Here is a 1,151,497-nt window from a genome sequence, read left to right on the forward strand (position 1 = left end):
AACGAGAACCTGGAGATCATCGAGCTCTTGCTCAGCTATAATATACATGTGGGTGATGCCCTGCTGCACGCCATTCGTAAGGAAGTAGTGGGGGCCGTGGAGCTGCTTCTCAATCACAAGAGGCCACGTGGAGACAAACAGGTAACTGTAAAAAAAAAACATAGTCATGTCAACCTTAAAAACGTTTTTATGTTAAGCTTTTAGTGTTTTCAAAGCTATAAAGTTTTTTTTTTATTCATGTGATTATAGTTTTGTAATTTTAAGACTTTGTTCACCCCTATTTGCTGAATTCCAGTATTCAACAGCTAAAAGAAGAAAAAACCTTTAAGGCAGATTTTCAATTGACTGCGTTTTATTGCGAGCCATTTAAGTTACAGTGGGTGAATTTAGTTATAGATGTACATCTCAATAACGTTGCATTTTAATAAGATAGATAAGAAGATATATTTAACTACATTAAATGTAAAAGCTTTTCTCTTTTTTTGCAGATACAGAGCCTTGGAAAATAATTCATGCCTCTTGAGCTTTTTCCCCTTTTGTCAGGTTGCAATCTTAAACCTCAATGCATTTTATTGGGATTTTAGGTGACAGACCAACACAAAGTTGTGCATAATTGTGAAGTGTAAAGAAAATGTAAAATTAGCCTTCAAAAACATTTTTATGAACAAAAATATAAAAAGTGTAGTGGGCATTTGTATTTATCCCCATGATTGCATACTTTATAGAACCAATGTGTGCTGCAGTTACAGTTGCAAGTCTTTTGGGTTGTTTTATAACCTTATCCTGCTTGAAACGTCTCCGTGACTTAATCCCTAATTTATCTGGGTGTGTTCCTTGGCCTGCATGATGCAGTTTGTTCACTAATGTTCACTAATCTCTGAGGCCCTCACTGTATTTGTAGCTATATGATTTAATTTGTTTATTTATTTAGCTGTATTTATATATGGACATTAAGTTTGTAAAGTGCCTTGGGATGACATGTGTTGTGAATTGGCACAATATAAATAAACTGAATTGAACTGAATTGAACACAGGTCTACTCTATTTCCTATCTAGGTAATTTCTGACAGGAATTTGTTCCCTTGTTATTTAGGGGTATCCGTGGAAAAAAGGCAAAAACATAAATGCACTCCACACTTTTTAGGTTTACATTTTTGAAAAATGTTGTAAACCATGCATCAAAAGGTATATATAAATTTGAAAGGCAATGTAAGTTTCTTTTAGGGATGACAATATTCATTAGATGCCAAGGTGATGCTGCTTTGTGTCCTTCTTTTAAAGATTTTGGAGCAAAAATACAGAATGCAGCTTGCTTTTTTTTTCTAAAAGGTCTTGGCATATTCTGTAAACACAAAAAAGGAAAAAAATCTCATCCTGCTTCCAGCCAAGAACAAATTTTGAGACCATCTTAACCACAAGCCATTAGCTGAGTGCTGGCCGATAGATAAGAATTTTAGTCAAAAGGCATTAATTAGGCCCTTTCACATAGTTTGTTTGGATCCAGTAAGGGGTTTAAAAGCAAAATTCTTCTAAAGCTATCCAAGACAATACTTGTGTTATCTAAATTGGTTTGTTCAGTGTCCACTCATTAGTGTATTTTTCTCTTGGTTCTCTCCTAAGATCCCCCCAATCCTAGTGGAAAGACAGTTTTCAGACTTCACTCCAGACATTACTCCAATCATCCTTGCATCTCAGACTAACAACTATGAGATCATCAAACTGCTTCTTCAGCGAGGTGTTTCCATACCTCAGCCACACGCTGTGCGCTGCAATTGTGTGGACTGCATGTCCAACTCAGATGTGGACAGCCTCCGTCACTCACGCTCCCGTCTTAACATCTACAAGGCCCTCTCCAGCCCGTCTCTCATTGCCCTCTCCAGTGAAGATCCATTCCTAACAGCTTTTCAGCTTAGCTGGGAGCTGAAGGAGCTCAGCACAGTGGAGAATGAGTTCAAGTCAGAGTACGAAGAGTTGTCCCGTATATGCAAACAATTTGCAAAGGACCTTCTGGACCAGACTCGAAGCTCTAAGGAGCTGAATATAATTCTCAACTACCGTGATGACACCAATCCTCTGATGGCTGCGAACACCAATGACCTAGCTCGTTTGAAACTGGCAATCAAATATTCCCAGAAGGAGGTACGTGTTTTTTGTTGATGATAACAAGTATTTGAAATTCTACATCAGTCATTTTACTGTGGTCTCTTCAAGTGAGAGTATAAGTGAACAAAATAAAGGGATTTGGTGTAGTAACCTTAGTGTGCAAGCTCAGAAAGGACAGTATTTACAACTAAAACAGTACAAGCAGAAACTGGCATTGCATGATTTGATCATTGTGGAGTGAAGGATAACAAAAGTGCCAAGATGGGCTGCAAATGGCCAAAGATGGGTGGAGGCCTCCCCTGGGAGTTTAGAACAACATGTAATTGCCAGTCTGGCTCTCAACAATGCATTACAGTAGACCCTTTTAGTCAGCCCCATGATGATGAGATAATTGGGTGTAATGATGGAAGATGTAACGACCATTTCCTTGAAATTCTAACTCATGACATTTTAATGAGGGAGGGATGTTTTATGGTCTTTAAAACCTGCTTTGGAGTTTGCATTCATGTATTTTCTTCAGAGTATTTTCAGATAAAGGTACAAAAAGCAGTGAATGTATAGAAGCATTGAGACAGAGAGTGGTGATAAGAAAAATAAACAAACGCAATCAAACACGAAATACAAACCTGTGAACATTTAGTTGCACATATCCAATCATTCATTTGCTGTACTCTCTGTTACGTTCAGTACAACAGGGCATTTACGCATCTGATTGCATTATGCAAAACCATAGCCCCTTTCAGACAATCATGCAAGTCGATCCAGCAAGATCAAGGGCCTTTGTGTGATTTTTAAAATATGCAGCTGGGATTGTGGAAGCAAATAGTTGTGGCTTATAAAAAGGCCTCATTCGCTGAGCCATGGGCATAAAATGTGTGTCAGGTATTTCCCCTATACACAATATCTGTATGAGCTCTGTGCTACGATCCTCTTGCTGGCTGACTTTGTTCAGTTCTTCTCATCGTTTCACAGTGTCATTACCTTTTTAGGAGAATTAAAGAAGTAACAGCAGTAGGTCAGCTCTGAGTTGATTCCGGTGATTAGCTAGGTATGCATGTAGATTAAAGTGTGTTTTAACACACTCAATAAAGGAGTGGTTCTGCAGGTGGGGACCACAGACCACTTCTCAGTACCTAAGCTTTCTGGCTGATGTCTTGGTCATTTTTGAATGTTGGTGGTGCTTTCACTCTCATGGTAGCATGAGACGGACTCTACAACCCACACAAGTGGCTCAGGTAGTGCAGCTCATCCAAGATGGCACATCAATGCAAGCTGTAGAAAGAAGGTTTCCTGTGTCTGTCAGCGTAGTGTCCAGAGCCTGCAGGCGCTACCAGAAGACAGGCCAGTACACCAGGAGATGTGGAGGAGGCCATAGGAGGGCAACAACCCAGCAGCATGTCCACTACCTCCACCTTTGTGCAAGGAGGAACAGGAGTAGCACTGCCAGAGCCCTGCAAAATGACCTCCAGCAGGCCACAAATGTGCATGTGTCTGCACAAACAGTTATAAACTGACTCCATAAGGATGGTATGAGGGCCCGACAAATACAAATGGGGGTTGTGCTCACTGCCCAACACCGTACAGGACGCTGGGCATTTGCCAGAGAACACCAGGATTGGCAAATTCTCCACTGGCGCCCTGTGCTCTTCACAGATGAAAGCAGGTTCACACTGAGCACATGTGACAGACGTGACAGAGTCTGGAGACATTGTGGAGAGCGATCTGCTGCCTGCAACATCCTTCAGCATGACTGGTTTGGCAGTGGGTCAGTAATGGTGTTGGGTGGCATTTCTTTGGAGGGCTGCATGGCCCTCCATGTGCTCGCCAGATGTAGCCTGACTCCCATAAGGTACCGAGATGAGATCCTCAGACCCCTTGTAAGACCAGATGCTGGTGTGGTTGGCCCTGGGTTCCTTTTAATGCAGGACAATGCTAGACCTCATGTGGCTGGAGTGTGTCAGCAGTTCCTGCAAGATGAAGACATTGAAGCTATGGACTGGCCCACCCGTTCCCCAGACCTGAATCCGATTGAGCACATCTGGGTCATCACGTCTCGCTCCATCCACCAACGTCACGTTGCACCACAGACTGTCCAGGAGTTGCCAGATGCTTTAGTCCAGGTCTGGGAGGAGATCCCTCAGGAGACCATCTGTCGTCTCATCAGGAGTATGCCCAGGCGTTGTGGGGAGGTCATACAGGCACATGGAGGCCACACACAATACTGAGCCTCATTTTGACTTGTTTTAAGGACATTACATCAAAGTTGGATCAGCCTGTAGTGTGTTTTTCCACTTTAATTTTGTGTGTGACTCCAAATCCAGGCCTCCATTGGTTAATACATTTGATTTCCATTGATGATTTTTGTGTGATTTTGTTGTCAGCACATTCAACTTTGTACAGAACAAAGTATTCAATGAGAATATTTCATTCATTCAGATCTAGGATGTGTTATTTGAGTGTTCCCTTTATTTTTTTGAGCAGTGTATACTCACTACAAGGGCCATAAAGGGGCCAGGACCAGTTCTACAGGGGCACTGGTCCCTGTCTAGAACCGCCCATGCACACATGACTTAATATCAGCCATTATAAACACCCTTTTAAAAAGCTGAAGTTTTGGTTGTTTCCTGTACTGGGGAACTTGTAAATGTGTAAACAAAATGTCAATTGGGATAGTTGCCATGTTCTTAGAGAAATATATCTGGGCAGGTTTACAGCTTTTTCTAAACACGGATTTCTTAGTGACGGGGACCATTTACATGTGAAAATCTGAAAAGCCAGTTGCCAGTCTCTAAGGAATTAATGCCTCAGGAATGTTATATCATGCAATAAGAGGAAACACATAAGATATAGCCCCATTTGGGATGTTTATATTAGATGTTCATGAAATATGACTGGTTTGAAATGGCTGCTTGTTTGGAATCACATACCCAGAAATATTGCTTATCAACTTGTGCTGTTTGGTGAACAAAGAGAGCACAAAGTCTTGTGAGGGAAGGTCATTGGAGGAGTGATATTTTCAACAATTTTAATTGTGAAACTAATTATTTAATGATGAGTTAAAATAGAAAATGGATTGAATAGATGAGTTAAGGTTATATGAGTCTAAACTTTGAATATATTTTTTTGTCTCTCAATATTAACATTAGTCAAGTCATTTTTATGTTGGCTCTGGAACACAATCTTTTGCAGCTCTACTTTGTTTTATTGTAATCTGGACTGCTGCAAATAAAACCTTCATTCATGATGCCACAGATTTTATAATCCTTAAAACCCGAAGAAGGGAAATATTTGCAAAGAATATTGTTTCACAAAGTTGAAAAATTACAAAGATGCTTTCATTCCTTGAAACATTATGTCAAACAGACCTTTGTCGCTCAACTTTAAATTACATTTTTCGTCCATTCATGTAATTTTCCTTAAAATTTCATAAAAACATTCGAAAAATATCTTATTCAGAGCTGCTATTCTATCACCCTGAATTCCATGCTTTATACTACACAGGCTTAATGGGATCCATTTGTATATAACTTTGTTAAAATGAAATTAACATTTATCACTGTCTGCAAGTGTTCATCAAACGTTTATGTCAAATCTCAGAGGACAGGAGGATTAGTGTAGGAAAAACGGACTTGAGACTCAGTTCTGCAGTGTGTGCCTTAAAAACAATATAGGCTTTCTATCCAATTCCTGTTTGCCATGCAGCAACAATGCAGTGTTGCTACATTTCTTAAACTGAGCTGGTCATTAGAATATTAAACAGCATAGGCTATTTATAGTCTTTCTTTTTTTAAATTATTCATTAGTAAGCACCCTCACCCTGTGGGGTCCATGACCATTCTGTGACTGGCTTGTGGGAAATTTGGAATACATTTCAATGTGAAGGGGAATCATGATGCTGCTATGTTGTAGGTGCTCACCAAATACAGGTCCTTCTAAAAAAATTAGCATATTGTGATAAAGTTCATTATTTTCTATAATGTAATGATGAAAATTTAATATTCATATATTTTAGATTCATTGCACATTAACTGAAATATTTCAGGTCCTTTATTGTCTTAATACGGATGATTTTGGCATACAGCTCATGAAAACCCAAAATTCCTATCTCACAAAATTAGCATATTTCATCCGACCAATAAAAGAAAAGTGTTTTTAATACAAAAAACGTCAACCTTCAAATAATCATGTACAGTTATGCACTCAATACTTGGTCGGGAATCCTTTTGCAGAAATGACTGCTTCAATGCAGCGTGGCATGGAGGCAATCAGCCTGTGGCACTGCTGAGGTCTTATGGAGGCCCAGGATGCTTCGATAGCAGCCTTTAGCTCATCCAGAGTGTTGGGTCTTGAGTCTCTCAACGTTCTCTTCACAATATCCCACAGATTCTCTATGGGGTTCAGGTCAGGAGAGTTGGCAGGCCAATTGAGCACAGTGATACCATGGTCAGTAAACCATTTACCAGTGGTTTTGGCACTGTGAGCAGGTGCCAGGTCGTGCTGAAAAATGAAATCTTCATCTTCATAAAGCTTTTCAGCAGATGGAAGCATGAAGTGCTCCAAAATCTCCTGATAGCTAGCTGCATTGACCCTGCCCTTGATAAAACACAGTTGACCAACACCAGCAGCTGACACGGCACCCCAGACCATCACTGACTGTGGGTACTTGACACTGGACTTCTGGCATTTTGGCATTTCCTTCTCCCCAGTCTTCCTCCAGACTCTGGCACCTTGATTTCCGAATGACATGCAGAATTTGCTTTCATCCGAAAAAAGTACTTTGGACCACTGAGCAACAGTCCAGTGCTGCTTCTCTGTAGCCCAGGTCTGGGGAATGCGGCACCTGTAGCCCATTTCCTGCACACGCCTGTGCACGGTGGCTCTGGATGTTTCTACTCCAGACTCAGTCCACTGCTTCCGCAGGTCCCCCAAGGTCTGGAATCGGCCCTTCTCCACAATCTTCCTCAGGGTCCGGTCACCTCTTCTCGTTGTGCAGCGTTTTCTGCCACACTTTTTCCTTCCCACAGACTTCCCACTGAGGTGCCTTGATACAGCACTCTGGGAACAGCCTATTCGTTCAGAAATTTCTTTCTGTGTCTTACCCTCTTGCTTGAGGGTGTCAATAGTGGCCTTCTGGACAACAGTCAGGTCGGCAGTCTTACCCATGATTGGGGTTTTGAGTGATGAACCAGGCTGGGAGTTTTAAAGGCCTCAGGAATCTTTTGCAGGTGTTTAGAGTTAACTCGTTGATTCAGATGATTAGGTTCATAGCTCATTTAGAGACCCTTTTAATGATATGCTAATTTTGTGAGATAGGAATTTTGGGTTTTCATGAGCTGTATGCCAAAATCATCCGTATTAAGACAATAAAAGACCTGAAATATTTCAGTTAGTGTGCAATGAATCTAAAATATATGAATGTTAAATTTTCATCATGACATTATGGAAAATAATGAACTTTATCACAATATGCTAATTTTTGAGAAGGACCTGTACATAGCTTTTTTTTTTGCTTCTTACATCTTGACAGTAATTTGGGGATATTCCTATAATCAGTTTATGGGAGGTTTCTGCACCTCAACCATCACTTTCAGCCTTCCTGTTGACAATGAAATGCCACCATTAATTCCATTAGTTTATTAATGCATAACAAATCAGGGTTTTAGCGGCGAGCCCTGTTCACCACTTAGCCTGCCATCCTGCCCTTTAATCTTAACCCATCACAGTTACTATAAGTACTTTTCTAGTACTTATAGTATAATGGGCTGCACAGTGGCGCAGTTGGTAGCACTGTTGCCTTGCAGCTAGAAGGTTCTGGGTTCGACTGAGTCTTTCTGTATGGAGTTTGTATGTTCTCCCCGTGCATGCGTGGGTTCTCTCCGGCCGCTCCGGCTTCCTCCCACAGTCCAAAAACATTACTGTTAATTGGTGTCTCTAAATTGCCCTTAGTCGTGAATGAGTGTGTGGGTGGTTGTTTGTCTTGTGTGTGTCTGTGTTGCTCTGCGATGGACTGGCGACCTGTCAAGGGCATACCCCACCTCCCGCCGATTGACTGCTGGAGATGGGCACCAGCTTCCCCGCGACCCTCTATGGAACAAGCGGAAGAAAATGACTGACTGACTGACAATAGTATAATCTGTAGACACTTGCTCCTCCCCCTTGTCTCTAATAATGATGCTGGGACTTTATCTTTGACATATCTTGCATTGAAACCTTTCTATAGTTTCCCAGCAATCAGCATAGCTGAGACTGGTCACGAGTTGGTTAGGTGTGTGCTCTTCTCCCTACCTGGGAGCCCTACTCCAATGGGCAGCCAGAACTCATGTCCTTTATCACATGAATTGGTGAGCCAACTGTGCTCCCACCATTTTATGTTCTGTTAAGGGGCAGTGCAGTTTCAATCCAGTGGAAATGTGGCCTAAAATTGGATCATATTTTCCTAAAAGAGTTTTCTTCCATCTATAAATAATAACTGTGGTACATTTACAAGCAAGAAGAAAGATAGATACATCTCCCAAGCCAGTGCAGGACAATGGGTGGACACTTACAGTTTTATTAGAGTATGAATTATATACTTGTTATTTTCCAAATGTTGTTGAAATAAAGAACAAAGCAGATTTTAATTGAAGTGTAAATCTTTTTTCTTTCTTTGTACCTCTCTTTTCCTCAGTTTGTTGCCCAGCCCAACTGCCAGCAGCTTCTTGCATCTCGGTGGTATGATGAATTCCCAGGTTGGAGGAGGCGTCACTGGGCAGTGAAGCTTGTCACCTGTGTCTTTATTGGCCTCCTCTTTCCATTGTTTTCTATCTTCTACTTGATAACTCCAAAGAGTCGCTATGGCCAGTTCATCCGTAAACCTTTTATTAAGTTCATCTGCCACACTTCTTCCTACTTGACTTTTCTCCTCCTGCTCTTCTTGGCCTCACAGCATATTGACTCTAGTGACCCAGACTGTCGGGCAGCCAACTTTCAGGGCCCAGCACCCACCACTGTGGAATGGATGATCCTGCCTTGGGTGATTGGTAACAATACATGCAGCCTGTTGTTCATCATTTGCATGTGTTGTTGTACATATGTAATCTGTAATCAGTAAAATGTTTTTGAAAAGTGTAACTTTAGTTCTTTCTGTAAAAATATATAATAACACGTGTAGCAAAAAACTATTGCATATTAGTATTTTTTTAAAGCTACGTGTTATACCAGGTAGCCATATCTAGGGAGCCATAATGTTGCAACCCCAGATTAGCCCTGTTATTTGTTCATCTCTCCAAGGTTTCATATGGGCTGAGATCAAACAAATGTGGGATAGTGGTTTAAAGGACTACATGGATGATTGGTGGAATATAATGGACTTCATTATGAACTCCTTGTATCTTGCCACCATTTCTCTAAAAATTGTTGCATACACAAAGGTAATTCATACCAACATCTTTAAGTCTATATGAATTTAAGTAGAGTCTTTTACATCAACTACACACTAACAGATTATACAAACAGATTATTGCTAATAAACTTGTGCTTTTTTAAACAGCACAGAGGATACAAGCCAAGAGACAGCTGGGAAATGTTGCACCCCACGTTGATAGCAGAGGCATTATTTGCCATTGCTAACATCTTCAGCTCCCTACGTCTGATCAATCTTTTCACTGCCAACTCACACTTGGGTCCTTTACAGATTTCACTGGGCCGGATGCTTCTGGACATCCTCAAATTTCTGTTCATCTACTGTCTCGTCCTTTTGGCTTTTGCCAATGGCCTTAATCAGCTCTATTATTATTATGCAACGGATGGTGTAAAGGACTGCAAAGGTATTCGCTGTCAACCTCAAAATAATGCCTTTTCAACGTAAGTCAATTGATCATTTACCAGTGATATTTTCATATTTCTAACATCAATTAAAACTATTTTTCAACATACATATTGAAGTGATTGTTTGTGGTTCACTTCTTCAGGTTGTTTGAAACACTGCAGTCATTATTCTGGTCTGTGTTTGGCCTCATTGCTCTCCATGTGACCAATGTAGAAGCAAACCATACATTCACCAAATTTGTGGGCACTACCATGTTTGGCACCTACAATATCATCTCCCTGGTAGTGCTTCTGAACATGCTAATTGCAATGATGAACAACTCCTACCAGCTTATTGCTGTGAGTCCTACAGATGATTCATCAATTTTCTTTAATAGTTGTAACATTAGCTTATTTACTAAAAGTTCAATCATTTTCTTTTTTTCAGGATCATGCAGACATAGAATGGAAATTTGCACGAACAAAATTATGGATGAGCTATTTTGAAGAAGGCGGGACTTTACCATCTCCATTCAATATAATACCAAGTCCAAAATCAGTATATTATCTACTTAAGTGGATAAAAACAAATTTGTTCAAGAAAACAAGCAAACAATCATTTGACACATTTGAAACTTTGGGGGTAAGTATTTTCCAGACATTTGCTCTGATCCATCTAATCCTCAGTACTCCTCCATTAGTTTTTGGTGCTTCAAATCTTAGCTCCAAAAACAATTCATAAAACTATATTAATATGCATTATAGAAGCTCCATTTTTGAAAGGGCATGTGAAGAAAAACTGTTCTCATACCATAGTAAACAGGGATAATGTGTTACGTTGGCTTATCCTTTAATCACAGATGCGGGCAGCAGAAAATGTCAGATTAAATCATGAATATCAGGTTTGTTGTCAAAGAAGTACTATTACATTTTATTTTTGAGTTTACTAAGATATAATGAAATAATAGGTATGTGTCTAAAATATCGTTTGCAATTTTAGAATGTTTTGAAGTGCCTTGTAAAGCGGTATGTTGCTGCAATGATCAGAGATGCCAAAACCGAAGAAGGATTGACAGAGGAAAACTTCAAGGTATGTATGAATGTAATTTTAACTTTAATTATCTTAAAGTAAGTACAGCTCTAAATTCTTACAATAGCATTTATTGCCATACATGCAACTGCATTTAGAACACATTTCATTCCAAATCAAAACAGAAAAATATCACTTCAGGAGAGAGAGGAGACAGCACTAAACATTTTTTGGTATAAGCTAAAAAAATGTTTAAAGATTTTCTTTCCTCTGACTCACTACACTAATGTTTAGTCTTATAGCTGTTGATTTTAATAACTGCTTCACATCTGTGTTGCATGGAGTCGACCAACTTACTACATCCCACAATTCCTCAGAATTTGCCTCAGAAGCACCGTTTTTATGAGTTCACCCTTAGATGTTTTCTGTTAAAGTCCAAAATAGGATTGGCCCCTCTATAATGTTCATTTTGTTGGTCTGGAACCAAGTCACCGCTTGTTTACTGATGTGTTTGGAGTTGTTGCCTTGTTGACACACACATTTCAAGGGAATTTCCTCTTCAAAAAAACATAATTTTTTTTCTCATGTATTTGAACTGATCCATGATCCATGGTATGCACAATGCATTTTTTTATGTTTCCACTCTCAAAGCAATTATTTAATGAAAGTATGCTGTTCTGCTGAGCTATGTCTAGAATGAACCATTTTACTTTGATTTCCTGGCAGGAATCCTCTATTACCAGCATTTACAACATTTGCCTCCTTCATCCTTAAATAATGAGCAACTGATTGTCACTTTTGTTTTCACAGAATTAATTTCATGGTGGAACTTCACATTGTCATTGCCATGTTGAACATGTCCCTTTCAGTTGATTCAGTTACACATTATTGGCAGCATGCATGCCATGACAGCCAAACTGTCATGATGTTAGCAATTTGTTGGTTTTTGTATGACCCTGCCACATTTGTGGTTTAATTATTGCCATGTTTGCCATACAAAACATGATTGATCTAGTTAATTAATAGCTATATTAATATAACTTTATATAAATGGAATATATATATATTAGTATAACATTTGCTGCTCTTTTTCCCCTTTTTTTTATTTAAATCAATAGGAGCTTAAGCAAGATATCTCCAGCTTCCGCTATGAAGTTTTGGGAATGATGAAAACTAAACCTCACTGTGGGGGAACAAGTCCTGTTGCAAGTACAACGTTGGCATACCCTGGAAATTCCTTCAAATATTGTCGTAAATCTGCTGCAAATGAGCGTCAAAATAAGTCACGCATGTTGGATGCAAAGTCCCCCACCGTCCTCCAAAGTAAAGCTGCCAACACTACCAACTCTTCATGCTCAAATGATCAAAGCAATTTTTCTGTTATTGTATGGAGTTCGGAAAAGTGTGAGAGCGAAATATCAAAAGAGCAGTCAAACCCTGAGTGCTCTGAGACAGAACCAAATCTCTTTTCTAAAATGTGATGAAACAAACTCCTTGTCTGGGGCATGTGGTGGACAAAACAAAGACCAACCTTAAAGTGGGAAAGTAGAGGTGGAAGTCTTACAGAAAGTGAACACAAACATTCAGGAAATAGAGTTTTCTTGTGCCGTCCCTTCCAAGGAAGTGATAAATGGTCCAAAAAAAGTAAAAAAAATCTGGAAGAAAGTGAAATACAGCAAAAGAAAACAGTGGGTCAAATCTTAAAACATGTAATCATTATTTACCTAATCTTAATATTTTAAAGAAGCTAGTGACAGTCAACTACTGCAGTAGATAAACTCTGAATTTAAAAATTATACAATGTTGCATTCTATAAGTCATGTAAAGGCCCAATAGTTTTTATTTATTTGTTTATTTTTTGTCTTTATGAGCAACAAGATTGCTCACTTAATGCTCAGGGAATTGAAGTGTAAACAGATTTGTTATTCAGCTCTTACCTTAAGCAACTCACACAAAACAGTTTAAATATCTGTCTGCCTTTCTTACACTCCTCCACTGACCTATCCTCTCACTGTGACCTATAAAATACTCTCTTTATCTAGAAAAATAGTATTACACCTGACATGTTATTTTGGATTCAATTAATTATGCAAGAATATCTGAATAATCTACATAGTTGACAGTAAGCATATAAACCCCAGATGTATCCACTATCAAAGCTAATTTGATGTTTAATTTAGTCATTAGCTTCTAAAATTGTTAAGGTATGTACAAATTTTGAGATTTGTTTCAGGATGTACTTTTTAAACGTCTGCTATGTTATCAGCGTTTTATATTTTGCAGCCTAACGTGCTTATAAAATGTATTTCATTGCTTTGACAACTTTTACTACTCATGAGATATATTAAAAATACTTGCTAATAAAATAAATTCAAATGTTATGATCTCATTATTTGACTTTATTTACATAAATGTGTGGTGGAAATCAACAGTGGAGAAGAGTTTGTTTTCAAACAGTTTACCATATTTTGTATTGGAACATAAGTGAACTTTTTTAATTTGACTTATTTAACCTTGTACTTACTGGCCAAGATAAATCATATAAGAATTGTTTTGCTATCAGAGTTCAGATCCCAGATTAATATGTTCATGGGACCCAATTACTTTGGCCTAAGAGAAGAAGCATTCAGGAATAAAGTCATTCTGATGCATGATTTAATCCAGTATAAATATTTAGTTGTGCAGTAACTTTGCCATCAGCTACTGTACATTGGTATTACAATGGAGCTATGTGAACAATGGACCTACAGACACCAGCTTTGTCATGTCTACTTGGAACTTGGAATATGTCTACTTTATTCATCCTTGGAACTAAAAGAAAAAAAAAAAATATCAAAGCTTAGACGTCTGGAAACAGCAAATTTCTGTATAATCAGTTGTAATTCATTATTGTAATCATGCAAAGGGCTCTTCTAAATGTACTTATGTGTTGTCAATAAAGCTTTGTTTTATTTAGTGTTGTCATTCAGACTTAGGCATCAAGTCCCGTCGGTGCTATATATGAAGATATGTGTAAAAGTGGCATCACTTCATCATAACCTCAGTCATAATTAAAACTCAGAAATAAAGAAATAGCTTATGATGAATGACGGACTGGGGGGATGCTTTTAACTTGTAATTAAAAGATATAACACAGATATAGTATTATGTCAGAATGCAATAGTAGGCCTTCATTTACTAGTACTTAATATCCATTATACAGATGTCACATGTGTTTTTTGTTTTGTTATGTTTATTTAAGTGCCATGACAGAATATTAGTAGATTAAGGTACTATCAAAAGCAGTCTACACCAAAACCAATGCAAAAGTGACTGGTAATAATTAACATACACCCGGTTGAAGACCGACCTTCAACCAGAAATTGGTTTTAGGTTTCTGGTGCTACAGCAACAATTCAGTTGGAGTATATTGCAAGGCCAATGGTATATAATGCTTATGACAAGTCATTTGTGTCTTCCATCCATCCATTTTCTATACCCAGTTCTTCCAAACTGGGAGCTGGCGCCTATCTCTAGCAGTCTACGGGCAAGGTACTACGGGTAGTCTACGGGACCTAGACAGGTCGCCAGGCCATCACAGGACAACACACAGGACAAATATCCACGCACACACCCATTCACACCTGAGGGCAATTTAGAGAGACCAATTAACATAACAGTCATGTTTTTGGACTGTGGGAAGAAGCCGGAGTACCCAGAGAGAACCTACATATGCACGCATTACCATAGTGAGTGTTACATTTTTTGCTGTATTTTGTTTGTTTCACATTTAAAGATGTTATTCAATCATTTAATAACGGTAAACTTACTTGAATTTACGGCCAACATTAAAACAAATAAGTTCTCATTTTGTTTTATTTAATTATTTTTAGATTCCAGTTTCTTTATTAAATTCCATGGTTCCTAAATAATCTGAAAAAGCATTTAATTATATTTCCTTGGTGCATAAAAGCATGGTAAATCAGAATACCTCACTTTATTTGGTGTACCTTGTTAGTACCTAGTTGAAACCCCTTTGATTTTAGATCTACCTTAAATCTTTGTAGCTTCTATTCAAAAAGGTTTCGAAAACATTCCTTGGAGATTTTGGTCCATATTGACATGGTAGCTTCACGCAGTGGCTGCACATTTTTAAGCTGCCCATTCATGATGCGAATCTTCCATTCCACAAATGCTGAAGATCCTTTATTGAACTCTGGAGACTTTGGAGGCAGTTGTTCTACAGTGAACTAATTTGTATGAACAAGAAATCAGATTTGGGTGTTTTTAGCTTTATGACATGTTGCATTATACTGCTGAAGGTAACCAACATATGATGGGTACACTGTGGTCATAAAGAGATGGATATGGTCAGCAACAATGCTCTGGTAATCTGTGGCATTTAAGCAATGCTTAGTTCATACTAGGGGGGCCCAAAGTGTTTTTTAATGAGTGTTTTTTTTCAGCCAATGTTGCCTGTCTATCATCAGCCCTTCTGGCATTAACAACCATGCCACGTTAAATGTAACTTAAACCCACCTTTTTCCTCATTCTAATGCCCAATTTAAACTTCTGCAATTTGTCTTCACCAAATCTTGATGAGTGAATGCATTAAGTTCCTGCTATGCTCCTGGATGATTTGGTATTTGAGTTACCAAATAATTCAACAGATGTTCCTACGAGAGTGGCTGGTGAGTGTATAATGAAAGACATGAGTGCAATGGTACTGAAGTTTAGTTATTGCCAAACTGTATTTGCATCTACAAAAAAACTCGACTACTTCATAGGTTGATGTTGGAAGAAAGCTTCGGTGTGAAACAAAAGTAAGTTCCTGTTACCAATAAACACAGGTTTAGTCTCCATAGGCTCATTGTGTTTTATTTGTTGTTGCTGTTCTTATTTCCACTCATTTTCACTTTAATGAAACTCTCTTTCAAGATCTGAAGAGATGAAACCTCAATTGGGATCAAAACATACTCTTGTGGCTGATACAATGTTTACGTCTGTGTCAGCCAGAGCATGAAAATTACTGATTTAGACAACGAATGTTCCAAACCCAAGTACAAATACCACTCTATATTTAATTATTAGTGGTAAGTTCATAAGTACCATTATTTCTTTATACAAACAAGTTGGTTTGTTGTTGTTTTTTAGTTGGATTTTTTTGCTGACTATACAAACAAGGCACGTGACGTTGCCCGGTATGGCGGAGCCGGGGTCCCACCTTGGAGCCAGGCCTGGGGTTGGGACCCGTCGGAGAGCTCTTGGTGGCTGGGTTGCTCCTTGCGGGACTTGGCCGGGCCAAGCCCGAAGGAGAGACACAAGGCCATCCCCCAGTGGGCCCACCACCTGCAGGGGGAATCGTGAGGGACCGGTGCAAAGAGGATTGGGCGACGGACGAAGGTGGAGACCTTGGCGGCCCGATTCCCGGATGCTTAGGCTGGCTCTAGGGACGTGGAATGTCACCTCACTGGGGGGGAAGGAGCCTGAGCTTGTGCGGGAGGTCGAGAGATATCGACTAGAAATAGTCGGGCTCACCTCCACGTACATCGTGGGCTCTGGAACCCATCTCCTCGAGAGAGGCTGGACTTTCTTCTACTCTGGAGTGGCCCACGGGGAGAGGCAGCAGGCTGGGTTGGGTTTGCTTGTTGCCCCCCAGCTCAGCCGTCTTGTGTTGGGGTTTACTCCAGTGGATGAGAGGGTCGCACCCTGCGCCTTCGGGTTGGGGACAGGTCTCTGACTGTCGTTTCGGCCTACGGGCCGGGCGGTAGTGCGGAGTACCTGTCCTTCTTGGCGTCCGTCGGGGATGCTGGACAGTGCCCCTCCCGAGGACACCGTTATTCTGCTGGGGGCCCACGTGGGAAACGACAACGACACCTGGAGAGGCGTGATCGGGAGGAATGGCCTCCCCGATCTGAATCAGAGTGGTGTTTCGTTATTGGACTTCTGTGCTAGTCACGGATTGTTCATAACAAACACCATGTTCAAGCATAAGGGTGTCCATCAGTGCACTTGGCACCAGGACATCCTAGGCAGGAGGTCAATGATCGACTATGTTGTTGTATCGTCAGACCTTCGGCCGCATGTTTTGGACCCTCAGGTGAAGAGAGGGGCTGAGCTGTCCACTGATCACCACCTGGTGGTGAGTTGGATCGGCTGGAAGAGGAGAAAGCCGGGCAGACTTGACAGGCCCAAGCACATAGTCAGGGTCTGCTGAGAACGTCTGGCAGAGCCCTCGGCCAGGGATGTATTCAACTCCCACCGCTGGGAGAGCTTTGACCAGATTCCGGGGGATGTTGGAGACATAGAATCTGAGTTACGGTGGCTGGGGGGTGCAAAACACTTTTACAAGTACCGAAACAAATTTACATTTCAAAAAACAAATTAACAAGATGCAAAACACTTTTACAAGTACCGAAACAAATTTACATTTCAGAAAACAAATTTACATTTCAGAAAACAAATTTACATTTCAGAAAACAAATTTACATTTCAGAAAATCAACCGGAAAGGGAATGTACCAACGCCGAGGCTGACCCAGAAGTCAGCATCAGGGGCTGCATCCTTCGAAGGCCGTATTTGTAGGCCGATTAGGTTACAGCGCGGCGACGAAGGCTGTCCCAATTCATGAATCATTCCGAGACTCATCATTTCCCATCATTCATTGCGGGTCGAAGCGGTTTGGTCAAGCAGGGGAAGCCATGGCGGACCATAGCAGCAAGAGCTGTGAGGAAATTATGGAAAATTACACTTTCTGTGATACAAATTAACTTCTACAATGTTTTTAGTGCGGGAATATAACTATGTAGACGTGAAATATCTGCTTGATTTATCTAGACATCGCTTAATTTCAGTGAACGTTTAACACAAGTTATTTCTAACAGTTTATGTTATTATTTTAATTGTTACTGAAAATCAATTTAACATTTCAGGTGATATTAAGGTTAACCAGAATAAATGGACAGTTTTATGTAATCCAACTGTATTGCTGGACAGTGTGATTGAGAATAAATAAGCTTTTCAATATTAATTTTTAATGAAGAAATGTGCTATATGTTTTAAAAGTTTATTTATAATTCAGTTAGCATTATAATTTCTGATTCCAGGTACAATCCAGACACAATCATGTTCAGGTAAAAAAGATGTTTGATTTAACTAGCCAATAAACAAATAGATAGCAACTTTATGGCTAATGTATGTCGACATATTTTATATATATATATATATATATATATATGGGGGAAGAAAACATTCATATATCTATTATAGAGCGTGTTTTTGGAATGATGAAAACCAGATCCAGGGCCATCTTCCTGCAAACGCTAGAGGTACCTTTGTACCTCACGTACGTTTTAACCTAGATCCATTTTATATATACATTATACACAATATATACACAATATATACACATACACATATATGCACCCTCTTTTAAATTGTTTTCAGGTCATAACGGCATGCACCATCCTCCACAACATCTGCCTTGATGCTGGGGATGTCATGGCCCCAGAGGATGACCCAGAGGAGGCTGTAGAAGAGGATGAGGGTGAGGTTTGGACTGAGACAGTCAGCGTTGCTCCCTGGCTGGACCAGCTTTCAGCTGAGGTGTCCGCCCTGGAGGAGGTACCACCAGAACATGACTACTGTGTCAACCAAGTATAATATTATAGATGTGATTACTTTTTGAGGGGTATAACTAATTGTAATATTTTGTGAGCACCATCTTCTAATTCTGCATTTTTCCGATTACCTCTTAGTGATGTGGCAGTCGTCAATTCAGCCAGCCCTTTAAACCCACTTGATGGACGATACCGTGGACAGCGGAGAGAGGCATCACAAACATCTGCAGACCACCCGTGTGATGCTTCGCTCACCATTCAGAAAGACTAACCAAAGGTCTCAGTTGTAGCATCCCATCCAAGTCTCTGACCTTGTGAAAGATTTAGCCACACTGCCAAACTTTCTGTTCAGAAAGACATCTGCCTCTTTGTTCTGTTGAAGAGGTTTTTCCAGGAACCAGTCACTCAGGTTGATCCTGCTGTCGCCATTGTAAATATTTGTACATATATATTTTTTTTGCCTTTTGTCTTGTAATCTTGATCTGTTTGAATGTTTTCTTCCCCCATTCTGTTTAAAGTGCTGTTTGTATATTTCATAATAAATTCTGTTTATAACTCTAAATGAAGTTGATGTATTGTTAGATCAAATGGAAATAACATTAGTGACAAAAAATTTTTTGAAATGTATTAGAACACCTTAAAACTTTAAGGAACAATCTGAACAAAACTTAATATTTCTGATGTAGCATCTTATTTTGGTGCCATTCTTTGGAAAACAGTCTGTCCATTCTCTGTGCCCTCATGTCCTCCCTGATCAACTCCATCATCTCTGTCCCTCTTTCTTTTCTGACCCCTTCTTGCTGGCTCACTGTTTTCCTTCTCCATCTGGTTGCCCACCACACCGCTTGGCCCTGGAGTGTCCTCAGGGATGGAGGCAATTAGGACAGGAGGTGTTGTGGAAGACCTCTGTCCCAACACCTCATCCATAAAGACAAACCAGGGCCAAGTAACAGCAGTGGGCTTTTCACTGACTCCCTCTCCTGACCCTGGATACTTGCAATCCTAAAGTTAGATGGAATTAAAAAAAAAGAGTTGACTAAACAGAGAAACCAACAAGACTTTTGGAAATATTTTTTTTATTTGTGTGTGACATGAGAACTTCTGAACATACTCTAAATTTAATTTTTTTTTTTTCAAATTCTCCCACATTGTTTTGGCCTGCAAAATGGGTGACCTTCCCCTGTTGGTCCATCTTCTCCAGAATTGTCCTAAACCGAAAGAAGTATGTTAATCACTGGATGGATATTTATGAAAGTTAGAAAGATAGGAGTTATTGAAACTGGACAGAAACTGACTGCAAAGAATGTTGTTATTGTACCTCTAAGCCACGGTGGCTGAGTTTTTAGCTCCAGTAAAAAGGTGGTGGTTCTCACCCCTGAGCTTAATAAACTGGCCCATCTGATCCTTTGTACCTAAAGAAAATATGAAAATACAAAAAAAAAAAAAACATCTTGCTTAATATCAGAGCAAAAATAAAGCCTTTTTAAATTTTACATTTGTCTTAATTTGAAGAAAATATTAAAATATTTCTATGCAAATGTCTAGAACAAGCTCTTTCAAACTTTTCACTTCTTTACTGAGATTCACTTACATTTGGAGGTGTATTCCTCGTCGGGTTTACCTGGAATCAGAAATTATAATGCTAACTGAATTATAAATAAACTTTTAAAACATATAGCACATTTCTTCATTAAAAATTAATATTGAAAAGCTTATTTATTCTCAATCACACTGTCCAGCGATACAGTTGGATTACATAAAACTGTCCATTTATTCTGGTTAACCTTAATATCACCTGAAATGTTAAATCGATTTTCAGTAACAATTAAAATAATAACATAAACTGTTAGAAATAACTTGTGTTAAACGTTCACTGTGATGACTGCCAGCGGGAGCTTAGTGCCGATAGTCCGGTCAGATTTCTCCAAGTTTAGCTCGCCTCACCGCCGGTAGGGCTGGCGAGGCGAGCCAGTTACTACGCCGGGAGCGGAAAACTCCGAACACGTCGGAGCACGTTTGAAATTAAGCGATGTCTAGATAAATCAAGCAGATATTTCACGTCTACATAGTTATATTCCCGAACTAAAAACATTGTAGAAGTTAATTTGTGTCACAGAAAGTGTAATTTTCCACAATTTACTCACAGCTTTTGCTGCTATGGTCCGCCATGGCTTCCCCTGCTTGACCAATCCGCTTCGACTCGCAATGAATGATGGGAAATGATGGGCCGCGAAGGATACTCATGACCCATCCTTCAAATCGAGCAAAAGAAAGACACATTTGTCGGCCGCATTTGAGGGAGTCTTGGAATGATTCATGAATTGGGACAGCCTTCGTTGCCGCGCTGTAACCTAATCGGCCTACCAATACGGCCTTCGAAGGATGCAGCCCCTGAGGCTGACTTCCGGGTCAGCCTCGGCGTTGGTACATTCCCTTTCCGGTTGATTTTCTGAAATGTAAATTTGTTTTCTGAAATGTAAAAGTGTTTTCTGAAATCTAAATTTGTTTTCTGAAATGTAAATTTGTTTTTTGAAATGTACATTTGTTTCGGTACTTGTAAAAGTGTTTTGCATCTTGTTAATTTGTTTTCTGAAATGTAAATTTGTTATCTGAAATGTAAATTTGTTTCGGTACATGTAAAAGTGTTTTGCATCTTGTTGATTTGTTTTCTGAAATGTAAATTTGTTTTCTGAAATGTAAAAGTGTTTTCTGAAATGTAAATTTGTTTTCTGAAATGTAAATTTGTTTCGGTACTTGTAAAAGTGTTTTGCATCTTGTTAATTTCTTTTCTGAAATGTAAATTTGTTTTCTGAAATGTAAATTTGTTTCGGTACTTGTAAAAGTGTTTTGCACCTCCCGGCCACCGTACTGAGTGGACCATGTTCCTCGCAGCTATTGTCGATGCTGCTGCCTGTAGCTGCGGCCGTAAGGTCTCCGGTGCCTGTCGCAGCGGCAATCCCCAAACCTGGTGGTGGACACCGGCAGTAAGGGACGCTGTCAAGCTGAAGAAGGAGTCCTATTGGGTGTGGTTGGCTTGTGGGACTCCTGAGGCAGCTGACGGGTACTGTGAGGCCAAGCGTGCCGCGGCTCAGGCTGTGGCAGAGGCAAAAACTCGGGCCTGGGAGGAGTTCGGTGAGGCCATGGAGAAAGACTACAGGCTGGCCTTGAAGCGATTCTAGCAAACCGCCCGGCACCTCAGGAGGGGGAAGCAGTGCTTCGCCAACACTGTTTACATTGGGGGTGGGAGGCTGCTGACCTCAACTGGGGACATTATCGAGCGGTGGAAGGAGCACTTTGAGGATCTCCTCAATCCTGCCATCACGCATTACCTGGTGGAAACAGAGTCTGGGGACTCGGGGTTAGACTCTTTCATCACCCAGGCTGAAGTCACAGAGGTGCTTAAAAAGCTCTGCGGTGGCAGGGCTTTGGGGGTGGATGAGATCTTCCCTGAGTACCTCAAGTCTCTGGATGTTGTGGGGCTGTCATGGTTGACACGCCTCTTCAACATTGCGTGGCGGTCGGGGACAGTGCCTCTGGACTGGCAGACTGGGGTGGTCCTCCCCTTCATAAGAAAGGTGACCGGAGGGTGTGTTCCAACTACAGGGGGATCACACTCCTCAGCCTCCCAGGTAAGGCCTACGCCAGGGTATTGGAGAGGAGAGCCCAGCCCATAGTCAAAACCTCGTCTTTAGGAGGAGCAGTGTGGTTTTCGTCCCAGCTGTGGAACACTGGACCAGCTCTATTCCCTCTACAGGGTGCTCGAGGGTAAATGGGAGTTCGCCCAACCGGTCCACATGTGTTTTGTGGACCTGGAGAAGACATTCGACTCTGTCCCACATGGTGCCCTGTGGGGGTTCTCCAGGAGTATGGAATCAGGGGCCCTTTATTAGGGGCCATCCGGTCTTTGTACAAGCGGAGCAGGAGTTTGGTCTGCATTGCCGGCACTAAGTCGGATCTGTTACCAGTGCATGTTGGACCCTTTGTCACCGGTACTGTTCATAACTTTTATGGACAGGATTTCTAGGCGCAGCCAAGGGCCGGAGGGGATCTGGTTTGGGGACCAGTGGCTTTTGTCTCTTCTTTTTGCAAATGACGTGGTCCTGCTGGCCCCCTCTAGCCAAGACCTACAGCTTGCGCAGGGGCGGTTTGCAGCCGAGGTTGAACTGGCTGGGATGAAGATCAGCTCCTTCAAGTCCGAGGCCATGGTTCTTGACTGGAAAAGGTTGTCCTCTCTATTTTACCTAAGATATTTATTGCTTTGTGCACAGACAAGATTTATTTTCCATTTTGTTTTACTTATAATAGTCAAATTTTGTTCCACCTTGGGGGACTTTTCATCATATTACATCAAAATTTGCATAATTGAAATTATAGCTTTGTGGATTTGTGGAAGAGCTGAAAGAGTTGTCTGGGGAGAGGGACGTCTGGGCGTCTCTGCTGAGTCTGCTGCCCCTGCGACCCGGTCCCGGATAAAGCGGAAGACAACGAGTACGAGTACAAGTACAAACAAGTTAGTTTGTTGTTCTTTAGTTGGATTGTTTGCTGGGATTGTAAAGTTACTTTAGTCCAGGATGATTAAAGTACACTTTATTAATTTTTGTTTAGTCCTCGGATCAAAGTAATCAGTGATCAAAGGTTGCTGTTTCTAAGGATGAGTTGATAATTTTGTATTTTTTGCCTATTAGTTCAAAATAAAAAGGTAGTGCACAAGCAAGTCAAATAGTTCTCAGACACAAATTTCCGTTTTTAGGATTGACTTGTTCTCAGTGTGCTGTCAGTCTTCAATGTAATTGCTGTCTTGCATATGGCATCTGGCAGAAGCAAAAAGAATTGGCAAAATATGGTCCATCCACATGATGAAATTGATGCCAGTTGGATATACTTCGCAATGTCATGGTTGCAAAGCAAAAATTATTTGATGAAGTCCCTCAAAAAGGAAAATGCAATGGGTTTGCTAATGTCTACAAAAGAAACTGCAACTTTGAACAATAATTAACAAAGTCTGATATTAATTTCAGTTTAGTTTGATTTTAGTTTAAACACCCTTTCAAAGCATTCTGTAGAAAATCAATAAAGTTATATAAAATTAAATCAAATACGGTCAGATTCAAACCATAGGAAAAAGGTTATGTGTGTTTTAACACAGCATATGTAAATATCTAGATATATTTTGAGGAATTTAAATGTATGTTTTCTGATTATGAAAAAATGACTTCGAACTAATACTTGAATTTGTATTTTGTTCTTTAATTTCAGATTTTAAAAAACACAAACAAAACACATTTGCTCTAAATATTTTGGATCCAAAGTAAAAATCATTATGTTTTAGAATTATGTGCAAAAGTAATGTGTTTGCACTCTGTCCTACCACTAGGGGGAACAAACTGCCCTCTGAAGCAAGTACACACTTCAGCTTAGAGCTGTTACTTCAAACAGTATGTACAGTATTTTTTTCCTTTCATTCTTTTTTTCTTCATTAAAGTTTGTTTTTCTCACAAATTACACTCTCATAGACTAGTTGCATCTTAATTTTTCATTCGAAGTATAAAAACCGCTCCAAATTAACAACAGTGTGCTTTATTGAATTTATTTCTGAAAGCTTTGATTTGGATTTTTAGATAATTGTACTCTACAAATATCATCATTCATTTAAAAGAAATGTTACAAATAATGATTTATGGACCACAATTCATCACACAAATAATGCTCCTATTGAGAAACAGGAGAAGTGTTTCATTTTGAAGGGTTTGCGTTGCTCATGCACGTCAGAAATTCAACCAACCTCCTAGAGTGGAGGGTGAGACTTGGGCTATATAAACTTCAGGAAAGAGCCTGCTTCTTTTACTCTGGGTTGGAGGCGCATTCAGGAATCAAGAATGAAGCAAATTTTTGTGTCTGCCTTTGCACTCTTTGTGCTTTCTACCCTTGATTATGCTGACTCCTCAGCTTATGACAAAATAGTTACCCACAGCCGCATCAGGGCAAGAAAAGAAGGGTAAGTCAAACAATATCGACGATTATTTTAAAGATTAGATTTTGCTTGCTTGGATAGTTAACCTACAGTACCTCAATATTTCACTGCACATGCATGAATCTTGAATTTTTGAGGTCCGTTTTCACCGGTGTACATTTATGTTTGTTTCTCCTAAGGAAAAGCTACTTTCTTGCAATTTAATTTCATAAATTGTGAGAGAATTTTTATTTAATACTATATTGTTTTAATGACATAACCTCATAATGATAGTTGTTGAATTAATATTAATAACTGACATTACATCCACAACAGGCACTGATATAATTATTAATGATTGACTGCCTTTCTTCAGAAGCAACAGGAGAAACTGCTAAATATATATTCATGCTTGACAGTTTGATATCTTACCAAGCAGTTTCTTTGTTTTGTTTTACCACATAGTCAAGATGAATAAGTTAATTTGAAAAAAATTTTCACTTCGCTTTTTTGTATGATTATTAATCCTTGTCATATTTTCTCCAACAAATTTCCTCAGACCCAATGTCTGTGCCCTTCAGCAAGTTATGGGGACAAAGAAGAAATACTTTAGCACTTGCCGTAATTGGTACCACGGGTCAATCTGTGGAAAGAAAGCGTAAGTTGGTTATACAGTTTAAAGAGATGACAAATAAGTTTAAAAAATAAAGTTACCTGCAGCAAGGGTTAGGTTTCAGTTTTTTCTGAAATTCTTTTCACCGTTTCTGCCTGCTCTCACATCTTCTCCTGGTTCATCTCAGTAGCTTTCATGGAAACTTGGGTGTTTTTACAGTAACAGACATCTGTTATGCTACTTTGAGCGACACTGGTGTGTAGAATAAAAAAACAACACATTTATTGATGCAGTTTTAAAACGTTTCGCCTTGAAGACAATCCTACTTCATCCCATAAACTTCAATAGGGTTTATATAATGTTAGAAGCCCGGTGGTCGTTGAATGCCACAGTGGTGAACCACTGATTCCAGGATATGATGTGGCTGCAGAATAGTCACTGCATTCATGAATGGAAACACATTCAGTTCTGTCACTAAAACTTCTTGTTTTGTTAGTGGTCCTGCTGGCTCAGCAAATTAGGGCTTAAACATGAATCTAAGCCATGCCTGTTTTTGAGGGTCTTTAAGACTTTTTTCCCCTCTCTTTATTATCCAAAAGCTGATTGTCTTTCAGCGGCAGGTTTAACATGAGACCCCTTCTTTTGCCAACCCCCGCATAACCAAACACAAGTCAAAGTCCACCTTGCAAAAAAAAAAAGTTAAAAATCAGAAAATAATAAATAAAAAAAAAGACTTGAAGTCGAATAGGGGTCCGAAGTTTCCAGGCCCCTTGCCAGACACAATCCCTCAGTGTGGGAAAGCAATATAACGAGAGTTTTGCTGACTTTGCCCCCTCAGGGCTTGTGTAATCGCATCGCCGTTCATGCAACTCCATTCAACCTTGATTCAAATACAGATGTTATATACATTCAGTTAGGCATGGCCTAGAAGCAGTGGTCTTTGCAATGTTTGAAATGTCTGCAGTGGATTAAACAAAGAACACTGTGCGTCAATAAACTCTGCTTATAAAGTCTGAATATTTTCTAATTCTGTTTGTTATCGTGTTCTATTAGAAATTTATTCTGTCTGACATTTGTTACATGTTTTTTTCATGTTTTTTCTCTTTTGTTTTTGAACATGGCATACTTTAAGTGCAGCGCTGTTATTTAATCTCCGTCTCAGATTTCTGCTACAACTGGAGCACACATGTGGAGCTTAAATGGAATACAGATTTTAAACAACCTACTGGAAAATTAAGGTCAAAAATTTTATATTGTGTGCCTCCATTTACATTCAGTTAAATCATTGTAGAATAATGTTGCTTTTTCATGAGCCAATAGTAAGTGGTTTATTTTTTTAAATATAAATGCCTAATATTGTTCTTACTACATAACTTTAATTACGGTATGTCAAACTGAAGTTGGATTAGGATCAACATCTCGCACAATAAACCTAAGAAATCTATCCTAATGACCTCCTCAATACCACATATGGTATTGCTTATCTTTAATAGCTGCATCTGCATTGAGGGTCTTTTTATTGTTGAATAGTTGTGAGTTATTTTGGGTGAAATGTACATCATCACATTGTGGAGTTAGAGCTGCAGTTTCAACATGACTGAACATGTTTGAGTACATCATGTATTTATCTGGCAGCAGCACCTTATGTTTTACAGTTCTCTTCAAGTTGCAGTCTCAGGCAAAATGAGTGGAAGAAACAAATCTCCACTTGCTTCTTAACCAGCAATCCATTTTAACTTGAATCAGTTGTGTTTCATTTTATAAGACTTTTTATTGTCTTTTAAACATAACCGAACAAATTATTACAGCCTCTAAATGTAATATTTTTGTGCTTGCAATTCTATTATAATACCCTCATGATCCAGCACTATATATATGCCAAAATCCCAACATGTTTGAGGTTGGTCGAATGTGAAGAAAAGTTCAAAATTCATTGTTATTGTCACGGGTTACTTGATATTGGACCCCACAATGCAGACAAGCAGGCAGCGTGATGGTAAGTGAAGAAAAAGTTTAATTTACAAAAACTCACACTCAGCAGGAGGCAGGAACAAAACAAACGGGCAGGCAAGACAGGCATGGCATGATAAAAAAAAAGACAAGACTTGGTTAGAGAACTAGACATGAGCATGAGAGTGAAAGATGTTTCCGCGAAGACAAACAGAGCAGGTGTGAATATATCGAGTGAAAACCAGGTGAAGCAAGGGGACAGATTAACTTGGACAGGTGAGCCGAATAAACTTAATTGACAGACAGAACAAAACGTGGCTGCGGCCAAAACAGAGACTCTAATAAACAAACTAGAAAAACATGAACAAGACAACAAAACTAAAGCATGACCAGGAAAAACAGAAGCATGATTCAAAATCTAAGAAGAATAATAACAAAAGAACGAGTCAAAACCTTGACTGTGAAAAACATAAGAAGAAACCCAAAACCAAAAACCAAACCACCCTACATCATGACAGTTATCTTGGCAAGAAAATAATCTACTACTGAAATGGTAGCATTATCCTCAGGGCACCCTTTTCCTGAGGTTTTGGCTCAAAGTGCTGGATCGCACTGTGTTGAGATAATCCAGGAGATAATAAGTTACATCTGCAAACACAGAAGACTCCTCTAAAAGATAGACATACAAGTCATTACACATTTCTAAATTGTTATACAACCAAGTTAAAAAAGTTATTGCAAATATAATTAAACAAAATGTGAAATACTCATGGATTTGACTCTATGTTTATTTGTTTTCTCTGTAGGTCTGTACTGTATGAGTGCTGTCCAGGTTACATCAAGCTTGAAGGCATGCGTGGCTGTCCTGCAGGTATAGTCTGTGCTAGAACATACTGGGTGCACAAAAGTTATATGGAGGCTCATAATCCATCTGAAGAATATTTGTGAAATATTTTTTTTAATTAAACCCAGTTAAGAGGGAGCATTTTTATTACCGCATAGTCTCTTTACATCAGTTAATTGTTTTTTTTGTTTTACAAAAGCATATTTGTTTTTTAGTTGCTCCAATTGACCACGTGTATGGGAGTTTGGCTCTAGTGAAGGCCACTTCAACCCAAAATTATGCTGACATTTCTAAACTAAGAGCTGAGATTGAGGGACCAGGATCCTTCACTTTCTTTGCTCCGAGCAACGAGGCCTGGGAGCTGTTGGATGAGGTGAGTCAGGACAAAACAATAATTTCTGCAACGTCTTAACGTTTCTGTCACCATTGACCATTTTGTTTCCCTCATCTTACAGACTGTAAGGAATGCACTGGTCAGCAACGTCAACATTGAACTCTACAATGCTCTGCGCTATCACATGGTCAACAAACGCCTGCTGACCAAAGATTTAAAGAATGGATTGACACTGACCTCTATGTACAATGACCTTGGTCTCTATATTAACCATTATTCCAATGGGGTGAGCTTTGCCATGTAGTTGCACCCTACATGTAGAACTATTGCAGCATAGCCGTCTTGTGTTAGAACAATGTATCTGAGGTTTAACATAAAAATGTATATTGTTTGCAGGTGGTTACTGTAAACTGTGCTAGGATTATCTATGGTAACCAGGTGGCAACAAATGGAGTCGTTCATGTCATTGACCGTGTCATCACTAGTGTTGGAAGCACTATGCAGGATTATATTGAAGTTGAGGAGGACTTGACAACGCTAGCTGTAAGTATACAAAATATACCTATTTGCCCATTTTATTTTATGTTCATAATCATAATGCTGCTGGTGAAACCACCTGTTAGGACGTAGTTCAGACTGCTGGACTGCTGGAAAAACTGGGTCAGCCAGGACACTACACTCTCTTTGCCCCCACCAATAATGCCTTTGATAAGATTGGTGGTGATACCATGGAAAGACTTTTAAGTGACAAGGGTGTCCTCAAAGGTAAATGACAATGATATATATATATTTTTTTATTTTACATTTTAACATTGCTTATTTTAAATAAGGGAAACCACTTTGGATCTGTGAAATACATATACAGTTCTAATCAGAGGTTTACATATACACATTATTGGCATGAATGTCATTCTTTTTCCAGGGGTGGATAATGTAACAAAATGCAGCTTTATTTATTTTGAAAAACAAGAATTGAGAGGAATATCACTCGGTCATTCTGGCATATTATCTGAATTGGTTGGTTTCCTGGGGTGTGTTTGGAATCAATGTCATGTTGGAACACCCAGTTGTGTCCAACCAATAAAGATAAAATGGTTATATAATCTTCAATAAAAACCAAGGATCCACAAGGCTTAGGCCTATCATAAATATATATATATACCTGCAAGTTCTTGTACATCACTTCAAATCAGCTGCTAACCAGTTAAAAGTTTGACACAGTTGTGTGGTACAACTTGACAATGTTCCCAAACTCAAATTAAAACTTTGGGACAGATAAAGTAGGATAACAATCGAATAGCCCCCAACCTTATTCTAATTGAGAATTTCGGGATTTTGTGTTGAAGCCAAGTTCATGCTAGAAAACCATTCAATTTAAATCCTTCTGTCAAAAAAGTGCTTAAATACTTGCCACAATTATGGCAAATGTGCGTTCAAAGTGTAACTTTCTGAGGGACATTTTAATAAATATTAGTGGAAATGTCTGTACATATTTGGGCATGTATAAATGTTATGCTGTCTGGACAACAGAAGATCCTGAACAAATTCAAGCTTATTCACCCAATTCTTGTTTTTTTTTATCGATTAAGCCCAATTAAAGACATTCTTTCCAATGCTGAATGCATGTAAACTTTTCACCATAACTATATTTAGTCTTAAAGTCCCCAAAAGAGGTCAGTTTTATGTCTCAAACATAACAATTTGCCTTGAAATGCATTATATTTATGTTTAGAAGTATTTATGGTGAGTTATCAGTCACATAGGAAACACTACAACAATCACAATTTAAAGCCTACGAATATTGGGCTTTAAAAAAACCGTGAAAAATTTTTGGCATCAGATTTGTAAAGACTGAGTAGCAGGATGCAGCTGTTTTAATGAGCAGGCTGAATAACTTGGCATGATATTTCCACAATTCTCAGTAGCTTGGCCAATAAGATCAGATCAAATTTCTACATATCAAGACATCCAGTCAAAGGGTCCAAAAGGATCTACAGGTTTCCATGGCATTATCTGTTCAGCTTAATATGACAAGTCACTCTTCATGCATCCTATAAATGCCTTACTACACTGTTTAAAGAAAAAATATATATTGTCTTTCCAGCTCTTCTGAGTTTCCACCTCCTGGACTCAGTCCAGTGCTCTGAGGCCATCATGGCTGGAACTTCTTATGAAACCCTGGAGGGAAACAACATTGAAATTGGCTGCGATGGAGAGAGTTTAACAGTTAATGGCATCAAAATGGTGCTTAAAAAGGACATAGTCACTACCAATGGTGTTATTCACCTTATTGACCAAGTGCTGATTCCAGACTCAGGTTAGATCACCATTTTCCCTAATTGTCCTACTTCAGCATACCTTATTGTTTACTAAAATATTTGTCTGTCTTTCACATTTTAAAGGTGTTTGATTTTTTGTTTTTGCTTTTAGCTAAGCAGGTAATGGAACTGTTGGGAGATTCACAGTCAATATTTGGTGACATGGTGTCCGAGCTGGGCCTTTCCACTGAGATTAGAGCAGATGCTGAATACACTTTGCTGGCTCCTTTCAATGCTGCTTTTACTGGTGAGTCAGAAACAGCGTGGTATATCATATATGGCATCTCTGTTCTGCAGTCCTCAGAAGGCCTCAAGTGACATCAGGCTGCTCCTTGTTTGGTTACAGTGTTGTCTTTCCATAAATGCTTCTTGTAAGCTTGTTGTTAATGTATAATTTTGCAGACATATTAGCCATATGAATGCCCATAAAGCCAGAGAATGTATAATTCAGATGCACAATCTAGAGTAGATATATAGGAACATGTATCTTGTGTTCAGAACATGTACAGCAAACTGTGAAAGCTGTCACTTCTTTATCATCAGAACATGCAGTGCCACTAACAGGTTGAGCTTTGCAATGTCTCTATTTGAAAAGATTTTAAAGCAAAAGATATACATACACTGCATGTATCACTCCAGGCAAAAGAAGGTTTCTGTCAACAACAATCTCCCAAAGAACCCAATCTTTACCGCCTTATCTTGAGGAAGCAAATGAGGTTCTTTAACATAAAGGAAAAGTATTAATTATTAGTTTTTAGGAAACTAAGAAAATTCAATACATAATTAATGTATGCTAGGTCATCATAATTTATTAGTGACTGTAGGTTACATGTATTAATTACAGAGCCATAACGTCACTGTTAGTCAAAGGTATTGGTTTATGACACAGTAGTGGCAACTTGTGGGCTTTTGTTGCTGTGATAATAATGAATACATTTAACAAAAAAAATACTTGCAATGGAAGGATGTTAACTTAAACAAGAGAAAAATGTCTTTCAATTCCAGCTGAAGTGATGGCAATGGATCAAAGGGATTTCAGGATCATCCTGGAGAACCACATCTTAAAGAATAAGATTGGCCTTGGACAACTGTATAATGGCCAGCAGCTGGAGACCATTGGTGGAAAAATTCTCAGGGTCTTCATTTACCGCACGGTGCGTCATCTTCTCCAGACTTCTGCCTTACAATGAGAGTTTTATACCACTAGACAAACACTTCATCCTTGATGTCATACTTCCAGTAATATTTTGAAGATATCACATCAAACCTTTGCTTTTAACTTGTGGATTTGCGCTGCAGGCGGTGTGTATTGAGAATTCCTGCCTGATAAGAGGCAGCAAAGAAGGGAGCAATGGAGCCCTTCATCTCATGAGGACTATGTTGAAACCTGCAGAAAAATCAATGTTTGAGATTCTGACTGAAAGTGGAAGTTTCAAGTAAGTTCCAAACAATTTTGGTAAAAGTGGACTTTGGTGTTAAAAGACAGCATCAGTCTCAAACCACCTTTCATTTTCCATGAAATTCATTAAGCACACATGGAAACAACAAAGTGCTGTCAGTGCAAGTTATCAGTCCTCTGTGGTTTCTTTAACAGCCAACTTTTTTCTTCTTCTTTGTGCTGCAGGATTTTTTTGTCTCTAATGGAAGCTGCTGGGTTGACAGACCTGCTCAGACAGGAGGGAGGCTTTACTCTGTTTGCCCCTAGCGATAAGGCATTTGCTGCTTTGACTGAAAGGGATGTGAACTTGTTGAAAGGTACATCTGCTGTAATGACTTTACCTTTGATTGTACCTCTGGCACTTATTTTGACAGTTGAAAATTTGGTAATTTCCTTAATAAATAATGTTTTGCTGTTATTTATTTCAGACAACATAAATGGTCTCAGGACAATTCTTCTATATCACTTCAGTAATGGTATTGTCATTGGAGGTGGTCTGGAGGCTGGCGTGACCAATCTTCTTAAATCTCTCCAGGGAAGCAACCTCCAACTTAAATCAGTAGGTATTCAGTCCTGAAAATTTTTACGCAATTGATTATTCAATACATATATAAATATGTTTAAGACTCGAAGGTTTTGTGTTCTGAATATTTAGCTATTAATTTGTTAGTTGTGTAATCATCAAATACAATCTCATCGTATACTGTGATACCACAGCCAGCCGCAAGCTACTGAAATCTCCTGGAGTTCAGTGTTAATTCCTGTTAATGCCATAATTTTGCCATTTATTATTGCTTTAACTGTTCACATCAGGCAGATAATGCTGTGCAAGTGAATTCTGTGCAGCACCAAGAAAGCGATAAAATGGCCACCAATGGTGTTATTCATTTTATCGACCAAATGTTGTACCCTCAAGGTAGGAATTTTGTCTCTTCAACGTCTCTAACATTCACTTCCATTAATAAATATTTCAAGACATGTTCTTGTTTTTAAATTGCATAAAAGCCTAATTGTGGTTAACTTCCTCTGCTGCCTTTCAGATATCCCTGTGGGGAGTCAGGATCTCCTCATGATATTTAAGAAGTTAATTACATACATACAAATCAAGGTGAATTAAGTTTTTATCAAAGCTTCAACAATTTTATAGAGCGGCATGTTGCTTTCTGTATTAGACAAAATATGTGCCTTCACTCTTCATTATGTACAGGACCTTTTTTTTAAAATGTATTTTAATATGCAGTGTTTTAATAATATTCTGCTATAACTATTGTTCAAACTTTTTACAGTTCGTTTCAGGATACAGTTATAAGGAAATACCCCTTACATTTATGAGTAAGTAATGCTATGTATATTTTACCTAAGGAACTCTTAAAATTCTGTTCATTAAGGCTATTACACTGCCAGGTTAATGAAACAGTCTCTTATTTTTTATTTTCTATTATTTCACAGCTACTAAAATAAAAAAGGTGACAAGGGTTATTGAAGGGCAGCCCTCCATCACCAAGGTTACCAGGGTCATTGAAGGTGAACCTTCTATCACTAAAGTCACCAGGATTGTCTCAGGTAAATATTTGTCAATCAGTCATTATGTCAAAAGCCTCACATAAGTCCTGAAAACTAAGAAATTCTCTTTCCAGGCCCTCAATATTCTGTCAGTTCTGGGACCACAAACATTGCCCTGGAAGGTAAGTGAATGTAAAAGTACAAGGATATTTACTGTAATGTTCAGCCTTTATCTTTATAATGACAGATTAATTAGAAAATAGAGTATGACTGATAAAACATTAGATGTATGACTTGTAAAATCTGTAATTTCACCGAAAGAAAACTTAATTTTTCCATCAGGAGTTGACCTTTCAAAAATTACCACCATTGAAGGGAACGCTGATCTTGACTCTGAGCAATTTACCAGGATGGTCCAAAGTGAGTTTTATCATTCTGTACAACTCACTGACTCTGAAGAACTGTTATTTATTAATGTGGGGTGTGTATGTTTGCTTCCCTTTTGTAGAAGGAAGACCTAATCCAAGAAGAGTTGTAGGTAAAAAGAAAAAAGAAAACAATAAGAAAAAAAAAGAAATAGCAAAACCCTTGAATTTCACCCAGTCTAAATAGAATCTCCAACACTGTCTTTGAGCTGATGTTGGCTGTAATTTCATGTCTGTTCCTGCATTCGTGTCACATACTTTTTGCATTACATATATGTACCGCCACCATCAGTCATTCTGGGTGTTGTTAGTGGAATGGTTTGACATTTTTAAAAATTAACTTGTAGTGCTTGTTTTTTACCTGAAAAGTACATGAAAAAAACCCATATGTGCATGGTAAATGTGAAGAACAAAAACAACACAAAGCAAACCAAAACAAAAATGATTACTTCCATCTAACTCTATCTTCAGATATAGGACTTCCAGAAACCCCGTTTTTTTTATCTGCTTAGTTTAAATTGCTTTGCTTAAACGTTGGAGACGGTAGCCAGATTACCTTTTGAATCCCCCCAGGTTGCCTTGTAACTTCACTGGGAAAAACTGTTTAAGCCAAAAAGTAAAACCTACTGTAAAACCTCATGTGTTCTTATTCCACACAAATTAAAGAAATAATGAATAAAATTGGGGTTTGCTGGTTGTTGCTTTATGATGTGTATGTTGGCTGATTCTATCACTTTCCAGTTCATGAGCTAAGCTAAGCCAGCCGAATGCTGAATCACAATTTCCATGCAGACACAGGGATTGTTACCGTTCTCTTTGTCCTTAATTCCAGTGAGGAAGCACATGAGTATATTTCCAAAAAAGTCAACCAATCCCTAATGTGAACTGTGGCTTCTTGCTCATTTCAACATGCTTGCCTGCACATTTCTCACCTAAATGTTAAGCTGACATTTACTGTCTGTGCAGCTGCAGTGTGTGCAACTTTTTTGTGAGGTCTGTCCGAGGTCCATAATTCACATAAGTTGTGAGGTTCTGCGGGGGTAGCCATACTCCCACCTTCTTGCTGAGCTTGGTTCTGCCATGTGGAAGGGGCTGAGATCAGACCATAAAGATTTTTTAGCTGCGATGCAATACTTATTTCCCATTTAGGCAATAAGCAGTTCTATGTGACTAACATTTATTTATTGTTCTATCTCCTCTGTTAGCTGGCAACAGGAGGAGGGGAAGGAACTGAGCCTGGCCAGATGAGGATATCTTCCTGGTGAAGTTATACATGGAGGCTGAAACTCGGGTCTTAAACAAGATACATCTGAAGTGTCGGTTTCTGAATATATTGTGATAGTACTTGCTAACCACAAAGAACCATTCTTATAAACTCTCAAATTTAGTGGTGCTTTATTTGTATATAGATTGAGTCATTAAATTCATTGTATGTTAGCAGCTCAAATGACATTTTTTTTTCAAGATTTCAGTTCAATGTATCATAGCAAAAGCGTGTTTTTCTAACATTTTTATGACTTTGATAGAGGTCAATGTTAGAGCAAGGAAGTCTTACGAGATGTTTTGAGAAATATCTCAACACAAAAATGGTTTAAAAAAATGTTTTTTCTCACTCAACTGCTATATAGCTTTAACATATCACTCTATAAGTGGTTTAAGGTTTCATGTACATTTTGTTGGCTGCTTTTGTCATTTGTAATGATACAGCTTAGTCCAGGTATGTTCTTTTCTGTTTTCCAAAAATCCTGGAATAAAGTGCTTTCGTTGAGATAAATGAAGTATTGTAAAATAGTTATTTCTATTTTCCTTCAAAGGTCTATACATTTTTTATGTTGGGTAAGAAATATCTCAGCTTAAATCTACAGTGCCTTGCGAAAGTACTCGGCCCCCTTGAACTGGTCAACCTCTTGCCACATTTCAGGCTTCAAACATAAAGATATAAAATTCAAATTTTTTGTGAAGAATCAACAACAAGTGGGACACAATTGTGAAGTGGAATAAAATTTATTGGATGCGTCAAACATTTTTAACAAATAAAAAACTGAAAAGTGGAGCGTGCAATATTATTCGGACCCTTTACTTTCAGTGCAGCAAACTCACTCCAGAAGTTCAGTGAGGATCTCTGAATGATCCAATATTGTCCCAAATGTCTGATGATGATAAATAGAATCCACCTGTGTGTAATCAAGTCTCCGTATAAATGCACCTGCTCTGTGATAGTCTCAGGGTTCTGTTCAAAGTGCAGAGAGCATCATGAAGACCAAGGAACACACCAGGCAGGTCTGAGATACTGTTGTGGAGAAGTTTAAACCCAGATTTGGATACAAAAAGATTTCCCAAGCTTTAAACATCCCAAGGAGCACTGTGCAAGCAATCATATTGAAATGGAAGGAGTATCAGACCACTGCAAATCTACCAAGACCCGGTCATCCCTCTAAACTTTCATTTTAAACAAGGAGAAGACTGATCAGAGATGCAGCCAAGAGGCCCATGATCACTCTGGATGAACTGCAGAGATCTACAGCTGAGGTGGGAGAGTCTGTCCATAGGACAACAATCAGTTGTACACTGCACAAATCTGGCCTTTATGGAAGAGTGGCAAGAAGAAAGCCATTTCTCAAAGATATCCATAAAAAGTCTCGTTTAAAGTTTGCCACAAGCCACCTGGGAGACACACCAAACATGTGGAAGAAGGTGCTCTGGTCAAATGAAACCAAAATCGAACTGTTTGGCCACAATGCAAAACGATATGTTTGGCGTAAAAGCAACACAGCTCATCACCCTGAACACACCATCCCTACTGTCAAACATGGTGGTGGCAGCATCATGGTTTGCGCCTGCTTTTCATCAGCAGGAACAAGGAAGATGGTCAAAATTAATGGGAAGATGGATGGGGCCAAATACAGGACCATTCTGGAAGAAAACCTGTTGGAGTCTGCAAGAGACCTGAGACTGGGACGGAGATTTATCTTCCAACAAGACAATGATCCAAAACATAATGCCAAATCTACAATGGAATGGTTCACAAATAAACGTATCCAGGTGCTGGAATGGCCAAGTCAAAGTCCAGACCTGAATCCAATCGAGAATCTGTGGAAAGAGCTGAAGACTGCTGTTCACGAACGCTCTCCATCCAACCTCACTGAGCTCGAGCTGTTTTGCAAGGAAGAATGGGCAAGAATTTCAGTCTCTCGATGTGCAAAACTGATAGAGACATACCCCAAGCGACTTGCAGCTGTAATTGGAGCAAAGGGTGGCGCTACAAAGTATTAACGCAAGGGGGCCGAATAATATTGCACGCCCCACTTTTCAGTTTTTTATTTGTTAAAAAAGTTTGACACATCCAATAAATTTCATTCCACTTCACTATTGTGTCCCACTTGTTGATTCTTCACAAAAAATTAGAATTTTATATCTTCATGTTTGAAGCCTGAAATGTGGCAAGAGGCTGAAAAGTTCAAGGGGGTCGAGTACTTTCGCAAGGCACTGTAGGTATTGTGTCTGTGATTTGTATTTCTACGAACAAGGTCTTTAAATTGGCTTCTTAAGTTTAAAAGCTTTTCTGTTCACTGGACAAATCTTTCATTTATAGGTTTACAGGGGGTTTCGGCCATCCATTTCTTGAAGTATTCCACACAGACAACTAATTTTATGGTCTCTTGAATTGACTAAAATGAATAAAAACCTGAACAACTGCAGAAGCAAAACAAGAAACATTTGGAATGTACAAAACACAAGCATGAAATAAACCGAAAAATTATTTTGCACACTGCATGAATTATTTCTGATGTTTAGCAGAATTTAATGTCATGTTTTCATACACCAGGCACATGGTTTAACACTACCTGTGTTTGAAGTCATAAAACTATTCATCAGTGTGTTCTTGCTCATATGCCACTTTATTCAAGCAAATTCTTTTGTGACCAATCTTTTTGGTTTGTGCAGACAGTGGTCTGTGGAAAATCGGAAAATTATTTTGCTTGTCAATAAAAGAGCAACAAAATATTGTTTTAGCATTTTTAGCACACAAGATGAAGTGTTGTACAAAAAGACCACAATTCTGTAGCGTATTGCAAAAACTCATTCGCATTAGAACTTGGGTCGTTTCAACTGTAATGTAATGTCAAAACTACACCTGCCTGGAAATTCCCAGGGAATGCGCATATGTTTTAAACATACAGAGCTCTCAGGCAACAATACTGAATACATGACAATATACAGTGTAGACGTTGTTTAGTTTGATGCCAGATCATGCAGAGAACTGTTGGGACTCCAGCCCAGTAAATGGTAACACGTGACTCGCCTCCATCTTATGAGTCCTTAGGCTTCCTCGTCGCCAAGTGAGGAGCATTAAGAATCATTTATCCAGAAAGGTTGTTAGGTTCCAATTTAGGAAAGTATATTTCCATAAATATTATTTTACTAAATATGATAAAGATGTACTTAATATTATTTCTTTAAATATTATTTAACTAAATAAAGAGAGCTAATTAAACACCACTGAGAATTAGTCATCCAGAAGATTGGTTTTATTCAGCAAATAATTCTTTGAAATATTATTTTTATTAAAATAATGTTTTACAAGTATTATTACAATTATTGTCTCAGTTAGTTCAAAGGCTAACTTAACCTCATTTCCAGATTCTTCAAAATGATCCTTGGTTTTCAAACATAATAACATTGAATGGTAATGATGCATCATTTTATCGGTAGTTTTTAACCATCTGTGATTGATCTTTGATTGCTTGTTCCCCATTTGTATATAGTTTATTGGTTTTCCTTTTTCTTTCATTTTATATTTTTTTGTGATAATTTTAGTTGATTTTTTCTAGGATAATAAAGAGTTTGTTAATTGAAATAAGTTTGACTTTGAGTTGAATTATCTTTGTTAAGAAATTCTTGTATTTTAAGAAATTGTGGGAATTTATTCCATGTGTGTGCAGAGTTTTGCTATTCAGTAATGCCAGAGCTTGACCCTTTTCTCTGTTGTCCTAATACCACCGCCTTATTTGGCTGGTATTCACAGGACAACACTTAACAGGCTGAATTATTATTATTTAATTAAATATTAAATAATATAATCATAATAACAATCACGACTGTACCTGTGTTCTTTGTGTGGTTTGTGGTTTCCCAAATCTTTATTAAACAGATTATCTTGGATAGAGCTATTGGTGATTTGGCTCCTAAATGCTAACTTGTTCTGACAATGGCTTTGTGCCCAACGAAGGAGGAATTTTCTCTGCAGGGTTCCTGTATAAACATATCTTAAAAATCCCAATCACATAAAACTGGATTTTAGTCCCTTGAGAAGATGATTGAAGATGAACAGCATGTGCTTCAAGAGACTGACAGTTTTAGGCCAGAATGATTTCTTGTGTTCTTGTGTTCATTTCTTATGTTAAAGAAATGTTTAGAAAGCATATCCTGGGGTTTACTTTAACAAGCAAACATGCTGTATTTATTTAGGTTTTGGGTTACTCATATGATTTGTGTGTTTTATACACAGCTTTAATTAAGTGTATACACAGAGCACAATGCTGTTAAGATCATTGAGTGTTAGGTTTTGGTTCTCATGTAGGTTTGTTTTCATCATTTCCTATTTGTTCATGAGGTTCTATATTTTCATAGTTCATTCCTGTGTTCAATTACCTGTGTAGTTTAATTTATTCCTCTGGGTTAGTGTTTCTTTTTATTTCTCGTTTATTAATTATTCTCCCTCTCCCTCAGCTCCCTGCCTCCTCGTTATCTCTTTAAACAGGGGTCAGGCTTTGGACACAGCCACACACATACTTCCCATTTCTTGTTTTGACCCATATTACACAGTCAGATCCACTTTGATGGATTGCCCCTTACACTAGACAGCCACCAATTGGTCATTTCAACACATTTGTTCCTTTGAGGAATTCTTCACCTAAAACCCTATTGGAACCCACCAGCACTTGCAAATGGTCCTGGAGTTTGGGCACTGGTGCAAGCAGTCAGCACGGTACACTGCCTGTCTATTACAGTTCACCTCATAAATGTATACAGTACAGACCAAACGTTTGGACACACCTTCACATTCAAAGAGTTTTCTTTATTTTCATGACTATGAATATTGTAGCTTCACACTGAAGACATCAAAACTATGAATTAACACGTGGAATTATATACTGAACAAAAAAGTGTGAAACAACTGAAAATATGTCTTATATTCTAGGTTCTTCAAAGTAGCCACCTTTTGCTTTGATTACTGCTACGCACCCCTCCTTGAACCGCCACCTTAACGTGGTGGAGGGGTTTGACTGCTCAAATGATCCTAGAGGCTATGTTGTCTGGGGCTTAAATGCCCCTGGTAGGGTCTCCCATGGCAAACAGGTTCTAGGTGACGGGTCAGACAAAGAGCGGTTCAAGAACCCCTCATGACGACTACAAAATCGAGGCACGTGACGTCGCCCGGTACGGCGGAGCCGGGGTCCCACCCTGGAGCCAGGCCTGGGGTTGGGACTCGTCTGAGAGCGCCTGGTGGCTGGGTTGCTCCTCGCGGGACCCGGCCGGGCCAAGCCCGAACGAGAAACGCGAGACCATCCCCCAGTGGGCCCACCACCTGCAGGGGGAACCGTGAGGAACCGGTGCAAAGAGGATTGGGCGGCGGACGAAGGTGGAGACCTAGGTGGCCCAATCCCCGGATGCTTAGACTGGCTCTAGGGATGTGGAATGTCACCTCGCTGGGGGGGAAGGAGCCTGAGCTTGTGCGGGAGGTCGAGAGATATCGACTAGAAATAGTCGGGCTCGCCTCCACGCACAGCGTGGGCTCTGGAATCCATCTCGTCGAGAGGGGCTGGACTCTCTTCTACTCTGGAGTGGCCCACGGGGAGAGGCGGCGGGCTGGGGTGGGTTTGCTTGTTGCCCCCCAGCTCAGCCATCTCGTGTTGGGGTTTACCCCAGTGGATGAGACGGTCGCATCCCTTCGCCTTCGGGTTGGGGAGAGGTCTCTGACTATCATTTCAGCCTACGGGCCGAGTGGTAGTGCGGAGTACCCGGCCTTCTTGGCGTCCCTGTCGGGGGTGCTGGACAGTGCCCCTCCTGGGGACTCCATTATTCTGCTGGGGGACTTCAACGCCCATGTGGGAAACGACAGTGACACCTGGAGAGGCGTGATCGGGAGGAATGGCCTCCCTGATCTGAATCCGAGCGGTGTTTTGTTATTGGACTTCTGTGCTAGTCAGGGATTGTCCATAATGAGCACCATGTTCAAACATAAGGGTGTCCATCAATGCACTTGGCACCAGGATACCCTAGGCAGGAGGTCAATGATCAACTTCGTTGTCGTATCATCAGACCTTCGGCCACATGTTTTGGACACTTGGGTGAAGAGAGGGGCTGAGCTGTCCACTGATCACCACCTGGTGGTGAGTTGGATCCGCTGGGGGAGGAGAAAGCCGGACAGACTTGGCAGGCCCAAGCACATAGTGAAGGTCTGCTGGGAATGTCTGACGGACCCCTTGGCCAGGGAATTCAACTCTCACCTCCGGGAGAGCTTTGACCAGATTCCGAGTGATGATGGAGAAATAGAGTCCGAGTGGACCATGTTCTCCACATCTATTGTCGATGCTGCTGCCCGTAGCTGCAGCCGTAAGGTCTGCGGTGCCTGTCGCGGCGGCAATCCCCGAACCCGGTGGCTGATGGGTACCATGGGGCCAAGCGTGCCGCGGCCCGGGCGGTGGCAGAGGCAAAAACTCGGACCTGGGAGGAGTTCGGTGAGGCCATGGAGAAGGACTACAGGTTGACCCCGAAGCGATTCTGGCAAACCGTCCGGTGCCTCAGGAGGGGGAAGCAGTGCTTCGGCAACACTGTTTACAGTGGGGGTGGGGAACTGCTGACTTTGACTGGGGCATTATCGGCCGGTGGAAGGAATACTTCCAGGATCTCCTCAACCCTGCCATCACGCATTCCCTGGTAGAAACAGAGGCTGGGGACTCGGGGTTGGACTCTTTCATCACCCAGGCTGAAGTCTCCGAGGTGGTTAAAAAGCTCCGCGGTGTCAAGGCTTCGGGGTTGGATGAGATCCGCCCTGAGTACCTCAAGTCTTTGGATGGTGTGGGACTGTCATGCGTGGCAGACGGGGACAGTGCCTTTGGATTGGCAGACTGGGGTGGTCGTCCCCCTACATAAGAAGGGTGACCAGAGGGTGTGTTCCAACTACAGGGGGATCACACTCCTCAGCCTCCCTGGTAAGGCCTACGCCAGGGTATTGGAGAGGAGAGTCCGGCCGATGGTCGAACCCCGGCTTCAGGAGGAGCAGTGTGGTTTTCGTCCCGGCTGTGGAACACTGGACCAGCTTTATACCCTCTACAGGGTACTCGATGGTTCATGGGAGTTTGCCCAACCGGTCCACATGTGTCTTGTGGACCTGGAGAAAGCATTCGATTGTGTCCCTCGTGATGCCCTGTGGGGGGTGCTCCAGGAGTATGGAATCAGGGGCCCTTTACTAGGGGCCATCCGATCTCTGTACAAACGGAGCAGGAGTTTGGTTCGCATTGCCGGCACTAAGTCGGACTTGTTCCTTGTGCAGGTTGGACTCCGGCAGGGCTGCCCTTTGTCACCGGTCCTGTTCATAACTTTTATGGACAAGATTTCTAGGCACAGCCATGGGCCAGAGGGGGTCTGGTTTGGAGACCAGAGGATTTCGTCTCTTATTTTTGCAGATTACGTGGTCCTGCTGGCCCCCTCTAGCCAAGACCTACAGCATGCACTGGGGTGGTTCGCAGCCGAGTGTGAAGCGGCTGGGATGAAGATCAGCTCCTCCAAGTCCGTGGCCATGGTTCTCGACCGGAAAAGCGTGGCTTGTCCTCTTCAGGTTGGAGGGAGTTCCTGCCTCAAGTGGAGTTTAAGTATCTCGGGGTCTTGTTCACAAGTGAGGGAAGAATGGAGCGGGAGATCGACAGATGGATCGGTGCGGCTGCCACAGTAATGGGGGCACTGTGCCGGTCCATTGTGGTGAAGAGAGAGCTGAGCCGAAAAGCGAAGCTCTCAATTTACCGGTCGGTCTATGTTCCTACTCTCACCTATGGCCATGAACTTTGGGTCAGCAGAGGTGACTCTTGGTCTTCCTTTCCTGGGGCGGTCCTCATGTGAGCCAGTTTCTTTGTAGCGCTTGATGGTTTTTGCGACTGCACTTGGGGACACTTTCAAAGTTTTCCCAATTGTTCGGAATGACTGACCTTCATTTCTTAAAGTCATGATGGCCACTCGTTTTTTCTTTACTTAGCTGCTTTTTTCTTGCCATAATACAAATTCTAACAGTCTATTCAGCAGGACTACCAGCTGTATACTGTATCCACATCATGCACAACACAACTGATGGTCCCAACCCCATTTATAAGGCTTGAAATCCCACTTATTAAACCTGACGGGGCACACCTGTGACGTGAAACCCATTTCAGGTGACTACCTCTTGAAGCTCATCAACAAAATGCCAAGAGTGTGTAAAGCAGTAATTAAGGCAAAAGGTGGCTACTTTGAAGAACCTAGAATATAAGACGTATTTTCAGTTGTTTCACACTTTTTTGTTCAGTATATAATTCCACAAGTGTTAATTCATGGCTTTGATGCCTTCAGTGTGAAGCTACAATATTCATAGTCATGAAAATAAAGAAAACTCTTTGAATGAGAAGGTGTGTCCAAACTTTTAGTCTGTACTATATGTACTTGGCTGTACGAATACATACATTTACATGCTGTTCCTCTATCTTTATTTTATTTCCACTAAAGTTTATATATTTAAACAGATTGTCTATATGCTGTGAGCACTTGAAAACAAAGCCAAATTCCTTGTTTGTGCACACAATATTGCCCCATAAAGCTGATTCTGATTCTTAAAATGAGGTCAAGTTCTAATTTATCAGGTTTGGTTTCATATAAGATATTGATTCAGTTATTCTAAAAACCAAATCAACAATCAATTTGACCTAATTTAATAATGTTAATTCTGAGCTACTCTATTTTCAAGTGGCAGATGGATTTGAGAACCCCTGTAATCCTAGGGGGGCTATGCATAGCTAATTCACACAATGTGGATATAGGCATAGAGCAAGTGTACATATACTCACAAGCCCCTGGCTGAGCAGGTAAACACTGGAGTTTTCCCAGGTGACAGAGAAAGTTACCTCTGTGGTTTTGAGTTGCAGGGGCTAAGGGTCTGACTTTTGTTTGTGCCGATGCACTGCGCAGTAGTTCAAATTACTTGGCCTTTTTGGAGTCTCTGGATGGTGTTTTGGAAGGGGTGCCTTCTGGGGATTCACAGTGCACATTTCAATAGTGGAGATACCTGTAGGTATGATTGGGAGTAAGAATCCATGGCATGCTAGGCATGGGATGTCCATAAAAAAATCATGTTTAAGCATGAGCTAGAACATAGATGCACTTGGTACCAGGACACCTTAGGTTAAATTAGATCTGTGGACAGATCTTGGACACTCAAGTGAAGAGAAAGGCAGAGCTGTCTACTGATCACCATATGGTGTTAATATGTATGTGCAGATGGGAAAGGCTGACTGACAGACCTGGAAATCCCAAGCAAGGGGTGAGGGTAACTGGGAATTCTCGGTGAAGGATCTTATTCGAAAGATCTTGAATTTACACATCCAGGAGACTGTCTTTTATCTTCCAAGGGAAGCTAGGGACACGGGATCTCATCGTACCATGTTCATAACTTTTAATGTAGATTCAGCTACCAGGAGCTGTGGCCGGAAGGTCATCAGTTCTTGTTGAGTTGGCATCCAGAGGAACCGTTGTTGAACAGCAGTGGTGATGAAAGCAGTCGAGCTAAAGAAGGAGGCCTTCAGGGCCATCCTAGCTCTAGGCACTCCTATTGGCTGACAGGTATTGTACTTTCATAAGAACTCCAGATTCAGCAATAGTATGAGCAAAAACTAAGGCTCAGGGAGGAATTTGGAGAGGTCATGGAGAAGAACTTTCGGTTGGCCTTGAGGAAGATCTGTAAAACTGGACGGATCATCCCACACTGTATTTGGTTTGGGGGATGAGTGGTCTGCAGAAACGAAGGATTTAGTTGGATGGTGGAAGGAGCACTTAAGAATTTTTAAAAGTTATAAAGCTCCCAGGCTCATTTTGACAGGGTACAATTCTTCATGCTCTATGACCAAACTGTAAAGGGTCTAAACTGCTCCACGTGATTTATAATATCTCAGCTTTTATTATCCACTCTAAAGACTTGATGTAAGACAGCAGGAGGGATTTTGTGTTTCTGGTGATTTACACTTGGACACGTGTACAATAACAGTCTTTCCAGAGGTGATGAACTGTATGGAGTCCCATCTTATCCGGACAGTCTTGTAAATAAGATTTTGAAACTCTACAGTATATTCAGGTTAAATAAAGATGAAAAAATAAAAAATAAAAAATAGCCAACCAGCTGTCCTGTACAGTTCTTCAGAAGTTTCAATGTTTTCCGGCACAGGATTTCCATCACTCCCCCTGAAGGATATGCAAACAGTGTCACAAGTGATGTTTACTGAAGTGACCTCTGTAGGTGGAGCTTTCCTTCATACAAACAGTTCATCTCTAACATCAAGTGTGTAAAAGCAGTCATAAACAACATTCAAATATTTGGCATGTTCAGAGTCAGACTTTCCTGCAAGAGAGATGAGGGTCTTTTTGAATGCATGTCCTTAATGGATTCAACGCCTTCCCATGCAGGGAGCAAATTTTCAGAACTCCGTAGGTTTTGTACTTTGTTTTCACTTCCTATTTTAGCAGATTTAAGTTTCTGCTTAAAAATGTTTTTTAAACTCTTCTCTGCAAGTTATGCATCCTTGTTAAAGTCAGTCCAAATTCAGTCAGTTCAGTCCAAACCTCAAAATGTATTTGCATTTGCTCTTTTATTGCTAAGAACTACCATTAGAAATCCTATTTTACTTCACTTAAAAGTAAAATTGGTAGGATAGCAGCATAGTGTTTTGTATTTCGACTGGAAAATTGCCCTTAACAGAGGCTGACTAAAAAAAAGTCAACTGATTTTTAGATTAAAATTAGCAAATAGACTGAACAGTTCCTTAACTAAAACTAATAAAATAATTACAGTCAAGTATTTTCTGTCTACTTGTTTGCTCTAGTGTGAGTGGTCAGGCTGGGAATTGTTTGCTGTATTTTTGATAGCAGGCCTGTCTATAGATACTGATACCTTACATCTTCGGTCTTTTTTATGTATTAATTATTTCTACCCTTTGATAAATATAAATAAATATTCTTACATTTAAAACAATCAAATGCAGGGTGAAAGCAATACTATTTTGGTTCAGTAGTAAATAATTTAATGAATATTTTAATCAGAAAAAAGGGATCCGCAATTACTTCACATTCATCTTCCACCTTTTTGAAAATGATGAAGCCACCGCAACAAATATTTAGAAAGAATGTCGAACGTACAGCATCCTAAAACAGCCAGTTAAAAATGTTTTGTAAAGATTAAGTGACACTGAATCTGTACAGTTGCTTGGTTTAGTTAAACTCAACGTTCTTTGCCACAAACATTTTTATAGTTAATAATGTGAGTCTGACATAAGTATATTTTCTAAACTATTTCATATATCAGCATAATAATATATTTAGTGGTTGTATTGATTTCAGCTGTGGTCTCATGGTGATTAACAACATGCAGCAACTTCCCTGAAAGTGCATGGAGCTCTCATAGAAAACACGTGGCGCTTCATTGCAAGTTCTGATTTTTGGAAAAATGCACTCTGCAAAGTACCTGTACATCAACAACCAAACATTGGAACACTTTGTTTCTTATTCCAGTTGTAGTCTTTTTAAGCACCTACAGCATTTCATTCGACCTGGCAAGTTATTTTGATTTATAATCTGACTGCAGATAAATCCTGATGGAAGGACACCCGAGGATACAATATTCCATAATTTTTCGGTCATATATCACATTCAGGTTTAACATCTTTCATTATCTGGGCCAACCCAAATACTGTGAAACATTATATAAGCCCCAACTTGCAGGAGAGCTTGCATGACATCATGCTCTTGCAGAGCTGTCTAGTCCTTGAGTCCACTTGTGAATTCTTTAATTGTGTTTGCTTTATCAGTGACATAATTATAGATTTCCTACACTTTAAGGCTGCCCTTTTTCTTCAACATAAAAATGTTCAAATATCTATAAGTAATTTTCACAAATGATGTAATTAAAGAAGAAAAATAGTCGCTTATCTAAACAGGAAGTCTCGCAACAAAATTCAGACTATCTTTTTCTGTGGAGCATAATCTTTTGAACACAAAGCAGGAAGGCAGCTGGGTCTCTGCATCTAGTATCAGATAGTGTGCTGATGAGCTGTCCACAGTCTTGAGAGACATTTTAACTGGTCTCTTAGGGTATATGCAAGGCCCAACAAGTGTTTAAGGGTCTACGTGCCAACCATCTGCAAACAATGTCACTCGACCTATTTCAGTTTGGATACAGGAAAAAAACTGTTGTGTTCAGGAAGCTGCATCCCTCTGTGCTCATAACATCCTACAATATCTGGAAGTGAAAGCCTAATATTCACAAATTATGTTCATATTTTTTAGCCCTGCCTTTGCTAATATAGTAAAGAGGCTCTGCAATAAACTCAATGGACTGTAGTATTTTAAAGGTAAATATTTTGCATGTTCATGTTGCATTGCTACCTGGTAGCTCTGCATGCATTGCTATGGTGGCACTAAGGTTCCCAACCAAAGTCTTAAGTCCTATTGCCCTGCATGTTTTTTATGTGTTCCTGCTGTAACACACGTGGTTCAGATGTTTGAAATTATTTTCAGTTCTTTAAAGGACTTCAGGTCCTTGGAGGTTTAGTGACATGACGTGAAGAACAAATAGTGTAGTAGATAAGTGAGGGTGAAGCGATGAGTCCATGCTCTATGCATCATGTGAATCTTCTGCTTATCTTAGTTTATCAACAAATGCATCTTTAAATTTTTTTGTAAAATGTCAGTAGTTAGCTGCCTTACTAATCACTATGAGCATCTCCTAGTGAAAACACTGTGTAATGTTGATGTCTCATATAAAGCAGAATTATCCTCCAAGAAATGTGGTGCACTAACAACTTAACTCTCAACATTTTTATAACCAAATAAATTGTTGTTTTCAGTAGCAAAACTGCCCTTCACTCATCACATTACCTGTATAGTTTAAAGTTCTTTAGTGCCACCATATCCTCTAAACTGAAATGGAATGAAAATGTCAGCCTTATTGTTAAAATAGCTCGCTAAGATTGATTAAGAAATGTCATCAAGGTCAGAGTCATCAAAACAACATAATTTATTGGCCCAGAGCTTTCTAACTTCGGTGACATGCAATGCTCGTCTTCGTGAAGTTGGATTGAAGAGCACAAAAAACCCAGCTCACCTCATTAATGCCATTTTCTTCCCTCTCCTATCAGGCAAATGGTTAAAAAGTATTAGGCCCAGATCTACATGATTCTCACATAGTACATATTCTCAGACAGTGAGGGACTTTAACTTCCATGAACCTCTCCTGCTTTGCTTTGCAAGGTATGTCCCTCCCAGGGTCTTTCTTCATGCACAGCACCTTCTTTACTTCCACTTGATAATTTGAGTATTTAATTGTTCCTTCTTACTCTGTGGTAGTTCAGATCTCACTATGTTTTATAGAATGTTTAATTACCCTTATAATTACCCATATTGTATTGTCCTGTGTTTTGAGTCCCACACCAAACTGAATTACAGGCAAGGTTTGTCTTTTTGGCAATAAGTATTTAACTTGACTTGCTTAATGTTATATACATTGAATACTGCTCAATGATTTAACAATGCATTAGGCACTAATGTTCAGTATATGCTTTTGGTTAATGTCATGCCTTAAAACATATTTAGGGTCTGTGCCAGGTCTGTGTCCTCAGAGTTCAGTGCAACACTTAGAGTGAATTTAGACAACACTCAGCAGCTACAAAAGCACAAGTGCAGTTTTTATTGTGCATGTGGAAAAATGCAGCAAAATAAAACTGCAGATGTCTGGCTTATGACACATCCCAGTCGGGTTAGTTGTCAAAGGGTCAATAATGTAATTCTCTTTAGAAATAGCATCTTGGCTGAGGTTGAGCCTTTTTGAGATCATAATGTTGCAAAGTTCACCACTCTGAAAGACTCAATGCATAAACACCATGGAGAAGAAAAACTTATTCAACCAGAAGCATTTGTAAGTGAGTATGAAAACTCTTTACCAAGAAGAGTTTGTCAGTTTGAATTTTCCAGTTTCCAGTGATCTGAATAACCAGTTCAAAATGCTTGAACAGTGTGTTGAATGTTGACTTCCCTTTCTCCACATTTGAAGAACTTCACCAGTTCTGCTGTATCCACAAAGCTCATAACATCATAAAGGACACTTCTAGACCAGGTCACGCACTGTTTGAACAGTCACTGGCGGGAAGATGCTGAAGATCAATTAAAACAAGGACAAACATATTCAAAAACAGCTTCTATCCAACAGCAATAGCTAAACTCAATACAGCCAGAATGTAAAGGAGCTGCAATAATGGGAATAGTGCCATCAGTATGAATGTGTGTATGTGTTTTTATTTTATCTTTTTAACAAACTACTTCTATTTCTCTTGTACTTGTTGTCATCGTCTTCCGCTTCATCCAGGACCGGGTTGCGGGGGCAGCAGACTCAGTAGAGACACCCAGATGTCCCTCTCCCCAGACACCTCCTCCAGCTCCTCCGGGGGGAGCCCAAGGTGTTCCCAGGCCGAGAGACATAGGGTGTCCTGGGTGTGTCCTGGGCCGTCCCCTGGGCCTCCGTGCCTAGAACACCTCCTGAGGAAGGCGTCTGGGAGGCATCCGGTATAGATGCTTGAGCCACCTCAACTGGCTCCTCTCGATGTGGAGGAGCAGCGGCTCTAATCAGGGCCAGGGGTGTATTCAACTCCCACCTCCGGGAGAGCTTTGACCAGATTCCGAGGGATGTTGGAGACATAGAGTCCGAGTGGACCATGTTCTCCGCATCTATTGTCGATGCTGCTGCCGTAGCTGTGGCAGTAAGGTCTGCGATGCCTGTTGTGGCGGCAATCCCCGAACCCGGTGGTGGACAACAGCAGTGAGGGATGCTGTCAAGCTGAAGAAAGAGTCCCATTGGCTGTGGTTGGCTTGTGGGACTCCTGAGGCGGCTGACGGGTACCGTGAGGCCAAGCGTGCTGTGACCTGGGCTGTGGCAGACGCAAAAAACTCGGGCCTGGGAGGATTCGGTGAGGCCATGGAGAAGTACTACAGGTTGGCCTCAAAGCGCTTCAGGAGGGGAAGCAGTGCTTCACCAACACTGTTTGGCGAAGTGGGGGTGGGGAGCTGCTGACCTTGACTGGAGACATTATCAGGCAGTGGAAGGAGTACTTTGAGGATCTCCTCAATCCTGTCGTCACACATTCCCTGGTCGAAGCAGAGGCTGGGGACTCGCGGTTAGACTCTTTCATCACCAAGGTTGAAGTCACCAAGCAGGGCTTCGGGAGTGGATGAAATCCGCCCTGAGTACCTCAGGTCTCTGGATGTTGTGGGGCTGTCATGGTTGACACGCCTCTTCAACATTCGGTGGCGGACGGGGACAGTGCCTCTGGACTGGCAGACTGGAGTGGTGGTCCCCCTTCATAAGAAGGGTGACTGGAAGGTGTGTTCCAACTATAGGGGTATCACACTCCTCAACCTCCCTGGTAAGGACTATGCCAGAGTGTTGGTAGAGGAGCGTCCGGCCAATAGTCGATCCTCGGCTTCAGGAGGAGCAGTGTGGCTTACATCCCATCCGTGGAACACTGGACCAGCTCTACACCATTTGCAGGGTACTCGAGGGTTCATGGAAGTTTGCCCAACTGGTCCACTTGTGTTTTGACTGTGTCCCTCATGGTGCCCTGTGGGGGGTGCTCGAGGAGTACGGAGTCAGGGGCCCTTTATTAGGGGCCATCCGGTCTCCATACAAGCGGAGCAGGAGTTTGGTCCGTATTGCCAGCACTAAGTCGGACCTGTTCCCGGTGCATGTTGGACCCTTTGTCACCGGTCCTGTTCATAACTTTTATGAACAGGATTTCTAGACGCATCCAAGGGTCGGAGGGGGTCGGGTTTGGGGACCAGTGGCTTTCGTCTCTTCTTTTTGCAGATGACGTGGTCATGCTGGCCCCCTCTAGCCAAGACCTACAGCATGCGCTGGGGCGGTTTGCAGCCGAGGTTGAACCGGCTGGGATGAAGATCAGCTCCTCCAAGTCCGAGGCCATGGTTCTTGACCGGAAAAGGTTGTCCTCTCTATTTTACCTAAATTATTTATTGCTTCGTGCACAGACCAGATTTTGTTTCCATTTCGTTTTACAAAGTCAAAAAAGGATATTCTATTCTATTTTATTCAATTCTATACTGAGCTGAAGAACAGTGTCCAGCTTTTCTGTGTCCTGGGGTCACTTTTTCAGTTTCATCATAATGCTATGAATCAGAAAAAGGCGGACCCAAGATTCAGCCAGACATAGTACTGAAAGTTTAAAAGGTTCATTCAGCCACAGGAAAACGTCACACAGGTAACACTCCTCACAGCTTCCAGGAATCACTGAGGCAGAAAGAGGGATTAGTGACTTGTAGTCTCTCCAGATTTTGCAGGGATCAGAAAAGCCACTAACCTGCTGTTGTCTTGAGTGGAACTTGAAACCCAGAGGGGAAACCTCAGTGGGCGGCAGGCAGTGATCTCCACAGCACAGGTAAGAAGTGACTCCAGGCTCAATAATTCAAGGACAGAAACAGGGTCAACGATCGGAACAAGAGGCATCAGGCAAGGGGCAGGCAGAGGCATACATCAGAGGCAGGAAACAAGGTCGACAACCAAAATCCAAATAATCCGACAGGGAGCAGGCAGAGGCATAAATCCAAAAGGCAAGGCAAGGTCAAGAACAATGATCAGACAGGAAGGAACGCTGGATATCTACTCACACAATGGCTTTCAAAAAATCTGGCACCGTCTGCTTGTCAGAGTCAGTATGTATCAGGGAAGACACAGATGCTTGGCATTCCACAGATTGCACTACACTGCAGCAGCCACCAGGTGCATCTAATCTGCTGATTGCAGCCAGGGAGACAAGGTAGAGCAGACGTGCCAGAATCATAACGCATAAATGTGTAAGTAATGTGCCAGTAATAGTCTATTTTTGTTCTATCTTGGGGGACTTTTCATCATATTACATCAAAATTTGCATAATTGAAATTATAGCTTTGTGGATTCCTGAAATTTTCCCCACCGGCAAAGTTCAAAGATGGTGACAGGTTAAACTTCACTTGACCTGTGTGTTTGGAGTTTGATTGACATTAAACACACTGCATATGATGAGAGCCATTCCTGTTTTCTTTCTGTTGCACGTGGGGTAAACCTTAGAAAATCTTTTGTCCTGACATGTTGACTTATGAAGCACAAAACCAGTCATCACCTCACATTTGTGGAAAAATGGAGAGTGGTTAAAAATTCTGTGAAACCGTACACAAAGAGGGAGACATGTTTGCTTTTCAGTCTTTGCAAGCAGATTAATCTATGTTGTTTTCTGTGGATGAAGTAAAGAAGGTATAACCACACTAAATAAATTTTATGTTAATGAAAAATTTGTCACTGGCCCATGACTGAGCTTCATGACGATGATGTAATGTTTACCGTTAGTCATGAATTTAAACATCTTCAAGCTCAAACTTTTATTTTAAATCAATGGCAGAGTCTTCGAAGAAAATAATCTGGGTCTGCTAAACTAAACTAAACTCTAAACTCTGCTGAACACATTATATGTGCATTAAATACTCACAATGGTAAAGTCAAAAAACTGTGTTGACTCTAAAATTAACATTTCCTTTCTTAATATTAGAGAAACACAAGGCATCCTAAGTTCAGACAGAAAAATAAGTCATTTCAGTCTGATAAACAATTTCCAGTCGCTTTGGTAAACCTTACTAGAACCAGGCTGGAGCCCCTCAACCATAAACCGTCTACAGTTGCTGCTGATTTATCAGCTGCACAATCATGATGCAAACCTTCTGTTCCACATCATCCCATAGGTTCTCTATTAGACTGAGTTCTGGTGACTGTTGAGGCCAGTGAGACCCAGTGAACTCATTGACATGTTTAAGAAACCAGATTGAAACTATTTAATTGTTTTGTCAAGGTGTATTATTCTGATGCAAGTAGCCATCAGAAGATGGGTACACTTTTGTCATATAGAGATGAACATGGTCACCATCAATATTCATATAGGCTGTGTCATTTAGAAAAGTAAATTAAATTAGTAAATTAGATTTAAATTAGCAATAAGGTGCCTAGTCTAACTGGAAAATGTTCCCCACCTTTACACCATCATCCACAGCCCTTGATACAATACAGGACAGACACGTGTTCATGTTGGTTACATCAAAATGTTATTTTGGTGAGCCTGTGTGAATTGTAGCCTCAGTTTCCAGCTAAAAAAAGCTGAAAACTGAGTGGTATCCATGTGGGCTTCTTGCACAGATGCATTTCAAGGTTTGAAGTGTTGTGTGCTCATACAAGGCGCTCTGCATACTGTACATACACTTAGTTTCAATGAGTGGTTATTTGAGCTACTGTTGCCTTTATCATCTCAAACCAGTCTGCCATTCACCTCTGAGCTCTTATATGAAAATGTATTTCATCTGCACAAATTTCTCTGACTGCATAATTTTCTCTTTGTGAAACCATTCTCTGTAACCTCGAGAGATAGTGTGCATGAAAATCCTAGTAGATCAGCAGTTTTTGAAATACTCACACCAGCCGCTGGTGTGAGCCGCTACCATGTGAATGATTGATTGATTTTTGTTTCTTCACCTTCACGAATTGATTCTCTTGTTGATAGTGTTACTTCATCATTGCGTGGTGCATTAGACAATGCAGTCTTCTTGAAAAAAGAAGACAATTATTCATAGGAGGCTGGCTCCCTGATTTAATTCAGAGCTGCGTACTTTAAAGCACAATGTTAGAAAATTGGAGAGAAAATGGCGCTCTACATGCCCACTGGATTCCTACTTAATCTGGAAAAATAGCCTACACTTCACCAAGCTAGAACAGCTTATTTCTCATCATTAATAGAAAAGAACAAGAATAATCCTAGGTTTCTCTTTAGTACAGTTGATAAACTTACACAGAGTCATAGCTCTGATGAGTCATCCATTCCCTTAGCTCTCAACAGTAATGACTTTATGGGATTCTTCTTAATTAAAATTTATTCTATTAAAAATAAAATCTTTGACATACTCCTGAAGATGATTACTGTAACTGTAGAACCTGATTTGTGTTTGGACTGTTTTGATCCTGTGGAGGTTCCTGAGTTATCAGAAATATTAACTTCATCTAAATCTTCAACTTGTATGTTAGACCCATTCCCAACCAAATTATTTAAGGAAGTGTTCCCTCTGATTACCAGCCCCATTTTAGATATGATTAATCTATTCTTAGTAAATGGATATGTACCACAGGCTTTAAAGGTAGCTGTAATTAAACCTTTACTTGAGAAACCTTTGCTTGAACAAGATGACTTGAAAAATTACACACCTATATCCAATCTTCCATTCTTATCTAAAATCCTGGGGAAAATAGTTGCTAATCAAATGTGTGAGCATTTATACAGCAATGACCTGTTTGAAGAGTTTCAGTCAGGTTTCAGAGCTCATCATAGCACTGAAACAGCTCTGCTGAAAGTCACTAATGATATTCTTATGGCCTCAGATAATGGACTTGTGTCTGTACTTGTCCTGTTAGATCTCAGTGCTGCATTTGATACAGTTGATCACAATATTCTCTTAGAAAGGCTGGAATATGCTGTAGGGATCAGGGGAACAGCGCTAGGCTGGTTTAAATCTTATTTGTCTGACAGATTCCAGTTTGTTCATGTAAATGATAAATCATCTTTAAACTCCAGGGTTAATTGTGGAGTACCACAGGGTTCAGTACTTGGGCCAATTCTCTTTACTATATATATATGCTTCCAATAGCTCAAATTATTAGGCGGCATAGGATAAATTTTCACTGTTACGCTGATGAAACTCAGCCTTACTTATCCATAAATCCTGATGAGCCCAACCAGTTAGATAGACTACAAGCATGTCTTGAAGACATAAAATCTTGGATGACTTTAAATTTTCTGTTTCTAAATTCAGAGAAGCCAGATGTTGTCATCTTTGGACCGGAGTCTTTGAAAAAGAAACTGCTTAGTCAATCACTTAACCTGGATGGCATTAAATTGACCTCCGGTAATAAAGTAAAAAACCTTGGTGTTATTTTTGACCAGGACATGTAATTTAAATCCCATATTAAACAGGTTTCTAGGATTTCCTTCTTTCATCTCCAGAACATTGCCAAAATTAGAAATATCCTATCCAGGAGTGACGCTGAAAAACTAGTCCATGCATTTATTACTTCAAGACTGGACTATTGTAATTCTTTACTATCAGGATGTCCACAAAATGCAGTTAAAAGCCTTCAGCTGATTCAAAATGCTGCAGCAAGAGTTCTGATGAAAATTAAAAACAGAGATCATATTCCCCTACATTAGCTTCCCTTCATTGGCTCCCTGTTAAAACCAGAATAGAATTTAAAACTCTCCTCCTCACATATAAAGCCCTTAATGATCTAGCTCCATTATACATCAGAGATCTGATTGTTCCATAACAGAGCAATCTGTTCTCAGACTGCAGGTTTACTGGTGGTTCCTAGAGTCTCTAGAAGTAGAATGGGAGGCAGATCCTTTAGTTATCAGGCTCCTCTCCTGTGGAACCAGCTCCCAGTTTTAGTCTGTGAGGGAGACACCCTGTCTACTTTTAAGGCTAGGCTTAAAACTTTCCTTTTTGATAAAGCTTATAGTTAGAGTGGCTTAGGTTATCCTGAGCTATCTCTGTAGTTATGGTGCTATATGCTTAGGCTGCTGGAGGACATAATGACCACTTTCACTCTTTTTGCTACATTCTCACACTACAGGTCCTTCTCAAAAAATTAGCATATTGTGATAAAGTTAATTATTTTCTATAATGTAATGATGAAAATTTAACATTCATATATTTTAGATTCATTGCACACCAACTGAAATATTTCAGGTCTTTTATTGTCTTAATTTGGATGATTTTGGCATACAGCTCATGAAAACCCAAAATTCCTATCTCACAAAATTAGCATATTTCATCCGACCAATAAAAGAAAAGTGTTTTTAATACAAAAAAAGTCAACCTTCAAATAATCATGTACAGTTATGCACTCAATACTTGGTCGGGAATCCTTTGGCAGAAATGACTGCTTCAATGCGGCGTGGCATGGAGGCAATCAGCCTGTGGCACTGAGGTCTTATGGAGGCCCAGGATGCTTCGATAGCGGCCTTTAGCTCATCCAGAGTGTTGGGTCTTGAGTCTCTCAACGTTCTCTTCACAATATCCCACATATTCTCTATGGGGTTCAGGTCAGGGGAGTTGGCAGGCCAATTGAGCACAGTGATACCATGGTCAGTAAACCATTTACCAGTGGTTTTGGCACTGTGAGCAGGTGCCAGGTCGTGCTGAAAAATGAAATCTTCATCTTCATCTCCATAAAGCTTTTCAGCAGATGGAAGCATGAAGTGCTCCAAAATCTCCTGATAGCTAGCTGCATTGACCCTGTCCTTGATAAAACACAGTGGACCAACACCAGCAGCTGACACGGCACCCCAGACCATCACTGACTGTGGGTACTTGACACTGGACGTCTGGCATTTTGGCATTTCCTTCTCCCCAGTCTTCCTCCAGACTCTGGCACCTTGATTTCCGAATGACATGCAGAATTTGCTTTCATCCGAAAAAAGTACTTTGGACCACTGAGCAACAGTCCAGTGCTGCTTCTCTGTAGCCCAGGACTGGGGAATGCGGCACCTGTAGCCCATTTCCTGCACACGCCTGTGCACGGTGGCTCTGGATGTTTCTACTCCAGACTCAGTCCACTGCTTCCGCAGGTCCCCCAAGGTCTGGAATCGGCCCTTCTCCACAATCTTCCTCAGGGTCCGGTCACCTCTTCTCATTGTGCAGCGTTTTCTGCCACACTTTTTCCTTCCCACAGACTTCCCACTGAGGTGCCTTGATACAGCACTCTGGGAACAGCCTATTCGTTCAGAAATGTCTTTCTGTGTCTTACCCTCTTGCTTGAGGGTGTCAATAGTGGCCTTCTGGACAGCAGTCAGGTCGGCAGTCTTACCCATGATTGGGGTTTTGAGTGATGAACCAGGCTGGGAGTTGTAAAGGCCTCAGGAATATTTTGCAGGTGTTTAGAGTTAACTCGTTGATTCAGATGATGAGGTTCATAGCTCGTTTAGAGACCCTTTTAATGATATGCTAATTTTGTGAGATAGGAATTTTGGGTTTTCATGAGCTGTATGCCAGAATCATCCGTATTAAGACAATGAAAGACCTGAAATATTTCAGTTAGTGTGCAATTAATCTAAAATATATGAATGTTAAATTTTCATCATGACATTATGGAAAATAATGAACTTTATCACAATATGCTAATTTTTTGAGAAGGACCTGTACTCTCCAGTTTTGCATTATTTGCTGTTATTTCAGCTTTTAACTTTATGTTCTCTCTCTTTTCTCTTCCTAGAAGCTGGCCTGACTCTGTGTCTATCTGTGACACCTTTCTGGAGGGGGGCATTGTCCAAGCTTCTGCTGGCAACAACTTAATGCTCACCCTCTACAGATGATCCACATGGCCCTGTCTTTCAGTGTTTAACCCTTTCTCTCTCCTAGACATAGCTACTGACTGAGCTTTTACTGTAACTAATTATATGTGCTCTCTTTCAGACTCTAACCTTGAAAACTGGCTCAGACTTTACCTGTTCATTCTTTCTAGATGAAACGACTAAAGGAGCTACATCCATTAACATATAATTTTCCTTCCCATAGAAAGTACTCCTGGATCAGTGCTTCTTTGTTCTCTTTGTGTCTCTGCTCTGTTCTCTCAAACCCCCAGTCGGTTGTGGCAGATGGCCGCTCACACTGACCCTGGTTCTGCTGGAGGGATTGCTTCAAAGTCTACACCAGTGACTGTCCACTGTCGCTACACTGTCCTTAGAGAGGAACACTTTTTATCCAATTTGAATAAAGAACTGAATCTGACTGCATGTTCAATGGTTAGGATTAATTGGAATGTATGTACCTGACTTTGTGAAGTGCCTTGAGACGACATGTGTTGTGAATTGGCGCTGTATAAATAAACTGAATTGAATTGAATTGATTGCTTGCTTGATTGATTGATTGATTGATTTCCAAGTCCATTAAAAAATACTAGAACTATGTAAAAGAGCAGAAGAATTCTTTTTTGCAAAACATTTTGCTACAGATATAAGAAGTTTCATACCTGCAGGCTTCATGTTTTTGTGCTGCTTTTCGCATTCAGACGAGTGTTAAATTAACTGTAATGTCATCAAATTCCACTGGTACTTACATGCCTCAAACTCATGTTTAAAATGAACTCAAAGTTAGATTTAAAAGTAAAGTCTAGTGTCAAAGTTTGCACATACTGTCTTCTTGGTGGTAAAGGTCGAACAGTTAACTGAAGTTACAAAAAAGGTTAATTTTTGGCTACAGGGCAAGAATATAAGAAGATTTATGTAAAAGGTAAGAGGTTCACCAGGAACAGGGTAATTTTTAGAGTCTTATAGGTTTGAAAGAATCTTATAGGTTTGAAAGAAACTTTGACTGACTTGCCTGTACTGATTGCTAAAGCAAGAAATGTGATGTTTATGCACCATAAAATAGGTATCGTTTTATTTACAAAGTGAGTGGTAGAATAACATTGCCTTGAGATAAGACAATATAGCGAAGTCACACCTTAATAAGTTCTTAATGAATTCCTCTGTCTGTGCCGACTTGCCGAGCACATCTTCCACACATTTAGCCAGAAGGCCTGAGTGTCATAATCTGTCAGGACAAAGAACACAAGTCTGCATTAGCCTCACTGTGGGTAAAATTGCACAAGTAAATATTATACTTTACTTTGTATAACCGCTTTTATGTGATATGCTTCTAATGTAGAGTGACCAAACAGTAGAAACCCTGCAGTTAATAAATCAGAATTTATTTCAAAACTTATTTACAAAGTTTTATGCATTTCCTGAACAGGAACTGTTTTTACTATGTTTTTACAATATTCCGCATAGATTACAAACAGATCTTTAAGTTAAAAGCTTAATTCTAGTAAAACACTCACTATGTTTCTCATTTCTGTCTCTTAGATCAGGCGTTGCTTGTCTTTGTGTTGATGTAGCAGACCTAGTATCTTTGGCCTTCCTCCTCCTCTTTCCTGCCAGTGATATTTTACTGTCTACGGAAACTGCCTCAGCGTTCTTTGTATGTGTTTGTAGATCTTCCATTCCTGGCTTTGCCATTAAAATGGTCCATCCTTAAAAGTTCTTTACATTTTAATAGTTACTGGGTTCATTCACAACATGCAAGATCCGCCATTATCTGTAAAGAATCGGTAGATGGAACAAAACATAATTATCATTAATTCACATTTTTTGAAAAAGATAAAAGCCCTTGTGTTAAACTTTACATTATTAAAGTGTCGCCAATACAACAAGGGCCGCTTTGGCTTATTAGTAGCATCCCACTTTGCTGTAAGTGTTGCAAGAATCAGCAGGGTGGCACATCTTATCTAAATTTATTTTAAGAACATTTATTGCACTGAAGATGTGTGGTTCAGCGTGAGAGTGTTTTGCAACCACGTGATTGCTGTGGTTGAGTAAAACACAGCCAAAACTAAAACTGCCACTCCCTTTAATTGTGTTTACGTAACTAAAAAACAGTGAGGACGCATAAGCAAAAACGAAGCAAATGGAATGAAACAATATCTTCATAGCAAAAGTCTGAACCCCAAATCGTGTAGCCACAGCTGTTAGGTGCAGACTTAATAGATAACATACCTTAGTTTAGTGCAAATGGCAACAGTTTCCTCTGTTATTTATTTTAAGGTAAAGCCCTTATTAATAAAAACTGTCAGTTGTCTGAAAGGATGCAGCTCTGGCATAGTTTGTTTTTTTCTTTCATTGCTCTCAAATCCTTCATGCATGTGTTTGTCATTATTGTGGTCTTAAACTCTACATTTTCTTCTTTTTTTCTGCAGGTGCTCCTGTCCAACTGCCTTTGTGTTTGTCTGCATCTCGGTCCTCTCATCCAACAAAAACTGTTCTTGGCAGATGGCTGGCCTCAATACTGAAGGTCTTTCTGTGTCAAGAGTGGCTTCCTCTCCTCCCAGGGCATTACCTGATTATTAATTGATCTATCTATAGTTTTTTTTTTTTATATTAAGAACTCTTTATTTTAACAGGGAAGTACCTCACATTTACTATCACGATAACCTTGATTATTTGACTTTCTTTGGTTTAATTAAGTCCACAAGTTTACTTTGTAAAAGAGAATAAAATGAGGAATTGTTTTATTTTTTCTGTTGTTTTTTATTGAGGAACTCTGTTTGGCCTTGCAATTGCAGCTCAAACCTTTGGAGCTTGTTGGACTTTTGTAACACGATTCCTTGGCTCCATTTAACAGAAGGCTTAGGAGATTAGATTCAGTTTTTTTTTTTTCTTTATCTCTTTTTTTAATCCAATTTTGTGTAATTTATGTAGATAATAAAAAAGGACAATGCATACTTGCATTAAAGAAGAGTAGTTTTCTCTATTGAACTGATTGTAAACTCAGCTTAGCAATCCACATTGCTGGGTATAAACTGAGCCCAAGTGATATGCAGATCTGTTCCAACTCTCATCTGTTTTTCCTCTTTGTTGCCTCTGCTTTATGATTTGACAGTGACAGAGAGTTACAGCATAGGTGGTTCTGGCTTGAATGGTCCCCCAAGCAAGGTGGTCCTTCTGCGCCCCTTCTGCCCCACACACAGCTAAATACACACAACTTTTCAAATATTTTATGTGACTTATTACAACTGATACAAACTTAACAATGGGTAGTCGGTTTGATTTTACGTATTGTTTTGTTCTTCTCCTAATTACCCCAGACCCATTGATGCACTTTTTTATTGTTTTGTTTTGTGGGACTAGTGGCCTTTATTTTTCAGCTTTTTCTACGAATAGGCAGGCAGGAAATTACGTGGAGGGAAGGAGAAGACATGCAGCAAACATCACAGGGCCGAAACTCAAACCTGGGACAGCAGTGGTGAGGACAAAGGCCTCTGCACATGGGCCACACGCTCTACATCCACTCCGACAAGCCGCGACCATTGATGCACTTTTAACTGTACTTAAAATATTAAGTGAATGGCACAGAATCTTCTTCGGGTAAATCAGGACAAAACTAAAGTTATGGCACAGACATCCAGGGAGAGACACTCACAGCCCAACTTTAAACGCTGCCAATGAATCCTCAGATCAGGTCAGAATCCTCAGCATCATATTTGTATCCACCTTAAGTTTTACAAACAGGACTTGAAGGCAAGCTCCCATCACACCCATTTTAAATTCTCTCCATTGGCTACCTGTCCATTAAAACCTTTTGTGAACTGAGCTTTAGTTGCACCCTTCACCTTTGAGTTCAGTCCAGCTCATCAAATTGGCCGCAGTCTGAGTTGGAAATAAAAACCTCTTCATCTCTATGTGTCTCTTTAGACGAACAGTTTACAGCAATGGACAGAAATGGTGAAATGAACAGAATCTGAATTAGCTTTTGGACTGTGTCATAATATCGCCACAGGTTTACAACAGTAACAGTTTACACAATGGCCTTGGTGGAGGGATGAGTGAAAACTGTGACTTGCTGTGAGTCTGGCTGTAACGCTGCTTTAAATCACATCGTTACACCAGGATTTGCTGTATCTTTGGATTTTAGGCATGTAGAATGTAAGGTTTCTTCTCTTTTAAAGCTTCATAGGGAAAAGAGGAAAATAAAGTTAGGACTAGCATTAATTGGTATCATGTGTTCATCATTTTCCTTCTCCTCTGTGTCTGCTGTGTATTCATCTGGTGTTTTTTTATGATATGGTTCATTCACAAACAATCAACCATATTTCCTTTACTCAGTTGGGCTACATATGCCTGGGAGCAATTACGAAACTGTTGTACTGTACTGCTCTGCCTTGGTGTCAGCATATTCAAATAAATTATCTTGTTAAATGTAATTAAACTTCTCTGACAAAGCTTGCTTGATATATTGATATACTATTTAATATGTTGTCCAAGGAGCTTCAAATACATCACATAACAGAAAGCGTATGGGTGTAGCTACACATTCAGCTTAACACACGTTAAAGCCGTCTTTGAACCTAAGAGGTCTCTTTCATGTCTAAAGACATTTGCGTTACCCATGCTGAGTTTTAATAGAGACTGAATGAAATTGAAGCTTTTTTTTTTGCATGCAAGCTGGAGCTGGTTTACACAGATGATGGTTCTTCCTGTACTCTTCTCATTTTCATCTGACCTATACTCTACTCTAGTTTCAAAGAAAGGCCAAACATAAAGTCGTGTCATTTGGAAAAGTGACCATCAATCATTTCAAGATTTCATTTGAACACAGACCCTGCAGTATTTATTCATCCTACATAAAATGCAAGATGTTATGAAGCTGACTTTACGCTTAAGCAGAAAAGAAATACAAAAAAGTAATGACATATAGGCATGATTATCCCTCCATTTAAAAGAATGGCACAATGAAAACACACAAAAAATACACACAAAAATAGAATGAGACAATAACACTGTTCTTGTTGAAATAATTTGATTTGTAAAGACACTAAGTTATAGGGGAAAACGAAGTCAGCGAAAGGGAAGCAGTGGCAAAAACACTTTCATGAACTTTTTTGCGGTACTCAATTAACATCAACCGTGGTTGTATGGAAGGGATCCAGAGAGGAGCCTGTAAAAATGAGCACAACTTCACTTTCATTACAAGCTCACGTTTGGTTAACGCATAAAACCTTCCAAAAGTAAATTACCAACAATAAAGCCGTTTAATTACATTTTCATCTGTAATTCAGCCAGTGTAGTTTTTAAAAAGTCCACCGCTGAAACCCCTGAGGAATAACTGAGAAACATCAGTGCACCACCTGCTTGTCATTTTAAAGTTGGCTGTGTTGTTGGTCTTCATTCCTCATTGGGTTTTATCTTCTCTTTCAGTAGCAGAAATTGGCTGGAACATTCAAATCAGCCTTTACTTAGAATATAAACAGACTACGTTTCTTTTAGTTTATTTACTGTGTGGTGACTTTGTAGGGAAAACAAAAGGCTGTAATTTCTACAGCCTTTAATCACTGTAAAGAATTTAATGTTTGGGGTGTCTACACATGTTTCAGCCTCAAATTAACAAAAAACGAGGAGAAGCCACAAAAAAAGGAAGGAGAAAAGAGAAAAAGAAAAATACACTAGTAATGGCCTGCTATATATTCTCTTGTAAAGAGATTAGTGTCCCAAAAGGGACACTGATCTCACACATGAAGTGATGTCATTTTTTGTTAGAGTACTACGTTCTGCCCAATGACGCTTGATTTTATGCACACTGAAGTTACAGCTTTTATATGAATATTAGGGAGTAAAAGCTCGCCGGCTTCAACGACTACAGATTTAAATGTTAGGGACTATCTATGTTTTATTTCAAGAATATTCAAATGAGAATGTTTGTTTCTATTCTTTTAACCAGAATCGTGATGTACAGAAGTCAAGAAAATACAAACAAAGTAGCAACAAATTGTTATTTTTCAGAAAATATTTCAATCTGAGAACAATCTAATTATTTTTAACAGAAAAATGGAGATGGGCTTGAGGGGATTAAATGGGATATGGAAGTGAGTTAAAGCCCTATCATACCAAGACCACATGTGTGTAGAGCATGTCCAGTCCCAGCACTGTGGTGTCTGTGCACAATGAACGCTGGAAATCTGCCGCAGCGGAGGCAAGATGTGACTGATGTTTATCACATGCCTTCAGGCTCAAAGCAGCCATCACAGAAAAATCTGGTGACGTAAAGGAGAACAAAAGAGAGGTTGGATCACTTACTTCTAACACTTCTGTAGGTAAATCTTCAGGCTGTTTTTATTGTTCTCATGGTTTAATGTTCATCTGCTTGTGAAAAAGTCATGTAATGGTTATTAGTGGCACATTCAGAAAATGTAGCAGACAACATTGTTTACAGGCTTTAACTATTGAAGGATTGGATTTATTGAAACAACAAGCATTATGTTGTCCATGTTTGACTAGACTTCTTTATTTAAGAGGATGTTGCACCCTCTGCAGATCTAGAAAGCAGTCCAGATCTTTAATAAAACATAGCATTTCACAACATTTCAGCTTAATCATGCAACAATGCTTGTGTTTTTGTCTTGATTCCAAAATATATTTAACTTGTTAGACCCCTGTTGTGTTTTACATCCGTTTATCCTTTTATTTTCAGTAAGAAAATTATCATACCACATTTTGAGAAATGTTTAGCTGTGGCTTAAAACAATGTGAGCCAAAAATCTGCCAGTTTTTACTGTGGGTGGTCAGTAACAAAACGTTCAAATGGTACATTAAAGTTATCACACCCTCATGTACCTTCCGCTGAATTCTTAAATGTGTGTGGTTCTTTTGATCTTGTATAATTAATATGTTATAGTGTTACCCTTCCCTGCCCTCCAGTGGTCCTTTTCACAAACTGCAGAATTAGCCAAGCTTTGGTTTGGCAAAATAAATTAACAGCAAATAAGTAGATAGTAATAAGTAGATCTAAACCCATGTCAGTGGAACAGTGGATTTGATATTGCTGTAATAAACGTTGTTATTTGAGAATAATTAAAGAAGCGCATTTTTTAAGGACCCAATATTGTGTTTGGACAGTTAATATGTGTCTTAAAAAAACAGTTTAGGTATTTAAGAATAAATTTGTAGATTTACAGTTAAACAATAATTAAGAATAAAATGTTTGATGTCTAAAGGTGTTATTAACAAACTTGTCTTTAATATTCTGTCATGCTCGGTCTACCTGCGATGATGTGGAAGATGGGTTAATATAATGTTCCCTCCTGTTGTCCTCGGGTCAAAAGGACCCCTCAAAAAATCCACTTAATGCTATTTTTTTAACTTGACATTTGATGACTTTTCCTAGATTGGCCCCAACAATAGAAAAAGTGAAATGTTGTTTTTATTCATATTTCCATATAAGCTGTACAAAAAAAAGGTACAAAGGTGGTCTTCGGGTCAAAATGACCCGTGAGACAAATAGAGTTGAAATCAAGGTCACAGAGTTATTTACAAATCACAGGATGTTACAATGTTTTAGATGTGTCTCAGATCAATCCGTAGCAGAAGTAAACAGGCGGTGTTCTCGCAGGCTTCAGAAGACCACCTGTTTATTTCCAGAGGTTATAAAGGTGCTGCAGATAACAGGACCCCGAATTCTGTCTATGCTGAAGCCATGAGTGAGTGATATACTGCTGAAGACGCTGTAGAGATGATTTTCTCAGATGTCCAGCAAGACAACTCTGATTCAGAAGAGGAAGTGGAGGATGGAAGAAGATGGGGAGGAATACAACCCAGAGCATGATGAATCATTTTCAGAAGAAGAAGAAAACCCTGAAGCTGAAAGAGAAACTTTCCTTTCAAAAAATGGCAAAAATAACATGGTCCTCAGCAGCATATGACCAACACGGCAGGCGTGCAGAACAAAACATCATAAAGATGACCCCAGGACCCACAAGGTTTCTCATGCCCATGATATTGTCTCTACATTCTACCTGTTTATCACACCAGCAATAGAAAAAATAATCCTGGGGATGAGACATCTGGAGGGTTTTCGCAAATATGGAGACAGCTGGAAAAAGATGGATGAGATTGACCTGCAGGCCTACTTAGGGCTGCTAATCTTAGCAGGTGTATACAGGTCCCAAGGTGAGGCTGCAGCTAGTCTATGAGATGCTGAGAGTGAAAGGCGAATTTTCCGTCTTTCACACCTACTCAAGACTGCTACGATTTGATGACCGTGAGTCAAGACCAGCAAGACGTGTGACAGACAAACTTGTGGCCATAAGAGAGGTATGGGACAAGTGGGTGGAGCGGCTGCCCTACCTCTACGATCCAGGGCCTGACGTAACAGTGGATGAACAACTGGTTCCATTTAGAGGTAATCTGTTTTCACATTTGTAATAAAAGTGATTTTCACTATTGATTTCTTTGACTGTTTCCTGTGACACTGATACTAATCACTGATGCTAATGTCTTTTGTCCTTTCTGGCAGTATATGCCCAGCAAGCCAGCAAAATATGGGATCAAGTCATGGGTGGCTTGCGATGCCAAATCAAGCTGTGCTTGGAAAATGCAAGTCTATACTGGGAAGCCGACCAGTGAATACCCAGAGAAGAACCAGGGGATGCGAGTTGTGCTTGATGTGACAGAGGGACTGAGGGGTCACAATGTGACATGTGACAATTTCTTCACCTCTTATCAACTCGGACAGCAGCTCCTGAAGAGGAAGATCACCATGGCTGGTACAGTTTGAAAGAATAAGCCTGAGCTCCCACCTGCACTGCCTGCGTCAAAGGAGAGAGGTCCTCTCCACAAAGTTTGCCTTCATGCCCAACACCACTCTAGTTTCCTACCTCCCAAAGAAAAACAAGAATGTAGGTCTTCTGAGCACACTGCGCACAGACGGTGACATTAGCGATCGTGAGGACAGGAAGCCAATCATCATCCTAGACTACAACTGCAACAAAGGAGGTGTGGACAACCTGGATAAGGTGATTGGAACATATAGCTGCAGAAGAATGACTGCCCGCTGGCCTCTGGTCATCTTCCACAACATCATTGATGTTTCCTCCTACAATGCCTTTGTGATTTGGAGAAAGATCAACCCAACCTGGATGTCTCATAAGCAGAACAAGAGGAGGTTGTTCCTGGAGCAGCTAGGAAAGGCACTTGTAACTCCACTCATTGCAAGAAGGAAGCATGTCTCCCGCACAGAACCTTCAGCAGCAGTTGTGAAAGCTATTCAGAGTGCAGGACCTCCTGATCAACCTGAGGATCCATCTACCACAGCCACTTCCCCAGCTAGGGCAAGTAAGAGGAAGAGATGTCAGTTCTGCCCTCAAAAAAGAAGGGCTGTAAAACACATACTGTGTGCTGCAGGTGTAAGAAATATATCTACAAGGGCTGTGCACTTGTATACTGCCCTACATGTGCTAATTAGTTGAATGGGTTATGTTATTTTTCATATTTTTGTATTATACATTGTCTTAAATTGTTCGCTGGAGAAAAAAAATGAAACTGAGTCATTGGGATGAATAAAAATGTATTCAAAACTCCATTTTGCACATTTTTTTCTTTTCTTAAGCTATAGAAATTCAAGTGAAGAAGGAAAACTCAAGTATTCACACATTTTGAGCTCAATGACAATATGTAAGATGAAATTTGGAGTTTAAAATTCAATTAAGCTGTTTATATTGGGGGTTATACAGAAAATGACAACAGGAGGGTTAAGAATAATCGCTTCAGATTTCTCAAAGCATTTATATATTGACTTCATATTCATATTATTTCCAGAGCCAAATCTTGAAAAGTTTTTGCTGTAAATGTTCGTGTTTTTGTTTAATAGTAGATTGACAAATGGAGTGAGCAACAGTTATGTTTATAACCACATTAACGTTGAAGACTCCGGCGTATTTGTTAACCTAACAACTCAGTTGTGGCCTTGTGGAAATGTTTTATCATTATTAATCCCAGTTTTAAGGGTTACTTTTTTAGTACCAACCTTTAAAGATTAATTAAAAAACTCTTTGTATTTTAATTTCTATCTATTCGGTACAAAGATTTATTTTTGAGAAAGCTCGGCTTCATTAAAAGTAAGTGCTGCGGTTACGTGCAAGAGCACAAGAGAGCAGTGGTTGAATTCTATCAAGAGCACTTCAAGACTTAAGGCCTATATTTTGCCTTAAAGCTCAGCTATAAACGTAAATGTATCCACCATAGTTATTACCATCACATTCGCTCATATTTGACCATTTCAACTTTTACCTCTACAGACCACTATAAAACAAATTGTGTCTGAACTGTTCGTCTTCCGGTCAGAGATTTATTTTGAAAATATTTTCCGGAAGTGTCTATGCTTTTTGCAGGTTAATAGGTAGCATCTTCACAGCAGTGCAGCCACAACACGACCACAAAAAGGCAGAAAATAGGCTTTACACCATGTACTACAAAGAAGAAAGCATTGTAATAATTATATCAGTAAAGTAGTAAAAGGCTTTAGCATATCAACTCACCATAACCGGACAGCTTTATTCATAACATTGCTGTCCATTCTATGGTTACACTTCCGGTTGTTATTTTCACAATGAAAGCAAAGTAAAAAAAAAAAAGAAAATTGTAACGATAAAATTAGCCTTTCCTGTCATGACAGTTTTGCTTTAAAAGATCGGAAGTACGCGGGGGAAAATGAAAACAACGCTTGACTTTTGAGTATTATCAAACAGGAGTCTGCTTAAATTTATCCAGCAGGTGTATTGTGTGAAAATAATATTTGCTAGCTGGAATAAACGCTAGCTTCAAGATGATAACTACGAAGTAAGCTGACTGACTTTAGAGGTCGTGCACGTATATGTACAGTACCTTTTTCAGTTTTAGCCTCTACAGGCCCGTTTAACTCGTTTTCTTCAGACGTTTAATTCTAGAAGTATTTCTCGCAAACAATAATGTTAGTGCAACTTTTTTAACGGTTGTAAAACAAGCGGTGTGTGTTTTCTTTAGTGATAGAAAACAGCTGATCAAGTCTCATTTGTTTTATTTTTTATTTTATTTTATTTGGAAAATGTTATATTAATAAATGTAAGTGGTCGAATGCAAACCCCAAATATGTTTAAATTCCAAGCTGAACTAAAAGCCTACTTTGGAACCCTGGAAGGCTCAATAAATCCGAAAGCCATGAAGACCCTAAATAAATGTAATCATAAAGTAATTTAGTTTAAATATCTGACATGTACCCCTCACGTTTTTGGTATATTTAAGTTTTTTATACATTCTTTTATTTTTTTTTTATTTTCAGAATTTTTTCAGTTCAGTTCACTGATTTTCGTATGCTTAATTGTACCTTGTTAATTAAAACATTTTAATAGATTGTGACCACAAGAGGGCAGCAAACAGCCAGATACAAGGAACCGACACCCTTTATAATTCAGCCACTTTTGCACTTGCGTAAAATTTGTAAAGAGCCGCAAAACACACACACACAATGGAGAGACAGAGCAACTCGTTATAATGTTTATCTTTGCTGCCTCCAGTGGTCACAATGAAAAACTGCGAATTTAGTCAGTTATACTTCCCGCTAATACTTTCACAATAAAAGCAAAGCTGTGCTAATAACGACAATGATAGCGTTAGTTTTCCGGTCACGACAGTTTTGATTCGAAAGGTCATGAGGACGTGCAGCGACATCGAAATACGACTCTTGACTGTTTTGGGAGTCGTCAAACAGCAGAACCTACTTAACTTTAGCAAGCAGGTGTATTTGTGAAGACTGTTCAGTACCTGGAAAAAACGTCAGCTTAAGGACTGCTAAGTGCTAATTAAGCTGCTCTTTGATACCTGACCCACTACGGTAAGACGCTGCATGATAATAAGCTCACGCAGCTATGTTAGCTGTAAACGTCATGTTAGCAAAGTTCTCGGTGGTATTTACATTACATCTATTTACATGACAGACTTTAGTCCAGCTGTTGCAGCTGACGTTGTTTATAAAGAGATGCTAGCCGTCGTGGGCTTTACGTTTAGCCATCAGAATTAGCATGGAGGCTAATGAGAACATTTCAGATATGAGACAGTCCAACTCAAAGAGCCCGTATCGATTAGGTAGTGTATTATTGATAGCATCCATGTAAACTTAAACATGCGACATGTTTAATATCTGAAGATCTGGTTGAGTTAGGTGTTGGCGAGGTGTCGCCCCAAAGTAAAAGTTAAAGGTTAGCGTATCTTGAACTTGATACGTTTGTTTTCTTTAATTGTTGCTTTTACGTGATAGTTTATGCTGCTAAAATGTGTGAAACTTCTTGTGTCAGAGGGAATGGAGCAGGCCAAACAAGATGCATTTGATAATGCCAGACTCCAAGTGATCAAAGATGGCTATGAAAGTGCCTTTCAGTGCATCAATCAAGGACTATCAGCAGATGAAGCTGGAGAAAAGTCGCAAGCTCTGGAGCTCTACAAGCGAGGTCGACAGCATCTTCTCAGGGGCATTAGTGTGCCTTCTCGGGGAGAGGAGTGTGTTGGCAGCTCATGGGAATCAGCCCGACAAATGCAGCAGAAGATGCAGGAGACACTGAACAACATCACCACACGCCTTGCAGTGCTGGAGACCAGCTATGACCTTACATCTGCAACCACAAAGAGCTCCAGTGGTGCAGATATGTCTGCAGGAGATCTCTACCCAAAGCTCGGCACTAAAGAAAAGCCCGAAAGGCCAGCCCCACCAAGGCCAGCCCCACCAAGCCAGGCTGCAGCAGCTGTAGGTGGCATGGCTGCAAGCCATAGCCCAGTGGTTCAAGTCGAACAGCCCCCAGCTTACTCTCCTCAGGCTGCTGATGGCCATGTTTCTATCTCTTATGGGACAGAATCAGGGGAGATGTCACTGGTTGGGGATGATTTCTACAGTCGTACATCTACCTCCACATCATCTCCCCAGAGCATGGGTGAAGATGGAGAGGAGCTGCTGTACATCCCTTATGGCGTTCAGATATTCTTCGTCACACCTGAGGGGCAAGTAAGCGCCCCATCATACCCTGGCTACCTGCGGCTAGTGAAGTTTACCAGTGATTTCTCTGATAGGATTCCCAGGAGGCCGCCAGCATTTCTGCAGGTAGGACAGAAACCCTCAGATGATGATGATTATACTAACCTTCATGACTGTCTGGTGCAATAGGTGGAAAACAAATCTCATTACTGTTGTGTCACCATCTGCCTTTACTTGGTCTTGTGCCCTTTAACCTGATTTTTTAAGATCTCTTTGACTGAGGAGGAGATAGGCTTGTTAATGATCAATATTCCTTGTCCTGTGTACACAGTCATGTGAGTGCCCTAATCCCATTGACTATGATGTCATCCAGCAGAGAGTACCTGATCAGGATTAGACGTGTTACACTTGTTCTTAATCACTAAATGCTACCTATTTGGGATTCTGCTTCTATAATTAAATACTATAGAGCTCTTTTAAATGCTGTTTGGAAAGTTCAGCTGCAATTTGACTGTTTCTGTTTAGGGGAAACAGTAAACAGACTAGCTAGACTAAGCTAAAAGCTTTCAAAACAAAAGAATTGGCAGTACATGGCAGAAGTATTTGTTTAAGGCATCCAGAGTCCATGAACAGGAATAATAAAGGGGAAGACAACTTAAGCAAGGCCATGGAGCTTTGTTTGGTTAAAGGTTCTCAGATCTTTGAACCACTAAATTGATTTGTTTAACGTGGAGGCTCTGCGTACACACTACTGCCTGTGATAAGAAGAAACTAATAAAAACTAGGTAAACAAATTAGTTCATTACCGAGAGTGCAGATCAGTCCAGAACACACTGAATGTTAAATTATTTTTGCTCTTTTTTTGTTTTGTTTTGTTTTTTCCTGCTGGGTCATGAGGCTGAAATGTTGGTCTTTGCTGGGGAATTTCCCTAGCATCCTTCCCTTCTATGGGATGACATCAATGACTCACATGAGTGAGAGTAATTATATAAACCCTCTCTTACACTGGTGTGCCCTGTAATCGTGTTAGACATGCAGCGATCAGAGGACAGCAGTGTTCTCTGGTTGGCCGTATTGTTTTCCTCATCAGTATGAATCAAGTTTTATTCCAACCCTGAGAACCTCTCTCTGTTAATATATTTACTTGGACTTCCATGTAAATTCACCCAATGTTGTGCTTTGCCATATATTGTTAAGGAATAAATCAAAAAATTAGATTCTGTCACACATTACTACCATCTCTTTTGCTATCAGGCATTAATTGCTTTTATTTTTCTGCCATTTCCAGGTGTTTTCCTAACTGTCCTTTGCTTCCTGGTAGGTGTGTGACTGGCTCTACCCTCTGATGTCTGTGGATTCCCCAGTGCTACTGTGTAACACTGGGGTTTTTATGTTTCCGGACATGATGGCGCCAGGTCCAGGTTACTATGTGGGGGTGGTGTTGTCGTCTGAGCTCCCTGCAGCAGACAGAGACTCTTTTAAGGACCTGCTATCCCAGATGACAGATCTCAGGGTTCAGGTCGGTGTTTCTGCATTGTGATGTCTGCAACAACACATAATGTTTTATTTGCAAGTCAGGTGAGGGTGCACTTCTAGATGTGTAACACTATAGGTGACATTTTGTCATTCATTCTATTGCGGCTTCTCGGTGTTGAAAGTCACCAATGGATATTTACACAATTCGCTTTTAGCAAATCCTCATGTCCTGCTGGGATTCACAGAGTTATTTTAGGAAAATGGTGCTGAACTTTGAGTGTTCTGCAGTGCAACGGGCATTGAGATGTTGTCATCTTTACTTTTCAAATCATTACTTTATTTGTTGACATTTCTGGCCTAACTCTGAGCTTTAGCTGCTATTGTTAACCTGACATGCCTGTGCTCTATCTCACTGGCATCCTAAATATGTTTTCCCTCTAATGCTGTACAGCTCCTTGCAAAAAATGTATTCCAGTTGAACTATTTCACATGTCACAATACAACCAGAAACTTCAATGTGTTTTATTGGGGTTTTATGCGACAGACCAACACAAGGTGGTTCATCCTTGTGTGGTGGAATGAAAGGATGCATGGTTGTCCAAGAAGTGTGGCATTATTTTTCTCTTTTGCACATCTAGAGACTCAATTTTTGCTCAGTCTTTGAAAATGGTCAGTCAGACGGGATGAAGAGCATCTGTAAATAATAATTGAAGTTTTCTCACACATTCTACTTTGAATTCATGCTCTAAACCATTCCACTGTAACTCTGGCCTCTCAGTATAATGTTGTTGTCCTGGTGGAATGCGAACCTCTGCCCCAGTCTCAAGTTTTTTGCAGCCTCTAACATAGTTTCTTCCAGACCTGTCCTGGATTTAGCTCTATCCATCTTCCTATCTACTCTCAGCTTTCCTGTCCCTGTTCATGAAAAACATTTCCAGAACATGATGCTCCCACATCTGTGTTTCACATGGAATGGTGTGTTTAGGGTGATGTCCAGCATTAATATTCAACCACACATAGTGTATGTCATTTAACCCCAGCTCAAGGCTTGTGGCAAACTTTAAATTTGACTTCTTATGGCATTCATTCAGCAATGGCTTTTTTTCGTTCTGACAAATAGATTCTCCCTCCTTAGCCGTGGATCTCTGCAGCTCCCCCAGAGTTAGAAAGGGCCTCATGCCTGCTTCCATGACTATTTGTCTTCAAGCCTGCTCTCTGTCATACTCTTTATTTTTAAATGTAGAGTTGAATCCGTGAGATACGATTGTTCCCAAACTTATCCATATCCCTGGCAGATTCAGGTTTAAAGTAATCTCTTAATTTGACAAGTATGTTTAGATGTCAAGACATAAACCAGGGTTTCTTAACGCTGGTCCTCAGGGCCCTCTATCCTACATGTTTTAGGTGCTTACCTGCTGCCACACACCCGATTTAACTGAAAGGTTGATTCAGGCTTCTGTAGCACTTGAGGGCATGTAGGAGGTAAATGGAATCATTTGAACATGGAGGACGGTGGGCCCTGAGTACCAGGGTTAGGAAACACTGATATAAACATTTTGGAATGGCCCAGCCGGTTCCAACTGGAATCTAGGAGAATCTGAGAAAAGGAGCTGAGGATTAGGGTGATGGCAAGGAGGCCATCCAACCTTAAAAATGATGAACTCATCTCCCAAGATAATCAAAATACAAGTGGAAGCATACCAAAGGTGGTCAACAATTATACGAAGGGTTTGATTGCTGGGATGCCAATAAAGCCTTTTTCATTGACTTTTGAGAAGGATATAAATAGATTTTAACATGCTGGTTTTAATTAAAGTGTAAATTAAAAACAGCAATATTTTTGCTTTAAAAATTGATTCACCATTTACATTTTATCTATTGAGATATGCCTGTTTCATTTCTAACCCCAAACAAACTTCTTGGTGGAATAACAATAATTTTCAGTCGAAATCAATGATTTCATGATGCTGTTTGTTCACTAATATTTTCTAACAAACCCCCGCGGCTCCACAGAACAGCTGCATTCATACTGAGATTAAATTACACACAGGTGGTCTATATTCAAGGGACATACCACACTTTTCAGATTTTTATTTATAGAAATGTTTATAAATAATATTTTCTTTAGCTATGCATTACTTTGTGTAAGTTTATCACATAAAATCCTAATAAAATACATTGGAGTTTGTGGTTTTGAATACTTTTTCTGTAACATCTTAACAGATACGTGTATTTTTTAGCATTTAACTTTACTGCTTTTTTATGGCCTGCCTGAAAATCTTGAAAGTAATTGATCTTTGGCTCTTATAGAAAAGTTGCTGCTGTATACAGGATATGTAAAGGCTGCTGACCGAAGAGAATTTTCTATTTTTCTTTAAATCACATTAACCTGGCATGAAACGCCTGGTTCTACTTACTTCTGATCTGGCATCCCTCCCCGAGTTAGCCCTGCCTCAGCAGTGTAGGGATTTGATACTGGCAGGTGAGGAGAATTAATCGGGTATAATGCTCTTATCTACAGCCCTTCGAACAACCTCAGAGCCTCGGCTGAAAGACAAATGTCAGTTCAGTCTTGGTGTAAGGAGAGATGCTGCTTCAGAGAAATGCCAGACAAGGTCACTTTCCACAAATGCAATCAGGGTAGATATCTTCTCTGATGGACGTGGTACCCTGTCAGAGAGTAAGCTCTTTTTATTGTTTTTATTTTTGGTTCAAGCAGAACATTTGAGATTTTCAGCTCAAATGTTGCACGGCCTTCTTTAAAATGGCAGTCAGTTTGGGGTAAACAGATGGCACTTTGCGATGGGAAGCCCAGAATGAGAGGAGCTATTGTGTTCTGTCTCTTTGTTTTGTGTACTGCCTGAACTGGGAGCCAGATTTTTTTTCTCCAATGATTTGGACTGGCAACTAATCCTTGATTGCAGTCCTCATACATTGTTTGCCGTTTTTCAGTTGCTTACCAATAAATGTGTTTGTTCGGTCAGTCCCCAGATGAAGCTGCAGATTCAGTTAATCTTAGTCAGAAGGTGTCCATTTCTGCACCTGAGGAGACACAACCAGCAGAGACCGAAGAGGAGAATGGTTTGCCTGAATGGAGTGAAAAGGTGGCAAATGGGATCTTAACTGGTGAGGTCATATGGTGTCCTTCAATTCCAGTATCTACATACTTTATTTGTATGAATATACAGTGCTCAGAAGTATATCTCTGTGATCCAGATTGACCCTATTTGATCTTATTAGGTGCATCCTGGTTAAGCTGGGGTTTGGTCAAAGGTGCTGAGTACACAGGCAAGGCTATTCAAAAGGGGGCGTCTAAACTCAGGGAACATATCACTCCAGAGGACAAGCCCACCGATGTCGGCCCCACTGTAACCAAAAGCCTCTATGTGGCAAAGCAAGCAACAGGAGGAGCTGTTAAAGTCAGCCAGTTTCTAGGTGACTAACACGTCTTTAGTCGGCATGTTTTACTGATCTTGTGCGATTAGTGGGTTTTGCGGTGAACCTCTAATGGAGTGATACTCTTTCTCTGCAGTGGACGGGGTGTGTACTGTGGCTAACTGTGTTGGTCGAGAGTTGGCTCCTCATGTGAAAAAACATGGAGGCAAGCTGATTCCTGAGTCCATGAAGAAAGATAAGGATGGGCGCTCGAACATCGATGGAGCAATGGTGGTAGCTGCCAGTGGAGTGCAAGGTAGGGAGAAACTACACTTTATGTAACCTCAAAGGATTTTATATAATACCCTCTAAAAGTATGTATTTCCTTTTAACTCATTCACATTACTATGTAACCTTACAACCAAAACCTTAATGTATTTAATTGTCTTGTATTGTCCTATAATAAAAGGTAGTGCACTGTTGTCAAGAAGGGTAAAGGTGCATAGTTTTTAGTGTCTTCGTAATGATGTGTGGTGTGTGTTAACATTCAGCTCCTTTTTACTGTGATACCCCAAAATAAGATTCAGTGCAGAGTCAGAAGTCACTGAATTTCTAAACAGAGTACACACATGTGTAATTAAATCTAAGTAGAAATACAGCTCTACTGTGAAGGGTTCAGATGTTTCTAAGAGAACATCACTGGACACCCGACCGGTCGAGGATAAACTGCAAGTACATGGCTCTCCATCTAAACTGAGTTTAGTTTGATTGAGCTTGAGCTATTTTGCAACGCATAATGGAATAATATTTTAGACATAAGACAACAAATGCGTGCCACACTTTGAAATGTTTTATTTGTAAAGAAAATTTCAACTATTTTCCTTCTACTTTACAATTCTGCACTATTTTGTGTTTGTCACATAAAATCACAATTAAAATCTACTGAAGTTTGTGGTCGATGCATGACAAAATATGAAAAGGTTAATGGGTATGAATATGTTTCCCAGGTAGCGTTTGTTTAGCTTGGAGGGTGAACGTGTGTTTGCAGTCATTTTAGGAGTAGACTTGCTGAGGGAGCTCCAATATGTTTTGTATTTTTGTGTGATATACTCCATTTTTTGCACCAGCTAGTTTTATAACATTATGAAACCAGCTTTAGACAATTTTATTAATCCCAATGGTTAATTGATTTGCATCCAACCCAGATATAGGTGCAAGTTTTTACTTGACTCAGTTTTAGAAAAATATAAGAAAAGTGTCTTTAATAGAGTATGTGTAAATGTTGTATTTGACTAGGATTTGCCACTGTGTGGAATGGTCTGGAAGTAGCAGCTAAGGACATCACCACAAATGTTGCAGCAGAAACGGTCACCACCATGAAACATAAGTAGGTTTTTGTGCATTCACTTTTTTCCCTCACCACTTTCACAGCTTACTAGATGTTTTTTCTTTGTATGTTGAAAATGACCCTTATACACTATAGAAGCCAAATCAAATATGTACTCACTTGTATTGCTCTACAATTTGCTTTACAGATATAGAGGTCTACAAAACATCTTTGACACATCTAATGAGAAGAACAGTAATACTTCCTAACAATACACAGCTGCATCATTTGTTCAAAAAACTAATTACAGGCATATTTCCCTTTTCTTCCAAGGATTTTTGGTTTTGCATAATCCACTCCACAGTCCTATTCAGCACCAGTTCACTTTACTTTCCTCTGCTTGTGCTAACTTACTTCACAATGCTGCATCACAGATTTCTGTCTGACTCTTAACATCTTTCCATACTCTATGAATTGGAGTTGATTGTTTGTATGTTTAAATAATTATGTCTAAAGAATTTCAAAACTCTGGGTTGTAAAGATGGTTTTATTTAAACCATTCTTAGATTCAATTAGCAGAATAATAATTGAAAGAGCTTTTGCAATAATTTAAATGGCCTAATTCTTTTTATTTAAAGCAAATTCTAAATTGAATTTTGAAAGCAGATTTTTGTTAAGAGCATTGTTTTTTGATTGTGGATGTGCATGGGTGCAATTCTTAAATGTAAATTCTGCATGACATCTTTGCAATCCTTGCACTGCGTCTAATTAATTCTTTTACTCTGACGTCTCACCTGATCTGACTCTGCTGCCAGGTACGGCAGCGCGGCAGGACAAGCCACAGACAACGCGGTCAATTCTGCCATTAATGTCGGTATTACTGCCTGCAATATTGACAACCTGGGGATCAAAGCTGTGGTTAAAAGAACTGGAAAGCAAACGGCGCAGGCCATTTTGGAAGACTACAAGCTTCAGGAAAAAACGCAGAATGAGAAGGAAGTGGAGAAATTGAAGAAATAGCTGCTGGGATCCTGCCTCGTTTTCTTAACAATGCCTTAAAACGTATTTACTAATCAGAGTAGTCTATATTTAATATTCATTATTTATAAGAGTAGGTCGCTACTGTGATATGCATATTCTACAGATTGGTATAGCCCTCAAGCACTTTAACATTTTTATAATATACAACAGATGGATCAAAATCTAGAAAATGGAAACCAAACTTTTAAGCACAATACACAATAAATATTTATTTTTAGGGCAAGATTTTACAAATTCACTAGATAGTTAAAAACACCAAATATTTGTGTGGTATCAGATCCAATCTGTAAGAAAACTGTATTTTATTTCAGTTGATTGATCAGCTACAATGTTTTTTGTCTGTGGAGTTTACCTCTTAGTGTGCATATAAACAATATTTTAAAAGTCTAACATGCTGGATAAACTGAAAGTGTAAAGTTTCTCTGTACTCATCTTTTTGTTTAATCTTCCATAAAGAGCATTCCTGCAGTATACTACAGTGATTAAAATATTGCCTCACCTGAATGTATGAAAAGTCCAAATCTAAAAATGACTGATATTTGTATTGGCAGCTGTAAAAACACCTTTTGTTGTGCAGCTTTGCTGCAGACATCCTGAAAATGTTACTTTAAATGGTAATCAAGGTTTCTTCTGTGTGAGAGGTGAACAAAATAAAATGAAATGAATGTGTGATTCCAACTTGGTACTGAAAATCCTTTTTGTCTTTTTAAATTGTCTGATTTGTCTCCTTTTTTAGTCCAACCTTAGGCTGCCAGCTGATGATTAAAATCTTTTGAGCAATAATTGAACTCTTATACTTGCTTCTCACCTGAAATACTTGAATACAAATGTTTTGACAAATTAAAAATAATTGATTCACTTGACATTATAGTCATTGCCAACCACCTTTGCTCAATACTCCTAGTGACTGGAGAATATTGGATCAAGAATATTCAACTTTTCCTTCAAACTAGGGGAAATGTATACATTTTACAATAATTACACTAGATATTTTCAGAAGTACAAACATCAAGTAAATACTATAGTATGAAGTCCAGTGAGTTATATGGTTTGCATTTTTTCCTGTCAACTTTTTGTCTAAATCAGTGTTTTTATACTGTCACTAAACTGTTTCTCCTACAGAGTGGATGATTCTTGACATTGCTCTTTGAGTGGATGACTGATCGATTGTAAAGTACTTTAAAAACAGGCACACAATAAATGTAGAATTAGACATTTGTAGGAGTCAAAACATCGAGTTTATTTTAGCAAAAAGACAATTACAAGATGCATTCTTTTTTGTAGAACAAAACCAGGTAATTAGCTGCTATCCAAATTAGAGTCTATGAACAATATAAATATAAACTAAAAAAAAAAAAAAGTCTTTGTAGATTTTTTTGTTTTTCACATGAAAATGAAATGAACATTTCTGTTATTTCTCTGCAAGACTTTTGAACAAATTCGGAGGCAAATATGAATGTTATTCTATACAGAAACCTCAAACAAAACCTTAATCTGATACCTTCTTGCCTACCCTACTATAGAGCATACATACATACTGAATGCTAAGCATGTGAGGAGTTCTGGCACAACATCAGCTGTACAAGTAAAAAAAAAAAAAAATAAGGCTCCCTTTCCAGCTTATTGATTAAATAGATCCTGTTTTAGGTGAAAATACAGATTCTTCAAGATTAGTATCAGGAAAGCACAAGTTCCCTCTACCATCCAGAAACAAATCTAGCCATTGGGGACTGACTGCATCAAAGTTACTGTCGGCATCCAGGACAAATGACTTACAAGCAACTTCTGACTGGGTATTAGTTCTGTCTACAGATATCAGATCATTAGAACATGCAGTTGGAGTTTGGTTTTGAGACACTGAAATTAATTTTTGGTTTGTCAAATTCTCTGCTTCTCTCCTGCCGTGTTGATCAAGGAGGTGCGACTCGCTATGTTCTAATAAGAAATCAGCGTTTCTTAAAGCACAGTTTAATTCTTGTGGAGCATAGGTTTCATTAAAACGAATGCCATCAGGATCAGTTGGCCCAGAAGTCACACCACAAGATGGTACTGATCCCATTTCTGGTAACATGTGACTTAAAGCTGACTGTGTAAAAGAACCTAAAGTGAAGTTCCTAAATGCAGATTGTTTGTTTATGCAGTTGTCTTCCTTGGTTTGAAACGAGGCTGACAGAATTTGATCCTGGCCCACTGGTAGCATTTGTCCCCATGGAACGGTCGATTTGTCCAACAGTATAGGCTGTGGATGCCCTGTGGCGAGGCTCCCATCTTGAACCAACGTTTGATCCATCAAAACAAGTGGTTTCAGTAGAGGGCCGTTTTTCTTGCAGATTCTCTGAGAAGTCTTCCAAGTGCTGAAAGGAAATGCCTGGTTAAATATGACACAAAAAGACTTCCTCTGGAATGATGCACCTCACATTTAAACAAAAACAATTATGTTGCATGGTCTTGTTCGCCGAGGACTGTTGGTATAATCTGTTTTGTCACCCATTGATTTTAGCATTGGTCTCCACCACTTCGTGGGAATATCTGTTATGTTCTATTTAAGATTAGAGGAAATGTCAACTTTGCTGGTCCCAGTGAGTGTAGTCATCCACAGAAGAACCTCAGTACAGCAAATAAAGTAATTTAAATGAGACAGACAATGAAAACAGTAAGCGCCCGCTGTCTTTTTGACTACTGACAAAAAGCAGAAAATCACTCCAGCACTGACTAGACATCTTTAAGCAAAGTATGAGAACACGTGTAAACTATTTCATTAGAATACATACAATAATTAAATTATTTCTAATGCAATGTTGTGACTTTACTGGCCTTGCTAAGGACCAGCAGAAGTATGAAAGTTACGTTTTGGTTAAAGGACAGGTTAAACTACTGAAACCTAAACACATGTCTTGTTTGTGCTTAGAGCTGTATACTAAGGCTTAAACAGATCTACATATAAATCACTTTTCTGACAGCAAAGTTAAGTTTCAGTTTAATAAACCCAGATGGATTGCTTCTTTGCTTTGTCTAAAATAAGCTACTAACCTAATAAATAAAAGTGGAAGAGACTCAAGACCCAAACTATTGGTTCAGTATACAGCAAGTCCGTTAAATAGGGGTGCAACAACCATGCAAGTATCAACAAACAAATAGATTTTATCTATTTATTTGTGCTGTTTTTTATTCAATTCCAACATTTAACCATTATTTCTGAATAAACTTGGTTTTATAAAGCTACAGTACAAAGGACGTAATAAAAGTAGTAAGATATATATATATATATTCTGAGATATTAAGCTAGTAGTCAAAGACAGGCATGTTTTTCAGAAGGTTTTCTGTTAGTTTATGACCTTTAAATGTTTAGCCTGATCGCAAACTTCTCTTTAAACTTCAAGACTCAGAAGTTAACATCTACGGATTAAGCAAGGCTGTTGAACAAAAGCCAAATACTAATGTACGTGTTGGCATCGGTTGAGCAAACTCAGTTTTGCTCACAAAAGTGGAGCTGTATCCATAATAATCTTTGACCCTGTGAAAATATTAATTAAATTAAAAAATGTCAAAATTACCCATGAGAAGGTCATTCATCCAGAGGCGAGCAAGCCAGCCGTCACGTGCTTTTCACGTGCAGGAAATCTAACTGATGTTAATAATGAGACACATCAACCACACCTGTGTGAGCTGTTCCCTAAACGGAGTTGAAACTCACAGCACGGTGAGTTTATTAAACCAGCCTAAACTGGACTCTGGTAAGGATTTCAAAATTCTCCTTCTAACTTTAGCTTTGTATCACGTAGAGCGTGCTTTACTTTAAAATCCTGAAATGATGCCTGTCATACCTTTAAACAGGCTAATTAAGAATGAAGAATGAAGTTAATGGTTGCCAAAACAACTAGTGGTCTTCTTTGTGCAAAACATCAACCATCGTCAATTATTCTTTTTCCTAATCTTGACCTTCTTATTTGTGTTTGCTTTTTCTTAAGTAAAAACATGGATGCATATAGATAGATATATAGTCGGGAAAGGTCACAGTTAACTTTTAACCGTTAACGTTTGTGTAAAATTAATAAATGACGCCACACATAGTTGGATTAAATCTAGCAATTATTTCTAATACTTGTCTTGTTAAAACATTTGACAAAGACAATACATTTCAGAGAGATCAGGTTTGTTTAATCAAACGCTAAAGTGAAACACACTACATTTAAGGTAAATATAAGTATGGATTAATGGAAATCATGTTCACTAAACCCAAAGTTCAAGCGAACTTAAAATTGTGCATCTCTGACAAGCGATAATAAATGTAACTGTTATTCTGATAACATAAAAATATATTTAAACTTGTCTAGGAAGGTGATTTCAGTTGTTTCCAGACCAACGTGGGCTTGTGGTCTTCACAGGGTCATTAGAAAATAACAGTTTGTTTGAATAAAGTACAACACAAAAAAATTATAATCAATCAACCTAGCACACATTTACACATACATGGTGACCAATCAGCATGCGAGTGGATGGTATTTTCCAACTGGTTGAGCCAGAAACCTTTGGGACTTAAAAATTGTCTAAAATAATGTATAAAAACATAATCTTTTTTTTTTTATAACTCTGCTGTTAAAAATGTGGGAACGATTGGCATTTAATTTTATTATAACATTTTATTTGGTTTTATTAAATCTTACAATACGTGAGCGCGCATCATGCGTTTGCGCGCGCGCTCCGTCAAAAACGTCCGCGAGCCACGCTGACAGCACGCTCGCGCAGCGGTCCGCAATGGAGTAAGAGCAAGGGAGGGTGGAGGACACCGGCTGCCCTGCCTCCCATCTTCATGTGAGCACACACACACACACACACAACAGAGCAGACACACAACAGGACGGCCAAGCACAATCACAGGGCAACAAAGGGACGCATGCTGCACCCAAGGCATAAAATAAATAAGATTATTATTTAAGACTTCCGCACAGAGAGCCTTTTTGCTTACCTCTGGACTCATCTTTAAGGTAAGAGACTGCACTTAAAAAAAAAAAAAAAAAATCCTAGAAAGCTAAACATAAATTGCTATTCATGTTTAGCTTACTATGTGTTTCTGGTCAAAATCTTTTTGACAGTCATATATGCTTTAAATTATTACCTGAAATGTATATTACATTTTACACTATTAATTTATGAAACAACAGTGAGCATTGTATGGGTGTGACATGCTTCTTAAGGTTTTTACCAGGAACAGTTGTAGCATTAAGAGTTTTATAAATTAGATGGCAGTAGTATAATTAACTGGCCTGACACAGAACATTGTTAATATAATGTGGATGTTACTTAGGTTCAGATTAAGGATCTTATTAAAAATAAGCCTTCTTATTCTTTTATTTTAGGGCGTGAAAGAAACCGTCATGGAGCTGGAGCACTTTGATGAGCGGGACAAGGCTCAGAGATACACTCGAAGGGGCTCCAGAGGGAATGGTCTCCCTAGTCCCACTCATAGTGCTCACTGCAGCCTGTACAGAACCAGGACACTGCAAAAACTGAGCTCGGAAAAGAAGGCCAAGAAGATTCGTTTCTACCGCAACGGTGACCGCTACTTTAAAGGGATTGTGTATGCCATTTCTCAGGAGAGATTTAGGTCTTTAGATACTCTCCTTGCAGATCTCACAAGATGTCTGTCAGATAATGTCAACTTGCCCCAAGGAGTGAGGACCATATATACTGTTGATGGGGCAACAAGGATCACCAATATAGACCAGCTGGAGGAAGGTGAGTTGTTTAAAATTTTTTTTTATATTGATTTAAAAGCAAGCAAGGTCAGCTGTCTTAAGTGCAAACATTATAGTTGAACCAAGTTTAAAAAATATGACGAAAAACAAAACAGCGTGGATACCTCCCTTGTTTTTAAAAATGACCATTTGTTAATAACATCAATACTCAGATCCTCTTTCAGTCATACTCACATTTTAGCTTCAACTGTATTCCGTAGTTGTAAATTATCTGTTGATGTATTCCAATTTTCTGCAGGCGAAAGCTATGTTTGTGCATCCATAGAGCCTTTCAAGAAACTGGACTATACCAAAAATGTAAATCCCAACTGGGCAGTTGGTGCCAGGACTGCAGGTTCCCTCCGTGATCCTTCTTCTCTTGGCAGTGCCATGGCTGGATCCCCAGAAACCAGGGAGACCAAAGACTTCATAAAGCCTAAACTGGTGACGATTGTCCGCAGTGGAGTAAAACCTCGCAAGGCTGTTCGGGTCTTGCTCAACAAGAAGACGGCACACTCTTTCGAGCAAGTTATGAGTGACATCACAGATGCCATCAAGCTGGACTCTGGAGTCGTCAAAAGGCTATATACTGTTGATGGCAAAGTGGTAGGTGTTAAAATTCTGTAAAACTCAGGTCTGCTTATTTTGTTAATATTATATCTGTAATCTGGGCAAAACGGTTCTCTTAATACCACAGAGGCTTAGGAACTCTTACCAAAACCCTAAATACTACCGATTTAATAGTTCAGTTTAGATTTTATTTTTTTCTTGTTTCCACAGAATACTTCCATCATGACAGGTTATGTCTCAACCTAGTTTTGGTGCTCTCCTTACTTATAGTAGACATTTAAATATTTCCCTTACTAGCTGCATAAAGGTTGTATTATGCCATTCAAGATTATTAGTCTTTATTTAAAGTTGGAAGAGGTTGTACTTTGAACATTCCTGTCATTCGATTTAATGACCAGCTTCACTGGAATGATCAAAAACATACATTTCATTAACCTTCATATCAGGCATTGCTTTCGCCATTAATGTTTTACATTTAAAGTTATAGAACAAAGTCTAACCACTAAGTGCTCTATATTATGGAAAGGACTGTAATCGTATGCTTTTTTTTTCCCTCTCCACCTTTTGAAAGATTAATTGCTTATGTGAGGATAAATGGCCTATGTGCATTAGTTAGCCATGCTTTTTGTTTTACTATCCCATGATCTATGGGAAATGGATATTGACACTACCTAGGTGATGTGGGTAGAGGCTTGATCCACTCTGGATTCAGGACAGCACATGAAAACTGGTTTCTCTTTTTTCACTCATTTCTCTTTGAGTTTCTTTCATACTCAAGGAAAGAAGCAGCACAGTATGTTTAAAAATCACCTGGGAATATTTGCTAAATGTATTACCAGAAATTGGGTTTCTAGGACTCCATCCCATATTCATACTGACAGCAGAACACTATTGGATGAGACCATGTGATCTGATTTGAGATTAGGCTCCTAAATATTAAGCTGCTTGAAGTATTTCCAGAACTCTTAAAATCATAGCATTCATGGGTGATCCCGGTGTTTAAGGAACAGATATGCGTATCCTGTGTGTGGCAACTGCAAAAAGAGCTGACTAAGCGTTTCATAAAAATTGTAAATTCTTTGAAATTTACTTCAAAAACCCTGTCCTGTGTTGTTTGGCTCACTGTTTTTGGCATAAATGGTTTCATGAAATGGTTGCTAAGTAACGGTCTCTGCAGCAGAACAGTGAGGATGTGAAAATTGTTCGTGTAATGGCAGGATTCACGTGTGTACTACTTGGTCTGTGTGCTGTTTAGTGCACATGTTGGCATGATGTTACTGATGTACACTTAATGTAATGGTCACTTTGAGGCACACTTCTTCAGTTGCTAGGAAACAAAAATGGTGTTTTAGGAGTTCAAACGGAGCATCCGGGTAGGTGACTTTGATTGTTGGTGCCAGACTGGTTGGTCTGAGAATCCCACAAGCCACTGATCTACTACGTTTTTTTTTTTTTTTTCTGCCAGGTCAACAGATGTTGATCCTACACAGAGAAAATATTCAATGTGCAGCAGCTTCGTAGGCAAAGATGCCTCGATGATGTGAGAGGCCAGTGAAAAACAGGCAGTCTTGTTTAACAAGATAAAAAATTACAGGTGGCTCAAATAACCACGTGTTTTATAACCATAGTATATATACATCTCTGAGCATATAAAGCATCAACTACTAAAACAATGTTCTATAGCTACAGCAGAAGACTAATCTGGGTGCCAATCCTAACAGCTTAATAAGGGGTAAACTGAAGCAAATGTTTGCACAGCCCCACTAAAATAGGACAAAAAGCAGTGACAAAAATAATCAACGCAATGTTCCCTGGTCTGACGTGTTGATTTTAACTGCTGCATTTAGATGATATAATAAAAATTTGGTATAAACAAATTAAAGACATGGATTCATCCTGCCTTATATCAATTGTTCTGGTTGTTGGTGGTGTATTTGTATAGAGGATATTTCCCTGGCATACTTTGGACCAGTTAGGCATTATTTAAAGGCAACAGGAGCCTAAATGAGCAAAGCTACTGACCATGTCCATAACTTTATGACCACAGTATACCGATCTTCTGAAGGTTACTTTCAGCAAGACTCGGCACCATGTCACAAATCCTAAATCATCTGAAAACGGTCTCTTAAACATGAAAGTCAGTTCAGTGGCCTTCAGCCTACTGATTGACCGCCATTCATTTTCAGGAAGAACATGATGCTATAATGTTAATACAAACCATAATTGCTAAGGAATCTATCAAGCATCTTTTTCCGTCCATGCCATGAAGAATTGAGGCAGTTCTGAAGGCAAAATAAATTCCAACCTGGTACAAACAAGGTGTACTTAAGGTTTCTTGGGCTTTATGTAGGTGTCTGATTTTTTTTATGGTGTTATGGCCCTCATGACAAGGAGTTTTGTGAGCTTTGTAATTAATTTCTGTGCCATGTTCTGCTCCTTATTTGGAGCTCTCTGTCGTGTTGTGGCAACAGATGGCCAAATAACTACCTGCTGGCATCAAAGGGCAGTTTTCATGGTTCTTTAACCTTTGGTAAACCAGCTAGCTACACTTTAGGTGTAAAATGGCAGTTGTACGTTTCACGAAGTCTGTGATAGTTAGCAGAGTCTAGCTTATAGTACCTATAGTATTTACATGTTGGCATTGGCATAAAAATAGTTCTGACTAAGCTTTAGTGTACCCACAATTTCTGCTCAGAAATGGTTACTAAAGATTTTATGGGGTTTAGTTATTTTTTTCTAAATTTCCAAATATCTAAAAGACAACAAAGGCAGACAGTTATGGATAATTTCTTGTGTAAGTTGCTGTTTTTAAAATAACTTTTACTTAAAAGATTAGGATCTATTAATGGAAATATTTACACCATACTTGTTAGGAAATTTTGCTACGTATGTCGAAATGCCTTTTATTAGCCCATGCTAGGTATAGAACAGAAAGGAACATTTTAATAAGATGTGCTAGATAAAGGCCTCCTAACTGGTTATGTTGGGTGACACAAAAAGTCTCATAATGGTGTCTTCTATTAATGGGAACATCCACTGGTCTTCTGTCAATAGTTCTGCAGCCCAACTTGTCAGGACTAAGGTTGTAACAAATTTTTCGTAATAGCAGCTCTTGGGAAACCGAACTAGTTTAATTTTGAAATTATGTGCTAAACTAAAACATGCGTCTTCCTGTTTTTTAGTGGTTGACTGGTGCTTGTGCTTTCTGTTCTTGGACCAATATTTTCTCTTTTACACACGTTAATGGTAGATGGACTGAATTTATATAGCACTTTTGTAGTCATACTGACCAATCAAAGCACTTTACCCTATGGCCACATTCACCAAATTGCCCTGAAACATGCACAAAAGTGCCTTGTTCAGGGGCACATCAACATGTTGCAAAAGGAAGCTGGAATCAAACACCCAACTTTCAGATTGCGAGATGACTGCTGTTTTCTTCTTGAGTCATACATTATTTATTATGCATTAAATCAAGTAACCTTTACACATTCCATTTTACTTTCACTGAAGATTGTGCAGTTTCCAGTCTCCAGATAGAATCTGACAGTTGATCATTGAGTGAAAGACACATTGCCCCAAACCTTTAAAAAATTTAAAGTAATATTTAATATCTAATTATCTGGCAATCAAATTTCAATGAGTAGCAGTTTGTAAATGTAGTAGCAGTGGTGCGTGTGTGGGGCTGCGGCACTCATGCTGCAGAAATTTTCAACGTCCAAAAAAATTTTATGTTTTGGCATAGCTTATCGGGTGTTTTAATTACACTGGTAAATGGAAAGCAAGGCAATGCTGGAGTATTATCTACCTGAGGTGGATTTTCTTATGCCACTTTGTTTTCTGAAGCATTATAATTGGAGGCCAGACAACATGATGGTGACTTGTGTTGTTCACCTTGCTGTAAAGGAAGTGAAACTAGTTGTTCTATAACATGTAGATGCATTAAAGCGGGCTAATAAACTTTTAAAAATGCAATGAGGCACAAGGATCTGCACTTATTTATTATGCCATAGATATCAAGAAGGTTGCCTGTATTATTGGAGGAAGCCCATTCATCTTCCTCTGCACTATACAGAAACTACATTAAGGAAATTATTTAGCATGCATTACTAGCAACAGGTACGTAGTGATCTCGTTTTAAAGTTCTTTTTTTAAATGGAATACAGTGTAAATTCTTTTTGTTGGCATTATGAGCTGTATAAATGGATGGTGTTAAACATTTTCTAACATGATTTTTTTAATTTAATAAACCCTGAAGATAGAGGGCAATTAGTCTAGTCTCCTATAAAGCAATTCGAGTATTTAAAGGTTAGCAGACACCAGAGTCACAATTTGCACTAAATAACTTTTTAATATACTTTATAGACTGCATAGATTTCTATAATAAATTATCCATATCTGTATGCAAGTTAAAATTTTACCAATTATACTAAGACGTTTCACATGCGTGGATGTGCACACAAGGATGGTAATGGGAGTTTTTTTTTTTTTTTAGATATTTTGATGGGTTAAAAATAACATGCTTGAATTCAGTTGGGAGACTTCTATGAAACATGGGCTCTAAAGGGGAAAAAGCTCAATCTGTCTTTGTCAAAAATTGTGACTTCGAAATATAGCCAGGAAATCTATTTAAAATGTTCCACAGCATACCACCCAGAGGTGGGACCAAGTCATTGTTTTACAAGTCACAAGTGAGTCTAAAGTCTTCAACCCATGACGTCAGTGAAGTCCCAAGTAAACGCATAGTCCCAAGTCAAGTCCAAAGTCTCTTCTGATTTTATCAAGTCGTGTCTAAAGTAATCAAATTTGACACGAGTTGCATGACTCGATTTTACACCTCTTGTATGACCATTGTTTTAATAACAGTAATCTCTGTTTTAAGAATCCTGTTCTAAATCTCTTTGACAGGTCACATGCCTTCAGGACCTTTTTGCAGAAGATGACATTTTCATTGCTTGTGGTCCTGAAAAATTCCGCTATCAAGATGATTTCAATTTGGATGATAGTGGTGAGTGTACCTATGAGGATTTGGGTGGGCTAAACATATAAATAAAACCATTAAAGCTTTCTTATTTGTGTCCCAAATAAAAGCTTAGCTTTTTTTTTCTTTCTTTTTTTTACAAACTATTTTTTTTAGCTCTTGTTAAATGTGTCATTAAATAGCATTGTGCTCCCACCTTTTCTCACATCAAATCATCTTACACCAAGTTGTACTTGACTGTTTTATTTTCCACCACACTACAGAGTAGGCTTTGAAGGGTAGGTTTTTATGTTGTAGGAAAAGGTTGTTGGCCTTAGCACAGTATCATTGCTGCTTAAACACTGTATTGAAGTTCTTACATCTGGTCAAATGAGGTGTATTTGCTGGAAAGATGCTAACCACGAGTGCAGGTGATATTTTTCACTTATACTTGGAATGAGGATTGTGTGTGCTTGCGAGCGTGCCTGAATGTGTTTGTATGTTAAGTCTCAGGGAATAATTTGATCAATTTTTGGCCCAGTTTTCTTGCTGAATCTTTTTGTTCAGATACCACCATCAGACCTAGAATCATTGCTGATTCTAAGTGGAATTTTTATAATTTTGCATTTCGATACCAGTGCAGTCTTTTGGGATGTATCTTTTCCTCCCCAGAATGCAGGGTGACAAAATCCTTATCCTATGGTCGACTCCCCTCGGTGCATGGTCTCTCTTCCCCAAGAGCTGGCGGAATGCCCCGTAGAAGCAAATCTCCCTCATCTGCTGGATCGGGTAAATGTGTGTTTATTAAAACTCAGAGCTCGCCGTTTTTTGGTTCCTTATTGATAGCAAAATAAAATATCTTTACAGCAAATGGCACTGCAGGCAGTACGCTTTCCACACCTCGTTCTGTAAAGTCTCCAAGCCCTATTTTAACCAGTCCAGCTAGCCTCCGACGACGACAGGTAATAACTGATGTGCATAACATAAAGGTAACTACTTCTGTGCTGTCCCTTAAAGACATGTTTAATATTTTTTCCCTGGTTTTTCTTTTCAGTTGCATTGGCTTACAATGGTTTATATTTTGTTCGTAGGCAAGGAATATATAGATAGGGTTTAAGAAAGAAACCCAGCACCATTTACTTGAGATTAATCATAATCAATATCATTATTGCAATTTTCACTGATGGTATTGTAGTGAAATATTTTCCTTGAAACCATACAGCACTACTGTTTAGTATACTAATTTCATTGGATTAGGATCTCATGTATCAGTTTGGGTTCCCAGACCTACCATTCTCATTGATGTTTTTTTTTCCTTTTCTGCATGGACTGGATGTAAAGTTTTAGAGGCTTGGACCTCCCTAAAGCTTTTAAGTGTATCAGCCTTCATTTGTCACTAAATGCTTTTTTTTCTAGGGATCACAACACAGTGGCTCTTCACTCTCATTAGCTTCTACCAAGGTATGCAGCTCAATGGATGAAGGAGATGGTCCCAGCAGTGAAGGTAAGTTGCACATAAACTACCAGTCAAAGTTTTAGACACTTTCTTATTTACTGGTTCCCTTTGTTTATGACTATTTACATTGTACCTGGTTCTCGATGAAGGCATCAATACTGTGAATGAACACACATGCAATTATGTAGCAAACGAAAAATTGTAAAAGAACTTTAGATATGTTTTTATATTTTAGATTCCTTAAAGTAGCTACCCTTTGCTGTGATGACTGAAATATTAACTTCGCTCATCTCTGGGAAGTTCTTTCAAAACTCTGGAAAACCATTTCAGGTGACCACTGCATGAAGCTCATGGAGTGAATGTCAAGAGAGAAAAGCAGTAATCAAAGCAAAGGGTGGTTATTTGGAAGAATCTAAAACATAAAAATGTTTAGTTATTTCACACTTTTTGTTTACTATATAATTTCATGTGTGCTCATTCAGTTCTGTTGCCTTTGGTGAGAATCTACAATGTAAATTGTCATGAATATAAAGAGGCTCATGTGAGAAAGTGTACCTAAAACATTTGATGGGTAGTGTAGAGAGACCTACATTGCCAATGACATAGAGACATGTCATATCTTTAATAAATTATTTATATGTTTTCCACCCAGCTGAGCCGCTGGATGAATGCTCCACAGTTCCTGCCTCCATAGCAGACAGGTACAAAGTTGGAAGGATTTTAGGGTATGGAAACTTTGCTGTGGTTCGTGAATGTGTGGAAAGATCAACTGGAAGGGAGTATGCTTTAAAAATCATCAGCAAAGACAAATGCAAAGGAAAGGTAAGCATACCTCAGCTTTAACTAAAATCAGGTATCGAACCACAACATTTGAGCTAATTCGTTGATCTTTAGCTCAATTGTTCTAGTATGTGGGTTTGAGGGGGGAGATTAAGTATCTTTCTAAAACTGCTGTTTTTCTACATATCTTATAGTATCTTTTTATGTTTGTGCATCATTTAGGAGCACATGATACAGAGTGAAGTGGCCATCCTCAGGCGTGTGAAACATCCAAACATTGTGCTTTTAATTGAGGAAATGGACTCCCATAGCAACCTCTATCTTGTAATGGAGCTGGTGAAGGTACTTTGCATTTGTTGAGTTTATGGAAGAAAATTGCATTCTATATTTTGAACTACTTTAATTGATTTCAAAAGCATTTTTTCCCTAAGGGCTATATTGATACACATTTGTTCTTGCAAAAGATTTAGTCACTTAAATGAAAAAGTCTGTATAACATCAGACCTTTAGGACTGTATGGAATTATTTCTTTTGTATCTCAAAAACTTTTTCTCCAGGGGGGAGATCTCTTTGACGCCATTACATCCTCCAACAGATATACAGAGCGTGATGCCAGTTGTATGCTGTTCAACCTGGCAAGTGCCATCAAGTACCTTCACGGTCTCAATATTGTGCATAGAGACATAAAACCAGAAAATCTGTTGGTAAGCATGACTTGACAAACTCTCATTAAATAAGCATCCTATGAAATGGACATTTAGTAGTATGAAAAACACATCAATTTTCTATACCCTCCAACAGCCCTGCAGGGGTTGTAGGATGGTGACACTCTCCAGCAGTCAAGAGGCAAGGGGCACTCTGGACAGGTCACCCGTACTATAAAAAATGTTTTATTAAAATGACAAACTTCTTAATATTAACCTAGGATTCACCACTGTTTTAATAGCATTTTTTTATCTGGTGTAAAGAATTACAATGTTCATGTTACAAAAAAGTGTTTTTGAAATCAATGCAGGAAGTACAATGTAAGGATGTACTTGTATATCAGCATGCTGTGCATCACACCATCTTCACCAGAGGCGCCTTAAAATATGTTAGAATATAATCACTTATTTCAGGAATTCAATACGACAAAACTGATATACATTACAGAAAATGACACATTTCTAGCAGAGAGAAAGACTTTTAATATAAAAATGCTAGTCTAATGAAAATTGGGCTTACCCATTAAATAGATAACCTAACTCATGAAATCATCGCTGACTGTGGAAACTGGACCTTCTCTTCCAGACTCGTTGATCCTGATTTTCAAATGAGATGCAAACTTTCACCTTAAGAGGACTTTGGATCACAGAGTAAATGTCCAGTCATTTTTCTTCTTAGTCCAAGTAACACAGTTCTGACGTTGTCCCTTGTTTCGAGAGTGTCTTAATACAAACAATGCAGAAGTTGTTGCTCATTTCCTGGATATCTCTGTGTGATGTTTGACGGACCGATTCCAGTTGCTTCTCACTCCTTGTGGACCTCCACAAAACTCTTGAATAGGCTTTGCTTGACAATGTTGTGATTGTCCCCTTTTTGCTTGCTCAACAACTTCAGTCTCACTTATTCTTTCAATTTTCCATTAATACGCTTGGATATAGCAACCTATGAACAGCCAGCTTCTTTAGCCATGACCCTTTGCAGCTTATTCTCCTTGTCGAAGGTGTCGGTGACTGTCTCCTGGACAGTTTTCAAGTCCGCTTTATTCCCCATGAATGTGTAGGCTATAACGTAACACTTGTGAATTATAAATCTTTTTGAATTGGTCATGTAACATTCACATTTTAATATTCATATTTTCAAACATTTTAAACATATTTCTTGGTTTTAATTAAGATGTAACACTTTTATGAATTAGTGAATTAAATTAACTTTTCCTCCTAATTTATTAGGATACACTTGTATATTTATTCTCACATCTGGTAATACAGCTACATTCTGGCAAATATGGAATAAAACTAAATGTCATTAAATATCCATAAAAGTAACAAGCTCACCAACTGTTTTTCTCTCACCAATTTTAAATTTTTCTCCCTGTTTTTGTCTGCCTTTGTCACACAGGTGTATGAACACCACGATGGTAGTAAATCTCTGAAATTAGGTGACTTTGGCTTGGCTACTGTTGTCAATGGTCTTCTTTACGCCGTTTGTGGAACGCCAACTTATGTAGCACCAGAGATTGTTGCTGAAACAGGGTAAGGTGGTTTGCGAGGCAAAATCCACTACAATATATAAACGTTTTTCTTTAGAGAAGACTTGCTTTCCACTTATCTGATGTTGCATTTTTTAACTTCAGATATGGCCTGAAGGTTGATATCTGGGCAGCTGGTGTCATCACTTACATACTGCTCTGTGGCTTTCCTCCTTTCCGTGGGTATGAACTCTTGCACTTGAAGTTTTATAATGTACTGTATAAGCTGCTTAAAACATTTAAATTAGTAATACAACAACCAGTAAGAGATTGTTGTATGCTTTTGCACTTTGTTTAACAATATATGAAGCTTTTTTAATTATTTATTTTTGTAGCAGTGGTGAAGACCAGGAGGCCCTCTTTGAAGACATTTTAAAAGGCCATCTTGAATTTGCAGCACCATATTGGGACAATGTGTCCGAGTTTGCCAAGGTTGTCTGGAAGTTATCTCAGTTACCATGATTATGCTACACAATCTGTCGGACCAGATTTTCTCATTATGTTCCAAGATACTTATGGATAACATCCTTATCTTTAGGCTCTGATCACGGGCATGCTGCAGGTGGTTGTGGATCAAAGATACACAGCTGTACAAGTGCTGGATCATCCCTGGGTCAATGTAAGTTCAGTAACTCACAACAAGTGTACACGGCAATAGAGCTGGAGAAGAATGTATTACAGCAGCTCAACAAATGAAGTTGCTAAGCAGGTTTCTCTTTACTTTCTAGGGTGACAGTCTGCCTGAGAAGGGGCACCAGCTTCCTGTGGCTGGAAAAATCAAGAAGCATTTTAACTATGGACCCAAGCTCAACAGCACAGCAGCAGGAGTGTCAGTAATTACAGTAAGCACTGATTAGATCTCCAACACACTGTTGCATGCGATTTCGTTTTCAACAAGACATGCTTATTTTTTCTTTTTTTGCTTTAGCATTCAGAAAGGAAAACATTAGGGATTTAACCATAGTCCTCAGTGTGGAATGCATCCTTGTTTTTCATAGCTACATTTTTGTTAATACAAACCGATATTATTTGCTAAAATAAAACTAACTTCTCACAAAACACCTGCTACCAACATTATGTTTATAAAAGCTCTGCTTGTAGGTAAAAAGAGCTGACCTATAGCCAATGCCAATGAAATTCTAAAACTTCTAATCTATCTTACTACTTTAAGAAACTATCATTAGGCTGCCAAGTAGTAGTATTCTTAATTGCTCAAACAAAGGACTTGACTTAAAATGTTGCTTTACCTACTGAAGATAAATTTCAAGCCATTGTTCCTGCTTTTAAAGCCTTGATAATTAATGTATCTGAAAAGAGTAAACAACCCAAAGTGTTTTGAGTTTTATTTTAGTTGTATGATACATATTTTTTGTACTACTCTCAATTTTTTCATTCTGCTTTGCTTGGATTGTGGCTCCTCTACTCCCAGTGTCATTCGTACCTCCATATGTATAACATTAGATTCATTCATTCATAAAATTATTTATTTAAAGATTTCACTTGAAGGTATTTGGCATTTCCACTCCACAGTTAACATGTTTCCGCCTACCACTGGAGCTCCACTAGATGTACGGTTCACAGCCAGATCTGTATCAGTTTCTCAGCATTATTCTATGTAGAGATTAGCATCCATCCATGTCGTTGTTTTGCTCCAGCCCGTCATCCTTTCTAGATGGACTGTCAGCACTTTTGTTTGGATGTCCCGCACATAAAGTATGCTAATAGTTGTTAGATGTACAATATATACTTTACAGAAAACTATTGAGATATTTGTTAAAATCAATCAAAGATACTTTATTGATCCCCGAGGGGAAATTAGAATTCCAGTACAACCCATCCAAACATACATCATGACACAAGACAAGTGGGGGACGGGTCACCGAGGCTTTGCTGCCCACTCACAGGCGCTGCCCTTGCTAGATGAGAAAAGAGGCCACATTAGGTAAGTAGAGGGAAAAAAAATCACTATTTCACACTTTATCCTTAGCAGGATACAGTTTGAGATTGCAAAAAACCTCAGCACAAAGAAGCAACAAGTTGACAAAACAACATCATGCCGGGAACGGTGAAGGTGGTGTGAGGGGTGCACATGTTTATCTTGAGCATGTGTGTGTGTGCAAGTGAGTGTCTTCAAGTAAGTCCATAAAGCAATTAACTGCTTGCTGTTTGCTGATAGGAAAAAATCTTGAATGTTTTATTACATGAAATTAACAAAGCACTCTGTCTTTTTCCATTTAAAAACTGGACATGTGAAAAACATTGGCCGTTAGTAATATTTAATTCCATCGCCAGTGCAGTAGCAATTTCAATGGGAGGGTAAAGTTGCCTTACTGACAGTTTAGTCAGTGATGCTTTGAGTTCAAGGTGATCCACTGAGTTCATCTTCCTCTGCTTTGCTGGACCAGGACTTGACCATCCAGAAGTCAGGGTCTTTGGATCACAACCAGAATCCAGGACTGTGTTGGATAAGGTATGACACAGCAAAGTGCTAAAGTGCAGTGAGTGCTTCCGTGGCAAAGTGCTGGCAGTGTCCATTTTCCATCCCCCAAGGATTTGACCCATCATCAATCAACTTAATCCTTTTCATACCTCATCAGTTTATTACCTCTTCTCATTTGGGCTGTTTGGGCTACAGCTATTCTTTTTGTTGCACAGTTTACTTTGATGTTCTTCTACTCCATTAATAAGTTGTCTTTTCAATAATAAAATAAGTTTAATGCTTCATGAAACATGCTGACATACTTTAAATGTTGCTTATTTGTAAGCGTTGTCGCAAAGTGGCACAATAATGTATTTGCCCCTTTGATTTCTTCTGTTTTTGCTTTTTTTGTCACACTACCATGTTTCAGATCAAACTAATTTTAATATGGTATTAAAAATACCTGAATACCTATGAACAGCTGTTTTAAAAGTAATAACCTGCCATTTTAAAGGTGAACTCATTGGTGGTCTTAGGTTAGGTAGCACGATAACGATCCAAACCTTCCTTTTAAGCCAAGCATTCTCTTCGGGATTTGCTGCTAGAGTAGAATTCCTGGTTTTATCATTTATGACAATTTGTCCAGATCCCCTCCACCATGTATGACTATCAGAAAAGTTTTTCTTTTTTTTTTTTCTGACATGGCTTTAGATTTATGCCAGATGCGATAGGATGCACACCTTTTGAAAAGGTTTCACTTCTCCATACAAAGAATATTTTACTAAATCTTGTGGAAATCATCAGTGGTTTTGGCAATTGTGAGATGGGCCTTTGCTCATGTGCCTGGAATGCTTATTGATTAAATTTTTTTTTCCAGTTTCTGTTTTATTGTTGAATCAATAAACCTTAAATGGGGCAAGTGAGGCCTGCAGTGCGTTAGATGCTGCTTTGGGTTCTTTTGTAGATAATGGTTCTCACTGTGGCTAGCTGGAGTCACAAAGCCTTAGAAATGACTTTGTAACCCTTTCAGACTACCCCCAAACACTGAATTGAAGCCACAGTCCACTGGGAGGACAGTGAAGCATGTTGGTTGAAGCATCATGATATGGGGATGGTTCTCTTACTGTGGCACCTATTTATTGCATACAAGGGATCAGGGATCAGTTGCATATATCAAAATACTTAAAGAGGTCATATTGCCTTATGCTGAAGATGCAATGCCCTTTTAAAATGGATGTTTCAACAAGATGACGCCAAACACGCCAATAAGCGAGCAGTATCTTGGTTCTAGACTAACAAAATCGAAGTTACGGAGTGGCCAGCCTAATCACGGGCCTTAATCCAATTTACAACGTTGTGGGGCGATGTCAAGAAGGCTCTTTCTGAGGCAAAAACAAAAAATGTAGAGAAATTATGAAATGTCAAATCATCCTGGGCTGGAATACCTGGTCACGTGTGCCAGAACGTTGGTCGATTCCATGCAACACAAATATGAAGCAGCTCTCAACTAAATATTAGTTTAGTGGTTTACAGCAATGATAAATCATAAAGATCTTTCAGTTAATACAGTGAATATTGAAGTTTGTCAAAAACAAAAAAAGTAGATACTGCTATTTTGGTTGAACAGCTAATTTTTCTTTTTCTGTAATGTGAATAAAAGATTAATACATTTTTCTTCATGGTTTCATTTAGAATATAATGTGCAGTGTTCCCAATGCATAGAAATAAACTATTCTAAGGATTTTGAACTTTACTCAAATTTTTAATACTATTTTAAACACAACTGTAACTCCTCTTGTGGAAGACCTAATCTGTACTGCTGCTTCCTTCCCTTTTTAGACCACGCCACTTGATAAAGAGAAGCAAGTTTTCCGACGAAGACGCCACCAGGATGTAAAGCGAGCTACCCAACTGTTGCCCAGTGGTGGTGCCACCACCACCTCACAGAGTGCTGGCCTCGTCCTCTCTCCAGAGTGTGAAGATTATTCTGAAAGTTCAGCTGACACTGTTTGTTCACCCACTTCTCCCTTCTAATAGCTTTGCTGAAATCACAGCACCATCTGGTCCTTTTTGGGAAAAGTTGCTGTTAAAAATAACAATGGTGAGTCTCTAGACATGGACATACAGAGTCCTTAATTACTTGTACCCATTTACCGGACAACCCAATAAAACGAACAAAGCTAAACAGCATGCAACAATTGTGAACGGATATACAATGCATTTCTATAAATACTTTTTTTTTTCTTAAAACCTCTTTGGATTGAGTGTGAATTTCTCAAATTTGACCTATTTATGCAGACTGATTTCAAACTTTTGTCTGTAGCAAGCTATTTTTAGCAATCATCTTTAGTATTTCTTTTCCACTGGTGCTGTAAAGGAACTGCCATTAATACAGGTACACTGCAATGATTTTACCACTTCTAGTTCTTACAGGTATTGGTTTTGGATATAAATTTAGATCGCTCAGCTACATGTGCCTATCCAAATGGTAATATATGGGTTTATAGGTCAGCTAAACCCACATCTGTAGGTATATATTGGACAAACAATTGGCTCAGTGAATGAAAAACTATAAGCAAAAAAGATCTTTTGAGATAAAATAATTTAATGGAAAACTTAATGGCCTCTCTTGAAAATAATTTATTTCCTAAAGCCACCAAAAGCCACAGTTTTATTAGGGTAATTCAGTAGGGCCCCCTTATGGTCTATTACAGAGTACTGCCAGAATCACCACAGGGATGGCATTACTGGATCCATGCATTTAAAACCCTAGTTTCTGAATAAATACCTGATTCGATGATATGACATGTTTAGTACCTTTCACTTTTGAAAATTTAATTCCAAATGTATCTTAATACTTCAGTATTGGCTTAATATCTTGTATTGTGTGGATTTATTTTTTAAAGCCTTGTGCTTTGGGACTTAAAGATGTGGTGCATGACTCCTGAACACATTGACAAATGCAACTATATTGGATCATTAAATCATATAAATAAAAAACAAGCCCTCTTCTAACTTGTCTTCTAAAAGGGATGTAGGTTGTTCATTAACGGTAAATCATCAAATATACAGATCTGCTTGATTATTAAAATAGTTATAAGAGCTGCTGTAATGGATGAATATGTGCTGTGTAGTATGTTGAAAATTGCACCTTTTTAGGCAATGCCTTGGCACACCTTGAATCAAGTGCAATTAGGTGAACTGTTCAAAGTGCACAATACTAAATGTCCATTTTGAATGCTGACACACCAAATTGTGTTTCTGATAGACCACTGAAACACCTATCAGAATTAGTTAACTGGTGCAACATGAACTATTTTTCACACTAAATTCAACTGTGCTTCCACAAATTGTTTTGTGATTTATGCAAGTCCTTTTAACTACAAATACCTGCTGTATGTTTTCCTATTGCTTAATTCATTTGCTTAGACTAAAGTTCTGAATGTGATTGTCCTTTTGAGTTTTCCAGGTTCTAACCTGCATGCATGATGAAATGCATAGCTACTCTGGTCTTTTAATGTAAAAAAACAGACATGCAAAAACATCTGCAACTGTTGTTTATGAATAGTTTGGATTATGGTAACTGTCCATGATAATTGATTTGATTAAATTAAAAGATGTATACTGTACAATGTAATTTCACACACTGACTATTGATAAAGGGCTTTTTTTGAGTACATAAAAGCACAATGAGGCTCAGGGTAGGGGGAAGAAATAAGTACAACCTGAAATAAAATTAGTTTGTGAATGATGGATTTCAGTAGATCCATGTTCAAACAGCAGATGGCAGCATGACTCAACATAAAACCTTTCCAGATAAATCCACTCTTATTTACTCAGTGTATTTACTGCATTTATACAAATAAATAGTTAGTTTATACTAATGGATTAAAAGCAAAACATTTAAATGCATACTACAAACCTAGATTCTGGTCATTAACTTTATTTGAATGCAGTTACAGTATCCAAATATGTCCCATTTAAACTAAAACGTATGCAAAATGACACTGCACAGCTCGTATATTAAAACACTGCATGAAATCAAGAATTGCTGCTTTATAAATTATAAAAAGGATGTTTTTAAACTTAAAAATGGTTTTTATTTGAAAGCAAAGTAAACCCAGAGCCATCAGAATATCTTGGCATGCAAAATTATAGCCTTAGGTACATTGTTTTTATGTTGAACCTGTGTTTAGGAGAAAAAAAATAATTTGCATATTTTTGTCTGGATTGACAGATAAACAACACAATGTTTTTGATAGCTTTGATCAGTATACTAAAATAGGACACGTTTCATCAGCTTCATCAATAAAGGACATCAAATAACAAACATTGCTTAAACCTGTTCAGAAACAAAGAAAATATTGCTTATGAGAGCAAATATTGACAGTACTAAATGCAGTTTTGATTTCACATCCTTATGGTTAAAACATTTGTGCAAAAGAATATAAATTGTAAAGGGTTTAAACAGAAAATGTCTAATATACCAGTTATAACATGAGGTCATTAAAATGATACATGTCCAAAGGTCAGTTTTACTACTAATGGTAATCAACAGATATCGTCCAACAAATTTGGCTTTTAATCCTCTTGATCTGTCGTTTGAACAAAAAAGTTAAATGCATAAAATAATCTCGAACAAATTATAGTAAATGATCATAATCCTACTTTAAAAAAACAAAAAAAAAAAACAAATGGCAATGTCACATTTAAGTGTTGCTGGCATATCAAAAACATTTATCACAAAGGACTAAAGATTACATTAAAACTCACTTCTCTTCCATATGAACACCAAATATATGAACATTTTTTCACAAACATACAATTAACTTCTGCGTAGGAGCAAATAACGGCTTTATCCATGTTATTAAATATTTTAAGATGATAAAGACATTTATTCATGGCTTCCATGATGGCATCTCTCATAGCAATGGCTTGTCCCACAGCAATTAGATCATTTTTAACCTTTTACAGTCAACAAAAACTTTATGCTACCAGCATTTAGATCTTTCTCTTTAAACTTGTTACAAATAGCTGTCAAATGTGTGAACAGGTGATATGTTAAGAGAATAATTGAGAACTTAATGTGTATACGTTACCTCAGTTTCTCCTTAATCAGAACAGTCCCACTTGACTCCGCTGGAGAAGACGTTAGCTGGTGTTTGGGTACGATAATAAAACAATATGTCCAGATTGTACAGCAGCAGATAAATCACAATGTAGTTGCCTCTGAGGTCAGATGAACATAAAATAACAAGATCGCTGACGTTCTCCCTCGTTCCTTTTTGGATCTTCTACGCAGCTCAGTCATAGATTGGTAGTTTTTTTTTTTTTTTTTTCTTCTCTCCAAACTACCTTCATGCTGAAAGTATTCATCTGGTCAGTACCTGTTTTGATGCTCATAGTGCCATCTGTTGAAATCTATGTTAAATGCCACAATACTGCCAGAAGCCATGCCAGTGATCAAGGTCCTAAAGCATAGCAAAAAAGATTAAACAGTTATATTCTCTTAAAACATGTAATAGAGAAAATGCAATATTGGTTTAAGATTTAACCAGCACAAATCAGTGTAATAACCAATGTTAAGACTCATTTCAGTGCATGAAAACTATAACTTAAAATCTATAAGGTAGTAAATGAGAACAAACATGCATAAATCATCAGTATGTCAGCTTAAGTTGATTTATTGGTTTCACTGTTCTTCTGGAACCTTTGTGTCCATGTCTGGCTGGGATGTACTGAAGCTGCTGATTTATCAGAGAAGCCTCAAACTGCTTCACCCCAAGGGTCTAAATGTTCAACCACAACGGACAGTCCCTGTAGAACGGCTCTTTGTAAATCAAGTTGCAGACTTAACCGTACTTTTGTGTTACCTTGTGATGGCAAAATTTTGTAATTGAATAAAGCCATTCTTTAAAAGATAAAAAGGTAAAATATCCTATTTCTGGTCCAGAAAGTATGAAACAATCTGCCTTTCCGTTGTTTATCAAACAAGGTAAGTTGCTTTGAACTTGCTTTTTGGACACAAAAAGAGCCCCTCTAAAATGGAAATGTGCCACCATATTGGGAAGATTATTTGCCCTCTGGAACTGGAGAGCATGAATCAGTGTGAAAACAAAAATGTTTTATTTCTTGACCATAAGTGACATTTTTTAAGGAGAATATCTCAAGACCAAACATACATTTGTTTGGGCTCTTATTGGCAACACAGAAAAAGATAGAATGACTCTTAGTCTCCCCAAAGATCCTCTACACATGAAACATCAGTAAGCTTAGTGAAAGTAAACGGGTGAAGAGGTGTAGTAGTAAATCAGAGACATGTATTTACTGATGGATTCCAAGCAGTTAAATGGTAAAGCTTCAACCGACTATAGCCATTTGAACCAAATCATGGAAAAGATTCTGCATTGGTGAAATTTATGTCAAATTCCCCATGGGGAAACAAGGAAAATGTTTTGTGCTCAGTGTCCGAGCAGAGTAAAAAAAAAAAAATAGAGTATCAAAGTGTGGACACTATTGCTCCCTTTTGGACTTGAGGCAAAGTAACATTTCTGGGAAATTCTGCCCAGTGCTGGGTGGACCTGAGCACAGGATAGTTTTTGCTTTGAGGATTGTTCTTTCACATTGTTTCTTGGACATGATTTGACCACAGGTTTTACTTTTTCTATTTTGAGATGTGAAATTAAAAGCATTTGTTCATTGTTTTGATCATTTTGATGCAAGAGTAATATTGGTTTGTATAGATGGAGCTATACCTTTTCAAAATCTGAAATCCATTATTATTTTTCAGTTTTTGAAAGATGGTGCATCTTCATTAAAGAAAAAGCGTGGGCTATTTTTTATTGCAAATTGCTACTCTTTAAGCTCTAGCTTTGCATATAAAACGTCAGAGGACAGAATACCAACAGTTGTCAATGTCTCTGTAGAGAAATATATCAACATCAAGTTCTCATGGGTCATATGACATGATTGATAGTGGGACTTAAATCTCAGTCAGTCCTTTTCTACCACTTATTCCATAGTGGGTTGCGGGGAAGCTGGTGCCTATCTCCAGCAGTCTATGGGCGAGAGGCAAGGTACACCCTGGACAGGTCGCTAGTCACACAGGGAAACACACAAACAACCATGCACACACTCATTCATACACCTAAGGGCAATTTAGAGTGACCAATTAACCTAACAGGCATGTCTTTGGACAGATTTAAATCTGTTTTAAATCTGTTTTCCAAAAAACTAAAGCAAAACTCATCCTCTGAGGTAAAATAGCCCCATAAAACTGCCCAAATCTGACCTTTGATCATGTGATAGATCCATGGCTCGGATGCCTGCATCACAGCCAGGGTAGATGTAGAGTTGTCTAAAGTCACAAGCTTGCCACACCTCCACCACGCCATTGTCTCCACCTGTCACAAGGTTGTGTCCATCACTGCTCAGGAGAATTGCCTTCAGGAGGGATACAGACGTTTAACACATCACCTTCAGCTTACAAAAGATTATTTGGGATTTGCTCCAGAATGTAAGAGATGCAGCTAAATGAGATTTTCTTGGAATTCAGCTCTCAAGTCAATTAAAAAACATGCAGAATGAGAAGAAAAAGGGGTCAAGTGTTTAGTTTTCTTTTTTATTGAATGTTTTGTTAGTCATTGTGGAAATGTGTGGAGGACGTGCACAAATAAGAAAAATGACTTCACAATCCTATCTGCATATGTAAAAGCAGATGTAAATTACTTTGTGTGTACAGGTCCTTCTCAAAATATTAGCATATTGTGATAAAGTTCATTATTTTCCATAATGTCATGATGAACATTTAATATTCATATATTTTAGATTCATTGCACACTAACTGAAATATTTCAGGTCTTTTATTGTCTTAATGCGGATGATTTTGGCATACAGCTCATGAAAACCCAAAATTCCTATCTCACAAAATTAGCATATTTCATCCGACCAATAAAATAAAAGTGTTTTTAATACAAAAAACGTCAACCTTCAAATAATCATGTACAGTTATGCACTCAATACTTGGTTGGGAATCCTTTGGCAGAAATGACTGCTTCAATGTGGCGTGGCATGGAGGCAATCAGCCTGTGGCACTGCTGAGGTCTTATGGAGGCCCAGGATGCTTCGATAGCGGCCTTTAGCTCATCCATAGTGTTGGGTCTTGAGTCTCTCAACGTTCTCTTCACAATATCCCACAGATTCTCTATGGGGTTCAGGTCAGGAGAGTTGGCAGGCCAATTGAGCACAGTGATACCATGATCAGTAAACCATTTACCAGTGGTTTTGGCACTGTGAGCAGGTGCCAGGTCGTGCTAAAAAATGAAATCTTCATCTCCATAAAGCTTTTCAGCAGATGGAAGCATGAAGTGCTCCAAAATCTCCTGATAGCTAGCTGCATTGACCCTGCCCTTGATAAAACACAGTGGACCAACACCAGCAGCTGACACGGCACCCAGATCATCACTGACTGTGGGTACTTGACACTGGACTTCTGGCATTTTGGCATTTCCTTCTCCCCAGTCTTCCTCCAGACTCTGGCACCTTGATTTCCGAATGACATGCAGAATTTGCTTTCATCCGAAAAAAGTACTTTGGACCACTGAGCAACAGTCCAGTGCTGCTTCTCTGTAGCCCAGGTCAGGCGCTTCTGCCGCTGTTTCTGGTTCAAAAGTGGCTTGACCTGGGGAATGCGGCACCTGTAGCCCATTTCCTGCACACGCCTGTGCACGGTGGCTCTGGATGTTTCTACTCCAGACTCAGTCCACTGCTTCCGCAGGTCCCCCAAGGTCTGGAATCGGCCCTTCTCCACAATCTTCCTCAGGGTCCGGTCACCTCTTCTCGTTGTGCAGCGTTTTCTGCCACACTTTTTCCTTCCCACAGACTTCCCACTGAGGTGCCTTGATACAGCACTCTGGGAACAGCCTATTCGTTCAGAAATTTCTTGCTGTGTCTTACCCTCTTGCTTGAGGGTGTCAATAGTGGCCTTCTGGACAGCAGTCAGGTCGGCAGTCTTACCCATGATTGGGGTTTTGAGTGATGAACCAGGCTGGGAGTTTTAAAGGCCTCAGGAATCTTTTGCAGGTGTTTAGAGTTAACTCGTTGATTCAGATGATTAGGTTCATAGCTCGTTTAGAGACCCTTTTAATGATATGCTAATTTTGTGAGATAGGAATTTTGGGTTTTCATGAGCTGTATGCCAAAATCATCCGTATTAAGACAATAAAAGACCTGAAATATTTCAGTTAGTGTGCAATGAATCTAAAATATATGAATGTTAAATTTTCATCATGACATTATGGAAAATAATTAACTTTATCACAATATGCTCATATTTTGAGAAGGACCTGTATTTGAGGATATTCTACTATGTTTCATCAAGTGTACTATGTCAACTTTCTTTACCCTTGTGGTATCATTGACCTCCATCTGTGCCAGCAGTTTTCCATTTATGCTGAAATTGCAGAAGCGGCCTCTCTCGTAACAGATGATGCAGTGACCCTCGCTGGACACGGAGATGAGCCGTGGACACTGATAGTTATCTGGTCCTTCCAGGGCCCGTAGCAGGTCCCCGGTTATGGTGTGGACCAGACATGGACCCTCTGTCGAATCCAAAAAATAGTGTGAGGTAACTATTTAGCTAAAAAAAAAAAAGCTGGACATATTCCTGATCATTTTGCATGGATCAGTATGTTACTGTACTGTAAGTTTGCCTGTGAACATGCTTTGCTTTAAAGCCTTTTTAAAAAGCATTTCTAGTGCTCCACGTTTTCCTGATGACAGCTACATGAATAGACAAAGAAGCACACTGACCTTTTGCTCCACTGATGACAAGGCCCAGCTCTGCACAGACTGACACACACGCAACTTCCTGGTCATGACCAGTCAGAACTGCTCGTGGTGCTGGGTAGTCACCTAAAAGATGAGACATGCACATCATCATTAAACTAATTAATAGATGTAGTTTAACAAAATTGTTCAGATGATAAATACACTGTGAAACTAGGTTTAAAGATTTAATCCACTAAACATTTTTTAGCCAGTACATATAAATAGAAGCACTGTGATCGTGACATACATCTGTCCTTTTGAATTGTTATGTAAATGCAGAGATGGCTGCCAAGCCACTTGATTCTCTCCCATGTGCCTCTTGATTGATGATTGCTGGGGGAGAGGTTACTGAGGGGTGAATAATGGCACCTCCAGCCACTGACCCTAGGATCTTACTACATGGAAAAGTAATCTTTCTAAAAATAACCTTATCACTAATTAAATCATTGATCAATAACTGTACTTAGTTTGTTTTTTCTTTAAAGATTTACAATTCACTGTAAGCTGCTATATTAAATTATATATATTACAGTTAATGGGAGAAAAACAAGTACAACTTTACCATTTCTATTAGCTGCTAAAGAAAAAAACCTAATTAACTGCTCATTAGCAAGAATAACCTTCATAAAAGCAGGATTTTTGGCAGTTTGCTTGTCTGGAAACACAGTTTACACTATGATATAAAGAAATTGGCAATATGCATAAAAAGAAGGTTGTTGCCCAAAATCCAGGAGGGGTTTTAAGCCCAGCTACATGCTGTCCTAAAAGCCCGGTTACAACAAGAAAGTCCTAGTTTGAATTCCAGCCTGGGCTCTTTCTACATAAAGTTTGCAAGTTCACCCTATCTAGGCATTGGTTCTCTCAGTGTATTATGGTTTCCTCCCTTTCCTAAAAAATGGCTGTTAGGTTAAACAAATACTCTAAATTGCGATTATTTGTCCAAGCATGGTTCAGTGTCTGTGTTGCCTTGTGGTGGACTGGCAACCTATCCAGGGTCTATCCCACCTCTTGCCCAATGTGGGGTGTTAGATGTTCATGACAGAGTAATTAGAAAATACTGAACAATCATGGCTTGTTTAGTAGGGTGTTGAAGACAAAGTGTTTTCTTTTTAAAACAAATATGGCAGAATGAGTTAGGTTTTTCAAAGTTGCATCTGAATAAAGCACCAGACTTCTGAAGAAGTATCATTTGTACAGGTAAGAAAATTGTAAAATTGCTTGGCCACAGCAAGCACAGCCTATCAGAGCAAATAACCTGTTCCCACATTCAGGCATGGTGGTGGAAGGTTGATGATTTGGGCTTATTTGCAGCCACAGGACTTGCAAACCTTGCAGTCATTGAGCTGACTTTGAGCTTCTGCGTATACCACGGTATTCCATAGTCAAATGTGGGGTCATCTGACAGACAGGTAAATATTGGGAGAACGTCATTGATCAACAAGACTATGATCCTATACACAACAGCAATTCAACAGAATGGCTGAAAATGAAAGGAATGAGGCTGCTGCAATTGGCAATTGCAGATCTTCATCTTATTAAAATATTTTAGCTTTGTACTGAACCTCCACAATGTTCTAAAGAAAGGAGGGTCAACAATTTTCTGCAGTGTCAAACAAAACAAATTACTTTGTAATTGCTGCTAAAACGTAGTTTTATAAGCTACTTCATTGAGAGTACTTGCTCCATGGCAGTGGTGACCATATTGGACAGTTTGTTTTCTTTTTAAATCACGGAATGAACTAAATAAAGAATTACCTTTCAATTGATATATTTTTTTAATTAGAAATTTGAGGCTTTTCTTTATAGGTCTGAAGTAATGCTTCAATGTTTGCCAAAAAATAAGAATTTGGGTAAATGAGATTGCCTTAATTTATGTCATCCTTGTGAAAGATTTTGCAGATTTGTTAAAACCCACAATCATCATACACTAACTTGGTATGCCTCTGCACAGCTGCAGCAGTCCAGTCAGCAAGCTGGACTATGATCGATGCATCATGGTCCCCTAGAGACTGGGACCAGTGCTGCCCTGTCAGTCTCAGGACCAGTCGCTGAGAGTGAACTGAATAGGACAAGTGTCAAAATAACACCCCAGGGAGTAAAAGAAAGCTCACCTGCTCATCAAAAGATTCAATCACGGTGCTTTGAATATACCTCCATTATTTTGGTAGCCCTTGGGAGAAGTGGATTCAGCCACCACAACTACCCTGGTGAAAATATATTTTACCACCAGTGTGAATGGGTGAGATTGAGACACTGAAAAATGACAGACAAGGAATTGTGGTTGGTTTAATTTAAGCACATTTACAGCACATGCAGCCTTTTAAGGTGTGGGCGATCAAAATTTTCTAGCCCAGGACATACTTTCAGGATGACAGAGAACATTAGCTTATTTTAAAAATGTTTTAACCAGCAATAAGCAACAGGCCTGAAATTAGGGCATTCAAATGCAGACGACCATTCCAATCATATAAAAAGGGGATTGCATATTATTCCTGATGGCAAAAATACCTGCTATTTACATTTATATAAATCTATTGTCTGCCTACACAGTTTATATATAGATTATATGTAGATCTATAATGTAAACATCTTCGTGGATGATTCTAAATCATATCCTAATCTCTATTCATCAGTATACTATGTTTAGTTTTTCTTCTGTCCACTAAAGATGCATTGCAAGCACGCGGTGTGGGTATCAAGAGAATACTCCCTTCTTACTGCAGTAACACAAGTGATGTTGCCCCTTGCTAATTGGAGGCATCCAAGCTGAAATTCTTAATTAACTGTCAAAGCCTCAGTGAAGTTAATTAGAAGACGCTTGCAACTAATCTAAAGCTCCAAGAATCGTTCACAACTGAAAACACAAGATTTCAAAGAATAAACATGTACCACTATCCAGAGCAAATGAGCTTTCTTATTTTTTTATTTTTCTTTCCAACACCAGGAATTTTAAGGAATTAAAATTCCATGTCAGTTTTTCCAATCCCCAGTGTAAATCAGGAACAGTAATTACACACCAGTGCCAAGGTCTGAGAGCAAGTTTAATAAATTATGATGTAGATGGACAAAAAAAAACAACCCACATTTGACATGACGTTTAAAAATACATTACAAAAGTATTCATATCCCTTTAAAAAATTCATTTCAATACACTTAATTTAAATTATGTGATTGGCCAACACAAAGTAGTGGACACAGGTGAAGAGGAAGGAAAATAAGAAATGATTCTTAACATTTTTCCCAAAATAAAAAAATAAAAAAACTGAAAAGTGTGGTCTGCACTTGTACTTAGCCCTCCGGTGTCAACACTTTTTAACCTGTCTGTTCATTACTGTTTTCTTACAAACATCTGAGGATTTCAAAAAAGAGCTGTGTTTATACAAAGATGAAATTACAGACAGGTGGATTGTGTTTACTGATGAGGAAACTTTTAAAGGTTATCAGCCGTACTGTATTTTATTTAGGGGTATCAAACAGGACCAAATATAAAATGCACCCCACACTCATAACTAAACCATACATTTTTCCTTCCACTTCACATCTATGTACTACTTTCTGCTGATCCATCACATAAAATCCTGAAAAAAATACACTGAAGATTGATAAAGTTGAAAAAAAAAAAAAAGAACAATTTCTGAGCACTGAAATGACCTCAAAACGTGTGACGTATCAGCTTTTGGTTTTGAGGTTTATTTTGAATTTTACAGAAAATTTCCTTTATCCCATTCACATTTTTTGTCCGGGTCATTAATCCAGAAATGATAAAAGAAAATGTAATGGCTTTCCTTTTACTTGAATTAAAATTGTTTTCACTGGTAAAACTGAGCTTTGTCTTTGGTAATAATTCCAATGTTTTATGAAGAAATTACTGAGAAGGGGATAGTTGACATTTATTTAAAATGAGCATGGGTATGGAACTAAAGTATTTACCAATACAGACAGAAATGTGAATGTTTTTCTAGAGTATTTACAGGTCCTTCTCAAAGAATTAGCATATTGTGATAAAGTTCATTATTTTCCATAATGTCATGATGAAAATTTAACATTCATATATTTTAGATTCATTGCACACTAATCATGGGTAAGACTGCCGACCTGACTGCTGTCCAGAAGGCCACTATTGACACCCTCAAGCAAGAGGGTAAGACACAGGAAGAAATTTCTGAACGAATAGGCTGTTCCCAGAGTGCTGTATCAAGGCACCTCAGTGGGAAGTCTGTGGGAAGGAAAAAGTGTGGCAGAAAACGCTGCACAACGAGAAGAGGTGACCGGACTCTGAGGAAGATTGTGGAGAAGGGCCGATTCCAGACCTTGGGGGACCTGCGGAAGCAGTGGACTGAGTCTGGAGTAGAAACATCCAAAGCCACCGTGTGCAGGAAATGGGCTACAGGTGCCGCATTCCCCAGGTCAAGCCACTTTTGAACCAGAAACAGCGGCAGAAGCGCCTGACCTGGGCTACAGAGAAGCAGCACTGGACTGTTGCTCAGTGGTCCAAAGTACTTTTTTCGGATGAAAGCAAATTCTGCATGTCATTCGGAAATCAAGGTGCCAGAGTCTGGAGGAAGACTGGGGAGAAGGAAATGCCAAAATGCCAGAAGTCCAGTGTCAAGTACCCACAGTCAGTGATGGTCTGGGGTGCCGTGTCAGCTGCTGGTGTTGGTCCACTGTGTTTTATCAAGGTCTGGGTCAATGCAGCTAGCTATCAGGAGATTTTGGAGCACTTCATGCTTCCATCTGCTGAAAAGCTTTATGGAGATGAAGATTTCATTTTTCAGCACGACCTGGCACCTGCTCACAGTGCCAAAACCATTGGTAAATGGTTTACTGACCATGGTATCACTGTGCTCAATTGGCCTGCCAACTCTCCTGACCTGAACCCCATAGAGAATCTGTGGGATATTGTGAAGAGAATGTTGAGAGACTCAAGACCCAACACTCTGGATGAGCTAAAGGCCGCTATCGAAGCATCCTGGGCTTCCATAAGACCTCAGCAGTGCCACAGGCTGATTGCCTCCATGCCACGCCGCATTGAAGCAGTCATTTCTGCCAAAGGATTCCCGACCAAGTATTGAGTGCATAACTGTACATGATTATTTGAAGGTTGACGTTTTTTGTATTAAAAACACTTTTATTTTATTGGTCGGATGAAATATGCTAATTTTGTGAGATAGGAATTTTGGGTTTTCATGAGCTGTATGCCAAAATCATCCGTATTAAGACAATAAAAGACCTGAAATATTTCAGTTAGTGTGCAATGAATCTAAAATATATGAATGCTAAATTTTCATCATGACATTATGGAAAATAATGAACTTTATCACAATATGCTAATATTTTGAGAAGGACCTGTATGCAAATTCAGAGTTTTATTCATCTTGCCCTTGGAGTCCTCTTGTTAAAAATGGTTCCACTCAGTATCAATAATCAAACAGGTAGCTCACAGATAATTTATTCCATCTAAACTTTTTAGATTTTTTTTTAATGAACAGTCTTTTTGTTCCAGTGCTGATCAAAAAATGGCTTCAACATAATTAAGGTGTTGAAAAAAAGCCCCATGCACTTTAATAGAGTTTATAGGGTTTAACTTCAAAACAAAGAACAAATTCCATGTTTAAATTAAATCACTGAAATGTATTTTGCTACTTTAAGAGTTGAGACTAATGCACACTAGGGGAAGGCAATATGGCAATATTTGGCTGTGAAGGGGTAAAACGTAATGACAATATGCCAAAGCAGAGAGATAATTGTTTGACCAATAGGGCAAATTCTTACTATTGTTGTTCTTTGCTCTTGCTTTGTGTCATCAGTTTTATTTCTTCCCTCTTTGGTATGCCGTGTAAACTACCATTTTAAAATTAAGTTGCAAGTTTTGTTTGATTGTCATTCAAATGCAGCGTCTTGGTGGCAAGCAAAAGGCAGTGAAAGTAAAGTGAGGATATTTCAACCAATAAAAAGTACAAAGTCTATAATGCTACTGTCTGTGCATTAAATCTGCTCTGCACCCTCTTTGGCTGGCCCACCTGACAATCGCAATTGACACAGCCAATTGAAGCCTCAATCTTGTGGGTACTTTCCAGAGAGGCAAATAGGACAGAAATGATCGATGGAGGATGTCTATGTGAGAGCAATATTGACTTTATAGTTGTGTCCAGTTGCTTAAGCTACTCGGGAGAGCTTTGTGTGTGCTTGCAGCAAACTGAGTAAATATCATTTGAAAGTTTTTTTTTTTTTTCAAATATAATTGCTAGATTATTAATAGTTGCACTGTTTCTAAGTTGATAAAAACATTTGATGAATAGTTTTTGCACTGCCCGTCGCTACTATTTCTCGGGTATCCTAATTAGTGAACTATTTTGTCTATTCATTTGTTACCAACTGGTCTGATTTGTTGCGATATTGTTGCAGAGGGTCTGCTTATAAAGTCACTTATACCACAAGGCGTTTTTTGCAGAAGGAGTTGATGTCTATTTATAGTGTAAATACAGCCGAGACAAGTTCCTGCAATGCTATCCTTCACAATAAGACGGTAGTCTGAACCTTGAATAACATTTTAAGGATGGTTAAAACAGCTTGCAATGACTTCTTTATTAAAGAAAAAAAACACGGCAATCTGATCTTTGAGTGCATTGTGGGCTGCAGATAGTAATTTGTTCAAGATACAATGTAATTTTTTGTTTTACTTGTACAAATACTAGAAACACTGCATACTCACCGTTATTAGGGTTGTCACCAATGATATGGTGCCGCCCACTCCAGTACCAAAGCAGTAGGGTAGCATCCCTGGATCCAGAAACAATGTAGCAATCGCCTCCGATGTAAGACTCTGATCTGGCCAGACATGTCACCACATCCCAGTGGCCAAAAATGATCTGAGTCAACTTGCCTTCGGAGAATAAAGTGCATAGATGAATTTGGTTGGTGTTTGGTTTTAGATGATGTCTTGAAAGGCAAAAATGACTCAACTATAAACTTAAAAAAATGTTCACAAGCAACAGCTGAATTTGTTTTATCCAATTTTTACTATTATTTAAGATGAAGGATTGAGAGGCTTGTATAGATGAAAATATAATAATAATAAAGAAGTCTTGCAATTTATCTCCGAACCATGTCAAGTGGTCCCAGCTGAATACAATCACCATTTTTTAATGAGCTATAGGGACAACAAGTTGTTCTCTTAGCAGTTAATAATTAATTGCAAAGGTGTAAATCTATCAATTTTTCTATACAGTGTGTCAGAAGACAGTTGCACCGATACTGTATCATTACTGTCATAGCACTCAGTCCTCCACACATCAGCGCGCAGCTCGGTAGGGAACAGAGTTTACACTATAACCTACCTGTCTCAGAGGAGTACACTCGGAAGCTCTTGTCCCAGAAGCCACACACCAGGATGTAGCGGTTGTCAGCTGTCACCACAAAACAGTGTGTGGTGATTTGGATGCTTTGGTCCACTAGGTCTGTGATCTGACGCTTGTTGCTGCCAGTATTGTTGGCTGAGAGGAAAAAACAAAATGAAGAACCCTACTATACCTGTGGTATAGCTCCTTCTGCTAAAATAGATATAAAGGACAAATATTCATGTCCTCTTTTTGTTTGAAGCTGTGTTTTCTCCTTTAAGCTCACTCACCAACCAGAGTATCCATCTCTATAGGGAGGTGATGAGCCTGTTCCAGAGAATAGCCTGGTGCTCCCCGGAGACCTGGATTCAGGTAAGAATACATGCATACATTTTTTTTTATCAATTTCACATTCATACAGTAACAAAACCATTCTTTCTCCTTTTATAGACATTTTAATTAATGTGGAGGTTTATGCTTTATTAGGCTTTTCACACCCAACATGAAATGTCATTTCAATCACGTAAAAAAAAGTATCTTGATATAATTTTGATAAGGGAACGTGCCTAAAAATCCAGAGACCTTATCATTGTTTTAATTTTAAAAATTGAGCCTGTATTTCCTTCCTCTCCAACAGGATAGTCAGGGAGCTGCAGATGTGTTCATTAGGGGAACCACACACTACGTACTCTTTGGTCCTGAGCAAAACGTATTTTCTGCAATAACAGATGTGAACGTGTGAAGAGAATGTGGTGCAGTTGTGGCCTAATTTCCTAGTAACCATTGCTTTGACCCTTTAACCCTGAGGTGAGGCTCGTTCATAGGGAGGGGCTCAGTGGGTAATGTTGTTCACACATGTCTGAAAAGGAACATGTGGAAACACTCAGTCAGCTTACCTGGAAGGTGCTAGTTGCTCTCATAGACAGCTTGCAATAGCTCTATTATGAGCAGTGGGAAGGTTTTTTGTGACTGTGATGAAGTGATTTTACAGGACCGCTGCTGTGGTAGGTATCACATGTGCCACAATTTTTTTCCCCAAGAGCATATGTCTGTGTTTGAACTTCTATCACCTACTATGTGACTTCAGCTTCACTCACCAACAGTGTTGTGCCATCGATTGACGGCAAATAGGCGGCTACAGGTGACGGTGACCACAGCTGGTATAGTGAGATGGGGCAGGGTGTTGGCAGCCACATGCGTTACAGGCGAATTGGATGGAAACTTTAACACCATGATGACATCCTGCTGCATCTGGTCCTTGAACATGAGTGGACTCTGCGGAAGGAAACACTATTGAGTAGAAGAGAGAAAAGACAAAAATGTGGAAAAAGATGGAGGCGTCATGATGGTTGGAGAGGATGAACGTAGGGAGAAAGAAAGGAGGACATGGAAAAGATGACGAGAGGAAGTATGAAATTATGTAAGAAAAGAATGCAAGAAGAATTAATATGGAAGAAAAACAAGGTTCAGACACAAAGGAGAACTTCATGCAACATCCCCATTGGACAATTAGACAAAGGATTACAACAAGGAGAGCCGAGGAAAGCTGGAGATGGAGAAGATAATTCATACATGATGGCTGAAACAGAAACATGCATGTTAAGCCTGTTTCACATAAAACACAAAAAATCTAACAATTTGGATAAAGTTTTATAAATGAGCTGTTTTCTTTCTAAGTATTTTCCACTTTTAGTTATTTCTTTTTCTCCTGCTTGTGTTGACAGTCGCAGCACTTTGTGGGTGAACTACTTTTATCTTTTATTAAATATGGAGTGCTGTTAAATAAAATGGACTTAAATATAAAAAAATCATGTCTTCTGACAATGTGATCAAATTAAGAAAAAGATTTTAAAATTATCTAATGAGGCATTTGATGTTTGGACAACAGAGAGCCATGCAGATAAGGGTAGTTATTCGAAAGTTAAATATCTCTTAAGGTTTTTCCCATTTCGAAATCTTCGACATAATTTTAGTGTCAGCTAACCAGAGCACCTTCTTTCCCATGTTTGCTGTGTCCCCTTTACTTGTGGCAAACTGCAGATGGGAAATCTTCTGGCTTTCGTTTAACAATTGAACAATGTTGCTACTCTTCCACAAAGGCAAGATTTACAATGTGTACAATTAATGTTGGTCTTAGATTCTCCCACCTGAGCCATGGATCCATGCAGATGTGGATCCCTCTTGGCTGCCTCTCTGAACAATGCTCTCATTGCCTGGCCTGTCAGCTGAGTTGGATGACCATGTCTCAGTACATCTGAACGTGTGTTATGTTCTTTCCATGTTTAGATTATGGATTGGACAGAGGTCTATGGTAAAGTTTAGGATTATGTTTTAAAGCCAAACCATGCTTTAAACATCCTCACAACATTATTATCAGCCTGTTATGTTCTTGGTCTTAATCATGCTGTTTGTTCACTAATGTTCTCTAACAAACATCTGAAGCCTTCACAGAACAACTGTATTTATACTGAGATTGACAGATGTGCTCTGTTTACTGATTAGGTGCCAGTTGCTTTTGCTGGATTCTATTCAGGGGTATCAGAGTAAAAGGGGCTGACTACATGTGTTTGTCGTACTTTTCAGATTTTTATTTGTAAATAAATTGTGAAATCCATGTGAATGTTTCCTTCCATTTCACAATTATGCTCTACTTTGTGTTGGTATATTACAAAAATCCCAATTTAACATACTGCTGCTTGTGGTTTTAGACATCATACACGAATTTAAGAGTGAAAAGCCATTTTAAGCACTAAGACTGGGCCTATTAGGCCAGTAGGGAGCACTGTTCTCATTAAACTTCATTACTTTTCAGCAGGACCAGTTAAAAAACACAACAATCTACTGGTACTAATAAAAAAAAGAAGAGGGACCATGAAAACATGAGATAAAAAATAAATATTTAACTTCTGTTAAAAATGAAAAGAATGGAAAAATGCATAGAATGGGGAGATCATTTTTCTTAGACTTATGCTTGCTTGTATACACCGAGTAAAATATAACAGGTCTGCACAGCCTCCCTGAAGCACACACACACACATCCAGAGGTGCAGTGGATGTTCCCAGCATGCTCACTGTTCTCACCAGGTGCATGGCGGAGCTGCGTGGAGGATGTGGCTCGATAAGCAACTGAGATGGCGTCTGTCCAAAGTTCTGGATCTGTGCCTCTGTGGCCTGCGGGAGAGAGTGAGAGAGTGAGAGAGTGGCTGTCACAATCAATATGCATCAAAGTGATGGGTCAATGCGTTACTTGACAATGCAAGCAAATCCTAACTCAGCCATGCCTCTGAGGAAGGGGGGAGGTAAAGGGAAAGGGGTGCACTCCCAATCCGCCTGGGTGCACCCCCTTCCCCCTCTGCCTGCAGAGTCATCCAAGTGTTAGTATGGAAGAGACAAGCCTTTTCCTATTAACATGCTTCAGTTAACCATTCCCCATTTCCAGGAGCAGGGGCCCCAACTGCACAAACATTAACCTGGAGTGACATCCAGATAGAACTGCGGCAGGCCAGCGTGCTTTTAGATGTTATTGTACTTGAAACAAAGCACAAAAGCAAGTGTGTATATACACACATGCACACACACACACAAACAGAACACTGCATAAGAAAGACTTTGTGAGTTAGGTAAAGGTACTACCTCAATGAAGGATGATTTATGGGGTAGAAACTATGAGACTAACAGGGAGAAAAACATATAAACAGCAACTGAAGTCAGATAATGAGCAGCAGGAAAAGAATAACACCAGAAGAATCTGAACTTTTGTATTTTTAGAGAACAAACCCCAAAACAGACAAATGAGCTTCTCTGCTTGTAACAAGAAAAAACAAAACAGAAGCAGTGAGAGCTGCTGAGCTTGACTGAAAGTGTGGCACCCTAAGGTGGAGGTGATTGATGTGACTGAAGTATTTTCCACCATCAGAAGAGCTTGTAGATGTCCGTCAATGCCATTGTGCACAAAGAAACATACATTGCTCAGCCCTCCTGATTGACTGGGTGACTGGCCCTCATTTTCCTATGCCTGTACACACCACTCACTATCAAAAATGACCCACTGGGTAGCAAATGCCACAGTAAGACATGTGGCACAGGATGTTTAGAGGTGATGCCGAATTAGGACAGGCCACCTGCGAGGCACACAGTCGCCCCCAACACCGCCTGGTCACTTCAGATCTTGCACGGCTCCATAAAAGGCATTGCCCACACTGTTGAGCGCTGTCATGCAGCAGGGAAAGTTTCATGTGAGCTGGTTTGCACATTTGGCAACCATTAAACGTAAGCGTGTTTTTTTTTTTTTTTACAACAAAGTCTGCCAAGTAACTAAGGCAACTGACATTATGGTTATTTAGGGTTAGGTTCAAGGTCAAAGTGTCTGTTCAAATAAAGTAATTTGATACATGGACCATAAAGGCTGAGATAGCTGTCATGTGGAAAACATCAAATTATTTCTTATGAGGATTATGTCTCCAAGAAAACTGGGCTGCTGATTGATGGTAGTCTTAAACCGTAATAGTTCAAAAGGAACTCTTGGCGAGTTTTCTATACGTTTGTGTCTTTTTGTAAGGATTTACACTGTTGAAGGTTAAATCATAAATATTTTTTTCCACAAGCTGATCACAACACATCAATATCTCTCCGCTGCTTGAGCATTGATCCCCCGAGATAGATGTCAAAAACATATCTGGATTCCACTTTGAGGTGGAGAGTACTTAACAGGCAAATCATTAGTTCAGATATTTCAAGATTTTGTTGTTTGGCTGAGAAGTGGCTCACTAAAACCATTTGGATTATTTTCCCTCCAAGGCAAAACTGCCTTGCTTGGGTAAGCACATGATATTCCTTATAACAATATGTCCATCTGTCTGAGTGTCTTTATATTTAATGATGGCAGAAACAATACATAAGGGGTGGCAGGTCTTCAGGCTACTGTGTAATTACCAAACTGGTGACAGTTACAAATATACAAGTTACAAGTTTACAAATATTTATTTTCCTAATTTTAATGAATATGGCCTACAGCTAATTCCAAACCTAAAATCCCAAGTCGGCTTCTCAGATAATTTGAATTTTACATAAGACCAATAAAATAAAGGGTTTTTATTTGTGAAATGGTATGCTATGTCCTAGACAAACATAGGGAAGACTGGTGACTGTACAGTTGTCCAGCAGAAAGTCATTGACCATCGTCAACAAGGAGGGTAAACCATAAAAGGAGATTGACAAACAAGCAAGCTGTTCATTGTTTGCTGTGTCTAAGCATATTAATTGAATGTTAAGTGGGAGAAACAGATGCATTACTTTTGTAGAGCTACTCATTAACCAGAGACAACTTCAGAAATGTCTCACTGGGGCTGCAAAAAGCACCTGACTCTTGCCCAGTCGTGCAAACTCCTCTTTCAATTAAAGGCAATTCTGTGCTCATTTGGAAATCAAGATCTCAGAGTTTGGAAAGGCACATAGTTGAAGTAGTCCAAAGTCCAGTATGATGTTTCCACAGTGTGATGATTTGGGAAGGCATGTTTCATACTGCTGCTGGTGTACTGTGCTTTACAAGTGCAAAGTCAGCACAGCCACCCAGTAGTATTTAATGCTTCACTTTGCTAAAAAGCTTTATGAAAATACTGATTTTATTTTCCAGCCAAGACGTGCCCACACTGACAAAAGAACCAATACCTGATTTAGTGACCGTAGAATCACTATCCTTTTTGGGATATTGTCAAGACTAAGATGAGAGACACCAGATCCAACAACGGAGATGAGCTACATTTCACTTTTATGACTTGAATTACTGAAATTTCTTTTTCCAATAAAATTCTATTTTTTAAGATTGACCTCTACATGTAGAATGATCATCTAGCATGACTTTTCAGAGTGCACATGCAGCAACACAAAAGCAAACATTGCCCTGAGTTGACTGTTGAAGCAACATTAGATCATGCTGAATCATGAGACCTTGGATCACTGGTGACAGCTACAGATTTATAGCAAGCTTTTTGACCTTTAGACAGAGGTCAAAGATAACGCACCAAATTATTTTCAATTACCTTAGGCTTTTAAGGAATATCAACATATTATAGAAGAAAAAAAAAAAAACTAACTTGGCACAGAAACCATACAGAAGCATGCACAACAACAAATGCATTATTTTCCCATGTAATGACTTTGTTGTCCTTTACATGCCAACAGAAATTTGTTTCAGGCAGTCTTGTCAGAAATTAAATCCTTTAGTAAAACAAAAACATGCCCCGAGGCTTTTTCACAAGTGATTATTTGAGAATAGACATGTATGTGACTTTAAGTGAGAGCAAAATGTGTCTCAAACAATGTGTGCACGAGTAAGATAATGTGTCAGATGCTGCTTTTGTCACATATAATGAAAATTAAAATCTTTATATGTAATATATACAGTAATGTGAACCATTTGATCATTTGTATTCCATCAACATGTGAATATCAAGGTGAAATCAATTTAAAGAATGTCAACAAGCCTAAGGCCTGTCAGAAGCTTGCTGCAGCACACTTTGGTGTCTTTGTTGATGCAGGGGTGGCAGGAGGGGCAGTGGCAGGAGGAGCAATAGAGTTCCACTGATGAATAATTTGTCTGTTTACTTGTGAGTGACACAGTGGGGTCTGAATCAAGGGGTTGCTGTCATGTTTTTCCATAAGAAAAGGATGTCAGGAGAGGAATCACAGCGAAGGATCGCTGTTCCGGCAGCATGCCAAGAAGAGCTGTCATTGTTTCTCAACCACAGACCAGAGTCCTGGCAGCATGTCATGAAGTGTCATCATTTTCATCTGACACAAGGAAATGATCTTTTGTGACCTCTAATTTATTGACATTCCAAATGCCTTAATTGTTATGACTAATGCCTGGTATGTGGTTTCACCTGTCAGGCGCAAAATCAATCAATACCAAGAGTCCATCATCACATTTCAACAAATCTAAATGAGACAGACACTGGGCAAATTTCCATGTTCCACCTCATTAACTCTTCTAAGCAGGTAAGAGCTTGACCTTGGGGGGGGGGGGGGGGGGGGGGGGGGGGGGGGGTTTCTTAAAATACATACAAAAGTTTCTTAAAATACATACAAAAAAATACAATAATGGGTGGAATTCAGATTACAATGAGTCAAATTAAATGTTTTTGGAATGCCAAAAAAACCCCACTTTGCACAAACCAAACCGAAAATGTAGAAGATTATAACACAAGATATCAATTAAGCCATACATGAGTTTCCAAAATAGGCTAGAATGCCTTACACAATATCGGATTTCTATTAATAATAACCATACTTTGAGACACAGACACAAAAAAATGACAGGATTTTTGAGGACTACAATGTTTTGCAGGATCTGTAGTTTAATTGTAAATGTATAAACTCTACTGTTTATGTGTGAAAAGATGGGGTAAGAAACATTATCTGCTTCAACAAAACAAAATTTATTTCTGCCTGTGAATAACTTTAGCTGTTTTCCTGCAAAATGTATTTTTATTATATTTTGTTGTTAGTCTGGTGGAAATAATATACCTTATGGCCACCCCATGAGCTACATTTGATTGACATATCACCAAGATTTGATTATTTTAGTTCAGATAAATAGTAGTTTGCCAGACAATATCTGAATGTAAAGAGCACAGCACAATAAAAATGATTTAAAAAATCACAAAATTAAATTTTTTTAAAAAAGCATGTGAAACATAACACATTACAAAGAATTTGACTGTCTTGATTAGTCCTCTCATTTTAAAATAACATCAGTTAAAAGATCCAGTTTCTTTTTTCAGCAAAATGAAATTCAGATCTCACACTTTCGACTATGTGAGTCTAATTAGGGACTGTAAATATCCGACTTCCTATTGTGAGACTAACTAAGAGTACTGTCACCACTCAAGGTAACAACTGTGACAGCGGAAGACAGCTAAAAACCTTCAGTTGGAAGGAAAATAAACAAGGCATCATTGAAACTATTTCCTGAAATAATAAAAACCAAACCTTTCACAATATGGTTTGGTAATTAGATAAGCCAAATCTTCTGCAGGTGATTTGCATAGTGGTCACTTGATAAATAAAGGCGCCCCTGGAAGTGACAGTATATAAATGAGTTGTTTTGCAGACAGCAGATGGTGAATATCACAGGGAGAGGAGAGCTCACACTGGAAAGTGCCACAATGCATGCCAGCTGCTGCAGTCTTTGGTCCCCTTTCCCTTTGCAATTATGCAAACAGAATAATCCGCCTAAAAGTTACTGAGTTAATTTGTTTAAATTAAGAGGATGCTCTCGCGTATCTATTGACTGAATGACTGCTGGTGACTGATCAAAGAGCACAGTCAGATTTTTGACCTGATTAAGAAAAGCAAAATGAGGTATATTCAACAGAAAAGAAATAGGGACATAGCAATATGATGTTAGGATAAAAGATTTATCAGTAAGGAATAAAAAAAACCCCAAAAAAACAATTAAACTTAACTGTGGAATTAAAATCTAATGTCAACAAAAATTATGTCAGTCTTAAGGTAATCATGCTGAGTCAGCAACCCCAAGGGGTTAGACTTTCATCACATATTAATTGACTGACAGATGCATGAAATGAATGCTCCAGGAACTCTGAGACACGTCTGGACAAATACACAGGAAGTTTTATGCATGGTGAGTAAGAGTAGGTGGCTTCATCACCATGACAATACATATATGTGTGTGTGTTTATGTCTGTGAGAGCGTTACCTCTCTGAGCAAAGGGTCAGCAATACTGTCCAGGCTGACGGAGCCCTCATAAGTCAGGTGGTGAAAAATGTTGAGGGCACGCACCGCTTCCGGCCCTCGCTGCTTGTAGCCGAAAATAAGGTCAATCCACTGGTGCAGCTGACATGACACAAACTCGCTTTCCAGGGCCTGTCAGAGGAGCACAGGGCAATTAGAGGTGAGAGGCACACCAAGAACACAAAGAACTAGAGCCACAAGTCACAAGGCAAACCAAACTTAAAACACAAAACAGAATACAACTGAACATAGCAATAAATCCTATTGACACATAACACATTTCAAACAGTGCTATGAAGCAAAAATATTAGATGAAAACTTTATATGTATGCATTGACAGTGTACTTTGTTATATGTGTCATTATTGTTTGCAGAGTCTTGCAATAATATTCACAACCTTGAACCTTTTCACATTTGTTTCATTAAAACCACAAACTTCAATATACAAGTCCTTCTCAAAATATTAGCATATTGTGATAAAGTTCATTATTTTCCATAATGTCATGATGAAAATTTAACATTCATATATTTTACATTCATTGCACACTAACTGAAATATTTCAGGTCTTTTATTGTCTTAATACGGATGATTTTGGCATACAGCTCATGAAAACCCAAAATTCCTATCTCACAAAATTAGCATATCATTAAAAGGGTCTCTAAACGAGCTATGAACCTAATCATCTGAATCAACGAGTTAACTCTAAACACCTGCAAAAGATTCCTGAGGCCTTTAAAACTCCCAGCCTGGTTCATCACTCAAAACCCCAATCATGGGTAAGACTGCCGACCTGACTGCTGTCCAGAAGGCCACTATTGACACCCTCAAGCAAGAGGGTAAGACACAGAAAGAAATTTCTGAACGAATAGGCTGTTCCCAGAGTGCTGTATCAAGGCACCTCAGTGGGAAGTCTGTGGGAAGGAAAAAGTGTGGCAGAAAACGCTGCACAACGAGAAGAGGTGACCGGACCCTGAGGAAGATTGTGGAGAAGGGCCGTTTCCAGACCTTGGGGGACCTGCGGAAGCAGTGGACTGAGTCTGGAGTAGAAACATCCAAAGCCACCGTGCACAGGCGTGTGCAGGAAATGGGCTACAGGTGCCGCATTCCCCAGGTCAAGCCACTTTTGAACCAGAAACAGCGGCAGAAGCGCCTGACCTGGGCTACAGAGAAGCAGCACTGGACTGTTGCTCAGTGGTCCAAAGTACTTTTTTCGGATGAAAGCAAATTCTGCATGTCATTCGGAAATCAAGGTGCCAGAGTCTGGAGGAAGACTGGGGAGAAGGAAATTCCAAAATGCCAGAAGTCCAGTGTCAAGTACCCACAGTCAGTGATGGTCTGGGCTGCCGTGTCAGCTGCTGGTGTTGGTCCACTGTGTTTTATCAAGGGCAGGGTCAATGCAACTAGCTATCAGGAGATTTTGGAGCACTTCATGCTTCCATCTGCTGAAAAGCTTTATGGAGATGAAGATTTCATTTGTCAGCATGGCCTATCACTGCGCTCAATTGGCCTGCCAACTCTCCTGACCTGAACCCCATAGAGAATCTGTGGGATATTGTGAAGAGAACGTTGAGAGACTCAAGACCCAACACTCTGGATGAGCTAAAGGCCGCTATCGAAGCATCCTGGGCCTCCATAAGACCTCAGCAGTGCCACAGGCTGATTGCCTCCATGCCACGCCGCATTGAAGCAGTAATTTCTGCCAAAGGATTCCCGACCAAGTATTGAGTGCATAACTGTACATGATTATTTGAAGGTTGACGTTTTTTGTATTAAAAACACTTTTATTTTATTGGTCGGATGAAATATGCTAATTTTGTGAGATAGGAATTTTGGGTTTTCATGAGCTGTATGCCAAAATCATCCGCATTAAGACAATAAAAGACCTGAAATATTTCAGTTAGTGTGCAATGAATCTAAAATATATGAATGTTAAATTTTCATCATTACATTATGGAAAATAATGAACTTTATCACAATATGCTAATATTTTGAGAAGGACCTGTACACACAAAGTAATTTACACCTGCTTTTATCCAATTGAGAATCTGTGGCAAGAATTGAAAATGTACATTCACAGGCACTCTCTGTCCCGTCTGAGTGAACCTGAGCTAAGTTAAAAAGGAAATTGGGAAAAATATCCAGCCTCTGGATTTCCTAAGCTGGTAGAGACACACCCTACAAAAGACCTGCAGGTGTAAATGCAGAAGAAGGTGGTCCTATGAAACACTGACCCATACACATAAGCCACAGTTTTTGAATTTTTTTTCGTAAAACTAAACAACCAAAAAATACAAAACTATGTAAAGTTTCCTTCCACTTAATATTAACTTTTACATTCACTTTGTTTTGGACTATCACACAAAATATATTAAAGTTTTTGTAGGTTTTATGAGAAAAAAAAAATAAAAAAAGTTAAAGAATGAAACATTTTGCAAGGCGTGGTATCCTGTAAAACACTTGATATCTACAACCCCATTTACTACATATGTGGAATTAAAAAAAAACACATGCAGCCCTGCTTTTCACTCATATAGCAAGTACATTGTATAAATAAATGAGCTGTTGGGATAAAATAAGTCTTCTTCTTATGTGCCCCATTAAGTTAGTAGGATTTAGCAACCATGGCCAAATCAAACCAGCAGCAGAAGGTGGAAAACTTAAAAAGAAATAATTTGGGAAACCAGTATTTGAGCTAATTTCAGAGAGGGACCTCTATCCTAACCGAAAAGAAGAAGAATAGCAAATTAGGAATATTAAAACAACTCTGACATAGTTTTCTATCACCGCTGGATTAGTGCTAAGCGCATGTTTACGGAAGTATCAAAACAAGTGGAGAGATATGAGGTGTAAGACACTTTTAGTCCTTCAACTTTGCACTGCTACAGTAAAGAGAACATTATTTGTGGACTAAGAAAGGCTTTGTGGAGTAGTAAAACTAAGGATTAATAATTAAGTATGTGGAATGTATCATCTTTCTTTGATCATTTTTTCCACGAGTTATTATTTCTTCTTATTGTTCATGCTTCTCTTTATGATAAACAGACTGTGGTCATCCCACTTCCAGTTTGTCAGGCTGCTGTTCAGACAGAGCAACAAGGGCAAAAGTGTCTCTTTTTTTTTAATTGATCAGAACAAATATAAGAATATAGAAAATACACAGATAATGCAGTTTAAACAAACTCAACTCCTTCAAAAGGATTTCCCAAAAGCAATGAATTATCATTGTATCTCAGAAATAGACAGTAAAAAAACAATTTAAAGCACAGCCTTCAATGAGAAAAGATAGGATTTAGCTGGCAGTTCAGGGTCCAACTTTATCAGTCAGTAACTTGACCAGAGGAAAATAACTTTCCTTAAATCACATGAATACTGAAATATTACAGGGGAACCACCAGCAGATTTAAAAAAAGGAAGAATTACTTATTAGAGTGGAAAAGCAAGCTAGATGTCTTGTGGGAGGATTTGAGAGAGATTCTGGGTATAATTTAAGATAGATTATTACAAAACTACAGAACCTATAGAAAACATGCAATGGGGGTTGGAGCATTGTTCCACAATGTGCTACAACATAATTCCCATACAGGCAGAGGTGAAGCTTTGCAAGAGAAATTTACACTCCTCCCCTCATGTCAGGAATAACAGCCATTACCAACAAAGCCTGCTCGAGCTCACAGAGGCAGAGTTTGCCACAGGGCATATCACGACAATTGAAAGTGGCACATGCAAAGATGGGAAGTAGGAGGAGGAGGATGAAGGAGGGAGGGAGGGAGACAGAAAGAAAGGAGGAAAGGAAAATGGAGAAGGAGAGAAAGGGTGAGTCCAAAAGAATCACTGACAGAAAATGAAATAAAAGAGGAAGTAACTGTGGGCTAGATGAAAAAAAAAGAACAAAAGAAAGCAAAAATAGAAGAACCGGACTATTATTTTTGTGGGAGCTTGAACAGCAATGCAAGGCAACATCAGGTATGTGTATCCCATCAACAGTGACAAATATCGACTGCAGCCCTTTTTTTCTGTTCCAGTCAACCCTCTTTTTGTTTAGGTGATGCAGACATGCCATTAACAATTTCTCATTTTCCCTATTCCTCCCCCCACGCTGCTGGTGTACAAGCCTGATAGAGCACAACCAGGCAATGTGGGCTGAGAATGAGGAAAGGTCACCTGCATAAGACCAGCCAAACTCTGCCACTCTTGCTGAAAAGGTCAGGAGTGTTCCTGCAGTGACCTTCTACCTCAGGTCCAAAAACACTGAGGCCCCTTTTGTCAGAGTATATTGTTTTTACCCAGCTGTGTTGCAGAAGTCGCTCTGCTTTTACAGAGGATGTCAGTGATTATGCCTAAATTAAAATGCAAATGCATATTGTTGCTATTGTTCCTCTATAGCTCAGAAAGAATTGCTACAAGAAATTATTCTAATAATTCAATCCATAAATAAAATATAAATGGTGGAACAACTCAAACACACAAACTCTATGGCAATCAATAAGACTACTTATATATTTATGGATTACGCATTCCATTTTCTTTATCTGTCTCATAAAATAAACTTAAATAAAATAATTTAAATCAAACCTATTAATAATCAGTCAGAGGGGTAAATCATTTTTCTTAATCAGTAAGTAATCACACTTCATTAAAACAAATGAGATACTATAAAAATTCATTTGGCAAATCACAATATTGACACTTTCAATTGGAAGTTAAAAAAGTATATAAGAAATATGCACTTATAGAAGCAATAAAAACTGTTAGTTATCATGCTAATATATTTTATTGGTTAATTAAAGACACAGAAGACAACAAAAGTAAAATAAAAACCAATGGAGTACCTTAAAGAGAGGTTACAAAGAGAAATAGCAGTGAATGTTCAGAGTACCATGAGCTGATTAGAAGTCTAACTTCTGATAAACAGTTTTCATTACAGCTTCAAGGTCAAACATTGCAGGTTCTAACAATCTGTAGGTTAAAAAAATTATCAAGCCATGATAAAGTTGTTTCATTCTTCAATAGTCCTAGTCAGAGTTTAAAATTAGTGCATATGTATGTAAAAGGTCAGATTTCTGGGTGTCTATATTGCTACAAGACAATAGTATATTTATCTTTACTGCGAAGTTAATTTTGTTGATGCACTATTTGACTTAATATCATATTACATGAACAATTCTTACCATCCTGTTTATCCGAACAAAGTCTTCTGGTTTCTTGGCCCAGGCTGGCAAGTCAACGTCACAGATCATGGTCCCATCTTCCCTCATTCCTAAATGGTAGCCATTGTTGTTCACAAACATCTCTGGGAGATAGTAGAACTCAGGAATCAATTCCTAAAGAAATGAAATGTTTGTGTATTGTTATCAAAGTCAATAGAGTAATCAACCTGATTTTGAAGGCAGGAAAAGAAATATCTTTGAATATAAAATGGAAAAAGACAAAAGTAAAGACGCTTTGTCTCACTGAGATGAAGTGAAAATTCAAGGGGAAAGGTAACACAAACAAACTGAACTCCAGGGCATGAGAGGGTTGTTGAGTGGTGCTAGTCCAGGTATTCCAGGCAGAGGTGTTAGGTGTGTTAAATGAAACTCGAACTGAGTTGGGCTTTTTTCTCTAGTCTCTAGGTTCTTGTGATGGGGTCAGGACCCTGCTGTGGAGGGGAAGTGAGCTTGGTAAAGGAGCCTTAATGTAAAGCCTAGAGTGATTTACACTGAAGAGGAGAGCAAATATTGACCTAAGCTTTGATACAACACTTTTCACAACAGGATTTTCTCTTGTATTTAAACAAGAACAAATCATTTTATCACACAACCACAAACCTCAGTGGATTCTTTTTTTTTTTTTTTTTTGTGAGACCAGCATGAATTAATGGATGATTATGTAGTCAAAGAAAAATAATAAATGGTTATCAAAACATTTTTCAAACAGCCATGTATGGTGCAGTAGTAAAATGTTTGAGTCAATACTTGGTACATCCACCATTTGCTGCAATTGCAGCTGCATGTCTTTTGGATTAGATTTACATTTGGACATTCTATCATGTGAATATGTTTTGATCTGCTTGTATTTTAGGGTTATTGTCCTTCTTGTAAGGTAAACCTCCACCTTAATCATAATTCTTTGCTAGCCTCTAACAAGTTTTCTTCCAGTATTGCCCTGTCGTTGGCTCCATCTAGCTTTCTATCAATCCTGACCAGCTTCCCTGTCCCAGCTGTAGAAAAGCCACCCCAAAGCATGATGCTGCCACCACCATGTTTTACCATGGGGATTGTGTGTTTGAGTGACATGCAGTATTGACATTCTGTCACACAGTGTTTTGTATGTAGGCCAAAAATTAAACAGTTTCTCTCATTAAACCAGAACATCTTCCATATGTTTGCTATGTCCCATACATGGGTTGTGACAATCTGCAACAACAATTCGATTTAAGGAATGCACAAGATAAAATTGTCCCATCGACAGATTCTGCCATCTAGGCCATGAATTTCTGCAGCTCCTTCAGAGTTACCATGGGCCTGTTGGTTGCTTCGGTGATTAATGCTCCTCCAGCTGGTCTGTCAGTTTAGGAGGATCGACATTTCTTCGTAGGTTTGAAGCTTTGACAAATTCTTCCCAAATTCCAATGAACTAGACAGTGTTCCCTAGGCATCCAAAGCATAGAATATTGTCCTCCACAATTTTATCTCTGACCAGTCTGGTGGGTTCCTTGCTCTTTTTCATGCTGATTGTTCAGTAATCTTCTTTAACAAACCACAAACGTCTGAAGCCTTCACAGAGCATTCATACTGACATTAAATTACAGACAGGTCTACTAGATCTACTAATTAGCTGATGTATGATGATATCGGTCACACCAGATTAGATTTATGGGTATGAGTAAAGATGGCTAAATTAAAATGTGCACCACATTTTTCATATGTTCATTTGTAAAACAAAATGTGTATAATTTTTCTTTTACTTCACAATTATGTAGTACAATGTGTTGGTCTATCACATACCAAGTTTGGTAATGGGAAATAAAGGCACTTGGTGTCTCCATTTTGTTTCTTTATCCTCTAGATTAAAAAGCTAAGAAAGGATAAGTGAGTAGAGCCTTTGTACAATGAGGTGTAAGCACTTTAGGAATGTAGATCTTTTACCCTGTCCTCATTGGATACACAGACAAGTATAATTGTCTTTCTCTCAGGCTGAGATTATTAAGATGTAAGTCATTATCTTAACTCCACTAATTGTCTTTATTTTATAAAAACATCATTTGTCAGATTCAGTGGTATTAAAGACTTTTATTCTGCCTATGGGAAACGTAAGGCTCAGTGCTTTTAGGCACCATTAAATCAATTGGTTTTTAGAGAGTGAGTTACCATGACATGGTACAGGCCAATAAGACTACTGGTCTGCTGTTGGTCAAATTTCACCCTCTGCACATGACAGGAAAAGGAGTAAAATAAAATAAAAAATATCTTTGTTTCCTTCTTTTCTTCCACATACACATAACTGCATTTCCGTCTTCTTTTTTTGGTTGTAAACTTGCTGCCGTAACTCACTGCCAAGCTGTTAAAACTGCCAGCTCCGCTTTCAAGCCACCCTCCCCTGGTAGCCATTAATTCTGCAACAGCATTGTAATGGGCTAACAAGTCAATCACTCAGGCCTACATTGCTTTACACTGTGTCACCTTAATGACATGTTTGTCAAAATCTGTCACCAGGAGAGTGCTGCTGGATACCTTCAGACAACACACTGGCAGTTTGTGTGTGTGTTTCCATGTGTGTGGATTTGTCTTAACTGCTTTAAAGAAAAGCCTATCTCTCTTTATCAATGGGCACCTGTACCAGTAGAACCTGACTGCATGTTCACACAGAAATAAATGAAAGGTTTGGAAATTTATTAATATAAATGATGGTATTTTCATGAAGTAGAGGTTATTCTGTCAGGGGTGTTTCCATTTGACTTGCTCTTTTAAGGGGTCATTCCCACAAGGAGCGCAGCCTCCCTCGGCCTTGTCATCATTACTACAGGAGGAGGCTGGGGTTAATGAAAGAAAGACCCTGGTAAAAACAAGCTCCCTTTAAATCAGAGGCCCAATGGACTGTTCAGTGGTCTGAGCCAGACCGACCTTAACCCTGGAGCCTACTACCTTTGTTTCATACCCACTTTTGGTGTTTCAAATTTTTGAGGTAATTTTGTATTTGGTTTTATCATTGGCGATGCGCTGGTTATATGAAACATATTTACAATAATAAACATAAAATACTTTAAACGTGTAGAGAACACAGCAAATAGCACAGTAACCAGCTAAAAGAATATTACTGGTACACAATAATATTATTTCCCATTGAGTTGTTGTACATTTTATCACGTTAAACCTACAAACTTCAATGTATTTTTCGGAATATCCATGGTAGACCGTCACAAACTAGAACATAGAGGTGAAGTTGTCTGTTTAACAGATTCTCTCATGAGAACTGTAGTTGTGTCATAATTAACATAGGCATCTTTGCTCTTACTTTGAATAACGCCCTCCTTTTCCAGCCCGTGATAGTTTAGGTGCATGAAGATGTCTTGATAGGTTTACATTTATGTCACACTATATGCATTTTCAGATGATCAATTGCACAGTCCAACATGAAATTTGGAAAGTTTTGAATATTTTTTTAATTGCCCATACCTACTTTAAAAGTCTCTAAAGGGGCTGAATACAAATGCATGGCAGACATTTTAGATTTTTATAAAAATAAAAAAATGAAAACAATGGCAAATTTTTCTTCATTTTTCTGGTTTTGGTGGTATATCCTGTACCATGTCCTTGCAGTTTGCCTATGCTAGATGCCATAAGTAACTCAAACCCAATAGCTCTTATGTAATATTTTCCTATTGCTAATAAATTATGAAATACCGTTAGGAATCCTGCATTGTCCTTCATAGTACAATGCCTCTAAAAGTTTAGCAACCTTCTTTGGTCTGTAAAAACAAATGCATGCAGACGTACAAGTAGCCAAACGTAGACTATATTTGTTAACAGGGTGGCGTTGGACTATCAAGTTGTTCACTGGCTTCTAGTGTTACCTCTTTCTCACAAGGATTGCTGGTTCTCCCCCTGATTCTGCCAAGTAAAAGCCCTGTCTGTACATAAAAGACTACATTTTAAATAGCTTTTGTCATTAATGCTTTATTAATTGCCTGAGGCAACACTACCCTACGCAGGGTGTTCTAGAAATATATGACACTTTGAGGTCAGTGCGTTTCCCTGCTGTGTGTTATACATTGGGCAAAATGGAGGCAAATCAGCAGGGTACAATGTTTTTTAGTGGGAATCTGCAGAGAGAGGGCTTTGTTTTTCTTTCTGATTGAGGCTTTGTTCAACAACAATCTACCTCTAAAATACGTTGCTTTTTGCATGCAATAAATCCAACATGCAGAGGTTATGTGCACACTGAGGGTTTGTGATTTTTTTTGTTCAGATAAGGCATGCATAATTAATGGCATACTATTTATTTTTATAGTCTTGAGAGCTTTAATGGGGAAGAAAGACCGGTTTTATATCATTCTGCATATATCCTGAACAGCTAAGACACTGCTGATACCCAGTCTTAATCTATTCTTTTGTTATTTTCAGAGTTGAACTTTGTCTCAACGTTAAACCATGGAACCAGATTGATGAATACATAAAGAAATGCATGATGGTTCTAAAAATGCAAGGGTAAAACATCCACCTTGCATTGTTATATTTCTCACTTTTACATCCAATGTATCTCTTTGACAGTTTCTCCAAGAGCGCGTGATGGCTGAAAATGTGCGGTCAGGATGGTCAAATTTGTTGTTGTTGGCACCAAGGAAGAACGTGGTAAAGGGCTCCTGCAGAAAAAGAAAAATAAGACATCAAATCCACCAAAGCTCAAATTGAAAACGATGATTGTGTTCCACTTTCTTGACATGCTGACTAAAGGTGGTAATACCACTAGTTGAAAATCAAACTAGTATTTCAAGAGAGAGGATTACACATTTATTCACTGTTGTAGAGAACAGATCAGTCACCATATAAGGCACACAAATCCACTGAAACCTTTCTAGCTTATTTCAGGGAACTCTCAGTTCATCAGCTCCTTTCTTCTAATTATGGGCACAGGATAGTTACATGACATTTTCTCCATAAAACTGTTTCAGTTATGCAAGTTTTTCAAAGTAATATGTGAACTGATTCAAAGAAGCCCTGCAGGTTATAATGGCCTGTTTTATAGGAACCATACTGGAGGTGTGGCGCCTCCTGCTCCTCTTCCACAGTAAATGAGGACAGTGCTCAGTAACCTTGATGGACATGTCTTCAGTGCTCACTGGGTTGCCTGAAACACATAAACCTGTCACAGCAGCCCCTGTAAATCATTACCCAGCCACTCTTTATTTAGTTCACATATGCTGGTTTACTGGCCTGTGAAATGTGTTTTCTGAGCGCCATTGGTCTAACTCAACCCCAATCAAATTGAAATGTTGAGCTGCGTCCGGTGCAGAAGCCAACCGACCTCAAAATAACAACATCATCAAGTCAGACAAGTGACAGTCAACCACTACATGCAAAAAATGAAACAAAAGGCTGTCTGGGCCTTGGTTTGACTTCATTCCTATTCACATACTTGACTAATTCTCAGCCCGGAATAATGACAGGAATGGGGGTGGTTAAAGGAGTGATCATACTCACTATTCTGAGAAGCCAATGTAGAGTGGTGGCAGCAGTAGAGTAGTGGGAGTCGTAATGACATGGAGGTGTCTGGTCATCCTCTCCTGTCTCATAGCGTTCAGAGTAAAATGCCGCACGCTTTGGATTCAATGCACCAACAGGCTAAAAATAAGGAAAGAGAGAGCTTAGTTCTGGCATGTTGGTTACTTAATTTTAGTTTACTAATGTAATTAAAACTCATTATTCCTCCCTAAAGCACGTTTCGCACTATTTAAGATGGCAAATAAATATGCATTTTTTTGAATTTGGAAATTTAAGAAAGCAGTGCATCTGTGTATCCTTTAACTGGAATGTTTTGGTTAGGTAAATACAGGGTAAATATGTTTCTTGCTTCTTTTATTAATGCCTTCTTGCTTACAAGTTTCTGACATTTAACTATGGTTAAATATAGAATTTTGAGATGTTAATTTACACATCAACTTAAAGAAAGGCATCATTTTAGCCATATAGGTTTATTATTTTTAAAAATATTTTTTTAATGAGACGGTTTCTTTAAATAGTTCAGAGTTTCTAGATGTGTATTTGCATGGTACAATAATTATATTATTAACAATACATGTTCATTTTATGGTTGAATAATAGCTATAAATCACACAAGTAAATGTCAATAGTAGTAGGTCATTTTTTGTCACTGCTTTGTCATCCAACCTTAAAATTAATTAAAGTTGCTCAGACGTAAAGAAAATAAGTACTTATGTGTGAACAGCAAAACATGTCCCTTTTACTTTGCATATAATCACCTCTTTTAAGAATAAACGTGTTTTAAATATCCCCTAATAGGGATGTAGTCATGACAGGTATGCTTCTTTGGCTATCTGGTAAGTAGTCATCTTTCTAGGTCAGTAAGTACATTATATACTTACTGACTTAGTTCTGGCAATGTTGGTTACTTAATTTTAGTTTACTAATGCAAAGTAAAATTAAGTTAAGTACAACCAAAACCCTGAATGCATTTTGTTTAGATTTTATAAGGAAAATTAAACATGGCTTTCAAATACTTTACATTTTGTAATACAAGTAAGGGTGTAAAAAGCATGGTGTGCATTTTTCTTCAACTCTCTTTTCACACTGCAACCAAGTGCTTTCAGAGGTACCTAATCATTAAATAGAGTAAATACATTCATTTATTCATCTTCTATACTGCTTCTTCCATAGAAGGTCACAGGGGAGCTGGTGCCCATCTCCAGCAGTCTACGGGTGAGAGGCAGGGTACACCCTAGACAGGTCGCCAATTCGTCGCAGGGCAACACAGAGACATACAGGACAAACAACCATGCACACACTCATTCCCACCTAAGGGCAATTTAGAGAGACCAGTCAACATAGAGGCATGTCTTTGGACTGTGGGAAGAAGCCGGAGTACCCAGTGAGAACCCACACATGCACGGGGAGAACATGCAAACTTCATGCAGAAAGACCTCCGGCCAGGAGTCGAACCCAGGACCTTCTTGCTGCAAGTCAACAGTTCTACGCCACCGTGCAGCCCGAGAGTAAATAATAATAATAAAGAAAATAAATAAATAGAGCCTCACATGGAATTAATCTCTCTATAAATATACTGTAGCTCTTCTATTAGAGCCTCAAAGGTTGACTGGAGAACACTAGTGAAACAACAGCACCATGAAGGTCAAGGAAAATACCAAACAGGTTAGGGATAAAGTTGAGAAGTCTAAAGCATAAAATAATATATTTAATAATTTATTTGAGTACTGTTCAATCCATCATCTAAACATGAACCAAATATGACACAACTATAAACCAACCAACCAATTCTAACTTAGAATCTGTATGAAGACTTGATAATTAAAATTCACAGAAGATCTTCATCCAACCTGAGCTATTTTACAAAGAAGAATAGGCAACAATTGTCTATTTAGCTGTTTGGCAGTGGTTCTAAAAAGTATTTATTTGGGTGGGAATGAAAACAGCCATACGTTTCAAACTTTTATCCCTACGAATTCTTTAGAAAGCCATGTATCAAACCAGCTCCACAATTATGTTTCACTGTTAGTCTAACACATAAAATCCCAACATAATACACTGAAGTTTGTGCTTGTAGCGTGATAAAACAGCTCAAGGGGTATGATCTCTTTTGGTACTGTACACAGATATAACAATAAGAGCCACAGCAGACACATTTTCACAAAAGATGGGTCACAATTAGTACATTTGTACAAAAACAGTAACAACCAAAAGAGAAGCATTTATGACACTTTAACTCAACTGTGAGCAGCGCCACAATTCAATGTTAAGAAGAGAATATTAGTTGTTAGCACAACAGAAGGGAGGAGTGAATGCTGCAAGTCACTGACTGGATGCAATCTGCTGGGTTTTCTTAGACAGAAAAACTTTTTATCCAATTTGAATAAATAACTAACTGACTGCACTGTTCAATGGTTAGGATTAATTGGAATGTATGTACCTGACTTTGTGAAGTGCCTTGAGACGACATGTGTTGTGAATTGGCGCTATATAAATAAAACTGAATTGAATTGAATTGAATAGAAGTGTTTTGTTTTAAATGGGATAAATGTTATATAAGGGAAGGTTAGAAAACACAATGTTGATTCCAGGTTAAAAAATAAAAGTTATTTCTCTTGTTATTTGCAGCAAAAATATGTGTGGACATTAGGATAATAAGCCAATCTTGGTACATGTAGTACATATATCAAGTGGCAAAATCTAACAGCGTCATCTTGAGGAGAGCAGAAATAATATCAGCTCAGGTTGCTGGAAAGTTTAAAACAGAAATAGAGCTTTTTACTCTATGAATCTTCTTTATGTCAAACCACATTACTCTTCTGGTACTTAAAAAGGTCCTGTTGTCCTGACTTCTGTCAAAATTATAAAAGGTTATAACAGTAAAATGCCAAAGGATGGCTCACTAAGGGTGAAGGAAAGAAAAAAACCACTCTCACTGGCTGAATGTTGTTTTTAACAGAAAACAGACCTGAAATACTACCCCAATTACAATGAAGTTGGGAAGTTGTATAAAATGTAAATAGAAACAGAATACAATGATTAACAAATTCCTGTTCAACTTAGATGCAAACACAGGATATTTAATGTGCACAATGATAAAGATCATTGTTTTTGGCAAATATTCACTCATTTTGAATGTGATCTTTGCAACACATACACGCTGGGACAAGGACAACAAAAGACTAGGAGTCACTGCAATAAAAACAGACATCATTCTGTAACAGATATTACTACGTGCGCTCAGGAACACTCCAGAAAGCCATCATCAGTTAACACAGTTTGATGCTAAAAGTGCAAGTTAAAACTCTGCCATGCAAAGCGAAAGGCAAATATAAACAACACTCAGAAACGCTACCGGCCTCTCTGGGCCTGAGCTCATCTGAGATGGAATGACAGAGTGGAAAGGTGTGCTGTGGTCTGACGAGTCCACATTTCAGAATGCTTTTGGAAATCATGGACGTCGTGTCTTCTGGGCCAAACAGAAAAAATGCTATCCAGTTTATTATCAGTGCAAAGTTCAAAAGCAAGCATCTGTGATGGTATGTGGCCCATGGCATTGATAACTTGGACATCTGTGAAGGCTGAGAGGTACATACAGATTTTGGAGCAACATGTGCTGCCTTCCAAGCATCGTCTTTTTCAGAGACATCCCTGCTTATTTTAGCAAGACAATGCCAAGCCACATTCTACACATGTTTCAGCAGCGTGGCTTCGTTGTAAAAGAGTGTGGGTACTAGTCTGGCCTGCAGCCCAGACCTGTCTCCATTTTAAAATGTGTGGTGCAATATGACGCCCAAAATATGACAACAGAGACCCCGGACTGTTGAGCTACTGATGCTGTACATCTATTAAGAATGGGAAATAATTCAACTTCATCAATTAGTGTCCTCAGTTCCCAAACTCTCAATGAATGTTGTATAAATAAAAGATGATGTAACACAGTGGTAAACATGCACCTGTCCCAGCTTTTTTGGAACGTGTTGCAAACATCAAAATCAAACTGAATAAATATTTGCAAAAGGACAATGAAGTTTGAACATTAAATATCTTGTCTTTGTAGTGTAGTCAATTGCATATAGGTTGAACAAGATATGCAAATCATTGTTTTCTGTTTTTATTTATGTTTAACACATCGTCACAACTATACTGAAATTGGGGTTCTACTGCTAAAACACATTTTGTTTATGAAAAAGAAGAAGCAGGTCTATATGTCACCAAAGATCCCCAAAATCTGAACAAAGAATACGTTTTTCAACATTGGCGAAATTATTGTCCTATGATTAGAACAATGTAATGGGGAAGAAAGTCATTAATATCTTTGTTGATTGTGCATAATTATGAAGATAAAACAAAATATGTAGTCTTCTGCATACACCATTGAGACACTTATTTCACTGTTAGCATCTTTGATAGTGTGGTTAATAATTAAACCCCCTCCTCCATAATAGCTTTGCATTGTTGTGACACCATAACTCAGGCTTTGCCCTTTCATTTTCATGCGTTCTTAATGCAACAAAATTACCCCCATTAAACCTACATTTAGTGGTAAATAAATTGCTTTTCCTGCATTTTCAATCACACCATCCAATATAAGAGCCCTAGAGGCATATTGGCAGTCAATATTAATATGCTCAGTATCACTGAATTAGTAACATGGGGGGAGGAAGACTGGTAATTTCATCAATGACAGCTTTTCTGCCTCAAAGCTGCAACAGAAGGTTTAGAAGAAATGACATAAGCGCCTTCAACTACAAATGTTTTTAGATCGAAATGTAAAACTATAGCAATTTCCTGGAATTATTCAAACTCTGCTGTTAATCTTTATCCAGATGAAGTCTCTGTCAAACTCAGATACAGTATCTCTACAGCCACATCTTTGTGTGGCACACTGCACATTCCTCAGGCTTTAAGCTTAAAGGGTCCTAACTAAACGTAGATATTTTTGTTCTTCCTCTAAGTTTAATGGCATACCACATCAGTGTTAGCAAAACAGAATAGACTGAAGGAGAAGTTTATTGAGATCTACATAGATTTATGGGGTGGTAATAGCCTTGCATGTGACGTCTTGGCCCAGATGGATTCGGGTGTGAGTCACAAGACGTCACACACTCCATCAAGCCACTGCTAAGTTTAACTAATGCAGTTTAGAGAAAGGCAAAAAAAAAAGAATCAATAAAATACATTTGAAAAATAGGAAATCAAAGATGGAGAAGTGAACTGCAAGTACCATTTTGTACCAGTACTAAGCTTCTCAAATAGCCTATATTCATGTTTGTTGCTTTAAAAATACTATGGGATGTAGTGCCAGAAAAAAGGCCAAATAGTGAATGAATATATGTTAGCAGGTTTAGTTAAAATTTTGGTGTTTTTTAGAGAAATCATAAGTTCTCATGAGAACACAAGTTCTATATTTTGATACTTAAAAAATGTGTTTGGTTTGTTTTGAAAAAAAACATGGGAGGCAAAATACAAGGTTACTTTTTGTAAGAAGCCCCAAGCTACACAGAAGGGATCCAAAAACAATTTAGTTGACAAGGTATTTCCTATTAAATCATTGTGTCGCTGTACATGAATGAAACAAGAACATTCTCACAGTTTTCCCAACTTGTTCAGCTGTGTTAGTATAAATGTAATAAGGATTACCAGTACATGGCCTCTTGTGCAGAAACAAAAACCCTTTTATTTATCATATCGAAACTTGTTTTTTGCAAGCAAAGACATTTACAGATAACAACAGAACATGCCCCTGCCTGATGGGGCCTGCAGCATTATTTTTGGGATGTGATGCCATTCATAAGGCCAACCATAAGGCAATGAGCATAACTTTACTTTTAGTTATTCTTTGTAGAATAAATCAATTTAAAGGAAATGTGTATCTTCCTCTTTTGCAATCTTTGCATTATGAAAGCGGCTGTATGCCAAATTGTACTAGACAAATAAAAACAATGTGAAAGATTTATTATTAGTAATAAAAAAACATGCAATTGTGCATTCAGGGGTGTGGCAAGTTTGGTAAATAAGTAGATAAAAGAAAAAGGAGAGCTAAATGTATAATGTTGAACCATCTTAGGTTTGTGATCCCTCATCTCTCATCTTTGCATGAATTAAGGACCTGACTTCTGACCGAACTTTCCTACATGTAAACACTCGGCTTCTTGAAAAGCAAATAAAGAGAATACAAATCAGTAAAATCACTTTTACACCCTTCATCTTTCAAAGGTTGGGGTATGACCTGGAGAAATGGTCATTGATTACATATATTAGCATATTTAGCTATTTTGTCATCTTCATTGCTACAGAATGGGCTAAAAGCTATGGACAATCTAAACACTTCTCAGTCTAGTCAGAGCTTTAACACCACACATTCTGGTTCTGGTGTCATTGCCAGAATAAATACAGATAGCTACTGTATGTGTGTTGGGGGATCAGGCCGATCAGAGCCTCACAGCTGCAAAATTATGAAAATAATAATAATAAAAAAAAATATTAATTCAGGGGCTGCATGGTGGCGCAGTTGGTAGCACTGTTGCCTTGCAGCAAAAAGGTCCTGGATTCGACTTTCTGCATGGAGTTTGCATGTTCTCCCCGTACATGCGTGGGTTCTCTCCGGGTGCTCTGGCTTCCTCCCACAGTCCAAAGACATGCCTCTATGTTGACTGGTCTCTCTAAATTGCCCTTAGGTGTGTGAATGAGTGTGTGCATGGTTGTTTGTGTGTTGCCCTGCGATGGACTGGCATCCTGTCCAGGGTGTACCCCGCCTCCTGCCCATAGACTGCTGGAGATAGGCACCAGCTCCCCTGTGACCCACTATGGAAGAAGCGGTATAGAAAATGACTGCCTGACTGAAATTAATTCAATGTTGATTTGGCATTTACTATTTTTTTAATTTGCTAAAAGGGCATATTAATTCTGTGTTTGACCAATTTTAAAGCGATAATTCTCTGTTGTAGATTGAGAATGCGGTCAGGGTTGGAAAAAATCCCTGAATGTCATGTACAGATGAGTTATTAACGATCATAAATGGTGACATAGAACATTAACTACAATACCTGTTAAATTTCAACCCTAAAATCATACCTGATCTGCGCTCAGCAGTGTTGTTAATTTTTTTTCAGAAACCTAAGTGTCTTCTCTGATGGTCAATCAGCACAAGATTTACTCTGTGGGCTTTTGTTGACAAAGAAAAAAGAACAGGTCTACCAAGTTTTCAGTGGGTTCTTTAAAATACAGCTCCATATTTACAAAAAGCATTCAAAACAAACTGCTTTACAGTAACCTACTACCCACTTTAATAGCAGAAGTTGCATCCATAATCAATCCGACAGCAACCTCTCAAGGAATAAAATAAGACTGGAGACACTTAAAAGTCTCACTCCTCATAAATTTAGAGCAACAAAAGACAGTGCTAAATTGTGACCTCTTTTGAATACAAAATAAATAACAATCATTAAGAGATATAATCTTATCAACATATATTACATGAATCTATTACTCCCAAGTAAAGAATGGATAAAATGTGTCATAGAATATGTAACTGCGAGAGAGTTACTACTTGAGCACTGTGATCACTCAGACTACGGACTGGGCTACAGAAACATGGAAGCTTTGCATAATGAAGAGTCCAAATTGTTGTTTCTGGGACAGTTTAAGCTTATCATGAACTGCTACATCCAGGTCAGTACGTATACATCTTTAAAACAGCCTGGATGCTGACTTGGCCAGATGTCCAGCAAATATGATTTATAATATAAAGTTAAAGGTAACATTATATTTGATATTCAAATAACTATCTCTAAAGCTAACTTTTGCATTAATTTCAAACGAATAACTTAACTGTGGGGACCTATAACTTTTATGAGGGGAATGCATGATATGAATTTTATGTGAAATAAAAAACTAATTTATTGCATAAGCATGTCAGTAGCACTTTAGTGCTTTTAGTGCTGTCATATTCACCATCTGTTAAGTTCAATATGGGCTCTGTTGCCTCTTTGCAACAAAGAAAAATCACCTCGTTCCTTTTCTCTGCATTGCATATCACACTGATCATAGATATAAGACAATGAAAACAACTGCATTAGACAGTTCCACACTTACTTTTATCTGAGTTCATTTCTTGTATAACACCTGACCCACTGAAACACATCAACAGAACTAAGCAAAGTATGATCAAACTTTGACTGGCTTCAGATCCAATCAGGATCAGCGCTGCTGTTGCTCACCAAGGCAACTGGAAACGACCATGGCTGTTGGTGAGTGAACGCGAACAGTGTCTCCTTTTGTTTGCTCATGTCGAAGCCACCTCCCAAAGAGAAGCATATTGCATTTTATATTTCAAAACAAATTACATTACTGTATGTTGCTATGGTGCTCTGTCAGGGCAAGTCACAGTCATTTTTGCTTCTGTTGTCAGAAGCAGCTCTGCATGGAGCTCCAGTCTAATGCAATCAAGTTGCTCCAAATCAAGATAAAGCAGATGTGCTCACAAACAGCCTGGCTGGAATGAAAGCGAGAATGAATAAAGATCTGTTATAGAAAGAAAGTGCAGAAAGGGCAATATGTGGCAGCCAAGCTTCCTTTTAAGATGCTGAAATTTATAAAACTACAATTTGGGTAAAAATCATAGTTTAAACTGCATTGCAGTGGTTCATGGATGCAGTTATGCCATTTTATTAGAACTATTTACATGAATATGTTTTTATTTCTGTTTTACATTACATACATAACATGAATTGTAATAAGGGTGAGAAAAAGCAGAGGTAAACTACATCTGCTTCTTTCACCGTCTTTTGCAATTAAAATCTTTATTGCACCATTTAACAACTATGAGGAAACCTTCCTTCATCTATCATAGACCTGTCACTCCATCAAGAAATAATCATTAGGATCTAATGAAACACTTCACTGCGTAAATATATCTGACATCCAAATATGCAGAAGTTTGGCCTCGAGGCACAACAGTAAAATATTCAGTAACACTGCTTACAGTTCATTGAATGCCTAGTCAGCAGGCAATTGTGGGTGCGTACAGATTTGGGAGCATACTATGTGGTGGATCAGACCTGGAGCAGTTTAAACAGTGGTGTCCACCTAGTAACAGTCAATCACATGGTAGAAGCAGGTTTTGACTATGACTAATCTGTGGGAAAGTGAGCCTTGTGCATCTCTAGTGTGAGATTAAATTGTAAAAGAGAAGTGTTATTAAAAAGTCAGTAGACCACACATTGCATTTGGTTAATCCAATAATGTTCAATCATGCAAAAAATAAAAGAAAACAAATGCTTACTCTTATGCATTTGTACATATCTTCTGACTGCAGAAGGTGAATGTTTCAAAACTGCAGTCCAAATACCAGTGGATGACAGCTGACAGCACTGATTTTATAACCACCTATACTGTATATTAAAATTAACATTTGTAAGAAATAGACTAAAATGTGTATGATGTGTATGTTGTTAAGACATTGTGAGTCTAGTAGAAATGTTAAAATAAAATCCAGTTTTGAATTTAAACAATTTACTCAATTTACTCAAACAATCAAAAATTTTGTTGAAACGGAAAATTTCTATTCAATGAAATTTCTTACACAACTCATACATTTCAAGAGATTTTAGATGGAACAGTTTTACATTCATTGTAAAAAATTGTTGTTTGTATTGCAGGGAAACCCACCAAAATGATTTCAACAAAATGTCAGGGATCCATGGGTTAGTTATTGGTATTAAGGTACACACAAAAGTTTTAAAAATACCAGTTTCAGAACTGAAGCAAAACTTCCATCATACTGCTCCTTCGGTTTGAGATGTAAGAGAAAGTGCTGGGGCACCAGAGTACTCTCTGACTATAATGTGTATATGGAAACCTAGTGATATCCCTTCCCCTTCCCATTTCTGTTGCTGTGCCTTGCCAGACAGCAGGCTGCAAGAAGGCTGACAAACAAGAAAGAAAAATTCAGCTGTCTGTAAATATTTCCGGTGGTAAAAAATACAGGCAGCCATGGTGTTAAATCTAAGGGAGGGTAAGGTAACACTTTGAAAGTACAATTGTTAAGCAGCTGACTGTGTGACTGGGGATCCACAGTCATGTAGTGGGGTTTGCATCATTGGCTAATAGCAAGAAGGTCCAGCCTGGGACTTTCTATATGACGCTTGCATGATCTCCGTGTGAATATGTGGGTTTTGTCTGGGTACTCTCGAATCCTCACACAGTCAAAAAAACATACATGTTTGTCCTTCTAATCTGCCTTAAAGTGTGAGTGCATACATAGATAGTTTTGTTTTTGTTTTGCATGTCACTGTGTTGACCTGTGATAGACTGGTGACCTATTCAGCTGCCCGAGATCCTGGAAAGATTAAATGAGGATAGAAAATAGATAGATGCAGGCCGTCTACCTGAGCAGGTTGCCCAACTAATTCACCAGCCAATATCAGCTGTTTATACTTGTGCTATGCTATAAGAAGGAGCTCTGAATAAGGATCTGTTATTGAAAGAAAGTGTGGAAAAGGGCAAATTGTGGCAGCTAAAATAAATAAAATAATCTACAGTTGGAATAATTAACCAGCTAATAGCATATTATACTCATGTTATTCTATAAGGAAAAAAACTGCAAAAACAAATGTCGCACACTTCCATCCTCAGAAAGGCAGTTCCAGAAACTTTTCAATGTGAATCTGGCTCAGCAAACCTGTATTAAATAATTAGGTCATTAGCAGGACTAGCAGTAATTCATCTATTTGATCCAGGTGCGCTGAACCAGGGACACGTCTACAAGATGTGAGACAGGTATTGGAGTTTAAGAGCATAGGCTAAAATATTACAGTAAAACTGCGTATACAAGCCCTGGAAAAATACTGATACATTTTAGTGGTATTTGCGCTTAAGTCTATGTATCAAAAATCAAAATAACAATAAATGTTTTGGATAACAGTATAACTGTAATAATCACTATGTTTCATTGTTAGCAGTAGTGGAGATAATTGTTGCATTTTTTTGTTTTTAATGAAAGCACTAAATCATGTTGCACATTTTGTTTTAAATATAAATACATACAGTGATACCCTAAAACCACAGTATTTTTAATCTAGGATATCATAATGTGAAATCTTATACCAGTTTATGCCAAGTTCAAAATCAGAAGACAATACCAGATCACTGCTAACACAGACATCAACATCTTAAACTAAAACCACATGCACGAGAAACATACCGGAGGAAGACACTCAGTCTAACTATACAATGAACAAGTCTCCAGAGACTGTACCAGTATCACAGACCCATCATGGAACAAAAGGGCAGACTTAGAAGAGAGGACATGTGTGAAGGCCTCTGTCCCTCTCTGCAACACTATCAGTGAACTTTTGGAGGAATATGCCCCAAGGTTCCAAGGACAACTGTCAGGAGACATGGGCTATGAACCCATGCTAATGAAGGCAGCTCAGGCCTGTAAACAGCATGGGAGGATGTCACTGGAATACATTACAATAAATAACTGTCTCCCCAGGGCAGTTGGGTTGCATGTGGCTCAGCTCTGCTCAACCACCCTTAAACACACTTGCATATACACACACATGCGGTGGCATTCTCGATCCACCTTGGTACCCAACAGGTAAACCTGAGAGTTGCTGAAGTGACCGTAGCTAGATAACTCAGTTGTAGCTTAAGATGTTCTGGGTTATTGAAATGACTTAACTTTTTTTCTTCACTTTTAGTAACTTGCATACTTATTCTGAAGTTTGTAAAAATGTACACTGAATACCTAATAATTGATGCAAAATGTTGAGAAGTGAGACTGGAAAGCCTGGCTCTAAGTTAGAACATTGGTGCTTCAAGGGAACAAGAGAGAAAAAGGCAACACTGAAGTGAGTGAGTGCTCAGACAGGAATGCAACTGTTTTCAGGTCAGTGAGCAGCAGTGTGCAAGAGCGAAACATAGAGACAGAAGGGGGTGGAAAACCAGTAAACCAGGCCATGGTTTGGGGTAGAGTGATCTGCTGTTTTCTCCCCTTCAGTAAAAAAAAAATCAACGTTGAAATTTATTCATCAGTGCTGCAGGGCAATAGGGACATTGTGTCTGAGCTCCTGTGATTGGGAAGCATTACCAGGACTCATGTTATTGCACAGCTTTATGAGTTTTGGAATTGTCATGATTTGGTGCATTGCTGTTTTTATGACGTGATGCTATCAGGTGAACAGACTCAAGAAAGTGAGTTACAACAAGCTTTTAGAAAGCCTGTACATGCCTGTCTGTCTGTTGAGCTGTCCAAGGCTTTATAAATCTGATAAGGTACTAGAATGTCTCAAAATAATATAACATCAGCTATTCTACTGTACTGTAAAGAATCTACAATGGAGAATATGCAAAACAACATCCAAAGACCAGGACTTCTGGAATAATGTTCTTTGGACAGATGAGTCTAAAATTTAACAATACCAGAACAAATATCCTGTTTTGCAAGAACCAAATACAGCATTCAAGGGAAATAACCTAATACCAGTTGTGAAGCATGATGGTGGAAGTGTTATAATTTGGGATGCTTTGCTGCAGCAAGACCTGGCCAACTCACCATTAGATCCATAATATGAAGCAAGAGTAAACTTTACCCAAGTGTTGTTGCAGTTTTTAATCTTAAAAATAAAAAATAAAAAATAAAGTTAGGCAAAAGAGTTTAAGACAGTGTACTTGAAGTCCTACTTGTGTACTATTGTAGTTGAAACAAGTTGGCAATATTGCACAACTGCCATTTTTTGCAGAAATGTTATTTTGCCTCGGATTTTACTTTAGCGGTTTATGAACTGTTATAAAAAGGAAAAGTCATTTTACTGTAAAATAACTATCATATGGTGATTTTGCTATATTGCCAATCATTGTTCATAAGGTCATCATGTACAGTATAACTTAAAAATGTAACATTTTGTAGACTACTTACACTAACCTCTAAATTTAGATTGTTGATGGATCTTTTGAAATGTCATAATATGTTGCTATTTAAATCTATATAAGGACATCCCCAACCAATAAATAAAAATGTTCTCTTCTTGTCCCTCTTTTATAAATAACATGAAGTTGCATGGCCAATAGGTCTTCATACCTTGGAGAGATCTCTGAAGTTTCCTGGAAGGGTCAAGTCCAGCTCCTCTGAGTCATAGTTGGTGAGAACCCATGGGAAGACTGGGTACTGGTTCAGGTCATTATATGTCCTCCCTAGACACGGTTGGCAAACAAAAACATGTGAGTGATGACAGACTGAAAGAAAAACAAGCAGTGGAGTATATTTTTGTATATTCTTGGGATTTTATATGACATAGAAACACAGGGAAGTAGAGGGTTACATGGTTTTCAAATTCTTTAACTTATAAAAATCTGAAGTAAATATAGTCTGTGTGTAGTCTAAATTTAGTGTAAATACAGCTGTTCTGTGAAGACGTTAGAGCTTTCTTAGAGAACATCAGTGAAACTGCATCATGAAGACCATGGAACACAGACACGTCAGAGACTACATTGAGAATAAGATTAATGCAGAGTTTATATAATAAAGAAATATCCTAAGACGAACATATCACATAATACTGTTCAATCTATCATCCTAAAACGTGTAGATGATACTGAAGTAAAAGTTGGTTTTACAAAATATTGACTCCAAGGGGGCTGAACACAAACAAGGACCACACTTTACATATTTTCATTGCAAAATTCTGAAAAGCTTGTACACTGCCTGGCCAAACAAAACGTCACCACCAAAAAAAAAAGGTCACACACTCTAATATGTCGTTGGTCCACCTTTAGCTTTGATTACGGCACACCTTTGGTGAGGCATTGTTTCTATAAGCTTCTGCAATGTCACAAGATTTATTTCCACTCAAAGTTGCAATAATATTTCACCAAGATCTTGCATTGATGATAGTAGAGTCTAACCGCTGTGCAAAGCCTTCTCCAGCACATCCCAAACATTCTCAAAGTGATTAGGGTCTGGACTGTGTGATGGCCAATCCATGTATGACAATGATGTCTCATGCTCCCTGAACCACTCTTTCACAATTTGAACCCGATGAATCCTGGCATTGTCATCTTGGAATATGCCCGTGCCATCATGGAAGAAAAAATCCATTGATAGAATAACCTGGTCATTCAGTATATTCAGGCAGTCAGCTGACCTCATTCTTTGAACACATACTGTTGCTGAACCCAGACCTGACCAATTGCAGCAACCCCAGATCATAGCACTGCCCCCATAGGCTTGTACAGTAGGCACAAGGCATGATGGGTGCATCAATTCACCTGCCTCTCTTCTTACCCTGATGCGCCCATCACTCTGGAACTGGGTAAATCTGGACTCATCAGACCATATGACCTTCTTCCATTGCTCCAAAGTCCAATCTTTATGCTCCTTAGCAAATAGAAGCCTTTTTTCCGGTTAGCCTCAATGATTAGTGGTTTTCTGAAGGCCACACAGTTGTTCAGTCCCAATCCCTTGAGTTCCCTTTGCATGGTGAGTGTGGAAATGCTCTTACTTTCACTATTAAACATAGCCCGGAGTTCTACTCTTGTTTTTCTTCTAATTGATTTCATCAAATGTTTAAGTGATCGCCGTTCACGATCATTCAGGATTTTTTTCCAGCCACATTTCTTCCTCGAAGACGATGGGTCCCCACTATCCTTCCAGTTTTTAATAATGCGTTGGACAGTTCTTAACCCAATTTTGGTAGTTTCTGCAATCTCCTTAGATGTTTTCTCTGCTTGATGCATGACAATGATTTGACCCTTCTGAAACAGACTGACATATTTTCCACGATGTGTCTTTCGATATGGTTGTTTAAAAAATAAGAAGCAACTCATTGCACCAGTTGGGGTTAAATAACTTGTTGCCAGCTGAAATATAATCACCTATGCAGTAATTATCCAGTGGGAAGCTCGTACCTATTTGCTTCGTTAAATCCAGGTGGCTTTTTTTTTTTGGGCCAGGCAGTGTATAATTTTCTCTCTATTTCACATCATTGATCTACTTTGTGTTGGCCTATCAAATAAGATCTAAGCAAAAAGCACTGAGAATTTTGTCTGCAATGTGACAAAATGTGAAAAGGTTCAAGGGGCATATGTACTTTTGCAAGGCACTGTAAACCAGAGAATGTGAGAATGTCTCCTTTGTTTCCCTTGACACGAGCTGCTGAGTGTGAGTTGTCAATAAAAGGTGATCGTCACATGAGGCCTGTCTGCAAGTTGAGTGCTTATAATTATAGAACTATAGATTCATGCTACTAAATGCCTTTGATGTCTCTTCATTTTTGGACTGCTGATTTGCTGGACGTCAGCTTCCTTTATGCTCAGTAAAAGAAAATAAGATTTTCAGAGGAAAAACGTGCCAATAACTCATGGGAAGAAATTAAGAGTAAATTTAGCGTTGCCAAAAATATTTTACCTTTTTAATAACTTTTAGCCCACCCCCCTGCCACAAGAAACCGAACCCCAAGTCGTCTGCCAATTCTGCATGTATGCGAATGGGTAAATGTTATTTGTACTAGTAAAAGTACTTTCTTTAGTCAATGAGACTAGAAAAGCACTAAATAAGTACATCATTTACCAAAACAGTATTTATATAATTTGAAAATCTGGGACAAAGCATTGCAAAGTGATTTTTGAACCACTCATTAAAACTTTATAATTGGGTACAATCCAAACATGGTTATAAGATAATATTCTATATAACTCTCTTCATTTATCTTACATTTTCTCAGACAGGCTTTCACTTATTTTCTTTAAGTAAACTTTGTGACCTTTTGCTTTTTTGCATTGGAAGTGTGCTTGTTGTCATTTGTAAAAATTTTAACTTTGTAAATAAGATGCTTCCTAGATCCAGTATTGCATGGTTAATTGAAATTTGACTGCCCACATTTTTTATAAATAAATGAATTGATAAGATTCCAAAAGCTGAAATGTGACCCCCAGCGGTCCTTTAAAATATATTACATATGTGTTAAGCCATTTTTTTATGAATGAATACATCATATAAATTAAATGTAACATAATTTAAAAATTTTGGTTTCAGCGCTCTCAATGAGCTTTCTAACTGATTATTTGTATTGATCACATAAAATTCAGAAATCTTTAGCACCAGAGACTGACAGCTACTCTTCTATTAAGATCACGTAGTAGTACACTTAAGCCAACTTTGGATTCAGTGTTGTACAAAAGGATTTGTCCCTTCACAAAATTCTTCTTTGAGCTTTTATGTTCAGAGTTACATGTTTCAGATCTTCAAACACATTTTTACATTTGAGAAAGAGAACCTGAATTAATTAAAAAAGTTATTTTTAAATGAAGAATAAAAAAATTAATTGAAAAAGTCCTATGTACCTGTAGAATCAAGAAACCACATAAATAAAACCTGTCTGATAACATGAAACAGGCTTAAAGAAAAGCAGAACACCAAATCCAGTTCTAAAGAAATAAAAAAACAAATAAAAAAAAAACAAATTCAATGATGTCTATCAGTTTGGAAAAGCATACAAAGCCATTAATAAGACAGGGACATTGTCAAGTCATTTAGGAAGTTATAAAATAACCTAGAACATGTACAGCACTGTAAACCTCTTCTGTGCTTATTCAAGACTTGGATGACATGTTGTAATCGATGGAACCATGAATTCCACTCTAAATCAGAAAATCCTGAAGTAAAATGTCTGGCCAACAGTTTGTGACATTAAGCTGAAGCACACTTGGGTTAAACAGCAGGACAAAGATCCCAATCAAACCAACACGACCACCTCTTTACGGTTCACTAGATCCAAATGAAGGTTTTCGGAGTGGCCTAATCAAAGTCTGGGCAAATATCCAGTTGATATGCTGTGACATCAACAAGTTGTTCATGGTTGAAAACCCCCCATGTGTCTAAATTTAAAGTCATCTGTAAATCATAATTCCACATCCTAAAAGAGTGATGGTCCGTTATTGCAAACACCTAACAACAGTTGTTGCTACCAAGTGTGACACAGATGGTTGTTAGGTCCCTTTATGATAAACCAATATTTAAAAACTCTCTTTCTTGTATTTACTCAGATTATCGTTGTCTGATATTAAAGTTTGATGATCTGAAACGTGTAAGTCTGACAGAAAAGCAAACACAAATCTGTAGGGGGCAAATAATTTCTCATGACACTGTAGAGCAACTGAAAATGTATACTTTTTACAGATCGTGTCAGCTGCTAAAACTATTTACCTGTTTCTTAAGAACATCTTTTAAAAATACACTTTCTTCTTTTTTTATAAACTAAACATGAAAAAGAAATTATGATTATATGTCAAATACACTGGAAATAATTAGGGGCTTATAGGTACAACTTAAAACTACTGCTGGTTAATTTTATTTGCTTGAGTAAATCAAGCACAAAAACAGGAATGTATTCTATGTAAAAAAACTGAGCTGAACATCTTTACTTTAAAAAAAATCTCTACAACTGCTGCTTTGAGTGATCTCAGAAGATTACAGGACTTTCTGGCTCTTTTGAAGCAAATTACAAACAAAATGACATTTTGGTATTTTGTTATCATCCTATTTATGCAGAGTCCTATAATCAATACATTTCTGGGCATTCAACAAAATAACCTTATTAAACAAAACATAAGCATGATTTATACAAAGAGATGACAGATTACCGTTTACATTTACAATATGATATGATGAACATTTCTTCGTTAAAAATACTTATTTGCTGTTTCGTGTACAACACCTTCAAAAGGAGTTTAATGACTACAAAATATTTTTAAATTGAAATTTCAATACAGCGGCTCTGTTTTTGCAGCAAGTTGGCAAGGGAATCTAAATGTGCCAAAGCAATCTAAGTTTCTGACAGGCTAGTCGGTGAGAAGGTTTCTTCAGAGTACCTGAAAAGGTCTGAGGGAAAGCTAGAGAGCATAATTATCAAGGTTAATGGTACACACTGGAAAGGAAACAGCAGGCTGAGCACAGAAGATGGAATCGGGTGTTGGTGTGGTGAGACCCAGTGGTGCTGAGTCCTGAGTTAGGGTGGCAGGATGTTAATAACAGTGGAATAGTGTTTAATTAGAAGAAGTCTTCCTGTTCGCGCCTCTTCCCAGCACTTCACCCCCTGCTTGTCTCCCTCTCCACGCTATTCTGACATATCTGGCAGCTCAGGTCATTACTAGAGATTTTTAATGAATTTTGGGCATGTTTTTGTGTCTGCCTTACATCTAATTAGCTGACAATAATGTATCGACTCTCAAGCACAAGCTAAATATAAATATGCATGAATATGCAGTGACAGAGAGGATGACACCTCTCTGAGCAGAGTAGCGTGCAGTTGTTATTGCCTTCCCTGTTAGTCGCAGTTCAGATCAGAGAGTCGACAACAGAACCTTTCAACTCTGCAGACACTTGTGTACACTTTCACAAAATCAGGCACTAATTATCTGGCAAAATCCACTGTGCCTGCTTTTTGCTTCAGACGGCAGATACTCATGAACAGTGAAGTTTACTGTGTTGAGTATCGCCTAAAGCCACCATGGATTCTTAAACAAATACGACATACCTGAGTCCACTTAGCGTATGTTTCTAGCACCACTGACACATCAAATTTATTGATCATGCTAGATTCAAACTTTAAACTATCGCAGGTCATTAAGTTTACCTGGACACGGAAGAAAACAAATCAAAGCCAATAAATTTAACTGATGGGTGCAAAAAAACAAAACAAATCCCTGAATTCATTATTTCTACACTATGAGCTACTTTACAGTTTCAAATAAAGAATTTTACTTGGAAATCAGGTAAATGCTTTCATTAAAACTTTACCAGCTATGGTGTTGAGAAACATTAGATACTCAAAGTTGGAGATTTCTCTTCTCTGCCAGCGTTGGGTCATGTTCGAGGATTTAAAAAGTTGCCGAGGGGTTGCCTGGGAGATTCGCCTAAAAACATTCAAACAAGAATTGGAGATAAAGTTCTTCACAGATTTAGATATTTGTGGACATTTAAAAAAAATTCAAAAGGTTTTAAGCAATGCTTTAAATCAGGAGAGACCAACTCCAGTCCTTCAGAAATAATCTCATGCAGCTTTTAGTTGAGTTGCTTCTCCAACACACCTGAACCAAATGAAAAGCTCATAAAAAGGCCTCTGCAGAGCTTAATGACATGTTCATAAGGGAATTCAGCTATTTGATTCAGGTTTGTTGGAGAAGGGCTACATCTAAAAGTTGCAGGATATTACCACTCTAGGACTGGAGTTGGACAACCCTGCTTTAAATTCATGAATCATCCACAAAATCCCCAAGTGCAAACAACATGTAAATGCAGTGTTGCATGGCTTCTAATCCAGGATATTAATTAATATTATATTAAGGGAAAGCAAAATGTTAATTAGGATCCTGCAAAGATGGCAGTTCTATTATATCCTCTGAATGTGGGACTGTTTGTTTTAGAGCAGTAAATCAAATAGCCTTTTAGCACCATGAAATCCTAAAGGGAATCTCTGTTTCTTTTTTTTTCCTCTGTGGTCATTGGCCTGGCTATATAGAGTTTTCAGTTGGAGATTTAGGTCAGTTCAGTCAGGGTCAGTGAACATCCACTTCGGTGTCTGGAGCAATGGGACTACAAATAAACTCAGTTGCTCCAGGCTGAACGGATGCACCAAGATACAACACATTGAACTGTGCTCAAATATGAACTCTTAATACTAACAAGATTTTGTTTAACTTTACTTGGCATCTCTTATCGTACCTTGCTTGTGGAAGTCCATAGCTAGTGCCCACCCCTACTCGAGGGAGACAATAGATCACTTTTTTTACAGTGGCCTGGTCTGGAAAGTTAAACATAACAGAGGCTGCAAACAGAAGAATAAATGAATATGAATAAACAAATTGGGAAAAAAACTTTAAATGATTTATTTGCTACTTTCCTTACTTCTATTAGCCATGAAGACCTCCATTGCAGTGTTCTGCAGAAGGTAGCGTCTGGAAAAGACAGCCCGGATCTCGCTGAACATCCACTTCCCATGCAAACCATCAGTGTACACCAAGACCTAGGAGTCGTAACAGAGGTGAAAATAAAGGTAATTATAATTATAATATAACTGATTTACTCAATGAATTCTGATACAAATGTGCAGATGATAAGGGCTGCTGACAATCTTTGAGGATTGAAAATTCAGTGTTATAAATGTGAATAAAGACAAATCAGAAAATTGTGTGTTTGCAGCGCTATGGTTATTGCAGAAAAGGAAAGTGAGTATCTGAAATTCCTGGCTCATTTATTGCTGCACCAAGATGTTGTTTTAAGCACTTGACTCTTTATACAACTGAACTACAGGGGTTGGACAATGAAACTGAAACACCTGGTTTTAGACCACAATAATTTATTAGTATGGTGTAGGACCTCCTTTTGCGGCCAATGCAGCATCAATTCGTCTTGGGAATGACATATACAAGTCCTGCACAGTGGTCAGAGGGATTTTAAGCCATTCTTCTTGCAGGACAGTGGCCAGGTCACTACGTGATACTGGTGGAGGAAAACGTTTCCTGACTCGCTTCTCCAAAACACCCCAAAGTGGCTCAATAATAGTTAGATCTGGTGACTGTGCAGGCCATGGGAGATGTTTAACTTCACTTTCATGTTCATCAAACCAATCGTTCACCAGTCATGCTGTGTATTGGTGCATTGTCATCCTGATACACGGCACTGCCTTCAGGATACAATGTTTGAACCATTGGATGCACATGGTCCTCAAGAATGGTTCGGTAGTCCTTGGCAGTGACGCCCCCATCTAGCACAAGTATTGGGCCAAGGGAATGCCATGATATGGCGGCCCAAACCATCACTGATCCACCCCCATGCTTCACTCTGGGCATTCAACAGTCTGGGTGGTACGCTTCTTTGGGGCTTCTCCACACCGTAACTCTCCCGGATGTGGGGAAAACAGTAAAGGTGGACTCATCAGAGAACAATACATGTTTCACATTGTCCACAGCCCAAGATTTGTGCTCCTTGCACCATTGAAACCAATGTTTGGCATTGGCATGAGTGACCAAAGGTTTGGCTATAGCAGCCCGGCCGTGTATATTGACCCTGTGGAGTTCCCAACGGACAGTTCTGGTGGAAACAGGAGAGTTGAGGTGCACATTTAATTCTGCCGTGATTTGGGCAGCCGTGGTTTTATGTGTTTTGGATACAATCCGGGTTAGCACCCGAACATCCCTTTCAGACAGCTTCCTCTTGCGTCCACAGTTAATCCTGTTGGATGTGGTTCGTCCTTCTTGGTGGTATGCTGACATTACCCTGGATACCGTGGCTCTTGATACATCACAAATACTTGCTGTCTTAGTCACAGATGCGCCAGCAAGACGTGCACCAACAATTTGTCCTCTTTTGAACTCTGGTATGTCACCCATAATGTGTGCATTTCAATATTTTGAGCAAAACTGTGTTCTTACCCTGCTAATTGAACCTTCACAATCTGCTCTTACTGGTGCAATGTGCAATCAATGAAGACTGGCTACCAGGCTGGTCCAATTTAGCCATGAAACCTCCCACACTAAAATGACAGGTGTTTCAGTTTCATTGTCCAACCCCTGTATGTGAAGCACCATCTTAAATCCAGTGTAACCAGTCACCTGACTAGAAGAAATTAAAGAACATGAAGTTGAAGCTGACGTTTTTATGAGGGTCTAGATACACTTAGTCACAAGCACTGTTGCTATACTGCACATAAGGCAAAAATAAAAAAATACCAATTTCATATGATTCAAATTCAAATTAAGCTTTAGAATGGGACAAAAAAGGAATTTAAGTGACCTTGAATGTTGCATGGTTGTTGGTGCCAGAAGGGCAGGCTTGAGTATCTCAGAAGCTGCTCATCTTCTTAAATTTTCAAGACCAATCATTTCCACAGCTTTGCAATGAGTTCAGTTTACTCCTATTGCCTCTACAGTCTCCAGATCACAATCCAGTAGAGCAAATTTGCGATGTGGTGGGTTGGGCGATTTGATTAAATGATGTGCAGACCACAAATCAGCCTAATTAAAGAAGGCAGGTCTGAAGGCAAAAGGGGGTTTAATCCAGTGACAGAAAAGAGACTGGGGTAATCAGTATAGCTATAGCTTGATTCAATTCTTATTTCAACATCTGAGAAATATTTAGATATAACATAACTCCAGGCATGTTTCAACAAAACATGCAGCTGTCAACAGATTCTCTTTCACACTTATCTGTTGGTTTACACCATTGACTGGACCAAACACAAGTAGTCATCAAAATAGCCTCACGGGTTAGGGACACATACATAATCAATAAAAGCCATAACATAAAAAGAAAGAGCAGACAAAGAATCATTAGTGTATGCAACACCAGAGGACAAAAATGGTCCACACATTAAAAAAAAATCCAGACAGATGTTCTGACAGGTGAGAATGATTCCCTCACACACCTTTCCCATTTCCTTCCATCTCACTGAACAATTCTGTACAACAGTCTGAGCTGTGGAGAAGCTTCATCAGCTCCCCAGGTTATAATCACACATTGGTGCACTTCAGAGACAATGAATGTGTGGAAAAATAAAGATATAATGGCAGAGTGAAACTGCACCACATTAGTGTGTGGGTGTCCCTATGTATGTAGGTGTGTGTGTGTGTGTGTGTGTGTGTGTGTGTGTGTGTGTGTGTGTGTGTGTGTGTGTGGTGTGACTAAGGTGGAGTGGGCAGGGAGGGAAATAAGCATCCAAGATTGTGTGCTGGGTTAGGTCTGATGCTAATGCTCATTTAAAATAGTGACAGACTGGAAGAGTGCAGCACAAGCTGGGCTGCCTTAATTTCTCCGTGGAATAGCCCATGCCCGACCTCCGTGCCACAGCCAAAATCTCTTGAGCTCAATTAAAATTGGATTAGGTGGAGATGCTGAATGTACAGCACAGCATCTCTGGTGCTCTTCTACTAGTAATGCCCCTGCTTGACACCTCTGCAACCCCCTACTCAAACAGTTGTCATAGAGACAGCAGAGCCCAGAGGAGCCAGAAAGGAGAGTGGAGGAGAAACAGAGAGAGGGAGGTGATGGAGGGATAGCTACAGAGCTGCAGGCATATTGTTGAGGGCCAGCAGCCACTCTTTAAGGGAAGGCAGACCCCCTACCCCATTTCATATGCAGCCAGATGTTCCGCACTCTTGAAACCAATGCTTTACAGCAAGGCACACAGATGTGCAATCATTGGAAGGCCACAATTTACTCACTTAAGACGTAGCAAGCTGTTTGGAGACTGAGTTGTTTGTAGACGTCAGTAGTCTAGTCTTCATTTTGTTCTATTGTACCCTCTAATATTTTTCCACGAGAACACACCGGAGATTAATAATAGAGAGTAGCACAGTCAGACCTTGCTTTAAAGGTCTCTACGGCAGAAATATGGCTAATGTGCTGTTAAGGCAATAAGCTGATTATCTTTATAATATTTCTGCACTGCATTTTCCATGGTATGCGGCTAATGTGAACTGTTTGCTGCTGTGACAAAGTACAGGCCAAAGGCTAGCTGTCAAAAATGAGAGGCTAAAGAGAAGAAAAAAAAGCTTATTTCAAACTGCCCAGATCAAAAAAAAATGTCATAACAACAAAGCTTTGGTCTAAACTAACACGCACAGGCCCCTGTAGACTTGTGGATTTGACAAAGCCCAGCCCTCATTTTTAGAGGCCCAGCTGTAAAAAATGCCATTTAATGAACCTGTCTGCTGAAGCTGTCCCCTGCCTGTCAGAGGTGTCAGGCGGTGACAAGCGCTGGGGACGGCCGCCTCCAGTCACAGACAGGCCTGCCAGCTGGAGACTTCGGCCCCAATCTAATCACACCACCAGGAAGGGACCGGCGCTCTGCTCTTGGTCTGTCACGCTCAGTGCTGGGGGAGCAGGAAGAGGGTGGGTGAAGGGAATCTGGTCTGGTCGACAAGCGCAGCCTTTTGTTTCCACAAGGGTCCCTCAATGCAGGCTCATTAGAGGACACGAGTGCATGCACCGCTCCGCCAGCTGCAAGAGGATACACCTCTCCATTATAATAGCCATAATGCAATTTAACATCTCGGTCCTCTCTTTTGGTTATTTTGTTTTCCTTATGTTGTTGATTTAATGTACTGGCTTCATTTTAGAACTGAAGAATATGAGATGAGGGCAAAAACATGTGACAGTGGTGTTTAGGTTTAACCTATAAAATAATGTGCAGATGCTTAAGTTGAGGACAAAATAAGCTACAGGGTGCCACATAGTGCATGGAAATAGATTCTAATCATATTTGACTTACGAATAGCTTTTACATCCATATTGACTGAGACACAATGACAGATGTTATTAATAAATCCAACAAAGCAGTCTTCCTGAAACCTGATGCAATTTTCTCCCATATGGAAAGATGCAATTTCCCTTCAGAGCATTTATACCAAAATAGGACAATAATATAATTCAGTTAGACCTTCAAGTCAGCATGACTGATATGTTTATATGAGAGTGTGGGGCACACTGACAACCTGGTATCACAGCACCTCTGAAGCATTCTTCTCATATTTGTCTAATAGGCTTCTGCTATAAAGCCTCACAACTGCACAGGCTCAGGCGTCCATAAAGGAACGGTGGAGACGAAGTATAAGGGGAGGATATGGGAGGTCGTTTCATTTTGAATGATATGACTAGTCCCTCAGGAGCAAGTGGGATGGATTTCACACATAGCAATTTGGGGGATCAGCACACACTTCGTATACTGTATTCAATGGCTGACCCAGGGCAATATGGACCAAATCTCTGAAGAGGTTGAGCAATCAACCAAGCCAAAGGTAAAAGAATAAAGCCTAGTAACAGAGAGGGAAGTTACAGAACATCGAAGCAATCGAGCAAGCTGTGAAACGTCACAAATACAGGTCCTTCTCAAAATATTAGCATATTGTGATAAAGTTAATTATTTTCCATAATGTCATGATGAAAATTTAACATTCATATATTTTAGATTCATTGCACACTAACTGAAATATTTCAGGTCTTTTATTGTCTTAATACGGATGATTTTGGCATACAGCTCATGAAAACCCAAAATTCCTATCTCACAAAATTAGCATATTTCATCCGACCAATAAAAGAAAAGTGTTTTTAATACAAAAAACGTCAACCTTCAAATAATCATGTACAGTTATGCACTCAATACTTGGTCGGGAATCCTTTTGCAGAAATTACTGCTTCAATGCGGCATGGCATGGAGGCAATCAGCCTGTGGCACTGCTGAGGTCTTATGGAGGCCCAGGATGCTTCGATAGCGGCCTTTAGCTCATCCAGAGTGTTGGGTCTTGAGTCTCTCAACGTTCTCTTCACAATATGCCACAGATTCTCTATGGGGTTCAGGTCAGGAGAGTTGGCAGGCCAATTGAGCACAGTGATACCATGGTCAGTAAACCATTTACCAGTGGTTTTGGCACTGTGAGCAGGTGCCAGGTCGTGCTGAAAAATGAAATCTTCATCTCCATAAAGCTTTTCAGCAGATGGAAGCATGAAGTGCTCCAAAATCTCCTGATAGCTAGCTGCATTGACCCTGCCCTTGATAAAACACAGTGGACCAACACCAGCAGCTGACACGGCACCCCGGACCATCACTGACTGTGGGTACTTGACACTGGACTTCTGGCATTTTGGCATTTCCTTCTCCCCAGTCTTCCTCCAGACTCTGGCACCTTGATTTCTGAATGACATGCAGAATTTGCTTTCATCCGCAAAAAGTACTTTGGACCACTGAGCAACAGTCCAGTGCTGCTTCTCTGTAGCCCAGGTCTGGGGAATGCGGCACCTGTAGCCCATTTCCTGCACACACCTGTGCACGGTGGCTCTGGATGTTTCTACTCCACACTCAGTCCACTGCTTCCGCAGGTCCTCCAAGGTCTGGAATCGGCCCTTCTCCACAATCTTTCTCAGGGTCCGGTCACCTCTTCTCGTTGTGCAGCGTTTTCTGCCACACTTTTTCCTTCCCACAGACTTCCCACTGAGGTGGCTTGATACAGCACTCTGGGAACAGCCTATTCGTACAGAAATTTCTTTCTGTGTCTTACCCTCTTGCTTGAGGGTGTCAATAGTGGCCTCCTGGACAGCAGTCAGGTCGGCAGTCTTACCCATGATTGGGGTTTTGAGTGATGAACCAGGCTGGGAGTTTTAAAGGCCCCAGGAATCTTTTGCAGGTGTTTAGAGTTAACTCGTTGATTCAGATGATTAGGTTCATAGCTCGTTTAGAGACCCTTTTAATGATATGCTAATTTTGTGAGATAGGAATTTTGGGTTTTCATGAGCTGTATGCCAAAATCATCCATATTAAGACAATAAAAGACCTGAAATATTTCAGTTAGTGTGCAATGAATCTAAAATATATGAATGTTAAATTTTCATCATGACATTATGGAAAATAATTAACTTTATCACAATATGCTAATATTTTGAGAAGGACCAGTATAAACTACGCAAAAAAGGATTGAAAGTCAAAATATCACATTATTAACACACTGATGCTAAATTATTTTCAAGGCTCTTCTCACTGTTCATTTACATCATTCTTTGTATCTCTACATTATACACAATGTATATATTTACTCCTATTAGCTTAGATTAGTGGTTCTTAAATTTTTACAAGTACCACCAGAACACAAAGACATTTTAGAATAGCTCTGCAAAAGGTCTTTTGTATACAAAAACAAACTATTTATTAGCACTGCATGTTAATTTAATTGATGTGGTTAAAATCTGTATTCAATCAGTACTCAAAGGTCAGATTTTCCAGTTCCTGTACTCGTCCTACTCATCGGCTTCCGCTTTATCCGGGACCGGGTCAGTAGAGACACACAGACATCCCTCTCCTCAGAGGGAAGTCCTCCAGCTCCTCCAGGGGAAGTCCAAGGCATTCCCAGGCCAGCCGAGAGACATAGTCCCTTAAGTGTGTCCTGGGCCGTGTCCTGGGCCTTCTCCCAGTGGGATGTGCCTGAAACACCTCCCAAGGGAGGCGTCCAGGAGGCATCCGATATAGATGCCCAAGCCACCTCAACTGGCTCCTCTCGATGTGGAGGAGCAGCGTTTCTACTCCGAGCTCCTCCCGGATGGCTGAGCTCCTCACCCTATCTCTAAGGGAGTGCCCAGCCACCCTACAGAGGAAGCTCGTTTCAGGCGCTTCTATCTGGGATCTCGTTCTATCAGTCATGCCCAAAGTTCATGGCCATAAGTGAGGGTAAGAACTTAGAAAATTGAGTGCTTTGTATTTCGGCTCAGCTCTCTCTTCACCACAGCGTCCCATTACTGCGGCAGCCACACCGATCCATCTGTAGACCTCCCACTCCATTCTCCCCTCACTCATGAACAACATCCCAAGATAGTTGAACTCCTCCACTTGAGGTAGGAACTCCCATTCAACCTGAAGAGGAAAAGCCACCCTTTTCCGGTCGAGTACCATGGCCTCGGACTTGGAGGAGCTGATCTTCATCCCAACCGCTTCAACCTCAGCTGCAAACCACCCATACGCATGCTGTAGGTCTTGGCTAGAGGGGGCCAGCAGGAACACATCATCGGCAAAAAGAAGAGACGAAAGCCACTGGTCCCCAAACCAGATACCCTCCTGCCCTTGGCTGCGCCTACAAATTCTGTCCATAAAAGTTATGAACAGGACCGGTGACAAAAGGCAGCCCTGCCGGAGACCAACATGCACCAAGAACAGGTCCGACTAAGTGTCGGCAATGTGGACTAAACTCCTGTTCCACTTGTACAGAGACTGGATGGCATCTAATAAAGGGTCCCCGGCTCCAAACTCCTGAAGCACCCCCCACAGGGCACCACGAGGGACACAGTGGAATGCCTTCTCCAGGTCCACAAAACACATGTGGACTGGTTGGCCAAACTCCCATGAACCCTCGAGTACCCTACAGAGGATGTAGAGCTGGTCCAGTGTTCCACAGGCAGGATGAAAACCACACTGCTCCTCCTGAAGCAGAGGTTTGACAATCGGCCGGACTCTCGTATCCAATACCCTGGCATAGGCCTACCAGGAAGGCTGAGGAATGTGATCCCCCTATAGTTGGAACACACCCTCCGCTCACCCTTCTAATGAAGGGGGACCACCATCCCAGTACGCAAGAGCAGAGACACTGTCCCTGACCGCCATGCAATGCTGAAGAGGCGTGTAAACCATGACAGCCCCACAACATCCAGAGACTTGAGGTACTCAGGGCAGATCTCATCCACCCCCGAAGCCCTGCCAACGTGGAGCTTTTTAACCACCTCGGTAACTTCAGCCTGGGTGATGAAAGAGTCCAACCCCGAGTCCCTGGCCTGTGCTTCCACCAGGGGATGCATGACTGCAGGATTGAGGAGATCCTCAAAGTATTCCTTCCACCAGTCAAGGTCAGTAGCTCCCCACCCCCACTGTAAACAGTTTTAGTAAAGCACAGCTTCCCCTTCCTGAGGTGCCGGACGGTTTGCCAGGATTGCTTCAAGGCCAACTGGTTGTGTTTCTCCATGGCATTACCGAAGCCCGGGACACGGGCTTTCAGTTTGACAGCATCCCTTACTGCCAGTGCCCACCACCAGGTTCGAGGATTGTGGTGCTGCGACAGGCACCGTAGACCTTACGGCCACAGCTACGGGCGGCAGCATCTACAAAAGACGCGGAGAATATGGTACACTCAGACTCTATGTCTCCAACCTCCCCCGGAATTTGGTCAAAGCTCTCCCGAGGGGGGAGATGAATTCATCTCTGGCCGGAGGTGGTTATCAGTGGACAGGTCAGCCCCTGTCTATACCCAAGTGTCCAAAACATCACCGTCGTTTCCCACATGGGTGTTGAGTCCCCCAGCAGAATAACAGAGTCCCCGGGAGGAGCGCTATGCAGCACCCCCGACAGGGATGCCAAGAAGGCTGGGTACTCCACACTACCGCTCGACCTGTAGGCCGAAACGACAGTCAGAGACCTGTCCCTGACCCGAAGATGCAGGGATGCGACCCTCTAATCCATTGGGGTAAACCCCAACACGAGATGGCTGAACTGGGGGGCAACAAACAAACCCACCCCAGGTTGCCGCCTGTCCCCGCGGGCCACTCCAGTGTAGAAAAGAGTTCCAGGGCCAACGCTGTGCATGGAAGTGAGCCCGACTATTTCTAGTCGAGATCTCTCAACCTCCCACACAAGCTCAGGCTCCTTCCTCCCCAGCGGGGTAACATTCCACATCCCTAGAGCCAGCCTAAGTATCCGGAGTTCAGGCCGTTGAGGTCTCCACCTTCGTCCGCTCCACCGTACTGGGCGACGTTACGTGCCTCAATTTTGTGGTCCTCGTGAAGGTGTCTTGAAGCACTCTTTGTCTGACCCGTCGCCCAGAGCCTGTTTGCTATGGGAGACCCTACCAGGGGCATTTATACCCCAGACAACATAGCCTCTAGCATCATTCGAGCACTCAAACCCCTCCATCATGTTAAGGTGGTGGTTCAAGGAGGGGATTTTGCAGATCCAGTTTAGAAAAATAATCAAGATAGTTGGTCGTCTCCAACGAACTTAAAATCCAATATGGTTGTATTATATTTAAACTTCGGGATTGCTTCAGAAATAAACCTTTTATTTGCACTTCTGTTTGCATCTAAATTCAGTCACTCACCTATCATGGTACTCTATAATCCCTTTCAGTGAGCATGTTGCTACGGTATTTTAATGCATTCTCTGTAGAGATATTGATTTTTGTTATTGCTTTGTACTGCTAATAGTTGTTAGGTTGTTGAGTAGGAAAATTTGTGAAAAAATTATTTCCAGACTCAAGCTCTGATTTTGAGCATGAATGGAGGGTGAATGTATCACATTATATAAATATTCCAGGTTGACTATCATTCACTGCAGTTTCACCTGTGGTTCTAAAAAATATTTTAGTCTGCAAGTCTCTTTTGACTAATGTGTTTGAAACACTGATCAATTGTGATTGTTTGTGCTTAAAACCTTTACATCAAAGTTCAGCTTGCAATACTTGATTTGTTTTGTATTTGTCATATTAGGTCAGTATCAATATTTGCTTGAGAACCACTCAAAGTCCAAATGATACCAGCGGCATCATAATACATGTGAGAACCATGGACGTAGATGCTATAACACCAATGTCACACTGTTGTGAATCAACTTTACCTTTGGTTTCTATGGTGTAGGAAGACAATGATCCAATAGGAATAATATTCTCCTGTGTCACCTTACTACTACACATTTGACACTGTGCATAAACAATTTAGTGGCTAGATAGGTCAAGCTACCACAGATTTTTTTTGGACATGCTGCAAGGTTCTGCTACATGATGGCACGTGTTTCACACACGTATTGTAATTCGCATTGCTTTGCCACTGGTACAGAAATGATGCAACCTGTTTTCAAATATTGCAGCAATGGCCCAATAACAACTTGTCAAATTGCTTAATTTAAAGATGAGCAATGCTGTCTGCACTGAACATTTACTTACTTTGGGAGGCCAGATATTAAAGTTAAAGAAACTAAAAGTTAAATTGATGACCTATTTTCTGTTTATTTGGACAGGAAATTATTTAGCCTGTCCATTGAAATTTTACTCCTAAATGGTCAAATAATTCCTAAATATGAAAAAATATATAAATCAAAAGTTAACATCAGTGTAAAAGTAACATAACCCATCCTCACACAGCAGAATTGTACACCCTTGATCCTAATATGCATGCACTATTTAGAATGGCAGCTCCTTAAAAGCAACATGATCTTGAAAAAGGTGACTGAACTTGATGTTCCACACAATCTTATCTTTTTCCTCACTTTTAGATCAACATAAGGTCTTTACCATACAGTAGATTGCATATGAAGAGACAAAAAACAGCATGGCAGCAGGTTTTTATTTTAAAACAATTTAAATTACATTTATTTATATAGGTTGCCTTATTGGGATCCATGACCTCATTGGCAAGAGAGTCCTGTTTGAAACAAATTTAACATACCTATAAGAAAATTACACAATATATAAGAAGCACTATTAAAGAAAATGTCCTTGTCATGTTGGGTAATCGACAAAACACATGCAACAACTCTCATGTTACCAGCCAAAAGGAAATCAAAACAAGACTCTAAAAGGTGTTTAAGGTTTTTTGAGAAAAAACGTAAATCCTTTTGGAAAGAAACTGTATCTCTGAGAAATGCAAAGTGGTAACTAATATCAAACAGTTCCTACCTAAAAGTTCGCAAAGTTAAATCTAGTTATAATTCAAGGAATCTGTTCCTTTAAGGTAAAAAAGTAGGACACAGTTGATGTTTCCTTTTTATGTCAAACAACTCAGGTGTGCCCACACACTGTGAAACGAAACTAATATGAGAATGTTTAAATTTACAAAGCCATGCAGAGAAAAATCTCAACTGTGTGACCAAAGACATGCCCAAATCTGTACTTTTATTTATACTTTAATCCTTTTACACCCTGCAAAGATTTATAATGTATGCCTAAACATCAAAGCTTTTTCTCATCTGATTCTCACTTAATGTGACAACTGTTGTAATGTGTAGAAATGAAAATATGTAAAAGATTTCCCCAGATTTCCGCTTGGTTCCTCTCTGAAGGGCCTGTATCTCAACTTCAATAATGTAGCAGGCTCCTAATGCAGGTATTGGAGGAAAACAAGATACAGATTTGCATAATCAGTGTCACTATATATTTGGGTGGTAGCTAGAGTGTGGCAAGATGACACAGCTCGAGCACTCTGGAAAGACCAGTGGGATAAAGGAGATGAATATGCATTAAATATACTGACAGTTCACTGCCCCAAATGTCCAGCCAGGTTTGTCAATAATATTCATGTCAGGGATAGTATTTCATGCACATTAGCAGACCATGCAGCGCTGTCCTCAAAGCTGCCTTTGTAGGACAGGTGGGAGGAGCGGTCCTAATATGAAATCACCTTTAAAAGAATGAAGATTCTGCATATTTAAGAATTGTAAGTCCTAAAATATTCAGGAAACAAAATCCAAACAGGAGTTAAACTTTGGTTTTTTGTTGATATAAAGTCTGGTATTAAGTCATGCAACTTGGGCCACTAATAGGAAATAGCTGTAAAATCTCTGTGCTTATACGTGACAGAAAGAACAAAGCCAAAAGGATAAGAGACAGTAATAAACAATCAAAAAAATCCATAAACCGTCAGGTACAGCCAGACACAGAGTTAATAGCAGCAACTAAGTCATATAAACTGGCTTTATTGAACATTAGATCTCTGTCAGGAAAATAATTTTTAATCAATGACTTCATTACTGACCCCGATCTTGATATTATGTTTTTAACAGAAACATGGTTACATGAATTTAATGAAGCTCTCATTCTGATAGAGTCAATGCCTCTGAACTACAATTTTCTTTGTGAGAGCAGACATCAAAGAAAAGGTGTAGGGGGGGGGGGGGGGGGGGCACTTTGTTTAAAGATTTACTAAAGTGTAAAAAGGTATTTCTGGGCCAATTTGACTCTTTTGAATATTTGCCTCTCCAGGTAAAGAGCCCGGTCCGAACCATGTTCTTGAATATTTACAGGCCTCCTAAGTCCAAAACAAACTTTTTCAGTGATTTTAATGAGCTTTTATTTGTGATATGCATTGATTATGAATTGTGGGAGACTTCAACATTAACATGGACAATCCTGAAGACAGAAGTGCAATAGATCTATGCGACACTCTTGGAAACTTTTGTTTGACTCAACATGTTAAACAGCAAATGCAAAAACAGGGACATATTTTGGACTTGATCATCACTCAGGGTCTAAACATTTCCAAGGTGTCTGTAACTGATGTTGCCCTATCTGACCACTTTTCTGTTATTTTTGAAAGCATCATCTCCAATGACTCAATTCGCCAAAGAGACATGATAAGAAAACACATCTTTAAGGATGGTGCTGCTGAAACCTTCAACCACATTTACTCTTCTACCTCCACTTTGCCCTGTAACACTGTAGATGAGCTGGTAGATAACTTTCATTCTAAAATCTCGGACATCATTGATTCAATTGCTCCAATTAAAGTAAAAGTCCTTTCTGGGAAGAAAATGTTTCCATGGAGAAGTGCTCCACCAGTCAAAAGTGAAAAAAAGGAGTCTCGAAAAGCTGAATGCAGGTGGCGAAAGACTGGACTCCATGTTCACTTTATTATCTATAAAGAGAGACTATACAGATATAACCTACAACTGAAAAATGCAAGGGAATCTTTATTTTCTGAGATCATCAGCAAAAACATTAACAATGCTCGTGCATTATTTGCCACGGTTGACAGGTTAACAAACCCTCCTGTAACTGTAGCATCTGAACTCCACTCTACCAGGGCCTGCAATAAATTTGTTAAATTCTTTACTGAAACAACCCAAATTGTCTCCAACCAATGTTGTCTCCAACTATAACTGACTTTGACAACATTTCCCAATTTCACCAAATAAACTACAAAAACTTAGAAGAAATCGTACACCAACTAAGCTCTTCTTCCTGCTGTCTCGATGTTTTACTCACAGCTTTCCTTAAGAAAGCTTTGCCCGCAATAACATCTGATTTAACACAAATAATAAACTCGTCCCTTTTGTCCCCCAGGCCCTGAAAACAGCAATTATCAAACCTCTATTGAAAAAGAGCAACTTGAACAAACTGCTACTACAGAACTACAGGCCTATCTCAAACCTCCCCTTCATCAGTAAGATTATTGAAAAAGCTATGTTTCAGCAGTTAAACGACTTCCTATCAATGACCAACTGCTTCGATCTTCCAGTCTGACTTCTGTGCTCACCACAGTACAGAGACTGCTCTTGTCAAGGTGTTCAATGACATCCATATAAATGCAGACTGTGGAAGAACCACAGTGCTTGTACTATGGGACCTTAGTGCAGCATTCAACACTGTTGATCACTCCATTTTATTAGAGCGCCTGGAAAACTGGGTCGGCCTTTCTGGTACAGCACTGAATTGGTTTAAATCCCGCTTGAAGGACAGGGACTTTTTTGTGTCAGTAGGTAACTTTACATCAGAGACCACAAAAATCACGTGGCGTTCCCCAAGGGTCCATCTTAGGGCCCCTCCTATTCAATATCTACATGCTCCCCCTAACTCAGATTTTAATAAACAACAACGTAAGTTATCATAACTATGCAGACGACACACAGCTATACGTTACGATGTCACCAGATGACTATGAACCCATTCAAGCGCTGGGTAAATGCATAGAAGAAATCAATGCATGGATGGGCCAAAATGTTCTTCAGCTGAATCAGAATAAAACTGAAGTAATAACCTTTGGACCAAAGGAACAACATTTACAAGCTGGCACACAGCTTCAGTTAATACAGCTAGAAACTACCAGTCAGGCTCGAAACTTGGGTGTAGTGATGGACTCAGACCTGAACCTTCAGAGGCACATAAAGACAGTAACAAGGTCGGCCTTCTATCATAATAAAGAAAATCTCCAGGATTAAAGGACTAATGTCTCAGCAGGACCTTGAAAAACTAATTCATGCGTTCATCTTTAGTAGAATTGATCACTGCAACAGTGTCTTCACAGGTCTGCCTAAAACGTCGATCAGACAGCTGCAGTTGATCCAGAATGCTGCTGCCCGCGTCCTCACTAGAACTAAGAAAGTGGAGCACATCACCCCGGTTCTAAAGTCCCTACACTGGCTCCCTGTAGCTCAGAGAATAGACTTTAAAATACTTATGTTAGTCTATAAATCACTGAATGGCTTAGCACCAAAATACATTACAGACTTGTTGTCAGTGTATCAACCACCCAGACCTCTCAGGTCTTCTGGGTCAAATCTACTCTGCATACCCAGAACCAGAACCAAACATGGAGAAGCAGCTTTTAGTTCTTATGCTCCACTATTCTGGAATAAACTCCCAGAAAACCGTAAAAGCACTGAAACCCTAAGTTGCTTTAAATCAAGATTAAAAACTTATTTGTTTAGAGTGGCCTTAGAATGTGTTATCTAAACATTATTAGTTAAGTTTTTAGTCCAATTTTCTTTTCATTTTTTTATCAATCATTCTATTCTCTCTTTTTTTAAATTACCTCTGTTGATTGATTTTCTGTATCATTGTAATGTTTTTCTTTATGTACAGTGCCTTGAGTGCCTTATTGCTAAAAAGCGCTATATAAATAAACTTGACTTGACTTGACATAAAAAAGAAGAAATCTAAGAGGTGAGAGGAAGCAATAAATAATTATATTATACCTATGAAACCTGCTGCTCTTGTGTACGTTCAATCATTTAGAGTGCTCATTATACTAGCATGTAAATAAGTTTACCTTTCATAGCATATTTATGAATTGTGTATCCACTCTAAATATTTATACTGAAAACAAACTGCACAAAACTTTTGCATACTGATATGAGCAATCACACTGCAGCTTACATCTGTCTTTATTCTGTAAGTACTAAAGACAATGAAACAAAGTTGAAAAGAAAAGACCCATCCATACAGAGGCTTCCTTAAAATACTGAATTTAAAGTGTGAATGGAAAATATTTCTATATTTACAACAATTCTCGGTGTATTTTATTGGTTTTCACATTATAGACCAAAAAAATCTGGTGCATAATTGTCAAGTGGAAGGAAAATGTTTTTTGATGATTTTTTACAATAAAAATCTTAAAAAGTGAGGGATGCATTTATGTTCCCTCTTTAAATAAGTTAGATAATTATTTAACAGAGTCTTCCTGTAGTAATTTAAACATAGTAAAATTCACAGCTGTTTATAAAGGCCTCAGAGGTTTGTTAAAGAACATTACCAAACACACAACATCATGGTGACCAGGAAACACAGCAGACATGACAGGAAGAGATTAGGGTGTATAGTTTGGGTTATGTTACAAAACATCTGAGGCTTTGAGCATATCATGGAGCATTGTTCAATTCATCATTCAAAAATTGTAAAAGTATTATTGCAAACCTATTAGGAATTCACTGTTCATCTACTTTGACAGACTATTCAAAGAAAGCAATCAGAAAAGCTGCCCACAAGGCCCATTGCGACTCTGGAGGAGCTGTTGACATCCATAGCTCTGGTGGGAGGATACGATTGACAGGGGGAGTGTTAGTTATGCCCTCCAAAAATCTGCTCTTTATGGAAAAGTGCAGAGAATAAAAGTATTGTGGAAAGAAAGGTATAAGAAATCCAGCTTGCAGTTTGCCAAAAGCCATGTAGAAGACACAGCAAACACGCAAAATAACAAACTCTGGTCAGGGGAGAACTAAACTGAACTTTTAGGGGTACGTGTAAAACATTACAAGTGGCAGAAAAATAACAATGGGCATCACTCTAAACACAACATCCATTTGTTGAATCCTGGTGGCGGTGCTTTTCTTCAGCAGGGACAAGGAAGAGGATCAGATATAGGAAGGCGCACAGAGCTAAATACAGAAAAGTCCTGAAAGAAATCTTCAAAGCTGCCGTGGTAGGACAGCCAGAGCTACAATGCAATGTTTTGGATTAAAGCATATTCATTTGTTAGAATGGTCCAATCAAAGTCCAGACTTTAATCCAATTGAGAATGTGCGGCAAGCCATGAAAATGTATGTTTAGAAATGCTGACCATCCAAGCTAACCGACTTTGAGCTCTTGCAAAGAAGAATGGGCAACATTTCCAGACCCTCCTCAAAACTTGCATCTGTAACTGCAACTTTTGCAACTGTGTGATGGGATCTTCAGGGCGATCAGCACTTATACTGAGATGTTACGTGAGCTGAATCGCAGACTGGATGTGATCCTTACACAGGATCGCAGGCAGGTTGCGGTTCCAGGACTCAGGGGTGAAATGGGATAAATCTTGGAGAAAGTTGTTCGCTCGGATCTGGCAAAAGACCAGGAATTTGGCTGTTTGGATTCGCCTTCGAGAAGCACCAGCGAGACTCTCAAGGCTGACGGAAAATTAACAGTCAGCCTAACCCAAATAATTATTGTTTTTCTGAATCTGGCTCCCCTGCACGGCCTTGATGGCTGGCTATCTTCATGACGCTAAACATGACGCTCTGCTCCCTCTGCCACCTCCCTTCCCTGAGGACATCTGTGGACCTGCTCAGAACTTTGTGGCCGGTTGATGAACATTCCAACGTACCCTCAAGGACAATGGCTTCTGTGACAGTGCTTCATGGACTTACTTGCACACACTCACTTGCACACACACACATGCTCAAGATAAACATATGCACCCACTTACACCGCCTTCACTGATCCCGGCATGATGTTCTTTTGGATATGTGTTGCTTCTTTGTGCTGAGATTTTTTGCAATCTCAAACTGTATCCTGGTAAGGATAAAGTGTGAAATATGATTTTTTTCCCTCTACCTACCTAATGTGGTCTCTTTTCTCATCTAGCAAGGGCAGCGCCTGTGAGTGGGCAGCAAAGCCTCAGTGACCTGTTCCCCCCTTGTCTTGTGTCATGGGTTGGACAATGAAATTGAAACAGCTGTCATTTTAGTGTGGGAAGATTCATGGCTAAATTGGAGCAGCCTGGTAGCCAGTCTTCATTAATTGCACATTGCACGAGTAAGAGCAGAGTGTGAAGGTTCAATTAGCAGGGTAAGAGCACAGTTTTGCTCAAAATATTGAAATGCACACAACATTATGGGTGACATACCAGAGTTCAAAAGAGGACAAATTGTTGGTGCACATCTTGCTGGCACATCTGTGACCAAGACAGCAAGTCTTTGTGATGGATCAAGAGCCACGGTATCCAGGGTAATATCAGCATACCACCAAGAAGGACGAACCACATCCAACAGGATTAACAGTAGACGCAAGAGGAAGCTGTCTGAAAGGGATGTTCGGGTGCTAACCCGGACTGTATCCAAAAAACATAAAACCACAGCTGCCCAAATCACGGCAGAATTAAATGTGCACCTCAACTCTCCTGTTTCCACCAGAACTGTCTGTCGGGAGCTCCACAGGGTCAATATACACGGCCGGGCTGCTATAGCCAAACCTTTGGTCACTCATGCCAATGCCAAACGTTGGTTTCAATGGTGCAAGGAGCGCAAATCTTGGGCTGTGGACAATGTGAAACCTGTATTGTTCTATGATGAGTCCACCTTTACTGTTTTCCCCACATCCAGGAGAGTTACGGTGTGGAGAAGCCCCAAAGAAGCGTACCACCCAGACTGTTGCATGCCCAGAGTGAAGCATGGGGGTGGATCAGTGATGGTTTGGGCCGCCATATCATGGCATTCCCTTGGCCCAATACTTGTGCTAGATGGGCGTCACTGCCAAGGACTACCGAACCATTCATGAGGAACATGTGCATCCAATGGCTCAAACATTGTACCCTGACGGCGGTGCCGTGTATCAGGATGACAATGCACCAATACACACGGCAAGACTGGTGAAAGATTGGTTTGATGAACATGAAAGTGAAGTTGAACATCTCCCATGGCCTGCACAGTCACCAGATCTAAATATTATTGAGCCACTTTGGGGTGTTTTGGAGGAGCGTGTCAGGAAACGTTTTCCTCCACCAGTATCACGTAGTGACCTGGCCACTATCCTGCAAGAATAATGGCTTAAAATCCCTCTGACCACTGTGCAGGACTTGTATATGTCATTCCCAAGACAAATTGATGCTGTATTGGCCGCAAAAGGAGGCCCTACACCATACTAATAAATTATTGTGGTCTAAAACCAGGTGTTTCAGTTTCATTGTCCATCCCCTGTATGTTTGGATGGGTTTGGAATTCTAATTTCCCCCTGGGCATCAATAAAGTATCTTTGAATTGAATTGAATTGAACAAAACGTAGTTCAAAGGACGGGTACTCTTTCAGCTTTTTATAAGCAAAACGATTTGCAAACTATGCATCCCACTACCTTCCACTTCACAAATATTATATGTGTGTTGGTCTATAAAATCCCAATAAAATAAAACGAAATGTTGTAGTAATAACGTGACAAAAACTGAAGAAGCATGAGGGTGAGATTACAGGACAATGTATTCAGTCAAGTAGTAGAGTTAATTTACATGATCACCACAGCTTCAATGTAGAATATCATTCAACCAAATGGTAAACATACATTTTTGGTGTTGGATACAAGTGGTTTAAGTTTCTATTGCCAAACAAATATAATGTTTTGATTCTTTTATGATAATGAGATGGAGGAAAAGCTGATGGAGAAGTTGCAAAAACCCTTTCTTAAGCATTAAATGTGAACAGGTTTGAGGTTTAAAAAGATATCAAGAAATTTAATATTAATTTAGCCCCCTCTAAAAACAAAGATAAAAATAGACAATGTCCAATTTGTGTAATTGCTGTTGCAGTACCACTTATCTTACAGTTCTGAAAAACGTTGGTCACAAAGCACATTATACAACTGTTTCAGAGCAGACTGTGCACCAAATTAAAGTCAAACCAAGCCCTCTTTGCATCTGTGTTACAATAAAAAAAATGACCTTGTTTTAGGAAATGCTTTTTTGTAGTAACTATGTAAATAACCAATAATTACATATTTGCATGTCTGCAAACAGTATTTAGTAATCAAACAAAAGAACTGACAAACAAATGGCATTGCCACAAACAAACATGTTAACTACATCCCACAGACAAACAGCTTAAGGATGCTGTCACCAAGAAGTTTGAGCGAAGAAATGCCATTATTTAGTCTTGAGGTTTGGATTTTTTTCAGAAAGATTTCCCTCATAGGATACATTCAGGGACTTGTCAGCCTTAAGATGACGGATATCTTCCTGGCCTGAGAACCAGCTTTCTCTTGCTGCTGTTAAAACTGCCAAACTGATCATTTTAAATCCCACTTTTTCTCTCTTTTTTTTAACGCCTTGTGTGGGAGGAATATGGGTTCAGAGCAACGGACAGAGAAGGGGAGACAGAATGAGACGAGGATGGAGAGGCGGAGAGGAGGAGAGGGCCAGAAAGAGCAAGTGGTTAGACGAGTAAGCCTGATGAGCAATGAGCGCCTCACTCGTCTTCAATTAATCTTGTCTCTCTACCTTTTGGTTGGGTGCCTCCTTTGGAACCAAGGTAATAATGACACCCTCATCCATTATCCTTTTTATCCCTGTTATTCAGAAGGAATTGCCTAATAACATGTTACAGGTTTGTCCTCCTTCGTATAATTCTTTGTGTCATTCGCAGTATATCATCAGGAAAACACACAGAGCCCTTTCTGCTGGACACGGTTTGAGGATTATAGTGGGTGACACCTTCAGGATGCAGCCAGAATCAGAAGCATTTTTTTTTCAGGCATAAAGTGGAATTACCCAGACTTATCTGTCACTGCCAAAAGCACAACAAGCCATTCAGGGCAAAAGGAAAGGTGGGACAGGTTCTTATCGGCTTCTCTGTAGAAGAGGGTTTGTAAATTTATGCTAATGAGAGCCTTTTGTCATACACACCCACCCCTGCAGGCTGAACAGGGTTTGGTTTGGATGATAATCTGGTTGTTGAGTGCACTAGATAATTTGCACTTTATCCTCATGTAATTATATAGCTAAAATCATTTTATGAATGCTAATGCTCCCACCTAAGGAAGTGTCCCAACTGTGTCTGCAGTGCCTACCAGTCCTAGGTGTCATGAATTGAATGACATGTAGGTATAATAACTGAGTTTCCATATTCTGTGTTATGAGTCCTCTCCCATCTTCCAGTAATAAAAAACAAGATGGCAACCAGAGGAAATGATGGAAGAGAAAAGGAAAATGAACTGAAGTGATGTAAGAGCAGGCTTTACAGCGCTTTTGAGGTCTCCCTTGTAGTCCAGTGGGACTCCAAGCCCTCTCGGGTGGCTGCCAAATCCAGCAGCTTCCCACAAGCTGCTTGGCGTGCAGTAATTTGAGTAATTACACTGGATTAAAGCATATTAATGCAAGCTGTTTCTCCAGGGTCACTGACCCAACCAGTATGTCCATTGTTGGTTTCCACAATGTTAATTTAAATGGTAACAGAAAAATATGCTTGGTATACCTGGTAGTTTATATAAAAAATTAATATTTGCATAGATATATACAGTATGTAACCATCAGCACATCTTGTGAAAGCATTTTTTGCCTGCTTTAACAGTCTTCAGAGTAACATTTTGAATTTCATTATTATAGGTTCTGACTTTTTTTTATCCAGCCAAATTTGGAAATTGACTATAAAGAAGATGTCCAGTTGTTGACAACCAGTGTGCAAAAATAAAGAAAATCAGTGGTAGTGTGAAGAGATATTTTGACACAAGATCTCAAGACATAAAAATGCTACAATATTTCTCATAAAATGTGACTTTGGTCACAGAAAGCGCTATCTATCTGCTGTCTGTACCTGTGTTAGCTATAATTGTGAATGGGGGTTTTAATCTTGACAACATGTATGTCTGTTTGAGACTCTTATTTTAAAGCAACACAAAGTAGATCTTGAGTTGCCTTGTTGTGTTGACAGGGCTGATTGCCAAACTGAAGGGTCAGTTGCACCTCTAATTCAAAATCTAAACTACCTAAATTGATCATGAAACCTAAATTGGATAATTCTCAAATGAGCTGAGATTCTTCAAAATAAGTTTGTTTACATTTTATTATATTTGTAAAAATCCAAGGTGGACATTTTCAACCTTTTTTTTACATCTGGAATCTTAGAATTAGGCAAGCGTAAAAACAAAATAGTAGATTAGGCAAACCTGAACTGAATTATTCTACACTGATATATTCTTTAGCACACTGTTTATGTGTAAAATCTCTGCTCTTTTTTGCAAAAATAAAAAACAATGGGGATTATTTTTTTTTTCTCAAACATATTGCTGAAATCTTGTCTCCTTCTTGTGAACCCAATATCGTGTATCATCTTATCTCACCAGGTGGATGTATGGTTAGACCCTTTAAAATGAGAAAGATTAAATGAGTCATAGTATGTGAGTGTTTTAACACAAGTATTCTCCCAATTGCAAAAAAAAAAAATTTGAATGTCACACAATGGAGAGGCGGGTTCAGTGTTTGTATGCATTCCTTTGCCTTGAACACGGTGTAACAATAGTCCTAAACCAGGCATTATAAAGACAGAATACCAAAGAGGCTTACTGCCTAAGTTTCATAAAACATTTAGGCACAAGTTCCAAAGGCTAAGGATGAGAAAAGAAGGTAAGCCTGAAAAAGGGGCTTCTGGGATCCAGAGCCCTTATTGTACAGAAGTCACATCAAATTAATACTGAGGGCCATTTGCAGCCTTTCTTCTCTTGAGCTTTTCAGAACGGATTAAGCTATGAAAACTCAGAAATTACTAAAGCACCTATTAGGCATTATGCTCACCCTTTCTTCTCTTTCTCTTTGAAAGTCATTGAACGTGCTTCACATCACTCGTACCACAATTCATGTTGTTTCAATACTTTAAAGAGTGCCAATCTAAGAAATATGTCCCGCAAGATGTATAGTTTCATTAGCATTACAAGAAATCCTTTCTAATAATGAGAACCACTGAATACACATGTTTATGCTATTTTTAATAAGAAAATGAAATATCTCATTGTTTTATCTTAGAGTGGCAGTATGTTGACACACAAGTGAAGGTCCTTCATTACCAGAGCTGTTTTGCTCTCTCAATGTTTCTTCAAAGACATGCAGGGGGCACATAAATTGTTATTATGGTTCTTAACAGGATTCAAGAGTGCCAAAACGATAGCATTTGAGAACCAGGTCGGGCGGAGTTAAATGGCTGTCAGATGCTCAAAGCTGAGCAGCATGTGAACAAACTCACAAAGGCTTCAAGGGTCCTCTTCTAGGACCCTCCTACCCACTGCCCTTCTAACAGCAGGATTAAAGATCAAATATAGCTTTTGTGCATGTTTACACACATTCAAGTTTTGGAGGTATTTACCCTGTTGCATTTGGGTGAACAAGAATAAAAACTGCCCTCATTGTTTAGTAGTCTAATTTGAATGGGGGGAACAAAGACAAACAATTTTTAATTTGTAATTGAAAGATAAAAATAACTTCTGACGATTCTAAAAAGAGTCTTAATCAAAACAAATTGTTTAATCAGTGGAAATACTATATCACATAGCATGCAGGAAAAAGACAGTCAATAATTGTAACTACCTGAGAAAGCAGTATTCAGCATTAGATCTTTTTAGACCCTGGCGACAATATTTACTGCAAAACATAATCTATCTTCCCCAAACATTTTAAAACACTCAACAGGGCACATAACCCCTCAGTACATATTGAAGCAACCCTTCCATTTTGACCTTTAGGACATTCAACCCTATAATTCTCCCCAGTTGCACTCTTAAAGAAACCAACCTAGAGCGTGAAGTCCCTATGCATGACCCCTAATAAACTCCTAATTGGAGTAACGGAGGGGGGGGGGAATCAACATTATTCATTGAGCTGAGATTTTTTCTTTAGCATTCCTTCCAGTAGTTTGTCTCCTCAACAATAACATTCAAAATCATGTCAGTGAATGCTTTATTCCCCCAAAATGCAACCAGATTTTTCAAAGATGGGAGTGTGGGCAAACCCTTTTTCACCTTTTCATTTAGGGAAAAGGGGCTATTTGATTTTCACAGGGTGCGTGTGACGGGCTGAAACAAAGCCCAGCGCTAACTATTGTAAAGCCTTTCACTGCTGTAATGGTCTTAAAATGGCTACAAGCAGGGTCCTTTTCAGTGGTGACCAGGCTGCCCAATTCTCCTTGTCTTATCCAAGACAAACTGGGCTTTAGGCGGGAACTCTTATTTCATAGGACAAATGAATGAAGGACTGAGTTCACTCATAACTAAACTCTAAATGCCGTAGTCTTTAAAAGTTCCAAACACATTTACACTAATTATTGAGAATAAATACTTCCATAACACCAAAAGTCATTGAGTTAATTATAAAAAACAGCATAATGATGATAATTACAATAATATCCCATTAAGAAAAGGAATAAGTGGCAGGGGAGAATTAATAGCAGACAGGTGTACAACACACTGCAATTACTGAACCTGAAATTAGTTCATTGCCTCAAGGCAAACAGAAAGGAAGGGAAGAGAGAGAGAGAGAGAGTGAGTGTGTGTGTGTGTGTGTGTGTGTGTGTGTGTGTGTGTGTGTGTGTGTGTGTGTGTGTGTGTGTGTGTGTGCGTGCGTTGTGGGGGGCTGGTTTCAGGACTGTGTGCAGGACTGATAGAGAGAGGCTCACTGACAAAAAAGGAATTGAAATGAGCAAACAAAAATGTCTTAAATGTGTAAATTAGAGAGAAAAATAAGAGGGAAAAGCTGCTTTCCCTGCAGACTGGTGCCTTAGATGAGAAGAGAGCACCGAAACGTGATCAAGGGGAGCCGTGGAGCGGTGCGGCAGGCGTCAAGATGAGCACTCAGCCAGCGAGTGGCAGCTTCTCCTTTTCCAGTCAATCATTCATTACAGAGCCAAGTACTGTGGAGGAGTGCCTCCTCTTTTTGACCTATCATATTACTGCCTCTGTAAACTCCTAATCCTCCCTTCGTTAGATGGTGTCAACAGCCGACATGCTCTCACCCTACTGCCGAACTCCCCACTCAGACACATCCAAAGCCCTGCCAAGACCACAGAACTGACACTAATAAAATCATTTGAAATTTAACAAGGTAGAACGGCACAACTTCATCCGTTTTTGTGGTACTTTCATCTGCCTTTTTGGCATATTTTTCTTAATCATTAGGAAAATATTCAGGAAGCTCCCTTCATATTAACTTAAAAACTTCTTATTTTTCTCAGCACCAGTTTCAGGCCCAGTTCACCAAGTACCACCAGGAAAGTCATGACTTTCACTCTTGAATCTTTCATCGGCTGGCCTGGGAGGCCTGTTTTATATGCCTTCGGGCTGTTCATGAGCAGGAGAAAGCCTGGAGGCAGAAACCTGCGCATCAGCACTTCTCTGCTCATCAAGATTCTCTCATGGGGACCACATCTCCTAAAAATCTTTAATAGAGCCCAGTGAGATGACAACTATAACGAGTCCAACAGATGAAAGCCCAGCAGGACAAAGCAACATTCAGATACATCTCAACACAAACACTGTAGAACAATAGTCTGGGGCTCACAGTGTGAATGTTTTATTTTGGTAAACAAAAGCACTGGACTAAAATGAAGCAGCCAAAAGAAGCATCTGTATTTTGGCAGAACCTCAAAAAGTAGATTTGAACATGTTTAAAATATCAACAGAAAAAAGTGAATAAATGACATTTTATAATTCCTTCCCTTACCTCACACAAATGAACGGTCAGATTTGGGTGTTGATTATTTTGTCTCTTAATAATTTCGTATCTTTTTGGTTTTAGTCATTTCATTTCTGAGATTTTAGGTTTTGAATTTGAGCAGTCTGTCCTGGTACGTTGAATACTAACCAAACATATCAATTCATACTCGTCAGGAGACATTTTTACACCTACTTTGACAACAAACAATTCTATAATCTATTTATAGTCTACTGTAAGAAAATGTGATTATATGACTCCAATAACCAATATCTACAAGCAGTTGTTCACTCAGAGTTATTTTGGTCTGATCAGGGGTCCTAATCTGTACTATTTCATAGGGGGGTCAGCTGCCTAAATGGTATAAGAACCAAAACAAATCGGAAATAGGGAGTAAGATAAAGTTTTCAGCAAAAACAGGGTAAAATTAAACTATACTTGAGATTTTACCATTTTTTATGACCATGCAAAATCTATCAAAAAGTAATCTGATATAGTTAATAACATATATATGAAATACTTTTTTAAGAAATAGAAGTAGAAAGGGGTAAAACAGAAATTTATTGATACAAAATGGAGTATGATCTGGAGAGAAAATTGATCTTGAGCCTTTTCTACAATCTATTCTTTGTTCACAGTAAGGAATGTGGGGTTATACGACACCAACAACGTCTATCAGCAAGAGTTGGCTTAAAGTTAATTTGACTTAACTGGAGTCCAAAACTGTCATAGGGACGAAATGGTAACCTGATGGTAGGAAATTGGGGTAGAAATTGTCAAAGGGACAAATTGACTTGGAGCAGGACTGATTTCTTTTGTTTTTAAATTAAAGGAACTGAACCGCATGATGGTGCATGATGGTACAGTTGTTAGCAATTTTGCCTTATAGTTAGAAGGACCTGGCTTTGAGGAGTTTGCTTGTTCTTGTTGTGCTTGTTGGTACTCTGGGGTCCTCCTACAGATGCCCTTAAGTGTGGCCGTGTTTGTCTGTCTTGAGTGTTGCCATGTGATGGACTGGCGACCTGTTAAGGGTGCACTCCAACTCTCACTCACTCACAACTGATGATAAACAAAAAACTCTCACCACAACACTGCAGGAACAATTAATACATGGATGCATAAACAATAAGTCGGAACAAACAAAAAAAAGCTAAATAGATCTGAGGAATATTTTTTAAGAGGTCAGAATTTAGGTGAGTGATACTAGAAGGTTGATATGTAATCTGAAATGGCAGCTCTAATCAAAATCGGTTCAGAGTTCTGACTTTGTCACAACAAAACTTCTGAAATTAACTAAAAGCTTTTGGGTGTGTTTATATACTTTGAATCTTAATGACCTACAGCACTCTCTTTTGTCATCAGAGTTGATTCTAAAGTATCTTATCTTAATGGGAGCATATTTGTAAATTTATATGGTAAAGTTTGTCACACTTATCACATAACACAGCTTGAAGGATGATAATTACCATATAAAATAAGCAATTGGCATCATACCCTGCGTGTCCCACTTTTTAGGTGAGAATGACTGAAATGAGGTGGGCTAGACATGATTGTGACACGTTCTCCGTGTGCGCTCCACAATGTGTGGCTCTGCTAGTAACGGGCTAATATTCAGCACAGCTCACCACAAGCAGAACTAATGAAAGTAGACAAAATGTCTCTGCTGCCATTTTTGTCTAGCATCCGCTAAGGGTGAGCCTTCCTCTTTCCCTCCTCTCCTTTTCACCTCCCCTCTTTCCCCTCCTCTTTTGAAGGGAGGGTGACAGCAGCATAAAATGGTGGCGAGCAAATGTGGCTTCCATGTGACAGCAGTGGTGGGGGAGACAGGCCAGACTGTGGCCAGCACAATCAGCTGTGTATGGCTGTTGCTTTGAACAAGTTGGATGGTCGCCATAGGAAGACCAGGGAAAAGGTTGAGACACTGGTAGTTACATACAAAAGCAGCTTACTATCGAATTGAAAACAAGCTCCTTAACTCATGCAGAAAACTGCTAGATGGTAAAAATAGCAAACATGGTCTTTATGGAGGCTTATTGATATCTGACTGGGCCCTTGGTTGTTATTTAAACATGGTAGGGTATATTTTTGTAAAAACTAGAGGGTAATTTATACCAAGTGGGATGATCCTTGCTAGAACTGGCACTTCAGGACTTTAAACATTAACAAGACCTTATATATAAAAAAAGGTAGAAATATTATACATTTCCTTTAAACTTCCCAAGGCTACAAAAAAGGAGGCACTCCCTTCATCTAACAATTAAGGGTCAAGCCATTCAGGGCGTTATTAGTTAACCCTAAGCTCAGACGATGATGAAGCAGGGGCGTAAATCACAGAGTGAAACAAGACAGACTCCAGCAATTCATTAATGGAAATGATCTGTCAATATGCTGAAGTCAATTCACACGTGTCAGCTGGGCTCTGCTCACAATGGGCCAGCCAACTTATGAACTACCCGCACCACTCCAGCGAGTCCATAAAACAACTGGCAACGCCGTTGGGGAGCACCCTTAGACACCACCCCATTGCAAAGACCACCAGATGACACAGATGGGGCAAAACCAAACAAAGACGAGGCTCCCTTTGTACAGAGAGGGACCCTTTTCAAAAGCCATTCATGCAACAAATTGGGGAAAGCTGGCCATGAAGCACTCCCGGTTTGCTCTTTTATTAACATGAACCTTACGTCATAGTAAGTGAAATTAGATTTATGGCCTTTGTTGCAAAGCAGTTTAATAAAAAAAAAAAGTTAATAACAGTTTAGTTCCGTTAACCAAAATATGCTTGTTTTCTTAAAGCCCTGTGTACACGTCTTAAACAATGTTACGACATTACACAGTAATGCCAGTAGTTTCATCTTAACAACAATTCGTGAGCAAAACTACAGCAGAAAAATGCAGGTTTTTGCTTTTCTTCTATTATATAACTCTTTGATGACTAAATGGCTTTGTTTGGCTACATGTAAAGCTAACTTTCTCTTGATCTCACCGATAAATTCCTCTAGAGGATTTAAAAAAACATAATAAGATATCTTGGGTTCCTTTTTGTGTTTAACTGACATTTAAAGAGGCAGTGATATCTTATAGGCCGAGATACTATGGAGAGTCCTTATAGGCACTGTTGGTGGACTGTAGCTTTAAACAGTATCAAGCCATTTTATTTTCAAAGGCATCTCTCCAGTTATGGAGGTTTACTTCCATGTAGGTCAATACAAATGAGCACACAAGCTTTTGCTTGTTAAGTCCCTTGCATTTTCTTTTCTTCTTCAGTCTCAGCTGCACTCTTGCACTGCTGCGGCAATCTGCATAGAGAGACATTTGTCATCATTAGCCCTGCTCTGACAGTCGGCACCCCAGACCTCAGATCTGCAAGACTCGCAATTATGAACCCTTCATCCCTTAGTTAGGCAACATCACCTGCTTTTGTTGCAGGTTTTCACAACAACAGTTTATCACAGAGCAAGCACAAATTAACCATTTACCCAAACTTCTTTCATTTTCTTTTTTGCCTCAAAAAACTCCCATGTCCGTACCAAATCACATGTGGGTGCAAATTGTGTTCAATCAACCTGAGACTTCAAATTATTTATCAGAAACAAGTGCTGTGGAGAGGTCTGCATAGGAGCATCAAGGGGTCAGTGGGCAGATGATTACAGCGCCCACTTTTACATTGTAGGCATTTTCAAAATATTAAGATTAATCACTTTGCCATTGCTTAATGGTTGCTTTCAACGATTAAAATGGTGAAAATAATAAAAACAACCGCAAACTATAACTTTAAACAAAAAATATAAAAAAGAAAGTAAATAGAATAATTCTTACAGAACCATCAATACTGGTTCTAAACCTTACAAAAAAAAAAATCTAAAACTTCACACAGCAGAAGAAACAAACAAACAAAAAAACAAAAAAAACAATGCTAAAGTTTGTGCTTATAGAAAAGGTGAAAGGCAGTAACCTGCATCTTCATGATTTATTTCTACCTGTGCAGAAGAAGCAGCTTTAAATACCAAGTTTGCCATTTTCTTACTTTTTGTGATGCATCCAAATATTTTCTGGATTTCTACTTTGACAAACAATACAAAATCATACTCATGCTAAATTCATGCAAATACATGCATGTAATCTATCACCAAGCTGACAAGTGTACCATATTGCAGAGGGGAGGGTTGAAGGGCCAAATGAAAATTAGACAATCAATTAAGTTTTAAATTATTTAAACAATTCTTTTGTTAATCTTTTAAAATGAAAAACACAATCTAATGTACATTTTTCTGTTATTTTTTTGTTGCACACACAAGTTTTAGAAGAGAGCCTATTGAGGTGAATCCCACAGGGTCTCAGAAAACTTCTGGCTATGTGTCAATAAACTGACTTCCTGACTTACCCAAATGAATTTGCAAATACACAGCAGCAGAGAAGGAAACAAATAAATGGACAAAATCTGAAGGGGGTCTATATTGTGGCTCCAGGCTCAATAATTAACTGGCCTCCTACAGAGATATCATATTGCACGGAATAATAATGTTCTATTAATAACTTTCTCACTGACAATATCATAAACGTGATTACAGCAAATTTTGCAAAAGAAAGAAAATCCCATGAGTGTATTTTTTTACAGTTTGAGTCTCAGTAGTGTCAAATTTCTAAATCATCTGCTCTTTAAATTTGATTTATACAGAAATATTTAATTGCTTTTAAATCCATTTGGACTAATCTGCACATTAACTCGGTGGCTAGCTGGTAAACGTTCTTTGTAAGGGGCTTGAGAGAACCACAGAAATGTTATGTAAAAGCTTAAGATGGACATTATTTGTTGTTCTGTAATAGGATTATTGAAATTATGAAAGCATATGTAATTGATATTTTAAGATATCTGAGCAGATGACTTGAGCCAGAAAAAATAATTAGTAAAAATCTCTTAATGCAGACCATTACTGACAGCAGTATTGGGTAATGTTGTCAAAGAGGAAACTGATTATACATGTTAAAACTATTTTGTCTAATTACTATACTTAAATCCAGAGAGATAGAGGGTTATATTGGTCAAATTTGCCAATTAATAGATATCCTTTAGCAATGATCCTTCCTGCTTATTGTGTATTATTGTTATTTTTGTTTAGTATTGTTCATACATTTTGTGTCAGAATGCGCAATTTTAAAATCCAAGTTACCATCATAAAATGTATTTGCAACATAAGACAAACTGAACTGAACTACTAGAAGAGAGGAAAAAGAAGAAAAGAGGACTTAAAAACAGTGTCACATGGTGATGCAAAACTAGAGCAAGCAGAAGTCATTGTATTGATTTACACAATCATGCATGCATTTTGCTGGTTCAGAAACAGGCATGTGGTGGAATCACAGTCCCATTTATCAAACTAGAGAGCCCCCAAAATCCTGGCAGGACAGTACACAGAGCAACCAAGGCTGTAGTGTTGTAATGTTATGAGTAAGGAGACATGAATGTCTGGGGCCAGACTTGACAACTGGAGTCATGGGACTGTGGAGCAGGTTGAGTTGCACTGGGAACTGTGCAGCCACATGGTTCAGATTAAGAGGCGATAATCTCAAGGAAAATCCCCCTCACCCCCCAACCATTTCTATCACGCATAGGGATGGTCAAAGGCTGAGGTACAAATTCAAGAGGTGCAACTTGACTCTGAGGTTTCTGACTTAGAGCATGATAGTCTGAGAAGTAAGGACAGACTGGTTCCAATAAATGCCAAGTACCTGCTGAGCTACAAACAGAGAAAAAGGCTTTTAAAGCCAGAGAGGGGAACAGGATTTTAGCTACCTCTCACTGCATGCAAACCTCCCTCTGTATCTTATATAAATGCTGTCCATATATGTCAGTAAGAGTCAAAATGTATGACTGTGAAATTGAATTTGTCCTAAACGTGTTACAGTTGAAGAAATAAAATGCATTATCACATTACAAAATAAACTCTAACCTCACACAATTAGATTTCATACCTCAATTCTGTAATTTCTGCCCGGTAACAGTGTAAAATTACCACTGCACTTGCCAAACAGCTACTAGAAGTGTGCTCATGACAGGCTGTGATGATAATGGGAGTCACCTATCTATCAAGGTCCTTCCTAACACGCCACGCCTCTCCTCAACTGCATCTGTGTGGTGAGAGCAGAGGCTGAGCAGCAGCGGATTGGCCTCATAATGTCTGCTAGTATGCAGCTCTGACGAGGGCAGAGATGGGTGTAAATGCCTTTGTGTTCCTTATCTGATCTGTGCAGCAGCATCATCTTTTTGAAGTCCTCCTCAAAGAATGAATAGTACACTGTGAGATGGTGTGTCAGTGCACTGATGAGCGCCAGAAAGGCATCTCTCCAATTTAGCGTAAATTCATATACATTGTGTCCTTATGGTAATCCACTGGGCTTTTATTAAAATACTCAGCTGAATATATCAGAATTTATGTTAAATGCATTTTATTGTTTCAAAATAATATATATATATATATATATATATTATTTTGAAACAATAATATATATATATATATTATTTTGAAACAATAAAATGCATATATATATATATATATATATATATATATATATATATACATATATATATATATATATATATATATATATATATATATACATATATATATATATATATATATATATAGATGTATATATATATACACACAGATATATAGATATATAACAAAAAATTCGAATTAGTTTCCTCATGTGCAACTAAAAGCAAACCAGAAAAGGAGAAAATATACACCCAGTTAATTTTTTTTCTTTTAAGTACATTAAATTTAACTTTGCGAAAAACCCTGTTGCATGTTAGTACAGAATGACAAGAGGAAATGCTTCTCACTGAGCACAACACATAAAAGAAAAATGCACTCATTAATAGAAAACGTAAGTGTTTCGAAAACATTCGCAATTAGAACAAAAATCACTAAAGATATCCAATAATTTAGCGCCTTTTAACTTTTCAAGGGGAAAGTTCGATAATTACCAAACGAAGAAATAGACTTCGAAAAACAGCTGCTTTTATTGTGATGTCTTTAAAAAGAATAACATATAATGCCAACATAACGTAATTTATTTCAGCCTACAAAATAATCCCCCATATTTCATTTGGTCGCTTGCTTCCAGTGGAGAAATTACAATTCGTACACGGACCGAAGTGGTGATTTTTAAAGAAATGGCATTATTAATTTCAATCGAAATAAATAACTCCCAAAACAACCCAAACACACCTATTGTTTGATATCATTTTAATACTGCGGGCTTAAAAAAAATAAAACCTAAAGTCCTACAAAAAATAACGCAGCTGATAAATCCAAACACGAAGGTGTACAGCTCCTTGCTTTAAAATCTGTAACTACACTTTTTTTTAAACTTGTATTTAGGCTAACAGTCGGGGATGAATTTGTTTCCCATAAACTGCTGTGACGCTTTGGAAAGCGATTGGACATCCTGGTCTCAACTCCTCCCTTATAATAAAGAGAGTGTGTGTGTGTCTCCCTTTTGTAAAACACAGCAACGCCAGCCTTCTGCGTCGAGAGGGCACACTGCACTCAGCGTAATTACGCGGACCCCTAGCTGGCACAGCGGTCAGAGAGGAAAACCAGATTTTCCCGCTATTGAACGAAGTGCAAATGGACTTTTAATCACGTCATTCGGATCATTTGCAGAACTTGTTTTGAGCACTTCAATGCAGTTTACGGCACAACAGCTGTGAGTGTTATGATTATTACGCATGTGCTCTGAGCACATCGCCATTTAATAAACTGACTTTTTCTGTTTAAATAGCTTTCCTTCTTCTCTAAAATTGGCTCCCGTACAAACAGCCGCGTTGGATCCCTCGGCTTACTGCGAGACTCCGGTGTATAACCCGGATCTCTGCCCTAATATGATAGCCGCCCAGGCAAAGTTGGTGTATCACCTCAACAAATACTACAACGAGAAATGTCAGTCTCGGAAGGCGGCCATCTCCAAGACCATCCGGGAGGTGTGCAAGGTGGTGTCGGATGTGCTGAAAGAGGTGGAGGTGCAGGAGCCGCGCTTCATCAGCTCCCTCAGCGAGATGGATAACCGCTTCGAGGGTCTGGAGGTCATCTCTCCCACCGAGTTTGAGGTCGTCCTCTACCTAAATCAGATGGGAGTATTCAACTTTGTAGATGACGGCTCTCTGCCGGGCTGCGCCGTCCTCAAGCTCAGCGACGGCCGCAAAAGAAGCATGTCTCTGTGGGTCGAGTTCATCACAGCCTCCGGTTACCTCTCTGCGCGCAAGATTCGATCGAGATTTCAGACACTGGTGGCACAGGCTGTGGATAAATGCAGCTACAGAGATGTTGTGAAAATGGTCGCTGACACGAGCGAGGTAAAGCTGCGCATTAGAGACAGATACGTTGTGCAAATCACGCCTGCTTTCAAGTGCACTGGCATCTGGCCGCGAAGCGCTGCGCACTGGCCGTTGCCGCACATACCCTGGCCGGGACCCAACCGAGTTGCAGAAGTCAAGGCGGAGGGTTTCAATTTGTTATCCAAAGAGTGCTACTCCCTGAACGGCAAGCAGAGCTCGGCAGAGAGCGATGCCTGGGTGCTGCAGTTCGCCGAGGCCGAGAACCGGCTTCTCCTGGGCGGGTGCAGGAAGAAATGCCTGTCGGTCCTCAAAGCGTTGCGAGACCGTCACCTGGAACTGCCAGGACAACCTCTGAACAACTACCACATGAAAACTTTGGTTTCCTACGAGTGTGAGAAACATCCCCGGGAGTCGGACTGGGATGAAAACTGCTTGGGCGACCGCCTGAACGGGATACTATTGCAGCTTATTTCCTGTTTGCAGTGCAGGAGGTGTCCGCATTATTTTCTGCCTAATTTAGACCTGTTTCAAGGAAAACCGCACTCTGCTTTAGAGAACGCAGCCAAACAGACTTGGCGACTGGCAAGAGAAATACTGACCAACCCCAAAAGCTTGGAGAAACTCTGAGGTAACACAAAAGAAAAGAATATGTTGATTTACTTCCTTTTAAAAATGTGTGAAAGAGGTCTAATGAGCTCATAAACGGACAGAGAAAATTTGCCAAACAGTTGTGAAATGTGACTGTCCTCTGTCGTTAAAATGTTTTGGCCTAGCCTGTTTCAGTATGGTTCTTTTCTAACACTATCATTTGTAATTATTCCTGTTCATCTTTGGAGGTGTTAATAGACTTTTCAGAAGCAAGTTCAAATTATTGTCAACAGTTAATCTGGAAGGCCACAGAAGTTTTATTTTTCTGTTTTTTTCGCACCACACGGTGGACAAAATCCAACGTTTTCTTAAATGCTTTAGAATAAAGCCCCCAAACAAACTATGAATACATAAAAAAAACCACATCTGTACATTTTATTATACTGTAAATACATTCATAGATTGTGAATCAAGTGGTCTGAAATTGTGAATGTTGTTCTGTGACAAGTAAATAGGATCCACCTACGTTTTCTTTATCTGCTAGAAACTTTTTTAATTTATTCTTGCATCAGTGGTAGTCTGACTCACCTGTTTCAATGGACATTTTCTAATTTTTTAAAGAGTTTACATTTTGATGGTAAGCGTACGACATTTGTTACATCTAAAACATTCCATCAGTTTACTTGAATGATTTATTTAAAAGTACTCGAGTTTGTTTTCCTTCATCATTCTTATAGGCCGACGTGATTAAAAAAGAAAATGATAGCCTATATATAGTATATATATTACAGTTTAAATCGAAAAAAATGCACTCGAAATACACTGGATTATAACATCTGTGATCTGTTTTTATTATTATTATTATTATTATTATTTGTCTTTGATCTAATTTAAAGAGATAATAAAACAAGCTGTTTTATATACTTGTGTCCCCCACTTTTTTAAATGCCAATTGAACGGTATAGAAGGCCTGATGCAAAGCAAGCATAATTGCAATGCGATTAATATTTAACAATTTATTTTAAAATATACGGGAAATGTTAAAAATGTACATTAATATTTAAAATTAGTCAAATCTGTAAACGCCTGTAGATTTTCCTTAAAATGCAAACACTCTAAATGACGAACCATAACTAGGTTAAAACATATGCATGACAGGTTTCTTGCAGGATATTAATAAAGAGATAAAATACAGTATGATCCCGAACAAGCAAACAAGTAAAAAAAAAAAAAAAACACACACTGGGATTTCTCTGCAAATACCAACAGCAAATACGAAAAAAAAAAAAAAAAAGCGATGAGTAGCAGTTAAAACAGGAAAAACAACAAACGTGCAGGAAACCAGTCTGCCCGCTCCTTGCAGGTTACTTACCTTCGGGTCGACCTTTTTGAAGGCAGGGTCATCCTCGTCCACCTCGAAGTAGATCTCAGAGGTGGTGATGGACAGAGTTCCACGGGCGACTAGGACAGGGGCGACAAGTTGGGCCGAGCTGCTCAGGACCACGGGACCTGAGGATGGTGATAGAGGACAAACACATGTATAACCAGGCTAATATTTGTATTTAGATTATGGAGCAATTTAATTCCAAAATACTGCTGTGACGAATTCAGGGCTTTTGGTGACCTGTATACTGTCCTTTATAAACCAGTTGTGACTGCGCCTTTTGAAACTATAGTCTGATTGGATTTACATTTACAAAACAATAAAGGTTACTGAAAAAAAATTTGGTTTCTTTTATGACATAAATCATTGTTTTTGTCGATATGGGAATGTGCGCCAAAAATATAGCAGACTTACAGGTGCAAATCAGCATTGTTTGAATCCCCCAAAAAATTGTTTTAGAAGTCAAGTTAAAATCCGTTTTAAAAACAGAACGTTCATCAAGAAAACTTTATTGATTAGAAAAGTTTAGTTTATAATTATCTTTCACGACCGCGTGTTTGCAGTTTGAGTCTAAAATAGGCAATTAATTCAAACTGTACTTAGAATTTAATTCAGACATTTAGGTAAAAAAAAAAAAAAAAAACAGCACTAAAGTTTTAAAGCAATTGATTGGCCATTAGAGCGGATTTTGAACATGGTGGGCTGATTGTGATCGCGTTGTTTTATTTCATTGCTCCCTCTACCACTTCATCCTCTTCATCCGCATGTTGTCAGATCAGTGTCGCTGTATAGAGCCCCCTTACAGTGATTTGTCTGCTCTCAAGTGAAAGCCCTCGAAAATCGGGATATTTATCGATCCCTTAAACTCCAAAGAGCCACTTTAATGTCTCGTCAATCTTAATCTGCGTTCCTCAGCCAATTATGGGCGATAGTGTTACAGAAATACAAGTGGATTTCGGTCGGAGCTCCCAGAGCGTCCCTTCATCGCTCTTGCTGCACAGTTAAACCATCCTCCCCTGGATACGTGTATAGTTTTTCCTTCCCAGCATTGCTCGGCTCCATTAAAGTTAATACTATCTGCTGATGCTGTCAGAGCAAATAATACACAGTACTTACAAGCGTCACATAGGTAACCAATAACCTCAACCTCTTAACTGCGTTTGCAAGATTTTTTAAATTTTTTTTTTACACAGGATTAAGAATAATTAATAATCACCCTTAAAATAATTACATTTATCCCACTTATTTTTACATTTCCTGAATTTATTTTATTTACTTGGCTTAACAAAAATAACTGTTGAGGTCTTTAATGTCATCTCAGTCCCCAAAGTATAATGGGAAAAAAAAAAACAGATAACACTTCTGGGTAAAGCTCTGTAATCTGTCCCAAAAGAGCTACTCCAAGAGCAACACATTGGAGCCTGAAGCATTAAGTATCTATTGCTCATCGGCAGAAGAGGATTATGCAGTAATCCCCTCAGGGATCCGTCCATAATTAGGCTATAACATTATATGTTTACATAAGTATAATAAAATTAAGGGCAAGTTACACAGGATGAAGGATCTGTACAAGAAAAAGCCCGCAATACCACGTTGTTGGGGCTTTTTTTTTTTAATGAAAATGCAAACATACCTTAAACTAAATTATCTAATTCCGTTGAGGTGGACATTTGGGAGAACAGCTCAGAGGATGAGTTTATTTATACATGCAATCTATGAAAACACTGCAATGTTTGACTACTGTTTACATGTAAGGAAGGTGAGTTACTTGCAAAGATAAGCACTATGAGGATTTCTTTTATGCTAACAGATTTGCAGAAACACAATTTGCAAATAGTAAGCAAAACAAAACCTTTTGCCTTTCTCATACAGAGTTCATGCATTCAGAAATGTGGGGTTAATTTTCCTCTTTTATAAACATGTCACCACTTGAGTGATCTTTATTTTTAATGGGGTCTTAAACCAGATACAAAAAAGGCTAAATTAAGGCAAAACAAAATGGTTGTGGTGGCTAAGCCACACTTGGTGGTGTGCTAACAAGCTTCCGGTATGGTGGCAGAACACTCAAATCTACAGACTCCTCCTTGACATGAGAAATGCTCCAGATACTGTTTTCTCTCTCTCTCTCTCTCTCTCTCTCTCTCTCACACACACACACACACATTTTTATTTTACCCAGTTCCAGATAAATATGTGCATACAAAATAAATTCATTTATAGCCAGTTTGAGCACAGACAGCATTTTTAGTGTTTGTGGGGGAGAAAAACTAATCATATGTTGAGTAACCGCAACTGCCAGAGCTCATGAGGGCAGGCGCCGCCCCTTTGGCAGCAGCAGCAGCAGCAGCAGGCACTGACCCAGCGCCTGGCAGGAGGAGGACTGTTGTTGACAAGGATCTTGTCCCAGATCTCTCATTAAGGCTGTTCATGCCTGGGATTATAAACAGGACAAATTCAGATTGTTCATCTAAAAAGCATAATCTCACTGTTACAGCATTCTGAAGCCCCACTATTGACAAAAACAAGAACTCAAAATGCACTTAACACAAAAAAGAAATCTCAGATCTTATTCCTCAAAGTTTGTTTTAGCACACACATAAACATATTAAAAATATCAAGCTCAGCGGTTCTGCTTTTACAGGGTCATTTGTAGTTTTCCCAGGGTAAAACCTCCTCTTTGTGTACTACTCTCTGCTATGTGCTTTAGATTGCCCGATGAAGGGTTCATCTGACAGACATGGAGCGTTTGGCTGCCTGCTGGCCTTGGGTGAGAAAGGAGGGGTTAGTCTCATCTGTGAGATCTTAAGGGATTTCACTGCTCAGAAGTGCCCTGCTTCAGTTTAAGCTTCACACGCCAAATTTCCAGCACTACATGGCTTTAAAACAGACATTTTCAATGATCGAAGTTTTTTTTCTTCCTAACAAATAATGTTTTCATACAGTTTAAACCTGGAATACACAAATGTTTACATGTTTACATTTGTTTTGGATTTTTATGTGCAAAACATGTATATCTACAGTAGATCTACTAACAAGAGAACAAACAAATCAAAAATCTAATATCCAGCAGCAGTAGCAACATACAAATGGGCCATCATCACTGGTGGAGGAAAACACAATTACAACTATATAGCACATTTTAGCTTTATCTCAGGAAAACAGAACATGTTTCTTTTTAGTTGAGTATAGGTCAGGGGTCAGCAACCTTTACAATCTAAAGAGGCATTTTTGCACTCATTCTAACTAGATAAATGTCAATTAGAGCTGCAAAATTTACTTCTCACTTAGGAAACGTAGTAGAAATTGCACTCTTGAGTGAAACATATTTGTGAAAAATTAATTAAAATACATAGCTGATGTAAGGAAATAAGCATAGCTGAGCACATAGTTTTAAAGTGAATGGATTCAAATGACTGAACAAAAAGGACATATCCTTTGTGGTCATTCTGTTGTGGAACTCCTATGCTGAGATAGCATAAATATGGAGGAACTGCTATCCTAACCCAAAAGTCACACTTGGCTCTGGATCTGCAGGTTGCAAACATATAGTATAGGTGGATACGTCTCTGTTATCCAGCCAAAAATTAGCTGGATAACTGTCTTGTACAACATGCTTAATCTAATAATAATTAATGTTGTTAATTTGAGTAATTTACAATTTTTAGTCACACTAAAACTAAAATCAAACTTTTATGATTATTTAGCTTAAAGTCAGAGCAAGTTTAGACTTAAATTACAGAATCTTTGAAAGCAGCGAGTAGAAAATTGGACAAGTTAAACAAATGACTGCCTTGTGTAACACAAACTTTCAAAGCTAATTTGCAAAATATTAAGAATCATTCAACAAGCATACAGTTCGCAAAGATCACAGGAGGATACCATACATTACAGCTGTTTCAACTATAATTTTAGACGATCCTTGAAAAAGCAATCCTTGAGAAAAGTAAAACTTTCAGCAGTAACCATGTTGTCACAGCACATGACCCTGAGCTGGTGCTCTGATACACTGAAATAACAACCATAACTGAAAAGATTTTTGTATTGCATGATAATTTGTCATTATTTAAGTAAACATACAATTGGTTAAACAGCATCATCTAACATGATAATAAAATTACCTATTATAGAGGTAATAACATTAGGTCAAGGCCGATGCTAAGATAAGCGTCAATAATCTTTTTTTCATGTCTATTCCATGACTTTGTCCTCCAAAGCATTCCAAATATGAAAAGTGACACATCTAGATTTATGAACATTTAGATGTTGCTTTATGTTTACACGGCTTGATCCTTGCAATAAACAAGAAGTAGGCCTAAACAGAAAAGAACTGGTGAGGTGTAAAGCATGTGTAGCTTTCACAATTCAGCAAAGTGGTCCAGTTCAGAACCACAACAGTGAACTCAAACTTCAAACACTGCACGTAAAGATACATCTCAGTAAATTGGAATATGTGTTCCAATGAGGCTCGATTGTCAGATTTAAAGTACGTTTTGAAAATAACATTTAAGCGAGTTTTACACATACATTTTTATTAAGTACACATTTCTGCATTAAAAATGTTGGTTTTTTTTGTTGGTCTAATGTGATATTCAAATCTTCTAAGAAATTAAATATTATGTTTACATTTGGTTTAAAATAATCATAATTAATAGAAAGGTTTGAAAACATCAATCTGTGTGCAATTAATCTATATAATGTGATTTATGTTGTGAATTGAGTTAATGAAATAAATGAACTTTTCTATTATATCCTAATTGATTGAGATGCAGCTGTACATATAAAACATGATGGTTGTAGACATTCCACCATGGATAGCAATGAACATGCAAAGGTAAAACACAATGTCAACAATGCAATCAATGAATGTAAAGACTGATAAAAAAAAGAGGTGCATTAATGAATGGGGGGTTATTTGAAAGGCCGATGTACCGCCAACGTTGTCCATCTCCTTCTCCTGGAGCAGGCTGACATTATCATCTTCTCCATCCAGGACCAGTTCTGTCTCTGGGTTCTGACTGGCGAAAGTTGGACTTCGGAAAACTATCTTAGACTTCACTGCCTTTTCTTCCTTTAATGCTGTAAAAAAACACATAATATAAGTGATGTCTCGAAAAGTTGTACTCTGCCCTCTCTGGAAGACTTATTTCAGTAATTGTTCTGAAACTGGCTACTTTTTTTAAACATTACAAGTTAAGTGCAGTGGCACAGCCAAGGTGGGCTAGGAGAGGGGACCTATATGCATGGTATTTTTATGAATATGAAAGAGCAACAAATGTAGAACCACCAGCAGCTTTTCATACACTAGGTCTGTAGTAAGATAGAAAATATGTTGCCAGTAGTAAAAGTGTAGAATAGAAGTGTCTGCTTTTTATTTTGGAACAAGAAAAATACCAACCACTCATATTTAATCTGATTTTATCTGTTAACATAAAAGGTGAGTAGAGAGAGATGTGGAAAACATTTATCTAAATATATTTTCAAAACATTTTCTTAGCTTTCTAAAACTGACCTGCTCTCCAACAGTGATTTAACCTATGTTGCAGCAGAAAATAAGATAAAACCAGTCATTTTACATGTCCTGACTTCAAATACAAATATTTGGTCATCCAAACACAGTACAACTTGTTTGCCTCACGAATAAAATACTACATATTAAATCTGTATTTGTGAATAAAACCATGTGTTTTGTTGCAAGCCATCAATGCATACACACAATTCACAATGCACATTTTTTGGTAAAGTTTGGTCACTACTAGTCTTTTGCTTATTATTGCAATTTCTATTAAAAGCTATCTGGTCTACCATACTCAATTACCATATAAATTTTTGTTGCATGTATAAATATATTAAAATGACTGTACATAAAATTATAAAACAAAAAAGGAAAGGCAATATAATAATACAGTAAACAATATTTTAGGAAATAAAATGTTTGAACATATCTAATAAAATACAAGGTAAAACAGAAAACTAAGGCAACAAACAACAGAATGATCCTGATTCTTTTTGCACACCAATTTATCTGCATATGAAAGAATGCCAAGGCTCTTTATGGGGTCCTGCACTGAATACATTTTGAGTGGTTTAACATCAGAAGTGTGCCAGCTTTTATTTTTAGGTCAACAATGAAAGACAATCTTTATCTTAAAAGACCAAAAGCTGAGTCGGGGTATACATATCAAGCTCAGTGTAGATTAGAGAAAATATTTGCTGCTTTAGGAGACTAGACAAGAGTGGGACTGAACAGACAGCTCAATTAGGAGCCTGTTTATAGTAGGAAGTCATCATATGGCGTTAAAATTCAAATCGAAAAGGACGCGTTCTTACACGATACAAAAACATAAGAATCAAAATGCACTTTTCATCTTAAATGAGCCCAGCTTGAACACGTGCCTGTCATGCAGCTGCTCAAAACACTTCAGTGAACCCCCCCCCCCCAAAGACCAATGTAGGAAATAACCAGTGGAGAATTTTGTGTACGCTAAGGGAAGAAGACATATCAAGGTAAGGAAGGTGGCTGACGCATGTCTGACATGTTTCCTTTCACCACTATTCTTAATTTGCCTCTCCCTCCCCTGAGGAACATGTACCTTGTCTTGAAGAGGTCACATTTGACTGTTGTCAACACAGCTACTGAGGGAAAAAAAGCCTTGCTTCCTGCTCTGTCTCATATCTGGTGTGCTTTCATCAGATGAGGGGAAGAAGTTGGAGCGTTTCGGAAATGAATTCTGTTCGGTGTTACAGGGAAAAGTCAGCCAGTGGTCAGAAATCAAAGCTGGAAGAGTGAAACCTAAAACTGTATTTTTGTAAACCATCATTACGCCTTAAGTAAATGAAGGAAAATTCAACAGACCGGCTAAGGGTCTGACTGGCAGTTCTGGAAATGGTTTAGAAGACCAAATAAACCATGGTAATTTCAACATGCAAATCAATGTTAAGGGAGGCATGTATCTGTGAGAGTCAACATTGCCCTTTAACTACCAGAATGGACTTCAGTTCTCAGACAAAACAAACTGTTTAAAAATTAAAATTAATGATAACCTGTCATGAAATACAAAATCTGCAGAAATGAAGAGTCATGAGAAATGAAACTGTTGTACTTTTGTTTAATAAAATATTATGAAAAAATCTAAAGCAAAAGTTAGTCCCTGGCCTTCCAGTGTGACAGCAATTTTATTTCCTGTTTGTTTACTTGGTCTGCAGTCTCATGGGTTATCTTGTTCAATCATTGAGATGAACTGCCTCAGAGTGCACTAATTACACCCTGTAAAGTACACTGCAGAGCTTCCATGCCCTTATTGAAGGCTGATGAAGATCTGCTGTGTGTCACCAAAGGAGGCAGCCTTGTAGCACTCTTTGCTGGGGTTCAGCAAGAATGCATGGTCCTTAAAATTCCTTTGAGGGGAGCTAGGAACTGTCTGCTGTCTCAAAACATTTGTATCAAAAATGCACTCTGCAATCTTTTTATCTTTATTCATTTAGTTTAATCCTAGATGAATCCTTAAATCAGAAAGACTGCGTAGCCAGACTAATAGTTGAAAAGTCTGTGCTAAAACTTGTTCAAGACAAAAGATTACAGAAAGGCTAAAGATGGGAGGAAACAAAATGCTGAGAAACCGACCATTCTAATTATTAAAACAAGTTTCACAAAGCTGGCCTGCAAAATGTTAAGGGGTTATTTAACACTTAATTTTTTTTTAGTTTGATCACACACTTAGACTTTTGAAAAACCTTTGGCCGTAAAATCAGTTCATGGTGACACCTGAAGATTTCAAGTTAACAGTCTGCAAAATTATGCAAACAAATGTTTGTGGTCATATCTATGGCATGTTATTGTGACTGAATGAAACTGAACCAAATTACCTCTTTATTTGTATTTAGCACACAGTTTAAATACCAACAAATGTGACTGGATAGGAATATGATCGAGCACATTGTAAGAGTAATTTAGAGATCTGTGCAAAATATTTTGAGACAATATCTTATTCAGGTAAGGTGTTAATTATGTCAGCAAGAAAAGCAAACCAAATTTTTGCCATTCTAAAACCTCATGTATTCATTATAAACATTCATTGTATTTTGTACAGACAAACGGAATTTGAGATTTTAAGCTGCCCTTTTCCTGACCCTAAACCTGTATAAGTCCTGGATAGAGGGAAGGTCAGCCCAGAAAATGTTCTCTGCAGACCTGAATGTTCGTTGCATTCTGGACCTGTCCTGTTTTGTGGATGAGCCAAACCACTGTCAGATAGACAGTACAGACTGAATTATGGCAGCGTAGAAGATGACCAGCAGCCCCTGTGGACGGTTGTACTTCTTGAGTTGCCTCAGGAAGTACAGTCTCTGCTGGGCCTCCTTCCAAACAGTGTCTATTTGTGAGGACCATCTCAGGTTTCGAGAAATGGTGGTTCCTAGGAACCGGAAATGGTCCACAGTAGGTACAGTGTTATTGAGGATGGTGAGGGGGATGTGTGGGTGTGGTGTTCTCCAAAACACCACCTCCACACATCCATTATGAAATGAAAATAAATCAAACCAAACCGAGTTTAACACATGGGTTAGTTTAACAGAAGGAAAATCATTTTTAAAAGATGATATCGTCTCTCTCGCAGGTCAAATAATCCTTGAAAAGTATTAAACTGAGAAACAAAATGAGAATAAAATGTTTACTCTTCAACACTTGGTATGGTTTTCATAATTTTAAGCTAATTACAAAGTTTAGATTATTTGCACCTTATGTTCATAACTATTTGAAACAATGTCCCAAGGTTTAGCAATAACTTTATTGTATAAATTAAATGGTCAATGTTATTCATATCACAAATAGTCCGAAACACATAACATTATTTAACTTTAATTTCTAGAGGAGGTAAATTAGGTTAAGGTTCCAGTGAATTTGAGTCCGCAGAATTCATATGTTGTCATTTACATCTATACCTATTTATATTCAAAATGTTTTTGAGCTGCAACTTTTGTTAACCCAAAAATGAAAATTATTCAGCTTATTCTTTACTGTACTGGGATCTGCAGATAGTGATACTATAGAGCATGCATGCGCCAGTGGAAAAGAGATAACTGGTATTGTTTGTAAAAAGTAGCAATACCTACAAGAGATATAAATTTGAAGCAGTAAAAAAACACTTAAATCTCAAATTTGTATAACCTGTGCTTTATGTAAGGGTTCAAAAACTCTCCTACTTTTTCCAGACTCTTTCTGATCCAGCACTACACATGTAGAAAAAAAGTCCTATGGGATCACGAAGGCGATGCAATTCTTTCCTCTGTCTCTTAAATTTTATTTATTCTGTCTAGAAAATAACGAGGGGAAAAAAACTATTTTATACTTCTGGTATAAAGTAAGCAATACAACTTTTCATGTAGAGTGGTTTACACAGCACAGACGCACTAGGAGTAATCGTTATCCAATATTATGGTAAGTACTTTGCATGTCAACTTTGTTGTCATGCAACAGTCTCAGTCTCTACATAAAAACTAAGGATAGTGTATGATAATCCCACATTTTGCCTAAATATTATGTGTTCTTCTTAGCAAAGTGAATGTGCCATACACAGAGGTGAAAATAAGTATTAAACATGTCTATGTGTTTCTCAGTGAATATATTTCTAATGAGGCTGCTGACATGAAATCAACACCAGATGTTGGTAACAACCCCAGTAATCCACACATACAAAGAAATCATAAGAATTAGTCCAATAAAAAATGTGTGCAATAAATTGGAACGGCACAGGGAATATGTTCTGAGCAGACTAAAATTTATGAAATACTTAGTGGGAAAGCCTTTCTTTGAAATGACAGGTTCACGTTGTTTGCTTCATGAAGAAACTAGTTTTATGCTTTGCTTAATAGTCATGTTCACCTATTGTTACACACAAACTGTCTGGAAATCTTGGAGGCTCAGTGGGCCTCTTCTATGTACTCTAGATTCTTACCAAAAATGTCTCAGCAAATATTGGTCTGATCTGACTATTCTGTCCTAGTTTTGTATTTCAAATATTTGGCAGCAAACATTAAATGAGCTTTAATCTTGTTTTTGGAGCAGTGGAGTCTTGTGTGGTGAGTGTACATAGAGGCCATTGTGGTTGAGTCAATTACTCCATGTTCTCATATAAAAACAGTTAATTCTGAGTCTTTTATGAAGGTTTCTTTGAGTGGTCTTTGGCTCTCTATCACTACTCTTCAAATTTTTTTTTGACAATTGTTTCAGATATCATGTAATTGTGCAATTATGTGCTTTACAGTTTCAGATAATAGGTCCAATGGCGCTAACTAGAACATTTAGTAGTTTAGAAATCCGTCAGTGGCCAATTCCATTAGCATGGTTTAAAAAAACTATATGGCTGCGAAAGCCTTAAGTAATACATTTGCTTATATTCTTTATGACACATTTTTTGTGATGTATTGGTAGTGAGAAACCCTTTTATGGCAATTTATTAGAGCTAAACAAACTAATATTACTTTGCAGTGATATTGGGCAGGATTGCTTTCTAGATACAGAAAAATTTCTGGCTTTCGATGCCTTTTTGCACCTATGTTTCAAGTGTTCAGTACTTTAGTTCTACACAATTTATTTAATTTATTTGTAGGTGTGGATTTATTCAATTATCCCATCAGATATAAATTTACTCAGAAAAAGTTTATATGTTCAATACTTATTTTTCCCACTGTGTTTACTTTGAACCCTACATTCAAATATCTGGATATGTATGTTGGAAAATACTGTGATGTCATTTGCCACAGTATAATGCCTTTAATTAAAATGTTGGAAAAGGTTAATTTCACATCATGAGGCAATGCCTGCTAAAGTAAAAATCTATAAAGATTTCCGCCTGGTGCAATCAGCTTCAAGAGAAGCCGCTCACCTGAAATGAGACAGCAAGGACACCAGGAGGTAAAACACCCCGTTAAACATTTGGATCAATATTAACGTGACTTCCATTTCATGCTTGCCCAATTCCAATCACCGAACAATATAGTCCGATTCTGGGCGGAGGCTGGGGGTACCACAGCAGGTTATTACAGGCAAAGGCCAGAGAGCGAATGTGCTAGCTAAGCTGTCAGCACTACTAATAGACAATGAGGCAGAGTTTAAGGTATCAAGGTTTAAGGAGTTCAACCATTCTATCAGTGCCTACAGGCTTTAATACACAGACACACGGTGCATACAAAATGATTCTAAAGCTTAGAATGACAATGGGAAGCTGCTTTTCCATTGCCATTTAAAAAAGTTGTATGTATGATGTCAGGGAAGTATCACCCATAGGAGAACCATTATTCTGTTTTATTGTGGTGATTCTAAGTAATGCACTGAACTTGATTCAGACATCTGGTACAAACTAATACAACATGTAGTTAAAAAAAACAATACCCTTAACCACTTTAGTCTCAAAAGTATTATTTCCATATTAAAGAAAGAAGAAATGTGTGATTCAACTGGTCAAGTCGTTTACCAAAAATGGATTAATCCAGCTTCAAAATTGAGAAATACTTTGTTTCTTTTGTAGAAAAACAGAAATAACTTACTGATGATTCCAAAAGCAATGCAAAAGTCTTGCAGTTGTCTTTTCAAAAGACTCAGAAGATCTGTTTTACCCAACAAAAATAAACAATTGTCAATACAATATGAATACAAATGAATGAAAACAATTTAAAATTAAAGCAATACATACAAGTAAAGAAGCATTAAAATCAAAATCAAGCATCTGGTGATGATGCTCCATTTGTCTTTAGCATGTGTTCCATCCGTCAGTTGAATTAAGCTGTACAGCTTCAGGTCCTGTTGAAAGTTGTTCCAAGTGGAAGGACCATTACATTAATAAACAGATATAAAACTTTATTCAAACCTAATTGAAAGGCTCATAGGAACTGTCTGCACGTTGGACGTAGTTTGTATTGTAAAATTTGTATACAACCGTTCAAACAGGGGACTTTAAAATGCTATCAAGGTTACCAAGCATGTGATGATCTGCCCTGCTGCAGTTCCATACACTGGACTGCATCAAATCTTCTGCCTGTGGAGTTGAGAGGAGAGGTGCTGACATACAATACAGATCAAACCTTTGGACACACCTTCTCATTCAAAGAGATGTCTTTATTTTCATGACTATGAATATTGTAGCTTCATACTGAAGGCATCAAAACTATGAATCTTGTTTCTTGCCATACTACAAATTCTAACAGTCTATTCAGTAGGACTATCAGCTGTGTACTGTATCCACCTCCTGCACAACACAACTGATGGTCCCAACTCCATTTATAAGGCTTGAAATCCCACTTATTAAACCTGACAGGGCACACCTGAGAAGTGAAAACCATTTCAGGTGACTACCTCTTGAAGCTCATCAACAGAATGCCAAGAGTGTGCGGAGCAGTAATCAAAGCAAAAGGTGGCTACTTTGAAGAACCTAGAATATAAGACATATTTTCAGTTGTTTCACACTTTTTTGTTCAGTATATAATTCCACATGTGTTAATTCATAGTTTTGATGCCTTCAGTGTGAAGCTACAATATTCATAGTCATGAAAATAAAGAAAACTCTTTGAATGAGAAGGTGTGTCCAAACTTTTGGTCTGTACTGTATATAATTAAAAGTTGCCCTCTACATAATAAAGTTCTGAATAAACTCGGTCTGTGTAAAGTTGTTAACATCCGTGCCCCAGTATTGCTGGCTGTGTCTCCGCATCCAAACAGTTTGTTGTACTGAATTGGCAGTCAGATCTCCCTAAAGAGAGCATCCATAAATAATCATCTTTATTGGTCATTGCACATGTACATTACAACAAAATGTGTCCTCTGCATTTGACCCAGCCCTTACAGGGAGCAATGGGCTGCCATTGTGCGGTGCCCGGGAAGCATTCTGGGGCTAAGGGTCCTGCTCAGTGACCCAGAGTGGTAATCTGTGGGATACAAACCAGGCCCCTTGTGTCCCCTCTGGAACACAAACCTTCTGTTCTAACCACTAGGCCACCACTCCCCACTACGGTGTAATACGGAAAAGGAGATGGTAATGATTTGTATAATGTTTTTATTTGCATATGTTCAGCATCCATGAGGGTAAAATAATGTTTATGTCACGGAGTGACATTTTGGACTTTGTTTTATGGTTTCTTGTGATGGTTTATTTTGTCTAGTTGTTTCTATTAAGTTTATTAGTTTGTTTTGCTCCCTCTACTGCCTCCTGGTGTTTTGTTGTTCTCCTCCCTCATTAAGTTATTTTATGATTGTCTTCTTATTACTTGGTATGGTTTATTATTATTATTGTAATTATTATAGTTCTTGGTCTTCCCTGGATTCTCTAGTTTTATTTCTCTTTAGTATCTTTGTGGTTAATTGTGTTATTATTGGTTCCTTTGCACTCTTCTTGTTTACTAGTTTATTTTCTGTTTCCTTTCCAGTTCAGTGTGGTTAGGTTTGTTTACTTTTGTATTCAGGTTTTCTTTATGGGTTCTTTGTTTGTTCTCAGGTTGTTGTTATTGTTGTTCCTATGTCCCCTCTAGTTTCTCTGTTTACTTTAGTCATGATTATTCTAGTTTTCCTATTCCCCATTTGATTATTTATCTTTGTCTATAGGTTTGCTTGGTCTGTGTTTCTGTTTATTGTTTATTAGTTACTTTCCCCATCCTCAGCCTTTGTACTTGTTTCACCTGTTCCCTGTTCCATTGATTATCTGCCTTTGTTATCTCACAGTATATAAGTTGGTTTTGTGTCTTTGTTCGTTGCTGGTTCCTTGTGTTCGTCACACCTCGTTCTCATCCATGATTATGCTTTGTTTTTTGCCACGTCTTGCCTTGGGAGACCTGCAGTGATTTTGCTACGTTTTTTGACTTTGTAAATAAATCGCTGAATTACAAAGATGATCCTGCCGAGCTCTTGTCTGCACTTTGATCCGATCCAAAACCACATCGTGACAGTTTATAAGGTACGGTCTTCGTCCTCCGTACTTGTTGCTTCTATTGTGTGTAGCTTTGACCCACCCAAGGGTGACGTTACGGTTCGTGCAGAAGAACTAAATATTCTGCGGTGCCCAAGTTGACCCAGAGTTTGTGCTCTGGTACCTCTTTTCATTGTCACCGGGCCCACTGCCTTTGTATTTTGGTGTGTCGTGTTGAAAAAAGGACGTTCTCTGGCTTAGCCGGCCAATCTCATTGCTTTTGTTTGCTGATTGTCACTGTTCATGTCCCCTAGACATAGCAATTGACTGAGCTTTTGCTGTAACTAATTATATGTGCTCTCTTTCAGACTCTATCCTTGAAAACTGAGTCAAAGTTGATCTGTTCTTCCTTTCTAGATGAAACGACTAAAGGAGCTACGTCCACCAACATTTACTTTTCCTTCCCATAGAAAGTACTCCTGGATCAGTGCTTCTTTGTTCTCTTTGTGTCTCTGCTCTGTTCTCTCAAACCCCCAGTCGGTCGTGGCAGATGGCCGCTCACACTGAGCCTGGTTCTGTTGGAGGTTTCTTCCTGTTAAAAGGGAGTTTTTCCTCTCCACTGTCGCTACATGCATGCTCAGTATGAGGGATTGCTGCAAAGTCAACACCAGTGACTGTCCACTGTCTCTACATGCTCATCCAGGAGGAGTGAATGCTGCAAGTCACTGACTCGATGCAATCTGCTGGGTTTCCTTAGATAGAAAAACTTTCAATCCAATTTGAATAAATAACTGAATCTGACTGCATTGTTCAATGATTAGGATTAATTGGAATGTATGTACCTGACTTTTGTGAAGTGCCTTGAGACAACATGTGTTGTGAATTGTCGCTATATAAATAAACTGAATTGAATTGAATTTATGTGGACTCAAATTCACTGTAACTCTAACCTAATTAGTGGTAAAATATTGGTAAATGTTTTGGACTATTTGTGATATGATCACTATCTGGACAATGTTCAAGGGTTAGATCCCATTAAGATGATGTTTAATAGGTTTAACAGATATATACAGGTCCTTCTCAAAATATTAGCATATTGTGAAAAAGTTCATTATTTTCCATAATGTAATGATGAAAATTTAACATTCATATATTTTAGATTCATTGCACACTAACTGAAATATTTCAGGTCTTTTATTGTCTTAATACGGATGATTTTGGCATACAGCTCATGAAAACCCAAAATTCCTATCTCACAAAATTAGCATATTTCATCCGACCAATAAAAGAAAAGTGTTTTTAATACAAAAAACGTCACCCTTCAAATAATCATGTACAGTTATGCACTCAATACTTGGTCGGGAATCCTTTGGCAGAAATGACTGCTTCAATGCGGCGTGGCATGGAGGCAATCAGCCTGTGGCACTGCTGAGGTCTTATGGAGGCCCAGGATGCTTCGATAACGGCCTTTAGCTCATCCAGAGTGTTGGGTCTTGAGTCTCTCAACGTTCTCTTCACAATATCCCACAGATTCTCTATGGGGTTCAGGTCAGGAAAGTTGGCAGGCCAATTGAGCACAGTGATACCATGGTCAGTAAACCATTTACCAGTGGTTTTGGCACTGTGAGCAGGTGCCAGGTCGTGCTGAAAAATCAAATCTTCATCTCCATAATGCTTTTCAGCAGATGGAAGCATGAAGTGCTCCACAATCTCCTGATAGCTAGCTGCATTGACCCTGCCCTTGATAAAACACAGTGGACCAACACCAGCAGCTGACACGGCACCCCAGACCATCACTGACTGTGAGTACTTGACACTGGACTTCTGGCATTTTGGCATTTCCTTCTCCCCAGTCTTCCTCCAGACTCTGGCACCTTGATTTCCGAATGACATGCAGAATTTGCTTTCATCCAAAAAAAGTACTTTGGACCACTGAGCAACAGTCCAGTGCTGCTTCTCTGTAGCCCAGGTCAGGCGCTTCTGCCGCTGTTTCTGGTTCAAAAGTGGCTTGACCTGGGGAATGCGGCACCTGTAGCCCATTTCCTGCACACGCCTGTGCACGGTGGCTCTGGATGTTTCTACTCCAGACTCAGTCCACTGCTTCCGCAGGTCCCCCAAGGTCTGGAAACGGCCCTTCTCCACAATCTTCCTCAGGGTCCGGTCACCTCTTCTCGTTGTGCAGCGTTTTCTGCCACACCTTTTCCTTCCCACAGACTTCCCACTGAGGTGCCTTGATACAGCACTCTGGGAACAGCCTATTCTTTTAGAAATTTCTTTCTGTGTCTTACCCTCTTGCTTGAGGGTGTCAATAGTGGCCTTCTGGACAGCAGTCAGGTCTGCAGTCTTACCCATGATTGGGGTTTTGAGTGATGAACCAGGCTGGGAGTTTTAAAGGCCTCGGGAATTTTTTGCAGGTGTTTAGAGTTAACTCGTTGATTCAGATGATTAGGTTCATAGCTCGTTTAGAGACCCTTTTAATGATATGCTAATTTTGTGAGATAGGAATTTTGGGTTTTCATGAGCTGTATGCCAAAATCATCCGTATTAAGACAATAAAAGACCTGAAATATTTCAGTTAGTGTGCAATGAATCTAAAATGTATGAATGTTAAATTTTCATCATGACATTGTGGAAAATAATGAACTTTATCACAATATGCTAATATTTTGAGAAGGACCTGTACATATTTACTGACAAATGGGATTAATCCAACACAATTTTCCTCTCATTTCAGGCAAATAATACCGAAAGGCGGATAATTTAAAATTTTTTCTCTATGCATGACAAAATAGTTTTTTTAAGTTAGGGCTTGTAACAGAGAAATCATTTGAAACAATAGATTGTAGCTTGAAAAATATAAAAAAACAATACAAAAAATGAACAAGAAATCAAAATCAGATGCAGAAGCTGCAATTATTGCATGTATCTTAAATGTAGGATCACCTGCTGCTACAAGAACTGCCAGATGTTCCTCTATAGAGCGGCAATGATGTACAGGCAGATCTCAATATAGTAAAGAACAAGCTGAAAGTAACAATAAGACAAATGAACTAAAGTGACTGTCTGCTCAAGTGGCCCATCTTGTAAGAGAGGACTTTAAGATTCAAAATCTCTTCAGGGCTATGATTAAAGGCAACTGATGCCATTGTGAATTGTGTTTCTTCTATTAAATTTGCCATAAAAAATACATTTAAATTTCTAAAACATTTACTCTGCTGTTTAGTTACATGCAGAAGGCCTTTTAGTTTGACAGGGAAGCCTTATTACGAAAGCCTGGGCTGTAAGGCTCTATACAGCAGTGACTCAATGCAAAACTAAACAATACAAAAGTTGCAGTCAAGAAGAAAACAGTACGAGCAGAGAGGTGTTCTGTTTTATATTTGATATCCATGCATTTCAACAACTACATCACAGTATGCTGAACGTCATGAACAAACTAAGATTTGCAATTTGATTAATATTTTTCACAAATCAATTAAGCGCTTACCATACTCTTGCAGGGACTTGCATGCTACATCTAAGTGGGTGGAGCCAAATGGGTTTCTGACAAATCTTCTCCTTCGCCGCAGATCATCTTCCCAGTAATCGAGACGCCAGAAGTCGTGCAGCTGACTATGACAGAAACAAGAAGACGGGCAGATTAGACAGAGTGCACACTCCTCAGTGATGGCCTGATTAGAGCAGCCAAGTTCAAATCACGAAAAACATCTAGGAAGGAAAAATCAGATATAGTGGACTTTATTAGGCTGAACGCTTCCAAGCTCTCTAGAGGTCTAGGTAATATTAGCTCTACAAAAGCCAATAGCATAACAGTGGGGAGCAGCAGCAAACACGGCACACATAAATCTTAGGCAACCCATTTACAAATACGGTTTCAAATTACAAATATAAATGGCACAGCTTGGTGTCTTTTTTTTTACAATGTTTTTTAACAAGTCTTGTAAATCAATGGTAGGAACCTCAACGCAGACAGCGTGGAGTTTAATGATCAGGGTCTTGAGGTGGTTGAAGCATGAGCCTATAAAACAAACCCTCCCCCAGTTGCATATGTAGCGCCATGATTAAAATAATGTGCTGAAATATTCATTGAAATGATTCCCAGGGCCCTGGAGCAACCCAATTGAAAATTGCATTTTTATTCATTATTAATAACAGCGAATTAAAGCCATAAAGAAAAAAAGAGAAGAAAACAGTTCCAGCATGTGGTAACCATCTTTGTAAATGATTATTCTAACATAAATGAGGACCTAGGGATAATTTTATGGCTTGCAGCTAATGCAAACCATTAAGCATGGGGACAAGCATTAGGCTTCTAAGTACAGGGTTTTCCAAATCTGATCTAGCTGTGGCTGTATCCAAACCTTTATGCCATCTTCACAGAAAATGAAGCTGCATTTTTTTTGACTCATTTTTATTATTATGCAAAGAGACTGGGCAACATTCTGATGAATTTTGTCAAACACATTAACTATTGCACATACCAGAACTGTAATAGCTGGAATGAAATTGAATTTTTGATGTTTCTCTTTGTTTTACCGACCAAAATAAAGAAAACCCTGTTATATGACAGCTATATACAGGAAATCCAAAGCTAAAAAAAACACCCTTGTATCAGGAAAAGTATGTTGTTAAATCCAAAAGGTGATTTCTCAACATGTGCCAGTTGCTGTAAGACCTTGACAGGCAGCCTTGTATTTGTTCGGTTTTTGCAACCCTTTCTCAACCACACATTTCTGAATCAGTCTAAACAGATTAAAGTGTTAGAGGGGATCACATCACAAAATACTGCCTCCTTGTTCCATGAGTATAATATCCACCAGTGTCAGAAATCAAAAGGCTCTGGAGAATTAGCCGAGCCCTGACAGCAACAAGGGCTCAGTTTCAGTTAAATATCAATCAAAAACTAGTACGAGTTGTGTGCGTGTCCAAGCAACTGTGGTTGTTGTATTCACAAAGTATCATGAGCTGGTATATGCAAAGTAACACTGAATGCCTTGAGCTTGTCCCCTGCCAATCTCCCTCAAAGCTTAACTGAGAAGAAGACAGATGTCAGTGGGTGGAAAGGAGACACCCACGTAAATGATATTGTAAACGCAAGATTACACAGTGTAAAAAATTTAAATCCACTAGAGGCAACTGGGTGATTATTGCGGAAGATTATGTCCTCCTAATTCTTCGAGGAAGTAGAGAGCACAGATGCCAGTGGGGGATAAATCCTTTCTTTGAAGATTTTCCTAATAAAGTGTTAACTGTTATAAATGCATTTGTTTCCAACTGGTTCGCTTAAGGTTGCTCATTATGGTTTAAATAGAGGTGCCTAAAAACAATGTACAATAAAAAACATTGAGTAAGACGAGTGGTATTTTTGATCCATGGTTTTAAAGCTGTGATCCAAGTTACATGTTCAATGGTCTGGATTGAACTTCTGGTGTTATAGTTACACTGGACACTTAGAGCTGTTTTACACTACAAGTCACATTGATCTACTTGCACAAAGCAGTCACACATTTATGCATCAATACACAGTAACACTATTTAATGTTGTTTTTATTTTGGGAGCTGAATTTACAGTTTAAGTAATAAAAGACAAATCCTGTTTCAGAATTATTAATGCAAAGATAATTGCCTGAATTCTCTATGTAACAAATTGTCCACCCAATGAAATCCTTTCATCAGACTTGGCTTGACATCCTTATTTCACACATTGAATGTGTCTGGCTTCATGACAACCATAAAGAATTGCTTTGCGTTGACCTGCTAGAAACTGGCAAAATTTATTAGTCCCATCACCCATCAATCAGCCAAATGGATTTCAAACCGCATTTTAAAAGCTAATTTTCCAGCACTGATAACCTACAGGAAACAGAGCACCATTATTTATGAAGGTTTTCAGACTTGCGAAGTGCAGCAGGATAAATGTGTAAGAAAGCTATTGTCTTTTATCTAGCCTTTTTCAAATGGACATTTTAAGCACATCTTTCCTCTAGGAGGCCTTGTTGAGGCTTGTGACATGCTAGATCTAACACTCATCTGCACAGTGTTTTATTTACAATTGAAAAATAAAGCTGGCAAACATAATTAAAAAAAACTGTGATAACAGAACTGCCAAAATGTTTGATATATTTTATTGCCAACTATATAGTATTGTTAGAAAGAACACAGGAAAAACTACAACTCACAAGGCTCATATCAATTCCAGATGAGGGGCTGTACATTCTATTTCCTGCAGATACTTATCTATTTGCTGCAGAAAAGTATAAAAAAGCCTTTTGGAGGGTGATAAATCTACATTATTACAATGATTAAAATTGTAATCTTGCATATCAGTTTGCAAATGTAACAGGTAAATTAAATACTTTGTTATAATTAACAAATTGATTTTTATTAAACTACATGTTTAACAAAGGGTGTTAATGCTGATATTTGTTAAATGGGTTGCGTTATGAATAAATACACCCATTGGCCATTTTATTCGGTACAACTTGTTAGTACCATGTTAGACTCATTTTGCTTTCAGAACTGCCTTAGTACTTCATGGCATACATTCAACACGCTGTCAGAAACATCCCTCCGGTATTTTGGTCCAATCGTTCATGCAGGATAGCATCAGATAGAAGCTGTGTTTGTCAGATGCACATCTATGATGCAAATCTCCTGTTCCACCACATCCTCAATGTGCTTTATTTGATAACGATCTGGTGACTGTGGAGGCCACTAGAGTAAAGAGAAATCATTGTTATGTTCAAGAAACCAGTTCTGGATAATTTGAGCTTTGCTATATGGGGCCTTATTCTGCGAGAAGTAGCCATCAGAAGATGAGTACACTGTGGGATGAACTAAAGGCATGAACATGGTCAGTAGCAATACTCATGCAGAGATTTAAAAAATGCTCAGATGGCACAAAGTAAGGAGTCTAAAGTGTGCCAGAAAAGTATTCCCCACACCATTACACCACCACCACCTGTGAGATCCTTTAATGTGAGGCAGGATGGATCCATGTTTTCTTGTTGTTTACTCTAAACTCTGACCCTGCCATCTGAATATCACAACTAAAATCAGTACTTATCAGCTCAGGCAACATTTTGTTTTCCATATCTGTTGCCTAATTTTGGTACTATTGTGCAATTATAGCCCAGTTCACAGCTTACAGGAGAGGGCACTTCCTCTGCTACAGCCCATCTGCTTCTAGGTTAGATTTGTTCAGAAATGCTATTCTGCACACCTCGATTGTAACCAGTGATTATGTGAGGTACTCTTGTTTTTATATTGTCTCAAACCTGTTTGCCAATTCTCTCCTGCCCTCTGACATCAACAAGGCATTTTTTTCTATGTTTTGGGCCATTCTTTATAAACATGTAAGTACGTACATACAGGGGTTGGACAATGAAACTGAAACACCTGGTTTTAGACCACAATAATTTATTAGTATGGTGTAGGGCTTCCTTTTGCGGCCAATACAACGTCAATTCGTCTTGGGAAGGACATATACAAGTCCTGCACAGTGGTCAGAGGGATTTTAAGCCATTCTTCTTGCAGGATAGTGGGCAGGTCACTACGTGATACTGGTGGAGGAAAACGTTTCCTGACTCGCTCCTCCAAAACACCCCAAAGTGGATCAATAATATTTAGATCTGGTGACTGTGCAGGCCATGGGAGATGTTCAACTTCACTTTCATGTTCATCAAACCAATCTTTCACCAGTCTTGCTGTGTGTATTGGTGCATTGTCATCCTGATACACGGCACCGCCTTCAGGATACAATGTTTGAACCATTGGATCCACATGGTCCTCAAGAATGGTTCGGTAGTCCTTGGCAGTGACGCGCCCATCTAGCACAAGTATTGGGCCAAGGGAATGCCATGATATGGCAGCCCAAACCATCACTGATCCACCACCATGCTTCAATCTGGGCATGCAACAGTCTGGGTGGTATGCTTCTTTGTGGCTTCTCCACACCGTAACTCTCCTGGATGTGGGGAAAACAGTAAAGGTGGACTCATCAGATAATGTTTGGCATTGGCATGAGTGACCAAAGGTTTGGCTATAGCAGCCCGGCTGTGTATATTGACCCTGTGGAGCTCCCGACGGACAGTTCTGGTGGAAACAGGAGAGTTGAGGTGCATATTTAATTCTGCCGTGATTTGGGCAGCCGTGGTTTTATGTTTTTTGGATACAATCCGGGTTAGCACCCGAACATCCCTTTCAGACAGCTTCCTCTTGCGTCCACAGTTAATCCTGTTGGATGTGGTTCGTCCTTCTTGGTGGTATGCTGACATTACCCTGGATACCGTGGCTCTTGATACATCACAAAGACTTGCTGTCTTGGTCACAGATGCGCCAGCAAGACGTGCACCAACAATTTGTCCTCTTTTGAACTCTGGTATGTCACCCATAATGTTGTGTGCATTTCAATATTTTGAGCAAAACTGTGCTCTTACCCTGCTAATTGAACCTTCACACTCTGCTCTCACTGGTGCAATGTGCAATCAATGAAGACTGGCTACCAGGCTGGTCCAATTTAGCCATGAAACCTCCCACTCTAAAATGACTGGTGTTTCAGTTTAATTGTCCAACCCCTGTACATACATAACATACATACCATAAATAGCATACATACCATTCACACACACACACACACACACACACACACACACACACACACACACACACACACACACACACACACACACACAGGTCAGGAGTTTCAAAAAATACTCAGGCGAGCCCACTGGCAATAAAAACCATGTCATGTTCAAAGTCACTTTTTTTCCCCATTCTTAGGCTTGGTTTAAACCTCAATAGGTCTTGTTCACCATGTCTAGATGCTGTCATCTCTAGATGAGTTGTTGCACGTGGTTAGGTGCATTGCTATTTGTACTATTAGCAATTAAAAAAGTGTTCTTAATAAAGGAAACAGTGAATGTATATCAGCTTAGTAAAGGTTAGAAGCTGTCATAGTACTTGTGAATGAGACAGGTTTTGTGTTGGAGTGAGAATTTAGTTTTGTATCAAGTCAATGCCAGTGAATGACATCTTAGCTGTCAAGGGGAAAAATATGCTGACTTCCATGGATTAAAAATGTTTAACACATTTTTTTCCCAAATCACACACAGAATGTTATTTTTTGTTTTTTTCCTACAGGGAAGACCAGGTAACTTTATGACAGAAACAATGAAGGTGCTCGATAGTCATGATTCCACTGCCACGAAGGACCAAACAGAAGGATCTATGCGACAGACCTTATCCTTTTATATTCATAAAACCTATTTGTGTGCACTAATGAGAGTAGCTGTGAAACCACATCTTTACTAAATAGGTATATTTGGAATTGATCGATTTAAGCTTGTCCTTTTTAAATGTGTACATTTAGGAAGATGATTCTGGCTTAAAAATTCTGCACATGTCCCATTATACTATTGGTTATAAACTGAACTGATTGCAGATGTTTTGTACATTTATTTAATTAATAAAATATAAACTGATAATTATTGCATGTGGTGTCTTAAGTTTAAGTCAAAATAAAACATGAGTGGTTAAAACATAATTTGAGTAATTAAATAAATTTTTGTAAAATAATATCAAAAATCCATTACAATTTATGATTTTGATAAGTGCATTTAAAAACTTGTTGGAATTCAATAAATTTACTTAAGTGTGCTTTAGCCCATTTATATTAGGTAATTGCTTCTCAGAAATATTAATTAAAATCTACACCAATAGTATTGGTTTTAACAGTTCTTATTAGTGCACTTTGTTCACAGATCTTTTGTCAGATTATTCAGAAAACACATTTGCAGTTCAGGTGTGAGACCTGAGGTGAGCAAGCCAAACAAATTGTATTTGATCCTATAAATAAATAAATAAATAAATACAGATCAGTAACTTGATCACTTAGTGTCTGCAGCTGACACAAACACAAAATACAGGTCCTTCTCAAAATATTAGCATATTGTGATAAAGTTCATTATTTTTCATAATGTCATGATGAAAATTTAACATTCATATATTTTAGATTCATTGCACACTAAATGAAATATTTAAGGTCTTTTATTGTCTTAATACGGATGATTTTGGCACACAGCTCATGAAAACCCAAAATTCCTATCTCACAAAATTAGCATATTTCATCCGACCAATAAAAGAAAAGTGTTTTTAATACAAAAAACATCAACCTTCAAATAATCATGTACAGTTATGCACTCAATACTTGGTCGGGAATCCTTTGGCAGAAATTACTGTTTCAATGCGGCGTGGCATGGAGGCAATCAGCCTGTGGCACTGCTGAGGTCTTATGGAGGCCCAGGATGCTTCAATAGCGGCCTTTAGCTCATCCAGAGTGTTGGGTCTTGAGTCTCTTAACGTTCTCTTCACAATATCCCACAGATTCTCTACGGGGTTCAGGTCAGGAGAGTTGGCAGGCCAATTGAGCACAGTGATACCATGGTCAGTAAACCATTTACCAGTGGTTTTGGCACTGTGAGCAGGTGCCAGGTCGTGCTGAAAAATGAAATCTTCATCTTCATAAAGCTTTTCAGCAGATGGAAGCATGAAGTGCTCCAAAATCTCCTGATAGCTAGCTGCATTGACCCTGCCCTTGATAAAACACAGTGGACCAACACCAGCAGCTGACACGGCACCCCAGACCATCACTGACTGTGGGTACTTGACACTGGACTTCTGGCATTTTGGCATTTCCTTCTCCCCAGTCTTCCTCCAGACTCTGGCACCTTGATTTCCGAATGACATGCAGAATTTGCTTTCATCCGAAAAAAGTACTTTGGACCACTGAGCAACAGTCCAGTGCTGCTTCTCTGTAGCCCAGGTCAGGCGCTTCTGCCGATGTTTCTGGTTCAAAAGTGGCTTGACCTGGGGAATGCAGCACCTGTAGCCCATTTCCTGCACACGCCTGTGCACGGTGGCTCTGGATGTTTCTACTCCAGACTCAGTCCACTGCTTCCGCAGGTCCCCCAAGGTCTGGAATCGGCCCTTCTCCACAATCTTCCTCAGGGTCCGGTCACCTCTTCTCGTTGTGCAGCGTTTTCTGCCACACATTTTCCTTCCCACAGACTTCCCACTGAGGTGCCTTGATACAGCACTCAGGGAACAGCCTATTCTTTCAGAAATTTCTTTCTGTGTCTTACCTTCTTGCTTGAGGGTGTCAATAGTGGCCTTCTGGACAGCAGTCAGGGCAGCAGTCTTACCCATGATTGGGGTTTTGAGTGATGAACCAGGCTGGGAGTTTTAAAGGCCTCAGGAATCTTTTGCAGGTGTTTAGAGTTAACTCGTTGATTCAGATGATTAGGTTCATAGCTCGTTTAGAGACCCTTTTAATGATATGCTAATTTTGTGAGAAATAAATTTTGGGTTTTCATGAGCTGTATGCCAAAATCATCCGTATTAAGACAATAAAATACCTTAAATATTTCAGTTAGTGTGCAATGAATCTAAAATATATGAATGTTAAATTTTCATCATGACATTATGGAAAATAATGAACTTTATCACAATATGCTAATATTTTGAGAAGGACCTGTATGCTCCAGTATGTTTTTCTTTGTAAAAGCCAACTGTTAACTGCATGTTTTAAAGTCACTTAACCATAATGACTAACAAAACACAGACACTGCAGACAGATCAGTTTTTCATGGTTAAAGATTTCCTTTTTCATCCTATTTATTCTCAGAAAGGATTTATTTGAAGCGGTGAGGAGGAAGGTCATGAACATACTGATTCAATAAAACACCATTAAACTCGTGTTAAAATCCTGCACTGGGGTCATGAGTCGGAGGTAATTATAATAAATACCAGTAATCAGCGACAATGCTATTCAAAGATGAAGCAACTGGTTTCTGTTGCACAGCCACACTACTTAGAACACATCCTTTTTATTGACATTCTGAGGACAAGTGGTCTTTTCTTTCATTTTAAGCTGTACTAACAGTCTCTTATTGTGAGATAGTAAATGTCAGGGGAATCTGTAGAAGATAGAAGTTCCAATGCCTCTTTAAATCTTTCGAAAATATGTTAAACAAATATACACTTTCACACACAGATTTATTGACAAATTTCTGTCTCAATAGTTCAAGAGAACTAACAAGCTCTCATCTTGCAAAGGAACTATTCTTAGAACCGGCTCCGTGGCCCAGTAAAAATGAAAACCAAAGAGAGAAAACTATTTGATAGACCAATGCATTATTTTATGCATTTTATATAACATTCCTCTATACTGCTGTGATAAAAAAAAGGCAACCAAAAAATGCAATTTATCAAAAGTGGTCACTGGCAGCCATATGGTTATGAACCATATGGTTTCCCAATAAAGTAAAAACAAAACCAAAAAAAACAAACAAAAAACAACAATAAATTTCATGTGTGTTAAGGATCCCAAATGTTCAGTGGCTGTATGGTCACCATCATGATTCTATTATCACAGACGGCTGCAAATGATACACAACACTTTCATCGCTTGAATTTTGCTATTTCATATATTTATGTCTCTCAACACTACTTTAAACAAAAGAACACCAAGATCCAAATGTTTGTGGTTTCGTTTTGACTTTTCTTTTGCAGATTAAGAGACAGAGCGAAGAATTCACTCTAGGGAAAAAGAAAAAAGGAAAACACCAGAGCGGCAACAAGATTAACTTCAGGTCATCTGGTGTAATGAAGACAGACGTGCGAGGTTCAGCGATAGATGAGGAACCACACTGTAATGTTGGTGAACTCCCCAGGATCACCAGCTTTCCAGAACCAATCTTTTACAGAAAATGTGGCACATTCAAGGAATGCCTAGCTCAATTTCAACACCCAATGAAATTAATGATTATGTGAATGGGCCCCTTTCCAGATATAATTAGCACAGTGTACAAGGTTAAGTGTGGCCCAAGGGCAAAGAGAATGGTTCATAAACATGTGTGAGTGGAGAATATATTAGGGAGCCAGAACAAAAGGACTATCATGTTTAAAATGAGGATGAATTAAAAAAGAATAAACAAAAATTTCTACTTGCAAAGTGCATTTTTAAAGAATTTGCATATTTTTGAACAAGTAATGTGTAAAGTAGTAGTTCAAAAAAAGCAGAAAAAGACCAAAGCAATGTTTAACTTAACTATTCTCATACTAATTTCTGCTAATATAATATTAATTAGATGCTACTTTGAATCAGGGATCTGCAATTACATTTCAAAGAAGTCTCCTCATACAATATCTTATATCCATATATTTATCAACTAATTTAATAATCTAACATAGAATAAAAATGCTTTGATTTTTCAGCATAACATCCAAAACAATGTTGAGATTAAAATAAAAATAAAAAGCTTATAAAATAAGTTTCTAAAATGTCTGCTTGCAGGAAAACCCACATTAAATGTGATGTTTCAACAGTTTCGTTCTTCATTTCTTACCTGTAAATAATCTGAACACATAAAAAAGGTAATGCAGTCATACACTCCTTAGCACCATTAGTTAATATTTATATTTACTCAAAATTTAGCATATTGATGGGTAGTAAATGACTGCTTCAATCTTTTAGTGGATCTGTTATTAGGGTGGAGGCCCAGAGCAGAGCTGACGCTCCTATGCATCGTAAGGAGTCAGTTTAGCTGGTTCAGGCATTTAATCATGACACTTCCCACACCGTCTCCCTTTCGTTGTGTTCAAGGCCCGTCCCCCTGGGAGAAGACCCAGAATTGGCTGGTGGAACTACATATCTACATACCTTCAGAGCAGATTGATATTTGGGTTTCCCTCCTGAACCCTTTACCCCATAACCTAATCTCAGATAAGTGGAAGACAAAAGATGAATAACATTAGATTTAAGTGCCAGATTTGAGCATTGTGCGTAGTGTAAAGTCAAGAAGAGGAGTTGTACATTAAGTCGTTCCTATCCACTGTTACCACATCCTTGCTTGAAATAAGGGATTTGACTGCACTGTATAATAACAAGGTTCAAATTTGAATGTGTGTGTGGCATGGTGGTGGCGCAGGGTTAAAAAGCACGACCCATATTCAGAGGCTTCAGTCCTCGACGCAGCTATTGTGGGTTCAACTTCTGGCCCAAGCGACCTTTGCTGCATGTCTTTCCCCTCTCTCCACCCCTTTCCTGTCAGCATACTGTTGAAAAAATTAGAAAAAATAATATCCACTAGTGCTGCAAAAGAAACAAAAAAACCCCCAAATGTGTGTAACTGAATCTGAAGCTGTTCATATGACTGAGTTGTATTGATTGATTTTATTATACATTTCTGGATAAGAATTTGACCATTTTACTGCTATCAATTTTATCACCAAGCTAAAGTTTGTTTATCTTGTTAGACTCAACCGGAGACCATGACCTTTGTTTTCTGCCCCAAAAGGGACATCAGACCTAAACCCCCCAGTGGCTTTAAAGCCCTCTAATGGTCCCCACCCCCCATGCAGTAGGACGCTTCTATTAGAATTGATAACCCTTTCAGGCAAGACCAAATACTCTGGGCACATAGTGAGTAAAGAGGTTCATTCCATCACAAAGTTATTATCCACGGGCAAATTGTTACCATTCATCATGTGCAAGAGATGAAACTCGCTGTTAGTCAAGGGAAACGGCTGTTTCACTGCCTTGCCACAGATCAATATGTGCCGCCATTTTCCTTTCTCCTTTGCTACAAAACGTAATTATACAGAAGAAATGTTGACAATCAATACACTAGTCAGGTAGGGTTAAGGGCTGCCATGGAGGCCAACAGAGGCTCTTCTGTCAGCTGTCAATGATGCTGCCGATGCTTAGGTGGGATGAAAGAGGTTTGTGTTTCAAGTTTTTTTTTAAATGTATCTACTGTATTGAAAAAGTACTTGAGAATTCCAGAAAATATGTGCTGCTTCAAAAAAGGTTTCAATTCAGTCGACCCTTTTTGTTTTAACAAGGACAGGATTTATAGTAATGTGACTGTAATGTCCTTTGCTGAAAAGTTAGCGGACATTAGCCTGCACAGTATTCATCAGTCTTGCCTTGACATCTACTTTCACTCCAGATGAGTCTGAACTTTATAATCCTCTGCCAGGGTTCAAAGGTCAACAGCAGAGGGTACTAGGGGGCAGAGGAAATCACTCTCTTGCTGGGAAAAATTCTGACATCCAATTTTCAACTTGATTTATCAGTGTAAAGCTAAAATTGATAGTGTGTCATTACTGAGCAGAGAGCTGTCTTGGATAGATGTATCAAAGTCTCCTCATTTTGATTTAGCACAGTGGATCAATACAACCCTATACTGTTTCAATTTGAGGAGTATTGATTTTTCTATGCTGGCTCTATACAAGGGGACATTCATCATCAGGCAAGCATATAGTATGATCAAACAGGCCACCGTAGGGTCTGATCTGCCTTTTCTTCAGCCTAATCGCATGACTGTAGCAACTGTTTTCAAAGCTTTTACAGATTATTACCTTGTAGCTGCCTGTTGTCTTTTATGCTGCAGCACAATTTCCTAATGGTGTTTGGTGCAATAAGAACAGTGCAAAATAAAGTGGCTCACAGTGATGCAACCTGCAAATGTCTGAAGGAAGAGACAAAACAGATAAATCAAATTTTTAGCCATCTAATAAGATCAGCTGCAAACACACTGGAGGATAAGCAATATAAACAAGTCACAAGTTTTTTTTTTGGTTGGCTTCCTAAGAATAATTTTATTTGTGGTATATTCTGCGCTAATGATACATATCCTTTGGCATATCTCCAGACAGGAATTAGCAATAAAAAGGTAAAACTGTTTCTGTGTATGAGGGCGAAAACATAACCAAGTGGAGGCTTTACAAGAGCGCACACACACACACACCCACCCACACACACACACAGAGCCCCTCACAAAGCCTCGGGGCTTTATATTTTACAAGGGCAGCATAAATGGGAAAGTTAATGTAGCAGTGAATAAGAATAAGCTGCTGAACTGCAACACTGCCTTGAGCTTGTGAGCATATTGCATCATTTTTCTTCACCAGCAGGGTACCATTAAATTTGAATTTGTTGGAAGTTTTGTTGTATCATTTACAATGCACCCACCCTCAATAACCTTTTGTTTCAATGCAAATGATATGCCTCCGGGTGGGGTTCCATAAATATTTGAACAAGAGCCCCAAATTCAGCCCAGTACATTTTTATGAGTTGTTAAGGTACAGTCATTTTTTGAAAATATCTGCACTTAGATACTGCAACATTTTAATTCTCAAACTACAGCGTTTGGACAATGAAACTGAAACACCTAGTTTTAGACCACAATAATTTATTAGTATGGTGTAGGGCCTCCTTTTGCGGCCAATACAACGTCAATTCGTCTTGGGAATGACATATACAAGTCCTGCACAGTGGTCAGAGGGATTTTAAGCCATTCTTCTTGCAGGACAGTAGCCAGGTCACTACGTGATACTGGTGGAGGAAAACGTTTCCTGACTCGCTCCTCCAAAACACCCCAAAGTGGCTCAATAATATTTAGATCTGGTGACTGTGCAGGCCATGGGAGATGTTCAACTTCACTTTCATGTTCATCAAACCAATCGTTCACCAGTCTTGCTGTGTATTGGTGCATTGTCATCCTGATACACGGCACCGCCTTCAGGATACAATGTTTGAACCATTGAATGCACATGGTCCTCAAGAGTGGTTTGGTAGTCCTTGGCACAAGTATTGGGCCAAGAGAATGCCATGATATGGCCGCTCAAACCATCACTGATCCACCCCCATGCTTCACTCTGGGCATGCTACAGTCTGGGTGGTACGCTTCTTTGGAGCTTCCCCACATCGTAACTCTCCCGGATGTGGGGAAAACAGTAAAGGTGGACACATCAGACAACAATACATGTTTCACATTGTCCACAGCCCAAGATTTGCGGTCCTTGCACCATTGAAACCGACGTTTGGCGTTGGCATGAGTGACCAAAGGTTTGGCTATAGCAGCCCGGCCGTGAATATTGACCCTGTGGAGCTTCAGACGGACAGTTCTGGTGGAAACAGGAGAGTTGAGGTGCACATTTAATTCTGCCGTGATTTGGGCAGCCGTGGTTTTATGTTTTTTGGATACTATCCAGGTTAGCACCCGATCATCCCTTTCAGACAGCTTCCTCTTGCGTCCACAGTTAATCCTGTTGGATGTGGTTCGTCCTTCTTGGTGGTATGCTGACATTACCCTGGATACCGTGGCTCTTGATACATCACAAAGACTTGCTGTCTTGGTCACAGATGCGCCAGCAAGACGTGCACCAACAATTTGTCCTCTTTTGAACTCTGGTATGTCACCCATAACGTTGTGTGCATTTCAATATTTTGAGCAAAACTGTGCTCTTACCCTGCTAATTGAACCTTCACAATCTGCTCTCACTGGTGCAATGTGCAATCAATGAAGACTGGCTACCAGGCTGGTCCAATTTAGCCATGAAACCTCCCACACTAAAATGACTGGTGTTTCAGTTTAATTGTCCAACCCCTGTATTAGCCTAAATCCAGTTTAGTACACATCATGCTTTAGGTACCATTTAAAAAAAAATTGTTTTTGAACTGTGCAATACTCAAATGCCAGCAGAAAAAAAAAAACATTGCCAACACATTGTATTTCAATATGAATAAAAAGAAAATCTACAGAAAAATGAACAAAACTACCTATGACATCTGAGACAAAAATGCTGTAAAGCTTCTTGACGATGGTAAACTTGATTTAACACAGAAAAAGCATTGCAGAGTATTTGCATTGCACCTTCAAATTGAATAACAAAATCAAAGTTACTGTTTCAGCAAAGTTCTAAAGTTCCATTTCTTTAATTTTTTTCTACCATTTTTTCTGGTGTTAGCAAAGAGAACAGAAATACATGTGTATGTAAGTATGTATGTATTTATGGCTGAAAATCCCAATGAAGTTTTCAGCAGCGCTTTAACTTTACAGAACAACTAAAACCTCACAGATATTGAATAAATGTATGTCAGAGATGCCAAAACCTATATTGGCAGGTCAAATCTTTACAAAAAGTGGACTGAAAGTCACCCACACAGTGCAGATTAGTGCATCTCTAATATATCTGTCTAGTAGAATAGGATTAATTCTATGTTTTTCATCTTAGTGGGTACTACCAACCTTAATGTTTCTATTATAATTAGGTCTTTCCACCACACTGAAATTTATGTGCGTGACCATGTAGAAACAACAGAGAGGTGAGTGTAAAAACAGAAGAGCCACTTGTTATTTTAACAGGGTTCATATGGGGAAACCCAGCTGCTTCCACCAAGTGCTATGCTTTGTATTGCAAAAGGCCAATGAAGACCTGGACAATGCTACAGAAACACACAAATCCCCATCTTCCACTCATGTATGTAGGTATGACTGGCCAATCAACTGTCCCCAGGGGAATAGGCCACTCCACTTTGTAATTGCATTTGCTGACCCAACTACTAACCCTGTGATTGGATCCTGGAAAAATGACATTAACTGGTGGTCCGATCCGTCGACTGAAGATCTCTGTAAACAGGTTTTGAAGGTCCTGAAGATTGAACCTAACATCGCGCAACTATGGAAGATGTTAAAGAACTTACAAGCCCCCCAGGTTTGTCTGGAATGGAGCCTGGTAGAGGCTTACCTCTGGCATGGTGTGCCCCAGGTGCCGTGCTTGTTGGTGAGGATGTTGACAATTTTCTGCTTTAGCTGGTTAGCTGTGACATGATCTCTATGCTTAGCAGCACTTATCAGATGGTCACACATCTTCTCTTCTTCTTTTCTGTCAGCAGCATATTGGGCACAGTTGGACTGATGTACATAAACAAAGAACAAAAGAACAATGTTAATCTTGTTTATACAGTGTCCATTCACAAAAGCCAAGTCTGACATTGAACTAACACCATTCAAAAAGGTTCTATTTGAATAAAGTCAGAATAATGTATTTCCCCTAATAGAGCATTTGTCACGATGAGGAATGTTATGGCTTCATTCACCACACTTGAGTGCATAAAGATATTAGTGGACAGTTGAGAGATGTATTTCTGCTCCCTTAGAGGAGTGTAGTAAATCATGACAAGCACTTGGAGGCAGTTCATTCCCAAAGTGCAGACAGATGAGCTTTCCTGCTAGGTAGCTGTGGATGGTGCTATTAAAGAAAAAAATTCTAATGGCTTCACAAAATATGGTCCATTACTGTTTACAAAGCTACACTGACAATATTTCAAGAAATGTTAAATGTTCCGCTGTACAGGAATGGTGCAAAATCTAGAAATAAAGCCATTGTCTAAAACAAGAATAAAACTAGAACAAACCTAAGTGTAAAATGCCTTTCCTGACTTAGGGGCAGTAGAGTTTTTCCAGGAGGCTGAAAGTAAACTAGAACAGCTCTTGTCTTTGCTTCTAAAACAAGATTGTCTTACTCTTCCACCCTGAGGGAACTCCTGCTAATATTCACAATCTAATTTGCTAACAGAAGCTGGAAGTTAATTGAATTTCCTGCTTTAAATTTGAATTCTGTCAGACACTATACTTCAACAGATTCCTCATAAAGCAAATAACTCAATCGCTGCCTGTCACCTTGCGTTTCCACATAACTCTGTGACAAATATCAAACATTATTTATCACTTTAAAGCATATGACGCTTCTCCTTGACACCAGCTTAATTGTAAAAATGTCTTATCTGTAGCCTGAATCTTCAATCATAGAGAGTGCGTAATAAAGTAACGTCAGACCCAGACTGAAAGTGTAAGCTGTCTGGAGTTGGCTGACAGAACGGATAGGGCCAGGTACACTTCCCCCCTTCCCTTCCCTTGACATTGCATATCTAGTCCTCTTTTCCAGTTTATCTAGCAGGTCAAGGATCCTCAAGAACTGTATATCAACAAGCTGTTTGCGGCTGGCTGCTTTTCAAAGATAAGAAATATGTCATCGCTCACATGTACAGCTGTACACAGAGGTGAATAATGTTGAGGTTTGTAAGGGTGCAAAAATGCCCACAGATGATTGAAAGAGCTAAATGGGACATTCCTGAAAGAAAACTGGGAGGCAGAGGTTGACCTTACAGCAGGACAAGGACCCTAAACATACAGCAAGAGCTTCTTCAGAACGGTTAAGATCAAAAACATACTTATTTTTATGTGTTAGAATGGTCTAAAAACATTTGAAAATCTGGTGCAAGACTTGAAAGGTGATGTTCATACACACTGTCTACCCAATTTGAGGATGAGTTGTTTCGTAAAGAACTGGCAAACGTTTTAATCTCCAGATGTGTAAAACTGGTAGAAATATTCCCAAAAAGACTTGCAGCTGTAAGTGCACCGAAAACTGGTTCCTAGGATTATTGACCCAGAATACAAATGCATACCATACTTAAGATTTTTATTTGTAAGTAATTGTGAAAATCACGTTTCCAAAATATGACACTTTTGTCATATTTTGTTTAACTGAAGCTTAGATTTATGCTATGTTTCAAAATCAGTTTGAAGAGAGTGGGCTGCATACCCAGTTAGTAATCCCTTGTAATAGTAATAGTAATCCCTTGAGTTACCTCATACATTAAAAGTAATTTTTAGGTTCAACTTATGCAAATAATTGATGATGTTGGCATTTAATTTCAGAAGCAATAAAAGCTGGTACCTCAAACTCTGCATGTTTGTGGACGTCTTCAGCTCGCTGTCTATTCAAAATGAATTCAGCTTCATTGGCAACACGAACAATGTGGTCCTTCATGGCATGGCACAGCAACCTTTAGCATTGCACATTGACAGACAGTTATTTCAAACATAATTTATTAGGTAATATGAGTTTCATTTGCAAAACTCAATAAGTGCATGGAATACAGTTGTGTGTAATTTAAACTCAGTGTCATTACAGATGCTGGGTAAAGGACTCAGAGCCTGGTTAGAGAATATAAGTTGGCAAACAGAATCGTGAAGACCAGGGAGCACCAGGTTGGCCAAAGATGTGGAGCAGTTTTGAGCAGGCTTTGGACAGCTCATGTTCTAGGTTTGCACTACTGCGCACCTACCAATACATGGCTATCCACCTAAAATGGCAGACCGGGCCAAATAGATGTTCAGGAAATCCACCCGGTGCCTGCAAAAGTGGAAAGGCTCTTCTAGAAGCTCTAGGGTAACAGCTCTTAACATTTAAATTGTACCATCTAAAAAAAATAGCTTTCACAAATGAATTCACAGTGGATATGTTGCAGATTACAACCTATTTCACACACCGTTAGACAATTTTGTTTTAATTAAAACCACTCTTGTTCCTCTCTAGAGCTTCATACAGGCTTTAACATTGCCTTCTGTCCCCAAAGAGTCATTAATCTGGAGACTACAGTCATCAGCTGCTCTTGCTTCTTTAACTGTTGACAAGCACTCATTAACAGACAGGAGTTCACAGTTCAAAGAGAGAAGCTGACAACGTGAAGCTTTGTTTCGAAACCAAGAATAGATGAGAAAGCAAGTTGACAAGTTAGAGTTGGAGATGGAAAAAAGATATATCAGTTATCTACCAGGTATTTTTGTTACATGCACAGAGAGCACAATAAATAAGCAGACCACAAAAAGACCCAATCTTTTAAAAGCTGTAAGTGAAGATTTTACAACTAAAAAAATTGTTTTTATGTTCATTTGTAGCTTTTCATGTGCAAAAGTGTTTTGTAACTTTGTTTTTGTCTTGTACAATTAGTATTACTGGCTGAGGTGCAGTAAAATATAACAGAAAGAAAAGATGCATTAATATTCTATCAAGTACTGAAATTTATCTTTTATTTAATATAAAACATCCCACAAACAAGGCTGAAAAAGCTCCAGGTCTGTCTTTCTCAAACGTCTATGAGTGACATATTGCCTCAAAACAGAAGACCTTATAAAGATTATAAAATAAGCCCCTAACTCAACTATTTAATGCAGCTGTTCTGCATCAAATAGGGGCAGCTGCATTATTAAAAAATCTCATCTACTTGCTTAATGTGTCTTTGTGCATACAGCAGAAACAACAACAATGTCAGCCACGCCTTGTAAAACAAACTGACTTACCATTCGTTTCCTGTATATCTGTCTAGTTAAGCAGGGTAGGTGTACACAGACTAATGTTAGACTAGAAAATTATGTATCTGTCAGCAGCACCCTGGACAGCGCCGTGTGGCCCTATAAATAAACTTCTTTGTTCTAGGGCCAGCAGGGGACACAGAGAAACCTGCTTGGACCCAGGCAAAAGCCTGGGCATGCAGGAGGATGGGCCAGATGGGTCAACAGATGGACAAGGAGGCTGAGCTGCCCCTGATCTGCTCAGAAAACTCTGAGTCTGGTCACACCCAAGCAAGGAAAGAGAGAAAGAAGTAGAAATGAAGAAACAAAAGCAGACAACAGAAGGGATGCTCTACACTCCAGTGTTCTTAATTCTTAATTCAAGTAAGACAAGCTTATTTGCCTTTAGTCCTAACTGAGAGCTCAGAGATTTAGGGCTTATCTACACTACTCCACTTAGCTGACCAACCTCTTTATGGCTGCCATAAAGGAAATTATAATACAATATATATATTGATAATAAATGTCAACGTAAACCACAGCTTGGGTGTGTGATTTTGTAGTTAATGCTTGCATTACCTTCCTTCATTGATTAGCTCAATGAAAGCCAGCCCAGCATTCTTCTGAATGGAGTTCTGCCACTCCTGAAACACACAGAGCCAGTCATAGGATATTTAAAAACATTATATTTGCTATATTTGCACAATTATAATAAAGTGAAACTATTGTAAAACTAAAGCCAACGAAATGGTAAAAAAAGAACACAAAGTACTATTTTGACCCACTATGTAACTAAATCTTTAGAAAATGCATATTTCAAAAGTAATTTAGATTACATCTCAAAGCTTGTAATTCAAGTAGGTAAAGAATGCATTTAGTTGATATGTCCTTCGACGAAAAAAAGTGATTTCTATAAAAAGCTGAAATTCTGCACCACATGTGAGGCAACGCTTTCTTCCTCTGTGAAAAGATCTGTAAACACAGGAGAGATGTAATTGTGGGATGAAATTGTATCCTCTCGCTTAAATACAGCCATTTCCTCTGTCCCTTACAGTGACAGATTACTGAGCAGGCTCAGTGAGCCCTGAAGTGTGCTCCTGGAACGGATCCGAGCCGTGGCCCGGCTGGAGTGCCAGCACTTGCTGTCTCACAACGGGCTCTGGAAATGATTAAAAAGCAGTTTGAGAGTGCGCCTTTCACTGTGGGAAACTCAGCTTTCATGTAACCTTTCTGAGGTGCAAATGAAAGAGAAAACATAGAATGCTATAGTTTATAAAAGAGAAGTGGGGGGGAACAAAAGGGAAATCTTCCCAAAGCTTTTGAGCATATATGTAATTTAAGATGTATAGATAGTTAGCAATCACACTGAGTAATTTATCTGCAAAATGTTTATAAGTTGCCATGGGTTATGGTTAAAACTTTTGTACCTCACATATTTTTTGTGTTTTTGATGTCACATTTAATGTTTCAGATTATCAAACACATTTATTCATCATATAGTTAGTGCAAAATGAGGTCCTCAAATCATGATTTCATTTGTTAAGTTAAGCCATGCAAACAAACCTGGTACTACGTGAAAGTTATTGTCCACCCTTGTTAAATCTTTGACTTATACCCCACTTTGTTTAAAGAATTGTTTAATTTGGCCACATTAGGATGTTTCTGAGCAGAAACCGCCTGTTTAGGATCGTGCAATGGAGTCCCATTTGGATTTAAGGCCAGAAAGTCCACTAAAGTCAACTAAATTTTGTTTTCTTGGGCCATTCAGAAGAGGACCTGCTGGTGGGCTTTGGATCATTGTCCTGTCACATAACCCATGTGTGTTTGAGCTTAAGGTTGCAAACTGATGGGGGGACATTGTCATTCAGAATTTTGTGGTAGACATCAGAATTCATGGTTCCATTACTACAGTAAGCTAACCAGATTATGGAGCAGCCAAGCAGTAATAAAACAGTTCCAATAACACCATCATTTGTGACTGACACTATTGGTATTGTTTTTTTTCTGACAGAGTATTCACACCAGGAAAGTCTTTTGATCCACTTGTTTAGTTCAAACAAAAAGCTGACTTTATTTCTTTCTGTTAAATTAGGTTTGCTTTTACGTTGTACTTTTTTGCAAATTAACTATAACTTGTAAACAAAGCCACGCGTGTGAACCTTGCTCCCATTGGACAGAAATATTGGGGGTGGGACAGAGCACATATCGGAAAAAGAAGGAAAACAACTGTGGAAGTCCCATAAGCAGCCCCTCTGCTCTGCATATTTGTGCCGTTATTACACCTGCAGTATCATTGTGAGGGTCAACACAAATTTTGCAACATTCCATTTATACCCCATTGGAGAATGCATGCTGCAAGCTGAAGGAGATGCTGTCCTCTGCACTGAGCTAAAACACCAGAATGCGGTTCAGGTGAGATTTCAGGATAACGTTCACTGCTACGGTGGTTTGTTTAGTTCAAAGAGTTGTATGTTTTCTGTAGTTGGGTCAGATCAAGGGCGGTTTGTATTCATTCCTGAAGAGAACCGCACCAAAGTTTGCTTGGAAGCGGACTGAGACCACCTCAGAAAGTGGGTCTCGGAATGGTAGTTTGGTCAGCATTTGAGTTCTCTTGAGTTTAATCACACCTGCATAAGAGGTCCTGGCTAACGGAGAAAGGAACTCTAGTCCGTTTAAAGTGGACCAAATGTAGCTGGTGTGAATACACCATGAAATGCTATACTTCATATGTAACACAATGCACCCCTTCCAAAAATTCTACTTTTGTCTTGTCAGTCTATAAAATATTTTCCCAAAGGTCTTGCGGTTAAATCATGATCTTTCTGGGAAATGTGGGACTTGGATTTGTGCTCTTTTTGCTCAGAAGTGGTTTTTGCCTTAGAACTCTCCCATTGATGCCATTTTGCCAAGTGTTTTTCTTTCAATTGAACTCTGACCCTAACTGAGAAAAGTGAGGTTTGCTGTGCTTCAAATGTTGTTCTGGATTCTTTTGTAACCTCCTGGATGAGTCTTCATTGGGCTCTTGGAGTAATTATGCCAGGGCAGCCACTTCTGGGAATGTTCTCTATGGTTTGCATTTACTCTATTTGTGGTTCGTGGATCTCATTGTAGTTCACCAAAGTCGAAAACCCTCAAAAAGGGTTGGGTACCCATTTTCCAGACTGACATATGTCAGTAAATTGGTTTCTGATCTGTTCGTGAATTTCTTTAGACCAGGGCATGATGTGCTGCTTTTTGAGATATTTTTGCCTACTTCATGCGGTCATACATGTTCTATTGTGATTTTCTGACTCTGCAGGTCTGTTAGTAATTATACCTGGGTGTGGCAAGAGGAACTGAATCCAGCTTTTCAAAGAATGTGGTTAAGCACAGTTGACTGAATATTTAAGTGGGCAATTATATCATCACACAGAGCCAAGCGCATTTGGACATCTTTTACTCTTAATAAATAAAATAATATTTTGAAAACTACTTTTTGTATTTATCTTTGTCTAAAGTCAGTATTTGCATAATGACCTAAAACATTTAAGTGTGGCATAACAAAAACTGCAGAACTCTGTAAGGGGAGGGTTGACTACCTTTTCACAGATTTGTATATTTAAAATACAGCAGATGCAAAACAATGACAAACTTCTTTCTCTCTCCGTCTTTACAAGGTAAGCAGTCTTTCTTGTGTATATCAGAATAACTGACATTATTATGTATGGGCAAATGCTTTTGTGAACAGTTGTCATGACTGACACATTCTGGTTCATGCAAGAGTACACAGTCTGACCCCATGATGTTTTAAGTCAGCGATATGGTGCTGACAAACTGCTGAGCATCTGGGCTCCAAATGTTCTCCGTGACCTCCTTTCTTCACATACAGTATCTGCCTAGAAATAGGCTGTTGTTGATTTGGACAGGGATTATGTATGCCCAGTCGTATAAGGTTTATTCTCACCTCACTCACGTGACAAAAATAAATACAGAAATCGAAGCAGATGTGACACTCGGGGAGATGCCAGGAAAGTGGCAGCAGGTCAGTGGCGGTAAGGCATGAGCGAGCTATCTTGTCTAAGGAATTCATGTTGACTGCTGAGATAGCACTTCAGAGACTCTAGTTTATTTTGATTTTTTTTACAAGAGAGAAAAACGCCCAATGCAGTCTGCTTTATATTGTGGATATTAAAAAAGCTCCTCTGGTGCCCATTTAAAGGGAATTAGGCCTGACATGCACCCTCTTAAAAAAGATGTAACCTTTGATGTAAGCGCAGACCCCGACCAGAAAGCAGCACCCCTGGTTTATCTTACTTTATAAAGCATCTTTAAGGCTGCGTCCAATACAAACCTTTTTAGAAAATGTACGAATATTAAAAAAACATGTTATTGCTAAAGATCAATCAAATTCTCCATTACTAGAAAATGTCTTGCTATTCTAGGCTTTGCAAAAAGAAATAAAAATCGCATAAAAATCCCTAGACTCCCATCCCAGTAAACAGCTTTTAGGTCTTTAGAAAAATAACTCTCCTCCCACTTTCATCTTCATGAAATTCAGCAGGGCTTTAAGTATTTGTGGTGTTTCAATCCAACCTGTCAGTATGTGGGCGCCTTTGCTTTTATCTGCTCAGCTTTTCTCTGTTATAGTCTTCCACATCTGGGGGCCTTCCATCAGTAAATCTCTGTGGCTCCACTCTAGGATCCCCCCCCCCCCCCACATATGTTTAAGCTGTTACAAAAAACAGAGCTGCTTGACCTTTTCATTCAACTGCCCAGGCTGAGAAAAGACACACACAATGTCTGTAGACGAGGCCAGCCGCACCATGATTGCCATGATTAGTATGCATAAATAAGAGAAGGCAGATCATTAGCACTAATTTATTCATAAAACTGACAGTCCACAAAACAGAAAGGGACCAAAGGTCAGCTAAATGCCCTCCTGGCTGTCTTAAAACATTAAAGCTGAAATATGTAAGGAATGTGTCAAAGTTGGCATGTTGAGGAGATGACAAAAGCTCATACTGCATCGGAAAAACCGGCAGTGCTGTTTAAAAGTCATCTGACCTGGGATGCTTCCAAAGGTATTAATTTGAAGCTTTTTGCAAGGTAGTTTTGAATCAAAACAAAAGCACTTAATCGGACCCTGAAAAAATTTTAAAATCAGGAAATTATGTAAAACGGGTAAATGTTTGTAGTTAAAATATTAACAAACATCTAAATAACAATTCTTAATCTGTTTAGTTTTTTTACACATTAGCTTTCTCCACATTAAAAACAAATTAGTACATGCTTTTAATGACTTTCAAAGCCATTTATGGTTTAATCTCATATTTATCAGATCTGTTTATCATATAGGACATCCAGGTCACTCCTGTCTTCTAAAAAACGTCCTCTACGTAACCGTGATTGGACCCCCCACCTGTAAAACAACCTTCGTGATGAACAAAGGGCAGTAGAGAAATTAGGAATATTTGTTCCTAATTGAACCTCATTCCAGTGTAGTAATATCTGTAGTTTTAGCTTGGTTTTATATAGAACTTAAGTCATTTTATTTGCTATACTTATTTTGTTTTATTTTTGTGGTAAGTGAACATTTGTTACTTTATTATATTCAATTCTCTTTGCATTATTTGGGATCTTAGCTTTACCACTTATCAGGATTTTTTTATGCATACCTCTAGCATCACCACATCATAAACACAACTGTGTTTCATCAGTCCATTAAACCAACATCAACTCTGTTAAGTGTATATTTCTGTTTATTTTGTTTTTTTCTCCAGTAAGTGCTGTTCAGATCTTTTTTTTTTTTTTGCTCATTTTTTGGATGACTGAGCATAGTTTATCATGGACATAATCACAAACTGGTGATTGCATCAAATGATAACTTGGACTCAGTATCTTGCCAAAGGACCCTTTAAAAAGTGGAAAGTGGTGTGTTTAACCAGTTACCTTTTCCTTGGGCCACAAGTTAAAGGTGCAGGGAAAACACCCATTACTACATTATTATTTTTAAATCAAACTAACTGCTAAGATAAGTGGATTGATTGTGAACAGAGGAGACTTAGGAGGTAATGTCTCATCCCTAGGTGAAAGGCTGTAGAGACCAAGCTATATAGTCCAGTTTCAAGGTCTCATGGTCTGATCAATATCTCAGCCTGGGTTTCATCTCCAGAGCCCCTAATGGCAGGAGCCTCTGGAGCCTCAGTAATGCCATCTGTTTAAAATGGGGGATGGACTCAGGCCCTTAACAGCATGCTGACGCTCTCGTCTGCAATAAATCCTAGACCTGGAAAGATAGCTCGCCATAGATGCTTCACGGGCTGAGCAACATCACAAAATGTAGCCCATCAAAAACTATCACAAAAGCAACAATAACTCAGCGCTGGCTGCACCATTTATGCACATTTTTGTGAGAACCTGAATAATGGCCTCCATATAACATAGGCTGAACTCCCTGCTGTACAACACTTTGGATTTTGGATACCACGGAGAGCACACAGTGGCGATTTACCTCCTCCAGTCTTAGGCCCTGCAGTCTGGATCCACAGAGAGGCACCAAGTAATGGCTTCCTTATGGGCTCCTGATGTAAGACTGATGGGCTGACAGAAGGTATGTTAAATATCTCCTGTTGTAACTGCTACATCAGGGCTCTGACCTTCTTTAAAACATGGGCTTAACAAGGGATTCAGGGGGTCAGCTCAGAGGTGATCAGTCACTTGCAGGGACATGAGGTGGGGCTCGTTTTCTTAAAGGAGGGGATTAGTGCTGCTAGGTGTAGTGAGAAAGTCATTGTGTTGTCAGAAAGCTGTATGCCTCTGTTTGATTGGTTTGGTCAGTTTGCTTAGAGAAAGCAATCCAATATGATACACAGTTGACAGCTTGAGCACCAGGATAAATAAGAGAACTTCCACTGAAAAGACAAAAATTAGGGAAAAAAGAGAGTCTAAAAAGGCAGGAGAGGGGAATAAGAAAAAAATCTCACCTGAGAACAAAGAAGCATGACGAGCTCCACTACTGAGGTGCTTGACTTCATACATACGAGACCTATCAGGACAGCAGATGAAAAAAGTATATATGAACCAGCAATGTTAGTAGATGGGTTTGAAAAAAGGGTGTTGGAGGATCAATATTTACTTCAGACAGGAGATGATGCCTTAAAGCTAAACTATGTATTCAGTTCAGCACTGACAGTAAAACTTTACCTGGTGGAGCTACTGATCCTGGCTTCAAACTCTAACTGTGTTTCCAATTTGCCATTAAACTATTTAAACAACATCTGTAACAGATAAGCATTCTTCACACAACCACATCTACATTTTCACATTCCACACGCTCAAAGCAGACATTCACTGCTTCTTCCCCAACCTCCATCCTGCAGACGGTGAGCCACCGCAGCAGACAACTCTAATGAAACATAGACAGGTGTGAAAAGCTCATTTGTAGGAACCGTGCCTGCAACTAGGTTTTATATTCTGCACCTTTCTGCTGCACCTGGAGAAAATCATGACACGTGCAATCGGCAGTGAAAGTAATTTTCTAGGACCAATTAAAGACGAGGCAGACTAAAACTCTACACTGTGCCCATGCTTTGGTTAAAAATATGAGGTTGAGTGATAAAAGAAACTAAAGTGCAAAAAATGTTAATATCCCTTGAACCTTTTCACATTTTATTAAAGCCACAACTTTAAAATCTTTTATTCTGATTCCATGTAAAAGGTAGGGTATGATTATCAAGTGGAAGAAAAATGATAAACATCTTTCAACACTTATCAGAAGTAAAAATCTGAAAATTACAGCAGGCATTTTTATTTAGTTTAGTTACTGTCATACTGTCATAAAATCCAGTGCAACCAAGAAGCAACTTCATTAATAAACAAAGTCCACCTGTGTGTAACGTAATGTCTGTATAAATGCAGCTGTTCTGTGAAGGCCTCAGAGGTTTGTTATAGAACATTATGGAACAATAAGAACCACGAAGACCAAACAAAACACCAGACAGGTTAGAGAAAAACCTGTGAAGAAGTTTAAAGCTGGGTTAGGTAATACCACATAATATCAAGTTCAGTGCATCATCCAAAAACGGAAAGAGTATACCACAACTGCAAGCTTACCATGTCATGGCCACCTACGTTAACTGAGAGCATTAACCAGAGAAGCAACCAAGAGGCCCACGGTGGCCCTGGAGGAGCTAAAAAGACCCACATCTCAAGTGGGCATGAAAACAAAAAAAAAAGCCATTATTGGAAGAAAGCGAGAAGTCCTGTTTGCAATTTTGCACAAGTCATTTAGAGAACATAGCAAACACATAGAATAAGGTTGAGAATAGAATCATTTGGCATTTTTGGCCTAAATGCGAAATTTTCTGTGTGACATATATAGTGTTTTGCATAAAACTCACCCTGCTAGAGGCTGCAGAAACCTGAGACTGGGATGAAAATTCCTGTTCCAGCAGAACATAAAACCTAAATAACAGCTAGAGCTACAACAGAATGGTTTCAATCAAAGAATTTTAATGTGTTAGTATGGTCCAGTCAAAGTCCAGACATGGATCCAACTGAGAATCTGTGGCAGTTCTTGAAAATCACTGTTCACTGACCTTCTCTATCCAATCTGACTGTGCCAATCTGCAAGGAAAAACTGGCATAATTTCAGTATTGAGGTGTACAACAATGGTAGAAACATACCCCAAATGACTTGCACCTGTAATTGCAGTCAAAAATGGTTTTACAAAATAGTTAACTCAATTGGGATAAATACAAATACATACCACACTAACAATTTTCTTCCACTTCACAATCATGTACAAATCCCTGTTGGTCTTTCACCAACAATAAAATTACATTAAGGTTTGAGGTTGTAACACAACAAAATGTGAAAGAAACGTGTATGAATACACTTGCAAGACACTGCAAGACTATTTTATCAGCTTTCAAATTACTGAATATTTCTTAGTAATTTGTAATTCATTGTGCATAAATTGAATCAGTGTTATTTGCATCATAAAATAATAATAAAAAAAGAATCAACCTACCAAAAAACTACATCAACGTTTAATTTACAACCAATTATAAATAAGTAAAAGGCATCATTTTTGTCGGTTAAATGCCCAAAACTGATCTTAAAACAGAGAAATTACCAGTGAAATGATACTTTAAATGCTTGAAAACTTAAATTTCATAGCTGGACAACAAATGAGTATGCAAAAATAATATGGCAAAATAAAAATGGATTGATAGATAATTTAGTGGTGTCTTTATTTGTTTCTGTTTGAGAGCGGAGGCAATCCAAAGGAACATATTGTAAGTACTCTGAGAGGAAGTGACCCTTCCCTTGTACATGGAGTGCCACGTTTGACCTCTTGTTATAGCAGTGACATGCAAGCCATAAGTCAGTCCGGCCTGACACGGGAGTCAGGTGGCCAACTGACCCTGGCCTTGTGCTGGTAGACAAACTAAATGCATTCTATTTAAACACTCCCTGCCAGTCCTTTCCTGTAAACAGCGTAGGGTTGAGGCATGGGTGAATGTGGCATTGTGGGGTGATGTAGCGGCAGGCTGGGCCACTCAGGGGACACCGAGAAGCAGGCGGCAAGCATCACAACAGCAGCAGTGTTCGTGCACAGCCTATACCCACCAACTCCAAGTGTGAAGCTCTTAGAGCACTCAACATAATTGCTGCAGTGACCACGCATGTGAAAAGGGGTTGAAGGAACAGGGTGAAGGAAAGGGGCACAAGGGGCACAGGAGGGCTTGACCCAAGGCAATCAAAAGAGTGATGGATGGTTGGTAATTACTGGTAAATGGAGTGCCTTTGCACTGCAGCACAGTATTTTAACTGTGTGACTGAGAAAGTCCAGGAAGAAAAGCAGAGAGAGAAACAGAAAAGAGTACACAATCAGCATAAGCACAAACAGTCTGCATCTAATACACTCTGAGGTGGCTCCATACAGCTAAACATTCTATAAGCATCTAAGTGTGTGTGTAATCTGTGCACTTCTTATTTTATTTAAACTCGCTTTATTCTCGGACGGGAAGTGCTTTTCACAGACACAGACAGGGTTAAACATGTCTGGTGAAGAGCGCAGAGGACCCAGCTGTCTATCTACGACCTTGTTTGTGGGGTTACAGTCTGCAGCCTGAGATCAGCTTTGGTTTGTCAGCTTGGTCAGTCTCCTGACAGACTGTGAGTGAAAGGGTAACAGACATATTCACACTTGTCAAGGCTTTGCTACCTGAGTACCTTTTGACATTGAGCAAGAAGCCTCTGCCAAATGTCATCTCAACATGTTTGTGGTGCAACCACGTTGTATGAGAGTAAAATGCCTGGTTGGTACAATGTTTAAAATCAAGTCAGGAATGCTTTAACAAACCTAAAACAGAGCATAGGCAATTATTTTAATAGAAAAGGTTATAAATAAATAAAGGGAATTACTTTTCAATTTTCACAGCCAACAACAAACTGAAACCAAACTTTTATGTTTACACAAGTTAATAGAAGAAATTGCATGTATTTTAATTTATAATCCAGCATAAGCAAACACACTTTGTCAAACAAATTCCTGAAACATCAAGGGAGGGCATTGTTTCAGTTGGCTTCATCTCACTCCATACACGGCTGAGAGTACGAGTGGTTTAAGTTTACTTCTAAAAGAAAACAGCTTGGAAATATGAAGGAATACAAAAATATTTTGGCTTCCAAGTTAAAAGGCAAAAAAGACCACAAATATAATGTGCAACATTTGCAGACACGGTGTCGCACATGTGCATGCCAACTGAAGTGCCATCATGATCTTGTGAATGCAAGCCAAAGCAAGCCTGGGGAACAGAGTCATTTGAGTCCATGAGGTTAAGCACAGAAAGTTCTGAGATGATTTCAAGCTGAAGCTGGAGGAGGCCACATATAGTCATCACACAGCTACAAGACACACGTAGAGAGATCAGAAAAATGAGAGGCAGAGGGATCACACTTCTCTGCAAACACTGTGCACAAGAAAAACAGTAAACAGGTTTTTAACTATGTGCTATTTGAGCACATTGCTGTAATGTGGCATAAAATCGTTTTTTTTCTTTGTAATTTTGACAGTGAGCAACTGAAACTCCAGGTCAGACAGTGGTGACGTAGTGGTATCAAGGATACATAACAGCTGTTGTTCATATGGTTTAGAGTTTATTTAATGAGTTGCCGGAGAATATGCCAGTGAGTTTTCAATGGTTGAATTTAGCATAGAGCAACATAGTGTCACACCCTTCCCCACCTGTTGCTGCACACTGGTAAGCTGGCTGAAAGAAGGCTCCTACATATAAATTCAGGTGTTTGGAAACCTTTTTATTCAAACATAGACAGTCATGATGTGGAAACTATCACTCACCCAAGGTAAAGCTGTTATGCATCAAACTGCTACCTGAGCCGATAGCCTAGTTTATTAACCTTTCATACTCCCAGTCTTTCTCCAAAAGCAGAAGAACTGTGAAAAAGTACAATATTCTGAACTATAATCACAACTATTCTGAAATATTGAATGTGTTTATTACATAATAAGTTTACTTTTCAAAATCACAATTTTATGCAGAAGTTGTGTTATTTTTTTGTATTTTCATGGCAAATAGAAGCAGTTAGATCATGTTATAACTGTTTGTGTAAATATCTTGAAACCACTATCTTATTACTCAAAACTATGATATGGTGAAAGTTTCATACCAGCTTATACCAGCTTTACGTACAGCATTTGTAATTTACATTTTACAATGGTTATAACTGTACTTTACTTTTCACTTGCTAAGTAAAATAAGTTATATTGTAATTATATTTACAATAGAGTGCAAAGGCAAGGAAAGAAAAACATTCTGGGTTTTTAGATTTTCAGTGCTAACAGTACATTAAAAAATGCTCAAATAACCATTCCTGACTGCCACCCCTAATCCCCCCTGTAGCAAGCTATAGGAACATTTACAAAAACCTTAATTTAACACAAAAACCAAACAAACATAACCTATTTCAGGATTTATATTTGGTTGTGAAAATGAATGTTTTTTTTTTTTTTAATTACAGCATCTAGTGAGTGATTTATAAGGGAAAAAAAAACACAACAATACGTTCATAAGAGATGAGTGAGATAAAAATGTTAAAGATTATCTGCTTGTGTGCAAAAGCTGTGACTTTCTGGCTTCTGCCAAGGGTGCCACTTAGATTCATACTATACAACAGGAGGTTGACAAAGACAGAAAAGCACACAGAGAATTGAGAGCAACATTCAAAACATCTATACCTTCAATAAGCAACTCCTGTCCATGACTCCCCAGCAGAGTCCGTGACAGAAAGGGTGCAAAGTCCACAAAGATCTCTCTGAGCAAGGGAGCCACCTTCTCCAATGCTCTTTCTAATTTTGTAGTGATGCTGTAAAAGGGACACCAAGTATATTAGTCACAAAAACACATTTAAACTAAAGCCAAATAAAAATAAAGTTGTACCCTATCATCCTCAGGCAGAAAAAGGTGATTAAATTGACAACCTGCACACTACTGACAGAACTTAGCCCACACGCTGCCTTTCAGGGTTATGGAGGAGACAGATATCATGAGTGTGGTTGCTATCACCAGAAATCTCAATAAGAAAAGTTGTATGAACACATCTGAGCAGCTGGTTGGATTTTGTGAAAGATATGTGGCCAGGGTTAAGATTACAGGAGCTAAGCACAGGAGAAGAACAGCTGTACAGTAGCCACTACATGAGCCTGTCTGCCATTATCTCATCACCTTCAGAAAATCAGTTATCTGTAGTCATGCAGCTATTCAACTCAGACTGAATACAAAAAGAGATGCAAGTCAAGACTCAGCTTATCTCTGTGCTCTTATGTTTACACACAAAGATAAAAAAAGGCAACAAAAGGAGAGCTGTAGCCTGTTTTCTTTCATAAGATGGGCAAAAAATAGAAAGGCAGGAAGGCTTGGTGTAGGATTTGGATGGATGTGTAGTGTAATCTGCCCCACAGCACACTGGAAAAATACAGCATAGGCATAACACACTGGCATAAAAGGGAGGATGCAAGCTGAAGGTTTAGGAGACTCGCACAGATGTCCTCCCTGAGACATGGGCCTGCATCTCTGTAGGCTGCCTGTAATCCTGTCAGAGAGCTAAAGGGTTGGAGCTCAGTAAGTGTCTGCCTTTTAGGTAGTGGATTATGGTCTACATCACACAAGATACAGACAGAAAGAGAAGATGCAACCCTCATGAATTACAAAACTTCATGAGTAAATAGAAAAAAAATAACATCAGAACCAGCTTTATTTTATTTTGCCAAAGAGGAGCAGGTATTTTAGCTTGGAAATTTTACCCAAATCTAAATCTGCAGCAGGATAGTAACATTATCAATTTTAGAGTCTAGCTAAGAGATGTTTGTTACTGCTGCTATGGAAACAATTTTTTTATTCTTTAAACAACACTGGGGCAAAGAAAGAGATCGCGAGACTGTGGAGAAAGACCTAGGCTCTCAGTAGTCAGTGGGAGACGAGATGTATGCATATATGGAGGTGTGACAAGGTCCCAACCAGATATAAACGCAAACCTATACGCATTTCCATTACAAATTCTGCAGAAACATGAATATCCCACATATTTTCTTTCAGTGTTTTAGTTTTGATTAAAAATGATGAAATAAACACAAAGGGAAAAAAACTCTCAAAGACATAAAATGACTACATTTTGAGAAAAAATATATACCTAAAAAATTAATCATACACCAGTAGCTTTGTCCATCAGAGACACAGTCTGAGTTTAGTAACAGAGGAGGTTGAAAGGGTTGAGAAGCCATGTGGTACCTCATATTTTCGACCGTGTCTTCTGGCATGGGGGCCACGGTTTGCACAGCAGGAAGATTTTTACTGGTTGCTCCATTGACAAAACTGGCGGAAGACGATGCAGTAGCAGAGGCTGCCTCAGTGGCTCCTGCAGGGAGACAAATAAAAGCATGCAACATTTATGAAGGACAAAACTATTTCTATCTAAATTCACTGTAAATAAACTTCAATTAAGTTCTTACATTTTAGATGTGACTGTTTAATTTTAAATGTTGAAAACATGTTTTTAATATTTTAATATTGTAAAACATTAACCACCATAAATAAAAATACATTTATATATATAAATGTAGCTCCAATAAAGTCAAATCTGGTGGTTATAATTAAGAAATAGTTCACAATGTGAAAACATATAAAGAAATCTAATAAAAAATGGAAATATGGATCCCAAGAATGTAGACTTCAGCTCAATTTTCAAAAGAGATGCAACAGTTAAAGCCATCTGTTTCTCCTTGTCTGCAGCAATAACAAAATGATAAATGGTAAAGATTCATGGAAAAAATTATATATTTACTAAAATAATTTTGACCTTATTTAACTTTTTTCTTAAATCAAAAGCAGCCATTACAATACCAGAACACCAACTTAAATGTGAAGCATCACATTTGCATGACAGCAAATGCTCCTATTTAAACTATTCTGTCTTTATAACAGGCTAAAATAAGGCAAAAAGAGATCATGGGATTGGGGTGTAAACATGTGGTTTTAAGTGAAAGAAAGCACATTTTTATTTGGATACATATCTCACATTCCTGAGCATGGGCTCAGAAAGGATATGTTCTTTTATTTCTAAAAATAGCACACAGAAAATGCGGAAAGACTCCTAATGATTTTGGTATTAAATGGATTCTTTGAGACTAGCAGAAAACATAAACTCCAAGTTCAACAGAGAAGAATGCCAGAAGAATCAGTATGACAGCAAGAGCTGAGGAAAGTAATGCAATCAGACAGGAAAGCATTTTACATATCAAAGATGTGCATGCAAATTCATTCTCAGTTTTAGAAAGGCATCAATTTACAGCATATTACAAAAAGACTTAATCTGGGGCATGAGGAGGTACAGTCGTGTTTGCAGATCAGTATTTTGCAGTTAGTTGTGCACAGTCAAGGCAGATGGTGAACAGAGAGCAAAGAGAGCCATCTAGGGGTTTTAGAAAGCAAATACAGGGTCAAATTATCCAAAGGCCAAAATGGTTTTGTTTCTATCTTTGTTGTGGCTTTAGCGAAACAAAAAAAACAGAATGGGCCATTAAGATGAGGATCTCACCTTAAAAGCTCTGAACTGCCAGTCATCCAAAATTAAATCAATCAAAGTGGAATGTAGTAGTTAAATTTGGTATGTGTGCTGCGTGTTCCTTTTGTTACACCCACCGGTGGTGTTGATCATGCTTTTTGGGGTTGCAGAGGCAGCAGCAAAGATGTTGGGGTTGCTGCAACTTAAAAGCCCATGGGAGGTGCTGGTGCTGCTGGTTCCCAGTGTGTTAACTGCAAAGCTGCTTGGGGACGTTTTCTTCACAGGCACCACCACACTCCTACAGAACACACAAGGAATGCATGAAATTAAAACACACGCACAAATAAAAAACTACTACTACTAATAATAACAGATGTAAAAAACATTTTACAAGTGAGATCCCGGCTGACTGAAAACACCAATATATACCTAATATTAAAACACTGTAGAGAAAACGCACTGCAATATGTCTCAACCTGTAAAAAGCACCACTAAAATATTCATGCGGTATAACTTATGGCACCCACTAGGTGCAGATTTGAAGCATTGATGCCCTGCACTGTTTGTGAAACTTACCTTTTTTAAAGAAATATTAAACAGGTTAAATAATTAACAAACAAAACAAAACTGGGTCAAAGAATCATTTTAGCATTTTAGATTTTGGCAACTTTTTAAAATTCTTCTTTTAACTGTTGTTTTACTTTTAATAGTAAGGATTTAACAATTTTATATTTGTATTTCCTGTTATTCAAACTAATATCAACTCTACTTACTATACATTTCTGTACATTTTTCACATTTAGCTCATTTGTTTTTAGGGTTTTTGCAGTTTTATTCTTTGCCTCTTTGTTTTATTCTACTGTGAAGTGCTTTGTGTTGCTCTTGGTTTGTGCCCTATAAATAAAAAACTACTTACTAAATCATTTAGGACACATCATTAAAACCTTTAATTTAAAGATAAACACGAATTTAAATTTCTTTTCAACTTGTTTCTATACTTGTGAAATGGATATGAGATGATAATAGCATCAAATAATAGTATTAAATAAATTAACATGTTTAGGTGAGAGACAAGTAATGATGATTCGCAGCTCTACTGGTGTCCCTCTGTAAACAACGGAAAAGAAAAGCAGACATTCGAGTGAGACTACAAAAGAGCAACAGGGAGAATTTAACTAACAAGACTTCAGATAGGAAAAACTTAAATATATGCGCATATTTTTGTAGATCAAGAAATGCATTTTCATTTCTTAGCTCTAGAAGTATCAAATATATAAAATTTGGGGTCAGCTCTGAAGCACAACCTGGAAAACAACATCTTGTAAGATTACAACAAAGAAATTCAAAATTAAAATGAACTTTACCGACCATCCCTCAGCAGAAACCCCACTCAACGCAACTGTCGAAATTTGCAAATACATGAGTCATGTGGATGGATTTAACGGAAATAAAAAGCACCCTAATGCATTCTTTTAATAAAAAAATTAAATAAACCAAAATTTCAAAATAAAGGTTATTTCAAATGTTACAGGGAAGAATTACAGCATTTTTTGCAATGTATGAACACCAGGGATTTTGTGGAAAACAATTTTTTCTTCATGTGAGATTTTTTTCCCACTGGGAAAAAAATACTAAAATTAAAAGGATACATTATTCTACATTTTGAAGTGTGAGTTTCAGCAAAAAAAAACTAAATGAGACAAAAAAGACAGAAAAATGTATGTTCAGGCTTTTAGACACCTTTACCAGAGGTACCAGTACGTGTGGAGGTTGCTGTAAATGTAGACGTTATTTACCAAATTTGTTATTTTAAGGGGTGGTGTGTTTAACACTGAGCTCAAGTTTCTGTTGTGAGAATAAAAACTGAAAACTAATTCATTTTATATATAAACTAAATTACATTATATGTAGTCCTACGGTAATTAGATTATCTTTTCCTCAATTAGCTGCTTACAGTCACAATTTTTAAGGCGCTAAAAGGTTTAGGTTTTTTAATTTCCTACACACAAAAAATAAGGAAATTAATGGTAGTTTCCTTTCTATTTATAGAGGGTACTACACTATACATCACATGCTGCTAAAAATGGAACTGGACAGGTCATTAATAAAAAAATTTAACAAAAAGCATGTGGAAGCTCAAAATAAAACTTGCACATGACCTTTAACAAGAAAACAGGCAGACCACTAACTCAAAGTGCTGTTCGCATGCAATGTTTTTTTGCCAAGGATTTAAAAAGGGTGCTGTGACTTTGGGTCTGCACCGGCTCCTTGACAGTGAAGAGAAGCTTGTCCTTATCGGGTCTGCTGTTGGCCTTTGAGTTTGTGAAGGTGCCAGATAATGTCTCGTTCAATATCCTGCAGTTACTCTGGGTGAAAAAGGCCAGGCCTTTGCACTGTCACAAGCTAAGCCTGTTGTCATCTGAAGCAAATCCCCAGATATCCTGCCTCTGCAAAACAACACGCACTTTTGTCGTCTTTTGTAGCTGTTTTATATCCACAGTCCATCTCCCAGATCACTAGCTAGAAGCGCGCTAAGCTGGAAACAAACCATTTATGGGTGGCTTATTAACACTTGCTTATATTCTATTCCACTGCAATGCTGATTTTGCTTAAACCTATTTAAAAATTTATGTTTTATTTATCAAAGTATTTTTCTGAAGATGAACTATACAAAAAATGTACATACAGTGACCTTTTTGCCCCCTAGACAGCCAAATAAGCATCTTACACAGAAAACAGCAGTAAAGCAAATTATATAAAACTTGGATCAAAATCCGCTCAATCATATGATGAAGAAGAAATATTCAGGAAGTGCTTGAGAGCTTACTGAAATATTGATGTCATCAAGGATAAGGCTGTGCTCGGAAGAACACTGATGACAAGTGTTATTTATTTAGTAGAGCCATCTACAGTTGTGAAATTGACAGATTTCAGAACAACACCAGCGTGTTGTTTATTGTAGGAACTGTGTGGGAATTCTTTATCCGAGAACGCAAGCCTCTCCTTTGGCATGGCTGAGATGTTAGATTAGATCAGCAGGATGTTGCTAAAACATAGACCTTTTTTAATGAATAATTCATTAACCTAGCACTCATGAATCATGTATAAATTATCTAGTACATATTTTATTAATAGGATTGTCTTAATCGAGTTGCAGTGTTTAAAGCAAGCATTAATCTCTGGATGAATATTAATGAAGTCTGTGGCAACTGGAGATTTAAAGTATAACCAAAAATTGATTTCGTTTTTAGATTGTAGATAAGATTCCAATATAAAAATGCTTTATTCAGAAATATTGAGAAAAATGTAAAGAAGAAGATGCTTTTTTACATTTTGTCACAGTACAACAAACACTGACTGTGATTTTGGATAGACAAGTGCAGACAAAAGGCAGGTAGGATAAATCTTCAGTAGATATTTAATTTAAAAGGAAGCTTAGAGCAAACTGATGAAGGGCCTGGCAGGAAGAAAACTGTGAGAAAATTCAGAGAGCAGAGCTAGGCAATAACGGAGGGAACTGACAAGGAGGGAGTGAAACTGGTTCCCTATATACTGGGGTGGTAATTACTGGATGCGAAACAGATAAGGAGGAGCCTAATTAACAACAGATAGCTGAAGGGAACTTTGGGAAAACTACTGAAAGAAATGACTGATAAATGCGTAAGGGAAACAATAACCAAATAGAAAATGACCAAACACAACTGTGGGTAGAAATACAAAACCAAAAGTGACAAAAAAACGGTATCATGAAGAGCAAGAAACACTCCCTACACGTCATTGATGAGGTTGTTTAGACATTTTGAGCAAGGTTCGGCTATACCAAAATATCTCAAGCTTTGAGCATCTCACCGAGCACTATTCAAACATCATCATCCAAAACAATTATTTGGCACCACTGCAAACCTATAGACCGTTCAGCTAAACTGACAGGAGAACCAATAATAAAAGAAGCAGCCAAGAGGCCTATGGTAACTCTGGAGAAACTACAGAGATCCAAGGCTCAGGAGGGAGAATCTGTTCAACTATTAGTCATGCCCTCCACAAATCCAGTCTCTATGGAGGAGGGGCAAGAAAACAGCCATTGTCAAAAGAAGGAAGTCCAGAAACCATGTAGGTAACACAGCAAAGACGTGGAAGGTTTTCTGGTCAGATGAGACAAGAATTAACTTCTTGGCCATATGCAAAACCTTATGTGTGGCAAAAAATTAACCCTGAACAGTGGAAAAGGTGGAACCAGAATTATCTTGTGGGGATACTTCTTCAGCAGGAACAGGCAAACTATAATAAAAATCTAAAAAAAAGCATGCATCCTTTTCTTCACAGTTGTGCACTACTTTGTGTTGGCCTATCACATAAAAATAGCTAAAAGTTAATTACTTTTACGTACGAAAATGAGAAAATGTACAAGTGGCATGAATACTTTAGCCAGGCACTGTATATTAAAAAAAAGAAATGATCATGACTCTCTAACAGACCAACTAATCTGGACGGTTATGAGACAAAAGGAAGGAAGCGGAGGATAACCGAGGTATGTCTTTACTGCATTTAATACGGGTCAAGTAGATGTTTGGCTGCTGTGTTGCTTAAACCCGTCCTCTATGACAGACTGCCCCCATGCACTTCACTTTAGGGCTTTTTTTTTTCCTCGTCCTTTTTTGATATTGTCACTCTCAATCTGCTTTTGCCCTGTCAGACAAATGAAAGACCTTTCCATGGCTGGCAGCTCATTTCACTGGCAGGTGGCAAACAATTAGAAACAGCAAATAGAAGCAGGAGGGGTAGTGACATGAAAAGCATTAAACAAAGTTGTAAAGGTGGTCAGGAGGTTTTGTGTGAAAGCATTTCAAAAATAATACACTTTGCTGGGGAGACTAATTTCAGGCTGCCAACTCCCATTATGGATGTGAGCGGTGAGGATGATGGCTGGCCATAGTGTGGTCTGTGGCCGCTTCTGTTCAATCTGTCATCAACGCCCAGGAGACCCCTAGCCTGTCAGCTGTCTTTTCTCCACATACTGCTCCATGTTTCTCCCCTATTCATCAGGCTCACCTTAGTCAAGCTCAGCAGCAGAATACATTAGGGAGAGAGAAGACTCCATTGTTGTTCGTTGCAGTGCGTCTTTTGCTCACCCTTCTAGGGTATGTATTTAATGTCATTAACTATCTAAAATCAGTGGTAAAAATATTGTGCTAGTGCAAAAGTAGCTAAAAAATATCAGTTAGGAGGAATCAGGGATCAGCGGGAGCCCCAACTTGAAATCCCTGCAGCAGCAGGATTGTAAACAGTCCGATCCAGACAGATTACCGTGTGGTTCCATGTAAGCCAGGAATGTAAATAAACTAAAACAGTATGACTGTTCTTGAGAGACTGTTTCAAACACAAACATTTCTCGTTGGAGAGAAAGAGCACAAAACAAGTGGGCTGGTATAAATAATGTGTTCCAGTCACCTTAGAAACTATTACTGCTATCCCACATATCTGAGATAATCCTGATGGATTAAGATAACCATTCTACAGTTACTTGAGACACCACATACATCCAGAATAATCTATAACCACAAATCATTTTTGAATTTCATGTTTCCTAGATTTTCACTAGCTAATATCAATGAAAATGTTTGTACTTTAAACCAGTACAATAATGTCTCTAAAGGCCAGTGTCCTGCATGTGTTAGATTTTTGGCTGGTTCAGGAAACTTACTAAGAAAAATGGTTAATCACCAGGCCTCTACAGAACTTGATGGTACGCTAAGGAGGTAACTCAACCATTTGATACAGCTGTGATGGAGCAAGGACCCATCTACAACAAGGACACTGGCCAGTCAGGACGAGAGTTAGACACCATTGCTTTGAAAATATGAAGACCAGGTTCTTTAAATCATTTCCGTCTTAGTCAAAGTTCAGTTTTAGATCTGAAAAATGTCTTTTATCCAGCATTCGTCATAAATAATATAGTGAAATTATGAAATAATCCTAAACAGATAATTAAAAGTTTTGCATAAAAACAGCAAGTTCGACAGCTTAAAAAAAGCTTTGTAGTATCTGACTAATGGTGCAAAGATGTATCTGGAAAATAATGCTTGAATTTCGCTATACCCCAATGAAATCCCAAGTATTAGCTTAGTGTCCCAATAACGGTTTATATGTAAGCACGGTGATTAAAGTGATACAATGAATAAAGTGAGACACAATCACAATACTAGTGTGGGCCATGGAGTGTGTTATTTTACCACATTTTAAAGCTATTGACTTTTCAAGCATACACATAACATGGGTTTTAATGCTTATTCTTAAACTGAGCTCAGTATCAGATTAATAAAAAAATCTGGTTGTGACCTTCTTACCTGAAATCAGTGCTCTAAGATACACTTACTGCAATGATCTGTGGGAGTCATTTTCATATAGTTACATGTTACTGACTTAACATCTTACCTGTCAAAGGAGTGAAACTGCACCGGCAACATAGCCTGGGCCTTTGCAGCAGGGTCTGGGAAGGACACTGGCTCCAGCCCAGCCTCCACACCCTCCAATGGGGCTGCAACCAAGCTCCTCAAAATCTCCTTGACATTAATGCCCTTCTTGGACTGACTAATGCTGATGATGAACGATGATGATTTGACCATCTCGACATTAGAAGATGCAGACAGAATCTCCTGGGACTTCTTTACCTCAGAGGAGAGTGTGGATATGAGCTCACTCACAGCACTAGCTCCTCCCTCTTTGTGATCCAGGTCAGACCCATTAAGGATGCTGGCTACCTGCTCATCTACAATCCCAGAGTCTGTATGGGTTAAAGAGCTTTCTATGTGGAGGTCTTCAGAGGGCAAAAAAATCTCCTTACTGCTTGGAAATGATATTGGTGTTTCTGTAGAACAAAGGCACAAATTAGGGAGTGTCAAATACTGACATTACAATCACAGACTATGCATATTTTATTTGATACACCAACATTTTCTTTTTAGATTTGAAGTTTTTTAAATTTATTTTACTGATAAAATAAATAGCATTGGGTTCATGTACATAATGCTGCGCATTTGTATGCCATCACCTTTGTCTTGATACCGCTAATCCCACCAACTGCTTTAGACATCAACCAAAATCAGTAGGGAGAGCAAATATCCAGCTGGAGCTACATTTGAAAGCATCTTTATATGTTAGAATAATCCATATGAAGTCCAGATTGAAATCCAATTGGGAATCTGTGGATGTGTGGATCTGAAAATGCATGTTGACAGTATTGATGGACGATTGTTGGTCAAAAACATTCAAGCCTACGGTTTAATGAGATCTTCAGTAAAAATAAATACACTTAAGTATAAATAAATGTAATTACTATGTGCTTTTTAGCAGTACAATTACATAAATTTATGTAACTGGTGTACTATTTGATTTTGGGTATTTGAAGCACATTGTAGTTTGTGGTTGCATTAAAATGTGAAAAAGTTCAACAGGCATCCACTCTTTTGCAAGGTAGTGTTTGTAGAAAAAGGAGAAATTTGAATTCAGAACCACATAAATTAATATTAACAGAAAAAATACATACGAGCGCAGCTTTACTTTCAAAGCCAAAGAGTAAATATCCTGTAGAGTAAGTCCCATGCTGAGGAAGCATGTGGCTTACATGACTGAGCCTCTAAGATTTCTTTCCAGAGGCTCTGATTTTCCAGTGAGATTAACTTGCCATTTTTCTCCCTCTATGTTAATAAAACGCAAATCATTTTCTTCAGCTTCTTTCTGCCGACAGCCATAGATATTCAGCCACTTTAAAGGAGAAGTAGTAAAACAGGTTTTAGATATGCGCTCTGTTGTCCTACAGTACACCTTATTGTGTATAGGAAATCGCTACATGGGCAACTAATAAGCTACTTTTTAGTATACTTTTAGAGCACAAATAGAACATAATGTAAAGCTAAGAATGTTTATTTAGTCCTCCAATTATTTTTGGAGAGTTGCAGAAGCTCCTTTTTTGATTGTAGTTTATTCTGTCCCTGCGATTACAAAAATGCAAGGGTAGCTATATTAATGTTCATCACATGCCCCTTAACAGGGTCAGCAGGGCCTGATTTAGCCTGCAACTCCACTGGCTTCCTGGTCCATCAGACAATCGTCTGCCACATGCCGTCTGGAAAATTCCCCTATTTTCTGGTGAAATTTATGAAGGCGGCCGTGTGCCTTTCTCCTCCCAGCAACCTCTATGATCCCATTCTCCTCTGGTGGATTGCTTGCCTAATGGGCACTGACAGATGGGGCTGAAAATAGCAAGCCTGGCTCCACTGCCCCAAAAACCCACAGCTTTCTCATCTCTAAACTTCTCACTGCTCATCTTCTTTGCGTGGTCTCAGCTCTTTAAATTACACTTACATATTCAATTTGGTTGCTCTTCTCTACTTCTATTTTCTTTTATTCACTTCACCTTTTATCTGAATGAAAGTTGATAAAGTATGTTCACTCATACGTTTCACAGAGCCAATTGCCACTGCTGCAGACAATGTGCTAAACCTTTGAGGGCAACCAATGATTTCCTTTCTTGTGACTTAATGTATGATTTATGACTGCAGGCACTTTCTACCTTTTATTTCAGAGTGGATGTTGATGCCTATTCAAGTTTCTAACTTCAATCTTCAGCACAAGTCTATTTGCTTCCACGCTGAAATCTGTGCAGAGCAATTAGCAGAACTCATGAATAAATCATTTTGAAATGGTGAAACACAGGCAGGGTTTCCCTATTGTTATAGCGAACAAGCACTAAGCTTCTACATGCTGGCAGCAGAACAAGAGAAAGGACTGTGGACAGCATTTTTGTTATTCATACACAGTCACTTCAAACAAAGATTAGACGAGTGAATGTAACAAAAGAAAGGGCATAGTACCTTCGCTGGACAGTGAATTGAGCTCGTGATGTACACTGCGGCCAAACTGGCAGCTTATCTTGTCAGGCTCACATTGGGGCTCAAGGATGTCGCGGTATTTGGAAACCATCAGGACAGAGATGAAGTACACTACAGCCAAAGCCAAGAACTGGGCTTGTTTACTGTCATCCTGTGGGAAGAAGTCACAACTATTATGTGGCCTTCTATTCAGAGGGCTGTATTTTCTTACAATCAACACAACAACTAATTGTCCCACAATTTTTAAAATAAGTAGGCCTAACTAGAAACATCTGTCTTTGAAAATAATTTTAAAAACTAAAGATTTCCCATTTATTGATTGTTACACTTAAAACTCATGTTTGCCTTAATGTGTGGGGATTTACCAAGAAATCAGTTGGTGACTGGAACCAGCTGATTTTCAGCTTTATTGACCTCAACCAGTGACTGACTCGTCAAAACTTAAAAATCCAAACGTTTTGCCATCAGTGAGCTACCATTTTTGAAAAACTACCAGGCCAAGGTGAAAACATTAATATACCTCAATGCTTTTTCTGAGTTAGCCTTTTTGTTAGCCTCATCCCATAATTGCCTAAATCATATTTGCCAACATATGACTTAGGCAGTATTGCTGTGAGAATGATTTATAATATCAGTACGGGTTTGAACTGAAAACAGAAAAAGCACTAAAGGTGTATTAAGCTATTAAAAGGAAACAGTTTTCTAGATGTCGAGTCAGATCTGTGGTTTATTCCAGTCGTGAAACAGCTGAATTGCAAAGTTATAAACTCTGAGTGCTCAATGAATGAATGACAAAAAGGCTAGAAATAAATGTTTTGAACACAGTTATTATGTTCTACAGCAAAGGTGTCAAACTCAAGTCCTCGATGGCCAGTGTCTTGCAACATTTACAAACTTCAACACGTATGAAGCAAATAATGAGGACATTAGTGGTATTCTGTAGAATTTGACTACATTCTGTGGAGCTCATTCAGCTGTGTTAGATCATATCTAAAAGTAGCAGTATGCTGGCCCTTATGGACAGCAGTTTGACATCCCTGTTTAATGGTTCCCACAGAGAAATTGGAATGTGCTAAAATGTCATTATCATCAGGACAAATGTTTACAAAAACAGAGGCTAGGAATGGGTCACAAACCAATTGGTCCCTCTCTGTATCTTCACTATCTGTCTTTGTGACAAACACATGCATGTCTTCTGCAAAGGGATATAGAGTTCGGCAGCTGCCATCTAATGACCCATTTATTTGATTCAGTTGTGTTGCACTAGAACATGCAGCATATCAGCCCTTGAGGACTGACTTTGAACATCACTGGGATAGCTGGATCAAGCTCACCACATCACGAAACACAACAGCTCGGAGTCGATTGATATCCACGTCCTGCAGTAGTCGATCAGGGTCCTTGATTGGAGACAGGTTAGTAAGGCCAGCCTCCCCGGATGTCTAAAACAAAAATTTAACCGAGCTCTATTCAAAAATATGTTACTTTTAAAAGCTATTATGAAACAAAAAAAAAAGTGGACATGGAAGAAATAAAAACAATGATGTCGACATTAAGAGATCAAAGAAAGATTTAGCATGGTATTTGCAAATGATCCTGGTGGAATGTTTAACTATGGGCTGAGATAGCAGAATTTTTGATTTTTACTATGTGAAATGCTTATAAAAATCATACCTTGCAGGTCACAGCATTTTGCAGAATTTCCTGAGTCCTGTTGTTATGTCTCTGCCTAAACTCTAGACAGTTCCTTACAGCCACACAACACACTGTGCACAAACAAAGACAGCAAGCACACAAATAGGGTTGTATTTCAGAATCAAATGAAAATTAAATGTTGATATCATGCATGACCTCTTTAAACCTAATCAATTATCTCTGATGGCCATTTGTTCCAGGCTGACAGGGAAGGGACCAGGAGAAAAATCAGCAGCCAGACTGATTTCACACTAATGCAGTGATGAGAAATTGTATGTGTAAGAAGGGCATTGAAGGCTATCTGTCATCCCATAAACTGCAAGTTGGACTTAACAATCAAGCAAAGGCAAACTTACACACAAACCCACAGGCACATATGAACAAGAATAAAGATGGGACTTTATACAGACAAATATCTATCAAAACAGTTGACTTTGAATTATTTAATTCTGAATGCAACAATTATTTGTTTTTGTTCAAGTATAATTTACTACTGCTTGATTATATTCACTGAGAAACAGAGACAAAAAAGGCAGAGGAAACCTCAGACTCCCACATTTATCAGAAACACAAAAGGCATTTGCGAACAGAACATGATAGCACTGCGAATCCGTCTCTCTGCTCTTTGTGAATTTAAAAATATAAACTGCAGAAGAACCCTGTGAATTTTATAATTTGCCACACAATTACCCAAGGATCCCTAAATTAATTAGCTCAGCTGATCAAACAGAGGATTTCAAGGGATTAGAGGAATTAATATTATGTGACGCGAACACTATTGTAGTATCTTCCGACTCAATTAAATTTCTGTTGTACATGCATGAATTAATGATACTGTAATTCTTCATCATCTCTTTAAACTAGCTGACATTTAGTCAGCAGGAAACAGTCTTAGGCAAACATATCCTACCCAGTCTGAGGCACTGGCGCATTAAACCACCAGAGGACATGTTCTTCTCAGCCTCAATCTCACTGAAGTTCAAGGAGCTCGAAAAGACCAAAACGTCCACGATAACCATGAGGCGGGACAAGAAAGTGATGGCTGTCTCTGAGGACATGCCCTGTGTCGCCTCAATGTTCTCCAACTCAGTCTGAACAAATAAACAAGAGAATTATAAATGTAAAACAATTATTTGACAAACTTTCACCTTAACCAATACACTTTAACAAAGCATGCCAATAAGTATAGAAATATTTAGGATTGAAACAGAGTGGCATGCCAATGCATGTCATGGCAAATTGGGAACTGTGTAGTCTATTACCATGGTTATAATAGATAGGCTCTCTAGTAAAACAGACATAATATTCAAAATAAGACAAACCAGTGGGGAATTAAATCTGAATATAAGAGGGATTTCTAAAAGGAAATACCAATAGTGTACAAAAGTAAAGGAGAACAGTAGTACTGACCTTGACAGTCTAGTTATGTGCAAAAAAAGATAAAGAAAGATGCTTTAAATCCATTTTACTTTCAAAACTACTCATCACAATTTATGAAATGGGAAAGCAAGCAAAACACAAATGACAAAGTCCTTTAAGGGGAAAGTCATTATACCAAACAAATGTATATACAAAATTCAAAATGAGGATGATCACAGGTATGTAACAACCGTCAGTGTACATACAGGGGAATCTCAATAGATCACAATGTCCTCAAAAAATTCATTCAGTAATTCGAAAAGTGAAACTCAAATCTTGTATAGATTCATTACTCAAAGAGTAATATTTTTTAATTGTTAACTTTTATTCATTTTGATAATTAGGGCTTACATGTAGCTGATGAAATCCAAAAATAGATTTCCAATACAGAGATTTTATGTTATGGAGTACTCCACAATTGGGAAGCTGAAACCCTCTACAAGGAGGGTAAGCTACGAAGAAGCTGACTGCTAATAAGGTTCTGTATCCAGGCATACAGAAAGTATAGTGGAAGGAAAAACTCTGCTTGAAAAATGAAACAATGAGATAAGGGCCCTAGAGTCAGCTCTTCAAAAACCACCACACAGAGATATACAGGACATAGGTTATGACCATCACATTTCTTGGGCTAAGAGACTCCTGAACCAGAAACAACAGATAAAGAGTCTTGTTCAGGCTGAGGACAGACTAACACACTTTATGGGGATGCTGATTTCATTTCCCTGCAGGGCTTGGCACCTGGCCACACTGCCAAAAGTACTTTCCCCACTGTGGGACAATAAAGGATATGTCTTAAGGATTTCTTAGATTACTGACCAGGGTATCTCTATGCTTGATGGGCCAGGCAACTCACCTGATCTAAACCACATAGAGAATATGAAAGGGACCGTAAAAAGGAAGATGAGAAACACCAGAGTCAGCAATCAGATGAACCAAAGGCCACGATTAGAGCAACCTAGGATTCCTAAATACCTCAGCAGATTCACAGGTTTATTGCCTCCATGCCAGATCGTATAATTGCAAAATGAGCTTTCTTTTTAAAAATGTATCTTAGGGAACATTCCAATTTTCTGAGTATCAAAATGTTGGGTTTTCATTATTTGTAAGCCACAATCATCTAAAGAAACAAACACTTTACATGTGCCACTCTGTGTGTAATATAATACAATACAAATATTGCTTTTTAATGGAATTACTGTAATTATTTAAGATTTCCATTATTTTCTGATTTATTGAGATTCACCTAGTTCTTGTAAATAGGCCTATGTGTGGCATTGCTGTAAATGCAAGACAAGGATAGAGCCAAACAGTTGCGTGTAAAATCCACTAGATGGCAATATTCCCTTTCACTAGAGTTAGACAGATGCACTTACAGAAGGAGAGGTGGCCGCTGAAAGAAGGGGCAAAATCCCTCCACAGGCGATGATTATGTTGTCTACCATTTGGGAGATGAGATGGATGGTGTTGTGGACAAAAATTATGTTTTCATTACTGTTAACAAAGTCCATGACAGATTTGGTGCAGTGGCTGCAAAGAAATGAAGGAACAAGTTTATTATAAGAACAACCGTTTTGATTTATTTATTTATTTTTGCATATAAAAAAGCCTGACCCATTCTTATTCCAGCACCGTTCTGTACCCAGACCCTCCCCTTCAAAATGTACAGGATTACCCGTTTTATCATGTCCCATCTCTCTCTCTCCATGCCTCAGGTACACATAATACCCTTAACACACCTTCTCCAGGCATGGACGTCACTCTCCAGAGCAAATAGCAGGTCAGTGAGCAGTCTCTGGTGCATGGATGACCATTTGAACTCTGGAATACGGAACATTGTAGTGCGAGGACCAGGGCTGAACTGGTGTCGGTGTTCGTCTGTCATGGGGACGGCCCTAAACCCAAGGTCCACACGTATGTCCTTTTCCACCTGAGAGACTGGGCGTCCATGCACACTCTGTTGGGAGAGCAATTTATCACTAAAACAAATACAGCCTGTAAGGCATATACAGTTAGTGCTTGTTGTAAAGATGGTGTAAGATGGTGTAAAGCATGTAGTTATATAACCTTGTTCTGCATTCTGGTACAAAAAGGTATATTATATGCTAGGACTTCTAACATAATATGAATGAGTCAGCAAGTGCAGCATAAAGCCCGTATGAAAATCAACAACAATAAATTCAACAAAAGCAATTGTGTAACTGCAAAAAGAAAAATGAACTTAAAAGTAAAAGCTGCATCTTGCTGACCCACCATCAGTGACCCAATCTTGGGAAAAAAAGCTCTACCTCACAAAAGAAGCACAGAGAAGGGAAGAAATGAGCAAGTCCCAAGTGACTGTTGTAGAATAATGCTTTGTCTCTTCCTCCCTCATATTGGCTCAGTTAACTATTCGAGCAACCCAGTTTCCTGAGTCTCAAAGGGATGATGCCTGGTGTGCAACAGGCCTCCCTGTCCCCATTACATCCACAGTGCAGGGAGAAAATGATCTCTGTGCCTCTGTTAATACAGAACAGTGCACCGAGGGCCAAACAGTGTAACACCTCAGTCTCCAGTTCAACGTCTTCTGTGATTTGAGAGCTGTTATTTTTTAAATTCATGTTTTGCTTTCCTTTGTGTAAGAAGTTATCTGTTTAATTTAGTAATTTGTTGCAAATCCATGAACCGTGGGGAAAAGGGAACATCAGTCTGTTAAAACAGATACCACTATCTGCAGTTTTCTTAAGAAACATTTATTTTTATAAACTTAAATGCGTTAAGATTTGGCCTTCCTGTGAATCACTGAATTATAGTTGTAATACCACTGTCTTTGAGAATTGTTTCACATCTGTGTGACATGAACCAACTTTTGAGACCTGTGGACTGGGTTGGATGATTGTAGTCCAGTCGTCCAATGGGATTACATTCTGCATTTCTTAGTTTTTGCCTTAGAAATCCACAGGTTTTCTATTGGATTAAGATTCAAGGATTGGAAAGGCTACTACATAACCACAGACATGTTGGTTTGGTCATGCTGCTCATTTAGTGATGTGTTTGGGATTGTTGTCTTGTTGAAACATCCATTTCAAATATGACCTCTTTTAGTATTTTTTTGTATTAAAATTAATCCATGATCCCCGTTAGAGGATGAATTGCACACCATCACATGAAAAATATCCCCTTAGCGTGATGCTTGAGCCACCACGCTTCACTATGTGCTGTGTTCACTGTTTGGGTTTTGCCTCAAAATCTATATAGATCTAAAATGAACAATCTTGCTTTATTCAGTGTATCAAATGATGTACCATTTGTCCTTAGGCTGATCAATGTGTCTGGCAAATTCTAACCTTTCAGCATGTTGGGGTTTGCAGGGCCTTCATGCCAGTCTTTTGGTTCAAGGCCTGTATGCACTCCACAAGAGCAGATAAATGTGTGTTTTTACTTAAGGTGGCACAAACAAGAACAAAGGTCTTTCTGGCCAGGACATTTCATACTTCATAACAGCTAAGCTCCAGAACTTCTGCAGAGATCCTTCCAAATGCGGAATTTGTCAGTGTAGCAACCACACCAACTAAGTTGGTGTAGTTGCCAAACAGTTGTCGGGTAGAAATAACAATTTTCTCTGTTCTTGCAGAGTATGAATAAGCCTTTAATTTAACTGTCTTCTTTATGTTACAGTACTCACAGGTAACTGTAAATCTTCTTTGATTGTCCTGGAGGGGAACATTTGCTAAATCTTTTCCATTTTAGCTATTCTTCCATCTATTCAAAGGGCAATTCTCAATTTTCTTGAATACTTTTCACTTTTAGGTTCCCATTTTAAAGCATTTAAGATTATCTTAGCTAAGCCACTTATCATCTTGTGCACATTTTAAAATATGTTTTCCCCTCCACCCCTTTTCTGGTCAAAATACACTATTCTTCTTTACATCTGGAACAACCCATATTACTCAGATTTTTAGAGTCCACTATAACTAGAATGTTCAACATTTGCTGCATTTGCCTCTTAAATAAGGACCACCTCTTTGACACCGTTTTTTTTTCACAGCATGAATGACCTCATTGATCAAATGCCACACTATTATTTTGAACATACCCCTTTCAATTAATTATTGAATTACAAAGAAACAACATAATGACTGTTGGGTCTGTTGTTCCAGAGGCACTGTCCGCGACCGCCACGCAATGTTGAAGAGGCGTGTCAACCATGACAGCCCAACAACATCCAGAGACTTAAGGTACTCAGGGCGGATCTCATCCACCCCCGAAGCCTTGCCACCGCGGAGCTTTTTAACCACCTCGGTGACTTCAGCCTGGGTGATAAAAGAATCCAACCCCGAGTCCCCAGCCTCTGTTTCCACCATGGAATGCGTGATGGCAGGATTGAGGAGATCCTCGAAGTACTCCTTCCACCGCCCGATAATGTCCTCAGTCGAGGTCAGCAGCCTCCCACCCCCACTATAAACAGTGTTGGCGAAGCACTGCTTCCCCCTCCTGAGGCGCCGGACGGTTTGCCAGAATCGCTTCGAGGCCAACCGGTAGTCCTTCTCCATGGCCTCACCGAACTCCTCCAAGGCCCGAGTTTTTGCCTCTGCCACAGCCTGAGCCGCAGCACGCTTGGCCCCACAGTACCCGTCAGCCGCCTCAGGAGTCCCACAAGCCAACCACAGCCAATAGGACTCCTTCTTCAGCTTGACAGCATCCCTTACTGCCGGTGTCCACCCCCGGGTTCTGGGATTGCCGCCGCGACAGGCACCGCAGACCTTACGGCCACAGCTATGGGCAGCAGCATTGACAATAGATGCGGAGAACATGGTCCACTCGGACTCTATGTCTCCAACATCCACCAGGTCAAAGCTCTCCCAGAGGTGGGAGTTGAATACATCCCTGGCCGAGGGCTCCGCCAGGCGTTCCCAGCAGACCCTCACTATGCGCTTGTGCCTGCCAACTCACCACCAGGTGGTGATCAGTGGACAGCTCAGCCCCTCTCTTCACCCGAGTGTCCAACAAAGTCGATCATCGACCTCCTGCCTTATGTTTGAACATGGTGTTCATTATGGACAATCCGTGACTAGCACACAAGTCCAATAACAAAACACCACTCAGATTCAGATCGGGGAGGCCATTCCTCCCGATCATGCCTCTCCAGGTGTCACTGTCTTTGCCCATGTGGGCATTGAAGTCGCCCAGCAGAATAATGGAGTCCCCGGGAGGGGCACTATCCAGCACCCCCGACAGGGATACCAAGAAGGCCGGGTACTCCGCACTACCGCTCGGCCCGTAGGCCGAGACGACAGTCAGAGACCTATCCCCAACCCGAAGGCGCAGGGATACGACCCTCTCATCCACTGGCGTAAACCCCAACACGAGACGGCTGAGCTGGGGGGCAACAAGCAAACCCACACCAGCCCGCCGCCTCTCCCCGTGGGCCACTCCAGAGTAGAAGAGAGTCCAACCCCTCTCAAGGAGACGGGTTCCAGAGCCCACGCTGTGCGTGGAGGTGAGCCTGACTATTTCTAGTCAATATCTCTGGACCTCTCACACAAGCTCAGGCTCCTTCCCCCCCTGCGAGGTGAAATTCCAAGTCCCTAGAGCCAGCCTAAGCATCCGGGGATCGGGCCGCTGAGGTCTCCACCTTCGTCCGCCACCCAATCCTCTTTGCACCGGTCCCTCACAGTTCCCCATGCAGGTGGTGGGCCCACTCCTCAGCCTCCCTGGTAAGACCTACGCCAGGGTATTGGAGAGGAGAGTCCAGCCGATAGTCGAACCTCGGCTTCAGGAGGAGCAGTGTGGTTTTCGTCCCAGCTCTATACCCTCTACAGGGTGCTCGAGGATTCATGGGAGTTTGCCCAACCGGTTCACATGTGTTTTGTGGACCTGGAGAAGGCATTCGACCGTGTCCCTCGTGATGCCCTGTGGGGGGTGCTCCAGGAGTATGGAATCGGGGGCCCTTTATTAGGGGCCATTCGGTCCCTGTACGAGCGGAGCAGGAGTTTGGTCCGCATTGCCGGCACTAAGTCGAACCTGTTCCCGGTGCATGTTGGACTCCGGCAGGGCTGCCCTTTGTCACCGGTCCTGTTCATAACTTTTATGGACAGGATTTCTAGACGCAGCCAAGGGCCAGAGGGGGTCTGGTTTGGGGTCCAGTGGATTTCGTCTCTTCTTTTTGCAGATGACGTGGTCCTGCTGGCCCCCTCTAGCCAAGACTTACAGCATGCCCTGTGGCGGTTCGCAGCCAAGTGTGAAGCGGCTGGGATGAAGATCAGCTCCTCCAAGTCCGAGGCCATGGTACTCAACTGGAAAAGGGTGGCTTGTCCTCTTCAGGTTGGAGGGGAGTTCCTGCCTCTAGTGGAGGAGTTTAAGTATCTCAGGGTCTTGTTCACGAGTGGGGGAAAAATGGAGCAGGAGATTGACAGATGGATCGGTGCGGCTGCCACAGTAATGGGGGCACTGTGCCGGTCCGTTGTGGTGAACAGAGAGCTGAGCCGAAAAGCAAAGCTCTCAATTTACCGGTCGATCTATGTTTCTACCCTCACCTATGGCCATGAACTTTGGGTCATGACCGAAAGAACGAGATCCCGGATACAAGCGGCTGAAATGAGCTTCCTCCGTAGGGTGGCCGGGCACTCCCTTAGAGATAGGGTGAGGAGCTCGGCCATCCGGGAGGGGTTCGGAGTAGAGCCGCTGCTCCTCCACATCGAGAGGAGCCAGTTGTGGTGGCTCCGGCATCTATACCGGATGCCTCCTGGACGCCTTCCTCGGGAGGTGTTCCAGGCACGTCCCACCGGGAGGAGGCCCACGGGACGGCCAAGGACACGCTGGAGGGACTATGTCTCTTGGCTGGCCTGGGAACGCCTTGGGCTCCACCCGGAGGAGCTGGAGGAGGTGTCTGGGGAGAGGGACGTCTGTGCGTCTCTGCTGAGTATGCTGCCCCCGCGACCCGGTTCAGGATAAGCGGAAGACGAAGAGTACGAGGGTCTGTTGTTTTTTATTTTCTTTCTACATCTACTAGAAAATTATTTGCCATGTAGAAATACAATGTCCCCCAAAAATGTGATTAATCTGGTTGGTAATGTTCAGCTACAGCCATTTTGAAAAAAACTGCGTGATATTAGATATTAAAAGCCAACAGATTATGTTTGGCTTAGATACATGATAACACTAACCTGTGTCGTGGTTGTTGTACGAATCTTTTGCATCTCCTTGTCCTTGCCATCACCTAACCTTGCAGTCTCAGAAGTGTTGCTTCTTGTCTCTACTGCACCATTGGTTTTACCAGCCAAGGATTCCCCTTCGAATGCTGCTGTACCATCAAAGGTCTGAGGGATTTTGGAAAGGCTCTCAGTTTCTGAGTTCATACTATCAAGCACTGTTTTTAGCTGCAACTCATCCGTCTCCAAGATGCTAGGTAAGGAGCTGTCTGTCATGTGAGCCAGAAGGCCTATTTCATCCCTGGATATGGTGAGATCGGGAAGCTCTGAACTCGGCAGGAGTAGAGGCTCAGCTGGATTCATATCAGGTAGGGGATTGTCTTCTATGCCGCCTGTCACCTTGCCAAACAGGAAGTTGTTACTGTGAAGGAAGCTGTCCTTCTCATCATCCAGTGTAATGAGAGGGGGAGCATTTTGGTCATCTATGCTGCCCTTTGGCAACAACATACTGCTCACATTACACTCGAGCTTCTTCACAGCGGCACAGTAAACATTATCCAACAAAGAATCTGCCTCAACCAGAGGCCCATTTTCGGATACTCCTAGCATTTCAGAAGACAACTCAATATCATCCATCTTCACCTCAGTGGCTTCCACCTTTTCAGCTTTAATGTCCACCAGAAGGTCATGAACTTCAACTCGGACTCCATCTAATGTATCCCCAGGTCCCCTGAAGTCTTCAGGCCCCTTCCCTTCAGTTAGTAAATTGCGTGAGTTGGCACTCTCATAGTCTGCCTCACTTTCTGGGGTCTGGGAATTATCATTAATTTCTCCAATCTCTATCACACCTTTGATGCTCGAGGCCTGAGCAGACAGACCACAGATGGTGCTGACCAAACCCTTTTTCCCTTTCTTTATATTCGCCTCCTCCTGACGCTGATACTCTTCATACATCTTTGCTAAATATTCCTTGTGCGCCTCATACGTCACCTATAGAGAAAATAAAATGAAATAAGTTAAAAAGTCTGCCCCAGCAGCAGAGGTCAGTGTTTCTCACTTCTGCTATACTCACTTTAGAGTGGGCTATGGAGAGAGTGTCCACCCACACACGCCATCCTCCCCATTCATACTTAATGGCATGATAGAGCAGAATACGGAATATGTTGTACACCATCTCAGTCATTTTCTGCTCTTCTGAGTTTTTGGGGTTGATGTAGCCAAGAGAAAACATCCAGTCTTGCCATACAGAGCACTGCAACAGACACCTATAAAATCCAAACAAATCCAAATGAAAAAGTCAGTGTCATGTAAACTGGATGAAACATTAACAAGTTTACAAATATGGACACATGGTAAAGTTAAGGTAACACTTCGTACAACCCTGTTCTGCCAGTAGGACAGCAGTTACACTCAGTGTTGTGCACAAACACATTTAAATAAACACGTTCATGAATGGAGCTCACATTTTAGTTTTAAACTGAACAATGCTGTCTTTTTTAAGTGGGAAACATCAAGGGAACACAGCTCATTTTGATGCCATGCCAACAAACATGTCTGCATTTGTATGTGAGCAACACTTGCCTTAACATGTTTTTAGACTATTTAAATTTCATGGCTCAACTTTGTTGTTAAGAAATTCAATAACGTTATACCAAGAATGGCAATTCTTAGGCAGATATTCCACAAAATAAATATAATTAGCTGTAAACAATAACAAAAACTAAACTTGGGGCTATTTAGTTCTTCTCTAACTAGTGCCTCCAAGGTTTGAGTAGAATTTCAGTCAGTTTAGGAAACGTTATGTTAGCTCTGAAGTATTTGCTACCAAGTTAAAAATATTTGATCAGCCACGGTCCAGTAAAAAGATCATTGTCACCTTGACTGCTGCAGAGAAGCAATTGACCAGAAACTTGCACCAAAAGTGAGAGACGATTTTCAGTTAATTCTAAACCCCAAGGAGTCAAAGTACTGTATGTTATTTCTTATGACAGCAGCCCCATGAATACCTTCAACATCTTAATACGAGGTATTGTGAAGTCGCAGGAGTAATGCCTCATCTCCATCAGTAATCCAGTAACTGAACATCATTTGGCATTTCAGATACTTTCAATATGAATTTTGTTCATTTGCTTGTTTCGCTTTGCATGTCTTTCTTTATTATGGCACACTGTTTATTGCAGCTTTGCGTTGACACCTGAATATTTGGATATGTTGAATATATTTATTATTTTGTATAAACACTATCATAAAAGGTTGACAACCAATTAAAAAACAAGTACCTAAAAAGAAAGTATGTTTTGTCATATTTACACTTCATATACAGTACAGACCAAAGGTTTGGACACACCTTCTCATTCAAAGAGTTTTCTTTATTTTCATGACTATGAATATTGTAGCTTCACACTGAAGGCATCAAAACTATGAATTAACACATGTGGAATTATATACTGAACAAAAAAGTGTGAAACAACTGAAAATATGTCTTATATTCTAGGTTCTTCAAAGTAGCCACCTTTTGCTTTGATTACTGCTCCGCACACTCTTGGCATTCTGTTGATGAGCTTCAAGAGGTAGTCACCTGAAATGGTTTTCACTTCTCAGGTGTGCCCTGTCAGGTTTAATAAGTGGGATTTCAAGCCTTATAAATGGGGTTGGGACCATCAGTTGTGTTGTGCAGGAGGTGGATACAGTACACAGCTGATAGTCCTACTGAATAGACTGTTAGAATTTGTATTATGGCAAGAAAAAAGCAGCTAAGTAAAGAAAAACGAGTGGCCATCATTACTTTAAGAAATGAAGGTCAGTCAGTCCGAACAATTGAGAAAACTTTGAAAGTGTCCCCAAGTGCAGTCGCAAAAACCATCAAGCACTACAAAGAAACTGGCTCGCATGAGGACCGCCCCAGGAAAGGAAGACCAAGAGTCACCTCTGCTGTGGACAATAAGTTCATACAAGTCACCAGCCTCAGAAATCGCAAGTTAACAGCAGCTCAGATTAGAGAACAGGTCAATGCCACACAGAGTTCTAGCAGCAGACACATCTCTAGAACAACTGTTAAGAGGAGACTGTGTGAATCAGGCCTTCATGGTAAAATAGCTGCTAGGAAACCATTGCTGAGGACAGGCAACAAGCAGAAGAGACTTGTTTGGGCTAAAGAACACAAGGATTGGACATTAGACCAGTGGAAATCTGTGCTTTGGTCTGATGAGTCCAAGTTTGAGATCTTTGGTTCCAACCACCGTGTCTTTGTGCGGCAAAGAAGAGGTGAACAGATGGATTCTACCTGCCTGGTTCCCACCGTGAAGCATGGAGGAGGAGGTGTGATGTGTGGGGGTGCTTTGCTGGTAACACTGTTGGGGATTTATTCAAAATTGAAGGCATACTGAACCAGCATGGCTACCACAGCATCTTGCAGCGGCATGCTATTCCATCCGGTTTGCGTTTAGTTGGACCATCATTTATTTTTCAACAGGACAATGACCCCAAACACACCTCCAGGCTGTGTAAGGGCTATTTGACCAAGAAGGAAAGTGATGGGGTGCTGCGCCAGATGACCTGGCCTCCACAGTCACCGGACCTGAACCCAATCGAGATGGTTTGGGGTGAGCTGGACCGCAGAGTGAAGGCAAAAGGGCCAACAAGTGCTAAGCATCTCTTGGAACTCCTTCAAGACTGTTGGAAAACCATTTCAGGTGACTACCTCTTGAAGCTCATCAACAGAATGCCAAGAGTGTGCGGAGCAGTAATCAAAGCTAAATGTTGCTACTTTGAAGAACCTAGAATATAAGACATATTTTCAGTTGTTTCACACTTTTTTGTTCAGTATATAATTCCACATGTGTTAATTCATAGTTTTGATGCCTTCAGTGTGAAGCTACAATATTCATAGTCATGAAAATAAAGAAAACTGTGCATGAGAAGAATGTGTCCAAACATTTGGTCTGTACTGTATGTCATGACTGCTTCTCTTAAAGGGTAATTATATTTAGGTTCCCTTCTCTTTCATTGATCTGCCAGATCTTTAATAAAGCGAGTGAGAAGAAATGTGGTCAAAGTCTGCTCACCGTCTGTTGTCTCGACTGCTGCTGAAGAGTTTGATCATATCTGAAAGGAAGAGCCGCCGAACCTCCATCAGTTCTGTGCTGGGGGCGGAGCTCTTCAGTAGATTTGCAACTACCTTGAGAATCACTGAGAAAAAAAAAAATTTAAAAATATATACTTTGTCAATTTCAGTTATCAATTACAATGGAAAGCAAAAAACAAAAAATAAATAAAAATAAAAAAACAGAACAAAAAATCCTGACATCAAACAGGCTTACTTGGATTCTGAATCTTGACAGTGGAGTCAGGCTCAGGATGAGGTTTGTGAACTACCTGTATGCACACCTGCTCTGTCAAAATCTGGAATGAGGAGAAGTGAGAAGACTTTCACCACATTCACACAGATCATAATGATTGAACATTTATGGAAAAATTAAATAATGTCGTTACCTCATAAAGGGTGTTATAAGTTGTAACAGACACAGAGTTGGAGTGCAACATGAGCCTCTCGCCCAGTAGAGTAAAAAGGCTGTGTGTGTGCATGATTTCCACCTTCCTTCTGTTAATACACACACACACGTACAGACAGAATGGTGAAGTGATGTGTTTGGAACTTCCTAAGCCACTCAAATCAGTAAGTGCCATCAGCTTGGCTCCCTATGCTCATCCACAGGGAGTCAGGCTCTGGAGACAAGTGTCAGAAAAAACGCCTGCTGTCATAAATTGGGCAAATTTTGTCAGAGGTGTATAGGATAAAGAAGTTAGCCTGTCACCAGAAGTGGCTCAAGATAGTGAGGCATACTACAGGTGAATAGGTTCGACATTGACAAACTGGATAAAAACTGCTGTCAGCCAAAGCTTTTTTGTTTGACTTTTTTTCCACTTTGTAAAGCTTGGAAATTGGGCACTTAGGAAAAGAGTAGATTTTCTTTCAGCTGCATAAATATGGAAATTTGGAAGAAGAAAGCTGAATCATGATGCATGGCTTACTGATGAGCTGTACACTACAAATCTGGTAAAAGAATGAGGAAAAAACAAAGACAAGCTATGTTTTCATAAGACAATACAGACAAATGTCGAGCTCCTCCTGACTGAACATATGTCAAATAAGCAAGCCAAAAGGTAGGTACACAGAAATATGAGCGCTGGATATAGAACATTTAGTAAGAAAATATTAACAACTCGGTTCTAAAACTTCACGTACAAAATTCAGTTATGTAGTCTTTATATTTGTATTAATACTAATGCTTGGAATGCAGAGGAAAAAAAGAAACACAGATTTCATCAAAATTTTTAAATATGTCTTTACTGTACATTTGCTTTTGTCCTTTACATAGCTCCCAAAACACATTGGTATGCAGATACAAATAAGTTTTAAAATTACATTTCAAGCAAGAGCAAATACTGATCAGTAGCCAAAACAATATGAATTATGAATTACCCTGCAAAACCTGCTGGGAAAAAATACTGTGGGAAAATGTTGAGGATTACAAGGTTTTTATTTCAGGCTGCAGTAGTTTTAACATAGCCTTATGCCTAACCTTATTTCCCATTCAGATTTAACACTCCCTGGCACTCTACTGCTGTGCGCACAGCATTGCTCATCTTTTCCACTCACCCTGCAACCTGCATTTAAAACTGTAAGCTGTCCAGCTATAAGCATCTTTTCTTATCTCTCATGACATGATCTGCCGACATTCTAGTGTTTTATTTATTTTTTCTTATTGGAACAGCATTTTGGGCATCCTTCAATCACATTCAGTTCAGTTTAGTTCAGTTTATTTATATAAACCTGGTTTCCAACACATTTAATCTCAAGGCAATTTATTAGACAAACAGGTCCAATTCATATCTATAAATATATCATCAAAATAATCTAACAGAATCCAGTTATACAGATTCAGAATCAACTACATGGATTCCATTTGCATCCAAGTTATAGTACAGTGCTATCAAAATGTGCTTTTAATGCCAACTGGTCTTTGACTCCCTCCTTCTGAGCAGGCAAGAGGCAACAGTGGACAGATGTATGCATTGAAGGCTTGATTGCAGGAAACAGACTAGTTTTCCAAATTAAGGAGGACTCCCCATTTTTTCTCTGCCTTGCATACATTATCCAATGCTACACACACTTAGGTTCTGACACAATCAATAAAACAATTTCTGAGGGGGTAAAAATTAAGTTGCTGCCCACTGCTATATTGTTCTGCATACACAAGATTTTGACATTATTTTTGTCCTCATTTTGAGTTGTTTTTCCAGCATTGTTAGATGAAGTTCAACTGTAATGAAATGTTATCTCAGTTCCAGAATAGTCAATTACATTAAATCTAAAGGGTTTATAAAAAATGGTCAGATAGGACAGGATTGTAAGAGAGTACTTTTTTTGTTCACACTTTGTGCCATATATAAGATCAAGGGTATGTTGACAGGAGTGAGAAGGGCAGTGAATATTTAGGGTTAAATCACTTGAGAATAAGTGTAACATTTAGGGTATCATCATTAGGGTCAACATAGATGTTAAAATACCCCACTATGATGACTATATCAGTATATAGGACTAAATCAGATAGGTTTGAGAACCGATCTAAAAAATTATTTCCAATACAAAAATCAAACACAAAAGTTTATTGTGGTATGCAATTTGGATGAAAAAATCAAGAGGTTAGGAATCTGAAGACCTGTAATAAGTCATCAGGTCAAGAAATTTCCTCGGGATTTTTTGTCAGTGAATCAAATTTTTAATTCAATATTACGATTCACAACTTTCTAATCTATCTCTGTCCACATTTTGATAAAGGCAAGGCTACAAACACCATCATATCATTTCATATCATAACATTTTTCATTGTAACAACAATAAAACATCTAAAAAACAATCTGGTGGAATTGGATACCTACTTGTGTCCCAAGTGCTTCAAAAAGTATCCAAGTACTTTAAGGGATTGTACACGAATATTTTCACTCTTAGAGGCCAAGAGCTTGTAGACTACCCTGGAATGAACACATGATGCAAATTAGCCATGGAACATGGTCTTGAGAGAATTAACTTTAGACCCATTGATGAAAAGGCACTTCACTGGCTGGCTGACAGCCTCTTTCTTTCTGAGCAAATTTGCATGGCATTAAATAGAAGTCTGAATAAAATCAGTAATCTTTTCTTTTGAATAAACAGGCATTATTTTAATGTATGTATTACAACTTCTCAGCTAACATATAGCAAATTTGACAATCTAATATTGCTTAACCAATGTGTTATTATATTCATTTTTTTTTACCCTGTTTTATATTACAGATTGTTTTTCATTATTTTAGTAAACAGACAGACAGTAACGATATGCAGTGAGGTGCTTAGATTTATTTAATCAAATCACCATTTATGTCTCAGTAGTGTGTCTTGCATGCTCCTGAGGGGCTTACCGTATTCCATTTCTCTGGTCAAAAGCAGGTATCATGGAAGCTGGATGCTCAGACATGAGGGCTACCACTAACTGCAACACATCATGCAGGTTTTCATCCTGTAGGCACACAATGATAGAAACACAAGTAAGAGACAAAAATAAATAAAGAAGAATGGAACCACATACAACAAATGCAGTTTAAGAGTGTATTATTTATGTAAGGACATTGTCCACATCTTTTGCAATTTCAAATGTGCCCACTAAATCTGTCAGACTAGGGATTCAGAAGCAAAATAAGTAGCAATATAAGTTTCTTAGGCTTCCTCAGCTGCTTCCAGTCCAGCTGGAAGATATATTCCTGCTTGTCACCAGTCAGAGAATGCACCAAACTCCCAAAAGGATCTTGCTTTTTGTGACCTGCACTTCACCATCAACAATTGCAGGCCATCAACATCTGGTACTCAGGGAAGATCTCTACCTCATGGCTTTAGCTCTAGATGGTGGTTGCAGTTTTTATGTTCAGGGCAGGCGAGCATTTATTTAATCCACTTATCAATAGAGGTCCTGGGAATTAAGAAATCCCCTAATCTGTAGAGGTCCAAAAAAACTGGGAATTGCAGCCTTATCACTAGAGTTGCAGAATTCCTACAACAGATAATGGAGAATGGGGGGGCTTGTGCATTGCTGACAAAGATTCAGTTGCTATTTAAAACAAACTGCTGATAGAAAAAAGATTTTACGGAGGATTTGTGACCATGTAGCTAAGGGCAGGAGAGTGACAAAAATTGCCCAGTGAATTTCCTTGGAGGATAGAAAGAGAGATGTACCTCCTGCATTGTTAGCAAGTAGTTGAGGATGCTCTGTAATTCATCCTCCTTCACACCTCGATCCTAAAAGAAAGCAAAAAGAAACAACAACACATTGAATCATGCACAAGACAAAAAAGCATAAAATACATGTACACTAATAATCTGACAAAAGCATTTCAGGTATTGAATTGGTAAATAGCAAAGTATGAACAAAGAAACAGTTTTCTATGTTGTGAATTCTTACTGTTGTAAAATTTGAGTAGGTTGATAGCTGTTTTCTCTCCAGTGAAACATAGAGAATTAAAATATTTTAAAATGTATTTTATTGGAACAAATATCTCAACAGATTGTTTAACAAAAACAGAACAATTAAAAAAGGTTCAGTATTAGTATATTTTTGCTATTCACTAATGGTGAATGTATTAATTATATAAAATACTAGCTGCTTTATCGAATTGAGATTTAGTGATAGTGGATACTAAATGAAAACATTAAACTCATTGCCGTGTTTATGAAACCAGTTTGAAACCCTTTAAGCTATGTAACATGGTACCTTATCCTGTTTGGAGTAGCCATCAAACGATAGGGAAACTGTAGACGTAGCCATTTAAGTTCAATTCTGTTTTATTTATATAGCCCCAATTCACAACACATGTCGTCTCAAGGCACTTCACAAAGGGTTTGGAATGGTGTAGGGTTGTTGGGGAGGTTAGATTAAAATACTGAGTGTTAGAGTTTGGTCATTTTAGAATGGGCTATGTGTAGGGGTACTAAGTAAAATAATAAACTGATAAAGTTTGTCCATGTAGAGCCCACTGGTGGCCATTGTTATACTAAAAACCACAAGGATTGGGGGTACTTGTCTCTGTCAGACTGATTATAACCATTGTTCTTAGCCGACAGGAGTGACGGCCAGTGTGGTATTCTTATCATGCGCATGTGCCTCAATGTTCAATGTGTTGTGAGTTCAGAGATAGTATTCTGCAAACCTGGTTGCAATGAATAGATATCTGACATGCTGTTGCCTTTCTCTCATCTTGAACCAGCGTGTCCTCTGGCTTCTGACATTTACAAGGCATTTTCATCTACAAAACTGGCTCTCACTGGAAATGTTGTCTTTTTTAGATTATTCTCTAAAAACCAGAGAGATGCAAGGCAATCACAGAAGATCAGCAATTTATAAATACTGATTGGAAATGTGATTGGCTAATTCACTATTCATGTTAATAGGCAACTGAACAGCTGTGACAAATAAAGAGGACAGTATGTGTATATGGCATTGAGTTTTGTGACTTTAATGAATTATTGCACTGGGACTCATTAATAGTCAGTTCCTATTCTTAAATGACATAAATCTATCAGGGACAAAAAAAATCCTGTTCTAGACTTTCCTTGTCAGTAAATCAAGCATGAAGAACAATACAATTTCTAAAGAAAGTACAAACAGCAATGAACTTATGTTGTTCTGGAATCCACCTATACATTGTATTTTTACTTAATATATATATGTAAGTTTGAGATGTATATAAAAATATCTCTTTTCAGCACAACTGGAAGAACAGTGGAGCAGAACAGTAGACCATTTCAGAGAATAACAAAGACTGAATTTCTATATTTTCTCAGTGCAGTCATGTGGTGAATCTGATGTATGAAGACAGGTGGGATATACCTTCAGAGTAAGTTGTTTGAGGAAGAGAAGCATGAACGCCCGCAGAGAGATTACTTCTTTCTGGGTTGGCCTCGGCCCATCTGTGGTTTGAAAGAAAATGAACGAAGCAATCAAAAAAGAAAAAGCAGGTATTGCCTTTCTTCTACTGTCAATTTTTAAGTCTTGTTTCTGAGGTTTCTTTGAGCATGTCAGGAAATGCAGATAAACTAGGAGCTCACTGAAAGAAAACCTACAGTTTAGAAACCTTAAGTTTCAAAAGATTTCACAACAGCCTAGTAGTTTTTTTGTACCCATTTTTATTCTTTTACTAAAGCTATGAGTACAATAAGAGTTAAAGCAAAGCTAAGGTCATTTAGAAAATTCCTCTCAAACGTATCAATTTTCTGCTGCGTCTAAACTCAGACCGTCTCCCAAGTAACCCTGGCCGCAACATGGTGTCCAGGCTAATGTCTAAGGTCACCTAATTCACACATGGCCATCACACTGGCCAACAGCACATTATCACAATCCAGAATTAATCTAACTTGAGGTCACTTTGGCAGTCTAAATATATGGTATATTATTTCTTTAAGATTTTTTCAGCACTAGAGGCCTTTATATTGATAGTAGGCAGACAGGAAGGAGGGGCAAAGAGAGGGGGAGACATTCGGCAAAGGTCGCTGGGTCCGGGACTTGAACCTGGGACGGCCGCTTCGAGGACTATAGCCACTATATGTGGCCGCACGCTAACCCTTACACCACCAGCGCCGCTATGGTATATTATTTCTAATAAAAGATATCCACCCAAAAACTTTCTGCATCTGATGAATTCTGTTGCCAGGTATATGCATCTTGTAAAAATCGATAGAAATGTCAAATCGTGGCAGGACACATTGATTTACCATCATGTGAAAGATCTGTTTGTGCTTCACTGCTATGTTTGGCAAAAGGATCAATTGTTTAACATCAGCTTTACTGGTTTTTATCCAAACCTGCTTTCATGTACACTGAGTTAATAAGCTGCAGCTCTGGCAGATCAATCAAACATAACAATATTCATTTAGAAACATCAGAAAACACAAGACATAGAATGTATGACCTTTGTAGGATTAGCAGAACTCACTGTTACACTAAAGGTTTGCCATAAATAATTTGCCATATACAGTACAGACCAAAAGCTTGGACACACCTTCTCATTCAAAGAGTTGTCTTTATTTTCATGACTATGAATATTGTAGCTTCACACTGAAGGCATCACAACTATGAATTAACACATGTGGAATTATATACTGAACAAAATAATGTGAAACAACTGAAAATATGTCTTATATTCTAGGTTCTTCAAAGTAGCCACCTTTTGCTTTGATTACTGCTCCGCACACTCTTGGCATTCTGTTGATGAGCTTCAAGAGGTAGTCACCTGAAATGATTTTCCAACAGTCTTGAAGGAGTTCCAAGAGATGCTTAGCACTTGTTGGCCCTTTTGCCTTCACTCTGCGGTCCAGCTCACCCCAAACCATCTCGATTGGGTTCAGGTCCGGTGACTGTGGAGGCCAGGTCATCTGGCGCAGCAACCCATCACTCTCCTTCTTGGTCAAATAGCCCTTACACAGCCTGGAGGTGTGTTTGGGGTCATTGTCCTGTTGAAAAATAAATGATGGTCCAACTAAACTCAAACCAGATGGAATAGCATGCCGCTGCAAGATGCTGTGGTAGCCATGCTGGTTCAGTATGCCTTCTATTTTGAATAAATCCCCAACAGTGTCACCAGCAAAGCAACCCACACCATCACACCTCCTCCTCCATGCTTCACAGTGGGAACCAGGCAGGTAGAATCCATCTGTTCACCTCTTCTTTGCCGCACAAAGACACGGTGGTTGGAACCAAAGATCTCAAACTTGGACTCATCAGACCAAAGCACAGATTTCCACTGGTCTAATGTCCAATCCTTGTGTTCTTTAGCCCAAACAAGTCTCTTCTGCTTGTTGCCTGTCCTCAGCAATGGTTTCCTAGCAGCTATTTTACCATGAAGGCCTGATTCACACAGTCTTCTCTTAACAGTTGTTCTAGAGATTAGCTGCTTTTTTCTTGCCATAATACAAATTCTAACAGTCTATTCAGTAGGACTATCAGCTGTGTACTGTATCCACCTCCTGCACAACACAACTGATGGTCCCAACCCCATTTATAAAGCTTGAAATCACACTTATTAAACCTGACAGGGCACACCTGTGAAGTGAAAACCATTTCAGGTGAGTACCTCTTGAAGCTGATCAACAGAATGCCAAGAGTGTGTGGAGCAGTAATAAAGCAAAAGGTGGTTACTTTGAAGAACCTAGAATATAAGACATATTTTCAGTTGTTTCACACTTTTTTGTTCAGTATATAATTCCGCATGTGTTAATTCATAGTTTTGATGCCTTCAATGTGAAGCTACAATATTCATAGTCATGAAAATAAAAAAAAACTCTTTGAATGAGAAGGTGTGTCCAAACCTTTGGTCTGTACTGTGTGTCAACTAATTTTTATTGTCTATCCTGTGCAGTAAGTGAAGAATTAGGACAGACAAAAATCCTCTGCAACTGCGGAGCTTTTATATGGCATCAACTGGGTTAAATACAACAAGAAGCGGTTCAGAGAAAATTGGTCACTTTGCCCAGTGCTCCCTTGTCTTCTCCATGGTACTGATACACCCCAACCTCTTCCTTGGCTGAACACCTTTATTTGAAATGGGGACAGAAATAATGGCAGCAGACACCTGACCATCCTGCTACTTCAGTCGGTCAATGTAATCAGTGATGAGGCTCCCAGAGGTAGGAGGAGGAAGGTAAGTGCTTCTGCATCCTGACACTGATTAATAGCAGGAGAGAGGAAACCCCACCAAAGGGATAGAACCTAACTTGAAAGGGATAAGAACATTAATACCACAGCCACTGCATCTAAGTTATTCACAAATAATTATGCTCACCAACCCTGCATACTGTTTCTCATTCACAGACTATTTTAATTCCTGTATCCCAAAGGTACATGAAGAATGAGTTTATTGAAAAACAATTTATGTCCATGTGATTACTGCAAGAATTTCATCGCAGCCCATGAATGATAATAAAGTCAAGATAATAACATGGGTCCTTCATGCTTGTACAAGCCTTTTCACATAAAAAAGATTTGTTTCATGCTAACTCCCTGTGTTCTTGATAATAAAAATCCTTGTTTTTATATTTGAAGCAGCAATAAAAGGTTTTCAGTTGGGGTGTAATGCTACATATATTCGTACCGAGAGTTTTAGGTATGGGCTTTTTATTTGATCACACTCAAGCACATAAAGGTTGCAGGTTTTTTTTTAAACCAGTACACATCCAGACCATTTACAAAGAGCACAGATAATTCAAAGCCTAAACACCCCCATTATCAATCCAATCTATTACTTGTGAACATTTTTGTTCCTCCTTGAACTGGTGGTGGACAAGGAAAGGTGGGTCAGATAAAAGATTTAGCTTTAAACAAGCTTATGTATAAACCCAACAACCTGTGGTATTACAACAGTCTATCACAGACCTGAGGCATAACAAACACCGCATGACTTGTGACCATACTTTGTTGTTGAAAACACCAGTTTTAAAACACACAATGCATGTAACTGAGCCACATTTAGAAGTTCATGAGCATTTTAGCAAGCTGATTATACCAGCTTTATATAATCAAGATAGCACTTCAAAATAATACTCGTTACTTTCTTCAATCACTGAGTCATCTGCTGAAATTGGTAAAATAGAGTTTTTGCTCATTCTTCTTTTAAGTGCAACAGGAAGGAGGTTGACGGTAAAATAACATTGAATTAATTTAGCGATTTTTATATTAAAGGCTGTTTTCATCTCATGCATGTTTTCAGTAACAACTTTCAAAATTTCACAATATATTGTTTGTTTTAATGCCATTATTTCCATTTTGTGTCTTGTGTCCATCTCAGTTTCCTGTGCATAAGTGATGGCAGAATGGCATGGGGGTTGGACCGATAGATTGGGTCCTTCTCTGCAGTAATACAGGTGCTTCTTCAGTCTGCATGAAATAGGTGGGCAAAAGGCAAAGCTTTTAATTTACCTGTCCATCTACATTAAAACCAACAGTTACGGTCATAATACTGTATATGGATCATGACCTAAAGAATTCAACTTTGAAAAAGTATTTTTTTTCTCAGCCTTGGACATATGACAAGAAGCTCAGTCATCCTCTGCATTGAAAAGAGTCAGCTAGACAGTTTCAATTTTGAGAGGGATATCTAGGTTTCCCTCTTACCCGATAACCCAGCCTTTGATACGACAATACACGTCTGATCAAAATCCTACAACAGGAGACGAAAAATATAGCATAAGCAAGAAACATAAGCAAAATACTGAAAAATAGAGTAGGCCAGTCAGTTAAAACCGGTTTTAAACCCAAACATGATTAGATGATTAATAGGCTGTTTATGACCCTAGCCTTATAAAGTCAAAATATGACCATAAATCTGGCTTATGTGTCATTTTCTGTCAGGCATTTACACCGTCATGAACTCCTAATAGCTATAGCAAAAACTATTTATGTCTTTAAACATGGCATTGTTGCAGTTTTTGATGGGGAGACCAAATAAAATTCTCCTGGTGCAAGATCTGATGGGGTCTTTGTAAGGCCAGAAAGATTTTCGACCCAAATGAAGCCCCTATTTACAACCAAATTACCATAAGACTGCATCTGTAAGAGGGCCTTATAGAACAGAAAACATCTGCAAAGGTCACCTGTCCTTTCACTCCACATACTTGCCCTTTTTAGCTTTACAATGGACCAAACACCAAACATAGGACGTTGAAAGGTTTTTAACTTTCAGGAGAAACAGTTAGTCAGAAGGACAAGATCAGAGCAGATCCCACTGGATATATGTTTTTTTGTTCTGCACAGTGGCAGAGGCTCCACCATGATTTAGGGAGCTTTTCCTTTCAATGGAACAGAAGAACTTTGGGTTGTGCAGCAGCGTCAAGAAATGGCTGGCTATGTAATTGTTTTTGTAGCTGGCATCCCTCTTGACTGAAGGCCCTTGCCTGTGTGATAATGACTGGGTCTTTCAGCCAAACAACACTGCAGTGCACAACACCCAGCTGACAAGCCACTTTTTTCTACCATCCTGCATGTTCCCCTGATTTAAATCCCATTGAAATAATTAGAGGTTGGGTAGAAAGGGAGGTTTACAATAACAGATATCAGTTCTGAACCCTCGATGCCATCTTCACCACATGCAGCAACTTTCCAACTAGCCCACTGGAAACACTCACATTATGCAAAATTAACCAAGTTACTGAAGTGATCAACAAGAGTGGTGAAGCCTCTCACTACAGACTCTTTTCTTCATACTTTTTTTTGTTTTGGTGTTTTTGGCAAAAATCATGAAGAGCCTGTTTGAGTTTAAAAATACTTTTAAATAAAATGATTTTTTTTTACCGTTTCTTCTTTTTGCATTTTGAAGTTACCACCTTGTCATGAACCTTCAGTATGACATGCAAATAATTGTGGTCTTAAGATTTTGTTGAGGACTGTAGATAAGGACAATGGATGGACAGCATTGGGCGGCCATCACATCTCAGCGCCTCTCGGCCTATGTAGTGACCGCGGGAGCTTGACATCGTGTACTCCACGCCACCGACGATTCTGTCGCTCAGTTCCACATCTTACCACTAGGCAGCAGTGTGAGCAGGCTTTCATACAATCTTCGGTCCAGTACTGCTCAGAATGGATGGGGGATCTAAAGTTATCAAAATTGTGAGTTGTTAAGCATGTTGAGGGGGTGGAGCATGGGCCTCAAAGTTTGACGACTCGCCAAGAAAATATAAATTTTTATAGCTCCTACAAGGAAAGGCACAGAGACATGAAACCTACTGGTATTGATCCACATCTGGCCCTGAGTAATATTCAATGGTTAAATTGTGATGTCATCTAAGCCCCGCCCCCTGAAAACAGGAAGCATCATGTTTTAATGTGAAAGGTCCATATTTGAGCCCCCTCACCTAATCAACACGAAACTGTCTCCAGTGACAGAGAAGAAGATGGTCTAAGTTGGTTTGGAACACAAGAGACATTACGCTGGAGGGTGTGGCCGTGGCAGTGTGGCGAAGTGAGACGTCACGTTTGTCTCTGATTTCCACATTTTTCAGCCAATCACCACCAAACTCAATATGATTGATATTGGTCCAACCCCGTAAAGATATCCAGTGAAATAATTGGTGGACGTGGCCTAATTCCTCCACAGCGCCCTTTAGGAGCACTAAAACAACCTGCCCCAAGACAGGCCTTGTCTGAGGCTTATGAAATTCGGTACACGTATGTAACTTCTTGGGTTACCTACAAAAAAGTCTCTTGGACCAATTGTCCAAAACCCACAGGAAGTTGGCCATTTTGGATAAAATACGCCATTTTCTCTTGTTTACACACATCGAATCTGAATGAACTCCTCCTACAGCTTTCAACTTAGAGACCTCAAAATCAATGAGTATAGTCTTAAGGCATTGTGGATTAAAAGTTATCAAAAGCTTTTTGCTACATGAAAGTATGTGGGCGTGGCGAAGCCCCAAAATATGACTTCTCGCTATAAAACACAAAACTGTTATATTTCCTACAAGGAAAGTCACAGAGACACAAAACGTTCTGGAATTGAACCATTTAAGGCCCTGAACAAAATTTAATGGTCTAATGCTGACATTATCAAAGCCCCGCCCCCTGAGAACAGGAAGTGTAAGTGTTTGACTTAGTGTGGTCCATATTTGATCCCCTTCACGTAATCAACATGAAACTGTTCCCAGTGACAGATAAAATGACGGTCTTAGTAGTTCTCCAGTACTGACAGCTTTGGCTAAAGGGTGTGGCTGTGGTGGCATAGCGAATTCTGATTTCACGCCATGGCCATATGTTTGGCTCTTAATTACACATGCATTGTCCGATTTACTCCAAACTGAATATGGTTGATCTTTGTCAACCTCCAAACAGCTCTAGCATATTACAATGGAATTTGGTTCAATGGCGCCCCCTAGGACATTTCAAGTGCTCTATCTCCCTCATACATCACCGGATCCACTTGAAATGTAGTATACATGATCATGGGTTAATGCCAAACATGTTGACACAGTCAATTGATGACATCATTTCAGCTCCGCCCACTAATAAACAAGTGAGTTCAGCCTCCATCTGGAAGGTCTAATTTGTTCGAAACTGAATATGGTTAATCTTTGTCAACCCCAAACTGCTCTATTGGATTACATTGGAATTTGGATAAACAGCGCCCCCTAGGACATTTCAAGTCCTCTATCTCCCTCATACATCATCGAATCCACTTCAAATGTAGTATACATCGTCAGGGATCAATGCTGAACATGTTGCCACTGTCAGTTCATGACATCATGTCAGCTCCACCCACTAATAAACAACTGAGTGCAGCTTCCATCTGGCAGGTCGGATTTCCCCCAAATTGTACATGCTTCTCGCCAGACCAGAACTCTGCATGACCGAAGATCATATGACATGTCGCTTGCAGTCCCACCTAGTGGCGACCTATGGAACTGAACGGCGGCCTCGTCGGTGGCGTGCAGGCGGCAATGCCAGGCTCCCGCGGTCGCTTCACAGGCCAAGCTGCCCTGAGCTTCGAGGGCCTTCAATGCTGCTTGCAGCTTTAATTTATTCTCGTAATTTAAAAAAAGAAATCTCTTAGCCTGGCCTTAATACATATAGAGTGTGTACCCAACCATGAGTTCTGTGAACTGTTGTACTTCTAGTTTTCAGAACTGTTAAGTATACAATTCGTGCCTACCTTGCCTGCTTAATCTGCTTTACTCCGTGTTTGAGTAGATTAACTTTACTTAACTGACAAAACATTATGAGATATAGAGTAAACATAAAATAATACATTTTAAACTAAAGGGTTAATCCCAATTTGTACAAGGAACACATTTTATAATTTTTCAAACGAAAAAGTAATACTGACTGAAAACCTCTAAAGCCCATCATGTCTGTGAATGATCTGTCCTTTAAATGGGGATAGACAAAACAAGCTTGAACCGAATTTGCTGACTGGCCAAGAAGCTTTGCTGCTCCCCTCATTACACATCATTTGGTAAAACGAAGCAAGAGCAGAAACTGAATAGAAAAGAGAAGAATGAGATAATGTGTTGGCTGTGGATTCAAGTCACAGTCTGAGAGAAACTAAGCACTGACAGCCAGGGCAGATTCTGTATTATAGCCGAATGATACATGGCTTTAATTTGATACCACTTTCTATTAAGACCTGCAAAAAACAAAAAAAGAGGATGCACCTCGAGATAAAGAATGTGTAGCCGGGGGGGATCTGTTTTAAATGTCCTCTCCATATCCTATATCTCAACACTTTATTATCTGCTTGGCTCTCTCTTCTTTTGTTTGTGTTTTTGTTGGGACATTCCTCTGTTCAGAAGGACAGCGAGAAGAAGTGAGCTGCCTAAGCAAGCAAAGACAAATGAAACTAGGCAGTCTGAGACTAATGTACACCAAGAATGTGTATCCCCAGCTGCAGTTCCTTTCTCCTTTCTTTGCAATCAGAGGTGTAATTACTCTTCTATTCAAAAGTCTTTATTTGGAGAAGAGAGAAAGGAGCTTAATGGACAATTGTGATTAACAAATGGGACATATAATTTGGTAGAGGTGCACATTTCACACATCGTTGCAATAAAAAAGAAAATCATAAAAAAATAAGTATTGAGGACTTTTAATTTAACGTTAATATATTTTCTTATACAAGCTTTCATGTCCAACCTTGTTCTTAGCTTTCTTTTAATACATTGCTCACTTTAAGTGAAAACACCTTAGAAAATAACCTCACTGATTAATTCAATCATTTCAGTCAATATAATAAGCACTGGGCCATTACTCTTGGTTTAGGACAACAGAGCTCTTGCTCTACCTCTAGACTTCACACAAGGAGGTCGGCCAAATTATAATATGTAATGGTGGTAAAAGCAGCACAATTGCTGCATAATATTAAACAAGTGGAAAAAAAAGCATATCTAGAAGAAAAAAGTATTTTTATTACTTTACCAAGGTTGTGTTGGCTCTAATTTGACTGTAACTTATGCACTATCCTGACTCAATTAATGCAATACACAAACATGTTCATTATGTACACACTGACAGAGCACAATCTTCTGGATAACACATCCTGTGTAGGTTTTGCCCAAAACATGAGCTGTTTTTCAACCAGGAATTTATAAATCATTCTTGCAAAACATAGCTAGGCATAAGGGACAGTGACACTATAAAATCAGTGCAAATCGATGAGCTAAAGAGTGCAACAAGACAATTTCTTTCTTGATCAGCTCTGAGCAGCATCAGCAAGGAAAAGCCTGATCAGTGCATATCTACACTGGAAACAAAAAAATTGGGTAAAGCACTAACTGGAAAGATGAAAAGTAAGGATGAAGGCAGAAAACACTGGTGTGTTGAAATAATGCCCGCTCAGCTCAATCTAGGAATTATTACAGCTATTAGAAAGCAATTAATTATTATCTTGCTCTATTGAATTAGATTAACATTAAAATTCATAACAGCAAAGAATCTACAATATTCTCCTAGTTCTTAAACTGTCTGCGGGATTAATTAATCTACCTGCAGAACTAATACAAATGAAAATCACCTGTAGGAAAAAACGCAAACAGAAGCATAGAAAAAAAGCTCTTTTGGATTAACTGACCTTTGATTCTGTGAAGAGTATTACATCGGTGCTGTGAAGCTCCGACTTTCAGCATGTCAATTTCATTGGGCCTTGGTGCAGCATAAAGTGGGGTCTCAAAACCAATATAAAACAGCCCCTATATTAAAAAGTGGGTAGTTTCTGAAAAGAATAATGGCTAGCAAAAAGGAAATGACAACTCAAGGACACTTTCTTTTCCTTTACAGCCTGCTTGATGAGGTGCTGTTTCACAGACTTAGTGTGCCAGTCACTATACCGGGCCACGTTTCATAGACTTAACGCCCACAGCAAGCACCCAACTGGGATGACAATGGATGATATAGTGTGTCTGCCCAACTGTTATCACCTGGCTGTAGTCCCAACAGCTGACAGACAAACCTTTCTATGTGGAGATGAGTCATTGAAAAAGTGTTGGAGCTGCTTCAGTTTCCATAAGACACTGCGACAGCAGGCTTGTAACTCTACAAATTGCTTGTTATTGGTTCATTCCCAATGATTTCCTCTCAAAGGCTTGTTAGATTAGTCCTTCAATAGATGAGAAACATACAACAACCCAGATTAAATCAAATAATGGTTACTGCCAAAAAGTTAGGAAACCCATAAACATCCATACAATTAAATATGCTCACCAAGTCCCTTTGGAGTGATGCCGCTGCTGTCGGCGGGGTTGATGGCCCAGTAGTAGTATTTCAGCATATGCATGAGCTGAAGGACTGTACCAACTCGACGGATTGTGTTGTAGATGGTAGCTGTGCCAATGAACTCAGCAGAAAGGTATGTGTATAATGAAAGCTGAACCTGGAATGAGAAAAAAATGTACAGGTCCTTCTCAAAATATTAGCATATTGTGATAAAGTTCATTATTTTCCATAATGTCATGATGAAAATTTAACATTCATATATTTTAGATTCATTGCACACTAACTGAAATATTTCAGATCTTTTATTGTCTTAATACAGATTATTTTGGCATACAGCTCATGAAAACCTAAAATTCCTATCTCACAAAATTAGCATATCATTAAAAGGGTCTCTAAACGAGCTATGAACCTAATCATCTAAATCAACGAGTTAACTCTAAACACCTGCAAAAGATTCCTGAGGCCTTTAAAACTCCCAGCCTGGTTCATCGAATCAAAACCACAATCATGGGTAAGACTGCCGACCTGACTGCTGTCCAGAAGGCCACTATTGACACCCTCAAGCAAGAGGGTAAGACACAGAAAGAAATTTCTGAACGAATAGGCTGTTCCCAGAGTGCTGTATCAAGGCACCTGAGTGGGAAGTCTGTGGGAAGGAAAAAGTGTGGCAGAAAACGCTGCACAACGAGAAGAGATGACCGGACCCTGAGGAAGATTGTGGAGAAGGGCCGATTCCAGACCTTGGGGGACCTGCGGAAGCAGTGGACTGAGTCTGGAGTAGAAACATCCAGAGCCACCGTGCACAGGCGTGTGCAGGAAATGGGCTACAGGTGCCGCATTCCCCAGGTCAAGCCACTTTTGAACCAGAAACAGCGGCAGAAGCGCCCGACCTGGGTGGCACTGGACTGTTGCTCAGTGGTCCAAAGTACTTTTTTTGGATGAAAGCAAATTCTGCATGTCATTCGGAAATCAAGGTGCCAGAATCTGGAGGAAGACTGGGGAGAAGGAAATGCCAAAATGTCAGAAGTCCAGTGTCAAGTATCCACAGTCAGTGATGGTCTGGGGTGCCGTGTCAGCTGCTGGTGTTGGTCCACTGTGTTTTATCAAGGGCAGGGTCAATGCAGCTAGCTATCAGGAGATTTTGGAGCACTTCATGCTTCCATCTGCTGAAAAGCTTTATGGAGATGAAGATTTAATTTTTCAGCACGACCTGGCACCTGCTCACAGTGCCAAAACCACTGGTAAATGGTTTACTGACCATGGTATCACTGTGCTCAATTGGCCTGCCAACTCTCCTGACCTGAACCCCATAGAGAATCTGTGGGATATTGTGAAGAGAACGTTGAGAGACTCAAGACCCAACACTCTGGATGAGCTAAAGGCCGCTATCGAAGCATCCTGAGCCTCCATAAGACCTCAGCAGTGCCACAGGCTGATTGCCTCCATGCCACGCTGCATTGAAGCAGTCATTTCTGCAAAAGGATTCCCGACCAAGTATTGAGTGCATAACTGTACATGATTATTTGAAGGTTGACGTTTTTTGTATTAAAAAGACTTTTCTTTTATTGGTCGGATGAAATATGCTAATTTTGTGAGATAGGAATTTTGGGTCTTCATGAGCTGTATGCCAAAATCATCCGTATTAAGACAATAAAAGACCTGAAATATTTCAGTTAGTGTGCAATGAATCTAAAATATATGAATGTTAAATTTTCATCATGACATTATGGAAAATAATGAACTTTATCACAATATGCTAATATTTTGAGAAGGACCTGTATATATTCACCAATGTTACCAACAGCAGAGCAATGTAAACAAAGGCACATAAAAACTAATACATCAGACCAGGAATGGAAATTAGTAGATGGCAGTAGATGCAAACCCTAAGAGGAGCCAAGGGACAAACCCAAAGTTAATGTGCATAGTGCATTTAAAACGTGCCTTTTTTTTAATGGGAAGTATAGATGTACTTTTGAACAGCACCCAGTCAACTTTTTGTTGTCAATGTCGGCGGCTCGTTTTGCAGTCCTGGTTTTTATGTACTCAACGTTTTCAGACATTTCATACCTGCTTTGACAACCAATGGTTTAGAGCAGTTTTCTAAAATTTATTTCTGTCTATTGCAATGAAATGTAGTTATGTGACTCAAAAAGGCAAATTTGCCTTGCTCAGGAAAATTAGGCAAACACATTGGGATGTAGGACTCCTTGATATAATTTTAAATTATTTTAGCTATAGAAACGATACTCCAAAACAACACTGTATCTAGGTTAGTTCCTAAAATGAGTCACAAGTGGTAGAATTTACAAAGGTTCCTGCAATGGCATCGCACCTTTATATAAAAAAATCCAGTCATTAAGTACTACTTATTTACAAGTCAATGGCAGGAGTTATATGTATTAATGCAAATCACACAGCTTGCAGCTTTCTATATGTCTATAGCTCACAGACAGGGACAAATAAATTAATTTTAGCACTTTGGCCTCCTAGGAGAGCAAACCCAGGCAGCTCGGCCTCAGTATAAAAGTGCTCTAACCTACTTCATTACCAAGCCGTTTTTCTCATTTTTCATTCATCTTTTCTTATCGCTCCATTTTGAAGTGTCACTGGCAAGCCTCTGGTCAGTTTTGTATTTCTTTCATACTTCTTTTTATATATTTGTGGTCTGCCTACCAATGAAAAAAAATCACTATTTTGGCATGCGTACTTAGTTTCTTTGATATGTCTTATTTGATTTTATGGGTCATTATTTAAATGTAGGAATGGAAAAAAAAAAAACTCATTTAAAATGTGTATCTCAGACCAGTCAAATGAGAGCATAACTGTAACCTTTTAATATTGTATATGATTTAAAATTGCATCACACGGTGATAAACTCCTTAAAGCATCAAATGTAGGACATACCACTATTTTGAATGACACTGACCTTGTAGTTGCATAGTTTAAGCAGGTATTTAGCAGTGGTTTGAAAGCTTTCATTTACACACTGGACACAATGTGCAGTCAGTTTTTACATGTTCTATAGTTCCAGCATTTGAATCTTTTTACTTATTTTCATTTGTATTTCACTACTACTTTTATAATGACCCGTACCATTACCTGCTGTCAGTGAAGGCTCATCCAAATTAACACAGAGACAATGCCTACATGCTTCCACTAAAAGCTGTTTGCACAATACAAATTTGTCTTCACGCTTTTACAATGGCAATAATGGCGAATAGTTCAAGAGTTGCATATAGTTTTAATCTCTGGTTGTTAATCTTGCTTCTTGCAGGAGCTCACCTTTGCTGGGGTGTATATCCAAATGGCTGCATTAAACAGGATGTGATCACACAGCTGTTTCAGCAGTGGCGCTCCATGTGGCAGACTGTCGAGATACTTTGCAAAGGAGAGGAACTGCTCTAAAACAGCCCTGGTGATGTGTGCACGTGAAGACTAGGAAGAGATCCACAAAACCATGTTAAATAACAAAACATTCATGAGAGCATTTTGATTTGTTCACTGCAAATCTCTACAGTAAATTTAAAAAATCTATTTAGTTGTAAATTAAAGACATCCCAGCAATCTTGACCTAAACCAGTTACAGTTGACGTAAAAATAATTTAAGTTCTTGTTAAACAACACCATTTGTAAACTTGGAAATATAAATTGTTTTCCTTAATGCATTGAAAACCAGTTAGACCATTTACAGATATTAAGGTATGCCAATAAAAAAAAATCAGACACTCATCAAAATGTCAATTTTAAAACCATAATACTTGTACTGAAGTGTATCATTGTGTGAGAATCTCAGACAAGCTCATACCTAGTAAAACACAAATCTTATTGATGCTTTCAGAGCAAATATTTTCATGAGATTTGTTTCTTGTTCACAATTTAAACAAATACCTTCAAAGAGAGCTATTTTTGATCTGCCTTAAATAGCGAAGTATCAATTCATCATGCTAACATTTGTGAGAATTGGATCTACTCAGCCGGTTTGTCTCATTATTGGATGTAATGAATCATAAAAGGAAAAAATGGGGACTTTTAAAGACAATTCAACGTGTGACAAGTACTATTACAGCTCACGCCTGGTGCTCATTGTCAGTCCAGGTGGGGACTTTGTGAAAGGAGGCGTAAAAGAAAAATTAAGGCCAAAGGAGGGGGTTAGTTGTGGCATAAACAGATCATGAACAGATGGTGCGATATGTCAAAGTGTGAAACCTGGCAGAAGGAGGGAGGGAGGAAAAAAAAGAGCAGCTCTCAGGTGTCGACTGTGCCTGGCTGTTAGTTTACAACATCTGAGGACCGCAGGCAGGCAAGTCACTGAGTGACAAAGTGGAGTTATATCTCAGTGCTCTAAAAGAGACAGCACTCTGGGGATGGCGGCTGCTAGATCTGCATCACAAAATGGGTAAATAAAGACTGATGGAGAAAGTGGGAGACATGTTCCTCCCTTCGGTTCAAAGACACATACAGGACTTTGCCACAGGCAGTGGAAGATTAGCCTGCTGACAAGGCTTTGAGAGTACAGGCAAAACACAGTGCACCGTGATAGATCAAGAATCAGACAAGGCACAGCATACCTGGACAATGAAAGCAAATGGGGTATTTACTGGAATACTCACAGACTGTTGGTCTGTATGAAATCTGATATCTTGTTCAAACATTTTAACTAAAGCAAATGTACATCTGAATTCCTGAGAAATAGAGGTGAATCTCAGTATATAAGGATATCATCAAAACAGTGGCGGTTGCTGGTCTTTCAAGGAGGGGAAGCCCAATTTCAAGATCGCTGATTCGCTCATTTCGCCGTCAATCAAAAAGCGATTCAGCCTCAGACACATCATCCAATCATCATGCAGAAGCTGAGCATCCGGGCCAGCCGAGGCCAGCCCACTGCACCATAGACCCTCAGAGATGCTGAGCGTCCGATGGACAGGACAAAGCCCAGCATTTTTGCTTCGCTATTGAACTCACTGTTTAAAGCACTGTGAAGTTGTGGGAATTAGTGAGAAGAAAGCTGTGTCGTTACCATTGATAAGAAGCTGATTCTGAACAAAAGTTGAGCGCGTTGTGGTGCATATTTAGTCAATGACATGTACACACAACAGTATATATTTTATCACTTATTTTTTGACATTTTAGGGGAAGGTGAGCTTCCCTTGCAGTCTTAGAGCAATCTTTTTTTAAATTCGTCTTAAAACGATTTGAATTTTGTGGATTGACTAAAAACCTAATCTATATTGTGAGATAGATAATTTGGTATTTTAAATAGCTGTAAGGCATCATTATCAAAATTAAATAAATACAAACCTGAAGTCTCACTCTGTGCTAAAATCAGCATTATATTCGAGTTCCACTTTTTGAATTGCATGAGATAATTAAACTTTTCAATAATATAATATAGATATTTTAATTTAATGAGATGCAACCATAATGGATCTGTATGGAAAACAGTGATGATATCAGCTCCATACCTTCTCTAACAGGTACCCAATCACCAAAAAGCCCTTTCCTCCCAGCATCTGCTCCTGCATGGCCAAAGAACTCTTCAGGAGCTCAACCAAAAAGGCTAGAAGAGTGGCACTGCAAAACAAATAAATCAAAAAATCAAAAAAATAAAAACATATGGCCTTTCACAAGTCTTTTCAACAGGAATTAAATTTAATCTACTCATACTGAAAATTGTGGTAGTTCAGTTGTCATTATTGTGGTGGTAAAGAAGCAAGAAAATACATTAACTCTTTCAGCATGAGAAGTGAAAACAACAAGGTCATTTTCAGAGGATGTCAGCAATCAGCTGGGGACTCAATCCTACCCTTTCATCCCTCTTAGATTCAGAAAAGAAAGGTTGGGTTTCTGAGTTCTCTCGGGGGCAGGGAGTGGTCTTTGAGGTGGACTGTAACAGATTGTGTATGTGTTCATATGGGAGGGGGGTCCAAAGAACTAAGGCATTGCAGTGAAGAAAATATTTATTTGTTCTGCAGCTCTTCAGCTGAAGCCTTTTGGCTGAATGACAGTGGTGCTTGGTGACACTTCCTAATCGGCTTTTCCTCACATCCTCCAATGGTTTCCCCTCCAGCTCAACAAAAACAAGGCCACAATCACTCCTGCGCAGGCTTGCCCATATAATGAGCATACACACAGTATGCATATTCATCTAATCTGATGGGTATCTCTTATGTGTGCTGATGCATTGTCAGCTTGAAGTTTGTTTTTCACAGTTGATTTATTTTTTCAAATACAAATCCAGTAGTAAAAGTATAGAACTGTGTGGCAATCAACTCTGTGCTCTTGGTTTAGACAATTAACAAGTAAACACAGCTTTCTTCCAGCATGGCAGGACAGTGCTGACTGATGTTTTCACTCCTGCTTTGTATTCAGGTTGGCAACAACAAATATCAAAGAAAATTATTATTAAACGGATATTTCAAAAATCACTATCTGTGCATGCTGTTAAGAACAGCAAACCCTCGGGCCAAACAGGAAGTTAATTGCTTGACGGGCTTTGTACTCCAAGGCCCAGCAGGCTTTACAGAGGGACAAAGTCTTCAAGCAATGACAAAGTTCAGTGTTTGGTAGGGCTGCACACTGTGAACCAAAGTGCAAAACATACTGGCAAGAGGAGAAGAAGGATGGAGAGCTGAGAGGAGTGGACTCTTTGGAGGCAGAGAGCTATGTGTTTCAGGGATTTGTGCTACTATGTGGCCACTCCTGCATCCATCCATACCAATAAACTATCAAAATATTAAAGCATAGCTAAGACTCCTGGGAGTTGTGGCTCTGCACAACTGGGAAGCTTTGAGAAGATAAGCTCAGGATGACAGGAAAGAGAGTAGAGACAATAATGAGAAATAGACTATAAATTTATAAACATTGTTACAGGATACAGACTAATGAAAACTTTTTTTAACATATTACTTGCTCAATTGCCTGGGTTTATGGGTACACAGAGCAATATTTACTGTGTCCCATGCCTTGTGTGACATACCTATTTAAAAGGTGTAAGCACAACAACATACTGGTTAGATTTATGAGTCCACTTTTCTGGTGAAAACACATTGACAATTTTAATTGTATAAAATAACGCCTTACTAGCATGAAGTAAAGAATCTTTTCAATTCCAAACATACACTGATCAGGCCTCACAGTATAACACAGATTATCTCTCTATCATGATTCCTGGTAGGGATGTTTTTTAAATAAAATTGTATGTGTTAGAAGCAGAAAAATGGGCAAATTAAGGATTTGAGTGAATTTGAGAGGCGCAAAATTGTAATAACTAAATAACTTGGTGAGAACATCTCTGAAACAGCAGATGTTTTGTGGTGTTCCTATTCTGCAGTGGTCAGCTTTAATTAAAGGTGGACCAAGTAAAAACCAGTGGTGAACCATTGAATAGGTCAACACGCAACCTCATTGATGCATGTGAGGAGTAAAGGTGTCATAATGTCCAGCCCAGCCTGGTTTGTTGGGCAAAGGGAACCTAACTGGGTATATTGCAATAACTTAAACAGCTATGTGTTGCTATATTGTAGCAAAATAATTAGATATCTTTCTTACACATCAATAAGCATGAGATATTTGAATGTTGCAGTTCTACTTTAATTAAATCTAATAATTTAGATGCAAATAAATTATTACAACAATCCTCCCTTATAGAGTTAAAAAGATTATCAGTCTCAGAGACAGCTACACAAACTATTCCTAAAAGAACACTGGATCCAAAGAGTGAAACATATTCATAGCCCCTTCATAGTATCAAATGGAGAGTTCAGTCACTTGCCCTTGTATTGTCTTTTTGCTATCTACTGCATCAAATTACAGTTCTGCTCTGTGAGGCAACAACACATGAACGTACCAGACTGTAGTTTCCACCTGGCTGTCTTTCGACTGATGAAAGTCCAGCTGAGCAAAAAGTGGAAAGAGTATCTGGATACCACCGATGGAGTGGATGGCACTGTGAATGGAGTGTGTAACTGTGGCTTTTACATCCTGTGACAATATAAAGCAAAACAAAACATTTGCTATTTTTTGGTACAATATCTGTGAAATGTCTCAGAATTTAAACATGAAAAATGTTTATGTTGACTGAATTTTAAAAATAACACAATGTATGTATCATTGCCTGAGGTGGTGTGTGTAGATTAGGAGTAACGCATTTGACCTGAAGCATGAGGGCGTGTGGTGAGTGCACGAAGATGGAGGCGTTTTCACGAGGTGAGGACTCCAGACAGAGCTGGGCGTCAGTGGCCTTGGCGTTATAGGTGAAGGCGATGGAACCTGCCAGTTTGCTGTCATACAACACCTGCTTGTGATGCTCCGCTAAGTGGATATCGCTCTCGGACTTGAATTTAAACGTACTCTGAAAAGAAGAAAATGAGAGCAAATCAGGGAATGAAGGGATAAAAGGAAACATGGGGCAAGTGTAAGCTTTTATCCTGCACAAGACCAGTATTAGTTTCTCTGTGGTTTTATCTTAATCAGAACTTAATGAAAAAAACTTTTTTGAGAATGAACTGATTAAAATTGTGCGAGGAATGCAGCGTTTTGAAAATTCAATTACTATACTGATTAGAGTTGTCTTTTTTTATTTTTATCAATCTCTATCACTGTTATCAGCCACAAAATGCAACAAAATCTACCATTTCAGTGATGCAGACCATTGTTGGCACAATTAACTGGAAAGCAGCAAAATAGCAGCAAGAGGTGGTGTAAAGTGCAACATTTCATGATTAAACCTTAATGTCTTTATTTCTCATCTCCAAAAACTATGAATGTAATCTCATCTGTAAATCTTTGTGAAAACATAACACACTACACCGATTACCTACATAAAATATCTAATTTATTTTATAAAAACAGAATTGAAGTTTGTTTTGTTCTTTCACTTAGTTTTATATTAACTCTTTCCTTTTTTTTCTCCGCAGAGGAACACTGTCTGATGAGAGTCAGCAGCTTCTACAATAGAGAGTAATGATTAGAAGGAACACAGGCTGACCAATTGGATCAAAGTTTCTTTGATGGCACAAATTAATTTTTATTTGTTTTAACTTAACCACACAATTTTTGCCAGACTTTTCTGGAACTGTATAAAGGCTACCACAGTCACTGTGAAGGACACACTGGAATGGCGGCAGACTGAACAGGATAGCAGTTTTTTCCCCTTTCTTTAACTGAATGAGTACTTTTTGGTTAAGCTATACTTGTGGAAAAGAAATAAATTAAGGGTTATGAGATATGATTGAAAACACTATCAAATTAAAGCTGATAGTGTGCAATTAAGCTCTGAAATACTGTCATTCCGCAACCTAGTAATCAGTAAAAAAAAACAAACTATCAAGTTACTTCGTTTTAGAGGAAATGCTTTTTCCCCATCAAACGTCTGGTTACTTTATGATTCCAGCTTTAATTAAACCCTTTAAAAGAAGAGGAGGATTTCACTTCTTTTAATACTTTATATTAGCCCAGGAATTTCACATTACCTTCTATTGTCTCAAGACACTGTGATTGCTGAATGAAAGTGTGAGTCCAATCAATCAATGCCTCAATAGCACAATAGCACATTCATTATAGTTAATATAACAAATTGCTTATCAATGACAGAGTATTCTTAATTTACTCAATCAATTAGTTGTTGACAAATGAGCTAAATTAATCTATCAAAGTTGTGAGAATGGACTATACTTAAATGAATTCCTCTAATCAGAGCTGAATTATAAATGAATGTGAGAAGTGTTTCCCATCCTTCTCTGAATTATGGGCAGCAAGCATGTGGTGATAAGAGAACTCAGTAGCGAGGAAACAACCATATGGTCCCTGAAGATTTGTAAAAAAAAAAAAAAAATCACTCAGGACCTCCTGCCTGTACCTGCCTAATAAGCACAAAAATCTGTTATTTTTGGTGAGAGTAAAAGCCTAAAGAGGGGTACTGGCTCAGGCTGTTAGTACTACAATAAAGGTCTATTTTCCCAGGACTTCAAGCACTGGTGGTACTTCAAATTTGGTATTAACCACACAAAGTAAACACAAAATGAATAACTTGTCATGTCGAGCTAATAAGCAGAAAAGCCATTACCATGAGCACATTGATCTTTGCTTCAAATGGTACCTATGTATATTTTGACAACACCAAGTAGACAGTTGGTGAATACTACTTCATACCTCTGATGTCATAGTGTGGATCCAGAAATCAAATTTAAGCATGTCTGAGAGACAAATCTGAAAACAAGTTTGAGATTCTTGCAGGAAGGCTCAGTGATAAACTAAATTCCCTGCATTTTATGTATCCTAAATGAACATGCTTTTTAATATAAGGTTTTATGTTTCTTTACAATTTAATGAAACATAAATCAAGAGAAGTGCAAATAACCATTTATTACTGCAGCTGTGCTCAGTGAGTTAACTACAATTAGTAATACAAGAAAACAAGTTACTGGTAGACAGGGGGGAAATCAAGAGTATTATAAATAAAGCATTGTTCTTATTTTTATGAAATACAAAACTAAAACATTGAATATAGTGGGTCGAGTTATACAATGATGTACAGTAGGTGGCGGTATTCACCTCTGAATTTGTTGCATACAGCCAGAAGAAGAAGAAGAAGCAGCAGCACAATGCTTTATTTAAAATACTCTTGATTTCCCCCCTGTCTCCCCTCTGTTCCTAATATTCCTTTTAGACTGAATTACCTCCCATTACCTTTTTTCTGTCATCCAATCCCGGCACTATGTTTACTGGCGGTGAGGAGTGTGGCAGCGCATGCGCAACGCGAATCGACTAACTCTGTGCTCCACTAACCAGCCTGAGATCACGTGACACCAAGTCGCTGATGTAAATTCGTATTCTCATAGAAAAGAAATCGCACTCACACACTGTTATAGCATATTGTATTCATAAAGAATAAACCACACCTGTAAACTTGAACTTTGTTTTTTGTAATTTCTTGAAGCTGTAACATTTTATTTTGTATTCTCACAGAGAAAATATACAATACCTCTTTTGGATTTCACTTATGGACAACTATTGACTAATATGCACACATTTCCATCTTTACATACACATTGTTTTTGACAATGTTCTTACCCCATATAAATGTAGCTAATAAAAGTGTACTTTGCATTTTATGTATTTTAAAAGACTTGGTTTTAGAACAAATGAATGGACTTTATTTAATTAAAGGTATAAGTCACATTTTAATGCTGTAGCTGTGCTTAGTACTAAGTTAATTGTCAGTAACAAAACAAGCTAATTAGTATAAACTTTAAAGGCCAACCAGTTATTACCTATATAAGCTAATAAAAGTGTACTTCTTTGCATTTTATGCATTCCAAAAGAACATGTGTTTATACAAGGGTGAAAAAAGTTTGCAACTACACCTATCACTACTTTTTTAAATGGCAGGTATTTTGGATTTTGAGGTGGGGGGTTGATGGGAAACCGACTTTCACACAATGTACTTCGACTTCAAAGGAATGCTTTTTATAGTTCCAACTTGGAAGTTCAAAATTGTGTCTTTTTGTGCAAAAACTAAATGCACAATAAAAATTATTTAACCAAACTTACAGGGGCACAGGAGAAGAACAGTTGTTTAACTCTCTTTTTGGGTTTTTGAAGAAACAAATCCCCACAAAAATCTAAAAAAGTCAAAGACCTGTTGTATGACTTTTTTGGTGGTACTTGTAAGACATATTTGTATTTACTGAGGTTGCTGTAAGTTTCTATAGCCACCTAATGTGTTTTATGATCCTTTATCTTTGCTTTTTTAAACAAAACTGTTATTCATCTAAATGTGACACTGATAAAGTAAGTAATTTCCTCAAATGATATAGATCAACTCGCTATCAGCTTTGTCCAGTAAAGAACATCAGAAATAGCAAGGATAAACGACATCTACTGGTATGCCACATCTCAGTTCATTCCTGAAAAAATTATAAATGTTCTTCTCATTTGCTATGATCAAGTCCATGCAGCAGCCATTATGCATCTCATCATGTAGTCTCTAACATCCTTAGGTAGTTTCTGCTCATGGAACCCTAGTGATGAAAAATAATAAGCTCCAGTGCCTCCACTTCTGTGTGAGCAGTGCCGCAGATCTCATGGGTTTTGACTATAAATTGTTGTAGCATGACAGTATCATTCCAGAGACCAGCTAGTCATATAAAGGAATTAGAGCACAGTTCTCCCCTTTGCTCCAAGAGCTAAAGACCATCACTGAGCAAGGGCAAGCAGTTGACAAGTTTCAGAATTCAAGCATTGTTTGTGGTCTGAGCGTAACCATAAAATCAATGCTTTCAGTAATACAATGTATATTCAAAATTACATCAACTACTAGGCCCAGTGTAGATGGTATAATGAACTCACTAATTAGGAATACGCGAATACAGTTGCTCCAATAACAGCAAAAAATTGTCAATATTTGCAGATGTCGAGAGTTTTAGGTTCTTTAGATGTAAGTAGATGTAGCCTCCTACAGAACCATAAAACACAAATCTGATCAGTATCACAATCATTTTGCAGTAAAGCAAGTACAACTGTAAACATCAAAAATAAACTAGAAAAAAATAAAACAATATAAACTAGATTTAGCTCCAAGAAAAGGAACCTGGTTTTATTCACATTATTGAATATTTTGATTAATTTCATTAAGCTGCATTTTGTGTGACAGCTGTGATGTTTTGTATCTGCACTAAAGTTAGAGATTGAACATTCTGGTCCATACACTGATGTTGCATTTCATTTTCCTGAAAAGAGGAAAAGGACTGTGCAAGTCAGTCTCTTCTAGGGCAATATGTGGTGCATACTGCAGAGCAGCATTGGCACAAATTCAGAGGGCTAATCTGCCTCTTGTAGCCCACGTATGGCAGCAGAGATAGAGGGTAAGGACAGAAATAACTAAGTGCATCATTTGAAAAGATATAACGTCATGGCCTAATTGGTTTGACGAGTCCAATCAAAGATTAATGCTTGGCATGCAGTAAATCTGTCAATGAAAACTGTTATGATGGATTGCAGACCTGGAGATAAATAGGCATTTATTGAGAACATACAGGCCAGAATGTTTTTTAAATGTTAATATTTATATTTATCATACAATGTAGATCATTGAAAACTCAAAGATGACTCAAATATGTTTTTCAGCTCACAGTATCTTTGGCGTCCATGAAAAATTAGGTTCTGATAAAACTTCAGCAATGAATGGTAAACTTCTGTCAACTTCTGTATCTATGTACTAAGCACTTCCCCTTAAAATTATCAGTAATTTTTTCAGACTGTTTTCTATATTTGTAACAAAAGGGGAGAATACAGTCAGAGGTGCTGATAATGAAATACCAATAAGGTCAGGTTGAGTCAAATTCAGCAAGTAGCAGCTTTAAAAGAGCCTGTATATGATTCTGCTAATAGGTTTTCAGCTTTATAGCCATAAGTCATAACCTGCATGAAAAATAGTGACCCAGTACAGCAATAATCTCCATGTTATAATAGCTGCAGAAGTTACAGTTGCATTCAAAGCACTGCATAAGTAAGGGAAAGAGTGTCAAACATCAAATACAGATGAGGCAAGCATAGATGAAAAAAACCTCCTACATCAGTGTAGAGGCTTCTTTCCAATGACTGAGCCAATCTGTGAATATACAGCAACAAATATATGCTGTAATCTCCTGCATTCACACATATTCTGCAGTTCTTAATTAAAATGGGAAGGATTCCTGACAGCTGGACAACTTTCTAATTACGGCAACCCACTAGGCTAGATTTATTATATTCTCCATTACTTATCAGAGCTTCATCACTGGCCCGTAATTTTCTTTATGGATCCCAGTCATCATTTAAGACTTTTTAACAACTGCCTCATTCTCACCCTGGTAATTGAGTGAAATATCATATTTCAAAAAGCAAAGCAAAAAAGTACCTGTTAAGACCTAACTGTGGCCAATTATTTAAAGAGGCTGACGATGGTCCCCATTTTTGCATGAAAACAAATACACCTATTTTCAGATTTTTATTAAACTTATAAAGTGAATTAAAGAACATGGTGTTTGTTAAAGAGTTTCTGACTCATAATTCCTTAATGAACAGGAATTACATCAATATTGGGATTTTGCGCATCGGTCAGAGACTAGAGACACCTGGCTCATTTCAATGACAGGCAAGCAACTGGTGCATCACTAATTGCTTGACATGTTCATATCTAAATAAATTTCCCTTTTTTTTAATTAGCATTTTTTATGTCTAATCTCACTGTATGCTTATGTACCTGTTTCAAAATATTAACTAAATGTCTAAAAGACAGATAATAAACCCTTGTTAAGTGCCAGCAAAAAGAGCAGTGTGTCACTAGTCAAGTGAACAAATGATACATTCTTTAAAATCTCCTCCAGCTTTGCCCCTGTGTACCGTGCTATTATTCTTAAGGAATAGGTAATTTATGCAGCAGTTTATCTGGCAGGAATAGCAGGACAGAGACATAAGGCAAGGAGCTACAGGGCAGCGCTTCTCATTGATTACACAAATGGATGGGTGATTCAGACTGCTTATATGTAATCTAATTTAGTCACCCACAAGCACATACCTTATAGCCTGGTCCTAGCTGATGAATTGCAAAAATCTGTGCCGGATTCAGAGCTTCACTAAATACGTAGACAGCTCCAAGCTGCCCACAGAATACTCTGTTTGCATCTGCTGTCTCTGAAGACCCAAGGAAGCACTTATCATAGCTCTGAAAGAAGGAAATGTAAAGGAAAAGGCAAAATTATTTGGTATTCAGGAACATTTTCAGATGGTTCTTTAAACAAACAAACAAACCTGTAGCAATTTAGATTCTTTAAATTCTTTAAATAAAAATAAAAAGCACCCCTTCAATAGAAAACAATTCTGAAAAAATCAAGCACACTAGCTGCATTAATGATCACATCCAAGCGCAACATACATCGACTTTAAATTATTTTAAAATCAGGATTCATGTCGATACTGTAGCTGCAAGTCAAAACGTTTTACTTCTATAATTTAAAATCAGGAAACCTCTGTACTTAGTGCAGCCTTAATGGTCAATATATGAATCTTATCTGGACATTTGATAGGTTACTTGATTTTAAATGTTTGTTGCAATGTAGTTATGCTGTAATATAATATATTTAGTTAACCACATTTCAACAAATTTAAAGCACTGAAACTGTTGGTTTGATTTTCCTTTTTTTATCAAAATAAAGGTGTCATAGATTACAAACTATGGTTTGCAGAATCTGTATTTAATGTAGAATCAGTCCAGATTTAACAAGTATAAGTGTTACAGTTAATCCAGATCTCAAAAAGCTGTAAAAACACCATAATCTGCCCATTAAGAAGCCTTATGTTGTATCATAATTTGAGGAAAATACATATAATTAAACCCAGGTAAACATTTTGTTTTAAAATGTCCGTAAAGTTACAATCACCACAGCAAAAATCTAAAAACTTGCGCCCAGAAAGGTTGCAGCCCCCTTTCTTGGTTGAAACAACCCTATCCTCTCTACCCGGCAATTGAAAATATCACGTTCTCCAGAATATTTGTGACTCATACATTATTTTCACACACAAATTAAAATACCTTCACCACAAAATGGAGACATCTGCATTAAATGTAGCAGAATATTTCTTAAACTAAAAGTGTGAATCTAATTTCTTCATTTGCAAATACAATAAACATTATTAAACTGTAGTCTGCAAAAGGTGCATATGTTACAGCAAATTCTTCATTTTAACTCTGCAGACTGTGGCCCAAATGTTTAAAAATCCATCTTCCACATTGAAAACGCATAATGACATGATAACTGCATGGAAATTAGAACTTGCCCTAATGCTAAGGGAATTAAGATTGGCTTTTCCAAATAAGAATGACTGGAAATACAAAACACTGATGCGCCGGTTCCAGTCAAGCCTGTATTAAACAAATTCAGTTTAATGTGTAACAAGTGTAAGGTACTCACATCATTTGTGTTGACGTGCCACGCCATATCGCCATAAGAAACAAGCTGTCCGTTTACATAGCACCTGATTTCACTATTCCTCCAGCGGCTGTAGATGTGAACTATGCTGATCATATACCACTGAGAGTGAGAAGTGAGTCAGATTGGAAAGAAATAAGATCCAGAGGTATTCAACATCAACCTTTTTATTATTTTCTTTGCACATCCGAAATAATACAGTGGAGTGTGGGTCACAGAGTAACTAAGAAGCTGAGATCCTCAATCCCACCCAAAAACAAATCTCACAATAAACAGGGGTCACACCAGTGTGGAACAGAAGGTGTAACATCACAGGCCTTTCCTTTATGCTTATCAATGCTTGGGTTTTGAAATCAGGAGGCAATAGCAAAAGAAAAATATTAGAACTGAGAGGCCAGTTGAGCTGGAATAAGGGTTAAACATAAAAAGAAACGGTTTGTCCAATACTGTTGGATGGTGTTTAACTTTGGAACTTTGGCTGTTGCAGCATTGAGCATTTATTAATTTCTGTATTTATTAATTGTGGCAGGATTGGTCCACCATAAAAACCCTTCGGACACTCTCTTTAGTAAAAAAAAAAAAACTAGAGTAGCAATAAACCTTTTTTTTTTTTTTTTTTTTTGCTTAAGCAAATAACTACTTTCACTTTATATAAAGCTGCACAATATTTGGAATTACAATCGTCAATTGTGCGATATTGTGCATACTGATATTGTGCATACAATATCAGTATGGCAACATCACAATTACAAAGGCTGCTTGGAGATTATTATAATATTAAGGGATGTTCATTAACGCTTTGAACGCAAATAATGTATTTTGCCAATTGGATGGACCTTCACTGCCATTGATACACAAACTTGAAAGAAGAGTTCAGTTAGCAAATAATTAAACTCAGAAAGTGGTGGAAAATTGTGCTGAAGGAAAAGAAGACGAGTGTGAAAAATTTAGGTTTTTCACAATTCATAGTATAATTGCAATTTTCAACTATATTGCAATTTTTGTTGTCCTTATATTGTGCAGCTCTAGTTTATGAAACAAAAAGAAAAAATAAACTCTAGATGCTCAGACTGCTAAGCATAAAATTATGTTTTGCAAAACAAAACTAATATAAAAAAACTATAAACTCTACCCTTTTAAGTGAAAAATGAAAAAAGACTTTACGAATAAGAATAAAAAAGTTACTCATAGAAATAAAAATAATTTGATCTAATCATCTCAATCTATCGGGCCTTTTGCTTCTTCAATGTAAAGGTTAAGTGTGTTTCTTTGTATGTTCTTGTGATTTACCAGCAAAGCAATTACATTTAATCTACCATTACTTAATAATGAAACCTAAATTGTACTTCTTTATCACATTAGAACTGCAGAGCTGGTAAACCTATGTGACTCTTTTGTAACCGAGAGTCAATTATTTATTGGTTCGACTGAAGACAGAATGGAGTAGTGCAATTCCAGCTTTCTTTACCTAAAGGTAAGAATTTGTTAAAGAAGATTTATGCCTGAACACAAGAGTGAAAGCTGCCTCGAAATCATTTAGACATTCACTTATTCACTGATGTCTGAATTCAAAAATCAATTAAAAAAGTTATTTAATGCACTTTATCTTCGAATGGTTTTCAACAATACCCACACTGTGACTCCTCGAATAAGGCAAATTGCTTTCATTGTATATTATGGGAAGCCTCTAATTGTTTCACATAAGTCAGGTGAATTTTTCAGGGAAAGCTACACCACAGCAATGTGCCAAGATAAATTAGGTTTGCTTTTCTGACCCACATTTACATGTGTAAGACTCCTGAATCTTACACAATTCCATTTATTCATAAACTGTTACCCATATATAAAAAACAAACACTCAAAAAAAAAAAAAAAAAAAAAACATATTAAGGATGATAGAAATAAATGTAGGAAAAACTGCTGGGTTACACCAACCGACAAAATGTTTTTTTTTTTTTTTTTTTTTACATATTTCAGATTTAATCTGAACCCCCCACTGTTAAATCCTACTACTATTAAATAGCCAATTCAAAAAATAAAGACAGACAGATTTGTTGGCACCTCTTCTAGAAAGACGTATAAAGAATTTAAATAAATATGTCTTTTATTGCAGTGACATAATGTCAAAATGGAAAATTTAACCTTATATTTTAAAGCAAAAAGAAATGAATGGTGCCCTTCTAACAAGACACCCATTGCTTTTGCAAAGTAAACAGGCCCAAAACATCACAGATCCCCCACTAAACTTAACAGTGGGCATGAGATGCTGTTCCACATTTTCATCCTTTGTCTCACACCAAACCTAACTGAAGAGTATTTCTAACCTTCTCAAAAAATCCGTGGAAAGACATTAATTACAACAATCAAAATGTCATTATAATTGATAATGCCACAGATATTGAGCATGTTTTCCTTAGTATTTTTCAAGATTTGCCTTTTTGAACATCTTCAAGTCTTTGAAGCTATAGATATGAATCATTTTGGACTTAACAGGAGATAGTGACTGATGATTGTTGTGCACACTTTGTGAGCCCAGGATACCACTGTTGGCACCATTCTCCAACATCAGGTTTTTGTCACTTTCTTTTTTCCTTCATTGTTCTTCTTACTATGTGCAATGAACATAAGTATATGACCTTGTTCAACCTAGTGGCTAATGGCTAAAAGAAATAGGCCTCTGTGTTTTTTAAAAAGTTGACCAAAAACAGAAAGTCAGAGATAATCAAGTTAGAAATCTCACAAATCAGCTGAAAAAAAACATAGTAAATTGTAAATGTGTTACTGTTACATTTATTGTAATGCAATACTTAATTGTAACACCACAAGTTTACTTGAAAACAATTATGGGATTATGAATAAATGTACTCAAATTAAAGGTTAAATTTAAATGTAAACAGTTTTCAATGTGAGACTATTCTACTGCAATAAAAGATGAATATATCCTAAAGTTAATATATGAATAAATACAAAAACAAACATACCTTCATGGGTTGAAAGTCATACTTTACACAGTGCTGAAAACCTTTGCCTTTAGACTTGAGCGATGTGACAATCAAACAATTCCCAACAAAATGTGCAGAGTAGCCAATGCCCTTGCTGGTGCGAAAACTGCAAACAAAAACAATGTTTCCAAAATGTATTTAAGCTCACAAAGAAGCTAATCTAATTTAAATCATCTGAAGTCTAAGAGTTAGCTTAGAAAAAAATAGTGTAAGTTATGCCTTTTGTCACTTTATGTACGGTTTTTGCCAAAAAACAATTATGGCAAAAAGAGATTTAGTAGACTATAATATAATTTAAATCAAGTACAAAGCAAAGTGACATCCAGAAACTGTTTAAAGAGGGAAAATTAATACACAATTCCAGAGATTTTTTAGCTTTTTAATTTTGCAATTTTAAAATGTAATTGTGTGAGAGTTTCAGTTGTTAAATAATATAATTTTTGTTCTAATTACATACAAAGGTGCTGTACTTTGTACTAATTCTACAAATGTTGAATGGTATTATATAGTTGTAAAAATCTATACGGCTGAAAACTATTGAAATACCACTTTGATAACACTTAAATGGAACAAATATATATATTTCTGGATATCCATGTTGAATGGATAATGTGTTGGGAACAAAACGATTCCAAATTAGTTGATGAAAATGAAAATTATCAGCCCATAGAGGGCTGAATCTAAAGTCACCAAAAGATATAAACTTAAAACAAAAACATAGTAACTGAAAACAGGCTAGTTCAATTTGCTGAAATGTCATTGCAGCAGCTCAAAATGCTACACAGTAGTTTATCTGGCCCTGACGTGCTTGTATGCATGCCTAAAAACATTACGGAATGCTCTATGTGAGATGATGGATGGTGTCCTGAAGTATCTCCTCCCAGATCCTGACCAGTGCATCTGAGGTGCAACCTGGTGGCTTCGGATGAATCTAAACATGATGTCCGAGAGATTTTGGATTTAGGTAAGGGGAGAGCAGAGGCCAGTCACTTGTATCAATTACTTAATCTTGCTTGCATATTCTTGCAACATGAATACAAGTTGTATTATTAAGCATCCTTACTTACTTAATAATACAACACATCCATTATCATGCACAAGGAGGAACCCAGAAACAACTGCACCAGCAAAGGGTCTAACAATGGGTCTAAGGATTTCATCACATACCTAATGGCAGTCAGCGTGCCATTGTTTATCCTCTACATTGAGTCTATCGAGTCTGTGCGTCTGTCCATGGATATGTCTCCCCAGAACAGCACTGACCCATCCCCAAACCAATTATACTGAAAAATGTTGCAGGCAGCATAACATTCACCACATCTGCTCCGGAACCTTTTCCATCTGTCATATGATCTCAGAGTAAATCTGCTGTCCTCTGAGAAAAGAACAGGGGGACCTGCCAATTCTGGTGTCCAAAACTTCCAGTTGAGCTCCACGGTGCTGGGCAGTCAGAACAGAGTCTACTACAGGACGTCGGGCCCAACGGGCCACCATCATGGAGCCTGTTTCTTTAGGCTTGGTCAGAGATTTTCACGCCACTGGCCTGCTAGAGGCAGCCTAAATCATAGACCAACAGATGGAAAACCCTTTTATTACTTAGGCCATTGCTTGTATCATTCTTAGTTGGATTGTTACTTGTAATGTTGTAGAATGACTGTGTCTGTGTTATGTTTTCTATGTTTTCCACTGGGCTACAAGACAGATTTTCCTATAAGGACACAATAAAGGTATTCTATTCCATTCTTTGTAGGGCCCTGGCAGTACTAAGACTATACTTATTCTGTTCCTCCATGCACAGAGAAGCAGATACCGGTCCTGCTGATAGGTTAAGGACCTGCGACAGCTTTGTCCAGCTCACCTAGAGTAACTGCCTGTCTCCTGAAATCTCCTACATGCTCTTGCGACTGAGGTGGGAGACACAGCAAACCTTTTCCCGCAATCGTAGATATTGATGTGTCATCCTGTTACAGTTGGACTGCCTGTGCAACCTCTGTAGGGTCCAGGTATCGCCTCATGTTATCAGTAGTGACACTAACCCTGGTCAAATGCAAAACTACTTAAAAGAAGTAAAACAATATGAGAAGGGAAACTTGTGGTCCCCATCTGCAAAACTATTACTGTTTTTGGGACACTGATTAACAACTGCTACCTAATTGACCAGATCAATATTCCAGAGGTTTAACTGACTTGATTTTACACTCTGATTAAAAAGTGTTGCTTAAATTATTTTAAGAAGAAAAAGTTGATTTGTAGACATAAAGCACTTTGCAGAAAAACCTTATGGCAACTCTTAAGTTTTTTTCAGCGAACCGAACCAAACAGCACAGATAAATTAGTTGAAATGAAATTAAGATGCTTGCAAATGTTGCATGCATCAGAATTATTTCATAATGATCATGCTTGTAGCAATATTCTGTTTAATCTTTCCAATCTGACCACCTTGACTTCACAAGATAATATGACTATGTAAATTGAAACAGCATATAAAACACTCCAAGGCCCACTATGTGTAGATGCAAACAGGTTTCTTGAGTTAACTGCACAGCTTTTCTTTTGCTGACACGTGCTACCTTTACTTTTAGACTTTTATGGTCTGAAGCATTCATCCTCAACCCACTAACCATTGGAATGATGTAAAAACAAGAAGACCTGTCCTCAAAGGCATATGCACAGCAGATGTTTATTTTTATTTTTATGCAAAGACGTATGGAGCTCCACACCTTTCTATCACAGAGCTCTGAAACTCTGCTGGACAAGCTTGGTCTGCCTCTGAAGATGCAATTATGTTTTTTTGTTATTTACAAACCCGCCGTTGAGCTGTGAGGCCCTCAGAGCATTGCATAAACAGGATTAGCTTGGCAAATCTCACCCTTTTTGTGAATGTCAGTGTAGAATAGCTAGCACATGAATGTGAAAACGTTTGCTCACCCAATACTGTGAGTCTTTTTCCCTTTTTGATTTGCCACATCAGATAAATAGAGAACAGACCTTTCTAAGGAGAAGTTATTTCAGTCAAACACTTAGATCCCCATACAACAATGACAGCCAGCAGCTAACTATTATCTCTGACTGGTAGTCTTTCCTACCAGCCTGTTGACTCTTTCCACCTTTTCTGTCCACTGTGATCCTCTTACTCTGTATAATAAATGCTACTCTTTGATTTCAATGAAAGGCTTTTCTTTAAACAGAGAGAAATCAACCAGACAGTCCAGCAATTTTGGATTACTGATTTTTTTAGAATAATTACCTAAATCTGCAGCAGAAGCTGGTATGTGAGCATTATGTGGCAATTATTCACATCTAAATGATTACATCCACTAGGTCCCTAAGCACTTAGTGTTCCAGCTGCATAACTTCATGCCTACATGATTTTAAATCTCAATAATCGTATCTACTTCCCTTTCTTTCACTTAGAGTTTATGGTATTAGCAAGGAAGCATGTGGCCATTTTCCTAAATGCATTACACATAACTGTGTGTGCATGTGACAAATAATGTCAGTCAAATAATTTTAACCTTGAAATACAGTACTCAGTCAAAACGGCTTAGATGAGAAAAACAGTGTTAGTCACAGAACATCAGACAGAATTAGGCTTTGTCAATAAATCCGCTGTTAGCCTGATAGGCCTCTGCAGAAGGAAATACAAAAGCTAAAGGTGAAATATAGAGCACAGGTGTATGTTGGTGTGCACTCACCAGTAGAGATATGGTTTGTCCTTGTCTACATTGATATTATTCAGAGGATCCATTCTGAACCAAGTGTTGAATGTAAACCCATTCTGATAAGGCCACTTAGCAATAGGAGGTAAAGCAATTGCCTAGGAGAAACAGGATAAAAACATCATGAAGTAGGAACGAAAGTCATTTAAAGTGCTTTGAAATAACATTATATGTCAAATACAGGAGGTGTCAAAAATGTATAAAGTTGAAAACACATTGCTCAAGTCAATTCTTGGGTGTTTTGACCGTAAATAACTGTTCTGTAGTTTGCAAGTAACTTTGCTACTAGTCTCATGATTTTAAAACGGATGTGCAACTGTCAGGATTTTATTCTTCATCTTTTTTAGGCCAAATATAAACGCAAAAGGCAAGGGGAAAAAGGCTGTACAATATAGTACCATATTTAGCTCCTTATTGTTTCTAAGCCAGATTTACCAAGGACAAAAATGTTAATGAAGTTAAAATGCAAAGTTTGATAACATTTATTTGGAATAGGGACCCTTTTTTTTCTTTTAGCACTAGTGGCAGTTTTTTTTTTATTCAAAAGTAGGCAGACAGGAAGTGGGGTTGAAGAGATGGGGAAGACCTGCACCACAGGTCACCGGGGTAAGGAGTCAAACAAGGTTCAGCTGCGCCAAGGACTGAAGCCTCCATGTGCTCTACCGCAAGGTCACGCATTCTATTGAATAGTGAAGATATCTGTTTCATTTTCAAAAGTTACAAGTTCTCCACAACTTTTGGTTTTTTTAAAGTCAAAAGAGAAATGGTATTTTGACCAGTGTCAAATGGTGTATTTAATATCTTATCAGGTAATCAAAGTAATGATTTTCAGCTGTGCTGTAAACACATTAAATAAAAAAGTTTCATTAATAAATCAAAGACTCCTGATTATTGACTGCTGTCTTTGTTTACACTTGAGCACCAATTTTTCCAGTTCAGCGGGACTGCTTTGGTCATTGTTTAAAACAAATTCATGATCTGAGCTGGACTCTCCCATAGGTGATGTTTTTGCACATCTTAAACTTTCCAAGATAAAAAAAAAAAAAATACCAAAATTATTTAAAAGAGACTACATTTAATGAAATAATAGAGTAACAATTCTTACTGCAGCACTGCGACCAGGAAAGTTGAAGAACACATCTGGACCATGTCTTTGGGCCATCTGATTTAACACTGACAGCATTTTGACTGCATGCTTTGGCTGTATGTGTGTCAAAAGAGAGAGTATTAAAAGACATTCTAAACTTTTATTGTGAAAGATTATACCAAACCATTGGGGATTTAACTGACCCTGATAAAACAACAGTTTCATCCAGCCCTTCAGTCGTCATGTCACTTACCCAAAGGCCTCCTTCCCCTCGTAGCATCCTGAAGAGCAACTTCAGTTCCTTTACTGTGATGCTGTAGCTGGCCAACACACCCAACATATCCACCAGCAAGTCTTACAGAAGAAGACATCACACACACACACACACACACACACACACACACATATATCACAACATGCACACACAACACACAAACACAAGATGGAAGAGAAGACCATCATAAAAGGCTGTTGAATTTTATAGGTATCATAACTCATCCTCCTTGCACAGGAGATCCTCAAGGGGAAGTGCTTATACTGCTCTTCCTGAGACATGGTTTCTCCTTAGTTTGCTGGTCTTTGTCAGAGAAATTCAGTTATATATAACACAAAACCTATCAGCAATAATCACACAGAGTGCCTGTATCAATGTGATAAACTCCCTTTACTAAAAGCCCAAGTAACACTGCAGGGGAAATCCAATTTTATTCAAGATCTTAAACATAATTCAATTAACAAAAGAATTATTTCCTATCATTTTATATACCTGTTAAATCTTTGCAGGGTCAAATGGGAGCTGGTGCCTGTCTCTAGAAGTAAATGAGTGAGAGACAGCGTACACTGAGGACAGGCTGCCAGTTCCTCATAGGGCCAATAAAAATATACACAGACAACCATTTGCACAATCACTCAAAGGCGATTTGAATGTCAAGTTAACCTAGCATTCATGTATTTTTTTTAATTTGCAGGATCATGCAGACTCAACCAAGAAATCCAAGACCCCTTTTTCCACAGCCAATAAAAGTTAACCTTGTCTCCCTGCCGTAAAGCTTGTGTGTGAAATAATTCACACACATATGCACGCTCTCGTGCTGGTGCATATTTGCGCAATCATGTATCACACCTGTTTGCAAATGCCAAAATAACATCCTCCCAAACTTGTCATTTCTGCATCTGTAAAACAGTCCAGTTATTATATTTTTAGCCACCTTGATTATTCATGCCTGTCTAGGGATCAGATGTCATAATACAGCAGCTCTTAGAGGCTTTTTTCTGTATTCAGTTTTTTTGACAACGAACTGAATTCTCCAATGTGGATGCAGCACTGAATGACAGAATAATCAGAAACCAGCAGGTTTACGCACATGAGCCCATCCTTTAACAGAGTAAAACCCTATTTTGTCATTGTTCTCGCTTTTTCTTACTCTGAATCAGGCTGAAAACAGTTATGTTCATCACAACTGAGGTTTTGTATGTCTTCGTCTTTGGCTTTATTGAGTTGAAGACATTGAGACCTTAGGTCATTCTCATTTAGCTTTAGTTAGGTCTTCTTTGGTGCATTATGTAGGACTCTAATGTGAAAACCAAAAAGACTTTGTGCAGCAGTTGGTCATCACTGATTCTGATGTGGCCAAACCAGCACAGCCTTTATTTCCATACTTCTTCAATAGTTAGCTGCTGCTGACATAAGTCTTAGAAGGTGTCGTTTGTATTTTAGACTCCAAGAGGAGTTCATATGAAACACCTTCAGTTTTTCTGGTCTTGTTTAAAAATAGTCCTTGTCTTAGATGCACTGAGAAGGATAGGTAATCTCAGAATGCAGATGCAGTGAATCTTGATCATTAAGGAGAAACACCTAGCTGAATTTGTTAGCTAAGTCATTAGGAAATTACTAGATCACTGGCTACTGCAAATGAAAGGAGGTAAAAATTCAAATTTTCCAATGAAGGCTCTGAGGAGGCAGCCATGGCTCAGAATGAACAAGTCACACTTGTTAGGATTTGGACTTTGAGTCCAGAGGTTTTGTATTTCCTCAGTGCAACACACCCTTTAACAGGAAGACTCTGCCTAAGCATCAACAATACTATTATAATTTCTAAAATCATGATCTAAATTCAAATGGCAATGTGTCATGGTTATTCCTGGCCCTCACTCATTTAAACATGCTGAATAGGTCCATCAAACCTGTGCACAAAAAAGCACTTTAACCGATGTCTAAAAAGACATAAGTAATTAAAAATAAATTGTGTAATATAAATCAAATACATTTCTCTACTGACACTTTCCAGTTTGCTTTTTGTTTTGTTAAATTTGCTTTAGTGTAATTTTGGGATAACATTAAACTGGGGAAGCTCCACATTTCTAAATTCTCAGCAGACCACAACACTTTCATTCCTGAACAATGAGCAGTTGAGATGGAAATCAGATTTTCCATTAAATCCAATGTGACCGCATCATTTGCATTTTGAAAAAAAAGATTGATTTGCAAATGATTTTGCCAACTGACTGAGGAGAGCTTAACTCCTATAGTAACCGGCTATTAAAATAAGAATCAGCTAGAAATTTACATTTAAAACAGCACAGCTCAAATTATATGTCTACTCATATCATCATCATACCTGCAATCATATCATCCACTGAGCTCATTTTAAGCAGCACCTGTTGGATGAGCCCCACTTCAGTGCTTGTCTGCAGATTTCTAACACTTTTTCGAAGAACGGCAGTGAACATGCTCCAGATTTCAGCCTGGCAGGTGACATCACAGTGTTCCAACAGCTCCACCATACAGCCAATGCTCTCAGCGTCCTGAATAATGAAGTTCGTCTCCAGGTCAAACTCACCACCCACCAACTGCAAAATAGATGAACAGAAAATGTCCAAGTCAAGTGCATTTTTATACACACAGGCTGATATATATTCTGTCACGTTGATGTAATGCTCTGAATGAAGGTTATTTGAATTCTAATGAACTTTGTTTGATCCAACGATCAGCCCTCTTTACCTGGATCTTCCTAAGGAATAGAGTTAACTAATAACACTAACACACAGGCGGAAGCCCCGGATGTTTTCTGAATAGCCCCAAACTTCTTGATAGAAGAAATTTAGAAGTATTAAAAAGATGCAGCCACAAAATGGTATTAGAATTCACATGTGTATTCAAAAACAATCAAGTTTTCTCAATTGTGTTCCATATAATCACGTCCCACTCCACCTAACCTGACAATGAGTTATAAGGAGAAGACACAAAATACTTATTTGCGCACCGCTAATGCCCAACTACGCGCACAGCCAGAGATTGACTCCATTCTGGAGAAGTCCAGAACATCAGTTTACTCCAGGTTGACCTGCTTCCTTAATTACCTGAGAAGTTACACTGAGCGCCTCAAACAGGGCTCATTTCAGAGCAACCAGAGAGTGGAAGCCTGGTGCGTGTGTGTGTTCAGGAACAGGTGGAAGCAGAGCGGTATAACCCAGATGAAGATAGCGGTAAAACCTGAATGCTGACTCGGAATGAGCTAATTGTAAGTTGTAAATGTGAGAATAAAGCCAATAGAGCCTCAGGAGTGGAATGCTTTAATGAAAATGCAACGTTTAAAAAAAGTAATTTATGTAGATGACAAAAGAAGCACATTTTTCTCACCCATAGTAAACATCTTTGAGTTTAAGAAAAACTTTTGTCAGCAAAAAATTCAGATTAAGTTCTTTTCTAAATACCTCAAAATGTGTCATTATTTGGTTCAGCAAAATGGTTTTTCACTGTTTCTCCTTGTCCTTCATTCAACATCTAACAAAAGTAGAAAGTAAAATCATTGCAAACCTTTTTTGATTCACAATAATTTACATTCAGTCTAAAACCAGTCAAGACAGAGAACTGGTACAATATGTCCTATATTATTTTAATTTTAAATTACCTATAAATTGTCTTATTGAAATCTAAATATTTTGGATTTGGGCTAAAGTCCCCAATGTTTTGAGACCCTAAAAGCACCCCTGCTTACACATAACATGTCTCAGATCACTGCTCTGATGGTATATGGCTCTCAAAAGATCCAAGTCAAGTTTTTTCTTTCTACAAAAAGATTCTAATGAAAATTTAAGCATCCATGACAATAAAACTGTCTGGTATTTAATGAAATGGTGGGAAACAGAGTCGTTATTGCTTGCTTTTTTCCTTTTTAAATTACAAATGATAATCACTTTAGAGAAAGTACAAAACAACAATCAATAGTGCACTTCTTCAAGACCAAAAAGCATGAAATTAGCTCTCTAAAGAAGTGCACGTTGTACATGAAAGCATACTGAAAAACACTCGCTGGTGGGCATCAAAGCAAGAAGGCAGCAAATGGGCCTGGAACCCCACTGCACATTACTGAGACCGACAGGTAATAGTAAGGTGAAAGCAAAGAACAGAGAGAAGTACTCCGAGGAGACTAGTCCACTGCAGTAAAAACTGTGCCTTGCCTCAACCTCATCATGATATCTTTATGTTGGTGCAGCGGATTGAAGATAATAATAAACGAAACGAAGTGCTTCACTATCTCTACTGCTCCTGAATCTACAACTGCTGCTTTTATTACAAGTCATATTTCATACATTTCATCTTGGAAAAGAAGCAGTATTATAAGTTTTAATGATTTTTAAAACTTTAGGTACTCATATAAACCAAAACTTAAGAGCTGTTAAAGGCATTTACAGTTCAGAAACTCACATTTAACATTAACATGGTGTCTAAATGTGTCGAGTGGCCAAAATGTGCAGAAATCACTGAAAAAATCTTCAAAAACAAGAATGTTGAAATACAAATTAGTGCGTTAAAGGGAAGTTACATTGTACTGAAAGTGATGGAGGATATTATTAATACCAAGAGAATACAAAAAAAGTTGTTATTTGTTCTTCCAATAAGCTGCATGTTGTAGCAGTGCATGCCCTGCACCAAACATCAATTTAGACAACATTTTCCTGCTTTGTATTTTAATCACATAAACAATGTTTATACTGACGAAGTTAATATTTACTTTTTGCGGAATAGTATCAATTTGTTACCCAAATCACTGATTCCTTAGATATCTAGAGTAAATTCTCCCTGCAAGAATGTTTAGACAGATTAAACTGTACATGATTTAGCATGATATTGGATTTCTCCTTTTTTCAAAACAGTTGTGGGAGAAGCTGTGATGATATTTTAGCCAGTGCTTTAATGAAGAAAATCTATGATTTCAAATACTTCATAATCATCTGAAAATGGAAACTACTGAGCTGAGGACTGGTCACATAAACATCACCTTTTAGCACAGAGGTCTTTTTAGCTTGACTTACACGCAATGTTGGTCAGAGGTTTGCATACACTCATTTTCGGCATGAAAGTTATTTATTTTTGTATTTAAAATATGTTTTTGAACCAGTCTTTACTCAGAGTGGAATGCCAGTGAAACTTAAATTTACAATGAATTTTGAAAACAAGAGTTTGTTTAAAATTCATGCATATTTTCTATAATTAATGCATGGCAAAAACCATATATGGAGCTCAATATAACATGTAAAAAGAGATATTTATCCACCTATACGCGTGGGGGTGTATGTACAGGTCCTTTTCAAAATATTAGCATATTGTGATAAAGTTAATTATTTTCCATAATGTAATGATGAAAATTTAACATTTATATATTTGAGATTCATTGCACACTAACTGAAATATTTCAGGTCTTTTATTGTCTTAATACGGATGATTTTGGCATACAGCTCATGAAAACCCAAAATTCCTATCTCACAAAATTAGCATATTTCATCCGACCAATAAAAGAAAAGTGTTTTTGATACAAAAAACGTCAACCTTCAAATAATCATGTACAGTTATGCACTCAATACTTGGTCGGGAATTCTTTGGCAGAAATGACTGCTTCAGTGCGGCGTGGCATGGAGGCAATCAGCCTGTGGCACTGCTGAGGTCTTATGGAGGCCCAGGATGCTTCAATAGCGGCCTTTAGCTCATCCAGAGTGTTGGGTCTTGAGTCTCTCAACGTTCTCTTCACAATATCCCACAGATTCTCTATGGGGTTCAGGTCAGGAGAGTTGGCAGGCCAATGGAGCACAGTGATACCATGGTCAGTAAACCATTTACCAGTGGTTTTGGCACTGTGAGCAGGTGCCAGGTTGTGCTGAAAAATTAAATGTTCATCTCCATAAAGCTTTTCAGCAGATGGAAGCATGAAGTGCTCCAAAATCTCCTGATAGCTAGCTGCATTGACCCTGCCCTTGATAAAACACAGTGGACCAACACCAGCAGCTGACACGGCACCCCAGACCATCACTGACTGTGGGTACTTGACACTGGACTTCTGGCATTTTGGCATTTCCTTCTCCCCAGTCTTCCTCCAGACTCTGGCACCTTGATTTCCGAATGACATGCAGAATTTGCTTTCATCCAAAAAAAGTACTTTGGACCACTGAGCAACAGTCCAGTGCTGCTTCTCTGTAGCCCAGGTCAGGCGCTTCTGCCGCTGTTTCTGGTTCAAAAGTGGCTTGACCTGGGGAATACGGCACCTGTAGCCCATTTCCTGCACACGCCTGTGCACGGTGGCTCTGGATGTTTCTACTCCAGACTCAGTCCACTGCTTCTGCAGGTCCCCCAAGGTCTGGAATCGGCCCTTCTCCACAATCTTCCTCAGGGTCCGGTCACCTCTTCTCGTTGTGCAGCGTTTTCTGCCACACTTTTTCCTTCCCATAGACTTCCCACTGAGGTGCCTTGATACAGCACTCTGGGAACAGCCTATTCGTTCAGAAATTTCTTTCTGTGTCTTACCCTCTTGCTTGAGGGTGTCAATAGTGGCCTTCTGGACAGCAGTCAGGTCGGCAGTCTTACCCATGATTGGGGTTTTGAGTGATGAACCAGGCTGGGAGTTTTAAAGGCCTCAGGAATCTTTTGCAGGTGTTTAGAGTTAACTCGTTGATTCAGATGATTAGGTTCATAGCTCGTTTAGAGACCCTTTTAATGATATGCTAATTTTGTGAGATAGGAATTTTGGGTTTTCATGAGCTGTATGCCAAAATCATCTGTATTAAGACAATAAAAGACCTGAAATATTTCAGTTAGTGTGCAATGAATCTAAAATATATGAATGTTAAATTTTCATCACGACATTATGGAAAATAATGAACTTTATCACAATATGCTAATATTTTGAGAAGGACCTGTATGTTTACATCCCCCCCTGAAAAAGAACAGTTTGTTTGTATCATTAAATAATCCAAAATCAATATGGTATGGCCCTGAAGCTGGATGTATGTGAAACTGAACTAGGTTGTATTGAGGCTGCAGAGCTCCTCCACTGATTGCACCCAGCATGCTTTGGTAAAAATCATCATTTTGTTTCAAAAGAATATTGGTGTAAGAAAATATTTCAGAAACTATTTTGAACATTAGTTAAAATCCTATAAATATCTTTATCATAATATTTATATTATAATAATTAAAAAATCTGTTTTTAAAATTAGTGAACCCAGAGTTGATTAATAACTATGCTTTTGAGCATCTTACAATATTTTCAGTGAATGGGTTTATGCCCATGTCTGTAGCTCCACATACACAGACCTCAATTTGCATCCACTTACATCTGTTTTTAATAGCATTGTTTTAAGCATATGGAGTCTGTAACACTATAAAAAGACATTTGTAAAGCAGCATTTTGGTGGTCTAATTGCAAGTAGAAGTATGCATACAAAAGTAATAATATGAAGAAAAGCTTGGGTCATGCTGTACTCTGCACAGATTAAAAACCGAGGCATGAATCAAGCTTTAGAGGTTTTCTAATACAATTTTATTTTCTTGTTTTTGGCTCTGTTGTCCTGTTGATTAAACTGAATTTGCTCTGATGTAGTACTGGCATATTATAAAATACTGTGGCACTTATTTTTATGTTACAGGTACATCTAATGTGTAATCGATGCCTCCCACAATTCCTGTCTATTTTTCTTTTTTTTGGTGCCCTGGTATGATTTCTTTGGTGAGAAAAGTCACAAAATGTCTTGCTCTAATGAGTATTAAACAAATTTCTCCTTCATTTTACAACCAGAGCTAATCCTAATAAGTTGCAGAGCAGCATCCATACATGTCTTTTTGTCTATGACCATGAAAACATGCAGTTCTCAGGGATGAATCATGTTCTGTTAAATTGTTAAGTTGATTCAAAGATCCAAAGAGCAAACACTTTTGTACTGGATACTGATGTTGATCCAACATCCACATCTTATCCAACTGTTGTTCAACATGCCTTCCTTAAAGACATCTAAGTTTCCTCAGGTTTCCTCAAATATTTTGTTACAGCTGCTTGCCATAAATTGCTTGACAAAAGATGCATGTAATTCATGACTGGGTATAAACTGCAAAATTGGTGGGTGACCATAATCAATCGATTTTCATCTACTCTAACCTTTGACCAGCTGTCAGAAAAACAAAAATCCAATCTTTGTCAGAGCAGTGAATGCACCATAATAGGCATTACCAGGGTGCACAACCAGAACACCGTTCAGTGTGGAAGATAATGCTGCAGAAAGACTCAAAGCCAGTTATAAGTTTAAAAATTAAACCTAAGAAAGCTACAAAAAGGTTTAAGCTATTTAAAAAGAAAAATGTTTTCCCTTAAGGGCATGAAAGCAGTTTATTCAGACTGCTATGACAGAGCTAGATTTGGGTAGGTGTTTTGCCAACCTGCTGCATCCAAATCTCACATCACTAAGTGCAATATAAAGCATCAGTGGTGTAAAGCACATCACTAATGGACTCTATAGCAGTGGAGACGTGTCCTTATCCAACCTATGAATCATGCCTCTCTGTCTAGAAATCCAATGGTTGAGTCTGGGTCTGGCAGTTGCCAGGACAACAGCACTTGCCTCACTGCATTGTGTCAAGTGTACTGTTTGGGCAAAGGGGATAATGGTGTTGGGCCATTTTCTTCAGGAGCAGGTGTCGGCCCCTTAGTTCCATGGAAAGATACTTTTAATGCGTCACCATACTAAGACCTTTTAGATGATTTAATGCTCCCACCAGTTTGGGGATGGGCCCAATGAACAAAGCAAGGTCCAAAATGACATGAATGAGGGAATTTGAAGTGAAAGACTTTGAGTGGCCATGGGTTCTGACCTTAACCTGATAGAAGACCTTTGGGATAATTTAGAGTGGAGACTGTGGGCCATGCCTTCTTATCCAGCATCACTGTCTGACCTCACAAATGCACGTCTGAAAAAAACTATCCAAAATGTTGTACATAAACACACTCCTAATTCTTATGGAAAGCCTTCCCAGACGGTGAGCTGACATTATATTTCCTGTGGATTAAGAATGGGATGTCATGCACATTCATTTGTGTTAGAAAGGAGATGACTGAATTCTTTCAGTATTATTGTATATCAAGAAGTCAACATATTACAACAAAGATGTTGACTTCTTGATATACAATAAGTCAACATATTACAACAAAGATGCCCTTCTCTATTCTTTGCAGCTTTCAACCCATCTGTTATGGAAAGTGCTGGATCTTTACATGTTAGCAGCCTTTTGGACACCTCAGTTTTAGTAAGAATCTGAGTTTTCTATGAGACCTCTGTGATTTTTAAGTAATAATGCTAACTTCACTAATTATGCTAAATGCTAATATAAGATCCTAAAGATAGTTTTAAATGTTTTAAATTTTGTTTAAATAATTTTGCAGTGTCACACAGGCTGTTTGACATTGCCTCTGCTCCTAATATAGAGAAGTAATAACCACTAACAGCCACAAGTCGTGATATAAATATTTTCAATACAGTTCCTAAATTGGTATCAGTAAAACAAATCTTGACAAAACCCAGAGATCTGAAAACGGCCACAAATCTTTGATTGATGAATCTCCATTTATGACTGGCTTGGTAAACAAATAGACTGCCTACTTTGTGAATCTTACTGTAATTAATAACACAATGATGTTACAATCCATTCAGTGGAATGCAGAAAGCATCTGCAACAAATCATTCTTAGAAAATTTAAATTAACACCACTGTTTTTGTTTGCTCATGTGAAGAGATTGTGGTTCTGGAGTTTTTATGGGCTGGGCAACGTTTTTCTGTCACTAAACTATAATTGGATTAATATTTCTCCTAGCTACGAGATCAAACCCATCTTTCATCAGCAATATTACCATTAATCTGATTTTTTACTTGCATATCACAATCCTGAGCTGTGCCATGATTGCAGAGTCAGGCCCCCAGAGTAAATTTCGATCATTATTTTTCAAGAGGTAACTAAAGTCATACATTCCCTGGTGTAGAGAGCAATGCTTATCTGATTCAGAGAAGAGAGGAAGACAGGGGTAGTGAGAGAGAACTGTATTTACAAATAACTTTAGTGATGCTAACCATTTAATCAATTTAAATTACCCAAATCACAGGCAAACTGTCATTTTTGTTCTACAGGGTGAAAACAATAGCTATGGGATTACAAGCAACATTTGAGCTAAAACATATGTTGCATTTCTCTGATCTACAAATAAGAACCAGATAAAGTATCACAGTGTTTGAGAACAACACCTTGTGCCTATTGTCATGGTAACACCGTCAGTCAGTTTTAGAGTCTTAATTAGGTTTGGGTATTCTGCTATGTGAATCATATGCATGTCGGTCCACTGCCAATGCCAACAGTCATTAACAACATAGGGCAAGGCAGATATCAGGTTGTGTCATATGCATGTCTTGAAAAATTGTATTATGGGGTATGCCCATTATTTTTAATCAAATGAATCTGTTTTTTCACTAACAGGCTAAAGGTTTGTTGTATTTTACAGTTAAAAAGGAGTAAAAGTACGACTCTAGGCAGCTAGGTAAAGTTCAGCTCTGGGAGTTTGTGCTCAGTCTGCAGTCTTATTGTGCTGCAGTGCACAACAATGACGATCAAATCAAACCACTAACTTTATGAAGCAAGAAATAACTTTTTCTACAAGTTTTGTTATCACATGATGAACTGGAACATCATTAAAACACATTAAGAGCCAAATACACCGCAAACTATCATAAGCCTACAACAGTTTTTTTTTTTTGTTTTTTTTTTAAAGAAGCTATATTAAGGAGAGTAACGAATCAAAACATTGTGTACATCAAGACTGAAATAATGTAGAATGAGGATGAAGTAAATTATAAACACAATAAATTAAAAAGGTGAGAATTACAGATTTCTAAGGCTTTTCTGTGGCATTTAGTATAAAAAAAGTTTTAAGATCAACTCAGTAAAATGTGGTTTATGTTGTGAGATTTTGGATTTATCTATAAATTATTTTGAAAGGTTACTGAATAGGTTAATCACATAAAATTGAGAGCTGGTTTTGGTGTCATAATCTGTGTGATATAAAATCTGTAACATTTTCTTTAACTGTACCATTTAAATTATTTTATTCCCCTAGAGTTTTTGGTTTGAGCATTCCCTCCAGGCTTTAGGGTATACACCCAGGTTTCCAATTCCTGGCCAACACACCCGCAGCAAACAAAATGCACTTTGATTCACAACTCAACCACAATTTACTCCAATTATTGTTTTTGGTCAACAGAAGGCACAATTTCTGGTGATGCAAGTTGATACACAATGAAAAACTATGGTGAGGCTAAGAAATTATGCTTTGTGAATAAAAATAATCTTAAAATTAATTAAGAAAAATATTTCAGTGCAATGAGCCTCAATGGAGCAATAGAAATCTTCTATGAAACATAGTAACTCTGCAATGAGCAGAGAATGTTTGTATAGAAACAATAAAAAACTTTAAAAGGGGACCTTATAACAGCACATAAATAGGAAAATGTAAACCTATCAATATTTATTGGATGCAAAGGTTAAACATGTTTATACAAAACAAGAAATGTATCTAAAAGAATGTCCTACATACATAAATAAAAACCAGTTTAGATCTGCAAAATTTGCAAATTGTTGCAGAAAAGGTTGTCCATGTAATTGTTAATGAACCCGTGCAATTCTTCATCATGCTCTCTTGGAAAATATTTGAAAAAAGGCTGAAGAAAACCTCTGAAAAGCTTTGAACTATTAAAATGCTGTAGAGAGTTTTGCATAGACTGAGAAAGAGAGATCACATTCTCCTTATCAGCTCCCTCTAAATATCAGTAACAGAACTTCTATAACTTCTTAAAAGAGTAGCTTCTTCATATTTTTACAGCACCATAGTGATATACTGTCCCGACAGAAAACGTACATCCCAGAATCCAGGCTTAAATGTGATTTTTAGATTTTTCAGATGAACAAAAGCACAGATTTACAGTATTAGAGTCTTTTTTTAAGGAGCCAGCTTTCAGAAAGCAAGCACTCCTTCAGTATTCAAGGGGGCATCTGAATTGAATGATAATAAATAGATGTTATTTTCTATTTACAAATACTAACTGCCAGTTGTGTTATACAAGCATTGAATAAAAGGAAACAAAATCTGAAGATGATGAGAAATCTTTGGGGAGATGACTTTAATTAAACTCAGAGCATCTCATTCAAAGGACATTCATGTTGTCTGCTAAACAAAAGCAGAAAATGTTTTGGGCTGATAGCGGTTAAAGTCAATTATAGCTAATTCTGCAACACTAATCACAAAGATTGTTAAATAATAAATGCCTAGTGACTGGTTCAGAGACCTTTCAAAGAACAAAGCTCCATGATATTCCTTTTGATGCTAAAGACTGAAATACAAGCAGGAACCCCCTGATAGAAATTAACACATACACCAAAGGAGGACCATAGGTTATTGACCTTTTCTTGCAAATCCACTGGGAGATGTTGAAGGTCAGAAACAGAAAGGTCCCAGAATTTGTAAAGTCTGCAGTGCTTCTTCTTTTTGCTGCAGAACCATTAAACTCATTCTAGGTACAATGCAAAAACTTAAGTATGCAGAAAAAAGGAAAACGGAATGACCATTCAGCAGCCAAGCGCTTTTCAGCACCAGACTGAGTTTAACATAAAACACAAAAGAAAATGCTTAGCTGATCCAATGACTCTGCTAAGTCTAGTGGCAATAGGGGACAAAATAAGATGAATGTATTTTCTATTTAAGAAGAAAAAACATCAGGGAAGGTTGAAATCAGTTTAATGCTGCTGTGGTTTCAGTGCCTTAAATAGCCTTTATATTGATGCTGAGCTTGGCTAAAGACCCACAAAGTTCTAATCTATCCACTCTGATTCACTGATTTGAAAAACAGTTTTTCCATTTACATAAAAAAAATTTCTTAAACTGTTCAGGAAAATACATTCGCTATGTGTTTTGTCATTGGTATATGAACTAAAAGAACTCAACTCTGAGGTAGATATGAACCAATCATTTAGAATGAGATCAGAACTGGCTACTATCCCCTATTTGGGTCTGATTGGTGCTTGGCAGGTCAAATATTGAAAAAATAGAATGCAATTCTTTTCTCTCCATTTGTTAAATGCTGGGGCTCCACAGTTTATTGATGACATTATGCAATAAACAAACAGCATGTGCCCTTCTGCACTTTTTCACTTATTTAGACTTTTATTATGAATCACTGAAAATCGGAATTGGCAGGTCGAACCTTAAACAGAGCCGAAAATCTGTATAAGACAGAAACAATGTTTATGTTCTCAGGCTTTGGCAGAAAACTCAAATCTGAAACATTTCTGTTCCAGACTGTAAACATAGTAAAATGTATTCAGTTCATAATGAATGTTAAAATTGGTTGATGAAACCTTTAAATAAATGAAAATTGTATTAATAGCATTATTATCATCATCTGTCAATGGTTTCAACAACAGCAATTGGGATATTCAGTAGTAATTTTGGTTGCCTCAGCAAACATGCAGTCTCTATTAATAAATAGAGACTGCATGTGGGACTCCCATACTTTGAAACAGATGTGCACCTATTTATTAGCAGGATTCGCTTAAATTAATGTGAATGACAAAATGGGGGGGGGGGGGGGGGGGCTACTGACTACCTAGGACTGCTGCCTCATATGGCCATATGGTACTGTCTGAATTTCTTACAATAGCAGGTCTCACAGCGCAGGTAACAGAATGTAGAGAGTATGCATAAAAAAGCAAAATATTAATTTCTTTAAATCGGAATAGCATTTGACGTTGCCAGGAAACCTACTTTAAATGCCATTCTCCAACCTCCCTGTGTTTGTTAAATGTTGAAACAACTTCTATAAAAACAGCATTGATTCCCAGAAATTTAGGAGAAGTGTTCACTGTTTGTCTGCATATCCTCAGAGATTAGCATAAATCCAGCAGCAACGACTGGGAGATGTGGAAGAAATGTGATCTGAATTAATAACTTTCAGCATGTGAGCAGACTGAAAGTGAGACATCAGGAGCAGTTCTGTATTGTATGTGATAATACAATACAATAGACTTTTAGACTAAAGCTTTGAACTATTAAAATGCTGTAGAGAGTTTTGCATAGACTGAGAAAGAGAGATCACATTCTCCTTATCAGCTCCCTCTAAATATCAGTAACAGAACTTCTATAACTTCTTAAAAGAGTAGCTTCTTCATATTTTTACAGCACCATAGTGATATACTGTCCCGACAGAAAACGTACATCCCAGAATCCAGGCTTAAATGTGATTTTTAGATTTTTCAGATGAACAAAAGCACAGATTTACAGTATTAGAGTCTTTTTTTAAGGAGCCAGCTTTCAGAAAGCAAGCACTCCTTCAGTATTCAAGGGGGCATCTGAATTGAATGATAATAAATAGATGTTATTTTCTATTTACAAATACTAACTGCCAGTTGTGTTATACAAGCATTGAATAAAAGGAAACAAAATCTGAAGATGATGAGAAATCTTTGGGGAGATGACTTTAATTAAACTCAGAGCATCTCATTCAAAGGACATTCATGTTGTCTGCTAAACAAAAGCAGAAAATGTTTTGGGCTGATAGCGGTTAAAGTCAATTATAGCTAATTCTGCAACACTAATCACAAAGATTGTTAAATAATAAATGCCTAGTGACTGGTTCAGAGACCTTTCAAAGAACAAAGCTCCATGATATTCCTTTTGATGCTAAAGACTGAAATACAAGCAGGAACCCCCTGATAGAAATTAACACATACACCAAAGGAGGACCATAGGTTATTGACCTTTTCTTGCAAATCCACTGGGAGATGTTGAAGGTCAGAAACAGAAAGGTCCCAGAATTTGTAAAGTCTGCAGTGCTTCTTCTTTTTGCTGCAGAACCATTAAACTCATTCTAGGTACAATGCAAAAACTTAAGTATGCAGAAAAAAGGAAAACGGAATGACCATTCAGCAGCCAAGCGCTTTTCAGCACCAGACTGAGTTTAACATAAAACACAAAAGAAAATGCTTAGCTGATCCAATGACTCTGCTAAGTCTAGTGGCAATAGGGGACAAAATAAGATGAATGTATTTTCTATTTAAGAAGAAAAAACATCAGGGAAGGTTGAAATCAGTTTAATGCTGCTGTGGTTTCAGTGCCTTAAATAGCCTTTATATTGATGCTGAGCTTGGCTAAAGACCCACAAAGTTCTAATCTATCCACTCTGATTCACTGATTTGAAAAACAGTTTTTCCATTTACATAAAAAAAATTTCTTAAACTGTTCAGGAAAATACATTCGCTATGTGTTTTGTCATTGGTATATGAACTAAAAGAACTCAACTCTGAGGTAGATATGAACCAATCATTTAGAATGAGATCAGAACTGGCTACTATCCCCTATTTGGGTCTGATTGGTGCTTGGCAGGTCAAATATTGAAAAAATAGAATGCAATTCTTTTCTCTCCATTTGTTAAATGCTGGGGCTCCACAGTTTATTGATGACATTATGCAATAAACAAACAGCATGTGCCCTTCTGCACTTTTTCACTTATTTAGACTTTTATTATGAATCACTGAAAATCGGAATTGGCAGGTCGAACCTTAAACAGAGCCGAAAATCTGTATAAGACAGAAACAATGTTTATGTTCTCAGGCTTTGGCAGAAAACTCAAATCTGAAACATTTCTGTTCCAGACTGTAAACATAGTAAAATGTATTCAGTTCATAATGAATGTTAAAATTGGTTGATGAAACCTTTAAATAAATGAAAATTGTATTAATAGCATTATTATCATCATCTGTCAATGGTTTCAACAACAGCAATTGGGATATTCAGTAGTAATTTTGGTTGCCTCAGCAAACATGCAGTCTCTATTAATAAATAGAGACTGCATGTGGGACTCCCATACTTTGAAACAGATGTGCACCTATTTATTAGCAGGATTCGCTTAAATTAATGTGAATGACAAAATGGGGGGGGGGGGGGGGGGGGGGGCTACTGACAACCTAGGACTGCTGCCTCATATGGCCATATGGTACTGTCTGAATTTCTTACAATAGCAGGTCTCACAGCGCAGGTAACAGAATGTAGAGAGTATGCATAAAAAAGCAAAATATTAATTTCTTTAAATCGGAATAGCATTTGACGTTGCCAGGAAACCTACTTTAAATGCCATTCTCCAACCTCCCTGTGTTTGTTAAATGTTGAAACAACTTCTATAAAAACAGCATTGATTCCCAGAAATTTAGGAGAAGTGTTCACTGTTTGTCTGCATATCCTCAGAGATTAGCATAAATCCAGCAGCAACGACTGGGAGATGTGGAAGAAATGTGATCTGAATTAATAACTTTCAGCATGTGAGCAGACTGAAAGTGAGACATCAGGAGCAGTTCTGTATTGTATGTGATAATACAATACAATACAAACATTTAAAGATGACACTTTTTATGTTGCACACAGACATTAGGCCCCTACAGCATACACATAAGTTTAACGAGGTTTCCGGAAGCTTAAAACGAAAGGGGTCTCCAAATCAGTCATGCCAAATAAGGAGCTCATCAGCATATATTCTGTTAACACCATGATGTTCTTCTGCTATTTTTCTGACTACATTATACAATCCTTTGCCAGGCCATCCATTTTCTTTGCCTGCTGCCCTACAAAGGGTCACAAGGGAGTGGGGATGATCACAGCTTGAAAATGAAGGACATTTCACCAGATTATCACATGGCAAGAAGTATGTTTTTCTATTTCATTGCTTAATGTAATTTGAGAAGCGCCAATTCATCTCACTAGTGTTCGGATTTTTGGAGGCGATTAAATCAACCTGGAGACAGATGAACTTCAAAGTCCATACTAATATTTGAACCCAGAAACCATACTGCAATGCAACTATCCTAACCACTGCATTGCTTTTCCTAATTGCATTAGGAAATCATTTATTGGTCATATGTGTTATGTTAGTAACAAAGAAAACCAAATTTTAACTAATTAATTTCATTATGGAAAACACACGTTTCCATTTTACTTAAAGGCTTTTAACCATGACTCCTTTCAGGAAATAAAAACAAGCAGAACACAGAAAAGAAAGACAATGTTGCTTATGTTAAAATGCTTCTGTTGTTAATTAAAATATTCATAAGAACTGAGAGTCAGCTGTTGCTGAACTGTGAAGCTCATCTTAAAATTCATAATCATGTCAGTTAATGTCACCTAATCTAAACCTCACTTCCCTGTGCATGTTCAATCAATATTTTAAAAAGAATAACAGTGGCAAAGTCTGATCTTAAATATTTTTTTTTCAGTTATATCTTTCTAAAATAAAAATAAACTACACCCATAGGTCACTTTATTAGGAACACTTGTTCAATTACTCATTAAAATAAACAAATAGCGACTTAGCCAATCAAGTGGCAGCAATCCATGTATAGGCTTCAGAATGGGGAAGAAAGGGTATTTAAGTGACTTTAAAGGAAATCTAACAAATTATGGTTACCCACATTGGTCCGCATAGCATCTGATCTGTCCATAGCATGCTTGTTAACGCTCCAGAGAGGATTTCATCTCTGCCAGTGCCTTGAAGCAAACTACTTTGATAATCGCTTTTCTATTTTTCCAAAAGATGTAGCAAAGATTCACTTTTTTTTCCCCATAGTCGTCATGATTGACGCCTGTCACTCAGCTTATCTGGCACCGACACTAGACCACTCGTGTTTATTTTTAAATATTTCATTTAATTGTTTTATATTGCATGGTGGGCCAGATAAAAGAGTACAGAGGGCCATATACAGGGTGGAGGCTGGAAGTTGGCCAGTCCTGCTTTCTATCCTCATTGTTCTGCACAGGGAAGATAGGCATGTACATTGTTTCAGAGTGAAAGCTGGTGGACTGCAACACGAGCAGATACATTCGAGTAGATTTCATTATCAGTAGACCTGACAGCACAACAGGATTCATATAGAGTTTACTGTTTCTCAGAGTGGGAACTGTTACGCCTTGGTGCATTACAGGGAAGAAGACTGCTGCTGAAAAGAAGGGTGTACCAAAACATTCGGACTTACAAGCTATATTGATTAATATTAATTTTCCTTTCCTTTTTTAAACAAGATATTAATATGCAAAACCATCTGACTGAAAAACTGAAAAGAAAGATACCGTAAATCCTAATAAAAAGGATCATTCACAAAAATCAGGGAGCGTATGATTTGTTAAAACACTGCTCAAAGGGTTAGGTGGTGGTGCGGGGTAGCACAGGGGTAAAACACATGACCAATATTCCAAGGCTTCAGTTCTCAACGCAGCCGTTGCAGGTTCAACTCCCCGTCTGGGTGACCTTCACTGCATGTCTTCCCCCTCTCTCCACCCCTTTTCTCCCAGCTTACTTTTGGGAAATTTGAGAAAATAAAGGCCACTAGTGCCGCAAAAAAGCATTAAAAAAAAACCACTGCCAACATCACTATTGATGTTCAAACCTAAAACTTCATAGTTTACCTGATTACAGTGAGGCGAGCAAATCCAAGATGAATCTGGCAGAGATCCATGCATCCTGTCATGTGATCATTTACACATTAATCATTAGGTCCCTGCATGAGTCCAACAGACCTTCTCTTAGATGTCCTGTTATCTTGTCTCCACTACAGCACAAAAATGTCTTAATGTATCAAAAAAAAACATTGTGTCATAATCCCTTATTCCACGAGTACCACAACCTATAAACTGCAAAGAACATCACTCAAAACAAAATTTAATTTTGACCTCCAGCTATAAAAATACAGATGTGCCCTGGGAAATTTATGAATGGCTTGAGAAATATATCACTTCTAATTTATTTCTTAGCCTGAAAATGGAAATTAGCCACAAATTGTGATGTATCTTAAGCATATCTAAGTTCTATAAAGCCCTTTTCAAAACATCTCTCATTTACCCATTTACACTTCAAAGAGCTCCCCAAGTTACTTCTTTAAATGCAGCATTCATCTTAGTTCTTGGAATTTTATGAGAAAGGCCGTTGCAAAGTATGCAGCACATAACTTTAAAGTGAAAGAAAAAATCTACAGTTTATAAATTTATTAAATCTGAAAAGTGTGGTGTGCGTTTGTATTTAGCTCCCTGATTCAATACTCTGCAGAATGTATTCCTTCTGCTGCAATTTCTGCTGCAAGTCTTCTATGGTATGTTTCTATCAGCTTTGCAAATCTATAAACTATATTTGTTGCTTATTCCTCTATGCAAAGTAGCTCAAGCTTGGTCCTATTAGAAGGGGGGCATCAGTAAACATCAATGTTCACATCTTGTTATGGTCTTTCAATTGGATTTAGGTCTGGACATTGATTGGGACATTCTAAAAGGTGTTAGGGTTTGCGAGATATAGGACCCCAGAATGCAGACGAGCAGGCAGCGTGATGGTAATGCGAAAGTTTAATAACAAAAAACTCACTCACAGCAGGAGGCAGGAACAAAACAACAAACGGGCAGGCGAGACAGGCATGGCATGAGCAAAAAACAAGACATGATATGAGAACAAGACATGATCAGAGAAAATGTTTCTGCGATGACTAACTGAACAGGTGTGTATATATGGAGTGAAAACCAGGTGGAGGCAAGGAGACAGGTTAAATTGGAGCCGGTGAACCAAATAAACGTAATTAACAGAACAAAACGTGGGTGGAGCAAAACAGAGACTCTTGAACACAAACTAGAAAAACATGAAGCAAAAGCATAACCAGATCCAAAAACCAAACTTGACAAAACATGAAGACGACAAAACAAAAGCATGACCAGGAAAATAAACAGAAACATGATTCAAAACTTGAACTGTGAATAAGACCAACAAAAACCCAGAAACCAAAAACCAAACCACCCCAAATTATAACAAAAGGTGAATATTCTGAGATTGAAATTAGAGCATTCTTCTCCATCTTCCCCATTAACACAATGGCCCCTTTATTTTCTGCAAACTTTAGTATTTTGGTCACTAAAATCCATATCAGATTTCAGCAATAGGAGTAGTTAAAGTTAATCCAACTGACTAACTATATAAACGGCATATAAAGCATAAATAGTACTTGATATACAGTATATCAAAACCACCAAATATTGCACCAAACCAGCCTCTTGCAATTATGGTCCTGCAGACAATCATATCTCAATGGCAATTTGATTTAATCAGTATATTGTGCAGCTGCAATATCAACTAGTTTATCTAGCTGTGTATTTATGGTTGCTGTCTGCTGGAAGGTGAACCTCAACCCATACTCAATTCAGAGTTTCTTGCCCAATCAATCTCTTTTTAGATCTATCAGTTTTCTCAACTCTGACCAGCTTCTCTGTTCTAGCTTGTTAAAAGAATTCCCAAAGCATGATGATGCCACCACCATGTTTTACTTAGGGGATGGTGTGTTCAGGCTGATGTGCATTGTGAACTTTCCACCACATCTAGCAATAAAGTAAAGTTTTAGTCTCAACTGGCCAGAGCACTTCTTCAACACTTTTACTGAACAATAGTTTTCTTCTCACCAACACATTTTGTGGAGTGTGCAAAAAAAACCAAAAATACATATATATATATATGTGTGTATTTTTTATTTTTTTTAATTAACCGTGTCCCATCCAGCAGAGTAGAGCTCAGAATAGAGCTCTGCTTGATATTTATAAAATACATTTTTATTAGAAACTGCTTTCGGATTATTTCAATTGTTATGGACATGCAGACAGAAATGAAAAGGACAAAAAAAAGTAGCACGAAAGAGAGAAAAGTGGGGCAGAAAGAAAAAGGGGAGAGAAGGAGAAAAGAATGGAGAAAAGAAAGATGGATGAAGAGAATACAAGATAACTCCCTGTTTGCTTCTACATCGGCAGAAACATTCCTATTACCAGCTTACCAGCCAAAAAATATTTTCTTCAATGTTACCACAGGTTTCTTCTCTGATTATTGCTCTGCTTGGTCGTAAAGTAAGCTTAGGTGTATGGTGATGTCAATTGTAAATTGAAAAGTCTTCTGTAAGATGTTCAAGACAATGTTAAAACTGCTACAAATGCCTCCAAACTCTCATCACTGACCTATCTGGTGTGTTTCTTTGATGTCTTTCCTTTCTAAGGTCACTAAGGTTGTTTCTAATATACTGCATTTAGGAAAATGTAATCAGATCAAAAAACCATATAGACAAATGAACATGTAAAGCTACTTCTCCAATTGCAGGAAGGACAGTACCCATATGCCCTTTTATCTTCTTTGCCAGGAAATTAAAGAAGAAAAGGAAATGTGGAAAATCCCAAGGAACACTAAAAGTCCCATTTCTCTAAGTGCTAATATTTACACTAAAATGGTGTAAATATGGTTAGAAACCGACTCCATGAGGATGGTATGAGGGCCCGACATCCACAAATGGGGGTTGTGCTCACAGCTCAACACCGTGCAGGACGCTTGGCATTTGCCAGAGAACACCAGGATTGGCAAATTCGCCACTGGCGCCCTGTGCTCTTCACAGCTGTATTTATAGAATAACTCCTACTCTCATCTTGAGTCAGATGGAATAAATGGAAATCTGTCAGAGTAATAAAACCATTTTGTCTCACAAAGTCAAACTCAACAAGTCAGTTCATTCATCTTTCCATTCTTTCCCACTTATTCAGGACTATGTCAAAAGGGCAACAGTCTGTTCAGGGATATCCAGAACCTCCCTTACCCAGGCTAACTCTTCCAGCTCATTTAGTGGCAGAAGGCTTACTATTTAGTTTTGAGATATAATCTTTGAAGTAACTTCTCTGTCAGACTTCCTGGGTGGAATGCTTATTTCACATAAAGGCAAAAATATTAGAGTTATTTATCATTTAGAGGTTTCTTTATATATACAGTACAGACCAAAGGTTTGGACACAACTTCTCATTCAAATAGTTTTCTTTATTTTCATGACTATGAAAATTGTAGATTCACACTGAAGGCATCAAAACTATGAATTAACACATGTGGAATTATATATTGAACAAAAAAGTGTGAAACAACTGAAAATATGTCTTATATTCTAGGTTCTTCAAAGTAGCCACCTTTTGCTTTGATTACTGCTACACACACTCTTGGCATTCTGTTGATGAGCTTCAAGAGGTAGTCAACTGAAATGGTTTTCACTTCACTGGTGTGCCCTGTCAGGTTTAATAAGTGGGATTTCAAGCCTTATAAATGGGGTTGGGACCATCAGTTGTGTTGTGCGGGGCAGAAGAGGTGAACGGATGGACTCTACATGCATGGTTCCCACCGTGAAGCATGGAGGAGGAGGTGTGACCTTCATTTCTTAAAGTAATGATGGCCACTCGTTTTTCTTTACTTAGCTGCTTTTTTCTTGCCATAATACAAATTCTAACAGTCTATTCAGTAGGACTATTAGCTGTGTACTATATCCACCTCCTGCACTACACAACTGATGGTCCCAACCCCCTTTATAAGGCTTGAAACCCCGCTTATTAAACCTGACAGGGCACACCTGTATATATATAATATATATATATATATTATATATACATATATACATTTATATATATATATATATATATATATATATATATATATATATATATATATATATATATATATATACATATATATATATATATATATGTATATATACATATATATATATATATATATATATATATATATGTATATATACATATATATGTATATATACATATATATATATATATATATATACTGTAATGGAAAATTCTTTTAAAGTGCTCTGATATTCCCTTCACCTCTCTCCTCTGACCTCTGTGTTTTACTGTTTGTGATTTCTGTTCGTGGCTCTGTTTCACTGACTAACCTCAGTGTCAGGGTCTTCAAACGCTGAATGCCTTTGAATAAAACTTATAAGACAAAGTCCGGATTTTCTCTTGTTATGAGTCAACTTCTACCCACTTTGATAAGAAAATTCCACAACAATACATATACATATTTATATACATATATATATATATATATATATATATATATATATATATATATATTTATTTATATATATATATATATATATATATATATATATATATATATATATATATATATATATATATATATATATATATACACATATATACACTTCTATGAAATCAAACTGTCCACTTAGGAAGCAACACTGATTGATGATCAATTTCACATTTTGTTGTGCAAATGAAATAGACAACAGGGGGAAATCTTTGGCGATTAGCAAGAAACACTCAATAAAGGAGTGGTTCGGGAGGAGGGGACCACAGACCACCTCTCAGTACCTATGCTTTCTGGCTGATGTTTTGGTCACTTTTGAATGTTGGTGGTGCTTTCACACTCGTGGTAGCATGAGACGGACTCTACAACCCACACAAGTGGCTCAGGTTGTGCAGCTCATCCAGGATGGCACATCAATGCAAGCTGTGGCAAGAAGGTTTGCTATGTCTGTCAGCGTAGTGTCCTCAGCCTGGAGGCGCTACCAGGAGACAGGCCAGTACACCAGGAGACGTGCAGGAGGCCATAGGAGGGCAACCCAGCAGCAGGACCACTACCTCCGCCTTTGTGCAAGGAGGAACAGGAGTAGCACTGCCAGAGCCCCGCAGAATGACCACCAGCAGGCCACAAATGTGCATCTGTCTGCACAAACGGTTAGAAACCGACTCCATGAGGATGGTATGAGGGCCCAATATCCACAATTGGGTGTTGTGCTCACTGCCCAACACCGTGCAGGACACTTGGTATTTGCCAGAGAACACCAGCATTGGCAAATTCGCCACTGGTGCCCTGTGCTCTTCACAGATGAAAGCAGGTTCACACTGAGCACATGTGACAGACGTGACAGAGTCTGGAGACACCGTGGAGAGCAATCTGCTGGCTGCAACATCCTTCAGCATGACCGGTTTGGCAGTGGGTCAATAATGGAGTGAGACCCCTTATGTGACCATATGCTGGTGCGGTTAGCCCTGGGTTCCTCCTAATGCAGGACAATGCTAGACCTCATGTGGCCGGAGTGTGTCAGGAGTTCCTGCAAGATGAAGACATTGAAGCTGTAGACTGGCCCGCCCGTTCCCTAGACCTGAATCCGATTGAGCACATCTGGGACATCGTGTCTCGCTCCATCCACCAACGTCACGTTGCACCACAGACTGTCCAGGAGTTGGCGGATGCTTTAGTCCAGGTCTGGGAGGAAATCCCTCAGGAGACCATCCGCTGTCTCATCAGGAGCATGCCCAGGTGTTGTAGGGAGTTTATACAGGCACATGGCACACACAATATTGAGCTTCATTTTGACTTGTTTTAAGGACATTACATCAAAGTTGGATCAGCCTGTAGTGTGTTTTTCCACTTTAATTTTGTTTGTGACTCCAAATCCAGGCCTCCATTGGTTAATAAATTTGATATGCATTGATGATTTTTGTGTGATTTTGTTGTCAGCACATTGAACTTTGTACAGAACACAGTATTCAATGAAAATATTTCATTCATTCAGATCTAGGATGTGTTATTTGAGTCTACCCTTTATTTTTATGAGCAGTGTATATATCATAGGTTGTGCCACCAAAGCAGCCCCTAACATCACGTTTGTCGATCAGAAATGCTGATGGTCACCATCATTGCTGTTTCCCACCTGTTTTGAACTTCTGTTGATCAGAGCATGATGTGTTATTTTTTGAGATCTTTTAGCCTATTTCACCCTGTCAGACAGGTCATGTTTTAGTTATTTCCTGATTCATGGGTTACGCAGTTGTCAAGCCTGCATGTGGCAAGTCAGACTGAAGCCCTATATTTTTACTTCTCACCAGGTTGGTTTGAATAGTTATTCTCCTTAAATATGTCTGTCTGTGTGTGTGTGTGTGTGTGTGTGTGTGTACTTGTACTTGTTGCTGAGTGAGAACCAATTTTCGTATTTTTATCGCAAAGTGAGGAGATTTTGACAAAGTGAGGACATTTTCCTGGTCCTCACTTTTCCAAATTCCGTTCTTGGGACAGGGGTTAGGTTTAGGACTAGGGTATGAATTGAGTTATTGTTAGGGTTAGGTATTAACTGGTTAGGGTTCGTGTTAGGGTCAGGGTTAGGCACTAAAAATCAAGGAAAATGAATGGAAGTCAATGGAAGTAACTGAAAAGTCCTCATAAAGATAGTAAAACACGGATGTGTGTGTGTGCGTGTGTGTGTGTGTCTGATGGCGCTGTAGATATTACTCAAGTTTAAACCCAGAGGGGAGAGTAATTCAAAAGGAACATGCTCCAGCAAGGAGGACATAAGGGTATTTTAAATATGATTCACAAAACCTAAATATGCTGATTACTATGTCATTCTGACAACATCTAGATCTCTTTATATACAAAGCTTTTATAATTAGACTATCTTAAAGGACAAAATAGCAGGGCAAAGAATGATTTCTGGCACCTGGAGGCCATGAAGTACTGGATTACTGCAGTGATAAAGAGCCAGTTGATTCCCTGTGCTCATGTCTGTTCGACAATCTCAATGCCTCGGTTTCAGCACTGAAGACAGGTCCCTTCATGTGAAAAGTAGTGGAGATCATCACTACACTTCTGACAAGCCAAACTGACAGGCCTGGCTTTGTAACATGGCCTTCTCCCTCTCTGGGTAAGAGAGGGAGAAGGCCATGTCTTTACAACCTACCCGTAGCTCCTCTGTTATAGGCCAAACTGTGTCTCATGTAGCAGCCTGTGAACACAGGGGTGAGGTGATCAGAATCCAGTGTTGCATTTTAACCTGACAACTAGCTACTAAATTGTGGATCAAAGCCCATTAATTCTTGCCTGTTTTCTTTTAAATGGCACTTAAATAAGGGGCATGAGACCGCTTTGCCTTGGTTCCACTCGACTAATTAATCACATTTGTTACGTTGCTACACATTTGTCTTTCCCTATGACTAACATAGTGAATCTTAAAGAGAAGAAAAGCACCCAAAGCCTCAGTGTTTTTTCTGTCTTCTATTAACAACTTATGGTGTGGCAACAAACCACAGGCCTGTTTACTATTCTGGTGGGTTGTATCATGTGGTCATTCCTCTGATACCTTGCAGTGCTTGGAATTGTCAAACAAAGGTGCTCACCTCTCCACTTGAAAAGGGAAAGAAAACTAAAAGGCAATCTTGAAGGAAGCATTTGTCAGTCAGTCATTTTCTACCACTTATTCCATAGTGGGTCACGGGGGAGCTGGTGCCTATCTCCAGCAGTCTATGGGTGAGATGTGGGGTACACCCTGGACAGGTTGCCAGTCCATCGCAGGGCAACACACAAACAACCACATACACTCATTCATTCATACACCTAAGGGCAATTTAGAGTTACCAATTAACCTAACAGGCATGTCTTTGGACTGTGGGAGGAAGCCAGGGAACCTGGTGAGAACCCACGCATGCACGGGGAGAACATGCAAACTCCATGCAGAAAGACCCCAGGCCGGGAATCGAACCCAGGACCTTCTTGCTGCCCCGCAACAGTGCTACCAACTGCACCACCATTTGTTGCAAACAATAAAACAGAAAAAAAAAAACACCTCTTCGATGTGAACTTGGTGACTTCAAAATTTGACCACATAAAAGTTGGATATTGTAAAATTGGGTCAAAAAAAGAAAATATGGTAGATTGTAAAATCACATAGATTAAAGACCAATTCTGTTTGACACTGGTTGGCTCTGCCTTAAATGGCAACAAAAGTAAAATGGTAATTCTAACACATTTGCACCAGTTTTCAGCTTTTATGAGTGGCAATACTTCTTCACAGGACTTGTGAGCTAATGTTGTTTTACCTCCTTGTGTCATCGAGTAATGGTACTAGATTCCGGAGTGACACAAACCATGTAAGTAGTGATGCTTTAGGGGCAAACTTTGGCCACTTCATGCAGAAAATTGTGTCTCGAAGGTAGGAGGTTGGTGACTGCAGTATAAAACGTTTTTTTTCAGGCTGTTTGGAGCACAGGCCTTTCTTTGGGGGAACCTGATAATGATCATTATCAGCACAACTACAATGAATTTCTCCTCACTCCGCTGTCTAGACAGAAGGAATGCAGATGAACATAAATTTATCTTTAATTTGTGTTTACAGAACTTAAAAGTAGTTCTCATTAGAGATGTACTTTAACACTCATTTACAGCTTGATTTCAATTTGATATTGCAGGATAAATGCCTCTGCTTGCACGTTGTTGGTAGTCAATAATAGTAATCTGGGCCTTACTGGGTCCTAAAATTGGGAAACCTAAGATGAACAGTGCCTGATGTATTCATGAGTCTTTGATTATTTTGTAAAAACTAAGCCAAGAGGACATGGAAAGACACCTATGTCCCAACAGAATTAAGTATTGGATACATCTTTACCACCTCTATAAACTCAAATGTTTGTTGATATGTTGCATTTTAGTATTTGTTGAACTGTTGTCTGTCCAGTGTGTCTCTGTGTTGCCTGATGGTGGGCTGGCAGTCAGTCCAGTGTGTACCCTCACCCAATGACCTCTGCAGAGAGATACCAGCCTCCCAGTAACTGTATTTGAATATGAATTTGATTAAATTAGAATGAGTTGTCATTCATTTGTATTGGAATGCATCAAACTAAATTGACTGTGCTGGGTTAAACTGATTTCCATGTAAGAGGGCTTGAACCCTCTTTATGTAAAGTGCCCTGAGATGACAATTTGTTGTGAATTGGTAACATATGAAAAAAATCAAATCAGTTCATCCCTGTATAAAGTAGGAATAATAGAAGCTGCTTGATTACTGGCTTGTGTGGTGATAGATGAAGATGTTTAATATGTTGTCCTTCGATATGGATGGTCAATAAAGATACAGACCTCTGGGCTTGTATTGATTCCACTAACTTTAAAGCATAATATGCTAGTAAGTAAAAACTCAGATTTTGAATGCATCAATACTTCTACACTGGATAAAACCCACAGGTGGGGCAACTCCATCTTTTTTTGTTATAGTTTAGTCTTTGTTCTCACCTCCCACTGAATAAGGATGCCAAGAAGAATGCTTTCTTGATATCTGAAATAATGCAAAGCATACTCATCCAGACAAAGTAAGATTCCCACTCTCTATCAAGCTGTGTACAGAGATGTCTGGTACTCATAAAAACATGTCTTCCTCAATAGAGAGGAGAAAAGTACAGTGCAATGCAGACACTAATAGGAGAGACAGTAAACAGAAAGGCTTAATCCGGACCTTCAGAAGGCAAAAAACAGTGAATGATAAAAAAGCTATGGCATCCGAGAGCTCTGGAGTCAGCCCTCTTGAGATCATCAAAGTGTCACAACTCTTACCAGGATGGGACTGGGACATGATGTCCTCTAGGTTAAAACTGGAGATCAGTATGCAGGTCACAAAGTGAGGAGGGGAGATGAGGAAAGTAGCAGAGTCAGTCCACAGTGTTTACTGCAGCTATTCCTCAGTTCCTCTGTGTGGCCACTACACTGATGATGCCATTTTCACGCAAACTATTCATCACACTCTGACAGCAAGCCATGCCAGTTTCTTTCACAAATCTGCAATAATATACTTAAGACTGAAAACTAAAATCAAAGCTTTCTATCCCAGCAGTGATGGAAATATATAATGCTTCTGAGACTTATGAGAAATAACTTATTTCCCTGATTTGCAATTTATGGTCAGCCAAGTTCACATTAAAATACATTTTTAGACCACTTGATCTAAAAACAACACTTTTAATACTAGAACTGTAAGCTCAACATACATGCTAAAGATAAAAAAAAAAACTTTATATTTATCTGTTTCCCACAGTTAGAGATCCTCGCCTGGGGCATCCAGTTTTAAATCCTCACTCTTTCTTCCTTTAAATGTAATTTGTATTTAAATGTACCAATGACCACACGTCCACTAACTGAACACAACATGAAAGTGATAAATTGCATACACATGCAAAATTGAAGGATCAACACAATGTCTACTGTACCAGAAAGAGCTTTTCCCTTTAAAGCAGAGGTATCCAAATGGTGAGCCATGGTCATGATCTGGATCCAAATGAAGCCTTATCTACACCCAGAAAGAAATTGTAATGTAGAGCAGTAGGAAAGCGCAAGAAAAATACTGACAGTCTTCATTGGTTCCTTCAAACACAGAAAAAGAATCAACACACTAGATAAAGTTTTTTATTGAGACTGGACAGACTCTTACATATTTTTATCGATGGAGGCTTTAAAACTCATAGGTCATGACTTGAGAGACAGTAAAGTGTTAAACACTGCAATGTAAAGAGGTAGTATGAAACCGGATATATTATGTGAGACCCATCTAAATCTAAACTTAAGAGCAAATAAGAGGTCAAAAAAACTCTGTCTTATACTGACAGAGTTAACATCTAAGCTAAGCAGGCTATGCATGTTTGTCATATCTTTGTATTAGTTCAGATTATTATAGCGATTATAAACATGTCACTTTATTAGGTACACCTGTGCAATTGCTGATTAAAACAAAGAGCCTCAGCCAATTTCATCCAACCAACTGAATGCGTTTAGGCATCTAGACATGCTAAAGATGGCCTGCTGAAGTTCAAACCGAGCTTTAAGATGGCAAAGAAAAGGTATTTAAGTGACTTTAAATGTGCCATGGCTGTTTGTGCCAGACAGGCTGGTCAGAGTATTTTAGAAACTGTTCTGTGGGGATTTTCACACACAATATGATCTCTGGTAAATAGAAAATGGTCTTTTGCAGTTTTAAAAGGCAGAAAAGTGTTCCTCCCAGTCTTAGCAAGGTGTGCCTATTATTGGCCAGTGAAGGAGTATATATTGTAAAAAGAAATAAGACAAAATGTCTTCTGACTCTTCACACATCAGGTGTAACACACAGAAGCATGGGGATAGCAAGTGAGGATGAAATTAATCAGGACTCTGGCTGGGCACACATCATTATCTACCAGATACTAGTTAGAGGAGGTTCAAACAGCAGTGGATGAGAACAATTAATGAGAGGTTCAAGCTCATTATAGGTACATTTGTAACAAAAGGGAGCAGACAGATTTGCATATTCAATACCAGCATAAGGCTGCAGGGCATGAGGGAAGCCTTGTTGTCTCCTGTTGCAGGCACATTAACAGCTTCAAGAGGATTTCAAAAGGCTTAGAAGGTGAAGAAATGTTCCAGAAGTGGTGGGAGAGAAGGCTCTGCTTTCCCTGTATGGCTGTTAATCACTATGTTAATAATATTTTGAATAACTAAATTGAAAAACATTTGATGGGATCCCAGACAATTTTTAGTCTTGAGAGTCACATTTTAACTAAACACTGACCTGGGTCAGAAGAGAAAAAGCAAATTACAAGCAGACTCATTCACAGTTAATCATGTCAGACCTATGTCCAAGTGAAAATCTTCAATTAAACTAACACAAATATGTATTTTTATTGCTGGGGGAAAGAAACATGGGGAAAATGTAAACGGATACTACAGTCGAGTCCAGAACCCTAAACCTCCTCCTTCTAAGACGAGATGAAAATGAGAGTCATTGCAGACTCTACATAGATTACAAACCATTGAACAAATTTTGTTCACTTAGACTTCTTCTAGCTAGATTAAAAACCAAATAATCTCTTTCCAGCTAAAGGTGAAATGAAAATGCTGCACCTTGAGGGCACTTTGGTGGCAAAGGGGTAAAGCACCCAACCCATGTACAGTTCTTGCTGCAGCAGTTATAGGTTTGAGTCCCGGCCCGTTGACCTTTACTGCATGTCTTTCTCTCTCCACCCTCATTTTCTATTGATCAGTTGACAAAATAAAAGACACTATCGCCACAAAATGAAAAAAAAAAAAAAATACTGGGCAGATTTTTGTTGAGTTTTGCATTACAAGAGGAAACCACTCTATGGGGTAAGAACGCTGTCAAAAACAATGTGTATGTAAAGACGGAAATGTGTGCATATTAGTCAATAGTTGTGCATAAGTAAAATCCAAAAGAGGTATTGTATATTTTCTCTGTAAGAATACAAAATAAAATGTTACAGCTTCAAGAAATTACAAACATAAAGTTCAAGTTTACAGTTGTGGTTATTCTTTATGAATACAATATGCTAAAACAGTTTGTGAATAGGATTTCTTTTCTTTGAGAACACAAATTTACATCAGCAACTTAGTGTCACGTGATCTCAGGCTGGTTAGTGGAGCATAGTTAGTCGATTCGCGTTGCACATGCGCTGTTACACTCCTCACCGCCAGTAAACGTAGTGCGGGAATGGGAGTTAATTCAGTCTAAAAGGAATATTAGGAACAGAGGGGTGATAGGGGGGAAATCAAGAGTATTATAAATAAAGCATTGTTCTTATTTTTATGAAATACAAAACTAAAACATAGAATATAGTGAGTGGAGTTATACAATGATGTAGAATAGGTGGCAGTATGCACCTCTGAAGTTGTTGTGAACCGCCAGCAGAAGAAGAGAAGAAGAAGAAGCAGCAGCAGCACTAGCGCCAAAACAACGGACCAAGAGCATATATTAACGACATTAAGACATATATAAACTTTTTAACATTACCTGGCTTTGTACCGTAGATTCTTGGCGCTAGTGCTGCTTCTTCTTCTCTTCTTCTGCTGGCAGTTCGCAACAAATTCAGAGGTGCATACTGCCACCTACTGTACATCATTGTATAACTCCACCCACTATATTCTAAGCCTGAGATCACGTGATGTCGCTGATGTAAATTCGTATTCTCATAGAAAAGAAATCGTATTCACAAACTGTTATAGCATATTGTATTCATAAAGAATAAACCACACCTGTAAACTTGAACTTTGTGTTTGTAATTTCTTGAAGCTGTAACATTTTATTTTGTATTTTTATAGAGAAAATATACAACACCTCTTTTGGATTTTACTTATGCACAACAATTGACTACTATGCACACATTTCCATATTTACATACACATTGTTTTTGACAGCGTTCTTACCCCATACCACTCCATCAGTATAAAACAATGGTGTTGATTGTGAGCATTGTTCCAATTTTGTTTTAAAACAGTTGAAAGAAAATTGAAAGTCAAAAGAACTTATAAGTAATATCACTGGCTTACAGTGATGTATTGACTGCTTGTCACTACCATCACTGTCTGGCATCTCGCCATGCATAAGCTTCTCTCTCTCACCACACAGACATCACCACAAAGGCAGGTCTAGCAATTTCAGCTAATCCTAACTTACTGCACCCCCATGTCTTTGCAGCTTTTTCTTTCTCTGCCCAGGATCTTTAATTAGTTGACCACTTGGTGTGTGACCCATCTGTCGGCCCTGTCACTCCTGGAAGATTCATGGTAAGCACCAGGAGACGAAAGGACATCCAACCCCGTGTCGGGGTGAAGACGAGGAAGGCTTAGTGAAGAGCATACCATTAACAGTAAGCGTACGCTCTGAACCTTAGACAATGTACAAATGATGAAACCAATTCAACAAAGGCTTGAGCTAGCAAGTCTATTGTTAATAGAAAAAATACAAATAGTCTCAGCTTATGGACCATGATGGCCTGATAATTCTGCTGCAATATCCACATGTATCAGAGAAAAGCAAGAAACAAAGGGGAACTTTAAAAGAGCTAATTTAAAAACTTGCATATATATATATATATATATATATATATATATATATATATATATATATATATATATATATATATATATGTATATATATATATATATATACACATACACATATTATTATATTAGCGGTAGAAAATGACTGACTGACTATATATATATATATATATATATATATACACACACACTACTCGTTAACGCAAATTTCTAGTCAGCCAATCACATGGCACCAACTCAATGCATCTAGGCATGTAGATGCTGTTGCAGCATGAAATCATGGATCCATCCGGCCTTGTATCAACGGTTCTAGCTGGTGGTGGTGGTGTAATGGTGTGGGGATATTTTCTTGGCACACTTTGGGCCCCTTAGTACCAATTGAGCATCCCGTCAACGCCACAGCCTACCTGAGTATTGTTGCTGACCATGTCCATCCCTTTATGACCACAGTGTACCCATCTTCTGATGGTTACTTCCAGCAGGATAACGCACCATGTCATAAAGCACGAATCATCTCAGACTGGTTTCTTGAACATGACAAAGTTCACTGTACTCAAATGGCCTCCACAGTCACCAGATCTCAATCCAAAGAGCACCTTTGGGATGTGGTGGAACAGGAGATTCACATCATGGATGTGCAGCCAACAAATCTGCAGCATCTGTGTGATGCTATCATGACAATATGGACCAAACTCTCTGAGGAATGTTTCCAGTACCTTGTTGAATCTATGCCACGAAAATGGGCCAGTGAGTGTATATATACACACACACACACATATATATATATACACAGTACATTCAAAGAGTTTTCTTTATTTTCATGACTATGAACCCAATCGAGATGGTTTGGTTTTTTCTTTTTGTTACGTTCACTTATTCAATCTTCTTATCATTTGATATAAGTTACTGTTTCTTTTAATGGAATTACCACATTGGATCTTGAGTACAACTGAAGATTAACAGCAATTTACAAATACTTCTGCGCCCTTCAAAACACAAACTTAAGTGCTTGCTTATCTTTCTTCCACTTGTTAACTTGTTTCTTTATGTACTCGATGCATTTGTCCAAACACATGATACTTCCCTTTGCACATGTGTAGCATCTCTTGCTAGTAGCTTTGGTCCCTACTGTCTCATGCCGTTTCCGGGGCAACGCAGTGTTCTACTGTGCCGGCTTGTTCACAAACAAGAGAGATAAGAGAGTTCTTTTGACTGATATTTACTGTGGCCTTGAATCTTTATTCTTCTTAGCACCTTACACCACAGGTACACCGTAGAACTGATGAAATATACAGATGTTGTACAACATATTAGCTTACTTGTTTCAACTTAAATAAAGTATACAATTTACGAAATAAAGAATCAACATACCACTTTGTCCTGCTAGTGGACAAACCGGTGGACTTGAAAACGCTTATTATCCATCTTAATTCTTCTGAATTGGCACAAAATCGGGTCTGTTTGCGGCAACTATTTTCGAGCTTTCTTTGAACCGGACGTGACGTCACTGTGCTCTTAAACTAGACTTATCAAATTTACCATTATGATGTCACTCAGATATCAACTATTATTAAGTTTTACTCTCAGACATGTTACAAGCAATGTTGAAAATAAAACAAAGCACCTAAAATAAACATGTTACCTGAACCTTCTCCATGGCACTAACAGTATCACAGCTACATCTAGGGGTAAAAAATTGAACTAAACGTAATTCCAACTGCTGTTACACTCCCACCATCACACTACTACTACAGCATGCGTGATCCTAAACAGAGGTTAACAAACAATGAACTTCATAAATATTATCACCAGAAACAAAAAAACAGAGTTCAGGCGGGTGACCAGGAGGTCGTCCCCAACAGGCACAGAGTTCAGGCGGGTGACCAGGAGGTCGTCCCCAACAGGCACAGAGTTCAGGCGGGCAACCAGGAGGTCGTCTCCAACAGGCACAGAGTTCAGGCGGGCGACCAGGAGGTTGTCCCCAACAGGCAAAGAGTTCAGGCGGGCGACCAGGAGGTCGTCCCCAGCAGGCACAGAGTTCAGGCGGGCGACCGGACCTGCACCACAGAGTTCTGAGCGGTCGGTGGTAAAGCCGTGGAGACCTGTGGCGAAGTAACCAGAGAAGAGGCCGACGATCCGGAGGTCTGCGGCGATGCAGGCGTCTAGGAGGCCGGCGGTGACAGAGATGCAGGCGTCTAGGAGGCCCACAAAGCGAGGAGTCAGGCGGTCTGCGACGTAGAAGCAGGTGCCTCGGAGATCTGCGGCAAAGCCAGAACCGCAGCAAAGACTTGGGCCCAGGCAGGGCCCGCAGAGGCCTGGGCCTGGCGTCAGTCTGGCCAGGAGCACAGTAGGTCAGCTCGGGAGCACAGTCAATGGGTCCTGGAGCCAAGATCTGAGGCGGTCCGTCCTCAGACCCCTCAGGAAACTCAAGAACTAGGATGAGAGGCAGTCCGTCCTCAGACCCCTCAGGAAACTCAAGAACTAGGATGAGAGGCGGTCCGTCCTCAGACCCCTCAGGAAACTCAGGAACTAGGATGAGAGGCGGTCCATCCTCAGACCCCTCAGGAAACTCAGGAACTAAGATGAGAGGCGGTCCGTCCTCAGACCCCTCAGGAAACTCAGGAACTAGGATGAGAGGCGGTCCGTCCTCAGACCCCTCAGGAAACTCAGAAACTAGGATGAGAGGCGGTCCATCCTCGGACCCCTCAGGAAACTCAGGAACTAGGATGAGAGGCGGTCCGTCCTCAGACCCCTCAGGAAACTCAGGAACTAGGATGAGAGGCGGTCCGTCCTCAGAACCCTCAGAAAACTCAGGAACTAGGATGAGAGGCGGTCCGTCCTCGGACCCCTCAGGAAACTCAGGAACTAGGATGAGAGGCGGCTCTCCATTGAACCCCTCTCTGGACTCTGGGTCCTGTAGCTTGGATGCAGGCTGTGAGTCCAGAGGCTTGGCTGCAGGCTGTGAGTCCAGAGGCTTGGCTGCAGGCTGTGAGTCCAGAGGCTTGGCTGCAGGCTGTGAGTCCAGAGGCTTGGCTGCAAGCTGTGAGTCCAGAGGCTTGGCTGCAGGCTGTGAGTCCAGAGGCTTGGCTGCAGGCTGTGGCTCATGAAGCTTGATGGCGGACGGCTGTGGCTCATAATCCTTGGAGCTCTGTGCTGCTCTAACGGCCACAAGAAGAGGGTCGAAAGGACCTCCAGCAGAAAGAGGAGCTGGAGCGTCAAGCCATCCCTCCGCAATGAATTCGGCCTGTAGAACAGAGTGCACCAGATTCAGATCCTCTGGATGATCCATTAGATGAAGCACAAAATCACAGCAACATCCCTTCATGAAATCCTCTTTCATTTTCTCCAGCCTGGCTTGAACCCAATTCAGGGCTGGAGGCTGCACCGGCGACTGGTGACCTGCAGAGGGCGGTGGGTGACCACCCACCAACTCCCTGGAAAGCAGCTACGAGGAGGCCATGGCGGATGGACCCTCCGTAGAAGGGTTGGAGGCGCCCATCCGAACTTCCCCAATGGCGACTGTTCCGCGGCGATGATGTCGTCCCGGGCGGGAGCTTGGCCGCAGCAGGTGCCGCTGCAGACGAGGATGGCTCCGGCAAAGCAGCTGTGGGCAGGTTGAGCTCGGCCGGAGCTGCTGCAGCTGGGGTGGAGCGCTTGCGGCGAGGGTGACGTCGCCTGGAGGACGAACAAGCTGGAGAGGTATGATTCCGATCCGGTAATACATCCATGGGGACCCGGTCAGAAACACCGAAACACTCCATCTCCTCCAGCAACAAAGGCGAGGGTAAAATCTCAACCCCCTCTCCATACATAGCTTGTAGCGTCTCCTCTTGCTGCTTTATCCACATCTTAAGTTCTTTAGCTCTGTCTGCTTGGTCCTGTTTATGGCTGGTTCCTAATGTCACATTCTTGGTTTGGATCGGACCAAAGTGCAGATAAGAGCTTGGCAGCCGCATGATGAGAGGAAGACTTTTCTTTAATTAAAGGTCTCCAAAACGTAACATAATCCAGCAAGTACAAACATGTGTCGAGAAAAAACTTACATGTGTACATAGTTCTGTAACGTAGCAAAACTGAGCATAAACAGGGGTAGTGAACGAGGAATAGTGACGGAGGAACCAGCGGGGAACAAAGAACACAGACCAACTAATATACAGAGAGAAAACAAAGGCAGGTAATCACAGGAGACATGGAGGCATAAGGGACAGGTGGAACTAATTAACAATAAAGGAAACCATAGACCTAAGAACGGTTAATACAAAAACACAAACCAAGTCCAAGGATGTCATACCATGACACTGCCAAGAGGAGAGCTGAATGCAGTGAGACTCACTAAGAAAGAACCTTAGGAGCCATCAAGGATGTTTCCCTGATTGGGTAAAGAAGGAGCAATAACCTCTTGTATTCAGCTGCGAGAAATGTTTTTGTTTGCTTTGGATGCTATGCTGTGTGAGTCTAATTTGTGTAAATTTTATGCAACAGTTTTGTTTGGTATTTTTCTCTATGTCTTGGAAATATGCCAAATGTCACTTAGTAACTTTTTTGTAATCCTCTTTGTATTCAATCCTGATTGTAAGTCCAAAGCCTGGAATCTTAAAGACATTCAATGAACCGGCACAGAATCGACAAAGTTCCAGTCTGCAAATTTCTGACCAAAACAAGAGCTGTTTGTGCTGAGAGTTCCCCATCAGGTAAACCAAGAAATGGGACAGTCGGAACCACACTCGCCTACAGAGGTTCCGCCAAGTCCAAGTGAAATAACAGCCCCATTATAGACGACAGTAACGTGCTTAATTTATTTTTGTTTTTGCCAGTTCTGGTGCTGATAGTGCAAAGATCAAGACTTTTTCCAATCCTTTAAATTCCTCCTTTAGTTTTTTGTCTTCTCCCGCTCAAATCAAACAAGTAGAGTTTAGGTCAGACTTAAGCTGCAAAACCAATTTTCTTAGACTTCTGAGTGACCAATAAACTGTTTTTATAACCTCAATGAGGTTATAAATAAATGTATAACCTTAATGAGATTGGTTAATATTTTGAACATTTAATTCCCCAGTCAAACTCTCCCCTTTAGTAGTAGTCTGCAGACTACAATTAGGATTAGTGCGTTTGGTTTTTTTACCTTTGTGAATCTTTAACTCAAGCTTGTAAACAGATCTTAGTGATGTAATCCTTTTAATTATGGATTATATTGATTGTTAGCTCCTGGTGATTTTTAATTCAATCATCGGCTTAAGTGTAATCATCCTTGATTAATCCTAAATAAAGCCTGATGTTAAGATTTCAAATCTTCAGATTCTTCTTTGAAAAAAAACAAAAAACCTAACATGAAGGTCAAAAATTCATCTGATTGATTTTATGGTAATTATTGACAGATAACTGAGATCTATTTATTTATGAACATTTATTATTGTAAATGCTTAACACACCATTATGCTAAACCATCAAACTAAATTTAAAAAGGAGCTCCAGACAGGTTTTTATTCACAATTGTAATTGAAGCATGTATTTAAGTTTTTATGGAACTTTATCAAACACAAGCCAAGCAAAATATAGATAGAAAAACTCTTGATTAATTTAAATTAAACACTGAAACCGACTGCACTGTTTGATAGTTAGGATTAATTGGAATGTATGTATCCGACTGCATGATTCAATTGAGCTGACTTTGTAAAGTGCCTTGAGATGACGTGTTGTGAATTGGCGCTATTACATAAAACTGATTTGACTTGAATTGCACAAATTGCTGTCTTTCTACTATGCAGCCAGTCTGATAACAATATCAGAAGCATTTTTAAAATTTAAGCAAAATTATTTTAAAATGTTGGTAAATTTGACAACTGGCAAATTTGACAATATAAATGCCAAAAATCAGGGAAAAAATTAACAGATGGCAAATATTTATAAAGTGAGTGGGAAAATGTTTTGTTGAAAAGGACAGACCATATTTTAAAGTTATTCCGAGTACCCATCACACGGAAGCCAACCAAGAATGTGGACTTAAATTACTTCGGACAAAAATATTTAGAGGTTCAGGTATAGAGTCCAAACTGTTCCATTCAGTCTGACAGGCTTCACAAAAATGAAGAGCAGGAGAAAAAGCGTGTTTCTACAGTTTGCCAGCACTTCAACCTCTATCTCAAACCTCACTGTCGTGTTCATGCTGGGAGAAAGTGAAAAGAAAATGAATAATTCACATTCTGTCTAAGTCCTTTGTGGAGAAAATCAAAAAAGGGATAGAAACATAACATACATCAAAATATGTCAATATGTACCACTCAAAGAGCAAATTGTATCTGTTATCAACAGCAGAATGTTGAAAGAGTTGGAGATTTTCAATGATATATACATTGAATTAAATAGCAAGCAGAGTGGCAGGGGTAGGCAATCTTCTGCAGCAGAGATTTTTTATAAGCACTGAAAACTCTTCTGAATCGAGACAGGAGCATAAAACCAGCACCACCAAGTGCCATGGTCAGTTTATGTATGGCAAAGACTAATAGCTTTTCACTTCTCCCTCTAAAAGGTCACATAGGTTTACAAACACCAAAAACAATGTGGAACCTTCAGCATAGAGAATTTCCATTCAAATCTAATTGCCTTCATAAATTGAAGAAAAAACCTATTCACAGTAAAAACAAACTCAAATAATGGGTAACGAAATGTTGGAATAAAATAAAAATCTTCTTGAAAATGTTGCCACAACAAACAGATATTAGTTATCGAACCAATGCATCCCTAATGTGCGCTTATGTGGGTATGCACTTCTGCTCTGCATGACTGAGTGTGGTACTTTACAGCACAGTGATTAATGGGTCTTTTATGGTCTTATTTGATCTACTGTGTAATTACTTATATCAATACAATCTGTCAGCTTCAATCTGCCGTCATGAAGCTGTGAAGCAGAATGCTGCTAATTGTGAATGAGGAGTTGTTACTCCCACTCTCACATCATGATCCATTCCAGATAGAATAGCAAACACCACTTCTTGATGTTATAGTATTTAAATTAATGAAGCAAAAGTGTGTGGAAGGCTTCAAAGTTAGACCAAGTATAAATGGATATATAAAAGGAGCTGAGGTGGGACTGATCTGATCCAGTATCAATACCGGATCTGATGCAGGCCTCTTTGTTCAAATGGATATGGGGCTTTGGCCATCAATCTAGTCTACACGGTCCTGTGCCGGTGCCGAAGATGTATTTGCTCAGTTGATTTTGGATGTTTAAGGTTTCAGACAAAGAAATGCAAACTTAGACAGTATTGTAAGAAATTGTATATAAGAGCTGTTTTATATCATTAGATATATTTTGTACCATATCTAGAGAATCACGCAGAACTTTAGATCAATGTAGGTAAAACGGCACTAGAAAAGTTATTTAAACTACAGAAAAGAGCAACGAGACATAAATAATGCGGGTTGTTGTGAACATATAAATATTATATTTTACAAGTCAAATGCCCTAAAGTTTGTTGATCTGATCTGGTTAAATACAAAACTGCACAAATGGCGTACAAATTAAGACACATTCTGAAGCCGTAAATATGCAGATGATGTTAACAGACAGAGATGGAGGTTATAATCTCAGAAGAAAAATAATCCTATGATTCTCAGTGTTAGTTGTTCTAACACTGAGAATTTATTGTTACATTTAGCTTTGTATGTTATACTTAGTCTTCTTTTTACTTAGGTATTAGGCTTTTTATCTGGGACCTGAATCCAAATCACCTTCGAGTAACTTTCTCTGCCTTTTGAGAAATTTCCAAGTTGAGAAAAAAAAAACATTAAAAAAAATACAAGACATCTATTTATATTCTTAAATGTTAAAATATTTTGAGAGTTGAAAATTATGCTGGATTCTTAGTAATAATAACTCAGGAGAGAACTCTGAAGCAGGACTTGGAGCTCTACAGAGAAGCAGCATGAAGTTTCAGCAGCAACTGGAAGGTTAAATGAAACAGAGTAAGTTCTTTTAGACTGTTGAGCTTTCGAGGTCTACATTGAAATAAGATCTGGAATGTTAGCAGTTCTTTGGAAGATTTTGAATATTCACAACCTAGAGGGGTTATTTCCAACCTGGTGGAACCAGGCAGCGATAGAAGATCAGGGTGATTGTTAGTGTTTCACAAAAACTGAATATCTTAGAAAATAGATTTAGAATCACATTTTAACCTTTTGAATCATAATTAGATCATCACGGGTTTCCTCCCCTTGTCAGTACATGGCTTATATTTTCTTGCGATCTTCTTCTCAGAATTGATGTGTCTTTTGTTCATCAGCTAAAAGTATCTCCTTCCCGGAAGGCCATACCACATCAGGGACCACACCAATAGATGTCACGATACCAAATATCTTTTGTATATAATCAGTTTTAACTTTTAAGAGTTTTAAGTCCACTTTATCTATCCTTATCAAATGGGAGACATGTTTTCATACAAGGTACAAAATGTGCACATTCAAATATGACAATGTCAGAGCAATAACATTTGGGATGAGGATTTAAAAATCATTTAAGTCAGAATCACATAATCAAATAGAGCATCTCACCAATTCAAAACTTCAACTTGCCCCACAAGCAATGATTCCACACTCTAAAGATGTTAGAAAGGTGGATGTCTGCCTTACGTACACACGCAAACACACACACACGCACACACACACACAAACACGAACACACACACAATCAACTCTGACAAGCTTATCACTTCAGGGTCTGTAGAGAAAACAAGGGTATTCTGCTACAGCCCAGCATACCAGAGGTAACACTGAGCATAACCTGAGAATTGAAAATGTGACATCTTGGGTGTTCCTTATTCTACACCTACTTCAATGAGGTGTTTGTTGAAATCTCTCTTAATCTCATGTATGCATGCACAATTTATCATCGCCTCCACTGATGAATAAATAAAGACCATTCACTGAGGAAAGGGTTGCTATGGGTGAAATTCCACTATAAGCAAGTATTTTTAATGCTGAAATAGCAACTCTTTAGACTATTTTAATAATTTCTTTCCTAAAAACGCCTCAAGCTTAGCACACACTGTACAACTTTGATTAGGATTTGAAACTGTTGCACTTTGTAAACTAGGTACAATAAAATCTTGACAGAAACTCCTGTCACAGTGTAAGATATGAGGATGCCAGACTGCAAAATTTGTTGCTGTAGCAGAATTGCTTTAGCAAGGTTCAGTACCTGTCTACCAATGAATGGACGGCAATGTATGTGTCTTAATTGTCTTGTCACCAGAGTTGAGCTCTGAAAAGAGGGAGACAAGGATAAAAAAATATACTTTATTGACCCTCAGTGGGGAAATTTCTGTGTATGAGCAGCAAAGTGAAAGGCAAATGGAAGCATGCAGATTCACACAAAGGTAAAAATCTTATTAAAAAAATCAGAGACTTTACGGTAAGGGCAAATTTACAATATGAGAAAATAATACTGTACAGTTACAGTATGAAAAATAGCATTTTTAACTTAAAAGAAATGTAAAGGGTAAGTTAAACATGGATGAGAATGACAAAAACATGAGAGAGCACCTGCTTTGGAAAAAAAGGAGAATTAGAAATATTTTGCGGCATTAGACATACTGCACAATTTTCCAAGAGAATCAAAGATAAAGATATGACAGGACAAAAATCAGTGGTCAGTGGGCCTGTCAAACTAAATGATCACGGATTAAAGTTCATAAACCCAGATGTTCTAAGGATTTATTCACAACAAAATACATTGTATTAGGGGGCGGAAATCACACTGTAAACCCCTTTCGAGGTATGTTTTGGAGATATATATCTTTATAGATATACATCTATATATATCTATATATATATTTATTGAGTTCAGATCTACTGCAGTGGTTCCCAAAGTTCGGGTCAGGTCGCTGCTTGACGCTTGCAAGTTTGGGGTCTTGAGATCCCATCCAGAAAATTTACTAAATTAAAGAAAAGATAAGAAAATGGACTCTTGATCCTTGTAAACCTTACTGATAGTTGGGATCACCTGTCTCTTTCATTGTAATTTTGCATGGCTCCAAAGCTAAAAGATTTGGGAACCACTGATCTAATGTCACTGGCACTATAGTTGCACTACTTAAGGTAACTAATATAGTAAACTAGCATATTTAAAAATTTGTAAGTTATAGAGTAACATTTCTATTTGTAAGGCTGTGATTGAAAACATTAACATATAAAAAGAACGATTATGTTTTAAACAATTTTCATTGACATTTCTTATCAATACATGCCACAAACTACCAAGATCAAATTTTAAGTCTATATCATTCATCCCTATCTGCACATGCAATATGCTGCCAAATGAAAGAAACTTTTTATATATTAGACCTAAAGCACTTAGGGTATATATCATTAAAAAAATTATTCAAGAAATCTGTGAAAATAGATCAGACTCCACAGGAATTCTACTTTTCTCTCTTATTAAATAATACAATATTATACATACATAATTACTAGGACATGCACTTTTTAATTAGAAAGGAACTCAGAACAATTTTGATTAGAGTAATGTAACCACAACTATAGCAATTACTGATACTGCAGGGTAGATGCTGAATGCAATTATTAGACGCAGGCCTGTGAAATAATTGACAAAGCAAAGATGGACAATTATTAATTATAGATGAGCTGAGGTTTGGTGGAATAACCTGAGTCTAGACAGACATAGAAGCCAGATGGCTTTGGAACAGTAAAGTCACACCACATTAGACTTGGAACACAGCAAGAGTCTTTTCACTCAACAATCAAGAGCAGCAGTTACTTCCTGAACTAATTGAAAAAGCTGATGAGCACTTTTATCATAAATTAAGCAAAAAACTATTAGCCAAATAAGTGTAAACTAGTTTGATTTTAGTTACAAGGCTACCTCCTGAAAAACGTTTAATTTTTTAATAAGATACAAAAACAGCACAGCTAATCTTGTAGGAACCATACTAATGAGATACTAAAAACCCTGAAGCTGATGTGATCTTTAAATTAATTTATTTAATCCAATTAGTTTCTTTTCAAATCCGGGCAGCACGGAGTAAGCCAATGTGTAACCTCTAATACAAAACAAATTATGAACATCTTAGATTGTTAAGGTCAGAAGCTACAATAAGCCAATTTCACACTCAAGTTGACATTTACATTGTCAAAATGAAGAGAAAACAGTTAATAATTTACTGTGTAAAGACACGTAAATTGTGATGGAAATTCTTGCAGTAAGCATTCCACAGTGTATGACCTTTTTTTATCTTACTCCTCTGAACATCTGTGTTAGTGGAGGAAGCTGTAAAAGCCATTATCAGAAGTTTAATGGTTAAGGCCCATTTGTTAGGGTGATGCCTCGGGAAGAGCCGATGGTTGTTCCTAGGTAACTTTGTCACCTCTGAACCCAAGAAGGGTCTAGGGTCGTAAAACACAGACTCTTTGAAGTTGAGATAACACTGTCATGTTCTGGTATAAATACTGTGTGTAAATGTTGATCGGGGCTCTGCTTAACTGACTAACCTCAGTGACAGAGTCATTCAAACGCTGAATGCCTTTGAATAAAACTTATAAAGACAAAGTCCGGATTTTCTCTTGTTATGAGTCAACGTCTCTCACATTTTTGATAAGAAAATTCCACAACAATTTTAGCATCACGAACAGGATCTAATGTGCCAGAGGAGACCACAGGAGGGGGACATGGACGCCTGGCCAGCCTGGAGACGTTGTCCTCAGTCCACATCCATTTTACGGAGGGGAGTTATCGTGCCCGCATGCGGTTTCTGGCCGATTGGATCCGAACTATTTGTCTTCAAATATATCTGGGTGAGAAGTTGCTCTGTATGATATAATGTATATTATTATTTTTATTACACATTAACCATCATCTCCTAACTAATTAATTAGGTTCCAGAGTTGCGAGAGGGAGGACATCAGCTGAGGGCCCGGTTACCCTGCAAAGGAATTGCGGGGAGGTTTTCATTGGTAACAATGGGATAAAGCAGAACACAGGGTTTTGCGGGTGGTTTTTAGCAATTTTCTACACCTCATAAAGGAGAAAAGCCAGACGGCAGACGTGCCGCTGAACGGGTAAAAAAAATGGTTCCGGAACCTTGAGGCATCAGGGGTGTCTCCTTCTTCATACTCTGATTTATAAAATAATGAAAGGAAAAAGTGGGGATGATTGTGTTAAAGGTGCTTTAATTTGGAAGATAACATTGGTTTTTCACAATGTGGAAGTTTAAGTGTAAATAAGTAAAAAAAAAAAAAAAAAAGTTAAAACTTTCCTGAAGGAAGTTTCCTTTGTCTTAAATATTGCGATCAGTTGGAAAAGAAGGTAAAAAGTGAAAAGGGACATTAGAGAGTCGAAAAGAAAGTTGTTTTAGAAAGGAGTATAGTTCATGTTATGAAAGGAAGTGACAGGCAGGTGGACAACTGACTGACTGATAATATTTCTTTGTGCAAAATCTGAACCTATACTAAACTTTTCTTTTGCCTCTCTCACACACATATATGGGATTTGAGTTCAACATCGCTTCTCCAGCACGGCCTGAAAGAGAGAGATCTGCCTTCCTGTCTGCCTGCATGTTGCAAATCGCAGTGTGAGTTTCCAGAAGAAGTCTGGACCCACTGAGATGGACAACGATCCATGCTGCTGCAGAGCCAGAAAAGCGATACACTGGATTTATATTGAAAGCACATCTTATGCCGGCAGAAGAGAAACAGGCCGGAGCAAAGTTTCTTCTTTCTCCCTCCTGAAAGAAGTTAAAGTGGACATGGATTGAATGTCCCACCAACAGACCTGGGAAGGGCCTGGTTGTTTTTTTTGGACTGATAGAGAACTGTGTGCCTGACAGTCTGACTCTGGAGCGATTTAGAAACTGATGGGGGTAACGTACAAACACACACACATTTGCATAAATCTTTTCCTATTTTCTGCAACGAAGAACGCTTATTAACCGCTGCTCATGTGACGCTTGCTTGACGTTGACAGATATAGCGGGTTAAAATATTATTTTAGGGTTAGAAAAGTATCTTTAAAAGGGTGATAACTTAGCTCATTTGATACTTCCCGGTTAATTCTTTCAGAGAAACAAGTTATCTTTCGTCGTGGAATATTCAGGGTCAAGTATTCTAGTTATTAAAAGTTATTAAAAGCAGAGGAAGTTACAACATCTCCAAAACTCAGCAGTAACCATGTGTTTCTATGTTATTCTCAGGACAGATCTCATGAAGGAGTATTTTTAAAACCCAGCGCATGCGTAAAACCTGATGGGTTTCTCCTTCAGGTATTATTTTCTGTTGTCAGAGTTTGTATTCCATAAATCTAATGGGTAGAGACCTCATTAAAACAGGCTTAGTTCTACTGCAGATGGTCTTCATACAGTCTCTGACACAGTATTTACAGTTTGGTGCAGTTTTTGTCCCCAAGTGTTAACTGACGCTTATGGAAGGTACAAATTCATTGTTTTTCACAGCAGCTGCTGGGAAGAGGTTATATTAGGGTTTTCTTCCCTCTTCTGATTCATGCAGCGTGTTGATTTACACTGTACCTTATATCAGGTCTTGAAAAAAACTATGAAAGGTTTGGTTCTGCAGGTTCTTTTTTCTCCCTTTGGAGAAGGAAAGAAAAACCTGATCAGTTCTGTGTTGCATAGGGATATTAAAACACTTGTTGTTTTCTAAGATATCACCAGCTAAAAAACTTTTAAAACTTTGAGAGTAATTGGTTCTGTTAAACACATTTCCCTTGGTAAAACAAACCTTTAAAATGAGAATGAAAAATGGGGTTATTTAGAAAGAATCTGATTGGACAGTGGTACCACACAAAAATTAAACTAATCTCATGTTTCCTAAAAGACTCTGCATGAAAAGGCCTTCAGAACCGTGGATTTATTTTCCACCACAGTAACAAGTTTTTTTAAGCATGCTTTTTCTTTATTGTAAAACAGATCTGGGTTTTTGGTTGTTTTGTTTTTGGCTTTTTAGCATAATGTTTGTCTGAAGCTTCTTATGAACTGTGTTAGAAGCAAATATGATCTGCGGTAAATTAGGAGATGTGAACTAATAATTTTAAATCTGATTATTGTCCAAGCAGAAATAATATATTTAGCCAATCCTTCAATCTCTGCAGAAAGTTAACACCAATGTTCAATGCAGTAGTACTCAACTTGTGGTTCCTGGACTCCTGAAGCCCATGAGCCATAGATTTTGGGTCCATAAAATTATAATATTTAATTAAAGGTAGACCGATTACCTATTAAAATAGATCTAAGTCAATGATGAGTTCCAGTCATTTGGTGGCTTTGAAATGCAATAACACTCAAAAATTCTACTCTGGGGAACACAGATTGGGGTTGAAGAGTTTTGTTTTGGAACCAAGGTTAGGATTTTTATAACGGAATAAAGACAAATAAAATCCTTCATTTTAGGAAAAGAAAAGAAATAAAGGTCCTCTTAACAGTAAGAGGATGGTCGGCTCAAACTCCAGTCTCCTTGTTTGATTTCTTAGGGTTTAAAGATTAAAAGAATACATAGGAGTAGAAAGGTACACAAGGTGATTTCAGATTACTAAGAGATAAAATATTGGAACATTTATCAGCATTTGGATTGTAAAAGAGGGGTTCTAGTAATACGTTTTCCCCAACTCTCAAAATTTAAATAGACCAAATTAAAGAAAATGAGGTTTGTTCTTTTTGAAACACTATGTGGGAAAAAGTCCAGTTTGGAGACAAGCTTCTTATCTTAATTTCTGATTAAGTCAAACACTGCAGTTTAGTTTAGTTTGGGTATAACATGAAAATGTCAACGCTGACTTTGCTAATTTCCCCTCGGGGATCAATAAAGTATCTTTGAATTTGAATTGAATTTATTAAAAATACTTCTTTGCATTTAACCTGAAATTCTGCAATACAGCTGCGATCAAATTGAGCCAAACAAAAAGTGAATTATAACAATAACTCTCAGGATTGTAGTTATTATTATAGAGTTACAGTACAAAGAATTAGCAAAAGGTTTCAGCATCAGTAAATTTGGATTCATTTAAGAGAAAACTGTTGCTGTGCTTCTAAATACTTTGAGATCTTTTTGGACTATGTGCACTGATTTTTTAAAAAAGGATCCTGAAGATTGTCATAACAAAATTGATCAATTACAGCATTAAAAGATATGGTTGAGAAAACATATTCTGAAAAGAGATTGTTAAAAATTTATTTTAATTCTTGAAGCTTCAAATTTGGCCATTTGTCTGTCTTTGATGTTTTGTCTTTGTTTTGATGGAATTAATGTTTGTTTATATGTTGCATGAAACAATAATCCATGTTTAGAATAATGTTTCTAAATCCCAGATTGATTAAAACTTTGAGTTTTCAGGAGAGTTAAGAAGCAGCTTGTTTCTGAGGTAGGTGCATGTTAACAGTTTTGCAGTTTAAGGTTCACTAAGATGGGTTGGTATGACGAAACTGTGGGTCCGCCCATAGGCTGCCAATCAGAGGTTAGTTCTGCCTGACTCCGCCCACCTACCAGGTTGGTTCACACCTTTGTTGTCATGGTAACGCTCAGCACCTCCCTTCCTGAGTTTTAACACTGTTTAAGAGACAATAGAATCAAAATGCTTGTAGTGATTGTCGCCTTAAAAACATGTTTTTGTTTTGTATAATAATTAAGGATGTAGCATGACTTTTAGATTTATGTGTTTTACTATTAAAAGGTTAATGAAATAGTTTAAACTAGTTTGAAGAATTAGTTTTGCATACAGAATCATTGGTGATTTATTAGATTGGAAGTTTCCCTGGTACCATTAAGCTAACTGACAGTTCAAGATATGCAAGAGTAAGGAATATATTTTTGATAAAGAATCTGAGTCATGACTTTATACTTGGTGGGAATTATTTATTAGATTCGAATTTGTAGGGTTTATGCATCTGAATTACATTAGATGTCTATTAATCTAATACTCATCTTTGTACAAGACAAATCAGGATGATATGTGACTAATTTCTAAGTGAGACATTGATGAACTGAATAACTAAAGTTTGTGTTTTGTTGTTAATGGAACTGAATTGCAGTTAAAAACATCTGGATTTTCTTTATGTTGCTTTCATTAAATTCATAGTGACACATAGTTATGTCAGAATTCATTTCTTTGGTTCTATGTAATGTGATCTTGGTTACTAAAACATTTTTGTACAAACCTTTTGCTGGATTGTCGCATGGGTTGGACCCTGCGCCAGAAGAGGGGAATGTCAGAATAAAGTAACATGGGGTTCCAAAAGCTTTTGCACTCATGGGAAAAAGGGTAGCTCATGCCTCCAGTGAGGACTTAGTGACAATGCGAGAGAGACGTTGTACTTTGTTTATATAAATGGTGCATAGCTCCCTAAGACCACATTCTGAAAACCTCTCTGAAATTATGGTGTTGATTCTTTTGTGAAATTTTATATCTCCACAGATTAGACCATTTCTGAAATTATTTTTGGGTATTCTGAAACTATGGAAATATTGACCTGTAATCAGGCCTTCCTCAAACATCATGTCACATTTTTGATATTCAAAATATTTAGCTAATGGTCACTGCTGGTATATCAGGTGAAGTCTGAAGATCAATTATTTTGATTTTGTTGGATGTTCTGATGAAGTTCATGTAGTTAAGCACTTAGGGTTGAGAATGGGACTTTGAATTGAAAATTAGCCAAGTGTTGTGAAGGCTCTGTTCTCACTTATATGAGATTGAGACAAAGGACACAGGCAAATCTCAGTCCTTTTGAAGTGCTGTGTGGCAGGTCTCCTAATTTGGACATGGGGATATTGCCAAGATAATATTCTTCCACATCTTTGTGTGAAGATAGGATGTTGTTTTACTGTCAAAACCTGTGTACTGTGTTTTCTCAAGTTTCACAGACGGTGAAGGCTGCATTACCAGAAACAGCCACTTCCACCCTCCAGTCCTTTATTCCTGGCGACTGGATTCTGCTCAGAGAATTTAGGAGAAAACACAGGAGGTCCAGGGCTGGAATGGCCCATATCAGATCCTACTAGACACCCAGGAAAGCTACAGGAAAGCTCCAGCTCCCCCAGCGTCATCTGGCTTCCAGGACAAGTCATCTTCCAACTGGATCATTCACGGCCTGAAAGGTGTGAGGACAGCAAACCACCACAAGACAAAGAACTGTAACCTGATCACTGGTGAGTGATTGAAGAGGTGGTTGAAGAACACTGTTCTTACAAGGGCACAATAATCCCTTGGGCAGTGCAATGTTATTTCAGAATCTACTTAAGGCCATCGCATTGCCTGAAAGTTAGAAATCATAAGGTAATTTGCCTCACTGCACACACACCACAGTGAGAGACACATAGGAAACATACAGGGAAGACCTCTACACATTTGCACATAACCTTTCTCTGGATGATGGACTGGTGAGGTCTGCAACAGAGAGACAGTCAAACATGCGCCATGATGCTTATTCTCCTTAATTTCTTAATATTTGGTGGCTACTAGGCTCCTTTGCCTGGACAGTGAGGGTCAGCCAAATTCTTTTCTCCCACTTTGACAGCGAGACTGACTCTGAGGAGGAAATCTCGGATGCTTTTATTTAACTTTCATGGTTATTGCTTGATATCTATCATTATGGTATTATTACAAATTTGAATGTGTTCATTTCCACTGTTGTTTAGCTGGACTATGGAAGCCTAACTTCCAGCAGGTTAGAATTCCTGTATCTAAATATATTTCTAGAGGAGCTTCCAATGACCGCCCACCTGTACCAGACTGGTAACAGGGCAGCTTGAAGCCACTCAGGAGAGACAGCAGGATTTTTGTTTTTTTGTTTTTTAAGTTGTGTTTATAATTTATTTTCTTTGGAAAAAAAACTGTTTGCTTTCAGTACCAGAAGAAAGGACATACCACTTCAAGGTCACGATGCATCTATATGGAAGGTGGTCTGTTCTGATGCTAATGATTGGTATTGCAAGTGTTTTTATGACTCTTGTGTTCATTTGGGAAAAGGTACAGCAAAGATAATGTAAGGCTAATCTGAGGAATTATGCTAATAATACTCATCAGCGGATTCGAAGAGAGATTCATCACTTTCCTGACTACTATGATCATGCTGATAATGTCTGGTGGCAACGGATGCATCAAACTGTGAGGAAGATTGGAAATGACAGTTGCTATGTTTGTTGTTTGATTCCACGTGCTATTAATGATCAACCATTTTTAGTACCTGTTCCTATTGATACTACTTTCTTTTCAGATAGGCAACATAACCAGCTGGTGGAGGTCATTTTTCCTTGGGTGAGGAATTATATTGTAAGGGAAAGCAGAAATGTTAGTAGATTTTCTGGTGAGACTAATTTAACATGTGCTTCTACAGGACCCTTTTATAGAATTAGGGGTAATAGAAATCCGATTAAAGATCCAGATATTTGTATTACACAGGAGAAAAGTACACCTTATTTCCTTGGGAAGACAGTAGGTTGCGAAGCTATTATATCTGTTTTATGTGCTTTAATCAACAGACATAAATTTGAGTCATGTCCTATCAGAACTGATCCTTATACTATTTCAGAATCTTTGGCTCCAGATCCCTTTGTGTTAACTCTTAATCTTACAGCCTTACCGGATGGAGGTTAGTTGTATGGCCAGGCAGGTAAATTAACCAGGGTTTTTGTTACTTTTCCTTTATGAGATGGGTACTCATGTCCTTAGAACATGGGTTGGATGTGTGGAAATAGATTATATCTGTATCTGCCTGCTACTTGGTCAGGAGTATGTTATCTAGCTCACTTACTACCTACAGTCACAACTTATACGTCAATCAGCCTAAGCTATTAGAACAATGAGTTTGCAAACTAGAATGGCTTTGGATTATCTGTTAGCTGAGAGGGGTGATGGTTTTGAAGAATTTTCCTTTAGTTGTGATTATCTTGTAATCACAAAAAAGGAGTGTGATGGAAATTCTTGCAGTAAGCATTCCACAGTGTATGACCTTTTTTTATCTTACTCCTCTGAACATCTGTGTTAGTGGAGGAAGCTGTAAAAGCCATTATCAGAAGTTTAATGGTTAAGGCCCATTTGTTAGGGTGATGCCTCGGGAAGAGCCGATGGTTGTTCCTAGGTAACTTTGTCACCTCTGAACCCAAGAAGGGTCTAGGGTCGTAAAACACAGACTCTTTGAAGTTGAGATAACACTGTCATGTTCTGGTATAAATACTGTGTGTAAATGTTGATCGGGGCTCTGCTTAACTGACTAACCTCAGTGACAGAGTCATTCAAATGCTGAATGCCTTTGAATAAAACTTATAAAGACAAAGTCCGGATTTTCTCTTGTTATGAGTCAACTTCTCTCACACTTTGATAAGAAAATTCCACAACAAAATACATTTTTGATTTTTATGCCAGCATCATAGAATAATCAGATTAATAACTCACCTAATCCCTCCAAAGACTATTTTCTATTTTCTATTCTTAATAGAAAATAAATGCAGGACAATTATTCATTTAGAAATTGATTCCTTTTCTGTCTACAACAAAAGAAACAGAGAAATATTACACCATTTAAGGTTAGTAAATTCTAGTCAGTCACCTCTCTGATTTGCTGGAAAAAACAATGTAGAATCATAATATCTGTTAGATTTTTATTCTTAAATTTAACTAAACAATGCCAAATAACTGATTGTTTCAAATAATTATCGTAATATCATTACTTTTATCTCAGATCTCATTTATCAAAACAGCAGATTAGTTCAGTTCAGTTTTATTTATATAATGCCAATTCACAACACATGTTGTCTCAAGGCACTTCACAAAGGGTTTGGAATGGTGTGGGGTTGTTGGAGAGGTTAGAATAAACTACTGAATGTTAGAGTTTGGCCATTTTAGAAAGGGCTATGTGTAGGGGTACTAAGTAAAATAATAAACTGATAAAGTGTGTCCATCTAGAGCCCACTGGTGGCCATTGTTATACTAAAAACCACAAGGATTGGGGGTACCTCTCTCTGTCAGACTGATTATAACCATTGGAAAAGAGAAGGGGTCGCACAGATAGCGGAAATGGAGGGTGTGTTTGCACCTCAACCATAACTGAGCCGGTTTAGGCTAAACCTGACTCTCCCTTACTCCATCCAATAGGGAGGGAGGAAGGCAGAGGTAAAAATAATTGGTGAGTGTTGTTTGAAAGGTGGGTAACTTTAAAATGGGCTAAGTCAATTCAATCGAATCATACAGATTTCAAGTCAGGTACATACATTCCAATTAATCCTAACTATCGAACAGTGCAGTCAGATTCAGTTATTTATTCAAATTGGTGAAAACGTTTTTCTATCTAAGGAAACCCAGCAGATTGCATCGAGTCAGTGACTTGTAGCAGTCACTCCTCCTGGATAAGCATGTAGCGAAAGCGGACAGTCGCTGGCGTTGACTTTGCAGCAATCCCTCATACTGAGCATGCATGTAGCGACAGTGGAGAGGAAAAACTCCCTTTTAACAGGAAGAAACCTCCAACAGAACCAGGCTCATTGTGAGTGGTCATCTGCCACGACCCACTGGGGGTTTGAGAGAACAGAACAGAGACAGAAAAAGAACACAGAAACACTGATCCAGGAGTACTTTCTATGGGAAGGAAAGTACATGTTAAAGGATGCAGCTCTTTTAATGGTTTCATCTAAGAAGAAAAAACAGATAAACTCTGAGCCAGTTTTCAAGTTTAGAGTATTAGAGAGACCACATACAGTTGGTCACAGTAAAAGCTCAATCAGTAGCTATGTCTAGGAGAAGAATATGGTTAAACACTGAAACACTAATTTATAACTAAGATTAACAGAATTGTTTCTTCATGGATTCTCAGTTTTACAACTGGCCAGAGAAGTGTGGTTCTGAGAGAAAGGTTTTCAGTGGAATTCATTGTCTTTACTGTGTCATTATGTTACCTACTCAGCGGTGTTAAAGAGTGTGTAATAGAACAGGGTTCAGCAGTCTTTACACTCCCATGAGACAATTTTGACCTTGGTCCTCCAAAACAAAATTGCTCTTTGAGAAAAAAAAGTATAAGTACCTACAATAAGAAAGGTTTGTTGTCAAAATAAAAAGAACCACAACTGTATTTTAATTTTGAGGTTTTAGAATAAAGCTCCGAAAGCTGAAACATCTAATATAAAAAAATGTTTAGGCATAAAGAAAATACAATAACTTTTTGTCTTTAAAAATAAACAAAACACTTAAATAAAATCATTTATTCCAGATTTCTGTAAAATCAAGCTAACAAAAGCATGTAGTTAACGATCTAACAGTAAAACATATTCCCTGCTCCATTCTATGCAGATATTGCATAAAACACAGAGACAAGCTGATACGACTAGCCTCTTTTACCTGTATATTTAAAGACATGAATGTCCTAAGCAGAGGGCCCACAGGGTCACATGTGGCTCCAGAGTCGCAGCTTGCAGACCCTTGGTATGGACAATGATCAGCTTGGGTGCTATCTCTGAGCTTTATGTGACCCAAACACAACAACATCGAAGAGTCTTAACGATCACTTTAATGAGCTCCAAAATTGCAAACACAGTTTGACTGTGTGCCAGTTGCTTTAGAATCATAACCACCAAAAGCGCACTCCAGAACCATGACCACACAGAGAATACACACACTAATCTGCAGATGCCCCAAGTGAGACTTGGCCATGTTCTCTGCCACATGGCAATCACACGGTTCAGTGCAGAAACACAGGCACACCGTCCACACCACCAATGACTCCATCACAGACATGGAAGCACCAGCTAACCTCTAAGCAAGAATAAATGCATCACCAGCGACTACCAACTTCCCACTCAAGTGTCATTCTAGACACTACAGAGAGTGAGGGTAGATAAAACTAAAAATAAGTTTGAATTTAATCCAGTTTCAAATTTGATTTGGCATTGGAACATTCTTCCTGTTCAGCTAATGGAGTTTTTATGTGGCATTTGCAAATGGAATAACTTAGTACTTTTAACAACAGTTTTCCATACAGATTTGTTTTCCCGAATCCTCATACCAACTGGGATGAGAAGAACAAGAAACACGCTGGCAAGTATGAAAATTTGATTAATATCTAAGAACTGACTGCCCTAGAGAAAACGTCCACCTCAGATTGTAAAAATACGTGTTTATTTGATAACATAAAATTATAATCATAAAATGTTAATAAACACAAGACAAACAAAACAATCCTACAATAAACTGGGACTTTTGACAGTATTTGATTCTGTCAGATTTATACCCCAGAATAAAGTTTAATTGGTACATCACAAATCCATATACAGTGGCATGAAATTTAAACCAGATGTTTGTAATAAACCAAATAAGCCACACACACACACACATTTCAAACAAATAAGGATAGAATGGAATAGTATTATCCTTTATTGGAAATTGAAATTGAAGAGTACCAGCAACAAAATGACAATTTGGCAAATGCAAGCATGCAAATTCACACAAAGTAAAATATAATAAAAAGAAATAAGAGACTGTACAGGAACAGTGCCAGCAAAGCCTCCATGCTGCAGGCCAGCCTGTCAGACACACAGACCTGTGTCCTCAGGGTGGAGTTACACCGTAATCGCGATAACAAAATATAAATATAAATATGTAAATATGTAAATATCTCTGAACACCACTACAGTAAAAAAAACAAAAAAATAAAGATGACTACAAAACAGTCAGCTGAATTGTGTGTACAAGCATGAAGCAAAAACAACATGTCTTAAAAAATAAATATAAGACAAAAACTCAGGACTGAGTACGATCTGCTAAACAGGCCGTCCGCTCATGTGGCGGAAGAGCCAAAAGCAGCCTACAATGAGTCTATTTATCTCTTCATCTTCAGGTATCCATTCTTTAATATAAGAAGCCCTCCAGTACCATATGCTGACATATATCCCCACACCATGATGTTACCTCCTCCAAACATCACTGTTTGTATGGTGTTTTGGCATTGATTCACAGTCCCATCCAATGAGTAGAAGTTTGGTCTACACTGACCAGACAATAGCCCCCAGTATTTTAAAGTTCAAATCTCTTGCAGGAAACTTTGAACAAGCTTCAGTGTGCTTTTTCTTCAACAGTGAAGTTTTGTGCTGTGAGCAGTTTTAGAGATCATCGCTTTAGTGCTTAATAATGTTATCATGAAAAAAAAGCTGTACCTGCCCTTTCTAGATTTTTCTGAGCTGTTTGCAGTGGTCCTTGGCACTAAAACCATGGCAGAGAGCTATATAACTAAAACTGGATTGAATTGAATTGAATTGAATAAGGCAACTCATTGGATTATTATTTTTTACTCCTTTAAAATAAATCTAGTGAGGAGCCTCTAGTTGCTGCTGGTTTGTGATGAAAATATGCTATTTCCACATCAGGGTTACTGCTCCAATGGTGCTCACTGGAATGTTCAGAAGTTTAGAAATATGTCTGTAATGAACGTCCTGACAGTGCTTAATGCTTCTAATGGAGCGTTCACACCGAACGCGGATTCTGCGATGGGGGCAGCCAATTTACATATGTAGAGGCACGTTCAGGAGCGGAGCGGCGCGAGGCGGTGCAAAGGAGACAAAGGACGCGGGGCGGAAGGCGCGCAGAGCGAAGCGGGAGCGGTATGGAGGTAAATTTGTCTCAATATTATTCAATCAAACAAAAAACTAATCTCAATCAAAAAATATTAAGTTGTGATCAAAGCTTTCAGAGTTGTAACAATTTTATTATTTTTTTATGGAATATTTTATTTTGGAGAGAAAAAAACAGTTTGAAAAATATTATTTTGATTAAAATGACTCATTTTTTCTCATGACAAGAAAAAACAAACTTTTATTTGCGCATGTCAAAAATTTTTGGTTACGACTCTCGCTCTTTTGGTTTTGATGCTCTCTGTTTTTGGTTGAACTCAACGAATTTTGAGTTCTGGAAATATGAACATCCTGGGCGGAGCCTAAAGACGAGCAATATAAGAAGTTTCCCTATTGGTTAGCGCTGACTAAAGGGGCAGACTATGATCCCCCCCACCTCTGAACTTCCGCTCGAACTGCAGGGCTTGCACAGAAGAAAACTGCGGTGAAGTGAGCCGACAGTCAGAAATACGCGGTCACACCAGCCGACACTGGCTCTCTCTTAAAGATTAGCATCGGGCATACAAGGCGCATTACGGTAATGGAGCAGAAAGGACCCCGATCCTGGCAACGGTTGAGAAAATAAGAGGAAAACAGAAACGTAACCTACAGAACATTTATATTAATTACATTTTTACAACTTTCACATTCATGTTTTATGTAAAATAATAAATATTTAATATTTTACTGTACAGTTTTGGAGAAATACCTTGTCAAAGTACCTCAAAATGCTTAACCAGCATATGCTTTTGCCTAACTTTGAGGAATTTATTTCTCCAAAACCATGAGAGGTGACAACACCATCTCTTCAGATTTTATTAGAGGGTTATCTATAATATAACCAGAATTAATATTTCATAATTTTACTGTAAAGGTTTGGAGAAATACACAACTACCCCAAGTGTAGAATAAAACAGAGTCCATGTCGAGCAGATGGCATCCCATAATCCTGTGTGCTGTCCTCACCACCCGTGATACTTCTTTCCTCTCCTGTGCAGTTCCCACACCACACTGTCATGACACAGAGTGCTTTCCACTGTGGCCCTGTAGACATTTGTAAGCAGCTGAGGAGATGAAGAAGAGCTGTTGTTGTACCTTCTTCAACAGGCGAGGGGCATTTCCAGTCCAGGAGAGGTCAGAGGAGATCTGGAGGCTCTTGCACTTTAAGCTGTCCAGACCACTTCCCACAGGACCTCATCGACCTCACCAAAAAGAAGCGTTTGTCGTATTTTGTTGGGGTAGTTGTGTATTTCTCCAGAAATCTACAGTGAAATTATGAAATACTAACTCTGGTTATAATATAGATAACCCTCTAATATAATATGAAGAGATTGTGTTGTCGCCTCTCATGGTTTTGGAGAAATAGTCAGTCAGTCATTTTCTACCGCTTATTCCATAGTGGGTCGCGGGGGAGCTGGTGCCTATCTCCAGCAGTCTATGGGCGAGAGGCAGGGTACACCCTGGACAGGTCGCCAGTCCATCACAGGGCAACACACATACAACCACGCACACACTCATTCATACACCTAAGGGAAATTTAGAGTTACCAATTAACCTAACAGGCATGTCTTTGGGAGGAAGCCGGAGTACCTGGTGAGAACCCACGCATGCACGGGGAGAACATGCAAACTCCATGCAGAAAGACCCCAGGCTGGGAATTGAACCCAGGACCTTCTTGCTGCAAGGCAACAGTGCTACCAACTGCGTCACCGTGCAGCCCTAGTTTTGGAGAAATAAATTCCTGAAAGTGGGACAAATGCATATAATGGTTGAGCATTTTGAGGTACTTTGACAAGGTATTTAAATATTTTACATAAAACATGAATAAAAGTTGTAAAATGTAATTAATATAAATGTTCTGTAGGTTCCTTTTCTGTTTTCCTCTTATTTTCTCCACCGTTGCCAGGATTGGGGTCCTTTCTGCTCCATTACCGTAATACACCTTGTATGCGCTATGCTAATCTTTAAGAGAGAGCTAATGTCAGCTGGTGTGACTGCGTATTTCTGACTGTCGGCTCACTTAACCGCAGTTTTCTTCTGTACAAGCCCTGCAGTTCGAGCGACCGCTTTAGTCTGCGCTAATCAATAGGGAAACGTCTTACAGCGTTCGTCTTTAGGCTCTGCCCAGGATGTTCATGTTTCCAGCACTCAAAACCAGCGTCAAAACCAAAAGAGCGAGAGTCGTAACCAAATATTTTTGACATGCGCAAATAAAAGTTTATGTTTTGCAAATAACTTTTTTCTCTTCATGAGAAAAAAATGAGTCATTTTGATCAAAAAAAGTTTTTTCTAACAATTTTTTTTTCTCCCAAAAAACAAATATTCCATTAAAAAAAAATTATTGTTACAACTCTGAAAGTTTTGATCACAACTTAATATTTTTTGATTGAGATTAGTTTTTTGTTTGATTTAATAATATTGAGACACATTTACCTCCATAGAGTGGAGCGAGAGCGGTGGACAAGTTCAAAAATCTGAACTTTTTCCTATATTCGCGTCGCGTCAACCAATCAGGGACTGGATGTGGCTGTGACGTAGGGTGAAAGACCGCAGCGCCGAAGAAGCGGTTGTCAGTGAAGATGGAAGACCAGATCATAGTGGCGGTGTGCGGCAAGCCACAGTTGTATGACTCAACTAATTACTTTTACAGAGTCAAGTACAGAAAGGACCTGGCCTGGTTATATTTAGGCACAAATATCTTATATTTAGGAGATGTGGACATTAAAAATTGGCAGTTTTTTTTATTGAGCTGAGATTTATTTACTCACCGAAGACAGATGGACAGGCATTAAGCAGCAGGGATACAGCGCTGGTAGTTGGTGTCCCGGAGGCCGATTCGTCTCCCAACGCGGGACAGCAGATCTTCGAACTGGGTTCTGTATAGACGGAAGTACCGCTGAAATTGACCATCATCCAGACGCAGCTCCTGGAGTAGGTGGTGGCTCTCCACAGGTAAAAACACCGTGATTATCCGGGAAATCCATGTCCGCCATGTTCAGTTGAAACCAGCAAGCAACAGATAGAAGCTCCTCCTATTTGATGACGCGGCAAAGCGTTGCCATTTGTTGCCATTTGGCAACGCGGAGTTCATGCGGAATGTCAAGCGAGCAACAGCACACAAATGACGCGAAATATTTGCAGAATCCACGTTCGGTGTGAACGCACCATTGCTTTTGTGTGATCAGACAACATTACTTGGCACTGAGAGCAGCAGGATTGTTTTTTTAAATGCAGTCAAAATGTGTTGGCCCTGTATGCCATTTTTCAGCTTATTTTCTTCATGTGTTCAATACACATTCTGTTGCACTGTATGTACTTTATTACACATAATCTAATTTATGGACATTTCTTTGAATGTGTTGATTTCTTGGGTTGTAACTGAGGTCTGCTCTAAATTGCATATAAACAGCATTGTTGAAATACAAACTGATTCATAAATGAATAAAAAAGTTTAGCCTAAAGCAGTAAATTTCAACTTTTTGACTTTTAGAAGAAAGATCTTTCACTGTCTCCACAAATTTCCACAAATATGTCCTTTCTTGTCATCATCACAAGTACAACAAAATTGAGAAAAAAGTTATCGGGTCTGTTCATGAGCAATAAATAATTTAATATCGAAAATCTACAACCATTCTGTAGAACTGCTAGAAACATCATCAATAATTGGTCTGTGCATGTTGTAAATAATAGACAAGAAATTGGTGGAAAATGCTCAACTTTCATGTACAACTGATGCATAAACACACGTGATGCGAAATGGTAAATATGCTGATTGACATATTTTCTCCTCACATCATTTTTTTGTAAATACATTTCATTTCATCTGCCAAGCTCAAGATTATTTCCCATCTAATTGCTCTCATGATCCATCCCAAATTAACTACAGAGCACTTCAAGCTGGCTCATCTATCAGAGGGAAAAAATATTGACAAAACAAACCAGGCTATTTATGGTGATGAGATGATGAGATGTGTATAGCAGAAGCAAATTCAACAAAACAAATTTGGATTTTACACAAATACAGGGAGGACATTTATCTTTCACAAATTAAGAATGAATCATTTAAGATATTTGCCAATAAATATAATGGAAATAATCCTTCAGATTTCTATCTCAATATAGTTGGATATCAAAGCAATGTAAAAGCCATTTTAGCAACACCTCAACATTGTGGAGGGATTCCCTTTTTAGATGGTGCTTTAAACAAATCATCCAACTTATTCTGGCTGAAAGAATAATTTGCAGTCATTAAGCTGTTTTTGGCACACAGGTTTCAGAGTGTGCCCCTGGCAAATGATACGAGGAATACAGAGGGTGATCCAGATTATTGCTAAGTTGCTGCTAAATGTTTAACCAAATATTTAGTCCCTGTTCAATGACCAAGTCAGTAATGGAAAGAAAAACCTTTCCTTCCTAGATTAAGTGACATTAAGATAGCAGAATCATTACTGCGTTGTTTGTACAGTTAATCTACAGCTTGGTGCTTAACTCCAAAAAAGCTCAATTGACCCCTCAACATATTCTACCGACTTAAGCCCCTTCAGAACAAAGAAAGGGCAAGATGTGCAAACTTAAATCGGCAAGTCAAATACCATAGCACAGAAGATATTTTAAGAGAGCAAGCATAAAAGAAAACTAAAATAATTTCTATGCTGAAAGTAAAAACAGAATCTTACCTCATTTATGCACATCGATGTCTTGTATTGTGATTTGATCTAATTCGATTAGATATCATTTCCAGCACATACTGCAATACAAAACATATACTGCTTTAATGCAGTTTAATGCAGTTCTTTATGTTGAAACATTTTAGCGTAGACAAGGTGCAACACATAAGAAAAAAAATTTAATAATCTCTTTTCACTGTAGATTGATGAAATGTATTTCAACCTGGAAAGACTCACATAATGGAGAAACAACAAGAAGATGGTTAAAGAGTTTATTAATGAAAGATTATTTCTTTGGTGCTCGGACCCCTGAGGAAGACGTGAACGCTGAGGATGAAATGAGTTTGAGTAAACATCTTATGATTATGATTAGGTACGTCTTCCCCCCTGGGATCCGATCCTGTTGGTGGTGTAGGCCTTGGTATGGAAGGAGTTGGGAGCCTATGGTGGAGAAGGGGTGGAGGAGGGTCGAAGCTCAGCAGAAGAGTGGTGTCTTCCATGCAGATGGTCTTTAAAAGTGATGCCCTGGGAGATGATTGGCCGAGGAAGAGTGCGGACCTGCCGTTGATTAGAGCAGCCAATGAGGAGTGATTGGACGAGACGGGGTGGTGAGTCTTCCATGTTGAATTTTCGTTTAAACTCCATTTCAACATTCCTGCAGCATAAATCACATTCCTACCATACAAGACCACCTTTGAGCTTTATGGTCCTTCTGCTTTTGATAGGTCAAGATGGGTTTAATGAGATCTCACAAAAAACGCTGTCCAGTTGTTGTTAGCACATAACATCCTCTGGTAAAAAATGTTTAAGCTGTTAAGAGTCTTAGATATCACGTATGTAACAGACCGGGTTTATGTTTCGAGACAGTTATTTTCAAGTAAGAAGGGAGAAAACTTTGTGAATAGCCCTATTTTGTTGGTGGTGTTACACTGATAAGTTGGCTTGGCTAAAGTTTGTATCTGCGTCATAGCCTCTTGTTAGAACTGAATTAAAAAGGCTCTTTCACAGGTTATCAATAAGTCTGGACTGCATTTGATCATCTCTAGTTAAAAAAAAACAAAAAAAAACACGTAGACTGATCAAACTTGAACTGGATAATTCTACACTGGACAGAAATTCCTGAGATTTGCGATTGATGAAATCTTGATTCTGTTTGTGAAAACACAAAAATGGAGCAATTCCAATGCTTTTTTGTGGGATTAGGATCTCCTTATAGTTAGACAAGCATAAAAAGCAATATATATGGACTACCCTAACCCGGACCAAATTATTCTAATCACAATTTCTTTAAAAAACATTTTGTAATTTGAAAAACCAGAAAATCTAACATTGCATCTTTATTTTTCTCTTGAGAACCTCAGTATCATGTTTCATCTCTATCTTCGCTGGATGCATCTTTGCGCCTCTAGTCAATAAAGAAATTGGTCTACATTAAAAAGAAAAAGAACTAAAAATAGTGGGGGAAAAACAACAACTTACAAAAGACCTACAAGAGAATTAAAAATCCTTTGCAGTTACATACAATCACCAAGAAGTAAATACATTTTGCTTTTCTGTTTGACGTGAATTGTGTATGACGAGTGGCTTACAAACTTCCTACAAATTATAAAAAGCAACAAGGAAAAAACTCTTGCTTAGAAAGGGCTCTGGTATAAAGCAGATAAAGAAACTGTACCAAGAGTCAACTTGTGGGTTACAAGTGAACCCAAAAAATAATATGCCTTTTTCTAAAATCCTATAGAAAATAAAAAAAGATTTTTATTTCAACCGTAGCACATAGCAACTGCTAGTCACAATGACAAAGAGCTGTGTCATTATGGAAGTAAAGATGTTGCACACTGCAGCTTGAAAACCACAGGATCCTGAAACACCAGGAGGCATAAAGACCAGCCAAGAAAACATTCAGCTATAATACACATTTTTCATCATTTTCGCATGATTTTTGCATGATTTAACAGTAAGATGCAAGCAGGAGCTGTTGTATCAGTCTACCTCTAACAGTCTAACTTTTAAAATTTTAATTGAAACAAAAACAGTTTAAGTTCCCACCTCATCAAAACTGCAGTTGCTAGCAGCAATAAATTGCTAAGATTTATTAGATTTGAGTTTTTTTTACAAACACAACAATGATGTTGGTATGACTTAATTTATTTAAATTTAGTTGACCATCTTACATCTCCTTGCATGTGTTGCTTAGAGGAGCTTTAAAGTGTTAACTGTGTGTCTCATCTGTTACTCTCCTCTTCCCCATCCGTCTTGCTGTTATCTTTTACAATCTTAATTTCCTCTACTCCTCCTGCTCTTTTTACTACCTGCAGCCCAGCACATAAAATCATAAATAAACTTTAAATGAATTATTCTTTTAATCTGATGAAAGAATCAGTCCTAAGATTAGATATTATCTATTAACCATTAAATATAAAGGCTCAATACATTTTGTGTGTGTATTTATTTTAACTTCTGGTTTCATTGTGTTTTATTTTGGCCACATTTCATCCAATTGCATTTTTGTTTTTTTTGTTTTTTTACATACATTTAATATTTCTCTGCTGTCATAATAATTTTTAAATTCAGTGAGCTACAAAATGCTGCTTGCTTGATAAAGGCATTTTTTGAATAAACAGCACTGCAGCAACAGAAGACAACCTTTTTCCACATCATTCTGCTCCGCCTGCCCATTCTTATTAACGTTTCAAATAAGTGCAAACCTTAACACATTGCCAGCAATGTTTTAAAACTGTATGCACTCTTTGTCATTATCCGAAGGTATGCAAAATACATTTGTGCCAGAGACAGATAGTCAAAAGACCCAGCAGGTGGTGTGAAACAGATGCTGCTTGTTTAAAGTTGCAGAAAAACTGATGTGTTTAGTGATCAAACCTATCACATTATGAAACATATTTCTATGGGTTTCAGGCATGAATAAAGTTTCAATTCAATTCAGTTTTATTTATATAGCGCCAATTCACAAAACATGTCGTCTCAAGGCACTTTACAACAGTCAGGTACATACTTTCCAATTAATCTTAACCATTGAACAGTGCAGTCAGAGTTAGTTATTTATTCAAATTGGATAAAACGTTTTTCTGTCTAAGGAAACCCAGCAGATTGCATCCAGTCAGTGACTTGCAGCATTCCCTCCTCCCATAACATTGTTATGATTTTTTTTATGTCTAGAAATTTGGAACCATTTATAAAATATCTGAGACTAGTCACATACACCTAGTTTAAATGAAGCCTATGTCTCGTGTTTTAACAGTGATTTCTCCAAAGTTAAAAGAGGCTTGCATCAGCCACTGCTGCTGGCCACATATCTCTGAAAAAGAAAGCAATAACACACATGCTGTAACAGAAATGTTAAGAAAGAAAGAGGAACTCATAATGCATAGATGCATTACGCAGAGTAGTATATTTTAAAAGGTTTACTACTGATAATTTTGATAATTATGGCTTAAAGCTACAGAAAATTTAAATGCAACATACGATCCCAATTCCAATGAAGTTGGGATATTGTGCAAAATGTAAAGAAAAATACAATGATTTGCAAATCCTGTTCAAATTTTTAGGCAACTGAATACACCATACCAACTTTATTTATAAAGCACTTTATACACCGACAGGACCAAAGTGCTGTACGCAATCATAAAAACAATGCAAAATGGAAAAAGATTGAATATAAAATACATATTAATGTACAGACACAATAAAACAAATAAAAACATCTCAGATTTTGCCAAACGCCAAAGAAAAAAGATGGGTCTTAAGGAGGGACTTAAAAAGAGTGAGTGAAGAGGCCTGTTTTATGCCCAAAGGAAGATCATTCCAAAGCTTGGGAGCTGCCACAGAAAAAGCACGGTCCCCTCTGAGCTTGCATTTTGTTTTTGGCACCTTCAGGAACAACTGATCTGCTGACCTAAGGGAACGTGACGGTGTGTAAGAATGTAACAGCTCAGACAGATAGGGAAGGGCAAGGCCATTAAGAGCTTTAAAAACAAATAAAAAGATTTTAAAATGAATCCTAAAATGTACTGGCAGCCAATGTAAGGAAGCGAAAGTAGGGGAGATATGACCAAATTTTCGGGTGCCTGTTAAAAGACGAGCAGCAGCATTTTGTACCCTCTGGAGCTGGGAAACATATAAATCACTGACTCCTATATAAAGTGCATTGCAGTGATCCAGCCGTGTGGTCACAAATGCATGGATTATTGTTTTGAAATGCTGTCTGGAAAGGATATGTTTTACTTTGGCTAGCTGCCTTAAGTGGAAGAAACTGGATTTTACAACGGCTCTAATATGTGCTTCCAACTTAAGACCGGCATCCATCTTGACCCCTACATTTCTGATAACCGGCTTGACATACTGGGCCAGAGAGCAAAGATTAGTCAGGTAATCTGTAGTCAATCTGCCAAAAATCACTACCTCTGTCTTATCTTCATTTAGTTTCAAGAAATTTAGGGCCACCCAGGCCTTCAAATCATCCAGACATAATTGCAGAGACTGAAGAGAGGTGGAGTCTGTGTATATCTGTGTGTTATCTGCAAAACAATGAAAAGCAATCCCATATTTTCTAAAAATAGAGCCAAGAGGGAGGAGGTACAACAAAAAAAGAAGAGGGCCTAGAACTGAGCCCTGTGGGACACCACACAACAGTGGAGCAGAGGGGGACAAGATATTTATTGTTTAAACTGATAACACTTGTTTTTTGCAAATATTCACTTATTTAAATTTGATGGTTGCGACACATTCCAACATAGCTGGGATGGGGGCAACAAGAGGGAATGGGAACGTTGAGAAATGCTCAAGAAACACCTGTTTAGAACATTCTACAGGTGAATAGGTCAATTGAGGTAAGCTTCATGATTGAGCAGCCCGAAAAGGCTCAGTCGTTTACAAGCAATAATGTGAACAACTGTGGTAGTGATAAGTCCAAGAGTTTAACAACATTTCTCAAAGTGCAATTGCAAAGAATTTGCAGATTTCATCATCTACAGTTGATAATATCATCAAAAGATTCAAAAAATCTGGAGAAATCTCTGTATGTAAGCAGCAAGGCCGAAAACAACATTGAATGCCCGTGACCTTTATTACCCCATGAGGCACTGCATTAAAAGCTAACATCATTCTGCAACAGACATTACTACGTAGGCTCAGGAACACTTCAGAACATCAGTCAGTTAACACAGTTCATCGCTACATCTACAAGTGCAAGTTAAAACTCAACCATGCAAAGCGAAAGCCATAAATCAACATATACATTAATGCTAAAAGGTACATTCAGGTTTTTGAACAATACAGGTCCTTCTCAAAAAATTAGCATATTGTGATAAAGTTCATTATTTTCTATAATGTAATGATGAAAATTTAATATTCATATATTTTAGATTCATTGCACACTAACTGAAATATTTCAGGTCCTTTATTGTCTTAATACGGATGATTTTGGCATACAGCTCATGAAAACCCAAAATTCCTATCTCACGAAATTAGCATATTTCATCCGACCAATAAAAGAAAAGTGTTTTTAATACAAAAAACGTCAACCTTCAAATAATCATGTACAGTTATGCACTCAATACTTGGTCAGGAATCCTTTTGCAGAAATGACTGCTTCAATGCGGCGTGGCATGGAGGCAATCAGCCTGTGGCACTGCTGAGGTCTTATGGAGGCCCTGGATGCTTCGATGGCGGCCTTTAGCTCATCCAGAGTGTTGGGTCTTGAGTCTCTCAACGTTCTCTTCACAATATCCCACAGATTCTCTATGGGGTTCAGGTCAGGAGAGTTGGCAGGCCAATTGAGCACAGTGATACCATGGTCAGTAAACCATTTACCAGTGGTTTTCGCACTGTGAGCAGGTGCCAGGTCGTGCTGAAAAATGAAATCTTCATCTCCATAAAGCTTTTCAGCAGATGGAAGCATGAAGTGCTCCAAAATCTCCTGATAGCTAGCTGCATTGACCCTGCCCTTGATAAAACACAGTGGACCAACACCAGCAGCTGACACGGCACCCCAGACCATCACTGACTGTGGGTACTTGACACTGGACTTCTGGCATTTTGGCATTTCCTTCTCCCCAGTCTTCCTCCAGACTCTGGCAACTTGATTTCCGAATGACATGCAGAATTTGCTTTCATCCGAAAAAAGTACTTTGGACGACTGAGCAACAGTCCAGTGCTGCTTCTCTGTAGCCCAGGTCTGGGGAATGCGGCACCTGTAGCCCATTTCCTGCACACGCCTGTGCACGGTGGCTCTGGATGTTTCTACTCCAGACTCAGTCCACTGCTTCCGCAGGTCCCCCAAGGTCTGGAATCGGCCCTTCTCCACAATCTTCCTCAGGGTCCGGTCACCTCTTCTCGTTGTGCAGCGTTTTCTGCCACACTTTTTCCTTCCCACAGACTTCCCACTGAGGTGCCTTGATACAGCACTCTGGGAACAGCCTATTCGTTCAGAAATTTCTTTCTGTGTCTTACCCTCTTGCTTGAGGGTGTCAATAGTGGCCTTCTGGACAGCAGTCAGGTCGGCAGTCTTACCCATGATTGGGGTTTTGAGTGATGGACCAGGCTGGGAGTTTTAAAGGCCTCAGGAATCTTTTGCAGGTGTTTAGAGTTAACTCGTTGATTCAGATGATTAGGTTCATAGCTCGTTTAGATACCCTTTTAATGATATGCTAATTTTGTGAGATAGGAATTTTGGGTTTTCATGAGCTGTATGCCAAAATCATCCGTATTAAGACAATAAAAGACCTGAAATATTTCAGTTAGTGTGCAATGAATCTAAAATATATGAATGTTAAATTTTCATCATGACATTATGGAAAATAATGAACTTTATCACAATATGCAAATTTTTTGAGAAGGACCTGTATGTGCTGCCATCCATGCATCATAGTCTTTTTCAGGCATGCCCTTGCTTATTTTAGCAAGACAATGCCACGCATGTTGCAAGCATCAAATTCAAAATGAGTGAATATTTGCAAAAAAATAAAGTTTATCAATTTGAACATTAAATATCTTATCTTTGTAGTGTATTCAACTACATATCAGGTTGAACAAGATTTGCAAATCAGTGTATTCTGTTTTTATTTACGTTTTAAACAATGTCCCAACTTCATTGGAATTATAATTAAAAAAAAAGCTTTTTATTACCAAATGCTTATGTTATTGGCTATGTTATGTACTAACCATTTAGTTTACATCCACTCATTGTGGCACTGTGACAGCGACTGCCTGTCCTTCGCAGCGAGTGTTTGTTGGATTGTTCGGTTGAACTTGGATGAATACCTTTTGGGACTGTGACGATTGCTGGCTGAGTTGGATTGTTTTTCATTGTGAACTTTGTACCGGGACTCTTATCTCGGGTAGCCATGCCAGCTACACATCTGCCGGCATTGTGTACTGGCGTGATCAGCTGAAAGCAGTAAGGCACGCAAACATCCTGCATGGGGAAATGTTTGATATACCACAGGAGTTGTGTAGGAAAAGACAAAGAGGGTGTTGGGCTGGGTTTAAGCGGCGCCTAAAACTGCTGCAGTCATCAGCAGGGGTTCTCTAATAAATAAGAAGTTGCTAATAAAATGCCAGAGCTAGAAGCACTCACCAGGACACAGAGAGAATACAAGCAATGTGTTGCTATTATTTTTATGACTTCGATCATGCCCTGCTATCTAAACTCTCCCCACCCTTTGTCAATTTGTTAAATGCACAACAAGAGGAAACGACTATAGATTTGCTCTATTCAAATGTTCTTCCCCCACTGGGTAGATTAGTTCACAGTCTAGTCCTATTTTCACCTGAGTATAAATTGGTTGTTAAACAGCAACAGGTTACTGTCAGGACAGTGAGAGTGTGGTCCCCCAGGGGTGTAGACACACTCCTGGTAGGGTGACCAGATATTAAAAATACCGAATGCAGGACAACAAGGATGCTTATGAGGGACATTGTGGGACATATTACCAACACTATAGTGACATCATAAATTTTAATTCAACAAAGATCTCACATTACATTCATCAATCTCTGCTTTGCATGTCACAGCAAAACAATGAATTACACAAGTTTGAAAAAAAAGCTTTACAAACTAAAGTTTAACACTAGTAATCTCGGCTGCTGTTACCTTATCTGTCTGGCAGTTAGACTGGCAGTCATCTCTGGGTTTGAGTAAAAATCAGTCCATAGATCAGCAGGTGGATTTTTCAGCTGTGCATTTCTTGTGCTGCTCACTTTTACAGAATCACTTCACATCGTGCACCCCTCCATGTGAAATTGAAAACTAACTTTGGCAAACTTCATAAAAATCCCTTAGAGATCACCTTTCACTTGCTTCACCCAGTTATAAGCCGTTTTCCAGGATTTCTTGTAGCTGCATTATGTTTTACGTGACATACTTTCCCTTATATTTTGTATAGTCTACTGATGTAAGCCATACAAGAAAATCCTTTTCTTCTTCTGTTTTATTTTACTAGCATCGCAGGTTGGTGCGCAGGTTGGTCATGACGTGGGGCGCTGCTGCTGCGTATTTTGATTGACAGATGATGCGGCTCTGTGATGACGAATGCAGCTCTGCTTTCTTTACATTTCAGAAAAGCTCCAGTCGAATGGTTTTTTGACTTTTCTGACAGAATTTAACCCAGTCAAATGTGGGACATTGTTCTGTTTGAGGGACACTGGGACAGTAGTGAAAAATGTGACACAGTCCTGCACAAATTGGGACATTTGGTCACCTTAACTCCGGGGTACATTAGAAGCCACTGATTAGGAAGCTTTGTGTGTATCTCAGACTATATTGGCTTCTGTGTGGAGTATTCTGTCCCCACAAAAAAGGTCAGATGTTACCTAATAACAACCGTGAGTTTCAAACAAGTTAAAGTCATTATTCATTCATTCATCTTCTATACCGCTTATTCCATAGTGGGTCACGGGGGAGCTAGTGCCTATCTCCAGCAATCTACAGGCGAGAGGCAGGGTACACCCTGGACAGGTCACAAATCCATCACCGGGCAACAGAGACATACAGGACAAACAACCATACACACACTTATTCACACCCAAGTGCAATGTTAGAGAGACCAATTAACCTAACAGTCATGTTTTTGGACTGTAGGAGGAAACCGGAGTACCTGGTGAGAACCCACGCATGCATGGGGAGAACGTGCAAACTCCATCCAGAAAGACCCCCGGACGGGAGTCAAACCCAGGACCTTCTTGCTGCAAGGCAACAGTGCTACCAACTGCGCCACCATGAGGCCTTCATTTATTCATTCATTCATTTAAAGTTGGGTTTCATGCAAGTTAAAGTCATTACTTAATGATAAAAAGAGAACTTTTAAGTTTGGTGACAGGATAGAACTTAAAAGCGTAAAAAAAAAACAGCTGAAAAAGAAATCGTGGGGAAACAGACAAATCTACAAGAGGAAGGTGGCGGAGAAACTATGATAATAAAGGGATGTCTGGGCTGGGATGAGCGAAATCACAAGACTAACAAGGAAAGCTAGTGGCTCTGTTTGACTCTCCTACCCCCAGTAGCAGCTCCAACTCTGCTCTGCTGTTCCATCAACTACCTCCTAGCATTAGCCCCAAGGTTGACTGACTCCCCGCCTCCCTTTTGTCTTCTAACAGTAGCTTTGAGATCTCTGTTGACCAGGTGCGAAGAGAGTTGGAGAAGCTTCACCCTTGTAAACTCCTGGTCCACACGGTATCAAGCCAAGGGTTCAGAAGACTTGTGTGGGTCAGCAGTTCTGCAGTACCTCTTCACTATAAGCCCGAAGCACCACAGACTTCCAAAGCTTTTGAAAACATTATGTCTGGTTCGAGTGCTAAGAAAGTACATCCTAAAGCACTGCATGACTATAGACCCATAGCTCTGATCTTCCACATTATGAAGGTCATGGAGAGGCTGGTTCTGGTGCACCTGAGGACACAGGTGTGTGCAACCCAGGACCCTCTGCAGTTTGTAAACCAGCCCCATGTAGGAGTGAATAATGCAATTATTTACCTGCTGCAGAGGACGTATTTCTCCCTGGACAGACCTGATCCCATTGTCCGCACCATTTTCTTTGACTCTGCCTTTAATACCATCCAGCTTAAACAGTTGAGGAAAAAGCTGGATAAAATGAATGTGGACGTCAGGCGGAAGCCCCGGATGTTTTCTGAATAGCCCCGGACTTCTTGATAGAAGATATTTAGAAGTATTAAAAAGATGCAGCCACAAAATGATATTGGCCTTCACATCAGTTCATTTAAATACAATCGGATTTTTTCACTTGTGTTTTCAGATCAACACATTGGATATCATGGCTGCAGCCAGTCTTATAGTCTAGTTCTACATGTAGACAGAAAAAAGTGTTGCTCAATAAACCAGGAAAATATCTCCTCCTGCCAGTAAGACGAAGTAGAAAGTGCAAAAGTAAGACTCCCTTTTCTCTTTCATATCTTCTGTGCTGATTCTAAACATAAAGCTCTGGCTTTAAAGATGCAGGATAATTAAGAAATAAAGCATAGCAATTAATCACAGGTGGACCACTGATTAGTTAACAATTTTATTTTTCTGAATTACACATGTAATATTATATAAACAAAACTAATTAAACAAGGATACAGTTTTACTGAAGGTGAGACATAAATACCATATGTATACAGTTATTATATACATAATAACTATAATATTACAGTATTAATAACTGTAATATTAGTACTGATAAGGTCCAGGATGAGTCTCTGTGCTCTATTTTAAACACCACAACTTAATACCCTTTTCTCTCAAAGTGTTTAATAGAAATAACTGCACTAATGTCTCAATGCTCAGTGCAGAACAAAAGACTGTGTTGTAAATGTTTCATTTATTATTTTTGGCAGGCCACATTTCTTAAGAAGTGGAATGAATGGCTGAAAAAATGGCGATAAAAGAGAACAAGTTCAAAAAAGAAGGAACAATTTTCATAAAATGTTTCGAAAGCTCTTGACATTGTCAGGGTCTGGGTTTGTGTTTTTGTGCTTGCTACATGTGCTCATTCTCAGGTGGTACTGGAGCTCTCAGGTGTGCTGGGTGACAGGTGTGACTTATTCCACTGATTGCCAGGAGGAGTATTTAAGCAGGAGGCTGCCAGTACTTCAATGTGAGAGTGTTTTGCCACAGTGATTTTGAAAGCCTAAGCTTTGGATTGATGTCACTGAGTTTTCTGGAGTACGTTTCTGAAAGTTACTCTGGATGATCAAGCCTGTTTTTGTTCTGAGGATTCCTATCCGGTGATCTACCTTAGTTTGGATTTGCATCAAGCTGGCAGCTTCCTGTCCTCTTCGTCTCCTGAGCCAAACCACAAGCGTACCCTGTCCACCCTCCATCGTAAGTCACCGCACATTGAACTTGTTTACTGTAACCTGAGCTCCAAAGAACAGCACCAAGTGAACTCTCTACGGATATACCTGCTTAAGACCTGGATCCTGAATCTCATTCCCCCTGGCGACTTGACCATCATAACTCAGTAAGCCAATCTCAGTATCAAAATAACTATTTGCTCTTAGTTTCGTTTTTCCCTCCATTACCTGTACTCATTCATTCTCTAAACTTCTCTCCTTACAGTGAGAGATTTCGTCCGTTCCGTTCCTTACTATATCTTCAATAAACAATCTTTATTTTACTTCCTCCTCCTGAGTCTTCTCTGTATGTGGGTCCGAGCTTTTTCGAACATAATGCAGACATAATAAAATAAATGTGTTTTAGGATTTTACCATTTGACTAAGATTTAGGGAAATTAACTTTATACCACTTTCCTTTTTTGAAATATTAGAATAAAGCCAATAGAACCTCAGGAGTGGAACGCTTTAATGAAAATGTAATGTTTAAAAAAAAAAGGTAATTTATGTAGATGACAAAAGAAGCACATTTTTCTGGCCCATAGTAAACATCTGAGTTTAAGAAAAACTTTTGTCAGCAAAAAGTTCAGATGAAGTTCTTTTCTAAATACTTCAATGTGTCATTATTTGGTTCAGCAAAATGGTTTTTCATCGGGCCTAAACTCTGTTTCTCCTTCAGCTTCAGCTTCTAACAAAAATAAAAAGTAAAATTATTGCAAACCATTTTTGTTTGATTCACAATAATTCACATTCAGTCTAAAGCCAGTTGAGACAAAACTGGTACAATATGTCCTATATTTTAATTTTAAATTACCTATAAATTGTCTTATTGAAATCTAAATATTTTGGGCTAAAGCCCCCAATGTTTGGAGACCCTAAAAACACCCCTGGTGGACGTGTCCCTCATAACCTGGATCACAGGCTGTGAAGTTACCACAGTTTGTGAAGTTACAGAGCTCTGTCGAATTGGCCCACCCAGGGAAAAGTGCCATCTCCCTTCCTCCTCATCACCTACACTGCAGACATCAAGTATTGTTTCAGGTTGTGTAATCTGCAAAGGTACTCTGATGACACGGCTTTAGTGGGGTGAGTAGAGAGGGGACAGCAAGAGGAGTACAGGAAGCTGGTGGACAACTTTGTGAGATTGTGTGGGGAGAACCAATTACATCTACATCAGGAGGTGGTGAGAGACAGAATGTTGAGGAAGATCAGAGCCATTATGAGCAATTTTTCTTACCCACTTTACAGCACCAAAGCTCTGATGTGTTTGGGAGCACTACAAAACATATTTATTGCTTGAGGCTGTCAGACTTTATAACCTACATGTAGCCTCCAGTACTGTGCATCCTAGAAAACTGAAATTGATGTGTATGTTTAAGACTTTTAATTATAATAATAATGCATTTTATTTATAGGCGCCTTTCAGGGTCACCTCCCAAAAGTAAAAGCAATAAAAGTCAAAAAATCTGATTTTAAACAAAAATTTATAAAATCACAAATAACATAATAGGATCATGGTGCTAATCATGGTAAAAATGCTTATTTAAACAGATGAGTATTCAGCTGGGATTTGTAAAGATATTAGAAGTGTTTCTGATGTCAGGAGAAAGGACATTCCAGAGGCGGAGAGCAGATTGGCTGAAGGCCCTGAATCCCATAGTGGTCAGAGGCACAATGAAGATGATGGAGGCTGACATAAAAGACAGGGAGGGTGTGTAAATGTGGAGGAGGTCAGAAAGTTATGAAGAAGCGAGGTAAAGGATGGCCTTAAATGTGTAGAGCAAGATATTGAATTCCAGGTGGTATTCAATTGGAAGCCAGTGGGGTATGGAGGACCGATCCTGACAAAGTTAAAAACAAAAGCAGAAATATATATATTTTGTTTTTCCTTTTCCTTAGACATGCATTTTCATCAAGAAATGTATACATTTTCTTTTTCCTTACACATGCCTTTGTTCTTTTTACATTTCCTCGTCTCTCTGTTTCTTTACATATGCATTTCTCTTTCATTATGCAAATTAGGAGGGCTGCCTTCTCTCCAGCTCCTCTACTATTGGTCAATAAACAGAAAGTAGGAGGATCCATGTGCAGGCCGAGGGTGTGTCCCAATTCAGGGGCTGGATCCTTCCAAGTCTGTACTTGTGGGCCGATTACGTCACAGCGTGGCGTGGAAGGTCTGTCAAATGCGGCCGACAAATGTGTCCTCCTTTTGCCTGATTTGAAGAATGGGTTCTGGGTATCCTTTGCGGTCCATCTTTTCCCATGATGCATTGCGGATCGAAGCGGTTTGGTCAAGCAGGGGCAGCCATGGCGGACCACAGTGGCAAAAGCTGTGAGTAAACTGTGAAAATTTACACTTTCTGTGACACTTTTACAATGTTTTTAGTGCGGGAATATTACCGTGTAGAGGTGAAAAATCTCAATTTATCAAGACATCGCTTAATTTCAAACGTGCTCAGACGTGTTTGGAGTTTTCCGATCCCGCCGTAGTAACTGCCGGCTTGCTAGCCCCGGAGAACTCTGACTGGACTGTCAGCACTAAGCTCCCGATGAGCCCCGGAGAGATCTGACCGGACTGTCGGCACAGATCTCCCGCTGGCAGTCATAACAGTGAACGTTAAACACAAGTGATTTCTAACAGTTTGTGTTAGTATTATTTTAATGTATTGTGTCATTTGTTCATGCAAGTCGATTTGACATTACAGGTCATATTAAAGTTAACCTGAATAAATGGAAAATTTTATGTAATCTTACCGTATCACTGGAGAGTGTGATTGAGAATAAATAAGCTTTTAAATACTCATTTTTAATGAAGAAATGTGCTATACGTATATTTATAATTCAGCTAGCATTATAATTCGTGATTTCAGGTACAGCTGAAGAGAAATAAGAGTTTGAAAGAGCTTGTTTTAGGCATTTGCATAGAAATATTTTAATATGTTCTGCAAATTAAGACAAATGTAAAATTAAAGAAGGCTTTTTTTACACTGATATTAAGCAAGATGGGGTTTTTTGTTGTTTTTGTTGTTTAGGGACAAGGGAGCAGACGGGCCAGTTTATTAAGCTCAGGGGTGAGAATGACCACCTTTTTAATGGAGCTAAAAACTGGAGGTACAATAACAACATTCTTTGCACTCAGTTTGTGTCCAGTTTCAAAAACGCCTATCTTTCTAACTTTCATAAATATCCATCCAGGGATTAACATACTTCTTTTGGTTTGTGTGTCACTTCACTAAAAGAAGACCAAACACGTTTTAATCAAAAATGCACCAGAAACCGAAACCCAAGTCCAGTCCATGTGAAAACAAGTCCAGGCTTAATTATGCAAGGATATTTGGAAAATATCGACTCGTTTTGCATCTGGTTTCATTCCTGCCGCTTAGTCTGGCGGTTCTTTGCTTTATGTTGAGAGCATGGGAAATCTCCAACACGGACTTAAAATGCTGCGCAAATCTGTCAAGATCATATTTTCTCCTCTGAGATGCGCGTCGTGTATTCACGTAAGCTGCTTCTATCGGTGAAGCATGTTACCTTTCAAAACCAATCACACATATATATATATATATATATATATATATAGAATATCGATGATGTATTACAGATAATTCCAGTTCCCACGGTCCCTGAATGCAACAGCTGAGAACATGTTCAGCGGCTGTGTTGAGCTGTCAGTCATGATTCTGCACCCCCATGATCTGAGGCCCCGCCCCCCACACCAAAACAGGGCCAGAAGTTTGAAGCCGGAAAAAAAAAATCTGCAAGTTCGAAAAAAAAACTTGAATCTGAAAAGTAATTTTGAACTTTTTTTTTCCAGTTTCACGTTTTTTTTTTTTTTTCGGTTGCAAAACTTTTTTTTCCAGTTTTCACATTTTTTGGGGGGAGGTTCAAAATTATTTTTCATGTTCAAATTTTTTTTGTTTGAACAAACTTTATGGCCCCAATTTAACTCCATACAACCAGGCTGTGAATTGCTGTAAATAGTCACAAAGAGAAGTGGGGGTGGGGAAGGTGAGGAAGTAGAGGAGAGTTTGGTGGAGAGGTAGAGATGGGTCTCATCAGCATAACAGTGGGAATTGATGTTGAATTTATGAAGCAAATGACCAAGAAGGAGGAGGTAAATTATGAATAAGATTTGGCCAAGGACAGAGCCCAGAGGAACACCAAAGGAAAGTGGAGATAACTAGGATTTGGCAAATTTCAACTAAATGAATTGTGTGCGGTCAGAGAGGCAAGATTTAAACCAGTGGTGTGTCTGATATTCCAATACATTGTAGTTGGTCAAGGAGAATAGTGTGGGAGATGGTGTCAAAAGGCACTTTCTCAGCTGTGGCAACTGCGGAAACCCAATTGGTTTATATTGTTTTTTATTGTTGTGTTTTATGCTGGGACAAACAAATTTCCATTTTGGGGAATCAATAGTTTCAATCAATAAGTCAGTAAGAATACTGACAGCTGACTTGGTAGTACTTTGCTGCATGTCTTCTCCCCTTCTCTTTTTGCTAATTTCCTGCATAGTGCTGCCAATAATGACAACTTGTGCCACGCATTGTTTAATAGTAATTATATGTGATAATTACTATCACAGATGGTAATTATCTGTGATTAGTCAACTTATCTGGAAAAAATATTGACAGATAAGTCAATTGCCAAAATAACTATCTGTTGCGACCCTACTGCCCACACTGCCAAAAATACAAATGCCTGGTTAATACCAAAAAGTGTTTGATTGATGGCCTAACCAAAGCCCCACAGAGAATGCATGAGGTGTTGTCAAGGGAAAGATGAGAGAAATCCAACCCAACAACAATGTTATTAGCTAAAGGTTGCTATTTAAGCAACCATACTTAACAATGCAACCACAGTCTGATCTCTGCCTTGCCACACTGATGCAGGACATAATGCAAAAGCAGATCAAGTATTGAGTACATATAGTGTAAACGTGTGAACTTATTCTCAGAAGGCCTATTTTACTATATTTAAACTGCTTTTTGCAATTGATTCTAAGCAAGACTAATTTTCTGAGAAACTGAATTATGGGTTTTCATCAGTTTTAAGCCATAATCATCAAAATTAACAGAAATAAATGCTTCACATATATCGTTCCAAGTGTAATGCATCTACAGTATATCACATCTATTTAATTTCTGAATTACTGAAAAAAGATTAAAAAAAATGTATACTCTATACGGGTGCATTTCAATAGCTTAATCTATTAAAATCTGATGGATATCCAGTCAATTACAATTTATATTCAACAGCACTGAGCATGTAGTATATAAGAAATACTAGAGAAACTATAATGTTCAAACTATCTGCCAATTGTTTTCCATCTCTGCAAAACACGGTTGTAGCTTTCCAATCAACCCAGTCATCCAGTTTAAACATACCGACAGTTCTAGTGGAGAACACCTACTGCAAGCAATTTTGGCCATGCTGAGACTGAATATTATCAGCAGTGCTCCAATGACAAACCCACTGGCTCCCAAAACCACTGAGACACCAGCAAAATACATTTACACTGTATTCTGTGCATGAACCCAGAAACTCTGATTTTTAAAAACTATGCACTGTGAACTAAAAAATGACAATATGATGCCAGGAAAAAAAAAAAAAAACACTTCTTCCAAAAGCATACATTTGGGATTCACAGCAATTCTCCTCAGTTTGGATTTTAATCCTCTTCTGAAAAGGCATAGTTGCACAAGTCATGTGGTCTGCTTTACTTGAAATAGCAATTTCAATGGAGATGGCAGCACAGTAAGTGCTGTAATCTACATGTTGAAATGTAATTAACTTCTTCAGTATAAATATTCCATCTAGGTCACTGTGGGAATACGGACAATTTCACAAATGTGGGCCAGATGGTCAACATGTAAATTGACAGAGTCAAAAAAGTATAAGATATCAAAACATATCATTTTTAACCAGATAGTATTTTAAACATCAGACATTTTAAATTTGTGACTTTCTTATTATGTGTAAAGGACTTCTTAACAAGTAAAATATTGCTCAAAGACATTGTAGACTGACAAGAGGCACAATAAATAAATAAATGCATGTTCTAATTTTTCCTGATAAAATAACATGTATTCTAGCAAGTCTACAGTGGATATAAAAGGTCTACACATCCCTAAAATGCAAGGTTTTTCTGATGTCAAAACTTTGAATCTTTTTCTACCTTTTAATATGACATAAATCCCATACAATTCAAGTGAAAAACATAAGAAATCTGTTCAGGGGAAAATGTAAAAAAAAAAAAAATAATAAAAATAGGATACAATAACTTGATGAACTGATAAAGGTGTACACCTTTAAACTAATACTTTAAAGAACCACCTTTTGATTCTGTTCCCACATTGAGACTCCGAACTGTAAATAAAGTACAGCTGTCCAAGCAGTAAGTCAGTAAATGTTATTTATGTTTATGTAGAACTATCCAGAGGTCAAGAACCACAAAGTGCTCTACTATAAATATATCTACAATAAAATAAAAACAGCATACACGAAAAAAGAAAAACGTTAGATAGCCCAGTCAAGTTAAAAGCCAGTCTGAAAAATAAGTCTCAGCTTCTTTTACAGTTAAAAATCTTTGCAGCAATATTCTGTATTGACAGAAGGTCAAGATGTTTCTAATTCAAACATAAAAAGGCTGTTGCAACAATCAAGACAAGATGAATAGCATGAATAATCAATTCTAATTCAGCTTTGGACACCAGAGTTCAAAGTTTAGACATATTTCTTAGCTAAAAAAAAAGCAGTTTCTGATTAATTCTAGAGAATGACATTCTGAGGACATATTTAGATCATAGCGGCAGTAATTAGGGTTCCGTCTTACCAGCGTTCACCTGCAAGAAGTTGTCACAAAGCCACTGTTCGGTGCTAGTAGCATAATATTAAGGAGGATGCCTTTAGATATTCAGTTAAAAGAACGACAGAACTCAAGATAATCAGCATACAAATGATATGACACATCCAGAAACTGCCTAATTATTTTGCCTGGGGAGCTATGTACAAGAGAAATAAAATATAATAACTATTCATTCCCCCCCTTATTCCAACAAAACTGCAACAACATGGGTCAACAATTTTATTTTATTGAAGTTAAAAAATTATAACTTCTCTTCTTCAAATTTCATAGAAATAACAAAATATGCAATCACACATTTTAAAACAATACTAATAAAGTTGCATGTGTGCAAAGAAAAAAATGTTTTAGCAATTTTTGTTAAACATTGTAACATTTTATATGCAACCTTGCATGATGTTCACTGTTGCTGTTTTTTTAAAACGATATTCCTGCCTGCAGTATTCTTTGAGTTTTTTCTTAAAGAATTGTAGTGGCTGGCTGACGTACGTAGGGTGTAATGGTTCTAAATGTCGTTTTGATTTGTTTGGTTTCATAATGTAAGCCGCCAGAGTTTTCAGACATATGACACAGACAGGTCTCTCATTATTTTCCACTACATTAGCAGTAAAATGCAGAGCAAGATAAGCCTTATCATATATTCTTGTCTTGGGCTTTGGTGTTTGGTCATGGCCCTCATTTGTCCGGTTGTACCCGACACGTTGCCTATTTTTTCCTTTTGCCTCTGTAATATATTTTTCCATTTTATGGCCAGAAGATCCTCTCTGGCTCTGTTCTGTTTCCCCCTGCTTGTGCTGTTTATTGTGTCATCCCCAAATGAGTCTGAATCCTCTGACATTCACATTAGTTCACTGCAAAAAACAAAAATCGAATACTTTTTGCGCTGTATTTTCTGAACCAAAAACAAAAGGCTGGTTTCGCACCCATGTCATGTCGTCACGTCCCCTTGAGACCCTCCACAATCCACATCTGATTTACCGACTACATTATAAAAATTGTTAATAAAAATATAAGATTTGCCAATAGTAAACATTAGTTCAATCAGAATAATTCTCCTTTGCCTCTTTGAACTAAAGCAATAGATGGTAGCAAGATAAGAATAAAAATTCAAGGAATCTTACTGTACAAAAGGTATCAGTCAGGGTAAGTTTAAATAAAAATCCACAGCATTATATGTCACAATAAAAGACTCATCAATAACAGCAACACTGAAGAAACTAGGAATTTCTAGTTAGCACTGGTTGTGTTTTTACATAACCAGTGACAGTAAAAAAAAATTGTCCTAGCTAACATTTTCCACACCCTTCTTGGTGACTGTGGTATAGTCTGATAAAACCCAACTTGAACTTTTGATCACAATTTCAAAAGTTAAGTTTGGCACAAAAACACGTGAACAAAATATTATACCCACAGTTAAATATGGTGGTGGCAGCATTATGCAAGGTTTATTTAGGTGGAACTAGTTTTTTGAACATCTTCTTGAAATCATGAACAGTTCAAAATATCCGTCAGTTTAAACCCAAACCTTTCAGCCGTCTGATAGAAATGGTAAATGGTCTACACTTGTAAAGTGCTTTATGAAGTCTCGAGACTCCAAAGCGCTCTACACTACAATCAGTCATCCATCCATTCATTCACAAATTCACACACTTGACAGTGGTAAGACACAATGTGGCCACAGCTGCCCTGGGGCACACTGACAGAAGTGAGGCTGCCATACACAGGCGCCACCGAGCCCTCTGACCACCATCAGCTGGCAAGGTGGGTGTAGTGTCTTGCCCAAGGACACAACAACTGAGACAGACAGAGCTGAAGTTCAAACCGGCAACCCACCGGTTACAGGGCGAACCCCTACCACTGTCGTAACTGTAGAAGATGAAGTGGGATTTTATCTTTCAAGATCACAGTGAGTCCAAGCATATGTCGATATTAACAAAAGAGCGGGTAAGAGTGGGTAAATATTGCCAAGTCAAGAATGCGGGATGCTGAACCTTAATCAAAAGGTAGTTCATCAAAGGGTGTGCACACTCATGAAACCAGAATGTTGCAAGTTAATTTGTTATATTTTCTCTCTGACAGATTTGCTTTTTTAGTTCAATTGTGGTAAATGCTTTATTATGGTTTGCTATGGTGTAATTGTGTTTGTCTAAAAAAAAATTGGAATTTTAACAGCTGAATGTTAACTTTTTATATAAACATTAAGTATGCATTTGATGCGGAGTTTAAATTTTATGCCCAACACAGGGAATGTAATAAACTGTTAAAACATTAATCAGAGCTTATTTTATCAAACATGTAATAGATGACTTTAGCAATCTTCACAGCCTCGCCCAACACCCCGTTTTCATTTTAACAGCAGCAATAAGACTATCGCACAATCCTAAGCTTTTCCATATGGAGCATCTAAATCCGTGCTAAATCATTACTAACCAAATGGCAAAGAAATAATCTGTCTCTGCCTAAGACTCCAAGGAAACAGTGAGGCTCTCCATCCAGATGTTCCTTTCAAAGCAGTCCAGCTCTGAGAAGTAATAGCATTAGCCAGGGACACACATCTAAACATTGCTTGAAAACCGGCTTGAGTATGCTTGTAGGCACAACACACAGCCTAGACTAAATCCTCACAGCAACATAGGCGATGAGATGTGCAGTATACACCAAGGCTACATATACCATACCCAGAATGATGAGCAGAAGTCACAGTTTCTCAGTTCTCTGCAAAGCTGAACTCCCTGATCTAGGTTAACATTTCATTAAAACCAAAACCTGAGATAATAAGGGTAAACATGTTTTATAACCCACTTCATATTTTCAGAAAAAGAAAAATCTCAAAGTGTAATAAAAACATAAAAATACCATCAAAAGAATATTGACAAGGTTATAAATGCTATGTTAAATCATTTTTAAAAGTGCCTGCTGGCTACTTTGTCCTCAAAGTGTTAGAAAGTACATTCTACAGAATGTCAATACTGGTGAGTTTTGTCCTGGTGGGAGGGAGGCAACTGAATCATGTGGAGTGAAGGGAAGGGTGAGACGTTTTTCAACTGGAGGTGGGGAGCATTTTATAGATGCTCTGTTAGTTGAAAATGGAGATCTGCTCAATCCTAGTAGCAACAGGAAGCCAATGAAATGAGTGTGGAATAGGTGTTAAGTATTCATGTTTTTGCACTCTCATCAGGACCCTAGAAACAGTTTTGGATGCTGAAGGCTTCTGCTAGGCATCCTAATGAGAAGTGGAGGTGTAAACAAAACATATTTCCAACAATCTTCTCTGTATGCTTTGGTTTTACTTAAGACAATAAAACCAATCTCAACAACGTATCTGTAGGTTACTCTCTTTCTATCCCCATCATACATTTGAATGTTTTCTTTTAAACACTATTTCTATGGCGTAATGGTACAGCATAAATTCTTTGGAAATCTCTGGTAATACCATGTTCCCATTAATATATTGGTCACGTCAAAATAACTCAGTGGTAGAAACATAGCAACTTTAAAATATCATACACCAGACATATGCTTTTAAAGGTTACCCAACTGTTACAAAACGTATTAGTCTTTGTCACAATACTAAAATTTAAATGCAGCAGGAAATCCCTTTGGAGGTATATGGTTCTTTCCAATAAAGATTGGAAAAACATAATGAATAACACTATGATGTGATTTTTATTGTCTTATTTAGTGCTACATGAATACGTAGTAGGCAATTCAGCAAACATTTTGCAAAAAAAACCCCATTAAATTTAAAGTGTTGCTTTGGTGAATGATAAAACAGTAGAAAAGATAACAGTAGCTAGAAGTGTTAATACCCTTCATTGAAGTGTGCCATGGATTTACCGTATTTTCCGCACTATAAGGCGCACCGGATTATAAGGCGCACCTTCAATGAATGGCCTATTTTAGAACTGTTTTCATATATAGGGCGCACCGGATTATAAGGCGCATAGAATAAAAGCTACCGCAGTCAAACGTTTGACTGGGGTTGCGTTATGCATCCACTAGATGGAGCTAAGGAGAATGTCAACAAAACAGTCAGATAAGTCAGTCAAACTTTATTAATACACTACAAACCAGCGTTCTGATAACTCCATTCACTCTCATGGTAAGGTCTCCTCTACATAGAATTCTATTGAATAGAGCCAACCGCACGTTAGAAATGCATTGGAGTCTATGAAGTTGAAGTTGAAATCAAACGTTAGTTAAAACGTGAAAGGGAACTTTTCCCTGATTCAGTAAACACGTAAAAGAAACAGTTTGATGCACTAAATCAAACGTTAGTACATTCACAATATAGTAGCGTCAACTGTTGAATTATCTCGCTGCTGCTCTATTCCCATGTTCGACTGCGTAGCTGACAGCCTTGAGTTTGAAGGTGCAATTTTGGGGTCGTTATACACACACAAGTGGTGTTGGACTAGGAGTAAGCACAGTACAGGTATTTACCGCTATTACTTCGGCGACACCCCTGACTACGGTAGCCGTAATGCTGCAAGCGGTGCGGCTTTGTAGTTTACCAGTCGTAATGAAACATTTTGACAGAGCGCTGTGTACAACCAGTATGGATCAACCAATTAACCAATTGATCCATATATAAGGTGTTCCGGATTACAAGGCGCACTGTCATTTTTTGAGAAAATTAATGGTTTTTAAGTGCGCTTTATAGTGCGGAAAATGCGGTAGTTGAATGGATAACTGGAAAACAGGTTTTTTAACAGTTGAGCCCTTTTTTTGAAATACCTACGTTTTGCCCTGTGGACAAACGTAGGTATTACACAATTTGGAATGAGACTGGGTTATCCACGCATATACTGGTCATTTTCAAACATCACGATGTTGCACCGTGGTAGTTTGGATCATCTTGTGCCAAATTATTTGGTCTACTAAAGTACCAACCTCTTTTCAGTTTGTATCTGTAAAGCACTTTGAATTGTCTTGTTGCTGAAATGTGCTATACAAATAAATATTTCTTACCTTATCCGCATAATGGGGTTATTGATAAGTTTCAAATATTGAAACAGGTGATATCAATTTATGCTGTTAGGCAAATTTAATAATTCACTGTTGAAAATGCGGGAGCTTGACTGACCTTTTTTACAGTTTGTCTGTCTTCAAGATTTTTCAACCTACCACTTTTTAACACGGATTGCAAAAGGGCTTGTCAACATGCTTCAATTTTTCCTAGTCTGCCTTCTAGGTAAAATACCTCTAGCTACAGAGTGTGCTACACACTGTAGCACACTCTCGGTTTTCCACCCTTTATCCCAGTACACACACTTTTGCTAGACTGTGCCCATATTTGAGAACAGTCAGTCAGTCATTTTCTACCGCTTATTCCATAGTGGGTCACAGGGGAGCTGGTGCCTATCTCCAGCAGTCTATGGGCAAGAGGCAGGGTCACCCTGGACAGGTCGCCAGTCCATCGCAGGGCAACACACAAACAACCACGCACACACGCATACACCTAAGGGCAATTTAGAGTTACCAATTAACCTAACAGGCATGTCTTTGGACTGTGGGAGGAAGCCGGAGTACCCGGTGAAAACCCACGCATGCACGGGGAGAACATGCAAACTCCATGCAGAAAGACCCCCAGCCGGGAATCGAACCCAGGACCTTCTTGCTGCAAGGCAACAGTGCTACCAACTGCGCCACCGTGCAGCCCTATTTGAGAACAATGCATGTTTAAATAACTTTTGAGTTGTGATATTTAGACAAGTTAGTGTACAAGCTGTAACTGAATGCAGCATGCACAGCTGTTGGAAAAGTCCACTCTCATCAAGAGGATTCCTCCAACTTGCATCTCATAGGAAGCTACTGAATGTACCTTATCGACGATGAAAAATGCTGATTTACGGTAAAGATTGGGTTTGGTCCTCCTTTCTTTCTCCATCATCACTGCAGCTGAATACGAAACCTTAACATTCCTAAATAACACTGGTAAGGTAATCAAACAAAGCGGATGTTGAAAAAACATTACTGTATTACTAAGTTATGAGAAAATAAACATCAGTCAAGGCTTTTTGTGTTTTGAAAAATAATGATGCCCTCTTCAAGTTTAGTTCTTCACAAGATGTTCATTCTCAAACAGGCTCCAATTTATTTGTCAGTTTAAAGCTTGCCAGTTATGGATGATGGGGATAGATGCTTTATCCACATGCCCTACATTTTTAACGTGCCCGTTTCCTTTCACTTTCCAACACAGACTTTACAGATGGCTCAGTTTAAGATACCATCTGGCAAATCTATTTAACCATTTGTTCATTTTAAGATGAACTCAAAGATAAGACAGGGCACACAGTGATTTGCCTGTAAATATGAAAAACAAACCATTGGGTGTTTACCTTGGTTCTTTGTCATTTACTCTGCAGTTTAAAACACATTTGAATAACAGTGTGCAGTATTACAATTTAGACCATCAAAAAGATGAAAGTTTCTGCATTTAATTTCAACATTTGAAAAACGAAATAAAAGTAAGTGACAAATAATAATACTAATGAGGATCCAGGTAGAATATGTCAAGGGAGATGGGACATATAAATGGTGCCTTCATTTATCAAGCTGATACCTCAGTAATAATTGTAATCCAAATCCCCAACTCTTAATAAGCCTTTCATTAACTTCCTCTTATTTCAGCTACATTAAATCTGTCCGTGATCACACTCCTAAAGAGTCCATAGCCCTCAATACCAGCAAGAAACACACATATCTCAGCCTCTATGAAGCAGCAAATACATTTCAGAATCTATGCTTAATTATCAAAACTAAACCCTTCACTAGACTTTAATGTGTTAGATGAACAGGATGAGCTTGGCTGTCCTTTAACATTCAATGATAAACTACATGCAGGCAACGGAGGAATAACACGTAAAATCTAAAGGGGCGGAAGTGTAAATGAAAACATGACATATTCAAAGCAGAATCATGCTATCAACAATGCCTGCTTTGTCAGACATAATACAGAAATCTGTATTCACAGCACACATCATTAACTGCCTAGTGGCTCATGTGGCAGAGAGGAGGATAAATCTGTCACTTCCTTTAATGTGGACCTCATGCCTCACGGTGCACCAGTTGAGTTGGTTTTCTTCTATTGCATGTGTTGTCACAAGAAGAATAACTCGTCTTCCTTTTTAGAGAGAAGCCAGTATGACAGTAAACATTTTTAACTGTATTTGTTGATGCCATGCAGCAGAGTACTAGGAACGCATTTTTGCATGCAATAAACAAAAAGGAGGCAGCCAAATGTTTCATTTCGTACCTAAATCGCTGCTTTATTGTCTCCTGTGTTTAACATACTGCAAGCAATATTCCATAAGAAACAGAGGTTGCAACCTTAAACAACATTCAACCCCTAAATGCTTTCTATTTAAAACTGAATTACTGTGATAAAATACAAGACAGTATTTGTAAACAGACAAAAAAATCTACAGAATTTTTTCTAGTAAAAAAAAGAGCACCATTTGCTCTTTTGCCTTTTCAAAAGCCTGATGTGATGTGGGTTTTAAAGATTGGAGAAGATGTCGCTGTGCAACATCATGACACAAAGGCATCTGACAGGTATTTTTGGATGAACACATCTAAAGGGAAAGGGAAAAGTACACAACTATAATGGGCCTTTGCTGACTTAAAGGGAACTTATCGTGCAAAATCCACTTTTTTAGCCTTTAAATACATTTTGTTATGTACTTTGAGTCATGTATAGGAGTGCAGAAAAGTTTAATTTAGTCTCTCCAGGTGTTGCGGAGATATCTTTATATTCAGTTTGGGTCGTATTTTGCAGTCTGTTCAGTTTTCATCAATTATGTTTTTCCAAGGTCATGGACTTCGAGGTGATCAATTTTGTGCATCTATATTTATTTCTCACTGCGATCTTCAGCAACCTCCTACAGTATCAAGAAGAATTTGCTAAAAGATTTCATCTGCTTTAGGAGTCAGTTCCTTCTGTCGATGGAAACAACTGACACAGCAAAGCGTTAAGCTGCTAATAACGCTAACATGACAACAAACTTTATTTTAGACATTAATTTATTGTGTGTTGATATGATGTCCTGACCCTTGTGTTGATAGTAGTAGTATCGTGCCTTCAGCTTATGTTAGTGCTGCTTTTAGCTCCTTGAGGACATAACCCTACTGCTCGTTTTGAATGGTATTATTACATTAACAGTTTTGCATTGTTTTTGCCATTTTTGTCTTGTTTTTGCACCGCTAGATAATCGTTATCACAGTACAAAAATGGACAAATGCGTTAAAGTGCACTGTTGCTTGACCTCGAGGGGGATGGGGTGTAAAGTGCCTCAGTAGCATTTAAAGCGACTGCACCAAAAAGAGTTGCTCTCAGATGCACTTCAGAACAGGGGTAAAAGAGGAGCCCTTGGGGCTACAATAACAAGAAAGTTAGACCAAAGCATTGCAGTTCCCCTTTATATAGACCACAACTGAATGATTTAGGTGTGAAAAGTAAGGATTTAAAAGCATGATATGTCCCCTTTAAACCAACTGAGCATCACTCTGCAATAAAAAAGGGCAGATCCACATGAAAACTTATCCTTTCAGTGAGCCAGTCTAGATATCAGAAATAAAGAAATCAGTGAACAGCTCTATCATTTAGTTATCACCCCAAATAAAAAGTAAAAAAAGAAGGTGCAGTACAGAAAAGAGAATTTTATAATCCTAAATTCGTATACAACAACAAATCTTTGCCTTCAATATAAATCTTACTACTTCTTGATAATGTGATACATTTTTTTGCTTTTTCAATCAGTCATAACATTTATATATTTATTAAACACAAATAAAAAGAGCCTTGCTTATACTTCACTTCAATTACCCTATTGTAATTCTTACATATCCAACTGTCTGATGGCATCAAGCTGTCTTTGCTTGTGTTCAGTCTCTGCAGTGATGGAAACACTCTGCTGCAGTGATGTCTCTCTTCTGCACAACGCAATAAGAATTAGGTTTGCATGATGTAAGATGTAGCTCATCTCCATAGAAATGAGCATAGAAGGCCTCACCCCTACGGGGAGGACAACACGTGGCATGTAGGCTGAGATTTAGCCAACCATTATCTACACTTCCAAACAATAGTAAATCTAAGAAAAATCTATTTGCCTCTAGATAATGATTTAAAACAATTTGTCTTGAATATGTGTTGACTATCATGTTAAATATTTACTAAATAATTTAGCATTTACTTATCCGTGTAGACAGGCTTAAGGGGTTTCTTTTTATTAGCTTTAAATCAATATTTATAAGGTTTAGAGCTGTCAAATGTGGATTGGATTATCCAATACTAAATAAAATAATCTAAAACACTGTTGAATGGCCCATCTTCTTACCGCTTGCCCTCTTTAGGTTGGAGGGGAGTTCCTGCCTCAAGTGGAGGAGTTCATGTATCTTGGGGTCTTGTTCACGAGTGAGAGGAGAATGGAGCAGGAGATCGACAGATGGATTGGTGCGGCTGCCACACTAATGGGGACGCTGGGCCGGTCAGTCATAGTGAAGAGAGAGCTGAGCCAAAAAGCGAAGCTCTGAATTTACCGATCGGTCTACGTTCCTACCCTCACCTATGGCCATGAACTTTGGGTCATGACCGAAAGAGCGAGATCCCGGATACAAGCAGCTGAAATGAGCTTCCTCCGTAGGGTGGCCGGGCACTCCCTTAGAGATAGGGTGAGGAGCTCGGCCATCCGGGAGGAGCTCGGAGTAGAGCCGCTGCTCCTCCACATCGAGAGGAGCCAGTTGAGGTGGCTTGGGCATCTATACCGGATGCCTCCTGGACGTCTCCTTCGGGAGGTGTTCCAGGCACGTCCCACCGGGAGGAGGCCCAGGGAACGGCCCAGGACACGCTGGAACGCCTTGGGATCCCCCTGGAGGAGCTGGAGGAGGTGTCTGGGGAGAGGAAAGTCTGGGTGTCTCTACTGAGTCTGCTGCCCCCGCAACCCGGTCCTGGATGAAGCGGAACACGACGAGTACGAGTATAATTAGGTTTGGAGCTGACAAATGTGGACTGGATTATCCAATACTAAATGAAATAATCTAAAACACTGTTGAATCTATGAATCTTTATTCTATTTAGCAAGAAAAGTTCAGTTTTTCCAAAATAAACACTTTCATTATTTTTTGGTCCATTTTCTTACCACTTCTAATCATATCCATTTAAAACTATTGTACTTAGGTTAGTGAAACTTTGAAATAATTATCAGACATCAACTAGATTACTATATACTGGTCCTTCTCAAAATATTAGCATATTGTGATAAAGTTCATTATTTTCCATAATGCAATGATGTAAATTTAACATTCATATATTTTAGATTCATTGCACACTAACTGAAATATTTCAAGTCTTTTATTGTCTTAATACGGATGATTTTGGCATACAGCTCATGAAAACCCAAAATTCCTATCTCACAAAATTAGCATATTCCATCCGACCAATAAAAGAAAAGTGTTTTTAATACAAAAAACGTCAACCTTCAAATAATCATGTACAGTTATGCACTCAATACTTGGTCGGGAATCCTTTTGCAGAAATGACTGTTTCAATGCGGCGTGGCATGGAGGCAATCAGCCTGTGGCACTGCTGAGGTCTTATGGAGGCCCAGGATGCTTTGATAGCGGCCTTTAGCTCATCCAGAGTGTTGGGTCTTGAGTCTCTCAATGTTCTCTTCACAATATCCCACAGATTCTCTATGGGGTTTAGGTCAGGAGAGTTGGCAGGCCAATTGAGCACAGTGATACCATGGTCAGTAAACCATTTACCAGTGGTTTTGGCACTGTGAGCCGGTGCCAGGTCGTGCTGAAAAATGAAATCTTCATCTCCATAAAGCTTTTTGCTTTTCAACAGATGGAAGCATGAAGTGCTCCAAAATCTCCTGATAGCTAGCTGCATTGACCCTGCCCTTGATAAAACACAGTGGACCAACACCAGCAGCTTACACGGCACCCCAGACCATCACTGACTGTGGGTACTTGACACTGGACTTCTGGCATATTGGCATTTCCTTCTCCCCAGTCTTCCTCCAGACTCTGGCACCTTGATTTCCGAATGACATGCAGAATTTGCTTTCATCCAAAAAAAGTACTTTGGACCACTGAGCAACAGTCCAATGCTGCTTCTCTGTAGCCCAGGTCAGGCGCTTCTGCCGCTGTTTCTGGTTCAAAAGTGGCTTGACCTGGGGAATGCGGCACCTGTAGCCCATTTCCTGCACATGCCTGTGCACGGTGGCTCTGGATGTTTCTACTCCAGACTCAGTCCACTGCTTCCGCAGGTCCCCCAAGGTCTGGAATCGGCCCTTCTCCACAATCTTCCTCAGGGTCCGGTCACCTCTTCTTGTTGTGCAGCGTTTTCTGCCACACTTTTTCCTTCCCACAGACTTCCCACTGAGGTGCCTTGATACAGCACTCTGGGAACAGCCTATTCGTTCAGAAATTTCTTTCTGTGTCTTACCCTCTTGCTTGAGGGTGTCAATAATGGCCTTCTGGACAGCAGTCAGGTCGGCAGTCTTACCCATGATTGGGGTTTTGAGTGATGAACCAGGCTGGGAGTTTTAAAGGCCTCAGGAATCTTTTGCAGGTGTTTAGAGTTAACTCATTGATTCAGATGATTAGGTTCATAGCTCGTTTAGAGACCCTTTTAATGATATGCTAATTTTGTGAGATAGGAATTTGGGGTTTTCATGAGCTGTATGCCAAAATCATCCGTATTAAGACAATAAAAGACCTGAAATATTTCAGTTAGTGTGCAATGAATGTAAAATATATGAATGTTAAATTTTCATCATTGCATTATGGAAAATAATGAACTTTATCACAATATGCTAATATTTTGAGAAGGACCTGTAGTCTATTAAAATATTCTTTTTAATAATTCCATACCCTTGACCCCGAGACACGTACTATTCAGAACATGATTAACACATTTAAGATTTTTCATGAAATCCCCTTCATTTCCTCACATTCAGACTAGGGCTGCACAATATATCGCCAATTTTGTCCTTGTGGTCATATAATTCCTTTAAATTCCTTTAAAAAAAAAGAAAAAGCATTGTCCATTTTTGATAAAGCACTGCTATGACAAATGGAAGAGATAAAATATAAACCTAGATCCCGTTCATTAGCGTGCACAAGGTTTTACTGTTATAAAGGTTTTATGTTTCTATTAGAGATAATTTTGTTGGCGAGTTAGACTCTAAAACGCTTTTAAAAGAAATACTTTCTTTTTTTAAATGCAAAATATGTGGCATACTATGTTTTACTCATACAGAAGGTTTTCTGAAATATTCTTCACCTCGCAAAGCACTCACTTTTCTGCAGAACCTTATTTTGTTATATTTGACAAAGTTCAATAAGAGTAAATGTGGAAGTCTTTTGCTTTTGATTTGTTGAATTATTTTTAATTTTGCCAATTACATAATGTTTGGGTTAATAAATATAGTTACAATGAAAATAAGTGCAATTCAGAAAAATAAAAAGTGGAATTTGGAAAAAATATAACAGAATTTGGAAAATAAAACACCTTTCCTAGGGGCCTATGCGCTAATTAAGATGTCTTGGTAAAGTAATTAAAAAACTACATTTGAGTTGTTTCATTGCCAAAACAGCACATTAAACCATGCAGTTGAGATAGAAATGAGTTTTGTTTAAATTGTTTTTGCAGTAGCTGGATAAACTACCTGTAATCTGGGGTTTATGTTTGCAATGAATCCAAAGCAGAAACACATTAACCATGTTTATTTAAGGATCTGGTAATTTATTGTAAGTCATATTGTTATCATGACACAGGCAGATCATATTTTCAATTTGCCACCATACATGGCAGATAGGAAACATTGCAATGCCAGTTTTTGGTCACTGCACTTACATTGCTTACTGATTTTGTTTTAACCCTTGGCCTGTGTTTTACAGCTTTATTATTTCATGCATACTTTCAAACAAATTAATATTTAGATATATGTCTGTTAAAGATACTCCCATATGCTACAACTAATATCAGATATCCTGTGAAAGAAAACAGAAGAGAAGCTTTTAGAAATGTTTTAACCAAACAAATGAATAAATCTGCAGATAAAAGGAAAATTCCATAAGCATGCTATCATGATGAATGAATGGTTTAATGCAAAACATCAAGCAGAAGAGATTAAAAATTTAATTATCAATCTCACTGTTATCTTAGTCAGTCTAAGTCAGTCTATTTCATTGTCATCTCTTTCAACAAGACTTTTCACATATTTCATCATCCTGAGCTGGGGCATGGCAGCACATTTCTATCAAAAAACTAAAAACAAGTCTTAAAACGTAAAGTTCCCACAACCAGGAGTTAGTTGTTCACTTAGGAACATTCTTCCACTGAGCTTGGAGATGCTCCAAGGGATGAGCCATGACACTAATTTAGGCAGCAGCCAAATAATATGCTATTGGCATCTCTCTGGCGTAGCAACGCGTGAGTGAGCAGATTGAATGAGCATAGCGAGAGAGGAGCAAGGCCAATGGGAAAAACAAAGATAACAGCCTTATGACTTTTGCAAAGTCATCTGACCTGAACTCTTCAACAATCCATGAAGGAACTGATGGTTATCCTTAAATCAAAAGATTCCGTACCCAACAGCCATTTTTGGTGATGAAATAAGTTTGACAAACGTTTTATCGGTTTATCTACATTTCTAAGCAACATATTTGAGCTTTGAAATTCAATATTATCTTGCATAAACTAACAACTTAGTAAATTGCGTAACAAATGAAGATTGAGATAAAACACATTTTACTGTTCTTTCATATAAACTGTAGAAAAAAAAGAAAATAAAAACTTTTGTAAAAAAAACTGCTAATGTAATACACCTGAACTTGGATGTACAAGAGACCAAAAATATGTGCAGACAGCAGAATAGAGAAAATGCAATCCTTTACTTGTCCTTGACTGAGGATAAGAAAATGCATTATCGGCATATCCCTGAGTCAATTGACAGCTGAATGAAATTACTTTTAAACAAACAAATTTGCTCAGAAGATTATCATGAAATGGATCAGAGGAAAGGAAAATGTGAATTGGAGAGACTGAATGACTTCAAAATGAATAACCTTAACTGAGGAAGCACAGTGTTTGCATATTATACTCTCCATTGAAAGTGCTTTGAAAGTGAAAAATAAAAAGGCTTGTGAGTAAAGAATTCATAGATGTACACACTGCTATTCCCAATTAATGTACAATTTAACTCATTATTTTGGGCATGTAGCTTACATAAACAACACCAGGTGGTACAATGACAACATTTAAACGATGCCTAATTGTTCCATGTAAGTACATCATAATCTTTCATTAACCTGCCCTACACAGGGGTATGAATGCAAAGGGCTACAGCATATCAGCAACACACGAGGCTCTGGTTTTCAATTAATGAAACATCTATTTAATTGCTTGACATAATGCATCTCAAACTGGTTCGTGTCACAGCAAATTGTGCCCCCCAATGGAAATGTCAAAATATTGGTCAAACAGAAAATGTAAGACAATGTTAATGTTGAGATCGCAAAGGCAGTCTGTGGCATTATCCAAAAGAGTGCCCATTTGCAAAGAAAATGAAGAAAAAAAAAAGATATTTATACAACTGTAACAGGACATAATGTGTAACTAATTCTAGAGAAGCAGAGTGACAGAGCAGAGTGCCAATTATAGCTTACAGTAACTTAAAGAACACACCCAAAAACAATTCTTCCATGACATGTCCATGCTATTGATCTAATATGCATCGACTCTTTGGACCTCAGCTGGAAAACATCCAATAAAGTGGTTAATGAGTAACCAAATGGAATATAATCAGTGAAAGCTATTTCAATTCAGCAAATGATTAGACGGCTTTTTTGAAGTTGTTTGATATGACCTTAAATTAGAAGCACAGCTGCAAACACTGCAGCCGAACAGAGAATAAATTCAAAAGCTGCAGGGAGATCAACATTGAAGGTTTAAAATTGTACCTCTATCTATATTTATGTAATAGAAATTTATTATTTATTATTATTTAGTTCCTTATTGATACAATTTTGTTTAAAAATATATATATATTATAAATACTAGAAAAAAAGAACTCTTGCTACAACTGTAATTTTTACAACTCCTGTATTTCTTAAATAAAACATCCTATTTCCTTCTGGATTACTTGTGGCATGCACACATCAATGGAAAAACTACTGTATATAAACTAAATGCTTTACTTGATATAGATTTAAGAAACTCCACTCACAATTATTATTATTATTCCAAGTATTTTTGCCACATTGCAGTTATTTGTACCAGGGAAAAATCCCCTGGACGGTTACAAACACATAGGAAATTTGAAGGACGTTAGTTGTGACATGGCTGCTTGTTTATACACTGATTTAGTTTTTGTTTTTTTCACTGAATAAATGTAAAACTTTTACAGGTCCTTCTCAAAAAATTAGCATATTTTGATAAAGTTCATTATTTTCTATAATGTAATGATGAAAATTTAACATTCATATATTTTAGATTCATTGCACACTAACTGAAATATTTCAGGTCTTTTATTGTCTTAATACGGATGATTTTTGCATACAACTCATGAAAACCCAAAATTCCTATCTCACAAAATTAGCATATTTCATCCGACCAATAAAAGAAAAGTGTTTTTAATACAAAAAACGTCAACCTTCAAATAATCATGTACAGTTATGCACTCAATACTTGGTCGGGAATCCTTTTGCAGAAATGACTGCTTCAATGCGGCGTGGCATGGAGGCAATCAGCCTGTGGCACTGCTGAGGTCTTATGGAGGCCCAGGATGCTTCGATAGCGGCCTTTAGCTCATCCAGAGTGTTGGGTCTTGAGTCTCTCAACGTTCTCTTCACAATATCCCACAGATTCTCTATGGGGTTCAGGTCAGGAGAGTTGGCAGGCCAATTGAGCACAGTGATACCATGGTCAGTAAACCATTTACCAGTGGTTTTGGCACTGTGACCAGGTGCCAGGTCATGCTGAAAAACGAAATCTTCATCTCCATAAAGCTTTTCAGCAGATGGAAGCATGAAGTGCTCCAAAATCTCCTGATAGCTAGCTGCATTGACCCTGCCCTTGATAAAACACAGTGGACCAACACCAGCAGCTGACAAGGCACCCCAGACCATCACTGACTGTGGGTACTTGACACTGGACTTCTGGCATTTTGGCATTTCCTTCTCCCCAGTCTTCCTCCAGACTCTGGCACCTTGATTTCCGAATGACATGCAGAATTTGCTTTCATCCGAAAAAAGTACTTTGGACCACTGAGCAACAGTCCAGTGCTGCTTCTCTGTAGCCCAGGTCTGGGGAATGCGGCACCTGTAGCCCATTTCCTGCACACGCCTGTGCACGGTGGCTCTGGATGTTTCTACTCCAGACTCAGTCCACTGCTTCCGCAGGTCCCCCAAGGTCTGGAATCGGCCCTTCTCCACAATCTTCCTCAGGGTCCGGTCACCTCTTCTTGTTGTGCAGCGTTTTCTGCCACACTTTTTCCTTCCCACAGACTTCCCACTGAGGTGCCTTGATACAGCACTCTGGGAACAGCCTATTTGTTCAGAAATGTATTCCTGTGTCTTACCCTCTTGCTTGAGGGTGTCAATAGTGGCCTTCTGGACAGCAGTCAGGTCAGCAGTCTTACCCATGATTGGGGTTTTGAGTGATGAACCAGGCTGGGAGTTTTAAAGGCCTCAGGAATCATTTGCAGGTGTTTAGAGTTAACTCGTTGATTCAGATGATTAGGTTCATAGCTCGTTTAGAGACCCTTTTAATAATATGCTAATTTTGTGAGATAGGAATTTGGGGTTTTCATGAGCTGTATGCCAAAATCATCTGTATTAAGACAATAAAAGACCTGAAATATTTCAGTTATTGTGCAATGAATCTAAAATATATGAATGTTAAATTTTCATCATGACATTATGGAAAATAATGAACTTTATCACAATATGCTAATTTTTTGAGAAGGACCTGTATTTTTTTGGTTTTACATTGAAACTAAAACACTCGCAATGAGGTAGAATAGCCTAAAGATGCTTTGTGATAATTCAAAGATGACAGGCCAATCTAGGATAAACATGCTTTTTGGTTGATATCAACAAACTAAATGCTTTTGACATAATATAATGAATATAAATGCTATATTATATAAGATAATCATAGAAAATACAATTGACTTTGAACACGTAGATTTTGGATCCCTGATGTAAATCGTTCTTCAGTTAGCAGTTCATACAATGAACAGTTTTAATGACATTTATCTTCAACATGTTTTCTCATCCTGCAGATAACTGTTAGTGTGTTAACTTATAATGGTATGCACCTTTGAGAAAACTGAACAATCAATAAGCAATATTTCAGCACCACTTATTCAAATCAAAATGGTCATAACCTCCCTAGACGGAGCCAAAATAAATTACTTCATTATCCTACAAACTACAAACTCCTATTAATTACAGGATCTAAGATTCTAAGACTCTTCATCTTCAAACATTTGAAAATTGATCTCAATTTATATGGAAAGAAAATAGTTTTTTCTCAAAGAATTGGACAACATTGTCTTTGCATGACAGATTTTTCTTTCCTGTTACAAAGCTGAACGTGTGATGTAAAATCTCTAATGTAATTTAGACAAAAAGGCAGATAAAATAACAGCTATGATATGATTGCACAATTACTGCACTACCGCAGTCTTTCATTGCTTGGACTGAGGTCAAACTTCTCTCGCCAAGTAGAATCCAATTGCACAGATATCTACAAATGAAATACATCTGACGTTCATAACCTTTTAGTTAAATCTTTCATTTAAAAGATTGGTATTGGTTTGATTGAAAACTCCAAAAAAATGTTTAAATATTGCACTAAACTCCAATGTTGTACTGAAATGTGTGGACAAAGGAGTTTTAATTAAAGCATGAACATAATGCAAAACCAATCACAGAGTAAATTCATCATGCAGAAAATTAGGAAAAATGAATGCGCAACTGTGTCACGGGCATCAAGTTTGGGTTTCAAATCTGAAATACTAAAGAATATGATTTCCTGTGAAAACAGCACCTCAAAGTGTGAAGGGGCAAGGTGTCAGTGACTCCAGCTACAGCAGCATAGCTCTCATGTCTGAACATGCCGAGGGCTACAATTTGTTCTGCTCCACAAAGTGGGTCTCTGTTGAGCTAGAACAGGTTGTAATTAATCTCTAGTGTGCTAACAAGGAGAGGCCAACTATTGCAAACAGACTGTAGAGCTCCTGCAGATGGTCAAAGCAAAAGGTGAAAACTGGCTTTATTATATTTTCATTTGATGTTAAATTGCACTAAAATAATAACGTGACTCAGTGTGAAGGGTTTGGATTCAAATCTATCATAACCCAATTTGGAGTCAAGCTGTATCATGAAGAGTCTGCTCTGTTAGGAACATACAAGAGACCACAACAAATATGAATCTTCATGACTTTTATGAGTAGTTACAAATTTTAAAATCACAAGGAGGCACGGGCCGGTAGGAGGTAACAAAGTATATCACTGCTTTGCTTTCCACTGCCAGTCAGCTGGCTGAAAAAGAGGGCATCTCACCACAGGCTGATCGCCTCCATACCACGCCACATGTCATGCCGCACTTTGCTTGAATTACTGCATCAAAGTAAAAGGATCTCCCAGTTTATATACTGTACCACACATGGACTTACCAGCAGGCTAACATTTTTAAGTAGAAATCTATTCTTATTGATCTTATGTAATATTCAAATTTTCTGAGAAACTGTGTTTTGTGTTTTCATTAGCTATAGGAAAATACCTCCCTCAGTGTGTAATGCATCTATTAGTTTTACTTTGTGAATTAAATTACTGAAACAAATAACCTTTTCAATCTCAACTAATTTACTGAGATATACTGGTATGTATATTATTACTTTCATTTAGATCTTCCAGAATAATGCTTCTAAGCATCTTAAAAAAACATTTCTGAACCAACCAGTTACTAAACGATATAAACCTAAAATAGGAGAAAGGTAAATGTTTCTGGATGCTGTGTTGTCTTTAAGGTTAAACAGACTGAGCTTGAAAGCTGAGCATTAATTCTACATGTATATAAAAGGAATGGCTGGTTTAAGATATTAAGGTAACAGCTCTATTAGAGTTTTCTATCATATGGGTCTGACAACTTAATGTTCTTTTAGGGGGATGCTAGAGATAGTGCAGAGGTGATGAATTTTCTCTGGCTGTATGGATCATACAGTGATACAGGACTCCCCCTCCCTCCCCTGTTGCTGCACACTCCCATTTAGCAGGTTGATATAAAGGGTACTCACTAATAGTAAAGCCTAATTTGACTTCTTAGAAATATTTCTGGTCATAAAAAACGCAGACAGTGGAAACTAAAGGAGAGCCAACCATGAATCTTAAGGTAACTGTGTTTTGTACTACGGATGTGAAGGAGCTCGGTGCAGATTTATCAGCTTGTTAGACTTGTGCTACTCTAAAGAGGAAAATCTTAAGATATATGATTCTGTGCAACAAGCCAATGAAAACTATTGTATTTAGTGGATGTCTCAAAATCCAAACAACAATAAATAAATATTATGGATAACAGTATTAAAACTACTATAATTCAAATGGATGGATGGAATCATTTTAAATAGCAGTATGAATAACAGTTGCTTTTGTTTTGATTAAAAGTGATGTAATATTTTACACATTATTGCCTTTACATTTTTATTTAAATACTGAAAACACGGGTATTTTACCCTAGGTTATTGTACCCTGAGAATCTCATACCAGCCCATGACAGGTGAGTTGCAGCATTTATGGGTTTATTGCAAACAGTTGTAGCCTAATCTGGTCCAACAATCAAATCTTGACCCTCCACCATATTCTTCTCTCACAAGCAGAGGCACCAGATGCATGTCTTTTAACCTCAATATTGAAATCTTAACAAGTAACCATCTGATTTCTCAATACATTTCAACAACTGCTTGGATTGGACTTCTCTTAAATTAAAAACTTCAGAAATTACTGTATTATGTTCCCTCCCCCCACCAGCCTACAGTTTAAATGAGTGACTGTAATTTCTATTCATGCTTAGGCTACTCTCGCCAATGTTTGTACTGCAATTAATTTATCATTTTCCGTCTCCCCGTCTAAAGAATAAGCAATGATATATGAACATTGATTACAAAAAATCAGTCCAGGATGGATTGGAACAATAATTTCCAGCCTTAAAGGGGATACTGTGCAGGGTACTTACCAAATTAAGCACCGTTTCTACAATATCCCGGTTGGAAACCTCCCCGACCTGGATGAGTCCAATGAGAACAGCAAATTTCATCTTGATATTCCGGATGGGAACCGCAGGGTCGATCATTCCAGCCGGAAGGACCACTGAACCTGAGCCGGACAACATCATTGGCTTCCCGGTGGCAGCATCGGGGACCGCAGCTCTGCGCTGCCGGTGACCTGGAGGAGGCTGACGGTCCGAGAGCGACAGCGAGCCCGGCATCGTCACCGGTTTCTCGCTTGTCATTTCCACGCCAACCCTGAGGTTTAAAAATGATTAATCAACGCTCTCTCCCTCTCTTCGTATTGTTTTTAATTACTGCTTTAGAGCATTAAAAGAAAAAAAAGGAGACACCTGAGAAGCAAACAGAAGCAAAACCCCAAAATCCCCCTCTGGAGAGTTCAGCTGAGGGAGTGTGTTGTTGGTACCAGCAGGTTAAGCGAGCGGACTGACCTGTGCTGTGAACACAAAGCTGAGTGTGTGTATGTATGTGCGGATCTTTTGGATGCGCTTCTCCTCTCCTCAGCCTATTTTACCGCCATGTTGCCGCCCCCTGCCTGCGGTTGCGCTCCTGCGCTGGATGCCACATGGAGCACGTCCGGATGACAGCTTGGAGTTTCTAGTAGGTAATGGACCAAAGAAAAAATATTTACATTTGAGTACAAATCACTATTCATATAATTTTACGTAGTATTTAGACTTATTTTCTCAATAATTGAAATGAGGTATTTCAGATTTGAGAAAAGTTTGAAAAAAAGGAATGCTTCCTAAGAAAACAAAAATAGCAGCCAAAACGTACCTGGCGCAGGTGCACATAATGACCTCTCTGATGACTTTCAGTACGGGTCTTCCAGCGTTTTAAAGGGCACTTCCAATTTATTTACAAATTAATCAAACATCACCTAAATGAGCAAATGGCAAATGGTCTTGAATACCGTGGATGTTGTTTTTAACGGTTAATTGCACTTTGATCATCAGAGCTTTGCAATAAATTCTTGTGCAAACGTGTATAAAATTATGACTTGTAGTTTATACACTAAGCTGTATGTGAGAAAACCATTAAAGAAGGAAACAGAAATCCTGTTGGTTGTGATTAACAAAGTGTGTTTGTTTTTTTTCTTTCTGAAACAGTGCCTTACAAAGGTATTCACACCCACTGAACATTTTCATATTTTGTCTCAACCACCTTGTTGTGTCCAGGACATGGCTCAGGGCGACCTTAAGATGGATTCCTAAACCTATGGCCTTCACTGTGGCTTTATTTGCAGTTGCGTCATTGATAGATTGAAAGGTGCTTCATGAGACCATTGACGTTTGGGATGTTGTTTTGTAACCGAACCCTGTTCTAAACTTCTTCACAACTTTATTCCTCACCTGTCTGGTGTGTTCTTTGGTATTCATGATGCTGCTTGTTCACCAGCATCCTCTAACAAACCTACGAGGGGTTACAAAACAGCTGAATTTATACTTATACTCAGGTGACTTCTTCGTAGCATTTCATTTTGGGGTACCAGAATGAGGGAGGCTCTACACGAATGCATGTCACAGTTCTTTGGATCTTTATTTATAAAACGGTCCAAAATATTGTATCCTTGTCCTCCCACTCACAATTATACACCACTTTAGGTTTGTCTATCTCATAAAATCCCAATAACATTGGGGACAGGGGTTAACATGGGCACCCTGACTGGTCTGCAGTTATGCAGCCTGGTATGCAACAAACCATGATGCATTTTAAATCCTGACACCTTTCTACTAGACCCTGCATTAACATTTATAACAGTTTGAGTCCAAAGTTGGACAAACAACCATGCACACACTCATTCACACCTAAGTGGTTGTGGTTTCTTCTTGTGGTTTTCTATTTGCATTCAGACTTGCTTAGACTTTTAATTCTTTCAGAAATCTCCAGAAGTTGTTCGGTGTTGCAATTCACACCTGAAGAGTATGCAAGGATCACCATTAGATATTTAAAAAACGAGGATCAATTGGTCATCTTTTTATTATTTTAAAACCTGTTAAAACTGAATTTACTTAAGTTGCTCCCTTTAATAGGCATGCATACATTTCCAATAAATAATAGTTTTTCCCATTCCAACCTTAATGCTGTAAGGTACAGCTCTAAGTTTTAATTTAATCTTCTTTAAAAGTCAGAACTAACATCCACTGTCCTTCCCAGTGGATGTGTTTCTTTCAAATATCCAGTAGAGGTCCCTCTACCTCTACCTATACCTTCAAGCTCAAAGTATATTTAACATTATAGACAACATGGCATCCAGTAACATTTACCTTTCACCTATTTTAGGTTTAGATTATTTCGTGACTGATTAGTTTGGGTTCTTAAAATGCTTAAGAAGCATTATAATGGAAGATCTGAATGAAAGTAATCAGATGTCAAGTACCAGCTATTACTTCTTTCTTGATACAGTGACAAGATTTAGAGTCAATCCACACAAACATCTTATAACAAAGGTAGTTTTATTAAAAAAAACAAGGCAGAGTTTTGTACCTGACTGTATAAGTCAGTACCATAAAGCAGGTATGATCAAGTCAAACCTTCAGTCATCATTTTCCACAACTACTGGAGGTAAAATTCAATAAAATTACACATATTCAAAAATGTCATTACATGACCAAAGTAAAACCAGCTTACAATCTGGTACCATGTGTATTAAAAGAAGGATGAGCATGTAACAATCATATATGAAATTAACATGTGTACTATTTACTCATTCTCATATGTACAATTTGTTACTTTTTTTACAGAATACTCACACAAATATACAAACACTTGAGTGTGCATAATTATATTACATTTAAATCTGAACTGATTAACTTATGCTTCTCAGAAGCATTTAGGAGCTTGAATGTCCTGGGCATTGTAAATAATAGCAATAATAACAATTACAGATATATATTATTGAAATATAATTAACTTACAACATTAAGGTATAAAATTACAAAGTCAAGGACATTGGCAATATAATTAAATTCCCATTGAGTTATTATGCTCAGCACCAAAAAATATCCACATTTGCCACTGTGCAAGTTGAAAGGCTTGAAACTGTTTTCAGGGCTCTTTTACAAAAACAAATTGTGCTTTTGTTCAGGGGCACTGTTAGTGCTTACATGTGAGCCTTTTAGCAATGACTCAACACTCCGTTCCGATCTCAAGGCTTAACAGACATAACACTTTCAGATTTTGGTCTCTGGTCCATCTGTGATCAGCGGCTGAAAGGAGTTGCGGATTCGGGCAGCTTCTGCAGCACAAAGATGACCAAATGCTTTGTTGTACCAATCTGGAGTTCTTCCCCTGAAATTAAAACCAGATTCTTAATACAACATGCACATTAAAAACACACAGAAAATGCACTCATTTTGTGTTTTATGTTGTGCTTAAAAGGTATGGAAATCTTATAACATATTAGTTTTAGATTTACTTTAGGTCAGCTCTGCAGATGTGAGTTAGTCTTGACTTTCCAGAACCACAGGGTTCCAGTAGGTAGTTTGACTCCAGGATTATAGCTCGAACTCCTTCTATAGGAGAGCAATCTTCATGCTCTATGGATACAGAAACCAATGAACAAGCACCTTTGGGCAAGTCTGTCCTCCAAGACCTTTATAGAAAAAGGAAAAAAACATTGAATATGAGCACAAATATAAATATATTATGGCTTCTTAAAATTAAAAGTAGTACATTTTATTTAGTTGTTACAAACCTGAGAACTACAAAGTCTCTGCTGGGATGAGGGGGCATACGGCTGAGGACATACTGAAACACCTCCGTTTTTTTATCCAGTGTCTCACACACTTTCCACTGAAGCAGGTCCATGTCCCACAGGTGGCGCTCTCGCAGTACGCGGTTTAACACGACAGATGGTGGTGCTTCCACTTCCACAGACACTCTCCAGCGTCTTAAAGGGTTTCCATCCCCCACCTGACAAAAAAGCGCAATAAACATGCTAAATGGAATTCATTCTAGACATTATGTTAAGGCAACCACTACCCCCATTTTGTTGTCACTTATTGCCGTTTCATTCCTTCGTACTTCCATTTTGTACCCATAAACAAACATTTTCTTTTTTTTACCTATTTGCCAAAATCTTAGTGTATCACTTTATTTCTCTCGGTTAGTATTTTCAAAAAGTGTGGAGATATGCCTACTTGTGAATTTTTATTTTGGTTTTGAAATCGATTTTGTCCAGTTAGTTCTAAATAAATATGACAGATTATGACCGTCAAAACAAAAAACTCTAAGCAATTTCCTACTGAAGATATTTACTGGGGAAATATAACAGTTTTATTTTCACATTTTCATGCAGTAGACTAGGAGTATATTATAGAAAATTACTTTAAATTGTTGGTTGTCCAAGTGGCTATGGAATGTTCCCCTGGTGGAAATGAAACACGCTGAGGCAGACGACTTCATTTCATAACCAAAAAAGTGGAATGTGAAACAACCCAGAACTACGACAGCGAGGAATGCAGAAGGGGCAAACTGACCAAAAACCCAAAATAAGTTCAGAAACAGAAATAAAGAGCACCAACCTTTTTGTAGCACAGCTCTGTGTTATCAGAACTGCTGCATGACACCCAGTATTTGGACTTTTCTCTGGCCTCTTTGAGGAAATTTTGAAGTATCCCATCCATATGTGTTTGATATGTTCCATCATCTTCATCCAGCTGTCTGCACAGGTCATCGATTGTAGGTGCATGCAAGTCAGCCTCCACGTAGGAATTGCGTGACTGTGTAACCATCTCATGAGGGATCTAATGGGTAAGCCAAATTAGAAGGTGAGGCTAGATGCTAGTAAATACAAGAGAGGGTGTTGCATCTAGGTATGAAAGTCTTGCTACGTTCAATTACTGGTTCTACCTCAAAGAGATGATTGCACTCCATGATCATATGAGCAAGGCCCTGTGTTGCAGCTAAGTTTTCATTCAGATCCTTCTGGTCCGGCCTGCCTGTGGCATACTTTTTCTGCATGGCCCTAGAAAATATGGGGAAAGAAGTATGTTGAGGCCTGCAAAGTCTCCAGTACATTATCCCAAATAAACCAGGTATAAACCACTTCTCTACCTTGTGGGAAACCCCTTTCATTCCTTTTATTAAAATAAATGTTATAGATTTGGGAACTTTGCTTGTTTGTACACAGCATGATCTCCTAAAACAACAAGCATAAAAAAAGTCCTAACCTTCATCAGGTGGCACCAAGACAGTAATCTAAAGCACCCCTAAGGGCTGAGTAAAATCTGTAGCACACTCCATGTCACGCTTTATGGAGTCATAGTGAAGATAATTACACAGGAGTTAATAGAATGCAAGCAAACTGTGTTCATTATGCAGTTTCTTGGGAGAGAAGCTAAAATGACTGACATCAAATTAGATATAATGAAATAATGCAAGATAAATTACTTTGGTGATAGATTGTCCTTCTTCATTATATTGAGGTGAAACAGGGAAGGGGCTAGGCACACCGCAATGTTCATGGGTGTCATCTGATTTTCCTCCACAGAGGAAGTAACATCGCTGAGAAAACAGATTAGTGTTTGCAGCACCTCTCGGTTTTCATCCGGCATTAACATGATGGCTGCTTGGGCAGCTTGCAACCTTTGGTCCTTTGGCACATCTGCACATATAAACCACAACATTTTACAGTTTTTGTTGGACAGTAAAGAAGGAGAGAAAAATGATCATTTCAAAGATTCTTGTGCTTACACTGGTATATATGGAGGAAAGTCTCCCCCAGCTTGCTGGTGAGCAGGGGTTCAGGTAGATCCCTGAAGAACTGCTTCACCATATCAGCCACATCATAGGCAGACTGATCCTCATAGTTCACATTATCTGGAGAACTTTCATTCATCTGCCTCAGAGCATGAATTCGGGACTTCACCCCAGATTTTCGAAACAGACCCACCTGGAAGACGAAAGTATATCCTTTAGAGTTGAGGCAGAGAGAAACTTTCAGTGCACAGAATGCGTTCACAACATTATATCTAATATAAAATAATACTACATAATCTCAATAAATTAGAATATCATCTACACATGTATTTGTTTTGGTGATTCAATTCAAAAAATTTAAATCAGATACTAAAGAATAATTAAACACAGAACGATATATATCAAGCTATTAGAAACCCCCAAATTCTGTTTCTCAGAAAAATGTTACATTAGACCAATTAAATAAAACAATTACAACAGAAACATTATGTTACGTTATAGTCTATTATGGTTATACTAAAGGAAGCTCATGGGGGTGCTGTATCCAGGCATACTAATGGAAATCTGAGTGGAAGAAAAAACTGTTTAAGAAAAGCATGCATATGTAAAATAGATATCTGTAGCCCTGAGTGGACTGTGAAGCACAAGGCGTGGACTGCAGCTGTAGTGCTTCAAGACCACCACCAACAGATGTATCCTGGATATGAGCTACAGCTGTTCCATTCCTTGTGTTAAGCTCCTCATGTAGCAGAGACGTCAAATGAATCCTACCTGAGCTAAGAAGAAAAAAGTACTGGACTCTGCAACGTCATCCTTTTAGATAAAAGTAAATTTAGCATTTTAGAATCCAAGTTGCTTAAGGCCCAGTGTGAAGTTTCCACAGTAAGTGATGATTTGGGGGAGAAATGTCCTCTGCTGGTCTCAGTCCAGTGTGTCTTATGAAATCATAAATTAGTGTAGTCATCTACATGAACATTTCTGAAAAAAATCTATCAAAAACGCACAGAACTTTGCACCTGCCCACTGCCAAAAGTACCAACACATGGCTTACTGGCAATGGTATCACTATGCTTGTTTGGTTAGCAAACTTGCCTAAACCACATGGAAAATCTATGCAGTACAGTCAAGAGGAAGATAAGACCCCCCAGAGCTATCAATTAAGACAAGCTGGAAGCCCCAATTGAAGCAACCTTGGCTTCCTTACCATCTCAGCAGAATCAAAGGATGATCGCCTATGTGCCACTCTGCAATATTGCAGTTATTTATTCAAAATGATCCCCAATCAAGATTTAAAGGCAAATACTGTACAGTACATAGACACTGTTTTCAGTATTTGTTTTAGATAATGAACATGCATCTTGAGGTTGGGAGGTTACTGACCTGGTCAAGACACTGACTTCTCAGGTATCTCAAACCCTGCTGCAGGCCAAGTGGCAAGGGCTGTCCAGAGCGCTGAACATTCACTATGAGCGGCACTCCAAACACATTCTTGTCCTTATAGTCTGGTACCTTCGTTCTCTTCATAAATTTTGGCACAGACCTAGAAATATGAATAATTATTATTAATGAATAGTTATTAATAATGAATAGTCTTTGAAAACTTGCAGAATACATAGATAACAGACAGTTATTCAACAGGAAATAGTAATTAAAGAAGGTGATTTAAAAAGATTTATTCCAGACCAACCATCCTTTCTTAGACAAACAAGCACAACAATACATTTTTAAATAATTTGAGAAAATACAGGTTAACTGATAAAAAAAAGCTTCTTTCTAACTGACTAATTAGAAGTCAACCATTATTGTTGCCAGTGTATTGTTTGAATAACACTTACCAGGTCCAGCCATGCTTGTTAGACATGGAATATTTTTCCATGATTGCTGTGAGACGCAGGAGAGAAAACTTCTGTAACAAACTCAGCTGGCCTGCTGACTGGTTTGTAATCTGCAGCGATGCCATTGAGTGACTTAGGCGATTGGATATCTGAAAGCTGGGCCATCGTAACCTAATGCCATAGGTGAAAACGAGGTTTTTTTGTTTGCTTAAAAATTTTTTATATTTTGGTATTTCCTGATCCAAGAAAAGTGCCATAAGTCATACCTGTTAGGTCTAGTGAGTGAGGCACCAACTCCAGAGTCTCTTCTCTCTCTGAACCTCGAAGATTCCGTTTCAGCTAGCAATACTTTGTCTCTGTCTCCATCACCAGGAGTAGTTTGGCTTTCTGCGACTGAGTTTTCCTCAAAGTCCAATGTGATCTGACTAGAGGACTGCAACCGTACCGTATCTTCCTTTCCACTATCCACCTGCACCACCTCTCCTCCAGGTAAGACATTTTTTGACCAGTGATCCACTATCTGCTGCAGACCATTTACATGTAGCAGTATATCGTCCAGGTGAGGGAAGAGGTCTTCTTTCTCCAAGTCTATTAGGTCTCCAGTACTAGCATACAGGTGTGACCCAGGAACATTATCATAGACACTGATTCGGCTACCCCTAGAGCAGCACTGTGTGACAGGCCTGGATTCTTGTCTGTATGGAATTGATGTGGAGTCCAAGTGCATGCTTCCTGTGTGCCAGTTAATGGAGGCTCCATTGGATGGGGACAGGCTTTCTATTGATAGTGCTTTGGGAAAGGTTCCTGGCTTATGGTCTTTGGGAATGTGGACCACTAGATCTTCATAGGAGCAAAACTCATTTCTGCGGTTTTGTTCTGCAACTTTGTTCATTTGGTTGCCTGAGAAAATGTCTATGTCCTCCAAATACATACCACTGCGCTTGTGGTCAGCTCGGTGAGGCTTTCGTTCTTTTAGACTGGGTGTGCTGACAGTGCTGCCACCTGAATGGCTGCTACCCTCACTGCCGGACTGTGGTAACAAAACCCTGCCAGATGAAAGATCTGGAGCTCCGCTATCTCCATTTATAATCTCCACACAATGTAACGTTCTCAGCGCCTGGGCCTCCTGCTGCAGGACAGGAGAGCTAATGACCAATGTCTTCCGGCCCTTTACTAAAGTTCCTCTGGATCTCAGTGTCTCCATGCGCTTCAGGAAGTCTTTGGCATGGGTGCGGCTGGTCTTGCCTTGCTTATCAGGCAGAGAGCCATACTGGGAAAATTCTTTGGGGATGTGAGGCATTGTGAGTGAAGTAGAGTCGGGCATCACTGCAGAATCTGAGCAGGTGCGGTTAGAGCAGTCAGAGTCTTCTGTGCTAAGGGCCCTTTGACCACTGCCCCCGCTGCTTTCACTGTGTAACGATGAGACTTCAGGCTCACTGATATCCGTCAGAACACTCTCCCTACTGGTAGTATTTTGCAGAGGCAAGCCGCCCTTGGAGGTCTGGCCTTTTCCCTGCTTTCTAAGCAAACAGTCAATGTCCTGTAATCTGGACCAACGCCTGCTGCTCCACTCAAAGATCCATTTGTCACTGATGGCGAAGAGGTCTTCTTCATCTGAGTCTTCACTCTAGTCACACAAAGATAATAGTCATTTATATACCATACACTTTAATGAGAGATGTACCAAGAAATTATCTGGTGATTTCTCAGTGCAGATTTCTTTGTCTGCCATTATTCAGCCTGAATGACCCTGACCGGCGACTAGCCAGTCACAGTCAAATGCAACAAATCTAGGTGCTATTACCAGTAACAATGTCCACTCTTCAGTTGGGATATTGTTACTAAGTAAAGATTACTTAAATTTGGTTATTATCAGTATCTATGAGGTGTTTAAATTAAAAGTCAGAGGAAGCACAAAGATGAAAGAAGCTGTTGAAAAGGAAACTATGTTTTTGGGAACATGACAGGATACGACAAAATGGGTCAAGATATCTTGAGACATATCTACGGTTCACTCAGGCTGTGAAAGAGCATGACTTTCAGCTGATAACAAGAAGGGTGAAAAGAGTATTGCAAAGTTGTTCTGTTGTAGAGAATTGATTTCCAGTTGGGTTTTTAACTGCTATCGGAAATGTTGGAAGCCCTTTGGAAATCTCAAAGTTCATGTAAGGACCTAGTGTCTTTGAAATTCACCCAGAGACTGCTTTTAAGTAATGTTAATCAAGAAAATCCCTAATGCAAGATGCTAAAAAATATTGCAACCGGGACCTGAATAAGTATATTGTCTTTTAAAAAAATAGTACAACTATGTACTACAGCAAGTGCTCTGTCTCGCACCAGCTATGAAACTTCTTCTGCTCCTAATATAAACAATTATAGACCACTCATGGCAGGAAGACTGGAAGAAATGGTTTTAGTGCTGTTCATGGATCTTTTTATTGCATAGTGCTTAAAAAGAAATTGTGAGCAGCTAAGTGATTTTATAAAATCAAGTATTTCCTCATTTTTTTTCTACTGAATAAATGTAGTCTAAATTAAAGGTTGGATTTTCCTCTGTGTGAGATTAAGCTTCTGTAAATTAAATTATTTATTTTAATTGTTTTTACACATCTTTACCAAGGGAGCCACAATTGTGGAGAGAGCTGTAGATGTCTGCCTGCACAATTCTGATCAAGGATTTTCACATTTTTATTTCTGAATATGGAAATTGTTTTCACTTCCTAACAGTATGCTTTAAAACATTTTCTAAAATATAAAGAAAGTCTAATTAAAAACATAATGAGGTATGGGGCATTTTCTTACAGTATGCATAACTAAATGCAAAATGATAGCTTTTCACTTTCACATTTTGTTTGAAATCCTGTAGCTTTAATAATATTAAACTTCCAGCTAATAGGGAAACAGAAGTTTATCTGTGTCCAATCACTATAAATAAATACATAAATAAAAACATGAGGACAACAATGATGAATCATCATACAAAGTACAGTAGGTGAAAGAACAGCACATTTCTGTTTGAGGCAAGAAGGAACCTGACCACTCTGATCATATCATATTTCTGAATAAAGTTTTTACTTTTTCAAGTCGTATCGAGAGTGTAATATTCCATACAAGGAAAAAGCAAGAAAAACAGAAAAAAACAGTTACTGCTCTGTTTAAAACCCTCTGATTGTATTCAGTTTTCAATCAGTAGCTACCATAGTAATATGATAACAAAATACCCTTTGCAGTTAACAAAATAAAATACTAATAAAGAGTCAGGAGGTACCACTCACCTTCTTCTTTGGAAGATTCACATCTAGCTTCATAGAAGCGCACTTGTTGAGTGTGTTAAGCCGCCTGAAAGAAAAGATGAGAACTGAACTGAACTAACAAAAAAAGCATGACAATGGCTTTCAAATAAACATACCAGAAATAGATCCCCATTCAGTTCTGGGAACTATTTAAACGTGACTGATCAGGCACTGCTTTGGACGCACAACCAGACCCCTTAGGGAAGCGGCCTTAGTCAATATAATAATATCTGTTATAATATCTATAACTTTGGTAATTGCCAGTTATTTTGGCTCTCTTTCTGTTGAAGTTGGGTTGAGATGATGGTGACTTGACGGTGTGTATGATGTATTTTGAGATTAAAATTTAGATTAAAAAGTTTCAATCACAGACTGACAAGGTGTTATCACTAAATGTAGTGTTCAATCATTCATTGAAGCCATCCTGTATGTTATTTACCAGCTGAGTACATGAAGAACCTACAGATCATATTAGTATTTTTTTTCAAGAAAAAACCACAAACACTTGGTTCCATAAAAAAAATAAATAAACTATTCAATATTTCATAGAGAAAGATGAGATTCATGTTTGCAATATTTAAATGAGACCACAGATCTTGGCCCAGAGTATGTTTTCTGTGTTCAGTTCAGTAGAGCTTGTTTGTGTTCCAAATACAATGTACGGTACCTTGCAAAAATATTCACACCAGTTACCGCGGACTTGTTGGCTGTTTCTCTGATTAATGCTGGTCTTGCCCGGATTTTAAGTTTAGGTTGATAGCCATGTGTTGTCAGATATGCAGTTGTACTATTTCCATTTTTGAATGCTGGATGGAGCAGTCTCCTTTGAGATGTTCAAAGCTTGTGCCATTAAATCACGTAAAATATCAATTAAAATAAATCAAGGTTTGTGGCTGTAATGTGACAAAACCTGAAAAGGTTTCAGATATACAGTACACACCAAAGGTTTGGACACACCTTCTCATTCAAAGAGTTGTCTTTATTTTCATGACTATGAATATTGTAGCTTCACACTGAAGGCATCAAAACTATGAATTAACACATGTGGAATTATATACTGAACAAAAAAGTGTGAAACAACTGAAAATGTCTTATATTCTAGGTTCTTCAAAGTAGCCACCTTTTGCTTTGATTACTGCTCTGCACACTCTTGGCATTCTGTTGATGAGCTTCAAGAGGTAGTCACCTGAAATGGTTTTCACTTCACAGGTGTGCCCTGTCAGATTTAATAAGTGGGATTTCAAGCCTTATAAATGGGGTTGGGACCATCAGTTGTGTTGTGCAGGAGGTGGATACAGTACACAGCTGATAGTCCTACTGAATAGACTGTTAGAATTTGTATTATGGTAAGAAAAAAGCAGCTAAGTAAAGAAAAACGAGTGGCCATCATTACTTTAAGAAATGAAGGTCAGTCAGTCCAAACAATTGGGAAAACTTTTAAAGTGTCCCCAAGTGCAGTCGCAAAAACCATCAAGCGCTACAAAGAAACTGGCTCACATGAGGACCGCCCCAGGAAAGGAAGACCAAGAGTCACCTCTGCTGTGGACGATAACTTCATCCGAGTCACCAGCCTCAGAAATCGCAAGTTAACAGCAGCTCAGATTAGAGAACAGGTCAATGCCACACAGAGTTCTAGCAGCAGACACATCTCTAGAACAACTGTTAAGAGGAGACTGTGTGAATCAGGCCTTCATGGTAAAATAGCTGCTAGGAAACCACTGCTGAGGACAGGCAACAAGCAGAAGAGACTTGTTTGGGCTAAAGAACACAAGGAATGGACATTAGACCAGTGGAAATCTGTGCTTTGGTCTGATGAGTCCAAGTTTGAGACCTTTGGTTCCAACCACCGTGTCTTTGTGCGGCGCAAAAGAGGTGAACGGATGGACTCTACATGCCTGGTTCCCACCGTGAAGCATGGCGGAGGAGGTGTGATGGTGTTATGGTGCTTTGCTGGTGACACTGTTGGGGATTTATTCAAAATTGAAGGCATAGTGAACCAGCGTGGCTACCACAGCATCTTGCAGCGGCATGCTATTCCATCCGGTTTGCGTTTAGTTGGACCATCATTTATTTTTCAACAGGACCAATGACCCAAAACACACCTCCAGGCTGTGTAAGGGCTATTTGACCAGGAAGGAGAGTGATGGGTGCTGCGCCAGATGACCTGGCCTCCACAGTCACCGGACCTGAACCCAATCGAGATGGTTTGGGGTGAGCTGGACCGCAGAGTGAAGGCAAAAGGGCCAACAAGTGCTAAGCATCTCTGGGAACTCCTTCAAGACTGTTGGAAAACCATTTCAGGTGACTACCTCTTGAAGCTCATCAACAGAATGTCAAGAGTGTGCGGAGCAGTAATCAAAGCTAAAGGTGGCTACTTTGAAGAACCTAGAATATAAGACATATTTTCAGTTGTTTCACACTTTTTTGTTCAGTATATAATTCCACATGTTTTAATTCATAGTTTTGATGCCTTCAGTGTGAAGCTACAATATTCATAGTCATGAAAATAAAGACAACTCTTTGAATGAGAAGGTGTGTCCAAACTTTTGGTCTGTACTGTATAAATGCTTTTGCAAGACACTCGAAATAACAGCACAAAAAACAGTTTATGGATTACTAATAGAAATGGAAAATGACACACAACAGTTGAGCTGACTTGTTGCAGAAAAAAGAAGCCAATTTGTGGAAAGATAATCAGGGGTTGACTGCTCCAGATTTAAGCATGCTGTGATGGAGGCTCTAACAATACTCAAAAGCTGTAGATGACAGGGGTTATTAAAACAAGACATTTCCCTGATTGTTACGGAAGATAGCAGTATACAGAACCAAAGAGAGATTTCCAAGCAGGAGGTTCCTTTAATCCACACGCCTAAAGAGCTTTAAGTGTGGTTGCTAAAATAAGAGGGTACTTAGCTGGACATCAGAGGCTACACTAGCATGTATGAAAAATCTATTTGTTCAATCAAAGGCACGCATGGTATTCAGGGTGGCATTTATTTTCGTTCTGGGACTGTGGTGGCATCACTGACTAAAGGGCTATTCTTACATTACCATAGTGATGCTGGAAAGTCATGAGCAAAATAACACTGGAGGTGGAACTGTTTCCAATTGTCTCCTATTCATCCCGTGGCTAGTTTGGAATTCAAATGGGTTTCTTTAGTGTTGTTTAAAGTCAGAGTATGTTGAGCAATGCGAGGCACCACTAATGCCTCTCCTGCTTCCCTCTTTGGATCATTTCCATAGTTACTGTAGTTGCTGTAAGTGCTGTTTTAATTTAAGCTTGGAAAAAAAAAAAAAACTACATGGGCTCTAAAAGCAATGTGGAGCCCATAGTTGACAGTAGCATTTTATATTCTTTATAAAAAGGACACCAAGACAAAAGGAGAAAAAGATAATTTTTTTCATTTCTAATTTTATGCCACAATATCAAATTATTTTAATGTAATCATAATAATATGAGCTATATGTTTAAGCTACTAAAAGTTTAAGTAAAATAATCTTTATTTGATTTGCATAATCTCACTCTTATTTGGAGGGGAAAAATAAATCCGATGTTGAGAAATAATAATACTTGTTTTTTACTAAACCACAAGTAGCAGAATTATTGGTACCCTAAATAATAACCATTTAAATTGGTGTAAATGAGGTGCTTTTTTAATTTGTACTTTTGTTTTTAAATTGTTCAGTTTCCAAAACCTTTCAGTTCAGTAATGCAATATTCTTTGTTTTTATTTGGTTATAAATGTGACATGACGCTCTTTTGCACAAAGAGAAGCATGGAAAGGGAAGTAAAATAAATGCTCAGTTAAAGTACTGCATCAAAGAGTGGCATTCTGGGCTCATCTCTCCTATCTACATCCCAACTGGTTCTTTAGAATTCATACCAGAAAAAAGCCTCTTTTGTCCTATCATCACAAACGTAAATAATAGGACCACACTTCAGCTGGGTTTGACATGAAACAAAGTGGGACTATATGGAAAAGCATGCAATGCTCATTGTTAAGTACGGTGGAGGATCTGTGATGCTGTGGGCCAGTTTATCTTCTAAAGGCCCTCAGATCCTTGTTAGAGTGTATGGCATCATAAACTATTTAAATTACCAGGACACTTTCAATATAAATCTGGTGGACTCTATGAATAAACTGAAAATGTTTTTTAGTTGGATCTTTCAGCAGGATACAAAGGAAAATATGGTCAAGTCAACACAGAAATTGTTTACCCTATGCAAAAGCTACCTTCTTTCATGACCATCTCAGTCCACAAATTAAATCCTGTAAAAATTAAATTAAATTAAATTAAATTAAATTAAATTAAAACCTGTAGTGTGAGCTGAGGAAAAGAGTGGATAAGGGTAACAAAACACTGGACTGTGGACAATCTAGAGAGATTGTAAAAAGGGAAATGGTCAAAAATCCTTCTCTCTGTTTGCTCTAACCTGTGGAGGAACCTATGGGAAAAGACCAAGAGCTACTCTGTTGGGAAAGGGGAGTTGTAGAAAAAACTGAAAACAGCGGTACAGTAATTTTGATAAAAACAATGATTTCTTGACATTGAATAGGATTGTTCTCTACTGAATGAATGTTCTAGAAGTAAAAGTTATTTTTTTCTCAAATTTAAATGCTTCTGCAATTAAAGATTAATTTAGTTCAAGGCTTTATAGACATCTATACCAGATCAGCCAATGAATATGAGCACCACTGTGTAGATTCTCCTATAGTTCCACAAGTATAAGTTGTTCCATTGACTCTCATTTCTCGATGTCTAATATCACTTACTTGCACAGAGTTTCCACCAGATCTTTGTCCAGAAAGTCATGATCCCTCTTCACAGGCGTGATGTCAATTGGAAACTGTGAATCTAAAGGGAAGAAAATAACAGAAAAAAATCTGAGCACAAAATAAGTAAGTGGTATCATTGAAATTCCACTTTCTAAGTCCTGTTGTTTAAAACAAAGAGTGTGTTATGAAAACTTAGAAGTGTCTGGAAGCCAAATTCATTGCAGTTGTAAAGGGGAGCCATGAAACCTTTTGTGATCGTAATGAAAACGGGCCGAATTAGCCTAAATAGTGCTCTCACTTGTGCAGGCATTGCGACTTGCTCTGGGTATGAGCTTCCTGTTACATAACTTAAGACTGAATCTAACGTTTCACTAAATTCATGTGAAGTTAGTCTCTTCTCACTGAAATCAGAAGCTACAAAGACCAGCCAGACTCAACAAGGTTCTGACTGTTCCAGAGGGTAGGAATTCAAAGATATTAAAGGCTTTCAAACATGAAAAAGTCCCAGTAATGGATTTATTTATTAATATGGTTTTTAACACTTAACATCAGCATGAAGCCCTTTGCACTTTGACAGGATTATCAGTTCCCTCTTTGGATGTTTTCTTACTTTTCCACAAGCTGTCAGGAAAAAGAAAAATATAGCACCACAGCAACATCAAAAGTTTGGCCCTAACACAGAGATCTGTGGGAGTAAAGCCCCTTAAAGCTCTGATAAAGCTCATCTTTTCTCATGACTTCAGGCATCAAGAACAGCAGAGATGTTTATAAAGTAATCGTTGGATGGAAGAGATTAGATTTTTAAAAGCATCTGATGATCTTGTTTTGTGGTGTCTACAGATCTGTCTGTTCCTGAAGGCTTCCTGAGAACAGCAGAAGAATACTGTACATCGTTCTATGTAACATCAGAGGACACTGTGCTCAACTATTCACTTCAAAAGATCACATTTAAACGATCAGATCTAAAATAAAAACAAAACCTTTAGTTCAGAACCGGGATATCCATGTGCTACTTCATGAATCTTTTGCTTTTAGCAAACAATTCTCTCCCCTGTGATGATAAATGTGTGTAGGAGTTCAGTGAGTGCTTTCATTACCTTCAAAGAGCTGAGCATACTGGGGAAATCCTGCTGCCCGCAGCCAGTCACACGCCTCTTTTGCTTCAATTTCTGCAAGGCAACAACAGAGATGAAAAGTGAAAATAAACCACATTAAGTGAGTTAATTTTCAATTTAAACAAAACCGCCAAAGCATTAATATAAACAGCAAAAAAAAAAGATCAAAAAGTTGTTTGGCATCTTTTCCATACTCAGACTTAGGTGTGGAAGGACCAAATTAATTCCTCTATAAATGCAATAGAACACAAAGAAGTACTATCTCTTAAAGAGAGAAACCCAGTAACTTTATGTAAGACAGTTCTTGAAGAGCTTTACACAAGCATTGCCCCTAAGAATGGATGGGTTAAAAAGCTACGTTTCAACAGCAAAACATCTGTCATACCATTCCTATTGTTTAAAATCCCTTTAAGATGCTAGAGAAAGTTCAGACATAACCATAATATGCTCTGACTACGTAGAGCAGAGAGTAAAGTGACACCACCCCTCCCCCACATGCTGCTGCACACTGTCATTCAGCTGCCTGAAAGAAGGCTATTACTGTATCCCCTGCTTAGAAGAAAGATAAGTTTGCAAAGATTTTCAGTTTTCACCTCCCTCCCCATCCCTCTTACTGTGTGTTGTTGCAAAATAGTTTCCATGATTTTATTGCCTTGATTCTATTCAATAGAATAAAAAAAAAAGCAGGTAAAAACCTTCTTGTTTCAGCATGCTTTTAACTGGTTAACAGACTGAATTTGAAAATATCTACTTATATGTGATATCATATTTGTACTTCAGGTAAACAGAAAATCACTGATCACATAAGTTATTTGTATGAAGTATATATTACAAAAATGCTTGTGGCAACTATTTCTTTTTGTAAGATTTTCTTCTGCCCCCCTGCTGAATAAATGTACTCAAATTAAAGGCTAGATTTTTCAACAAAGAAAAATTAAACGAAAGACACAAAACAGCTAAAAATCGTTGCCAATGCTCACCATCCCCTAGCTAGCAAACAGCTAAAAAAGAAGTCCTGTTCTCTGGATCATAAATGGCTTCTGCTGACCTACAGAGTGAGCTTTCAGCAGGCGTCAGAGCCACTGATGTTCTTAAGAGGAAATAGACTGTTGGCACCTTCCCATTAACGCTCATAGAGGTGGGGACTATTTATCGCCTGCATGAGACATGATAGCTGGCACATCAGTGTTACAACACACAAGCAACTTTAGATTAAGAAACCATTTAAAGATTTTGTTGCTTATTTAAAAAGGAAAGAGTTGCGTTTAGAAGAGAATGCTGAATTCCCAATCTAAATTCTATGACAAAAAGTCACTAGTAGTACTGTTAAGAATGACAATCACCACTGTTTACAATTTTCTGTTCTTGTGTAATTTATCAAGCAAATAAAATTATTATCACAGAACAGAAATCCACCGAAAATATTTGGCTGTTTAACTGTGACATACAGTGATATAATCATACACAGCTGCAGACTGAAGCCTATCTCTGGAGTCACTCACGCTACAGCAATGTTATGTGGTAACTTTCCTTACAAGACTCAATCTCTTTTTAGGTCCCGAAGCTAAAACAATATTCCGCACAAATAAGTCTTTGAACAAATGATTTTCATGATTTAAAGAATCTCTAACACTTCAAAAGAGAACAAACACTACATTCAGAGGAGGTTCCTCATCAGCTGGACACATGGCATAAAAAAAAAACTTCACTATAACAAATCCAAAATCTCAGCTCTAAGCTGTGACTGACACACAGCAGTCGCAACATGCACCACAGTCATTCATCACACAGTTACACATAATTACTGAAAACTATTTCTCAGATAAACCAAAAATTTCAGACTCACTCACCTGCGGTGCTTTGTTTCCGTATCATTAAAATATCTAAGAAAACTGACTTTGGTCTAGACTGACCAACAACTGAATAAATATTAACAGCTCTCTGTGTCCTTGGATGTTGACTATTTACCCCTGAACCAGGAGATAAGTCAACATGTGTTTGCTGCCAGGAGTCACTCTGCTGTGTCGCCACCTGCGTCAGAACAAGCTAAAGGCTTTGTGTTCTGCTAGACCTCCCTCCCAGGTGAATAATATCGGCTCTTTATTATTCAACTGCAATGCATAGTGAGAGCGTTGTCAGGCCCTTCTGTGTCCCAGGACCTCAGATTGGACCACTGAGAAACAGTAACACGATCTGGGAATCCCTCTCTGTTTTGCATTCTGTAACATGATAGTGAGACATTCTGTCCTCTCATCCTCTCTCTAAGGAAATCTCTCTAGATAAAAGACTGGGGCGGGCATCGTGCCAAAGAATGAGAACTTGTGTTTGTTCTTCACAACCTAAAGCTTTAAAGCTGTTTATGGTATAGAATTACAAATTTACAAAGAAATGACACCGAGTTTGGCTGCCACACAACAGAACAAAATGTCAAAAGCTGTGTATGGCTGAAGCATCTATGGAACAGGTGACTCCTTCCTTTATAATTTAACTTATGCAACATTCCCTACAAGGAAAGCTTGTTATATAATTCGCCATGGAAATATGGCATGTAGCAGCTCTAGGTCAACTAACCCATTCGAGGATTCATAATCTCATTTCGTACCCACATGTTGCCATTTTGCTCCTTTATACTTCCTGTAAACAAAACATTCCATACCCATGTAGTTACGCCATTGCATGTCTGTTTATGTTTCTTTCCAGGGTGTTTGCAGATAACCTTGGATTACACCCTGATCCCATTTGTTTTGTTTCTGATCTCCGTGCGGGGCCAGTTGACTCCCGTAAAAAAAAAAAAGGATCAGGACACTTGTTTAGATCAAAATATGGTAAATGGACTGAACTTCTATAGTGCTTTTCCAGTCATACAGACCACTCAAAGCGCTTTACACTAGAGCCACATTCACACTCACTAACGCTCACACATTCATACACCGATACGCAGATCGATAGGCAACTTGAGGTTGCCCAGGGGCACATCGACATATGGCAGGAGGAAGCTAGAATTGAAACCACAACCTTCTGATTGCAAGACGACTACTCTTCCTACTGAGCCACAGTCTGCATGACCGCCAGCTGCGAGATATTTGTTCAGTGTAAGTGGCATAACACATTGACATGTTTTCGTACAGTAGATTTTAAGTACAATATAAAAAATACTTTTAATGAGCAGTTGTCAAAGTAGGAACATCCCTGGGGTGGGCACATATTGACTCATGGGCAATACAAAAGCTGCACCTTTTCATACCTAAATAAGTGATTCTGTAAAGTTGAAAACTTATTCTGTTCGGGATTACATTCTGTTTCCATTGATTGTGGTTCTGATGCCCATTTTTAGCCAATCCACTGCTAAAAATGTGAGAAATTAAAACATGATCAAACCAGAATAATTCTCAGCAACCTTGTCCTGGTAGATATTTTTATTTGAATTACATAACCATATTTCCATACAGTAGACTATGTGTAGGATGTAGAAAAGTATTTAGGTCAGGATAGCGGGCTCCATTTTCAACTAAAACTACAAAAGTACACAACAGCAAAAGGGCGAAATGTTCAGCAACACTAAAACTGACACTCTTTGATGGTGCTTGAGCTGAGAAGTACCATAGTTAAGAAGATTTTCAAGGCTTCTACATTCTACATTATTGTTAAATAACAGTTCGCTAATCTTAAAATTTGATCAGCAATCCCTCTTTTTTATATTCTTTTGACAAAAATCAATACAAGATTACATCCATCACTCATGAATTCTTGATTCAAAAGACATGCAAGTTTCCTTCCATACTCACTGGATATTTTCATCGTACAGCCAGAGTAGTTCATACATCCATCAAGACTTAAGAGTGCCTCTAAGCATGTCAGAGCATCTTTATTCCCATGCAGAGCCACATTCCTGTTCACTGTCTGGACACAGCTGGCAGTTTAACGTCAGATCCACAGCTCCCTGTTCTCCCCCCCACAAACCACCATGTGTATGGCCCGACACTGAATCTATCCTTTAACCCACCCACTTTTCTGTGGCAAGCTCCCACTCACTCAACCCCCCATTCCTCAAGTACCGCTCCCTCTGCTAAACCCTCCTACCCAGCTCTGCCTACAACAGTTCCTTCATAGACAAGTCAGCACATTTTCAGCAAAGATTGGAGCTGCAGCCAAAAGATTGCTTCTTAATCCTAACAATTTCCTTCATTGTTTCCGGATGAAGTCATAAATAATTTACAACCTGAGTTAGGATTTGGTGAGAAGAAAGTTATCTTTCAAAATTTACCCCAAAAAAGTGGTACAAAAATTGATGTGGGAATTGCTTAACTAAAATAAACTAAAATAAAGTGCAGCACCAGATGTTGCTCCAAGAGGTCAATGAAATGGAAAAAAAAAAAACGTGGAGAGCTAAAGTCGGGGAAAACCATGACATAAACCGCCAGCAATCAGAAGAAGTGAATCATGCTGAAACACTCAGCTTCTCAGGCTGTGCTCTATCAGAGTGAGAAATTCCTCTGTTTCAACCTCTTTGTCTGTAGAAAAAATCAGTGAAGGAGGCAAATAGTGTGACCAGTGTCATTTGAGTCATTAGATTATAAAGAATAGGAAAAATATAAGATAATAATCCTTATTTATGGAAATACATTTATACATAAATCGATGTAATTTCTAAAGAGCACAAATTTAAAAGAGTAGGCATGGATTCTCACAGTGTGACAATTATGAATGAAAATAAAATGGGCTTCACAGTAGAACAGTATTTACCCATATATTTCAAACAAAAATGTATAACATGCTCTTGCTTAAACAAAACAGCAAGATTTTTTTTATGACTGCTATTAAAATAATCCAACCTACTATTGACAACCAGTCACAGGTTTTGATTTAAGCAATATGGCTCTCTTCCTTGATACGGTGCATGGGGCACCACAAGCTATCTATAGCATTTATTTATTGTTATTTTGATTTTTGATACATAGATATAATTAAACCTATAAAATAAGCATTCACTAAATTCAAATCTTCAAGTAAATACGCTAATTATAGAATACTATCCCTTTTTGTAGTTATCCTCTTTATAGGATAAAACAAGTATAACAAGATGATATAGCTAGATAGTAGTTCCTGAATGAGAACATAATAATTATGACTGATGCTCTTTTAGTTTGTTTTGTTTTTCAGTCCTGGAAATACTTCCAAAACAGTTTTTTTTTCCCCTTTCTTATAAAGAAGGGAAATAATATGAATCCTTCTTTCATCTAACTGAAAAGCAGTGTGGAGCAATAGGTGGGGGGGACAGCACTGCGTTAATTTATGATCACACCTGCTGGAGAGAACTCAAGGCACTCAGACATGTTTTCTGCAATTTCATTAATTATACTTTAAACCATAGGAACATGATGAAAAACTGCGGTTTTCAAAACGTAACATTTTAAAACCTGGGTATGCTAATGTCGGTAATCAACACATGCCTAGAAAACAGACAATATAAAGAGGCCACATAAACAAATAATCTATTTGTAGAAAAGCCCATACTATCATGTGTTAGGTCCAGGAAGACTAGGCACTGCGCTGACTTCGTACAGAAAATAAAGATCTGTTTTCTAAATCTCTATCTAATTAGAACATTTTGTTTGCTACATCTGTATTTAAAGGCACTTTAAATTAATGGTGTTTTCCATGGTTCTTTGATTATGTAAAGAACCTATATCAATTCATAATTTCCACTCATGAGCAGATTTCCAGATGTGGCCAGGCTCCTCACTATGTGACGCTGTCGCCATTTCCCCCTCAGAAGTACTTTGGCCAGAACTGGGAATTAATCTCCACGCATAGACAGGAGACATCCGGTTATCCACTTTAGTCACCATAAAACAGCATTTACTGGTAAATGTACTTAGCTCTTATCAGAATTTTAAACAAAAACAAAGTGCTATAAAGTGGGAGCCCAACAGAAATGCATGGGCTCTCTAACTCTATACTGCACAACCACAGAATGAATCAGCCAGACAAGAAAAGCTGCAACCGACCGTTGAGATTGTCTGTTAGAACACCTGGAGAAAGAAACACAGAAGCAGTACTGTGGAAGAAAAAAAACAGACGGTACTACTACTGTAGGTGTCGTCATACTTGGAGAGACTGTAAGGGAGCTCACTCGTTTCTTTTATGAAGGTAATTGCATACAGACACCCACTCACAGTGAGCAGTCAGCTTAGACTAGACAGACTGCCAGGGGAAACACAGAGACCCCTCCTCTAAGTCTGCCCCCAAACCACAACATCTGTTTCATGCCCAAAATAGTCCTAAATTCCTTCCGTCTGTCACTTGGCCATTGTTCATATAGGAACAAATGGGAAGCTCAAATTATGATCAGCGATAGTTGAAAGCCAAATGTGATGGCTGATAAGTACCAGGAGGCACAGCAGATCTGTTTTTTATTAGTCAGAGATTTCAGGTGAGATTGTAAAATAGAAACATACTGGGACATGAAAATGATGTTATGCAAAGTTAGAGTCCAAAAACAAAAACCCTAGATCCAGAGGCACAAAAAACAAGGGTCCAACAATGTGGCTGCTAATGAGCCAGAAACAGGGCAGCAGACGATCAGGAGGCCTGCCATGGAATAGCCAAAGGCAGGGCAGCAGGCGTCTAGGAAACCGGCGGCGACAGAGATGCAGGCAGTCCGGAGGCCGGCGGCAAGGCCAGGCGAACCCTCGAAGCGAGGTCCTCAGAGGCCGGCGGCGAGGCCAGAACCGCGGTGGACACTTGGACCCAGGCAGGAGATCCGGAGGTTGGCCAAGCAGGGTGGATGGCTGAGTGTCAGGCTGTGTGTCAGGCTGTAAAGCCAGGAGCACCCCCCAAAGAAAAACCAAAAGGAGTTCATGACCTGCTTGTGGAGGCAGCCCACTCACGGGCTCCTCCCGGAACAGGCGAGGAAGTGGAGGCAGCCCACTCACGGGCTCCTCCCGGATCAGGCGAGGTTCTGAAGATCCGGCAGCGGCCGGCTGAGGCTCTGTAGACCTGGCGGCGGCTGGCTGAGAGAGCCCGGCGGCGGCCGGCTGAGGCTCTGTAGACCCGGCGGCGGCCGGCTGAGACTCTGTAGACCCGGCGGCGGCCAGCTGAGGCCCTGTAGACCCGATGGCGGCAGCCGGCTGAGGCTCTGAAGACCCGGCGACAGCACTCACAGTGTCGAGAAGGGATGCGTGCAAAGAGACCTCCAGCCGAGATTGGTGCTGGAGCGTCAAGCCACCCCCTTCCCAGGAGCTCCGCTTCCAGAATGAGGTGCACAAAGTCCAAATTCTCGGGGAAGATCCTCAGCGAAGCCCATCACTCGCTGCCTCATGAGCTCCGACTGTGGCGTCTCCGGTCCGGACCACGCCGGAGAAAACAGCTGCGAGGAAGCCATGGCAGGTGGACCTTCCGTGGAAGCATAGGAGGCGTCCACCCGAAACTTCCCAGTGGCGGCTGCCCTCCGGCGATGACGTCGTCCCGGGCTGGAGGGAAACCCAGCCGGAAACCTTGCTGCGGCTGTCGGAGGTGAGGATGGCTCCGCTGGAGGCTCAGCGAGCGTGAGCTGAGGCGAAGCTGCTGTGGGCGTGACGAGCTCAGGCGCTGCTGTTGCTGCTGCGGAGGAATGCTTACGGCAAGAGCGCCGTCGCTTGGAGGAGCGGTTCCGACCCGGCTCAAAAGCCATAGCAGCCCAGTCGGTCTCACAAAAACACTCCTCCATCTCTTCCAGCAATAGAGGCGAAGGTAAAATCTCCACCTCCTCCCCATACAAAGCGCGCAGCATCTCATCCTGCTGCTCAATCCATCCTTTTAGCTCTGTAGCTCTGTCTGCTTGGTCCTTGTGGTGGGTTCCTTTTGTCACGGTGGGGTTTTGGAGTGGACCGAAGCGCAGACAAGAGCTTGGAAGCAGCATTTCAAAAAGCAGTCTCTCAGCTTTAATCAAAAAAAGTCAAAACGTAACAAAAACACTGCAGGTACTGAACAGGGTCAAGATCCAAACACTTACATTACAGACAATGCAGGAACATGGAGACTCAAGGCAGGGACGAGGATAAAGGGTCGAGTTGTAACGCAAGGAACCCACAAAAACATAATGAAACAAACCAACTAATATGCAGAGAGAAAACAAAGGCAGGTAATCAAAGGAACTAAGGACAAGTGAGGCAAGGAGGCAGGAAGGCAGAGGGAACAAGTGAACCTAATACAAGTAATTAACAAGACACCGAGCAGACCTAAAACAAAACTATAAACAAAGATAAAAATAAAGCATAAGAATCAGGGATAAACATGAACTGAAGGAAACTGAGAAACTGAAGGGAACATAAGAAACACCAAATCTAAGAACGAACAAGGAACCCATAAAGCAAACCAGATTACAGAGTAATGAAACCTAACACCTCACAGACTGAACAGACAGGAAGGGAAGCAGAGAACACAAGGACTAGGATGTAAACAAACACAATGTAAACAATAAGTAAACACAACCTAACCAGAGGGGCTGGAGAAATATGATAATCAGTAAACAAAACAAAACACAAAGTCCAAAATGTCACATCTTGACATTCACAGAGATGCTCAAATATTGCAACATATGCAACAATGCCATACCTGCATGTATTACTAATGTTGTGCAGTCCTGTAAAAAACATTTGATTGTAACACTTAACTGCTCTTTGGAATTTTGTATTTAGACTAAATTTAGTAGTAATTTTTAACTAAACAGTGTTATTGCAACATATATATTCCATTTTAGTCCACCTGCTCTCTGAATAACACTGGGAGAACATTTACAGCCAAATCTGTCCTTCTTGTAAGCATGGAAAAAGTGTCAAAACTTTCTCTCCCCCTGCTGTCTGGCAGTGTGCAGCAACAGGTGGGGGAGGGAGAGTGCTGCATTCCTTGTACTCCATACAGTTAGACAAAACTATGGCACTTTCTCTGGCATCTCAATAGAAAGACTTTCAACCACAAGAGTTGTTTGAAAAAATGTTTTGCGGTTTTGAAACGTAACCTTTTAAAATCTTGACATACTTTCATACCTAACCAATTGCTTTGTAGTTTTGTGAAGGTTTTAATATCATTCAGGTTTTAGGCAATATTTTAGGTAACCAGCCCTATAATTAACATGGGCTGTTTATCTAAAATATTACCAAAAACTCTGAATGATTAAAACCTTTACAAAATTACAAAGCTATTGGTTAATTTAACTGACTTGATTTGGCCTATGGTTTTATAATCAAAAGAATCTGAGCAAATAATTGTAGGACATTTATGTAATCCTAGGCAGACATCCTTTCTGAATGTTTTACCTATAATGTTTCCCTACAGCATGAGGCATGTCTATGAGCAAAATAATGTAATTTAAAGCATTTTCAGCTACAGCTAAAGTTTCTTTCCATCCATGTGTATAATTTTATGAAAACCACTGGTCCTAAATCCTTGAAAAGCTATTTTCTTTCATAAACAACTTCAAGTCACTCCAGCTCATTTTAAGCTACTGCAGTAAAATGCCCTTTCCAAAACACAGTACATCCAGAGATTGTCTGCATACTCTATACATTAAAAAACTCAATTTGATGTAGATCTCTTAAATTTAAGCAATTGTTATTTTATGGCTATGTAGGATGTTTTTTTTTAAAGTTCTGCAAACAGATCTCCATAAATGTTCTGTACTTCAAGCCCCAAAATTTCTACATCGGTAGAAATAATGGTGACTATTCACTAGGAGGATTAATAGAGCAGTACCCCCTGTAATTCACCTAATATCAGGGGAATAAAACCTTCCTATTATTTGTAGTAGGTCTTAATTAACTAAGCTCTACATGCTCCTCAGACTCCAATATCCTCTACACAGTATTGTACAATTATCAGCAAAAGAGGAGTCGCCACAGCCAAGTAACACAGCACATACTGTGTTAGAGCATTCTTGTTATCTTTAAACTGACAAGCTGCTGAATTAATGAGCAAGAGTAAACTCTTAGAGTTTCTGTCGTTATAGGTCAGTAACAACAGAGTGCTTTTGTTGATGTGACTTTGTTGTGGATGCTGTGACTGCCACATGAGTTAGTTTCAGTTAGTTGGTTTCATAGACCAAGTAATTACAGAGAGGCAGTGTTGAATCACTCGGGGACCTTGAATTCTCTCATTTGGTCCTGGAGAGCGCTCCAGGGACCTGTTATCCAGTAGTCGACATGGGATGTAGGTTTTAAATGGTCACCTCTAGGGTGTGTTGCTAAGACACCAGAGCAAAATGTTCTAAAATACAAATGAGCCAGCAAATCTTTGGACCTACTTTTCATTGTGCTTTACACTGACCTGAGGATATATCCTTTCAGTGGACTGCATGCCTCCAGCAAAGATTGGATAAAAGAAACCTCCACACCTCCTAGAACTCAGCCTAGAGGACGGACCCGGATGAAATCCCAGGAAAAAGCTAGTACTGAGTAGGCAGGATCAGTATGGGATTCTCACCTCATAACCTTGAGTTAGAATAATCCAGTTGCACCATACTTTCCCCAAAATTTAAAACAAAACTGTGTAACAATCTAATTGTTTTTATTTAAGGAAGAAAATCAACTATTATTTCTACTGCTTGACACTGCTAATCAACTCAGAAGATTTTTCCTTTACGAATTACAGACAGGTCTTTTAAATATTCCACTCATTCAGCCACTTGTCATTGTCAAAAGTGGCTAAATGGCTAAATTCTTGTCCTTCTTTGCTGGAAGTCAGATCACAGATACATGCTGTTTTAGTATAAACATAGTCTGGTTAACGACTTATAATGGGTCCACTGGTGAAAGATCAACCTTTCATTTCACAGAACAAACACACACAAACACACGCATGCACAGCTAGAGCTTATTGATTCTGAGAGCAAATAACTATGAGCTAGAGCGCTGTTGTTGACCATTGCCAAAGGCTGCTGGGTCAAAAGTCATCTGGGCTGTTTTCATTTTGAGATCCTGTATTGAATTTAAACAAGAGCAGCACAGCTGTGGTAACACTCTCCTTCACCTCTGAAGGACACCTAGAGAGTGTGCTTCTTTCATCTTTAGGGGAAGCAACCCATCAACTCACTCTGCAGCATTCCAATCATATAACATTGGATACGAACAACATTAAAATACTCAGACGTTAATTCCAATGCTGTTTTTCCTGAGGAAAGGTGGTCATCGGGAGTCTGGAAAACAAAGCTGATTCATCTATTTTACTGAATCTTGTCTGAGAACACAATGAGATTCAAGCTTGAATGGGGATTTACTGTTAGTAGCATGTCGGGGGAGGATAGTGTTTTATGGGAAATTACTACAAACCATCTTCAAAGGAAATAACACTTCGTGTTTTAAGTCACTGAGCAACATTCCTGTGGATATTCCCATCATACAACATCCTTTCAGAGAAGGATTAACAAATTATCCCTGACCTAAACTGTAAGACGATAGCCCACTGGATCTGATTGGCTGTTACAGACTGAAGTCAAATACTGGGCCACAACATTTGGGCTGCGTGGCCCCTGTGCAAGCCAAGGCTTCAAAGTTCAATGATAAACTCCACAGTGTCTTCTTTAACCTCATTACTGTGTCTTAAATTCACTCAAAAGAAAATTGTCTAACAGGGGCATGTTAAAACCCCAGGTTGCTCAGCAAACCCAAAAGACCAAAGGAAGTGTCAGCTCCACACACAGATGTTCTTCCCCTGGCACGTAGAATATAACAGACTTTAAATAGAAGCCCACCTTAATCAAGGACTTTTGACTTAACAGCTTTTTTGCACCTCAGAAATCAATCAGCAGCGTTTTCGGTGAAATACATTATGTAGCAACATCCATGGCTAGGAATACAAACTAAACACTTCCAGACACTGGACAGCAGCTCTGTTCCCAAGCATGTCAAAGAATTCTGACAGTCGTCATAGCTAAATTTATAAAGGATTTGTTATTTTGGAGGCAATATAAGAAGAAAAGACACTGTTAAACAGCCTGTTAAAATACATCCTGGAAAGGAGTCGTCTGGTACCTTGCAAAATTATTAATTAATGTACTTTTTCTCATGTTACAACCACAAAATTCAATGTGTTTTATTTGGATTTTATATAATAGACCAACACAGATTAGTACGTAACTGGGATATGTAAGAAAAATTAAACACAGTTTTCAAACATTTAAACCAAAGTTAAGAAATTGTGGCATGCAGTTGTATTCAGTTCCATAAAATGCTGAGCTAATTAATTAACTGATCAGAGAAGCAGCCAGAGAAGGCCTATGGTAAATCTGAAGAAGCTGCAGAGATCGACAGCTCATTTGGGATAATTTGTTGACAGGACAACTGTTAGTTGGACAGTCCATCAATCTGGCCTTTATTGTAGCAATGCAAATAGAAAGCCATTGGGAAAAGAAAGTCCCAAGATGTGCCATTTGCAGTTTGCCACAAGCCACTTACAGGTCATGGCAAACATGTGGAAGAAGTGCTCTGATCAGGTGAGACAAAAACTCTATTTTGGTCTATATGCAAAATCCTATCTGTGGTGGAAATTTACAGCTGTATATCACACTGGAATACATAAGGAACACAATCCTAACAGTGAGACATAGTAGAGTCAGCATCATACTCTAGGGAGGCTTTTCCTCAACGGAGACTAGGAAGCTGGTCCGAGTTGGTGGGAAGATGGATGGAACTAAATACATGACAGTCCTGGAATTATTAACATATTTTTTTTCAACAAAAATAAGCCTGCTTTGATAATTTCATTGAAATATTGGATGTATATAATGGATGTGGAAAAGGCAAAAAAAAAAAAAAAAAACAAAATGTGTTTTGCATTTTTGATTTAAAAAGAAAAGGTTCAACTAACTGATTTTGGGTCTTGTGGCAAACAGTCTGGACATCACTGGTTTAGATCAAAGCATCTTCCTCTTAGAATGGTTCAGTCGAAGTACAAACCTAACTTCAATTAAAAGTTGTTGGCACAACTTGAACTTTGATGGTTACAGTCACTCTCCATTCATTGGGCCAAGCTTGAGCTACTTCGTAAAAAAGAATAGGCAAAGATTTCAGTTTGTAGATGTGCAAAGCTATTAGAGAGCACAAGGGACTTGTAGCTGTAACTGCGGTAAAACGAGGTTCCACAAAGTATTGACTCATGGGACTGAATACAAATACACAACACACTTTAAGGATTTATTTTTACAAATATTCTTTGTGTTGGCCTATAACATACAATAAATTGAACGTTGTGCTAGTTAAGTGAGAAAATGTGAAAAAGGGGTAGAAACCATTTTGTAAGGTAATGTACCTGTAAACATCTGTGCACCTTATGATCCAGATGTAAAGAATGGAAACATATTTCAAAACAGATAATTTAACTCAGGCCTTGTCTGAGATTCCTGATTTCTCCATTTTAGCCTATTATCCTCCCGTTTCTTTTCCCTGTGTCTCAGTAATTCAGAGCTTTTTCAGTTGTCTTTTCAGCTCCCCTCTCCTCATCTGTATTGCCTCCTACCTGACAGCTGGTGTCTATTGTTTCCCATATGATCATGGAGTTACTGTATCTACCTAACAAGCTCTGCAGTTCTGTTGCATCCTAATTTGAAGTCTATACACGTCTTCTATAATGGAAAACTCAGTAGGCTGCATGCCTCACAATGCCATGCTGTTTTCCCACTTAATAATATGCAGTTGTGTAACTGTAATTCTTTTGTACCTTTGATAACATGTGAAAACACTGTAATTTGGTTTTCCAGCAATGCCATATTACTGTAAAGCGCTTAGCCAGCTGACCTGAAATCATGACTCAAACATGGAAAAATATTGACTGAAAAGCCTTTGTTCCATAAGTTGTGACAACCACACAAATTAAACAGCTCATGCTCAGAAGATCTTAAAATATAAAAAAATTACTATAATTTACAAGTTACTTTTAATGTGAGACCACAGGTCTGTTAAGTGCAGAATTTGATGAAAAGAATCAAAGAAAAACATCCAGGAAAAACTCCTCTGTCAAGTCAAGTCCCGCAGAGTTTCATTAGGTCCCCCTTCCTCTCATTTGGAATTTTTCCCAGTGGAGAAACTCTAAAGTAAAGTTTCCTCCTTCTCTTTGAATGGCCTCAGAGAGTCAGCGGGTACAGAGGGGGCCAACTTTAGAATAAGTGCCCCAACCGTGAGAACCCCTTCTCAGGTCGTCCACAATTAAAGCAAGGACCCATCCCAACAGATGCTGGTCCTAATTAACAACATGAAAGAACAGCCGGACTGCATCAGGAGCCTAGCAGCACTCATGCAACAAGCTGGTAAGTTGCAACAGAGATGATAATACAGGCAGCATGAATTATTGTGTTTCAGGAGGTAAAGGTCAGCTTACAACCACCCCGGCCCTGTGATTGTTCTTCTTGATAGACACAGCCTCTGCCATATATGTGAACACAGTCATAGTTAAGAGTTAAAATGTAAAACTCTAACACAGAGAAGTAGGTGAGAGATAGATGCAGGAACTGAATGAATGCAGCACACACTTTTTTCTAGTGGCATGTGATTAGCTTTTCTACCACAGGAGGGCAGCCAGTTGCTGAACTTCAACATGCATTTGCCTGGCATTTAATCATACATTTTATTCTTATTTAAGACAAAATTCAAAAACTGTCAAATCTTAATATAATTAGAACTCTCCTTCAGCATGTATCTTATTGCACAGAAAAGGGGAAGGAAATCAATCGACAAACTTATCTTGCTTTAATCTTACTTTTTCAGTTACCAATAACTTAGAGGTTAGCATATAGTTTGTAATCAGTTGGCCTAAATAGTTCACTAAGGCACATATGTGGAATTCTGTGATGTGTTAAATGCTGAGGAACTAAGTACTGTATGTTTCTGGGTTAATGTGTGACTTCCCATTCTTGTTACAGTGCAGCAAAGGCATTTCTAAAATATGCACTTAGTAAATGATTAGCTGTGCACATGTGGCAGCTGTCAGGACAAACAGCTCTACACGTAGACCATGAATCCAGTCTGCAACAAGTAACAAGCAGGACTCTCGAGAGAATCTTTATGGAGTTGACTTTCAAGAAGTTTGTTGGGGAAAGCCAGTTTGCTCCTGACTTTTAGAAAATTCCTAAATCATTTAATCATTCTTCATCACTAGGGCTGGAAATTACAAACTACACATAAACCATCAAAAACACTGCTTAAAGTTTTAATCAAAATGTAGAATAAATAGTTAGCAGAGTTTTTGCTAGTGTTTGCTTCATCCTAGGGCTGAATCTTTTTGCCTGTTAAGGATGGTTGGCTTTGGAGACAAAATGTTACATCTTCAAATGAATCGTGCTGCTTCAGTTCAATTTATCATTGAAAGCAAAACATGTTTGACTCAAAGCAACACACTACATCCTTATTTTCTCATAGTAGAGTTTTTTCAATTAATATAAAAAAGCTTTTCTGTGAAACATTGTTAATTTACAGTTGTTTTGATCAACACTGTTTGTATTCCAATACAAAATATGAGTTCAAATCTGCATTTCCTACAGCACACAGTTCCAAACTACAAGTAAGCATATCAGTGTTATTAAAATTAACCTAACGTTTATGCTTAAAACCCTGACATGGAGATGCATCGAAAAGATCAACCTTTGTTCATGCTGTTAATGCGAATGCTTTTATCAACGTGCTTTTATCCTTTCCTTTCAGAAAGGAAAATGGACACTATTTAACAGCTGATTTAAATTAGGTATCACCACTAGCAAAGTAATGTGGTCATTCGCATACACAGTTCTTCAAACTACGGTTTGAATAAAGGAGCAGATAACTGCGTCTCACACTTAGCTGATGAAATGTGCCTAATGCTGCAGCAAAGAGTTGATGAATAATGCAGTCTAGATAAGAGAGGAGTTCTGAGAGCAAGGGGACAGAGTCTAACTATTCTTTACTTTGAAGAGCCCCTTTACTGTTACAGCCCCTCTTCAAAAAAGAGAACAATGCAAACTCCTTTTCAGCTGAATTTTCAAACAACCGTCAATATTAGTCACGGACGAAGAGTACAGCTTCTCGTCCAAATACGGAGGAGTGCTGCTGTCTTCTCTATTTCCAAAGGGCAAGCACATTATCCTGTTCAGACAGTTAGAATCTGAAAAACTTTAGAGTTTAAAAAAACATATGGAGGAACAATTCACACTACAGTCACTGATTGACAATAGTGATCCATACTAACTCGTGTTGGGGTTCATTGGGGGTTGGGGGCTCATGGGGTTGAGACTGGACTTTATTGGGGGGTTGGGACTGTTTTGGCCTGGGACAGTTTTGGTTGACAGGCTTGTTTGGACCAGGTACACCCCTCTTTTGTTCATGGCTCCCTCTCCGGATGGGGACGTGGGTCATTGGGGGCTGGGGTCGCTCAGGTTTGGGCGGTTCCGGCACTAGTTGGCTGGTGCTCGGCCGGTTTGCCTGTCTCCACCCCTACCCTGGAATGAAGGGGACTACCTCTTGGGTAAGGGGGCTGGTTGCCCCTCTGGGGTATCGGTACCTGGATCTGGTAGTATAGAGTAGGTATAGTGAGTTTGAGTGAGTGTACAACATCCACTGTTGTGTCTTTAACTTTGGTTGTGTGGGTGTGAGTATTTTTATGTTTAGGCATGAAGGTGGGAATCTGTGATTGTGAGTGGGTGCATCTGTTTTTGTGTCAGGTTGGGTCTTGGGCTGTTCCCTCTCCTGGATCAGCTCAGGTCCCCCATCAAATGTGGGGCCTATTTCCTTCAGCCACACCCTCTGTCAGTGGCTGGTGTCTCTGCCCGCTGGTGTACTGGTGGTTCCTGGTGACCGGGGCTGGATGCTTTGGTGTGTGCCGGATCACTCCCAGTGGCTGCTTACCAGGGCCTCGGCCCCCTGGCTCTGTCGGGGCTCTGCGTGGGAGGTGATGTAGCTCAGATCTCCTCTGTGTCTGTCTCAGGTCCAGGGGGGCAGGTCTGTGGCTCCTCACACTCACCATTGCATATTTTTAAGGAGAAACCTTATATACACAAGCGTGCTCCCACAGTGGTTTGGATTCAGGTGTTAACAGATACACATATGTTTAATATTGAGCAGTAGTTACCACTAAATACATCTTGCATTCATTAGTACCGTGCACTTTTATGTTTCTGCAGGTGTATAAGCAGTCTTCTAGGGTATCTTATATTCTCTTATCCTTCTTTCTCTCCTCTGTTCTTCTCTCTTTCTCTCCCTTTTTCCTTTTTGCTTGACCTCTCTCTCTTTCTTGCTTCTTGCTTCTTTTTCTTTTCCTTTTTGTTTCCGTTTCGGTCATGTCCATTACAATTAAAATAATCCCAAAGCAGTTGCTAATAAAGTTTTTTTATACATACAGTACTGTGCGAATGTTTTAGGCAGGTGTGAAAAAATGTAAATAAAGAATGCTTAAAAATTTGCTGAACAAATGAGCACAGCACAAGGCTCAGTGCCAATTTACCCCTTCCCCAATATAAAGCCTTAATTCATTCCTAGGTGTTGCCATTTTATTCATTTCCACTACCATTTTTTACCCCACAAACAGTTTTGTATTCATGTATTCCACTACCATTTTTTACCCTACAAACAGTTTTGTATTCATGTACTTACATTTTTGCATATCAGTATATTTCTCTTAGTAGTTAACTATTTATGATTAACTGTGTAAGTAAATATCATAAATACAGTGCCTTGCGAAAGTACTCGGCCCCCTTGAACTTTTCAGCCTCTTGCCACATTTCAGGCTTCAAACATAAAGATACTGAAACTATCTGTGTTGTTATGCTGCTATAGGCTTAGGCTGCTGGAGGACATAACGACCACTTTCACCCTCTTTACTACATTCTCACACTACTCTCCAATTTTGCATTATTTGCTGTTATTTCAGCGTTTAACTTTGTTCTCTCTATTCTCTTCCTAGAAGCTACACCTGGCCTGGCTCTGTGTCTACCAGTGACACCTTTCTGGAGAGGGGAATCGTCCAAGCTTCTGCTGGCAACCACTTAATGCTCACCTTCTACCGATGATCCACATAGCCCTGTCTTTCAGTGTTTAACCCGTTCTCTCTCCTAGACATGGCAATTGACTGAGCTTTTACTGTGACTAACTATGTGCTCTCTTTCAGACGCTAACCTTGAAAACTGGCTCAGAGTTTATCTGTTCTTTCTTTCTAGGTGAAACGACTAAAGGAGCTACATCCATTAACATTTACTTTTCCTTCCCATAGAAAGTACTTCTGGATCAGTGCTTCTTTGTTCTTTTTGTGTCTCTGCTCTGTTCTCTCAAACTCCCAGTCGGTCGTGGCAGATGGCCGCTCACACTGAGCCTGGTTCTGCTGGAGGTTTCATCCTGTTAATTCCCAAACTTTAAACATCCCAAGGAGCACTGTGCAAGCAACCATATTGAAGTGGAAGGAGTATCAGAACACTGCAAATCTACCAAGACCCGGACGTCCCTCTAAACTTTCATCTCGAACAAGGAGAAGACTGATCAGAGATGCAGCCAAGAGGCCCATGATCACTCTGGATGAACTGCAGAGATCTACAGCTGAGGTGGGAGAGTCTGTCCATAGGACAACAATCAGTGTTACACTGCACAAATCTGGCCTTTATGGAAGAGTGGCAAGAAGAAAGGCATTTCTCAAAGATATCCATAAAAAGTCCCATTTAAAGTTTGCCACAAGCCACCTGGGAGACACACCAAACATGTGGAAGAAGGTGCTCTGGTCAAATGAAACCAAAATCAGACTGTTTGGCCACAATGCAAAACGATATGTTTGGCATAAAAGCAACACAGCTCATCACCCTGAACACACCATTCCCACTGTCAAACATGGTGGTGGCAGCATCATAGTTTGGGCCTGCTTTTCGTCAGCAGGGACAGGGAAAATGGTCAAAATTGATGGGAAGATGGATGGGGCCAAATACAGGACAATTCTGGAAGAAAACCTGTTGGAGTCTGCAAGAGACCTGAGACTGGGACGGAGATTTATCTTCCAACAAGACAATGATCCAAAACATAAAGCCAAATCTACAATGGAATGGTTCACAAATAAACGTATCCAGGTGTTGGAATGGCCAACTCAAAGTCCAGACCTGAATCCAATCATGAATCTGTGGAAAGAGCTGAAGACTGCTGTTCACGAACGCTCTCCATCCAACCTCACTGAGCTCGAGCTGTTTTGGAAGGAAGAATGGGCAAGAATTTCAGTCTCTCGATGTGCAGAACTGATAGAGACATACCCCAAGCGACTTGCAGCTGTAATTGGAGCAAAGGGTGGCACTACAAAGTATTAACACAAGGGGGCCGAATAATATTGCACGCCCCACTTTTCTTTTTTTTATTTGTTAAAAAAGTTTGACACATCCAATAAATTCACGATTGTGTCCCACTTGTTGATTCTTCACAAAAAATTTAAATTTTATATCTTTATGTTTGAAGCCTGAAATGTGTCAAGAGGGGGCCGAGTACTTCCGCAAGGCACTGTATGTACAAATGTCACATATAACTTCATTTATTTATATATATGTAATTTTCTTGAGATCATATATCACACCCTATTTCCATTTATTGTAGTTCTAATTCCCATTTGAGACAGTTGTGTCTTACATATTATCACAAATTATGACCCCTAATCAAAAAAGGTAAATCTGATCTGAGCAACTTCCTGCAGGTAGATATTATTTATAGGTAGATTAAGAAAAATTACTTCATGGATGTTAAGAAACGACCAGTAGCAAGCAGCTCTTCCTTTCTACCCAAAAAATTCGGGTATATGACTAAAATACTAAAAGGTATGAAAAGGCAAATAGGGGAAATAACTGGCACCCACATAACAAACAGAAACTTATTTTTGGAAAAAACAGCAAAGAATAGTGGCATTGCAGTAGTTATTCAGGGCACACTGTGAGACACATGCCTTTCACCCATAATTGCATAATACATGACATAATATGTATTTCCATAATGCAGGGAGTGTCACTGAAATGCACACACGTGGCACGAAATTACCATTGTCATTTAACAAAAGATCAAACGTCAATGGTTACAAGTTCACAGGATGTCCTTTTCCAACCACAGCAGGATAGAGTGTTAGTCTGTCCAGCCTAAGGTTTGATCAAGTTTAAAATGTCTTAAAGAACGACTATGGTAGAAGGGCTTGTTATCTGAGACACAACAGCTTCTCAACGAGGAGAAGCAACAAGCACAGTCAGAGGTCGAACTTTTAGTCACGCTGTAGTTTTCAGCTGCTTCAGGCTTCCCTCAACATACTGATGTAGTTTCCAGAGCTCTTTCTTGGCAAAGCTGGAACACTCGGAAACAAACGTAATGGTCTGTGAATCATTCAACTGGTGAGTTTCCATTATGGTCCAGCACATTCTATAAGAAAACAACCTCCCTGACATAATTAATTTAGTGGGCTATTGGAGTTATTTTCGGTAATTATCATTGTCTCCAAGGACAACACATCCTCTGTGGATCCGAATGTGTGAATTTCTACCCAGTTTCAAAACAATGTACAAAATCCTGCAAACCTTGGGATAAAAAAGGGGGGTTGCAGCAGACAAAGGAGAATGTTGAAACTATGTGGCAGCCTCTCCAAAGTATTAACATATGGAATGCTCCTCAGAAATATGAAGAATATTTTCAGAAAATGGACACATTCCTCCAGAGTGAAGGCAGACATCTTTACTTGCATAACAATCCAACAATGCCTGTGCCTCTGTCTTTCTTATCTATCCCCTACTCTAGATACTGAGACACTGCATAGAATTTTTTGAAAATAACACAAGACGGCTCTGGTGTCTGACTGGAAATATGACTAAGATGAACAGGCATCCTTAGAATTTAGTATGTGACAGCGAGTGAGTTATTCCGCCCATCACCAAGGTCCCCATTCACTCACGGCCTGCGGTGTCAATAGACCCATAGAGCAGGAATGTATGAGTCGGCGAAATGACATGATCACAATTCCAAAAAATCACCAAAAATACAATACGTCTTACAATTTCCAGACAGTAACTGATATATTGCACTTTACAAAAACTTTCTATAAAATAAACAACCAATACTAGACAAAGAGATGGGTACAAACAGGGGATGACACATTAACCTTAAAACAACTGTTTTAGACTTTATCGGTGTAATAAAGTTTCACCGTTTGATATTTGTAAATAACAAATATTATGGTTCCAAAATATTACTATTTTTATGAAGTATAACAATATTTAATTGTGAAACCAAAGGAAGGGAGACAACATTGCAGGCTCGATATAGACCAACTAAAGACACTGAAATCTATTAATCTCCTCTGTCTTGTGGCACTTCAGCACGACACCATCCAGCATGGGTTAATAGGAAGCAACTACAGTGCCTTGCGAAAGTACTCGGCCCCCTTAAACTGGTCAACCTCTTGCCGCATTTCGGGCTTCAAACATAAAGATATAAAATTCAAATTTTTTGTGAAGAATCAACAGTGGGGCACAATCGTGAAGTGGAATGAAATTTATTGGATGTGTCAAACTTTTTTAAGAAATAAAAAACTGAAAAGTGGGCCGTGCAATATTATTCGGCCCCCTTGCATTAATACTTTGTAGCGCCACCCTTTGCTGCAATTACAGCTGCAAGTCGCTTGGGGTATGTCTCTATCAGTTCTGCACATCGAGAGACTGAAATTCTTGCCCATTCTTCCTTCCAAAACAGCTCGAGCTCAGTGAGGTTGGATGGAGAGCGTTCGTGAACAGCAGTCTTCAGCTCTTTCCAAAGATTCTCGATTGGATTCAGGTCTGGACTTTGACTTGGCCATTCCAACACCTGGATACGTTTATTTGTGAACCATTCCATTGTAGATTTGGCTTTATGTTTGGATCATTGTCTTGTTGGAAGATAAATCTCCGTCCCAGTCTCAGGTCTCTTGCAGATGCCAACAGGTTTTCTGCCAGAATGGTCCTGTATTTGGCCCCATCCATCTTCCCATCAATTTTGACCATCTTCCCTGTCCCAGCTGACAAAAAGCAGGCCCAAACCATGATGCTGCCACCACCATGTTTGACAGGAGGGATGGTGTGTTCAGGATGATGAGCTGTGTTGCTTTTACGCCAAACATATCATTTTGCATTGTGGCCAAACAGTTAGATTTTGGTTTCATCTGACCAGAGCACCTTCTTCCACATGTTTGGTGTGTCTCCCAGGTGGCTTGTGGCAAACTTTAAATGGGACTTTTTATGGATATCTTTGAGAAATGCCTTTCTTCTTGCCACTCTTCCATAAAGGCCAGATTTGTGCAGTGTATGACTGATTGTTGTCCTATGGACAGACTTTCCCACCTCAGCTGTAGATCTCTGCAGTTCATCCAGAGTGATCATGGGCCTCTTGGCTGCATCTCTGATCAGTCTTCTCCTTGTTTGAGATGAAAGTTTAGAGGGACGGCTGGGTCTTGGTAGATTTGCAGTGGTCTGATACTCCTTCCATTTCAATATGATTGCTTGCACAGTGCTCCTTGGGATGTTTAAAGTTTGGGAAATCTTTTTGTATCCAAATCCGGCTTTAAACTTCTCCACAACAGTATCTCGGACCTGCCTGGTGTGTTCCTTGGTCTTCATGATGCTCTCTGCACTTTGAACAGAACCCTGAGACTATCACAGAGCAGGTGCATTTATATGGAGACTTGATTACACACAGGTGGATTCTATTTATCATCATCAGTCATTTGGGACAACAGGGGGGTTCAAGGGGGCCGAATACTTTCACAAGGCACTGTATATGCATGAGGCACTAACCTGCCCTAGTTCTGGTGGGCTTTAAATTTCCCAACTAGCTGGTCACACAGACTATTTGTGACTACCTTGCTTAGCAACTCAGAGGTGTAAACAGGGGTGGGTTGACTACAACATCCCCATGTTGTTTTGGTCCTTTCAGAAAACACGCTGTAATGGCAAAACTTTTTCTAAAGTCTGGCGTCAATTGTTTTTTGGAACAGGTAAGCAATAAGTGGCACTCCTTTGCTTTCCACTGACCATGTTTGTCGCAGTTGGAATCATTTCCATACCGCCACATTGCTTTTTAATGAACTAGAAACTATAGGAACAGTATGGCAAATTATTTTAGTTGTTTTGAAACTGCACTTTACTTTAAACCAGTAACTTTCCCATGATTACAAATGAGCTTTAAAGTGTTTTCTTTCAGTCAACCAAAGACATATTTAAAAATATAATTCATTATTAGTTTAGGACAAAAAGAAATTCCTACAAACACAAAAAACATTGAAACATTAAACTCACTGTTTGACAGAACAATCGTAAACCACACTTTAAGTTTACATATTTTGCTCCGTGCCAAATAGAAGTCAAATTGCTGCTTATCTGTATTATCTGAAAATACACACCAGATTAAATGACTTCACTTGCCAGCAAAAATCTGATTATGTCAACTTCTTTATGACATCTTCATTAATCTATGCAACAATAAACTGAATATCATCCACATCAAAGGGATCAAAAGTGCACAATTTCCCTTACGTCCTCTGTGGCGATAAACAAAATCTTACCCACACAATCTGTTATTTTATCTGAATGCTGTGAGAGCGACTGGAAAGGGAACTATGTCTCTGAAGTTCCCTGTACTATGAAGTGTACCCACCCCTCTAATACAGCATCAGGGTGTTCACACCTGCAGGAGGAACCAAGACTTGAGTCAGTTTGTACTCTTTATTGTTTAGGCACGCCACACCTCCTTTTAGCCTCAAGGAGTTTATATTCATCTGAGATTTACAGACAAAACAAGATTTTTGAATTTTGGAGAGAGCTAAAGGAGAGGTCAAACTCTGCTGTAATGAAAGAAAACACTCCTGTCTCCAAACAGCAGTGCAGAAATAAGCTGAAGGGTTGTAAAAGCGTCAAGAGAGACATTCATTGACATCTCTTGTTTACACTCTGGGCGCAGTGCTCCTTGGATGTTTAATCATAAGGCTTATCAAGTAATACTATTTGATATACCCTTGACTACCAATAGGCTCAAGGTAATATCTGACTTCTTTTATGAAACACCCACAACAACACTTTATTGACAGTGTTTTTCCTTAAATTATGACTCTCATCAAATATTTGTTCTTTCTGAAAATGAATAAAAACACAGAAGACCATGTGACATTTGACAAAGACGGTCAGCTCAATCTGCCAATTTTTCACCAAATCAGCAAGTCAAAAACATTCAAACACATTGTGATCTATTTACCTTGAGTTTTGACTATTCATTGAATCTATCTAAGAGGATCCAATTTAAATAGAAAATCCCAAAGGAGCCCATTAGAAAAACCCTGCTTCCAAACTAAACTATGAAGCAATGGACTGAGCTGTTACTTATTTCCAGAGACATCTCCTACCTCCAGCAATCCTCTTGACTAGTTGGTGTCTGGCAATGATCCTGCCCAGCCTGTAGCCAGAGCGCCTATGGCAATGATCCATTCTAAGGTAGATATCCTGAGTTTCGGGGGTCATACTGCTCAGGCAGTCACTGCCTGTGGACTCTGGGAGCTCTCGAAACATAGCTGTATTTTACCCCAAACAAGCCCCTGGCGAGTGCCTGAAGCACAATCACCCACACACAACAGAAGACTTCATATACATGCGCAAAAAGCCTAAAGAGAGCTGAGAGGGACGGCTCAGTGGAACCCAGGGAGGAGGAGTACAAGTGTGTTGCAGGCCATGTGACCACAGTGAAGCCAATCGCAAGGAAGCAGGAAAAATATGGCCCACCTTTCTGAACTGAAGCCACTGTCTGTATGAAGGCTCAACAAACTCCCCCTGCTCTGGAGGGAAATATAAATACCACTGGAATGCCTATGAACTGAGTAAGGGAGAAGAAATGGATGATGTAGGGTGTGGGAGGGCTTACAAAAATAGTGGCTGTGAGACTTGCCCTGTGCTAGAACAACTTCTGTGCTGTTTGGGTGATGCTGGTGCCAAGATTACTGGGTGAGAGTGATACTTTAGAGAAAACTGTAAGAAAAGAGGAGGGGAGAAGTTGTCCTGCTGGTTAGGGAATGCTAATTTCTGACAGTGCCAGGAAGTTCTCATAGTAGGTCACCTCGAAGTGTCAACCATTCAGCAGAGGAAATAGATTTAGCCTGAATATACGCGTGACCTGGAGCTCTACTGATAAAAACCCTTTAATTCACAAAATGTTTCACTCTCATTCTTTATTACATATGATGTAATAATGAATTTAAACTCACAACTTGCAATGTTTTTCAATTTTGTGATGAGACAAATAGGTCAAGTAAATAATTTAAATTAAACTTTAAAAAAGCAGCAAAACAGAATACTGTCTTATAGACCCATTGAATGTTTATGTTAAATTTCCAAATATCCATGCATGCACACCTTACTGGTTGGTGAAAAACCAGGGTAGAAAATTGTGATATTATTGCTGAAAAAAAAGGGAAACAAATATTGCATGTAGATAGCATTGCTTTTCAAAAGTATTGTTATAAATAACTGTTTGATGTTGCTGGATCCATTCATAAATTCAAGGAATTGCTCAGAACATGCACTGTGTCCCAGTTTGTTACTCTATATTTCTAACCTGGACTTTACTTATACACAAGAGACTCCAAGCATGCAAGTTATCAGGCATTATAATTATTTTTCCTTTATTAGTATTTAGATTTATATTTCAGGAAAATACTTATACAAAAAAACTGTTATGCAATGGTTCAATCAATGGGTACCAAATACTTTGTTAATACAGGTATGAAATAACAGTCAGAGGAGATGAATCTGGGAGCATGGTTTGAGCATATCTGTAAACTAAGCTAAGCAATGACAAACAAAATTAAACAATACAATTTTTGTTTTAGCTTTATCTCATACTCAAAATTTGCTTAGTTTACAAATTGTTTCAGATTAATTAATTAACTTTGTATTTAAGAGTAGAAAAACATTGTGAAATACCTACACATCCAACGGACCACTCTTATGACTGTTCAAGCCTCAGCATACAAACCCGCCTATTTATTGCAAGCACGGCGCCATACATGTGAAAAGAGCACAAACGGGCAAGCCACCAAGTTAAACACAGCTTCTGTCTGTTCCTCTGCCTGGCTGGCAAAATCCACCCCAGCTTAGGCTCACAAAGACCACAATTCAGAAGCACACTTCAGAGCCGGCTGCACATTTCATAAACTTCTCCGGGGTTTAATGGCTCTCTCCACACCCTGGAGAGGAGCTGTATTAATAGGAGGCTGTTACACCTAAAAGAAGTCAGTGATGCTGAGAGTCTGTTCTGATGATTTCATCAAGTGGTGACTCATGTTTTGCTCACAAGTACCTGTGTTCATTCATGTAGTAAAATTACCGTTTAAGGCATCAGATCCATAAATAAGAGGTAGTGTGTGTGTAACAGCGTAAGCGCTATCAATCAGTCTCTGTTTTGGACTTCCTTCCTTGTCTAGACGATAAAATTTTCCAAGTGCACCACATGTATCCGATTACAGAATCATAATGAGTGAGATTAATGGTGACATCGTCTCTGTCTGCATTCAGATAGCTCAATTGGGATTCCGAAAGAGCTAAAAACTCTCTGTTGTGCTCAAAGATGCCCTTGTGTTTAACTCTGGACTGCATGCAATTATAGAAACGACTGTGGTCTGTCCTCAGAGGGAGCACTGTGACTCTGGCCCTTTTCAAACATGATGCAGCACGCCTCTGTCTGGGTCTCAGAGCTAAGTTGCCAAACAACATAGCAGCGGAAATATAAACCTGCATTGCAGAAACACAAACACATACCAAGGCTTTGTGATAAACCGGTAGGGCTAACATAGATGTTTTTATTGATCATCATAATGAGGACAGCAAATGAAGTTTAAGATGTTTCTTGGATTAAAACCGGGAAGAAAATAAATGCAGCCATCATGACATGGTCAATAATATAACTTGTAATGAATGCAGTTATTTAACTAATGCTTGTGTAGCCTTTGGAAACCTCCAGCTTATAATGCTCAGCGTCAGCCAGGTGTGATAACAGAGGGAGAAACTTCACTGTTTATCTTGAGGCCCACATGTGGGAGCAAAGGCAGCTGTGATGTGGTTTGATCCCTCAGGAGACACGTGTAATCTGCACTGAAAAGTCATGGTACCACTGTGGCTATGTTTCCGATGGTTAAATCTTAAAAATAACCTCAGTGTGACACAAAATGTGTCCTGAGACATCAGATGTCTGAATTCAGAGCTCAGGACCACGTTATGCATCAAACTTTAGTTAACATTTCTTCACCAGCTTGTTAATGATTTGTCTCTTAAAATTAACACATATCTTGGAACTGTAATTGACTTAGGATATTTGGAAATCTTATGATTTCATTAATACTTTTTAATTATAATATTCACAAAAGGAATATCCGATTGCAGAGTACAAATCACAGCAAAAGACAATAACTAAAAGTAAGTTGTAGCATTGCAGTGGCTCAGAAAGCTGACTTTTTACACAACGATACTTTCACTATTCTGACTAAGACTAGTGAAAAGGCCTTTATTGTGACATGAGTCACTGGTCAGTTACTGGGATCAGTTTATACCAAAGTGTTTCAAAACTGCAAGGTTTTATTAATACTATTCCTACAGCATTAAGTCTTTTAAGGAAATGCCAGAGAAAGTGTTGGAGTCACCAGAGGTTCCTCCAACAGTGTGATGCAAAGAAAAGCACAACACTGCCCCTCTCCCACCTGTTGCTGAGCACTGCTGGTGAGCTAGTCTACAAAAAGCTCCTGCAGTTTTCTTAAAAGAAACAAATTCAGCTGTTTGTCTGTTTCAAAAAGCATGGACAGTGATAGTGACAAACCTAATAGAGCACCAACAATGGGATTCATACCAGCTTGTTATACTTGTGTTACAATATAAGTAGCAAAACTGTAGAAGGTATAATATTCTTGAAGTACTTGAAAACCTCTACTAAATTTAAAGAGTGTTTTTATTCAGTATTTCTACTTAAGTCTATCTAATATAATTAAAAAAACAAGAAATATAAGGTATATGTTAAACATTTTTGTATTCAGTTTTGTGTTAACACAGGCATTTTCTAAACATGGTAAATTTACTAAAGGTTATCATACTGAGAGAATCACATACCAGTCCATGCCTATTCTGCAACATGGTTTTGGTTTTACAAAATAATAACAGAAATCACAACCTAATTAAATTAGATGGAGAACGTCCTGAAGCTGGAGCTCTACTCTAAATAGCATTTTCTCTTTTTCATTCTGCATCTCAAGCTGTGGTTTTATGGAGCTCTTTATCGGACTCTCTGAAGCAGCAGCCATCCATCAGTCCTCAGTTTTAAATTGGTCATCTTCTGTTAAAAAAAGTATTTCTTGACTGACCAAATTCATCTCCAATGAGCCAGAAATTTGCTGTCAGTGGTGTAAATGTGATCCAAATTCCATACACACCACATTTCTCCCTCTGATTTCACTAACATCTGCTTTGTAATAGAAGTCTTCGGCCACTTGTCTGCAGTACTTCATTTGCAAGCCAAGGCACTGTAAACCAACCAAAAATGATGTTAAATTATGCCATCCCTGGAAATGTTAAAAAAGAGAAATCTTCTCTGAGTTCACAAAAAATGTGTTTTATATGTGCCCTAATCGTATTCTTTCGTCATTCACTTTGAATACCTAATGATAAAAAGAAAGAAGATTAATGTTTTAAGTACCCCAACATCCCAGCTCTCAGTTGCTTTACCAGTGAGGTCCCTCAGTAGTGAGCACCACAGAGCCAAGTAAACGTCAGACTTCACACACAAATCACACAGCCTGGTGGGAAAGTTAAAACTCCCTAAGCAAATACAGCACACCATCAAGTTCTTATATCACATATAACATCTGGTCTCCATTAGTATGACTTCAGCCTGCCTGATGAAGACCGAGTGTTCTTTTGTAATTCATGTGACTTTCTCACATGATGTGTTGTGCTAGTGTGGTCAATTCACTGCATCTAATGGTAAAACTATGCAACTGCAGAAAAGGATATGCCATCAACCTTGTACCATCACTCCCAGCATTTGCCTCTAAATTATCTGTCTTTTTCATTTCAATTAAGGTTTGTCCCTTTAAGATGTAATCTTCAACACTGATTACATTTTTATTTTTCTGTTATTTTATTAAACATATTGCAGCCTATATGGATTTAGTATGCCTTTATAAAGGACTCTAAATGCTTCACTTTGCATTTATGTCCTACTGCATGCAGCTATAGGACCAAAAATGTCAGATTCTGCAAAAGTGATACTTGAAGGTGCGTCAATTGGGCTTTTCCTGGCCAATACAGATTTCAGGTTGTCTTTGTGGTCCAATCTGCAAATCCATATTTTTTATTATGAGGACTGTAAACACAAAAGAAAGGGCAGCAGGTCCTTCGATACAGGTAGTAATTTTGAATCTAATACAAATTAATAACAAGCTTACACATTTATTCATCAAAGCATATGTCCCTAATCTTCACAAAATTTTTGTAAACCAAATAAAGTCAGTCAGTCATTTTCTACCACTTCTTCCATAGTGGGTCGCAGGGAAGCTGGTGCTTATCTCCAGCAGTCTATGGGCAGGAGCCGGGATACACCCTGGACAGGTCACCAGTCCATTGCAGCTGGAGTGTATTAAAAAAATGACATGCTGTTTATTGTTTTATTTATAGACTAAAATGGTAAAGGTTTGTAGTTTTAATTCAAGTAATAAATAAGAAAAATGTGTAATGATTTTTCTTTCAGTATCTCACCTGCTGATCATCAATCTGAGCAGATCAGGGGGAAACTGCCCACTTCTGATCCCTGGATGGTTGATTATTGAATCTCTTGGTACTGGTTTGTATGGTTACTGGTTCTATTGCTATGTTGTGGCAAAATATACTTCAGTTGTATATATTTTTTTATTTAAAATATTTTTAAACACTTTAATAAAAAAAAACAAATCATGTACAAATAGATTTTTTTAACTGTATGGCCATATCTTGATTTTTTTTGTATTCATATATTTTGCAGGTTACATTTTTTCTATTGACAATACTGAGTTTACACAACATTTACTATTAATGTGCACTAACTACTGTATCTTTAAAAGATGGGTGACTGTTCCATTCTATAAAATTTTAAATAAACAATATGTTTGAAGATAGATGGAGTTTGTAAGGGTGATGGTGGGTGGGTTGGAGGGGCACAGATAGAGACTATTGTTACTGAGCAATGCTTTGCAGCCTTGTCCTCCTCATACCAAATATCTATTGTCCATTTCATTAGAATCATATTTCTAGAAAACAGTCTGAGTTGGTTTATTTGCAGTCAGGTGTTTACATAAATAAACAAAGCAGCTGAAGGTTAATTTGTTCCCTTTGTTCTCTCAGAGAGACACCGAGCAACATGGTATTTACTTTTGCAATGTACCCAAAGACAAGAACATATATTGAAAATTGAAACTGTACGACAAACAAAAGGAATTTAAATGTGCAAAATTTATGAATGCATGAGCTGTTAATGATATTGTTATTAAGTCTGTTTGAACACAAAGTAATCATTTGACACCACAAATATTAATTAGAGAAAAAATTATTTAGATTAATATTGCTAATTTTTAATTAGTGTAGTCTTGCTTTAGATTTCAGATGTTTAAAATGACTCACCACCGCCCCCTTGCGGCGTGAGTCAGTTCATTATCCTTTGTCGTGAAATTGTAACAAAGCAGCGCTACAAATATGGGCATGATTTTTTTCTGCACATAACGCTAGTAAATGACACTTTTTTAAGCACTAAAAAAACTCAAACGTTTGACCGTATATTCTAATATTTCCCTAAACCATAACAAACATGCAATGTGGCAGAACAGTTAGAATAGGCTATAACATGACCTGTGCTTATGCTGGTAATTGAGTAATGGACAAACTTCAGAAATATCAGGACAACAGCGGCAAATCAAACAAAGACAAAGTCATATCAGATTTTAGAAACAGTTTCTCCAAACTTCACGAATGTGACTGAAATATTCTAACATTTTATGAAAGGGGCGTTCACTAATTAAAACGGCTCTGCCGAGATAATATTATATATATACCCATGCATTTAGCCAGCTGTAGTGGGTTACAAGCTTAACTCCACTCATGTGCTTCGGCTCCAGAGTGCGCCTAAAGCGGGTTACTGACCTGCCAGTCTCCGCTCCCTAACGTTCTTCCAGAGTAAATCCCAGGCTTTGGACGTAGAGGTCCGCAGCTGCTCGCTGAATGACCGCCGGAGCTTCAACTTCGATGAATTTCTTTTAGAAGTCATCTCAAAACCTAAACTCTGACATAATAAAATCCGCTGGTTCCCGCACACAGCTTTTAAAAAAGTAAAAAAAAAAAAAAACACTTTGTCCCGGGATTAAGTTTCTTTTATCACATCACTGCTGGTATTCAAAATAGTTTTGCAAAAATAAAAAAAAATAGGCCTATATCTTCCTCTTACTCAATCGGAAATCAGTTTTAACAAATAATATTGAGAAAGTCACACTAAAGCACAGAGACAGGATTTCACACTGCCCACCAGATGTGCGTGTGTGTTCCTGGGTTTGTGTGTGCGGAGTGATTCATGCACTGACAACCGCGATGCCTTCAGGTACCGCAGAAATCATAGGGATTCCCAGTTCACCATATTACGATGGATTGCAAGGTATGTAGTGTCTTGTTAATACACAAGGAACAACACAGGATCCCATATCACTAAAGCATTTCTATGTAATATTTTACACAAATTATTGATTGCTCTATTCACAAACCAGATAGCTTTTTTCCAATTGTGTTGTACTTGTGACAATGACAATAAAGGATATTATTTTGTATTCTATTGCATTCTACTGTATTCTATTCATATTTTTGAAGAAATGCCTTAACTCTAACTTCTTAAAACAAGAACCAAGTCAGTAAATATCAAGTTTTTCAACATGTTGATATATCTTCAAACTGAGTTATACAGTAGGAGGGCTTGGACTTTTTTAATTTGTTGTTTTGTGTCATAAACAAACTGACTCAGCACTTTTGGCATTTCTTGATTGGCTGAAGGTTAAGGTGCAATTATCGTTTTATTTATTACTCAGAGGTTTACACTTTCATGTTTGAATTAGTGAAATTTAATAAAAACGTTCCCTGGAAGTACGAGTCAAAAATTGAAAAGTCCGTGGTTTCTCACCAACCCAGACCATGAAATCGAAAATGGCTGCCTTGTATATAAAACGTAATGTTAGCTGCAGTAAAAAACAAACAAACAAAATATATTTTTTGGACATTTGGCAATAACACAAATTCAGCTACATTTCAATATGCTATTGCATTTATATTGTTAAGCTTTTTTTCCCTAAAAAACAAAAACAAAAAATCATTTGAAAATAGGAATTTGTTGTAGGCCTAACTCATGTTATTTTGGTCTGATATTAAAAAGGTTTGATGATCTGAAACATTTAAGTGAGACAAAAAAGCAAAAACAATAACAATCGGCAGGGGAGCGAATACCTTATTTCCCAGAACCGCACATATACTATGAGACCTAACTAATCACAGACTACATGAAAGCTAAATTGCAAGAAATACATTTTCTATTGTCTACAAAGGTTAGTACTCTTCTTAATGTGAATACTATTTCAGATACTTAGGCTTAAGGTTGCTGAAAACGTAGCTTAATTAATATTATAGCAAAATACAGTATCAGTGCCTTACTGGAAGTAAATTTATTTTCATTTTCTATGCCATCTAGTAGCTCAAACCTCAGACTCAAAACAGAACTAAGTTTTACATAAAGTACTTGGAGGCATCACAAGTAACAAACCATTCAACACCACACTGCCATAAATACACACTAATGCTTGGCTGTCTTGAAACAATCTTAAACATTCAATATGGGAAATGCAGAGTCTTTGATGATCAACGATGCTTTTCCAAATATATAATTTGCCAAAATTCCTTATTTTTCATCCCTAACTGTTTGATATCTGTTGAGGGAAGTAATCCGTAATCATTTTTCTTTATATTCTGAAAGGGTTTTTAGGATCATTTGCTGCCATTATGTGTGACTATGGAATAATATTTTTGAGATTTTAACCTACTTTTGTTTTAGCATTATGCTTTATATTGCTTTAAAGATTGGTGGAAGTTCAGCGAGTTCTCTCCGGATAAGTAAGAATAAATCAACTCTTCAACAGGGGCACAGATTCAGGTTCAGGACCATTTACTTTTGTTATTACAAAAGCTTGCACCAGAAATCCTGAAACAAAAGAAGGCATTTGCTCATGCCTGAAGAATAAACATCATTTTTTCTTCTAAAAGCCAGCTGCTGTGGCTGCCTGCAGGACAACTGTTTCAATAATCGTTCTACCAGAATTATTTTAGGAATTTTCTGCTAATATTGTATGCCCATGTAGGTGGTGACCTGAAACTCGTGATATCATATCAGCTGAAAACATTCTGTGGGCACCAGCTAGAATTACTGTTATAATAGGTTTAATTCTATTTAAAACATATGGTGTGAGTGGGTGAGGATTGACAGTTTTTTCAGACAAACAAGCTAACTAGGCCAGTTTTCTGTGTCATTTCAATAAGAATAAAGGCGCATTTTGCCACTGAGAATGACAAATGATTAACAGCAGCAAATAAATGTAACATACTTGGAAATAACATCACCACTTTGTTTTGAGATCAAATTAAAAGATCTGTTAACAGGTTGTTTACAAAAAGAAGAACTGAGCTGATAAAGACAAGTTCTGCATGTACAGTAACTCAATTAGATAACAGTTCTAATTTTACTGGATCTGTCCTGAAAGCAGTTGTTCAGGGGTGGATGAGACCTGTCCCAAGATGGCTGAAGGCTACACTTACTCTAAGGCAGGGATGTCCAAAGTCACTCCTCAAAGACCAGTACCCTGCATGTTTTAGATCTTTCCCTGGTCCAACACACCTAAATCAAACAATGGTTCAATACCAGGCCTCTGATGAACTTGATGAGGAGGTAGTTCAACAATTCAAATCAGCTGTGTTAGAGCGGAGAAAAATCAGGACATTAAGCTCTCAAGGACTGCAGTTGGACACACCCAACTGGGAAACGACCAGGATGTGGGTCAGCTCCTGGTCTAGTCCTACTCTAATGCCCAGTCAGCTCAATTCAGGTAGTCTATAGCCATGGTTCTCAACTAGGAAAAGGTAGATTACTATCACCTGGTCAGAGTTCAGTCTCTGCCTCCAGCGTAAAAATTCAGGTGTCTTTGTTTACAAGGGGTGGCAGGATAGACGGATTGGGGTTTTGGCTGCTGTTATGTGGGTTTTGCTCAAGTCTGCTGTGGTAAAGAAAGAGCTGAGGTAAAAATCGAAGATGTAATTTTATTGGCTTGTCTATGTTCCAGCTCTCACCTACGGTCATAAGATATGGATCATAACTGAAAGAACCAGATACTGGACACAAGCAGATGAAATTAGACTTTTCTGTGGTGTGGCTAGGCTCAGCCTTTGAGAAAAAAGTGAGGAACTTCATCATTTGGTGGGAAGCTCGGAGTAGAGCCGCTTCTTCTCCATGTTTACCTTCTGGGCATGAAACACATTGGGATCCCCCGAAATGAGCTGGAGAGTGTTGCAGCTTAGATAAATCTTTGGGTTTCCTTTTATGGACACAGTACCTCTGTTACCTGATTAGAGGAAAGTAGATGGATGGATAATCTCAAAGCATAGAGGTCTGCATGTTTTTCTCATGAAGCAATGCTTTAAAATTTGCTCAATCACAGTAAAATAATTACAATGTTCTCAGTGTAATTCCTGTTTAGCTGGATCCAAGTGATTCTGTCACAGATAGTCACAAGTTAACCAGAACAATGAGTAATGACCAGAGACCATGGAGCAGTACACACACACCCACACACACACACACACACACACACTTCTCCAGAGACCTTAGTTCATTTTTGTCAGGGTCTTTTCATTAAAGCTTGCAGTTGGAGGGTAAGTCAAAACACAGAATGTCAGCAAAAAAGTTTGTCACTTTTAGAATACATTAAGGATCATAAATAATTTCCTAACTATTATTAAAAATAATAAAGATATGATAATTTTTTTTCCATACTGAGTCCCTCAAACAATCATCATATCATTTATACATCATCGTGCTAAAGTAACTTTGGATATCCTGTAGAATGAGAAGGGTTGAAAACAGGATACAAAAGTTGAAGACAATTTCATGTTACAAACAGGGCATCAATCAAGGTGAGAATAGAAAACAAAACAGAAAGAAAAATACCATCTCTGTCATCCCAATGTGTGAAAGTGACAAGAAAACACAGCAGTGAGGTTTTGACCGCCTCCAATATGAATCACCAAAGAGCCTGTCACTGTGCTGTTCCAACTGCAAAATTAATATCTTGTAGAATAAAGGTGAACCTTATCAGGTTGAAGATCACATTAGCCAGACAATGCCCCAGCCTCTAGAGCAGTCTTTGGCAGTTGAAGCAGCAGCAGATGCAAGGGAAGGAAACATCAGTTAGCTTGGGAATGTTTTCCCTTCACTGACTCACTCTTTTGTTTGTTTTGGCCAGTTGGCTTCAAGAAAGAAGCACTCTTACCCTGAAAAACTGAACATTCTCTGGATCATTTTTCATCTGCTCTTTCTCATCTCTACCCCCTGCCCCAGCTTTGACTAACAGAAACAGATAAACAGATATTTGCTGCACAATTTATCTACATTGCAGAGTTTCTAAGTGTGTTGCCTCCATCCATGTCTGATGACTGATGTGAAATGCTTGTCCTGTGGCTGCTGGGGGAAAATCCCAGACGTGAGAAAACTGATTTCTCCTCTATGAATGGGTCATGCTGTTGGCCAGGAGGTCTTACAACAGGCCCCCTTGAAACATCTGGGAGATTGCACTTCCCAGCCTAATGGAAACAAGGACTGAGGGAACCAGGAGGCGGAGAGATCTCCTCTCCACCTCTGTCCCGGTCCCTGAGGGCTCATCGTATGCATGTGCTATAAATTTCCTGACCATATATTCCCAATTCGAGTTCGTTTTTCCAGAGGAGCCACACATGTGGTATATATCTGGCTTTAGGTTGTATGGTTTGGAAAGGAGGAGTTGACTTTGGTTCCAATGCATTAAGGTGGCCACTAATTCTGTTTTCTTAGTGGGACGTCAATTAAAACGTCATAGTTTTTTTCCTTTAGTATGAGCTAGAATCATTCATTTCCAAAATGGAGATCAATTATGTACAATCCTTTTTTTCCAAAATTCTGATTAATTATGAACAGCAGATCTGTCATTTATGGTGAGATTTCTGACATGACTTCTGTTAAAATGAATTAAAATAAGGAAGAAAAAAAACTTGAGGACCCTACACAAGCTTTAAAGTCTGCAGAGGTCAACATTTGTATAAGGTGGCTTGAACCATGCAAAACTGGCATGATAATGGTATATATGGTCATTGTTTAATTGTATGACAAAGCATGTAATGCTGTCAGTTCTAAATCTATTAAGGTTGCAATGCCCACAAAACATGCATGGGTAACATTTAAACCACTGTACCGCACCTGGTTTCTGTTAGAGTAACAAGCATTTAATCACAGAGGTACATTTCACTCACTCTGTTTTTTCTGTTTTCTTATTCTCACAGATGTAAAATGTACTACTGTTAATTGCCTTTAGGTCTTTTTAAAGTGGCTTTAGCCATCATATTTCATAATAAACTGACTCCTATCATCTTTCTAAGAATGCGCAGCATACATCAAGGTTCATTTAAGCTCCACAGCAATCACCAAAAAACAAAACTGACAGGATAACTGTGAATAAATAGTTTATGATATTCTAAGGGATGACATAAGACAATATAAAGCAAGTTCAAACAATTCCCAGAGAGAAAATAAAGTAGTGTCTGACCAAAAATAAAAAAACAACTACAGCTGTTTAAACTTAAATTTATGTATGAACTTAGAGTCTTCTCTCCAGTGGAAACTCCCTTCTGTGTTCCACAAATTTTCCTCTAAAGGACTGAAATGTTTCATGGCAAATGCTATTTTTTGCCTTTCATATGCCATTTATGAACATTTTGTGGCAATATTGGCTTATAAAGTTGCTAAAGAATGTATTGTGCATTATGTGCTTTATAAAAAGATAATCAATGGAAATATTTACATAGGGAGCAGATGTTATTTTAATCCATACATTGGGTCATATTAATTTCTATGACAGTATCTGCTCAGTATTCTGTGTGGTAGATGTGATTTTGAGTATTTCTTATTGTTTTAAAGTTTGTCTGTTTTAAAATGTTTATCCCTGGGCATTATCATATCAGCAAAATCCTGATATTCAAGACACAGCAGTCTACATTTTCACTGAGCTAACAGATATTTTCCTGCTTGGTGGTGCTTTTTGTTAAATAGACCTTAGACTCTTTTGTAAGATGAGAATCATATACCCCGAATTTTGATGGAGTTCCAAGAGTGGAAATCTGCAGAAATATGGGAGATTGATAGAAGATAGTACAATACAGCTGTACATGCTCTCATCGACAACAGCCTGCCAAGACATCAGTGTGCAAGGATGAAGACTAGAACTGTTTGCATTTATCTCTGTCTTTTTTTGCCTTGGCTTTTTTGCTCCTAAGGGTTCTGGCAAGAACACAGTGTGACTTCTTATATAGAGCGTGACATCACTAATCATGCAGCCAGTAGGTACTGTTTTGTGACCTTTTTAGTACTCCAGAGGTATTTCTATTGTTCTGTTCCGTTTGTCTTCTTGGTGACTGTAGAGATGTAACAATCCATTCAGCTCATTAGATAATACACAATATTGCGTTAACAAGAAAAGAACAAGAAAAGACTTTTAGGTATTAGGTATTTTAGGTATTTTAACTTTCATGGCATTACTGTATTTTTTTGTATATTAAATTATTAACTGACCAATTATAAATGAATTTGTAATGATTTATTAGTGCTCCCAAATTTTTAAATCATAATTAGCCAAATTAATCAGAAAGTAAGTGATTGTGGCAGTTTCCCGCAAGCATCCAGGATCCCGAGGCGAGGTAAGCTTTTGCATAGTGTAGTGTGAGAGTAGTAGTGTTGTTAATGTGTATTTCCTGCAATATCTGAGCCAACTTGCTGTTGCACAGCATGTGTGCAAAATACTTGATGGGTGAGAGCAGGGCGCTCAGGTGGCCGAATTTTTTAACATGTCCAAAAATCTTTGGGAACCCGGTTATATAGTAATCAAATTATGTATACTATGTTGTTAAAAGAATAGGAGGGTGATGCAGAGCATCATTTTCCAATGGCATCATGTCTTCATTTGCCATTGAAACAAAAGGTAGATATGTAATAGTATATGAATCTTCAGTTCGTTGTCTTCAAAAATACAGTAAATGTAAAAGAAAAATATTGAAATGTTCTTTTTTGTGTTTTAACTTATCTCAAAGTGTATTTTAAATGTTCTATACAGTGTAAAATATTACAGTTCAATTTTGGTCAGTCTAAGAGTTTTAGATTTTCAGCTAGAGGTGATCAAGTGCCATGCAGATTAAAACAATTTGTAACATACCTTTTACTTTCGCACCACCAGGAAGCTCCAAAGCAGAAGGTAACTTCAGTTGGATAGCGGTTAACAATTAGAATGGTATTCTCCTACAAATTGTTTGTGTCTTGTCTGTCTGTTTTGTTAATATCTTTTTTTCTACCAAATACCCAAAATGCTGCCACAATAATAATTAAAAAGGGGCGGAGGCTTTTTTTTGTCAGGATTTTATTCACTGACCCTTCCAACCCAGCAGGTCACCTCAAGAATTATTTACTTTCTTATTTTAAATGTCTTAATCATCATCATACAGTGTGATGAGCTTAACATACTTGCCTAATTATCTAGGTCTCACAATAATAGTTTACACTTAACTCACCTGAAAAGCTGTATGGCGTTTTGAAGACAGACTTTACTGTAATGAAAAATATTGTGGTGTCTTAATATCACATAATCTTAACCAGAGATTGTTGGTAAACCCCTACATTTCTTTATTTGAGAGGCTGGGGAGGCTGGGGACTCGGGGTTGGACTCTTTCATCACCCAGGCTGAAGTCACTGAGGTGCTTAAGAAGCTCCGCGGTGGCAAGGCTTCGGGGGTGGATGAGATCCGCTGTGAGTACCTCAAATCTCTGGATGTTGTTGGGCTGTCATGGTTGACACGCCTCTTCAACATTGCGTGGCGGTCTGGGACAGTGCTTCTGGACTGGCAGACTGGGGTGGTGGTCCCCGTTCATAAGAAGGGGGACCGGAGGGTGTGTTCCAACTACAGGGGAATCACACTCCTCAGCCTCCCTGGTAAGACCTATGCCAGGGTATTGGAGAGGAGAGTCCGGCCGATAGTCGAACCTCGGCTTCAGGAGGAGCAGTGTGGTTTTCCTCCCGGCCGTGGGACACTGGACCAGCTCTATACCCTCTACAGGGTACTCGAAGGTTCATGGGAGTTTGCCCAACCGGTTCACATGTGTTTTGTGGACCTGGAGAAGGCATTCGACTGTGTCCCTCATGATGCCCTGTGGGGGGTGCTCCAGGAGTATGGAATTGGGGGCCCTTTATTAGGGGCCATCTGTACGAGCGGAGCAGGAGTTTCAGACCTGTTCCCGGTGCATGTTGGCATCCGGCAGGGCTGCCCTTTGTCACCGGTCCTGTTCATAACTTTTATCGACAGGATTTCTAGACGCAGCCAAGGGCCGGAGGGGGTCTGGTTTGGGGACCAATGGATTTCGTCTCTGCTTTTTGCAGATGACGTGGTCCTGCTGGCCCCCTCTAGCCAAGACCTACAGCATGCGCTGTGGCGGTTCATAATTTTGGCAAGGACATTTTAACATGAAAATGGGGTGAGAACCAATGTTTGCCCTGTAAAGTCTGTATTATTTCAGCATGTCAGCCTAATAAAACCAACTAATCTATTTCTATTTTAAACAGAACCTTAATCCTTCAGCATACGTCTGTTTATAATCTAAGCCACAGATAAGCCTAAAGAATACAGGAAGCCTGATCTGCTTCTGCCTGTCATTGTGCTTTGATTATTGAGCCAAATTGTTTAATCAGGTTTGAAACCACAAGAAAGCTGCACCGGTACACTGCCCCAGGACAGAAACTCTTTAAAATACCATGCTCTGTTTTTTTTTTTTTTGTTATCTGGGCACAGGTGAAAGCCCACAGCTATGTAAAACTCCGGTAGCATGCTCACATGCTGCCTTGCTTCACTGCAGAAAGACAGACCTCGGTGTGAGCTGTTTCACGCGCTCTGTCAACCTGAGGATGAAGAGGTTGGGGCTAGTGGCCTAGATTTGAAGTAGACCTTTTGCCTCCCTACAACATCTGGAATCCTTGCAGTTTCTGTGTGAAACCTGTGAGGCTACTGAAAGAGCTGTTGGAGTAAACCAAACCTGAGGAAATATGCTTGGCTTAAGTCAGTAAAGTAAGTAAACTGTATTTGTATAGCACCACACAAATATACCACTAATCAAACAAAATTAATTTAAAAATACCCAAAAATGGCAGAGGGGCACACATGAGAGTATATAATTAAAAAAAAAACCTTCCTAAAAGCTTGTCTGAATAAAAAGGTTCAGCTTCCTTTGCATTGACTCATGTGTTTGTGTGCTTCTGTAAAGGTAAGCACTGAATGAGGACAAAAATGTATTTCAGCAGCACTAGCAGAAAAAACATAAAGTCTTCAAGCTGCATTTAGTGTTAAGATTTTAGTTCATACTTTTATGGTTGATATTGTTTAACAATGCTAGTCAGAACTGGAGCAGAAATGACGTCTTTCTGAATGTTCCTGGGATTTTAGTGTTTTAAACTACAGTTTTTTTCTCAAGCAGTCATTTGTTGCTCTGGTGAATTGCAAACTAAGATTATGATTATTTAAAGCAAATATTTATTAAAATAAATAAAAAAATAATTTATCTATTGCACTTGAAAAAGTACTGCACTGCCTTGAAACATGACATTTCCCTTAGACCATGTTGGTTTGATTTTTAAACCGAGTTAGAAATCTAAAAGAAGTCACAGTAAAACAACTATTTTCAATCAAAATAGAAAATAAAATGCAGACAATTTTGTATTTATCCCCCACTCTGAGGCTAAGTAGTGGTGACTTTGCACCTATGTGATTCATTTATAGTCTGGACACCAAGGGAGCTAGCCTGCCTCCAGCTGAGATGGGACCGCTGCACAGGGCTGCAGCCACCTGTGCAGCTTTTAACTTTGATCATGGAAATTAATAACTACCATGAGCTAGAAGCTCAAACGCAATTGAAAAGGAGAAACTGTAAAATGATTATATATTCCTCTGAATTAAGTTGACCAGTGGGCTGTTTGTTGTCCAGTGTCAAAATAAGGTGAGATCTTTCCATGTAATCCATGCAACATTTAGTAACAGCTCACAGTTAACTCCATAAAAATTACAATAAATACCCTTATGTGTAATCCATGCAATGATTATTAAAATACACAGTTGAAGCAGTAGAGAATGAAAACAAGCATATTCTTATATTCTGGGACTGAGAGACTGGAGGGGTCTGTGTGGAGCCACATATTATCTGTCTTATCTTTTGCAGAAATATAAACAAGTATCCAAAGAAATTATGAATGATGATTTTCCATTCTTTTACAAGTATTAAATGAAATTAGTAATCTTTGATTATCAAGTTAAAAGATGTATGATTGAGATATGGTTAAGAACTGATAATTAAAGTAAAGAATCAGCTTTATGTGAAAGAGATATAATGTTAATCAGTTGTGATGTATGATTAAAAAGAATGAAGTGATGTTTTTGTAACTGTGTTTTAAAGTAAATGCAGAAAGCTGAGAATGGAATGTGTAATACTGTGTAAAGTTTAAGACTGAGCAGATTAGGGAGAGAACTGTAAGATGACTAGGAGTGACGAAAGCCAGCTGCATGCTGACAGCGAATCTTTTGAAGACCAGCGCAAGGAAGGGAGGATGAGTCTACAGCCAGATGCTATTACGGCATCTCCAGGGCCGAAAAACAGAACCAGAAAGTCACGATGACCATGACTAAGTATTGAGCAATAACTGAGAAGCTGAGCAGAGTAGGTTGCGCAATAACTGAGAAGCTGAGCAGAGTAGGTTTCGCAATAACTGAGAAGCCAAAGGGCTGACTGGTGAAAGTATCGGCGCTATAAAGGCAATGCTGAAGGAGGGAACTGCGGTTGTTTCCTCGCAGAAGACCAGCGAACAAGATCGGACGGAGAAAAGAAGCTCAGATGGAAAAGGAACAGAGACACAGCCCAGCTGATCGACTGCATTAAAAAGAGGATCAACCCGTGGACCCAGAAAGGACTGTGCCTCAAGATTAAGAATCTGATTTCATCTAAAGCCTTTTTATCCAGGCAACAGAAGTGAACTTGATCGGTGAACAGCTGATTGCTCTAAGTTTCGGGCTTCTGGAAGTCCTGAATCAACCTCATTTATGTCTCCGGGTTTCCTTCAACTCTTCAGCCTCTGGAAATTACTGTCTTCGGAGACATATGACAACAAAGTTACTGTTTAACCATCAAAGTCTGGAGCATCAGTGCCTGCCACTTAAAGGAAGAAAACTGAAGATTAAGTCGTATTCCCTTCAAGAAACCACTCGTTGTTACCAGAAGAAACATCTCCATCAGGTGCATGGATGAGCCTCCGTCTTCAAAGCCTCTCCAACCTCATTAGTTTCAGCGTCAGGGAAAGACGGGTTGAGTTGATTGATTCATTTCTATTATTGAAATTATTATGTGTTGCCGAATTTAAGCTGTTACTGACATCTGCAAAAGTGTTACTAATTAAAGAAAGCATATAAAATTCTAGTTGAATCGTGGACATTCAATTAATTGAGTCACCTTATTTTTGGTTTTTCATTGGTGGTAAAAAGTCTTGTTGCCTGGTTCTAAGATTTTTTTAGGAAGTTTTTATAGGTCGCCTTAGCCAAGTTTGTTAAAACAGTGCCCTTGGGGCTCGTGCCGAGCCACTAAAATTAACCTAGCCCATATACCAAGAGCCAGTTGTAAGATTAGGGAATGAGCAGCCGTGAACAAAAGTGCCTGTTGAAAGTGTGGATGACTGTGATAGGCTACTCAGTCGTCCAGACCACTAGTTGAAGAAGGGCGAGACTTTTGTATGAAGGCTGTCAGAGGCTAGGCGAGTCATTTCCCGACACCAGCTTAAACAGAACTTTCAGTAAACCTGCTTAGTAGGATCTTTCAGGTTTAGGGAAGTCCGGACCCGTTGGATGGAGAGCTGGATTGAGCAATCCCTTTATACATAGGGAAGTAGGAGGGAGGGGTTAGCTCATCGGACAACGAAACCAGCGTAAGAGGCCCTGAAGCTGAATGTCCCTTCCTGGCTCATTACTTCCTAAATCTTGCTTCTGTATTTCCGTTTATGTGAAAGTGGAGTGCTGGACCAACCTCTTAGCTTTTGTGTCACTTCTTACACACACACATGTTTCCTGTTAAACTGGACTGCATCCTCACACAAATGCCCATGTCTCCTTCTACTTGGTTTACAAATCCCAGGCATAAATTCTTCACCAGACACACACATGCACAAACACATGCTTAGAAAAAAAAACCTTGATCGTTTTAGTAAAGTTGTCTCATTAAGAATATACTAGCTGCTTCATTTCCAATTGGCAGAATTAAGTAATCAGGAATCAGAAGTATAAACCAGTTTCCTTTCATTGCAAAACATAAAATTAGGAAACTTAAACAACACTATAAAGCTGCACAATGCATAGTGGACAGAAGATTAATACTCAGCAATAAATTTAACCAAGAGGAGATGGAAAATGTTGAAGACGATGATCTCATTCAGCATGTGAGCCTGAAAGGCATTATTAAAAAACATGGCTGCGTAACTGAGAAAAACATGTTAAAATATTTTAGAGCAGGTTATCCAGATAGTTTTGTAATGTTTTCCTGACCTTGACAAATCACTGTATATACAAGGAGAAGTCCAGAAATACTACCAAGCATCTTTTTTCCCACTCTTTTTTCTTTCCCTGTCAAACTGCCAAGATGGCCTCTGCACTCAGGAAACCACAAGTCATTTTACATCTTTCCATGTGTGGAATGTCTCATGCCAGCAATGAGCTTTATATTCTGATCTGCATGCACAAATGATAAATTTAGAGCATGATGTCACGGACCTGGCACCTGTTCTTTACCAGATAAATGGGGAGCAAATATATTGGCACAATCCAATGAAAATTCATTATTCCTGCAGACTTAAACCAAGAAGTTCCACAATACCCAGGTTCTGTCTTTGCACTTTGCAGGCAAAAAAAGTTGGCTATATTTTTTTAAATCCACTCTTTTATTCCATTTTCAAAACAATTGGGCTCAAATGTGCAAAATAAATAAATACATAATGTATTATGATTATTATTATTATGATCATCATAATCATTATTATTAAAATTATTATTATATTTACATCAAAACAATAAAATAAAATAAAAATATAGAAAACATTATTGTCTAATTTATTATTTGGCTTTCAGAAATTCAGCAAATGTTTTGGTTTTTGCCTTTCAGGAAGGACTTCTCAAACACTGCTTTGATAGTGATATCGCCAAAAAATCTAAAGTTTAACTTTTCTTCAAACCTAAGAGAAAAAATTCCTTCCAAGCATCCAGGTATTTTACAACCTCCCTCATTCACACAACCATAATTTCAGCATCTGGTCCCAATTTGTAAACAATTTCTTTAAGTGTAATGTTCTGGTACAAATCCTTAACTGTGCTGTGCAGTTCTTTTCCGCAATGACCAAAGATATCTTGTAGAGGCTCGGCAGAAATTAGAGACAGAATAGAAAATGGACATGCAAACTCTGATACCACCCCAGAAATGATATCAGTTGTTTTGTTAAAAAATACAAACGTCTTGGTGCTGCGACATTACTTTTTTTTGTTGAACAGGTTTACTCCTTTACTCATTTCACGTTTTGACATGTCATTACATCTTCAGTGTATATTATTGGGATTTTATTTGATAGACTTAAAGAAAATTGTAAAGAAAATTACAAATAGTTTCTGAAATTTGTCATGTAGACTGTGCGATTGTATACATCAATTCCAAACAATATTTGGAGGAAGTACCTTTATTTTACCAGCCTGGCACATCAGATACTTTGCCCATTCTTCTTTATAAAATAGGCTTCCAGGATTGCCTTGAATTTGGCTCCATCCATCTTCCCATTAGCTCTGACCAACTTCCCTGTCCTTGTTGAAGAAAACCACCTCCAAACCACAAGGTTGCCACCACCATGTTTCACAATGAAGATATTGTGTTCAGGGTGTTCATTTTTCACCAAAGAGCATCTTGCATGTAGTCCCTGAAGTTCAGCTTTCATCTCACTGGATTAGAGCACTTGTATTACTTGCTGTTTTCCCCATTGGCTTGTGGTAAATTTCAGAGGGGACCTCTGATCAAAATATTCTTACCACTACTCTACAAAGGCCTGATTTGTAAAGTGAGCTACAAATAGCTGTCAGGTCCATACATTCTTGCACCTCAGCTGTGGATCTTTGCAGTTTTTCTAGAGTTACCATGGGATGCTTGACTACTGACTTTAGAAGGAAGATCATATTTTTGTAGGTTTGTGGCTGTGCTAGACTCAGTTTTCTGATAATGGATTAAACAGTGCTCAGTTAGAAATTCAAAGCATGAACTATTGTTGAGCATCCCAATCCCACTTTCTAAACAACTTCATCAGTAGTTATTCCGGCGTGTTTCCTAGTCTTAACTATACTATTTGTTCAGAACAACAAATGTCTGAGGCCTTCACAGAACAGCTGCATTCAAACTGAGATGAAATTACAGACCAATGGTCTCTTTTTACCAATAAGGTTAAATCTGAAGGCAAGTAACCTCAACAGTTAAACCTCCAGATAATATCATGGTTGCCCTAAAGATTATTTAGAGGTTTAGGAGAAAATGAGGTTGAATACACAATCATGATAACAACCATCAGACAAAATCAAAATAAAATGGATAAAGGTTTGTGGCTGTAGGATGACACAACTTGAAAATCTTCCAGCATGGTATGGTATGAATACATTTGCATGGGGCTTTCTGTGTACTCGGCTTTACTTTCATGGGAAATATATCTTTACTTGGCAATACAGGAAAGTTGCTTTTTACAAGGTTAGGGTCAGGAAGATTACTGCCTCACACAGATCCATTACCTGAACTCAAAAACCAAGAATAAAACAGCAGAGGTTCTCTCTGACATCTACATATGATTTTAATATTCAATCTGTTGTATACTTTAAGTTTCAGACTGTCAGAATGTCATCTATTCTTAGCATACTGCCATGGAGCACTGGTGATGTAGATATTAAAGTGTCTAACTGGTCTCCAGAGAGACGGGGACAGAAAGAGATTGCAGCTGTAGGAGGTCACAGTGGGCCTCGACCATCAGTGACCCTTAGTCAGACTGAAGCCCTGAACTTTAAGGACAGCTGAGAAGCACTCAGGAGGCAAAATACAGATAAGTCAACACTGCTAAGACACAGACATAATGTAATACCCACTGGTGCTTTCTGTTTTTAGTTGGAACAGAGATTTATAGTGTACAAAAAGGGCAAAGCAGAGTAGTCAAGCCACAGGAAAAGCAGTTCCCATACAGGAAAATGTCTTACAGTAAAACCCATTAAAAAGATTTGTAAAATGTTTTCAAATGTTTTAGTTGAACTACTGCTTAAGTTATCTTTTTGATCCTACAAGAGACAAGTACTGTATGTTTAGTGAACCAATCTAACAACAGTCCATTTCACACTCACTATAAAAGGTAAAAAAAGTAAAAGCTGAAACTGGTGAAACATCCTCTCTCCATGTTTTCTACAGCTTTTCCATTGGAACCATTCACACTAATGTGCGAGCAACGAAGGGCTTTGCATTTCTTTCCTCACAAACAGACAGAAGTCTCCAAGGGATTCACAGACTATCCTCTTTGTTTTACTTTTAATCAGCAGCTGGAGATTTCCACATTGAAAGTAGATTAGCATATTTATTCAGAGGGAAGATCTGTGTAAATGCACGGAGCCTGATTGAAACCTCAGAGGCCAAAAGGGAAGCCTCAGCCTGACAGTTCTGGGCCACACTGTGCTGGTTAAGCTGCATGTGTGTTATTTCTCTGCTGACTTGCTACGGGATGGTGATGTTTATCATAACAAAGCACATGAGCATGTATTTTATGCAAATTTAAATTCATTCAGTTCCACAAAGCTGCTTCTCATTGAACCCTGTCACATCCATTTTGGTGGTCTAAATTAATGTCTGAAATGTGCACACATACTGCACGCCTACAAAATACACATTATCTAATAACAAACCATTGCAAAGTCTCAAATCAGTCACATTTAAGTCAACACACATAAATTTGATTCTGTATCCCTGTACTGTATCTCTGCTAGACACTGTGCTAGATATACCGTTTCTAGCATAAGGATGCCTATGAAGTTTCATTAATTGTAAGATTAATGTCAGTCAAGACAGCCAGTTTTCAAGGATAACCATAATTGCCTCCCATCACCAGAGGAAGCCATCAATTTTTACGCTGAAATTAAAGAGGCTGCAGGGAATATATTTCCTCAGATAAATTTCATAGTGTGAGAGTAGATTAGGTACTTTTGGCTAGTGGTGTGCTAAGAAGTTAAAGAGGCTTGGCTAACATTAACGTTAAGTCATGCCTTCAGAAGATAAATCTTTTAGATTAAATGTTCGGCATTTTTCCAGCCCTTCATGCGCAAAATCTTCTCTGAGGATCCAGGTGTAGTTTTTCAGCTGAACTTCTTGTTTTGTTCCCAGGAAGAACAACACATCAATTCAGGAAGCTAAAAGCTCCACTGTTTTTTTTTTTTACAAAATCACTTTAGTTAATGACCTGAAAAACACTCATTGTGTAATTCGTCATCTCATTTTGAAATGGCATACTATTGCCTACAGCGTTCAAGTGCATTCCAAGTTTTTAACAAATATAAATCTGAAAACTGTGGCCTGCATCTCTATCTAGCCCCCATGAGACAATACTTTTTAGAGCCACCTTTTTGCAATCACAGCTGCTCATCCCTTGGTTTAAAGAACAACTGCATGGAGATTAAATTACACACACGTGAAGAGTGTAAACCTATTAGGTGACCTCTAAATCTAGTCGGTCATACTGGATTTCATTTAGGGGAATCACAGTAAAAGGTGTTGAACAGAAATACATGCTATGGTATTCAATTGTAAAAACATTTTACTGCTTTGTGTTGGTCAATCTAACAAAAACTTGATAAAATACATTCATGTTTTTGGTTGCAATGTAACAAAATGTACAAATGGGTTCTCCAGCAGCTGCTTTGCTGTTGTGGAATTCAACTCAAGGAATGTGGTTTTTTTTCTCCCTGCTGGAAAATATCAATTTAAGGAGAGGGGCAGTGTTGTTATGGTTGATGGTAAGAAGCATCTGGCTGTCTCGTATTCATGTTAAAAGAGTTTTTCACAGCACAGTCGTAAAATCCATGCAGAAAATATCGCACCTAATATTTCTGACTCTTTGCCAGCTATGTCCTTTTTATAACATTATCCTTCTCCAAGTCATTCTATCATTCTGTTGAAGTCAAGACCACATATATAATCTATTTACCCTTAAATTAAATAAGCTGACGGTGACACTGTGTGTGATCTGGTTGAAAATGATCAGAATCTAATCATTTATGTTTTTAAAGTAAAGAATCACAGTTATGTTCATAAACATTGCAGAAGTCTAACTCTTCTCTCAAAAAAAAAAAAGCAGTAAGTCGCACCACAGATCTCATAATTCAGCAGCAGACCTCACATTAGTTAATTGCTTCATAAAAGTTGTATGGAAATTTTCTTGACCATGAAGCCCATTTGTGTGATTGCATCATGCATAACAGGTCATGTGAGAACGCAACCTGAGTCTAAAATGGCATCTACTCAAATCCCGCAGCTGCCCCCCAAGGGCCACATCACAGCGGGCCAAATATTTCCCCTCAACAAAACAGAAACAATGATCTGGCATGGTGCCTAATTTTAACTGCATCCCTGTGAGCCAGGACCATATGAAAGGCCTTTAAAATAAAAGAATGTGCATTTAGACATTCCACCGGCTGGGAGGGAGAGAGCCCACACCTGTGACCATCAGTCATATCAACATCGTCTGGAGCCTGAGTGATGCCAGCAGGCAGGGCCAGGATCAGCTTGGAGATTTTTATAATGTGCCAAACAGCAGTATTTAATTGACATTATGACACCAAGATTAAGGATTTCTTAAGTGAAAGGAAGAAAGAAAATTATTACTCAACATCATTCTGAACATCCCTTCCCCCCTTTTTTCAGCAGGGACAGGAAAGCTGGTAAAGGTTGATGGAAAGATGGATAGAGCTAAATAAAGGGCTGGGCAGACGTTCACCTTCTAGCGGGACAACGCAAAACTTTACAGCAGCAGCTAGAATAAAATGGTTTAGATTAAAGCATATTCATGGTTTTGAATGGCCTTATCAAAGTCCAGATCAAAATCCATTCCTTAGAATGTGATGTAGGATGTTCAAATTGCTGCTTTACAAATCAATCTGAACGAGCTAGAGCGGTTGTATTGCCAGTAAAATGTGGTTCTACATAGTATTGGCTCAGGGGGATTAAAGATTTTTATTTTTATAAGGTTTTGAAAACCACAATAAAATACATTAAAGTTTGTAGGTATTATGTAACAGAAGGCGAAAAAGTTACAATAATATTTTGCAAGACACGGTAGATAACAATGATTTGCTGTTGTTCACAGTTTCCAAATGCCAAGGTTTACTGTGTTAAACAACTCGCTGGACTATCTTGGATCCATGATTCAGTCAGAGCGAACAGAGACAGATGCCAACACACTGAAATCAACAGTCGTCATTGATTCTAAACTATTTTTTCCATTATCAGTACTTTAAAGTTATGCAGTAATAATATGCAAATGTAAGTGTGCCTATGACCGCAGGTTCCTGTTAAACTAACCAGCCATCAATTTAAAGAGCAATCCTTCCTTATATTCATTTAGCCAATCCTATGATTATTAAATTTTCTCAACCAGCCGTCCAAGGTCACGGACTGCTATCCCAACATGATCAGGGAACAGAACAATCACCCTGAACAAACTGCCTATCTATCTTAGGCTCAATGCAAGAACAATGAACACATTTAGAGTTTCAGCTCTACCCAAAGTACACGTTTGTGGAAAATAAAATCCTCAAAAACATTATGCCCAGCTTGCTCCTCTTTAAGGCAGTAGCATAGTAGGATTAACATTTTAGAAAGCAACATCAGCATCACATCACAAACATTTAGAAGAGCATAAAAAAAATCTTACCAGCACCAGCTGCAGTGGTCATCTTATTAAACATCTGCAAGACAGAAACAGAAGTAATATATCCGTAACTGTAGCTCAGATAGCAGATGAGCGCCTGCATTCTTCAACACTGTTGCAATCACTGCTGTGATGACAAAATCAATACAGATTCTCCACTGCAGCAGTGGTGGCATTATTTAAAAGCTCAGCTGGGAGTCGGCTGAGGTGATATCTCTGGAATTAAATCCGAGTTTGAGGAAAACTCACTGTACTTTAAAAGCATTTGGGTTATTTCTTGTATGTGCTCTGTTTATGCTGTTGTGACAGAAGTTTTACCCAAACATTGGTTCAAAGTGGCCCAGTTTGTTGAGTTACAGAAGAAATTCTTCCCCCATTCAGAACTATATGACAAACTGTTCACACTTCAATGAACCTCTTCCATAAAATAAAATAAGACATGGTAAGATGGTAAAATTATGCTGGGCCAGGGTAATGACTTTAGGCCACACAGGAGAATGCGTTTGTTTTGCTTACCATAACATTAGCCTTTTACCGGTTCACAGAAGCTATTATTAGTTGTGGTCCACATTAACATTTTGACCAAACCAAAGGAAATAACATTATTATAGAAAAGCTAAATGTCGCATAGTGTTACAGTTTTCTTTCGACCAAATTCAGTTGTTTATAAATAAAAGACTTTTAAGATATTATGAAGATCATTTTTTCATGCAGCTGGGTTGCAAAAACAGAAATAAAATTATTAATTTTGGGCTGTTGGTAGTTGCTAGCACTGTTACCTTGCAGCAAGAAGGTCCTATGTTTAAATTAGAGATGGGGTCTTTCTGTGTGCAGTTTGTATGTTCTGATATGCAAGGGTTCACCCACCGACAAAAGAAAACATTACTTTCTTGACCCCTCTAAATGGCATTTATGTGTGACTCTGTGAGTGCAATGATCATCTGTCCTGTGTGTCTATTTTGCTTTAACTAATCCACTTCTTGGGTAATGTTTTTTTCATCAAAACCTTTTGTAGCTTTGAACTTACACATAAATTATTCTAAGACTGTTTTGGGAATTAAAAACCACTGTTATGTGGGTTATGTTATCTGGGCTGATGTAACTGTTATGTTACATCAACCCAGGCCTAAAAAAGTCCAGATTTGACCAGGACTGAGTTTGTAAATTCTAAAGTAGTAGTTCTTTACCCATCAATATATAACTGTGTATATCGATCATTAGTTTCTTGAAATGGTGTTATAACCTAAAAGAGAAAAAAGGTAGTGATGTGATTTACCTCTTTTTTCCAAATGAAAACAGAATTTTTCTAGCAACTTAAAAAAAAAATTATGTAGTTAATTAAGGAGACTTAGCAATTTGCTGCTCTGACTTATGCGCTTGTCGATCGCTTGCCCTGTTTTCATATTTCTCTCTCACAGAGACAAAATGCAGTCTTAACTCCCAGGATGGTTTTCTGTAACACTGCAGTCAGCCCATCATAACAGACAATTGGCAATCAATTGTAATTCACCAGGTAAATTTTGTTTTTAATTTAAATTGGACAAAATTTGTTAAATGATCGTGCATTGGCAGTGAGAGATACAACTCCAAAGTGTTTGTGCAACAGCAGAAATGCTAGCCGCATTAAATAATTTAGCTGGATAAGCAATCTACACAGCAAATAGCAAAATTTAAGAAGACTGGTGAGCTTTGTGTGAGCTCACTGATAGTCTTAGACACTTCAGGGCCACACAGTTAATGAGGTCACAGTACACCGCGCTGCTGGCACACCATTTGTAACTTATTCAGTGGAAGAAGGTTAAAAGCAAAGAGGGTGCCACAGCCAACACATTTTTTGCAGGTTTAAGAGATGAACCACCAGGAGTAGCTCCAGAGGCAGCTGCCTCAACCACTCAGTTGCCCCTTAGGTTCAAAAACCAACTTTCTGAGACAGAAAAACAAAGTCATAAATGTATGACTCAAACCTCTATGTGTCTAATATTTCCGCTGCTGAAACACAGAGGAGCTGAGTGGGACCTTTGAAAACTAAGAGGTATAGCCACAATGTATCTCTCCTTACTGACTGTGAAATCTGGCACAGTCTGGCAGAATTTCATCACGGATTTAAACACTTAAGACACAATTAGGATTATTATCTGTTTTTGGGTTTTGAAAGGTTTCCGTTCAGGGAGTCTCTGCGGACCTCTGTCAGTCCCAGATTCAAAAACAAACACTGAAAATTAGAACTCGAAAACCAGATGTTGCACCCCAGAGGAGGTGTACACATTTGGCATGGCCTTCTCTCTGTCTCTTTCTCTACAGAAAGTACTTCGTTTTAGCATATCTTAAGATCTGACCTACAATAAAAAACATGTCGCCCCAGTGAGGGCCAGTTGTATTTAGACAGATGACACATATCAAAGATTACAGGTCACAAAGAGTGAAGTCCTTCAATGATGTGAAGAGCACCTTTTTCGAGGCTTTCGTCCAACAGGAAAACTCTCCCCCTCCCTGCATCAACATGGATGTTTACATGGTGAGAAAGGTGTGTGCGGGTGAATGATGGCTGCGGTCCCCACACAATGACGAGCCAAAGAGACAGTTACAGGACCAGTCAGTCCAGCTGACAGACTGGCATGCCCATCTCTGCCAACAGCAATTAAATGTAAGAATCCTTGACCTGAATATGTCTTCATCCACCAATAATAAAATCAGGCTTTATGCTGAACAGCAATAACAGGAAAACTATGTGAGCATACTGTGTGTGCTGTCTATGTTGGCTCTGACAGCTACATTTAATTTGGAACCCATCTATTTTAGATTATCAGTGAAATTTTCAAGTCTGTGGTACATTTAAAAGTAATTCACTGGAGTTTTAATCTGATGCTTTGATCATTTCATGTACATTCAAATAAGCTGTTTTTGTGGTTCAAATAAATTTCGAGTTTCAAAAGATTTTAATTTGAAATTACAAAATGTTTCGCAATGTTGTGAACTACTGGTGTGTTTGTGCAGTGCCTAGTAGCTGTGTTAATACCCCTCAACCTTTTGCATATTTTGTCACAGTGCATATACAAACTTCAATGTCAGTCAGTCAGTCAGTCATTTTCTACCGCTTATTCCATAGTGGGTCGCGGGGAAGCTGGTGCCTATCTCCAGCAGTCTATGGGCAAGAGGCGGGGTATACCCTGGACAGGTCGCCAGTCCATCGCAGGGCAACAAACTTCAATGTATTTTTTTGATTGTTATGTGGTAGATCACCATAAGGTAGTGCACAATTATTAAGTGAAAGGAATATATATATATATATATATTTTATTACAGCTAAATATCTAAAAAGTGTGGCATACATTTGTATTCAGTCTCTCAAGTCAAGACTTTGTACAAACTGTCAGGGATCTAGTGGGTTTATGTCTGTGCTCTCTTCCTCCCTCTCCTGGAGCTACAGGGTACTTTGAACGGTGAGGCTGAGCTGCTGAGTTTCTGTACACGTGCTTCTAATCAGCTACAGCAGTCTTAGCACTGGAGCTGAAGAGGAGCTGGCTGCACCTGGGTGTCAACCATAGTGGTATTGCTAGCCCTTTGTGTCCTGCTTTATGCATTTTCAAGTTTTCAAGTTTTGGTGTAACCTGGCTCTCTGCTCCTTCCTTAAAGGTTCACTCCTGGATTCTACTTGGCTCCTCACCTCCATGGAGGAACAAATCTCCTTAGTCAAGTTCAACAGTTTAATTTCCTCTCGGATCTCAGCTCCCATGATCGGCCACCATCAGGCAAACTGCCTTCTTTCCACAATAGCTATCTTCTGTCCTCTTTTGCATAAAGGCCGTATTTGTGGAGAGCAAAACAGATTCTCCCACCTCAGCTGTGGTTCTCTGCTGCTTCTCCTTAGTTTCTGAACAACCCTCAGAGGCACAAAACAGGTTAAATGGGAATGTGCAAATGGCTGACTTCTGCAGTGGTTTTATTTAGCAGTATCAGAGAAGGTGCTAAAAACATATCCATGGCAGACTTTTAAGACATTAATTTGTGAAAAACATTTAAAAACCATGTCCCATTTTCCTTCCACTTCACAATTATGTGATTCTCAGTGTTGGTCTCATAAACCCTCAAAAAACATTGGTGTTTGAAGTAGTTGACATCATTTGAAAAGCTTAGGATGCTTCCTGCTATTTAAAGGGCATACTATATTCCTTCTGCATGTCCTGATTTAAGGAATAAACCAGCCTTTTGTACTGTATCTTCCTTCAACAAGACACTATCTTTATCATCACAAAAGCATTTAGCATGTTATGAAATTGTCCAACAGGGAGAGAATGAGATGAATTTCAGATTTTAAACTTTAGAAAAACACTTGTTCCAAAACATTTTTGATCTACGAAACATCTTTCAATACATTCCTTTCTGCCAGCCTGAGCACATCCACTATCCTTAGACTTTAAGACTGTGAATCAGACTGCATTGCATTATCATAGACTGCTTTCTGATATTCAATTAGAGAGGCCCTTACATATGATTCATTGCTGCCACAATAAAAAAGATCTCCAGAAATAAACATTTGATGGCAAGACATTTTGTCTTCTTTCCTTGATGAATCAACAGTTTGACAGAATTTATTACTGTTTTAATACTATCCATAAAACAAGATGACCAACACCATATCACCACTGAAAGGGATTTGACCTCATTACAATCGCGGTTAGTCTGCAGCCACAATAGTCATATCTGCAAAATCTGTGAAAATTTCCAGCTGTCCCAAGGCCAAGTTTAGTGCTATTCTTATTTTCTAGAGGTACCAAATGGTTCTAGAGAAAGATAAGGGGCATGTTTTTGAAGAATCAAGTGTCAGTGGTTCTGAACTTGTTATTAAAGTTCAACATGGAAAACATTTCAGGAGCGTTTGGCTGGGATCTTGGATCTCTTCTCACAACCTAGTTGATTGCCATCCTAACACATCATAGCCACAAGGGAAGGATAAAGTACTTTGATTCTCAACCAGGATCAAATCAGAGAAAAGCGGGTAGAAATCTACCCTGAAATAAGCCCAAGATGTAGGACTTTTTGAATTGACTCTTAAACTAAAAATGGAGCTTTGTGTTGGGAGGAAGCTAAACCTTTCTCACTGGTTAAACATCCCTAACATGTTCTTCAGCCACCTCCTAGTTTGTCTTCCTTTGCAGCACATATTTTATGTTAACTTTAAATTGCATGACCAGAGTTCTGTATTGTTGTTTGCAAACACATATAAACCCAGCCACTTGTACTGAATACCAGAGTGTTTTACAGAGTTTACATGCAAATATGTGGATAAGACTCAGCAACCTTTGTGGAAACACTAAATGAAAGGAAGCGCAGACTTCTGCATTCAGCTTAACTGCAAATATGGCTAGAGAGAGAGAAATGCTCTCATGAAAGCCTTTTTTAGAGATTTTAGCTGGTAAAGTAAAAACAAATTCAGCATTTCTGTTTTGAGATACAGATTAAAACAAACACAACGGCCCAGGATTGTTCATCATTCACCGATTATAGTTTCGAATAAAGCAGACACATCATTGTAGCAGATTCCCGGTTCTCACAGCTACACTGCATCAGTTCATCGTTTACCTGGTTCATATTATGTAATCCCTCATGCCTATGTACATGGTCTTTTCAGCTCTTTGACAGATCCTTCTGTCAAGCTCTGTCAAGTTCCTCTTTTTGTAAGTTTTCTTTATTAAAGACATATTTTCACCCACCTGCTTCCTCATTTCAATTGGGACCTTCAGAAACAGAGCCATGGCAATTTTATTTTAACTGCTAAGTGGATCTGGATGAGAAATACATCACAGAAATCAAGGCATTTCACACATGTAATTTTGGAAATATATTTTGTGTACATGATGAAATAATCTTCTTTTGCTAAAAAATTAATTTCCTAATTCCTTTAGTCGTTTAAAATGCTTGTTTAAGCCAATCATTCTAATACCCCCAATAGACTCTTGCATATCTGCACAGCATTTCAATGGTGTAGGAATGGGGCCTCAAACTCCACTTCTCATGGGCAGGTGGTCTGCAATCTTAGATGTGTCCCTGGTCCTACACACTTGAATCAAATAGCTAAATTTGCTATGTAGCATATAGTCGAGTTCTACAAAGTTCTGCCAATTATGCATTTATTTGTGTCAGGTGTTGTAGTAAAGACATGTCTTAAAGTTGCAGGAACCTGGCCCTCGAGGACTTGAATTTGAGACCCCTTGTTTATGAAGTTACAATGCCATAGTCCTGTGGTCTCAAACTCTAATTCTCAGAGGCCAGTATCCTGCAACTTTTACATTTATTTGTACTTGAGCACATCTAAATCAAATATCTGGGTAATTACAAGTACTCTAGTGTCTGATTGCGTGCTACGGAGGTTACTCAGTCATTTGATTTGGGTGCATTGGACTGGGGATGCATCTAAAAAGTGCAGGACATCAGCCTTCAAGGACTGGATATTAAGTCTGATTCAAATATGGCTCCAGCAATAGTTTCCTATGCGTTTAACATTTTTGTGTAAACAGTCTGATGTTACACATTTTTTTAGACATGCCAAAAAAAATTCCTACACAGTTGTTTCTAATATGTGCCACTCATACAGACCAATGCAATTGATCCTATAACAATATAACTTATATCTCATACTAGGCCAAGCAGGCAGACTGTCTGCACTAATGAAGAATTACTCCCCATGTTGTGCTTTATGCTTGAACTGACAGCATTAACTTTCAGATTCATTTGGTTAACAATTATCTATCCACTTGGGAGCACATCGTGGCAAAATTAATGTACCCTGCTCTTACACAGCAGAACACTGAAAATTCCACACTCTTAATCCCAATACACACCCACACTATTCAAAGCAGTGCATCATAGGAAGTGTGGCAGTAGCTTAAAATGTAAGAAATCATATAGCATTCTTTGTTCAAGAGGTTTTGGAAAATGCTAAAAACTGACAGATGCAGTCAGTTTTTTTGTTAGGTTAATTGCCACATACCTTGAAAATTTATTTTTGGACAAAATATTTTCAGCTATACATAGGCAAAGCTTTAATCAGTAGTTGATTTGTAAACAGATAGTGGGAGTCAGGCATAAATAACAGCTACATCTTGATCTAAGCTTAAAAGGGGACTTGAAAAGCGCAACAGCTTTAGGTACCATCTTAAGCTATAAAGTGTTACACAAGTCTAAAACAGAGTCTTAAAACAAGTCTTAAAAACAGAGAAACCATTTTTGGGAAACTTACTGCCTTCTTGGTTCTTGCCCTTGTCCCTGTTGAGGAGTTGCGAGAAGCAGATGATCTGTCTTGGCTCCAACGTTCCCTTCTTTGTGGTCGTTGAAGATCTTTGTCATTCAAGGTTTGGTTCAGCAAGGACTTTGAAGCAGCACCCCACTGCAACAACATCACAACATCAGTTAAGACTGGCTCTGTCTCTGTGTGGCTGAAGAGACGAGGACAGGATGAACTCAACAGCGGCCAGGAGAAAAGAAAACAACAGGCTGAGGTCAGTGGTTGGGGAAGTAAAGTCTCCACTCTCCGTTCAGCTTGGCAGAGCTGCACAAAGAAGGCTGTATGTGCAGATCTTCCTTTGAGAGAACAGAGATTATGACCTTGTCAAATATCCCAGCAAAGATGTCTTGTTTTGGCCAGTTGCCTGCCATTAGTTGAAACAGGTCATAGTGAATGTATGGGATGGTTCTGCAGATGCCTAGGAGGCATGTTAGCCTCTCTGAACCATTCCTAATAGACCAAATCATCCAAACTACTTTCTAACACAACAGCCCCTCTGTGCAGTACATGCATAAGGAGCTCAAAAGGCCACTTTTGTTCCTGCACGCTAAGTCTGGAGAGATATTTCATGTAACATGCCATGAGAATGGGCCTTTTTAGGAACACAGTTGCATTGCCCCTGTTGCATCATTGAAAGTACAAAAACTGTCTGTTCTTGATGCACTTGCGGGCTTTAGAATCCAGTATCACATCTAAAGGCTGAGGGTCCAAATCATAAAACACACTAAGAGAGTCAGATATTTGAAGCTGGACCGAATATTATTTTGTCACAGAATGTACCCTCATGTTGCAAAAGTCACACAACCCACAAGAGAGAAACCAGTGGTACCCCTCCATTTACTGGGATAACAAGTGACTGCTGCCTGAATTCAGAGAAGTAGAGATGGACATGAAATTACTAACAGCAGCTGCTTCCAGGTCTGGATAATCTGCCTGGATTTTCTCTCTGCAAGGCAAACTAAATTGATTTAGGAAAGTTTAAAAGCCATGACCAAGTATGCAGCGTTGGCTTCACAGCAATGTGTGCAGCATCAGCCATGACAGTATGCACACCATCAAGCACTGAAGGTGCAGTCCTAATGTTCCTTTCACCCATGTATATCTGAATTTCTTAAAAAGGGCCCTGGTAAACCCATTTAGTCATCTTTGTCTTTATGGGTAAAACACACAGCAGATGCTATTAACAATGGGCTATTTGTTTATTAAAATATAAGGCCAACCACTTTTTAACAGTAGGTATAATGCCATGGCGTGTGATGCTCACCTGCTTCTTGCGAGTAATGCAAGGTGTGTCAGAGGGTGATGAACCTTCACTCAGAGCTTCCTCTATGTCCTGATTAAGCTGGTCCAGTTTCCTCATGAGATGGCTCATTGACTCAGACCATGGACTCGTGACCTGTGGAGACTCCTGTGGGTAATCAGAGAACATCAGAAAAGAGAGGTCAGGCAAACAATGCAAAACATTTAGACATGACAGCAACTTCTTTGGTGAGCACAATAGTTATGTATTGTTTTATTTTTTTTCTGCTAGTCTGAAATTAGGAAAACTTAGGAAATCCCTTGGTCATTTATATTTACAGCATACAGTAAATATCTTAAAGCAAAAGTCTTTTATGTTACATGAAACAGTTCATAGGCAATTAGAGATCATTTTCTATTTTGCTTTCACAGTTTACCTTTTACCAAAGTTTACGTTTTTTAAGGCATTCTTTCAGGAAAGAAGAGACCCTCTATGCCTTTAATGCATGGCAAAATCAAACAGTATCACGGACTACCCAAAACATTGCCTTATAAATTTGATAATGCGAATGCATTGCTGTCACACATGGCAATGTGATCTATTGAACTGTCTTGGTTTTTAAAGAACATACACATATGCTTTCAGGTGTAAGCACATGTGTAGATACCAAGAATAGTTTGTTTGAAACATGCCAAAGGTTTATGCAAAGGCAATACATCATGCTGGTATATGGGAGTGAAAAGCCAGAATAAAGAAGCTCAACAGCAGTCTATATAAAAGACTATATAATCAAAAAACATAACCAAGAAAGGAGGATACAACATTTATGAATTAAAATAAAAAATAATTCACCATATAGCATAATTATTGTATTTACGTAGTAAAGGGTGAAAAAAGTTTTAAATTTAATTTTAAATTGAGAAAATATCTTATTTTAGATTTTTATTGTTGCTTTTATTGTTAGCCACAGTGGTTGTACTGAAAATGTTTATAATATGTAAAATAACCGAACTACAACCAGAATCCAGAATCAGTGATTTATGTTTGTTCATCCCTGACACATATTTAGGTTACATTTTATGCGCATGCTTATGTTTTAATTTTAAAGGCAGATTCTTCATATCCAAAGTCAGGCTTCCAAGGAACAAAGATAATATTTGCTGTGAGATCAATCCACTTGATTCAACTCATTTTATCTGGTTTATTGTTGCACCAGAAAGAAGCAGGGTACTACCTTTTAAGGTCAGCAGTTGGACCATCTAATGACTTCACAAATCTCAATAACTTTTCATCAAAATTTTTATTTATTTCTGTAATTCAATCATTTGCATTTTTTGGGTCTGGTGTCTCTTCCTTTTGACATACACCTCATAGATTCTCTATGAGGTGTATGTCAGGCGAGTTTGCTGTCAAATTAAACATGGTCATTAAATGAGGTATTTGTACTTTGGGCAGTGGAGGCAGTGTCAAATTCTGGAAAAGAAAATCTGCCTCTCCATAAAGCAAATAAGCAAAGGAAAGCACAAAGTAATCCATAATTTCTTGCTAGATGGCTGCACTGACTTTGGACTTGAGAAAACACAGTGGGCAAACATCAATAGATGAATTGGCCCCCCAAATTATTACTGACTGTAAAAATCATGCACTGAACTTGATGCAACTTGAATTCTGTGCCTCTCCACTCTTCCTTCACACTCTGGGACCTTAATTTCCAAATTAAATGTGAAGGTTTTCTCTGGTTCAGGAATGGCTTGACAAAAGAAATGCAAAAGTTGTAGGTCATGCCCTGGATTTATAAGTCTGTGGAGGTTCTTGAAACTCTGAATACAGCAGCATGTCTTGTGAATCCCCCCCCAAACTCTTAAATGGGCTTTGTTTCACAATCATCTCATAGCTGTAGTTGTCACTATTTCTTCCACTGATCTTTCCAATAATATGCTTGGATAAAGCAGTCTTCGTACAGCCAGCTTCTTTCAGGTTTCCCCTCCTTGTGGCGTCATAGACTGTCTGCTTGACAGTCAGCAGTCTCCCCTAATATTTTGTAGGCTATAATATAATATTTCTGTATTAAAAAAATCTTTTTTTTTTCTTCTCAGTCTGATGTAATGCTCTCATTTTCATTGTTTAATGAATTATGTAATATATGAGTATAACTTTTTGAATTTAAACATTGAAATACGCTTTTTGATGAAGTTCTGAGATGCACCTGCAATTAATGTTCGAGTGAACATTTGCTGTGATGAAAATAATAATACTCATCCTAAGGGATGGGTACCGAATTCGGTACTATTATAGATACCGAGCGAATTCCGTCAGTACTACCAAGTACCGATTCACGTAAAATCGAACGGTACCATGTTTCGGTACCTAAACGCATCATTGTGACACTAAGGGAATGGAAGAGTGGGCGATTTTCTATGCCGGATATGAATACAGCATTGCACGCACAGGAGCGTAATGACGTCAGTAGTCACCGGTACAGTCAACGAAGGAGGCATGGCTGATAGAAACCGCTCGAAAGTATAACTCCACTTTTCAAAATGCGGTGCAGATTATGCGCGATGCAATAATTGTGATGCAATGTGCAAGACCAGCGGCGGGAATACTTCTAATCTGAGGAAGCACCTGCAGCGTTTTCCCTACCACTATTTAAGGGGGAATAGGGGGAAACGTTTCCCTCCCTCGCCAACCAGACCGCCCGCCCCCCCAAGAGGATGACGGCATGTAGTAATAGTATGTTTTAACAGTGTTAGTTTTAATAGATTACGTTGTGAAGGATTTCATTCCCTATGTCGCTGCTACTCTACTTTATATGGCCAAACTTGACAAAAGCTGGACGAAAACACACTCCTCATACTCTTGTGTCACTGACGCTGACACACTTGAGTTACGTACGCTCGCACGCAGGTGAACACAAGAGCCTGACAGCGGACAGAAAAACATGCCGCTAAAACAGAAAAGAGGCAAGTATATGTGCGGTTTTAAAAAGCGCCAAATTTAATTTTGATGACAACACTTCCTCTTCTGTGAGCAGCAGCTGGGCTAACTCTCCTACTCCTGGTACATATGGCGAAGATAGAAGTACACAGAATAGACCAAGTGTTTCATGCCCTGCCCCTGACACACAGCTAAAGTCCAGGCACCACCACCTGGCTTGGTTGTCGGAGGTGAAATTATCCCCCTGGATCTATAAAACTGAGCTTGTTAATTAAATACATACATGATGGAGAGAGAAAAGAAAGAAAGTAAGATGGAAAAGACAAAACAGATATGATAAAAAAACAGAGATGGAGACAGTTAAAGAAAAAAGATAGACATATAAATACAGTACGTAGAAGATAGGTAAACTTTTCAGTTTGTTTTTTCCATAAGAATGTTCTTTCGAATATGTAGACCGCTTAAACAGGCTCTAGTCAGAGGAAACCAAGGGCCCAGCCATTTCTATAGTCTTCTGAGTGTGTGTATATATACACTCACCTGGTTAAGCACAAGATTTTTGTCAAAGCTGAAGAGGCAATTTTTGTCAGCCTCAGATCTACGGCTACAACTCGGGCATTCATGCCTGCATTCGTTAGCGACTCGTCGTCTGCAGCCAGCAACATGGCTGGGTTTTACTTTGTGCATTACACTGCATAGTCATTTAGGGGTTTTAATGATGAAGAAATGTTTGAAACAACTGAGATGTTACAAAACAAACAGCTGGATGTTGTTTTGATATGAGTTTAAATATTGAGAAATAAGTATGTTAAATTGAAAATTTTTGAGATTCTGTTATTAAACGAATTAACATTTATTACCACATAAATACACATAAAAGTACCGAAAACTAGTAATGTTGAAAACCGGTATCGATTCCCAGGTACCGGGTATCGGTACAGTACAGTATCGGTTAAAATGTGAAAGGTACCCATCATACTCCTCGCTGAGATATTGCCTTTAAGAAAGGGACAACTGAATGAAATACTCAAAAATATAAATGCTTGCAGTCGAAGCAGGACATTAAGTACATACAAATAGCTAAGTTTAGGAACAAAGACTATATCTTTTCACATCTCTGTAAAGGCATACTGTTTTAACAAACAGTCTTCGTAAATGTACGATCTTTTAACAGTTTTCCTCAATCTGCAAATCAGTCTTCATTGTAAGTTTTAACCATATTATACTTGTTAATCTTGTTACACATGCACTTGTTACATTATCTTTAAATTGCAAGGACATCACTGACCAGACACCAGGCTCCACTCAGCCCCAATGACCACCCAGGGTCAGCTGACTGAGCAAGTGCTGGGAGAAAGTAAATCCTTCCACTCAATCCCAGAGGAATAGTCTAAATTTGGCTGGTTCCCTGGTGCCCTCTGAGGTCTAAAGGATCACTCTGGGTCACCTAGAGGAAAAAATAAAGTTCCCCATTTTGCTGTCTGTCTTTTCGGCTCGGTGTTGACAAGGGAATGCAAAATGTTTGACAATGGATCAGTATGTTTAGACAGTTCAAACCTCTGTGTCTGCTTTACAAATAAAGAGGACTCTCACAGTCCTACCTAAGGAGAAGAACAAACTATGCCTAAAAGAAGTGACACAAAGAAAATGCTGGCAGTTATTATAATTTGTAGTGATGCTACAAAATGTTGTTATTATCTATTTTATTATTTAATTCAATGGAAAGACGCTAAAATAGAAACTGGTGGGGGATAAAAGCTCAAGATTCCAAGCCAAATGCCTGAAAACATCTGAAAAGGAAGCTGAGGATCTTGGGAGCAGGATTGCTAATTAACCCCTTGTGTCAGAAAAACAGAAATGCAAGAAACAGATGCCCTGTTTTTTGGCTCTCGTTCAAGCAAAATCTGGAACCCAGTAACAAAGTGTCTTTTTAGTGACATCCCCTTAAGGTGCTATTTGGGAATGCAGACACTTCTCCTCAGAATGAGACAAATTCCAGAGGAGACTCTTCCTTCAATTCATTCTCCGTTCCCTTTCCTCTATATCTGGACCAGACAGTTGTGCAAATGCTCACCACCATGGGAACTTAGCCGGGGTGAGTCATTCCACAAGATAGATGCAACGTTATTTTCTGAGGACGCCAAGAAGTGAACAGGCTATAACTTTATCAGCACAAATTGGACACATTTTGGTACCCCAACATAGGGGCTTTGAGATGGAAATGGGGAGTTAAGTGTGTGAGCTCTGGGCTCGGTGCCTAGACTGTGCCACCCACTGAGAGTGCTAGAGATCACCATAGAGGTAACGCAATGAAGCAACCGGTCATGCGAAAAGGGCATGGGCTACCTGGGATTGAAGGAATAAATTACATTGGTAATACCCTGCAGTGCAAAGCAGCATGTGAAGGACAGCCATGTATGGGGGGGAAGAAAGAAAATATGTGAATAAAATGTGTTTATTTGTGGTAATATGTGAGCTCAAATCTAAGAGAACCTTGTGCACATAGTGCCCTCACATGGTTAATGGTGAAAACTGCATCCACAATTTGTTTCAGGAATTATTTTAATGTTTCATGCAAAAACTAAAATCAAATATGAAGGGTCTGTGTGTTTCTGAAGAAATGGAAGGTGACGTTCAGTGCTAATGTGATCTGCTGTCCTCTGTCAGACTCAACCCCGAGCTAAGGGAGGGGAAAAAAACAAAAGCAGTCAGTGCACTACAACACATTTATAGGTTTTGTCTGTCTGTGCAAAGATAGCATGACTGTATTGGTTTCTTCTAAAAGCCAATAAAGGTTGCTACTTTTCAGCATGCCTCTAAAAATAATCGAATTGTTGGGCCTTTTAAAGTTCTTCCAAGTCATTTTAGAAGACAGTGTTGATTTATTATGTTCTTCAAACCATTTAAACCTTTTCACATTTTTGTCACCTTACAACTGTAAACGTTGGTGTATTTCACTGGAACTTCATGTGCTTAACCAGCTCATATTTCTGCATATTTGTAAAGTGGAAGGAAAAGGATACATAGCTTTTAAATGGTTTTACAAATACAAAATAGAAGTGTCACATATCCTTCTGAGTGAATACTTTGTAGAAACAACTTTCACTGTAATTAAAGCTGAAAGTTCCTTGGGGTTTGTTGCTACTAGCTTTGGATGTCAAAAGACTGATATTTTGCCAGCTTATCTTTGGAAAATCGGTTAAACCTATATTGGATGAAGATCATCTATGAACATTGATTTTCAAGTATTGCTACAAATTCTCAATTGGATTTAGGTCTGGACTCTAACTGGGCCATTATAAGGTATAAATATGTTTTGATCCAAGTTATACCTTTATAGCTCTGTATGTTTAGGGTCATTGTCATACTGGAAGGAAGCCTCAAATCCATTCCAGTCTCTAACAGGTTTCCTTGCAACATTGCCCTCTATTTAGCCTCATTAATTTTCTCATCAACACTGACAAACCTCCCTGTCCCTGCTGTAGAAAGTATGTTTTGTGCGGAGATGAAAAAGTTCATTCTGTTCTTATGTGATCAGAGGACCTTCTTCTTCTGCAAACATGTTTGTATGACTTTTTTTCCTACCACTTCCATAAGGACCAGATTAATGGAATGGACAAATAGAGTTTACCTGAGTCTCTCACCTGAGCTGTGGATCTCTGCTGCTCCTCCAGAGTTACCATGGGTCACTTGGTTGCTTTGCGGTCTTAGTTGTTTTGTTTTTTTTTCGTTGTTTTTATCTTCTTATCTTTTCAAATAAATAACTGAAGAATCTAGTGCTCCACTAAAATAATGCATCATTGGTTCTATTTTGCTTTGCATCTTAGCTTACTAAGCAATAACACAGTTTGTGGTGTGATGGCTTGGAAAGTTTTTACTGCACTCCTTTTGATAATACTTACAACACACTCCCTGGATTCCCTGCATTCTTGCTGCCCTCTCCAAACAACCAATTCAGAGCTGAGTGTCATGCTGCACGTAAAGCCGTATTATCTCAATGTCCTACCACCAGAGAGAGAGATTAATATGTAACAGGGCATTACCTCTGACTGCTATGAAAGCATGGCAGGTATGTGTTGTTGGCTATATTCCCTCAAGGCGTAACAACGCATATATATAATGGATTACAGCAGGCTTATGAAAGCTCATGTAAGCTTTTAAATAGGCAATAAAAAACCAGAGATGGAGGTCATGTGAAAAGGACACAGACACACCTCAAGGAAAAAGGGAGGAGAAGATGGAGACAGTTAAAAAATGGAAGGTGAAGTTCAGTGCTAATGTGATCTGCTGTCCTCTGTCAAACTCAACCCCGAGCTAAGGGAGGGGAAAAAAGCAGAAGCAGTTTGAATTCCTCCTGGATCTGTGTCTCATTTACAAATGGGAAGTCAGTGCACTCCCACACATTTATAGGTTTTGTCTGTCTGTGCAAAGATAACATGACTGTATTGGTTTCTTCTAAAAGCCAATAAAGGTTGCTACTGTTCAGCATGCCTTTAAAAATAACAGTCAGAATTGTTGGGCCTTTTAAAGTTCTTCCAGGTCATTTTAAAATACAGTGTTGATTTATTATGTTCTTCAAACCATTTAAACCATTTCACATTTTTGTCACATTATAACTGCAAACTTTGGTGTATTTCACTGGAACTTCATGTGCTTAACCAGCTTAGCTCAAATATTCTAATATAACTTTTTTTCTATACATTTATTTTAAATGTTTCTAAATGTTTAACCCAAGTGGAGACAAATTCTAAAGTTGCAAGGTTTAAGCCTTTGGTTGTGTGTTAACTGCATAGAATTACTTAAAAATTTTGTTTAATGACAAAATTATCACATTAGGAACAGAAGTTCAGTTATGGTAAAAATGCATGTTTGTGTCTGTCGCATCATATAATGGGAAAAGCTGTATGGGCGTGAATACTTTTGCAAGGCACTGTAAGTTTAACAAAATGTGTCAAGTTAATAGAAGCATACCTCCTTGCTGCCTATTTCCTCCTCTGCCTCATACCCGCAGTTGCTGGGTGTAAACCCAGATTTTGCATGTGGACCCACACAAGCTCTTTTCTTCTGTTTCTTTTTAGTCATGGAGAGATCTTTACTGTGAGGGAACTCTATGAACACATCTTCATTATCCCCATCTCCATAATCATCATGGTTACCATTGACCTTGTCTGTCTCCGTCTCTGATGATTCTTCACCATCAGAGCTGTTGCAGCCAGAAGCATGGCTGTTCATGCAAGAGGAGCCGGTGCTGTCTGAGAAGGTGATAGTGCTTGGTCTTTGCTTCACAACGTGTGGTAAATCTGAGATTTTTGGAAGCAGGTTAGCAGGGATCTCAAGAGTGGATGCACAGGCCTGACTGATGATGGATCCATTTAAAATCGGCTCCAGCGACTTAAAGTCTCTTTGTACACATCCGGAATAACATTTCAGTGAATGATGAGGCTGATTATGAGCTGCCTGCTTTACCTGAACGTCTTCTGCATGAGCAGTGGATGGAAGGCTACAGCAACAGTCTTCAATTGGCTCCAACTGTGGCCTTTGGCCTGAAGGGATAAGATCAACCACTCTTTGACCTGGTTTTGCTGAAGTACCCTCATCTTCTGTAGATGATTCCTGTGTTGAAAATGTCCTGTTGTCCAAAGCTACCTCGTGTCCTTCCAAACTCAATCTATGTGGAGTATCCATTGTTATTTTGCTTTTGTAATCACTCATATTTCAAAACGTAAATCCACAAGTGCTTTGTATGGAACAGGGCCATGTTTTTTAATCAAAAATACAATCAGGTTGATAGCCTAAAAGAAACAGAAATGAAACAGATGAGACGTTTTCCAATAAATATGAAAGCTAATAATAATCTTAACAGAACAGATACATAAGGATGATATGGTGCATTTTGAAAATGATCCATGCCCTCTGAACTTTTTTGCATTTTGTCACTTCAAAAACAATAACTTCTGTGTATTTTTTGGGATTTTATGTGAGAAACCAACACTAAATAAAAGTGTATACTGCATTGCATGCATTTGTACTCAGACCCCCTGAGTCAATACTTTGTAGAACCACCTTTTGCTGCAATTGCAGTTGAGTGTTTTGGGGTATTCCTCTACCAGCTTTTCATGTGGAAAGACTGATTTGTTTTGCCAATGCACTTTTTCAAAGTAACTCAAGCCCATTTAGACTGGATGGAGAGGGTCAGTGAATGATAATTCTCAAGATTTTACACACATTTTCAAACAGGATTTAGGTAAAGACTTTAACTTTCCAATTGTAACACATGAAAATGCACTGAAATAAACTAGACGTGTCCAAAGTTAGACCCCTGGGCTATATTTGGCCATTTAAATAATTATGTACATCCCAGTTTTGTACCAATTTGGACTGCCAACACAGGTGGTGGAGGGAGATTGACACATTAGGTACAAAACTAGCAATGCATTAACCATGATTTTTGTTTTTGCCAAGACTACAAACATCTAGCGACTTGTACTCAAAATGAGACCTGGGTGAACTCATTCGATAAACTTGGGGATCTCTGCAGCTCATCCAGAGTAATCATGCACCTCTTGGCTGCTTCTCTGAATAATGCTCTCTTGGCTCGTCTGTCAGTTTTGGTGGATGGCTTTGGGTTGCTAGGTTTTACAGTGCCATCTTCTTTCTATTTTCAGATGGTGGATTAAACAGTGCTCGATTAGATGTTCGGAGCTTGGGATGTTGTTTTAAAAAATAACTCTGCTTTAAATGTCTTTACAGATTTATCCCTGACCTGTTTGATGTGTTTCTTGGTCTTCGTGTTCACTAATGTTATTTACCAAACCTCCTCACAGAACAGCATTATTAACAGAGTTTAAATGACATATTTCTCAATTAGGGGATTTTCAGACAAATGGTTGCATTAGTTTTTATTTAGGTGTATCAAAAGAGAAGGGGATGGATATAAATATACATCCCTTTCAGGCTTTTTTTCTAGTGTTGAAAATTATGTATTCATTTCCTTCAGCTTTAAAATTATGCACTACTTTGTGTTGATTTTTCCCATAAAATGCCAATAAAATTCACTGAAGTTTGTGGTCATAACGCCACAAAATGTGAAAAAAATGTAATCGTTTACATTTCCTGCAGTTCTTTCTATCCTACAGTTAAAGTCTGAGTGTTCATGTGCAGTGTAAAGAGTCTAAGTGTACCCCTGGACCTTTCTGATTACATGCCAATCCAGCCAACAGTGTGTAGGGAAATTAAATTCAACATCTGGCTCATCCTGAACTGTTCAAGTCTGGATCTGCTTCACATGCGAGCAGTGACATCACTGCACAGAGGAATGTCACTGCTCTTCCACAGTGGGTGATTTACAGCACTTTACACCATTCATTAGAGCAGAACATGTCCCTGGTCAACTGTGGTTAACATCCACCTCACTACTTCAGTGGCCCATTCTTTAAAACTCACCTTCGACAGTTTCTGAGGCATCCAATGCACGTGTGGAAAATCAAACACTGAGTTGCTTTATCTTGCCTGTGCAGTGGTTTATCATCTTGCTCAACCACAAACATTATTCTCAGGGAACATTTTGAGATGTGATAAGAGGGCAACCTAAACTAGAAGCTTCCAGAGTAAACTGAATCTAAGAAAGACCTGCTGTTTCCCGAACAAGGTTTGGCCTCCCAAGTTTTAACTGCAAGACCTCTAAGATTTTTTCCTGTAATATAATCACTGAAGTAAAATTTATATGGAAAAAATATTAAATAACAATTAAAATTTGTAATTTTTGCTCTGTTGTTCCAGTAGTAGAACCGCTGTTTGGCTGTGCCTTTAGCGCAGCACTGACAAACTTACATTCAAATTAAATCTCTCTTTTGCTCTCCAATATAAGCAAAGTCCAAAGTGTTTGACTATGCTGTCATTAAATATGCATACATTCTGATTGCAATTGTTGCAGCATTGCAAAAGAAGTAAACAAACAGTTGCTTGCCATCCAAACCTGCCCCTACATGGTGAATTTGAAGTGTGCAGGCAATGAGAGTCCCCTCTAAGAAACCCCTCTGTTAAAAAGAAAATCATATGCAAAGAGGCTCTCATTATTCCCAGATGAATGCGAAGCAGATTTAAATGAAAACAAGAAGTCACAGGGTGAAAATGAACTGGGTGTGTAGACTGCCAAGGCCAGACCACAACTTATTTCGAAACGCTTCCAGTTCAATTTTCAACAGAAAGGTCCAGAACAAGTCTCTTCATGCAGAAACACCATATAGCATATAACACTAAACCTCAGCCAGGTATGATTAGAAAAGAAGAACTTTAGGAGTTTTTAGTAGATTCTTCCCTAGGATGCATCACTGTCAGGTTAAAGGAAAACAGAAAAACTTACCTGATAAGTGGAAAACAGATGTCTGAGTTGTCCAAACAGTGTCACTGAGATCATGGCAAAACAGTGACAGCAGTGCTGGTTCCTGTGAGTTGGGCAGAGGAGCCACTCTTATTTTCCAACAGGCTTACTCTGACAAGCCTGCCATCACCCCCACCTCCTCATGTTCTTTCCTTGGGGAAGGCTGATCACCAAGCAGTGACTACACCATTCAGAATATATATAAGAGCAGAGAGAATGTGTACTTGTTGATAGATGGAAAAGGGGAGGAGAAAGGAGACGGAGGCGGGTGTGAGGAGGGGAGGGGAGATAAGGCAACAGCAGTGGATGGCACTGTGAAGTTACAAGGTGAAATAAGTTTCCAGGACACTCAAATAGGCTGTGAGGAACGGCTGAACTTTGCAGGATCGAGATGAACCACAGTCGTAATCTGCTGTTACAAAACAGTAGAGGGAGGCTTTCAAGTCAAAAAGAGATCCAGGTAAAGAACAATGATTTACAGAAACATAGAGGATATCATCTTCATAAGACTTGATGTCAAAAGAATGTTTAGTAAGACATTCTTTTGACATTTATATGTCTGCATGAATCATTAAGTAGCTTCATAGTTATTAGAGCAAAACTGAATACCTTACACATACAACAAAAACATTCATCTCTCTTGAACTTTTTAACTTTTATGTTTAAGACACAGTCTTAAATGTATTTTATTTATTTATGTTATAGACCAGCACAAAATCAAACATAATTGTGAAGCGGAAGAAACAGTAACAATGGTTTTCACATAAAAACAAAATACAAATGTAAAATGGGTGGTGTGCATTCCTATTCAGCCCCCTTTATTATGATACCCAATAAATTGCATAAATGCACAACCTGATGGTAGCATTATACTGTGGGGACATCACCATGCTTCTACAAAAAGGACAGGAAAGCTGGTCAGAGTGGATGGGAAGATGGATAGAGCCAAATATAGAGTGTGTCTGGGAGAAAACTTTTTAAAGGATGTACAAGATTTGAGACTGGAGAGGAGGTTTACCATGACAACAACACTACAGCCAGGACCATAAAGGAATAATTTAGAATAGAGCATATAAATGTCTCACAATGAATAAACCTAAATCTAACTGGATCTGAGTTAAGACTTGAAAATTGATGTTCACAGACACTCTCTATCCAATCTGACTGAGCATTTATCTTGCAAACAAGATGTGCAAAGTTGTTATAGAGTTGAATCAAAAGGTGGTTCTACAAAGTATTGACTTAGGAGAGTGGAATACAAATGCACGCCACACTTTTCAGATTTTTATTTATAAATAAAAAACAAACAATTTATACTTTTTAAAATATGTATGTATAATAATTAAAATGTAACATCAAACTGCACATGCACAACTCAGCAGTAACACAATGGCAAACTATTTAACAACCCAAAGTAGTATTGCAACGTAATATTTTTTGAACAAAGGGAAAGACATTCCTGATGAATTTGTTGGATACATAGTATCAGTTTACATTTCCCTTTTTTGTTTGGAATCATTGCAGGAGACACAAGTTGAGTGGTTTCTTAAAAATTTGATTTTTTTCCTTAATTGTGAACAAGTATGATTATGAGGGATTTTGAATAAAATGTACAGTGGTCATGTTTATTCTACCAGAAAGAGGGAAAAGGCTTGCAGCTCCATGCAAGTTCAAGAGTGGAAAGGAAACACAGGAGAGAACAAGCATAACAAAAAGAAATCTATGAGAGCAGTAGAGCTGAACAGTCCAAGGCCAGTGGAAGTGAGAAAGGCTCAGCTTAACCACAGCTGGACATTCTCACAAGCAAGAAAAACACTGGCTTTGCTTTTAAAGGGATACAAGTCTGAATTAGCGACAGCAGGGGCAGCAACAATGACAGAGAGTAAGATCATTGTACATTGTTCAAGAAATATCACATAATGCTGAATAACCATCAAGCTCTGTTGCCTCTGATATTCAACCACTTATCTTGGTGTAAATTATAGAGTTCATTCAAATTTTATGGCATCAACCTGACTTTTAGGTATAATCCTTACGTTGTTCGCTTTGGCTGATTTACAAAGTGATAAAAATTAAAATTTCCCAATTCCATCACAGCACATTTTAACTGGAATGATGCAAAACTGAGAGAGTTCACGACTAAAACATTCACAACATAAGAAGCTTGCACAACAATTCTGTCAGTTTGCATATTAATCTACAGCCGGGCTAAAATATACACTTTTTTGACAACATTTTTAATCACTGTTTACCATGTTTCTTTCTGTTTGGATTGTCTTCAGGTCTGTTCTCATTTCAGAAAGATGATAGTTGAGATACTGACACAAAATCTTTCAATATTCAAAAACCAGCAATTGAACCACTGTAAAAATGATCAAATGACTGTCTGAGCACCTCTAAACTATAGTTCTTATGAGGTGTTTCGGGTCTGCAGTGGTCCGTCAAAAGTGTTACAGAGAGAACAGTGATGGTTTGCATGGCCCTGTTGCAAACCTTTTCTCCAGGTTCCCCAGATCTCAATCCAACCAAGAATCTGGGACGTGCTGTACAAACAACTCCAATGTCAGGTGCGGTGTAAAGGAGGACTCCAAAAGGCAGACGGACAAGAAACATACAGGTCCTTCTCAAAATATTAGCATATTGTAATAAAGTTCATTATTTTCCATAATGTCATGATAAAAATTTAACATTCATATATTTTAGATTCATTGCACACTAACTGAAATATTTAAGGTCTTTTATTGTCTTAATACGGATGATTGTGGCATACAGCTCATGAAAACCCAAAATTTCTTTCTCACAAAATTAGCATATCATTAAAAGGGTCTCTAAACGAGCTATGAACCTAATCATCTGAATCAACGAGTTAACTCTAAACACCTGCAAAAGATTCCTGAGGCCTTTAAAATTCCCAGCCTGGTTCATCACTCAAAACCCCAATCATGGGTAAGACTGCTGACCTGACTGCTGTCCAGAAGGCCACTATTGACACCCTCAAGCAAGAAGGTAAGACACAGAAAGAAATTTCTGAAAGAATAGGCTGTTCCCTGAGTGCTGTATCAAGGCACCTCAGTGGGAAGTCTGTGGGAAGGAAAAAGTGTGGCAGAAAACGCTGCACAACGAGAAGAGGTGACCGGACTCTGAGGAAGATTGTGGAGAAGGGCCGATTCCAGACCTTGGGGGACCTGCGGAAGCAGTGGACTGAGTCTGGAGTAGAAACATCCAGAGCCACCGTGCACAGGCGTGTGCAGGAAATGGGCTACAGGTGCTGCATTCCCCAGGTCAAGCCACTTTTGAACCAGAAACAGCGGCAGAAGCGCCTGACCCGGGCTACAGAGAAGCAGCACTGGACTGTTGCTCAGTGGTCCAAAGTACTTTTTTCGGATGAAAGCAAATTCTGCATGTCATTCGGAAATCAAGGTGCCAGAGTCTGGAGGAAGACTGGGAAGAAGGAAATGCCAAAATGCCAGAAGTCCAGTGTCAAGTACCCACAGTCAGTGATGGTCTGGGGTGCCGTGTTAGCTGCTGGTGTTGGTCCACTGTGTTTTATCAAGGGCAGGGTCAATGCAGCTAGCTATCAGGAGATTTTGGAGCACTTCATGCTTCCATCTGCTGAAAAGCTTTATGGAGATGAAGGTTTCATTTTTCAGCACGACCTGGCACCTGCTCACAGTGCCAAAACCACTGGTAAATGGTTTACTGACCATGGTATCATTGTGCTCAATTGGCCTGCCAACTCTCCTGACCTGAACCCCATAGAGAATCTGTGGGATATTGTGAAGAGAACGTTGAGAGACTCAAGACCCAACACTCTGGATGAGCTAAAGGCCGCTATCGAAGCATCCTGGGCCTCCATAAGACCTCAGCAGTGCCACAGGCTGATTGCCTCCATGCCACGCCGCATTGAAGCAGTCATTTCTGCCAAAGGATTCCCGACCAAGTATTGAGTGCATAACTGTACATGATTATTTGAAGGTTGATGTTTTTTGTATTAAAAACACTTTTCTTTTATTGGTCGGATGAAATATGCTAATTTTGTGAGATAGGAATTTTGGGTTTTCGTGAGCTGTATGCTAAAATCATCCGTATTAAGACAATAAAAGACCTGAAATATTTCAGTTAGTGTGCAATGAATCTAAAATATATGAATGTTAAATTTTCATCATGACATTATGGAAAATAATGAACTTTATCACAATATGCTAATATTTTGAGAAGGACCTGTAGGTGGTGAGGAAATGGTTTAATAAATGAAACTTATTTCGGAAGGTGGTGGCAAACACAGGCATGGAAAGGCTTGGCATGATCAGCATGAACTGACTGAACACAGAGTGACATGATCCAAAATGTTTCCGCGAAGAATGAACAGGATGAGGAAGTATATAAATGGCAGGACACAGGTGAAATAACAAAACTGACATAGTGCAGGTGGGCCAAATGAAGCTGATTGCTTAACAGAGACAGAGAGAACAAAACGTGACTGGAGCAAAACCGAAATTCAAGGATACAAACTCATCCGGAAAACATAATGTACAGAACACAGAACTAGAACACAAGAAACTAGAGCACAGCCAGGAAAATAATAAACAGAAACAAGATCCAAACTGTAAACTGAAAAAGAATAACCAGTACCCAAACAAAACCCAAACACCCTCAAATCATCACAACCAATCCATGGAGGTCTCCACCTCACTATTTACAGGACTTAAATAATCTGCTACTAAAATCTTGGTGCCAGAAAGAACAGTAAACCTTTTGGAGCCTAACTGAGTTAATGCGTCAATATGCCAGGGCTATTATGTAACAAAATGGCTGACAACACCCTGATAAGCAGGTGGTCATAAAGTTATGTCTGATTGGTATATATTTTTGTAACCTTACAGGGGAAAATATTTAAAAATGTCTGAGGGTTTTACATATATTGAATCAAATTCTGAAATGCTCTACTGCGGCCCCAACAATCATTGGTTGTACAGTGTGTACAATAAATATTAAACATGTCAAAATTTTTCTAATGGGGCTATTGACATAAAAGTTACACCAGATGTTGACAATACTCCAAGTAATCCATACATACTGAGGAGTGGAAGGATATTAGTTCACACTTGAAGATATGGGTAAAAATTGGAATGACACCAGTACGGTTTGTCTCAGGAATGCTGTCTCAGGTCACTCAGTTACAATGGCCCCTATGGACACTCAAAGCGCAAGGCTCTACTAATGAAGAAAAAGCATGTTCAAGCTTGTTTAACATTTGCTGCAAAACATGTGGAGAAGCCAGTGAAATACTGGGAGACTATACTCTGGTCAGATAAAGCCAAAGCTGAACTCTTTAGGTGTGATTCCACACACGTATTTGAACGAATAATGGTTCTGCATATCTCCCAAAAATACCAAGCCAAAAGGGAGGTTTGCAAGTCGGTAGAGATGGGTACCAAATTCGGTACTTTTATAGGTACTGACCGAATTCCGTGGGTACTACCTAATACCGTTTCACGTAAAATCCGACGATACCGTGTTTTGGTACCTAACGCATCATTGTGACTCTGAGGGAGTTGATGAATGGGCGATTTTCCATGCCGGACATGAAGATGGCATTGCACGCACCAGAGCGTAATGACATCAGTAGCTGCTGGTACAGTCAACAAAGCAAGCCTGTCATATAGAAAGTATGGCTCAGCTTTTCAAAATGCGATGCAGATTATGGTGCCTGCAATTTTTGTGACACGAAGTGCAAGGTCGGCGGCAGGAATACTTCTAATCTAAGGAAGCACCTGGTTAAGTACAATATTTTTCTCAAGGCTGTAGATTGCACAATTTTCATCAGCTTTACATCTACAACTAAAACTCCTGCATTTGGCACCGTTAGCATGCCTGCATCTGTTATTGACTCATTGTCTGCAGCCAGCAACATGAGAGAAGAAATGTTTGAAACAACTGTGACGGTACAATACAAACAACTGGATGTTGTTTTGATATATTCATTACATTTTTATATTGAGAAATAAATATGTTAAATTGTAAAATTTTGAGATTTTACTATTAAACGAATTCAAATTTATTACCATATAAACACACAAAAGTAACGAAAACTGGTACTGTTGAGTACCAATACCGATTCCAAGGTACCAGGCATCATTACCATATCGGTTCAAATGTGAAAGGTGACCATCCCTACAGGTTCAAATATGTGTGTGGTGTCTTACAGCATATGGTACTGACCTCATATATTTAAAGGGAGGATTGAGAAATGTATGGAATATATCGACATTCTTGAGTAGAATCTGTACAGGAAACGAGTCAGGATTTCCAAGCAAAACAATAGTCTCAAGCATACAGCCAAAGAAATTCTAACTGGTTTAAGAGAAAAAAAAAGAAAGTAAAAGTGTTACAATAAGCCAGTCAGTCAACTGAAGATCAGAGTGCAAGGAACCCCAGAACCCTCAAGATTTGACAGTAGAAAATGGGTCAAAATTACACCTGAGCAATGCATGTGACTCGTTTCTCTATACAGGAGACGCCTTGAACTTTCATCACAAAAAGAGGCTTTTCCACATAGTATTTAATACATTTTTGTAAGTGTGTTCAATCCTTATTCCCTATCATTCGAATTGCTTTACCCATATCGTAACTCTTAGACAGATTTCCTTTAACGTCTCTGTATATTTGTGTGGATTACTTGCATTGTTGTTGAAGTGTTCAATATTTCTTTTACCTACTTTATATTAACTGATTTATTTGGTCTCACTTATTCTTATGCCCTTAAGTACCACATCCAGCCTCTTTGACAGTTACTGTATAATACATCTAAAAACATTAAAGAAAAACATTTTGGACTTGTTAGAAAGTTTTGTATGAACAAAAACACATTTTATGCTGGGTTTTCTCTCCCTCTTGGCGTTATTATCTGGATCACAACAGCTGCCAAGATTAGACAGACATTTTGAAGTACCTGTAGTCTTCCTAGCATAGTGAGATTAAAGTGAACGAAGCCAACTGTGTTGCTGAAACATGTGCCAGCATTGCAGTGTTATTTTTACACAGAACATAAGGGAGTTTGTCAAAACAGCATAGACTAACAACTCTAATCTATGTGAAGAACATTGAGGGGAAATTATGGAATGCATGTTTTATAGTCTAATAGTCTAATAACAATCACATCATGCTGTGCTTTAACAGAGTTGTTTATGCTGTTCTATATGCTGTCTTATGCTGTTTGTTCTCTTATGCAACGTGAACAGCTCAGAGCTGTGGCAACAGACAAATACAGTCCATAACTCCAGCATCATCAGAAAACATTCCAGCAATTACACAGTCTGACTCAACATCTCTGTTGCTGTTCGACTTGCCTTCAGATTCCCATCATACCATAGATCACGGGCAGATGTTCTGTATTATCACTTCTGTCTGTAGCTTCAATCTTTATCACTCTTATCCACTCTGTGGATCTGCTCAAACATCACGCAGCTATTTAATGTGCAAAGATAACACATTTTACAAAAACTGCTGGTTAAAAAACAGCTGGTTTTAGGGTTAAACACATATTTTGGTAAAGAAACTCTTTAATGTGATGAGTTCTTTAAAGAATGAACATAGTCTCAGAATAAATATTTTCTTCCCAATCACTTTACAAGTGAAACTAGGCAGTCAGCATTATATCATAAATTTAATTGCAAAATGTTCTTGTTAAGTGAAATATCAGCTCCTATTTAGCCATAATGCTGGGCAACAGTAAAAACTTGGATAATCATATAAAATAACGATGTATAATATCACCTGAAGTTATTGGGCCTTATTCATGCCTTAAATTAAAATATAGCTGATCATAAATATGTATAAGAATCTTTCTAATGTCACTGTACTGTGAAAAGAAAACCCTTCTGTAATTTGCCCTTTTTGATAAACATAAAACACTGCACAGCGATAAAATAAAAACAAAATAAAATCTGATTTTATTTGGTTAAAGGTCTTGGGTCTTTGAAGTTTTAATTTTTTTTGACAGAAATAATTTAAAGTCAAGATACAACAATTGGTCAGACAGAGATCGGAATCAGACAAATTTCCCTTGATCATAACTGATCGGTAATCAGCAGGCCGTATTTATTACATGCACAACTAAGAACTCCCACCATTTTCAGTTTATAAACACAACAACCAACTGCATGTCCATTGATGGACTGGGAATAATGTTGTTTTTCCTTTTATGTACTAAATGTCCTATCGTTTGTTCGTCTAATATCAGGAACCTTCAGAAATGCTGTATGATGTTCACTACTTGGATTCAGATTGCGCATGCAAATGAACGCATGGTTATTTTCATCATAGTTTCTTTCATGCTATCTTGACAACAAAATAAACAAATAATGGGTGTGTCTGTTGGTCTATTTACATCTGTATTATTTGAAAATGTTCAACAATAACCCCTACCAATGAACGACTGGTAACATCAATATTTAACAAAAGAGAGTCTCATCCATCACTGTTTTGACAACATATGACAGGCCCACAATAGGGTCTCAGTAATCCGTCAGAATATTCCTAAACAATGAGACATGACAGAGAGTAAAGAGGATATAATTTCCAGCACTCGTGAATAGAGATGTAAACACTGTCTGTTGTGAGTGTAAATTACAGTGTAGCACACACACGCTGCCTGACTCTTCTGTTTGCCTGTTTTTATAGGAAGAAAAAGATGTGAGGGGAAAAAAACGTGACTGGGGGATTGCTTCTGAAGAAGGGAGCCGTGACAGTCACACAACAACAGCCGCTACAGATTAATTCCCTTCAGCAACAACCCCTGCCCTCACCTGTTACAACATGCTCTGCCAGGCCTCCAATCCACCAGCAAATTCCTTCCGCTCAGAGCCGTGAGGTGGAGGGTGAGGACGACTGAGGGGTTTGTGGGCTTGACGTTGCAATTGTGATGTTGTGTAATTGACAGGTATGATCACACCCAGTGTCTGACACCACCCAGTACCCTACTGCACTGGGACAACAAACGCATGCTGCCTCTTGGTGCATGAAAATACCTGCCAGGTTGACAGTATTATTCAGAATAGACAGAGCTAAATACATAGTGTGTGCAGAGTAAAATCAATCCCATCTGTGTGGAAAACACATGATAAAGGACAATTACAATATAAACTGAAAAATCTTTGTTGTAATCTGAGTGTATTGTGAACTCAGTCTTGAGATAAAAAAAATATATATCTATAAAGATCCAAATAAAATTCAACCTGATTTATTTTGCATAATGAGAAGAAAGAAAATTGGATCAACACCCAATAAGCATCTTGTTGTGATGGTGGGGAATGAGATGCAGCGCTGCTTTAAAAACAGCTGCCCTAAAGCAAACTGCAGCAAACAGCTGACTGTCTGCACTGCTTCCTAATCCAAGATTGTAACACATCTTCAAATTATGTTTTGTAAACTTTGATTTTCTTTTTATATTTTTAACTATTTTAAATTGGCTGTTTTTTATTTTTAGATTTAGATTTACAGTTTAGAGTACAAAACATGAATTAGATGTACAAGTTTGAATTTATTGTGGCTATTCTTTAATCACAGTTGTGGACTGTTGACCTGTCCAGGGTGTACTGCGTCTCTCCTGAGTTCTGGAGATAGGAACCAGCTAGATCCTTAATGTTAGTCTACTTTATCGATTAAAAAATCAGTTTTGATGTTTGAATTATTGTTTAGTTGGAACACAAAACTGTGCCAGACTTAAATTGTCACCCTCAAACAAAAGGAAATTATTTACAATGACCAGAACATTCCAGGGACCACCAAGCTCAAGTATATCATGAATTGAAAGCTACAGGAACATCAGTGATACTGTCCACAGTGAAGCAAATTTCACATCACCATTGACTGAGAGGCTGCTATTCAACAAAAAGCCCCCCTGCTCCAAACTCGACATCTTCAAACATGACAAAAATTTCCAAAGTCACAAGCAGACAAGCCACATGCCTTGTAGAAAAACATTTTAGTCAGTGACAAAGTTGTTGAGAAGTACAAGTCAGGTTGGGGTTATAAAAGATATCTAAATCTTTGATGTTCCCCCAGAGCATTATCAAATCCATCATCTTCTAATGGATACCACAACAAACCTTCGAAGAGAGTGCTGTCCACCAAAACCCACAGACCTGGCAAGGACGGCATTAATCAGAGACGCAGCAGAGACACCAAAGGTAACCCTGAAGCAGTTACCGAGTTCCACAGCAGAGACTGGAGTATCTGTCCCTAGGACCACAATAAGCCGTACACTCCATAGAGCTGGACTTTATTTAAGAGTGGCCAGAAAAAAAGCCATTACTTGTTGGAACGCACATTTTCAGTTTGCCAAAAGGCATGTGTGCGCTGGTCAGATGAGACTAAAATTGAATTTTCAGACACCAAGGAAAGCGCTATGTTTGGCGCAAGCCCAACACATCCATCACCCCAAGAACTGTTTTTCAGCAGCAGGGGCCGGAAAACTGGTCCTAGTCGAGGAAAAGCTGGATGGTGCTAAACACATTGATATTCTTGAGCAAAAATCTGTCAGTCTGCCTGTGATTTAAGACTGAGACGGAGGTTCCCCTTCAAGCAGGACAATGATCCGAAGCAACTCTTGGTTTGAGGGGAAACGTTTAAATGTGTTGGAGTGGTCTAGTCAAAGCCTGGTAGAATATTAAATAAAAGAGCAGAAAGTGGGCTTAGCAAAATTGGTTTAGGAGATGTAAAGTTCAAAGGATTTATTTGAAAAGAGATAGCATTTGCCAAAAAGGAGCAGTATGAAAAACCTACATTATATTTAATTGTTATATCCGTCAACATTTGTACAAAGCTGCACATACACTCTGTCAAAGCAAATTGGAAACCTCCATTTGTGAAGCGAGTCCTGTCTCCTCATTCATCTCTCTATCTTTGAAACGTCTTTTAACAGAGCAGAAGTCAGTAATTGAATTTAGCTTTCTAATCTCCATTCTCTATTATGCATTGATTTTTTCTCTGCACCTGGGGCCAACACAATCGTCTTTTTTTCTTATCTGACCGTGAGTACACTTGCGTTTCCCTGGTGTGGGTGAAGATAATCCCCTTCTACCAGACTCATCAGACCCACACACACATTTATGGAAGATCCCCGGAGACGACAGTGTGCCAGACGGTGCACCTAGCTACCTGCCAGCAATGTAAAGCAGATGGATGAAGGAGTGAACCCAGACACAAAAATAAGACTCAAAGACTACATAACATTTAAGTATTTCTAATGCGTACTTAATATTATTCATCCTCATTAAGGTGGCAGCTAAAGAGCATTGAGAGGGATGCACGGTGCAGAAAAAAAAAGGAAGTGCAGTGAATTCAAAGAAGCACAGCTATCCTCATACATGTCAATACAGCAGGAAGGATGAGCAATTTGTCATGGCTTGAAAGCTGAGAAAACTAAATGTAAAAGAAGCTTTTATCATTTCATGAATCAAAACAGGGCAAAAAACTCAGAATGAAAGTCTTGTGAATAATCAATTTATCTAATTTGAATGGAAGTCTCTGACTCAGTCTGGTTTTATTTGAAAGAAACCATTATGAATGCAGATCATCATAGGAAAGAGGAATTTAAAATGGACTCAAAGTAAAGCAATGAAGGCTGTGCATTCTATCTTAGGTGCAGTGCATGTGTTCTGATCTGATATGAAACGGGAACAGTAGCAGCATGTTTCAGCACACAGCTCACTGGGCAACAATGAAGAGCCAAATACCTGAGGAACAAGTTAGAGACCCCACAAAGATAAAGACAATAATCACACTCGAGAAAACGACTAAGCATTTATTCAAAATGTATAATGTATGAGACAGTGTAATTAAAAAATGTTTTTATTCTTTACTTTTCATTGTACCACTTGATAAACTCCAACTAGAACCAAATCTGTGGGTTCTACACTTGGCCAAAAAAACAAAACAAAAAAACACTAAGATTAGAAGTAAAATTGTTGCACTATGAAACTAATCATCAACCAGGAAAATTGTCTGCCACGACATAACTGAAATACACTGATGTAATATTCTAACATCTTAAACATGACATTCTGGTTGTTTATTTGTTTCTATCTATATCATGTGTGTGTATGTATGTGTGTGTGTATACAACTCTACACTATACACTGTCTTCAAGAGCTGCTATTTTTAAATTTTGTGATGCTTTTTTACAATGACAGTAAAGCGATTCTGATTCTATGTGAGAATATACACAAACATACATAAATGCACATATACAAACACACACACATACACATAATATAGATAGAAGCAAATAATAAAGAAACAACTGGAATGTCATGTTCAAGATGTTAGAATATTAAACTTGTATGTATTGATATTGCAGTAAGAAAATGAAAATGATAATTATTTAGGTTTTGGATGAATTTGCAGTGTTTAGGGCAACAACAGCTTTTAGGTAGACATTTTTAGATTTAATTTGACCAGTGTATTTCAGTTATTATGTAATGGCAGACAATTTTCCTGGTTGATGTTGATTAGTTTCATAGTGCAACAATATTACTTCTAATCTTAATTAAAATCTTTCTTTTTTTTTTGGCCAAGTGTAGAACCCACAAATTTGGTTCTAGTTGGAGTCTCTCAAGTGGTACAATGAAAAGTAAAGAATACAGATATGCAGCTGAGTCTTCTTAACGGAACATTTACAGATTTTTACCACAAGCACTGTGCCAAATATGGCAAATAAGTTTCATAATGCCAACAGATCTGTCTGTTATTTAGTTTAGTGCAATACTGCGAATGGAGAAGAATATACATTGATTTGCACAAATATTGATACTCCACCTTTTTTTTCCATCTTTTTTGTAAAGTAAAAGCTTAAAGTGAACCGCTTCTGTAGTGACTAATAACAGACAGTAGAGGGCGACAAGGCACCACGATACCAACACTTCGCGTTATTTGTACTCCGTGACTGAAGATGGCAGCAGCAGGAACAGGAAGTTAAAACATTCCCCTGTTAGATAAGCGATTGTTATTCAACATTAGTTAGACATGACTTGCTTGAAGAGAATATTTTACCCAAACCGCCGTATTGAAGTCGGGCGGCTTATTGGACTCGCTCTTACCTCTGGCAGATGTTTCCATGCGGAAGTAGTAAGAACTAATGTTATTTAAAAATAAAACTGTTTGCAGATTGTTGCAGAATATCAAAATCATCTCAGCATGTCTGTTTCCTGACCTCAGTGAACCTCCTGTTCACCCCACAGGTCAGACCCGAATCCAGCGGACTGGCCATAATTCATCACAGCATGTACGTGTGCGAACTTCCAGCCAATCACAGGTTCCCGATGGCCAAGTTCCCCCGAGTTTTACACTTCTTACTTCAGGACCAAGTCATTACAGAGAAACAGGTGAGTAAGACAAGTACATAAAACCTTATTAGATTTTTTTTATGTTTTCTCTGCAAAACTATTTTTTTAAAAGGACAACTAGTTTTTGTACTTATTCTCAAGCAGTGGGTTACCAGGCTTTTTGAACGTATTTTATCATTTTCTTTAGGAACTGGCAGCTTTCCCCACTTATTTTCAGGCTTATTCAATGTACCTCACCATTTGTGGTGCATCTGTTAGGGTTTGGGGAGAAAAGGTTACCCAAACCTAAGTGGGAAGTACATAAAAGATGTGTACACATTTCAGGAAATCTGGTAAAGAACCACAGTTAAAATCTATCATAAAGTTCTGTGTTCCTAGTCGCTCATTGGCAACCACCAAACATTTAAAATAATTTTTTAGCAGTTTTATTTAACTTTCTATCAACTCTGACCATCTTCCCTGTCCCTGCTTCAATTCAATTCAATTCAAAGATACTTTATTGATCCCCGAGGGGAAATTAGAATTCCAGTACAACCCATCCAAACATACATCATGACACAAGACAAGGGGGGGACGGGTCACCGAGGCTTTACTGCCCACTCACAGGCGCTGCCCTTGTTAGATGAGAAAAGACGCCACATTAGATAAGTAGTGGAAAACAAATCACTATTTCACACTTTATCCTTAGCAGGATACAGTTTGAGATTGCAAAAAACCTCAGCACAAAAAAGCAACAAGTTCACAAAACAACATCATGCCGGGATCAGTGAAGGTGGTTTGAGGGGGTGCATATATTTATCTTGAGCATGTGTGTGTGTGCAAGTAAGTCCATGAAGCACTTTCCCAGAGGCCATTGTCCTTGATGGTACGTTGGAATGTTCATCAACCGGCCACAAAGTTCTGAGCAGGTCCACAGATGTCCTCAGGGAAGGGAGGGGGGCAGAGGGAGCAGAGCGTCATGTTTACATAACTTCCAGGAGAAGTTGAAGATAGCCAGCCATCAAGGCCGTGCAGGGGAGCCAGATTCAGAAAAACAACAATTATTTGGGTTAGGCTGACTCTTAATTTTCCGTCAGCCTTGAGAGTCTCGATGGTGCTTCTCAAAGGCGAATCCAAACAGCCAAATTCCTGGACTTTCGCCAGATCCAAACGAACAACTGTCTCCAAGATTTATACCATTTCACCCCTGAGTCCAGGAACCGCAACCTGCCTGCGATCCTGTGTAAGGATCACATCCAGTCTGCGATTCAGCTCACCTAACATCTCAGTCTGAGTGTTGATCGCTCTGAAGATCCCATCACACATGCCAGGCAGCCTTACAATGGCCAGAACAGCTGCTGACATTCTCCGAATTTCTCGATATGCCAGGTAACCACTGACTCCAAAAAGCGGAAATCCTGATATCAAACATCCAATTATATACATATTTTCCACATCCTCGACTGAAGTGGGCTCTCCTTCACCCTGTCTTCTCATCGAGAAAATTTGATCAATTGCATTGAGAGGCCAGCTGACCAAATCCATAACTCAGAATTTGGAAGACATGCAAAAAGAGGCTCCAAAAAGAAGACAAGACATAGAGCTGAAGCAGGGCAGATATGGGAGGGGTGCGGGAGACAGAGAAAAAGCGTCCTCCTCCACCGAGAGCAGAAAGAAAGCTGAAGAAAAGCATACCCACAACATGATGCTGCCACCACCATGTTTCACCATTGGGATGGCATGTTCAGGGTGACGTGCAGTGTAAGTTTTCTGCCTAACATAGCCTTTTTTTTGTGAAAGTTCGGGTTTTGGATTCACATTCATTACCCAACTTTCTTGGTTATAAAATGGTTTCTTTATTCTGGTAAGGACATGTGGTTTTATGACTCTAACAAATAGTAGCCAGTATTTTGGTTTCATCAAGAGTCCTAACCCGGGTAGTGGTGCGTGGCATAGCGGTAGAGCGCGTGACCCATAGGCTTCAGTCTTGATGCTCCTGTCACGGGGTTCGAGTCCTGACTACGGAGATTTGTGCAGCATGTCTTCCCCCTCTCTCAACCCTACTTCCTGTCTGCCTACTTCAGAAAAATAACAAAAACAAAGGCCACTAGTGCCACAAAATAAACCTTTAAAAAATACAGTCTTAATCTGTCACATTTTTGAGTCAGCTGGCCCAAACGGGGCACAGTGTAGTACAAGGTTTTAAGGTGATGAACACAGGTAAATTATGCAACTAATTTTCAAATTTTTTAACCATTTATCTCCATATCTAATGATACTTATCCACAACATAAAATAAACTATTGGTCTTTGGCATTCAATGGTGTACGAATTAGCGAAGAGGTGAATTGACCTAAACCCTTCATTCTTTTTCTAGGTCACAATTATGAGCTGTTTTGTGTTGCTCCATCAGATTAAAAAAACAGGAAAATACACGGAAGTTTCTGGTTGGAACATAGCTGAATGTGAAAGAGCTCAAGGGATATTAATACTTTGCAAGGCAATGTCCATTGATTGTAAGAGAAAAAATTGCAACAACCTAAAATGAGTAAAACAGGTGCAATTTCCCGTTAATGTTAATCTACTTCCTTACAGTAGGTGTGGGTTCCTGAGATTGCCTCTAAGGAGTTGCTCAGCGGCGTGCATACTGAGGGTTACCTGAACAACTTTATAAGTGGGAGAATAGATGAGCAAGAACAGCGGAGGATGGGCTTTCCTTGGAGCAAGGGCATTGTGCGTCGGTGTCGATACGAAACAGGTAAGAGGAACAAGCTTTGAGCTGGAGACCTGACTACCTAGTCAGATTGTACAGAAAAGTTTACAGTCGCTCTGCCTCTCGTGAAAGGTGGGACTGTTCTTGCTGCTGAAGTCGCTGTGCAGAGGGGTCTGGCATGCAGCACGGCGGGGGGAACCCATCATGCTTTTCCCAGCTACGGCTCGGGGTTTTGTCTCCTCAATGATTTAGCAGTTGCAGGCAAATACCTCATGAACAGCTCATCAAGGAAAAGAAAGGTTCTAATCGTGGATTTAGATGTTCATCAGGTGAAGTTTAACTAAGTCATTATGAGTTAACACTAGCATTCATTTTCATTTCTAGGATCAACTTTCATTTAACTCCTATGTTTTGTGTCCTGCAGGGTGACGGCACTGCTTTTATATTTAAAGACGAGCCGTCTGTGTTCACATTTTCAGTGCATTGTGGGAAAAATTTCCCTCTCCGCAAACAACAGAGTGACCTGGATATCAGCGTTGAGGACGGGCTGGAAGACAAGGAATACCTCTTCACAGGCATGTTCACAACGATAATCATGAATTCTGCATGTGTCCAACACATTTCTGTAGTAATACAGAAAACCTGTAATGGTTCTGAAATTGTAGGTTTTTTTCTTCAGACCCAAATAGATTTACTTTTGTATTTGTTTATTTGTATTAATAGTTTGAATAAATTACATTTTAGCTACTCGATTCTGTCATCAACAGTAGCAGACCACCTTCCCTGGCTGCTGGACAGTTTCCGTCCAGACCTGGTTCTGTACGATGCTGGTATTGATCCACATTGGGAAGATGAACTGGGAAGACTCCGACTGACAGACCACGGTGAGTTTTTCTTCTGGCATTCAGGCATTTTATCTACACACTGAAGCTGTTGTAGCATTCACACTAAAGTGCAGAAATGTTCCAGAAGGAAGACAAGTGAGAACAAAAAGTAGGCTGCAGTTGGTCGAACAAATTCTGAAAACAGCTCCGCAGTAAAATGTTTGAAGCATCAGAAGGTGAGATAACGTGCAAAGGTAGCTGGGAATCTTGTCTCTATTATGGATAATAAAACACATTTGGAATTAAATTAACAAACCATGCAGCTTCTTCAGCAAAAATAGCATCATGAGCGCTACTGACAGATGCTGCTCTGGCACTCATTTCTGCATATACTCAGCAGCGAGAGCCCATTTTCTCCTGTAAAAAATCCTCTGCTCGGAGGTACAAAAATAAACAGCAAATGCTGAAAAGGCTGAACCAAATTATCCAGACATTGCCAAGTTTGAAAGGTAGAGGTCCAGCAATCAGTCTTTTTGGTTGTTTTTGTGAAGCTGTGACCTGCCGATATCACTTCTATCTTCAAGAATTTCAGTATAGGAGAGACATAAAAAGGGCATTTGAATAATTTTTTTCAAGCCTTCCTTCCGTGAGCGGTCATTAACTATTTATCCTAGGAGCAACTTCACGCCGTGTGTAAGAGAAAGCAGTCGCTGTAAAACCAGATTTTACTCCTTTCAAACAAAGACATGATGATTCCGGAGTTAACTGGCTTTAGCATCTTAGGTTAGCAAACAGTTAGCACTGTTAGCATTGGTAACTGTAAACAGCAGTGTGTATTCCATAGAGAAGGTAGACCTTTGAATCAACAGATAGAACAAAGCAACTTAATACGTTCAGTCTTCCTGCTTTTGGCTCGATCTGCTCCTTTCTCTGGTAAGTAGGAACCAAAACTGCGAACAAATAAAATATGCGCCATGTTTTCTGTTCAAATGAAGTGTTGCTGTTAGAGCAAACTGTTAGCGCATGCAAAGGGTGTGTTCATTAACTGGAAAAACATCAGATTTTTCAGTCTTGCCGATCAGTCATCACGGTTGGTCAAGGTGAAAATCATCTCATTTCAGTCACCAGACAATTTTTCGGTGCATGGCTGTTAAAAAGAGGCTGTAATATTTCTTCTAGGGCTCTACCAGAGGGATCTTTATGTGATGAAGACTGTGGTAAGCAGAGGTGTTCCTATCGCTACTGTTATCGGTGGGGGATACTCTAGAGACATCGACAAGCTGGCCCTCAGGCACTCCATTGTCCACAGAGCAGCTACTCAGGTAAAAGAAATTCAGTTGCTTAACCACATCCCTTCAGTCCAGACATCATTTTGAAGTTGGAGTGATTATTGCATTTGTCGTCTCCCTGTTTCAGGTTTGGCAGGAGTGTGGAATGTAAAGCCATGTCCTGAACTAAGTGGATCCTCAGAACTGTGACCTTCAAAACCCAATAGTTGGGAAAGCAGCAAATGTATTTGTTCACTGCTGTGGAGTTTAGATGAAGCAGTCTACCTGTAATAAAATGTGCACTTTTATAATTAAATGAATTGCAACAAACATAAAAAATCGCTCTTTTCTTTTTTAAGTCTTGGAAAAAATAGCCTTATACTTTCACTAAAGCTTTTTTTGACTTAGGGAAAAATTCCAAATATGCTTTTCAGGCATTGGTCCTGAATTAATAACCACCTTATAAACAGTTAGTTTTCCAGAACATTCATATTTACGCTCATGTCCCTCCAAAAAAAATCCAGATTACACTTTCCTATAAACCTTTTAAAAAGATGGACTCTATATCTGATTAATGGGAAACGATAACTGGAGAACGAATGATGGCGACAAAATGGCAGTAATGGCAAAGACGTGTTGACACATTTTTTAACTTTAATTGGTGAAAATATACAGATGAATCATGACCCAAAACAAAGGTTTTAAGCAATTCTAACACTAGTTGCTCCAGTAACTAAATAAAGGCTGGCTAGGGATCAGGAAGGAAACTCAGAAATGGGATGTCCAAGAACCCTACGGTCTTCAATAGTATTTTTTTTGCTTCATTTGAATTCCTTAGCGTTTTTAATTTCCAATTTTTCACTTTTTAGACCCTGCAGAATTAAGCATAATATGACTCCACAAATATTGAAAGGAGAACTATTCTGGACTTTCAAAAAAGGACAATACTCTAAAAAATAAAAGCCTTCATATTTCACACAGCAGATAATTGCAGTATTTGGCTGAACACTAGTGCTGGGACTCAACCAGTGTTGGAAATGGGACTATGTTGGCCTTTTAAAATAAAGCTTACTGAACCTTTCAAAATAAAAGCTTCCATTGATTTGTTTTTTAAGCTGATAATGGCACACACAATAATTTTAGAATAGCATATTAGTAACAGACCTAAGTCAGTCCTTAAAACACAACCATGCTGGACTTTCAAAATAAGATCAACACATACTCTACAAAATAAAAGCCTTCATATTTCACACAGCAAATAATTGCAGCATTTGTCTTAACAATATTGCTGGGAGTCAATCAGTGATGAAAATGGGTCAAACATCCTTTCATCCTTACTGCTATTTTCAAAATAAAAGCATCAACATTCCTTAGTTATATTTGGTATTTTAAGCCTATAATGGAATACAATGTGATTTTAGCATAGTTCTCACACTTAAGATGCAGCCTTACACAGCCCAGTGCAACTGGTCAAACAAGAACAGGTCTAGGTGGATATCTTTGCCTTCTACTCTCCATCCTGATGCACACTGGGACTATCGCAGCCTCTCTGGTCCAAAAAGCGTACACCAAGACACAGGCCCTGTCTAAATTTCTTCAGAAATTTTCTAGTTTCAGGATTATCGTTTACTCATTCACGTAAAATTTCTTGTTAAGAATGTATTCTCTTTTTCAAGATAGACCTGGCTCAAAGGCAAGGCAGTAAAACATTTAACGAATAAAATACAGGGCTTTTAAACAAACTACAATTACTATTCAGCATAAGCAGCTGAACAGCATCATAAACAGTCACACTGAGCAAGTGAAATCTTCTACCATTAAAACGTACCTAAATTTCCCAGGGAGACCCAGCTCTGACAGTTCATGTCCTTTTCTACATTAACCCAGGAAACGGGCTACTTGTTGAAAAGCATGTTTACTTATTATGGGAACATCCATGCATTTTCTACACCCACGTCTTCCGTACAGGGTCACAGGGGAGCTAGTGCCTATCTCCAGCAGTCTACAGGCAAGAGACGGCATACACCCTGGACAGGTCGCCAGTCCATCGCAGGGTCACACATTGACAAACAACCATGCACACCGAAGGGCAGTTTTAGAGACCAATTAACCTAACAGTCGTGTTTTGGACTCTGGAAGGAAGCCAGAGTACCCGGAGAGAACGCACGCATGTATGGGTAGAACATGTAAACTCCATGCAGAAAGACCCCAAGATTGTAGTTGAACATAGGACCTTCTTGCTGCAAGGCAAGATTGCAACCAACTGCGTCACCATGCAGTACATTCTGGGAACAAATATTTGTAAAATATCTCTGGTATTACCTTATGCAAAATCAAGAGGTAACAGCCAAAGTAGAGACGTGTGTAGAAAGGTCAAAGTGTCAATGTCTGAAGGCATACAATGGTTTAGCAGCAGCATAGAGGACAGTGATGTACCCAGTTTCTTTACAACCAGTAATAAAACACGAAGCACAATGGTTGACAGTATCCAGCTTCTGTAGGGACTGGTCAGGAGCATTCAAAAAGAGCGGTTGATCAAAATTTTATCCAAATAAGTCAAAAAGGGTTGCAGAATCCAACTGTTTCCTCACCTGGACTGAGAAACAAGATTTATTTCTATAACAGAAACTTAGTTTAACTTTCAACTTAGAAGCAAATCTTTCAGTGTGAGTTTTAAAAGGCCAGTTGTGATCAGTAACGATACCTAAAAACCTCTCAATGGCTTGATAAAGTTCAATTTTAGGAAGTTTAAACAATTCTGCCATTTGACCTCATGAACTTAGCTTTTCCTGTATTTAATATCATCATAAATGGTGCCAATTTTAACATCCATGACAGGCTTTTTAGAAATTACAGGGTTTAAAATACTGACGGGGATGCAAATATACGAGTGTCACCTGCTTAAAAATGGAATTATATCGGATATTTATGAGTGAATTGTATGTGATTGTTTTCTTTCATGTGTTAAGATAATGTTTTGTCAATAATTGAAACACAACACTTTTGACAAAATTATTTAATGGAGGGAAAAATGATTCAAATCATAAGATACTGAGGTACCTGTAACACGTAAACAGTTGGTCCACACACACTATTAAAAAGAAATGCATTCTTCTTGGCACAATGAGTACAGATAAGCACAAAGTTAGACATAAGTGTCACTTTTCTATGCCATATATAGACATGAAGCAGTGACATATTAGTGTTACAGTGCAATGTTTCATTCACAGTAAATGAGGCAGTTTATTTGCTGAAACACACTACTGGTATTTTCAGCTTGTTACAAGACATTATGCAGCTGTTCCTGATATTAACATCAAAACACTCACACAGGAAACACCAGTATTTTAGAAGATGTTCTCAACAGTTCAGAGCACTAATTGTAAAATAAATGACTTACAGTTCCTTGCAAAAGTATTCATACCACATGAACTTATACACATTTTTTCTACATTACAAGCATATACTTCAACATATTTTATTTAGGATTTTATGTGATAAACCAATGCAAAGTAGTGCATTTTGTTTTCCAAAATAAAATATTATAAGTGGCTTCATTTGCATTCACCCCCATTTAAATATATACTCGTAAGTAAAATCCAGGTAACCTATTACCTTTAGGAGTTACATATTTAATAAACACTTTCCACCTGTGTGTAGTTTAATCTCAGTATAAATACGCCTTTGTGAAGGCATCACAGGTTGGTTAGAGAACATTAATAAACAGTATCATGAAGACTAAAAAATCACCAGGCGGGAACAGATTAAGTTCTTGAGATGTTTTGAAGCAGGTTTAGGTAATAAAACAGTATCCCAAAACTAAACATCTCACAGTGCACTGAAAACATTATCCCAATGGTTGAAACATGGTGGTGGCAGAATCATGCTGCGGGGATGCCACATTTTTCAGATTTTAGTTTATTTTTCACATAGAAAATTCAAACAATGCATCATATTTCTTTTACTTCAGAATTATGCACTACTATCACATAAAACGTCCAATCAAATACATCAAAGGCTGTGGTAGTAATATGACAAAACAAGAAAAAGAGATATATTAATAATTTTGTAAGGAACTGTATGAGCTGTTTAGTAAACAAATAAAGAACACTAATGGATGCCGGATGTGCGTTTAGCTCTACATACTCAGGTAATAACCACGTTTTCATAAAACAGGCAGATATCAAGAGATTTCCACGGGCCTAAAATTATTAAAATACCAAAACCAATGGAAGTTTCTACTGTCGGTCAGTCTTACTTATGTTGCTTTGGCTTTTAAGCCCCAAAAAGGAAACAGTGCGTTCATCAACATCTCCCTTTGCGGACAAGTCCTTTATAAAAGAGTTTAAATTAATAGAAAAAGAAAACTCAAGATGGGATATAATGGTACTGCTTCTGTCCTCTTGCTTTCATACAGAATGAATACTTAAAAATATATATTTTTTTATTATACAGCAGGCCATCGTAGCACTCCGTTATCCTCCTAGCTGAAACATTTAACTGAATGCATCTTAAACAGTGCTAATAAAAATGTAAAATCGTACCTTTCTCAGTAGAGACATTCAGCTGGGTGTCAGAACCCTGACAGTAGCTGCACATTTAAAGACATTTTCCTCCCTAGAATGTCCAATGTTAATGTGTGTGGTGTAGGGCTAAAATATGGGCCGAAGACCATGAGTTAAAATCAAATTTTCCATACCTGAACCTTCTCTGCCACCACACACCAGTTGGCGTGGTCAAAGTAGCTGTGTATCACATGGAGCTCTTCAACGTGATGCTCTATCAGCTCTGCCAGCTCTCCCTCTCTGAAGACGTGATAATACCTCAGACAGGAAGCTTCCACCTGCTCCTCACTCCCCTCAGGACTCTCTCTGCCTTCCTGCTGCTCTGTTCCTATGGGCTCCCTGGGGCTTTGATCTTCAGACTGCTTCAAATGCTCCTGCTGCAAGGAGATAAGATCTGGCAGAGCAAGTGAGCCACACTCCTGCACTAAAGATACTGAGACGCCTTGATTTTCTTTGCCTTTATTGTTAGTTGGGTTGCTAGGCCCTCCTGAATCATTCTGACCTTTTTGCAAGTCTACATCCGAATCAAAAACGTCCTCCTCTGATCCAATCACAGATGGAGGGGAAAAGAAGCTTGAGACCTGCTTGATGAGGCCTCGTCCTCTCACCCGCTGGTTGGCCTTGTTTCCCTCGCTTTCACCTGTGGCTGATGATAACTGTCTCAGGTCTCTGGAGGACGGCCAAGAGATGGCTAAGCTTCCAAAGTCAAACACAGAATCCAGAGACCTGGAGAAGAACCACAGCCTCTGTGTCCCTTGCTGCGGCACCATCTGGGTCATGTCTTCTTCATCTGCCACAGAGGATGTGCTTCTAACCTTCCTGTGATTTTCAGTGTTGTCTATGACTTCACTCACGCTCTGTGCTGTAACTCGTCTTCTGGGTTTGGCATCCTCTCTGTTGCAGCTGGAGGCCAAATGAGGGTTGGGGTTCCATGGAACGAAGATATCCTGCTTCTCGAATTTCCGCCGTTTCTGCTCCATGGCCCATACGTAGATCATGATGCGTCCACCAACCCGCAAAGTGCGAGCCATCTCTTTTATTGCCCGAATACGACGTTCTTTGGTGGAAAAATGATGAATGACTGCAAAACACAGATATTTTCAGAATATAGAAGAATGGAGGGTGCATATTTACAGTGCTCGGCACAAGTTTTCACACCTCTTGAGGTCTTTCACATATTATCTCCTTACAACCACAAATCTGTTTTACTGAAATATGTGATAGACAACCACAAAGTAGATAATTAATATAAATTAATATAAAGTTAAAAAAAACTGATACTTGATTTTCAACATCTTTCGTTAATTAAAAAACTGAAAAGTGTAGCATGCCTTTGTAATTATCCCTCAAATCACAATGTCTGGAGAACCACCTTTTGGGTCGACTAATTTTGCACATCTTGATGTTAAAATCTTTGCCCATTTTTATTCACAAAATGGCTCAAGCTCAGCCAGATTGCAGGGTTCTCGCCAGCGGGCCGCTACGCTGAAAGTTGTCGCCGTTACGCTGAAATTAGGTCGATACGCTCATTTTTTATGAGCGTATCGACCCTTTGACTGACATGTGGGCTCCCTCCATGACGTTTTTATGTCGGCTACTGAACATATGCTGAGTCTGTTCCCGCTTCCTTTTTCCCCTATGACCCTGTGCGACTTCTAACGGTGAAGCTTTCTAAAATCGTGTCAGCTTTGAAGGGTAGGTATAAACGGCGTCATATCACGGCGTTCTTCCCGATAGCTGCCAAGCACAAATTGGGTGATGGTCATTCCACTAACGGCGAGGAGCAAAATGACGGGCCTGCAGCCAGTACTAGCACTGTCAGTCATAGACAAGGACGTCATTTCTGCTGTTGGAGGGCTTAGCAAACAGAAGACACAGAGGTCTGGCATCGATCCAGCATGGAAAGAAGCGTTCCAATGGCTGGAAATAACTGCCGATGAAGCTGGTAGGCCTTCACATTGGGTTATTTGTGCTCACTTTTGAACCTACGATTTTACTTAATGTGGCCTAGTCAGCAAATATAAATAAATAAACTCTTTTTCTCTGAAAAAGAGTGCTGCCTCTGTACTTAACTATGTTTAAGTTGTGTGCAACAGGTCAATTAATTGCTAAAATCCACACAATAATAATGCCCCTCTAAGCTGCAAGGTAACCCTTCCAAACACCTTAAAATCCAATAGCTTTTAACAGCTTAAAAAAATTGTTTCGCTTTAACAGTTCAGTTCTACAACACTACTGGCCAAGGGTATTAGGAGCCACTGTGGAGGGCCTAAAAAAACAACTATATGGCTTAGGTCAGGGGTTCCCAAACACTTCAGCCTGTGACCCCCCCAAATAACAGTACCAGAACTGGTGACCCCCTAAAAATAAATATAATTATTTAACTCAGAATTTATTTCTTTAATAAATAAATATAGAGTGAAATGATTGATTGCTATAATTAATCATTTAATAATGTATTAAATACATAAATGGTACAATTAAATAATTTAATAGGACATTTTATGGTATATTTATATGGTATATGATATTTCTTTACTTAATTTGGTCCATTTTGGCCCTCCATACACCTCAGAAGTCACATCAAAATGATTCTGAAAATCATCTTGCGACTCCCCCACTTGGTGTCTTGCGACCCCCACTTTGGGAACCCCTGGCTTCAGTGGATGTCTTGAGAGGTTTTTAGTCTACTTTCCATTTTTGGATGATGGATGGATGAATACTGGCTTTTACTTTGGAGTATCAGAATAAAGGGGACCAAACATAAACACATGCCACACTTTTTTTTGAAAATCAATAATTTTCCTTCCACTTCACACTTATACACTGGTCTGTTTTGATCTTTCACATAAAACCACAATAAAATAAAAACGTTCAAGGGGAAAATACTTTTATAAGGCACGCAGATCATTATCTATCAGGACTGCCATGTACAGAGAGAATAAACTGTTACTGTGTGGTTGACTACTCCACTATCTGAGCATAATATTACACTGTTGTTGGAGAACACATGAATTATTTCACACTGTTGACTTGGCAACACATGGTGCTGTAAACTGATGTATATTATTAGAAGAGGTAATGAAATATACACCAAATGGCAGATGGAGATGTTGAGCTCATGCATATGGAATAATCAACAGCATCAGCCATCTTTAGCTGTGTATGTGTGTGTCAATTACCCGCTATAGACAGCACAGCATCAAAGCAGCCGTCTCTGTAAGGCAAGCACAGCCCATCGCACATCTGGACCTCGTGTCCTTGACTCCAAGCAAAGTCCACCAGGGGGCGGCAAACATCACACCCCAGCTTGAACACTTCCTTGTTGATGTGGAGATATTTGCCATTGCCACAACCTGTCAACATAAAATTACAGAGAAATAACACAATTAATATGAATGAACCTCCTTTAAATGATGTCACTGTACCACAGAAAAGGACATTGTCTAAATAATCACGTCACCACATTTCCGAGATGTAACGGCTGGAGGTGTGACCCACCAATGTCAGCTACGATGCTCCCCGGAAGCAGGTCCAGCAGGAACTGTCGCACCTTTGGCCAGGCTTTGTAACGGCTGTCATTGAAATATGGAGCAATCTTGTCATAGACATTGTGCACATGGTCCCTCTCCAGTTGACTGGCAGCCTCCTCCATCATGTTTGTCCAGGCTGCCTCCTGCAGCCTCACAGCTTCATGGCCTCATGGAACAAAATAATTCATTAAAAAAATCAAATATAAATTGGTATGGTACTCATTCCCCTTGAACCTTTTCACACTTTGCCATATTAGAACCACAAACTTCAATGTCATGTATTGAGATTTTATCTGAGAGATAAACACCAAAAAAAGTGTGGTGTGCCTTTGTATTCAGTCCCCCTGAGTCAGTAATTTGTAGAATCCCATTTGCACTGCAATTACAGCTGCAAGTCTTTTGGGGGTACATTTCTATCAGCTTTCCACATCTAGAGACTAAACCTTTTGCCTCTTTTTTTTTGCAAAATAGCCCAAGCTCAGTCAGATTGGATAGAGAGAGTCTGTGAATTGAATATGAATCAATTAATTAATCTTGCCAAAGGCTCCCATTCGGATATAGGTTCTGACTTTGACTAGGCTATCCGACACATTAATATGCTTATAATGGAGTTCTGTTTCATGTTTAGAGGAAGGTGAACCTCTCTCCCAGTTTTTTAAAGCCCTAAAAACGGTTTTCTTCCAGAATTTCCTTGTATTTACCTGCATCAATTTTCTCATCAACCAGCGTAGCATTTTGAACAGGAATTTCATTCCACTTCACAGATATGCCTAACAGTACTTTGTGTTAGTCTATCAGTTTACATTCCACTAAAGTACAAGTGAATGTTTAGGTTTTGACGTGAAAAAAAATCCATGGGAACCCTTGGGAACAACGTGATGGTGTTTTTCACCACATGTTTGTTAAGGTCCTGCAAGGTCAGCTGGCAGCCTTAATCAGCAAACACACTCGAACATGTGTCAGGCAGCAGTGGTAATTTAATGCCAAGTGCTCTGCTGTGTGCCTCAAGGACCAGCAGCGTCAGGAAGCCATCTCATGTTCATAATGCAGTCCTCCAGATGTACATACACTGGTTAGGAAAAAACACAGAAGTAATCTAATGAAGCAGCTCCACTTCCACAGCAATTATGGAAAACGTATGTTTTAAATACAGTAAACAATTATCTCTGGTAGTGTGTAAAGAAACATCATGAATCATTGTTGTGTAGTTTTGCTGCTGCAGGGAACCTTTGGTGTCACAAATGGCAGGACATTTTATTCTGGGATTTTCATGTTCATATCGGCTTGTCATTGAGATTCTTATTGTACGATAAACCCTCCACTGCAAACCAATACTAAAACTTTCAGAGATGAGGTATTATTGATCTGTGTTATTATCAGTTCTCCCTGCAGACCACAGTTTATTAGAATGCAGCGCTTCGCTCCTGCAATGCTGCTGCTACGGCGGCCTCAAGCAGAACGCTACAAAGAATTTAGATTATTTCACAAAGGATTACATATGTTAGGCAACAAATGCCTGAAAATGCAGTGTCCCTATGCACCCGGTGTGGTTTTGATCTTGTGATTGAATTATAGCCTCCATCACATGGTGGCTATAATGACATATATTTTGAATGTACAAAAGTCAGGTGTACATCGATGTTTTTAAACTTTGCCAATTTATTTACAGAAATATACAAATATTTTCCTAATTTAATGTATAGACATTCTATAGTAGTACAACTATTGAATTAAGTCTAAATTTACAGAATAAAGGACAGTATAAATATGGTATGAAACTGAATATACTGGATTAAATTTAAATAGAATGAAACTCTTGTTGGGCCCGGCTGTAGGAGAGAACAAGAACTGAACAACACACAGAGAAAAACAAAAAAAAAGACAGAAAATACGATTAGCAGCCTGGACCTGGCTGTCTAAGCTCCTGCAGAAAGAATCTGAGTATAGATTCTCCAAGAAGAGACGTGTTTCTCATTAAATACCACCATCTTGGTAGTCTGCCGCTCCATTCCATCAGTCACTGTGATGGCTACTTAACACAACATTAAGGACCAATTATGCAAAATGTTATTGATTTCTAAATTAGCAAATAATTTTTGAAATGTATAATATAATGTTTTATTTACCCTTCTGATTTGCATTTTGAACTGGTTGTTTGAACACCTGGCAACTGTTGTTCTTTGGCCTCATTCCCAATTCCTCCAGAACAAAACTTGGTTCTTAAACATACTAACTCACATTGAACGATCACTGCATCTTTTCATTACTTACTGGTTCCAGTTTTATTCCTGTTTATTTTTTTTTTTTCACGTTTTCTTTTCAATTTCACTTAGTTTAGTTGAATGTTACCGGTCTAGTTAAAGAGGTGCTTGACTAAAGTATGTAACATTAAAGAATTTTGTTAATAAATTCTTGTATTTCAGGGCGAAGTTGTGTTTGTTCAGTAAATGTGTGCAGCGCATGTTGATTGAGAACACCAGCGCACAAATCCATTCCTTCATCTATTGTTCTGTAATACCACACCCCACCAAGCAGGTTTTCATAAAACAATAACTGACAGAGACTGAGAGCCGTTTGGCTATTATTTCCTGATAATCAGGTGGTGCCCCAACTTGGTAACTTTAATAAAAACTTCTAATTTTGTTAATAATTTCCTTTGGCACCTATGACGTTATTCATAGCAAAACCAAATATATTGTTACACAACATATGCAGAATAAAACAATCAAAAATGTTCACCATTGTAGTAGTTTGAAACCTATACTTTGCGTAATCTTCATTTGGATGTTTCTTCAACAAATATTAGTGATGAAGAAATTAATAAAGATGCAGCAATCTGAATTTTGCGGCCAACTTCTGATCTCCGGTTTCTGTAAGGCTTTTACCTGGTGATGCCGATTCTGGCCAATTTCTCTTTACAAACAATAACATAAAAAGACACAGGAAGGGCATTAAAATATTTTAATATAGTCTTCCTGCCATGAACGGTCATTCATTTTATATTATATACATTATAAGCAGAGGCCATGTTACGCTGTGTATGTGAAAGAGCGATGACTGTAAAACAATGTTTCACTATTTAAAACAAAATGATTACAATGGTGACATTTTGAATTGTTTCCAGCATCTCAGCAATTAGCATGGATATCGCGGCTAGTATTACTAAAACTGTGGGTTCCGTGTGTTTTCCCTAGAAAATGTAGACCTTTATCTTAGATTTCCAACAGGCTGTAAGCATTCCCAAAGCAGAGGCTGAAAGCTGAAAAGGACAGAAGAGAGCTGTATTCCATTCAGCCTTCCTGTTACCTGATGTAGGTCCTGCTGTGTGTCATTCTGTCTTCCACCCTGAATGAAAGGCAGACATATCTCAAGATGTCGTAAACAATACGGTTTCCTTCTCCCATCTCTGCGCTTCGTCCGACTTCATTTTAAAGCTCTGGTTGATACTCAACTAACTGTGAGTCTTCTTCAGTCTATAATAGCTTCCACACCAATGAGTGTTAACATCAGATCCCTCTGGTAGCTCTTAAGCGAAGTGCATTCATTGTTTGGAAAACATTTATTTTTAGGTTTCTTACCAGCTTGTTACAACTTATCAGGGCCGGACAAGGTAAAAATCACCTATTTCTGGTCAGCCACCAATGTTTTGGTACAGTTCCAATTATTAGCACCTTGTAACAAAACACATTATTTAAAAATTAAGTTTTATACCATGGATGTAAATATTTTCTCTTTCCTTTGAGCTGATTTTTATGTTTTTGCTGTAAAGAACCAAATAATACCATTAACCACACACACACAAATGTTACTGCAGTGAAGCCAGCCTTGATGTGGATTACATACAATCAAATAATAAGAATAGAATACTTTAATTTCATTCCTTCAAATCAAATTTAAATAAGCTGTTCGAAACTGAACAAAACCTAAATTCTTTATTGAAACAGCTGCTGTAAAGTCTCTCAGAGATATTGGCCACAACGCAATACTTGACAAGTTTTTGTTCTTTTTGCAATGACAGAGATTTAACTGCTGATGCATCTGTCTGAGTACAGCCTCCATACGTTGAAGGATCGAGCAGCACTGCAGCGTTAAAAATAAAACAGCTTCAAGAGGAAAGCTTCACTTGATATTCATGTCGTCTTTTTATTCACCGCAAAGTCATACCTTTTGGATGAACAATTTCAAGAACCTATCTAACTCTTACAAGTCGGTCAGTGAAGAAATATGCATCAATTTAATGTAAACACAGCAGTGGAATCTAATGAACCATCTAATGCCAGACATTTTCCCCTTTAAATCTCCAAAAAGACAGTCTGATCTATTTTATAGGATGCAGTATTTCAGTGGACACAATAAGGATTATGGGAACAGGGTATACATGGGAAAGACTGAACTGAGACATATTAAATGTCTATTTTTGTCTATATAAACTGTCAGATCCATCCCCTCAGTGTGTATCAGGACGCTTGCCTATGTACTCCTATGCGTCTCTCTCTCAGACCTGTTTCTGGATTACTTACATCATCCCAATAGAGTGGAAGTAAAACATCCACCACATGGCTCGAATGCAGCCTCGTTTACTATATTATCTCTGTTAAAATTCAAGTTCTTCCTTCTGCTCAGTAGACTGTGGTAGTCCTAAGCGAACATTATGTAACCAGCAGCTGGGAGGGCTACAGCACTGGCTCCGACTGACAATTGGAGCTAAAATTAAACCAAGAGAAAGATGCTATGCCTGACAGATACATAGTTGTTGGAAGAATTGGTGGATAATTACAAAAACAAAGTGCCATATAGATATATTTAGACACAACTGATAGCTTAAAAACTGTTTGGATTTAAACCCAATAACATGTTGGGTGTATATTGCTAGATCCGGATGGTAGCCCAGATATAAGCAGCTGATGTGCTGAAAAAACAGATATCTGAGCAGAGGGAGGAACATGAACTGATTTATCCATCAGGTCTGCCAACTGTTCATGATCCATCAAAATATGGAGAGAGGGCTCATGACATAAAAACTGCATGGTACTGTTTTTAAAATGTAAATAATTTGTCTATTCAAGGGCACCAGGCAGGAGAGCCCAGTCCCTGGTACTGGAAAAATGTATTGAAATTTCTATCAATTATAAAAGCACATTTTAAAAATAAATAGTTTGACATCATCATTAGGTTCATCTATTAAAGTTTCTAGATTGGATTTTCCGTCAGTTTAATTAAAAGACATCAACGCCAAATGCTTCACTCTCTACATATATATTCCTAAATGTTTCACCTTAAACACAAATGAATTCATACTCTGCATTAATTTTTTTATATAGTAAAAAAAAAAAAAAAAAAAAAAAAAAACCTACAGTGTTAAATTCGCTTACTGTTATTGAGGTGAAATTATCCGCCCCTATCCTCAGGTCGCCGGAGTTAAACTTCCCTCAGTGGATCTAAATGTTCGACCCGTCATGTTGATGGGAGGCAGGTGCTGCTCACAAGAGACACCGGGAACATCGTGGACGGCGTGGGGAGAACGGCTGGAGCGAACCAAAAATCTAAGGAAACACCTCCAGTGGGTGTGTGTGACCGCCTGGAGCGCAACCGCAGCACGGCATCATATTCATATCCATAGCATGTTGGGCTCTTCACGAGTCAAGGCGGTGAGAGTGTAGAACAACACTTCCTGTGGTGCATTTCAAAATAAATGTTAAATACCGCCAAGGTAGAAAATCTACAAAAATGACATTGGTTTTCGTTTGATTTCTGGTTTTAAGCACACTATGCTCCTTAAATAAATCCATGCATTTCATTTAATCTGGGATTGGGTCAAAGTAACAGGTGGAGGAGGGAGATTCAGACATCCCTCACCCCAGCTCATCATACAATCCTGGGAGGCTTTTCGCTGGAATCGATGGTTCTTCCTTCAAAAAAGTGGAATGTTAGTGATATATTTTTAAGAAATAAGTAGTAGTAGTAGTAAATAATAAGACGTTTTGGTCAAAAATAGTTTATACTTTGTCATTTTTTAAGCGGAGTTCCACAGTTATAGAGAACTATATATTAAATGTGTCAGACATCTCCCTTTCTAAAGGGAAATGCATTGGTGGTGTTTGACACCTTATCAGTTTAGTTCTTTTTTCAGGTGTCACCTGGTAAAGAATCTGCCCTTGGCTGACGTCCAGAGATCTGTTTTGTCTTGGCACACTTCAACTTGACCCGTCCAATATGTGTGCAACGTAAGCAATGATTTGTGTGACACACCAGTATGTGGTTGTCTCAGGGTGTTTTTACTGTAAATCTTATGGCCAACTGGTGTTACAAACCATCTGTCATCACTACATCACACCATGGAGTGGCAAAGCTAGCTAACTCTTAGGCCAGCTGACATAGGGCTGTGACCATACCTTGCTTGGCAGCTCAGAGCCACCACAGCAGTTGGTCGATTTCAACCCCCTCATAATCCTTTCAGAAAACACACATCCTGCAAAAAGGCATCCAAGTCATTGCTTTGAATGTTTTTTGGACGCAGATCAACAAACCAGTGGGCTGGACAACTCTTATGCCCCCTTTGCAAGTGGTAAAAAATGTTGGTTCCTATATTGTTTCTGTAAAGTTGCAAGTTGTGCTTTTATTTTGAAGGCTAAAATGACGTCGCCTGTCTTGTTGAGGTAAACGTGAGTCGGCTGATCAACCGTTGGTGTGTCCATAGAAGACAAGCTGTGCGGTCGGGCACACGGTTGTTATTGGCTGCTAGCCTCACGTGATAAACAACAAACAACGTGAAGGGCAGCTGACAGCTCACAAGACCTTTAATTTCATGCTTCATCCCCTTTTTTAATCAGCCTGAATGGAGTTTTAAAAAAGATGGTAGCAGGAATAAACAACAGACCAGTTAAATTATTAAACAATTTAAATATGATTATTTAAATGTCTTTCTACCTTAAAAATCAGGTTCCTGATCTTGGAAACTTATGAAACAAGAATTATGCAAGAGGCAACGTGTTTTTCATTGGGAAAATAGTAGCAAATTTCCCTCCTACATTCAGTTTTTGTTGTCCTCTGGTGGGCCAGCTCTGATTTTTTTTAGCTGGCTTTCTTGTCCTTGTGATCATTAGCAGCAGTAAGTGGTTCATCACTGCCATTCACGGGAGTACAAATCACTAATCACAGCTGGCTTACATAATCATCATTCTAAGCACGCCTGCTCTTTGCTGCTGCTGGCTTCCTCACATAATAAACCTGACTTCACCTGGCTTGCACATGTGTGCACGGAAACACACACGGATGCTTGTAGCACATACACACCTGCATTACATTGTTTGATTTGTTCTTTTTTTTTTTTTTTTTTTTACAGCTCTCTTGCCAGGAAGGAGCACAAATGCATTAGCCCCTCCATAGATGACCTTTCCTGTTGTTAAGCTGCATATTGTGTCACTGTCACACAAATGGTTGTGGTTGTACTTTTCTACGTGAGTCAACCCCTTGTGACCAAGTCTGCCCTGTCAGAGGAATTAGGTAAAAAAAAAAAGATTGCAAAAAACAGAACACAGAGTCATCAATGCAGGTGCAAATCCAACGCAAGCATCCTTGTAAAAAGTCACTGGTGGAAAGCTACCTTCAAAAAGGACTGTGGACAGGAGTTAGCAAATGCTATTTTTTTTTATAAAATCAAAAACCTAAGTGAAATGCTCTTTCTGCGAACGCCCCACATCTGACAATCCATGTGTAAAGGTCAGCTTTGGGTTCTACATGAAAAGGCGCATTGAATAGGCTTAACACATGTGATAACTGCTCAAAGAAAGAGTTCATTCATCAAAACAAAAGATTTGTAAAGGTCTGGCCAGATCAAAGTACAAATGGGCCATCACGAGATTCCCACGGTATTACTTTGCGTAACCTTCCCAGGAGTGTCTGACCTCATCTAGGAATTCGCAATAGACACCATAGCAACACAATTTAAGGTTCATGATTTAACAATAAGAAATACAACCATGGAAGACTTCCAAGGCCGAAAACACTGCTGACCAGGAAGAACACAAAGACTCTTCTTTCATTTGCCAAAGAAAAAAAAACATGTTGATAAAGGCTTTTAAGATAATATTTGGACTGACAAAGCCAAAGTGGAAGTTTCTGGAACATGTATGTCCCATTACATCAGCTGTAAAACTAACAGCATTTCAGAAAAAGAACATCATACCAACAGTCAAACAGAGTGTTGGTAGAGTGATGGGCTTAGGCTGCTTTAAGATCTGGATAACTTGCTGAAATTAACAGAAGCACCAATTCTGCTCTCTAGCAGAAAATCCTGATGTAAAATGTCTAGCCGTCAGATGCTTAAACTCAATAGCATTTTGGTTATGCAGCAGACTGTGATCCAAAGCACACCAGCAACTTCACATTAGAATGGCTAAAAACAATTGGAAATAATAATAATTAAATTTTTTATGTGCTGCGGACTCGATATCTTGAGTCCCCATCATTTTCCTGTTCCCTGTCAGCAACAGAGTTTCTCATTATAACATGGTCACAGGCTGTAATTCATGACACATCTCACAGGGTCTTTACTGTACACACGGCTACTCTAAAGAGGCCTTCTAGCAGCTTTTAAGATGTCACAGTGTCCTTAGGACTCCCTTCAATCACAAACGTCTCTCAAAACCGCTCATGACTAACATACTATGAAATGTGAATATGTTAAATAAAGGTTAGTATCTGTGTGGGAAAAAATTATGCCAAAACAATAAATTTATGGATTTAAATTAATTATGTGATGAACACCAAAATACAGGATGATTGTAGAGTAGAAAAAATAAGCTTGCAGAAGGGGTGTGGCTTAGAGCTGGCAGCCTTCACCTGCAGGGGATTTCCTTTTGGGGAATTACTATGATCACTATATGCATTCAGTGCTTAAAATACAAACAAAGTTGCTGTGTGTCATTTTCAAGCATGTTCATATCTTCTTCAGATTCTGCTGAACTCATATGAGAGATCAGACTCTACTACAGGATCAAATGATGTCTTCACTCAATGTGCACTTGCGGTCTGACCAGCTGTGCTGCATCCCACTTACTCTGCAATCTTGTACTTTCCTTTGTAGTTCATTAGGGTTACAGGTTTGTTACTACCTTCTTCCAGTATGGGGGCTTTCAGTTGATCTCGAGGCATAATTAACTCGTTGCCCATTCTTCTTTGAAATCAACACTAAATCACCAAAAGTATTATGTTACCCGTCCAAATCATTGAACTCAGGTGTTTGAATTGCTTCAGTGTAAAAAAAAGCAACTAGGCTTGCTTCCAGGAGCCTAGTTAATTCCAGCATGGTCAGATGAAATCGGCAATAAATCCAGTGATCACTTTTTCTCACAAATAAAATTCCCACAGTCCACTGTTAGTGGTATTATTACAAAGTAGAAATGATTTGGAAAAACAAGAACTCAGCTATGAACTGGTAGGCCATGTCAAATCACCAAGCATAGTTAACAGATGCTGAAGGGCAGCGGTCAAAAACGTTTTGCAGAGTCAATAGCCAGTCTTAATGTGGTGTTCAGACCAGCTCATAAACAGTGCCAACAATGCTGTACGGTCAAAGTAAAAAGAATCTGCAACATGATGCTCAATATGCAGGAAGCTGAAAACTATACACAAACATCAAAGGGTTTCCTTTAAATAACAAACTGAAAGGAAAAGAAAAAACGCTATTCACCCAGCACATCGACCATGTAGTAAAAGAAGTCTGAAAGAACAATAATTTCGGGCTCTTCAACCAGAAGTGATTAGAAGAAAAAGAATGTCAACCTAACAGCACCTGTGTGCTGCACTAATGAGCACCAGAGTGAACATGGTGACTATGGCCTATTTCCTGAGAGACGCAGTAGCCCTATACTGTCAGAAAAAAGGATCTACACTGAGACATTTCATGTTGTATTATCACTTTAACTTGTATCAGTTATACTTGAGTTATATAGCATCGGTCAGCAGAAATAACAACATAATCTGTTTCTATGGTTGTATCTGTAAACACTTTAGACCTAGCGTATGTTCGTTATTTTGTCATTTTCACATTCCAAGCCATTCAGATAGGTTTTAAAAAGCCGATCACAGTTTTACTTACTCTCATACCGGTATCATTTAAAAGTAACGTGGGCAAATGCGATGAAGGTTCAGCAGACTTAATGTTGATTTTTCATGAACTATTGTTTTAGCCTTCAGCTCAAAAGCATTAAAGTAGGGACATATGGAGCACACAGAGGAAATTTCTAACTTCCAGAATCCAGGAAATGCTGTTGGTTGGTTAAGAAAATAGTTATAGGCTCCATCCAACAACTGTAGATTGAGTCCTTCACTACCTACATTTAAAAATAAGTAGCATTATAGCAGCATCCACACCTCTCTTAAACGCACAGTATATTTCAATAGAGTTGATTTATTTCAGAAATTCAACTTGAAATGTGCAACTCTGCTATCATATTTAATTATTACCCACATAATGATGTATTTCATGCATTTATTCCGGATCTTTTTGATGTCTATGGGGTACACCCAGAAAGTCACCAGTCTATCACAATGCAACACAGAGACACACAGACTTAACCATGTATGCAGAGAATACCCAAAATTAAAATCTTAGAAAATTGAAATAATACATAAAACCAAATAATCATGGGGAAGACAGCTAACTTGACAGTTGTCCAGCAGATTGTTCCTGAGACCTTCCACAAGGAGGGTAAACCAGAAAAGGTTATTGGCAAGAAACTGGCTGTTGACAGAGTGCTGTATCCAAGCCAAAACAAATAGTGGGAAGTTGAGTGGAAGAATGAAGTGTAGTAGCAAAATGCGCACAAAACAGGGATAACCGCAGCCTGAGAGGATTGTGAAACAAAGTCCATTCAAGAGTTTGGGAGAGATTCACAAGGTGTAGACTGCAGCTGAAGGCAGAGCTTTCAGAGCTGCCACACAGAGACATATTTAGGACATGGGCTGCAACTGTCACATTCCTAGTGGTCTATTTTCAGGTAAACGTATATTTTGCATTCATTTGGAAATCATGGTTCTGTAGTCGGGAGCAAGAGAGGTGTTAGCACAGAATCAGGCTGAATTTTCCAGTTACACTTTTTAAACTGAGTTACTGAAACAAATGAACTCTTCAATGATATAATTTATTGCTTGTATAGAACCATACCAAACCAATCCCATCACAGGCAACTAATGTCAAGGATATATACAGGACAATTCAAGTGTAATTGGAACACCATACAATTAAAATACATACAATGCCAGTTGGTAAAGGGGTTATCTGGGCTACACTATGTCCTTTTTGTGCCCAATTGTAACCCCGATTCCCAGTCAGCGAAAATTTACATTAGCCTGCACTAGTTTTGCTTAGTCGGCAGGGCGAGTGTACAAGGGGAACCGACCTCACTCCATCTCAGTTGCAATTAAACAAACATGTCTGAATTGTTTGACCCAAATCTAGCTGGATCCATTCAGGTAATGTGAACTGATCATCGACCCGACTGCAAACACATATTTCCCACAATGAAAAAGAGAGGTTCGAACATAACATCAGAGGTAAGCAGTTTTTTTTTTTTCTTTAAAACCTAATTTGTATCTATACAATATTATAAACATAGACACACAACAGCAGTGGGTATAATACAAGCCACCAACTAATTATAATCATATAGTGATAAAAAAACAACAAAACAGGTAAACACTCAAACCTTTAAGATTAAAATACAGTAAATAATGAATGGCCTTGTTGACATAAACCAAACAATTCACATGTCGCACTTAAAACACACTCAGACTTATATATATTTGCACCCTCAAGATTCCACCGTACCCTTGCTAAATCTTTACTTATGTGTGTGCTGCTTACCCTTGCTTAGGTGTTTTGTACAATTTCAGACTCTATTCTTAGCAGAATAGAGTCTGAAATATGATTTTTTTCCCCCTCCTATCTTACTTTACCTACAGGTCCTTCTCAAAATATTAGCATATTGTGATAAAGTTAATTATTTTCCATAATGTCATGATGAAAATTTAACATTCATATATTTTAGATTCATTGCACACTAACTGAAATATTTCAGGTCTTTTATTGTCTCAATACGGATGATTTTGGCATACAGCTCATGAAAACCCAAAATTCCTATCTCACAAAATTAGCATATTTCATCCGACCAATAAAAGAAAAGTATTTTTAATACAAAAAACGTCAACCTTCAAATAATCATGTACAGTAATGCACTCAATACTTGGTCGGGAATCCTTTTGCAGAAATGACTGCTTCAATGCGGCGTGGCATGGAGGCAATCAGCCTGTGGCACTGCTGAGGTCTTATGGAGGCCCAGGATGCTTCGATAGCGGCCTTTAGCTCATCCAGAGTGTTGGGTCTTGAATCTCTCAACGTTCTCTTCACAATATCCCACAGATTCTCTATGGGGTTCAGGTCAGGAGAGTTGGCAGGCCAATTGAGCACAGTGATACCATGGTCAGTAAACCATTTACCAGTGGTTTTGGCACTGTGAGCAGGTGCCAGGTCGTGCTGAAAAATGAAATCTTCATCTCCATAAAGCTTTTCAGCAGATGGAAGCATGAAGTGCTCCAAAATCTCGTGATAGCTAGCTGCATTGACCCTGCCCTTGATAAAACACAGTGGACCAACACCAGCAGCTGACACGGCACCCCAGACCATCACTGACTGTGGGTACTTGACACTGGACTTCTGGCATTTTGGCATTTCCTTCTCCCCAGTCTTCCTCCAGACTCTGGCACCTTGATTTCCGAATGACATGCAGAATTTGCTTTCATCCGAAAAAAGTACTTTGGACCACTGAGCAACAGTCCAGTGCTGCTTCTCTGTAGCCCGGGTCAGGCGCTTCTGCCGCTGTTTCTGGTTCAAAAGTGGCTTGACCTGGGGAATGCGGCACCTGTATCCCATTTCCTGCACACGCCTGTGCACGGTGGCTCTGGATGTTTCTACTCCAGACTCAGTCCACTGCTTCCGCAGGTCCCCCAAGGTCTGGAATCGGCCCTTCTCCACAATCTTCCTCAGGGTCCGGTCACCTCTTCTCGTTGTGCAGCGTTTTCTGCCACACTTTTTCCTTCCCACAGACTTCCCACTGAGGTGCCTTGATACAGCACTCTGGGAACAGCCTATTCGTTCAGAAATGTCTTTCTGTGTCTTACCCTCTTGCTTGAGGGTGTCAATAGTGGCCTTCTGGACAGCAGTCAGGTCGGCAGTCTTACCCATGATTGGGGTTTTGAGTGATGAACCAGGCTGGGAGTTTTAAAGGCCTCAGGAATCTTTTGCAGGTGTTTAGAGTTAACTCGTTGATTCAGATGATTAGGTTCATAGCTCATTTAGAGACCCTTTTAATGATATGCTAATTTTGTGAGATAGGAATTTTGGGTTTTCATGAGCTGTATGCCAAAATCATCCGTATTAAGACAATAAAAGACCTGAAATATTTCAGTTAGTGTGCAATGAAGCTAAAATATATGAATGTTAAATTTTCACTTTATCACAATATGCTGATATTTTGAGAAGGACCTGTAAATGTGTGATTTCATTACTTTTCATAGATTTTCAGATTTCTCAGAAGGATTACCAGCAAAAGCCAATTATTAGTTATTTGGATTTTAGCTACTCTTACACCAATAACCCAGCTTTCTTAATTAGACTACAATGGACTATTATTACTTAGTTCAACTTCGGCACCAGTAAAAGCAATATATTAGCACCCGAAAATGTGGATTAAAGCTGTTTTGTACCAGTGACTCAGCTTCCCTAGTTAGAATTCGGTGGAATGATGAGACTATTATATTTCTCAGAAGGATTCATAGATTTTTAGATTTCTTAGAAGGATTTTAGTATCATTTGATTTGTTTTTCTGTGTCTGTATCTGTGTTTATTTTCTTTGTGATTGTATTGTAATTGTATGTACAGCGCTTCGAGTGTCTCGTTAGTGAAAAGTTCTATATAAATAAACTTACCTTACCTTAAGGTAGTAAAACTTAAATAAACTCAAATAATATAATTTTATAATGAATTCTAAATATTTATTTGTGCAGTCCTGCCCAAATGTTAAGCCAACATTGAAAGTCATTCTAAAACCTACAAATAGCATCACAAGAAGCAAAACATTTCCAAACTCTCAACATGAGTATAACAAAAGATACAGTTAGCACTATCCAAATCATATTCACTTGTGGAATAAACATTAAGTGTTTGTAAATAGTTTCGCTTTCAATTTATGGGGGAGTTGAACCGAATTATGGTCTGCCAGAACAATGACACTGATTTATACCACTGCCACCTACTGGTGTGTCACCCTCCTAAATCCAAGGCATTCAGTTGGCTTTAGCTGGTCTGATAATCCTGCAGTCTGTGAGCCCTCAGCAGGTGACGTTGTTGTGTAGTGTGTTTGCGGCTTTATCAGCTGAAACCAGTCTGCTAGTGTGAAATCCAAACTTTTTCAAAATCAAAGACTGTCTGTGATAGAGGTGTAGTGTGTCCCCAGCTTAAGGAAGCCAAGTCAATTACATGAAGTTGTTAACTTTGGCCATCCCTCCTATTGAGCAAGCATTGGACAATGGAGAGGAATGAATCCCTTTTATCAAGGAACCTTAAGCAGGAGGTTCAGAATGAGCAGCCATCTGTTGCGATTAAGTTCTTTTTTTTTATTTTTTAAAAAGGTGTTGTATCTCGTAATTACTAACTGAAATAAAATGCCTGTAAAAATAACTTGCAAAATAAAAATACAATGGAGTCTGTGCATGTCTTACACAAAAATGTATAGTAAATGGTAGATATCTTCTAATCTGATTCAGTGTATCGCACTGATACATGAGAATCATTTAAATGTACAGACATGTCTGAAACTTCCTTCAGCAAAACAAAACACACACATTATTAAGTCTGGAATATCAAACATGACATATAACAAAATATCTGATTTCCCCCTGAGGTAATACAATAAAAATAATGGATTCAAAAATATTTATTCATTTTACTTTCATATAAACGTACAATATACAAAGTAATAAATTAAAAACCGGAAATTACCAAAAGTAATATTTACATGAGTATAAAAGTCTTAATCTTTAGGTAAAATTAATCAGCGGTTTATTCCTTGTAAAAACTAAAAAAAATGCATTTTCTTCCTAATCTGCTGGTGCTCTGGTTGACGTCTCTGATTGACATGAACGGGTTCTTGGGAACTCATGACGATGTCTATGGAGATGGGAAATGAAAAGCGATCCATCATCTGAGCAATTTTCTCCTGAGGAACACCATGTTTGTTCCTCCTGAAGGTAAGATAGTGCAGAGAGTTAAAGATTAGAATGTGTTTCTGCTAAATCTCAACATTTCTACATATTGATAAAAAATATTTTAATTACTTCTCCAGTTCATAAGGATCGAATTTCCATCTGGTGTCAGGTTCACAAAAGTCCACTTCGTATCCTCTCTCCAAGGCCTGTAAAATAAATCCGAATTGTTTATTGAAGTATCAATCAGGCATCAGATTATGACCACCCAACTTGGAAAGGTCAGAAACAACAGAACTTGCGGACATCTATTCAGGTGGTATTTGACCTGTATCTCGGGTTAGTTAACTATTTCACACATTCCTGTGCATCTGAATAAATTGCTGATATCATTCAAATGAGGGAAGACAAGAATTGAGGGACAGTTTGTTAAACTGATTTTAACAAAACATCAGTTACTACAAGAAATTCATATAAAGGCCATTTATAATTACATCAAAAAGGTAGTCAATTCGCAATAAGTTTAAAACCAATTTCTCTGCCCAGGAGTTACTTACTCAATTGGAATGGATCTCAAATCAGTATTTTAACACATACAGTTCAGGCTATAATCTTTGTAAAAGTTATATTAAGCAAAATATAAAAGGTGCTTCCAGGTTTTGCATATTCTTGTTTTTTTTCTTGAGTACTGAGCATCATTTTTTACCAGTTTTATTACATGGTGCTGTATTTGTTTTGCAGATTTATGTCCTTTGACCTACAGCCTGCAGCACAGCTGCACTGCACTTTTCATCCCTCAGGTTTGCACATAAATTGTAGTTCAGGTTGTAGACAGCATCATTCTCTCTCTCTCTCTCTGGAAAGTACTGTTAAATTTATGAAACTTTAAAATCTAGCCACAAACCAAAGTAGTCATGAATTATAAAGTATGTATGACCGACTGGAAGCACATCATTATAATAAGATTGTAACATGACAGCCCCTGTAAAGTTTGTGTGTAGTGTATGTATGCCTTTATCTACCTCACTATATATGTTTGTTCCATGGCAGCTCATTTCCTTCTTGGATATACTGAAATTACCCTCATTAAAATCTTAAAGTTTTTGTCTGGTTAAATTTAACATAATATACACAATAGTGCATTTCTAAGTTTTGAAACTATTATTCAACCAGATAATGATAGTCTGCTGCCTGCTATATGGTTCTTGCAGGAATTCTGTAAGCTTCAGTAAATTAAATGTATATTTAAATTTAAGACCTATGCAATTTATGAAAAACCTTTGCTAAGTTACCTTATTAACTTACTTAATAACTTACATTTAACTCATTTGATCATTTGAGCTATTTAAAAACAACTTTGTCAACTTAGGGCAAAAGGGTTAAAAACAACTGCTACCAGAAAACAAAAACTCAAAGGCCTGTCTCCCCTTGCCAAAAACATCTCGATGAGCTTTTGGGCCTGATGAGACAACAGTTGGACTTCTTGGAAGGCGTGTGTTGTGGACCACCACCACCACCACGACCGACTGACAGCCAAACATGGTGGTGGTCTTGGGCTGCTTTGCTGCTTCAGGACCTGCATTACCTGCTGTAATTGATAATGCTACAAATTTCACTCTCTATCAGAAAATCCTGAAGGAGAATGTCCAGCCATCAGTTTGTGACCTGAACCCACACAGCACGTGGCAGCGCATAGAAGATGGTAACGAGACGGTTCTGGTACAATGACCTGAAGCACAACAGCAGTCACACCTCTAAATGGATAAAAAAAAAACTACAAAAACAAAATGAGAGTTTTGGAGTGGTCTAGTCAAAGTTTGGACTTAAAGCTGACAGAGATACCGTGGCTTGACCTTAAACTGCACGTTCTTGCTCAAAAACCCTGCAATGTGGACGCATTAAAACAATTCTACAAATAAGTGTGCTAAAATTCCTCAAAAGCGATGTAAAAGACCCAGCCCCAGTTAAGTTTGGATAGCTTTCTCCCCTTAATGAATAAATGTATTATCTGAAAACTCCACTTTGTCTTTACTTTGCCCATTTTTGTCTTTTATTAAAATGTTTTTAATTATTTAAAAATATTTCAGTGAAACAAACAAAAAAAAAAGCAAAAAGAAATATGTCAGGGGCTAGATACTGCTCCACAGCATTGTTACTCTAGTGTTTTTCCACCTAGGTCACCTCATTTCAAAGCCATCTTACAGTATATAGTAGGCTTCTTTCTGTTGTCATGGGGATGGTTAAACATAAAGCATTAACCTCCATCCAGATAGGGATTTCTGCTGCTGAGTTTTGTCACAGTGTACTAACAACCTTGTTTTTAAAAAGAACTAAAACACTTTTAATAAACAAATGCATCAGTAAAGAATGAACAAACATACTAAATTACGTCAGATGAGAATAATCAAAATGTGAAACATCTCTGCATATTTAAAGCTTTTAAAAAGGACTAAAAGAAAACACAATAAAAGCAAGACTTTAAGACCCAGAAAACATGGCAGATTATTTTCTTTTGAAAGAAGAAACAAAATTATTTTTTTTAATTTCACCATTAAAAGCTCATAATGTTATGGCTAACTTCTGCATTTTTAATAAATAACTAAGATGCACCTTACCATTTTGACATATGGCTTCATTTCCCAGGCTTGGAGGTTTGTGTTGTCAATTATAATAGGAGACCGGCCATCTTGCAGGGCATCTTTAGCTGATATAAAATTCAACACAAACACCATACAACCATTTAATGGATCCAGAAAAGACTGTATTGCTTCAAGATGGCTTGAAATACTTGTGTGATTGCAATAACATTTTTTCTCTGAGCCAGTAGATGCATTTACTGACACCTCACCTCTGCTCTGGTTCCATTCATGTGCTGCCCCTAGAAGGCCTGGATCATAGTGGTAGCCTTCTTTTTCAGCAAAGTAATCATCTGTGCTCAGAATTATTCCACTTGGGCCAGAGGAGAGTAGCTCTCTGTGAGAGTTGTTTATTTAAATGAAAAAAATATATATTTATAAGCATAAGAAATTCATTAAAATACCAAAAAACCAAACTGGTTACAATGATTACTCAAAGGTATACCTGGCCCTTGAGGTTTTTCCAGATCCTGGTAATCCCCTCATCAAGATCAGCACCAAACGGGACTGGTACTCACACCTCTCTTCGTAGGGTTGGTAGCGTGGCTGTTGTTCCCAAGGTTTATTTTCTGACATAAACCTCTGAGGCCTGTCGTAGTCTTCATCACACCGCTGCCATTCTTCTCTTCGGGCTCCAGACCACCTACCAGGTACATTATTCATATCTGTGTCATAGAAACTCTGTTCATTCCACCCAAAGTGCTGCGGAGGGTTTTCATGAAAGCCCTGAGAGGAAGGGATGAACACGTTTGGAGTTGGAAACCTTGAAAATGGAGGAAGACGAAAATCCATCTGATGCTGGTTTGTCATTCCTGAACTGTTCGGGTTTACCTCGATGTGTCCTGGAGTGCTTTGTGGATTTGAGTATGCAGACTGGTGTGATTGGTGAGGGAATGGTGGTCTGTGAAATCTAGGAAAAACGGGTTCATTTGGTGGTAGAGTATAATCCCAATGGTTACCCACTGGCCTCTGCCTATTGAGGTAGTATGGTTCATTTTGATGCCAGTGAGGCCAACAGGACTTAGTCGGTCCACTGTTGCTCTGGTAACTGTTTTCTGCAGAACCTGCCATGGAGAACATTTTCCCATCAGGTACATCCTGAGAGTCTTTGCTGCTAGGTAGTTCAGGCAGGCTGTGGTTAGGCTGAGCACCTCTCTCTGGATTTTCACCAAGACCATCTGGTGTATCAATCTTCTCAAGCTCTTTGTAAAAAATACTCAACGTGTCTTCAATGTCAGACTTGGCTGATTGTGTTTGTGGAGGAAATGCAGGACCAATGAAGGCTGTGCTGGTGAGTCCTACCTCCTTTAACACTTTTTCTCTTAAACTTTTGACAGGATCATTGCTCTCAAATCCAGAAGTTTTTTCAGTTGAGTCATTTCCACCCTTTTTAGTATTTCCTCCCTCACACGGATCTTCAAAGACTCTTGGACGACTCTTGGAGAACAAATCAGGTTGAGACATCTACAAAACGACATTTCAAATACAGATGCATTTCACCAAGTTAGAATATCATCCAAAGGTTTCAATTCAATTCAAAAAGTGACATTTCTATATTATAAAGATGAATCACACAGACTGATATATCCCATGCATTTATTTCTGTTAAAAGCTAATGAAAACCCAACATCCAGTTTCTCAGAAAACTATAATAACTCATACAAACAACAAAAAAGGATTTGTATACCAGAAATACTGCCCTTATTAAAAGTATGTCCACGTACTGTACAGTATGTGACTTAATACTTGGGTTCTTTTGCTTGAATTACTCCATCAATGCAGTGTAGCGTGGAGGTGATCAGTCTGTGGCTCTGCTGATGAGCTAAGGAACCCCATGTTGCAATTAATGTCAAGTGTCGGCCCTCTTATCTTCCTGTTGACAACACTCCATAGATTCTCTTTGGGGTAAAGGTCAGACGACTTTGCCAGCCAACCAAGCACAGTGATACAATGTTCATTAAAGCACGTATTGGTCTTTTTACCAGAGTGGACAAGAGCCAAATCCTGCTGGAAAATGGATTCAGCATCTCCATGAAGCCTGCCAGCAGAGGGCAGTATGAAGGGCTGTCAAATTTCCAGGAAGGCAGCAGCTTTAACTTTGGACTTGACAAAACACAGTCGACCAATGGCAACACATGACAAATCATCACTGACTATGGAAACTTCACACTGGACCTCAAACAACTTCAGTTCTGTGTCTTTTTACTGTTCCTCCAGACTCAGGAACTTGGATTTTCCAAATTAAATGGAAGAATCCGGTATATCTGAAGAAGGGGTATTTGGATCACTTAACAAAGCTAGTCCTTTTTCTTCTTAGCCCAAGTAAGGCGCTTCTGACACCATCTTTGGTTCAGAAGTACCTTAAAACAAATAATGCAAAAGGTAGCAGCTCAGGTCCTCTATACCTGTGTGTGGTGGCTGTTGAAGTAGGGACTGCTTATTAACTTTTGAATCCACTCAATGCTACAGTTATCCCTGTTGCTTATGAACATTTTCCCTTCACTAAACTGCTATTAACAGGCAGGTTCTGTAGCAATCACACTTTGTGGTTTAGCCACCTGGAAGAGGATGCTAAGTCAGCAATCTTTAACGTGATTGTTTTAGTAATAACATGCCATTTTAGTATTAAAAATTATTTTACTTTGCCATTAAGTTATATTCTAATTTTATGAGAAACTGGAATAGGGATTTTCATAAACTGTACGCCAGATTTAACAACACCATCAGAAAAGGAGGACACCGAAAATTAATCTCACTGCTTGCATTGAAAATATTTGATATACTAGGTTTTCTTTATAAATAATGATTATAAGTTATAAAGAATAATAATAACCGACATAAACTTTCTCATTAAATCTCATTTTCCGATGAGATCCTAATTTATTGAGATACACCTGTACTTACTTCCGCCACGACCAAAAGCAAATAAAACCAAAGAACAAAAAATAAAACATCGTACCTGTACAAGATAACGGCAAACAGTCTGGATTTATAATTAATTACGCCCATAAACATTTACTCAAATCTCCATATCAGAAGGAATTGGCTAATATCGAAACTACAGTAACCAGTTACTCATTGGCTGCGGAAGTGCAACACGAGTTAACACAATGGACAGAAGGCAAATAAAACTAGAATTATTACCTCAAAGTAAACACTTGGCTAGATTTCGCTTTTCGGGTTACTTACCTTACACATTCAGAACACCCAAATATTGCCAAACGTTTCAACAACACAGTCGAGACCCCTTATCGACATCACTTATGTCCTAGGTTGTGTTTACGGAAGTGACGCCAGTCTTACGTCCGCCCAATTAACGCGGGACAATGTTTGCGTGAGCGCCCCCTGCAGGACAGAATGAGGACACTGACTGAATATTATTAAAATGTGCTCAATTAACTGGTTGAAAAGGGAAAGTGGGCTCTCGAGTGTTTGTAAAATTGCAGGTTTGTAAACTCTGAGGTTTCCTAGTACCACTTTGCTTATACATTTTAAAACACTACTTGGTAATAATTTTCTACAAGGTAATGGAATCAAACACTAACAAATCAACAAGACTTGATGACTGCTATGCTCAGGGCTGACTTATTAATACAAACTAATCATGCATTTAGATGGTTTTCTTAAATATTAGCAAAATGCCCGATAAAGGAGGTTATATAGTACTTTGTGTATGAATGATTTGATGGGATACAAGTGCAAATATAGTGTAAACGCAGTTGTTGCTAAATCTTATATGCAAGGCCATGTTGGATTTTGAGGTTGCTGCAGTTAATTGACATTCCTATCAGGAATTCTGACTTTTCTGTTGCAACTTATTAAACTTGGAAATTTCAACATCTCAGTAAAAATGGATCACCTAATTACACAGGGTGCTTCCATCAGCAAGTAGTACATATTCAATGGATACAAGTTTTTCCCCCATTATTTTTATGACCTAAAACTAACAGAAATAAATCCATGTCTTGTTGAAGAACAGTTTTAAAATACAAGTTAAGACGGTGGTTCTTGGAAAATTTGGAATTTACTGTGGTGGGACGGAAAATGCACAGCACTTGTTTTGCACACTGCCAAATAATTTGGCACTGCATGAGTAGCTGAAGGTGGCAATTTTATTGTGTTCGTTCGTTCGTCGTCTTCCGCTTATCCAGGACCGGGTCGCGGGGGCAGCAGACTATTTCTAGTCGATATCTCTCGACCTCCCGCACAAGCTCAGGCTCCTTCCCCCCCAGCGAGGTGACATTCTACGTCCCTAGAGCCAGCCTAAGCATCCGGGGATCGGGCCGCTGAGGTCTCCACCTTCGTCCGCCACCCAATCCTCTTTGCACCGGTCCCTCACGGTTCCCCCTGCAGGTGGTGGGCCCACTGGGGGATGGCCTCGCGTCTCTCGTTCGGGCTTGGCCCGGCCGGGTCCCGCGAGGAGCAGCCCGGCCACCAGGCGCTCTCCGACGAGTCCCGACCCCAGGCCTGGCTCCAGGGTGGGACCCCGGCTCCGCCGTACCGGGCGACGTCACGTGCCTCGATATTTTGTTCTTCATGAGGGGTTCTTGAACCATTCTTTGTCTGACCCATCACCTAGAACCTGTTTGCCATGGGAGACCCTACCAGGGGCATTTAGGCCCCAGACAACATAGCCTCTAGGATCATTTGAGCACTCAAACCCCTCCACCACGTTAAGGTGACGGTTCAATTTTATTGTGTTCCATTTTTATTCATATTTATTCTGCAATCCCACTTTAAAGAAAAATGGAATACATTATAAGAAGCCCAATAAAGCAGAAAAATACCATTGTGCTTAAATAACTCATCCTCTTGGGCGTTGATGTTTAGTAGCTCATGACATCTGTTGATGTTTACCTTGCAAACAATTTATTGTACCACTAAAAGCAGCCCAAGTACCACCAGTGGTACTTGTATCACAATCTTTGAGCCAAAAAGGAGCAGCCCAGTCCACATTACAGATCTTTCTAAAACTAAAGAAGAATTTCACTCATAGTTCACCTGAGAGTCAATTAGAGAGACAAGTGAAGAAGTAATAACATGATTCTACTGTGAAAAGCAATTTTGATACTTTAATATGTTTAAGAACATGACAAATACAACCACAGGATACATGTTCTAAGCAGCTTTCAGTTTTTTACAGTCATACATTTGTACAGTGTTTAAAAAAATTGTCCTGTTGTTAACTGACAAGTAAAAACTAAAATAAACTGCCAACATGCAATGCCTGAGTATCAATCATTGCCAGTTCCTCATCGTTCACCCACTCATCTTCCACCAGAGAATCAGCTGGTTTTGGTGCAGCAGTCTGTACAGGTTTTAAAGTGCTAGGTGTCCCAGACCTCCGAGGGGGGTTGAATGTTTTATTTACACAAGGTGAAACTACTGAGCCCAGGGGAGAAATAGGCGGTGGAGACGGGATGCGAGAAAGATAATCCAAAGCCCTTTTTCTTTTCAGGCTTTTAGGGTCTTTTTCTGCTGAAGATGTTGCTGCAGGAAGGTTACTGCTGACAGGTGTAAATGATCCAAGGCTTCTAACTGGTTTCTGAAAGGTCACCTGCATGAAACAATGTTTTCAGCTCTTAACAGGTATGAAGGTACATTTTATGAAGTTAGAAATACAAATTTCTATGTATTATATGAGACAGATCCACACAATGAAAAGCTGAATTGTGACAACAAAGCAAAATAATGCATGATTTTAAATTAGGTGTAACTAATATTCTTCAGAAGTCATCAAACCAGAAGATAGAGTTAACCTACCTATATTTTTTTCTCAGTATAAATACAGCTGTGATGTGAAGACCTTATAGTTTTGGGAAATAAACTGCAACACTGGAGACCCAGTAACACGGCAGACAGCTCAGGGATGAAATAATGAAGTCTAAAGCAAAGCTAGGTTATAGAAAAATATTCTAAGCTCTGTTCAATCCAACATCTAAAAATGGAGTATGGCACAACTTCACACTTACAAAACATGGCTGTCCACCTAAACTAAAAGGTGAGGCAAAAAGAGACTTAGAGAAGCAGCTAAGAGAGACTTGGTTAACTCTGGAGAAGTTGCAGAGATCATTAGCTCAGGTGGAGGGATCTGTCAACAATTAGTTGTGCAGTCCACAGAACTGACGCTTGTGGAACTGTAGCAAGAACAAATCCATCACTGAAATAAAGCCATGAGATCCTGTTGGCAGCTTGCCTTATGCCTGGTTCACACGACAGGATGTTCAAATTGTCAGCTGATTTTCTAAACCTGAGAGACCCCACATGTAAAGATAAAAAAAAAAAAAGATATAACACGTTTTGTCCTACAGTGTTTGGTGTCCAGCCACACCACACACAGATTTCACTCACAAAAATTCAGATTTTAGACAGGAACTCTCACAAAACCTCTCGAGATCAAACGTGAGTTCAGAGTAATTCACTTCCGTGTTTCTGTTATTTCTCTGTCTGATTGGCTACATGTCATGTTCAACAGGCCTTGGTGCTCATTTGTCCTCTGGGAAGACCCCACACAATAGGATATCAGGCCAAGGCAATCCAACCTCTTGAATATCCCCCATTTGAGATCTTAGCGATCCCGATGTCCTTCCGAGCACACTAGATCACTCTTAACACACCACACACGGCAAGAATATTTCATAAGATTGTCATAAGAGCCAAACCGATAATCAGGGCATGTTGGCAAAAATCAGCATAAAAATCCTGCCTTGTGAAGCAGCCATTAAGCTATGTTATGTGTGTTGAGAATAATTGCACAGTACCCTGAACACATCTTGCCGACTATGAAACATGGTGGGGGCAGCATCATGCTGTAAAAATCAACTCACACTTGTCTTTGAGTCTTGTCTTCTATCTGTTGCAGAGACTGGTGTTTGTGGTTGCAAAGATGGAGAGCAGACAGAGTTCATGCCATCAGACTTAACTATATGTGCCAGTTTTTCCTCAGCAGTTAGAAAGAAGTTGTCCTGACACTAAAAACACAAAAACATCAATGACATCAGAACAACTCGATACTTACAGGAAGCCGATGAAAATAACAAAGCTTGACAGATAAGATATTTTGAATGATCTGGGTGCAAGAACATCTACGGAAACGGGAAATAGTTTGTGAAGCATGTCAGCTTCAGTGGGGAAGTTTCTAGCACCGTACCTGGACTATGTTTTTGAGTTGGTAAAGGGATTCCTGTAGATGAATCTCCTTGGGGTTTGTAGAGAAGGCAGTCAGATCTCCAGCATACACAACAGGAGTGGGGTATATAGACTGGCCTCTGAGCTGCAGGTTGCTCAGTGCCAACAGGACACGTGGTTTTAGCACATCTTCAAGGCCGGCCTGAGACAAGCTGCAGAAACAGCGCACTTTCACAAAATTCAGTTTCCCATCAACCAAATAAAATGCAGGAGAGGAACCTGTGTACAGATATGCAGAACACCGTTCAGTAAACAATAAAGCCAAGAGCAAAAAAATTATGAACACACACACTAACCCTGTTGATCTATAACACTGATGACATATCCTATGAGATCAACATCTCCACACAGGGGCTTGAATTCCTCATTTTGAAGATCTACAAAGTTTGTGGAAACTCTTTGCTGGAAACGCGATGACAGCCATTCTTGGGACGCCTGAGTGCAAAATTTAGTCAACTGTTGGAAAATGCTCCCTTTATCAATATAAGGTATACATGGTCGTTGAGTCTTACCTGAAGTTCCTGGAACTGTGTTTTCTTTGTCCCGGTCAGCTGAACAGTTTCAACGCTGCTACGTTTTTTTCCATCAGACGCAACAAGGTTATACACTTTGAATCGACAACCTTCCTTCAGTAAAGACTGAAGATCTGAAGAAGGCCGCCAAAGATTTAACTGATAAACTACAAGAGAAACAAATGGAGCACGCAATAATAAGAGCAACTTAAGTGACAATTATAAGATATAAAACACCACAACAAAACAGACCACAGCTGGACTGGACTCTTGAGTCAGCAATGCAGAATCTCCATACAGGTGTCACGTCTCTTTTTGGACAGCTCTTTTCATTGTCCTCTGCCTCCAGGGCACGACGATATCTGTCCTGCAGCTCAGCCTGCTTCTTCTCCATCAGTGAACACCTGTAGGCACGAAGAGTCTCCAGCTGTTGTTCATTTAAATGAGTCTAAGACACAAATATAGACAATGTGTTAGAAATATTCATTAGAGAAGCAAACTAGAACATGTAAACTGAAGTTCACATTACCTCCAGGTCAGCAGGGTCATCTCCGACTGCTTCATACAATTCTTCCCCGTCCTGCAAGTTCTCAATATCCTGCTTGCTGATTGTTTGCCTTCTGCGCTGAGGTTTGATACTCCCTGAAGGTGAAAACTTGTTAAAGCTTCTCCATATTGACCTTTGCTATTACAAGTGGAATTTGGAGCTTTTACCTTCCTCCTCTTTTTCAAATTCAGCTTGAACCTTGGCAAACAGCATCTCTATTGCTTTTTGTTTGAGGCTGTTGAAGCGTCTCGCCTCCTTCTCTTCTGCCCGAGCAGACCGAAACACAACACCTCCATCTGATTTCCTCTCCATCCACTGGGAAAATAAAACAGATAGTCAGAAGGCTGAATGGCTATGGAGCCTCCATAAATATGACTGGGAATATACAAACACATTTATCTACACACCTGAATGGGGTAGCTTCTGAGTATGATAATATCAACACATCCAACTGGCCCACCATTACTATATAAGCAGGAGATCGGAAGCAGAAATGGTCGTGGATCTCTGTGAAATCCCAGCTTAGTGTCCCACCGTGCACGCCTAGTGCTATTGGCATATATCTAAAGAAACAGACAAACTCCATGATGTGTCGTTTCAGTGTGGAGAGAATGAAAAACCTGTAGCTTCCTCCTTTAGGTACCTTCAACATGAGAGAATCCGGTGCCTCCAAAGGGGAGCAAGCGTCTTGGGACCCCACCAGTTGAGCTCCATGGATTATCAATTTGCCACCAACAGCAAGCTGACCTTTGTGAAGCATTGCAGTCAAAGGTTCATCCAGCTGTGCTTTAATGGCATACCAACCATCTGTAAGCTGGATGACTGCAAATTGAGTTTCCACTTTGGTTTCAGCACTTTTTGGTGTCTTGGTGTAGCTGCGGCTGTGTACATTTAGGGAGTGACCTCTGGAGACGATCTCACAGACACACAGAACAAGAGTTTTGGCAGGTGTGTCGTCCCTTTCCATGATCTTCCTCAGAGCTGGCCTGCGGCTGTGGTCCACCTCTACATCATATCTAATAACATGAAAGCGTGAAATACTTCTCCAAACTCAGATTTAGAGATTTTTCTGACCAAATTCCACAACTCATTACACAACACAAACCTCAACAACTTCCAATGTGGGGCAATTTCACAGATTTTCTTTCCTGATATTTCACACTGCATACTATTTTGAAGAATATGGTGGTATTTTGTTAGTACAAATTCCCTCCAAAACAGAGGAGTTTCCATAATTTAAGACCCACATAAAGAAGGCCCGGTTAAAGAACCACAGGTGATTAACAATTTAAATTTGCCTGATTAGTACTTTTTATAACCAAATTTAAATATTCATGACTATTTTCATTATCGTGTAATAAAGAAGCTTTAATTTATACCAATAAACAAACTAATGTGTAGCAAAGTAGTTTTTATTATGATTAACTGATTACAACCTAGTTACTGTAAATGTATGTAGATGCAGAGACTACTTAAACGTACCTGTACTTCAGCTGTAGGAGAACCTGATCTGGGGTGAGGCAGAGGCTGCCAATCATTTCTGGAAAAGATTTTTCCATAGAAGCTTGCTTCCACACAATCCACTTGTAGTGATTGTACACCCACTGCTGGCTGATCAGTTTAGGATCTACACCAGAAGTGTCACATAATGCTCTGTGGAAAATAGTTCAGCACATTGAGCAAGCAGAGAGCAAAGATGGGAGGCTTTTCCCAATGTGACAATAAGTGTAAAACCAGTTTAATTTAATTAATACTTATAGAATTCCTCTTTTCCTGCTGTCCAGTCATTGCTGGGGATCAACCAGCCTCCATCAGCGAGCTGAACGCCACCTCCATCTGCTAATGATTCCTGTTTGACGAACTGCAGCAAATTGAAGCGAAACGATTCAGCGTTCCCACAGGTGATCTCTGGAACATGCTTATGGACTCCCCACTCATACAGCTGAAACAGAAGAACATATATGTTATGGGTTGTTGACAGCACACAATACAACTTGTAAGAAGGCTCAGGTGGTGTCTTGAGTTTTGGCCTTGCCTCTTGTGCAGAGTATCTTCCTGGGTTACGTCCATTTAATGCAACTTTTAATGGGATTCTCTCCACCCCTGAGGTTTTTGTCAGAAATAAGCTCCCAGGTAGCGGTCGAATGGTCTGGCGCTTCTTTTTCCTGATCCTCATGTCCTGCATATCCCGGGCCAGCTCAATGTTCTGAGTTATGTCTGTTAATAGAAATTTCATTATTCTACCAAGTAGAGCCTTGTAATTGGAGTTCAGTTAAAATTGTCACTATACCTTGGCTTCTAGAAAGCCTGTCATCCACAGGTAACATTTCCGTACAGCTGACTGGCCCCACATTTACGGGAACACTTTGATTAATCACAATATCAGTGACTGAAGAATTGACTAAAGGGATAACATCTGTAGAGCTGTGAGAGTTTTTAGTAAGTGGTGCATCTTTGTTGCTGTTAGACTCCAATAATAAGGAATGATGTTGCTTATTGGCCTCCTGTTGGTCAAGGGCCACCCCTTGTAGGACAACCCTTTGTTTTTTAAACGGTGGAACAAACGCAGGGGCTCTTTTGCGATCTTCGGCCTCTGGATTCTTAGGAATATCTCTCTTTGAGTTTTTGATAAACGGTGGAACAAATGCCGGCATCTTGGAAGGTGCGGATCTTCCACCTCCTGGGTCTGAATGATGTGTTTGTGTTGACCTTTGTAGTCTTGCGTCCACAAAGCTTTTTGCATCCCCGCAGAAAACAACAATACATCACAAGGTGCTGTTAAAAATCCATCAGCTATTTGAAAACACATCTTGAAACAACTCAAACAACTTACCTGTGTGGCCTTGTGACATTTGGATGATGAGAGGCACTGTACTTGAAAACTCCCCTGTCCATTAAACCTTAATAAAACAGGAAAAATGACATTCAAAATGTATAAAGATATTTTGTTTTAGACAACCAAAAGAAGCACAAGAGATTTACCATTTGGACAACTTTTTACAGGATGGAGTCCTGAACTTCTTGGACCATCAGTGGTTCTGGCAAACTCTTCCAGTAATCTTCTTTTAGAAGGGGGCTGAGCTACATTGAAATATTCCAAAAACAATCTTAGATATTTCCACAAGAGTGGAACAACAGCTTTGCAAAGATCATACCAAAGATTTTCAATTTAATGAACTACAAATAAGAAATTATATTCAATAACAGCAGTACTTTTTATTGAACCAAATATGTAGTCGAGTAATAAGAAATAAGTTTTTTCAAAATTTTAGAAAAAAAAAAAAAGAAAATCTGTTATAGCATAATGATTAAAATATAACAACTTATTTAGTTTAAAACAAAACTAAATAAAGATTTAAGGTGTAATACTGACCAGTTACATCTTCAGAACTTCTCCTTTTCCTCCTTTTGTCGTCTTCAGTAGATTTGCCGTTTGATTCTTGGTCTTCTGGCAGTTGGAAATGTTCTGCAGTCGTCAACAGAGTTCGGCCAACTAGAACTTCATCTTCTAGTAAGGCCTTTGTGCAATCCAAAGCTTCCTGGGCAAAAAACCTGTGCTGGGTTTCTGAGCAGCCAGTGAGGTTTAATGACTGAAGTTCTGGGTCTGAAGACTCATTTGTTCCTGTAACTTCAGATATCTTGATGCTGTTTTTAGTACTTAAATCACAAACCAACAAGCGTGACTTTACTTCCTCATGGCTGTCACTCCGGCTGTCTGCTACTGAAAGAAACGACTTAACTCCAGAGTGGTTCTTTCTATTTGCACTTGTTGGAGAAGACTTGAGGGTTGAGGTTCTTTCAGGATTTTTTACATTTGATAATTCTGGATTTACAGGAGTTTGTAGGTTTGCTGATCTTGAGAATGAATATTGGCCTTCCCCTTTAGCAGGCTCTCTCAAAAGATTTGCTTTCAAAAGGCTTTTCTCTGACACATGAACATTTTCTTCACCTGTGTGTGGAAGAGCGGCATTCAGACTGATGTAGCCAAAGAAAGTCTTTGCTTTCTGTAAGGCCTTAGATGAAAATGCCACAGGTTTACCGCTTGCTGCAAAAAACCCACCATTGGTGAGACCTGGATCTGTAACCGGAGGCTCAGAAAGTGGCAATGAAACACAAGTCCTATCCTCATCTGCCTTGTTTTCACTCAGCAGAAGTTTTGCTTTTGAGAGAGCTTCACATGAAACAGCAACTGTTTTCCCACTGGCTGTCTGAAATCCACCATTCAGCGCTGGCAAAGAGCTGCCTTTGTTTTGTTTTGCTTTGATGGAACCATTTTTAGGCTCTTCACAAATACTGCCCGTTTCCCTTTCATTTGGTTTGGACATGTTTCCCTTTATGCTGCCACTTTCATTAACAGGTATTTTGTTAGTTTGTTCTGATAATATTTTACAGTTACCTTCCAAGGTCCAGCCTTCCTCTTCTTTGAAAATGTCATCTGCATCTTGCATTGCTTTTGTTAAAGCTAAATCATCAAGCTCCTTAAAGAGGAATTTTGCCTTTTGAAGATTTTTCTGCGACACGTCAACTTTTTCTCCCCTTGCAGTTGTAAACCTACAACAGATTTTCTCAGTTTTGTTCTGACTGCCTTGTTTCCCATCAGTTTTCTTTGTTTGTGAAAAATCTGGGTCTTCTGCACTGAAAGTCATGTTACCAAAGAAGGATTTTGCCTTTTCAACAGCCTCAGTCGAAAGTGCTATTGGTTTACCACTGGCAGAATGAAACCCACCATTTCTGAGTGGAGGAGCAGTAGCCTTGAATTGTGACACAATTGCATTTGTTTTATCCTCAATTCCTTCAAACTCCCTTAAAACGGTTTCTGCTCTCTTTAGGGCTTCAGACAAAACAGCAAATCTTTTCCCACTGGCTGTCTGAAATTCACGGCCTGCTTGTGGTAAAATGTCTTCTCTTTGTTCCCCTTGTTTGTCTAAATCCCTGGAGCATCCAGCCTCCATAGAAATGTTTGACCTCATTTTGTCATCTGGATAACATTTTTCAACAGTGGCCCTTTTGCTCCCTCCCACGTTAACTTTACATTTTGTGTCCTTTCCCAACATTTCATTATTAATGCCCACATCACAGTCTGCGGAGAAAGCGTCTTCATCCTGTACCTCTTTGGTTAAAACCAGATCATCAAGTTCTTTAAAAAGGACTTTTGCCTTTTGAAGATTTTTCTGCAACACATCAACTTTTTCTCCTCTTGCAGTTGTAAAACCACAACATATTTTCTCTGTATTGTTAGTACTGTCTTGATTCTTGCTACTTATCCTTGTCTGTGAAATGTTTGGGTCCTCTGCACCAAGACTGATGTCACTGAAGAGAGACTTTGCTTTTCCAAGGGACTCTGATGAAGGTAGAACAGATTTACCACTGGCAGATTGAAATCCACCATTTCTGAGTGGAAGAGTAATCGCATTGGATTCCGGCGGTGCTGCATTTCTTTTCTCCTCGACTCCTACACACTCACCTAACAAGGTTTCTGCTCTCTTTAGAGCTTCAAATGACACATCAACTCTTCCCCCGCTGGCGGTCTTAAATCCATAGCTTACTTGAGGTAAAATGTTTTCTTTTTGTTGTTCTGTATCCCTGAAGCATCCTTTCCCAACCTCTTCAGAAATGTTTATTATAACCCTTTGAGCTGGAAAAGGTTTTTCAAGATGTTCCTTCTTGCTCACACTGTCCAACATTGCACTGTTGCTTCCCAGATCACAGTCAGTGAAGAGAGCATCTTCCTCTTGCATTGCTTTGGCTAAAACCAAATTATCAAATTCTTTCAAATGATCTTTCACTTTTAAAAGACTTTTCTGTGACACATGGTCCTTCACTCCATCTGCAGTTGTGAAATCACGGTTGTTTATAATCTCTGCAATACTTTGATACTTTTCATGTTTCTTATCCCTCCTTGCCGGAGCAGTTTCTGACACATTATCCATTTTCAAACTGATGTCACTGAATAATGCCTTTGCCTTCTCCCAGGCTTCAGATGACAACACGACAGGTTTACCACTGGCTGCAAAAAACCCGCCTTTCTTTAGAGCCGCTGATGAAATTGCACTTTTTGTCCTACTAACAGTTTGAAAACCACCATTATCTATTTTTGAGCTCTCATGGCATTTTGACGTCTTTTCTTTTTGATTAGGTTGATTGTTTATCTCCTCAGGGGTGTGGATCTGATTCAAAAGAGATTCAGCCTTCCTCATTGCAGCAGCAGACACGAAAACGTTCTTCCCAGAAGCTGTACAGAACCCATCACCTGGGCGCAATTCTTCGAAAGCAGACGAATCAATGCTCTTTGATGTGCGAAGCATAGAAAATGGCTTTGAAGTTGAAGATGGTTTTCCATCTTCATTCTTCAAAGCTGATGTAAACTTGCTGTCCATTTCCACTTCATCCAGATGTGGTCCTTTTGTGTGATGTGCGATCAGCCCTGCATTTACATCATCAAGCTTAGTACACCCAGCGCCTCTCTCTTTAGAAATGCTGACCTGCTGGCTTTTTAGGTTTGAAAAGCTTTTCTTGATTACAGCGCTTTCTGGCGGAGGCTGAGGAGCCTTTATGTTCTCATCTTCTTCATGCCCCATTACCTGACAGTCTTTAAAAAACGCATCTGCCTCTTGCATGAATCTAGCTGAAATGGAGATTCCTTTCCCACTTGCCATTCTGAATCCACTTTCACCCATTTTTGTGTCAGCTTCATTCTTTTTCAAACCTTTGGTGTCATGCTTATCTCCAAAAATTATGACATGTTTACTTGAACAGACAACTCCTAATTTGGAAAAGCAATTCTCAAAGTTATTCCCTACATCACAGCTTTCTTTGAGGTTGAAAGCTGAATCCTTCTTGCACATGTCAGAACCCACGTTACATTTCTGTTCTGTTTTGGCAGCATTCTCCTTGTTCTGCTTAACAGATGGTTTCTGATCTGTCAAGTTATTCTCCAGATCTGCAAACAAAGCTCTTGCTTTGCTCAGACATGTTTTAGAGACTTTCAAAACATTTCCCTCTGCCTTCCTAAAAGCCTCACCATGCATCACAGTACTGTTGTTCTCCAGCTCGCTAGTATCCTTATTGCCTGGAAGAATATTTGGTTCACCTAACTTTAGACATTTCCTGTCTTCAGAAATGTTCTCCGACAACGAATCTAAAGAAGCTGACACTGACATTTCTGTGTATTTATTCATGCCATTTGTTCTGTTTTCTACAACTGAGGGTATTTTTTCACTCATAACAGTGACTTCTGGATGCTTTCCACTATCTGAACCAGAGTCTTCTTTTTTATCTTGATGGTTTTGTATATTTTTTGCAGGTTTGTATTGTGTAAATTCAAACTGGCTGTCTGCCTCTTCTAAGAGAGAGCAAAGTTCTGTCACGTCAGCTTTTTCTGAGGCTGTTAATTGGGAACTAATATGTTTAAATGACTTCCCATCATAGGGTGGTGGGTTTGAGTTAGTTGGTGAATTTTTCATTGTTTCAGGACTAAAGTTACTATTATCATTAATGGCATGGTTGGTTTTGGTGCCATGGTCACGAAAAGTCTTTTTATCTTCAGTCTCTTCAAAAAGACGCTTGGCTCTCTCCAGGTTGGCGAGGGAAATGCGTATGCCTTTATTTGAAGCGGTTTTGAATCCTGATGCATTGGAGGATGGAAGAGAAACAGGAGTTCTTTCTGGCTGACCACACTTACTGTCATCAGCAGTTTTCTCTCTACACCACGACTGCCTTGTTGATGTGCTCTCTATGTGCAACTGGATTTCTTTTCCATGGTCCGGAGTCTGCCCTTTGCTAGATCTCTGCCGAGGCAGTTCAGTGTCAACTTTTACTTTTCCACTTCCATTTGTTGATGGAAAATGATGCTCATCGGTTTTGAAGCCCAACAAAGGTCGGCCTCTGCCAACATTCTCTAAGTGAGGAAGACCAAATGACAAGGAAGTCATATGAGTGACGTCTGCTACACCAGTCTGGAAACCGCTGTCAAACATTGTGCCTTCACCGATTGAGCAAGGTTGACAACTAGTAGTCATGTGCCTGTTGTTACAGATGCTACTGCAGGCATTGGGAAGGTTTTCTTGCTTTGCTTTCTGTTTTGCTTGTTTCATAGCAGATAGACAAGCTGCAGGAGAGAAGTTACTTTGAGTGTCATCTGCAATTTTTAAGTCAGGCATTTGGTTGAATTCCTGTGCAAAATCTCTGCAAAGTTGAGACATGTCGATATCCTGAAGTTTTGTGCCTACAGAGGAAGTTATGGTTTCTCCTACTAGTTCTCTTTGATTTTCAGTCCTCTGACACTCTGCTTTAGCTGGGGTGACCTGCAATGACTCAGTGTTCACTTCTTGTTCTAAGTGAAAGCATGCACAAAACAAAAAAAAGAACAATTAGTTACAGTATAAAATGCAACATTTTGTAATATGGCTTTGTGTATATTTGCCTCTTCGCTAACTCGTACCTCCATTTCGCATCAACGTACAACCATTTGGTCTCGTTTTACTTCCATTTGGTACCCCTTTATTAATCACTGCCCTCATCTAGATTTCTTCTGCTTTGCTTTTCTTCTCAGATTAAAATGTTTCAGATCGTTAAACTAATTTTAATATCAGACAAAAAGAACCTGAGAAAATGCAAGATGCAGCTTTTTAAGAATGATTTCATTTATTAAGGAAAAAAGTTATCCTAAACAAGGTCACATGTGAATATATAACCCCTACCCACATTTTTTGCTTCAACTTCACCAGATACACTTTTATCTCTATTTTAGTCATTCAGTCACATTTCCTTGCAGAAGACTAAGATGAATGTAGAAATGTATTTAAAATCAAAGCAGACACATGTATGAAATGGTGCATTCTCAGTGGGACACATCCACATGGTAGACGGCTATATTTCGTACCTGAAAACTTTGGGTACAAAAGCAACAGATACTGCAAAGGTACTAAATAGCGAAGAGGCAAAATGACCAGCATGGACATAGAATCTATCATATTTTTACACATAAACTTTAAACTAAATGTGTTACCACAATCTGAGGGCTTTGGTGAGGGACCCGTCTTCTGGAACTCAGAGTCTTGGCTTTCAACTTGTGACTTTGTAGCTGCAACGATGTAAACAAATGTTCTCTTTTTCCTAATAAATCCAGAGTCTGTGATGTTCGATGATGGTCCGGGGAGCCGGACAGAATCCGTGTCACCTTGCAGTGTTTTACTGCTACCCACAGAACAAGATGAGATTTCAGATAAACTTAAAGGGGACCATTGGCTGATTGCTGTATCTCCAGTTTTAACCAATGGGGTTGAAGGTAATCCACCAGACTCCAGATTAGCAGCTGCCACATCACTGCATCCACCATTGTCTGCTTCTGAGAGATCTTCACGGCTGCAAACGGCTACATTTGTCAGCATTATTTGCTTACGTTTAACTCTGTCAGGTTTCACTTTTCTCAGAGCCAAACTGCTGTTAACAAAGAAATCAGACGGAGCATTTTTAGGTCCATCTGCCCTACAAACTTCTTCTCCTTCAGCGGCATCTGGGACTTTCTGTTGCCAATGACTTTCACTCTTCAATGGAGAGTCAGGGCAGCCACTCGCCACAGGAAAAACAGCACCTATTGATTATGGCACAACCAACAAGTGTTATAATGAGGACGTGCCCCTGTGCAACCAAATTTCAATGAGGCTTAGAAAATCCATACTTATTTTTAATTTTAAAATAACTAAAATAATTAATAACTTGTGGGCACATTGTGGAATAAAACAAGTCATTACCTTGGGAACTAGAAGACACGGTGCTTTTTTTCGGTGTCTTAAGTGAGAAATTTGAAAGTGAAGGGAAAAGCTTCCGTACAAACTTGAAAGTAAAGAGGAGAAAAATGATTCAGAAGTAATACAACCAAATTCAACCCAACATGGTATTATTAACATGAAGGTAATCTCTTTTGGTTGCCATTTTCTCATGTGGGAAATAATATTTTAGAGACTTTCAAAACATTTCCCTCTGCCATCCTAAAGGCTTACCACACATTAAAGTACTGTTGTTCTCCAGCTCGCTAGTATCCTCAGCTAAAGGAAGAATAGTTGGTTCACCTAGCTTTAGATATTTCCTGACTTCAAAAATGTTCACTGACAAAGAATATAAAGAAGAATTTCCTTTTTCAGCAAATTTCAGACTGACAGGGATGAAAGAGACAGCTGTGCCTCTGAGCTTAGGGTTTTCATTCAGATGGCTACTAAACCTAAGACAATGTTACTGTATGAATCTTGTATGAGTTTTTTTTTCTTGATATTTGAAGACCGTCTGCACAGTGCAATAAACACAACAAGATCATTACCAGCATGCAAGGAGATTTAAAGAGTCATTGCAGCAGATGCCTCACGTGCAACTATGCATTAGAGGTTACAGCACCCCAGATTAAAAAGATTTTTTATTCAAAGTGATCAGAGGCCGTTAAGTTGATTTCTTATTACAAGGCTGGTCATTTGGTTTTCCCAGCCAGACTTATCAAGGTTTGAGTGTTATTACACCAAAATTCACAAGGAAATGCAGGGTTTCATAAATCACAAATTGTCTCTCAATCATTTCTGTGACCAAATTTACAGCAGCTTCCAAAGGCTCCTTGAATGCTTACCTTTTCAGTGGTTAGATATTATGATTTACAATAACCAATCTGTTAGACAGTGTATTTATAGTAGTGCTAATGCTGTGTAAGTGAACTATGCAGAGTACTCACAACAACATTTCTGTCTCCAGTAACACTCACTGGGCAGGGACTCTCATCATTTTTAGCTGCAAAAATAAAAAAAACATCAACAAAATGTTTCATTTTCCATAAATATAGAGTAATACTTGCCAAATGTTTCAGCAACTCACATAAAATCAGGGTAGATGGCAATGCTGGTGGTGTATTCAGAGAACTGGTCCAAGAAATATCAGGATTGATCTGTGCACCGAGACTTTCAGAAATATGCTTGTCATAGCGGGCCTGTTTCAATCAGAGAACAAAAACCAGAAAGCAAAACTTTTTATTACCCATTCATTACATTAGATTAAAATAACACTAATGCTTAAAAATAGAAAATCAGTTTCAGATTGAATATACTTACTGAGGCTTTTGGGGTATCAAGAACATCTGCAATAATCAAACAAGTAAGGTAAAGAAATCAATCAAATGTGCTTAATTCCTTAGTTTATACAGGTCCTTCTCAAAATATTAGCATATTGTGATAAAGTTCATTATTTTCCATAATGTCATGATGAAAATTTAACATTCATATATTTTAGATTCATTGCACACTAACTGAAATATTTCAGGTCTTTTATTGTCTTAATATGGATGATTTTGGCATACAGCTCATGAAAACCCAAAATTCCTATCTCACAAAATTAGCATATCATTAAAAGGGTCTCTAAATGAGCTATGAACCTAATCATCTGAATCAACGAGTTAACTCTAAACACCTGCAAAAGATTCCTGAGGCCTTTAAAACTCCCAGCCTGGTTCATCACTCAAAACCCCAATCATGGGTAAGACTGCCGACCTGACTGCTGTCCAGAAGGCCACTATTGACACCCTCAAGCAAGAGGGTAAGACACAGAAAGAAATTTCTGAACGAATAGGCTGTTCCCAGAGTGCTGTATCAAGGCACCTCAGTGGGAAGTCTGTGGGAAGGAAAAAGTGTGGCAGAAAACGCTGCACAACGATAAGAGGTGACCGGACCCTGAGGAAGATTGTGGAGAAGGGCCGATTCCAGACCTTGGGGGACCTGCGGAAGCAGTGGACTGAGTCTGGAGTAGAAACATCCAGAGCCACCGTGCACAGGCGTGTGCAGGAAATGGGCTACAGGTGCAGCATTCCCCAGACCTGGGCTACAGAGAAGCAGCACTGGACTGTTGCTCAGTGGTCCAAAGTACTTTTTTCGGATGAAAGCAAATTCTGCATGTCATTCGGAAATCAAGGTGCCAGAGTCTGGAGGAAGACTGGGGAGAAGGAAATGCCAAAATGCCAGAAGTCCAGTGTCAAGTACCCACAGTCAGTGATGGTCTGGGGTGCCGTGTCAGCTGCTGGTGCTGATCCACTGTGTTTTATCAAGGGCAGGGTCAATGCAGCTAGCTATCAGGAGATTTTGGAGCACTTCATGCTTCCATTTGCTGAGAAGCTTTATGGAGATGAAGATTTCATTTTTCAGCACGACCTGGCACCTGCTCACAGTGCCAAAACCACTGGTAAATGGTTTACTGACCATGGTATCACTGTGCTCAATTGGCCTGCCAACTCTCCTGACCTGAACCCCATAGAGAATCTGTGGGATATTGTGAAGAGAACGTTGAGAGACTCAAGACCCAACACTCTGGATGAGCTAAAGGCCGCTATCGAAGCATCCTGGGCCTCCATAAGACCTCAGCAGTGCCACAGGCTGATTGCCTCCATGCCACGCCGCATTGAAGCAGTCATTTCTGCCAAAAGATTCCCGACCAAGTATTGAGTGCATAACTGTACATGATTATTTGAAGGTTGACGTTTTTTGTATTAAAAACACTTTTCTTTTATTGGTCGAATGAAATATGCTAATTTTGTGAGATAGGAATTTTGGGTTTTCATGAGCTGTATGTCACAATCATCCGTATTAAGACAATAAAAGACCTGAAATATTTCAGTTAGTGTGTAATGAATCTAAAATATATGAATGTTAAATTTTCATCGTGACATTATGGAAAATAATGAACTTTATCACAATATGCTAATATTTTGAGAAGGACCTGTACAAGTCAGAAAGATGAGGATCAAATAGATTATCAGCTTACCAAATCTCTCCTCACTTTGAGGTAGGACACATTTTATGCCTGAGACACTATGAAACAAAACAGATATAAGGGAAATTAAAAAAAAACTAAAAAAAACAAAAGTATACATATAATAAGACAGAAATGGCTCCTTAAAACCCCGTCAGTTATAGCATGAAGCAATAAATCTTATGTTTTACTCACCTATGTTTTGACACCTGAAACAAACAAGGACTTTGCGTTGCCGTCCATGGTAGTGTTTCTTTTTCTAAGATGAATGAGAACGATACAAAGTTTTGAGGTGTTTAACTTTATAAAGATTTAAATTACGGCAGCTTCTAACAATTAATTTAAACTAAACAGTCTGAATTATTTAAACATTTGGGCACAAACAGTACCTTGTGCAGCTGTGAACGACGGCTCATCCTCAGTGTCAGACGACACAATTCGCCTGTGTCTGAAAACTTTAGGGGTTGAAAACAGTTGGCTTTCTGTTGCCGGCTTCTCCACAGGAGCTTTGAAATTACCCTCTTGATTAGCGCACAGGTCATCATTATCCAAGACATTCCCTTCATCAAGAGAAGCTTGGGCTGTCAGTTCCTCAAACCAGTTTGGGTCCAACGGGCCCAGCTCTAAAATGATGAAGCGCAAGAAAAAATTAAAATACATTTTTATTGTTTAGACATACCATGACTTTATGGGATGTTCACAAAAAGCATACTGCGGTAATTGTGCTACTACAATTTACACTGCAGTAGACCTGCAATCGTAACAAAGTTCTTGACCAAATAATTCATAGCTTACATAATGATATGCAAGTTAATATATTCAAACATTTTTTTAAAACATTTCTTTTAACAGTTTAATTATTGTAAAACTCACACGGATTCAATACAAACTATAATATTAACTTACCGTATGTTAATTTTGATGATAATGACTTACAGCTAATAAAAAATAAAACACAAAATACTACATAACGTCAATGAAACAGATTTTTAAAAGAGAAATGTAGTAATGCCATGTTGTTGTTTACACAATTATGGAGAAGATTTATTGACAAGGAAGGTAAGCAACAAAAGGTCATGGCTAAAGCATCTGGCTTTTCAGAGTGCTGCAGTTAAGCATGTCAACGGAGTGGAAGGTAAAAGTGTGGTAGCAAAAAGGCAAACAAGCAAAAAGGATGACCACAGCCTTGAGAGGGTTGCAAAGCAAAGCTCAGTCATGATTTTGGGGGATATTAACAGCCAACAGCAGGGGTCAGAGCTTCAAGAGCCACCACACACAGACATATCCAGTACATGTGCTACAATTGTCACATTCCTTGTGTTAATAAACCACTCCCGAACCAGAGACATCAGAGGTATTTTACCTGGACTAACAAGACTTTTTTAGTTCAACCTTTATTATACTTGAATATTCCCATTCCGGTAGAAAATGAAATCTGTATTTCACATAATACATCCCTCTATTGACAAGCTTTAAGTGAAATACTGATTTAATTTTCAAGCAGCTGCCAACAGTACCAAAATTACCAGTGTTTGCTTTAATGACCTTGGTGAGCATAACAAATTTGATTTTTGTATTAAAAATACGAGTTTTAATTTGACTTATATAACATTCTATTTCTCTGGAAAACTACAGTTTTAATTTTCAATAGTAGTAAGTCATAAAAATGAAAAAAATACAAAAATTAAACTGACGTTTTTACACAAACAAGCGCTGAAAATATGTAGCCAATGAAGCTCCTTGAAAATGTATTTTAAGAGTTTTACTTTTAGATTAAATTACTGAAATAAGTAAACTTTCCAATGCTATTTTAATTTATTAAGATGGACCTATATTTGATGCATGAACAGAGGATTAAAACATATAATAATATGCTTAAATCTGAAGCTATATCTGTTGAATGCTGACTTACCTTTCCAGATTTCATCTTTAAAGCCGTCATACATGTTGTTTATGAAAAAATCCATTCCACGTCAGTCAGACAACGCGTAAAGTTTGTTATATAGCGCACCTAGGAAGGGAAGGAGGCAATGGCAGCCTATGTTAAAGACAGAAAACACATTAGGACACTAATTTTACGACTTAATGAAGGGATACATAATCTAAGGCTCCAAAGGTTTTTCAGAAAGAGAGTAGCCTCCAATTACAATACAACCAAAACAACTTCAATCTTCATACTTTAGATATTTAAGCCAAAAGACGAATTAGATAAGGGTTGTCTCTAAGCAATAAAAAATGTCTTAACTTACTGAAAAACTTTAGTGACCATGCAAGCTGCTAACCATTAAAAAGAAACCAGACGGTAAAACAGAGTTAGTAATAAAAACATAAAAAAACTTACCATCACGAACTAGTAATGCTGCGGTAAAACTCCAAACCAAATGTTGATAACAGTCCGCAAAACGTAGCGAAAAACAATTCAGAAATAAAAGCTAGCAGTTCGCTAGTTGTTACGTTTACGTAGCAAAACACAAAACTCGCGCGCGGCATGTCGGAAGTCATGTAGATTTCAGAATAAGAGCCGGGAATTAGAACGTGCATTTTTTTAATTTAGGACAAAAAACCCAGTAATACATAAGTCAATATAATATAAGAACATATTCAGTTTGTAAGCTTAGTTTTAGTCATATCATATTTATCCCCTTTTTGAGGAGTGCTGACATTAAGAAGCTGCTTCAAAAAATACAAATTTTAGAACTGTCAACATCACAGCTTTCTTTGAAATGCAACCACGCAATTCCTTGAGCATTACTCAAGGAATTTCCCTCTTGTGAAATACATGTATAAGATAAGAGTGATTGATTTTGCGAGCGACAGCAAAAGTATTGCGTAGGGACGCAAAAGAAAAAAAAATCCAAGTAGGGGTCTCTGCAGACGAAGTGGGCGTTTCTCAATCAGGGCGTTTCTCAACCACCAATCCTGATTGGACGAACGAAATCAAGCGCAAATCAAGCGCAGCACATGATTTGACGAGCATATGGGCGTAACTCAACCGCAACATATGATTGGACGACCCTTTGTGGGCGTAACTCAACCGCAACATATGATTGGACGATAACAGGAAGTTATGTTTTTTTTTTTTATTGACGTTTGCGACTGGAGTTTATTTTCTACTTATAATCTTCGATAACCTCCTTTTTTTTTTTTTTTTACATTGAATCTGTTTGAATAAAATAAAATAAGAAAATAAACAAAAGGGTCTCTCTACGGATTTCAGTCGTTTATTCCCTGGCATTGGACTTTTATTTATTTGTTTATTTTCATAAAGTTGATCTTTTAATAATCAACGGTATTGATTTTTCAGAGATACTGTGAGGGCTAAAAGTGCATATTGGGACAAAATGATTGATACCCTGCTATTATTTTCTAAAATAATATCCATTTTGGGCCTGAAAATAATGTGAAACTCACAAAAGTAGTTTGAAACAAATCATAATGAAAACATAAAAATTTACTGTTTAAAAAATAATAATTGTAATGAGAGTAGCTTGGAGACAAAGGATGATGATTTCATATTTTCTTGTTCGACCTTTTGAAGCAGTCACCTCTGATAAGTGATTACTGTCATTTTCAATTCAATTCAATTACATTTCAAAAATACTTTATTAATCCCAAAGGGTAATTAAATGTTGTTGTAGCTCATATTATGCAGGTTTCTTCAAAGAGCCGTTGTAGATGCTGATGGCTGTGGGCAGGAAGGATCTCCTGTAGGTCTGTTTTACAGCAGATCATCAGACTGTCCTGTTGTAGGACAGTCTGATGAAGAGGATGCTCAGGGTTCTTCATAATGTTCTTCATTTTGTGAAGAATCCTTCTTTGCACAATGATCTCCAGCGGTTCTGGAGGAGTCCCCAGAACAGAGCCAGCCTTCTTTTTTTATCTTGTTGAGCTTTTTTAAGTCCCTGGCTCTGATGCTGCTATCCCAGCAGATGATGGCAGAAGAGATCACACTTTTCACAACAGACTTATAAAAGATATGCAGCATCTTGCTGCAAACTTGAGATTTCAGCAACGAGCAGGTATTTTGGCTCACATCTCATTAGTAAACTGCTCTGGCTTTCTCAGGTTTGACAGGTCACTTCTTCCCACTCCATGGGAATTTTTGAGGTAATAAGAGGGGAGTTGATAACATTGTGTAAGTAGTATTTGGAGTGATATGATTGAGAATGAAAGGACAGGGAGACATGATACATGACTTCTTTTTAAAAGGCAGCAAATAGGCACCAATCAAATAGAGTTTTGCTCTAGTATCAGCAGCTCTGATGGCTCCCATCCTGGGACCAGGTAGGAGAGGGAATGTTAGACACAAGCCAGCCAACCATCACCAGGTCAGAATATCTACAGAAACAGTCATTACCCAGTTCAGTAATTACCTTCAGATTTCCATTATTTTGAAATGTTGTTTGCTGCTAATGTGTGTTGTTTATGATAAATTTGTGGTTGTGTTTTTATTTTAAAAATACTCATATTTTTGGTTTAATGTAGTTCTATTGAGGGAGGAGTCTGAAGCCACAGAGGCCTCTGATTTTGACCAGGATGATGGTGAGCCAGTCCCAGGAGATACCACTGACCTCTTCCCAGCTATGTCCTGTACTGCTTTTGCTCCTCCAAAGGGACCCAGTGGTAATTCTACTTAACTGAAATCTGCTAGTTAGCTGTCTTATCTATTTTTATATATTTTGTTATTTATCATTTATTTATTTTTGAATAAATCTATCCATTTATGTTCTATACCTGCTTCTTCCATATAGGTCTCCTTTGAATACATAATATGCATATACAGTGTTAAAAAAAAGAACAGAAGGGGGAAAAAAGAACATGAAAAAAAAAATGTTGACAAGTACACAATGTTTGGTGTATATAGGTGCAAAAATGAGAAGGCAGAGGGTTTGGGTTAGGGAAGGTCCTACGATTTTCACCGCTGTGTTGATCATGTTTAGTCTCTATACTTCTGTTATGATTCTGGCACGTCTGCTCTACCCTGTCACCCTGGCTGCAATCAGCAGATTAGATGCACCTTGTGGCTGCTGCAGTGTAGTGCAATCTGTGGAATGCCAAGCGGCTGTGTCTTCCCTGATATATACTGACTCTGACAAGCAGACGGTGCCAGATTTTTGAAAGCCATCGTGTGAGTAGATATCCAGCGTTCCTTCCTGTCTGATCATTGTTCTTGACCTTGCCTTGCTTTTTGGATTTATGCCTCTGCCTGCTCCCTGTCGGACTATTTGGATTTTGGTTGTCGACCTTGTTTCCTGCATCTGGTTTATGCCTCTGCCTGCCCCTTGCCTGACGCCTCTTGTTCCGATCGTTGACCCTGTTTCTGTCCTTGGATTATTGAGCCAGCCTAGCCCTCTGATTATTCAGCCTGGAGTCACTTCTTACCTGTGCTGTGGAGATCACCGCCTGCCGCCCACTGAGGTTTTCCCTCTGGGTTTCAAGTTCCACGCAAGACAAAAGCAGTGATTCCTGGAAGCTGGAAGCTGTGAGGAGTGTTACCTGTGTGACGTTTTCCTGTGGCTGAATAAACCTTTTAAACTTTTAGTACTGTGTCTGGCTGAATTTTGGGTCCGCCTTTTTCTGATTCATAGCAATTTCTCACTTTACACAGTATGCTATCCATCATGCCTGCTATTGTAGACTGTCACTTTGATGTTGGATTATCATCTATTTGAAAGCTGTTCAAATATGTGAGCACCCCCAACTTATTTCCCAGTCTGGACATTGTTTATAAGCGCATAGTAACCTGGATCCACCCAAACCCAGAAGCGACCAAAGAGATGGAACCTGATGGTCGCTACAATATATATATATATATATATATATATATATATTGATCTAATGCTGGTTACGTTAGGATAATGTGTTATAACCGCCCCTGCATATGATGATGTCTCAGCTCAGGAACCGCACCATCAGCATGAATATGAATGAAAAAGCCCCCCCACCTAACTACACACACAACTCTGATTTTAACATTAGTCTACGATCAAATGCAAATAGGATGTGAATCAGTCTACATTTCTAGATTAGTGTGTAGTTGTCAAATATAAATATATATATTTACAAACAATTTGCATTTTCTTTAAAAGCTTTAAATCATGCTGTTTTGTTGTCATTGGTTGCTCACACAATTTTTTTTTTTGCTGTCATTCCAAATATTCTTTCATTAACAAAACTATTTACTGCAGAAAAATGCATTCCTATGAACCTCTTGTAAATTTTGATAAATGGGCATAAACTATGTAAAAAAACTTAATGTGAATCTGTTTTGTTCATTAATAAAAATGTTTTTCACACACATACTTCATAATGTACTTTATGTCAGGGTAAAGGCAGATTATCTTTCAGATATATCTTCTAACAGTAATGACCATGCAGAACTGCATCTTAATGTGCCAAAAATAAACGTAGTGATAAAGCTTTTTGTTCTACACTGAAAAACTGTAGTATATTATAGACAAAGTCTAGAAATCGTCACATTTCGACTCACTGACAGCCCACATCAAAGGCAGCAATAAGAGAGGTTAAAAATGTTCTTTATTTTACATCAAACTTTACAATCAAATTTATTTTACATCAAATCACCCCGCTACGATCACATTTGAAGCATAAGTACGATAGATCACCTTTCTTCACTTACATTTTAAACCTATACTTTTGACCTGTACTTTTTTTTTTATCAACATATTTGTACATGTAGACTTCATAATACAAACAGACAACATTAAAAATATAATTTCGAAAATTAACTTAATGACTGATAATTGCGTTACCTCCATTCTGCGCTTCTACGTACAACTTCATACAGGTTACCTCTGGTTAGCTCTATATATACCTCCGTGAAAAACAGAGGACATAAAGCCAACCAATCACTGTTCGTGATCACGGAACGCCTACAGGTTGAGAAACCCCCACTTCGGTTGAGAAACGCCCACTTTTAGTCTGCCGAGACCCCTGTCTCAAAAAATCCCCCATGTCCTTTCGCAGGCTCCGTAGTAAAAAGAAAAAGAAATTTCCCAAAAAAAATAATAACCTTTTTTGAAATACAAGAAAATCTGTTTAAGAAGGGACTGCATTAATAATAAAAATACTGTACAAGGTTGGCAATATGCATTTCTTACTTTTTTAAGTAGGGCCTAATTTATTGATAACCTCCCCACAAACATACCCGCCTTTAAGCTTGTTTTACATTTTCTTTTAGTTATAATCTTTATGTGCTATTAGTGTAGAACAATAGTTTTGGAGCTGACCCAGTTCTCAGGTGGTCCAGATACAAAACAATGGCCCTTCATGGAACTTTTACAAATCGAATAAAGCATTCACAAATACCTGACTAGGTTTGAAATATTCTGCTATTAGTCTAGAACAATCTAGTCCAGGTTTGAAGTGTCTACTGTAGTTTATGAGCTAGATCAGTTCAAATGTGGTCCAGATGCAAAATAACACACGAAAATTGCCCTTTTAAAACTTTCACAAATCAAATAAAGCTTTCACAAATCCCAATTTGTGAAAGCTTTATTCTGCCATTAGCGTAGGACAATCTAGTCCAGGTTTGTAGTGTCTAGGTACTGTGGTTTTTGATTTTGAGAAGATTAAAGATGCTCAAGGTAATGGAAAATGGGGTGGAATTGCCCTTTAACTGTTTAAGCTTCTTATGAAAAAGGGGCCATGGTCCTTATATGAAGGAGGTAATGCACTGAGCAAAATCTGAGTCATCTCACATGCACAGGTATACCTTTTTAATAAAGTGTTCATGAGCAATATTACTTAGGTTTTGTTAAGACCTTTTAAATGTGTTTTATCATTAATTTCTAGTTAATTACCTGACTATTTTTAAGGTGTTTATTTCCAGGGGAGTTTAAGCCACTTAATACTGACCCATGACCCACTAACCATACAAATGCTTCTAATCTGAAAGAATGTAACATTCTTGGGCCCACTCATAATTGTCAGTTCAACACAAAGTTCATTTAAATGTGATCTCTATGGGATTTTTCTGGTCACCAGAAATTGGCTTTGTTTAGCTTTATAATAAGTGACCGGTGAGTCGGAAACTACAGAATTATATCTTTTTCAGATCTGTAAATGCAGATAAAAAAATTAACTGCTGTAATTTTTCTTTTTAATATTAACAAAACAATCTTTTACAGTGATTGCTCTGCTTCGATTGTAAACAATCAATGAACACTCACCATAGGAATGCAAGCTAAAAATATTTTGAAGGTTTTTCCTATTTTTTCTTATGCTTCTCAGAATTGGTCAGTGTCAAATCAGGTCAAAAACTTTACAGAAACTGAAGACTGGCCACAGAATTCAGATTAGGGAATCTCTAAAAATCCAAAAGATATTGGCACAAACAAAATAATACTTCATTACCATCAAGTTCATTCCTAGAAAGCTTGGCATGCATTAAATATATTAATTGAAGGATGATGCCTTTCTCAGGTTATGCCAGGTCTTTTTCTTTTTAAAAAAGACATAACTTTGAGATACCACTCTTTTCCTGTAGGAAGTCTGTTTGATCTTCAAACATCGAACTATGTCCACCTCAGGTACAGTTTCCTTTTTTGACGGGAGTGTGTGGGGAGGTGGGTGTGTGGTCAGGTACAGGAAATCTGTAGAGTCCAAAATGTTTAATGCTCTTCTTCAAAAAATGAAAGATAAAGTTTAGTTTAGTCAGTTTGTTTAACAAATGTAAGTTTTATTGGTACACAAGGGTACAGAACGTCAGAATAATATGCTGCCAAATAGTATTTACAAGGCTAGAGGCTAAAAGAGCAATTGATGAAGCCTTCTGAATTGATAAATACCTATTTTGCGTGCAACTTAAAGGTTACCTTGATAAAAATACAATCTAATGAACAAAGCCTTTTTTTCTCTATTTACAATTTATCATCAGTCAAAATTGCTTCTACATATATATGTTTATAATAATTTTTTATAATGTCTACAATATGCAAGTTTGGCAGGCAGGAATAATAAAATAAAGAAAATATTTTTTTTTCTTAAATGTAGATGATAATAGCATATTTCTTTTTCTCTTGCTTGAAATATAAATAATGAACATATTTGCAAGAAGCTACTCAGTTAAAAGGTACAGTAAGATGGTTTTAGTAACAGATAACCTACATGGTAGCTGCAGGTTTGACATTACAGTAGATCTGCACCATGTCGGTACTTTAATGTGAACCACTCATACAAGTCGTCATAATTTAATTCACACACTCATGCACAATCAATACATCGAAACACACTCAAACACACACAAAGGACTCAAAACAACAAAATAACGACGACTCCCTTTACCCTCTTCTGACAGTGTTTTCCAATACATTCTTTCAGCAGACAGAAAAGGTTTTCCACTTCAGTAAAGGATTGCACATTTTCCCATGACAATTAAAATCACACGACTAATAGAGAATCCGTTCACTTTGGTATGCTGTTTGACAAATAGAGTAGTTGTTGACTTCAGTTGCAAATGTTTACTATGAGACAGATTCTCCATTTGTGCAAGAAAAGGATAATTTTGATACATCTAAGTAAACTTTGTAAAAGCATTATTGCTGCATGGCTAATGATCCGACTTCAAGACATTCAGATTCTCAGAGACAGAGAAGGATGTAAGGTTTTGGTTATTCCTGGGAAAGAACAGAGTTCTTGTTATTATCTGAAATAAAAGCAGCTGCCTCAGACAAGGTAGTGAGGTGTGGAGTGATGCAGGGTTCCGCAAAAGTAGCACGTTAACCAATCCGCTATCATAGAGTTGAGCCTGAAGTCATTGAGTCTGGGAGAAAAGCTGTAATGGCTTTGTAGCCCTGGGCTCGTCGGATCATGTCCCGAGTCTCACAATTGAGTTCCATCAGCTTGAGAGAAATTTCTGTCAGGTCCTGCCTCAAACCCACCAGAGCAAACGTTCCCGTCTGACCCAAAGTTTGGTGTCTGAAGTAGATGTTCAGTAATGTTTGGATCTCATCCTCCGAGTGGCTGCCAAAAATGTCATTAGGCCATATTGTTCTGCAAAAAAAACCACCCAGATATCATTGGATTTACAGTAAGAATACACAATATACTTTCCAAATGAAAATGGAAATGAGCATTTACATTTACTTAACGCACCTGCACTCCCGAATATAGAGAATTGCTGTTGGAAACTCATTGTTCTTCAGGCTCTCAAGGACGGCCTGCACAGCAGCTTCAGAGGAGCTCATGATGGTTTCTGAGTAGGAAGGGCCAAACGTAGAAATCTTCTCATGTGTCACTGTGGCTGCTGCAACCCTCAGGTTCTTCTTCAATTCATTTAGCTCTCTAGACATATTTGTGAGCTAAAGATTGGGAGGGATTAATATTAATTTAATACGGATTAGATATCGACATGCATTTGAACATAAACAACAAAAAAAGGGAAATAGACCTACCTCTGGAACCGAACTTATTGCATGGACCTGTTCAATCAGCTTACAATAAGACTGAAAAAGCAGCAACAACTGAAAGTGGAGTTTGTAGAGTCTTTGGCAGAGTTCTAGTTGCTGGAAGGGAAATGTTTTTGGATCAAACACAAACGTATTGCAGATGTAGCCTTGAGAATTTAGAAGACAGTCATATTGCTGAAGATGATATGAAAATAAATACGAAGTTAGCTTTGAGTAAACAGAGAAATGAAAGAAGCCACTTCGAACTTACAGCCAGAGATTCCATTTGCTACCAAGCAAGCATGTTACAAGGCAGAAAAGAAGATGAGAAAAGAGAAAACCCAAGCCATGCAAATAAAATTTGTATTAAGAACTCAAGTATCTGAACAGTTTAACATGCCCCAAAAAAAGAATAAAGGAGATCCCATAGCGCCTTTCAAAAACATTCATACCCTTTGAACGTTTTTGCTTTTGGCAGCATACAATCGCAAGCTTTCGTGCATTTTATTGGGATTTTATGTGCAAAACCATCACAAAGTAGCACATAATTGTGAAGAGGCAGGACTAGGTTTTGAATTTTTCTACAAAGAGAAAACAAATCTGAAAAGTGTGACCCGCATTTGCATGCCTTAAAATTTTCACTTTTTTTTACCTACATGCAAAACGCTATGTGTAGAGGAAAACAGCACTGCATGTCATCGTAAACAAGGCATCCCTGTGGTGAAACATCGTGGTGGCTCATTTATTGAATAGAATTGCCCAATCAAAGTCCAGGCCTAAATGAGAATCTGCAGCGAGATTTGAAAAAAATGATGCTTACAAATGCTCTCCTTCAAATCTGACTGAGCTTGAGCTATTTTGCATAGAATAATGGGCAAATATTTCACACTCTAGCTGTGCAAGACTGGTAGAGACATACCCTTAAAGTTGCTCTGCAAAATGTTGACTCAGTGGGATGCTTAGAAATGCATGCAGCAGCAAATTTTTTAAAAAGGTTTGAAAACAATGTATAACTTTCCTTACAGTTCACAATTATGTGATACTTTGTGCTGGTCTATCACACGAAAAATACAGATAAAATACACTGATGTTTGTGTTTATAACAGGACAAAATATGAAACAGTTCAAGGGGTATGATTTGTTTGGCAAGGTAGTGGATGTGTGAATAAGAAAGAAAAAAGGGCTGGTTTTCATAAAATAATAGACAAAGTAAAACAAGCCAAACAAATTAACAATTACTTATTACAAGAAATATTTTGGGAAGTTAAACATTTAAACAGTGAAACTTTCTGATGTTTCACTGAATCAATGGATCATTTGCAGAACCATGCAGAGCTGAAAGTGAACACAATGCACACAATGGAAAAGGTAATCAACGTGACATGCGCTGATTTAAGGCTGAAACAAAATGAGTGACATAAAGAGGTAACACTCACAGAGCTACAGTAGCACACAGTAACCGTAATGCAGAAAGTACAGTATGAAAGATCAGATGAACAGAATCCAAGTTGTTTTAAATATTGTCTAAAATGAACTTTTTCTGCTTAAACAGAAGCTGAAGGCATGAGCTAAGCCAAACAACATTGGAAACATACATAAATGTTATATTTTATTACTATGACATTGTCTTGAACTAAAAATGTTTTACTTTTTCCTCATGTTCCACTGGTTGGCATGTCACTGCATCCTCAGTGGTCCTGGGAAAGGTGACCTTGCAGCTGTTTAACCACTGCATGCAACAAAGGCAACTTAATTGAGTCTCAAAAGGTATGAAAAAACAATAAACTGGTAACATCTAGGTGGATAATTAGTTTTTTTCTCCTTACAGTGAGGGCTGCATCTTTTCTGTTGTTGTAAGTGTCAAGATATTCTTGAAGTTCCAACACGCTGAATTTCATTTTTTCTAGAAGTCCAAAGGACATAATCTGCAAGAACAATGTATATGTTTATTTTCTTTTTTTTAATCATTTAAAAGATTTAGACTGATGAAATTATGCTTTAAAGTTTCAAACTACTTACTGTGTCAGCATCAATAAATACAGTTGGGCACTCGGAGCAGGATGCCAGGATCTGAGAAGACCTGAGAAACTTTGATCCTAATCCTCTCAAGCCATCACCAAAGTAACTCACAGCATCGCACGTTAAGGAACAAAATTTAATTTGGATACTCTGCAAACCAAAGCACATGCTGAGTGAAACAATGTCAAATTCAATCTCATATCATGTAAGATATTAAGTCTTCATTTAAATTGAAATTTTAGTCAGTCAAATAAACAATAAAGTCTCTCTAGATTGTCCTCTATTCTAAATGTGCACACTTGTTCTTTAACAGTTGATCACCATGACAACTTCCACCATAACCTTCTAGATCATAATATGTTGTAGCACACATGAACACCTCAAATTTGATCTTTCACCTACAAATGCTCTTCTCCGTGTTGCTTTGAGTGGCCCTGCTGGACTATTGGTCTAGTTAAAACAACCTCTTATCCCATGCATGTGGTGTCCCACAATCTCTAGAATATGAGAAGTATATGTTATTAATAGTTGTTTTGCTCAGAAAATATGTCTCTTTAGTCAAATATGTAGATATTCTGCATGTCAAAGTTTCTCCTATATGAATTATCTAATTTTGCTGATTTAGAAATTTAGAAAGCTTTGATATAATGCATAGTTAGATGGAAGCTTAATTGCTTTTTAATGATTTAAAACTCTTAATGCGAACCTGTATTTTTTCAGTGTAAAGACTGCATATTTGAAACTTTTCAGCGAGAGCTGTGAGCCATTATGTCTAAAATTATAACTTGTTGATATTTTTGGATATTTGAGAAGTTTCTTTCAGTCTAAGAACAAGTTCTAAAAAATAGTACAATTCATTTATTTCTTGGCTGTCTAATGTTACACAGCTCCAGTGTCACCCTAGGTCCACCTCTGATTGTCTGATCAGTCCTGTGGCATCTCCTATCTTGGAAGCAACAGCGTGCTGGAGCAGAACCTGACTGTTCTTGGGCTGTGAGTGATCGAGATAGGGGAAACATGAGTAGAGACAGTTCTACCCGGTTCTGAGACATTCTTCCTTTCTTTTTCTCTGTCAGATTAAGGTTGAAATTAAAATCAAATTAGGCCACAAAATGCCTTTTTTAGGCTCTGAAGACCTATAAACTCTTGATGAATGTTAGATGTTTAATCCATTAAGATAACATTATGAACATTTATTCCCTTCTTCATTCCTTTGTTAAACATTTGTTTGTGTTTCCTTTGTTTAATTAAATCAGTAACATATCCACTATATTGCCAAAAGCTCACCAATCCAAAAATTGAAATGAGGTGTTGCGAATACTTTCATTGTCACAGGTGTACAAGGTCAAGCACCTAGGCATGCAGACTGTTTCTACAAACACTTGTGAAAAAATAGGTTGCTGTATCTTGCCAAGTGTAAAGTTTGGTGGAGGAGGGATTGTGAGATAGGGTTGTTTTTCAGGTGGATGAAAGAGTTTGGTGTGGATGAGCTTGACTGGCCTGCACAGAGTTCTGACCTCAACACGATAGAACACCTTTGGGATGAATTAGAGCAGAGACTGAGAGCCAAACCTTCTCGTCCAACATCAGTCTATGACCTCACAAATATGTTTCTGGAAGAATGGTCAAAAATTCCAATGAAAATGTTCCTAAACATTGTGGACAGCCTTCCCAGATGTTGAAGCTCTTATAGCTGAACCAAGGTTAAGTTGAACACGACGATTAGGAATGGGATGTCACATATATGTAGTGACGACTGGTGTGTAGATGTTAGTTTGGTTAACAGTAAGTTAAACTAGTTAAACTACTAGTTCTCTTTGTTTCATGTTATATTCTTTAACTAATGTTTTAATGTCATAATGTCATAAATTTAGAGTTTATTTAGAATAAAAAATTTTTAACCCTTTTTTTTAACCCTTCAGGTTGATTTTGAGATAAGGTTGCAACTTAAAGCTACAACATCATAAACTAAATCACTTGATAATTTCTCTCTCCTGCACATTCATTTATACTGCACTGGTTGTTCATTTACAGTTCATGTCTTATTCATTGATTTTTTATCTTCCACCTATAGCTGCTGATGTGTACCATAAACATGGGCCCATAGCCGCATGGTTTAATGTACTCTGGTACATGATTCAGTGTTGAACTGTTTGAATACAAAATAAAGATCAAAAAGATTCAGAGATGGTGAGGCAATCATACCTGAAACAGTGACGAAAACACTTGAAATGTGTAAACCGCACAGGAGCCATCTGAGTCCGAGACGAGCTGACTGATGTGACTTCGCCAAGCCTCCTCTGCGTCATCGCACAATGCGGGCTGGAAAGCAGCAAGAATGGCAGAGAAGAAGGGCGACGGTGGCGGTGAAGAGCCTGACTCCAGCATGTCTTCTCTTTCCTCTTCAGGAAGACTAAATAAAAATAAGGCAAATTAAAATTATTTTATGCATAAACTGAATAATAATGGTTGACTGAAGTTTTGATTGGGTACCTGGGTAAGCAGCAGCTTAGATTTAGCTCTTCTTTGTAATCATCATATTCTACATGCACACTCAAACTGTCCCCACATTGATATTCAGGAGGCAGTTCGTTGATAGAAAGAGCGAGGTTGTCTATGTGCACATTATTGTCTTCATCATCTTGTGACACCTCATGCTGGCAGAAAAAAGAGGGACATGTCCTTAGCTAAGCCTCATAGTAGTTAAAATCATACTTTCAATAAATATTGAAATGCATGCATACATTTATCAGTTATTCCCTCTATTATACTTCATCATTAAATAGATTATTTCCTATTTAAAAGTAACTCACTAACCTTGCATTGGGACCCTATGGTCTCTCCTTTTGATGTTTTCTTTAATCTTGTAAATTTAGTGTGCATAAATTGTGCCAATTGATAAATGAAATATATTAAATAATTTAACTCAGCCATCATTATGGGCCTGCTTTCATGGTTTCAGACAGGCAATGTGTAAACCTTTCCTGACCATCCACATGCCAAGAGTTTTTTAGTTGTCCCTCAGAGCCACTCACACAGAAGCAGCAGGTATACACATTGCCTCAAACGGACAAAAGGAAAAGAAAGATTATTTTAGCTAACCCTTTAGAATCTCAAACAATTTCTGCCATGAAAAAACAAAAGCACAAACTAGCCCACAGCCTAGAGAATTACAGATTGTCCTATTGTAGGTTTTAGTAAAATATTATTTTGCACGCCATCTTTGATTCATCAGCTCATGCTCTTCTTGGAAGACAGGAAGCATAGAAAAAAGTTACCAAAGACATGCAATAGTATTTTGAAGAGACTGAACCCAGAGGTACATTTAAAGCTGATGACATTACACAAAACAATTTAAGAGTAAAGCTGCTATTTAGCAAAATTAGTAAAGAATTCCAGAATTGAATTATGATAGGAGTTAGTGGTTCTGAATATCTCAGACACTCTGAAGCCCTTATTCACCCGCTGCTTCGAGTCCTCTGACAGTTGGACCTCGAAACTGGGATTTTTGGAGCCCAGAGGGATTGAATTTGCTGAGGTTGCATCGAAAGCGGCAGAGGAGGTGTCCGTGCCACTGATCTCTGGTGTCGGAGAAACGCTCACAGTCTGAAAAAAGAAAGGACAATGTTTGAATGAATTCAAAATTGCTAAATTGTCCATCCTCCTGATTGCAGTGCCAGTGTTTAAGTGGCACCCTGCATAAACATAATGGCCATCACTCTTTTACTCCACATTCTTAGAAAATCCAAGTGACTCCAGCACTTCTATATTAAATATTAAAATGATTTTATATTGTAGAACCAGTATCACTTAAAATTTGTATTGACTTTAAAACTGCAACCTTTTAAAACTATGGTGTACATTGATACCAATAACCAGTACAAAATGAAGCTATTTACCTGAGGATATCAATCCATGCCCATGTTGAGGACGATTTGTCACATTGGCAAACGGGTAAATTGATCCAGAGATGACTATAGCTGATAACAGTAAGGCAAAATATACAACATCTGTCTCTTATGGAACATGCAGGATCTGAAAATGTTGGCAGTAAAATAAGAGCCTACATTCTCACGAAAAGACCGCTGAGTAGAGTTAGTAATTCTGATATTCTGATGGTGTTTATTGTGCTAATCACTAAGATGACATACTAAATACAGGTTACAATGTGTTGAGAATTAAAATCATTTAGTTTCATACTATGTGTTAAGTTTGCATGTGTGAGCATAAAACTGAGATACAACATGTGGGACCGCAGGGAGAGCGAGGTCACAGCAGGCTTCAGGAGGAAGGGTCAATCTCAGGTCAGGATGTTTGCCAGCAGCTGTAAGCAGTAAATGCGGGCTGTTCGGCATGATATGGGCAACAAAGTACTCGCATAGGGGGTAACTAATTTATAGTGGGGACACAGGAATATAGAAAACTCCATTAGGGACCTGTGGCTTTGTAACTAATTCCTTAAAAGGAAGTTTCAGCAGTCAGCTTTGAAGTTCGTTAAGGGTATAAAAAGCTTTAATACTGATTGTGAGAGAGACCACTCGGTGAACACAGCCTAGCTTTGCTGACCCGAGCTCTCCCTAAGGCCTTAGGTAATTTTTCTTTCTTTGTATCATTCTTTTTGTATTCAATTTTGCATTGCAAATCATTGGACTTATTATTTACCAAATTAAATTTGTGTTAATCTTAATTTCCTGCTCTTCTGTGTTCTTTCTCACGACATCCGGACTGGGAGAGATTGAGGCCGCAAGGATATCAGTGATATAATTAGTTTACCTCAACAAATGTCAACTCTTTGATCATCTGGTCTTTCTTTTGAAATAGTAAAACGCTGTTTTACAGCAACTCTACTAATGGTCGCAGCAGAAAAAATCACAGTGCTGTGAATAACTGTTTGACCCCTTCTGTTTTTGCTTTTTTTGTTACACTTGTGTTGTTTTGGATCATTAAAAAATAATAAAAAAACATTTTAATATCCCACAAAGATAGATTGAGTAAATAAAAATAGCAATTTTCAGGCCTGATTACTGCCTAACTAGAACATGTCTGTCTACATGAAATAGGTTAAAAGATCTCAAAAGCAAATTACCATGTCCAGATCTAAAGGCATTCAAGAACAGATGAGAAACGAAGGAATTTACGTGGACCTGTCTGGAAAGGATTATACAGCCATTTCTAAAGCTTTACAATTCTAGTGTTTTCCGTAAATATAGAAAACATTGAACAGTGGGAAGGTTCCCCAGGAGTGGCAGATCAAACAAAATTAATCAAAGAGCTTAACGACCCAGCCAGGGGGTCAAAAAGTACCAAAAATGACATCTAAAGCACCGAATTCTTGCCTCAGTTTGGGTCAGTGTTCATGTTTTGGCTGCAAGAAAAAGACAGGACTAAATAGCACCCAATTCCAGAATTCTAAGGTCAAAACCACTACTGACCAAAAGAATACAAAGGCCCATATCACATTTGTTAAAAACAAACATACAAAATGTCTGTATGATGCCAAAAACCTTTCATGCAAGTATTCTTTGTACTGGCAAGACAAAAGTATTAACTTAAAGGGCTGTTTGTGTCCAGTTTTAGAAAAAGAGCATCATATCTATACTCAAACATGCATGGCAAACTCTCTGGGGCTGCTTTGCTGCTTCAGGAGCTGGACGACTTGCTATAAATAGTAAACAGTTGTAATCTGCTCTTTATCAGAAAAAACAGAAGGAGAAAGTTTGCCCATTAGTTTGTGAACTTAAGCTTAACCACATTTGGGTAATGCTGCAGGACAATGATCTGAAACACACCAGCAAGGTCACCTCTGAATAGTTAAAAAATTAAATAAAAAGACTTTGGCGTGACCTTTTCAAATTTCAGATTTCAAACTGCTTGAGATGCTCTGTTATAACCTTAAATAGCCCATTCATGGTCAAAAACCCTCCAATGTGGCTGATTAAAAGAACAAAAGACTCACTGCCAGGTATCACACATACTTGATGGCAGCCTTCGTCAAAAGTAGTGGCACAACAAGTTATTAGATTTAGGGGTAATTGTTTTTTCACATGGGGCAGGTTGGTTTGGATAGCTTTTCTTGCCTTCGTAAATAAAATCATTTAAAAATAGATTTTTATATTTACTCTGGTTATCTTCGTCTGATAAAGTGTGACAAAAAGCAAAAACAGGAGGAATATATTGAGGGAGGAAATACTTTTTCACAGTAATGAAGTTTAGATAGATCTCTGTTTTTGATACATCTGAAAAACATTGCAGTCATTGAAACAAACAGCATAAAAGCCCTTGCTTCATTAAGACACACAATTAGTGGTACTCTATTAAATAAACATACGATCTGAGAATGGGAGAGTATCTGGCTGGCTGTGAGGGAATCCTCCTCAAATGACTCATCCGAGTCTTCATGGGCAATCTTGCAGAGACTAGGCATGCTACTGGACAGGTTACTCTCCTCCAGAGGCTGCAGGTCACCTTGGTCCAAACTGTCCATAGAGTGTCGACGCACACCCCAATTAAAGTTGTCCACAGTCTCACCCTGCAACAGTAAAATGTCTTGCATTAAATGTATAAGATGCAGATGGCAGCATTTGGATTGTTTTTCCTTGAATTAACACAACCATGTACATGCAAGTATAGTGCAAAACCACCAGTGAGGCTTCACACTGTGTAATGAGCCCATCACAATTTTGAAAAAACTTTACTTAAGCTGCAACTGAATGCTTAACACATTACATTCATTAAAGCCTAAACAATTTTTAATGGGAAGTGCAGAGCGACCTGATCTCAAAAACATCTCCAAAGTCCAACAAATTACCAAATCAGTTGGTCAAATGGGAGATTGTTGCCATCTTTCATTACAACCTATTATCTTCTTTTAAAGGCAAAACCTTTCCACCTATTTATGTAAATACAGCTCTTTTTTCACACTTTACAGGGAATACACTTGTAGAAACTAATCTTTGCTGTAATTTTCTGAAAAATGCTTAAAAAACAACAACAAACCAAATAAACATGAAGGAAAGACAATTTTTCATGAGCTTTAAATAGAGTGTCCAGTGCTTTAAGTGATCAGAATGAGTTTTGTAAATTGAAAAGCATACATGACTAGTCTGTATTCCTGGCAGCTAAACTACCTTTATTTATCTGAGAGCACAACAAGCAAAATTGCAACATGAATAAACTTACCTGCAGCTCCTAGATAGCATAAATAAGGAAAAAACAGAATCTACATTACATACAGATAGGACTCACCTAACACAGCACCAAAGTGCACTACGAGAAGGGTATATTGGGCATCTTCCTGCATCTGCCAAAAGTTTTTAAACAAAGTCATATTTATGGTGACTCACCTCTCCGTCTTCAAGCTCAACATCCAGAAAGTCAAAGTCTTTGAAAACTCTGAACTGCTGCTCGGAAGTGGTGTCGTCCATGGTTTCAAGCTCGCGGGTCCCTTCATCAGAAGACGCCAGGCTGGGCTGGTGCTCAATCAGGTCCAGTTCTCCACAACTAGAGAAGACAACCTGAACAACAATGTTTTTTTGATGTCATTTTTGAATGCATTAGGAAAACATGTATTCAAGAGCTCTGACATTTCATCAATAACAACTACCGAAGGATTTTTAGAGAGCCCCACTTCTTGTCCACAAAGGGACAACACGTGCACCAGCTTTTCTCGTGTTCTTTTCTGCAGAAGGACAAAAACAAAAATTTTTGTCATTTTATTCTAATTTAATTTACATTTCACAGGTAGGTACTGAAATAGGTTCTAGATCAAGTATAAATCTCTGAGCATCTTTTAATGCATACAGACTGCTCAAAGTACAGTACATTGCATACATTTAATAATTTAATCATGTATTAGCATTTAAATATACTCTTTTTTTTATGTTGTTCAAATGTATTAAATAGATAATAAAGAAAAAAAGTTTTTTTCTTTATTTATAGATGCATAAAAAACAACAAAACACATCACCACATTATTAGTGCAATCTTCCATTAAAATAGGTTAGTTTTCTGACCTGTGAATACTGAGGCCTCTTCCAGCTCACTGGAACAAGGACGTTGTTGGCGTTGGATCCAGAGGAGGTGGAGGAAGTGCTATGGGTCACAGCTGTGGCTGTGCTCTTCACATCGTGACCCGGGGAGCACTTCAGACCCTCGTAACGGCGACCAATAACTGGCGTCTAAAAGCAAGCGAAGACAAGCAGAGACAATCGATTTTCAGGATGTGGGAGAAGGAGAAAAAAACCTCCTTAGCTTGAACAGTGCATGACTTGGGCTCCATAGAAACATCCACTATGCCTGGACTCTAAGGGATTTCGGATAACTGTAAATTAAACAATGCTCTAACTTTTATTCCATTTAAAACACGGGTATTCTGAGAATTCTCGATGATAAGTCTAGTACATCTAAAGTGTGGACAGCCAATACACCTCTTTAATTCACAAAACAGAGAAAAAAGCAGCAGCAAAGCCCTGACATCATTTCCTTCCATTCATGAACTACATACAGGTCCTTCTCAAAATATTAGCATATTGTGATAAAGTTCATTATTTTCCATAATGTCATGATGAAAATTTAACATTCATATATTTTAGATTCATTGCACACTAACTGAAATATTTCAGGTATTTTATTGTCTTAATACGGATGATTGTGGCATACAGCTCATGAAAACCCAAAATTCCTATCTCACAAAATTAGCATATCATTAAAAGGGTCTCTAAACGAGCTATGAACCTAATCATCTGAATCAACGAGTTAACTCTAAACACCTGCAAAAGATTCCTGAGGCCTTTAAAACTCCCAGCCTGGTTCATCACTCAAAACCCCAATCATGGGTAAGACTGCTGACCTGACTGCTGTCCAGAAGGCCACTATTGACACCCTCAAGCAAGAGGGTAAGACACAGAAAGAAATTTCTGAACGAATAGGCTGTTCCCAGAGTGCTGTATAAAGGCACCTCAGTGGGAAGTCTGTGGGAAGAAAAAAGTGTGGCAGAAAACGCTGCACAACGAGAAGAGGTGACCGGACCCTGAGGAAGATTGTGGAGAAGGGCCGATTCCAGACCTTGGGGGACCTGCGGAAGCAGTGGACTGAGTCTGGAGTAGAAACATCCAGAGCCACCGTGCACAGGCGTGTGCAGGAAATGGGTTACAGGTGCCGCATTCCCCAGGTCAAGCCACTTTTGAACCAGAAACAGCGGCAGAAGCGCCTGACCTGGGCTACAGAGAAGCAGCACTGGACTGTTTCTCAGTGGTCCAAAGTACTTTTTTCGGATGAAAGCAAATTCTGCATGTCATTCGGAAATCAAAGTGCCAGAGTCTGGAGGAAGACTGGGGAGAAGGAAATGCCAAAATGCCAGAAGTCCAGTGTTAAGTACCCACAGTCAGTGATGCCGTGTCAGCTGCTGGTGTTGGTCCACTGTGTTTTATCAAGGGCAGGGTCAATGCAGCTAGCTATCAGGAGATTTTGGAGCACTTCATGCTTCCATCTGCTGAAAAGCTTTATGGAGATGAAGATTTCATTTTTCAGGATGACCTGGCACCTGCTCACAGTGCCAAAACCACTGGTAAATGGTTTACTGACCATAGTATCATTGTGCTCAATTGGCCTGCCAACCCTCCTGACCTGAACCCCATAGAGAATCTGTGGGATATTGTGAAGAGAACGTTGAGAGACTCAAGACCCAACACTCTGGATGAGCTAAAGGCTGCTATCGAAGCATCCTGGGCCTCCATAAGACCTCAGCAGTGCCACAGGCGGATTGCCTCCATGCCACGCTGCATTGAAGCAGTCATTTCTGCAAAAGGATTCCCGACCAAGTATTGAGTGCATAACTGTACATGATTATTTGAAGGTTGACGTTTTTTGTATTAAAAACACTTTTATTTTATTGGTCGGATGAAATATGCTAATTTTGTGAGATAGGAATTTTGGGTTTTCATGAGCTGTATGCCAAAATCATCCGTATTAAGACAATAAAAGACCTGAAATATTTCAGTTAGTGTGCAATGAATCTAAAATATATGAATGTTAAATTTTCATCATGACATTATGGAAAATAATTAACTTTATCACAATATGCTAATATTTTTAGAAGGACCTGTAAATAGCTCCCTGTTCTGTTCCCACACACACGCCACTCACATTACTTTCCAGCTCTGTTGTTCTTGGCTAATTGTATTTACCATTTCAAGTACTCTCATGGGAATTGGTTGATAATAAATAAAACCAATAAAAAAGGGGAATAAATATTTCCTTTCCGAGAAGGAACAACCTAAACAGCAAGCACACCAACAAATAGGGTGGTGATGGATACAGGGCCAAAACCAGAAGCATGTAAACCTTTTAACAGGCTAGAGAGAGCTTCAAAATATGGTAAAAAAGGAAAGAAAAGAAAGTGTGCTCCACCTCGGAGATATCAAAGTGAAAATCCAGTGTTTTTCCGGGTAAGGCTTTGGAGGAGCGGTCCCAAACGCGGCTGATGTCCTCATAGGAGAAGTCACTTTGTGGAAGCGAAGGCTGCACCAAACTGGCTGATCGAGAAACTACCAGCTTCAAGATATTCAGTGCTTCCCTCCAATGGGCCGTCTACAGAAAAGACAGACATGCATGCAATAATTCACACGCAAAACATATATAACAATATCATCAAAGGTCTAATTCAAGTGTTTTTTATGTGGTTCTATTTTATGCCATAGGGTGCTAGAGGAAATAAGATGCAGTATGAGAACAAACAGATGCCTGGCCAGAGACAACTTGTTTATACTTTGGGTGTGTCTACAAATTTACTGCACTGACACACAGACAGCTTTTCCCCCACATTTTCATAAGCACATACAAGAGGAACAGGAAACTCAGAACTATTTAGTATTTCTACTATATACAGCTCTTTGCAAAAGTATTTATTCTCCTTAAACCTTTTCCCATGTTGTTATTTTACATCCCTAAACATCTATGTATTTTATTGGGATTTTATATAATGGATCCAAACACAGTAGCTCATATTTGCATAGTGGAGAGAAAATAATTAATGGTTTTATATATATATATATATATATATATATATATATATATATATATATATATATATATATATACTTTTTTTTTTTTTTTTTTACAAAAAATAGGAAAAGTGTACTGAAAACCAAACCTGAACAAACCATCCCCACAACAAAATATGGTAGTGGCAGCATTATGCAGTGGGAGTGCTATTTTTCAGCAGGGACAGGACAGTCAGAGATGATGGGATGATTACTTAGAATTTCGTGATTGTAATGTGACAAAATATAACAGTTCAAGAAGTCTGAATGCTTTTGCGAGGCACTGCATCTCATTTTGTTAACACAGACATGTCCTTTAAATATCAATGAGCCCTGTAATTCTGCTATTTACCTGCACAAACTTTTCAATTGTCTTGAGGACTTCTATGTTGAAGGGTTTGGCTTGAATTCCACTCAGGTCCATGTGACTCAGGAGGCTGTAGATGATTTGTAAAAGTGTCTGCTGCATAAAGGGGAGACCCTTCTCTAACAGCTGTAACAACAGTAAATAAAATTCAACTCATGTAGCAGTAAAACTATGTGACAGTGGCTGAGGGAAAATAAGATCAGCTGCACAGACCTCCGCCATGTAAGTGACCAGGTTCAGGGTGATGTCTGAGAAAGCCTCATGGAGATACCGACACACAACGTTGACCCAAGAGAAGCAGTCACGTGTATAGGAGTGCGTTTTATACAGAGTCATGACATGAGCCAGGTTGGACAGCTTGGCATTCTTCTCCTCAAGGCACACCTTCAGAAAACAGTGCATGCATTTCCATGCAAATGGAAATATACAGTCCAATTAATGTGCTGTGCTAGTCAAAGGTTTATATATATGGTTTTATGTATTTTGGGCTTTTAATGATGCATTTGAGCTATTCGTCTTACAGGCAACGTTAGGAAACTCAAAAAACACTAGTATAGGTGCACATATATCGATTTATTATGGATAAAAATATATACTTACAGGCTCAAATATATACATACAGTCCATCTAACACTGAATCAATGTCCCTTAGAAAGTTGCGGAGAAACCAGCTTCTTGGGGCCAATGGCTGGATATTTGACCACTCTTTATATCAGAAATGGCAGTGCTCTTTAAAAAAAGTTAATTCCTTGCATGCACCCACCTTTTAAGTATAGTTAGCAACCTTTCAGTAAGATGGAGACATAGCCATTGTATAGACATACAGGGGTTGGACAATGAAACTGAAACACCTGGTTTTAGACCACAATAATTTATTAGTATGGTGTGGGGCCTCCTTTTGCGGCCAATACAGCTTCAATTTGTCTTGGGAATGACATATACAAGTCCTGCATTGTGGTCAGAAGGATTTTAAGCCATTCTTCTTGCTGGATAGTGGCCAGGTCACTACGTGATACTGGTGGAGGAAAACGTTTCCTGACTCGCTTCTCCAAAACACCCCAAAGTGGCTCAATAATATTTAGATCTGGTGATTGTGCAGGCCATGGGAGATGTTCAATTTCACTTTCATGTTCATCAAACCAATCTTTCACCAGTCTTGCGGTGTGTATTGGTGCATTGTCATCCTGATACACAGCACCGCCTTCAGGATACAATGTTTGAACCATTGGATGCACATGGTCCTCAAGAATGGTTCGGTAGTTCTTGGCAGTAACGCGCCCATCTAGCACAAGTATTGGGCCAAGGGAATGTCAGCCAAACCATCACTGATCCACCCCCATGCTTCACTCTGGGCATGCAACAGTCTGGGTGGTACTTCTTTGGGGCTTCTCCACACCGTAACTCTCCCTGATGTGGGGAAAACAGTAAAGGTGGATTCATCAGAGAACAATACATGTTTCACATTGTCCACAGCCCAAGATTTGCGCTCCTTGCACCATTGAAACCAACGTTTGGCATTGGCATGAGTGACCAAAGGTTTGGCTATAGCAGCCCGGCCGTGTATATTGACCCCGTGGAGCTCCCGACGGACAGTTCTGGTGGAAACAGGAGAGTTGAGGTGCACATTTAATTCTGCCGTGATTTGGGCAGCCGTGGTTTTATGTTTTTTGGATACAATCCGGGTTAGCACCCGAACATCCCTTTCAGACAGCTTCCTCTTGCGTCCACAGTTAATCCTCTTGGATGTGGTTTGTCCTTCTTGGTGGTATGCTGATATTACCCTGGATACCGTGGCTCTTGATACATCACAAAGACTTGCTGTCTTGGTCACAGATGCGCCAGCAAGACGTGCACCAACAATTTGTCCTCTTTTGAACTCTGGTATGTCACCCATAATGTTGTGTGCATTTCAATATTTTGAGCAAAACTGTGCTCTTACCCTGCTAATTGAACCTTCACACTCTGCTCTTACTGGTGCAATGTGCAATCAATGAAGACTGGCTACCAGCCTGGTCCAATTTAGCCATGAAACCTCCCACACTAAAATGACAGGTGTTTCAGTTTCATTGTCCAACCCCTGTATGTATAATTGTGACGGTGGGGTTTAGAGAAGATTCACAGTGAATTATTATTAGTACAATCTTTTTTTAATTCATTGATGTTGTTTGTTGCATAATCGTTCATCCTTGAAAAAAGAGTAGCTCAAATGCATCAAGCGTTTAAATTAAATATAACATTCATGCTGATGTTGAGTGGATGTAAATGTCTTCTGTAAACTAGAGGAGAACAATAAACAAAACCAAACCTGAGCTATCTTCTCAGCAACATCTTGACAAAAAGGTGATGGTGCATCAAAGTTCTGTACGAGATGTGGGAGCAGGCAGAGAACATTCAAGGGAAAACCTAACAGATTAAGCGAAAAAAGTAGTTTTATAGACTTGGTAAAATGAAATATGTGATTTAAAAGTACTTTCAGAAATCTCAGAATTATTCACTGATCTCTCTGTTTCACCTATAGCTTGTGATGTATCCACCACAGGCACTCTGGACACAGGTGTGAGTTGACAGAAGAGTTGGAGTGTGAGGTCAGTGGTAGAAGTGGACGTGAAGCCCTTTAAAAGCAGCTGCTGGAGCCCAGTAAAGCTGCTCCACTTCAGCTGGCTCTGGAGCTTCTCCAGCTTCTCCCGGTTCTCCTGCTTGTCCATTGACATGTTAGTCAGCAGCTTATTTAGCAACCTCAGAGACATCTGATACTCAAATTCAAAGTCTGACTCCATCAACGACACTGCCACCCAGAAGATGGTGGCCAGCAAGTTGCTGGGGTGGTTTATGCTCATTGGGTCGGTGGTGCTGTCTTTAGATGAAGATGAGCTGCGTATCCTGGCTAACAGAATCGGCTGTTCACAGGCTTGGATGCGGTCCAGTGTTGCGCTGCGAGGAGGATCTGAACCCCTGTCAGGTTCTCCAAACTTTTTTGGGACAGAAGAGCTCCTCTGATGCCTGCTCTGTTCTTCTCTTCTGAGGCCAAGCTGCCCGGTGCCCCTTCTGTTTGAAAGCTGCTTAAAATTAGTTAAGAAATCTGGAGAGGATGTTCTGCAATTCAACAAACAATACATAAAATTAAGGTAATATTTAACACAACACCTGTCAGAAACATACATTTGTACAGTAGAGGCACAAACCTCGTAAAGAAAGCCATGAGATCATTGTTTTTCAGACACTCTGCCAAGTTATCCACAACAGATTCCAGAGTGAGTAATAACTCCATCACATAGCCCTAAGAGAAACAGAAACAAATCAGTTCTGAAGACAAAGTTCCTTCACAGTTCCAGACTTTCCTGACTGAACATTTCAGAATCCTCGATCCTTTTTAGCCTTTTTTTAAAAATTTAAGTATAATGTTTTACCACATACTTACTTGGACCTCTTCTCCGTGTTCACCAATGACATCCACCAGCCTCGACAGCAGGTCGGAAATGGCGTGGGCAGAAATGGGCTGACGAAGAGCTCTGAATACCTGAAAGGAGCGGCTGGCATAGTGACGAGATGAACTACACAAAGCCGTCTGCAGCGCCACTTCACTAAGCTCCTGGTCCAAAAAGTTATCTAACCAGGACAGAGAACACGAAGAGTAAATCAGCTGCAAAGTCAGACTTCTACACACACATGGAAAAAGGTTGATATTCAATATATACACTGCAGTTACCTGACTTGGACTCCTGAAAAACAGATACCACATGTCGCAGAAGGTTAGTCAGTTGTACCGTGCTTTTAGAAATTTGGTTCTTTGGGGAAATGTCTTCATAACACCACAATGCTCCGTATGGTCTTCAAAAAACAAGAAATGTTTTGTTAAAAAGAACCCAAATTATGCCTTTTTTAATGGTGGATCTGCTGGACGGTTATTGAGCTAAAACAGTGGTGTCCAAACATTTTGCCACGAGAATGAAAATTATTTTAATTACAAAGACAAAAATAATTTTTATTTTTATTTTTAACCTCTCAGTAATAAAGGTAATATTTTTTATGAAATTAAAGAAGTGGTCTTCACTGTAGAAAAAGGATGTGTAAATGATGCAAAGTTGACACATATTTGCCACATTAAAGAAAACCTGACAGTTTTCAAAATTTTAGGGTTGTTATCCATTTTCTAAAAGAGAAATTGTCTATAGGGTTGCTCTTTCTTTGAAATATCTTACTGTATTCAAGACAAGTTCATTGGCCAGTTGTGCTCAACTATGTTTTGAGTAAAAGTTGCTAGATGTTTTTGGTCCTTTTTAATATGAAATTAAATAAGAACAAAAACATTCTTAGTAAAAGAGGTTATCTTTGTGTTGTACCTCATATCTTTAATTTTAGGAAGATTTAGAATAATATGTCATTGAAAATCTTGCCATAAATTGTTAAAAGAAACCTGCTCTCTGGTGGGACAAATCTGTGTTACATGGGTTTGCAGGCTGTGCAAGATCATTCCGAGGGCTACGAACGGCCCATGTGCCACATTTTAGACACCCTTTTTCTAAAACAACTTAACATTTAAAGAACATGCTGTAAAAAAGAAAAAAAATATCTCTCTGCATGAACATTTTGTATTTACAGTCAAAATCAACTGAAAAACACTTAAACAGAAAACCCAAGCATAACATGCTTGTTTAAAGCACTGTTTCTTGCAAAGGTTTAATTATAGTTATTCCAGGTGTGCCTGGAATAACTAAATGCATTTACACATAGAAAGAAATTGCACTACATTGTCAGCACCACTAGATGGAGACCTACATCTGCAAACATGTTGCAGGATATCAGCATGTTTTATGGCTACTTGTAGCCATTATTTGTGCAGCACTTTTGCTGTAATACTTATTCAGTGACTAAAATATAAGGAAGAATAATACATCACGGTGATTACCTTGTTATCAAAAACTCAATGAGCTTATTGCTCTTCTCATTCATTTTGCAGGAGCTCACAAACTCCTCCATCTCCTGTGTGATCTCTGGCAGGTTGCTGCTACTGCCCCCAAGACTCAAACTGGACGATGTGGAGGAAGAGCTTAGACCAGAATCCGGCACTGGAGACGCCTGACACTCCCGCAGGAAGTCACAGCCACCTAAACACAACAGAGGATCAACTGATTAATAATAATTTGTTCAAGTTTTTATTTAAATTTTAAAGTTGTTTAATTTCTCAATGGATGAAAACTAAAGACAGATATTGGAGGACACATCAGCGGGGCGTGTATTCAGCCTTGTCTGGAACATATTTTCAATAATTCTCATTCACTGACTGCATTTGATTACTTAAGAGCATCTATCTACCCTGTTATGGTTGCCAAAAATCTGGAGAAAAAAACATAAGGTGACTACTTTGCATCACACAACAGGTGATTACACAATGTCTAGACATTTTCAAAACGATTAATCAGTGGAAGGATTGGAGAGGGAGTCTACACCAACTGAAGTCTGAGCAGATAGCCCCAATTTAAAAACAGAAAAATGGAATGCTTTAATCAAGACCTGTAAAGTCCTCTGAACTCAGTATTGCTTTTGGCACAGTGTTCAAATAGTTAACTCCTAAGATAAGAAACTCTATTGTCTTCAAGGAATGCAAGCCATCCCCTCCTGACGTTCAAGTTTATAAAAGCCAGAAGGAAAAGCCACATGACAAATTCAAGCCTGCTTTGTCAAGTGGTTCAAGAATTCTACTTCAAAGTTGACAAAGGTGACTGGTGGTAAACGCAGATGTTTCTACCTGCTGGTGCATATTCCATTTGAAAGCTGGATTTGCTAGTGAGGGTCTTGGTGACATTGACTTCCCGCGTCTGCAGTAAAACTGATGCAACAGCCTGAAAGTTGTTGTTACAGAACAATGCGATGAACAGGTGAAGGAGGAGACGTTTGCTGTGCTCAAAAACCTCTGGGCGATAATGATCCATGCCTTGAAAGTAAACACAAAGATCAGATGAGTTGGAGTGCTAAAGCATTCAAAACAGTTGAATTTCCCCACATTAAGTCTCATTACAGCCTCAAACTTCAACGTATTGGTCAGTGAAAACATTTTTTCTGCCTACACAGAAAACTCTTTACATCTCCCTGAACAAACAACCTTAATGGGAAAAATGACTGTGGCAGCATTATGCAGTGGAAATGCAGGGACAGGGAAGCTGATTAGAGTTGATGCGCAGAAGAGTGGAGCTAAATAGGGGGCAATCCCAGATAAAAAACAGCTAGAGGCTGTAAAAGAGTTGAAACTAGGGCCAAGGTTCAACTTATAGCAGTACAACAACCCCAAACAGATCAAAGCATATTTGTGTTAGCATGGCACAGTCAAAGTCCACAACAAAATCCAATTGAAGATATGTGGTAGTTTAAAAATTGGATGTTCACAGACAGTTTCCATCAAGTCTGGCTGAGGTTGAGCTATTTTGGAAAAATTAAGTGGGCAAAGATTTCAGTCACTTGATGAAAAGGTGATATATGCATACTGAAAAATACCTGCAGCTGAAACTGTAGTATAAGGTGGTTGTAGAAACAAATAACTCAGGGGCAAGGGATACAAAGGCAAGGCATGCTTTTCAGATTTTTCTCTGTAAAAATTTTAAATGAACGTATCTTTTTCCTTCCTCTTGAAAATTAGCGACTACTCTGTGTTGGCTCTATCACATATAAATCTAAATAAAATATATTAAGGTTTGTGTTTGTGAGGAACAAATGTGAAAAAGTTAAAGACGTTTGATACATTTGCATTGCATTGTTGTGTTTTGACAACCATGAACAAATAATAACAGACTGATACATATAATTAATTTTAAACAAAACAGTAGTGGTAATAGTAGAGAGACCTTACCCAAAAACAGAGCATGCAGGATTGAAGGCAGGTGCAAGGTCCAGTCCTCTCTCACACCATGGTCCACCACCAGCTCCGTCATGAAGATTACTGCAATATTACACCTGACGTAAAACACAAAATATAAAGAAAAATCTTATTTAATCTAATTGTGGACACTTGTGCAGTTCTAGCAACCTTAGCAAACAGCTGAAGAGTGAAAGATGAAATAGATTTTTATTATGCAGCAGTAACCTATGCAGTGGTCCTCTGGGAGTGATGGTCTCTGGCAAAAAGTCCACCAGTGGAGCCCAGCATCCTCCATTAAGTGGCATCGGCAGAGGGTGGGGCTTGTTTGTTTCAATAACAAACGTCAGCCAATCCACATAGGGTGACAGCAGTTCACCTGAGTAGTCACAGGATAATATTTTAGCATTCACCACATGTTTAACATGTGGCAAGCAACATTTGAATGTGGGTAACAAAACATCCTAATCAAATCAGTGTTGCAATAGAGTGTAAGAATTTCCTATATTTTTATTTCTATAAGTTATTCATATTAGACCAAGTTTAGCCAGACCAGGTTTTGGGTCAGTAGCTGTGGTGCAGAGACGCTGGACTTTGCTGTTTGTATTTCATTGCAGGGAGTCAAAGAAGCCCTTAAAAAGCCAGAGGCGGTCTACACACTTCTCATCCATTCTCAGTGGCATCATGCTGATTTCATTCGTGCTCTCTAAGCCAGATTGTGTGTTTCCCACCAACCAAACCATTACAAAGACATTATTTATTCCACTTTTTAACACAGTGTAACGCTTACTTCTCTCTTCATCGTAAGATCCTCCTGAACTGTTGCTGTAACGTGACTCCAGTCGGTTGTGTGCTCTCATTATATGACCAAGCCTGACACCAGAAAAGCATATATTTATATATATATATAAAATTAAAAGTCCCGCCAATGCTGTAATTATCTCTTAACACATGATTTAAGACCTCAATGAAAACATTACCTCTCCTCACTCTCCTTCATGGTCTTGATCTCATCTGTGTCAGGAAAGTTCTCCTGGCCAGCTACAACAGTGTTGCTGCTTGATGTGGTCCCTGAAGAAAGAACCATAAGTGGATATGTTTTATAACATGCTCAAGGAATTACAGCTACCACACATTTAACACTGGGAATCTGTCCAAAGCAAGCAGTTTCCAATGGCTGGTCACAAAATAGCTCAACTGAAGCAATTAAAAATGTGGGAGGATTTTCCCATCAGAAAGCATGACCAATTCCAGCTAGTGAAGTATTCAGATTGACAATATTAAATGTATACAGATGTATATACATGTATATATATATATATGTTCAACACGGGAACGGTTAATGTACGACGCATTTAAAATGTCAACTCTGTCATCATTTTGTCTTTATTCACAATTAATAAAACCTTGTTTTACACTGACTGCTCGCAATATAAACAATTTTAAGGGACGGATGAACATGTTTTAACATGATCTTGAGTGGTTTATAAACTGGATGAATAAAGAAAATTACCTGAAGCCACCACAGAGGGTTTGCTTGTGGCAGTGAAGCGATAGAAAGGAGGGCTGTCACAGTGTTGCACCACAGGGTTGACGGGATCCGTTTGCTGTAACTCAAATAACAACTCCTCCATGGTTTGCATTGTGTTATTTCGGCAAAGATAGATGACCACCTTTTTGATCTGTGTAAATAAATAAGACACCACTCAGAGAAACTAGAAAGTTAAGGAAAGCAAAGTTTCTGACATTTTCAAGCAGGCAATATCTTACATATGGGAGAAGGGTGGTGTCACTGCTAACACCACACAGGCTGATAATGAACTGAAGGGTGGTTCTCAGATTGTTGCTCCATTTCTCATTGCTGGCTAAAGCATTCCAGGCATTTTCCATCTCTGGTCCAGGTAGATCATCTCCATACTAAGGTAAAGATTAAAAAAACAACATACCACTATATTAGTTTCAGTGATATAGTTTACCATCCTACCTTGATATTAAACATGTCAACAAGGTTTTACCTTGGCTGTCATGAACATTAGGTTATTGAGAACCATAGATGTGGCTTGTAAGGATCCCCAACCAGTGCCTTTTAGTGAGTGTGATGAGTCTGTGCTGGTCAGCTGAAGGGAAGACTCATAGCTGGGGGTTGATGGTGTTAAGACTGGAAGCAGCAAGCCACTATCCACCAGCTCGATGTTACTGAGCCAGGGAAGGAGGAAGGTTAGCATGATCTGTCTGCCATTGGAATGAGTGGTGGGGAACCTCTGGCTGACCTCTGTAATACAAAGAATGGTGGCATCAACATTACATCGGTGGAAACTGTAGTATTTCCACTTCGACAATTAAAGATTTAATATTCTCAATTTCACCACAACTCTCATCAGTAAAAGCGTCCATATTAACAGTAAAGACATCTGTTTCTGAAAGATTCACACTAACTTGTCCAACATGTCTATGAACAGTTTCAGTCTGCTTTCCAGTCCCATCATAATAGAGATACAGCCCTACTTCAGATCTCCATTAATCTCCTCATAGCGGCATCATTAATCATTCTCATCTTTCTGACTTGACAACAGCCTTGGACACCATGTCCCACAACATCTTACAGGGAAGATTATTTTCTACTGTCATTGCGGGCAACCTCCACAACTGGTTTAAATCTTATCACTCTGGCCGTATTATGAATAAAATATTTAATTTAAAATCAGTCACTACCAGTGTTTCTCAAGGGCCTGTATTAGGCTCCCTTTTTTCATCAAATATATATGCACTATTTCCTTTAAGCTCAACTTCTCCATCCTGCCTACTTCCTTCTCTGACTGTTTGCATTAAGGTTAAATGTTGGTTCCTTAAACATCGTCAAATTAAAACACGGAGAAAACTCCTTTTCTTCTCATTGGTACAAAGTCACCAACACACCCTCTACCACTCTCAGGTCCACCATCTAACTGCCCTCCTGGCTAATTTAGGAAGTAAAGATTTTAGCCTTTCACAACAACAAATTCATAATATGAAGTTGTTAATCATTTTCAAATCACACTTAAAAACCCACATGTTTAAGATAGCTCATATCTGACCTCCATCTTCTCTTTTGATGTCCCCCTATATCCTACATTGTTTTATTTTATTGTTTTATTTTGTGCTTTCACTGTAAAGTGGCGTAGGTATCTTGAAATGCATTTATGAATACACGCATAATTTTATATTAATAATATTAACATATGTCGATTCCAAATACAGCACCAGCTACCTGAAAACAAGGGAAGCGTGAGTTCTGGGTACATCCGAGCTAGCTGAGTGGAGAGTTGCTGGAGCGAGACACTATAGAGAGGAGGCAATAGACCATGGGTGCCATACAGGATGCTGCTTGGCTTCATCTCTGCAGTCTTCTTAGAGTACAATAATAATTTATCTTCAAGAATCTGTTTAAAATAAAAAGACAAGGAGACTGTAATCTCTATAAATACTTTGTTTTCTTTATTTCTTAGACAAAAGGTTAAGATTTCTAGCAACAATTTGCAGTCTGGTTCAATAAAAATTATTGAGTAACAGAAATAACCTCATAACTATTAAAAAGATTTGCTATTGTCCCCAAATTAATAATCATATATTTTATGTGTCAAACAATGAGACCTTAACAAGTAATGCTTATGTTTCTTACCTGCATTAGCTGCATTGAAATCTCATAGAGTTCTCTGTTGGTGCTAGATGCTTTAAAGAGCACCAGATTCAGCAAAGTAACAATGTCACATGGGTAGTTTTTGCTGGTAAAGACAAACAGAAGAATAAAAAAAAACAATTATGCCTAATAAAATCTAATTTTTGTTTTCCATAATCTTTGAAGTGTTTCTTAAAGTTGAAAAAGTTGTTGAAAATTTTGCCTTTTATGAGCATTAGGTTGGGTAGAGTTCAAGTTAATTGTGGATACGTTTGCCAAAAAAAATCTTAGATAATCCAAACCATCGACAACAAACTTTGAAATTGCGTTTACCTGCTAGCAAAGACTGCAGCAATGGCTTTATAGCAGCCTGAAGCGAGCTGTTGGGAACCAGTGTAGCAGCGATCCACAGCCCAGTTGAACAGGTTGACCTGGTCGGGGTTTAGCTCCAAGAGCAACATGACAACTTCACAGCCGAGATGATGGACCTGAGCCCAAAGATTTACAGTGTTAACTTTTTTCTGAGACTATGTTTAGTGTGAATAATTGACATATTTAGTGGGTGATGACAACAGTTTTTGTAACACAAAATGATTAATTATATTTACTGGCAACAACTCTTGTTAACATTTTGCTCAAGTTTCATAACAAATTTTGTGAAAAAAAGTATGAAGAAATTAAACATACTGAGGTTTAAAAGTGCATTAAATCAAACTGGATAGAGACAAGATCAGACAAGCAACAAAAATACCTCACTTATGCCAAGATTTCTGTAAGAAGTTGGCAATAAGCAGAGCTGGCCTTTTAAAACACAGGCTATAGCATGCCATCAGGTTGAGCTCTTTGTCTAAATGCACCACAATGGTAAAGTATCAGTTACAGACCCGCTGATCCTGGCATGCGAGTATGTTATCCAGCCACTTATAGAGGTATCCGTCTTGAGAAAGGCCAACATTATCAAAGACAGGACCACAGCACAGCACAGCAGACATGGCCTGGAGAAATAAACACAATCAGGACAAATTTAGCTCAGTGTTTAGCTTTTCATCCTCTTGACATTTCTAATTTCAAACTATCATGAAGATTTTCTTTTATTTTACACACTTTTAATAATATAATGTTGAAAACTAAATAATCACTGAGCACAAATCAGGCTGAAAGTTCAGACACATTTTACCTTCAGAGCACAATACTGATATCTTGTTATCTGATGATTTCTGTCACTGTAGCGGTCCAGGGGGGTGAACATGATGCTGAAGGGGCCTGCCCACTGGCTGAAGAGGATAAAGAGGTGATGCCGAAGGCTCTGCTGTGGAATCAGAAAACGCCTTTGGTGCACTAGGGAGAAAAAATACAAGCTGCCATAGGTGTGGGCATTAAGAAAGTGCAGAGTCAGCAAACCAATCCATGCATCATAATTAACTGCTGTAGTAGAAGTTTGCATTAACAAGCTATTAGCCATCCAGTGGAGACCTGAATACTAGACAAACCATGAGTCATCACCTGCTTTTGCCTCCTCTGTCTTTAGGCCTTACTATTTTTGGACTTACTCCCAGCAGACTCCAAATAAAGTGCAGTGCTAAGAGTAGAGTGCTGTGTGTGCTTTTGGCCTGAGTTGCATAGCGATGTGAATGGTGGGATTGATGGCAAAGACATAAACAAAGGTCCAATGCTTTGTATTTTGCAGGAAAGTGAAAGAATACCTGGTACACACTGAATGAAGTTGGCCACCATTGCACTAAAGTGAGCTCGGATGTCCTTGAGGATCTCTGCCTCTTTGTCATTTTCAGCTTCAAGAAGCATCCGAGTTAGATCAACATATTCCAGGAAGAGAGCACCGAGGGCAAGGGTGTCACGTTCCAGAGCTCCATTTGTACTGCAAGATGAGAAAATAAACATATACACACTCCAAGAGGACAAATCTCAAACAAATCAATATGGTTTACAGCTGTTTAGTTCTTTAAATGTGCTTCTCTTTGCAAACAAGTTTCAGCTGCAGCCACACTAACCTGTCACTGATAACACCAGCATCAGCCAAAAGCTCAAAGATGCGAAGCAACTGCAGTCTCAGCAGGTCTCGCCGCTCACGGCGCTTCTTGTTCTGCCAAAGATCATTTATATACAGATAACGAAGGTGAAAGTGCATGAAAACTGAAGATTCTCTGAAGCAAAAAGCTCTCTAGTGAGGAATATGAACAAATTTGCTGAACACGATGACCAACAAACCTCAGGTCTTCTTTCTAATGCCTCTTTCATGAGCGGATGTAACTCCTCCACAAGCTCCCTGTGTGCAGAAAGTGCAACCATTAACAAGCTATTTTTATTTTTTTTCTCAGAAAGGGATCTGAGCAATAGATTATGAGCTCTAGGAAACAATGAGAAAACAAATGTAAAATGAGGCATCACTCAGGTAAAATCCTCTGTTTCTCTCCACTTTAAATCCACACAGAAATTTAGGTCAGTGCAAATTTTAACTGAAAGGTGGACCTACATTCTATTTTACCAGTTTACACAAACAAAAAATAAATGTCATCTTCAGATTGTATATGGCACAAAGGCACTGAAAGCCTTTAATTGGAGATGCAACAAGAAATTGTGAGGTGATAAAAACCTTTTTCTGCTTTATTGAGTCTGACTAAACTAAAAAACATGATCTTTTTGAGATAAGCGATAATAAGTGTTACTACGCTGCACTAAAAACAACAGTCTTCGGTCAGGATGCTGCAATTGAGTGAAGAAGACTCAAGGTTAGCTGCTTTTAGTGTTCGAGAGGTATTTCCCATGATGACGTAAAAAACTAAAAACGGAAACTATTTGTCAACACGTCTGCAGTTCATTCAAGATAACAGGAAGGCTGAATGGAGTACAGCAAAGTTGTTTAGCATTATTTAAACCTTTCAACCTCTGTCTGCTATTTAGAAAATCTGGCAGATTTTCTCAAATGTCATTGTTAGTATAGAGCTACATTTTGTAGGGAAAAGACATGGGGTCTTCTGTTTTGTTAATGCTTGCTAAGCTAATCACTAATATAAAACACGGAAACCAGTTAATAAGGTGAACTCCATAATCACTTTGTCTTTGTTTTAAAATAAAAATTATAACCCTGTCTCATTAAGCTGCTCACAATATAATTAAGGACCGCTTACAGCAGAAAGGCTAGAGTTAAATATTTTCAATACTGTTTTTATATTTACGATTATGTATTTGGCAGGTGCTTTTATCCAAAGCAGCATACAGAAGAGGATTTCTTAATACAGTCAATATCAAATCTAAAAATATGCTTTGTAAAACCTGAGATCTAAAAGCATCCACAAAATTCTTAACGCCGCATTTCTACCTTACAACATTTAAACCTTTAGTTGCAAATATTCAGAAAATAAAAAATCAAACATACATGTTAGATTTACCTGAATACCAATAAATTAGTCCGACCAAATCCCAGAACTAATGACTCTGTCAACTCAATGTTCTCTGTTCTCATCAGTGGGACCAGATGCTTTAGAAGCCAAGCCACAGATGGGCTCCCAATAACCTGAAACATCAAAACAGCAATTGTTAGGTCACACAAATAAATCTCATGCAGCTTGAGCAGCACTATGCTATGCTGAGATAAACGTTCAGTTAAGAGTACATCTGTTTTCCATTTCACTGACATGAAATAGCAGCGGTGTAATTCAATGCATTGAGTGTTAATGTCAACAAGCTCAGTATAAACACCTGATCCCTAGGACTCGGGGCACTGAAGGAATTAATAAGGAACAACGATGAAGAGACAGCTACCTTGTTATCATGGCTGACTGCACTGTCAGGTGTGGAAGTCGTGATCTCAGGTGTCGACGCTCTCAGATGGCCTGGGCTCATGATACTGGGCTTGGCAACCCCAAAGCAAAGGATCAGGTAGTTTCTCCATAATGTTACATAGGTCTCCCCACTGCCAGATGTGCCAGTCTTCTTTGCATTCACTGGACTGCTGGTAAAATGTGTTTAAATGGGAATCTTAACATTCGTTTGTGGGAACTGATGTCAGTTATATAAAAAAAAAAACATGACACTATTAGGGATATATTTAAAAACAGAAAAAAAAGTGTTTTGTACTTCCTGAATTTTCAGCCAAATCTGAGGACACTTACTTTGGGTCCACGAGGGGCATCAGCATCTGCAGTCGAGTGAAAGCATAAGGCCAGGTGTAGCTGAGAGCTGTGGGGCAGTGCTTTGGAAGGTTGTCTTGCTGGAGGAGGCTGTACACACACAACACCCAGGGGTCCTTCACAGACTGGGCGAAGAGCCAAACATGTGAGGGGCTCATGATGTCGTACTGACTGTTGACAAGCGTCGCATTCCACTCCACGAGCCACTGAAGGTCCATGTGGTGGCCAGCTGGCAGTGTGGCCTGCAACAAACCAGTGACACAGCAGGTGCAAAGGTTAGGGGTGGTGAACAAAACCGATGATTTAAAACCACTATAACCAGTATATGAAGGAGACTGAGATAAGCAATAGCAATTCGACTTCTGGTGTTCAGTTTGTAAATCCCACAAAAACATAGATTATTAAAGATATATGATTTCAATGTTAACAAATTTATCTTTGGGCTCAAAGGAACAGATTTACATACTCAAGTTTCAATGATTGTTTTAACATAGATGCAACGCATCTATGCAAACATAGATGAAATTCATTTTCATTGTTAATTCACTGAGAAATCAGCAGGAGACCAGATTCAAATTATTTTAAACCTGACTGTGTTTTACTCGTGACTGGCAGGTTGACAACAAAAATGCTGAACAAATCTGTTAGCAGTAAATGCACCATGCTGATATCAGCTCATTTTGACAACAGCACCCTCGGTGAAAAAATTTTTACCTATATTTGAATTATAAGCGGGATGTTTAAAAGGAAGTGCGAAAAAGCACAGATATGTAAGGATCTCCATAGAACGAAGCTATATTTTCTATGACATACCAGTGGTTCATTCAGTCAGTGAGAGTGCAGGACTTTCGGAAGATTACAGGAAGGCTGAATGAAGGGTAGCAGAGTGAGTGTTTGACATATAAGATAATAAAGCTTAACATTAGTGGAAGCTATTTGCACAGTTTGAAATCATCTGCAGCTGAAACAATTTTCAGCTCTAGCAGTGTTTTGAATTTGCCGTTAGTCAGCGAGTGCAAGAAATTACTATAGCTGACATCTCATTGTATCAAATAATGGCACTGAAACAAGAAAACTAAATCAACTTGACACATATGAACTCTGTGTTAATAATAAAAAAAAAATAACACCACTTACAAATCTCACACATAGAATAAAATATTGAACAATTTTAAAAACAACAAAGCAAACAGTGCTTTATTTGTGCTTTTATTTATCTGATTTTTAGCATTAAATACTGAACAAACTAAAGGATCCCTACTGAACTAGTTCTGTAGTAGCTGGCAACTAAGTTTTGTTTAAGAACAATTTGTTTGGCCAGAAACTGGTGATTTAAAGGGAATCGGGACATTTGACTCAAATCTTAAATCAGCTATTATCTTGTTCTCAACGAAGCTTAATGCTTTGGAAACTCCTCACCTCAAATAAAGTCAGTGAAAAAGAAAATAGAATCTAAGCAAAAAAAAAACAAAAAAAAACTTCTCATCTTGATAAATAGCACTGGAGCTGAACCACTGAAAGAACTTACTGCATCAGAGACAGCTACGTTGATAAATCTCTCCATGATAACAGGGCTGAGCTGATCCATGATCTCTATCATTGGTTTTTCATCATCCTGCAGTTTCCAAAACATAAAACCAGAATCTCAAGATCAAATAATCGCCTCAACTACATTTTATCCTTTTTGCGTGGTTTGGATTTATCTTTGGTTTACCTCCGACTGTCCTATCGTCATGTAGAGACTTCGTATCTCTTTGAGTATAGCGATGGCGACTCTGCGGGTGCTCAGCTGGCAGGAACAGAGCAGTACGAGTGCCAGTCCCTCCACAGCGTGCAGCACAGTGGATTGAGGACCTCTGTCTACAGGGGTCTTGTGGCCCGAGCACGAATTCAGCAGCTTTGAAAATGGAAACAAATGTTAAATTCTTACATCTAAAAATAAAATCTTCTTATTTAAAATATCTACAGCAGGTGTGCAGCAGGAGTATTAGCTTCAGGAAAGGAAGTTAACCCATTTTCTGCATTATATTCATAAACTACAGATCACCTCAACAGTCTGCAGCTTTGAGAGGTCATGGCTCCTTCCTGGAGATACCAGGGATATTCTCCACTGTGTGAGCAGCTGTAGCAGTAATTTGAGGGAGGTGTCTAACAACCCCTGGTGGGTGTCTTGGACTTCACGCAACAGGAAGTTAGTGAATCCAAATAGAACATCGTCACGCCAGTCAGAGAAATCCACCAGTAGACTTTGCAAGGAGTTCTGGGCTATGAGGCGAAGTTCATCATCCATGTGGATCGTCAACCTGGCAAACGAGATAAAATCCAAAAGTTGTCATGCAGAAAGTTTATCTGTAATTTAATTTGTTGAAGTTCAGCAATATGAGGTAGATACCTATTCTCTGATCTTTTCTACATAGATGGTTTCTGCAAAATGAGTGACTCACCGTGAGAGCAGGTCGATGAGCTCAGGTTTGGACATCCCATCAGGCAGGATGCGAGGAATAGCAGCGACACACGTCCTAAATAAATCTATCTTCGGCTTCCTTTCACCTCTGATAAATCACATTTAAAGAATGATAATGGCTTTAATTTAGTTTTGTTGTCAAAACCGATCAATTATTCTGATATTTAAAAAAGCAAGGTAAGTGACTGTGGACTAGTAGTTCTTGATGCTGATCAAGAACTACTAGTTCACTAGTTTTCTTACGTGATCATGTCCTCGGGCTCCTTATTCAACATCTGAGCGTTTGTCATCATCATGCAGCGTCCCACCTCCTTATCAAGGTGTCTTAGGATGTTGTCAATTGCTTTCCGCACATGAACATAATACTGGGACATCCCTGAAGAAGAAGGCAAGTTAGAAAATTGTAATCTAATTAGAAACCACAACATTAAGGGAACCAAAAAATCTCAAGTTTGGAAATATTTTTACCAGAACATTCAACATTAAAATAGCTTACTTTTCACAAAAAACATCACTCAATCAGTCAACATAAAAACTCTAAAATACAACTTTTGTAACATTCCTGATCATGGTTTGTCTCTCTTACCAATGACTTTGGCCTCCTCATCAGTCAGCATTTTGCTTAAGTATATCTTCTTCACTCTGAGCGTGTTACCAGAGGGCAACGAGCTACCGGTATTTGGCATGGGAGGCTCTCCATCCTTCTGCTGCAGTTTGTCAGCAATGACCAGGAATGCTCTCAGACCGATATTCATTCTCTGAGCAGAAAAGAATAAAACGTTAAACAGTTTTCAACACAGCATTCAGTCCTGGAGAGCTTTAGTGGAGGAAATTAAAGAAACAACAGAAACTAATAGGAGGTCACCAAACAAAAATGCATGGGGCTGTAATCAACTTGAACACAACAATTTCTACACATATTTTCTCCTATTGTTTAGCATTATATAACAACCTTCTACAGGTGGATATATACCTCAGGAAAAAGAAAGCACAACTTTCAAATGGTATCTTTAACATAAACAAATTTCCCATCATTATTTTTCCATATAGTTTTTTTTGGTAAAAACTGATAAAGTAGATCACCAACCTCAGGAATAAGACTGAAAGCTTTAGCAGGTTTTCCAACCCCGAGGAGGTCAAAGATTATTTCTTTCATGGCAAAATCCAATCTTTCCTGCATGAAAATAGGACAAATGTGCTTATTTCACAGATCCTACTGTGAGTGTCAATCACAGTAACATGTACTGACAGATTGCAGCACTTTGCATTTACCTGTGCAATAAATTGAATGATTTTAACAAATATATTGAGAGGCATGTCTCTCGGCACCACACTGCGGGAACCTTTAGGGAAAAGCGTTGAGACGATGGTGTTCAGACGACTGTGAACACACAAAAAAAGTTATTTTATCAAATGAAGATATTAATGGGAGTTATATGTACATTTTTGCAAAATGTATTTAAAATCTGAGAGTTGCTGAAACTCTTCTGTAAACCTAACTCTTTGTGGACTTTGTTCAGCCTGGTAAAAATATCCACAGTGCCCTGCAAAAGTATTCTAATACCTTGAACTGCTTCGCATTTTGTCACAAAAACTTAATGCTTGCTTTTTGTACAAATAAAAATCACAAAAGTGTGCCATGCATTCGTATTTGGCCCCTGTGAGTCAATACTTTGTAGAACCCCCTTTAGCTGCAATTATAGCTGTTGCTTTCTGGAGGTATGAATACATTTTTAAGGCACAATTTATTCTTTGTTACTAAAATACTGCACCACCAGGGAAAGCATCATTTGAGTAATGAGGCACGAAACTACTGTGAAAAAGCCATTTGCAATAAAGATGGGTAATAGATTTACCCTTGGGTTGCAGTGTTGCTTTCACACTTTATTCTGATCATGTAAACCCACAACAGGCGATACAGGGACTCCAGAGCAATACGAGCCATTTTAGAATCTCTATTCTGCAAAGTAAAAAACAAACAAAACATTGCTGTAAAAACCTGAGCAAAGATTTGTAGTTACTTTACATTTATATTCATAGTTATAAATCATTCCTGCAGTCATGCTCTTATCCAAAGTATCCAGTAAAGTGAACAATTTTAAGAATCAATACAAAACTTCTAACATAGTACCACAATCTAACTTCACAACTGGTTTCCAAGTTACCTTGAGATTTGAAAGACAGTTGTTGAGGAAGACATGCCATCTGTTAAGGAAGAACTGCTTCTGACTAACACACAGCAGGCAGGTCACCAGTGGATAAAAGGCCTAGGGAGAAGAGGGAAAAGGTTTAGACTACAGTTTAGTTTTAGTTTATTATCTATGAACTGCATCTGCATACATGCATTTAAATTCTGACTTCTCATGAAGACACAGGGTGGTTTTCGTCTCTTATGTTATTTACTAATGACACACACTTCATAAAATGTATCTGCTACAACTACTGCTTCAGGAGAATGTAGATTCCTGCAGTTTCTTCAGGGATGAGTTTTAATTATAGCCCTTTGGGGAGTTGGGGCTTTACACCTACTAGCATATACAGCCCTGCTTTCATGCTTCTTTTTATGCTCCGGATGCCCTTATAAATTATTTGTAGTTTGAACACATTGTGAAATAAGATTACACAAGTGTGACCTTGAGGCTTCTCTGCATGTGTCTGTGCCACTGTGCAGCAGAGGCAACCCTGATAAAACCAGAGGATAAAAAAAAAAAAACCAGGCTCAACAGTCAGTCTCTGTTGGCTGCTCTGTAACTAACCAGTGAGTGCTTCTTTCTTGAAGACAGATCCAGAGTTGTGTCGTACAGGCTGTCCACAAAGTTCCTCAGGCAGGGTACGTTCACTTCATTCTTCACAGCCTAGGTCAAGATCAAGATTAAAGTTAAACATCAAGGTTTCTGTGTAAAAGCAACAGGAATTACAATCTAGGGAAACATCAGTCATGGTGACATGACGAAAACCAGGCCCAAATAAAAACTAACAGTTACTGTAGTAGCATAATGTTACACTAAACACATTTATTTATGGTTTGAACAATAACACATTAAGAAAAAGAGGGTTTCACAAAATCACTTATGAGCCCCACTGCTGTTAATACACTGTCAAAAAAAACAGTCACATTCTGGATTTAACAAGGCAAATAGGTAAGAGTTTCCTATTGGAAGATTGCAGTATGGATAATTATGTTTGAGCTTGCAACAAGTTATTTCACCCTAATCAGTGCAATGAATAGCTTCTCATATGTAAACAATGTCAGAAGACAGATCCTGTGGTTGCGGAATAAATGGCAAGCAATTTCAGAAATTCAAATTATCTGCCTCTTTTAAGCAAAGAAAACATCTAAGGAGACTGCTGACATACTAAAATTTGTTTAAGAACTGTCCAACAAATTGTTAAAAAATAGAAAGAAAGTAGGAAACCATCTTGTTCGCGGACAACATGTGGTCAGAAACATCTCTTGAATGATCAATAATTGTGTAAAATGTTTTGGTAAAATCAAATTGTAAAATCACAACAGCAGTACTCAACTAAAAGTAAGAGCCTTTCCATGTGTATCATGAAAATGAATTTAGAGGGTTGGGACTAAACCGCTGTAAGAAAACCACTGATCACAGACACTAAAAAAAAGGCTCCTGGGGCAATGGAACAAGTTCATGTGGTCCAAAATTAACCGTCCTCCAGAGAGATGGGCACATCAGGGTGAGAAGAGGTGCACCCATCATGCATAGTGTCTTCTGTACAAGGCTGAGGGAGCAGTGATTTGATCTGGGGTCACTGTAGTTGGTCAAGTCTAAGTGCATTATGTGCCCAAGGAATGAGCTCAGCTAACTACCTGAATATACTGAATGACCAGGTTGTTCCATTAATACATTTCTTCTTCCCTGATGGCACGGGCATATTACAAGATGACAGTGCCATGATTCATCCAGGCTCAAATTGTGCAAGAGTGAGATTTGGGGATGTGCTGGAGAAGAGTTTGCGACTCTACCATCATCTCTATGAGATCTTGGCCAAATATTAATGCAACTTTGGACAGAAATAAATAACAAATGTAACACTGGTGAGGCTTTTCAAAAAGACGTCACAGTGAATGTCTGCTCTAAAAAACATGAAGTCATTTCAGCAAAGTATTAAGAGTGTGTGACTTTTCTTTAGATGGGCACTACAGTCCACTTTTACCAACAGGGCAGGACTTGGTGTTTTCCTACAACAATTAATAACTTGGCAGTACACAAAGAGAGGGATATTTAAGCATTCCTCTTTGTACTATCTCTCTGGAGTCCTCCAGATTCCTGGGTCCTCTCTTATGCATTCTTCTATTCATCTCACCCTGCAGGTTTTCTAAAGGATTTAGGTTTGGGGACTGAGAGAACCATGAAAGGAGGAAGATTTTGTCTACTGAACCATTTTTGTGTTGGTTTGACCACATATTTTAGATTTTTGTACTATGTTGGTGATAGTAGGAAAGCAAAGGCTTTTTCTTGTCATGTCTTCCAAATAAAACGCGGATTCTCATCGAGAGTATGTCAGGTACGGTGTAGTGGAGGACCCCAGAAGGCAGACGAGCAGGAAGCATAGGTGGTGAGTAAACTGATTTAATAAATAAAACTCACTTAAGCAGGTGGTAGCAGAAAATGGCATGGAAAGGCAGGCATTAATCAGAGGAACTGAAAAGTGATACGTAATGTTTCCCCGAGGAGTAAACAGAACAGACTTGTATATTTGGAGCATGAACCAAGTGAAACAAGGAAGCAGATTACAAGATGCAGGTGGACCGAATGAAGCTGATTGCTAAGGTTTACCAAGGCAGGGAGAAACAAAACGTAACTGGGCAAAACAGAAATCTAAGAACATAATCAAAAAACATAACTGTAACAGAACATAAACCTGAAATCACTAGGAACTGAAAACATCCACAAGAAAACAAACCTAAACAACTACAGCACCACCTCTAAAACAGAAAGAGATTTCAAAACTCAACTGTGAGAACAAACAATGAGAAAAACCAAAAACCAAACACTCCCAAATCATAACAGAGTAGTGAGTTCGGAGAAACGGGCCTTTGTACACCAGGGAAACATGGGTTACTTTTTAAAACTTGGGACTCACTACAACATTTCTTTTGCAAGAATTTACACAGTTGGGCAAAATCATTGAGGAACCACAAATCTGCAAGTTTGTCACGGGAACAGACCCGATCCGACCAAAGGCCCATTTAATATGCATGAATCTCAAGGTAATGTTATGTGAGTACCGATCCAACTGCAAACATGTTCAGCTAACAGTAGAATAGAAATATATCATGAAAACAACAATGGAGATGAAAACAAAGAAACATAAGGTTTTATAAATTATAAGGAAAGGTATCAATATAAATTGTTCAATTTTATCATAGGTTTCTGAAAATTTGGATGCAAACCAGATTTACAACAAGTATATATAAAAGAAAAGGAAGTCAGCTGATAAAAATAAAAAAAAGGATGAGCAATAATAAAACATTTTGCAAACTGTCACTGTTTTTGACTGTTTTTATTTAGGGCTTTTTATTAATAAAACAATTTCAAAATAACTTTAATGGTCTGTTTTTTAATGTTATGTACGATGATTTTCCATTTTATGAATATCACATTAGGCCAAAATAGATTATTAAATTAATAAAAATGTTCTCATTTACTATTAAAAAAACTGATTTATCAGTAAGAGGTGGAGCTGGTGGCTGATTTACTTCTTCCTTTTCTTTCTTCTTCTTAAATATTTTATTGATGGTAAATGACAACTTGTTGTTTTACCGCCACAATCTGTTATGTTTGTTACCTTTTTAAAATGTCTCCCCTGCAAGAAACTGTGCAACAAAATGCTTCTGTTACATTTATTAGAAGAATTGTCATGCGTGCCAATAAGAGTGGCAGCAGTGATCTATTAAAAATCGAAAAAACAGCATAAAAACTGCATGGTGGTTTTTTTATGCACAAAATTTGTATTTAGATCACTCTTTTACAACAAGAACATAAACGTATTTTGGGGTATTTCACATATCTTTACCTTGGGTGAATAGTGGGTTGAATATGAATGTGTAATTATTGTATTATCTACATGATAAAAAAAAAACTTACTGCAGCAACAGGCACCAGGATCTCAACAAAGACACCAGCCAGGGCATGCTTAATGTCCTTATCTTTCACTTCTAGAAAATACTGGGCGCACTCCTGCAAACACCAGTGCAACAGATTGTAGAGTTATGAATTCTGAAAAAATCTTCATAAGTCAAACAATTTCTGAAGCTTTTTAGGCTTAAAGACATTAAAAGAATTAAAACTTCAATATCAACACAGGGTAAACAAGTGAGTTAAGAGAGGAGAGCATTTGAGCCATTGAGGTATATTCACACAGTAAATTCTGTTGCACCTGCATGAACTGAAAAGAAGCTTCGAAGTCTTCGACGGGATACATCTTCACCCGGAAGAACTTGACCCCCATAATGAGGCTGATGGTGCTCTGAACGACATATGGACTTTGCTCTTTCTGCCGCAGCTCCTTCAGCTCAGTCATAAACTTCTTCTTTACAGCAGGAAACCTGAAAAGAAATTATATGAACATCTATATAAAAATGTTTGCACTACCATAAAAAAAAATAAGGTAAGCTGAGAGTTGTGACAAAAATGAAAGAAAATGTTAAGGTTTAGAAAGCACACCTATGAAAAAAATGCTTCTTCTATCAACATTCAGTCTCAGCCCTAAGATGAATTTCTCAACTATTTGCTTAAATTATACCAGAAGGTATAATATGATTATAATAGTATTATACATTTGGTCTGAATCAATTGCAGTAATTCTTAACTGGTTAGCTCTTGACTGATGGTTAAAGAAGGCAAATAAGTAAAAATAAGAACAGGAATCTACATTTAATTGAGTGAAAATGCCATTAGCATGTCTGAAGATATTTCAATCACAATCAGTGAGAGTTTTCAGTAAAATCTTTGAACCTATCTCTCCCTCTTCAGGGAAAAAAACTGAAAATATAGGCCTACCTGAAAAAAACATCTCATACAGGAAATTAAGCAGAGCATAGTTTGAAAGGAGGCATGCAGCTCCTATTTCTATTTTAAGAGTTTCCTCCCTGCTGCAGTGATCCTAAAAGTTCAAATAAACCCATTAATTTCCAGTCCTAGTTTGGCATTAACACGACCTGTCTTAAAGGGTCTTTCAGAGTCATGAATCAGAAATATTTTCCAGAAAGCCATCACACAATATTAGTTCACATGACAGTTCAGCAAAGCAGAGACTAAAAATAAGAGAAAGAATGAAAAATAAGAAAGATAAAAATGTCCTGCTTACTTGGACTGGGCCAATACTCCTATGACTTCAGCATAAAGGTCTGCTACAGTGTGCATGTTTCCAGTGTTAGGACCATGATATCTGTTATGAAAAGATACACAGGGTGTTGTAAAGGTATTGATGCCCATTGAACTTTATGACAATTGTTTATGTTACAACTACAAAATTAGATGGACTTTATTGGGGATTTTATGTAATAGATCAACAAAAAGTAGCACTTGAATAAAAAGAAAGTCTGAAATCAAGAGTCTGAGTGTGGCAAGAATATATAGGCTATTCAACCCCCTTCACTTTGGCAGAAAATTCCAGTGCAACCAATTGCCTTCGGAAATCGTCTGATTAGTACATAAAGTTCATTGAGTGCCATCCACCAAACAATGAATGGAAAACATTAATCCCAGTTGGTCCCAGGGGGCCCATGGTAACTCTGTAGGAGATGTAGAGATCTACAGCTCAGGTAGGAAAATGTGTTGACCTGACAACTATTTCCTATAGTGATAATATTTTTCTGAAAATACATCAAAAAATGTCTTAATGATTCATAGACATTTAGATTAAATTTTGTATATATGTGGCTTAAAGTGAAAGGATTTTTCTTTTTCTTTTTTTTTTTTGCTTGATTATTGGCCTTTTTTTTGGTTATTTAAAAGTAGGCAGACAGGAAGTGAGGTCCTGGGGTCAGGACTCGAACCAAGGACAGCTGCGTCGAGGCAGAAGCATAACCGCTATGCCATGTGCCGCACGCAAGTGAAATATTTTTTTAAGCTAAAATTGATTTTAAACATTTATGAGAAGTCCAAATGTAGACCTGTTTTAGCTGAGTGTGAATAGAGCAACAAAAGAAGAAGCCAGTCACCAATCTGAAACTTGTGAACCCTTCCATTACCATTGTTATGTTTCACTAAATGAGCTAGTATTCAGGTTTTTCTTATTGTTGCAATAACATAAAATCCCGAGAAAATACAACGGAATCAATGGTTTTAATGTGACAAAATGTAAAACAATTCAAAATGTAAGTTATTTTACTAGATACTGTAGATTTGAAAATAAGAAAAAAATATATTTGTTCTTGATCTAATTAGATCTTACCCCTCTTTGTATTTAAAGTGCTTAAAGGCTAAGTTAATGACTTCATTCACCAAACCATCGAGGGCAGGGTACAGCGGCATCTATTTCAGAATTAGGAAACAACAGAATGAGATTGAAAGTGTTAGATCTCTAAATAAACAAAAAATAATACTGTTGTGAGATATACGGTTAAACAAAAGTCACCTGTTTCAAAACTTCAATAAGTACAAGAGAGAAGATGAAGTCAATTGCCAAATCTCTCCTTTCAAGTAGATAATCTCTCTGCTGCTCATCACTGTTGAAAAATAAAGGTTTTGTTATGATTATGAAAACATTTTTTTTTTAATTTTAACATGCAGTAAACTAATCTCAAACTAATCTCTTTTAATGTTCTCACTTTTTGGATTTTGTATTGACTCTTGGTCGGTATTCGTACAGCTCCTCCTCAAGGCCGTTCTGTCTTTTGTACCAGTCAAACAAAGTGCGCAGGATGGAGGGAAGACTGTACTCAGCCAATGAGCTCATGGCGCTTATCAACTAAAGGAACAAGACATAGATGGTGCAAATGAGCATTAGTGTTCAGCAGTTAACATACCAAAGCCAGAGATAGCAATCAGAGCTTCCTTTGTTTATTTGTGCAGCAATTTCAACTAAGACTTAAACACACATAGCAGATTTATTTGCATCTCATTATGATTCAAGCATTTAAAGGTTAAATGGAGTGAAACTAAATCAGAGCACTTTTAGGACTAAATGAAAGGAATGAAATGAGATTATTGGGCGAGCTGGTCCTCTGTGGTACCGTGCCCATGGTGTAGCCACCCTCAATGTTGGGGGAGGCATCAGTAAAGGAAGGAACAGGCCGGGCACACAGGAAGGGAGGAGAGTCTGGTTGGATGGGGAACACAGCAAGCCCTTCATTCAGCACCAGGCACCAGAAGAATCCAGGCTCTGTGAGGTTGCTGAGCAGCCTCACGTAGCAGCACAAACACACCTCTGTGGCTGTGAAAAGGCCTTCTCTGCAAAGCCACAAACCTGTAGGACACACCTTGTGCTGAGCTAGAGCCAAGTAACAAGGTAAACACTCGTGGCCCCTGAATGAATCTAAAAGATCTTTTAGGGATGTGAGCAGAGCTTTCACCCATCAACCTGTTCATTGCAGTACAGTTATATTTCAGATGTGAAAATGTATGTGCCCATTCAAAGGTGCATTAAATATCCTGTAATATAATGGTAAATCAAGCACTTCTTCTTGTTAAAAGCACTTTACTGCACTTACTTGATCAAATTGAGGATTTTCTCCCCGTTGTAGTGACTTTGTTAACGGCTTTTCCTAAAACAAAAAAAGAACTCATTTACATCTCAGCCTTTTAATCAAAGAAACAAAAATATACTATCTAAAGTTTTTGTTTAAAGCTCTTGAATTCCGCCAAACTTTCAGAAATGAAGTGAAAAATTGTTCATGGTGTTCAATGGTCAAACATACAGCCTGAGCTGCAAAGGAATGGTTCAGACCAAAGCATATAAATGTTTTTGAAGGGCCTAGTCACAGTTCAGATTGAGAATATGTAGCTAGACTTGAAAATGTATGTTCACAGATGCTTTCTGTCCAATCTAACCTAGCTTGAGCTACTTTGCATAGAAGTAATAAAAAAAATCTGAAAATATTTTATAGATTTGCAACGGTAATAGAGATGTACCCCAGAAACCATGAGGCTGTAATTGCAACAAAATGTTGTTCTGCAAAGTAACTCATGGGGCTGAAGAGAAATGGAGACCACATTGTTCAACATTTACTGGAAATAAGGGGCTGTGACAATAAAACAATTCAAAACATTTAAAAGGGTATACTTTTGCAAGCCACTGTAATTTAATAAATAATGTAAACTAAACAATTCAAAGATTATAAATTGCTACCATCAAATCTAAAGCATTTGTTATCTTTTTGTCTCCTTTGCCTTTTCAAAACCCAACCCTGGGGAATCTCATCAGCCAAACAGCAGGTCAGAGCACTTTACTTGCTGATTAATCCAAAATAGCTAAAGGTCTGATGCGTGTGACACTGACATTGTGTGGGCTGGTGGCAATGTTCTTCTCTCTCGCTTGCAGCTGGATCAAGTTGCTAAGCTCAACCTATGTTGAACCTTTTAGTTTTCAACAAATGCTTGCCTCTATTGGAGTGACAGTAAGGTTGATGCTTTCATCAGGGACAAGGACAGTTATTTTTACAGATACTTAAGCACATGTCAAGTTAAAATAATTTTTTTATTTGTTCTGTTTTAACTAATAACATTTACAGACCCATGAGCATTATGCGGGTTTGAGATAAAATATTTACTTCAATAATAAAAGTAACAGTGTGCCAATAACTATGAGCTGAAATTCATTATTCTGACTGCTTGTCAGAGGAAAAATCAAGAAAGGAAACCTCCTTTCTACATTCCTCTACAAAGTATTACAAAGAGACCAGGAACTACACACTTTCCCTGCATATTTAACACTTCCATGCTGACTGAGGTCACAGATTTGCTGCCTCCTGTAAATAAAGTTCCCTAAAATGGACAATAGCTTGTCCAAAGTTCCCTTAACAATACAGAGCCATGACTAAATACACAGTGTATTAATCTGATTTAAAGTCAGATAGGAAGTATTTCTGGCAGACATGTCATCAGAATTGTAAATATGATAGTTAAGCCCCGAGTGTCTCCCTGCAACATAAAACAGTTGGTGATTTCTATCTAAATTTCAGTGTCAGTTTTGAGAGCTTTGCCAACATCAACATGCAATGGTTTTTCCCCATCAGGCTAAATATTTCCATACTAAATTACCAATGTCAGCAATAGACGTTATTGTTAGCCCTACAAATTTTTTAAAATATACTTTCTCAATTTTATTCACAGCATTTGTTTTTCATTTTTAAACAAACCAATTCAAATATTTGACATAACAAAACATTTGGGCTACAATTACTTCTCTAATTAACTTAGTAATATTAGTTAGGCTGTCAAAATGGCTGACATTGCTACCATATCAATCATATTGCCATGATTTCCTCATTTGTCATGTTCTCAGTTTCAAATAAATTGTCATTATTTTAAAATTAGGACAAATATCACAATATTACTATACTATACTATACTATACTATACTATACTATACTATACTATACTATACTATACTATACTATACTATACTATACTATACTATACTATACTATACTATACTATACTATAAATATTGGACCTTTACAGCATATTTTAAGTAGCTTTAATACAGAACACAAACTATCTAAGAACAATGCTGTTTGGAATTAAAAACTTTTGCTACAACACTTTAAGAGTAATATTTTAAAACATAAACAGGCAAAAAAAAAAAAATTGCACAAAAATGCATTCATCAATGCATCTATTTTCTGGACCCAAACAATTCAGACTTAAGCATATCCCCGCAACTTAGTGAGAGACAGGATAAACTTTGGACAGCTCACCCACCCATCACAAGGTCAAGACCACTCAAACTTCAACCACTCAAATGCTGTCACACTAAGGGTTTATCAGAGTCACCAGTTAACTAACATGGTCAGTCTGTGGACTGCGGAAGGAAATCAGAGAACACAGAGTAAACCAATGCATGTAATAGAAAAACATGAAAAATTCGACACAGAAAAACTCTAGCTGGGGTTTAAACACAAGACCTTCATAGTATGAGGCCATGGTGAAGACTGAAAAGATTAAACATAAATAATATTTCTGTTACATAAAACAGGGAGGGAACTTGCCGTTTTCATTTTGACTTTGATTTCTTCAGCTTCACTACCATCCTGCCTGAATTTACTATGGTTTATGGCACAATGAATGAAACCCATAAGGTGTATATATACTACACACCTTCTGAAATTAAAGATATTGGGGTTAGTGCCAGTTTTTGATATGGACCATATGAACAGCTGCCCAGGGAGGCATTGAAAGGAGGGTGCACAATCACCAGATAAAAAATCTTACTTATCTGTTAGATGCTCCTTAAACAGTTTTTGTATGTGCAATCAATGGTGAGCTAAGAATAATGAGACTATTGTGCAGGACAGCACTGCATTTTATCTCACCCCAGAATTTTGATGATTTCCAACATTTTGATTGGTTGGGGGCAGCAAAAAGAAGAGCTGGCCTAGGGCACCATTCATGCAAGAACCACTGGTAGGAGTAGACAGTAACAGCAAGTCCAGGTGACAGTTGAAGCATATCTGCTGATAATACGACTATGACAAAACATTTCACTCCATCATACTGTCATACTCTTCTCACTTACCAGCGGCTCAGCCATGATAATGCGGATCTTGCGCTCAGAAATGGTGGTGAAGTTGGCAAACAGGCTCTTGAGGACGTACTCGCCCGGCCTGCTCTCTGGGTCGATGCTGATGGGCATCATGGTTTGTGGACTTCTCTCTCCTTGAGGACAGCTGACTGGAAGGATGGGAGGTTTACTGTATCCGTTCCCCACAGGTGAGGCTGAAAAACAGACACAAACCCACACATATAAATTGAGAAATAAATAAAGGTCACAAGTCCATATAGAAGAGACAATAAGCAGAAAAGCCATTCAAGAGAATTTTCCAAACATGGAAGAAATGTTCCCAACATGTTGAGCATTCCACAGCATGACTGTCCAAAGGGCAAGGCTTGCCCTAAGTCTGTTTTCCTTTCCTGCAGTTACACAGAGCAGGGCGCAAATGGAAATTGAAACATCACAGCCGGCAGCTGGTGTTTTCATTTTGTACCAGCGATGTCATCGGCCCTAGAAGGAAGCAGGAGCCTTGAACATGTGACCATCTTCAGACAGTGCTGTGATTTGGACAATGTTTAAACAGAGGTAGCTTGATTTAGTCCATAAAAACCCAATTAGTCAGTAGGGTCAGTAGGTGGTTCCTCAGATAAAGTAGGCAAAACAAACAACACACTAATTTAAGTACTTCATAGTTTTACAAAATTCCTGAATACCTTAATGGTTAGGAATTTGTTTTCTTGATTTGGCATGTGAGCTAAGACAAATGAGTTACCAGGCCACTCTGCTTGGTCTGAAGTTATTACATTTTTCTATCTTAGAAATGAAACAAAAATCCCTGGTGACTAATTTTGGAACTTTTCAACTGCCACATAGTTGTTATACTTTTTAAAATTAATCTAATCCTTCCTCACTGTCTTTCACTGAGCCTACCCCAAAACTGTGAAGCAGAGACAAACCTCAGACAATGAGAACCTGGGCTAATAACAAACCTCACAAGTTAAAAAATTTACAACAGTGTTTCACTCTGCTGCCTCCAGACAGAAAATATCTTAAAATAGCACAGAAATCAGTGCAAGCAATAAATTACATGTTTACATGTGGATGAAATGACTATGAGTGGACAAAAGAGGCAGTGAAATATGTCGGTCACACAACATATAACGGTAAAACTGTTAAAGGTCCATATTGACATTAAAAAAGGACTGAAAATGAATACTGAATGAATCTATCGAACGGTTCTGTAATGTTGTCCAATAGATTACTAGACAGTTTTCAACTTTATTTACTGTGACTGGGAAAATTTTCTCAGAAATTGAAAAATCCGATTTTTCCTACAATCATAAATAATACTACCAGGTCAAGCTGATACTTTGGTTTGCCTGCTGTTGAAGTTTGATGAAGTTTCAGGAACAGAAAGGTGACTCAGCAGAGGAAAAGTAGAGATTGAAAAAGCCATGTTAAAGGAAATGGTGTTTTCTACAACATATTGAGAAATGTCAGTGGCTGATACTGGTTGCGAGAGAGAACAAGACTTTCAGCAGATAACAGAATGGCTGAATATAGCACAGCAAAGTTTAATCCTTTCAAGCTTTCAACCATTTGTTAATTTGAGAATGTCCACAGTCTCATGGAAATTTCAGATTGAATATAACTTTAAATTAGTAATGCTAGCCACACTAACTGCACTAATTCCTACTATAAAATGGTAAAATCCAACAAGAATTTTGTCTTTGCTTTGAAATTATAGTCATAAATATATTAGTTATTTAAGTGTGGCATTGCTTTTCAGCAATTGCTCTCATGATTTAAACAATTGATGACTGCTCACAACAGTCTTTCTGTACAAACTTATTTTACCACATGAATCATCATCAAGTGAAAGAAAGTGCATACCAAAGTGAGGGGAGATTAAATTTCACACAACTTGCGTAAACAACAGAAAAGATAAAGATTCAAGGGTTCTTACTAATCTGCAAACAAGAAGCAGTAGAGTTACTTGGGTTCCATTACATGTTTTCCTGCAGGTCATTTCAGGACATGAACCATTTAAATACCTTCCAAGGAATGCCCTGTGTGTGACAACCTTCTATGGCTATCCAAACATGCTTTGCTCATTGACAACAAACTCAGCACCTACCCAGTCCTTTGATGAAGTTGATGACACTGGCCTTATTCCAGCAAACTGCATTACTGTCCATTGTGGCGACGGAGGACATGGTATCTAGGATTATCCTGAGTTGTGACAAACGCTAGCAGGATTCACCAACTTCCAGATCTTGTGTGTCTGCTGGTTGTGGTCTCGTGGGTATAGTTTCCATGGTGCGCAACTTGCAACAGCGGGTGTGTTTAAAAAAGAGGGAGAAGTGTTTGGAATAGGAGACCACGCAGTCTCTACTGTAGATCAGTCTTCCTCTCTCACTCTGTGAGCTCCCTCTGAGATGGCTTTCTCTAGCCTTGTGACCAGCCTTTGCCTTCCAAGAGTGAAGGTCAGGAGGGAATTTTTAGCTGCACAGAGATGAGGTCCAACATGCTATGATAGCATAGCTGTGTGGCTATATTTATCCAGGCATAAACACTATACTTACAAACAGCCCTCCCTGTCCTCCACATCTGTGATTGTAAAGCAAGAGGCACAGACCACCACAGTGTAAACACCACTCTTCATCAGGCACTGATTCACCAACAATCCCTTTCAATTTATGCTGATGATGTTTTATTTTAAGTTTGTCATAAAGGGAATGATTTTACGTAACAGGAATTGGACAGCCTCTGCCCAACACTTTGAATTCATAACAGCCACAACAAGTTGAACAGAATAAAATCAGCATACAATTTTATCAAACATTTCCCAAGCCAATGACATTAATCTCAGATGAGAGATAAAGAAAATAATTTGTGAAATTCAAGCCCTTTTTCTGCTACTCTGGGTCCTGTACAAAGTCTCAGAGGTGGCATGTGACTCTGCAAACAAGGAGCTCGGCCACAGCATACATTACATCATCGCCAAGCTGGAAACACCCTGAGAATGGTGGTGATCCTCAGAGAACAATGCAAGCAAGCTAACAAGTATCTTGCTTGAACACAGATTTATATTCAACTACCCTGCTACACACACACACACACACACACACACTCTTGTTTTGCTATATGTAGTGAGGACCATGTGTTGACTCCCATTGACTTCCATTGATTTTCAGTCATTTTCAACCCTTTCTATGCCCTAACCCTGACAATAACCCTAAACTTAACCATTACCAGTGCATGTCTAACCCTAACCTTAACCTAAACCCAATTCACATGTTAGTCCTAAACCTAACCGTTAGCAAAATAGGTCGTGAGGACCAGCAAAATGTCCTCACTTTGGTACAAACGGTCCTCAATTTGATGGTGAAATCGGGAAAATGGTTCTCACTGTGATGCCAAGACAGGAACACACACACACAGATGTGCACATATGAATTCCAGTCAGTTTTATTCAGTTTTATTTATATAGCGCCAATTCACAACACATGTTGTCTCAAGGCATTTCACAAAAGTCAGGTACATACATTCCAATTAATCCTAACCATTGAACAGTGCAGTCAGAGTTAGTTATTTATTCAAATTGGATAAAAAGTTTTTCTGTCTAAGGAAACCCAGCAGATTGCATCCAGTCAGTGACTGGATATGAAGTAATGTAGTCTTAACAATTATCTCTTCAAGTACGAAAGCCAAATTGTACAGAACTGTATTGCTATACAGTCCTGTACACATTGCCTTGCAAATGTATATACCTGTTGAACTTTTTCACTTTTTCATGTTATAACCCAAAACATTTATAGATTTTGTTAGGAATTTAGGTGATAGGCCAGCACAAGTGGCATATTTAGTTAAGCCTAAACTTATTCATACCCCTGGCAGGATTAGGTTTAAAACATGATCTATTTAGAATTTGTTTCTTACAAGATATGTCACAGCCATCTCTTAGAAGGTAATTAAACAATGTAAAAGGAATATATTATTATTTCTACGCTTCTCAATATTTGAGAGAAACACAACTCAAACCTTATAAATGTGGAGCCGCATTTTACATTATTTCACTGTTTGTTTGACAATTTATCTTTGCTGATGATTTCCAAATTTTTTGAGGTTTGAAGGACCTTCTTGTCATCACCCTAATTTTCATGCTGGGCCACTCCAAAAGCTTAATATTATTTTCATTTTAGGGCATGTCTACTATGTTTGCGCATCTCAAGACTTACATTTTCCTTCTTTTTAAAACCTTGGTCAGCTTGGCTGGAAGGGAGTTGGATTTAGGTCTGAACTTTGACTGGACCATTCCAACACTTGGATATGTTTTGATGTAAATGTGTTGGGTTTTTGTCCTACGTCAAGATAAACATCTGCCTCAAGTCTTTTTCAGCCTCTAACAAGTTTTCTTTCAGTATGAAAGCAGCATCTCTGTCCCTGCTGAAGAAAAAACGTTCCCACATCATTAAGCTACCAAAACTACACTGGAAAGATGTCTCACCATAGGACATTCTTCCACATGTTTGTTTTGTGTTTTACATAACTCTTAATGGCTTTCTTTCACCAATGACTTTCTTCTTGCCGATCTTCCATACAGACCAGAGTTGTGGAGTGCACAACAAATAGTTGTTCTGTTGACAGATTCTCCCACCTGAGCTGCCTTTCTCTGCTGCTCCTCCAGTATTTGCTGTCCTTGCATACCCTATCAGTTTAAGTAGATGGCCATGTATTGGGAGGTTTGCAGTTGAGTCATACCTTTTGCATATTTGGATGATGGATTGAGAAAAGATCTTTAAGGTGTTCAAAGTTTGGGATATTGTTTTAAACCCTATTTTAATCTCCAAAACGTCATCGCTGATCTCTCTGTTGTGTTTTTCTTGTTCTTCTTAATGCTGTTTGTTCACTAATGTTCTACAACAAACCTCTGAGAGGTTTGGCTGTATTTATACAGAGATTAGATTATACACTGGTAGACTTAATTTAATCATTAGGCATTTGGTTGTAGTGGATTTTATTTAAGGGTACCAGAGCACAGGGGTGAATACCTATGCATGCCAAACTTTTTAGATTTTTATTTGTTAAAGAATCTTGCAAACCATGTATCATATTCCTTCAATTTCACTGTTCGGCACTGTTGTCTGCTGGTCTATAACTAACATAAATGGGAGTTTGCGGCTGCAAAATTATAAAATAAAACAGGTATCAATACTTTTCCATGGCAATGTATCATTTCTGCAGGGAAAGAATATAGAGAAAGAATAAGAAAGTGACAATGTTTTATTTTAAGCTTTAGACCAAAGTTTCAGGAAAAGAAAATAATCAACTAAGCATCTAGATAAGCAAGATGTGATAAATATTGATTGAGCATTTTACACAAATACCATGTTCAAACTTTACAAAAAGACAACAGACAGTTTGAGCTACTGGAACAACATTATAAATCAAATACAACAATGCAAGTTCAGGGTTTAAGTTTTAAAAACTAAGAGAGAAGAGGATTCAGGGAAAAACAGATTAAACTGATGGTCTCATTCTGTTGACTATTAATTGTGCTTCTGAGATCATGTTGAGAGTGGCTGCCTGCTGAGAGATAGCATTTCAGTTCAATTATATAAGTGAGCAACAGTTTAAAGCCTACATTTTACTTTTCTGTATGTATAGATCTAGTTATTGGAAAGAAAAAAAAACTTTAAATACTACTTTTTCAATAGATTGAATATATGCAGTACATGACAGAGAATTAGCCCCACCTAAACAACAAGTTTACTTTTGGAAGAGTGCAGCTGTAGCTTAACCCAGCAGCTCTTGCTCTGATTGGTTGAAAGAGGACTGACCTTCAGGCACTGTGGACACCAGACCTGACACGGTAGCTGCACAATACCAGCTCTGTGCTGCTGTCTGTCACTGTTTTATCAGAGCTGAACATGCTTACTTATTAAAGACCACTGTCCAAAGGATTTGAAGACTCTGAACCTCTCAGTCAGAATTCTAACAGTATCTGAGCAACAGCAGAAAACATATTCAGCCTGATCATTTTGTAAAATAAATAATTAAAAAAATGTATGTACTGTTTTGTTCTTTTAAAAAGTGGAAATTATTTTTTTAAATGTTTTTAGGCATTCACAAATATTTTTTTTCTATTGTGTAATCCTTTACACAACACCTTATAAAAGCCGATATTTATTGAAAATATTAAATACTGCTGCACTGCTATGCTTGGGGCTTTATCATTGAACCACAGTTAAGCACTGTGGCAATTTTGCAATATCATCAGGAGATGGTTCAATGTTGAACGTGTAGAGATGGACACCTTGTTTTATGGCATCTTGTTACAAACTCATTTAACTGAAATATGAAAGTAGAGTTGTTGCATTTCTTATTCTACATTTTATTTCTATTTATTTCAAATACATTCGCGTTCACTGCAGATTATTTAAATATGCTGAAAGTGATTAGTTGCTACATTCCTCAGTATATTATTATTGCTCCATCCCAGCCTTGTGGGTTGAGTGGAGGGCAGCAAAGCTGCTGGCTCTGGACAGAACATGCAACCAAGCTGAACCTCTTCTAATCCTATTACTGCAACCTTGCATTAAATAAGATCTATTTGGACTTGCACAATGGGCTGGAACGAAATACTGCTAAGGTTTATGAAGAATCAGCAGAAAACAGAAGAATCACCATCAGCAAAAGTAATAATGCTTAGGTGAAACAGAAACAACTCTGAGCATCTTTCTTGTTGTGAGTAACCAGAGTTACTCGCAAAAAGCAAATTGAAACTCTTTACAATGATCCACTCTGTTACTAGAGGTATGTTGTGAATTCTTTTCCAGGTTTGCAGCATAACCATTGTAATTTAATTCAAGAAGCAAAAGTATGTCCCAATCACAGACCACAACATTGCGCTAAAAGGTCAGATTTGCAGCAGAGTTGCAGCCTCAGTTAGTCATCTCCATTTGCTGATCACAACAACAAGAGACAAGCTGCTACTCACTTCCACTCAATGATTTCAACAAGGACTTGATGCTGATTTCAAAGAAGCCCGAGTCCTGCTGGCTGGTCATGGTTGCAGCTTCCTGCTCTCCCCTCTAACTGTGGTTTTCCTTTAGCAGAATCAGCAGCAACAGCAGAGGCACTTGAGCTGGGACTGGCGTGGCTGTCACCCCTCTGTGACGCACACAGCGCTGTGCAGACGAGACCCAGAGAAAACACTGTTGCACTCCTTTATTTCCCCCTCCTATCTGGTCCTATCTTTGGCTATAAGTCCCGTTACTTTCCCACTCATCGCACCTCCCTCCTCACTCTCTTAACATCTCTCTGTCCCTCTAAAGCTTTGGCAGGCGGTGGGCGGCAACACAAGCTGCCTTTAAATAACTGCGCGGAGGCTGAGAGTGCAGGAAGCAATCCTCTTAGCGGAGCACGGTTAATAATAACTACTGTTTTCTCTGAGAGAAGGGCCTGATGATGATGACAGCAATGCATTTGAGTATTATAGCATGACTGGCACAATATTACAGGTCATCAACATAAAGAAATGAAGGGATATGGGAAGCATGAGATTTTACAGGAAACACATGGAAATGATTAGTAAACGTATGTAATTTGTTGAATTCAGATAATGTGCATCAAAGCAGGAGAAAACTGTAGGTCCTGAACCTGATCCATCTTCACAGCACCATAAATACTGTGCAATTTCTTCGTTTGAATAAATATAGATGTTTCATACGTTGAATAATAACCATTTTTCACCACATAAGTAAAGCAAGGCCATTTTAACTGATTATTGTCTTAAAATCTGAGATGCCCCAGTCCAGAATTTTTTTTGCAGCACATTTTGTCAATACCTTTATTTGCATTAATATTTACTGATAATAACACAAGCGTCAGAACAACATATTCATGCCTATACTAACATAATGGTACAGAGCTGCTAAATATATAAACAGAGTGCTGAGACTAAGGGAAGGGGTGTGAGAGATACAATGGACTATAACAGTAGTCTAAATAAGGTGTTCAACTCTTTAATTTTATTAGGATATAAACATTTTTTAATTTATTATTATTTAGTGGGGAAAATAGGAGTCAAAACCGTCCCGTGTCTAATAATAACAGTGCTGGTAAATATGTTTTGCTTGTTTGCATTATGAAGTATTATACCAAAATGTGAGATACTCTCCGATTCCACCTTTATAAATAATTAAATTATCAAGAATATAATTTTAAGACAATGAGCAAAGTTGTGCAGCAAAACTAAAGAATGGTTTAACTTACTTTCAGAAAATGTTGAGTAATAAAATAAAATATAAGCTTTCTGCTTGTTATGTTTATGAAGATAAATAGTTGTTTCCAACAATCATAATATTTAAGATGTCAAAGTGAATGTTTGGACCCAATTCTAGGATAAACACATACTCCAATCTCCCTTCAATGCTGCCTCCCAGCGCTCTTAGTGTAATCCTATCAGAGCTCTGTCTGTCCATCAAGTGACAGTCACTTGAACTTGATTACATAACACTCTACCATGTAAAAGCTTTCACTGATGCTGGCACTGTCTGGTAAACACAAATTTCAGCACTCAGTTGACACAATTTTGATAAACACAGCACAGTTAGCCTCTTCTTGGTGGCAGATCAGTTATATGGCATAATATTGTTCATATATTTACCTTGTAGAAATGAATCAATCATGGTTTACTGAACAATCCTGATTTCTGGTTTTTGCGGTGTTATGACCTACTAATTTCAGGTTGTTTTTGCCAGTTTTGATTTTCCTTTCAAGGGGTATAAACACCTAGGCACTCACTTGTGTAGAGTTTGTTTGTAAGGAATAAATAAATGTAAAATCAGTTGTAGAAACAATTGATAAAGCTATGTCTGTTATAGGTGATGCCTCATCAGAACAGTATAGTAGCAGTATAGTAGTCTTTACTAGGTCATCCCCGTGTTGGGATAAAATAAGTGTTTTTTATCAATAAAAAACATTACTGCAGTGTCATGAATATCATTAGTGAGTGAGTAAAGTGTAATAATAATAAAATGTAGTGTGTTATTTTGTTGCACTTTAATTCTACCGGGTTTTCAATCTTATAAATAGCATAAATCTTATTAAGTAAACAAGTAGCGAACTGGGACTTAGTATCTAAAAATGTCTAATCTCAGATGACTTGGATAAATATCAGAGGCATTGCAACATTCCTAGTAAACATAATTGAAAGAATCAGACCTATGTGATGTTACTTCTAAATTCATGTGATAACACGCAGGTCTGCTCTTTTACTGTACAGTTATTGTTTGCACAGACTGTGGCATGTCAACGCCTTTATAACAGGCAAACATTTGGAAATTTATAGGACAAACATCAATTTAGCGCCTCAGTTTACTCCTAAATGTATTCTTATTGGGTAAGTCTTCAGTTGTTATAGGTACCTTTGACCTCTCAGTAGATATTTCCCCCTTCCTACAGTAACCACAAACTATTTCCATAATGCGTACAACAATACTACTGTTTATCAGAATCAACAGATTCCTAAGTCAGCTCATTCTGCTACTGTTCACTATTTGGATGATGGGTTTCGGCTTGTCGGGAAAAATGTTTGACTCTGTTTCGATGTTAAGGTTGAGGCATGTTTCATTTCCTCTGAGCAGATTTTACTTTTCATTTGCAAATACTTTCCTTATTATGGGAAGTCAAACATCTCATTACTGGAGGAAATAGTCTGTTGGATTCTTAAAATGAACAGAGTTCACTTCTATGACTGTTTTTGTTTTTTATTTATAATCTGGTTTGTCTGACTCATCTAGTCAGATAAATGAGAATCTCTGTTTTTAACTTGAGGTAATTAAATAAGTTACCGTAGTCAGACCTTTGAGTTATGTACCTAAAATAACCTTATAGCACTGGATGGCTCACTGTAGGAATACACTTTTTTTTCCAAGTTTATTTTTTATTTATCAGATATGTATTTTATAGATCAGAGATTACAAAAATTTAAACTCCTATCATCAACAAACACCAAGTCCACCTGGACCGAGTCCGCAATGCATGAGCTGAGGCTCAACCAACAACTATGTGGGAAACCTGAACACAGCACAGTGCGCTGATGTAACAATTACATCTTTCAAAACAAAATACTTTGTTTCTGAAACACAAGAACTCCTTCAGTAAATTTTATCCACACAATTAGCTAAAACTGCAAAGAAAATCGGTTATGAACCGAATTATCACCAAAGTATATCAAAACAGAGAGGAAGCTAAGGTAAACATAGCAACTCAGCAAATATTGCATTAAGCAAAGATCCTCCTCAGATTAAGATGCATATGTACCAAAGACCTTTGTAGCCATAAGTGCTAAGCCTGATAGACCGCAAGAAATAAATGATGAAGTCATGCATGTTTTAGTGCAAGTGTCATTAGGACATCAAAGCAGCTTTCTAAAACACTGTTAACTCAGACATGCAAAATATGAGTCATCGAAAAACTGAAGATAAAAGGAGAAATATGAAAAATAATAATGAAATGCACTGTGAATTTTAAATTTATATCCGAAGAGAATGTTTCTTTACTTTTACATAAAACACATCTGCTGCTTCTGTTAATAATAAACAATAAACAGGTAGACTTTGTCAAGTTTTTAAAAACACAAACAGAATCAATTGGAGGCATAAAGTTTCATTTTCTTTTGTTTAAGATCTAACCAACTTTACAAAAAGAGATTTTCACATCAGTTGTTACACTATATACCTTTGATCTATCTGAAAATCTGATTTGGACCTTTGAACACAAAGTTTGTGAGCTGCTGGCACAGAGGCTATGGTAAAACAGGTTAGTAGAGGTGCAAACACTTACTTTTTAATATCAAAAATACAACTGATTATAAAAAAGGACAATATTTGAATTGTGTTCCTATCACCTGAAAAGCAGCAATATCTCTTCTATGCAGCATGTCTCAATTGAAAGAGACCGTTCATAAAAAAACATTCTGTAGTTATCAGGAAATTCAAAACCAATGTTTATGACATAAAACCTCATCAAGATTTATCTAAACGCGCCAAATGCGCCAATATAACTTCTAATAAATGTAAAGCAGAGCTGGTTTACTGGCATAGCAGATAAGATCAGTGTCAGATATTAAGAAGCAGAACTGTCTCAATAACAGACCCAAACTCACCATATTGAAGTTTTGTTTATTGGAACCTTCTCCACCCTCCGTTGTACACTTAAAACATCAAATGAGTACATCAGATACGTATTGCTGACTAAAAAAAACGCTTGTAAACTTGTTTTCCTTGTTTAATGTAAGTGGGCAAAGCCATTAACACATTATGTACTTATTAAAAGTATTATCAAGCTCTGATGGAGTTGAGGAATGTGAGGTATGTCTGTCCGGTTGAGCCATTTCTGTGGTTATCAAGTTGAAACTTTTAACTCCCTTCCTCTCTTTCCCCCGTGCCCCTCATTACTTTATTTTCTTCTATAAATCTGATCTTTTTATTTCATGTTATTACTGGTTTTTGCTACTCATGTTCTCAAGAAGGCAGATATGGTTAGATTTTTGGGGAAGTGTGGTCAGATATAAGGCAAATTTGTGACAGTGAGGTCAACTACTTAGAAAAAATATCCACTGTATTGCCTAAATGTCTGAGTCCATTATTAACAAGCCACCGAATTCCTGCGTAAAGATTACACATACTTTAGGGAGGTGAGGAATTTTCCAAAGTGATGCAAGTAACGACCAACAGAATAAGAATTAAAATCTAATTCTCATTTCCACAGATTAAAATAGTTCAAACAGGACCTACTTTCAAGAATGGTGGGCCTTTTCTTCTGGCGGATCTTCTTAAATTTCCCTCTGAAATCTTTGGGTGGAAATGGATCCAGGGGTGAACTGGCAATGTGGCTCTGGATGACTTCACCCAGCTCCTTGGAATGATTTGTTTCCATCTCAGCCATGTCTTTCACAGCACTTTTTTCTAAAGACATGCTGAATGGCAGGAAGCCCAAATGTCCGTCTTTAGGTCCACTAACAGACTCATTGGAAGAAGCTCCAGCTTTTTCCACTAGTTATTGGTGCAGATGTTCTTCTGTCTTTTCTTCGTCAACTATAATCCTTTTTTAAATTCTAGCTGAATCAGCTGGTTAAAGATGCAGCCAACCTCCTCAGTTTCACCTCTTACATTATACTTTATAATCTCTGCACTTGTCAGGGAAGTCCAGCAACAGTAACATTCATTCACTGGGCAGGTATTGGATTACTTGGAAAGCCCCTCCTCTTTTCAGCAAAAAAGGCAAGAGGCAGAGAGGAGAGGGGCAAAGCCATGACTAAAGAGGGTGGGAGAAGGATAGAGAGAAACAGCTCTGACAGCTCCAACATCCCTGCCTACTGTAAGCTAAGGAGGCCATCCTGAATAAATATCCAGTATTTGTCTTGGGTCCACACATCAAAAATCCAAACAGGCATTTTCAACTCCTGGGAAAACTTGTCTTTTCTCTAAAAGTTTTGACAAACAAATAGAAACATCTTTATTTCCAAAAACTATCTTCAGAATCAAGTTCTCTCAGCAGCAGTGAAACCATAAACTCAAAAGGAAGCTTTGAAAAAACTGCAACTCTACTTCTACATTGAGTTGTTTTTCTTCCTTTTAACCCACTGAGTGGACACACCTACATCATGAACCAGTTTTTCCTAGTCTGAGCAACATCAGAAGGACAAACACCCAGTGTATGTCCGTAACATGAAGGCGTTTTCAGTGTTAGGAAGAAACTGAAGTACAGTGGAACAAAATGAACAGACATGCTTTTCCTTATGCCACTGATACATAGTTTCAAGAGGAAATCAGACAGAAGATGATAAAAGCTATACATTAACACCACTGAACCCACACACAATAAATAATAGTGATTCCTAAACAATATTTGCATCATAGGAATCACATGTAAACACCTTGGCCTGTTTGAAATTAATCAAACAAAGAGAAGAGAAGGCAAAACCAAACACTTTCTACACTTTTCCTGCTGCAGCCAAATAAAAACTGTTAAAAACTGCTCAAAAGAATAATTATGGTTCTACTTTCCAGAATCAGAATCACTTCAACCTAAAGCCAGAAGAGAAGCAAAACTTAAAAAAACTTCCTATCTAGTCAGTCAGTCAGTCAGTCTGTCAGTCAGTCAGTCAGTCTGTCAGTCATTTTCTATATCGCCTCTTCCATAGTGGGTCGCAGGAAAGCTGTTGCCTATCTCCAGCAGCCTTTCTATCTAATTAAACATAATTGCTGTTACATATGTTTTGAAATTAGACTTTTTAAGATTTCATGAATAAACAGTAATAAAAACATTTTATACTTGAACACAAAATGGTACAAATTAGCTGAAAATGATTTTACTTGACTTTATTGTATTTGACTTACAGTTAAAGTGTGCCCCCTAGTGACAAGTCTGATTTCAGTCAACGTCTAGAGTCATGAACTACTTTATTCAGGTTTATGCAAGAGAAGCAGGCTAGTATAACGTATAATTTAATTAATGATTTCCTTTTTTAAACTAGTTATCTGTGCATTTTTTCTGTCAATTCAATTTAATTTGTTTTGCACTTTTAAAAACAACTGATGCTAACCATAGTGCTTTATGACCAAACCAGACAACATAAAAAAATATTAGTTGAATAATTTAAATCAAATGCATATACATAAATGAATCAAAATAAAATGGAAGAAAGTTGCAAAAAAATACAGTATACTCCAAAAACCCTTTTTAGTCTGGATACTCTGGTTAAAGTTAAAGAAAAGGAAAAAAGTTGGTTTAAATGACTTAGTCAAATCAGTGTTTACATGGAAGGGGAAGGTATTCTACACTACAGATTGAGGGCAGGTTCTGCAAAAGCCCAATCACCTTAATTTTTTTAATATGACGAAGAGGGAGTGTTTCAGCAGTACAATTATCTGAAGAGAATATGACTCTGATGAATGCTAATGTGGATGCCGAGGCTGAAGCAAGCAGTGACCAGGATAATGATTGTCTTCAGTAATGGTACAAATCAGTTTATATTCCCACACTTTAATTTGATCTCAAAGCATTCTGCCCATTGCTGAACTCCATATTGTGCTGATATCGCCTCAGCTAGGTACTGTATGTCACATGCCAGAACAGCAGTCAGACAAATCGAATGTAATATACGTTAAGCAGTCTACTAAGTGTATACACAGAACAAAGGACTTAATTTTGTGACTTCTGCATTTCTAAATTGAGTGCTGCATTCTAAATGTTCCCCCGCTACAATTCACTTCCTTCTTTATCTTCTTTATCTACTAAAATACCTTGGACCTTGCCAAGACTTGAAAAACCTTTTTCTTTTTCCCAGTGGTGAGGGCTAGATTGAAGCTAATGGTATTGGCCAGGTCTCCACTTCCAGTCCTCAAGGGCCAGGGTCCTGCATGTTTTAGATGTGGCCTAACTCTGACACACCTGAATGAAATGGCTGAATTACCTCCTCAGTATGTCATCAAGTTTTGCAAAGGCCTGTTTATGAATAAATCATTTAATTCAGCTGTGTTTAACCAGAGTACGATCTAAAACATGCAGGACAGTGGCCTTTGAGGCCTGACATTGGATACCACTGGTATAGGCTGTACTGCAGGTGGAGGCATGGTAGACCTAACTGGTTTGGCTGAACTCAATCAGTCTATCTGTCTAGAATAGAATAGAATAGAATAGAATAGAATAGAATAGAATAGTGGGGAAAATTCATATGTACCAGCAGCAAAGTGAAAGGAAAATGGAAACATTGGAAGTAAACAACATAACAAAAAAATAATAACAGATTGTACACTAAGGGATAATTTAGAACATAAGAAAAACATTTTGAACAGTTTTTAAAAATAGCAAAATGTGCAACTGAGTGGGATGATTTAAACAATTTTCAAATGTTCATGTAAATTTGTTTATAAATTTGTGCATTTGAGCAACAACAGACTACAATAATTTGAATCCATCGATTCATCAGAAAATGGCTAAACATCTTTAAATGTAAGTTGAAAATATATATAAATCGTTTTTTATTTGGTGTGAGTTCTTTAGCATAAGGATATTATCTCTTTCTTTTGCTCCTAATGATAAGTCATTTTTCGTGACACCTCAATGAAAAGAATTATGTTTTGCTTGTATCAAGAGAAGAGCAAATCCCTGCATTGTCCTTTGTCATATTTTCTTTATTTGTGTCATGCTCAATTTTATGCACCTCTTTGATTTGGTTTTTCACCCTTGTCGTCACTGTGAACAGTGCTATATTAATAAAGTTGTGTAAATGATTTCTGGCAGGTGTTGCAGCTGATAGTATAGTTTCACAGGATACACAGTTTGTACTTGTTGCAGCTGTGTAGAGTATAAGCAAACCCCGCTGAAGAACAAATGTTATTAACACACTGATATTAATATGAATAAATATTAATACTTTGAACTGATTGGATATGCATTCACACCTTTTAGTACCAGTTATTTACAAATGCAACTGTACAGTAGAAGCTTAGCAAAAGCAAAGAAACCACTGAATGTAGTATGAATACTTTTGTATCATCCGCTTCAATAAATATGAGGGCACTAGCAAACAGTGGAGTCCATCCATCCATCCATCCATCCATCCATCCATCCATCCATCCATCCATCCATCCATCCATCCATCCATCCATCTCTCCCCGACAACACTCCATTTTATTCTGGGGGACCATGAGGAATTTCCATGCCAGAAAAAATATATGGGCCTTTCAACGGGATCAGGCTCTGCTCCAGGACCTCCTATCAATGGGAAGGAAGCGCCCAGGAAGACACTCCTTTTGAACTGGAGGAGTGACTCTATTCCACATCGCCCACGTCGCCCTCAGAGCTCCTCTCATTATCTCTTAGGCTGAGTCCAGCCGATCTACGGAAAAAATGCATTTCAACTGCTTGTATCCAGGATCTCGTTCTGTTGGATATGATCCATCTTTCTTTACCTATTTCTTTACATCAGCGGACTGGAGCAGTGACCATATTACAGTGGATGATGCAATAATTAATCTATCTATCTCCCACTCCATCCCACCATTGCTGATATTTAAGACGCCAAGATACCTGAATTCCTCTGATCTAGGAAGAGACTTTCAGACCACCTGAAGGAAGCAGTCCACCTATTTTAAGTGACTATCTCTATAACTGTAAAATAACTCTTCACAAGTTAATATGCATAATACAACATCTTAAAAAATGCAAATAATTATGAACTATTTAATTCCCTAAATTTCTATAAGTGAACAAATGAACTAGTTCAATTTAGTAAAGAAAGCACATTAACAAATTTGGAACAATTACAGCTTCTTAAATATTGATCATGTTTATATGAAGCAAAACTAAACTTTAGTTTAGGTAGAATCCAGATTTGGAATATGATGCTTCAATGTCTTAACTTTGTTTCTCCCCATGGGGCAGATCAGGCTGCTTGAACTAGAAAGAGAGATGGAGACAGAAGGACATGTTGCCGAAACCAATACCCTCTGGTGGTGCCAGAGGGCTGTTTCCATGGTGAGACGTAGTTAGAGCAGAGCAGAGAGTGATGAATAATGAATGCACATAATGTCCTAACATTAGCATGAACCAGTTGAAGGTTAATTCCAGCAATGCTCATGGACTCTTAAAGGGCACGCTCTTGCAACAAGTAGATTACACACACAAGTCACTGGAGGAACTGATGCTGGATGAAGACGGATGCTGTGCAAAACATTTACAACTAACATGGATAGAATTTGTGAAAATACTACTTTTACAAACTTTGCTGAATTGTTGAAGTTGATTGACTGATCAACACTTTTTTACATGAATACCTTCTCTAAAAAAACAAAAACAACAAGCCAGCACTCACAGTGAGTAATTAATCAGTGGGTCACCTATTCTCTGCTCTGTACCGACCAGCACACAAAAGCACTATTCAGAGGCTGCAAACAAGGCGACAAACAGCACCTGTTCCCTGCTCTGGCTACCTATTATCTACCTGATCAGGGAGGAACCTCCTACTGAACACATACAATGCGGATCCTGCAAAAGGAAAGATGAGCTAAACATTGTGCCAATTACAGTGAGGCATTTATGTTCTCATGTATCAAGTATAAACTCTAGCACAGTTGATTTGTTTTGAAAAAATATTGACTATTCTGAATGAATGTTTGAGAAAATGTATGAAATGTTTCTTAAGCCTGTTTACTTAAATATTAGTACAGCAGAAATGTGTTGACTTACTCAGAATTATTACAAATATGGACCTTTGTTGCTAAACAGAATTATTGCATCCAATGCCTTGATGCATGAACGGTGTCTGTGAACACAAAGTTTGGAAATGATGGATCCTTCTTTATTCTGCTGGCAAGTTGGTGTTTCCCATCTAAAAATATTTTCTGTTCACAATGAAATGTAAAAAAACATGTCTGATTTCTCTTGACCTTAAGTAAGTTAAACTAAACAAACAGCACCTCTGCAGAAACAAGTTTGTTTTGTTTGCTTTGCAGAATCAGAACCAAACACAATCACAGGAAGCGCTGCGGAGTGAGAAGTTGGAATATGTCTGAGTCAACAAAAAACAAACTGATGTTAACATCCTGCTGAAGTTCAGAAAGGATGAAAATCAACACAATTCTTCAAGGTTCTGCCATACATATGCAGCAACTGTAGGTTCCAGAGCTACTTGCTTTAATAGGTGCATCTCCATGAGTGATGATATCATCAAAAGGTTAACGCATTTCAATAATTTCGTTCAAAATGTGAAATTCATATATTACAAAGGATTAATAAACACAGAGAAACAAATTTTCAAGCATTCTGCATAGTTTTATTATTGTAGCATACAGCTAATAAAACACCCAAAACCACTTTCTCAGAAAATTTAAAGAGAGGACCAAGAAACAGAGTTTTGACTAGCAAAATGTGTGACCATGTAATGGGCAACCCAATCATGGGGACTATTGATAACTTTGCAGCTGTGGAAAGATGAGATACATCAGACCCAACAATACCAGCGTGTTTAAGGGACCTGGGCTTCCATAACACCCCAGCGATGCAACAGACTGATCATCAAATTGGAACACTGCATTAATGAAGTAATTCATGCTAAAGGAGCAACCAAACAAGTTGACATAATCTTCAGTTGGCAGACCTTTCTGTGGTAAAATCCTTTTTTTATTGATCAAATGTAATATTTAATTTTTGTAAATGTTTTTTTGTAACGTAATGTTGGGTTTTCATTAGCTGTAAGCCATAATCATCATCAAAATTAACAAAAAATAAATGTCTCTGAAATTCATACTCTGTAATGCAAATTCAAAGAAGCAATTTGAAATCATGGCAGACTGTGCGACTATATATTAGGATTTTCTTTGGTTAAAAAAAGAGGTTCACAGGAAACATACGTAAGGACCACAAAAGCAGGCATATGGTCAGTGATCTAAGAGCACCAAAGTTAGAATGGACAGATCGGGATTTTTTAGGTGAATTTATGTTTAAAGGATATAAGCAATATTATCTTATCTACAGTACATAACTCTCTTGGCATCTTCATTTATTGTAAATGCTGACAAGATGACTGATCGGAGCGAACCCAGAATGCAGACGGACAGGCAGGTTGACCGTAAGTAAAAAACGGCTTTATATTATGCAAAACAAAATCAATCTCGGGTGGATGCAAGAATTAAACAAACAGGCGTAACAGGCACAGACGACAAAGTGAAGTGATGTGTCCGCGACGAGTTAACAGAATGATGGTGTATATATGGAGCATTGTATAAGTGAAACAAAAAAGACTGATTGCATGATGCAGGTGGTTTGAATGAAGCTGATTGCTGTGGCTGACAGAGGCAGGGAGAACAAAACGTAACTGGAGCAAAACAGAAATCCCATGATGGAAACTAATAGAGAGAAACATGACTTGTAAAACTAGAAACAAAATAATAAGAAACTAAAGCACAACCAGGAAAATAATAAACAGAAGCAGGATCCAAAACACAAACTTAAAATAAGAATAAATAAAACCCCAACAAAAACCAAAACACCCTCAAATCATGACAAATGCAGATTAGCAGCTCCCAGAGGCTGATGCTAATGGCTAGTCTGAGGGGGGCCAAGACCAAAGTGGACTTCTATCATCCTGACACGACTCCAGTCTCAAAAATATCATAAAACAGAGTTTGTGCTAATACTGTTTCATTTACCCTAAAAATATTGCCCTATTTGCATTGGGTGGTTATTTATACAGAAGCCAATGATTATGCGGGAAATGGGGGTAGGAAACACAAGCTGAGGACGGCCTTTCAGGGAAACAGCCTGATCAAAAAGAAAAGCAGTGTAAAAAGTTATAAAGTAAATAGCACTTATTTTAAACAACTTTAATATTTTTTGCATCACTTTCGTTTTATAGTGGACAGTTTTTCTGAAAGAAACATTTTACATTGTTCCATTCTGCTTATGTACTGTATGTCACTCAGAAACACTGCTGGTGGGGGACGCCTCCTATTTCCATTTCCTGCATAATCATTGGCTTCTGTGGAAATAGTCACACAATGCAAATATGGTGATAAAGGTTCATAAAATAGTGCTTGCATAAACATAAATTTCTTATGTTTTTGAGAATGTTTTTATGAGTCACGGTCTGATGTAAAAACCCCTAATTCTGGTATAAATGAATGCTATTTAGTTGATTTTTACACAGCTTTACTCTTCTATCAGTCTATTTCTCTGACCAGAAATTAATTGCATGTTCCGTTTCAGTTTGTGTTTCACATAGGAAGCTCATTGGTGGTGCACTACCTCCTATTTCAGTTTCCCATATAAATCAGTCATTGGCTTCTGAATGAATAACCACCCAATGTAAACATTCGGATGCTCTAAAGATTCACAAAATAGCCTTTTTGGGATTGGAGTTGTTTTAAGACTAATTCGTTTGTTATGGTTTATGCCCAAGGTGGACTAGTTGTTAACTTTAGCCTCCAGAACCAGCTAATCTGGATTTATGCTAAATGAAGATGTCAGGACAATTATCTAATGCAGGTATGATATTAACTGCTTCTATTCTTTTAAGGGAACCTCCCTTCAGAAATCTTAAACCAGAATGTCCTCTCAGTTGACAACTTTTATGGTCTTTAGTTAAATCAACTATTCAGTTTCATGAAGTACCCCTTACACACTCAAACCAGTGGACATGTTTCAAAGTTTAGGTCGTTTTACTTGTATAGACTACTCTCATCCATCAGTTCTCAGTTTATTTAAGATAAAACGCACAAAAACAGGCCACTAAGTGATGATAAACAAAAACAAGAAAACCCACCTCTACACAATCACTTCTTGATTTTTATATACATATTACAATCCTACCACCTACAGTGCTGTGAAAAGTATTTACCACCTGTTTGGTTTTCTATCACACTCAACTGTTTCAGATCGTCAAACAAATTTCAATCTCAGACAAATATTACCTGAATAAATACAAAAAAATCTGTTTTTAATGGTGATTTCTTTATTCAGGGGAAAGACTAATCATTCCAACCAGACCTTCTGTGAAAAAGGTTTAAAAAAAGAAGAAATTGTTTTTACGTCAGTGTATACATCTTGCATGGCTATTCCACAAAAAAATGTTTTTTTCTAAATAACTGGTGTTGCGTCTGTATTTTCCATTGACTGAAGAAGAAGTAAGGATCATTATGTATGTTGCTGGGAGGGCTGGTTGGCAACTATACATAATTAAAATTTCTATTGGATTCAACATCTATGGGTAAAGAGGCCTAAACCTAGGCTCAATTAAACTTGTGTTGTGGTTAAACATTAACTTAACTGACACTTTTGTTATGTTGATTCACAGATAGACTTTGGAAATTCTTGAGAACAGTAGATTATAAGAATAAGATCTTACATAAAAATAAGAAAACAAATGTTTTATCCAAGAAACCGCTAAATGTAAAGTTAATGGAGCAGATAATAATTTGTTTGTCAACAGCAGAGAACAGGACACAATTCACATAGTTGATTAATTATCTCTTGTTTCCAATTCTAACTGAAAGGAATACGAAATACCTTCCAAAGCAGCCGATGACTTTAATTCTTGCTCTCCATTCAGACTGTCGAAGTGTAGCCAAGTCTCAGCCTCAGAGTCCCTCCAGGAGCTGCACTTGTCAGGATGCACTCCCTGTCGGTGTTCCTCCATCAGCTGAGCTAAGGCAGACTACACCCGCGGAACCTTCCAGCTCCTGGCCCTCCTGAATAATGAAAAACATTCAAAGCTTCGGCTTTCTTCAATCTGCTCAGTGACCTGGTTTGGCGACATGTGAGCAGCGCACATCTGCTGCTCTGTGGTTAGCTATTTTTAAGGGAGCTTTGGCAGTAAAATCCGTTTTTTTAAAATAAAAACAATGTTAATACATCAAAGATTACTGTAAAAAAATTTAAGGGTTGAATACTAAAGTTTAAATTCTGTTTTCAGAAAACGTTAAAGCTGTTCCAATATACACATCCCACAGCACAGACAACAATCTGTATAGAAATGACGGTTTTGGAAACACAAACAAACAAGCAACAAGGACTGAATACATAAACACCTAAATATTGTTAACCTTATTTTTGAAAATGTGAAAAAATTTACATAAAGCTGCAAAAACTTGGGGATTGCACACAAGGTTTGAATACTGAATATTGTATTGCTTTTAAGTGTCATTAGACGTATTCCGTTGTACAAATCCAATAGCAGAGATATCAATCTGTAAAGAGATTATCTATATATATACATAACCACTGGCTGAGCAAAAGGACATTTTTAATTTATTTAACAAGTAAACAAATAAATAAATCAAATTTAGGTTGGTTAATGGACCACTTGGTTGCACTGTTGTCTTGCAGCAAAATGATCCTGGGGTTTAATGGTCTCTCTGCATGGGTTCTCTGTGGATACTTTGGCTTCCTCTTACAGTCCAAGAATGTGCATGTCTGGTTACCCAATCACTCTAAATGGCCCTTAGGTCTGATTGTGTTTATTCATAGCTGTTTGTCCAGTGGGTCTCTGTGGTACATTATGTTGAAATTAACCTGTCCATCCATTGACTGCTGACTATGTCCAGCAACATGTATGATGCTGAACCAATTTTCCAACAGTTCAAACCTTTGCACATCAATCTATATATGCAACACCCCTTAATGACAACGTAAAAAAAAAGGTTTTTGTTTTTTTTACATTTTTGCACTTTTGACAGCAATTGTAGCATCAGGTCTTCTTGATATGATGCCACAAGCTTGTCACAGTCATCTTGGGACAGTTCCTTGTTCAGCTTCCATGAGGTTGGATGGAAAACGTCAGTGCATAGCCATTTTCAGATCTTTTCAGAAATTTCTGGTTGGACCATTTCAAGGACATTCATAGAGTTGCCCTGAACCCACTCCTTTGATATCTTGGCTGTATGCTTGGGGTCATTGTCCTGCTGAAAGATGAACACAGTCTGAGGTCGAGAACGCTCTGGACCAGGTTTTCATCCAGGATGTCTCTGCACTCTGCATTTATCTTTCCCTCTATCCTGACTGGCCTCCAGGTTTCTGATATTGAAAAACATTGCTACAGCATGCAGCCACCATGCTCCACTGTACGCATGGTGTTGGCCATGTCTCTTTAGATCGAGGAATTTCATTTGTCATGGTCTGATAGTCCTTTAGGTGTCTTTTGGCAAATTCCAGGAGGGCTGCCATTTGCCTTTTACTAAGAAGTGTCTTCGTATGGCCACTCTTCCATTGAGGCATGATTGGTGAATTGATACAGAGAAGGTTGTCTTTTTGAAATGTTCTCCTCTCTGCAAGGAGCAATGCTGGAACTTTGACAGAGTGACCCCTGGGTCATTGGCCACCTCCCTGACTAAGGCCGAATGCTTAGTTTAGGTGGCCAGCCAGCTTTAGGAAGAGCCCTGGAGGTTCTTGACCTATTGCATTCACTGATGATTAAGGACTTTGTCTAGGTCCACGGACTTTCAAAGCAATATAAATATTACTGTATCTTTCCCCAGATTTTTGCTTTGAGGCAATCCTGTCTCGGAGGTCTACTTACAACCCCTTTACTTAGTTCTTGGTTTCTTCTCTACCATGCACTCTCAACTTTCAGATCTTGACCACAGGTGGACTCCAATTGGGCCAAAGAAAAATCTCAAGGATAATCAGTGGACACAGGATGGGAAAGGCAGCAAATACTTATGTAGATGCGATTTCTTATTTCTGTTATTGTTTATATATTTGCAACAAAAATCAAATCAAATTTATGTAATCAACGTAGGAATAAGGTAACATGAAATGTAGAAAAAAATAAGTGCTGTGAATCCTTTTGGGTGTACTGTATTATGAACAAAAACACAGAAAAATGATGTTCTGCATTGTAAAGTAGATGGATTCCTATATCAATCCATCCAATTATTATGCCCACTTGGCACAGCGTTCCAGGGAGGCTGGTGCCTTCATAGGCCACCTGCGTAATTTACTATTGCAGTTGCTCATTTTCCATTTATAGGTAACAGGTAAGTTCCTATACTTTACAAAGAACAAAGCTACAATGGGTATTATTTAACATATTAGAACTCAGAATTCTCTGCCATGAATCTCTTTCTTTAACTCAGAAAAGAGACAAAAACGTCTAATAAAATCATTAAATCATCCCACAAGTTTTCATGTTGTGTTCTTTGGATAGTAGATTAAAGTAAAAGGGACTACAAACTCTCAGAACAATGATAAAAGAAAACCAGATTTTGATGTGAATCCAGCAGGTGGCGTCATAGAACATGACTTTCAAAAGGTGAAAATTACAAGTACAAATGTACCTGTTTAAGCTTTTCTGAGTTTAACATGTTCTTTTGTTTAAACCAGTAACCAAATTAAAAATAATAATAATAAAAAAATACTATCCAACAAGTTCTACAGATGATCAATTTAAGGTTTGTACTGATTTCCAATGTAAAACTAAGCCTCATTGCTTCTGATAACCTCTGTGGTTGATTTTAGCAGACATAGTTCAATGACCAGCCATCAACTTCACCTGCATTACTATTTTACCACTCAGACTGAACATGTTACTGATTCAAGATGATAGCATACCCAAGAGCTTTGTCCTGACGAGAACAACAAAATTGCTCCGTCAACTGCGTGCACACACCAAAACTGATAATGACAGACTGAGCACAACTGAGCCGGTGAGCACCAGGTGCAACACTATCAAAAACAATAAAAAAGAACAAAACAGAAAAAAAGCAGATTGTTGACATTCACTTTGGATTGTTGACATTTGCCTTCAAAGATCCTGGCTGTTCATTTGAAGCGTAATTGCGATCCAATGCAATTTATGATGGTGCCTAGGAAAATGTTTTCGTTTTGCATTCCGGAGAGAGCCAGATGTTCTCTCCTGCAACATATTGGCTGCAGCTGTAATTCTGTTGAACAACTGAGCAATATAATAGCATGTCAGTGGCACAACACAAAAGACAAATTTCAAAGAAGTTGCATAACTTTGCACCAGAGCTCTGACTTGATCCAAGTGCTCCTGCCTGGGTTTCTTTGAGGAACAGAGAAATTGAGTAATAAAGGAGGAGGTGTGTGGCTGTCACATCGCTGTGCTTTGATGCACATGCAGGTACTTCTCTGCTCAGATGGAAGCATGCAAGCCAATTAAAAAGAGATTCCTTAACAAGCTGTGAAAGCCATGACCCCCAGAGCAGAAAATCTCTTTTTTCTTGAAAGAAAGCACTGCTTGACATTGCACTTCAGGCTTGCATTGGATTCAATACATTCTCTTTTTAGTAGCATTCTGTTTTGAATCTGTGATAACTTCACAGTAAGAGTTTGTTTTGCGAGAAACATTTAATATTGGAAAAAGGAATTTCTTAAATAGGGTGGCCTTTGAGTTACAGTAGGGCTCTGATAATGACAAATACAGATCTGTTTTTGAAGCCTTAGAGTTATAACACAGCTGATGTATTATGCCAAACAATGAGGCAGCTGCAGAGGGAGAAGTCACTAAAGCGGCAGATCAGTGGGGAGTGTGGATCAAAGATCTGATGTCTTGCTTGGATGCCATGGCTGTACGCTTTAGGCCGTGCTGCATGATATTGGGTGTGTGAACAAGAACACCCAGTAATTTTGGTGCCATTCTGTTTTGATGGAAGAGTAATGTTAAAAGACATGGAAAATTGTTCAGAATTGTCTTCATTTTGTCAGGAATTAAAACCAGAAACCTTTATTGTGAAAATCTTCCTAAATTTTACATGAGAAAAACTTGGAATCTAAGTGGTTTCTTCTAAAGCAGCTTGAAAACAGTAGGGGGTGTTTTTGACAGGGGAGTTGATCTGACAGTGAATTTGTCTCTACAAGACAAGTCCTTTTAAATTCCTGGGATTTTATGTCGAGTTTTAAAGCTGACAAACAGCCGCTGAATACAGAAAATGTTTTCAGGCAGATGGGAGATGCGAATGATATTTGAGAACCTTCTGTAGTGTTGTCAAAGATATGACCTTTCACTCAAAATATCTCATTTTCTTAAGTACCATGACAACATATTAGACACCTGACTTAGATTAGCCAGAACAATGTGGTATCCCATACTGATTCTGTCCTGAATCATTGCTGTTTATGATCCTGAAGTCTTAAGCTTAAAAGTACTCTTTTCTGTCTGTGAATATATGTCAAACTATCTCTCATGTTAATGATATTATATTGCTAATGTCAAAATCCTGAAAAACTTTGGAAACAACCAGTGCTTAGTTAACCTTTACACAGTAACTAACATTTGAAACACTGGATGTGCACTGTCCTTTTATTTAATAGGATTACATATTGGAAGCAGCAAATGGGATTTAATCTCAACCTGGAGATCGATTGCAATTGCAGATTTTTTACATTCTATAGATTCTTAGCTAGAAGAGCTGGTTAAGAGTTATTACTAAAAGTGCTTCTGATTGGTTCGTCGGGGCCTCATGAAGACTCCTTCCCCAGATGCTCTGGCTATCATCTCCAGAGACACTTGAGTTCATAGACACATATAAAGAAACAGAATCAGTGAACCTGCAAGACATTTTTGCCTGCCTAGGTCAGAACCAAGCCTCATCAACGTGCCCGGTTTGGTTGTAATAATTTTATTTGTTATTTTTTGTCCACTGACCATGTACTTTCACCCAATTTCTGTGAAAAATTCTGCAAAGTTTAATGTGTTTGCCTCCACACCTGACTCAGTGTGAGTTCCTTTAACCAGTCTAATTCCAAATCCCAAGTAAGAAACCACCAAGACAAACAACAAACTGAATTATTACAAATACACCTTTTCCACCAACGCGGTTCTGAGGCCATTCTGTTTCCCAATGTGATCTCAAACCGTTGATGTGTGTTTCCACCAATGAAAAGAGATTCCAGAGCACGAACTCTGGTTCAACTTGGGTACTACAGAATACTTGGTTCTTCTGCGTGAACCGTGACTTTACTCGTGGTTGGGTCAAAGCTGCAGACAATAGAAGCAACAAGCAGCTGGTGAAGATAAAGAACATACCATATAAACATTATTTATATTTGCAAAAACACACTAAACCAAAACTGGTGAAAACACGCATCAGTGCTCAACAAAACACCAAAGTTCAAAGGCAGGCATACCAAACTGGTTTAAGAACGACAGTTCCTTTAGTGGAAAAATGCTAAAAGGGCCTTCTATTTCAAGTAACCCTACCAGGCAGACAGATCCACTGTTGAACCCAAAGTGGACTAGAGAAAAATAAACAGCCTGTCTGACTCACAAAGTGGGCACTCTCTTATCCTGTTCTATCCGTGGAAAAAACTAAGATGTCCAAGAAAGAGGTGTTTTGTAAACTTCCAAATTCCTACAGTCTTGTTCTATCTACAAAACTATCACCTGAAGCTGACATATTAGATTTCAGAATTCTTTGACGCAAAACCCCTTCTTTAAATTTCTAAGAGAGACAAACACTTCTGATAACCTGCTTAGTTCACATTTTAAAATTCATTTCTTGTTCAGAAAATCTTTGTTTTTTGTTGTTCGCTTTGTGTTCCATTAAGTTATGAAATTAAAAGGAAATACTGATAATCAAAAACATTGATTATCAGTATTTAATTAAATGGAGTCAAAGACGAAAATTCAATCTGGAAATCGAGACACTTGACGTCGCTCGGTACGGCGGAGCCGGGGTCCCACCCTGGAGTCAGGCTTGGGGTTGGGACTCGTCGGAGAGCGCCTGGTGGCTGGGTTGCTCCTCGCGGGACCCGGCCGGGCCGAGCCCGAACAAGAGATGCGAGACCATCCCCCAGTGGGCCCACCACCTGCAGGGGGAACCGTGAGGGACCGGTGCAAAGAGGATTGGGTGGCGGACGAAGGTGGAGACCTCGGCAGCCCGATCCCCGGATGCTTAAGCTGGCTGTAGGGACATGGAATGTCACCTCGCTGGGGGGCAAGGAGCCTGAGCTGGTGCAGGAGGTCGAGAGATATCGACTAGAAATAGTCGGGCTCGCCTCCACACACAGCGTGGGCTCTGGAACCCATCTCCTCGAGAGGGGCTGGACTCTCTTCTACTATGGAGTGGCCAACGGGGAGAGGCGGCGGGCTGGGGTGGGTTTGCTTGTCGCCCCCCAGCTCAGCCATCTCGTGTTGGGGTTTACCCCAGTGGTTTACCCTGCGCCTTCGGGTTGGGGAGAGGTCTCTGACTATCATTTCAGCCTACGGGCCGAGTGGTAGTGCGGAGTACCCGGCCTTCTTGGCGTCCCTGTCGGGGGTGCTGGATAGTGCCCCTCCTGGGGACTCCATTATTCTGCTGGGGGACTTCAACGCCCACGTGGGAAATGACACTGACACCTGGAGAGGCGTGATCGGGAGCAATGGCCTCCCCAATCTGAAGTGGTGCTTTGTTATTGGACTTCTGTGCTAGTCACGGATTGTCCATAATGAACACCATGTTCAAACATAAGGGTGTCCATCAGTGCACTTGGCACCAGGATACCCTAGGCAGGAGGTCAATGATCGACTTTGTTGTCGTATCATCAGACCTTTGGCCACATGTTTTGGACAATCGGGTGAAGAGAGGGGCTGAGCTGTTCACTGATCACCACCTGGTGGTGAGTTGGATCCGCTGGGGGAGGAGAAAGCCGGACAGACTTGGCAGGCCCAAGCGCATAGTGACGGTCTGCTGGGAACGTCTGGCGGACCCCTTGGCCAGGGATGTATTCAACTCTCACCTCCGGGAGAGCTTTGACCAGATTCCGAGGGATGTTGGAGACATAGAGTCCGAGTGGACCATGTTCTCCGCATCTATTGTCAATGTTGCTGCCCGTAGCTGTGGCCGTAAGGTCTGCAGTGCCTGTCGCGGTGGCAATCCCCGAACCCGGTGGTGGACACCGGCAGTACGGGACGCTGTCAAGCTGAAGAAGGAGTCCTATCAGCTGTGGTTGGCTTGTGGGACTCTTGAGGCGGCTGACGGGTACCGTGAGGCCAAGCTGCCACGGCCCGGGCGGTGGCAGAGGCAAAAACTCGGACCTGGGAGGAGTTCGGTGAGGCCATGGAGAAGGAATACCGGTTGGCCCCGAAGCGATTCTGGCAAACCGTCCGGCGCCTCAGGAGAGGTAAGCAGTGCTTCGCCAACACTGTTTTCAGTGGGGGTGGGGAGCTGCTGACCTCGACTGGGGACATTATCGGTCGGTGGAAGGAGTACTTCGAGGATCTCCTCAATCCTGCCATCACGCATTCCCTGGTGGAAACAGAGGCTGGGGACTCAGGATTGGACTCTTTCATCACCCAGGATGAAGTCACTGAGGTGGTTAAAAAGCTCCGTGGTGGCAGGGCTTCAGGGTTGGATGAGATCCGCCCTGAGTACCTCAAGTCTTTGGATGTTGTGGGGCTGTCATGGTTGACACGCCTCTTCAACATTGCGTGGTGGACGGGGACAGTGCCTTTGGATTGGCAGACTGGGGTGGTGATCCCCCTACATAAGAAGGGTGACCGGAGGGTGTGTTCCAACTACAGGGGGATCGCACTCCTCAGCCTCCCTGGTAAGGCCTATGCCAGGGTATTGGAGAGGAGAGTCCGGCCGATAGTCGAACCCCGGCTTCAGGAGGAGCAGTGTGGTTTTCGTCCCAGCCGTGGAACACTGGACCAGCTCTATACCCTCTACAGGGTACTCGAGGGTTCATGGGAGTTTGCCCAACCGGTCCACATATGTTTTGTGGACCTGGAGAAAGCATTCGACTGTGTCCCTTGTGATGCCGTGTGGGGGGTGCTCCAGGAGTATGGAATCGGGGGCCCTTTACTAGGGGCCATTCGGTCTCTGTACAAGCGGAGCAGGAGTTTGGTTCGCATTGCCGGCACTAAGTCGGACCTGTTCCCGGTGCATGTAGGACTCCGGCAGGGCTGCCCTTTGTCACCGGTCCTGTCCATAACTTTTATGGACAGGATTTCTAGGCGCAAGGGCCGGAGGGGGTCTGGTTTGGGGACCAGAGGATTTCGTCTCTTCTTTTTGCAGATGACGTGGTCCTGCTGGCCCCCTCTAGCCAAGACCTACAGCATGCACTGGGGCGGTTCGCAGCCGAGTGTGAAGCGGCTGGGATGAAGATCAGCTCCTCCAAGTCCGAGGCCATGGTTCTCGACCGGAAAAGGGTGGCTTGTCCTCTTCAGGTTGGTGGGGTGTTCCTGCCTCAAGTGGAGGAGTTTAAGTATCTCGGGGTCTTGTTCACGAGTGAGGGAAGAATGGAGCGGGAGATTGACAGATGGATTGGTGCGGCTGAAACAGTAATGGGGGCGCTGTGCCGGTCCGTTGTGATGAAGAGAGAGCTGAGCCGAAAAGTGAAGCTCTCGATTTACCGTTCGGTCTACGTTCCTACCCTCACCTATGGCCATGAACTTTGGGTCATGACCGAAAGAACGAGATCCCGGATACAAACGGCGGAAATGAGCTTCCTCCGTAGGTTGGCCGGGCACTCCCTTAGAGATAGGGTGAGGAGCTCGGCCATCCTGGAGGGGCTCGGAGTAGAGCCGCTACTCCTCCACATCGAGAGGAGCCAGTTGAGGTGGCTTGGGCATCTATACCGGATGCCTCCTGGACGCCTTCCTCGGGAGGTGTTCCAGGCACATCCCACCGGGAGGAGGCCCAGGGGACGGCCCAGGACACGCTGGAGGGACTATGTCTCTCGGCTGGCCTGGGAGCGCCTTGGGATCCCCCCGGAGGAGCTGGAGGAGGTGTCTGGGGAGAGGGACGTCTGGGCGTCTGCTGAGTCTGCTGCCCCCGCGACCAGGTCCCGGATAAAGCGGAAGACGACGAGTACGAGTACGAGTACATTTCAGCCTCGGTTTGGCCTCGGCCTTTCAGGGGAAGACAATTCTAATTCTAATCCTAAAACGTTCATCAGTTCATGCATTATCAGCATTCATGTCTTCCTCTTGGGTCTGAGCGCCAAACAAATATCCATCGTGTAACTTCTCTAATTGCATTTTGTGTTTCTTATTGTGAGTCTCTACAGGATTGAAATGGAGTTGAAGACGAAAATTCAATCTGGGAGACTCGCCCCTCCCCCAGTTTCACCCAATGGCTTCTCCGTGTGTCTCCGCGCCAACCAATCAGCTTCAAGTCTGCAATAATCCTCAGCCAATGATCCTTCAAGGCTCCACATTTAAAGACTCCCATCCATAGATCTCTCAGCTGTCAGACGAGCTTCGACCCTCCTCCACCCCATTGCCTCCGTTAGATTCTCAGTTCCATTACCATCAGGCCTCCTCTCTATCACCTGTACCAGATCCGGGCAAAGACAATTCTAATTCTAATCCTAAGACGTTCATCAGTTCATGCATTATCAGCATTTATGTCTTCCTCTGGGGTTTGAGCGCCGAAACTTCTCTAATAGCATTTTGTGTTTCTTATTGTGAGTCTCTACAGGATTGAAATGGATGTTAAATAAATCTTAAAAACATTACAGAATCTCCTTAAGATGTGTGAAAGAATTGTTCAGTGGAATAAGCAAATAACTGATCTTGCAGATAGATTTATGTGATTATTTATAAGACTGAATCTTATTATTTTTTATGTATTTAAAATAATATAATGTAGTCTTTTAGCCGCTATACTTTTTTATTCAGTGTAGGAAGAAGTTAAAAAATCACTGTTTGGTTTTATAGCTATATATATTAAATCCTAAATACCAAAGACAGACTCTCAGTCTGTCAGGGTTTGACATTTGTGGACTTAGTTTGTGGTTTTGTGTTTTACTTTTGTTTACTTGTTTTCTAGTTTGTTTTTGGCATCCTGTTTATTAGTTTCTTTTCCTCCCTCTACCATCTCCTAGTGTGTATTGTGTTCCTCTAACTCTTAGTTCCTTTTGTTGTTGCTTTCTTGTTATTTTTTATATTATTATTATTCACCCTTGGATTCTTATTTAGTATCTCTGTGTTTAGTAATGGTTAGGTATTTGTTCTTATTCCAGCTTTAGTTATTGTTTACGTTTGGTTTGTTTATTTTGTAATTTAGATTCTTCTTATGGGCTCTTTGTTTATTTCGTAGGTTATTGTTTTTGTTTCTATGTTTACCTCTAGTTTCTCTGTTTACTTTAGTTCATAGTTATTCTAGTTCTTTATTTCCTCTGATTGATCCTCTTGCGTAGTTTGTGTTTTCTGTTTGTTTAGTCCTTTCACTCTTCCTCAGCCTTTGTATTTGCTTCACCTGTTCCTTCTGCTTCCCTGCTTCCTTGTCGCACCTGTTCTCAGTTCCCTTGATTACCTGCCTTTGTCTTTCCCCAGTATATTAGTTGGTTTGTTGTCTCTTTTGGCTGCTGGTTCCTTGTGTTTGTCACTCCTCGTTCTCGACCATGATTATGCTTTGTTGTGCTTTACCTTGGAAATCTTATGCTACGCTTTGCCTTGGAGGATCTGCAGTGATTTTTGTAAGTTTTTTGTATTTGGACTCTGGTTCGTCCTGCAGTGTTTTTGCTACGTTTTGACTTCATAAATAAACCTATGAATTATAAAGATAATCCTGCCGAGCTCTTGTCTGAACTTTGGTCTGATCCAAAACCACACCGTGACACAGTCTCTGACTTTCTAAGTTGTCTCCAAAGTCTCGGTTGTCAGGATGAAAGCTCCACAAGGAAGCAACTGTTAATGCCAAAAGACAGTAAAGATAACATGGGGCAAATCTCAGTTTTGACACAAAAATGAGCCCTTTGGATGTTTGGTGATAAATACTCGGCGTTTCAGTGAGCACTGGTGGGTTTTTTGTAACTATTATTCATGATACTGAAAGGTGAACATTGCACACAAAACACAGCCTTGGCGTACTGTCAAAACTGTTACATACATGAATGACAGGATGTCATCACATCAAAACATATATAGTGCCATGAAGAACTATTTGCCCCCTTAGAAGGTTTCTTCTGTTTTTGATTTTTTTATTACATTTTTCAGTCATTTAAAAAAAAGTTAATACCAGGCAAAGATAACCTGAGTAAATACACAATGCATTTTTTAAACAATGATTGCATCTGTTAAGGTTAAACCTATAGAGCACTATGTATTGGTGCAACTGTTTTCTCTAAGTGAGAAAACAGTTGGACTAATACATCTAATAACTCTAATAACTGGGTGTGATACTGCAACTGCTATCAAGTGTTTGCAATAATTCCCAGTGGAGATATTTTGGCTCACTCTTCTTTGCAAAACTGAGTTAATTCAACTTCATGGTGGTTTACGCATATTTGCGTTAATGCATCTCAATCGGATTAAATCATTTCAGTAGGCCACGCCAAAACTTTGATTCTGATTTCATTTTTTTCAAACCATTAATTTTTTTCAAACAATTCAGAGGTGTTCTTTTGATCATTGTCCTGCTGCATAACCGAAAAACGTGGCCAGAAACATTTGTTTAGTATTTTCTGGTAGAGAGCAAAATTCAATTTTTCCATTTCTTGTACAAGCAATGTTGTCCCAGACCATCACACTACCACCTCCATGTTGAACTGGAGGTATGAGGAACTTATTTTTTTAATGCTGTTTGAGTTTTTTGCCAGATGTAATACAGGACACACCTTCTTAAAAGTTATTTTGTAACGTCAGACCACAAAATATTTTCCAGGAGCTCTTAAAGATTATACAGATATTAGCCTTCCTTTGTGTCTCTCTTGCTTAGCATTGTTTTTTGCCTCACAAGTCTCACATGAAAGCCATTTTTCTCAGTCTCTCTCTTAGTATTGAATCATGAACACTGACCTTAACTGAGGCAAGTGAGGCCTACAGGGCTTTAGATGTTGCTCTGACTTCGTTTGTGACCCCCCAGAGAAATCCTCAATATGCTTTTTGTGGTAATTTTGGTAGGATTGGCCACTCCTGGAAAGGTTCACAACTGTTCTATCTCCATTTGTGGATGATGCTTGTCATTGTATTTCAATGGAATCCCAAAGTCTTCTAAATTACTTTGTAACCTTATACAAACTGATAGACACTTTCATTGTTTCTCATTTATTCATGAATTTCATTTGAGTGTGATGTGTTGCTTTTTTTGGGTGTTTTAGCCAACTTTGTATTGTATGACAGGTTCTATTTAAGTGATTTCATAATTCTACAGGTAGTAAACTGAATCAAAGTATGTTGTAAATCATAATTAATTAATGATTTAACAAGGGGGCAGTTATACCTTCACATAGGGTTAGATTGGTTTAGATAGCTTTATGAAATCATCATTGGAAACTGCATTTAGTATTCACAAAACTTATCACTGTCTGATTTTAAATTTTGTTTAAAAATCTGAAACATTTAAGTAGGACAAAGAAGTCAAAACTGAGGAAATCTGTCAGAAGGCAAAAACTTTTTACAAAACTGTAAATAAAACTATTCGCATTTTAAAAGATATAAGGAAATAAAGAACAGCAATGTGATAGAACTGTTTGTTTTTCATTGTGTAAATGTCTGCACATTTATCACAATATCCATATCTGAAGATAAAAAACAAAGCTCTCATCATAGAAAAACAATGAATAAAGTTTATACTTAACAATTCTAATGAAAGAAAATAAATTTGTTACAGTGCCATTAAAACAAGAAGAAGGTTTAAGAATATCCTACAGTTCTAGAAAAACATCTTTCTGCTTCAGAGAGTTTAAAGATGGATACTGCATCGGCTCTGCTAAAACTCAAAATCCAATAGAAACATTTTGAAAGTGATCATTTTTCTTCACCTGTTTAATCTTAACCCAAAGGCAGGCCAGCCATTATCTCCAGTAGTCCAGGGGCACCCTTGAACATGGTGACAGACAGCATAACATAGAAACCCACACTACAACAACCATGCAAACACAGTCACACCTGAGGGGAATATAGTGCAGTATATTAACTGAAAATGCCCATTTTTGGCCTGTGGGAGAAAGCCGGAGTGCCTAGAAGGAAAAAGAACATGAAACTCCATAAAAAGGCCCAAGGGCTGGATTTAAACCCAGCAACTTCTTGCTGTGCGAGATTAGTGACTGCTCCAATATGGAGTCCATTATCTTGTCAAATATGACAAATTAATGCTGAAATGGAAAAATGATTCCTTTCAACCAAGCATATCGAGCTTTGCAGCATGTACTTCTGTTGTGTTTACATTGTGCTGATTCATTTGATTAAAAAAAGTGTTTTATTATGTTTGTGAAAATAAATATTTTTTGTATTACAAAAAAAATTATTTCTTACTCTGCCCTTACCTAAAGAAGGAGTTAGACACATTAGTGTTCTAATTCTCTCACAAAATGACACATGGTTTTGACTTAAACAAGGCTATTCTGACATATTAAGTGTAGGCATGATATTTGTGTTTTCCTGCATTTGGTTATGGTCATCATCACAAAAATCATTATTGATAAAATATCCTAAGGATTTTTGACTGTCCATCATATTTAGATTTATAGCCACCATATTAAATCAATACAAATTCAGATGATGAAATAAATGAAATGGTACATCTGGAAATGAACCCCACTGTGATAACAATTGGAACAAGTAATGTAAAGTTCCCCAACCTAGGTGTCAGAAAGAAAAGTCTTCCTAAGAGCTAATATTTACATAAAAAACAACCATAAAACTGACATTACCAAAAAGAACAACTATAGATTAAATTAGAAACAGACTTTTCTTTTTTACAAATTAGGTGATTTCTGAAAATTTAGGGGTATCAGGGTATAAGATATCTGAAAGGAACTGCATGCCATACATTTTTTATATATATATCAAAAAATATTCTGTTATTTTCCTCCTGTTCGACAATAATGCACCACTTTATCTTGGTAAACCCAATAAATTCCCAATAAAAATCGATGTTGTAACTTGACAAAATGTGAAATTCAAGGGGTATAACATTTGCTGTTCAAAAGCTGGCAGTATGAGCCAAGGCAGTCCTTTTGTTTAATGCACTACTAGCCAACTGGCAAACAATGTGCAGTGTCCTGCAGCCTAAGGTCCCTGAACAGCTAAGAGGACTATAATGGATTTTCTCTCTGCTTTAAAGTTTAGCAATAACACTGACTTGTAGTTTTTGGTTAGCAGATCTGTGTACTCGCTCCTGTCTTGTTTGAGTGCCTTTTGCATGGCCAGCATTTTATGCAAAACAAAGCCTTGGGGAGACTTGCAAGTAACCAGTAGCTTTGAAGTCTAATGTTTCAGCTCCACTTTGACATACTGATGTAAATTTGTCTCCTTTGTAGATGTAGGTCAAGAAAATTACACTTTTGTTTTTAACTTTGAGTGAATATATTGCAACACAGTTATTATAAACAGCATGCCTCCTTGTTTTGCATAGAATCAAGGCCACTGTTCTTGCTAAAGTAGACAAAGCATCACCTTACCACAATTTTCAAAGAGCTGCTGTGGTCCTCGTTCTATTATTTCTGTTTCATCCTGCAAAATCAACAGTTTCAGTATAATTACTCATCCTTGATTGCTGAATCTGATCTGCTTTTTTTATTGCTGTCATTGCGACAATTACAACTGATAGCTCAGTGTGTGCTGCAGCCAACTATACCAGACTAAACTGCTATGGAAACTATTAATATGAATGCAAGAACACAGTGGTACATCAGTTTAAACAGTTGCCTTAATTGTCACTTCTCTGTGAGAAAGGTGAGGAGAGTTTTTGTGTGTCATCCTGCCTCTCCAGCATCTCCTGTCTGACTGATTTTAATCTGTTCTCTATGAGTAAATCTCCCCCAGGGTGGGGAGCAGGTCCAAAAACACACAAGAGGATGTCTTTTTAATCTTCCATCTTCCACAAGACCATATCACATCAGGTTGCATACCATTCACTAGTGCATCCTCAACTTTGTAAAATCTGCAGGGGTGCACAAAGCCTGTTTTGGACTGATAGCTGAAAAGGATCAGTCTAGACAACACTAATGATTCTGATCTGTCACTGCAAGACATCTGATAATATTGAACCCTAATTCTGCCTGTCCGCTCTGCGGACTGACAGACTGTTGAAAGTGCTCAAACATTTGTCTCCATAGGAACATGTTTTGTCTTGCAGCTCCGTGTATCCTTTGATCATCTCCTAATCATGTTTGATAGAAAACGTATCAGACTTTGTGTTTTGCTCCAATTTGCAGCATAACAACACAGGCAACCTTTCAGAGAGACACTGAGAGAAAAACAAAGACTAAAATTATTCAGGAGGACTTTTCTTCTGCACAGAGCACATTTGTTAGGACAGTAACACATATAAACTAAATCACATCATTCACAAGATATCCAGAGATCTGTCACAGCACTCATAATGCAGGTATTACTCATGAGCACATAAATGTAATTCAGCTCGTTAAATTGAATAAAGTTTAACTATTTTGAAGTCTTTACAAGTCTACTGGTATTAGGTCTTTGCCTGTTCATTTAAATGCACCACCACCCTTTGATAGCCCAAAAACATTTGCAAAATTGTAAATGATACTTTAGTTTAATTTTATACACGCTAAGTAGAGCAGTATTTCATCCCAGACATGATTGCAGTACAAGAAAATTCAATTCCATGTCAACTTTGAAAAACCGTCTTGTCTGGATGAAGAAGTTGACACTGAGAAGAGAGATGTACCAAAATGAACAATTAAGTAACATGATTATTGCATACAAGTTTATCCTTGTGTATTATTAGAAGTTTTTTTCAATGTGTAAAAAATATACCAAAAGTGTTGAAAGGATACTTGGATACTGGAAGCTGTTCTAAATTTTTCAAAGTATTCAGTTTATGTTCAAAATGTATTATATTTTCTTAAGGGGCTCTTATTGTGAAAGTTTAACGGTAGCTATGTCTCTTCTGGTATGAATCTTTATACTACTTTGGCAGTCTTGGTACCTATAAGCCAAACATTCCCTACAATGCTGATTGTTCAAGGTAGTATCAAGTTAAAGACACAAACCAGACCATTCTGTCTGTAGACCACTAACAATAAAAATCATCTTACTCTGCATTAACCGTAAGGCAGCTGGAGGCAGGGGACTTCTTGGGTTTTTTCTTTCTTTATTCATGAAAGTCAAAAACCTGGGTTAAAAAGATCACTTGTGTTGTTCTAAAGTCCAAAATACCACATCATTCGATATTTGGTGCTTTTCACTGGTCCAAATGTATCAAGCTTCATGTTCACTACAATCTGCTCCCACCTACAATGTAGTGTCTGAGATGTTACATTTGTTGGATTTTAAAATATAAAATCTATATTTTTCACAATACAGTCACTGAATACAGTTTTAACCCTATCAACCCCAGAGTATGCCAATTGGAGGACTTTCAGAACCACTTACGAAATTTAGCGTTAAACAAATGCATTAATCACCGAACAACATAGTGATGATACAGATCAAATTCAACATACAAATCTAAGAGGTTGCAAGACCATCTAATCCATTTATACATTTCCCTAACACAACTCACAAAACACCTAAATGAAGGATTATATATAATACATTAATAAATCACCTTTGTGTAGCACATTTCTGGCTCTACTACCCCGAAACCTTATGCTAAACGGACAAAATAAACATCAAACAAAGGCTGAGACTCCATAGATTCCAATAAGATGTGTCCTAATGTTCTACACTAAAGTGTCAGGAAGACAGAAGCCAGAGAAGAACAAAAACAGAAGTCGCTTAGAGAAAAGACAGTTGTAAATTTGTCATTATCTGGCTGTCTTTTACAGGAAAATATGTTTTTGCTGGTAAACAAAACTATTTCCTGTTAGACTGATGTCTTTGTGCTACACTCAGTCAGGATATATTGAACAGGCATTAGGACCCAGAAATATGGATTTGGACTTTCATTGACAGTGGTCTGAATCCCCAGCGCGGCAACGGTCTGGTGACTCTAGTTGGCTGATAGTATTATTAATCTCATTGTGGTGAGTATAGCCTCGCGTTATGACCCTAACAACTGAAATGAGTTATTCACTCAAACCCACCAATGAATTGCAGAGAAAGAGGGATGCGTATGCAGAAATAGTCATGTAGCAGTTGTTGAAGTACTGTGTGTGATGCGGAGACAGTTTTGGTCGCTAGTTTTCTGTCGCAGACTGTTTGGTTGTTTACTGCACTGTGTCAAAAATGCTTAAAACCATTGCATTCGGTTGTGTTGAAAACCATTAGTGATTTACAATATACTCATGTACATGAGAAAATTAAAATGGCACAGTTGGGGTCAAATTGTATGTTTTGGAGACCACGCTTAAACTGTTTATATATGAAAACCTCTCTATTTTTTATTTTTTTTATAAGGATAAATCTTGCAAAGATAATGTTAGCATACTTTACTATGATTAGACCTTCATTAGAGCTTCACCAGAATCATTCTGTTAGGAAAACCTTTTCATTTGTACTATGTGCCATCATCACATTTTTCCCACTGACAAATATTTACCTCTCCTAACAAATCCCAAAAGTGTTCCCTTTACTAAACGGTAAAGGGAACACTTACAACATACTGAAAACTCAATGCTTTACACTAGAGCCACATTCACCCAATCGCACTCACATACACTGATATGCAGATCAATAGGCAACTCGAGGTTAAGTGCCTTGCCCTTCCTGCTAAATGTTGTTGTAGCTGGAATGAAAACCTACAACTTTCCGATTGGGAGGCGACTACTCTACCCACTAAGTCACAGTCTTCCTCGCCTACTAGGACACCAAAAGTAATTAAATAGACCTTGTGGTTGCAGAGACATTCACATTTTATTATGGGTATGCAATTTTTGAGCAGAGAACTAAAATTAGGCTTACGGTTGAAAAAGTGTACAGTATTTTCCGCACTATAAGGCGCACTTAAAAACCATTAATTTTCTCAAAAAATGACAGTGCGCCTTGTAATCCGGACCACCTTATATATGGATCAATTGGTTAATTGGTTGATCCATACTGGTTGTACACGGCGCTCTGTCAAAATGTTTCAGTACGACTGGCAAACTACAAAGCCGCACCGCTTGCAGCATTACGGCTACCGTAGTCAGGGGTGTCGCCGAAGTAATAGCGGTAAACACCTGTACTGTGCTTACTCCTAGTCCAACACCACTTGTGTGTGTATAACGACCCCAAAATTGCACCTTTCAAGAGACGCTTACGATGCTGAGTTCAAACTCAAGGTTGTCAGCTACGCAGTCGAACATGGGAATAGAGCAGCAGCGAGATAATTCAACAGTTAACGCTACTATATTGTGAATGTACTAACGTTTGATTTAGTGCATCAAACTGTTTCTTTTACGTGTTTACTGAATCAGGGAAACGTTCCCTTTCACGTTTTAACTAACGTTTGATTTCAACTTCAACTTCATAGACTCCAATGCATTCCTAACGTGCGGTTGGCTCTATTCAATAGAATTCTATGTAGAGGAGACCTTACCATGAGAGTGAATGGAGTTATCAGAACGCTGGTTTGTAGTGTATTAATAAAGTTTGACTGACTGACTTATCTGACTGTTTTGTTGACATTCTCTTTAGCACAGCTCCATCTAGTGGATGCGTAACGCAACCCCAGTCAAACGTTTGACTGCAGTAGCTTCTATTCTATGCGCCTTTATAATCCGGTGCGCCCTATATATGAAAAAAGTTCTAAAATAGGCCATTCATTGAAGGTGCGCCTTATAATCCGGTGCGCCTTATAGTGCGGAAAATACGGTAATTTTAAAGAGGTAATGCTAACCATAAGATCATTTAAAACAGTAACAATTAACACCAAAAGTTGTCTCATCCCTTACTAACAATATTCTTATTTGACATGTTTGCAACGGAATTCAATTTTTATTTTTAAATAAAGAATTGCTTTTTTTCGACTATATGCCTGATCTACTGTTAGAAGGTTGTCATCATATCCACCATTTTCTCCATTTTAATTTGCTGATCCTCTGACTGTCATAATCTGCCAGTGTTTTGAGTCCGAGTTCCTTTTCTGTTATCTCTACTTCAGTTGCCGTTATTTCTGTTCATTCTTGTATATTAGAGTCATCAGTCATTTTTGTGTTTAGATTAGTTTCTTGGATGTTCTTTAGTTAGTGTTATTGTTAGCTTTATCTGTCCTCTTAGATGTTTTGTTATTCCCTGGATTCCCTGCTTACACTCTCTTACCAGCCATTCCTGATTCCCTCCTGATTAGCTCCCACTGTTCATTGGTCCATTCTCCACCTTACCTCAGGATTAATACTCTGGTTTCATTGTTCTCCACTGGTTCCTCCTGTCACCACCTACTCATGCCTGAATCACTGCCCGTGTCTCCATGTCTGAATTTGTCTGTCTAGTTTAATTATTATTCAAAACTCTTCCATATACCATGCGGCTCCCATACTTTTGTCTACACATTGGTCCAGTAAACATCCAGTATAACATGACATTGACTTCTCATTTTGCTCCATGAAGCTGAACTTGTGATTTAAATGCTATTGAGATTCGGATGAGTAACGTTTAATGTTCTTCATCATGATCTGCAACAAAACATTACCCTCTGACTGTTACTTTGCATTCATTGCTAATTACTAATTATAGAGCCATACCAAACTCCTGTTATTGGTTAATACTTTCAAGGTAATTTGGGGATTTGTTTATAGTTAGGATGGATTGGGTTTCTCACAGTTTATTGTATCTCACACCCAGTTGATACAGGCAATATAGTTCACCCGGTAAACCAGCTCTAGCCTTTATGGTTCCCTTGGCAAGACTGTGGTTTAGCAAACAGCTGTGTGTGTTGAAGGTTTAATTATGTTGACAGGCTATTCAAGCTTTATTGTGTTATGTAGAAATCTTGAATAAGTATTAATATTTGCAGTCTGTGTTCCCTGTCTAAACTATATTTAACATCAAATTTATTTTATTTGACAACTATTAGCATAATAATACCAACAGGTTGTAAGATAAATAAGAACAAATTTAGAATCCATTTGGAAGTTCCAGTTCACATTGTTTTCTGTCTCTAGAGGTGAAGAAAAAAAATTTATGGTTTAGCAATTTTATTGACACAGTAAAAATTGACTTTTTGAGCAATCGTGCCCGGACAGATGTATAAAAAATGTCCTCAGTGTGTTTGTCAAGGACATGTCTAGATAACATTTGTTGCTGAATAGTACAAGTGAAACTGTTGCAGCAGACAGACTGATTGATGTGTTTAACATAATATTATTTAGCTGAGATTTTGGATTTATTAAATAAAGAAGGCTACAACACACATGTAGTTGCACAACAGCTACTGTAGCATTATTAGGTAACCAATAATTTAATCTGCCAACAATTTTCTGAAAAATGTGTAAATGGTGACAAAAAATAATGATCTTTGCTCTTTGATTTAGAGCTAAACTGTGCTGTTTTTTTAACACTAAGAACAGGACAATTAAATTATTTTGTGAAACATATTTAAGATAACAAAGGATAAGAGAGAAAGTGAAAAGATTCATCTCATCCTCTGCAAACATTTAAAACAGGGATACAGTATTTCACATTCTGTTAACACCTAACTCCACATGTCTTAAAAAAGTTAAAATAATAAAACTTTTTTGAGCAACAAGAAGATGAAAGGTATAAATAATAAGGGGCCTGATATGAAGTAAAAAGATCAAATAAAAATATTAATTCATTTTCAACCTGATATGGCCTCTCTTTGCCCTATTCACATGAGGAAATATACTTTTGAGCAATCATTCAGCAGATAAACACATATAAGGCTGTTCTAAATCAGTTGACTGGAGCTAGCCTGTGTCGGCAATCAGTAGGCAAGATGGGTGAAGTGTCTTGCCCAAAGACAACTTCGTGTTAGGCTGATGTCTTCGTGTTACACTCAAATCAGTCAGGACATAGTGAATGGGCATTAGAAATAAACAGAAGCTACAAATCATTTGTTAAGAACAAAACCAGCCTGCTAACTTTCTGGCTCAACTGTAATTAAAGAACATATCTGCAGCTAGAGGCAACTGTCTATGTGGCCTAAGCCAAGAACCGGCCCTGGCTCACTGTCCAGGGCAACATCTTATCAACGGGTGACCCAAGCTCTTTGTTGTTTGCTAAAATTTCCGATCAATGTGAAGTGGCTGTTTTTGGCAAACTGTACACCAAAGCTGGACAATTATGATAAAGTTGGTATCTGGCACACCACTTTCATAACAACGATATTTTACTGCTTTTAAAGAAACTGCATTTTATTTTTTTACAGATTTTAAAGCATTTGCATTTGATTATTTCTATCTCAAAATCCAAAATACTTTCACTGATCAACCCTAAACTGTTTATTTGTACACTGAACAAAGATTGGTGACATCATGATTCTATTTGTGAAAGCATAATAATGAACACCTTAGATTGAGACATGAAAAATGAGATGTAGGCTTAATATATTTTGATATATTTTGTATGAATAATTTTTACAGTGATTACAAATTCACCTAAATAAAGCTTGTAATTTATGTAACTTTTTGTAAAAGGAAAGAATTCAGGAGCCCTGCCTTTCTCATATTGTTTAAACATATTGTTTGAGGGGTTGACCCAGGGCACCTTTAACAGATGAATCGCCACTGCTCAATGCCCACAACAATAAATAAAACAAACCACCTACTGAAGTAAGAATTGTTATTCATGTTAAATTACTTCATAAAACCTTAGTGAACCATGTCAGTTTCTTGTCTGTTCCTCTTTAAAGACCCCAAATCTGTTTGAAATTTCACACTTGATTAAATTCTTTGTGCAACACTTCGATAAATATTGCTGCACTCTGACTCCATTACTGCTGTATGAATGTACATTAGACCTGCTTTCAATGTGGCCAACGGGAGAATAAAGAAAACAATCAAGATAATGCAATAATTATAGCAGTTTAAGTCGCATTAAGGCCAGCTGGGCCACTGAACTGATCTGAGCACATTTATATCACTGGGCATGCTGGGCTTTTTCAAACACTGACGGGACAAAACTTCAGTGTCTATTAGTGATGTTTTTTATGTTGGCAATATGCCTTAGCAAAAATGATGCCAATGTTGCTGCCAGTGAAACCACTGACAGTTTAATTACAATGGTTAATATTTCAAACACGCTTGAGGATTCGCCATAAATCATACCTCTTATTTTCTCATGGTTAAACTTTAGGCTCAGACACTTATAAGAAAAATGAAAACAATTTTAGCTAAAATGTTTTAACCAAGGGGCTGCATGGTGGCACAGTGGGTAGCACTGTTGCCTTGCAGCAAGAAGGTCCTGGGTGTGACTCCCGGCCGGGTGTCTTTCTGCATGGAGTTTGCATGATCTCCCCATGCATGTGTGGGTCCTCTCTGGGTACTCTGGCTTCCTCCCACAGTCCAAGAACATGACTGTTAGGTTAATTTTTATCTCTAAATTGCCCTTAGGTGTCAAGGGGTGCAAGGTGGTCTGTCCTGTATGTCTCTGTGTTGCCCTGCAATGGACTGGCAACCTGTCCAGGGTGGACCGTGCCTCTCGGCCGTAGACTGCCGGAGATAGGCACCAGCGCCCCTGTGGCCCACTATGGAATAAGCAGTATAGAAGAATGTTTTAACCAACTGATACATTTATCTACCACTTGAGAGCAATATCAGTCAGATCTAATCACATAGAAAGAGCTTGGAAAATAAAAGTAGCTACTCTCTAAAAACTGCTGGGTTAAAACATCCTAATACGGGTTACTTTGCTCACTGTTCAGGGTCAAATATGTATTATTCCACATTTTGTCAAGTTACAGCCACAGAACTCAATACAAATCTGTTTGGTGTAATGTTGTATTCTGCATGGTTTATGATTTGTAAATAGTGAAATCATATTTCAGTTTGACTTGCTCCGACCACTGTGGTCCTTAATATTATTGTAGTCACTCTTGAGTTCTATTAGCTTTTCCCTGCACTACCTTCTCATTTCTCCTCGTCACATCACATGTAGTCCCTAGTCAGCCCAGTTGTGTCTGCTCCTAAGCAGGAACCAAGAAAGCAGGTAACGGGGTGGAAAAATGGTAATGGAAATGCTTGCAAAACGGGCTGAGCGGAGTGGATCTGGTCTAAGTGGAGCCTGTGGAAAAGGAGTCTTAGTTGTCCTGTAGACAGATTCTCCCACCTGGGTTGCTTACTATAGGCCTCATGATTGTTTCTCTAATTCATGCTGTCTATGTCCAGCATGTCAGTTTACATGGATGGCCTTATCTTGGTAGGTTTGCAGTAGTGCCATTTTCTTTCTATGTTCAAATGATAGATTAAACAATGCTCTGTGACAAGTTCAATGCTTAGGATATTATTTTGTAACCTAATCCTGCTTTAACTATCCCTACAACTTCATCTCAAATGTGTGTGATGCAAACATACAGGTAAGGTCTATTTACTAATGAAGGCAAATGGATGCACTGGATTTTATTTAGGGAGATCTGAGTAAATGCAAATGCACACATTATACTTGTTTCGTAAAACAAAATTGAAAACAATGTACATTTTTTATTCCACTTCAGAATTATGTGCCGTTTTTGTTCTCTATAATATAAACCCCAATACAATACAGAGATGATTGTTGTTGTGACATGACAAGGTGCAAAATGATGAAATAATTTTAATATTTAAACAATGTATTTATAAAGAACTGCAGTTTTATTATTAAACAATAGATAAAGAATGAACATAAAAACGTTATGCAACAATAAAACCCTTAATTAGGATATGATTAAGAAATGTCACTCGAAATTACAAATAGGCAACTGTTGTTTAGTTAGAGCTGACATGCTGCTTCTTATTTTCCAAAAGCTGCACATGCAGAGCAATCATTTACGTTTGCGTTCTCTCTTTGGTGCTGCCATCACTGTGATTATGCACTAATTAGCAAATGTGTAAAGTATGCAGCCTGCCATGTTAGAAAAACAGCAGGATGAGAAAGAACACAAAAAAAAATAGAAAATTAAATAATTGTTGTTGATTGCATTCGGACCCATCTGAAATTTTACTGATTTCATCTTCTTGAATCAGGTTTCTGATTAAAATGCACCTTATGGGCTGTTCTTCCATTTTTCACTGCAGAGCACAGTTCCTACTAAAGGCCTATAGGTTACAAGTACAAGGTTTTATTATTTTTCTGTTCTGATAAATTCAAATGTCAAAAGGGAAACATACAGTTGAAAAATTTTGTTTTTTATTCTATACAGAACTCGGAGTCAAACTAAAAATAGAAACTGGGATTTAGGATTTTACAAATTGTAGATTTTCCACCAAGGCAAAGCAAAAAACACTGATTTGCACTGGACTGTATTTTTTTTCTTCACATGTTACAAAAAGACCACCTAACTGAGGTGCTCTTAGACATGGCATAGAGGATAAACTTTGACCGCAGCATATCGTTGCCTGTATTATAAAACATGGCCTAATCCATCATGGGGCTCATAGCTGTCTGTGAAAGAACAAAACAAAAAGTTGTTGTGGCCATCACTGCTTACTAATGATTCAAATAAAGAAAAAGTTTGGCTGTTTCTTTCACATCCCTCCCATAAAAACAATCTGCTGAGTGAGATATTAAAATAAGCTCCCTTCCATTTATTATTTCCAGTAACTCACAGACTATCCAGAGCTTTTCACTCATATAAAAAGCCTCAGATACAACCAGAATCATCCCAAGCTTGCCCTCACCTCTCAAAATAATTACATTTCATGCAGAGATGAATGTGAGCAGGTGGCCATTTTTCTCTGCTTGCTGTGTCTCTGAGATAAATGAGAGGAAAAGTGTGTGAGGATTTGGGACTGGGTGCTGTACCATGGCAAAAGCACAACGCACTGAAATGCTTTTCTTGATGTTTACTCAGCGACTGTGTGGAACTGTTTCATCCTAACACACAATTATGAATACAGAAAACTATAAAGAGCAGGACTCTTTGAAATGTAGATGTTCACCTGGTACAGCAGTACGGCTTTCCAGTTGTAAAACACTGGATTGGATCAAATTCAGAAGACGAAATTAGCTGCAGGCATGTGCAGTGGTTCTGCAGAGAACATCATTGCAACACATTTTACAGTCTTTAGACCACAATAGATGGAGAAAGACACAGACAGGTTGCAGTACAAAAGTCTTAACTACACAACTCAACCATCAGACACAAACCCTGCAGTACATGCAGTTTGCACAGTTTCAGGAATGAAAATTAAACCTCACTTAAGCAGGTGCTCTCACTCTTCTGTCACCAAACAATGCACCTGTTAAATATGAAACCTTCCTTAAACTGCTTATCGTCAAAGCACCTATTGGATGTGTTATAAAGAGCTTTGTAAAAATATTCATGGGGCGACAGTGTCGACAGTGGTAGGTTCGTCTTGTAACAAGCGGGTTGCCGGTTCAAACCGCCGCTCTGTCTGTCTCAGTCGTGTCCTTGGGAGAGACACTTCACCCACCTTGACTGTTGGTGGTGTTCAGAGGGCTCAGTGGCACCGATTGTATGGCAGCCTCACTTCTGTCAGTGTGTGAATGTGTGTATGAATGGGTGGATAACATATTGTAGTGTAAAGCGCATTGGGGTTTCTGGGTACTTGATAAAGCTCTATAAAAGTGCAGGCCATTTACCATAACTCTTGAGCTTTTCACATTTTGACATGTTCAAACCACAAACTTTAATGTAATTAATTGAGATTATCTGTGATAAACCAAACCAAAATAGTGCATACTAGTGAAGTGGAAGTAGAAGGACACATGGATTTTTAATTTTTCAAAAATAAAAATCTGCATTTGTATTAAGGCCCCCGAGTCAATATTTTGTAGGATCACCTTTAGCTCCAATTACAATTGTAAGTCTTTAAGTTTGCATATATAAACGCTGCCTTTTTTGTGGCACTGTAAGACGGACAATAGGGTGGAGAGAGAGGGGGAAGACTTGCAGCAAAGGTCAACAGGCTGGCACTCGAACCATTGTCAGCTGCGTTGAGAACTGTAGCCTCTGTATATGGGTCACTTGCTTTAACCCTGCGCCGGCCCCGCACCCAGAGATTTACATTTTTAACAATTTTTCATTGCAAATTGGACTGCTCATGTCTTTCTTTACATGTTCTTGTAATTATTGCCCCATAGATAGTTCTCCCTTCTGAGCTGTGCATCTCTCCTGTGGCTCTTGAAGAATTACAGTGGGCCTCTATATCTAAGCTCTACAACTTTATCATTGACCTGTCTGATGTGTTCCTTGAGCTTCATGAAGCTGTTTGTTTAGTAATGCGCTCTAACAAACTCTTGAGGCCTTCACAGTACATATGTGTTTATACTGAGATTAAATTACAGCCAGGTGGACTCCATTTAATATTTAGGTGATTTCTGAATTCAACAGGTTGCACTGGATTTAATTAAGGGGTATCAGAGTGTTGGAAAAATGTATATAAGTTATCATTGCTTAGTTTAAACCATGTTTATGTTTGAAGTTCTACTCTAGTTAAGATGATTCCTGTGATTGGTTTTTAGTGTGTAAAAGGGTTTGTGAAAAGTTAAGGAATGTGGTCTGGAGTGGATCACTCCCTGGACATGACAAGCTTATACCATATATGGGAATGACTAGAGTTGAAATCTCTGTAAGATTTGGCTGAACCAATTCCCGCTTTTTGCTTGTTGGAATGAGAGTTGTAAATAAAAGGCTGGTGCAAGGATTTTCTCTTTGTAAGAAGGAAGTTGCTGCTCTGGCAGAGGACTATCTCTCCCTTGCAAGTCAAGCTTACTTGGCTCACTTGTGTCTTATTTACACTTGTCTGTATTTATCAGCTTTATAACTCTAACACAGAGTAAAGGGGGTTATGTACTAATGCACATCACACATTCCATCATAAACACATCTTAAAAACACATGTAGCCTACACTTTCTCACTTAACGTGTCTTTATTTGTATGACAATTTACTTTGTATATTCTCACCAAAGGCAGCAAAATTGTGAATGAACACACATGGAATCATATAGTAAACAAAAAGTGTGAAATGATTGTAATATTTTTAAATTTTTACAAAATAGCCACCCTTTGCCTAGATTACTGCTTTGCTCTCTTGGCATTCTCTCAATGAGCTTCATGAGGTGGTCCCCTGAAATGGTTTTCCAAAGAGTTATTGAAGAACTTCCCAGAGGTTCATTGAGAGACGGCCGAATGTTAATATTTCAGTCATCACAGTAAAGGGCAGCTACTTTAAGGAATTTAAAATATAACATATATATGTGTAGACAAAAAGAAACGCTTGGACACAATCTCATAACCACCCAATCCACACACATAGATAGATAGATAGATAGATAGATAGATAGATAGATAGATAGATAGATAGATAGATAGATAGATAGATAGATAGATAGATAGATAGATAGATAGATAGATAGATAGATAGATAGATAGATAGATAGATAGATAGATAGATAGATAGATAGATAGATAGATAGATAGATAGATAGATAGATAGATAGATAGATAGATAGATAGATAGATAGATAGATAGATAGATAGATAGATAGATAGATAGATAGATAGATAGATAGATAGATAGATAGATAGATAGATAGATAGATAGATAGATAGATAGATAGATAGATAGATAGATAGATAGATAGATAGATAGATAGATAGATAGATAGATAGATAGATAGATATATACTTGTAACTGGGACTTACTGGGACTTCTCATTCAAATTCATGTGTAGGGGCAATGAAGTTACCTGTCTAATCTAATCTTTTTGTGTAATAGGCACCTGGCAGAGAGTGAGTATCCAGAATTATTTAATCTTCATCAGTATCCCACTGTGACAGCACACTGTTTATATTACTATTAGACTGGATATAAAACTTGTCTTGTATAACAGATAGTTGAGACCTGATTACATTTTGACTGTCAGTGCTTGTCCTTAGTTGAATTTTCAGACACGCATAAATTACACCTCCGTTTTGCATTTTAGAAATTGGAAATTCCTTTAACTCAGTTATGTATTTGATACTCATTTTGTTCAATCAAATTAACCTTGAAGAGTAAAGAGTCACATGTACTTATGAAAATAATTCTTCTTTTTTAGGCTTGACAATGTTCATTATTGTTGGTAAGTTCTTATTCTCAATAGCCACGCAAAGGATTTACTCTTGCTGATGAACACACTTTAAATCTGTTGTCCCTATGATCGACACAATTTAATTTGTTTGTGAGGCTACTCTAACATATCACTTTGGCTAAATGGGATTTTAGAGAGTTAAAATAGCTCTGTATGTATGGGAATGCATAAACTGTAATCAATTTACTGCACCAGACTGTGTACTTGATGGTAAAAACATTAAAAACACATCAGAAATAGCTACACGTGGCTAAATGACTTACTCACAGAAAATAAAAAAAGTACTCTATGCTAAATATCTGAACAGAATGCAGACATTCACACAGTTTAATGTGACTGACTGATTATACACAACTGTACATTTATAATTTACAAAGATTGTTTTCAGCATTGTCTACATTGGTTAATAGCTTGTTTGAATTACTGGAATTAGTCTACTTCCATGTGATGTGGGAAGCAATTAAGGAAGCAGAATACCGTGCGTACTATGTGTGTTCAGCGGATAATACGTAGTTAGTTCTGAAGGTCACATAGAGAGGTACCGTGGGAATAATTATCTTCATCTTCTTGGGTCTCATAAAGATTTGCACAAATATTGATCCTGATCCGTTCTAAGATGTTTGCAACAAAGGATTAATCATGCACTTGAACGAAGTAACAGACTAAAGTACTTTTGGTTGTAACAGGCACATACAGTATTAAACAAAATTTAATATCAGACAAAGATAAACTGAGAAAATACAAAAGGCAGTTTTGAACGTATGCAAACCAACATGGCCTCATGTGAAAATGTTATTGCCTGTTAAACCTATTAACAAGTTGTGCCACCCTAGGCAGTAACAATTTCCATGAGGCATTTGTAGTAACTGGGAATGAGTTAACATATCTTTGGAGGAATTTGGTCCTACTTAGGATTTTTGAGCATGAACGGCTTTAAGGTAATCTCACAGCATCTCAATCAAATTTAAGTCTGGACTTTGAATATGCACTCTAAAATCTTAAATTTTTAGAAGTAGTGTAGATGTAGAAGTACTGGCTGTACATGCACATACATGTACATACTGCTCCCCTAACCTTATTTTTATCTAAAGTTTAGCTATTCATAGTTATTGTCTGTACAATGTGAGCACTGGAAACTAAAGTCAAATTCTTGGTTTGTGCACACAAACCTGGCAAATAAAGATGATTCAAATTTTTTTCTTTAGCTATTTAAAGGTGACTTGCTGTTGTTCTTTGGATAAATGCCCTGCAGCATAATCCAAGTGTGGTCAAGCTTAAGATCAAAAACTGATGGCCGGACATTCACCATCAGGATTTAATGCAAAATAATAGAGACTATGTTTCCATTATATACGACACGTTTTACATATAAGCCAAAACAGAAGAAATCGGTTTTCATACTTTTAAAGATATAAAAAAAATCTTTTTTTTGGCATTTAACAAAAGGATATAATTTAAGTATTCCTAACTGACCTAAAACAGGAAGGTTTGGAGGTGAGGATAGACAGTAAGAACAAAATGATTGTGTTTTTAGACCTTGCTTTTAACTTTGTCTTATGTACTCTTCCTCATACTGATACCTTTGTTCAATGTAAACTCTGGCTTTAGCTAAATCCTGCTTCATTTTAGGCTATTTAGATACAGCATATTTTATAGGAGTTGGGTACCCATCAACACTGAATCATGTTATTGATCAAAGTGCTTCAACAAACTTTATGTACAAATTTGAGGTTGTGCAACCTTATGAACCCAGTGTTATTGTCCGTTTTGTTTTTACATTTCTCCTTTAAGGGGATTAGCTTTCTTCAGCTGAATCATAAAGACGGCACCTGGAAGGTGGCCAGTGATTTCTTTTTGGAGAATACTGGTTGAATATGACAGTTTCTCCTCTGCTTTCCATCCTGCTTCATGCAGCTTATTCATGGTATCACTATAACATGGGGAGACTTTTCTTAATTGTAATTGCTCCTCTTCTTCAAGGTATGGACTTACATCCACTGTGTTTATCATTTAGATATGAGCCGTGGAAGACTGGTAGAGTATAAGCGAAAAGTAGAAACCATTACAACATTTAGTGGAGAATGTACTGCCTGAATGTTTTAGTAATTTTTTTGTGGTCATTGCATTGACTGAAGTTCAAGGGAAAATTTGAGATGGTCTCAACTCCTGGAGCTCTTCTTATCTGCTTTGTTCTGATGATTCCTCTGGTCAAAGTGAATCCTCTAAGGAAAGAAAGGCATGTTTCAAGGCTACAGACACCAACTGATTGTACTACAAAGGACTGTTAAGTCTTTAACTCTTTTCTTTTCTGAATGTCAAAACTAGTACGCCTTGAAAGTTATCTGACCTGTTTGGTATGATTGGATATGTTTAAAGCAACAAAATACTTTATTTTTCTCTTAGAGTGGTAAATTTGGAGGTGAGGATAGACACTGAAGCCACATATGTCAACACTAACTGAAACTAAACAGCTATAATGTTATTACCATCAGAAGCCAGGGCATTAATGGAGAACATCCGGGGGTTCCCTGGGGTCGATGTTACCAGGCTCCTAGCAACAGACCCTTTAGGCACTGTGAGATTACTGTTGGGGATATGGATGGCCACAGCAGATGCTATCAGATTATCTAGAGATTTGAAAGACAGGATAAACACTTCAAACAGCTTTTTATTCTTTGGGCTTTTTGCTAAGCAGCTTTTGCAAGTTCCACTATTGTCTGACTCTAGTGAGGCTGCTTCTGTGGAATAATTCTGTTGTCATTCACTATGAAAATAACTGAATTAATGCAACATGCCTCCCAAAGGGAAATGAAATGAAGTAGCTCAAACTATCTAGCTTTCTTCAAAGGTCTTCTCTATAGATGAAGAGACGGCTTTTGAAGCTGTCTGAATTACAGCAAAGAAGACTGAACACGCTTGGTCGTTTTATTACAGTCTTGTCAAGAGGATGCTGAGGGTATATCCACTATGTTCCTTGTTGTATAAAGCTTCTTTTTTTTGCACAACCATTTCCAGAGGCTCAAGAGCAGTTCCAAAAACAGTCAACTTTCTTGATCAGCTTGTTGAGCTTTTAAGTCCTTGGCTCTGATGCTGCTACCCCAATAGATGATGTCAAAAGAAATTGCACTCTCTAGTCAAGTCTATTTATATAGCGCTTTTCAGCAACAAGGCATTCCTTGTTGCTATAGGTCTACGGCAGATCTATAGAAGATATGCACAAAATGAAGGACCTAAGATTCCTCAAGAAGTACAGTCTGCTCTGTCTCTTCATAGTTTCACTGTCTCCAGTCCATTCGTTTGTCACCGAGTTATTTATACTCCTCCACTTTTTCACCAATGACAAAAATAGTGTTTGACTTACTTCTGTTTCTCTTTAAAAGTACAATTATCTGCTTTGTTTTGTTCATATTTAAGATGAGAGGACTATTCTGACACCATGCCACAAACCGGCCCACCAGCTCTTGCTCTGTGAAGATATGCTTACTCTGGAAATAAAATAAATAAATAAGTTCAGTAAAAGTGCCAAAGCAGGTTTAACGCCACTATGCCGGATTTTTAAGCCAAACAGTTTAATATGACAGAATGAGCTATGCTCTGATAAAGCCTTCATAACCTTTGGATATTTTTATATTTTGTCATAAGATAACCACAAATGCACATATTTTTAGAAGGGTCTTATATTGCCAATAGAAACGTGCACCTAATTGTACATTAAAAAGAAAATGATATGTGGTTTTCAATATTTTTTTACAAATAAAAAATACAACATTTTGCAGAGCCACCCTCTTGCAGGTACAGCTAAAATGTTTTAGGGTATGTCTCAACCAGCTTTTGCACAAGTAGAGACAGAAAATGTTCCTTTCACCATTTTTTTTAAATTACCTCCAGCTCAGTCCCATTTGATCAAGTCATTTAACTATGACTTTCTAAAACATATACCTGCTAAGATCTAAATAATTCCGCTACACTTTTCTGTTACTAGGTGTGGAATCTTTTGCAACTTCTAATTGAATTAAACCTATATGGCACTTTCTAGTCATACCAACTATGTAAAGCATGGTTTATACGTGAGCCACATTCACTCAGCTGTAATCTCAAATGTGGACACACTCCTACACTAATATGCAGAAAGGTACAATTGTATCGACAACTTTTAAGACAACTACTCACTGAGGAACAGCTGCCTGAACAGTTTTTCCTTCCGATATTGACACATCCCCACGGCACTATACTGCCACCATGTTTCTCATTTTTTGGGATGGTGTGCTCAAGGTGATGTCCAAAACTAAAAAGTCCCAAAACCCCCCCCAAAAAACAAAAACTTCTTCCACATTTGCTGTGTCACCACTAAACACCTGTACTTGTACTGAGAATTAATTTACTACTTAGGTGACTTCTGAAGACAATTATTTGCACTGGACCTATTTCAGGGGCACCCGAGCTTAATACAAATACACATCATACTTATCAGATTTTTATTTGTAAAAGATTTTGAAAACATTGTATCCTTTTACTTACATTTCACAATTGTTCACTATTTTTGTATTGGTCTAATTACATAAATTCCCATAAAAATACACTGACGTTTCTGGTTATAATGTGCTAAATTGTGAAAAGATTAAAGTAGTGTTAATACTTTTAAAGGCACTGTGGCCGTCAATGCTTATGAGTTTGGATAATAAAAATAACCTTGAAATTAACAAAAACATCCCTCTGTGTCAGTAAAGGTCATAGCCTCTGCATTTTTCGAACTTGCTCTAAAACTGGCAACAAGTAGAACAATCTTTATTGATAAACTATAGAGTTGCTGATCTGCCTTTTTCCTGGTTTCTGGCAAATACTAAAGACTAATTTAACGTGATAAAGCTAAATCTTGCTATTTCAATATACAGGTCCTTCTCAAAATATTAGCATATTGTGATAAAGTTCATTATTTTCCATAATGTCATGATGAAAATTTAACATTCATATATTTTAGATTCATTGCACACTAAATGAAATATTTCAGGTCTTTTATTGTCTTAATACGGATGATTTTGGCATACAGCTCATGAAAACCCAAAATTCCTATCTCACAAAATTAGCATATCATTAAAAGGGTCTCTAAACGAGCTATGAACCTAATCATCTGAATCAACGAGTTAACTCTAAACACCTGCAAAAGATTCCTGAGGCCTTTAAAACTCCCAGCCTGGTTCATCACTCAAAACCCCAATCATGGGTAAGACTGCCGACCTGACTGTTGTCCAGAAGGCCACTATTGACACCCTCAAGCAAGAGGGTAAGACACAGAAAGAAATTTCTGAACGAATAGGCTGTTCCCAGAGTGCTGTATCAAGGCACCTCAGTGGGAAGTCTGTGGGAAGGAAAAAGTGTGGCAGAAAACGCTGCACAACGAGAAGAGGTGACCGGACCCTGAGGAAGATTGTGGAGAAGGGCCGATTCCAGACCTTGGGGGACCTGCGGAAGCAGTGGACTGAGTCTGGAGTAGAAACATCCAGAGCCACCGTGCACAGGCGTGTGCAGGAAATGGGCTACAGGTGCCGCATTCCCCAGGTCAAGCCACTTTTGAACCAGAAACAGCGGCAGAAGCGCCTGACCTGGGCTACAGAGAAGCAGCACTGGACTGTTGCTCAGTGGTCCAAAGTACTTTTTTCAGATGAAAGCAAATTCTGCATGTCATTCGGAAATCAAGGTGCCAGAGTCTGGAGGAAGACTGGGGAGAAGGAAATGCCAAAATGCCAGAAGTCCAGTGTCAAGTACCCACAGTCAGTGATGGTCTGGGTGCCGTGTCAGCTGCTGGTGTTGGTCCACTGTGTTTTATCAAGGGCAGGGTCAATGCAGCTAGCTATCAGGAGATTTTGGAGCACTTCATGCTTCCATCTGCTGAAAAGCTTTATGGAGATGAAGATTTCATTTTTCAGCACGACCTGGCACCTGCTCACAGTGCCAAAACCACTGGTAAATGGTTTACTGACCATGGTATCACTGTGCTCAATTGGCCTGCCAACTCTCCTGACCTGAACCCCATAGAGAATCTGTGGGATATTGTGAAGAGAACGTTGAGAGACTCAAGACCCAACACTCTGGATGAGCTAAAGGCCGCTATCGAAGCATCCTGGGCCTCCATAAGACCTCAGCAGTGCCACAGGCTGATTGCCTCCATGCCACGCCGCATTGAAGCAGTCATTTCTGCAAAAGGATTCCCGACCAAGTATTGAGTGCATAACTGTACATGATTATTTGAAGGTTGACGTTTTTTGTATTAAAAACACTTTTTTTCTTCTATTGGTGGGATGAAATATGCTAATTCTGTGAGACAGTAATTTTGGGTTTTCATGAGCTGTATGCCACAATCATCCATATTAAGACAATAAAAGACCTGAAATATTTCAGTTAGTGTGCAATGAATCTAAAATATATGAATGTTAAATTTTCATCATGACATTATGGAAAATAATGAACTTTATCACAATATGCTAATATTTTGAGAAGGACCTGTACAGTGTTTCCACCTGCAGAACACTGTCTCTACACCTCTCTTTGTTCCATATGTGGGTAAATCCCACAAGGAATTTAATTTGTTTCCTGCAAATAGCTTACAATTCATAGGTGTGTTAGAGGATGTCTACTTGAGTTACAGCACTGCTTCAAATGCCTGAAGCTATTAGACTTGTCATGAAGCAGCACCAGAGCACTGTGCTATCAGGGCAGCATAAATCTAGAACCACAATGGAGACGCAATCTCAAAGGGGAAGAACACATTTTGCTTTACAGTGTAATTTTCCTACTCTCTAATGAGTTTTACTTTATTAACTTTTTATATTTGAATTTGATGAGAGCAATATGAAGCCGCTCATTATGCTCAGTTTTACAAAAGCTCTTGTTACCATTGTGAGACAGCAGTCGCTTCAGGTTTTTTTGTGAGATTACAGCTGGCTTGTGTTGCTTTTCAAGATGGCAATGAGCCAGAAGAAGAAACGTTTAATTCCCCGGCTGAAGCGCTATGCCTCGGAAAGATTTACAATAATGGTCGGCAAATTACTGAGTCAGCTCATTAATTGTCACAGGGAGAAAAGAAAAAAGAAAATGAAAAATTGATTATGATAAATTAAATTTTTCTCCCTCTTCTCGGTAATATTTTACAATAAAGTATGAGCATAACATTATGCACTTTCCCCACCTGTGCCTCCGTTTAAGAGTGACTGAAGGTTTTGGCAAAGCTTACATAGACTTTAGAGATGATCAAGCTTCCCTGCCAATAAAAAGTAGAAGTTGTTTCAAAGTTTCCATCAGTGACATTTTAGTGCCCATTTACACCAGACTGAGACTGCATCATGACATTTAAAATCAGCCAGCACATCAATGGTCTCAGCAGGGTCTTAGAGATCTTCTGGAGTGCATCAGCAATGTGTTCCCCATCGGGCATGACAGAGCATCTGGGTTCCCCAACTGCTTTGAGCATGCACACACACATTTAGTCTGCCTATAACACTTAATTGCAAAACATTTACCAGTCATCCTTCAATATTTTGACATTTATTTCTGAGTTGCCTAAAATTACTTTTAAATTAAAAAACAGTCCTACTTTCCCTATTAGAAATACAGACAATACAGATTCAAATAAGGATAATAGATAGGGATTAAAACCTATTAATGTCAAATGTCTTAATCAAACTAGGTACTTTTCTATGTACTTTTTTATTTTGTTACACCCATATGTTCATATTGTCAACTCAGTCAGCATATAATATTTGTAGGGTTTTCAGGATTATTTAAAAAAATCTATGTTCAAAATCTACACTTAAAGTCTTTGCTATAAACATTAAACATGTTCCAGGTTGGGCTCTAAATTACAAAAATGTAAAAAGTGCAGTGTATGAGTGAATGAGAGAGAATTTCGAGTTTCTTAATGAACAGAGCAGAAGTGGTTTTATTTAAATTAGCTTTCAGCATCTTTGTTTGTAATGATGTTTGTTTAATAGCGAGATAATACGCACAGGGTTCCGTTTGAGGGCCATCCATGTGGTCACCATTGCTGACAGTTGATTATAAAGTATTAATAGCCCCAAATCCTTGCAGGTACCTTTTCTAAAGAAAACATGAGTCAGAACTGTAGCTTACAGACTGGCTTTCTTTCACTCCTGATTACATGAGACAAAGATTGTTAATGAGACTTGAGTCCCCAGAAAACGGTTCCAAGTCAAGTCTTGAGTCTTAACAGAGCAAGTCTTAGTCAAGGCTGAAGTCTCTATCTTAGCAGTTGAGTGCAACTCATGTCCAAGAATGAAACTTTAAGCACCATCAATGGTGTAGCCCCAGTAAACCAGAGAGGACTTAGAATTTGACGGAGAATTGCTAAAGCTGACCTCATACTAAAGCTGCAATCACAGGCTTCAACCAAAGACACCTGACAGAGCAACAAAAATGAACCATGCACAACCTCCACTAAATACAGTGTCATAATCAGGCCCCTGCACACTGGTCAGTATGCACTGGGCTCCCAAATGGGGTAGAATTACTGCTTGTAAAGGAAGTGACCACACCTCAAAATTAGCCATAGGCTGACTCACTGAAGGAAATGTAGTTTTTCAAGCTGCAGTTTGAAAAATTGAATTATAGGTTTTTTTTAATCAAACAACTCAACATTCACAGCCTGGGTGTAATCAGCTAACAGTGATTAGTAAAAAAGGCACACAGACTTTGGATTTTGAGACGAGGATTATTACTGAATGCCGTTGGTGAGATTTTCCTGCATAAGTACTATACATAAATCAAATTATTACTCATGATGGTGGGCTGCACAGTGGCGCAGTTGGTAGCACTGTTGCCGAGCAGCAAGAAGTTCCTGGGTTCTTTTTGCATGGAGGTTGCATGTTCTCCCTGTTCATGGGTGGGTTCTCACTGGGTACTCTGGCTTCCTCGCACAGTCAAAAGACATGCCTGTTAGGTTAATTGGTCTCTCTAAATTGCCCTTAGGTGTGTGAATGAGTGTGTGCATGTTTATTTGTGTGTTGCCCTGCGATGGACTGGCGACCTGTCCAGGGTGTACCCCGCCTCCCGCCCATAGATTGCTGGAGATAGGCACCAGCTCCCCCGCAACCCACTATGGAAGAAGTGGTAGAAAATTACTGATCATGTTTGCAAGGTTGCAAACTGATGGTAGAAGTACAGAAACCTATGTGATGTGTATGGGTAAACGCTAAGCTGTAAAGAAACATTTAGTCTGAATGAAAAAGCCTAGACAGTAGCACTTTAGCAAAATGGCCAGGAAAGCGGCAAGGAAAACGTGTTTGGCACGTACACAGCCTGCAGTACACTGGAAGAAGGTTTTCCAGATTTGCTACATTTTAACCACGTGGGATCCTGGAGACAGTAGGATAGTCTTAATCTGGTGTGAACAGGACTTTAGGATGCATTAAAGACATTCAGCAAGTCTTTTAAATGTCGTCGACCCTGTTTTTTTTTTTGTCTCATTAACTTTAAACAACTTCCTTATTAAAACACTGTCACACCAAAGTCCAATAAAAGCCCTTTGGCAAAATTGAAAAGTAAAACATGTTAAAATATGAATACTTTTATGTCAAAGTAGAAGACATTGTACAGCATCATTGATCATTTTAAAGATTTTTTTAACATACAGCATCTTGTGGAGAACAAACAAATATTAAGAGCGTGGTGTGTTTACAGAGGTCATATGATATAAATATACACATATTTATAAATGAAACATGACCAAAATATGAACCCCAGTCCTGAAGACACATAGACACAGACACGCTTGCATGGTTTTTCCTAATAATAATAATACTTCAACACTAACAATAGAAAAACATTTACATCTGTGAACCGATAGCATTTTCTTCTCATAATACAAACAAATTCTGTATATACATACATCTCCCTAAAGGTTAGTTTTGTTCTCATCATAACTCTGTTTTACTCCTCTCATTCCGTTCGCCTGAAGTCTTTGTCCTCCAGTCATCCCTTAGCCACTTATTGAAAACAGCAACAGGGTCTATGTTCCAGTGTTTATGGAAGGAGATGGGTGCCTGGTGAGCTAAGAGGTCTTTGGCATAGTCCTCTGGGCGTGCCTGAAAGCAAATAATAAATCCAGTTATTTATAGTTTAAAGAAGCCATAACAAAATGCCATGACCAAGATCTGACCAACACAATCTGAAAACAGCAAAGCACAAGTATAAATACTTAAATAACTGTTACATAATATTCATTTTGGCTGTTCATGTCCATTCCGCCTTGCAGAAGCACACATACCACTGGAGTTTTTTCACATTTTGTTACATTAACTTTAATTTATCTTGTGATTTTTGTGATTGACCAACACAAAGCAGTGTATAACAGTTAAAGTGGGAAAAAATATATAGGCAACAGCCAACCTGCAACCCTGCAAGAACAATATGGTATAGACAATGGATCGATGTATGGTTTAAAATATTTTCCCAAAAAAAATTGCTTTACATGCATTTATTATTTGCCCCACTGAGTCTTTTGGGGAATGTCTAAATGTATTGCAGGTTTAGATATTAAAATTTGTGCCCATTCAAGAAAACTCAAGCTATCTTGGACTGGATGAAAACTGTCTGTACGTCTTGCAGCAGATTTTGTCAGATTTTTATTTGTTTGTTCACAATTTTTCTCTACTGTGTGTTAGTCTATCACATAAAATACCAATAAAATACAGGGGTTGGACAATGAAACTGAAACACCTGGTTTTAGACCACAATAATTTATTAGTATGGTGTAGGACCTCCTTTTGCGGCCAATACAGCGTCAATTCGTCTTGGGAATGACATATACAAGTCCTGCACAGTGGTCAGAGGGATTTTAAGCCATTCTTCTTGCAGGATAGTGGCCGGGTCACTACGTGATACTGGTGGAGGAAAATGTTTCCTGACTCGCTCCTCCAAAACACCCCAAATTGGCTCAATAATATTTAGATCTGGTGACTGTGCAGGCCATGGGAGATGTTCAACTTCACTTTCATGTTCATCAAACCGATCTTTCACCGGTCTTGCTGTGTGTATTGGTGCATTGTCATCCCGATACACGGCACCGCCTTCAGGATACAATGTTTGAACCATTGGATGCACATGGTCCTCAAGAATGGTTCGGTAGTCCTTGGAAGTGACGCGCCCATCTAGCACAAGTATTGGGCCAAGGGAATGCCATGATATGGCAGCCCAAACCATCACTGATCCACCCCCATGCTTCACTCTGGGAATGCAACAGTCTGGGTGGTACGCTTCTTTGGGGCTTCTCCACACCGTAACTCTCTCGGATGTGGGGAAAACAGTAAAGGTGGACTCATCAGAGAACAATACATGTTTCACATTGTCCATAGCCCAAGATTTGCTCTCCTTGCACCATTGAAACCGACGTTTGGCATTGGCATGAGTGACCAAAGGTTTGGCTATTGCAGCCCGGCCGTGTATATTGACCCTGTGGAGCTCCCAACGGACAGTTCTGGTGGAAACAGGAGAGTTGAGGTGCACATTTAATTCTGCCGTGATTTGGGCAGCCATGGTTTTATGTTTTTTGGATACAATCCGGGTTGGCACCCGAACGTCCCTTTCAGACAGCTTCCTCTTGCATCCACAGTTAATCCTGTTGGATGTGGTTCGTCTTTCTTGGTGGTATACTGACATTACCCTGGATACCGTGGCTCTTGATACATCACAAAGACTTGCTGTCTTGGTCACAGATGCGCCAGCAAGACGTGCACCAACAATTTGTCCTCTTTTGAACTCTAGTATGTCACCCATAATGTTGTGTGCATTTCAATATTTTGAGCAAAACTGTGCTCTTACCCTGCTAATTGAACCTTCACACTCTGCTCTTACTGGTGCAATGTGAAATCAATGAAGACTGGCTACCAGGCTGGTCCAATTTAGCCATGAAACCTCTCACACTAAAATGACAGGTGTTTCAGTTTCATTGTCCAACCCTTGTAGATTGATGTTTGTGGTTTTGATGTGAAATTTGAAAATGTTTAAGGACTAGAAATACTTTGATAAGGGACTGGATAGGTCCTTGGACCACATTTATGTTAGTATAGGCAATTACGCGTAAATATGCAAACTGAGGTATAGGCCTTCATCAAGCTTTATTTATTGTCACAGTGACTCCCTGTTTTATCAGCTACACATCTGAATAGCAAATGCAGTGTACATTAACATCTACATTAATGTTAGGAAATGTTTCAGTTACGATTCTTAAACACTGATAATCCAGGCAAATTCTGAGATAAACACCAATCCAAACCTTTAAAGGTCTTCATCACTTGGATTAGGTGTGTTAATGTCTTTTGATGGTGACTTTTGTTGCTACAGCATATGCCGTTCAAGAAGGTCCAACTTTTATCCATCAAATGACACAATTTAGTTTGAAATTATTTCACTTTCTGACTAACCGTTCTTTGTACCGGTTACTTTTTAGGATCACTTCAGCTAAGGTTCAAACTGAACTTGGCTCATCTTAAAGAGCAGCATAACACTGCAGAGCACAGACAGGTCAGGGGAAATTCTCACTTGCAAACAATCATCTATTCTTTGAGGTCTGCAGCACATAGTTATTGTTATCACTCTGAAAAGATGTCAGCACTTTTGTACAGAGAGCATCTCCCGAACTCACCCCTCTTTCTGTTGCCACTCTTTCTCACTGCACTGCGATAATAAGCCCACACAGAGAGCTATCTGCAGTAAACCCATCCTGCATGTAACACAACAAATGGCTCTAAAGTTGTCCCTTTATTATGTCAGATATCCTCTATCTCACTGCATGACTAATTGGTACTTTATTAGTGGTAAATTATGGTACATGATAACGTTTCTTCCTTTAACCATCCTTGTTCACAGTATATAATATTATATATATATATATACATACATATATAATACACATTTTATTACTACCTCTGAGAACTCCTTCAAGACTGTTGGAAAACTATTCCAGGTGTCTACCTCATCAAGTTCATCGAAAGAATGACAAAAGTGTGCGAAGCAGTACAGGAGAGAGGGGCATGAAAATTGACTTGACAATGTCTGAATACAACCTGGTGAAATAGTGGACTGTGTGTGATGGGGAGCCCGAGAGCATTGAGGCACATTCCCAGCACCATGTCATCAGGCGCATCATTGCTGTAGCACTTGCACCCACTGTTTAGAAGTCGGACCACGGCCTCCCTGCTGAACACCATGCTGCAGCAACACAGCAGACATTTAAAATAAGGCAAACTTATATCAGTCACTGCACCAGCACAGTAAATCAACAGTGCACAAACAAATTTCAGATAAAGATCACATGCTACATATAGTTTTAAACAGATTTGTTGCTGTCACTGGTAAAGATCTGTAAACAATCTTAACATACATTGTTTTATTCTTGAAATACCATCTTACACTGAAAGATTCCGTGTTGATTTGGTTATTTGTTTTGTCTTATTACCCTGAGCAAAGACCTGAAGATGACTCATTTTCAGTTTTCCAATAGAGTCCACCAGATTTGTATTTTAAATGTACTCGTACTCGTCGTCTTCCGCTTCATCCGGGACCAGGTCATGGGGGCAGCAGACTCAGTAGAGACACCCAGACATCTCCTCCAGTTCCTCCAGGGGAAGCCCAAAACGTTCCCAAGCCAGCCGAGAGACATAGTCCCTCCATGTAAAATGTTTTTAACCCTTGCAATTTGCAAAGTTATTTTTAATAAAAATCTGCCTTTCTAGTTGGACGAAATTTAAAGAATTTGTTTTGGTGATCTTTAAAACAAACAATCAGAAACACCAGAAGATTATTTTTAACATTCTTCAGTCATGTTGGTCCAGTGTTGTTGAAACTCTTTGTTGGGACAAACTATGTCTACTACCATGAATGTTTTTATCACCAGTAAGGTAAAATAAAACAATTTCTTATTTTTAATTACTCTATCCCATTAACCAGTATTTAGAAACTTAAAGGAGACACTAATGTCAACTGTAATGTGATATCTGGGTCTCTTTTAGAAAATTGACCACAGAAAACACAAGCTGGCTAACACTACACTCCAAGACAAAAGGCCTGGTATTAAGAGAGCCTCTAACAGTTATGGAGACTTGGTGACCCTGAAATGCCACGTTGCAGTTCTCCAACAGGGAGCTTTAGAGGTTTTCGTTTTTACCCATATAAGCGTCCTCCTCACTATTTGTAGTGACAGATAAATATAGGGGTCCTAGTCAAGCCTGATGGCCAGTTGCAAAAAGAAATGCACCTCTCTCTCACGTCAAATTCATACCCCAATCAAACATTCATAAAAAAGAAAAATTGAAATCCTAAACAGAAGCTCCCAGAAAGTCTAAATATTTTTAAAATGTAAAGTATGAATTAAAAAAAATGCTTCATTTAAATAATAGCACCATCAGTGATTTTGGAAAAAAAACAATTTCTTAGCATTTTTACCCCCTCTGAATGAATGTTCTCAATTTAAATGTTGTCTTTTTCTAATTTTGTTACTATAAGATTATTCTGCTGGAGTAAAATATAGGTTGTTTTAAGGCTCCGTACGTGTCTTTACCAGGGATGCTATTAAATGTGTTAATTTCTGTATGTCAGGTGTCATTTTGGAGTTGATGATTGCATATTTGATTAATTCAGAAAAAATGGGAACAGGATAAAGCAAAGTTGCACACTGAGGTGACACTTCCTAGAAATGAGCAAAGATTACAAGAACAAGAACAAGCCTGTAAGCTGTCAGAGAAATCACTCATCGCCTCTGTGATCTTTGTGTGTCAGTCAGTGTATTTGTGTGTATGTGTGTGTGTTTATGGAGAGTGGGGGTTCAAACTGAGAAAGGTGACACCTGAATGAAGAAGTGTCACAGCAACAATAAGGTCCTTAAATAGATTCTGACTCAAATTTCAGAATTCATCTTGTGTACTAACTTTGCCAAACAACCAAACTCTGCATCATAGAAATGTTAAATAATAAAACTGGGGCGTTAAAATTAGAATTCAGTGAATTCCACTTTTTGATGACCTGCCTTTCTTCTATTGATTTTCATTTGTGAGAGAACCATGGAAAGCTTTGAATAACTGTCTTGTTCAAACAGCTGATTAAGACTGTTTATTGACTTTGCTCTGTGGGGACTTATTCTAAAAATACTTTAGTTATCTATTTGTACTGCAGCTTGTAAACATGGTTTTCCTTAGAGCGCACTTAAAAGCAAACTGCAAAGGTTAATCTGTAAATTAAAGATAAAACGGTTTTCATCGCATGCTTTAAAATTGATCTGCTGTCTGCTTATCTCTATTACACGTTATTCCCAAATCATCTGAGCAGTCAGACATACCCTCCACCTCCTGTGATGTAACTGTAGCCACCTTGGCTCAGTCCATAGCCGTATCTCTCTCCGAGGCACACCGGCACAGACGGGTCGTAGCAGCTCAGCAAGACTCGTAGTCGGGGGAGGCTATGAAAAGCACAAGTCAGAGGCATGACACACACTCCAATCACACTCATACGTGTGAGCCTAAATTACTATGAAATGTTCCATTTAAAGACTAGGATAATCCTTCTCCCTCCTGTGCCTTCCACTTGAAAGGAAACCTAACTGCAGGTGAATCCAGGAGGAGGTTTGATTTAAAATCTTTGACAGGACGTTAGGTGACTTCATGCATTCAAGCGTTTTTCTCTTTCACTGCGCAAATCTTTTTAAAGCTAGGACCAAATCTGCAGAACAAATTATGAGTAAATATCAGTTATTACTGGGGGACAAATTAAAAACGTCCATCAGCAGCAAAACCAAAGAATGAACATGCTAAATATTCTTATGAAATCCTACCTGATGAGTGTGTCATCATCCACAATAACAAGCCACTTGGTGTTCGGGACAGTGCTGCTTAGGAATCTTTGAAGGATTGCAAATGTCTTCCCACAGTGGCCTATGAAAGGAGACATGCCATCAATAAGAGGCCAATATGACATAATCATTGACCATGTGCAGATATGTGGTTTGCAAAGATAAATGACCCTATCACAAAGGCAAAGCACAACGGCATTAGTTAAACTGTGCACATGACTGGAATTACACAAACTGACAAAACGGAGGAACAAAATTAAAGCCGAATACTGAGATTGTTACCGAACAGTTTAAAAAGCAGGAGGCCAACTATAAGTTGCAAGGAAAAGACCCATTGTATTTTGTTTTACATACTGACACATTACAACCCCAAACTTTATTGTATTTTATTTGGATTTCATGTGAGAGATCAACACAAAGTAGTGAATAATTGGAAAGAAGAGGGAAAATAAATAATGGTTTTTAAATTGTTTTAAAATTAAAAATATGAAAAGTCTGGCATGCATTTCTCTTCATCCTCCTTTACTCTGATAAATAAATACATAAACAAAATGCAGTGCGACCCATTGCATACAGAGGACACCTAATTAGTAAATAGAGTCCATTTGTGTGTAATTTATTCTCAGTATATATACAGTTGTTCTGCAAGCTCAGATCATTGCTAGCATTGTTAGAGAACATTAATAAACAAACAGCCTCATAAAGACCAAGGAACACAGCAGGGATAAAACTGTTGTGAACTTTAGGTTATGGAACATTTTATAGAGCAATGTTCAGTCCATCATCCAAAAAATGGAAAAAGTATTGTATATAGAAATCCTTCAAAGACATAGCTGTCCACCCTTACCATCCAGACAAAGAGAGCATCACTCAGCCTTCACCACAGATCCTCCCACCCAAGCCTTTACATCTCAGGTGGGTGAATCTGTTGACGCTCTGCATTCAATCTAAGGTATTTTGCAAAAAAATGGGCAAAAATCTTTTTTCTCTACATTCTCAAGCTGGTGATACACAGCAAAATAGCTGCTGCTGTAAAGGCCGCAATAGCAAGTTGTACAAAGTAAGGTCAGGGTAAACCCTTAACTCAGGACTGCTGAGTACACATGCACAACATCAAGATTTGTTTTTGAAAACCAAGTATTATTTTTTTCCCATTCACAAGTATGCTTGGCTATCCCATAAAATCCCAATAAAATACATTAAAGTGTGTGGCTGTAATTTGACAAAACATTAAAAAGTTGCTTTTGCAAAGTACCATATAATAAGAAACAAAATCTAAACAGAGAAGGAATTTTCAGAACCAGTTTCTTTGACAGGAACTTGTAAGAATTCATACAGGTTAAATATGAATAAAAATAAAAATAATACTGTAACAAAACTTTGGATTAAGCACTACCTTGTGTTTGCAACTTTTGCTTGACAGCTGTGTGCACTGTAAGCATAAACATGCATCACCTCTGTTTTCTCAAGGACACCTACAGTACTGAATATTTGGCTTTAGGTGCACACATCCACTACTCTTGAGATCAAACATGTGAACTCAGGTTTACACTATTTTTGCTTAAAATTATTTGTATTTGTAACACCTCGTTTGCATTTCAGTCAATATGATTTCCCAGAGTTCAAGATTTCGACTAAACTTTGCCAGTAGAAAAAAAAAAAAAAAAGAATTGAGAGTTTGACAGGGCGGGTCACAAAGATCAAGCGTTCATTCTGATATGTTTGGCGTGACAGACAGAAGGAACAAATTACTCCGCTAAAACCCAAAAAAAAAAGAAAAACATGCCATGGTGGTTGTGAACAAAACATAGAGCCAAAACAAGAGCCAAGAGAAATACACTTGCCAGATTCAGATATCTACACACCTTCAGGGCTCAGAGTGGAGGCACAGAAATCCCCAGTGGCAGGCAACAATACGAATCTTGAGACCCTAGTGTATTATTTATGAGGAAGCTCGGGCATTTTTTGTTTTTTTCATGTCTTAACATGGAATGAGAAAGGACACTGACATAAATATAATCCAAATTCCCACTTTTTAATGCAAATCTTCAGACAAGGCTGGTAGCCCTATTTAAAGCAGGAAGCGGTGAGTAATGCTGCAGCTACCAGAGAGATGAAGAGTACATATACTTCTTTTGTACTTTACATGATAACAAAATGCTCACACAAGAAATAAAAAATAATAATTCTAGCCTAATAATTATAATACGGAAAGCTTCTCTTTAGGCCAACAGCAGCTGTTTCCTTTTGTTATTTATTTTTTAAGTCAGTGTAGGGTAAAAATGCAGTAGAGTAGAGCAGTGCATTTTCTTGTTAAAGTTCTTCTGCCACAATCTCAGGATCTTGTGTCATCCTTTCCATTGTTTGCTCATACTGCTCGTGTAGTCAAAATACTAATTTTCTGTAAAGCTGTTGGTATCTCTTTGTGGCAACAAGATGATCAAGGCAACTTGGTGACTTTTCCTTCTTATTTTTCTCTTCTGAATAATTTTGTCTGTTTTAAAGCCTCACTTAAATGTGGGGCACCTCAAGGCTCCTTTTTAGGCCCTATTGTATTTTCTATTTCTTTCCACAGGAGTCCATTTTTAATACATATACAGGTCCTTCTCAAAATATTAGCATATTGTGATTAAGTTCATTATTTTCCATAATGTCATGATGAAAATTTAACATTCATATATTTTAGATTCATTGCACACTAACTGAAATATTTCAGGTCTTTTATTGTCTTAATACGGATGATTTTGGCATACAGCTCATGAAATCCCAAAATTCCTATCTCACAAAATTAGCATATTTCATCCGACCAATAAAAGAAAAGTGTTTTCAATACAAAAAACGTCAACCTTCAAATAATCATGTACGGTTATGCACTCAATACTTGGTCGGGAATCCTTTTGCAGAAATGACTGCTTCAATGCGGCGTGGCATGGAGGCAATCAGCCTGTGGCACTGCTGAGGTCTTATGGAGGCCCAGGATGCTTCGATAGCGGCCTTTAGCTCATCCAGAGTGTTGGGTCTTGAGTCTCTCAACGTTCTCTTCACAATATCCCACAGATTCTCTATGGGGTTCAGGTCAGGAGAGTTGGCAGGCCAATTGAGCACAGTGATACCATGGTCAGTAAACCATTTACCAGTGGTTTTGGCACTGTGAGCAGGTGCCAGGTCGTGCTGAAAAATGAAATCTTCATCTCCATAAAGCTTTTCAGCAGATGGAAGCATGAAGTGCTCCAAAATCTCCTGATAGCTAGCTGCATTGACCCTGCCCTTGATAAAACACAGTGGACCAACACCAGCAGCTGACACGGCACCCCAGACCATCACTGACTGTGGGTACTTGACACTGGACTTCTGGCATTTTGGCATTTCCTTCTCCCCAGTCTTCCTCCAGTCTCTGGCACCTTGATTTCCGAATGACATGCAGAATTTGCTTTCATCCGAAAAAAGTACTTTGGACCACTGAGCAACAGTCCAGTGCTGCTTCTCTGTAGCCCAGGTCAGGCGCTTCTGCCGCTGTTTCTGGTTCAAAAGTGGCTTGACCTGGGGAATGCGGCACCTGTAGCCCATTTCCTGCACACACCTGTGCACGGTGGCTCTGGATGTTTCTACTCCAGACTCAGTCCACTGCTTCCGCAGGTCCCCCAAGGTCTGGAATCGGCCCTTCTCCACAATCTTCCTCAGGGTCCGGTCACCTCTTCTCGTTGTGCAGCGTTTTCTGCCACACATTTTCCTTCCCACAGACTTCCCACTGAGGTGCCTTGATACAGCACTCTGGGAACAGCCTATTCGTTCAGAAATTTCTTTCTGTGTCTTACCCTCTTGCTTGAGGGTGTCAATAGTGGCCTTCTGGACAGCAGTCAGGTCGGCAGTCTTACCCATGATTGGGGTTTTGAGTAATGAACCAGGCTGGGAGTTTTAAAGGCCTCAGGAATCTTTTGCAGGTGTTTAGAGTTAACTTGTTGATTCAGATGATTAGGTTCATAGCTCGTTTAGAGACCCGTTTAATGATATGCTAATTTTGTGAGATAGGAATTTTGGGTTTTCATGAGCTGTATGCCACAATCATCCGTATTAAGACAATAAAAGACATGAAATATTTCAGTTAGTGTGCAATGAATCTAAAATATATGAATGTTAAATTTTCATCATGACATTATGGAAAATAATGAACTTTATTACAATATGCTAATATTTTGAGAAGGACCTGTAATGTGTTGTTTTATAGTTATGCAGATTACAACCAGATTTATTTACCTTTGAAACCTGGTGAAGCACAGTGTATAGAGAATTTGTGAAATTGTTAACAGGATGTCTAAACATGAATACAGCTGAACGTTCTCTGCTTAAATGAAAACGGAAGTCACTTGGTTTGGAAAATGTATCTGCTGATAGAATGCAGCAGCACTGTCGGCTCTTTGGACTGATTTCACTATGCTTTTATTAGGTATCTTTGGGTTATTGTTGATAATAACCTCAAATTTGACAGGTCAGTGCATTAGTCCAGTCTAGTTTTTGTCATCTTATGCTAATTAGCAAAGTCAAGCCTTATCTTCCTCACAATCATCTTGAAAGGGTCATTCATCCTTTTATCGTTTCTAGACTGGACTACTGCAATTCTCTCATAGTGAGTTGTTTGTCCTGCATTATCTACAGCTGGTCCAAAATTTAGCTGCCCCCCTATTAACAGGAACAAAATTATATAAGCACATTACCCCAATATTGCATTTTCTTCTCTGGCTGTTTTTTTAGAATTGTTTTTAAAATTTCAATCTTGGTTTTTAAATATTTGAAAGGTCTGGCACCTTCTTATGTTTCTGAGCTCATACATAGTTATTGTCCTTGTAGAGCTCTGAAGAGCAAATGCTGTGGTGGTTCCTTGTGACTAGGGAAGAAAGAGCCTTTTTTGCTGCAGCTCATAAACTCTGGAACAATATCCTTCCTTCTGTGAGGACTGCCAAAATTCTTAATGAATTCAAATCTCTTGTAAAAACTCTTTTTTTTTTTTACAATTACTTTCAGTTCCAGAGAGCACAACCATTAGGACAGTCTTTGGACTGTCTTTTGCCCTTTGTAGTTTATTTTATTCTTTTTTTGTGTTGTTATAGCTTACCGCTTTTACTATGATTTTATTTTATGTTCAATATTATTAATTATTCTGCTTGGTGCCTCCATGGTGTGTGAAGATACACAGCTTTAAGTAAATAACCTTAAAATCTGTGACATTTACACTGAAACTCATGTAAAAAGACTCGATGTCATACAGGTCCTTCTCAAAAAATTAGCATATTGTGATAAAGTTCATTATTTTCCATAATGTCATGATGAAAATTTAACATTCATATATTTTAGATTCATTGCACACTAACTGAAATATTTCAGGTCTTTTATTGTCTTAATACGGATGATTTTGGCATACAGCTCATGAAAACCCAAAATTCCTATCTCACAAAATTAGCATATTTCATCCGACCAATAAAAGAAAAGTGTTTTTAATACAAAAAACATCAACCTTCAAATAATCATGTACAGTTATGCACTCAATACTTGGTCGGGAATCCTTTTGCAGAAATGACTGCTTCAATGCGGCGTGGCATGGAGGCAATTAGCCTGTGGCACTGCTGAGGTCTTATGGAGGCCCAGGATGCTTCGATAGCGGCCTTTAGCTCATCCAGAGTGTTGGGTCTTGAGTCTCTCAACGTTCTCTTCACCATATCCCACAGATTCTCTATGGGGTTCAGGTCAGGAGAGTTGGCAGGCCAATTGAGCACAGTGATACCATGGTCAGTAAACCATTTACCAGTGGTTTTGGCACTGTGAGCAGGTGCCAGGTCGTGCTGAAAAATGAAATCTTCATCTCCATAAAGCTTTTCAGCAGATGGAAGCATGAAGTGCTCCAAAATCTCCTGATAGCTAGCTGCATTGACCCTGCCCTTGATAAAACACAGTGGACCAACACCAGCAGCTGACACGGCACCCCAGACCATCACTGACTGTGGGTACTTGACACTGGACTTCTGGCATTTCGGCATTTCCTTCTCCCCAGTCTTCCTCCAGACTCTGGCACCTTGATTTCCGAATGACATGCAGAATTTGCTTTCATCTGAAAAAAGTACTTTGGACCACTGAGCAACAGTCCAGTGCTGCTTCTTTGTAGCCCAGGTCAGGCGCTTCTGCCGCTGTTTCTGGTTCAAAAGTGGCTCGACCTGGGGAATGCAGCACCTGTAGCCCATTTCCTGCACACGCCTGTGCACGGTGGCTCTGGATGTTTCTACTCCAGACTCAGTCCACTGCTTCCGCAGGTCCCCCAAGGTCTGGAATCGGCCCTTCTCCACAATCTTCCTCAGGGTCCGGTCACCTCTTCTCGTTGTGCAGCGTTTTCTGACACACGTTTTCCTTCCCACAGACTTCCCACTGAGGTGCCTTTATACAGAACTCTGGGAACAACCTATTCGTTCAGAAATTTCTTTCTGTGTCTTACCCTCTTGCTTGAGGGTGTCAATAGTGGCCTTCTGGACAGCAGTCAGGTCAGCAGTCTTACCCATGATTGGGGTTTTGAGTGATGAACCAGGCTGGGAGTTTTAAAGGCCTCAGGAATCTTTTGCAGGTGTTTAGAGTTAACTCGTTGATTCAGATGATTAGGTTCATAGCTCGTTTAGAGACCCTTTTAATGATATGCTAATTTTGTGAGATAGGAATTTTGGGTTTTCATGAGCTGTATGCCAAAATCATCCGTATTAAGACAATAAAAGACCTGAAATATTTCAGTCAGTGTGCAATGAATCTAAAATATATGAATGTTAAATTTTCATCATGACATTATGGAAAATAATGAACTTTATCACAATATGCTAATTTTTTGAGAAGGACCTGTATATAGCTGTGTATAGAGCACTGAACTTTCAGCACAAGGTCTGGTGATCTGTTTTCTACCTTGCTTTGTATGTTTTTGTATTTGAAAAGGCAATTTCTGTGGGTCCAAAAATGAAGAAATGAAGCTCATTTTCTGAAACATCAAGTCATTGCACATGTTGCACAGTACATTGGGATGAAGGATGTTAAATTTACTACACAGGCCCAGGGTAGGACCTGAATATGTTACTTTCAATAATTTTATGATAATCTTGGTCTCAAAGTACAATGCTCTACAAACAACCTATGAGTGCCCTCAAGTGGTCATATAATCAGTTTAAATATTCAACAATTTTGGCCAACTCACCAATCAAGTCAGCCACTTCAAATATATATATATTTTGTTTGTTGGTTCCGACTTCACCAGCTGAAAGAGCCAATAATTAGCATAACATGACATGAGGTAACCTCACATCATTGTAATAATTTTTACATAGCGCTTGCGAAACCTTATAGTTACAGCAAATACAGTGTTTGGGGGAAGTATGAATTACAGCCTGAACCTTTTCACATTTTGTGACATAACAGCCTCGAACTTACTGTATGTACACTATGTTATTGTGATTTTTTTTGACAGACTGTTGGAAAAAGATGATTCCTATGATAATTTTTTTAGTGTGAAAAAGTGTTTGTGGAAGGTTAAACAATGCGGTGTGGAGTGGATCACTCCCTGGACATGACAAGCTTGTACCATATATGGGAATGACTACTCTTTTAGGTTGAAATCTCTGTAAGAATTGGCTAAACCCAATTCCCGCTTTTGGCTTGTAGGAATGTGAGTTGTAAATAAAAGGCTGGTGCAAGGATTTTCCCTTTGTGAGAAGGAAGTTGCTGTTCTGGCAGAGGACTGTCTCACCCTTGCAAGTCAAACTTACTTGGTTCACCTTGTGTCTTATTTTACACTTGTCTGTATCAGCTTTCTAACTCTAACACAGACCAAAACAAAGTACTGCATAATTGCGAAATGGAAAGAATGTTATGATGTTCAAGTAAAAGAAAAAATCTCAACATTTGATTTTATGACTTACATTGTTTTCTGCACAATAGCTCGGGCTCTGTTACACTGTATAAAAAGGATCTGTGAACATCTGTTGTCAAGTCTACAACTGCGAGAACTAAAAAATACTGTTTTCTGTGTCCCCATATGTGTGCCTGTTTGTAATGTAAAGGATAATCTGCTTATCTTTCAATTAAATTTATCATATATCATTTCACTATGTGATTTTCTTTTTATAAAAGAGGCAAACATGTTTTTTTATGCAGACTGATCCTATTAAATATTTTCTGAAATCAATCAATTCTTTTTCTATAGACACTTGGGAGCCTAGTGTCTATCTCCAGCAGTCAGGTGCAAACTGAAATCAAAGTAAAAAATCAATCTAATGCATATGTACTCTAGTACATAAAATCTGTTATTTGCTATATTTAACTGATAGTATCCACTGACTTTGTGGACTGGCTGTTTACCAAACCCCGATTCCTGCCAACACTAGACAGATCCTCCTGAAAGTAAAAGTCTGGCATACATTTCAGGTCAATATTACTGTGAAGTAGATACGTTCTTTGGAACAATCTTCGTGAGAGACTGTGCCAGAACTCACTTTATATAAATACGGACATAAATCTTTGGATGAAAGAAGCAGAGCTGCAGCTTTTTGTTGGACGAGATGTCAAACAAGATTTGGTAATGTACTTTCTTTTATTCTGTTTTTGATAAATGAAATAACTTCAGTTCTTCTCATTTCAGGTGCTTCAGCTTGGGTATTTGTACACATTAACTCCAGTGTGTTAGTGCAAACACAGGATTTCCTAAACATTTAATTAAAAAGCTGAATCTTAATTATTTTTTATGAACTGATAAGTATTAACCAAACACTTAAGCAATGTCAACCTGAGTGGGCTGTAAAAGCATTGCAAGATGTATTCTTAAGGTGGAAGTTTGATACATCTTTGTGGTTTACTTTAAAAAGATCTCAACAAATGTCTTTTGATTTAACTTTAGAAATAAATAACCTGAAATGTGCTAAACGCTTTGTATAATGTATTGTTTTTTTTAGGATTACAGGAGTATATTTCTCAGTTGCCTTTTTTTATATATGTTATATGTAATGCAAAACCCATAATCAACCAGTACATTACCCCAAACGCAGCAACCCTACTGTGAAACATGGTATACTGGCAGCATCAAGCTGTGGGGATGTTTGTCTTCAGTAGGGACAAAAAAGTTGGTCAGAGTTGATGGGATGATGGATGGAGCTAAACTGTGGAACATCATTTTCAAAAGACCTGGACAGAGGATCACCTTTCAGCAGGACAACGAATCTAAAAATACAGCCAGAGCTACATTAGATTAATTTAGATTAAATAATATTCAAGCTTGAGGTTGGCCCAGTCAAAGTCCAGACCTAAATCCATTAAAGAATCTGTGGCAAGAATAAAAAATTGATGCTCTTAGATTCAATCTGACTGAGCCTGAACTATACTGTAAAGAAAAATGTGCAAAAAAAGCTGTTAGAAAGAAGCCCTTGAAAAATTGCAACTTTAAATGCAGTAAATGGTGGTTCTACATGGTACTGACCAAGGTGGACTCAATACAAACACACACAACACTTTTAGATAAACTAGAAACCATGCATCATCCCTTCCCCTTCACAATTAGGCATTATTTGTCTTAAGTCTATAAGTTAAAATCCAAATACATTGAGGTATGTGGTTGTAAAATGACTAAATGTGAGTATAAATCTTTTTGCACAGCAGAATAAATTTCTAATTGAACTTCTAGAGACAAGACTTCTTTAGATATGTTTGTTGTAGGAGAAATCAAAGGTTTTGAATCATAATACAACAACAGTGTCGATCTGGCTCTTAAAAAGATATATGTGGAGGTAATGGGAGTGTTGATCATTAAAAATGGTAAGTAGTGTGTAAATAGTGATACGTTGAACTTGCCATTGTTTAATTTAGAGTAAGGCCAAAAGTGAGAATACTGCTGACAGTATGATAAGATGATCATGGACTTATTTGGGGTTCACCTACCTTACAGCTGAAGCCTATTAGCCACGTTTAAATAATACTAGATGTTTTTAGCTTAATGAATCCAGTATTTTTATACACTTTGTTCAGTCTCTATTTTATCTTTTATAGACCAATTGGCCAGGTCATATTACCAACCTGTCTCTGCATCCAAAATTAGATTCATGGAAGAAAAATGCAGCCTTCTGGAACATGAGCATATGATGCTTTGCTTTTAATCTATAACTAAACACATTTTTGAGTTTGACATCAAAATTTGTGCTACTGTTAAAGAACAAAGCAAAAGAAAGTATTTTGGAAATGTGATTACCCAAAGACTCACTTAGAAAATAACAGGACATTAGTGCAAACAATCTAAATCATTTGTTGCAGCAACAGATTCAATTAACTGTTTTAATGCAGTTTGTTTGAAAAGGCCCATATGACATTTTCAGCCCAATTAATCCTTAAAATCCTTAAAGTCCATCTCTCTTTCTTTTTTATTCTTTATTTTTAAAGATTTCTTGTCAAGTTGCACCAAAATAGTATTCAAATTGAATAATCATACAGTGGATAATAAAATAAGGCTGGTTTTATTTTAAAAAAACACCTTAGAGTTAGGTCATTTAGAAGATAAAGTCAAAAGAATATAAAGCAGGCTGCTTTTACTCAGATGTGGCCTGGCTGTAAACAGCAGCCTATTAGAAATGCATCATATGCTGCAGAGTGGCACTGTGGTGGCCCAGGGGACAACACTGTCACCTCCCTTTTCACTCCTATCATAAGAGGCTTCAAACTTTGCACTTGTAATGTCATCTCAAGATTAATAAAAAAAAATTCTGAAAGGCATAAGTGAGGTCAGCTTGTTATAAGGAAGGTAACTGCTAAGATTTTTTAATCTAAAAGAGAAAATTAACCTGCAGGTTAAATAGAGCAGAAAACATCCCACATATTCGATGCATGATTTTCTCATTTTAGACCTCAATGCAAGTGATAGACAAAAAAAGTTTGAAGCATTAAGAAAAAGGAATTTTGACAGCAAGTGCGAGAAAAAAAATCTAACTCCAGCATATTAAACCTAGCATTTTCTTAGAAAGTCTTAGAAAATCAAAGCATTTTTTGATTCAGTATTTTTCTGACTATTGTTGAGGCAAGTGGCAAAATTTTACAAACTACAATCAATGCTGTTTATGTTTATATTGTTTTCAGTTGTTGTGTTCCTGTTTTAAGGGAGCAACTAACAATGTTACAATGACAAATAGTGTGAAATTTCAGGATATTAAAACTCCACAATGTTTCTCGTCACAGTGAAGTATGTTGGGGCAGCATGTCGCATTGTAGTAGAGCGGGTGCCTTATATACAAAGGCTATTACTCCTTGACGCAGGTGTCCGAGGTTTGATTACAGACCTTCGGACCTTTGCTGCATGTCTCCCTTCCTTCTCTGTGAATAAAAGCCACTGGTGACACAAAAAAGTGAAGTATGTTTTGCAAAGCGCTGTCCAGTTGCTTTCAGCATGCAACTTCATTTGCTTAATGAATTTTCGGCTATTATTATATACCTTGGATACAGGTGTGAGTACTTTAATGAAGCATAGACACCTTGAATGTGAATGTTAACTAACAGAACTGAACGTTTTGCAGGTCACTCCAAATGTCTTTGTGAAACCTTGGATTTATTCATAGCAAATCGTTATCCATGCAAGTAGTAGCCCAAGATTATAAAACATAAGAAGTCAACTACCTTGATAAGTTGTCATTGTCTCACTGTCATTATCTGAATGCCTGGCAAGAACTTTAAGAGGTTCTAAGTCCCGCTGGACACATAGAGTTGTTGATAACCCAATCAAAATTTGTATAACTTTTGTTTGTTTCAAACTGTTGTAAGGTTACATCATTCTCCTCCATGCATAGTGTAGGCATGCTCATCTTAACCCAGTGATCTTAAGTTGTGTTTCCCATCATATTAGGAGCTCTTTCCATTGTGATCCAAATTTGGAGCACCCAGACATCAAACACCTGTGCCAAAAGGAACAGCACTGCTTTCCCTCCCTGGAGTGACCTTGGAATGATGGGAAAGCTGTTTGTGTCAAGACTCATCAGCTGAGAGCTGAGTGCCAGAACCACATATTTACAGAGGCCCGGCTGGTTCCCTGAGAGTTAAAAATTGGAAACGAAAAAATGGAAAAGAATTGGAGGGAAATTGTATGAGAATTTGGACCTCAAGTCAGATTGTTTCTAATGTAGCTGCTGCTGGTGGCTAAGATTGCGGACTATGAAGGCTGCCCCAGGGGTTTTATCTTAATCACTTTCTTTCTTGAGACTCAGATTTTATAATTCAGAAACAAAACATAAAATCCCATTTTCTTTTGACTTCTAAGAAACCAAGAAGCTGTGGGTTATTCCCAGATTTGTGTAATTATGGTTGCTTTTATTGTTAACTCCCTGAGTTATTAGTCAGTCTTTATTAAGTAGTGTGCTAATGAGAATTAGTCTTGTTTCGATTTTGCTGTTAGTCACTTTATTTATTACATAAAGTTAACCAGTAAATAGCAGACATTGGTTGATTAATAGAAATGCTATCTTGGCGTTAATGATTTTTACATTTTAATTCATCGTTTAATTAAAGTTAAATTTGCATTGATTTCAAATACAATTCTGAGAAACACACAGAGACCTGGAGCATCATTTAGTGTGATAAAGATAGCTCACTGGAAAGGGGATGTAAGGAGGTTTAACTTTTTAACTCTTGTGTTTGAGGTTGTTATTTTGACTGTTATGAAATGTCCTGATGTGCTTACAGAGATGGGGGATGAATATTTCTCGTCTGGCTGGCTGAACACTTCATAAAACATTGTCAAAGCCTCCATAATTTTAAATAAATTATCTGGCAGGATTTTGGGCAGTCAGTAGAACAAAGAAATGGTGACAAACAAGATATAAGTGCTTAGAAAGCCCTGCATGTACTAAACATCTGGCTAACAGTTAGCCACTATACATTCTGAAGTTAGTGCCTGCTATGTAGCTTCCTATTGGTGCTAAACTAAGTTTAGCAGACAGGAATTTCTTAATACGTCTGAACTAAAGATGATTGTCTTTTGTGAGGCAAAGATTCCCTAAAACACAGCTTAAGTCTTTTTAAACCTTATTCTATATGGGAATAAGAGCATTTTATTGCTATTTTTGCATTATATATACTATATACTGACTAGTCAAACTATAGAATAGAACATTCTAAACTGATAACAGATTATTTAAAACACAGTTTATGAGTTTTGAAGTGTTGTGTGTTCTAATTGTGTAAACAAGACACAGGATTTTCTTTGTTTTCTGAGAATATTGCTTAAATCTCATCTCTTCTCATTAGCCCAACAATTGTGTGCTGTCTCGTCTCCTGAGCTTGATGTATTGTTGCACCCCTACTTACTACCTTTTTAAACAAGTAGAAACAGCTCATTCAGAAATATCGTCTTGCAGCATGGTGAATTGTTTGGAAGAGGATGCAAACCTTCGTACCCTCTCAGAATAGATGTTGCTTATTCCAAAGAAAATAAAACAGAAATAATATGTTTATAATTTTTAAGTCATTCATTGCACCCTTTAATTAGGTTACTGTCAATGAATGACTGAAATGTACACACTAAACTGTTTTTGTGTCATTTTTTGGACTCCCATCTAAAATCACTCTATAATTCCAATTGATTGTTTATTCTCTACAATGTAAAATTGATTTTAGGTTTTAACAAGATGCTCTGACATCAGCTTTTGTATCTGGCATTTTACCAAACCAGGCACTGATGATGGGATGTGGATTGTTGCCAGCACCGAGTTGTGGCCTTCTAAAAAAAAAACTGGTTACAGAGAAGGACACACTTTCCTCTGCTTGATCTTTTACAAACACTGGGCCAACACCGACTTCCAAAAATACTGACATCAGTTACTGGCAGATGGGAGGTGTGGATTTTTCTCGAGAAGAACATCAAACTTAAGAGGTGGAATGAATCACATCTTTAGCTATTAAAAGTGTTTTAATGTGCCAAGATACAGAAATGTAAGTAAACTGATATTTATTTTGCTAGAGCATAGCTAGCAGAATACCTTTTGATTCAGAAATGTGCAAATAGAGAAAAGGCACGTTTTACTTTAGCATTATTAAAAGGATATGTGATATAGAGAAAGATATAAACATGGTGGAACAATCTAAGGGTTCAAGTACAAAAAAGGGGAATTGGATATGTTATAGTGTGAGACCTGTCACTATCAATAAAAATAAGGGACCTTGAGAGAAGGAGTTTATATCAACAAAAATCCGAGCTGATAGGAGTTTGACATGACAAGTGATGGCCTTTTATATTAGTAAACGTCTGCAATGCAAGTCCACATTTGCCAGCAATTAGCTAGTGGCAATCTACCTCCTTTAGTTTCTGAAAACAGGTTGCAAAGCACATCCTTGTTAGGGGACTAAGCTGCCCTAAGAAAGCAGCTCAGGCATGAAAGAACCAGACTTTTTTTTGTGCAACCTTTACCCGCTCTATTGAGGGCTGAAAATGTCTACAGCCATTCCACATCCCATTAAGTTGCAACATGAATCAGAGGTCTATAGAGCAATTCTTGTGCCAACGGCAATCTCACTTTAGAGTTAGTTTGGCTCCACCCTCAAGCAAGCAGAGAGGCATCGAGGAAGAGAACTTGTGCTGGTTTTATGGGAGAATTTTTATAGTTTCAAAATATTACCTTTTTTCCAAAGGATTAGAGAATGGCCTCTTGTATCTGTTTTAATGTTAAAAAGAAATTCTTAATTTGGAAATGTTTGGGCACAAGTGTGACCAAAATAAGTGCGGTATATCAGAATTGCTTGATGGCAGAGACTGAAGAAAATAGACCTTCCTGACAAGTTCTTACAGAAATGACATGACTCACACTCCAAAACTTGCCTCAGGGTGAAGCTTATATAAAGGTTTACACAAGGAAGGGCAGACTGCCATATTAAAATTCTAATTAGCATACCTATAAAAGGTTGTATTAAATTAGAAATGTGGGCAATAAATAACATTCACAATTTTTTCTATCTATCCATCTATCCACCATCCATCCATCCACTCAGGGATCACAATGCTTTCAGACCAGTATAAGATGCATCAAAAGGACACTTGCTCTTTCCCAGGGTCTCCTTCTTCCTGTCAGTCATTTTAGTGCATTCCCAGAGGGAACCTTCATTGGGCTTTGTTACCATGTGCAGCCTGAGGTTGCTAACAACTAAGCAAATGCAGAACTGTAATGTGTTCCTCTGGGTTTATTTTTGTTGTTTAGGTAGTAGAATTAGAATTTCAACAAATATAAAAGAATTTTTTGGAAGATAGATTACATGTGATTCACGTAATTATTAAAGGATGTTTTTTGGACATTGTTCTCTGGCTTTCTTGCAGGAGTTAAACTAAAAGAATGAGTCTTTCACGTACCAATGCTGCCCTTAAAATCGTCGGGTTTTGCAGTATGTGAAGCATTTGTAAGGTAATTTAAATTCTTTCACCATTAAGTAAGAGTTTAAGAGGGGTGATTAGCCACAGCGATAGCTAAACTCAACACACCCAGAATAAAAAGGAAGATGCAATAATGGGAAATTTGCTATCAGTATGAATGTGTGTACATTTGTTTATATTTTATACTTTTTTATAAAACTGCTTCTATTTTTCTATTTTGCATAAATAAATTTTTTTGCCCAGACAAGATACAAGTACTTGTGCCAATGACAAAGGACATTTGATTCTCTCGTTCAACCAGTCTTAGCAGTCAAAGGACTGAGGTGTGTTGGGTGAAAACAATCACATCTGCATGTAATTGAACTGAACATCATCCCTACTAATACTAAAGCGAATTCGTAGTTATAAAGAAACCAGAGAGCCGCTGTTAATGGGAAAGAGCAGATGATCATTTAAGAGCTTGTGTTTTCTCCCTATGTTTGTTGTTCACTGCTGCCAGAACTAAGCTTCCAATATTTAAAAGGAAAAATAAAGCATGGACACATTTACCACCACCTAGCATTGCTTTCCTTGAAAATATTTGAAGAAAATGACAAAAGAGGCATAAAAGTATTTCAAAAAAACGCACACCGAGCTAAAAAATGCGAGTGTAATAGCCTCTTATTTTTTCATTTTCAGAGGTAACATAAATGCAATTTTAGAAACAATCTGCAGAGAAATTCCCTGCTTAAACTTAATTTACTTCCAATTTTTCTCCAATATTTGGTTTGAATTACATTCCCTTCACAAGGTCTTAGACTGTGTAGCTTTCAACCTCAGTTTGCCGAATCATTTTTCATTTACCAATGTGTGCAGCTCAGCTGACAGCATCAGCCAAGGCCACTGTTAAAAGGCAGAGGGTGTTGAGGCTTGAAAAAGGAGAACTCACCCCTCTCGGTGTTTGGCACTCCTAAATTAATCGTTGGTATGGAAGGTTCGGCGTGGTCGCTGTAGTACTCTAAAAATAAGGCGTCTTTTTCCCAAGTCTTCTTTATCACTGGAACTGAAGCAGAGGCCAGAAAAAAATCAATACAGTATTCATTAGTTTTATGAAATAAGCAGGTCTCTGATCTCCGAGGAGTATACACAATGTATAATTCAATTCAATTCAATTCAGTTTATTTATATAGCGCCAATTCACAACACATGTCGTCTCAAGGCACTTCACAAAAGTCAGGTACATACATTCCAATTAATCCTAATTGATTATATTATTATATAATAACATATAACTGACTTAACAATTATTTCATATAAAGTGAAAACACTGAGAATTGTATCCTTCTGTCTGGTGTTGGTAAAAATATGTACTTACTGACTCAGATAAATCAGATCATATAAGAATTTGGAAAGGACACAATGCTGTTTGGTTTAATAATTTTTAATCATAGATTAAAAACCTTTAATCTATTCTGACATTAAACAGCTCTAAACTTTTCCTATTATAGGTAGGCAAGCATGACTAAATCTCTATATATAAATATATCTGCAAAAGTTAGAATAATGCAAGACAGACCTTTTAGAGAATATTTAATTATGTTCCTCAGGGTCAAAGGTTTACATACATTTCCTTAGTATTTTGTGTAACTGAGAAAGGCTTGTAAGCCACTTTGCTCCTACACACCTTTTCAGGTCTGTCTACAAATATTCTAAGGGACTGAGATCAGGGATTCCTGAGGGCCACTCCAAAACATTGATGTTGTCATTTTGAGGGCACTTTTTGCAGCTATTTTGTTGGTATGATTAACCAATGTCTTGAGATGTCCATATAATGTTCTGAAGTGTACCAGTTCCTCCTGCAGCAAAACACGCACGAAACATGATACTTCCACTCCCAAACTTCAGAGTTAGGTTGGTGTTCTCAGGCTTGCAAGATGTTTTTCCTCGAAATGTAACCATGGATATTATGGCTAAAACCCTCAGATTTAGTTTTATGAGACCACAGGACATGTCTTCAAAAGATATGATCTGTATGCATTTGAAAAATGGAATCCGTCCTTTTATGTTGCTATTGGAGTAATGTGGTCTTCCTCTCTGAGTGGCCTATTAAACACAACTATGCAGTTCCTGTCATTTAAAGCAATATGCCAAACTGTGAGTTAGACTGCATGGAATGCAGGAACTATTGAAAGTTTTTCCTCTAACTGCAGAGAATATTGTTGTTTTTTCAAATGAACATCTTACATTTACTCACTGGGAATGCCAGCTGCCATATGCACATATAAATTACTTTTAAAATATGCCCATTCAATTGCTAAAAAATTAAATGATTCCTGAATGAATGATAAAGAGAAAAAAATACTACTTCAACAAAAATTGTCACATTTACTTCTTCATAATTTTCTCATTTTATACTTCACCCTACTTTTACAGGCTTGGATGATTCAGAAATACGGAATTCAGAAAATAACAATAACAACCACCTTGTTTACCTAAGCTTATCTGTCAGGGCAGGAGCTTCATTTTGAAGCTTTATTGGCTGATCCAGGTATTATCATGCATCTCCAGTCCATCTAGCTTTATTACTTTTTTGCAGCTTTGCGTTGTTTCAGGATGTTTACTATTGTTGCAGCAGTCATTCTCTTAACATGTTATATAAAAGTTTTTCATTGGATTCTGCATGTAAAGAGGATTACGTTTCTTAAAACCAAGTGAGATATTAAATTATAAAATTTCCTAGAATTGCGCCGCTCAAGGTGGCAGCAGGTTGGAGTAGCTCTGTTACTTTTGATTCTGATTTATTCTTTTTTGGGAACTATTCGTCTTGTGGTGGATACTGTTGATTTGTTTTTGGACGACTGTCCACTCCGGTGTCGGATGCTGTGCAGCTTGGAGGATTTTTCCTAATACTTTCTATTTTTGGACATTTGTTATGATGCATTACCATGGCAACGGGGTTGTTTCTTACAACCGGGAGCAGCTGATTAATATCTCAAAGGCTCAAATAATACTTCAACTACAACCCCAAATCCCCGATGAGTTGAAAAGGAGACGCCATGGATGCAGAGCAGGAGCTAAGAGAAAAGAGAGAAGGAGGAAGTTCAAACCATCTCTTCCGTCGATTATGATGGGCAATGTGAGATCGTTGGGAAACAAGTTGGATGAACTCCAAGTTCTACAAAGGACCCAGCCAGAGTACCGGGCATGCAGTATTATGTGTTTTACTGAGACATGGCTGCAGGATCATATTCCCGACTCCAGCGTCTCTCTGCCGGGCTTTTTAACCATACGAGCAGACAGAGATTTAAAGAGGAGCGGCAAATGTAAAGGAGGTGGACTGGCGGTACTTGTGAACAACAGATGGTGTCATCCAGGACATGTTACTGTGAAGTGTCATCTCTGCAGTCCAGATATTGAACTGTTGGCAGTAAGTTTTCGTCCATATTATTTACCCAGAGAGTTCACCAGTGTTATTTTGGTAACAGTTTACGTTCCACCTTCCGCTGTTGCCGGCATCACTGCATGTGATGCCATCAGCTCAGTTGTTGCTAAGCTACAGACACAAAACCCCAATGCTTTTGTGGCAATTTCTGGTGATTTTAACCCTGCTTCAATCTCTGCTACACTTCCAACGTTTCAACAATTTGTCAGCTGCTCTACCAGAGAAAACAAAACATTGGATTTGTTTTATGCAAATGTCAAGGACTCATACATCTCTACAGCAAGACCTTCTCTAGGCAAATCAGATCACAATCTTGTTTTTCTCTGCTCGAAATATAAGCCCCTTGTTCAGAGGCAACCTGTAATAAAGAGGACTGTGAGAAAATGGTCACAGGAAGCTGAAGAAGCTCTGCAAGGTTGCTTTGAGGCTACAGACTGGGACGCACTGTGCCAGCCACATGGAGAGGACATCGATGCCATGACTGAGTGTGTAACCGACTATATAAACTTCTGTGTGGATAACATCATCCCCACCAGAACCGTTAAATTGCTTCCCTAATAACAAACCTTGGATCACCAGTGACCTGAAGGAGCTGTTTAACAAGAAAAAAAGAGCCTTCAGAGAGGGAGACAGAGAATTATTGAGGAGTTTACAGAAGCAACTTAAAGTCAAGATAAGAGACAGCAAGGAGGTGTACAAGAAGAAGTACATGTGTGGATAGGGATGAAGTAGATCACGGGCTTCAAGCAGAAGGATGATCAGACCGATGGAGGTCTGGATAGAGCCAATGAACTAAACACATTCTTCAATAGGTTCAGTTTAGAAACAAGCTTGGCATCCTCCTCTCCTGCTCACAGCCAAACAGACATTCCACCTTCCTTTGACCCACAGGACCCACAGCTGTCCAGAAACACCTCACATTTTTTATCTTACACCTCAGCCCTAGACCCTTCTGCTTCTACATGTTTGCCTTCAACCATATCAGAAGATGCTGATGCTTCCTTTGCTTCCCCCTTCCACCTGTGTGTTTCAAGAAGTCAAGTGAAGATGCAATTGGAGAGACTGAATAGGAATAAGGCTGCAGGTCCAGATCATGTCAGCCATAGAGTCCTGAAGGCCTGTGCAGAGCAGCTCTGTGGGATTCTGCAGCAACTCTTCAATCTTAGCTTGGCCCAGAAGAAGGTTCCGGTGTTGTGGAAGACCTCCTGTCTTGTTCCGGTACCAAAGAAAACTCACCCATCAGTCCTCAATGACTATAGACCTGTTGCCCTGACATCCCACATCATGAAGGTCCTAGAGAGACTCCTGTTGGCCCACCTGAGTAAGCAAATAGTAAAGCATCTGGACCCCCTTCAGTTTGCTTATCGCTGTGGAGTTGGAGTTGAAGATGCCATCATACACCTGCTTCAACAAACCCACTGTCATCTGGACAAAGCCAGCAGCACTGTGATGATCATGTTCTTTGATTTCTCCAGTGCATTTAATACAATCCAACCTGATTTGCTTTGTCAGAAACTCCAGAAGACTCAGGTGGAGGCCTCAACAATCTCCTGGATCAAAGACTACCTGACAAACAGACCACAGTTTGTGAGACTGAAGGGTTATGAGTCTAACCAGGTAGTCAGCAGCACAGGAGCAACACAGGGGACTGTACTCTCACCATTCCTTTTCACTCTGTACACCTCAAACTTCCAGTACAAGACAGACTCCTGTCATCTGCAGAAATACTCGGATGATTCTGCAGTCGTGGGGTGGATCAGAGATGGAGAAGAGGCTGAGTACAGGAAGGTGGTGGACCGCTTTGTGGCATGGTGTGGAAACAATCATCTCATTTTGAACGTGACTAAAACAAAGGAGATGATTGTAGATTTTAAGAGAAACAGGAATAAGTCAAAAACTATTTCTATCATGAGAGAAGAAGTGGAGGTGATGGAGGAGTAGAAATACCTTGGTGTTCACCTGGACAACAGACTAGAGTGGAGATGCAACTGTGAAGCCATCTACAAGAAGGGACAGAGCAGACTGTACTTCTTGAGGAAGCTTAGGTCCTTTGGTGTTTGCAGCAAGATGCTGCATATCTTCTATAAGTCTGTTGTGGAAAGTGTGATCTCTTCTACCATCATCTGCTGGGGAAGCAGCATCAGAGCCAGGGACTTAAAAAAGCTCAACAAGCTGATAAAGAAGGCTGGCTCTGTTCTGGGGACTCCTCTGGAACCTCTGGAGATCATTGTGGAAAGACGGATTCTTCATAAAATGAAGAACATTATGGAGAACCCTGAGCATCCTCTTCATGAGACTGTTGAACAACAACAGATTGTCTTCAGTCAGAGGCTTCTTCAGATCTGCTGTAAGACGGAGCGCTACAGGAGATCCTTCCTGCCCACAGCCATCAGCATCTACAACGGCTCTTTGAAGAAACCTTCATAATGAGCTACAACAACATTTAATTTCCCTTTGGGATTAATAAAGTATTTTTGAATTTGAATTGATTTAAATATGAAATGTTTTCATGTTGTTTTTTTTATAAATCTGAACTAATCTTTGTTCCTATCAACCTAATCATTCCCATTCTTTCAACGTCTGACCATATTAGCAGCTTGGAAGCAGAAACAGTAATTTAAATAATTAGTGAAATTACATTTCAGGCACTCCTTTTAAATATAATACACAATTCATCTGATCCCTCTTTAATTAATTTGCCACTTGCTCTATTGACTTAACCTACTCCATTTTCATCAGCTTAAAAGAGCAGCAGTTACTGTGAAAAGCTTAATGGTGGCCGGAGTGTGCCAGTAAGAGTTACTGTTGAATGAGTGTGCTTTTCCAGCCTTGGTTGAAGCACAGCATTAAGTACTTCACACAATTTTCCTCAACTTCAGCACTAATGAATCCTTTTAAACACGATGGTGGAGGAGTGCGGCGCTGATGGTGTAGGGGTTAATCGCGAGACCATATACAGAGGCTACAGTCCTCGAAGCGGCCGTCCTGGGTTCGATTCCCAAACCCGGTGACATTTGCCAAATGTCTTCCCCTCTCTCTACCCCTCTTTCCTGTCTGCCTACTGTCAAAAAATAGAAAATAAAAGCCACTAGTGCCGAAAAAATACGTTAGTGAAAGATTTTAGTAAAACCAGAAAAGGCACTAAGACAGTTTCACATGTCAGGGGTAAAACAAATGCATTACCCAAAACAGCAGGGCATAAATCTGTAATATTTACAGGAAAATTACGTGTTTTTTTTGTTAGAGTGGGAGCGTGACTCACCTCGCTCACTATGAAACTTTCTGCAGGTTTTCACAGCAACAAATATGTCTTCTTTTTTTACAGGCTCCCCCTTGTGAGAGAAAAAGAGATGAAAATCATAAAAGAAGCAACACATCTATTTAAAAACAATCAAACACTAACCCCATTGTGTCTACAGAACAATATGGAATACAGAACGTAATATATATTTCAGGTTTGCAGAAATTTTAAATGTACAAGCAAGGGATCAGTAGGAAATAAATCTGAATTGGAGATTTCTTTAGATGTGATGTATATCCGTTAATCTGCCTTATGCTCTGCTTTTGAAACCCAAGACAAACAGCTGCTGCTACACATCAACATAATTTTCTTTAACAGTTCAGTCCAAAATCCTAATACATTGTTACATTTCTAAAGTTTTCATAGAAGACATAGAAGTTACCAGAAAAGCAAATAGAAAATTAACTTACAGTTAAATGTAGAGATATAATATTTAATATAATTAACTATGTAAGGCTGTGTTGATAAAAATTTTGAAAGTAGCTTTGTTTTATTACTCTGCATAACCTGATAAAAGTATTCACTTCCTCCAGCTGCAGGCCTTATTCATGTCTGCTTTCAGTGTTGGCTCTGTTTTTTCTCTAGGAGGGTTCCAGGGCTGGGGAGTATGAGATAAGGATGCTTCTCTATGCAGAATTCAGATTCTGTAGTCAATATTCCTGTGAAATAATTACAACAGGTCTCCCCTCTGTTCTCACTGAAATGGACCAGGCCTCTAGTGAGTTACTTTAGAATGCTTGTATAAGAAGGTACAGGCGTTGGACAATGAAACTGAAACACCTATCATTTTAGTGTGAGAGGTTTCATGGCTAAATTGGACCAGCCTGGTAGCCAGTCTTCATTGATTGCACATTGCACCTGTAAGAGCAGAGTGTGAAGGTTCAATTAGCAGGGTAAGAGCACAGTTTTTCTGAAAATATTGAAATGCACACAGCATTATGAGTGACATAGCAGAGTTCAAAAGAGGACAAATTGTTGGTGCACATCTTGCTGGCGCATCTGTGACCAAGACAGCAAGTCTTTGTGATGTATCAAGAGCCACGGTATCCAGGGTAATGTCAGCATACCACCAAGAAGGACGAACCACATCCAACAAGATTAACTGTGGACGCAAGAGGAAGCTGTCTGAAAGGGATGTTCGGGTGCTAACCCGGATTGTATCCAAAAAACATAAAACTACGGCTGCCCGAATCACAACAGAATTAAATGTGCACCTCAACTCTCCTGTTTCCACCAGAACTGTCCGTTGGGAGCTCCACAGGGTCAATATACACGGCCGGGCTGCTATAGCCAAACTTTTGGTCACTCATGCCAATGCCAAACGTTGGTTTCAATGGTGCAAGGAGCGCAAATCTTGGGCTGTGGACAATGTTAAACATGTATTGTTCTCTGATGAGTCCACCTTTACTGTTTTCCCCACATCCGGGAGAGTTACGGTGTGGAGAAGCCCCAAAGAAGCGTACCACCCAGACTGTTGCATGCCCAGAGTGAAGCATGGGGGTGGATCAGTGATGGTTTGGGGTGCCATATCATGGCATTCCCTTGGCCCAATACTTGTGCCAGATGGGGCGTCACTGCCAAGGACTACCGAACCATTCTTGAGGACCATGTGCATCCAATGGTTCAAACATTGTATCCTGAAGACGGTGCCGTGTATCAGGATGACAATGCACCAATACACACAGCAAGACTGGTGAAAGATTGGTTTGATGAACATGAAAGTGAAGTTGAACATCTCCCATGGCCTGCACAGTCACCAGATCTAAATATTATTGAGCCACTTAGGGGTGTTTTGGAGGAAACGCTTTCCTCCACCAGTATCACGTAGTTACCTGGCCACTATCCTGCAAGAAGAATGGCTTAAAATCCCTCTGACCACTGTGCAGGACTTGTATATGTCATTCCCAAGACGAATTGACGCTGCATTGGCCGCAAAAGGAGGCCCTACAGCATACTAATAAATTATTGTGGTCTAAAACTAGGTGTTTCAGTTTCGTTGTCCAACCCCTGTAGTTTCTCTTTTTCTGGCAGAACAGATAATAAAACACTGTTTGAACATGTCCGGTGCTGTTTGCTGTTCTCATCTTGAAAGGTTATTAATAAATGCGTTTGGAGTCATGATTATTGATCTCTTCCTTGTTAAGTTCGATACAGGGGTCCTTGATGTGGTGTGGAGGAGCCTGGTAGCAGCAGTGGCAGATTATCCATGACATCAAACCCACGCAAAGTTGAAAGAATTTGAAGTGGTACTCATCATGCAAGCCTGATGCCAAAGCTGCAACCTCATCACACCTACACCATGCTGGCAGTGCTCCTAGAAAATTGTCGCAATGGCGAAAGGGCTGCTATGGGAATCAAGTCATTTTACTTCTCTAGCTGCAAACAAAGCTATCTCACTGTGCCAACTAAAACTGGTGAAGGTTGAAGGTGCAGATACCTTGCATATATTCAGGGAAATTCTGTAAATTCTAAGAAATTCATAGTGCAGATGTGGTGGGATGGATGGCAAAGCAGCAGGGAAAATCCTTTTTGGTGAATGCTAAGAGCGTAGCAGCATTATGATTTTCCTATCACTCAAATGATGTTTTTTTGTATTTTCCATAATTCAGGTGTTTTGAAAAGCTGTGGAATACCAGGTGAAATTGTGAGGTATTATTAATCCAAATATAGTGTTAAAGCTCCAAGATAAACTTTCAAAAAAGGTCCTGTTCTGTGTTTGTGTCGCTATTACAGTCAGGGCTTTTTTAAAACTGATTTCATTATTGGATCAGGACAAAGAAGCTTAGAGTAAAAAAGAAAAAGCCTGTACAAAAGGATATTTATCCTAAACAAAGCTTGAAATATGCAAGATCCAAGCTGTCACATGACTTAAACTTAACAAAACATCCTGAGATACTACATGACCAGGAAAATCACCAAACTAGAAGCCTTTTTGGAGAAAGTCTGCCTGAACAAGAACTGTACGAGGACAAAATTGGCAATTTTCATGCAAGATGCTAGTGCTTTAAAAAAAAAAAAAAAAACTTTATGTTGCAAAAAAGAATCCACATTGTAATGTTTTACCTGTAATGCATTATACCAAACAGTCCATGTTTGTTTCACAATTTCAGATGCCCTCATATAAACAGGTCAACAAAAAGTGTTTTGACTTCACAATTATATATATTACAACATAGATACATACATACATATATGTATACATGCATACATACAAATATGTGTGTGTGTGTGTGCTTGCTGCTGAGTGAGAACCATTTTTCGTTTTTGTTCATATTCGAGTTTAGGTTAGGGTTAGGGATACACTGGTAATGGTTTAGGGGTGGGGTCAGGGTTGGCCACTGAAATAAATGAAAATGAATTGAAGTCAATGAGAAAAAATGTGTGTGTACTGTATAAAAACATTTAAGTCTAAAAGAATTCAGGACTCTGAGGCAAAATAATAAAAATAATAAAAAAAATTATTTCAATATAACAGCGCTAAGTTCCAAGGTGAAGATTTGTAGACCAAAGGCCTTTTATTTTTACTCTGTCTTTTTCTGCTCACTCCTATTTGCCTACAAAGACCTCAATGGAATATTAGATCAAAGAGGTTTGAAAAGCATGAATGTATAATAGGTATCTTACCACTAGTCTGTCCTGAAATGCCAGGCATATTGAGAGAAAGCATACAGGACCTGATGAGTTAGTACCAAAAATGAAAAGGATGCGTTGTACCGCTCTGCCTTGAAAAATCTACCTCAGGAGAATCTTGACTTTTTTTGCTGACACTGTAGCCAGATGCAGTTTTTAATGTACTTGGTTATTTACTTTTTAACCATTTTATTAAGAAAAGGCTGAGAATGCCATATCACCTTATGTTTCAAACAGAAACTTTTCCTTGCCTAGTTATTAAATCTGTGACCTCTATGTTTTTATGTCCAAAATAGTGCTGTGGTAGTGTTTTCTGTTGAAAAACATGTACCTTATGAGGACAGAGATGCCTGTAAATAGGAAGGGTTACGACAAACAAACCAGACCCAGAAACTAAAATTGCACCAGTTGTGTGTGTGTGTTTGTCTGTGTGTGATTTGAATACTAAAGTTAGTAAAGACTTGATTTTTTTTCTTTTTCAGTCAAAACTGTCCCAGAGGGAAGTAAGAAAAATTAGAATAGGGACATATTCCAGTGCTGTTCTTGCAGCCCAAAAATATACCTTACCTCATCAATCAATCAATGAAACTAGAGACACACACACATCCATGCAAAGTTTCCACTTCTTTTCAACATTACTGACAGCGTTATAGGGTTTGGGGTTTGTCTACAAAATGAATTTGATAGAATTTGTCCACAAGTTGTGTAAAGTTTTATTCCTCTGCAGTTCAAAACTGTTATTACCTTACTCACAAATTTTGCTGACTGACACTAAATTACCAGCTTCAAATCAGCAAACTCAGCAAAAAGAATGACCTCCAAAAGGTCTTTGCTAATTTCCCATGAAACACAGAAGGTTCAGTATTTTTAACTATATATATCATAGAAAAGATACTCAAAGTCACTTCCTGACAGATTCTAATTTTGTATGGATGTCTCATGTAGGTCTAAGCATGAGAAAATGCAGCTGATTTTGTGGAACAATAAGTTATGTCACATCTTTAAAGCTTGTGAGTTGCTTTTTATGTACCTCCTTCTTGGGTGGTGCATGTATTTTAGGATGAAGGATATAAAAAATACAGTATTCTAATGTATTGCATGTTACTTCTATTGTGACAAGACAAAGTTTTTTGTGGACATTTTGTTTTCAATGGACTTCTTCTACAAGGTGTTACATCAAGAACAAGAGGTGCTCCAAGTGTTAGGCGAGCAAAGTGAATCTTCATCAGCGCAGACAGAGCATCAAGATAGTGTACCATGAAATAAGTTCATATAAATCTTTATCATTAATGTTTTTGTTGGTGTGGCATTTGACAACCAGCAGTGCATATGTGTGAAATAAACAAATGCATCTGAAAAAAAAAGATCATCAAAAAGTATATTTATTTCAGTAATTCCATTCAGAAAGTGAAACTCATTTATTCTCAATATTTAATACACAAACAGTCATATTTCAAATATTTATTTTTGTTAATGTTTTTAACTATGGTCTAGAGCAATAGAAAATCCAAAATTCAGTTTCTCAGAAAACTTGAATAATATATAAGACCAAACAAATGATTAAAAGAGAAATGTCATCATACTTAAGTAGGTCTATGTACTGCACAATATATGCACTCAAAAACTGAAGTAATACATATAATAAATTACATGTATTACTGCAGGACTGCAACCTTGAATGGAGGTTATCATCCCAGGTTGCTTTAATATGGGCTTGTCTGCAATGTTGTGTCCGATGTCCCATCTTCCACTTGACTATGGTCAATACTAGTCAATACTCCAATGATTCTCTATGGAGTTTACGTCAGGCCAGCTTACTGACCAATCGAGCACAATGATACTAGGCAATTTGAAATCTGACGGTGTATCAGATTGGTACTTTTGGCAGTGCGGGCAGGTGCCAAGGTTAGCTGGAAAACAAAATCAGAATCTCCATAAAGTTTGTTAGCAGAGGGCAGCTTAAAATGCTGGTAGATGGCTGCATTGGCCTTGACTTGTTAAACACAGTGGACCAACACCAGCAGCTGACTTGGGTTCTGAAATGATTACGGAGTGTGAAAACTTCACACTGCAATAACTGAACCTCAAGCAGCTTTGATTCTGTGTTTCTCCACTTTGACTAAAGTTGTGGGGACCTTGATTTCCAAATAAAATTAATAATTTTATTATGCATCGAAAATGAGGACTTTGGGCCACTGAGCAACAGTCTGGATCTTTTTTCCTTAGCCCAGGGAAGGCACCTGTAACACTGAGAGGGTTCTTCAAGCACTGGTTCTGGTCCTATGTAATATTCTATTTTTCTAAGAAACATAATTTTGGGTTTTCATCAGCTGTAAGCCATAATAATCACAATTAGCAGAAATAAATGCTGGAAATATATCACTCCGGGTGTAATGATTCTTAGTTATATTGAGTTTGAATTTTTTAATTAATTTACCAACGTAAATTCACTTTTGGATTCTACTATATTTGTGGATTATAAGGATAGGCAGATAGGCAATAGTGTAATGCAAATATCCCAAGCCCAATAAGGGAGAGCTAACATATTTATTTACTTTTGGAATATCAGTTCAGCTTCCCTTTAAACAACCATATTTATCACAACAAAAATTTTAACACTGAGCAAGTTCCAATGTTGACCATCCTTTACAGGTTAGTAGAGAAAATAAAGACAGCCTATAAATAATGTATGTTTGGTGATTTATGTTAAATCCAAATAGCAACACATGTAAAATGTCACATATTCCAAGTGCCTAAACACAAAAGCCCATAATAAGAACACCTGTTAGCAGAACATACGAGAAGGGATATTTAAGCCTCTTAGAACTGTCTCTCATTTTGCAAAATTTACATTTTAATTGAGACCTTTTTCATTCTGTAATCTAAATAATGAAGACAAGCTACAGTGTATTTATGTATGCTTATTACAAAGAAAAATTAATTGATAAAGAGAATAAACCTGAAAAGATTTTGATAAAAGAAAACAGAAGGGGGGGTGGGGGGGTGGGGGGGGGATATAAGCAGAAGTTGCTTAGCAACAAGGGATGACTTCAGTCTTGGCGAACAAGATCTAATTTAGCAAAACAAAATCAAGACTTCTTTATGCAGTTAATGCATTGTGTTCTACTGAATGGCATATAAAAGCAAAGCTTTACAATCTAATGTCCACCAGTAACAAACAGTATGCTAATCTTGATGTCTGACGGTAATTTAATATTCTTATGTTTTTGGGATTTTATGACTATTGAACACAGAGCAGATACTCACACACAGTGGAGGGTCTTTGCTTAGAGTGGTTGCACAATGCTGAGAATGTGGAGAGCCCTCTGGCTCCGTGCACAATTCAGTGACAGCAGTGAGATGGGGTCCCTTTCCATTGTCCCAGATATACAAAGCAATCTAAAAATAAAAAAAAGGATCTGTTTGAGTTAAAATGCTAATGACAGGGTTAATTAGTTATTCATCAAAAACAAAAAACAAAAAAACAACAAGACATTTGGTAGTGTCTTACAGTCAATAGCATTGTATTAACAACAAAAATAAATACAGAAAATTTACTGAGTAAAAATAAAAACCAGAAATGTTTATGCCTAAGACACAGGAGAATAAAGAGCCTGAAATTGCTTGTGAAATAATTTTATGCCTTTTTCTAGACAACAAAGAAAAAATGCTGAAGGTTATCAAGCTTTAAAGATCACTACAAATAAAAGTGGACTGACCAAAATGTAGCCAATCAACTCTGAGGCCTGTAGTGTACAGAAAACTCTAAATTAAGTGACATCATTGTAAGATCCAGATAATGTATAATTTCTTTCTTTCTTTCTTTTATTAACTGATTTTTAAATGCATTTACAGCCTTGTTCCAGAGAGTCAGTAAAATGATTTTAAATTGAATCACTGCAGGTTTTTTAATCCGTTGAACCTGATGCACGTACTTTTCTTTGTTTTTGTATTATTATTTTCTGCTGTGATTATTCATTATCTTTTTTCTGTGTGTGTATTTCACAAAAACGTTTGCCATTTGTTAATATATATTCTTAAATTTGTAGCTTTGAATAATAAGTATAATTGTAAAATGGAAAGGAAAAAATCATATGGTTTCAAAACCAACACGTCAAATCCAGTGCTAACAACCGCCTTCAGAAGTCTCCTTTTTCTTTTTTATGTAAGAGAACATAATAATATCATGAAGACTAAATAACACAGCAGACAGATCTTGGATAAAGTTGTGAAGAAGTTTAAAGCAGGGTTACATGTAGCGTATCAATAAATATGGCACTGTTAAATCCACCATCCATAAATGGAAAGATATTTGCACAACTGCCAACCTAACGAGACATGGCCTTCCACCTAGATTAACAGGCAGAGCAGGAAGAGGATTAATTATAGAAGCAGCCCAGATACCCAAATGCACCTCTGGAGGAGCTAGAGACAGCCACAGCTCAAGTGGATGAATTTATAAACCGGAAAGTTATTAGTTGAGCACTCTGCAAATCTGGCCTTTGTGGAAAGATGCAAAGGTTGGTAAAATGAGCTAAACACAGGATATTTCTGGGCAAAAAAACTGTTAGAGGCTGTAAAAATCGTTAGAATGTGAGCAAAGTTTAATTTCCTTCAGGACAACAACCCTAAACAAATATCCAGTGGTACAATGGTTCAGATCAAAGCATGTTAATATGTTGGAATGACCTGGACAAAAATCGAATGACAATCATTGGCAGGACATGAAAACTGATTCATGAATGCTCTCCATTCAATCTGATAGAGCTTAAACTATTTAAAAAATATGAATGGGCAAAAAAAATCATTAAAAACTAAAATGATATTAACAAGTAATGCAGTTGCAGACATAAATTCAGGCAAATATTATTTCTAAGCAAAAAAAATATATATTATTTTTATACCTCAGGAAAGCACAGTAAATATTACTTTAATCTCCAGGAAATAACTCATGCCATCTAAAATTGAACCACCTTTAGAAGACTTTGCCTGATAAGTCTAATGTCATATTTGCTTGACAAAATCCCACGATGCTTCCCTGAATGAATTCTGGTAAGAAAAAAAAGTGACTCAAAGCCACACTGTGACAATTCCCCAACATAATGAGATTTACTTCAAGGTTAGATGGATCGTGCCTTTCTCTTTCTGCACAAATAGATAATACAGTTGTACGCATGTACAGAGTTGAGTCTGAAAACTAAAATAGTTTTAAACATCTTCTTACCTCATGTTTTAGGTCAATAGTGAAGTCAGATTTCAGTGGCTCATCCCTCACTTTGTTTGCAAGCCTAAAGAAAAAAAATCAAACCACACATCTTGTGATGAAATACACATTACACAGCATGTTGTCTACTGACTCCTGTTTGATGTGAAATCAAAGAAATTTACTACTTACCGAACAACTAGGGGCATGCTTAAAGCCCAAGCAGCAGCAAAGTCTGGATATTTAAAGACTGAGGGATTCTCTGCAAAGGCATAGTGATGGATAATGGTCGACTCCTCATCATGGAGAGGCTTGCCGAGAAACCACTCCTGATAATAAAGTTTCAGGAACACATTTCATCATGTCAGTAGTAGTGAAAACATGTTTTTTTTTTTTTTTACCATTAACATACAATGATATTTCAAAGAAACATTACGGCTGCTGGCCCAATTAAGCCACTTTCACGCTGCGCTTGTCAGAGAATCTTTGAAATTATTTCCACTGAGTAGGTTTGCTACTTGCTGGGGAAATAATCTGACTTTTTGAAGGAACAAACTTGAAAAAATGCCAGATACTGCAGCTGCTAAGTTGCTGAGTGTAATGTTTGACATTTCTAGTTAGAATTATCTTTAGAATATTATCCATTTCTCGATAACTAAATTCCATCAGAATGGAAATCACTCTGGTCTAATAAGGGGATGCTGTAAACCCAACTACACTGTTTAGAAAAATACAGGGAACACTTAAACAACACAATATAACTCCAAGTAAATCAAACTTCTGTGAAATCAAACTGTCCACTTAGGAAGCAACACTGATTGACAATCAATTTCACCTGCTGTTGTGCAAATTAAATAGACAACAGGGGGAAATCTTTGGCGATTAGCAAGACACACTCAATAAAGGAGTGGTGCTGCAGGTGGGGACCACAGACCACTTCTCAGTACGTATGCCTTCTGGCTGATGGTTTGGTCACTTTTGAATGTTGGTGGTGCTTTCACACTCGTGGTAGCATGAAACGGACTCTACAACCCACACAAGTGGCTGAGGTAGTGCAGCTCATCCAGGATGGCACATCAATGCAAGCTGTGGAAAGGTTTGCTGTGTCTGTCAGAGTAGAGTCCAGAACCTGGAGGCGCTACCAGGAGACAGGCCAGTACACCAGGAGACATGGAGGAGGCCATAGGAGGGCAACAACCCAGCAGCAGGACCGCTACCTCCGCCTTTATGCAAGGAGGAACAGGAGGAGCACTGCCAGAGCCCTGCAAAATGACCTCCAGCAGGCCACAAATGTGCATGTGTCTGCACAAACGGTTAGAAACCGACTCCGTGAGGATGGTATGAGGGCCCGACGTCCACAAATGGAGGTTGTGCTCACAGCCCAACCCTGTGCAGGACGCTGGGCATTTACGAGAGAACACCAGGATTGGCAAATTTGCCAGGTTCACACTGAGCACATGTGACAGACGTGACAGAGTCTGGAAACACTGTGGAGAGCAATCTGCTGTCTACAACATCCTTCAGCATGACCGGTTTGGCAGTGGGTCAGTAATGGTGTGGGGTGGCATTTCTTTGGAGGGCTGCATGGCCCTCCACGTGCTCGCCAGAGGTAGCCTGATGGCCATTAGGTACCGAGATGAGATCCTCAGACCCCTTGTGAGACCAGATGCTGGCGCCTCATGTGGCTGGAGTGTGTCAGCAGTTCCTGCAAGATGAAGACATTGAAGCTATGGACTGGCCCGCCCGTTCCCCAGACCTGAATCCGACTGAGCACATCTGGGACATCATGTCTCGCTCCATCCACCAACGTCATGTTGCACCACAGGCTGTCCAGTAGTTGGTGGAAGCGTTAGTCCAGGTCTGGGAGGAGATCCCTCAGGAGACCATCCACCGTCTCATCAGGAGCATGCCCAGGCGTTGTAGGGAGGTCATACAGGCACATGGAGGCCACACACAATACTGAGCCTCATTTTGACTTGTTTTAAGGACATAACATCAAAGTTGGATCAGCCTGTAGTGTGTTTTTCCACTTTAATTTTGTGTGTGACTCCAAATCCAGGGCTCCATTGGTTAATACATTTGATTTCCATTGATGATTTTTGTGTGATTTTGTTGTCAGCTCATTCAACTTTGTACAGAACAAAGTATTCAATGAGAATATTTCATTCATTCAGATCTAGGATGTGTTATTTGAGTGTTCCCTTTATTCTTTTGAGCAGTGTATATTATTTATGACAAAAGCAATGTATGAAGGGCCAAACAATTTGTTTGATAGATTTAAATTAGCAGGCACTGCATTTCAGCACAATAATATTCTATCTTTAAAATGTTAGTACTGTCAACTTTAGATATGTTTTATTTATTTATTTATTAGTTCTCAAGCAAATGTCATGACATCTCTCAATGAAATGAAGTAGGTCATGGAGCAAAATGTCAACTTAGCTCCAACCTTTCGCCAAAGTCATTCAACTGAATACCCGAAATAGACTTAGGAGAACATTTCTCTGAGGTGAACCACTTGTTTTGGGAAACCCACAAACATTTGTGTGAAAGCAATACTTTATGAAGTAATGGTATACTTTTCCTCTAAAGCTAAAATATAGGACTGATCAACAGAAATGACAAACATTTTTAAAGTACAAGAGAGATAACTTATGCTGATACAGTGCTGGTGAGAACAAAATACAACAAGATAAACACCAAACAGGACTTAAGGCAAACTACAAAGTACCATTGTAGAGTTACGGTCAATGTTTTAGTTGGGTTTTTTAATGGTTTCTGTATTTTTTACCACACACCAGATCAATCAGAACATCTTAGAAGTTTATATGGCTGTTCATAGAAAGAAAACCAAATTTATGAAAACATTCAATAATAAAAGTATTGACCCAACTTATTCATCGCTTCTGTGTTTGGCTCTGGCAAGCTTGATAACAACTCTTGGGCCCAATCCTGGCTGATGATGATCCATTCTTCTCCCATTTGGGAGGCTTATCACAATTTGTTTGCCATCTGATTTGTGAGAGTTGATTTTAAATGGGTTCAGGACCAGACAAATTATGAACCAATGCTGCAGCCAACAGTCAAAAATGTCAGTGTTATTAACTTGGAGTAATTTTATTTTTACTTTTACATTGTGACACAGTGCCTTACCACATGCTGGAAAATAAACACATAACCATGAACTTGTAGGTAAAATGTTTCTGTAGGAAATGTTTTATATTTTAGCCATGAAAGTGCTCGTGCTAGAATTATGAGCAATCCACTAACTAGGACACTAAATCAACCCCAACACATATATTGGAAGTATGGTTAAGTGTTGACACAACTCAAGACTTATACCAGTGCTAACTCTTTCGTCTATGAACAAATTACTTTTAAAATTAGACAAATATTCAGTAGGAGGATTTATCAGAACAAAAATACTCGTTTTAGCCTGTCATTGTACTTCAGGTAAAAGTCTAGTGTCACCTTGACGTTTTACCCGGAATTTGAATCTTCGTCATCATTCTTGGCACAAGCCGACTCTCCCAAAATCGTTGCCTTACTGTACCAGTGATTTTCAAGGTCTGCACTGGTGGCAACACCATTCTGCTCACTCTAGCTCACTCTTCAGAAAAAATTGAAGTTGTTGATCTGGAAATCTGTTCTTCTAGATGTGATATTCTAGGCAGCAGTTTCCTCACATGTGATGTCATTTTAATACAAAGCGGGGCTGCTCTCTTTGCTTTGGCGGTAACCATTACTAATACCACAAAACAGTGATTTCATGCTGACCTGTCATTCTTTTCTAGCAATTAGTGTAATAATAAGATTGAGTAATGTAAAGTCCCTTTCACTTGTGCTAAATATATGACTACATTAAAATTATGTTGAATGATCAGCTTATGTCTGGGTAAAAATAGAGTAAAACATATATTTTTTCACACAAAGTAGGCTCACTGTGTTGCATCTGATCTGTCTGCACAATAATCTAACGGGTCCTACATATTTTTTCTGTGAGAATTTCACACTTTTCTAAACTAAACTTGTCCATTTAATTTCTGATGAAATTACATAATGATAAAGTTCTAAATTAATATATGGCAAATATTACAACTGTTGTTAAAACTGGTTTGTCTGAAATTTGTTCTTTTCTTGTGAGAATGCCTTACCTCCTAAATTAAGTGAAAACTTGATTTGCCATCTTCACCTCAAACTAACACTGACCACACTGAGCTGGTAACACTTGAGAGAGAATATTTTAGCTGAAGGGCATTTTGTAATAAATCAAGTCGTCAGGATGTTGTACTTTGTCTTCCCTCCTCCTCAGGAGGAAGCTGTTAATATGCATGCAATATTTAAAACCATATTTTCCTTGAATTAAAACACCATGCAGGTTTTATACAAGGCAGTAAAAGAGCAGAGCACTGCTAACCTATGCATTTGCTGATGGAAATGAGTGATTATTAAATCCTGCTGGCTTAACATCAAAGTGTAATTAGAACATTATGTTCTTGTTACAGATCTTGGTACAGCTCAAACACAAATCTGTCCCGGTTATTTGGATTAATTTAAAAAATCGAAAAATGAGCCGTTTAATGATGGGGAAAAGGATATTTAATTACAGCATCTGTTTATGTCTTTTTTGCAGCATCAATTCCATATTTATTATCTGGCAACCATAATAGGCTGTATAGATAGATTGTTTTTTAAGACAAGCTTTAATTAAGAGTTTAAATTAAGTCTAAAAGATTTAACTGAAGGGTTGATGCTGTAAGCTGAAGGAGTTTAGAGGACTTTGACAGATACAGAAGAACTACAGCCAAACTGCTACCATATAGTCCCATGACTATATAGTAAAGTGGGTGAAAAAGTATTGACACCCAGTGAATTTGCTTACATTTCGTAATGTAACAACCACAAATCTATTTTATTGTTTTTCCAAGAGGCTCATGGCAACTTTGAAGGAGCTGCAGAGGTCCACAGCTCAAGTGCAATATTCTGTTGATCAAACAACTATTAGTTGTGCAGTATAAAAAAAATATTTTTCCCACCCTTTTTAAAGAGGGGTAAGAAGAAATCAATTGCTGCAATTTGCCACAGTCCATGAAGAGGATAAAACAAGCATGTGGAAGAGTGTTCTGGTCAGATGAGACCAAACATTTTCAATTTCTGGCCAACATACTAAGTTTGTTGGCCAGGTTTGTACGGCACAAAAAAATAACACTAAACGTCTACCGAGCCTCATGATGCCCAAGATGTTACATAGTGGTGTACATTTTAGACTGTGGAACAACTGAAAATATGTCTTATATTCTAGGCTCTTCAAAGTAGCCACCTTTTGCTTTGATTACTGCTCCGCACACTCTTGGCATTCTGTTGATGAGCTTCAAGAGGTTGCCACCTGAAATGGTTTTCACTTCACAGGTGTGCCCTGTCAGGTTTAATAAGTGGAATTTCAAGCCTTATAAATGGGGTTGGGACCATCAGTTGTGTTGTGCAGGAGGTGGATACAGTACACAGTTGATAGTCCTACTGAATAGACTGTTAGAATTAGTATTATGGCAAGAAAAAAGCAGCTAAGTAAAGAAAAACGAGTGGCCATCATTACTTTAAGAAATGAAGGTCAGTCAGTTCGAACAATTGGGAAAACTCTTAAAGTGTCCCCAAGTGCAGTCGCAAAAACCATCAAGCGCTACAAAGAAACTGGCTCACATGAGGACCGCCCCAGGAACGGAAGACCAAGAGTCACCTCTGCTGCGGACGATAAGTTCATCCGAGTCACCAGCCTCAGAAATCGCAGGTTAACAGCAGCTCAGATCAGAGAACAGGTCAATGCCACACAGAGTTCTAGCAGCAGACACATCTCTAGAACAACTGTTAAGAGGAGACTGTGTGAATCAGGCCTTCATGGTAAAATAGCTGCTAGGAAACCACTGCTGAGGACAGGCAACAAGCAGAAGAGACTTGTTTGGGCTAAAGAACACAAGGAATGGACATTAGACCAGTGGAAATTTGTGCTGTGGTCTGATGAGTCCAAGTTTGAGATCTTTGGTTCCAACCACCGTGTCTTTGTGCGGCGCAGAAGAGGTGAACGGATGGACTCTACATGCCTGGTTCCCACCGTGAAGCATGGAGGAGGAGGTGTGATGGTGTGGGGGTGCTTTGCTGGTGACACTGTTGGGGATTTATTCAAAATTGAAGGCATACTGAACCAGCGTGGCTACCACAGCATCTTGCAGCGGCATGCTATTCCATCCGGTTTGCGTTTAGTTGGACCATCATTTATTTTTCAACAGGACAATGACCCCAAACACACCTCCAGGCTGTGTAAGGGCTATTTGACCAAGAAGGAAAGTGATGGGGTGCTGCGCCAGATGACCTGGCCTCCACAGTCACCGGACCTGAACCCAATCGAGATGGTTTGGGGTGAGCTGGACCGCAGAGTGAAGGCAAAAGGGCCAACAAGTGCTAGGCATCTCTTGGAACTCCTTCAAGACTGTTGGAAAACCATTTCAGGTGACTACCTCTTGAAGCTCATCAACAGAATGCCAAGAGTGTGCGGAGCAGTAATCAAAGCAAAAGGTGGCTACTTTGAAGAACCTAGAATATAAGACATATTTTCAATTGTTTCACACTTTTTTGTTCAGTATATAATTCCACATGTGTTAATTCATAGTTGTGATGCCTTCAGTGTGAAGCTACAATATTAATAGTCATGAAAATAAAGACAACTCTTTGAATGAGAAGGTGTGTCCAAACTTTTGGTATGTACTGTATATACACACGCAGTACTGTGTTTTAGGCAGGTGTGATGTTGCTGTAAACAAAGAATGCTTTCAAAAATTGAAGTGTTACTCATTTATTCTGATCAATCAACAAAATGCAGTGAATGAAGAAAAGAGAAATCTAAATCAAATCAACATTTGGTGTGGCCGCCCTTTCCCTTCAAAACAGCATCAATTCTTCTAGGTAGACTTGCACACAGTTTTTGAAGGAACTCGGCTGGTAGGTTGTTTCAAAGATCTCGGAGAACTAACCGCAGATCTTCTGTGGATGTAAGCTTTCTCACACCCTTCTGTCTCTTCATGTAATCCCAGGCACACTCCATGATGTTTAGATCAGGGCTCTGCGGGGGCCATAGCATCATTTCCGGTAAGTCTTTTTCTTCTTTACGCTGAATATAGTTCTTAATGACTTTGGCTGTATGTTTGAGTTCGCTCACGTAGCATTTTGTAAATTGATAAAAATAAACATCATTTTTGAAAGCATTCTTTGTTTACAGCATTTTTTCATACCTGCCTAAAACTTTCACACAGTATTGTATATTATGATTATTAATGAATGAATATATCAAACATTATAATTAAAAATCATAATTCAGAAAAATAATTTTCTTAACAAAATTCATTGTTTACGAATAGAAATCAGAAATCATGTCCTCTGGTGTTGTGATTATGGGGTCGAAGCTCTTAATAATTACAATTAGTTAAATATCATTAGTAGTTGATAATTATTAACCAAAACCACGCTAAATGTCACTGTTTAATCAGCTGCTCCACTGATCGGTGGGGGAACTTACACCTTATTTTCACAGATAAATCACTCTTGCACAAAATAAACACAAACGCTTCTCTTTATATATGTGAACATTTATTGAAACCATATAGCTCTGATATAAATGCTATTCTGGTCCAAAAAACTTCACCTAACTATTAAGCACTATTCTACAAAAAGAGTAAAATGATTACCTTACAAATAACAAAACAAAACATATGTGCATTGAGTGTCTATGAATATCAAACCAGTTTTATGGACAAAATGTGCAAGTTGGGTTTACTTGGAAAGTGAAGCCCTCCCGGTGCGCTGATGTGGCGATCAGCTGGTAGAATGGTGGGCTGCGCCCTTAGCCACTCACAGCTGATTACCCCAAATCTCGAACAAAGGGTCATAAAACTCTGAGGCGGAAACTTAGTGGAAAAACTCCAGTAATAAAGCTGGGACAAAGGAGTGGTTAGGCCACGAGGCCCAGACCGCAGCTGCTTTGAATGGAAAACGTTTAAATGTCCAACTATAACTCCTGGCGGATTTGGGATCAGCTGGACAAAAACATAAACATGCACCTTGCTGATCGCATCCGCCCTCCACGATCAAGCTACACTTGTACAGCAATTGAAACAGCTCAGCATAAAATACTTCAATCATTATTGCATGCAAAAAGTTAATACCGTGGATTAACTACTGGTGATTCTAAATCACCTTAAACTATGCCTCACCCTGCCCAGACCTCTAAATGCACCTATCTGATTTAATATAAAAAGAACGAAATTACTCTGACGTTGATTTCTTCTCTTCACCGGTGTGAGGATGGATTGTAGGTCTGAAGAAAAAAACGAGGTGGAGAGGGGCTGGAGCATCACGAGTCCATGAACACTCAAAACAGACAGCTTCTCCTCCGTCCAGAACAGGGAAAATATGAGGAACCGTTGATGTCGATGGAATCAACAAGGAGGAAAGCTTAGCTCCTTGGCAACACCTCTGTGGGTTTTGACCTGAACCAGAGTATCGGCGGGGTTTTCGATCTGTTATGAATCTTCTGACCTTCTTATATCAGACAGATTTCCAGCTTTCAAGCTATTCTGGGAATGGCCGTGTGGAGGAAAAGCCTACGAGCTTCCCGTGAGACACACTGTAAATGGCAATAAAAGTTTGGTTTCCGCGGGTTTTATAATCACGGGTGAGCTGCGACGCCTGTCTGATGACCCCAACCATACATATATATACACATATATATGTATATACATATATATGTATATATATATATATATATATATATATATATATATATATATATATACAGGTCCTTCTCAAAAAATTAGCATATTGTGATAAAGTTCATTATTTTCTATAATGTAATGATGAAAATGTAACATTCATATATTTTAGATTCATTGCACACTAACTGAAATATTTCAGGTCTTTTATTGTCTTAATATGGATTATTTTGGCATACAGCTCATGAAAACCCAAAATTCCTATCTCACAAAATTAGCATATTTCATCCGACCAATAAAAGAAGAGTGTTTTTAATACAAACAACGTCAACCTTCAAATAATCATGTACAGTTATGCACTCAATACTTGGTCGGGAATCCTTTGGCAGAAATGACTGCTTCAATGCGGCGTGGCATGAAGGCAATCAGCCTGTGGCACTGCTGAGGTCTTATGGAGGCCCAGGATGCTTTGATAGCGGCCTTTAGCTCATCCAGAGTGTTTGGTCTTGAGTCTCTCAACGTTCTCTTCACAATATCCCACAGATTCTCTATGGGGTTCAGGTCAGGAGAGTTGGCAGGCCAATTGAGCACAGTGATACCATGGTCAGTAAACCATTTACCAGTGGTTTTGGCACTGTGAGCAGGTGCCAGGTCGTGCTGAAAAATGAAATCTTCATCTTCATAAAGCTTTTCAGCAGATGGAAGCATGAAGTGCTCCAAAATCTCCTGATAGCTAGCTGCATTGACCCTGCCCTTGATAAAACACAGTGGACCAACACCAGCAGCTGACACGGCACCCCAGACCATCACTGACTGTGGGTACTTGACACTGGACTTCTGGCATTTTGGCATTTCCTTCTCCCCAGTCTTCCTCCAGACTCTGGCACATTGATTTCCGAATGACATGCAGAATTTGCTTTCATCCGAAAAAAGTACTTTGGACCACTGAGCAACAGTCCAGTGCTGCTTCTCTGTAGCCCAGGTCTGGGGAATGCGGCACCTGTAGCCCATTTCCTGCACACGCCTGTGCACGGTGGCTCTGGATGTTTCTACTCCATACTCAGTCCACTGCTTCCGCAGGTCCCCCAAGGTCTGGAATTGGCCCTTCTCCACAATCTTCCTCAGGGTCCGGTCACCTCTTCTCACTGTGCAGCGTTTTCTGCCACACTTTTTCCTTCCCACAGACTTCCCACTGAGGTGCCTTGATACAGCACTCTGGGAACAGCCTATTCGTTCAGAAATTTCTTTCTGTGTCTTACCCTCTTGCTTGAGGGTGTCAATAGTGGCCTTCTGGACAGCAGTCAGGTCGGCAGTCTTACCCATGATTGGGGTTTTGAGTGATGAACCAGGCTGGGAGTTTTAAAGGCCTCAGGAATCTTTTGCAAGTGTTTAGAGTTAACTCGTTGATTCAGATGATTAGGTTCATAGCTCGTTTAGAGACCCTTTTAATAATATGCTAATTTTGTGAGATAGGAATTTTGGGTTTTCATGAGCTGTATGCCAAAATCATCCGTATTAAGACAATAAAAGACCTGAAATATTTCAGTTAGTGTGCAATGAATCTAAAATATATGAATGTTAAATTTTCATCATGACATTATAGAAAATAATGAACTTTATCACAATATGCTAATTTTTTGAGAAGGACCTGTATATATATATATATACACACACACACACAGAAAATGTGTAAGTTGATTAATAAGGTAGACTCAGTTTCATAGTACAATTTCTTGGATTAATTTTGTCACTTTAATTCAAACCAAATTGCATCACATCAGATTGCAACAAACTGTTTACTCAAAAAACTGAATCAAAGTGCATCGTGATAAAGGGGTCAATAGGATCCTGTCATATTCTTTTTTTTTATCCTGTAGCTTGCATGAATCGATAGAATCATAGGTTGTGTATCCATATACCTCTTATTTTACAAATACTTTTGCAAGGCACTATATCTCTTAATTGTAGTGATGATCAAATAAAATGATTAAATGAAGAACTGAGGGATTTCATGTTTTGTAAAATTAAATTAAATTAAATTCACCTTATCCTTGTGAAATTTTGCCAGGACTTGAAAAAGATGAACCATCTTCACATTTGTTTCCTCTTCAAGAAATACAATCCAGGATGAGTTTTTCTCAAAAGACTGGGACAGGCTGAAGAAAAAACACACAAAAAAACAGGCTAATCAAAGCTAGAGCTGAATAATAAAATAATGATCAACAGAGCAGTGACATGCACTACGCAAACAGACAAAAACCAGAGAGACAATCCAACTGGGGCTCCCTCTCACCCAAATCAGATCAAGGCAGTCACAGAGTTTTATCCAAGAGAAAATAAAGTAAAAAAGGCAACTAAGCTTCCACAGACAGGCTGAACAATGGTGTGATCTTACTTTAAACTTCCAAGTTCTGCATCTTTGTTATGGGTGAGAATTACAGAAGTTGCTAGATTCTTATAAAGGATGGAGAAAGTTTTATCATGCTGTTAGCACTGATGATTAACTGGACTAATTGGCCTATTTTCAAACCCACAAACAAATTAAAAAGGAATTGATCATAATGTGAAGCCATCAGTCACAATTACTGTGGGGCTTTTCAACAAACTTAGTAAACAAACAGTCATAAAAGGTTACATTTTTTAAAATAAGATACAGTGGTGTCGGTAAAAATGTGGTTTTCACGTAAACATGAACTCTGAACAATGATACTTACTAAGGCAGAAGAGGAAGGATGCTCCAATCTCCCTCATTGTCTGATAAAGTGTGAAGAAGCAAAACCACGGGTGGTTTCTGAAACACATAAAGCAAATCAGAGAACTTTACAATAGCTTCACAAAGCTAAAGACAAACAACTAGCAAACAGTGACTGAAAGGCCAGCCGTTTTATTAGTGCTCTAGTGCATGTTTGCCAAAATCTTTTATTTAAAGGTGCTTTCTCATGGTTGTTTTATGTTTTGCTGTTTTTGAATAGACTGAATTTACATATTGCTTTTCTAGTCATACCAACTACTCTATTGTTAGTGTTAATATTTTATTGAGACATTATACTTTTATAAAATAAATTTCTGCCCTTCACAGCTGTTGATTTGCTGTCCATTAATGACAGCAGTGCATGCTCTAAGTGGACAGATATCTTGTGGGCATGTAGGAGATGTGAACTCAACAAGAGGAAGATAGATATCAACTGCGTACGGACAATGAGTCTTCATCCAACTAGGTTGGGGTCACTGGCCACAAACATATTGCAGAAAAGAAATGGGAGCTATTTTTTGTAGAAAGGAGCTCCCCTGAGAAGAGTATACATGTAGCTCTGTATATGTAATACAGGGAGTAATGTCTATAAAGTGATTATATCCAGTTGAGTATTTACCTATTCTGTTTTTCTTTTTGGAAACTCTTATTTGTTTTAAGTTCATCGGTCCTGTAACACTGGCTTGCATTCCTACCAATGTAAAAACAAAACAAATCCACAGATAAGAAGGCTAAATGTGTTCAATGAAAAGTGGAATTAAATGAGTGATTCTGAATATGACACTTTGATTCAACTGTCTCTACATGCATGCTCAGTATGAGGGATTGCTGCAAAGTCAACGCCAGTGACTGTCCACTGTCTCTACATGCTCATCTGGGAGGAGGGAATGCTGCAAGTCACTGACTGGATGCAATCTGCTGGGTTTCCTTAGATAGAAAAACGTTTTATCCAATTTGAATAAATAACTGAATCTGATTGCATTGTTCAATGATTAGGATTAATTGAAATGTACAGTATGTACCTGACTTTTGTGAAGTGCCTTGAGACAACATGTGTTGTGAATCGGCGCTATATAAATAAAACTGAATTGAATTGAAATTCAAAACATCAATAAATATTGAGAGTTGGATTTATTTCACAAAACGTTTTAACCCCTGGTTGACGATTGACAGAAACAAAAACAACCAGATATACTGAGGTTCTATGACTGACAACTGAGATGAAAAATCTGCTAGCAAAATATTTGAGTCATGTGAAGAAAAACAAATAGGCTGCATTAGAGTTACAAGAGAGGAAGGCCAAGTCCTAGCAGAAGATCATATGAAATGACTAGTTCCTTAAAAGGGTCAAGAACTACACTCTGTGGTACCTCCACATGCAAGGCGTCTGGTCTCAGACATGATCTATTTGACACAAACACTGTAGATTCTGCCAGAAAGGTTTGAACAAAACTACTTTACAGCTGGATATACTGAAAATATCGTGGAGCCTGTTAATTAAAATGCTGTAATCATTTTAATGAAATCATTTTAATGAAATACAGATGTTAGATAACGTAAGACCTGAACTGTGAACCAAACTGTGCTGGTTGAGTAACCATTCCACAACACCAATCCTGAAGGAGCCTGGGAACACAGCTTTTAAAGAGAAGTATTGCATAGTTTTGAAAAATGCAATTTGTAAATGTTTTATTTGTGAAAACAAAAAAGGGCCATTATTAGTTTTCCCAAATATAGGGCGGTCTTGTCTCATTCTTAAACCCCAAATATCTGGTATCATCTCCACTTATGAACTGGATGTATAGTTAAACCCTCAACCAGTCATTTAATGCAATTACTATTCTGTTTAAATGTTGTCCAATGTCTTGAGTAAAAAAAACATCAAACAGATCAGAGTAATCATTATCTGTAACAAACAAAAACAAAAAAAATGATTGACTAAATTAACCAAGAGAAGCATAGGTTAGATCAGACTCTTTTTTTAATTCACTGCTTAACATGCACACACAAAAAATAGTTTGGCTTAAAAACTATTTTTAACCATGCATTACGTATGCAAACAATATTTCACATGTTCTAATAACACATTTTGTTGAATATTTTCATTTATTACTTTTTTATTTTTGTGATTGACATTGAGAGATTAACAGATAACTGATCTAAATTCTTGTCACTGCTTTCTGCTACTGTCTGCTCATAATAAAGGGTGATCTTCTAAAACAGAGAAAGATCTGAAAACAAGTAGAAGATGTTTCATGACAAAGACAGAGCCAATAATTGCCTTCAATGAGAGGAATATGTTTTAGCATAATTTTCTGTTGTACAGACAGGAAAAGTATGAAAGGATTGTCAAAGAGAGCTTGTGCTGGCAGAGAAGAAAAACAAAGCAGCAGAGTCTGACACCGCGGTCCATCACGACACGGTCCAGTCGTCTGGCAGCAAGCCAGGACAAAGACTGAACCACTCTGTCTGACTACCGCTTGTTTCAAACACTAAACCTGACACTGCGTACACTTGTTAATTAGTATTGGGTTTGTTGTTTTATCAAATACAATAATCTTTATTATGATTATTTGGATCTCTAAAATATCCGTCTCTGCTGTTATCTATAAAAAAAGCTGTTGAGAAATATCCAACAAAAGTGGAAAAAGCTTATGGTTTTAAAACATTTTTAAAAACAGGTTTGTTGACATGGCCCTGATAAAGAAGCTATTCTCACAAACTCTACAAGAGCCAGGCTTTGTGAGAATAAGCTTATTATGAACAGCGTCAAGAGAATTGCAATTAGGAAAATGAAGGTTCAAAAGACCTTAACTGCTAAAAAACCTTAAATAATATGAAAAATAAGTCTAAATGTTTAACCTAAGGGACTGTGATACATGTTTACAGTCATATTTTAGTCGATTCTTGAATCAACAAATGGCTATAACCCAACTGCTGCATAAAATGCATGGTAGAACTATTTTTTTTTGTAATGTTTTAAGTGTTTACCTTCATCTAATTCCCTCCTAGTCTCAGTGTTTCTCTGTGGATAAGAACCTTGACTAAATGACAAACATACCTTATAAATGTGATGTGAATTTTCCTGGAAGGCAGAATGTTGGACTGCAAAAACACAGGCAGTGGGCGAACACAGATTACATATGTTTCTGTTTTGAAATAAGCAGATATCACATAATCTTTATCTACCGTGGGTGAAAAAGACCCATAAATAGAAATACTCATAATTCTGTACAATTTCACTTAATTTATAAGGTTTTCTAATTATTATTGCATTATTAATTTTGTCCTGACCTGTTTCATATTTTGTGACAACAGTATAAGGTCGAATTTATTTATACAAAAGAAGACTGCTAGATTTGGCTTTACAAATCCTATGATCATGTTTTTTGTGTGTGATTAAGTGCCTGGAACTTCTTTCTTTCAGAAGACCAGAAATTACTGATTTATTTATTCCTGTGATTGGTCTTTTTCTTAAAATAAATTCAAAATATTTCTAGTATATAATGCAACATATCCAAATCCACAGGGTCATAATGCTTGGTTCTAACACTTTTGGTATGCAAGAAGCAACATGTAAGACTGAAAATATCTGCAAAACTGCTTTGTGTCTTGGAGGCAGAAGAAGTTATGGACAGCTCAATATAATTGATAATCAGTCATAGTAGAAGGGGAGGGAGAATAAATAAAATTTCAGTGTTAGTAAATAAATCTGATGTACACATAGACGGATTCAGTGTTAGTAAATAAATCTGATGTACACATAGTCAATGCAAAGCAATTGCCTTGATGTAACTCATGATATTACCTCACACCATCATCGACAGACTCATTGTGAAACTACCTCCTAATCCCTATCATAAAACACAGTGCCTTGTAAATGTATTCAGGAACTTCTCCACATTTTGTCAGTTTATAATCAAAGACATTGTTTACAATTCGCAATCTTAAAAGTGTGGCAAGGATTTGTATTGAGGCCCCTTTGCTCTCACAGCGCTAAATAAAATCCAGTGCCACCAACTGCTTTTGAAAGGCACTTGATTAGAAAATTGAGTGTAACACTTGTGTGTAATTTAAACTCATTATACATACACCTGCTCTGAGAAGGCCGCAGAGGTTTGTTAGACATTATTAGAAAGCAAACAGCACCATGAAGATCAGAAAACATACCAGACAGATCTGGAATAATGTTTAAAGTGGAGTGTTGGATGGGTGTGAGGACTTGTTATCACTCATGTAAAAACCTTGGGTTGCAAGGCACCTGCACTATGCCTTCCTCCCTGTGTGTGTGAGATCATTGTTATCTCTGTGTGAACCAGCCTCCTTTCCGTCTCACACACACACACCCTGTCTGAACTGTCTGTTGAACTGTGCATATAAATAAAGAGATAGGGTGTCAAAACTTTGTAGTTTCACTGCAAAGTGGGCTACCCTTGTCACAAGTAACTATGACTGTATCGTTCTTACCTCTGAGTTGACTAAATAATACCTAACATTTATTGGTCCTTCGAAGCCGGATTAATTCAATAACCTTATTTCTCTTTGCTTTAACAGTGACTCTGGGATCCGTGGGGGAAGCCTGACGTCGAGCGAGGCACCGCTGCACAGCCTCCTTTAGCCGGAGTGGCTGAAAGTCCCGGTGTGTGTGAATTCACACCTGGCCAGTGGGTTATAGCCTTCCTCTGCGCGGGGTGACTCTCACAGGGTTCAAAGAGTCACCAAGAAGTCAACTCCGAGGTGAGACAGTTTTAAAATACAGTTCATAGGAAAAGTACTTAACAGTCGTTGGTAGTGCGTCGCCGGTAAGGACGCTGCATTCGAATGGTTTTATTCCACCGTGAAAGGGATAGTGACAAATTTGGTACAATCCCGCCGTGAAGGGGATTAAAGAAAACGACTGAGGATTATTCCCCTGCGAGGGAATAGAGTAAGCGCTATATAAATAAAAGAAGAAAAGTACTTAAAAGTCGTTGGTAGTGCGTCGCCGGTAAGGACGCTGCATTGGGATGGTTTTATTCCACCGTGAAAGGAATAGTGACAAATTAAGGTAGGGCCCCGCCAAGAAGGGGGCCAAATAAAACGACTAAGGGTTATTCCCCTGCGAGGGAATAGAATAAGCGCTATAAAAGTAAAAAGAACGGAGTAAATTGAGCTCATAAAATAACACCAAGTTAACTTAGAAAAATTACAAGGTACCTGAAACTAACTGTGTGACTGTGTTGTGTGTGTTTGGAGGACTAAGCATTTTAATAGAATCATAGCAGGATTCTGCTAGTCCTGTGTTTTCTTTTGCCCAGATTAAAACTACGTACTGGTGACTTTGGAGATTCAGGTCGGATTTCATTCCAGAAAATTAACACCGCTGCGAATTAGTCGCAGTAGAAGGGCGTGTTAATGTCCTCTCCTTAAAGTCTCATGCCAGTGACCTTTTATCTGGGACATTTATACTACAATTAAACTAACATAAAACATAATGGGGAAGAAACAAAGTAAACTAATTGACTTAGAAGGGGAGGTAAAGTTTATGGAGAACTATGTAAAAGGAGCAGGTATGATCTGTCATAGATGGAATAAAAAATAAAAAACATGGGTTTTTGGGCAAATTAGATACAAAGGATGTCTTAAAATTACAAGGGGATCTAAAATTAGCAATAATGAAAACTAAAAAGAGAAAAATAACAAAGAACAATGGGGAAAGAACAGAGAAAAAGCTCTGATTTAACAGAAATATGTGCACGATGGCATAAAAATACGGATTTTCAGGTAACTTAATTATCACTGAAATCCTAAAACTACACGGGGATCTTAAACTGGAGATTAAGCATTCAAAAGATTCAAGAGACAATAAAAAACCTTGCCAGATTATAATTTCAAAGGGGACTTTTCAGTCCCTGAGTGCTCACAGTTGATAAACAGATTAAAACAAAAAGATGAATTAAAAAAACAACAATAAGAGCAGCTTTTAACTGACATAGCCATAATACTGAGGCCTTAAGAAAAGCACAGAAAAAAAACTTTCAGCTTAACTGAAAACAAATAAAGGGGGGGGGCGGACTGCCACCCATCCCAGTTTAGAATACCAAGGTAGCCCCAAATTATAAAGACTAAGAGGTGGTTTTAGAGGACGTGGTAAAAGAAGTTAAAAGAGGAGGTGACAATGTGGACAACATGGAAACTGTCCAACTGGACAACCCAGTGAACAATGACTAGAGAAGAGAGAACAGAATGTTGTTAAAGAAGTAATCTGAGAGTAAAAGATTTTGTAGCCAAGCATTAGTGAGAAACAGGTGCTTTAAAAATCATTCTATGGTGTTATACTACCAACAATATCATGATAAAATGCAAAAGATTCATTTTACAGGGAAATAATTCCATATTTGGCTCAGATTGTTTGCATTCTTGATTTTTCCTCTTTGAGAGAAGTTAAATTTCAGCTCTGTGAAACGACCTTGATAAAGAGATGCAGCTGCCTGAAAACAAAGATAAAACTTCAGCAAACAGCAGAAGCCTGTCTCTGCTGAAAGGTCTGAAAAAAAATTGTAACTCTACCCTGCATGTGTCAAACTCAAGGTCCGCGGGCCAAAACCGGACCCCAGAAGTTTAGTGATTCTCTAGAAGTAGAGCCTTTTAATATGGTGATTGTGTGCTTGAATGTTATTTTGTCAATCAATAAGCAGTTTTGTCTACATTCTGCCACAATCTGCCTTTTGAAAATGTTTTGAATCTTGCTCTTTATGTATAAAAAAAAAAAAAAGAAAAGAAAAATTGGCTAAAGTCTGCAGACACAAAATGAACTTGGATTGAAGCTCTAACTATGTTTATTTAATCTGAGATCCTCTCCAAATGCAACAGTATATGTCAGTCTACATGAGATACTAACAACTTCACCTACTGGTATAATATAAAGATCTGATTGAATATGTGAAACAAACAATGATGAAAGTTTTTCAACAGGTGATGTTCATCCAGGAGGAAGACAGTGTTCCTAGGAAATGCAGCTCATTCATTAACAATCATTTTTTCTCCTATAGGTGGAAGTTTTGCTGACTAATCATAGGCTGGATCTATGAAACATTATGTGCACAGAACAAATGACCAAGGTTCTGACTGACTTATGAACCTCACTGACCTGACAATGATAACATGACACCCAACAGATAACACCTTTAAGGTGGACCCACTAAGACCACCTTATTGATTCTTGGTGAATAAAAAAAAAGAATTTAAGCATTCAAAACAGATCTAGTGGAAACAAAGGGGTTATGAGGAAACAATGTGCATTTTAAGAATAATAGAAGTCAAATTATGTTCAAATTTTTGCAAATAAAAATTACTCTGACAGAAAAATAAGTAAGTAGTGTGTGAATGTGTGTGAATGGGAATGACTGATTTCATTGTAATGCATCTTTGAGGGACCTTAAAAGCGCTAATAAAGGTCTGATGTTCTGATGATCTTTGCCAAATTTATATCTTAATAAGGTTTCCAGAATCTTTTCCGAAAAATCATATAAAGATAGCAAAGGTTCTACCTCTACTGAAAATACTGATAACCATAAGAAAGTTCATAGATCTGTCTTCAATTTTTCCTAATTCTTTTACAAACAGGTTATTTAAACTTTCATGTGGCCAAATGTCTGTGTTTGACTTTCTGTTTTTGTGAAATAAATGTCTGTTTCATGTTATGTAAAAATTAGAGTCCTCAACATACCATAATAATATTAGGTCAGTTCTCTATGGTAAAACAAAAAGATTTTAACAGATGTTTAGACTTTTTCCAGTCAGGTTCAAAATGATTGAATTAGACTCAAACTTAACATAAGATGAAATGAACCTTAACAGAATTACTGGACTGGACTGAAATAGAGAAAACGTGAGTTAATTGAAACAAACTTTAGTTACTTGAACTAAATACAAAGCTGACTGAAACTGTATGTTGTATCTATAAAACTGGGTAAGATAAACTAAGATTATAAGATATAATATGCCCTTCATTTTTTTGTGTTCATCAGTGAGTGAGTTTTTATTTTTTATTTTTAATAAGAACTAAACCAAGCATTATTTATAATAATAGCAACTACCAAAAATAGTGATCTCATTTTTAAATGTAATAAGGACTTACTTTATAAACTATGGTAAAAAAGAATAATAAGAATTTGGAAAAACAGAGGCTTTAAACCTCTGCAGGAACAGCACTGACACTGTCAAAAGTGGATCCTAATACAGGAATCTGGAAGCTCATTCTAGCGTGGACAGTCAAAGTCCATCCAAGGATACATTTAGATGAGGCAGAGGGACAAATACAGGGCTTAGCTGAGAGCAAAGAGAGCAACATGCATCCTGTCCTAGCTGCTGTCCCACCTGAACTGTGGTCCCAATCATCAACTGATGTAGGGCTTATAAAGGGGTTCCCACCATACAAGGTTAAACTAATATCTGAAAAAAGGCCATTAGTCCGTCAATACCCCTTAAAGCCAGAAGCTGAAGAAGATACTAAGCCAGTAATACAAGATATGTTGAAGTCAGGAATATTAAGAGAAGCACCTGACGCTACATGCAAGGCATATCACACTGACATCGCTATTATTATCACAGCCAAACATAACTCTAAAAAGATGTGCCCTTTAAATCCAAGTACTCTAATACCTACTGCAGAAGATGGAAAACCACATTCTTATAAAGCAAAAGTTGAAGAAGACACCAAACCCAGAAGAGACATTTCTCAAACCCTTATACCAGATTCATGTGTTGTGTTTGTAGATGGCTCAGCATCTAAAGATGAATATGGAAAGAATAGAGTTGGTTATGCAGTAACAACCATCGATAGGATAATAGAAGCTAAATCTCTACCCAATACATGCTCAGCCCAAACAGCAGAATTATATGCTGTAGTAAGAGCATGTGAATTACATGAGGGACAAATACTTACTATATACACAGACAGCCAATACGTTTTCGGATCAGTACATCACCATGCTAAGATTTGGCAAAATAGAGGTTTTAAAACATCATCAGGGACAGAACTAACTCATTTCAACCTATTAAAGAGAAAATGTCAGATCTGCTATTTATAGACACAGACGTGCTGAAAGACGCCCAACAGTCAGCACCCAAGACAGAAATAAAGGCCTGGCTAAAGAGAGGAGCACAGAAAAAAGATGACATCTATCAGATAGAAGATAAACCAATCCTCCCAAAAAAGTTATACAACACAGCGGCTACAGTGACACATTGGGAAGACCCACGTGTCAAGGGGGGAATATGTCACATCTGGTAAAGCATTAATGCTACACTATAAATATTTCTGACTATGCAAATAATTTTTGCAGATCATGCATAATTTGTTGCAAACACAGGGGAAGAAATATTGCCTAGTTGTAATAGATGAACCTAGTGACACATTTCTTCCCCACATATGGTATCCCACAGATTATAAGGTCAGATAATGGAACTCATTTTGTAAATAAATTAATAGAACTAAGTTCTAAAGCATTAGGGTTTCAGTTAAAGATTAAGGAAAACAATGGAAGAAACAGGGAGGCCATGGCCCGAATGCCTATCCCTGGTTAATTATGGATGAGAATAACTCCAAATCAAACTGGTCTTACTCCATTTGCCACCTACTGTACATCATTGTATGGCTCCACCCACTATATTCTGAGTCTGAGATCACGTGACACCAAGTTGCTGATGTGAATTTGTATTCTCAAAGAAATAGTACATGGCAGACCGTTTTCTCTGCCCTCTGACATGAATGAAATAGAGAAAGCACAACAGGAACCTTCATTAGCTGAGTGGATGAATAAAATGTTGCAGACAAAAGAAGAACAAATGTCCAGTGGTCTGCCGATAATCTCTGCTCCTATCCCACAGAATGAGGCCTGGAGACCTGGTCCTGATTAAGACACTCCACCGGAAGGATTGGAGCACTCCTTGGTGGAAAGGGCCGTTTCAAATACTCCTGACAACGCCCACAGTTCTGAAAATAGCAGAGAGGCCTTCCTGGATCCATAAAAGCCACTGTAAGCCAGTTTTGCCATTACAGGAGCCAGATCAACCGACGGGGTAGCAGAGGAAGTCCGGGTTCAAAGATGGCCCAGCGTCTCAAACCGGTGAAGAAAACAGCTGATCTGCGCCCAATTATAAAATGGCTCTCTGTAACTTGTGGACAGGACTGATAAGCCTGAGCTTAATTCTGGTAGCAGGACTCTTTCTCTATCTAAAGCAGGATCCACAGGAGGTGATACCGAACCAGAAGAGATGGACATCAGACGGGACCCATCTCAGAACACTGACGGAAGAACATGACGCACATCCATTCCTACAGAATTTCTGGTATTGTTCATGGTGGCATATGCAACACTGAACCAGGTAGAAATGCACGAAAATGAAGGGGACGATTATGATGACATGTTGTAAATAAATCACATCAAAAGCCTGAGTGTACTCATACATTGTATTTCATAAAATAACCTTACAGCAGAAAATCGGAAGAAGTTGTTGCTTAAGTGAAATGAGAAAAAGTACAATGATGACATAAACAGGGCAGATTTTTTAATTCTTTTTTTTTTTATGATTTCAAGTATTATTCTTTTATTTTTATGATTTCAAGTATTATTCTTTTTTTTTTATGATTTCAAGTATTATTCTTTTATTTTTATGATTTCAAGTATTATTCTTTTATTTTTATGATTTCAAGTATCATTATTTTATTTTTATGATTTCAAGTATTATTCTTTTATTTTTATGATTTCAAGTATCATTATTTTATTTTTATGATTTCAAGTATTAATCAACATTTAACTTTTAATGGTCGCCGAGGGCGGCGGGGCCGTATGAGTATTTCCCACAAAATATAATCTGTTTACCGTCCGTGGGTTTTCGCTCATACAAAGTATTTTTCTTACTCGTTTTTATATTAAATGTTTTTACTTGTGATAAAAGGAGGGACTGTTGGATGGGTGTGAGGACTTGTTATCACTCATGTAAAAACCTTGGGTTGCAAGGCACCTGCACTATGCCTTCCTCCCTGTGTGTGTGAGATCATTGTTATCTCTGTGTGAACCAGCCTCCTTTCCGTCTCACACACACACACCCTGTCTGAACTGTCTGTTGAACTGTGCATATAAATAAAGAGATAGGGTGTCAAAACTTTGTAGTTTCACTGCAAAGTGGGCTACCCTTGTCACAAGTAACTATGACTGTATCGTTCTTACCTCTGAGTTGACTAAATAATACCTAACATGGAGTTAGGTTAAAGAGCAAAAAACCTTTCAACAGCTTCCAAAATACCGTTCAATTCAGGTTGGACATTCAGGTGGGGTAATCTGTCAACAGGACAATTATAAGATGGACATTTCACTATTCAGGAAGATTTGTCTAAACCCCACATGAAGACAAAGGGGCTTATAGTGAAAAGATTGGTCAGAGCTGATGAAAAGACAGATGTATCTACAGCACAACTCTGGTAAAAAATCTGTTAGAGGCTCCGGAAGACTTGAGACTATGGAGGAAGGTCACACTAAACGTACAGCCATACCTACAATGGAATGGTTTAGATCAAGCCATATTCATGTATTAGAATGTCTTAGTTAAAGTCAAGACCTATTGAGAATCTTTAGCAAGATTTAAATATAGCTGTCAGCTGATGCTCTCCATCAAATCTGACCCATGTAGATTATACAATCCAGATATGGAAGCCTAGATTTCCCTGCAACCTTGCTCCTTAGCATTAAACGAACAAGGAGATCTTTCCAAGGCAGCTTAGAGACATCATTTGGCCAATCTTTCTTGGATCTGAGAAGGGACAAAACACCTAACCAAGTTCTGCCCGGTGTCAAAGATAATTTTTAGAACAACTCCACTGAAACATCTCAGAGTTTCATTTTTTCATTAATTCTATGTTTTTAGGTATTTTACATGTGTACAAAACACTCCCACCATCTATCACCCCGATTGGCACTGTTATGTTGACCTAACTCAGTGTCAGCCTGGGACACTTACCGCACCAGGATGTTACATGACCTTATAAAAACATACAACTCCACTCCATGGCCTTAGATTCTGCAGCATCATGTTTATTTGGAAATACCATTGCAATGTTACTCCTAAAAGTTTTGGCCCTTAAAGTTTTTGAGTCTTTTAAAGATTGCTGGAAAAATATAACGTATCCATGTTTTGTTTTTAAATTTTTAATGATTGCCCTTTTTAACTTTTATTCATTTTAACTAAATAAATGCAGGTTTTAGTATCTCTATTATTTAAGAAAAAAAAAACCTAAAAAAATATTTTTTAATTGGTAAATTTTCAGTAAGTGGAACCTAGCTGAAAATATGAAAATAAAAATTTGAAGGAATATCAACTTTGAGAAACAAAAACATAATTAAAAACAGAAATCAAAATGCAATATTTTGAATTGAGTTTATAGGAGAAAATGCAGAAGCTAAACAAACTCCTCTATAAAAGGAGTACATGAAAATATATGAAAGATTTCCCTCAAAAAAATCATGACACAATAAAATTTATCCCATACACGCCCTGGTCAAATGTTATTCCATTTAAATCAAGACAGTAGCAATTAATCTAAATGAAAATTTAAAAACAAAAATAAAATATCCAGGGACTTAGGAGGGTTATTAATCATAACCATAAATTGATACAAAAACAAGCGCAATCTGCTTCCATATGACGGTCTTGATATGTGGGGCTGCTACAGTGTTCTGGAAGCTGTAAAAAATTTGAACTGTCTTTTATACCCTAACTCCTGGATGTATTTAGTGCAAACTGCTCTGTGAATCCCGAACAGAAATAAAGTAAATAGTGGGAGCAAAGCAGTGAGAAAAAATAGAGACTGAACTGCTTCATGAATTTTTCCCTCAGTGTATCCAGAATGTGAAAAAGATTTGCCACCATTTTGTCTTTGCAGTACTATCAAAAGTAGCACATTCAGATGCAGTGTCCTCATTCTCCTTCAGTGCTGCTCAAGATTTCCTAATTATATAAAATTATAAGTAACCGCATGTCACAAAGAGCTAAAAGTGCTAAATATTTTAAATTACACTTTCATATTTAAGACTCATGTACTTTACAAGAAGGGGCCATAGAGTATATAAATAATTTTCAATGCTATCATTTAATATTAAAATCTAGAGTATTTCTTTTTATTTTCACAGATGGCAAAAATTATTTTTTGTGTAAATAAATATATGGCATGTAAATATTTTTTACAAACCAGTGTTGGCAGCGTGGGACATAAACATTTAGATTCAGCAATATGTTTATTTTTCTGACAGCAAAGGTTAATTTCAATCTCTGAGTTTAGACGTGCTGTCTCTGCGCCACTCTAAGATAATGGCTACATGAGAAAAAGCACATTTCAATCTTACCTCTGTGAAGCCACGTGCCTGCTTCAGTAAATCTGCTCTCCGTTTTTCCGCCTGCCTCACATGGAAGGAGTGGCTTTGACTCTGGACGACAAACACTATTTCCCGCAGGTCTGGAGGAACACAAAGGACAGAGATGTGAGACTGTTCGCGTACTGTGAAAACGGATTATGGCAATCGATGACCTTCTAAAAGTAAGACAACATAAGAGTCAAAGTCTGAATAACTGAGGTGACCTTGGCTAATCTCCATTATTGGCATGATAATAATAACCACAACTCCATGAGAATAATTGACTCGGGAGAGAGTATGTAAATGCCACAGCATAGACTGTTTTATTAAATAAAGATTAGCAGTCAGATGGGGTGAGGTTCAATAACACCCAAAAGGTTGACAAAGCCCAGCTGTCCACTTCCAGCATAATTAAACTGGTTGCATCATGAGTTCAGCTATGATAATGCAATGTTTAGACTTTAAGCCTAATAAAATATGCCTATAAATAGGGAATAAAGGCTGCTCTGACTCTGACAGCATGTGTAGATTCCATCTTTGTCATTGAAGCAACTAGCTGCAGGTCCTCCTCATGTGAAATACATTTGCAGGACTGCAAATGGAAAATGGCTCAGGGAAGAACCCTGTTTGCTTCACAAACAAGTTCACATAAACCCTGTGGCTCTCATGACAACACAAAATAAAAACAAAGGACCAGAGGGAATGGAAAAAAAAGTGTGTCATTTTGTCTTTGACTCCGTGCAGTGACATTGGATGACACTTCAATCCCACAAGCTGTCCTTTGTGTCGATTTAAAGTCAGTGGAACCTGACTGAAATGACTGTCACAACAAACAGGGCTTTGTAGTAATTTAGAGCGCAGATGTAGGATGCAATACCAGGCCAGCAGAATAATGAAAAATAACTCTGCTTACCTCGGCAAAATGCATTGGTTAGTTGAGCGTTTATACAGCATATGGTCATAAAGAGTATACAATGTAATACATTTTAATTACCCAACAGAATGCCCTCTTTGCGAACTACTACCAAATTTGATTGATAACAGTATTTTAATGTTTCAAAAGTTAAATAGAAGCAGTGACTTGCAAAAATATTTACACGCCTTAAACGTTTTCTCATTTTGTTACATTATAACCACAAACTTGAATGTATTTTATTGAGAATTTAACTAATAGATAAATAAGAAGAGCACATAATTGTGAAGTAGAACAAAAGAGATACTTGGCTTTCAAATTATTTACATATACCATTCTGAAAAGTGTAGCATGCATTGGTATTCAGTCCCCTTTACTCTTATACCCCTAAATAGAATTCTGTGCAACCAATTCTCCTGCACCTTAAAAATGGTTTGACTGCAAACCTACCAAACAATGGCGGTCCACCAAAACTGACAGGCTCATCAAAACAGGCATTTATTAGAAAAGGAACTTTGGAGGAGGTGCAGAGATCCAGTACTTAGATGAGTGAATGAAGTTGACATAACTTTTTGTCGTGCACCCCACGAATCTGTGCTTTATGATACAATGGCAAGAATAAAGCCACTGTTGAAAGAAAGCCATAAAAAGTCATGTTTACAGCTGTTCACAAGCTACAAAGGGGACAGAGCAAACACATGGAAGGAGGTGCTCTGTTTAAACGGGGCCCAAATGTAACTTTTTTTGCCAACATAAAATATATTGTGGAGGAAAATTAACACTGCACATTACCCTGAAGACACCACAATGTTACAATGATCCTAAGCAGCAGCCACAGTTACAGTAGAATGACTTAGATAAAGCATATTCATGTGTTAGAATTGTCCAGAAAAAGTCCCAAACTAAATCCAGCTGAGATTCTGTGATTTGATAATCACAATATAAAGACGCTATCCATTCAGTCCAAATGATTTGAGAAATTTGGCAAAGAACAGGAATACATTTCAGTAAGTAGATGAGGAAAGCAGGTAGAGATATACCCCATAAGACTTAAGGCTGCAACCGAAGTGAAATGTTGTCCTACAAACTATGAACTCAGAGGAGGCTGAATATAAACCCATGTGTCTCATTCTTTCAATTTTACAATTAAGCACAGTTTTGCGATGGTCAGTCAGAAAATGTAAAAATGTTCAAGGGGCATTGCTTTTCCAAGGCACTGTTGCAGTCAATTTAAACCAGGTCTAAAATGCATTTGAATGAACTGATCAGTGCAAGGATTAACAATGGCAAGATGGGGTGCAATAGCTTTACCCCAGTTACAGTACTTGTCACCACAGGCTGTTATCAGAGACCAGGATCAGAGACAGATATGTCACAGCAGAAAATCTATACCAGATCTTTTTTAATAAAGGACTGTAGGAGTGTAACTCCCTTATCTACCTAGCCTTGAGGTCCGTCGAGGCGAGAAATTACTCACAAAATCCCAGCATGTCCATCTCCCAACAGATCCAGTCTCAAGAGCGGATGTTGATGAGAACACCACCACATCACCTCTAGATGTCTTTCTGCTGTTGTTGCTAAGTGAGTGACTGTATGTAAGTGAGTGACTGTATGTGAGCATGTGCTAGCATTGAGCTGCTTTTAAAGCAGTTATTCTCACCCCAGGTGAAACATCATGCTCCTGATACTGCAAAGTACAGCAATAGTGCTTAAAAAAGGCAAAATCAGATAAGCCCTTTGCCAATTTCTCATTGTATAGATAATGCATACGTGGTGTCAAAGCAAAGGAGAATGAGAGGCAAAAAAGGAAACTAATTAAAACTGAATTCAATGGCCATGACTCCACACTAATGGCTTTCGATTAATCATCAAACTACGAGGAGAAAAAGGGGAAAAGGAAAAATCCTGTTATGGTGCCCTTCTTCCTCCGTCTCTATCATTTCTGTGTCCTTCTGCTTGTTCAAAATCACCTTTGTGCACCATATTGATAATCATGGCAGTGCTACATCCAATCAATACATGTACCTGTCTTAAAAAGTGCAGGAAAAAAAGAGTTATAGCAATGCCTTTGGTGGCAAAGATGCTCCAGGTTATTTTTAATGAAAGGGGAAGACTACACAGAAAATAGTTAAAAGGTGAAGGCTGCATTTTCTGAAAGAAAAATTGTGGATAGCAACACTACTGTAAAAAAAGTGTTGGGGGGCTGGTGGCTCAGTCAAGACTGATGACATATTTCCTAAAGTAAGACTAAAGTGATACAGAGATAGGTGTTGGGATGAAAATTATGAGTGCTTGATTATTAATGTGCTGTTGCAGGGAAAATGTGGCACTAGAGTAGAACTAGAGTTGCTGGCTGTGAGATGTTTGTTTTGCATCTGACAAATGGTTGATATTTATGGTCCTCTGAGCACAAACTGCACCTAGGGCAAAAATAACTCCCAACGGTGGCGTGCCTTTGATGCATTTGCTTTCTGAGAGCATGCTGCGAACTTTAAATGAAGCCACTAGTTCATTTGAACCTACCAATTTTTGTTTTTCATAATCTGTTAAACAAAATAACAAATAAAACATTTTGGTTCACAGCTGTACAAAATATACAAGATGCCATAAGTTCAAACGTAGCTATCATACATTTTTATTGATTGAATAGTGAAAACATTTAATTTTAATCAAATTCCAAAGAACTGAAAACACCCACACAAATCCACGACATGGTAAACTTTAGATACAGTTCCTACTTATTACAAACCCTTTGTTTACACAGCTTCCTCTTTCAAGCATTTTTGTGTATTTAATATGGACAGTGTAATTTAATGTACTGTTCAACTGAGCTTACATTACCTTGCAAGTACCAGTTTCTTTATCACATGTTTGTCAGGTTACAACCCCAAACTTTAGTTGGCATTTAATGTGGTGGACAAAAACACACTAGATTAAAATTGTTAAGAGGATGGAACTGGATATGCGGTTTGGAAAATATGTTGCTAATAAAAAATGCTAAAGTTTGGGGTGCATTTGTATTCAGCCCCCCTGAGTCATATTTCATATAAGGTCAAATTTGATTATCTAAAATTATTTTTTATTTTCCACTGCTCCTGCAGCTCCTGGATGGGTTGGGATGGGAGGAACTGTGACCAGATCCAGAGGCTTCAGGTTCAGCAGAACTGGAGCCAAACCACTAGGAGCATCTTCGGCCATGGACTGTGAGGGAAGTCGTCCACTCCTGACAGTGGATCCTCCTGTGGACTTAGTGAGAACCACAGCTGGCCTGGAGCTGCCTGTTTTCCCATGTAGCAAACAGATGCCGTCTGCTCTAGCCGCCTGAAATATGCAGGAGCTTGTTGCGCTGCGTCATTATGAATGATCCAGCTGCTGATGTTCTTACTTCTGTTATATTCTGCTCCTGCTTTTCTGGAATAATACAGTTTGTTAAGCTGTGTCGTCACCGTTTACAGCAGCAGGTTTGTCATGTCAGCCTCCACCCTGTTGAGATTATTTATCCTCCCTGCTCATTTGCGCAGAGTGCCTCTGACTGCGTATTTACGCACTCGAAACTTTTACGCTTCTCTTTATGCTTCTCTCTTACAAATCTGGGGTTACATAACCCCAGATTCTATGAGAATAGGCACAGTCTTTAAGGTCTGGGGTTTACTGGTTCCTAAAGGCTGAGGAAAAAAACATCTTCTTTGGGAACCACTTGTCCAGTCTCATCATTTATACTGAGACCGGAGTGAGCCCCACTCAGCAGGTAGCAGGAGGAATAAACATAGTGGTCAAAATACATAAACATGACTCTAAAGGCCAACTTTTAAAGAGGGAACAGGAGGAAGGAGGGTTCTGGACTAAAGACCCCAATATATCAAGACCCTAAAAACGCCCCTTAAGTATGCACCAACATTATAGTGTGACAAAATTGAGTATGAGCGACGCAACACCCCCACGGACCCCCACTCTAAAATGAATCCGACGCCGCTGGTGACACTTCCTTAGAGCAGATTCCAGATGTTGGGAAGTGGTAAAAGAGCTGAGAGTGCACTGACTTTTAGGCACTCTTGCAGTTCTACCAGAGACACAAAGTAGGTGTGTGTGTGTGGTCATCAAAATGGTTTATTTTATCTTAGAGTATCTGTATCCACAAAGCCCAAAAAGTCCACGTGGCAAGAAACAGTAAATATGCAAAAACTAATTTAATTCTACTTCAGAATTCTGCAGGAATAATGAGAAGTCTCAGGGCATTAAGTGGATCAGTAGAACAATTTTCATGATAAATGTCTCTAGAAAGCTTGATGGATAAGATTCAGTGGATGGGGCCATTAGGCTGTTGTGGGAACAAATCAGGTCCAAAGTACGTCTTTGTAAGCACACAGGCAGCAATGTGAGAGGATGTCAATAGCTCATTTCCATAGTCGGCAGCCCTATTCCCTATCCAGTAACTGATTGTGCTGGTGTAAAAACCTTTTTCACTCCAATGCCTCACATGATTGGACTCCTGGAGACAAGATGGCCCAGAGTTATCTTTTTCCATGAAATTCAGCTTCTCTTTCTTCGCAGATCATGTCCAAAACAGTGCAGGAGGGACAGTGAAATCATATTAATGTCACGGGGGGGTTTTGGAGTGGACCGAAGCGCAGACAAGAGCTTGGAAGCAGCATTTCAAAAAGCAGTCTCTCAGGTTTAATAAAAAAAAAAAGTCAAAACGTAACAAAAACACTGCAGGTACTGAACAGGGTCAAGATCCAAACACTTACATGACAGTCACTGCAGGAACATGGAGACTCAAGGCAGGGACGAGGATAACGGGTCGAGTTGTAACGCAAGGAACCCACAAAAACATAATGAAACAAACCAACTAATATGCAGAGAGAAAACAAAGGCAGGTAATCAAAGGAACTAAGGACAAGTGAGGCAAGGAGGCAGGAAGGCAGAGGGAACAAGTGAACCTAATACAAGTAATTAACAAGACACCGAGCAGACCTAAAACAAAACTATAAACAAAGATAAAAATAAAGCATAAGAATCAGGGATAAACATGAATTGAAGGAAACTGAGAAACTGAAGGGAACATAAGAAACACCAAATCTAAGAACGAACAAGGAACCCATAAAGCAAACCAGATTACAGAGTAATGAAACCTAACACCACACAGACTGAACAGACAGGAAGGGAAGCAGAAAACACAAGGACTAGGATGTAAACAAACACAATGTAAACAATAAGTAAACACAACCTAACCAGAGGGGCTGGAGAAATATGATAATTAGTAAACAAAACAAAACACAAAGTCCAAAATGTCACATCTTGACAAATAATCTCATCAAGAAAGATTTAGGATGGCAATCTAAATACATGCATTTGATATTCAGTCTTAATGGACATATTGAATTAAACTTCTGGGGTTGTTGAAATTTCTTATTTAAATATAAAAAGGGTTTATTTACCCCACCAACCCTCACCTAGTGTGGCACAAGCCTATGGATGAAGCGATGAGTTCAATGATTTTCTTTCAGCATTCTTCTTCTGTTAATACATACTTTTAATTGCCTTGCAAAAGATCAATACAGAGTATAGTGTATTTAACTTTCAGCATGCTGAACAGAAAAAAAATCAATATCACAAATATCAACCATTCAAACACTGAGATCAAAATATCAGGGAGGAAGCAGATAGAAATGGAATAAAATGAAGAAAAATAATCAGTAGGGAGAGAGAAAACAGATGTGAAAAGCACCCAAGGCACTAAAAGAAAAAAAAGGAAAAATGCATTTGAATTAGACAGGTTTGAAATACACACACACAAATATATGTATATGTAATATTATATATATATATATATATATATATTTATATATATATATATTTGCTTTGATTACTGCTTTGCTCTCTTCGCATCCCTCCATCCATCCATCTATCCATCTCTCCATCTTTACACATTGTGTATATACACTACTGTGTAAATGTTTTAGGCAGGTGTGAAACAAATGCTGTAAACAAAGAACGCTTTCAGAAATATAAATGATGATTGTTTATTTTTATCAATTTACAAAATGCATAAAAAATTTACGCTGTTTTGAAAGAAAAGGATGGTCACACCAAATATTGAATTAATTTAGATTTCTCTTTTCTTCTTTCACTGCATTTTTTTTGATTGATGAAAAGAAATGATTAACACTTCCATTTTTGAAAGCATTTTCTGCCTAAAACTTTTGCACAGTACTGTATATATATATATATATATATATATATATATATATATATATATATATATATATAAAGAGAGAGAGAGAGAGTTACATTTATTTGAGGCTCTCTAGAGTTCAAGTCTGAATATTCCCAACACTAATAAATGCTGAACTCAACCTCAGAACCTCACTTAGCATCAATAATTCAGGAAGTCCAGGCAATTAATTCTTACCAGATTCCAGGTTTTGTCTATGAAGTCCATTTATTACTCCGAAAACCCTCAGATTAGAAGAAAGAGAATGGAACATGGTTTAAAAATAACTATTTTCTTAAAAAAAGAAGTATAAAATGCTTTTTTTAATGGTTCTTATGCTATATATTACCAGTGCTTCTGGTATTTCTCAGGATGGTTAACTGAGAGTTTGGCATAGAAGGAAACCCAGTAATTAGTCAGGGTCATTCACGCTAAAGGTAGGCACACATTAGAGGCTGCAACCAGTTTTTGTTTCTGGCACATCTTTAAATGGAACAGAGTTAAAATGAAAAGGGAGCATTTCAGATTTTTTGTCAACTTTTAGGAATAAAAAAAACAATAAACTATTCATTCAATAAACTATTCATTCAATAAATTATTCATTCATAGCACTACAATAAAACAATGTAAATTTCAATGCCACTAATACAAACTCTTACAAAGATCTTTTATAAACCACCCTTGCATCTGCTTGCCCATATGTATTGTTTTTTTCCCCCAAATATAAAGAAACTTCCTGTCATTTATTTGCAACTCTAAACATTTATTTGCTGCCACACTCTATGAAGTCAAATAGCACAAGTTTACTTCTAAGTGCATGAATAGAAGGTAACTGCAATTTCTTTTTCTGGTTCTTGAAGGCTTTTCATCCCTCATCTGTAGGGCTTCTTCAATCCTGACTGGAGAGTTTCAGGCTCATAAGCCTTTGCAGGGACATTTACACTTTCAGCATCCTTGAGGCTTGTCCAAATGAAAAAATACTCATGGGACAAGTGCAATAGTATATGCAGCCTAGTGAAGTGAAGAGTGCACAGACCATTATATAAGGAAAACAAAAATTCAAATTCAAAGGCCTATTGCAAAACGCAGAAGAGCTTTCTCCTTAGTTCAAGATTAAGATGTCCTTTTAAAAGGATATAGACAAAGAAGGCAGTCGGAAGAAGAAAGCAATTAATGTTGAGTCAAGTATGTTAAGTGGTAAAAAAACAATACTAAGCAGAGGAAGAGGCTTCAGCAGTTATTTATTCTATATTTATAACGAACGCTTGAAACTCAATTTAACAATTTTCACAAAAATTTAACCCTTTAAACATGCAAAAGGCGTTAGTGGGTCAATGACCCAAATGAATCTCAGTATTGCCGAGTTGGCACACATTCAATTACACACATTCAATTACTTATAGAGTGAGACAGCAAGCTCAACCAGTTTCTTACTAAAGTTTTACCACCCCTTTAATTGTTTCACACTGTCTTGTTACAACCACAATCTCCAGTGCATTTTACTTATTTATAAGTATAATTTTGACAATTTTTTGCTTTTACAAACAACAACCTGAAAAGTGTTGTGTGCATTTGTTTTCAGTTGAAAAATTTGTATAGCCAATTTTCACTGTAATTACAACTATAGCTGCTACGTCTTTAGTAGCTATGGACATCTAAAGACTGAAATTTTTGCCCATTCCCATTAGTAAACTGGTTCAGGTCCAAATTTTAAGCCTTGACACATTTTTAATGTGGCTGTATGTTTAGGTCACCCAGCACCCTTTTTACAGTGTTTAGTGTTCCAGATGTTAAGTTTCCACAACACGGTGTTTTACCATGGGATGGTGTTTTCAGGGTGATCTTTAGTGTTTTTTTTTTCTGCCATGTAGGTTTTATATGTAGGTATAAAGTTAGGTAAAATTTTGGTCTCGTCAAGGGGTCTTGTTAACCAAATATTTTCTGTTTTTGACAGTTTTTTTTTTTTTTTTAAACGGTGACGGAAAAATCTGAAGGCCATCTGTCATTTTGACAGATAGCAATTCACACCCCAGACCACTTGGTGGCAAGTTAGCAAATTAAATATCCGTTTGCTTCCGCAGGGGTGCTGAAGCAGAGTGCTTGGCGGGAAACCTTTCATTCTGAGAGTCTTGCGGACTTCTGATCAATTCATTTAGAATGACACTTGTAATTCCCATCTTTATTGTGGCTGTAGAGCGTGGATTCAGCCTCCAGAACAACATCAAAACAGGCAAAGGTCCAAAACCTCATGACAGTATTCTCTGCAGCAATCCCACTCGACACATTTCGTTGCACACAATCAGCTGCAGCTCAGGTCCATGCGGACCAGGAGGAAGTTGTGAGATTATGCGTTCATGGCACAGCAGGTGATCATTTCATATTTTAAGCGCAATCTTTAATGTCATTGTTTATATGTAGTTACTGGGACCACAGTCAGTGTTTTTTGTAACTGCGGAGCAAAAGTTAAATGTATTCATCTGGATTATGTGGATTCTCTGTTCAGCTTGTTCGGACTGAAGATCAATTAATATAAATGAAAATAAATGCCATTGATTGTTTAATTATTATTACTTAAAAAAAAGTGAAGTGTAAAAATAGATGATGACAGGATTTTTTAACCCTGTCAGTCAAAATGACCCACAACGAAAAAGTCTAGGGCAACCTCTTGTCCCATCTGGTCAGAGCACGTTCTTCGACACATTTGCTGTGTCCCCTACATAAGGGAAACTGTTAACCTGACTTCTCATTTTGTCTTACTTCTTACGCTGTTCCACAAAAGCCAGACTTGTAGCATGAATGTTGTCCTACTGACAGGTTCTTCCACCTCATCTATGGATCTCTGCAGCCATGGGCCTCTTAGCTGCTTCACTGATTAATGCTATCCTTGCCTGGGCCAGCAGGTTGTCTTAATAGGTTTGCAGTTGTGCCACCTTCTTCACATTTGTACAGTTCTCAATGCATCCTTGAGGGCTTGGGAAATTATTTTGGTCTTAATCATGCGCTTTGTAAACTAATGTTCTCCAACAAACCTCTCAGGTCCTTGCAAAGGACCTATATTTAAGCTAAGAATAAATTACACACAGGATGTAAGCAGATGACTCCTGAATGCAATAGTTGCAGTTAGTTTTATTTAGGGGTATCAAATAAAAACAAAAGATTCATTTTCAGATTTTCTCTTGTTAAAAATCTTTAAAACAATGTATCAGTTTCCTTCCACTTAATTATGTGCTGCTATCTATCATATTGAATCCCAATGAAATCTATTAAGGTATGTAGTGGTAATGTGATAAACTCTGAAAAAGGAAGTCCTGTTGCTTTGCACCGAAACACTTAAAGGCTCAATAAACACAGAAAAGGTAGCAAACTGACACTGAAGCACCACTAATCGATTACAGATTTTTTTTAAATGTTTTTGCAATGTGGCAGAATTTCATTTCTTTGTCTAAATCGTCCTGTATATAGCCAAGAAATATGTGTCACATTGTTAAATCTTAAAACTGTGTGCTCCAGATAGTTAATAGAACATTCGTGGTCTGATGTTGTGTTGCTACAATCAAAGTCCACATACCATATGTAGTATATATGATTTATAAAAGAGCATTTCTGATTCAATTTATTGACTGCACTGTGAGAAGGGTATATTCTAAAAGGCCTTGGGCACAAGAATATATGCATCTCAGCAGTTTTTAGCACTTATATTTGAAAAAAAAGCCTTTTTATTTTATTGCAGCTGGCTGAATGATTTTGTCTCCCCAGGCATTCAGGTAGAATATGCTCTCCAAGGTTTTTTTTTTCCTTCACAGATTTGCTGAGATGAACTATGCTGCATTTTTAATAAGGCTCTATGCAGCTGAATATGGATAGATGAATGCTCTTCCTTTTTAGTTTGTGCTCAAGATTCAACAGCATGCCAGAATACTGGCATTGACTCAGATATTATATAAATCTTCCCATAAAGAGAAATAAATTTAAAAGGACAAACCTATAGACTATTGTCTGCTTAACATGTTCAGTAATACTAATTTGAATACTTTAATTTTTAAGAAGTTTTAGGTGAAGGAAAACTAATTCACAATGGTTACTAAATGGGAAACATTATACCCAGGTTACAGATCTACATACAGTATCATTCCTTTGAAACACGTATACTTTTCCAGGCTTAAAATTCCAAAAATTCTAAAAGTATCAGTTAATTTTCATATACTACAGTTACAAAATGGATGGATGGACAAACGTATGGAAAAACGTATGGAAGGATGGAACATTTAGATGACTGGACAGGGAATAAACTCTGAAAATACAAATATTTTTACCATATTCTGTTATTTGTTCATACTTAGAAAATACTTTACCAGTTTCCAGATAGGAACCCTGTACAGAAGCTATCTGACTGGTTAGACTAATGTCTTTTAAACTAAGGCTGCATGATGTGTATTTTTAATGTAAAGACTTCCATAAACCAGTCTCAATCTGCAGTCATTGGGGTCAACTAAACATCCATGAAGCAATCTGAAAACAGAAACTGATTGTTGAACGCAGAACATGGCTTTGTTGACAAAATGCTGACAGTAAACAGTTAAGATTATAGCCAAGTACTAAGATCGGGACACCAAGAAGACTCTAAGAGAACTCAGATTAAAACCTTTTTTAATAGAGACAGCTTTTTATTATCCTCAAAACATGCAGATGTATGTCATATGAAACCTCTACCTCCATTACCCCATTAAAGCTTCCTACTAGCTAACGCCAAGCAAGTCAATTTTAAGGCAAGTTTTTTGGTCTTTAGAAAGATTTGGTTTGACTTTTTATCTTCTTAAAGGCTTGTCAGATTTCTAGAACTAACGTTATAATAGCAAAGAGTCTGTTTCTAATTTCTAAGAACGATAAGATAAAAACACAGGGATTTTACACCTGAAGCAGTTTAAAACATGTCTTTATTCTTAGATTAATTGAGACACAGCCTTGATGATAAGAGCCAAATACAAAATCTATTCTTAACTCCTGGCAGATTTAGGTTCAGAAGTAATCTTTTCATTTTCAAGTTTTTTCTACTGATTACTGAAAGGGTGTGAATAATTTTCAACATACCGTTATTAATGAAATGCAAATTGAATAATTTTGGGCTTAACCATAAATACATATTTAACAATTTAATGTTCAATAGTTGTTGCTATAAAGACTTATTGCTAATGTCAGTACAAATTTTCTCTTTTAAACAAATTTCTCATGTGTTTGGCCTGTGTTTATCTAAGTGGAATTGATTTTAATGTCTTAAAACATTTGTATACAAATTGTGCAAATCTATGAGTCAATCCATTTGTATTAGATTTATCATTCAGAATTTATTTTTAGTTTATTTATACAATACAGATTTCTTTTTTCAGCTTTTACTTATTTATACAGGTGATGTCACTGAGGCACAAGCTGTCATCAAGCAATAATGAATATTTGAAACAAATGTAATAAAATTTAGAAGAAATTGTGTGTTTGTTGGGGAGAGAATCAATATCTGACTGAGTAAATTGCTAAAAAATATGAATACAATAACAACAATAATGGTGCAGGAAAACTAAAACCGTTGCTTTTTAGTGCAATACCTTCAGCATGATATAATTCCTTTGGTATACTTTCAACACATTTGAAACAAACTGTGATTATATTGATACCTGTAGAAAATTTGCACACAATAATCATGACCCTAAGTTTTCTTATAACAACATCCTTACTGTTGAAAGATAAAGTTAAAATGAACCAATCAACTCCTGTAAAATTTTAAAGTAACAGGCACCTTTAGCAAGAGAAAAAGAAGAAAATATCTTAAACATGAACTAAAATACTCTTAGCTTACTAACAACTGATTACAAAATGGAATTAAATAAATCAAAGATAACATTTAACTTAAGACAAAGGCAAGAACTCTTTGACTGTACTCTATCCAATTTCTTTGTGTAAATTAGCTTATGAATGTAAAAATATTAAAGCTTTGTCCTCCTTCTGAAGACAGAGTATTAAAAAATTGTGTCCAAGTGCCTTCTTGGACAAAACCTCTTTTAAACAAACAAGTTGTGTATTCCATTTTATACTGATAAATCAAAGGAAATTCTGCCTTTATTTTATTCTTACCACACAAACAGGCAGCAGGATTCCTCTGAGCTATAACAAAGGGAGCAACTGTGAAAGTGTTAGACCATGCAGCTCCAGTTCTCAGATGGATGTCTGTTTGTATTTCCTCTATGTGGTGAGGTGCCAAATGAGAGACTTAAGAAGTTGCTTTTGTGTCTGCTGTGACCTAGTTGAAGGCACGGGCAGAGGTCCAGAAAGAGGGTTTTCTTGTGATTCTTTGGGCCTCCTAAAACAAAATTGGTATTCCATGAGATTTTTTTATTTTGTTCACTTATGAAATACCTTCTTGCTGTCCAGTCAATGCTGAAATGAATTTATATGTGTGAAGTTAAACAAACTAATTTCCAAGAAGGACTCGGACAAAAGACCCATTTTACTATTTTCATGCTCTGGTATTTACTATTGAAACATCACATCATCCCACATTTTTCAATTTAAACTGTATTCTTCATGATCTAATCAAGAAATGTTGCATTGAAAATCTCCAAGCATTCTGTTCTCATAAGAAATGCTCAGTTATATTTCTTTCTTCAAATAACAATAGACTGTATTTTGTAAACGGACTGAATATATATACCACTTTTCCAGTCAAACTGACCACTCAACATGCTATACATGAGAGAAACATTTACCCAGTCACACACACCAACATGCACATATCCATACGCCTTTACGTAGATTGGTAGGAAAGTTTGGGTTAAGTGCCTTGCACAGGGGCACATGGACTTGTGGCTGGGCAGGGGAAACAGATGGGGCACAATGACGGTGCTGATGCCTTACACACAAACCTCAGTTGACTTTTAATTATGATCTATTTTTGCTCGGTTACAGCCATAGGTTGATTATTGAACAATGTAATTTGAAATGAAATTGAATATGTAATATTTTTATCTTGTGCTATTTTATTTCATTGGGCTACAGATTTAAGTTCTGTTTCAATCCATTGGTCATTATTTAACAATGTCATAGGTTGACACATACAGTGCCTTGCGAAAGTACTCGGCCCCCTTGAACTGGTCAACCTCTTGCCACATTTCAGGCTTCAAACGTAAAGATATAAAATTCAAATTTTTTGGAAAGAATCAACAAGTGGGACACAATCGTGAAGTGGAATGAAATTTATTGGATGTGTCAAACTTTTTTAACAAATAAAAAACTGAAAAGTGGGGCGTGCAATATTATTTGACCCCTTTACTTTCAGTGCAGCAAACTCACTCCAGAAGTTCAGTGAGGATCTCTGAATGATCCAATGTTGTCCCAAATGACTGATGATGATAAATAGAATCCACCTGTGTGTAATCAAGTCTCCGTATCAATGAACCTGCTCTGTGATAGTCTCAGGGTTCTGTTCATAGAGCAGAGAGCATCATGAAGACCAAGGAACACACCAGGCAGGTCCGAGATACTGTTGTGGAGAAGTTTAAAACCGGATTTGGATACAAAACGATTTCCCAAGCTTTAAACATCCCAAGAAGCACTGTGCAAGCAATCATATTGAAATGGAAGGAGTATCAGAGCACTGCAAATGTACCAAGACCCGGCCGTCCCTCTAAACTTTCATCTCGAACAAGGAGAAGACTGATCAGAGTTGCAGCCAAGAGGCCAATGATCACTCTGGATGAACTCCAGAGATCTGCAACTGAGGTGGGAGAGTCTGTCCATAGGACAACAATCAGTCGTACACTGCACTAATCTGGCCTTTATGGAAGAGTGGCAAGAAGAAAGCCATTTCTCAAAGATATCCAGAAAAAGTCTTATTTAAAGTTTGCCACAAGCCACCTGGGAGACACACCAAACATGTGGAAGAAGGTGGTCTGGTCAAATGAAACCAAAATTGAACTGTTTGGCCACAATGCAAAACGATATGTTTGGCGTAAAAGCAACACAACTCATCACCCTGAACACACCATCCCCACTGTCAAACATGGTGGTGGCATCATCATGGTTTGGGCCTGCTTTTCGTCAGCAGGGACAGGGAAGATGGTCAGAATTGATGGGAAGATGCATGGGGCCAAATACAGGACCATTCTGGAAGAAAACCGTTGGAATCTGCAAGAAACCTGAGACTGGGATGGAGATTTATCTTCCAACAAGACAATGATCCAAAACATAAAGCCAAATCTACAATGGAACGGTTCACAAATAAACGTATCCAGGTGCTGGATACACCTGGATATAATTTTATATCTTTTATATCTTTATGTTTGAAGCCTGAAATGTGGTAAGAGGTTGACCAGTTCAAGGGGGCCAAGTACTTTCGCAAGGCACTGTAAAATATTGAACAGCTATAATAAAATGCCCAAGTTTACTTTAGAAACACTTATTTGATAACATTGGAGACAATGTTCAGCAACAACCTTAGCTTGTAGGGACACAGTGGCACTGATTTGATGTTTCTCAAACGGCAAAGAACTCCACTTCTTCCCTCACTGCCCTCCCCCTCTCAATTTTCTACCGTGAAAATCCCTATTTTATTGTCACTATCTGCCACAAGTCACTAATAATGACAACTCTACAGTTAGTGCACTCTTCACCACTTTCTGTCTGTTACAGTGCTGTCACACATTGTACATTATGCATGTCAGGAAATATGCAACAGAAAGGCTGCCTGAGTAATAAACAGATACACTTACAGTTTCAACGCCGAAAGGTATTAGTAAATGTACAAATTGAATATCTCAAACAAATGTTTTTTTTTATGTACTTAATAGTTTTCTTTATTTTTTTCTGTCTTGAAGTTATAAAAGAAAATAGCAACATCCAAACCTGACACCCACATTTAACAACACCTTTGACAAAAGGGGTGTAGGGTTGAGTAAGTCCCCTGGAGTATAAATGCCTTCTCCTCACAGTCTTTGAATAACTATGCTTTTAAACTGTTGTAAGAAGGGAGTTCCAGATAAAGGCATTTTTAACAAATCGGTATCAGAGTCCCCGATGAAACTAAACTCCCTTTACCTGTTTCTGATCTAATGTTTTTGATTTTGTCAGGATGTGAGCCACAAAACTGTGTTTTACACAGTTGAATTTTAGCAATTAACAACCTATTTTTATGTTTGAGGCAAAACCTGTATTATAGGGTACGCACATTATTTTTAATGATCTAATGAAATTAGTTTTTCCCTTACCTGCCCCCCACCCATTACAATTACATTCACACTAAAACAAAGACTGCTGCTACTTTCTGTATGTCTGTAGCATTTGACCCTCTCTATCTCTTGTTCTTAAATATCCACAAACAATTCTCAGTGTGATATTTGCATATCGATCACAGAGCAAAAGTGAAAAAACTTAGCTGAAGGTGGAAAAAGTGTCATTATCCACAGTGAAATGAGTCCTGAACTGCCTAAAAGGCAACTCAGAGAGGAAGATCCCGGGACTTAAAAAGCAATGTAAAAACCTCTTGATTATAGTTTACAAATGCACTCAGGGACAAATAAACTAATTTTAGGAGACTAGTTCAATTGTCTGATGAAATCAAGTTGTTCGGCCAAAATGATCATGGTTATACTTAGAGGAAAAATAGGGGAAAGCTTGCAAGCATGTGAACACCATTCCAACACTGCAGTAGCGAGGTGACAGCATTATGTTGTGTTGGTATTTTGCTGCAGGAGCGACTGGTATGCTTTACAAAATAGATGGCATAATAAGGAAGGGACATTAAGCAGAAATACTGAAGCAGCGTAACCAGACATCTACCTGAAAGTTAAAACCTGGGCACAAATAGGTCTTGACCTAATGTTTTGTAGTAGCCATCACAAAGCACCAATAGAGGTAGAAAAAGTGTTGGCAGAGATGAAAAGGTTTTTTCCAGAAACATGTAAAACAAACCTGACTCAGTTACACCACTTTGGACAAAATTACAGCAAAAGAATTTAAAGAAAAACAACAAAAAAAACTTACTTCTTACATCTCTGTGCTTCCTCTGACTTCCTATTAAACATCCCACTGGTACTGAAAATAGCTATCATCAAGTCCTCTTTCCTCAGTACTAGCATCTATACAGAAGGGGTATTTTTTTAGTGCAACCTGATAGTTCTTAGTATTGTGTGTTCGCTAATCAGAAAAAAGATCAGATTTTTGTGCTGGTCAGGGCTGATTAAGCTGAAAAATGTCTGATTCCGGTTACCAGTCGGTTTCTCGGTGCATCTCTATAGCTAACTCTGTTTTGGAGCATATTCTGGGTGTCCAGCAGAAATATTTGTCTCATTCAAGAAAAACACATAAGACAGACTGCATCATTTTGAATGTCATTAGTAAGTAAGTGTGCTAATTATGAAATGCAGTGTTTAACATAATATTTAACTGCACTTTAATGACACAGAGTTTTTAAGCAAATACATGGCACTGATTTTAATGTAGTGTCGGACGGAGACCTGGTATGTCTAATTTCACATCATTTGGACTGGTGTTTGGAGCAAAAAGGCTTGAATATTATTGTGAGAAGCACCTTGCTCAAAGTGTATCCAGGCTGTTCCAAAAAAGGCATCCGAGAGGACTTAATGAAGGGATTGAAGCCAAAACTTAGAGCTACCCCAGCTATTGCTCCGAAAACAAAAAGGCTAAGCCAGCAATTCTCTAACTGGATGCCTTATTTCTTTATTTATCCTATTATCCTGGTATTCACGGTAGTCCAAGGCAGATTTCCTCCAGGAAAATACAAACTTGTTACCCTGTATTTCTTTTTGCTTCTCTAAGCATCGGTGCCTTACTTGCACACACTGATACATTTCTATCTATCTTGCAATGTGGCATAAACTACTAATTAGCAATGTGAGCACATGGGCTTAGTATTTGAAAAATAGGACTTACCCAGCTTATTGTTCTGAGGGACATGCATGCCATTGTGATTCTGAAATGACAAAAAAACAACCTCTTAATAATTCACACAACTGTCAAATAATAACTTCCATACATCCAGGTTTAACAACACAAAACTGGGTTATGTAAAGATGCTGGTTTTCTGCTAAACACTGAAGCTCCTCTTCCTAATCACCAATAAGGAATTAATGATACAAAGTATTGAATCCCCTATGGCTTATTTGCAGAAATAATGGGCAATACCCCATGTCATTAGTCCTTCCTAATTGTGTGGGTTTTGTGCCTGCAGCATTTAAGCTCCAAGTATTCAACTCAATTAAGGCGCTGTTCCACCTTCAGAGCTGTCAGCACAAGCTGCAGACCATGGAGCAATGACTAAATCAATCACAAGCCATGGAAACTTTGACGAACAGCTTTCACCTTTGCTTTTCAGATAAGATCGTTCAGTCCTGAGAGAAGGCAAGAATGCACGGGCTCCAAAGCAAGAGCGGCATAGTATTAATAGATAATGATAAGCCAGATTTGATTTATGGCTTCCTCTAGACTAACAATCATTTCACTGGCGGACTGTTGCAGCCTTCAGAGAGCCTAAATAAGTCATAAATTCTCCCTTATAGGATGTGGTATGGTGGTGACAGGGAATCCCAACAGTTTAATGATAGTAGCACCGACCAGCTTGTAAAGCTCCACTTAATTTGGAAAGATTATTCATTTTCAAACTAAAAAGCAACTTCTTATTTCATGACTTGCCTCCTATGGCTGGCCTTTGTAATTTATTACGTACTCCAGTGGGGGTTCCTACCTCTCCTCTAAGTCATGGGTGTTTTGGCAGACTTCAAATGAGATGAGGAAACAATAAGTTCACCACCTAAACAGACATATTCATAGCAATGATTTGTGAGAGGCCTTGTATCTTCACTCTTTCGCCCCCTCAAGTAATCAGAGTTACAAGAAAATTTATGCATGGATAGACAAGATCATATCGGGGTGATTTGATTCAGAGGGTACATCAGCTTAATTGCACTCAGTAGCATTAGTCATGGCCACAAGGTTTCTGTCTCATCTTAGAAACTCCACGTATGAAACCACTCTCTAAGCTGGATAAAAAAGATGCCTCTAGAAAAAAAGAAATACAGAGTGTTTTTCAGCTCAGAAAATGCAAGAACATGACACATTATCAGATAATTACCCCCATAAAATCTATTCAACTAGAAAATACATTCCACTTTACAGGTTATTATTATCGAGGTGGAAAACTCTGAAAGACTGAAGGCATGTACTGGTAAAACCAATTAAGAGGCCTGGAATATGATGTACATGTTAATTCATGCAGAGGACAGGGAATTGTGGTTCATCATATTACTTCAACAAGAGGGTAGCAGTAAACCCCAGCACTATCACAGCCATGCAAAACTTAATTTATTGCTCTGCCAAACATCACTAATTAACCTGACTGTACAGTGGGCATGCAACAGCATGTTTTTAGTGTGTATGAGGGGTCTCAACACATATATCAAAAACGTTGATAAGAGTTCTGATGAAAATTAAAAAGAGAGATCGTATTTCTCCTATTTTAGCTTCCCTTCATTGGCTCCCTGTTAAATCCAGAATAGAATTTAAACTTCTCCTCCTCACATATAAAGCCCTTAATGATCTAGCTCCATCATACATCAGAGATCTGATTGGTCTATATGTTCCTAACAGAGCACTTCGTTCTCAGACTGCAGGTTTACTGGTGGTTCCTAGTCTCTAGAAGTAGAATGGGAGGCAGATCTTTTAGTTATCAGGCTCCTCCCCTGTGGAACCAGCTCCCAGTTTTAGTCCATGAGGCAGACAGCCTGTCTACTTTTAAGGCTAGGCTTAAAACTTTCCTTTTTGATAAAGCTTATAGTTAGAGTGGCTTAGGTTATCCTGAGCTATCTTCCTTATTTTTACCTCCGTCTTCTTCCCTCCCTGTTGGATGGAGTAAGGGAGAGTCAGGTTTAGCCTAAACCGGCTTAGTTATGGTTGAGGTGCAAACACACCCTCCATTTCTGCTACCTGTATGACCCCCTCTCTTTTCCAAAGGTTATGGTCAATCTGACAGAGAGAGGTATCCCAATCGTTGTGGTTTTTAGCATAACAATGGCCATCAGTGGGCTCTAGATGGACAAACTGTCTACTTTTAAGGCTAGGCTTAAAACCTTCCTTTTTAATAAAGCTTATAGTTAGAGTGGCTTAGTTTATTCTGAGCTATCTGTGTAGTTATGCTGCTATAGGCTTAGGCTGCTGGAGGACATAATGACCACGTTCACCCTCTTCACTACATTCTCACACTACTCTCCAATTTTGCATTATTTGCTGTTATTTCAGCTTTTAACTTTGTTCTCTCTCTTTTCTCTTCCTAGAAGCTACACCTGGCCTGGCTTAGTGTCTACCTGTGACACCTTTCTGGAGAGAGGCATCGTCCAAGCTTCTGCTGGCAGCAACTTAATGCTCACCCTCTACCAATGATCCACATGGCCCTGTCTTTTAGTGTTTAACCCTTTCTCTCTCCTAGACATGGCAATTGACTGAGCTTTTAATGTGACTAACTATGTGCTCTCTTTCAGACTCTAACCTTGAAAACTGGCTCAGAGTTTATCTGTTCTTTCTTTCTAGATGAAACGACTAAAGGAGATACATCCATTAACATTTACATTTCCTTCCCATAGAAAGTATTCCTGGATCAGTGCTTTTTGTTCTCTTTGTGTCTCTGCTCTGTTCTCTCAAACCCCCAGTCGGTCGTGGCAGATGGCCGCTCACACTGAGCCTGGTTCTGCTGGAGGTTTCTTCCTGTTAAAAGGGAGTTTTCCTCTCCGCTGTCGCTACATGCATGCTCAGTATGAGGGATTGCTGCAAAGTCAACGCCAGTGACTGTCCACTGTCTCTACATGCTCATCCGGGAGGAGGGAATGCTGCAAGTCACCGATTGGATGCAGTCTGCTGGGTTTCCTTAGACAGAAAAACTTTTTATCCAATTTGAATAAATAACTGAATCTGACTGAACTGTTCAATGATTAAGATTAATTGGAATGTATGTACCTGACTTTTGTGAAGTGCCTTGAGACGACATGTGTTGTGAATTGGCGCTATATAAATAAACTGAATTGAATTGAATATATCGCCAGGGATGTCAAGGGGTGAACAGATGTGTCAAAAGTGTTTTCACTGAAGTCACCAAAAAATTGGTAAGTGCACCCATCTAGGCACTAATAACAACAATACTTTGTATTTATAGACACCTTTAAAGACTCTTCAAGTCGTCTTATATTATGAACAACACATAAAAGCAATGTCATTATTAACATACAAAACAATACTACAAAACTACTGGATAAAACCATATAAATAAAATGTGGTGGTAGTTGTGATCATGTGGGATAGGCAAGTTTAAACTGGTGGGTTTTGAGACAAGTCTTGAATGTGGTTTCTGATAAAACTGTATGGAGGGTCAGATGGGTGCATTCCAGAGCTGAAGGGCAATACAGTTGAAAGAACGTAGACCAATGGTGGAAAACTGATCAGAAAGAGTAGATAAAAGTGATTTACAAGAGACAGATTAAAATAAGTTTAGTAAGATATGGGAGGGCAAGGTTATGGACCTTTTGAATGTTAAAAGCTGAATTTTAAACTTGACTGGAAGCCAATAAAGGTTTTTCAAGATAGGAGAAAAACGCTTCGTGGAGGGTGTCCCAGAGATGATACGGGCTGCAGAATTCTGGGTCAATTTAAGCTTATGAATATATTTGTTGGGTAAGCCAGACTTCAAGACGAGATGTGACAAGAGCAATAATCAAGGTAGCAGTATCATTGGAGGTGAGTAATAGTGGGAGACGGTTGATTTTACAGAGGTGGAAATAAGCAGACCAAGAGATATTATTTATGTGGGCAATGAAGGAGAGAGTCTTATCAAGTACAACGCCCAGACTTTTAAGTTGAGAGGAAGGATAAAGGATTTATTGATGAGTAAAGAAAAGCTGCTAGATTTGGAAAGAGCATAGTTGGTACAGACAAGATTAAAGTCTGTTTAACTTTTGTTAAGTTTGAGGAAGTTATTAGAAAACATAATTTAAATATCCTGTAAACAGATGAGGAGAGAAGGGAAAGGGAGTTTGGTGGTGGGCTTAGTAGACAGATAGAGGAAGGTGTCATCTGCATAAAAGAGGAATTGGATGCCATGCTTTCAGAATATATTCCCAACAGGAAGAAAATAGATAATAAGTATTAGTAAAGCCAAGAGAAGCCAGATGGTTAAAAGGGTATGATGTGAGATCATGTCAAAAGCTGCAATCAGGTTGAGAAGAATTAGAATAGAGCAAACTCCAGGTCATTTATGATTTTCACCAGAGCTGTTTGTATGTTGAGTAATGGATGAAAACCAAACTGAAACTGTTCATAAATACTATTAATCAGATGATTGTGAACCGGTAAAGCTTCCGTTTTTTTCTGAAAAAATTTAGTAAGCCTCCAAGTTTTTAAAGAGTCTAAAGGTCATTTGCAGTGTGGTAAACTGTTAACTTCACCACACTGCAAAATGACCTGCAGACCTTTAAAAACCTGAAAGCTTACTCTTTTTTTTATTTATAATAACTCACAGATTAACTAATAAGAGCAGACAGACACACACAGTGGGGGAAGAATCCTCTATGGTCAAAAGAACCCACTTACCTGCATGTATTTTATGTTTCTCAGCTTTAGCACGTTTCATTTAATTTAATGAGTCATTAACAGTCTTCTACAGACCTTGGTGACATGTGACAATTTTTTAAAATAAACCGAACAGGGTGCAAAAAATAAAAACATGCAGGAGAAGTGAACTGACTAGGGTTAGGAACCTCGATGCCACAGTACGTTGATGCTGCCCAGTATTACAACATCCCATACATGCAAAACATATAGACTTAAAAACAATTCAAACCATAAAATAACATGATAAAATAATGATGGACAACATAACTGAAATGATACGTACCTGACACAAAATGCATTGCCACACTAGAACATTTTTAAAACTTTTCCTCAGGAAGGTTTAATGTAGCCTGGCTAACCCCAGATCTCACCTATGGCTCCTTTATGGCCACACCCAATTTGATGAAAACACTATTCTTTGCTTAAGCAAAAAGAGGTCTGGTGGGTTCTGAATTTCTTCTTAAGCATTTATTAAACTAGTTACTTTTCTTCTAAAATATGTCATATGACTGAGTTGTACACTTCTTTGAAAACATGCCAGGACTGGTCATGATGGCAAGTCACGACGCATCTGGGACAAGCAGCAACTCTGTGCCCCAAGGACCTCTGTTCATTCGTTAAGTGAAAAGATCATGATGCAATGATGGTCAAATCTCTGCTTTATACAAGCTTCATTTGGCTTCCAAACCATACACATTTATGTCTTAGTGCTTAGTGCTAGACCCTTTCTGTCAGATTATACAGTCTTAAAAAGCCCCATATTTATTTTAATTTGAATACTATTTTGGCACAGCCTGCATGCTACCATGGGTTACCCCAGCCCAATAAAAACAGTGGGTCATCAGGTAAATAAATTGACCCTGGCACTGGCTTAAACAACTCAACATCATCCAGCGAGACAGTGGTTAGTCAAGCATGTGTTCATTTTTGGCACATTCCTCTCAGCGATGTTGCTGGAGAAAAAACAACTTTGTTGGGATAATTTTTTCAAAATTCTATGTTACAATACAACAAACGTCTGTGCAACATTTTCATCTCCATCTGGCCTTCAAATTCATGAATCCATTTTTCAGTCTAGACTCCCTGCATCATATTTTAGTCTCTAACCTAAAAACACGAAATGCCTATGATTGCTTTTGTTGTTTAATTACTAATAGGTAAGGTAAGGTAAGGTATAGTAACTTTATTTATATACCGCTTTTCAGTAACGAGACACTCAAAGCGCTGTACATACTATTACAATACAATCACAAAGAAAATAAACACAAATACAGACACAGAAAAACAAATCAAATGATACTACAATCCTTCTAAGAAATCTAAATATCTACGGCCAACATTACAATGATAAAGATAACATCAATAATCCTTTGGGTTTTACTGGTAAGAGCAAGTTCTAAACCAATCTTTCTAAAGAGGTAATTATATCATTAAGTCTTCTATGTAGGGGAAAGCATCTTGTGCTAAGAGAGAATGATCCTTGGGTTCGCTGCTATAAATGCAGTTGTAGTCCCATAATAACAGTCATTTGCATCCATTGAAATTTAACTAAGCAATCACTGAGTTCTAACTAAGGAATCTGAGTCACTGGTGTAAAAACAGCTTTTGTTGAAAATTTTAAGAAACTAGTATTTTCCTTTCAATGGTAAATCTAAAAATCTATAAAAAGGAGAAGAAATGAAGAAATGAAATCAACATTTAGGTAAAAAATATGGAGCACGGGAAAGCAACACACATAAGCAAAGATTTTGCAGGGGCATGGTGGACTCGTGAGGGCGCCAATATTTTAGTATGATCATGTGTGCAAAGAATTAGACTGTCAACACTGACGAAGGTGCCATTGTCCTTGAAAAAGAGATGGAAGTTTTATCAAAGGCCATACAGTTCAGTACACAGATGAGGGGGTTGCTGGGGCAGAGGGTCATATTTACAGAACATCCAGGAGAAATGTTTTGATAAGAAGCCTGTGAAGGTCATGTCGGGGTGCCTGAATTAGACAATCAATAAATGTTTTGGTTCAGACCGGCTGTGATTTTCCGCCTGCCTTCAAAGTCTTACTGGCATTCTCAATTCCAAATCCAAATAGCCAAATTTCTGATACTTTCAGTAGATCTTTAGCCAACAACTTTCTCCAAGATTAAATCATATCACCTTTGAGTCCGGGAAACGCAGCCAGCCTGCGATTCTGTTCAAGGATCGCGTCCAGCTTGCGATTCTGCTCTCTTAACATATCAGTCTGAGTGCTGAGAGCTCTAAAGATCCCTTCAAACATCCCAGGCAGCTTTGGAGTGCTTTGAACAACTGCCGATGTTTTACGAATCTTTCGATAAGCCAGTTAACTGGCAACTCCAAAAAGCAGTTATCCTGTTATCAGAAATCCAATTATGTACAAATCTTCCACGTCCTCAACTGACATTGTTGTCAGACACACAATCTTCCACTGCTGCCAGGAATCCATTGCGTATCCGGAGAAGAACGTCCCGTCTGGACAAGAGGGTTCCCCTTTACCCTGTCTTCCTGTTGAGAAAATTTGATCGATTGCGTTGAGAGACCAGCTGACCAAATCCATAATGAACAAATTAGGAGGATATGCAAACAGAGGCTCTAAGAAAATCAGACAAAAAGCTGAAGCAGGGCAAAAAAAGGGGGAGGATCATAGAGAGAGTGGAAAATGTCCATGTGCTCATCTTTTACTTTAATTTTAGTATAATTTTGTAAAATTCTTTATACTTTTATGATAATGAACACATATGATTAAAAGCACTGCGGATAAAATTTATTTTTTAGGTTATCATCTTCAGAGGTAAATTTTAAAATACGCCCTTATTTGAAAGTTTGTTTTATTTATTTATTCATTTTTTAGTTTGTTTTATTTATTTATTAATTAGATGAAATGTACACCACATTGAAAAATTTTTAAGAATTCAAACCTTTGAGTAGATTTACTTACTTGCATTATACAGTTATTGGCATGCAAAGCTTATATTTTCCCTTGTGTAAAAATATAATGTGAAAAGGAGAAAAACTGGGTAAAAAAAACTTTTCAGTCCTACCATCACAAATGTAAACATATGTAGTTTGCTAAACTGGATCTGTGTGTTATAGTCAGATGATGGTAAGACTGAGATTTCCTGGTCAAACACTCCAGGTAGTCTGACTGTGAATGTGTGGAAAAGCCCCCCGTGCCTATTGTTAAGTGTGAAGCATAGCTCCATACAGTCAGATCTGTTATGATTGTCTTGCACCGGTCCGGTGAACCTTGTTAATTATTGATGCACCAATAATTCTATGAAAAACTGGGATATTTTAAATAAAAATCGGATAGCCTCAGCCACAAAACTGAAAAGAGTTAGGGCTTTTAGTTGGATAATGATCTAAACTGTATGGCCAAATCACCACAAAAAAGGTTAACCATAAACACAATCTGGATGATCTAGAGAGATTATTCAAATCTCTCTAGATCAGGGGTCAAAGATCCCTCTACCTCTGTGCTTCAAACTTGTCAAATATTATGGAGAAAGGCTAAGTAGCATCCTAATGCCAAAAGGGGGCCAAGTATCAACAGCAGGGATACTAAAAATGTATGGTACCAATGTGGAAATTTCCTCACCTCATTAATATACCCACATTTTCAGTGTGAGATTATGTCACTGCAAAAAACAAAAAACAAAAGATTGACACATTTAAAGGTGGGCGGCATGGTGGCACAGTTGGTAGTACTGTTGCCTTGCAGCAAGAAGGTCCTGGGTTTGACTCCCAGCCAGGGGTCTTTCTGCATGGAGTTTGCATGTTCTCCCCGTATATGCGTGGGATTTCACCGGGTATTCTGGCTTCCTCCCACAGACCAAACACATGTCTTTTAGGTTAATTGGTCTCTCTAAATTGACCTTAGGTGTGTGAATGAGCGTGTGCATTGTTGTTTGTGTGTTGGACTGGCGACCTGTCCAGTGTGTACCCTGCCTCCTGCCATAGACTGGTGGAGATAGGCACCAGCTTCCCCCACGACCCACAATGAAAAACGTGGTATGGAAACTGACTGACATTTTAAGGCTTTTGACACAGGGGTGAAACAGGGGTGCCATTAATTATGAATGGCAATGATTTGTGAAACCTGACAAGCATTACTGGGTAAGACTGCATAAATTTGTTTTTTTTTTAAATATTCTGGTAAGGGCAAAATAATCAGGTTGTAATGGATGAAAGCAATGGTTTTGTTAAAAATTTTAATTGGATGACATTTTTTATGAAAAGCTACAATCTACCTGTCAATAAGCTAAAGGAAAATCACATTGAAATGGTTAAAAAGAAATACATTTTAGTTGTTTTTTCCCTGATTTAATATTTAAACCAAGTTCATTTGTTAAATGTTGCAGGTTGGGCAATACAGTGGTTACAAATCCATCTCTGGAAAATGATCTAATACTCTGCAGCTGGGAGAACGGTGCTCAAGCCACATACATTGCTTTTCATTATAAACTAGAGATCAATGCCTTGGCTTACAACCTGACTCTGTTTTAGCAGACTTTGCTTCTGCACTCATGTAACACACTCCTCAATCCCATTTCCAAAGCACGGTGCCAGCCATTTCCAATGAGAATCAAACTCCCTTAGGTGTTAAATTGCTATGAGACTACAAAGCTATATGAACAGGTTTGCTCCAGGATTAACTTTCCTCCTTTTAATCTAACACTTCACAACACTGGTGAAGACAAACATGAAGATTGTTCCTTATTTAGTTCACCTATAATAAAGAAAAATACTGTGGTAAAGGTCTCAATCTACAAAAAAGATATTCAGCCTACTTAATATGATTGTTATGTAATCAAGGGCACCCACAGTGACAACCCCTTAATCCCTGCCTTTGATTTAGAACCTCTTCACATACTCAGCTTCGCTCTATCCCTGAGCCCCCTGAGAGCACAAGTGCTGCACTGATGTGAATGACCCATCAGTTCACATTAGTTTCCTATTCACCGATGGCAAGAATGATTGAAGGTTGCAGGATTTTCTGAATTTTGACATGTAAGAGGACTTTGAACAAGTTAAGTCCCCGATAGGTCATCTTAATTTTGGTGCTTCCAGACATATGGAGGTGTTAAAAGAAATGCCTCCCCTCCTCTGCAGCAGAGTGATCAATAAACAGACAAATTCAAATTTTATTCGGTACTAGAAAAGCCTCTAATGTGTAATGAGCAACTTTGTGACCTAACATTTTTTTTTGCCGTGAACAGCAGCAGAATATATTTGTCAATTTTTTTCATACATATTTTCCTGCACTCTGTCAGCCTTTGGAAATAAGCATTGTCCAATTTGCATACTGAACAACCTCACTGAAGACTGCTTAGTTAACAGGTCTGACGAGAAACACGTAGAGTGCACAACACTCTTTTATTAACATATGATTTTAGTATTAAAAGCACAAACTCCTTAGTGGGTTGAGATGTTCAGTTTATCAAAGGCAGTGTTGTGCAAGTTGACAATAACTGCAGCATTGTGCACATTTCAACTCAAATTTCAAAATATTTGATTGGGATTTTATGTGATAGAGCAACACAAAGTTGCCGCACAGAGTTGCCTGTTTGAACCGGTAACCCACCAGTTTTTATCACTTCACAGTTATTATCACTCCTTGCTTCACTGCTGTGCAACATTAAAATAAAATGTATTCTGCTTTCAATTTGATGCAACAGGTTTAAGAAAATAATTAAAACTGCATAGCTTAAATACAAGGAAAATATCAATGCATAGTCATTAAAATAAATTCTGTCCAGTCATTGAAAACACTGTTTGGGATTCACCTGTCCACAATTGAAGTGTCATGAAGTCCAGCTTGTGAGATTATTTTATGGCTAAAACTAGCATATAAATTAAGAAGGTTGAAACCAAATCTATCCTCCTGCAAGGTCAGAAACTGTACAGAGAAATTTAAAGTCTGTTCAAATGCATTTTTCTCTCAAAACAGAGACACATGTCAGTGGAGTCTGCCATCAATGATCCTTGATCTCTGTTAGGTGTACAGAAGCCAGTGTTTTCATTGACACAAAAGTCAATGTAAAAATTACCAATTAGAGGGAGTGTGGGAGGGAAATGCAGTAGCTCAAATAAAACGCATGCAGGCACAGAGAAAGCATACAAACTCCAAACAAAAAGATTCAAGTTTACAATCAGACACCATTCCTATGGAAAGAAAGTTTTGATTAGAAAATTCACAAAAAAGAGAGACCGCTAGAGAGAGACCAATAAACTAAGAAAAAAGGTTTTCTAGATATGATCAAAACCTACTTTTTTACAGTTAAGGGAATTGCTATGAATGGCACAGACTGTGAAACAACTGATTTGCTCCCTTACATCCAGCACCACTTTTGCCAAAAGTGATTTTTACAATGACAACATTAGTGCCTCCTCTCACATTGCTCTTCACTTCTGAACATACAACTCAATACTCCTCTGCATTTCACAGCCAGGAAACCTTTCTCCTTTTCTCTAGATAATTTCTCTACAAAGAAGCTAATCATAATCAGTCAACTTTCTGATTAATCCAGTGATAAACATGCATCCCCCTCCACATCCAAATCTCTACTCAGAAAGAGGGAACGTACAAGACAATCCTGTTGCAGCGTTTCCAACATTTCCATTTACGTATATTCTAAATAACTTAAATAGTTTATTGCCCTCAGTGAGAGCAATGTGTCAACAATGATGACATATACCCATTTCTTTCATTTTGATTATGGAAGAAAAACTCCTTAATTTGAATTGGTACAACTTCAATATAAACTGCTCTGATAAAGCAGTTTTACTGTCTCACAGAGGCCCTAAAAGCACCCATGTTCTTGGTTTTATATTATGTGACCTTTTTTAGTTTCTGACATAAGCTGTGGGATCCTAATTTCTGAGATGGACATAAAAGACATGGCACATTCTTAAATGAATCATACCTGAATTAAGTTCAAGGTAAAACATTCAGTTTTTAAGTGTTTCTTTACATGGATGCTCTAAGGCACAGCTGTAGGACACTTTCTTTGTCAGCCACAGAGTTATATAACCTTCTATGTGGGTGATTGACAAATGCACCTATCAGAAATTTCAGCTGGCCTTTCTGAGATAATAAAATGGAATAAGACCCAGACTCTTCAAAGGCATTTCCTTATGATGACATTGAAGAGAGCATTCCCTGCCAAGCAGTGAGTTAAATACGATATAACATTTACTCTTCAGTCCATGGACCAAAGAAAGGTTGCATTCAATTAGACTGTTATAACTAGTGACCTCACCATGTTGCATCTGTCTTACATTTTTTTGTAATCTGAAATATAAGACAAATCTGATAAGAAAATCTACAAAGCTGCACAAAATGCAGTCATCATCGTAATTTGAATATGTGCAATACAAAGGGTTGAAAATGGGGCAGAAATTAGTATTTTTGGAAATGTTCCATTGAAAGTTACGCTGGGTAATTTTGGAAATATCTCAAATTGAAAAACTTTCACTGGAATTATGGAAATCTGTGGGAATATCACAGTGGCCGACAAGTGCAAACGGGCAGCAAACTGCTAAACATACTGCAAACACAAAAAAGTGCTGCAAACACATAGATGATGCAAACTCCAAGATACACAAACACAAAAATATAATGCAACAGAAAAAAGTTGCAAAAGAAAAATGCTGCAATTACAGTTAATCAAGAGAATCAAAAATCTACAACCAACAACACAAATGCAAATGAAGCATGCTGCAAATAGCAAAACCACCAGCAAGTTAATAAAAGCTGCAAACTCCCTCCACAAAACGGAAGTGTGCTAGACCACTAGGGGGAGTCGACCACAAATATTACTGATGTAAATATGCTGTAGATCTATAATATTGTAAAATATTGCAACCACTTTTTTTTTTTTTTAAAGACATATGAGAAATGTTCCTTTAATTTCTTCCCTCAAAGTTTCTTCTGGGCATCCCGTTAATGTCTTTACTAAGAGCTGGTCTGATATGACTTTGTGGTTGACTCCCCCTAGTGGTCTGGCACACTGTTTTTACTATTTGACGCATTTTTCATTTGCATTTGTTTTGTCTGTTGTAAGTTTTGCTTGTCTCTATTTTCCATGATTGTGGCATTTTTCTGTTGCATTTGTTTTTTGTGTCTGTGATTCGGAGTTTGAATTATTTGTGTTTGGTGGGCATTTTCATGTGTCGGCCAGTGTAGAATAGACTGGAAATAGGCGGCAATTTAAAGATATCAGAATCATACCCAAACATGAACATTTGTTTCATCATTGGCAGACATCCACGCCAAAATAATACAGTTGAAAAACATAAAATGTCATCATATTCATTTTTTTGTTTTTTTGCCTTTATTATTCGCATTTTTCAGACAGTAAGCTGACAGAAAGGGGTGAAAGGAGGGGTAATACATGCAGCAAAGGTTGCCTGGGCCAGGAGTTGAAATGGCACAGAGGTTTTTTAACCAGCACAGCTCCCCAAACAGATTTCTTTTGAAGTAGAATTTTATGTTTTATTTAATTTATTTAATAGGTTTTCATTATTGTAATGAGCAATAAATTATTTTATTGAACAACTAGCACAATAAAAGTTGAGTAAAATATTAAAATATAGGTCATGCCAATCTTACCCATTTAAAACATAATTATAAAAATTATTTAAAAAAACCCTGCTTCCTCAAAAAAAAAAGTCCAATTAAACATGTAAAATTAAAAAGTCAAGTCAGGATGTCCTCCTATTGCACATTAATATTATGCAGCACTGTGCTTCTTTTTTGTGCTAGTTTTTATGTATTTATTGTTATTGTTTTTGATTGAAGTACCTGAAGTCTGTCCTTGTTATATTGCAGCATTGTCCCGACTTATAAGACTAATTTCTCCTACGGGAGACAAATAAATTAGCTTATCTAAAAAGCATCTTCCCCTAAACTTCTCAATCCTAGTCTCTATATACAGGTCCTTCTCAAAATATTAGCATATTGTGATAAAGTTCATTATTTTCCATAATGTCATGATGAAAATTGAACATTCATATATTTTAGATTCATTGCACACTAACTGAAATATTTCAGGTCTTTTATTGTCTTAATACGGATGATTTTGGCATACAGCTCATGAAAACCCAAAATTCCTATCTCACAAAATTAGCATATTTCATCCGACCAATAAAAGAAAAGTGTTTTTAATACAAAAAACGTCAACCTTCAAATCATGTACAGTTATGCACTCAATACTTGGTTGGGAATCCTTTTGCAGAAATGACTGCTTCAATGCGGCGTGGCATGGAGGCAATCAGCCTGTGGCACTGCTGAGGTCTTATGGAGGCCCAGGATGCTTCGATAGCGGCCTTTCCTTTAGCTCATCCAGAGTGTTGGGTCTTGAGTCTCTCAATGTTCTCTTCACAATATCCCACAGATTCTCTATGGGGTTCAGGTCAGGAGAGTTGGCAGGCCAATTGAGCACAGTGATACCATGGTCAGTAAACCATTTACCAGTGGTTTTGGCACTGTGAGCAGGTGCCAGGTCGTGCTGAAAAATGAAATCTTCATCTCCATAAAGCTTTTCAGCAGATGGAAGCATGAAGTGCTCCAAAATCTCCTGATAGCTAGCTGCATTGACCCTGCCCTTGATAAAACACAGTGGACCAACACCAGCAGCTGACACGGCACCCCAGATCATCACTGACTGTGGGTACTTGACACTGGACTTCTGGCATTTTGGCATTTCCTTCTCCCCAGTCTTCCTCCAGACTCTGGCACCTTGATTTCCGAATGACATGCAGAATTTGCTTTCATCCGAAAAAAATACTTTGGACCACTGAGCAACAGTCCAGTGCTGCTTCTCTGTAGCCCAGGTCAGGCGCTTCTGCCGCTGTTTCTGGTTCAAAAGTGGCTTGACCTGGGGAATGCGGCACCTGTAGCCCATTTCCTGCACACGCCTGTGCACGGTGGCTCTGGATGTTTCTACTCCAGACTCAGTCCACTGCTTCCGCAGGTCCCCCAAAGTCTGGAATCGGCCCTTCTCCACAATCTTCCTCAGGGTCCGGTCACCTCTTCTCGTTGTGCAGCGTTTTCTGCCACACTTTTTCCTTCCCACAGACTTCCCACTGAGGTGCCTTGATACAGCACTCTGGGAACAGCCTATTCGTTCAGAAATTTATTTCTGTGTCTTACCCTCTTGCTTGAGGGTGTCAATAGTGGCCTTCTGGACAGCAGTCAGGTTGGCAGTCTTACCCGTGATTGGGGTTTTGAGTGATGAACCAGGCTGGGAGTTTTAAAGGCCTCAGGAATCTTTTGCAGGTGTTTAGAGTTAACTCGTTGATTCAGATGATTAGGTTCATAGCTCGTTTAGAGACCCTTTTAATGATATGCTAATTTTGTGAGATAGGAATTTTGGGTTTTCATGAGCTGTATGCCAAAATCATCCATATTAAGACAATAAAAGACCTTAAATATTTCAGTTAGTGTGCAATGAATCTAAAATATATGAATGTTCAATTTTCATCATGACATTATGGAAAATAATGAACTTCATCACAATATGCTAATATTTTGAGAAGGACCTGTATATGCCAACCCCTCTCTAACAACAGACCCTTTATGAGCCCCATCATCAACCTCCATACGAAATTGGCTTCAAAAATGACAGTCAACTCCCATAAATTAAAGTTAATTCAAAAAATAACTGAAAAAGCAAAATAACTGAAAAATTCAATTAAAATGTTTTGATGAATGAATTTCTGTCTGAACATTTAGCAAAACCACCAAACTTATTTTCATTTAACTTTTTCTCAAGGACAATTGCATATTGGGTTGGATAAAAAAATAAAAAAACTTTTGTAAAAGGTACACAGCAGCAGACTTAAAAGCTCATGTATATGGCAGATTTTCTCATTTTCAGAAATACTGTGAGAAAAACACAAAATATGAGCCTTTATACAACATTGACCTTGTCTAAACACTGCATATCAATGAAAGCCCATACACTGATTGAAAAGACTTCAAGCAGGTGGAGCAAATAGAAATACTTGTTTAAGCTGGCTATTGTTTTTGTTAGGATTCCTTACTAAAGCTTTAGAACTGATTTTTTTCAACATTCATATCATGTGTATTTTTCTGTATGTTAAAATGTAGGTAACCAGAGTAAAATGCATTGGTTATAGCTGTAAAAGTATCCATAGCAAGCTTTATGGATTTGATTAAGGTCAAGAAGCTCATCTTTATTAATCAACCAAAGTCAGTGAGAAAACCTGCATTTAAATTTCACATTTGCAAGATAATGACATCAATATAATAAATTACAGAGGGATAGATGTTTGATCATTGCTACCCCAGTCAAGTTTACAATTTGTTTATACAGGTAGAGTAGTTCATGGTTTATATGATGCAAGATTAAGAACAAAAGAGGTAACCATTTTCTTCAGTGTTAAAAACAGCAAGTTTGGAAAATGTGTAATCTCTGGCTTATATTTATGATAAAACCTTTAGTTTTGTAAAAGGTGCACATGTGTTTCACTTGTTTCCTGCAGCATTTTCGGATTGTTTTGTCTTATTTTTCCCATATGGGCCTCCAAATGTTCTAAAAGATGAACAAAAAATGAAATGATTTATTTGTCATGTCAAAAAAATATTTTATTGGCCTGATAAAAAATCAAACTGCCATAATTTCTCTTTTTTGCTGGATTTCTGCAGATGGCCACTGTGGAAGTCATTTGACTTTGTTCTTCTAAGCCCTAGAGAACATTTGCAAGCCAAGGCAACCAGCTGTTCAAAATCATTGATAGTCATCCAACTCTGGCTGCCTAGAGAAAATACAACTGTCACTTGAACCCTTGATGTGAAGGCAAGTACTTCAAGTTTGATGGCCTAGATCTATGTTTGAGACTCTTAACTTGAAAGAAAGGAAGTTGTTATTGAGTTGTCACCCTTTTCTGTTGACCAACTCCGCTAATAAAGACGCCATTCAGCTGGCTGGTATTACTTACAAAAGCACTGAGGTAGCTCCCAACACTTAAAGTATTAGTGAGGCAGCACTTTGGGTCCTTGGACGGAAAAAATAACTAACTGTGAAAGAATGACAGAGGATACAAAGGACTTATAAGAACTGTGTGAACTCTGCAAATGGCTAAAGGTTAGCTGTTAATGACACAAAAAGCTAGCAAGCAACAGGTTTTTAAATCTCTGCACTGCATCTGACTATCTAAATTTCTGAATTTAATAAAATTAGGACCCTGTTCACACTGATACACATACTACGTCTGCAACTCTTGTCCACATGCAAAGTTTTATGGTAAAGAAACAGCGATGTCGGAAAAAAGTTTGATGATGTATATGTACAGACTATCCATATACAGGTCCTTCTCAAAATATTAGCATATTGTGATAAAGTTCATTATTTTCCATAATGTCATGATGAAAATTTAACATTCATATATTTTAGATTCATTGCACACTAACTGAAATATTTCAGGTCTTTTATTGTCTTAATACAGATGATTGTGGCATACAGCTCATGAAAACCCAAAATTCCTATCTCACACAATTAGCATATTTCATCCGACCAATAAAAGAAAAGTGTTTTTAATACAAAAAATATCAACCTTCAAATAATCATGTACAGTTATGCACTCAATACTTGGTCGGGAATCCTTTGGCAGAAATGACTGCTTCAATGCGGCGTGGCATGGAGGCAATCAGCCTGTGGCACTGCTGAGGTCTTATGGAGGCCCAGGATGCTTCGATAGCGGCCTTTAGCTCATCCAGAGTGTTGGGTCTTGAGTCTCTCAACGTTCTCTTCACAATATCCCACAGATTCTCTATGGGGTTCAGGTCAGGAGAGTTGGCAGGCTAATTGAGCACAGTGATACCATGGTCAGTAAACCATTTACCAGTGGTTTTGGCACTGTGAGCAGGTGCCAGGTCATGCTGAAAAATGAAATCTTCATCTCCATAAAGCTTTTCAGCAGATTGAAGCATGAAATGCTCCAAAATCTCCTGATAGCTAGCTGCATTGACCCTGCCCTTGATAAAACACAGTGGACCAACACCAGCAGCTGACACGGCACCCCAGACCATCACTGACTGTGGGTACTTGACACTGGACTTCTGGCATTTTGGCATTTCCTTCTCCCCAGTCTTCCTCCAGACTCTGGCACCTTGATTTCCGAATGACATGCAGAATTTGCTTTCATCCGAAAAAAGTACTTTGGACCACTGAGCAACAGTCCAGTGCTGCTTCTCTGTAGCCCAGGTCAGGCGCTTCTGCCGCTGTTTCTGGTTCAAAAGTGGCTTGACCTGGGGAATGCGGCACCTGTAGCCCATTTCCTGCACACGCCTGTGCACGGTGGCTCTGGATGTTTCTACTCCAGACTCAGTCCACTGCTTCCGCAGGTCCCCCAAGGTCTGGAATCGGCCCTTCTCCACAATCTTCCTCAGGGTCCGGTCACCTCTTCTCGTTGTGCAGCGTTTTCTGCCACACTTTTTCCTTCCCACAGACTTCCCACTGAGGTGCCTTGATACAGCACTCTGGGAACAGCCTATTCGTTCAGAAATTTCTTTCTGTGTCTTACCCTCTTGCTTGAGGGTGTCAATAGTGGCCTTCTGGACAGCAGTCAGGTCGGCAGTCTTACCCATGATTGGGGTTTTGAGTGATGAACCAGGCTGGGAGTTTTAAAGGCCTCAGGAATCTTTTGCAGGTGTTTAGAGTTAACTCGTTGATTCAGATGATTAGGTTCATAGCTCGTTTAGAGACCCTTTTAATGATATGCTAATTTTGTGAGATAGGAATTTTGGGTTTTCATGAGCTGTATGCCAAAATCATCCGTATTAAGACAATAAAAGACCTGAAATATTTCAGTTAGTGTGCAATGAATCTAAAATATATGAATGTTAAATTTTCATCATGATATTATGGAAAATAATTAACTTTATCACAATATGCTAATATTTTGAGAAGGACCTGTACAGGGGTTGGACAATGAAACTGTAACACCTGGTTTTAGACCACAATAATGTATTAGTATGGTGTAGGGCCTCCTTTTGCTGCCAATACAGCGTCAATTCGTCTTGGGAATGACATATACAAGTTCTGCACAGTGGTCAGAGGGATTTTAAGCCATTCTTCTTGCAGGATAGTGGCCACGTCATTACGTGATACTGGTGGAGGAAAACGTTTCCTGACTCGCTCTTCCAAAACACCCCAAAGTGGCTCAATAATATTTAGATCTGGTGACTGTGCAGGCCATGGGAGATGTTCAACTTCACTTTCATGTTCATCAAACCAATCTTTCACCAGTCCTGCTGTGTGTATTGGTGCATTGCCATCCAGATACACGGCACCGTCTTCAGGATACAATGTTTGAAACATTGGATGCACATGGTCCTCAATAATGGTTCGGTAGTCCTTGGCAGTGACGTGCCCATCTAGCACAAGTATTGGGCCAAGGGAATGCCATGATATGGCAGCCCAAACCATCACTGATCCACCCCCATGCTTCACACTGGGCATGCAACAGTCTGGGTGGTACGCTTCTTTGGGGCTTCTCCACACCGTAACTCTCTCGGATGTGGGGAAAACAGTAAAGGTGGACTCATCAGAGAACAATACATGTTTCACATTGTCCACAGCCCAAGATTTGTGCTCCTTGCACCATTGAAACCGACGTTTGGCATTGGCATGAGTGACCAAAGATTTGGCTATAGCAGCCCGGCCGTGTATATTGACCCTGTGGAGCTCCCGACGGACAGTTCTGGTGGAAACAGGAGAGTTGAGGTGCACATTTAATTCTGCCATGATTTGGGCAGCCGTGGTTTTATGTTTTTTGGATACAATCCGGGTTAGCACCCGAACATCCCTTTCAGACAGCTTCCTCTGCGTCCACAGTTAATCCTGTTGATGTGGATGTGGTTCGTCCTTCTTGGTGGTATGCTGACATTACCCTAGATACCGTGGCTCTTGATACATCACAAAGACTTGCTGTCTTGGTCACAGATGCGCCAGCAAGACGTGCACCAACAATATGTCCTCTTTTGAACTCTGGTATGTCACCCATAATGTTGTGTGCATTTCAATATTTTGAGCAAAACTGTGCTCTTACCCTGCTAATTGAACCTTCACACTCTGCTCTTACTGGTGCAATGTGCAATCAATGAAGACTGGCTACCAGGCTGGTCCAATTTAGCCATGAAACCTCCCACACTAAAATCACAGGTGTTTCAGTTTCATTGTCCAACCCCGGGACTGGGTCACGGGGGCAGCAGACTCAGCAGAGACGCCCAGATGTCCCTCTCGAACCTGGAGCGATCCTCATCCCAGCCGTTTCACACTCGGCTGCAAAGCCTTGGGAAAGTACTCGGCCCCCTTGAACTGGTCAACCTTTTGCCACATTTCAGTCTTCAAACATAAAGATATAAAATTCAAATGTTTGTGAAGAATCAACAAGTGGGACACAATCGTGAAGTGGAATGAAATTTATTGGTGGTGTCAAACTTTTTTAACAAATAAATAACTGAAAAGTGCAATATTATTTGGCCCCTTTACTTTCAGTGCAGCAAACTCACTCCAGAAGTTCAGTGAGGATCTCTGAATGATCCAATGTTGTCCCAAACGACTCATGATGATAAACAGAATCCACCTGTGTGTAATCAAGTTTCCGTATAAATGCACCTGCTCTGTGATAGTCTCAGGGTTCTGTTCAAAGCGCAGAGAGCATCATGAAGACCAAGGAACACACCAGGCAGGTCCGAGATACTGTTGTGCAGCGGTTTAAAGCCGGATTTGGATACAAAAAGATTTCCCAAGCTTTAAACATCCCAAGGAGCACTGTGCAAGTAATCATATTGAAATGGAAGGAGTATCAGACCACTGCAAATCTACCAAGACCCGGTCGTGCCTCTAAACTTTCATCTTGAACAAGGAGAAGACTGATCAGAAATGCAGCCAAGAGGCCCATGATCACTCTGGAAGAACTGCAGAGATCTACAGCTGAGGTGGGAGAGTCTGTCCATAGGACAACAATCAATCGTACTCTGCACAAATCTGGCCTTTATGGAAGAGTGGCAAGAAGAAAGCCATTTCTCAAAGATATCCATAAAATGTCTCGTTTAAAGTTTGCCACAAGCCACCTGGGAGACACACCCAACATGTGGAAGAAGGTGCTCTGGTCAGATGAAACCAAAATCAGACTGTTTGGCCACAATGCAAAACGATATGTTTGGCGTAAAAGCAACACAGCTCATCACCTTGAACACACCATCCCCACTGTCAAACATGGTGGTGGCAGCATCATGGTTTGCGCCTGCTTTTTGTCAGCAGGGACAGGGAAGATGGTCAAAATTGATGGGAAGATGGATGGGGCCAAATACAGGACCATTCTGGAAGAAAACCTGTTGGAGTCTGCAAGAGACCTGAGACTGGAATGGAGATTTATCTTCCAACAAGACAATGATCCATAACATAAAGCCAAATCTACAATGGAATGGTTCACAAATAAACATATCCAGGTGTTGGAATGGCCAAGTCAAAGTCCAGACCTGAATCCAATCGAGAATCTGTGGAAAGAGCTGAAGACTGCTGTTCATGAACACTCTCCATCCAACCTCACTGAGTTCAAGCTGAACTCAGTGCAGCTGTAATTGCAGCAAAGGGTGGCGCTACAAAGTATTAACGCAAGGGGACCGAATAATATTGCACGCCCCACTGTTCAGTTTTTTATTTGTTAAACAAGTTTGACACATCCAATATATTTCATTTCACTTCACGATTGTGTCCCACTTGTTGATTCTTCACAACAAATTTGAATTCTATATCTTTATGTTTGAAGACTTGAAATGTGGAAAGAGGTTGAAAAGTTCAAGGGGGCGAAATACTTTCACAAGGCACTGTATATATATATATATATATATATATATATATATATATACACATGCACACACACTGTACATATGCAGTGGTTCGCAGTTCAAACTACAGCACTCTACAAAGGTTTTAAAACACCCGTAAGCACCAATGCATTACATGAACAATTTCAGAGGAATTGCTTCTTTGTTTTGTTTTATTTATTAGGCTTAACTCTGATCTATAAATTATCAAGGCAAAAAAGTTACCTAAATTATAAATCAGTAGCAATCAATACCGATTTTTTTAATACACCAAAGATGACAGTTTGATGAACAGAGCATATTTTAGCTCCAAGTTGCTAGACCATGAATTGAAGGATGGATGCCTCTCAGGTCCCTTGTCAGGCCTTCGCCGGATTTCTTCCCATTTCATAAAAACATGATGTTCACTTTCTCATTTGTTGCAGATACTGATATAAAATAAAATAAAACTTTGAAAGATTTGCAAAAAGCCTGGAAATAAACTGATGTAGACCTCCTTCAAGGATTTTAAAAATGTCTAGGTGCTTAGAAGGAACATCTCTAAAATTTATCTCTGGGAACTTTTTCACAAAACTGTATATTTTATTTTTTTATTTACTTAAAATCAACTAACAAAACAAAGAGGCGTAACATAATAATTTATCTGTTGAAGTTCTCTTGAAGTTATAAAGATTAAAAACTAGTAAAAACCCCCAAAAAAAGGAAAACTTCCATTTCTTTTAACCAAACAATCTCAAGATCCCTCCAATTTATTAACAGAAGCAGGTCAGCTGCAACAGAAGAAAACTCCATGTCTACCTCTTCCAGTCTCTCCAATGTATATTCCCAGCTCTGCAGAGTGACATGCTGTGAAACGGACCTGCCCAGTGTGCACGGTTATCAGTGAACTTTACATACAGAGTGGGGTGTTGTGAAGCAGATGATGCTTGCTTCAAAACATCACTGCAACCTGTTCTGTGTGTTTAGGTAAACATATAACCTCCAATACTACTCCAAATATTAAATGGTGAGATAATTTTAATCATACGTTTTAGACATGTTCAGGAAACATCTACAGTTCCACATGGTCAGGTCAGACAGTGTTGTTTAGTTGGATGTTCTATCAGCTTAATATTTTTGGTTTTAGAAAAGCTTAGAGAACTGGTCAATCACTGAAGCAGCTCTTCTGATTAACATCACCTACCTTTTGCTACAACCGTTATCTGTTCTCTGGCTATTTCCCTGCTTTTAAAGAATCAGAACTATGTTTGATCAATGCTAATTGATGATGTAATGGTATTTTCACACCCGAGTTGTTCAGTCTGCTTAAAATGAACCCTTGTTTGCATTCCCTCATTTGTGTAGATGTGAACATAGCAATCGCACTAAGGCGCAGACCCGCATACCCGAGCCGGGTGGTGTAAGTATGATTCTAAACAAACTCCAGAGGTTTTTTTTATTTTTATGATGTTAATATGATGTGAATATGATGATTGATCTGGCACAGCTACCAGGTATACGCTGAACCAAATGACTTTCCATAGCCAGGTATGTGTTGCATGTGGTAGAGTAAACAAACAAATAAACAGAGGCTGCGCAACTTTTCATAAAGCTTTATTCAACTTTCAAGACGGTGGAAATAAGCTGGTTATTGGTTCTCCCTGGGCTGACATTGCAGTGGCGGTGTGCGCCCCGGGTGTGCGCCGGCGGTTGAGTTGATCCTGTCTTATGTGGGCATCCGGTGTGGATAAGGGCTTAGTGGCTCTGTTGTGCTCGCATGCGGTAGTTGATGCGATGTCGCGCAGGGCCATTGCCATTGCAGCCCATTGTGTGGTGGGATTCAGCAGGGGGTGCTTGGAGTGGGGATTGTGTTCATGGCTCGCACTATGTAGATGTGTCTTCATCGGCTTTTCGGGGGTGAAGCTCTTTTGTGGAAGTGCGCCCTTGTGGAGAGGGGATTCATGGCTTTTGTGTTCGAGGGCAAGTGTTCAATATCTACAGGTCCTTCTCAAAATATTAGCATATTGTGATAAAGTTCATTATTTTCCATAATGTCATGATGAAAATTGAACATTCATATATTTTAGATTCATTGCACACTAACTGAAATATTTCAGGTCTTTTATTGTCTTAATACAGATGATTTTGGCATACAGCTCATGAAAACCCAAAATTCCTATCTCACAAAATTAGCATATCATTAAAAGGGTCTCTAAACGAGCTATGAACCTAATCATCTGAATCAATGAGTTAACTCTAAACACCTGCAAAAGATTCCTGAGTCCTTTAAAACTCCCAGCCTGGTTCATCACTCAAAACCCCAATCATGGGTAAGACTGCCGACCTGACTGCTGTCCAGAAGGCCACTATTGACACCCTCAAGCAAGAGGGTAAGACACAGAAAGAAATTTCTGAACGAATAGGCTGTTCCCAGAGTGCTGTATCAAGGCACCTCAGTGGGAAGTCTGTGGGAAGGAAAAAGTGTGGCAGAAAACGCTGCACAACGAGAAGAGGTGACCGGACCCTGAGGAAGATTGTGGAGAAGGGCCGATTCCAGACCTTGGGGGACCTGCGGAAGCAGTGGACTGAGTCTGGAGTAGAAACATCCAGAGCCACCATGCACAGGCGTGTGCAGGAAATGGGCTACAGATGCCGCATTCCCCAGGTCAAGCCACTTTTGAACCAGAAACAGCGGCAGAAGCGCCTGACCTGGGCTACAGAGAAGCAGCACTAGACTGTTGCTCAGTGGTCCAAAGTATTTTTTTTCGGATGAAAGCAAATTCTGCATGTCATTCGGAAATCAAGATGCCAGAGTCTGGAGGAAGACTGGGGAGAAGGAAATGCCAAAATGCCAGAAGTCCAGTGTCAAGTACCCACAGTCAGTGATGGTCTGGGGTGCCGTGTCAGCTGCTGGTGTTGGTCCACTGTGTTTTATCAAGGGCAGGGTCAATGCAGCTAGCTATCAGGAGATTTTGGAGCACTTCATGCTTCCATCTGCTGAAAAGCTTTATGGAGATGAAGATTTCATTTTTAAGCATGACCTGGCACCTGCTCACAGTGCCAAAACCACTGGTAAATGGTTTACTGACCATGGTATCACTGTGCTCAATTGGCCTGCCAACTCTCCTGACCTGAACCCCATAGAGAATCTGTGGGATATTGTGAAGAGAACGTTGAGAGACTCAAGACCCAACACTCTGGATGAGCTAACGGCCGCTATCGAAGCATCCTGGGCCTCCATAAGACCTCAGCAGTGCCACAGGCTGATTGCCTCCATGCAACGCCACATTGAAGCAGTCATTTCTGCAAAAGGATTCCCGACCAAGTATTGAGTGCATAACTGTACATGATTATTTGAAGGTTGACGTTTTTTGTATTAAAAACACTTTTCTTTTATTGGTCGGATGAAATATGCTAATTTTGTGAGATAGGAATTTTGGGTTTTAATGAACTGTATGCCAAAATCATCCGTATTAAGACAATAAAAGACCTGAAATATTTCAGTTAGTATGCAATGAATCTAAAATATATGAATGTTAAATTTTCATCATGACATTATGGAAAATCCCTTACTGCCGGTGTCCACCACCGGGTTCTGGGATTGCCGCCACGACAGGCACCGCAGACCTTACGGCCGCAGCTATGGGCAGCAGCATCGACAATAGATGCAGAGAACATGGTCCACTCTGAGTCTATGTCTCCAACATCCCCCAGGATCTGGTCGAAGCTCTCCCGGAGGTGGACACCGGCAGTAAGGGATGCTGTTAAGCTGAAGAAGGAGTCCTATCGGCTGTGGTTGGCTTGTGGGACTCCTGAGGCGGCTGACGGGTACCGTGAGGCCAAGCGTGCTGCAGCCCGGGCTGTGGCAGAGGCAAAAACTCGGGCCTGGGAAGAGTTCGGTGAGGCCATGGAGAAGGACTACCGGTTGGCCTCGAAGCGATTCTGGCAAACCGTCCGACGCCTCAGGAGGGGGAAGCAGTGCTCTGCCAACACTGTTTATAGTGGGGGCGGGAGACTGCTGACCTCGACTGAGGACATTATCGGGTGGTGGAAGGAGTACTTCGAGGATCTCCTCAATCCTGCCATCACGCATTCCGTGGTGGAAACAGAGGCTGGGGACTCGGGGTTGGACTCTTTCATCACCCAGGCTGAAGTCACCGAGGTGGTTAAAAAGCTCCGCGGTGGCAAGGCTTCGGGGGTGGATGAGATCCGCCCTGAGTACCTCAAGTCTCTGGATGTTGTAGGGCTGTCATGGTTGACACGCCTCTTCAACATTGCGTGGCGGTCGGGGACAGTGCCTCTGGACTGGCAGACTGGGGTGGTGGTCCCCCTTTATAAGAAGGGGGACCGGAGGGTGTGTTCCAACTACAGGGGGATCACACTCCTCAGCCTCCCTGGTAAGGCCTACGCCAGGGTATTGGAGAGGAGAGTCCGACCGATAGTCGAACCTCGGCTTCAGGAGGAACAGTGTAGTTTTCGTCCCAGCCGTGGAACACTGGACCAGCTCTATACCCTCTACAGGGTGCTCGAGGGTTCATGGGAGTTTGCCCAACCGGTTCACATGTGTTTTGTGGACCTGGAGAAGGCATTCGACTGTGTCCCTCGTGTTGCCCTGTGGGGGGTGCTCCAGGAGTATGGAATCGGGGGCCCTTTATTAGGGGCCATCCAGTCCCTGTACGAGCGGAGCAGGAGTTTGGTCCGCATTGCCGGCACTAAGTCGGACCTGTTCCCAGTGCATGTTGGACTCCGGCAGGGCTGCCCTTTGTCGCCGGTCCTGTTCATAACTTTTATGGACAGGATTTCTAGACGCAGCCAAGGGCCGGAGGGGGTCTGGTGTGGGGACCAGTGGATTTCGTCTCTTCTTTTTGCAGATGACGTGGTCCTGCTGGCCCCCTCTAGCCAAGACCTACAGCATGCGCTGTGGCGGTTCGCAGCCGAGTGTGAAGCGGCTGGGATGAGGATCAGCTCCTCTAAGTCCGAGGCCATGGTACTCGACCGGAAAAGGGTGGCTTGTCCTCTTCAGGTTGGAGGGGAGTTCCTGCCTCAAGTGGAGGAGTTTAAGTATCTCGGGGTCTTGTTCACGAGTGAGGGAAGAATGGAGCGGGAGATCGACAGACGGATCGGTGCAGCTGCCACAGTAATGGGGGCGCTGTGCCGGTCCATTGTGGTGAAGAGAGAGCTGAGCCGAAAAGCAAAGCTCCCCCTGGAGGAACTGGAGGAGGTGTCTGGAGAGAGGGACGTCTGGGCGTCTCGGCTGAGTCTGCTGCCCCCGCGACCCGGTCCTGGATAAGCGGAAGACGACGAACGAACGAACATTATGGAAAATAATGAATTTTATCACAATATGCTAATATTTTGAGAAGGACCTGTATATCCTGGTTGTTGGTGGCCCTGTAGGGAAGTACATGTTGGGGTTCATGGGAGGGTGGGAGGTTCAGGGGGTTGAGATTGGAAATTGTTGGGAGGTTGGGACTGTTTAATTCTGGGGAAGGTCTGGTTAGGTGGCACGTCTTTGGATGGAGTTGGGGGTCTCTGGGGACAGGGTCGGGATGGGGGGTCAGGGTTTGGGCGGTGCCTGGCCCTAGTCTGGGCTTGTGGCTCGAGTGGTCTGCCTGCCTCCACCATGGAATAAAGGCAACCACTTCCAGGGTCCAGGGGCTGGTTGCCCATCTGGGGCATCGGCAGCTGGACGTGGGAGAATGGACTGTTTATGGAGAGTGCGAGTGAGTGTACGCCATTCTTGAGTGTATTTACGTTTGGTGTGTAGGTGTGAGTGTTTGTATGACTCGCACGAGGCTGGGAAAGTGTGACTGTGTGTGCCTGTTTTTCTGTCAGGTTAGGTCTGGGGTTGCCCTCTCTCCTGGATCATTTTAGGGATCTCATCAAATGTGAGGCTTAACCCCCCGCGTCAAACTCCCTGACAATGCGTTGGTGGCTGTCAGTGTCCTGGGCTGGGTGCTCGGGTGTCTGCTGGCTCACTCCCGATGGCTGCTTTTATAATATATAATATCTCATCTTGTTTTTTTCTCGTGATTTAGATATCATGCATCATCTTGTCTCTTGAGTTGGATGTGTCAGTATTTACAGTTTTTAACCCATTGCAGTGGGATCTTTAAGTTATTATATTGACAGCTTTCACACATACATGTGGACTGAATAAAATAACTCTTCCCTTCTGAGTCAAGGTTACTGCAGAGGAGTTTAAACAATGATTCATATATCAAACTGGCACATCCCCTCTTGAGCTTAATTTCCCTAAAACCACTGCCCGAGGTAATAAGATGTAGGAAGACTCAGAAAAGTTGTTCTAGATCAAAATGACAGCCATTTAAGTTTAATAAATGATGTCTGGCAGGAAGCAAAACGTCATGAAAATAACAAGTTAGTGCACAGTCCAATCTGATTATTTAAATGGAGAGTGTTGCTTCAGTATGATTAATAATGGTCACTAAGTACCTTAAAATAAGTGAATCCTCAACTGAGATAGCCTCCTTTGAAGGACAAAGGTTCTCAGAGTTCAAGGAAACTCAGTTTGACAAAAACATACAAAGACAAGTCAATTAGGAAAGACCGTAGTTAAAATAATTTAAAATTAAAACATTAAATGAGAACAACTGTTGTCCCAGCCAGTGTAGTACATCTTGTTCCGCTTTACTTTTCATCAATATTAAACAGAACCACAACAAAAGTTAGGCTTACCCTTTCAGATTAAAGCCTCACATTTGAGCCTTGAAATTCCTTTAAAGATGTCATCATATACTTTGCAAAAATTCAAAAGCATCAAAGTCATGAGCACTACCAAAGCTTTTTTATTGGCCTAGCAGGACTGTCAGCAGGTGGTTTGAAAGCAATTTACTGTGTTGTCCTCCTGAATTCATAATCTCACTATTCCCTCAGGCACACAAGATTAAGGCACTTCTGCTTACATGAGCAAAATGTAGTGTACTTCTTGTTTAGACCCTTTACCAAGCCCTGAAGCGACAGATATTCACAGAACCTGTGTACAACTTTACTAAATTTCCCAAGTCACTCACAGTGCAAACTTCTGTCATTCATCAAGGGCTTCAGGCCATTTCCAAAAATAGAAGGGGGTGGTCTATTTTTCATATGCTACTGAATGTTTACAGCTGCAACTGTGATGTAACCTTTTTACAGCACTGATGGGTTGTGTATGATGACAAATGTTTCCAGTAAGGAACAATAAACAGAAACCTTTTCAACTTTAATAGTGCATTTTAGGTTGTGGAGAACCCTAAAATGCACTATAACCTTTACAGGTGAATTTAATGTGACCATCTCTAAACTTTTGAATGCACATGTCCAGATGTTCAATGTTACAGTACTTTTTGCACAACTTTCTGTTCTCTAACAAAGTGCTTAATGGCTAAATTTACAGCAGGTAAGCACCAATAAATTTCTTGGTTCAATCAGAATTAGTATTTATACAGTCCTCCTCATCATGCTGTTCGCATTTTGACATCAACACATCAAGACGACACGCAACCATTGATCAATTGATCAACAGTGCCTCACCACTGCGAGGTTTACAACAGGATGTTCTCAGATGAAATCGGCAACTGGGATTAGAGTGTCACTGAGTGTCATCAGCAGGTTCCAATAAAAATACAGAGTGACTAGAAGAGTTACAGAAAGGCATAGAAGTGGAAGCCTGGCCACATCCCACACTGATAACTGCTTCATTGTGAACAGTAAATTCACTCAACCCCAGGCACATTTAAGAGAGGTAGGAGGAATCCAAGTGTCACGTCAAACCATTTGAAACCCTTTACATCAAGGTCTGCATGCTAGATGATGGCAAGGGAGTTGACCACACAACCAGGCACAGGCATTATCATCTTGCATTGGCCAGAGAGCTTTTACGCTGTGTGACCTGTGTGACCAGTGGGCCTCAGTGTTGGTCTCTGTCGAAAGTCAATACACATGAGCAGAAATGACGGCCTCTAATGATGTTAAAGACGATAATGAGAGTGCTATGCAACAACCATTGTTTTCACCTGGTGAGCCTTTGGTGGAAGTGGAGTTACAGTGCTGGCAGGCGTGTCTAGTTAATACAGAACTGCCCTACACTTTGAAAATGGTACATCATAAGTCCATACCAAATAACTTCATCAATCCAGTCATTGTGCCCCTCGTGAACAACGCAGACCTAATTTCATCTTCTTGCACAACAATGCTCCAGCTCATCAAGGTGGAATCATTAGGGGATGCTTGCTGGAGACCGGGGTACATCAAATAGAGTGACTTGCATTTTCTCCAGCCCTGAATCCCATGGAAAATCTATGGGATCAGCTGAGTCGCCTTCTAGAGGCCTGTAACTCTGTACCCCAGGACCTCAATTATCTTAGAACCGCCCTTCAAGAAGAGTGGGATGCCATGCCTAAGCAGTTAATAAGTCAACTTACACTCACTATCCACTTTATTAGGTAAAAATGTCCAACTGCTCATTAACGAAAATTTCTAATCAGCCAATCACATGGCAACAGAAGAGCATCTTTGAGCGCACGATACATGGAACCTTGAGGCAGATGGGCTACAGCAGCAGAAGACCGCACTGGGTGCCACTCCTGTCAGCTAAGAACAGGAAACGGAGGCTACATTTCGCACAGGCTCACCAAAATTGGACAATAGAAGATTGGAAAAACGTTGCCTGGTCTGATGAGTCTCGATTTCTGCTGTGACATTTGGATGGTAGGGTCAGAATTTGGAATCAACAACATGAAAGCATGGATCCATCCTGCCTTGTATCAACGGTTCAGGCTGGTGGTGGTGGTGTAATGGTGTGGGGGATATTTACTTGGCACACTTTGGGCCCCTTAGTACCAATTGAGCATTGTGTCAACGCCACAGCCTACCTGAGTATTGTTGCTGACCATGTCCATCCATTTATGACCCACAGTGTACCCATCTTCTGATGGTTACTTCCAGCAGGATAAGGTGCACGTATCATCTCAGACTGGTTTCTTGAACATGACAATGATTTCACTGTACTCAAATGGCCTCCACAGTCACCAGATTTCAATCCAATAGAGCACCTTTAGGATGTTGTGGAACGGGAGATTCGCATCACGGATGTGCAGCCAACAAATCTGCAGCATCTGTGTGATGCTATCTTGTCAATATGGACTAAACTCTCTGAGGAATGTTTCCAGTACCTTGTTGAATCTAAGCCACGAAGGATTAAGGCAGTTATGAAGGTAAAATGGGGTCCAAGCCAGGTGTACCTAATAACATGGCCAGTGGGTGTATATACAGCATGAGACGTTGTTGTCAAGCTATAACTGATGCTCAAGGGCACAAGACATGTTATTGAGACACTGACATTTTTTGTTGTTGTATATCCACCACTGTTGTTTGTTTTTGTTTCAATACATTGTTTGAGATGAGGAAATCACAATTGCATGCTTCTACTTAAATGCCCGATTTTCATGATATAATATCACTGTGGTGTGAACTTTTTATGTTTTCTGTAAATTTCACCAAAAATCCAAATATTTCTACCTTTATGTGAGTAGTATACTGTACTTTATGTCAAGGGAAGAGGAGCTTAAGTCAGATAGGAATTCATCTATTGTGCAGAACCAAACCTTTTATGCTGTTCATTTGCATTGGTTTGATCATAGATATAATCTCTTAAGAATCTGTGGTTTAAGATCCTAATGGGGTCTTAAATAAATTAACTTTTTATTACTAAATCCCTGGTGTACAATTATTTACACCAAATGGACCCTGCTGTTGATACTTTCCACTACTTTAATGGAGCATACAGGAGGGATCCTTGACCAGTTCTTTTTGCACCATCTCTCTTAATCAACTGGTTGTTTATCCTCTCATATACTGTCTTTCCTTTTGCTTATCTCACAGATTTTATATAGGATTTATATCTGGGCACTGAAAGGTAGGATGAATGATTATGTGCCTGATGAATCATTTCTGTCTTGATACAGGCACATGTTCATGAACATTATCTTGTTCAAAGAATCACTTTTCTGCTGAAAGACCTAATGAAGACCCATTTTCTGGTATAGGCCATCATTTTTTTTAAATGCCCGAAGTCTAACAAGGTCTCTAGGGCATTTGGAAGACAAACTGAACCACAGCATTACAGATCCTCCACCATATTTAACGGCGGGCTTAACATGCTTTTCCACATATTCTTCCTTTTTTAATACCAGACTCACATGTTGTTTTCTTGCTAGAAAGCTTAATTTTTAGTTTTGTCTCTCTAACAGGCAAGGTTCCACTTATAATGCATTCAGCAACAAATAAAATAAAGGGCTCTTTTGTCAAACATGCCTCCCAAATAACCGGTTGGCATGCATTTTTGATAGGGTCTAATGGTTATTATAAAAGGTTAGTGAGTGCAAAATGCCACAATTTGCTACAGTTCTTGAACACAGAAAAGATTTTACCTCCTTTATCATTCTTCTCATTTGCTTAATGCTTAGATTAATTTAGGTTCTCACAAAAAAAATCTGTCAATTATTAATCTGAAAGTACATATGAACAAATTGAGGGTAACAACTGTTTTCTTGTATCTCTGTATCTCTTGTTATTTTTGGACATCAACGTACATCTGCTTTATGTGCATAGCAAATTATTTTTTCTTTTTTTTTTTTTTTGGCATATTTATACTCCAAGGTTACCATATGGTTAAGATTAACTTTTATTTGGTTAACGTTAATAAGTATAAAGTGAATAGTTGCTGCTGTTAAAATCTTTTATAAAAACTGTTAGGAATACAAATAAGTGTTACACCACTGATTTTGTAGGAACAAATTATATATTTTTCATGTTTTTAAAATAGTTTGTATTTAATTATACTATCGTAACTAAACCTTTATAGAAAAATTTGTATGTATATATATATATATATATTTATTTATTTAGTATAAATATATATAATGCAGCCTGGCAACACAGAATCTCTTGAGATTGCTTGAATCTTGCCAACATATTGCTGCCTCTCAAGGTGAATAGTACAGCCCTGAAAAGACCATTCAGAAATTAAGCATCCCCCTATGGAATAAGCTATAATTAATAGCCTTATTCATAAACATCTTAATGTTTGGAAAATGCATTAATGAGGTTTGCTTTAGAGGACACTAATTTATAAACATCTGTTACAAGATTTTGTATATGCATGGCCTAGATCCAGTTTAAATGACAACCCTCTCCCTGATGGCCAAACCAGCCATTCTTCCAACCTGACTCAAGTGTCTCATTGACCTAAAAATTGGTATTCCTTCCTCACTTTTTATTGTTGTTCTTTAGTACAGTTTAGAAAAGCTGAAAAGGGGCAGAGAGAATCTGGTTCCCATTTTGCTTCTGGGCTCGGTTGTAAAAACAAACAGAGACTAGGTTGGCATTATTAATAATAAACATAACACAATGTATGCAGTTAATAGGGAATTTTGTTTTTTTTCATACATAAACGCATATGTGTAAGAAGTGAACAAACCACATCAGCAGAAGAGGTGGGTGAAAACAAGATTCTTTTTTCCAAGGAAATTCTCCTTATTTCATCACTATTATTCATCATAAAAACAGAACTGTCTAGAAATAACATGTTAAAAACAATATAGAACAAGCTAAATTTCTAAACAGATTTTAATCGGTTTGCACAGTTTTGCCAACTTATGTAACTTCTATATAAATAAAACTTTAAGTACACTGTGGCCCAAATGGCTTTGCCAGATTAAGAAAATGTATTTTAATTTTAAAGCTATATGACAACAACAATAAGGTAAAGTGCACTCTTGCTACATAGTTAAGCCCATAATTATTCATACACCTGGCAGATATAGGTTTAAAGCAATCTTTTAATTCTACTAACATGTTTTGTCTGACAGTAAGTAATATTAATGTTTTGGTCTCAGGACTTAAGAGCTCAACCTTTAACCTATTGCTCCTGAAGCATGTGCCTCTGTATCTACAGCCTGAGGGAAGCATTTTAAACTCATTGTACAGAGGGTGGTTTTGGAATCCTTGTTGATGCGCCAGCTTATCAAAACGCAATCCAAGATGCAGTTAAGATGATTTTATTTTGTCGACATTGTCAATATCCAAGGTAGAACAGTATCCAAAGCAGCATAAAAATGGATCCGTAGGATTAAACGGTCATTAAGGACAAAAAACGTATTAGCTTAAGGCGGTCAGCAAAAAAGGTAGACCTCCCCCATCACCCACTCACTAAAATCACCCAAGCCGCAACAGGTGATTTACCACATGATCCCATGCTACGCCTATCCACAACATTCCGGCCCCTAATTATTACATCATTACACAGTAATAATTACTCATACAACACCACCACCCAAGATATACACCACATTGAAACACACATTGAGACAACATATTCAAATAGTCCATAAGGTCATTTTCAAAAAGTCAGTCATTATCTCCCTTTTTTCCAAAATAGTCCATCCATAGTCAGTCAGTCATAGGCCAGAGGTTACCAGCACTTAGCCTAAATATAGTCACTCTGCGATGTACATCTAGTTGGGGTAAAGTCAAGTCAAAAGGTCATGTCAAAAGTTGAGTCAAATGTGTTGTCTTCACTGGTCGGAAGTTTCCTGAAGAAGTCATATCTTTGTGATGGGTCTGCATAAGTGGCTGGTTGGGGTCTTAATCCAGACAAGTCCGTACAAGTCCATTCTTATCTGGCACAATTTCTGCGATTCTGCCAATGATCCAGGAACCACGAGGTGCAGAGTCATCCATTATAAGAACCACATCTCCAGGAACAAAGTTGCGTCTAATCTTCATCCACTTGTGGCGCTGTTGAAGTTGAGGCAGATATTCTTTAATCCATCTCTTCCAAAACAGATCAGATATGTATTGGACTTGTCTCCATCGTTTCCGTGCATAAACATCATCTTTCTGAAATAAACCTGGTGTTAAGCTTGGGTTAGACTTGAGTAACAGAAGATGGTTCGGTGTTAAAGCTTCCAGATCATTTGGATCGGCGGATTCCAATGCAAGTTGGTACCATTGTCGGACCGCAGCTCTTGTACTTGGCCTCTCCTTGCAATGAAACGCTCTTAAGGTGTTAATGAAAGAGTCTGTCAAGAGATGAGGCAACCTTAATATGTACTGTTCTGATCGCCAAACATGTGAAGATAACTCCATATTTCTTCACAAGACTTCTCCCACACTTCACTTCAAATGGACCAAAATAGTCCATTCCAACAAAACTAAAAGGAGGTTTCTCAGGGGTTACTCTGCTTTCAGGTAGGTCAGCCATTTGTTGCTGGCCTGCAGCTCTATGCAACTGTCTGCACATCACACACCTTGACATGATCTTTCTAATCAATGCACCAGCACCAGGAATCCAATATTTCTGATGGAGCTTTGAGAGTATGTGGTTCCTACCAACATGACCCACCCCTTTATGGATGTATCGGAGAATAAGATAAGCAATGTGAAGATCTTTAGCTACAATGATAGGATGTTTAAAATCTTCAGACATGACAGCCCAGCTGAGACATCCTCCAACACGCAGCACATCATCCACCAGAACAGGATGCAACCTGTATATATGACTGCTTCGTTTGACGTTCTTTCCTTGTTGGAGCCAGGAGATTTCCTCAGAATATCTTTTCTTCTGACAGAACTTGATTACCTGCATCTCAGCATCCTCAATCTCTCCTAGTGAAAGAAAGCCAGTACGCAGCTCAACCCTATGATGAGCACCTTCAGACTGGGTTGTTTCAGATGCAGACTGGAAATGTGTCTTGTTTCTTTTGTAATGCAAGAGCAATGTTTTGAATCTCAAAATCCAACCCATCACCCTCACAAGACGAGTCCAGGATGAAGCACGATGAATCAAAAGAGCCAAAGGATGATCGTCACCTTGTACGGGGGAATCACCAACAGAAGCAGACACTTTCACTTCAGGATCTTCATGTGGAAGTTCTTGTAAGTTCTCGGGGTTTACAGGCCAATCTGTCTCTGGCTGTGTAAGAAATGCAGGACCAGATAACCATGTAGTGTCATGTAGAAATGGCTCTACCTTCATACCCCTGGAGGCAATGTCTGCTGTGTTATTAGTTGTGTTCACATATCTCCACTGGGAGACGCCAGAAGCCCTGAGAATCTCTGACACTCTGCAGTGACATAATTTTGGACTTAACTGAAATCCGGATGTTGCAGTAAAAACATTTCTTATCATGATTATTGTGTGTCAATGTATCCTTTTTTTTAATGTTAAAACTGTTGTTTTTTTCAGCTATCAACAGCGTCTTTTTCACTGAGGCTCTACCTAAGCCCTGAGACTATAGTTTTTGCAATTTCCACATGCACGACATCTTGATCACAAGCATGTTGAACATCATGGTCACCTGATTGATGTTTGTAGTTTTGTTCTGGCTTGTGGTTGTACCAGTGATCAGGCACTTGGCCAAGCTACTTTATCAAAGCTCAGTGCAAGTACTTGGGAATTTTGGTATGCAGATGAGTGCAGTCAGGTAGCACCAGCATCTCTATGTCCCTCTTATTGATGAGACATCTTGCACCCACTGTCCACAGTTTTATCAAAGACACCATACTGATGCTATTTCAAGGCCTGGTCCTGAGCTTCAATGACTAAACTGATGCTAGACATGAACACATCATTGTAAGCACAAGAGCGTAATGATGCCAGTAGCCGCAGCTACAGTCAACAAATCAAACACGGCTGATAGACAGTGCTCGAAAGTATGCGATGCAGATTACGCTCGCTGCAATATTTGCAACGCGACTACTGCAGCCAACAATAGAAGAGAAGAAGCTGGGTGCTGTTTTCATTAAAATTTATATATTGAGATATAATACTGTTAAATTGAAAACTTTTTTAATTTTATTATTAAACAAATTAACATGTATTACCGCATAAACATACACAAAAGTACCAAAAATTGGTACCATTGAGTACTACTACCATTTCCCAGGTACCGGGGATCAGTACCGTATCTGTTCAAATGTGGCAACAAATACAAATAGGCTTTGTAAATTTGTCAGTCCCCTGTTTGACATAGTCATAAATGCCAGCAATTTTTATTAGTATTAATATTATCATTATTATGCTCTGCTCTGCATCCACGACGTCTCTTTTTCAACTCATCAGGGATTTGGGGTTGTAGTTGAAGTATTATTTGAGCTTTTGAGATATTAATCAGCTGCTCCCGGTTGTAAAAAACAACCCCGTTGCCATGGCAATGTATCATAACAAATGTCCAAAAATAGAAAGTATTAAGAAAAATCCTCCAAGCTGCACAGCATCTTAATCTCTGCAGTCCAGATATTGAACTGTTGGCAGTAAGTTTTTGTCCATATTATTTACCCAGAGAGTTCGCCAGTGTTATTTTGGCAACAGTTTACGTTCCACCTTCCGCTGTTGCCGACACTGCATGTGATGCCATCAGCTCAGTTGTTGCTAAGCTACAGACACAAAACCCCAATGCTTTTGTGGCAATTTCTGGTGATTTTAACCATGCTTCACTCTCTGCTACACTTCCAACGTTTCAATAGTTTGTCAGCTGCTCTACCAGAGAAAACAAAACATTGGATTTGTTTTATGCAAATGTCAAGGACTCATACATCTCTACAGCAAGACCTCCTCTAGGCAAATCAAATCACAATCTTGTTTTTCTCTGCTCGAAATATAAGCCCCTTGTTCAGAGGCAACCTGTAATAAAGAGGACTGTGAAAAAATGGTCACAGGAAGCTGAAGAAGCTCTGCAAGGTTGCTTTGAGGCTACAGACAAGAACGCACTGTGCCAGCCACATGGAGAGGACATCGATGCCATGACTGAGTGTGTAACCGACTATATAAACTTCTGTGTGGATAACATCATCCCCACCAGAACCGTGAGATGCTTCCCCAATAACAAACCTTGGATCACCAGTGACCTGAAGGACCTGCTTAACAAGAAAAAAAGAGCCTTCAGAGAGGGAGACAGAGAATTATTGAGAAGTATACAGAAGCAACTTAAAGTCAAGATAAGAGACAGCAAGGAGGTGTACAAGAAGAAGCTGGAGAGCAAGCTCCAGCAAACCAATATCAGAAATGTGTGGAAAGGGATGAAGAAGATCACAGGCTTCAAGCAGAAGGATGATCAGACCGATGGAGGTCTGGACAGAGCCAATGAACTGAACACATTCTTCAATAGGTTCAGTTCAGAAAAAAGCTTTGCATCCTCCTCTCCTGCTCACAGCCAAACAGACATTCCACCTTCCTTTGACCCACAGGACCCACAGCTGTCCAGTAACACCTCACATTTTTTATCTTCCACCTCAGCCCTAGACCCTTCTGCTTCTACATGTTTGCCTTCAACCATATCAGAAGATGCTGATGCTTCCTTTGCTTCTCCCTTCCACCTGTGTGTCTCAAGAAGTCAAGTGAAGATGCAACTGGAGAGACTGAATCGGAATAAGGCTGCAGGTCCAGATCATGTCAGCCCTAGAGTCCTGAAGGCCTGTGCAGAGCAGCTCTGTGGGATTCTGCAGCACCTCTTCAACCTTAGGCTGGCCCAGAAGAAGGTTCCGGTGTTGTGGAAGACCTCCTGTCTTGTTCCGGTACCAAAGAAAACTCACCCATCAGTCCTCAATGACTATAGACCTGTTGCCCTGACATCTCACATCATGAAAGTCCTAGAGAGACTCCTGTTGGCCCACCTGAGTAAGCAAGCAGTAAACCATCAGGACCCCCTTCAGTTTGCTCATCGCTGTGGAGTTGGAGTTGAAGATGCCATCATACACCTGCTTCAACAAACCCACTGTCATCTGGACAAAGCCAGCAGCACTGTGAGGATCATGCTCTTTGATTTCTCCAGTGCATTTAATACAATCCAACCGGATTTGCTTTGTCAGAAACTCCAGAAAACTCAGGTGGAGGCCTCAACAATCTCCTGGATCAAAGACTACCTGACAAACAGACCACAGTTTGTGAGACTGAAGGGTTGTGAGTCTAACCAGGTAGTCAGCAGCACAGGAGCACCACAGGGGACTGTACTCTCACTATTCCTTTTCACTCTGTACACCTCAGACTTCCAGTACAAGACAGACTCCTGTCATCTGCAGAAATACTCAGATGATTCTGCAGTCGTGGGGTGGATCAGAGATGGACAAGAAGCTGAGTACAGGAAGGTGGTGGACTGCTTTGTGGCATGGTGTGGAAACAATCATCTCATTTTGAACGTGACTAAAACAAAGGAGATGATTGTAGATTTTAAGAGAAACAGGAATAAGTCAAAAACTATTTCCATCATGGGAGAAGAAGTGGAGGTGGTGTAGGAGTATAAATACCTTGGTGTTCACCTGGACAAAAAACTAGAGTGGAGATGCAACTGTGAAGCCATCTACAAGAAGGGAAAGAGCAGACTGTACTTCTTGAGGAAGCTTAGGTCCTTTGGTGTTTGCAGCAAGATGCTGCATATCTTCTATAAGTCTGTTGTGGAAAGTGTGATCTCTTCTGCCATCATCTGCTGGGGAAGCAGCATCAGAGCCAGGGACTTAAAAAAGCTCAACAAGCTGATAAAAAAGGCTGGCTCTGTTCTGGGGACTCCTCTGGAACCTCTGGAGATCATTGTGGAAAGATGGATTCTTCATAAAATGAAGAACATTATGGAGAACCCTGAGCATCCTCTTCATGAGACTGTCCTACAACAACAGAGTGTCTTCGGTCAGAGGCTTCTTCAGATCTGCTGTAAGACGGAGCGCTACAGGAGATCCTTCCTGCCCACAGCCATCAGCACCTACAACGGTTCTTTGAGGAAACCCTCATAATGAGCTACAACAACATTTAATTTCCCTTTGGGATTAATAAAGTATTTTTGAATTGAATTGAATTGAATTATTATCAGGTTAGCACTAGTATTTTTCGTAATTTCAACACTCTCACACAGAATGTCTCCTGTATTTGTTGTATATGTCAGAGGGATAAATGACTGTCTGCAGTCTGCATGCTGAACACACAATGTACCCAGCATTGAGACTCTTTGTGTTTTTACAAGCAGAGGATAAGATTAAGATTGCGAAGGTTTAAATAAATTTGTCTCTTTTCACTTGTTGTACTGACTCTATAAAACAGATGTTTGTCTAACTGCCTTGGACAAAAGGTCTTGCATAAATATTTTGTCTGTCCAGTCCAATATAGGTTCACTATTAGATACAATGCTGTGGTCCAATAAATCTGACATCCTCGCGGGACCCAGCCGGGCCAAGCCCAAATGAGAGACGCGAGGCCATCCCCCAGTGGGCCCACCATCTGCAGGGGGAACCACGAGGGACCGGTGCAAAGAGGATTGGGCACGGGACGAAGGTGGAGACCTCGGCGGCCCTATCTCTGGATGCTTAAGCTGGCTCTAGGAACGTGGAATGTCACCTCGCTGGGGGGGAAGGAGTCTGAACTTGTGTGGGAGTTCGAGAGATATCAACTAGAAATAGTTGGTCTCACCTCCACACACAGCGTGGCCTCTTGAAACCGTCTCCTCAAGAGGGGGTGGAGTCTCTTCTACTGTGGAGTGGCCCGCAGGGAGAGGCGGCGAGCTGGGGTGGGTTTGCTTGTTGCACCCCGAGCTCAGCCGTCTCACATTGGGGAAAGGTCTCTGACTGTCGTTTCGGCCTACGGGCTGAGCGATAGTACGGAGTACACGGCACTCTTGGCGTCCCTGTCGGGGGAGCTGCATAGTGCCCCTCCCGGGGACTCCATTATTCTGCTGGGGGACTTCAACGCCCACGTGGGAAATGACACTGACACCTGGAGATGCGTGATCGGGCAGGAGGTTGATGATAGACTTTGTTGTTGTGTCTTCAGACATTCGGCCGCATGTTTTGGACACTTGGGTGAAGAGAGGCGCTGAGCTGTCCACTGATCACCACCTGGTGGTTAGTTGGATCCGCGGAAGAGGAGAAAGCCTGACAGACGTGGCAGGCCCAAGCGCATACTGAGGGTCTGCTGGGAATGTCTGGCAGAGCTCTCGGCCAGGGATGTATTCAACTCCCATCTCCGGGAGAGCTTTGACCAGATTCAAACAGGTTGGAGACATAGAGTCCAAGTGGTTCAAGAGTTCAATGTTTTCCGCATCTATTGTCGATGCTGCTGAACCCGGTGGTGGACACAGGCAGTAAGGGATCCTTTCAAGCTGAAGAAGGAGTCCTATCGGCTGTGGTTAGCTTGAGGGACTCCTGAGACTCCTAAGACTGGAAACGTGAGGCCAAGTGTGCAGCGGCCCAAGCTGTGGCAGAGGCAAAAACTCGGGCCTGGGAGGAGTTCGGTGAGGCCATGGAGAAGGACTACCGATTGGCCTTAAGCGATTCTGGCAAAGCACCTCGAGGGGGGAGCAGTGCATCGGCCAACACTATTTACAGTGGGGGTCGGGGAGCTGCTCACCTCGACTGGGGACATTATCGGGCAGTGGAAGGAGTACTTCAAGGATTTCCTCAATTCTGCTGTCATGCATTCCCTGGTGGAAGCAGAGGCTGGGGACTCGGGGTTGGACTCTTTCATCACCCAGGCTGAAGTCACCGAGGTGGTTTAAAAGCTCCATGGTGGCAGGGCTTTGGGGTTGAATGAGAGCCACCCTGAGTACCTCAAGTCTCTGAATGTTATGGGGCTGTCATGGTTGACAGGCCTCTTCAACATTGCGTGGCGGTTGGGGACAGTGCCTCTGGACTGGCAGACTGGGGTGGTGGTCCCCCTTCTTAAGAAGGGTGACCGGAGAGTGTGTTCCAACTATAGGGGGATCACACTCCTCAGCCTCCCTGGTAAGGCCTATGCCAGGTTATCGGAGAGGAGAATCCAGCCGATAGTCGAACCTCGACTTCAGGAGGAGCAGTGTGGTTTTTGTCCCGGCTGTGGAACACTGGACCAGCTCTACACCCACTGGAGGGTACTCGAGGGCTCATGGGAGTTTGCCCAACCTGTCCATATGTGTTTTGTGGACCTGGTGAAGGCATTCAACTGTCCCTCGTGGTGCCTTGTGGGGGGTGCTCCAGGAGTACACAGTCGGGGGCCCTTTATTAGGGGCCATCCAGTCTCTGTACAAGCGGAGCAGGAGTTTGGTCCGTATTGCCGGCATCAAGTCGGACTTGTTCCCAGTGCATGTTGGACTCAGGTAGGGCTGCCCTTTGTCACCGGTCCTGTTCATAACTTTTATGGACAGGATTTCTAGGCGAAGGGGTCTGGTTTGGGGAGCAGGGGATTTTGCCTCTTCTTTTTGCAGATGACAAGGTCCTGCTGGCCCCCTCTAGCCAAGACCTACAGCATGTACTGGGGCGGTTTACAGCTGAGTGTGACGCAGCTGGAATGAAGATCAGCTCCTCCAAGTCCTAGGCCATGGTTCTCAACTGGAAATGGGTGGCTTGCCCTCTACAGGTTGGAGGGGAGTTCCTGCCTCAAGTGGAGGAGTTCAAGTATCTCGTGGTCTTGTTCATGAGTGAGGGAAGAATGGAGCGGGAGATCGACAGACAGATCGGTGCGGCTGCCGCAGTAATGGGGGCACTGTGCCGGTCCGTTGTGGTGAAGAGAGAACTGAGCCGAAAAGCGAAGCTCTCGATTTACCTGTCGGTCTACGTTCCTACCCTCACCTATGGCCATGAACTTTGGGTCATGACCGAAAGACTGAGATCCCAGATACAAGCGACTGAAATTAGCTTCCTCCGTAGGGTGGCCAGGCACTCCCTTAGATATAGGGTGAGGAGCTTGGACATCCGGGAGGAGCTCGGAGTAGAGCTGCTGCTCCTCCACATCGAGAGGAGCCAGTTGAGGTGGCTAGGGCATCTATACCAGATGCCTCCCGGACGCCTTCCTCGGGAGGTGTTCCAGGCACGTCCCACCGGGAGGAGGCCCAGGGGACCGCCTAGGACTCACTGTCTTTCGGCTGGCAAAGAAGCTATTTTATCAAGCTGAATGAAGAGTAGGTAAATGAAACTGAGTCATCTGAGCGAGCGCCTAGAACTGCAATGCATACAATGTGCCTTATAAATCATCATTAGCACATTCTAATCTTTTACATTCTAATATCGTTGCCCTAATTAGATGTTATAAAAAAAAGCAGAACCTGGTCTATAAAAAATTATAAAACCACTTGCAACCAAATGGTCTGGTTTTTACTGATATGGCATGTATGACTATTATCAATTCTGCTATTTTTATAAAACACCTGTAATATGTTTCATTTTACCATTTTTAAAGGTAACTGATTGCAATAGATTTTTTATATAGGGGATATAAAGCTATAGGATATAAAGGATAAAAAGTAGGCTGATAAAATAGGAAACAGTGAAACTGTTATAACTTTGTTTACATTAGTATCTGGGGGCTTAGCTTGATTTCAATGAGCTTAATCAGTCAAGATCTTTCCCATCTACAGAGGCAACACTGGAGTTTAACTTGAAGACATTAGTTGCATTTTTTTGCAACACAACAGGAAAATAATTAGTTGACATCAGTAAAAAGCAAACAGTAATCTCCTATTTCTGTTATAGGAAGCAGATCTGCCAAGAGGCTTACTGTAAACATTCTCTTACACCAATAAGAAGCAGAGCAACTGAACATTTGAATTTTTTATCAAGCAAAAACTGCAGACTACAGACAATCTGAAAGCAAAAAGAAACAAAATGGGCCTGTTCTCCTGAGAAAGCAAAAAATCTAAAATTCACTGTTTAGTTTATTGATGGGAATATAAAAAGTAAAGGACTTATTTCATAAAGTGATAAAATAAGTTTCTGAGTTTACTTTTTAATTAAAGTATGTTTCTTACCTGTGAGCCTTCAGCTGATCCAGCAGCAACACTGATGAAAACTGTAGAAGGAAAAGAAATTAGATGCTTTTAAATTAACCCAACACCAAAAAATGAAACTAAACCATAATATGGAACATCCAAAAGAGTAGCAGTTGGATTGCAAAGTATGATGCATAGTTCATCCATCATAATTTGCAATTAGAGACCAGAGAGCATCTATCTAATTACATTGCTGCTGATGAAGAGGCAGAAAATCTTTGCAGACAAATTTGCAGAGTGATTACAAATCAATACATCAAAAACATTCTCAGGCACTCCCTGACAATTCAAAAACATAATTATTTAAAGAAGGGAATGGTCCAATTTCTTTTTCTGACTCAACAGAACAGTGATTATACGGTCAATGAGGGCCCTGATTCTAAACACAGCTGCTTTGTTTTTAAGGGAAAGGTTGGCTGAAATTATTTATTTGGCACAAAAACAAAAAAGCACTCAAAAAGTCCTACATTGTCTTTCTGTTTATTAGAATTAAACCAATCTCTGTGACTTTTATAAGTCAATCTGTAGTATTTTAGTCAAATAATAATTCCATTCACTAAAAGCCAACAATTTCCTTAAATTGAATAACATTTTTGAAAGACTCCTGAGTTCAAAGCTCAATCAAAACAAATGAACAAAGAAACGCATCAAATTATTTTAGTCAACAAAGGACAAAACATATATACATTTAAATACACACAATCACAGTACTCATTTTTTTCTACATGAGGCAACAATATGCTGTATTCTACACATGTCTGGATGAAGCAGTAGGACTGAGAGACAAAAGCCTTTTTATCATAGCCTGGCTAAAATCTCACAAAACCTTGTAAATTTGCTATGGTCTGAAGGAACCAAACAAGACAACAAATGGAGGGTGCATACACGGTAAAGGAGAGGTGCATGAAAATTCTCAGTCAAAGAATGCGTGCCTCAGAAGCCAATCAGCGGACAGGGTTCAGTCTCGTGACTCGGGTCAGCGGCAACTAGGCCAATCTGCAAACAGAATTCAGTCTCGTGACTCACAGTAACCAAAAGAGAACAATCTTCTCACATGGAGGAAATATGCAGCAATATTCTGTCTCAGCAGATGATTTAATAGCAAGACGTGGGTTCACGTCCCTAGCCTGGAAATGGTTCGGTTTTGATAAGACTGACGTCGGTCAAAGTAGCGTTACATGCAAGATATGCCGAAAAGCAGTCACTGTGAAGAGCAGTTCAACAACAAATCTGTTTCACTTGCGAACGAACCATACAAAAGAGTATGAGGACTACGTAAAACTTCACGACTCTACAAGCACTACTACGGCCAAAGAAAAGACAAGTAATTCAGCACAACACACTCAGCAAACCCTTGCCGAGTCATTCAGCAAACACGTACCATACGAGAAAGCAAGTAAACGTTGGCAAGACATAACGAATGCCATTACTAATTTTATAGCCAAGGAAATGATGGTAATTCAACTGGTGGAGAGGGAAGGCTTCAGAGAACTTGTTCACATCCTTGATCCCAGATACAAAGTGCCAAGTCGCAAATATTTTGGCCAAACTGCTCTACCAAACTTATATGGATCAACTCGCAAAACACTCACGAAGAAACTGCAAAATGTGTCGAACTTTTCTACAACCACCAATTTGTGGTCGAGCAGGACCTCCGAGCCCTATCTGTCTTTGACTGTGCACTTTATTGATGAATCCTGGATACTGAAGAGCTTCTGCCTGCAGACGTCCTACTTTCCGCAGGACCACACAGGTGACACCATTGCACTTGGTTTGAAAGATACCCTCGCTGCATGGTCACTGAAGGAAGAACGCATGGCATGCATGACAACCGACAGCGGTGCAAACGTTGTCAGTGCACTCTGGATCAACAGCTGGACCAGGCTGCCATGCTTTGGGCACCGGCTTCACATTGCAATCGTTAAGTTACCGTCATAGTTGTTTTTGAACAACAAACACATGATTTCTATCACAGACAGACAGACACACAGACAGACACACAGACAGACAGCTGGTGCTTCCTGCCCACAAACTTATCACTGAATCACCCACAAGATGGGGCTCCAGACAGCACGTGATTGAGCAATTTGTTTAACAAGAGAAGGTGATCCGTCATGTGCTGGGTGCAGACAAAAAAAAGCAAACAACTTTCTCCACCTTTGAGTCCGGGAAACGCAGCCAGCCTGCGTTTCTGTTCAAGGATTGCGTCCAGCTTGCAACTATGCTCTCTTAACATATCAATCTGAGTGCTGAGAGCTCTAAAGATCCGTTCAAACATCCCAGGCAGCTTTGGAGTGCTTTGAAAAGCTGCCGATGTTTTACAAATCTTTCAATAAGCCAGGTAACCGCCAACTCCAAAAAGCAGAAATCCTGTTATCAGAAATCCAATTATGTACAAATCTTCCACGTCCTCAACTGACGTTGTTGTCAGGCACACAATCTTCCACTGCTGCCAGGAATCTATTGCGTATCCGGAGAAGAACGTCCCGTCTGGACAAGAGGGTTCCCTTTTACCATGTCTTCCTGTTGAGAAAATTTGATCGATTGCGTTGAGAGACCAGCTGACCAAATCTATAATGAACAAATTAGGAGGATATGCAAACAGAGGCTCTAAGAAAAACATAGACAAAAAGCTGAAGCAGGGCAAAAAATGGGGGAGGATCAAGGAGAGAGTGGAAAAGCGTCTGACCCCACCGAGAGCAAAAGAGAAGGAATGTGCCTCGGTTGGTCAAAGATGGACAAGAGATGTCCTGACAAGCTGACAGATTTAGAGACAACTTTCAGGGTAGAGTGGGCAAACATTGCAAGGTCAATATGTAGATTGCATAAACTCCTACCAAAGAGGAATTTATGCTAAAAAGTTTCAAAATATATTTCAACAAAACAATAGTTTAAAGCTGTGCAGCATTATGCAACATTATTGCTCCATTATTATATGTAATATTTTCCCTTTTTTTTTTATGTTCTGCTTTTTTAAATCTCAAAAACCTGGAATTGTATCAGGGGTGTGAACACTTTTATATTTGATTTTCCCTTCAATGGTTGTGTGAGCTAAAGCAGATGCTAATCATTTCACTCCTCCGCCATAAAATGGATGGAGGTATTTGTACATCCTGTCTTGTTCATGCTCTGTCCCATTGTTACTCACAGACTCTGTGTTATTAATCATGTTGGAGAAACCTCATGCTAGAAATAGGTGATTATGTGACTGGAGTTGATGTCTACAATTAGTGTCATAAATGCAAATAAGCTGTGAAAAAAATTGAAGGAATATGAGTCAATTGCTGACACATTATGAAAAATAAGAGCACTTAGCTCTGTGCACTGAGCTTTACTCATTAATTAGATCTATGTGCATCATAATAAAAAACCTTGAACCTTGACCGTACTTTTTTTTACACAAATATACACACTTTACTATTGGGACCGTCAATGTTGAAAATACCTTTATGTTACATTAGATTGAACTGACTTATCTTTTACTCCCAAAGATTTTGCTCTTAAGATTGTCCAAATACAATGTAGGTATGATATGATTAAATGTTTAATGCTTCAAGTAGAATTAAAATGCAACTGAATATATTATTCCTTAAACCTGTATTCAGGTTTAAGGAATGATCTTTTGTCTGGTAAGATTAAAACTCCCAACAGAATGTAACATCGTCCTTTTATCTGGTAAGAATGTTTCAGTGCATTTGAGTCCTTGATGTCTGCTTTCAACCAGAAATTATTGTTTATTTTGGGTCTCTCTGAAAAGATAAACAAATGGTTTTGAAAAAACAATACACACCATCTTTCCTGTTTGCTTCTGGGGGCTGGGTCAGATTGTAGTGATGAGTGACAACGAGTGATGAAGAGATAGTGAAAAGCCATGAAGACAGACACAATGATGCAGCTCAGAACAGTCGAGACCCACCAACCAAGGACCGTGCCCAGTGGAGTCCACAAACAAGATTGATCAACTTGTTCAAAATTCATCAAAACGTTTTTTGAACCTTTCAGCAAGATAGTTTTTTGGATTGCTTACAACTCATATATAAGGAGGAATAGCCTTCAAGCCTCAGGCTAAACTCCCTGGGGAGACAGCAACTTTGTGAGCCACAGCTGGTGATCCTTTCCAGCAGAGAGAGAAAAGGTACTCAGACGTGATGAAGAAGAAGCCCAACCTTGTTCTGGGAAGATACATGCATCTGACCCAAAATTGTGGTACTTCCTGTCCAGTCTAACAATAAGGCTAGTCTTGAGCTTTGGTTTTCTGCCACCAAAATCCAAGTAAAACAAGCTTACCATTCCAGAGATGCCATTTCATAAGTTAAGGTGTTTATCAACTATAGAAAGGCTGAATATTCATTTTCCAACTCTTTAAGAATTCCCTTTTTAAGTAGTTAGATTATATAGTTGTATATGTCTTCTCACTTAAATAATCATTATATTAGTATGATTAGTACAAGTTTATTATTGATTATTTTGGCTACAAACACTGCAACTATTTAATGATTTACAACTGAAGTGTTAATATTGTGATTTTGGGAATAAATACATTTGTGTAATATATTTATCTCATTCCTCTGATGTAGTTTAGGCTCCTTGTAAAAGAGAATTTACAAAGACAAAAAATACTTTAGATAAACAGATGCCAAGTGTGTGTTCACTGAGAAACAAGTACATTACTTCTGGTTTCTTCACTTTTTGAGTCTGTCCTTGTATCTTTTGAGGAGAGGAGCTGCAAAAAAAAAAAGAAAAAAAAAACTATATGTAGCTATCTAAAATATATCCACCACCAGTTACCAAAGGGAACAGAAGCTACTCTATAAACCAGCTAGTTTTAGCAGACTACTGCACGGTTCAAAGAAAGCTGAAAATTATTAGCATAAGTCAAAAACAATGAGAATGTTAATGGTGGTCATAGTCACACATAGTTAAAAAGAGGATCAATGCCACAACTAATGGACAAAAGACCGGTTATAAAATCACAACAAAAAAAACACAGAAAAAATGTATTAATTTATCAGGACTTTTTTTGTATTATTATTTCCAAAATTCATCTAAATACCCAACTACCAACAGAAATATATGAAAAAAAAGTAGTTAAAAACATGATCATGAAATGATGTGCTTATGGACATGAAATGGACATAGTTCTATATAAAATGGTAATGGCTGGGTATGAAATGGGGATTTGGGGATATAAATTCACACAAAGTCTGAAACCACAACCCACATACTGCTAAAAAGAACCCAAATTCCTGAAAAATACAGCTGTGTGATCATCAGTAAGGAGACATGTAGGGTCCTCAGTTCAGGGCATTCACTAAGATAAAGTTAAATGGAAATAAAATCATTGGCTTCTAATAGACAAAAGTATGGCTACTGCGAAAGAAAGAACATAAGTCGTTTATAAACTTTAAAAATTGTATAGGTGATCCCTTTTTATGCTGAAAGAAAATACAGCTATTTGTAGACTGTGCTAAATGCAAATCTGTTCATCTAGACTTCTAGTATCCCAGTTTCAGCATATTATTAAAAATGCAACATTTGCTGCAAAACCAGGCTTCCTACAGGAATACATTCACATTCAAAATATTATATTATGTGACAGCGATTCAGAATTCTCATCTTTTCATGGCTCACCCCAGTGAGAAAGAGGGGGGAGTAACTTAATACATAATCTTGAGCGCTAAAGGGAGCACCTCCATTTTATCACTACCTCATGCTGCATAATCAGAATAGTTGTTTCCAACCAGCGGCGCGGCTTGCTGACTGAACCTGCCAGCTTAATTCAAGAAATTTCAGAAATTATGTTACAGGATCAAAACTTTCACTGGCTTTGTTGAATGCTTTTTTTTTTTAAAACACCTAATTATTATTGTTGTTATTATAAAAGCAAATGTCCAGGTAATTAACCAGAATACTGAAGTAATAAAGTTGGGTTTATTTTAGTACAAAAGTATAAAAAATTTTAGGTTTAGCTTATACCCATTTCTTTTTCAATTGAGTTTTTTTATATTAAATGTATAGTTTGCTTGTTTGAATTTTATTTAAATTTTGATTAGCTCAGAAAAAAAAGGAGAAATCACAATAATCCTTTGAAGTTACCATATCCTATTAGCAAAGGCAGTTATGCAGGTGTACAATATTAATTTGTAGGCAAATGAGCAAGACAGCAGCATCGTTAAAAAAGCTATGATCGCCGTGTCTATGTGGAGTATACAGAGCTAAATGAGACATCCAGAAGCTGCCAAACAGGCTGGGTAGAGAAAACTGAAACCGCAGCTGCAACTGCCCTGAAAAAACTCAATCTGGCAAAAACAATAACATCTTTAAAATTATTTTAGCAACACAGCCCTGATGTACAATATACTGTAGAACTGCCACATCCACAAATCCCTTCTGGGACCAATGAACAAATAAGCTGAGGGCCATTAAACCTCAATTCAGCTCATAGTCATCTCCTCTAGAAACACAGGGAGCAACTGCAGCCATCAGGTTTACGGAAAGGAAGTATGGCACAACAGACCACAATTTGGTGTGAGGGAACAGCTAAACATTCAGAAACAGTCAGTCATTTTCTACCGCTTATTCCATAGTGGGTCGCGGGGGAGCTGGTGCCTAACTCCAGCAGTCTATGGGCAAGAGGCAGGGTACACCCTGGACAGGTTGCCAGTCCATCGCAGGGTAACACACAAACAACCATGCACACACTCATTCATACACCTAAGGGCAATTTAGAGTTACCAATTAACCTAACAGGCATGTCTTTGGACTGTGGGAGGAAGCCAGAGTACCCGGTGAGAACCCACACATGCACTGGGAGAACATGCAAACTCCATGCAGAAAGACCCTCGGACAGGAATCGAACCCAGGACCTTCTTGCTGCAAGGCAACAGTGCTACCAACTGCGCCACCGTGCAGCCTACATTCAGAAACATTAACCCAAAAATAAAGTGGAGCTGAACATTAGATCCAATATTCTCAGGGGGCTAAAATATTAGGGCCTCAAGTTCTTAATATGTATGATTAATGAAATTGAAAGTGCTATAAGCATAACACAAAGTGAAACTTCACCCTGTTCAGCTAAAGGTTGGAGGAGACCTGGAGAACTAGGTTCTCACAGTACAGTTTTAAAATTGATCAAATGGAGCACAGAGAACCACATCACTGCCCCTCCCTAAAAAATTAAAGAGATTCCATAAATGTTACTGAAACATTATAAGAGCTACATTAATCAAAATGTCACGTTATAATTGCAGCACTAGTACTATTTGCTACTTTTCTGTTTAGAATGAAATCAATTAGGTTATGGCCCACATTTTTTATAATTCTTATGTTAATATTGTGAAGAGTAAAACCATTGCATTTTTCCTCAAGTCTATCATACTGTGAGAATTTCAAACCAGCACATAGCCAGGCTGGAGATTTTTGTCCAGTTCCCATTCAACAAGGCATGAATAAAAACAAAGCAGTTGTAGTAATTGCTACCAAACCAACTGCACAAATGCAGCAAACTATCAAAATGTAGCAAAGATAAAATAAAAATAAAAAGTGATTAATTCCTACAGCAGAATCAATCACATCTTTTAGGGGCAGGAAACAAAAAGCTGCTGCTACCATCAAACTTCACATTGCACATGCTTAACAAAAACTAAGGACAATTATTTTTTGCAATTTTATAAGTCTGGATTGCATCTGATCATATAGTTTCCTTTTTATTCCCCCCTCTTTATTTTGTTCATTTTGCTCCTTAACATATCAAGTTCAAATTTTAAAATACCGGTGTCACACTGTTTTTGCCAAGTATTTATGCTGTATTTAAAAACATTTGTTATATGGGTCTTAAGGTGAGTACTGTCACATCTTAAAAGTACACATATTGCTGTTGTTGAGCTCCTGTTCTTAAAAGTGCATATTTATACAAGGATAAATGGTCTGGAGTTTACAGTGTTCTGCTGCGTCATGACACGGCACTTACTTTTCCTTAATGTTTTAAAGATCAGGTGACCATCTGGGAATAAAATTTCAATGCTCTATAAATACCCACAAGTAGCCTGAAAATTAATAGCCAAATTAATCATAAAGTGGGTAAGGTGCCTTAATTCGAAACAAACAGCATCCCCGCAATATTTCAGTCACAACTGTGTCGATTCTGTACCAGTGGCGCATATGTACGGTGTACATGGTATGTAAGAGCATCAAGGCTCATACTGCTGGATTATTCAACATGTCCAAAACCTTTGCGGATCCCTGGCTTAGCTGCCAATCAAACTGTGTACACAGTGTCAGTGTAATAAACAGCACACTCAAAAAAAAAAAGACATTCTCAAAAAATACTTTTTTAATGAGAAGTTCCTGATTTCTGATTTCTGAAAAGTGTTATTTGCTTGCAATATTGTTGAAACAAATGTATATCAATAATATTAGACAGCACAAAAAAAAAAAAAAACACAATAATTGGTCAAACCTGACCTGGAATATTCTACACTGTCAACACATTTCTTAAAACACAGTATGTGATGTGTAAAACTGCATTTGTTAAAATAAAAATAAAAAAAGGAATTCCCTTAAAAATAATTGATAAATCTAATCTTTTTTTCCATTCTCAATGAGACAAGATGTATTTGATGCTCATGACATGACAACTTATTGAGACATTGACCTTTTTTGTTGTGGTATACCCACCACTGCTCTTGGCTTTTGTTTCAATAAGTCATTTGAAATCAGGAAATCACCATTTCATGCTTCTACTTAAATGCCCTACTTTCATGATATATTACTGCAGCATGAACTTTTTAGGTTTTCCATAAATATCACACGAAAGCCAAATATCTCAAACTTTTTGTGAGTATTGTATGTCAGACATTCTATGAGCTGACAGAAATAGAAAAATCTGTTATAAAGTACTTTATCAAAAGGTTAAAACAGATGGCACTCAGTTTGAGTCTCACAGACAGTGGTAATAATGCTCTTCATTTGTACTTTTTAAAATGTGCCCAAAAGTGTTATGCATGTAGTAGGCACAAGCTTCATCTGGATATGTGCCACATTAAACTTTAAAGTTTGAGTTATGCACTGGTCAAGCCTCCTCAGCAGTCATATGAACTACACCTACTTTGTGAATCTCTCTCTTAGTAGAATGCCTTCTTATGCAAAGAGGGGAAACATTAAATAAAAAATATGTGGTTGCTGCTACTTGCTTTGACATATCATCATGAAAACCTTTAGAAAATACTTGACAAGGCCACAATAAAAAAAAAATTGTGAGCTGATCAGAGATTTGTGGCCAATTTTTAGTCTGCAGCTTTAGTCAAGTCTTTAACAGCCAATAGGGATTTTAACTGATTCTGATTTTTTTCTTTAAGAACATTAATAAAATTACATCCAAAATACATTTATTTTGATCCTTCCTGCTGTGGGTGGTTATTAAAATTTTATATTAGGAGCAATGTCCCACTGTGTGTAAAAAGATTTTTATATAAATGTGCACCCAACATGATTAGAAAGCTTAACACTGTTAGCATTGCTACTCTGAACATCAGCTTCCATTAGCATGTCCTTAAGAAAGCAGATCCTAACCCTAAGAGATTTCCAAAAAGTTGTAAAAATTTCAAAATATAGCATGTCCCATAACATAAAGAAATTATAAGCTCAAATAAATAGAACAGTAATTTTATTATAGTACATTTAGCCTTCATAATATCTAGCGAATTCGTCTCCAGGTCAATTCACTAGACATTTAGAAAAAATATTCTCAAACTGCAAACAATCTTATAAACCCTTTGGTAGATGACATCATTACATGTGTGAAAAAGCCAAGCACAAAACAACCAAGACTACAAAACTAGCAAATGGCAAACAAGCTTCGTTTGAAATAGCTTCTTAAATCTCTGCTGACTTAATTTTTAAACAGCTCCTTGATATTGTAAAAAACTCCAGTCTTCTTCACTCAGAAGAAACTTCCATACTTAAGATTGTTGGTTTGTCCATTTACACATTGTGCATTCAATGATCACAAAAAGAACAGATTTTTGAGTTTCTTACCAGCCAGTCAACTGCCTGGGCAGGTCAAGCTGATATCTCTGTGCATCTCAAAAGCAAAATAACTGAAATCTACACAGTATAAATACAGGCTTTCTGTGCAACATGAAAAGCATATTTTTTCACTAAAGCATAATCCTAAACTTTTATAGAATACCACATAAAATCTGAATCTGGCTCCCCTGCACGGCCTTGATGGCTGGCTATCTTCAACTTCTCCTGGAAGTTATGTAAACATGATGCTCTGCTCCCTCTGCCACCTCCCTTCCCTGAGGACATCTGTGGACCTGCTCAGAACTTTGTGGCCGGTTGATGAACATTCCAACGTACCATCAAGGACAATGGCCTCTGGGACAGTGCTTCATGGACTTACTTGCACACACTCACTTACATACACACACATGCTCAAGATAAACATATGCACCCCCTCACACCACCTTCACCGCTCCCAGCATGATGTTGTTTTGTAAACTTGTTGCTTCTTTGTGCTGAGGTTTTTTGCAATCTCAAACTGTATCCTGCTAAGGATAAAGTGTGAAATAGTGATTTTTTTCCCTCCACTTATCTAATGTGGCCTCTTTTCTCATCTAACAAGGGCAGCACCTGTGAGTGGGCAGCAAAGCCTCGGTGACCCGTCCCCCCCTTGTCTTGTGTCATGATGTATGTTTGGATGGGTTGTACTGGAATTCTAATTTCCCCTCGGGGATCAATAAAGTATATTTGAATTGAATTGAGAAAAGAATATTTCAAAGAGAATGTCTTGCGTATGAAGAAACGCAGTTTGCATCATATATTTGATCTCAAATGGATATGTACAAGTTAACTAATTTTCAAAAAAATACAGACTCATTTATTGTCAGTGATTACATTCAATTGAAATCTGATCATGTTACTACATACATCTACTTGGAAAAATACTGTTAGTGAATAGGAAACCCTAATTTTGTCAGTGCATAAAATAAGATTTTTGTTTTTCACATCACATCATCAGTATGTACTGCTTTAGCTGTCTAAGGTACCAACTAAGAAATAAGCAAATAAATAAATAAAAAATATTTTTTTTATAAATTCTGAACTTGCACTGACCTTTCTTTCCTGCAGACATTCTGAGTCACAGTAGGAATAGTGCAGGTGTAATAATGAGCCCTGCATTTCACTGAGGAGAGGTCCCGCTGTTGTACAGCCTGATTTACATTCATGACTTGCTGGGAAGCTCAATGTGCTTTCATTAATGTAAGGAGCCCAAAATGCCTGGCCTGACAATGATCTGTATTTTGGGAAAAACTGATGAAATTGGTGATTATATGAATTTTTAGCGGCAGTTCCAGCTAATCATATTTTAACACTGTCTGATCTATTATCTACAGCCACATATATTTAATTGGGGAGCTGTTTCAAATAATTTGCTTTTATAAAAAGTTGTTCTTTCAGGAAACAGCAGATATGAAAAAAACAAACTTTTTATGGAAAAGGTTTTCTTTAGAACCAGACAACTATGCCATGTAGACACCCATTTATTCTTTAGTTAATAACTGCTTATTCAGGGTTGCGCTGCCAGAGCAGTAACAACAGCTGGAGGGCAAATTTACTTTGAGCTCGGTCCTCCAAATTACATCAACCAGGGCAATTCCACCTGGCTAGCAGAGAAAACTCAACTTGTCTTTGATCACAATTGATCATAAAAGGTCCAGAAATCTTCTGAGCTGAAGTAAAAATGCTTTTCATAATGTAAATGATAAGATAGCATACATTGCTCACTGCACTATAATTTTGTTGTTATTATTTGATGCTTTTTTAAGAAAAAACATTTTATTGCTTTATTTTAAAGCATGTACCTTTAATATAAAGTCTTTATAACAGTTAAGGCCAAAATTATTAATACCCCTACCAGATTTGAACCTAAAATAATTTCAGTAAACCTTATGGTGCGTTCACACCGAACGCGGATTGTGCAAATATTTGTGCTTTTGCCAGCTTCACATTCCACGTGAAATCCGCAATGCTAAATGGCAACAAACGGCAACGCTTTGCCGCGTCATCAAATGGGAGGAGCTTTTATATGTTGCTTGCTGGTTTCAACTGAACATGGCGGACATGGATTTCACGGACCTAATTATGGTGTTTTACCTGTGGAGAGCCGAAAAACGCCGCCGACATCGACCTCCCTGGGTTCACCAGATTCTGCAGGGACGGGAACAGTTCAGAGAGTAGCACCACCTACTCCAGGAGCTGCGTCTGGATGACGGTCGATTTCAGCGGTACTTCCATCTATCCAGGACCCAGTTCAAAGATCTGCTGTCCCGCGTTGGGAGACGAATCGGCCTCCGGGACACCAACTACCGGCGCTGTATCCCCGCTGCTGAACGCCTGTCCATCTGTCTTCGGTGAGTAAATAAATCTCAGCTCAATAAAAAAGCAGCCGATTTTTAATGTCCACATCTCCTAAATATAAGATATTTGTGCCTAAATATAACCAGGCCAGGTCCTTTCTGTACTTGTCTCGGTAAAAGTAATTGGTTGAGTCATATAACTCTGGCTTGCCGCACAACACCACTATGATCTGGTCCTCCATCTTCACTGACAACCGCTTCTTCTCCGCTGCGGTCTTTCACCCTACGTCACAGCCACATCCAGTCCCTGATTGGTTGACGCGACGCGATTTTAGGAAAAAGTTCAGATTTTTCAACTCGTCCACCGCTCTCGCTCTGCTCCCGCTTCACTCGGCGCGCCTTCCGCACCGCGTCCTTCGTCTCCTTTGCATCCCCTCGCGCCGCTCCGCTCCTGAACGCGCCTCTACATAGGGATAACATGTAAAGTGGCCGCTCCTATCGCAGAATCCGCGTTTGGTGTGAATACACCATTATAGTTTCTTCCTGGCAACAGATGAGACAGAGATTTCTCAAAAGATAGTTAAAATGTAGCAAAAGTATCAATTTTGAAAAAACAAATATCTTATTTACAATTTGTTTTTTTTTTAAATGATGAAAAGTATTTACACCCTTTCTCAATAATCAATGGAAAGGTCTTTTTTGACATTACAACAATCAAACCCTTCTTATAATACCTGAAAATGAATGTTTGCATGTTTTCACTAGATATTTTAAGGATATATCTTTTGCAATAAGCTCCAAGTCTTGAAGATTGGAAGGCCTCTTTGCCATTACCCCAATATTTAGCTCCATCCACAGATTCTCTATCAGGTTCAAGTCAGGAAACTCCAAAATGTTATATTTAGACATTGGTTTAAATTAAAAGTTCATTTCAAATCCAAATAAGTAAGGATATTGTCGTTTTTAATGAGTAATGTATCCTTCGTGATCTGATCACAAAGCTGAATACACGTGTTGTGGAAAATTATTTTATTGCTCTGAACTTTCCTTTACCTCTCTCTTTCTGACCTCTGTGTTTTGGTTACTTAAGAGTAGATGGACTCTAAATTCAAATGCAGGAGAGTTTTATGGTTAACACTCCCTGAAGTGTTATATCTCAAGGGAGGGTAGATGGGTGCTTTCATAAATAACCTGGTTACTTCTGACCCAGGGTGGGGTCTAGAGACCATATTTCTAAACTCTTTTAAGTTGAGATAACACCCTCATTCTGGTATAAATAGTGTTTGTGACTTCTGTTCATTGTTCTGCTTCTCTGACTAAGCTCAGTGACAGAGTCTTCAAATGCTGATATGACTTTGAATAAACTTATAAAGACAAAGTCCGGTCTTTCTCTTGTTAATGAGTTGACTTCTCTCTCACTTTGATAAGAAAATCCACAACAATTTGGCGTCACGAACAGGATCTGACAGGCCAAAAGAATCCGCAGGAGGGGATAAGGATGCCTGGCCAGCCTGGAGACTAAGTTGTCCTCAATCCATCTCCATTTAACAGAGGGGAGTCCTAGTGCCTGCCTGCGGCTTTTGGCCGATCGGATCCGGACCATATATCTGCAAATATATCTGGGTGAGAAGTTTCTCTGTATGATATAATATATATTATTATTTTTATTACACATTAACCATCATCTCCTAACTAATTAATTAGGTTCCGGAGTTGGGAGAGGGAGGACATCGACTGAGGGCCACGTTACCCTGTAAGGAATACAAGGAGTTTCTTGTTGGTAACAATAAGATAAAGCAAAACAGATGGTTTTGCAGGTGGTTTTTGCAATCTCTACACCTTATAAAGGAGAAAGCCAGACGGTAGACGTGCTGCTGAACAGGTAAAAAAAATGGGTTCTGGAACCTCAAAGCCATCAGAGGTGGGTCCTTCTCCAGACTCTGTGATTTATAAAATAATGAAGAAAAAGGTGGGGGTGATTGTGTTAAATGTGCTTTAATTTCAGAAGATAAGACAAGTTTTGTTTTTCCTTAAATACTGCAATCAGCTGGAAGAAAAAAAAGGTAAAAGTGAAAAGGGATATTAAAGATGGGAAAAGAAAGTTGTTTTAGTAAGGAGTATAGTACATTTTGTGGAAGGGAGAATGTGGAAGACACAGAAAGTAGAATTCGAAGGAAGTGACAGACATGTGGACAACTGACTGACTGACTGATAATATTTCTGTGTGCAAAATCTGAACCTATACTAAACTTTTTCTTCTGTCTCTCTCACACACATACACATGCACACACACACACACACACACACACATATATGGGATTTGAGTGCAACATCTGCGTTTTTGAGTCTGGACTTTAGAAACCTGCCCTTCCCATGGCTACTCCACCAGAGACGCTTCTTCAGCACGGCCTGAAAGAGAGAGGGCTTGCCTGCCTCCCTGCTGCAAATGACAGTGTGAGTTTCCACCAGAACGAAACTCAGAAGAAGTCTGGCCCCAAACCCACTGAGATGAACAACGATTCATGCTGCTTGCCAGAGCCAGAAGAGCGATACACTGGATTTATATTGGAAGCACATCTTACGTGGGCAGAAGAGAAACAGGCCGAAGCAAAGTTCTTTCTCCCTCCTGGAGAAGTTAAAGTGGACAAGGAAGGAGTGAATGCCCCACCAACACACCTGGGAAGGGTCCGGGTTTTTTGGACTGATAGAGGACTTTGTGCCATGACAGTCTGACTCTGGAGCGATTAAGAAACTGAGGGGGGTAACGTACAAACACACACACATTTGTATAAATCTTTTCCTATTTTCTGCAACGAAGAACGCTTATTAACCACTGTTCATGTGACACGCTTGCTAGACGTTGACAGATATAGTGGGTTAAAATATTATTTTAGGGTTAAAAAAGTATTTTCAAAAGGGTGATAACTTAGCTCATTTGATACTTTCCAGTTAATTCTTTTAGAGAAACAAGTTCTCTTTCGTCGTGGAATATTCAGGGTCAATTATTCTAGTTATTAAAAGTTATTAAAAAGCAGAGGAAGTTATAACACCTCCAAAACTCAGCAGTAACCATGTGTTTCTATGTTATTCTCAGGACAGATCTCATGAAGGAGCATTTTCAAAACCCAGCACATGCATAACACCTGATGGGTTTCTCCTTCAGGCATTGTTTTCTGTTGTCAGAGTTTGTATCCCATAAATCTAATGGGTAGAGACCTCATTAAAACAAGCTCAGTTTTACTGCAGATGGTCCTCATACAGTCTCTGACACAGTACTTACAGTGGGGAGCAGTTTTTGTCCGCAAGTGCTAACTTACACTTATGGAAAGTACAAATTCATTGTTTTTCACAGCAGCTGCTGGGAAGAGGTTATATTAGTTTTTTTCTTCCCTCTTCTGATTCATGCAGCGTATTGATTTACACTGTACCTTATATCAGGTCCTGACAAAAACTATGAAAGGCTTGGTTCTGCTGGTTCTTTTTGTTTTCCTCTGGGGAAGGAAAGGAAACCAAATCAGTTATGTGCAGCACAGAAATATTAAAACACTTGTTGTTTTCTAACATATCACCAGCTAAAACTTTTAAAACTTTTGAGAGTAATTGGTTTTGTTAAACACATTTTCCTTGGCAAAGCAAACCTTTAAAATGAGAATGGAAAAATCTGGTTCTTTTTGAAGGTAAGAAAGAATCTGATTGGACAGTGGTACCACACAAAATTTAACTAATCTCATGTTCCCTAAAAGACTGCATAGAAAAGGCCTTCGGAACTGTTGAATTATTTTCCACCACAGTAATACATTTTTTAAGCATGCTTTTCCTTTATTTTAAAACAGATCTGTGTTTTTGTTGTTTTTGGTTTTTTTTTAGCATAATGTTTGTCTGAAGCTTCTTATGAACTGGGTTAGGAGCAAATATGATCTGAGGTAAATTAGGAGCTGTGAACTAGTGATTGCAATTTTTAAATCTGATTATTGTCCAAGCCAGAAATAATACACTAATAGATTTGGGGATATTAAGCCAATCCTTCAAGTTCTGCAGAAAGGTAACATTGTTGTTCAATGCAGCAGTACTCAATCTGTGGTTCCTGGACTCCAAAATGCCCGTGAGCCATAGATTTTGGGTCCATAAAATGATAATAATTAATTAAAGGTAGACCAATGACCTATTAAAAACAGATCTAAGCCAATGATGAGTGGCTTTGAAATGCAATAATACTCAAAAATTCTACTCTGGGGAACACAGATAGGGGCTGAAGAGTTCTGTTTTGAAGCCAAGGCTAGGATTCTTTATAACGGAATAAAGACGAGTAAAATCCTTTATTTTGGCAAAAGAAAAGAAATAAAGGTCCTCTCAACACTAAAGAGGATGGTCGGCTCAAACCACAGTCTCCTTGTTTGGTTTCGTAAGGTTTTAAAGATTAAAAGAATATCTAGGACTACAAAGGTATACAAGGTAATTTCAGATTATCAAGAGCTAAAATATTGGAACATTTATCAGCATTTAGATTATTAAAGAGGGGTTCTAGTAATAATTTTCTCCCCAACTCTCAAAATGTAAATAGCCCAAATTAAAGAGAATGATGTCTGTTCTCCTTTTGGAACACTACAAAGTCCAGTTTGGAGTCAAGCTTCTTAAGTTAATTTCTGGTTAAGTCTAACACTGCATAAAATTTCAATGCCGACTTAAAATACATCTTTGCATTTAACCTGAGCAGAGAAATTCTTGAAAACAGCTGGGATCAAATTGAGCCACACAAAAAGAGAATTATAACAATAACCCTCAGGATTGTAGTTATTATTATTACAGTTACAGTACACAGAATTGGCAAAGGGTTTCAGCATCAGTGAATTTGGATTCGTGTTAGAGAAAACTGTTGCTGCGCTTCTAAATACTTTGAGATCTCTTTGGACTATGTGCACTCATCTTAAAAAAGGATCCTGAAGATTGTCATAACAAAATTGATCAATTACAGAATTAAGAGATATGGCTGAGAAAACATATTTTGAAAAGAGATTGTTAAAAATTTATTTGAGTTCTTGAAGCTTCAAATTTGGCTATTTGTCTGTCTTTGATGTTTTGTTGGAATGAGTGTTTGTTTATATGTTGCATGACACAATAATCCATGTTTAGAATAATGTTTCTAAATCCCAGACTGATTAAAACTTTGAGTTTTCAGGAGAGTTAAGAAGCAGCTTGTTTCTGAGGTAGGTGCATGTTAACAGTTTTGTAGTTTAAGGTTCACTAAGATGGGTTGGAATGAAGAAACTGTGGGGTCCGCCCATAGGCTGCCCATCAGAGGTTAGTTCTGCCTGACTCCGCCCACCTACCAGGTTGGTTCACACCTTTTCTTTCATGGTAACGCTCAGCACCTCCCTTCCTGAGTTCTAACACTGTTTATGAGACAATAGAATCAAAAGGCTTGTAGTGATTGTTGCCTTAATAACATGTTTTTGTATAATAATTAAGGATGTAGCATGACTTTTAGATTTATGTGTTTTACTATTAAAAGGTTAATGAAATAGTTTAAACTAGTTTGAAGAATTAGTTTTGCATGCAGAATTATTGGTGATTTATTAGATTGAAAGTTTTCCCTGATGCCATTAAACTAGCTGACAGTTCAAGTTTTGCCAAAAGTAAGGAATATATTTTTGATAAAGAATCTGAGTCATGATTTCATACTTGGTGAGAATTATTTATTAGATTAAATTTGTAGAATGTATGCTTCAAAATTACATTAGATTTCCATTAATCTAATACTCATCTTCATACAAGACAAATCATGATGATATATGACTTAATTCTAAGTGAGACATTGATGTACTGCACAACAACTGAAGTTTGCGTTTTGTTGTTAATGGGACTGAATTGCAGTTAAAAACAACTGGATTTTATTTATGTTGCTTTTGGTAATTTCATGGTGACACATAATTATGTCAGAATTCATTTCTTTGGTTTTTTGTAATGTGATCCTGGTCCCTAAAACATTTGTTTCTCAACTTTTTGCTGGATTGTCGCATGGGTTGGACTGTGCGCCAGGAGAGGGGAATGTCAGAATAAATAATAAAGTAACCTGAGATTACAAAAGTTTTAGCACTCATGGGAAAAAGGGTAGCTCATACCTCCAGTGAGGACTTAGTGACAATGCGAAAGAGACGTTGTACTTTGTTTATATAAATGGTGCATAGCTCCCTAAGACCACATTCTGAAAACCTGTCTGAAAGTATAGTGTTAATTCTTTTGTGACATTTTACATCTCCACCGATTAGACCATTTTTGAAATTCTCTTTGGGTATTCTGAAACTATGGAAATAATGACTTGTAATCAGGCCTTCCTCAAAAATCATATGTCACATTTTATAATATACAGAATATTTAGCCAAGATCACTGCCTTCCACATCTTTGTGTGAAGAGAGGATGTTGTTTTACTGTCAAAACCTGTCCACTGTGCTTTCTCAAGTTTCACAGATTGTGAAGGCTGCATTACTGGAAAAAGCCACTTCCAAACTCCACTCCTTGGTTCCAGGAGCACACACTTAAAGTCCAGATGCTGGAACGGCCCATATCAGATCCTACTAATCACCCACACCGCTGTCAAGGTAGCAGAGCATGTTACCTATGGGTCTATGCTACACTGTAAGGTGTTCATGGGAACACCGCCTGAGCAGCATCCTGGTACTGAACCCCCTGCCTAGAGGGGCTTCCAATGACCGCCCACCTGTACCAGACTGGTAACAGGGCAGCTTGAAGCGCAGAAGCCACTCAGGAGAGGCTGCAGGATTTTAAAATTTTGTTTATGATTTGTTTTCTCTGAAAAAAAAAAAAAAAGGGAAAAAAACCTGTTTGCTTTCAGAACCAGAAGAAAGGACATTCCACTTCAAGGTCACGATGCAGCTATATGGAAGATGGTCAGATCCGATGCTGATGATTGGTATGTGTTCATTTGGGGAAAGGTACAGCAAAGACAATTTGTGACTAATCTGTGCAATTAAGCCAATAATACTCATCAGCTGATTCGAAGAGAGATTCATCACTTCTCTGACTACCATGATCATGCTGATAAGGTCTGGTGGCAACTGATGCATCAAACTGTGAGGAAGATAAGAAATGACAGTTGCTATGTTTGTTCTTTGATTCCACATGGTATTAATGATCAACCATTTTTGGTACCTGTTCCTATTGATATTGCTTCTATTCTAGCTACTTTCTTTCCAGATAACCGGCTGGTGGAGGTTATTTTTCCTTGGGTGAGGAATTATACCATAAGGCAAAGCAGAAATGTTAGTAGATTTTCTAGTGAGGCTAATTTAATATGTGCTAATACAGGAACTCTTTATAGATTTTGGGGTAATAGAAATTCAATAAGGGATCCAGATATTTGTATTGCACAGGAGGAAAACAAACACCTTATTTCTTTGGAAAGACAGAGGGTTGCAAAACTATTATACCTGTTTCATGTGCTTTAACCAACAGACATAAATTTGAGCCATGTCCTATCAGAACTGATCCTAATACAATTTCAGGATCTTCGGTCCTAGAGCCTTTGTGTTAACTCTTAATCTTACAGCCTTACCGAAAGGAAGTAAATTGAATGGCCAGGCAGGTAAATTAACCAGGGTTCTTGTTACTTTTCCTAGTAGAGATGGGTACTCGTGTCCAAAGAACATGGTTTGGATGTGTGGAAATAGATCGTATCTGCATCTGCCTGCTAATTGGTCTGGAGTATGTTATTCAGCTTATTTACTACCTACAGTCACTGCTTATGATTCAATCACCCCATTATTAGAAAGGAAGACCATGCTCAAACGGCAAAAGAGAGCTAGAATTCCATATTGGAAAGGGATTTTGGGTAAAATTATTCCTAGTTATGGTGCTGCTAATGCAGCCCATAGAATTAATGAGTTGTCAGTTAAGTTAGAAAATTTTACTGCTTTAACTGAGGAAGGTTTTACTGTTCTGACCAAGGAGCAGCAGGCTATAAGAACTATGAGTTTGCAAAATAGAATGGTTTGGGATTGAGAGGGGTGGTGTTTGTCATTTAATTAGGGAACAACATTGCAATTTTATTCCTGATGTGTCTAACAACGTGATAGGTATCCATGATAAATTACAGGAGTTGCTGACGACTCAACAGAAAGAAAATATGGGTTCCTCTTGGAATCCTTGGTCCTGGTTCATTACTGGTGGTTGGACATCCTGGTTAATAAACATTGGAGTAATTCTATTATTTTTCTTTTTGATGTTTCTTTTAAAGTGTTGTATATTCTTTTTTGTTGGTTTTACTTTGATTAATTCTGGGTAATGGTTTTGTAGAATTTTCCTTTAGTTGTGATTATCTTGTAATCAGAAGAAAGGAGTGTTGTGGAAAATTCTTTTAGTGCTCTGAACTTTCCTTTACCTCTCTCTATCTGACCTCTGTGTTTTGGTTACTTAAGAGTAGATGGACTCTACATTCAAATGCTGGAAAGTTTTATGGTGAACACTCCCTGAAGTGTTATATCTCAAGGGAGGGTAAATGGGTGCTCTCATAAATAACCTAGTTACCTCTGACCCAGGGTGGGGTCTAGGGGCAATATTTCTAAACTGTTTTAAGTTGAGATAACACCCCCATTCTGGTATAAATATTGTTTGTGACTTCTGTTTGTTGCTCTGCTTCTCTGACTAAGCTCAATGACAGAGTCTTCAAATGCTGACATGCCTTTTAATTACGTTATGCTATATCGTTACTGCAGGTTTTCTTTAATATCGTGAATTAACTCATTCACCATGCTGGACCCTCTAAAATCATAATGTTTTTATAAGTTGTGACTTGACTTCTTCAAATTTTTAACCCATTTAGTGCTCTCTGAACCTGATCGGACCACACTGGACGGATGTTAGTGAGGGTTCTTTAAAGGGTCATTTAGAGGTGAGACTTTCGTTGCCTTGTTCTTATATCAGTGTGAACACAGATGTGTCCAAGCATTTGTAAAAAGGATGTGCATAATTTTATTAATATTAATTAGTCTAAATAATGTTTTTACATTTTTCAAATATATAAATCAGTTTTCTTTGTTTATTAACAAGAAAACACAACAAATAATGACCCAATTTTGCCTTGTATAATTTTAATTATTTCTTTTACTGAGGTAGAATATAATAGAGTGCTTTCTTTCCTGGCTCTTATTAATAAAAAATGACCACAAGACGCGTTTGAGGACATATTTTGGCAGCAATTAGAAACAGATGAACAGTGAGCCCAGCTCTTATTGAATCACTAAGGATCTATGCTATTACAGAGTTTCTGCTATTCATAAGTCAGTAATGACATTTTAATAAATTTTAAGGGACAAATTAAAAAGCATCATCAATTAAATATATGATGGACATTCTTTTAAATCACCTAGCCAAATTTCAATTTCAATATTTTTTTGTTCTGTACTCTGTTTTTTTTTTTTTTAGTTTTTTGAAGTTCTAGTAATGTTTTGCTTTGCTCTGTCTGTCTTGATGTGCTCTACATTATTCAGTGACGTTCTTTCAGACTTTTTTTCATTTCCTGTTTGGCATCAGGTTGATACAAAGAGGAAAACCATTCAGCCACTTGGGTCAGAAAACCAACCCAATACCTTTCTTCCACAGGACAACCTTGACGCTGGTTTGAACAGTTATGCGGAGATTTCTCCCTCAGCTGAGTTGAGAAACAGGACAAGGAGAACCACAGATCCAGAGACCAAGTCAAGTTCACTAAGAGGTAGAGCAATGAGATCCAGACTTTACTGATTCGGATTCTTCTGATAAGGCAGTTTTCTGGTCTGAGAAGAGGACAGATCAAAATTGGCTTACTGAGTTCATTCCTCTTTAATTTTCTTCTCCCAAACTCACATCTTAAAAACACCATAAGATAGCTCAAAATTTGGCCTAAAGCACCTTTTCTATCCACTCAAGAGTGACACCCGAAACCCTGACGCAGGTTCAACTTTTAATCAATTTAATAATATTCTAAATGCTTATTCCCAGCCATAGAATCTTCATGTTAGTTTTCCAACTTGCTATTGTATATTTTGTTTTGTTTCTTTGTTTAATGATTCATTAGAAAGTAGAGATTAGAGCAATTGATAACAAATACAGTTCTTGATCACATGTAGTTAATTTGATTACAAATAAATCCTATTTACATTTAAAATCTCAATATGCATTCCTTGTTTAAATTAGGTGACCACTCAACTCCCTGATTGGAAAGTTTTATCCTTCAGAATGATTTTACAATAGACAAACCAAGAATTTTTTGAAGCTGATTAATATTTAATAAGACTGATTTAATGACTTAATTTCCCATTGGATTGAAGAGTACTATCTCCATTAGGGAACTTTATTCTCATTTATGCATTAACGCCCCTTAGGATAAAACAAAATAAAAATTACCAGGTCACCTCAAAGTTAACCAGACATCAGTATCAACCTAGAAAGGCCTGATCGGTGCGTCTCTAAACACTTGTAACTAGTCTCTTGAATAACGTACATCCACATTACTAAGTAAACTTTAAATAAATAAAGTTTTTCTATCAAGTGCAGCAGCATAATCCAACTGTAACCTGTTTCACAGCTTACGTCTCAGATCTAATTTCTTAAAAATCCAAGAACTTGTGACCACAGCTGAAGGTCAGAATAAAGAGAGTTGTCTGGGAGCTGTGCTCTGCTGCTCAGCTTTCACCACCATCTCTTACATCGATCTCCCAGTCTTGTTTTCTGTCACCTAAGTCATGTGTCTTACAGTAAAGAGATGTGAGGAAGCTGGAAAGAAAAATGGTGATTTACAACTCAAACAGGATGGCTGAAACAGCAACAGTGTTGGAGATGTTTGAAATGTAAATGACATCTGGCAGAAAGCAAAAATAAGTAAACCTGCTCCAATTAGTATTTCTCACTATCTGCATCTTCACCAACCATCAACGGACCATTTATGGTTTTGTAACATTTACATAAAACAACATATTGTTAAAAATAGTCTTTGTTGAATGTTAGATCTACACTTTGCTTGCTGCTGTTGTGGAGCCACCTCAGCAACCACAATTGAAATGTGCTCCGTGCAAACAGAAGCAGAGAGGTGAGGCCTCAGACTGAGAGATGCTGCTCCCTGTCCAGAATGAATCACACTCAGCTCCAAACCGCTCCAGTGCACATCAGAAATGACAGTGGGTGGAAACTTCTTGGACAACATCATTGAAAAGCAGTAGATGTGGCACCCTCAGATCCCCAAACTATTTGCTCTCCGGACCTCAGGAGAGGAAAGCTGTGATGGTCAAGTCCATAAATGTTACATTTTGGACGAGTCGGCACAGACTTTTCAGAGCGTGATGTCCAGCTAAATATCCTTGATTCAGGGCCAAACGTGTGAACACAGCTTCTGTTTGTGTACATATTCGATTGAAGCATTATAACACGGCTGCACATAGTGGTCACAGTGCATTTCATTTTTAACCCTAGTTTCAATAAATGTTTGAACTGATATATTCTGTATACTAATGGCAATCTATTGCATCCCTAACATTAGTAAGAAGAGAGGGATTTTTTAAACGAGATATTCTGTTCTCCATTTTTGAAACCTAAGATTCCGATCAAAAACGCTGTAATAACTATTCTAATCCACCCTGTGTTAATAATGTTGGTATTAACTACATCAAAATTCAAAAGAGGAAGTTCCTGAATATGGCTAAGCTAATAATTCTCACAAAACAAAATGTATTTAACACAGTTTATCCATTTCTCTCAGAGCTCCAACTTCTTAAGCTTACATGTTAAATGGAAACAGAGTCAGGACAAACTGAGAAGGCATTTTGAATGTTCAATAAAAAAAAAGGTGACAAAAGATATGTGAGAATACCACCACTTGATAACTGTTAGCTGCTAACGATGCTAAATTCAGCATTTGTTTCAGAGCTTCTTAATAGGAAAAAACAACAGGGCTATTGCACTGTGTTAAGAAATTTGGACTGCAGTTTTGTGTCTCAATGTCAAACCTAAACTGGAAGAAAGGAGATATCAATTCAATGAACAGATCAGAGAAATAATCCAGAGAAACACGGTTAGTAGATCAGACTGTATTCAACCTGATTTTGTTTGAACGTTTTAACACATCTAATGCCTTACAAAAATGTTACATGCTTTCTCACTTTGTTGGCAAAATTTTATACTAGCCAGCAAATTTGCACAACAAAAACTCTACAGTTTTAGAGGCCTACCTGAGCGGTTATCTGGATTCGCTAAAACTTTTCACAAACACTAAAGCAGTGAATATAAAAGACTTGTGTAAGGAATATGATTTGGTACTATTGTCTCTTTGTATATTTGTATATTATGTTTGTGTAAACAAAGTTTCAGAAAAAAAACGGAGTCTCCTTAAAACAGTCTGGGATACAACAGCATTTTCATTGCTTTTTTTTTTGATAAAGCAACTATTTCAGCAGGTTTTGCACAGAATAAATTGGAACTACACTGAAATATCTTTTGAGCTCAATAATCAGGAAAACAGAGAGTAAACATGCTAAAGTTGGCCTTGCACCTGAGCAAACTGCTGTGTCTGAAAATATCAACAGGAGCCAGATGACAGGTACATCTAAAAAAATTCTAAGATCATGAAAAGATTCATTATTTTGGTCCCTCATTTCCCTCAAAGTAAAACTCATATAGATTCATTACACAAAATTAAATATTTCATTTTATTTGCATTGTTGGGTCTAGTGTCTCTTATCTTCCTCTTAATGAAAAACACAGGTTAAAACCACAGATTCAATATGATCTATCACTGAGTGTGGAAACGTCACAGTGTACTTCAAGCAATGTTAATTCTGTGCCTCTCCGATCTTCCTCTTGACTATGTGACCTTGATTTCCAAATAAAATTTAAACTTTACTTTCATCTGAAAAGAGGACTTTGTACCACTCACATAGACTGAGATGCAATGTACAAGCTCAGGAAGCCTTTGCAGATGTTTTGAGTTAATGTTGATTAGTGTGACAAAATAGGATTCCAAAATTTACCTTTTTCACAATATTCAGATTTTCTGAGTCATTGAATGTTGGGTTTTTATTACATTTAAGCCATGACCATCAAAATGACAAGAAATAAAGGCTTGAAATAGTTTACTCTATGTGTAAATTTCACTTTCTGAAATGAGTACCGTATTTTCCGCACTATAAGGCGCACTTAAAAACCATTAATTTTCTCAAAAAATGACAGTGCGCCTTGTAATCCGGAGCGCCTTATATATGGATCAATTGGTTAATTGGTTGATCCATACTGGTTGTACACGGCGCTCTGTCAAAATGTTTCAGTACGACTGGTAAACTACAAAGCCGCACCGCTTGCAGCATTACGGCTACCGTAGTCAGGGGTGTCGCCGAAGTAATAGCGGTAAACACCTGTACTGTGCTTACTCCTAGTCCAACACCACTTGTGTGTGTATAACGACCCCAAAATTGCACCTTTCAAGAGACACGCTTACGATGCTGAGTTCAAACTCAAGGCTGTCAGCTACGCAGTCGAACATGGGAATAGAGCAGCAGCGAGAGAATTCAACAGTTAACGCTACTATATTGTGAATGTACTAATGTTTGATTTAGTGCATCAAACTGTTTCTTTTACGTGTTTACTGAATCAGGAAAAAGTTCCCTTTCACGTTTTAACTAACGTTTGATTTCAACTTCAACTTCATAGACTCCAATGCATTCCTAACGTGCGGTTGGCTCTATTCAATAGAATTCTATGTAGAGGAGACCTTACCATGAGAGTGAATGGAGTTATCAGAACGCTGGTTTGTAGTGTATTAATAAAGTTTGACTGACTTATCTGACTGTTTTGTTGACATTCTCTTTAGCACAGCTCTATCTAGTGGATGCATAACGCAACCCCAGTCAAACGTTTGACTGCAGTAGCTTCTATTCTATGCGCCTTTATAATCCGGTGCGCCCTATATATGAAAAAAGTTCTAAAATAGGCCATTCATTGAAGGTGCGCCTTATAATCCGGTGCGCCTTATAGTGCGGAAAATACGGTAACAAAAATATTGAAGTTTTTCACAATATTTCATTTTGTTTGCATGTCTCTGTACACACTACCGGTCAAAAGCTTTAAATACTTTCTCACATAATTAGCCTCTTTATTTTCATGACTATTTACATTGTGGATTCTTACCAAAGGCAACAAAACTGAATGAACACACATGAAATTATATAGTAAACAAAAGTGTGAAATAACTCAAAACATTTTTATATTTTAAATTCTTCAAAATAGCCATTCTTTGCTCTGGTTACTGCTTCGCACCCTTAGCATTTTCTCCACGAGCTTCATAAGGTGATCACCTGAAATGGCTTTCCAAAGAGTCTTGAAAGAACTTCCCAGAGGTGCCTTAACACCCCCATTGTGCCACAGGTTGATCACCTCCATACAACACTGCATTTGGAGTAATACATAGAAATGGAGCCCCAACCAAGTTTTAAGTGTATATACTGTATAGTGCATGCATATACTGTTCAGTGGATCAATATTTCTGTATTAAAAACCCATTTTTAGTCTGACATGTAGATTATCACTGAAGGCATCAAATCTGTAAATGAACACATATGGAAATATTTAGCAAACCAAAAATTGCAAAGGAATGGGAAATGGCCTGAACTTGTAGAGCACTTTATCAAGTCTCCAGAGACCCCAAACACTTTACACTACAATCAGTCATTCACCCATTCATGCATACATTCACACACTAATGGTGGTGAGCTACATTGTAGCCACAGCTGCCCTGGGGCATACTGACAGAAGTAAGGCTGCCATGCGATGCCTCTGACCATCATCAGTAGGCAAGTCGGGTGAAATGTCCTGCCCAAGGACACATGGACTGAGACGGACAGTTTGAACCGGCAACCCCCTGGTTACAGGACGAACTCCTACCACCTGAGCCACAGCCGCCAGGAAGTCTAAATATGTTTTTTAGCTTAGAAAGTTAAAGTAGTCGCTCTTTGCTAAATAACCTTTGGCCGTCTCTTGTTTAAGAAAGCTCAGGTTGCTTTAATACCAGCTTTCGGCTCATCTTTATCTTGAAAATAACCCATTAAATTGGGATAGGGTTTAGGTCAGGCCAGGCCAAGCTGCTGATCAAGCACAGTGATAGAATGGTCAATAAACTATGTGTTTTTGGCAGTTTTAACAGGTGCTATTCAGTAGAGGGAAGTGAACAATGTTCTAATTTTTTCTGATCAATTGCTGGACTGATTTTGTAATTGATAAACGAGAGTGGACCAACACCAGCAGATGATATGGGTCCGTGAGTAATCAGTGACTGTCGAAACATTACACTCGCCATTTGAATCTCAAACTCTTGAATGGGCTTTGATTTAGAATCCTCACACAGATGTGGTAATCCTTATTACTTATGCGCCTCTTTTAACCACACATTGTCCTTCCACTCAACTTCCCTTTAACATGCTTGCACACAGCACTCTGTGAACAGGCAGCTGTTGGCTCCTTGTAGAGGGTGTCAGTAACTGTCTGCTGGACAACCATCAAGTCATCCCCATGACTGTTTAGGCCATAAATTTTATCTATTAAAGATCAATTTTCACTCTTACTCTAATTTAATATTCGAGAAACTGAAATCTGGGTTTCCATAGCTGTAAGCCCCAATCTTCAAAATTAGCAGAAATAAAGGCTTGAAATGGACTATATCACAGTGTGTACTGAATTTATATATAAGTTTTACCTACTGATTTGAATGAACTGAAACAAATTAACTTTTTGATAACATTTTCATTTACTTTGCTTGACCAGGAAATGACTAAATAAAGCAAAACTAATCTCTTGGAACGCATTGGGTTAGTCTGTAAAGGTTTAAACTATCATAATAAAAAATAAACGACGTTTAACTGCAGATTTATGTCGCGAAATTAACAGCTCTAATCTGTAGTGACCCACTTGTGGGGGACACCACCGGAGGTGCAATGATCCAGCGGAACGTCGGTGTGAACATGCAAGGCAAGAAGAGGGGCACATTTCCAAACAAAGCCCGTATTTTAGACTGATAGAGCTTTCAATCCCTCCCCTGTAATCAACACCAGAATAAATTTAGAGCACTCTTAAGACCCGCATGGTTGCTGAGGACTGCGAATCGCCTGGAAACTCCTCAGGAAGTTGAGGCGGATCATGGCTCCGTACTTCTCAAACAGTTAGAAAAATGCGCTCGGCTCTCGTCCTCCTGCCCTGTTCATGCTCTGTTCAGCTTGTGTCAAAACACAAGCTTCGCCCTTTTATACAAAATAACACAAACTATTCACTGTGTGGACCGTCAGCACGCTCCTCGCAGCTGGCTGCTCCGAACCTCCTGACACAAGGATTAGAAAGTAAAGTAAGCACTTACGGAAGGAGAGAAAAATCCAACAGACTGCCACTTTGTGCCCGATGTGTGGGCTGCTCGACAGCATCATGAGAGCGTCCTCTGACTGGTGTAGGCGCCGAAGAAAGCTCGCAGAGCATAGGCTTACTGGCAGTGGATTTCTTTTCCCATTAAAAAAAGACGGGGTTATTCCTTGTCACAGTTTCACGGCAAACGGGGAGTGGGTTTGTGCTCAGCTAGAAGGCATCCCACAGCTTCTGTCCAAGGCGCAGGGACGCGCTCTGCTGGCTGGATGAATTCAGCTGACAGAAGGTCTGACCAGATGGAGAAAAGCAGAAAGAACACCCACAACATGCTTTCTGCTGCTGCCTTAAGGTGCTCTTGTAAAAAATCAAAGCTGTTTTTAGCATTAGTGACGCTAATTTAGCTTGGGCTTTCAATTTTGTTTGGACAAAGTTTATTTTATTTTATTTTTTTGTATTTCTACTATACACAAAAACAACATGAAACAAAATCAGAGCATGCAAAACAACCCGGTATTTAATAACTGAAACGATGTGGCGGATACAGTGACTTGCAGAAGTAGCCATACCCCTTAAATTTGTTACAGCCACAAACTTTAATTTATTGGAATTGTACAAGACCAACACAAAGTAGCATGTACAGCTTAACTGTCATTGTGAAGTTGAGAAAAAAAATGTAAATTGTGTTTAATTAAAATTCTGAAATTTTGTTGGGACACCTTCAGAGGGGGACATCCAGGGGGCATCCGGAAGAGATGCCAGAGCCACCTCAGCCGACTCCTCTCGATGTGGAGGAGCAGCAGCTCTACTACGAGCTCCTCCTGGATGGCCGTACTGCTCACCCTATCTCTAAGGGAAATATGGTGAGGGTGCCTGGCAACCTTGTGAATAAAGCTCATTCCAGCTGCTTATAACCGGGATCTTGTTCTTTCGGTCATGACCCAATGTTCATGGCCATAAAGGCACTTTGGGTTAAGAAACTCTGAAATATTGGGTTTGCATTTGTATTCAGGACCCTTTAAGTATGGGACCCCAAGATAAAACTCAGAGCAAGCATCTGCCTTCACAAATCAGCTAATTAGTAAGTACAGTCCACCTGTGTGTAATCCAATCTCTGCATAAATAAGAATCAGAGTCAGCTTTATTCTCCAAATTTGTTCACACAAACAGCATCTGGCTTCAGTTCCACTTTGCTCTCAATGAGGACTTTTTTTCAGAAATATAAAAAGAAAATAAAACTCTTTTTGTAAATATACAGTGTTCTTACAAAGAAGAAAGAGAAAGAGCCTGAGGAAAGTAACTATCTCTGTGGTGGCTGGTTAAATGTCGATGTTCTGGTAAGGTCATAAAGGTTTGTTTGAAAAACTTAAGCAAACAAATGGCATCATGAAGACCAAGGAACTAAGCAGGCAGGTCAGGGAGAGCATTGTGGTGAAGTTTAAAGCAGGGTTTCCGTTATAAAACAAAGATTCAATGTTTGTTTTAATGGGGTTCCAAAGGTGCATGTACAATTATTTTTACATGTCAATGTCTGAAAAACCATATACAAAGGTATAATGAAAATCCTACCTACATAGTCCCCATGTTTGTGGATTGTGAAAGTTTTGAGGTGTATCTCTTTTTATTGTTTGACTGCTGTTTACTGTTGAACTTTTGGAACTGTGAATTAGCCTCAGCTCTGCTCTGCCATTGCTAGGACGCAACAGCACAGGAACAATGTTATCGGCAATATCTTTGTTGGCTTCACCAATGACAGATCTTTTTAAAAAGATCATAATAAAGTTAAGCTCTTGCTGAACATCATTCATCAAATCGAGTCTTTTTCATGACTCTAAACATGAGCTAACACTGTTTTGTTGGCCTTCCCTTGAGTTCATTTAAACTTTTAGGGATAGGCATTATTCATATTCAGAATCAGGCAAACACGGGTCTAGATTGCAACTCAAAACACATGGGTATTTGCCAAGGCTATAAATATGTTTAATTAAATGTTAATATGTTTAGCTGCTTATTTCAGCTTCCTTCCTACAAAATAAGTTTGCCATTTTCTGTTATGCTACCATTCAAAACAACTGTAATTTTCTTTGTGTTTTCTTTCGCTTTGTGTGACTACAAAAATAAAATAAAATATGTTTCGCCAATTTATCTGAAAACAGTTTGTATTTTTTCAATGTTAAACACAAGTATAACAGTTAGTCTAATTAACCATTATAAAAGCTATTTAGTGTTTGCACACTTTCAAGGCCAATTCTGAGTCTACGCTATGTGAGTGCCTTTTCGGCATTAAGATTTAATATAAAGTTATAGTGTATTTCTTTTTACAGTTGTGAATTGTATAATATTCATGAGAATCGTCTCTTTGCATTGTAATAAAGCTGAGAGAATAATGGTCCTCGGGAAATGAGCTGAAGTGTCAAAGCAACATTTTTCCTTCAAATAACACAATGACCACGTTCTGACTACACTCTTGTTTCACAATCAGTGCCAGTTAGTTTATTTTCACATAATATGAAAAAGAACAAAAAAACTAATTCGAATAAGATTGACATTTCAGAACAGCTTTGTGGCACAGCAGGAAACAATGGAATTGTAACAGCATCACACTGGACTTCAGAGCTAATTAACAGACAGTAACAGTTCTTTAAAGGCCAAATGTGATCATAATTTATAGTCAGATCACCTAAAAACCTTAAAACTGGAAAAGATATAAAATAACATTTGACTTTTCTGTTGCTTTTTAAGGCACATGAGTAATTTTAAACTGTGCTTTTCTTAAACAAGAGACTTTTGAGTTACCCTGATAACAAATATGCACTTCCATGAATAGATCAGGATACACCATATGTACCATGCAACGTCTTATAATATCTGAGGCTAATCACAGAACTGCTTGTTTTCTTGATAAAATAGACTTTGGTAACAGGAAAATGTGAAGTATTGGTGACACAGAAAAAGGATATACTGAGCACTGTTGCTACAAAGATCAGGTATGCAGAAAGTGCTATGGAAGTAAACGTGAAGAAGACATATTTCCCAGTAAAAATGCTGGTCAGAGCAGAAATTGCAGCATTTTACCTAGTGGCCTGTCCAAGATACTTCTCAGACATGTTTCTCTTGACCTCCTCATTCATAAATATTCTGCTTTGCTACTATTGTACGTGGTTCTTGGGTGTTGATGGTTACACATTCAACACCCGAACACAATTGAAAATAAATATTTGCAATAACAAATAATATGCTTAATTATATGCCCTTTAAGTTCACCATCAGACAGTGTATCTGGTTCATATCTACCTATATTGTACTTTGCAAGTTCAGTTTTACAAGATCAGCTGTTGTGTCACTCAACTTTTTTGATAATGACAGTGTAATTAATATGTTTTGATTCACCAAGTTTAATGTCAGTAAAAACAAAGAGTTGCGGAAAGCAGAGTATTTCTGTCTACCAATTTCAGGACGACCTTTTCCTTATTCCCCCTGTAGATGCTGGTATTTACTGAGCATCCCTGAATAATTCAGTCCCCCGTGCCTGAAATGTGAGTGTGAGAGTTATTATGTTTTAGAGTTGAGCAAAGTGCTAATAGTTATTGTAGTCAAAAAAACAATTAGATGTGTAGAGTCTCCCTTCAAGTAATTAATGTTTAGTTTCATAAAGTTGCACACCCTACATACTTCCCATACAAGAGATTGATGAGGGTAGTTCAGGTGTGCGCATCTCTGTGTTTGTGTGGGTGGGCAGGGGATAATAAATTGCAGGTTTCAAGATCTCCATAGATATCGTTTCCATGAACGGTCAGACCAGCAAATAATAAATACCATGCTGACAATTTACTTGATGGACTGTGCAAAATCCAGTAATGTTCACACAATATACACCACACTTCACTCCCTCCATGCTTTTTCCATAACAAACTCTGTACGCTTGTTACCCTTACATACTTCTAGACATATTTTATTTCCCATTGCCATCTTTATATATATATTTTTTTTTTATCTGCATGGTTAAATATCGTGAACCCATTTAATAGATTTCTTATTGTCATTGAAGCAAAAATACCCCTAAAGACCTAGACCAAAGGCAGTCAAATTGTACTGTAATGTTTTATTCATAAATTAAAAGGCTGGCAGTTTTGGAAGAATGAAGGCATTTATTAATAATACATTTTATGCAAGATCCCTTTCATAATGACATGAATAATGCAAATACTGCCAATAAGATACATTATATGTCAGACATTAAAAAACATTTTCATACTATTATAATAGAGTAATTATGACTTTATATATATATACATATAACTTGAACACTTCCACATTTTTAACATTAGAGTGACAAAGTTTTGTGTATTAAATTCTGATTTTATGAGTTACAAGTTTCGTCCATCCATATACTGTCTAAGCCTGCTTATCCATGCAGGGTTGCATGGGGGCTGGTCTCAAGTGGTCATTGGGCGAGAGGCAGGGTACAACCCGCCAGTCCATCACAGGGCAACCCAAAGACACACAGGACAGACCACCATGTATACACAAACTTATGCCTAAGGGCAATTCAATCTGAAAAGACTCACAAGGAAAAGGATGGCAATTAGAAAGGTTTTAATGATATGTAATTACATGGTTATTTCTTTGGCGCTCGGACCTGGGAGGAAGACATGAATGCTGAGAATGTCATGAGCTAAGATGATCATTTTTAAGGTTTAGATTTAGAGATGTCTTCCCCCTGATCTGACACTGGTGGTGGATTGGTGGCCAGGGAGCGAGGAAGCCAGGAGTAGATGTGAAGGAAGATGGTGGAGGTGGAGTGGAGGAGGGATGAGCTCAGCTGACAAGCGAGGATGAACATGGCTGAAGGTTTTTAAAAGCGAGGCATCGGAAGGGGATTGGATGAAGAGTCATGCAGACAGGATGCTTATTGGATGGCAGGGAGATGCACAGAAGAGTCATTGGAAGGAGTGGGCGGTGAAGGTGAGTCTTTCATTATGAATTTTCATCATAACTCCATTTTAGAGAAACTAATTAACCCAACAGTCATGTTTTTAGACTTTAGAAGGAAGCTGAAGTGTGTTACAACATTACATCTTAATTAGCACACCAGCCAAATGAAAATTACACACAAACTTTACCAGAAACGGTGCAGTTATTTATATTGAATTCAATTAAACTATTGCCTATTAAAAGGTCACTAAAATGAACTTAAACTGGACATGTGTTTCAAATGTGGAAAGGAAATTCTCCAGGTCACAGCTTTAGTCCACCACATCCTGAAAATACTTGTTCTAAAACTCCAGCCTTTCAATTGGTGGATGTGTCTGGCTGTAGTATTAAACTACATAACATACTTTGACTCATAACATTGCAATGACCCATTTTCTTAGTTTTTATCAAAACTGTTTAATTTTTGTCAGTTAATTCCAGTTTTCCCATGTAGCAGATGAACGGATCAATACCAGAGAGAGTTTAGATGGTTCACAGGCATTCATTTGCTCCAAGGTCCTGAAGCCATTCAGAGTGAAGTTGTTTGATGGTATGTTAGTATTCCAGTCAATTTCATCACAGAGTCTGAAATGCAGCAGAAGATACAGACCTTCCAAATTTCAATCTATGCTTTTAGGCTGAGTCAGGTGTTAAACTGGCAGTACATATGTGAATCAGTTTGTTCTGCTAAAATGGTTATAATCCAGGCCAGACTCCAAATCCTCTGGGTAAAATGTGCTTCTAAATCACCCTTATTGTCATTGTAACTGATGAAATTCAAAGGATCATTGGTTCAGTGTGACAGTAAAAAAAGAACTGAAAAAGGAACAGCTCAGGTAATCATTCTTGAAATATTGCAGCTCACCTTTAGTTCCCCTCTATCAGTCTCAGTCACGTCAGAACTGATGGCTATAGAGAGATGTGATTTTCTCTTTAGAATATCATGATGTGGCATACTGAGAGGATCAATCAGAACCTCATAGGGGATACCCGGATGAGTCCAGGATGAGGGAATCTGGACACTCCACATCTCAGGCTGGCCAAATGTCCCTTCAGATGGAAAATCACATTTTAATGTATGTTCTAACAAATTGCATTTAATGGCGCTGGACAAATTTGACTGTAATACTGTGGCTTATTAAAATGTCATATTTCTGAAACCCATGAGAAATACTTTCCCTGCAGTCTGTAATAATTTCCAGCGAATTTTTTAACTGTCCTGAATAAAAATGTAACTTTTCCGTCCATTTATAAGTCCATTGACTTTTAATTTAGTTTTTTCAGACTGCCAATCACTTCTTCTGAAGAATCATTAAAAAAAAGATAAAGAGGATCAAATGTTTTATGCAGGATGTCTGCTTTTGCCTTGTTGTCATACAAAAAAATCAATCGAGTGGTGTTTAGTAGATAAATGGTTCAAAGTGGGATTGCACCATGCATACTAAACAGCTATGTTCTTTTTAAAGGTGTATGAATTCATCTTCAGAGGTTGTTTATCTCACTATCTGAAGAGATCAGTCAATCATCTCCCCTATTGGGCACATCCAGCTTGCCAAAGGAGATTACATTGGTCATGTTCTTATGCTTTTGACACCTAATTTTTATACTTGATGACTGATTCATGTTTGGCTGAGTGATTTGTAACAGATCTTTCTGTAGTTTGACAAAGTCAGAGCTTCTTTAGTCGCTCTTTTTGTTCTCACTTTGATGGCTCCAGCTTTTTAAATCTCTCCGGATGTCTGTTGATCAAAACAATTATTTACATTTTATATTTATTGCTCAAAATGGAAATGCCTACAACAGAATCAACACAAGGCTGATTTACAAGTTCTGCATCTGTAGAGACTTGTAAAAGTAGTCATACCCCTGATTTCACATTTTCTTACAGTACAACCACAAACTTTATTATATATTATTGGGATTTTATGTGACAGACCAACACAATCAATACTTTGAAGATTACATTTTTACTGCATTTCAGCTGAATGTCTTAACATTAGGAACAGGAGGAACCAGCGAGGATCAATGAAATGAAAACCAGGAAGCTAATATACTGAGGGAAGTGGAGTATGAACCACTGAAACAGGGAGACAGGTAATCAGGGGAAACATGACACAGGTGTGGAAAAGGCTGCATGGAGACTGAGGGGAATGTGTCTAACTAAACTAATGAGCAGAGGGAAAGCAGGGACATGAGGAACTGAGCAAAAAACAAGGAAACTAGACTAAATAACAAAACCAAGGGAAAAACAGGCCTATAGGAAAATATAAACAAACAAAAGTATCTAGGGAGTAACAACTAACAGAAGTAATCTAATGACCTGGATGACAAAAACAAAAACACTACACTGACACTGGCTCAGAAGGAAATAAACAAAACACAATCTCAAAACCCCAACACAGCCAGATTATGACCCATCATCCCATGAACTCTGACCAAATGTCCTGTCCCTGTTGAAGAAAAGCATCTCCACAGCATGATGCTGTTACAAACGTGTCCTGGATTTTATTTTTAGGGGCATAAGATTAAATGGGCTAAAAATACAAATGTATGCATTTTAAGAAGCTCATTTTGACAAAGTTTTAAAAACCATGTATGTTTCCATACATAAAATGCCCAACAAATACAATCATCTTTGTGGCTGTAAAATAAAATGTTTTTGAAAAGTTTAAGGGTAACCTTTTGACAGGAAACATCTAATTCCGGCAACATCTAACCTGAGCACTGTAAAAAGCTCAAGTTAAAGAGGAAGGGTTTAACAGAGGAGTCATTGTTATTAATATAGAATAGAATAGAGTAGAATAGAATAGAATAGAATAGAGTAGAATAGAGTAGAATAGAATAGAATAGAGTAGAATAGAATAGAATAGAATAGAATAGAATAGAATAGAATAGAATAGAATAGAATAGAATAGAATAGAGTAGAATAGAATAGAATAGAATAGAATAGAATAGAATAGAATAGAATAGAATAGAATAGAGTAGAATAGAATAGAATAGTTGGCTAAAATGCAACTGTTGACACCCACCAATGAATTCTCCTTGTGCACTCCACAGCCTCACAGTGCGGTCAGTGGATGAGGTAAGCACCACTTGATCACTGGTAACAATCTGTAAGCTGAACCAGGTAAAAAAGATGAAAACATAATAAAACCACTGATTGCATATCCTCCCTGAAAACTCATATTCATCCACACAAAGAGTTCAACACAAGGTCAGACTGTGCAATGCTCACAGACAGTGCAAAAACCCCCACATCTCAGACTCCAGTTAGCATATAAAGCCAGTGTCACAGGCTGCTCGTCTTGTCAGTTGAAGACACTCCCAAACACTGTTCTACACTGTGCCTACAGCTGCAGAACAACATTATTTTGCTGCCACTGACACCTTAAACTGCAAATGACTGGCTCAATTAAAGTGATTTAGTAAAAACTTAGGTATGGAAACGGTTGACTGCTACCTGAACACTTACCTGATAATTGTTAGCTTGACAATATAAATTTGTGAAAGATAGATGAGTACTTGGTATATTTTGGGGTTTTACATACCTGGTAATTGAGCCGGTGTGGGCACGCCAGAAATGTTCAGCTAAATGAATTTTTTATTCAAAAAAGGGAGAAACAGAAAGTCTAAGAAAATGTTCCCATAAACAATATGTCCTCACAGTTTCACTGCAGGTCTAATAAAAGTCAAAAGTGAGGGAAGAGGGAAGCTAACCTCTAGGCGAACTTTGCTCTGGGTCAAACATCTCCATGTTGTAAATATAGATGTAACCAATCCTGTCAGCAGCGTACAGCAGTGTCGTCTTGTCAGCGATGGACAACTTAGTTATCTTTTGTTGAAATTTTGACTATTGAGTACAAATGTAATGGCAGACCCAAAACACACAACCAAAAAACAGCATTAAAAGTGAGTACCTCAATGCAAACCATATTTAATGCTTTATTTAACTCAAATTAACAGAATAAAAATGGGAACATATAACAGCAACGAAAGAGATATTTTCTTTGTGGTGACAAAAATCATCCCTTCATGCAGATGGCTTTGTTTTCATTTCCAAAGGACATATGGTATTTACTGAAATATACTGTAATAAAGGTTAAAAGGAAAAACAAGAAATACATCCAACCTCAATTTAGACCTAACAGGTCCTAAAATTATCTTAAATTGATAAGAACTGTTGCCAGCCTACACTGTAATTTTTAACACTAAATACAAATAATTTCTTTATTTACAGTGTCCGCTGATTGGCACACCAGTTAAAGATTTGTGAAAAATAAATTTTATGCAAGTCTCCTAACCTCACACTGAATATTTCTGAAAATCCAACACACAATTTAAAAAAAATCAGTGGAGAAGTGCATATTAACTAATATTTGCTTTAACAAAATCTCTAGTGTCAAATGCACTGGCGCCCATTAGACCTTCTTTAAAATAAACGCAACTGACTCCGTCTTTTATATCTAATCCACATTTTTTAATTTGACAAGATTGTCTAGGATTTTTTTCTCTAGTAATCTAGGACTTCATGTTTTACTTGGGGTGTAATAGGACATGAAAAAAGGGCCCAATACTTATAGCAATGGTATGAAATGAAAAAGAGAAGAGAATATGGGAATTTGCCTTTCACAATTCAGGATATCTCAAAATCATTTAAACTACTCAACTAAACTTAACATTTTCATTGTTGTGGGATAATCTCACACTGAAAATACATTAATTGAGTATGAAAAATAGCATGTTAAGAAAAAAGTTTTTGAGAAAATTGTCACTGCCATTTACTGGCTCCTCTTAAAAATTTGTAATACAACAACTAGAACAGAAGCAATTTTGTAGGGTTGTTTTCAGCCAGCTGCATTTACCTGCAGAGAATTTATCAACACGTTATTTAAAAAAAACTAAAAAAAACAAACAAGTAATGCTAAGCAAAGTGGTATGTCATGGGTTATCTTATTTCTTTATTCAGCCATTTGGAAGCCAGATATCAGAAAAGTTATATTACTTAATAGCCAAACAGGAAAAAAAGAAAATATTAAAGAAAACATAAGATAAATATAAAATGTCTCACAACTTTAAAGCTGCTCACTAGCTTCCGTCCACCAAGCACATCCCAGAGATTAACCCACCCTTTAAAAAGCAGAATGAATAAATAACACTGTGGTGAAATAAACTGTGGAAGGTTGTAAAATACAATCATGCATTATTATCACTGGTCTTAAAGCTAACCTTTGACTCCAGGCGTCAAGAGAGCAGTAGTTGGAGATAGCTGCAGCACTTTTAAGTTTTTGATAAAAACCATGCTTGGAACACCTGTATCCAGTCCTATTATAGAAATAAAAATAAATATGAACTTAATTCCAGTGTTCAGATCTCATATGATCTACCTTTATGGTAAAAATATAGATTGTGCAAGTTATTCTCTTTGAAGCTTTTAAATCACCTTCTGTGTTCTGTTCTTTAGCTGCAAGAGGTCCAACAAACCGGCAGTTTATAGATCCAGAAGCTACGTTCCACACTATGATCTCTCCATTGTAGCTGCCAGTGGCCAGGAGAGAGGGAAGACACTGCACCACAGATAGAATGCCCTCCTTATGGCCATTTTTCTGTAGACACACAAAAACCCCACTTTTTAAATTCTTGAAGTTTGTTCTGAAGCTCTGGATGTTCCGCATTTTCTTATCACAATAAATAACTGTAACAAAATATGAATGTCCATTAAAGCTGTGGAGAATAAATCATTTTAATAGCAGAAAAGGTGGATAGAAAATATAAAGCCTGCTGTGTTGCTCATGGCGCAAATCTTACAAAACTATTTTCAGGAGTTAGACAGGCTCATTATGTACATGCAGTACGGACCAAAAGTTTGGACACACCTTCTCATTCAAAGAGTTTTCTTTATTTTCATGACTATGAATATTGTAGCTTCACACTGAAGGCATCAAAACTATGAAGTAACACATGTGGAATTATATACTGAAGAAAAAAGTGTGAAACAACTGAAAATATGTCTTATATTCTAGGTTCTTCAAAGTAACCACCTTTTGCTTTGATTACTGCTCCACACACTCTTGGCATTCTGTTGATGAGCTTCAAGAGGTAGTCATCTGAAATGGTTTTCACTTCTCAGGTGTGCCCTGTCAGGTTTAATAAGTGGGATTTCAAGCCTTATAAATGGGGTTGGGACCATCCGTTGTGTTGTGCAGGAGGTGGATACAGTACACAGCTGATAGTCCTACTGAATAGACTGTTAGAATTTGTATCATGGCAAGAAAAAAGCAGCTAAGAAAATAAAAACGAGTGGCCATCATTACTTTAAGAAATTAAGGTCAGTCAGTCCGAACAATTGGGAAAACTTTGAAAGTGTCCCCAAGTGCAGTCGCAAAAACCATCAAGCGCTACAAAGAAACTGGCTCACATGAGGACCGCCCCAGGAAAAGAAGACCAAGAGTCACCTCTGCTGCGGACGATAACTTAATCCGAGTCACTAGCCTCAGAAATCGCAGGTTAACAGCAGCTCAGATTAGAGAACAGGTCAGTGCCACACAGAGTTCTAGCAGCAGACACAACTCTAGAACAACTGTTAAGAGGAGACTGTGTGAATCAGGCCTTCATGGTAAAATAGCTGCTAGGAAACCACTGCTGAGGACAGGCAACAAGCAGAAGAGACTTGTTTGGGCTAAAGAACACAAGGAATGGACATTAGACCAGTGGAAATCTGTGCTTTGGTCTGATGAGTCCAAGTTTGAGATCCTTGGTTCCAACCACCTTGTCTTTGTGCGGCGCAGAAGAGGTGAACGGATGGACTCTACATGCCTGGTTCCCACTGTGAAGCATGGAGGAGGAGGTGTGATGGTGTGGTGGTGCTTTGCTGGTGACACTGTTGGCGATTTATTCAAAATTGAAGGCATACTGAACCAGCATGGCTACCACAGCATCTTGCAGCGGCATGCTATTCCATCCGGTTTGCGTTTAGTTGGACCATCATTTATTTTTCAACAGGACAATGACCCCAAACTCACCTCAAGGCTGTGATGACCAGATGACCTGGCCTTTACAGTCACCGGACCTGAACCCAATCGAGATGGTTTGGGGTGAGCTAGACTGCAGAGTGAAGGCAAAAGGGCCAACAAGTGCTAAGCATCTCTGGGAACTCCTTCAAGACTGTTGGAAAACCATTTCAGGTGACTACCTCTTGAAGCTCATCAACAGAATGCCAAGAGTGCGTAGCAGTAATCAAAGCAAAAGGTGGCTACTTTGAAGAACCTAGAATATAAGACATATTTTCAGTTGTTTCATACTTTTTTTTTTGTACAGTATATAATTCCACATGTGTTAATTCATAGTTTTGATGCCTTCAGTGTGAAGCTACAATATTCATAGTCATAAAAATACAGACAACTCTTTGACTGAGAAGGTGTGTCCAAACCTTTGGTATGTACTGTATGTAAATAATGAGCCTGTCTAACTCCTGAAAATAGTTTTGTAAGATTTGCACCATGAACAACACAGCAGGCTTTATATTTTCTATCCACCTTTTCTGCGATTAAAAGGATTTATTCTTCACAGTTTTAATGCACATTCATATTTTGAATGAGAAGGTGTGTCCAAACGTTTGGTCTGTACTTTATTTGTGCAATAAATATATGTTTTATAGTCAACTGCTTTTCAGAAACGTGTTATAGTTTATTCGTCTTTTAGGTAGAAAACATCCATAACTATTTAATCTTTTAGCTTTCCAATTTCTGTGTTTGAGAGAAGGTTGCCCTCCTATTTATCTTAAAAAGAAAGAAAATAAGTCAATCAATTTTCTAACTTTTTAATTTTAGAAATTGATGGGCTCGAGCACCCCAGAGAATTAGAAAGGCCTCTGTCTTACAGTACAGATGAAAAGATTGCTGGGTGAAAAATATTTTTATTTATCTACAGTCATGGGCAAAATACACCATGGTTCCTTGTGGTTGCTTGTAGCTTGGCAAGATTAACTTGAAATAGTTTTTTCCTTTGTGATTTAATAAATCTCTTGCATTGTTATGAGGAACCTTTTGGTCCACCATTCTTTACAACATTGCTTAGGATAATGGAAGTTTCCAACACCTTGTTATTGTTCTTTTTTAGCCATTCTGTTGTAGATTTACTGCTGGGTTTAGGGACATTGCCCTGTTGATGAGCTGATATCCACCAAGCTTAATTTGTCAGACAGATGTCTTCACATTTAACACTAGAATATCTTATTACATGGAGGAGTGCACAGTCAGCTCAATGGCTGCAAGGTGCCCAGGTCATGCAGCTACAAACCGAGCCCAAATCATCACCTTTCCACCACTGTGCATGACAGTTGGACAGTTGGTTTGTGCTCATACATGACTGGTTTGCCCAGCATATCACACCGCATAATGTTGTTTTTTAGAAGCCCTGAGTTTATTTTAGTGCCAATATTAACCTGACATTTTTGGAAAGAAAAACAATCACTTCTGCCTTTTCTAAGGATGACATTCTGAGTCGTCCAATAATTTAAGTTATCAACTCACTAACTCAAAGACAGTAATAGACCATTGTGAAGTTGTGTGTTATCCACATACAAATGGTGAGGAATGTTGTAGTACTTCATAATTTGAGCTTAGGCTGCACAATGTGTCGCAAATACATTTTAATTGCGACATCAGTGTGTGCAATATTCATATCATAAAGGACTGTTTGGAGTGCAATAATTGTTGGCTGATATATTTCAAGTGTTAAGAATTTGCATTTTACATGATAATGTAATATTTTGGACAGAGTCTCACGGCAGCAGATGTGCACACCGGACAGTGATATTGCCCAAAACACTAAAGGTCACAGAGTATAGGAATCACAGATGAGAAAAAGATGAAAGACGAAAATATACTACTATCATCATTACAATATTTACCTTTATTATCACCATCGCAAGATTTTCTAATATCGTACAAAAATAAAAGCATTTTGATAAGAATTGACTGGTTTTGTTTGTTCTGAATAATATTTTAGATTGGCTATTTTTTGTATTGCCCTGTTGATGAACCAGTAATAGCCAAGCTTCAGCTGTCAGACAGATGCCCCCACATTTGAGTTTAAAATACATTAGAATACGGGAGTTCATAGTCAACTTAACGGCTGCAAGGCATCCAGGTCCTGCAGCTGCAATCCAACTCCAAATCATTGGGTTGCTCTTTGCTTTACTTAACACATAGCATTATAAGGTGCATAATGCATAAAAACCTTATAACCAAACATCTATCTTTTAATCTCATCTGTCAGTATAACTACATAAGCTTTTCTGGTTCATTCAGATTTAACCTTACAAAGCTAAACCATGGCGCCATATTATTTTAGAGAGAAGAGGTTTCCTCCTTTAAACCTTTCCACAAACTACTCCAATAACCATTTTATAATAGTGGTCTTCAAATTGTTGAGAAGTGGCCCAATAACCCTGCGGATTGATCAGCAGCAATAACTGCTTCTGTAATGGTCATTGTTATAGAGGTGGACACACTTGTTGATGATCAATAGTAAGTTCATTTGATTACCCTCTCTTGGCTGATACATTCCATAAATCCATAGGTAGCAGCAATAGTGTACCTGTTGTTTTTTCAAATTGGCTGTCATAAAAAAATGTTTTCCCATTACTGTAAATGTCAACCAGTCTTCAGTGTGCTTAATATATTGTGTTCAACTGCACCACGCATGGATTAACACCTTACTGGATGTCAACACCCCAGCCAAGCATAGGAGCCAACTTCATATGACTCAAAACTATGCACAAAACCGTACAGAAAAACTCACAGTGAGTGTAACACTTAGAAGCTGAAGGGAATGAGAGCCATAGCCTACATGTAAAAAAAGTATTGACTCTCCACCTGCAAGCTATTAATGAAACGTTTTAGAAGGACCCTCTGTAGATAATCAATATCAAAATATTTCTGCACTGATAATGCAAGAGATCTGAGGTATCTGAAAGTCACCTCAACCAATAGATCATACAGCATTAGTAAGAATCAGCTTTCCTTCGTGTGGCTCCTACAGAGAGAGCTGCAGCCTGCAGTCAGAGAGAACTGGAATGCATTATTTAGGCAATAACTAGATAGAGAAACCATCATCTACTGTCTGATGCTTTGAAAATGTACAGTTCTTAAGGCATAATTCATCTTGTCTTTGTCAATTCAATATGTTATTTTGTGTTTTAAATGTGTTTCACAGAGATAAAAAAAAAAAAAAAAGAAATAGGAAAAGATTTTGAAGTGAAATTCATTTAAGTTAGATACAGATTCTGCTGCTGGTGGCACCAGTTATGAGGAAACATGGAGGCAAATCTGGGGCAAAATGATTTGTGCATTGTAACTGTGCATTTCAAGCTACCGAGAGAATACACAAATACAAAACAAGTTACACCTACATAAGTACAAGTGCTGGATTCTTTAAGTCAAGCATAAAAAACCCTTGAATAGTTTTATTCACAATTTTCCTCTAATTGATCCAAAACAAATAGTGTAAAACAAATTCAAACATCTGTTGTAACATCTTCCCACAAACACATTTTTTTATCATATTTTTTTCCTTTAATACAAACACAAATCAGTGAATACAATTGCACAAATCTGCTGCTGTGAGTCACAAATGTTGCTTTACAAGTCACACCTTCTTTCCCTTTTGCCTCAAATGTACCGCTGACAGTGAAGCAAAACTATCTGTGACTTGCAGGTAATTTGTACGGCCATACACCAGAGGGCGCTGCCTACTCCAGACGCAGTAAGTCTGCACCAACCGGAAATACAAATACCACCATGTTAAGGGGTATGGGGACTCAAGAGTTGTGTCTGGAGTCTGCAGCTGAGCATTGAATAACTAAATATTGATAGAGGAAGCACTATTTCTCCTAACCAATTCCTGAAAATGATTTGAACTCAAGTAGAGATGGGTGTTAAGCCTATGCAAAGGTGAAGCCGATCTTTATGCAGCAAACTGCTTCTGCTGTTGATTTTTTCTACGCTAAAGCGCTAGCATTGGGGGCAAAACCACTGCTGTCCTCCAGGTGAGTGTGTTTGGCGTTTTTAAGATGAATACATGTTACTTATTTACTCAAAGTGGTGAATAGAATAACACTGCCACACATAAAGCAGTGTTGGCTGGGCAGAATTGAACGGCATTGTACATAGTGCTAAACGCGGACTATCACCCAGGGCCGTGCAGAGACCACTAAAAGGGCAGGTGCTCAAAGTAAAAAAAGGGTACACATAACTGAATTCTAGGGCTGGCTTTTACAGTTCAATGTACTATGATGTACTACAAAATAGTAAACATTGAGACATACCGTTGAATCAAATCTAGTAAAAACTATAATATAGAGCACAACACCATGCGTAGATGTATTAAATGTTTTATTTTGATCAGAATTTCACTTTGCAGGACTCCTTTCATCATAGGGAAGTATTGAGATATTCAAACCTGCATATGAGTGTGTAGAGTTGCATAAGCACTGAAGTAAACAAGATGGCAAATTACTTGTTCGATGACTAGCCTGTTTTTTTTTTTTATTTAACACATGCACTTATCTTTTATATTGTAACAATTATGTCCTTGCATGTACTATTTGCTTTCAGCATTTTGGGCTGTATTACATTTTAAGTTAGTCTGCAGTGAGTCCAGGTGGTACAATGCAGATGAGTGGTTTGTGGACAGAGGTATAATTGTTTTCCTTATGTTTAGTTGAACTGGTTCAGGAAAAACACAAAAAAAAAGCAGGTGGAGGAAGTAGTGGGAATTTATAATTACTTCTGCCTCAGCTTTGCATCCCTTCCTATTTATTGTGTTGTTAGGTTTTTTTGAGGCAAGTATGTTGGCGTATTTTAGGTAACCAAGAGCATGTCCTCATAAATAACTGTCCGCCTGTTATGTGAAGATTCCATGGTTTGCAATAGGTAGCCCAATTCTTATCCTAAGTCCTTTTTAAAAGTTTTTTTCAAAATAAGTTTAACAAAACTAATTCTAACAGTTTGTGCGTGCTAATACTGACAACTGTCCATTCAAAACAGGCGTTTGTGCTTCTCTCATTCCTCCACCAAACACCCCCTAGTGTACGAGTCTTTTCTAGAACTGTGTGTCCTCTTTGTGGCATTTTTCAGCATAAAGAAATATAAAAGTATTTCAGTGACAGCTAATTCCTCTCAAATTGGAGAAAGAGGTGTCCAGAGGTCATCAACCAACCGTATCCTGGTAGCATCATGATTCTGCCACCCATGTACTTCACAATTAGGATGGTACAAGACTCCGCCTTCTTTTACCAAATGCAATGATGGCAATAATGATTTGTCTTCTTTGTTCTCTTTTTTTCTCTCCTTCTCTCCTTTTACCTTTTCAAACCCTCATTACAGTTAAATAATTTCTTTTTCAAGGGTGTCTTTGCATCACACCAGGATATGCCAAGTATGATGAACTGACCCTGTATTTGTTGTCATTTCCCTTTTCTTTATTCAGGCCAACTACTATACTATCCGGACTGGCACCTGGGAGTGGAGGATCTACGTGGATGATGACAACACCAGGAGAAGCTTTTACATTAAAGATGTCTGCATCGAAGCAAACAACCTCTGACACAAGTTCCATGGCACTCCTCATCGCCTCATTATGGAGGGTGGGCAGGACTGTGAGGGGTCTGCGTTGATTTTGATCTCACATGAGCTGCAATGTTATCTGCCTGCCTTCCTGCCTGCCTGCTCATTCATGTCTGACATAACCAAGCCATAATGCCAGAAGGCATCTAACCATTTTGCCTAGTTAACACATTGTTAAACTTAAAAAAATTATTTAAGGAGAATGGCAAACAAGGAACCACTGTACTTCAAAAGAAAGGATTAAGCAATGATTTTGGGATTCTAAAAGGTGGACTTAATTATATACACAAACAAGTTCAGTAAAACAGTATATGTTTGTAAGTTAGTGATTCACTTACAGAACAATAAATATGTTCTTTAACTTATACATATTGCACTAAACTGAAGGGCACATTATGTTTTTTGGCATGAAAAATGGGTTATTACTAAACTTTCTGTTTATATTTACCAAATCATCTTTCCATGAAGGCTGGGGTCTCTGGACATGATAAAGGTCTTCAGGAACATCCTGATAAAATACAGACATTAAGTTAAAACCATGAACTGTTTTATATTACTGTATAAATAGTCATTTTTAAAACAATAATTAGAGACAGAACCTGACCCTTAAAAAGAGAGTTAAAGTTATGTGCGAGTTTCTAAAAAAATCTACATGTATTTTGTGGAGGCTGAATAATTTTAGCTTGTAGTAATGCAAAAAATGCAAATGAGACCAACTAATGGAACAGTGGCGCAATTGTAAAACAGAGATTTCAAAATACAACTGAAAGTAAAATACATTGGATTCTGTCACTGGATTCTGAAATGTACTCACTGAATAAATATCAATCCTCCGGTCTCCTCCGACAGCAACCACATAACTTCAGACAGAAATTGCACAAGGTCAGCATGGAATCAAAGTTATACTGAACTCTTGCCAAATATCACATCATTACTCACGAAAATCCTTGAACTTCAAGAAAGATGCAGTCAGACACCAGATGGCATTTACCTTCTAATGTTAAAATGGAAATATATTACTATTTTTGTGTATTTACTCTGCAGTAATTAAACAAACTATACCCACCTTTCTTTAATGTCTTTAGGCACTGTCCGCTGTTGAAGTTCCATACCTTTAAGCATCCATTTGTTCCTCCTGTGATGAGTCTACAAAAGCAAGAGTGGATTATAAAGCAGATGAATGCATAAAAATATAGAAAATATTCCTTAACCGTACCTTCTTCCCTTAAGGTCAAATGTCATGCAGGTGATGGTGGTCAGATCTGGTGTTGCAGTAAACTCAAAAACTTGTCGCCCAGTATCAAAATCCCAGACTTTCACAACCTATGGCAAAAAGTAAAAAAGAAATTAGCAAAATGTCTGTTTTCTGCATCCAAAAAAATTATAATTACTTGCAAAAGTATTCATTGGCTTGGACTTAATCTATGTTTTCCACATTACAGCCCCTAACCTCAATGTATTTTACAGGGATTTGTGTGATAGGGGATGACAAAGAAGCAAAAATATAAAAGTTGTTTTGAGACCCTCTTTACTCTGATACATCTATATAAAATCCAGAGCCCATATTATTAAATACGAGAACAAGGAAGAGTTCTGGAGAAGCTTAAAACAGGGTTAGGATATAAAACAGTATTCCAAGCTTTGAACATCTCATAGAGTTTAATCTACAATACTAAAATTGAAAGAGTATAGCACAAATGCAGGCCTACCTAAATCAACAGACCATGCAAGGAAAGCACTGATAAATGTACAGAAACCCATAGGAACTCTAAGAGAAGCTGCAAAGATCAGCAACCTATGTGGAAGAATCTAATGATAGCTATTAATCATGCACTTCAGAAATCTGACCTTAATGAAAGACTGACAATAAGAAAGCTATTGTTGCAGCATGCCACAAGCCATGTAGTGGTATTTAACTTTTTGGCTGACTTGTAAATGCTATAAATAGCAAAATGATTGCCACAGTGACACATAGTGGTGGCAGCATCATGCTGTAAGAATATGTTTCTTCAGTAGAACATGGAAAATATAAATGTTGATAGGAAAAAGGAGCAACCCAAATACATAGAACTACTGAAAAAATCTATTAAGAGGAGGCAAAAGACTTGGGACTTTATGTTTGCAGATATTACTGCAGCAAAAGGTAGTTTCTACAATGTAGAAATTCATTACAAATGTAAATACATTAATGCTTCCAATTTTAAGTGACAAAATGTTTAAAAGGTTCAAGAGATACGAATACTTTCGCAGCACCTATTCACTCACAGACCCCTCGCTGCAGCTCACGACCTGCCGAAATTCCTTGCTATAACCACAGCACATTACAGCTTCATCATGAGAAATAGTGATACGACTGTGACGCTTTGACCTAATGGAGCAAAGGCATGATAAAATTACTGAAATTGACATTGGGATCAGGCAGCAGAGACACACCTCTGCCAAGCATAAATCTGTCAACCTCTTTAGACCAGTTCATCTGAGGAACATTTTCAGTGTACTTCAAAATACAGAGGTATCTAGTAATATAAGAGACTTGAGTGGAAAGGTAAAACAACCAACCTTAACATCAAGGGGAGCACCGCTATGCAGTCTGCTGCGACGTACAGAGATCTCATGGCAGGGGAATAGGAGCATGCAGATACATTGCCATGAATCCCGCTGACTATGGGGTCGGCTGTGAATAGGCAACACTGATCCTGAATGTGCCAAATCTGAGAGCAGGTAAAAGGAAAACAAGGTTTAAAAGTTTACTAAAGGAAGAATGTCACAACTAAATTTATAACCAGTAAATCTTTCAATGTATTTAGTTAGAATTTAAAGTAAAAGAGCATTAAAAAGTAGTGCATAACTGTGAAGCAGAAAGAAAATGTACATGGTTTTCAATTTTCTTTCACAAATAAAAATCTTTAGTTTGTATTTGTATTTAAACCTATTTATTCTGACATTCTGCATCACAATGAAAAAGGGGATTTCTACAAAGTATTGACTCAGGATGCAAGTCACACTTTTAGAGTTTATATTTGTGAAAAGAATACTGAAAACTTCACAGTAGCACAGTATGTGCTACTTTGTTTTGGTCTATCATATATAATGCATTGAAGTCTGTTTGGTATTAATGTTAGAAAATATAAAAACGTTCAAGGTTGAAAACATTTTTTGCATTTATCACTTAAGAGATAAAAGGTAAAATGCATGCTTATTTTCTGCAGAAACAAATATAGTTAAATGTGGAGAAGGGCTTTGGGTGTTTTACAACTACTGGATTATTGTTAGTGAAGTTTATATCTAAATCTGTGAAATGTGTTTTACATGTAAGATATGAGTTTTAATATTGATGAAATGAAAGACATGAATCACCTTCACAGTGCTGTCTGTGGAGACAGAAAAGATCTGATTGTCCTCTGACGAGATACAAAGGGAGATGATGGGAGAAGAGTGGCCTTTTAAAATAGCAGTGGGTTTCCTAAGGAGAAACAAACTGAATCAGGAGGAATGTATTTCATTAAATTATATTTAATTTTAATAATGCTTGTCTCAAAATAGGCAAGCTGAATTCAGGATCCTCACTCTGAAAAACGTGGGTTCCACAGGCGTAATAGTCTGTCCATTCCTCCAGTCACCAGCAAACTGTGCTTCTGACAAAGGTCAAAAGCCTTTACACCTTTGCAGACAGAGAAGACAGTCTGATCCCCAGATGCGCGGGCCTGTGGAATCCAGCTTAGTTGGATCTTCCTGTTTTTACCCTCGTAGCACACCTCTCTGATCTCCTTGAGCTGCTGTGCAGAATGTGTTGAAGGAAGCACACAGCCTCGAGAAGAGAAAAAAAGGAAAAGCATCACAGTACAAAAGCTAGCATCTATCACAGTGTGCTTCTCGTGCAAGGGTAAGTCATTATGAGAATAAATGACCAAGCTTGCAAGTGAACATGCCCACATACAAGGTGATCACAGTTACACACAAACATATGGACTGGCATTGATTGGTAAATTTGTGATAGATGAGTAATCATGATTCATCCCTCACAGCTCTCCTAGCAGACTCCCCAGTGTTCAACACTGAGCTAAATTACCTTATAGTACAGAGCAAATACTTTCAAAAACATGTGCAGGGCACAGCATTATTTGTTTGTCAGCTAATGCTCTATTTTAGGTTGCTTTCTATTATGAAAGGAAAATACGCCACACAATAGAAAAAAACAAAACTGACAAAAGAGACTTTACCTAAAACAAGAGAAGAAGTCTCTTCATTTGATGATGAGGCAACAGCCTGAAAACTGTGAAAATATTTTACCTACAAAGGAAACAAGTTTTAATTTCAGAATTATGACTGCTAAGGTTACAAAATTCCAGCAATTGTCAAAGATGGAAACTTCCCATGAGAATATAGAGGAATTGACAGGAATATATGGAAATAAATGGGAATAAAATCCTGACAGTTGGTCCATTTGTAACTGCTGTTGCTGTTTTCCCTGTAGATTTATTTATTTGTTTGAAACTGTCATTATTGGTATGTTTCATTTATTCTTTGTGCAGGTCTTATATAAAATGTTTCATGACTTTTAATTTGAAGGAAAGAAAATGTGCTGTTGAGAGCTAATTAAGAATTTAACAGCAAACATGTATGTTGTGCTCCGAAGAAATATGCTGGTCATTAAGTTTCTATAAGAGGAGGTTGTATATAAACAGCTGTATAAGGTTTGCCTACATAAACAGTAGTAGACAAAACATTATTTGGTTGACAAACTACACAAAATGTAAGGGCACATAAGGCCAAAAAGGTAAAAACTGATGAGGATCAGAAGCAGAATCCACTAATGGTTGCATTGGGATTACATTTGGCTGCATTTTCCTTTTTACCAACATCTCTACAGTTAGTTTAGTATTAAAGAGATGATTTCTCTTTAGTAAAAAAAACAAAAAACTGTAAGACCATTCGGAACAAAGAGAAACATGGATATAAAAAAACATAGAGGTAACCCTTTTTTCCAAAGGGCTCACAAACCACAGGAGGGTCCCTATAGAGAATTTCATAAAAGTCATAGAATCTGAACCTAAAGCCTAGATCTAAATCCGAAACATACATATAAAGTATATTTCAGGTTTGTAGCATTAAATAAAGAGACAGGGCTAGGCAGAGGCAAAAGGCCATGTTGATAAATGTATCAGCTGTACATATACAGGTGGATATAAAAAAAAAATAGAATATTATAACACATATATATTTGAGTAATTCAATGTAAAAAGGTGAGATTGTAAATATTGAATGGGTATTTTGCCCACAAAATGTGTTTAAATGTTTATTTCTGCTAATTCTGATAATTATGGTTTACAGCAACAGAGGATTGGGCGGCGGACGAAGGTGGAGACCTCAGCGGCCGGATCCCCGGATGCTTAGATTGGCTCTAGGGACGTGAAATGTCACCTCGCTGGGGGGGGAAGGAGCCTGAGCTTGTGCGGGAGGTCGAGAGATATCGACTAGAAATAGTCGGGCTCACCTCCACGCACAGCGTGGGCTCTGGAACCCATCTCCTCGAGAGGGGCTGGACTCTCTTCTACTCTGGAGTGGCCCACAGAGAGAGGCGGCGGGCTGGGGTGGGTTTGCTTGTTGCCCCCCATTTCAGCCGTCTCATGTTGAGGTTTACCCCAGTGGATGAGAGGGTCACATCCCTGCGCCCTCGGGTTGGGGACAGGTCTCTGACTGTCGTTTCAGCCTACGGGCCGAGCGGTAGTGCGGAGTACACGGCTTTCTTGGCGTCCCTGTCGGGGGTGCTGGATAGTGCCCCTCCCGGGGACTCCATTATTCTGCTGGGGGACTTCAACGTCCACGTGGGAAATGACAGTGACACCTGGAGAGCCGTGATCGGGAGGAACGGCCTCCCCGATCTGAATCCGAGTGGTGCTTTGTTATTGGACTTCTGTGCTAGTCACGGATTGTCCATAATGAACACCATGTTCAAACATAAGGGTGTCCATCAGTGCACTTGGTACCAGGACACCCTAGGCAGGAGGTCAATGATCAACTTTGTTGTGGTATCATCAGACCTTCGGCCGCATGTTTTGGACACTCAGGTGAAGAGAGGGGCTGAGCTGTCCACTGATCACCACCTGGTGGTGAGTTAGATCCGCTGGAGGAGGAGAAAGCCGGACAGACTTGGCAGGCCCAAGCGCATAGTGAGGGTCTGCTGGTAATGTCTGGCGGAGCCCTCGGCCAGGGATGTATTCAACTCCCACCTCTGGGAGACGTTTGACCAGATTCCGGGGGATGTTGGAGACATAGAATCCGAGTGGACCATGTTCTCCGCATCTATTGTCAATGCTGCTGCCCGTAGCTGCGGCCGTAAGGTCTGCGGTTCCTGTCGCGGCGGCAATCCCAGGCCCCGGTGGTGGACACCGGCAGTAAGGGACGTTGTTAAGCTGAAGAAGGAGTCCTATCGGCTGTGGTTGGCTTGTGGGACTCCTGAGGCGGCTGACGGGTACCGTGAGGCCAAGCGTGCCGCGGCCCAGGCTGTGGCAGAGGCAAAAACTCGGGCCTGGGAGGAGTTCGGTGAGGCCGTGGAGAAGGAATACTGGTTGGCCTAAAGCAATTCTGGCAAACCGTCCAGCTCCTCAGGAGGGGGAAACAGAGCTTCACCAACACTGTTTACAGTGGGGGTGGGAGGCTGATGACCTCGACTGAGGACATTATTGGGCGGTGGAAGGAGTACTTTGAGGATTTCCTCAATCCTGCCATCCTGCATTCCCTAGTGGAAACAGAAGCTGGGGACTCGGGGTTGGACTCTTTCATCACCAAGGCTGAAGTCACTGAGGTGGTTAAAAAGCTCCGCGGTGGAAGGGCTTTGGGGGTGGATGAGATCTGCCCTGAGTACCTCAAATCTCTGGATGTTATGGGGCTGTCATGATTGACACACCTCTTCAACATTGCGTAGCAGTTGGAGACAGTGCCTCTTACTGGCATAAGAAGGGTGACCGGAGGGTGTGTTCCAACTACAGGGGGATCACACTCCTCAGCCTCCCTGGTAAGGCCTATGCCAGGGTATTGGAGAGGATAGTCCGGCCGATAGTCGAACCTCGGCTTCAGGAGGAGCAGTGTGGTTTTTGTCCCGGCCGTGGAACACTGGACCAGCACTATAAACTCTACAGGGTACTTGAGAGTTCATGGGAGTTTGCCCAACCGGTCCACATGTGTTTTGTGGACCTGGAGAAAGCATTCAACTGTGTCCCTCATGATGCTTTGTGGGGGGTACTCCAGGAGTATTGAATTGGGGGCCTTTTATTAGGGGCCATCCAGTCCCTGTACAAGCGGAGCAGGAGTTTGGTCCACATTGCCGGTAATAAGTCAGAACTGTTCCTGGTGCATGCTGGACTCAGACAGGGCTGCCCTTTGTCACCGGTCCCATTCATAACTTTTATGGACAGGATTTCTAGGCGCAGCCAAGGGCCGGAAGGGGTCTGGTTTGGGGACCGGTGGATTTCGTCTCTTCTTTTTGCAGATGACGTGGTCCTGCTGGCCCTCTCTAGCCAAGACCTACAGCATGCGCTGGGGCGTTTCGCAGCCGAGTGTGAAGCGGCTGGGATGAAGATCAGCCCCTCCAAGTCTGAGGCCGTGGTCCTTGACCGGAAAAGTGTGGATTGTCCTCTTTAAGTTGGAGGGGAGTTCCTGCCTCAAGTGGAGGAGTTCAAGTATCTTGGGGTCTTGTTCACGAGTGAGGGAAGAACGGAGCGGGAGATCAACAGACGGATCGGTGCGGCTGCCGCAGTAATGGGGGCACTGTGCCGGTCCGTTGTGGTGAAGAGAGAGCTGAGCCGAAAAGCGAAGGTCTCGATTTACCGGTCGGTCTATGTTCCTACCGTCACCTATGGCCATGAACTTTGGGTCATGACCGAAAGAACGAGATCCCGGATACAAGCGGCTGAAATGAGCTTCCTCCGTAGGGTGGCCAGGCACTCCCTTAGAGATAGGGTGAGGAGCTCGGCCATCCGGGAGGGGCTTGGAGTAGAGCCGCTGCTCCTCTACATCGAGAGGAGCCAGTTGAGGTGGCTCGGGCAGCTATACCGGATGCCTCCTGGACGCCTTCCTCCGGAGGTGTTCCAGGCACGTCCCACTGGGCCGCCCCAGTGGGACGTGCCTGGAACACCTCCGGAGCTGGGGCGGCCCAGCTGGAGGGACTCTGTCTCTCAGCTGGCCTGGGAACGCCTTGGGCTCCCCCCGGAGGAGCTGGAGGAGGTGTCTGGGGCTGGGTGTCTCTGCTGAGTCTGCTGCCCCCGCGACCCGGTCCCGGATAAGCGGAAGACGACGAGTACGCTTACGAGATGGTTTACAGCAAATAAAAACCCAAATTTAATTTATTCAAAAGGTAAAAATAAATATAAAACCAAGAAAAAGGCAGTATATTCATGTTGCTTGTGCATTTTTTTTCCCAAAACTCTTCCCTTCCACTCAACTGTCAAGTTGCAGGCCGGGCAGTCTTGTTTTGCTGCTCTGTTTCCTAGCAGGTTCCTTTGGAGGGTGGACTGTGCAGCTGCGCTCTCTCACACCTAGTGTGCAATCAGGTTCATCTGGAAGCTTAAAAGGAGGAAGCAGCAGATCAGTCGACGGCTGAGTGTCAACCTTAGTGGTACCTCCAGTCCTCGGTGCCTTGCTGTTTCCTGACGACTTGTGAAGAGATCTCTAACTTGTATTCTGTTCTTTTAAGGTGCCTCGGTTACCTGAATGCTGTTCCTGGACTGTCTTCTTTCACAGTCAAGCTCAGGTTAAAACCTCCCTGGATTCCATGTCTCCGGATCTGAGTCACACTCCGAGCTTCCGAACCCAAGCAGAAAACCCTGTCCACCCTCCAACGAACCAAACCTCCACCGACAAGCAAAACAAGCCACCTCCTCAACCTGACACCCTCCCAGACCAAAAACTCAATTTTCACCGTAAGCAGCTATTCACTCTTACAATTCCTCTCTGCTTCTGGTCAACTATCTCACGCTAATTCTCTTCCTAGAAGGTGAGGCTGAACTGGTCCCTAAAGGTTCCTGCCATACCGAATATTATTACTGCACAAAAAATAAAACCTGTAAAATGATCAGCTGTCTCAAGTTTCTGCATGTAGGTCAAAAGAATTGAAAAAACTATGACATCAACTTTTCATTAAGATGCTTTGAAACGCCACCGTAGACAATCTATTTCTTTAGCAATAACCTTTTGAGGCTTATCTATCTTGTGGAGAGTATCTGGTGTACAACTGTTTAGTCTTCCTTATTCTTGTACTGGCCATAACACGATCGAAACAAAGCATTTCTATGTCAAAAATAGTTTTCTTCAGTTTATATACATTTATAAAAGATTTCTTATTTTCTGCTAAACAAAATTTTGGGTTTTCATTAGTGTAAATCTCAATCATCAAAATGAACAGAAATGAACAGATATACACTGCTCAAAAAAATAAAGGGAACATTCAACACATCCTGAATAAAATATTCTCATTGAATACTTTGTTCTGTACAAAGTTGAATGTGCTGACAACAAAATCACACAAAAATCATCAATGGAAATCAAATTTATTAACCAATGGAGGCCTGGATTTGGAGTCACAAACAAAATTAAAGTGGAAAAACACACTACAGGCTGATCCAACTTTGATGTAATGTCCTTAAAACAAGTCAAAATGAGGCTCAGTATTGTGTGTGGCCTCCATGTGCCTGTATGACCTCCCTACAATGCCTGGGCATGCTCCTGATGAGACGGCGGATGGTTTCCTGAGGGATCTCCTCCCAGACCTGGACTAAAGCATCCACCAACTCCTGGACAGTCTGTGGTGCAACGTGACGTTGGTGGATGGAGCGAGACATGATATCCCAGATGTGCTCAATCGGATTTAGGTCTGGGGAACGGGCGGGCCAGTCCATAGCTTCAATGTCTTCATCTTGCAGGAACTGCTGACACACTCCAGCCACATGAGGTCTAGTATTGTTCTGCATTAGGAGGAACCCAGGGCCAACCGCACCAGCATATGGTCTCACGAGGGGTCTCAGACCATTACTGACCCACTGCCAAACCGGTCATGCTGAAGGATGTTGCAGCAGATCGCTCTCCACACTGTCTCCAGACTCTGTCACGTCTGTCACATGTGCTCAGTGTGAACCTGCTTTCATCTGTGAAGAGCACAGGGCACCAATGGTGAATTTGCCAATCCTGGTGTTCTCTGGCAAATGCCAAGCGTCCTGCATGGTGTTGGGCTGTGAGCACAACCCCCATTTGTGGATGTCAGGCCCTCATACCATCCTCATGGAGTCGGTTTCTAACCGTTTGTGCAGACACATGCACATTTGTGGCCTGCTGGAGGTCATTTTGCAGGGCTCTGGCAGTGCTCCTCCTGTTCCTCCTTGCACAAAGGCGGAGGTAGCAGTCCTGCTGCTGGGTTGCCCTCCTATGACCTCCTCCATGTCTCCTGGTGTACTGGCCTGTCTCCTGGTAGCGCCTCCAGGCTCTGGACACTACGCTGACAGACACAGCAAACCTTCTTGCCACAGCTCGCATTGATGTGCCATCCTGGATGAGTTGCACTACCTGAGCCACTTGTGTGGGTTGTAGAGTCCGTCTCATGCTGCCACGAGTGTGAAAGCACCACCAACATTCAAAAGTGACCAAAACATCAGCCAGAAGGCATAGGTACTGAGAAGTGGTCTGTGGTCCCCACCTGCAGAACCACTCCTTTATTAAGTGTCTTGCTAATCGCCAAAGATTTCCCCCTGTTGTCTATTCCATTTGCACAACAGCATGTGAAATTAATTGTCAATCAGTGTTGCTTCCTAAGTGGACAGTTTGATTTCACAGAAGTTTGATTTACTTGGAGTTATATTGTGTTGTTTAAGTTTTCCTTTTAAGCAGTGTATATGACTGTTTTTGTATCAAATCCTGTTAATGAATGAGTTTCACAATTTCAATTGAAATTCAAAGTTTTTACACATTTATTCCCTCTGGAAACTTTTGACAGATACTTAATGCAAAACACCTGTATAATTTTGTAATTCTTTTAAATAAGTTACAAAAAATACACAAAATATTTGGACCTTGTATTAAAATGTCAATAAACTTTCATTAAATGGATAGATTTTTTTTTCGAGAGCTCTAATTTGAGATTAGTTTATCATAAATATCAAGATGTAAGAATTGCCTGTTATTATTTTGAGATGAGAATTAAGTTAAAAAAACAAAAAAACAACATAAAACCTTACCTGTGTCACCCAGTCATGATGAACCTTCCATCTGACAAATGTCACTTTTTGAGAAAGTACAGCATTTTTAATGGCAATATTAGGCACATTTTCAGCCTTTGGTAATCTGTTCCATAATCTGTGAAAAGAAGTTCAATTTTATATTTAGGTTTCAAACTGACCCTTAAGACTCAGCCTCGCACACCACATGATGTGTGTTTGATTGGTGCTACCTGCTGAGAGGCAAAGGTATAATTTTCCATTGCATACTGTGTGTGTGTGTGCGTGGACGTGGTGACATAACATTCGCCTCTGCTTTTTATTATTATCAGGTCTTTTACTAACTTGCTGCATGGCCTCAAAATAACTTGTCATCTCTGGGAGACATGGTGTGAGTCAATTTTGATGGTTCATTTCAACATCTGATTAACACCTCTTAACAGACCCTCAAAGACTTTGGGAAAAACTGCATATTGGATACATTAGGAGTTAGGTGAAATCAAATCAAGTCCTGGGGTTCATAGATAATAGTCTGACATTCAGCTCAGCAGCTTCTCTTAGTAATGGCTATATAATAAATTGAAGAAATTATAATTCTCGCTCCAAAGATTGATGTGTCTTGAATATGCAGCAGCTTATGTAAAATATAAAAATACGCAGGTGAAAGTGTTTATTTCTTGGCAGCTAGATTTTATGGCCAGATTGATTTTAAATCTAATTGGTTGGGTATAATGTTCTTACTTAATTTGCATATTTCTGGGCTTTCACACTGTGTTTTCAATGACCTCCATGTTTTCCAACTACTAACAGTCCTAAGATCGAGGCTCCTGCACACAGAAGACTCTGACTTTTCACCTTCATAAACATTTTTTCTAAATTATGGAAGAAGTTGGCCCAACATTTTCTGAAAACTAATTATTACACTCCTTTGACATTTTGTATCTCAGATACATAAGGTATCCCATTCATTGTTTTTAAAGTTTTCCCTCGTTTCAGCTCAACTCTTTCTGTGATGCTTTGATGGTTTTGTCAGTCAAATGATCTTCTGGTTGACATTACACCGAGGATAATAAAAAAAAAAACAATAAATACCTAATAAAAATATTAATAAAAATGCAAATGAAAGAAAATCATTTTTCTTTAATTTTCTTTTAATGTAGCTGTTTCAATTCATAGATACAAACATTAGTTGTTAAGCTGTCATCTATTGATTCTGATGTACCAGTTTTCGTCAAGTACTTCTCTGAGTGCCATTGCCCCAGCTATGAAAAGTTTTAAAGGTCACTTTGCCTAAGAATAACCAAACTTGTTACAGATGCAAATTGATCCACTGCTTATGTGTTTTCAGAATAAAAATGTGCAATGTGACTAAATGAATACTAGTACATCCTCATAAAAGCAATGTTACCTGAGGGTGTCCTCAGCAGTGGACAGTAAAATGATGGTAACACATCCCTGAAATACAAACACTGTCATGGCCTCCTGTGCAGACCTTTCATTTTTATAGAAGTTACCAAAAATTGTGCTAATGTAAAAGTAGCATTAGTTTAAAATGTTTTACTCAAATAATAGTTAAAAAAAGCAATTATCCAAAAAATTTCAAAAGCAACAGTTAAAACCAATTTGTTGGAAAGATTAAACAGTTACTCAAGTACTGAGTAATTGTTTAATCATAATGTCTGATTCATTTTTTAAATAAAGTAATTAGAGAGGCAAAAGTATTGAATTATGTACAAATTCTGGTATTTTCAATGAACATATGATAAAAAAGTATTAAAATAAATATTTAAGAAAATAGCAAATAAAGGCATTGAAACATACATTTTCAAATCTCACTGTTGCATAATAAAGCTTTTAAAATCAGAGTCTACAATTACTTTGTAGTGCAAATTACTTTGAGTGATTAGATAAACAGTAGATAAACACTTGATAAACGCTTAGATAAACAAATGCCACAGCAGTATAAGAAGATAGAAAACAGCATTTGAACAAAATATCTTGTGTACTTCTGAGAAGTCTCCCTTTGCCATGAACTGTGTGGTGTATCATGCCGGGTAAAACATGCTTGTTCATCTCTCTGTGAAGTGACCAGAAAGTAGCCAAAATTTGTACTTAAGTAAGTGTAGCATTACTTAAAAATAATATTACTCAACTACAAGTTTAACATATGCTACAGTAAAGCTATTCTTAGAAGTACACTTCTCTCAAAAAGTTACTCAGGTAAATGTAACTTGTTACTTCACACTGCTGCATATTGGTTAATGTCATTTAATTAGGTTTTAAAAAAATAACTTACCTCCATGTCTCCATATAGAAAACAACAGTTATCAGAACCAGTGTAGCTGCATCACAAAAAAACACAACAAAAAACATTACGTAGGGAACAACAAAACGTTTTTTGGGTTCTTCAACTGCAGCTCACCTGTAGTCTAAAGTTAAAGGTATTGTTCCCAAGGCACTGATCTGACAATAAGGCTCCAAAGAGGAGAGTTCATAGAACTGAATCTCTCCGTCCCTGAAAAATAAAATATTCAAGAACAATAAATATAAACCCAACGTCTCATTAATTAAAGACTGTAGTGAGGTCAGTTAGAAGTCCTCACCCTGTTCCAATCATTAGCTTGTTGTACTCTGACATCAGAGCGAAATCAGTTACCCACTTTGACCTTCTATGGACCTTCTTATTCAACAAAAAGGGAAACTTTCATGTGTTAAAAATATCTTCAACAAAATATAGTAAGTTTTAATCAAAACACAATTCACCATGTATTATAACTGTACTGTTCTCAACAACTACATTTATTAACTTGAGTGTTTGTGGAAAAGATAAATCAATAATCATATTTCACTAATAATTTGTCAGCTGTATCAGTGTCTTTTAAAGGTCTGTTTTGTTAGCATGGATGAGCAGACTAGCCTATAGAGAAAGGACAGCCCTATTTGTAGAACAGCAACTTGTGCAAAAGTACTGTAACATTAAACAGTTGGACATGTGCATTCAACAGTTTAGAGAAGGTCACATTAAGTTCACATTTAAAGGTCGCTTCTCTTTCTGAGTGTTCTCTGCATGTGGGTCAAGTCGGCCTTAAAAACAATGACACGCTCATCCTGAAATTTCACCCGACAGCCAAATATTCCTAACTTTTATTAGTAGTGTATATATAGTCATGATCAAATAATTAAAAGTATCTTGAAAACAATCTTAAATGAGCTATTAAACACACTTTTCATTGGGCACACACATCAGGTTTTCATTAGCTGTAGGTAAAAAATCATCATATTTCCAGAATTAAAGGTTGGAACACATCAGTCTGTGCGTAATTAATCTACATAATGTGCTTTACGTGGTAAATTGAGGTACTGAAATAGAATAACTTTTTAATAAAATTCTAATTTGTTAAATGGGTCTGTATATTCTCTTCTCTAATGTGTCTTTGTTTTACAAAATGTTGTTTTGCTTCCCATTCAAGTGTTTTAAGAATAGTCAAAAAAATGGATGAATTAATTAACATTCCAGGGATATTATTTTCTAAAAGTTAGAACATACAAACATGTGCTTGGTCCTCTGAGGTTTAAGTTCAGAACTCCATTGACACACGAGCCCATCCTCTCTCACAGTTAACACGGTGCCATCATGGGTGGAGTGGATGTTCACTATTGTAACGCCATGACCACAATCTCTCACAGTGGCTGGCAAATTAAAGGCCACCTGCTTGCTGCGTCTCACAGTTTCCTCCTTTGCTTTGTACTGCTGGAGCAGATAGGTAGAAAACTCCACCTGAATCACACATCACATCCCTGTCTGTTAGACATTTTCATCTAGTTAAACCTCAGTGAAAAGTGTCAACATGTCTATTTCAAAATATGTGGAGATTTATTCAGATACATCTTAAAGACTTATCTACCTTTACCTCTCACGCCACTCTGCAAGTGTACAAACAACCACTGATTTCTCTGTATCACAAAATGTCTAACAAGGTGAAGTGGAAATCCTTCACAGCATATTAAAGGTTCATCCCACCAATATAAGCTATTTAAAGACTGCTGTATACAGTGAACTTGACACAACAAAGACAGATATATCCCAAGCTACTGTGCTGTTGTCTGCTCCATTTACACTTGATCAATAAATCCTAGCTGAAATATTGTTACCAAGATTCCTGTAGATTCGTCTTCTTATCAAGTGTGCTCCATAATATACAAACACAACTTGAATAGTACTTACCCACGAAATCCTTCCTTGATCTGAGTAATTAATCTTTTTTAACAAACTGTGAATCTGTGCATTGCCCTGTGAAATACAAAAATGAAAGAAGAAAAATAAGACCGTTGTTTTTTTTAACTATGTAAATAAGCATCAACTTTTTAAAATGTGTTTTACTAACTATTCAATAATCAATACATTTCTTTAATGTAAGAATATTATTAAAATATGTTAACACAATTATAATCTCACTGAATAACATTCAACAAACTGTTGAGAAGAACCCTTTTTGAAAACCACTGCCCTACATGACCTGTGGCAAATTAGAATTTTTTTGGGTTACTTGCAACAACAACTCTCTTCTGTTGATCTCCACAGCTTCTCCAGAGTTATTATGGACATCTTGCCTAAATTTCAAACAGTTGGACTCCATTTATGAGTTAGGTGACTTCTGAAGACAAGGTTGCCCTTGATTTTTTTTTAGAGGTATCAAATTAAAAGGGACTGAAACAAATGCACATCACACTTTTCAGATTTTTACTTGCAAAAAGTTAGCAAAATCACAGTTTTGTTGTGCTCAACAGGCGCTGCTTTGTTTTTGTGTTTCACATAAAAAATCCCAACAAAATAGAAGTAGCAGTTGTATGACAAAATGTCAAAAAAACAATTGCTCATTAAAACTTATGTCAGGAGTTTCAAGAAAGGCTTCAGACACATTCAGATTTGCAAATATGTTCAATTGATATTGAAAAAATAGTCATCATCATACCATGTCAGGCTCCTTCAAGCACTTTTTCAGTATATGTCCAAAATTCTTCACATCAATGTATCCTGTCCCACTCACATCAGATTCCTTTGTACAAAAACAGTTTAAAAAAAGATCATCCTAGCACTAACTCTGCAGGTAAAACTTAAAAGGCACAATTTTCAAAGTACCTCAAAGGCTAATTTCAGTTTCTGGAGATCATCTAATGATATCTTTTCATTTACCTTAAAATGAAAAGAGAAACACAATTTAAAGATTTAATCACAAATATAGACATAACTTCAAGAAGCTCTTTAGGCACATAGATGAATCATTTTAGTTAGATATCAATTTTAGGTCCACAAAAATCCACTTACCAGGCAGTTCATAAAGTTGGAGTGCTAAAAGAAGAAATTAATGACTGCACTTTGATAATGAAAATCAGCAGAAATTATTAGGGCTTCACCTTTACATAGAGTATAAGCAACTCTAACGGCCTCAGCAGAGCCCTTAACCAGATAACAGGCCACACTCTTTGAGTTAAGAAGGTTTTCATTGGTTTCCTAGCAACTGATCCTTCATCCTGGAAGCCGTTTGATCTACCATTAATAAATAACAGGGATAAACAGCTTAATGCCTCAAGGATGTAACTAGAGCTGAAGCTTCCCTACGGTATTCCCTGAATTTTTAAGATAACTGTTAAATCAGTCAAAGTGATGGAAATGGTGAGAGCACTCGCATAACCTCGACTGCTTTCCAAATCCCTTCATAAGAGATGCATAACTTTGAACTCCTGAGCCTGCTCCTTTTAATCTGTAATGGCACATTGCTTGCTACATCAAGCAAGAGAGTGTGACTGTCATCTGCAATGGAAACCCGGAAACTTGAGCCAGTGCATCGGCAATCCACCCCCCTGCATCATTTTATCGTTCCTGTCAGCTCAGAAGCTCAAATTTGTATTTCCTGGGAAACCTTTTATGTAGTTGGCTCAACTACAGCTTGGTATGCTATATGGCTCTGGAATGATTGCCATTCCTGATGTACTGTCAGGCTGTGTGTAAACTGATCATGAACTTTATTTATGTAAATTAACAAAGCATTATATCATTTTCTAATAGTCGTGACTGTTCTGGCGCTTAGAAGCACTGCAGCATACTAGTGACACCTTCTGGTTAAAGGTTGCAGCTCTGCAAAAGAAGGTTCATATGAGGACTGAGTAATACCAATACTGGTGCTACTACATTAGTAAAACATTTTTGAGACAGATATACTCATATTTATTAGATCATTTCAAAACTATACCTCAAAGCTGTGAGCTGAAAAAGCCCGTTGTGGCAGTTGCCTCCTGATTTGAGCTTCTACTCCATGTGTGGCAAAGTGTCTTCCACTGTACTGTTTCAGCAGCTTTTGCTCCAGCCATTCTGACTCCTTATTGTCTTCACAAGCACCCAGTAGTTGAGGGGCTGAAAAAGCCTTTGCTTTTTCAGGCCGACCCCTAGATGTTTTCCTTATCGTACCTCCCAGTTCAAAAAGGATGCTGCGGGATTTAACATTTTGATCAATTGTGTGTTTGTATCTTTTAAACAGGCCCTTATTTGAAGTAGACGGAAACAGTTTATTACAGCACTCAGGACATTGAGTCTCATTACTATCATGTTTAACATTATGTGTTTGTACCCATTAAACTTTTTCACATTTTGTCATGTTACAGCCAGAAAGCTTTGTGTTTTTATTGGGGTTTTATGTGCTCGAGCAACACAAAGTACTGCTGTAAAGTGAAAGGAAAAGAACACACGAATTTCAAAGATTAAAATATCAGAAAAATGTGGAGGGCTTATGCACAAGGAAAACAACTCCAAAATCACAAAAACATAACATAAATAAACACCAGGGATGCCAGAAATAAACAGTATACCATATATGGAACAACTAGAGTGACAAAAAATGTAAGTCCCACACATCATGACAGGGTTAGGTTACAAATCAATTTTATTCAGTTCAGTTTAGTTTATTATTCAAATTGGTTAAAAGATTTTTCTATCTAAGGAAACCCAGCAGACAGCATAGTCAGTGACTTGCAGCATTCACTCCTCCTGGATGAGCATGTAGCAACAGTGGACAGTCACTTGCATTGGCTTTGCAGCAATCCTTCATACTGTGCATGGATGTAGCGACAGTGGAGAGGAAAACTCCCTTAACAAAACAATATCCTAAGCTTTGAACATCTCAAGAGAACTGTTCGATCTATCATTTAGCAATATGAAGAGCAGGGCATTATGAGGATTAAGAGGATTATGTTACTATAAATGAGTCAACTCCTACTAATTATTTAAATTTTCAGATGATAAATCATCTTTAAACTCCAGGGTTAATTGTGGAGTACCACAGGGTTCACTAGTTAGGCCAATTCTCTTTACTATATATATGCTTCCAATAGGTCAAATTATCAGGCAGCATAAGATCAATTTTCATTGTTACGCTGATGATACTCAGCTTTACTTATCCATAAATCTTGATGAACACAACCAGTAAGATAAACTACAAGGATGTATTGAAGACATAAAAACTTGGATGACTTTCAATTTTTGTTTCTAAATTCAGACAAGACAGAAGTTGTCGTCTTTGGACCAGAGTCTTTAAAAAAGAAACTGCTTAGTCAATCACTTAACCTGGATGGCATTAAATTGACCTCCGGTCATAAAGTAAAAAACCTTGGTGTTATTTTTGACCAGGACATGTCATTTAAATCCCATATTAAACAGGTTTCTAGGATTTTGTTCTTTCACCTCTGGAACATTGCCAAAATTAGAAATATCCTATCCAGGAGTGACGCTGAAAAACTAGTCCATGCATTTTTTACTTCAAGGCTGGACTATTGTAATTCTTTACTATCAGGATTTCCACAAAATGCAGTTAAAAGCCTTCAGCTGATCCAAAATGCTGCAGCAAGATTTCTGATGAAAATTAAAAAGATAGATCATATTTCTCCTGTTTTAGCTTCCCTTCACTGGCTCCTTGTTAAATCCAGAATATAATTTAAAATTGTCCTCCTCACATATAAAGCCCTGAATGATATAGCTCCATCATACATCAGGGATCTTATTGTTCCCTATGTTCCTAACAGAGCACATTGTTCTCAGACTGCAGGTTTACTGATGGTTCCTAGTCTCTAGAAGTAGAATGGGAGGCAGATCCTTTAGTTATCAGGCTCCTCTCCTGTGGAACCAGCTCCCGGTTTTGGTCCGTGAGGCAGACACCCTGTCTACTTTTAAGGCTAAGCTTAAAACTTTCCTTTTTGATAAAGCTTATAGTTAGAGTGGCTTAGGATATCCTGAGCTATCTTCCTTATTTTTTTACCTCTGCCTTCCTCCCTGCCTGTTGGATGGAGTAAGGGGGAGTCAGGTTTAGCCTAAACCGGCTCAGTTATGGTTGAGGTGCAAACACACCCTCCATTTCTGCTACCTGTATGACCCCCTTCTCTTATCCAGTGGTTATAATCAGTCTGACAGAGAGAGGTATCCCGATCTTTGTGGTTTTTAGTTTAACAATAGCCATCTGTGGGTTCTAGATGGACAGACTTTATCAGTTTATTATTTTACTTAGTGCCCCTACATGTGGCCCGTTCTGGTGGCCGGGCTCTGGCACTCGGTGGTTTGGTCTGGCTTCCCCAGCGGCCCCTTTGTGGGGTGCCTTGAGACAACATTGCTGTAAATAACCGCAATATAATTAAATAAACTGAAACTGAAACTATCTCTGTAGTTATGCTGCTATAGGCTTAGGCTGCTGGAGGACATAATGACCACTTTCACTCTCTTCGCTATATTCTCACACTACTCTCCAGTTTTACATTATTTGCTGTTATTTCAGCTTTTAATTTTGTTCTCTCTCTTTTCTCTTCCTAGAAGCTGCACCTGGCCTGACTCTGTGTCTACATGTGACACCTTTCTGGAGAGGGGCATCGTCCAAGCTTCTGCTGGCAACAACTTAATGCTCACCTACAGATGATCCACATGGCCCTGTCTTTCAGTGTTTAACCCTTTCTCTCTCCTAGATATAGAAATTGACTGAGCTTTTACTGTAACTATTTATATGTGCTCTCTTTCAGACTAACCCTGAAAAATGGCTCACAGTTTATCTGTTGTTTCTTTCTAGATGAAATGACTAAAGAAGCTACATCCACTAACATTTACTTTTCCTTCCCATAGAAAGTACTCCTGGATCAGTGCTTCTGTGTTCTTTTTGTGTCTCTGCTCTGTTCTCTCAAACCCCCAGTCGGTCGTGGCAGACAACTTCTCACACTGAGCTTGGTTCTGCTGGAGGTTTCTTCCAGTTGAAAGGGAGTTTTTCCTCTCCACTGTCGCTACATGCATGCTCAGTATGAGGGATTGCTGCAAAGTCAACGCTAGTGACTGCACTGTTGCTACATGCTCATCCAGTAGGAGTGACTGCAACAAATCTCTAACTCGATGCAATCTGCTGGGTTTCCTTAGAAACAAAAACTTTTTATCCAATTTGAACAAATAACTGAATCTGACTGCACTGTTCAATGGTTAGGATTAATTGGAATGTATGTACCTGACTTTTGTTAAGTGCCTTGAGACAACATGTGTTGTGAATTGTCGCTATATAAATAAACTGAATTGAAACTGAATTGAATTGAATATAAAGAGCAGGGCAGAAAGGCTAACCTACCAAGAAATGGCTGTCCACCTGAACTAACAGGCTAACAAGGAGAGCATTCATCATAGAGGCAGGCGAGAGGCTCTGGTCATCAAAATCTCATTAAAATACATTTAAGTTTGTGTTAACATGACAAAATGTGAAAAAGATCAAGGGGTGTTAATACTTTTACAAAGCACTGTCATCACAATTCACAGGAGACCAACGTTCCTGCAGAGCTTCTTATTGCTTTAAGAACCATGACAACAGTAAACATTTCCATAGAATTAAATTAAAGCAAGATAAGGCCTCAACTTTATACATTTTATCTCCCATCTAAATATTGAATAATTTTCTAATCAGAAATAAATAAATAAAAATTCTCACATATGAGCTACAATACAATAAGGAATACCTGATCATATGTTTGCTTTCTAATCTTCCTGAAGCTGAAGAAGAGCGAATGTTTTTCTCCAGTGGCATTCTTGAAAAAGTATTTTTCTTTATGGCTGTTGTGCTCTAAAATTAAAAGGACAGAAAATGTCTTTAGTCCATCCACCAAACATTAGACAGATAGATTCCACGTTTGTCTACCTGACACTGGCTCTAACATTACACCTGAACAGAGCAGGTGGTAGATGGTAACCAAGAAACCAAAAGTGACAACTGAAACTACAAAACTCAAACCATGGCCCCTCTACAAACAGAGGGAGAAAAAGTTACCATCATGCTGCATGTGGTTAAAAACACTATACATTGAAAAAGTGAGAATATTTTTTGATATATTTCCTAAGCTTTCTTATAACCAGGTGATTTGAATTTAAAATATAATAAACATGCATTGTAGAAAATCAAGAAAACATTTTCTTCCAAAGAAAAACTGCTGTTATAAAGAAATACAACCTTTTCTAAATTAAAGTCTATTGTATTCCGGCACAAAACCAAATGACAGAATGAAGGAAACTAGAAAAAACAAATCTCATTAGATGGATACACTTTATTATCCCATTACACAATTTATGGTCAATTTATGTTCAATGTATAGTCCCTTGAAAAAGTACTCACACCCCACATTTCACATTTTATCACATTACAAACATAAAATGGTAAAAAGTAACCTAAAAAGTATTTTGTTCTATGCATGTACTCCTTCGAATCAATATGTTATACGGTTAACTTAAGTTGCTGCTACAAGTGTTTTGTAAAATATCTCCGCCAGCTTTAGAAATCTAGAGTCTGAAATTCTTGCCCACTCTTTGCAAAAAGCTCAAGCTAAATCACATTGGGTGGAAAGCATCTGTGAACTTCAAATGTGAAGTTCAACAAGTGTTTACACAAATGCTCAATTGGATTTAGGTTTGTACTTTGACTGGGACATTCTAACACATGAATATACTTTGATCTAAACCTTTCGATTGTAGCTCTTGTCAATTTTCCCTGTCCATGCTTAAGAAAGCATACCCACAGCATGATACTGCCACCACCATGTTTCACTGTAGGGATGCTGTATTTAGGGCAATAGGCAGTGTTATTTTTTTGTTTGTCACAGTGTCAGGATCTCTGCTTTGTGTCTTTTGGTGCTTTTACTGTACTCAGCCCCTAGATGGCGTGGAATCTGGAGGAAAGGTGACAGGTGTTCGCTATTCCCCTGATTATTCTGCAGAGGACTATTTAAGGAGGAGGCTGCCAGCAACTCACTGCCAGAGTGTTGCCCTTAGTAGTTTCCTGAACCTGATTTTGCCTTGCATTGAATCCTGCCTGGATTAACCGTCTTCTGGAAGGAAGCAATCCAGTTCCATGAACAAAGACTCAAGTCTCTCATGACTTCGTTGGATCACGCCGGCTGGCAGCCTCCTGATTCCTGCGTACCTCGGACCTCCATCTGCGAACCCTGTCCTCCCTCCTCTCTCCATCGCACCTCATGGATTACAAACTCTCCTGGCTTACCATATCCACCAACTTCAGTCTCACCGGCAAACAACCACTTGGTTTCTCCACTCCCCCTCTGGCGGATCCCTCCACCATTCTTTGTAAGACAGATTTATTATTTTCATGAGTTCAGCCCCAACTTTATCCCTGCTTACCTTCTTGTTTATTTCTACAGTTTGCATCCTGGTTCCAGTTCCCTGCATTATTCACCCAGTTGTAAATAAACACTTTACCCAACAATACTGTCTCCTGAGTTGCTTTCTCCATCTGGGTCAAATCCTTTGAACTCAAATGACACAGTGTGCCACATAGCAGAGTAAAAAGTTAAACTTTGGTCTCATCTGACCAGAGCACCTTCTTCCACATGTCTGCTGCATCCCCAACAACAAACTGCAAATAGGAATTCTTATAGATTTCTTCCAACAATGGCTTTCTTTTTCCCACCAGAAATGGTTTAGAACACTACTACTAATGGTCCTGTTTAAACAGATTCTCTCCCCTAAATGGTAGCTCTCTCCAGCTCCTCATGATTTGACCTCTGGTTGATGCTCTTCTTGGCCGGCTTGTCAGTTTAGGTGGATGGCCATGTCTTCGTTGGTAGTTCTGCCATATTATTTTTCATTTTCAGATCGTGGACTGAACAATGCTCTTTGAGATGTTCAATGCTAGGGATACTGTTTCATGACCGAAGTCTGCTTCAGATCTCTCTTCAACTTTATTTCTGACCTGTTTGCTGTGTCTTCTGTCTTCATGATGCTGTTAGTTCACCGTCATTGCAACTGGTTGCACCTCATTTTATTTACAGGTAAAGGTAACTAAATACAAATGCATTTCACACTTTTATTTGGAAAAATCTTTTAAAAGCATATATATTTAATTTCTTCCACTTCACAAATATGTGCTACTTTGTGTTGGTACCAACCAAAAACAATCAAAAACATTAAAAGTTTTAGGTTGGAATGTAACAAAAAAAAGCATTCCATAAAATTTACGCACATAGATAACCAATTTACTACTTTGGTTCAGAAAGGTCTGGGCCAGCTTGATGTCCAATGTGGTGATCGGGGCTTTTGCAAAACAGCAGTAAGTTTCTTCCTTTTTCCTGATCTTCTGGACAAGTTTTTGTTTTACTTAAAGCTGCTTTCACAGCTTCCTGTTCTGAAAATTCATGAAATAAATCCAAATATAAGAAAACCTTTTGCTGAAATCTGTAAAACTTGTTAAAATACTCAAATCATTATGTAAAGAAAAGATGCTAACCCTCAACAGGTAAGATTCTTTGTAACTATTGAAGGTGCAAGATAGTTGACTCTTTTTTCATAAAACCTGTCAAAGGTTGTTTGATTTGTCCCCCTCTGCTGAGTGTTGACATGTTTGTGAATAACTGTAGGAACTGTTATGTAAATCACTGTTCAGAATAGAAAGAAAATGACCTGGCGTTTATGTTGAGTAGTTTTGGAGAAGACCCTACCTATACCACAGCAGACAGCTCTCCAATCTGTGCTGCTGAACTGGGAGATATTTTGTCAGCAAGAAAAGATTTCTGAAGCCCATTGCACAGAGGTGCAAGCTTTTCATCTCGTTTATTATTGTCATCACGTCCTGTCAAATAAGTCACATGGAAAAAGAGAAAAGAAAATGAGCTCATTAGAGAAGTTGGATGTTGGTTTCGAGTGTGTGCTTTTACATCTTGCTGAGTGCTCATGACTGACAAAACCACATATTATGTACCTTGAGATGATGCTTGGAAGTCACATGTGTAGGTGGAGTGGTACTGCACTCCTAAGGCCTTACAAATCTCCCGGTCAGATGGCAGACCCTTCCAAGGAAAGACTACAGAACAGTGTGGAGCATTCCTTGGAAACCACCATACAAAAAAACTCCTTGGGGAAGACACCTTATTTTAAATGCTATGTAAAGAAGGATCATTCATCTATTCAAAGCTGAGGCTAGCACAGTCTAACTACAGACCTGACAGAGATGTGGGTTGTTTCTCCAATGTCCTGAGGATGTTCCTGTGCAAATCTTGTCAGCTTTACATGTTGGCTTCCAGTGATATTCCTCATTGTATACAGTTGAGCCAAGAGGTCCTTGGGGTGAATAGGAGTCTTCAAATGAGGTTAAGACTGGGTGCCGACATGTGCATTGACATTGAGTCACATATACAAGCAAACAAACTCTTGGCATTCATTCTTAACTGAGGAGTAATGTCATGAATTACTCGTACAGCAGGATACCTGGAGCCGAATGTGGTTGGAAGACAAACTTTCTTCTGTGAGACGTTTCATAAGCATTCCGCCACTGTTTGCATTCTACAAACAAAATAATAGATAGAAAAATCTGTTTGAGTGATGATGCCATTTTACTGAACAAGATAACAATAACACAAACACAGAATCTGCATGAAGTAAAATGTGGCATATCAAAAAACAGAGATTAGCACCTTGGAATCTCAATGAAATTTATTAATAGATATCATAAGCCTTCTCCTGATCTATTATAGCAGCATTAATATTGACTAGCTGTGGCAAAATTAGGCTTAAAAAAGTCCTGGAGAAGAAAATGAATTGTAAAAACTAGAAACATCATGAAAAAAGAATTTTGACTTTTACATCCTTGCTTATAATTAGCTATCAAAAATCCATAGGGGTTCTGTCCAAGTCCAGCCTTCGAAGGATGGACTCTGACATTCTTTAGATGCCTCTCTGGTTTGACACACCTAACTGAAATGAATCCAGTCACCAAGGACTCGAATTAGACATCACTGAGGTACAGGCACCGAAAGACAATGGGTGTAAAAGTGGAAATAAAATACTGCATCTGCATAATATTAGCAGTTCTTTATCTCATCATGTGTGGACTATTGGAAATCCATAAATTGGAGTGGATCACTTTGAACTTTGACAACAGTGTCCCTCAGAATTCAGCTGCAGAATTCAGAGTCTTTGAGGAAAGGCACCACAGTATCTCACAGATCTTTTGTACTATTAACCATCAACCAGACCTCCAGGAATAATAAAAATATTTAAGACCATCCGTTTCTTGCATACATGTTGCTTAACATTACCTTTGGCTGTCATCAGTCACCACGGTTTAGCGTTGTCTCCTTGTGCCAGTGCTTTATTTCAAAGTGATGAACCCATCTTCTTCAACATTCTCATAAAATGTAAATTTACATATGGCTTCATGGAAAACTGAGCAGAAAACTGTGAAAACCTGATTTTAAACAATTTTGTGATTAAGGATTGAGCATTAGATGTATAATTCCAGCAAAATGAGTTTAAACCCTGTGGTTATGGAGAGCTCTAACCACTGAACAACTGCTGTGTGCAGCTCCGTGGGGGAGATGTTGCATCAATAATTAAACACTACTAAAGCTGTGTTATTGTGTTTGGTATGAGAATAGAGAAAAATAGCTTTTACAAAAAATGATTTAATCCTGTTTCTGATCAGAATAATAAAGTCAACTTGTTAAGAAAAAACACTGCTCTATAAATCTGATAATTACCAACACATTTAAGCACTACCAGCTTGTGCTGACAACAACTCTCTTTGGTGTAAAAGTTGTTAGTGAGGTTACTAAAAGCTTGTGTATAGTTACAATGAATGAATGAATGATTAAAAAACCTAATATATAACAATTTGTTATTAACAAATAAATCAAACCGTATATAATACAAAACAATAAAGGTTCTGAGCTATAATCAGTCTTGCAAAAGAGAAAATTAGATGTGCTGTAAATCCTTTTAGATGTTCTGTATCTGTATAAATACCTCTGCCCATTTAACTGGAGTATTTTAATGTATTTATGGATCTTCAATGATGCAGAGAAGAACAGCTGTGTAACTATGAGGATTATTTGAGAAATCCTTAATAGCACATTGATAAGATGGTTCAAGTTTCAAGTTAGAAATTATGCTTTTATTTGTTTGAGTTGTCAAAGACAAACTGGGCTAAAATCTGTGCAATGTCAGAGCTTCATTGGATATCAGCTACAAAATATCTGAATTTTGCATCTCTACCCTGCTCCATTCCCTTTTCTTAGGAAACTCAGTTTATTATATGACATAAGATATTTTCCTATGAAAAAGGATCACTATTATTTAGAAGATGTTATTGAAAGAAAGCAAGGACATGGTAATAAAACGGATATGAACTTATTTGACAGCAAGAATTTACTAAATATAACTAATATATCATATATATATATAACGGTCTGTGTTCTTTCCTAATTGTTTTTGACATTATATGAAACATTTAAAGTAGTTTCATAACAAATAATTATGTTTTTCTCCTCTGCTGAGAAAAAATAAAACTAATATTAATATGAAAGCGATTTTCCAGGTCTGCAGACTCTAAACTTTAATTAATTTTAAATTGTGTTTATCATAAGCGTGCACATAATGATTTGAGTTTTACTAACATATTGCATAGTATTTTGCTGCAAAATTTTAAAATGAGTTAAAATTGTACTTCTTAATTATGCGATTTGCTGAGCCATACCAGTTTGTGGGAAAAAATGTGAAACTTAAAGAATTGTGATATTTTTACAAGAAAATTGTGAATTCTTCATTATTTATGTCATGTTATTATTTTTATAATTATTATTTTTCATATGCCTTTATTATTATTAGTAGTAGTAGTAATAGTATTTATTTATTTATGTATCTGTTTTTATTTATTCTTTTTCTTATTTCGGTAGCCTTGTACTGTTCCTTGCAGTTGTAACAAAAGCAACAAAAACAATTTCTCAACAAACTGCACTGGTCCAGTTTTCTGTCCTCATACCTACAGACACTCACTGATGGGACATTGAAACTTCAAGTTTAGCGCCATCGTCCTGTTGTGTTTTGGGCAGCCAACCCCACCACAAACTGGACTCGGGCAGCGAGTGTCCAATAAGATATCCAAGAAGTTGGCGGCAGCCAATGTCCGACAGCCGGAGCCGAATACACCGGATAAACAGAGGAATCCTCGTAGGGAAAAGACCGCGCAGTCACGGTGCTTCTCGTCCCATTGTTTGAGAGGTACAACTCGCCGAAGGGGTAAGCATCCTTAATGTTATCCTGTGTTAGCACAGGAGTGAAACTCTGAGCTGGCTTGTGTTTTGCGTTGCATCTGTCATTTCTGTATGTTTTGGCTGTGAGCTGAACTGGATGGGATGCTAGCCCCTTATCAAGCTGGTTAATTATGCTCATTTCACTACGTAGATACCCTATGTTGGCATTAGCTGCTACTAAGGAAACAAAGGATAACTTCTCCAGTGATAGATCCATAAGGTACTTATTCTGAGTTAGCAACGTCACCTCGTGTGTAAGCAGCTGACAGAGAGGAGGACTCCCCTGTATGCTAGCCCGCACTGTTAGCCTGTTAACGGTAGCTGCTTATTCAGACTGTGCTGGTATGTTTAAAGCTAACGCTAGCTACTGGTTGGATGTTAGCGATGAATGGTGCTGAGGCAGCTCGCCTACGATGAGCATCTCTCTCCGACATCATGCGTACTGAAAAAAAAAAAAAAACTTTAATGCAAACAATACAATAAAAAATAGTAGAGTGAAAGCTATTGTTAGGTATATTGACGTGGAAAACGAATTGTGTGTGAAAACAGGTTTTCACACACAATTCGTTTTCCACGTCATCAGTCTAATCAGCCATTTTAATGATTGCCTCATAAGATGAGCACTCTGCCTAGCTTAGCTCGAAGCTAACGCTACAAGCAAAAGGACACAAAGCCAGAGCGGAGCCATAATGGCTAACGGCTAGCGGACAATCAACGGAGGCGGAGGCCATTGCTAATGTGTGCATTTACAAGCTGAAGCCCGCTCACAAATCAGGAGAGTACATTTAACATATTCCTGCTACCAGTTTTCATCAAGTTAGCACTACAACACTTTGGAAACTAAAGCTACAAAAATGAGCAGGCTGTAGTTAATAGAAATCTCATGTTGGCCCTTCATGCAATGGATCATCAGTCACACAAGACAGCTCCCTCCTCCTCTTCCTCCTCCTCCTCTCCTCCCTGTTTAAACAATAGATGGGACTGACAAAGCAGGAGACAGACAGTTGAGCAAAGGGAAATTTGCATATTCTCGCTGCTGTTGTACGACTCCACTTCAATTCATATTTTTCCTGTTGTTTTTTTTGTTTTGTTCTTTTTAGTAAGTCAAGATGGGGAAGGATCCAAAAAAGCCCCGGGGCAAAATGTCCTCATATGCCTACTTTGTGCAAACCTGCCGAGAGGAGCATAAAAAGAAGCACCCTGATGCCACTGTCAACTTTTCAGAGTTCTCCAAGAAATGCTCTGAGAGATGGAAGGTAAAAATTAGAACTGCACCGATAAGATATTTTTGTGGATAATTTCTATGACTTTTTTAGTCATTCAGAGTCATTCAAGTTCTTCAGATGAAAGCCACAATCACGCAGCTGCACTCACAAACGCACACATATTCCTGCTCATACACCATTACACAGATTGGAAGACAGATTGAGGTGAGGCGAGGAAGATGTAAAAGGAATCAAACCCGCAACCTTCATAATGAAAGGTGACTACTCTTCCCATTTGGCCCTAAGTTTGCTCACCTCAAAAAATAGAAGGGCCTCATATTCATTTTATTCTATAAGACTGTCTCAAAACAAGCTCTCTCCAAGGCAGTCTTTGAAAAACTTGTTCTTTCTCTTATGTGTTTTTTTTTTCAAATGATTTGCTTGTTATATTTGCCATTAGTATGATTAGTGATCATGGTGATCATTAGTTATCATGGTCAACATTACTAAGTGTGTATTCCCTGTAGAGAAAGAAGACCTTTTAACTATGAGATTTCCAAAAGGCTTTGCATTTTTCCAAGTCCAGCATGTACAATAGCACATAAAACTGTACTCTTAAAAGGGATTAAAAAAGAGCAACTTCTGGTAATATGTTCAGCTTCCTGATATCTGCTGAAGTCTAACTCCCTCTAAGCAGTCGGAATCAACACCCGACATGCTTTTGTACAAAAATTCAGTTCCTTCCTAGAACTTTCTTAGAGATTTTGCGCTACTCCTGTCTTCAAATATCTCGCTGATGCTGGAAAATACCCTGGTTATTTTACATCAGGAGCAACCTGCACACAGAAGAGTGTTGTTGGAAGTGCAGCCTGGTAGCTTGTGGTATAGTGCATTCAGTTGAACGCAAAAAGGATCAAATTTTATATTTACAACCATGTGATCACTGATCAGGGCTGGTAAAGCGTAAAATCGTCCAATTCTGGTAAACATTCAAGTTCTCTGTGTATCTTTTTAAAAATCTACTAGTAATTTTTTTCCGTTTCTCTTAACCCGTCTACACAACAACGTTTTCATTACTATCTCCGTGCACACAGCAACAGTAGAGATGTAAGGATGGTGTAATTCTTCTGCCATTGTCGTTGTTTATATCTTTGTATTTGTGGGTATTAAACTGGTCGGCAGCCGTTACGTTGTGTGCTTGCGCATTCATTTCTACTGATTTTGCTCATCCTACGCATGAGCCAGTGCTTCCCTATTAGAAAGATTTCAGTTTTACCGTCTAAACGACAACGGAGATTTCAAACCATTACACTCCGAAACCTGTTTTCAAATTGTGCCATTTAAAAAAAAAAAAAAAGGCATGCGCCACTGTCATTTAAACGAACAGTAGAAACGCAACTAAACTTTTCCGTTTTCACCAGAAAATGAAGTGTAAACAGGGCCTCAATCAAGCTTTCTAAATATTTTTGTCTTGTGTTCTTAATTGTAAATGTTTTTTTACTCTAAAAGACGATGTCACCAAAGGAAAAGGGAAAGTTTGAAGATATGGCTAAACAGGACAAGCTACGTTATGAGAAGGAAATGAAGAACTACATTCCCCCTAAGGGCCAGAAGAAGAAGCGATTCAAGGACCCAAATGCCCCTAAAAGACCACCGTAAGTACCTTTTAAAATAAAACCCGTTTTGATTTTTATTCCACCAAACCTTTATTACTCATTCTGTAATTATCCTAAGCAACAATTAATCCCCCAACCCACCCCCCACAGGTCTGCATTCTTCCTGTTCTGTGCCGACTTTCGCCCCAAGGTGAAAGGTGAGAGTCCTGGACTTTCCATCGGGGAGACGGCTAAGAAGCTTGGAGAGATGTGGAACAGCTCGTCTGGAGAAGAAAAGCAGCCTTATGAAAAGAAGGCCGCCAAGCTGAAGGAGAAATATGACAAGGTGAGGGGCTACTATGTAATTAAAACAAGTCATGTTCAGATCCGATGACCGTGTTAAATCAGAGTAGATTTATTTGTTTGGGGGGGGGGTTGTTATCGATGCAGAGAAGTATATAACTGTGGTGATTGAAAATATATTTGTCCCACTCTCCACAGGATATTGTTGCATACCGCACAAAGGGCAGAGTGGATTCAGGACCAGCTGCTGCAGCCAATGACGATGAGGAGGAAGACGAAGAGGAGGGAGACGAGGAGGAGGAAGAAGACGATGATGAGTAAATCGCATAAGGATGGGACCTGAAGTTTTTGTTTATGCCATGTAATCCTAATGTACTCAGTTCATCATCTTGAATTGCAAGTCAAATTGATCAAGATCATGTGTATATTTAATGTTTTTATGATGTACAGTGTTAATCTCCTTTTTTGTAAAGTTAACACTACATATCCTAAGTTTTTCAGAGTTTTCTAGTGGTAGTTCTGTATTCCTGCCATATTATGTAACTATTTAGAAGGACTATATGAAAGTAAGTAGTCTTTAGGTGTTATGACTCAGAAATGAAATGGATGAGTTGGTAGTGTATCTTTTTTTTATTTTGAAAATTATTTTTTTATGTGCTGTCCCAGTGTCTTTTTATTGTTATTTGAATACCACTCTAATATCAATTGCAGCTGTTGACATTAAAGAATGTCATCAATAAAGGTTTTTTTTTTTAACATGCTTATTTCTCCTTCTTAACAGCTACCAAAATCCAAACATGTAGAATCACTAAAAGTCTTCCTTCTGGATTTTGGGGATTTTGTACAAAATATTTCAATTAAAGGAGTGGCGTATTAAGCACCATCTCAGTAACTGAATGTTTCAAAATATTGCTATTGTTACAGATTTTGGCAACAGGAATTTTTACTTTCAGTTTGTCGTCTTCTGTGAACAAATCAAAATCAAATATTTTTACCCATTGGCACTGCTCGATTGGTTAAAGAATGTTGTTTTTGCATCTCAAATTTTTTAAAACATGCAGGCGTTTAGTTGGCAAAATAAACAGAAAGGTCCTTTTATAAGTTTGGATCCTGTGTAGGAAAGTCATTGTCCTCGCCAGCCTGGACATAAGAATCCAATGTTGCTGTCTTTTGCACAAAGAATGGTCATAGTTGTGCTGGTGATATTTTTTTGATTTCGTATAGCCGCCTTTAGTGATCATGTTGCTATAGTGGTAGGTATAAAACCCAAACAAATACATTTTTAGGTTTGATTGCTGGTAGTTAGACTTGTCACTGAGCTTCTGAGTTACAGCTCTCGCTGGTTTTCAAAGTTAGAACAGGAACGTGATTTATTTTATCTATTTGCTCCAGAGGGACAATGTGCATTGATGAACCTTGTGAATAAAACAAGGCTGAACCCAGTGTTTGTCACACTGCTAGATGATACAAGCTAAACTAAAAAAATTGGTCACTAAAATACATTTTTTAAAAGTCAGAATGGTCTCAAGATAAAGTATATGGTATAAGAATCTATGTATAATATATCAGGCGTCTAGAATAAATTTAGTTTCCCACATCTAATTTCACACATATCTTTTACAGCAATGTCACAGTTATGTATCCAAAATATGCTCCTAAAGGAGAAAGTAACTTATGTTTATATTTACAACTCCTAGGCCCAAGTTTGGACTTGAGAGGGTAATCAAATGCAATCTACACTACCGGTCAAAAGCTTTAGAACACCTTTCATTTAATGGTTTTCTTTATGTTTATGACTATCTACACTGTATTTAGATTCTCACTGAAGGCATCAAAACTGAATGAACACAAATTGAATTTTGTAGCAAACATGAAATTGTCAAAGAACTTTAAATATGTTTTATATTTTTGATTCCTTAAAGTAGCCGCCATTCCTTTGATGACTGAAATATTAACCTTTGGCCGTCTCTCAGTGAACCTCTGGGAAGTTCTTTCAAGACACTTTGGGAAACCATTTCAGATGACCACCTTATGAAGCTCATTGAGAGAATGCCAAGAGAGCAACGCAGTCATCAAAGGAAAGGGTGACTATTTTAAAGAGTCTAAAATATAAAAATGTTTAGTTATTTCACACCCTTTGTTTACTACATAGTTCCAGGTGTTTATTCACAGTTTTGTTGCCTTTGGTGAGAATATACAATGTGAATTGTAATGAAAATATAGAGAGAAAGTATATCTAAAACTTTTGATCGGTATTGTAAGTGGCCAATATATTAACATTTACTCAACAAATACCAACATTTCTTTTCAGCACCACTAGAAGTTCAAAGCACCAACTGTGTTGTTTGTAACAGGGCATGAGAATCATGAAGCTACAGTAATGAAACCATCCTGTCTTGGATTTATTTAACATTTTTCTTTAATGTTTTAAAACCTTTGTCCAGAAGGTGGTGCTGTAATGAAGTCACGTCTTCTGTTATTGAAAGAAATCCAAGTGTTCAACTGGCATTTACTATCCCTGGACAATAAGCAGTACTGTTTAGTGGGACAGACGCTGGTTTGCATCTAAAACTGCTTTGTACAAATCTTTACCAAAAAAAAAAAACCCACTGCCCTCTCTATAAATAGTCATTAATTCAAAGGATTTTGTTTAACAAAACTGTCCATCAGCAAAGATCATGCCTTGAATGATTGGTAACTATAGCTAAGGCTTAGCAAACCTTAATTTCCCCTTAAGGATTGCAATTCAATTAGTCCTGTTCAATCGACCTAAAATTCTGCACAGAAAGACACTATATTTTCCCAATGTGACATTTTAAAGTTATGCAAGTTGCATTTAATTCAGTGTGCTAAAAAAAAGAAGTGAGCAATAGCACTTCTTGTGTTTCTCCCTCCTCTTAGAGTTAAAGTAATGACCTGGTTTTGAGTTCCAACTTGCAGTAACTGGAGACCCCAATCACTTAGAAGGGATTCAAATGTCTGTTAACTGGACTCCTCTCAGCAGCAATGCAAAAAAGTGGAAGTGTTTGCCAGAAAGAGTGAGGTCAATGTCCATTTTTCTGCAGTCTTAGAAACACTAAACCTGAATGTAGGGAATTATTATGATTAAAATCTATATTGCACAAGGTGTAGCTAATACAGAATATCTGTTATGTTGGTACTCCTTCATGTCAGCTAACTTTTAAAATTCGGATCATTCAGTTATTCAGAGTGGAGCCCACCCCCACCTCCTCACCTTTCTTTCATTTTACTCTGTGAATGAAAGCCTTGCAGTGTTCATCCCAATCCTCTCTGAGTAATCCCAGCAACAAAACCCCATGGAGAGAATACAAAACCAGTGGAATCAAACACATGGTAGGCTACACCATTATTACTTCTTTTCCTTCTCAGTGTCTGAGTACATTTTAGGAGGAAAATGTTGAGTTTTGTACATTTTAATAATATTGTGTTCAAGTTCTGTCCTCAAAGAAGTTTAGCTTTCTGTTTTTTGTTGTTGATCTTGGTAAATGCAGTATTTCAAAGAGCAGAGTCAATGAGCTGCAACAGTCAGGATTACTAACTACGGAGATTGAGTATCGCCCATGGACACATGGTTTTGCATTTGTTTGTCTTATGTGGAGTAAACTTTCAGGATCTTACCTTTTTATGCTACATTTGTCTTGTTTTGCACAGGATCTTACTGAGTTGACTTGGAATGGTACTTAAGAGATAAACTTTATAACGGAAACTACCGGACACCTGAGAAAAGTCATGATTTCATCGTTGCTTGTTATGGTAGGTTGGCTCACTAATTCAAAAGTTGTAATACCTGCTTTTGTTTAAAGGTGTAGGTCAGCATCATGAAATGAAATGTGATGTCCATTCAAACTACTGTACTGCAGTAACACGGTATTTCTATGAGGGGACTAAAAATGCATCAAATGCTGTTTATTTTTTATCTCATAACTACACAGGTGTTTAATGTGGTGGTCTCTCATGAACCTTTTTTGGGAAATCCAGAGAATCTGAGTATTAAGGGTGAATTTTCTGATATTGTTGATGAGCAGCACAAGCTTCCCTCCTCGGAACTGAAGCATGGGGCAGTTAGCTCACTCCCTCATAGCAGGTGGCAAACACAGATGGCTTTCTCCAAAACAGTTTATTCATTTCAAGTAAATGAAGACACTGTGCCAGGTTCGTCATCTCTTCTGCTAGAAATCATGCATGTTTGTTGACAACAGTTAATTTGACTATCTCATAAAACGCTCCAAGCATCTGGTTTTATCTAATTTTATCTTCATATTGCGGCAATAATTTTTTTTTTTTTCCAGTAATTAGCCAGCTGTTTTCTTTTCACTCCACAGTTATCAGATCACAGAGTATTTATCTATGGTTCACTGTGTTGACAGGAACACTTGTGGGAAAGTTGGAAGCACAGATGGGCAGTCCCACACCTATCACATTCTCAGTTCAAGAGGATGATGGGGAGAGCATGTTCCTCCTCAGCCCCGTCTCTGGGGAGTTCCTCTTATCCCGCAGCCTGGACTTTGAGACACAAAGGTTCTACATTCTCACAGTGGATGTGCAGCAGGGAGACTTGCAGGTATCCAGTGTCAGAGTCTATTTCAATGTGCTGGATGTCAATGACAACCCTCCTGTTTTCAGTCAGAACAACTTCTTTGCATCACTGCTGGAAGACACACATGTCAGAACTTGCTTCCTGTCACTAAATGTGTCAGACAAAGATGATGGTAAGAGTCCACCATAATATACAGGGTTTCATCAAGATCATTTAAATATTTTTCTTTAAATCCAGATTTGAAACTTCAATTCGTATAGTATTCATTTAATGTAAATCAAGCACAAAAGAAATTTGAAAGGTTCACTGCAATGTCAAATTAAAAATGAAATAGGTTGTAAAGAAAAGCCTGAATACAGAATAACAACTGTATAACAATAACAATTAGCCTTAGTTCACCTCATAGATTTATGAAAGTGGTCTGAAGAATCAAACATTTGAATACAACTAGAAATCACTGTAGTCATTCTCATTAAAGAAAAGAGGGCCATCAAGCTTGTTAAGCCTTTGGTGTCCAGTAGTTATGCTTGTCCTACATGTGGCCCAACTCCAACACAGTTGATTCAAATGACTAAATTACATCCTCAGCATGTCCTAAGGTTTTGCTGGGGCCTAGTAGTTAACTATTCATTTGATTCAGATGTGTTGAACCAGAGAAACATTTAAACAGAGGTGGATAATCCAGGTCCAGAAGTAAAAACCCTGCCTAGTTTTCCCTAATTCTGTTCACTTAACCAGGTGATTAGTCCTTGTGTATGTTGTGGAGATGGAAATGTAAATGGTTGGAACTAATCTCTGTACAGGCTTTTTACTTTCTGGACCTGGATTATCCACATCTGTATTTAAAACAATTGGGTCTGAAGCAGGCCCTTAAGGGCTGGTATAATGCTTGTTTTAGTTATTTCCCTTCTTGCAGGCTATCCAAGTAAGTCTTGCACTAGAGCTGAGTTTTAATACTCAAAAAAGACTGATAACCCTTCCCCCTTGCCCCCCATATAGTGAAAATGATTTACATGTGAGAGAAAGAGAAGACAATGGTGGTGTTGCTGTTTTTGTCATCTTCCCTCTAGGTGAAAATGGAGAAGTGGAACTGATGGTTGTCAGCGGTGATGAAGTGGGCATGTTCTTCATACACTCATCAGGTTGTTTATGCCTGAACAAAGAGCTGGACAGAGAGCGTCAGTCTTCCTATAATCTAACTGTGACAGTAAATGATTGTGCCCTGCCAGCGTCTTCACAGCTTACCAGCACAGCACATGTAGTTGTGGTAGTGGAAGATATTAATGACAATGCTCCCTTTTTTGTGTCTGCCAAACATGTTAGTATACCAGAAGACTCTGCGTTGCATTCTCTTATAATGACTGTACATGCTGAGGATAAAGATGCAGGATCCAATGCAAAGGTTTTCTATTTTTTAACCAACTCTTTTGGTGGGACATTCAGCATTGACAACACACGTGGAGCAATGTTCCTGGAGGAGATGTTAGACAGAGAAAAGGCAGACACGCTCAATATTACTGTGACAGCCACTGATGTGGGTTCACCTCAAATGGCCACCACAATGAATTTAACAGTACATGTCGAGGATGTAAATGATAATGATCCTGTGTTTTCACAAAGCAACTATAGTCTGTTCATCAAGGAAGATGTTCCGAGAGGGACAAGTCTGTTTCAGACTAAGGCTCAGGATCAAGATATTGGATCAAACGGACAAGTGCGGTACCTGTTGACCCCAGCTGGTCCTTTCATGGTTGACACAGTTCGAGGCGTGCTGTCAGTCACGGGTCAACTTGACAGAGAAAGGGACTCAAACTACACTTTGATTTTAACTGCTGCTGATCGAGGGGATATACCGAGATCTTCTACCACTGCTATCAGCATCACAGTGTTGGATGTCAATGACTTTACACCCCTGTTTTCTCCAGAAACCCTGATCATTCATGTCAAGGAGAATGAAGAGGATCCATCTGAGCTAACACGCCAGGTGCTGCTGTACCTCATGGTTCATTCTGTACAGACATACAGTCGTCACTAGGCATAGGCCGGTATGAGATTCTCTGAGTAAAATTGCCACGGTTTAGTGGTGTCACAGTCGTAACAAAGAAATTATTAACAAAAATTGTAAACATGATGTAATTGTTTCTATTTTAAACTTTGGAACAATTATTCACAATGCTGCCAAAATAACATAAAATATAGATTTTTTTTTTTATGTTATCTATTTTCTACCACTTCTCCTTAGTGGGTTGTGGGGAAGCTGGTGCCTATCTCCAGCAGTCTGTGGAAGGGTGAACGCCAGTCCATCGCAGTATCTAACATGTGTTTATTACAATTGTCATGCAAAGACCTTAAAAATATAACATTTTTTAAGAAGTAGTTTTTAAGCAAACATGCTAATTGTGCAGAATATTATATCTCTTTTGTTCATTTTTACAAACTAGAAGAGGTACAAAAACCTCATATTGGCTGGTCAATTAGTTGGGCTATCTGACCGGATTGCCTGCCTGCAGTCAGCTGCTTAACAGATACGTTGCTCATAACTTACCTGTCGGACAGATTGAGAGAATGAACTGAAGAAATGGCATCTGATTACAGGTCAAAGTATATTAAGCCACTGCTATGCCTGGAGAAGCTATGAACAACCTACACTGTCTTCAGTTGTAGGTTTTCTTTTGTAGCGTGAACATGCAGTCATTGATGTTTAAAAGGACAGAGACGTGAGTAAGCTGATAAGGAGTTGTCAATCTTTTAAGAAGATAACATTTCTTTCCTGGTCATTGCTCTGCTACAACGTGGGCCAAGGATTTTTCTTGGTGGGCTTTTTTGACAAGAACAAACATATAGGGTTTTCAGTGATCAATTATAAAGTTCTTCCGTCATATTTTTCTCTATTCCTCATCTGTTGTCAGCTGATGGAAACTCAACCACTGATTACCGGAGCAGTCTAATTTCCCTTTGGGTGCCATATTCAAAACATATTAAGATTTATGTGATTAGAGGTGCAGCCATAAACAGATGAAAAATGAAGAAATTTGTTCAATTGCAAACGGGTTAGTTCAAAAATACCACATGCTAGGTGCAATTAGCTACCAGAACAAACTGCTGTAATGTAGATTTCACTATCTTACTGGAAGCTGCACCAACAATTAATCTATAAGGCCACTGCCAGGAAAAAGGTGGATACCTGGATACAGGTAACCGGCTCATGCCTGGTCAACACAATGTTTTTTTATTTTTATTTAATGTTTCCAATCCTTTTTTGGACCAGGTTTCAGCCTTGGATGAAGACTTGGGGATCAACAGTCAGCTTAATTATTTTTTACACAAAGAAAACAGTGATGGTCTGTTCACTGTCACTCCCAGTGGGTTGTTTACAATTTTGCACAGCTTGGACAAGGAAAAAGAATCATTTTATACTGTCATCATCACAGCTGTTGATTCAGGTAATACATATTCAAGAACAACAGCTGTTAGATTTCATATGTACATAACACCCCAACAAAATTTTTTTTCAAACAAGTTAAGCCTAATGAATGCCTCTTTGTAACATTTTAAGGTTTTCCACCCCTTACTGGCACTTTGACTATACATGTCACTGTGGATGATGTCAATGATAACCCTCCTGAGTTTTCAGAGGATGTCTACAACACCATAGTGTCTGAGGACAGTCCAATAGGCACAGTGTTTGCAATGATATCTGCATTTGATGCTGACGAGGGCATGGGTGGTGAAATAAGGTGAAGAATTACATCAAATAGAGGTTTTATGTGGTAGACCAACACAAAATAGTGTATAATTTTGAGATGGAGGGAAAAGGATACACTGTTTTAGAATTTTTTAATAATTATAAATTTTAATTATAAATTATAAAGTCTGGTTTGCATTTATATTCACCCCTGTTTACTCCGATACCAGTAAGTAAAATCCAGTACAAGCAATGTACTTATTGTACCTATTTAGCAAAAAGAAGCTCCATTGACTGTGTGTAATTTAATCTCTACAACACAAAATGCACAGACTGAGCTAAAATGGAAGGGTTTATATCAAAGCATAATTATGTGTTAGAATAATTTATTCCAGTCCAGACCTAATTCCAATGGCATGACCTGAAAATGGATATTCATGGATCCTGTCCATTCAATTACTGAGCTTCACTGGCAAAAATAAGTGGAAAAAAGTCTCAAAATGTGCAAAGCTGGTAGAGACATACTTTAAAAGATTTGCAGGTTTAATTGCAGCTAAACTGGACCTTAAAAGTATTGACTGAGGAGGACTGAATACATGCCCCTGTGACGCTTTTGTGATTTTTATTTGTAAGAACAAATGAAAACCATCTATTATTTTCCTTCTGTTTCTCAATTATGCTCTTCCTTGCATTGCTTTGTCACATAAAAACCCACTAAAATACTTTGAGGTTTGAAACAAGATCAGGGGCATGATTGTTTTGCAAGGCACTGCTTACTAAGTATGTATATTTTGTCTTTAAATTAGGTATTTCATGGAAAACCACAATGCACCTTTTTCTATTGAGGAAACATCTGGGGAACTGTTTACAACTGATTTTTTAGACAGGGAGACTGTGGCCTTGTACACAATGACAGTGATTGGAACTGATATGCATCCCAGAGAGCCGCTGTCAAGCTCTGTCCTTGTTACTATCCTGATTGGTGATATCAATGACCACTGGCCTCAGTTTTTGGACAGTCCTTTCGTAGCTTATGTCCCGTCGGAGTTTCCTCCAGGTGAGATGTTTTGTTTCCTTGTGACAGTGAAGGTGACATTGTTGAAACTGAGAGCAGAATTAACATATTTTGTTGGTATTTTTCCACAGGCTCAGTTGTTTGTGCAGTGAGAGCAATCGATGGAGACACTGACATGAATGCAGAGCTGCATTATTCATTATATGGACAAAGTTCAGACCTCTTTTCCATTGATCCAAGCAGTGGCACAGTATTCACTTCAAGTTTACTGCAGAGAATGGATGATATTATCATCAACGTGTATGTAGAAGACGCTGGAGAAAACCCTAAGTTTGACATCACTACTATCAGTATCAGGTTTCAGAACATTTTTGATTTCCCAGAGATGATTGTGGATGTTCTAAATTATTCCCTCTTTGAGGACGAGCCAATTGGATCAGTCGTGGCTGTTATTTCTGCAACAAGCATCAGAGCTGAACCCGTCTCTTTTTATCTTGCTTCTGGAAACTTTGAAGACATGTTTCACGTAGACCAATTAAGTGGAGTGCTGACAGTTGAGAACCCACTGGATTATGAAAGCAAAAATGAATTTTCTTTGTTGATAGAAGCCAGAGATTCTGGCTCACCTCCATTTTCATCATTTTTAGAAATTCACATAAACATAAGTGATGTAAATGATAATTTTCCACAGTTCCAACAAGCTGAATACAGGTGCGAGGTTTATGAGAATTCCCCACCATCTGGAGTTTGTGATGTTCTTGCCATCGATGCAGATTCTCCCATTTACAGCATAGTATGGTACAACATAACAGAAGGAAATACAGATGAGCTCTTTACACTTGACCCTAAAAATGGTTTACTGAGCACCATTGTAAGTTTAGATAGAGAAAGTATTCCCTTTTTTAATTTAACAGTTGAGGCTGCTGAACCTGACAACCCTCTTCATACAGACCAAGCAACGGTCATTATATCTGTTTTGGACAGGAATGATAATGCGCCTTGTTTCTCTGAGATTTATCTTGGAGAAGTCTCTGAAAATGCTCCAATAGGGTACCCAGTTTTGCAAATAACCTCAACTGATGATGATGCCGATTCTAATGCACTAATTAATTACTACATACCTGACCAAAATCAGGATCTCCCTTTTGATATTGATTCCACCACTGGCTGCATAATTGTTAAAAGGTCTCTTGACAGGGAGGTGCAAGATCACTATGTCATAAAAGTAAATGCCAATGATTCGGCATGGACTGTTAGCACTGATATCAGTATCTTTGTTTTAGATTTCAATGATAACAGACCAGAATTTTCTAATGATTTGTATTCAGTTGTCATCCCTGAAGCCAAACATCCAGAGATTTTTGTTGTGCAGGTCTTGGCAACAGATACAGACATTGGACGTAACAGTGAGATTGTCTATATTGTTGAACCTCCAAATGAATTATTTTGGGTAAAAGCTTCTTCTGGAGAGGTCTTTTCAAAACAGCCACTTCATTTACGTAATTCTTCTTTTGAAATCTATAACTTCACAGTTGTCGCCTTTGATTGTGGCAGCATCCCTCTGTACAGTAACACCAGTGTCACAGTGAGATTAGAGCAATTCAACCAACACCCTCCAATGTTTTTGCCTTTACCAGCCTTGATTGCCATTCCATATGACCTGCTGGTGGGAACTGAAGTGGTTAAGTTTACTGCAACAGATCTAGATATCAAAAGCAGTGATTATATTAAGTATAATGTCAGTGGAGGTAATGCATCCGATTTCTTCTGGGTTGAAGCTGACAATGGAAAGTTATTCCTAAATCAAACATTAGAAAGAAGTGAAAATAAGTCACTTACTTTATTGGTTGTGGCCAAAGAGCGGGGCTTTCCTCCTTTAACCTCTCAAACTGAAATCACCTTTGAAATTATTGGGAAGAATCAGTTTTCTCCAAGGTTCAGTGAACCAGATGCCATGTTTTCTGTCCCTGAAGACTTGCCTGTTGGATCAGTGGCTGGGAAAATTCAAGCAGAAGATGGGGATTGCGGTCCCAATGGTGCAATTACATACTGCCTTAGTTCTGAAAATCAAAATTTTCCTGTGTCTGTTGGAGAATTCTCTGGGCTGCTAACACTTACCAGGGAGCTTGACTTTGAAAAAGAAAGTAGTTATAATCTGCAAATCAAAGCAACAGATGGTGGATGGATATCTAAATCTGCCTGGCTAAATGTAACTGTGATCGTTATGGATGTCAATGACAATCCTCCTGTCTTTTCATTGTCCGAGTATGCCACAACAGTGCCTGAAAACTCAAAAGTGAGGACAAGTGTTCTAGATGTAAAGGCCACAGATATGGACTCAGGAATAAATGCACAAATATCCTATTCGCTTATTGCTGGCAGTTTGGATAAATTTGCAATTGATCCAAGAAATGGGAGTATTACTACTTTGGATGTCTTTGATTATGAGAGAGAGCAGATGTTTGATTTAACAGTTAAAGCTTCAAATACTGCCAGACACACTTTGTTTAGTTTGGCTTATGTTAACATTAACATCTTGGATCTCAACGAATTTAGCCCGATATTCCTGAAAGAAAGTTATAACTTTTCAGTATTCAAAAATGTTCCTGTTGGAACACCACTAGGCAAGGTGAAGGCCATTGATAACGACAGTGGCCCTGAAGGTGAGGTGTTTTATCTAATCTTTGGCAAAGGCAAAAATTTTGGTTTTAACATTGGTCTGCTTTCTGGAGAGATATATACAAGTGGTAGTTTGAGAGATCAAGGCAACAACAACATAATTTTAAAAGTCCTGGCAAAAAACTCTGGTGTTATAACTGGAGCAAACATAGCTGAGACATTGGTCAATATTAATGTGGTTGAAACAAACGATGCACCCATGTTCACCTCCATATGCTATGAGGCAAACGTTACAGAAGACAGTCCAACTGGGACATCTGTGTTAACTGTAAGTGCTTTGGACTGGGATTCTGTACTGTACTGGGATCGATTCATCTTCAGGATTGTAGATGGAAACACAAACTCCTCTTTCTCCATTGATCCATTTAGTGGTATTGTCTTAGTAAACTCTCCTCTTGACAGGGAATTGTGGCCAGTTTATAATCTCACTGTTACAGCCACTGATAATGGTTCTCCACCAGCCACTGGAAAAACAAATATTATTGTGAGTATAGTTGATATTAATGACAATGCCCCCAAACTCATGACAACTAAGATTCAAGTGAGAGAAAATAAACCTGAAGGAACTATAGTCGCCAGATTAAATGCATTTGATTTTGATTCACCACCAAATCAAGGTCCTTTTACCTTTTGGTTATCAAATTTGTCAGCAGAAAGTGCCTTTTTTCTCACCCTAGATGGAGTTTTACTCACCACACGCATTATTGATCGAGAGCATGTCTCTAAATATCAATTACTTGTGGTAGTTAAAGATGCAGGATCTCCTCTGCCTCTGTCTTCAACAACAACACTCCACATTTGGGTGGAAGATGAAAACGATAACCCCCCCTTACCACGAAACATCTTTATTGAGGTAAAATATTTCGGCAGTTCTTTTAATGGTGGCATGATTGGTAATGTGCATCCTGAGGATCCTGATGAGTCTGATGCATTCCTCTGTGCCATTAAAAGTAGCCCGATGAACATGTTCACGATATCCAATGGTACCTGTGAGCTATGGTCGACCCCTTTTCAGGGCGAAGCAACTTTTAACGTCACAGTTGAAGCTACAGATCAGGTCCACTTTCCAGTAAATAACAGTATCTATGTAAACTACAAAGGTTTTACAAATGCATCATTGGATAGTTGTATATTTTTCTATGTGTCCTCATCCTCAGTGGAGAACTTTTTAACTAGTAAGTATTTGAAGTTTGTGAAAGCCCTGGACAGTCTCTTTAACCTGCAGGCATCAAAGACGCATGTATTTGGAATTAAACAAATTGGCATGGAGATACTACTACTTGCTGCGGTGAAAAACTACAATGGGCAATATTTAAGCAGAGAGGTCGCAAGTAGTATATCTACTGGACATAAGAAGTTACTGGAATCCCAGAGCAATGTGACAATTTCTCACATCACCAGTGATCCATGCCTCATGAGCCCCTGCCAGAATGGGGCATCATGCAACAAAAACATTTACATCAGCCAGGATGTTGCTGTCCTGGAAAGCATGGCTGTCATATTTGTGTCACCAAAGAAAGAGATTTTTAATTGTACCTGTTTGGTCGGGTTCAGCAGTTCCCTCTGTGAAGATGACATTGACGAATGTGAAGTGAATCCCTGTGAAAATAACAGCACGTGTGAAAACACTGCAGGAAGTTTCCGCTGTCACTGTCAGAGCGGCTTCTCTGGCTCTGTCTGCTCGGCTGATGTGGATGAGTGCCTTAAGGTGAAGTGTCAAAATGGTGGGACATGTGTTCAGACACAGGAGAGATTTTACTGTCAGTGTGTGCCTGGATTTGAAGGTAGAACTGTTCATTTAAAACAGCCTGTTTTACTGTATTAACACTAACCAAAATCCCTATAAATTTTATGTGTTATTAAATTTTTCAGGAGAAAGGTGTGAACAGCTGAAAGATCACTGCAGATCTACACCATGTTTTCAGGGCAGCTGCATTAACCTACAAACAGGATTCATCTGTAACTGTCCCTTTGGTGAGAATAATCATAAAGGAACATTGTATAAATGAGAAGATTGTTATAAAAACAAAAAACAATGAGCTGTTAATCTGAAATTAGCAAGCTACTGCTCTGTAACAAAACTGCTAAATTGAATTTGTCATTTTTTTCCCGATATTATTATATTTAATATAGTGACAACTGTTAAATTGGAGGTAAATGGGAGGTTTTTCGGTGATCAATTGGCTCCTGGCCTTTAGTGCATTACTAGAACAGAAGCATGTCTCGTATTTGCTTCCCTTATTCATTGATAATCAAACAAAATATCCAATCTTGACACCAATAAATGTCATTACATGTACATATTTTTTAAAATATTATTTTATTTAAATGTATTTCTTCAAAAACCATGCTGATAGGTACATTTTGACCACGGATTATAAACATCCTCTTATAACAATCATCCACACAGCTCTTACACGCTGTTTGTGTTGCACATGTGCACCACTGCTAAAGAATTAACACAACTGTGGTTTTGAGTACGTTACATAACCTATCACAATGCTATTCAAATGCTGGACTCAACCCATCATGCTTTATATTTAAAACTGAGAGGGAAACTGACAGTATCACTTAATTTCTGACATATTTAGGTAATAATTATATGATACCTTGGGGCCACTCATAGAACATTGACATTTATTTTCAAGAAAACCAGGTGAGATTCTGATAAACAACACCAAACCAACAATGAGATGGTGATGTCAAAATTAATCTACACGGTTCTTATGAGGTTGAACACGTCCTTCATGCCAAAACACATGCATACTTCAGAATAGAAGTGAATTAAAAGCCAGATATACTTGAAAGACATACAAGACTTGATAATTACTTACATCTAGACCCATTTAATTTTTTTCCATACGCCGACAAACATGGCAGGATAGGAAGCATTTTAACAGCAAGATATTTATTTTTGAACAACACTGTTTATCATAAGTTAAATTCGTAGAAATATGTAAGTAGTATTTCCACACTGTACGGACACAGACATTTTTTATAAGGTGTCAATTTTAATACAAAACACAGCATTTTGATGCTCTAATTGTATTCATTATCAAACCAAGGGCCTGCGTTCCTTTCTTCTGCATCAACATGTGCAGTATGTATTTTTATTGCAAAAAGTAGAGTTTAGTATTATCCAACCCTATTAGCACCCAAATATCTGCTTTTAAAAACAGTACAAAGCTTAATCTAATTACTAAATACTTTGACCTTTCCATCTACTTACTGCAATGTATTTTCCTTTCAGGAGTGAATGGTGTCCACTGTGAGGTGCAAAGTTATGGCTTTGAAGAAATGTCCTTTGTGGAGTTTCCCCCACTGGATCGCAGGACTAATTTAATTTATTTTGAGTTTGCAACAGTGCAGAGAGACTCCCTCCTTGTGTACAATCCTGGAACATTGTCTAGCAGGGAATTCTTTGCACTGGAGATACTTCATGGCGCCATACAACTCTCTTATGACCTGGGCTCTGGAACTGTAAAGTTGCAGACACACAAACAAGTTGCAGATGGGCATTTTCACAGCATTACTGTCAGGAGGATCGGTAATGTGAGTTTCAGTATTGTATACAGTGTTTACCAGTCATAAATTCATTAAAATATTGATGTAGATGTGTATAATTTTAACAGATTGGGTCTTTGCTTGTGGACAACTGTACAGATCTTGTGAACAATGGATTTTGTTTTTCAGAGAGTGATGGCATTATCTCAGAAAGGTACCCATGAAGTAACACTTTCCGATAACAGTTAACATTTCTGTCTTTTTTTTTAACCACATTTGAACAAAATCAACCTGAGTAAATAATTTCTCTTTATCTTTGTATCTCATAGGACTCTTGACATTGGCAACACTAATATGACATTTGGAGGACTGAGAAGTATGGAATTAATTTTACAACATGCAAGTCAGATAAAAACACATGATTTTGTTGGATGCATTCGAAATATTCACATTAACGGCATCCTACTGAGGCCTTCTTTGGGGCTTGCAACATATAATGTCTTCAACAGGTAATGTTTTTTACATTTAATGCATATAACAAATAAACAAACAAATGTGCCATTATAAATTAAGTTTATCTCTCTCTTTTGGTATATGTCTCAATTCCAGCAAAATGTTATAATTTTCTTAATTATTTCACAAAGGTGTCTTCGAACAGCATTGTCAGGATGCAACAGCTCCCCATGCAAGAATGGGGGAGTGTGCCATGACCTTTGGTCTGACTATGTGTGTGAGTGCAAAACTCCCTTTACAGGAAGAAACTGTGGTACAGGTAAAACAAATAAACATATAGAGAAGTGAAATTAAACCAACAAGAAATCCTGAAAAAACAGTATACCAAAATTAAGTTATGGTAGGCTATCATAATAATGTTCACAAAGTCATCAGTCAAAATCAATCTGGATGATGAACCCTACCTTTCCAAACTGTTTTTTGTTACTTAAAACAATCACAAAGAGATTGGTATGTATTCCTTTAAGTTAATATTTATTGACATCAACACCAAAATTGACACATAAAAAAGAATGAGTAGTATTAATGCGAGCTATTATTCATTACACAATATCTCATCGCTAACTATAATATATATAGTTTGTTTGTCCACACATTCTGAGCTGGATAGAGAACACTTGGGCAAAAGTGGAATTAGAAATGTGTTTTTTTTTTCCTTTGGCAAAGTTGGAACTAAGTAATTATTTCCTTGTCTTTCTAAAACAGGAATATCTGAAGAGCTTGTACTGAGCTTTAAGGGAGGTGATTACATTGAGTATGTCATTAAAGAGAGATTCAAGAGAGACCTTCTGTTTAAAGGCCTGATGGATGATGCAAAACAGGAAAATACAACAGACCAAACTCTGATTACCATCAAGTTCAAAACAAAAGAAGAAGGGACCTTACTCGTTATTCTTGGAAAGAGAGGAAACATTATGTTGATGGTCTGTAAAAAAGTGTATTTAATATGTGGTCATGATATATCTGAGTATATTTAATGTATAAATATATGTCTCTGTATTTGTATTTTCAGGTAAGAGACAGAAAACCTCTTTATATTTTCATAGATACGTTAGGACATATGTCAGAGTTTACTCTGGAGCTTTTAGTTGCTGATGGGCTCTGGCATATCCTGTCCTTATTGAGCTGTGGGCATAACACTTCTCTATCTGTGGATGACAAAATGGTCTTGAACATTACCAAACAAAACATGGACTTCAGACTTATTAGTTTGGAAAAGATCATTCTTGGTGCAGCTCCAAATAGACAAACAAAGCTCAAACAGTCAGGTAATCTGATGACTTAAAATATTTTTTACAATGACACCTTGATCAAATCTTGATGTCACCGGCCACTTTATTATGTAAATCTTGCCAGTACCAGGTCAGACCTCTTTTTTTCTTCAGACCTACTACTTCAAGTCTTTGTTGTGTAAATTCAACAAGGTGTGAGACAAATTCTTCAGCGATTGTGGTCCATATTGACATGATAGCTCGTACAGTTTCTACAGATTTGTTGGTTGAAAATCCATGAAGTGAATCTCCCGTTCTACCACATCCCACATTGCTCTATTCGATCACAATCTGGAGACTGTGGATGCTAGTGAAGCGTGAACTTGAAACATTGTTATGTTTCAGAGACCACTTGTGACATCACACATTTTCCCTTCAGAGGTAACCATCAGAGGATGGGTACATTGTTACCAGTAAATCATCACTTTCTTTGTCATGTGACACTGATAACCATGACAAGCTCAGAGTCATTTAAATCTCATTTCTTCTCAATTTTGATGCTAGGTTTGAACTTTGGCAAATTCTCTTCACCCATTGAAGAATCCAAAATACATTCACTTGCTGTTAGTGTTAAACAATTAAGCAGATATACCTAATAAAGTTGTCGGTGAGTGTATTTTTTTGGGGGGGAGTGTTTTCTATTGTCACCTTGATGCCTCTAACATTCTTTTGGTCACAGGCTTTAATGGATGTGTGGAATATTTAAACATCAGCGGCTATACTCTGCCATTCAGTGGTCACAGTTTAATGGTGGAGGTCTGGCCGAGTTCGACTCTTCCCCAGTCCAGCTGCAGCTCTCCAGGTGTCTGCCTCTCCTCACCATGCTCTGAAGAAAACACCTTTATGAGAACATGTCTTTCAGAGTGTCAAAACCGGGTGATGTGCAGACCTCCAGCACAGGACAGATACTGCATCTGTCTGCAAAATGTCTCAGATCATTTTTGTGATATCTGCATTTCAACTGCCCATGAAAAGTGCTCAGAGATGGAGCACAAAAGACCTTTATGGGTTATAGCTGTGGTTCTCCCTTTGATCACCATCCTGGTTGTATGTATGATTGTGCTTCTGTGCAGATTTAGACAGCGAAATTCGAAGTCTAAAAATGAGAACGTCCCACACAAAATGGTGCAAGGAACTGAAAATGCTAATTTTTGTTTTGATGACAACCAAGTGCTCAAAGCTACTCTTTCAACCTCAAAAGAGAAACCTCATGAACAAATGAATGTATTTCAGCCAAATGAGAAGTTTAATAGTGATGCTTTTCTTTCACATGCACAGCTGATGCCTCCTAGTGAGCTGGAATATTATGAAATCGGAAGCATTTGTAGTGCATTTAATTCTGACAACAACTCACCAAAACTCAGCTGGCACAAGAATTTATACAGTACAAAACGCCTTAAAAATGATTCAAGCCAGCTGGGGGATCTAAGGATGCTATTAGGTAAATTTAAGAATGACTTCCTTGGTAAACAGAAATGTCCTCCAAACCCTCAAAATGCTGCCACAATACACAAACAGTCATTGTATAAGCTTGACACAGAGCAGCAGCGGCAGAAAACTCCCTGTTACACAAAAGAATTCCCACAACAAGAGCTCCTGGAGCCAACACAACCACTCAGTTTTGAAGAAATTAGCAAATTGAATGGTCCTCTTGAGCCAACATTTTCACATCAAGCATTTTTAAAGTCTGGACCCATAGAATCCATTATGACAACAGAGACCTCATCTGAATGTGAAACAGACAGCACGTTTACTTGTTCTGAGTCTGACTATGACCAGTTTTTCATGATCACTGGCAAGAAATATAGGCATGAGCAGCCATTCCGATCAGTGTGCAACATAAGGCAGGATGGTGCCCTTACTAATAAGTCATTATTTGAACTAACATCCTCCTCCACTTTGCAACAAGACAGTTCTAAGAACGATCACTTTGCTATGTTTAAACTGTGGGAAAAAAATGTAAATGTGCCCCTGACGTTTGACATCTATGCTGCAGTGTTTGAGGATATTGCAGGTATGCCCATGGAGTTGAGTCATTGCTGTGATATGCAAAGTGATGATGAGGAAATTATTTGAAAGATCATAGCAGATGTGACGTAGTTTAATGTGAACAGCTAATGACATCTGATTCACTACTTGCATAAAGTAGTTCTCTAATGTGTTTTAAAACTCTAGAATAATAATAATAATTGCAGGGTGTGTGGGGGGGTTGCATCCATGTTCGGATGTGGAGATTGTGTGGTGACAGTGGAACTTAGCTGGTTGGAGGTTCTCCCTGGGCTAGTGTTATATTGGTAGTGATGTTGTGTGTTTGCGGGTGCAACTGCCAGGGACTGCTTTTTGGCTGAGCTGATTCCATCTTGGTGTGGAGTTGGAGGGTCCCGTCTAGGTATGGGGCTCAGTGGTCTCTGCTGTGTTGCGCTTGTGCGAGGTGACATTGCGCAGGTGTATGCCTTGCCATCATGTTTTTCTGTCTGGTTTGGTCTCTTGGGCTGCCTCCTTTTCTGATAATCTTATGCCTCCCATTAAACCTTGGGCCTATGATTTGTTTTTCTTTTAAACATACATACCAAAATTCTGACCCACACTCCCCACCAGTAATGAGCCAAATAGATTTGCCAATCTGCCAATAAACCCAAGAAGAAGAAGAACAATCAAAGCTGCCATTAGCCAGTGTTGCCAAATTGGGCAGGTTTCCACTCAATTGGGCTTCTTTTGAACATGCTGGCTGGAAACAATAGCTTTGGGCGGGTTGCTAAAATTTGGGCTGCTTTTCACAACGTTTAGCGGGTTTTTGGAAAAATATTCTACAGAAACTTCTGTCAAAATAGTTGCCACTGTGTGAATGAAAAGTAAAATATTTATACATTTCTTTAAAATGTTGTGTCTTTGCATTCATACCATTTGTTCATTTATTTTGAAATGTAGGGAATCTGTTAGACGTTACATCATCAATCACTGATTAATCAAGTGTCACTGTGAAATGGTGTATAAATACAAAAATATACAGAAAGGAATAGGAGGCTGATCCATAGCTAAAATTGTGCATTGCCCCTGCCCAAGAAGATGACTCCAAAGCTCATTGCAAGTATTGTAATACAGAAATCCGAGCAAAATTTTATGATTTGAAAGAACATAGCACCACAAAATAACCCTGGAACATAAATGCTCTCGTTGTGTTTGTGCAATTCCGGTTCAGATTCCGAGTCCTTGTTTCAGTCTCGGTTTCTGACAATTCTCAACTCCAGTTCTGTTTGGCAGAGGGGTTAGAGGGGTCTGCATGGTTTGTGTGAGCAGGCTGACCAGAGATGTTTACGGGATGGAAAGTTCTCGGCTACTTGGTGGGCTCTGTGGGCATTTTGCCTTTGGTGGGCTTCGGTGTAGGTTTTCTTGTGGGGCAGCTTCTGGCTGGTGTATGGGTGTCTGGCATATGCTCTTAGACATCCGGGTGCCGGCTGATGTTCGGCGCAGGTGCCTGGGCCGGTTTCCCCCACCGTTTAAAATGCACTCAACAACAACACGCATCAACACCACATTTGAGCGGGCAGAGGTGAGCTGTTTCCCATCTGTTGTTGGAGGTTCGGAAAGAGGAGGGGGCCTTCTGGTCGAAGTCTGACCTGTGGTTGGGTGTCAGGTCTCGGGGGAAGATTGGTGCAGAGGCTGGCGTTTTGGTTCTCTCTGGATCCTTTTGTTTAGCATTTCAATTCCTGGTTTTAGTGCCCAGCCCACTGGCTGGGGAGATGAAAGTAGCTCCCTCTTTAATTGAGTCTTCATTTGCGCAGACAGGTTGCTTGAGCAGTGTTGTATGATAATAAGTGATATTATTGGGTCATCATTGGGATATTTCATAACAGTTGTAGAAATGCTGTAGCAGAGGCACATGCATGTGGTGTGCATGAGATGTAAGAGTTATGGCTCTCATGTTGCTGAATCTCCAATGGAGTGATACGGATGTTATTTGGAGAATTCTTCTAATAAAAATTAAATCAAAACTTTGAGAAACATGTATCTGCATTTGTTTTTGGCTTTCAACATATTATGATGTAATGTCCATGAGAAACTAATTTGTGTATGTTATTATTTAGTTAGAATATAAAAAGAGACTATTGGATAAACTTTAAAAATGCTTTTCTTTGTATACTGAAGACTGGTTATAAGCTGCAATTGAAATATTAAACTGAGACGTTTTAATTCTCTAAAATGATCAAATACAGGCTCCCCACAAGTCTGCCCTGTGTGAAAGAGTGGTAACAATAGAGTCTTTGATGTAAGAAAGCCAAGAGAAGACCCACTAACAGTTTGTCACAATAATTTTGATTGATTGATATATGGGACACAGCAAACATGCATTATCGTGGAAGCATCATGCTGTGGGGATGCTTTTTTGATCAGGGATTCTGGATGGAGATAAATACAGGGCAAACCTGAAAGAAACTTTTTAGAGGTTGCAAAAGATCTGAAACTGGGAAAGATGTTCACCTTCCAGCAGAACCACAACCCTAAACATACGGCCAGAGCTACAGTGGAAAAGTTTAGGTCAAAATATACTCATGTGTTAGAATAACCCAGTCAAGATGAGACCTAAATTGAAAATCTCACAGAAAACAAAATGGTCAAAAAATCCAATCTCTGATAGCTGTTAGAGACGTACCCCAAAATAACTGATGCTGTAATTGCATGTTAAGGTTTGCGAGATATGGGACCCCAGAATGCAGACGAGCAGGCAGCGTGATGGTAAGTGAAAAAAGTTTTATAACAAAAACTCACTCACCGCAAGAGGCAGGAACAAAACAACAAACGGGTAGCCGAGACAGGCAAGACATGATCTGAGAACAAGACATGATCTGAGAAATGTTTCCGCGATGACTAACTGAACAGGCGTGTATATATGGAGTGTAAACCAGGTAGAGCTAGGAAACAGATTAGTTTGGAGCAGGTGAATGGGATAAAGATAATTAACAGAGAACACAACGTGACAGGAGCAAAACATGGCTTGAACAGAACGTAAATCCAAGGAAACAAACTAATAGAACTATAACTAGAAAAACATGAAACAAAAGCATAAACAGGAAAATAATAAACAGAAGCATGATTCAAAACTTGAGCAGTGAAAAACATATAAGGAAAAAACCCCAAATCATAACATTGCAATGAAATGTGGCTCTCCAAATGTGGCTCTATTGAGAGAAGTGAGTGAAACAAATGCATTCCACCCTTTCCAGATTTTCATTTTCATTAAATCAACTCTTAATTTAGGTAATGTGTCCAGCCTCACAACATATTTTACATTTTTGTTGCTCCTCTCCAAACTTCAGAATATTTCGCAGGTATCAGATAAGAAAAACATGTATATATTCTAAGTTAAATTGTCTTGTTTCATAATGTGATATGGAATTTGCATGGTATTGTTGTAATTATGTGTAGCACTTAGAATATTTACAAATTGTAATTATTTCCCCTCCTTGAACAGCCACCTTAACGTGATGGAGGGGTTTGAGTGCTCGAATGACCCTAGAGGCTATGTTGTCTGGGGCTTAAATGCCCCTGGTAGGGTCTCCCATGGTAAACAGGCTCTAGGTGATGGATCAGACAAAGAGTGATTCAAAACACCTTCATGTGGACCATAAAATCGAGGCACATGACATCACCCGGTACGGCGGAGCCGGGGTCCCACCATGGAGCCAGGCCTGGGTACAGGACTCGTCAGAGAGCCCCTGGTGGCTGGGATGCTCCTCATGGTACCCTGGAAGGAGCCTGAGCTTGTGCGGTAGGTTGAGAGATATTGACTAGAAATAGTCGGGCTCACCTCCACGCACAGCGTGGGCTCTGGAACCGATCTCCTCGAGAGGGACTGGACTCTCTTCTACTCTGGAATGGCCCACGGGGAGAGGCGGCAGGCTGGGGTGGGTTTGCTTGTTGCCCCCCAGCTGAACTGGTGGGTCAACAAGCAAACCCGCCTTCGGGTTGGGGACAGGTCTCTGACTGTCGTTTTGGCCTACGGGCCGAGCGGTAGTGCGGAGTACCCAGCCTTCCTGGTGTCCCTGTCAGGGGTTCTGCATAGTGCCCCTCCCGAGGACTCCATTATTCTGCTGGGGGACTTCAAGGCCCACATGGGAAACGTCAGTGACACCTGGAGAGGCATGATCGGGGAAAATGGCCTCCCCATTCTGGATCCAAGTGGTGTTACATTATTGGACTTCTATGCTAGTCATGGATTGTCCATAATGAACACCGTGTTCAAGCATAAGGGTGTTCATCAGTGCACTTGGCACCAGGACACCCTAGGCAGGAGATTGATGATCGACTTTGTTGTCGTGTTGTCAGACCTTCGGCCGCATGTTTTGGACATTCGGGTGAAGAGAGGGGCTGAGCTGTCCACTGATCACCACCTGGGGGTGAGTTGGATCCGCTGGAAGAGGAGAAAGCCGGGCAGACTTGATAGGCCCAAGCGCATAGTGAGGGTTTGCTGGGAACATCTGGCAGAGCCCTCGGCCAGGGATGTATTCAACTGCCACCTCCGGGATGGCTTTGACCAGATTCCGGGGGATGTTGGAGAGTCTGAGTGGACCATGTTCTTTGCATCTATTGTCGATGCTGCTGCCCGTAGCTGTGCCGTAAGGTCTGCAGTGCCTGTCGCGGTGGCAATCCACGATCCCGGTGGTGGACACCGGCAGTAAGGAATGCTGTCAAGCTGAAGAAGGAGCCCTGTTGGCTGTGATTTGCTTGCGGGACTCCTGAGGTGGCTGACATGTACCGTGAGGCCAATCGTACCGCAGTCCAGGCTGTGGCAGAGGCAAAAACACGCGCCTGGGACGAGTTCGGTGAGGCCATGGAGAATGACTACTGGTTTGCCTCCAAGTGATTCTGGCTAACCATCCGGCACCTCAGGAGGGGGAAGCTGTGCTTCGCCAACACTGTTTACAGTGCTGACCTCGACTGGGGACATTATCGGGTGGTGGAAGGCATACCTCGACAATCTCCTCAGTCCTGCCATCACGCATTCCCTGGTGGAAGCAGAGGCTGGGGATTCAAGATTGGACCCAGGGTGAGGTCACCGAGATGATTGAAGAAAACTCCACGGAGGCAGGGCTTCGGGGGTTGTTGAGGTAAAATAATTCCACCAGATATAATAATACAGCCTCGACACCTCAGTCCAGATGTTGTGAGAAATAACAGATGAAGAGCAGGAAATTAAGAATAACACAAGTTTATTTTGGTAAATGATAAGTCCAATGATTTCCAATGCAAAAATTGAATACAAGAAGAATAATACAAAGAAAGAAAGATTTACCAAAGGCCTTTGGGAGAGACTCAGATCAGCAAAGCGAGGCCGTATCACGAGTGCTCTGCCTTACCATAAATCTTAAAACGTCTTATACCTTTTACTTCAAAGCTTACTGAGTGACCCTCCCCTCCAAGAATTATTACGAAGTTTGTGTCGGCGCTGTAAATTAGCCAACCCCCATGTGAGTACTTTATTATCTATACCATGCCCAAAAGCCGACATTTATTGCTTTACTGCCCATGCAGCCTGGCATTTACAGCTGCTGGGAACATCTTAACCTGAGATTCCCCCTTGCTCCAGCCTGAAGCTTGCTGTCACCTGTGAATTATCTCCCCACAGCTCACACATGTTAAATCTCAGTGTTATGTTCACACATGCAGACTGAACACATATATGAAATGGCGAAACTAAATGATTTTAATTCTCAACAGGGTGGATGAGTACCTCAAGTTTCTGGATGTTGTGGGGCTGTCATGATTGACACACTTCTTCAACATTGCGTGGCGGTCAGGGACAATGCCTCTGGTCTGGCAGACTGGGGTGGTGGTGACCCTTCTTATGAAGGGGGACCACACCCCGGAGGGTGTGTTCCAACTATAGGGGGATCACACTCCCCAGCCTCCCTGGAAAGGCCTATGCCAGGTTATTGGAGAGAAGAGTCTGGCCGATAGTTGAACCTCGGCTTCAGGAGGAGCAGTGTGGCTTTTGTCCCAGCTGTGGAGCACTGGACCAGCTCTACACCCTCTGCAGGGTACTCAAGGGTTCATGGGAGTTTGCCCAACCAGTTCACACGTGTTTTGTGAACCTGGAGAAGGCATCCGATTCTGTCTGTTGTGGTGCCCTGTAGAGGATGCTCCTGGAGTACGGAGTCAGGGGCCCTTTATTAGGGGCCATCCTGTCGAAGAAGGATCTTGGGTCGGACCAAAGCGCAGACAAGAGCTCGGTAGCCGCATCATAGTTTATTCTTTAAAAGGTCGAAACGTAACAAAAACACTGCAGGTATGAATCCAGAGACAAAATCCAAAACTTTCAAAACACTGCAGGTACTTTGGCAAAACGTAGCATAAGCGAAACATAAACAAAGCATAGTCATGGTAGGGAAAGGGGTAATCAACAGAATAACAGAATAACAGAAGGAACCAGCCCAGAACAAAGACACCAAACCAACTAATATACTGGGGAAATAGCAAAAGCAGATAATCAACGGAACAGGGAACAGGTGCGACAAGGGGGCAGGGAAGGAGCAGGAACAGGTGAAACAAATACAAAGGCTGAGGAAGAGTGAAAGGACAGAAAACACAAACTAAGCAAGAGAATAAATCAGAGGAGGAAATAAAGAACCAGAATAACTATGAACTAAAGTAATCAGAGAAACTAGAGGGGAACATAGAAACAATAACTTAAGAAATAAACAAAGAGCCATAAGAAAAATCTAAATTACAAAATAAACCATCAAAGAACCCACAAAGTCCAAAATGTCACTCCATGACATAACCCCCACCCCCCTCAAGGTCGGATTCCAGACGACCTCTGGGAACTAACAAAAGTTAAAAGCAAAACAACCCACCCAGGGTGGGCAGAGGGAGGCCTTGGGAGGAGGACCAGAGTCCAAAACAAAAGTAACTCCCAATAAACAAAACTAGAGTCCATAATCTCCAGTGGCGAGAACAAAAATCCAGGAGGCCGATGATCAGGGGGCCTGCGACGACATAGCCAACGATGAAGGAGCTGATGATCCGGAGGCCGGCAATGAAGTAGCCAATGAAAAGGCTGACGGTCAGGAGGCCGGCAGCGTCAAAGCCAGCGGTGAAGAAGCCAGTGTTCTGGAGGCCTACAGCGACGTAACCAGCGATGAGGCCAATGATCCAGAGGCCTGCAGCGGAGGAGCCAACGAAGAGGCAGGCGCCTCGGAGACCGGTGGTGAGGAAGCAGGCGCCTCTGAGACCTGCGCCTCGGAAGCAGGCGCCTCGGAGACCTGCGGCAAGGAAGCAGGCGCCTCGGAGTCTGGCAGTGGAGATGCCAGGCAAACCTATGAAGCGAGGAGTCAGGCAGTCTACGACGTGGCAAGATCCTTAGAGACTTGAACCTGGCGTCCGGCGTGGACCCAGGCTTAGAGTCGTAAGATGTATGGTCAGGAGTACGGTCAGTCAAAATGTCAGTCGTCAAATAGTCGAGCTGTGGTGTGTCAGGCTCAGAGTAAGGCTCTGGTGTGTCAGGCAAAGAGTCAGGCTGCAGTGTGTCAGGCAAAGAGTCAAGCTCTAGTGTGTCAGGCAAAGAGTCAGGCTCTGGTGTGTCAGGCAAAGAGTCAGGCTCTAGTGTGTCAGGCAAAGAGTCAGGCTCTGGTGTGTCAGGCAAATGGTCAGGCTCTGGTGTGTCAGGCAAAGGGTCAGGCTCTGGTGTGTCAGGCAAAAGGTCAGGCTCTGGTGTGTCAGGCAAAGGGTCAAGCTCTGGTGTGTCAGGCAAAGGGTCAGGCTCTGGTGTGTCAGGCAAAGTGTCAGGCTCTGGTGTGTCAGGCAAAAGGTCAGGCTGTAGTGTGTCAGGCAAAGAGTCAGGCTGCTGTGCGTCAGGCAAAGAGTCAGTGGTGCCTGGAACATAGCCAGTCAGTATTTCCAGTAGCACCCCCCCAGAGGAAACTGAGCAGGTGCTCTGGACCAGGTTGTGAAGGCAGCCTGACCACGGGCTCCTCCGTGTCGTGACGAGGCTCTGTAGACCCGGCGGCGGCCGGCTGAGGCTCTGTAGACCCGGTGATGGCCGGCTGAGGCTCTGTAGACCCGGCGACGGTCGGCTGAGGCTCTGTAGACCCGGCAGCAGCCGGCTGAGGCTCTGTAGACCCGGTGATGGCTGGCTGAGGCTCTGTAGACCTGGCGACGGTCGGCTGAGGCCCTGTAGACCCGGCGGCGGCCGGCTGAGGCTCTGTAGACCTGGCGGTGGCCTGCTGAGGCTCTGGCGGCTTGGCTGCATGCTGTGAGTCCAGCGGCTTGGCTGCATGCTGTTAGTCCAGCGGCTTGGCTAAGTACTGTGAGTCCAGCAGCTTGGCTAAGTACTGTGAGTCCAGCAGCTTGGCTAAGTACTGTGAGTCCAGAGGCTTGGCTGCCTTAACGGCCACAAGAAGAGGGTCGGACCAAAGCGCAGACAAGAGCTCGTTAGCCGCATCCTAGTTTATTCTTAAAAAGGTCGAAACGTAACAAAAACACTGCAGGTATGAATCCAGAGACAAAATCCAAAACTTTCAAAACACTGCAGGTACTTTGGCAAAACGTAGCATAAGCGAAGCATAAACAAAGCATAGTCATGGTAGGGAAAGGGGTAATCAACAGAATAACAGAATAACAGAATGACAGATTAACATAATAACAGAAGGAACCAGCCCAGAACAGAGACACCAAACCAACTAATATACTGGGGAAATAACAAAAGCAGATAATCAACGGAACAGGGAACAGGTGCGACAAGGGGACAGGGAAGGAGCAGGAACAGGTGAAACAAATACAAAGGCTGAGGAAGAGTGAAAGGACAGAAAACACAAACTAAGCAAGAGAATAAATCAGAGTAGGAAATAAAGAACTAGAATAACCATGAACTAAAGTAAACAGAGAAACTAGAGGGGAACATAGAAACAATAACCTAAGAAATAAACAAAGAGCCATAAGTCATCAGTCATTTTCTACCGCTTATTCCATAGTGGGTCACTGGGGAGCTGGTGCCTATCTCCAGCAGTCTATGGGCGGGACGCGGGGTACACCCTGGACATGTCGCCAGTCCATCGCAGGGCAACACACAAACAACCAAGCACACACTCATTCATACACCTAAGGGCAATTTAGAGTGACCAATTAACCTAACAGGCATGTCTTTGGACTGTGGGAGGAAGCCGGAGTACCCGGTGAGAACCCACGCATGCACGGGGAGAACATGCAAACTCCATGCAGAAAGGAAAATCTAAATTATAAAATAAACCATCAAAGAACCCACAAAGTCCAAAATGTCACTCCATGACACATCCAGTCTCTGTACAAGTGGAGCAGGAGTTTGGTCCGCATTGCCGGCGATAAGTTGGACCTGTTTCTGGTGCATGTTGGTCTCTGGACACCAGGCTGCCCTTTGTCACCGGTCCTGTTCATAACTTTTATAGACAGGATTTCTAGGCCCAGCCAAGGGCTGGAGGGGGTCTGGTTTAGGGACCAATGGATTTCGTCTCTTCTTTTTGCAGATGACGTGGTCCTGCTGGCCCCCTCTAGCCAAGACCTAAAGCATGCGCTTGGGCGGTTCGCAGCCGAGTGTGAAGCGACTGGGATGAAAATCCGCTACTTCAAGTCCGAGGCCGTGGTTCTTGACCGGAAAAGTGTGGATTGTCCTCTTTAAGTTGGAGGGGAGGTCCTGCCTCAAGTGGAGGAGTTCAAGTATCTTGGGGTCTTGTTCACGGGTGAGGGGAGAATGGAGCGGGAGATCGACAAACGGATCGATGTGGCTGCCACAGTAATAGGGACGCTGTGCCTGTCCGTTGTGGTGAAGACAGAGCTAAGTCACAAAGCAAAGCTATCGATTTACTGGTCTGTCTACGTTCCTACCCTCACCTATGGCAATGAACTTTGGGTCATGACCGAAAGAACGAGATCCTGGATACAAGCGGCTGAAATGAACTTCCTCCGTTTGGTGGCCAGGCACTCCCTTAGAGATAGGGTGAGGAGCTTGGCCGTCAGGAGGAGCTCGGAGTAGAGCCGCTGCTCCTCCACATCGAGAGGAGCCAGTTGAGGTGGCTCAGGCATCTATACCAAATGCCCCTGGACGCCTTCGTTGGGAGCAGTTCCAGGCACGTCCCACCGGGGGGAGGTCCAGGGGACGGTCAAGGGCACACTGGAGGGACTATGTCTCGTGGCTGGCCTGGGAATGCCTTGGGCTCCCCCCGGAGGAGCTGGTGGAGGTGTCTGGGGAGAGGGATGTCTGGGACTCTCTACTGAGTCTGCTGCCCCCGCGACCCGGTCCCGGGTGAAGCGGAAGATGAAGAGAACGAGTAAGAATGTTTTTGTTTTGTTTTATTTTAGAACAGTGATTCAACTTTTATTTAGTAACTAACAAATTCAAATTTCCCCTGACAGAGTTGTTTTAAAGTAAAATTTTAAGATGTGGAACAATCCACACCAGTCTCATTGAATCATTAAAGCACACTAAGACAAGTATAATGTCATATTTTATTTCCATGTGCAGAGAACAATACAATGCTTTGTAACAAATTGTTATCCAAAAATTTTAACTTTTGAAAATGCATGCATCTATTCATCCATTTATTTTCTGTATCTGCTTTATCCACACAGGCCAATAGGGGGCCAATGATTTACTCCTGCAGTTATTGGAGAAGAGGCGGGGTTCATTCTGGACAGGCTGCAGGTCTAACACATTTATCTAGTTACATGTAAATGAATCTGCACTTTCTGAAAGGTACATTATCTGTTTAGCTCCATCTAGTGGTCAAATTAAGGAGCACCTTTTCACATAACTAAGATGCAAAATAAGGATTTTATGGCCAATGCATTTTTTTGTGGCAATCTGATACAGGACTTATTACAACAGGAAAAATGTTTATTTATTTATTTAAATGCCAAAATAATCTTCCAAACTTGCCAAGACAAAACCCAATTTTTTATCTTTACAGTCAGAACATGGAAAAAGATATTCTTGTCGTGAAGCGACATCTTTGGTCTTAATTGTAGTCTTGTGTTTTTGACCTTTCATTTAGTTTGTGTTATGTCTAAGTTCCTTTAGTGCTTTGTTTTCTATTACTTGTTATGGTTTTCTTATGACTATTATTATATTCGTTGTTATTCTAGCTCCTTTGTCTTCCTTGTAGTTTCTAGTTTAGTTTCCCATTTAGTATATCTGTGTTTATTTATGTTTTGGTATTTGTTCACCTGCGCTCTTTGTTTACTAGTTTATATTCTCTGTTCCTTCTCGTCCTGGTTCCCTTTCTGTGGTTTAAGGTTTTGTTTATTTACGGTCAGGGTTTCTTTATGGGTTCTTTGTAAATTATTGGGTTTTGGTGTTTCTTCTATTCCCTCTAGTTTCTCAGTTTACTTTAGTTAATGATTATTCTAGGTTCTTATGTCTCTTTGGGTGTATTATCTTCATCTATAGTTTTGCTTAGTTCTGTTACCCTGAGTCTTAGGGTATTTATAGTATTTATAGTTTTGTATTTGTAATCAGGTTCCTTTGGTTATGTTATTGCCTAGCTTCCCTCATGTTCCCTTTGTATTCTAGTTCGGTCACCTTAGCAACTATCCAGATTCGCTCAGTTGTCTATAGCCTGGTCCACACCCAATTTCCATTCTCATCAGATTACCTGCCTCAGTATCTCATTGGTCTATACTCCACTTCCCTCTGTTCATAAGTTCTTTGTTTTTGTTTGTTCTTCGCTGGTTCCTTGGTTCGTCACAACCCCGTTCCCTACCATGACTATGCTTTGTTTATACTTCGTTTTTGGAAAATCATGCTACGTTTTTTGCCATGAGAACCTGTAGTGCTTAAAGTCAACTCTGTACGTTTTTGGAGTTTCGACTTGTGTTTTTGTACCCGCAGTGATTTTTGCTATGTTCTTGCTACGTTTGGAAAACATTTTGAACTTATCTTTGAATAAAAGAAGAAGACTCCTTTAAACATGCAGCTGCCGAGCTCTTGTCTGTGCTTTGGTCACTCTAAACCTCAGAACCTGACAATTCTCAGTTTAGTCAAATCCAATCCATCTTGCAAACAGATAAGTCAAAATACATCAGGATAAAGCTATTTTGACCTTAATAAATTAACCACTTACATGATTTTCCAGAAAAACATATTTTAAAAGAACATGGAGAATTACTAAAATCACAAAGTTTGAGCTACAGTAACACAAAGGATCTGTCTTATATACATCTAGGCACATTCATGTACTATCTTCAAATTTTAAGTAAGTTTATCGTTGTAGTTATCTAGTCCCACAGGGTATAATGTGTTGGCTGTCAAACTCCTTGTTTTAATCTGAAATAAATACAAATTTCATAAAATAAAGCTATCACTCGACTTGACAAATCTATGTGTGTTTTCTTATCACAGGTTAGGCAAAGGACTTAACATTTTTCATTTTGTCACTTTGAGGTGCAAGGCTTATTTTTCTATTACTGAATCTTTGTGTCAAAGCTGTTTTAATTTCCATCGTTTTCAAGCAGTATATCACAGGGTTAATAGCCGGAGGTATGAGGCTGTACATCATTGTTATAATAATGCGAGCATTAAGGCTAAATTTGATTCCCAAATTGTCAGTAAGATATACAATACATCTTGGCACGAAATATAGACAAGTGATAAAGATCTGAGGAGCACAAGTGGACAGAACTTTGTGATGCCTTTCAGGGACAGACATTTTCCGAACAGCCATAATGATCGAGAAGTAAGAAATAATTATAAATATTAAAGGAGCCAAGAGTGTGACCATAGCATTTGCAAATGCAACCCATTTTACATATGCAACGTCATCCCCACATCCAAGGTTGGTGATAGAATTATGATCACAGTAGCATTGCCTGATGGTATTACGGTCACAGTAGGGCAAAGTTAAGGCATGTAGTACAATTCCCATCATTAGTATAAATGTCAGTACCCAGCACAAGCCACAAGAAATAGAAATGTTTTTGTTTGTAAATAAAACTACATATCTAAATGGAAACCGAATGGCAACAAAGCGATCCAAAGCCATCAAGAGCAAAATTAGAGATTGAATAACTCCCAGAGAGTGAACAAAATACATTTGTGCAAAGCAGGCTCCAAACGAGCACATCATGTCATTCCACCAGTATCTGGCGATGATTTTTGGGAGTGTTACAGTGCCAAAGAGAAGGTCTGTCATGGCAAGGTTAAAAAAGATCACGTATGTTGGTTTGTGAAGATTGTGCTCACATATGATGACAGCTAAAATAAAAACATTCCCAAAAAGAATAGCAGTAAAAACAAGGAAGAGAAAGAAAGATACCATGCCATAGTATTCTGGTGGCAGTTCAGGGAAGCCAATGATCATGAACTCTTTTACATTTGTTACATTTGTGTATTTAAACATTTGTACAAAAAAAGAAAGACATTGTAAACAGCAATAAGGATGAAACAAACTTGTAATTTTAAGTAACTAGTTACAATAGAAACCACTTCACTTTTAGAAATTATATTACAATTACAAAAGAAGTACTACAAAATATGTCTAAAATATCCTACAAGCAAAAACTAGTTGCTCTGTAAATCATTTGTACACCTCACCTTTGCTGCTTTAGCAGAAACTTGTTCAGGTGTGACACATGTGGATTCTGCCACTATATTTAAAGCTTTTCAGCAAATACTTTTCTAATTATGTCGGATAATGAGAATGATGAAAAGAAAACTCAGAGGAATATTTCCAAAGGGTCAGGGAAGATTTCAGCGTCTCATAGTTTATGTCGTGGAAAAAAAGCAAAAACATTTAGAATAGAATCAATTGTGGTTGATCATAAAGCTAAAATGTCGCTAGACATTGTTGGTGCATAAAGCATGCACCAACAATGTTTAGCAACTGAACTGCATTGGGAAAACAATAATTAAACAAATAATTTGACTGAAACTTCGCTGAACTTAACAATACAAGTGACCCACAAACACTTTCTAATAATTCATTATTTTAACTAACATCCTCCTCCACTTTGCAACAGGATAATTCTAAGAAAGATCCCTTTGATATGTTTAAACAGTTGGAAAAAAATGTGAATGTGCCCCTGATGTTTGAGGATATTGCTGATACACCTATGGAATCAGGGCCGTAGCCAGACTTTAAAAAATACTGAGGTCCACCACTCATTATCCCCTTGCACTTTAGTTACAATGAAGACCAAAACTTAATTAAAATGAAGGCATTTATTTAAAACTTGGGTAACTCAAATGTGTCATGTATTTGTGTGTGTGTTGTTGTGTGTGTGTGACTCCATTGACATCATCTGTTCACACTGCACAAACACATTCAAAACACAAGATTTGAGCATACTTCTTACCTCTGTACTGACAGTCTCACCTGTCCCTCCTGACAAATCAAAAACAGACTAAATGTATCCGCCTGCCTTAGTCTGTCATTATGTCTGAATTCAATTAGATTTCACTCACTGAAATATTTTCCTAGAAGAACACAAATATAATGAAAGCGTGACCCTTGAGGGGACCCGGATGACTGAGCTTCTCACACTATGTCTAAGGCAGAGCCCAGACACCCTGCGGAGGAAACTCATTTCGGTTGCTTGTATCCGTGATCTCGTTGTTTCAGTCATGACCCAAAGCTCATGACCATAGATGAGGGTAGGAATGTAGATCGACCAGGAAAATTGAGAGCTTCGCTTTTTGACTCAGCTCTCTCTTCACCACGACAGACCAGTATAGCACCCACATCACTGCTGTCTATCGATCTTCCACCCCATTTTTCCCTCATTTGTGAACAAGACCCTGTTGTGATTATGTTTCTGTAAATATTATGTCAGTCAGTCAGTCATTTTCTACCGCTTATTCCATAGTGGGTCGCAGGGGAGCTGGTGCCTATCTCCAGCAGTCTATGGGCGAGAGGCAGGGTACACCCTGGACAAGTCGCCAGTCCATCGCAGGGCAGCACACAAACAACCATGCACACACTCATTCATACACCTAAGGGCAATTTAGAGAGACCAATTAACCTAACAGGCATGTCTTTGGACTGTGGGAGGAAGCCGGAGTACCCGGTGAGAACCCACGCATGCACGGGGAGAACATGCAAACTCCATGCAGAAAGACCCCTGGTCGGGAATCGAACCCAGGACCTTCTTGCTGCAAGGCAACAGTGCTACCAACTGTGCCACCGTGCAGCCCCTTAAATATTATGTAATGTTCAATATTAATATTTTAATATTTTATCAAATAATATTTTGCTCTGTCCTGTGAATACCAGCCCAGTAAGGCGATGCTATTAGGACAAAATAGAAAAGTGTTAGACAAGCTCTGACATTATTCAACAGCATAAACTCTGCACACACATGGAATGAATTCACACAATTTCTTAAAATACAAGAATTTATTAACAAAAATAAGTCAACTCAAAGTCAAACATATTTCAATCAACAAACTCTTTACTATGCTAAAACAATCCAACTAAACTACCAAGCAGAATTAAAGACTAACGAAGACTAATGGGCTATGTACAATATAAACAAGTTGATTAAAGGTGATTGAAAACCATGATCAAAAGAGTGGTGCAATATTACCATGCAATGTTATTTATGTTTGAGAACCAAGGATTATCTTGAAGAATCTGGAAGTGACGTGAAGTTAGTCTTGGAACTAACTTAGACAACCATTCACAATGCAAGATCAGATAAAATATTATTTTAATAAAATAATTTTTTAAGAATGATCTGCTAAATAAATCCAACCTTCTGGATGACTAATTCTCAACGGGGTTTCATTAGCTGCCTTTATTTATTAAAATAATATTTAAAGAAATATTGTTAAGGGAATATCTTGGAAAAGAGTCAAATCTTTCTGGAGAAATGGGGTTTAATGGTGTTTACTTAGTTATCAGATTTAGTAAAATAATGTTTAGGGACTATTATTTACTAGCTTGAAAACTAACAACCTTTCTGTTAAATATTATTTGGCAGCAAGCACGTGTCCTTACCTTTTAGCAGTTGAAGCTAACAAAGGAGGCTGAAAGCTTAGCACCAGAATCAAACACACACCTTTAAAAATACCATCAATAAAAGGGTTAAAATGCATGGCGCGTTATAGCCGATCTTTTGTGTTTAAAATCACCCTTTAAATAAAGTTTGTCTTAACTTTAAAAACCCACAAACACAGAACACAACCTGAACACGTGTGCTGCAGATATTCTGCTAGCACCAAGATAACTGAGTTCAACACATACAAAACCAAACTTCATAAAATGAAAAACATTTAGATCATTTCAATCTAAATCACTTCTATATTATTCTGCCCAAACACTTAACCTCATAAACTGTGGTGAGGAATGTTGTCCAGGGTGGCGAAGTTTGATGAAACGTCCACAGTCTTTAAACGGTTAGCTACAGCTAACCTCCTTAGTTGTGGGGAGTGGCGGCTGTTCTGTCGGCCGGCCAAACTGCACGTTACTGTAACCATGGTGATGCGGCCCCTGTTGTCCTTCTCTCAGGCAAGGAAAACCGCTTCAGTCGGCTTGTAGAGACAGCTTCTCTACTGGGACTTCTCTGGAACACCGTTTGCTTCTGCACGCCTCAGAGAGAAAGTCAAGCCAGGCGTGTACCTTAATTCCCTTTCATGAATGAATCTACCAGATACACAGAGTGATTCATTTGTACTTATCTTAGTGCATATGATCGATGATTGTATGACACCCTTGGATCCAGTTTGAAGAGTTTATATCTTTTTGCCAGCAAAGAGACACTAGCGCGCTGCCTCTCCGGCCAGTCTCTCAGCAGAGTCCGGGTGGTAGAGATCGGCTTGTTGGAGAGGGGGTGCTCTTATACAGACAGTGGCATCATGGGAACTCTGTTGTTACAGTTTGCTTGGCTGTGCCAGAAGTAGGTTAATGCAATTTATTTTAAAAGTTCCATAAAAGTTTGTACTGGAGTGTAATGTTGAAATCCATGGATGGGTCCCAACAATCCGAAGATACTTGAACTCCTGCACTTGAGGCAGGACCTCCCCCCCCGACCCGGAGACGGCGCTCTACCATTTTCCAGCTCAAGACCATGGCCTCAGACTTGGAGGCACTGATTCCCATCCCGGCCACTTCACACTTGGCTGCAAACTGCTCCAGTGAGAACTGTAGATCATGAGCTGATGAAGCCAATAGGACCACATCATCCGCAAAAAGCAGAGACGCAATCCTACAGCCACCAAAACAGATCCCCTCAACACCTTGGCTGCCCCTAGATAGTCTGTCCATAAAAGTTATGAACTGAATCGGTGACAAAGGGCAACCTGGGGGAGTCCAACCCTCACTGGAAAAGAGCCCGACTTACTGCCGGACCAAGCTCTGACACAAGATTACCTGAGGGACATGGTCGAACGCCTTTACCAAGTCCACAAAGCACATGTAGACTGGTTGGGCGAACTCCCATGAACCCTCCAGGACCCTGCTGAGCGTATAGAGCTGATCCAGTGTTCCACGGCCAGGATGAAAACCATACTGCTCTTCCTGAATCTGAGGTTCAACTATCCGATGGACCCTCCTCTCCAGAACCCCCAAATAGACCTTACCAGGGAGGCTTAAGAGTGTGACTCCCCTATAGTTGGAACACACTCTACGGTCCCCCTTTGAATAGGGGGACCACGACCCCGGTCTGCCAATCCAGTGGAACTGCCTCCGATGTCCACCCGATGCTGCAGAATCGCGTTAACCAACACAAACCCACAACGTCCAGAGCCTTAAGGTTCTGCGGGCGAATCTCATCCACCCCGGGGGCCTTACCACCGTGACTTCAGCACCAGAGATTGGAGAGCCCGCCCCAAGGTCCCCAAGCTCCGCTTTCTCAGTGGAAGACGTGCCAGTGGGATTGAGGAGGTCTTTGAAGTACTCTGCCCACCGACCCACAACGTCCTGAGTTGAGGTCAGCAGCACACCCTCCCCACTGTAAAAAGGTTTGGTGGTGTACCTCTCCCCCTCCTCCTGGAAGCTGGACCAGAATTGCCTCAAAGCCATGCGGAAGTCGTTTTTCACGGCCTCTCCAAACTCCTCCCATGCCCAAGTTTTTGCCTCAGCAACCACCCGAGATGAATACCACTTGGACTGCCGGTACCCATCAGCTGCTTCCAGAGTCCCACAGGCCAAAAAGAACCGGTAGGACTCCTTCTTCAGCCTGACAGGCCCCCAGACCCACCTCTTGGACTTGTTGCCCCTCTCGGGTATTGGTACCCAGACCTGGGAGTATAGAAAGTGTATGGGGAGTATGAATAAGTGTACGGCGTCCAGTCTTGCATGTCTTTGGGTGTGTGGGTGTGAGTATTTGTATGTTTAGGCATGAGGGTGAGAATGTATATTGTGACTGTTTTTCTATCAGGTTGGGTCTCTTGGGCTGCCTCCTCTCCTGGATTATCTTATGCCTCCCATCAAATGCGGGATCTAAGATATTTTTTTCTTTTACACATACATAACAAAACTGCCATTCTGACCCACACTCCCCACCAGTAATGAGCCAAATAGATTTGCCAATCTGCCAATAAACCCAAGAAGATGAAGAAGAAGAAATCAAAGCTGCCATCAGACGGTGTGGCCAGATTGGGCAGGTTTTCACTCAATTGGGCTTCTTTTGAACACGCTGGCTGGAAACAGTAGCTTTGAGCGGGTTGCTAAAATTTGGGAAACCCAAAAACAATGTTTGGGGGGTTTTTGGAAAAATATTATATGGAAACTTTTGTCAAAATAGTTGCCACTGTGTGAAAGAAAAGTAAAATATTTATAAATTTCTTTAAAATGTTGTGTCCTTGCACTCATACCATTTCTTCATTTATTTTGAAATGTGGGGAATCTGTCAAACTTTACATCATCAATCAGTGATAGTCACTGGTTAATCAAGTGTTACCGTGAAATGATATTAGTCAATGTCAATTGTAAATGACCCAAATGGGGTCAGGAGTTAAACTACACTGAGGTGTGGTGGCGTTTACTGGCCTTTACTTTTAGGCTTTGACTTTGAGAGATGTTGAGAGACAGCATAATGCTGAATTGGGAAAAATACAAAAAATATACAGAAAGGAATAGGAAGCTGATCCAGAGCTAAAAGCGTGCATTGCCCCTGCCCAAGAAGATGACTCCAAAGCTCATTGCAAGTCTTCTAATACAGAAATTCAAGCGCAACTTCATGATTTGAAAGAACATAGCACTACAAAATAACCCTGGAACACTACAGCTCGACTCCGTTTTTTTTTGGAGGAGGGGTCAGAGGGGTCTCCACGGTTTGGGTGAGCAGGCTGACCAGAGTTGTTTTCAGGGTGGAAAGGTCTCAACTACTTGATTTAGCCTCTGTGGGCTTTTTGCCTTTTGTGGGCTTCAGTGTGGGTTTTTTCGTGGGGCAGCTTCCGGCTGGTGTATGGGTGTCGGGCATGTGTTCTTGGACATCCAGGACATCCTGGCTGCTGTCCGGCATGGGGTGCCTGGCCTAGCCACCCCCTTGTTTAAAATGCACTCTACAACAACATGCATCAACATGATTCTGGTGTGCAGGAGATGTAAGAGTTATTGCTCTCATGCTGCTGATTCTTCCTATGCAATGGAAATGCTAGGCAGATATCCAATGGAGTGATAAGGATGATATCTTAAGAACTTTTCTGATAAAAAAAAAAAAAAAAAAAAATTTTGAGAAACATATATCTGCATTTGTTGTTGACTTTCAACATATTATGATGTAATATCCATAAGAAACTAATGTGTTTATGTTATTATTTTTGTTAGAGTATGAAAAAAGACTTATGGATAAATTTTCAAAATGCTTTTTTGTATACTGTAGACTGATTATCAGCTGCAAATGTGATACTTAACTGAAACATTTTAATTCTCTAAAATGATCAAATGCAAGTTCTCCATACGTCTGCCCTGTGTGGAAGAGTGGTAAGAATAGAGTCTTTGATCTAAGAAGGCCACAAGAAGACCATTTTGCAGTTTGCCACAAGAATTACGATTGATTGATGTATGGGACACAGCAAACATGGAGATGGAGGTGTTATGGTCAGATGAGATGGAAATTTTACTTTTTGATCTACACTGAAACCCCTGTGTTTGGAGGATAACTAACACTACACATCACTCTAAACACATCATCCCCTCAGAGAAATATTACCATGGAAGCATTATGCTGTGGGGATGTTTTTCTTCAGCAGGGATTCTGGATGGAGCTAAATACAGGGCAATCCTGAAAGAAACTTTTTAGAGGATGCAAAAACTGAGGAAGATGTTCACCTTCCAGAAGAACAACCATAAACATAAGACCAGAGCTACAATGGAACTGTTAAGATCAAAGTATGTGTTAGAATAACCCAGTCAAGATCAGACCTAAATTAAAAATCTGTTGAAGGACTTGAAAACGAATGCTCCCAGGTGTTCTCCTGTTAATTAGACTGTGCTTGAGCTATCTTACAGAAAACAGAATGGTCAAAAAAATGCAATCTCTGTTAGCTGTTAGAGATGTACTGATGTTGTAATTGTAATGAAATGTGGCTCTCCAAATGTGGCTCTATTGATAGAAGTGAGTGAAACCAATGCCACCAATTGAAAATTCCACCCTTTACAGATGTTCATTTCCATCAAATCAGCTCTTAATTTAGGTAATGTGTCCAGCCTCATATTTCATATTTTTGTTGCTCTTCTCCAAACTTGACAATATTTCGCTGGTATCAGATAAGAAAAACATGTAAGTTAAATTGTCTTGTTTCATAATGTGAAATGGACTTTGTATGGTATTGTTGTAATTATATGTACCAGTTAGAATATTTACAAATCTTTTCATGTTGTTTCAATTTATAACAGTGACTCAGAGGGTTCATTGGTTAATTGGATAACTACACAGGCTGCAGGTCTATCAAATGGATCTAGTTACATGTAAATGAATCTGCACTTTCTGAAAGGTACATTATCAGTTTAGATCTATCTAGTGGTCAAATTAAGGAGCAGCTTTTCACATAACCAAGATTCAAAAGATTTTATGGTCAATAAACCCTTTGTGGCAATCTGATACAGGACTCATTACTACAGATAAAATGTTTATTTTTTTATTAAGAGCAAAAATAATCTTCCAAACTCGCAAAGACAAAGCCCATTTTTTAATCTTTACAGTCAGAACATGGAAGCAGATATTCTTAGTTCAGTCATATCCAATCTATCTTGCAAACAGATAAGTCAAAATACATCAGGTAAAAGCTCTTTTGACCTTAATAAATTCACCACTTACATGGTTTTCCAGGAAAACATATTTTAAAAGAACAGGGAGAATTACTAAAATCACAAAGTTTGAGCTATAGTAACACAAAGCATCTGTCTAATACATCTAAGCACATTAATGTACTATCTTTAAATTTTAATCAGGTTTATCTTTGTAGTTATCTAGTTCTTTTTTAATTATTTTAGTCAAACTGAACCCACAGGGTATAATGTGTTGGCTGTCAAACTCCTTGTTTTAATCTGAAATAAATACAAATTTCATAAAATAAAGCTATCACTCAACTTGACAAATCTATGTGTGTTTTCTTATCACAGGTTAGGCAAAAGACTTAACATTTTGCGTTTTGTCACTTTGCGGTGCAAGGTTTATTTTTCTATTACTGAATCTTTGTGTCAAAGCTGTTTTAATTTCCATCGTTTTCAAGCAGTATATCACAGGGTTAATAGCCGGAGGTATGAGGCTGTACATCATTGTTATAATAATGCGAGCATTAAGGCTAAATTTGATTCCCAAACTGTCAGTAAGATATACAATACATCTTGGCACGAAATATAGACAAGTGATAAAGATCTGAGGAGCACAAGTGGACAGAACTTTGTGATGCCTTTCAGGGACAGACATTTTCCGAACAGCCATAATGATCGAGAAGTAAGAAATAATTATAAATATTAAAGGAGCCAAGAGTGTGACCATAGCATTTGCAAATGCAACCCATTTTACATATGCAACATCATCCCCACATCCAAGGTTGGTGATAGAATTATGATCACAGTAGCATTGCCTGATGGTATTACGGTCACAGTAGGGCAAAGTTAAGGCATGTAGTACAATTCCCATCATTAGTATAAATGTCAGTACCCAGCACAAGCCGCAAGAAATAGAAATGTTTTTGTTTGTAAATAAAACTACATATCTAAATGGAAACCGAATGGCAACAAAGCGATCCAAAGCCATCATGAGCAAAATTAGTGATTGAATAACTCCCAGAGAGTGAACAAAATACATTTGTGCAAAGCAGGCTCCAAACGAGCACATCATGTCATTCCACCAGTATCTGGCGATGATTTTTGGGAGTGTTACAGTGCCAAAGAGAAGGTCAGTCATGGCAAGGTTAAAAAAGATCACATATGTTGGTTTGTGAAGATTGTGCTCACATATGATGACAGCTAAAATAAAAACATTCCCAAACAGAATAGCAGTAAAAACAAGGAAGAGAAAGAAAGATACCATGCCATAATATTCTGGTGGCAGTTCAGGGAAGCCAATGATCATAAACTCTTTTACATTTGTTACATTTGTGTATTTGATCATTTGTATGATAGAGAAAGAAAATGCCAAGCAGTAATAAAAACAAAACAAACTTGTAATTTTAAGTAACTAATTACAATAGAAACCACATCACTTTGAGCAATGATATTACAATTACAAAAGAAGTACTACAAAATATGTCTAAAATATCCTACAAGCAAAAACTAGTTGCTCTGTAAGTCATTTGTACACCTCACCATTGGTGCTTTAGCAGAACATTGTCTCAGGCGACATAAACCTAAAGTGGCACATGTGGACCCTGTCACTCTATTTAAAGCTTTTCAGCAAAGACTTTTCTAATGATGTCGGATAATGAGAATGATAATAAGAAAACTCAGAGGAGCAATATTTCCAAAGGGTCAGGGATGATTTCCATATCTCATTGTAGTAAAAAGCATGCACCAAAAATGCAACTGAACCGCAGTAGGAAAACAACAAATAATTTGACTGAAAACTTTGATTAACTTACAATACATGTGACCCAAAGACACACACTGTTTTTTAAATCAAGAACGGAGAAAAGTCATTACACATCTCATACTCAAATTAATTTAACACATTTTCTAGGTTTGTCTCTGTAGTATGGTGTAGCCATAAACTGTGTTAAGTATTTGTCAAAAAATATTTAGGAAAGGTCAGAACAAGCCTGCAGTGGTCTAGCACACTATACAACTGTTACGCCTTACAGAGTCCAAACAGACTTGCAAGGGTGACAGTTTTGAGAGTAAACAAAATACCATCTGGTGACATACCAATAGTCCACAACTATTACAGACTGGTGCAAACACTACCAAAATGGGAATTGGGTAAAATCTTAAATTGTCACTTTTGTCCCCAATACTTTTATTAACCTGTTAAAAATATTGAATTCTCTGAACATAAAGAACAAGAACCCCAAAAAACATGACACTTGGAAGCGGAACTGAAAATCAGAATTCTTGTATCTAGGCAGGGGTGTGCAAACCTTATGCACCATGGCCAAAATCTGCAAGTTGAAAGTACTCATGGGTCATAACAGTTTTTCCCACAAATACCATTTCCCACAGAAAAACTGAAGAAGCTCTCTGCTGACCCTGTACCATTTGTGCACACAAAGGTGCACCCAAAAGCCATGCAATGTCCCATTATAGATCCAAATTATGTACAAGTTTAAAAACAAAAGCCGCTTCTCTCATGGAATCCAAATAAGATGCTGTACATGGCACACTGAGGGTCTTGCTGTTTGACCAAAATGATGTAGAGCAGCGCACTGCCTCCTTCAAATGTTCTGGGTGGAGGTTCAGTTCACTCATGTGTGCTCAGTAAGTCTCTCACTGTCTTACTGTGATGGTTGTCATACAGTTGGAAGAATGACAAGCATCAGGTGGTAGCATCCCCCACATCAAGCTGGCTCGACCCTGTAATCTTGGCCGGTTGAAAAAGTTTTTGTGCAGACATTAATTGCTGTCTTATATAATGTTCACGTTATAATTTTCATGCAGATTGTTGAATATGGCATTTATTTCCACTGTTTACTAAAGTTTGCTGCATAGTCATGCTGCATATAACATATGTTATCAAATTATTGAGTTATTTCACAAACTAAAGTAGTCTTTTTAGGATCTTTAATGGAAAGAGAAGGGGACATTTCATCTGTTCATGTCATGTTTTACTGTAAGTATCCAAGACTCTGGCACAGGCAACAATTACGAACACAGTAGTAACAGTTTAAAATAGGTTTATTGTGTCATATATCACATGTACAAAGATGAGGTTCTGCTGATTTAGTTGCTGGGTTCCAGCACAGCACCAGGTTGAGAGGTAGGTGATTTGCAAAAGTAGGATCTCACTGGTGCTGATCAGATCAGAGTCCCAAGAGAAAGGGAGTCAATCCACAGAACTGAGGTTGGCAGGACACGGGTGTGTGGCAGTGTTGTAATGTTTCCCTTTTTCTTTCAGGTAGACAATTAGGATTGGTGGAACGTTGAAGGGTGGACAGGCAGGTGAGTGAAGCGAGAATGGCTATAGGAATCCATAGAGCTGTTACCAGGAGGGCTGCCATAGGAGCAATGGAAAGGAAAGGAGAAGAATCTGGGTTGGTTTCCTCCAAACAGAAACTAGGAACAAGGAAGGGGACCATTGTTACCCAGGACTCAGATGTCAAAGGTTGGATTCATTTTCTGTCAGGAGAGACAAGGAAGGTAAGTGTCAGAGCTTCAAGGAGCAAAGAAGACAACAAGATGAGATCCTCATTACCACTCACATGGAGCTGGTTCCCTCTTTAAGCTCCTCCTGATGATCCTTGATGAGCAGCAACTGTAGAACCTGCACCTGCTGCTCACACCCTGGAAGGAGGAGAGACACACATAAACGAATCCGCACACAGTTCTGTGGACATGACAGTTAGCAACTTGAACAAATCTATAAGTTACCTATTTTCAGGCAAACAACATGAGAAAAACGGTATGCTTTTTAAACTAAGGTTTAAACCACGGTTTGACTATCAGCTGGACTCTCCTCTCCAACACCCTGGCATAGGCTTTAACAGGGAGGCTGAGGAGTGTGATCACCCTGTACTTGGAAAACCTACAGTTGGAACACCTCTAGAGGGACCACACCCCAGTCTGCCCTTTCAGAGGCACTGTCTCCGACCACCACGCAATGTTGAAGAGCCATGTCAAATGACAGCCCCACATCATCCACCCACTTGAAGTACTCAGGGGGGATCTCATCCACCCCGAAGACTTGTCCTCCGGAGCTTTTTGAGTCTGCAGTCTCTGCTTCCACTAGGGATGGATTGATGGCAGGATTAAGGAGATCCTCGAAGTACTTCTTTCACCACCCGATATTGACCCCCGTTGAGGTCAGTAGCTCCCCATCAGTGTTGGCGAAGTACTGCTTCCCTTTCCTGAGGCTCCAGATGTTTTGCCAGAATTGGTTTGAGGCGGACTGGTAGTTCTTCTCCATGGCCTCACCAAACTCCTCCGAGGCCAGAGTCTTTGCCTCTTCTACAACCTGGGCTGCGGCACGTTTGACCCCACAGTACCCACCAGCCGCCTCAGGGGTCCCACAAGGCAACCACAGCCAATAGGACTCCTTGTTTAGCTTGACTGCATCCTTCCTGCTGGTTTCTACCACCAGGTCTGATTGCCACAGCGACAGGCACCGCAGACCTTACGGCCACAGCTATGGGTGGCAGGATCAACATCAGAGCAGGAGAACATAGTCCACTCTGACTCTATCTCTTCAACCTCCCCTGGAATATGGTTAAAGCTCTCTCGGAGGTGGGAGTTAATGGCTGGGGGCTCCGCCAGAGGTTAACAGCAGAGCCTCACTATAAGATTGTGCCTGCCAAGTCTGTCCGGCTTCCTCCTCTTCCAGTGGATCCAACTCACCACCAGCTCAGCCCCTCTCTTCACCTAAATGTCAAAAACACGCGATTACAAAATCGATCCTCGACCTCCTGCCTAGGTGTCGTGGTCCCATGTGCACATGTTGAACACCCTTATGCTTGGACATGGTGTTTATTATGACTGGCACAGAAGTTTAATAACATCTAAAGGAGCCATTTGTAGTTGTTTTTTGGTGTTTGGTCATAGTTTGGGTTTGTCTTATTTAGTTTTGATAATTCTGTTTGGTTTGGTGGCAGTGTTTGGTTTATATGTGAATTGACGCTCTGACCTATATTTTACATGGCGGTGTGGGGGAAATCTATATAGGTGTCCAGGTTAGAGGGCATCAGGTGTTGGGTGTGTGGAGGTCATACGGTTTTTAACACTGTCTGTTGTATACTGGTTTGGCTTCATCATATCCACATATTGACCATAATTGACGTTTTTGCATGCTGCCATAAACCGCCACCCTGGAATTTGGATTGCATTCAATACTCAGCTTGTATTCAATAAATGGGAGCATTCCCAAACTTGGACCTGGATTCCCCGCACCCAGAAGCGACTAGAAATGGATGGAAGTTGATAGTTGCTATAACACCACTTGGGTTAAGATCAGGGGGTCATTCCTCTCAAACACACTGCTCCAGGTGTCACTGTCATTTCCCATGTAGGGGTTGAAGTCCCCCAGCAGAATGATGGAGTCCTATAGAGGGGCACTGGATACAGTTTAATATTGAAAATGAAGACTGACTAACAGAGAGGTAATCCGATTAGCACAAGTTCAGGATGCGAACAGAAAACAAACCACTGGGAGAAACTCGGGAAGATAACTAGGATTGTTAACGTGAGGAACCAGCGGGGAACAATGAAAACTAGAGTGCTTATAAAATGAGGGAAGTGGAGTATGGACCAATGAGACAGAGAGGCAGGTAATCAGAGGAAACATGAAACAAGGTTTGGACCAGGCTGCAGGGAACTGAGGGAATATGTTACTATGGAAATGGGAGCTAGAGAACGCAGACAGGAGGGGAAATCTAAACTAAGCTAGAGGCAACTCTAGGGAAAAGAAACCTAAATAAGCTAACATAAATAGTAATTCTAGGAAGAACTAAACAGGGGCATGGGGAAAAACTAAACTAATGGAAAACAGACATAAGGAACCCTGTATAAATATAAACCCTAACATAAAACACAACACTAAATCTGGAAGAACACTAACTAGACAAAGCAGGGAACATGAGGAACTAGGCTGGGAAAGAACAACTAATATTAAGGGGAACAAGAAACTGGGAAAATAATAACAAAAAGGGTTTAAAGCCAGGAGGAAAAAACCTAACAAAACTAAGCACAACGCAGGAGTAAATAAGCTGCTCAATCAAAAACAAAGACAAAATCCAAACAAAGTCCAAAATGGCAGATCCTGACACAGTTCACTCACAGACAACAACAGACCCGTTGGGGAGCCACTGAGCGCTCACCAATGAGTCCTGATCCAAAGCCTGGCTCAAGGGTGGGGCCCTGGCTCTGCCCTACCGTGCGACGTCACGTGCCTCATCATGGTTGTGCTCATTAAGGCTTCTGAAACATTCCACCCTTTTGATCATAAATTACTTCTTTTATGTGTAATCAACACTGATTAAGACCCAGGTAAATGACTGAGTGACAATGAATAAAAATATACAATGAAATAAAAATATAAATGAAGAAAATAAAGATGAATAATAAAATTGAAAACTACCTATGATAAGACAATAAAAATAAAAAAAATAAATGAAACGAGAAATAATAAAAAAGGATTCAATGAAAAATAATAATTACATATCATCCATAGCCTGTGTGTGTCTGTTGCCATCTAAACTAATGCAATCAAGAAAAAAATAAGGTATAATATAGTCATAGCGAGGTTTTAGGATATGAACCACCAACATAAAAGTAATAATAAAATAGTAAAAATATTGACCACATATATAGAACTAGCAATGTAACAAAATGCAATGTAGAATATCTGTGTACTATACATTCACAAAACAATAACAGAATTGCTCATCTGTATCAACCAATGATGTAGAACTTAACTCACTAACAGTGAGTAACTGTTTTATTTTAAAATGTTTCCCATTTTTTCCTGTAGTGTTTTACTTTATGTGCAATAGTGTACTTGCATTCCCTGTTTTTCAGCCTCAAAATTTATCTAAATGTTAGCTAAATCCCACTAGATGGCTGCTGTTATTTTTATAAGCAAAAATATTCTCCAACCTAAGATAATATGACTTAGTCTAAATGCTAAAAAAAATATTTTCATTTATTAAAATATCTTTCTGATTATTTTGGTGAGGTGCTCATGCTAATTTTAAAGACCTGAGGGTAGTGGATAACAATACTATGTTTAAAACAAACTAAAAACATTCTCACTGTTTACCTCTGACTTTTGATGCAGCTATTAGAACATATGGCTAGTTTTACCATATACAAGTCCTTCTCAAAATATTAGCATATTGTGATAAAGTTCATTATTTTCCATAATGTCATGATGAAAATTTAACATTCATATATTTTAGATTCATTGCACACTAACTGAAATATTTCAGGTCTTTTATTGTCTTAATACGGATGATTTTGGCATACAGCTCATGAAAACCCAAAATTCCTATCTCACAAAATTAGCATATCATTAAAAGGGTCTCTAAACAAGCTATGAACCTAATCATCTGAATCAACGAGTTAACTCTAAACACCTGCAAAAGATTCCTGAGGCCTTTAAAACTCCCAGCCTGGCCACTATTGACACCCTCAAGCAAGAGAGTAGGAAACAGAAAGAAATTTCTGAACGAATAGGCTGTTCCCAGAGTGCTGTATCAAGGCACCTCAGTGGGAAGTCTGTGGGAAGGAAAAAGTGTGGCAGAAAACGCTGCACAACGAGAAGAGGTGACCGGATCCTGAGGAAGATTGTGGAGAAGGGCCGATTCCAGACCTTGGGGGACCTGCGGAAGCAGTGGACTGAGTCTGGAGTAGAAATATCCAGAGCCACCATGCACAGGCGTGTGCAGGAAATGGGCTACAGGTGCCGCAATCCCCAGGTCAAGCCACTTTTGAACCAGAAACAGCGGCAGAAGCGCCTGACCTGGGCTACAGAGAAGCAGCACTGGACTGTTGCTCAGTGGTCCAAAGTACTTTTTTCAGATGAAAGCAAATTCTGCATGTCATTTGGAAATCAAGGTGCCAGAGTCTGGAGGAAGACTGGGGAGAAGGAAATGCCAAAATGCCAGAAGTCCAGTGTCAAGTACCCACAGTCAGTGATGGTCTGGGGTGCCATGTCAGCTGCTGGTGCTGGTCCACTGTGTTTTATCAAGGGCAGGGTCAATGCAGCTAGCTATCAGGAGATTTTGGAGCACTTCATGCTTCCATCTGCTGAAAAGCTTTATGGAAATGAAGATTTCATTTTTCAGCATGACCTGGCACCTGCTCACAGTGCCAAAACCATTGGTAAATGGTTTACTGACCATGGTATCACTGTGCTCAATTGGCCTGCCAACTCTCCTGACCTGAACTCCATAGAGAATCTGTGGGATATTGTGAAGAGAACGTTGAGAGACTCAAGACCCAACACTCTGGATGAGCTAAAGGCCGCTATCGAAGCATCCTGGGCCTCCATAAGACCTCAGCAGTGCCACAGGCTGATTGCCTCCATGCCAGGCCGCATTGAAGCAGTCATTTCTGCAAAAGGATTCCTGACCAAGTATTGAGTGCATAACTGTACATGATTATTTGAAGGTTGACGTTTTTTGTATTAAAAACACTTTTCTTTTATTGGTCGGATGAAATATGCTAATTTTGTGAGATAGGAATTTTGGGTTTTCATGAGCTGTATGCCACAATCATCTGTATTAAGACAATAAAAGACCTGAAATATTTCAGTTAGTGTGCAATGAATCTAAAATATATGAATGTTAAATTTTCATCTTGACATTATGGAAAATAATGAACTTTATCACAATATGCTAATATTTTGAGAAGGACCTGTATTATGTTTTAGTTTCCTTCCCCTGCGTTAGATTTTGGGTTTGAGTTCCTTGTCTGTTTTCTCTGCTCCTCCCTGTTTTGTTGCTGTTATTTTAGTTCATTCATTGTAGTTTAGATCTATGATTTATTCTTGTGTTTAGATGTTATCTCCCTGGATTCCCTGCTCATCTTTGACAATTAGCCTCCCTCCTTATGTTGTTCTGCATTCTCCCTCTCACCAGCTGCTCCAGAATTCACCCTATTAGCTCCGCTTATTCACTGGTCCATTATCATCCCTAGCTCAGTATTTACACTCTATGGTTTTCCATTTCTCACCAATGAATCATACTGTTGACTACCAGCTGCTCCATGCCTGTTACTTTGTTCAAGGGCATAATTTGCAGGGGGGTTAGGGAGATTATGACCCAAAAATTGGATCCAGTCAATATAACCCCCCAATGAAATAACATCAATCCAATTTACAAATATATCCAGCATGAATAACTTGTTGAGTTTCTTTTATTTTCATTTGTCAGCAAACAATCTTCATCATCTAATATGTAACCCCCCTCATTTTTATTAAAAACAATCAGATTTGTTTCCATTGTGTTCCATATAATCACTGCCCGCTCCACCCAACCTGACAATGAGTCTAAGTACCGTGACTACGCAACTACGTACACAGGCTCAGGCAGACTGGCAATTTGTCCATTCTGGAGAAATCAGAATGGCTGTTCAGTCCAGGAGCATTGGCCTGCCTCGTTAATTACCCGTAAATTTCCACTAAGCACATCAAACAGGGCTACAATAAGGGAGACAGCTCATTTCAGAGCAGCCGCGGAGCCAAAAAGAGAGTGGGAGCCTAGTTGGTTGTGCACCCAGGAACAGGTGGAAGCAGTGTGGCTTAACCCAGACTGAAGTAAGCGGTAAACCCTGAGAGCTGGCTCAGAATGGCTTCAGAAAGGGACTTTTACCTGAGCTACAGGTGAAGTTAAATGGCCTGGCTGTCATAGAAAACAGTAGAAACCCTCTCTGTGAGCTTCTAGCTGGATCTGCATCATGATGTGAAACACATACTTCAGTCAAAATTAAAGTATTTAATCTTGAAGGTCCTTCAGATCACCACATTGCATCTCACAGCTGCAGCCGGTGTTGCTTCATAAACTAGGAAAACTATTCACCATGAGGCTCAGAAATATACATTTAGAAAGAACAAAAGTAAGCCTCCTCCTTCATTTCTTCTGATCCTAAACATTCAGCTCTGGGTTGTTTAAAGGTGCAGAATTAATAAGAAATAAATCAGGTGGATCATTAATTAGTTAACTGTGTTTTCTGAATAATGTAATATGTAATATATAAACTAAACTCATTAAACAAGCATAGTTTTACTTAATGTAATACATACATACCACGTTATGTATACATTCGTTAATAACTGTGATATTAGTACTGATAACAGGACAAAAGGTGAGAGTCCAAGAAAGGTCCAGGATGTGGCTCCATGTTCTATTTTAAATACCTTTTTCTCTACAGAAAATGTTTAATAGTAAAGACTGAACTAATGGCTCACATGCTAAGTGGAAAACAACAGAGTAAGTGGAATGAAGGGCTGGAAAGATGGCAGTAAAACAACAGAAGGATCATATTTTAATGAAATGTTGGGATAGCTCACAACATAATTAAAATTAATAAATGTGTTTTTAGGGTCTTACCATTTGAAATAAAATAAAAAAAATTGCTTCGATACCAGTTTTCTTTTTAGAAATGTAAGACATTATGACAATGGAGTCACAGGGATGGGAGAGAGAGTGTGAGAGTAAATTTAAAAAAAATTATTTACATAGCTGAGACAAGAAGCACATTTATTTGAGCCACAGTAAACATAGTTTCTCTGAGTTTAAGAACAACTTTAGTCAGATAGACTGAGCAGTAAGTTTTTTTCTAAATATCACAAAATGTGTCATTATCTGCTTCAGCCAAATGTTTTTTTTCATCATTTGTAAATAATTTCTCTTCATGCTTCACGTCAACTACTAACAAAAACTTAAAGCCAAGTCAAATTATTGTGAAGCTTTTTTGTTTGATTCACAATAATTTACATTTAATGAAAACCCAGCCAAGGTTGTTACAACATGTCTTGTGTTACTTTAACTTTAAATGACTTAGAAACTGGGTCGCTGTCTGCTGAAAATTAAACTATTCAGTGCCTCTGTCATAGTTCTGACTGCCGACACTCAGAATCCAAGAACGTTTTAGTTATTTTATTTAAAGACTGGAATGAGGGTCCGGTGACAAGGAAGCCAGGCTGAACTGTGATGGGGAGGAACAAGGGTAAGTAATAGATAATGGAAACAAAACGCAGTTTGCAGATATGCTTGCTGATGGGGCGTTGGTATCCGCCAGAGAGAGAACGCGTCGGGACTGAGTGCCGATCCAGAGTGAGGTGCCGACAGGAGCCAGGGAGGTAATCCTTCGAGGAGGGTGGACAAGGTTCACAACTGAAACGGTACTCTGATCCAGTCGGGCTGCCAGCCAAGGTAAGATGTCCGGTGAGGTTCACGGTCCATGGGACTTTCCAAAGAACCCAAGGTAACGATGCATAGAGCAAGACCACAGGGGGCAAAACAGTCAGCCGCTTAAGTGCTGGCAGTCCTCCTTCTTATAGCACCGTGGCTGATGACCAGATAGACTGCACCTGTTAGCCTCCAGATTCCAGGACTCCTGCGACACCTAGTGAGGAAACTGATTACTGACATGATCAGCAGTTCAGACCCTGACAGCCTGGGCTATAGACCCCACTGGTTCAGACCCTAAAAACACCCCTGGTGGTGCCTCTGCTTTATAAGTTAATTTGTTCCACAATGGAGCTCTTAACTGGAACTATTCATATGTGGAATGGATGTCCATTTTCTTCATTGAAATGAATTGAAATACAATTAATCCATTCCAGACCCCTGAAAAACCACAATGCAGCATTCATGAATATGAAGTTGATCTAAAAATGTTACATAATTGGTTCTGTGTTAGAAAAAATATGAAGTACGTAAAAGTAAGCCTTTTATTATTGCTGAACTGATTTGGAACAGAAAAACTGCAGAGTAAATACAAAGAAAACAGGAACGTTAAGTAAATCACAGTAAAAGCATTTGAATGAATTTTAAAACAGAAATGCGAAATTAACCTGACTCCTTTTACAAAAGTAAATGATTCAATATACAAATAACAAGGCAGAGCTTAACCCCCCAATGCTACACCCAAAGTTATGCCCTTGACTTTGTTCATGTTCTGTACCCTGCCTCTGTAAGTTTTCCTGTGTTAATTAATAAAGAACTCCACTATTCACCATGAGGCTCAGAAATATACATTTAGACATGAATTGCAATAAAGTCTGATATAATTTTTAATTTTGTTTTATTTTGAAATTAATGTCAGTAGCCACTTCAACAATTTCACAGGGTTCAGGAAAAATAAAAACAAATTATGGAAACAATCTTCTCTCCCAGTTTCCGATTTACTGCCATGTTTTGTACTACATGGGTTTTGTGGTGCTATCAATTTTCCAGGAGAACAACTTCTTTTTTAATTTTTCTTTGATATCCTTTGTTTGCATACAGTATATTAGTGGGTTTACAGCGGCAGGTATGTGACTGTACAACATTACTATAACTATTTGAACAGGAACACTGAAAGAGTATCCCACAAAATTTGCCAAATAATAAAAGCATCTTGGCAAATAGTACAGACATGTGATGATAAGCTGTGGGGTGCAGGTAGACAGAGTCTTTATACAGCCTCCAATGGAAGATATGCTCAAAACAACAGCAATGATGACAAAATAGGATAAGATAATAAATCCCAGTGGCAACAGCAAACTAATCATGGCAAAAACCAATGCAACAATCTTAACTTCTCGTACATGATCACATCCAAGATTTGATATTGACATGTGGTCACAGTAGCACTGGACAATTATGTTTGAATTACAAAAAGGGACTCTCAAAATTTCAAAAATATTGCCAACCATAAACATTGTTGGCACAAGCCACGAAATTCCACAAAGCACAGAAACAGTTTTATTACTAAACAGTGAATTATAACGCAGTGGAATGCAAATTGCTATACAACGGTCAAGGGCCATCACCATCAGAATAAAAGAATGAGCTGCACCAATTAAATGAACAAAGAACATTTGAACAAGACAGCTGTAAAATGAAATAATGCTGTCATTAAACCAGTATTTTGATATAGCTTTTGGCAGAGTTACAGTTCCAAATAATAAGTCAGTTAATGCCAAGTGGCAAAAGATGTAATAAGTTGGTTTTTGAAGTGAGCGTTCATATTTTACAAATACTAAAATGAAAATGTTTCCCATTGTTATAGCCAAGTAAAATAGGAAAAGCAGAGCAGATACAGGTCCATGATACTTTGGCAAAATTCCTGGAAATCCTAAGATGAAAAAATATTTTATCCTTGTTTCATTAGTATTCAACATTTTCACAAAATGTTTGATGCAGCTAATAATTCACATACAAACCACAAAGCTTTAAGAAGTTATTAGTTTTGACAACTTGAGGAAATAAATTTGATTTAACATTTACAAAATATTGTATTAGGAAAAGCAGCAAAATTATCAGCCACAACTAAGTAATCTAATACCCTCTATTTAGAATAAATTAATCCTACTTCATCTTCCACACATACTGCAACACCTCACATCAGTGGCAGCTGGTATATGCCAAGCATTTTATAGAAACAAACCAATCCCAGATGAGCCCCTTTCACAGAGGAGCAACTCCAGTTCTGTGCAGTGACAAAATTCCCACTCAGTTATGAGTGGCTTACAAACATACTTAATATTCTATAGACTATAGTGCAATTAGTCTGTGTTATAAGACAGAAACTGGATTCTACCTTCTTAGAAAAGGCCTTTATAGTGTCTAATGTAAAGTTGGTTTGAATCTTAATTAGGGGCTTCTTTGTCATCTTTGCTTCAATTTTTTATTTTGTCCAACTTCAAACTGACCATAAATGTAAGTGTTTATACGTATTGGTCCTGGAATGGCCATGCAACACTGATATACATGCTCTTTTCCTCTAGGCTACCTGCATAAAGAAAAAATCATGCAACCAACCAATGCAATGCTTCTTCAACCAACCCTATGAAATGCTTTGAATTGTATAAGTGCAACATAATCTAAATGTGACAATTGTTTTCTTGTTCATGATTTTCTTCTAATTTCAGGTTTGTTCAATTCAATTCAATTCAGTTTTATTTATATAGTGCCAATTCACAACACATGTCATCTCAAGGCACTTCACAAAGGGTTTGAATGATATAGGGTTGTTGGGGAGGTTAGATTAAACTACTGAGTGTTAGAGTTTTGCCATTTTAGAATGGGCTATGTGTAGGGGTACTAAATAAAATAATACACTGATAAAGTGTGTCCATGTAGAGCCCAATTGTGGCCATTGTTATACTAAAAACCACAGTGATTGGGGGTACCTCTCTCTGTCAGACTGATTATAACTATTGGAAAAGAGAAGGGGTCACACAGGTAGCAGAAATGGAGGGTGTGTTTGCACCTCAACCATAACTGAGCCGGTTTAGGCTAAACCTGACTCTCCCTTACTCCATCCAACAGGGAGGGAGGAAGGCAGATGTATAAATAATTTGAGAGTGTTGTTTCTTGTTGCATTGTGTGAAAGGTGGGTAATTTTAAAATAGGCTAAGTCAATTCAATCGAATCATATAGATTTCAAGTCAGGCACATGCATTCCAATTAATAACTAACCATGGAACAGTACAGCCAGACTCAGTTATTTATTCAAATTGAACAAAAAGTTTTTCTATCTGAGGAAACCGAGCAGATTACATCCAGTCAGTGACTTGTAGCATTCACTCCTCCTGGATGAGCACGTAGAGACAGTGGACTGTCACTGGCGTTGACTTTGCAGGATGCATGTAGCGACAGTGGAGAGGAAAAACTCCCTTTTAACAGGAAGAAACTTCCAGCAGAACCAGGCTCAGTGTGAGCAGCCATGTGCCACAACCGACTGGGGGTTTGAGAGAACACAACAGAGAAGGAAAAAGAACACAAACGCAGAAGACAGAAGCACTGATCCAGGAGTACTTTCTATGGGAAGGAAAAGTAAATATTAATGGATGTTGCTCCTTTAGTCGTTTCATCTTGGAAGAAAGAACAGATAAACTCTGAACCAGTTTTCAAGGTTAGAGTATGAAAGAGAGCACATACAGTTAGTCACAGTAAAAGCTCAGTCAGTAGGAGAGAGAAAGGGTTAAACACTGAAAGACAGGGCCAAGTGTATCATCAGTAGAAGGTGAGCATTAAGTTGTTGCCAGCAGAAGTTTGGACCATGCACCCCTCCATGAAGGTGTCACAGGTAGACACAGAGTCAGGCCAGGTGTAGCTTCTAGGAAGAGAAAAGAGAGAGAACATAAAGTTAAAAGCTGAAATAACAGCAAATAATGCAAAATTGGAGAGTAGTATGAGAATGTAGCGAAGAGAGTAAAGGCGGTCATTATGTCCTCCAGCAGCCTAAGCCTATGGCAGCATAATTACAGAGATAGCTCAGGATAACCTAAGCCACTCTAACTATAAACTTTATCAAAAAGGAAAGTTTAAAGCCTAGCCTTAAAAGTAGACAGGCTGTCTGCCTCATGGACTAAAACTGGAAGCTGGTTCCACAGGAGAGGAGCCTGATAACTAAAGGATCTGCCTCCCATTCTACTTCTAGAGACTAGGAACAAGCAGTAAACCTGCAGTCTGAGAACGAAGTGCACTGTTAGGAATATACGGAACAATCAGATCTCTGATGTATGATGGAGCTAGATCATTCAGGGCTTTATATGTGAGGAGGAGAATTTTAAATTCTATTCTGGATTTAACAGGGAGCCAAAGAAGGGAAGCTAAAATAGGAGAAATATGATCTCTCTTTTTAAGTTTCATCAGAACTCTTGCTGCAGCATTTTGAATTAGCTGAAGGCTTTTAACTGCATTTTGTGGACATCCTGATAGTAAAGAATTACAATAATCCAGTCTTGAAGTAACAAATGCATGGACTAGTTTTTCAGCGTCATTCCTGGATAGGATATTTCTAATTCTGGCAATGTTCCAGAGGTGAAAGAAGGAAATCTCTTTAATATAGGATTTAAATGACATGTCCTGGTCAAAAATAACACCAAGGTTTTTTACATTATTACCGGAGGTAAATTTAATGCCATCCAGGTTAAGTGATTGACTAAGCAGTTTTTTTTTTAAAGACTCCGGTCCAAAGGCGACAACTTCTGTCTTGTCTGAATTTAGAAGAAGAAAATTTAAATTCATCCAAGTTTTTATGTCTTCAAGACATGCTTGTAGTCTAACTGGTTGGGCTCATCAGGATTTATGGATAAGTAAAGCTGAGTATCATCAGCGTAACAGTGAAAATTTATCCTATGCTGCCTTATAATTTTACCTATATAGTAAAGAGAATTGGCCCAAGTACTGAACGCTGTGGTACTCCACAATTAACCCTGGAGTTTAAAGATGATTTATCATTTACATAAACAAACTGGAATCTGTCAGACAAATAAGATTTAAACCAGCCTAGCACTGTTCCCCTGATCCCTACAGCATATTCCAGCCTTTCAAACAGAATATTGTGATTGACTGTATCAAAAGCAGCACTGAGATCTAACTGGACAAGTACAGACACAAGTCTATTATCTGAGGCCTTAAGAATATCGTTAGTGACTTTCACCATAGCTGTTTCAGTGCTGCGATGAGCTCTGAAGCCTGACTGAAACTCTTCAAACAGATCATTGCTGTGTTAATGCTCACACATTTGATTAGCAACTATTTCTTATTCCTTAGATAGAGAAGCGTTTTATCCATTTTGAATAAATAACTGAATCTGACTGCACTGTTCAATGGTTAGGATAAATTGGAATGTGCCTTGAGACGACGTGTTGTGAATTGGCGCTATATAAATAAAACTGAATTGAATTGAAGTTTCTCAAGAATTTTAGATAAGAATGGAAGATTGGATATAGGTCTGTAATTTTTCATGTCATCTCGATCAAGTGAAAGTTTCTTAAGTAAAGGTTTAATTACAGCTACCTTAAAAGATTGTGGTACATATCCATTTACTAAAGATAGGTTAATCATATCTAAAATGGGGCTGGTAATCAGAGGGAACACTTCCTTAAATAATTTGGTTGGGATTGGGTCTAACATACAAGTTGAAGGTTTAGATGAAGCTAATATTTCTGATAACTCAGGAAGCTCCACAGGATCAAAACAGTCCAAACACAGATCAGGTTCTACAGTTGCTTCCAATGTTGTCTCACTTGCTGAGGATGAAGTAATCATCTTCGGGAGTATGTCAAATATTTTATTTTTAATAGACTTAATTTTATTTAAGAAGAATCCCATAAAGTCATGACTGCTGAGAGCTAAGGGAATGGATGGCTCAACAGAGCTACGACTCTGTGTAAGTTTATCAACTGTACTAAAGAGAAACCTAGGATTATTCTTGTTCTCTTCTATTAATGATGAGAAATAAGCTGTTCTGGCTTGGTGAAGTGTCTTTTTATACAACAGTAGGCTATTTTTTCCAGATTAAGTAGGAATCCTCTAGGTGTACAGAGTGCAATTTTCTCTCCAATTTTCTAACATTGTGCTTTAAAGTACGCAGCTCTGAATTAAACCAGGGAGCCAGCCTCCTATGAATAATTACATTCTTTTTCAAGGGGGCTGCATTGTCTAATGCACCACACGATGAAGTAACGCTATGAACAAAAGAATCAATTTGTGAAGGGGAAACAAAATTATTGCCCTCCATTGTGTTTTTCTGTGGTAATGAGGAAATAAAAGTGGAACAGATTCTTTAAAGGTTGTTACAGCATCGTCTGATAATGATCTACTTTAATGACATTTTCTTTCAGGTGTGGAGTATTAGTTTTATTTATTTAATTTGTAGTGATATGAAAAGGTGTAGAATGTGTTAGTTTAAACAAAAAAGAAGGAAAACTACAGGAGCTACATTAAAAGTATTGGGAGCACTTAATTGTCAGCTAGTGCTGTTACTTAGCCCTGGTCCTGAAGGCACACTGTACTGTATGTTTTAGATGTTTCCCTGCTTCAGCACCCCTGATTTCAGCTGATGGCTAATTAACAGGCTTTTACTAAACTGCAATCACCTGAATCAGGTGTGTTAAAGCAGGAAAATGTCTAAAACATGCAGGATAGTGTGCCTCGAGGACCAGGGCTTAACAACACTGAGGTGTTCAATCAGTGTTGAGCCCAACTACAGACTTGCATAACAGTTTGTACTTGACTGAGAATCTGCATATACAGGTCGTTCTCAAAAAATTAGCATATTGTGATAAAGTTCATTATTTTCTATAATGTAATGATGAAAATTTAACATTCATATATTTTAGATTCATTGCACATTAACTGAAATATTTCAGGTCCTTTATTGTCTTAATATGGATGATTTTGGCATACAGCTCATGAAAACCCAAAATTCCTATCTCACAAAATTAGCATATTTCATCCGACCAATAAAAGAAAAGTGTTTTTAATACAAAAAACGTCAACCTTCAAATAATCATGTACAGTTATGCACTCAATACTTGGTCGGGAATCCTTTTGCAGAAATGACTGCTTCAATGCAGCGTGGCATGGAGGCAATCAGCCTGTGGCACTGCTGAGGTCTTATGGAGGCCCAGGATGCTTCGATAGCGGCCTTTAGCTCATCCAGAGTGTTGGGTCTTGAGTCTCTCAACGTTCTCTTCACAATATCCCACAGATTCTCTATGGGGTTCAGGTCAGGAGAGTTGGCAGGCCAATTGAGCACAGTGATACCATGGTCAGTAAACCATTTACCAGTGGTTTTGGCACTGTGAGCAGGTGCCAGGTCATGCTGAAAAATGAAATCTTCATCTCCATAAAGCTTTTCAGCAGATGGAAGCATGAAGTGCTCCAAAATCTCCTGATAGCTAGCAGCATTGACCCTGCCCTTGATAAAACACAGTGGACCAACACCAGCAGCTGACACGGCACCCCAGACCATCACTGACTGTGGGTACTTGACACTGGACTTCTGGCATTTTGGCATTTCCTTCTCCCCAGTCTTCCTCCAGACTCTGGCACCTTGATTTCCGAATGACATGCAGAATTTGCTTTCATCCGAAAAAAGTACTTTGGACCACTGAGCAACAGTCCAGTGCTGCTTCTCTGTAGCCCAGGTCAGGCGCTTCTGCCGCTGTTTCTGGTTCAAAAGTGGCTTGACCTGGGGAATGCGGCACCTGTAGCCCATTTCCTGCGCACGCCTGTGCACGGTGGCTCTGGATGTTTCTACTCTAGACTCAGTCCACTGCTTCCGCAGGTCCCCCAAGGTCTGGAATGGGCCCTTGTCCACAATCTTCCTCAGGGTCCGGTCACCTCTTCTCGTTGTGCAGCGTTTTCTGCCACACTTTTTCCTTCCCACAGACTTCCCACTGAGGTGCCTTGATACAGCACTCTGGGAACAGCCTATTCGTTCAGAAATTTCTTTCTGTGTCTTACCCTCTTGCTTGAGGGTGTCAATAGTGGCCTTCTGGACAGCAGTCAGGTCGGCAGTCTTACCCATGATTGGGGTTTTGAGTGATGAACCAGGCTGGGAGTTTTAAAGGCCTCAGGAATCTTTTGCAGGTGTTTAGAGTTAACTCGTTGATTCAGATGATTAGGTTCATAGCTCATTTAGAGACCCTTTTAATGATATGCTAATTTTGTGAGATAGGAATTTTGGGTTTTCATGAGCTGTATGCCAAAATCATCCGTATTAAGACAATAAAAGACCTGAAATATTTCAGTTAGTGTGCAATGAATCTAAAATATATGAATGTTAAATTTTCATCATGACATTATGGAAAATAATGAACTTTATCACAATATGCTAATTTTTTGAGAAGGACTTGTATATGCTACAATTCTGCCTTGTGTTTGGGTCCACCACTTTTTCATCAGACTGGGGCCAAGCTCTGGACCATCAGGATAGATGACAAGATGATAAGCAAAAGCTTTATCATTAAAAATATCTGCATAATAGTGTTAGTTCAAATTACATGCCTCTTTTTATTTGTCATTGTCATGTAGTCTGAAAATAAGTATCCTTGTAACAGATTCTGAAAATATGTAATTTCCATACAGAGAGTCCCAGGCTTGCATTTGAATCCAGAATCTTTTTACTGTGAGGCAATAATTAGTCAAGCCACCGTACTGCCTATACTTTAGGGCTGAATCTTTAGAGCTGTTAGCTGTTCAGATGTGAGATAAATACATAATTAAATAATTTTACCTGTCTGGATAGGTTTTATATTATTTAACATCTTTAAAGCTTCACTGTGTCTTTGGCGTGTAATTCCTTCAAGGTCAAATGAAGGGGAAAAAAACTAAAAAAATATACATTTTGCAAATGTTGGATCAATACAATGTTTTTATCAAGATTTTGATTCAAATTATGTACAACTGTAATGAAAAGCCCTTGGAGGATATGACTTGCAAAGACAGGTGCAGGTGAATACTTTAATAAATAAAAGGATATGTGTTGTATTCGTTGTACTAAGATGGTGTTGTACTCGGTGAATGGACAAAGGAAACAGATTAGGCATGGAACAGGCAGTTAGAGCAATGGGTAACATGCAAGCAATAGATGGCAGAAATGCAGGTAAACAGATGATCCAGCAATAAGCAAACAAAAGCAGTGAGTTTAAAAACAGAGGAAGGGTGGAGGAATGACCAAAGAAGCTAAACAGATGACGTGGAGAAGCAGTGGCAGAGGTAGTGGAGAACAACAAAAGGAGAGTGGCTAATAAACACAGATGAGCTGAACTGAGCAGAAACATAAGAAACCCAAGAAACATTACACTTGGAAGCAGAGCTGAAAATCTGAATTCTTGTTTCTAGGCAGGGGTGTCCAAACTTTATGCACAATGGGCCAAAATCACCAAATTAAAAGTATTCAGGGGAAAGTACTCAGGGTACTTGTGAATCAATAAAATTGCAATATTTTAATGAAACATAACCCATTTAATTCCAACTTTTCCCAGACACAAAAATATCCAAATCATGTGTCATTAGTATCCCTTTGAAACAATCAATCATAACTTTTATAAATTTTCATGGAAACGTGTGTGAAAAAGTGTGTTTTCTGATTGGTCACTTTTGTGACAGGTGGGATACTGTGTGGTATCAACCATTGGACACACTGACTACAGGTCTATTTGACCTGTGCAGTGTATTTGTCTGTGTGTGCGTGTATTTCTGTGTGTATATGTGTGTGCGCTTGTGTGCATATGCATGTGTATGTGCGTGTGTGCATGTGTGTGTGTGTGCATACGTGTGTGTGTTTCTGTGTGTGTGTCTGTGTGTAAAATTAGGTCGAACGTTAGGTAGCAGCAGAATGTAGAACAGTTAGCCTATGTGTATTAGCATGTAGATACAATGGGTTATCCCACCGTTCACTATTGTTGCCGGTGACATGTTTGTGAGTTCTATGACCACATTACACAAAGTTAAGTAATTGCAAGTGCTTATATATCAATACTAGACACCTTAAACATGATGTGTACCAAAGGTCTATGTCCTATCTTTATGATAACATATTTGACTAACTTTTACTTTGGGAGCTTTTTTTGCTGCCATCCTCTTCTCTTGGCACAAACAGAAAGTACACAGCTCTGGTCATGTGACAATTTACAGTAAACATGCAATACTGCACATATTTCATTGACACCCTTTATTATTTCAATATCTGCTGGAAATGCACTGAGCAGTTTTATAGCCTTAGAAATGAAAAAAGGTTTTACGGTCATCATTGTGACCAGTGGGATTAAATGGGTTAAGAAAAGAAAGCTAAAACCTTTTGGGTTTAAATTTATCTAGAATTTGTTTTTATTCTGTTCCTAGCGACAAAAACATGAACTTTCTTTGAAAACACTTTCTTTATTTAACCAAGGTTAATTAATGGTTGTACCCAAGTCTGTTTTTTTCTGTAAGAAGTGGCTGGTTGTTTGCTGCTCTACTTACTATGACATGGGTGACTGCCGGTCACCATGCTTGGACATTGTTTGTGGTGTTCCCCAGGGGTCAGTACTGGGGCCAAGATTGTTTATTATTTACATTAATGACATCTGTAAAGTTTCTAAAGTACTTAAATTTGTTTTGTTTTCAGATGATACTAATATTTTTTGTACAGGTGATAATTTGGATCAGCTTATGGCTGAAATCAACTTAGAGTTATGTCAACTTAAGATATGGTTTGATATGAACAAATTATCATTAAATTTGGATAAAACCAAGTTTATGTTGTTTGGAAACTGCGGAAGAAGAACAGATGTTCAGATCCTAATAGATAATATAGCAGTAGAGAGAGTTAAGGAAATTAAGTTTTTGGGAGTAATGATAGACAATAAGATTTGCTGGAGACCTCATATAAAATACATTCAAACAAAAATATCCAGAAATTTTGCTGTTCTCAGCAAAGCTAAATATTTTCTAAATCATGATGCTCTTCATATTATGTATTGTTCACTTATATTACCTTACTTGAGCTATTGTGTGGAAATATGGGGCAACACCTATAAAACCTCACTGCGACCGTTATGCACATTACAAAAAAGGGCCATCAGAATGGTTCATAAGGCAGGATTCCACGACCATACTAACATACTATTTATAGAGTCCTGCCTCCTCAAACTCCCAGATCTGGTAGAATTTCAAACAGCTCAGCTGATGTATAAAGCTAGAAATAAACAACTACCAGAAAATATTCAAAAGCTGTTCACTGATAGAGTGGGGGGTTATGACTATAGGGAAAATCTCAATTTCAGAACCTTGAGGGTTCGAACCACCATGAAGAGAATGTGCATTTCAGTCAGTGGTGTGAAGGTCTGGAATAAACTCCAAAAAGAGCTGAAGCAATGTCCAAGCATGAGTCTGTTTAAAAAAAGACTAAAACTGATGTTTTTCAACATGTATTGGGATGAAGAGGCGAGGTGAATGGTATCTCATCTGAGCACAGTATGTATGTGTGTGTGTGTGTGTGTGTGTGTGCGTGTCTGTGTTTCTGCTGTGTGTTTGCATGGGGTGCATGGGGGTGCTGGGCCCTCTTCTCTGCTTCTGGTCCTCTGTAGCTGCAGCCTGACGCTGCAGTTGTTGCAGCCTGGCTTCTCTCGCTGCTCCTCGGTCTGTGCCTCGAGGTGGTGGGGGGCAGGTCGGGGTTCAGGGGACTCTTGTGGACGGCATGGTAGTTCAGGGGGGTCCTGGGGATCTTGTCTGCCACCTTGCGCTATGGGGTGTGGGGTTGGGATTGGTGGGGGGAGCTGGTGGTGGTGGAGCTGTGGTGTTGGATTGTGGCTCTGATGATTTGGGGGGGGGTCTCTAAGTGCCGATATACAAGAATGTGAATGTGGATTTAGGCCTAATGTGTGGTGTGTTTCTGTAGGTATGCATGTGTGCAGTTACATGTACATATGTGGAGGTACATGTTTGTTTGTATGTGTACATGTGTATATGTATGTATGTGTGTATATATATATATATATATATGTATGTGTGTATGTGTATGTATGCGTGTGGGTATTTATGCATGTGTATATATGCATGTATGTATGTGTATGTGTATGTATGTATATATGTGTAGATATATATATGTGTATATGTGTGTATATGTATATATATATAGATAATTGTGTATATATATTTATTTATTAGTTTTTGGTTTGTGAATTCTGGATCAAAAACATAGATGTTAATTAGGAAGGTTACTCAGTTAATTTAAGTGCAATTAGAGGGAGAAGGGGTATTAAAAATAAGTTTTACTTCTTCATACCCCTTTTCAGACAATTTATATTAATTAATAATCAATGTCAGATCTCAGGTTAAATATACTGACAAGTTGCTTGTTGGAATATGTTTATTTTATGTTTATTTTACTGGTTGCTATTTGTGTTTAAGTTAATTTAATTTATTTGGAACTGGAAATTTAATTTAATGTTTACCAAACACTTTTTTGTATGGTATTTGGATATTTGTTCGTTTGTTATAAGCATTTCTGAAATTGATTTATTTACCGAAATCATTGTCTGAAATAAATAAAAAAAAAAACAAAAAAAAAAAACATTACAATGAATGCAAATAAAAAAACAAAACACGTGCCTAATTAAAGAAAAATGTCATACTAACTTACTGTCTTACACTAAAATTGCAGGAAGTGTCCATCTACATTGGCTCCATTTGCTGGAGGGCCAAATTTGTACAAATCTTTAACTGTGGTCGGGAGCCATACAAAATTTTTCCAAGGGCCGCCTATGGCCCACAGAATATATTTTGCACTCTAAGGTGTACGGCTGTTGCTGTGTGATGTTATTTTGGTCAAACAATCCAGCTGCTAGCATGTCCATCTCTGACAATGAGTACAATTTTGGTACAGTAACAGAACTAAATATAAGAACCATCCAGCCATACCAATGTCAACCTGTCAAACAGAGTGGAGAATCTGCTGCTCGGAGAGAAATCTCTTAAGATGGAAATGATGAGGAAAGCGTCCCTGACTGAAATGCTGAGAGGATAGGGAGTGCTATATGGTGGGTAGCTACGTAGCTACATGCATACCTATCACAGTGTATCTGTGTATGGAATGCAATATCTTCAGTATTATGCAAAATATTAAATTGACATTACTGTTACTTTAGCCAGTAATTTTTGCAGCACTTCAGTTTGCTTCTCTGTGCTGCCATGTTATGATGATGGTCATGCAGTTGCGAGAATGACAAGCAGCTGGTGGCTGTGCCCCCCACATCGATCTGGCTCGACCCTGTTAGTAATGTTGGCTGGTGGAAGGAATGTTTGTACGGGCATGTCAGTTGGATATGACAGTTTAACAAATCTATAAGTGATCTATTTTCAATATGTAATAAACTTGTTTGTGGACTATTTTTTTAAGGTAATGGAATAAATTAAAAATATAATTGGAGCAACGTTTTAGGATAAAACACATAAAAAACAACATATAAAAGGTGAGTTTGGGACAAATAGTTTCTATTTTTACATAGAGTTTTGCTGGATTATTTGTAAGAAAGAAAGAAAGAAAGGAAGGTTGTTATAGCAGTGAAAATGTGGCGTATGCATGCTGTTCTAATCAAATCACATGATTGAAAGAATCAGAAAGAATGAATAGAGAAGATTTTAATTAATAATAAAAACAGTCCACAAACCACTTTTGTGTTTGTTTAAAGATGTTCAATAAAATTTTTTACAAGATAATTGTAAATACAAAGGTCGTAATAAAATACCAACATGCAAAATTATTGACCACATAAAACTAGCAATGTAGCAGAATGTAACGCAGATGTTCTGAGGACAGTGGATAAGAATACTATGTTTCAAACAAACTAAAAACAATCTCACTTTTAAACATTTTGTCATAACTCTATTTTTGGGGTGGACCAAAAGGCAGACAAGCACAGAGAAAAGCAGAGAGGTGGTCGAAAACTCCTTTAATTTAAAGTGAGTCCACTTACATGCAGGTGAGGTTCTGGATGACAGGATAGTCCTGATTACAAGGCATCTTCAAAACAGAACTTAACAGGATCCGCAGCAAGCCCAAAATCCAAAGAGACATAACGACACCGCGTGGAACAAAGGACGAAGGCAAACTTAAATACAGACAAAGGTGGACAAGAAACAATAGGGCAGGTAATCAGAGGAACAGGGAACAGGTGAAACAAGGAGGCTGGGAGGCAGAGGGAGCAGGTGAAACAGATCAACCAATAAGGAGAAACACAGACCCAAGCAGAACAGGAGAAAAGATGACCAGAATAAAAGTAAACAGTAACTAAAGCTAACCTGTTAAAGGAGGAATTGGAGAATAAAGATAAACAGAAGAAACAGAGCTAAGAGGGACAATGAATGTAAAGGGAACAGAAACTGAGTAATTGACAACTAAAAGAGGAAAACTAATGATGAGGAGAACAGACAGGGAGGCAAAAGGAAACCAGAATTGTCAGAACACAAAGTGATGAACAAGAATACAAAACTTCAAACAAGAGCATCTAGTAAAACAAAAACACCAAACCACAAACAAAGTCCAAAATCTCACATCCTGACACATTTACCTCTGACTTTTCATGTATTTATTTAAAACATTTTGCAAGTTTTACCAAATATATTTTTAACAGCTTTGGTGTAGCCTTCCATTAACACATACTATTTACCTTGCTTAATTACTTATCTTTTCTTTTTGTTTGAATATATGTATAATCTTCTCTGCAAAAGTTTCTGGAAATATATTTTTATTGAAAATTCTTTAGGATTTTGTATGAAGTTACATTGTTCACACTGCAGTATCAAACCTTACAGAGTTTTCCTGTTACACCTGTTTGTGCAGTTCATTTTGTCTTTAGGCAAGAGATTGTTTTTCAACAAATGTAGCTCTATTAAAGCTTCTGTTAAGTTTTGATTTAATGTGCAAAGAGACAAAATGATTAAATTGGTAAATGGCAAAGTATGAATCCATAAAAAAGTTGAAATAAAATTGAGTTCAGATGTGAAATACAACAAAGTCTGATGTAGTATTTTTTATTATTATTATCTTAAAATCAATATCAATCAATATCAGGAACCACTACAACAATTTCACAGGGTTAAGGAAAAATAAACACAGTTTCTGACTTACTGCCATGTTTTGTCCTGCATGGGTTTTGTGGTGCTATCGATTTTCCAGGAGAACAACTTCTTTTTTAATTTTTCTTTGATATCCTTTGTTTGCATACAGTATATTAGTGGGTTTACAGCGGCAGGTATGTGACTGTACAACATTACTATAACTATTTGAACAGGAACACTGAAAGAGTATCCCACAAAATTTGCCAAATAATAAAAGCATCTTGGCAAATAGTACAGACATGTGATGATAAGCTGTGGGGTGCAGGTAGACAGAGTCTTTATGCAGCCTCTAATGGAAGATATTCTCAAAACAACAGCAATGATGACAAAAAAGGATAAGATAATAAATCCCAGTGGCAACAACAAACTAATCATGGCAAGAACCAATGCAACAATCTTAACTTCTCGTACATGATCACATCCAAGATTTGATATTGACATGTGGTCACAGTAGCACTGGACAATTATATTTGAATTACAAAAAGGGACTCTCAAAATTTCATACATAATGGCAACCATAAACATTGTTGGCACAAGCCATGAAATTCCACAAAGCACAGAAACAGTTTTATTACTAAACAGTGAATTATAACGCAGTGGAATGCAAATTGCTATACAACGGTCAAGGGCCATCACCATCAGAATAAAAGAATGAGCTGCACCAATTAAATGAACAAAGAACATTTGAACAAGACAGCTGTAAAATGAAATAATGCTGTCATTAAACCAGTATTTTGATATAGCTTTTGGCAGAGTTACAGTTCCAAATAATAAGTCAGTTAATGCCAAGTGGCAAAAGATGTAATAAGTTTGTTTTTGAAGTGAGCGTTCACATTTTACAAATACTAAAACGAAAATGTTTCCCATTGTTATAGCCAAGTAAAATAGGAAAAGCAGAGCAGATACAGGTCCATAATACTCTGGCAAAATTCCTGGAAATCCTAAGATGAAAAAATATTTTATCCTTGTTTCATTAGTATTCAGCATTTTCACAAAATGGTTGATGCAGCTAATAATTCACATACAAACCACAAAGCTTTAAGAAGAAAGGAATGTATCACAAAGCTTTAAATGTATGAAAGTTCTTCTAATAATCAAATGGGTGTTAAACGTGATGGAGATCTATGTTAAATAAATGAATTTGGTCAAAATCTTAGTAAAAATTTAAGATGGATGGATACAGCTACTACCACCACCTCAAAACCTGGACCTTATCTTGGCAGGAGCTGAGATAGATCTTACATGTGTCTTAGAGGGATCCTGCTCTTCCCATGGGGTGCAATTGAGCAACCAACAAGAACAATTCCTGTAGGAAGGATCAGCTCAGTCTGCAAAGTCAGATCTCAGGTGGATGTGGTGGGGGCTTTCGAAGTCAAAAATTAATTTATACAAAGTTGATCGGCTTTCAGAGAAATAGACCAGACATTGGCTTCTGATTTTTGTATTATAGATTGTAAATTTTTATAGATCATTTCCATCCTTGTTCTGAATTACAATGCAACAAAGGTTGTATTGATAATCAAGTCTCAGAAGCTCTGTTGGTTGTAAAGCACTAAAATAAAATTATTAAAGCATATAATTACAAGAAATGGTAACATGACCAGAGGAATTTAAACTATAAAACACACCATATGAAGTGGAAAGCATCATTACATTATGCTGAAATGTGCAGACTCAGCAGATTATGCATGCATTTCATGGGGAGGTCTCTGCTTGGCCATCTGTCAGAAGTCTAGTTTAGTGATTGAAAAATCTGAAGAAATAAAGGCTTTTTATCTGAATATCTTCTTAAAATCTTTTTCTTGACTGAAAACTCTCTAAGAGAGCTTATTGTTTTTGGCTGTTGTGTTCCAGGATAAAGCCTCTTATTTCCATCAAAGATTGCTCTCCCATTGGTGTTTATTTTCACAATGCTTTACCTTTTGGGTTTGCTTTTCTTAATTTTAATTACTCTGACATCTGAGTTTTTCCCTGCAAGAATCTACGAAGGTTTACAAGATTTTTCTCAAGCTAAAGATGATTTTCTCAGACATCTTGTGGCAAAAAGGTTATCATACTTCATCTCTTCAGATGTTTTAGTACAATATAGAAGAAATTAGATTTATCCAAGATTCACTTTCAAGTGGGTGTCACGGTGGGGTTTTGGAGTGGACCGAAGCGCAGACAAGAGCTTGGAAGCAGCATTTCAAAAAGCAGTCTCTCAGCTTTAATAAAAAAAAAGTCAAAACGTAACAAAACACTGCAGGTACTGAACAGGGTTGAGATCCAAAAACTTACATTACAGACAATGCAGGAACATGGAGACTCAAGGCAGGGACGAGGATAAAGGGTCAAGTTGTAATGCAAGGAACCCACAAAAACATAATGAAACAAACCAACTAATATGCAGAGAGAAAACAAAGGCAGGTAATCAAAGGAACTAAGGACAAGTGAGGCAAGGAGGCAGGAAGGCAGAGGGAACAAGTGAACCTAATACAAGTAATTAACAAGACACCGAGCAGACCTAAAACAAAACTATAAACAAAGATAAAAATAAAGCATAAGAATCAGGGATAAACATGAACTGAAGGAAACTGAGAAACTGAAGGGAACATAAGAAACACCAAATCTAAGAACGAACAAGGAACCCATAAAGCAAACCAGATTACAGAGTAATGAAACCTAACACCACACAGACTGAACAGACAGGAAGGGAAGCAGAGAACACAAGGACTAGGATGTAAACAAACACAATGTAAACAATAAGTAAACACAACCTAACCAGAGGGGCTGGAGAAATATGATAATTAGTAAACAAAACAAAACACAAAGTCCAAAATGTCACATCCTGACAGTGGGACAGCAAAGACCTACTTTTCCTTGGTGATGCTTTCTCACAGTATTCATGCTTTAATAACTTGACAAACCATAAAACTTTAGAATCATTATAAAAACATCTACTCACAATCGTAGGTGAAAAAACATAGTTTCCATTACTGTCATATTTTAAAGAAAAATACTTTTCTAACTTGAGGAAACATTTGTAACATATAGGAGTATTTATCAAATGAGCAGAATGGTTAGAGGAGCTGCCTCAATCAGAAACACAACAATTGGTTCAAACATTTTATTCATCACATCACACCAGTAGAATTCTATGCAGCAAACTGCCAGGCAGCTCTCATCATGTCTTACCTTTAATCATGAGGTAAAGAAAGAACTTTCTTTGAGAAACAAAACTGTCCGCATTAGATATTTTTTACATGAAATTGAACCTTTTAACTTGAGTAACCACAACTTTGTTTATATTTAATCACAATTTATTTGTTTTAAATTTTAATATTTAATTGTTGTGTTTATATCATGTTTTAATCTACATACTGGATGCCTATTTACATCAGGCACAGGGTACATTTACGTTTGACTATAATATTTTTGTTAATGTTAAATACAGGGGTTGGACCATGAAACTGAAACACCTGTGATTTTAGTGTGGGAGGTTTCATGGCTAAATTGGACCAGCCTGGTAGCCAGTCTTCATTGATTGCACATTGCACCAGTAAGAGCAGAGTGTGAAGGTTCAATTAGCAGGGTAAGAGCACAGTTTTGCTCAAAATATTGAAATGCACACAACATTATGGGTGACATACCAGAGTTCAAAAGAGGACAAATTGTTGGTGCACGTCTTGCTGGCGCATCTGTGACCAAGACAGCAAGTCTTTGTGATGTATCAAGAGCCACGGTATCCAGGGTAATGTCAGCATACCACCAAGAAGGACGAACCACATCCAACAGGATTAACTGTGGACGCAAGAGGAAGCTGTCTGAAAGGGATGTTCGGGTGCTAACCCGGATTGTATCCAAAAAACATAAAACCACGGCTGCCCAAATCACGGCAGAATTAAATGTGCACCTCAACTCTCCTGTTTCCACCAGAACTGTCCGTCTGAAGCTCCACACGGTCAATATACACGGCCGGGCTGCTATAGCCAAACATTTGGTCACTCATGCCAATGCCAAACGTCGGTTTCAATGGTGCAAGGAGCGCAAATCTTGGGCTGTGGACAATGTGAAACATGTATTGTTCTCTGATGAGTCCACCTTTACTGTTTTCCCCACATCAGGGAGAGTTACGGTGTGGAGAAGCCCCAAAGAAGCGTACCACCCAGACTGTTGCATGCCCAGAGTGAAGCATGGGGGTGGATCAGTGATGGTTTGGGGTGCCATATCATGGCATTCCCTTGGCCCAATACTTGTGCCAGATGGGGCGTCACTGCCAAGGACTACCGAACCATTCTTGAGGACCATGTGCATCCAATGGTTCAAACATTGTATCCTGAAGACGGTGCCGTGTATCAGGATGACAATGCACCAATACACAGCATGACTGGTGAACGATTGGTTTGATGAACATGAAAGTGAAGTTGAACATCTCCCATGGCCTGCACAGTCACCAGATCTAAATATTATTGAGCCACTTTGGGGTGTTTTGGAGAAGCGAGTCAGGAAACGTTTTCCTCCACCAGTATCATGTAGAGACCTGGCCACTATCCTGCAAGAAGAATGGCTTAAAATCCCTCTGACCACTGTGCAGGACTTGTATATGTCATTCCCAAGATGAGTTGATGCTGTATTGGCCGCAAAAGGAGGCCCTACACCAGACTAATAAATTATTGTGGTCTAAAACCAGGTGTTTCAGTTTCATTGTCCAACCCCTGTATATTTAATTATTGTTGCACTCCAAATGGAGAAATCTAGGAATATGATAGGAAGTGATATTTGAAAGAACAATTTGGTTAAAGACTGGATCATTGTTTCCTTTGTAAGGAAAACTGTTGGTGGACTAACAGCGGTTCTTTTATCATGTTTTTTAGGGTGCTTTATCAATGAATCTCGTAGTGACAGAATACAAAGTCAAGCAATGCTTTGGACATCAGTATATTACTTTAGCGTTTGTGCTGTAGGAACCACAAAAAGGGTGCATGGGATAACATATAAAAAATCATATTGATACTTTCAAATTCAGACTTTCTTACTAATAACAGAGTTCTTACTACAAGAAAAACAGATCATCTCATATCTCACTGTAAGGTAATTTGGTTTCCATGTGACTGGTTTGACTAACTGAAAATGGTTATCTGAAAAAGGAATTTAGCTTGCACCAGATCTGTGACATTGTACTGTTTACACTGCTACATATTAAAAATATGTGGGTTTTTTTAAGTAAAGAGTTTATTTTATTTCCCTTTTTGGACTTGTAAGACAAAAACACACAAAGAGTAAATTATAAGTCCAAGTGAGACATGAATGCAAACATCATGGTAAAAACATATCTGAACAAACAAATATTTAATTCACCTACAGAATAAATAGCTACCACATGTACTTCTTTTCTGTTGTATCATCAAACTTCCTGATCTAAGTTAATTAATGTGTCCAGATTTTTAACTCTACTCTAATTTTAGCTGTTTTTATTTTCTTCATCAAAGTATGCTTTATATCTTGAGTCTTGAAACAGTATATTATTGGATTGACAGCAGCAGGAAGTAGGCTGTACAGCAGAATTAATAAAATGCGAACATCTATACTAAAATTAAATCCAACAGTGTTAGCTACATACACAAAGCACCTGGGGAGATAGAAAAGGCATGTTATGAATATTTGTGGAGTACAAGTTGCTAGAGTTCTGCTGCGCCCTGCAGAATTCGACATTTTTAAAATGACAGTAATAACAGAAATATAGGAAATCAAGACAAATGCAAGAGGCACCAAGAGACAAAACATTGCAGTACAGAGAGCAATAACCTGCACATTTTTCAGATCATTTCCACATGCTTGATTTGTTAATGAAATGTGGTCACAGTAACACTGTGGAATAATATTTGAGTGACAGTAAGGTAAACTAAGGGCTTGGAATACTATGATCATCATCAAAGGCAGTGGTATAAACCAAGCAGATCCACAAAGAGCGAGTATAATGTTGTTTGTGATAAGGACAGGATACCGCAGTGGAACACATATTGCAATAAATCTATCAAGAGCCATTACCAGTAACATAAAAGACATCACTGACCCTAAATAGTGAACAAAGAACATCTGTGTAAAACACCCAGAAAATGAAATGATGTTATTTCCGAACCAATATTTTGATATGATCTTTGGTAGTGTAACGGTGCCAAATGACAAATCAGTTAATGCAAGGTGACAAAATACCAAGTATCTAGGTTTTTGAAGGGATTTTTCAGTAATGACAAAAGCTAAAATGAAAATATTTCCTACAAGAATAGCGAGGTAGACAAGAAAAATCACTGCTGCTACAGGGCCATAGTACGACGGCGAGAGTCCAGGGAACCCAAGGATGATAAAGCTTCGTATCCTTGTGATGTTTGAATTGAGCACCATTATCTCATATCCCTGTAAAGAATGGTTATAGGTTTATATGTCATTGCTTGTATTTGAAACACACCGAAAATATCAGTAAATTATGGTTAATTTTTATGTATTCTTTATCATATCTCTTAATTTGTTAAAGTGTTCAGTTAATATTAAAATAGAATTTATAGCTTTTCTATATAAAATGTTTTAGACATATTACATTACATGTATTACATGTTTTAGTAAACCAGTAAATCTTAAAAATATAAATAATTATTACTGATAAATAACATTTATATATATAATAATGCTGCTGTCATCAATTTTACAACCAAACTGTCCAGTATGAGAATTTGCCATTGAAATATACTTTGCTCATATGCTTTCACATATTACATACATTCTGTTGTCCCTCGTAGTAACTGATTATGTTATATGCAAAAAGCTAATAAAATTGCAAGTCTTACCTCAGTAAGGCAGCTCAGCAGGTAAAGCCTCTGAGCAAAGGCTGGTTGACGGCTAATATCAGCTTGTTATATCCAACCAGGTGCATTCTCAAGGGGTCTTGTTCCCAAATGATCCATAAAAGATCTCAGATATTTTCATTGTATCTTTTCCTATCATCCCTAGTTCCTTAAAAAATAGGGTTAATATGTAAACTTATGCACCTTGCATAACTTGCATCTAGACTGAAAGACTATTGTGTTGAATTACAAGCAATGTTTTATTAAGGCATGGATGCTACATAAAATGTAAGATAACAGAAACTAACCAAATGCAGATTGTTAAAATAAAGGTTCTATGTGAATTTGATTCCAACAACCGATCGTATTTACCATGTTGCGCCTGTTTCCTTAGAACATATTTTCGCAACACTGGAAGTATTCCTTTCTTTGTTTTTGTTCTCTGTAATTTCTTCTTGCACAAACTGCATTCATCTGGACACAGATTTTAGACAGGAGTTCAGCCATCCCTACAAAATGCAGTGTTCTAATGGGCAGTCTGGAGGCAAAAGGTTCTTGTAAAGAGACTCTAAAGACTGGTGCCAAGAGTATACCGTCCAACACGAGAGTTCTGGAGGGGAATCTGAAGGCTACAGGCACTAATGTCAAAGCTCTGAAAAATGAACTGGTGGTTGCCAACAAAGAGGCTAAGGAGAGGTTCAGGAGGATATTGTAGGCAAACCTAGATCAATGAAGAAGCTCAGGAGAACACACTGAAGGCTGTAGGACTTGGTGATGGAGCTACAGATTTCAACCCAGGGAAGCAGGACCTAAGGTACTCTGAAGAATGGGTCCATGTATCCAGTGAAGGACCCCTTGAGGGCAATTCAGAAACCACAGGTATTGATTTAAGGTCTGGAGGGCAGCTGAAGAACCAGTCTTCAGTTCAGTTCTGGGCAGATCACCATGGACGAGCTTAAAGAATAGGAGTCATTGACTGACGTGGGTCATCCTGGACCATCTCAATGGGCACATTAATCAGTTTATGATAGAAGGAATTAATTTGCAACATCTTCTGGGAATTAGAGAAAAGTATCTGATGGAGATGTATAATCCCCACCCACTTCAGGAAACACAGGAGTTTTAAGGGGCAGGTTCCACTTCAGAGAACTCAGAAACAGTCACACAGCCAAAAGTGGATGATCACTGTCCCTCACTGAGAATCCAGGGAGTTGGAGAAGCAGGTCATCCTAAAGCCCCACTGACACTGGAGTAAAAGTTTAAACCAGATTTTACAAATGGCTTGGAGCTTATGTGTTTTGTTGTTTTTCCTTCCTAGATGAAATCACTAATAACCTTCTTCCTTTAGTACCTTCTCAGCATGGTTCTTCTCGGGTCTGTTCTACTCTACACGGTCTGGTTAGTTTTCATCACAATTAAGTACCATCTCAATACCCAATTGATTTGTTAATTGTCAATAGCATGGTGGCCCCACAGACCAAAAAAGCAATGTGATGTGATTTGTATGTGACACAAACACAAAAACAATGGAGGGCCTGATGTTTGGTCTATAACTTTTGTCTGACTCAGAGTGTAAGAGGTGGAAGATAACACTGCAGTTTTAGCATGGGTTGGCACAGCTCGAACTGCAAGCAAGCAGGTGCTAAAAATAGTAATGGTTTCACATAACCGTGACTTGGACAAGTTTAAAAAGCGAGTAGAGCTGTACCAAACCGTCACAAAGGAGCCACTGCTGAAATGAAGCATTTCTTGTTGTCATCGTCTTCCACTTTTTATTTCCTCCTGGTGGGACGTGCCTGGAACACCTTCCGGGCGAGGCATCCAGAAGGCATTCAAAACAGAAGACTGAGCAACCTCACCTGACTCCTCTCAATGTGGAGGATCAGTGGCTCTATTCCGAGCTCCTCCCAGATGGCCGAGCTCCTCACCCAATCTCTGAGGGTGTCACCCTGCGGAGGAAGCTCATTTCAGCTGCTTGTATCAAGGAAATTGTTCTTTCAGTCATGACCCAAAGTTCATGCCCATAGGTGAGTGTAGGAACGTAGACTGACTGATAAATCTAGAGCTTTACGTTTTGGCTAAGCTCTCTCTTCACCACAACAGACTGGCACAGTGTTCTCATTACTGCAGCAGCCACACCAATCCATCTGACAATCTCCTGCTCCATTCTCCCCTCATTCGTGAACAAGACCCCAAGATACTTGAACTCCATAAAAGTTATGAACTGGACCGGTAACAAAGGGTAGTCCTGCCGAAGTCCAACATGCACCGGAAACAGGTCAGACTTAGTTCTGGCAATGAGAACCAAACTCCTGCTCCAGTTGTGTAGAGCCTGGATGGCCCAAAGGGCCTCCAATTCCATGCTCCTGGAGTGTCCCCCACAAGGCATCACAAGGAACATGGTCATGAACTACATTGCTCCCCTTGAAGCCGAGGTTCAACTATCAGCGGGGCTCTCCTCTCCACATCCTGGTATAGGCTTTACCAGAGAGGCTGAGAAGTGTGATCCCCCTGTAGTTGGAACACACCCTCTGGTCCTTCTTGTGAAGGTGACCACCACCATGATCTGCCAGTCCAGAGGCACTGTCCCTGACCGCCACACAATGTTGAAGAGACGTGTCAGCCACAACAGCCCCAACACTTCCAAAGACTTGAGGTACTCAGGGCAGATCTAATCCAGCCTGAAGTCAACTCGGTGACTTCAGCCTGGGTGATGAACAAGTCCAACTCCAAGTCCCCAGTCTCTGCTTCCACTCTGTATTATTGCACTGAGCTTCCTGTGTTGCTTTTATATTACCAGGAATTAATTGTTAGCTCAAAAACAAAAACTAGAATTTGCTGCAACTGTTGCTATCAAGGCTGCACACTGTTGGCAGTGCATATGTTTTACCAGAACCACGAGCCTTTCACAGACATATGAGAGAATATATGTTTTATAATTTGTTTAGTTTTGGTCAGATTTTAGATAAAATTCAAAAGAAATGAAAAAGTAAATGTAGGTGTATTTATGTCATTAGTGTTTTAAAAATAATTATTCAGAACATAAATGCTTTCAAGTCATAAAACAGAAAACAGTCTCTGGTGTCATTTGTCTCTGAAGGGAAATGGATGCTAAGATGTCTAAAATGTTTTATCTCTGTAATCCAGGCATTTATTCATTTAATATAAAATGTAGCATTAAACACAAAAGCATAATATATGCTTTGTAACTCATTTCTCTTATCTTTCTGCAAAAATAGATTGCTTTCTTTTTATTTCATTGAGACACAAAAAAGGCTTTAAGGTGTTATAAATTGGCTTTTATGTTGTTCCTTTTCTTAGCAAAATAGATCAGAATCATAAAGTCAAATACTGAAAACATATTCAGAAATGTTTTAAGTATTCCTACTAAATAACAGAATATTGTGACTTAAATATAAAAAATAAAACAAGCCAGGGTTTACTGCCATTGTGCTGTTTTTATTTGAAATAATCAATTTTCAGGAAAGGGTTTTAGGACATATGACATCTTTGGACATAAAAAACCAAAAGGTGAATATAAAAGCAATCCACTGGAATATCAATTATTGACTACTAAAACCTAAGCACTTTGGTGTCCAATTTTTATGCAGAATTGTTTCACCAAACACTCTCTGATGTCTTTAGCTCTTAGGCAGTAAATGAGTGGATTTATCATAGGAGGAACAAGGCTATAAAGCATTATAATTACTATTCGCACATCAGCATTAAATGTGATGCCAACCTGGCTAGCTAAATATACAAAACATCGAGGAATATAATACAGTGAGATTATTATTAACTGAGTACTACATGTGGACAAAGACTTTACACAGGTTTTTGAATCTGTTACCTTACTTACTGCTATCAGTATAGCACAATAGGAGAAAACTATAAATGCAAGGGGTAATAGCAGTGTAATCATTGCACCCACAAAAGCAGGAAAAGAATAAGGGGCCCTGTCAGTACAAGCCAGAACTGTTATTGCAATATGATCACAGTAACAGTGATTGATTACATTTGATGCACAATAAGGAAGAGGATATGCTCTAATGACTAACATTAGAGGTACAATAGTAGCAATGGTCCATGCAGTCACACTGAGAATGTGGACTGTGGAGTTTTTCAGAACAATTGTATATCGGAGAGGATGACAGATAGCACAGTACCTATCAAAAGCCATCAGTAAGAATATAAAAGAATTTACTGAGCCCAAATAGTGAACAAAGTACATTTGGACAAAACAGGCAGTAAAAGAAATGCTTCCTGATTGAAACCAGTATCTGCTGATGATTTTAGGTAAAGTTGCTGTGCTAAAGAGAAGGTCACAGGCTGACACATTTAAAATGATGTAGTACATGGGTTTGTGAAGGCTCCGGTTAGTTGCAAATAAGAAAAAAACTGTAGTATTTGCCATTACTGTTATAAAATAAACAAAGAATAATACAGCTGAAGCAAGACCGTAATATTCTGGGTGAAGTCCAGGAAAACCAGTAAGTATAAATACAGTTACTCTTGTTTGATTCCTGTCTGACATGATCTTGAAGAAACCCTTTTACAACGCTGGGAAGGAATGAACAGCTTACATGTATTCACCAAGCACTAAACATCAGCAATGTCTAAATATCATTTTACCTATCAACTGTTTTGTCATCAAAAATTATTCTCATTCTTCCCTGGCAAAGTAATTAAGAAACTATAAAGTTCTACTTATTTCTTTGGTTTTTGAGCGCGTTTCACAAAGAAAGCAGCAGAAAATCGAATCTGTCACGTTTGCTGACTGCTTAAACTCATTTTAACCAGCATGATAAAGGTGGAGTCATTGTTCATCATCTCTAAGTCTCTGAGGGTTTCTGACTAAATGTTTTTGTTTTTGCTTTCATCAAATGAATCATTGCTGCTATCTCTCTAATGACCCTTTATTGATTAAGATAATAATAATAGTATTCATGAGTTAGAATGCAGCATGTTGTTGCCCTGGCTTATTAAGTTATTTTAATCATCTCAGGTCACTACAACCTCTTTTGACTCAACTGTGATGTTAACATTTCTGCACAATTCTTCATTTTTTTTAAGCATCACCATTACAGTTTATTAAAGTCAAACATTTCAATAAACTGTTAGCTTCAAAATAAGACATCTCTAAAAGTGAAATATGGGATGAATATTCACTATCAATGCACTTACTGATAAGATGTGTAATTTATTGTAAAAGACATCTAATTAGTTATTGCTTATTTAGCTCTTTAGCAGTACAGTGCCCTTTGAACTTTTTCACGTGTCCCCAACAACAAACCTTAATGTATTTTATTGGAATTTAAAGTTTACAGAGCATCCTGAAATGTGCCAACTGCTGAACTTTCTCAGTTCACGTCTGTTCACATGCACGCACCTCATGTGAAAGTTGCCTTCCTAATCAGTCTATTATCCTGTTTTTTCTAACCACTGCAATAAACAGAGCACGGCCACCACAATTTGATAGAAAGAGCACAGAAGTATTGTATTCTACAGATGTGGAAAGATCCCAGACGTCTTATAAAGGATATACTGCTTTGACCCCTGAGCTATCTGTAGTGTTGCTGTTACAGGTTTAGGCTGCTGGAGGACATAATGACAACTCTCCCTCACACTGCTACATTCTCATACTACTCTCCAATTTTGCAGTATTTGCTCTTATTCCAACTTTGAACTTTATGCTCTCTCTCTTTTTCTTCTCTTCCTAGAAGCTACACCTGGCCTGGCTCTGAAGGGGGGCATCAGCCAAGCTGCTGCCGCCAACAACTTAATGCTCTCCTTCTACATATGATACACTTGGCCCTGTCTTTCAGTGTTTATCCCTGTCTCTCCTAGACAGAGCTACTGACTGAGCTATACTGTCACTAACTGTATCTCTTTCATACTGCAGAGTTGAAAACCAAATCAATATATCTGCTTAGCTGTTTTTCTCTCCTAAATGAAGCCAATGAAGGAGTGACTACTGCTTTTAATGTTTTACTTTTCTTTAACATGGAAAGTACTCCTGGATCAAAGCTTCTGTGTTTTCTTTTTTTTGTGTGTGTCTCTGCTCTGTTCTCTCAAACCCCCAGTCAGTTGTGGCAGATGGCCACTCACACTAAGCCCGGTTGTGCTGATGGTTTCTTCCTATTAAAGAGGAGTTTTCCTTTAACCTGTTGCTACATGCATGCTCAGTATAAGGGATTGCTACAAAGTCAATGCAAGCGACTGCCCACTGTCACTACATGCTCATCCAGGTGGAGTGAATACTGCAAGTCGCTGACTCAACAAAGTGTGCTGGGTTTCCTAAGAAAACTTTATAACCAGTTTGAATAATAAACTGAATTTCACTCCACTGTTTGATAATTAGGATTAATTTAAAATGTATGACTTGAACTCTGTATGATTTGATTGAATCCTAAATCCATCTCCATGGTACTCATCTTTTCCGTAAGCAGCCCTGGCTGGAGCGTATTAAAAGCACTTGAGAAGTTAAAGTACATAATCCTCAAAGATGTTCTACAGGTGTCCAGGTGTGCACGCACTTTTTGGAGCATGTAAATGAGGGTTTTGTCCACATCGATGTGCCTGGTGGGCAAACTGTACAGGATTTATGTGTGCACTTTACATAACTCTGATGTGTGTAAGAACCAGTCTTTTTAGGGTCATCATGATGTGTGAGATGAGAGCCATGGGCCTGTAGTCAGTATTAGTTGTAGAAAGTGTCTTTTTGGGTATGGGAACCAAGCAGGATGTTTTCCACAAAGTGGGAATCCTCTGCAGCTGCATGTTACGGTTATATAGACATGTTAGACTTCACACAGCTGATTGGGGCAGATCCTGAGCATTCTAGAGTTGATGCCATCAGGTCCAGCTGCCATTAGCTGCTTCAGTTGCCTGAACCCTGAAGACTGCAGTGTTATAGCAATAAATAAAAGAGGTAATGAGGTGGGGGGAGGGACAAGTCACAGGTCCAACACAAGGTGAGGTCAGGCTACCAAATCTGTTCAAAGCAGATTAAGATAATCTGCATTTTCCTGGTCACAATCAGGAAGCAGTTCTCCCTTTTTCTTTAGTCCTGTGATGTGTCTCATGCAATCCCATACCAGTTTCACCTTAGCCTGCTCCAGCTGCTGCTTGACTTTGGCTTTACAGTAAATGTGTTTTGATCTGAACAAGCGCATTGTTGCTCCGGCTGTAGGATTAGAGTCATTGTTCTGCTGAAATGAACTTCTTCCTCAGGCTCCAGTTCTTTACTGCCTCGAAAAGGTTTTCTTCCAGGATTGCTATGTATTTTACCTTCAGTCATCATTCTATCTATTTTGAACAGCTCCTCTGTCCTTAGTCAAGAAAATCATCCTCACAGCATTATGATGCCATCATAATGTATAATAGTGGGGATGGTGTGTTCATGTGGAGTGAGCATTGTTTGTTTTTGTCACGCATAGCTTTTACCATCTATACTGAATGATAGAATTTTGGTCTCATCTGAGCTGAGCAGCTTATTCCATTGATGTTGGCAGAAGAGATTTGATAATGCATGACTTAAGGGAGGCAATGATGCCTCTTACCAGTCAATACTCATCCTCTGGTGCCCTCAGCACAAATTTCCTGCTTCATGCTGAAGTGTAGCAAGACAGGACATGTTACTAGTGTCCAATCCTGGACAGTTTTATCAGAAGTGCTGTCACGGCTGAACTGAAAAGATTTGAAAGAATCACTGGTTGCCATGCCATGGAGCATCAGCAGTCAGATGCAGGCGATGCAAGTTGTTTGATGGAAAATACTAAGGTCGTATTTTTTAACACACATCTGATGTGCTTTGCAGTGCAAATATTTTGTCAAAAGATTTTCTCACCTGAGCTTGGATATCTGCAGCCTGTACAAAATTACCATGGGCCCCTTAGCTGCTTCTTACTAATCCTCTCATTGCTAGACTTGTTAGAATAGAAGGACAGCCTTTTCTCGGTAGGTTTGAGGTTGTGCCATACTCTATCCATTTTCAGATGACAGATTAAACAGTACCCTCCGAGATGCTCAAACTCTTGAAAATATTTTTGTCCATACCATAACCCTGGTTGAAATGTTCTACAACTCTATCCCTGACATGTCTGCTGTGTTTCTTGGTGGTCGTGATGCTTTTTGTTAGCTAATGTTCTCCATTAAATCTGAGTCCTTACCAGAACAGTTGTGTTTATGATAAGATTCAATTAAATTAAAAACATTTGTCCTTCTGGCATGTGAACACCTTTGGATTTCACAGAATGAGCTGGAGAGTGTTGCCAGGCAGAAGGATGTTTGAGTCTCCTTGCTGGAGCTATTAACCCAGATATTGGATCATTGGAAGAAAATGAATGGATCGATAATGCACAGCAACAGCTACTCATTGGTCAAGACATGAGGGCGCACAAGCTGCCCTTGTGGTGGAGCCACATGCACAAAAGAAACTTGTGACACTTTCCGTGTTGCCATCAAATGACAAACCAAAGTAATCATATTCCCAAATGCATATTTTGCAGATAAAATCAGCATGTTATGCAATGGTTTCACACACTGCTTTGCGGATTTTGAACCACAGAACAACCATACAAATGTTCTGTAATTCAGTTGCGTTTATTGTGTAGATAACCTGCAAATACGCAGCTAAAGCTTATAGAACTGTAGTTTAGCAACACGCTCAAAGCAAAGTACAACCCGCTAGGTCAAGCAAAGTTCATGTACATGTACAGGTCCTTCTCAAAATATTAGCATATTGTGATAAAGTTCATTATTTTCCATAATGTCATGATGAAAATTTTAAATTCATATATTTTAGATTCATTGCACACTAACTGAAATATTTCAGGTCTTTTATTGTCTTAATACGGATGATTTTGGCATAGAGCTCATGAAAACCCAAAATCCCTATCTCACAAAATTAGCATATCATTAAAAGGGTCTCTAAACGAGCTATGAACCTAATCATCTGAATCAACGAGTTAACTCTAAACACCTGCAAAAGATTCCTGAGGCCTTTAAAACTCCCAGCCTGGTTCATCACTCAAAACCTCAATCATGGGTAAGACTGCCGACCTGACTGTTGTTCAGAAGGCCACTATTGACACCCTCAAGCAAGAGGGTAAGACACAGAAAGAAATTTCTGAACAAATAGGCTGTTCCCAGAGTGCTGTATCAAGGCACCTCAGTGGGAAGTCTGTGGGAAGGAAAAAGTGTGGCAGAAAACGCTGCACAACGAGAAGAGGTGACCGGACCCTGAGGAAGATTGTGGAGAAGGGCTGATTCCAAACCTTGGGGGACCCGCGGAAGCAGTGGACTGATTCTGGAGTAGAAACATCCAGAGCTACCGTGCACAGGCGTGTGCAGGAAATGGGCTACAGGTGCCGCATTCCCCAGGTCAAGCCACTTTTGAACCAGAAACAGCGGCAGAAGCGCCTGACCTGGGCTACAGAGAAGCAGCACTGGACTGTTGCTCAGTGGTCCAAAGTACTTTTTTCGGATGAAAGCAAATTCTGCATGTCATTCGGAAATCAAGGTGCCAGAGTCTGGAGGAAGACTGGGGAGAAGGAAATGCCAAAATGCCAGAAGTCCAGTGTCAAGTACCCACAGTCAGTGATGGTCTGGGGTGCCGTTTCAACTGCTGGTGTTGGTCCACTGTGTTTTATCAAGGGCAGGGTCAATGTAGCTAGCTATCAGGAAATTTTGGAGCACTTCATGCTTCCATCTGCTGAAAAGCTTTATGGAGATGAAGATTTCATTTTTCAGCATGACCTGGCACTTGCTCACAGTGCCAAAACCACTGGTAAATGGTTTACTGACCATGGTATAACTGTGCTCAATTGGCCTTCCAACTCTCCTGACCTGAACCCCATAGAGAATCTGTGGGATATTGTGAAGAGAACGTTGAGAGACTCAAGACCCAACACTCTGGATGAGCTAAAGCCGCTATTGAAGCATCCTGGGCCTCCATAAGACCTCAGCAGTGCCACAGGCTGATTGCCTCCATGCCACGCCGCATTGAAGCAGTCATTTCTGCAAAAGGATTCCCGACCAAGTATTAAGTGCATAACTGTACATGATTATTTGAAGGTTGACGTTTTTTGTATTAAAAACACTTTTCTTTTATTGGTCGGATGAAATAAGCTAATTTTGTGAGATAGGAATTTTGGGTTTTCATGAGCTGTATGCCAAAATCATCCGTAATAAGACAATAAAAGACCTGAAATATTTCAGTTAGTGTGCAATGAATCTAAAATATATGAATGTTCAATTTTCATCATGACATTATGGAAAATAATGAACTTTATCACAATATGCTAATATTTTGAGAAGGACCTGTATATACACTGCTCAAAAAAATAAAGAGAATACTTAAACAACACAATATAACTCTAAGTAAATCAAACTTCTTTGAAATCAAACTGTTCACTTAGGAAGCAACACGGATTGACAATCAATTTCACATGCTGTTGTGTAAATGGAATAGACAACAGGGGGAAATCTTTGGCGATTAGCAAGAAACACTCAATAAAGGAGTGGTTCTGCAGGTGTGGACCACAGACCACTTATCAGTACTTATGCTTTCTGGCTGATGTTTTGGTCACTTTTGAATGTTGGTGGTGCTTTCACACTCATGGTAGCATGAGACGGACTTTACACCCTTCACAAGTGGCTCAGGTAGTGCAGCTCATCCTGGATGGTACATCAATGAGAGTTGTGGCAAGAAGGTTTGCTGTGTCTGTCAGCGTAGTGTCCAGAGCCTGGAGGCGCTACCAGGAGACAGGCCAGTACACCAGGAGACATGGAGGAGGCCCTAGGAGGGAAACAACCCAGCAACAGGACCGCTACCTCCGCTTTTGTGCAAGGAGAAACAGAAGGAGCACTGCCAGAGGCCTGCAAAATTACCTCCAGCAGGCCACAAATGTGCATGTTTCTGCACAAACGGTTAGAAACCACCTCCATGAGTATGGTATGAGGGCCCGACGTCAACAAATGGGGGTTGTGCTCACAGCCCAACACCGTGCATGACGCTTGGCATTTGCCAGAGAACACCAGGATTGGCAAATTCGCCAATGGCGCCCTGTGCTCTTCACAGATGAAAGCAGGTTCACACTGAGCACATGTGACAGACGTGACGGAGTCTGGAGACACCGTGGAGAGCGATCTGCTGCCTGCAACATCCTTCAGCATGACCGGTTTGGCAGTGGGTCAGTAATGGTGTGGGGTGGCATTTCTTTGGAGGGCCCTCGATGTGCTCGCCAAAGGTAGCCTGACTGCCATTAGGTACCGAGATTAGATCCTCAGACCCCTTGTGAGACCATATGCTGGTGCGGTTGGCCCTGGGTTCATCCTAATGCAGGACAATATTAGACCTCATGTGGCTGGAGTGTGTCAGCAGTTCCTGCAAAATAAAGACATTGAAGCTATGGACTGGCCCGCCCGTTCCCCAGACCTGAATCCGATTGAACACATCTGGGACAACATGTCTCGTTCCATCCACCAACGTCACGTTGTACCACAGACTGTCCAGGAGTTGGCAGATGCTTTAGTTCAGGTCTGGGAGGAGATCCCTCAGGAGACCATGTGCCATCTCATCAGGAGCATGCCCAGGCGTTGTAGGGAAATCATACAGACACGTGGAGGCCACACACAATACTGAGCCTCATTTTGACTTGTTTTAAGGACATTACATCAAAGTTGGATGTGCCTGTAGTGTGTTTTTCCACTTTAATTTTTTGTTCGACTCCAAATCCAGACCTCCATTGGTTAATAAATTTGATTTCCGTTAATGATTTTTGTGTAATTTTGTTGTCAGCACATTCAACTTTGCACACAACAAAGTATTCAATAAGAATATTTCATTCATTCAGATCTAGGATGTGTTATTTGAGTGTTCCCTTTATTTTTTTGAGCAGTGTAGCCAGTCTTCATTGATTGCACATTGCACCAGTAAGAGCAGAGTGTAAAGGTTAAATTAGCAGGGTAAGAGCACAGTTTTGCTCAAAATACTGAAATGCACACAACATTATAGGTGACATACCAGAGTTCAAAACAGGACAAATTGTTGGTGCACGTCTTGCTGGCGCATCTGTGACCAAGACAACAAGTCTTTGTGATGTATCAAGAGCCACGGTATCCAGGGTAATGTCAGCATACCACCAAGAAGGACGAAGCACATCCAACAGGATTAACTGTGGACGCAAGAGGAAGCTGTCTGAAAGGGATATTCGGGTGCTAACCCAGATTGTATCAAAAAAACATAAAACCACGGCTGCCCAAATCAGGGCAGAATTAAATGCGCACCTCAACTCTCCTGTTTCCACCAGAACTGTCTGCCGAGAGCTCCACAGGGTCAATATACACGGCCGGGCTGCTATAGCCAAACACTTGGTCACTCATGCCATTGCCAAACGTCGGTTTCAATGGTGCAAGGAGCGCAAATCTTGGGCTGTGGACAATGTGAAACATGTATTGTTCTCTGATGAGTCCACTTTTACTGTTTTCCCCACATCCGGGAGAGTTACGGTGTGGAGAAGCCCCAAAGAAGCGTACCACCCAGAATGTTGCATGCCCAGAGTGAAGCATGGGGGTGGATCAGTGATGGTTTGGGCTGCCATTTCATGGCATTCCCTTGGCCCAATACTTGTGCTAGATGGGCGCGTCACTGCTAAGGACTACCGAACCATTCTTGAGGACCATGTTCATCCAATGGTTCAAACATTGTATCCTGAAGGCGGTGCCGTGTATCAGGATGACAATGCACCAATACATACAGCAAGACTGGTGAAAGATTGGTTTGATGAACATGAAAGTGAAGTTGAACATCTCCCATGGCCTGCACAGTCACCAGATCTAAATATTATTGAGCCACTTTGGGGTGTTTTGGAGGAGCGAGTCAGGACACGTTTTCCTCCACCAGTATCACGTAGTGACCTGGCCACTAACCTGCAAGAAGAATGGCTTAAAATCTCTCTGACCACTGTGCAGGACTTGTATATGTCATTCCCAAGACGAATTGACGCTGTATTGGCCGCAAAAGGAGGCCCTACACCATACTAATAAATTATTGTGGTCTAAAACCAGGTGTTTCAGTTTCATTGTCCAACCCCTGTATATATATATGTATACACACACATATAACCGTACATGAATACATACATAACATACTACAGACATTTCACCTCATATTCTGCAAACAAAGCAAATTTAGCCTTCCAGGGATTTAAAGGTGGAATATTTTAATTTCCTTATTGTAAACAAGCAACACAACACTGCAAAACATATGTAAATCTGTTTTCATCCTTTTTATTAAGTAACAGAAATCTGTAGTACTTCTTGGAGAAAACAAGCCAAAGATTACTACTCACTTTTCTTAGAACAGTCACCCATTTTTAGGTCAGGGTTTTCGATAGTAAATATTTGAACATAAAAACAAGATGGTGACAGTAAATTGATGTATTGATCTGTCAGTTATTAACTGCTGAGACTTGAGCATTTTTGTGTCCAATTATTCTGCAGAATTGTTTCACCAAACACTCTCTGATGTCTTTAGCTCTTAGGCAGTAAATGAGCGGATTTATCATAGGAGGAACAAGGCTATAAAGCATTATAATTACTATTCGCACGTCAGCATTAAATGTGATACCAACCTGGCTAGCTAAATACACAAAACATCGAGGAATATAATACAGTGAGATTATTATTAATTGAGTACTACATGTGGACAAAGACTTTACACAATTTTTTGAATCTGTTACCTTACTTACTGCTATCAGTATAGCACAATAGGAGAAAACTATAAATGCAAGGGGTAATAGCAGTGTAATCATTGCGCCCACAAAAGCAGAAAAAGAATAAGGGGCCCTGTCAGTACAAGCCAGAACTGTTATTGCAATATGATCACAGTAACAGTGATTGATTACATTTGATGCACAATAAGGAAGAGGATATGCTCTAATGACTAACATTAGAGGGGCTATAGTAGCAATGGTCCATGCAGTCACACTGAAAAAGTGGACTGTGGAGTTTTTCAGAACAATTGTATATCGGAGAGGATGACAGATAGCACAGTACCTATCAAAAGCCATCAGTAAGAATATAAAAGAATTTACTGAGCCCAAATAGTGAACAAAGTACATTTGGACAAAACAGGCAGTAAAAGAAATGCTTCCTGATTGAAACCAGTATCTGCTGATGATTTTAGGTAAAGTTGCTGTGCTAAAGAGAAGGTCACAGGTTGACACATTTAAAATGATGTAGTACATGGGTTTGTGAAGGCTCCGGTTAGTTGCAAATAAGAAAAGAATTGTGACATTTGCTACAACAGTCACCACATAGACTAAGAATAATACAACTGAAGCAAGACAATAATAATCTGGGTGAAGTCCAGGAAATCCAGTTAGTAAAAATTCGTTTACTCTGCTTTGATTCCTGCCTGACATGATCTTCGAGAAAATACTGAAATGCATACAACACAACCGATCAAACGGAAATATTCTTTGAAACCTTCATGCACTAGCAGGTATTATATCTAATACAACTGATCATAGATAATGATGCTATTGTAATGTATGTACAGTATAACTAGTCATGTCAGTTATGATATCCTAATTGTCATTTACAGCTTTTCACTAAAGACATGTATTACTTTAAATATACATATTTGATCAAGAAACCTGCTAAGATTTACGTTTTCAGACTATTAAATAAATATAAATGTATCTTAAATATGATTAAAGCGGTAATTATTGTTTCATTTTACCCAGACCTTTCACAGAAAAGAGCACCAAGGTTCTGATTTCTCACTAGATGGTTGTCTGCTTAAAATCTTTTCCTTCAGCATACTTTTTGATGCAGTTATTGTCCATCCTCTTTGCTTTCTCTAGGGATTTCTGGTGTTTTCCCTTTAATTATATCATAGACGGCAGTTGATGCTTTCTGAAACATTTTAGTAGTACCTTAATTATCTTAGCTGACAGTCAATTTTTTGACATTGTTGCATTTGCCTGTTAGGTTAAAATTTATAGTCAGTTCAAAAGGCCAATGTGAATCACTTTCCTTGTTAAATGTAGACTCAAATAATAAAGTCTAACAGATGACTTAATTAAAACGTCAATGACTTTATATTTGAGTACTCTCCTGATACATAGGTTGAACCACTTGAGGATTTAAATTATCACAAAAATTTGTGAGGATTTATTTCTCTTTAAAACATCCATTTGTCCTACTGTTGGGCCTATCCCATTTAAAAACAAGACCACATCCACTGGCTGCTGGAAACATAAACCAAAACACATGAATGTCCAAAGTACATTTTGCTATTGCTAAGCAACATGAGCTTGGTGGACCATTTAACGGTTTGTTGCTCTCTGACAACAAAAATCAATCATTTTCAAAAATCTTACAAAGAGCTTCAACGCTTTTTTTTTTTAGTTACCAAGTACTTTCCAGAATTTGGTTGGAACTTAATAAGTTATTTTTCCCAAATATTCATGGAGCTTACATGCTGTTTTCTAGAACTTACCTGGTATTTTACTGAACTCCTTTGGAATGTACTTGATACCATTAAGGACCTATGTACTTGCCTGTAACATGCCTGGTACTTTCTTGCACATGCTAGGTACTTTAAGGAATTTACCAGGTACTTTCCAGAGCTTACCTGGTACTTTTTGCTGTGTTAGCCAAGAACCTATTAAGTCCTAGAGAGTTCCTAGCCATTGCTACTAAAGATTTAGGGAAAGTATCTAATAAATGCTGACAAAGTTCCAAAGGGTACCTGGTATGTAAACCTTTGTCTGCCCTGAGGTACACTGAATCACTTCGTCCAACTGAATGCTTAGAGTGACTTCAACCGATGCACTCAACCCAGGTCTTTCATATTGGTTTTGGGGGGATGCCAACATTGCCGTTAGGGCATTGAATTTTCACTAAGACTGGAAAAAGGAGAAGACAATTAAATAGCTACTGCCTACATTATCATTTAGTATGCTGCCCATATCAGCCTTAGAGGCTGAATAAAAATTTTATAAAGTACACAGCTTTAAACTCTTCAGTGAATAAAAAATTTGCCCCCCTGGTTAAATAAATTTGTAAGCTGCAGCTTGACCTTTTCTGAAGGTAAACATAAACAAGGGCAAATAACTTGTCTTAAACCGAAGCAAACTTGTAGTATTTTACAGTTGGTGTTATCAAGCTTTTTGACTTGTTACATAAAATAGAGACTTGCATGAATTTTAATACAAACCCCCAGAGAGCTCAATGGAAGTAAAACACAGATTTAATAATGCTAATGGCCCCTGAATCCCACTAGATTAAACAACTACATGTTATGAAATGCCCTATGAGTATTTAAACTGATGGTAATAGAGGAGTGCTAATATCCCCAGTGTTCAATGGAGGTCTCAGAGCATATGGTTAATTTTACCTGAGTGGATTTTATTAGCCACACCGCTCACAAAGTCTATCCAGGTAATAAGTATAGAATTTCAACCTTGTGGACATTTTGAACAAAGATGGCTTTTACATTTCTTGAAAATATGACTTTGTCAAGATATAAAAACTGACTATTAGTCGGTTTTAGCTGACTAATAGTGTAATCGTATTAATAGAATAGTTTGTAGTGTTAAATTGAAGACATATTTTTGTTCGTCAAAATAAAAAAGCCATTTTAAAGTGACAGAAAATTACTAGTAAACAGACAGTGGTCTGGAGCTAGAGTGTAGCAATATATAAAATACATTTTTAAAAGAAAAAAAACTTTTTTATCACACTTCAAAATGTTGAAACAACTTGGCTTCTTTAAGCTAAAGAATTAAAGTTTTGGACAAGAAAATATAGCAATCCAGTTATAGTGTGGATGTTTCTTAAAATAATGGCTTAAGGCATGTGTTATCCTTTTATTTGGAAGATGCTTTTTAGGGAAACCCAAGTTGAAACCTTTAGTGCTCGCCAATCTAAAGACAATCCTTACTATTCCACTGCGCCTTTTTCTTTTTAAAGCTTTACATTCATTTCAAATCTTAAAACCAGAATAAAGAATTTCTTTAATTCATAAATATGTAGGCTTGGAAATATAATGTTTTGACAAAAGTTTAACAAGAAACAATGTTGCATAAGATTGTTTTCAGATGAGAATTTACTAAGGTGCATTCTGAGAAGTGTGTGTTCACATCTTGCACACTAATTACACCCTTGAGAAGACTACTGACATGAGACCATAATTAGCTTCCTCCTGCCATTCATTTGGGCTGTTGTTTTTTTCTTTGAGAGTTAGAGACTTGAAAACAAAACATGTAAACTCTGAACTTACTCTGAACTCACTTTTCATAAATGACATGTTTTGAATTCATGTAACCAGTCATAAACAGTGAGTGACCTAAATAAGAGCAATAAGTGACAAATAAGCATTTTAGATGGAATTTATAGGTGCAGAGTGAAAAAGTACATTTATGTTTACATTTTTATGGGAATCCTGAAGGTTTGAGGTACCCTATAAACTACCCTGGTGGCCACATGAATTAAAGTCTATGTCCACCTTTTTCTTTGGGCACAAATTCCAAATACCAAAATTAGATGTGGTTTTGTAAAGGGAGAGTTCATAGTATATTCCAAGTGGTCAATGTGTTAACCAAACACTGACTTCTAAATACTTAACCAAAAGCAATATTTTAAATGCATATATAAATGCATATGTGTGAGTGTATGTAGATCTCTATATATATGTGTATAATGAATCTATATCTATATAGATATCTATCTCGACAGATACTTGGAGTCTGTAGGGATGCAGAAAAGTTAAATTGAGTCTCTCCAGGTGCTGCGTTGATATCTTTATATTCTGTTTGGATCATATTTTTCAATCCGTTCAGTTTACTCTATCCTTTACTACGTTTTTTCAACTGTTACGTCACAGTAGGCAGACTTCTGGCTGATCAATTTCATGAATCCACCATTTTTATTTCTGCCGTGATTTTGTAGTCCAAGCTCAAATATGACAAAGCTGCAAGTAGATAAATCTGAATGTTCGGTTGACTAGTGTTTTAACCTACACAATTTATTAGACTGTTCCCCAGCATCAGAACCTCTTCAAAGTCCCTGGTTAAATTTTATTTTTCATGGAAATGTTCCCACATGACCTATTTCCCCCACTTCAAGAACGAGTGCTTCAGCAACCTCTAACAGTATCAAGAAGGATTTGCTGAAAGACTTCATCTGATTAAGGGGTCAGTCAGGGGTCAGGTGCTTCTGTTTTTGGAAACGAAGGACACAGCAAAGCAGTAAGCTGTAAATAACGCTAAAATGGAGTTTTGACGAAAATTCAAAATGAAGGACTCACCTTCACCGCATCCACCTTCCAGTGACTCTTCGGTGCGTCTCCCAGCCTTCCAATCAGCATCCTGTCCGTCTGATTCTCCATCCAATCACCTTCCGATGCCTTGCTTTTAAAGGAGCTTCTACCATGTTCATCTTCACTTGTCAGCTGAGCTCATCCCTTAATGTAATATAAAATCAATATTGCACTACAACATGGTTCTATTAAAGGGGACTTGTGTAAAATCCACTTTTTAGCCTTGAAACACATTTTGTTGTGTACTTGGAGTCTGTAGGAGTGCAGAAAAGTTGAATTTAGTTTCTCCAGGTTTTGCAGAGTTATTTTTATATTCTGTTTTCATCATATTTTTCAGTCCGTTCAGTTTTCTCTATCATTTGTTACGTTTTCCAACTGTTACATCACAGTATTTGCTGCAGAACAATTAAACAAGGTCATGGGCTTCCAGCTGATCAGTTTCGCATATCCGTCATATTTATTACTTGCTGCGATTTTGTAGTTTAAGCTTAAGCATGCCTATGCTGAAAGAGGATAAGTTTGGTTGTTGGGTGTATTAACCCACACAGTTCATTATACTGTCCCCCAGGATCGGAACCTCTTCAAAGTGCCTGGATAAATGTTATACGAGCTCTTCAGCAACCTCTGCCAGTATCAAGAAGGATGTGTTGAAAGACAGTTCCTTCTGTGTATGGAAACGACAGACACATCAAAGCAGAAAGTTGCAAATAATGTTAACAAACTTTATTTTAGACATTAATTTATTGTGTGTTGAAATGACCTCCTGGCTTATGTTGATAGCAGTAGCATCGTGTCTTCTGGGTCAGACTCTGGCTTGAACATACAAGGCTGGATGGACAAGTCTTCCGTTGTTGACATATTGTATTTGAATCAATTTGGGAATACAAAGTTTCTGCGCCACTAGATAATTGTATCTCTGTTACCATACTACAGAAATGGCAGAACGGGGTGGAGTGGAACGGTCTTTGACCGGGGGGGCACGGTGTAAAGTGCCCCCCAACAGGTCTAAAAGACGGGCCTGTGGAGCTACAATAACAAGGATTTCAGACTAAAGCATTGCAGTTCCACTTTATATAGACCACAACTAAATTATTTTAATGTAAAAAGGAGGGATTTAAAAGCATATGTCCTCTTTAAAGTAGAGTTCCCCTCTTCAATGTTGCTACAGTTTATGCATGCTCAGTTTTAAGGATTGCAGCAAAGTTAACGACAACATGCAGTATCCCCTGTAGCTACATGCTCGTTCAGAAGAAGTGATTGCTGCAAAGTTAGTAACCCAATGCAACTGGCTGGGTTTGCTCAGAAATATTTTTACCAATGGGAATAATAAACCGAACTTGACTGCATTGTTTTATAACTGTAATCAAATTGGAATTTATATAATTAACTTTGAATCTATCTGTATGATTGGAATAAATGGAATAGATAATTCTGGATATATTTAAGACGTTTTTGTAAAGTGAATTGAGACGATATTTGTTCGGAATTGGCCCTGTATAAATAAACTGAATAAATTTAATTGAACTGAGTCTAACTGATTTTAAATTAATAATATATAACATATACTTGCAACCAAAACCATAGAACAGGTATAATATTGTTATGGTAGATTTAGATATTACACAGTACAAAATATTCAAATAAACAAAATGACACTGCCATCAAGTTACATAAGTTGCTGTATTAAATGCTGTAAGTAAAATAGACAGCATTGTCTGTAAAGCTACCAAGCTTTTTATTCTCCAATATGTGTAGTAAGAGTAAGTCAAAAGAAACAATTTAATTCCTTTTAGGAATATTTTATAATTGTAGCTTAATCTTTTACAATTGGTGCAACATGACTGCATCTTTCTAAGACACAGTAAATATTTTTCCTTTATCTTATAGACACAGCTGCTACAGTTACTAAGTACAGGGGTTGGACAATAAAACTGAAACACCTGGTTTTAGACCACAATAATTTATTAGTATGGTGTAGGGCCTCCTTTTGCGTCCAATACTGCGTCAATTCGTCTTGGGAATGACATATACAAGTCCTGCACAGTGGTCAGAGGGATTTTAAGCCATTCTTCTTGCAGGTTAGTGGCCAGGTCACTACGTGATACTGGTGGAGGAAAACGTTTCCTGACTCACTCCTCCAAAACACCCCAAAGTGGCTCAATAATATTTAGATCTGGTGACTGTGCAGGCCATGGGAGATGTTCAACTTCACTATCATGTTCATCAAACCAATCTTTCACCAGTCTTGCTGTGTGTATTGGTGCATTGTCATCCTGATACACGGCACCGCCTTCAGGATACAATATTTGAACCATTGGATGCACATGGTCCTCAAGAATGGTTCGGTAGTCCTTGGCAGTGACGCGCCCATCTAGCACAAGTATTGGGCCAAGGGAATGCCATGATATGGCAGCCCAAACCATCACTGATCCACCCCCATGCTTCACTCTGGGCATGCAACAGTCTGGGTGGTACGCTTCTTTGGGGCTTCTCCACACCGTAACTCTCCCGGATGTGGGGAAAACAGTAAAGGTGGACTCATCAGAGAACAATACATGTTTCACATTGCCCACAGCCCAAGATTTGCGCTCCTTGCAACATTGAAACTGACGTTTGGCATTGGCATGAGTAACCAAAGGTTTGGCTATAGCAGCCCGGCCGTGTATATTGACCCTGTGGAGCTCCCGACGGACAGTTCTGGTGGAAACAGGAGTTGAGGTGCACATTTAATTCTTCCCTGATTTGGGCAGCCGTGGTTTTATGTTTTTTGGATACAATCTGGGTTAGCACCCGAACATCCCTTTCAGACAGCTTCCTCTTGCGTCCACAGTTAATCCAGTTGGATGTGGTTCGTCCTTCTTGGTGGTAGGCTGACATTACCCTGGATACCGTGGCTCTTGATACATCACAAAGACTTGCTGTCTTGGTCACAGATGCGCCAGCAAGACGTGCACCAACAATTTGTCCTCTTTTGAACTCTGGTATGTCACCCATAATGTTGTGTGCATTTCAATATTTTGAGTAAAACTGTGTTCTTACCCTGCTAATTGAACCTTCACACTCTGCTCTTACTGGTGCAATGTGCAATCAATGAAGACTGGCTACCAGGCTCGTCCAATTTAGCCATGAAACCTCCCACACTAAAATGACAGGTGTTTCAGTTTCATTGTCCAACCCCTGTAGTTGCTAATATCTGAAGATAATAAACAGGTTCATACTGCACCTAGTAAAGGTTTGACGTCTCTTCTAAAATTAACTATAGAAATGTTGGTTTCAATTGTTACATGTGTCTGAAGCGTCTATTTATCTTTTGTAAAGATTTTTTCAGATTGTTTTTCAAAGGTGTCCCTTTCTGATTTTTCTTTCAGTCTAACTTCTTTCTCTACATAGTTACATAAACAGAAAGATACAACGTTTAACCAGATCTGAGTCCAGATATTAGCTTGGCCTAAATAGGTTTTTAATAACCTGATGTTAATATTACATTTCTATAAAAGTAATAAATCTTTTTACCAGGAGAGAGTCCAGAAGTTAGGTTACCCTACCTTGGGGCACATTTAACAAATGCCAGTGCTGCCACCTGCTGGAACAAAGGAAACACTCATCTGGTCCTAATCTCTGCTGCATATCATTGCTCATTTATAGTAGATAATCTTTGTGTTCTGCCTATGCTAAAGCATTGTTGTTCATATACACATATCAAGCATAGCACTATGACTCCTGACAGGTGAAGGGAATATTACTAATTATCTCTTCATCATGAGAATACGTTTGGATATATTAACCAGAAAGCCAACATTTTGGCTTGAAAGTTATAAGGATATAAATGAGTTTGACCAAATTGTAAAACCTAGATCACTAAGTCGGATAATCATCAAAACTGCAGGTCCTGTGTTATCAGTCTGCCATGGTCATTTTCTATCTGAAATGTTCAAGTGAGAAACATTGGCAAATTGGCAAAAGGTTCATGGGGGTTCAGTAATCATTGAGGCTGGAATATGTCCATTTCAAGACACAAGCTACTGTACCTTAAATTACTGAAGGATTTAATGCTGCTACAGAAAGGTATTCGATTACAAAAGGCACAGTTTGTTGGCTGCATAGCCCAGACCATTAAAGGTGCCCAAACTGATCGCTGTTAACAAACAAAGCACCAATAAAGGGCATGTGAACATCAAAACTTGATCACAGAGCAATGGAAGAAAGTTTTCTGGTCTGATGAGCCAGGTTTTGGGTTTCATGTATTGAGTTGGCCTTCAAAATCCCCAAATTCTGATCCGATCCAAAATTTGTGGGATGTACTCGACAAACATTCATAAAGGCCCCACCTAACCGGATACAGAACTTAAAGGGTGTGTTGCTGGTGACATATAGGAATCTAATGAATCTAATGAAGTCCTTGCATTAATTGTTCAGGGTGGTTTTAGCAGCAAAAAGGGGGACCAACACATTATTAGGCAGGTGGTCATCATTTCTTGTCTTATCAACGAGTTCTCATAGCTTTAATAATGGCAGATTATATTGATTATATGTATTTATTTATTTATTTATTTGGTATTGTTGTCAATGTTAGGCATTCTATTTTTTATCATGCTCTTTGCCCTTCAAGTAGAGTAGCTCTCCTTCAAGGCATTATGCAAAGTGTCTACTTGTTAAACTGGAATTTGCTGGAGCTTCTTGTGTTATTTTTTCACTTAGAATAACTACATTTTTCTTTAGTAAATATCCTGTAGTTTGTAAATCACTAAGTAGTGTAATTCTATCATTTTCACCATAGGTTCTACACAGTTTGATTACAGGACCTCCAACCAATGCTCACCGTAGACATAATTATACATGTTTCATAACCTTCTTGTTAAGGTTGAATCAGGACCGAACCACTTTAGGGTGCAGGTTTACTGTCTCCATCTTACACCATGTTATTCTCAGGGCATTGTACATAATGTACCTGAGATCCTGTTTGTCAGGAAAAGGAAAAGGAAAAGAAAGAAAAAGAGAAGCAAGTAAGAGGGAGAGGTCAAGCAAAAAGGAAAAAGGGAGAGAAGGAGAAAAGAATAGAGAGAAAGAAGGATGAAGAGAATACAAGATTCAAGAAGACTGCTTCTACACCTGGAGAAACATATATAATGACTGCAGTGTTATCGAAAAGTGCATGGTGCTAATGAATGCAAGATGTATTTGGTGATAACTGCCTAATATTGAACAACTGTGTATCTGTTATCACCTGAATCCAAACACCTGTGGCTGTAAGTGTGCGCACGCTTGTGTATACAGTAAGGTTTCTCCATAAAAATATACAATAGCGAGTGTGAGGAGCCTCAGACCTGCCCCTCTGGACCCGAGACAGACATGGAGGAGATCTGAGCCACAGACATCCAAAGGCCCCCCAGAGCACAGGAACCCAGGACGATGTGTAGGATGTATTAGAATGTAATACTTCATACTACCTCATATGCATGCTTCACGGAACTAGACATATGGTTATTTTACTGTTAGTTTACTATGTTTTGAACATTTTGTACTGGAAAAGTGGAATGTTGTTTGCTCCATCCCCCACTTGGTCTACCCCACTCTTCTGCCCGCCAGTGACAGTCTCTGCTGACCATATGATACCATATTTGGAAGTTCCAGAGCAGAGCATGGGCAGCATGTGAACAGTGCATGGTAACTCCCTCCTCTTGGTCACGTGAGCGGAGAACGGCAGAAAACTAGGACAAAGAAAGGGGGGCTCTGGACCGATGTAGCTGAATTTTACCGGTGCTCCCCAGATCACACTGGAACTCCGTTGCAGACCCCTGTGTAAGTGTGGTCTCCAAAGATGTCTTTGTAATCAATAAATGCATTTATTCCACTGAGTCTGTGGTTCTGCTCTGATATTATGAACTCGGCAACGACCACCACCAGGACTACCACAACCCCTCCAAAGAAGAGCAGAGGAGAGCCCCAGAGGAATCACCTAGCAGCCACAGTGCAGAAGCCCCGGGGAGCTGCTGCAACGAGCCCACAGGCCCCGTCGGCAGCCGTCTAAGCCTGAGCAGATCCAGCCATGGACCCAGAGACCCAAGACCCCAGGGCACATCAGGCCCTAAGCAATGGCCCGACAGAGCCTGGGGGCCCAGGCTCCGGCAAGCAGCCACCATAAGCAAGCCGGCACACACCAAAGCACCCAGCCCCAGACACCGAGAACCACTAATTCACCAGCTGGCAGAGACACCAGCCACAGACAGGGAGTGTGAAGGGGAGAAAAAAAGCCCCACATTTGATGGGGGGCCTAAGATGATCCAGGAGAGGGAGCAGCCCAAGACCCAGCTTGACACAAAAACAGGCAATCAGTCACAGTCACACATTCCCACCCTGATGTCTACCCTTAAAAATACTCACACCCACACACCTAACGTAAAGACACCCAACAATGGATGTTGTATGCTCACTCACACACCCATACCTACTCTATACTTCCAGGTCCAGGTACCGATACCCTATAGGAACAACTAGCCCCCGGACCCAGGGGGTGGTCCCCTTCCTTCTGGGGTGGAGACAGGCATACCACCAGAGGGTATATGCTTTAATAAAAAGGGTACTCCATTTAACTTTTGCTTATATGTTTAATATTATTCCCTTTTGTTGTCGGTATAATTTTGGTCTTGAAAATATTAACTAAAACCAAGAAAGTAGAGTGCATCACCCCAGTTTTAAAGTCCTTACACTGGCTGCCTGTACCTCAGAGAATAGACTTTCAAATACTTCTGTTGGTTTATAGTCATTGAATGGCTTAGCACCAAAATACATTAAAAATCTATTGGTGTTGTATCAAACTTCCAAACCACTCAGGTCTTCTGGTTCAATTCTACTCTGCTTCCCCAGAGCCAGAACCAAAAATAGAGAAACAGCATTCAGTTCGTATGCTCTACTAATCTAAAACAAACTTTCCAAAAACTGCAAAAATGCTGAATCCCTGAGTTCTTTTAAATAATGTTAAAAAGCCATTTGTTTAGATTTTCTGTTGATTGTTCTATTTAAACCATTAACTAAAACATATTGGTAAAGGTTTCTGCTGGGCATGAAGGTTAACTAGGATTTTCCACCTTGGAACAGGCAGCATAAAGGACCTCGCTGTCCACAGTAAGAACCAGTTGACTGTAAAGACTCCTCCCTCCCTGTGGTTGAGCTGGCCTCTTCTAGAAGAAGTTACAAGGAATGTACAGAGCACCAGGAAGTCTCCGATTCTCGGTCCAGGCATGGACCAGTTTTAAAAGGAATATTCCCCCAGAGATTTTCTAACTTAGAAGTGAGCGAGGCGGACCTCATTGTGTACAGTGAGGAGTTTACTGCAGAAGTTCCCTCCCCGACTGACCGTGGTTGACTTGGACTCTCATAACAATAGTTAGGGGGAAGGTTACAGAGGGTCAGGAAGGTTCTGACTCTTGGCACAAAAGTGAACTTGTTTAAAAGGAATATTCCCACGTTACCCAGACGTGAAATAGGCCAGAAGGGTTCTAAGTAATTACCTCCTCCCCAGGGAGAAATGTTTGATTTTATGGTGAAAAAATATGGACCAAAAATCACTGAATGCATCAATGAATAGGTTAAAGATTTTATTGTTCCTGCAGAGGGTTTGTTTAGTCTTATGATTTTACAAAAATGTTGAGGTCATTAATTTCAGTCTGTAGTCCAACTCTTCTTTACTTAACTTTTCTTTACTTTCCTTTATCATGCCACTGCAATATACTTTTTTAATGTTTTCTGTCATCATGTTAAGCCTTTTGAAATGTCTTGTTGCTAAAATATGCTATACAAATAAACTTGCCTTGTCTTGCCTTGCCTTGGTTTCACATCTATGTAGAACTCTGTCTTTTAATGTAAAGTTTGCATGCAAAGGAAGGCCCTATATTAATATAATTACCATTGTCTTTTTTCTGCCTACACTAACGAACAGCTAGACCTCATTCCATCACTTTTCAGTTGTCTGGATGATGCTTATATATGGACAAAGAGGAAATTACTATCAGAAATGGTTTGTAAAACTGTATCTTTTAAGTGGGCATCACAGGGATTTTGGTTCATCACAGTCCCTATGTCATCTTGCCTAGAAACCTTTTTGACAGTACCTTTTAGCCTGATGGGATCAGAAAGATCGGTTCAGCTATGAGGGTGTTTTTCTTCATTATTTTCCATGGACCCATTCTCACTGGATGGACACAAATAATATATCTGGATCTTGACAAGTTTGTCCAAATTTGACAATAATTATGCTGCTGTACACCCAAATAGGTTTTTCCCAGCTATTTTCTTGTCCCTGATATGCTGTTCTTTGTCATCAACACTCTGTAGAGAGGTTTACAGACACTCGTCTTCATTTTCTTTTTGTTGGTGTACAAAGCTACTTTAATGCCAAAATGTATATACATACAGGGGTTGGACAATGAAACTGAAACACCTGGTTTTAGACCACAATAATTTATTAGTATGGTGTAGGGCCTCCTTTTGCGGCCAATACAGCATCAATTTGTCTTGGGAATGACTTATACAAGTCCTGCACAGTGGTCAGAGAGATTTTAAGCCATTCTTCTTGCAGGATAGTGGCCAGGTCACTACGTGATACTGGTGGAGGAAAACGTTTCCTAACTCGCTCCTCCAATACACCCCAAAGTGGCTCAATAATATTTAGATCTGGTGACTGTGCAGGCCATGGGAGATGTTCAACTTCACTTTCATGTTCATCAAACCAATCTTTCACCAGTATTGGGCCAAGGGAATGCCATGATATGGCAGCCCAAACCATCACTGATCCACCCCCAGGCTTCACTCTGGGCATGCGACAGTCTGGGTGGTACGCTTCTTTGGGGCTTCTCCACACCGTAACTCTCCTGGATGTGGGGAAAACAGGAATGGTGGACTCATCAGAGAACAATACATGTTTCACATTGTCCACAGCCCAAGATTTGCGCTCCTTGCACCATTGAAACCGACGTTTGGCATTGGCATGAGTGACCAAATGTTTGGCTATAGCAGCCCGGCCGTGTATATTAACCCTGTGGAGCTCCTGACTGACAGTTCTGGTGGAAACAGGAGAGTTGAGGTGCACATTTAATTCTGCCCTGATTTGGGCAGCCGTGGTTTTATGTTTTTTGGATACAATCCGGGTTAGCACCCGAACATCCCTTTCAGACAGCTTCCTCTTGCGTCCACAGTTAATCCTGTTGGATGTGGTTCGTCCTTCTTGGTGGTATGCTGACATTACCCTGGATACCGTGGCTCTTGATACATCACAAAGACTTGTTGTCTTGGTCACAGATGCGCCAGCAAGACGTGCACCAACAATTTGTCCTCTTTTGAACTCTGGTATGTCACCCATAATGCTGTGTGCATTTCAGTATTTTGAGCAAAACTGTGCTCTTACCCTGCTAATTGAACCTTTACACTCTGCTCTTACTGGTGCAATGTGAAATCAATGAAGACTGGCTACCAGGCTGGTCCAATTTAGCCATGAAACCTCCCACACTAACATGACAGGTTTTATTGTCCAACCCCTGTATATCCCAACGAATAATCTGTTAAATGTCCCTTAGCAAGTTTGAGGAGAAATCACTTGTACCCACCTACCAGTCCCTGACATCAGTCTGAAAACAAATTGCCCCACTCCTCGCTTTCAGCTGTAACATTTTGCATGGGTTTCCTGCTTATACAGCCTGTTTCTAGAGAGAATTTGTCAAATTTCATGACCCTATGCATTTTTCTTACAAATGTGACAGCAATTAAGAGGAAATAAAGCATTTTTCAACAAAGAAATAACCAACTACTATTTTTTCAATAAAGAACTGACTCTACATGAAATAGTGTCAACATGGTGTGGTCATAATGATGTCATGGGCTATGTATGAGGCCAGCTTTCCCAGAGCAGTTTCAAATTGTGAACAAGCATTGGCAGTGCACACACTTCACATCACTGACAGACTAATGCCAGATTCTTCCAGCCTACTCCAATGTCCCAGTTGATTGCTCTCATGATTCCTGATTATAAAAAACATGTGATGGTTTTGCACATTTTCAGATCAGTGATGGGAGTCTCTCATGATATTACTCGTAATGTGGACCTCAGTGCTTACTATTCCCCAGAAGACCTTGCAAAGACTGATTAGGCCATCTATGTTCTGAATGACTTTTAATATTGTAGCTTGGTCTTCATCCCATGTTAAGGATGGTTTAAGGCATACTTTGCAGCAATTTTTTTCTTATGTCCCACTTGAAGTATTATGATGAGAAAGCAAAAACGAAAGGAGCAAGAATGAAAGGGCAACCAGTGCTGACGTTTTTGAGGCAATATACTGTCCATTTCATGATCCAGTTTAAACTTTTCATTTCTTTACAAATGTCCTCTTTTGACTTTTTGTTTTAGCTGTGCAAGAAATCTGTTTTTTTTTTTTGGTTTTTTCACAAGAACAATTATTTTATTTTTAACATTTGTATGGTTTTATGTATATTTTTATCGTAGTTCTCATACATTTCTGAGGATAAGCAGGTAAAGCCAATTAATAAATAGGGTGGATTTTATACTTTGCTAAACAAGCATTAGAGAAATGATTGAGAATCTGAAATTGAGGTTTTCTTTGAAAAACATTTTCATTTCTTACGACCTGTGTTTTATGGCAATTGGTATGAACAGTTCAGCCCAAACATTATACATACAGATTTACATTTAAAGTAATGTTTTACTTTTAACAATAACAGAAGAAATATTAAGCTAGAGAATTTGGGGGGAAAGCTAAAGATCAATTTGATGGTGAAAAGACCTCCCAACATGAAAGACTTAGATAAGTCGTCAAAATGCCCAAGGGAAAATACGAAAAGCAGGTCAGCAATTAAGAGTTTCATTGATGTAATGCCAACAAATTTTTCCATTGATTATTGAGAAGTGTAGAGATCATTTCTGATATGACATTTAAAAAAAATGTAAATAAAAAATATATAAATATTTTATAATGAATACTCATTTTACATTATTACATCTTTTGAGAGATGCTTGTTTCATTTACTTTCAGAAAAAACGTATTGTTAAATGGATCTAATTAAAAATATAAAACTGCCAGGGTATGACCAATTTTGAACTTTCATGTATCTATTTTGTTAAATTTGTATCTTATATAAAATGTTTAAAAAAAGAAACCAAGAAAACATGCTCAATTTGAAAAGCCCAATGCTCTGAAACAAAACAGAGCTTGTTTACAGCATTGCATCACAACACCCTCTGAGGGTTATTACCAGTGACAAGTACTGAGGAGCAATCACTCTGGAGGGCTCACTGTGGCTCATCTTGTGTTACTTCTATGTAAACAGTCATTAACCTAATGAGCAAACTTCAAAACAGTAACCCATTTATGTAACCATAACACAACAGGGCTTTATTTCAAAATATCAAAATTTAATGAGAAGTAATTCCCATATTGCGTGGTGAGATACTCAGAACAAATCGTGTGACAAACATTGGATTGAAAAGTGTACCAGTTGTGTGTTTGCATTGGTTCAGAAGTTACAGAAAATACAAAACAACTTCTGGTTACAATAAATTTTTTTTGAGGGATTTGATATAATAGTATGCTTACAACATTTGAGGCAGCTGTAAATCTCCTCATTTATAGAAAATATTCAATGGGATAACACAACAAATCAAACATGCCAAATCACAGATGTCACAGGACAACTAGAGGAGCAAAATATATTCAATTTGTTTTAAACACTAACCATAAAATATTTATAATCACATTTTAAATTCTTCAACCTTTACATTTTACTATCCAATATTCCAGAGTCACTTAATAGAAGACAACTAGACTTCATTTTTTATGAATTGACACATACCAACGCCAAAACTTCTCACTGTAAATGGCATCATTTTGTGCCAGAAAACATTGTGAATGCAATAACCGAAATTGCATAGGTATAAAGTGACCAGCTCTTGGTGGCAACAACAGCAGTAGCCTTGTTTAGTAAGGTGGAGTTTGGGAATACTTTGGATTTGAGGATTGATGTAGATGTGTGGCTTATGATGTATAAGATTTACTACTGAGTGATGTTTGCACCACTTGGCAACACCATAAATTATTGCGGACATATGACATTTAAAGATCTATGAGAAGCAAGTTCAGAAGGTGACTGGAATTTATGGAATATATTTTGCCTAAATTTAAATACTTGGTTGCGATCCTTCGGCAGTTAAGTGCACTAAAATGTAAGCATATTTGTTTGGTCTAAAAACATGCTATTTATTATTAGTTGTGAAAAATATTCATTCAGTCATCTTCTATACTGCTTTTTCCATTGTGTGTCACGGGGGAACTGGTGCGTATCTCCAGCATTCTACAGGCGGGAGGCAGGGTACACCATGGACAGGTCGCCAATCCATCGCAGGGCAACACAGAGACACACAGGACAAACAACAATGCACACACTCATTCACACCTAAGGGCAATTTAGAGAGACCAGTTAACCTAACAGTCATGTTTTTGGACTGTAGGAGGAACCCAGAGTACACAGTGAGAACCCACATATGCACGGGGAGAACATACAAACTCCATGCAGAAAGACCCCGGCCAGGAGTTGAACCCAGGACCTTCTTGCCGCAAGGCAACAGTGCTGCCAACCTGTGAAAAACAGTTATGATTTATTTTTTATTTTGTGCTTATTTATCATTTATTTTATTTATTTTGCAATTTGTTTTCTTTTGGTATTGTAACAGAAATGTCCACAAGTCTTTTTTTTCAAGTCCAAATCAAGTATCAAGTCTTTGAGGACCAAGTCTAAAGTCGTTCGCCCTAAATCCAAGTAAACTCTCAAGTAAACAGTTAGTGAAATTATTATAACTTAACGTTTATTCAGGATGCACAAAAACAACTAAAGTCTGCTTTACATTATTTTGCTAATTGATCAATATAATATTTACCCAATATCAACAAGCTTTTATGCTGCAAGACATTAAACATTAAAACTTCTTAATCTTGCACTGAATGAATCAAACAAAGTGTGTTTTTGTCTTTGACTAAGTTTGTTTATTCCTGTCTTGACATTGTCCACTCTTCCATATATTCCCATATATATATTTTTAAGTTTAATAACCACAAGAGGGCAACAAATCACAGAATGACAACAACATGAAATGGAGGCTTACATGTTTTATTTTTTAATGAATGTGAATGAGTTAATTCTGTAATATTTGTCCCCCCTAATGTCCAAAACATTGAAAATCTAGAATCTGCCTACATGGATTTTTTTATTTTATTTAAGTTGCATATTTAAACAATGAATCATGTATTTACCAGATTCAGTAGGGTGTCTTTAGAGATGCGTGCATTATTTACCTGAGCAAGGAATCAACATAACACATGAAAATGCAACATGAAAGAGCTGTAAGCAGAAAGATAGAGTTCATTAAACATTTAAACAAACTGTTTTTTTAAAGACGATATTTAAAACATCTTTTTTGCAATCCAATTAATTATATTATCCCGCGAAAAATTAGGCTAGTAGGAATTGCTGACTGCTTTTGGCAAGCTCCACAGTATAACAAAAAAGTAAGTAAATTAATGGAGTATCATCATTACAACATACTTTACTGGAACATAGGCTTTAACTTAATGTACAGTGATGCTGGCTGTCATACGCAGTTGTGACATATGATGACTAAAAGAAAATGCCACTTTATGAAGAACAAAAAAAGACCTTGAATCTTGAATTACTCACAATAAAAAATTATACACATAAAATCTAAAATGTCTCCAAAATGTTGTAAAAATCTTGCAGCACAATTTACAATTATCACTTGAATTATAAATATACAAAAACATTCTCTGCAATTAAGTTAAAAAAAATAGAACAAACAACAATACGTTTGCTTTGAGTGTTAGGACAAGATTTACAAAAATCTATTGGATGCAAGTTCATGTAACAAGTAGAGTAATTTTTCTATGGAGACAGTTTGTATAATGTAAGCTCAGTTTAGGTAATAAACTATTAAGAAATAAGTCATTTATTCCTAAAAATGGTAAACACTTTTTCACGAATTTCTTTTGTTTTCAATCCATAAATTATTGGATTTAATGTTGGGGGGAAGATTAATGTAGACACCCCCATAAATCCTCTTAAATGTGGTGAAATATTTTTTAGTCTGTAAGATATGATTGTAAAGAGGCCCAAGCACTCAAACAAAAGAAAAACAAATAGATGCGTAGCACATGTATGGAGCGCTTTCGCTTTAGTGTCTGACTGTCTGGATCTAAAGCATGCCATGAGGATCCGAAGATATGTATAAAAAACTAGACAATTAGCTAATACTTGTGTAATAGCACTTATAAAAAGACCGTAGATGTTATTAATGGTTGTATCTTGACAAACCAAATTCATCAAACTTGGATTATCACAATAGGAATTTGTTATTTCAGATCGACAATGGCGCAAACGCAAAAGAAGAATAAAAAGCACACCTATTAAAACCACACATGAAGACCAAACTAATGTGATTATCTTCATGATGTGAGCATTAGTCATAACAGTGTTGTAACGCAAAGGGTAACATATAGCGATGTATCTGTCATAGGCCATCGCAGTCAGAATGAACACCGAACCTGCTGCATAGATATGGATGGAAAAGGCTTGGATGATGCAAGCTGAGAGCTGAATCCTTTTGCTGTTGGTCAATATCTCCTTAATGAGGTGTGGGAAGAGTGCTGAAGAACCTATCAGGTCATTGATGGGAAGACTGACCAGGAAGAGATGCATTGGCTGATGCAGCGATTTGTTCAACAGAATGGTGAGGATTATAGTAAAGTTGCACAAAAGGATAATCATGTAGTTAAGGGTGGCAAAAAGGAATGCAGGGAAGACACCTTCATTAGAAATGTTATAGCCATTTAGCTGTAACACATATGAAGCGTTATATATGTTGTCCATCTTTTCAGTTTCTCTAAGTGTAAATGAAAAACAGTTTCAGAACTTCTCAATCTCTACATAAACAGCAGAATATCTGCATACAGACAGACAAAGAAGGAGAATTTAAAACAAGAAATGAGCGTGTCAGAGAAAAGCATACCCTAAAAATGACATTGATTCTAATCAGGCGATTTCCAAATGTTCTCAAGTATACATGTATTTAATGTACCATTTAAAACTTATTTAACACTTGCACATAATTTAAAATAAATAAACAAAAACAGCAAAATCCCACAACATATACATACTCATTTTGCATTTGTTGCTTATTGGCCAGTTGTGCTGAAGTACATCTTACAACAACTGACTGGTAAGATCTTGGAGGCAGTGCAACATTTATTTTGCATGCAACTCCCAAGAGTCTCACGGGTTATCTGTGTTTCTTCTTAAGTCGTGCGGTTACCAAAAGATGTTAAAGCCTAATTCAAATGTAATAATTAATTTTGTTCAAATATCAATGCATAGTGTTTGCTTTTGCTTTCAGTTTTTATAGAATTGGGCATCAGAGATCATTTTCTTTATGAGGCTGAAAACACTTACTTCAACTTAGCCAACATGGACTTTCAAATACTAGATGAAGATTAATTAGAGAAAAAGGTGGCTGTAAATAGTAGGGCAACAGCTAGGCTTAAACCCACATTTTTCGATTGCAAGACATCTATTCCTGATATATTCCTAATATATTTTCCAGAAACACTGAGGAATGTCTGGAAAAATTCCTTGGTTTAATTTGACCTTTCACCTGTGCTAAAATAATATATTTGAGCAATTTGCACCATCTTTACAATAAACCTGTATTTTAATTTGTTAAGGAGCATCACTGACTTAAAAGGACGGTGTACACAACCTGCACATTACACTGGCTGGGCATTAGTGAAGGTGGAGAAATTTGGAAGGATTGTTGTGCTCAAGTAAATTAGTTAAAGTTTGTTTATATCGCAGATTTTCCCAGGCAAATGTTGCAAAGCTCTTCTCAAAAAGAGTAACCCACCAAAATACTAAACAATGTACATAGATAAAACAGAACACAAAACAATCATAAATACCAATCACAAAACTAAGGTCTAACTAAAACTTCTTGGAATAAAAATGTCTCTAGCTTCTTTTAAAAAGTATCCACAGAGTGAAAACTCCTTAGAAATAGGGGCATAACATTTCAATCTGGGTTCCACAGGTAGGAAGATTGGTCTCGTCGATGGGGGTGGGGAACAACTAAAAGATTCTGATTAGATCTTCTCACACTACAGGAGCAGCTGCATAGTGGAATCAGATAAGCAAACTAGTAAGGAACCTGCCCATGTTATCTCTGATGGTAAAGAAGGGAATTTTAAAATGAAATCCAAATCTGATTAGCAGCCAGTGTAACAACATTAATGCAGAGGTTAAATGAGTTCCTCTGTTTGAGCAAGTCGGTAATCTCTCATCACAGTTTCCTGGTGAGAGAGTACTGGTGGGACTGATGGTCTGTTTCCAGACCATTAATTAGTCCAGTCCTGTAAAGACAAAATCATGAAGTTCAATTCAATTCAATTCAGTTTTATTTATATAGCGCCAATTCACAACACATGTTGCCTCAAGGCACTTCACAAAAGTCAGGTACATACATTCAAATTAGTCCTAACCATTGAACAGTGCAGTCAGAGTTAGTTATTTATTCAAATTGGATAAAAGGTTTTTCTGTCTAAGGAAACCCAGCAGATTGCATCCAGTCAGTGACTTGCAGCATTCCCTCCTCCCGGATGTAGAGACAGTGGACAGTCACTGGCGTTGACTTTGCAGCAATCCCTCATACTGAGCATGCATGTAGTGACAGTGGAGAGGAAAAACTCCCTTTTAACAGGAAGAAACCTCCAGCAGAACCAGTCTCAGTGTGAGCGGCCATCTGTAATGACCGACTGGGGGTTTGAGAGAAAGAACAGAGCAGAGACACAAAGAGAACAAAAAAGCACTCATCCAGGAGTACTTTCTATGCGAAGGAAAAGTAAATGTTAATGGATGTAGCTCCTTTAGTTGTTTCACCTAGAAAGAAAGAACATATAAACTCTGAGCCAGTTTTCAAGGTTAGAGTCTGAAAGAGAGCACAGAGGGTTAGTCACAGTAAAAGCTCAGTCAATTGCCATGTCTAGGAGAGAGAAAGGGTTAAACACTAAAAGACATGGCCATGTGGATCATCGGTAGATGTTGAGCATTAAGTTGTTGCCAGCAGAAGGTCGGACAATTCCCCCCTCCAGAAAGGTGTCACAGGTAGACACAGAGCCAGGTCAGGTGTAGCTTCTAGGAAGTGAAAAGAGAGAACAAAGTTAAAAGCTGAAATAACAGCAAATAATGCAAAATTGGAGAGTAGTGTGAGAATTTAATGAAGAGGGTGAAAGTGGTCATTATGTCCTCCAGCAGCCTAAGCCTATAGCAGCATAACTACATAGAAAGTTTCAGTTCAGATTATTTAGTTAAACGGCGCTTATTTTCAACAATGTCGTCTCAAGGCACCCCACAAAGGGTCCCACTGATGGTTATTGTTGTACTAAAAACCACAAGGATTGGGATACCTCTCTCTGTCAGACTGATTATAACCATTGGAAAAGAGAAGGGGTCATACACATAGCAGAAATGGAGGGTGTGTTTGCACCTCAACCATAACTGAGCCGGTTTAGGCTAAACGTGACTCCCCCTTACTCCATCCAACAGGGAGGGAGGAAGGCTCTCTCCCTGATAAACTAAGCCACTCTAACTATAAGCTTTATCAAAAAGGAAAGTTTTAAGCCTAGCCTTAAAAGTAGACAGAGTGTCCGCCTCACGGACCAATTCCGGGAGCTGGTTACACAGGAAAGGAGCCTGATATCTAAAGGATCTACCTCGCATTCTACTTCTAGAGACTCTAGGAACTACCAGTAAACCTGCAGTCTGAGAACGAAGTGCTCTGTTAGGAACATATGGAACAATCAGATCTCTGATGTATGATGGAGCTAGATCATTAAGGGCTTTATATGTGAGGAGGAGAATTTTAAATTCTATTCTGGATTTAACAGGGAGCCAATGAATGGAAGCTAAAGTAGGAGAAATATGATCTTACTTTTTAATTTTCATCAGAAATCTTGCTGCAGCATTTTGAATCAGCTGAAGGCTTTTAACTGCATTTTGTGGACATCCTGATAGTAAAGAATTACAATAGTCCAGCCTTGAAGTAATAAATGCATGGACTAGTTTTTCAGCGTCACTCCTGGATAGGATATTTCTAATTTTGGCAATATTCCGGAGGTGAAAAAAGGAAATCCTAGAAACCTGTTTAATATGGGATTTAAATGACATGTCCTGGTCAAAAATAACAAAGGTTTCTTACATTATTACCGGAGGTCAATCTAATGCCATCCAGGTTAAGTGATTGACTAAGCAGTTTCTTTTTTAAAGACTCCGGTCCAAAGACGACAACTTCTGTCTTGTCTGAATTTAGAAGCAAAAAATTTAAAGTCATCCAAGTTTTTATATCTTCAAGACATGCTTGTAGTCTATCTAACTGGTTGGGTTCATCAGAATTTATGGATAAGTAAAGCTGAGTATTGTTGAAGCCGTGTCTGCTTCCCCGGGTCGGTTGATTTGGGTACAGGTTTCAAAGAGTGAAATAAACACAAGTACAATCTACTTATGTTCACCTTCTGCGCAGAGTGAGAGATGGAGGCCCCATGCAGCTGCAAGCCCAACTCTGATCAACTCTCTGCTTCCAGCTCGTTTTATTCAGTCTCAAGGGTGTGTTCAACATATACATATATCATGTCACACATGTATAACATAACATTTCCTTATGTCCACATATGGAGTATTTCTAGTTGTTTTCTTATAGCAAGCTTGTCTTGTCTTGTCTCGGCCTTCCTTGTCCTCCACTTGTTTACGACCTTGGACTCTCTCTATCCTGTACTCCCTTGTCATTCACCAATTTATGCCCTTGCCCTCTCTGTGCTTCTCCCTCCCTATGTTTTCACTCCCCTAGGACCCTTCTATGCTTCACTCCCTAAGCTTGACCCCCCTATTTCCACACATTCCAGTTACACACATAGATGGTTTATATTACACACATAGATAGTTTATATTACACACATAGATAGTTTATATTCTTCAGTATCATCAGTGTAACAGTGAAAATTTATCCTATGCTGCCTGATAATTTGACCTATTGGAATCATACAGGTCCTTCTCAAAATATTAGCATATTGTGATAAAGTTCATTATTTTCCATAATGTCATGATGAAAATTTAACATTCATATATTTTAGATTCATTGCACACTAACTGAAATATTTCAGGTCTTTTATTGTCTTAATTCGGATGATTGTGGCATACAGCTCATGAAAACCCAAAATTCCTATCTCACAAAATTAGCATATCATTAAAAGGGTCTCTAAACGAGCTATGAACCTAATCATCTGAATCAACGAGTTAACTCTAAACACCTGCAAAAGATTCCTGAGGCCTTTAAAACTCCCAGCCTGGTTTATCACTCAAAACCCCAATCATGGGTAAGACTGCCGACCTGACTGCTGTCCAGAATGCCACTATTGACACCCTCAAGCAAGAGGGTAAGACACAGAAAGAAATTTCTGAACAAATAGGCTGTTCCCAGAGTGCTGTATCAAGGCACCTCAGTGGGAAGTCTGTGGGAAGGAATAAGTGTGGCAGAAAACGCTGCACAACGAGAAGAGGTGACCGGACCCTGAGGAAGATTGTGGAGAAGGGCCGATTCCAGACCTTGGGGGACCTGCGGAAGCAGTGGACTGAGTCTGGGGTAGAAACATCCAGAGCCACCGTGCACAGGCGTGTGCAGGAAATGGGCTACATGTGCCGTATTCCCCAGGTCAAGCCACTTTTGAACCAGAAACAGAGGCAGAAGCGCCTGACCTGGGCTACAGAGAAGCAGCACTGGACTGTTGCTCAGTGGTCCAAAGTACTTTTTTCAGATGAAAGCAAATTCTGCATGTCATTCGGAAATCAAGGTGCCAGAGTCTGGAGGAAGACTGGGGAGAAGGAAATGCCAGAGGTCCAGTGTCAAGTACCCACAGTCAGTGATGGTCTGGGGTGCCGTGTCAGCTGCTGGTGTTGGTCCACTGTGTTTTATCAAGGGCAGGGTCAGCTAGCTATCAGGAGATTTTGGAGCACTTCATGCTTCCATCTGCTGAAAAGCTTTATGGAGATGAAGATTTCATTTTTCAGCACGACCTGGCACCTGCTCACAGTGCCAAAACCACTGGTAAATGGTTTACTGACCATGGTATCACTGTGCTCAATTGGCCTGCCAACTCTCCTGACCTGAACCCCATAGAGAATCTGTGGGATATTGTGAAGAGAACGTTGAGAGACTCAAGACCCAACACTCTGGATGAGCTAAAGGCCGCTATCGAAGCATCCTGGGCCTCCATAAGACCTCAGCAGTGCCACAGGCTGATTGCCTCCATGCCACGCCGCATTGAAGCAGTCATTTCTGCAAAAGGATTCCCGACCAAGTATTGAGTGCATAACTGTACATGATTATTTGAAGGTTGACGTTTTTTGTATTAAAAACACTTTTCTTTTATTGGTCGGATGAAATATGCTAATTTTGTGAGATAGGAATTTTGGGTTTTCATGAGCTGTATGCCTAAATCATCCGTATTAAGACAATAAAAGACCTGAAATATTTCAGTTAGTGTGCAATGAATCTAAAATATATGAATGTTAAATTTTCATCATGACATTATGGAAAATAATGAACTTTATCACAATATGCTAATATTTTGAGAAGGACCTGTATATATAGTACAGAGAATTGGCCCAAGTAGTGAACCCTGTGGTACTCTGCAATTAACCCTGGAGTTTAAAGATGATTTATAATTTACATGAACAAACTGGAATCAGTCAGACAGATAAGATTTAAACCAGCCTAGCGCTGTTCCCCTGATCCCTACAGCATATTCCAGCCTTTTTAAGAGAATATTATGGTCGACTGTATCAAATGCAGCACTGAGATCTAACAGAACCAGTACAGACACAAGTCCATTATCTGAGGCCATAAGAATATCATTAGTGACTTTCAGCTGAGCTGTTCCAGTGCTATGATGAGCTCTGAAGCCTGACTGAAACTCTTCAAACAAGTCATTGCTGTGTAAATGCTCACACATTTGATTAGCAACTATTTTCTCAAGAATTTTAGATAAGAATGGAAGATTGGATATAGGTCTGTAATTTTTCATGTCATCTCAATCAAGTGAATGTTTCTTAAGTAAAGGTTTAATTACAGCTACCTTAAAGCCTGTGGTACATATCCATTTACTAAAGATAGATTAATCATATCTAAAATGGGGCTGGTAATCAGAGGGAACACTTCCTTAAATAATTTGGTTGGGATTGGGTCTAACATACAAGTTGAAGGTTTAGATTAAGCTAATATTTCTAATAACCCAGGAAGCTCCACAGGATCAAAACAGTCCAAACACAGATCAGGTCCTACAGTAATTTCCAATGTTGTCTCACTTGCTGAGGATGAAGTAATCATCTTCGGGAGTATGTGAAAGATTTTATTTTGAATAGAATCAATTTTATTTAAGAAAAATCCCATAAAGTCATGACTGCTAAGAGCTAAGGGAATGGATGGCTCAACAGAGCTATGACTCTGTGTAAGTTTAGCAACTGTACTAAAGAGAAACCTAGGATTATTCTTTTTCTCTTCTATTAATGATGAGAAATAAGCTGTTCTGGCTTGGCGAAGTGTCTTTTTATACAACAGTAGGCTATTTTTCCAGATTAAGTAGGAATCCTCAGGTTATGTAGAGCACCATTTTCTCTCCAATTTTCTAACATTGTGCTTTAAAGTACGCAGATCTAAATTAAACCAAGGAGCCTGCCTCCTATGAATAATTACCTTCTTTTTCAAGGGGGTTGCATTGTCTAAATCACCACGTGTCTAAATGACCACTATGAACAAGATAATCAATTTGTGAAGGGGCAGAAACAGAATTATTGCCCTACACTGTGCTTTTCTGTGATATTGAGGAGATTAAAAGTGGAACAGATTCTTTAAAGGTTGTTACAGCATCGTCTGATAATGATCTACTATAATGACATTTTCTTTCAGGTGTGGAGTACTCAGTTAAATTAAACTCAAAGGTTATTAAGAAATGGTCAGACAGGACAGGGTTATGAGAGAATATTATGTCTTTACACTCAATGCCATATGTCAGCACAAGGTCCAGAGAATGAAGACAAAGGTGGGTAGGTTTGTTAATGTTTTGAGCAAAGCCAATTGAGTCTAAGATAGCATTAAAGGCTATATTTAGGCTATTACTTTCAGTGTCAACATGAATGTTAAAATCCCCCACTATAATAACTTTATCTGTATTTAACACTAAATCAGATAAAAGGTCTGAAAACTGATCTAAAAATTGAAAGTAAGGGCCTGGTGGACGGTACAAAACAACAAACAGAAGTTGTTTTAGTGCTTTGCAATTTGGATGAGGATAACTAAGGATTAAATATTCAAAAGAGTCTGGGACTAATCAATAAAATGGACTGAAAGATGGTTGCTACTCCTCCTCCTCGCCCAGTATTTCGAGGAATGTAGTAGGAGTTGACTCATTTATAGTAACATCCTCTTGCTGCAGCCAGGTTTCTGTTAGGCAAAATAAATCAATCTGATTGTCAGAAATAAGGTCACTAACTAACAATGTCTTTGAAGAGTAAGCCACATTTAATTGTTTTATTTATCTTTTTAGTCTGAGTTGTGTTTATTTTTATGAGATTTTCCTGATTTCCTCCTTTTAGATTATTTTTTAATCTATTAAATTTTGGCCGTGGGCGAGACACTGTCTCAATAGGATAATGGGTGGGTGGCAGTACAGAAGCTGCAGAGAGGAGTGTTAAACTACGACCCTGCTTCCTGGTCTGAACCTTGGGTTGTCAGAGTTTTGGAGAACTAATAAATTCGTCCAGATTCCTAGAAAGAAGAGCTGCTCCATCCAAAGTGGGATGGATGCCGTCTCTCCAGATCAGACCAAGTTTTCCCCAAAATGTTCGCCAGTTACCAATGTAGCCCACATTGTTTTCTGGACACCACCTAGGCAGCCAGCGGTTGAATGACAGCATGCGGCTAAACATGTCGTCACTGGTCAGATCAGGGAGGGGACCAGAGAAAATTACGGAGTCCGACATTAATTTGGCAAACTTACACACCGAAGCAACACTAACTTTGGTGACCTCCAACTGATGAAACCGGGTGTCATTCCCGCCAGCGTGAATAACAATCTTACTGTATTTACGCTTATCCTTAGCCAGCAGTTTCAGGTAGGATTTGATGTCGCCCATTCTGCCCCCTGGCAGACATTTGACTATGGTCGCTGGTGTCTCTAGTTACACGTTTCTGACTATGGAGCTGCCAATTACCAGAGTTGACTTCTCAACTGAGTGGGGAAAATCTGTTTGAAACGCAGACCGGTTGGTGGTGACCTGTGGGCTGGGATCTAGGACCATGCTTTCTACGTACCGTCACCCAGCCAGCCTGAGGCCCCGGCTGCACGGGCTCTGCTGAAGGACTGCTACGGGGAGCTACACTCGGAAGTATCATCTATAGTTCAGTTGTTAACATCATTGATCTAGGTTTTAAGATAATCCTCTCTTGAAAAAAGCTATATAAATATATAATTTAAAATTGTGACCTGTGCCATTACTATAAACCTGTTGATTGAGTTAATATTATTTTGATGTCTGAATAGTTTTGAGCCTAACTGCTATAGATAGGCCCTTCCCTATCTTTGCAATGTCAACAGACACAAGAGGGCTGCATAGCCCAGAGTGAAATATTTAGATGCCTTTATTTTTAGTTTTTGTGAATGTGAATGATATAATTGTGTAATATCATTCCTTTTGCTTTTTTTAGGGGGCAGTTTTAAGCAATTACTCATCACTAAATAAAAATCTATAAAATGTCTCACAAAATCCATCATTTAAGTTCATAAGAAATCAGCATCAGACATTAAAGTGTGCATAAGATGTAAGGAAAAAAAGGTTAATTGAGAATTTTAATACTTGAGACAAAGATAAAACATTTTTTGTTGCAACTCAGTCAAACTGGTACAGTAAATTTGACCACACATTTGACAAAAGGAAACCACAACAACAAATGTTTATGTATCGTATGTGCTTTGATTATATGTTGCTCATTCTTATAATGTTACCCTGGAAACAATAAAGCTAGCATGTAAAACTGAGATTCATGACTTCATATTTTGGAAAGCTGCACATTATAATAAACAAAAAATGAAATATTGTACTAACATCTTACCAACACTTTTTACTCATTACTGTAGCATAAGCACATCTTAAAATGGGTTTTCATATAATGCATAAAAATGCAGCCTGTCATAATTGGTTGTGACATAGAGAAGAACAAAAAAAGCTCATGTCATGAATAATTCACAACAAAGTACTTATAAAACTCTTCTATTTTTTTTAATATGTCAGATGTGAAGATCTGGAATCTAAAGGTAAGGTAATTATCTAGCTTTAGATTTCATAATTGTTGCCATAATAATTACAGCAAACCTTTCTCTGCTAGGTTTTCATCACATGTACAAAGTTAAGAAAGTAAATCTTCATCCTTTTGGCTGCATTTTAAAAACTCAAGTTAAGTGACAAATTATTAATAAAGAAGATGTTTATTCATGGAAAAGTTTACCACATCTTAACCAATTTATTTTGTTTTCAATCATTAAATTATTTGATTTAAAGTTGGGAGGGACAAATAATATGGACACCCAATAAATCTTCTTAAACGTGATGAAATGTTCTGTAGTCTTCAATATACGATGGTGAAGAAGCGCAACGAAGCAATGGTAACACTAGTAGTAGTACTTTAAATATGAACAAATTTGATAACTGCCCAACATTAAACATTGTTATAGAGAAATTTGTGTGCAGACCAAACGCTCCACACTACCTCAGGACCTGGAGGACCTGCTGTAAATAAATGTTTTACTGTACTATAAATTCTTCTCTCAAGCAGAAAATCCCAGTGAAGAATTCCAGCCTACCAGTCCTCAAGGGCATGTGCACATGCATTACACAGCAGGAGAATGATCCAGAATGTTCGGCAGGTGTACAAAAACAAGATAAAGGTGTTGCTGTGGAAGGGTCAAAGTCCTGACTTAAATCTGTTTGAGATGCTGTGGCATGACCTTACACAAGCTGTTTATGCTCGAAAACGTTCCATTGTTGCTGAATTAAAATCATACTACTAAAAAGAGTTGGCCTAAATTCCTCCACAGCGACTTAAAAAGACACATTTACTCATGTTAGTTTCTCTAACATGAAAATGTATTTAATGATCTGAAACCTTTAAGTGTGACAAAACAACAATGTGAGACTATCAACTTTGGTAAAATCTTAATATAAACAGAACAATGGTAACAAGCAAAGTGGTCCAAAAAATCTTTAAACAGTTAAGATCTAAAGTTTGGGAAAGCAATTCCAAGTAATCTAAAGTGTTTTAGGGCACTGCAATGAAAGTACCAGACCGATTGCATTTTAAAAAAAAGGAAGGAGCATAATTACGTTTACGGAGACTACATAAATAATTTTGTATCTTTTTCTCTAGTCTAAGGAAGGAGAATATGTTCCTGTGTCTTTGAAGTAGTAGCCTTAACATAACATTCAAAGCATCATGAATCAGATCTTGCCAATGTGGCTACAAAGAATAACTTTTATACAGTTAAGGATTTATTCATTTAATGACAAACAAGTGTTTAATTACTGTCATCTTATTATTTTTTTATTTGCTTTACATGTATGTTTTGTTTGAATGAAAAAGGACTAACAAACATGTCCTCATTTTCAAATTTATTGGCATTTAGACAAGATTTTGAGTGCTGCTCAGAGTAATTAAAGTATGTAAATGATCCCTGTAGCAAAATTTTGTGGTGACCAAAATGTACTGATAAAAATTAGATTTAAATTTACAAAAGCAATCACTGTCAAAAGTTGTGGTATCAAGGTACAAAGAACAAATGAAAATTTCAGAAGAACAGAAATGCCAGAACGTTAGTCCTAAAATTCTTAAAGACCCTTAAAATTTTTTATAAAGGTATATCTATTGGATGCATCAACCACAAAACAGAGTTGACAAAAATTTTATTAATTGGAGACTCACAGACATAATGAGATGCATTCACAAAAGTTGTAATCATCAGTTATTAAATATTCTAACTATAATTTTAATTTGTTATTTAAATAGTTTTCATTTTAATGGCTATTTCAGTGAAACATACTCTCCATGCCCATATTTAGCTGGGCCGGTTAAAGTACATACAGTAGCATTTAGTATCTGAGCAAGAGAAGAACCACTAGTCCATGTAAAGTGCATTGAAATAACCCAGCCAAGGAGTGACAAAGGCCTGGATTACTGTCTCAAAGCACTTCTGTAAAAGGAATGGCTTCCAATTGGCCAGCTGCCTCAACTGATCTGACATCTGCCATAATTTAAGTGTCACATTTCAAATGAATTTCTACTTTAACCTGAAGATTAGCAATGGCTGGCAGAGTTGAAGTAAATAATTAAGTCAATAAGTATGTAGGTAATTATATGTAAAACAGAGATACAAATGAAAACGAGACTCTAACACCCAAGGATCTTAAAAAGACTGGCATATTTAAGCTTACAAGTCCAATGAAAATTATTGTTGGAGAAACAAATCCAACACAAATATTCCAGTTTGCAAACATAAGTTGAGTCAAATTGATAAACCATTAAGAAAGAACCAATTTAATCCTGAAAAAGCCCAGTATTTTCCTCACAAATCGCTTTTGTTTTCAGTCCATAAGTGATTGGGTTTAATGTTGGGTGGAAGATTATTGTAGACATCCTCATTAATCTCCTTAAATTAAGTGGTACATTATTTGTTCTGTAGGATAAAAGAGTAAAGGGTCCCAGTCACTCAAACAAAAGAAAAACAAAACAGCTGTGTGGCACATGTCTGCAGAGCTTTTGCTTTAGTGCCCGATTGTCTGGATCTAAGGCATGCAATAAGGATCCGAACATATGTATATGAAATCATACCAATAAATATCACCTGGAAAATAGCAGTTATAAAAAGACCACAAATGTTATTTAGGGTAGGAGTTTCACACCCAAGCGCAACAAACTTGGATTAGGGCTGACTTATTTCAAATTGACACTGTCGCAAACATAAAAGAAGAAGAAAAAGCACCACTATTAGAGCCAGACAGGAAGACCAGATTAATGTGATTATTTTCATGACGTGAGCATTAGTCATAACGGTGTTGTAACTTAACAGGAAACATATGGCGACATATCTGTCATAGGCCATCGCAGTCAGAATGAACAAAATACTTCCTGTGTAGAAATGGAGAATGAAAGCTTGGGCGATGCAAGCTGAGAGCTGCATCCTCCCGCTGTTTGTCAATATCTCCTGAATGAGGTGTGGAAAGAATGCTGAAGAACCGATCAGGTCATTGATGGGAAGGTTCACAAGAAAGAGATACATTGGCTGGTGCATTGATTTGTTCTGCAGAATAGAAAGGATTAGAGTAAGGTTGCAGAAACTTATGATTATGTAGTTAAGGGTGGAAAAAAGAAATGCAAGGAAGACACCTTCAGAAGATAGATTAAAGCCATTTAGTTGTAAAACAGTTGAGGTGTTTCCTTGGGTGTTCATATTCTCCATTTCTCTCAGTACAGGTAAAACATTTTTATAACATCACGGACATTACAAAAATACAGTATAATCAGATTTGCAAGCAGAAAGTAATAAAATCAGAATAAAAGTAAGCACTATCATTAAATTGATTGTAAACAGCAAATGTTTTGATTTTCTTGGGTCCACATTTAAACTGTCAAGGTCATGGGTTTGGAGGCAGGACCGGAATGCAAAACATGGCGAGGAGGCCACATGGTGAGTAGATTGAGGTTTAATGTGATAATTGCACAGGTGTTGTAGGGGACCTCAATGCAGAAACGAGGACGACAGGAGTATAGTGAAACATCAAGACTTAATAAACAGCACAGACATGGCATTACTGAACCAAAGAGTATTCATATCTGGGACTATGATTCTTGGATGCTACACAGGTGAGAAAATCAGCAGATGGGAAACAGCTGTAGAAGAACAAGAAACAAAGGCACTGAGGTAAAAGTAACACTGTTTACCTAAAACACGAATAAAAATAAACCTAAGATTCTGCAATGAAATCCCACAATAATCAAACTAGACTCAAAGTCCAATAGATCATGACAGCATCTGTTTTACCACATCCTGCTCTTTGCTTAAAATGTGCACTGCACGGAGCAGGCAGATCATTGTATCATTGTATTTTTGCAGAGCTGTGTTAATACAAGCTAGAAAGCCTGGAAAAGTTAAGCATCCAGTTTTCTTCTGCTCCTGATTTGATTCTGTAACAAAGGTAAAACAAAATCTAGCAAGACCTGACATAAGACCTGAGACATGACTCATTATTTCGCTGATCATAAATTGTTCAACGGTTAATCAGCTTAAAACCCCCCAAAATCTAATATATTATGTTCTGATTGTCATACTATTATCTTTGATGGGGTTTTATTATATAAGAAATTGGTTTAGTGATTTATCTTTTTACTTTTGTGGACTTTTTTTCTGTGGGTTCTGTTAGAGATCAGCTTAATAAACAGCCATTAAAATCATTTATCTAAAATGGTCACGTGATGGACTATAGAGAAGTGGAAAAGCAACCAAAAAACAAAGAGAAGCATTGAAATACATTCACAAAGACTGGGAGCTGTTGATTAAGGTGACTTCAGAAGAATGCCTGGCATTTGGGGGAGTTTAAAACTTTTGCACAGTTCTGTGGTTTAAACTATGAGCAATAGAAGCACTGAAATAATCAGCTAACTTAATTCTGTTTAAAAGAACAATTAACAACACAGAACCTTTGTCATCAACGTGGCCACATAGTACCACTTTTTACTTGAGGTTTTTTTATTTTTTTTATTTACAGATTTCCAAAGCTGTATAAGTTTGATATTATTTATCCATTGACAGAAAATGTTTGATCACTGATTATGTAAAAAAGACAACAACAAAAAAAAAAATAAGAATAGGGTTCGGAGTGTTTCTCCATAGGCTACTATATTTATTTATTGATAGATTTAAATAAGTCAGTTATCTGAGCCTTGTGCTCCGTAGTGTTAAGCAAATGTTGTTTTGAAGACGTTATTTTTTTTAAGGTGTCCACCGTAATATTTTTCTTTTTAAAACTTTCAGGTAAGCTGCACAGTACAAAGAAATATGAGTAAAACACAACATAATTTTATAACACTGCAGCTATGAGTATTTTAAAGATGCACACATAAACTACAAGGCCAGTTTTAAGTCATAAATTAAACTAAGAGGCATTTTTATCCGCCACTTTGTAGCTGTGAGGCAACAATAATAACCACACTGCTAAAATGATTTTTGTAGGTAAAGGATTTCATATGCCTGTTTGTTTTTTAGGGAGAAACATGGAATGATTGGTTGGGTTTTTTTTGTTTGTTTGTTTGTTTGTTTGCTTGTTTCTATTTCCCCCTAAACAAAACACAATTAATGTACCAAACTTATGTGGAAAAAGGTCTTGATCAGTCTTGGGTCATAACATTTATTTCTCCAAGTCTTCACCAGATCTAAAGAGAAGGGGTTGGATGTTGAGTTGTTTCTGTGATTTATGTTCTATTAGTGTTTAGCTGTCAGAGACTCCTTGGTGCTCACTTGTGCTTAGTAATAATCTGTTTAGATATTGTTCCCGGTGTCAGTTTGCTTTCATGTCAGTCTCTCTCAGGTGATCCATTCAATTCCTTCCTGATCCCACCTATAATGCATCACTGTAATCACATGCCTGTTTTCACTAATCACTCTCCTCACTACAGTCATTTACTGTAAGATTGTTTTATTTGGTGTACTGTCGTCATTTTGTTTTTGTGAATTCTTGGATTTCTTTTTTTTTTTTTTTTTTTTTACATTATTATGGACCTGCCTGCCTCCTAACTGCTATAATTATGTTTGTAGATTTAGGATAAAATTTTAGGTTTATGCAATAACCACATGAAAACCACTCAACAACTTTTTAATGAATAATTATAATTTCGTCTTACAGCTGGCGGAGCAGGAATGGTTCTGCAGGACAAGAGGTAAGCATTTATTTGTAATGAGGGAGACAATTAAATGAAACAAAATATCCTTAAAATCCTTTAAGGGCACACATTTAGGCAATATGAAAACATTTTTATCATATTGCATTAAGTGTCTGTAAAATCACTGCATCAATTTTGCTTACAAGAAAGCAGCATATTTACGTCACATTAAACAAAATTTTCTGTTTATTCAGTCTGCAAGAACATTTTATTAATAACAGTTTTATTAAGTTCTAACTATTTATTTTACAACTTCATCACACAAAATCTGTCCTATTATTCCTTAACTAAATAGTTCAACTCACTGAATCCAAATTTGTTCCTTTTTCTTGCCTGTTTAAGCCTGTGAAGAATATATTTATTAGGAAGAACTAATTTCCTGAAATTGTGAATTTTTGGCATTTAGACAAAAATTTGAAAGCTTCTTACACAAATGAAAGAGAAGAAAAATAATCCCTGTAGTAAACCTTGCTGTGACATAATGGTAGTGCTTCAATGTAACTTTAATATTCAAAAACACATATTGTTAAAAGCAGTGGCTAGAAGAGCAGAAGAAGTTCAGAAGAACTGTATAAACAAAAAAGAGAGAAACATGGAATGATTGGTTAATTACAGAACATTGGTTTTAGATTACATTAGCAATCTAACAAGTCCAGTTAAAATTATAGTTAGAGAAATAAATTCAATATAAATGTTAAAACACACATAAGTGCAGGTTTGGAGAAAGCACATTAATAAAAATATTATTTAATTCTGAAAAGGTTGATGACTTTTTCACGAATTTCTTTTGTTTTAAGTCCATAAATGATTGGGTTTAAAGTTGGGGGGAAGATTAATGTTGACACCCCGAGGAATCTTCTTATGTGTTGTGGAACATTTTTTACTCTGTATGATATTATAGTAAAAAGGCCCAAACACTCCATCAAAAGAAAAACAAATAGATGTGTAGCACATGTCTGCAAAGCTTTTGCTTTAGTGTCTGACTGTTTGGAACTGAAGCATGCAAAAAGGATCCGAAGATATGTATAAAAAACCATTCCATTAGCTATTACTTGCGAAAGAGCACTTATAAAAAGACCATAAATGTTATTAATGGTTGTATCTTCACATACCAAAGTCAACAAACTTGCATTATCACAGTAGGGGTGTAATATTTCGGATCGACAGTGGCGCAAACGTAAAAGAAGAATAAAAAGCACAGCTATTAAAACCACACAAGAAGACCAAACTAATGTGATTATTTTCATGATGTGAGCATTAGTCATAACAGTGTTGTAACGCAACGGGTAACATATAGCGATGTATCTGTCATAGGCCATCGCACTAAGAATAAACACTGTACCTGCTGCATAGATATGGATGAAAAACGCTTGTGCAATACAAGCTGAGAGCTGCATCCTTCTGCTGTTTGTCAGTATCTCCTTAATCAGCTGTGGAAAGAGTGCTGAAGAACCTATGAGGTCATTGACAGGAAGGTTCAGCAGGAAGAGATACATTGGCTCATGCAAAGATTTGTTCATAACAATGGTAAGAATTAGTGTAAGGTTGCAGAAAAGGATGATCAGGTAGTTTAGGGTAGCAAAAAGGAATGCAGGGAAGATACCTTCATGAGAAATGTTAAAGCCATTTAGCTGTAAAACAGATGTGTTATATAGATTGGCCATTTTTAGCTCTTACATTTATGTTAAGTAATTCACAGCATCGGAAGCTCTACATACACAGCATCAACTTCACAAACAAAATTATATCATTAAAGTTTAAGCATTTTACCTCTCTTTGAGCCCACAAGATTTACCTTACAATCCAGACATCATATTTAGTATTTTAAACATACCTCCAAATGTTGTAGAATGACACTTTAAAAAGGTAAACACAAAAGGAAATAAGCAGCCCTCTCCCCCAAACAAAATAATTCACCAGATAAAATGATTTTAATATTGTAGCTAGTGATCAGCAGAGCAAATGCACATCAATGCCTAAATGGAAAGGGGTTGAGACGTACTGGCATCTTTATAGGTCTAGTTAGGGCTAAACATCTGATTCTCAGGAGTGTTATGGGTTTTCAACAAGATTGTCTTTAGCACAGCTTCACAAGGGATTTCAGAACAAAAAAACATGATAACAGTTAATAAACCAGATGCCTACATGTAAGCACAAGTAAAAATAATGCTTAGTTTCCGAATAGCTGTAAAAGCCTATCAAATATTAACATCCCACTACGGACTATGTGTAGGATTTAGACTTCTGAGTTTCAGACTTTGGGTATTAGAGATGTCAGTTGTGCAAAAGTGGACATAAACAGAGGCAAATGTTCCCTACAGTGGGAGTCATGATATGAAGTGGCATGTCACTTTTCTACATCTTTCAGGTTACTCTCAACGAACAGGTTGTGCTGAAGGATTATTTAACAGGGTACTTTCTGTACTTACAGGTTACTTTTCAGAACTTGAAGGTTATTTTCCAGAACTTATTGAGGACTTTCCCATGACCCACACGTGAAATAAACAGAGAAAAACAAAACTCAAATTCATTAGTATCATAACAGAACCCCCCTATCAGTGTCTCCCAATTTGACTGTGGACCTTCAGTTCACTTGGTTATGGGATTTCATGTATCCTGTGCCGCCCAGAAACTTACACCCATTTACTATGTGACTGTTTCAAGGGCATTGTTGCAGAGGCAGCATTTTGAGTCCTGTCCAATATGGTAGGCCTACACTGATAATGTTCCCTGTTCCTGAGCAGCCCAAATTACAGCAGTCTTTGCACACTGTCCTTCAGTCCAGCTTTCTCTATCCCAGTCACTTCCTCTAGGTGCCAGTTGTACATGCCAAGCAGGCATGTGCATATCTTTCCATATTGGTTCCTATCAGTACTTCTCTGGCACACTGACTTTTCACTGACTGAGACAGTCATTTAGCAGACAGTCACTAAGGCCCATCTTTCTTATGTACTCCAGAATCTTTGGTGTTTAATTCTGCGTGGTGGCCTGATGCTCACTAATCCTTGATGCTATTCCTTCCTCTGAACATACAGTCTCAGAGTACTGGGTTTTGTGTAAAACCTACTATTGTGAGGAGATTCCTTGTCCTGATACCAGTGACCACACTTACCTAATACAGAAGACATCCCAGTGCTCTTGCTGTATATTCTGATTAGGTTGATCAGTGAGTCAATGTGTCACTCACTGTTGACCAGAGGTGGGGTAGTAACTAGTTACATTCACTCATTTACAATTATGTTTACTACAAGTTACTTTTACTACTATCAATGTTTTGAAAAAGTAGTAGGAGTAGTTTTACTGTTCAGAATCAGAATCAGAATCAGAATCAGAAAAGCTTTATTGCCAAGTACGTTTTTGGACATACAAGGAATTTGTTTTGGCGTAGTCGGTGCAATACAGTACAAATTAAACAGTACAAACATATCTACAATATAATATAAATATAAGTGCACAGTTTTAAGTGAGTGAGAGTAAATATAGAGCAGTATAAGATGCAAGAGCAATACAACAGTGCAGATGATCATTGTGCAAGTAAAGCAGGAGTCCAAGCTGAGCGTTAATGTAACGCATAGAGTTACAGGTTACAGGTGTCCTGTCAGCAAAAAAAGGGGGGGTGTGGGGGAAAGGGGGAATGTCAGGGTGGTTTCCGGGCTTTGTTAACCAGGCTGGTGGCAGATGGGAAAAAACTGTTCTTGTGGCGTGAGGTTTTGGTCCGGATGGACCGCAGCCTCCTGCCAGAGGGGAGAGTCTCAAAGAGTCTGTGACCGGGGTGGGAGGGATCAGCCAGAATCTTCCCTGCCCGCTTCAGGGTCCTGGAGGTGTACAGTTCCTGGAGCGACAGTAGACTGCAGCCAATCACCTTCTCAGCAGACCGAATGACACGCTGCAGCCTGCCCTTATCCTTGGCTGTAGCAGCGGCGTACCAGATGGTGATGGAGGAGGTGAGGATGGACTCAATGATGGCTGTGTAGAAGTGCACCATCATAGTCTTTGGCAGGTTGAATTTCTTCAGCTGCCGCAGGAAGAACATCCTCTGCTGGGCTTTCTTGATGAGGGAGCTGATGTTTGGCTCCCACTTGAGATCCTGGGAGATGATGGTTCCCAGGAAGCGGAAAGATTCCACAGTGTCAATTGTGGAGTCACAGAGGGTGATGGGGGCAGGTGGGGCTGGGTTCTGCCTGAAGTTCACAACCATCTCCACTGTCTTTAGAGCGTTGAGCTCAAGGTTGTTCTGGCTGCACCAGTCCAACAGATGGTCCACTTCCCATCTGTACGCGGACTCGTCACCATCAGAGATGAGTCCGATCAGGGTGGTGTCGTCCGCAAACTTCAGAAGCTTGACAGACTGGTGACTGGAGGTGCAGCTGTTGGTGTACAGGGAGAAGAGCAGAGGAGAGAGAACACAGCCTTGGGGGGAACCGGTGCTGATGGTCAGGGAGTCAGAGACGTGCTTCCCCAGCCTCACGCGCTGCTTCCTGTCAGACAGGAAGTCAGTGATCCACCTGCAGGTGGAGTCGGGCACACTCAGCTGGGAGAGCTTCTCCTGGAGCAGAGCTGGGACGATGGTGTTGAAGGCAGAGCTGAAATCCACAAACAGGATCCTGGCATAGGTTCCTGTGGAGTCCAGGTGCCGGAGGATGAAGTGAAGGGCTAGGTTGACTGCATCATCTACAGACCTGTTGGCTCTGTAGGCAAACTGCAGGGGGTCAAGGAGGGGGTCGGTGATGTCTTTGAGGTGTGAGAGCACAAGGCGCTCAAAGGACTTCATCACCACAGAGGTCAGGGCGACGGGTCTGAAGTCATTAAGCCCTGTGGTCCTTGGCTTCTTGGGAACAGGGACGATGGTGGAGGACTTGAAGCAGGCTGGCACATGACATGTCTCCAGTGAGGTGTTAAAAATGTCTGTGAAGACTGGAGACAGCTGATCAGCGCAGTGCTTCAGGCTGGCTGGTGAGACAGAATCCGGACCAGCAGCTTTCCGGGGGTTCTGTCTCCTGAAGAGTTTGTTGACGTCCCTCTCCTGGATGGAAAGAGCCGTCCTCGGCGTGGGTAGGGGGCTGGTGGGGGTTGGAGGTGCCAAGGCCCCTCTTGAGGTTGGGGAGGTGGGGGTGGTGGATTGTGGCTGCAGCTGTTGGGGGGCGTCGTGGGAGATGGTTGCAGGACTGTCCCTTTGTCTTTCAAAGCGGCAGTAGAACTCGTTCAGGTCGTTGGCGAGGCGTCGGTCGTTGATGGAGTGGGGGGCTTTCGGCTTGTAGTTGGTGATTTGCTTGAGCCCTTTCCAGACAGACGCAGAGTCGTTGGCTGAGAACTGGATTTGGAGCTTCTCAGAGTACAGTCGTTTGGCCTCTTTCACTGCCTTGCCAAACTTGTACTTGGCCTCTCTGTATATGTCTTTGTCCCCACTCCTGAAGGCCTCTTCCTTATCCAGTCTTAACCTTCTGAGTTTAGCTGTAAACCAGGGTTTGTCGTTGTTGTAACTCACCCTGGTGCATGATGGTACACAGCTGTCCTCACAGAAGCTGATGTAGGAAGTCACAGCCTCTGTGTACTCGTCCAGACTGTTGGTAGTAGTCCTGAACACATCCCAGTCTGTACAGCCTAAACACGCCTGGAGATTCTCCACAGCCTCACTGCTCCACTTCCTTGTCGTCCTCACAACAGGTTTGCAGAGCTTTAGTTTCTGCCTGTATGCAGGAATCAGGTGGACCATGATGTGGTCGGATTGGCCCAGTGCAGCACGTGGGACGGCGTGATAAGCGTCTCTGATGGTGGTGTTAATAATATTTTAAAATAATGCTGATGTTATTTCAGTGCAATTTATGGCTACTCTACATGTCATTAGAAATGTTTTACTTCACTGAAAGAATAACAAGCATGTTTTAACCAAAAGAAAGAACTTTACATCCTATCTTAAAAAGAGATTTCTTGTATGTATGCAACCTTTATTGTTCTAATGTTGTTTTCTATCTGCCAAGCCTGCTGTGCCATTTGGAGGTCAAATGAATACACATCATATATTGTCACTGAAAATACTCTGCACTGTTCTATGTACAAGTAGTATGTACATAGAACATTACCTACTTAGCTTTCTCATGTAAAAAAATCATATTCGGAAATATGTGTTTCTTCTTGTAAGGATTATGATTACTGATTCATGCATATTTATCAAATATAATAAAAATCATAATTCAGGAAATTAGTTTCTCAGCCAAAAATCATTGCTTACGAATAGAAATCAGAGATGTCCTCTGGTGTTGTGATTATGGGCTCAAAGCACTCTATAATTACAATAAGTTAATTATCATTAATAATTGATAATTATTAACCAAAACCACACTAAATGTCACTGTTTAATCAGCTGCTCCACTGATCGGTGGGGGAACTTTGACCTTATTTTGACAGATAAATCACTCTTCCACAAAATAAACACAAACGCGTCTCTTTATGTATGTGAAAATTTATTGACCATATAGCAATACAATTACTAGTCCAAAAATCTTCACCTAACTAAATATGCACTATTCTACAGAAGGGACTAAAACGACTATCTAAAAATAATAATAAAAGAACATACAGGGGTTGGACAATGAAACTGTAACACCTGGTTTTAGACCACAATAATTTATTAGTATGGTGTAGGGCCTCCTTTTGCGGCCAATACAGCGTCGATTCGTCTTGGGAATGACATATACAAGTCCTGTACAGTGGTCAGAGGGATTTTAAGCCATTCTTCTTGCTGGATAGTGGCCAGGTCACTACGTGATACTGGTGGAGGAAAACGTTTCCTGACTCGCTCTTCCAAAACACCCCAAAGTGGCTCAATAATATTTAGATCTGGTGACTGTGCAGGCCATGGGAGATGTTCAACTTCACTTTCATGTTCATCAAACCAATCGTTCACCAGTCATGCTGTGTGTATTGGTGCATTGTCATCCTGATACACGGCACCGCCTTCAGGATACAATGTTTGAACCATTGGATGCACATGGTCCTCAAGAATGGTTCGGTAGTCCTTGGCAGTGACGCGCCCATTTACACAAGTATTGGGCCAAGGGAATGCCATGATATGGCAGCCCAAACCATCACCGACCCACCCCCATGCTTCACTCTGGGCATGCAACAGTCTGGGTGGTACGCTTCTTTGGGGCTTCTCCACACCGTAACTCTCCCGGATGTGGGGAAAACATTAAAGGTGGACTCATCAGAATACATGTTTCAAATTGTCTACAGCCCAAGATTTGCGCTCCTTGCACCATTGAAACCGACGTTTGGCATTGGCATGAGTGACCAAAGGTTTGGCTATAGCAGCCCGGCCGTGTATATTGACCCTGTGGAGCTCCCGGCGGACAGTTCTGGTGGAAACAGGAGAGTTGAGGTGCATATTTAATTCTGCCGTGATTTGGGTAGCCGTGGTTTTATGTTTTTTGGATACAATCTGGGTTAGCACCCGAACATCCCTTTCACAAAGACTTGCTGTCTTGGTCACAGATGCGCCAGCAAGACGTGCACCAACAATTTGTCCTCTTTTGAACTCTGGTATGTCACCCATAATGTTGTGTGCATTTAAATATTTTGAGCAAAACTGTGCTCTTACCCTGCTAATTGAACCTTCACACTCTGCTCTTACTGGTGCAATGTGCAATCAATGAAGACTGGCTACCAGGCTGGTCCAATTTAGCCATGAAACCTCCCACACTAAAATGACCAGTGTTTCAGTTTCATTGTCCAACCCCTATATGCACATAGAGTGTCTATGAAAATTAAACCAGCAGTTTTATGGACAAATTGTGCAATTTGGGTCAAGTGGAGAGCTGGTAGAATGGTGGGCTGCACCCTTAGCCACTAACACCTGATTGCCCCAAATCTCAAACAAAGTGTCATAAAACTCTGAGGCAGGAACTCAGTGGAAAAGCTCCAGTGATAAAACTGGGACAAAGGAGTGGTCAGGCCACGAGGCCCAGACCGCAGCTGCTTTGAATAAAAACTTTTAAAAGTCCAACTTCTAACTCCTGGCTGATTTGGGATCAGCCAGACAAAAACATAAATATGCACCTTGCTGATTGCATCCGCGCTCCGCAATCAAACTACACTAGCTCTGCAAATCAAACAGCTCAGCATAAAATACTTCAATCATTATTGCATGCAACAAGTTGATACCTTGGATTAACTACTGGTGATTCTAAATCACCATAAACTATGCCTCACCCTGCCCAGACCTCTAAATCCACCTATCTGATTTAATTTAAAAAGAACAAAATTACTTTGACATTGACTTCTCTTCACCGGTTTGAGGATAGGTCGTAGATCTAAAAAAAAAAACGAAGGGGTGGGAACCAGAGTGTCATGCCTCCGTGATCAGCTCAAAAACAATAAAATTCTCATCCGTCCAAAACGGGAAAATATGAGTAACCATTGCAGTCGACTGAATCAACAAGGGGTCTCCTTGGAAATAAACCTCTGTGGGCTTTTACCTGCACCAGAGTGTCGGCGGGGTCTTCAATCGGTATATGAATCTTCTGACCTTCTTGTATCAGTCAGAACTCCAGCTTTCAAGCTCTTCCGGGAATGGCCGTGTGCAGGAAAAGTTTGCCTGCAAGCTTTTGTCTCTCCAGATATGCACTTCCATTGCGTCGTCCTGTGAGACACACTGGAAATGGCAAAAAGTGCTTGGTTTCTGCAAGTTTCATAATCCCGGGTGACGTCAGAGATGTGACGCCTGTTGAGCTGTGCATGTCGAACTGCGCAGCCTAGTCAGTCTGTCCAACCAAAATGGATGAACCCAGCACTCCTGCATGAATTATTTTATTTTGTATTGATTATTTTTTTCTCCTCCTTTATTTTTTTTTTATTTTAGAATTTGCAACTTCTTATTTTTCTGTCTGATTGCATCATTTGGTGTTATGATCAAATAGTTACTCAATACTGGAGTAGCCTTTTTACCAAAGAACATTTTACTCTTACTTGAGTAAATTTTTCAGATGACTACTTTTTGCTTCTACTTGAGTAAAAATATAATGAAGTAGCACTAGACTACTTGAGTACAATGTTTCACTACTCTTTCCACCTCTGTTGTTGATGTTTAGCATGATGTTATCCATTTAGAGGATGTGGCTGATGGTCACTCCACAGTGAAGCTGGTGTTTATAGACACTCTTTGTGATGATCTGGTTGAGGGGGTTCAGATTTGTGCGCAACAGAAGTGCAGACAGAGCATCATCTTGGTATGCCATACTTAATGGTGATTTGTGCAATTAGGTTTTCATGAAGGATCTCAGTGTCTTAATGATGTTCTACATTTCCGAGCTCTACAGGATCTATGTGTCTATTTGTTCCTCAGATGATACTGCCAATTCCATTCATTGTTAATACTTTAAATTAAGGCAAAAGTGTAGTATAGATAAAACAATGTAGTATTAGTTTCATTAATTTAGTTTAAAATATTTTCTTTATAAATAGTCTGTGAGGTATAAAATGTTTCTGCTACATTACCCTAACAGATGTACACATTTTACAACCCTGTCCTGCTAAGGTACTTTATATATATACATGTGTTTTTTATTTGTGAAATAAATGTCAACCCATCACCACCAAAGAATCCCCAGACAATGGCAATGCATGACTGAGAAACATATGCACACACAGCAGCATTCAGCATTTGTTGTTGAAAGAAACTTTTAGTGCTCTGCAAAAAAGAAACAAATAAACAATCATGAGTTAACAAACACAAACTTGCACAATTAAAACATGCATAACATTAGGTAAATTATATATTTTCAATATTAACTACAATAGTTATTGCCCCATCACATGAAACGGCAAACAGAAGGCAGCATTTCATTCACCTTTCACATAAAATAATTGCACAAAAGCATTTGTATATGCATTTGGTGTTTTAGACCTAGACTAATCCGATGACATCATTTTTTTTGTTTCAAAAGTCAACCATGATTTTCAAAAGTTACACACAATAAAACTCCTTCCGCATACTTGAAAGGAGACAGGACCTGACCCAATTGTTAACACTGACCAAATGTTTTTATTGATAAAACCTTCTCAGGGATGCCCAAGTCCAGTCCTCGAGAGCTACTGTCCTGCAATTTTAGATGTATACCTTGTCCAACACACCTGAATCAAGTCAATGACTTGTTACCATGCCTCTACAAAGTTAAATGGCTGCTGCTGAAGGAATTCAGCCATCTTATTAGATGTGTTTGTGCAGGAATTTATCTAAAAGTTGCAGGATAGTAGCTCTCAAAAACTGGATTTGGGAATCCCAGTCATAGAAAAGAAAATCATGTGATTGTCAATACTAAGCAGCAGCATTATTCCAAAAATTTATTCCCAAAGATTTAAAGATCTATGAGACAAAATGAAATAGGTGTCACAGAATGATCATAAAATCATCACAAAAAAGGAAGCTACTTTGTTGACCCCACATGCCTTATTAGAAACATTATCATACTTTTAGTTTTTTTGTTTTAAGTCCATATATTATTGGATCTAAGATTGGAGGAAAGATCAGAATAAACACCCCAAAAGCTCTTCTCAAAAAGGGGGACACATCCTGAAAGCGATGAGAGAAGATTAATTTGCAGGACTAAAAACACAACTAAATGGGTGCCACACATTTGAATGGCTTTTTTCCTGGCATGGATATTATTAGTCATAACACATGTACGCAAAATCTGTGCATATCTAATGGCTATAACTAACATTGAACTTCCAACAAGCATGAATGTTATGAATATTCCATAATAGTTGCTGACGCTGGTGTCCTTGCAGACTAGTTTTAAAAAGATGGATTGTTACAATATAAATCTACTATATTTGTCCTGCAAATGTTAAACCATAAAGTTAAAGCAAACAATGTGGTTATAATTAAGAAAACTAAAACCCACAGAAGAATGATGATTTTAATCACTAAATTTGAAGTCATGGTAGCATTATACTTTAGTGAATTGGATATTGCAATGTATCTATTATATACCATAGCATTTAATACCAGAAGGTTTCCAGTACCATACAAATGAATGAGAAAAGCTTGAGTTATACATGCAGGAGGGGAAATCATTCTGTTCTGTGTCAAAATGCTGAAAACAAGGTGAGGAAAAAACACTGATACACCTAGAACGTCACTAATGGGCAGATTAACAAGCAAGAGAAACATGGGTTTATGTAGTTTTTTACTCACTGCAATTGTCAATATTACCCAAGGATTGCAGAATTCAATAAGATGCTGGGGTTGGACAGTGAAACTGAAACACTGGTCATTTTAGTGTGGGAGGTTTCATGGCTAAATTGGACCAGCCTGGTAGCCAGTCTTCATTGATTGCACATTGCACCAGTAAGAGCAGAGTTTGAAGGTTCAATTAGCAGGGTAAGAGCACAGTTTTGCTCAAAATATTGAAATGCACACAACATTATGGGTGACATACCAGAGTTCAAAAGAGGACAAATTGTTGGTGCACGTCTTGCTGGCGCATTGATCCACAGGGTCAATATTCACGGCCGGGCTGCTATAGCCAAACCTTTGGTCACTCAATGGTGCAAGGAGCACAAATCTTGGGCTGTGGATAATGTGAAACATGTATTGTTCTCTGTTTTCCCCCACATCCGGGAGTTACGGTGTGGAGAAGCCCCAAAGAAGCGTACCACCCAGACTGTTGCATGCCCAGAGTGAAGCATGGGGGTGGATCAGTGATGGTTTGGGCTGCCATATCATGGCATTCCCTTGGCCCAATACTTGTGCTAGATGGGCGCATCACTGCCAAGGACTACCGAACCATTCTTGAGGACCATGTGCATCCAATGGTTCAAAGGATGACAATGCACCAATACACACAGCAAGACTGGTGAAAGATTGGTTTGATGAACATGAAAGTGAAGTTGAACATGTGCAGTCGTGAAGAAGAAAATGCAAATGCAAATAGGATGATCGATTACTAATTTTATTTATGGGTCAAATATTGCAGCCACATTCTTAAAATGAAAAAGCATTTCTGGAAATGCTTTTTCATTTTCAAATTTTACATTTCAAATTGAATTTTGGTATCTATTTGCTGGGGTACATTTTGAAAAATAAATGTCAAATGTCTTTTTCTTTTTCATTTTAATTAAGTGAATGAATGAGCAGTCTTGAAGAAGAAAATTAAAATGCAAATACGATTATTGATTACTAATTTCATTTATGAGTCAAACAATGCAGCCACATTCTTAAAATGAAAAAGCATTTCTGAAAATGCTTTTTCATTTGAAATATGGTAACGATTTGCTTCCATAGATATGGGAGGGTTGCCGGAGACAGAGAAAAAGTGTCCTCCTCCACCGAGAGCAGAAAGAAAAAGCCTTCAAATATGTAATATAATGGCCTAATTTAAACTCATACAGAAAACTGCACTGACCACACTCATATGAGCTTTTTTTAAGATCTGCAGAGTACTATGTGTTTTAGAAAACATAGATTTTCAACTTGAAATTTGTTCTAGAAAGTTGGATTTTATTATGTTATCAGCATATCTGACAAATTGTTTATTTACATTGTTTTGTTTAAAATCCAGTTTTTTTTTACAGTATATAGAAAACAAAACACAGTTCAAGCAAGATTAAAGATTATATTTGGTTTTGTCCATTTTAGGTGTTTGACATGTACTAATTTCCGTCTGACATGTTAAATTAGGGACAAAAATTATTTATATTACTATACACATCAAGTAAAAATAAAAAATAAAAATAAAAGAATAAAAAAATAGTGAAATTAAAACAGCCTTTTCATACACAATAATAAAAACACATGGGACAAGAGGAAATTGTTGTTCAAGAACATTTACATGTCATGACTTCCATTTTTTAACAAGATTAGATTTCTGCCTTGTTTTCATGGTGGCTGTATACAAAATTAAGAAATGAATAGATGTATACTGTGATCTGAGAGAAATTCAGAAGGATAATCTGCTCTTGAAGATGCTCAGGAATGTTATGCGTATTTCACTGGTATACAGGCCATACACAATAGGATTAATTAGTGGAGGTAAAATAAACATTAGCATCCCCATTACCTTTTGTAAATCCAAGGAAATGTTTTTGAACCTATGTGATAAAACTGTGAAAGTCCCTGCAACCTCAAATATGACAAGAATAACCAACTGTGCAACACATGTGTTCACTGCTTTCGCCTTTGTGTCAGATTGCTTCCTACTCAAACATGCGATCAGAATTTTAAAGTAGGAATATGCCTGAATAGACATACTTAGAACTTGTATGAAGGCCGTGTTAAACAGCCCAACTATGTTATTGACAGTTGTGTTTCCGCACGTGAGCTTCAGGAGAGACGGGTTGTCACAAAATACGTTCAGTATAACAGATCTGCATCTGGGGAGCTTTGACTGAAGAGAAAATAGTGATAGGATAAAGACAAAGTCAAAACCCCAAACCAGGCAAATAATAAGAGCAACCATTCTTGGGGTCATGACAGAGCTGTAGCGTAGTGGCATACAGATGGCAATGTAACGATCAAAGGACATTGCCGCAAGAACAAACAGAATTCCACCGGCACACATGTGCAGAAGGAAAGCTTGTAGAACACAGAGAGGATAAGAAACTTCATGAGTCTCTGTAACAATATCTGAAAGTATTTTTGGTAGCATAGTGGTTATTCCTATTAGATCATTTAGGGGTAGACTAATCAGGATAAAATACATGGGCTTGTGAAGGTTCTTCTTCAGAATAATCAAAGACATCAGAGTCAGATTGCAGAACATACCAAACAAGTAAATGACTAGACCAAACAAAAATATTAAATACTTTCCTCCAGGTGGAATAAAGAATGACTCCAGGATTAGTTGAGAGCTAATTTCGAATGAGTTGTTTTCCATCTTTAATGAAATTGATCGAGAAAGAGAACAATCGTCAACACCCATTATTAGAAATCAAGCCAGAATCTGAAGTCACACTTGACACAACTCATGTTTCGATGAGTGGCCAGCTGGAATATTGCTAACCGCCCTGCATGGCTTGCTTTATTGTTTCTCCTCTGCTCGTTTCCATCACCTTTCACCTGAGGGATTATCAGTGGCTTTGCAGGATAAACAATAATGTGATGGGTGAAATGCTTTAGATCAGCAGTTCAGAGACATTTTCTAACCAGTATCCCCTTGTTAAATACTTTTCAAAGTAATACCTTACCAACACACATTTCTAAACAGTAGTAGCACTAATCTCCATTAGCATTACATGATTTATGTAAGGATGCAGTTTAAATACGCATTTCATTTAACATCAGTAGTTAAAATTTCTAAGTTTCTAGTTGGAAAAAATAACAGGTCCCATCGAAGTTAAGAATAATGTAAACAAACTGAAGGTTTCTCAACAAGCGCTGCTTCAAAGTCACATTTCGCTGCCCTTTAGATAAAAAGTTAATGAAAGCTGGAGTAAAACAGCTTGCTTGGTCTTATTAACAATTTGTATGTCATCAAAGAATTGAAGATAAATAGTGACACATTATCTTTCATTATATCATTATAATGATCATTATATCTACATTGTTTCCTTGCTTATCTAATCTAACTGATTGCCTTTCTACAGTTCTTCGTTCTATATAATTGATTTATTTTTCTTTTTTTTTTATTACCTATAATTAGTTATTTTATCTGTTGGTTTCCTTGATTTGTTCGTGTTAATCATTTCACTGTATTTTTTCCAGTGGTTAAACAACTTTCTGTTTTCATTGCTTATACACAATATTTCTTCATAAAAACATTTTAAATTATCTTCTTTAAGTTACCAAATAGATGTTATGATTATTTTTACTTTGGAGACCTTCAGAAAGTGTTCAAAGACCATGCATGTTTGTCGAAATGATCTTCGAAGTTAGCTTTCTAAGCAGCCTCATGAAACGCTGATGTTCCTTGCTAGGTCCAGAGGATTTACCATCTGAGCACCCTACAGCTGCAAAACTGGTTGAGTTGGACTTCAGAGAGCTTTTATAACTAAAGCTAAATAAGTTGTGTATAGCTATAGCTATTGGGACTTGTAATTCATTTTAGGTTTGTAAGACATCTGGTTATTGCAAAAAGGTGAGATGAGTGGGTGTTTAACATCTTATAAAACCAAATAACAACATACATTTTATGCCCCCAACGTACTGCACCCACTCTGATCAGTAGGCCGGTTCACTGATCAGTCAAGGTGGGTAGACAAGGGGGAGCTATAAGACATACTGTAGATGTTATATCTTGGTGCCACTGATATAGTGTTGCGCTTACTCAGTATTAACAATAAAACTAAACAGATTATGAAAATAAACAAATGAAAATGTGTCTGTTATTAAAAGCATACGGCAAATGTGACTGAATCTGAAGACTCCCAAAATTCTGAGTCATCGGTGTCCCTGCACTGTGTAAGTCCCTACCAGCTGGTTGTTTTTGGTTTTTTTCACTAGGAAAAACATTATGCTCTAGTAATGCTTAGTGTGCATTCAAGCAAACAAGTTGTTGGCAGTTCAACATTTGAGACATTTTACATTAACTTCTCAGGTTTTCAAGGAGTTTCACACTCTACTTTAATAAACATAGGCTCACTTGCCAACAGAGAGTGAAGCTGCTGCTCATGACATCAAGCAGCCATGGGTTCATGGAAATCAGACACAGGCTGGCCCTTGCTTATTTTACGGGCAGTTTTATAACAAAAAAATAGTAAAGATGGACTCAGTTTTACTATAATCTGGGTAAAAATCTAATGGTATAACAGGGTATGTTAGAAGTGTATGTCCACTGAAATGTCAACAGTCCATCACTGGCCAACACAGAGACACACAGGACTGGCCAATCATGCACCTCCTTACATGTAAGGTCAAATAGAGCGTCTAGTTAAACAAACAGGCACGTTTTTGGACTGTGTGAAAAAGCCAGGGTACCCAGAGAAAGCCCAGACATGCAAATAGACAACATGCAAACTCCACAAAGAAAGGCCACCAGCGGTATTGGAACACAACCACCTACTGCTGAAGAGCAACGTTGTTAACTGCAGCCCTAGTCAAAATATACTGCATCAAATTTACAAATCTAATGTGTGTGTTTTTCAATTAAAAAGTTATGAAAAACGTTTGCAGTTGGATTCTATTCAAAATGGAAAATTTGCATCAATCCATTGTCTCATTGCTCTGTCAAAACACTCTTAATAATGAGCCCCTTTGAGATGTGGTTAAATTATTGTTATTAACTGTCTCAGAAAATAATTAATCCCTGGACAAATACTAACCAGCTCCTGCTTCTGTCTAATGTGAATGTTTTTTTCCCACTAAGGGATGTTGTCGAACAACGCACCTGAGAGGTGACATGTAAATCAGTTGCTAAATTGGCAAGTGAGACAACTTTTGAAACATCCTATTGTGTCATTTAGTAAATCACACACACATTTAGTAGCTGTAATGATAACAGTGGTTAAAATAATTAATTAATAAGAGCATATATGTTTGTTTGTTTGTTTGTTTGTAACAGCAGCATGGATAATTGAAACAGAGCACTGGAGTGGTCACAGCAGTCCACTGGGAACAAAGACCACAAAAGCACAGTTGGGACATCAGGAAAAAAACTAATCATTATACCTCAGGTAAATGGACTTTATAAACCTGAAGGTCATATGATGATCCTTTAATTATTTTCTCTTTCTCAAACTACATCATATGAATACATGCCTTTTATTGAGAAATATGAACCCTGTATTTGTGTGAAATTCCATATTTGGATATTTAGCTTGATCTGAAAAGTTTGCTGTACATGCATCTGTAGTTCTCATTATAGAAGGCCTTAACAAGGGCCAGTGTGGGTGCATGTCTCCCTGGCTGTTGGTTATTTTGAGAGATGGTTAAAAGAAAATACATTCTCTATAAATTCTAAGACTTTACAAACCCAACGTTTGTCCTTTTCCATGCAAAGGTTCAGATGTGTCAGTGCTGATTTGACAGTGGGTGGCATAAGGATGTTTATACAGTTATTGGCCCCTTTAGCAACACCTGGGATGTTTTGAGAAACTATTGATAATGTGAAAACAATTATTGTTCATACAAGAGACACATGAACAAATAATACGTCAACATGTCAGCAATGACATGAGTAGATATTAAAACATGCATAAAATAGTGCAGAAAATGCTTATAACAACAAATACTCTCATGCAATTTGCATTACATTAATATCATAAATGTTTTTATTAGTAGTATTTTTCAACCCATTGCAAATTTTACAATGTGAAGAGACTGTGAATATGGAGACCAGTAGGGCTTCACAGCTCAAGATAATGACCAAGTCATCTGCCGCTTTAGAACAATCATGTTGGAGCTGTGCTTGGAGCTGCATCTGGTTTTAGAGCACAGCAGGGCGAGGAGCTGGCACACCAATCAGGAATGTGCCAGTCATCCCTGAGATAAGCCATGACAGATATGTGAGATGAAATTATCCAGATGTCATCCAGCTTTGTAAAGAACATCCATTCAATGTATAAATTATATGTGCAAATGGAATTAACCACCATTGTGGTGAGGTGACCTGGTTTGACAAATAATTAATAAATTTAATCAAGAGCCTAAATGAGGAATCTGGGACGCCGAGGGATAGGTATTGGCACAAATTCAGGTCATAAATATTTTGTGCTTGTAAACTAGACTGCAAAAGGATTGGAGTTTCAACGTTGTGCATGTGTAGATAAGAATGTGTGTGTGTAAAACAGATTTGTTGAGAACTCTGTCATGCCATAATACACCTATTGTCATGACTGGTGTGGAGGACGACCCCAGAATGCAGACAAGCGGAAAGCAGTGTAGCGTAGTAGAAAAAAAGATTTAATAAATGAAACTCACTTCAGCAGGTGGTGGCAGAAACAGGCATGGACAGACAGGCAAGACAAGCTTGGCATGAACAGAACGAACTGAAATGTTTCCGCGAGGAATGAACAGAATGAGGGTGTATATGTGTGGCGAGACACAGGTGAAAAACAAAAGTTGATTGACATGGTGCAGGTGGCCCGAATGAAGCTGACTGCTTAACAGAGACAGAGAGAGAACTAAACATGGCTGGAGCAAAACAGAAATCCAAGGACACAAACTAATCGAGAGAAACCTAACTATAAGACATAAAGTAGAAAACGCTAAGTACTGAAAACAATAATAAAAAAGCTAACACACCACCAGGAAAATAATAAACAGAAGCAGGATCCAAAAACACAAACTATTGAAAAGAATAAATAAACCCCCCCAAAAAACTCAAACACCCTCAAATTATGACACCTATAGGAACTGGAATACAGTACGCAAAGTCTGTTGATATCAAATGTGTTGTGGGACTTTTTAGTTAAGCTAATTCTGTATTATGTTATTTATCTTAAAGTATGCTATGATAAAATCGTGGATCATCTGTGTTGTCATGGTAACATTCAAGCTGTCGACAATTAACTAGCCAGTCATCATCATCATTTTAATATTTATAAAGCGCTTCACAAACCAAAGTGCCATACAGGTGAAAAACAGATAAAACAGAAATGAAAAACAACAATTTCATAAAAAACCATTAGGAATAAAAATGTTAACAAGACTGGCCTAATGCTCGTGCTCTCTGGAATCAAAGGCTGGGTTAATGAGATACGTTCTTAAAAGAGATTTAAAATTATCAAAGTTCCAGTAGACATCACAGAAAGATTTTAATGCTATTCAGTTTGTCAACTGCATTTAATAATTATTCAACATAAAATGATCTTTATAAGATTGTTATTTAGTGTTATTTATTTTTATGCAATGGGATGGTTCATTGTGCGTAAAGTGCATTTTATATGATAACAGTAATCAATAATTATCTTCTTCTTTTAGGTGGTTTTAGGAAGGCAGGTTTTGCAACACCTTCAAAATAGGCTGGAGCAGTCCTGCCAACACCAACCCTTGGACCTGAATCATATTGAGTTCCTCTGCATTAATGCATCTAATTTGTTCTCTTTCCCATATTCGTTTTCTACCGCTGGTAGGTTAATTTGTCAGGGGTTTTTTGTTTTTTGGTTACCTTGGTTAAATTGTTTAATGCATTTCTTATAAATTTTACAGTTGCATGATGTTAATTTTGCTATTTAGGATCGACTAACTCTGTGCTCCACTAACCAGCCTGAGATCACGTGACGCCAAGTCGCTAATGTAAATTCGTATTCTCATAGAAAATAAATCGTATTCACAAACTGTTATAACATATTGTATTCATAAAGAATAAACCACTACTGTAATCTTGAACTTTGTGTTTGTAATTTCTTGAAGCTGTAACATTTTATTTTGCATTCCTATAGAGAAAATATACAATACCTCTTTTGGATTTTACTTATGCACAACTATTGACTAATATGCACACATTTCTGTCTTTACATACACATTGTTTTTGACAGCGTTCTTACCCCATACACAACCCCCTCAGAGAAGAGCAGGGGAGAGTCCCACAGGAACCACCCAGCAGCCACAGTGTAGAAGCCCCAGGGAAGTGCAGCGACGAGCCCACAGACCCACAGCCGTCTACGCCAGAGCAGATCCAGCCATGGACCCAGAGACCCAAGACCCCGGGATATATCACTCCCCAAGCAAAGGGCAGGCAGAGCCCAGGGGTCTAGGCCCCGGCAAACTGCCACTGGGAGTGAGCCAGCACACACCAAAGCACTCAGCCCTGGACACTGAGAACCACAAGTACACCAGCGGGCAGAGACACCAACCACCGGCAGGTAGTGTGGCAGGAGAAAATAGGCCCCACATTTGATCAGGGACCTAAACTGATCCAGGAGAGGGAGCAGTCCAAGACCTAACCTGACACAAAAAAACAGGCACACACAGTCACAATCACACATTCCCACCCTCATGCGTTCATATAAAAAACACTCACACCCACGCACCCAATGTAAAGACAAACAATAATGGACATTGTACACTCACTCACACTCCCCATACATACTCTATACTCCCAGGTCCAGGTGCCAATACCCCTTAGGGGCAAGCAGCCCCCGGACCTAGGGGGTGGAGACAGGTAGACCGCCCCAATGCCAGCCCAGACTAGTGCCGGCACCGCCCGAACCCGAGCGCATAACAAGATAACATTTTGTTCTGTATATAAATACGAAGATTTGGGGAGAGGGAAATAATGTTTGTCAGATGTTAGCTTCCTTTGAAGGCAAATTCTACATTATAGAATTGCACCACTCAAGGTGGCAGCAGGTTGAAGTGGGTCTGTTTCTTTTTATTCTGATTATTTCTTTTTAACAACACAAACTCCTCTTCTGGTGAATAAAATTGATATTTTTTAGATGATTATCCTCTGGTTTCAGATGCTGGGTAGCTGGAAGGATTTTAATACTTTTTTAATTTGGACATCTGCTATGATGCATCACCATGGCAACAGTTTTGTTTTGTTTTTTTACAGCCGGGAGCAGCTGATTAATATCTCAAAAGCTCAAATAATATGTCAACTGCAACCCCAAATCTGTAACACAAAATGTAATTCAAACATTAATGTTTGAATCTAGTTGTAACTGCCACGTCTCTATTTCTACAAGTTTCTGTGTATTTTAAGTTAATTTTGTGAAGCGTCACTAGAGGGCGCTGTGGTGTCAGAGTATACGTGTGTTGTATAGAGATATGTCAAGAAGAAAACAGCGATCTCAGGAAGAAAAGGGGAAAGAACGCAGAAAGAAAAGAGCATGGACAGAAAGGTTTAAGAAAGGAAGCAAAACCAAGAAGAAAAGAGGTTTTTCCTAATTCCTTACTCGGTACTCAGCCAACGAGGTATTTTGTCTGTTTTTATGCTGTAAAGTAGTTTATTTGCTAATTGTCTTTATTTTTAATCAAGCTAATTATTGTCTTGTCTGTGTTTTAGTTTTCACGGTGTGTTTTGAATCTATACCAAGATGGCTTCAATAAATTCATCAGTTAAGAAAACCACTTGTGTCTGTCTGTACCTGGAGGAATTACAGTGAAAATTCGGACTGATCTGCGCAGGTGGAGAGCACGAATGGGTCGGCATGATCAAAGGAGCAGCTGCCTCATCAGAGCGTGATCAGCAGTGGTCAGTGTGGAGCCGTGAAGGGACACTTGAGCCAGGAGCGCATGGGACCGAAGGCATGCGGTTGAGGAGCAACATTTAAGATAAGGCCATAAGTAACTTGGACACTCAGAAGTTAAGAGTTTGTCTAAGTAAAGGGTACAAGTTTAAAGGTTGACTAATTGAACAGTAAGTAAAGAAGGTACCTGTTTTCTGCTTTCAAGCTAATCCCAAGTTTTACGTTTAAAGGCACATACTGTAAGTTTATGTACTAATATTATTTTATTTCATATTTAGACTTTGCTAAGAGTCGAATTAATGCTGTATACTGTTAGAACGTTTTAAAATCTGATTAAGTAACATTTGGAAATATTTTGGGAATATTTAAGTTGACATAATAGTTCTTTAAGTTACTCTACTAAGCTACTCTTAAAGTTTATTCTTTATTAAGCTAATATGGTATTGTAGTTTATATTCTACTTCTATTACAATCCTTTATAAGATATTTACCTTATTTGTAGTTTGAAGATAACTTTCAGTTTACATTAGACTAATTCACTTTATTGACAAGTTAAGTTAAAAGCCATTACTATGACTGAGCCAGGTGACTTCTCTGTTGAGCCTGAAGTTAGTGCAGACCCTCAGTTGCACTCTGAAGAAGAACAAGCTACTGTCCCTAATGAACAGCAAGAGCAAAGACAACTAAGAAGAAGTCAGAGAGTGAAAACGCTCACAGAGAAAGGAAGAGAAATGCAGGATGAGAGGGTTCAAGGACTCCAGCAAATATTTAATTATAACTATGAAAAGTGGAGAACACGTGCCAAATCATCCAAGCAACCCCTGTCTCAATCAGACACATTAAGTGAAGACTTACTTAAGGACATTATTGGTGATGTTACAAGTCTTCGTGCAGATGTTACAAAGGTATATGAAGAATTACGTAAGCTTACCCCACCGGATCAAGCAACACGCTGCAGAGTAGACCTGTGCGTGGAGATTTCAAACCTCATTGTCGAGAAAGCGACTGATCGATTAGATGGGGAAAAAAGAAGAGGATCAAGATTGGCCAGATGCAGGCTCCTTCTTTCAGACAACAAACAGCAAGTTGAGCTTCTTTAACACAAGTAGGAAACAGTCTGAGCATTCAAGCAGATCCTCTGTTAAACTTCAAGAAGCAGCAGCAGAAGCAGCTGCAAGTCAAGCTGTTCTTACAGTGTTACAAGAACAAGAAAGGGAACAGCAAGAAATTGCTAAACTTGAAGCAGAGGTTAGGAAAAAGGCCGTAGAACGAGAAGCACTGGTCAAACAAATGCGCTTAGAGAGAGAAGCAGAAGAAGTTATGCTGAGGATGCAAAGAGAAGCAGATGAAGTTAAGTTAAAGGCTCAGCAAGAAGAAGAGTACGCAGAGCTGCAGAGAGCTTTAGAAGAAAAGAAAAGAAAGATTCAGCACTTAGAAACAGTTAAAGATCTTAAAGCAGCACAAGCGAGAATGCAGGTGTTTGACCAGAGAACTGTTAAAGAAGAACACAGGGTAGATGTAACAAAAATCAATACAGAAGTTATAGGTGATACACATGTAGGTTTTCCATTCCTGCTTGAACAAGTTGCACCACAAGCTATGGCCACACCATTAAGTGATGGTACGTCAGCTCTTGTTAAAGTGCTAGCAAGTGCACTAAGCGCAAGCCGCATTCCCGTTCCTGCAGTGTTTAGTGGGGATCCCATAAGATACAGCGACTGGAAACATTCATTTGAAACCCTGATTGATCAAAAGAACATCCCGGATAAGGAGAAGATATTCTACCTTAGGAGATATGTGAGTGGACAAGTTAAGAACGCACTTGAAGGATACTTCCTGCTTGGAACAGAATCCACATATGCTGCAGCATGGAAGATTCTTGACGAAAGATATGGAAACCCATTCACAATTGCAAAGGCTTACAGAGATAAGTTACAAGCATGGCCAAAGATGACTTCAAAGGACAGTTTTGAGCTCCGAGACTTTGCGGATTTCTTGCATAGTTGTGAAGCGGCAATGGTTCATCTGAAGTCCTTGGAGATTCTTAATGACTGCAATGAGAACAGAAAGATTATTTCCAAGCTTCCAGATTGACTCGCTGCTAGCTGGAATCGTAAGGTCATGGAAATAGAAGAACAAACAAGTCAGTTTCCCACCTTTAGCCAATTTGTTGCATTTCTAACAAGAGAAGCTAAGATTGCATGTAACCCGGTTACATCACTGCAGTCACTGAAGCAAGGTGAGTCTGATAAAGCAGAAAATCCGAAGCCCACAAGACAGAGACAAATTGGAGCTAAAACACTGATGACAATTTCCCAAGAAAGGATATCACTAACGTGTATATTCTGTAAAAAGCCCAAGCACAGTCTACACAAATGCAGAAGTTTTCTGGAGAAAGCTGTGGCAGACAGAGTTAAGTTCATTCAGTCAGAAAAGTTGTGTTTTGGTTGTCTTAAATTAGGTCACTATTCGAAAAACTGCACCAACCGCAACATTTGTGAGAAGTGCAGCAAAAGGCATCCTACTTGTCTTCATGAAGATAGAGTCAAAACTAAGGAAGGAAATAAACAAACAGATAAGTCAAACATAAATACTGAACCAAGTCAGAACAGTGAAGTTCAAGAGCAAGTTATAGCCTCGGCTACGACAAACAGAGTTGTAAGCACAGAAAACAACACACAAACAGCTGCAATCATTCCTGTGTGGCTGTCATCTTCAGCAAAGCCTAAAGAAGTCCTTGTATATGCCTTACTGGACTCACAAAGTGACACTACCTTTGTACTAAGTGAAGTTGCAGATTCACTTGGAATAAACCAAGAACCTGTCAGATTAGAGTTGTCTACTATGCCTTCTAAGACCACAGTTGTTCAGTCTTGCAGATTTCAAGATCTCCAAGTTCGTGGGTTTAACTTGAGTAAGAAGATAACTTTACCTCCAACGTATACACGAGAGTTTATTCCAGCTAACAAAGCTCACATTCCAACTAACGAAACAGCCAAAGCTTGGTCACATTTGGAACACTTACAATCAGAAATCGCACCTTTGCAAGATTGTGAAGTGGGATTGTTGATTGGATACAACTGCTCACAAGCTTTACTTCCAAGGGAGATTGTCTCATGTAAAGAAGATGAATCGTACGCTCAGAGCACAGATCTTGGTTGGAGTATAGTCGGACAAAGTAACCCCTGTTTGAACTACGGAGATGCAATTGGAATCAGTCACCGCATTATCGTCAAGAGTGTCATTCCAGAACTCAAGCCTTCTGTTACGCTTCAGAAAAGTGTTCATTATGTGAACAGAACAAAGGTAAGAGATGTTACTCCTTCAGACATTGTCAAGGCGCTAGAGGCAGATTTATCTGAAAAGGCAGTCGATGATAACCCTATCTCGCAAGAAGATTTGAAGTTTCTAACCAAACTTAAAGGGAACATCAAGAGAAATGAAAGAGGTCACTATGAGATGCCATTACCATTTCGAGATGGCAGACCCAAGTTACCTGACAACAAAATATGTGCATTTCATCGTCTGAAGTGTCTGGAAAAGAGACTTAAGAAAGACAAAACATACTACATTGACTACACTAATTTTATGAACGACATAATCTCAAGAGGTGATGCAGAAAAGGTCCCTGACGAAGAAATAGACAACAGCCCTGCCTGGTATATTCCACACCATGGGGTTTATCACCCACATAAACCAGGGAAGATCAGAGTTGTATTTGATGCCTCTGCCAAATACCAAGACACCTCTCTCAACGACCATCTGTTAACCGGTCCTGACCTGACGAATACTTTGGTGGGTGTTCTTTGTCGTTTTCGTAAAGGTTCTGTCGCATTCATGTGCGATATAGAACGAATGTTTCACCAATTCCATGTCACAAAGGAAGATCAGGATTATTTAAGGTTTCTTTGGTGGGACAAGGGAGACTTGGAAGTGACACCATCAGTCTACCGAATGAAAGTTCATCTTTTTGGAGCAGCGTCTTCTCCAGGCTGTGCCAACTTCGGTTTGAAACACCTTGCGGCCCAAGGTGTAGATAGCTTTCCAGAGAACGCAATACGCTTCATACAGAGAGACTTTTATGTTGATGATGGCTTAGCAAGCGTTTCTACTGAGAGTGAAGCTATTCAACTTATCAAAGACTCAAGAGAGCTGTGCTCTACAGGGAAGTTAAGACTTCACAAGTTTGTGTCCAATAGTGAGAGTGTTACGTCCACTATTCCAGTTGAAGAGCGTGCCACAGTTAAGGACCTGGATATGTCTCTTAGTTTGCCGTGCATCGAAAGAGCCTTGGGAGTGGATTGGTGCATCACATCAGACACTTTCAAATTCAGAGTTCAAGTCAAGTCAAACCCATTGACAAGGAGAGGAGTACTTTCTATTGTAGCCTCTATTTATGATCCCCTTGGTTTTATTGCACCGTTTGTCCTCGTAGGCAAGCAGATTCTCCAGCAAATGTGTCGGAATAAGGTCGGTTGGGATCAAGAGCTTCCTGAACATTTAAAATTCCAGTGGGAGTCTTGGATCAAAGATCTTTCTGGTTTAGCTGACATACAGGTCCAAAGATGTTTTGTTCCATGTGATTTTGGACAAGTCAAAAGCTATGCGTTACATCACTTTGCAGACGCCAGCGTCAATGGATATGGTGCATGTACGTACCTGCGAGTCATTAGCCAAACAGATCAAGTCCATTGTTGTTTAGTAATGGCCAAGTCAAGAGTCACACCTTCTAGTGTCACAACTATCCCTCGACTCGAACTTTCAGCAGCAGTTGTTGCTGTTAGAGTTAGTGATTTACTCAAAACAGAGTTTGAAATCCCAGACATGCAAGAGTTCTTCTGGACAGACTCAACCGTCGTTCTTAGCTACATTAATAATGACGCCAGAAGATTTCAAGTGTTTGTAGCTAATCGCATTCAAAGAATAAAATCAAGCACACAACCAGAGCAATGGGCATATGTTACATCAGAGCACAACCCTGCAGACTATGCCTCTAGAGGTTTAACAGCAGAACAACTAAAGTCCTCTGATTGGTTCACAGGACCAGCCTTTCTCTGGGAAAGGAACCTACCTGACAGAAATGTCAAGGTGGGAGAGACCAAGGGAAATGACCCAGAACTTCGCAAAGTCTTTGTGTGTACTACAGAGGCTAAAGAAAAGTTAACTATTCTTGATAGATTTGAGAAGTTCTCGGAATGGTCCAGATTGATCAGAGCACTTGCAGTTTTGAGGAAAAGGGTCAAGGAATTTAAGGGTGAAATACAGAAGAGTGAAAAGGGAACAAGTTTAGAAGAGAGAAGGAAAACAGAACTGTTTGTCATTAAACTTGTTCAACAGAAAGCTTTTGCTGAAGCAATAAACAGTCTGAAATCAAAGAAACCAGTTTCCAAGACCAAAAATCATGAACTGTACAAGCTAAGTCCATTTTTAGATGAGAAAGTCGTACTCAGAGTCGGCGGACGCTTGAGTCAAGCAGTATTACATCCACACGTGAAGCATCCAGCAGTACTCCCAAAGGACAGTTATATTTCAACTTTATTGATAAGACATTTTCACTCTAAGGTTCAGCACCAAGGTCGTGGAATAACTATGAATGAACTGCAAGCTAACGGTTGGTGGATACTTGGAAGCAGCCGTGCAGTTTCATCATACATCTTCAAGTGTGTCAATTGTCGCAAGTACAGACGGAAAACAGAGTCTCAAAGTATGGGAGATTTACCAGTAGACCGGACAGAACCTACACCACCCTTCACCTATGTAGGCATGGATTGTTTTGGTCCGATTTTCATCAAAGATGGACGGAAAGAGCTCAAGAGGTATGGGCTCATACTTACATGTCTATGTTCACGAGCCATACATATTGAAGTAGTAGAAGACCTAAGCACAGATGCATTCCTCAATGCTTTGCGAGCGTTTATTGCAATCAGAGGTAATGTTCGGCAACTAAGATGTGACAGAGGAACCAATTTTGTTGGTGCCCAGAGAGAGTTTGCTAATCTCTTAAAGGATATGGATCAGGAAAAAGTGAAAGTACTTGGATGTGAATTTCTCATGAACCCCCCATCAGCTAGCCACATGGGTGGAGTGTGGGAAAGGCAGATAAGGACAATCTGTAGTATTCTTTCAGCTGTTCTCGACCATTCAATGAAAAGACTCGACACTACATCTTTGAGAACTTTGTTGTACGAAGTTATGGCGATTATCAACAGCAGGCCACTCTCTGTGGAATATTTGAATGATCCTACAGGCCCCGAACCGCTGACACCTAACCACATCCTAACTATGAAGTCAACCATTGTTCAACCTCCACCGGGAGAGTTCATGAAAGAAGATTTGTATCTTTAAAAAAGATGGAGAAGAGTACAATATTTGGCCAACGGGTTTTGGATCCGTTGGAGGAAAGAATATTTACAGCGATCTCAGGAAGAAAAGGGGAAAGAACGCAGAAAGAAAAGAGCATGGACAGAAAGGTTTAAGAAAGGAAGCAAAACCAAGAAGAAAAGAGGTTTTTCCTAATTCCTTACTCGGTACTCAGCCATCGAGGTATTTTGTCTGTTTTTATGCTGTAAAGTAGTTTATTTGCTAATTGTCTTTATTTTTAATCAAGCTAATTATTGTCTTGTCTGTGTTTTAGTTTTCACGGTGTGTTTTGAATCTATACCAAGATGGCTTCAATAAATTCATCAGTTAAGAAAACCACTTGTGTCTGTCTGTACCTGGAGGAATTACACTAGTATTCATTGTTTCCTTAACAGTCAATAAGGATGTCATTTCTTCTCCAGATTACAGGAAAAATATTTCAATTATAATACCAATTAAAACACATAATTATCTTGACTTCTTAGATACTAAAGCTAAACATGAACTGTATCACTGTAAAAAAGCAGTGGAATAAATGGCAACAATGTACAACTTCTTCTACTTCTGCATTTCTGTTTGCATGCTCACTCTTGGGGTCTGCTGGAGCGCTGGTGCTATAACTGATGTAGTTGCAGTTCTACTCTTAATATCATACTGGGAATTTGACAGAATTCCAACAAGATTTTGTATAGCCTTCTCTATAACACTCTTTGGCTGCTGTAAAAATAAACATATATTTTATTAATAATCTTTATTAAAACAGTAGCATATTATTGACATTGCACTAATTCCCCACTGACCTAATCTCAACATATTTTACAGTGTAACTAATTTTTAAGAGTCACAGTTTAAAAGAGCAAATGAAGCTTACTACTCCATACATACTAGCAGAGGAAACCTGGAATCTAACACATAGATGATTTTAAAACCTAAGACATATGAAAGGTCTTTTTAAAACAACATTGCATATTAAGATCACTGTAATTAAATAAATATTTTAAAACTTTATTAAAATTTAAAACATGGACTATAGTTTGCTTCACTACAAAACATTAAACTCCTCTGGTTCAAAAGCTTTTAACCAACACAGCAAATTTTCAGATGTAATTTGGTCATTACCAACTTGTACTACAGTTCTTGCACATGCATTTTTGGTCAATCTGGTACAGTATAACAGAATACCTCTTAGTCTCACTATATGTTGTTAATTAATTAAATATATATAATATTTATCCCTGCTTGGATGTCAGCTTTCTTCAGCACCACTATGCTACTTGTGAAAGAATCATGAACAGAAAATAAAACTTTTACAAGCTAAGATCCCTTAACTTTCGGTAGTGTAGTATATAGTGCCGCTCACATATACTGATGTTAAATAGTGCATGCCGGATAGGCGGAGGAATACAAAGTTCTGTACACAAACTGGATGGACGTTACTTGTTTATGAAGTTATGAAGTTAGACACAGACTTTTGGCTAACATCAAGCTAACAGCTAAGCTGACAGTTAAGCTTAGAAATTGAGCAGTCTTGGAGAGGAAAATTAAAATGCAGTTTGAATGATTTATTTTTAATTTTATTTATGAGTCAAAAAATGCAGCTTCATTTTGAAAATGAAAAAGCATTTTATTAATACATTTTAATTTGAATATTGGGACACATTTGGTTCCATAGCTTATGGGCAGGGTCCTGAGAAGCACACTACCCAGATTAAGCACAGTGCTAAAAAACAGCAATTCCACAGAATGCACACTCTGTACTTCAAAACCGCCAGAGAGGGCAGCGCACCTACTACAACAAGGGTGCAAAGAAACTCCCAGAATTACTGCCTGGTGGGATTGTTCACATGCAAACTGAAAGTGGGTGGCATCCTGCTGTTGTCACGGTGACTCGACCTGAACCATGGTCCTATGACCTTGTGACATCATCTGGACAGTATTACAGACATTACAGGAGACACCTGAGAAAGACGCCTAGTAACATTCAGGTGTATGCAGTCTTTATCTACAAAACAGTACATCGGACACTGGTACTGACGAGGCTACATGTGTAGTGCCTCCCTCTCCTCCGAAGACAGTTCAGACTAGCTACGGTTGGATTGTTCGCCCACCTTTAAGACTTAAGTACTATGTTATGGGCTAGTTAGTCTATGATAAAAGAAAAAAAAAGAGACTAAATGTGACTGGGCTACAAAGTTCTGTACACAGTCTGGGTGGTTGTTACTTGTTAATAATGCTGCCTCAAGTGGAGGAGTTCAAGTATCTTGGGGTCTTGTTCACGAATGAGGGAAAAATGGATCAGGAGATTGATAGACGGATTGGTGATGCGGGAACTGTACTGGGCACTGTACCGTCGTGGTGAAGAGAGAGCTGAGTCAAAAAGCAAAGCTCTCGATTTACCCTTTGATCTATGTTCCTACCCTCATCTATGGTCATGAGCTTTGGATTGTGACCAAAATAAGGAGATCACAGATACAAGCGGCCAAAATGAGTTTCCTCCGCAGGGTGTCTGGGCTCTCCCTTAGAGATAGGGTGAGAAGCTTGGTCATCTGATAGGGACTCAGAGTAGAACCGCTGCTTCTCCACGTCAAGAGGAGCCAGTTGAGGTGGCTCGGGCATCCGGTTAGGATGCCACCTGGATGGCTCCCTGGTGAGGTGTTCTGGGCATGTCCCACTGGGAGGAGGTCCAGAGGAAGACCCAGGACACGCTGGAGGTACTGTGTTTCTTGGCTGGCCTGGGAACGCCTTGGGATTCCCCGGGACAAGCTGGCCCAAGATCCTGGGGAGAGGGGAAGTCTGGGTCTCTCTGCTTAGGCTGCTGTCCCCGCGACCCGACCGCAGATAAGTGCAGGACAATGGATGGATGGATGGATGGATGGATGGATGGAGATGGATGGATGGATGGATGGATGAACTGACCACATAGGGGAATACTTGGACATATGTCATTAACGGATGGTTAAAGAAGGATGGTTAAAGACCGTTCTGTCACCAAAACCCTAATGACAGGAGGAAATAGCTGCAGCATTAGTTTTAATGGTGCTAAAAGCTAAATTCCTGTTCATCAGCTGCTGGAGTAATGGACCATTTTCTTCTCCAAAGGACCGGCCTAATTGACATGAAACGGGCCCCGTGCCTTTCTCTGCGCACCAGCGCTGAAAAGCTGTCCACTTTGATGTGTATGATGCTGTGGTAGAAGCGGCTCTTGCGCCTTGAATTGTGCACACCACATTGTAGGGGAGGCCCAGCCTTTCTAAGCGCTCCTGTGGAGCTGCCAGACCCAGAAACGCTGACATATCTCTGGGACACTCCTAATCACCCCTCCTGCCTGTAGGAGTGCATCCTCCCCCCAGGGCAGCTACTACGGGCGGCCTGACAGTAGCTGCTGCAGGCTCGGGATCCAAGACATACATTTGCACATCACTGACAGCTGTTCCTGTCAGACTCGATCCAGGAGCCGTGGGATCAGTGGAACTGGAGGAGAAATCTAAAGGAGCCTTTTCAGCCACGGGCTGTGAACAAAGCCATCCACCCTAACAGTGGATCCTCCCGTGGCTCAGTGAGAACCATATCTGGCACTGTGCGTTCTCCCGTGGGGCTAACAAATCCACTGCTGCTCTCCAAAATCTGCTCCTGATCTGAACAATCGGCTCAGGGTGGAGACTCAAGTCCCCGTGAGAAGGACCACCCCTGGACATGATGTCCACTCCTCTGTTGAGGACGCCGGGGATATACACTGCTCTGATGGAGAGCAGATTTGTGCGCGCCCAGCACAGCAGCTGCCTGGCAATGTTTCACTGCCCCTTCCGCTCTGGACTGAGCTAGCAAAAGCAGGCCATCCAGATAAAAGAGGATTCTCATCCCTGACGAGCGTGGCGGCTGCAACACCGTCTTCACACATTTGGAGAACGTGCGTGGGGCGAGAGATTGACCAAACGGCAGACGAAATGCAGATATTTGTGGTGTTTTGAAATGATGGTGATCTATGGAGGTGAACCAGTCGTTCTAAAGGAACGTTCTCCAGCACCTGTCTGTCTATCAGCATGTGGCAACGTCTCTCCATGATCGATTTGTTAGACAGAGACAGATTGAGAATTGGTCTCATTCCTTCTGTTTTCTTGGAAACCAGAAATCATCGGAAGTAAAACCCATGGTTTCCTCTCAGCAACCCTGGAAATAAGTTTTTTAATTAGGAGTTCCTGCAGTTCTGACATGAGAACGGAGCTCTGTTCCGGGGAGGACAGGACGGTCTCCAAAATCCCTCTGAACTTTGTGGTTTGACAGGAACTGCCGCGTGTAACTTCTGCTGATCAGTGTGTCCATCCGCCTGTCCAGGGAACACAGGCACTGCCACTCTGAGTAGTACTCTGAGAGCGGGCGCGCATTTACCTGTTGTGCCGTAGTGCTCATGGACATGAGCCAGGCTAGAGCCCCTACCGCCGTTATCTGACTTGGATTCTGAGTGGAGCAATGGGGGACTCTGATCAAAAGAGCTGCAAACCAGCCTCACCAGGGGGATTTCGGGGGGCATCACTTATGCGCCACTTCATAGGAAGCTGCATTTTCGCATCCTCCATAACTTTATTATATACTTAGCTAAATGCCATATTAATAAATGTTATTATACCAACCAAAAACCACTTGTTTTCATTTCTGAAAATGAGTTCAAACAATACATTGAAACTATCAGAAATTCCTCCAATGTTAAAGCGATTAAAACTTGCACCTTATGTACCATTTTCAATACATTTGTGTAATATACAACTATAAAACATTGTCTCCATCTGTAACCTCCTGGCGGCTGTTAGTATGTATACTGTACTGCTGTACTGTTTTGCATTATATACTTTAATAAAGTTGAAAAAAAAACACAAACAAAACATTGCCTTAAAGGAGAAGAAGAGCAGGGAACGTGACGTGGATTCAAAGCGTTGAAGAAAACAAGAAATAAATAAGAAGGTAAAGAAAGGAAAAGTTGGTTGTTGATTGCAACACTTTTTTTTTTTACTGGTGACATTTATTTTATTTATATTTTTCAAGGGTGTCCTCTAAGGATGCTTATTTTTCTTTTTTTTTTCTATGTGTTTTACATTTCTGACTGTATCCTATGTTGCATTCTGAGCTGGATGTCTCAACAAAATGTTATTATGGTCTCATAATGACAGTAAAGATTCTTGAATGATTATTAATTAATAACAAACAGTTTCCTCTGCTTTCCACTTGGAACTTAATAGTGTAAACAAATTAAACCTTGATTTGGAAATTTTATTTCAATCTGATTGGTTGAATCATCCTCAGCCTTGAATATTTTTTTCACACTTGATATTTTCATTTCTAAGAGGGAAATTTGCCAGGCAATGCAATTTGTTCCATTTTGTGCTCATATTTTACAAAGACTATCTGCCTTATTTGCACCTGGTTTGATCCTATTTTTCCATTGGTAGGTTGGAGGATTTCTAGAATATTTGTTGTACATAAATTGAAAAGAAAGGTGGCCATAATTTAATTGTTAACCTACTTGTTCAATCAGTTTTTTAGCAATATTTAGATGACATTTGTCATAATAACAAGTGTTTGTTTTTTTTTGTTTTTCTACCTTGACTAAATGTATTCATGCATTAAATGTATTTTTTTTTTTTTTTTTTTTTGCTTTTGTTTGTGATCAAAAATTGAGATACCTAAGGAGGTCTATGTGGCCAGTGTTTGTTACAATCTCTGCCAACAGTTTAAACACATTCTATGGACATCAAAGCATAAAGTTTGCAATTTTGTGCACATACATTTTACAGACTATTTGATTTATTTGTTCCTAATATGTTAGGTTTTTTCAACATGTCATAGTTAGCTTTGCCTCATCCGTCAGCAGGAGCAGAAGTGATCAAAGAGATAGAGAAAGAATATTTTCTGCTATTTCCTGTTGTGTTTTTGTTCTGTAAATGTGAGGAAATAATGTTAGGAAATAATCTAGCTCTACTAACCCACAAAAAAAAAAAAAACATTAAGACCTAATTACCTTGGGAATCGCTCCAACCCCAGGAAGGTATTTATCATTGCAGACATTCCTCAGTCTGGCCTGGACAGGTTGGAGGTTTTCTAGAGTACCTCTTGTACATATATAAAGAAGAAATGTAAGAATATTTCTTGTGGTTTATTTTTCACTTGAATTCAATTTAATCTTCTGTATGTTTGCTTCTAGTTTATCTTAATAAAGTAATTGATAATTAATTACAGATACAAATACATACAATACCATGAAAGTAATTTTATTGAACCTGTGTTATATTTTTTTAGATTTTTCACCACATGAAACAAAATGGAGAAAAATGTTTCAATACCATCTGATATCCTGGAGATTGAAGGATTTCAAATATCTCCCGAGTTCACGTTCCCTGTGTTTATCTTACTTCTGCTTGTCTACTCCACTCTGCTCTTTTCAAACATTTGTGTTCTTATACTTATCATAAAGGAAAAGAGCTTGCACCAACCCATGTACTTTCTCTTCTGTAACCTGTCTATGAATGACCTGATCGGCAACACGGTCCTGCTGCCTCAGCTCATGGCTCATGTCGTTTCCACCAAACGTTTCATCACCTACAACCAGTGTTTGCTTCAAGCTTTTCAGAGCCACACCTTTGGATCTGCATGTCACATGATTCTTGTTATCATGGCAATCGACAGATATGTGGCGATCTGCCAACCTCTGAGGTACAGCTCCATCATGACTTATAAAACTGTGATCGGCCTGTCTGCCTCTGCTTGGGGGGTGTCCTTACTGCTGGTGTCTGTGCTCATTGGTCTTATTGTAAGGCTGCCTCGTTGCAGATCATTTATCCAAAATGCTTTCTGTGACAATCCATCACTGTTTAAGCTTTCTTGTGAGGATGTCTCTGTCAACAATACCTATGGACTGTTTTTCACTGTACTGTTGTTTGTGTTTTCAATTGGAACCATCACTGCTACTTACATAAGAATAGCTCTCATCTGCTGGACGAAGAAAAACAAGGAGCTGAATAACAGAGCAATTCAGACCTGTGCAAGCCACCTCATTCTTTATCTCATAATGGTCTGGTCAGGGTTCCTAACTATTATATTGCATCGATTCCCAAACTATCCAGATTTAAGGAAGATTGCATATATTTTATTTCATGTTGTGCCTGCCAATTTGAATCCTATTATTTATGGTCTACAAACAAGATCTTTACGAGATACAATTACTCAAATACTCAAAAGAAAAGCTGTGATTTCCACCTAGCATTTTTCTTTACGTTTTTCAGATTTTTATTAGACCTATACTCTAATTCAATAGAAAGCTTATAGCCTAAATGAGTCTAAAACATTTTACTCAAAAGAATGAGTTATATATGTTTTCCCAAATCATTAAAACAATATAACTGATGTATATTACACTCCTATGCACTTCTTTTACACTATAATCCTCTGTTTAAATTGCTGTAAAATAAGTTAGCAGTAGTGTCCTGTTTTTGGCCTGGAATCAATTGCGTTTATATTATTCTAATAGTTCATCTTGGTTCACAGATCTGGCTGCATTGTTAGTCATATTTAAGTTTAATGCTGACGTTTTCTGCTTCTCATAACTTTATAAAAGTTTAATAAATCAGTTCTAACACATCCTTATTGAGTAAGCCTTCTGTCTTTACTCTTCAGCTGAGATCAGCAGATAGTTTGTAAAATTCATTTTCAAGCCATTTACTGATTTTTTTTAAATAAACATGATTTTCCCTTCTTATGTTTAGTTTAACTAAATATTGTATTTTCCCATTCATGTTTACTGAATGGCTCATCTTGGCCACAACATTTTTTAAAGCTCAAGAAATGTATTTTCAAAGCTAAACATTATTCATCTTAGTATTGTCATTCATTCACAACATTACGTTTTATACAGGCTTGTGTTTACCAAATAAAATGGCTTGTGATGATTGAACAGCAAAATTGTTGTTTGGTGTTTTTTTTTGTTTTTTTTTGGCTTTTTATTACATATTGTGAAAAAGATCAATGGTAGCATTTCAAATGGACTAAATAAATCATCTTTGTGTACAAGGGTAAAAATTCCAATATATGTCAAATTTACTTAACATGGCAATGCCAGAACCATATTTATGGAAACTGATCAATGTTTTTGAGTTCAATCACAAACAAAATTGAACAGCCTCTTAAAAATGTGTCTAACCCAAGTCTTGAACATGTTATCATTATTTAAAAGTATAAAACGGGAAATGTAAGTTAAATAGTATAATCACCATACTCTATCTATCAATTTCCTGTACTAACACAATCCTATTAACAATAAGGGGGTTGGAAAGTTGCCTGTATTGCAAGAGGTACCCTGGACAGAGGGCACACAGCATAAACAACCATGTGGTCACACATTCACACTAGAGGGTGACACGGGAGTGGATTTTCTCTCCTGTCCCGTCCCGCTCCCACAGAAAAATGTCTTGTCCCATCCCAATCCCAGGCCAGTATAACGAAAAAAATCCTGTCCTGTCCCACTCCTGGTAAATTGACTCCCACTCCCATCCCGCTCCCATTCAGAACGACTCCCACTCCTGTGACTCTCCCATTTTTGTTTTCTTCATTTAGTATTTGGCAATTTCTTTGAAGGACCAGTTAGGTCCCAGTTTTTAGTTGTAATAAAGGCCAGTTAAAGTAAAAAGAATAATAATGAAGAAATAATAAAATATCAAACAAGGAAACAGACCATGCCTATCTTAGTTGAATAAACAAAATGTACATAGTTGTATTTTACTTATTTATTAGGTAATCGTTTCCTTTGAACAATGACATCACTTTTATGTTTCAAGTTGCTGAAACGAAAGAAAAATACACCTAGCAAGAGAACTGTTCTTGGTGAACAAAAGGGCAAAAAGATATTCCCTTCACAATTTAGAAACTGTACCTCAATGGTTCACAGCCCTGGTCCTCAGGGACCCCTTCCCTGCAAGTTTTAGATGTGTGTCTGCTCCAGAACACCTGATTCAAATTCTGACATGATCTTCTATACAGGCATCAAGAATGGAGGGTCAAACTGGACAAAATTAATACAATAAAATCATCATTAAATAAATAAATGTTGTGAATGTCCCATAAGTGAAGTAAATGTAACATGAAAGAAATTTAACATTAAATGTGCCATTAAATTAAAGGTACCATTTATTTATTTAATACATCATTAAAAACAATAAATGTACCATTATATCATGAAATGGACTATTATGCAATTAAATGTGCCACTGAATAATTAAGTATAATTTTAAAGACGACATGACGTAATTATTGGTACACTTAATATTTAATGACGTATTAAAATAAATTGTACATTTAATGGTACATTCAATGTTTTTCTATTTCACAACATATTTATTTAATATCTTCCCTTGATGAAGCCTTTCAATACGGAGCCCTCGAGGGGACAAGGGGGGATTTCTTTCTATTTTGTTTCCCCACGCAATAGTCTTTGCGTTATTTCGCAATACTTTGTGGGATAGTTTCCAAACCAGATAACTGCAAAAATGAAATAAACACTACACCCGTTTTGAGATTTATTGGGTTTTATTTTGAAATCAGCCTTAAATAAAATTATCTTCAAATCAGACAAAAAGACAGTTTTTATCCACAAGCTGTCAAACAAACTACTGAACAATAATACTGCACAAAACCACATCTGTGACACTTTATTTCCTTATTACTGCTGCATGATGTGTACTTTTTTTTGTACGCCATTAGTGTTTTTGTTTTTATCGTGATTTGAACGGTTCTTCTTATCCTAAGCATTTAATCGCATTGTTTACTGCGTGTTAACCTGCATATGACAAATAAACCATATCAATGACATATCAGTGTTTGTTTTATGAGCAGTTTGTCATCTGTGCTGCTGTTCCAAAATGCCGAACGCAAAAGTATTGCGTGGGGACGCAAAAGAAATACATTTCCCCATGTCCCCTCACGGGCTTCCGTACCTTACCTCTTAAACCTTTAGTGCACATGCAGCAATTTTGTTGATCAGATGAGACTTGACACATGATGGTACTTTTGGTTTGATGAATGAAGAGATGCAGGACTGATTTAATCCAGAATCTGTTTTACAAGTGTCCCTCAATCACTGGTGAACTTGATTACAACTAAACACGTTTTACAAGCAGCAGACTGCGTGTTAAAACCGCTACATTCAACTCTCCTGAAGTTCGGTTATATTTGTGACTTTCCTGTCAGCTCTATGAGTTTAATAGATAAGTCGTTACTTCTGACTTTATGTCCAGTTCTCCACCTGCGTTTGCTCCCTCCATCCTGAACGCAGGTGGAAAACATCGATCAGAAGAACTGTTGGCTTGTGGGTCGTGTAGTTCGTTTGACTCGCATTATAGTATAGGCTTTTGAAATAAAAACTACACAATGGAAGCGTGGATTCAAGTTTTTTTTTCTTAAAGTTTATAACAAAGTCTCAGTTTTACATTTCCAAAGACAATTGATCCTAGTTTATTTTCCCTTCTATTGGTTTGATCCCGCTCCCGTCTGCTCCCGTTCATTTTTTATCCTGTACCGTCCCAATCACGTGATCTTTACTAATGCTGTCTCCCGTCCCCGTGGGACTCCCGAAAAAATGTCAGCCTCTAATTCACACCTAAGGGTTTCCAGTTATCATCCACCCACTCATCCATCCATTCAGAGCCGGGTGGGGGGAATGTATTAAAGTTCATCAATTAATCTTGCATATATGCATATCTTCGGACTGTGATAACTGGAGTAGATGGAGAAAACCCATGCATGATATAATCTAGATCTTTGAGTCCCATCTTATTCTCTCAGAGCTCTCCCACAGCAGCACAGTTTGTTATGCTTTCTTTATCATTGCAATGCATACACATATTTAGTTATCTGCTCTAAAACTCTACTCTAAAACAGGTTCCTATACACACCATTCCTACACTATATAGAATATAAGGATGACTAAAATGTAAGGATATTTGTATGACAATCATTCAGTGCCTTTTGTAAGTATTCACACCTCTTGAACTTTGGCATATCTGTTACAAAAACATACACGTTATTACATTTGAATCTTCAAAGGAAGGCCAGCATCAATTACGGCATAATTGTTAAGCTGATGGTACGTTGTTTCCAAAAGGTTTCTATATTTTTAAAAATGTGTCACATTTTTAAATGCGGCACATTGGGCTCCCTTTACTCTCATACCCCTAATTCTCCTTCAAGTTCTCATTGGGCTCCCTTTACTCCCTTTACTCTCATACCCCTAAATAAAATCTAATGCAGCCAAGTGCCTTCAGAAGTCACTTACTTAGTAAAGCCCCCTGGGTATAATTTCACATTTCATGTTTGTGAGGGCCTCAGAGGTTTGTAAGAGAACATTAGTGAACATGCATGGCCTACATGCAAAACCTTATGTGTGGAGGAAAACTAACACTGCATATCACCCTGAATACACCATCCATATGATCAAAGACGTTAGTGCCAGCATCAAGCTGTAGGAATGCTGTTTTTTTTGTCAGCAGAGTTATGAAAGCTGTTCAGGGTTGATGGGAAGATGGATGGAGTTAAATTGGGGCAATACTGAAAGAAAAATCCATATAATATACAGGGGTTGGACAATGAAACTGAAACACCTGTCATTTTAGTGTGGGAGGTTTCATGGCTAAATTGGACCAGCCTGGTAGCCAGTCTTCATTGATTGCACATTGCACCAGTAAGAACAGAGTGTGAAGGTTCAATTAGCAGGGTAAGAGCACAGTTTTGCTCAAAATATTGAAATGCACACAACATTATGTGTGACATACCAGAGTTCAAAAGAGGACAAATTGTTGGTGCACGTCTTGCTGGCGCATCTGTGACCAAGACAGCAAGTCTTTGTGATGTATCAAGAGCCACGGTATCCAGGGTAATGTCAGCATACCACCAAGAAGGACGAACCACATCCAACAGGATTAACTGTGGACGCAAGAGGAAGCTGTCTGAAAGGGATGTTCGGGTGCTAACCCGGATTGTATCCAAAAAACATAAAACCACGGCTGCCCAAATCCCGGCAGAATTAAATGTGTACCTCAACTCTCCTGTTTCCACCAGAACTGTCCGTCGGGAGATCCACAGGGTCAATATACACGGCCTGGCTGCTATAGCCAAACCTTTGGTCACTCATGCCAATGCCAAACGTCGGTTTCAATGGTGCAAGGAGCGCAAATCTTGGGCTGTGGACAATGTGAAACATGTATTGTTCTCTGATGAGTCCACCTTTACTGTTTTCCCCACATCCGGGAGAGTTACGGTGTGGAGAAGCCCCAAAGAAGCGTACCACCCAGACTGTTGCATGCCCAGAGTGAAGCATGGGGGTGGATCAGTGATGGTTTGGGCTGCCATATCATTGCATTCCCTTGGCCCAATACTTGTGCTAGATGGGCTTGTCACTGCCAAGGACTACCGAACCATTCTTGAGAACCATGTGCATCCAATGGTTCAAACATTGTATCCTGAAGGCGGTGCCGTGTATCTGGATGATAATGCACCAATACACACAGCAAGACTGGTGAAAGATTGGTTTGATGAACATGAAAGTGAAGTTGAACATCTCCCATGGCCTGCACAGTCACCAGATCTAAATATTATTGAGCCACTTTGGGGTGTTTTGGAGGAGCGAGTCAGGAAACGTTTTCCTCCACCAGTATCACGTAGTGACCTGGCCACTATCCTGCAAGAAGAATGGCTTAAAATCCCTCTGACCACTATGCAGGACTTGTATATGTCATTCCCAAGACAAATTGACGCTGTATTGGCCGCAAAAGGAGGCCCTACACCATACTAATAAATTATTGTGGTCTAAAACCAGGTGTTTCAGTTTCATTGTCCAACCTCTGTACATTGAGCTTTGTGGTTGGTATATGATTAAAATGTGAAAAAGTTCAAGGTGTGTGAATACTTGTACAATTAGGAATATCATGACATATACCTTTTAAAAATAAATCTCAGTATAGTATTTGATTATTTAAGGACAAGAAGAAAACTTACCAGAGATATAAAATATAATATACAAATGTCTTTTTTGATGTGTCAACAAAATTTGCCTTTTTGGGTGGTGAAAATAAGTATGTTACACATCTTTCTTAAATATCTCATTTAACCAGTTGTACTTTATAGCTTAACATAGGGTTTAACAAACAAATAAAAGTATTGCTGATTAGATGGCTTTGCCCATGATCAGGAGGCTCATGAAAAACACCATTATAAAAAACATCCACATGAAAAAGCGATCTAAAACTTTGGCTACTTTCTTCCACTCCCCAGTTCGTTTCTGCATGGCCCTCTGATCTCTGTAACAGTTGGCGATATACTCAATGTTATGAAGCAGCACCCCATTGTTGGCACCAGTGTTGCAGGAAATTTCTCCTTCTTTAATCTGTCCATCACTCACCCCTCCCTTTCTGCATCTCTGCGGACCCCCTGATTCCCCACAGTCCAGGAAAATGCTGTTCTTCCACGTGCTGTACTGGTTTGTAAGGTTCCCCCCCACTGATCCTAAAGGACTTAGGACTTGATCAATATCTTCTTTCTCCTCTGTGATGACAGATCCAACTGTCTCTTGACCACTTTTGATGACACAGTCCTCTCTTCCTGGTCCCACCTGCCCATTCATGGTGCAGTTGGTAGTCCTAACAAGTGGAGGTTCCTGTCCCTCTGGCTCTGCTGACATACAGCTCTCTCCAACTTCATAGACAAAGCACATTCTGGCCAAGTACTGCAAAATGACTTTTTTGGCCCACCTGGGAACAGGCTTGGCATCTGGACCACAGTGGTGAATGTTCATGATGAAGATGGTCAGAGTAGTGGAGGCTGTAATCATTGTCATTGTTGCAATGTAATATTTTCCTGTAGAGGTTAAAAAAGACAAGGAAATTAACATTGGCATCATGTGTCCGCCTGTTACAATCATGCAAAGTGGAATTTGAGCCTACATTATTATCCTCACCAATGAGTGGCACATTCTCAGAAGGTGGCATAATTTCTGCAACCAACAGCTGGAATACAGTGAGTGCCAGCAACACAGTGACACCCAAAGAAACCTTTTCCCCAGAATCAGCAGGCAGGTAGAAGCCCAGTGGAGCCAAAAAAGAAATCATTACACATGGTATGAGGAGATTAAAAACATAAAAGGAAGCTCTTCTCTTGAGCTTCAGTGTGTATGTCACATCTGGGTATGGGTCCGCACAGCATCCATACAGAACAATATTCTTCTTAGCCGGCATGCCGAGCACTTCCCACTCTACGTTTTCCACCAGGTCAGCCAGGTCGGCGCTCTCCATAGCATTCAGGATGTCAAGCTGGTTTCCGTTGTAGGTCCATGAGCCGTAAGTGAACCTGCACTGTTGACCATCGAAGGGGAAAAAGGACACATCCACTTTGCATGAGCTCTTGGTGATTGCAGGAGAATCCCACATAATCTGGCCGTCATGTCGGATCAACACATTGGTATCCATTGGGCCGGTAAAATGGTTGTCTGCGCTGGAAAACAAAGTGTCTTAAATAATTTATGGCAATATGGTTTACATTCACTCCAGAAAGATGGAGTGCTTGATCAGAACCCAAAGGCACAAGGGGAACTGGAGGAAAATCAACTTATTTTTAAGAGTTGTACTCATTTCTCAGCAAAGAGTCTGCAATTTACATATCTCAGTTTTTTATCTAAGTTTTTGTCAACATTTAGTTAGGCAATGCAGTGCTTTTGAGTTTTCTTAACTAAAATGATGTAAACCGAGACAAAAAAAAAATCATTTTATATTCAGGATCACAAAAAACTTACCTCTAATTCAAAGTGTAAGCCACATTTTATTGGCAGCCAAGGTAAAAACATAAAAGTAACTTTATCTTTGAATGCTGTAGCGAATACCCCTTTAGAAACTTTTAATTCATCCTTTAAAATGAGTACATTTAGTCAGTGTAAATTTATTTACATAAAGAATAATTGCGAATGTAAATAGATTTACACTGACTAAATGTACTCATGTATGTATGTATTTACATAAAGAATAATTGCCCCCTCCTTGAACCGCCACCTTAATGAGGTGGAGGGGTTTGAGTGCTCGAATGATGCACATGATAATGAAGGAGTACTCTCGGCTGTGGTTGGCTTGTGGGACTCCTGAGGCAGCCCAGGCTGTGGCAGAGGGAAAAACTCGGGCCTGGGAGGAGTTCGGTGATGCTTTGGAGAAGGACTACTGGTTGACCTCAAAGTGATTGTGGCAAACTGTCCTGCGCCTCAGGAGGGGGAAGCAGTGCTTCGCCAATACTGTTTACAGTTGGGGTGGGGAGCTGCTGACCTCAGCTGGGGACAATATCCGGCAGTGGAAGGAGTACTTTGAGGATTTCCTCAATCCTGCCGACAGAGGTAATAAGAAAAATTAAAATAAAATAGAGAGAATAGAATGATGGATAAGAAAATGAAAGGAAAATTGGGACTGAAAACGTAACTAATAATGTTTAGATAGCCCATTCTAAGGCCACTCTAAACAAATAGGTTTTTAATCTTGATTTAAAGCAACTTAGGGTTTCGGCGCTTTTACAGTTTTCTGGGTGTTTATTCCAGATTAGTGGAGCATAAGAACTAAAAGCTGCACCTCCGTGTTTGGTTCTGCTTCTGGGTATGCAGAGTAGATTTGAGCCAGAAGACCTGAGAGGTCTGTGTCGTTGATACACTGACAACAAGTCTGTAATGTATTTGGGTGCTAAGCCATTCAGTGATTTATAGACTAACAGAAGTATTTTAAAGTAAATTCTCTGAGCTACAGGGAGCCAGTGTAGGGACTTTAGAACCGGAGTGATGTGGTCCACTTTCTTAGTTCTAGTGAGGACGCGGGCAGCAGCATTCTTGATCAACTGCAGCCGTCTGATTGACTTTTTAAGCAGACCTGTGAAGACACCTGTTAAGACAGGGTATTGGAGATGAGAGTCCAGCCGATAGTCAAACCTCGGCTTCAGGAGGAGCAGTGTGGATTTTGTCCTGGCTGTGGAACACTGGACTAGCTCTATACCCTCTGCAGGGTATTTGAGGATTCCTGGGAGTTTGCCCAACTGGTCCACATGTGTTTTGTGGACCTGGAGAAGGCATTCGACTGTGTCCCTCGTGGTGCCCTGTGGGGGGTGCTCCAGGAGTACGGAGTCAAGGGCCCTTTATTAGGGGCCATCCAGACTTTGTACAAGCGGAGCAGGAGGTTGATCCGCACTGGATCGGACCAGTGCATGTTGGACTTGTGCATGTTAGGGCTTCCTTTTGTCACCGGTCCTGTTCATAACTTTTATGAATAGGATTTCTAGGTGCAGCCAAGGGCCGGAGGGGGTCTGGTAATAGGGTGAGGACCTCGGCCATCCGGGAGGAGCTCGGAATAGAACCGCTGCTCTTCCGCATCGAGAGGAGCCAGTTGAGGTGACTTGGGCATTTACACCGGATGCCTCCTGGACGCCTTCCTCGGGAGGTGTTCCAGACACGTCCCACCGGGAGGAGGCCCAAGGGACTGCCCAGGACACGCTGGAGGGACTATGTCTCTCGGTTGGCCTGGGAAAGCTTTGGGCTACCCCTGGAGGAGCTGGAGGAGGTGTCTGGGGAGAAGGAAGTCTGGGTGTCTCTACTGAGTCTGCTGCCCCCGCGACCCGGTCCCGGAGTAAGCAGAAGACGACAAGTACATGTACGAGTATTGTTTTGTTTTTACTATGTTTTTATTGAGTTTTTAAGTTATTTACATTGTTGTGTGTGCTTTGTTAATTTTATTTCATGTTTTTTCTTATCTTTTTTATCCCCGATGTTCAGCACTTTATTTCAGCTGTGGCTTGTGTAAAAGCTCTTTATAAATATAATTTCTGATGATGATGAAATCAAAACAGAGATGATTTACAATACACAAATCCAACTTTGTAACATCATCATCTCAGTCTCTAGACCTAAATCCTATAGAAAATCAGTGAGGACTCTGGATGATCTAGAGATTGCGCAAAGAGTAGGAGCCAAATATCCCTTTTTAAACCCCAATCATATAATGTGTTTGAAAACATTAAGTGCTGTCCTTTTGGCAAATGGGTGTTGCACAGAGTATTGACCGAAGGGGTACTAACAGTTTTTGCAATTCTGGAAAAGTAATTCTTACATTGAAATTTTCCAAAGTAAAATAAATACATACAAAATAAAGGTTGGATTATTTGTATTTAAAGAGTGAGACTATGCAATGAAAGATGATTTTTATTCTAGGAGTTCTTGTACATCTTTACGAGGAGTGCCAATAAATGTGGCCAGGTCTAAAGATGTTTAAATACTGATGTCTATTCTCATGATTTGATGTAAAAGCAGACAGAGGCCTGAACATTTCTGGTTTCAAAGAAATGATCAACTTTTTTTTACTGATCAGAGTTGCCCAAGAGAGCAACCAAGTGATCCACTGAAAATCAGTCCAACCTACCTGTTATATAGGACTATATCAGGTCTCCATACGTAACTACCAGGTATACGGATGGTATCGAGTCCATTATATTCCTCTTTATTCCATCTAAGGTGCGCATCAAACCACACTTGCCTTATCCACAAATACGCAGTCAGAATTTGATTTCGCTCATCCTGTAAAAAATGAAAATTGTTATCAAGGGCAAAAACAGCCATGACCCATAACATGGTACTGCAAAATAATATGGTAATAAAAGTGTTAATACACAAATTATTTATTTCCATAAATTTGTGGCTAGACATTTACATCAACTTACATGGGAATAAATGTATTGCTTTTTTATAATTTATTTGAACAATCGTTTTGCATTATGGAAGGATGAGACAATAATAACTGCAAAAACTAAAAGACAAAAACACAAAAAAACAAATTAGAATTAAGTGCTCATGATTAAACATATTGAAATTCTCTAATCTATTAAGTGTTAAAACTACACATCCAGATTTATATATTCTTATAGCCGTCACTCATATTCATTTAAGTATACCTTAGCTAGTTGCATCTTAGCCACATACTTTCTGTAGCCATCAATAACCTTCTGGCGTTGTGTCTTGGTATTTGACCATTGCACCCCAAGCCCACGCCTGTTCTGTGTTTTCCCCTGATGATCTGGTCACGTTTGTCATTGGTTCCCCCAGCTGTTTAGTTATGTATTTAAGCCCATTTGTTTCCTTTGTATCCCGCTGGTTTATGTGTTGTTTGTGTTTGTGTGTACGCTTGCTACCCTGTCCGTGTCCAGCCATGAACAATAAAGACTCGCCATACCTGCAAACCACGAATTTCAGGAGTTCTTTACTGAAAATTGGTCCATCAAAAAACCTTGTTATGACATTACCCTTTTCCAACTGGTTGATGTCAGTGACTTTATTTTTTATCTGCTCTTGAATATTTTTAGATCGGGCCATGATATGTTGCTTTTGGAGATCCTTCAGCCTACTTCATGTTGTCAGACAGGTATTTAGCAATTTTGTGATTCTTCCGGTCCGGCAATTATCAGTTCTAGATGTGATTGCTGAAACTGAACTCAGGTTTTGTGGTTAATCCCAGTTAATACATGATTCATGGAAGAAATAATACATTCTTCACGCAATGCCATGTTGGTTTGGATGGCCTTTTTCCCTTAAAACCTTTTAAATGTTTTACTCAGGGTAGTTTCAACTGTTTTATTTTTATTTTTTTATCTTAAACAGTGTGACAAAAGGCAAAAACACAATAAATGTGTAAGGAAGCAAATATATTTTCATGTTACCACTTGAACTACAACCACAATCTGTCGAATCCGCATGGTTAGATAAATAATATAATTTGTGGTCCAAATTCTTGATTATAAAACTCATGACATCCAAGATGGTGCCACAGATGACAGCCTCTGTACTTCGATCTCTTGTACATTGCCTGTTTTTTGTTTTTATTTTGTTCTCTATTCCCATTCTGTAGCCCATTTCACTGAAGGACCTCACAGGTCCTCTGCAGGACCCCATGCAGTTTGCTTACCATGCAAACAGATTATGCAATCAATTTTGGACTACACCACTTCCTGCATCACCTAGACCACCAAGGGACAAATGCCACTTCAACCAGGCCTTCAAAACCATCTGCCCAGACATCCTCCACCAGAAGCTCACCCAGCTCACAGTGCCGGCCTCTAGCTGTTAGTGGATCACCAGCTTCCGGACTAACAGGAAGCTGCAGGTGAGGATGGGTAGCATCTTCTCCCACACAAGCACCATCAGCACTGTCACCCCCCAGGGGTGTGTTCTTTCCCCTCTCCTCTGAGTACAGAAATGACTGCACCTCACCAGACCTGTCTATGATAGGGTGACCAGATATCAAAAAACCAAATACGAGACAAGAAGGATACTTATGAAGGACACTGTGGGACACGTTACCAACAGTATGATGACGTCTTAATTTTAATTTAACAAAGATCGCGCATTACATTCATCAATCTCTGCTTTGCCTGATAGTGCACAACAATGTTTGAAAAAAACTTTACAAGCTTTAAAGTTTAACACTGGTAATCTCAGCTGCTGTTACTTTGTCTGGCAGTCATCTCTGGGTTTGAGTAAAAATCAGCCCATAGATCAGCAGGCAGCTTTTTCAGCTATTTCTTGTGCAACTCACCTTTATAGTGCCTCTTCACATCATGCTCCCCTCTCTGTGAAATTGAAAAGTAACTTTGGCAAACTTCAGAGATCCCTCAGAAAATCACCTTTCACTGGCCTTACCCGGTTATAAACCATTTCCCTGTCTTTGTTGTAGCTGCATTTTCTTTTCTGTGACATACTTTCCATTATATTCTGTATAGCCTACCGAGGTAAGCTATACAAGAAAATCCTTTTCTTGTTCTGTTTTATTTTACTAGCATCGTGGCGTGCAGGTTGGTCATGACGTGGAACGCTGGTGTATATTTTGATTGACAGCTGATGCGGCTCTGTGATAATAACTCCAGCTCTGCTTTCTTTACATTCCAGAAAACTCTCCAGTTGAATAGTTTTTTGACTTTTCAGAAGTTGACCCAGTCGAATGTAGGACACTTTTTCTGTTTGAGGGGCACTGGGACAGGAATAAAAAATGCAGCACAGTCACGCACAAATTGGGACATCTGATCACCCTAGTCTTTGAATTATGACGGTTGATCCACCTTCTGTCTACAAACAGACAGGATGTGGATTAGCTGGTCCCGAGACGGTCAAAACCACCTAGAACTTAACATGCTCAGGACTGTCGAGATGATGATGCACTTCCGGAGAACACCCTCCACACTACCTCCCTTCAGCATCCTCAACAACACTGTTTCTACTGTGAATCACTTCCAGTTCCTAGGAACCATCCTTTCTCAGGACTTGAGATAGTCCTCATACATATGTACACACAGTTCGGTAGAAGGTCCAGCAGAAACTACACTTCCTGCAACTCAAGAAGTACAACCTTCAACAGGAGCTCCTGGTAATCGTCTACACTGCCATAATTCAGTCTGTCCTGTGTTTATCCATTGGTGAGTGGTTGGCCCATCCACAAAACAGCACAGATCCAAACTACAGAAAATCATTAGGTCCGAAGAGAGGATCATCAGGTATGGCCTTCCCTCCATCCAGGACCTGTACAGGTCTCAAGTCAGGAAAAGGGCAGCTGACATCTCTGCAGACCCCACACATTCTGGACACAAACTGTTTAGGCTTTTACCTTCAGGTCGGCACTACAGCGCGCTATTTGCAAAAACCAGCCGCCACACAGACAGGCTATTTCTCTGATGCACACTTGACAGTCAAAGTGCACATTTGCCCTATAGATACTGAAAGCAAAGTGGAACATAAGTCAAATTACTTGTTTGTTTGCACAAACCTGGCAAATACAGCTGATTCTGATTCTCATTGCAGTATTATGTTATAGAAGCCTTTCAACCTGGAAAAAGAACAGTTAAAATGCGTCATAGAAGACTTGATGTTTGTGCTCTGGTGTTTTACCATGTCGATGATTTGTGAGAGTGTAACTTGCAGAGTCACGTTCAGGATGGTGTTTGTGTCCTCTACAGGCCTCAACGCACATGTGTAGTTGGTCATTAAGTCCGTCAGGAGCTTTCGGGCATATTTAGCATCTGCACCCTCGCATGCTTGTGCAAAAAGAAAAACACAATCATGCAAAAGTCCATGTATTAAATGAATAATATTCTATTGATTTTGATTCATGTTAAAACAAAGGACAGGCAATTTACACAAAGGGAGATTAAGTTGTTTTATTTGCGTTTCTGGCCAGTGACATACATACATGTTGATAGAGTGGTAAAGAAGGAACAGACGTGGTAGAAAATGTGATTGCCTGACAGATGGGGGGAGGGGCTAAAGTTAATGCCAGACTATAATGTCTTTCGATAAAGCTCTAAAAAAGAGTTTGTAAAAAACTGATATTATATATTAAAGATTTCATTGAACCTTTCATAAATGTAATGATATATTTATTTGGACATGGTGTAACTACAGTAGCAAAACGGATGAAAAGTTACCGCTCTAGCTGCAGAAATGGATTTGTGCAGGCCAGATGTCAAACCTAAGTCACAGTTTGAATAAAGCCCCACATCTGGACATAAATGTCTGTGGGATTATGGCAGCACAATCTCTTATCAAACGGTTACAAGTTTGAGGACTCTGGAAAAAAGGTTGAGTATAAGAGGAGAAAAAATATGAGACCAAATGTACTCCCCATTAAATGAAATGCAGCCAGGAAACAATACAACACTTCTACAGTTTTTGCTTGTTTTTGTTTATTCTTAGGGTGGGTGCATTATGACAGTCCTGTATTTTTCTCTTATATAATAATAATTTTAAAAAAGCCGTGCATATCATCAGGTACACAATAATTTGAAGTCACTAAATTCTCTATAGGGAAAATAGTCTATATCTGGGACATTCAAAACAGCTGCCAACATGCCCATGTATGGCCATCCAATCAACGTCATCCTGAAAGCAAAGTGCAATATGCTAAAAGACATCTTGAAATATCCTAAAATGTCATCACATGACCTGCTACAGGTTTTTGCATTTGGGATGCAGCATGACCTGGCCAGCTCACCATGACAGAATCCAACAGAAATTATACCACGTATCACAGGGTGCTTGAAGAAAATGTGAGACTATCTGCAAAAAAAACATTAAGGCTAAAACGGAACTGGACCCTGCAACACAACAATGATCCAAAACACGCCAGTAAATCCAACAAGAACTTAAATACTTTCAAAGGTTCTGGGCCAAATCCGGAGATAAGTAACTTGCTGCACTGGCAAGAAACCCCTCAAACATTTCACAACCGAAAATGAGGAGTGACACAAACTATATAATATAAGAGATTGGTAGATGGCTACAAAAAGAGTCTCAAGTTACTTTAACCAGTGGGTGTCCTGACATTTTCTTCAGTTAGAATACACCTTTTTCTTAATATCCTTTGTTCAGTGAGTAAAACCAGGTTGTTTATGTTTAACTGAACAATTTTCTTTGACACAGAAAAAGAAATACATTGATTACACATAGAGTGATATATTTCAGTTGTTTATTTTTCTTAATTTCACAAATGACAAATATTACATAAGACCAATACAATAATTATATTTATTACAGAAATGCTATGTTACTGAGGAAGACTCCTTGCTTATAAGTTGAGTAGCAGACATTGAGTGACACCATCCACAGGTAGACTAAGCCACAATCATTGCTAAGGAAACTGGGTGTTTCCAGAGTGTTGTATTCGACCATATTATTGGGAACTTAAGTAAAAGGAAAAATGTGGTACAAATCCTTGTGTAAACAACAGGGGTAACCAGAGCCTTGAGTGAATTGGGTGGCAAACCCATTCTAAAGATCTAAGAAGAATTATTACAAGGTGTGGTGTGTGGCTTTAGTCACTGTTTTAAGACCCAACACACACAGATGTATCCAGGACATGTGCTACAACTGTTACACATCTTGTGCTGAGCCACTCCTGAACCAGAGATTACATCTGAAGCATGTTATCCAGGCTAAGGAGAAAAAAAGATTGGGTTGTGATCCTAAGTCCTGTTTTTTGATTAAACAAATTTTGCATTTAATTTGGAAATTAATGTCCCACAGTTTGGAGGAAGGGTGCAGAAGCACATATTCCAAGTTGCTTGCAGTCCAGGGTGAGAATTTTTACAGTCAGTGATGATTTGGGGTTTTTGTAAAGTCCAAGGTCAGCATAGACATCTACAAGGAACCTTTAGATCACATCATGGTTCCCTTTGCTGACTTACTTAATGGGGATTCTGATTTATTTTCCAGCAGGACCTGGCAACTGTCCACGCTACCATAATAGTTGGTTTAGTGAACATGATTCAACGATGTTATTGATTATTTCGAATTTTCTGAGAAACCAAATTTTGGTGTTTTTCGCAGATGTATGCAATATTAACAAAAAAAAGTGCTGGAAATATGTCACTCCGTGTAATGAATCTATACAACACGAGTTTTACTTTTTAAAGTGAAGTATTGAAATAGAAGGGGAAAAAATATTTCTAAATGCCATTCAAATTTTTTTGTAATGCACCTGAATAGAAAACTTGCAGTTATAAAAACAAATTAAGAAACTTACTTGTCATGGTACTGAAGAAAAGAAATGAATGAAGTATGGTCGGAACTCTCCAATGTGCCATTTTCTGAAGCAAATGATCTGCATTTAAGGACCCTTGCTGTTCCGTATAATAATAATAATAATAATAATAATAATAATAATAATAATAATAATGGAGCTGATTCCAGTGATAAAGTGTGTAATCTCTGCTTAAGCCGGATATTTGCGTTGAAGCGTGGAGGCGGATTGTCAGAGTTCTGATAAAAACAGCACGTGTAAATCCCATGCACGCATGCCATCGCATGACGCGGTTTTCCGGAGGCGTGGGCTATACCATATCTACGTCCATAGGATTTACATGAACCTTTTTTGTAATATAACTCTTAAACAAGCTGTCCTATAAACAAAAAGCAAACCTGTAAAGGACAAGAGAAATCGATCGTTTTATTGTTGTCATTCAGCACTACGGAGAGCGCCCAGAAACAAATAACACTGTTCACACTGTATTTTTGTGCACTCCTTTGGTCAGTTACTGAGACATTTTCTGTATATTAAAAAAAAAAAAAATGTGTGCAATATTTTGACACATCTTGTTTAATGCTCACGTCTCTTCCGGAAGCTGATATTCTCCTCCCACTCATGTTTTTCCCCCGCTATCTTCCACGCAAGGATGACTGCAGCATCATCAGGCCTATCGTCATCTGCTAGGAGCATCTGACTGAAATTTTAAAGATGAACGTTTTGAAATTTAAGATGACTGGATGACATCCCAGTCTCTTCGTCTTGGCTCGATGGGATCAGAGATGTGCAGCTCCATCGCGCATTGACATTTTTATAGTTAAACCTGTGTAACTGAAGCGACAGCTGGGCAGCAATAAGCTGGGTGGAGGTAGGGTTTTTCAAGGTGCCTTCTTAAAAATAAAACATAAATGAATTAATTTGTATTGGGATAAACATTGCTACTTCAAGATTGAAATCCTAGCTGGGCATGACATGCACGCTAATAATTACTGATGTAGTAAATGTGTATTATTATTGTTAATTATTTTCCGTGTATAAAAAGATGTTGCCACTTTTGTGTTTGAGATTTCTTTTACCTTTCCCTACTTGCAGGGTAAGATGATCCAAGGCTCAAACATTTTGGGCTACGAGAGGCCCCTGGTTATAAGGATTTCATTTGCCACTTGCATTGTGGTTACTGTTTGCCTGCCACTGTTAGGACTCATCACTTGCGTCTCTATATCCTCTCTTTTTCACTTTGAAGATGCTACTGGCACACATTGCCAGGTAATTTCCAGTTCTCCAACATCTTTCTGTTAATGGTTCTAATACAAAACCTGTCACAAGTCTTGGCAGCCTAGGTATAAACAAAGGTTTGTTTTTTTTTATAAAGTAAAGAATCTTTTTTTTTACAAGTGTTTAGATCCAAACTTTTATTTGAGTACTTTTAATTAGTAAATCAGAATGTTGTTTTATTTTATTTTTTATTGTTTAACTGTTGTCGCCATAATGCTTCTGCTGTTACTATTGTATCCAACCCCCTATTTGGACCATTAGGCCCCAACTTCTTTCTAACATTTCATACAGTTGGAGCATACAGAGTGTTTTTGGCCATTCTTCACTAGATTCCCCTGAGTCCTGGGTCCTTTAGTAGCGCTCTTACCATAACTCATCCCACTCGATTCTCTTTATTGAATTTAAAGCTTGGGAGTGCTAACAAAGATTTGATTTCAGGTGTAATATATGTTTATTATGATCTTGCTAAGAGCACCAATGACTCGCCATTTAAAAGTTTGTGACAAAGGCTATCTGATTTTTGTTTAAAATCTCCTAAAGGTTTATGATGCCACTTTGACACAGTTCCCATGGGCTTTAGAGCAGAAACAGACCCTCAGCATCACAGATCTTCCACTGTACCTAACAGTGTGTATCAAGTTATTTTCTTCACATTCATTGTTTGTCTTGCACCAAACACAGCTAGAGTGTTTGATACCAAGACGTTTCGTCTTAGTTTCAAAACACATAAACACATAAATTCCAATTTATGTGCCAATAAAGTTCCTTTTTTATATGTAATGTTCTACAACTATGTGAAACAAGAAATATACTGTGTTTTCAGGTTCCCAACTACCTACCATCCATCAGTGCCTCAATCAGCCTCAGTCCTGAGTGCCACATATGGCGGTTCTGCATCGGACTGCACTCTGCTCCGAGGCTTCTGGTGGCCTTTACCTACTTCAGGTTTTACAAGACCCGCTTTGCTGCCAGGTCCTCCGAGAGCACACTTAGCTGCTTGAACTTGGCCTTTTCAATTTCTGAGAACCTGGGCCTGCTCCTCCTCACATATGTTTCATCTAATGAGACATACTGTGAGTGATCCAGATACAACTTAAATCAAGAAATGCAACCAACAAAGATTATCACCTATTTTAGCTCTTTTGACAGATAGCTTATGTGATATATGTTACAGTTTGAAAAACTAGTCTACTTTGTTGTTTATAATTTTCATTATTATTTAGGATTAATTTTGTTTCCATATCATCAGGACATGTTGATTCATGTTTCTGAAACGATTTTCTTCCTATTCCCTGTACAGTTGTGCATAAGGAAGGTTTTGTTCTCTTCATCGTGAGTTCTCTTATCTACATGCTGATAACCTGCCGATTGTGGAGATCTATTAAGAAGTATTCATTAAGTCCTGGGGTAATGAAGAATAAATATAAAACATTGGAATCCTAAAGCCACCTACTTTAGTTGCAGTATTTGAGTCTTTTTCTGTTCTTTCTTCCTTAAAGGATGCCAAGTCTCATCACTGGAAGGTTCGCTTCTTACTTCTCAATGTTTGCTTCTGTGCTTTTGCTGGATTCTTTTACTGGAAACATAACATGTACTGTGAATCAGGAAGTAAGTTTCACATAACCTTACATTTATTATTTAAATACAATCGACACAAAATATACAGTAGTATGCTAAAGTATATATACCATATAGAACCAAAAGTAGTGCATAATTGTCAATGGGAACGAAAATAATACATAGTTTTGACACTTTTTTAACAAACAAAAATTGGAAGTCTGGGATGGATATGCATTATGTTCCTCTTTGTCTTTCTAGAACTAGATTTTAGTTACAGCTTTGAGTTGTGGCAGTATGTTTCCATCAGTTTTGTACATCTAGAGAAAGGCAAAAACTCCATAAGAGTGACTCTATTTAATAATTAAGTGAATTCTAAAGGGAATTGTTTACCCTGGATTTTGGGGATTTAAATCTGTGTATGAAGTTCTCTCCATTTTACAATCAAACACTACTTTTTGTTTAACTTTAACATAAAATCCTATTCTGACAGACTGTAATTTCTGGTTGTAAAGCAACAAAAATAGTTATAGATATGTTTGTTTCTTGCCAAAGAATACATTAGTCTTATAAACTGTACAAAATGCTGACCAACACTCACGTGTATGATATCTGTATTATTGACAGGTTACACCTTTTTTGCGCTGTTTGAGTACCTTGTTGTCTTCTCCAATATGGCCTTCCATCTGACAGCAGTTTGGGATTTCAAGAGTCGGGAGGTTGTGGTCATTTCTTCCTTTGAGGATAAAGACTTCTGACTAGAAACTAAAGAAGAACATGACAAATGTGCAGGCATTAAATCACCTGATGATGACAGCAGCGGTCCTGTTGAAGAGGACTGGGATGGGCTTTTCCACATATTTTCATGAGGACAGTTCTTAAGAGCATTAATGTAAGTCACGTGTAAACAGTCAGCCAGTCATTTTCTATTGCTTATTCCATAGTGGGTCACATGGAAGCTGTTGCCTATCTCAAGCAGTCTCTGGCAAGAGGTGGGGTACACCCTGGACAGGTCACCAGTCCATTACAGGGCAACACACAAACAACCATGCACACACTCATATAGTTAAGGGAAATTTAGAGTGACCAATTAACCTAATGTCTTTGGGCTGTGGGTGGAAGCCAGAGTACCCGGTGAGAACCCACACATGCACAGGGAGAACATGCAAACTCCATGCAGAAAGACCCCGGCCAGGAATCGAACCCAGGACCTTCTTGCTGCAAGGCAACAGTGCTACCAACTGCGCCACTGTGCAAGTGTAAACAGATGATAATCATATTTACACAATAGAGGGGATAACAGCTTTTGTTCCAGTGTTACTTTCATGGATGCCTTCAATTCCAAAAATTATTTTAAGTGTTTTTTACTTCGATATCAAGCACAGCAAATGTGGTCATACTGTATGTCTGCCAAAGTACAATACATATATTTTAGTAATTTTCCACCAAATATATTATTCAGATTGTTGCTGAGGCCTGTAATTATAAGGTTTACCTTTTTTTTATAGTGTTCCAGTTGTTTTGTAATAAGCGTTTTACGCTCGATAGAATATTTTTCCTCAGTTCAAGAATAGAACGGATTTCTGTTTCTAAAATTGACTATCCAGATTGCCATAGATGATAAAAGTTGGTTAGTATCTGTGCTTTGAAAATTATTTAATTGCTGAAGGGGATGGAAAACTGAAGTTTAGCCTGTGCTTTCAAATAGGTTTTACTTATAAAATAAAACACTTTGGTAAATCTATGGGGCTAATTTTAAATAAGGTTTGTATTTTCTTGAAACATAAATATTAGATTATTAACCAATAGAAAAAATATGATATGGTTTAAGTCCAGATTTACACTTTCACAGGTTAATGAATAGGATGTTAATTGATAGAGAGATGCAAGCACCATGCTTGGTCTGGGGCTTGTTTTAGAATTTGGAGTTGCTTCAGTTTGCAAAAAACAAAAGGCTGCGATTAATTTGACTCTTATGTTTGAGCTTGAAGCATAATTTTTATACAGGAAAAGGGTCAAAACTAATGCGACTTCATTCACTGAAAACAATCTTAGATTTCATGGGGGTAGAACCTAAACAGTAATGTGACTGCCTAATCATTAGTGCAAGTTTGGATGAAAATGTAATGCAAATATTTTGACAGAGGCTTATCATCATGATGTCACAGTAAAATTGTCATTAATCAATTATCAATATTTCAAAACAAAGCAAGAGAGCTAGATGTCAAAAATGTTTGAAAAACCTTTAAGTCTTAAAAAACTGATAAAATACAATAAATCTCTATTAATGAATGTCTGTTGCCTTTTTGTATTGATTTTAGTGGATTTCAAGAACTGACAAGAAACCTTTTGTTGTCCGCAAGGCCTTTACTATTTCACATGAAAACTTATATAGCATCTTTCCAGCCATACGGACCACTCCAGGCACTTTACACAAGAACACACACATCAATACGCAAAATGCCTTGCCCAGGGGAACATCAACATATGGCAGGAAGAAACTGGAAGTGAACCCACAACTCTCAGATTGCAAGACAACCACTCTTCTCACTGAGCCACAGGCACCTGTAAGATATTTCTCCATGTCAGCTCAGCACATTTGAACTCCATACATCTCTGACATTTTAAATATGTATTATGACAGTAGTGGGCCTAATGAATCCAATAACAGCACATTTAAAGTACATTATATTGTTTATATTGTAAAGTAAAACCCTTTATAGAAAGTAGCTCAGACATCCACCAAAGTAATTTCTTTTCCTGTCACTGAATACGTGAATCAGTCATTTTCATGCTGCAGTGGTACCAAAGGACTGAGAGCGATGTGGTGTATCGTGTTGACTTAGGGCTGCAATAAATTTGCTGCACTCAACCCCCAAAACAAATCGCTTATTCGAATAAGACATTCTTATATAGAAAAATAAAAAAATAAAATAAAAAAGACACACATATATAGATTTAATAATAGAATACAAATGAATAAAAGTTTCAACGACTTCCAGAATTATTTTCATTTAGAAATATAGAAACTGTATTTTATTTAGAAATAAACAATTGTGGTTTTATTAGGGTCCAGGAATTAAACCAGATTCAATACATGAAACAATTTTAATCTTAAAATCAAAAGAGTATATTGTTTTTCTCAAAACAGTAAAGGAAAATGAATTTTAATGAATGTTGTAGAATTAATCTTTTTGCTTTTATAGAGTCTTGTAATGTTTCATCGTGTTCACTAGATGGTTCACTTTCACTGCTCCCCAAAACGAATGCTTTCCGTGATGGCTAGTATAAACTCCATCCGCTAGGAGGCAACATAGGTCAGCGTTGACCGGTGCTCCCTCTACAGAGCAAGACGAGCTTGCTGCGGTTTTTTTTTGGTTCAGTCTGTAGGCTGCTTCAAGACCGAGAGCTTAACGAGGAGTTGGACTAACGTAGCTCTTCAACACCGCGGGACCAGGCAACTGCTGCAATGTTGTTATTGAGCTAAAATTACACATTTGTTGACTGTAATACATGACAGGTAACTTTAATTCATATCTTTGTCACAAATATGGTCTTATTTTAGCAGTTCTGGTTAGCCTAGCTGAGACTACAATTGCTCCGCCTTGTTAACGTTCGTGGTTAGCTACGTTACCCGTGGCTAATGTGCATCTGTAGAAATAAAACGTGCCTTGCCGAAGCAGTTTCAAACTCAAAAAGGCACATATTGTAGTTGTTTGCGTTTAATCGTCTTTAAGGTTTCATTTTGTATGAGGTTATTTTGTATTTTTCTGGTAACCCGAGTTGTTGAGCTAGCTAGCCTGCCATTGGCTTGACAGACATCCAACCAGAAGAAACAGAAGGTGCAAGCTGCTGTGAATTTCAAGATTTTTTTGCCCTCTTGAAGTAACATTTTTATTCGACTGGTTCACGGCAGTAAAAGAAAACTTCTGAGAATGTAAGTGTTCAGTGACTTCCTGAATGAAAGCCAAGCTGACGGGACTACGGTGACAGTAGGAAAATGTGTGGTTACACCACAAAACATGACAAATTACCTTTACCTTTTGAGATTTTAGGGATTTAATTACCTGTTCAAATACATGTGAGTACAAACTTTGATCAGCTATTTTAGTTTTACATTTGTTGTGTAACATACCATATAACATACCATATCATACCATACACATCGCAATTATTTATCAGTGAATTATCTTGTTGGCTTAGTTGAGTTCATTATAATGCATGACGCTAAACACAGTCGATTTTTTATTTATTTAAATTTGAACATTTATATTGAAGTTTCACTTTAGTCCATCTATCTCAAAGTTTTAAAAGACAGTGTTAAGAAATGTCTTTAGAATGATACTTCAATTATTACAATTCGTCTCTTTTTGGTATACATATGTTTATATGTCAACAGAATTTACATTTTATTTTTATGGTTGTAATTACGTCTGTCATAAGGCCTCTTTTATCTAGTTCTTAACCCTCCTGTTGTCCTCATTTTCTGTATACACCCTGTGTCCTCCGGGTCAAAATCCGTCTTCACTAAACCCCCAATATAAACAACTTAATTGAATTTTAAACACCAAATTTCATCTTACATATTGTCATTGAGCTCAAAATGTGTGAATACTTGAGTTTTCCTTCTTCACTTGAATTTCTATAGCTTAAGAAAAGAAACAAAAATTGCAAAAATGAGTTTTGAATACATTTTTATTCATCCCAATGACTCAGTTTGTTTGTTTTTCTCCAGTGAACAATTTAAGACAATGTATAATACAGAGATATGAAAAATAACATAACCCATTCAACTAATTAGCACATGTAGGGCACTATACAAGTGCACAGCCCTTGCAGATATATTTCTTACACCATTATGTGTTTTACAGTCCTTTTTTTTTGAGGGCAGAACTGACATCTTTTCCTCTTACTTGCCCTAGCTGGGGAAGTGGCTGTGGTAGATGGATCCTCAGGTTGATCAGGAGGTCCTGCACTCTGAATAGCTTTCACAACTGCTGCTGAAGGTTCTGTGCGGGGGACATGCTTCCTTCTTGCAATGAGTGGAGTTACAAGTGCCTTTCCTAGCTGCTCCAGGAACAACCTCCTCTTGTTCTGCTTATGAGACATCCAGGTTGGGTTGATCTCTCTCCAAATCACAAAGGCATTGTAGGAGGAAACATCAATGAAGTTGTGGAAGATGACCAGGGGCCAGCAGGCAGTCATTCTTCTGCAGCTATATGTTCCAATCACCTTATCCAGGTTGTCCACACCTCCTTTGTTGCAGTTGTAGTCTAGGATGATGATTGGCTTCCTGTCCTCACGATCGCTAATGTCACCGTCTGTGCGCAGTGTGCTCAGAAGACCTACATTCTTGTTTTTCTTTGGGAGGTAGGAAACTAGAGTGGTGTTGGGCGTGAAGGCAAACTTTGCGGAGAGGACCTCTCTCCTTTGACGCAGGCAGTGCAGGTGGGAGCTCAGGCTTATTCTTTCAAACTGTACCAGCCATGGTGATCTTCCTCTTCAGGAGCTGCTGTCCGAGTTCATAAGAGGTGAAGAAATTGTCACATGTCGCATTGTGACCCCTCAGTCCCTCTGTCACATCAAGCACAACTCGCATCCCCTGGTTCTTCTCTGGGTATTCACTGGTCGGCTTCCCAGTATAGACTTGCATTTTCCAAGCATAGCTTGATTTGGCATCGCAAGCCACCCATGACTTGATCCCATATTTTGCTGGCTTGCTGGGCATATACTGCCAGAAAGGACAAAAGACATTAGCATCAGTGATTAGTATCAGTGTCACAGGAAACAGTCAAATAAATCAATAGTGAAAATCACTTTAATTACAAATATGAAAACAGATTACCTCTAAATGGAACCAGTTGTTCATCCACTGTTACGTCAGGCCCTGGATCGTAGAGGTAGGGCAGCCGTTCCACCCACTTGTCCCATACCTCTCTTATGGCCACAAGTTTGTCTGTCACACGTCTTGCTGGTCTTGAGTAGGTGTGAAAGACGGAAAATTGGCCTTTCACTCTCAGCATCTCATAGACTAGCTGCAGCCTCACCTTGGGACCTGTATACACCTGCTAAGATTAGCAGCCCTAAATAGGCCTGCAGGTCAATCTCATCCATCTTTTTCCAGCTGTCTCCATATTTGCGAAAACCCTCCAGATGTCTCATCCCCAGGATTATTTTTTCTATTGCTGGTGTGATAAACAGGTAGAATGTAGAGACAATATCATGGGCATGAGAAACCTTGTGGGTCCTGGGGTCATCTTTATGATGTTTTGTTCTGCACGCCTGCCGTGTTGGTCATATGCTGCTGAGGACCATGTTATTTTGCCATTTTTTGAAAGGAAAGTCTCTCTTTCAGCTTCAGGGTTTTCTTCTTCTTCTAAAGATGATTCAGCATGCTCTGGGTTGTATTCCTCCCCATCTTCTTCCATCCTCCACTTCCTCTTCTGAATCAGAGTTGTCTTGCTGGACATCTGAGAAAATCATCTCTACAGCATCTTCAGCAGTATATCACTCACTCATGGCTTCAGCATAGACAGAATTCGGGGTCCTGTTATCTGCAGCACCTTTATAACCTCTGGAAATAAACAGGTGGTCTTCTGAAGCCTGCGAGAACACCCGTTTATTTTGATTATGATCCCCATTTTGGCCATCTAACTTTAAGAAAGTATGACGGATTAGGACCTCTGATCAAGCCAAGACACTTATAAATGATCTTCTGCTTTATATAAATAAATTGTAGTCATATCGCCACATTTCCTTGCCGTAGATTACAGAAACAAATTTTAAATCTTTGGTTGTCAAAATGGATACAAAATGCTGCCCTAGTTGGTATGACCTGACTGACACTTTGTTCAAAAAGTCTTGTAGTAAATGGTGCTATTTTGTATTTGAAAAAATAATTCAGTTATAAGTCAGACCAAAACTGCGAACGGGAGTGGAAGGAAAATCCTTATAATACTGCATAGAATAAAAACTGACAAACAAAAGCACTTGAGTTGCTAAAATAGGCAAGTGTTTTGGTTGTACATTTTCAAACTTGAATGTTTTTCACCATTTATACAACAATCTCCCTTTTTCTGCAGCACACAACAGATATGGAGCTTCACAAGTCTGTGACCTTGTGGATATTTTGTGTGTGCCTAATTGGAGAGAGTACATTTGAAAAACCAAGTTCTGCTACAGGGGAGAGTCAAAATGGTGAAAACGGCATATCAGGTGAGTAGCTAATCATTGCTTTTGTAACATTGTGAATGATAAACTAGGCTGACACAAGCACACTATAGAGTGACAGAGTATTACACCGTGTTCCACATCTTGTGATTGTGCAGGCACTAAATGTAGCTATGCTGAGAATAGTACAGCTGGCATTTGCCACTAAGCCATGTCCTCCAACTTAGAGCAAGCCACCAAGTCAAAGTGAATGTAATTAACCTAATGTTTATCAGATAAAATAAAAGCAAAGCTGTTTAAACTGATAGTGTCGCTCAGACTCAGGTGGTGAAAATTAGGAACCTAGGTTTTCTGTTATATCTGTGAAAATGTCATGCATCAGTCCATGGAGAAACTTTGTATAACTGACAACCTCTTGATCTGTCAACTGTATAATCTGAACTACATCATAACTTAGTTTTAATTTGGGTTTTTAAAGTGTTGAAATATGTCTTTGTTAACTGTTGCATCAGGATTTTATGCTACTTGTTTGCACACGCTACTAACTTGTTTGGTTGTGGTCTTTGTTACTCTTGGTGAGCAGACGGTTAGAGTGAGGATTGCTCTGCCATTTTGATCACATCACTTGCACACCAGCTAAAACATAGCAAGCTCACCAGCCTTGGTGTGAGAAGGTTGTTTTTCTTTGTTTTTTTTAACAAAAAAGATCCAGGCTTCCTAAAGGTTTCCTGATTGCCGGTTGTAGATGGTAACTGTTGCTTTATGAGGTGGCAAAGTCATAGTGTGCTGCTTGTCATGCAGGCACACAGAATAGTGTATGCAACTTGAGCTCTTACAAAAAACCAGGCCGACTGGTATGTAAATATCTTATCTAGTGTCTCTGGATGTTTTGCAAGCCAAATGAGAAAAAAGACCAGGTTACGTGTGTGAGACCTTTGCAGGTGGCAAGTTTTTTTTTTTCCTGACGTTCAGTCTTTGCTAAACATAGGGAGTGAAAATGCCTTTGCCTTTTGTGGTATGTGGCGTTCAAGTTTTCTCAGGCTAAAAAGCTTGCATGCTGTGGCTCACAAATTGCCTTTTTGTTACAAAAAAGTTCAATTCTTTGTTCTGTTTTAGTGGTTTTACTTAAGGCACATTTGAAAAAAAGAAAATGTAGTTGGTGCTGTAACATTCTAGGCTGTGTGTTCTCTTCAAGCCTACTTGTCAAAACGTCTTGTTCTGGAAGGATTACTGCTTTATTCTGTATGATTTGATAAATTACAGCTTATGCATATCATAAGCTTTTGATAAAGAACCAGAATCAGTGACTTTTTGTAGGTTTTGTCTCAGTCACATATAAAAGGGGAAGTTAGGTGGTTTTTGAGCAATGATGCAACATAATATTGCAAGGTTCATGCAAACAACTTTGAAAACTCCCATTATCTTGGAAGAAATTCTGTCGAAACCTAAACCAGTGCATAGGCAGCTCCAGGTTGTACAAAAGAAAATAAAGTAATGTAATGAAACCACAGTATTGCAATTAGGAAGTTGCCGTTAAAATGTTTGGCCATTGATGAAGCCCAAACTCGGCTCTATGTTTATATTTAAACCATCGTTTCTCAATGACAAGGCCACTCTCTTCATTGACCCTAACCTTTTTTGTCCTCACTCAAGGGTGTTTGGCAAATGATCCCAACATGCTTTTTAAAAGTATAAATACACATCAACTAGAATAAGAATTTCCAAATCAAAAACCCAAGTGCAGCTGTTCAATATGATGCATTTGCATTGAATTTATGCAGGCTTATGTAGGCTATACTTACAGTGCTTTTAAAAAGTATTTGCTCCCTCACATATTTCTTCTGTTTTAGCTTTTTTGTCACGCTTACATGTGTGACAAAGGTTTATTTTATTTAACTTTTATTTACCTAGCAAATCCATCCCTGTTTAAGGGGAGGTCTTTACAAGTTATAAGGTAGAAAGTTCAAGCTTAAAGTTCGACAAAGGCAATAAAAAAGCAGACCAACGTGGCTCTTTGTGGAAAAAGCTATTGCCCCCTTGTTATATCATAAATTAATTTTACTTATCCGCATTTTCGGAAAGCTGATTTCAGTTTCGCTAGCTGCACCAAGGCCAGATTTCTGCCAGACCTCTAGATTTCAAAAATATCTGGAATAGTATGTCTAACAGCAGAAATCAACAACAGGTGAGCAAACAAGATTGAAATATTGTCATACTTCTGTCTTAAAGGGTTACAAAGTCATTTCTAAGGCTTTAACTTCAGTTAACTTCAGTGAGAAATTAAGGAATCAAGTAAGAGTGGTAAACCTTCCCTGGAGTGGCCATATTTTCAGAATTACTCAATAGTGCATAAGTGACCCGTGACCCTTTTCCATTAGTACCTACTCTACTTGACTTGCGTGATTTGATTTGTAGTAACACAAACACAACAACAGTCTTGACTGCTGCTCAGTCTATGGCTGTTGTCAGACTCTGAGTGAAAGAAGAGCCAGAGAAGGCTGCCGGCAGCAAGAGTAAGTACTGGAGACAGAGGGAAGCCATGGAGTGGTATCAAACTCAAGGGTACAGGCTAGAGAACGTGTGAGGGTAAGCTAATGCTAGCTTGCTATAGTGTTCACAAGATGCCCAGCGTACAGCGATTTAACGGTTGAAGAGATTAGTTAGTTATTATAATATGTAAACTGTGACTCGTGATGCTGCCCTCTACCCAATCAGTGACCGACAGTCTTCTGATGTCACGTTTTCCGCACGGGTTGGCTTGCTTAGAACCACAAGCAAGCATGTACTAAAGATAGTAACGGTTCCACTCAACCATTGCAAAAAGTGATTGGACTGCAATACATGTTACCTAATTATTTAAATGCATTGCGTTAAGGCTCTCTTAAGTTAGTAATTTACTAGGGATGCTCCGATCAGGCTTTTTGCTGCCGATACCGATCACCCATGAGTTCCGATCATTGCCGATCACCGATCACATGTATTGGCAGTAAATATTTCAATTTAGCTATAAGGGCTACTGGCTACATGATGTGGAAAAAAGGAACCATAGAATCACCTTAATTTAGATGAAAAATGTGTTTTTACTTTTTCAAAATAAAAAATGCAAAAAAACTTGTAGGCACAATGCAGCAAATATTTAGCGAAAAGGACAACTGAAAACCTGCTATCAGTAATGCAATCTTTAACAGAGTTAAGTCATTAAGCCTCTTGGCGAATAATGCAGTAAAAATAAATCTCACATTGCCCTAATCAAATTATGTCAAATAAAAAAGGAATTGTTCAAAGGCAAGTGCAGGTTGCATTCAAATAACTGTCATAAGTGCATGAGCAAACTGTTGTGGATTGTCAGAAAAAAAACTACATGTTTACTTTTCTTATAATTTACTAAACAAATCAATACTATGGGTCTGTTGCTTCATATATAAAATAAAATAGCCCATTTGCTACTTAAACAACATTAACATGGTCTCAAAGATCTTGAAACAGAAAAACAGCACAAGTGAAATTAAAGTGCATTTGCTTTGAACAGGCAAAATGTTGAACAGCATTTTTACATGCTAAATGCCTATTACTTATTGGTAAGCATTGTGGGAAGGTTCTTTTTAATAAAGAGAAGCATCTCAGCTTTTTCAGTCATGAGTCTATTCCTGTGTTCGTCCACAATGTTGGATGCAGCACTGAATAAGCGCTCACTCTCCACATTTGTGCATGGTGCAGACAGGTAAGCTCTTGCTACTTTAGCAAGGTCTGGAAAACGTTCCTTATTAGTTTTCCAGTATTCCAATGATGATGCACCCCGAGAGATGGGTGGCTCTGAGAGGTAGATTATCATCTCTGATGGCGTTGGACTGTCGGTGTGAGCCTGCTGCGGGGTTTCTTCTGCCAGGATCTCACCGAATATTGAAGACAAAGATCCTGGTCGTGGCACTTTCTCTGCTGGCTCCCCTGTGCTGTTAGCTTCATGTTCTTGGTTTGGATCCCTCTGAGCGGCTTCTGTCATCAGACCAAGAAGCAGTCTGTGTGTTTTGGTCTTAAGTCCTTCAGAATAAAATCTGTCTTTGTACCTTTAGGGGAGGGGGTCACATTAATTTTCAGGCCTGTTGAGAATACAAAATGTAACTATGTTGCTTTTATAATTTCTATAATGCTTTTTTTAATCCATCATTATTTTGATGATGATTAGCTCACCTTGGGTCTATGACTGTTGCCAAACTGTAGAGGGGCTCTTCTTCAATGTCAGCAAATCTTTTGGTGACAGCTTCCAGCAACGTGTCCTTAGTTGTCTTCACACCATGATCTGCTGCAGTCTCTTTGGTCAGAATACGCTTTAAAACCATCACAGAGGGTATGACATCAGCAGCAGATGCAGTTGATGAGCATATTTCCTTAGTCAGCTCTTCAAAAGGTTCCAGCAGTGTTGTCATGTTTTCAATCAATTCCCACTGAGAAGATGTAAAGGTTGCAGGTAGCTCAAAGTCAGCAGCGTAAACGCCCAATACTCGTTTTTGCTCAAGGAGACTGTGGAGCATATAATAAGTGCTATTCCACCTAGTGCTGACATCTTGTTGCAGTCTTTTGGAGGGCTGGCCAAGTTGTTTCTGTACACTCTGAAGTCTTGCATATGCTAATGGGGAGTGCCTGAAGTGCCCCACAATGCGTCTCCCTTTGGCAATAATGTCACTTACACTGCGCTGTGACAGCACTGCCTCATGGATGGCCAGCTGCAGGGTGTGTGCCATACACCCCAAACTTGGTAAACCAGCATCTGTCATAGCTTTCACCATGTTTCTGGCATTATCTCTCAGTATCACGTGTATCTTGTCTTTTGGAATATGCCATGTTTGAAACATTTTCTCAAATGTGGTGGCTAAAGCTACGGCAGTATGGGAACCAGAAAACTCCTGGGCATGCAGAACAGCTTTATGAAGTTGAAAATCCGAATCAATCCAGTGAGCTGTTAAACTTAGCATCAACACAGGACTGACGTCCGAGCTCCATATATCACTCGTGAAACTTAAAGAGGATGAGACGCCTTCTTTAAGGAGATGTTGAACGTGAGAGTACACTGTCTGGTGGAGCTCGGGCAGGGCTACATCTGTGAAGTACTTACGTCCCGGTAGCACGTAGCGGGGCTCCAAGTGTGAGAGCAGTCGGCGGAACCCAGCGTCTTCCACCACGGAGAAAGGCTGGTCATCTAGCCCGATGAATTCAATTATTTTTCGAGTTATTTCCTTAGCCTTCTGACTGCCACGCTCATACGAGCGAGTGTTGGCAATGGTGGGCTGCGTTAACTGCCGTCTGACTGCTCCGGTTGTCTTCTTTTCATTCTCTGCAGTGAGCCTCGAAAACTCACCATACTCCGCCAAGTGCTTGTTCTTTAAATGTCGTATTAAATTTGTTGTGTTGAAGCATTTTGACGTGCTTCCCCCTCGAGGTATTTTACCATTGCATGTGTTGCAGGACGCAAACTTTACATCACTCTCACAGACCGTATAAAAGCTCCAAACAGCAGACATGTTTGTTCAGGATTTGCCGCCGCGCGCTTGCGCAGTTTGTAGGACATTGGGAGCTACACTACACTGCAAAGTATGAGGTACATGTGATCGGGTTCTGTAATCGGCAATGAAAGGCACTGATCGGCACACGTCGATTACATACTTTTTAACGGAAATCGGCAGATAATGATCGGTGGCCGATCGATCGGAACACCACTGTAATTTACTTGATGACACTTGTTCTTGTAAGGGTCATAAGAATGTTAAGGTCAAGTGGTTGCAAGGTGGGAAAGTCATTAAGACACTACAAGTTTGTTTGTTTTAAATTGAACCAAAGACACTGTTAAGTATTTGTGTACCGCAAGTCATCAATCAGTCAACAATCAGAAATATTGTCTCATGATATGGTGCAGCTTAGCTGCAGACCTCACTTCACTTCTGTGTTCATAACTTTGCAAGAAGAAAGAGACAGGGCAAAAATAACCTCCATGCAAAAAGCCAATGCTGACCAAAAAGAACACTGAAGCCTGTCTTACATTTGCCAAAAACATCCCGATGATCCCAAAGACCTTTGCGAAAATACACTGTTCAAAAAAATAAAGGGAACACTTAAACAACACAATATAACTCTAAGTAAATCAAACTTCTGTGAAATCAAACTGTTCACTTAGGAAGCAAAACGGATTGACAATCAATTTCACATGTTGTTGTGTAAATGGAATAGACAACAGGGGGAAATCTTTGGCGATTAGCAAGACACACTCAATAAAGGAGTGGTTCTGCAGGTGGGGACCACAGACCACTTCTCAGTACCTAAGCTTTCTGGCTGATGTTTTGGTCACTTTTGAATGTTGGTGGTGCTTTCACACTCGTGGTAGCATGAGACGGACTCTACAACCCACACAAGTAGCTCAGGTAGTGCAGCTCATCCAGGATGGCACATCAATGCGAGCTGTGGCAAGAAGGTTTGCTGTGTCTGTCAGCGTAGTGTCCAGAGCCTGGAGGCGCTACCAGGAGACAGGCCAGTACACCAGAAGACGTGGAGGAGGCCGTGGGAGGGCAACAACCCAGCAGCAGGACCGCTACCTCCACCTTTGTGTAAGGAGGAACAAGAGGAGCACTGCCAGAGGCCTGCAAAATGACCTCCAGCAGGCCACAAATGTGCATGTGTCTGCACAAACTGTTAGAAACCGACTCCATGAGGATGGTATGAGGGCCCGACGTCCACAAATGGAGGTTGTGCTCACAGCCCAACGCAGGACGCTTGGCATTTGCCAGAGAACACCAGGATTGGCAAATTTGCCACTGGTGCCCTGTGCTCTTCACAGATGAAAGCAGGTTCACACTGAGCACATGTGACAGACGTGACAGAGTCTGGAGACACTGTGTAGAGCGATCTGCTGCCTGCAACATCCTTCAGCATGACCGGTTTGGCAGTGGGTCAGTAATGGTGTGTGATGGCATTTCTTTGGAGGGCTGCATGGCCCTCCATGTGCTCGCCAGATGTAGCCTGACTGCCATTAGGTACCGAGATGATATCCTCAGACCCCTTGTGAGACCATATGCTGGTCCTGTTGGCCCTGGGTTGCTCCTAATGCAGGACAATGCTAGACCTCATGTGGCTGGAGTGCGTCAGCAGTTCCTGCAAGATGAAGACATTGAAGCTATGGACTGGTCCGCCCGTTCCCCAGACCTGAATCTGATTGAGCCCATCTGGGACATCATGTTTTGCTCCGTCCACCAACGTCACGTTGCACCACTGACTGTCCAGGAGTTGCCAGATGCTTTAGTCCAGGTCTGGGAGGAGATCCCTCAGGAAACCATCCACCGTCTCATCAGGAGCATGTCCAGGTGTTGTAGGGAGGTCATACAGACACATGGAGGCCACACACAATACTGAGCCTCATTTTGACTTGTTTTAAGGAAATTACATCAAAGTTGGATCAGCCTGTAGTATGTTTTTCCACTTTAATTTTGTGTGTGACTCCAAATCCAGACCTCCATTGGTTAATACATTTCCATTGATGATTTTGTGTGATTTTGTTAGGACATTCAACTTTGTACAGAACAAAGTATTCAATGAGAATATTTCATTCATTCAGATCTAGGATGTGTTATGCGAGTGTTCCCTTTATTTTTTTGAGCAGTGTATTTTGTGGTCTGGCAAGACCAAGTTGAATTTTTAAGAAAATTTGTGTTCTGTTAGATCTATCAAAAAAAATTAAACAGCATTTCAGATAAAGAAAATGCTGCTTTCAAACCTGCGTGATTTGTTGTAATTGACAGCAATCTGAAGCACATCAGCATGTTCATCTGAAAAGCAAGAAAACAAAAAGGGTTTTGGAGCGGCCTAGTCAAAGTGTGGATTCAATTTACTTTGAATTGCATTAAAAGTAAATCTGAATCTAATTTAGATTTAGAAACGTCACCTTATTGTGGCACAATTAAAACTGTTCTGCAGAGAAGTATCGGGGAGTCCTCTTTCTTCAGATAATTAGGCAGGCATGTTCTGTAGAGGTTTTTAAAGCTAAGCTGAAGACTGTTCTGTTTTTTTAATTTGTTTTTATTATCTTTCTGTAATTGTTTTGCACTTTGTTTGAATGTGCTTTACAAACGAAGTTATTATAAAAGGTATTATTATGGAGCCAGGTTGGTTTGGAAGGATTTTTTCCCTCATTTAATTAAATTACCATTTGTAAACTACATTTTGTATTTGGCTATGTTATCTGTAACTGATAATAAAATGAGTTTGATCTGAAACATTCAAGTGGTCAAAAAAAGCAATAACAAAATAAATCTGTAAATGGGCCATTTGTTTTTTTTTTACAGTACTGGATGTAGACTATAATGCCAAATATGATAATTCTATAACCCTGCTCCGCAATTGAACATCATGTAATTATGTAATGTCATAATAACATTGGTCCTGAGTGTCTGTCTTTGGAAAGAGGTTTTGTCTTAGCTACCTCTCTGATTCATGGTGGATGATTTATAATTAAACAGAAAGTACTATAGAGATGCACAGTGAACAGAGGAGCTAATCATAAATAACAAGTATTTGAAAATCAGTCAGTCAGTCAGTCATTTTCTACCGCTTATTCCATAGTGGGTCGCGGGGGAGCTGGTGCCTATCTCCAGCAGTCTATGGGCGAGAGGCAGGGTACACCCTGGACAGATCGCCAGTCCATCCAGAGTTAATTGAAAACCCCTGTCCATAGAAACTTTTTACTTAAATATAATTCTTATTTTTTGTATAAACTCTAAGGGACTGTGTTATTAAACTCATAACAATGTAAAGTACCAAATTTTAAAGACTCATCAATCTTCAGATCTGACTGTCATTACTTTACATATATTTCTGGCAGAGACATTCAGACAATACATGGGTTGTTAGTAGCGCAGAGACTTTGACTGAAATGCCTTGTATAAACAATACTTTCTCTGCAGCCAAGGAATTTGGTCGTTGTTATTTCTGCAGGAAAGTGATTCTGTTAATGGAGCCTCTTTGTGGAACATTCTGGCGTTTTCTTGAGCTTAAAGAAAATTAAAGCAAACAGGTCTGTTGGAATTTAGAGAAATTGTTCACGATTGATTGTTTTAAAACAAAGAAGTGGGATAAACTACAAAGGTAAATAATCTTGTATCGATACTTTTCAATAAACTAGAATGCAATTGAATGTTAATTTATCTCAGTAGTTCGATACAATGCCCGAAGTAAGTAAAAGCAAACAAATGACCTTTGATGACTATGCTTTAAAGGTAATAGAAGGTCCAGTGGAAGTTGTCATAGTCATTTATTATTCATAGAGCCTTATTATTTGCTGGTGTTGGTTCCTTTTTGATTGACCTTATGTAATATTCAAATTTTATAAGAAATTGAATTTTGAGTTTTCATTGGATGTAATTAAACATCAGATGCCAGAAATAAACAACTAAAATATGTGACAGTGTACTGAATCCATACAGTATATGCTTTGTTTTCATTGTTCATTTTTTAATTGAAATGCGTCTGTGCTACTTCTTTGAACATGAATTGAAGGAATTTTCTTACATGTGCATTGTCTGTGTAAACTAGAAATATTGATATGCTATAATCTGTTAAGGCATAAAAGGCTTTTAATTATTTTTTTCTCTTTGACTATTTTGTCTTTCAGAATTTTGTCGTATCGATGACCCACTATGCAAAGATAACAATGCCGTTCTCACCTTTGAGGCTATCCGTAGTATCCACAAGCAGATGGACGATGACGCAAACGGCAACGTAGATGTAGTAGAGACGGATGGCGTAAGTATTTAAAAATATAGCAAGAACTGATTCACTATTTCAGGGGTGTATTTTGTAAAACGTCAGGCTTCTCTGTAATCCTGTTTTTGATCTTAAATTGACTAATTATAGCCTTACGAAGGCCTTTAACTTAACCCCAGTATCTGAAAGGTTTGTCCAGTTTCTCACTTCAGTGGTGTTTTTGCTCAGGTTTCTGTCAAATAATTAATCAAATGAAGACAAAAGTCTTCTTTTAATAGCATTCCTGTTGCTTGTTGTTTGCAAGACGTTTCGTGCTGGCTGCTTTTTCTCATAAAACTACTGCATTTACTACATATGTTACTTCACAGCAGTATAATGCCTTGAGAGGTTAGGTCTGTTGCTACTCATATGTCATAGTTTGCATAAGAAGAATGCTTGTAGTCTGTTTAATGTATAATCCTGAGGTTTAGTACAAACTGGGGCTGAGTGATAGGACTACAATATATATATTTTGATATTTTGGGATATTATACACGAATTAAGTAATAAAATGTTTAATTTTGATCAACATCAAAGAGTACAGTTAGATTTTAAGAATATGTCTTGGATCTTAATCATATTACACAAATCTTATTAGTTTTCCTGGGAATTTATTTCCAGGAAATTTATTTTGTGTTGCACAGTGATGCTACAGTCACCACAAAGTCGTGAAATCTTTCTACACCGTTTTATCAAGAAGGAACAGCATCTTGGCTTTTTACTGTCTTTCACCTATGTTTACTTTACTATAGTAGGAGTGCTATGTGGTGTGGGGCTCATTTAAAAAAAAAAAAAAAAAGAAACTGTGTTGGTGGTTTAGTGGGTGGTTTGGCCTATAATCTAGTGAAAATGTATTAGCGATGCTGTGCAATTCTAGTGGTTTTTAAAGTGGTTGGGTTTTTTAAGTTTGTAAGATAAAATCATGTGTTTTATATCAAATTTACTTTGCATACGTTATTTTTGAAGTAGTAATAAAGTTAAATGAACCTGAGCATTACATGACAGGATCAAATTAAATAAACTTTTGTTGTCACAAAGCAATAGCATGTTTTCTTTTTAGATTTAGGTGGGTGACATTCATTCTCTGGTCTGTTTATTCAGAACACCTTGCTAGTATTGGGTTTCCAGCCCCTCTACCCCACCTGTCTTTGTGCCCTAGATTCAAACAGGCGTTGGAAGCATTCCTCAACCATTGTAGGTGATAGCATCATGCATTTGCTGCAGATTTGTTGACTGTGCATTCATGACGGCAGTCTTCTGTTTCACTACACCCCCAAGGTGCTCTATTAGGTTGGTATCTGGTGACTGTGGAGGCTATGAGAGTACATTCATCTTTAAGAAATGAGGTTGAGATGATTTGAGCTCTGTGTTATAGTGCATTATCATTGTGAAAGGAGCCATCAGAATGGGTACACTGTGTTTCATAATGGGTAGGCATTATCAGCAGCAATACTCAGAGAAGCTGGGGAATTTAAGCATTGCTCTATGGATAATAAGGAGCCCCAAGTGTGCCAAGAAAATGTCCCACATTATTACACCACCATTACTTGCCTTAAGTATGATACGAGGCCGGGTGTTACCATTCTTTCATTATTTTTATGCTGAAATCTGACCCTCCCATCAGACTGTCGCCGCTGAAGTCGAGAGACATCAGATCATTCAAAGTTTTTCTAAACAGTTATTCCTATTTTGGTTAGTCTATATGTCTCCTGTTTCTGGCGAGAGAGGCAACAGGTGTGATCTTCTGCTGCCATAGCATCAAGGTTTGACGTGCCATGCGTTAAGAGATAGTATTCAACATGCTTTCATTTGTTTTATTAGAGTATTGACTAAAGTCACATCTCCATTGTGTTTATGGAGATTTTAATTGTAAATAGGAACCTGTGGTTGGCAGTGCTCACTGCATGACTGTGAGGCATGCATATCGGTGCAATATGCAGAGGAGAAGAAAAATACTGTTCGGTCCAAGATGTCATGAGACTGCAAGAAGAATGTATCAGCGTTAGACTACCGTCTGGGTTTTCTGGGCACAAGCTTCTTATTATAACTATACATAAATATTTTTGTTTTTGGAGGGAGAAAACAAAGGGCACTGGTCTTCAGAGATATGACAACAGTGTCCTTGTCAAGTACCTGTAACAATATAAACAATAAATAGGTCAATATTTTAACAGGTTGTGAATCATATGCTTCACTTGCACCATATAAAAACCTATGGATGCATTAAGTATGGCATGTCAAGCCAAGGAATAAAAGGTTTAAAAACCGTGTTATATCTTTTGGCTTCTAGCTGTTGTTTGCGTATAGATTGTTGACTAATTATGAAGATTTAAGGAGTGAGTTCTTTGCTAATCTGTTTCAATAAATATTGACATAGTAATGATATTCCTTTTACAAAAAAGGAATATCATTCCAAGAGCAGCTTTTTTTATTGTCATCTCTGTAAGACATATGATGAAGTGTTCTTTGACCATGCTTTTATTCATACATTTAATGCATTTTATGGTACTGTAGTAATTGTAGCTTGTTAAAATAGCTGTCAACACGTTTTATTCTATTTATTCCCAGTAAAAAGCTTATCTTTGAAAATATTTTATGTATACTTGTATGGATGCAATGATGCTGGAACGATTAATGTTGGTACATCCTACAATTTAATATAACGATTCCTGTTAATGCTGCACAATATATCGTAAATATATCACATTGCAATATCATCATATGCAATATTCATATCGCAGAGGACTGCTTACGGTGCAGTTATTGATGGCTAATATATTCCAAGTGTCACAGACTTGGATTTTACATGCCAATGTAATATTTAGCCTGCTGGACAGAGTCTCATGGCAGCAGATGCTCATACTGGACACAAATGACATTGGCCAAAATGCTAAAATGTCTAGGAAGCACAGATGAAAAGAGGGGACAGAAGAAACCAAAGAAACTTTGTCTTGAAGAGGACAGCAAGGATGGAATGTGGTAGAAGTAACTGCAGACACTATGCTATTTTATTTTATCCAGTTTTGATATCTCATGTACAAAGAGACTGCAGACTGAGCGGCAAGAGTAAAGGTAGAAAGTGTTCTAGCCTTCTAACAGTGGTAAACTTCTCACAATGTTTCTGATATTTAACTGTTAGCTGTTTTTGACCACTCGACTTCCCGGAGATTCAACCTGTTACTTGCTAATGCTTCTGTTACTTCAGTTAAGGAGGTATAATCACAACTCCATGTACTCAATTTGATCTTTGGAAATTCCTCCATGCCACTTGCTACATTTAAACTTTCCAGTAGTTTTCTGTCTAACAATTATTTTTGCCTCTTGTGTTTATAAAGCAAAACACACAAACATAATTTCCCTTTGGAAAAGGTGTTGTTTAATTCAATAAAATTAAACAAGCCTGAATTCAACAATTTTTTTATACTCTGTATTTGTTATATAAATCTAATATTGGTCTCTAGCAAAAAGAAAACGGTATTTTTGTTTTTCTGTTTTGTGGTTCAGAAATGCATTTTTCTAAAGATCATTGTTGCTGGAGCCTTACTTTGTGCTATTTCACCCTGTAAAAAATTTTGGCTACAAAATACCTTGTCATCCTGCAGTTCCTCCGAGAAGACCTTAACTACCATGACCCCAAGGCCAAGCACAACAGTTTTCATGGCGATGACCAGTTCATCAGTGTGGAGGATTTGTGGAACTCATGGAAGGGTTCTGAAGGTACTGCTTTAAAGCTGTTTTGAGATACAGAGAGAAAAAAATAACTTGCTTTATGTAATATGTTCTGTACCTTTTTTTCCCCTAATACCCACTGGTTTTCTATAATTCTTGCCTTCCACTTAATAATTTATATCAGTTTCCTTTGGAAAACTTCTCAGGGCCAACTTCCATTTTTGCAGGGTGATACAGTTTGCGGTATTTAGGAAGATAGAATTTGCGTTTCACGATTCAGGATTTGGTTAGTGTACAGAAGATTGACTGAAAAATAAAGAAGAAAATAATTAGTTTTATTAATTATTAATTGTTTTCTATGTGACCTTAATACAGTTCTCTGAACCAGTTGTAACTGTGGTGTTATTAACATTGATGTGACATTTAAGAACTTTGCTTGACAGCCTAATGGATTCACAGCTGAGCTCACACATCAGCCCCTGGCAAAGCATCTCACTCTTCTAATGAAGCAGCAAGCCAGCTGATTAGATCTTATGTGGGTCAAACAACGGTGGTCTTATCAGATGCAGATAGTGGCAGAGTGGACATCATTGACTCTGTCAACACAAAATCCACTTCCACTCTCTCCTCCTTGACATTATCAGTTTGGCTGGTCTGCCTGGCACAGAGAGAGCTCTGCTGTATCTTATGTGTTGCTCAGACCCACTTTTTTGCTTGTAGTGCTCACTTACCCTGCGTTGTGGTTTCTAGATAATGCTCTGGTTCTCTTGTTATTATCTTGAACAGGGCAGTGTATACTACTTTGCCCAATACCTCTTCTGTGATTTAGGATGTAAATGCACTTTGTTATATTATATTTGTCCAGGATACACATTTTGAGTTCCTATTATCGTAGCATGTCATAATGTTAATATGATACTGAATTGCATTGGTGTGGATTAGGATGTAATCAGTTTGCATCGCAGTTCAATTAAAGAGACCTGAGAGGATCTCTGTTTTTTTTTTATTGCTTAGAAATTTAAAACCGAGTTCCCCAAGGCATGCACGTCAGGCATCAGAAATGTTTTATTTTGCTGACGATTCTCTGCTGGTCTTTTTAGTTCCTGATGGTTCCAGGAACCTCTTATGCCTTTGAATTGTAATTTTGTAAAAGACATGCCCGGTTAACCGACTTCAGCTGACTTATTTTTTTTTGCCAGTGTATAATTGGACAGTAGATGAAGTGGTAGAATGGCTCATCACCTACGTGGAACTGCCTCAGTATGTGGATACTTTTCGCAAGCTGGCTTTCAATGGAAGTGTTATGCCAAGGTAAGAGCAGAGTTGCAGACTCCAACCCGAGTTGGACTTAAGTCACAAAAATAAAAAACTTCAGACTTGACTTAAGTCTGCGTTCTAAAGATTTGAATTAGACTTTAAGATTTTATCTCATGTAATGAAGAGGAAACGGAAGCCTGTATTTGAGCTACTGCCAGCAGCTGCTACTCAAGTGAAAGGATGTGGTTATTAGCCAATTACGTTGATGGATTATGGGTCGCTAAAGGCTCATAATAATCTGTTCATGTTGGCTGTAGCTTCATCATAATGACCACATGAACGTCTCTCCAAATAAACACTGTATTCAATGACTTCGGATTATTTAGAAAACGTCCAAAAACGCAACTTACCTCGAACATTCTCTCACTGCTACACTAGCTGAGACATTATAAGGACACTTCTGGCTAAATATCAAAATAAATATATTTATAGAGACATATAGACATTCTGCATTCGTTTTTTTTTTTTTTTACTTACTACTCTTTGCCTTGTTCATTTTGTTGTAATTTATATCTGAAATTTGGGACTGTGGTAACTTAGTCATCACAAAGACAAAAAAACATTTCATTCAGAAATTCAACATTAACACATTTTAATTTCTTTTTTTTCTTAGTGCATAACTGTCTTTTCATATAATTTTATTTGTACAGTCACCTTGAGTGTTATGAAAGGTGCTTGTAAATAAAATGTATTACTATTTTTTCAATGGGTTAAATATTACATTTGATCAATTATACATTAATAATAAACTAATATAAAGCAGCCTTTTGCAGTTTTTTGGGATGGTAATTTAAATATGAAATGATAAAAATATAACTTTCAATAAGTATGGAAAGGCAATTATTAAATGTTAATGTGGTAATTTAGGCCTAAGGACAAATAGTGCATGTTATGCAGGGTTAGAGGTCCAGTAGCTGTCATCGATTTGAAGAGAAAATGTTTATTTCTGTAGGTAAAGATTTGAGACTTGACTGACTTGGGTTAAAAAACTTGATACTTTGGGGGGGTAATCTCTGGGTATTAGAGCTTATTTTAAATGCATATAATTTTTACCATATAATTCTTGTGAATGAGAACATTCTATGAGGACAAATTAAATCCGTATTTCATAAACTGAATGAAAGATTTAGTATATTATAGACTACCACTTTTTAACCTAAATTATCCTCTTTCTGGTTTATAACAATTCTTAATCTGATTACCTTGTGCCCATTTCTAAAAAAACAACTGTTCCACAATTTCTGTTTCCAATGAATAAAATCACTGCTGCGTATTCTAACGATCATTGCTTTCAGAAATAATTGGATGAGCTTGGAAATTGTCTAGAATCACTTGACACAACTAGAAATGGATAACAGCCTTTGCTTCCTTCTTCCTGTAAAGTGAAAATGTGTCTGCTCTCTCTCAGGCTTGCTGTGAAGAACGCCACCCTGACAGTCTCCATTCTGAAGATTCTGGATCGCAGCCATGTGCAAAAATTACAACTCAAAGCTTTGGACACTGTGCTTTTTGGACCACCCTTGAGTACGTAGTTGTTTCCTTTACTAATTTACTCTGTTGTAATTTGCACTCTAACTTGTCAAAGACTTATTTTTCAAAAACTTGGAAAATATGAACAGAAGCACATATAAACATCATGGAGCCAGCTCTTTATATGGAAATGGTTGTACTCTGATTTTACATTTGGTGTTGGTGCCTTAACCTTTTTCTGCTGCATGCGCCATTAGATTTTCAGCTGCTAATTTAGGTATTTCAATAGATTTGGGTCAAGTGATTACACACTGAATGACAATATTCATCCAAAGGCATCTGGTAACAATATTCAGGAGAGATTTTCATTTCAATACACGGAAGGGAGAAATTCCATCATGTGGTTCAGTTATCTTTGAAAACAGTAAAAGAAGCTGAAAGCGATTATTTAAGGGAAGAAATGTATTATGTTTATGATTCATTTATATACCTTTGTGTTGTATATCACCAGTTATTCACATTTGAAATATTTTTGTGTCTTTATTCAGTTCCGTTGTCAACATAAAATACCACTGGCTATGTGTTTTGTAAATAAATAATGTTTTTTTAAGCACCTTTCTCAGACAACCATCACAAAGAGCTGTACAGAAAACCAACAAAATAACTATTAAAATTAAGTGCCATTAATGAGATAAAATGACATACAATAAAACGCACAATTTAAATAAAGATTCAGCCGAAAGCCTGTTCAAACAGGAAGGTTTTTATCTGATTTTTAAATGAGTCCACACAATCAACTAAACAAGGCTGTAGAGATCGATGTTCCACAGCCTTGGAGCCGGAGACTCGAAGGTTCTGTCTCCCTCGGTCTTCTGTCTGGTGCATGGAACAACTAGAAAATGTTGAGCCTCAGAACGAAGACAGCGAGCAGAAATATGTTTTGTAAGCAGATCAGAATAAGTAATCTGGCGCCTGACTGTGTAGTGCTCTGTATGTTAGTGTGAGAATTTTAAAACAAACCTTAAAATATATTGGTAGCCAAAGCAAAGAGTATGAATGGGGGTAATGTAAGCTTGTTTGCTTGAGCATACGAGAACAACTGTTATATATTTCGAAAGTGTGAAAGGTTTAGTAAATGATATTTATTGCTGTGTTTGTCGTTAATCATGAATCACCATAGAACTTGAATGGGAGCCAAACTCAGGCTTGCATACAGTGATTAAGCAGTATGTTTCACTAAATTCATGTTTACAAGTTAATCAGTCTTGTAATCTCAAAATCAACTTCAAGGATAAACTCTGTGACTACAACTTGAGTGATCGTTATCCCCCAAAAAAAGCAGCAAGGACTTTTCTGTACATTTTTCAGGATTAAGATTTACTTCCAATGAACTCTGAAATGAAAACTTCAAATTGTGAAAAATAAAGTTATTATTTTTAATCCCAGTAATATCTATTGACTAAGGATTTACAGTATCTCACATAGGGGGTACACCCCTTACATTTTTGTAAATATTTTATTATATTTTTTCATGGGACAACACTAATGATATGACACTGATACAATGTAAAATACAGCTTGTATAACAGGGTTTACTTTCCCCTTAAAATAACACAACACACAGCCAATAATGCCTAAATATTTTGTAAAATGTTTTCAGAAATATGAAGGATGTACATACTTTTGTGAGTTAATGTAATTCATCTAAAAAATCACTCAACCAAATTTAAAAACAATACAAACACAAATGCTACTAGCTGAGGTTTTATGACTAGGGAACCAAACATTTAAAATATCTGACTTAATTAAAAATCAAGCACAAAAAAATCTCAACATGTATGAAAGCTTTAGCAGTTTCTCAGGAGTTTAGGAAAATGGGTTTTACAGACCAGTTCTTATCTTATATGTCAGTCTGAAAAGGAACAAAGGAATAGAGCATTAATTCAAAGTCTCCAAACCACCTGGTTCCTTAAATTTTAGCACCAGCACCAGAACTTCCACAACAAACAGGAAATTAGGGCCTTACTGTGTTCCCTAATCATGCTGTTGTCTCACGGAACCAACTGGACGTTCGCCTCATGTGCTTCCCACAGTCTCGTCTCACAGCTGGGTTTGCAACAGCACAAAAAGCTCAGACTAGAACCCTGTTGGTTCTGGCCCAGGTCATTAGGTTTCTTGGTGGTTGCTCACTTTGAATTCGGAACCAAGTTGAATTCCATCAGAATTTAAATCTGTAAGGTCACTGGACAATGCTCGACACACTTCAAAAGGGCACGGGCGGGAGTAGGAATCTTGCACAACTGTACAAAAAACTAAACAAACATAGCCAACCGTATGATGTAAACAAAACACTTAATGCACCCAAATCCAAAAGGGTGATGAGTCCTCTTTAACCCATCGGGCAAGTCTAGTTGGAAGGTTCTGAGGTTTGTTCTTACTGATTTTCCAGACTAAGCCGAGCTTCCAGTTTGTGTGCGCTTCCAGGAGAGGACATGCCATGAGATACCAATCATCCAATTAGTGTCAGACCAATTTATTCATTCATTCATAGTCTTATTGTCACTGTACTTGTGCTCAAAGCAAATTAATGCATTTACTGTAGCTGAAATCCATGTTGGACAGGCAATGACGAAACTGGATTCTACAAATTTTTATAAACACTTTCTTTAGAGAGAGTCCTGAATATCAACTGTTTTTTGTTTTTTTTCTGTAGACAAAGTAGTGTCTCATCACTGAGGCATTTTCACATTCAAAGCTACTAGAACTAATAATTCCGGCGAATAAAGAGGTTTACATAAAAAGGTATAAACCATTGATAAAAATGTAAAGTTACAACTAATCAAGGGATAATTGGGATATTTTCTAATTTGGCAAAATAGGTTAATTTCCACCTGCAGTGGAATACAGTTATCCTTTCTGATCATTAAAGGCAAGGGCAGATTAAAGTACCCTGGAGAGAGATGGTTAAAGTTGGTAAAAGGTCAAATCTGAGGTGTTTGTAAGCACTATAGCTGGATAATTCGCAAATATTAGGTGATCAGCTCAACCTGGCTTTATAAATTAATACTCCTACGAAGAGCTTTCCAGCATTACGAACATCCTCGCATCTGTTTTTTTTTTTTTCTGCTTTCAACAGCTTTTTATCTTCATGATATATTTTCATTTTTTGTTATGTTAACTCATGTATTGAAACTCCATCTTCATCTTTAATTCTCTTGAACCACCACTCTTTTGATGTGTGATACCATTTGTATCAGTTTCAGGGTGTGGTGACCTCAATGGGTCTGTGACTCCCTATGCATTCAATGAAAACACAGAACTCATCCCTTTTCTCTTCCTCTCTGGTGTCAAAGTTCTACTTCTGTATTCCGGCTCGAATTGTTTAGGTTACCGTCCCTATTGAACAGGGCGTGCTTCAGCTGTTATACCTGGAAATAAAGACTATATTTAAAACAAAAGCTTTGGAGTTTTTCAACAAATCAGATTTCCATTTTAAAATTGCAAAATGATATTTAAGATCTGAAAAAAACAATTACATTATTATTACAAGACATTTTGTAAAGTATATTTGGATTATAGTTGCTGTTGGAGCTCATCTAATCCCTAATGAATTCAAAGAAGGCTCTAATGAGCCTTCCAAGAAAGCAGGCATTTGCATTGGATGAAGCTTGCACAGGAAAACAATGTGTAATGGTCTGTTTCTGGCATGTTTTATTGTGGTTGTGTTTTCCTCTAACACCTGAAGGAAGACATTAGCAAGGACCGTCTGGCTCTGACAGCCTTTCATAGCAAATAGCTTCCACAAATAGTCCAACTGATAGACTGACTGTACAGAGCAGCAGCATTTTGAGACATATTTAACAAAAGGTTGTGTCTAAAGGGGTGGACTGTTTTGTAATGATTAACCCAAACAAACCTGGGACTGGTTGTTTTCAGTTTTGTTGCCTGTTAAATGTCATTTGTGCACCATAAATGGCTTTTCAGATAGGGATTAAAAGTATTGTTCATTGCATGTAATGACAGATTACTTAGATTAGACAGAGCAGTATGAACAGCTGTCAAGAACATGTACCAGCTACAGAGATACTGATCTGAATCAAGAGCAAGGCTCCACCTCTATAGAGAGTATCATTATAGAGCATTAATAGTTTTTGCAACTCTTCCCTTTGAGTTGTGTTCAGGCTTGTACCTCACAGTAGGTATATTAATTTTAATTTCATAAATCAAGAAATATGTTTTTGTTAAAAGCGGAAAGAAAAAAGACATTGTTGTAGTTTTGTCAAAAATAATCAATATTTCAATATCGGTTCTAAAAGTTGAATTATTCAAAGACTCATTTGTGTAAAAATCTATATAAATTGACCTATTCACATTTGCCCAAATTGTTGTTCTTGAAACAGTTGATCACTAAACACAACTGCAGTTGATCACTAAAGAAAATATTATGCAAGATTAAACAGAAAGATAGAAATTGTATAGGGCTGTTGCTGAATACATTTGCATGGATCAGATCCTTGTTAACACTAAAAGATATGTTTTATATGTGTCAGATCCATGTTTGTGTTGAAACATAATTTACTGGTCCTTTATTTGTCCCTCAGCAACATTTATGTTTCAACATCAAATTGACAGGCAAGTGGAAGCATACAGTGACACACCAAAGATGAGCAATGCTAATGAAACAAAATAATTGACTGACTGAATCAAGGTACATACTTCAATAAAGAACATTAACACTTATATACAAAGTGTTATCTTGTGTACTGTTTCTCCAACTGGGAAGTGACACTTTTAAGTTATATATTTTTCTAAACGAAGGCTGAATTGTCTCCTACTGATTGGTTTTGCCCTAATTAAGGAAGTTAAATTACAGCATGTTGTAATTAAGCATATTATTTGCTGTTAACTAAAAAGATCCCTGTGCTTTCAAAAAATTTATCAAAGATGATATCGACTATCAAGTATTTTTCTTAGTATTGGTTTTGAGATTGAAGTTTTATTATTGTGACAACCCTACATGGTTGTCGAAAGTTGCCAAGTGGTGACATAAAATCTGGAACACCAAACAAAAGCATAAACCAATGGACACCGAAGAGTAAAAAATAATAGCAAAGTGTCCAGTTCCCATTACACTTCATAAACTGAAGATTTATGTGGTGACTTTACCAATAACATTGTGAGAGTCAAAGAAAGTGTTGTCTGAGAGGCAGTAGTGGTTGTCTTGGTCTCACTTTTCTGTATATAGTAATTCCTTGTTTGACTTGTGGGAGCTTAACCACACTATAGTATTTTAGTTGAAAAAATTGTTAATCCTAGGACACAGTCTGTCACACCACTCAAACTCTACAAGCTAGTCTGTTTACAGTTTTCTCACCACATGTTGCTCAACCCTAAAAGCTCACTTAAAGCTAATGCTATACAAGTGATCGATGGTAGGGAAATTAAAGTACTGATACTATCAGACTGCAATTACAGTTAAATATTCTCTCCTTCAGTTGGCTCAGACAGTGGAAATAAACAGTTACACCGGAAGCTAATCATTGTAGCTAAACATGCAGCATGTTTATTTTGGGGAGGGCGGTTGATTCAACAGTCTGGTAACATCTGCAGATGTTTTATACTGACAGAAGAAACATGAAGGTAAATACTAGGGTTGCACCATATTTTGCAAATTAATCGTTATTGTATATATGATTTATGCAATATACATATCATGAAGAACAGCTTGGACTGCAATAAGTGTTAGCTAATTATTGAAGTACCATATATTCAGGCTCGTTATGCCTGTAATATACTTAGTGTAAGAAGTTTCATGTAGTGAAAAATGTTTAGGGATTTCACCTAGAAAAACAAAACACTCCAAAGGGAGCATTTTCTTACCAAATAAAATTTATGCTCACAGTATCTACTATTGCCTGATGATCTGATTGTTGACTTCTTGCTCGAGTTATCTGTGGTAGATGTGGCTTGAACTGTTTTATGACCTAATTCCTCAGGTTTGGGTTATTACTTCCCCTAATCCCTGATTCCAATTGTTTTATAATCCTTTGGCCAAAAGTGTTATTTGATGGGTGAGGAAAAAAACCCATTCTCTTGACATGTTTACTTCCACAGAGCCCACCCACATTTCCTACGTAGATGACGCTCGCTGCATCCCCTTTGTGTTTCTAATAGGTGGGGAGACACATCCATTCAGTATATCATATTTTCTCTACTTTGTTTCTCTTTGAGAAAACAATCCATTCTTTGTTTAAAGACTTAAGATGATGTGGTAACATACGCTCCATCATCATCCACAGGTTGAGTGCATATCCGGCTTAAGGGTGAGACTCAAAAGGTTGCTTTTGTCTGAAATGGATTTTTAAAATTCTTATCCACATAAAATAAAAAAAACAATGGAAAGGGTTATTGTGATTTATTATTTATGCTTTCACTTTTTTTTAATTTTTTTTTCTAAATTCAAATCTGATGATTTTTGTCATTTAAAGTGGACATTTTCTGTGGGAAAAGAATATTAATATATTATTATACGTTAAACACATTTCAGTTAAATAACATGGCGTCATTTTTGAAGGTTCTGTTCCTTGTGATTCAGCAATGGTAATTTGCATATACCAGCAAATCGGATCCTTTTGTTTAATGAAAGATGTGTTGTTCTTTCTAGACTCTAGAATTACAAACTGGTATGACATCATTTAAGTCTTAGTTTTGCAGGTTTTCTTTGTTCATGTGTGACTGTAATGGGCACGGATAGGTTAACCTCCTAAACACCCTTGAGGCAACTTTTGTTTGTTTTTTTTAATTACATGAAATCAAATACGTACACACATCCTAACAGTTTGTTTTGTTGAGAGAATAATCAAGAGTATGCTTCTTAAGATCAGTTTTTTTTATTGTGGCATCTACTCAGCCTATTGTCTTACTCCAGGAAGTAAAAAGCAAAGTTTTGACATGTCTTTCTTGTGCTCCCTTAATCAGGTTTTGCAAGAGAAAAAAAAACTTGTCTCATCTTGTAACTTGCAAGAGCAAAGATGTTTTGTGTCTAGTTTTGTGTAGTTAAGTGCTACATGTGTGCTAATTTAACTATGCCATTTTAATCTTTGGTAGAACAGTAATCTAAATCTAATTTGCTGCTTCTAAAAAAAAAAAACAGGTGTTACTTTTAATCTGGCATGAGTTCTAATGACTTTAAATCTTTATATTGACAGGATTATCACATGCACATTTATATTTAAACAAATTGCAAGTTTGACCCATTACATCTTGTGCGTATCAACAAACGTTTTTGCAGAATACAAGCTTTGACTCCTATACTGAAACAACCTGCATTATCCTGAGCTGTCTCTGCTGTGGTTTTTTGTCTTTAACCCCTGTCACCACAACCTAAGCTTGTGACACTGACCTCATTTGTGTCGGTCCACAGCACTGTGACTTAGAAATGCATACGTTACACCACATCCTTTTCAAGTATGTGGTGTAAAGTATCGGAAAATTTAAGTTTTATATAAAATTATTTTAATACGGAAATGTGGGCCTACGGAAAAGTATGTCCATATACTGCAAAGTATATGCAGTCAATACCTAATGAGGGCTTCTTTTGCATTAATTACTGCTTTAATTCATTGTGACAAAAAGGTGATCAGCCTGTGGCTCTGCTGTGGTTGTAGAGAAGACTAGTTTGTTTTAATAGCAGCATTCAGCTCATTTGCATTTCTGGGTCTGCTTTGTCTGTCGTTTTTCTCTTTACAACATACCGTAGCTTCTCTGTGCTTTAGGTCAGACAAGTTAGCTGGCCTATCAAGCACTTTGGTACTATGGTCAGTAAAGCAGTTATTGGTTTATTGTTTTGTGTCAGCAGGTGTCAAGTGTTGCTTGAAAATTAAATTGGCATCTCAGTCAAGCTTGACAGAAAAGGGAAGCATGGAGTGGTCTAAAATTTCCCAGTAGATGGCTATGTTGACTATGGACTTGATAAAACCCAGTGGACCACCACCAGCAGATGACATGGCCCCATAAATCATCAGTACCTGTGAAAACCTCAGACTGAACCTCAAGAAGTTTGGAATGTCTCTCCACTGTTCATCTAGACTCTGGGACCTTGATTTCCAAATAAAATGCAATTTTATTTTACATCAATCTGAAAGTGAAAGTACACCTGTTTTTATCAAACATTTTCCCTTCCATTTAACAACCTATTATATGCTTGGATACAGCACTCTATGAACAGCCAGCACCTTTAGCAATGATCTTTTGTGGCATACCCTCTTTACGGAGCTATCTCAGCAGCCATAACATAACATTGCACAACATCACCACAGCGTTTCATTTTTAATTGGTTTTATTGTAATAAGATTTTCTCACCAAACGAATTTAGAATTGTCTTTAGGTATAAGCCATTCTCATCAAAATGATCTAAAATCAACATCATACTTTGTACAAATTTCTATTTCTGTGTTGAATTACTGAAATGAATGCATTTTTTGATGATAAACTAATTTATTAAGAGGCAGCTGTATCACGGAGGTGAATTGTTTTTGTTGGCTTTTGCAAATTGCTTAATTATTAATCATGCTAAGACTAACTTTACTTTATTCTTTCCCTTAGTGAGTCGACACAGCCACTTGAAGGACTTCATTCTGGTGGTGTCAATAGTCATAGGGATGGGCGGCTGCTGGTTTGCCTACATACAGAATCGTTACTCAAAGGAGCACATGAAGAAAACGATGAAGGACCTGGAGGGCTTACAGCGAGCTGAGCAGAGTTTGCATGACCTACAGCAGAAGTAAGGGATTTTCCAATCACCCACACAACATAGTTTCAGTTTTATGTGTTAGATCTCAGCATTAATTATATATCTGTTATTGTTATTGTCATGGTAAACTTTTAAGGGCACAGGATATCAGGAAAGGTAACCTGGTCTTTAAACTAGGTAAATAGAATAAACACACGCCACTACATGTTGTTATATATCTAACAAAAACTGGATTAAAATACAGCCAGTATTGCTGGAAAAAGCTTCCCCCAGACGTCTTCTACATTATTCCACGGGTAAAATGGTAGTTGTTTAGGTGGTCTACAGAATAATGGAAAAAATGATTAGTATAATTGTAAGCAAATGTAGCCACCTGTATGCATGGAGATGTCTTGGTTGTTTGCTGGTCAAAAGCAGTTTTCTTTTACGAAAACACAGATGGGGATAAACAGCCACATTGTTCTTGGAGAATCAATCTGAGGAACAAAAACCATAAAGCAGGACAAGAGCCAGCTATTCTCCACCATAAAATCAGAACTATCTCTAAATCCATCTGTAATTCCTTGTCACACGTTCTCCTAAGTACAAGACTGCAGATATTTATAGCAGTCTCAAATAAGAAAAGAAATATACCAGGGAGCTGGCTCTTTGTAATTATTTCTTTTGAGCTGAACACAGCCGCCTTGTTTCCATCTCTTGAGTTACTTGCTCTAAAACAATTTATTGATGTGATCTGAAGGACAAAGTCACTCATTAGAGCAAAGTAGCACTTGGCTTATTAGCAAGGATAGCTAAGGTTTACAAAACCCACCAACGAGGTTATAAAACATATCCATCCTTTTGTATCTGTTAATACTTCAGCAACTTGCCAGGAGGAATTCTGGGAATGTGCTTCAAAGCTTGCACTTAATCTTCCTATACCTTAAAAGGATATTTAGTCATTTCCTACACAGGTCAGGACTTTTTCTGTTATCTATTTTTTTCTAATCTCTAATTTTAGATGCTTTTAGTTTGATCTTGCTGGCAGTGCAGTAGTTGTTGAAGGTTTATGAGACTGAATAAAGATTATTAAAAATTGTAGACTGCGGTTTTATGGATCCCAGCTGCTTTGATGCATCATTTCTTACCATTTAACGAAAAGCTCTTCTTAGAAATGCTTGAGACTTTAAAATAGGCCAAAGCTTTGACAGTTGTTGTTCATTTGAAGGATGTGGCACTGAGATAAAGCCCAGATAATGTAATGTCTCATTATAATTAAAATCATTGAAGCCTATTCTCTGCTCTGCGGAACGAGTAATGTATTTTATTTGGACTTCATGTGACATTGCAGGGCAAAACATGTGGCATGTATTTGTGTTTAGCCCTTCAGTCTGATACCTCGAAATAAATGCAACCATTAACCTCCAGAAGTCACCTAATAGTTAATAGATAACATCTAAGTGTAACTTAATCTGAGTATATCTAGAGCTGTTCTATGACAGGATTTATAGCTATTAAAACAATATCCCAAGCTTTGAACATTTCACAGAGCACAGTTCCATCCATCATCCAAAGAAGGAAAGATTATGCTAAAACAGCAAACTTTCTAAGACATGGCTGTCCACCTGAACTGACAGGCAGGGCTTGGGAAGCATTTATCATAAGTACCCAAAAGGTAACTCTGGTTGAGGTGCAGAAATTCACTGTTCAGGTGGGAGAATCTGTCTATAGGAGAGCAATTACTTATCCATTCCACAGAATCTGACCTACATGATGTAGAGCGGAGAAAAGAAAGCCTTTCAGTCATCCACCCATTCATACACACATTCGCACACTGACAGCGGTAGACTATATTGTAGCCACAGCTGCCCTGGGACAGACTGACAAAGTGAGGCTGCCATATAATCTTTGCCCCCGAGCCCCCTGACCAACATCAGCAGGCAAGGAGCATCTTTCCCACGGTAACGAGACGGACAGAGCGGGTGTTTCAACCGGCAACCCACCGGTTACAGGATGAACCTCTACCACCGTAGCCCCTTGCAAGCAAAAGAGCTGCTACAAAATATTAACTCAAAGGGACTGAAGACAAATGTAGATTTGTATTTATAAGAAATGTAGCTTCCCATATATAATCTTCCTTCCTCTTCACAATCATGCACTACCTTGTGTTGGTCTCTAGCACATACAAACCCAATAAGTTACATTGATCTTTGTGGTTGCTTAACAAAATGTGGAAAGGTTCAGTGGACATGAACGTTTTTGCCAAGGCACTGCAGTATTTAACTCTGTGTTAAACACTAGACATTGTTTTTAAAGCTTTACAGTTAGGAAATGTTTCTGTTTTGGTAAAGTAGCCTCCTCTCAGTCTGCCAAGAGAGCAATGCACTGCTGCTGGGAGGACAGGTCAGTGGGGTCACACCGTGCCCCTAATAGTCTTACAGTTCATTTTGAGTGCTGCTTAGGTTATTTTTTCCTTTCAGTTTAACACTTTTTCTTCTGGCAGATTTTAAATGATGTTTTGTATGTCTCCCCCCAACTAGGCAAATTATATTATTCTCCTTGCCAATCAAACCAAAGAGCGATTTGTAAAATGCCAGCAAGTGCAAACTTTTAGTACGCCATGTCCAGGCGTACTATAACTAATTGTCCTTACTTATTAATCATTTTGTATTGCGGTGCTTCACATAAATAGAAGAATTTGCATTTGGCTCAAATCAGTAGAGGTGTAGTTTTTATCTCTGCATTGCAACATAATTTGTGGTGAAGTTGTGTGACTATTTGAATATCAGCTCCTGTGTGTAGAAGCTCAGATGTTGACAATAGTTTTGCACATTTCAGTGAAGTTAGATATGGCCTCTAAACCTTGATACTTTGAAATGTATGTTCATTATACTAAGAATTTTGTCAAAATGATTAAACTTGTTGCGTGTTGCAACCTTAACAGCAGAATACTTTGGCCGGGAGAAAAAATATTTCATACTTCATAAATTTTAGATCTCTGAGAAGTAAGATGAGTCTTGCATGTCTTGCAGGCAGTGTTTTTTTGCATCCAAGAAGAATGAGGTATGTCCTCTGTGTGTAGTTGAGCCTTTCGTCCTAATCCCTGCTGCCAGCTGCTCTCTTTCCATACTTTCAAGCAGATCCTCTGGTGGTATCAAGTAGCCAGGCTCAAACATGGCTTCCCTGTTAGGAGACTGTAAGCGGAGGCTTTGACAAGAGCAGGATTTCCTGTGTGCCTTGAAACTATGCCTTTATGGTGGGAGGCAGTGATAAGCGTAACTGCTTAACGTATTGGCTGGAGTGCTAGTTCACTGACATTTGGATATAGATGTGAATTTGGGTGTGGCATGCCAGGCATACATCCTGAAAAAAGAATGGGGACAAGGACTGCATTAAGTGTGAGGGACCTTCATAAGCTAGTTAGCATGCACACTTATGTTGGATTTAAATGTTATCATGTTTGCTATCATTTCCTGCTTTGCCTGGTTAGGTCGACTCTTAAGTTGTACAGTTAGGATTAGTATACAGTAGTAGTATATTTTCTCTGGATGTTGCCGATCGTTCAAATCATTGCTAAAGCGCGGTTAAGGTCAGGGTTAAGTGCATTAGCTTGACTGCCAACCAGGCACATTTTCCACAGCTGGTGGTCTGGTCAGCTTTCATCAGTCTGCCCTTCTCTGCTGCCTCTGTTGTTCTGGTTAATGTTACTGGGGAAGACTGCTGCTCCCTGGTGTCCAACAGGTGGAATTACACCATTACCACAAATAAGATTTTAAAAATAAACTACTTCAGAGATCATTGTTGATGTCGTAGCAAATCCTAACAAATCCTCAACTTGCAGCCAATATTATTTGCAATCTTCATTTTGCCACACGGGACACGTTTCTATGCACAGTGTTTATGCAGAAAGTATATCAGACTTAAAAACTAAACCACGTATCAAAGAACACGGACGTATTTGGTATCATATTGTGCTATTCTAAGGTTACTCGCTGACAGCTGTTGCCAGTTCTGGCTCAGCTCGCTCTGATGTCAGTTTATTGTGAGCAGCTTAGCAGTTGAGCGCAATGCTCTGTTTTTACATGTCAACCATTGTTTCCTGTGATACACAGCTGATGTAGTGCACACATTCCTCACAAAGGTAGCACTCACATGCTTGCATGTAATTCCTAGACATAAAATTACACTGGTACAGCAAGATTTCCTTTTTTAGCCTTGGAAGGGACCCACTGATGACTTGCCTTTTAAGACAAAATTAAATTTAACGTTTCCCATTTTTTCGTGAATCCTGCTTTCAGACTGCAGATTGCCCAGGAGGAGCATCGGACAGTTGAAGTGGAGAAGGTGAACCTGGAACAGAAGCTGAGAGATGAGATAAATGCTGCAAAGCAAGAAGCTCAGCGACTGAGAGAGCTGCGAGAAGGCTCTGAGAATGAACTGAGTCGGCAGAAGTATGCAGAGGAAGAGCTGGAACAGGTACTGTCATTCTGAGCCTTCACATTTAGGTTTAAATTTGCCATATCACATTTAACTAACTAAGCGAATAGATCTTCCCTCATATTCAGGAGGCAGGTATCAAGGTTCCCGGTGCCATTAGTGTAAATATGATTTGTAGTCCTTGAATTACAGAATATTAAGAACTGAAACCCAAATATTTACACTTTCCAAACTTGTAATTATCCAGTTTTAATTTTTAAACACAGCATTAATTAAATAATTTTGCATCTCCGCTCCAAAACATTGAATGTCTTACAAACACAAGTTCATATTTTATTGATGCAACTTTTTTGGAAATAAATCATATGCTACACTGGAAAACATCTGCCTACTGCCCTTCTTCAGCCACTTAGGCCAGGCTATCGTGACACAGGACAAGTGAAAAATAATAATAAAACTTTTATGCACCCCTCTAGAAACTCCATTAAAGTGAATTATTTATTTATTTGTCTCTTTCTTTAATTCTTTGTGCTTATGCATGAATAAATGTGGACATGGTGTGTAAATGACTGCTTCCAACCAGACTGAGATTGGCCAGTATACGCATGGTAAAACAAGTCACACTTGGAATTTGACCTACAATTATTTTTGGACCCAAATCTACACAAGTTTCTGGCCCTATGTGTGGTAAATGGTTTTTAGAGGAGCTTTTTTTACTTTAATGTAAAAAGGATGACACTTTTATAATCTCAGAATTCTAATAAAAAGTTCTTATTTTAATTTCACAGAAATTAAGAGATTTTTAGAAAACCAAACTATGGAGTTGTTGCCAAATTATTGTTGTGCTACATTTACCTTTATCTCGTTGTTTGCAACCTGTTCTAGGTCCGCATGGCTCTAAAGAAAGCTGAGAAGGAGCTGGAGTCACGGAGTGGCTGGTCACCACCAGAACCTCTGCAGAAGTGGCTGCAGCTTACCCACGAGGTAGAGGTGCAGTACTACAACATCAAGAAGCAAAATGCTGAACGGCAGCTCCTGGTGGCCAAAGAAGGGGTGAGAAGGACAAAAGTATCGGGGAAAATGCCATTTACTGGAAATGTTCAAATGCACAGATCAAGAGTGTTGCCAATTTATTTTATTTGTTTTAAGAATTATTTAATAAATGATACATTACATTCTTAATGAATTCAGACCCAATTAATCATTATCTTGATAAATGCAGTTAAAATGCCAAAATTCTTGCCTGATGCCGTTTCTTCAATACATATATAATAGATAGACATGTTGTCATAACAAATGAGTAATAATGAAAACTAAGCACAAGTTTGACACCTTTTTTTTTCTCAGGCAGAGAAAATAAAGAAAAAGAGGAGTACTCTCTTCGGGACATTCCATGTGGCTCACAGCTCCTCATTGGATGATGTGGACCACAAAATATTGGCTGCAAAGTAAGTCGGAGACAATAACAGTTTAGGAAAATAATAAAGGATTGTTTAGAGGTGAATTTGCACCATTCCTGTATATTTGTTTTAATATCTCTGCAGACAGGCCCTTGGCGAGGTGACCGCTGCTCTGAGGGAAAGGCTGCATCGCTGGCAACAGATAGAGATTCTCACAGGCTTCAATATTGTCAACAACCCAGGCCTTCCCTCGTTGGCCTCAGCCCTCAACCTTGACGCCAGCTTCATGGGCAGCAGAGCCACACCTCAGCACTTTGTCATGTCTGACGACATGGACGACTTGGACGAAGGCATGGTGCCTGGAAATCTGCAATGTAAGGGTTCGTCTGAATCTGTGGTACATTGTGCGGGGATTAACAAACGAATCCCTAAACAGCCAAAGACTGTGGTTTGAAAATAAAAAATCAACCCACATGACACCTGGGTCTTCTTGGGCAATATCTCCTAAAAACTGTCGTTCTGCACATCCTGGTGATGGAGGTCCTGTAGGTTTCTCAGTAATTGTTATCAAGAGCGTTGGACTTGTTAATGTAATTTCTCATAACTGTCTTGTTTTGACACACATCTTCATTTTACATGTTTTCTGTAAAGATGCACCATTTGGAATTTTGTGGCTGATTTCCGATCTTTTATCTGTCGATACGGATTTCAAGTAACTCTGATTTATCTTTAAAAATTAATATATGAAGAACAGGGTTGTGATGATGCCACACTGGATGCACTTTGGCATAGTGATGTTCACTGACCGGGAAAAAACATCTGCTTTTTTGTTAATTTATTTTTTGTTATTTGTTTCCTGGCCAGTCACCAGTCAGGACCATTCAAGCTGAAACCTTCCAGTTTCAATCACCTGCTAATTTCTCGGTGCATCTACTACTGTTTATTTTTTGTCCATTTTCTTCATTTTTTTAAAAGTTTATACTCAAACATCGTGCAATTCTTGAGACAGAGGCCTTCTGTGACTTTCTTCCATTGAAAACTGAACTGAACTGTCAAGACAAATATACTTCTTAATAAGAATAAGATTTTGTGTTGATCATATTTTGATATATGCTGCAGCAATGTTCAGTCAGCCCTTGTGGCAAATTTACAACAAAGGAATCAATGTTAGTGTAGTCAGTGCTTAAATCCTTGTCTAGGTTCAACACCATCCCACATCCCCATCTGTTCTTCTAACATGGATGTTCTGCTTAATGTTAGACATGTCTGAGTACATGCCTCATACATTTTAGTCATGTAAACCTTTAATGTTCCATCACGTTATTAATACCTTTCTAGTTACTTCTTCGACAAAGCGTGAAGCATTGAATCATGTGTTTTAACACATGCCAGCATTTTAATCAAAACTATTTTCAGCCCCTTTCTCACTCCCTTTCCATTTACACCACCTTTGCTTCTATTTGACTCCCAACACTTTCTCATTGGCCTCACTTTAGATGGCACCATGCAGCCGGGGCGCCGTGTCAGTGACCTGCGGCCCATTGCTTCAGATTTCCCATCCATGTGGAAGTATTCTGGTTGGCTATTATTCATTCCCAAGTTTAGTCTTCGAACTGCCTTTCCCTTTGACCCATACTCCTAGTTTTTTTAACTGTATGTTCAGGCACAGCTGAACCGTGAATTTTTCTATGCTGTTCATCAATGACTAATACTTGCTTAGTAGTAATCCCTTTACCCAATGCACCCCTGTAGTCATTTCCTAATAATTATTTTAAAATTTCAGTTTTTCTTATTTGATCTTTTTTCCTGTTTGGGAATGCGATGAGAACAATGCTGGGATTTTTTTCTGATGCATTTATAATATTGAAACAAGGTATGAATTGGTCTCCTTTGAGACATATTGTTTAGAAAAAGTAATGTGATCTAGCACTAGAGGTGCACCATTTGTTCAGCCAGAGGTTGACTCTGATTGATGATCAGCGGGTCAAACGCTGAAAAATCTGTTTTTTTGTTGTTCGTTAAATGCATCTAAACTAAGAACTCCATTTTCAGATATGCATCAACTATGATTATGCATTTTATAGTTTATTAAAAATCTGATAAATGTAAAGACATATGCTTTGATGCATAGAATAATCTTATACAGGGTTCCTGTGCGGACTTTAAAAGTATGCGTTTCGATTTTTGGTATTTTCTGTTTAGATAAGTATGGAAAACGGAAATTGAATTTTTAAAATATATTTGCATTCTATATTTCCTTCTATCTATCCACCCATCTGTCCATCATCTTCCTTCAAGAAATATCTAACATGCAATCCTTGTAAACCTCAGACAAAGGTCTGAAAATGTATGTCTGGAAAGTATGTGCATGATGAATGTGTAGGAACCATGCTTGTGATTTTATTCTGTTGGTTTTACCAACCCTTTACCTCTATCTAAGAACCCGCAGCACATCTTTTCTTTATTTTGTTCTATTTTATTTTATGTATACAAGAAAACAAGAAATTTGTGTTAGCCAAGAACAGCTTTATCGATTCATCTTTTACATTGATAACATCCCAGTAATCCTTTCCTTGGTCTTTTCCTTGTCTATCAAAATCTGTTTGGTAAGTGTTTGCTACTAATGCTGTCACTTTTTCCTACAGCTCCCAGTATGATGTCCCTGCGCCAACGCCACATTGACCCTCAGCTGGCATTAGGTTCCCAGAGGTTGGTAGAGAGTTCCCTGTTGGCAGGGCAGCAGGGAGAGGGAAACCCTCAACCATCTAAGTCTAGGCCTACCTTCAGACAGTCTCGAAGCCATTCATTTGGGCAACTTGAATGTCTTCCTCTGCAAACTCTCTCCTCAGCCCTCTCTCACCCGTCAGTCATTTGTGCTTCCAACCCAATCCCTCAGTCTGTGCCATCCTTGTCCTCTTCCTCCTCCTGCTTGCCCAGCACCGTTGCTGGCGGTGTTGCCCTTCATTCCTCCCATGTACATCATGCTGCTTTCCAGCCCATGGACCCCATTCCTGATTATATCTCCAAAGTTCACTCCTCATGCAGCGACAGTCTCGGGTATCAGTCTCGCTCTACACTGTACGCATGTGTGTGGGTCTTTTTCTTTCTTTTTAAATCACCTTCGGTCATTTCGGGGGTTTTTTTTGGTTTTTTTTTTAACCTTTTGTTGCAACGCTGCCACATTGTTTTTTTATAGTATTTTAGTTGGTTTTGTCACTCAGTACCTTAAGCCACTGTGCTTATTTGGCATTGCATCTCAAAGCATTTCTCTCTCCTTTTTCAACCTTTTGTAGTGCTCCTGATATCTATTGCCTTCAAAATTTAAGAAGCGTAAATTTCCACTAACCAGGCTTTGCTGAGAATGCAGCTTTGCAGGCATAGTATAGACAAACTTAAGCATGGAATACTTGCATTACTCATGAAATCTTTTGCATCTTTTAGTTTCCTTTTTTCCAACTAATTTTTCCATTTTATTTTTGGCTCCTACAGGGACTTGAACCGCTCCGACTCTGACTCCTCGTTGTCCCTCTCACAAGTGGGCGATCGGCTCTCGGCCTACAGCTCCAAAAGCTACCTAATCAAACCCACCTCTCTTATGTACGGGCTGCCCGGACGGGCAGACGACACGGTCTCCCTGCACTCCCTCACCTCTAACGGAGGGAACCGCATTTATGAAGGAGGCACTGCTGAGGTTGTTTCTGGCAGCCCAATCCTCATGAAGGAAATTCCCCACATGGAAAAGTCGCCCAGCCTGGGAGAGATCAACAACTTCTCCGAGTCATCCCGTTCTTTTAGCCCCAACTCAACCGAGCCGGATACGCCATCCCCAACGGGAGTCCAAATTGGAGTTGTGGGGGCCAAAGGTAGCAGTCGCATCCCACAGCTGACCACCAAAAAGAGTCTTCTGGAGGAGGACAGTGGCTCAACAGGAGAAGACACAGATCCCACCGTCATCCGCAAGAAACACCCCTTTAAAATCTTCAAGAAACAGAAGAAATAAGAGCAACATGAACTGAAAGGCTATCAAAGCTGCTTGACTGTATTCCTTAAAATGTTTTCTTTTTTTTTATGTCGGGTTTTATTTTGGTCAAAAGATGGCAAAATTTGTCGCCATTGCATCTTTTCTGTAGGTTACAACACCTACTTTGGACTGTGGGAGCAACCAGCTGCTTTGCTTTATCTGCTTATTTGGTCAGTGTTCGAACCTGAGGGAAACGCGCAGGTCTGTACATTGGAATGTAAAGTATTATTTATTCCTGCAGGAAGTTGTGCCTGTCTGAAAGGGAAACGTCTCCCTCTTGGTTATTCTTTCTCGTTTTACAATTCTGACAGTTTGCATGTCTTCACTTTTGTTTGACTGATATGCTCTTAGTGTTTGCTCGGTTCTTGTTGTTATTCAACTTAGAAAGTACTTGCTTTGATTACTACCTAACCATCTATTCTATAGATTCAAATGAATGCTCACCGTTTTTTGTGTTTTGTTCTCTTTTCTTTTTTTTTTACTGGTAAGTACAAGTGTTTCTGTCTTTTGTTGTCTTGCAGGCAGAATGTATGATTATATGGTACATTTAGAGAAACGACAAAATAAAAGTGGTAGTCACAGCTTTGAAAAATGTAATGATTTAAATACAGTGTATCAGTAATGGCTAGTTGATCGAATTTGCTAGAAGGACGTCTGCTAATAATGTTACAAAACGACAATCAAAATTTAGGGTAAGAGCAATTATTTTTTATTTTTAAATATTACTTGTTCACCCTATAAAATATTGGAAAGTTTTCTCTCTTGCTTTAAAGTCCAGCTTTATTAAACTTTAATCACTGATTAAAATTAATTAAATGAGTTTTAATACTTGACAAAAATACTGCACCACAAGACACTGACCTCTAGTTTTACTTGACCTTATAAACCCACATGCACATATTGTATAAATTAGAATTTAATTTAAAAGTTAACAAGTCATTTAGTTCAAAAAGTGAAACTCATTACGCAGAGTGAAAACTTTCAGAAATTCTGTAAATTTTAAGGATCATGGTTTACAGCTAGGGAAAATCCTAAATTCAGTTTTTCAGAAAGTGTATATGTTACATTAGACTTATTAAAATACTTTCAATACAGAAATGTTATGTTATGGCCTACATATTCAAGTGGAAGACTGCTGATATGTTTTTCAACCAGTCATTGACACCATCCATATGTAGGGTAAGCCCCAAAAGGGTGTTGGCTGCTGTCAGTGTTGACGGTCTGTCCCATCAAAGCATGGGATTGGAAAGTTGAGTGGAAGGAAAAAGTGTAGCACCAACAAAATGTACAGTCAACAAGGGTAATGGCAGCCTTGAAAGCATTGTAAAGCATGAGTGATAATGATACATTATACAGATTAACCCAGGTAAAATGCTTCTTACATCTCTGGTTAAGGAATGGCTTGACGCAAGAAATGCAACAGCTGCTACCTATGTCCTGGATATGTCAGTGTAGTGGTTTTTGAAACTCATACTCCAGCCACTGTCAGCACCTAGTGACTCTCCCCCCAATTAATCTTAAATAGTTTCAAGGCTATTCCTTCTTGGTTGTGTATCCTTTTTACACTTTTTCCTTCCGCTCAAGTCCCTGTTTATGTGGGACAGTCGGCTCACTCTGAACCGCCAGCTTTTTTTTAGTAATGTTTTGTTGCTTAACCACTGTGTGGAGTCCCATCAATGACTGCTGACGTCTCCTACACACCTGTCCTCCCTATGATCTTGGAGATCACAAAATGCTACATAATATTAAATTTTTTTTGAGAAACTGGATTTTGGGTTTCCATCAGTTACCATTCATAATCATCAAAAATGAAACAGAATTGTAAAACCAATTGAAATATACCACTGTGTGCGAATTAGTTTTGAGTTTGTTTTTGAATATGACTAAAATCAATTTTTTGATGCGCTTGTATGTTTTGTCATAGACAGATAAAGGTGATTCCTGAAGATCAGATCTCACATTTTTCAGTAATGAGTTTGATTAGAAAGGTAAAACTTTAAACTGGTTCTCCCGTTCTGTGTCTTACTGATACCCTTTTTTCCCTAAATTCAATGTAAAACAAAAGTGAGGGTTTGGCTGTTGGTAAGGGCTATAATTACAAGGATACTTATTTGCTCAATTTAAGAATAAAATGTTACTGCTTAACATTGCTTTTTCTAAAAGACTACGCTCAAGTTGTGGAGGCAAAAAAAAAAAAAAAAATCATGTAAAAGTGCCAAATTTCTGTTTTCATCAGAGGCCTTCGTATTCGTGGTGTGTTCAATCCCTTGAGCCCCTTTTACCCAGAATACAGAACACCACAATGTACACTGTACTGTACATCCAGAGTCTATATACTGAATGTCCAAGGGTATTGTTACTGTAACAGTACCATAGGTACAAAATGTTTACATTTGTTACAGAGTTCAATTCTCAGATTATTACAACGAGGAATGTTGTGCCAGTTTTAATGCAAGTTGCTTCGTTTTAAGCACAGAACTATGCATCAGTAGTTGTAGTTGATTTCTGAAGTAGTGAGGATGCCAGTACTTTTAGGGTGCTCCTGATAAATGATTAACCAAAAAAGTGAACACAGTTCGTCTCCCCTTTGGCCTCATAATCTAACAGGTGGTTTGGATGCAGAAGACTTGTTTTAACGACTTTATTTCAGAAACCATCTTAAAAAATCTAATTTCTTACTGGTACTTTTTTAGTGTAGTTTCTACCTTTCTCCTTTTTTTTCCCCCTGCATGACAGTTGTTAATTGAAAATGCCATCTGAATGTGTGTGTGTGTATGCGAGTGTGTCTCTCCTCCCAGTATATTGCACTGTAATGTTGATGCATGTCAACTATCATAACAAAACCTATATTGGGTTAAAAGAATGAATCAGCTCAAGCTCTACCCTCGCTACCCACCTTCTCATTTTGAGCATATATTTATGAATACATGCAGTATATTTGTACAGGGAAAATGATAATTTTGCATCTGTGGTGGTCTAAACTTTGATGGCACTCTTGCATGATGGCAATAAACTATTTTGAATGAAAACAAACTGCATTTTACTCATTTTTATTTGAACTTCCTGGATCTTCTTCTAAAATAGAATAACTTTTTCATTTTCCTTTTAATGGGAATTTGAATTTAAAAATTGTGTAAAAGGTTAACTTGTCATAAAAAAAGAAAAAGCTAGAGACTTGCATTTCAGGCATACAGTGACTTGCAAAAGCTTTTATACCCCTTGGAGTTTTTTTCTGTCATGTTACAACCATTAACTTTAATGTATTTTATTGGGATTTTATGTGATGTACCAGTACAAAGTTGAGCATAATTGTAAAGTGGAAGGAGAGGAATACATATTTTATTTTATTTTTAAATAAAACTTTCAGAAGTGGCCTGCAATTCAATTTTCAACACATCTGTGTCAATACCTTGTAGAACCTTCTTTCACTGTAATAACAGCTGGAAGTCCTTTGGGAAAAATGAAGCTGCTTTGTCCATTTGAAAGTGAACATCTTGTCTTTTCTTCTTTGTTAAATTGCTCAAATGGATTAAATACTGGGAACATATATTTCCAAATCATATCACAAATTCTTAATTGGATTTAGGTCTGGAATTTGACCACTGTAACATAAGAATATGATAAGATCTACTTCATAGTAGCTCTTGCTTTATGGTTAGGGTCATTGTCCTGTTGGAAGATAAAAATCCGGCCCTAGCATGTAGTTTTTTTTTCCAGAATATCCCTGTATTTTACTTTTCCTTCCCATAGAAAGGACTCCTGGATCAGTGCTTCTTTGTGTCTCTGCTCTGTTCTCTCAAACCCCCAGTCGGTCGTGGCAGATGGCCGCTCACACTGAGCCTGGTTCTGCTGGAGGTTTCTTCCTGTTAAAAGGGAGTTTTTCCTCTCCACTGTCGCTACATGCATGCTCAGTATGAGGGATTGCTGCAAAGTCAACGCCAGTGACTGTCCACTGTCTCTACATGCTCATCCTGGAGGAGGGAATGCTGCAAGTCACTGACTGGATGCAATCTGCTGGGTTTCCTTAGAAAGATTTTTAATCCAATTTGAATAAATAACTGAATCTGACTGCACTGTTCTGTGGTTAGGATTAATTGGTATGTATGTACCTGACTTTTGTGAAGTGCCTTGAGACGACATGTTGTGAATTGGCGCTGTATAAATAAATTGAATTGAATTGAATTTTGATCCATCAACTGACTAGCCTTCCTCATAAACGCAGCATGATCCTCCCGCCTCCACTTTTCAACAGAGGAGCGTCTGTTCAAATTACAGTGTTGGTATCCTGCCACACATAGCATTTCGCATGTAGTCTAAGATTTTACATTTTGATGTCAAATGACAGAATATGAAAAAATGTAATACTTTTGGAAGGCCCTGCAGATGCAGGTTCAGTGGAGAAGCTAAACTATTGGTACAACTTTAGCTTTCTTCTTCACTATTGAAATGCAACCCAATGCACAGAGCTCCTCCCCACCTACACTCCTCAGGTAGTATTTGGGTGGAACTGTATGCTGTTAAATATTTACCTGTGTTTCAGTGAAGCCAATCTGGAACAGGATTAGATCCGGATATGAAGGCTGTTTCTTTCACTGCAGCTTAAGTCTCTTTAATGAGAAGTTTACTGAGGGTGCTATGAAACATGGGCTCCCGTAAATTATACAGATGCATCTGCCAGTTTTTCCTCAGTATGCAGGTAGGAGCATGTTTATCTAATGCATCTCTGATAGAGCCCTCTCATCTGCTTTCACCAGGTGAATAATTGTTTGCTATGTGCTTCAGATTGTTTGTGGTTTGGACAAGGTGAAGCTCCTGAATCCTCCAGAGGAAGCTGTCCCAGATCATCTCCTGAGAATTCTCTACTCTTGTGATGTAGCTGCTACAATACAGCTGGACTGTGTTGTATCATTTGAAACTGGCACAGTCTCCACAATCCTTATAAGACAGTGGAGCTGTGTCCCTAGTGACCTTTTAATAAAGACTGTGAAGCTGAATCTGCCAGACTGGTTGGTTTATCAAGCAGACGGAATAGTTCCAGAGTCTCACAGCGTGCTGAGTTGTTTTCTTCGAGTCTCGGTTAAATACAGTGGTTCTGATGATACTAAAAGATCTGCTGGTTCTCAGGATGTGGCATCTTTGCAGCTTAAGCCCTTTTTTTGTCGACCTGTCAAGCAGCATCAGCTCTGCACAGCGTGGAGCAAACAAATGTTACAATTAACCCGGCGTTTTTTACAGAAACAGTGCCCTTCAGAGCAAGGTAAGGCTGGACCAGTGAGACTATAATAGATGTCTGCGTTTTCTTTATTTTATTTTGTTTTTTAAATTCATACCTACAGCATCTTGGAAACGTCAGAACAGAAACTGGAAAAGATTTGCTTGAAACAATAGCCTGTTTTAAATGGATGTGCATATTATTTTTAACCAACTAAAACTCCTCATAACCCTTAGAAAACATCCATCTTTTGTCTGCAATCTATGCTTCAACTGGAGAAAGTTTTGGTATAACAAAGACGCTGCACCCACACAAGAATGAGCTGCTGGAGCACTTCCGTCTTAACGCTATTTCCTTTCCTTGGTATGAAAGTAAAGCTACAACACAGTTAACTATTCTGTGGATGCAGATGTTAGAATAGCCTTACAGCAGATCACTATTTTGTTTTTCCTAGGTGTGAACTTTCCATGTGGATATTTGTGACCAGGGATTGCAAGGCCAGATTATGTGGAGTGTTTCATCATATTGATTCCAATAACAATTATGCCACACCAGCACTTTTCCTCACAAAATCAGGTATTATGAACTTTTCTATTTCTTTGTGTATTCTTAAGAATCCGCTTTTTTGCTCTAAAATGCCCATCCCATAAAATATACTAAGTTTTCTAACAAGCAAAAAAAATGTATGAATATATAATTTATTAGTTATTTTAGGCTTCTAATGGTTTGTTGGATCTGAATCAAAATAATCTGTACTACGCAATTTTTTTTTCAAACCTACAATAAGATTTAGTGACATACTTAGAAAATGTTAAAAGAAACGCATCCTTACCCTTGTTACACCCTTCTTAAACATTTTGGAATTGTTTGGAATCACCTTTGATTGGCAGGGGAATCTGTGTCCATTTTTGCTAAAACCTAAGATTCCAGAAGCTTAAAGGTTCATTTTGTTCTTGTGCAGAAGGCAATTTTGGTTTTTCACGCTAAAATAACCACATATTTACAAATAAAAGACATTACCTTGATGAAGACATCTTCAAATTTCCTTTGTATGCCAAATCACCTGTTTCATTTTTTTTGGTTTGTTTCTGTAGCAACATAATGGACTTTCTGAAAGCAAATCCTAAATAACAGTTAATTAAATCATATATTATTTTCTCATGTTTTTATTATTTTGGTTCCGATCCCAATTTCAGCCAGTCACCATTCGTGAAACTTAGCAGAACAAGGTGGTCTGATCAAGCCAAAATAACTAAGCATCGTCTAGTGGTTATTATATACTTAAATTATATAACCACATCTCCTTTCAGAAGAGTATGAATAGATTACATAACATTATTCCAAATCATCGGTTGCCAAAACAGGTACAAATTGATGCATTATATGAAATTGCTGGTATGAAACATCCCGCTACAGCCAGCTCCATGTTGTACCTGAAAAGTTGCGAACAAACAATTATGTCTTTTTATCTTATGACTTATAGTTTTGTATTTCATGTCTGGATACAACTACAGACTATTAAGTAACAGCTTCTTTTTTTATTCTTTTTTGAAGTCTTGCCACTTGCCCTGAGGGAAAAAAGATAATTTATTGTAAAGAAACAAATTGTATACATTTCCTTAGCTATACTAACAGTTTTACATGAGTTCACAAAGAGCCACCTGTAGAAAACTCAAATCCAAAACTGATTTCCACTTTGACCTTTTTTATTTTGCAATATTAAGAACTGTAAATATTTAAATTCCAAAATTTTTCTGACTTTGGGAGTTTTATTTAAATTTGTCTCTTAAATAAATAATGATTTTGGAGTTTGGAGTTTTTCTTACTAGCCCCTTTATAACAAGTGGCCACTCTCACATTGGCAAACATTTATATACTAATAAAATCTTCCCAAACTGTGCCACGTGTATTTATTATCTGTCAACACTTCTCCCTGCTGGTATGAAATTTGTAAAATGTGTTTACATTATTTAAATATAATAAAACTGGACATCCAAGACATTAGAAATCATTCCCTTTTATCCTTAGTCTGTGTCTGTTAAGAAAAGCGTCAGATAGACAGCCAAATTACAGCTTTAATTAGATTGATTTGAAAGAAGTTTTTTATATCTACACTTTAAATACAGGCAAGCTACACATTCAGATAAGTGGAGTTTCTGAAGAATCTTCTGCATTTCTCTCCTCGTTCACCATGCCCTTAAATAAGTGGTGCCAACTCAGTTTGGTGTTACAAGGAAGAACTGTGAGTGATGTCATATTGACACAGCATATCCTTCAATATTTGCCTAATGATAAGAATGAAATTGAAGCTGCAATTGTCTTTATATTTAGGTCACTGTCTCCTTGGCGTTTATGAATAACGGGGAAAGAAAGGTTAAATCTTCAGAACACATGTAGGTCTACTTTTCACTTTAATGACAAAGTGATCATGTGATTGTATCAGGAGAAAAAATTGTTCTGTTTGTCTTTAATTTTTTTCTTACAGGTTGAGTCATGCTGCCATGTTTGATGACACAGAAGGGTATTTTGTGATTGGTGGAGGGAAATACATCCAAGGTGTGGAGGGCTATTTTGGACCAGTGGTGTACTACCGCAACAGAGTTCTCCATAGCATGGTAATTATGCTCCTTTTACCACTAATAACAAACAAGTGCATCTTAATAAAGTAGAATCTAACTGAAAAGTTAATTTACATCAGTGAAACTAGTTAAACTCATTTATATAATTTTATGCTTAGTGAATCTATTAAATATCCGAGTTTAAATTGTTCAACTGATTTATTGAAAAAGTCAACTAACAATTTTCTCGTTTATTTTGATGCAGTTTTAAATTCACCATTATTGTAATGGTGAATTTCTCAGGCTAAATCTTATGCCTATTTTTTATTCCGCAGTCTGAAGTTGTTATTCCAGATGTTATAAAAAACACAAACCTGACTAGATGGCTGCAGAGCTGCCAAGAATTCATTTTTGACATCACGGTCAAGATCAGCGGATTCACACTCAAAGCTAAACACAAGAAAGAAGGGGGTAATGTCTCTTTTGTCCACTAGATGGTGGTACAATTACTAGGAAAGAAAAAACTTGTCAAGCCAGTGCCACAATATTATTGACTGCTTTCCTATTCCAGATACCTGTTTTGATATTTTCCATGAGTGGGTGGAAATGGAGAGAAAACCCCCAAATTCCCAGTGTGAGTCCTGGGAGGAGGCTCTTCCTCGCAGAAAGCTGGCTGTCCAGCTAGCCAAGCTACTGGTTTTTAAATATGGTAATAAATAAAGTACATAATGCAGATATGTCTGACTGGACAGCTTGAAAGTTTTGACGATCTCTTGATTCACTGATTGATATTTATGAGCTATTAAACTAATAAAGAACTGACTCATTGAAATAATTTCAGTTTCCTCATTGCAGGAGGAACAGCAGTAAGCCCGTCGTCTGTTGGAAGAGCTCTGTATTCCTTATCACTTCATAAGATGGGGAAAACGAGCAGCAGTGCAGTGGTCAGCAAAATATTACCTCTGTTGCTCCAAGCTGGCTGCCTTGCTGACAACCACGCTCTGCACGTGTCATCTGTGCTCTACAGCACTGGCCTAGGAGTCCAGAAACACCCCATTAAGGTGTTTTATTCTGTCAGCAATTGTTTCTCACTGCCTGGGGTTAACATGTCCAGTTTATTATCAAATGGTTCTGTGTTCGCCGCAGGCTTGGCTCCTTTCCCTGCTGGGTGCTCAAAGGGATGATCGGTTGGCACTTTTGCGTCTCGGGTACATGCACCAGCAGGGGCTACATGGTTTTCCTAAAGACCCAGATCTGGCCTATGCCTATTACGCAAATATTGCAAAACAGACAACTTTAGACCTCCATAACCCTACACCACAGCAGGTAATGTATGTTTGGGATGTTGTAAAGTAGAAGAAAACAATCAGTTATGCAATAGCTGTAGTGCAGGAGCTGGAAGAAAACTCTCCCTTATAAGTTACTTTTTATTATATGGTGCCTTGTGAAAGTTTTTAACACCAAATTACAGATCCAAACCTTTTAGTTATATCTCTCAGCTTTGGACAGATTTAATTCATTTTCTTCCTTGCAAAATAGCTCAAGCTCCTTCTGATTAGATGGAGTGTCTGTCTGGACATCAATTTTCGTGTCTTGCCACATATTCTCAGTTGGATTTAGATCTTGCAATTGACTGGGCCTATCTAACAAACAAATCTGCATTGATCTGAACCCTTCCACTGTATTTCTGGCTGTATGTTTAGGGTCAATGCCCTGCCCAAGGTGAATCTCTGTCCCAGTCTTACGTCTCTTCAGCCCATTAACAGATTTTCTTCCTGGATTGCTATGTAAACCAGCTACCTTGATCCCTCCTGCTGTATAGCATCCCCACAGCATGATGCTGCCACCAATATTATTGACCATGGGTATGGTTTGTTCTGGGTGATGTGCCTTGTTACTTTTCCACCACATATATGATGGCTAAATGTACAATTTTGGCCTCATCTGATCAGAGCACTGTTTTTCCTATGGTTCTTGGATCTCCCGGAAGGGTAGTGGCGAATTTATCAAGTGTTTGACTAATTACTGTCCTGTTGACAGATTCCTCCGCCCGAGCTGTGGATGTGTGCAGCTGCTCCAGAGTTACCTTTGGCCTCTTGGCTGCTTCTCTGGGTAATGCTCTCCTTGCCTAGTCTTTCAGTTTAGGTGGGTAGCCATGTCTTGGTAGGTTTACAATTGCAACAAACTCTTTCTATTTTCAGATGATTAATTGAACTTTTTAATTTCAGAAATTTAAAATGTTTTAATTAAATTTGTTTTTATAATACATTTTTTTTTTAGTTATTTCATTTCCCTTTGGTATGAATAAAGCATTATTGAATTGAATTTAATTGAACGGTTTTCCATGAGATGTTCAGTTCTGGGCGTATTGTTTTCTGACCTAATCCTGATTTAAACTGCTCAAAAGCCAGATCCTTTACCTATCTGGTGTGTTCCTTTATGATGCCGTTTGTTTACCAATGTTCTCAGGGATATAAAAATAAAAGGCAATCAATATAATTGCATGCTACATTTTTCAGATTTGTATTTGTAAAGCATTTTGAAGAATGCACATTGTTTTTCTTCCGACATTGTTTTTCTTCCACTTCACAATTATGCACTACTTTGTGCTGATCTGTTACATAAAATCCTAATAAAACACAATCAAATCTGTGGTTTTATTGTGACAAAACACAGAAAAAGTTTGTCACAATAAAAGTGGTATGAACACTTTTGCAGGGGCCTGTTTCTTATTTTTATGACATGTGAGCTGAAACAGAATATGCCTCTAAAACTTTTATTGGTACTGAGAGATCAGGTTTCAGTTGAAAGTCATCAATATGTTTTCTGCAGTCTGTGCTCTGCATTATAGGACAGATTACTGTTTGATATAGCGGATGTTTGCAACAGTTTTTCATGTTTAAATCATAACCCAGTTCAGCATTTTTTGGAGGAAACTGTAAAAACGAAAATCAAAGTCTTTAACCTTAATATGTCTTCTACGTTTCATTTCCTTTCAAGGCTTTCGTGGAAGCTGTACATTTGAACAACGATGAAGCTTTGAACCTTCAGACCAATGAGGGCCATCACATCTTTCAGTGGCTGAAACTACAGGCCCGCAGAGGGGCAGCTGAGGCTGAGGTATCCAGTTTTATCTTACCCTGCTCTTTGAGGCATCTGAGGGAGCTTATTTAAATTCCTTTGTGGATATAGGCATTCTCTGAGGCTCTGAGATCTCTTTTCATGATAACCCTGCCAGACCCATTGATGTAGAGATCAGGGGTGGGCTGTGTGCACCACCATCTGTTGTGCGAGACCCCCCCTCCCTTCTTTTTGTTCTTGCTGAATCTTCCATCCATCTAGCTCCATGTGTGAGATTGCAGTCATGCTCTAGAAATAACTCAAAGGACATCTCCCATTGGTCATGTATTTACTGCTTTTTACAGGTTTTTTAGGATCGTACATTATGAAGGTAAAACTCATTTCTATGTAACTGGAATTTCTTTTTAAAAAAGGGCCTAAACAAACAAATCCCATTTAAGGACATGCAAGCATAGTGCTGAACATTGGCCAAGAGCAAGGATACCAAGGCAAGAACCTTCAACTCAGGGTGAATCAATGCACAACACAATGGCCTTACAAGGAAAATAAAAAAGTGAAGTCTTACAAATATTTGCAAGGCAATTTATCTAGTGAGAAGTCAGGAGAAATGCTGTTTGAGCGCTGTAGCTTTTAAAAGCTCTGTGGTGAGCCTTCACCTTCTGTAATTCAGTTGCCAAATGACAACTTGTGACAAAAAGTACAATTCAAATAACAACAATTCTGGAAAAACTGAGTTATTTGGTATAACGTTTGCTCCAGTTCAGACCAGCACTGTTTCTCTGACACACACTCCTGAAAACCCATAGTGCCACTTTGCTGGACCATTGTTTCAGTGCTGTGAAAATAATGGATATCATATACCATCTTATACAATTTACCACACCACTCAAAACCACTCTTGAACCTTTTCACATCTTGTCACATTATAGCCAATATTACACGTATAATTTATCAGAATTTTATGAGGTTGGCAGACACAAACATCGTATAATTGTGAAGTGGGGAAAAGAAATGATATGTGGCTTTTAACATCTTTTACAAATAGAAATCTCCAGACCTATGTATTTAACTCATCTTCAAATGTGCTTTTCCTTAAGGTCTTTTTTATTATTATTGTACTGTAGTTTTTAGTTATTTGTATGATTTAAATTGTTTTTCTTTTTTATTGTGTTTTAATTTTATGTTGTCTCTATGAACTGCATTGTGATTTTTATCTGTCAAAGGTGCTATTTAAATAAAATGTAATATTAATTGACTTACCGTTTGAGTCACAACTTTGTAGAACCATATTTCCATGTAAACACAGCTAAAAATCTTTAGGGGTTATTCTTTACTTGCATCGTACAACTAGAGACTTAGAGAATTTCTTTGCTTGTTCTACTTTGCAAATAGCTCAAGCTCATTCAGACCAGAAGGAGAGCGGCATTGGCAGTTTCAAGTCTTGTTGCAGTTCCTTAACACGATTTTAGGCCTGGACTTTGACAGAGCCTTGTGGTCGCGCGCTTAACTCCTACACCACCAGCATCGTGCCCTGTTTTAGCCTTTCTAACACAATTTAACTAGTATGTTGTATTGAAATCTGTTTTCTGTTTGTTTGTTTTTTGGCATCACTAGTAGCCTTTACTATTGTTTATTTTTTAGGCAGACAGGAAGTGGGATGAAGAGAGGGGGAAGACATGCAGCATGCAACAGTTGAGGACTGAGGCCTCTGTATTTGGGTCGTGTGCTCTACCACTCCACCATGCGCCATGCTCCTCACAACTGTTTAATTGTACCTCTGGTTGTGTGTTTAATATTGTTGTACTACTAAATAGTGGACTTTTTACCAAGGTTTAAAGATTTTGTAGCCTTTGACCTCTTTATGTCCAGGATTGCTCTTTGCTTAGCTCCAACCGAACCCATCAACTCTGATCAGCTTTCTTGTACCTGGTGAAGAGAATCATCGCCACAGCATGATACCACCATCATGTTTTACTTTGTTCCTGACCTGTCTGCTGTGTTCCTTGGTCATTATGAACCTGTTTGTTCACTAATATTCTCTAACAAACCTCTAATCTTCACAGAACAGCTTTATACAGAGATTACACACACAAGTGGACTCTGTTAGGGGTGTTCTGAAAGTAATTGGCAGCACTGGATTTTATTTAGTGGTATTAGAGTAATTCTGGCTGAATCCAAATACACACCACACTTTTCAGTTGTTTCTGTGTAAAACCTTTTTTTTGTTTCACTTCACAATTATGTTCTGCTTTTTGTTGGTCGATGACATAAAATTTCAATAAATTACATTGAGATTTGTGGTGGTAATGTGACAAAATGTAGAAAATGTCAAAATATGCACTTCAAGCATCTCCTGTGCAAAACATTTCTTTATTCTTTTATTTGGGACTTGACCCTTTTTGTGGTTTATAGTCTTGTAAAATTGTAGACGGATACAAACATTTAAATACCTTATTTTCTGGTAAAAATGAAAAATAATAATTGTTTTTCAGCAAACTCTTGCCCGCATGCTCTTCTGGGGTCAGCAAGGATTGTCGGCAAACATTCAGGAGGCTGTGAAGCACTACAGAAGAGGAGCTGTCCAGCTAGAGGACCCAGTGTCAATGTATGACTATGGAATAATACTCCTACTGGTAAAATTTTTATCCAATATACAAAAAAAATGCATGCTTTTTTTTAGATTTTTAAGATGAGGGATCTTATAGACCTTTTTAAACAGTATTTTTCTCTGTAGGGCCATGGAGTTGAAAAGGATGTTCCAAAAGGTGTCATGTTCCTCAAAAAAGCAATGGAACAGGTTTTATATAATTACATTTCAATTACTCATTTTTAACCACAATGTAATATTTAGTGTGTTATCTTTGCAGCTAGATTTATATTTAAAGTTTCAACATTCCATGTTTTTTTCTTCAGGGTTTTGTTCCAGCAATCAATGCCCTGGCCTGGTACTATGAGCAGTTTGAAAAGGACTACCAGCAGGCAGTGCAGTTGTGGGAAAAGGCTGATTTCCTTGGTTCTCCAGATGCCCCTTTAAACCTTGGTGTCTTGCACTCACAGGGCCTGTATCCAGGAAAACCTGCTAACCAGGTTTGCTTACATGCAAAGACATACTATTCATTGTACCTTTTCATAAAAGCTTTGTTTAATTCAGTGGGTTATTAATTTGTGTTTCCATCAGTATGTGGCCTACAAGTACTATCTGAAGTCTGCAGAAAGAGGACATATGCGGGGAGCAGCTTTCCTTGCTGACATCTGGGCTACAGGAATACCCGACTATGTTGAGAGACGTCCATCAGATGCCGTTTTGTTAGCTACTTGCACTTTTTTTTTAATCACTTTATGAACACCTCCAAATAATTGTTTACATCTACTCATTATCAGCATGAAAGTCATAATAGTTTTGGATATTTAAGCATCATAAACATTCTCAACATTTCAGGGGGGTAACCTAAACTTGAGTGTTTGTTTGTAGGTTAAATAGCCTTTGCAAGATGCAGCTTACCACCATCAATATTCTGGCATAATTCTGGATCAATATTTGACAACTTCTCTTAGCAGAATTGGTAGAATTCCTATAAATCAATAGATTCTCTGCCATGCTTTTAAGCGTAGTCCACAATTTCTTAATAAGGTTGAAATGAGAACCACCCGAGTAGCTTAATGTTGTCCTACTTTAGTTATTCCATTTGATGTGTTTGAGATCATTGTCCTGTTGGAACAATTGATGATCTCAAAGCTCTGATGATGTCCACAAAACTTTTACCCTCAGATGAAAGGAAATTAGTTATACTAATCGAGAATAGTCCAGAAACCACCAAGGCTCAAGCATATCATAAATTGAACCCCTAATGTTACTTTCCCCAATAAAGCCAGTTTAACATCAACATAGACTTGGAGGTGCAGACCAAGAAAGAAACCCCTGGACCAAAACCGTTTGTGTTTTAAAAAACACAAAATGTTTATGTTGTATCATTATTCCATCCTAGCAAAGGAATAGTTGAAACGCATCATTAAAAGTATGTAATTAACTGTATAATTGGGTTGGATTGACTTTTTGTAAAGGTACTAGAAACGACATTGTTGTGAATTGGCCATATAACAGAGTTCAACTGAATCATTGAAAACCCCAAAATCGGATGAGAGTCATGCCAATGATGAGAGTATTTAAACGTTTGACCAGACTGTTTGTGTTTGCACACGTCTGAGTTACAATGTTTTTTCCATTAAATGTAGGTGGGTTAAGTGGACAGCTGAGCAGAATGGATATTTGGGCATCATCTTACAGAAAGCGCTGGATTCCTATCTCAAGAGTGACTTGTGCGTTCTCTTCTTTTCAGACTTGATATGAAAGTAAACGGGTAGCATTTACATCAGTGTGACACTGTCTTTCAAACAGGTTCATATCTTTGTTATTTTATATGATGGCAGCTGAGTCGGGGTATGCTCCTGCACAGTTCAATGTGGCATACCTATGTGAAGAAAATGTGGTAAGGTTTTTTAATGAGCATCCGTATCTTGTATATCTTTAATGTAATTTTTGAAATACTGAGTCTTTCATTGTTTTTGTTCAAGGCCGGTTTGCTGGATCCTGCTTATGCAACAAGCTGTATGTGGAGATATTACAATCTCACAATCCAGAGTCAGAATCCAGACACTTACGGTAAGTCACTAGCTTCAAGTTCAGTCATTTCCAGACCATTTACTTTAACTGACCAGTATTTTTGTTATTCCTCCAGCCTTCATTAGGATGGGTGACCTGTTGTATGAGGGGTTGGATGGCAGGCAGAAAGACTTTTTTTCTGCTGCACAGATGTATTCACTGGCAGCGTTAAGGAACAACCCACAGGTCTTCTTTTTGCTCTTTTTTTCCTTTGTATGTGTTTATTCAACATCACACTTGTGAATATTTCTTTGTAAGTTGAACTTTTAATCTTTTCTAGGGATGGTACAATCTCGGCTTGCTTGCTGAAGAAGGTTACAGACTGCCACTTTCCATAATGATTGAGCTTGGCTTATCTGAGCTGTACCTTGCAGACGAGAATTTGCTTCTAAGTGCTTTGTATAAAAGGTTAGCTAAGGCTAAAAATATGTTTGTTACTTTGGTTATTTTATGTCTGTAAAACTATATGTGTACATATATATTACATATAGTTAATTTCTTTTTCCTTTTTAAAGATGCAGAGACTCAGACAATACAGATTCATACTTGCCCTGCAGCCTCGCCCTTTTCTTTGTACTTTTACGATCATTGGAAAAGTCCTACATTGCTGCGGTCATTAAGGTTGGTTCAGTCTGCTAATGTATTACAAATACCCACATAATAACTTCAATAAATTAGATTAATTTGCAACAAGTTATATTGCATTTTATAATGAAAATGTTAATATCCTAACAAAAAATCACAAAAATAAAATAGGATGTAACAAAAAGAGTACTACAAAAGTATTTATGAATGACATACATAAGAGTGCAGCTGTCAATTACTGTAGTAATCAATTATTCTAGTGAATATTGTTTCAATTAATCGATTAATCTAACAAGAAATACTCTTAGTAGATAATATACCTCAATAAACAAACATTTTAAGCTTATAAAAACATTGCACATTTACAATACACTGTAAATGGCAAAAACATAAAAAAGAAAATTATTTACAGACAAAGAAGGTTTTTAATCTTAAATGCAAAACATATATATATTTTTTTGTACAGTTTAGTTTTAATTACTGCTTTGAATGGGTTGTTCTATCAGCAAATGGCATGTTTTAGAGTCTCTATATACTCCAGTTTACAATTATTCAATTACTAAGTTAGTTGACAATTATGTCAATAATCAATTAATCTTGATTAACCCAATTAATTGTCTCAGCCCTAGATTTGTAAATGTTAGCAGTAAATACTTACTGAACTGTAATATATATTCACCATGTCCATGTTTTTTTACAGGTTTCCACTGCTGTTGCTGTGGTTGCATCTCCTGCATTGTATGTAATAATTGTCCTTGGTGTGCTCAGGAGACGCATGAACCACCAAGACTCTTGACCCAAATCTGACAGAAGGAACAAAAAGCAAATGAATTATTTAGTGTAACATCTCAGTTTAAATGCAGGTTACCTTGGGGTCAATAACAGTGTGATGTAATTTATTTAATGTATTGGATTAAATATATTATTTCAGCGGATTAAGTAATGTCAAAAAATCTGTTTTAAGCAGTAAAGAAAAAGAAGGGTCTGCTCATGTTCTGTAAGGTTGGATCCTTCCCAGTGTGAAGGGTCAGCAGTTGTCTGTGCTGCTTTCTTCAGGCACAGGGACCTCAGCTGTTGTGTCTGGTTTTTGTTGAAGTTGCTTTTGCTGTTTGTAGGTCACAGCCCCTGATGCTCTGCTGTAACCATGACTTCTTAATCTTAACCTTAAGGATCGGCTACTTTTTTCCTTCCGTCTTTGCAACTCTTCTCAGTCTTTTATAAGATTCTTGCCAAATAAATGATTCTAAAAGTTTGTATTTTTGACATGCTATTCCTGTCAGGAATATAAATTATGTTTGTCATTGTCAGACTATCTGCAGGTAAAAGCTAAATCCAATAAATGCAGTCTATGAGCGTGCACAAGTGATAAAATAACTATGAGGTGAATCAATCTGCCAACAAAGACAAGACCTTGTCATTTCTCCCACTTCAAGTATTTAGATGTCCAGATAAGAGAATTTTCATCAGTGCTGACAGAGTGTCTGCATAGCAAATGAGAAGCATTATTATTAAGTTAATGCTATGATTCTTTCGTAGCATCTACACAACGTAACAGTTGAGTATACGTGTTGTCTCTGAGTTTACACATATATTTGTTTTAGATTTTTGTTTTGCTCCTTAGCAGTGCAAAACTGTAGAGTGTAGTCTAAATAAATAGTTTAATAGTTTATTTTTTATTTGAAATTCTTCTAAAATAAAGTAAAATGTTAACTGCAGCAACCTGGTTTAAAAACTCTTAGTAGATGCTCCATTGACATGATGGATTCTAACATTTGTGGCAAATCAGATAGAGATTTTAATATCATAAACACTAAACTATGGCATCGCACTGTGGCCGTAAAAGCAGCATATATCCAAACTGATGTGCTGTAAAAGCTGGTCATTAAGTGCGATGCAAGGTTGTTTCCATGGTGTTAACTAATTGAAGTTGCAGCAAGTTGGTTTATTTATTTTCCCAATAATGAAATTGTGCCAAACAGTTAATCTCTCTCTAGGGTGTCAAGATATGAAATTAAATAAGTGCATAAACATGTTCGACTATTAATTTCCTTTTTTTCAAGCTTTGGTGTTGATGTAGAGGTATGGAATTGCACTTACTGCCAGCATGAAATACTAAAGTGGAGGAAAGAGCTCTGCCCATATTTTATATCAGCAGCTGTTTTTGTTTAGACAGCTTTGGATGATTACATGAGTATGTAAGTGCACATATTTCAAACCAAGGGCAGATAATTTGTTTGAACCTTTGTTTCCGTAATTAATAACTGTGTAGGGCTTTATGCTACCAAACTGAAAATGTGTAAAGTATCCATGCTGAAGAAGAGTTTCTTTGCAGCAACATCTATATTTAATACTTTAATAGTTTGCTGTCAAGGCCAAATTCCTTTGTTCCAATCTGAACAGAAAGTTATGCATCTAAATGTTTTTGGGATACCTTATTTTAATTATTTGGGGGGAGGTTTTAAATGCAGTGGCATGCAAACGTATTTATTTATCTTCTCTTCTAACTTTTTTGCCATGCCACAAACCATATAGGGAACACATCATACAGACAAAAGTTAAGATCAAAATTAAACATTTTAGGCTACATACAAAATGCTGGATTTGGAGAAAAACAAAGCTTGTATGTCAACCTGAACACACCCCCCCCACTGTGAAACATAGTGGTGGCAGCCTCATAATGTGGGGCTCTACCGATGAGGAGATAGAAAGATAAATACCGGGTAATCCTTGAAATCCTTCAATCAATTTAGAACTGAAGGGAGGTATACTGCTGGAGTTATCCAGCAGGACAATGACCCTAAAACTACAGCCAGAGCTACAATGGAGTGGTTTACATCAAATCATTTGTCTGTTAGAATAGGCAAGTCAAAGTACAGACCTAATAATTAATTTGCAGCAGGCTTTCAATTTGTTCAATATTTAAGCATTTAAACAGTAAAGTAAAAGAAGATAAGAACAACAAGGCCTGACATGTAGGAATTTCTCCACAGAAAATAAAATCACTTCTAGAATACATAGTAGTACAGTATATGAGATATGTATCAAACTGTCAGAATGACCAGATTTATTTCTTACATCCTGGTGAGACAAGGCCACCATGCCCTCTGCTGTCGGAGCACTGCGCTGACTCCCAGACCTCCCTGTGAAGGGCTTTATTTATAGCGTGGCAGGAGCTGCAACACTAACAAGTGACAAGAGCTAAAATATCTACAACATATGCTTCACAGTAATGCCAAGTTTCAGGGTTGCTAAGGGGCAACAGCAAGGTTAATGCGTGGGAACTGTCATTAGTGGATCCACTCTTAAAAAATGCAACCTGATTAATGGGCTTAAGCTTTAAATATGTCAGCTGAAGTGTGTAGGATGACAAGAGGACAATTGTCAAATATGGAGAAAAACAAGATTGTGCTTTGTTGACCCAAGAGAAGTATTAAATTCACCAGTATGGAATAAATGTAGAATAATATGCATATATACAGGGGTTGGACAATGAAAGTGAAACACCTGTCATTTTAGTGTGGGAGGTTTCATGGCTAAATTGGACCAGCCTGGTAGTCAGTCTTCATTGATTGCACATTGCACCAGTAAGAGCAGAGTGTAAAGGTTCAATTAGCAGGGTAAGAGCACAGTTTTGCTCAAAATATTGAAATGCACACAACATTATAGGTGACATACCAGAGTTCAAAAGAGGACAAATTGTTGGTACATGTCTTGCTGGCGCATCTGTGACCAAGACAGCAAGTCTTTGTGATGTATCAAGAGCCACGGTATCCAGGGTAATGTCAGCATACCACCAAGAAGGACGAACCACATCCAACAGGATTAACTGTGGATGCAAGAGGAAACTGTCTGAAAGGGATGTTCGGGTGCTAACCTGGATTGTATCCAAAAAACACAGAATTTGTTGCATGCCCAGAGTGAAGCATGGGGGTGGATCAGTGATGGTTTGGGCTGCCATATCATGGCATTCCCTTGGCCCAATACTTGTGCTAGATGGGCGCGTCACTGCCAAGGACTACTGAACCATTCTTGAGGACCATGTGCATCCAATGGTTCAAACATTGTATCCTGAAGGCGGTGCCGTGTATCAGGATGACAATGCACCAATACACACAGCAAGACTGGTGAAAGATTGGTTTGATGAACATGATAGTGAAGTTGAACATCTCCCATGGCCTGCACAGTCACCAGATCTAAATATTATTGAGCCACTTTGGGGTGTTTTGGAGGAGCGAGTCAGGAAACGTTTTCCTCCACCAGTATCACGTAGTGACCTGGCCACTATCCTGCAAGAAGAATGGCTTAAGATCCATCTGACCACTGTGCAGGACTTGTATATGTCATTCCCAAAACGAATTGATGCTGTATTGGCCGCAAAAGGAGGCCCTACACCATACTAATAAATTATTGTGGTCTAAAACCAGGTGTTTCAGTTTCATTGTCCAACCCCTGTATGTATCCGTGTGTGTATATATGTGTGTGTGGGTATGTGTAAGATTAGTAAGCAAATGCCTGCGGACATCAATTTTCAAGTCTTGCCAGAAATTTCGAATTTGATTTGGGTCTGGACTGATTGGGCCATTCTGCCACGTGAATTGCTTTGATCTAAACCACTACACTGTAGCTCTGCCTGTATATTTAGGGTTGTAGGCTTGCTAAAAGGTTAATCTTCACCCCACCCTCAGTTCCTGCTGCAGAAAAGAATCCCCACACCATGATGCTGGCACCTCTATATTACAGTTTATCAGTACATATTTTGTATGACAAAAAGTCACATCTTGAATTCTTCTGACCAAAGCATCTTGTTTCTTATGTTTGCTGTGCTCCCTGATAAGGCTTGTGACAAACTGCTAACTGGAATTTTGATGGTCTTTCTTTTGTCTCTTTTTTTGACAATGATTTTCTTGTTGCTCTTTCTTAAAGCCCAGATTTGTTGGGTATTTGACCAGTTGTCCTTTTGTCAGATTCTCCCACCTGAGTTGTACGTCTCTGCTGCTTCTTTAAAATGACCATGTGTCTTAGCTGCTTCTATGAATAATGCTCTGCTGTCAGTGTAGGTGGACAGTAATGTCTTAGAGGATGTCCAGTAGTGCTTCACCATTTCAATTTTCAGATGATGAACTGAGCAGTGCCCCATAACGTGTTTAGTTTTGGGGAGATAACCTGTTATAACCTAGTCCTGGTTTAAACCTCTCTGCAAATGTAACCCTGACCTGACCTGTCTAGCCTGTTCTTTGGTTATCATGAGGCTTTTTGTGCTACAATGGGTCTAAAAACCTTCTGAGGCCTTCAATTAAAGGCAGTTCGTTTCTTATCTAGTTTTAACAACTGCTTGTGAAACAGGGGGTCATTGTTCTAAAGTTACTCAACATCTGAAGGCAATGGTTGCATTTCATTCCAGGGCATCAGAGTAAAGGGGCTTTCCTTCAAAAATATTTACCACGTTATGTTGGTCTATCAAAAAAAATCCGATTAAGACATCCTGAAGTTGTAACTTTATGCTATAAAATGTAAAACAAAATAAAAATAAACGAGGAGGAGGTTAATTTTGCATTCCAGTGGACAGGCATCTGCAGCAGTCGGTACATTGCTCATGTGCACAGTGAGTTGAGTCCTTGAACAAGTTAATTTGCAGAGACACTTTTGCACACACTGTAATGATAATATGACTGTCGCACTGAATGCATGTACTCGCTGAATATAGCACCTCTTTATGCTTATTCTGATCCCATTTGATTAAAGAATCCATGCAGAAAATTGTACAGGTGTTGCAATTAGAAGTTATCATCCTCTGCCATCTTGAAATAAATTGATCCACGCTTGAAATTACATATTAGAGTTGCTGAGTGCACATTGGTAAAAATGGGGGACAATAACCCACCAAATATGAGTCAGGCCTTGCCACTTGCATGACTGTAATATTTAATTACTTTGAAACAGCACAAATGTGCATATGAGAATGTTCACACAATATATAATGTTTTTGATCCTCTGACAGTAATTATTCTGAACATAACACCACACAGGGCCTCTTTTAGAACACAAATTTGCTTTTTTATGGCTCAGCATGATATTTCTCTGCTTAATTTTATAGCTTTTCTTCTCATTATCTGATTTCAGCACTTTTAAGCACTACAAGCATTCAGTGTTTCTAATTTTTAAATGAAGACTACTCTGCTAAGCAATCAGTTATCTTAGCAAACCGTGGCTGTTTCTTTGCACTTTATTCAATTGGTTTGTGGAAATCTTTGTAAATGTTTGTGATGTGGGAAAATGAGCTCATCTTACTGCTGCATTCATTCCTAATTGCATTGGTTTAGAGCATCATCAAACTGCCCAAATTGGAAAATTTGCCATTTGTTGCTCTTGTGCAATCACATAAAACTGCCATGTAACTCTAATTCAACTGTTTATGGTTAAATCTGCCAAGTGACAATCTCTGATTAAACAATCAGTATGAATGATAAGTGAGTAATTTCTTAGTGCTGCTCTCAGGCTCGTCCAGGGAGCAGCACTGGACTCACTTCAGCTCCCCGTAATGTGCCAAAAGACAACTCTGCCTTATCAGCAGCTGTGGAAGGCTGCCAGCCATCTCGCAGATAGATTTTTTTATTACCAAGAATAAATGGATATTGAATCTGTACGTAACTCTGTGACCTCGCAGCAAAGATAGTAATAAGTTGAGTGTGGAAAGGAACACTTTTAAAGCCAAGTTAATTCCTTATGGTTTAGTGTTTTACATTTACCCTATGAAAAGAGAAAGGAACAGCAGGAAAGGGACATTGTTAGACTTACAGGAAACACTAAGTGATTGGTCAGATTTAGCTTCTTCTGCAGTATGTTGCTTGGTTTAGTTATAGTGTCTTGCAAAAGTGTTTATTCATTCCACATGAACTTTTCCACATTGTGTCTTGTTAAAAGCACAAATTAGAATATATTATCTTACATTAGAGACCAAAACAAAGTAACACATAGTTGTCAAGTGGAAGGTACAAGATATGTGGTTTAGTTTTTTTTTTTTTCAAATAATATTCTGCAAAGTGTAGTTTGCATTTGCATTTTGTGCCCCCTTTAGTATATATATGCATTTCATGACCTCAACTGAAAGGCTTTGAATGATGTTACCCGTATTTTAAATGCAGTTCTGGTTTTACTGCTTTCTACAAGCAGGAAAACTGGTCTATGGTTACTTTTGTTTTTCAGCAAATCATACTCATGTGATAGCCAACAGAACATAGTACCTTTGCAAATATATCTGTATGCTGACCCATGAAAACCTGTCCCAATTCCCTGATACACTAGATGGCAGTATTGTGTCGTTTGAGATGACTTATGTACCTTTTTATTAATCATGGTGGATACTTTGATATGTCAAATACAGATTCATTTAAATTGACTTTTATCATTTATTAAAAGAGTAGTGAGTTTATAATGGTTTATTTTTTTTTTTTATATTAAACACTTTAAAAACATAGAAAACATTAGTGGGTGGCATTGGTATGGAAAAGTATATATACATAGATTAACTGTTTCACTTTTACTTTTGAAAAGGTTTAAGAACTAATAGGGTTATGCTAAATATTGAGCTGCTTGTAAGGTTCCGGTCTTGTTTTTAGGGCAGGTAACCAAATCCAAACATGATTTCAATGTACAAAAACAAAATATGTTTAAATAGTTTTAACATGTAAATAATTTTAATGCATCAATGTCTACAAATTAGCAAAAAACTCTTGTTTAGAACCATTTTTGTTCTCGGTTTTGTTTTTCCAGACTGGCAAACTTGCAGTGTCTTCCTTTTTTAATGAAAGTGGGGAGCCCAAGTCATCTAAGATTAATTAACCCAAACAAGGCTGATGTAGCCAACTGAAAAAAGCCCACAACACAGCAGGCCGCAGCTCCATTACAGCACAAATGCCATCAGAAAACCATCTCACGAAAACCACCATTTAGGGAGTTCATTTAGGATGCCTGGTTGCACTTGCTTTTCTTTTTTTGATAACCTTAATGTCCACAAACTGAGAGACACAGAACTAAAAAGGGCTATTGTGACAAACCCAGTTTGTATTAGAAGACTATGACTCCTCTGCGTCTGATTCACTTTGATTTACCAATGTATAAGGTCATGAAGTATTTCAGACAGCCATAAAAGCCACCGCCCTGTTCAGAACAGTCTCAGTGGACTATATCACAGTCACCCCCAATGACTCCTCATACATAGCAAGGCTCATTAAGTCCAACTATCTGGTTTTATGCTTTGCACTAGCTGGTCTTGTTTGATGACAAAAAGTGCTTTGATGGTGTTACGTATTTTACAGAAAAACCTATGACATTATGTTTTGTATCAGGATGTTGTCAGCAATGAGGAACAGGAGAGCTACAAACAGTCCACCTTTCAAATACATTCTGTCATTTTGCTAAAGTTGAAACAAACAAAGCAAATCTCACTACATTAGTATCAAACCTCCACAGGAAAACACGAGCTGATGTGAGAGATAGAACAATGACTTTCAGAATAGAGAAAAATGGATCATTGTTTTCATGAAATAAATATATAAATCTTTGTTTTGAAATTGACAAATTGACTGTTTTTGTGTTTGAGTACAAACCAATCAAATCAAAGCTACCTGCCAGAATTTTATGTAAAATCAGTCAAACTCACTTGAAATATACATATACTGGCCACTTTGTTTAGTAACCTGTTTAATCACTTGGTAATGCAAATAATGAATCAGCTAATCACATGACAGAACTAAATGCAGTAAGGCATCCAGAGGAGTGAAGACAACTTGCTAAAGTTCAGATCAAGAATCAGAATGGGGAAGAAAGTTGATTTAAGTGCCTTTAAATATGGCAAGATAGGCTGGTTTGAATGTTTCAGAAACTACTCATCTACCTACAAAAACTCCCTCTCTGGTTTAAAGAAAAAGATTTGAAAAAAAGAAAATAGCCACTCAGTGGCAGTTGAGTGGAGAAAAAGTCCATGTTGACAACAGAGGCGAGAGGAGAAAAGGCAGACTTGTTAGAGATAATAGAAAACTATGCAGCATGCCATCTCTTGACTTAACACGTTGAACTTTGAAGCACATGGGCTACAACAGCAAAAAGCTAAACCTGGTGCATCTCCTATCAGCTAAGAACAGGAAGTGGAGACTACAAAAATTATAACCAGACATTACTGTCTTACTTAAAATGAGTCCAAATCTACCAGTTAGCTCCACCATGACTGCACCTGCAGTACACCATATCCCATTGCGTCACTCTGCTCAACACCAGAAGGAAGAAGCATGAAAACAAAACTACCATCAGTAGAGAAATTGTTTAAGTAAGTTAAGTTTTCATGATTTCAGACTGCAGGCTGTGTCACTGTACTGGCAAATCACATACCTATTCATGGTGATAGAACCAGAAGACTTTTTTTCCTTTGACGAGTGGTGAATAGGCACAGAAACCAATTAGATATAAAAATTCAAACAGAAAAATAGGCAGATTTGTACAAGTTAAAATCAAACATAGCCATTGTCATTGCCACTGATTGCTTCAGCTTTGCTGCAGCTGACTCCATTATAGCCTAGAAGTCATATTCTGTCTGAAATGGATAAATCTGAACCTTTTGCAGTTGAAAAAGCTTGAGAATCTGTCAAAAGTGGCTCTTTCACCAGTGTCATCTAAAGCCAGCTTTATTCGTATGACTCTTGTGATGTCATAAACACGAAGCACAGTTAGCCTGGCTTTTTAATCAAATCCTGCCTTAGGGTTCTATGCTTCATTATCTAACTGGTTCCATGCTTCATTATCTGTGTACATTTTTTAGTAAAAAAGTCACACCATTCAGGGCACATTGGTAGCAGGGGTAAACCGTGTGACCTATGTACAGAGGCTACAGTTCTCGACGCAGCCGTCATAGGGTTTGAGTCCTTGCCCATTGACCTTTGCTTCATCTCTTCCCCTCTCTCTCTCCATCCATTTCTTGTCAGTCAACTTAGAAAATAAAGGCCACTGGTGCCACATAAGTTAAAAAAAAGGTGATTAAACCATTTGATAGTATCTTTAACAGATGTAGTTTTTTGTTGTTTAAGAAAGTCCTAGCAGACACTGTTTCACTATGTAAAAGTGTTACACACACTGTGTGATCTGAATCACTGATTCAAATGCATTCATCTTTTGCCATCATCAATTTTTGCATCCCAGAATGAATTCTAGAAATATGATTGTAGCATTTCATAAGAAACGTTTATGCTTTTAGAATAGCTGCCAGTGCTATGATTTGAAATGAGTGCTAAGTGCTGTTATTTGCACTGTTAGGCACTTTTTTACTAGTTTCATATTTCATAAGTGGTGGTTACATCAATTCTGTAAGTTCAGTCTATTTAAGCTGCATTATGGTAAATGCAGAACATCATTTTTTTATTTGACCCATTTCAGAAAGTGAAAGCTGCAGCAACTACTCTGTCACGTTACTACTTACTTTATTACTTTAACTTCTTCGCTTAAAGCAGTATATCTATTGATCAAACGGTGGAGATTTTTGCAGTATTACAGCTTCCAAAACATTTTAGGTCCCTTTTTCTTTGCATTTCCATCAAGATTCAGTTTAATTTGTTTTTTTAATTAAATTTGGTATCGAGGCCGACAGGTGCAAACGAGGAACAAACTGCTAAACATGTTGCAAACACATAAATGATGCAAGTTCCAAAACACACAAAAACAAAAACAACAGAAAATAATTGCAAAAGAAAAATGCTGCAATCACAGTGAATAGAGAGAAACAAAAACCTACAATCAACAAAACAAATGCAAAGGAAAAATGCTGCAAACACAAAAAATAACAGCAAGTTAAGTAAATCGCTCTACAAACTGGAAGTGCACCAGACCACTAAGGGGAGTCAACCACTAATATTACCGACTTAAATATGCTACTGTTCTAAAATATTGTAAAATATTACCACCACATGTTTAAAAAAATGACATAAAGGAAAACGTACATTTTCTTTCTTCCCTCCAAGCTTCTTCTGGGCATCCCGTTACTGTTTTTACTAAGGGTCGGGTCTGATATGACTTGGTGGTTGACTCCTCCTATCACTTCTGTTTTGTGGAGGGAGTTTGCAGCTTTTCTTACCTTGCTGTTATTTTTACTATTCACATTATTTTTCCTTTGCATTTGTTTTGTTGGTTGTAGGTTTTCGCTTCTCTTTATTTTCTGTAAATGCAACAATTTTCTGTTGCATTTATTTTTTGTGTTTAGCCGTTTTTTTTTATTTTTAGCATTTGCTGTTTGTTTGCACCTGTCGGGTACCGTAGTTTGATTAACAATTTCACCACAACAATTGTATGTCTCCTTACTCTGACGTCCCCAGCAGATACTATTTTTAGATGAAATATGATGGAAAGTTTCAATAATGCATGCAAGTGCAAATGTGCATGTTTCGATAAACAACCCACATAGTTTTTTGTAATGCCAAAGTCATAGTTTCCAATAAGAGGTCATTCTCACAGTCGACAAGAGAAAAACAAAAACAAATAAACATTAACACCTGCGACTACGACTTCACTCTGACTGCCTTCAGGGAAGAATTGAACTCTACAAAGAGCAGGTCTAGTGCACTTTGTAATGCCATGCAGTGACCCCTGTAATCTCTATTCTTGTTTATTGAACCCTTATTTATTTCTCTCTCTTCTCACTCTGATCATGTAGTTACAATAGTTCAAGGATAAAGTACATTGATGCATTGCCTTGCACAATAAATAAATAATTTTTTTTTCTAAACAGGTCCTGTACCTGTACTTATACCACCTGATGTCTCCTTTGTGGGTTTAACTGTGAGCTTTTTAATTTACTCTTTTCTGATTAAATCACAATCACTACAGCACTGAGACTGTGTTGGTAAAGAGGCATCTGTCTCTTTAGCAAGCATTATGCCTAATATTGATACTGATATAACTGGATCCTAATTCTGCATTTGATCATAACATACTGACAAACATTTATTGGATTGTCTGGTATTGTGCTAGAAGGGCTCAGATCTTGTTTAGCACACCTGGCCCACTTTATTTTTATAAATCTGAATGAACAAAAATCACACGTGGGCTTCCTCAAGGTTCCATTCTGGAGACATTCTTAATCAATAGCTATATGCTTTATAAAATATCATATGTTATATTTTTATGTCACCAATGAGCTCAGTCCATTACAGTCACTGGGTCACTGTGTCCAAAATATTAATTAGAAGAAAGTTAGAAATCAGACGCAATGGGCCCAATCTTCAGAAGATATACAGGGGTTGGACAATGAAACTGAAACACCTGGTTTTAGACCACAATAATTTATTAGTATGGTGTAGGGCCTCCTTTTGCAGCCAATACAGCGTCAATTCGTCTTGGGAATGACATATACAAGTCCTGCACAGTGGTCAGAGGGATTTTAAGCCATTCTTCTTGCAGGATAGTGGCCAGGTCACTACGTGATACTGGTGGAGGAAAACGTTTCCTGACTCGCTCCTCCAAAACACACCAAAGTGGCTCAATAATATTTAGATCTGGTGACTGTGCAGGCCATGGGAGATGTTCAACTTCACTTTCATGTTCACCAAACCAATCGTTCACCAGTCATGCTGTGTGTATTGGTGCATTGTCATCCTGATAAACGGCACCGCCTTCAGGATACAATGTTTGAACCATTGGATGCACATGGTCCTCAAGAATGGTTCGGTAGTCATTGGCAGCCCAAACCATCACTGATCCACCCCAATGCTTCACTCTGGGCATGCAACAGTCTGGGTGGTACGCTTCTTTGGGGCTTCTCCACACCGTAACTCTCCCGGATGTGGGGAAAACAGTAAAGGTGGACTCATCAGAGAACAATACATGTTTCACATTGTCCAAAGCCCAAGATTTGTGCTCCTTGCACCATTGAAACCGCCGTTTGGCATTGGCATGAGTGACCAAAAGTTTGGCTATAGCAGCCCGGCCGTGTATATTGAGCCCGTGGAGCTCCCGACAGACAGTTCTGGTGGAAACAGGAGAGTTGAAGTGCACATTTAATTCTGCCGTGATTTGCACAACCGTGGTTTTATGTTTTTTGGATACAATCTGGGTTAGCACCCGAACATCCCTTTCAGACAGCTTCCTCTTGCGTCCACAGTTAATCCTGTTGGATGTGGTTCGTCCTTCTTGGTGGTATGCTGACATTACCCTGGATACTGTGGCTCTTGATACATCACAAAGACTTGCTGTCTTGGTCACAGATGCGCCAGCAAGACATGCACCAACAATTTGTCCTCTTTTGAACTCTGATATGTCACCCATAATGTTGTGTGCATTTCAATATTTTGAGCAAAACTGTGCTCTTACCCTGCTAATTGAACCTTCACACTCTGCTCTTACTGGTGCAATGTGCAATCAATGAAGACTGGCTACCAGGCTGGTCCAATTTAGCCATGAAATCTCCCACACTAAAATGACAGGTGTTTCACTTTCATTGTCCAACCCCTGTAAGTACAAAGACCCATGCAAACTGGGTTGCGTGTTCAAATCTAATCATTAAACCAGGTGTGAATCGAATTGCATGTGTAAAATCAGCAGAACAGTGGTGGCAAACATTTTTGCGTGTTTTCCCTCATGAATATACAAAACATATGCTAATAACCCGTACTCAAACTCATCGTCTTCCGCTTTATCCATGACCAGGTGGCGGGGGCAGCAGACTCAGTAGAGACTCCCAGACCTCCTTCTCCCCAGACACCTCCTCCAGCTCCTGCGGGTGAAGCCCTTGGCATTCCCAGGCCAGCTGAGAGACGTACTCCCTCCAGCGTTCCTGGGCCATCCCCTGGGCCTCCTCCCGGTGGGACATGCCTGGAACACCTCCCGAGAGACACGTCCAGGAGGCATCGGGTATAGATACCCGAGCCACCTCAACTGGCACCTCTCGATGTGGAGGAGCAGTGGCTCTACTCCAAGTCCCTCCAGGATGGCCGAGCTCCTCACCCTATTTCTAAGGGAGTGCCTGGCCACCCTACGGAGGAAGCTCATTTCAGCCGCTTGTATCCTGGATCTCGTACTTCTTGTCATGACCCAAAGGTCATGGCCATAGGTGAGGGTAGGAACGTATTCCGATCGGTAAATCGAGAGCTTTGTTTTTCGGCTCAGCTCTCTCCTCACGGACCGGCACAGCGTCCCCATTCCTGTGGGACCCGTACTGATCCCTCTGTCGATCTCCAGCTCCCCCTCACTCGTGTACAAGACCCCAAGATACTCCTCCACTTCAGGCAGGAACTCCCCTTCAACCTTAAAAGGGCAAACCACCCGTTTCCAGTCGAGAACCATGGCCTCGGACTTGGAGGAGCTGATCTTCATCCCACTCACTTCACACTTAGCTGCGAACCAGCCCAGTGCATGCTGTAGGTCTTGGCTAGAGGGAGCCAGCAGGACCACGTCATCTGCCAAAAGAAGAGATGAAAGCCACTGGTCCACAAACCAGACCCCCTCCGGGCCTAGGGTGCACCTAGAAATCCTGTCCATAAAAGTTATGAACAGGACTGGTGACAAAGGGCAGCTGAGGTTCGACTATTGGCTGGACTCTCCTCTCCACAACCCTGGCATAAGCTTTACCAGGGAGGCTGAGGAGTGTGATCCCCCTATAGTTGGAACACACCCTACGGTCACCCTTCTTATGAAGGGGGACCACCACCCCTGTCTGCCAGTCCAAAGGCCATGCAATGTTGAAGAGGCGTGTCAACAATGACAGCCCCACAACATCCAGGCCTGCCTAGTGTGTCTGGCTTTCTCCTCTTCCAGCGGATCCAACTCAGCACCAGGTGTTGATCAGTGGACAGCTCAGCCATTCTCTTTACCCGAGTGTCCAAAACATACAGCCGAAGGTCTGAAGACACGACAACAAAGTCAATCATCGACCTCCTGCCTAGGGTGTCCTGGTGCCAAGTGCACTGATGAACACCCCTATGCTTGAACATGGTGTTCATTATGGACAATCCGCGACCAGCACAAAGGTCCAATAGTGACACATCACTCGGATTCAGATCGGGGAGGCCTTTACTCCTAATTACGTCTCTCTAGGTGTTACTGTCATTTCCCACATGGACGTTGAAGTCCACCAGCAGAATAATGGAGTCCCTGAGAGGGCCACTATGCAGCATCCCCGACAAGGACGCCAAGAAGGCCAGGTACTGCGCACAACCGCTCAGCCTGTAGGCCAAAATAACAGTCAGAGACCTGTCCCTGACCCGAAAGCGCAGAGATGCGACCCTCTCATCCAGCGGGGTAAACCCCAATATGAGATGGCTGAGCTGGGGGGCAACAAGCAAACCCACCCCAGCTCGCAGCATCTCCCCACGGGCCACTCCAGAGTAGAAGAGAGTCCAACCTAGGTTCCAGAGACCACGCTGTGCGTGGAGGTGAGCCCAACTATTTCTAGTCGATATCTCCCGCACAAGCTCAGGCTCCTTCCCCCCCAGCGAGGTGACATTCCACGTCCCTAGAGCCAGCCTAAGCATCCGGAGATCGGGTTGTAGAGGTTTCCACCTTCGTCCGCTGCCCGATTCTTTTTGCACTGGTCCCTCAGGATTCTCTCTACAGGTGGTGGGCCCACTGGGGGATGGAGTAACCTCGCCACCAGGCGCCACCAGGCGCTCTCCGACAAGTCCCAACCCCAGGCCTGGCTCCAGGGTGGGACCCTGGCTCCGCTGTACCATGCAACATCACTTGCCTCGATTTTGTGGTCCTCATGAATGCGTCTTGAACTGCTCTTTGTCTGACCGGTTACCCAGAGCCTGTTTGCCATGGGAGACCCTACCAGGGCTATTTAAGCCCCAGACAACATAGCCTCTAGGGTCATTCGAGCACTCAAACCTCTCCACCACATTAAGGTGGCGGTTCAAGAAGGGGGCTAATAACCCAAACGTGCAAATTTATGGGAGTAGGGTATGCAAAGGGAATATGTTTAACCACCTGCAATGCAATTAATCAAACCTGAAGTGGATCGCCGGTGCTGTTTTTGCATCTATTTTTAGCACTTTTGAAAGACGTGCAAACTGTTCAAGCAAAAATGTTGCAAGCAAGCAGTTTAGTGCTCCTTATTATTTGAATATCAGGACCAATGAGGTTATAAACAACAGAGCTTGTAAGAAACCTAGTTTTCATCATGGACTCGGAACTATATGTTAGCATCAACAAAAAGCCAGTCATTTAATCAGCCTCGAACGCTCCTAAAAACCATGCCATATTAAGGGTTTCCTGTCAAAAAACCCCCACCATGAAACCTGAACCATGTAATGTAAACCTCTTGGGTCATCAGAGACCTGCTCACTTAGTGTTTGCACAGCAGAATTTGCCTTGAACTCACACTTAGATGGAGGAAGGTCAAAGTATCCACGTTTTTGTCCTTTAACCATGATAGTGTTGTGGAAAGAGGGGTGGCCGTGCAACTTGGATCCTGCTTGGTGGCGATTCTCTCTACTGTTCTTCAAAGTGACATCTCTGGGATGGACCTTTCGCCATATGCATCACAGTCTCATCAAGTGTTGCAGTCTGCTCAGATTAATGGGGCTGAGAGCTGATTATGCAGAGCTGTACATCATGTCTGTCTGCTGCCTGCTGCTCTCTCTGCCTGTCAATGATACACCCTGCTATATTTTCTCCTCCAACAAAATAAAGGGAAGGGAGAGGGCACTAAGGCTTTAGTTACACAATTCATTTCAGTAGTTGAATACTTTGTCTCTATTTTTTGCTAAAGTAGAGGTCAAATAAAGCTTTTATGTCACCTTACGTTCTCTGTTCATCTGTGAAGTCATATGTGCAGCTTTTACAACTATAACTGCCAAAGCCTTACTGGTTATTTTTTATTTGATTTCATGCTACCTGATTAGAGAGTTTGGTACAGTGCATTAAAAAAATGTAATTTGTAATGCTCTAACATTTCAACTCCAGAGGTCTTAACTTTTGAGAAATTACTTTTGTCACTGCATTTTGTAGGTCCGGCCCATATGGGGGATGGATTTTTCCCAAAACATTATTTATTGTCTTCCCTTCCTTGAGAGAAGCCAATAGATTATGTCTGTCATCCTGGCTATAAGCAGCTGATCTTCCTAGCCTTGGAATTACCTACAAAGCATCTCATTTCTGAATATGACATATAAAAATAAGTCAATATGGATAGAAAGTGCTTGAGGAGACTCTGAGGAAAGTATTTGAAGCAGGGCATGTAGAGCTAAGCTCCCTTTGCACATGATGGTAAATGTCTGCTACTTTCATAAGCAGTGGCTCCACCTTTGCTTGTGCACTTTAACCAAAAAGTGCAGTAATACTGCATTAGTTTGTTTGCTTTTACATAGCCTGTCTGGTTAAAAACCAGATGCCTGACAACATGTAGGCGCACTCTTACGAACATCTCTGCTTGCAGTTTAGAGGTCCAACCACCTTAACTAAAACAACCTGTAGATGTGCCAGGATCCTGATTTGTATTTTTATTTGATATGTTCTTTATAGATTAAATACAGTGGACCAGCTTGCTTTACTATTTAAGGTTGTGCTTTCAATCACAAGTGTTTAAATCTAAATTTTGTTTTTTTTTACTCAGGTTAAGATTTACTCATGTTGTACAGTTATCAATGTCAACTTATTTTTTTCTATAGCTTAGTCTGCATCATCTTGGTTTATGTTCATGTGTTATAGAAATTGTATTAGATAAGTGTACCTAAATATGTGTACTGTGTGTTGCCTCCCATTTGCCTCCCATAAATAAATATCTGAAAAGTATGGTGAACTATGTAGACCACCCCGTTTCTTCTTTTACTTCTCAAAATAATCCAGTACAACCATTTACTTTCAGAAGACGCCTAATAAGCTGCAGAGAACTACAGCTCAGGTGAGAGAATCAGTTGTCAGGGCAACTATTACTCATATCCTCTATAAGTGTTCCTTAGAATTCTTAAAAGAAGACTAGACAAATTTATATCTATAACACCATTCATACGCCTGGTAATTCGCAGTGCTTTACAGGAAGAACAAAAGAACAAAAAAAAAAAAAGAAATCTGATACATCAAAAAGAGATACTAAGCATCACATAAAAGCATGACAACATAAGATGGAATCACATCAAAGAAAGAAACATGAAAAAGTCCAAATTTAAGCAAATGAAACGCTAAAACGTGATAGAAATGATAAACAATCTTGGACCTTCATGCTTAAGGTGTGGAAACCATAAGAAAGCCAAAAAAAGCCTCTGGATCTTTTGGCAAGCCATGCAGGTTACACAAGAAATACTGTAAGTGGAAGAAGATGCTTTGATCAGATGAGACTGCATTTACATTTTTTATGTCTATATTAAAAATACTATGCCATTCAAAACTAAAACTTTAAACACATCATAGGTACTTTACAGACAACCCTGAGCATCCTCTTCATCAGACTGTCATACAACAAAGGACTGTCTTCACTGGCTTCTTCAGATTCGTTGTACCACAGACCGCTACGAGAGATCCTTCTTGTCTTAATCAGCATCTACAATAACTCTTTAAAGAAACCTGCATAATATGAGTTACAACAACCTCTAAATTCCTTTTGGATTAATAACGTATTTTTGAATTGAACTCAATTGAGGCTGGTCAGAGTTAATGAAAAGATGGATGTAACCAAGTAACGGGGATTCATGGAGTAAAACTTGTTAGTGGCTGCAAATTACTTGAGATTAGTGAGAAAGTTCCCCTTCCAGCATAGATAACATACAGCCAAAACTGCATTGAAATGGTTTATATCAAAGCAAGTTCATGTACTAGAATGATCTAGATTAGCAATATATAAAAATTGATGCACACAGACATTCTATATTCAATCTGACTGAGCTTGAGCTTTTTTGAAAAGAAAAATGTTCAGTAATTCTCAGTCATTAGATGTGAAAAGCTGGAGGAGACATACCTCGGGATCCTTGCCTTATATAGTTTCACTGATTTGCAGGAACTTGTATGAACTCTGAGGAGGTGTGCAGTATGACATGCAAAATCATTTCCGGTTTGACCAGTCGGGGGAGCCCTGCACACTTGGCATGACTTGATTTCTGCACTAGAAATAGTCCAGCAGCACCTAAAGCATCTTTATCCATGTCTGCCCAGATAGGCATTTTACCCTCCACCCTAAAAGGTCACACTCCGTGTATTTTCATTGCTTTTGTTTGTCACATGAGTTATGGTTGTTTTGCAGAGCACATCCAAAGATTAGTTTGCTTGAATCAAGAGTCAGTGAAAATATACATATTTGTTTTCTGTTGAACAAGGCCGTCTCACACCAGTTGTCAATTGAATTTCACCTTTTCTCCCACTTCATTGTCACTCACATTGTTCTTGTCTCCTTGTTTTCACTCAGTCACATCTCACTCCCTCGTGGCTCACTTCCTGCACCAACCGCAAGCCACCCCCGCCTTACACCCTGGCTTTGCTCATCCCCGGGGTGAAGAGCTGAGTTCTATAATTACCCAAGTGTCTGTGAAATGAATCATTGAGTGGCTGATTGAGCTGCATGATGGAAAACATCTATCATGAGCAGTTCAACTGAGTGTTCTCAGCCCTCTGCCCCATTCTTCTGGTGATGGCCAAGGTTGCTGTGCATGGCACACTCAGAGTCACTGCTGGGAAAGACAGGGTGTGGTCTGCAACCACTATGCCTTGTAGCAGGGGCTGTCACAATATAGAAATACTTACTGTTCACAAATAAAACCAAATGACATTTAAATTGATACTTTAATACACTGTGAGGCTGTAAATACAATCTGAATTTAGCAAAGTAGGTGGATGACCCACATAATGAACTGATTGTGGTTCTTACTGTGTGTTTAATTTATAACTGGGAAGCCTACTCCAGGTCTTAATGATTTGTTCAGAGGCTATGTTATAATACAGGGCTGTTGTATATTTTGAAAACATAGTGAGAATTTGAGGCTTGTACATTTGCACATTTTTATTTGGCAAAAGAGATGAGAGATGCACTCAAATACAAGAGTTAAGAATGAGAAAATCCATCAATATAGAATGTTATAGTAAAAGCTCACATTGCTGGCAAGAAAAAGATTTCCTACTTTATTTAGTAGCATGTGTCAGAAATAGTGTCGGGGCAGAATGTTTTATTTTCACTCTGATGATTTTATTGATCTCCTTAATAATTTTCTGTTTTTATGCAAATGTGCTGTTTCAGATCAAAACTCTGATTAGATTCACTGTTCATGCTGTTCTCCTTTCACGCAGACTTCCAGGTTCTTTGTCTGATCTTTCTTTACTCAATGCCCCCTTAATAAAAAGCTTAAACCAGGTAAGAAATGACAGGTATTCACATTTTGTGCCACTGAATCAGAATAAGGTTGAAGGTAGAATTTCAAAATGCAAAACAAAGAAAAATGAGCAAGAACAAAAAACAGAGTAGCCAAATTGGAAACAGCATAAAGGCATAAACAGGCTATTTATTAGCTTATCAAAAGCTTAATACAATAATTCTAAATAGTCAAAATGTGTGCAGAAATCTGACTTTAATGTTGCTTTCTGTCAGGCATTCAAAATGTCATGACCTTCTTATGGAAAAGGCAAATAGCTTCCCGTCCTCTAGTGGGCAGGATTGTTCAGCTGCACAAGCAAGAACTCTTCAAAGCACCTTCACTAAAGAGGTTGGATTACAGTCATTTTTAACTTTAATAAAAGTTTGTGAAGGTTATGGAACAGAAAAATTCAGGAAGTAGACCTAATATAAGTTTACTTTAACTGAACCAGCAAATACAATGAGCTGGCTGTGATGAAAGAGGCAGATCCTAAACTCAAATAGAGGATATTAGGAATTGCAAGAGACTACCAAAACATGAGACACTGAAAGGTGGAAGTAGGTGTAATTCTCTGAAAAAAAGACATTTCATTTGGATGGTCCTGATGGCTTCCAGTGTTATTGGCATGATCAGGAAATCTGACTGTAGATGTTTTCTCTGAGGCATAGTAGAGGAGGTTCCATCATGATCTGGAAATGTTTTCCTTCAATGGACTTTCAGAGCATGCACGAGTATCAAACAGCGACTGGCTAAGAGGAAATGTTGAAGAGGGCATTCCTCTTGACTGGGGGAGATTTACAAAAACAAACAGTTCCGGACAGTGGATGACCTTCAGGAACCTGACTTCATCTTGTTAACAAGGTTCTCACCAGCCTGCTGGAAAAACCTACCTTGAGCTTGCCTAAACTGTTTTCAAGTGCTTAACAAGAATAGAGGGGCTATTCATCACTTATTCCTTTTTTGACACATTTAATTTCTGTTTTGGGCTTTTTTATCTGCCTAATGGTCTTAATCTTTTGCTGAACAGTTTGCTTGAGGTTTAATGCTTTCTCTGATAAATTGCCTACTCAGTTAAAAAAATGTTAAAGAAAAAAACACTAAAATATTATAGAAAAGTTCATTTCTTTACGCTTTTATTTCAAAAATTGAAACTGTTATAGTGCAAAGATCTAGACTGGCCACCCAGTGTGTACTTGCCTCTTACCCAAATTATTGCTGGAGATAAGCACCAGCGCCCCATTCATCAAATTCATATAAATCAATCTATCTGAATAAAATTGCTGAAATACCTATTTGGCATGCAATCAGGAGTCCTGCTAATGACTCAATTAATTGATGTTAATGTGCTGAAGCAGATACAAATCTAAATTATTGCTGGACACTGGCCTTAAGAACTGAAGTTTGAGACCCCTGCTCTATGGGGTTTACATCAGGCCAGTTTGCAGGCCAATCAAGCACAGTAATACCATGTTCATTAAACCAAATATAGGTACTTTTAGTGGTGTTGGTATGTGCCAAGTCTTGCTGGAAAATGAATCCAGCATTTCCCTGAAGTTTGTCAGCAAAGGAAAGCATTATGTGCTCTAAAATTCCCTGGTAGATGGCTGGGTTGACTGTGGACTTCAGAAAACACAGCACTTGGACCAACACCAGCAGATGACATGGTACCCCAAATCATCATAGACCTTAAGAAACTTGAATTCTGTGCATCTTCACTCACGCTCTAGACTCAGACCTTGATTCCCAAATAAAATGCAAAAGAATACAGACTACTGAGCAACAGTAGTTCAAAGTCCTAATTTCGCAGGTCAGATGCTTTTGACATTGTCTCAGAGAATGCAACATTTGCAGCCTGTCACCTGGATACGTCTGTATGCGTGGTGGTTTTTCAATCTCTCTCTAAACTCTTCAGTATGCTTTTACTTCATAATTCTCTCAAGGCTGTGGTTATCAAACTTCCTTGTGCAACTTTTTCTGTCACACCTTTTCCTTTCACTTAACTCTTCATTAATATTCTTAGATACAGCACTCTGTTGGTAGCCAGCTTCTTCAGCAGTAACTTTTTGAGGCTTACGATTTTTACAACCATTTTAATTCCAGCAGTTTCATTAGTACTTTTCTTTCCGTTTCCTTTTTCTTCATTACGGAGATAAACGCCTACCTTTTAGCTTTGTTTGCACCACCAGCCATTTCGCAATCCAACGTTTCACTGTGTGTCAAACACATTAGCAGTGTAGCAGAGAGAGATGCAGCTTGATGCAGTTTGTAAGAACATGTTTGACTGCTAAATAATAAGGCACAGAAAGAAATGTATTTAAACTGAAATAATGTGAAAAATTCTTCCTAATTTATTCCTATATAAATTCCTATTCCTATTCCTAAATATTCCTATATAAAGTTTGTGAATTTGTTATTTTATTTATTAAGATTAAAGCACATGAAAGAGGACAGTGTGAAAAGCAAAACAGAGGAAAGGAGATAACAAAAAAAGATGGATACAGTTTAATGTTGTTAGAATGCCTAGCTAGTTTCTTTTCATTGTCATTCACTGAAGCGGATCTACAAAGTAAAATGTAGAAGGAGAGAATGCACTTAGCATTAGAATTTGCCTAGCCTCTTTTTCTCAGAAAAACACTTCAGAGGCTGCAAATCATCATATCAAGTCATTGATTGTTTTGCTTTTTTAGCTCATGTATTAGTTTTCCTCATATTCTCCAAGTCAAAATTAAGGTATTTATCTGATCCCCCGTCATACATATCTGCCTTGTGTTTCAATGGCATAGAAATGTATGCCACCTTAAGTTATTAATGCCCCAACATCATCCTTGTACACATATGAAACTATAGCGTAGGTATTTTGATCACCAGTTAAACCAGGCTGTCACAGAGGTATAGGAGTCACAACATATATATACTGTACTTCACATATGCTGCACCATTACAGAATTGACACGTTATTTATACATGAAGTGGTTCCAAAATGATGGAAGCCCAACCTTTTTTCAGTTAATTTTTATTTGGCCACTTGATTGGCTTTGGACTTTCTCAATTTTCAAATTGTCACAATAATCTTTAAAAAATAAAAACTAAAAACTAAAACACGACTGTGATGTCAGAGCAAAACTAAAGCATCCGATCCTGACAGAGTAAAATACTATGAATTCTACACCCTTCATTCCGATATACACACACTACATAAACAGATTTATTTGAAATGCAACAAAGACACAGACTTCAAAGATGTGACAGAACTTGATGTATTTCACAAAATGCACCTAATTTTATCACACTTAGACCCATGTAGTGCCTGTTTTATGATTGAACAACATACCATACAAGGTGGGAGACAGTGTGACAGTAGCAGTAGTTTCTAACGTGCATGAATTCACACGCTTTCATATCTGTAATTATTACTAATATTCATAGGTGCAAGTTGCCAGACTTTGGGATATTCCTTTTTGCACACAGGTGATTGATACAAATAATAAAAAAGACTCATAGCCAATAAAAACACAGAAACACAATAATGTTCACTCATGCCAGGTGACTTGTTATGAGCAAATGTTTCCTCAATGCGATAATATGCTCAAACTCTACAGGGTCTGCTCTCACCACTATCCAAGATGAACAGAGCTGATCAATCTGAAGTTGCATGATGATTTCTCCTGAGAGACAAGAGACATGACTGTTTACACAATTGACTGCTTTAAGTTTCTGGGGACATCGTCACCTTCAGATGTAATGACATCTTGGGGTCATTACAAGGATATATAAACAAGAGAGCAAAAAATATTTTCTAACAGAGGGATCTAGGACCAGGACAGGATAGAGGTAATGGTGTTTCTAAATCAATAAATGAAGAAAAGTTTTTAATGCATTGATGCAGATTGTAAAAGATGAGAAAATCCATCCTTTAAACTGACTTTCTCGAAGATAAAAGGTATGGAATGAGGTTAAGAAATATATGATGGAAAAATTACTACTTCTACTCTATACAAATATGTATGATACAAAATTGTGTTATTGTCAAAGTAAGAAATGCTTGTGATTTCACGACTATGATTACATTATATTATTATCTCTTGACAAAAGAAAACAGTTTTTTTTAGTTTTGCAGGTCAGCAGTTTCTCAATTGTACCTCAAGACATTCCTGCTCAGCTTTTGTAAGGTCAGCAGCGCAGCAGGTCGCACATTTTTATTTCTTCCTCTACTTCGTCAAAAGTACCACCTGCTTTCCACAGATGGTATTTCTGTCTCACAATCTGGGTCTCTTTGCCCACATTTAAAAATGACATTATGAATGCATTTATCTTTATGAAAGTTTAATGTATGTCTTTTTTAAACTGGGTAAGACTACATCAATGCAAAGTAATGGTATTTGCTTGGGAGTGCTTGATTTTATGGAGCAAATTTCACTTTATGTGTAGTTCGAAAAACACAGATGTGTAAACCCTGGTTTGAAAACAAAATGTTTCTTGAGCTGAGTTTAATCATCACTAGCAACTTATCTAGTGCGTTCCCACCTCTCATCTAGCTGCTGGATGGACCCTGCAGCGACTCTGAACAGAATTTAGTTGCTGTATAAAATGGATGAAAGTGTTTTTTTTTAAATATTATTATTATTCCGTTTTTATTTGCGTTTTAGGTAATCTCACCTGTATAGATATTTCCTCTGGATGAATTTATTTTTGAATATGGCATCATGCACTTCAAATACAGAAATCCTTTGACTTATAGTGTCAAACGTCCATGAAGAGAAACTTATTTAAAAGCACTTTGAAGATGCAAGTCTGCAATATGACTGTTTACTTGAGTCATATTTGTGCTCAGCAGTTAAGCCAAAACTCAGCACTTCAAGCCTTGGTGTTCTCTCTCAAAGCTCTTTGTGCCCGTGGTTTGATGCTGACTCTGTGCTCGCAGAGACGATGAGAGATGGAGGGACAAACAGTGTGTGACAACAGTTCTTCTCCCTGGCGTTAGACATGGGATTTAGACTGAGGAGAGGATGAGTGCTGTGACAAAGTCAATAGGACAGAGGGGGAAAGGGGCTGCATGGGCATGATTGTTTAATTAGAGTTTACTTCATGCAGCGCCAAATGAAGTAGAAACAAACAAACAAAAAAGAAAATGGAAAAGAAAAAGGATTGAAAAAACAGATTTTTCTTGGCTGGAAGTCATTGCCACAGACTGCGATGGGCTCATGAGATTCTGGTAAGTTGCTGATAGTGTTGTCATTGGAGAGGCTCTGCTTTAGTTCAAAGCCAAGGTTGCCTTTACAAACAATTAAAAATAGAAAACACAGTTTTGCTATTTGTTTTGTTCATTCTGTGTGACATTGAAAATTTCAACAACTGTACTTTTCATTTGCTTTCAAAACTTTAGGAATGCTTGCCCTGTGATGGCCTGGCGACCTGTCCAGGGTGTACCCCGCCTCTCGCCCATAGACTGCTGGAGATAGGCACCAGCTTCCCCCCGACCCACTATGAAATAAGCGGTAGAAAATGACTGACTGACTTTAGGAATGCAACTTTCAACTGTCACTTTCTTAATGCAGACATTGGCTTATTTCACTTCGGTCTGAGATATCCTGAGGTACCATGGTTGGTCAATTTATTTGACCCACGTGCAGAAACACTCAAACATGGAATCAAAGGTTTATTGTAAATTAACACGTTTCTGAGATCTGATTTTAGGACCGGGGTTTCCAGGAAGGGCATATCATGGTGTACTGAGAAGAGGAGAGATACAGATGAGTAAGATGAATCCTGAACTTGGTAAGTACACTATATTGCCAAAAGTATTGGATCATACCACCAAATCAATAAATTCCAGTGTTTCAGTCACTTCCATGGCTACAGGTGAAAACGTTTGTTGTGGAGAAACTTGACTAGCCTGCACAGAGTCCTGACCTCAACCTTCTTTAATGCCTTTGGGATGAATTAGAGTGGAGGCTGCAATTCTGGTTTTCTGATCTAACTATGAACACACTCCTCAACCTTGTGGAAGATGTTTAAAGAATAGTTAAAGTTGCTATTCCTGGCAAAAGTGGGTCCATCAACAAAATGGACCTTATAGATTAAGAATAGAATGTCATCAAAGTTTATGAACATGTAAATGTACACAGACAAATACTTTTGGCAATGTTGTGTATGTTAGTTTAGCTTACTTGGAAGCTGTTCCTAGACCGTGTGGAGGTAAACTGAAGTTCCAGGGCGTAAGTGGATGCCACATGGACAGAGTGATGTGGTAGGTGAGGACCACAGATGACACTTGGAGGAGGTTGGTTGTAGAGGTGATTGTTTCAGGTAAGCTTGTTTATTCTTGGTCTCTGCTTGGAGTTATGATCTTTGTGACGAAGGTTTTTGAGAGAACACTAGGCAAGACTCAAACGGGTTCCTAGGAGAATGAGTAGACACAGATAAGAAACATACAGGTAAAAAACAGAAATTCGGAACTGACCATTACCACTCTCTTTGACCATCTAGCATCAAGCTTCTCTCCAGACCTTTTAAGCAGGTGAGTAGATACGTCTTTAGCCACTAGTCCTTGCATATGTTGCCCTAAGCAGTTGGTAAGTAATAATTTACTTCATACTGAGCAACATTTGTCTGAGGTACCATGGTTTTAAATACACAGCATGAATAAAATCTTGTGCTAAGGAATACCACTTAAATTGACTTACAAAACAATTTAATGGAGTCTACTACTTTCCCAAGGACATCTGAAAGTTTTCATTTGTATTGTTCTATGTGAAAACAAAGAAAAGGAACATCTATTTTAGCTAAAATAAGTCAAGAAGATGTGATGGTAATATTTTAAACTTATAAATGACTTTTATTAGCGATTATTGTATTAGTGCAGTTAGCTAATTGTAAGAGCAGCCTCTGTGTAGTTTCAAGTTGTAAATATTTCTACAATACCTTAAAGTCTTCCAACAAGCTGCTACCATATCCAACTATTTTCCTGAAAGCTCAAACAATTAAACACATTCTGTAATTTAAGTATTCTTCCTTTTGTTGCTCTCGTTTCTCCTTTGTAAAGCTCAGTTTTCTTCCCAGTTATTATTATTACAACAATCCAACATTACTTCCACCAGAGCTGCTCTCATGTAATTTTTCGTAAAAGATACATCTGTTTTTTTAGTAAAGTTTATGAGATAACTACATAAATTTTAGTGGGTAACAAGTGTGTAAAACATTTTGCTTGTAAGCTTAAACTTCCCCGATCTTCACCCAGATCTTCAACAAGTCACTGGAGATGTGTGAGGTCCCCTCCTGCTTCAAACAATCCACCATCATCCCGGTGCCCAAGAAACCCACCATCCTAGGATGAAATGACTACAGGCCTGTAGCCCTGACGTCTGTGGTCATGAAGTCCTTTAAGCGGCTGGTGCTGAAGCACCTGAAAGACATCACAGGCCCCCTGCTGGACCCCCTGCAGTTTGCTTACTGATGAACATTTAATAGAGTACCAAACAACTGCATACTGAAGTCGCAAATACACCTTTGTATATGTGTATATTTGTATATATGTATATTTAAGGACATAAAGATATATGCATAATATATCTTATAACACATAAAAAAAAAACAAAAAAACAAACAAAACAAAAAAAACCCAGAGAGCAAAGTGTACCGGAGTCAAATTCCTTGTTTGTATGTACAAACTTGGCAATAAAGCTGATTCTGATTCCAGAATAAAACAAGCCAAAAACCATGGCATTTAACCATGGTGTCTTAATCAATCACTAGGGGTGTTTTCACAATAGGAAAGTCCTTTAGTCCGCTTGTTTGGTCCGGACCAAAAGAGAACTTTATTTTTTCATTTGGTGCAGTTTGTTTTCACATTGTACTTTTTGCAAGTGAACTATTATTTGTAAACAAAGCCACGTGGGTGACGATCATTGTTCCCATTGGACAGAAATGACAGGGGCGGGACAGAGCACAGTCCCGAAGATTTAGGAAAACAGCTGTAGACGTGCTGCGTGGTTTGGATCAGGGCCGGTTTGTATTCAGCCCATAAGCGCCAGACTCCGTCTGGAAGCGGACCAAGACCACCTTAAAAAGTGGGTCTCGGTTCGGTTGTTTGGTCCGGACCAGGGTTCGCTTGAGTGTATTCACACCTGCACAAAAGGTCCGGACCAAGGAGGGAACGAATTCTGGTCCGTTTAAAGCGGACCAAAAGTGGCAAGTGTGAATACACCCTAGATTTCCAACCCAAGAATGACATTGGTATCTGGTCCAAAAAGTGGATCAGATTGGCCCCATTTTAAAAACAGTCTCTTGGGATCAGATGAAATTTATAAACCTAAAATTAGAAGTAAATAAAAACATTATTTCACTTTCATCACAGCTCTTCTTTTTCTTCTTCATCAAGCAAAAGCAATAAGTTCCAGAACACACTTGCCATGCCAAGCAGTCTACAAGAGGACTGGCAATGAGTCAATTAATCCTGATCTAATATGTTCTAGGCTTATAATACAGCATGTTTTGCTGCTCGCTTGCAACAGATATTAAAGCATGAATATAAAAGGTCAGGGACAGTTTAGTGGCTAAAATTTTACTATAAGAAAAGCTGTGACTAATCTCTCACATTGTCTTGCAATGTGTAAACACACTTGATTAACAAGATTACTAAGTGGAAAGAGATTCCCAATGGTATTGAAGGATTGACAGCACTGTTGTCGTTGACATCTGTTTGCTGTGTCTCTGGGCAAACCAGTGCATTTGTATACAGCAGCCTGAGAGAGATTATGACTGTGCAGTTGATATACCAGACTACTGTCACAACTGCCGCCTCCACCCACACGCATTTCAACACCATTTCAGTCAGCCAGCACAAGCAGAAGATGAATGATTGGTTTCTCAAAATATTAAAGTCCTTCTGATGTCCTTTACATTCCTAGGCTTTCTCATCCACAGTATTTTTCCATCTTGGTGATTCAGAAAAGTTGTGTTTTTCTTCACCAGACAAAACCTGGAGCGAGGAAATGTTAACACCTGCTCTCATTTTAATTACACCTTTTGTTTCTGTTCACTACTTCCTACATTATCTTTATGTGCAAGAAGGACCATGTATTAAATTTTTCATATGGATTCCAGTCCAAAACAAACAGAAGATATTGCTTGTTTTTCCCTGTCTAATATGTTACTTCTTAAATATAGGTGCTTATGAGGTCTGATAAAATCTATGATATGACATGCAGAGTGTAATATATCCGCTGTAGCCATCACTTGACTAAGGCCAGGCTCTATAGGGACATAATGCCTGCAAGGATAAGCCTCACCAGGCAGTTTGAGTGTGACTGTGTGAGAGAATTGGTACAGATTTATTGAATTTTCAATGTGAAAAGTAGAAAAAAAAAATGAAATTAATAAACACTATGGGGTATTTTCTTATGAGTCTGTATTTATGACGTTTTGCCTCTTCAATAAGAACCAAGAGCTTTAGGTTTGTATTTTTCTTGAGGCTATGCTGTAATTATGAACCCCCATCGCTTTGCTAAGAAGGGCCTGAGAGAGAGCCAGTTACGTTGCATCCCAAAATGAGTTTGAGAGTGCTTTCATTCTTCTGTCATGCTGACAAAGATATATTTAGTCCTTTTCATTTTCTCTTCTTTAGTGCTGTGTATTTACATATTCTGTGCTTCAGAAGAAAGTTACTGAAACCAAACAAATGAACTGAAACTCCTTTGTACTTGTATACATCAAAAGAAAGTGCATTTGGGAACCATTTATGAGTGTGAACAAAATGTAAATATTTTTCTTGATTGTTTGTATATGTCTTAGTCTAGAGAATATGTTGTTCTTTTTCCAATTTTTCCATCTTTTGTGTTCCTACCTGAACGGGTTAAAAATACAGTTAATTTTGCATCCCGAATGAACACAGATTTATCTGGGAAACCGTATCAACTGTTACATTTCTCTGCACAATAAGCATAATGAACATGGAATAATGACAGAAAATTGCCAAGTTATTGCCTATCTTTATGTTCATCTGCATGCTTCTGTTTGCCAATCACTTTGCTGCTGCACACTTGAATTTCCCCACTAATAGCCTTCTTATACAGAACGATTTTAGCAATCTTCTAAGAATTTTACATGACATACTATGCGACGTGGACCTTTTGTATATATATAAACTTTTGTATGCCGTCAAGTTTAATGTGTGCAAAGTGCACGATGACCGTTTACTACTAAATCAGTTATGCCGCACAGCAGTAAGCAACATCATCAAGGTATACCATCCATCTGTGCCACCAGAGACAACCACAACAAACACACGATGAAGAATGCAGCCCTTGTTGTTGCAGCATGTATGCACCTCCAAGGAAATATGAACAAAAGGAATAAGTGAAATCTATATTCTTATTTCTGTATTGATTTTTGCATTGCAGTTAGATTTAACTGTTTTGACCTATACCTTATGTGCATTACATAAACCTGTTTATCATAGCTGTTTGCAGTTCAACTAAATTGTGAAGTGAAAGTCAATTACAGAGAGAGGTTTTTACATTTTTAACAGACTTGACCTTACAGTTTAACTTTTTTGTAGTGTTTAATGACAATCTATTCTAATGTACATAAATAATCAGTATCATTAGTCTATCAAGATGTGGTCTGATGGATAGCCTGATTTTTTATCGATCCTGTTGAACAATTTTATTATACTTCTGAAGAGGCAAAAAAAATTTGTATACTAATCATAAGACGGAAGAAAATGCTCTTGAAGTCATCAAGTGGGGGTGTGGAGGAAAAATAAAACATTTATGGAATTTATGGAACATTTATCAGATTTTTTCAAAAAGTAGATGAAACTAACAAAAACAGTTATTGCAAATTAATCTCAAGAAGATGATCAGACCTCAGTTCTGACTTCCGCTGGTAAAATTGCCTTGCTGGCTCTGTCATCACAAGGACCTGATCAGCCAATTAGAATCAGACTTGAAACATGTTGCGCTAGGCAGCCAATGAAAAATAAGAACATTTGATTATTTTTATTTCTACCACATTCTTTACACAGGAAAGTAAACAATCCATCATTACAGATCAAAAATTTGTCCAGACTCAAGCTGCTTCACAAAAGGCAAGCTCACTTTCAGAGTTTAACACATGAATCAGTATTTAATCATTCATTATTTTAAAGCTTTTTCTGAAGTCTTTAATTAGCAAGAGTGGATCATTCATATATAAGCACTTTGACATGTATTAACACCACTCAAAAAACACTTGCTTTAGGCAAATGACTTAAAAACACAGGTCCTAAAAACATCAATAATTTGAGTCCATCCGTGAGTAGGGATGGACAATATGAACTCAAGATTTCATACGATATTTTGTGGTATTTACTGTGATAACAATAAAAATGTGCTAATTAAATACACAAATGGCATTTGGTAATGCAATTGTAATGTTTATTTTACTTGTAATGTAATAAACAGAATACTAATTACATAACTACTTTTATGAAACCAGCAATGAGAAAATGGTTCATACAGCAGAAACAACAATTCACAAATTATTCAGTTTTTTTTTTTTTTTTCACGTAATTCATTTCAAACTGTTTTTATGATTAATCAAAATTCTTAGAATCATAATTTCTTGTCCAGATAATGATAAGTAAGGTAAGGTAAGGTAAGGTAAGGTAAGTTTATTTATATAGCGCTTTTCAGCAACGAGACACTCAAAACGCTGTACATACAATTACAATACAATCACAAACGAAATAAACACAGATACAGACACAGAAAAACAAATCAAATGATAAAATCAAACAAATAAAAAACTAATTTCAATAACCCATCCCTAGCCATGATCTTGGAAAAAGAGGTTGTTGTGTTTAAATCTAAGAGTCCAGCAAGGACATTTTGAATGGACTTTTGTAAAAGCAGTTACATTTGCGTGAAAGGTCAGATCTGGTATGTGTGTGTGCTCAAATCTTTTTTTTACACAAATTTTATTTAATTTTTATTAACATCATTTTTATTAATTCCCTATAACGCAAGTCAAGAGAATTGGAAATTGTGTTTGACACCACTTCTTTAGATTAGGACAACCATAATAATTAGAAATAAGATGTGGAGCACAGGGCTTTTTTTAAGTGGTTGCAATGGCAATAACAAATCTATTTGAAATAGAAGAGTGTTAAATAATGATGTTAATCCAATACATTCTGCCCTTTTCTCTTGAGCAAATTAATAAACTTCTATGATTGACACAAACCTCTTTGTCTGGAGGCTGAAATGAGCAATGGCTCATATTTTTGTTATCCTGATATGAAGGCATTAATTCTCCCCAGCAAAGCTGACAGAACAAGGCTCCTAGAGGTGAATTAATACAAAATTAGCACATTTTCACATATAATCAATATTGGTCAGTGACAGTGGTCCCCCATTTTTCATCACGCCAGTTGTCTGGAGATAATGATATGTGGCTCTTTGCTGGTAAAGGACCCTCTCAACGACTTGGAGATGGAAATGGCATTTTTAACAAGCAGCCTGGGAAGCTATTGATTATAGTGCCATTTCCTCAGCTGCAGTTTCCATGCCCCGAGAGCCATTCCAGCCTTACACGCCTGTTGATTTCCAACAGAGGAAGGAAAGAATATGAAATATGTTGTGCGTTTTATTTTAAATATTTGAGATTTGTTGTGAAGTCGTTTTGGTTGGCTTTGTTTATGTTGTGTGTTATCTTTGTGAATTTGAATTTCAACAGAGGATCAATCTGTTGTGAAAATGTACAAGAGCATTATTTTTTCATTTTACTTTAGCTCCATGTTTGAAACCTCCTGCTTTACTTTACTTTAGAAATTGTGTGACATTTATCCTACATTCTTTTTTTTATCTTGGTGATGAAATTTTGATGTATTTGAAACTAAACCATATTGTTTTTGAAGGATTGTACATGCTTTACTACTGACTTTAACCTACAATGTCATCAAAATTTCATATTGTCATCAAAGCAGTTGGCATGAATCCACTTTGATGATCAAGCAGAGTAAAATTTGTCTTGCATCTGGTAAAGAGAATTCAATATTACACTTCTGGGGTGGTCTTAACTCTTCCTTAATTTTAATGAATCTTGTCATTTCACAGTACACAACTTTAGTTCATAAATGTTGAAATACTGAGGCTCTTAACATGAACTGCTCAGTCTAGAACAGGTTGTTTACCACTTTACAATGTTCACACTGACAGTTAATGCACGTCTGTGATCATGTCATCTACATACACTCTATTGCCAAAAGTATTTGTCTGTCTACTTTTACTTGTATATGTACATAATTTGATGATGTGACCCAATGCTTTTGACAATATAGTGTACTTTGTAGGTTCCATCATTCAGAAGAAAACCCAAAAAACCCAAAAACTGAACAAAACAGATGGCCTTTCTAGGGTGTGCACCACCTCTCTCTCATGGATAATGTGGTTGGCTCCAACCACCTGCAACTCTAAATGAGTAAGTAGGTACATATAATAAACAGAGGCATTGAAAGAAGGTTATCTGTGACATATAACGGGTCCAAACTATCAAAGACAATTCTTTTGAGAGAATGCAGTAAGTTATTTTTTCACTAAAGGACAGCTTTTAAGATTAAAGGTTTCTACTTTTCTAAATCATTTTCTTCAGATCTTAAGGCTTGTTAAGTCAGTTTTGGTACAATCTGGAGATACGCAGCAATGTTTTGTTCTTTTCAGACCGGTAAGGCACATTATTGCATGCCAGTGCTTCCTTGATGATGGACTCATGAACTTTATTATTTACCAGGGTGCAAGAGACTTTCATTTGCTTAGAGGTCACTTAATGATCCTTTGTAACCTTGGCCAATAATCTCCAACAGCAATGTATGCAGTTGAAGATTAACTGCTTATGGATTTTTTTGCTCTTTTCCAGCTGTACTCAAGATCTTATTTTGTTTTTTTCCGATAGATATACATGGATAATTCTTTAGAAATTAAAAGAAAATGGTTTGCTCTCACCCATAATTGGAAATGTTCACTATAATTTACCTTAAAATTAACTGCCAATTCTATTTGTGAACTTAACTTTCTCCCTCACAGATAAGCAGTTTTTGATCTCTGAAATCAGGGAAAGCAAAATGTGATTCTTTTTATTTACGATGACATTTACGAGTATTTGAAGAGTTAAATCTACACTGAAAATGCTGCTGCTTAACTTGTAAGGTAGTTTGAGGTTCTGTCTGCTTTGCTCATAAATCTGTTGGAGGAGAATTCAGCATTTAAGTTGGATTTCAGCATAGCTCCCTTTTGTAGCTTATTTCCCCTATGGCACATTTTCCTTATTGCTCCCAAGCCTTGTGTATAATCTCAGCAGATGCAGTCCAGTAACTCAGATACATCTGCACCGTAACAACTGTGATTGTCTTTGTAACCTTAGAGGTCATAACCCAGTGGGAATGCAAGGATAGGTGTCCTGAGGCAATCCCAGTGAACAGGATCAGGTGCCAGTCAAGGCTGGCAGCACATCAAATTGAACTCAAGGATAAAGGTCAGATTTTCTTTTTTTTTTTTTTCAGCACCAAGTTCCAAATCAGTTTGTTCTTCCTAAGGGAAAGTAATCCTAAAATCTGACATATATATATATATATATACAGGTCCTTCTCAAAATATTAGCATATTGTGATAAAGTTCATTATTTTCCATAATGTCATGATGAAAATTTAACATTCATATATTTTAGATTCATTGCACACTACCTGAAATATTTCAGGTCTTTTATTGTCTTAATACGGATGATTTTGGCATACAGCTCATGAAAACCCAAAATTCCTATCTCACAAAATTAGCATATCATTAAAAGGGTCTCTAAACGAGCTATGAACCTAATCATCTGAATCAACGAGTTAACTCTAAACACCTGCAAAAGATTCCTGAGGCCTTTAAAACTCCCAGCCTGGTTCATCACTCAAAACCCCAATCATGGGTAAGACTGCCGACCTGACTGCTGTCCAGAAGGCCACTATTGACACCCTCAAGCAAGAGGGTAAGACACAGAAAGACATTTCTGAACGAATAGGCTGTTCCCAGAGTGCTGTATCAAGGGACCTCAGTGGGAAGTCTGTGGGAAGGAAAAAGTGTGGCAGAAAACGCTGCACAACGAGAATAGGTGACCGGACCCTGAGGAAGATTGTGGAGAAGGGCCGATTCCAGACCTTGGGGGACCTGCGGAAGCAGTGGACTGAGTCTGGAGTAGAAACATCCAGAGCCACCGTGCACAGGCGTGTGCAAGAAATGGGCTACAGGTGCTGCATTCCCCAGGTCAAGCCACTTTTGAACCAGAAACAGCGGCAGAAGCGCCTGACCTGGGCTACAGAGAAGCAGCACTGGACTGTTGCTCAGTGGTCCAAAGTACTTTTTTCGGATGAAAGCAAATTCTGCATGTCATTCGAAAATCAAGGTGCCAGAGTCTGGAGGAAGACTGGGGAGAAGGAAATGCCAAAATGCCAGAAGTCCAGTGTCAAGTACCCACAGTCAGTGATGGTCTGGGGTGCCGTGTCAGCTGCTGGTGTTGGTCCACTGTGTTTTATCAAGGGCAGGGTCAATGCAGCTAGCTATCAGGAGATTTTGGAGCACTTCATGCTTCCATCTGCTGAAAAGCTTTATGGAGATGAAGATTTCATTTTTCAGCACGACCTGGCACCTGCTCACAGTGCCAAAACCACTGGTAAATGGTTTACTGACCATGGTATCACTGTGCTCAATTGGCCTGCCAACTCTCCTGACCTGAACCCCATAGAGAATCTGTGGGATATTGTGAAGAGAACGTTGAGAGACTCAAGACCCAACACTCTGGATGAGCTAAAGGCCGCTATCGAAGCATCCTGGGCCTCCATAAGACCTCAGCAGTGCCACAGGCTGATTGCCTCCATGCCACGCCGCATTGAAGCAGTCATTTCTGCAAAAGGATTTCCGACCAAGTATTGAGTGCATAACTGTACATGATTATTTGAAGGTTGACGTTTTTTGTATTAAAAACACTTTTCTTTTATTGGTCGGATGAAATATGCTAATTTTGTGAGATAGGAATTTTGGGTTTTCATGAGCTGTATGCCAAAATCATCCGTATTAAGACAATAAAAGACCTGAAATATTTCAGTTAGTGTGCAATGAATCTAAAATATATGAATGTTAAATTTTCATCATGACATTATGAAAAATAATTAACTTTATTACAATATGCTAATATTTTGAGAAGGACCTGTATATATATATATATATATATATATATATATATTTTTACTTAAATACCAATAGAAATGTCAAGGGTCTGTCATAAATAAACAAATAATCTTAATTTGTAAAACTAAAATATTACAAACCAGGATTTCCCCCAGAATTTCAATTTTTAAGTGACAGCTACTAAAACTTATTTTTAGATGAAACTTAGGGGTAAATGTAGACAGTCGATTATCTGATCTTACCAGAGATATATGACCTCTTTAAATTGAGATGGATAGTAGTTGAGGCATTGTGTCTATGTGGGAGTATATGACAGAGTATTAGGGCAAATGTGGATCAAAGAAAAACAAATTATGTGGCCATGGAGGAGAACATTTCGCCAAATACTCAAACATTTCTAAATTGATTTCACATAGTTATAAGAAAAAACGTTGATATTCTCTGTTGTCGTAAACTCGTAAATTTGCAAGAAACAAATTTGGATTTTCCATCATTAATGGCATAAATTTATATTAAAACTAGGACATTCAAGGCAATGATGCTGGCGGAAAGTTACTCCTAGATGGTCATGCTATTTTTATTCTATCATCTACTATTGTCCTTATACTCGTTGTCATGTGGGTGAGGGAGGACCCAAGTAGAGAGCGTGGTTGTGGCAAAAATGAAGCTTTATTAGTAGAAAAAGAACTTAGAAGGCAGTTAGAGGAGGAAGAGGTCAAGAAACTAACTGGTGGAATTAAACAGATGATGAAGAATGGAAAGTTATGGAAGAATCCAGCGGGGAACAATGAGAAGACAGGAGCCTAGATACGTGAGGAAGGGTAGGAGAAATGGCAAGCAAATGAGAAGAGCTAATCAGATGGAATGAGGAGCAGCTGCTCGTGAAGGTAGAGCAGCTGAATGAAGAAGACTAATTAATCTGAGCAGAGCAGAAACAGAAAGACAAGAAAACCCAGTCAAAATATGTAACAGAAATGTAACGGAAACTGACACTAACAAAGAACATCAGAAGGAAGCAAACACAAAAGATTGAACTAATAAGGAAAACACAACTTTTTGAGGATGGGCACAAAACAATTTAGGTAAAAAAACACAACCTAAGGAGAAAAGTAAAAAGCAAAGAAATAGTCAAAATACACACACAACAGAAAATCAAAAATCAAGCAAAAGCATAAGCTACTATCTCATTATACTTAAAACTGGAAAGGTGTATTTCTACATGTTTTAATTATGCAGCATCATCTGAAAGGGTATTGACTAATGTTGATTTTAAAATGCAGCAGCCGTATTGATCCTGTGTCAATCCCACATAACATCAGTAGCAGCTCACACTAATCAGGGAAGGGTCTTATTCTTACTGAAAGGGAAAGACTACTCAACTAGACATTTACAAGAACATAGTTAAGGACATAAATAAAATGTTTTTTATTTTACATTTATGAAAGGAAGGGTGGCAAAATAACAATTTTGTGTATTGGTGAATGAGCAAACTGATCCAGAAAAACCTTTTTTCCCCTTTTTTTTTGCACATCTTCTGTTTGGTGTTTAGTGTTTCCCTAATGTCATGTTCTTTAACCTGTTAGAGCTGGTATTGTAATCAGTGGCGCCATATAGAGGGGAATTGTTATGGCATTTCCAAGCAGCCCCCCACTGCTGTTTCTGACTACTGTTAGCCTACATTCCACCAGCATTTAATTAGTGAAGAGAAATGTTTGGCAAAATTATCATATATTTAACTTGTCCTTGTATCAATAACCACACTTAACAACTGATGAGCCAGCAGCATCCCCAACCTCCCGTACCTCATCCTCCTTGACCTAGTGAAGAAGGTGAGCAACACTGTGTGGTGGAAATTGTTTGTTGTTTATGGAGATTATTTTTTACCATTACACAACAAAACTGAAATATTTGTTACCGACAGAAATTCAAACAATCATTATAAAATACTAATAATATAAAACAGCCTCCTGTCTGGACTGGAGACTAGACGGTTGGAAACAGAAAGTATCCTACCTTAGCTTGCATGTGAGTTACAGGCGATATTAAAATAATCGAACGATGCATTCGTTTAGATTGTATTACAGCCGTTAAATAACATCTATAAATACAGATTTTATTATTGCCATCATTATGGGCAATTTGAGAAGCTTGCGGGCCCACACTTACACACACACAAACATGTATCTATTGTATGTAATCAAGTGGTGGTGATAAAGAACTGTAGGTAGTTTTGGTAGTACTGTTCTATAGTGTTAGTGTCATTTATTGGTATATGGTATATTTTTAATATGTGCACTGTACTGTATATATATATATATATATTAATATATATATCACATACATCGTGTTCATCCTACAGAGTTAGAGGCCTCTCAGGTAGAAGGATGAAAAAGTGTGGAAGTGAAAGACAAAGGGAAAGAAAGAAAAAAACAGTGATAATGAGGATGAGAGGTGCATGGTGGAAGAAGACAGGAAAAAAAGTCATAAAAAGGATGTTGACCCAGGTTTGTGACCAGCAGATTTGACTGATAAGGAGAGACAGGCTATTGTGAGGGCACCCAGTTTTAATTTTTGCAATAAAAAACAGACTAAGATATGTCCTGTAGCATGTTTTAATGTCATATTTTAATTTTGCTTCAGAGTGAACTGTATACTGTATGAAGATTGTTGCATGTACAATTCACTAGAAGTATATACTGTGCTAGTACCAGTATTGGACCAAAGGAAGCAAGACAGTTGCAAGCCTTTAAAGTTAGTTATGTAAAGCTTTAATGGGTCAGTTAGATTCTAGAGATGTGGTGACAGCAACTGCGTGCCCAATTAATGTTTTTGTCATGGGGCCCCAAGTTCCTGGCGATTGTAATTCTTCTCTGACAGTTTATTTTTTTTTTTTTGAGTTTCAATTTAAGTTTTCCTCCTGCTGAAATTACCTTGTGTTTCTAAAAAAAAAATGTTTGACTAGCCCGTCTTCTTTCTGTTAATATCTCTTTGTTGTTATTTTCCATCAACAGTGGACGTTGACATAATCCAAAGTTTAGCTGTTGTTGCTCCCTGTAGCTCAGAGAATAGACTTTAAAATACTTCTTAGTCTATAAATCACTGAATGGCTTAGCACCAAAATACATTATAGACTTATTGTCAGCATATCAACCATCCAGACCTCTCAGGTCTTCTGGGTCAAATGTACTCTGCATACCTAGAACTAGAACCAAACATGGAGAAGCAGCTTTTAGTTCTTATGCTCCACTAATCTGGAATAAACTCCCAGAAAGCTGTAAAAGTGCCGAAACCCTAAGTTAAATCAAGATAAAAAACTGATTTGTTTAGAGCGGCCTTTGAATGTGTTATCTAAACATTATTAGTTACCTTTTCAGTCCAATTTTCCTTTCGTTTTCTTATCCATTATTCTATTCTCTTTATTTTTTTAATTACCTCTATTGCAATGTTTTTCTTTATGTACAGTGCCTTGAGTGCCTTGCTGCTGAAAAGCGCTATATAAATAAACTTGACTTGACTTGACATTTATAAAAAAATATGAAATAGTTATTCTCTTCAGCCACCAGATTTAGATTTTATGATCCTTGTTTTTTTTTTTTTAAGTTAAACCTTGAATCTCATATTTGGCTAAATTGCTGCCTTTGATATCCTACATAGTTGAACTATGGCATATGGTTAAGTCTGTGTTTGAATTTCTGGTGGTTTTTTCAACAGGTTTATTAATAACATAAAATGTTGTTTTATCTACACTTAAAACACAAATATATGTATTGCAATTGAACAAGTAAGTAGCCAAGGCAAGGGGAAAAACAAGCTTACCTGTCAGGTTTCTCAGCATTGCTCTGTTTGAATTAAGAGTAACTTAAAATGCTCACAGAACCCTCTATTTTCATTGCTCATTAAGTGCTTAATTACTTCCCAACTGCCTTTTTTTCCAAACTGTGGTTTTCTGACCAGGAGGGCAAAGCTCACAGCTGGTGCCTGACAACAACCTATTAATCATCTGTCACAATATTGTTATGAACTAGGCCTTATTGGCAGTCCATTCGGCTTTCACAACTTTAGCTTTCACTTTATTTGTCAACCATTGCTTTGACTAAAGATCAAGTTTGTTTGCTTAAAATAGTAGTAAGGGAAATATTTTTTGCCCCCTTTATGATTTCTTTTTTTTTTGAACGTTTGTCGCACTTAAATGGTCCATTTCATCCAACAAATTTAAATAATAGACAAAGATAACACAAGTAAACACAAATGGTGGTGTGCTTACTTTGTAACATAGGACTTCGGGACCTGGACAACTTCATGTGGTAATTGGAACCATGAATTCTACTGTTTACCAAAAAAACCTGAACGGTTATCCGACCAACTGTTTGTGACATCAAGCTGAATCGTACTTGGGTTCTTTAGTAGGGCAAGGGTCCAAAACACACCAGCAAGTCCACCTTTGAATGGCTGGAGAAAAACAAAGTCCTGACCAAAATACAATTGAAAGAGTTCATACTTGCCGACCCTTCGATGTGGCTGAATTACAACAATTCTGTAAAAGACTCATTGCCAGTTAGGGAGGCACATACAGTTATTAGGGGGCAATCACGTTTTCAAAACCTAAGATCGTGAACCTGATTAAAGTGAGATTCTAAAATCAGACTTGGCAACTTTTTTGCAAATTACATGCTAAAATGTTCATCAGATAGAAGTGGTTGATTTAACAATATTAGATTCAGAAGTAGAACATGTTTCAGTGGTGAGGTGGTTACTGAAGTTAAAGGCCAAATTTAGATTGCATGTTTGTATTAACATTTGTACCAAATTCGGTCACCACATCATTACAAACCACAGGACTTGTAATTTTTACATCAAACAGTTTATTGGTCGCTTTTTCACAGGTGCAAGAAAGCAGCAATGTCTGCAGCAGTTTGACCCCACTCCATACAGAAGTCCACTGCAACTAGTGGCCTCAAGGCTTATGATAAGGTTATTCATTATTTGTTTACCATTTTCTGTAAAACTAATAGATGCGTGAAAATACTGGTACATCAGCAGCTTCTGAAACTCAGACCAGCTCATCTGGCACCGACAATCATGCCATGTTCAAAGTCACTGAAATCCCCTTTCTTTGGATTGCATTTCACAAAGCCGTCTTCGCCATGTGTTGACGCTTAAAAACACTACGTTTCTGCCATGTGATCGGTTGAGTTGCTATTTATGTTAACAAGCCATTAAATATTTGACCCTAATAAATTGGCCAGTGAGTGTAATTAGCAGAAGGAAAATTCTTTATACAGCAGTCTCCCCCTATTGAGATTGCCTTTCAAGATAGATACAAGACGTAACAGGAAATTAAACAGCACTAATTAACATTCAGGGCTGTCAAAACACACTGAAGATTTTATCAGGTCTTTAGAAAGCAGAATGAAATGTTTACATGCACACAAATACTAATATGATCAACCCTAACCTTGGATGAAAACATCATAAAAAGGGGTGGAAGTTCTAGAAATTTTCTCATTGGTTATATAAGTGCATGCACAATCTGTTGCTATAAGTACTGAACTAATGATTGCTCGGAGAGAGCATTCTGTGTGGGTGCCAAGCCATCCTGCTAATTTGATTTAGATTAAGGTGCATGATGTGCCTTGCTATGTAGGTGATTGTTAATAATGTCAGGCACTCTCACTCCCCATATATCTATTTTTTTATAAAAGCAGATTTTTATTTGGTTTCAGGTTTTTAAAGCCACTAATTTGGAAAAGCATGTATAGTTCAACCAGTGCTCTTGTATACAAATAGATCCTGTGCAGACACAGCTACCACTTGAGTATCACCATGTGAGACGATAATTACTGTGCCCTTGTGTTGTCTGTTGTCATTACATGTGGATCTTTAAAGCAGCTTAGCATGGGGCCGAGCCATAGCTGTACACACGTGGCTGTTTGTAGGAATCCTCCAGCCCTTTCTCCTGTTTGACATAAAAGCTCTGTTGATGCCAGATGAGTGCTCGCTGAAAGCTGGATGTAGGCTGGTCAATCCTCACGGGTCCACCTGTCAGCCAATGTTTCTCTTTGCTTTCGAAAGCAACACTGACACTTCCTCTGTCCCTTTCCTCCACTACTCTGCTGTCAGTCTTTCATCGGTCCTTCACATCCTTTACTGACTCACTGACTCCTATCACCAGCACAGGGTTAATGATGTAGCTTCCTGACTGGGTCACGTCTTTCCAAGACACCAGTTCCCCTAACACTTGTTATTTGCGTTGTTATAATACTTACTTCTCCTCAAACATTCTTAAATTGCACTTAGTCAAAGAGCTTCAAAAAATGTGTATCTTCTGTAAAAGAAGTTGTTTTTATTGGTAATTATCACTTGCTTTTCATTTAATAGTTAATGAGAGCATGTTCTTTTTTTATTGACTACAAGAACTATTCCATTACCGTGGATTTAGCTGGGTTTTTCTGGACCACTAGAGAATTTTATCTCAGCCAAGGCTTAAAAGGATCTCTTAAACTAACATAATGCCATAATGATTAATCAGCCTACTTTTTCCTGCATACTTTGAGTAATTGCTCCTTTACAGAGGTTATATGAGACTAAACAATACACAGGCATGTCATTTATCAACAAATTCTAATATAGGTATAAAAGTTCATACAGAAACAGCATGAGGGTAATTAATGAAGCCACACAATATCCAAGAGAAATGTAGCTTGGAAAGAAAAGGAATTACTTTCAATTTTTGGGGGGAATATAATGTCGGAATGGAATGTGTAAAAGATGGTATTAGTCATCAAGTATTGTACTTAAATAAAATTGATTTATGCAGAACCGGTGGTGTAAGTTATTTCCAAATATTCTATATATCTTCATTAATCTTGTTAAGCAGAGCAAAATTAATACATTTTAAACGTTGCTTTTTTCAAGCTAATAGAGTGGCTGTTCATATCCTTGAACGTTCTGTAAGGCACAAACAACATCATGTGCATAGCTGTGAATTGGAAGTGAAATAACTGCTCCAGTGTAGCATGCATTATATTAAGCTTGTTTTTATCTTATATTTGAAAATAAAATCCAGTGCAGTAAATTGACTTAAACAGTCACCAGATTAGTAAGAGACCATGTCCACCTAAAGTTATAGGTTGTGGAAGCAGAGCATTAATCATAGAAACAGACAAGAGGCCCATGGTAACTCTGGAAGAGTTGCAGAGATTCACAGTTCAGGTGGGAGATTCTGTTTCTTGGACGTTAGTTGTGCTGTCCAAAAATCTGGCATTAATGAAGAAAGAAAGAAAAAAACAATTGTTCAACTCCTATCTTCAGCTGACCACAAGACATGTAGCCAACACAACAAAGGGGCTCTGATCAGATGAGCCTTAAACTGAACTCTGTCCTATGTGAAGAATGGTGTTTGTGAAGGCCTGTCCCCACAGCTTGAAGTATTCATCAGCCTCATGCCAATATGCCACGTGCCAGTTTGGGAAAGAAACATGTATTGCTTTCCTTCATTATCACGGTGTGATACAGAAAGGTTTGTGGTTATGACATGACGAAATATGGTAAAGTTCCTTAGGTATGAATGAATATCCATATTAATATCCATATTCATCTGCTTTAAAGCTGTACTACTTTGTTTCAGCTTAAAATTGTGGCTAATATTACTTGGCAAGCAATTATTGGATATATGAGACATTTCATGCCTCCTTATCTAATTTCCTCAGTTGCATTTAAGTTCCTATGTCACTCAGAGTGTTCCGCCTGTTTTATTACCATATTCTAAGCTCATCTTCGATTTCCTAGTTAAAGCTCAGTGTTAATGCTAATGGCTAGCTGCATCAGTTTAGACACTAAAAGTGATTGCAAGTCCAAAGTGGATGGACTTGTGTCTCATGCGAAAACCCATATCCCGATGGACCAATGTAAGATTTAGTGAGCAAGTGCTGTAAATGTGAAGATACATCTCCACACCCAGCCATTTGGCTTGGAATTGCAAAGGGGTAAGCACTGAGGTCCTGTCCATTTGGAAAACTGACAGTGTGATCATGGCCTTCTTAATCACATCCGGCTGTCTCATTAATCAAAGCAAGCACTATTGTTAAATGTTATGCCCCTGTCCATCATTGCATAGGTACATTTGCGTTAATAATTTGGCTAACCTTCAAGAAAAGCTAATTCAATTAAGAGTCTAGTTTATCCACTGTATGTGTGTGCATTTTTTAAACTTTTTGGGGTTTATTTCCCAGATGGAGGAGTCATCATGAGGTATGATATTGTAAAGAGCATGGTATTATACTGCATTGATAAATATTTATTTGTTGTGCAATGTGTTTAGTTTTTTCTATATTTAGGAAACAAGTAATAAATTGCTTCATATAACTTTAGAGTTTCATGCAGTAAACTATTTCACATGGCACTAAATTTTGCTTGAGAAACATTTAAATTGAGCCAAAGTTTAATATAGAAGCATGCTAACTTACTGTATCTCCACAACATAATTTTCAATAATATTAAAAATGTAATTTTTGGAGTAAGATTTGAGCTGGTTATTGCTTATCAGGGTCGTCTTTGTTAAATATTTATGGATATAAATGTACAGTAAAGGTGCTTTATTTGCAATCTCCAAATTAAATCTAGGCAACAGCTTCTACAAGTTTTCAAAAAGGCTCGGCTTTTCATTTTATTGCACTTCATTAACCATGTTAGTTAAATTTGAATTAATCTGACTACTTTGACCAATTAAAACTAAATATAGATATGGATATTCACATATATTTTGATAGGCTAATATAGATGTGGATATTCTAGTTGTCCTGAAGACCATCAACTGTTCGATCGTATAAATAATAGAAAACCACGTATTTCTCTGTGGGGTTTGGTACCTCAGAAAATGGTAACTATCATAGATTGATTTTACAAATCAATGTACACTAATAGCAATTTGACATGAGGCTTTGAGTTTAGATATTGATTGTAACTCTTTACTTGTGCACTTGCTTTACCTGTTCTTGCTTCTTTGCTCTTATGCACTTTGACATAATGCACTGATATTATGCTGCTAGGGAAAGGTTTACAATTGCTTTCCTTTTGCAAGGAGCTGACAGCTGCATACAGGGAAGCGAGGTGAAGGTGGGGACAAGCAAACGTCACAGATTCTGTTGTGAGAACCAACCAGCCATATATGACCAGATGCCATGTTATAAAGAAAAACATCATATTTAGCCTTGGATCATCACATCAAGCCATGCTCACTGTGGTTAGTTTCATGTCTGACATTGTTAATTACATTTAAAGTGATTGTTCAGATTTGTTTAGGTGAGGTTCCATGGGGACATTTTCAGCGGTAAATATACAGGGGTTGGACAATGAAACTGAAACACCTGTCATTTTAGTGTGGGAGGTTTCATGGCTAAATTGGACCAGCCTGGTAGCCAGTTTTCATTGATTGCACATTGCACCAGTAAGAGCAGAGTGTGAAGGTTCAATTTGCAGGGTAAGAGCACAGTTTTGCTCCAAATATTGAAATGCACACAACATTATGGGTGACATACCAGAGTTCAAAAGAGGACAAATTGTTGGTGCACGTCTTGCTGGCGCATCTGTGACCAAGACAGCAAGTCTTTGTGATGTATCAAGAGCCACGGTATCCAGGGTAATGTCAGCATACCACCAAGAAGGACGAACCACATCCAACAGGATTAACTGTGGACGCAAGAGGAAACTGTCTGAAAGGGATGTTCGGGTGCTAACCCGGATTGTATCCAAAAAACATAAAACCACGGCTGCTCAAATCACGGCAGAATTAAATGTGCACCTCAACTCTCCTGTTTCCACCAGAACTGTCCGTCGGGAGCTCCACAGGGTCAATATACACGGCCGGATGCTATAGCCAAACCTTTGGTCACTCATGCCAATGCCAAACGTTGGTTTCAATGGTGCAAGGAGCACAAATCTTGGGCTGTGGACAATGTGAAACATGTATTGTTCTCTGATGAGTCCACCTTTACTGTTTTCCCCACATCCGGGAGAGTTACGGTGTAGAGAAGTCCCAAAGAAGCGTACCACCCAGACTGTTGCATGCCCAGAGTGAAGCTTGGGGGTGGATCAGTGATGGTTTGGGCTGCCATATCATGGCATTCCCTTGGCCCAATACCTGTGCTAGATGGGCGCGTCACTGCCAAGGACTACCGAACCATTCTTGAGGACCATGTGCACCCAATGGTTCAAACATTGTATCCTGAAGGCGGTGCACCAATACACACAGCAAGACAGGTGAAAGATTGGTTTGATGAACATGAAAGTGACCCCATGACCTGCACAATCACCAGATCTAAATATTATTGAGCCACTTTGGGGTGTTTTGGAGGAGCGAGTCAGGAAACGTTTTCCTCCACCAGTATCACGTAGTGACCAGGCCACTATCCTGCTAGAAGAATGGCTTAAAATCCCTCTGACCACTGTGCAGGACTTGTATATGTCATTCTCAAGATGAATTGACGCTGTATTGTGGTCTAAAACCAGGTGTTTCAGTTTCATTGTCCAACCCCTGTATTTCCTACAGTAGATCTGATGTTTAAATATAAATTCAAAGAATGAAAAAAAACAGCAAAAACAATGGAAGTCCAGCTTGTATACCTTGTTCTTTTAACTGACTTTCTGCAACCTTCAAGTTAGATGTATAAATGCCAGCTAAGTGTCAGTCTTGTCAGCATAGCCTGAGCAGTGTGCGCGACGTGACATCCCCACAAAATTTAAAATGTGTTTTGTTGCCCCCTAGTTGAGTGGCTGCCATTCTTTCCCATCCACAGGCAGATTTATGCCCAGCACTTCTCCCGAGAGCAATGAGCCCAGACCGGTAGATCCAGTGGTATATTTGTCTGTCGCTTTCTCTCTTTCTCTGGGAAGAGACCCAGGTGGGAACATTGTGGAGCTGAACCTTGAATTCCCCTCTGAACATCACCATTGGTCAATAGTTCAACCTTTCTGTCCTGTTGAAGGCATCAGAATAGATATTAGGTGCTTGCGACTACCATAGAAAAACCAAGCCAAGATCATAAACATGCACATCTGCTGTAATAACAAAATAGCATGTTTTTATTGTTTTAGTTAGCTGATTTTATTACTGGCTGTCGATTGTTTTATCCCAGAAGTGTGTGTTATATTATTATAATTTTTTGTCGCAGTAGCATAATTCCTAATGGAAAGTTTTATACAAATCCAACCTTAAATCAATGTATATTTGTTCAGTGGGGAAAAAGTCTCATCCAGGAAAATAATTATTTTTAGCAAAATAGATGTAGCTGAACCTGGGGCGGGACTGCAGTTGGTAGCACTGTTGCCTTGCAGCAAGAAGGTCCTGGGTTTGACTCCCAACCCGGGTCTTTGTGCATGGAGTTTGCATGTTCTCCCCGTGCATGTGTGGGTTCTCCCTGGGTACTCCAGCCTCCTCCCACAGTCCAAAAACATAACTGTGAGTCATATCTACCTATTCTAATTGGTCTATCTAACATTGCCCTTAGGTATGAATGAGTGTGTGCATGGTTGTTTGTCCTGTATATCTCTCTCTGTTGCCTTGCGATGAACTAGCGACATGTCCAGGGTGTACCACGCCCCTCACCCGTACACCACTAGATAGGCATCAGCTTCCCCGTGACTCTGTACGGAAGAAGCACGTAAAGAAAATGGATGGATGAATGAACCTGGGGCATAAATATAAAGGGACAGACAAACTCCTTCTCTGTGACACTCTTCAAAATCAGAAATATTAGAGAACACGCCATTCAAACATGGGAGTTGTGTGTTGATCCTTATTAGTCAGAAAATGACTGCAAGAAATTGGCTATTGGCCTAAACTTGCTTATATCTACACTAAGAGCAATATTTAAAACATTTAAAATACCAGAACTGTGAAAACAGGTGGGCGAGGTCCCAAAATGATCAGGCACAGTAATAAGGATGTTAAGGGATGTAAAACAAAATAACTCTCTTTTAGAAACTGTTGCAAATTTGTTAATGTGAAGTTATGTTTCTGCAATAAAAAGATTATTATATTTTAAGGCTTTTTTAAACTGGGGGGTGCTGTATATTCTCTTTAGCAAAAGGGTTAACAATAGCCGTTTTATATGTCTGGCAACATTTTGTTGCTTATACAAAAAGTGTTCCTGTTTAAAATTAGAACAAAGTATTTGGAGAATACAAAAAAATATCATTATAAAAACACCTGATTCAGTAGCAATACATTTCTCTCCTGCTGTTTGTAAATAATAAAAATTTAAACAAGATGCAGGTATCATTTAGCTGATTGAACTGCCATGATCAAATGGTAAGTTGAGCTGTGAGCTTTGGTGGCAGTATTAATGCTGTGCTGGCAGCACCTATAAGGTCTGATGGGGTTCAAGTCTAACGTGGAAGTGTCTGGGAGATGATGTGATTGTTGCTGATGATGTGGGGTAATAATGGATGTGTATAGCTTTCACTCTACCAGCAGTGTCGCCTAGTAGTATAGTGAGCGCTCATTTTGTAAACACATCCAGAAAGTTATTCTGAAAGCACAGGGGTTCTTTCTATCCATCTCACTAAATAACATCCCCCAAAGCTTTGTTTGTGTGTGTGTGTGTGTGTGTGTGTGTGTGTGTGTGTGTGTGTGTGTGTGTGTGTGTGTGTGTGTGTGTGTGTGTGTTTATAATGAGAGCATCCCCTCCTGATCCCAGACCACCTTTGGCATTTGTGCCACAGTAATTTTGCGTTAGATAATAAATAACTGCTCTGGAGTTAGTTTATATTCTTAGTGCAAACAAGCTCCTGTACTGAATACAGCTGATGATCGATTGTGCAGTCACCTGATAGTTTGCAAATATACAGTATTTAAATGAATGAGACTGTGCAACAGCCTGAAGCAAAACTAAGGTAATGATTTATGTCTGGTGGCACCTCGACTTCAATACAGTGCATTTCTCACCTTCCCATAACATTACCTATTGGCGTTTGTTTTACCTGATGCACCAGTAGCAGACAGCCAGAGTAAGACTATGCACTGAGCATGTGTGTCGTACAAATTAAAGGTTTATTTATTTGATGATTGGGTAAGAGTTAGAACCAGTTTACACTTAGGTGAGGAAATATTTAGAAAAAAATATTCCTTCTTGGTAACCCACAACTTAACTCTAAAGATATGTCAATAAATTGTGTCTAGTAAAGGTAGTACTCCTTGAACTTTTTCACATTATTGACATTACAATCACAAACAGCAAGTCTTTTTGAGGCATTTCCTTACCCACATTGCCCATGTGGAACATGTTGCCTATTGTTCTGTGCAAATTGGCTCAGCCTAAGTCAGACTGAATGGAAAGTTTCTTTGAACAGTAATTTTCAGGTTTTGACAGTTTCTTTATTGGGTTTCATTCTGGATGTTAATTGTAACTATTTGTCACATA

General features: G+C 38.7%; 34 protein-coding genes, 3 long non-coding RNA genes and 3 pseudogenes across 64 annotated transcripts in view; 16 read left to right on the top strand and 24 right to left on the bottom strand.

The window, feature by feature from the left end:
• Nucleotides 1-13,299, top strand: part of trpc4b (transient receptor potential cation channel, subfamily C, member 4b) — a 14,450-nt gene extending 1,151 nt beyond the window's left edge. Inside the window, exons 2-11 of one of the 2 annotated variants that reach the window (XM_047390739.1) lie at nt 1-141; nt 1,621-2,139; nt 8,771-9,122; nt 9,373-9,512; nt 9,632-9,945; nt 10,053-10,248; nt 10,337-10,531; nt 10,749-10,790; nt 10,889-10,978; nt 12,037-13,299. The exon at nt 1-141 is cut by the window's left edge and continues 244 nt beyond it. In XM_047390739.1, the coding sequence (XP_047246695.1) occupies nt 1-141; nt 1,621-2,139; nt 8,771-9,122; nt 9,373-9,512; nt 9,632-9,945; nt 10,053-10,248; nt 10,337-10,531; nt 10,749-10,790; nt 10,889-10,978; nt 12,037-12,399 (2,352 nt within the window). In that variant the 3' untranslated portion in view covers nt 12,400-13,299. The remainder of the gene's footprint in view (nt 142-1,620; nt 2,140-8,770; nt 9,123-9,372; nt 9,513-9,631; nt 9,946-10,052; nt 10,249-10,336; nt 10,532-10,748; nt 10,791-10,888; nt 10,979-12,036) is intronic. The other variant, XM_047390740.1, reaches the window with a different exon arrangement.
• Nucleotides 13,300-24,353: 11,054 nt separating this feature from the next.
• On the top strand, nt 24,354-35,669 carry postnb (periostin, osteoblast specific factor b). 2 transcript variants are annotated; one of them, XM_047392622.1, is made up of 21 exons: nt 24,354-24,511; nt 25,026-25,124; nt 27,836-27,900; nt 28,089-28,246; nt 28,329-28,493; nt 28,604-28,750; nt 28,831-28,972; nt 30,312-30,524; nt 30,638-30,772; nt 31,531-31,679; nt 31,825-31,961; nt 32,150-32,280; nt 32,392-32,522; nt 32,777-32,879; nt 33,004-33,071; nt 33,250-33,295; nt 33,413-33,526; nt 33,601-33,648; nt 33,809-33,886; nt 33,975-34,004; nt 35,097-35,669. In XM_047392622.1, the coding sequence occupies exons 1-21, from the start codon at nt 24,393-24,395 to the stop codon at nt 35,123-35,125; spliced, it is 2,307 nt and encodes a 768-aa protein (XP_047248578.1). In that variant the 5' UTR covers nt 24,354-24,392; the 3' UTR covers nt 35,126-35,669. The 2 variants fall into 2 exon arrangements, with proteins under 2 accessions (XP_047248578.1, XP_047248579.1); XM_047392623.1 differs by lacking the exon at nt 33,975-34,004.
• A 29,838-nt stretch (nt 35,670-65,507) lies between these two features.
• Nucleotides 65,508-67,496, top strand: LOC124884685 (annotated as a pseudogene).
• Nucleotides 67,497-69,241: 1,745 nt separating this feature from the next.
• On the top strand, nt 69,242-78,514 carry spartb (spartin b). Of its 2 annotated transcripts, XM_047392446.1 has the most exons (9): nt 69,242-69,486; nt 69,947-70,743; nt 71,939-72,136; nt 75,078-75,219; nt 75,334-75,528; nt 75,626-75,784; nt 76,765-76,855; nt 77,004-77,050; nt 77,611-78,514. In XM_047392446.1, the coding sequence occupies exons 2-9, from the start codon at nt 69,952-69,954 to the stop codon at nt 77,805-77,807; spliced, it is 1,821 nt and encodes a 606-aa protein (XP_047248402.1). In that variant the 5' UTR covers nt 69,242-69,486; nt 69,947-69,951; the 3' UTR covers nt 77,808-78,514. The 2 variants fall into 2 exon arrangements, with proteins under 2 accessions (XP_047248402.1, XP_047248403.1); XM_047392447.1 differs by lacking the exon at nt 77,004-77,050 and having other exon boundaries at nt 69,248-69,486.
• A 541-nt stretch (nt 78,515-79,055) lies between these two features.
• LOC124884111 lies at nt 79,056-81,512 on the bottom strand. The gene is made up of 2 exons (XR_007042389.1): nt 81,391-81,512; nt 79,056-80,190 (listed from the first exon to the last, which is right to left on the bottom strand). It is a non-coding gene; the product is annotated as an uncharacterized LOC124884111 (long non-coding RNA).
• Nucleotides 81,404-99,618, top strand: LOC124884108 (serine/threonine-protein kinase DCLK1-like). Of its 5 annotated transcripts, XM_047391768.1 has the most exons (17): nt 81,404-81,536; nt 83,194-83,572; nt 83,831-84,177; nt 89,050-89,149; nt 89,774-89,890; nt 89,969-90,063; nt 90,518-90,605; nt 91,210-91,379; nt 91,560-91,679; nt 91,895-92,041; nt 93,441-93,574; nt 93,676-93,753; nt 93,906-94,002; nt 94,109-94,189; nt 94,299-94,411; nt 95,966-96,040; nt 97,829-99,618. In XM_047391768.1, the coding sequence occupies exons 1-17, from the start codon at nt 81,465-81,467 to the stop codon at nt 97,884-97,886; spliced, it is 2,271 nt and encodes a 756-aa protein (XP_047247724.1). In that variant the 5' UTR covers nt 81,404-81,464; the 3' UTR covers nt 97,887-99,618. The 5 variants fall into 5 exon arrangements, with proteins under 5 accessions (XP_047247724.1, XP_047247720.1, XP_047247721.1 ...); XM_047391764.1 differs by lacking the exon at nt 95,966-96,040 and having other exon boundaries at nt 81,405-81,536; nt 94,299-94,412; XM_047391765.1 differs by lacking the exon at nt 95,966-96,040 and having other exon boundaries at nt 81,405-81,536; nt 93,909-94,002; nt 94,299-94,412.
• A 294-nt stretch (nt 99,619-99,912) lies between these two features.
• On the bottom strand, nt 99,913-402,667 carry nbeab (neurobeachin b). 8 transcript variants are annotated; one of them, XM_047391756.1, is made up of 58 exons: nt 402,289-402,663; nt 401,806-402,094; nt 304,838-305,069; nt 302,473-302,573; nt 302,238-302,333; nt 301,109-301,230; nt 297,393-297,519; nt 294,394-294,513; nt 293,001-293,147; nt 286,596-286,793; nt 286,290-286,423; nt 283,906-284,014; nt 281,726-281,878; nt 278,429-278,597; nt 268,082-268,161; nt 266,431-266,493; nt 265,623-265,720; nt 265,104-265,196; nt 262,653-262,761; nt 262,481-262,562; nt 262,226-262,349; nt 259,234-259,426; nt 258,177-259,151; nt 252,771-252,988; nt 252,408-252,561; nt 251,026-251,034; nt 250,526-250,706; nt 249,595-249,686; nt 249,255-249,362; nt 247,903-248,071; nt 245,465-245,897; nt 239,170-239,330; nt 237,760-237,886; nt 236,211-236,338; nt 230,928-230,989; nt 224,545-224,609; nt 222,569-222,677; nt 220,574-220,740; nt 205,467-205,591; nt 193,020-193,166; nt 188,079-188,215; nt 152,520-152,637; nt 152,337-152,439; nt 151,413-151,528; nt 145,698-145,810; nt 132,590-132,730; nt 131,632-131,751; nt 127,079-127,231; nt 121,874-122,041; nt 116,236-116,325; nt 114,252-114,444; nt 113,445-113,516; nt 113,155-113,310; nt 112,530-112,700; nt 105,800-105,901; nt 105,392-105,588; nt 103,281-103,432; nt 99,913-101,460 (listed from the first exon to the last, which is right to left on the bottom strand). In XM_047391756.1, the coding sequence occupies exons 2-58, from the start codon at nt 402,079-402,081 to the stop codon at nt 101,370-101,372; spliced, it is 8,649 nt and encodes a 2,882-aa protein (XP_047247712.1). In that variant the 5' UTR covers nt 402,082-402,094; nt 402,289-402,663; the 3' UTR covers nt 99,913-101,369. The 8 variants fall into 8 exon arrangements, with proteins under 8 accessions (XP_047247712.1, XP_047247711.1, XP_047247713.1 ...); XM_047391755.1 differs by having other exon boundaries at nt 401,806-402,663; XM_047391757.1 differs by having other exon boundaries at nt 114,252-114,429; nt 401,806-402,662.
• mab21l1 (mab-21-like 1) lies at nt 185,267-187,627 on the top strand. Its single transcript, XM_047391769.1, has 2 exons — nt 185,267-185,490; nt 185,566-187,627. Exons 1-2 carry the CDS (start codon nt 185,468-185,470, stop codon nt 186,743-186,745), a joined length of 1,203 nt encoding a protein of 400 aa, XP_047247725.1. The 5' UTR covers nt 185,267-185,467; the 3' UTR covers nt 186,746-187,627.
• A 1,627-nt stretch (nt 402,668-404,294) lies between the features above and the next one.
• stard13b (StAR-related lipid transfer (START) domain containing 13b) lies at nt 404,295-488,958 on the bottom strand. 5 transcript variants are annotated; one of them, XM_047391555.1, is made up of 18 exons: nt 488,781-488,958; nt 485,390-486,210; nt 477,506-477,649; nt 476,197-476,343; nt 468,963-468,996; nt 418,564-418,635; nt 417,464-417,545; nt 412,671-412,734; nt 409,662-411,022; nt 409,396-409,566; nt 408,941-409,100; nt 407,555-407,753; nt 407,252-407,465; nt 406,712-406,826; nt 406,384-406,605; nt 405,555-405,772; nt 405,276-405,452; nt 404,295-405,148 (listed from the first exon to the last, which is right to left on the bottom strand). In XM_047391555.1, the coding sequence occupies exons 2-18, from the start codon at nt 486,128-486,130 to the stop codon at nt 405,031-405,033; spliced, it is 4,239 nt and encodes a 1,412-aa protein (XP_047247511.1). In that variant the 5' UTR covers nt 486,131-486,210; nt 488,781-488,958; the 3' UTR covers nt 404,295-405,030. The 5 variants fall into 5 exon arrangements, with proteins under 5 accessions (XP_047247511.1, XP_047247513.1, XP_047247512.1 ...); XM_047391557.1 differs by lacking the exons at nt 468,963-468,996; nt 476,197-476,343; nt 477,506-477,649; nt 485,390-486,210; nt 488,781-488,958 and adding an exon at nt 449,735-450,117; XM_047391556.1 differs by lacking the exons at nt 468,963-468,996; nt 476,197-476,343; nt 477,506-477,649; nt 485,390-486,210; nt 488,781-488,958 and adding an exon at nt 442,936-443,148.
• Nucleotides 471,414-474,669, top strand: LOC124883999. Its single transcript, XR_007042367.1, has 2 exons — nt 471,414-472,506; nt 472,593-474,669. It is a non-coding gene; the product is annotated as an uncharacterized LOC124883999 (long non-coding RNA).
• An 8,301-nt stretch (nt 488,959-497,259) lies between the features above and the next one.
• On the top strand, nt 497,260-507,267 carry hdac12 (histone deacetylase 12). Of its 5 annotated transcripts, XM_047390904.1 has the most exons (9): nt 497,260-497,677; nt 498,864-498,988; nt 502,040-502,183; nt 504,722-504,881; nt 504,969-505,165; nt 505,261-505,411; nt 505,604-505,720; nt 506,840-506,982; nt 507,077-507,267. In XM_047390904.1, exons 2-9 carry the CDS (start codon nt 498,890-498,892, stop codon nt 507,098-507,100), a joined length of 1,035 nt encoding a protein of 344 aa, XP_047246860.1. In that variant the 5' UTR covers nt 497,260-497,677; nt 498,864-498,889; the 3' UTR covers nt 507,101-507,267. The 5 variants fall into 5 exon arrangements, with proteins under 5 accessions (XP_047246860.1, XP_047246863.1, XP_047246862.1 ...); XM_047390907.1 differs by lacking the exon at nt 498,864-498,988 and having other exon boundaries at nt 497,481-497,739; XM_047390906.1 differs by lacking the exon at nt 498,864-498,988 and having other exon boundaries at nt 497,481-497,677.
• Nucleotides 507,268-509,929: 2,662 nt separating this feature from the next.
• trmt9b (tRNA methyltransferase 9B) lies at nt 509,930-520,666 on the bottom strand. Of its 2 annotated transcripts, none has more exons than XM_047392599.1 (4): nt 520,399-520,666; nt 514,995-515,192; nt 514,676-514,849; nt 509,930-512,574 (listed from the first exon to the last, which is right to left on the bottom strand). In XM_047392599.1, the coding sequence occupies exons 2-4, from the start codon at nt 515,149-515,151 to the stop codon at nt 511,613-511,615; spliced, it is 1,293 nt and encodes a 430-aa protein (XP_047248555.1). In that variant the 5' UTR covers nt 515,152-515,192; nt 520,399-520,666; the 3' UTR covers nt 509,930-511,612. The 2 variants fall into 2 exon arrangements, with proteins under 2 accessions (XP_047248555.1, XP_047248556.1); XM_047392600.1 differs by lacking the exon at nt 520,399-520,666 and adding an exon at nt 519,547-520,083.
• A 9,128-nt stretch (nt 520,667-529,794) lies between these two features.
• n4bp2l2 (NEDD4 binding protein 2-like 2) lies at nt 529,795-536,262 on the bottom strand. The gene is made up of 6 exons (XM_047390761.1): nt 536,113-536,262; nt 533,369-534,387; nt 533,136-533,260; nt 532,903-532,991; nt 530,420-530,496; nt 529,795-530,326 (listed from the first exon to the last, which is right to left on the bottom strand). Exons 1-6 carry the CDS (start codon nt 536,119-536,121, stop codon nt 530,161-530,163), a joined length of 1,485 nt encoding a protein of 494 aa, XP_047246717.1. The 5' UTR covers nt 536,122-536,262; the 3' UTR covers nt 529,795-530,160.
• Nucleotides 536,263-537,975: 1,713 nt separating this feature from the next.
• brca2 (BRCA2 DNA repair associated) lies at nt 537,976-556,439 on the bottom strand. Its single transcript, XM_047392340.1, has 27 exons — nt 556,286-556,439; nt 555,857-555,955; nt 554,334-554,567; nt 554,140-554,203; nt 553,957-554,003; nt 552,258-552,283; nt 552,025-552,136; nt 551,885-551,940; nt 550,923-551,004; nt 550,178-550,762; nt 544,544-549,502; nt 544,153-544,251; nt 544,004-544,070; nt 543,461-543,903; nt 543,206-543,387; nt 542,925-543,112; nt 542,653-542,823; nt 541,814-542,186; nt 541,578-541,733; nt 541,338-541,485; nt 541,153-541,265; nt 540,876-541,071; nt 540,624-540,790; nt 540,408-540,546; nt 540,074-540,330; nt 539,751-539,894; nt 537,976-538,480 (listed from the first exon to the last, which is right to left on the bottom strand). The coding sequence occupies exons 2-27, from the start codon at nt 555,909-555,911 to the stop codon at nt 538,124-538,126; spliced, it is 9,420 nt and encodes a 3,139-aa protein (XP_047248296.1). The 5' UTR covers nt 555,912-555,955; nt 556,286-556,439; the 3' UTR covers nt 537,976-538,123.
• Nucleotides 556,440-560,459: 4,020 nt separating this feature from the next.
• frya (furry homolog a (Drosophila)) lies at nt 560,460-619,652 on the bottom strand. Of its 2 annotated transcripts, XM_047390997.1 has the most exons (63): nt 619,381-619,652; nt 607,598-607,797; nt 604,572-604,625; nt 603,690-603,829; nt 603,497-603,587; nt 603,314-603,393; nt 602,225-602,305; nt 601,295-601,463; nt 601,003-601,095; nt 597,649-597,747; nt 597,058-597,159; nt 596,749-596,852; nt 596,165-596,273; nt 595,980-596,066; nt 595,479-595,650; nt 595,136-595,268; nt 594,873-594,980; nt 594,476-594,731; nt 594,143-594,325; nt 593,957-594,043; nt 592,411-592,670; nt 592,061-592,250; nt 591,688-591,812; nt 590,507-590,564; nt 590,290-590,381; nt 589,984-590,156; nt 589,458-589,618; nt 589,165-589,275; nt 588,614-588,768; nt 588,284-588,386; nt 587,873-588,044; nt 586,641-586,897; nt 586,396-586,542; nt 586,139-586,307; nt 585,606-585,696; nt 585,416-585,498; nt 584,854-585,004; nt 584,620-584,723; nt 583,525-583,710; nt 582,685-582,883; nt 581,485-581,606; nt 581,197-581,384; nt 580,961-581,055; nt 580,291-580,871; nt 580,084-580,181; nt 577,992-578,162; nt 577,764-577,904; nt 576,780-576,959; nt 574,385-574,549; nt 573,976-574,050; nt 573,716-573,886; nt 573,552-573,560; nt 572,701-572,901; nt 569,835-569,978; nt 568,866-569,029; nt 568,578-568,785; nt 566,373-566,522; nt 566,180-566,278; nt 566,002-566,082; nt 564,625-564,642; nt 564,360-564,470; nt 564,061-564,266; nt 560,460-563,958 (listed from the first exon to the last, which is right to left on the bottom strand). In XM_047390997.1, exons 1-63 carry the CDS (start codon nt 619,559-619,561, stop codon nt 563,700-563,702), a joined length of 9,153 nt encoding a protein of 3,050 aa, XP_047246953.1. In that variant the 5' UTR covers nt 619,562-619,652; the 3' UTR covers nt 560,460-563,699. The 2 variants fall into 2 exon arrangements, with proteins under 2 accessions (XP_047246953.1, XP_047246954.1); XM_047390998.1 differs by lacking the exon at nt 564,625-564,642 and having other exon boundaries at nt 619,381-619,650.
• Nucleotides 619,653-666,681: 47,029 nt separating this feature from the next.
• On the bottom strand, nt 666,682-819,295 carry b3glcta (beta 3-glucosyltransferase a). Its single transcript, XM_047392711.1, has 15 exons — nt 818,984-819,295; nt 790,219-790,259; nt 746,887-746,926; nt 728,816-728,925; nt 715,396-715,472; nt 714,726-714,837; nt 704,118-704,254; nt 703,947-704,010; nt 701,990-702,121; nt 695,054-695,123; nt 689,299-689,412; nt 672,953-673,052; nt 672,461-672,580; nt 670,194-670,338; nt 666,682-667,214 (listed from the first exon to the last, which is right to left on the bottom strand). The coding sequence occupies exons 1-15, from the start codon at nt 819,048-819,050 to the stop codon at nt 667,047-667,049; spliced, it is 1,497 nt and encodes a 498-aa protein (XP_047248667.1). The 5' UTR covers nt 819,051-819,295; the 3' UTR covers nt 666,682-667,046.
• Nucleotides 819,296-823,725: 4,430 nt separating this feature from the next.
• wdr95 (WD40 repeat domain 95) lies at nt 823,726-853,297 on the bottom strand. The gene is made up of 28 exons (XM_047392357.1): nt 853,110-853,297; nt 852,924-852,977; nt 852,757-852,840; nt 852,009-852,074; nt 851,331-851,561; nt 850,387-850,463; nt 850,206-850,298; nt 850,080-850,125; nt 849,192-849,238; nt 847,805-847,922; nt 840,803-840,872; nt 840,150-840,390; nt 839,940-840,045; nt 839,142-839,293; nt 838,848-838,950; nt 837,799-837,905; nt 837,649-837,728; nt 837,522-837,576; nt 837,397-837,442; nt 837,031-837,090; nt 829,397-829,559; nt 829,183-829,278; nt 829,025-829,083; nt 827,674-827,806; nt 827,505-827,544; nt 826,986-827,074; nt 824,822-825,006; nt 823,726-824,541 (listed from the first exon to the last, which is right to left on the bottom strand). The coding sequence occupies exons 1-28, from the start codon at nt 853,119-853,121 to the stop codon at nt 824,533-824,535; spliced, it is 2,622 nt and encodes an 873-aa protein (XP_047248313.1). The 5' UTR covers nt 853,122-853,297; the 3' UTR covers nt 823,726-824,532.
• A 10,926-nt stretch (nt 853,298-864,223) lies between these two features.
• hmgb1b (high mobility group box 1b) lies at nt 864,224-868,242 on the top strand. The gene is made up of 5 exons (XM_047390751.1): nt 864,224-864,365; nt 865,480-865,635; nt 867,094-867,239; nt 867,351-867,525; nt 867,681-868,242. Exons 2-5 carry the CDS (start codon nt 865,489-865,491, stop codon nt 867,801-867,803), a joined length of 591 nt encoding a protein of 196 aa, XP_047246707.1. The 5' UTR covers nt 864,224-864,365; nt 865,480-865,488; the 3' UTR covers nt 867,804-868,242.
• Nucleotides 868,243-868,607: 365 nt separating this feature from the next.
• On the top strand, nt 868,608-874,075 carry LOC124884686 (protocadherin Fat 4-like). Its single transcript, XM_047392740.1, has 6 exons — nt 868,608-868,735; nt 870,684-870,836; nt 871,155-871,256; nt 871,436-871,655; nt 871,871-872,212; nt 873,111-874,075. The coding sequence occupies exons 3-6, from the start codon at nt 871,233-871,235 to the stop codon at nt 874,073-874,075; spliced, it is 1,551 nt and encodes a 516-aa protein (XP_047248696.1). The 5' UTR covers nt 868,608-868,735; nt 870,684-870,836; nt 871,155-871,232.
• Nucleotides 874,076-879,612: 5,537 nt separating this feature from the next.
• Nucleotides 879,613-884,413, top strand: LOC124884687 (protocadherin Fat 4-like). The gene is made up of 7 exons (XM_047392741.1): nt 879,613-881,203; nt 881,292-881,393; nt 882,670-882,971; nt 883,052-883,137; nt 883,253-883,432; nt 883,568-883,695; nt 884,142-884,413. Exons 1-7 carry the CDS (start codon nt 879,619-879,621, stop codon nt 884,411-884,413), a joined length of 2,655 nt encoding a protein of 884 aa, XP_047248697.1. The 5' UTR covers nt 879,613-879,618.
• Nucleotides 884,358-888,653, top strand: LOC124884454 (protocadherin Fat 4-like). The gene is made up of 2 exons (XM_047392377.1): nt 884,358-884,704; nt 885,387-888,653. The coding sequence occupies exons 1-2, from the start codon at nt 884,413-884,415 to the stop codon at nt 886,781-886,783; spliced, it is 1,689 nt and encodes a 562-aa protein (XP_047248333.1). The 5' UTR covers nt 884,358-884,412; the 3' UTR covers nt 886,784-888,653.
• A 10,420-nt stretch (nt 888,654-899,073) lies between these two features.
• LOC124884688 (olfactory receptor 52B2-like) lies at nt 899,074-900,069 on the bottom strand. Its single transcript, XM_047392742.1, has one exon. It carries the CDS (start codon nt 900,067-900,069, stop codon nt 899,074-899,076), a length of 996 nt encoding a protein of 331 aa, XP_047248698.1.
• Nucleotides 900,070-908,236: 8,167 nt separating this feature from the next.
• On the bottom strand, nt 908,237-909,324 carry LOC124884689 (olfactory receptor 52B2-like). Its single transcript, XM_047392743.1, has one exon. It carries the CDS (start codon nt 909,230-909,232, stop codon nt 908,237-908,239), a length of 996 nt encoding a protein of 331 aa, XP_047248699.1. The 5' UTR covers nt 909,233-909,324.
• Nucleotides 909,325-910,929: 1,605 nt separating this feature from the next.
• Nucleotides 910,930-933,295, bottom strand: LOC124884435. The gene is made up of 3 exons (XR_007042434.1): nt 933,170-933,295; nt 911,472-911,553; nt 910,930-911,388 (listed from the first exon to the last, which is right to left on the bottom strand). It is a non-coding gene; the product is annotated as an uncharacterized LOC124884435 (long non-coding RNA).
• Nucleotides 919,994-921,101, bottom strand: LOC124884434 (olfactory receptor 52E8-like). Its single transcript, XM_047392356.1, has one exon. It carries the CDS (start codon nt 921,089-921,091, stop codon nt 920,129-920,131), a length of 963 nt encoding a protein of 320 aa, XP_047248312.1. The 5' UTR covers nt 921,092-921,101; the 3' UTR covers nt 919,994-920,128.
• Nucleotides 933,296-934,319: 1,024 nt separating the features above from the next.
• LOC124884690 (olfactory receptor 2AT4-like) lies at nt 934,320-935,300 on the bottom strand. Its single transcript, XM_047392744.1, has one exon. The coding sequence runs from the start codon at nt 935,298-935,300 to the stop codon at nt 934,320-934,322; it is 981 nt and encodes a 326-aa protein (XP_047248700.1).
• A 4,419-nt stretch (nt 935,301-939,719) lies between these two features.
• Nucleotides 939,720-940,694, bottom strand: LOC124884489 (olfactory receptor 51E2-like). The gene has a single exon (XM_047392426.1). The coding sequence runs from the start codon at nt 940,692-940,694 to the stop codon at nt 939,720-939,722; it is 975 nt and encodes a 324-aa protein (XP_047248382.1).
• Nucleotides 940,695-944,711: 4,017 nt separating this feature from the next.
• On the bottom strand, nt 944,712-945,665 carry LOC124884691 (olfactory receptor 1-like). The gene has a single exon (XM_047392745.1). It carries the CDS (start codon nt 945,663-945,665, stop codon nt 944,712-944,714), a length of 954 nt encoding a protein of 317 aa, XP_047248701.1.
• An 8,374-nt stretch (nt 945,666-954,039) lies between these two features.
• On the bottom strand, nt 954,040-955,560 carry LOC124884529 (olfactory receptor 2AT4-like; the record flags this gene model as incomplete). Its single annotated transcript, XM_047392481.1, has 2 exons — nt 954,656-955,560; nt 954,040-954,064 (listed from the first exon to the last, which is right to left on the bottom strand). Coding segments are annotated over exons 1-2 (930 nt in total), but the record flags the coding sequence as incomplete, so codon positions are not given.
• A 17,921-nt stretch (nt 955,561-973,481) lies between these two features.
• LOC124884692 (olfactory receptor 52K2-like) lies at nt 973,482-974,670 on the bottom strand. The gene has a single exon (XM_047392746.1). The coding sequence runs from the start codon at nt 974,403-974,405 to the stop codon at nt 973,482-973,484; it is 924 nt and encodes a 307-aa protein (XP_047248702.1). The 5' UTR covers nt 974,406-974,670.
• An 11,547-nt stretch (nt 974,671-986,217) lies between these two features.
• LOC124884693 lies at nt 986,218-987,130 on the bottom strand (annotated as a pseudogene).
• A 3,229-nt stretch (nt 987,131-990,359) lies between these two features.
• Nucleotides 990,360-991,436, bottom strand: LOC124884694 (olfactory receptor 52K1-like). Its single transcript, XM_047392747.1, has one exon. The coding sequence runs from the start codon at nt 991,278-991,280 to the stop codon at nt 990,360-990,362; it is 921 nt and encodes a 306-aa protein (XP_047248703.1). The 5' UTR covers nt 991,281-991,436.
• Nucleotides 991,437-1,000,075: 8,639 nt separating this feature from the next.
• On the bottom strand, nt 1,000,076-1,002,029 carry LOC124884697 (annotated as a pseudogene).
• Nucleotides 1,002,030-1,002,145: 116 nt separating this feature from the next.
• On the bottom strand, nt 1,002,146-1,003,490 carry LOC124884562 (olfactory receptor 52B2-like). The gene has a single exon (XM_047392537.1). The coding sequence runs from the start codon at nt 1,003,488-1,003,490 to the stop codon at nt 1,002,555-1,002,557; it is 936 nt and encodes a 311-aa protein (XP_047248493.1). The 3' UTR covers nt 1,002,146-1,002,554.
• Nucleotides 1,003,491-1,021,671: 18,181 nt separating this feature from the next.
• Nucleotides 1,021,672-1,024,919, top strand: LOC124884407 (olfactory receptor 11-like). The gene has a single exon (XM_047392323.1). It carries the CDS (start codon nt 1,023,356-1,023,358, stop codon nt 1,024,292-1,024,294), a length of 939 nt encoding a protein of 312 aa, XP_047248279.1. The 5' UTR covers nt 1,021,672-1,023,355; the 3' UTR covers nt 1,024,295-1,024,919.
• Nucleotides 1,024,920-1,029,807: 4,888 nt separating this feature from the next.
• On the bottom strand, nt 1,029,808-1,040,973 carry chrna10a (cholinergic receptor, nicotinic, alpha 10a). The gene is made up of 5 exons (XM_047392275.1): nt 1,040,649-1,040,973; nt 1,038,017-1,038,162; nt 1,034,508-1,034,662; nt 1,031,033-1,031,565; nt 1,029,808-1,030,932 (listed from the first exon to the last, which is right to left on the bottom strand). Exons 1-5 carry the CDS (start codon nt 1,040,929-1,040,931, stop codon nt 1,030,244-1,030,246), a joined length of 1,806 nt encoding a protein of 601 aa, XP_047248231.1. The 5' UTR covers nt 1,040,932-1,040,973; the 3' UTR covers nt 1,029,808-1,030,243.
• A 267-nt stretch (nt 1,040,974-1,041,240) lies between these two features.
• LOC124884275 (post-GPI attachment to proteins factor 2-like) lies at nt 1,041,241-1,044,588 on the top strand. The gene is made up of 6 exons (XM_047392103.1): nt 1,041,241-1,041,516; nt 1,041,741-1,041,914; nt 1,042,747-1,042,996; nt 1,043,224-1,043,330; nt 1,043,423-1,043,531; nt 1,044,108-1,044,588. Exons 2-6 carry the CDS (start codon nt 1,041,747-1,041,749, stop codon nt 1,044,236-1,044,238), a joined length of 765 nt encoding a protein of 254 aa, XP_047248059.1. The 5' UTR covers nt 1,041,241-1,041,516; nt 1,041,741-1,041,746; the 3' UTR covers nt 1,044,239-1,044,588.
• Nucleotides 1,044,589-1,046,843: 2,255 nt separating this feature from the next.
• Nucleotides 1,046,844-1,088,504, top strand: LOC124883923 (stromal interaction molecule 1-like). Of its 4 annotated transcripts, XM_047391410.1 has the most exons (14): nt 1,046,844-1,047,000; nt 1,050,563-1,050,695; nt 1,060,300-1,060,430; nt 1,064,033-1,064,147; nt 1,065,299-1,065,410; nt 1,066,825-1,066,940; nt 1,075,491-1,075,668; nt 1,079,916-1,080,093; nt 1,080,940-1,081,107; nt 1,081,402-1,081,502; nt 1,081,599-1,081,828; nt 1,082,951-1,083,031; nt 1,084,100-1,084,163; nt 1,084,944-1,088,504. In XM_047391410.1, the coding sequence occupies exons 2-14, from the start codon at nt 1,050,575-1,050,577 to the stop codon at nt 1,085,452-1,085,454; spliced, it is 2,106 nt and encodes a 701-aa protein (XP_047247366.1). In that variant the 5' UTR covers nt 1,046,844-1,047,000; nt 1,050,563-1,050,574; the 3' UTR covers nt 1,085,455-1,088,504. The 4 variants fall into 4 exon arrangements, with proteins under 4 accessions (XP_047247366.1, XP_047247365.1, XP_047247367.1 ...); XM_047391409.1 differs by lacking the exon at nt 1,082,951-1,083,031 and having other exon boundaries at nt 1,084,100-1,084,511; XM_047391411.1 differs by lacking the exon at nt 1,082,951-1,083,031.
• Nucleotides 1,054,176-1,055,508, bottom strand: LOC124883924 (zinc finger BED domain-containing protein 4-like). Its single transcript, XM_047391413.1, has 2 exons — nt 1,054,839-1,055,508; nt 1,054,176-1,054,714 (listed from the first exon to the last, which is right to left on the bottom strand). The coding sequence occupies exons 1-2, from the start codon at nt 1,055,498-1,055,500 to the stop codon at nt 1,054,219-1,054,221; spliced, it is 1,158 nt and encodes a 385-aa protein (XP_047247369.1). The 5' UTR covers nt 1,055,501-1,055,508; the 3' UTR covers nt 1,054,176-1,054,218.
• A 1,564-nt stretch (nt 1,088,505-1,090,068) lies between the features above and the next one.
• LOC124884532 (protein sel-1 homolog 3) lies at nt 1,090,069-1,102,827 on the top strand. Its single transcript, XM_047392483.1, has 23 exons — nt 1,090,069-1,090,171; nt 1,090,258-1,090,732; nt 1,090,924-1,091,050; nt 1,091,142-1,091,263; nt 1,092,814-1,092,929; nt 1,093,019-1,093,080; nt 1,093,173-1,093,302; nt 1,093,581-1,093,716; nt 1,093,817-1,093,954; nt 1,094,101-1,094,306; nt 1,094,392-1,094,571; nt 1,096,246-1,096,365; nt 1,098,819-1,098,959; nt 1,099,061-1,099,123; nt 1,099,240-1,099,413; nt 1,099,505-1,099,632; nt 1,100,560-1,100,643; nt 1,100,723-1,100,813; nt 1,100,899-1,100,986; nt 1,101,063-1,101,172; nt 1,101,267-1,101,394; nt 1,101,502-1,101,607; nt 1,102,272-1,102,827. The coding sequence occupies exons 1-23, from the start codon at nt 1,090,118-1,090,120 to the stop codon at nt 1,102,365-1,102,367; spliced, it is 3,075 nt and encodes a 1,024-aa protein (XP_047248439.1). The 5' UTR covers nt 1,090,069-1,090,117; the 3' UTR covers nt 1,102,368-1,102,827.
• Nucleotides 1,102,828-1,151,497: the final 48,670 nt, after the last annotated feature.

Source organism: Girardinichthys multiradiatus, chromosome 18 (assembly GCF_021462225.1).
Source record: "Girardinichthys multiradiatus isolate DD_20200921_A chromosome 18, DD_fGirMul_XY1, whole genome shotgun sequence".
Lineage (NCBI taxonomy): Eukaryota > Metazoa > Chordata > Actinopteri > Cyprinodontiformes > Goodeidae > Girardinichthys > Girardinichthys multiradiatus.

What these genes read in the sequence shown, in the direction of transcription:
- postnb (XM_047392622.1), top strand. Translation starts at nt 24,393, where the DNA reads ATGAAGCAAATTTTTGTGTCTGCCTTTGCACTCTTTGTGCTTTCTACC. An exon ending in ATCAGGGCAAGAAAAGAAGG is followed by an intron (nt 24,512 to 25,025) that starts GTAAGTCAAACA and finishes AAATTTCCTCAG; the next exon opens with ACCCAATGTCTGTGCCCTTC. An exon ending in TTTCAATGCTGCTTTTACTG is followed by an intron (nt 30,773 to 31,530) that starts GTGAGTCAGAAA and finishes TTTCAATTCCAG; the next exon opens with CTGAAGTGATGGCAATGGAT.
- spartb (XM_047392446.1), top strand. Translation starts at nt 69,952, where the DNA reads ATGGAGCAGGCCAAACAAGATGCATTTGATAATGCCAGACTCCAAGTG. An exon ending in TAAAGTCAGCCAGTTTCTAG is followed by an intron (nt 75,529 to 75,625) that starts GTGACTAACACG and finishes CTTTCTCTGCAG; the next exon opens with TGGACGGGGTGTGTACTGTG. An exon ending in GTCACCACCATGAAACATAA is followed by an intron (nt 76,856 to 77,003) that starts GTAGGTTTTTGT and finishes TTTGCTTTACAG; the next exon opens with ATATAGAGGTCTACAAAACA.
- LOC124884108 (XM_047391764.1), top strand. Translation starts at nt 81,465, where the DNA reads ATGTTAATAATGAGACACATCAACCACACCTGTGTGAGCTGTTCCCTA. An exon ending in TCCCTCATCTGCTGGATCGG is followed by an intron (nt 89,891 to 89,968) that starts GTAAATGTGTGT and finishes ATATCTTTACAG; the next exon opens with CAAATGGCACTGCAGGCAGT. An exon ending in ATGTGTCCGAGTTTGCCAAG is followed by an intron (nt 94,003 to 94,108) that starts GTTGTCTGGAAG and finishes CCTTATCTTTAG; the next exon opens with GCTCTGATCACGGGCATGCT.
- mab21l1 (XM_047391769.1), top strand. Translation starts at nt 185,468, where the DNA reads ATGCAGTTTACGGCACAACAGCT. An exon ending in CAGTTTACGGCACAACAGCT is followed by an intron (nt 185,491 to 185,565) that starts GTGAGTGTTATG and finishes CTGTTTAAATAG; the next exon opens with CTTTCCTTCTTCTCTAAAAT.
- nbeab (XM_047391756.1), bottom strand. Translation starts at nt 402,081, where the DNA reads ATGACAAGCGAGAAACCGGTGACGATGCCGGGCTCGCTGTCGCTCTCG. An exon ending in TTGAAGCACTTGGGACACAA is followed by an intron (nt 262,762 to 265,103) that starts GTAGGTATCCAA and finishes GTGTATTAACAG; the next exon opens with AAGGAAGGTGGAAATCATGC. An exon ending in TGGTGACAACCCTAATAACG is followed by an intron (nt 105,902 to 112,529) that starts GTGAGTATGCAG and finishes CTCATCTTTTAG; the next exon opens with GTGACTACCCAGCACCACGA.
- stard13b (XM_047391555.1), bottom strand. Translation starts at nt 486,130, where the DNA reads ATGAGTGATTACAAAAGCAAAATAACAATGGATACTCCACATAGATTG. An exon ending in GAAGTCAGTGTCTTGACCAG is followed by an intron (nt 407,754 to 408,940) that starts GTCAGTAACCTC and finishes TTCGTCTTCCAG; the next exon opens with GTGGGTCTGTTTCGAAAATC. An exon ending in TTTCCTCCATATATACCAGT is followed by an intron (nt 407,466 to 407,554) that starts GTAAGCACAAGA and finishes TTATATGTGCAG; the next exon opens with ATGTGCCAAAGGACCAAAGG.
- hdac12 (XM_047390902.1), top strand. Translation starts at nt 501,825, where the DNA reads ATGACTTGCTTGAAGAGAATATTTTACCCAAACCGCCGTATTGAAGTC. An exon ending in GATGTTTCCATGCGGAAGTA is followed by an intron (nt 501,927 to 502,039) that starts GTAAGAACTAAT and finishes TTCACCCCACAG; the next exon opens with GTCAGACCCGAATCCAGCGG. An exon ending in TCCACAGAGCAGCTACTCAG is followed by an intron (nt 506,983 to 507,076) that starts GTAAAAGAAATT and finishes TCCCTGTTTCAG; the next exon opens with GTTTGGCAGGAGTGTGGAAT.
- trmt9b (XM_047392599.1), bottom strand. Translation starts at nt 515,151, where the DNA reads ATGATGGAGGAGGCTGCCAGTCAACTGGAGAGGGACCATGTGCACAAT. An exon ending in GAGCATCGTAGCTGACATTG is followed by an intron (nt 514,850 to 514,994) that starts GTGGGTCACACC and finishes TTATGTTGACAG; the next exon opens with GTTGTGGCAATGGCAAATAT. An exon ending in TGCTGTGCTGTCTATAGCGG is followed by an intron (nt 512,575 to 514,675) that starts GTAATTGACACA and finishes TGTGTTTTGCAG; the next exon opens with TCATTCATCATTTTTCCACC.
- n4bp2l2 (XM_047390761.1), bottom strand. An exon ending in TGAATGGAACCAGAGCAGAG is followed by an intron (nt 532,992 to 533,135) that starts GTGAGGTGTCAG and finishes ATTTTATATCAG; the next exon opens with CTAAAGATGCCCTGCAAGAT. An exon ending in GATCCTTATGAACTGGAGAA is followed by an intron (nt 530,327 to 530,419) that starts GTAATTAAAATA and finishes TCTTACCTTCAG; the next exon opens with GAGGAACAAACATGGTGTTC.
- brca2 (XM_047392340.1), bottom strand. Translation starts at nt 555,911, where the DNA reads ATGGATTTTTTCATAAACAACATGTATGACGGCTTTAAAGATGAAATC. An exon ending in CTGGAGACAGAAATGTTGTT is followed by an intron (nt 551,005 to 551,884) that starts GTGAGTACTCTG and finishes TTTACTTTCAAG; the next exon opens with TTTGTACGGAAGCTTTTCCC. An exon ending in TGTAAAAAGTTGTCCAAATG is followed by an intron (nt 544,071 to 544,152) that starts GTAAATCTCTTG and finishes TGTTTTATTAAG; the next exon opens with GTTTAATGGACAGGGGAGTT.
- frya (XM_047390997.1), bottom strand. Translation starts at nt 619,561, where the DNA reads ATGTCTTTAGAAAAAAGTGCTGTGAAAGACATGGCTGAGATGGAAACA. An exon ending in CTTCTTTTCAGTTCATGCAG is followed by an intron (nt 601,096 to 601,294) that starts GTGCAACAGAAT and finishes TGGTGTTTGCAG; the next exon opens with GAGTGCGCCCAGTATTTTCT. An exon ending in CCCAGAGGACCACTGCATAG is followed by an intron (nt 584,724 to 584,853) that starts GTTACTGCTGCA and finishes GTTTTACGTCAG; the next exon opens with GTGTAATATTGCAGTAATCT.
- b3glcta (XM_047392711.1), bottom strand. Translation starts at nt 819,050, where the DNA reads ATGATGCTGTCGAGCAGCCCACACATCGGGCACAAAGTGGCAGTCTGT. An exon ending in GATCAGCTGAAGGCTCACAG is followed by an intron (nt 746,927 to 790,218) that starts GTAAGAAACATA and finishes TTGTCATTTCAG; the next exon opens with AATCACAATGGCATGCATGT. An exon ending in AAAGTTTCATAGTGAGCGAG is followed by an intron (nt 689,413 to 695,053) that starts GTGAGTCACGCT and finishes CCTCTGCTTCAG; the next exon opens with TTCCAGTGATAAAGAAGACT.
- wdr95 (XM_047392357.1), bottom strand. An exon ending in ATCAAGGAAGGATTTCGTGG is followed by an intron (nt 851,562 to 852,008) that starts GTAAGTACTATT and finishes TGTGTGATTCAG; the next exon opens with GTGGAGTTTTCTACCTATCT. An exon ending in TGAGCTGCAGCGAGGGGTCT is followed by an intron (nt 837,906 to 838,847) that starts GTGAGTGAATAG and finishes TTTTTGCCATAG; the next exon opens with GTTGTGAAAGTCTGGGATTT.
- hmgb1b (XM_047390751.1), top strand. Translation starts at nt 865,489, where the DNA reads ATGGGGAAGGATCCAAAAAAGCCCCGGGGCAAAATGTCCTCATATGCC. An exon ending in AATGCTCTGAGAGATGGAAG is followed by an intron (nt 865,636 to 867,093) that starts GTAAAAATTAGA and finishes TTACTCTAAAAG; the next exon opens with ACGATGTCACCAAAGGAAAA. An exon ending in AATGCCCCTAAAAGACCACC is followed by an intron (nt 867,240 to 867,350) that starts GTAAGTACCTTT and finishes CACCCCCCACAG; the next exon opens with GTCTGCATTCTTCCTGTTCT.
- LOC124884686 (XM_047392740.1), top strand. Translation starts at nt 871,233, where the DNA reads ATGATTTCATCGTTGCTTGTTATG. An exon ending in TTTCATCGTTGCTTGTTATG is followed by an intron (nt 871,257 to 871,435) that starts GTAGGTTGGCTC and finishes ATAACTACACAG; the next exon opens with GTGTTTAATGTGGTGGTCTC. An exon ending in AAATGAAGACACTGTGCCAG is followed by an intron (nt 871,656 to 871,870) that starts GTTCGTCATCTC and finishes CTGTGTTGACAG; the next exon opens with GAACACTTGTGGGAAAGTTG.
- LOC124884687 (XM_047392741.1), top strand. Translation starts at nt 879,619, where the DNA reads ATGTTCACCTCCATATGCTATGAGGCAAACGTTACAGAAGACAGTCCA. An exon ending in GTGTGTGCCTGGATTTGAAG is followed by an intron (nt 881,204 to 881,291) that starts GTAGAACTGTTC and finishes TAAATTTTTCAG; the next exon opens with GAGAAAGGTGTGAACAGCTG. An exon ending in GATGGCATTATCTCAGAAAG is followed by an intron (nt 883,138 to 883,252) that starts GTACCCATGAAG and finishes TGTATCTCATAG; the next exon opens with GACTCTTGACATTGGCAACA.
- LOC124884454 (XM_047392377.1), top strand. Translation starts at nt 884,413, where the DNA reads ATGTATAAATATATGTCTCTGTATTTGTATTTTCAGGTAAGAGACAGA. An exon ending in AACAAAGCTCAAACAGTCAG is followed by an intron (nt 884,705 to 885,386) that starts GTAATCTGATGA and finishes TTTTGGTCACAG; the next exon opens with GCTTTAATGGATGTGTGGAA.
- LOC124884688 (XM_047392742.1), bottom strand. Translation starts at nt 900,069, where the DNA reads ATGTTTAAATACACAAATGTAACAAATGTAAAAGAGTTCATGATCATT.
- LOC124884689 (XM_047392743.1), bottom strand. Translation starts at nt 909,232, where the DNA reads ATGATCAAATACACAAATGTAACAAATGTAAAAGAGTTTATGATCATT.
- LOC124884434 (XM_047392356.1), bottom strand. Translation starts at nt 921,091, where the DNA reads ATGTTGAATACTAATGAAACAAGGATAAAATATTTTTTCATCTTAGGA.
- LOC124884690 (XM_047392744.1), bottom strand. Translation starts at nt 935,300, where the DNA reads ATGCTGAATACTAATGAAACAAGGATAAAATATTTTTTCATCTTAGGA.
- LOC124884489 (XM_047392426.1), bottom strand. Translation starts at nt 940,694, where the DNA reads ATGGTGCTCAATTCAAACATCACAAGGATACGAAGCTTTATCATCCTT.
- LOC124884691 (XM_047392745.1), bottom strand. Translation starts at nt 945,665, where the DNA reads ATGTCAGACAGGAATCAAACAAGAGTAACTGTATTTATACTTACTGGT.
- LOC124884692 (XM_047392746.1), bottom strand. Translation starts at nt 974,405, where the DNA reads ATGGACAACATATATAACGCTTCATATGTGTTACAGCTAAATGGCTAT.
- LOC124884694 (XM_047392747.1), bottom strand. Translation starts at nt 991,280, where the DNA reads ATGGCCAATCTATATAACACATCTGTTTTACAGCTAAATGGCTTTAAC.
- LOC124884562 (XM_047392537.1), bottom strand. Translation starts at nt 1,003,490, where the DNA reads ATGGAAAACAACTCATTCGAAATTAGCTCTCAACTAATCCTGGAGTCA.
- LOC124884407 (XM_047392323.1), top strand. Translation starts at nt 1,023,356, where the DNA reads ATGGAGAAAAATGTTTCAATACCATCTGATATCCTGGAGATTGAAGGA.
- chrna10a (XM_047392275.1), bottom strand. Translation starts at nt 1,040,931, where the DNA reads ATGCGATGGCATGCGTGCATGGGATTTACACGTGCTGTTTTTATCAGA. An exon ending in TTTCTTCAGTACCATGACAA is followed by an intron (nt 1,038,163 to 1,040,648) that starts GTAAGTTTCTTA and finishes TTTTTGCACAAG; the next exon opens with CATGCGAGGGTGCAGATGCT. An exon ending in GATATAGTCCTATATAACAG is followed by an intron (nt 1,031,566 to 1,034,507) that starts GTAGGTTGGACT and finishes TTTGTTTTCCAG; the next exon opens with CGCAGACAACCATTTTACCG.
- LOC124884275 (XM_047392103.1), top strand. Translation starts at nt 1,041,747, where the DNA reads ATGATCCAAGGCTCAAACATTTTGGGCTACGAGAGGCCCCTGGTTATA. An exon ending in CTACTGGCACACATTGCCAG is followed by an intron (nt 1,041,915 to 1,042,746) that starts GTAATTTCCAGT and finishes CTGTGTTTTCAG; the next exon opens with GTTCCCAACTACCTACCATC. An exon ending in TTCATCTAATGAGACATACT is followed by an intron (nt 1,042,997 to 1,043,223) that starts GTGAGTGATCCA and finishes TTCCCTGTACAG; the next exon opens with TTGTGCATAAGGAAGGTTTT.
- LOC124883923 (XM_047391409.1), top strand. Translation starts at nt 1,050,575, where the DNA reads ATGGAGCTTCACAAGTCTGTGACCTTGTGGATATTTTGTGTGTGCCTA. An exon ending in ATGTAGTAGAGACGGATGGC is followed by an intron (nt 1,060,431 to 1,064,032) that starts GTAAGTATTTAA and finishes GTCATCCTGCAG; the next exon opens with TTCCTCCGAGAAGACCTTAA. An exon ending in AATGGAAGTGTTATGCCAAG is followed by an intron (nt 1,065,411 to 1,066,824) that starts GTAAGAGCAGAG and finishes GCTCTCTCTCAG; the next exon opens with GCTTGCTGTGAAGAACGCCA.
- LOC124883924 (XM_047391413.1), bottom strand. Translation starts at nt 1,055,500, where the DNA reads ATGTTTCAAACATGGCATATTCCAAAAGACAAGATACACGTGATACTG. An exon ending in GCAACAGTCATAGACCCAAG is followed by an intron (nt 1,054,715 to 1,054,838) that starts GTGAGCTAATCA and finishes CCTCCCCTAAAG; the next exon opens with GTACAAAGACAGATTTTATT.
- LOC124884532 (XM_047392483.1), top strand. Translation starts at nt 1,090,118, where the DNA reads ATGGGCTCCCGTAAATTATACAGATGCATCTGCCAGTTTTTCCTCAGT. An exon ending in ACAGTGCCCTTCAGAGCAAG is followed by an intron (nt 1,090,733 to 1,090,923) that starts GTAAGGCTGGAC and finishes CATAACCCTTAG; the next exon opens with AAAACATCCATCTTTTGTCT. An exon ending in GAGGGGCAGCTGAGGCTGAG is followed by an intron (nt 1,096,366 to 1,098,818) that starts GTATCCAGTTTT and finishes ATTGTTTTTCAG; the next exon opens with CAAACTCTTGCCCGCATGCT.